The sequence below is a fragment of the Callithrix jacchus genome, chromosome 11 (genome assembly GCF_049354715.1).
Source record: "Callithrix jacchus isolate 240 chromosome 11, calJac240_pri, whole genome shotgun sequence".
In the NCBI taxonomy this organism is placed as follows: domain Eukaryota; kingdom Metazoa; phylum Chordata; class Mammalia; order Primates; family Cebidae; genus Callithrix; species Callithrix jacchus.
The window spans coordinates 60,116,070-61,269,502 of record NC_133512.1 but is presented as its reverse complement, the minus strand read 5'-3'; the positions used below and the strand labels follow the sequence as shown (position 1 = coordinate 61,269,502).

General features: G+C 35.6%; 3 protein-coding genes, 1 long non-coding RNA gene, 3 other non-coding genes and 5 pseudogenes across 9 annotated transcripts; 4 read left to right on the top strand and 8 right to left on the bottom strand.

The window, feature by feature from the left end:
* Positions 1 to 74,067: 74,067 nt before the first annotated feature.
* LOC118143862 (protein PET117 homolog, mitochondrial pseudogene) lies at positions 74,068 to 74,354 on the bottom strand (annotated as a pseudogene).
* A 42,407-nt stretch (positions 74,355 to 116,761) lies between these two features.
* On the bottom strand, positions 116,762 to 118,316 carry LOC100393908 (importin subunit alpha-1 pseudogene; annotated as a pseudogene).
* Positions 118,317 to 204,699: 86,383 nt separating this feature from the next.
* Positions 204,700 to 205,887, top strand: LOC100895124 (elongation factor 1-alpha 1 pseudogene; annotated as a pseudogene).
* A 10,602-nt stretch (positions 205,888 to 216,489) lies between these two features.
* LOC144578222 (nuclear cap-binding protein subunit 2 pseudogene) lies at positions 216,490 to 216,865 on the top strand (annotated as a pseudogene).
* Positions 216,866 to 287,918: 71,053 nt separating this feature from the next.
* LOC118143890 (U4 spliceosomal RNA) lies at positions 287,919 to 288,058 on the bottom strand. Its single transcript, XR_004728379.1, has one exon. It is a non-coding gene; the product is annotated as a U4 spliceosomal RNA (small nuclear RNA).
* A 57,250-nt stretch (positions 288,059 to 345,308) lies between these two features.
* On the top strand, positions 345,309 to 352,739 carry LOC144578234 (uncharacterized). Its single transcript, XM_078341982.1, has 3 exons — positions 345,309 to 345,368; positions 345,898 to 346,054; positions 346,602 to 352,739. Exons 1-3 carry the CDS (start codon positions 345,309 to 345,311, stop codon positions 346,808 to 346,810), a joined length of 426 nt encoding a protein of 141 aa, XP_078198108.1. The 3' UTR covers positions 346,811 to 352,739.
* ZNF804B (zinc finger protein 804B) lies at positions 346,598 to 923,327 on the top strand. The gene is made up of 4 exons (XM_002807041.7): positions 346,598 to 346,987; positions 805,420 to 805,563; positions 905,347 to 905,477; positions 911,534 to 923,327. The coding sequence occupies exons 1-4, from the start codon at positions 346,880 to 346,882 to the stop codon at positions 915,195 to 915,197; spliced, it is 4,047 nt and encodes a 1,348-aa protein (XP_002807087.4). The 5' UTR covers positions 346,598 to 346,879; the 3' UTR covers positions 915,198 to 923,327.
* TEX47 (testis expressed 47) lies at positions 376,009 to 382,963 on the bottom strand. 3 transcript variants are annotated; one of them, XM_035253900.3, is made up of 2 exons: positions 382,833 to 382,963; positions 376,009 to 382,295 (listed from the first exon to the last, which is right to left on the bottom strand). In XM_035253900.3, the coding sequence occupies exon 2, from the start codon at positions 382,180 to 382,182 to the stop codon at positions 381,421 to 381,423; it is 762 nt and encodes a 253-aa protein (XP_035109791.1). In that variant the 5' UTR covers positions 382,183 to 382,295; positions 382,833 to 382,963; the 3' UTR covers positions 376,009 to 381,420. The 3 variants fall into 3 exon arrangements, with proteins under 3 accessions (XP_035109791.1, XP_078198214.1, XP_078198215.1); XM_078342088.1 differs by having other exon boundaries at positions 382,875 to 382,963; XM_078342089.1 differs by having other exon boundaries at positions 382,916 to 382,963.
* LOC118143967 (U7 small nuclear RNA) lies at positions 784,438 to 784,498 on the bottom strand. Its single transcript, XR_004728445.2, has one exon. It is a non-coding gene; the product is annotated as a U7 small nuclear RNA (small nuclear RNA).
* LOC108592877 (MKI67 FHA domain-interacting nucleolar phosphoprotein pseudogene) lies at positions 861,035 to 861,978 on the bottom strand (annotated as a pseudogene).
* LOC118143906 (U6 spliceosomal RNA) lies at positions 893,729 to 893,835 on the bottom strand. The gene has a single exon (XR_004728391.1). It is a non-coding gene; the product is annotated as a U6 spliceosomal RNA (small nuclear RNA).
* A 90,919-nt stretch (positions 923,328 to 1,014,246) lies between the features above and the next one.
* On the bottom strand, positions 1,014,247 to 1,145,606 carry LOC108593017 (uncharacterized). The gene is made up of 5 exons (XR_004728357.3): positions 1,145,544 to 1,145,606; positions 1,114,422 to 1,114,541; positions 1,039,923 to 1,040,023; positions 1,016,082 to 1,016,108; positions 1,014,247 to 1,014,457 (listed from the first exon to the last, which is right to left on the bottom strand). It is a non-coding gene; the product is annotated as an uncharacterized LOC108593017 (long non-coding RNA).
* Between the last annotated feature and the right edge of the window lie 7,827 nt (positions 1,145,607 to 1,153,433).

The window sequence follows — 1,153,433 nt, the reverse complement described above, 5'->3', positions numbered from 1 at the left end:
CAACAGTAGGGTTTTAAATTTCAATGAATGAAGGCAAAAACAGGAATCTATTAATAGGACCTGTTTGCTTTGTTAGTAATGTGTAGACATATATCTGTGAACAGGAAGTAGCAAAGTAGTGTTTTCCACGGAAAACTTGAAAACCATTTTGAACATATTATGATAATAAGGTGGAAATGACAGGTGCTGCTGCAAATGCAGACACATTTGACAAAATGTTGACAGAACATTATCCTGATGAATCTGTGCAATGCATCAATCCGTCATACAGGTCATTTTCATGAGGTCTCTCCCCAGATTTTGAGCACTTGCACAAAGTTTACGTGAGATCACCATCAAATAATTCACATGATGGAGTAGTAAGAATATTAGTGAGGATTGTGCAGTTATGAATTTGCACAAGCACAGCAAACAGAAACACCTTGAGGGCAAATAGGTTTAGTTCATTATGGGCATCAGTATTAATAGAAATAAACTTTACAAAGTACAAACTTGCTCTTATGAAATATTTACTTATGAAAAATTTGTATTGCTACTGGTAACAGTGGCTTAGTAGTGTATAATACAGATCATTCTTCTAACACATAGAAGATCTTATCAAACTAAAAAAAAAAGACTTTCTTATGGTTACTAAAGGGAAGAAATGACAGCAAATATGTATTTGCCGAGAACTTTCAATATATATTTTGAATTTAAAGCATAAGAATGACCAGGTTTTAAGTTGTTCATGAGGTTTTAGCTGGTTTTTATATCTGATTCATCACAACTATTCAGTTTTAATTTTAACTGTAATAGCAATTTCTCAATGATGTTGAGAGGAACATAAAAGTGGTGAAGACAAGGGTTGCCTGGGCAGTGATCCGAACTTAGGGTATAGGTATGGGGAGAGGTGTGACATTCATTTTCCAGCTCCATTACAACCTTTTGTTTCAGAAATACAATTAGAAATAAAAAAAAGCCACGATAGTTACATTAAGCGCAAATGGTGACTACGACCAAGGGTATAAAATGATTTCATAGCATAAATGCTATCATTCTTTCTCTAGTAGGAATACTTCCACTGTACCTGCTTTGCTTTAAAATTTCTTGGAAGTTTTAACTTAAACAAACAAAAAGCTCCCTTCTGTTGAGAGTAAGTGGTTGAATCTTTCTCACTTTAGTACTGTTTCTTCTAATGAAGTTGTATCTTAGTTCTTTGTAGCTGACTGGTCTCCAGCCAGTCCTTTCTTCCCTATGTAGTATAGCTTCAGAAGCCCACTCTGATATTGTCATAGTAATTGGCTTTGCAGACCTCCTATCAGAAAATCGCAGCCTTTTCAACCTCAAGGGGTAAGCTCAGCTCTCATGTATCGCTGAGTCTTGAAGGCAAGCTAGGGCTGAAACATTCTTTTTGCCGTGTGGCAAAATGAAGTAATAAGTAGAAATATGTTGTAATCATTTTTTAAAAGGTGCTTTATTTGAGTATAAAATAACTTGATTTTAGAAAACACACTCCTCCTTTTCATAATTTTGGCTCGTTCTTTTAGCATGTTTTATATAAAACTAGAAGCATTAGGGTTGAAGATACCCCTTGATAAATGAATTATGGTTAAAATAACTGTCCAAGAAGAGCAAAGGTAGTTTGAAATCCACCCATTTATAGTACTTTACTTTCTGCTAAAGTAGGATTCTTCCAGGAATACCATATGAGATAAAAGGGTGGGAAGGAAGGCTTCCCACAGACCATTGAGCAATAATTTTATGGTAACCAATTCATGTCCTATCCTATTTCTGTAATCTTTTCTGACAAACTAGAACAAGTTCTTTCACTTTTTGGGTGCCAGAGATATTTGATTACCCAAATATTTATTTTCTAATGTAATCACAATTTTGTCTGATGGAATTCCAAACAAATGTGAATAAGAGTCATATATATATAAATTCAAACATATATCCATTAAAGGAATTGGTGATTCATATGTACATACACACAGACAAATATTCTTTTGCATGAACTGAAGTGATTCTAATGGTTTTTGTTTTCTTCTTTGGAAAGATCATCAATTATTTAAGCTTGGAATGCAGCCCTCTAGGGAACAATGTAATCTATAAGTGACTGAGATTTTCAGTTACATCTAGTAATTTCTCAAATATACACTTCACTTAGCATTAGTGTTTACTGATCATTTTTATTATCTCCAGGTTACTATGTCTGATTTTTTTGATCACTTCAAAAAATATAATGACTGATGACTCACAAATTTGCAGAGCTATTTAATAATCTTTAAATATGCACTTCTATATGCCCTTGGCTGGTTTGAATGACTCTGTGTATGTGTGTGTGTGTATGTGTGTGTGTGTGTGTGAAGTTCTTCCTAAATATCCACAATACAAGGATAAAGCATTTAAAATTGTCTTAAATACACAAACTGTTCAATTTAAACCTATGTAAATCAAGTTGGGATCAATTATGTTTATTCCATCTGTTTTTATCATCTGCTGTTACAATAATTTATCATTTCTACGTGGTATTAAAATGTAAATGAATCAAGAGAGGAAATACATCTGTGGACTGTTAGTTAATAAAACTACACTCAGAAAGTAAGCTAAGCCATAATAATCAATTACATTTCACTGCCCATATATGCTTGTAATTATATGTTTAGTGTGCATTTGCATAATCACATAATGGGATCTATATGATTCATGCTTTGCTGAGCATAATCTGAATGCAAAAATCACCAGTTCAAAACTGGAGCTGCTTATAAAGACATCACAGAGACATTTTGTTTTTTTTTTTCAGGAAATGATGAATAGGAAGCAAATAAGAAGAAATACTTAAAAAAGTAAGTTACACATTCTTAAAACTTAGCAGAGTAATGATGGAAAAGACAGTTAGGTAACAGATAAGCCTTGGCTTTGTTCTTGAAATTTTGCTTTTAAAAGTACACTGTTTTTTTTTTCCTCTTGCCAGTAATGGTGTGAGCAGGTTAGATTACGTATTGTTTTGGGCCGTGTTGTATGTAAAAAGTCTCTCACTCATGAGAATTTTTTGTTAAATCACCTTTCAATTATTCTAATCTCACAATCAATTAATTAAAAATGACACCCAGATAGTTGTTTTAATACCATATCCTGGGGCAAAATTGTGCATACTGGTCTTAAACACTAAGATATATGCAACTTATAACATTTGCTGAAGGTGACAGGGGACAGTTTTTAGGAGTGACACAGCAGACAGCCTAGCTCTAGACCAAATCTATTTTGGGCACTGTCTACCTCCACCTCCTCAAAACCTTCTCGTATCCAGCCGCCCTCTGATTAGCTAATCAGAATAACTCTCAGCAAGTTGTGGATGACAGAGACTTCACTCTCTCAGGCATATTTGCATATTGAAAAAGAAGTTTGTAATTCAAAGAACTTTTGAAAACTCCAGTTTGTTGAAACCAGTTTCCTACATGGTGCCCTTTTCTTGTTCATCAGGGCCTCAAGTTCAAGTGTAAACTCCCAATGCATTTAGCACTACTTGCCAGGCTCACCATTATTCGATCATCTTTTCTTTCCCCTCCTACCTTTTTCATCTCACATCATTTGTCCTTCTGTTATTTAAGAGTTTAATTACCAAGAAAGCCCAAGTAACATCAGTTGAGTGTGGCATTTTTTTTTAGTGGGGAAAATGATGTCAAGTACATGACTGAGTCTCACAATTACATTCTTACCTCTGCTAATGTCAGATTAAGGAGTAGGTCAGTTGCCTGGCTGTTCCAACTACCAGTTAATTGAAGATGCTAAAATGTGGTGAGAATAATCAGAAGTATGGTACAGAAGTTAATTGAGATATCTAAGGACAATTTGTTTTATAAGTGGACAAAATAAAAATTGTTCCTCCTTCTGCCAAAGAGATGGTGTTTGTGTATGGAAATAAAAACATGACCCTTGGCATAGGCACCACACACTGATTTATCCACTAAGCACTTTCTCAATGTGTTAAACAGAATCAAGTTTCAAGCCGAAGCAATAGGGCAGGCCACCAGCCCAGAGAACACCCAACAAGCAGTTATTTGAAATGCAGAAACTGAAGAGTTAAAATGTTACTATTTATTAAGAATGAGTGTATTTGTTTTGGTATTTACATTTTAAACTCTTTTTGGAAAATACACCTCTTTCCATCCTAAAAACCTCAAGTATTTAAGAAAAACCCAAAGATAGAGCAACATCTACAGAAAAGATGAAAATACTTTGTTGTCATGGAAACAAAGAAAAAAAATTAAAACATATTTTGAATAGGCTTGATGAAGAAAAAAACCAACAACTCTCACTCAAGGCAATTTCTTTTTTTTTTTTAAATTTTTTATTGAATTTTAGGTTTTGGGGTACATGTGCAGAACATGCAAGAGAGTTGCATAGCTACACACATGGCAGTGTGTTTTGCTTCCTTTCTCCCCTGCACCCACATTTGGCATTTCTCCCCAGGCTATCCCTCCCCAGCTCCCCCTCCCGCTGGCCCTCCCCCTTTCCCCCCAATAGACCCCAGTGTTTAGTACTCCCCTCTCTGTGTCCATGTGTTCTCATTTTTCATCACCCACCTATGAGTGAGAATATGCGGTATTTCATTTTCTGTTTTTGTGTCAGTTTGCTGAGAATGATGTTCTCCTGATTCATCCATGTCCCTACAAATGACACGAACTCATCATTTCTGATTGCTGCATAATATTCCATGGTGTATATGTGCCACCTTTTCCCAATCCAGTCTATCATCAATGGGCATTTGGGTTGATTCCAGGTCTTTGCTATCGTAAACAGTGCTGCAATGAACATTCGTGTGCATGTGTCCTTATAGTAGAACTATTTATAGTCTTTTGGATATATACCCAGTAATGGGATTGCTGGGTCAAATGGAATTTCTATTTCTAAGGCCTTAAGGAATCGCCACACTGTCTTCCACAATGGTTGAACTAATTTACACTCCCACCAACAGTGTAAAAGTGTTCCTTTTTCTCCACATTCTCTCTAGCATCTGTTGTCTCCAGATTTTTTAATGATCACCATTCTAACTGGCGTGAGATGGTATCTCAATGTGGTTTTGATTTGCATCTCTCTGATGACCAGTGATGATGAGCATTTTTTCATATGATTGTTGGCCTCATATATATCTTCTTTTGTAAAGTGTCTGTTCATATCCTTTGCCCAATTTTGAATGGGCTTGTTTGCTTCTTACTGTAAATCTGTTTGAGTTCTTTGTAAATTCTGGATATCAGCCCTTTGTCAGATGGGTAAACTGCAAAAATTTTTTCCCATTCTGTTGGTTGCTGATTCACTCTTGTGACTGTTTCTTTTGCCGTGCAGAAGCTGTGGAGTTTCATTAGGTCCCATTTGTCTATTTTGGCTTTTGTTTTTGGTGTTTTGTTCATGAAGTCCTTGCCTACTCCTATGTCCTGGATGGTTTTGCCTAGATTGCCTTCTAGGGTTTTTATGGTGTCAGGTCTTATGTTTAAGTCTTTAATCCATCTGGAGTTAATTTTAGTGTAAGGTGTCAGGAAGGGGTCCAGTTTCTGCTTTCTGCACATGGCTAGCCAGTTTTCCCAACACCATTTGTTAAACAGGGAATCCTTTCCCCATTGCTTGTTTTTGTCAGGTTTATCAAAGATTGTATGGTTGTAGATATGTTGTGTTGCCTCCGATGCCTCTGTTTTGGTACAAGTACCATGCTGTTTTGATTACTGTATCCTTGTAGTATAGTTTGAAATCCAGTAGTGTGATGCCCCCCGCTGTGTTCTTTTTGCTTAGAATTGACTTGGCTATGCGGTCTCACTTTTGGTTCCATATGAAGTTCATGGTGGTTTTTCCCAGTTCTGTGAAGAAAGTCAATGGTAGCTTGATGGGGATAGCGTTGATTCTGTAAATTACTTTGGGCAGTATAGTCAATTTCACGATATTAATTCTTCCTAACCATGAACATGGAACGTTTCCTGTTTGTGTCCTCTCTTATTTCGTTGAGCAGTGGTTTGTAGTTTTCCTTGAAGAGGTCCCTTACATTCCTTGTGAGTTGTATTCCAAGGTATTTCATTCTTTTTGTAGCAATTGTGAATGGCAGTTTGTTCTTGATTTGGCTTTCTTTAAGTCTGTTATTGGTGTAGAGGAATGCTTGTGATTTTTGCACATTGATTTTATATCCTGAGACATTGCTGAAGTTGCTTATCAGTTTCAGGAGTTTTTCGGCTGAGGCGATGGGGTCTTCTAGGTATCCTATCATGTCGTCTGCAAATAGAGACAATTTGGCTTCCACCTTTCCTATTTGAATACCATTTATTTCTTTTTCTTGCCTGATTGCTCTGGCTAGAACTTCCTTTGCTATATTGAATAGGAGTGGTGAAAGAGGGCATCCTTGTCTAGTGCCGGATTTCAAAGGGAATGCTTCCAGTTTCTGCCTATTCAGTATGATATTGGCTGTTGGTTTGTCATAAATAGCTTTTATTATTTTGGGATACGTTCCATCGATACCGAGTTTATTGAGGGTTTTTGGCATAAAGGGCTGTTGAATTTTGTCGAATGCCTTCTCTGCGTCATTTGAGATAATCATGTGGTTTTTGTTTTTGGTTCTGTTTATGTGGTGAATTACATTTATAGACTTGCATATGTTGAACCAGCCTTGAATCACCGGGATAAATCCTACTTGATCATGATGGATAAGTTTTTTGATTTGCTGTTGCAATCGGCTTGCCAATATTTTATTGAAGATTTTTGCATCTATGTTCATCATGGATATTGGCCTGAAGATTTCTTTTCTAGTTGAGTCTCTGCCGGGTTTTGGTATCAGGATGATATTGGTCTCATAAAATGATTTGGGAAGGATTCCCTCTTTTTGGATTATTTGGAATAGTTTCAGAAGAAATGGTACCAGCTCCTCTTTGTGTGTCTGGTAGAATTCGGCTGTGAACCCATCTGGACCTGGGCTTTTTTTGTGTGGTAGTCTCTTAATTGCTGCCTCGACTTCTGACCTTGTTATTGGTCTATTCATAGTTTCGGCTTCCTCCTGGTTTAGGCTTGGGAGGACACAGGTGTCCAGGAATTTATCCATTTCTTCCAGTTTTACTAGTATATGTGCATAGAGTTGTTTGTAATATTCTCTGATGATGGTTTGAATTTCTGTGGAATCTGTGGTGATTTCCCCTTTATCATTTTTTATTGCATCTATTTGGTTGTTCTCTCTTTTCTTTTTAATCAATCTGGCTAGTGGTCTGTCTATTTTGTTGATCTTTTCAAAAAACGAGCTATTGGATTTATTGATATTTTGAAGGGTTTTTCGTGTCTCTATCTCCTTCAGTTCTGCTCTGATCTTAGTTATTTCTTGTCTTCTGCTGGGTTTTGAGTTTTTTTGATCTTGCTCCTCTAGCTCTTTCAATTTTGATGATAGGGTGTCAATTTTGGATCTCTCCATTCTCCTCAATGGGCACTTATTGCTTTTTTTTTTTTTCCTCTAGAGACTGCTTTAAATGTGTCCCAGAGATTCTGGCATGTTGTGTTTTCATTCTCATTGGTTTCGAAAAATTTCTTTATTTCTGCGTTCATTTCGTTGTTTATCCAGTCAACATTCAAGAGCCAGTTGTTCAGTTTCCATGAAGCTGTGTGGTTCTGGGTTGGTTTCTGAATTCTGAGTTCTAACTTGATTGCACTGTGGTCTGAGAGACTGTTTGTTATGATTTTAGTTGTTTTGCATTTGCTGAGGAGTGATTTACTTCCAATTATGTGGTCAATTTTAGAGTAGGTGTGATGTGGTGCTGAGAAGTATGTATATTCTGTGGATTTGGGGTGGAGAGTTCTGTAAATGTCTATCAGGTTTGCTTGCTCCAGGTCTGAGTTCAAGCCCTGGATATCCTTGTTGATTTTCTGTCTGGTTGATGTGTCTAATATTGACAGTGGAGTGTTAAAGTCTGCCACTATTATTGTGTGGGAGTCTAAGTCTCTTTGTAAGTCATTAAGAACTTGCCTTATGGATCTTGGTGCTCCTGTATTGGGTCCGTATATGTTTAGGATCGTTAGCTCTTCTTGTTGTATCGATCCTTTTAACATTATGTAATGACCTTCTTTGTCTCTTTTGATCTTTGTTGCTTTAAAGTCTATTTTATCAGAAATGAGAATTGCATCTCCTGCTTTTCTTTGCTCTCCATTTCCTTGGTAAATCTTCCTCCATCCCTTTATTTTGAGCCTTTGTGTATCCTTGAATGTGAGATGGGTTTCCTGGATACAGCACACCGATGGGTTTTGGATTTTTATCCAATTTGCCAGTCTGTGTCTTTTGATTGGTGCATTTAGTCCATTTACATTTAGGGTTAATATTGTTATGTGTGAATTTGATACTGCCATTTTTATGCTAGCTGGCTGTTTTGCCCATTAGTGGCTGTAGATTCTTCATTATGTTGATGCTCTTTAGCATTTAGTGTGATTTGGAATGGCTGGTACTGGTTGTTCCTTTCTATGTGTAGTGCCTCTTTCAGCACCTCTTGTAAAGCAGGCCTGGTGGTGACAAAATCTCTGAGTACTTGATTGTTTGCAAAGGATTTTATTTTTCCTTCACTTCTGAAGCTCCGTTTGGCTGTATATGAAATTCTGGGTTGAAAGTTCTTTTCTTTAAGGATGTTGAATATTGGCCGCACTCTCTTCTGGCTTGTAGTGTTTCTGCCAAAAGATCTGCTGTGAGTCTGATGAGCTTCCCTTTGTGAGTAACCCGACCTTTCTCTCTGTCTGCCCTTAGTATTTTCTCCTTTATTTCAACCTTGTTGAATCTGATGTTTATGTGCCTTGAGGTTGTTCTTCTTGTGGAATATCTTTGTGGTGTTCTCTGTATTTCCTGCATTTGAGTGTTGGCCTGTCTTGCTAGGTGGGGGAAATTTTCCTGTATAATGTCCTGAAGAGTATTTTCCAGCTTGGATTCATTCTCTTTGTCACATTCTGGTACACCTATCAAATGTAGGTTAGGTCTCTTTACATAGTCCCACATTTCTTGGAGACTTTGTTCATTCCTTTTTGTGCTTTTTTCTCTGATCTTGGTTTCTTGTTTTATTTCATTGAGTTGATCTTCGACTTCTGATATGCTTTCTTCTGCTTGGTCAATTCGGCTGTTGAAACTTGTGCATGCTTCGCGAAGTTCTCGTATTGTGTTTTTCAGCTCCTTTAATTCATTCATATTCCTCTCTAAGGTATCCATTCTTGTTATCATTTCCTCGAATCTTTTTTCAAATCTTTTTTCAAGGTTCTTAGTTTCTTTGCATTGATTTAAAACATGTTCTTTTAGCTCACAAAAGTTTCTCATTATCCACCTTCTGAAGTCTAATTCCGTCATTTCATCACTGTCATTCTACATCCAGCTTTGTTCCCTTGCTGGTGAGGAGTTTTGGTCCTTTCTAGGAGGTGAGGTGTTCTGGTTTCGGGTGTTTTCCTCCTTTTTGCGCTGGTTTCTTCCCATCTTTATGGATTTATCCACCTGTCGTTTGTGTAGTTGTTGACTTTTCGATTGGGTCTCTGAGTGGACACCCAGAATGTTGATGATGAAGTATTTCTGTTACTTGGTTTTCCTTCTACCAGTCTAGCCCCTCCACTGTACGACTGCTGAGGTCCACTCCAGGCCCTGCTTGTCTGGGGTGCACCTATAGCAGCTTCGGAACAGTGAGGGATGCTACCAGTTTCTTTTTCTGCTATCTTTGTCCCAGAATGATGCCTGCCAAATGTTAGTCTTTTGGATATAGAGGGGTCAGGGCGCTGCTTGAGGAGACAGTCTGTACTTTATAGGAGCTCAAGTGCTGAGCTGTGAGCTCTGTTGTTCATTCAGGGCTGTTAGGTTGCTACGTTTAATTCTGCTGCAGCAGAACTCATAAAAAAATCCCTTTTTTTCTCAGATGCTCTGTCTCGGGAAGGTTGGGGGTTTTTTGTGAGTGTCTGTTGTGCTGTCCTGCCCAGCTAGGAGGCAGTCTAGTCACTATTTGCCTGCTGAGGCTCCGCCCTGCTGGTGTGAGGTTTGCCCTGTTGCTGCAGGCTCTGCCCTTCTGCTGCGGTCTCCGACCTGCTGCCATGGGCTATGCCCTGTGGCGGAGTCTCTCTGTTGTAGCAGGTTGCCTCGGCAATGGCAGGCTGCGTCAGCAATGGGCGTGTACCTCAGTAGGGGCGGATTGCCTCGGTAATGGCAGATGCCCCTCCCCCATGAAGCTGCACCATCCTGGGTTCAGCTGTGCCCTCAGGGAACCTCTCCACCCGGAGCGTTTGGAATCGCCATTTTGTTTGTCCCACTGTGCCACCCCAAACACTGTTTCCCTGGAATCTCCTGGGGTGGCTCACTGTCCAAGTCCCATTCAGTCTCAAGTTCAGCCCTCTCAAGTCTCAGATTTCCGGTTCAACAGGGCACCTGGACCAGTGCGCTTTGTGCGGAGCGCTGTGTAGCGCTGCTGTGCTACAGTGCCGGCCGCCGGTCGCACCGGCTGTGGCTGTACCAGCCAAAACCTCTGCCTGGCATCCCGCGTCTCTTTTATACCTGGGAATTTCCCCATTCTGTGGGCAACAAAGATCCGTCTGGAAATGTGGCCCTGACTCACCCTCTTCGCGCTTTCACTGAGAGTTTCAATCCTGGGTTGTTCTCACCGTGACATCTTGAGTCCGTCCCCAAGGTGATTTCAGGTAAGTTAAAATATCATGATGCATTAGTGGTATTTAATAATTGCTTATTTTGAACATAAAGGAGATACATGATTTTGATTAATATATTTCTCACTATCTGTGTTAAACATTAAATCCCACTTTCTTCTTGAGTCTTCTTGTCAGCAGAGGTAAATCTTTTATCCTGTATGGCTTCTCTCTTTTCTAAACTTTTAATTTTGAAATAATTTTAAACTTACAAAAATCTGCAAAAGTAATACAGAGTTCTGCATACCCTTCACCCAGCTTCCCTCTGAAAAATGCTTCTGACAATGCACAATTGATGGACTCTTGGAATGACTTCATTAAACATGAAGTTATCTAACACAATAGTGCTTCTGACAAAGTAAATAATTTCACAGCAGAAGTGAGCCCATAGGCTACAGAATGTGCTAGTCATACACATACCTTATCACCCAGAAAAAGTTGGCCTCACAGGCCTGTAAAGTGGCCTGCTAAAAACTCAATATTATTCACACTTGAGGACAATAAGTTGGTGATACTGTATTACAGGATACTATATATGCTTTGAATGGGCAGCCAGTATACAGTGCTCTTTCCCCCATAGCCAAATCCAAGAGGAAGAGGGAGGTAGAAGTAGGAGCAGTTCCTTTGACTATTATATCTAATGACCTTTCCCTTTCCCACAACTTCTGTCTCTAGTGACTTTTGCCTTAATTCCCACAAACTGTTTTAGATATTTAAAATGTCTTTGTTATCAAAGAAGAATTCTTCCTTTGGGGTTAGGATGTGGGATGGCATAAAGATAGATTTGGATTGAATTTGAATTGAGATTACCACCTAGCTGTTAATCTCAACTGAGATTGGGCTTCTTCTTCAACTGAACTGACAGATAAGCAGTCTCTAAACTTGGTGGGGAAACTGATTTCAATTGACAAAGTAAAGCTGGATTCATCTTGCATATGAAGATGTCCAGAATCTAGAGGATTCAGAGATTAGAATAATCCAGTAAAGACTGGACTAGTAGAGACTTATCCTTTTTTTTTTTTTTTTTTTTTTTTTTTTTTTTTTTGAGACGGAGTTTTGCTCTTGTTACCCAGGCTGGCGTGCAATGGCGCGATCTCGGCTCACCGCAACCTCTGCCTCCTGGGTTCAGGCAATTCTCCTGCCTCAGTCTCCTGAGTAGCTGGGATTACAGGCATGCGCCATCATGCCCAGCTAACTTCTTTTGTATTTTTATTAGAGACAGGGTTTCACCATGTTGACCAGGATGGTCTCGATCTCTTGACCTCGTGATCCACCTGCCTCGGCTCCCAAAGTGCTGGGATTATAGGTGTGAGCCACCGTGCCCGGCCCGAGACTTACCCTTTTTAAAGAAGAATATGTCCATCACTTTTCACCAAGTAGAGAATCTCTACTGCCAAGATGCTGGCTGGCTACAGGTGTGAAATCGATGGTATGAAAAGAATGTGTTTATGTGGTAACTGTCAGCATAATCAGTTACATGAAGGTAGAGCAGAAAATATATGTTATTTTAGGTATATATTATGAATATAAGGTCTGTATATATTGAGAAAGAACAGAAGCAACCCCTAACATCTGGTAACTAGTCTGATGCTCACAGCTGGGCCATGTTATTCTCCTGCTGGACAGGAATGAGCTCATGAAACAGCACCATCAGACAAGGTCGCTCTGAGACCATATTAAAGTGAGACAAAAGCAGGGTAACTGAGTAAGCCACACACTACCGAATATCTCCCTCTCCCAGATAGTATGAGTGACTGCTGCTTTAATTACAGATTTGTCCTCACTCTAGTCTGCTCTCTGAAAATACTCAATCTTAGAATTGACCCTGCTTTCTCACAGGATTCCATTTATGGTGAACCCCTGTTTTGTCATGTCCTACCCAAATCACCAATTGAAGCCCAGACTCTCTCCTATGATAGGTTTTTTCTAACACCCTCTTAATAAGACACCCAGATAAGTGTTATCTGTGGTGTGTGTCCTCCTCTTCTGCAACAGTACAAGCAGGACTTGTTCATCTTATTTACCTGTTGGTCTTTGGCTGAAAAATGTTGACAACATTAACCACTCATTTTTCTTTTTCTCCATCCCGTCTTCTACTGTTATTTCACATAAAGATTGTTATCTTTAATTTAGGTTTTTTTTTTTTTAAATAGAAACAGGGTTTCATCATGTTGGCCAGGCTGGTTTCAAACTCCTGACCTCAAGTGATCTGTCCACCTCAGCCTCCAAAGTGCTGGGATTCCAGGTGTGAGCCACCATGCCCGGCCTACAATTTAGGTATTATGTTATACTCTGGTAGGATTTTGGTTGAGCTAGATGAGAAATTAACATTAATGGGACATCTTCTCCCTGTTTGAAGGTGAGGCTGAGGGTATCTGGCTTAGTTTGTATGAAGGATGGCTCCATCATGATAGGGAGATACGAGCAGTTTCTGCTCTATGAGACTTAACTACGTTGATGCTGAAGAGCATACATGATAAGCTGTGTAAATCTTTGCCCCTTTGCTCTCAGATCTAGTCCCCCTTTACTCCCCCTCACTGTGATTTCTCAGTCTTCCTTTCCCACTGGCTTACTATTACGTTTTACCAACGGGAGGCACTGCCGGAATATGGGCAAGCAGAAGTTGGGGAGAAACTGATGGTGCTTCTGGTGTTGTTTAAGACAGTGGCACCATCTCCTCTGCGGCTCTAGATTCAGCCATAAAGCCCCTGTCACCATAGTCCCTAATCCTTGGTTCCAGTTCATGTGTAGAACCTCCACACTTTGCCTTTGATAACATCATCTGCTCCATTTTTTCACCTGCCCTAAAAATGGTAGCATCATCCTGCTGTGTTTATTTTCTGTTTGCTTTAACTTTGTTTATATTCAGTTCTTCCAATATGTCTTTAAATAGTTAATCATAAGTTTCCTTTATTGAGGTACTTGGATTGAATGTTTTCCTTGTTTTAGCTGAACTGATACACTCAACAAGTCTAAAATTTGCAGCTGCCTTTTAAACACCTTTATAGAAAATGACTCTTGTCACTAGTTATTTTAAAAAAATTACATTTTCTAAAATTGGGCAATTCTAAAAAGCTTAAAATGATTTTTGATAATCAAATCTTATGGAATTACAAACTACAAAAAAGTAGATGCAAAATTGTCATTTGTCTCACATTCTTGCCTTATTCTTCCTAGTTAAGCAATTTTATTAATGCTTGTAAGTATTTGGACCATATAGCTGAAAAAATTCTTAACAGTTGTTTCCTAATAGGGATTGTAAAACAGACTTGACAAGAGAAGAGGGCTAAAATGAACTACAAATTTCATGCTTCTTTTGCCCCAGAAACTGGTTGAAGGACATGATATTCACTTCCTTATGATGCAAATCTGTCCTGACTTTAGCAGGACTTATGCACAAATCCACCTGGAGGAAAGAATCTTACCTTTTTTATTGTCTCAGTGGATACCTGCTTGGATTTGTTTTATCAAAGTAAAATGATACCCCCACAGTGCTTTCAAGATCAGAACTGAGTAAGGCTCAAACACTGGAAATGTCTGCAGGGCACCTCTGAAGTAGGTGATCATCTTGGCAAACTGTCTCATATCTAAGTAAGGAGAAAGAAAATCAAAGGGTAGGAACAAAACAAATTAGTAGAAATATTGATATCTCTAAACTTTGAGTATAATTTATCAACAGAGTCATATTGATTCACCACTTTCATTGTTATGTTTGATTGGTGGCTAAAGTTATAGGTATAGCTGGCAATTTCTTTTATACAGTGTTTACATTGTGAAGAAATAATTCAATTGGTAATAGGAGTGGCATTGACGAACATTCTGCTTGGATTCAGTAAAACTAAAATGCAAAATTCTACTCCCTCTGTGCTAATTAACATGGTGCAGAGAGCACGAGGCTCCAGAAAAGCCCAGGGAAGAGCTCTCCCCCATCTCTGGAGCTCAAGGGAATATTGTTTCCATCTTGGTTTTTCACTATATATTCAGCAAATGGTCCACTTGTGGTCAGAAAGAATTAATGCACCTCTTTAACTGCTCAAATTACCTCCAGAGAGTGACTTAGAACTGCGAATAATCCAGCTCAGGGTCTTTGAAGAGCTTTGAGTAAGTCCGATGAAAGCAGTCACTTACATACTATTTATTCAAGTGTTGAATATGTTTATTAGCTGAGCCAATTGGCCATCGGGAATTTAAAAACTTTTCAGCAAGTAAATACTCAAACCAGATTCTTTGTGTGTCCCTCTATCTTCGCACACTCTGAGGACAAACCATTTTATAGACTGTGTTTTCTCTTATTCAGGAGAGGTTTTCTCCATCCCTTTCCAGTTACTGAAGAGGAAGGAAAGTGAGTAGAATCATAGAGAGAACACAATAATCTCAAGGAATTAGACTTAAGCATGACAGGAAGGAGAATGCTGGTGTATATATATGCACAAAGCCAGGGCTTAAAACACATCAAACCACAAGTCATTTTGGAATTTGAATAAAAATGAGAACTGTAGCTCCCTAATATGTTTTGATTCACACCTGTTTTCCCACCTCTGGGCCATTTCTCCTCTTCTCCACAAACCTATAGATTACTGGCATCTGAATATGTAGGACAAATCTTTCTTTGACATTTTCTGACAACAGTCTAACCTGTACAGATCCTCTTTCTTTGAATTCTCATAGTTTCTATTACCTGTATCGCTTTGAGGTAAAGCATTAGGTATTCAGTCAAACTCAATCAATATTAGTTGAATAAATATATCAGAAACAATCTTTTTTTTTGCCTTGTTTGAAAATCACATCATTTTTGTGTCATTTGTCCTTTTTCTGCTTAAGCTTCATTTCTCTTTCCAGACTATAAACTCATTGAAGGCAAGGAATAGGTTAGGTTTTATATCACTTGAATATAAGGATTCTTGCTGTCTTCAGAGTGTGTATATATATATATATACTTAATGATTATTGATGACCCCCATCATTTTTTGAGGGGGGAGAGATAGGGTCTCACTCTATTGCCCAGGCTGGAGTACAGTGGTGCAGTCTTAACTCACTGCAGGTTTAACATCCTGGGTCAAGTGATCCTCCCACCTCAGCCTCCCAAGTGGCTGGGACTATAGGTGTGTGCCACTGCATCAGGCTAGTTTATTTTATTTTTTGTAGAGACAGGGTCTCACTATGTTGTCCAGGCTGGTCTTGAACTCCTGGTCTCAAGCAATTCTCCTGCTTTGGCCTCCTAAAGTGCTGGGACCACAGGCATGAGCTACTGTATCTGGCACCATCATTACTTTTTAAATCATGATAAATCAGCTCATGGTTGTCCTGGAACAGTCTAAGATTATGCAGTGCTGTTCTTCAGGACTGGTACTCGATCAGAGAGCAAGTGATTCAGCTCCCAGGGGCCTGAGTGATTGCCTTGCTAATTTTCCGTGGAAAAAGGCTCACTGCTTAGCATCGATTTGATCTGTATTTCTTCAAACATAATGTTGCTCCTCTGAGATTGTTGGGTCATAATTTATCATTATGTTGCCATTTTGAAGGATATAATATCTTATAATTTCCATTTTTGGTAAAAATATTTTGATTCAATATGATTTTTTGCCCCATAGAGCAGAGTTTCTAAGTGATTTAAAGCATGCTCATAACCTTTATCTGAAGAGGCATTTTTCTTTTTCTTCTTGCATCTGCCCTTAGAAATTATGAAAGTTCAGAAATTGAAATAGGTTGCACAATTTGCTTAAACACTGTTGTTAGGTTTGCTTACTACTGCAGGTTTCTGGACATTTAAATAAATGAAGATGGTTTAATATTTTCAGAAAGAGTTTCTGCTTTCATGCCTCAGTACTGATAAAGGCCTTTTCATACAGAACAATAGGGCCTGAGGAGATCTCAGCATTTATATTTTAACTTTGAAAGCAACAAACGCAAGAAAATACTTTGAAGTTCCCCTTGAATCTAGTCAATCAAGCAGATATTGATGGAGCACCATCTGTGTACCCCTGTGCTAGCTCCTGGTATAAATACAAATCAGACACAAGCTCCACTTGCAAGAACTGTTGGTAGTTTGAGGGAGGAGCATGAGAAGGTGGGCATTCCAGTAAAGGCAACATCATGTGCAAATAATGGGAGATGCCCAATGGCATTGACATGTAAACAGTATGGTGTGCTTGAGATGCTGTAAGCTGTTCAGAATCACTAGAGCATAAAGTGTGAGAAAGGCATAGCAGGAGATAAGATTGGAAAGTTAGTCCATCCATCTATATCATGATGAGCTTTGCATGTGATGCTAAAGGATTTAAAATTTGTTCTCTAGGGGACTGGAATCCTATGAAGTATTAGAAGCAGGAAAGTGATGTTATCAGATTATCATTTTAGAAATTTCACCTGTGTTGCTATGCAGTTTGAAAAGAAACATAAATAGAGGCAAGAAACCCTTTAAGAAACTGTATAGAAGTTTATGCAGGAAAGGAAGCAACTACTGTACCTCACTTTATAGAAAATTAACAACTATATATTGTGTTTTGGTAACATTATTCTCCTTGGTGGCAATTCAGATTTTCTGTGGAGGAAGATACATTTAATTTTATGTTAATGGAAAATTTTCTTTATTCTCACATATATTTTGTCAATTATTATTTCACCATCATCCATTTAATATAGCGTGGAGTTAACTTGTAGGAACATCTTGACAAATTTGTATGGAATACAACCTATGATAATAATAAATATTTAATACAAATAGAAATATTTTAAATTAAATTGATTACTGAACATTTCTTCCTGTGTGTTTAACTATAGGAATTTCTGATATCCCAGGGATATTTTATTTTCTTAGACTCAAGTTGCATTAAAAAATATAACTTGACCAACCTTCTTTAGATCCATGGATAATCAGGCATTCAGAAAATGTTCAAATATAATTATCTTCGGTGAATGGAAACATATTTAAAAACTATGTTTATAGCATTTTAGGACTTCAGCAAATTATTAACTCTTTCATCTAGTACCAGGGTTATGACATTCATTTAGGATACTCACAGATAGTTCATAATGGGCAATAGTACAGATATGAATTTACCTTTCTAGTATAAGTTAATTAAAAATTGGAAGGAACTACTTTCTTTTTTTTTTTTTTTGAGACAGAGTCTCATTCCATCACCAGGCGCCAGGCTGGAGTGCAGTGGTGTGATCTCAGCTCACTGCAACCTCCTCCTCCCAGGTTCAAGCAATTCTCCTGCCTCAGCCTCCCCAGTAGCTGGGACCATAGGCACGCGCCACCAGGCCCAGCTAATTTTTTTTGTATTTTTAGTAGAGACGGGGTTTCACCATGTTGGCCCAGGATGGTCTGGATCTCTTGACCTCGTAATCCGCCTGCCTCGGCCTCCCAAAGTTCTGGGATTACAGGTGTGAGCCACCGTGCCTGGCCAGGAACTGGTTTCTTACCCCTCACATATATTTTTAGTGCATTTAAAAAGCATAAGTAGCCTAGGTAATCATTTGGAAATGTTTTATGCTTATTTCAGTGCCTGTTAAGAAATAATTAATGAAATGGAACTTTACTGAGTGGTACTATCAGACTACATGGCACACTCAATTCCACCCATGTAAGTGATAAAGATATGCTCCAGTACATGCAAAGCAAAGCACAACTAATGGGTTTCTATGACTCTATGTCTATTTTAAAATACATCAGTGACTTAATTGAGCATTGTGGACAGTTTTCAACCCATGATGGTATGAGAAAATAAATGTAGCATCTAATAGCAAATACTTTTATAGGACTCATTGTGTGTCTGGCGAATGTCAAGTCTTTACCAACACCAACTCATTTTAATTCAGTGGTATGTTGTATAAGTTTGTTCTCGTTGCTACAAAGAACTACCTTGGTCTGGGTAATTTGTGAAGCAAATAGGTTTAATTGGCTCATGGTTCTATGGACTGTACAAGAAGCGTGGCTGGGAAGGCCTCAGAAAAGGTACAGTCATGGCAGAAGGAGAAGGGGAAGCAAGGCACTTCTTACATGGTGGGAGAAGGAGGAAAATTCAGGGGGAAGTGCTACACACTTTTAAACAACCAGATCTCATGAGAACTCACTCACTATCACAAGAACAGCAAGGGGGAAATTCACCCTTATGATACCATCACCTCCCATGAGGCCCCTTCTCCAACACTGGGGATTACAATTTGACATGAGTTTTGGGCAGGGACACAAATTCAAACCATGTTATATAACATCCCATTAATTATGCTAACACATACTGGGTTCATGTCTCCATAATTTTCAAAACCAATTATTATAGTGAAAGAGAGGCTCAGTAATGTCCCAAGAATAATACTGAAGACTCCTAAGTAGTCTGGATTATGTTTATGACAAAGATGGTTTGCTTCTCAAAGTTATAGTATAAATTCAGTCATTTATTTTGTTATAAATAATTCCTTGAACCCCACCTTCACACTTGGCCAGGAGGTCCAGCATTCTATCAAGAGCACACTCTCCTTTGCCAAACTAAGGACCTAGGAAATCAATCATGGTGTCACTGTTGATGCTTAGTGATACAGTCTGTCTCTGTGTCACCACCCAAATCTCATCTTGAATTGTTATAATCTCCACGTGTCAAGGATGGGACCAGGTGGAGATAATTGAATCTGGGTTGGTTCCACCACACTGTTCTCATGATAGTGAGTGTGTTATCATGAAGTCTAATGGTTTTATAAAGGGTTTCCTCCTTTGCTTGGCACTCATTCTCTCTCCTGCCACCCTCTGAAGAGGTGCTTTCCACTATGAATGTAAGTTTCCTGGGGTCTCCCCAGCCATTCAGAACTGTGAGTCAATTAAATCCCTTTTCTTTAAAAATTACCCAGTCTTGGGTATTTCTTCATAGCAGTGTGAGAATGGACAAATAATGTGCTTAGTCTAAACAGTCCTACAGACACTTCTCCACTGGGCTCAATACTGCAGGCAAATGTGCTTCTTCCATGCGGGAAACTTGAAATTCACTTCTCTACTCTGACCTCATCATACTACCAAGTGCTAAGCACTGCCAAAGCATCTGTATAGTAGGCTTCCCAGGACCCCAGGACTATGGTTTACCCTTTTTGCCCAGTGATTGTTCCTTATTGTCCTCAATCACTCTGCCAGGCAGGCTGGGCCCTGGGGGTCTTCCAGTATTGGACATCCATTTTTCAGAAATCAATTCTACCCCTGAAGTCAGTATGAAATTAACTTCACTGGCTGAAATGGTCTGACTATTTTAGGGTTCTCATAACCATATTCTGCTACCAGACTATGGTCAGGGTTATCTAATACATTCAAACATTTTTTCCTGGTTGCAGGTTTTAGTGAGTAGGAATTAGGATCTAAATACTCTCTATTCTAAAAGATCCTTGGGTCCCACACATCGACTTCATTTTGCCTTAACAATTTCTGAGTACAAGAGCTACAGGTTGCAGCATCCTTCTAACGTACCCAATTCTGAACAGTGGTGTGTTCACCTTAAATGTGCATAAATATATTAACTTGTTGATTGACCATTCCCAAGATAAAGTATAAAACTTATTTAAAACAAACCAAACTACATTACACAATGTCACACCAAATAAAACTAAACCACGGGCAAAAACAAAACCAAACATTCCAAACTATATAAAGCTACTTATTTATATGCAAGGTTATGTGATCTTTTTTGCCTTAACGATATTCTATATCTCCCTGACCTGGATTTAAGCTTCAAATTCCATTATCCCAATTAGAACAAACAATTCCCTGTGTAAAAGATACTTTGACCTTATACTACTTAAGAATTAAGATTAAGCCTTCTTTAAAATATTCTTAAACCCTGCAATAGTCCCTACTCTCCTGCTTTTTATAGAGAAATATAGTTAAAATGGAGATGGAGAGAGGGCAACATGCATGTGTGTGTGTGTTTGTGCGTGTGTGTTTGTGTGTGTGTGTGCATGCACACACGCATGTGCATGCTTAAATCCTTGGCTCAAAGAATGGAGAAACCACAAAATTACAGAACAATTCTAAGAGGTGAAGAGGCAATTTTCAAGGTAAAAGTGTCTGACATGGTGATTTCCTTTTGTGTTGTCTTGCTAAACGTTTTTATAACCCCCACAGTGCATCATTTGATGAATGAGATGAAATCCAGGGGCCTACGATTTTTAGATCCAGCTGTTCAATGCAATTCTAGATCAAGAATCTTGTTTCTTTTCCCACTCTCTGACTTAAGGGCCCATCTTATTATTTTCTCAATATTGTGGGCACCTCAATCTCTCCTCCTCGCCCAAGCTGATTTTTTAAAACTTATTATTAAATAAAATGTTTATCATAGTCATCAACTTACACTTAACGTCTTACCTAATGTCTTTCTCTCTAGTGTTGGGCAGTTTCGAATGGTGAATTTATATTACAGATATAACATGTATGTTTTGACTAATATAAATTATTTCTTACTATAAATTTTCACATACACACTACAATCGACCCTCTAACAGTTTCTAAAATGTGTCTGAACTGGTTATGGAGTAATTAAAATGATTGTGTGTGAGAATAATTCCCTGGCTAGTTGAGAGTCTCCCTTGAGGAGAAAGGAGGGCAGAGGGAGACATACAAACGTGGGCCTCAGTCTGCAAAGAAACTGTGAAAGTGTGAGTCTGCAAAATTTCACTCAGCAGCATCTAAGTGTAGGGAGAAAGGCATAGAACATGATTCTTCCCTGGACATCTATCATCTTAATGTTTTTGGCTGAAATCTCTCCCTAATAAACTTACCTTTGAGTGCCTTCATAATTATTCTGACCACAAAGATTACATATTTCATTCACAAAGAAATTTATTTTGCAGAAAAGTAAGCAAGGATAGAAGATGCATATTGACTATTTATTGACCATTATTAGAAACTGTGCTAGACACTAGGGATCTAGAATTAAGCAAGTTCAGAAATTTACATTTATAGTGTGCAGGAGGGAACAGAACTGAAGATACACTTACCCATTACTTAAGCATAGCTTAAAAATCCACTTATGAAAGAGAAATATGGAGCTATGAGACCATACAACAAGAAACAAGGAGGACTGTGGAAAACTTTCCTGCAGAAGTGATATTTAATCTTTAACCTGAGGTATAAGTTAGGCGGATGATGAATTATTAGAGATGAAGGCATGAGGAGTTTTCCAAACCTAGGGGAATGGTGCTTGGCATTTGGGAAAAGCTAAAACCATCAGGCAGTGAACAGTGCAAAAGAGAGAGTGACAATAAATCAAACCAAGAAATAGGCAATCAGGCCCAGGTCCAGTATGACCTGATAGGAACATTTAGCTTTATCCTAAATGCAGTAGGATGCTAATAGAGTTTAAGGAGACATGATAAGAGTTGCTTTTTATTTTATTGTGTTTTTACCCTGGAGGGTGGATTAGGCAAGAATAAATGTCAGATGATGGGTTAGGAGAGTATTTAAAATTGTGCATGTGAGAAATGATGGTGGCGCCTTATTGTAGGGTGATTAAGTCTAAAAGTTTTTCGTGATATTTCCTCATTTCCTCCATTCAGGAGAATTCATGGCACCAAACTTGACATATCATGTGGGATTTTTAGTTCAGGAAGAAACAGACAGATGGATTTTATTGCTATTCTTCAAAGAGTAGAGAGACCACAAGTTGAGGAGAGAGACTTACCTTGGGATAAGTTATTTAGCAATTTCGACTTTGCTGAAAGGAATAAATAAATGAGAACAATCATTCCTGAGATATGTTTTAAGTTCTACTTTACATAATTTCTTGATGAAGAAGAGTTGATTAGGAATAGGCTTCTACAAGATATTGTGTTTATTGTTTTTTTATATAACATTTTACTATTTTTGTTTTTTCTTGAGACAGTCTCACTCTGTCACCCAGCCTGGAGTGCAGTGGTGTGATCTCAGCTCACTGTAACCTCTGTCTCCTGGATTCAAGCAATTCTCCTGCCTCAGCCTCCTCAGTAGCTGGGATTATAGGCATGTACCACCACACCCGGCTAATTTTGTACTTTTAGTAGAGAGGGGGTTTCACCATGCTGGCCAGGCGGGTCTCAAACTTCTGACCTCAAGTGATCTGCCTGCCTTGGCCTCCCAAGGTGCTGGGATTACAGGTGTGAGCTGTGGCGCCTGGCTAATTTTTACATGGTATTTTAATCATAATGTATATTAATTATATAGCTGGGACTCAATAGATGACTTTTGACCAAAACCAAATTACTGTAATTTTGGTGTCTCAGGTACTAGTGTGTAGACATTGCGATGCTGAAGCTCAGTCCATCAGTTGCTGTGGAGAACTGCTTGCAATGCAAAGTGATAGATGTCTGTGGAGAAAATGAGTAAGCTGTTTTAAAGATCAGTGTACTTAATAAAAGATTCGTAAAGATACTTTGACTTATAGCTGAGACTTTAGAAGTCCTGTTTTCGAAAATTCAGAGAAACATAGATACGTTGTCATGATGAGCATTTTTTCCAAAAGTACAGTCATGTCCTGCATAATGACATTTGGTCAGTGACAGAACACATATAGAATGGTGGTTCTATAAAATTATAACACGCATGCCTGTAATCCCAGCACTTTGGGAGGCCAAGGTGGGTGGATCACGAGGTCAAGAGATCGAGACCATCCTGGTCAACATGGTGACACCCCGTCTCTACCAAAAATACAAAAAAAATTAGCTGGGCATGGTGGCGCATGCCTGTAATCCCAGCTACTCAGGAGGCTGAGGCAGGAGAATTGCCTGAACCCAGGAGGCGGAGGTTGCGGTGAGCTGAGATCGTGTCATTGCACTCTAGCCTGGGTAACAAGAGCGAAACTACATCTCAAAAAAAAAAAATAAGATTATAATACTGTACTTTTACTCTTTTTGTTTGCACAATGACAAATTGCCAAAGGATTTATTTCTCAAGAAGTATCTCTGTCCTTAGGTGACACATGAATGTATATGACCATTAAGGGACAGGAAATTCTAAAAATAAAATCCTGATTGGGCAACCTTCATCCAACTAAATGAGAGAGAGAAAAAAAAAAAAAAAGAAGAGGAAATGATGATAAAAGAAACTTCAAAATTTGGAAACTACAAAATGTATAGTGTAGAACAGGTTAACTGTGCTCTGGTTACCAATTTGTTTGAGCTGGCAGAGACAGACCACACTCATATGCAACAAGCAACATGAAGCTGGCTGTTACTTACAGATAGGGAGCAAAGGACAAAAGAAGTCTAGGAGTCATTGTGAGCTGGTGTCCCAGTGCTCAGAAAACCTGCTCATGGTGGATGAATTCTTGACTGGGTGTGCTCCACTTGCAGCACAGCTGAGGGACCCTGAAAGTGAGCCCTCTGTGGCTCACCTACCTCAGGAATCATGTTTCGCTGGGCAAAGCTTTGACAGAAATCGTGCATCTATGGGAGAGAGGAACAAAGCCCAGTCTATCCCAAGCAGTTCCTTTCCAACTCGGGATGTTGTATTCCCCAGGAAGGGCAGGAACAAGGCTTGAGCTGTTTCAGGCAGCTTCTCCCTATCTCAGGATATTACATTCCAAGCACATACTACAGTTATTCTTGAGAGCTACAAGCAAGAAAGGGAGATAAACCAGGTCAGTCCAAGCCTACCTGAAGAGCTGTCCTGCATATATAATAAGTAAAAAATATTACACATTATCAAACTAATACAAGGCAGAATATTTTCTGAATTTCTTTTTAGGCCTTTTTTTCTAATGTAAATTTGTTATACACACGAGAACATACTAATATTTTGTTTTCTGTCCTTTTTTTTGCCATACCATAAAAAACACATTTCATAATATTTTTAGAAAGTTGATAAAATACCATTTTTGGATAGCATACGAAGCTATCAAATTAGTACATCACTTTTAAATTGTATGGTTTTTTATTTTAAAAGGACATTATCAAATACATATAGAAATAGAAAAATGGTATAACAAATTCCCATGTACTCATCAACAAATTTCTGCATTTAGGCATATTTAACCCATCTCGTTTCATTGATCCCAATGATATATACATATTTTAAGAAGCATTTTCTTTTAAATCTGGGATATGTTAAATATCAGACATCATTTGACTTGTAAATACTTCCAAATGTACACCTGATAAATCTTTTTCTTTTGTATAGCTAAAATGCCATTAGTACATCTTAAAAAGTTAATTTCTTAATTCATCAAATCTTAATTTATATTTAAATGTCCTCATAGTCTCCAGAAATATATATGTATATTTTTTTTGAGGCGGAGTCTGGCTCTGTCACCCAGGTTGGAGCACAATGGCTTGATCTTGGCTTATTGCAACCTCTACCTCCCCGGTTCAAGCGATTCTCCTGCCTCAGCCTCCCAAGTAGCTGAGATTACAGGCACTTGCCACTGCACCCAGCTAATTTTTGTATTTTTAGTAGAGACAGGGTTGTGCCATGTTGGCCATTCTGGCCTCGAACTCCTGACCTCAAGTGATCCACCCACTTCGGCCTCCCAAAGTTCTGAGATTATAGGTGTGAGCCATTGTGCCTTGCCTCGTAAATATCTTTTTTAAATAGTTGGCTTGTTTAAGCAGAAGCCAAACACTGCATTTGGTTGCCATAGTTGTTAAACCCAGTTAGTTTTCAGCAACCTCCCAGCCCCCACTTTGCAGTCATTTACTTGGAAAGAAACCTGTCTGTCCTGTTTGTCATCTAGTGTATCCCACATTCTCTGCTTGGCTAATTTGTTCTTCATGATTTGTTTTACTTCTTCCTGTCCCCCCTATATTTTCTGTACACTAATAGTTATATCTAGAGCCTGTGTTGGGGTCAGTTTTCATTTGTTTTTGTCAAGAATGTCATAGTTTGTGTTGGTTACTTCTTGTATTACATAAAAAGGCCCATACTGTCTAGTTACCCACATTTAGTGATCTTAAGATAGATCAGATGTTATCAGCTCTATATAGTGCTCCAACCCCCTCATTTTTTCATCATTTTAACATCTATTGATAAATATTGACTAGATCCATGACTTCATTAGGGGTTGAAAAATGCTAAATTCCTAATTTTTATCTCCCTGCTATTCTTTATTATCCACAAAGAATGTTCCCTCATCAACAATTCTGTCACTCCCAAAGATAGTTCATGCAAATGAGTTCTGATTCTTTCCCTTTGTCACCTTTTATAATGATGAGTTGTTGCTGAACATGTCTTAAGGTGACCAAAGAGGTGTTTTGTTTTTCTAATTTCATTATCAATGAATCAGTTTTTATACTAGAGTTTTTTTGATTATTCAACTACCCATCTTTGTTCAGTGGGAGTCCCTTTAGGTTGGTTTCTGTGTCCCATTGATATGATGCCTTTTATATTGGATGTATTTTTTGCTTTCTGATGCAAAGAAAAATATTCCTATTCTTGTATATTTCTTATCTAGAAATGGAAACAGCCGTTTCTCCTTACTGACCTGATACCATTTAGGAGAAAATAATATCAAACTTTAAAATTTTATTAGATATTCAGATTACTCGAAAGCTTTCAATTATATAAATATTTCAGAATTAGCATCTTTGTGCCTAAAGCTTTCTTAATTTTTGATAACTTGTAGGATAGATTTTATGAATTCCTATATCATACAGCATAATCATTTCTTTTCTTTTTTGTTTTTGAGACTGAGATGGAGTCTTGCTTTGTTGCCCAGGCTGGAGTGCAGTAGCATGATCTCAGCTCACTGCAACCTCCGCCTCCCAGGTTCAAGTGATTCTCTTGTCTCAGCTTCCTAAGTAGCTGAGATTACAGGGGTACAGCATCATGCTTAGCTAATTTTTTGTACTTTTAGCAGAGACAGGGTTTCACCATGTTGTCAGGCTTGTCTCAAACCCCTGACCTTGTGATCTGCCTGCCTTGGCAACCCAAAGTGTTGGAATTACAGGCGTGAGCCACTGTACCCAGCTAGCGTAATTGTTTCTAATGCTGTTGTTTCATATTGTCACCTTTTAAAAAATGTTACACAAATTTATGCTTTTATCAGGAGTATTTATAAGTAAAGTTGTTCTATTCTCCTGTCAAAATGCTATTATCCTTAGCAAATTAAAAAGCAGCAGAAGAAAATGAAATCTTATTTTACTTTGCCTTTCTTTATTAGTGAAAGTGAACATTTTCCTTTTGAAATGCAAAAGCAAGTTTTTGAGTTAATTTTACTCCTTGGATCATGAAACATTCTTATTATGTATCCATGAAAGACTCTGCTATTTATCCACCCATCCACCCACCATTCATTTATCTATGTTACGTATCTTTATATATCCCTCCATCCATCCATCATATATCTCTATCTACCTATGTTTCTATTTCCATATATTTTCATACTTCACTCCCATTCCCTTACTGTCATCATAGGTAGCTTCTGACTCAAATGCTTTCTGAAATGTGTATTATTTTTTCAACATGTATTATAATTTATGTTAATAATATTGTTATGTATCTTATTCTATTTCCTGTTTTTTCCCCACTAAACATTGTTATAAGATCTGTCCATGTTATCTGTATAGCAAATCCTTTGCTCTGTCTACTGTAAAATTTTCCTTGGTATGCCATATTTTGGCCATTAGTTTTTTCCTGTGATGGATTTCCAGAGTGCCTTCCATTTTCTACCAATCATAAATAAATGTTGTTTGCATATTCCAGCATAGACCTTTGTAAACATTTATTTGGAATTCTGAGCATGTGTAAGTAGTAATTAGTGCCATAGGATTTCTGTATCACTGTATTCTCAACAATACTTGGTGTTCTAATTTTTCAGGCTGAAACATGTAAAGTATTGTCTCAGTGATTTAATTTGCATTTTTGAAATATCAATGATTTTTAGCATCTTATAATATGCTTGCTAGTTTTGTGTGTGCATTTTTAATTGCCTATCTCTGTTGTGTGTTTTATCTATTAAGATTTTTGAAAGATCATTATTACCTTCCCACTTATTCTCCAACTCTGTCACAATCAATTTGTGAGTTATCATTTATCTGTTCTATTTTCTTGTTCTTTGATGTTAGCTTTGAAAACATAGCAATCACCCTATGAGCCTTTTCAATCTGAAGTCTATTTAAATTTAGGCGACTTTTTTTCTAGCTCCCTAATACATTTTAAGGCTTCTTTTAAGATTTAATTTTTCAAATAAACTCATTTGGCATTTGCTATGGTCTAAATTCTTAAGGCTGTGCCACATTTTGGCCATTTTTTTTCCTATGATAGATTTTCAGGGTGCCTTCCATTTTCCACCAATTATAAATAAATGGTGTGAAGGATACCTTTGTACATATTCCCACATAGACCTTTGTAAACATTTATTTCTAATTCTGAGTGTGAATGAGTGTCTAAATGTTATGTCCCTCACTCTCAAGGTGATGGCATTGGTAGTGTCTAAATGTTATGTCCTTCACTCTCAAGGTGATGGCATCGGCCTTTGGGAAGTGATTAGGTCATGGAGGTGAAGCCATCATGAATGAGATTAGTGCCCTTATGAAGAGGCCTTCTCACTTCATCCCTTCCAGCTGGTGAGAAGAGAGTGAGAAGAAGGCTATGAGGAAGTGGGCCCTCATTGGACACTGAATCTGCTGGAAACTTGATCTTGAACTTTCCAGACTCCAGAACTATGAGAAATAAATTTCTGTTGTTTATAAGCCACCCAATCTATAATATTTTGTTGTAGCAGCCTGAATGTATGTACTAAGGAAATATTTTATTCAGTTGTTTTAAAAATTTTCATGGAGATACTTGTACATCTTATTTTGACCTGTGAACTCATTATCACTTGGGGCATGAACTCCTTTGTTTAGTAATGTGAGTTGAGGGCAGATGAAAGGCCAGCTTCCAGTGTTTGCTAATCTGTTGAAATTAAGGAGGGTGGAAGAGACAAATCCAGTCTTGATTGCCCTCATTTTGCATCAGGGCACTGCATATATCATCTCTGTTCTGCCTCCTGTAAAGGCTTAGAGAGAAACAACATTAGGACTCTGTTTCTCTAGCTTGTAACTCACTAGTCCTTGGTTATTGGATTGCAGATGGGTAAATGTAAATGTCTGGGGGCAGCTGTTTGATGGGCCCTTGTTTATATAGACCACACATCTCAGCAGGGCTTTGGCAGTCTCCTGATAATGCCTTGGAACATCTGCACTGGCAATATGAATGGTTGGCACTGGTTTTTATGGTGAAGGCCCGGAAATGATTGTCCCACACACAGAAGAGAGGCCAAAGGAGTATTTACAAAGCTTTACTCAAACAGATCCTCTCACAGCTCCTAACAGATCCTCTTACTGCTCCTCTAGCTGTTCTCTGTCCCAAGCTTCAGGCAAAGGCCTCCCCTCAACATGTCATTTAAATCAGCTTTAGCATCCCAATGGAAAGTTTGTTTCTGTAATACATTTTCCCTCCCACTTCTATAGTTATTCCAGGTTTAATTTTACAGAGGAAGCCAGAAGCCCCATGTTAAGTTGCCATATGGGCAGGAACCAGAAGTTCCTACTATGTTGAGTAAATATTTTTTTCACAAGCTGATGTCCTGTTTTAAAGGCATCTGTTCCTTCTTTTGCCCACTTATCCTCTGGGTCTTTGTTTTTTAAATTGATTTGTATGAGTTATTTATCTATTATGAATATCATTACATTTCCTGACATTTTAATGCAAACATTTTAAAAGCAAATATTAAAATATTTTTCCTTGCACCATGCCTTTTATGTATTGCTAATAAAAAAAACATATACTTTCAATGTAATTATATCTATATATGCATATATAGATAATTTCCTTTGTGATGTCATTCATTAATGACATCTTAGAAAATCTGAGGGATAAGAGAAAGTCAAGGACAGAACACATTTAAATCATTTAACTATATAGGATATACATGTGTAGTGAGCATCCTGATAAAATAAAAATCCTATTCAATAAATGTAAAAGGCATAGCATCAATGACTAGCTATAAGGAGATAATTCCCAAGACTTAAGGCTTATAAAGTTGCTTAAAATTTTTAAAAAGAGTCTTTAAAGGAGTTTTTCAGAACAAGAAAAACCCACGATTCAGGAATGAGGATCTAAGAGTCTGTGTCTTAACTGCATTTTAAACTTTCTAATGAATAAATTTATACATTATTTAGCTTCTTTTGGTCACAGTTTAAAAGAAAATCTGTTAAATGATAACAGTTGAATAAACATAGTTTTAACATTTTAAATTTAATAACTTCATTATAGTAGCAATAATATTAACAAAAGGAATTACTGCTTAAAGAAGGTAAGAGTGAGATTGCTAAATTATTTTGTGTTCATATTCTAAAGAAATACATAATAACTAGAAAGAATAAAAAAAAACTCCCAAAATGATTTGGCTTCAGTAATGTGAGAAAATGATAGAAGAACGCCTAGGTGCTTTCAATGGTGCTTCCATTTTATTTTCCACTGCAACATTCAGAACTGATGAAATTTGCACACATGATATTCCCATGAGTACCCATGACATTGATTAAACTCTTGATTAGTTAAGAAAGTCAAAAGTAAAATTATTGTGTTGGTTAAAATATATGTCCAGTTAAACATAAAAGAAACCCCAAAACAGTGGTTAAACTGAGAGTTCATTTTCTCAGACATGTAACAATGTGTAAGGAGGTGTCTGTTTCATAGCCTATTAGAATTCTCTGCACCAGTCAATCTTTCAGAGACCCATATGCCTTCCATCTTCATGCTCTGCTAGGCTGCTGCCATCATCTGCACTGTCCTACATGGTTTACCACCATGATTATGTTTCAAGTGGTGGATGGAGAAAGGCAAAGAGAAAGAACAAGCCTTTCCTTTTAAGGATGTAATCCAGAAATTACACAATCTACTTCCTCTTATATATCCATGGGAGACCTTTGTCAAAGGTCTACTATTGCTGTAAGTGATAAGGAGGAATTTAGTCTTTATTCTGCACAGTGAAATGCTGAGGTAAACAGTAGGTTCTCAATACTCTGAGAATGAAACAAAGGACAGATATTAAGGGGACAGTTTCCAGCTTCTATACATTAGTTCTTTGGGTGTTGGACTGCTTTCCTATTCACATACAAATTTTTATCTTTTTCTTTTGTTTGTTACTGGACTGTCATGTTGCCCAAACCCTAACAAGTACAGATTTGTAGACAGAACATGAATTCCTGGCACATTTTAAAGAAACTGTTCATAAATATTTAGGAAAATACATCTTTGAGTGACATTTGGTCAAACATTATTCTGGGTAGGTCTGTGAGGATTTTTCTGGATGAGAGTAACATTTGACTTGGTAGATGGAGTAAAGCAAATTGCCCTCTGTAATGTGGGAGGAACTCAATCAATCCACTGAAGGCCTGAATAGAACAAAAGGGCTGACCTTCCTGCAAGTCAGAGAAAAATTCCTCCTGCCTGACTGCATTGAGCTGGTACTTAGATTTCTCCAGTCTTTGGACTAAAACTGAATCATGAGCTATTCTTAGGTGTGAAGCTTGTGGGCCTTCAGACTGGAGCTGTACCATCTGCTCTCATGGTTCTCAGGCCACTGGACCTGGACTGGAACTATGTTATTGGCTCTTATGGGTCTCCAGCTTGGTGATTGCAGATCTTGAGACTTGTCAGCTTCCACATTCATGTGAGCCAATTTCTTATAATAAATATCTTTCTATGTATGTGTCTTATCGGTTATGTTTCTCTGGAGAACTTTGACTAATACACATGTTAATGTTTTTTAACAGCTATTTTAGCAAATGAAGACAAACTCTTTGCTGGTGTCTTAGGCCTATTTTTGTAAACTGGTTTTGCTTCTTGGAATGAATATTGCTTCATTCGGAAAGGATTTTGAAGAAATGTATTGCTTATTGAGTTTTACTGTGTAACACACATTTCTCATTCCTTTGGACTATTTCTGGACATAAATAGAACATACACTATCAAAGGATAAGCTTTTTCATAATGAAGTCTTTGGGATAAAATTAGAAATCAAATATGTTGTAGTCCCTTAATCTGTCATTTTTCTGTATTTTGCTTAATTGCCATTCACTTTTACTGCTTTTAGGCTATTCTTGGTTGATTCAGCCTCATCTCAGGAAGAAACCTCTCACCTGGAATCTGGCCAGGTGCACAGCTTGGGCTGCAAAATCTCTTTCATCTTTCCGGGAAGCTGCCAAATAACATGGTTTAGTTTGCATTTCTGGAAAACATTAGTAGAAATATGTGCCTTTGCTCTCATGTAGAAGATATTGAGAGGGACAAAATTTTCAGTGTTAAAATTATAAGGAAAAATATACCAACATTTTGTTTGGCTTTAGTTTTTTTTGGTGGAAATTCTTTCAGGTTTTAAATTCTGACTGGTTTCTTGATGCCTAGTTGGTAATGGAACATTTTTCTGTAGACAAACAGTTGTCCTGCTATTAAAATATAACAGTGTAAAACAAACTTCTTGTTTAATGAGAGAAGTTAGCTAATTTTGTCTTCCACAATCCTAAAATGGAGGCTTTACATTTCTACCTTTTATGTCTTAAACTTCTGAAAAATAAGCATAAATGATGAGAATACTCTTATTAGTGTTTAATGAAAAACTCGTGTAAGAGGCTCCTAGAGATATGTGTAGGTGTACACTGGCAAAGAAAACGAAGATTTGAATGTATTTTTCAGATATTTAAAGCAAAATGTCCATTTTAATTCAAGTATTACCTTTAGGTCTTTTTAGCTTTTACATGCTATTTATCCCCCTTTTGAATTTTAGAACTAGTTTATATCTATATTTTGTTTTGCTAGTATAGACATGAGCACAGGGAAATTTTGTTATGAAATGGAGAATATCACTTACAATATCATTGACATATTATTACCATAGTCCTTATAACACACAGGTGTTTTTGCAAGCAAGTTTGTACTTTTATTTAGAAAAGTGCTTGACTTGAAGAATAAGACAGCATTTATTGCCAGTAAAGAAACTAAAAGATGGAATTAAGAACACAATAGTTGAAAACCTAAAATCAAAGGTAAAAGGCTTCAAAGCTAGTCTGTGCTCAGCTATGAAGTTAAGTAAGTTGCAGGCTAGTTCTTATGAGTGAGTTGTAAAAGGCAAAGTTATTTCAGACTATACAACATTAAAAATTAAAATTCTTAAATTGTGAAAAGAAATTCAGAAGAAATTATTGTCAATGGGATATGAATTATCTGTCTTTTCAGAATACTGTTTAACATTTTTCTTGATGTATTATCCATATATATTTTTTAAAATAAGATTATTTTTAACACCTTAAAAAGGACAAGGGACTTATACATCCCTTCAGTAAACTGCATGTTCTGAAAGGCAGTGAGCATGATATCGAATTTCTTTTTTGGAATGTGGTGTAACTTTGGAAAGTTACTTAACTGCTCTGTGGCTCAGGCTCTTACTTTTAGAATGGGGATAATCAGAGTACCTATGTAATAGGGTTGTATGGATTAAAAGAATTAATACAGGTAGAAGTCCTATAACAAGTTAATGCTCTCCAAATATTACTTATTGTAATTTTACTGCTGGATGTTTAAAGGAGCCTTAGTACTTCTAAAAATATATACACTGTATACTGAAGAAGATTATTTAGCCAGAAAGTAAATGCTAGCTCAGGTGGAGAAAAATGGAAATCAAGGAAATCAATAATATTTTAAACTCAGATCTAGACTTCAGATGTACAATATCTTATACTTTATTGATTGCAATGGTTCAGTGAATATGAAGAAGGGAAGATATGTGTATGTATTGAGAGAAAGGACTGCAGAATCTGGAGTAAACATCCTCTTGGGCTAAGCAGTTTCTAGAAAAGTTCTTCACATGGGCTTATATTTTAGGTCAAAATAGAGTTATTTAGATTGTCAGTGTAGTCATGATATTTCTCCTCTTTGACATCAATCAACTAAATTTCCCTTCATTTGCAGATTATATCAGGAAATCAATATTGTTAATATATTAAGTCTGATGGAGTCTTAGGTTCAGAATGGTCTTTCCACTAATGAGCACATCACTGTCAAATTTCTTCTTGCTGATGCATATGAAAGACAAGAATTACACTGCAGAACTGTTATTTGTATGTCACTTTGCTGGTCTCATGCTTTGAATCAGCTATGTTGTTTATTACACAATTAGCAATCAACTGCAGGGTTACAAAGATTTTAATGACATTTTGCAACAACAGAAAGCATATGAAGAAGTTATTGTTTTTGTTTTAATTCTTTTCTCTACATATCAACAAACATTCAGACTTTAAGGCACAGAGCAGGGTTTCCTTTGGGAAGCTTCCTTCATTGCTTTCCACTGTTCCCTTATGCCACTTGTGATTCCCTTTATGGTGGCACATATTGTATTGCAATCATAATTTTAGTTTTCTGTATCCTTAACTAGATTTTAAACAGGCCAATATCTATTTGGTTTTCTGCCTGAAAACCAAAGTATGGTATGTAAGTAGAAAATCATAAATATTTTCTCAATGTATAAATTATTGAATAATATCTATATATTCCCATGTCTCTAAGTCCATTATATTTAATTCTGGGAATTTTCCAGGTAGACAAAGAGGACAGAATATTTCAAAATGTACAAAAAGTACATCAATTTGGACAAAGAGAAAAGAAGGTAAAAATAAAGTGTATTTTAGGGACTGTAAAGGGTTTAATAGGGGCATAGCTCCATGTGCCTCTCTACTCACTAGAGAGCTGCTGATCATTCTTAAACACACTGCTTACATGTTATATTTTTGGAGAAAACTTCTCAGAACTTTTCTTTTTTCTTCTACTCAAGATAGAATTTTTACTACTCTTTATTGTCTTGTCTTTACATTGTACACATTTTCTTTATGTCACATGAATTATCTTATTAAAGTATTTATTTGACCACTTTCCCTGCTTAAACTAATAGCAGAAGAAGAAGAGAGATTGGACTTTGCAGTCTAACAGATGTTGGTTTAAATACTGACTTTGCTACTTATGCCTGGGTAATTGACAATAAACAATCATAGTTTTTTTTTTTTTTAAAGTCTTATTTTCTTTACAAGTAAAATGGGGAAAACAGTACCAACTTCACAGCAGTGTTAGGATCACATATATTAGGTATATAACAAGTGCATAATAAATTATATTTACTTTTTCTTTCATCTTCTCTGAAGACAGGAATTATATTTTATTAATTTATTCCTATCAACTAGTACATTTTCTGACACCTAGCAATATTTAATAGATGCAGATTGAATGAACGAAGCATGAATTCATTTAAATGTCTGTTTTATATATATATATGTGTGTGTGTGTGTGTGTGTGTGTGTGTATATATATATATATATATATATATATATATGGACAAGTAAATATTCAGGAAGAATTTATTTGGAACCAAGAACTACCTACATTTCTAAATGGGGTATACTGGGGTCACTACTATAGTAGTTCCTATATAGTCTAGTCTGCTTTACCATTCTTGGTAGGGTATCAAGCTATCCTGAATTCAGATATGGAAGACGAGAGGAAAGAACATTCCAACATTCCAAGCTGAGGTTGCTCCTATTGGAATATCTGGGGAAATAATCATGCAAAACTTAATGCAGCCTTCCAAGTAAGTATACATCATTTATCAGCTTACCAAAGTTCATAAGTCTTCCTTTCCCTGAGGAGGCTTACAGTTAAATAAATTGGATTGGTGGTGTTTGTAACTGGTCTATTATAAATCACTGAGTGAGTGCATATTATTATCGAGGTTGCTTTAATGTGCTGTGCTCTTTACATTCCTGAGCATAATTGTTTATTAAAGATTGTTTTCAGGGAGCCTTAGTTTTGCCTTTTGGCAGCATGTACACATGAGTACCTTATGTCATTTCTATAAGTATTAAGCATCCAGCAAGCCTGGAGAATGTGGAAGGAAAGGTCCACAGATGGCTTAGTCCCTTTCCATATTTTGTTTCATTCTGCATATTTGGAGTTACTTGGAGTTGGTTTTTCTCCCTTCTCTACCTTTTACCTCTCTTCTCCCTTTTCTTCCCCTCTTCCCTTCCGCTCCTCTCATCCACGTTTTCATTGGTTCAATAGCTGGATCAATGAGACAAACTGCAAAACTGCATGCTTATATCAAGAATGTGATGAGGCAGACAAACTTTTTACTCTGGCAATCCCACTTTGGCTGATTACTACCTGTCAGTAAAGGTGGTTTCTCCTACTATTCATTTAGAGAGTTCAATTACTTTGAAAAGCTCCAGTGCATTAGTGAAAGAAGTGGAGAAATAAGATAATGTGGTTATGAGACGTCTATTCTTCTACTAAATAATTTACCTGTTTTGCTAATTGAATTCTCAATATTCAGTTATTATTTGGGATATAACTTGATCAAATTTTCTAACTGTACAGTTAAATTAACAGGATTAGGTTTTATTGCATAAAACTGTTGAGTTAATTTTTATCTTAGGTCATTTAATGTTATTCTTTAATTTCTTTAATTTAAATATAGAATAATTTAATGTACACAGACAATAGATAAAATTAAGACATTTATACTTTTTAAATAAGATTCTTGGTGGATATTCAGTATTTTAAATCTGCCATCCAAAAATATGATATTTACATTGACTTTTTCACATTTGTTGTGTGCCAAATTCACTCTGACACTAATAAGCAGCCAAGAGTTACGTATTAGATGATTTCACCATCCTTTAGGACATCTCAGTATTGTTTTTAGATGTTCTTCAGTGTATGACATTTAAGGAAATCAAGATATTATTCAAAATATATTGTGCATTAAAATCTTAATTTTTTACTAAATGATGGAAGAATCTAAATGTTGGACTGAAGATTTTTTTTTCAGTATAGAGTAGGTTACTTCATACTGATTTCATGCCTAGTGTTTAATAAATACAAAGCATATTTGTAAAATTCACAGAAGCAAATTTGTTAAAATAGTTTCTTTAGATTTGCAACTAAGCTATCATGTATCAAGAAAAAATCAAGTTCTTAAACATGTTCATGTGTTTCGGGGATGAGAGATGATGTATTTTTCTGGGCACCTTGCCCTTCCCATTTTGGAAGGCAGGCTTCACTTCAGCTGAGCTTGTCGAAGCTGATGGCCTGGCACTCTGCTTCTGGCATTGAACTTGAGTCATCATTTTAAGAGAAACATGAAAAACATCAATATTCTGTGTTTACACTTTGCCAATTGTTGTACATAGAAAAAAATCCCTTTTCAGTATTCTGTAGTTAAGCAATGCCTACACTGGCATTTAGTTTTCACTTTCAACAAAGTATAAGTGAAATGCCAATGTCTGTATGATGAAATTTGGGATTCATCTAAATATCTTTACTATAGTTCTGAATGTGCTAGCACCATTATGCTTTTTCCAAGTAAATGCCAGCTAAAATTAAAAGACACTGCAAAAGTGGATACTTCTTTATAATATAGAGAAATTATATCCTATTGTTTTATGTATTTTCTTGTATGATAAACAATGACTACAGGGAAAAAATCTATATAACAATATTCAAAGTGATTTTTAAGAAGTGACATTCTTTCATCCTAATTTAAAGCAATGTACAGGCACAATGAATGCAAAGGATGACTTTTTCTCCCTGTGAAAACTGAGCTGTGCCCTGATCCCCTCCAAAGTTCCTGTGTTGAAGTTTTATTTCCTAAAATGTGACTGTATGTAGAAATTGGATTTCTAAAGAGGTAATTTAGGTTAAATGAAGTTAAATAGGTTATAGGCCTTAATTTAAAATGGCTGTTGCTCTTATAAGAGGAGGAAGAGCTGCCAGGTATGCTTGCACAAAGGAAAGATCACATTGCTCTGAGGACAGCAAGAAGGTGGTCATCTGCAAGCCTTCTGAGGCCTTAAAAGAAATAAAACCTGCTGATACCTAGATTTTTGACTTCTATCTTTCAGAACTCTCAAAACAAATGTTTCTATTGTTCAAACCACCCAGTCTTTCGTATTCTTTTATGCAAGTTGTAGCAAAAAATGCCCTCCCTTTTATTTGTTTCTTTTTTTTTGAGGCAGCGTTTCGCTCTTCTTACCCAGGTTGGAGTACAATGGCGCGATCTCGGCTCACCGCAACCTCCGCCTCCTGGGTTCAGGCAATTCTCCTACCTCAGCTTCCTGAGTAGCTGGGATTACAGGCACGCGCCACCGTGCCCAGCTAATTTTTTTGTATTTTTAGTAGAGACGGGGTTTCACCATGCTGACCAGGATGGTTTCGATCTCCTGACCTCATGATCCACCCGCCTCGGCCTCCCAAAGTGCTGGGATTACAGGCGTGAGCCACCGCGCCTTTCAATGAAATTTGATGACACGCTTTCTCCTTAAAAGATTGAGAGAGGGAGATAGAGAGAAAAGAGAGGAGAGAGGGTGGAGGAAAGAGAAAGAAGAAGGAGAAGAAAGAGGAGGAGGAGAAGGGAAAGAAGAAAAAGAAAGAGGAGGTTAGAGGAAGAAAACATGATCAGAGGATGCCTAAAAGCAATGTAGAGAATATGAGGCAAGCTTTTTCTAAGGTCACATATGTAGGTGAGAGAGAGGTAAGGTTTGAGCCCAAGTCTGTCAGAGATCATAGCTCATACTTTTACACTTCATATACTATATTTGATAGAATCAAAGCCCTCAGAAAAGTGAAAATGTAGTTTTCATGTTTTCCAGCTCAAGCAACAAGTTGGTCTTTTCAAATCTATAATAGAAGAATTCAACCCAGTAAACATTTCCCCAGGATCTGAATGCAAATGAGAAAGACACTTTTGCTCAAAGTAGAATCTAGTAGTAGTAGAACTAATAACAACTGCAGTAATACAAGAATGATGAAGGTAGAGAGGAAGGAGTGACAAAAATTCTCTGTTGATGGTGATTGTGTTGTTGATAATGACAAGAGAATGATTCACCATTTTAGTTTTGCTCCTTAAATATTTTTATGCTTTGTTACATTTAAAAAAACCCGTTAGCCTCTATGTCCCTTATCCTTGATATCATATTTATGTTCAGAAACAATACTGATTAATTCAGAATTAAAATTGCTTTAGAGACCTTATATTTAACCTATGCATTAATATCATTATTGTCTTCACTGGTGGCTTTGTTGAATCATTTTATTCCTAGATATGTTAGGCCTTCTCTGAACATATTCAGTAACTTGGATGCAATTTTTTAAGAAATATTAAATACTGATATTAAAAATTACATCATAATTTTTTTTGGTCTACAGATATAATTGACTTTCAGCAAATTCAAAAAACCTCATGGGATTCTCCACTATTCTTAAGTTACCAGACGCTTCTTCTTCCTTTTGTCACCAATGTATCCAACACCATGGCCTGCCTATTTCTTATTAATGGTTTCTAATCTGACTTCTTCCTCCATGGCTGTCATGTACCAGCCCCATTAGAGATTACCAGTGACTCCCAGCTACCCAAGACACCACCCTTTCTCATTTTCCTCTTCTTTGATTGGTCTTTGCTCATCACAAGACCTGCTCTTCTCCTGTGTTCCATGACACTACACTTGGTTCCCCTCATTGTTCTCTGAATGGCTCTCAGACTCCATCACAAACTCCTTGTTTATTGGCTTCTTAGTGATAAGACCTTTTCAGGTTTTTTCTTTAAGGCTTTCAGTCATGCCCAGGAGTTAGACTCTCACCTCTGCAAGGTTCACTTTCAATGTTTATCTCTGTCATCTATTCCAATTTAAAAATCTCTTCCTCAAATTTTACATTTTTATTTCTTACTTTCTCCCTTACTCCCTTAATATCACAGAGGTGTCTAAAACCTGCCATGTTGCAAATACTCTTTTGAGGTCATCCTATTTTCACTTAAAAACTGCCATTTTCCCAGTTCGAACCTGTTGACATTGCTTTGAATCTTCAAAGTACCTATTTCTACCTGTAGATTTCACTTCATGAGGTTTCTCACATTCATAGGTTAGGAAATTAGACTTTGAAGCTAGAGGCCAGGATTTGAATCCTGGCTCCTACAATGAAATTTTGTTGCCTTAGTTATCACTCTCTTTCTAAGGTTATATTTTCTCTTAAGTAATAGCATGTACCCATAGGGTTGTTGTGATGCCTAAATGCATTGACATATATAAAGTATTTCAAATAGTGTCTAGTACAGTAATCACCATGTATATTAGTTTATACATCATCATCATTTATAATCTTTTCATTTCCATGGACAACCTGTTTCTCATTACGTCTTGTTTGGCCTTTGATAGATCTCTTCTAACAGGTTTCTCTCATTCTGGAACTCTTGTTGTGCTACTTATTTCTATAACATATTTTGAAATTAACATTCCAAAAACAGAATCCAAATAATTACAGCCTCTACTGACAAATATTCAGTCATTCAACTATTAACCATTTGTGTGACATCACACGAATCATGAAACCTCTCTTATTTTAGTTTCCAAAGCTCTACCATGAGAAGTTAAGACAGAATGCTCTTAGCAAAAACATTAGTTCTGTACTTTTGATTCCCCAGTGGCTATACAGTGCATACATATCCCTAAGCATGCCATTCAACCATCTTCCTACTTTTCTTCCAAACTGCATTTCCAGCATTATTTCCTCCTCCTCCACCTCCTCTTCCTTTCTCTCTCCCTCCTCCTCTTTCTCCCCTCCCCCCTTCTCCTTCTCCTTCTTCTTTCTCCTCCTCTTCCTCTTCCTATTCTTCTTCACCATCTGACAATCTGGAAGGAAACACAGCATTTAGTATTTTCTGAAAATATCTGGTGCTGTCTCACCTCCATAGCTCTATGAATGTAATCATGACATTCTCTCTGGCTGGAATTTCCTTATTCTTTATTTACTAAAGAAAATTCTGTTTATCTCTCTATGTTCAGTTCAATGTCAATGCCTTCATAAATCTACCCTACAAATGTTCACAAAAATACAATTACTTTCTCCTCTGCAATCCATAATGAATAATGTGTATTACATAATTGTTTGTCTGTTTTTCCTCCCTTAAGTGTAATTTTCCTGTGATTAGGGGCCCTAATTTTTATTTATTACTACATTCCCTGTTCCCAAACCCAGCTTATATGCTACACTTTGCACATAGTCCCTGATCCATTGATGCTTATTGAATAAGTATATGAGAAATCTAGTGTCTATAGGCTCAGCAGATATTTATTAAAAATGATATATAAGGATCCTAAAATGTGATAAGAATCTTCACTGTAAGGAAGCCATGGAGAACGCCAAGTTCTTGCATAATTCCATTGCAGGTACTAGCACAGAGAGACTCTTTTCCAAGTGGCAGTGATTTGTGAGCCTACTTTGATTTAGCTGTATCAGAGGACTCCATGTCCTGCACTCAACAGTTGGGGTAAAGTCTTTTCTTTTCACTCATGAGAACAAATGTTGTCTCAAATAACACACACTGGAAAGGATTAAAATGTGAGCTCCTTATTCACTTTGGTATTTCTAGAGCCTAGGAAACGGTGAGTTCTCAATATGTGTTTGGGGAGGGAGTTATGATAGCATGCGTATTTGGGGGAGGCTCCTGAAAGGCCCATCTGAAGTTGCATCTCATGGCTGAACTCACCTGTGGTGAGGAATGGCAGGTGGAGGCAGGAGAACCAGGGTCAGTCAGATGACAAGCTGCATAGTTTTTCCAAAGAAATAATACCAGGCTGAGTAAAATATTTTTTTATTATTTAGAGGTTTCTTACAATATAGAATACAAGTGTCAGGATATTTTTTCTGATCACTTGATTTCCAAGGACTTTTAAAGATAACACATAGGTGGTACCCCATCTCTACTAAAAAATACAAAAATTAGCTGGGCATGGTGGCATGTGCCTGTAGTCCCAGCTACTTGGGAGGCTGAGGCAGGACAAAAACTTGAACCTGGAAGGCAGAGGTTGCAGTGAGCCAAGATTGCACCACTGCACTCCAGCCTGGTGACAGAGCAAGACTCTGTCTCAGAAAAAAAAAAAAAAAAAGATATTGGGGTTAAAATAGTGCTGTCCTTTGATTTAACCTCCATGAATTATTTAGAGGACTCTGATGTTACTTGTAATCTAATGCCATCTGTCCTGTGAAAGTTAATTGCTCTTCCGTATTTAAAAGCAAAATCTCCATACACAGAGATAGGGTCACTGGATTATCTAGGATTAAAATTCCACATCTTAAACAAATTATTTTATTTACTGACCACATAGTACTAAGTTCACAGGATAACTTCTAATTCTCTATTTGGTGGAGAAAGAATCAGTGAAAAGGACTGAAATAGTTTGGCCAAGATTATACAGCAAACTAAAAACAAAGGCAGGAATCAATGTTGAATAGTGATGCAGCTTCTACAAATTGATATTTGCTCTGCCACACTGGAACATCTCTTCTGGCAGTAACTGTACCCCTGCTATTGTAATTGACAAAAATGAAATAATGCTAAAGTATTGGCCTTTGAAATGATCTCAGTCATGTTCAAAATTCTACTTAGTCTCATATTATGTTGGCTTACTACATTTAAATTTTAATAAAATAAATAAAAAACCCTTCTGTCAGGTTTAGTTACTATATACATTTAGAGATATGGGCTTCCTAATTAAATTTAGGAGGTAAAACTGGCATATAAACATGAGCTGTCCTCAAAACCAAAAGCCTTAACATGAGGGGGAGTTCAAAGGTCAGCTGGCTTCTGAAGTTCTTTAGTTTAATTCATTATGTAAGCAATGCTTCTCACTACCTCACATGTGTTATTTTGAGTTATACAACCAGGAGAAATAAATGCCCACTTAAAACATTTTTTTTTTGGATACTTTAATACTTTTCTTCCTAACATAAAGAACCTTTCTACCCTAACATCTCTCAAACTTATAAATCTACATGATTATAAAGGTTTATTAAATGTGTCTTTACATGTAACTTCTTTAAAGAAATAAAAATTTAGATACCCTAGGTAGCATTAGAAATAGTATTTATATACTCTCTATATAGTTGATCATAGAAAGTCCTTTGGTTGTGTCCATACTTTATGACAAAACCTGTGCTTCAAGCTAGAGCTTCAAGTTTTAGGCTACAACATTAATCTTTTAGTAAGTGTCTTGAGATCTGGAATTGTTCCAAAGAATCTGGTTTACATTTTTGCATCTGCAGAAAAAGCCACATGCACAAAACTAATTTGTCAGTTTAATATATAGACCAACAACGCTATCTTAAAGTTTTCCCTGTAAACAGCTCCAAACTAGTAAATTTGTGAGTGAGTTCAGCAGAGAAACACACCTATTATTAGAAATATACAACAAAAGAACCATGGTCAAGTCCAGATGACAGCACCCATAAATCTTACAATGTCATCAAAGCCATGTTACTCAAATAAAATGAATGGGTGTTTACTCCAATTAGCCTAATATCCATTCAGTGTATCAGTGCTGCTGTTGGAAGCATGTAGGGCATGCTAAGTATTAAGTACCCTGGATGTCTGGTAAGTTTGTCTGATCAAGTCTCATTATCTTCCATGGCTTCTTATTTCCTCCATTAAATGATTCCTTGTTTTAACACTTTTGGCCAGTCACCTCATAACAATGTAATTTTTATTTTCTTTATGTCTACATTGTCATTCTCATTACTTCAGTTAAATGGTTTCCTCTCTCCTTTCCCATGTATCAGACTTTCTATTTCCTTCACATATATAAAAAATAGCACTGAAAGATTACTTCCTCCAGGACACCAACCTCCAAGTCACCTTGTAAACTCAAAGCTCAGATAACATGAAATTCTCCAAGAGATTTCAGCTGTGTGGAATCTTTTCAGAGGTGATTTCATTTACCAAGTATGCATTGAACATATAAAATATGCTACCGCTATGCTCATTTCTATGGAGAAAATAAATATTCAAAGATCTCTACTTTTTAAACTTCATCATAATGAGTTGTGATAAATATCAGAAAAAAAGGTAAGAAATGTGAATGTAGCTAAAAGGGTAAAAAGGGGGAATATGAATGTGATATTTTCATTAAAAGCTTACTTTCTCAAAGGCCTAAATATGGCTTACAACAACTAGAATTAGGCCTAAATATGGCTTACAACAACTAGAATTATCAGGAGGAGGCATAAAATAAACTCCTCTTTCATTAAGTAAATACTGAATTTAGTGTTCACAAAGGAATAGGGGATTTAAAAAAATTTGTATTGTGTATCTCAAAATTTAAATTTATAATGAACTTCACACCAACAATGTAATGAAATGGTTAAATTGGTTTTATTAATTGAAGGAATTAATGAAAACAACAAAATCAGATAAAGAAATATTGTGACTAGAAAAATAGGATGAACATAACTTTTGTTTAAGCTTTCAAAGATGTAAATGCTCACCTAAGCCACAAGTTAGTTGCTTCCAGCCTCTAATGTTCAAAATAAATTTAAACAATTGGAAGAGGGGACTGGATATTAGTAAATTAAACAAAATCAAGCACTCTGTTTGGAAAAGGGCAATTGAGGTTGAGGTGGTCTTTAAGTACATTCCAAGCATTTTTATGTGTTTTTATTTCATCTACCTTCTACAAATTTTGTAAAGATAAGAAATATAAAATAATAGCATTTTCTTTCCTAAGCTCAGGAGCTTTAAAAATTTTACAACAGAAAAGTCTGCATACTTATTAGTGTGCTAATTACATTATTAGGGGTTACACTACATTATGGGCAATGGCTTCTTTGCATGTTCAGTAATTTTGCTGACAAGCACATTAAAGTGAAAAGGAGCCCGAGAGGTTACTCAGAGTTGTTAAGCATTTCAAAAAGATAATTTACTGTCTTTACTTAATTTTCATGCCTGTCCAATTTATATGTAGGAACATTAGAAGAAAAACCTGACTAATTGGAATAGCGCCATCATCTGGTGAGGTTTTCAAACAAGATTGTATCAAACTGGAGAAACTTCCTTGTTATGTTTGAACCCTGGCTTTGCCAGTTTCTATTTAGATAACTGAAGCATTTTTCATGACTCTAACATTTTTTTTGTTGAAGAAATCACAGTAAGTCCATGGTTAACCCTGAAATAATAGCTGCACATGATTCTTTCTGATAATAGTGGCTTGCACTTGCCTATGTTTGCCTATTTGAAAATGCCAAGTACATGTGGTTCAGCCTGTTAGCAGTGAACGTATATTGAGTACTTACTGCTGCCTGATTCTTCACTAAGCATGTTACTTACATCAGTTATCTTTTTTGTAACATCCTTTAAGGTGAGAACAATTACTTTTACCCATTTCACAGATTAGAAAACTAAGGTACAAAGAGGGTAAGCAATTTGTCCAATGTTCATTTCATAGGGATTACAAAAGAAGGGCATGAAATTTATCTTTATTGTGTTCATGAAGAAAAAATTAGAACACATAATGACTGGAGAGACTGTTTAAACGACTTTAGAAAAGTCAGCCTTGTTTTTGTATTCTAACAATTGGTAGAGGAGAAAAAAATAATTTTCACATTTCCAAGTTCTCAGCTTGAGCCCCTGTGACAAAAGATAGATTAACAAATGGAGATTTATTAACATGTACATTTTAAACCTATATGGGAAATACCTAGGGAACGAATACTTCTCAAAAAGGTAGTTTAGAACTCCAGCTTATATAGCATATTTAAAAATGAACAATAAACTTTTAGAGAAGTGACAAGACAAAAACAGCGACATGGAGTCTTTAGGTGTGACCACTTGTGGGATGGCAAGTATTGGGAAACTAATGGTAGATAAGAGCTAGTTAACAAATCTTGTTATGTAGAATCCTCTGAGGCTAATTAATAAAGCTTATTATGCAGAATCTTCTGCGACCTTCTCCAGGCTGATAAGGGTCAAAAGTTGTCTTTGGTGATCAAGCTGTCCTTCCTGGTAGAGAGTAGGAGTGATACCTTTGTAAATTTATGCCTTGCTTTTAGGCAAATAGGAGGAAAGGCGGAGCGCTTTTCTCCTATTTGCTTCTTCTCAATTGCCTTTAGCTCAAAATAATCCTGATGCCAATGTGGCATATTTTGGGGTGGCATATTCTGCTACTCTTCATACCTGACAGTTGGACCTCTCTACACCTGTTTACTTTTTTATAATGGAAATAAAATTACAGCCTCATATGTGTTAGATTATTTTCCAACCTTGCTACTTCTTTCTGTATTAGCACTGCCATCTGCAGATAGACCATATTTTCATACACCAGCTCTACTGGTAACAAAGGTAGTATTTGGATCTTTCATCTGTCTTATCATTTGTTTCATAACTTAGGCATGGAAAACATTTTTCTCCCTTCCAATTCTTGACAGATAGGATTGCTTAGAGGGTTAAATGAAAAAAATGGATATAAAAATTTGTAACATAAACCTTGGTAAATATTAAGCACTTATCATATTTACTGTTATTACTTTAATATAATCCCTCTAGCAAAATACTTTAAAATTCCTTTAAGGTATTTAAATGGCAAATTCCTATTACAGTAAGTAAAATAGTAACAATGTATTTTTAAAACTCTACAATTCAGGTCTTTTGCTTTTACTGGTGAAGGGATATTTATTATACTAAAATTATGAGACTTAACCGTACCATATTTCACATAATCTAAAATGCCATTAACAGTAGCATACACATTTATTTTTTATGCCATTAAAAAAAAATGCTTCTAATTAATTCCAAGATGCTATAAAGATGCATCACAATTTCAAAGGGGTTAAGTACGTAAAACATGTCTTAGAGTTGATGAAATATGGTAATAAAATTAATGAGTCTAATTTTTCACCTTCACTTGTAAGTTGGGATAGTTTAAGATTAAACCAGATAGGCAGCAGAAAAGACCATCTATATTTTTGAGCCGCATTAATGATTTCCCAGACACTCTTGGCAGTATAAATACACTTCTGCTCCAAATGGGCCAAATCTGGGAAATTAGTATGGATCATTCATTCCACAAACATGTTCTTTGGTCATGGACATGAACTATGTCCAGAAAACTAAACCAGTATGAAGTTGCTGAATTTCAATCCACATCCAAATTCTGATTTCTTTCTAAGGCACTAGCAAGTCAGAGCGTTTTTATTTTCAACATTTGAAGCCCATACTCCTGGATATGTATTCACAGTGGTTTGCAGAACTGGCTTGTGGAACAAATAGTTTACAAAAGCTACTTCTTAATGCAAAGCAAAAAGATTAAAATAAGCTCTGCAAAGTATCTTATTTGTATCAGTATTTTTTTTTTATTTAGGTAGCACTTATAAGAATGAGAGATTTAAAGAAACCACAATGAATATACACACTTTATGCAAAATATCACACAAGAATTTCTACTCTTAGTAATGTATTGTATTTTTCTGCTCTCAATTTTCAAAGCCATTCAATAGGAAGATTGAATATAAATTCCTCTAAGCAGGGTTATTTTTTTCTTCAACTACTGTTTCTTTTTCTTTTAATAGTGCTCTACTGCCATGTGGACATGTTTATTCATGTGTCTCGTTGATTCATGTGCTTAACTTCTATATTTATATCTGGTACACAGTTAATACTGTAAAATATGGGTTTGTGGAGTGAGACTCTTGATTTGAAATTACTGGCCCGTAAAACTAAGCTATTAGATTAACAAGTAAGTCAGTGCATTAAAGGGAGGAATCAACACAAGATTGATTTTTAGTCCGTTTATCACTTCCGTACCAGAGAAAAAAGTGACTTAACATTTGCATAGTTCTTTAGTCTGTCTGGAATGATTTGTACACTTTACTAACATTGTGCTGGCAACAGCTAGCTCTTACAGTCTTGTGCCAGATCCATTCTATGTCTTTTAAATATTTTGTGTGCTATCTGACGAGGCTTACCCAGAATGGCAGTAAAAAAAATGTATGTTTGTAACAATCCACTAATACTTAGTTTTCTAAAATATTTTATCCTTCAAGGTCAATGACCAAGTTACAGGATATTTTCTGCTTCTCTATGCAAAATTCATTCTCTATGGTATCAGTAAGTGTCGTGGGGTTTTGAATGTTATAAGTGACACAGCATGTCAGGGTATTTATGACATTACAGTATCAAGGAACCATTTACAAAGAGTGTGGAAGATTTTAAAAGGATATCTTTTTGTGTTAACTTTTACATTTTGGGTTTAAAAAAATCCTTACTGTGTGTTGTGAGTGCTTATGTGGAGAGTAGAGACTTGGTCAATATTATCCCATTTCTTGAGCAGAAGCATTAATTAAGCATAGATTTGGAACTTAACTTATTTTGTTCATTATTTTTGTCTTTCAGAAATCCTAATTCTTAGTGAATCTTGCTCCTTTGTAGAGTGGGAACTCTGTTATATAGGTTTCTGTTTTGTTTTGTTTTTGTTTACTTCCTAAGGTTTTTTCCTCCCGTATGATTATAAGCTGCTAATGAACCATTTGGAATTGGTTAAGGTGCGAATTATAAATGGGACTGGTAGACTTAAAACCCAAACACTCATGGGTTCTGTTTGTGAGAGACAGGATTTATCCACCAAACTACTATTTCTAAAGCATATTTCTCACCTACTCTGTTTATGCTAAGGATTGCAGAGAGAGTATTTAGGTGGTGTTAAAGTGGATATTAGCCTCACTAGGCACCTGCTTAAGATTAGGTTACATGAGGGTTCATCCACTAACTCCTCCTGATTCAGAAATCTTAATTTCCATTTCTTACTCATTTTTTAGTTAGGTGCAACTGGCAGGCACAAAGCTGGTGCTGAGGCAGGGCTTCCCAAGTTTGCTGCTAATTTATTTCTTTGACTAAACATTTTAGCATGGAAGAAAAACTGATTTGAAACAAATGTATTGACCTTATTGCTTTGTTAGAAAAATGAGTGTCTGGGCCCAAAGAATGCATAAATTCTTTGCAACCACTTTTCTCTTCTTCAGAAAAAAAATTCTCCAACATAGAAAGTAATTAAGTCATAACAGGCTCAATTTAAATTCAAACAAATGGTTATTTGGAGTAATAATAAAATATTCTCAATTATTCTGTAAGGAGTTCAGCATACTTGAATTACTCCATGTTCTTCTGAAATATAGGACCTATTAGAAACATGTAAATTGCACCACAGATGGATCATTATAGAATGCATAAAAAAGGAAATCTACTTTGAAATTATTTACATGTGGATTTGAATCCTACATCTGGCACTTGCTGTGTGAACTTGGGCAAATTGCTTTGTATCTCTGAGTTTCAGTTTCCTTTTTTATAAAACAGTTATCATTATGTCACCTTGGAGAGCTATTATGAGGAAGAAAAGTAAGATTACATTAATCACTTACAGTAGTTTCTGGAATAAAATATGCATAATCTGAATTCTCTTCTACCCTGATCCCCTCAGAAGGTATTCAAGATTCTGAGGATTTCCTTGCTGGGGATGTGTTTACATAAGGCCTACATTTTAAAGCTATGTTGTAGTTTGGAGTCTAAAACGTTCCCCCCATTCTCTGTATGCCTTTCTACTTTCATTTTGCTCTCTTTTTGGTCAGTCTTATTGAGTTACATAGCTTTGATGATGACATCCACAGAAGACCCTGGTTTGTCGTCAGCCCTCAATTTCCTCTGGAGCTCTAGGCTCCTGTTTGTATTGTCTGTGGATGTCTCACTTTGATATCCTGTCAACATGTCTGAATAGGGGCCCCAAACTGAACTAATAACTTTTCCTTCCATTCCGGCACCAGTTTTTCCTTGGTTTTTGTGTCAGTTTAACTGACTATCCCAGAAAGCTTAGAGTTATATTTGATTCTTATTGCTACCCATATCTTTGATAATCTTTCAGCCACAAAGTTCCATGGAACCTGCTAGCAGAAATCTTTCACTTCCATCCCATTCTAAACTTCCTCTGCCCTTAACAGAGTGCAGATCTAGTTACCTTCCTCCATAAGTATGGAGGTGGCCTTTTACTTACTCAACAGATCTTCATCCATCTCTTCCCCTTTCAATTCATTCTTCACTCAGCTGAGGATGTGTTGACACAAGGCCCATATTTCTTAGCTGTATTGTATTTTGGAGTCTGAAACGTTCTCCCCATTCTCTGTATGCCTTTCTGCCTTCATTCTGCTCTGTTTATCATCGTCTCAAGACTGTAATTTCCCTTGTCAGAAACTTCAATAACTATTACTTTTAGAATAAACTCTAAAACACTACTGTAATGTTAATATTTATGTCCTGATTTTGTCTAGACCTACTTTTTAATTTTAAATAAAATTTCTTTAATTAAATATAAAACTTTTCAAACACACAGATAAGTATAAAGATTATGTAACAAAAACCAGTATACTGGCTAAATAGAATTATAATTTGTTGATATTTTCCATATCTGCCTCCTGTTTTTGTTATATTTACACGTTTAAATAAAACCAAAGTCCTACCTTCTCATCCCCTTCCCCTGCATCTAACAACCTTATTTCCCCCTTCCTTTGTCATATCCTATGCCCTTGGGGTAGTGAGGTAAAAGAGGGGTGGTGTTTAAGGTGAGAGAAGATCTCCTAGAGATGATTTTCTAAGGAGATGATCTGAGCACACATGACTTCTCTCAGCACAAAACCTCCACATTATTTATCATTTTATTCCTTGCAAGGTGAAATCACTGTCTTGTGAGGAGTAGGCAATATAACAAAGTGATTTCTAATCATGGCCATGACACGTACAAGCAAGGTACTTAACCTCTGTAAATTTAGTTTTCTCATTTGTGGAGTGGGTATCTCAGGACCTACCTCAGGAATTGTGATGATGCCTTGAGATAATGTAGGTGAAGTATCTGGATCAGAGTCTGCCATGTAGTAGGCGCTCAGTAAATTGTACCTGTTTATGCTATTAACACATCGGTTGAGGGAGTGGAATAGATCATAATAGACCAGATGATACAGTGTTGTTCTCTTCTTGCAGGAGGGCTTCATTATTAATGCGCGAGTGCCATAAATATTTTTAGGGGAGTGTTATAAAGTCCAGAATGTTTGGATTTGGTTTGATCTTAAAGGCTGGCAAATTCTAAATCCACCCATAAGCCTGCTCCCTTCTACCAGCCTCTGTGTCACCACAGGGGCTAAAGTGCATCACTCTGTGTGAAAGTGTCCAGTGGTTATTGCCTACAGGGAACTGTGGTGTAGTTGCTTCAGTAAAGGCTTTGCTACCTGCTACAGAAGCAATCTCATATCGTCCATTTCATTTAGTTTAATTTTTGTACTTGGGCTAGGAAATAGTTAAGTGGCTTTCTCATGTATACCTTTAACTTAAATTATTTTGAAGTGACTTCCTGAAATAAGACATCAATGTTACATCTGCCACAGAGGAAAAAAGAAACCGTACATATATGAATGATTATAATCCTTGCCCAGGGCAGGAGTCCCCAAGCACACCAGAAAAAGCCATAAATCCACGCGATATCCCTGACTACTGCATTTTACATCTAGGACTCAGAGTTACTGAAAGGTATGTAAAATTGTGAGCAGACAGAAAGTGGGTTGACTGTGCATCTGGGAAAGTTCTTATGCGTTGCTTATTCCAGGCTGTTCATCTTGTGCTCATGAAGTCTGGCACTGTAGCACTGTGTTTGATGACAGGAGCTGAAAAACTTGTGTATGGCTGAAACATTTGTCTTCTTAAGAAACCTCTCATCTTTTAACTATTGGTTAAATCTCTTCATAGATGACATAATAATCCATTAGTATGTGAATTAGAAGCAATCCTTTTCTTGTTCTGATATTGAAACTCTTATATGAAGGATGATAAAACTTTCAGCATCATATATATATATTTTACATGAAACCCTAGCCATTAACATTTAAAGGATAGGCCAATATAAATATTTTTCATGATTTAGGAAGTTTTGAAAAATGTATTGACGAGGCCAGCTCCCAGATAGTATTATACTAACTCTGAAAAGTCAGATGGTGGATAACTTAGGAAAGGATAGGAATCTCATCCGGCCTGGGTGCAGTGGCTCATGCCTGTAATAACAGCACTTGGGGAGGCAGAGGTGGGCAGATCACAAGGTCAGAAGTTTAAGATCAGCCTGGCAAACATGATGAAACCCTGTCTCTACTAAAAATACAAAAATTAGCTGGGTATGGTGGTGGGCACCTGTAATTCCAGTTACTCAGGAGGCTGAGGCAGGAGAATCTCTTGAACCCAGGAGGCAGAGGTTGGAGTGAGCCGACATTGTGCCACTCTGCCCTCCAGCATGGGCGACAGAGTGGGACTTTGACTCAAAAAAAAAAAAAAAAAAAAGAAAGAAAAAGAAAAAAAACCTCATCTGGAATTTTCATATTTTCTTACAATTCAGAGTAATTTAGTTTGAGAAGATGTATTTTCATTATGTTAATAAATGAATTCAATTTTTGCTGAATAACTCTCATTAAGGATCTATGCCCCCGAAAATTTTGATTGGAACATATGGGTTGAATTAACCCCTGCTTGTTCTGAAGTTATTAAAAGTGGTTGAGTAGAGGGCAAACTGAAGTGGGAACTAGTTCAAGTTTCAAACTGGAAATTATTAGTTAATACAATTTATTAGTTAATAAAATTATAGTAATTTATTTGGTTGCTTCTTTTGATATTGACTTCTCTAGCTCTAACATACTTTTATTGATATTTTACTTTTTTTAAAAAAAGTTCAGGCATTATCTATTGACTTTCTAATAAGGGTTTAACTCTGTTTTTCTCTGTTTTCCAAATCCTCCTTTTCTGACTACTGAGATACCTACTTTCCATAGCTCCAGTGTCCCAAATACGTTTCTATTGTCATCTTGACTGTATTAATATTCATATTCACTTTCTTAAGTAATGCATATTATTTATTATAATGAAGCTATGTAGTAAACTATAATTATTCTTTCTTGCTCAATTGAAATAATTATATTGTTTTTGTTTGGTTTTAAAGTATATGTATCACTAATATAATCTCACTTATTCTGTGGTATTAATGACTATGCTATATTCCTCGATTTTTAAAAAATGTATTCATCAGTAATTCTATCTCTAATTTGATGTTAGATAGCTAAATCTCTTTTCAAGATGATGTTTATTCTCTTCAAGCATTTTAGCAGCAGCATCTGCTGAAGAGGTCTTTATCAAAGCCTTCTGACTTGCTTCCACCTAGATTGGCTGCCCTCTATTAGTAGGCAGAGTTGAATTTTAGAGACTTATCATGCCTGAAATGACATTGGTTTACCCTCATATTTGATTAATAATTTGGCTGGATATAGAATTCTAGTCTGGGCAACATTTTCTTTCATACTGCTCAAAGGCTTTGGTCTTTTATATTCAAGTATCTAGAGTTGTTGATAAGTCTTATGACATGTAATTTCTGAGACTTTTTAAACACTTGTCTTCCCCTTCTGCAAGCTTATAGTATTTTCCCTTTGTCCCTAGTGTTATAAATATACTTCAGTCTTTTTTTTTTGAGCCATTTTTTGGTTATATTTTAAATGGCCAAGTCTTCATATTTTTGTTTGCAGAACACTGATTTTTCATGGTATTTTGTTATTCTTTATGGATGCAAGTTCTTTTCTTGCTGTTCTAAAGATATTACAGTTAGTTTTTTGACATTTACATTCCTGCACAGTCTTTGTTATCTCCATGTTGTTTATTTCTGTAGGTTATTTTGATCCATAGTTTCTATATTAGGGACTTTCTTCAATATCAGTTAATGTGTTCTCATAGATGGGGTTTAGTAATTGTGGAATTCCTTGTAGAGTGATTCTCATAGTCATTTGCTTAAGAAATTCCTAGTATCAGTGTCTTTTCTCTGACAACTTTTGAATTCTCCAGGTATTCTTTTAAATACTTTTCTGGAGGATTCTTCTATCTCATATATATATATATGAGATACATGTGACTTTTTAAGACAAAGTCTCACTCTGTAGTTCAGGCTAGAATGCAGTGGCATGATCTTGGCTCACTGCAATCTCGGCCTCCTGGGTTCAAGTGATTCTCTGGCCTCAGCCTCTCAAATAGCTGGAATCACAGGCATGCGCCACTGCACCCAGCTAATTTTTGTATTTTTTAGTAGAGATGGGGTTTCACCATATTTGCCAGGCTGCTCTTGAACTCCTGACCTCAGGTAAGCCACCCGCCTTCGCCTCCCAAAATGCTAGGATTACAGGTGTGAGACATCGTGCCCTGCCACATGTGATATTTTGATACAAACAATCTGTGATGATCAAATCAGGGTAACTGATATATCTATCACCTCAAGCATTTATCATTTCTACGTGTTAGGAACACTCCAGTTCCACCCTTTTAGTTATTTTGACATATACAATAAATTATTGTTAGCTGTAGGTGCCCTATTGTGCTACCAAGTATTAGATCATATTTCTTCTACCTAACTGCATTTTTGTGCCCATTAAACATTCCCTCTTTATCTCCACCTCTCTACTACCCTTCCCGACTTCTCATAATTATTCTTCTACACTCTTATGAGTTCACTTTTCTTTGTAGCTACACGTATGAGTGAGAAAATGTGGTGCCTGTCTTTCTGTGCCTGGGTTATTTCACTTAATGTCCTTGTTGTTGTAAATGATAGGATTTCATTTTCATTATGTAAATAATATTCCATTATTATTTAATGTATACACGCCATATTTCTTTATTCATTCATCCATTTATGGACATTTAGGCTGATTCCATATTTTGGCTATTGTGAACAGTGCTGCAATAAATATGGGACTGCAGATACCTCTTTGAGGTGTTAATTTCCTTTCTTTTAAATATATACCCAGCAGTGGGATTTCTGAATCAAATGGCAATTCTGTTTTTAGTTTTTTGAGGAAACTCCATACTGTTCATCATAGTGGCTACATTAATTTACATTCCACCAACAATGTACAGGGATTCCCCTTTCTCCACATTCTTGCCAACATTCAATATTGCCTGCCTTTTGGATAAAAGCCATTTTAATTGAGGTGAGATGATGTCTTGCTGTAGTTTTGGTTTGTATTTTTCTCTCGATTAGTGATGTTGAGCATTTTTCATATACCTCTTTGCCATTTGTGCATCTTCTTTTGAAAAATGTCTATTCAGATCTTTTGCCCATTTAAAAATAAATTACTTGTTTTTTTCTCATTGATTTGTTTGAATTCCTCTATGATTATTAATCACTTGTCAAATGGATATTTGCAGATATTTTCTCCCTTTTAACATATTGTCTCTTCACTTTGCTGATTGTTTCCTTTGCTGTGCAGAAGCTTTTTAACTTGATGCAGTTCCATTTGTTCATTTTTGCTTTGGTTCCCTATACAAGTACTCAAGGAATCTTTGCCAAGGCCAATATCCTGGAGTGTTTCTCCAATGTTTTCCTGTAACAGTTTGAGGTCTTAGATTTGTCTTTAATCTATTTTGATTTAGTTTTTCTATATGGTGAGAGAAAGGGGTCTAGTTTCATTCTTCTGTATATGGATATCTGGTTTTCATAGCACCGTTTATTGAAGAGACTGTCTTTTCCCCAATGTATATTCTTGGTGCCTTTGTTGAAAATGAGCTGAATGTAAATGCACGGATTTATTACTGGGTTCTCTATTCTGTTCATTAGTCTATGCGTGTTTCTTTTTTTTCCCCTATGATAGTGCCATGTTATTTTCATTACTGTAACCCTGTATGTAATTTAAAAGTCAGAGAATTGGCTGGGCACTGTGGCTCACCTCTGTAATCGCAGCACTTTTGGAGGCCAAGGTGGGTGGATTACCTGAGGTCAGAAATTTGAGACCAGCCTGGCAAACATGGTGAAACTCCATCTCTACTAAAAATACAAAAAAATTAACCAGGTGTGGTGGCATGTGCCTGTAATCCCAGCTACTTGGGAGACTGAGGCAAGAGAATTGCTTGAGGTTGCAATGAGCCAAGAGTGGGCCACTGCCTGCACTCCAGCATGGGCCACAGACTGAGACTCAGTTTCAAAAAAAAAAAAAAAAAAAAAAAGTCAGATAGTGGAATGCCTCCAGTTTTGTTGTTTTTGCTCCAAACAGCTTTGGCTATTCTGGGTCTTTTGTGGTTTCATATTAATTTCAGGATTAATTTTTCTAATTATGTGAAGAATGTCATTGGTATTTTGATAGTGATTGCATTGAATATACAGATAGCTTTGGGTCAGATGGACATTTTTAACACTATTGATACTTTCAATACATGAACATGGAATATCATTCTTTTTTGTGTCCTCTTCAATTTCATCTATGTTTTGTGGTTTACATTATACAAATCTTTTATTACTTTGGTTAAGTTTAATCCTAAGTATTTTATTTTAGTATTGCTAATGTAAATAGAATTACTTTCTTTGTTTCTTTTTCAGACTGTTCATTGTTAACTTATAGAAATGCTGTTTATCTCTAGCATGTTGATTTTGTGTCCTGCAACTTTGCTGAATTTATCAGTTCTAATAGTTTTCTTTGGTGAAATCTTTAAGTTTTACTAAATATAAGACCATATCATCTACACAGAAGGATAATTTGACTTCTTCCTTTCCAATTTGGATGCCCATTATTCCTTTCTCTTGTCTAATTGCTCTTGCTAAGACTTCTAGTATTATGTTGCACAAAAGTGGCAAAAGCCTTGTCTTAATTCCAGATCTTAGAGAAACAGCTTTCAGTTTTTCCCTTTTCAGTATCTGATACTATCTGTGAGTTTGTAATGCATATCTTTTATCATATTAAAGTATATTCCTTTTTTAAACTTTTTGAAAGTTTTTGTCATGAAGAATAATGAAATTTACCAAATATTTTTTCAGCATCTATTGAAGTGATCATATGGTTATGTCTTTCACTATGTTGACATGGTATATCATGTTTATTGATTTGAATATGTTGACTCATGATTGCATCCCTGAGATGAATCCCACTTGACCATGATGAATGACCTTTTTCATGTGTTGTTGAATCTAGTTTACTATTATTTTGTTGAAAAGTTTCGTTTCAATGTTCATCGTAGATATTGGCCTCAATGTTGATTAGAGATAATGTCCTGTAGTTTCTTTATTTTCAAGGCAGCACTGAGTTCCAATGCAGAGTCCCATATTCAATTTGTTCTCCTTGCCCCAAATACACATATTTTTCTATCTATGCCTTACTGATTGAGGTTGGGGGAGGGGTGATGAAGGCAATGCAAGACTGTCTTTCCTACTTTCTCCAGTGCTTCTTTCCTTGTTATTAGGTTAAAATCAGGTACTGTGATAGCTCCCTTGATTTTTTTAGTTCCTATGAAGGTGTTTTCTTATGTGAATAGTTGTTTAATTTGGCATTCTTATAGGGGATCATAGGGGTAGTGTTCTATTCAGTTGTCCTGCTCCCTCCCCAACCCACCCCCATGTACTTTTTTTTTTTTGAGATGGAGTCTCTCTCTGTAGCCCAGGCTGGAATGCAATGGTGCCATCTCGCTCACTACAGCTTCCACCTCCTGGGTTCAAGCCATTCTCCTGCCTCAGCCTTCTGAGTAGCTGGGATTACATGCATCTGCCATCATGTTTGGCTAATTTTTGTAGAGACAAAGCTTCACCATATTGGCCAGGCTGGTCTTGAATTCCTCCTAAACTTACATTATCCTCCTGCCTCAGCCTTTCAAAGTGCTGGGATTAGAGGCCTGAGCCACCTTGCCCAGCCACATTTTCTTAATTTTACTAAATCAGTAACCACTTATCCATCAGTTTTTTGGCTTCCAATTTGATGTTTAGAAGTAGTGTTCTTCTTTTACTTTGTACTCGTGGTTTCAAATGTTTTAAGAAGTATGTTTGGTGGAGTTTTAAGAGTGGATAGAAATATGTGTGTTTAATTCAGTATCTTTAACTATAAGTATGCAGTTTTTTTAAATAAGCAAATTTAGGCCAAAATTATATTTCCACTTTTTAGGATCTCTCTATATCCATCATGAACATTATTTATTTTTTTCTATGACTATTTTTCTGTGTTATCTTTTACAAATGACAAACAATAAAAGCTCTTAAATAACTATTGACACATATTTACAAGTGTTCCAAGCAAATGGAAAGATATACATTTTAAATAAAAATTTTATTAAATTGAAATCCTTATCCTAACTTTAGCATTTGAAATATCATGTATAAACATTATTTTGTAAAGTATTTACTGAGGAACATGGAACTGAATAGACACTGGCAGCCCCTAGCAACCCTACATGAGGGAACTAGCAGAATAAGTACTGCAGCCATATTCTAATATTTTCTGCTCTCTCCATGGTGTTCAGTGTTCAGATCCGCTAGAAAATATTAATGCAGTTTATACAGATGACTTCTCTCCTACACCAGCGTTGCACAGAGCAAAGAGAAAAAGAATAGAGAGTGGAGCTGGAGGGAGAAATTAGAGCTATTATTAACCTACTTTGTGATTATATTACTCAACTTATTGAAAAAAAGCTAAAGTTGAAGAGATTTAAACTCCATTCCATTGGGTGGTAAGGCTAAGGAAAATTATTCAAAACACTTTAAAAAACATGAAATGAAGTCATAATTAGGCTTCATTATATATTTTACCTCTTTTTGACCTCACAAAATTAATAAACATGATGAACCAAGTCACACACGTTATTTATGTGATTTAATTCTTTTTTAAAAATATACTTATGTATATATCTTTTTTTAATTGCATTTTAGGTTTTGGGGTACATGTGCAGATCATGCAAGATAGTTGCATAGGTACACACATGGCAGTGTGTTCTGCTGCCGTCTTCTCCTTCACCCACATTTGGCATTTCTCCCCAGGCTATCCCTCCCCGCTTCCTCCCCCCCACTGTCCCTCCCCTATTCCCCCCAGTAGACCCCAGTGTGTAATACTCCCTTCCCTGTGTCCATGTGTTCTCTTTTTTCATCACCCGCCTATGAGTGAGAATATGTGGTATTTCATTTTCTGTTCTTGTGTCAGTTTGCTGAGAATCATGTTCTCCAAATTCATCCATGTCCCTACAAAAAACACAAACTCATCCATTTTGATTGCTGCATAATATACCATGGTGTATATGTGCCACATTTTCCCAATCCAGTCTATCATGGATGGGCATTTAAGTTGGTTCAAGGTCTTTGCTACTGTAAACAGTGCTGCCATGAACATTCGTGTGCATGTGTTCTTATAGTAGAATGATTCATAGTCCTTTGGATATATACCCAGTAATGGGATTGCTGGGTCAAATGGAATTTCTATTTCTAAGGCCTTGAGGAATCGCCACACTGTCTTCCACAATGGTTGAACTAATTTACACTCCCACCAACAGTGTAAAAGTGTTCCTATTTCTCCACATCCTCTCCAGCATCTGTTGTCTCCAGATTTTTTAATGATTGCCATTCTAACTGGCGTGAGATGGTATCTCAATGTGGTTTTGATTTGCATCTCTCTAATGACAGTGATGATGAGCATTTTTTCATATGTTTGTTGGCTTCATGTATGTCTTCTTTTGAAAAGTATTTGTTCATATCCTTTGCCCATTTTTGAATGGGCTTGTTTTTTTCCTGTAAATTTGTTTGAGTTCTTGTAAATTCTGGTTATCAGCCCTCTGTCAGATGGGTACACTGCAAATATTTTTTCCATTCTGTTGGTTGCCAATTCACTCTAGTGACTGTTTCTTTTGCCGTGCAGAAGCTGTGGAGTTTGATTAGATCCCATTTGTCTATTTTGGCTCTTGTTGCCAACACTTTTGGTGTTTTGGTCATGAAGTCCTTGCCTACTACTATGTCCTGATTGGTTTTGCCTAGATTTTCCTCTAGGGTTTTTATGGTGCTAGGTTTTATATTTAAGTCTTTAATCCATCTGGAGTTAATTTTAGTGTAAGGTGTCAAGAAGGGGTCCAGTTTCTGCTTTCTGCATATGGTTAGCCAGTTATCCCAACACCGTTTATTAAACAGGGAGTCCTTTCCCCATTGCTTGTTTTTGTCAGGTTTATCAAATATTGTATGGTTGTAGATATGCTGTGTTGCCTCCGATGCCTCTGTTCTGTTCCATTGGTCTATATCTCTGTTTTGGTACCAGTACCATGCTGTTTTGATTACTGTAGCCTTGTAGTATAGTTTGAAGTCCAGTAGTGTGATGCCTCCCGCTGTGTTCTTTTTGCTTAGAATTGACTTGAATATGTGGGCTCTCTTTTGGTTCCATATGAAGTTCATGGTGTTTTTTTCCAGTTCTGTGAAGAAAGTCAATGGTAGCTTGATGGGGATAGCGTTGAATCTGTAAATTACTTTGGGCAGTATAGCCATTTTCATGATATTGATTCTTCCTAACCATGAACATGGAATGTTTCTCCATCTGTTTGTGTCCTCTCTTATTCTGTTGAGCAGTGGTTTGTAGTTTTCCTTGAAGAGATCTCTTATATTCCTTGTAAGTTGTATTCCTAGGTATTTTGTTCTTTTTGTAGCAATTGCGAATGGCAGTTTGTTCTTGATTTGGCTCTCTTTAAGTCTGTTATTGGTGTAGAGGAAGGCTTGTGATTTTTGCACATTGATTTTATATCCTGAGACTTTGCTGAAGTTGCTTATCAGTTTCAGGAGTTTTTGGGCTGAGGCGATGGGGTCTTCTAGGTATACTATCATGTTGTCTGCATATAGAGACAATTTGGCTTCCACCTTTCCTATTTGAATACCCTTTATTTCTTTTTCTTGCCTGATTGCTGTGGCTAGAAATTCCAGTACTATATTCAATAGGAGTGGTGACAGAGGGCATCCTTGTCTAGTGCTGGATTTCAAAGGGAATGCTTCCTGTTTTTGCCCATTTAGTATGATATTGGCTGTTGGTTTGTCAGAAATAGCTTTTATTACTTTGAGATACGTTCCATTGATACTGAGTTTATTGAGGGTTTTTAGCATAAAGGGCTGTTGAATTTTGTCAAATGCCTTCTCTGCATCAATTGAGATAATCATGTGGTTTTTGTTTTTGGTTCTGTTTATGTGGTGAATTACGTTTATAGACTTGCATATGTTGAACCAGCCTTGCATCCCTGGGATGAATCCTACTTGATCATGATGAATAAGTTTTTTGATTTGCTGTTGCAATCGGCTTGCCAATATTTTATTGAAGACTTTTGCATCTATGTTCATCATGGATATTGGCCTGATGTTTTCTTTTCTTGTTGGGTCTCTGCCGGATTTTGGTATCAGGATGATATTGGTCTCATAGAATGATTTGGGGAGAATTTTTTGTTTTTGTATTATTTGGAATAGTTTCAGAAGGAATGGTACCAGCTCCTCTTTGTGTGTCTGGTAGAATTCGGCTGTGAACCCCTCTGGACCTGGGCTTTTTTTGCGTGGTAGGCTCTTAATTGCTGCCTCGACTTCTGACCTTGTTATTGGTCTATTCATAGTTTCAGCTTCCTTCTGGTTTAGGCTTCGGAGGACACAGCAGTCCAGGAATTTATCCATTTCTTCCAGGTTTATTAGTTTATGTGCATAGAGCTGTTTGTAATATTCTCTGATGATGTTTTGAATTTCTGTGGAGTCTGTGGTGATTTTCCCTTTACCATTTTTTATTGCATCTATTTGGTTTTTCTCTCTTTTCTTTTTAATCAATCTGGCTAGTGGTCTGTCTATTTTGTTATCTTTTCAAAAAACCAGCTCTTGGATTTATTGATTTTTTGAAGGGTTTTTCGTGTCTTTATCTCCTTCAGTTCAGCTCTGATCTTAGTTATTTCTTGTCTTCTGCTGGATTTTGAGTTTTTTTGATCTTGCTCCTCTAGCTCTTTCAATTTTGACGATAGGGTGTCAATTTTGGATCTCTCCATTCTTCTCATATGGGCACTTATTGCTATATACTTTCCTCTAGAGACTGCTTTAAATGTGTCCCAGAGAGTCTGGCATGTTGTGTCTTCATTCTCATTGGTTTCGAAGAACTTCTTTATTTCTGCCTTCATTTCGTTGTTTATCCAGTCAACATTCAAGAGCCAGTTGTTCAGTTTCCATGAAGCTGTGCGATTCTGGGTTGGTTTCTGAATTCTGAATTCTAACTTGATTGCACTATGGTCTGAGAGGCTGTTTGTTATAATTTCAGTTGTTTTGCGTTTGCTGAGCAGTGCTTCACTTCCAATTATGTGGTCAATTTTAGAGTAGGTGTGATGTGGTGCTAAGAAGAATGTATATTCTGTGGATTTGGGGTGGAGAGTTCTGTAAATGTCTATCAGGTTTGCTTGTTCCAGGTCTGAGTTCAAGCCCTGGATATCCTTGTTGATTTTCTGTCTGGTTGATCTGTGTAATACTGACCGTGGAGTGTTAAAGTCTCCCACTATTATTGTGTGGGAGTCTAAGTCTCTTAGTAAGTCAGTAAGAACTTGCCTTATGTATCTGGGTGCTCCTGCATTGGGTCCATATATGTTTAGGATCGTTAGCTTTTCTTGTTGTATTAATCCTTTTAGCATTATGTAATGGCCTTCTTTGTCTCTTTTGATCTTTGTTGCTTTAAAGTCTATTTTATCAGAAATGAGAATTGCAACTCCTGCTTTGTTTTGCTCTTCATTTGCTTGGTAAATCTTCCTCCATCCTTTTATTTTGAGCCTTTGTGTATCCTTGCATGTGAGATGGGTTTCCTGGATACAGCACACTGATGGGTTTTGGCTTTTTATCCAATTTGCCAGTCTGTGTCTTTTGATTGATGCACTTAGTCCATTTACATTTAGGGTTAATATTGTTATGTGTGAATTTGACACTGCCATTTTGATGCTAGCTGGCTGTTTTGCCCGTTAGTTGTTGTAGATTCTTCATTATGTTGATGCTCTTTAGCATTTAGTGTGATTTTGGAATGGCTGGTACTGGTTTTCCTTTCTATGTGTAGTGCCTCTTTCAGGAGCTTTTGTAAAACAGGCCTGGTGGTGACAAAATCTCTGAGTACTTGTTTGTTTGCAAAGGATTTTATTTTTCCTTCACTTCTGAAGCTCAGTTTGGCTGGATATGAGATTCTGGGTTGAAAGTTCTTTTCTTAAAGAATGTTGAATATTGGCCCCCACTCTCTTCTGGCTTGTAGAGTTTCTGCCTAGAGATCTGCTGTGAGTCTGATGGGCTTCCCTTTGTGGGTGACCTGACCTTTCTCTCTGGCTGCCTTAGTATTTTCTCCTTCACGTCAACACTGGTGAATCTGACGATTATGTGCCTTGGGGTTGCTCTTCTTGCGGAATATCTTTGTGGTGTTCTCTGTATTTCCTGCAATTGAGTGTTGGCCTGTCTTGCTAGGTGGGGGAAATTTTCCTGTATAATGTCCTGAGGAATATTTTCCAGCTTGGGTTCATTCTCTTCGTCACATTCTGGTACGCTTTTCAAATGTAGTTTTGGTCCCTTCACATAGTCCCACATTTCTTGGATACTTTGTTCTTTCCTTTTTTACTTTTTTCTTTTATCTTGGCTTCTCATTTTATTTTATTGAGTTGATCTTCGATTTCTGATATTCTTTCTTCTGCTTGGTTAATTGGCTATTGAAACTTGTGCATGCTTTGCGAAGTTCTTGTATTGTGTTTTTCAGCTCCTTCAATTCATTCATATTCCTCTCTAAGGTATCCATTCTTGTTATCATTTCCTCAAAATTTTTTTTCAAGGTTCTTAGTTTCTTTGCATTGATTTAAAACATGTTCTTTTTGCTCACAAAAGTTTCTCATTATCCACCTTCTGAAGTCTAATTCCGTCATTTTGTCACAGTCATTCTCCATCCAGCTTCGTTCCTTTGCTGGTGAGGAGTTTTGGTCCTTTGTAGGAGGTGAGGTGTTTTGGTTTCGGGTGTTATCCTTTTTTTTTGCGCTGGTTTCTTCCCATCTTTATGGATTTATCCACCTGTTGTCTTTGTAGTTGCTGACTTTTTGATTGGGTCTCTGAGTGGACACCCAGATTGTTGATGATGAAGTATTTCTGTTACTTGGTTTTCTTTCTACCAGTCTAGCCCCTCCACTGTACGACTGCTGAGGTGCACTCCAGGCCCTGCTTGTCTGAGGTGCTCCTATAGCAGCTGTGGAACAGCGAGGGATGCTACCAGTTTCTTTTTTTGCTATCTTTGTCACAGAATGATGCTTGCCAAATGTGAGTCTTTTGGATATAGAGAAATCAGGGAGCTGCTTGAGGAGACAGTCTGTACTTTGTAGGAGCTCAATTGCTGAGCTGTGTGCTCTGTTGTTCATTCAGGGCTGTTAGGCCGCTATGCTTAATTCTGCTGCAATATAACTCATAAAAAAACCCTTTTTTTCTCAGATGCTCTGTCTGGGGTGGGTTGGGGCTTTCCTTGTGAGTGTCTGCCTTGTTGTCCTGCCCAGCTAGGAGGCAGTCTAGTCACTCTTTGCCTGCCGAGGCTCCGTCCTGCTGGTGCGAGGTTGGCCCTGTTGCTGCAGGCTCTGCCCTTCTGCTGCGGTCTCCACCCTGCTGCCCCAGGCTACACCCTGCAGAGGAGTCTCTTTTGTACAGGGTTGCCTTGGCAACAGCAGGCTGCGTCAGCAATGGGCCTGTACCTCAGTAGGGGCTGATTGCCTCGGTAATGGCGGACGGCCCTCTTCCACGGAGCTGCGCTTTAAGAAAACCTCCTCACCAGGAGCGTTTGGAATCGCCATTTTGTTTGTCACACTGTGCTACCCCAAACGCTGTTTCCCTGGGATTTCCTGGGCTGGCTCCCTGTCCAAGTCCCGTTCAGTATCAAGTTCAGCCCTTTCAGGTCTCCGTTTGCCGGTTCAATAGGGCACCCGTAACAGTTTGCTTTTGTATGGAGTGCTGTGGAGTGCCTCTGTGCTCCGGCGCGGGCCGCAGTTGCACCGGATGCCAACTACACCAGCGAACACCTCTGCCTGGTGTCCCCCGTCTCTTTTATACCTGGGAATTTCCCCGTTCTGTGGGCAACTAAGATCTGTCTGGAAATGCGTCCCCGACTCACCCTCTCTGCACATCCAGCGAGAGCTTCAATCCTGGGTTGTTCTCACAGCGCCATCTTGAGTCCTCCCTCTGATTATTCTTTTTTTTGATACTCTTTAGCATTTGGTATGTTTTTGGAATGGCTGGTGCTGGTTGTTCCTTTCTATATGTAGTGCCTCTTTCAGGAGCTCTTATAAAGCAGGCCTGGTGGTGACAAAATCTCTGAGTACTTGTTTATTTGCAAAGGATTTTATTTTTCCTTCACTTATGAAGCTCAGTTTGGCTGGATATGAGATTCTGGGTTGAAAGTTCTTTTCTTAAAGAATGTTGAATATTGGCCCCCACTCTCTTCTGGCTTGTAGAGTTTCTGCCGAGAGATCTGCTGTGAGTCTGATGGGCTTCCCTTTGTGGGTAACCCGACCTTTCTCTCTGGCTGCCTTAGTATTTTCTCCTTCACGTCAACACTGGTGAATCTGACGATTATGTGCCTTGGGGTTGCTCTTCTTGCAGAATATCTTTGTGGTGTTCTCTGTATTTCCTGGACTTGAGTATTGGCCCTGATTGCTAGGTTTAGGAAATTTTCCTGGATAATATCCTGAAGAGTGTTTTCCAGCTTGAATTCATTCTCTTCATCACATTCTGGTACGCCTATCAAACGTAGGTTAGGTCTCTTCACATAATCCCACATTTCTTGGAGACTTTGTTCATTCCTTTTTGCACTTTTTTCTCTAATCTTGGTTTCTCATTTTATTTCATTGAGTTGATCTTTGACTTCTGATATTCTTTCTTCTGCTTGGTCAATTCAGCTCTTGAAGCTTGTGCATGCTTCACGAAGTTCTTGTGTTGTGTTTTTCAGCTCCTTCAATTCGTTTATATTCCTCTCTAAGTTGTCCATTCTTGTTATCATTTCCTTGAATCTTTTTTCAAGGTTCTTAGTTTCTTTGCATTGATTTAGAACATGTTCTTTTAGCTCACAGAAGTTTCTCATTATCCACCTTCTGAAGTCTGATTCCGTCATTTCATCACCCTCGTTCTCCATTCAGCTTTGTTCCCTTGCTGGCGAGGAGTTTTGGTCCTTTGTAGGAGGCGAGGAGTTTTGGTTTCGGGTGTTTTCCTCCTTTTTGCACTGGTGTCTTCCCATCTTTGTGGGTTTATCCTCCTGTGGTCTGAGTAGTTGCTGCCTTTTCGGTTGGTTCTCTGAGTGGACACCCAGATTGTTGATAGTGAAGTATTTCTGTTGCTTAGGTTTTCTTCTAGCAGTCTAACCCCTCTGCTGTACGACTGCTGAGGTCCACTCCAGGCCCTGCTTGTCTGGGGTACACCTGTAGTAGCTGTGGAACAGTGAGGGATGCTACCAGTTTCTTCTTCTGCTATCTTTGTCCCAGAATGATGCCCACCAAATGTCAGTCTGATCACTCCTTTTTGAGGCGACTCTTTGGATATTCAGGGGTCAGAGAGCTGCTTGAGGAGACGGTCTGTACTTTATAGGAGCTCGAATGCTGAGCTGTGAGCTCCATTGTTCATTGAGGACTGTTTGGCAGATACTTTTAAGTCTGCTGCAGCAGAACTCATAAAACCCTTTTTTTTCCTCAGATGCTCTGTCTCGGGGCGTTAGGGCTTTCTTTATGAGTATCCGTTGCACTTTCCTGCCCAGCTAGGGGGCAGTCTAGTCACTATATGCCTGCCAAGGCTCTGCCCTGTTGGTGTTGGCTCCGCCCTACTGTGGCAGTCTCTGCTCTGTTGCCTTGGGCTTCACCCTGTTGCTGAGGGCTCTGCCCTGCTGTCCTATGCTCCTCTCTGTTACCTCTGTATTGGCGGAGTCTCTCTGTTATGGCGGGTTGCCTCGGCAACAGCAGGCTGTGACAGCAATGGGAGTATACTTCCCTAGGGATGGATTGCCTCGGCCATGGGGGACGCCCCTCCCCCACTGAGGTGTGCTGTCCTGGGCTCAGTTGCATCCACAGTGAAACTCTCAATCCCGGGCATATGGAATCGCCGCCCTTCTTGTCCCTGTTGGGGTGGGACCTTCCGAGCCTGGTCACCTGACTCGCTGCCTCAGAGCCCCTCTTTTTCCCTTTCCTAAGTTGAAAGGTTGACTCTCTCCCAGGTGTTTCAGTCGTCCGCTGATTGGTGACCGGGATCCGTGCGATTTCCCATGCAGCGACCCACTGCGCCAGCTCAAGTGTTGCCTCCCGGGAATCTCCTGGTTTGGGTCACTGTCCAAATCTGGTTCAATCAGATGGATATGCTAATCTGCCCTCCCAAATCTCAGATTGCCGGTTTAACAGGGCAACCAGACCAGTGTGCCTTGTGTGGAGTGCCGATGCACTGCTGCGCTGGCAACAGCAGTGCCGGCTGAAACACCTGCAGTGGTGCTCCGTTTGTCTCCTCCACCTGGGAATCCCCTCATTCTGTGGGCAACAAAGATCCGTCTGAAAATGCAGCTTGAACTTACCCTCTGAGCCTTCACTGAGAGCTGCAACCCCAAGCTGCTGCAACCCCCAGCTGCTCCTACCCCGCCATCTTGAAGAGTCCCTGATCATCTGTGATTTAATTCTTAATGCTTCTGAATAAAATGGCTACCAATTTTACTTGAACCCAGTATTTCTTATTTGTATGTGACAAAGATGACTTGAAATTACTCTCCTATGAATGGACCTGTATAATATATACCTTTTCATATACTTTGGCATTTCAAAGTAATTTGGTGGAACCTCTTCCACTTGAAAACTTATTTGAATATTGCAATTAATCCTGAAGTGCTATTTTGAAACTAATCAGGCAGTGTTCCTGATTTCAAATTCAAGTCCAAGCCAAAACAGGGATCTTTTCAAGAAAGCTAAATTTTAGTAAAATTGTTTCACAGGGCTTTAATTATTAGTAGAGTATTTCCTCCATTGTGTTTCTCCTTTTTCTTCTAATTCTAGAAGAGGTCATACAAATTGTGAACAAATATTAATTATACACAAAGGAGTTCAAAAGTGCTTTTGTAAGACTAAGTTTAAAAATTGGAGGAAAAAGTTCTTCTAGAAGAGATTCAACACATTAAAACAGAAACAGAATTTTTTTCTCCCAATATGTTTGGTTACCAAAATTATTTTTTGCAGCCAGAGTAAATTACACAACATTAATAGAGACACCATTCTTATAGGAGTATAAAGGATCAAACATTACTAAGAGATTATATGAGGCTGGGTGCGATTGCTCATGTCTATAATCCCATCACTTTGGGAGGGTGAGGCAGGCAGATCATCTGAGGTCAGGAATTCAAGACCAGCCTGACCAACATGGTGGAAACCCTGTCTCTACTAGAAGTACAAAAATTAGCTGTGTGTGGTGGTGCATGCCTGTAATCCCTGCTTCTCTGGAGGCTGAAACAGGAGAATTGCTTGAACCAGGGAGGCAGAGGTTACAGTGAGCTGAGTTTGCATCATTGCACTCCAGCCTAGGTGACAGAGTGAAACTGTGTCTCAAAAAAAAAAAAGATTACATGAAGAACCATGTAGACTGACTGAACAGAAATTATGGACTTTTGATGAAGTTTCTCTACAGTAAAGTCAATATCAATAAAGTAGAAATATCATGTTCATTTTTTATATCTCTATTCATGATATGCTTAAATATTAACCTGTTCCTTCCTAGAGTAGCAACTCTTATATTTTAGGAGATCTGGCAGGAAGTCCTATCACTCTGAACATCCCTGAGAAATCATAAAATTGGTGACAGAATTGACTATGATGAGGGAAATGGGGGATTTTTCATTGGTGGCAGAGATGCTCTGCAGTTTTCATATTTGAAGAGAATAGGAAGCAACTCAAGCTTGAGTAGCAGCTTGGCTCTGAAAAACTAGACATTTTTTTCATATGCAATTAGTCAGATCTTTCTCAGTTTCACAGAACTATGTGGCTGCTTTTCCCTCAGTCTAGTCCTAGCCCTTCTTCTTGCATTTAACTAATGAATTTAATGAATGCATTTAAGGGCGCCAGTATGGGTACACTTGCAAAGTATTGTATGTGAGTAGTTAAGGTACAACATGGGAATTGTAGGAAGGATAAAATTCTATTAAGTTGTCTGAAGCTTATGCCTAGAGAAATATGAGGTACAGAATGCTACAGATATTTGCTGTCAGAAATAGGAGACAAGTGGTTAGCTCCTAGAAATTGGGTAACAAAAACCACTATAACCACTGGTCCATCATAAGGCTATTCATATAGTAAAGTCCTAACTTCCAAGTACCTCAGAATGTGTCTTATTTAGAAATAGGATCATTGCGAATGTAATTTGTTAGGATGAAGTCATACCAAAGTTCATCATGATGAACATTTTGGATTAGGAGGCCCACCATACAAAAGGGGAAATTTGAACACAGACACATACACAAGGAGAAAACTGTGTAAATATTGGAGTTATGCTGCCACAAGCCAAAGAACTAGAAGAAGCTAGAAGATAGGTCTGGGACAGATTCTTCTCTAATACATCCAGAGGAAGCATGGCTCTGCCAGCATTTTGAGAACTTCCAGCCTCCAGAACTATGAGACAGTAAATTTCTGTTATCTAAATCAAACAGTTTATGTTACTTTGTCATGACAGCCCTAGCAAAGTAATACATTCACGTTGCTGAGGCTGGTGTAGAGATGAGCAGAGGCTTGGCATAAGCATATGTAACAGTGACCAAGGATTAAGTCCACAGAGGATTGGATGCAATATAGCTACATAATTTGCTAAACTCACTTTCCTTGGCACCTAGCTAATGTGCTTCATCAGCTAAGATCCCAGAATGTACAGATAAACTGACCCAGTGTAAAGGGGAATTCAATACTTACCCCCTTTTATTAGTTTTCATGAAATCCTAAACATGAATTCTTGAGAGGGGGAGGGGGCATTAAAAAATCCTTCTCTGTATCTCAACTCTGGCTGTTATCCTGTCTTGTTTTCCAAAACTTTGTTGGTATCTCAGAAGAATTAATATGGGAGCATAGCAATGCTCCCACCCACAGAGGTTATCACGCAGATTTGGACCTTGAAACAGCCAGACATCTGATTTTTCTTTTCACCTGGGTGCAGGTGGTCTAAGGCCAAAAAGGGCATTAGCCCAAACATCTGACCTTTGAATGCTCAGCGTCTATTCCTTTTTATTTTGCTAAGGCCATACCAAATTGTTCCCTGGGAAAGAGAATCCCTTCCTCCTCATCCTGCTTGGCCTCGGAGGGGCAGTCAATGGAGGAACCACATCTCCTCCTCTTGGCCAGAGTTTGTACATGTCTCGGAGGCTAAAAAAATCAGATGCTTTCTTGTGGGAATTTGGACCTTGTCACAAAAACAGAAACATTTGGAATCAATTTATTTTGGTGGTGATGGCCTGGAAAGACTATCCTTTTGTTACTGGTTTTAGGAGCCCTAGAATTCCCTGTTCCTGTCTTTCCAAAGACCTTAACTTCTTTGATGCTGTGAGATACTCAGTATCTTTCCAATGGATTAACTTTTCATAAGTCAGTAAGGGTGGTTTTCTGTTGCTTTCAGTCGAAGATTCTTAATTAATTCAGCCTACCAACCCATTTAAAATTTTCTAGTATTCTGATTCTGGTATTTCTGGGGATAATAAAGGTAGTAAGGCATTTAAATTACTTATTTGATAATTATTATTTTGAAGATTTGTTTCCTCTCAAAATCATCTAAGTAACCACTTTAACAATGGAGCCTAGATCAACAGTGGTTAAATTCTGCATTGAAACACAATAATTATGAAAAACACCTAGGGTTTTAAGTTTCAGGTGTGGAAATCATTTTGAATTTAAATGGCTTCTCAACAATTTAGATTGTGCCTCAGTCTTTGTACAGTGTCCTTGAAGAATAAGATTAAAACTAGAGGGAATGTTTTCAGTTCCCTGAAAATGAAAATTGCTGGTAGAAAAGGAAAGGACATTCATGGTGGCCTGCATAGCACAATATAAATGATACTTAATTAATGTTTTTGAAAGTAGTTTTTGTTGCTCAAAAAAAAGATTCATTTGTTTATGTATTATTTGTGACAGTTACTAAGGAGAGAAAAAGCATCCCAAATTTCAGCAACAAAAATGCAAACTTTAAGAAAGGTTTATAGAAAAAAAAACCCAAACAGTGTATTTTAGTTCATAATATACATAACATTGAATTTAATAATTTTAAATATATAACACATTTCTTGTTATTTTAGTAATACTTCTAAAATACATTCAACTTTGACACAAATATATAAGATGTCTAAGTACCGTAAAGTACCTGAAAACAGCTTAACTAGAAATCAAGTACATTTCCAAATATTTTCTTTCCAAGTTTCAAGTTCATTTCCAAACATCTCATTTCTAAGTTTATTTTCTTTCTGTCTCTGTAAAATTCATCAGCCAAGGCTGCAAGCCAGATGTGATTCTGACTTGCAGTCTTGACTGATGAATTTTACAGTGATAGAAGACATACTCCTGTCAAGAATAAAATCTATATACAAACAAAATCAATCAATCAATCAATCAATCTATCTATCATCTATCTATCTATCTATCTATCTATCTATCTATCTATCTATCTATTTTCTAAACAAGGAGATACTTTAAAAAGTTATTTCCATAGAGTATTGGAGAACAAGTGGTGTTTGGTTACATGAGTAAATTCTTTGGTGGTGATTTGTGAGATTTTGGTACACTGTCACCTAAGCAGTATATACTTCCCCTAATTTGTAGTCTTTTATCCCTCACTTTCTTCCCATCCTTTCTCCTTGAGTCCCCAAAATCCACTGTGTCATTCTTGTGCCTTTGCATCCTCATAGCTTAGCTCCCACTTATGAGTGAGAACATACAATGTTTGGTTTTCCATTCCTGAGTTACTTCACTTAGAATAATAGTGCCCAATCTCATCCAGGTTGCTGAAAATGCCATTAATTTAATATGAGTAGGTATTTTAAAGGCTCAAGATAAGTTAATAATGCATAAACAATTATAAAATTTTAGACATTTTGTTATGTAAAACTATGAATTGTTTAGGTTTAGAAATGTAAAAATTTTCACTAAAGAACACTAAAACTAAACAGTATTTTAATATAAGTATACTGAAATTTATCATTTGTATTACTTTCATTGCATCTTGTATCTATTCTAAAATTATACATATGTGTGTATGTGTAATCACCCAGCAGAGTCTTCTTGCTTGCTGCACAGATAAAAAGCCAATTCTCTGAAACAATGGTATTTCAGTAGAGAAAGTTTAATTATTGCAGGACTAGCCAAGTGGAAGGACTGGAGTTATTATTATTCAAATTGGCTTCCCCAAAAATGCAGAGGCTGGGGTTTTTCAAGGATAATTTGGTGGCCACTAGGAAATAGGGAATGCTGATTGATTGGGTTGAGGATGAAATTATATGAGGTCAAAGTTGTCTTCTTGCACTGAGTCAGTTCCTGGGTGGGATCACATGACCAGTTGAGCCAGTTTGTTGGTATGGGTTACTTATCTGGATGATGCCAACTTGTCCATCAAATTCAGACTCTAAAAACCACATATAACACCAATCTTTGTTTTTTTTAGTTTGTTAGTTGTTTTTATTTTGATGGAGTTTCGCTCTGTTGCCAGGCTGTACAGGGGTGTGATCTCAGCCCATTGCAGCCTCTGCCTCCTGGGTTCAAGTGATTCTCCTACCTCAGCCTGCCATGTAGCTGGGACAGGTTTGCACCACCACAGCCAGCTAATTTTTGTATTTTTAATAGAGACAGGTTATCACCATGTTGGCCAGGATAGGCTAGATCTCTTGACCTCATGATCCACCCACTTCAGTTTCCAAAGTGGTGGGATTACAGGTATGAGTCACCATGCCTGGCCCAATCTTAGGTTTTACAGTAGTGATGTTATCTGTATAAAAAATTGAGAAGGGTATGAATCTTGTAACCTCTGGCTATATAACTCTTGACCCATAATTCTAATACTGTGACTAATTTGTTAGTTTTACAAATGTGGTTTTGGTTCACCAAGCAAAAAGAGGGATAGTTTGGGAAGGGGCTGTTATCATCTTTGCTTTAAGATTAAACTATAAAATAAATTCCTCCTGTAGTTAACTTGGCCTGTAACAAGGAATGAACAAGGCCATCTTGGAGGTTAGAAGCAAGGTGAAATCAGTTAGGTCACATTTTTTTTTTCACTGTCATAGTTTTTCTATGCCACATTTCTCTCACTGACCTAATTTTTGCAAAGCCTGTTTCAATCATATGCATGCACATACATATGTATATGTATCCAATTGTATTCAATGTAAAATTTAAATAAACATATTTTAAATGTTTTTCCCCTTTAAAGTTGATGAAATAATGTCTTACACTTACAGTCAGAAAATTCAGTGATGAATCCTACTATCCTTCTAGTAATTGACTGATAAGTGCCATCTTGAAAATGTCCCTTAGTTTCTCTGAGATTGTTTTGTTATTGATTAAATGTGTTATTGATTAGATTTTGTCTACCTGTATCAGTTAAATAGGATATGTTATCCTGTGCTAACAAGTGACCTCCAATTTCAGTTGCTTTAAAAGAACATCCTCTGTTTTTTTACTGCTCACCTAAGCAACATGTCAATGTTGTAGATATGCTCCATTCCTGGGTCTGTGGCTCCATTGCCTTCCATCTCATCCTCACCATGGAACAAAGCTTGTGGGGCCATTATATCTGGAATCAGATCTGCTTCTAAAAGAAGCCTGGCATTGCAGAATGAGAGGCAGGTGTCCTTGAGGCAGAGAAATCCAGAGGAGAAGCAGATCAGCTTGTCAATGGGGTGAAGTCAGAGGAGCTCAAAGCTGAAAAGTCAATTACTTTTCTTTTTCAGGAATCACATCTGGCTTGTGGCCTTGGCTTATGGATTTTACAGGGATAGAAGGTATACTCCTGTCAAGAGAGCCAGCCACTTCCTTTCTGGGCTCTTCTAATATCTTTTGCTTCCTGAGATCAAGACCTTTTTCCTTTTAATTCCGTGACAGGCTCCACAGTATGATAATTGCCTGTTTTCTGAGTCCCACAACAGTAATGATGGGATCTGAAGTTGATTTTGAGGCTGCTTTTACTTCAAAGTTGAGGCAGACAACTTTTTTTCCTTCAGGTTTCATTGCTGGCGGTTTGTTATGAACAAATTTCCACCATCGTGGTTCTGCAAATTCCTGAGCACCTAAGCAGCAGTGTGTGGGACTTCCCATGCTGAGGCCACCTGCTACTATTCTCCACCACTTTGAAGTCTTTTTTTTAATTCCCTAGTAAAGAAGTTTAATGTTTCCTAATAAAAATGCACTACTTAGATGAATGTAACTATCCATTCCTTCCTTCTCACAGACTTAGCAGTGCTTTTCAGTTACAAATCCAAGCTCTGGACTATGAACTTAACAGGGCTTTTACCAGGATCACACAGGCATAAACTCTTCAGGAGATTGTACTCCCATACTTCTTTATTCAGACATAAGGAACTTTGAAAACAGTAACTTAGAATATATGATCCACTGTCCTTTATTTCATCAAGTTAAAAAGAAAGTGACTAAAAAAAAGATTAAGATACCACTAAACTATTCTTTGTCATCAGGCATAGACAGACACACACACACACACACACACACACACACACACACACACACACAGTGTCATCTGTCCCATTGATATTTCACATTCATTTCAAGTTATGTTTTTTGAAATCCTTTTCCCAATAACATCTTCTATCTTTCTGCTTTAAGTTGCTCAGTTAAAATAATCTGTTCTCCCCAGAGATGAATGTTTACTTTTTTCTGATTTTGTCTCTCAGTGTCTCTGATCACTCCAACATGAAGCTGTTGCTGGTCCTGCCATTGCTCCAGATGCGTGCTAGCCACTGTGGCTGCCATCAGCATCATTGCCGAGAGGCCCAGCACTGCCTTCGAACTCCTTGACATCCCTGTGCCGGCTTCTAAGGCCTCTTTCTCCTACCTCCCAAGGCTGGTCAGTAGCATTTAATTCAGTTCAACAAACATCTATTGACTGTTTATTATAGGCAAGGCATCCAAAGATTTACTAACTAGTGGAGGAGATGTACTATATTATAAGTCATACTCTGACTTATAATAAGCAGTGAAAATAAATGCAATAAAAGAAACAGCTGGAACAAAGAGAAGGAATAATATTCTGATTTGGGGACCAGATGATGTTTGGCAGAACTCTAATATAAGCTGGGCCTAGAACAATGATTAAGATTTCAAAAGCAGGAGTAGGTGTATGCAGGGTGATGTAGTCGAAAGAATATTTCAGATTAGAGTCAAAATATGAGAAAAATCACAGTGACAAGAAAATTTATGGCCTATTTGGGCAATGTCAAGCAGTCTAGCATGGTAATAACATTTGTGTGTGTGTGTGTGTGTGTGTGTGAGAGAGAGAGAGAGAGAGAGAGAGAGAGAGAGAGAGAAAGAGAGAGAAAGTGACTAGATCATGAAGGAGGCTGAATGCCATGCTAAAGTGTTTAGATTTTATCCCCTAAAATAGATGCTCTAAAATGTTGCCCAGCTAGGGAATGATATATGTGAACTGTTGCTTTAAGAGTATCTATTGCTCTTGAAGCTGAGTGAGGAATGACTGATAGATTGATAAGATGACAGTTAGATCTTATGAAACAAGTTCAAGCTAGGGGATCCAGGAATAAGAATGTGAGAAAGAAGCGAGGAGGGCAGTGAGAACAGAGAGGGATTGATGCAAAATATTGTGGAAGTGGACTCAATTGGACTTGACAACTGCCTGCATATGGACAGCAAAGGAGAGACAGGAGTCAGAGTGGAAACTGGGTTTTCTACTTGGGTGATATGCACATTTCCTCAGCTTTTATATCCCTCCCACTAGGGGGTCATTCAGTGACTTCCCAAAATTCAGACAATGTCCCTGTTCTCTTCTTTAGCTTTTCCCTCCTAAAATCATTTGTGTTGTTGGTGAATCTGATTGGTGCCAGATCTCTTGATTTGAATACAGATTTTAAACTGCTTCACTGCTTGTGCTTTGAACATTGAGGTACCTACATACAGGGTCTATAATCGTAGAAGCAACCCTATGAAAGAACCATGTCCCAGTGATCTTTTAATACTGATCAGTAGTAGTAGTACTTTCCCTACCACTGAATGCAGACTTGGACAAGCTCCATAACTTTTCTGTTCTTCCTTAAGTAAGAGAAAAATTTATAGCCACTTTAAATGACTTGTCTCAATTAGATAAAGAGAATGTGTAGTCAAATAACAAAACTTAGAATGTGATTTAAAGTATAAAAACATTCTCCCACTACCCTTTCCCAAGTTGGGGTCTGCTTGGCAATGGCTGCTGGCAGCTCAACTCCTAGCATTTCTTCTCTTCCTTCAATTTGTTAGACCAATGGGAAGAGAGGAGAGAAAAGGGAGATGCAAAAGTTGGTACCTTTGTTCTCATTGTAACATGACTTTACTCCCTTGGAGCCTGGCTGATGATAAAAGCTAATTCTTTTTTTTTTTTTAAATTTTTTATTGGATTTTAGGTTTTGGGGTACATGAGCAGAGCATGCAAGACAGTTGCGTAGGAACACACATGGCAGTGTACTTTTCTTTCCTTCTCCCCTTCACCCACATTTGGCATTTCTCCCCAGGCTATCCCTCCCCACCTCCCCCTCCCACTGGCCCTCCCCTTTCCCCCCCAATAGACCCCAGTGTTTAGTACTCCCCTTTCTGTGTCCATGTGTTCTCATTTTTCATCACCCGCCTATGAGTGAGAATATGCGGTGTTTCATTTTCTGTTCTTGTGTCAGTTTGCTGAGGATGACGTTCTCCAGATTTATCCATGTCCCTACAAACGACACAAACTCATCATTTCTGATTGCTGCATAATATTCCATGGTGTATATGTGCCACATTTTTCCAATCCAGTCTATTATCAATGGGCATTTGGGTTGATTCCAGGTCTTTGCTATTGTAAACAGTGCTGCAATTCTTTAGTGGGCATTTTGGTGGAGTTATTGGAAACTCTTGTGAATCATCTCATCTACAGTTCTCCTGATCCAGTTAAAAGTTTCCCTATTTTCGCTGGTCACTTACTTCCTCTGAAGCTCTTAGCAATTCTTTGGTTCACCTTGAACTCTTGTTTGCTGAGGTCTCAGCACAGGCGGTCCTTATAGGAGAGGCTCTAATACAGCTCACATGCTGTCTGACCCTCATCTGGTCCATGGGAAACATAAATACATTATTGGCTCAGACAATAAATCAGCAGATAATAAATTAGCAGATAATAACTCAGCAGTAACATGTTCCTGAACATGCTGGCCAGACTATCCCAATCTCTAGATTTTCTGAGTATGAATCAAGTAATAGGCTGCTATGTCTCCAAAACACATAGGACTCATCAGACTCTAGGCAATCCCTATAAACTTCCTCTCACCAACCTGCGATAAGGAACAAGCAGCCATCAAATTTCCTTTGTTCCTCAAGAGGTGGGACTTGAGGATGGAAGCAGTAATCCACAAAGACATTTTCTGTATCAAAATAGTTTCTGCTTTTGCTTTCATGATTATTTTTAAACTTCAATAAGGCTGAGATATTTGAGAGAATCATGGAATCAGTCATTAACCTGATTCATTAAAAATTTTTATATGGTTTAGCTCCCCCTTTTCAATGCAGAATTTTTAATATTTTGATATTTCAGTTAAAACTTCCAATTTTAACACTGATTTTAGTCATTGTCCATTTGATTCCCAAGCTCACCTTCATCTTGTAGGTTGTTCTACTGTATTCAGGTTTCTGTTGCTCCAAAACCTCCAGCCACTTTACTTTCAAATCCCGCTTATACAGGTTCCTGGTGTCAACATCTATGCCAGAGATGTGGATCATCTGCCTGTCTGCGGGGGGGAGATGAGGAAGTGATGGGAAAAGAAGCGTGTTGCAACTTCAGCACTGTTAACACTGTGGGTCGGATAATTCTTTGTTGTGGGAGTCTGTCCTGTATATTGTAGGATATTTGCAGCATCAGTGGTGTCCATCCACTGGATGCCACTAGAAACCCCATTTTCTGGTTGTGAAAACAAAAAATGTCTCTAGAAATTGCCAAATGTCCCCTGGGGGCAAAATCACACGCAATTGAGACCCAGTGGAATAGAGTAAGAGAAACAGTTTAAGTTTTGCTATTTGTGGGGAAAGTAATGATTTTGGTTGTGTATGTTAGGAGAGGAGCTAGGATACACTTATCCAGGGTGATTTAACAGCTGTGGTCTTGTACTGATAAACTAAGTCAAAGCCTCACTTGTGGTTTGGGAGTCATTTGTACATAGCTGATATCTGGACACCACTTGGGGTGGGTAGTGAGAAGGGCTGAGGGGAAATGAGTGGAAGATTTTTGTTCAAAAAATGAACAAGAAATAGTTGTAATTAGAGATTACAGTTGACTTAGGAGGCAGTGGTGGCACAATTATAAAGACAGAGAATGTTTCAGAAAGGAGAAGCAAGAAAAGAGTGTTAAGGACTGCTGAGAGGTGGAGAAAGACTTCTGATTGAGTCATTAAGGCCAGACTCCAAGTAGAGCACATTGATGGTCTCGGCCAATCTTTATTCCTTATTGGAGTTGTGGAAGGCCCAGTATTGAGTCTGGTGTGCCAAGGGACTGAATAATTTTAAGAAAACTCATCATCTTACACAGTAACAACATGAAAATTCTCAGATTCCAAGAAGTTTTTTCTTTAACAATAAAGCTTCTAGACTTTCATGATGACATTTTTCAGAACAGATTCTGTGAAGTCTGTTGTGTACCAGCACCATCTGATATATCATTTCCTAGGGTGGAATTGTTAACTGAGACTAATTTGTCTGTTCACAAGTAAGAATCAGAAGACATTGCAATATCTTAGACTTTGTAAAGAAGTAACAGAAAACCTAAAGTGGAACAACATACCAAGGATGATAATGGTTAATAAGCCAAACACAAAGACTAGAAAGAACTAGAGAAAATAGGTAATGGGTACTTTACATCAGTAGTTCTCAAACATTGCATTCTCAGGACCCCTTTATACTTTTAAAAGAGCTTTTGTTTGTGTATATACTTTATATCTTTATCATGGTAATTGAATCTGGGAAAATTGAATATATATGTATGTGTTATTAATCTAAAAATGGCAAAACCCCATACCTGTTAACATACATAATACATTTTTATTAAAAATAACTATAGTGATAATAAAACAAACAATTAGCAAGAATGAGGGCATTTTTTTTGTGTGTGCTTTTTTATATACTTCTAATAAAGCTTGTAGTTCTTAGAAGGTATTTTTTTTCACATTTTTGAAATTCTCATTAATATCTGACTGATAGAAGACAGCTGAATTCTCACATTACCTTCTGCACTCTGTTGTGATATGACACATTATGTAGTCTCTATGAAACTTCATGTACATTTAAGGAAGAATGAGTAAAAAAATACAAGTGATGTTTTAGTATTATTTTGAAAGTAGTTTTAACTTCCTAGATCCCTATACAGGGTCCTGAGAGTCCCAAGACCACACTTTGAGAGCCGTGGTTTTAGATGATGGCTGTAAGGCTTTAGGAGGGCTAATGTTAATTTCAGCAAAGGCATCAGGTTTTTGAAACAGAGTTTTAAGAAACAAAACTGATAAGAAACTATTTCCCCATATACTGTATCTTTAATAAGTTTAAGGCATGGCAGGAGGCAGCTAAAACTCATATTTACTGCTAATTTTTAGAAGTTTTTAGTTGGCTTCTAAATTTGGTTGTAATTATTGTCTATCATCTAATATAGGGTGAGTAGGTTCTTTTATTTCTCTTTCAATAACATTCAGTCCTGGATATGACAAGAGGAGCTTTCTGGAATGAATATTTGGAATGTAAAATTTACATATATTAGGTAATAAATGTAAATGAGATTTAAACAGAGTTATTAACATTTTCATTTGCAGTATAAATTTTGTTCATATAAACAATATTTGGAACAGAAAATCTTTGGGAAGAAGAAAGCAGATGCTCAGTAGTTTCTCAAGTATATGATAAAATAGAGAGCATCCACCTAGTATTTTCTATCACGTCATGGCAACTCAGTCAAGCTTATGTATGATAGAAATATCTAAGTAAATTTAAAGGACTCTAAGGCAATATATCTATCTGTCAACCATCTATCTATGTGTCAAGTATTATAAAACTACTTCACTCTATATATTCCTTAGTCACCTCTTAGGAGGAAATAATGTATTGATTAACAGCATGGGCTGTGAAGCGAGATTGCTTAGACCAAATTTTAAGTTTACCTAACCTCTGTGCCTTTTGGTTCAGTTTCCTTATCTATAAAATTAGGGTTGTAATTTTACAGTATTACTGTATTAGTAAAATAAATTTAATGTGGTTCTTACAGTGTTCAAAAGATACAATTAAAGGTAAAATTTATAGCACACTTCCTGGAACAGAATAAATGCTCTTTAGCCATTGTTTCTTAAAGCTGTGGTTAAGATACAAAAAATTAGCTGGGCACGGTGGTGCGTGCCTGTAATCCCAGCTACTCAGGAGGCTGAGGCAGGAGAATTGCCTGAACCCAGGAGGCGGAGGTTGAGGTGAGCCAAGATTGTGCCATTGCACTCCAGCCTGGGTAACAAGAGCGAAACTCCGTCTCAAAAACAAAACAAAACAAAAAACACCAAAAAAAATCTGTGGTTAAGAATTGTGAAATTTGTAGATATTAGGTGATGGATTTAGGGCTTAAAAATATATTTAATCATGTAAAACACTTTCTTAAAGATAAATGTCTAAAAAGAGGAATTTGTACCTTGCATTGAGAAAGTTTCTCCAAAACTCTGGGTTTATAAGCAAGTTATTTGATGACAGAGGCAAAATGGAATTCATGAAATAGACTACTATAAAATGGTCAGTTCAGACTATAGTCTTGGCTTTGAACATTATTTTTTTATCAAAATTAATTTCATTAGAGCTTATAAATTCTCATTAAGTCAAGTTGAAGGTGGTTAATAAGTCGAGTATCTGAGCAACATGTAGAATTTCGTCTGGTTATATGTGATGGCCAACTACCATAATCCCTTGCCTCTTTCCTCCCAGCAACACTGAGAGCTCTGGGATAGCAAGATTTAAAATATATAATGAGCTTAGCTCCTTGCACAGTGGTTGATGAAAGCAGGATATTTTTACTTTGATATTTTAATCGCAAGGGTATTTGACTATGTTGGGTTCTATTGAGATGATGTTTAGTCAACGTCAAAGAAAATTAGAGCTAACATTAAGTAATCGAAAGTATACAGAAGGATTGGTTTAGAAATTCCAATAATTAAATAGTTATTGCTCTATATGTAATGTACTTGGTAACAAGTCAAATATATAGAAGGAATTATTCAGCAGTTGTCAAAGTACATTTTAAAGAATAGGATATTTTAAATGATTCCTTTAAGTCAACAATAGTAATCAGATTATTTTGGCAAAATTTATTGCCTCTCTAGAATAGGATGGTTATCCCTGAGGTAAGGAGGTGAAATTACATATAAAAAACTACTGCTACATGAGCCTTCACTAGATCCACTGTGCTGCTGGCATTATTTTTCCTCTTTATACTGCTCTTTCCATTATTGCCTTAAACTTTTTATTTATAGATAATGTATGTAACTTCTCTCTTATGAATAAAAGAACTGTTGCTAATTTCCTTTCAATATTGTATTTTAAAGAAAATTACTACATGATATATTTATAAATAAAACAGATTAGTGTTCAACTCACAGGATATATTTCATGCTCAGTTCATGATTGGTGTTCTCTTGGCACACTGTTATAATTGTCCATTATTGCAAGTTGACAAAGCTATGTGCAATTCCAGTTTGCGAATGTAAATACTTTCTCATTCTCTTGGCCCCACAAAGATAAATGTATTTAATGTCTACACTGTAGTATTGAGATTCAAGATGGAAGTTACAGACAATGATATAAATAATTTAACTAAAATGAAAGGTGTGATGAGTTAGTATATAATTTTAGGGAAATTATGCTTTGTAAACATGAATAAATCACCAAGACAGTCATAAAGAGAGATTTCTGTGGCTTCAGTTACTTTTAATCCAGAATTCAAAATTACAACATAAACTGAACACAAATATTCCATTTACCAGTAACTTACAGCTATTTTTTTGGTGGAAAAAAACCCTAACAAACTAGGACTAAGCTAGGACATATGTAGAACATTAGAATTATAGCTAGAATATCACAAATTACCTTATAATGATATCACATTTTACTAGAACAGCCAGAGCAACACAGAACTTAGTAAATCTACATGGTTCTGCTCGGTAGAACTGGGGAAGTACATAATTAATGGACCAGCTTGAAGGAGCATTTCCTTCACAGCTACAAAAGCTCTCTGAAGAAAAGCAGGATGCATTTAGAGGGGCTCATTGGTCTGAAAATTCTCCTAGAATTAACTGGGTTTATATTTTCTTCTACACATGGATAAAATAACCTAAAACATTGGTTTGTAAAAGACGTACTCTTCTCTCCTGGTTTTCATTTAGGCAGATCTGGTAAAACAAAACAAAACAAAACAAAAAAACGTTATAGTACTGAATAATATCTCAAGCTGGAACAAGATAGTGAGATTGGTTTTGTTTTATTGACAATGACATATAAATTAGATATGTCGTATAGGATAGAATAAATAGTAACAATATTAAATGCAAAATCAGAGCTACCTTGTGGCAGAAACTGTGATACTTGAATTTGAATTCTGGCTGCATATTTACTAGCAGTATACCTTTGAATGAGTTACTTACACTATGTCAGTCTTTCAGTTTTTAATTCTATAAAGTTGGATTGAAATTATTGTGGATATTAGATGACATACATATATAGCATCTAGAATAATATCTAACTCGTAGTAGATGCTCGGTAAATAGTGTATTTGATGAGAAAGATGAACAGACAGAGTATTCCATAAAAATCTTCGCTGGGGTTTTAGCAACAACTCAGTCTGTTTCTTCTTTCAAGTAGCTTATAGTTCATTAAGTGTAGACAGGCATAAAAATAAAAATATATGAAACTGAAACTGGAATATTGAATTTTACCTGATGATTTAGGGGAAAAGAGTTTTCATCTAAATGGTAATGCTCGTGAGAATGATACAGTGGATTCTGGGGACTCAGGGGAAAGGCTGGGAGTGGGTGAGGGATGAAAGGCTACACATTGGGCACAGTGCAGGCTGCTTGGGTGATGGGTGACTAAAATATCAGAAGCCCCTGCTAAAGAACTTATTTCTGTAATCAAGTACCACTTGTTCCCCAAAAACTTATTGAAATAAAAAGAATAAAAATCCTTGAAGGCAGAAACATGTAAAAAAATGGTAATGCTGAAACTGAGTGTTGAAAGATAAGATGGTTATTAAACACACTCTAGAGACAGGAAAGAGAGGATGTGATGATGGCAATCCAGGCAGACAGAGCAAGTTCTCTCTCAAACTATACATAGTTTAAAATTGCTGCTCCGGGATATGAAAGGGTGGCTTGGTGAAATGTAAGAATAAGTTAGGCAGGGGCCAAATCATGTTCAGTCCTACATTTTAGTATGAACTTCATCCTGTGGGCACAAGAAAGTCACTGGAGGACTTCAACTGCAGAAGTGCCATAACTACATTTTATTGGAAAAAAATACTATGCTGGTTGCAGTATGAAATATATATTAAAGAGGGACAAGAATAAAGCTGGAACACTGGTTAGAAGTCTAATGTAGCTGTCCAGATGAGATGTAATGACTGCCTGAACTAACTTTTTAGAGTACAATGTGTAAGAGAAGAAGCAGATTGCAGCATTTGCAGATTTTATTCATTGTTTGAAGTATAGTACTTAAGGAAATGTAGTGCTAAAGATAGTTAAGGAAAGGAGGACTTTAAGATAACTTTTTTAGATCCCTGCCATTAAATAAATGAGAGTGCTGAGAGAAAAATAAGAAAAAAATTATCAGATGTTAAGAAGATGTCAAGTAGAATGCGAACTGAGAAAAATTAGTTATGATTTGTAACTAGGTTACACGCACACACATACCTAGCCATATATGTTGTATATGCGTAAAGGTCTAGGAGAATTAGTGTCAATTATAATAGCTGTGGGAAATAAAAATATGGGAAAATTTTACTTCCTGCAGTTCTACTGAATTTCAATTGTTGCTTTAAACTAGACATAACAGAATTTTTTTAAAAAGAGAAAATACATTTTTTTTTTTTGCTTTTGTGTGTTTTAAGCACTGGAGATATGGGTGATTTATTATCTCATGGTTAAACTAGTGTGGTCCAAATTTGGGTCAATTTAAGCCCCAAATAGTCTTAAACATATATAAATGTACCTGTTGCATTCTCATTGCATGCCATTTTTTTCCTTTTTTTTTTTTCTTGACATGCAGGTCAACATTGCATGCCATTTTGTCAGAGATTTCATAAGAAGGTCATAATGAAATTTAAATTTTAGTTTGAAGTTATTTAATGAATATTAAAAATAGGATAACTAAACCTATGAGGAATAAAGGATATTTATGCTTACAATTGTATATTAATAGAATAAATTACCCATTTAATGCAAAGGATGCAAGGATAATGGGGATGTTTGCCCAAGATGTTTCTGTGGCGTGGTGTACCATGGGGGCCCATGGCAGTGAATGGGAGGTAGAGTTGTGAGGAATGAGAGCATCGACATTTGAGGTACTCGATGTGAAGGATGAGAGAGAAGGTGGCAGGTAGCTGGAGGATGATGCCAGTTTCGAGGGGATTGGAGATTGTGTATTTGTTTTTAACCTGGTATAGAGCCGAGTATATTCACAGGCTATGGAGAAGGAGCAGGATAAGACAGATTTGAAAATCCAAAAGAGAGAGGATAATAATAGATGAACAGAGTCCTTACTCCCTTTGAAGCAGGAGAGGGTGGTTGGAATAAAGGTCACAGGAGGATAGACTGGCATGAAATTAGACAAAGGGCTATTTCATCTTCTGAGACTTGAGAGAAGGAGGGAAACAAGATCCTGATATTTGTCACTCAGAGGGAAGGAAGTTGAAGAAATTCTTCCTGACAGCTTCAGTATCTCTGTGAAACAGAAACAAGGTCATTGGCAGAAAGGAAAGCTGGAGAGAGGGAGGGGGCTGGAGTAGCCCTTGAGAAGGGTGAAGAACTCTTTGTGTGGCTTTTGAGGACACGGAGAAGGATCTAGCCATCAAGGGATAAAAGGTTTAGAGTCAGTCCCACCTGCACAATTGTATGGTTTTCTCTGGCAACAGTCAGCAGTCTGCATGCAGAAATGCCTTTGAAAGGAAAAAAAAATCTGGTTTGCCAGAGATGGAGGCTCCTTCAGTCTTCTGCTGTAAATGGAAAAATAGAACATCCAATTCTGTATTCTCTCTTCTTATGTATGTTTTAACTGTTTTAGGTACATTTTAACTATTGAGCATGAAGCATTTGAATCAGCTCATTTAAAAAGAATCATTTGATTGCATGTTAGCTGAAGGAGATGTAATTAGGCCTTAGGTGACTGATGCTATCTTTCCGACCTCTCTGTTTCTGAACATGTCTTGTGCTTAAAATAAGTATCCCCTTGTCTCCCTCATTATCTTATAAATGACATAATTCTTGCTGGTTAACTGGATAGCAATTATTCCTCGCATTTTTACTTCTTCATTGATCTTTGTCCTGTTCATCTGTCACAACTCTGATCTTTAAATGACTCTACTTCCTATAGGTGATTTCACAAAAAACAGCAACTACAACAGTAACAAAACAAAGCAGCTAAACGAGTGAATCTCCTTCAGTTTGGAATCACATCTTTCTCCTTCAAAATCTCACTTGTGTAAGGAGACTACAAGAGTGGTTTAGCACAGGAGGCAGAAAACCACTGCTTTTGTACCAGCTCTAGACTGCTGCTTGCCTGGTCTCTGTGTATTCAGCCCACAAGCTAAGAATGAGTGTTACATTCCTAAATGCTCTAAAAAATCAGAAGTGAAACAATAATTCACGACCAGTGAAAATTGTAGGAAATTCAAATTTTAGAGTCCATAAGTAAAGTTGTATTGTGACATACCACACTCATTCATTTATGTATTGTTTATAACTGTTTTCTCCTTACAGTGTTGAGCGGTTGTAATGGAGACCTGCATGGTCTGCAAAGCCTAAAATATTTACTCTCTGGTCCTTTATGAAAAACACTGCTGATCCCTGGTTTAGAGGTAGTCCTTGGATATATTCTGTTCCCATATGTTTAGTTTCATTCTCATTGCTCTTTAGTGTAAATTATTTAAAGCAGCAAAACTTTGACTTTGACACTTTACATTCGAGTTTTTTTTGTTAGACTAACATGTCTGATAAATAATTTTGTGGTCTAGCTACTATCTCTGTCATTAATATATTCATCCAGTTTGTCTTTACTGAATTCCTACTAGGCTCTTTGCCAGATACTATGATATAATGTTGAGTCAGATAAATGAATATACAGTATATGTTTGCACTATATACACATTATACTATATATTATATTTATACTATATAATATATTATATTGCACTTTATATTATACTATATGACAGTACATACAATATACTATAGTATACTGTAGTATTACGCACTATACAGTACACTATAAAATATAGTATATTGATTGATTCTGGAGTCAGATAGCCACAGTTTGAATTCTGACTCTAATACTTTCTTGCTATGTAAATTGAGAAAAGCTCCTTTGGTATCCTTATCTGTAAAATGTGACATTATCCATATTTATCTCAGAGTTCCCTTGCAACCCTCTAATGAGATAATCCATGTAGTGAAGTATCTGGCACATAGTAAATGCTCAATGTTATTATTTTTATTATAATTAGATTATGATCATTTCTATAATGAAAGGGGAACCTGATTTGATGGGAACCATGAGGGAAGGCCAGCTGAAACTTCCTGGAGCAGTTCAACTTGCACTCATAAATCTGGGAGGAGATATAGAAGATATTATGTTTTTTTTGGACACTATGAGAACACTACATTCCTGGCCAATGTAAGGGAGGCTCACCCATTGACTGGGTCAGTTCTTTCTGCTTTGAGCAAGACTCCTAAAGCTCAATAACAATCATATGCTAGCATCTATGGTTGGTAGAAATCCATTAGAAGGAGCATTTCTTTGCAGGTGTAAATTCTTGCTGTTAGTGAGAACTATGGAGTGCCAAACAAAATGCCACCTGCCTTATTCTATTTCTCTTAATTGATAAAATACACAATAGGAGGCAGTTAATCCCAATTAGTTTGTTGTCATACTGCTGATAAAGACATACCCCAGACTGGGAAGAAGAAAGGTTTAATTGGACTTACAATTTCACATGGCTGGGGAGGCCTCAGAATAATGGTGGGAGGCAAGTGGCACTTTTTACATGGTGGTGGCAAAAGAAAAATGAGGAAGAAGCAAAAGCAGAAACCCCTGATAAACACCTCAGATTTCATGAGACTTATTCACTATCACAAGGATAGTATGGGCAAGACTGGTCCCCATGATTCAATTATCTGCTCCCAGGTCCCTCCCACAACACATGGGAGTACTGGGAGATACAATTCAAGTTGAGATTTGGGTGGGGACACAGTCAACCCATATCATTCCACCCCTGGCCCTTCCAGATCTCATGTCTTCACATTTGAAAACCAATTATGCCTTCCCAACAGTCCCCCAAAGTCTTAACTCATTAGCATTAACCAAACAGTTCAAAAGTCCACTATCCAAAGTCTCATCTGAGACAAGGAAAGTTTTTTCTGCCTATAAGCCTGTAAAGTCAAAAGCAAGCTAGTTACTTCCTAGATACAATGGGGGTACAGGTATTGGATAAATACAGCTGTTCCAAATGGGAGAAATTGGCCAAAAAAGGAGTTACAGGGCCCATGCAAGTCCAAAATCCAGTGGGACAGTTAAATTTTAAAGCTCCAAAATGATCTCCTTTGACTATAGGTCTCACATCCAGGTCACACTGATGCAAAAGATGGGTTCCCATGGTCTTGGGAAGCTCTGCCCCTGTGGCTTTACAGAGTACAGCCTCCTTCCTGGCTGTTTTCATGGGCTGGTGTTGGGTGTCTGCCTTCTCCAGACATACAGTGCAAACTGCCAGTGGAGCTACTATTTTGGGGTCTGGAGGATGGTGGCCCTCATCTCATAGCTCCACTAGGCAGTGCCCCAATAGGGATTCTGTGTGCGAGCTCTGACACCACATTTCCCTTCTGCTCTGCCCTAGCTGAGGTACTCCATGAGGGCCCTGCCCCTATAGCACTTTTGCCTGGGAATCCAGGAATTTCCATACATCTTCTGAAATCTAGGCAGAGGTTCCCAAACCTCAATCTTGACTTCTCTGTACCTGCTGGCTGACCACTACATGAAAGCTGCCATGGCTTGGGGTTTTCATCCTCTGAAGCCATAGTCTGAGCTGTATATTGGCCCCATTCAGCCATGGCTGAAGCTGCTGAGACACAGGGCACCAAGTCTCTAGGCTGCATACAGCATGGGGACCCTGGGTATGGTCCACAAAACCACTTTTTCCTTCTGGGCCTCCAAGCCTGTGATGGAAGAGGCTGCCATGAAGGTCTCTGACACAGCCTAGAGACATTTTCCCCATAGTCTTGAGGTTTAACTTTAGGCTCTTTGAAAATTTCTGCAGCCAGCTTGAATTTCTTCTCAAAAAATGAGTTTCTCGTTTTTACTGCATCATCAGGCTGCAAAAATTCTGAACTTTTATGCTGTTTCTCTTTTAAAATGGAATGCTTTTAACAGCACCGGAGGCACATTTTGAATGCTTTGCTGCTTAGAAATTTCTTCTGCCAGATACCCTAAATCATCTCTCTCAAGTTCAAAGTTTCACAAATCTCTAGGGCAGGGCCAAAATGCTGCCAGTCTCTTTGCTAAAACATAACAAGGGTCACCTTTGCTCCAGCTTCCAACAAGTTCCTCATGTCCATCTGAGACCACCTCAGCCTGAACCTTATAGTTCATATCACTATCAGTATTTTTGTCAAAGCCGTTCAGCAAGTCTCTAGGAGGTTCCAAACTTTCTCACATTTTCCTGTCTTCTTCTGAGTCCTCCAAACTGTTCCAACCTCTGCCTGTTATCTAGCTCCAAAGTCGCTTCCACATTTTTGGTATCTTTTCAGCAACGCCTCACTTTACTGGTACCAATTTACTGTATTAGTTCATTTACATGCTGCTGATTAAGACATACCTTAGACTGGGAAGGAAAAGAGGTTTAACTGGACTTACAGTTACACATAGCTGGGAAGGCCTCAGAATCATGGCAGGAAGCAAAAGGTACTTTTTTCATGGTGGTGGCAAGAGGAAAATTAGGAGGCAGCAAATGCAGAAACCCCTGATAAACCCATCAGATTTCATGATACTTATTCACTATCACAAGAATAGCACAGGAAAGATTGGCCCCCATGATTCAATTACCTCCCCCAGAGTCCCTCCCACAACATATGAACATTCTTTGAGATACAATTCAAGATGAGATTTTGGTGGGGACATTGCAAAACCTTATCACTCACTTCAATTGTGCTTTGCAAAGTCTAGTTCTTTGTTGCTACTCCAACTATCTCTGGCTTCATAACTGTTAAAAGTAGACAGAAATAGGAGAGGAACGTACAAAGGAAGATCTAGGAAATAGAGTCAGAAGGGAATCTAAATAGAATTCTGTCTGTGAAAAATCATTTCCAGTGTCTGAAAGTGTCATGGTGAGGACACTATTATTACAAATGAAGAGCCTCTGCCTTTTGCAGAACATCAAAGTAGCTTATTTGAAATGCTGCCCAAATCCAAGGCTGATTTTGGTTGGATCGTGGCAGCCTCAATTTTGCAGAGACCCCCAAAATATTTTAATTAGGAAGAACTTTTTGACCTAAATCTTTTTAATAACAGCACAGTCATACAATTTACTTTGAGTAAGTGAAGTCTGTTCTTAGCTGCTTTTGAATTGTTCATTGTATTTTGACAGTGGAATCAACATAATGAAGTACCTAAGGGCAATTATTTTTTAAAAGAAAATGAGTTGGAATTTTGGTATCCTATCAGCTGTGTGATCTTGGCAAACCTTATTATTTTTATGATTATAATGTGGGACAATTAGACCCATCTCAGAGAATATTGTGTAGGGTATATGAGTAAACATGTGACATTCCTGGCATATTAAATACTACCTAAATTGTACCTATTATCATTTTAGAAATGATTGCTCTTTGTCTCGGACTTAAAGCAAAGATAGAAGAATTCTGTGTCAATTTGCTTTACTTGGAATCATTTTTCTTGGATTAATCTTCTCTAACCTATCAATGTAAACCACAATTCGATTGTCTAATTACATGTTAAAATAAATTTTTAGCAACTACATTCTAAAATAAAATTTGCTTTTAGAAAAAAGGAAGTGTTTATTAAACATTAACTTATAGAAAAAGAAATTTCATTTACATGAACCAGAAACACATTTTTTTTGGTGCTTAGATGACAATATGGTAGAAATTTAAATAGTTAATTTGTGAATATTAGAGCCTAGAAAAGTAAAGTGCATATTTAGGGGATGGCTTGGTTACTTGGAGTGGCACCACATCAGGCTATACTGCCCAGACTAATTTATAAATTCAGTGCCATCCTCATCAGTGACCACTGACCTTCTTCACAGAACTGGAAAAAACCACCTTAACTTCATTTGGAACCAAAAAAGAGCTCACATAGGCAAGCAATCCTAAACAAAATAAACAAAAACAAACCTGGAGGCATCATGCTACCTGACTTCAAACTACACTATGGGGCTACAGTAATCAAAACAGCATGGTACTGGGGCCAAAACAGAGATATAGATCAATGGAACAGAACAGAGGCTTCGGAATTAATGCCTCCCATCTACAACCATCTGATCTTTGGAAAACCTGACAAAAACAAGCAAGGGGAAAAGGACTGCCTATTTAATAAATGCCTATTTATTTCCTTTTCTGTTGGGAATACTGGCTAGCCATATGCAGAAAGCTGAAGCTGACCCCTTCCTAACACCTTATACAAAAGTTAACCCCAGATGGATTAAGTATTTAAACATATGACCTAACAGCATAAAAACTCTAGAAGAAACCCTAAGCAAAACCATTCAGGACATAGTCATTGAAAAGTCTTCTTGACTAAAACACCAAAAGCAATGGCAACAAAAGCCAAAATATGCAAATGGGATCTAATTAAACTTAAGAGCCTCTGTACAGCAAAATAAACTATCATTAGAGAGAACTGGCAACCAACAGAATGGGAAAAAAATTTCACAAACTTCCCATCTGTCAAAGGGCTAATATCCAGAATCTACAAAGAACTAAAGTATATTTACAAGAAAAAACAAACAACCCTATCAAAAAGTGGGCAAAGGAAATGAACAGATACTTTTCAAAAGAAGACATTTATGTGTCCAACAAACATATGAAAAAAAGCTCATCATCACTGGTCATTAGAGAAGTGCAAATCAAAACCATATTGAGATACCATCTCACGCCAGTTAGAATGGCGATCATTAAAAAATCAGGAGACAAAAGATGCTGGAGAGGATGCAGAGAAACAGAAATGCTTTTACACTGTTGGTGGGAGTGTAAATTAATTCAACCATTGTGGAACACAGTGTGGCGATTCCTCAGGGATCTAGAAATAGAAATACCATTTGACCCAGTAATCCCATTACTGGGTATATACCCAAAGGATTATACATCATTCTCTTATAAAGACACATGCGCATGTATGTTCATTGCAGCACTGTTTACCATAGTAAAAACTTGGAACCAACCCAAATGCCCATCGATGATAGACTGGATCAATAAAATGTGGCACTTATACACCATGGAATAGTATGCAGCCACACAAAATGATGAATTCATGTCCTTTGCAGGATGAAGCTGGAAACCATCATTCTCAGCAAATTGACACGAGAACAGAAAATCAAACACCGCATGTTCTCACTCATAAGTGGGTGTTGAACAATGAGAACATATGGACACAGGGAGGGGAACATCACACACTGGGGCCTGTTGGGGGTGGCTAGGGGAGGGATAATAGGGGTTAGGGGATTAGGGAGGGACAACATTAGGAGAAATACCCAATGTAGATGACAGGCAGATGGATGCAGCAAACCACAATGGCATGTGTATACCTATGTAACAATCTTGCACGATCTGCACAGAACTTAAAGTATAATTAAAAAAAAGAAAAGAAAGAAAAACAATGTTATTGACAAATAAAAACCAACAAATCAATAGTAATTAGTAATAAAGTGTTTGGGTGTTGTCATTTTTCTTTACTGTACCAAAATATGTATTTCACAGGACAGGAATGGGAAGCTAGCCATAATCAAACATTTATACAGATTTATTTTAATGTCTGACTCCATGAGTGATTTTAGCAGTGTAATCTGTGACAGATGAATTTAGTATATCCATGAGAATGAGAAGTTGTCTACACAGCATCTACAGCCACACATTCTCTAAGTTTCTTTGATAGAAAACAACAAAAAACAACCCTTGGTAGCTCAAGAAAATTAAAACCATTGGAAGGGCAGAGACAGACAATAATATTAACAAATGTGTATTTTAAATATGTTTGCCTGTACATTTGTATGTATAAATAGTCACAAGGGCTATTAAGAAAAACTAAGAAAAGAGAACATGAAATATAAACAGGGGGATTGTAATTTTAAGTAGAATCTAGGAAGTCTTTACCGAAATGATGACCTTTGGGCATACAGTAGAAGGCAATTAGGAACCGCACATAGGGAATCTAGAGGATTAATGTTTCAGGTTATGTAACTGTAGAGTCCAAAGGCCCTGAAGTGGCCCTCACCATAATGACTTGTTGACTTTTAAAGCAAGAGTGAAAATCATTGCTGTCATAAGTGAAATAGTCTAAAATAGTTTGAAAGGATTGCCATGGATGCCCTGTGGGTCATATACAGTAAGGGGCATAAAAGGAAGCAGGTTGAGAATGGTGGGTGGACAGTTAGGAGGCTTTGCTATATTTCAGGTGAGATGTGATAGTGGCTTGGATGTGGGTGGTAGTAGTGGAGATGACAAGAAGAGGTGGGATTCTGGATCAGTATGATTTTCTGATAGATTGCATGTGAGATGCATTTTGTTTTGTTCTGAGGTTTTGCAGAGTGGAGTTGCCAGTTACTGTCAGGGGAGAGAATGGAGGAGCAAGTTTGGAATAAGATCAATAATTTAGTTTAAAACACTGAATTTAAGATAGTATTTGATTGAGTTTTAGTTGGGTATAAGAATCTGGATATCAAGAGAGAAATCTAGGCTGGAGATATACATTAGTAGTCTTGGACACATAAGAAATATTTAAAGCAGTAGAACTGTGAGATCACTAAAGGAGTCATCATTGATAAAGAGAAAGCCTATGTGTGCCCTGGTGCACTACAGAATTTCAGGTAGCATTTCTCAGCTTAAGATGCACATCAGAATTTTTGAAGACCCTTAAAAAATAATGATGCTGGCATCCCACTCATCAGATTTAATTGTGCAGTTTGGGGTTCAGCCTGAATATTGAAATTTTTTTTTTTCAGTTGAAGTTTTGCTTCAAGCTGGACTGCAATGGCTCAATCTCAGCTCACTGCAACCTCTGAGGCAATTCTCCTTCCTCAGCCTCTTGAGTAGCTGGGATTGCAGGCACCCACCACCACGTCCAGGTAATTTTTGTATTTTTAGTGGAGATGGGGTTTCACCATGATGGCCAGGCTGTTCTCGAACTCCTGACCTCAGATGATCCACCCAATTTGGCCTCCTGAAGTGCTGGGATTATAGCTGTGAGCCACGGTGCCTGACCAAGTGTTGGGATTTTAAAAAGCCTCCTATGATAGTTCTAAGTTATAGGCAAGATGAAAAAACACTAGGGTTGCATAGATGAAAGACAATTAGGAAAAGAAGACTGAGAAAGAGCAGCCATTGAAGTGGAAGGAAACCCAGGAGAATCGAAGGTCCTGGAAGCCTACAGGGAGCAAATTTTCAACTGCATGGAGTGATCAATTTGTCAAATAGAGGTTAGGCACCATCTAGAAAACTAGGAAGAAGACTGACACTGGACCATTGGATTTAGAAACATACAAGTTATTGTTGACCTTAATAAAATAAATTTTGGTGGAGAGTAGAGGTAAAAGTCAGATGATTTTATATCAAAAGAGAAAAGGAGACCATGAATCACGGCAGGTGTAGGTAAGTCTTTTGAGGACTTTTTTCTATAAAGGGGAGCAGGGTAGAGGGTTGGTAAATGAGAAAGAAATAGGGTCAAGAGAGTTTTTAAGAAGGAATAAATAACAATGTGTTTGTATGCTGATGAGAATGTTCCAATAGAAAGCAAAATGATTGATGTGGAAGAGGGAAGGAAGATTCTGATGAACCAACTTCTATGACTGAGTGAGATCAGATGAGATATGGTGCTTAAGTGGAGGGGTTAGGCTTAGATAAATCTGTCCATTCACAGTAATAGGAAAAAAAGGCAGAGAATAAATACAGAATATTGTGTGGCTAATTTAATAGCCAAACATCTGAAAGCTATCTTCTGATGGTTTTTATTTTCTTAGAAAAATAAACATCAGGGAATCAGATTAGAGAGAGGATAGGGGAAGGGTTTTTGAACTTTTGAGAAAAAGTAAAAGGTTTGAAATATTTGTGTAGAAGGCTAGAAGAATGAGTGGATTAGGTAGATGTGATAAAATGTTTGGAGCACAGAGGACCCGATTGCTCTTAAGGTACTATTAATAGTTTTGCATGGTGATATGGTTTGGCTCTGTGTCCCCACCGAAATCTCATCTTGTAGTTCCCATAATTCCCACCTGCTGTGGGAGGAACCCAGTGAGAGATGATTGAATCATGGGGTTGGGTCTTTCCTGTGCTGTTTTCATGATAGTGAATGGGTCTCACAAGATCTGATGGTTTTTACAACTAGTTTCTCTGCACAAGCTCTCTCTTTGCCTGCTGCCATCCACATAGATGTGACTTGGTCTTCCTTGCTTTCTGCCATGATTATGAGACTTCCCCCGCCATGCGGAAATTTAAGTCCAATAAACCTCTTTCTTTTGTAAATTGCCCAGTCTCAGGTATGTCTTTTTTTTTTTTTTTTTATTGAGACGGAGTTTCGCTCTTGTTACCCAGGCTGGAGTGCAATGGCGCGATCTCGGCTCACTGCAACCTCCACCTCCTGGGTTCAGGCAATTCTCCTGCCTCAGCCTCCTGAGTAGCTGGGATTACAGGCACGCGCCACCATGCCCAGCTAATTTTTTGTATCTTTAGTAGAGATGGGGTTTCACCATGTTGACCTGGATGGTCTCGATCTCTTGACCTCGTGATCCACCCGCCTCAGCCTCCCAAAGTGCTGGGATTATAGGCTTGAGCCACCGCGCCCGGCCAGGTATGTCTTTATCAGCAGTGTGAAAACGGACTAATACACATGACTGTATGTTTTTATTTTCTAGCTACATCCAGTGCAATAGAAGTAGAGAGAATGTAAATGAAGAGATGGCTTTAACCAAGTGGGGCATCATTCTGGCAAGTTTGAAGAAGAGAAATGGGGCAATTAAGTAGAATATGCTACAGGGAAATTATTATATTGAGAGATAATGGGATTTAAATTTGACAAGGAATGATATGATAAGACAAAAGAGTGTATGACAATGAAATGGTGGTAGGATCAGTGTATTGTGGGGCCTCAAGGTGGTGAAGAATTATTAGAGTTGGAGAAAGGAAGGGATGACCCAGAAAGCCAGGGGACAATTGAAAAGAGAAAGGACTGAAATAATCAGGAAGCATAGGAAATGATCATTGGTATGAACATGTAAAAAAAGGTAACATCAGTCACCACAAAATAATGGAAGACAGATTTATTAGAGGAGTGGAAGTTAAAAAAATGAAAGCTGGGGTATTAGAAGAAAAAACTTCATGAATGCTGAAGTTACCAGTCATTATGACATGAATAGTATTGGATGGAGTGATGGAGCCACAAGCTAAGTTATTCAAAGAATGAGGCCATGTGCTCCTGGGAGTTCTGGAGAAGATTGTAGCAAAATGTGATGGTAGGAGGTAGAGTCTAATGACAAATTTGAAGAGAAGGTAAGAATATTCTTAAAGCAGAAAAAAGGCACAGAACAGACACTCCTCTTCAAGACCTATAAGTAAGATAGGTCTTATAGGACCTTATAGGTCCTCTTCAAGACCTATAAATAAGATAGAAAAGCTGGGCAAAGAAGCAGCATTGTCATGTGGAAGAGCAGGAGATAAAGGAAATGCTCAGGAAAGATTATGAGGATACAGAGGACTTACCGTTCCCACATCCATATGCATCAATGGAAATTTTCCTATCCTTTCTGTCCTGTGTGGGATGTCTAGCTCTTCCTTTCTTCAGATGTTTGCCTGAACATCATTTCCTAGTACCTTCAGGGACTCATATTTCAGTCAAACTTTCCTAAATTAGAACACTTGATATTTTATATTCTTGACTCTGAGCTTAGAGGCATTTATTCCTTCTGTACACAACATCATTGGGAATAGGATGCTCCAAGAGATACAGGGGGACAATTTTTTTACATTATTAATTATAGGAAATATTAGTTACCTCACTAGGGTTACTGGGATTAAATGAGATTCTTAATTCATTTCTGGAGCAAACACCATGTAAGTTCTATCACCATGTCTATTTTACTCACTGCTGTTTCTCCAATGACCGTGATAGACATTCAGTAAATATTGTTACAAATGAGTGAATGTACAAAGAGTGCAATAAATGCACATATATGTAGTACATTCTTACCTAAATGCAAAAACAATTTACTATTATTATTACTGGAGATAACACAATAGGAGCTGTACTTAACACTATCAATTACTTCTTCCTCTACCTTTGGCGTACGGAACATTCCATGACTTGGATTGTCCGTCTTCTCCTCTCCTACATTGCCAGTTATTCCTCCTATGCTTATCAATTATAGGTTGAAGAAACTCAAGTTCCATCTTGGGCCACCTTCTCTTTTCACTGTATACTTTTTCCTAGCTGATTTTATTTTCTTGTATAGTTAAAATTAAGGGCTATGACTCTTAAATTACAGCTCTTCTGTGAACTTCTTTTCTGGGCATAGACCTATATTTAAGATTCAAACTTTTATCTACACCCAGATTTCTTATAAATCCTTCAAATTTACAGGTTTTGTAACTTATTCCTCCATGCTGGTTTCCTATATTAAGTACACTAAGAGAGGTGGGGGCCATTCATAATACCTCCATTTCCCCCTCACACATTCCCCCATATTTAATCAATTTTATCTCCACTGAATGTGATCTGCCTAATTCTCTGGAAAAAAAATGTCTTTTGACCATTTGCCTCTGATTGACCCAACCCCCCTCCTGTCTATTCAACATTACAGCACAGTCATCTTTGTAAAACCCAAATCTGGTAATATCAATTCGTTGCTGACACCTTTTTCTGATGCTATTGAGAAAAAATCTCAAATCCTTAACCTGCCTACAAGGCCTTGCATGCTCTGGTTCTTACTGTCTTCATAGGCACATGTCATTCCACTTTTTAAATTCTCAGTGACCTAGGCTCACTGGTCCTATTGGCATGTCTTTGAGCCTGAGGTTACCCTTTCTCTTGAAGGCTTGCACCCCACACACATGCTCTTTTCTCTTCTCAGATATTTTTCTATCCATACGTTGTCAATGTTCATAGCTGAGCTCAAAATTCATTAGTCATCCTCTCCTACCCAATGCTAAGTCATATGATTTTATTATTTGGTTGACTGCATTCTGTAACCCCAAAATTCTTATGCCAAAGCTCTAACTCCCAACATGACTGTGTATACAGAGAAATTTTGGTAGGCAAATGAAGTCATAAGGGCCAGGTTCTAATCAGATAGGATTAATGACCTTATAGGAGGAGGAAGAGAGAGCAATATTTTCTCTCTGTCATGCGAGGATACACCAAGAAAGTAGCCACCTACCAGCCAGGAAGAGATCCCTCACCAGAGCCCTGCCATGCTGGGATACCCTGATCTTAGACTTTCAGCCTCCATAACTGTAAGTAAATAAATTTTTGTTGTTTAAGCCTCCTGTCAATGATACTTTATTATGGAAGCCCAAGTTGACTAATATGTACCTGGTACTTATTCTTCATTCCACTTAATACTATTTTATATGATGAATTGTTTGATATATGCCTCCTGCAATTAGTATGCACACTCTCAAAGGGAAGAAATTCTGTTTATCTTCTTATCTTCTGTATTGCTAATGTCCAGAAGGGTGCCTTTTATTTTAGTGGCACAAATTAAATATTTGTTGAATTAGTGAATTCATAAAAAATCACATTTGTACACAGATTGCACACTACAGTGTAGAAATGTTGTATTAAAAGTGCCACTAGGTAATTCACTACTTGGTGACAAATAACAGCAGAAGGAAGTGAGAATTGGGATTTGAGTTCACTCCTAACTCTCTTCTTCTCCAAACCTTTGACTTAGGCTGTTTGATTTACTTTGTAAAAACACATTGTGTGAGGCAACATTGTAAAAGCACAGAATACCTGATCATGATCAGTCAACATATAAGAGTTTATCACACATTTGTATTGTGTAGATTAAGACGTTAGACATCAGCCCAGTAGAACAAAGGGTAAGAAATGTTCTTAGACTATTAATTCATAAAATATTTTAATTAAAAATCCGGCAAAAAAAAATCCACATCTCAATTCTTTCACCCACATCTCAATTCTTTTACCCACATCTCAGTTCACATTTGCAATACTGTTTTTGTGTGACAGGGACTGTTATAGATTTTCTTTGGTAGATTCAAGTGGGACAGTGGATGACCTGTGAATGAAATAGTGTTTAATTCTGTTTTATGTGTTATATTTAACTTTGTTATACACATAAATGCATGTTTATTTTACAAAGTAGTACTGATAAAGTAATTGTTTTCATGACTATACTAATATTAGGCATGTAAACAGCCATTGAAATTGTTATCGTAAGCAGCTCTAAGATGGCTTCCAATAATTACTGCCTCCTGGTATTCACGCCCTTGTGTAGTACCCTACCATTGGGTGAAAGTTGGACCTAATAACATTTCTTATAAATAGAATCACAAATATATTTTCTTCACAAAATCTTTCTACAATAGACATTATTTCTTTCCCTACCCAAATGCAAGCAAAATTCACTGAAGACATCAATGTGAGTTTGGTTATGGGCCATCTGACATATACTCATCTCTCTTGCTCTCTTACTCTCTCTGGCAGAAGCCAGTTGCCATGTTGTGAGCTGCCTTATGGAGAGGCCCATATGTCAAGCAACTGAGAAAGGCCTCTACTTAACAACCAGTGAGGAAAGGAGGCCTTTATTCCTGCAATTCATGAGGAACTGAATCTTGCCAGCAACCAAAAGATTGATCTTAGAGGTAGATCCTCCCCAACTGAACTTTCGGATGAGACTGCAGCACAGGGTAACATCTCGATTGTTTGTGAGAGAACTCGAGGTAGAGGCATTTAGCTGAGCTCTGTCAAGCTTTCTGACCCACAGAAACTCTGAAATACTGAATAATTATTGTTTGACGCCACTAAGTTTTGGGGTAGTTTGTTATGCAGCAATAGATAAATAATAGATTTGTTATAACTAATCATAACCATTGATATTAACCTAGTACAGGAAACACATTTAGCTAATATTAAGTTAACAAATGTTCTGTCAGAACATAAGAATGTTTTTAATGCCAGAAACTAAGAATGTATAGGTGGAAAAAACAAAAATTATCTCCTTTCATAGAGTTTACATAGAATGGCTTCATAGAATGATTTAGGGAGTAATTCCTCTTCCTCTATTTTGTGGAATAATGTCAATAGGATTGGCACCAATTCTTTGAATGTCTGGTAGAATTCAGCTGTGAATCTGTCTGGTCCTGGACTTGTTTTCTGTTGGCAATTTTTAAAATAACTCTTTCAGTCTCACTGCTATTGGTATATTCAGAGATTCCATATTTTCCTGGTTTAATTTAGGTGGATTGTATATTTCCAGGAATTTATCCATTTCCTCTAGGTTTTCTAGTTTATGCATGTAATGTAGGGTCCAGCAGTACATTTTCTTGTCTCTGCACCAGCAGGGATGGGCTCACAGAACCCTGTAGGGCTGGACCCTACACATAAGGTGTTCATAGTAGTATTGAATGATCTTATGTATTTCTGTGGTATCAATTGTAATATCTCTTGTTTTATTTCTAATTGAGCTTGTTTGGATCTTTTCTCTTCTTTTCTTGGTTAACCTCACTAATGGTTTATCAACTTTATTTATCTTTTCAAAGAACCAGCTTTTTGTTTCATTTATCCTTTTTATTTTTTGTTTCAATTCCATTTAGTTCTGTTATGATCTTCATTGTTTATTTTCTTCTGCTGGGTTTGGGTTTGGATGTTTGTTTCTCCATTTCGTGAGGTATGATCTTAGAGTGTCTGTTTGTGCTCTCTCAGACTTTTTGATAAGCCTTTAACACTAGGAACATTCCTCTTAGCATGACTTTTGCTGTATTCCAGAGGTCTTGACAGGTTGTGACACTATTATAATTTAGTTCAAATAATTTTTTAATTTCCATATTGAATTAATTGTTGACTCAGTGATGACTGAGGAGCAAGTTATTTTATTTCTATGTGTTTGCATGTTTTTGAGAGTTCCTTTTGGAGTTGATTTCCAATTTTATCCTCTGTGGTCTGAGAGACTACTTGATACAATTTGATTTTCTTAAATTTACTGAGACTTGATTGGGGCCTATTATATGGTCTATTTTGGAGAATGTTCCATATGCTGATGGGTAGAATGTATATTCTGCAATTGTTTTGCTGAAACTTGGGAATTGTGATCTGCCATAACAGCAATTACAGCAGCTGTAGAATTATACAGAATGAAATCCCCCTTCCTTTCCAGGTAGCTACAAAGTTTGAATATTAATTCTCATATTATATCTGCCCCAAATAAAAGATGTAGTAATAGGATAAAATTGAAGAAAAATGCTCATGGAAAAGAAATTTCATGGTGAAATTTCAGAATAGTTACCTAGGGCTTTTGTTGACATCACCATTATTATGAGAGATTTTTCCTGCTTTTGAGTGTCATGAGATAGCCAACTGTCGAATTCCTGCTGCATATTCTTCAATAGCACATCATCCCAGGAAAACATTTAAGATTATGAACTGAAATCTGAAATATGTAGAATGAGCTATGTGGAGGAAATGGAAAGCATCAATAAATGCCGATTATTAGTAAAGGATAAGGTTTATCCTTTCCCATGTGAAAAGCTTGGTGAAGAAATTTAAGGATTTTCCACTGGCTGGAGGCTGGCAAGTGGAGCTTGCCATCCTCCGACTGCAGCCATCCTGAGGGCTAGAAGATGTACTCTCAAGAAGTGGCCCATTCTATTTCTGCAGGGGAATACTAAGGCTGGATTTCTCTTATGGAGCCTTCCCAGAGTAGAGAGGCTTGAAGTGTGTTGATGTCATGAGGCTTCCTTGCTGCTGACTTGGCTGCATGATCAGCTAGCTTGCTTCCTTAGGCTATTTCATCTACTCCCTTCCCATGTCCCTTACAATGCATCCCTGCTACTTCTCATGGAGGGAAAACTGAAGATAATAACTTGTTAATTTCCTGATGGCATTTCATAGAAGATACACTGGTGGTAATAAGGTGCCTTTCCTTCCAAATGGTAGTATGAGCATGGAGAACCAGGAAAGCATGCTTGAGTCAGTGTAAATGTTAGCTACCTTTCCCTTGCTTAACTCAAGTGCTCTTGTAAGAGCTTTCAGTTCAGCCAGTTGAGCACTTGTGCCTGGAGTTAGAGATGTATTTTCAATGACATCATTCACAGTGACCACTGCATGTCCTGCCTTCTGGATTCCTTGCTCTACAAAGGAGCTTCCATCCATGAAGAGGGTCCAATCTGGATGTTCTAGGGGAGTGTTTCTGCGATCTTCCATGGATGCATAGGTCTATACCTCAACTTGTTCACAGTCCCATTTAGGTTCCTCAGTTTCCTCAGGGAGAAAAGTGGCTGGGTTTAATTGAGGCAAGTTTTTACCTGGATGGTGGAACTCTCTAACTGTTGAGTTGATATTTAAGGAGCCTGATGTCTGTTAACCAAAGGCTTCCCTTAAAGGACAGTAAACCTTCTGTATTCTGTGGGGGTATAAACAGTCAAGTCATTTCCCAAGCTTAATTTGGAGGCTTCTGGGACCAGTAGGGCCACTCCAGCAATGGCTTGGAGGCATGCTGGTCATCCATTAGCCACCAAATCAAGTTCCTTACTCAAATAACCCACTGGCTTTTGAGTTGATTCTCAGGCTTGTGTTAAGATTCCCAGGGCTATTCCCTTCCTTTCTTTTACATATGGATTCAATGCCCTTCCTATGGGAAGGCTGAGAGCTGGTGCCTTAAGTAGAGTCTGCTTTAGCTGGTTAAAGGCCCTTTGAGCTTCAGGTTCTCAGGTTAGGAGATGAATTTTAGCTGGTGGACTTTCTCTTATGAGGTGATACAGAGAATGAACTATCTCACTGTATTCAGGTATCCAGAGCCCACAAAATCCTGTAATGCCCCCCAAATCCTCTTAGTTGCTTGAGGGTTTTGGGGAGGGAGAAATAGGAAATGGGCTTAATACTTTCTTCCCCTAATTCTCTGGTCCCTTTAGACAGCAATAAACCCAGATACTTCACTGAGGTTTTGCAAGACTGGGCCTTAGATTTTGAAATTTTATATCCTTTGTCAGCTAAGAAATTCAGAAGAGCTTCAGTGCCTTCCTGAGAAGCTTCCTCATTTGGGGCACAGAGCAATATATCATCCACATATTGCAAAAGCTTGACCTGAAGATGGGAAAACTAGGTGAGATCTTTTGATAATGTTTGTCCAAACAAATGAAGGCTATCTCAAAATCTCTGAGGCAGCACCATCCATGTTAACTGGGTGGTTTTGTCAGAGGAATCTTTGAAGGCAAACAGGTATCGAGAGTCAGGATATAATGGTATGAAGAAGAAGGCATCTTTTAATTCTAGGACTGTAAACCATTTATTTCCCTCAGGTGTTTGGGTCAGCAAGGTATAAGGATTAGGTACCACTGGATGGATTGAGACTTTGGCCTCATTAATAAGGAAGAGGTCCTGAGCTACTCTCCATTCCTGATAGAGTTTTTGTACTTCTAATATTTAGGTGTTGCAGGGACTGTTTCAGGATTTGAGAGGACCCTGCATCTTCAGATTATTAATAATAGCTTCTAACCCATTTCTAGCCTTTGAGTTTAGGGAATATTGATCCTGGTTAGGAAAAGAAGTAGGGTCCTTAAAATACATCTGTACTGGCATAGCTGCTAAAGCTTGACCTATTCCCCCTGGAGTTGCCCACACTCAGGGATTGATATTAGCTTCCCCTAGTGGGAGGCAAAATATTGTCCTGGGGCTAGAAGGATGTTGGCCCCCACGTAAGCTAAAACTTCTCTACCTAATAAATGAATGGAGCTTTCTGGCATGATTAAAAATCCATGTGCAAATAGTAGGCTTCCCCATCTGCAAATAAGTAGGTGAGAAAAATATCAAATTAGAGTTTTTCCTGAGATGCCCATGATGGTTGTGCTATAAGAAGAGGGGAGGCCTGGATTAAAGAAGAGAAGAGAGAGGCTGGCTCCAGTGTCCAGAAGGAGATCTACTTTCATTCATTCAATTTACAGAATCATCTTGGGCTCCTGTGCTGTAACGGCAGTTGGAGCCACTGGAGCCAGGGGTTTGAACCCTGGGACCCCATCAGTCCTGTTTGACCATCTGTGAAACTTGTTCAGAAACTGAATGACCTCCATTTTCAGGGGCAGTCCAATTTCCAGTGAGTCCCTGCCACATGGTGAACAGGGTCATTGGCACTCCTTCTTAAAGTACCCTGACTTGCCACTGATAGCAACTAGTGGATGCACCTTGGGTATCCTAGACTTTGTCAGGTTGCAAAGCAGCTGCTAGAGCCTTGGTTTTTCTCTTTTGCTTCCTCTCTTTCTCCTGATTTTCCTCCTGGTCCCTATTATAAAAGACTGAGGTGGCTGCATTCAGGGGGTTCTCTAAGGTACTATCTGGTCCTATAGCCTGCTTCTGTAGTTTCTTTCTAATATGGGAGCTGCCTGTGTAGCAAAATTGTCTTTTAGGATGAGTTGTCCCTCCACTGACACAGGGGATAGGGTTGTATGCTCTATTAGTGCCTCCCTCAGTCTTTCCATAAAAGCTGCAGGATTCTCTTCTCATAGACAGTTTAGACTAAGAGATTTGGACCTATTTCTTCACAGGCCCTCAAATATGCACATTAAAAAATGTTTTCTTTTCCATTCATCTGTAACACCATTGGGGTTCCAATTAGAGTTGTCAGGAGGAACTGCTTCCCTTCCTATTGGAAATGGTGTTCCCATTATCTCCTCATCTTCCCTATTTTCTCTTTTCCTTTTAGGCCTACTATAGGAGACATATTGATCATCTATGAATTTCTCTGCTGCCTGTAGCACTTCCTGCTTCTCAGCTGTCATTAGGGTTTGCCTTAGGAGCAGTGTAATATTCCTCCATGAGAGGTCAAATACATGAGTTAAATTTTGGAAGGCTTCTACACATTTATTAGAGTCATCAGAAAATTGGCCTACATCTCCCTTTACTTGCCCAAGGTCCTGCAATGAGAGGGGAACTTGAACTCTAGTGACATCACCTCCATTGTGCATTTCCTGGAGGACTAAGAATGAAGGTGGGAGAGTGGGAAATTTTGGAGATAATGGAGGTAGAAGAGCTGGTGGTGTGGTTGGAGTTGGCCCCAAATAAGGGGAACTGGAAGTACTGGGATACCCAATAGATGCCTCAGATGGTTCCCCTGGAAGTTGCTTTTCTAGTCTTGTGGAATCATTCAATTTGGGCATGCCAGATATGATTTCTAAAAGGTCTGGGCTCATTGTGCAATGCTTACAAAGGTCTGGTTGTCTTGCAGGGCAAAGAAAGCCTGTGCATGAGTTACCTTGGACTATGTTCCGCTTGTCTGCAGAAAATATCTAATTGCTGGATAATATTAAAATTAAGGCTCCCTTCTAGAAGCCAGGCTGGTTCAAGAGCATAAGAAGGACATACCCTTGTGTAAAAGAAAATAAACTACTTTTTCTTCAAAGTCTCAGGGTCAAAAGAGTCCTTCTGTTTCAGAATGCACTCCAAAGGGGTGCAAGTTGAAGGTGATGTGTTACTTATTTAGAAAGAAAAGTGAGAAAAAGGTGTCCCTTTAGTCTCCTTTTGGTGTGACCCAGGGTGGATGGGAAGACAGCAGGGGTGTCCGCCACTGATTGTTTTTTTTCTCCATAGTTCCCGGGAGCCAGTACATTGTTGAATGTGCTGCCCATGGTTGCAGGCATGACCCCCAGCCATGGAACCAGAGGATTAGAGATTGGGATTAGTCATGCTTACCCATGTGATTCTAGTCCTGTCTGTGATTTCCCTTTGACTTTCTAGACTTCTATGACCTTCCTGGCTCCTCAGGGAAAAAAAAGTCTTTGGAGAGACTATGTGACAGTTGCATCTGGGTAACTATTGCACTTCCCTCTTTAATGGAGGTAGTGTGCTAGTTTGAGCTCCATTTACTGCTATTATAACCTGTGCCTAAGTGTTTACCCTTAGAATGGTTCTGGTTAACTTCTGAACTTAAAATCTCATTACTAATTAAGTACCATTCTACTTGGAGGCAGAATAGGTGCCTTAAAAGAACACTGGGACCAAATGTCTATTTTCCTGGTAATGGGACAGTATCAAGACTAAAATTTGGCTTTGGAGGATATTTTACTCCTGGTTGTTGAAGGCAGAATTTTCCTGTTTAAAGAAGCAACATGAAGCCTGGTTTCTAGTAGAGAGGTGCACAAAGGGAAGAGAATTGGGAAGCTAGAGTGTTTTGGTAAAGGACCCACAATGTGCCTCATGGAGACAATCCCTATTCCATTAGGTGGTGCTTTTGACCTTGAAATACCATGTGCCCTCCAAGCCAAGGACAGAGACTTGGAAGTTCCATGTACTCTCCAGACCAAGGGCAGAGAGAGAGAAAATGCCATGTGCTCTCCAGACCAAGGGCAAAGAGTGACACTTACTGTGGGAGGGGGGATTCCTCTGTTCCTAAAAAATTACAAAGACGCCTTCCCTTGAGTTATATCTCTGGTTACTATGACATTTCCTGATCTTGCCAAACAAGATTACTTCCCTGAACATAGCATACATAGAGAGGGCAGAAGATATGGTAGTTGTGGATAGGAAAGGAGGAAATTATGATAGGAAAGTCGGAGATCCTGTTGCTGACACCCCATTCGGTAGTTGCAGGCTGGGGTCAGTCCAGGAGCCTTTGGATAATGCTGGGGGGTAACTGCAGCCAGAAATCCTCAGTTGCTCCAAAACTTCTTCTAGCCCCCTGCAACAGCAAAGTCCTTAATGAATGGAAGCTGGTTCAAATATGGCCAATCTGCCCAGCAACCCGTGGATATTGGGAGATTCTCCATCTCCTCCCCAGTGAGACTCACATGCAAGTCCTTAAGAATGAGAGCCATGCTAACCATGTTTTAACCTGGTTAACGGATGCCCATTATTGATCTAATTTGGTTCTAAAATGGAGGCCGAGAGCCCTGAAATGAAAGGACAAAGTTGGAATCCGCTCCTCTACTCACTGTTTCAATGACTGTTGTACCTTGGTATCCTGGATGAGGTTCCCCATATGACACAGCTACTGTGTCTGTGGTACATACACAGGGTTTGTAATCTCACACCAGGAAAATTTAGGACACGAACACACGTGAGTTTAGGAGTGGAGGTTTAATAGACAGAAGAAAAGAGAAAGAAAAGCAGCTCTCTCTATATAGAGAGGGTTCTTCTGAGTGGAAAAGACCAGTTGGAAGCAGATGTGCCAGATTTTATAGTCCAGCTTGGGGAGGTGGTGTCTGATTTATGTAGGGCTCACGGATTGGTTTGATGAGGTATAACATTTACATAGTGTGTGGGGAAGGCTGGTCTCTCCACCCTAATCTTATTATGCAAATGAGTTTTCCTTTTGGTCAGTGCCATCTTGTCTGCTCCTTACTGCAGAGGTGGTTGGCAGAGAGGGAAGATGGAGCTGCCATCTTGAACATATCTTGTCCCTGGTTTCTTCCAGCATTCACCATGCAAACTCCGAGCTTGCTTGTCTGTGTCTTCAGATGTATTTTACAGTCTGCTCTCTGTTAGAAAATTATTTGGGGACTGCTTTTTGTTAAAAAGAAAGCCTTACTGAGGACTCCCATACCCTTACTATCTGCCTAAGTGATTTCTTCTTAACTCCTATATTAGTATCTTGTTCTCAGGTATGGCATTCCTCCTCAGCCCTTCACAGGATTATTTAAGATTCAAAGACTACAACATAAAGAGAGTATCACACAACACTGCATATAACCTCAAACACTGTGCATAGTGTTTGATACACAATAAACTTCAGTATGTCCTACAGTCATACTGATGTCTCATATTCGGGATTCAAAAAGCTTAAGATAGAAGAAGAATTTTTTTTTTCAAACTGTGGTCAGATTTTGTTGTGTGTAATTTTACAGCCAGAAAAACCTTAAACCACAAACCTTAATTCTATAAATGAAGAAACAGCTCTAGTGAAGTGAGATGATGTGTCCAAGGTGGCATAGTTAATTCATGATCTGAAGTTGACAAGAGATACTCCAGTTCTTACAGAGATCTCTTGGGGAGATATGTACCTATATTTCCCAGTTTCCTCTCTTGGGTTTATCTGACTTGACATGCACAATCAGAATTTACTTTGAACTCTGCCCAAAGACTCCTTTTGCATGAAGTGGATAACATACTTTTGTCTAGCAGTTTGACAAAGCATGACTTATTATAAACTGTAACTATATAACATCTCAACAAACTAGACATTTTATCTAGCTTTTGTGGGCAGTTAAATTAAATATTTTTTAGCCCATTTCATTTTTAAAAACATTGTCATCATTCATTTTACCACATATATAAATTAAGATACAAAGTAAATTGGGGACTAAACTTTAAGAATCAGAAGTAGTAGTTTCCATTCTCTAAACAGACTTTATTTCATATTTGAAAGCATATGTGAAAATTCATACTAAACATAGAATTGGCATTTACATAATGATGTAAATGTGATAGATGGAGAACACTTACCTGTGAATGTGGGCAATATGCCCAGACCAGAGAGACCACTTTGTAAAATGAGAATAACAATATTTCTATGAACTCAAGGATTCTTTATAGAACAGTCATTCTAGTTGGATTGATTTACTCAAAAATAGAAGCCAATGAGTTACAGAGTGACTAAAATGATAGCTGCACAAAATACTTTTTGTTACCGTTTAATTACGATTATATCCAACTTAAAAGAGATCCTTCTCATGAGATACATTTTTTTCTCTAATGAGTCATTTGCTAATACACATCTTTCTAGTCTAAATAGAATAAACATATAAATTATAATCTAAACAAAATATTTTTGCTAATAATTATGCAGGACAATAGGTATAAACTATCATGGGAAACCACACTGTATTTATTATTATGGACATAACTGAAATTATGCATAGGGTTAGCAAAATGGGAATATGTGAAGTTACTTTTGATGTTTTCAATTTTTCTTTCTTTGTACTTTCACTATTTCTGATGCTTTATCTTTTATTATGCTTCAGGCTCTCTTGATACCCCATCCATGGGATGTCTTAATGCTATCTCTAGGTACTGTTATGCACACCAATATTATTCTCTTTTCAGGTGAAAGCTGCTGTTATCATCAACGCTTACGTTGTTTATATTATAACTTATTATATTATAGCAGAGTATAAGAACATTTAAAAATGTCAAACAGCTCTGTTTGAGCTTCATTTCCCCACTGTCTAGCTGTGTAGCTTTACACAAGTTATAAAACTACTCTGATCCTTATTTTTGTATAAATTTCTGGAGAATGCCATATATTGAGGAGCTTAAAGGACTGTGTTCAAATAGAATGGGATGAGCTCTGCAAGATACCCAACTCAAAGAGCTGTGGACTTCAGAATCTATTTTCTACCTCAGTTATACAAGGATAAGCCAAAGACATGATGTTTTTATCTCCCAAAGTGTTATTTTGTCACAGGACAATGATCCTTCTGTTCCTTTTGCTCCTTTACTTGAAGCCATTTGCAGTTCTCTATGATTTGAGACATAGATAGAGGAAAGACTGTATGATTGTAATTCTTTCATCTTAAGAATACTTGACCTTACTATGGTTGCCCAGTAGCAAGATGTTAAGTTGAATGTTTCAAAATGCTGAGATGCCAGGCACAGTGCCTCACGCTTGTAATCCCAGTACTCTGGGAGGCTGAGGTGGGTGAATCACTTGAGGTCAGGAGTTCGAAATCAGCCTGGCCAACATGGTAAAACCCCATGTCTACTAAAAATACAAACATTAACCAGGTATGGTGGTGTGTTTCTGTAGTCCCAGCTACTTGAGAGGCTAAGGCAGGAGAATTACTTGAACCTGGGAGTCAGAGGTTGCAGCGAGCTGAGATTGCACCACTGCACTCCAGTCTGGATAACAGAGCAAGACTCTGTTTCTAACAAAACAAAACAAAAACAAATCAAAACCAAAATGCTGAGACTCAACAGAAGACAGGACAGCATCTTCTAAGGTATCCTCTAATAAGGTAAGTAATTGTATTATGATGGAAAGATGAGGAAGGTAATATTTTCTTTCTTAAATAAGTATTCAGAATGTTTATTTTGGGAGCTTTCTTTTCATTTCTTTGCACCTATTGCCCCAAAGCCATCAACACTTCAGTAAAATCTATGGTGTTGTGGTTTTTGTTAAATTATAGAACCCAAGGAACTACTGGTACTAAAAACACGATCTTGACACCAAAAATTATGCCTAATTTAAAAAAGTTATCTGAAGAATTAGATAAAATAATACCTATATTAGCTATGTAAGTTGTTGATTAATCATAATTTTTCTTCTAACAACGTTTTTCAATGTTTTTTATATCCCATCTGAGTTTGCATTTCAAAAGAAAGATACTGTGAAATAATCTAACAAGACTTACAGTATTTAATGGGGCATTTCAGAAGGCCTGACAGAACTTTGGGAAGATACATTTGGGCCCAGGGAGGAAAAATTGCCTTTTTCCCACCAAATCATTTATTATGAAAATATTTCAGACATGCAGAAAAGTTGAAAAGATTGTATAGTGACCACCCATAGTCCCACTACCTAAATTCTACAATTAATATTTGCTGTATTTGCTTAATCACACATCTTCTTGTCTATCCTTACATCTATCTATCAATTTATCTTGGCTTTTGAATGCATTTAAAGAATTACCTTTTAGGAGCCTCTTTAGTTATATCTCAAAGACTATTTCTTTCTCTGCTCAAGGGTAAGGCTAACTAATATGGTTTGGCTGTGTTCCCACTCAAATCTGAACTTGAGTTGTATCTCCCAGAGTTACCGTGTGTTGTAGGAGAAACCCAAGGGGAGATAATTGCAGCATGGGAGCCGGACTTTCCTGTGCTAGTCTCATGATAGTGAATAAGTCTCATGAGTTGTGGTTGGTTTATCAGGGGGTTCTGCTTTTGCTTCCCTCTCATTTTCCCTTGGCGGGAAGTACATTTTGCATCCTGCCATGCGTCAGAGGCGTCCCCAGCCATGTGGAACTGTAAGTCCTATTAAACCTCTTTTTCTTCCCAGTCTTGCGTGTGTCTTTAAGCAGTGTGAAAACAAACAAATACAGTAAATTGGTACCAGTAGAGTGGGGCATGCCTGAAAAGATAACCCCAAATGTGGAAGCAACTTTACGACGGGATAACAGGCAGAGATTGGAACAGTTTGGAGAGCTCAGAAGAGAGAAAAATGTAGGAAGGTTTGGAACCTCCTATAGACTTGTTGAATGCTTTGGAAAAAAAAATGCTGATAGTGATATGAACAATAAGGTCCAAGCTGAGGTGGACCTCAGATGGTGAGGACCTCCATCCTCAGATGGAGATGAGGAACTTGCTGGGAACTGGAGCAAAGGTGGCTCTTGTTTGTTTAAGCAGAGACTAGTGGTATTTTGACCCTGCCCTAGAGATTTGTGGAATTTTAAACTTGAGAGAGATGACTTAGGGCATTTGATGGAAGAAATTTCTAAGCAGTGAAGCATTCAAAAGGTGGTGTGGGTGCTGTTAAAAGCATTCCACTTTAAAAGAAAAGCAGCATAAAAGTTGAGAAAATTTGCAGCTTGATAATCGAGTAGAAAACAAAAATCCCTTTTTTTTTTTTTTGAGAAAAAATTTAAAGTAGCAGCAGAAATTTGCATAAGTAGCAAGAACCCTAATGTTAATCTCCAAGACCATGGGGAAAATATCTCTAGGCCGTGTCAGAGACCTTCCTGGACCCAGAGGCCCAGGAGGAAAATGCGGTTTCATGGGCTGGGCTCTAGGTCCCTGTGCTGTGTGCTGTCTAGGAATCTGGTGCCCTGTGTCACAGCCACTCCAGCCATGGCTGGAAGGGGCTAATGTACAGCTTTGTCTGTGGCTTCAGAGGGTGGAAGCCCCAAGCCATGGCAGCTTCCATGTGGTATTGAGCCTGCAGGTGCACAGAAGTCAAAAATTGAGATTTAGGAACCTCCACCTAGACTTCAGAAGATGTAAGAAAACTCCTGAATGCCCAGACAAAAGTTTGCTGCAGGGCAGGGTCCTCATGGAGAACCTCAGCTAGGGCAGTGCAGAAGGGAAATGTGGGATTGGAGACCTTACATGGAGTCCCTACTGGGGCACTGCCTAGTGGAGGTGAGAAGAGGGCCATTGTCTTCCAGAACCCAGAATGGTAGATTCACTGGCAGCTTGCACCATGTACCTGGAAAAGCTGCAGACACCCAATGCCAGCCCATGAAGGCAGTCAGAAGGGAGGCTGTACCCTGCAAAGCCATGGGGGTAGAGCTGCCCAAGACTATGGGAATCTACCTGTTGCATCAGTGTGACCTGGATATGAGACCTGGAGTCAAAGGAGATCATTTTGGAGCTTTAAAATTTGGCTGTCCCACTGGATTTTTTACTTCAACGGGCCCTGTAACCCCTTTGTTTTGGCCTATTTCTTCCATTTGGAATGGCTATATTTGCCCAATACCTGTATCCCCATTGTATCTAGGAAGTAACTAGCTTGCTTTCAATTTTACAGGCTCCTAGGCAGAAGGGACTTACTTTGTCTCAGATAAAGCTGTGGACAGTGGATTTTTGGGTTAATGCTGAAATGAGTTATTAAGGCTTTTGGAGGCTGTGGGGGATGCAAGATTGGTTTGAAATGTGAAGATATGAGATTTGGAGAGGGCAGGGTGGAATGATATGATTTGACTGTGTCCCCACACAAATCTCAACTTGAATTGTATCTCCCAGAATTACCATGTGTTGTGGGAATTACCTATCAGGGGAAGGTAATTGAATCATGAGAGCCAGTCTTTCCCATGCTATTCTTGTGATAGTCAATAAGTCTCATGAGACCTGATGGGTTTACCAAGAGTTTAACCTTTTGCTTCTTATTTTCTCTTGCTGCCACCATGTAAGAAGTATGGTGGCAGCAAGATTCCTCCTGCCATGATTCTGAGGCCTCCTGAGCCAGGTGGAACTATAAATCCAATTAAACCTCTTTTTCTTCCCAGTCTTGGGTTTGGTTTTATCAGCAATGTGAAAACAGTCTAATACACTAACCTGTAACAGTTTTAAGCAAAATAGAAAAAAAACCTACCAGCAGGTTTTTAAATGAATTTCCATATGTCAGAATCTGCGGTTTGAGGGCATTTTTCTAGTCTGTTAGAAATCTAATTTTCAGTTGTCATCACTACAACAGGGATTTGTTCCTAAGGTGAATAACTTGATTATTTCATGGGATTGAAAATAGAGAGCTTTCCTTACTTGTTTGGTTTCTTTACTCCTTGAATACTTTTGCATGTCCCTATCATCTATAGGCAGCTGTGCCAATGCACAGGGTGAAGAAGGGGAGAAACCTAAACATGCATAAGTATTTGCTTCTGTCATTAAGTTGATGTGAGAGCAGAGGGAGTATAGTTTTGTGATTGCAAGAATTTTTCCATTGTTTCTAATTCTAAACCCCTGAAAGTCTATGAAAAGAAAGCTTGACAAGGTCACATTCTGCAACTGACATTCATTGGGTATGGATAAATCTATGGTGGGAGTGAAAAAGAGAGATAAGCAACCAATTACTGCTGTATTTATTACCCAGGATATGAATTTGGCTCTAGTTAAGGTATAAAACTGCTGTTAAAAATTTGTGCATATGTCAAAAATTTAAAGGAAATTTGTTGAGATAACGAACAAATGAAGTAAAGTAGAAAAAAATTTGCTTCACTGAAGACTTTGAAAGCAATATATTTGACCCAATCAAATCAGTGCTAGAGCAAATTACTTAAACTTGAAAGCAAAGGGGAAATAAAGGAAATAAAAGGAAGAAAAGATCCTCTAAAAAATTGTCTTAACCTCTATTGCAGAATATTTCTAAAAACTTGTCCTTTACAAATAAAGAAAACAAAATGAACCTCCATTTCCCCATACCTAATGTCTTCTATTTTGTTTTCTATCTTTGGTGAAGGAGGATTTTAAAAAAGAAAAACTTCTGTATGTTGCAGACAAATTTATTTGTAAACTACAGTGAGAATAAATAACTAGAAAAATGAAATATGGTAAATTTAAAAGCTCCTATTATTTATTAAACAGGTATTAAATTGCTCTGTTAAATAGCTCTAAAGATTTAGAAACCCTTCTACTCATCTACTCTACTTGTGTAGACCAATAGCAAACCGTCATGGGCAACAGTGTGCAGAGTGTTGACTTAGGTAAAGTGTCATTGTGTTTTGAAGATTAGTACTAAAAAAAAAAAATGTACAAGTCTTTTGTTTTGAATGACATATAACTCTTCTATTTTCAACTCCTAAATAGTCAACTGGTCATTACCAATTTCTCTAACATAAGTCAGTAAGTATTTAATTTAACTGCAAGGGTAAATTTACATTTTATAAAAAGCCAACATTTTCAATAAAGCAAACTAACCATATCCGTAAGAGAGTGTCTATTAGCAAACTCACTGATCATGATACAGGATTATAATCTAAAAAATGGTTGCTTTTCACAGAACTATAAAAAGTATGATAATCAATGAATTTGTTAATTGACATTCTCTTACAGATATGCTTGGTTTGATTTTTCTTAATATGTAGTCCATTAAAAAAAGGTAATTGGGGAATTTATCATCTCTCTTCTTCTCCCTTCCCTGCTCTACTCTCTCTGTTGCTTGCAAACTTTATCTAGTATTCAACTGCCACATATGCACCATGCCTTTGATAAAATACCAAAGCAGTTGAGAACACTCATAATATTTTCACTAGTACTTGACAGAAATAAATCTCTTTATTGTTCTTAAAAGACACTTATCAAAAAGATAAAGTGTAAATACCTTCAAAGCAATGTTAACTTATCTCTAATTCTGCAAAACTTATCTTCACACCAGAGGTGTTAAAACAGACAGAAACTCCATCACTTCAAAAAGAGCCAAATTAAAAATTTTGTTTTTGAGCTCAGAAACAAAGTCTTCACACCCACCAGATTCACAGTGCCCAATAAAGTTTCATACTTTCATTTCTGATAAAGTTGTTTCAATAATGTGTGTTATCTTTTTCCGTCTTGAATGTATGGTTTATTGTATTTAACTGTCTATGTAATGAGATTTTTTTTATGAAGATTGATTAGTGTATCACTAGGCCAACTGGTTTCATAAAAAGGTAAAGAGTGCAAATATGAAAACCTGAATGGCCAGTTAAAACAGTTGAGCAGTGAATTGGTGAAGGAAAGAGCTACTGTATTTATTATAGTTTATGATAGTTTTGGATGATATCATAAACATTTCATAAATATTATACATTCTCACCTTACTTCTTCTTGAAATATAATAAACAATGCTTCTTTTCCAATTATTATACCTTTGTGTGTTTAATGGGCCTTATTGGGAGTAGGACTGTTTTTAGCAGAAACTCATTAAATTGTAGACATTTCTGGAATTGTGAGTATTAGCAAAAAAAAACCCTGGAGCAGCTATACCCAGCAAGAAGGAAAAGTAGTGGAGAAAATCTGTAGCAATAAGATCTCAACCAGCCAGACGTCAGTGGACACTGTAATCTTGGTGTCCTCAAGGAACAGTGTAGTTGAAATAGTCTGACTTAGATCCAGAAAGTGGCTTATCTATTTATTTTGTTTATTATCTGTTTCTCCCCACCAGGATGTAAAAATCTATGAAAACATGGGGTTTGGTTATTTTTAATTCATCACCAAATACCCAGTGTTTGGCACACAGTACTCATTCAATAAATATTTGTTGAATGAATGAATGAACATCTTGTCCTTTTGAATGAGGGTGTTCGAAGACATCCTTTCCACACCAGGAACTACTTATGAGGCTACTATGTAACACTGGGAATGAAGGGTGATTTGACTATGGGAGCTTAAACAGTCTCAGTGAACCAAAAATATGTTTTCAGTCTGTACAGTTCACCAAAAAGGAAATAAGTAACCAATGGGTACATTTGACTGGACCTGTATCTGAAGGGGAATTTTCTAGCTAAAAAACACTCCAGATTTTTTTTTTGTTATTGTTCTTTGTTTTGTTTTTGTAGGCAAAGCCACCCCTCACTTTACCAGGATGAAATGAATAATAAAAGCACATCGACATATTCTTAAGAGAACAGAGGGACTGAGGCACAATTGTTTGCATGCAGCATGGGGTTATTTAGGGTCAAGACAACCCTAGAACAAGCAGGCAGCATGTGAGGATTTGGAGATGTAGCACAAGCCCTTGAGGACAGTCATGCTGATATCAGGCAGGATCTGAAGTTTTCATATGGTTACACAGAGATTTTGGCAGTCTCATATTCTTTAGTGACAGCTATTTCTGATTAGAATTAGCAGCAAGTAATTCTGGAAGTGAAAAGTAAGTTAAAAATAACATGGGAATCCACTGTATACCACTTGTTTGCCAGCAGTTTGACAAAAGTTCCTTAATTGTTCTCAACTTCATTAATTTTTGCCTTACGTCTCTACCCACATCAAATCTTGACCACTTGTATTAGGGGTATAAGCTGATTGTTTAGACATGAGGTTCTTCAAGGTGAGATAGGGCCATGTTAACCTACCTTGTCTTCTGCCCAACCTCTAATAGCAGAACAAGACTGTACAAAAAATCAAGCATAATCTAACAATCTAGTTTCTGAATTAGAAATATAATGGAGTGTATCAATTAATAAGATATCTTTAGTATGGACAGTTTGAAATTAGGATAAAGTTAACATAATTTTTAGTGATAGTTCAGATTTAAAATATGAACACCTATTTGGGTAGAAATATGAATACCATAGCTTTACTATGAGCTTAGATATTTTTTCTGCTTAATTATTTTATGTTAATATTAAATATATTAAATATGTAAAAATTCTATATATCTCTATATAGACTCTGTATAAGCTAATCAATATCTCTATAAACTGACTTCAAACTGTTTTCAGAACACACACAGATACACACAGAACCAATAAATACCACCTCCCTCCAAAAAATTAAATTTTGTTAATTTGATTGAGTCAAATTAAAATTTAATTCACATGCTAACTTCCTAGTATTTAGTAGGGCATGCAATTACAAATCTTAATGCAAATCCAGGATTATAGGTGAGGTAAATAAAAAGAGCTATTTTAAAATAGTGTTTCCATTAAAAAATATTGACTGTCTTAATTTATCAAATTATTCAGCTGCACATCAGAAATTAATTATAGTTTTTTCATGCAGGTCTATATTTAACTTTAGGTATTTTAGTATGTTTGTCCTTATTGCTTAAATTAATTTCTCATATTTTCTCCTTGTTTTTGTATATAGAAAACACTCACTTTTCACATAAAAGTCTTGTTCCCAATTATTTTGCAGGTATTTTCCATAAAGTCTAATCCTTTTTGATATATTCTCTTAGGACTTCTTTTTAAAAACAGCCTTTTTGTGTATAAAATTTAATAAATTTGACTTCTTTCTTTTTTTCGATGTTAAGAAAAGGGTGTACTTTATGAACAGGACACTGTGAGATATAAAATTCCACATAGAAATAAGAAACCCATTTAGAAGACAAACTTCATACAGTGTGTACAATTTGGAACTGTTTAAGTTCAGTATAAAAAATGCTACAATAAGAAACCCTATTTAAAAAGAGGTCTTAGTAGAGAAGCAGTAATACAAACTTATACCAAACATTACACAACTTTATGCTTCAGTTACATGATCTAAAAGTTAAAGGTCCCAAAAGTCCCATTCTGAACTTGGAAGGTACAGCCTTCAGAGGTAGTTTCTGGCACAACATTTTGATCTTCCTCTTTCTCTACAGAGAAATTCTTCTTAATTAAGCTTAATAAAGTCTTACACACAGACTCATTTTCATGGTTTTGTAGAGCTTCAACTTTTCTAAGCCTCTACATCTTTACTCATACTAGCTTTCTTAGTTTCACCTCTTTTTCCACGGCCTGAAAGATTTTTGAAATAGCATCCAGAATAACCAAAATAATCTTGGCATTTCTTGAAGTTAAGAGGTTCATCAGTGGTTCTATTATGCCATAATGAACAAGGTATACAGTCTGTTCAATTGTTCTACCATTGATACAGTTCGTTATGGCCCATACAGATTCCTTTTTTTGTCTTAAAATCTGTCTTAGAGAGAAAACTGATGGAGAATGGAACTAATTCATGATTCACAACTTGCTCTATCTGGTCCTAATGGCCAGTTGTGATGTTTGACTGTTAGTTTTTGGGTTGATTAACAGGCTGGGAAAGATAGTGAGTGCTTCTGCATCGATCACAACCTGAGTCTGTTTATCTGTACCAGTGGCAATATTCCCAATGGTTCTTAGTGCTGAAGTCACAATTAGCAATTTGGAAGCTCCTAGAGACTTCAAGAGTTGGGGCAAAACATGGTATGTTTTCACAATCATGTCAGTTCATTCATTTGGACTATCAGAAAGGTAGGAAATAGCTCAGCAGGTATCTGCTAATATTTCTGGATCGTTATGGTACAGGGACCAAACTAAGTTAGGAAGAATTTGCTCAACAGAATCTAAAGCGGGTGCAAGTATTCTTATTGTGGCAAAGATTTGAAAGTGTCCAGGTAAGATTATGTAAGTAGCCACATACTAAAGATGACGTATCAGGAACTGCAAGAAGAGTCAACAGTGACTTAACAGCACTGTGATGGATAGCCAAGTCTCAGGAAATGGAACCATCACCTGCAATGTTTCCTAGAGCCCACACAGCTTGTTCACTGATGTGAGTTTAGGGAGATATCAATAGAGAAATGAATGCCTGGATGGCACCTCTGCCTAACACAGCCTTGGTCTGTTCTGATGTCCCAGAAGCAATGTTAGTGAGTGCCCAAGCAGATTCAAACTGAATGGGACTATAATCAATTCTTCCAAAGAAGGAGAGAAATGTTGGAATCAAACCAGCCTTGATTATGTTGTCTCTGGGGAGCTGGTTTTCTCTAGAAGGTAGTTTCCTGGCAGCTTGAGTAGCTTGGAGCTGACTTTCCATATTGTTGTTATTTATGCCTTTGACAATGTCATCAGCAGACCAATTTACAGTATGCTGGATGTTGCAGTTCTCCTACGGTGGAGAGGTAGCATCATCAGGAAATAGCTTACATTTCTCCTTCTTAGCTTTCCACAACTCCACATTGACATCTATTCTGTGATGCTTCATTTCTCTACCGTCTTTTTCCTTGTTCTTGAATCTGTTAAGTTGGGCGGCTGGGGTATTAGCATTTTCATTGGTGGGCATGGATATGAGACAGAGGGAGAAAGTTCCACAGGGGAGCCCAGGCTTCCATGGAAGGCAACACAGGGCTCAGCAGCTGTGGGGTGGCTGCACTCAATCATCCACCTCAATGCAACCCAAAGACAGTGTCATATTTGACTTATATCTGCTGCTAAATCACTTTCTTTTGCCTCATGGTTTTTGAGTCATGAGCAAGTGATTTAGCCATGGCTGAATGTGAGCCTTTGCCTAAGACTAAATCTTGTGGAAGTGAAGCCAACAGATGGGCCAGGGAGAGAGATTATTTGCTGTAGCTGAAGAGCAGTTGAGAGCCCAGTGGTATAATGATGAGTGTTTGATTAAGTTGGGGGCCTCTTCAACAGATCATGGTTAGAAAAGAATCTGAGCTTTCTCCCTTTTTTAGTTTCCTTCCAACAGTTCTCCAGCTTTCTAGTTGATTCTGTAAACTCTCCAATATCCTTCTAATTAATTCATTTTCTGTGTGAATTAAGTGAATTTAGTTTCAGTTGTCTACAACAAAGAATCCTGACAGGGTAGAGATTAGGATGGAGATGGTGATGCAATTAAACAAAATTTAGAAAACAATAATTAAATTTGGGAGAGCAAAGAATTTTTGGCTTAGCTAAGTAGAGGAAATAGATTAGAATGACTGATCAGGATATATTAGAGAGGGCTTTAAATTAACAAGCTTAAATTAAAACAAAACAGCCTATGCTGTTTATGAGCATTTGATAATGTTTTTTAAAATAAAAGTGTGAGTTGACAAAGCTTATCTGAAAGATGTAAAAATGAAAAGTTTTTAAACCTTAATTTCAGTGCTAATTGAGAATGACTTGATAGGGGTCAAACACCTGCTTTGGAACCTGCACTGAGCATGCCAGCAGACTGGAAACCTACCGCTGCCAGTGTCTGTGAGCTCCCACTTCCACCTTTTAAATGTGTGAAATGGGAGAGACTAGAGAGAGAGAGAGAGGATTTCTCTGGAAAAAGGTACCTGTGTGTTATCTGTCACCTTCCATGAGGCAATTACATGGAATGTGTCCTGGGAACTGAAGTCAGAGGTCCTATTAGAGAAAAAAAAAAAAAAAAAAAAAAAAAAACCAAACCACACCGCAAAAGTGCTTTTCAAAGGAGGAATGAGTTGAAACAAAACTGTACTCGTGCATTTATTACATCCAGAAATAGGAACTCTTCTATCAGCCCTCTGATACTGCTTTGTTTCTCTCTAATTACATTTTCTCCCAGTACTGTCCCTCAAGGTGTCAGTCAGAATAGCCAGGAATGAGGAAGAAGGTGAATGGGGAATAGGGGAGCAAAAAAGCTCCCACCCTGTTGCAGGCCCAAGCTTGATGAATTCCCTATCTGGGGCAGGGGGATAGGACAAGGAAAGTGATGGTGTGTAAATTGTGGTGGTGAACCACATACTAAAGATGACATGTCTGTCAATCTGTAAATAGATTGAGACTGTTTGTGATCAAAAGGGCCTAGAAAATTGAGAGGAACTGCCTGAAACTTGTGGCAGATGCACTGAAGAAATTAGTTCATGAGCTTTTTGAAGGTTGAATGGAAGAAAGAATAAAGCTATTTTCTGCTTTTATCCTACTGAGTCCACTGATTCAATGACATACTTACATGTTGTTGTATTAAAGGGAAAGAGTCCAGTATAAGGAGACATGGAAAACAAGAAAGTCAGATCGGATGTAATAACAGCTAACAGGGAATGAGTTTTAAAAACCCTAAAGCTTGTGATGAAATAGAAAAAGAACAGATGTAAGAGAGATTTAAAGGACCATTTTTGGCAAGGGGATGATGGTTAATTGGATTGAGTAGGAAGATAGAAGATTAAAAGATTAGTTTGAGGTTTCAAGCCTGGAATATTGGTGGCATGATTTATAAAAATAGAGTAATCAAAATGATCTTAATATTTGGAAAATAAAGGAATGAAGGAGGGAAAAAATGAATGTGATTTAGGAAGTAAAACTAAATAAAAAGAGAAAAATGCAGAGGTCCTTGGGTCTCAGAAACAAAATAGGAAGAGGTAGGATTTCATAGAAGATTGTGAGAGAGTGAAGAGGGGAAATAGTTTACAACAGAATATATATTGTCTCCAAAACTCTCACTCCTGAATAATAATAATAATCATCACAATTTATCATTGGTGCTTGGGGGAATATTAATAAAGTTATTGAAGTCTTACTATGTGCCAGGCACCTTGGAAGTGCACTAAATGAACCACCTCATCTAATTCATAATGCTATAGTTTGTAGTACTGTTATTTTATAGAAAAGGAATAGGAGATTTAGTGAGTTTAGGGAACTTACTCAAGCCAGTTATTATCAATTAAAGATTTTGATACTGATTAGGTCCCAAGGGAATAATCAGATATGGAACTGATCCATTTCCAGAAGAAATAAACAGATAAGATTATACATAGATATGAAGATGGAACAGAGAAATTTGGGACTGTTAGTGGACGTAGGGGAGTGAGGGTGAAAAACCTACCTGTTAGTTACTATGCTCACTACCTAAATGACAGGATCATTCATACACTGAACCTCAGCAACATGCAATTTGCCCATATAACAAATCTGTGCATATATTCCCTGAGAGTAAAATAAAAGTTGAATTTGAAAATTGTCTCTTAATTTCTTATTTTTAATAATAATGTTGTTTTGGCTCCCATATCCTGATTTTGCATGCAACTGTTTTCTCTGAAATTTATCTTCCAATCTCCTTTTCTTAAAAAAATACAAGCTTTTAATTTCAGAATAGGTTTAAGCTTACAGAATTATCATGAAGTTAGTACGGAGAGCTCCTGTAGACCCCACATCTGCTTTCCTCTATTATTAACATCATACATTAAGCTTGTTACAATTAATGAAATAATATTGGTATATTATTTACATTTAAAGTTCATATTGTATTCAAATTTCTCTAGATTTTTCCTCTAACATGTTTTTTTCTGTTTAGGATCCCACCCACGGTACCGTGTTAAATTTAATTGTCACACTGTCATGGAGCTTCTATGTTGCGACAATTTCTTAGACATTTTTTGTTTTTGGTAATCTTGACAGTTTTAAGGAGTACTTGCAAGTTGTTTTGTAGAATGTATCTCAATTTGTATTTGTTTGATACTTATCTCGTTATTAGCCTGGGATTATTGGTTCTTAGAGAGGAAGACCACAAAGGTTAGGAATCATTCTCATCACAGCATCATCTCAAGGGTACATTCCGTCTGTATGACTTATCTCTGTTCACATTAACCTTGATTACCTGGATGAGATCGTGTTTGATGGTATCTACACTGTAAAGTTACTTGTTAATTTATTCCTTTCCATATTATATGCTTTGGAAGAAAGCCAGTGGATGCAGCCCACACTAAAAGTAGTGGGGAGTTATGCTCCCCCTCCTTGAAAGTAGATTATCTACAAACATTATTTGGAATTCTTCTGCATAAGAAATTGGTCTGTTCTCCATTTATTTATTTGTTCAACTATTTGTTATTATCAGCATGGACTAATGATATTAAGTTTATGTTTTGGGTTATAATTTAATACTGTTAATTTTATTGCTCAAATTGTTCCAGGTTGGCCAGGGAAGCTCCTTCCATTGGTTCCTGTATCTTTGACTTACCACTCTCATTTTTGTATGTGAGTACTTCCTTATTTTTCTGGCTTTGGGCTCATCTTAAATAACTTTTTTTTTTTTGCCGTAGTCTTAGAATCAACAATTTCTCCAAGGAGCCCTGGTTCCATTTATTAGATAAAAGCAATTAGAAAGTGGTATCTGGACACTAGGTGTGATCTTTGCTTTCTGCGTGTCATTGCTTCTGTACCCTCTCAGTGAACAGAACAAGAAGATGTATGTGTATGTACTAACCCATGTATATACTCATATCTGTAAAGTTTTCTATGTGTAACCTTCTATAGCTATATTAACTATCTATAGCTGTATTACAACTCTAATCTCGTCCCACTTTGATTATTTTAGTCTCCTTTCCTGCTTACCTGTAACCTCCTACTCCAACCATAAGAAATATGACTCCTACCATTCATCATCCATAAATTTAATTGTTCCATTCCAGTATACATGAATAGTGGTTCAATAATTGTTAACTCATACCCTTGGGCAAAAAAACCTTTATCCAGTAGAGTATATACAGTATTTATGAACATTTCATTTTGCCTTTAGTCTTAAATAATCCACTGATTTCCACAGTTACTTAGATCAACATCTCACTCTTTCTTTCACTCCCCTCAGTGGAGTTTCACACATTTGTAATAAATTTTGATGTTTTTGCCATATTCTGCATTTCATTCTGATGTCTGCCAACTTCCTGAGTGATTGTTTTTAAAATTGCTTACATTACCATTTCCTTTTCATGCTGTAGAGCTCTATGGATTTTGCTTATTGTCATGTATTAACCATTACAGTATTAAAATGAATTGCTTCACTGCCCTAAAACATCTTCTGTGCTGCACCTAATCAACCACCCTCAGTATCTTTTGTAATATCAGTCACTTCAGTTCTCTGAAAAAAGATCCAAACTTACAATTTGTCTGTGTATGTATGTATGTGTGTGTATGTGTGTGTGAATTCCACATGCACACATATGTGTGCTACTGTATGCCAAATATTTTGATAGGCCCTGGTATGCAGAAAGGATCAAGAAAGGTAGTTTTCTATCTTCATGAAGCTTACATGCTAGTGGAGAAAATTGCTTTTGTAACATATATTATATGTAGAACAGATATATAGCATATTATGATTTTATGTTATGAGAAAAAATTATTTAACCTCTATAAGGTATATAGTATAACTCCAAATATATAGTTGGTAGTCAGAAGACATGAATGCCATCCACTTTCACCATTCAAGATGTTTATTTATTGAGCTTGGACTTATTAGCACCCTCTACATGGGAGTGGAATGTGTCTGAGCAAACATCATGGGTTATAATTTAATACTATTTTTTATATTTTTATAACTAATTTTCCTATTTGCTAGACACAAAGTTGGTTGATCAATAGATAGATTTTTTCTTTGTTTAGAGAAAGAATATTGTAGAAAATAATCTTGTACACATTTTTCTGTGCTTATGTGCAGAAATTTTTCTAGGCTATATATCTAGGAGTAGAATTTCTGAGTTGTAGGTTATGCATATCTTCAAGTTTGTGTTTTCCTATTTATCCCAGTGCTGGCTATAATATATTCATTTCACAAGGATGTGTCCAGAACCAGGGTTATTCCAGGTTGTGTAATAATGTTAAGCCAGTACAATTTGAGTAAAGAATATGGAAGGAAGCAGTTAGGAAGTTAGACTTAAGGCAAATCTAACTTTACCGGCCTTTATTACCTTACTAAGTTGTGAATTACACTCAATCACATTTCACACAGTGGGAATGCAAAGATGATCAAGATCCAGTTGTTGACCTTAAAATTATGGAATCGAGCATGCACATAAATTATCACTCCTTGAAGCACATTGTGAAAGACATGGAGGGATGTGTAATTGGGGCAGTGCTGAACCTAGGATAAGTATGGAATGAGGCAGACTTAAGTTTCCATACCAGAACACTGGTGTTATAGTGTGAATTGCTTTTTAAAGCCCCAGTCCCTAGGATGTGTAATTGCAGATAGTCCTGCCAACTCTGGGGATAGGAAAACATGTTGTGCACAAGGGCAGCTTTGAACTCTTACTGGAATTTATACATTAGAATATTTTATCATTTTAATTCATCTTCTTGAAATGTTTATAGAATTTATAATTTCAGTTTTTTATATGGCTATATAGAGTTTTTATTTATATAGTTCTTATATTTTTAAAATATAAAAAACTATGAAATAATTATACCCACAGAAAGCTCTATATAGTATGTTTAAAAACACTTGTACACATCATTCAAGTTTAACAATTTGTGTTATTTACTACATTTGTCCAATTTAAAAATAACATTAAAATCTTCAGTGTACCATATTTTTTTCACTCCTCCCTCCCCAGATTTGATCACGTGATGATGATCCTGAATTTGGTGCTTATCATTCTCTCACATGCTTTTATACTCTGTCATAGACACTTATATATATAGAATTGTGCTAAAAATTATTGTTCTATAAATAGTATCATATTGTAGATCTCTTTCTACCTTTTTCTTACATTGTTTTCAAGATCTATTAAGTAAATGTTAATTTGATAATTCATTTTCCTATTTGCTAGATGCAAAGTTGGTTGATAGATAAATAGATGGTTTTCTTTTCTTAGAGAAACAATACTGCCAAACCGGCACGGTTTGATCTGGAAATATGGTCTCAATATGTGCCGCCAGTGTTTCCGTCAGTACGCGATGGATATAGGTTTCATTAAGTTAGACTAAATGATCTTCAGAGGATTACCCAAGACATCTACCATGAAAAACCAAGATAGTTCTTTGTACATAAAATAAACATTTTATTAAAGAAAGAATACTGCAGCAAATCATCTTGTTTTGTGCAGAAATTTTTCTAGGCTATATATATAGGAGTGGAATTTCTGAGTTACAGGTTATGCACATCTTCAAGTTTCCTGCATATTATCAAACTGCTTTTCCAAATGATTGTTCTGAATTACAATCCCACTGGCAGTGCATAAACATTCCTTTTGTTTGACAGATTTGCCAAGACTTAAAGATTTTGACATGTGTGCGAAAGCTTATTATTAATTTGTCATTTCCTCATTAGTGAGTAACATATCATTTTATGATTTTATTAGCCATTTGAGTTTTCTTCTGTGAATTGCCCGTTGAGATCCTTTATCCATTCTTCTGTTGTATTGATCATCTTTTAAAAATAAATTCATAAAATATCCTGGATTTGAATCCTTTGCAAATTATGGTTATTGTAAATATTACCTTGAGTTTTTTTTAACTTTGCTCTTTTTTGTGAAGAGTATTTTCATATTAATACAGTGTTTCTCTGAGTCTTATTCTTTCTCTGTCTTAATAAATTATTTTCTTCGCTGGTGTCAAAAACAATTCACCAATTTATCTATATTTTTCTCCTTCGTTGTTTTTGGTCCACTTTTCCCTTAAACCACAAATTCATTTTTGTATAGCATGAGGTAGAAATCTAATATTTTTTCTACGTGAATAAATAATTCCTCCAGATAAATTTCTTGAACGTATCAGTTTTTCTGATAGATTTATGTCAAAACTATTGTGTGTGTGTGTGTATGTGTGCGTGCACGTGTGTGTTTCTGTATATATGTAGGTCTACAATCTCTCTTCTCTCTTGCCATTCATGGGCCAATAACATGTTGTTTTAATGACTCTGGCATTATAGTGAATTTCGATATCAAGTAGAAATGTAGCTGCATTTTCCTATTTTTTCTTCAGAATTGTCTTGATTAATCTTGGTAACTTTATTTTTCATTTAAATTTCAGGATCAGATTGTCAAATTCCATGTACATTTTTGTTAGGATTTTATTTTTATTGTATTGATTTTGTTGACTAATTTATGAATATTGACAATTTGATAGCCAGTCTTTCCATCCGCAAGTATGCTCATTTGCTTAACTCTTCTACATCCTCTAGTTATGTTTCACAATTTCTTTACAAAACTCTTGTGTAATATTTGTAAAATTCATTCCCAAGTCCTATATAAATTTGTTGCTATTTTCAATGAACTTATTCTCTCCCTTATGTTTATCTATTTGTAGATCGCTGATGTGTAGGCATGCTACTGATTTTTATGTTATTTATGTATACATACAGAAAACTTGTTGACCTCTATTACTAGTTCTAATAATTTCTCCATACATAATCTTGAATTTTCTATGCAAGCAATTATATTTCCTGTGGAAAATGGCAATTTTGCTTATTTCTTTTCAATTGTTATAATTTCATTTTTAAAAATTATACTACATTGGCTAGAACTTTAAAAAATCACATATTATCAAAATTTAAAATCATACTTACTGCTAATATGTTTAAGGACAATGATTACGTTTTGTTCAATCTTTTAAATTTCTTTCTGTATCTATAACATTCTTGCTTCAATTCTCCTTGATTTTGCTTTTCAATTAAAAATTATGCTAAGTTTTATCCTTCTTTGAGTATCGTAGAAGAGATATTTTAATGGCCATACTATAATTTATCTAAAATGAATCAATATTCTGAAAGTTAATTTATCTGGCTTCTTTTTTTTTTCACTAAGTTTATAAAATGTATTTCCTTTGAAGATTTATTTTCACTTGAGAGGACTTTTGTTTCTCTACCTTTTTGTTTCTCCCCTTTGTTTTCCGTATCTTCTGACTTTGATTATACCCTATTTGGACTTCAAGATGGGCAGTTCAGAATTAGGCTCTATAATGGTGATTGGTGGTCCTGTCTTCCGACAGTATTTAAAATGGTAAGATTGTGTTTCTTTGTGGCGAGGGCCACAGTTCCCTGCAAGCCACTGTGACTTCAGCATTGCTTACTACTTTAGGTTTTTGTTCTGTTTTGGGTTCACAGAGATGCTTACCTTATTTTCTAACCAGCTATGTGCTTTTAGTTTTCTCATTTTGTGCTTTATCTATTATCATTATGTATTTCAAGCATGGGGTTTAAAATATGCATTTATTATGTATTGTTGACTATAAGTTTTAAATATCTTCAATAGAATATACTAAACATAACTGGAACCTTTCATCACAAATTAGGTAATTTGTGTTTGAAAATTAATTATTGTATCATTAAGTAGCACAGTTGTATTCTCAAAACAATTTTTGTTGAAGTAATTTCCCTTTCCACTAAATAACTCTAGTCAAATCACAAAGTGCTGCTTATTTACTTGCTATGTATTTTTCAAATTTGTACTCTCCTCTCTGTAGCTACGGTTTCTGCCTAATTCATACTAGTACAAGTTTTCTAATTTGTCTCCTTATCTTCATATCTGCCTCCAAAATATATATCCCATATGCTCCTTCAGATCTGATCATTTAATGTCTCCTCTCCCCCAGGTGGAGGTCTAGCTTCCTACTGAGGTGCACAAGGCTTGTACTGTGCCCATCTCTAGTCTTCCAAATCACCTCAGTTCCCCACATGCCTCATGTGCTTCCTTCTGCCCATGATTCTGGTCACTCTTTCCTTTTTCCTAAACAATCCTACATGTCTTTCAGAGTCGATCTCAGGTAGTCTTCATTAAACTCTCAGACTGGGCTAGTCTTAAATTTTGCTCAGTTCTGTGCTCCATCACACCTTGTGAATCCTTTCATTAAACCATTTAGTGCTAGGATTGAGTTGTACTCTTTATTATTGTATCTTCTCAGTTATGATCTAATTACTCTAAGATAAGAATTTCATCTTATTCATATGCAAATAAACCATTTATTTTGGAATAATGTCTGAGTTACAAAAAGGTTGCAAAGATAGTACAGAGAATTCCTGTAAAATCCCCACCCAATTTTAGTTTCCTTAATGTGATCATCTTACATTACTGATATATTTGTCAAAACTAAGAAACTAACATTAACATTGATACATTACTATGAATTAAACTCCATTTTTTTCCAGAGGTCAAAAGTTTATCCATTAATGTCTTCCTATTCCAGAATCCAATCCAGGATATCACATTGCACTTAGCTGTTCTTTTTCTCCAGTTTCCTCTGATCTGTGACAATTTATCAGCTTTTCCTTGTTTTCCTTATTCAATTTTGTAACCCAGCAACTAAGTGACCTGAACTAAAATATGTGAGAAAATAGACAATAAATTATTCTGGTTTGGGTAGCTTTACTGTGTTTTTTCATTTTGCTATTTGCCCTTTATTTTCTAACTGCTGCTACTAAAGATCACTGCTTTGCACTGCACACAAAGGATCTGACTACCAGACCCAGCAACTTTACCTCTGGGTTTTATGTTAGCTATTTTTGGCTCATAGGTCTTTTCCATTTCTTCTGGGTCCACAATAATTTCCTGGGTGAATTTAATTAAAATACTTGAACCTTTTAATCAAATAATTATTAAGAAATTAAATAAGGTTAGAGGTTACAGAACGGAGAATCTAAAACATTTCAGAGGCACCCTTTGACATAACATCAAGGTAGGATTCCAAAATTTCATGGAAGTGTAGCAATGTACATGCCATAGATTTCATGTCCCCATGATGAGAAGACAGCAGACCCCTGTCAGTATTTAGTACCATCAGCTCCTTGCTGACCATAGGATGGAATAACAACACTAAGGAGCATCACATTGTACAAGATAAACTTCTTTTAGGAGTTAACACTAATATATGGGCTATGACCTTAGCTAGATCAAGCAGCAGTGAGAATGTGCCCCAGTGGGGTGCATATGACACTAGGATCAATAATTCACTACTGGATTTGAGGGAACAGCATAAAGTAGGCAAGATAAAAAAATCCTGAAATTATCTGCGTGCAGTTCTGTATCTTTAGGGTTAGATGGGTCACTCATCTAACACTATCACCTAGCCCTGTAAATGATAACTTTGTCCTAACAGACACACTTTTAGACAAAGAATCTCTAGTTTAGATGCTTAACTTTTATTCCCTTGAAGTCTTCAGCGATACTTAAGCCTGCCCTAAAAAAAATGAATAAAAAAAGTACTTGGTCTAACTGAATACAGAAAGTAATTTTATAAATTTACTAACAGTATCCCAACAGACTTTTCACATTATCCCCTTATAGCCCTTTGACAAAAATGTGGTTTAGATAAATCACAGCTTTGGAAGTACCTGCAAATGAGAAATCCAGTAATAAAGATTATAGAGGTTTTCATGAACATCATCCCCAAAGAGTTACACCCAAATTATTTAGAACCTATGGGGGAAAATAAAACTCAAGTTTGCATTTACATGTAATTTTATTTGTGCTGATGCCAGGCTGACTACAGAGAAACAAAGGATTTTGCTCAAGATAGATCGTGACCTTTTGGAACAATACCTGTTAGCACAGTGGTTGGTACAGTTACATCACCCTAGTGATTATATAATTACATGCACACAAGTTGAAAGCTGAATCTGGAAACCTTGTATACCAACACCAGACACATAAATCATTACTAGCTCTGAAGGACAATAGTTTGATTCTGTCTTTTTTTTCCTCGTACATATAAATGGCACCTCCTGTGAGTGAAACTTCCTATACCTTAGTGACTAGCATAGAGCCTTTCACAGAGAAAGTAGATGATCAAAAGATACTTCTTGGTGAGATATATGACAGTGGATCTAATAAATAAACTGATTTTTATGGAACATTACTGTGTCTTCCCAGACTTGAAGAATTAGCTAACCCTCAGACTGAACCTGGTGAATCTGAGCAAATCAATGTTTATGCTTCACGAAACTGCAGTGAACTTTTAGTAGTCAAATGAGTTTTCAGCTTTTGATCTGGGAATAGGGGAATATCCTTGTAGGTGAGCCAATGGTACCAAATAAGATAGTTCATTTTTTTCCATTCCCTCAAATACTAACCTAACTCAGTCTCCTATTAACTCTTACAAGACTCCTACAAATTGCTTCTTCGTTGAGGTCCTAACCTCTGGTCTTTCCTTTACCTTAGAGCAGAGGTGTCTAATCTTTTGGCTTCCCTGGGCCACAGGGAAAGAAGAATTGTCCTGGGACACACATGAAAATGCTAACACTATTATAGCTAATGAGAAAAAAAAAGAAATAGCAAAAATATCTCCTAATGTTTTAAGAAAGTTTAAGAATTTTTGCGGGGCCATATTTGAAGCTCTCCTGGGCCGCATGTGGCCCATGGGCCATGGGTTGGACAACCTTGCCTTAGAGAATATTATCCCCTTAGCCTTCCTTAAGCAGAACCAGATCATTTGAGAGCTGCTTGAGGAAAATTTTTAACAGATTTATTGAGTTTGATATATAACACAGTGCACATATTTAAAGTGTGTGATTTGATGAGTTTTGATCTGCAAATTCTTCACCACAGTTTATAGTGAACATAAGCACTAACTCTTTCATTTCTGGTTATATTAATTTGAGTCTTCTATCTTTTTTTCATAGTTGATCTAGCTAAATGTATGTAAGTATTGTTGATTTGTTTTAAAAACCCAACTCTTAGTTTTATTAATTTTTTCCTATTCTCTATTTAGTTTATGTTCTAATATTAATTATTTCCTTGCTTTGGCTAACCTTGGACTTAATTTATTCTTCTTTTTCTAGTTCTTTACGGTGTAGAGTATTATTGAGATTCCTCTTCTTGCTTAAAGTATGCATTTACCTCTAAGTTTCCTTCTTAGTACTGCTTTTGCTGCATCTTACACGTTTTGGTATGTTGTATTTTGATTTTTATTTGTCTTAAATTATTTTCTAATTTCCCATTTGATATCTTTTTTTTTTTTTTTTCCGAGACAGAGTTTCGCTCTTGTTACCCAGGCTGGAGTGCAATGGCGCAATCTCAGCTCACCGCAACCTCTGCCTCCTGGGTTCAGGCAATTCTCCTGCCTCAGCCTCCTGAATAGCTGGGATTACAGGCACGCGCCACCGTGCCCAGCTAATTTTTTGTATTTTTAGTAGGGATGGGGTTTCACCATGTTGACCAGGATGGTCTCGATCTCTTGACCTCGTGACCATTTGACATCTTCTTTGACTATTGTTTTTTCACATTTTTTGAATTTTCCAATTTTCCACCTGCTATTGGTTTCTAGTTTCATTTCATTATAGTCATAAACAATACTAACATTACAGTGTTCTTAAGTTCATTAAGACTCGTTTAGTGGCTTCACATGTAATTTATCCTTGGAAATATTTAGTGTGCACTTGAGAAAATGTATATTCTACTTTTATTGGTTGAATGTTCTGTATATGTCTTTTAGTTCCATTTTGTCTTTAATATCGTTCAAGTTCTCTGTTTCCTTATTCATCTTTTGTTTGGATGTTCTATCCATTATTGAAAATGGGATTTTTGAAATCTTTTACTATTATTGTATTGCTATCTATTTCTTCAGTCTGATGATTTGATTATAATGTGTCTCATCATGGACTTCTGTGGACTCTATCAAAAGTCAATTTTTGTTTAAGAACACGTGAAAGAATATAAGATATTTCACAGAAATATTGACCAAAAGAGAGCAGAAATGGCCATATTTATATTAGACAAAGAGTATAAGTCAAAAAATGCCACAAGAAACAAGAAAGGACATTTAATAAGTAATAAAAGGGTCAATTTACCTGGGAGACATGTAAGAAAAGAATCAAAGCATGTCACTACAAAAAAAAAAAAAAAAAAAAGAGAGAGAGAGAGACAAAGAAACATGAAAAAAGAAAGAGAAGAAAAGAGGGAGGGACAAGATAGAAAAAAAATAAAAGCTACAAGAAAGATAGGAAACAACAAAATGGAAATGGGAAATCCTTCCCTATCAATAATTACGTTAAATGGCACTGAATTAAAGTCCCAATTAAAAGGCATAAAGTGGCTGAATGGTTGAAATAACCACCACCAAAAGAAAAAACAATATTTAACTATGTGCTGTCCACACTTTAGCATTTAGTTTAACTCTGTTTCTCTTTCTTTCTTCTTTTCATTCATTTTCTTAATTGTCTTGTAACTTTGGCCTTTCATTTCCTGCTTCTGTTTTTCTTTGTGTTCTATTGATAATTTTCGTACTAACATACTTTGATTCCTTTTTAATTTTTTTCTCTGTATCTTCTATAGGTATTTGATTTGTGGTTACCATGGAATTTACATAATATATATAAAAGATATAATAATCTGTTTAAAACTGATAACAATGTTACTTTTATTGCTTATAAAAGTAACTCTATTGCTCCCACCACACTTGATGTTATTGGTGTCACAAAGTATGTATATTTATATTGTGTATCCATTAATATATATTTAAAGTTACAGTTTTTATACTTTTAGCAGTTATATCACAATTAAAAATGGTTTATGAACCACTAGTATAGATAGTGTTACAGTATTCTGTATTCATTTATATTTGTATATGTGTTTCTGTGTGTGTATTTGTGCATATTATATACATACCTTTATTAGTGAACTTTATATTTTCATATGCCTTTGAGTTGCTGTCCAGCATACTTTCATTTCAACTTGAAGAACTCCCATTAGCATTTCTCATAAGGCAGATCTAGTAGTAATAAACTCTCTTAGCCTTTGTTTGTCTGAAAAAGTCTTTTTATATCTCTTTAATTTTTGAAGGACCGTCTTGCTAGGTGGAGAGTTCTTTGGTGAAGTTTTTTCTTGCAGCACTTCTCTTCTGGTCAGCAAGATTTCTGCTGAGAAATCCACTGATGGTCTTATGGGGGATCCATGATATTGATCAATCACTTTGCTTTTGCTGCATTCAAAACTCTTTTTGTCTTTGACATCTGACAATTTTATTATAATGTGTCTCAGTGATGATTTCTATTAACCATAGTTGGAATTTGTTGGACTTCTTGAATCTGAATTAATTTTCTTACCCAGAGTTAAGACATTTTTAGCCATTATTCCTTCATATAAGCTTTCTGACCATTTTTCTCTCTTTTTCTTCTCCTTCTGAAATTCTAATATACTCCAAATGTATGCTGGTTCATTTGATTGTGTCCCTTAAGTTCTTTAGACTTTCTTCACTCTTTTTTATTTTGCTTCTCTGAATTGATAATTTCAAAGGAAATTATTAATTTCTTAAAGTTCTCTAATTCTTCTACTTGATCAATAGGTTTCAGCTGTTGAAACCTTTTCAGTGAATTGAACAATTCAGTTATTATATTCTTCAGCTTAAAAATTTTTTTGTTTGGCTGTTGTTAAATTTTTTAAAATCTCTTTGTTGATATTCTCATTTTGTTTGTACTTTATTTTCTTTGGGTCATTGATGGTTTATAATGGTTAGTTTGATTTTTTTTTTTGTCAGGTGGTTAATAGAACTCTTTTTCTACAAGGTTGTTTTCTAGAAACTAATTTTGTTTCTTCAATTCTGCCGTGTCTATTTCTTCACGTGCCTCATAACTTTGTGTTGGGATCTACCCATTGGGGAAAAAAAAACACCACTTCCATTTTCTATAGACTAACTTCATAGAGAAGTTAGTCTAGCTTAATTAATTTGCCTAGCTTCAGATTCTGGGGCTGCTCCAAACGTTTCTGTGGATGCATCTTCTCTAGACTTGAGGTATGGAATTCCCAATTAGAGGGAATTACTATTTCCTTTGTTTTGTTTTGTTTTAAATAAGCATATAGTCTCTTCCTTCCTCTGGTGTTTATCTTTAGTACTGCAGGTTTTCTTTGACTGCCAGAAGTCACTCAAATCTCTTCTATTCTCACAGACACCTTCCCTTCTAGAGTATGCCAGACCACATCATGGCTCTAAGATAGGTGAGACAGAAACTAGGCTTTTGTACAGCAACCCCCGAAAAAAGCCAGAACATTGGATGTATGCTCCAATTATTTCTCTCCCCAGGGAGAAGCCAGGAGTTGGGGGTTGCTCCCATTTGTTTCATGCTGAGTTGTGGGGAGGGACTACTACAAGTGAGTGGCTGCCTATCCAAACCGTTTCCTTTAGTCTAAGCAGCTTCCTACCTGGCACCTTTTTTTAAGTGCTAAGTTTCAGGCAAGACAGAAACCACTCCCTTAGGCGGCCCCCTGGAAAGTTCACCCATTGCACATATATTTTATATGTCCCCTCCTGTTCTCGCAGGGAGAAGGTTGGACCTGGGAGTTTTGTCCTGATTGTGCTGAGCCAAGTTATGGCAGGAGGGACTATGGAAAGTGAGTATAAAACATATTCTGTTGACACGGAGAGTTTTGTCCTGATTGTGCTGAGCCAAGTTGTGGCAGGAGGGACTATGGAAAGTGAGTATAAAACATATTCTGTTGACACGGATGAAGCTATTTTCACATCATCTGGGATGCAAAAGCCTCTTAACCTGATTTCTAGATTTTCCATAAAAGGAATTGGTCCATGTATTGTTGAATTAATGTCTCTGTGGGGACACAGAGATAGTCAGGGGTTTCCTATTGTACTATCTTGCTAATGTTATAGTTTAAATTTTACATTTATTCCTACATTTCATGAGTTAGTTTTCTAAAAATTCAATTAGATATAGAGGGAAGTTGTTCTTCTTTATCTTCATATGGATAGTCAATCGTTTAAGAGATTATCAGTTTTCCACTGAAAACAGCATTAAGCAAATCACTCTTTGTTTAAGAGATTATCCTTTCTCTACTGAATTGCTGTTGTATTTTTTTCTCTAAACTTAAGCAATATATATGTGGGTCTATTTATATACTCTTTGTTACACTGATCTATTAGTTTGCCTTACTACAACACTCTCGATTACTATAGTTTTATGTAATTTATTGAAGACAAATAATATAAATTCTATAGATTTGTTATTTTTTGGTCAAAGGGTTATTGGCTTTCCTAGGCCTTTTGTATTTAAATATGATTTTTGATGCTGGCATGTCAGTTTCTACTTTGATTGGGATTATGATGACTCTATTGATCAATTTTGAGGAGTTGACATCTCATTACTGCTGTGTCTTTGAACCATTAACACAGTGTAGCTCTCCATTATTCAAGTCATATTCAATTTCTCTCAAGAATTCAGTGCACATATTTTGTACATATTTTGTCAGATTAATTCCTAAGTATTTCACTTTGATTATATTGTAAATTTTTAAATAATTAATTTACTGTTAATTACTACTTACTGTTCCTTGCTAATATGTAGAAATACAGTTGATTTGTGTTTATAATTTTATATATTATGATTTTTCTCAGCTGACTTATTAGTTTGAGAAACTTTATTTTTGTAGATTCAATAGATTTTATTTACAGTTTTAAAGGTAATGTCTTTGGTTTTGGTATCAGAGTAACACTGTCCTCATAGGAAGTTTGAAAATATCCCTTCCTCTTCAAATTTGTGGAAGAGTTTTTATAGAATAGATATTATTCCACTCACAGATTGGAATTCCCCATAAAGGCAAACAAGTCTGGAGTTTCCTGTGTAGGAAAGTTTTAAACTACAAAATCAATAATAGATACTAAGTACTCATATTGTCTATTTCTTCTTTTGTTATCTTTGGTAATTTGTGTCCTTAAGTGAGTTTTTCTATTTCATCTACTTTGTCTGAATTGACATAAAGTTATTCACAATTATTCTCTTATTGTAGAATTAGATATTGAGATGGTTATGTCCTATCACTCATTTCTGATATTTGTAATTTGTGTCATCTCTAATTTTTACTATTCACTTTAGGTTTCATATTTTCTTCTTTGCCTAATTTTATTTTCTAAAATAAAAACTTGGTGCTATGAATGTCTTTATCTGTATCTATAGATTTAAAACTTATTGCATCCCACAATTGTGGTGTTTGTGTTTTGATTTTTATTTAGTTAAATTTTCAGATATTACTTTTGTTTACTTAAAACCATTAATTGTTTAGATTTCTATTATCTATTCTTAATATTTGGTGTTTTGCTTTAAATAGTCAATTACTTTTTGGTATACTTAAAAATTAAGAAATTATATATTTTACATTTATTCTGAAGTTATGTTTTCTGGTGTTCTTCATTATTTGGTGTAAATCCAGATTTCTATCTGGTATCATTTTACTTTCACGTAAAATGTTTCCTTTAGATGTCTTATATTGTTGGGCTGCTATAGTAAGATTTTTTAAGGTTTTGTATTTTCTTTAAAATTTACATTTAGTAAATTAAAGGTATTATCCCATTGTCCTTTTGCTTGTCTTGTTTCCAACAAAAATCTATTTTTATTCTTATCTTATTCCTTCTATATGTGTCTCATCCCTGCCTCTACTACTTTTCTTTCCCAACCTACCACCAGCTGCTTTTAGAATTTTTCTTTATGACTAGTTTTCAGCAATTTAATTATTCTGTGCTGTTACATAATTTTTGTTTTTTATTTGTCTTTTCAACTGATTGAACTTCTTGAAACTGTGAGTTTATATTTTTTACCATATTTAGAAAATTATCTGACATTGTTTATTTTAAAAACTTGAATAATTTTCCCTAAATTATCCTCCTTTGTATATTCCAGACATGTGGATATTAGAACTCTGAAGTTCTCTGATAACTCATTTATATTCTGTTATTATATATTTAGTCTTTTCCTTCTGTTTCATTTTGCATTTTTTTTATTGCATTTTAGGTTTTGGGATACATGTGAAGAATATGCAAGATAGTTGCATAGGTACACATGTGGCAGTGTGATTTGCTTCCTTCCTCCTCTTCACATATCTGGCATTTCTCCCCCTGCTATCTCTCCCCAACTCCCCACCCCCTGCTGTCCCTCCCCTATTCCCCCCAACAGACCCCAGTGTGTAGTGTTCCCCTCCCTGTGTCCATGTGTTCTCATTGTTCAACACCCACCTATAAATAAGAACATGCGGTATTTCATTTTCTGTTCTTGTGTCAGTTTGCTGAAAATGATGGTCTCCAGGTTCATCCATGTCCCTACAAAGGACACAAACTCATCGTTTTTGATTGCTGCATAATATTCCATGGTGTATATGTGCCATATTTTCCCTGTTCAGTCTATCATTTTTAATGTTATCTTTTCATGTTCATTAATATTTTCTTCTTTATTGTTTATCTTCTTTTAATTTCATCCATTATGTATTTCATATTAGACATTTTAGTTTTTTATCTCTAGGCATTTGATTTTAAAGAAAATGTTTCAATGTTATTTTGAAAAAATGTTACATGTCTTAGAGTAAAACACAAAAATATAAAAACCCTGGAGGACAACCTAGGCAAGACCATTCTGAATTTAGGCATGGGCAAAGATTTTATGACAAACATGCCTAAAACAGTCTCAACCAAAGCAAAAAATTAACAAATGAAATCTGATTAAACTAAAGAGCTTCTACACAGCAAAGAAAACTATCAACAGACTGAACAGACAACATACAGAATGGAAGAATGTTTTTGCAAACTATACTTCTGACAAAGATCTAATATCCAGCATCTATAAGAGACTTAAGCAAATTTACAAGACAAAAAACAACCCCATTAAAAAGTGGGCAAAGAACATGAACAAATACTTTTTAAATGAAGACACATGTGGTCAACAATTGTATGAACAAAAAGGCTCAAAATCACTGATCATTAGGGAAACACATATCAAAACCTCAGTGAGATACCATCTCACATCTGTCAGAATGGCTATTATCAAAAAGTCAATAAATAACAGATGCTGGAGAGGTTATGAAGGAAAAGGAACACTTATAAACTGATGGTAGGAGTGTAAATTTGTTCAACCATTATGGAAGACAGTGTGTCAATTCCTCAAAGACCTAAAAACAGAAATACCATTTAATCCAGCAATTCCATTACTGGGTATACATCCAAACAAAAATATGTTATTCTTTTATAAAGACACGTGCATGTATATGTTCATGAAAGAAGCACTATTCACAATAGCAAATACATGGAATCAATGTCAATGCCAAATAATGATAGACTGGGTAAAGAAAACATCATACAAAAATCCAAGATGGCTACATAGGAACAGCTCTGGAGAGCAGTTCCCAGTGAAGGCAATGCAGAGGGTGAGTGATGACCACATTTCCAAATGAGTTTTTACTGCTCACAGACCAGGAGATTCCCAGGCTGATAAGTGCCCTGAGTTTCCAGCATGGCTGTTTCAGCCAGCACTGTGGGTTTCCACACAAAAACTCACACAAGTCTGGGGAGCCATTTCAACTGGCTCCTGGAATACCTGGGAGACAGAGTCACCCATTCAACTGAAAAAGAGGGGTCTGAAAGCAGGGAGCCAGGTGATCTGACTTGGCTGGTCCCACTCCCACAAAGACCAGCAATCTGAAATTCTCTGGATTGTGTTTTGCAGCAAGGGCAGCTGGACCTGGGACAGTTGAGCTCTGGTCTGGGAAAGGGCATCTGCCATTACCGAGGCAGTCCAACACTACCAAGACGGTCCACCATTACTGAGGCAGTCTGCCATTACCATGGAAGTCCAACATTACTGAGGCACTCTGCCATTACTAAGGCAGTCTGCCATTAATGAGGTAGTATGCCAGTACCCAGGGAGTCTGCCATTACTGAGGTAGACTGCCATTACTGAGGCAGTTATAACTGTACCTCTGTAAACAAAACCATAGGGAAGTTTACACAGCAGCTGGGCAGAGCCCACAGCAGCTCAGCAATGCCTCTGCTGGCAGACTGGGACTAGACTACCTCCTTGCTGGGCAGGGCATCTCTGAAAAAAGAAAGCAGCATGTCAGGAACTTATAAATAAAGCCCAACCTTCCCAGGCCAAAGCACCTCAGAAAAAAAGGTGGTTATGAGTTCTGCTGCAGCAGACAAACATACCTGGCCAGCAGCTCTGAATGGAACAATGGAGCTCCCAGCACAGCACTTGAGCTCTGATAAGGGACAGACTGTCTCCTCAAGTGGCTCCCTGACCCCTGCATATCCAAAGAGGCACCTCATAAAGGAGAGCTCAGGCTGATATCTGGCAGGTACACTGCTGGGACAAAGATAACAGAAGAAGAAACTGGCAGCAACTCTTATGGTTCTGCAGCCCCCATGGGTGATTCTCAGGCAAGCAGGGCCTTGAGTGGACTTTCAGTAGTCGTGCAGCAGAGGGGCCTGACTTAGAAGGAAAACTAAAAAAACTGAAAGAAATATTTTAAACATCAAAGAAAAAGGAAATCCACTCAGGGACCCCATCTGAAAGTCACCAACTACAAAGACCACATGAGATATACCGATGAAGATGGGAAAAACCCAGTGCAAAAATGATGAAAACACCAAAAACCAGAATGCCTCTCCTCCTCCAAGGGATCACAATGCCTCAACAGCAAGGGAACAAAGCTGGATGGAGAATAAGTCTGATAAATTGACAGAAACAGGCTTCAGAAGGTGGGTAATAACAAACGTCTCTGAGCTAAAAGAACATATTCTAACACAATGCAAAGAAACTAAGAATGTTTAAAAAAGGTTGCACAGGAGGACTCAAGATGGCGCTGTGAGAACAACCCAGGATTGGAGCTCTCGTTGAATCCGCAAAGAGGTGAGTCCAAGCTGCATTTCCAGACTGATCTTTGTTGCCCACAGAACGGGGAAACTCCCAAGTATAAAAAAGACACAGAACGCCAGGCAGTAAGTCTGCCTGCTGAAGCCGGCAGCCGGGGCGGCGGCGGCTGGCCCTACCCAGCAATCCCCACAGGGCGCGCTTTTCCGGGTGCCCTGTTGAACCAGCAACCTGAGACTTGAGAGGGCTGGACTTGAGACTGAACGAGACTTGGACAGTAGGCCAGCCCAGGGGATTGCAGGGACAGAGTGTTTGGGATACCCAGTGTGACGAACAAAACCGCGATTGCAAACTATCCCGAACAGATGGTCCGAGACGCTCTGTGGGGGAGGGGCGTCCACCACTACCGAGGCAACCCGCCCCAACTGAGATACACGCCCACTGCTGACGCAGCCAGCCATTGCCGAGGCAACCCATCCCTACTGAGATACACGCCCACTGCGGAGGCAGCCTCCCGTTGCCGAGGCAACCCGTCCCTACTGAGATACACGCCCACTGCTGACGCAGCCTGCCATTGCCGAGGCAACACGCTACAACGAAGAGACTCCGCCGCAGGGCGTGGCGGAGACCACAGCAGAGCCTGCAGGAACAGGGCGAATCACACAACAGCAGGGCGGAGACTCGGCAGGCAAACAGTGGCTAGTCTGCCTCCTAGCTGGACAGGACACCTTAAAGGACATCGAAAAATAAAGCCTGAACCCCCCAACACAGAGCATTTGAGAAAAAAAAGGGGTTTTTTAATGAGCTCTGTTGCAGCAGAATCAAACATAGCAGCCTAACAGCCCTGAATGAACAACAGAGCTCACAGCTCAGAAATTGAGCTCCTAAAAAGAACAGACTGTCTCCTCAAGCAGCTCCCTGACCCCTCTATATCCAAAAGACTGACATTTTGCAGGCATCATCCTGGGACAAAGATAGCAGAAAAAGAAACGGGTAGCATCCCTTGCTGTGCCACAGCTGCTAGAGGTGCACCCCAGACAAGCAGGGCCTGGAGTGGACCTCAGCAGTCATACAGCGAAGGGGCTAGGCTGGTAGAAGGAAAACCAAGTAACAGAAATACTTCATCATCAACTATCTGGGTGTCCACTCAGAGACCCAATCAAAAAGTCAGCAACTACGCAGACGACAAGCGGATAAACCCACAAAGATGGGAAGAAACCAGCGAAAAAAGGAGGAAAACACCCGAAACCAGAACACCTCGCCTCCTAGAAAGGACCAAGACTCCTCACCAGCAAGGGAACAAAGCTGGACGGAGAATGACTGTGACAAAATGACAGAATTAGACTTCAGAAGGTGGATAATGAGAAACTTTTGTGAGCTAAAAGAACATGTATTAAATCAATGCAAAGAAACTAAGGAACTTAAAAAAAGATATGAGGAAATGATAACACGAATGGATAACTTAGAGAGGAATATGAATGAATTAAAGGAGCTGAAAAACACAATACGAGAACTTCGCGAAGCATGCGCAAGTTTCAATAGCCGAATTGACCAAGCAGAAGAAAGAATATCTGAAGTCGAAGACCAACTCAATGAAATTAAACGAGAAACCAAGATCAGAGAAAAAAGCGCAAAAAGGAATGAACAAAGTCTCCAAGAAATGTGGGACTATGTGAAAAGACCTAACCTACATTTGATAGGTGTACCAGAAGGGGATGAAGAGAATGAATCCCAGCTGGAAAATACTCTTCAGGACATCATCCAGGAAAACTTCTCCCACCTAGCAAGACAGGCCAACACTCAAATGCAGGAAATACAGAGAACACCACAAAGATATTCTGCAAGAAGAGCAACCCCAAGGCACATAATCGTCAGATTCAACAAGGTTGAAATAAAAGAGAAAATACTAAGGGCAGCCAGAGAGAAAGGTCGAGTTACCCACAAAGGGAAGCCCATCAGACTCACAGCAGATCTCTCGGCAGAAACACTACAAGCCAGAAGAGAGTGGGGGCCAATATTCAACATTCTTAAAGAAAAGAACTTTCAACCCAGAATTTCATATCCAGCCAAACTGAGCTTCAGAAGTGAAGGAAAAATAAAATCCTTTGCGAACAAGCAAGTACTCAGAGATTTTGTCACCACCAGGCCTGCTTTACAAGAGCTCCTAAAAGAGGCACTACACATAGAAAGGAACAACCAGTACCAGCCATTCCAAAATCACACTAAATGCTAAAGAGCATCAACATAATGAAGAATCTACAACAACTAACAGGCAAAACAGCCACTTAGCATCAAAATGGCAGTATCAAATTCACACATAACAATATTAACCCTAAATGTAAATGGACTAAATGCACCAATCAAAAGACACAGACTGGCAAATTGGATAAAAATCCAAAACCCATCAGTGTGCTGTATCCAGGAAACCCATCTCACATGCAAAGATACACAAAGGCTCAAAATAAAGGGATGGAGGAAGATTTACCAAGCAAATGGAGAGCAAAAAAAAAGCAGGAGTTGCAATTCTCATCTCTGATAAAATAGACTTTAAAGCAACAAAGATCAAAAGAGACAAAGAAGGCCATTACATAATGGTAAAAGGATCGATACAATAAGAAGAGCTAATGATCCTAAACATATATGGACCCAATGCAGGAGCACCCAGATACATAAGGCAAGTTCTTAATGACTTACAAAGAGACTTAGACTCCCACACAATAACAGTGGGAGACTTTAACACTCCACTGTCAATATTAGACAGATCAACCAGACAGAAAATCAACAAGGATATCCAGGGCTTGAACTCAGACCTGGAGCAAGCAAACCTGATAGACATTTACAGAACTCTCCACCCCAAATCCACAGAATATATATTCTTCTCAGCACCACATCACACATACTCTAAAATTGACCACATAATTGGAAGTAAAGCACTGCTCAACAAATGCAAAACAACTGAAATCATAACAAACAGCCTCTCAGACCATAGTGCAATCAAGTTAGAACTCAGAATACAGAAACCAACCCAGAACCGCACAGCTTCATGGAAACTGAACAACTGGCTCTTGAATGTTGACTGGGTAAACAATGAAATGAAGTCAGAAATAAAGAAGTTCTTCGAAACCAATGAAAATGAAGACACAACATGTCAGAACCTCTGGGATACATTTAAAGCAGTCTCTAGAGGAAAGTATATAGCAATAAGTGCCCATATGAGGAGAATGGAGAGATCCAAAATTGACACCCTATCGTCAAAATTGAAAGAGCTAGAGGAGCAAGATCAAAAAAACTCAAAACCGAGCAGAAGACAAGAAATAACTAAGATCAGAGCTGAACTGAAGGAGATTGAGACACAAAAAACCCTTCAAAAAATCAATAAATCCAAGAGCTGGTTTTTTGAAAAGATCAACAAAATAGACAGACCACTAGCCAGATTGATTAAAAATAAAAGAGAGAACAACCAAATAGATGCAATAAAAAATGATAAAGGGGAAATCACCACAGATTCCACAGAAATTCAAACCATCATCAGAGAATATTACAAACAACTCTAGGCACATAGGAAACATGGATGAAATGGATAAATTCCTGGACTCCTGCATCCTCCCAAGCCTAAAACAGGAGGGAGCTGAAACTATGAATAGACCAATAACAAGGTCAGAAGTCGAGGCAGCAATTAAGAGCCTACCACACAAAAAAAGGCCAGGTCCAGATGGGTTCACAGCCGAATTCTACCAGACACACAAAGAGGAGCTGGTACCATTCCTTCTAAAACTATTTCAAACAATCCAAAAAGAGGGAATCCTTCCCAAATCATTTTATGAGACCAACATCATTCTGATACCAAAACCCGGCAGAGACCCAACAAGAAAAGAAAACTTCAGGCCAATATCCATGATGAACATAGATGCAAAAATCTTCAATAAAATATTGGCAAGCCGAATGCAACAGCAAATCAAAAAACTTATTCACCATGAAACTGATAAGCAACTTCAGCAAAGTCTCAGGATATAAAATCAATGTGCAAAAATCACAAGCATTCCTCTACACCAATAACAGACTTGAAAAAAGCCAAATCAAGAATGAACTGCCATTCACAATTGCTACAAAAAGAATAAAATACCTTGGAATACAACTCACAAGGAACGGCAGGGACCTCTTCAAGGAGAACTAAAAACCACTGCTCAACAAAATAAGAGAGGACACAAACAGATGGAGAAACAGTCCATGTTCATGGTTAGGAAGAATTAACATCGTGAAAATGGCTGTACTGCCCAAAGTAATTTACAGAATCAACGCTATCCCCATCAAGCTACCATTGACTTTCTTCACAGAACTGGAAAAAACCACCATGAACTTCATATGGAACCAAAAGAGAGCCCGCATAGCCAAGTCAATTCTAAGCAAAAAGAACACAGCGGGGGGCATCACACTACTGGATTTCAAACTATACTACAAGGCTACAGTAATCAAAACAGCATGGTACTGGTACCAAAACGGAGATATAGACCAATGGAACAAAACAGAGGCACCGGAGGCAACACAACATATCTACAACTATACAATCTTTGATAAACCTGACAAAAACAAGCAAGGGGGAAAGGATTCTCTGTTTAACAAATGGTGTTGGGAAAACTGGCTAGCCATGTGCAGAAAGCAGAAACTGGACCCCTTCCTGACACCTTACACTAAAATTAACTCCAGATGGATTAAAGACTTAAACATAAGACCTGGCACGATAAAAACCCTAGAAGGAAATCTAGGCAAAACTATCCAGGCCGTAGGAGTAGGCAAGGACTTCATGAACAAAACACCAAAAGCATTGGCAACAAAAGCCAAAATAGACAAATGGGACCTAATCAAACTCCACAGCTTCTGCACGGCAAAAGAAACAGTCACTAGAGTGGATCGGCAACCAACAGAATGGGAAAAAATTTTTGCAGTTTACCCATCTGACAAAGGGCTGATATCCAGAATTTACAAAGAACTCAAACGGATTTACAGGAAAAAAACAAACAAGCCCATTCAAAAGTGGGCAAAGGATATGAACAGACACTTTATGAAAGAAGACATATATGAGGCCAACAATCATATGAAAAAATGCTCATCGTCACTGGTCATCAGAGAGATGCAAATCAAAACCACATTGAGATACCATCTCACGCCAGTTAGAATGGCGATCATTAAAAAATCTGGAGACAACAGATGCTGGAGAGGATGTGGAGAAAAAGGAACACTTTTACACTGTTGGTGGGAGTGTAAATTAGTTCAACCATTGTGGAAGACAGTGTGGCGATTCTTCAAGGCCTTAGAAATAGAAATTCCATTTGACCCAGCAATCCCATTACTGGGTATATATCCAAAAGAGTATAAGTCGTTCTAATATAAGGACACATGTACACGAATGTTCATTGCAGCACTGTTTACAATAGCAAAGACCTGGAATCAACCCAAATGCCCATTGATAATAGACTGGATTGGAAAAATGTGGCACATATACACCATGGAATATTATGCAGCAATCAGAAATGATGAGTTTGTGTTGTTTGTAGGGACATGGATGAATCTGGAGAACATCATCCTCAGCAAACTGACACAAGAACAGAAAATGAAACACTGCATATTCTCACTCATAGGCGGGTGATGAAAAATGAGAACACATGGACACAGAAAGGGGAGTACTAAACACTGGGGTCTATTGGGGGGAAAAGTGGAGGGCCAGTGGGAGGGGGAGGTGGGGAGGGATAGCCTGTGGAGAAATGCCAAATGTGGGTGAAGGGGAAAAGGAAAGAAAAGCACACTGCCATGTGTGTTTCTATGCAACTGTCTTGCATGCTCTGCTCATGTACCCCAAAACCTAAAATCCAATAAAAAATTAAAAAAAAAAAAAAAGGTTGCACAAAATGCTAATGGGAATAACCAGCTTAGAGATGAACATAAACATCTTGATGGAGCTGAAAAACACAGCATGAGAACTCAGTGAATCACACACAAGTTTCAATAGCCAAATAGACTGAGCAGAAGAAAGGATATCAGAGATTGAAGATCGACTCAATGAAATAAAATGAGAAGGCAAGATTAGAGAAAAGAGAGTGAAAAGAAATGAACAAAGCCTGCAAAAAACATGGGATTATGTGAAAAGACCTAATCTACGTTTCATCAGTGTACCAGAATGTGACAGGGAGAATGAATCCAAGCTGGAAAACACACTTCAGGATATTATTCAGGAGAACTTCACCAACCTAGCAGGGCAGGCCAACATTCAAGTCCATGATATACAGAGAATACCACAAAGACATTCCTCAAGAAGAGCAATCCTAAGGCACATAATCATCAGATTCAACAGGGTTGAAATGAAGGAAAAAATGCTCAAGGCAGCCAGAGAAAAAGGTTGGGTTACCCACAGGGAAGCCCATCAGACTCACAGTGGATCTCTCTGCAGAAACCCTACAAACCCAAAGAGAGTGGGGTCAGTATTCAACGTCCTTAAAGAAAAGAACTTTCAACCTAGAATTTTATATCCAGCAAAACTAAGTTTCATAGGAGAAGGAGAAATCAAATCCTTTATGGACAAGCAATTGCTGAGAGATTTCATCACCACGAGGCTTGCCTTACAGGAGCTCCAGAAAGAAATGCTAAATAAGGAAAGGTGCAACCAGTACTAGCCACTCCAAAAATGCACCAAATGATAAAGACCATTGACATGATGAAGAAACTGCATCAACTAATGGGCAAAATAACCAGCTAGCATCAAAATGACATGATCAAATTCACACATAACAATATTAACTTTAAATATAAATGGGCTAAATGCTCCAATCAAAAGACACAGACTAGCAAATTAGATAAAAAGTCAAGACCTATCAGTGTGCTGTATTCAGGAAACCCATTACACGTGCAAAGACACACATAGACTCAAAATAAAGGAATAGAAGACTTACCAAGCAAATGGAGAGCAATAAAAAGCAGAGGTTGCAATCCTAGTCTCTGATAAAATGGACTTTAAACCAACAAAGATCAAAAGAGACAAAGAAGGGCATTACATAATGGTAAAAGGATCAATGCAACAAGAGCTAACAATCCTAAATATATACACACCCAATACAGGAGCACCCAGGTACATAAAGTAAGTTCTTAACTACTTACAAAGATACTTAGACTCCCACACAATAATAGTGGGAGACTTTAACACTCCATGTCAATATTAGACAGATCAATGAATGGAAAATTAACAAGGATATCCAGGAATTGAACTCAGATCTGGACTAAGTGGACCTAATAGACATCAACAGAACTTTCCACAAAATATACATTTTTCTCAGCACCACATCACACCTACTCTAAAATTGACCACATAATTTGCAGTAAATTACTCCTCAGCAAATGCAAAAGAATGGAAATAATAACACACAGTATCTCAGACCACAGTGCAATTAACTTGGAACTCAGGATTAAGAAACTAACTCAAAACTACACAACTGCATGGAAAATGAACAGCTGACTCCTGAATGTTAACTAGATGAACAATGAAATAAAGGCAGAAATAAAGATGTTCTTAGAAACCAATGAGAATGAAGACACAATGTACTAGAATCTCTGGGACACATTTAAAGCAGTGTCTAGAGGGAAATTTATAGCAATAAATGCCCACATGAGAAGTGAGAAAAAATCTAAAATTGACACTCTATTGTCAAAATTGAAAGAGCTAGAGGAGCAAGATAAAAAAAAATTCAAAAGCTAGCAGAAGACAAGAAATAATTAAGATCAGAACAGGACTGAAGGAGATAGAGACCAAAAAAACCCTTCAAAAATCAATAAATCCAGAAGCTGGTTTTTTTTTTGAAAAGATTAATAAAATAGACTGCTAGCAAGATGAATAAAATAGAGAAGAGAAAAGAATCAAATATATACAATAAAAAACAATAAAGTTGGTATCACCACTGAGTTCACAGAAATGCAAACTACCATCAGAGATTACTACAAACAACTCTGTGCACATAAACCAGTAAACTTGGAAGAAATGGATAAATTTCTGCACACTTGCACCTTCCCAAGCCTAAACCAGGAAGAAGCTGAAACACTGAATAGACCAATAACAAGGGCTGAAGTTGAGGCAGCAATTAATAATAGCCTACCAACCAAAAAAGTCCAGGTCCAGATGGGTTTACAGCTGTATTCTACCAGATGTACAAAGAGGAGCTGGTACCACTCCTTCTGAAACTATTCCAAACAATACAAAAAGAAGGAATCCTTCCCAAATCATTTTATGAGACCAACATCATCCTGATACCAAAACCTGGCAGAGACTCAACAAAAAAAGAAAACTTCATGCCAATATCCATGATGAACATAGATGCAAAAATCTTCAATAAAATACTGGCAAACTCATTACAACAGCACATCAAAAAGCTTATCCATCACAATCAAGTAGGCTTCATCCCAGGGATGCAAGGCTGGTTCAACATACACAAGTCTATAAATGTAATCCACCACATAAACAGAACCAAAGACAAGAACCACATGATTGTCTCAATAGATACAGAGAAGCCCTTTGACAGAATTTAACAGCTGTTTATGCTAAAAACTCTCAATAAACTAGGTATTGAAGGAACAATTCTCAAGATAATAAATGCTATTTATGACAAACCCACAGTCAATATCATACTGAAGGGGCAAAAACTGGAAGCATTCCCTTTGATATCTGGCACTAGACAAGGATGCCCTCTCTCACCCCTCCTATTCACTATTGTATTGGAAGTTCTAGCCAGAGCAATCAGGCAGGAAAAAGAAATAAAAGGTATTCAATTAGGAAAGGAGGAAGTCAAATTGTCTGTCTTTGTAAATGACATTATTGTGTATTTAGAACAAGACCCCATCATCTCAGCCCAAAATCTCCTTAAATTGATAAACAACTTCAGCAATATCTCAGGGTACAAAATCAATGTGCAGAAATCACAAGCATTCCTATATACCAATAATAGACAAACAGAGAGCCAAATGAAGAATGAACTCCCACTCACAATTGATACAAAGAGACTAAAATACCTAGGAACACAACTAACAAAGTATGTAAATAACCTCTTCAAGGAGAACGCCAAACCACTGCTCAAAGAAATAAGGGAGGACACAAACAGATGGAGAAACATTCCATGATCATGGTTAGGAAGAATCAATATCATGAAAACGGTCATACTGCCCAAAGTAATTTACAGATTCATTGCTATCCCCATCAAACTGCCTATGACCCTCTTCACAGAACTGGAAAAAACCACCTTAAACTTCATGTGGAACCAAAAGAGAGTCTACATAGTCAAGACAGTCCTACGCAAGAAAAAGAAAGCTGTAGGCATCACCCTATCTGATTTCAAACTATACTACAAGGCTACAGTAATCAAAACAGCTTGGGACTGGTACCAAAACAGAGACATATACCAATGGAACAGAACAGAGGCCTCAGAGGCAACACCACACATCTACAACCATCTGATCTTTGACAGACCTGATAAAAACAAGCAATGGGGAAAGAATTCACTGTTTAATAAATGGTGTTGGGCAAACTGGCTTGCCATGTGCAGAAAACATAAACTGGACCCTTTCCTGACACCTTACACTAAAATTAAATCCAGATGGATTAACACCATAAAAATCCTAGAGGAAAACCTAGTCAAAACCATTCAGGACATAGGCATATGCAAGGACTTCATGACTAAAACACCAAAAGCATTGGCAACAAAAGCCAAAATAGACAAATGGGATCTAATTAAATTCCAGAGCTTCTGTACAGCAAAAGAAACATTCATTAGAGTGAACCAGCAACCGACAGAATGGAAAAAGTTTTGCAGTCTGCACATCTGACAAAGGGCTAATATCCAGAATCTACAAAGAACTAAATCATATTTACAAGAAAAAAAGAAACCCGTTCAAGAGTGAGCAAAGAATATGAACAGACACTTTTCAAAAGAAGACATTTATGAGGCCAAAAAACATATGAAAAAATGCTCATTATCACTGGTCATTAGAGAAATGCAAATCAAAACCACATTGTGATACCATCTTACACCAGTTAGAATGGCAATCGTTAAAAAAATCTGGAGGTAACAGATGCTGGAGAGGATGTGGAGAAATAGGAACTCTTTTGCACTGTTGGTGGGAGTGTAAATTGTTCAACCATTTGGAAGACAGTGTGGCAATACCTCAAGGATCTAGAAATAGAAGTTCCAACTGACCCAGCACTTCCAATACTGGATGTATACCCAAAGGATTATAAATCATTTATTACGAAGACACATGCACACGTATGTTCATTGCGGCACTGTTTTTAATAGCAAAGACCTGGAACCAACCCAAATGCCCATGAGTGATAGACTAGACAAGGAAAATGTGACACATATACATCATGTAATACTATGCAGCCACGAAAAATACTGAGTTTGTGTCCTTTGTAGGGACATAGATGAATCTGGAAACCATCATTCTCAGCAAACTTACACAAGAACAGAAAATCAAGCACTTCATATTCTTACTCAAAGGCAGGTGTTGAACAATGAGAACACATGGACACAATGAGGGGAGCATCACACACTGGGGTCTGTTGGTGGGGGGCTAGGAGAGGGACAGCTTGGAATGGGGAGGTTGGGGAGGGATAACATGGGGAGAAGTGGCAGATATAGGCGACGGGGTCATGGAGGCAGCAAATCACCTTGCCCTGTATGTACCTATGCAACAATCCTGCATGATCTGTACATATATCTCCCCATACCTAAAGTACAAAAAGAAAGAAAAAGAAAAAGAAAACATCATACATATACATCATTGAATACTATGCAGCCATAAAAAAGAACAAGATCATGTCCTTTGCAGTAGCAGGGATGGATCTGGAGGCCATTATCCTTAGCAAGTTAATGCAGGAACAGAAAACCAAATGCCACATGTTCTCACTTATAAGTGGGAGCTAAATCATAGCACATTGACACATAAAGGGAACAACATATGGAGTTGTTGGAGGGTGGGAGGTAGGAGGAGAGAGATCAGGAAGAATAACTAATAAGTACTAGGCTTAATATCGGAGTGATAAAATAATCTGTACAACTAACCCCCATGACGTAAGTTTACCTATATGAAAACCTTCACATGTTCCCCTTAACTTAAAATAAAAGTTAAATTTAAGAATGATGTTAAGTCTCTACTTAACTTGCTCAGTATTTCCTCAATCTTCGTGAATATATGGAATGTTTACTTACCTATTCCTACTAATTCTAACATCTGTAGAATTTTTGGTTACAAATATGAAGGTTAAATTTTCCACCTTCTTCGTATGTATTACAATTTTTTTTTAAATTTCATCTAAGACATTGGATATTTTACCTTGTACAGTGACAGATATTTTGTGTTCCCACAGTTATTGTTGAGCTCTGTTCTGGAATTTGATTAGGTTACTTGAAGTTTGATCCTTTTGAATCTGAGCTTTATGTTTCTTTTGTGGGGCTACAGCATTGTTTAGGACTAATTTTGCTCAATGTATGATACAAATCGTTTCTACAATTCTTTCTGATGTTCTATGAACTATCGAGATTTCTAGTGTGACTGCTATGAGCAGGAACTCTTCCTGACCCTGTTTGAGTTGTGGTTATTTTTCCATCTATTCCTTTTAAATGGCTCTTTTCCAGGCCTAAATAATTTCTTTACACAATTGAGCTCATTACTACTTAGCTTACAATGTAATAGCAACTCCTGCAGATCTCTCAAGCATGCATATATTCTCTCTCTCTCTTTCAATGAATCCCTTTTTCGTCCAGTGCTCAGCCCTAGGAACTCTAGCCATCTTGTCCTGCCTGGGCTCTATCCCCAGCTTTATCTCTGCACTTCAGAGACATTGCTAGTACCTCAGTTCCCTTTTCTTTCACTGTGGCTGGAAATCCCTCTCCAGACAGTAAAGTTACCATCGTTGGGTTCATCTTGTTTATTTTTTATCTGTTTGTGGCTACTGTTCTATGTTGCCTGATGTACCACATATTTAAAACTATTGTTTCATGTATTTTGTCCAATTCCTTGTTTCAGGCAAGAGGGTAAATCTAGGCCCTGTTACTCCATCTTTTCCAGAAGCAGAAATCAGCACAATAACTTATAATAATGTATTTTTCTATAACTATTTCTATGCATTTTGTAAGTAAACTTCCATACAAAAGTGTGGACAGAAGAACAACTACTTCAATTGAAGTGGAAGTTGGGCTCCATTCACTCTCTGTCTTGATACATACTCTTCTCATTTTTATAAATGAGAACAAAAAGCCCCTGGGGCTTTAGAAAGGGGCTTTGTGCGATTTTTAAGCTCATAATTAGGTCTGATTCAATAATCTGGCATGATAAAGCAAAGTTCTCCATATCGTAGCTCTATCATGTTTTTCCAAAGTTCTTTTTCATTAATTCCCTTTCTAAGCCTTATATTTCTCCTAATAAAACGACATTATGTTCATTGTATCATTAAGTTCCTACTGTTTCATGTTTCTTTATGTTTTTATATTATTCCTTACACTTGAAATATTTTCTACCATTTTCACATGACAGTATATTGCAATGCCAAGCTCAAAGGGTGCTTCCTAACAAAATCTTTCATAAAAATGCTTGTTAGAAATATTTTCTGCTGTTGGAATTTCACAGTATCAGTCTGTATTTTCTTATCTGACTTTGTATTTTATATGGCATCTGAGTGTACTCTTTGTTTCTAATCTCTGTAGTATTTGTCATGTAGGTAGTTAATACCAAATATACTTGGATAAATAAATATACTTTATAAATTAAAGTGGTTATATAATGTCTTTTTCTTTTTCTGTGCACAATATTAGCTACCACATAGCACTCATTGCATATCAGATAGAATTATAAATGTTTTATCTGTCTTTACTTACCAAAATAGCCTTGTGATGAGGAAACAAATATATTTATTTTGTAAATGACAAATGTTAAGTAACTTCACCAAGTTACTTTAAATATTATTGCTGAGATTGGAACCAAGGCAGTCTAATTCCAGAGGCTATTCTATTAATCCCTGTACCAAGTGCCTCTTAGATCAAAAATTAATACTTAATTTCCTACAGTATCAATCATTTGTTATTTATGTTTGCTTATCTTTTTTTTATATAGAGATATTAAGCTCTTTATAGACTGAACCACATCGTATACTTTTAGATCCCTTACAATCCATTCTGGACTGCAGATAATTAATTGAACATGGAGATTTTCAGTTTAAAAACTTTTTTATTCATTTATAATACATTTATCTTCCTCTAATAATTTATTAATAACTTCTTATCCACTTATAAAAGCAATGTAGAATTACTTATAATAAGATACACATATACAACTTCTTTCCCCAACAAAACTATAAAACAATATGTAGTAAATATTGTTGAGTTTGTCTTTATTGTTGACTTTATTTTCTCCTCTTAACTTCCAAATGGCATCCCTTTTGAGTTCCTAGAATTATCTATTCCCCATTATATCCACACTAGAGAGATTAAATCGGGTTCCTGTAACCACAAGTCAGTCACGAGACCCAAACTTCTGCAATTTCACTCCCCTCTGACCAAACTGTCCTTGTTCCTAGATTGTTGTTGGGATTCCCATTTTCAAGGCTGTAGAGTTGCCTTGATTCCTGCCTCCTATCAAGCTTTATTCTCTTAGTTCTCAATATTTCTGATGATTTTACTTTTTGTGCAAATTAGCCAAAGTTGATTTGGAATAAACAATTATAACTGACCTATAAGGATACAAAGGCAGAAATTAGAGAAGGCAGTAATGATATACATCTTAATCTCAGAAAACCTAGACCGGAACAAATTACGCAAAATTACAAAACATATAAAAAACATAGCTTTTAATTTTCTGAACCCCAATATAAACCAAAGTTTCATAACTCTTTATAAGAAAGGGGATCAAATAAAATCATTGGAAGAGATCTGCTCTTTTTTTTTTTTTTTTTTTTTTTTTTTTTTTTGAGACGGAGTTTCGCTTTTGTTACCGGGGCTGGAGTGCAATGACGCCATCTCGGCTCACCGCAACTTCCGCCTCCTGGGTTCAGGCAATTCTCCTGCCTCAGCCTCCTGAGTAGCTGGGATTACAGGCACACGCCACCATGCCCAGCTAATTTTTTGTGTTTTTAATAGGGATGGGGTTTCACCACGTTAACCAGGATGGTCTGATCTCTTGACCTCGTGATCCACCCACCTTGGCCTCCCAAAGTGCTGGGATTACAGGTGTGAGCCACCACGCCCGGCCCAGTTCTGCTCTTTTTGCTTAGAATATTGAATAAAATATGAAATATTAGAATTTGTATATAGAGAATAATATAATGGCAGTACCAATTTATCAAACTACTGCAGAGTGTTTCTTCATAGAGCCATTTATTAGATCAGCCCTCGATAAATGCTGAGGACATATTGTGAAATCATGTGCTTTGAGGACATTGCTACAATTGATTGATTTTCAATTATTGTATAAAATTGAGGAAAACATGACAGTGAGACTTCCATGTGTCAGGACTGACAGGTTTATTTCTGAAGTGCACACTGCAGGGAGAGAAAAATATGAAAAAAAAAAGCTTTCAAATATACTACATTGTGAAATTACAGTCAAATCTTAAAATTAGGTGTCTTTCCCATTTTCCATAATATAATACTAAATATAATTACTTCTATATTACTTTAAAGTAACTACAAACATTTTATTGATGCATACAGCTTTCTGAGGATGTTTAGGAAGGCGTCATCTCAGTTAAATGGGAAGGAACTCTCAATCTTTAAAATCTTAATTATAATCAAAAGAAAGCAGAAATCTTAAAACTACTTACCATTTTGTAAACTCTTATAACTTAATTTGTGAAATTCTCTATTTCTACTTTATATCATGTTTTTAAAAAGCCTAATTAGAAATTTTTTATCTAAAGCACTTTAGACAAGAATTCCCAAATGAGATGAAAATAGAAACGTAAGCAGGAAGGTAAACTATCATTGTAATAAGGAAACAAAATGAAAAGTATGCAAAAGTGTTAGTGAGACCACAACAGGCTTCTACAATTACACTCAGGAGGGAGACGGTGGCTTATGTATTGTCCTTTTTTAAACAAATGAAGAGGAAAATAAAGTGCAGAATAATCAAAATGGTTGAGACACAGCTCTTTAAAGGTAGGTTTCCAATTTGTACAACCGAAGAAATAACATTTTCTCTAAAGGTGCATGAGGAAATACAAGCAATGAAGCAGTAGGCAAAATAAAATAGAAAATGTGAACGAAACAAAATGGCTTATATTCAGGGTACTGAAATCAACTAGCCTGATTTAATAACTTATTTGAGGGAAGGCAAATGGAACTGGAAAACAACAGTGTTAAAAATTTGCTCACTTTTTGAAAGAAAGCAAGGAAGAGATATGAATTCTACCTAAATAGTTATTACTAACCAATTCTGAATAAGTAATAAGATGACACAGGGAAGGTGTAATGCTGCTAATAAAGAGAAAATTTAAAATGATAATGACTAGTGGCAATTATTTATTCCAGTTTTAAACACGTCTTAGGGTTGTGATCATATGTCATATGATCACACATGGCCTCCAAAGCCTGAAATATTTACTATCTGGCCTTTTATAGAACAAGTTTAGACTGGCAGGTAGCATTTGAATTATCTGCCTTTTACTTATTTCATCTCTGTGAGAAATGGAATAAAATCTATTAGAAGAAATTATTGTAAAGTACTTGACAGTATTGGCATCTAATACACATTTGTCATGACAATGAGCAGCTTAGTGGTAGAAAAATGTCTTTTCAATTGGTTTGCTGCTGAAGGAATTTAGATACCTCTTGTTTTATAGTTTGAGTTCCAAAGTTTAATGTAGAGTAATAGTATTTTATTCCTCTCCCTTCTCAGTGATCTCAGGAGAATTTCCAAGTATTAACTAAGCCTCATGGCAAATATCATCCTTCTTTTACAAATACAAAAATTATAGCAGTGAGAATTTACATTAGTTCTTTAGGAGGATGTGGTAAAATGATAGAGGAACTGGGAATAAAATGATCCTCATGAGTCAGTGCATTACTTCTTTGATTATTCCCCAGCTCTAGCTTACAGTTAAAATACTTTTAGAATTGTTTTCATTTTCTTTCCTTCTCCCATAATAAGGGTGGAAAGAATATTTACTGGGGAAGTTGTGACTATTTCGGCCATTACAACTAACAAAACTAATCTGGAAAAGAAAACTTGACCAACAGTTCATTCACATGTTTAACCTTCCCGAAAATGTGTGAGTCCAGTTAGGACCAATTTTTTTTTAAATCATAGTTTTTGAGGAAATTGAAATTACTTGAAACCAAATAAAGAAGGATTTTAATAAAGCTTGAAATGTGATAAAAACTTCTCTTTCACTCCTTACTAAAATGTCAGGACCCTGATTGAACCAAAGAAAACATCTATGTATATTGGGTTTGGGGGTGAGGAGAAAGGGTTTCATAATTTTTATTTCATTTTCTAAGAGTAGAAAAGAGTAGAGTGAGGCCACCAAATCACTAGGATGAAAGAAGGAAGAGCCTGGAGGATTATGTTTCTTCCTGAACCTGAGTACATTATCTTTCAATATCTGAAATTTTGCTCCTTTGTCAAAGCACAGTTCAGAGGCTGAGCCCAGCTTAAAGTGTTCTGCTTTAGAAGGCGTATTGTGCCTTCCTCTATGCTTCCTTAAAATTCTGTCTCAGTGGTTCACAATGTCTGGTGCCTGGATCAGCAACATCAGCATCACTTGAATGCTTGCTAGAAATGCAAATTTTCAAACAATCCCTTGTCTACCCCACAGACCCTTGAGTCAGAAACTCAAGGGACAGAGTCCAGTAATCTGTTAGCAATCCCTCCAAGTGGTTCTAATGCCCCCTAAAGTCTGAGAACCATGGCTGTCACAACTTGTATTTCATCTTGTATTTTTGTTGTAGTTTGCATTTTATAGTGATTCCTCCAAGGGCTCTCCAAGGACTGCAAGTGTGTCTACTTCATTTTTTAGAATCCTACATTCCTCATATTGCTAAGACCATGGAGTTCATAGTATTTTGCACTCAGTAACTCAGTGAATGCTATTAAACTGATATCACCCTTGAATTTGTCCTCTGTGTTAGTATATAATATCAGTAGTATTTATGAAATATATACCATTTGATAATTTTCCTAGTATTTGAGAAAATAATGCTCTGTATTTTCTCTTAATCATTTGGATCCTCAAGAAGTAATGCAGGTTTTCACAGTCTGGCTTTTTTGTATCATCCTCAGAGAAGGTTTCTCTGTGATTCTGCCATGTGCTGCTTATTTTATTGATGAAGGTGTAATGATTAAGGATATGAAACCAGACTAATAGGAATTGTATCACAGTTCTGTCACTTTTTCTCTGGGATTGTTCGACTTACTTAATCTTTTTATAGCTGAGTTTCTGTCTAAAAAATAAGATATAATGCCCACTTTGTTAGTTGCTATGAATTTGAAAAATAAACTTAAAAGTAAACAATAAAAAACAGGTCAAACAATTAGTAAATGTTTGCTGTTCTAAATTTATTAGTTTTATTGTTTTTAACTTGAAGAAAGAACACATTTATTACTGTGAATAATCATAATGTTCTCAGCTAGTTATTCTAAAAGTACCATGCAATTTCTCTACTGTGAAAGAACGTAGTTTCTATACTAGAAAAAATATGTCTGGATAACTGTTGATTTTCTAAACTATCCAATTGTTAAAATTACTTCTTTAAAAAAAAACTGGGTTGTTACAAATATGTTTATAAAGAGACAGCATGCTACCAGAGGAAGAGCAGTAATCTTGGAATCAGAAGGACTAAGTTAGAGCCTTACTTCTATTCTGATTATGGTCAGTTTTTTATTTTAGGTGAAAAATATAAGGTACAAGTTATTTAGCAAAACTGAACTTCAATTTTCCACCTTTGTAAAAATAAAAGCAATAATACCTTAAAAACCAGTTAATTTCATAGTTGTTATAAGAGACAAAAAAATAATTACCATGAAGATGCATCATAAAATATAAAGTGCTGCATAAACACAGGATGTCTTGTTGCTGTTATTATTAATATAAAATTGAACTACTGTGCTACTCATTTGTTAATGTGTTCTCCTGTGTTACATGGACATGGTTTACTGTTGGTAGAACAAGTTGAGAGCAAGTTGAGTAGTTTTCTTCGTGATGTAGTCACATCCCCTAAGAACTAGGTTCAGAATTTTGAAACATTTCACATTGGCTAATAAAACACGGTTGGGCACAAATGACTTCTGCTCTGACAACTGACCCTGCTTAGATTTAAATTGGTGTCCATGAGGCGTAAGGCATTGCACTATATCATGCAGGGCCATCAGATGTTTTGCCTTTGAAGACAAACATATTTTCTAGCCTACTGTCACTACAGTCCTAGTTAATCAGTTCCCTGGTGCTTCTCTTTATGACTCCAGGCTGTTCAGTAGTTCTGTGGTAAAACTGCATTCTAACAGGGCGTTTGATTTTATTTGAAGTTTTCATGCTTTTGCTTGAGTTTTCTATTTCTTAATATTTATGAATGGCACCCAAAACTTGATGGCAGCTTTAGACTCAACCTAGAAATCTAGGATAGGATCTCTGATCTGGCTGATTTTCTAAAGAATCCTTTGCTTTGATTACTTTTAAAGTTAAATTAACAGAATATAAGACACACATCTCAGATTTGGAGATTCTCTTGCTCTGTAAATTAGAACCAGCCCATCTTTTCCTCCCTACAGGGGGCAGCAGTATTTCTGCAGTGGAGTGTGGGCCAGCCACAGAGCTGTCTGTTTTGAGTGAGTGAGAACAGGTTCTGCCCTGAGGTCATTTCAGTTGTAGCTGTAGGACAGGCATTTTCCAGGGACTTCAGTTGCACTGTGGTCTGGAGATAAAGGACAATGTCTTTCTGAACTGAAAGTCATGAATCCTGAACCAGGGTTATAATGAGAAGAGGATAACTCTCCTACCTGCCAATGATATGGGGCTGCTTCAGCGTCCTTTTCACTCTCTTTGGAGACCTCAGCTCATCTGGCTATGAATTTCCTGTGTCATACCCATCAGGACAGTTGCTTCTGCTCTTCTTTGTGGTAGCTGAGGGCAAGCTGGCTTTTACTCATAAACATCGCCTACTAGACTGTAGATCAAACCAAATAAAAAAAAAAATCTGCCGACAGAGGGCATAGTGCTAGGGAAGAAGATAAGCTTCCTGAGACCTCCATACTCCCAGCCCTGAAGAAGAGAATGAACCTGCTCATATTCTGAATACATGGCTATTACAATTAACATTTGAGAAAGCCACCACACAAAAGCTATTTATAACCAAGGAACTTATACAGAGAGTCTTGCCCCCTGAAAGCACATATAATCAAAGCAAAACAATCATACGCAACATACATTACAGTCACATCCTCAAGGGGAGAAAAGAATCCCATCAAAATTAAAGTAAAATAAAAAATAAGAAGTAATAGCTTATTCAGATGAGAATGAATCAGTGCAAGAATTCCAGCATTAGAAAAAATTAGTGTTTTGATACCCCCAAAGGATTGCATTCACTCTCTAGCAATGGATATTAACAAAAATGGAAATTTTGAAATGACAGATAAACAATTCAAAATATGAAGCTCAATGAATACAAAGAGAAAGCTGAAAACCAACACAAATAAATCAGAAAAATAATTCAGAATATAAATGAAACATTTACCAAAGGGATACACTTAAATAAAACTGGAAATAAATTATTAACTTATTAAAGGAATTGCAAAATATATTTGACAGATGCTAGACTGAGCAGAAGAAAAATTTTGGAGCTTGAAGACTGGTACTTTCAATTAACTCAGATGAAAACAAAAAGAATTTAAAACTAAACAAAGGCTACAGTAAATAAAGCATTATATAAAGCAGCCAAACCTATGAATTATAAGTATTCATGAGGGAGAAGAAGAAAAAGTAAAAAACTTGGAAAACATATTTGACAGAATAATTCAGGAAAGCTTCCCTGGTCTAGCTAAAGAATTGGAGTTTCAGATACATGAATCTCAGAAAAATGGCTGGGAGGTACTCTGCAAGATGAACCTCATCAAAGCATATAGTCATCAGACTATTCAAAGTCAATGTGAAAGAAAAAAATCATAAAAGCAGCAAGAGAGACACATTTAATTATAAAGGAAATCTCATCAGATTTACAGGAGACTTCTCAGCAGAAACCTTATAACCTGAACTAGAGCAGGGGCCTATTTTCATCTTTCTTAGAGAAATAAAAATGTCAACCATAAATTTTTTATTCTGCTCAACTAAGCTTTATAAATGATGGAGATATAAAACCTTTCCCAGACAAGCAAACATTGAGGAAATTCATCACCACCAGACTGGTCCTACAAGAAGTACTCAAAAGAGTTCCAAACATGAAAATGAAAGAATAATACTAACAATCATAAAAGTACGTGAAAGAACAAGGTTAACAGATCCCATAAAAAATTACAAAATTTAGAGTATAAAACAAGTAGGTAACAATTCATATTATGACAGGAATAAAACCTCATATGTCATTATTAATTTTCAATGTAAATGGTTTAAATGCTCTTCTTAAAAGACAAAGACTGGCAAATTGGATAAAAACAAAACAAAACAAGATCCAACTCCATATGGTCTCACTAAACCCACCTAACAGGTAAAGACATCCACAGACTCAAAGTATAGGTGTGAAAAAAGTTATACCATGCAAATGGAAACTAAAAATGAGCAGAAATAGCTATCCTAATATCAGATAAAACAGATTTTAAATAAAAAACAGCTGATAATAGACAAGGTCATTATACAATAAAGAGTTCTAGTCAACAAGAACACACAAAACAATCCTAAATATATATTCACCCAACACCAGAACACATAAAACAAATAACACAATCTCACAAAAAGAGATAGAAAGCAATACAATAATAATGGCGGACTTCAACACTCCACTGGTAGCATTAGATAAATCACTGAGGGAGAAAATTGACAAAGAAACTCTAGACAAAATAAACCGAATAGACTATTACAGAACATTTTACCCAACAATCACTGAATATACATTTTTCTAATCTACTCCTGAAACATTCTCCAAAATAGATCATATACTTGATCATAAAGCATCTTAATATGTTAAAAAATTCAAAGTCATATTGCATATATTCTCAGACTACAAGAGAATAAAATTAAAAATACTAAGAGGGACTATTGAAACTATAAAAATACATAGAAACTTAACAACTTGCTCTTGAATGATCTTTAGGTGAATGATAAAATTAAGGCAGACATGCAAATAGGGAGACAACATACCAAAACCTCTGGAATACAGCAAAAGCACTGCTAAGAGGAAAGCTTATAGCATTAAATGCCTACATGAAAATTATCTTAAATTAACAACCTAATGTTGTACCTCAAAGAACTAGAAAAACAATAATAAACCAAACAGAAAGCTAGCAGAAGAAAAGAAATAATAAAATTAGATTGAAGCAAAAGTATATTAAGAACAAAAAATTGATACAAATAATTGATAAAACAAAAGTTCTTTGAAACGATAAGAAAAATTGGTAGACCTCTAGATAGATTAACAAAGAAAATAAGAGAGAAAATTTAAATAGGCACAATAAGAAATAATAAAGGTGGCGTTACCACTGATACCACAGAAATACAAAAGATGATCACAGACTACTGTGAGCATCTGGGAATGTGCAGAAACTGGGAAAGCTAGAAGAAATGGATGAATTCCTGTAAACATTCTACCTCCAAAGATTAAATCATGAAGAAATTCCTAACAGACCAATAATAAGTAATGACATTGAATCAGTAATGAAAAATCTCTCCATAAAAAAAAAGCCCAGGGCTAAATGGATTCACAACCACATTTTACCAGACATACAAGGACTGGTGCCAATTTTGCTGGAATTGTTCCAGAAAATTCAGGAATAGGGATCTCTCCCTAAATTATTCTATGAAACCAGTATTACCTTGATGTCAAAATCAAGCAAGGGGACAACAAAAAAGAAAATTACAGGTCAATATATTTAATAAACATAGATGCAAAAATCCTCAATCAAATCCTAGCAAACTAAATCCAATAGCACATCAAATAGATAATTCACCATGATCAAGTAGTTTTTTTTTTTTTTTTTTTTTTTGAGACGGAGTTTCACTCTTGTTACCCAGGCTGAAGTGCAATGGCGCTATCTCTGCTCACCGCAACCTCTGCCTCCTGGGTTCAGGCAATTCTCCTGCCTCAACCTCCTGAGTAGCTGGGATTACAGGCACGCGCCACCACGCCCAGCTAATTTTTTGTATTTTTAGTAGAGACGGGGTTTCACAATGGTGACCAGGATGGTCTCGATCTCTTGACCTCGTGATCCACCCACCTCGGCCTCCCAAAGTGCTGGGATTACAGGCTTGAGCCACCGTGCCCAGCCAATCAGTTCGATTTTATCCTAGGGATGCAATGATAGTTCAGAATGCACAGATCAATAAATGTGATTCACCACATAAGTAGAATTAAAACAAAAACCATGTAACCATCTCAATATATGCAGGGAAAACATTTGATAAAATCCAACATCCCTTCAAGATAAAGACCTTTAACAATGTAGGCATCAAAGGAACATATCTGAAAATAATAAAAGGCATATATGACAAACCAACAGCCAGAATCATACTAACTAAATGGGGAAAAGTTGAAAACATTTCTCCTAAGACCTGGAACAAGACAAGGATGCCACTTTCTCCATTCCTATTCAGTATAGTACTAGAAGTCTTGGCCAGATCAATAATTCAAGAGAAAGAAAAAAAAAAGGATCTAAACTAAGAAAGAGAAAGTCAAATTATTTCTGCTCATTAAAAACATGATCTTATACCTAGAAAATTTTAAAGACTCTACCAGAGGACTCCCAGATTTGATAAATGACTTCAGTAAAGTTTCAGGATACAAACTCAATGCACAAAAGTCAGTAGCATTTTTATACACAAATAAGGTGAAAGCTGTGAATTAAACCAAAAACTCAATCCCATTTACAATGGCCCAACAAAATAACAAAATACCTAGGAATACATTTAACCAAGATGGTGAAAGATCTCTACAAGTAGAACTACAAAACAATAATAAAGAAGTCATAGATGACACAACTGAAGAAAACATCTCATGCTCATGGACTGGAAGAATGAATATTGTTAAAATGATGATACTGCTTATAACAATATACAGATTAAATGCAAGTCCTATTACGAATATATTTTTTCAGTTAGACAAAAGGAATCCTAAAATTCATATGAAATTAAAACAGAAACTGAATAGCAAAGGAAATTAAGTTTTTTTGCTCTTAAGCATCACATTACCTGACTTCAAATTATACTACAAGGCTATAATAACCTACACAGCATGGCACTGGTACAAAAGTAGACACACAGATCAATGGAATAAAACATATACCCTAGAAATAAATCCACATATCTACAACCAAGTGATATTTAACAAAGTTGGCAAAAATATATACTAAGGAAAGGACAACCTATTCAATAAATTGTTCTTGAAAAACTGGATAGCCATGTGCAGAAGAATGAAACTGGATCTCTATCTCTCACCATATACAGAATTGACTAAGATGAATTAAATGTTTAAATGCAAGACCTGAAACTAAAAATTCTAAAAGAATTTCTAGAAAAACCTCTTCTGAACATTAGCCTATACAAAGAATTTATGACTGAGACCTCAAAAGCAAATGCAACAAAAACAAAAATAGACAAATGGGACTTAATTAAGCTAAAAAGCTTCCTCGCAACAAAAGAAACAATCAACAGAGTAAACAGACAACCTACAGAATGGGAGAAGATATTTGCAAACGATGTTATCTGACAAAGGGGTAATATGCAGAATCTATAGGGAACTCCAACAACTCAACAACAACAAAAAGAACTGCAAATAACCCCATTAAAAAGTGGGCAAATGACATGAACAAACCCTTCTAAAAGAAGACATACAAGAAGCCGAAAAAAATGGAAAAATCTTCAACATCAGTAATCATAAGAGAAATGCACATTTAAACCTCAATGAGATGCTATCTCAAACCAGTCAGAATGGCTTTTATTAAAGTCAAAAAAACCAACAATGCTATTGAAGATGTGAAGAAAAGGTAATGCTTATACACTGTTAGTGGCAGTGGAAATTAGTACAACCTCTTGGACAACAGTACAAAAATTTCTCAAAGAATTAAAACTTAAACTACCATTTGATCCAGCAACTGCACTTCTGGGTATATACGAAAAGAAAAAGAAATCTTTTTATCAAAAGTATACCTGCACTGTATGTCTATCACAGCACTGTTCTCAAAGCAAAGTCATGAAATCAACCTAAGTGTACATCAATGGATGATTGAATAAAGAAATGATGGTAAATATACATTATGGAATACTACTGAGTCATTAAAAGCATAATGAAATCATGGCTTTTGCAGCAACACAGATGGAACTGGAAGCCATTATTCTACATGAGATAACTCAGAAGCAGAAATCAAATACTCATTTATAAGTGGGATATAAAAAATGAGTACACATGTGCATACAGAGGGGAACGGCAGACACTGGAGACTCTAAAGGGGAGAGCAGAAGCAGATTAAGAATTGAAAAATTATCTCTTGGGTACACTGTTTGCTAATTAAGTGATGGGTACACTAGAATCCCAGGTACACTAGAATCTCAGACCTCACAACAACACAATATATCCATGTAACAAACCTACTATTTAAATCTATTTTTGAAAATCTATTTTTTAAAAAAGGAATGATTCTAAGTTTTTTGGTGTGAACCATAGGAATGATGATAGTACCATTTCTTGAGAAGGAGTATAGTAATGAGAAGGGTGTCTGAGGGGAGAATAAATAATGAATTTTGGTTATAATAATATGAGTTGACTATTATATATAAAACATGCAAGTAATGCAACTGTTATTTTATTTACACAAATCTGTAGTTCAGGCGATAAATCATTGCTTAATAGACAAATATTGGGTTTTCATTGAAGAAATATACTTTAAGCCACAGGACTGGGAAACATAGAGTTGGAGACAGAGATGGAAACAAAGATAGGGAGGGAGAATGAACAAGGAAAGAAGCAGAGTATAAGGAGAGTATTTGGATTTACACTGGATTAGGGACAGTGTGTTTTATTAGAATGGGAGAGAAAGGAGGACATTTACATATACATGAAGAGAAGCCAGCAGGCAGATTAGGCTGTGAGAAGATTATCTTTAACTGAGAGGGAGGAGGGTGAGTGGATATTGGCAGTCTGAATTGAGAGAACTTCTGAAATAATATCTTGGTTTGTGGGAGAACCAAATTACTTTAGATATGCTGAGAATGTACTTGAGATTTATGCTTAAAAATATTGGATAAACTCAGTCAAGAGGATTGAGTGCTTTCCTTCTGCCTTTCTTTGATGCTCAATGCAGGTACGGATTAGCCAGACAGTTGGATTTAACTAGAACACACATTCTGCCAAGTGGTTATGATAGAGAAAGAAGAACAGCAAAGTGGAGGGATATGAAAATGAGTGACTAGCAATTTTAGGGAACATTCTACTTTATTGTGTAATGTGTAATGTATGTACTGCGTATTGTGTAATGTATGATGATAGTCAGTATTCCTACACAGCACAATTTATAATATATCCAAAGTGTCCCGTCAATGCATAATCAGGTTTTTATGGGTATCAAATTCAACAGTCTCATTTTTTCTAGAACTCTTCCCATCTTCACATGTAGAATATACTATAATAAGTTGGGGATTGCCTTTTCTGTACTTCCTTCAATAAACACATAGGAACTATCTTACTAGGTAGCAGAGGCCTTTTCTTTACAATCGGTTTAACCAGTGACTTTTAAAACAGCATTGTTCTTGATGAGGACAAAGTGCTTTTCTTCAGTGCAAAATTTGGCCTTGTGAAAAATCCAGAAGGCATGCACTGAGTGAAAACCATCAAGAAAAATGCTGTTCCTGTCTTGGAAAAGAAAACTGCTCCACTGGACCCACCAGTGTTCTTTTTGGGTTAAGGTTGGTAGGTGGACCTGCCTCTGATTTTCCTTCTCAGGTGCAATGAATACTGTTCTATGGTTGCTGTAGGAAAGCAAATCATACTAGAGAAAATCAAATCCTTAGCACTAGACAAGGGGATTCACATTTTCAGCAACTGATGATAGAATAATGTGTGGCTGACTTTATAACATGGCCTCAGTCAGGGAAAATGTGCCAACTCTTATGAAATAAAATGTAATGAGCCAGCTACAAAAATAGGTTTGAACACCACAATGTATGCAGAACAGGAGGCTGAGAAGGGAAAGTGGCAGGGCCATTGGAAAGCCACACATCTGAGCTTTCATTAGACTTGGCTGAGGATAGGGATGTGTTTGATGGTAGTAGTACGAGCTATTTAAGGGTGATTTAAGTGGACTCAGGTTTATTTAGGTGCTCTTTTCCTTTTGTGTACTAGCCTGCCATTATGAATAAGGATTTTAATATTTTAGAGGATCTTTTGCTTTAATAACAAAAATATGAGTCCTCTTAATGTTTGCCTGAAGCTTTGGGAGATATACTAATTGGGCCACTAAGAAAATATTTAACTAATTAGCATTGTTGTGGTGGAGTGCAACAGCCTTGAATACCTGTTGACTAAAAAGATAGAGGGTTTTAGTTCCCTCTAAAAGTGGTCAGAGATGTGGACAATTATCATGTTTGCATCAGTATTCCATTTGCCTAATGCCACAGCATGGTATATCCTGACCTGAAGGTAGGAGGAAAACTCTCCACATAAGGCAATAAACAGCCAAGGAACTAGGAAGCTCTCCTTAATATCCCTCTGGCAAACCAAGTGGATTGTAAAAGCCACACTGTTTTGAATGTAAAGACAAGGCCCAAATGTTCTTAATTCACTCCCAGGGAGCACTCAATCCAGCTGACTGTAACATAAGGAATTTAATAAAATATAAAAGCAAGTTATCTAGTCAAACCTCCTGCTGCTTTTTTTATAATATCAAAATGAAAATAGGCTTTATTTGTTGTTGTAATCGAATTCATTACAATATCCAACATGTTTTATGCCGTTCCCCCCTTGGATGTTTTATTGCTGCTGACGATATGAATTGGAAGGGGGTAAAATTGTTCACTTGTTGAATGAAAATTAATTCATGGCACTGAGATATCATTCACAAACTTCACAGGTGGCAATTTATAAGATGGTTATTTCATAACGGAAACATAATGGCTAGGCCGAGTTTTTTTAATTTAAAATTTTTATTTAATAAGGGCCATTTTATTTTTTGAGAGCTCACTAGACAACTTTATATGAAATGTTATTATAAGTCCAACGTAAGGAGCTGTTTATCCATGCTCTCACTGTAAATGCAAAAGGTTAAATTTTTAATTATTAGATAATTACAAGACATGATGCTTTTCTGGTGCTATGTGGGCTTACCTAGATGATGAAAGTGTATCCCCTGCCCATGAGGCTGGTAAGTGAGACAAAGTGAGTGCACAAGTAACTGAAGCTTGAAGAGCACAGTAGATAACAGACGACTGGCAGATAAAGAATTATGAGAGTTCAGCTGAGTAATTCAAGCTGTTCCTTAGCTCTATTAGTGTTATATTATCCCTTTTAGAGAATTTAATTTTTCCTACTTCCTACATATACTTCCTACGTGGTGTATATTTCTCATCTCTCATTTGCTGTTTGAAGATTGTAATCAGCTAGGATTCATTAAAAATAAGTGAAAAAGAATTCATTCAGGCAATTACGCTGGCTCATTGGGGCTACACTAAAGATAACGAACAAGGTGATGCTTGTAGAAAACATGAGTGCAACGTATATGCAGAATATGAAGTGATTTGTATATGCCGTCTTCTAAACTTCCCAAATGATGACAGAACAGGAGTTGCGTACAAAATGTTAAGCAAGAAAAAGTTACTGACAAACTGGCAGAAAATTACTCTTAGCATATAACAAAAACCATTTGTCAAGACAAAGAAAATTTAGAAGACTGAGAAAATGGGTGGGACATCCGCATAGACAGATGAATAAGTCATATTGTCTGTCTATAGAATGACATTGATGATTGTTACTTTTTGTATTAGTTGATGTCCAATTGAGGAAAGAGCAACTTCAAAATAAAACAGAGATAGACTACAGCCAGCTTGGCATTCTGTGAGGATAGTTCTTAACTTCTCTCTTGTCTAGGCATCTGGGGAGACATTTGTTTGGACTTGCCATATTGTGGTTAGCATGTGTGTGTTTGTGTGTGTATAGTGGGAGATGGAATGTGGGTGTCTCTCCTTCAAGCCAATGAGTAAAATTAAAAGATCATCTGTCCACCACCTTCCTCTCCCTCCTTATATCCCTCTAGTTTGTGCTGTAGTCGCATTCTGTCAGAAAATAGAAGTGTAGGACACTGATATCAGAGGAGCCTGTGTTTGTCTTTGCTTTGGTTTTTAAGTAGTCTTGGGATGAAATCATCAATCATTTACCCTAAATAGGGCTTTTGAAAGCCAAAGCTGACACAGAATGTTAGGGTTTGGATTAACAAAGGAAGAAGTGATCACAGAGTTGATTTGATGAGGAGAATAGAATAGTATCTCTCAGCCAAGATAAAATGTAGCCACGTACCAGCAACTCATAGAGTACAGATGGTCTCTGATTTACCTTGGTTTGACTTACGATTTTTTAACTTTACAATGGGTTTATTGGAGTGTAACTCCATCAAAAGTCAAGGACCTTCTTAGGACTTGTGATGGGGTTATGCTTTCTACTGAATGCTATTGCATTCACACCCATAAAACTGAAAAAAATAGTAAGTCAAACCATCCTAAACAGAGGAGGGTTCGCTCTGTTGCCAGCATAAAATGCATTTTCAACTTATGGTTATTTTTTATTTACAATGAACTTATTGGGACAAAACCCCATTGTAAATCAAGGAGCACTTATATTTTGAATATGAAATGGGAATAATAGGTCTTTCTAACTCAACCTCAGAGTACTGCTAGTCAGCTGTAAGCCATCAGCACACTGACAGGAGGAGTTGCAAGCAGAGTAGCCTTACCAGCTATAGGGGAATATTTCCTCAATAGCGCCTACTCTAATAATAATAATAATAATAATACCATATATATTTATGGAAATTTAAAATATAAAGCTTTCACATATTTTATTATTTTGAATTATATGGTAAATTTATATGGTAGGAAAAGTACAGCCTTTATCCCCTGGTTACCTAAAACAACTCATAAGCTGTGTGAAACAATACCAACCTATATTATATTGGACATCAATAGCTTATTTATTGTCTTTGTGAATCAATACTGATATATTTTGTAGGATTAGGAATGCCACAAACTATTCTGAAAACCAAAGACTGAAGACAGCAATTAAATCACACAGGAAAGCAAAGCATTTAGAAAAAAAGCTAAAATTAGAACTCAAAACTCTTATTCTGATATTCATAAGAAAGATGGTTTCCACTCATCATACAATATAGACGTACAGGCTCTTGTGTATATGTGGTAGACTCTGACCATTTCCTTCTCAGTTCAGTATTTAACTACACATTAGCATATTACACAAGTTAAAATTATTATTAACTTCCCAGTGTATACATTCTTCTTTATAACTTTATTTCATTCTAAAAGAATAAAAAAGACCAGAGGCAGCAGCAAGATTTAACTGGACATATTTTTAGGTCAATGATGCATCCTATTTTAACATTTTTGTTTAGTAATAAAAACTCCATATCTGTACTTATAAGAGTATTAGATGCATGGCATAACAGATAAGTTATCCTCAGGTTCCCTTTCTGGCATTACAAATGAGTCATTTTAGAAAGAACTTTTTATATCAAATCTTTTATAAAGAGCTAATTCAAGAAAACATTTAATATTTACAATAACTAGTATTTCTAAAACTGCAAAGCCCATGTTATATTAAAAAAAATTCTCACTTCTCAGAAATTTAAAGAACCCCTAGAATGCTAAATGTAAAGCTATTTTTTAAAAAAAGCAAAACAGAGCAGCAGTGAGGAAAAAGCTGTAGCATATTTCAGGAGATAGGAGTGATCACAGGCTCTGGCCCTATCACTGTCTAGTTGTATAACCTTGAACAGGAAATGATGTCTCTAAACCTCAGCTTCTTCATCTGAAATAAAAAGGAGTTGGGCTAGATAACACGTAAACACCATTTCAGCTTTAATAATCTATGGCCATAAAACCTATATTTTATAGTATTACTTGGCAGATCAAAATCCTATAAAGTAATCTGATTCCCTCAGCAGCCTGTAGATATAAATAAGTTTGTTTTAGCATTTCCACTCAGATTTCACTGAACATCATTACTTTTACCTTTTCACAACAGACTCCAGTCCTCTGAAAGTTGACCTTTGTATTTCTGGATGTTGCTGGGATGTCTTACATGCGTCTGTGAATAAATCTCAGCTGATGAGTGACAGAGCTCTGCAAGCTGTGCTCTGGTGGCCAAGTGCCATCCTGTCCCGTTACTGTCTCCTGGAATTCCTAACCTGGAGACCCACGTGGGGCAAAAATTGTGCTGTGTTTCTTGTAGGTGGGGTGTCACTGCATTAGAACTAGTTTAGAAACACCATTTCCTTAAGAGGCTGGGGACTCAGCCAATGGGGCATGAGCTGTGAAGGCATGTTCATGTTCCTGTGTCTCTCTTTTATAGCCACAAAATCTATGCATAAATCTTCCTCATTGACTCCTTATCCTCTTACACAAATCAACGTATGTAGATTCCTGAGAGGTTGCTGACCCCACAAAAGCAATCTGAATTTGGACCAAGTCAAAGCTCTCTCTGAGAGTTGTGCCTGTTGGTGGGAATTAGTATTTTAAAACAGTACATACACCCCCAACAACAAATTCTTTTCAGTCCTCCTAATAAAAGGGAGAAGCATCTAACAGAAAGTTCCTGCACTCAGATTATAAGTGTCTTGTTTTGGGGTCATGTGAATTTTCCTTGTTTCAGAGTCATGTAAATAAAAGAGGTTCTTTCATTTAAGATTTACTCTTAGGGAACCCTAAATTTTATAATCATCTGTGTGGCATGGTGTTGCCACCACCAAGTAGGTGCTTATAAATGTGACTTCAATTTCAAAAAACAGAATGTAAGCATCTATAGCAGTCAGTAAAGTGTAGCAGAAAGATGAAATTTTCAGTCAGACATATGGGATCAAATGTTCACTCCACCACTACTGTAGAGAAAATTATTTATTGCTTGAGCCTCCATTTTCTCACCCATCAAATAGAGATAATAATGCATAACTTACATTCTTTGAAAATCAAATCAGCCAATGCATGTAAAGTGCTCAGTACAGTGAGCTTTAACAAATGTGATGTATTTGAAGGGACTCTCTCTAGGGTTGGTGATATGGTTTGGCTCTGTGTCCCCACCCAAATCTTACCTTGATTTGCAATCCCAATGTGTTAAGGAAGGGACCTGGTGGGAAGTGACTGGATCATGGGGATGGTTTCCCCCATGGTATTCTCATGATAATGACTGAGTTATCATGATATTTGATGGTTTTATCAGTGTTTGACAATTTCTCCTTCACACTTACACTCTCTCTTGCCTGCCACCATGTAAGATGTGCCTGCTTCCCCTTCTGCCATGATTGTAAATTTCCTGAGGCCTTCCAAGCCATGCAGAATTGTGAGTTACTTAAACCTCTTTCCTTTATAAATTACCCTGTCTTAGGCAGTTTCTTATAGCAGTGTGAAAATGGGCTAATACAGTTTTTTTTTGTTGATTATTACTCCCTTGGTATACAGTATCTAGATAATCTAAATGTGTTATGTGACTTAGGCAAAATAAGTTCACATCTGTGGTCCTTAGTTTTCTCAATGGTAAAATAGGAAGATTAGCACCAATAATTTCTAAAGCTCCCTTGAGCTCTAAAATGTACTATTCTATAATTTAAATGTTTAAGTCATTTATTTAATGATATTATGTTTCTCTTTGATATCTGTCAAATTCATATAAAACTATTATCAAACTTCATTTATTTTCTAATAAATTTCTGACAATGTGAATGAAACCTATGAGGATCCTACTGAGTTTTGTTAATTTAAGTCAACATAAGGCTAAGTGGACTCTGAAGATACAAAATATTTGATTGTGGTTGCTATACATTTTATTTAATAAGTCAGCATATGAAGTTTCCAGTTGCTACTCATTTTTTGTAGGGAGTTGATAATTAGCTTTATTATATCTATCTGGCAACACACAATATGTTGTTTCCTCACTTATTTTCATCACTCTATATATTCAGAAATCAACTGAAGCTAGAATCAATCATTTTCTACATGTGCCAGTTGGGTTTAGGTGTGCCTGAAGAGTTTAATTTTGAAAGTAAAAGGTGACAAAATAGCTTTGACAGCACTAGTTTGACATACATTTTTGTGGAATAGAACCACAACTCAGTTCCGTTGAAAATCTGTATTTTTCAAAGTAGCCAATGCTATGATTTTCCATTTGTTTCAAAAGTATCCAATGCTGTGATTTCCCATTCTATTAGAAAAATATTGAGCAAAATTAATTCCATCATTATATCTCCTTATATATGGATAAGCAACATGGAGAGATTGTATCCTTTTTCTTTTCTAAACAAAATGTTTAATTTTTGTCTTGGACAATTGTTTTCATCTTGTCCTTATCATTTGAAGACATATTCATTACACCCTTGTGGGGCTTTTGTGTTCTATCCAGGGTTAATCATTTAAAATAATATTCTGCTTAACATTTTCTTCTGATCTCATGGTTGAAAGGCAACAATTTGATTTTTTTTTGTTCAAAAAGCAAGATGTATGGACTTCTCTTAAAAATAATATTTTTCATTGTTAGTATTGTCTTTAAAAATCTTTAGTTATTTATCCTTATGTAAAACCGCAAACCACCAGAGTGTGAGGAATTGGTAATTTGTACTATTTTTAATGATTATCATGATTGTTGTATTAACTGTTTACAGTACATATTGATAAAAATAAATGCAGTGGCAGTAACAAACCCAGTGAATCTCTAACTGCGGAGACATGGTACTTTGGCCACAAAATTATCATCTTTATGCATTTCCAAAGGGCACTTCTCACTTGAATATTCCTTTTTTATTGTTGTTTTTCTACCATGAGATGGTTTATTAGTACAAGTATCTGCCACATAGTTTCCAGTGTTTTCACATATATGATGACAATAGAAATCATGATCATGACCTGTGCCAATATTTTTATTGCAACCTCCAAATATCTCTATCATATTACTTATAAAAGTTTTACACTGATTTTATGTTTGTTTTTTACCATCTGCATGCAAGAGATCATTGCTCAAAACACATATTTTTCTATGTTTGTTGATAAAAAAATAGAGAAATGAGAAAGTGGAAAAAATAAATATCATTCTTAGCTTTATGTCCCTAATATAGCTACTATTAATATTCACTCTTGAACACTGTGACTTGTTAGCTTTTGTATAGTTAGTGTGGTGCTTCCTTCTCTATTATTTTGAAAGTAAACTGCTTAAGGCATTATATATGCCCTTTGACATTCCTGGAAAACAAATTTTTGATAAGCGAAAATTAACTTTAATCTAAATTTCATGTGAGAATCTAGAATCTAAGACTGAATAATACTGATTGGAATTTAAAATGATTGACAATATAACAGAATTTTATCTTGTAGAATTTGACTCTTTCATAAATATTATAATATATATAAAGTTTGAAACAGATGAAAATATCCTCACATTTGAGAGCCATTCAAATCCCAGAAGTTTATAACTCTTTCAAGGATGCATATTGACCTATTCAAAAGAAAAACATATCCTGATCCACAATCCAAATATCATAAATTCCTCTTCTATGTCTTGCAGCACTAAAATAGAGTAATGCTCATGTTAACATAAATTTTAATTGCCATCTCCCAAAGTTTTATGACCTTTCCATCCTTGACCTAATTTTACAAGACAAACAAATTATTTTGACTGAATGTTTACTTATCTTCTAATAGTGAATGGAGTGTGGATAATCATAAATGTAAGAAATGAGAATACAAAATATGGAAAGGAAACAAATTAGGGAGTAGTTATTTGTTTTACAGAAGTGGTCATTAAAAAATTATTTAAGCAAGTCTTCCCTTATTTTCTTTTAAAAAAGTATGGTTGAATTTAATCACAGAAATTTAAAAAGCTAATATATAAGATGAGGTACACTGGATTTGGAATTATAGTGCAATTCATTTATAATCTATCTGGTAAGTTGATTTAGGTTTTATTCAAGAAATAAGTATTGAGTTTATCACTCATACTTTTAAGCAATTATACTTGCTCTGTTTGGGGATGAGGCATATTTAATACTAATATCAACATTACTGACAAGGAGCTGGGGTGTTTTTCAGTAAGACTTGTTTTAACAATTATTTTTTGATGGTGTGGTATTGAACACTGGCTTACGCCTGTAATCCCAGCACTTTGGGAGGCCAAGGCAGGCGGATCATCTGAGGTTGGGAGTTTGAGACCAGCCAGACCATCATTGAGAAACCTCGTCTCTGCTAAAAATACAAAAAAATTAGCGAGCATAGTGGTGCATGCCTGTAATCCCAGCTACTCAAGAGGCTAAGGCAGGAGAATTGCTTGAACCTGGCAGATGGATGTTGCAGTGAGCCAAGATCACACCATTGCACTCCAGCCTTGGCAACAAAAGTGAAACTCCCTCTCAAAACAAGCAAGCAAACAAACAAACAAATAACCACTGAATCAACAATAATAAAGATGCCAAATTGATATTATTTTTCAGAAGATATCCTATAGCTGAAGAAATTATCTAGGAAAATAATATCTAGGAATAAATTCCTAGATAAAATAATTTCTAATATATGTAGAAAAAATAATGTTATTTTATATTCTGCTTGTGATGATCTGAGTTTGAGTGTTAGAAAGAAAAGTGTATAATAATATCTGTAAGGAGTCTCATTTTGAAATTTTATCTGTCTTGGAAAAGGTGGAATAAACCATATTCATATTTAAATTGCAAGCATATTTAGACTCAAAATGTGTTTAGGAACTAAAGATAATTTTATGCTGGTTCAAAAGATCTTAGTTGGAAGAATGTTCTCATTTATTGAATCTGTTAAAGTCATTGACAAAGTTGTCAAACTAACAGGACTTAGGAGGAAATAAATCAAAAGCAATAACCATTTCACTGTTACTTCTGAGGTAACAGTACTGGATTAGGACACTGGTTGAGAAACCAACTATACTTTGATGTACAGTCATGTATTGCTTAACAACAGGGAAACACTCTGCAAAATGCACCATTAGGCTATTTTGTCATTGTATGGACATTATGGTATAGCCTACTACACACTCGGGCTTACGAGCAATAATGGTATACCTTATTGCTCCTAGGCTAAAAGGCTACAAGGCTACAAACCAGTACAGAAGGTAACTCTACTGAATATGTGGACAATTGTAACACAACGGCAAGTATTTATTTATGGAAACATATCTAAACATAGAAAAGGTACAGTAAAAATACCATTATAAAAGAGAGAAAAATAAGAGGCATACCTATATAGGGCATTTACTATGAATGGAGCTTATAGGACTGGAAATTGCTCTGGGTGAGTCAGGAAATGAGTGGTGACTGAATGAGGGTCTAGGACATTACTGTACACTACTATAGACTTGATAAACACTGTACACTTATGCTGTACTAAATGTGTAAAAATGATTTGTCTTTCTTCAGTCATAAATTAACCATGGCTTACTGTAACTTTTTTACTTTAAAAATTTATATTTTTAACTTTTTGACTCTTTTGTAATAATACATTAAAACAGAACATATTGTACAATTTACACAGGTGTTTTCTTTCTTTATATCCTTATTCTATAAGCTTTTTTTATTTGTAAAATTTTTATATATTTTTTTTAACTTTTGAAACCTTTTTGTTAAAAACTAAGATATAAACATACACATTAGCCCAGCCTACCTAGGGTCAGCATCATCAATTTGACTGAATTCCACCTTTACCTCCTGTGTCGCTGGATGGTCTTTGGGAGAAATAACACACATAGAGCTGTCATCTCCTATCAGTACAATGCCATCTTTTGGAATACTTCCGGAAGGACCTTCTTGAGACTTGTTTACTGTTAACTGCTTTTTTTAAATAAGTAAAATGAGTATACTCTAAAACAGATAAAAGTATAGTATAATAAATGCATAAACCATTAACATGGTAATTTACTATCGAGTATTACGTACCGCACATAATTATATGTGTGTTCCTTTTCTTTGACTGGCAGTGCAGTTGGTTTGTTTATGCCAGCACTACCACAAACACATGAGTAATGCATTGTGCTAGGACTTTATGATGTCCATGACATCACTAGGCAATAGGTACTTTTCAGTCCATTATAATCTCCTGGGACAACAGTTACATATGTGGTCTGTTGTCGACTGAAACATCCTTACACAGTGATGACTGTATCAGAGTTCTGGGGGATTAGTATAAAAGTTGTCTACCTTTATCATTACATTTATTCCATTATGGTGATATCTCATTAAAAAGCTACAATTGACCCTTTAACAACATGAGTTTGTATTGCAAGAGTCCACTCATAACTTGTATGTGGATTTTTTTTCCATTTCTGCTACTCCTGAGACAGCAAGATGAACTCCTCCTCTTCCTCCTCAGTCAACTCAACATGAAGATGATGAGGATGACAATCTTTATGATGATACACTTCCAGTTAATAAAGCTGTGTCCAGCCGGTGGGTACAAACCCAGAAAAAAGGGAGTACCCACAAGCGGGGGCCTGGGCTGTGTCCACACAACCTCCCCCGGTCTCTTGGCCTTTCCCACTGCCCAGAAGGGTCTCCTTGTCTGTCTGAGGGTTCTTGGTATCACACACATCCCCTAGGACTAGAAGAGGACTGGAGGCTCTGACTCAAACACCCTTGAGCTCACTGTGGCCAGTACCTAGCCAGGCTCAGACATGGTCTTGACACTGGCCCCTGGGAGTGTCTACACCAGCATCTCCCAGGAAAAGGGCATAATAGCAAAAAGGCATCTGCAAACCAGTGTGGGGTGTGAGCCTTGGGCATCAATGTGACCAGGGCAAGTCTCGGGAGACAGCCACTTTGAGGCAGCCCTTGAAATGCCAACTCCAGCCAGAAAATTGAGAGCACAGGGGTCAGGGCATTCTCACAACCTCCTTTCCACATGTACCAGAAGCAGAGAAGATTCCAGACCTGATCTCTGTGCTGCCCAAGCTGGGCAGCAGAGCCACCCAGTCACATCAGAGTGTTGGGTCAGTGTTGTGCTGAGTCCAAAGGCTCTGCCTGCGGGACTTACTGGGTCTTCCTTCCTGAGGCTGTCTCTTTCTTGCTTCCCTGTCCCCACTTCCAGCCTGTACCTCCTGGCATGCGAGTCCTGCTTATCCTGGCCTGCAGCCCCTGTGGGCCGCCACCAGCAAGGCCAGCTTGTGGGCTGAGGACTGTGGAGAGGCTGGGGCCCAGATTCGGCCATGCTCAGAGAAGGGTCCTGGGGGTCTGCTGTTCCCCAGAAGCCTGAGGTTTGCCTTCTTGTGTGCTTATGAGCACATCTCAGGTTCAGGCTGGGTGATTTGTGAGACTGGGAAAGATACCTGTTTTTTCCTTCACCTTAAAAACACCTGAAAGCCAGCCCTTGGGTGTCAAATCCCTCTGGTGGTCTTTGAGGTACTGAGCTCAAGGTATCAGGTGGCAGGCCCTGCCCCAGGCTTGAGAGCCCTAGCAGAGGCCGATGGTGAATTTGACCTTGAACACCATCTTTCCACACTGGCCCATCCCCCATGCAAGGCTCCATGGAGCCTGCCCTCCCCCACAAGGGGAGCACAGGGGACTCTCTGGGCATCCTCCCTGGCTGCCTCAGTGCCTTGACACTGGCAGGTGTGCCACGTGGGGCACTGGCTTCTGGGGTGATGGGTTGGGTGAGAAGAACTCCTGCCCAGCACGGCCATGCCCAGCACATGCCGAGTTGCATAGCACACGGCAGGTGGCAGGCCCTCTGGAGGATGTTGCCGCTTTTCCGCAGGAGTGCCATCCTGAGGCTCCTGCCCCTGTGGGCTGGCGGTGGTGGTTGCAGTAGGGCTGCTGTACACCCAGGAGGGCCTCCTTCAGCCCCGCCAGGAAGCCCAGAGTCTCCACAAACAGGGCCAAGTCATGGACAGGTACCTGATGCATCCTGCCATGCCCATGAAGGCCAAGATGCACTGCATAGGGTCCCCTAAACTTCTGCCTCCAGAGCCAGAAGTGGTGGAGCCAGAAGTCTGCAAAGGAGCGAGTTTCGTTCAGTTCATTTGCCACCCGGACTTCAGTGCAGAATTTCAACATTAGCAACATGGTCAAGATCATGATTATGCTCCACCACAGAAGAGGTGACTCAAGATGTCTTCCAAAGCAGAAGAGTATCTGTAAAATATTGGCCACTCGTGGCACAAGACGTAAGTAGGTAGAAAACCCATCGAGATTATGACTTCTCCCCATAGACTGCAGGATACATGGGAGCACCTCTAGACACCATGGCTGCAGCTGACTCCAGGAAACCAGCAGGTGCAGTGGCACCAGAAGCCAACCCAGTCCACATACCTGTGCTACCCAGCAGGGTGCCTGAGGTCCACCTGGCAGAACTGCCTCCATTCTCACAAGTTCCTGCAACCACACACTACAGCCACCTCCCCATTGCTACAGCTATCCTGTATAATCCTCTCCCAACAGGACCCAACACCACCTCCTCCCCTCCCTGCTCCCTCACCAGTAGTCTGTCAGTCCTTCCCTGTCAGTGCCCCTTAGGATTTTCCTAACATTTTCTTTTCTCTAGCTTACTTGATTGTAAGAATACCATATGTTTTATATATATATATATATATATATATATATATATATATATATATAAATTATGTATGATATATATATCATACATAATATGTTTTGATTGACTGTTTATGTTATCAATAAGGCTTTGGGTCAATGGTAGGCTAATAGTTGTTAAGTTTACAGGGAGCCAAATGGATTTTCAGCTGCATAGGGGTAGGCAGCCCTAATCATTGCTTTGTTTAAATGTCAGCTGTATATTCTCTCTTCGGATTAGAAAGGTGGGTCCTTTCACCAAGCATGTACAATTGACATCATATCTACTTTAAGGCACATTTTCCCCATAGAGAGTGTTGTCAGACTCATTAGCATCTTCTAACCTGGGACTAGGAAATGAGAGAAGGTGAAAGGGAGTTATGCTGAGGGAGCAAAGACTGAGAAATTGCTGTGGCACAATTTATCTCCTTTCCCTTTTATACACATATCACGTAAATAGACATCCACTGTGAAAGCATGATTTGACTTGAACCCCATAGATTGACTATGAAGAACTAAACCAGACAGTGAATTACTGAAATTGGCCATAAGTCATTCTGCAACAACCAAGTGCCCTATAGGGCAAAGTAAAATAAGATATTATATTTGGCCTTAAATAGGGTAGTTCGACAAAGAAAAATAATCAACTACTATGGTACAACACTGTGTATAGGTCTCTGAGAACCATAGATGAATTATACTTGGTTGATGAGGAAAGTCTTCTGGAACAAGGTAACACCAGTAAGGGAATGAGTATGGTTTAGGTAGATTAAAAAGAGAGGAAGGATGGACCTTTCAAAGATGACATAAGAGCATGTGCCAGGGCCCTAGTTCATGAATATAACACTTGAAACTATAAATATGACATCAAAGCAGGAACTCTAATAAGTGACTGTGGAAGAGTGGTGGAGCTGACACTGAGAAAGATAGTCCCAGGGCCAGATCCTGGAGGAGTCTGGTTATAGATGAAGATTCTAAATTTTATGCTGAAAGTTATAGGGAGACACTGAAATCCTATTTAGACCACCATGATTGAAGATACAATCTATTTTCTATGGTAAAATGATTGGCATTTCTAGGAAGTTATATTTGCCTTAAATATGCAAAAGTATCCTAAGCTAAGAGACAAATTTCATCTTTGTAGAAATTTTAAAAAATTAAAAGCAGACTCCTGCTTATGGAACCCTTGTTCAGGAGAGATTAAGAAAACATTGTTTTTATAAATATTTTATACATATTTTTGTGTAATTGAGTTGCTTCATTGAATTACTTTTTATTAGTTCATTTTGTTGAAAATAACAATATCACACTTCAGATGCAAACACCCAAAACACTGTGTAATATAAATAATTTAAAATATCAAAATTTACAAACATTCCATAATGTACATACAGATTGTTGTGAATTTGCACACATACATGCACCAGATACACACACACACACACACACACACAATATTAAATGCTTTCTTTCTTAAACATTTGTTAATTTTTCCCTAACATATATACTGGCCTATAGTTTAGTTGAATTCTTAGTAATTTATTCAGTTGCACTTAATAAATGATTCATGAAATTACTCACATTGTTTTTTCATTTCAACACAGAAGTGCAATATTGCCCTAGCTTAATTTACTGTATCTAGTAACGTTGCGTAGAACAATGACTATTGGCGATCAAATATTTTAGGCTGCTTTCTATTTCAGTGTAACCTGCTTGCTTTTGAATAGTCATTATACAAGAGATGTATAATACATTAATCTGAACCAAGAAAATGGGAAAAACCTCCAATAAAAATGTGATGAGGCCAGGTGCAGTGGTTCATGCCTGTAATATCAGCACTTTGGGAGGCTGAACTGGGTAGATCACTTGGAGTCAGGAGTTGAAGACCAGCCTTACCAACATGGTAAAACCTCATCTCTACTAAAAACACAAACATTAGCTGGGAATGGTGGTGCATACCTGTAATCCCAGCTACTTGGGAGACGGAGGCAGGAGAATCACTTGAACCCAGAAGGTGGAGGTTGCAGTGACCTGAGATCATGCCATTGCACTCCAGACTGGGAGACAGAGCGAGACCCTGTCTCAAAATAAGTAAATAAATAAAATGTGAGTTTGCAAAGTTTGCTCTATTTGAAAAGTTGTTTTATCCAATGTTTTATAGAGCTGTTTAGTTTATTATTTTATTTTAATGTGTTTAAAATATGAAGAATAGCTTACCTTATTGAGTACCCATGTTTGAATCACTGCTATATCACTTACTAGCTCTATGAACTTGGGCAAATTTCTTAACATTTCTACTTCTTAATTCCAGGATCTGTAAAAGAAAGACAATTCGACCAATGTTTTCACAAGTTTTGTGAAGATGATATGAGTTAATGTGTGTAAAAATATTTTAAACAATCATTGTCAGGTAATTAGCACTTAGCATTTATTAGCTTATGTTATTTTACATTGCAGTTAAGTAACTAGGCTCCCGTATCTTGTAGCTGTTAGGAGAGATACTTGAATCTGACTCCAAATTCATGCACAAGTGTGTATTACTCTGTTCTTGCATTACTGTTAAAAATACCTGAGACTGGATAATTTATTTTAAAAAGAGGTTTAATTGACTTATGGTTCCACAGACAATACAGGCAGCATGGCTGGTGAGGCCTCTTGAAACTTACAATCGGAGGGGGGACTCAAGATGGCGCTGTGAGAACAGCCCAGGATTGGAGCCCGCGTTGAATCCGCAAACGGTGAGTCAGTGCTGCATTTCCAGACTGATCTTTGTTGCCCACAGAACGGGGAAACTCCCAAGTATAAAAAGACACGGGACGCCAGGCAGTAGGTCTGCCTGGCGAAGCCGGCAGCCGGGGCGGCGGCAGCCGGCCCTACCCAGCAATCCCCACAGGGCGCGCTTGTCCGGGTGCCTTGTTGAACCGGCAACCTGAGACTTGAGAGGGCTGGACTTGAGACTGAACGAGACTTGCACAGTAGCCCAGCCCAGGGGATTCCAGGGGATTGCAGGGACAGATCGTTTGGGATACCCAGTGGGACGAACAAAACCGCGATTTCAAACTATCCCAAGCAGACCGCCCGAGACGCTCTGTGGGGGAGGGGCGTCCACCACTACCGAGGCAACCCGCCCCAACTGAGATACACGCCCACTGCTGACGCAGCCTGCCCTTGCTGAGGCAACACGCTACAACGAAGAGACTCCGCCGCAGGGCGTGGCGGAGACCACAGCAGAGCCTGCAGGAACAGGGCGAATCACACAACAGCAGGGCGGAGCCTGGCAACCAAACAGTGGCTAGTCTGCCTTCTAGCTGGGCAGGACACCTCATCGAACATCCAAAAATAAAGCCCAACCCCCTCAACACAGAGCATTTGAGGAAAAAAAAAAAGGGGTTTTTTAATGAGCTCTGTTGCAGCAGAATCAAACATAGCAGCCTAACAGCCCTGAAGGAACAACAGAGCGCACAGCTCAGCAATTAAACCCCTAAAAGTACAAACTGTCTCCTCAAGCAGCTCCGTGACCCCTCTATATCCAAAAGACTGATATTAGGCAGGCATCATCCTGGGACAAAGATAGCAGAAAAAGAAACTGGTAGCATCCCTCGCTGTGCCACAGCTGCTAGAGGTGCACCCCAGACAAGCAAGGTCTGGAGCGGACCTCAGCAGTCGTACAGCGAAGGGGCTAGACTGGTAGAAGGAAAACCAAGCAACAGAAATACTTCATCATCAACATTCTGGGTGTCCACTCAGAGACCCAATCGAAAAATCAGCAACTACTCAGACGACCAGCGGAAAAAGCCACAAAGATGGGAAGAAACCAGCGCAAAAAGGAGGAAAACACCCGAAACCAGAACACCTCGCCTCCTAGAAAGGACCAAAACTCCTCACCAGCAAGGGAACAAAACTGGACGGAGAATGACTGTGACGAAATGACGGAATTAGACTTCAGAAGATGGATAATGAGAAACTTTTGTGAGCTAAAAGATCATGTATTAAATCAATGCAAAGAAACTAAGAACCTTGAAAAAAGATTTGAAAAAAGATTCGAGGAAATGATAACAAGAATGGATAACTTAGAGAGGAATATGAATGAATTAAAGGAGCTGAAAAACACAATACGAGAACTTCGCGAAGCAAACGCAAGTTTCAATAGCCGAATTGACCAAGCAGAAGAAAGAATATCTGAAGTCGAAGACCAACTCAATGAAATAAAACGAGAAACCAAGATCAGAGAAAAAAGCGCAAAAAGGAATGAACAAAGTCTCCAAGAAGACTTTTCACATGTGGGACTATGTGAAAAGACCTAACCTACGTTTGATAGGTGTACCAGAAGGGGACGAAGAGAATGAATCCAAGCTGGAAAATACTCTTCAGGACATCATCCAGGAAAATTTCCCACACCTATCAAGACAGGCCAACACTCAATTGCAGGAAATACAGAGAACACCACAAAGATATTCCGCAAGAAGAGCAACCCCAAGGCACATAATCGTCAGATTCAACAGGGTTGAAATAAAGGAGAGAATACTAAGGGCAACCAGGGAGAAAGGTCGGGTCACCCACAAAAGGAAGCCCATCAGACTCACAGCAGATCTCTCGGCAGAAACACTACAAGCCAGAAGAGAGTGGGGGCCAATATTCAACATTCTTAAAGAAAAGAACTTTCAACCCAGAATTTCATATCCAGCCAAACTGAGCTTCAGAAGTGAAGGAAAAATAAAATCCTTTGTGAACAAGTAAGTACTCAGAGATTTTGTCACCACCAGGCCTGCTTTACAAGAGCTCCTAAAAGAGGCACTACACATAGAAAGGATCAACCAGTACCAGCCATTCCAAAATCACACTGAATGCTAAAGAGCATCAACATAATGAAGAATCTACAACAACTAACAGGCAAAGCAGCCACTTAGCATCAAAATGGCAGTATCAAATTCACACATAACAATATTAACCCTAAATGTAAATGGACTAAATGCACCAATCAAAAGACACAGACTGGCAAATTGGATAAAAATCCAAAACCCATCAGTGTGCTGTATCCAGGAAACCCATCTCACATGCAAGGATACACAAAGGCTCAAAATAAAGGGATGGAGGAAGATTTACCAAGCTAATGGAAAGCAAAAAAAAGCAGGAGTTGCAATTCTCATCTCTGATAAAATAGACTTTAAAGCAACAAAGATCAAAAGAGACAAAGAAGGCCATTACATAATGGTAAAAGGATCAATACAACAAGAAGAGCTAATGATCCTAAACATATATGGACCCTATGCAGGAGCACCCAGATACATAAGGCAAGTTCTTAATGACTTACAAAAGGACTTAGACTCCCACACAATAATAGTGGGAGACTTTAACACTCCACTGTCAATACTAGACAGATCAACCAGACAGAAAATCAACAAGGATATCCAGGGCTTGAACTCAGACCTGGAGCAAGCAAACCTGATAGACATTTACAGAACTCTCCACCCCAAATCCACAGAATACACATTCTTCTCAGCACCACATCACACCTACTCTAAAATTGACCACATAATTGGAAGTAAAGCACTGCTCAACAAATGCAAAACAACTGAAATCATTACAAACAGCCTCTCAGACCATAGTGCAATCAGGTTAGAACTCCGAATTCAGAAACCGACCCAGAACCGCACAGCTTCATGGAAACTGAACAACTGGCTCTTGAATGTTGACTGGATAAATAACGAAATGAAGGCAGAAATAAAGAAGTTCTTCGAAACCAATGAGAACGAAGACACAACGTGCCAGAACCTCTGGGACACATTTAAAGCAGTCTCTAGAGGAAAGTATATAGCAATAAGTGCCCATATGAGGACAATGGAGAGATCCCAAATTGACACCCTATCATCAAAATTGAAAGAGCTAGAGGAGCAAGATCAAAAAAACTCAAAACCCAGCAGAAGACAAGAAATAACTAAGATCAGAGCTGAGCTGAATGAGATTGAGACACGAAAAACCCTTCAAAAAATAAATAAATCCAAGAGCTGGTTTTTTGAAAAGATCAACAAAATAGACAGACCACTAGCCAGATTGATTAAAAAGAAAAGAGAGAACAACCAAATAGATGCAATAAAAAATGATAAAGGGGAAATCACCACAGATTCCACAGAAATTCAAACCATCATCAGAGAATATTACAAACAACTCTATGCGCATAAACTAGTAAACCTGGAAGAAATGGAATAAATTCCTGGACTCCTGTGTCCTCCCAAGCCTAAACCAGGAGGAAGCCGAAACTATGAATAGACCAATAACAAGGTCTGAAGTTGAGGCAGCAATTAACAGCCTACCACACAAAAAAAGCTCAGGTCCAGACGGGTTCACAGCCGAATTCTACCAGACACACAAGGAGGAGCTGGTACCATTCCTTCTAAAACTATTTCAAACAATCCAAAAAGAGGGAATCCTTCCCAAATCATTTTATGAGACCAGCATCATCCTGATACCAAAACCCGGCAGAGCCCCAACGAGAAAAGAAAACTTCAGGCCAATATCCATGATGAACATAGATGCAAAAATCTTCAATAAAATATTGGCAAGCCGATTGCAACAGCAAATCAAAAAACTTATTCATCATGATCAAGTAGGATTCATCCCAGGAATGCAAGGCTGGTTCAACATACGCAAGTCTATCAACGTAATTCACCACATAAACAGAACCAAAAACAAAAACCACATGATTATCTCAATTGACACAGAGAAGGCATTCGACAAAATTCAACAGCCCTTTATGCTAAAAACCCTCCATAAACTTGGTATCGATGGAACGTATCTCAAAGTAATAAAAGCTATTTATGACAAACCAACAGCCAATATCATACTGAATGGGCAAAAACTGGAAGCATTCCCTTTAAAATCTGGCACTAGACAAGGATGCCCTCTCTCACCACTCCTATTCAATATAGTACTGGAAGTTCTAGCCAGAGCAATCAGGCAAGAAAAAGAAATAAAGGGTATTCAAATAGGAAAGGAGGAAGCCAAATTGTCTCTATTTGCAGACGACATGATAGTATACCTAGAAGATCCCATTGCCTCAGCCCAAAAACTCCTGAAACTGATAAGCAACTTCAACAAAGTCTCAGGATATAAAATCAATGTGCAAAAATCACAAGCATTCGTCTACACCAACAACAGACTTAAAGAAAGCCAAATCAGGAGCGAACTGCCATTCGCAATTGCTACAAAAGGAATAAAATACCTTGGAATACAACTCACAAGGAACGTAAGAGACCTCTTCAAGGAGAACTACAAACCACTGCTCAACGAAATCAGAGAGGACACAAACAGATGGAGAAACATTCCATGTTTATGGTTAGGAAGAATTAATTTCGTGAAAATGGCTATACTGCCCATAGTAATTTACAGAATCAACGCTATCCCCATCAAGCTACCACTGACTTTCTTCACAGAACTGGAAAAAACCACCATGAACTTCATATGGAACCAAAAGAGAGCCTGCATAGCCAAGTCAATTCTAAGCAAAAAGAACACAGCGGGGGGCATCACACTACCGGATTTCAAACTATACTACAAGGCTACAGTAATCAAAACAGCATGGTACTGGTACCAAAACAGAGATATAGACCAATGGAACAAAACAGAGGCACCGGAGGCAACATAACATACATACAACTATACAATCTTTGATAAACCTGACAAAAACAAGCAATGGGGCAAGGATTCCCTGTTTAACAAATGGTGTTGGGAAAACTGGCTAGCCATGTGCAGAAAGCAGAAACTGGACCCCTTCCTGACACCTTACACTAAAATTAACTCCAGATGGATTAAAGACTTAAACATAAGACCTGGCACCATAAAAACCCCAGAAGGAAATCTAGGCAAAACTATCCAGGACATAGGAGTAGGCAAGGACTTTATGAACAAAACACCAAAAGCATTGGCAACAAAAGCCAAAATAGACAAATGGGACCTAATCAAACTCCGCAGCTTCTGCACGGCAAAAGAAACGGTCACTAGAGTGGATCGGCAACCAACAGAATGGGAAAAAATTTTTGCAGTCTACCCATCTGACAAAGGGCTGATATCCAGAATTTACAAAGAACTCAAACAGATTTACAGGAAAAAAACAAACAAGCCCATTCAAAAGTGGGCAAAGGATAGGAACAGACACTTTACGAAAGAAGACATATATGAGGCCAACAATCATATGAAAAAATGCTCATCGTCATTGGTCATCAGAGAGATGCAAATCAAAACCACATTGAGATACCATCTCACGCCAGTTAGAATGGTGATCATTAAAAAATCTGGAGACAACAGATGCTGGAGAGGATGTGGAGAAAAAGGAACACTTCTACACTGTTGGTGGGAGTGTAAATTAGTTCAACCATTGTGGAAGACAGTGTGGCGATTCCTCAAGGCCTTAGAAATAGAAATTCCATTTGACCCAGCAATCCCATTACTGGGTATATATCCAAAAGACTATAAATCATTCTACTATAAGGACACATGTACACGAATGTTCATTGCAGCACTGTTTACAATAGCAAAGACCTGGAATCAACCGAAATGCCCATTGATAATAGACTGGATTGGAAAAATGTGGCACATATACACCATGGAATATTATGCAGCAATCAGAAATGATGAGTTTGTGTCGTTTGTGGGGACATGGATGAATCTGGAGAACATCATCCTCAGCAAACTGACACAAGAACAGAAAATGAAACACCGCATATTCTCACTCATAGGTGGATGATGAAAAATGAGAACACATGGACACAGAAAGGGGAGTACTAAACACTGGGGTCTATTGGGGGGAAAAGGGGAGGGCCAGTGGGAGGGGGAGGTGGGGAGGGATAGCCTGGGGAGAAATGCCAAATGTGGGTGAAGGGGAGAAGAAAAGCAAAGCACACTGCCATGTGTGTACCTACGCAAGTGTCTTGCATGCTATGCTCATGTACCCCAAAACCTAAAATCCAATAAAAAATTTAAAAAAAAAAAAAAAAAAAGAAACTTACAATCATTGGGGAAGATGAAGGGAAAGCAGGCACATCTTACATGACCAAAGCAGGAGGAAGGGTTTGGGGAAGGTGCTACATAATTAAAACAAAACAAAATAAACAAACCAAAAGTTTCATGAAAGCAGCACTAGGGGGATGGTGCTAAACCATTAGAAACCACCCCTGATCCAATCACCTCCCACCAGGTCCCACTTTCAGCACTGGGGATTACATTTCAACATGAGATTTGGTGGGAACACAAATCTAAACCATATCAGTGTGATATAATTATCCCTTATATTTTTACCTAAGTTGTAATATTATCATCCTTTCCTGCATCTTCACTAGTTTTGTATTGCCTACTGAACCTACAAGGATTAGCTCTGTGGTTTGTCTTCTGCTAAGGTTTGTCTAAACACATCAGCTCACAAAGTTGCTTCTTTGTTAGTATCTTTTTGACATATCTTCTTTACTATATTTTATTAATATTAGAGATTTTTAGCTTACCCAGTCTCTTTAAGGTATGTGCTTGGTTAATAATTCTTTCTCTTTCTCTTCATTATCGTTCTATGAATGATAATTAGATTACCTGGATCACAGAACCATTGAGTGAATTGTTGTCTAACTCTACAGTGTCAGTTTTGTCAGCCATAACTCACCCATCCTTCACTTGGCATATTCAGTCACTATTTTTATTCAGGTTTTTGTTGTTTAGAATCTTTAGGTGCCTGTGCCTCTAAGCTTACATTGAAAGAATTACCAAAATAACATAATTTCTTAAAGTGCTACAAATGATATGCATTAGCCTTTTTCTAAATCATCTATTTGTTCCAGAAAAATTCAAATTTGATTGGCACAATTTTCTTCTCTAAGAAAAAAAGCAGCTTTCAACGGTGGAAAGTGAAACTTCGTCTACTGTGTATCATTACAGAACTGTGGCCCAGAACAGAAGCTTCCTAAAATTCTAAGAAAGCTTAGAATGATACTATGGTTCATTTCATGATCAGATGAGATGAGGGAATTGGATCTTTTCTAATATTTAATCAAACTGGTTTACTTTTTGTTTTTATTTAATTTGGCCTTTTGTTAATAAAGTAAAATTTATATATTCAGAGATTAAAATATTCAAACAAAATCCAATTTTTTTAATAGTGAAATTTTAGTAAAGTTTGTGTTTCAAAGAACAATCCTGCTGAATAGAATCAGATGATTCTTTTATTTTTCCATTTGTGAGATATAAAAGGTTGTATTACTTAGGAGAAATAAAAGATTAAAAATGAACTTTGTCTTTCAGACGAACATGTGGAATCTACCTGCTTCTATGAATAGTTTCTCACCATCCAAACAGTGAAATATCAAAAGAACACAAATAATTTGGAATTCTTTTTCCTCACAGAATATGCTAGTGGCTATGTGGAGGGTAAAAGAAATTCTGTTTTTGGTAAAAGAAACTCCATTGTCAACTTTATCATGGCAGGATTCACTCAGAAGGCCAAGATTGATAAAGGAAGAAGCAAGAATTCAAGAGTCAGGGTGCATTTTATCTTCTCCAATTAGAAGGGATGTTTTTCACACAACTGTGGTGCATAAAAAAAAAAAAATCTGTTATCTCCTGCTCCATCTTGTCTTATCTTTGTACCCCTCATGGCAATTTCCCCCTCTGTCCCAATTTCATACCCTTTCCTAAAAGCAGACTGCCTTTTTATGATCATTAGTTATGTACTCATCTATCTTGCTAACTAGGTTATGAGTTCCTGGAGAGCAGGACCAATGTTTTACCATACTATATATATATATTATAGCTTTAGGCTCAGAGAATTGCACATAGGTTATCAATGAATGTTTGCTGAATTGAAAACAAAATAAACCCAAGATTTTTTTTCCTATACAAAAAGAGCTAAATAATTTTTTTTCTAGCATATTTTTAAAAGTTCTTCCCACAACCTCTTCTTTAATGATTCTTCTAGATTTGTGTGTATAGTAGGCCAAAAAAGTGTGTGTGGGTGGGGAGAATTTGGGGGCAGAACTATTTCTGGTTCAACAGACCTGTTTCAGATTTTCTCATTACCTCCATGTTAAGTGTGCCTGAAATATTTTCCTGAGGATTGGAATATTTCTGTTCTTTATACAATGTAAGTTCTGACTTGGAATTTACAAATGACTACCCATGGAAAAGTATTTTGATTTCAGCAGACTTCCATTTCCTAATCTGTAAATGAGGCTACTGGATGAGCTAACACCAGGCACTTTTGAGCTCTAAGATTCTATAAATCTATCATGTTTGATTAATAATTCAGCATTGTCTCTTTCTTTTTACCCTTTCTTCCTCTCTCCTTCCTTTTGATGCCAAAAACTGTTCTTGGAAGAAGACATACAACATATCTGTCTTTGCAGACCTTACATTATATTGATCCTAAGTGGAAGCAAAACAAGCATAAGGTTACTTAATGGCAGGTGGGTAGGGTCAGTGCAGTACGAACAGGGTAGAGCTTGGGCTGTTTTGGTCAATAATGATGTCTTCAAAGGGAATTAAATGAACTGCTATTAAGCTCCTACTTGATTTGCAGAAAAATTGCTAACAGATTTTTGATACGACTAAGATACCTGAGACACAGCCAGAAACTTCTATTTTATCACCAATTTTCTGAGCTGAGTAGCTCTCCTTTTTGAAAAAGGGAAACTTAAGAAAATGCCATCATAATAACTAAAAGTATGTATAGTACTGTGAAAATTGTTGCAGTCTGTCTTCAATGGGTTAATTTATTACATATCCAGGGAAATAGATACAAAAACTTTGGGAAGACTATTGAATCCTGACTCTATACTTGCACTAATTCCAGAAGATCACTGAATTCTACCAGTAAGAAGGAGAGATTTTGTGAGCAGGAGTGGTTACATGAAAATGAACTAAGTAAACCTAAGGACAGAATCAACAGGATGTGGAACTCCGGTTTCTAGAGTTCCTAGTCGATACAACTACACAGGTATGCTGGAGCCAGCTTATATCTACTCATGGAGCTGATCATAAGCATCTCTTTCCAACTCCATGGTTTAGTGACTTTACATTGCTAGTTTGAAGCTGGACGTAGTTGAAGTGCTTAAAGAAATCAGCAAATGCTACAAATCATGAACTTCCCTTCCCAGAATGCTATAACAATTTGCCAGCACAACACCGTGAATGGTATCCTGGGCAAATAGCAAATTGCTATACTGCCTCCCTTTATTTTTTAATATGAGCTATTATATTGGGAAGGCAAAGTGGATATTACTTGCATATTTCCATAGGGGAGATAATGGGGATATAAACTAGAAATTGTGTGTGCTTATGGAGAGGAAGAACACATGCAAGGAATAGATCTTATTAAGCAGTGACATTTTTGAAATAGAATAAGTTAATTAAGGAAATACTGTCATAATAACACTAAATGTACTGTGAAAATTGTTCCAGTCTATCTTCAAGGGGTTGTGTGTATGCATATGTGTGTATGTGTGCACACATGTGTGTATGTGAGTGTACATGTGTTCAGAAGCCAAGTAAAAAATAATATGAAATTGCCTCTTCTAGAATGGAAGGAAAGATAACATAATAGGTAAAGTAGGGTGGCCCTTCATGTTCAAAGCGATGCCTCAGCGACTATGATCTAGCTCTTTCTTCTTGCCATAGCTGATTAATTCTAGGGTAGACACCAGATCCATGTCTGAATAATCAGATTTGCTGTCACTGGCACTGGAATTTCAACAGAGTCGTCTAAAAGACGGAGGTCATAGGAACTTTGTAATGTTTCTGGAGGGTAATAGTCAACACAACCTTAGCCACACTGAGTTTACTCCATCCCTAGAAAAAGCTGGATCACATTTTTAGCTCAGCCTTTCTCATCTGAATTATCAGCCTAGTAATGCATTGTTCCAAGAACCTAGGACTTACAGAACTCTGCTCCTAGCTGAAAAGTAGAGTGAAGAGTTGTCTGAACCCTGGTAATAAAGATAGGTAGGAGATGGATGGGTTAAAAGTACAGAATAAATCCAGTCTAATATTATTTTCTCTTATAGTTTTTGAATTTTTTTTACATAAGATTAATGACTTTCTGATTTTTAAATATTATCTATCTTGGGTCGCCTTTTGATCTGGTTTTTCTTTAACCCAGCAAATTTCTAAACTTATGATGTTTAGCTGTCTAAAAGCTGTTGAATTCCAAATCTCCATGTATTCACCTATAGCAGATAATTAAGCCTGATCTCAAATCATACTCTGCTCTTTATGACTCGGTATTCTCAAAATACCCATCTAAAATTTTCATTTTTCGTGATAAGAAAATTTAAATTCTTGAAATTTCTTCAGAGTATAACTCATACTCTCTACTCTAATTTTGCATTTTACCAATTGGGGAAATTGTGGGGATATAAATAGAAGAATTGGGCAAATCATTAGATTTGTACAGCAATAAAGGCATAGTGGGAACATTTCAGAGCAGTTTGAAGGGATGGGATTCTCTAAATCATACGAATCCTCCTAGATATCTTTATGTCAATTATCAGAATTTTCCTAATTGGCTATTTGTATCATGTCTTTCATATAAAATAATTAGTGAGTCATGAAAATTAATTGATATTGTAGTTAAGCCAGTGATTGAATCAATATCTGCATTTGACTTTTAGTAGCATTAACTCTATGGCTATAAGGGATAGGAGATTTATGTTTGTTTGTTTGTTTGTTTGCTTTTAGCATGGTTAACATACAGTACCTAAGTATCAATCTAAGCCTTGAGGTAAGATTTTCAAGACTTGCTTTTAGCATGCTTTCACTTTAAACTCCTCGATGCCATTTGATGTAGCAAAGATACTACTATGGCTGATAATTTTTTCATCCATTGTTACTTGTCTGGTAACCACAGTCAATAAGTTGATTGGCTAATTTCTGCATTGTGGTATTTTTCCATCCTGGAAAATGAGAGAGTATCTCAACGCTTTTTGCTTCACATCAACCTAATAAAAATTCCAAAAAGTTAAATTTCTCTGAGGAACTGTGGACCTTACCCTACTCCTAGTATCTACTTGTGTATTTTTTTAGGTGTTTATCATTGCAACCATAGACACAATTTTGGTAGTGCCTTCTGATCCTACGTTCCTATAGATTGGCCATCATTATACGGTTATGTTGCGTATACTGTGGACCCAATAATATGTATTTTCATTACTTATACTGTGGACCCAATAATATGTATTTTCATTACTTCACAGTCTGTTGACAACATAGCAACATGGCATTGTAGGCATAATGCAAAATTATACATAGAGCTTGTGCACTAGATCCAAGTGATGTGACTTGCCAAATGATTTTTGTATCATAAAAGGTCATTTTTCAGTAATTTCAGGGTCATAAAGTTGATGATATTAGAAGCCTGTAAGTTGCTTCTTGTGGCTTCCTATGACCTTTCAGAACCTGAGGCCTAAGTAGAATACCTTCTTCACCCACCTAAGAATACTATCCTTGACAAACTGGAGAGTCTTCAAAAGTACCACTCATCTCAAATCTTCTACCTTTGTATCTCCTAGTATTTCCTCTTGAGAATATATCTTCTGCATTTTTTATAATAAATTGTAATCTCTATAAGAATGCTATGTCAGTATTGTTTTACTCCCAATCTCTATCTCACTAAAGGACTGATTCACAAACTTTGATTCACATGATTTTTTAAATTGCATTTTAGGTTTTGGGGTACATGTGAAGAATATGCAAGTGTGTTGCATAGGTACACACATGGCAGTGTGATTTGCTGCCTTTCTCCCCTTCACCCATATCTGGCATTTCTCCCCATGCTATTTCTCCCCAACTCCCCAGCCCCCACTGACCCTCCCCTATCTCCCCCCAAAAGACCCCAGTGTTTGGTACTCCCTTTCCTGTGTCCATGTGTTCTCATTTTTCATCACCCACCTATGAGTGAGAATATGTGGTATTTTATTTTCTGTTCTTGTGTCAGTTTGCTGAGAATGATGTTCTACAGATTCATCCATGTCCCTACAAATGACACAAACTCATCATTTTTGATTGCTGCATAATATTCCATGGTGTATATGTGCCACATTTTTCCAATCCAGTCTATTATCAATGGGCATTTCGGTTGATTCCAGGTCTTTGCTATTGTGAACAGTGCTGCAATGAACATTCGTGTGCATGTGTCCTTATAGTAGAATGATTTATAGTCCTTTGGATATATACCCAGTAATGGGATTGCTGGGTCAAATGGAATTTCTATTTCTAAGGCCTTGAGGAATCGCCACACTGTCTTCCACAATGGTTGAACTAGTTTACACTTCCACCAACAGTGTAAAAGTGTTTCTATTTCTCCACATCCTCTCCAGCATCTGTTGTCTCCAGATTTTTTAATGATCGCCATTCTAACTGGCGTGAGATGGTATCTCAATGTGGTTTTGATTTGCATCTCTCTAATGACTAGTGATGATGAGCATTTTTTCATATGTTTGTTGGCCTCATGTATGTCTTCTTTTGTAAAGTATCTGTTCATATCATTTGCCCATTTTTGAATGGGCTTGTTGGATTTTTTCCTGTAAATCTGTTTGAGTTCTTTGTAAATTCTGGATATCAGCCCTTTGTCAGTTGGGTAGACTGCAAAATTTTTTTCCCATTCTGTTGGTTGCTGATTCACTCTTGTGACTGTTTCTTTTGCCATGCAGAAGCTGTGGAGTTTGATTAGGTCCCATTTGTCTATTTTGGCTTTTGTTACCAATGCTTTTGGTGTTTTGGTCATGAAGTCCTTGCCTACTCCTATGTCCTGAATGGTTTTGCCTAGATTTCCTTCTAGGGTTTTTATGGTGTTAGGTCTTATGTTTAAGGCTTTAATCTATCTGGAGTTAATTTTAGTGTAAGGTGTCAGGAAGGGGTCCAGTTTCTGCTTTCTGCACATGGCCAGCCAGTTTTCCCAACACTATTTATTAAACAGGGAATCTTTTCCCCATTGCTTGTTTTTGTCAGATTTATCAAAGATTGTATGGTTGTAGATATGTTGTGTTGCCTCCGATGCCTCTGTTCTGTTCCATTGGTCTATATCTCTGCTTTGGTACCAGTACCAAGCTGTTTTGATTACTGTAGCCTTGTAGTATATTTTGAAGTCCGGTAGTGTGATGCCCCCTGCTGTGTTCTTTTTGCTTAGAATTGACTTGGCTATGTGGGCTCTCTTTTGGTTCCATATGAAGTTCACGGTGGTTTTTTCCAGTTCTGTGAAGAAAGTCAATGGTAGCTTGATGGGGATAGAAGTTGACCTCTTTTGTTATATCATAGTATAGCATTCATAAGCTCCTAAAGCTACAGTTGTTCTTATTTACAGAGAGAGAGAGTGTGAGAGAGAAATTTCTGCTTTGATCACTGAATAAAAGTTCTGAGCTTTACTGTAATTGGAGTAATTTAGCACTTGTTTATTCATAGAATGTCAAATACTAACTAGCTGACATAGGCATTAGTATGCTGGCATGCATTTAAAGTAATATCTCAAAATGTAAGCATGTATATATACACATAAGTTTACTATAAGTTTTCCTGATGTATATAGTCAATAGTAATGTATTTTATACTTTAACATTGCTGAAAGAGTTGATTTTAAGTGTCTTCACAAATAAATGATAAGTATGTGAAGTAATGTATGTGTTAAACTAGACTTAGTCATTCTAAAATGTAAACATGCTGGAAAGTATCATGTTATATATCATAAATATATATAATATTTATTAATTAAAACAATAAAAGCAAAGTCTTCCAAAAACACAAAACCTTTTTATTGATGTAAAATATATTTAGCTCTCAATTTATAAAATAATAGAATATACTATACTTTCAATATAAATTCCATATAATCAATTAATTCTCATTGAAAACATTTGCCAAACTCTTTTTTTTTCCTTTGAGTTGGAGTCTCGCTCTGTTGCCCAGGCTGGAGTGCCATGGCGTCATCTCCACTCACTGCAACCTCTGCCTCTGGGTTCAAGAGATTCTCCTGCTGTGGCCTCCCAAGTAGCTGAGACTCAGGCACACACCACCACACCTAGCTATTTTTTTCTATTTTTTAGTAGAGAAGGGGTTTCACCATGTTGGCCAAGCGGGTCTTGAACTCCTGGCCTCAGGTGATCCACCCACCTCGGTCTCCTAAAGTGCTGGGATTACAGGCATGAGCCACTGTGCCCAAATCAGTCACCATGACAGGCCAGCCATTTGCCAAACTCTTTGAATCTGCAGCTAACCTGTGATTGTAATTAAAACATGATTTGAAAGTATCCTAATCATTGGGAAATCCCATTGGTTCTTGCATTGGTAATGTGAGAGAATTATTTGCTCATTTGGACAATAATTTTTAAATAACAGAAATATGTATATTATTTGGCTACCAATGCAATGTCACTGCCTCCAGAGTTAGGAAAAGATGTGCAGTAGCATACTTTTATACAGTGTTATCTTCTTCTTTTCTCACTGTTAGAATAAGTATAAATAATTTCAAGGTCATAAGTACTATAAAATTTAGTAAAATAATATTTTTTAAAGTATGAATTAATATATTTTTCTTTAATATATTTTAGTTATAAGTTTGTATAATTTAATTTTTTAATAATGGCTGTGTTTAGTAACTAAGTTGCAGACTTTCAAGAAATTTAGCAATTGGCTCTCATGAACTGGTACGAGATGGCTCCAGTGTACTGTAGGCTGAGGTCCAGGTTATATCCTCACCTCAAACTCAGAAACTGTGGCATGGAGGTGGATTATGCTGTTGGCTTTAGCAAATTACGACAAATCTTGAACTAGAGGTCAGATAATATCATCCAAACCACCTGAATAGAGCATCAGGATACTGTTAAGAAGGGGAAAACTGATGCTCGGGAGGCAAGCAAAAATGTTTGCCACCAATGGGAGCTGAGGCATCCCTGGGGACTGTTGCAGCAGGAACTTGGGGGTCTTTGCTCTAGTGCTGCCATGCCACGGCATAACTCAGCTTGTGTGTGTGTGTGTTTGTGTGTGTAGAGAGACAGACAGACAGAGAAAGAGAAAGGGGGGGGGGAGAGAGAGAGAGAGAGAGAGAGAGAGAGAGAGAGAGAGAGAGAGAGAGAGAGAGAGATTTATTGTAGGGAATTATCTCACATGTTTATGGAGACTGAGAAGTCCAGACTCAGGAGACCCAATGGTATTGTTCCAAATGAAGTCTGAGCCTGAAGGCAGGAGGAGACCAATGTCTCAGTTTGAAGACAGTCAGGGAGTGGGAGATTATTTCTTACTCAGACTTTTATTCTATTCTATTTAGGTCTTCAAAACATGGGATGGGGCCCACTACATTGGGGATGGGGTGATCTGCTTTACTCAGTCTACCCATTTAAAGGTTAATCTCATCCAGATACATCTAAAAATGATGTCACATGACCCAGTCAAGTTGACACATAAAATTAACCATCACAAGAAGATTGTATAGCTCTGTTCAACTTTATAGTTTCAGGGAGAAAAATATTGACAAAATTATACTTAACGGGCAAAAGCTGCAAGCATTCCCTTCAAGAACTGGAGCAAGACAGGATGCCTTCTTTCATCACTCCTATTCAACATAGTACTAGAAGTCCTTGCCAGAGCAATTAGGCAAAAGGAAGAAATATAAGGCATCCAATAGGAAAGAAGAAGGCAAACTGTCTCTCTCCACTGACAATATGATTCCCTATCTAGAAAATCCTAAAGACTCCACCGGCAGTCTCCTGGAACTAATGAACACACTCAGTAAAATTTCAGGATACAAAATTAGCATAAAACTATCAGTAACATTTCTATAAAACAATAACATTCAAGGAAGATTCTATTATTTTCCCATATTCAGATGAGGAAATTGAGGCATGGAGAGGACAAGAAACTTGCTTAAATTTATAGGACTCGGATCAGAGTTTGGCTCTGTAATGAAGGCCCTTGATGATTAGACTCAATAATTTGGACTTTATTCTGTAGGCAATAGGGAGCCATGAAGACATTTGAGTAGAGGTAGAAGATATGTTTAGATCTGTCTTTTAGGGAGATTGGATGTGTATGTGGTGGCAGGGCAGATAAAAAAGACTGGGGATGAGGTGTCTGTTGAGAAATGATAGAAATGACTCTAAGAGGGTCATTATGAACCCTGACCGGATAGATAATGAATAAAGCAGTGGGGAAGTCATCCAAGATTCTGGTTTCCTCATCTACAGTGTATATTTAGGGTAAAATGAAATAGAAGGCAATGTTTGCAATTCTTTGCATATGAGGTCTGAGTGTTAATTATTGATCCTTTCTGCAGTGGGAGATGGGCTCCAGAGGGAGTAATAAACATTAGTGCTTGGCATTGTTTGCTAATGTTTGTTAGACATAGATTTTGGAACTGGCATAGACCTTGGTTCACATTGTTTTTAATCCTCACAATACAATAATATGTAACAGGGTTTCTCTGAATTCTATTCATTCTGAGAACAGCATGACTAATTTTGAGGTTTCCACAATATGCAGAATACAGAACTGGAATTTAGAGTTCATTCTTCTCTTTAACAATTTGCAGCTGGGGCAGTGCCCAGCTCAGAAGGAAAGTTCACAGCCTCAAAATGCTTGATAATATACTTGTGTTTTGAAATAAATATTTCTTTGAAATACAGTCTTTTTTGAGATTGCCTTGGTCTTAATTCTAAAGTACAGCAGATTGAAGCATGATTAGACAAATCTTCATTTATTTGTAGTTTACTCACATGATTAACTTACATGTACAAGTTTCAATAACTTTATTGCAGAGTAAGAGGAAGCTCAGTGTTTCCAGAGATTCCCAAGCTTTTCATTTCATTGAGTCTTAGTTATGTTTTCACAGTGTTATAAGATTGAAAGTAATATTTTAGAGTTTCATTTATTAAGCAATGAAGTCTATGTAACTTTATAAATGCTCAGTCCTAACAACTTGTTAGATGTTTAAGGAAAATAATACACGTAAGTTACAAAAATATTACATTTAATTTTTAGATAAGCACAACTACTTACTAGTAATATGTATGTATCTAGTAAGTACTGCACAACTTCTCGTATATTAGATCCAGACTAGACACAGCCAGTAGCCCCATTTTATGTGTTTCACATTGTGTTTTTTTACTGGTTACTTGCTTATCATTGTAACAATCACTGAAAACAAAACTTTGCAAAGATATGCCATTGAAAGGAATGTAGTATAATCTGCTGTTAAAATTGAACTACTTCAACCTAATGGTTTGCAGTATCTGAGAGATGTTAAGTATCATTGTGTTTCCCTTAAAACTTTAAAATATTCCATGGTTCTGGGTGAATTTTGCAGTTATAATTTAGAACACAATTGCACAGGTAGTGAAACATGAGTAGATACTATTCATCACATTTCAAGAATTTTGACCTGAATGCATTTCAGTTTGCATCCAAACATACTGAATTCAAAGCACATATTCCAATCCTAATGTTTACATTTCAGATAGATTATCCCACAGATGCATTTTGTTGCTGGGAGAGGGACTAAAAGTATGGATTCAAATCAAGTTTCAAATACTTGTTTTACTATTTATTAGTTAGAAGTTTGTCTCTGAGCAAGTTACCTAATAACTTCGAGTCTTAGTTTCTTCATATATAATGTGGAAATAATAATAATAAGCACATCTTATAGTTGTCAGAATTATAATAAATATTATACTTTGAGTACCTAGTACAATATTTGGCACCTTTGGGGCTATAGTATATGTTATTTTCCTTCCTATTTTCTCTATGAAGAGAGATTTTCTCATTAAGTTAACCAAGTTTCTATTTCAAATAACACACATTTAAAATGAGAAATCTTTCTGTAAATACCATGAAGGGCAGTGATTTGTAAATTAGCTAAAAGGAGACTGATGCAGATGAGATCAGAGATTTAATTTTTGAGGATTTATGCCATTGCAACCATTAGCAATCTCTTCCCTAATAACAGTTATCTCAGTGGCAAGTAAGAAGTGAATGGCAGAGAAACAAGGAGAAGTCAAGCAAAAGGTAACTAGATTTAGAAAGTAAGAAGAGATGTACCCTATATCAAAAAATGTTCAATATGTTCCCCGCAAAAAAAGTTATAGGAAAAATTATTTTTTTAGTTTCCCCCCCAATTTTTGAGAGTCCTATTGCTCAGAATTGTCATTAAGATCAAGAATTCCTAATACATATTTTTTATGTATATGTTATGTTTGATTGTGTGGCTGAGGGATACCATTGAACCAGTGGATTTCATCACCCATTCTATTCATCTTTCCTTAGATCTGACATATGTAGTTTGGAAAATTATTTCTAGAGAACAATCTCATTCATCAACATTTGTTAGAGCTATTTGAGAACATTAATAAAGATTTCCTCAATTAACTACTAAATCAGCAATTAAGACAGAGATCTGCAAATAAAAGGAGTATTGATTTTAATTCAGTCACATCTAATAATGATGGGCATTAGTCACACACAGTCTTTAACTGTAAACTAAGACTCTCCCTACCAATCAAATATAACAAAAAGATGAAAATGTAGATGGTTTTCAAGTGATCAAACTGCCAAGACAGTAATGAGATTGTATGGAATAGCATAACGTTTTGAAAACAGTATACATGCTTTAAAACACAATTTTAAAATAACTTGAAGTATATGTCAGCTAAGTTAAAACTGATCAGGCATGTAATACATGAGCACATTTATTTGCAGGACCACATGAAATTACAGTAATGGAAAGGCAGCATGATATATAAATATTATAGCTATACCCTACACTTGCATAGAGCTGCATATATGCCAGACCACTTTTTAGTCAATATTATAATGTAAGAATGCTAAAAGTAGAGTACAATAACCTAGTGAATTACTTTAAATTTAATAAAACAAAATATAGAATTTTTTAAATCTGGATATGTTTATTTTAGTTTAACAGGCTATGTAAAGTCTCATGAGAATTGAAAAAGCCTACAACCCACCATCTTTACCTTTTTTACCAGATGGCAACATTTTCTTTCGCATTTTTTAATGTTGGCCGAAGCTCCAGTATTAGCCATGTGATAAGTGAGTTTTGGCAGTCTAGAAAAGATAGTACTAGTTCTATACGGCAATGTAACAATTTTTCTTAAATTTTTTCCTTGCGCATGACTAACTACATGTAGAACTTCTTTAAATTATAAATTTCAAGCTTCATGCTAATTTATATGACTGACAGCAGCCTTTACTCAAAGTGTAGCTTCTGTTTTTATCTTTATCAAATGCTGCTCTGTCTAGTTGGCTTTTTCATGATTGCAACTCTGAAGGAGTATTTTTTTTTTTTCTGGCTTGAAAGTATGCCTACAAATCTGAAGAAGTATTTTGTGTGTGTGTCAAAGCAAAAATTGCACTGTACAAAGTTAAATAAGTAAAGAAAACTTTATTCAAGACCATTACAATTGGAGAGCAAGACTATAATACAATCTGAACTCAACTTTGCTGAAACAAGGGGTGAGAGTTTTAAGCACTGGAATAAGAGGGAAAACATAGACCATTTGTATTGGCTAATTGGCTTTACCCTAAGGAAATGTAAACTTTCTTTTATCTTTGTGACAGGAGGTAGTTTTACAACTGGGAGCAAGCCACCCACCTGGAGGTAAAACTTTATCTTCCTTGATGATTAGGTATCAATGGGAGGGCTCCTGGATCCATGAGAAAGACAATCCTGAGTTGTGGAGCTGGTAAGAGGCTTTTAGAAGGATTTAAATCTCAAAGGGGCAGATAAAGGATTTACAATTAAAAGTTTTCTGAAGTAAATGCTCTAAGAAAAGGGAGGTCAAGGGGCCTAGCTAGAGTCAAGAATGAGCCTGTCTAAAGCTTAATCATTTGGGAGGAACTTCGAGCCCATCTTAATCACAAGAATTAACAGAGATTCCATTGTGAAAACTGATGAGAACCCTATAATAATGGCAAATGGTTGGGATGCTGTTCAGAAGTGTTTAATCTTACCAGAGTTTATTATGATTATGATGATGTACTCATTAGGTGCATTTAAAAAAATCACCATGAACCCTATTTATAAAGTGAAAGTGTATTGTGTAGATGTACATGTGAGTCAGACCTCTCATTGATTCCCACCCCTCCCACAGAAATGTGTGAGAAAAACACGAACAATTTTTTCATTGCATGTGTTTTCATAATTTTTATTTTGTTAATCTGACAAAAAATTGTACCATATATGTATTTCCAATCCTTGTTGGGCATCATTGTGTGGTGGGCTGTTACGATGTACAGTGGACCTCTATAACACTCTATTTCAGGCTTTCAGTAATTCTGTAAATTATCACTGGAGTATGATAAAATTAACCTAGAATTTGAGGTGGAAAAAATAAGTCAGAAATTGCGGGTAGATTTAGATCTTTGTCAAAAAGACTTTTCTAACATTTAGAATGTTCCAAAGGTAGAATTGATTGGCTGGGGAGGTAGAGATCTCTCTGTTAATTGGAGTATTAGAATTGAAACTTTATATAAGATATAATCACAAGAATCAATGAATTGAATGAAAAACAGAATAATTGATATCTAAGTCCCTCTTTTTAACTTCACAGTATTTAGATTTCCATCTGTCCAGCTAAAGTTATTACCACTTTCTTATTCAATAATTATTCCTTGAATGATAGTTATAATTAATTTGAATTCATGTGTTTTTGTTTCTTTGAGAGAGAATCTATGAGAGAATATTAAATGAAGTATTATGCCTTAACTTTATTTGTTCTAAACACAGGAAAATAAAAACAAAAGTCTTCTAGCTCTCTAATGGTCCAAATTAACATGCAGTTGAAAAAATGTTATAATTAGTAAGTAATGTAAAGCAATAGAAACTTTGATGGCCTTCAGCTTCCTGAAGAAAATTTTCATAACTGAAATTATCACTGGTTTGTATATACAAAGTTTCTCCCAATAATTTGACAGTGGTTAGTATTTTAAAAGTCTATCTATCTAATGTTGTATTTTTAATATGTTCTTTTTCTGGGATAATTTGGCTGAATAAAAATTATAGTGAAATATTCAGAAAAAGTTAAAAAATTCAGTCAGTTGTCTGGTACATTGTCTTTCTAATGAAAAGAACTGTGGAGTTTCCAAATATTCATGTGAGCACAAATTTCATTTTCCCATACAATTTTACTGCATGCACAATCCTTCCAAAGACTGTAAAGGAATGGGTCTGCTCTTTTCTTTTTTTTTCAAGAGAAGAAGTTTCATTTCCTTTACTAGCCATTTTTGGCAGATAATAATCATTTGGCATATTTTTATGATGCTTTGTATCACTTACTCTAGACACAGCCATTTACCCTTGAGAAGTTTTATAAAGAGAACATTTGACAACTACTTAAAAATGATTGAATAATATTCTCAACATTTATCCATTATCCATTTTATATTTTTGCTTAACAAAGAAATGCATTGAAGATAGACTTAAAGTTCAAAAGGAACTCCAGGAGAAACAATTACTTTGACACAAAAACTAATTTTCACTTCTTGAATTAATTGATTTGGGAATCAGCAAACTGGAACTATAATTTTAAGTCCTAAGACATAATGCACATGCATTACACAGAAAATCTTGCCCTGAAGCTTATAGTTAATGAAATAAACTATTGAAAGAATGTAGCTTTGGAAAATGTTTTAAATGTAGTGTTGTTCTCCAATTCTTCTTTCAGTAAACTTTTTAATCTGTCAGGTTGAGAAGATTGTGATAGATTTTGAAAGTGTCACTCTGATAGAATAAAGCCACCTCAGAAAAGAAGAGATTGTCAGGGGTAAACAAGTACCAAAGCACTAGCTGATTAGACATGCAGAGTGTTTGTATCATATATGAAGTTGTAAAGAATTCCCACGTAACCTAACTAAATATATTTCATGATTTGTATTACTGCACAAATGTTTGTTCCTGCTACTTGTTTTTATTAGATACTGTGAGTTCATGATCCATAGGCTGCATTTAATGTTTTGTTCAGTCTGCATATTTTTGTTTTTCTTTGTTCTTTTTCTCAATTTTAAAATGTGGGAAAATTATATTTATTTAGCTATCTAGATGTCTGGTATTTCTTGAAAATTTAAAACTCTGACTATGTTGGGCCTCCTGCCTCACATGGTATCCATCTTTCCCCAATTAGTGAACAAATTTTTATTAAAAACTAATTCTATGCCAGGCACTGATGTAGGAATTGGAAATATAAAAGGTCCTGCTCTCATGAAGCTCCTATATTGAAAGAGAGGGAATGCACTTTTCCAGTTCATTACAAATAGCATCTCTCTTTATTTATGTATTTTCTTGGCTTAAATTTTTAATTCCTAGTCTATATAATTGGAATGAAAGATGACATAAAGTGAATGCTAAAGTAATTTTTAAGCTAATGTTTTTAGTTTGCCTTGAGGATTTTTTAAGATTAAAATCTGATACCTTAAATTGTATGTCTAAAATTATAATTTAAAAACTGGCAAAGAGTATAAGTACTTAACATGTCTAACTAAAATGTCAGTTAACTATAGTCAGCTCTAATGTTTTTCTCATTTTCTGTTTATCAAACATTATAGAGCATTAATTATGCACCATAAAATATTTTAGGTACGAAATTGCTTACATGATAAGACATGACTCCTCTTAGTGTGAAATAAACAAATTTAACACAATGTGATAGACTCTCATAGAGTTTACAAAGTGCAATTCATAATATTTAAAAAAGAAAGCCAAATTTTCCCTAGGAATTCAAGGAAGGTCTCACAGAAGGGACATTTGATTGTTTCTGAAAGAAGATGACAAAAATGAAAAGTAGTCATTTTTGAGGAATACAAGACCCAAGAAACAGAATGTACAAATCATGAAAGCATAAGGTCTCATAATGTAGAAAACTGATAGTCCTAAGATTTACTTAGTCTGTGGTTCTGACTTACTTCCCAACAAATCTTCCTCCGGATTTGTTAATATTGTGTTACTAAACGGGCGAGCTGTCAGTCTCCTCTGCCAATATCAGCTTAGCTTAAGAATACTTGTCAAAAAGAAAGGTTTTTGGTTTCATCTGAGACCTACTGAAACAGAGCACATTTGCATTTTTTGAAAGAATCCTCTTTGATATTTATAACAATAGGCTAGTATAATATATTTTCCCTTAGAATTAACAAGGAAACAAAAAGTGTTCTATAAAAATAGTAGAACTTTTTTTCCCCCAATGGGTTTGCTGCCAGAAAACAAGAGTTCTGAAAACTACCTCAAGAGCCAAACTGGGAATGAACACACTCATATCAACATTGTCATCACTGGAAACGTAGATTGGGCAAGTCTACCACTGCTGGCCATATGATCTACAAATATTGTGGCATCAACAAAAGAACCCTTGAAAAATTTGAGAAGGGAGCTGCTGAGTTGGGAAAGGGCTCGTCCAAGTATGCCTGGCTCTTGGATAAACTGAAAGCTGAACATGAATGTGGTATCAGCATGGGTATCTCCCTGCAAAAATGTGAGACTGGCAAATACCACATGACTATCATTGATTCCTCAGGACACAGAGACTTGTCAAAACCATGATTATAGGGACATCTCATGCTGACTGTGCTGTCCTGATTGTTGCTGCTGGTGTTGGTGAATTTGAAGCTCGTATCTCCAAGAATGGGCAGACCCATGAGCACGCCCTTCTGGCTTGCACACTGAGTGGGAAACAACTAATTGTTGGTGTTAACAAAATGGATCTCACTGAGCCACCCTACAGCCAGAAGAAATACGAGGAAATTGTTAAGGAAGTCAGCACTTGCATTAAGAAAATTAACTACAACCCCACACAGTAGCATTTGTGCTAATTTCTGGTTGGAATGGTGACAACATGCTGGAGTCAAGTACTAACATGCCTCAGTTCAAGGGATGGAAAGTCACTCGTAAAGATGGCAATGCCAGTGAAACCACACTGCTTGAGGCTCTGGACTGCATCCTACCACCAGCTTGTCCAACCGATAAGCCCTTGTCCTTGCCTCTCCAGGATGTCTACAAAATTAGTGATATTGGTACTGTGCCTATTGGCAGAGTGGAGACTGGCATTTTCAAATCTAGTATGGTGATCTCCTTTGCTCTGGTTAATGTTACAACTGAAGTAAAGTCTGTTGAAATGTGCCATGAAGCTTTGAGTGACTCTCTTCCTGGGAACGATGTGGCCTTCAGTGTCAAGAATGTGCCTGTCAAAAATGTTCATCGTGGCAATGTTGCTGGTGACAACAAAAATGATCCACCATTGGAAGCAGCTGACTTCACTGCTCAGGTGAACCATCCTGAACCATCCAGGCCAAATCAATGCTGGCTATTTTCCTGTACTGGACTGCCCCACAGCTCACATTGCATACAAGTTTGTTGAGCTGAAGGAAAAGATTGATTGCCATTCTGGTAAGAAGCTGAAAGTTGGCCCTGAATTCTTGAAGTCTGGCGATATTGCCATCAGTTGATATGGTTCCTGGAAAGCCCATGTATGTTGGGAGCTTCTCAGATTCTCTTCCTTTGAGTTGCCTTGCTATTCATGATATGAGACAGAGAGTTACCATGGGTGTCATCAAAGCAGTGGACAAGAAGGCTGCTGGAGCCGGCAAGGTCACCAAGTCTGCCTAGAAAGTCCAGAAGGCTAAATGAATATTATACCTAACACTTGCCACCCCAGTCTTAATCAGTGTTGGAGGAATGGTCTCAGAACTGCTTGGGCATTTAAGGCCATTTAAATTTAATAGTAAAAGACTGGTTAATTGGTTAATGATAACAATGCCTCATAAAATCTTCCAAAGGAAAGAAGAATGTTTTGTGGACCACTTTTGCTTTTCTTGGGGGGACATGTGGCAGTTTTGAATTGTTAGTTTTTAAAATCTGTACTTTTTTTTTTTTTGAGACAGGGTCTCACTTTGTTGCCCAGGCTGGAGTGCAGTGAGGCATGATCTCAGCTCAATGCAAACTCTACCTCCTGGGTTCAAGCGAATCTCCCCCCTCAGCCTCCCTAGTAACTGTGACTGCAGACACCTGCCACTGTGTCTGCCTAATTTTTTTGTATTTTTCATATAGATGGGGTTTCACCATGTTGGCCTGGCTGACCTCATATGATCCACCAGCTCAGCCTCCTAAAGTGCTGGGATTATAGGCATGAGCCACAGTGTCCAGCCTAAAATTAGTACTTTATAATGGAAACTACTTGACCAAAAATCTGTCACAGAATTTTGAGACCTGTTACAACAAAGTTAAGTGAAAAAAAAAAAAAAGTAGAAACCTAGACTTATAAGTAATTGCTTATTGTAAACTATACATAATTGATTCATGATTTATCAAAAAGTGTGTGGCCAGTTTTTAAGTCAACAGTTTGGAACTCAGAATTTCATACAGAAATTACTTTGTACATAGTGATGAATTCATAATCCATCAGAGGAATATGCATATCCTTCAATCAAGTACCAAAAGAATCTGACCTCCATTTGCCACATTCCTTTAAAGGCAGAGATTTAGAGTTTTGACTTGGTCTTGCAAAATGACCCTGCAGCAGGTCTTAACTTGCCATTCTGTTCTGCATTCCACTTAAAACACAAGGCAAATGGTATAGTAACATGTCTGAAGATACATTGGAAAGAAATGAGAGAAGTGTAATCAAAAGGGATAAAAAATGGCACAAAGGAAAATGTTTTTGGAGGAGTTAGATGAACTAAATAGCTAAGGATACATCATGTTATAGTGGCCTCTATCTCATCTACTGCTTTGGGGTTTTGGTGGTTCAGAACTGTTGGGACAGGAGAGATGGTGCGCTAAAGCTGTGCTGTCCAATTTGGTAGCCACCTGATACATGTGGCTATTTAAATTTAAATTAATTAAAATTAAATGCAACTAAAATTCATTTCCTCAGTTGCACTAGTCACATTTCAACTACTCAGTGGCTACATTTGTTTTTGTGACTACTGTACTGAACAGCAGAGATACAGAACATTTTCATCACTGTAAAAGATGTATTAGGTAAAGAGGCACATAATAAGTACTTTAGGCTTAGTGGGCCATGATCTGTGTCTCATATTCCCCGTTTTTCATAACCTTTAAAAAGTGTTAAAAGCATTATTAACTCATGAATTGTATAATAAAAATGTAGAGACTGGACACAGTTGGTTAACCCCTGCTCTGGAACATCTCATTCCTTTCCTCTAATGAATAGCGTGTTAGGAGGTCAGAGGTACGTTCATGATTACAAAGGTTTTCTTGATCCTAAAATAGGTACTTATGCCTTACATTGAAATTTAAGCAAGAATAGAGGCATGATCCTTTCTACCTCTGCTAAGAACTATGATTGGGCTTTTAGATTTCCTCTACCGAGCCACAGTGGAAAGGGTCATATTTTAATCTCAGTGCTCATGGATGGTGGGTACCTGAGAAAATGTATTATAGTGTGATTGTTTTGGAAGCATCAGTCTTTTTGTCCATAGCATTTTCACACGAATAACTTACTAAAAATACATATTGATGAAAGATTCACATGGTCTTTTACAGTATCATTATAATTAATCTGAAGACATTCTCTAATGTAATGAAGTAGAATATTTTATAGGGTATTTATGCTCATTTCAAAAAGATATTTTATCTGTACAGTGATAGTTGAAATTTACATATATATTTTGCATCAAAAATGTGATCATTTGCTACTTTTCTTCTTACTAAAATTGAAAATATTTTATATTTCTCCTTTAGCTATCATCACCAGTAATAGTAATTTTAAAGCTTCTAATCTTAACTTTGCTTAAAAAGAGGTAAGGAAAATTTATAACTATTGTCTAAAATATTTATCCATTTGATTCAACAAGATTTGTTAAATATGAACTATTCACCAAACATTATGCTAATAAGTAGTACAGTATTATATATTTATATATTAGTTTGGAGCATAAAATAATACAGTTGTGATTTGACTTATCTTGATAACATATTATATGTTTGTGAAGTGTTTAAGCATATCAGGTTTTTGTCATTCACTGCATAGTTTATTCCTCACAAAAATCTCATGGGGAACATGCTATTATTACACCCATTTTAGAAATGAGGCACATTTGCTTACTTCTGTCAGGATTATCTTTTCTACTACTATATGATCCAGGAAAATTCAATAATATATGTGAAAACATCAAGTAGTACTTAGTTCATGATAAAAACTCAAGTATTAAAACCCAAAACAGCATACGAATAGAATATAGTAGTTAGGACTATGGGCTCTGGAATCCGACTGTGGTTTCAAATGCACTCTAATGCCAAAACCAGACAATGACATTAAAAGATAGGAAACTACAAACCAATATCCCCTATGAATATAAATGTAACTATCATCAGCAAAATATTAGCAGATACAATATTAGCAAATAAAATAAAATGCAAAAGTCCTCAGCAAAATATCAGCAAATAAAATAAAAATAATTATACCAAGTGGGAATTATCCTAGATATGCAAGACTGATTTGACATTTGAAAATTAATTAATATAATCCATCACATTAACAAGTTAAAGAAGAAAAATCACATAATCATATCAATAGATGTAGAAAAAGTATCTTGGAAAAAATCGAACACATTTATGGTAGAAACTCTTTACAAACTAGAAATATTGGTGGACTTCAACTTGATAAAGAACATTTACAAAAGACTATGTCTAACGTCACACTTAATGGTGACAAACTAGAAACTTTCTCTCTAAGATCAGGAGTAAAGTAAGAATATCTCCTCTCACTACTCATATTCCGCACTGTACTGGAAGTCCCAGCTAATGCACTAAAACAGCAAAAAGAAAGCAAAGAATAAAGGAAGTAAAAAGTGCACAAATTGGGAAGGAAAAAATAATCATGTTTCATAGATATTATTGTTTATATAGAAAATCCCAAAGAATCAACAAAACAAGCCCTGGAACTTATAAGTGATTAGAGAAAATTGACAGGATACAAGGTGATATGGTTTAGCTGAGTCCTCGCCAAATTTCAGCTTGAATTCTCTCTCTCAGAATTCCCACATGCTGTGGGAGGGACCCAGTGGGAGGTAACTGAATCATGGAGGCTGGTCTTTCCTATGCTATTCTTGCTTATAAGTGGTTTCTGCTTTTGCTTTTCTCTCATTTTCTTTTGCTACCACCATGTAAGAAGTGCCTTTCATCTCCTACCATGAATCTGAGGCCTCCTCAGCCATATGGAACTGTAAGTCCAATTAAATCTTTTTGTTAATATACAAAAGTCAGTTGCTTTCCTATATATCAGCAGTGAACAACTACATTTGAAATAAAAAAACACAAAGTCATTTATATGAAACTTAGAAAAACACAAAACATTTTTCCAAAAGTGAAATACCTAGGTATAAGTTCTCAAAACATACAAGAAGTGTATGAGAAAAATTATAAAACTCTGTTAAAAAAATCAGACAATTTAAATAAATGGAAATATTCCATGTTAATGTCAAGAAAGAGTTGATATTGTTAAGATGTCAGTTCTGCCTACCGTAATCTATAAATTCAATGCAATCCCAATCAAAATCTTGGAAAATTATTTTGTGTATATAGACAAACTGATTTGAAAATTGAAACAGAAATGCAAAAAACAAAGAATAACCAAAATGATATGAAAGGGAAATAGTTGGAGGATTGATGCTGCCTGATTTCAAGACTACTATAATGGTATAGTAAGTAATAGAGGCAGTGTGATATTGGTGCAATAGATGAATAGAGAGTTGAGAAAAGTATGAGAACTCTATGAGAATGGAGAACCCTATTCTGTATGACAAAATAGAGAAACTAGAAATAGACACATTGAATACAAATGAGGTCAACTGATCTTTAACAAAAGAGCAAACACAATTTGATGCAAAAATCAGTCTTTTCCAAAACTGGTACAGTCTATTCACATGCAAAAAATGAATATAGACTCAAACTTTGTGTTTTTGACAAAAATTAACTAAAAACAGATCATAGATCTAAATGTAAAACAAACTATGAGGCCTCTAGAAGATAATATGGAAGACAATCTAGGTGATTTTGTGTTTAGTATGACTTTTTAGACACAAACCAAAAGCATAAATCAAAAAATACAAAAATGATAAGCTGGGCTTCATTAAAATTAAAGGGTTCTGATCTGCAAAATACACCATTAAGAAAATTAAATAAAGGATGCAAACTTGGAGAAAAACCTTTGCAAAACAGATATCTGATAAGGGACTCATATCCAAAATAGACAAAGAATGCTTGAAACTCAACAATAAGAAAACAAACTGCCCAATTAAAAAACGGGCATACTGTGAGAACAGACAACTCAGCAAAGAAGATATACAGATGGCAAACAGGGTGACATGATGTTCCATGTCATACTTGATCAGTGAATTGCAAATGAAAACGATTAAGATATCACTACACACCAACTAGAATCACTAAAATCCAGTACACTGACAACACCAAATGCTGATGAGCACGTGGGGCCACAGGAACTCTCATTGTTCGTGAGAATTTGATATGGCATAGCCACTTCGAAAGACAATCTGGAAGATTTGTTTTTTCAAAACGAAGCTAAGAATAGTCTCACCACAAGATCTAGCTATTGTGTTTGTTGCAGGTTAATTTATATCTCACCAGAAAGGTACTATTCTAAGTACCTGAGAATATGACCTTGTTTAGAAATAAAATCTTTACTGAGGATACTAACCTAAAATGAGGTCATTTGGATTAGCCCTAATACCACGTGACTAATGTCCTTATAAAGATGGAAAATTTGTTCAGAGACACAGACATGAGCAAGGGAAAGACAATGTGATGACACAGGAGAATTCCATGTGAAGTGAAGGCAGAGATTAGCATCTACAAGCCAAGGAATAGTAAGAATTGCTGACAATTCTCTAGACACTATGAGATAAGCATGAAACAGATTCTCCATTATGGCCATAAGAGAAAACCCATCCTGCTGATATCTTGATTTCAGACTCCTACCCTCCACAACTGTGAGACAATAAATTTCCATTGCTTTAAGCCTCTCAGTTTGTAATACTTTGTTATGGCAGCCATAGAAAACTAATACAGGGCTCCTGGATATATATCCTGGCAGCTTTATTCATAATTGTCACAACCTGAAAGCAAGCAAGATGCCTTTGAATTGGTGATAGAGCAATGCAATGCAATGGAATATTATTCAATGATTTTTAAAATTTATTATTATTTTTTATTATTATACTTTAAGTTCTGGGGTACATGTGTAGAATGTGCAGTTTTGTTACATAGGTAACCATGTGCCATGGTGGTTTGGTACATCCATCACCCCATCATCTACATGAGGTATTTCTCCTAATGCTATGCCTCCCCTAGACCCCTGCCCCTGACAGGCCCTGGTGTGTGATAGTCCTCTCCCTGTTTCCATGTGTTCTCATTGTTCAGCTCCCACTTATGAGTGAGAACATGTGATGTTTGGTTTTCTGTTCTTGTGTCAGTTTGCTGAGAATGATGGTTTCCAGCTTCATCTATGTCCCTGCAAGGACATGAACTCATTCTTTTATATGGCGGCATAGTATTCCATGGTGTATATGTGCTACATTTTCTTTATCCAGTGTATTACTGATGGGCATGTGGGTTGGTTCCAAGTCTTTGCTATTGGGAACAGTGCTGCAATAACTATACATGTGCATGTGTCTTTATAATAGAACAATTTATAATCCTTTGGGTATATACCCAGTAATGGGATTGCTGGGTCAAATGGTATTTCTATTTTTAGATCTTTGAGGAATCGCCACACTGTGTTCCACAATGGTTGAACTAATTTATACTCCCAGCAACAGTGTAAAAGCATGCCTATTTCTCTACATCCTCCCCAACATCTGCTGTCTCCTGACTTTTTGATGATCACTATTCTAACTGGCATGCAATGGTATCTCATTGCAATTTTGATTTGCATTTCTCTAATGACCAGTGATGATAAGCTTTTTTCATGTTTGTTGGCTGCATAAATGTCTCTTTTTGAGAAGTGTCTGTTCATATCCTTTGCTCACTTTTTGATGGAGTTGTTTGTTTTTTTCTTGTAAATTTGTTTCAGTTCTTTGTAGATTCTGGATATTAGCCCTTTGTCAGATGAGTAGATTGCAAAAATTTTCTCCCCTTCTGGAGGTTGCCTCTTCACTCTGATGATAGTTTCTCTTGCTGTACAGAAGCTCTTTAGTTTAATTAGATCCTGTTTGTCTATTTTGGCTTTGGTTGCTACTACTTTTGGTGTTTTGGTCATGAAGTCTTTGTCCATGATTGCCTAGGTTTTCTTCTAGGGTTTTTATGGTTTTAGGTCTCACATTTAAGTCTTTAATACATCTTGAGTTAATTTTTGTGTAAGGTATAAGGAAGACATCTGGTTTCAGCTTTCTGCATACTGCTAGCCTGTTTTCTCAATACCATTTATTAAATGATTTTAAAAAATGAGATATCCAGCCATGAAAAGACATGGAAGTACCTTAAATACATATTACTTAGTAAGAGAAACCAGTCTGAAAAGACTAAATATTGTATGATTCCAACGATATTCAGAAAAAAGTAAAACTATAGAGACAGTAAAACAATCAGTGGTTTCTAGGGATTTGGCAGGAGTGACGAACATGTGAAGCACAGGTAATTTTGAAGACAGTGAAACTATTCTGTGTAATACTTTAATAGCAGATACATGATATTATGCATGTGTCCCGGGTAACTGTACAACTCAAAAAGTAAACCTTAATGTAAGCTATGTGTTTTAGTTAATAGTCATGTATCATCAACTCTAACAAATGTACCATACTATTATACGATTTTAATAATAGGTGAAGCTATGTACAGGGGGAGAAAGGAGAAGCAACAAGAGAGTGTATGTCATTTTCTGTACTTTCTGTCAATTGTCTGTAAACCTTAAACTGTTCTAAAAACTAAAGTCTTTTAGTTTAAAATTTTTATTTTGTTTGTAATTGATGCATAATTGTACATATTTACAGGTGATGTACATATTTATGGGTGATGTTTTGATCATGTATGCATGGTGTAACAATCAAATCAGGGGAATTTAAAAAGACCTGAAGTCTACTAGTTAAAGTAAAATGTATCCAATATTTACTATCTGTGTGATCTTGAATGATTTGTTTCCAGTGACATGGTTTTCTCCTCTGTAAAAAGGGACTAATAACAGAACAACAGCCTTACAGAGTTGTGAGAATGAAATACAATGATATAGGTAAAACACAGCACAATGCCTCATACTTATAAGTACTCAGTGTTGTTAAATAAAGCAAAAGAAAAATTTTATAGGTCAGATACTAACATCTATTTTTAAAGTGGAAGTTTTTAAAATAGCTACACACTGGCCAATTAATCATTTAATATATATTATAAAGTCTAATTTCATTACAGTTCATACTGGGCTTGTGACTTGTACATAGTGTTGAAACAATGATCCAAAATTAGAGAATTTACTCTTGGTAATATGTATTTTCTCAAACAAGGTTTAAATGATCTTATACAGCTCCTAACGTTATGCAACAGATGTGAACAGTGTGTGAAATTTACCAAGTGGAGTTATTATGATAGACAACTATGAACACAATTTAAATGCCTTATCTTTAGTGCTCTATTAAAGCAACCCTGTTTGGACAAACAGGATTTTAGAACCCTATTAGGGTACATGTTAAGATCTTTAGGGACATTTAAGAATGGCTCATATATTCTTATTTTATTAGACATCTTGTCTTTACTCACAGGTGAGGTTGAAAATCATTATATTGTCTAACTCAATTTTCAAAGCTGGCAACATAAAGCTCGTAGGATGATAGCAGTATTTGTAAATTCAAGATTAATTTTCAGTGACAGAGATTTATGAAACATTGTTTCAAATTTGTGCTTCCTGTGGTAAAGCAAATTGAGTCTATTTTATAGACAAAAGCAAATTGAGGAAACCCATAGATGACTTTGGCCACAGAAAGGTATAAATTATCTCTACCTAAATTTTGTGAGTACTATATGTTGAGCTATTTAGATAAAACATGTTTTTGACATTTATTGCAAAATGATACCTTTTTCTAGACTCCTGCATTCAGTGAAGTTGAATATAAAATGAATCATTAAGGGAATTACTAATCCTTCTCTTGACAGAATTGTGTTATCTGAGGATGTGAAAATCTGAATGTGCTTTTCTATGTAAATTATTGTGAAAAGATATCAAAAACTATTATGATGAATTTAAGGTATGCCCAAACATTACATGACCCACATGCATAATTTCTAGGCAAATTTACTGCCATTATTTAGGATTTTTATGTCTATTCATTCCCATGGGTGTAATCCCATGTAGAGTCAAGGTAAGTAAATCATTCTGATGGTGGTACTTGCTTATAGAAATAGAGCAGGTCTTATAGAGCATGAGGCTTTCTGGTGGACACCCTGCCACCAGCCCTGGCATTGCTGTTATTATCTCCCTGTAGAAAAACAAAAAGGTTATCCATTGTGAACAAAGCTCTGCAGTAGGGAGAAAAACGTATATATATTTGGACTCCATGGAACATAACATTTAATGAGCAAAAGAGGCTAATGTTTATATGTGTATAAACATTAAAACACAGATAATCAGCCATAGGACTAAATAGCAGGAGGTATGAAAGATGAAGTATGGGTAAAATACACCTTAAAAAAAACATTTTAACTGGATCCAGAAAATTATTTGATAGTATTAGCAATACAATTAGTGTGACACTCAAGTATACATATATATGTGTGTGTATCTGTGTGTGTGTGTGTGTGTGTGTGTGTATACCAATTGCCATTATTCAATTTCAATTTAATAATTTAAATATGTATTATATTGGTTACTGCTAACTGGGGAGGGGATAATGGACCTTTGATATCAGTTTTTTTCATTTTCCAAGAATGTTTCTCTAGATAAACCTAACTTAAAACTCTATGATCTATATTTACGTTATTTACACTGAACTATAGTGGCCCTGAAATGCATAGTAGATAGCCTTCCCTCCTAGCTAACGTAAGTGACATGCCATGTCTCTGTGTCAAGATACCACCAGCAGAGATGTCAGGAAAAAAGATGTAATGAACTCAATGACTATTTTTCTACTCTGATGAACTTTGTCCTTTCATGGCTCATCTTAGATCACTTATATTATTTTTATTACTTGTGTATGTGCATTTATTTCCTCCATTTTTTCCTTATTTTTTATGCTCTTTCTTAACTTGCTTTGAACTTTTTTCTAACTTGTGTTATATTAGTAATAATTTCCTAATCTGTGTTTTAATTTCCTGCACTGGTTTGATGAAATGGACTGTATTTTTTATTAGTTACCTTTACTTTAATCCCCAGTTTAAAAAATACATGAAGTGATGAATGAATTAGGAAGCAAAATTTGATAATCTGTTGCCTACATACACACGTTTCCTATAAAGACTATGTAGACTGAAAATAAAGGCATGAGAAAAGGTACTCCATGCAAACAAAACCCAAGAAAGAGTAGCAATAGTAGTTATATTTTTATCACAGAAAACATATTTCAAGAAATACACTATAAGAAGAGACAGAGAAGGTCACTATATAATGATAAAAGGGCCAACTCAGCAGTGATATAATAATTGTAAATACATATACACTTAACACTTGAGCACCTAGATATATAAAGCAAATATTAGTAGAGCCAAAGAGAGAGATAGATTCCAATTAAAAAAAATAGCTGGTGACTTCAACATCCCACTTTCAGCATTTGACAGATCTTCCAGGCAGAAAATCAAAAAAAGAAGCATCAGACTTAATCTGCACTATAGACCAAATGGACTAAGTAGATATTTATAGAGTATTTCAACCAATGGCTGCAGAATACTTATTCTTTTCCTCAGTACATGGGTCATTATCAAGGATAGACCATAAGTTAGGTCACAAAACTAATCTTAAAAAATTCAAAAAAGTTGAAATAATATCAAGAATCTTCTCTGACCATGATGGAATAAAAGTAGAAACCAATAACAAGAGGAATTTTGGAAACTATACAAACAAATGGAAATTAAACAATATGCTACCGAATGACCAATGGTTTATTAAAGAAGAAATTTAGAAGGAAATTAAAAAATTTCAGTGCTAGGAGTCTCCATATCTCATCTGCTTCTCTGCACTATGTCCAGTGGCCTACTGAAGGCGCTGTGCAGCGACACCTACCTGGAGCTGAGCCAGTACCAGGACTAGCATTTCCAGAGTGACAATGAAAATCAAGAAAAATTACTGAAGAAAAGCTGTATGTTATAGGTTGGAAATCTTTCTTTTTACACAACTGAAGAACAAATCTATGAACTTTCAGCAAAAGTGGTAACATAAAGAAAATCATTATGGGTCTAGATAAAATGAAGAAAACAGCATGTGAGTTCTGTTTCGTGGAGTATTACTCACGAGCAGATGCAAAAAAATGCTGTGCAATACATAAATGGAACTCGTCTGGATGACTGAATCATTCACACAGATTGGGACGCAGGCTTTAAGGAGGGCAGGCAGTATGGCCGTGGGCGATCTTGGGGCCAGGTACAGGATGTGTATAGGCAGGACTATGATGATGGGAGAGGAAGCTATGGAAAACTGGCACAGGACCAGTGAGTGGAGAGAGCTCCATTAGTGAAAAAACTCCTTTGGCCTGCTGAATTTGTTGAGGAACATCACCTAAAGTCTGCAAATGAGCCCATTTTTGCCAAGCTTTGATCAGTGCCTAAGCTGGAAGCCTCTTCATGATTTTCCTCTGAAAGTTATTAAAGGACAGAATCCAAAAGAATGCCTTTAATTCTTGTCTGAGAATCTTGGCCATGTGTCAGATTATCAGAATAGTTTTGTTACCGGGTCAGAAATTATGTTCTTTGACAATGGATTGGATCTATAATGTTGATTAGTCTTTAGCCAAAACCACTACACTTCTTTTAGGAAGACTAGAAAAATCAAAAAATTAGTTTTTACCATATTGAGTCTTAAGTAGGTTCATGATCTACATTGAGGCCTGGAGTTATTTTTTAAATTTTAAGTTTGCACGAGATAAAGCCTAAATGGAGATGGGGCCAGGCATGTCTCACACCTGGAATCCCAATACTTTGGGAGGCTGAAGAGGAAGGATAGCTTGAGGCCAGGAGTTTGAGACCAGACTGGGCAACAGAGCAAGACCACCTTCTCTACAAAGCAAAACATAAAACAAAACAAATGGAGTTGTGCCATGTTGTATTGCTTTGCACTGAATTAGTAACAGGTGTTTGACAACGGAATTTGTTTTCTATGAATGTTAATCTCTAAAGGAAAGCTTAGAGGTCAAGGACCTTCCTAAATAGTTGGTGCAAAAGCAGTCTACACAGGACAGCCCTGCTTTCATGCTATACACATCAGGAAATGAGGCCAGAACTTGAGTATTTACTAACACATTTTTCAAAAGACGTCAATGTTATACCTAAAGCTAAAAAGGGAAAGAGTTTGTCATAGAGAGAACCTCTAAATAATTTCAGGAGTATGGGAGACACTGTCAATAGTAAATGGGATAACATATCAAGAGACAGTGAACGCTGCCTTGACATGAGGACCATCAAATTTATACTTTCCATTTTCAGTGATGTCAGGAATGGAGTAGGTTTAAAAAAGGAGCTTGAAGATTAAATGTTTAACATAAATAATCACAGACATTTCCTGCAGGAGATGCCTCTTTTAGCCATTTCTCGTGGTGAAGTCTGTTTTATGTTTTTCCTCAAATTATACTTACTGAGGCTCAAGCCTTCACAGTGAGCTAATGGTCTCTACAGAGAAGGGGAGTCTAAGAATTTTGTTTTTTATTTGTAAGGCAAGAGGTGATTTCTCTCTAATATATGTGAGTTATTGCTCATTTAAAACTGTTAGTCTAGTATAATTTTCCCTGATATGAAAAACATGTGAATTTTTTTCATGTAGCAACAAAGTACCTTTTAACTTCCAATGGTCTGTGAAAGTAGGGGCTGCAGTACCTTAGTATGAATGTCTCTCATGTTAAAGTGAGCATAAAATTTGAATTTTTAAAACAGCTGTATCTAGTTGTAAGTGCTTAGGAAGAAACTATGCAAACATTTAATGAGGAGACACTGTTCATTTTAAAAATTCCTTTACATTGTAGTTTAAACTAGTGTATTTTATATTCTTTTATAGTAAAACATAACTCAGATTTCTACAGTAGACACTGCTTTTATTTGAATTGTTTTCTGTAACACGTTTCAATAAAGTTGGACGAACTAAAGAAAAAAGAAATTAAAAAATTTCTTCAAGCAAGTGATAATGAAAACATAACATAGCAAAGCCTATGGGATAAAGCAAAAGCAGTACTAAGTGGGAAGTTTACAGCTGTAAGTGCCTACATCAAAAAAACAAGACCAACTTTAGATAAACAACATAGTGACACATCTTAAAGAACTAAAAAGCAAGTGGAAGCCAAGCCCAAAATTAGGAGGAGAAGAGAAATAATAATGATCAAAGCATAAATAAATTTGAAGTGAAGAAAATAGTACAAAATATCAATGAAAAAAGGTATTTTTCTAGAAAGAGTAGCAAAATTAACAAAACCATAGGCAGACTAACTTAGGAAAAAAAGGGGGAAAGACCCAAGTACGTAAAATCAGAGATAAAAAAATGAGACATTACAACCAATAGCACAGAAATTTAAAGGATCATTAGTGGCTACTATATGCCAATAAATAGAAAAATCTAGAAAAAAGAGGATAATTTCCTTGACACATACAATCTACCAAGATTAAATCACAAATCTAAAACCTGAACAGACCAATAATAGCAAGTAATGAGATTAAAACTATAATATATAAAGTCTCCCGGAGCAAGAAAAGCCCTCCATCTGATGGCTTCACTGCTGAGTTCCATGAAACTTTTAAACATGAACTAGTATCAATCCTACAAAAGTCTTAAAATAAAGGAACAGGGAATATTTTTTATTTTTCATTTATTTTTATTTTTTTACCCAGGCTGGAGTGCAATGGCGTGATCTTGGCTTACTGCAACCTCCGCCTCCTGGGTTCAGGTAATTCTCCTGCCTCAGCCTCCCGAGTAGCTGGGATTACAGGCACGTGCCACCATGCCCAGCTAATTTTTTGTATTTTCAGTAGAGCTGGGGTTTCACCATGTTGACCAGGATGGTCTCGATCTCCTGACCTCGTGATCCACCTGCCTCGACCTCCCAAAGTGCTGGGATTACAGGCGTGAGCCACCGTGCCTGGCTGGGAATACTTCTAAACTAATTCTATAAGGCCAGTACTATCTTGATACTAAAACCAAACAAAGGTACATTTAAAAAATGAATACAGGCCAATACCACTGATGAATATTGATGTAAAAATGTTCAACAAAATATTAGCAAACCAAAGTCAACAACATATTAAAAAGATCAGTGGTTATGCCCAAGTGGAATTTATTATACGGATGCAAAAATGGTTCAACCTATGCAAATCAATCAGTGTGACACATTATATAAACATAATGAAGTACAAAAATCATATAATCATTTCAATTGATGCCAAAAAGCATTTTATAAAATTTAATATCCCTTCATGATAGAGGAAAAACTCTTATAAAACTATCTATAGAAAGAACAGACCTCAACATAATAGAATCCATATACAACAGAGCCACAGCTAGTATTATATTGAATGGGGAAAAACTGAAAGCGTTTTCTGTAAGATCAGGAACATGACATGGATGTCCAATTTAAAACTGCTATTCAACATAGTACTGGAAGTCATAGCTAGAGCTATCAGACAAGATAAAAAAAATAAAGGGCATCCAAATTGGAAGAAAGAAGTCAAATTGTCCTTGTTCGCAGATGATATGGTCTTATATTTGAAAAAACTTAAAAGACTCCACCAAAAAACTATTTGAACTGATAGATAAATTCAGTAAATCAATAAATTTTCTGTAAGGATACAAAATCAACTTACAAAAATCAGCAGCATTTATATCACCAACAGTAAACAATCTGAAAAAGAAATCAAGAAAGTAATTTCATTTACAATAGCTATACATAAAACAAAATTAAAATATCCAGAATTAAACTTAACCAAAGAACTGAAAGATCTCTACAATAAAAACTTTAAAACATGGATGAAAGAAATTGACGATGATGTAAAAAATGAAGATATTTTATGTTTATTGATGGAATCAATATTGTTACAGCATCCATACTGTGTAAATCAATCTATAGATTTAATACAATCCCCATAAAAATATCAATGACATTCTTCCCAGAAATAGAAAAAAAAGTCTTAAAATTTATTTGGAACGACAAAACACCTAGAATACCCAATGCTGTCCCAATCAAAAAGACCAAAACTGGAGAAATTACATTCCTGACTTAAATTATGCTACTTAGCTATAGTAACCAAAACAGCATGGTATTGCCATAAAAACAGACACACAGATCAGTGGAACAGAATGGAGAATGCAGAGGTAAATCCATACATCTTCAGCGAACTCATTTTTGACAAAGGTGCCAAAAACATACTTTGGGGGAAAGGACAGTATTTTCAATAAATGGTGCTGTAAAACCTGGATATCCATATGAAAAAGAATGAATCTGACTCCTACCTCTTGCAATAAACAAAAATCAAATCAAAATTGATTAAAGTCTTAAATCTAACACCTCAAAGTATGAAACTACTACAAGGAAACATTGGGGAAACTCTGCAGGACATTGGTCCGGAAGAATAACCAGAATGTATAAGTAGCTCAAAAAACTCTATAGGAGAAAATCTAATAATCCAGTAAAACCATGAGCAAAATATCTGAATAGACATTTCTCAAATGATGATATACAAATGCCAAACAGGTATAAGAAAAGATGCTCAGCATCATTGATGATCAGAGAAATACAAATAAAAATTACAATAAGATATTATCTCACCATTGTTAAAATGGCTTTCATCCAAATGTCAGACAATAACAAATGCTGGTGAGGATGTAGAGAAAAGGGAACCCTGTACACTGTTGGTGAGAATGTAAATTAGTACAACCATTATGGAGAACACTTTAGAGGCTCCCCCCATAAAACAATAATAGAGCTACTATAGGATCTAGCAATCTCATTCTTAGATGTGTACCAAAAATAATGGAAATCAGTATATCAAAAGTATGCACTTTTATATTTATTGCAGCATTATTCACAATAGCCATGCTTTGTAAGCAACCTAAGTGTTCATCAACAGATGGATAGATCAATAAAATTGTACGTATTCATAATGGAGTATAACTATTCAGTGATTAATAAAGAATGAGATCCAATCATTTCAACAACATGAATGGAACTGGAGATCATTGTGTCAATTGAAATAAGCCAGGCATAGAAAGACAAAATGTGCATATTCTCACTTATTTGTGAGAACCAAAAATTAAAACAATTGAACTCATGGCAATAGACAGTAGAACAATGATTACCAGTAGTGGAGGAGTCAGGGGCAAGTGGAGATGGTTAATGGGTGGTAAGTGGAGATGGTTAATGGGTGGCAAGTGGAGATGGTTAATGGTTACAAACAAATAGTTAGAAAGAACCAGTATTTCTAGCACAACAGGGTGACTATAGTCAAAAATAATTTCATTGTACATTATTAAAAAAGAGTATAATTGAATTGTTTGTGACACAAGGTATAAATTCTTGAGGTGATGAATACCTTATTTACCCTGATGAGATTATTACACATTCCATGCCTATATCAAAATATCTCATGTAATCCATAAATATATATACCTATAATGTACCCACAAAAATTAAAAATGAAATTAAGAAAATATATTTTCTCTTCAAGTCTACATAAGATTTGTCTACAATATTATTATTCATCTCCTCAGAAAGATGAGAATATAGGTATACTTAAGCTTTTCACCAAACCTTGCCATTTTCCTTACCATTTGTTTTAAAATATTAGTTTTATCTTTCCTTAGCATAACATAATCAGATGTTAATTAAATATTCCAACAAATAATATATTCATCTTTTTTTGCATTTCATTCTTGGCTTCTAGGACCTCTTTTCTTCTGACTTAAGTTCTTCTTTTTGTATCTCTTTGAGCAAACCTCTGTAATTCCTGACTCTTCTTAACCTTTGAGCATCTAGAAATGTCTTTGTTTCATCATTTCTCTTTAAAGTGCTTAGTTTAATATGAAACTCTAGGTTGACATCCTTTTCTCTCAGCACTTTGAAAATATCTCATTGTGTTCTCACATTTATTTTAGCTCAGTCATTCTAGTGAGTGCTCCTTTGTAGTTAATCTGGCCCATCTTTTAGGTTATTTTAAAGATATTCTCTTTATCCCTGATACACTGAAATTTTAGCATGGCATATTTCTGTATTTATTATTGTTCATCCTTTTTAACACTCTGTTTTCACTTTCAGTCTGAGGAATCATTACTTTGTTCTGGAAATTTTCAGTCATCAACCTCATAAATCATTTACTTTTATTTTTGTTTTAAGTTTTTTAGAGACAAGGTTTGCTCTGTGGCCCAGGGTGAGTGCAGTGGTACAATCATAGCTCATGATATGTAGCCTTGAACACTTGGGCTCCAGCAATCCTCCCACTCAGCCTCCCAGGTAGCTAGAACTACAGGCGCATGTCACTGCACCCAACTAATTTAATTTTTTTTTTTTCTTAGAGAGGAGGTCTTACTATCTACCCAGGCTTGTCTCAAACCCTGGCAATTAAGTGATCTTCCTCCCCTGGTCTCTCAAAGTGCTGGAATTACAGGCACAAGCCATCATGTCCAGCCCCCTTAAAAGGTTTTTAAAATTTGTATCTATTAGGGTCCACTCTTTGTGCTGTGAAGTTCTATGATTTTGACAAATGCATAATGTCATGCACCTACTATTACAGTACCACACAAAAGAGTTTCATCACCCTAAAAAATTCCTCGTACTGTGCCTATTTAGCTCTCCCGCTCCCTCCAAACTCTTACAACCATTGATCTGTTGACTATTGCTATTGTTTTGCCTTTTTTCAGGATATCATGAAAATATAATGATGTAGTATCTAGCCTTTTCAGACTGACTTCTTTCACTAGAAGTATATATTTAAGATTCAGCCTTGTTATTCACATGGCTTGATAGATTATTTTTTAGTTATTAAATAATATTTCATCATATAGATGTACTATACTTTGTTTATCCATTCAACTAATAAATAACATTTTGACTGCTTGTTATTTTTGGCAACTCTGAATGAAACCTGCTATTAACCTGGAGTGCAGATTTTTGTGGAAATGTTTTCAGGTCAGTTGGGTAAATAATGAGGAACATGATTGCTGGATTGTATGGTAAATATGTTTGGTTTTGTAAGAAACTGCTAAATGGTCTTAGAATGTGATCATATCATTTGCATTTCCACCAACAATGGATGAGAGTTCTTATATGTCTGCCAGCAATTACTATTGTCGATTTTTAGACTGTAGCTATTCCAATACTTGTGTAGTGATAGCTAATAACAAATAAGTTTGAATAGCATCCCATATGCATATTTGCCATTTGTAGATTTTCTTTGATGAGGTGCCTATTCAGAATTCTTGCCTATTTTTTTATTGTCTTTTTCTTGTTGAGTTTTAAGTATTTATATAGTTTGTATAAAAGTCTTTATCAGATACATTTTGTAAATATTTTTAAGATGTGTGTCTAAGTTTATTTTCTTTTTCCTGTTTTACATGTGAATGTATAACTTCTATTTTATTTTGTTGCCATATTGCACAAAATAGGATTAGTCTTCCTCCAGCAATTCCTCAAAATTATCATTATATGGCTCTAGGGAGTTTGGTTCCAGGTAAGCAGACCTGTCCTGTGTGTCTTTTGGCACACATGTCTCTTCATATTTTGAGGCTTTGGTTTGCATAGTCATGTCTAATTCTATGATGGATCCAAAAACAGTCAATGATTTTCAGTTTGTCTACCTTTTTCTTGTTATTAAGGATGGGAGTGATGACTTCTAATTTCTTTACATGTCATAGCTGAAACTGGAAGTCTCTTCGTCATTTTAAAAAATATTTAATCTGAAAAACTTCTAAAGGAATTTAAATACATTTGAATTCTCACACAATTTTATAACATTGTATGTATCAGTGAAAGACAAGGAAGAACTATTAAGATTGAAGAATAATCAAACTCTAAAGCACAATGATAAGAGATGGAATTGTCTAAAATCATGTTAATGGAGAAAAAGAAGTGTTCATTCACAGGTTAATAAAGCAAAAAATAAACTTCAATTTTCTATCATGTGGAAAAATTTTCTTATAGTAACTACCAAGAAATTGAAGATACTGTTATTAAGATATCTTGATCAAAAATTGCGTATAGATACTACAAATTTTAAAAAATTATCATCATGAAAACAATCTCAAGTTTTTCATTAAATTTAAGATTTTCTTTGGAGTTTTGTAAGTTATTTATAAATTATATAAATTATAAAAATTATTTATAAGTGATATAATGCACAAATTAATGTGCCCATTGCTTACTAATAATTTATCTTTGTTAGAACATGTAATTAATTTTACACCAAGTTCCCTCTATTTCAAAACTCATTTTAATTTGTCCAACAGGTAATATAGGTATGATTTTCTTTGTGTGCCATGAAGAGAAATTTTCTGTGAAAGACTGCTGTAGAATGAGGTATCAGCAGAAGAAAACAATGGTCATTATTTATTATAGAATGTTGGACAGATGTAAAAGTTCATAACCTCTTGGTGTTCTGGAAAGTGTCTTTCTGCCAGGGAGATGAACATCAAGAAATACCTTTTATCAGAGGTCAATTAGGCAGCTCAAAAGCGTTAAAACAGACAAACCAGAGAATGGTGGACTTTTAAAATTCTTTTTTAAATTATTTGTTTAATCTGTTGTAGAAAAAATATGGGTTTGTGTTCCTGAGGAAACACTAATCTTTGGTCTCAGAGGCTTTGTGTCTCTCTTCCACGTTTTAATTTTGGTGTATTGGCAGTGAGGCCTAGGAAGGAAAGCAAAGCTTCTGGCTGAGTCAGCAGTGTTGACATCATGAGATACTGGGTAACACTGAAGCTGTTTCCTGGAGCAGGAGATCCATTGTTATGTAGAAAGATGGTTGTCCCCTTTCCACTCCTTAGCTAGCTCAAGAAGCATAGCAAATGGCATAGGGCTGCATTCCCTCCACCAGCAGGTCAAGCTCTGCAGCAAAAGCATTTCTCTCGAGGGAGTAGCAACGAAGAACCAGAGGATCCTTGTGTTATGGTCTTGCATTGTTATTCAACCTTATGAGGGCTAACCCTGTACATTGTTCATAGTGTGGGGGACTGTGTACTCTGTCCCTTCTCTGAACCACAGCTCTACTGTTGAGGTTAACTAAGAGGGTTCTGTTAAAAGGTCCAATTTCCCATTTCCCTCTTTCCACTTGGATTCTTGATGTAGTAAAGTGACGAACTGTGTAGATGATTCTTCCCACATTAATAAAAAATGTTTGCTCTGATGATTAGCCTCTCATTAAAATAAGCAACCATATTTACAATCCTAGGAAGCTTTGATGATACATTGGAGAATGTAAGAGATGACAGGATACTCTGACGAGAGATATTTAAATGTGGAATGTTCCTTGGTCTGAGATAATTTAGTAGAAGCAGCCTTGAGGACCAGTTCTTTATAGGTTGGATAAGATTTCTCCTGGGAAAGTAAAATACTTGATTGATTTAGCCTTTAGAAATATCTCTCTCATAAAGGCCTTATTTGAAATTCATTCAGAGCCTTCACTATATTCTCACCTTGTATCTATCTAAGGTGGGCTATACCTTGAAAGAGCATAGGTTGAGGAGTCTCGAAAATAACAACTTTGAATGACTTCAATATTTTTCTTCTAGCCATGAATGGACACATCTACCAGTGGTCTAGTTTTGTGGTATAGCTTACTCTGGACTGTTTGAATATGATGTAGTAAACACTCTGCATTTAGTAAGGAGCTTTGACTCACATATCTCCCTTCAAGTTGACCTTGGAAACTGTATTCCTGATTTCTAAGTTGTATATTAGCATCAGTTTGCGCAGTCTGTATTTACCTTCTAAAACAGGTTCTCCAGTTTCTTCCCTAATTAGTCTATTCTTGTAACCAAGTAATATTATGGTGAATTATGCAAAAGAACATAGAGCAAGCAAGTTTTTAACAAAATAAGCCCTTTATTGCTACAAAGTTCTTTGGAAAACCTACCAGGAATATTTGCAGAAAAACAAGTAAAACCATAATATGAAGACCAATAATATCCACTGACATGCATAAATATACTGAAAACACAGAACTTTTCATACCACAAAATGAAAGCTAGAATTCTGTGGTTTAGGATTGGCTTTTACATGCCATGAAAACTTGTAGGAGGTTGGCTCATTTTACAACAGCAGCTTTGAGTAGGAAGAATTAGCCAAAAGTGAATCAAAAAGGGTAATGTGATGTGAATGAAAGGACCCTTCACCTTTTTCTAAATTAACCAAGGGCTCTATCATGTTCCAAAAGCAATCATTGCCTCAGCCCTGGCATTTCTCTTCTTGGCTGCCCAGAAGGAGGCCGTGCTTCTCCTTAGTAGAGGAGCCTAACATACCTGCAGTCATCCAGTCCCAGAGCTCTGGGTAGAAATGGATCACTTTTCCATTATAAGCATGTAGGTATGTATGCAAAGATTTATCTATCTATCCATTGATCTTTAATAACTGAAAGATTTGAGACAAGATTTCCATGCTCATTTTGAGATGAGCTCAAGACATGGTACTTGAAATTGATTTAGTTTAAAAATGTCAAGTTCATTAAAATATGAGGGCCAGTGGTGAGCAGCAGGTCTAAATAACTCTTAAAAACCTCTGTCCTTTTCAATGTTAATGAGAGTATGGACTTTTTTTTTAAAATTGTACTTTAGGCTCTGGGGTACATGTGCAGATCATGCAGGACTGTTGCATAGGTACATACATGGCAATGTGGTTTGCTGCCTCCATTCTCCCATCCACTATATCTGGCATTTCTCCCCATGTTATCCCTCCCCAACCTCCCCACCCCCTACTGTCCATCCCTTAATCCACCCCTCAACAGACCCCAGTGTGTGATGCTCCCCTCCCTGTGTCCATGTGTTCTCACTGTTAAACACCCACCTATGAGTGAGAACATTCAGTGTTTGATTTTCTGTTCTTTTGTTGTTTTTTTGAGAATGATGGTTTCCAGGTTTATCCATGTCCTTACAAAGGACACAAACCCATCATTTTTTATGGCTGTATAGTATTCCATGGTGTATATATGCCAGATTTTCCTTGTCCAGTCTATGATTGATGGGCATTTGGGTTGGTTCCATGTCTTTGCTATTGTAAACGGTACTGCAATGAACAATACATATGCATGTGTCCTTATAATAGAATGAGTAATAATCCTTTGGGTACATACCCAGTAATGGGATTGCTGGGTCAAATGGAGTTTCTATTTCTAGGCCCTTGAGGAATCAGCACACTGTCTTCAACAATGGTTGAACTAATTTATACTCCCATCAGCAGTGTAAAATTGTTCCTATTTCTCCACATTCTCTCCAGCATCTGTTGTCTCCAGATTTTTTAATGATCACCATTCTAACTGGCATCAGATGGTATCTCAATGTGGTTTTAATTTGCATTTCTCTAATGACCAGTGATGATGAGCATTTTTTCATGTGTTTGTTGGCCTCATACATGTCTTCTTTGAAAAGTGTCTGTTCATATCCTTCGCCTACTTTTGAATGGGTTTGTTTTTTTCTTGTAAATCTGTTTTAGTTCTTTGTAGATTCTGGATATTAGCTCTTTGTCAGGTAGATTGCAAAATTTTTTTCCCATTCTGTTGGTTGCCAGTTCACTCTAATGACTGTTTCTTTTGCTCTGCAGAGGCTCTGGAGTTGGATTAGATCACATTTGTCCATTTTGGCTTTTGTTGCCAATGCTTTTGGTGTTTTAATCATGAAGTCCTTGCCTATGTCTATGTACTGAATGGTTTTGCCTGGGTTTTCTTCTAAGGTTTTTATGGTGTTAGGAGAGTATGGACTTTTAAAACAACAGCAGGTAAACTAGGTTAAATGGCCAGAAACAAAGCTCTCACAAATGCTTTGTTTGACACTGTGATATTTTTATTTGTTTTATTTATTGTACTATACATTATCCAGCTTATTTGAGTGGGCTTGTTAGTAACAGGCTCATGCACAAGCACACTGACTATATGAAGCTGTTAGCATTGCACAGATCATCCACATGCAGCAAACACTGCAGGAGGTTCTCACACATTGTTTTTCGGCTTCAATTGGATTTTATGTTAAGAGTTCCTTGTGAAGGAAATATTTAGTCTCAATTGCAGAGACTAAAAAAAAAAAAGAAGCCACACAAGTGCAGTTTTTATCCTTACTTTCAATTCAACTCAAATTTATCTATTTATTTTATTCCACAAATATTGCTATGAAATTAAAAATAATCTGTATGATATAGAATTTAATTTTATATATGTATTTATATATGAATATGTGTGTACATATATATACATATCATAAATTAAAACTTAATATAAGGGAAGTAATGTAAAAGTGGAAATGGATAGATTTTTAATAGATGGTATTGAGAATATTGGTTCCAGAAAAATTCGAAGTAAAACCTCACATCATACCACATACACGTACTCAAATAATTTCCAGATAAATTAAAGAGCTAAGTGCAAAATTTGAAATCATAAAATGCTAGAAAAAATTTAGAAGTAGAAAGTAATGGAAAAAATTTTTAACCATGAATTGATAGGTTTAAAAATGTAAATTTAAGAATTTCTGTATAATACAGAAATAATAAATTTATGTAACAAGTTACAGAAATATTTTCAATAAATACATAGAGTTAATCTTAATATATTATTAGTGTTCATAAATGAATAAGAAGCAAAGGACTAATTATAAAAGCAGACTAATTATAAAAGAAGAAATTGAAATGATCATGAATGGAAAATTATTTAATTTCATTTACGATAAAAGAAATAATTGAATATTATCACTTTTTATTCATATTGCTAAATATTTAAAATGTTCATACAACATATTGAATTTTATTTTCTTCTTTTTAACATCTCACATTTATATGTGCTATTTGCTAGGAAGTATTCTAAGCACTTTGTATATATTTAATTTAATTCTCTTAATAAATCTATGACATTGATATAACTATTATTACCTTTTTACAGATAAAAAAACTGAGGCACTAAGAGATTAAATATTTTCCAGGATCACAAGCCTAACAAGTGGTGAAGCTGGTACCAAAATTTGGAAGGTCTCTATTTGGTTTTTGAGCTCGCAACCTCTCTACTACCTGCTCCTCAACTCTTAGCAAGAATGAGGTAAGAGTCGTCACATGTGCTTATCGAAGCACATTTTGACACACCATGTCAAATATGAAAAACCATTTATATATAAACATAGACACACATGCATCACAGTCCCATAGAACTTTAATTGTACAACACAACGAAAGCCTAAATATTAAGTATTGAAAATCATGGCACACAATTTTACATATAATATGGTATCTATATAAAGTTACTCATGAATAACAGGGTAAAAATTTCTAGGTGATTTTCTAAGGCACACTTTTCTATGTTTTAAAATTTTCCTAGCATGACTAACATAACCTTTTTTGTTCAGAATCTCTGTGAAATCCTATTAAATGTTAAAATAAAAAAATAGTAATACATGGGCTTCTTAAACATTTAGAGGGATTATAGGCAATAGACTTACTGGGTATCAAGGGGGCTATCTCTTTAATAATTATCTTTTGTTTAAATGCCCATTTACGTAGGATGAAAACAACAAAAGCCTTAAGCTCATGCCAGTTACATTTGACTCAGCTATTCAACACATACTGACTGTGGGCATTCCATATGGACCAAACATTCTTCTAAGAATACTGCAGAGAACAAAAATATACTGAGTTTCTCTCCTTGTGGCATTTTTATTCCAGCAAGGAGAGACAAATGGTAAACAAATATATGATAAATAATAATAAAATGGGACTAGAAATTGATAGGTGATGCTATTTTCTATAGCATAGTTGGTAAGAGACATTTACATTAAGTGCAGACAGAAAGAATTAAGAGAAGAAATCTAGGGAAAAGCATTCCACACAGAGGGAAGAGTAAGAATGGATCCCTGGGGTGAGTGTATGCTTGATTTTCTGGGAAACAGCAAGGTGGCCATATGGCATAAGTCAAGTTACAAGGAGAATGAAAAAGATTGGAGACAAATGCAGTCTATTCAGGGCTGTACAGGTCATTATGACAACTTTGCATTGCTCTCTAAAGGAGTGTAGGCCTTGACAAGAGAAATGATGTGATCTGACTTAATTCCAAAAACTCATTTTGAATGTTGGATGGAGAAATGATTCTGGAAGGCAAGAATGGAAGCAAGGTAACCAGTGAGGAGACTGTTGCAGTGATTTTACATGTGAGGTGATTGGAATTTGAACTAGGTTCATAGCCAGTGAGAGCTTGATTTGGGATAGATTGTGTAGGTAGAACTAGCAGAATTTGCTGATGGATTGAATATTGGGTATGAGAGAAGAAAGAAGTAAAAAATGCCTCTAGAGTAAGAGGAAAAAAGCAAAGTTAACTTCATTTAAATGATACAACACCTCTTGTTGCTCTTTCGCATCAGAGTCCTATCCTCTGTAATGTCTGAGGCAGCATGTGTGGGGTCACACTTCTGTGCGTCCCTGATGTCCTGACTGATTCTTCTGATCAATCTATCTCTTAAGCAATGATATTGTCCTACTATTATTTCTACTTCCAGCAGTTGGTACAGTTTCTTACATGTAGTAGGTACTCAATATAAAATTTTTGAGTGAATATATTATTTACTTACCTGAATGATTAATTAAATGAATAATTATTTGGTTTTGTATATAATTCATTATGACAGTTTACTCTCTTTTCCAGAGTAGACTCAAATTACCTAAATTAAATGTATTACTGTGATTAATAAGGTTTATTTCATTCTAGGCAGTATTGTTTAGTCTTCCGATTTATTTTCTTAAATTACATATACTAAGCAACATATACTTATTTTGGCAAAGGCCCCAGAATCACAAGCTCAGTCAAAATCAAAATAATAAATCAATTCAGAGGCAGGAGCCTATTTAGTGGTGATGACTAAGTGTTATATATTCTGAGTGTTAGGGACTTCATAAATATTTCTAGTGACTTTATTTTGAAACCTAAGGTGTCTTTTTAACTTAAAAAATAGCCATAAGTACTGCCAAATCTTTCTTTTTAAACAAGTAGGTCCTCCCCCCATACTCCATTCCTCCATTCTTATATATCCAGGTCATCAGAACCTCATACACAGATTTCTGTGACTTTCTTCCAGTTGATATCTCATCAGCCACCAGGCTCCTTTTCCTTCTCCCTAACAGCTTACTTATTGATTAGTTTTCCTAACCCTTAGGATTCATTGTCATTCCTCCTGGAAATAATATAAGATAGCTCCCTTTAGCCAAAGGACACAGCTCAGTTTCCTCATCTTGCTTGTTAGGTGCCTTCCATTTTGACCAGTATTTATGGAATATATCCCTGTGCAAGACATTTTGCTACATCACCTTGCCTCTCGTCTGTGACTATATTGCTCATACTCTTCTCTAGCTAGAGAATCTTCTTACTATTTCCTCTCTGTTATTGCAATTACCTGCATGATTCCCATTTCTTATCTACAGATATCTCCACTTGAAGAGTAAATTAGAAATTCCTTTTTGCCAATCTGAGAGCTGTATAACCTTTCAGACTTCTTATTTAAAAATCACCTGCTGCAGAACACCAGCCATCTCAGGCTATCCCCTATAAATCTCTCTCCTTTGAAGTAATGCTATATTATGTTCATATCAAACCTTTAAAAGTTAAATAAACTTTTATTTTATTTTTTCTCTAGTTTTCTTGAGACCTGGGAAAAAAATAAGATACATATCTTGTTTTCTTTTTATTCCCAGTTTTTCACAGTTACTACTCATAGTTTAGTATACCAAGACTTGTTAATAAGCACATATTAATTTGATTAGATTTAAGGAGTATCACAGAGGGTGTTAGACATCTTATATTAAATTCCATGTTATGCTCAGGAGCAGGCTTGTAACTTACAAAATTGGGTATTGACAGCCACTATATATGCATTCACGCTTGTGACCTCAAGTGTCTAACCTTATTGAACTTACTGACACTGATTTAATCTTAGCCTGAAACCTAAATAATTAAGAGCCAAACTTTATAAATTATATAAAAGTGAATTTATGATATACATTGTCCATTCATGACATCTACTGCAATACTTTACAGAGTCAGTATAGCATGGTAATGAGAAAACAGAGACTTTGGAGTCAGTCGAACTGGAAGTAAAATACCAGATTCATATTCTAGGAGCAGGCAACATCATTCCTCCAGTACCCTTTTTTTTTCTATGCAATAGTACAAATAATTATGTTAACTATTTTATAGGGTTGTAATAAGCCATGCATATAAGACATGTAAAACAGTGCTTGACACTCAGTGGCTTCTCAGTAAGTTTTAGAAATTATTATTTTTGATTCCATTATCATTATTGCTACCATTATCATCATTTTTAGTTTTGTTATTAACGTATATTAATTCAAATATTATATTTTAATATTATTATTAAATTTTAATTCAATTATATTAAAAATAGTTATCAACCCATAAGTAAGAAAGAAAAACTTGAGGGCTATGGGCCTGCAAAGAAATAGCTATCACAAAGCTTTTGTATTTCATTACTTTCTAAAATTGAGCCACCATAACCTTCAAAATTATTTGTAAAATAAAGCAGAATAGAAGCCACAAATTCATCTGTCAACAATGGGATATAGAAGTTGATTAAAAATAAACCAAAGAATTACAGAATAGAAGTATACAAGGTATTTTTTTTTTTAAAGGTGTAAGACACATGGACAAAGAGTTGGGAACAGAGAATGGGGATGCAACAAAATCTTGTTAGCTGGAAAACAGGCAAGTCCTAACTGAACCAGCAGACCGAAGAAAGCTGGATTTTAAACCACTTCTTGAGAAGACACCTGACTTGCAAACAAAATTTTCTCACAGGCTCACCAGAGGTTTGGTGGCACTTGTTACCTCTGATTATAGAGATGAGGGGCTAAATCCAAAATAATTGGTTGAAAGACTCTTTAAGAAACAATTGCATACATAAGCTCCCTTCTCCCATTCTACCTAACTTGGTCACTACTCTTCTCTCACACTAGCAAAAAAGAGTGGTCTTACATTTCTTAAATGGTAAAATTGAGCTACTGAGGATTTCTGCATAATTCAAATGAGATCTCTAGTTTCTTCCTTTACTCTAGTCTCTAGCATTGGCAGCCAGGCTCATACCTACCAGGCAAAGACGGCTGACTATTCTATGCAGACCGAACAGTCAGAGGGAGCATGCCTCTGCAAACTGACCAAAATGGGTTTCTATATAGAAAATTCTATGGTCAGTAAACAAAAGCCCCAGTCAGCTTTCTAGTGCTTCGAGGTTAAATCATTAATGACAGCTTTAAGGAAGCAAATTTATGGAGGTAAAAAAATCTCTACTTCAATTACTATTATATGCATAATCTATAAATTATATGTAATTCTACATTATATGGAAAGTCTGTGAATAATACCCTGATGTTAAAAAGAAGAATTATTCAAAGATCAGAAAGGCTCTTAGAAATCTAAAAATGCAATAAAAAACTAAAAACCTCAATAAAAGAATTATAAGATAAAAATAGAAGAAATCTTTCAGACAGTAAAATACTTTCTAAAACAGAGAAGAGAAATAGAAAAGAAAATATATAGAAATTAGAAGGCTATTCCAGGAAGTCCAACATCTAAAAATTAGGAGTTCTAGAAAGAAAGAAAGGTAAATGAAGGAAAAGAAATCATAAAAAAAATGACTTGAGTCAATTTTCTAGAACAGGGATGTGAGATTCCACAATTTTCTATACATTCCCTAACTAAGTGGATAAAAATAACTGACCAAGAACATCACTGATATATTTCAGAACATGGAAGAAAATGAGAAGATTCTGAATCAAAAATCAGTGTGATACAAAATATCACATATTAGAATGACATAGTATGACTTAGAAAAATTACTAGAAGCTAGTAAATACTGGAGAATGTCTTGAAAATTCTAAGGAAAAGAGTGACTCAGGACACTATTGAAGGATGTGCTTCACATTCACAAAAATAAATAAATAAAAAAACAAGAAAGAGAAAGACAAGTGATTCATAAACTTGAAACTCAATCCAAGGGTAAAGGGGAGAATATTTCCTGAGGATTTCTGCCTAATACAAACAAGGTCTCTAGTTTTCTTCCTCTACTCCAGTCTCAAGCATTGGCAGCCAGGCTTATACCTCCCAGGCAGAGATGATGGTGGATGATGATGGTGGAGGGAAATCTCAGATTAGTTTCCCTCAAAGCAGAGCCTGCAACAAGGACTTGGGTATGGTTTATGTGGGAGATAATCCCAGCAGGCCGGAGTGAAGGAAAGGGTGAATGAGAAACAGAAAGAGGAAAAGTCGGTATAAGAATACCTTTACTGGGGGAAGATATTATTGTAAATGGCAGATTAGAGACAGCACTAACTTGCACTTCTCACTTGGAGTCACAGAGCAGTGTGTGGAGACCCACACTGTGAATTTAGTCTCCAAGAACTACTGCCGGAACATACCAGGAAGGCTGAGAGAATTCACAGACCCTTTGAAGAAGGTGGATTGCTACTGCAGGCTCCGTGTGGCAGCTAAGGAACTGTGAGTCCACCTGTTTTCTCACCTGCGAGGTTTGAAACCGGGAGTGAGTTCTCAGCTCTGCTCACCAGATGCCCGGAAATAAACTCAGTGCTGTTGCAGGGATAGGCTGCATGGGAGGTGGGTGAGGCCTGTGGTTGCCACTTTTCCCCACTTCCCTGGAAACCTGTGTGATGCAGCAGGGATGCCCACAGTCCTTCTGGGAACATAAATCCATTGGCCTGGGAACCACATTCCCGACCCTCACAGCAGCCACAGCAAGCTTCGCCCAAGGAGAGTCTGAGCTCAGAAACAACTAACCCTGCCTCCACCTGATGGTCTTTCTCTACCCACCCAGGTAGCTGAAGACAAATGTCATAATCTCATGGGAGCTCTATGTCCCTGCCCGCCACCTGAGAAACCTGAATAGTTATTCAAAGCCAATGTTGGGCAAGCTTGTATCCTCCCTACACAATCACAGCTGATGTACTCTTGAAAGTGCCACCTCTTAGACAGATGCCAATTAACACAAAACCAGAGCACTTCACAAAATCACAACCAAGCACCTTCACAGAGTTCACTTCACTCCCTTGCTACCTCCACCAGAGTAGGTGCTGGTATACACGGCTGAGAGACCTAAAGACGAATCACATCAGAGGACTTTTTGCAGACACTCTCCAGTACCCGCCCAAAGCCTAGTAGCTCCAATGGGTGGCTAGATCCAGAAGAGAAATAACAATTACTGCAGTTTGGCTCTCAGGAACCTCCATTCCTAAGGAAACACAAAGAGCACCACATCAAGGGAACACCTCTGTGGGACAAAAGAATCTGGACAGCAGTCCTTGAGTCCCAGATATTCCCTTTGACATAGTCTACTCAAATGAGAAGAGACCAGAAAAAGAATTCTGGTAATATGACAAAATGAGGCTCTTTAACTCCCCCAAAAGATCACAGTAGCTCACCAACAATGAATCCAACCAAGAAGAAATCTCTGAATTTCCAGAAAAAGAATTCAGAAGGTTGATTATTAAGCCAATTAAGGAGGCACCAGAGAAAGGTGAGGTCCATCTTAAAGAAATAAAAACATTATACAGGATATGAATGGGAAAACCTCTAGTGAAACAGATGGCATAAATTAAAAAAAAACTTATGGAAATCAAGGACACACTTAGAGAACTAAAAAACACTCTGGAAAGTCTCAGCAATAGAATCAGACAAGTAGAAGACAGAACTCAGAGCTTGAAGATAAGGCTTTTGAATTAACTCAATCCATCAAACGCAAAGAGAAAAGAACTTAAAAGACATGAACAAAGACTCCAAGAAGTTTGTGATCATGTTAAATCATCAAACCTAAGAATGATTGGTGTTCCTGAGGAAGAAGAGAAATCTAGAAGTCTGGAAAAATACGTGAGGGAATAATCATGGAAACTTCCTTGGCTTTGCTAGAGATCTAGACATTCAAATACAAGAAACTCCAAGAACACCTAGGAAATACATTACAAAAAGATAATTGCCTAGACACATAGTCATCAGGTTATCTAAAGTCAAGAGGAATAAAAAAATCTTAAGAGCTGTGAGACAAAAGCAACCTATAAAGGAAAACCTAATTAACAGCAGATTTATCAGCAGAAACCCTACAAGCTAGAAGGGATTGGGGTCCTACCTTCAGCCTCCTTAAACAGAACAATCATCAGCTAAGAATTTTTACCCAGTGAAACTACGGTTCATAAGTGAAGGAAAGATATAGTCTTTTTATGACAAACAAATGCTGAGAGAATTTGCCACTACCCAGCCAGCACTACAAGAACTGCTAAAAGGAGCTATAAATCTTGAAACAAATCCTCACGATACACCAGAATAGAATATCTTTAAAGTATATATTTTATAGGACCTATAAAACAAATATACAATAAAAAGTCATTCAGACAACAAATAGCACAGTGAATAGAATAGTACCTCACGTATCAATACTGACATTGAATGTAAATGAACTAAATGCTCCACTTAAAAGATGCAGAATGACAGAATGATTAAGAACTTACCAATCAAGTATCTGCTGTTTTTTTTTTTTTTTTTTTTGAGATGGAGTTTCACTGTTGTTACCCAGACTGGAGTGCAATGGCACGATCTCGGCTCACTGCAACCTCTGCCTTCTGGGTTCAGGCAATTCTCCTGCCTCAGCCTCCTGAGTAGCTGGGACTACAGGTGTGCATCACCATGCCCCCCAGCTAATTTTTGTATTTTTAGTAGAGACGGGGTTTCATCTTGTTGACCTGGATGATCTCGATCTCTTGACCTCATGATCCACCCGCCTCGGCCTCCCAAAGTGCTGGGATTATAGGTGTGAGCCAGTGTGCCTGGCCGTATCTGCTGTTTTTAAAAGACTCACTTAACACATAAGGACTCATATAAACTTAAGGTAAAGGGAGGAAAAAGATATTCCATGCAAATGGACAGGAGAAGTGAGCAGGAGTAGCTACTCTTATATCAGAAAAAGCAAACTTTAAAGCAACAGCAGTTAAAAATTCAAAGACGGACATTATATAATGATAAAAGGACTAGTCCAAAAGGAAAATGTCACAATCCTAAATATATATGCATATAACACTGGAGATCCCAAATTTATAAACACAATTACTACTAGACCTAAGAAATAAGATAGATGGCAACACAATAATAGTGAGGGACTTCAGTACTCCACGGACAGCACTAGACAGGTCATCGAGACAGAAAGTCAACAAGAAACAATTGACTTAAACTATACCCTACAACAAATGGACTTAACAGATATTTAGAGAACATTCTACTCAATAACTATACAATATACATTCTATTCATCAGCATTTGGAACATTCTCCAAGATAGACCATAAAACAAGTCTCAACAAATTTAAGAATATCAAAATTACAGCACATACTTTCTCAGACCAGAGTGGAATAAAGTTGGAAATCAACTCCAAAAGGAACCCTCAAAATTATGAAAAATATGGAAATTAAATAATCTGCTCCTGAATGATTGTTGGGTTAACTATGAAATCAAGATGGAAACTAAAAACTTCTTTGAACCAAACAATAATAGTGACACAATCTATCAAAACTTCTGGGATATGGCAAAAAGCAGTGCTAAGAGGAAAGTTCATAGTCTTAATTACCTACATCAAGTAGTCTGAAAGAGCACAAATAGACGATGTCAAGTCACACCAAAAAAAACTAGAGAAACTAAGAAACAAAATCCAAACTCAGCAGAAAATAGATAACCAAGATCAGAGCAGAACTAAATGAAACTGAAACAAACAAACAAAAAAACAAGATAAATGAAATGATAAGCTTGTTCTTTGAAAAGATAAATAAAATTGTTAGATCATTTTTGAGATTAACCAAGAAAAGAAGACAGATGATCCAAATAAGCTCAATTAGAAATGAAATGGGGGGAGGACTCAAGATGGCACTGTGAGAACAACCCAGGATTGAAGCTCGCAGTCAATGCGGGGAGGGGGTGAGTCAGGGCTGCATTTCCAGACAAATCTTTGTTGTCCACAGCATGGGGAAATTCCTAGGTATAGAGGAGATGTGGGACGCCAGGCAGAGGTTTTGGCTGGTGCAGCTGGCGGCCGTTGTGGCAGGGACCTGCGCTGTGGCGGCACTACACAGCACTCTGCACAAAGCGCGCTCGTCTGGGTGCCCTGTTGGGCCGGCAACCTGAGACATGGGAGGGCTGAACTTGAGGCTGAATGGGACTTGGACAGTGAGCCAGCCCAGGAGATTCCAGGGTCACAGCGTTTGGGGTAGCGCAGTGGGACAAACAAAACGGCGATTCCAAACACTCCCCGTGGAGGGGTTCCCTGAGGCCACAGCTCCGTGGGGGAGGGGCGCCCGCCATTACCAAGGCAAACCGCCCCTACTGAGGTACACGCCCATTGCTGACGCAGCCTGCTGTTGCCGAGGCAACCTGCTACAACAGAGAGACTCCGCCGCAAGGCATAGCCTGTGGCAGCAGGGCGGAGACCGCAGCAGAAGGGCAAAGCCTGCAGCAACAGGGCAAACCTCACACCAGCAGGGCGGAGCCTCGGCAGGCAAATAGTGACTAGACTGCCTCCTAGCTGGGCAGGACAGCATGGCGGACACTCACAAGGAAAGCCCCAACACCCCCAGACAGAGCATCTGAGAAAAAAAGGTTTTTTTTATGAGTTCTGTTGCAGCAGCATTAAACATAGGAGCCTAACAGCCCTGAATGAACAACAGAGCTCACAGCTCAGCACTTGAGCTCCAATAAAGTACAGACTGTCTCCTCAAGCAGCCCCTGCCCCTCTATATCCAAAAGACTGACATTTGGCAGGCATCATTCTGGGACAAAGATAGCAGAAGAAGAAACTGGTAGCATCCCTTACTGTTCCGCAGCTGCTATAGGTGCACCCCAGACAAGCAGGGCCTGGAGTGGACCTCAGCAGTCGTACAGTGAAGGGGCTAGACTGGTAGAAGGAAAACCAAGTAACAGAAATACTTCATCATCAACAATCTGGGTGTCCACTCAGAGACCCAATCAAAAAGTCAGCAACTACACAGACGACAGGTGGATAAATCCACAAAGATGGGAAGAAACCAGTGCAAAAAGGAGGAAAACACCCGAAACCAGAACACCTCGCCTCCTAGAAAGGACCAAAACTCCTCACAAGCAAGAGAACAAAGCTGGATGGAGAATGACTGTGATGAAATGATGGAATTAGACTTCAGAAGGTGGATCATGAGAAACTTTTGTGAGCTAAAGAACATGTTTTAAATCAATGCAAAGAAACTAAGAACCCTGAAAAAAGATATAAAAAAAGATTCAAGGAAAGGATAACAAGAATGGATAACTTAGAGAGGAATATGAATGAATTAAAGGAGCTATAAAACACAATATGAGAACTTCATGAAGCATGCACAAGTTTCAATTGCCGAATTGACCAAGCAGAAGAAAGAATATCAGAAGTCAAAGATCAACTCAATGAAATAAAACGAGAAACCAAGATCAGAGAAAAATGCACAAAAAGGAATGAAAAAAGTCTCCAAGAAATGTGGGACTGTGTGAAGAGACCTAACCTACGTTTGATAGGCATACCAGAATGTGACGAAGAGAATGAATCCACAAAGATATTCCACAAGAAGAGCAACCCGAAGGCACATAATCGTCAGATTCAACAAGGTTGAAATAAAGGAGAAAATACTAAGGGCAGCCAGAGAGAAAGGTCAGGTCACCCACAAAGGGAAGCCCATTAGACTCACAGCAGATCTCTCGGCAGAAACTCTACAAGCCAGAAGAGAGTCGGGGCTAATATTCAACATCCTTAAAGAAAAGAACTTTCAACCCAGAATTTCATATACAGCCAAACGGAGCTTCAGAAGTGAAGGAAAAAATAAAATCCTTTGCGAACAAGCAAGTACTCAGAGATTTTGTCACCACCAGGCCTGCTTTACAAGAGCTCCTGAAAGAGGCACTACACATAGAAAGGAACAACCAGTACCAGCCATTCCAAAATCACACTAAATGCTCAAGAGCATCAACATAATGAAGAATCTACATCAAATAACATGCAAAACATCCAGCTAGCATCAAAATGGCAGTATCAAATTCACACATAACAATATTAACCCTAAATGTAAATGGGCTAAATGCGCCAATCAAAAGACACAGACTGGCAAATTGGATAAAAACCCAAAACCCATCAGTGTGCTGTATCCAGGAAACCCATCTCACATACAAGGATACACAAAGGCTCAAAATAAAGGGATGGAGGAAGATTTACCAAGCAAATGGAGAGCAAAAAAAAGCAGGAGTTGCAATTCTCATCTGTGATAAAATAGACTTTAAAGCAACAAAGATCAAAAGAGACAAAGAAGGTCATTACATAATGGTAAAAGGATCGATACAACAAGAAGAGCTAATGATCCTAAACATATATGGACCCAATATAGGAGCACCCAGTTACATAATGCAAGTTCTTAATGACTTACAAAGAGACTTAGACTTCCACACAATAATAGTGGGAGACTTTAACACCCCACTGTCAATATTAGACAGATCAACCAGACAAAAATCAACAAGGATATCCAGGGCTTGAACTCAGACCTGGAACAAGCAAACCTGATAGACATTTACAGAACTCTCCACCCCAAATCCACAGAATATACATTCTTCTCAGCACCACATCACACCTACTCTAAAATTGACCACATAATTGGAAGTAAAGCACTGCTCAGCAAATGCAAAAAAACTGAAATTATAACAAACAGCCTCTCAGACCATAGTGCAATCAAGTTAGAACTCAGAATTCAGAAACCAACCCAGAACCACACAGCTTCATGGAAACTGAACAACAGGCTCTTGAATGTTGACTGGATAAACAACGAAATGAAGGCAGAAATAAAGAAGTTCTTTGAAACCAATGAGAACGAAGACAACATGCCAGAATCCCTGGGACACATTTAAAGCAGTCTCTAGAGGAAAGTATATAGCAATAAGTGCCCATATGAGAAGAATGGAGAGATCCAAAATTGACACCCTATCATCAAAATTGAAAGAGCTAGAGGAGCAAGATCAAAAAAACTCAAAACCCAGTAGAAGACAAGAAATAACTAAGATCAGAGCTGAACTGAAGGAGATACAGACACGAAAAACCCTCTAAAAAATCAATAAATCCAAGAGCTGGTTTTTTGAAAAGATCAACAAAATAGACAGACCACTAGCCAGATTGATTAAAAAGAGAAGAGAGAACAACCAAATAGATGCAATAAAAAATGATAAAGGGGAAATCACCACAGATTCCACAGAAATTCAAACCATCATCAGAGAATATTACAAACAACTCTATGCACATAAACTAGTAAACCTGGAAGCAATGGATAAATTCCTGGACTCCTGTGTCCTCCCAAGCCTAAAACAGGAGGAAGCTGAAACTATGAATAGACCAATAACAAGGTCAGAAGTCGAGGCAGCAATTAAGAGCCTACCACACAAAAAAAGCCCAGGTCCAGATGGGTTCACAGCCGAATTCTACCAGACACACAAAGAGGAGCTGGTACCATTTCTTCTGAAACTATTCCAAATAATCCAAAAAGAAGAAATCCTTCCCAAATCATTCTATGAGACCAGTATCATCCTGATACCAAAACCCGGCAGAGACCCAACAAGAAAAGAAAACTTCAGGCCAATATCCATGATGAACATAGATGCAAAAATCTTCAATAAAATATTGGCAAGCCGATTGCAACAGCAAATCAAAAAACTTATTCATCATGATCAAGTAGGATTCATCCCAGGGATGCAAGGCTTGTTCAACATACGCAAGTCTATAAACTTAACCAAAAACATAAACAGAACCACAAACAAAAACCACATGATTATCTCAATTGATGCAGAGAAGGCATTTGACAAAATTCAACAGCCCTTTATGCTAAAAACCCTCAATAAACTCGGTATCAATGGAACGTATCTCAAAGTAATAAAAGCTATTTATGACAAACCAACAGCTAATATCATACTGAATGGGCAAAAACTGGAAGCATTCCCTTTGAAATCTGGCACTAGACAATGATGCCCTCTTTCACGACTCCTATTCAATATAGTACTGGAAGTTCTAGCCACAGCAATCAGGCAAGAAAAAGAAATAAAGGGTATTCAAATAGGAAAGGTGGAAGCCAAATTGTCTCTATTTGCAGACGACATGATAGTATACCTAGAAGACCCCGTCGCCTCAGCCCAAAAACTCCCGAAACTGATAAACAACTTCAGGAAAGTCTCAGGATATAAAATCAATGTGCAAAAATCACAAGCCTTCCTCTACACCAATAACAGACTTAAAGAAAGCCAAATCAAGAACAAACTGCCATTCACAATTGCTACAAAAAGAATAAAATACCTTGGAATACAACTCACAAAGATCGTAAGGGACCTCTTGAAGGAAAAGTACAAACCACTGCTCAACAAAATCAGAGAGGACACAAACAGATGGAGAAACATTCCATGTTCATGGTTAGGAAGAATTAATATCATAAAAATGGCTATACTGCCCAAAGTAATTTACAGAATCAATGCTATACCCATCAAGCTACCATTGACTTTCTTCACAGAACTGGAAAAAACGACCATGAACTTCATATGGAACCAAAAGAGAGCCTGCATAGCCAAGTCAATTCTAGGCAAAAAGAACACAGCGGGGGCATCACACTACCGGATTTCAAACTATACTACAAGGCTACAGTAATCAAAACAGCATGGTACTGGTACCAAAACAGAGATATAGACCAATGGAACAGAACAGAGGCATTGGAGGCAACACAACATATCTACAACCATACAATCTTTGATAAACCTGACAAAAACAAGCAATGGGGAAAGGATTCACTGTTCAACAAATAGTGTTGGGAAAACTGGCTAGCCATGTGCAGAAAGCAGAAACTGGACCCCTTCCTGACACCTTACACCAAAATTAACTCCAGATGGATTAAAGACTTAAACATAAGACTTGGCACCATAAAAACCCTAGAAGGAAATCTAGGCAAAACCATCCAGGACATAGGCGTAGGCAAGGACTTCATGAACAAAACACCAAAAGCATTGGCAACAAAGGCCAGAATAGACAAATGGGACCTAATCAAACTCCACAGCTTCTGCACGGCAAAAGAAACAATCACTAGAGTGAATCGGCAACCAACAGAATGGGAAAAAATTTTTGCAGTTTACCATCTGACAAAGGGCTGATATCCAGAATTTACAAAGAACTCAAACAGATTTACAAGAAAAAAACAAACAAGCCCATTCAAAATTGGGCAAAGGATATGAACAGACACTATGTGAAAGAAGACATATATGAGGCCAACAATCATATGAAAAAATGCTCATCGTCACTGGTCATCAGAGAGATGCAAATCAAAACCACATTGAGATATCATCTCACGCCAGTTAGAATGGTGATCATTAAAAAATCTGGAGACAACAGATGCTGGAGAGGATGTGGAGAAATCGGACCACTTTTACACTGATGATGGGAGTGTAAATTAATTCAACCATTGTGGAAGACAGTGTGGCGATTCCTCAAGGCCTTAGAAATAGAAATTCCATTTGACCCAGCAATCCCATTACTGGGTATATATCCAAAGGACTATAAATCATTCTACTATAAGGACACATGCACACGAATGTTCATTGCAGCACTGTTTACAGTAGCAAAGACCTGGAATCAACCCAAATGCCCATTGATGATAGACTGGATTGGGAAAATATGGCACATATACACCATGGAATATTATGCAGCAATCAAAAATGATGAGTTTGTGTCGTTTGTAGGGACATGGATGAATCTGGAGAACATCATTCTCAGCAAACTGACACAAGAACAGAAAATGAAACACCACATATTCTCACTCATAGGTGGGTGATGAACAATGAGAACACATGGACACAGGGAGGGGAGTACTAAACACTGGGGTCTATTGCGGGGAGAAGGAAAGGGCCAGTGGGAGGGGGAGCTGGGGAGGGATAGCCTTGGGAGAAATGCCAAATGTGATGAAGGGGAGAAAGGAAGCAAAACACACTGCCATGTGTGTTATGCAACTGTCTTGCATGTTCTGCACATGTACCCCCAAGCCTAAAATGCAATAGAAAATTAAAAAAATAAAAAAGAAATGAAATGGGAGCTATTACAACCCATATCATAGAAATACATTCAAGGCTATTATGAACACCTTTATGCATATAACCGAGAAAACCAATAGAGAGTGGATACATTTCTGGAAATATACAACCCTCCTAGATTGAACCAAGAGGAAACTGAAACCCCAAACAGACCAATAACAAGCAACAAGATTGAAATGGTAATTAAAAATTTCCAACAAAGAAAAGTTCAGGACCAGAAGGATTCACAGTTGACATCTATCAGACATTAAAAAAAAAATTAGTACCAATGCTATTCTGAAAGAGAAAGAGGAAATCCTCTCTAAATCATTCTATGAAGCCAATATCAACCTAATAGCAAAACCAGGAAAGGACATAAAAAAAGAAAGCTATCCACTGATATTTCTGATGAGCATGGATGCAAAAATCCTCAATAAAATACGCTAACCAAATTGAATAGCAAATCAGGAAAATAATCCACCATAATGAAGTGGGTTTTATACCAGGGATGCAGGCATGGTTTAACATCAGTAAGTCAGTAAATGTAATACACCATATAAAAAGCATTAAAAACAAAAATCTCATGATCACCTCAATAGACACAGAAAAATGCATTTGACAAAATCTAGCATCCCTTTGTTATTAAAAAACTCTCAGCAAAATCAGCACAGAGGGAACATACCTTAAGGTAATAAAAGCCATTGATGACAATGCCACAGCCAGCGTTATACTGAATGGGGAAACCTTGAAAGCATTTCCCCTGAAAACTGGAACAAGACAATGATGCCCATTTTCACCACTTCTATTCAGCATAGTGTTGGAAGTCCTAGGTAGAGCAATCAGACAAGAAAAAGAAATAAAGCATTCACATTGGCAATGAGGAAGTCAAAATATCACTGTTTGCTGATGACATAATCAGAAAACCCTAAAGACCCATCCAAAAAGCTTCTAGAGCTGGTAAATGAATTCAGCAACGTTTCAGAATACAAAATTAATGTACACAAATCAGTAGCTCTGCTATAAGCCGACAGCAACCGAGCTGAGAATCAAATCAAGAACTCAACCTCTTTTACAATAGCTCCAAAAAATGAAAATAAAAATAAAATACTTAGAAATATACTTAACCAAGAAGTGAAAGACAGCAAAAAGAAAAAAAACACACAAAATACTGCTGAAAGAAATCATAGACGACACAAACAAATGGAAACCCATCCTATGCTCATGGATGGGTAGAATCAATATTGTGAAAATGACTACTGCCAAAGGCAATCTACAAATTCAAGACAATTCCCATCAAAATACCACCATCATTCTTCACAGAGCTAGAAAAAACAATCCTAAAGTTCCTATGGAACCAGAAAAGAGCCCACATTGCCAAAGCAAGACTAAGCAAAAACAAACAAACAAATATGGAGGCATTACATCACCTGACTTTAAAGTATTTTATAAAGCATAGTCACCAAAACAGTATGGCATGGGTATAAAAATAGGCATGGAGCAGAATAGAGAATCCAGACATAAAGCCAATGGAACAGAATAGAGAATCTAGAAATAAAGCCAAATACTTGCAGTCAACTGATCTTTGACAAAGCAAACAAAAACATAAACTGGGGAAAAGACACTCTATTCAACAAATGGTTCTGGGATAACTGAAAAGTCACAGGTAGAAGAATGAAACTGGATCTTCATCTCTCACCCTATACAAAAACCAACTTAAGGTGGATTAAATACTTAATTATAAGTCCCAAAACCATAAAAATTGTAGAAGATAACATTGGAAAAACCCTTTAGACACTGGCTTAGGCAAAGACTTCATGACCAAGAACCCAAAAGCAAATGCAACATATACTTAAATAGATAGGACTTAATTAAACTGAAATATATCTGCACAGCAAAAGAAATAATTAGCAGAGTAAACAGACATTCCACAGAATGGGAGAAAATCTTCACAATCTATACATCTGACAAAGGACTAATATCTAGAATCTACAGGAAACTCAAACAAGTCAGGAAGAAGAAAAGCAATCTCATCAAAAAGTGGGTTGAGGACATGACTAGACCATTCTCAAAAGAAGATATAATTGACCAACAAATAAATGAAAAAATGCTCAACATAACTAATTATCAGTGAAATACAAATCAAAACCACAATGCAATACCACCTCATTCCTGTGAGAATGGCCATAATTTAAAAATAAAAAAATAGTAGATGTTGGCATAGATGTCATGAAAAAGGACATTTTACACTAATGGTGGGAATGTAAACAACCACTGTAGAAAATGGTGTGGAGATTCCTTACAGAGCTAGAAGTAGTTTGACCATTTGATCCAGCAATCCTACTCCTGGGTATCTACCCAGAGGAAAACAGTCATTATATGAAAAAGATACTTGCACATGCATATTTACAGCAGCACAACTTGCAATTGCAAAAATATGGAACCAGCCCAAATGCCCATCAATCAACAAGTGAATAAAGGAAATGTGGTATATTTGCTAAGGAATACTAGTCAGTCATAAAAAGGGACAAAATAATGGCATTCACATCAACCTGGATGGGATTGAATACCATTACTCTAAGTGAAGTAACTCAGGAATGGAAAACCAAACATCATATGTTCTCATTCATAAGTGAGAATTATGTATGAGGACACAAAGGCCTAAGAATGACACAGTGGACTTTGGGCACTTGGAGGAAGGGTAGGAGGGGATTGTGGGTTAAAAGACTGCACGTTGGGCACAGTGTTTACTGCTCGGGTGATGAGTGTACCAAAATCTCAGAAATCACCACTAAATAACTTATTCAGGTAACCAAACACCACCTGTTCCCCAAAAACCTATCAAAATAATAATTAAAAAAAATTTTGGGGCCGGGCGCGGTGGCTCACACCTGTAATCCCAGCACTTTGGGAGGCCGAGGCGGGTGGATCACTAGGTCAAGAGATCGAAACCATCTTGGTCAACATGGTGAAACCCTGTCTCTACTAAAAATATAAATAATTAGCTGGGCATGGTGGCGCGTGCCTGTAATTCCAGCTACTCAGGAGGCTGAGGCAGGAGAATTGCCTGAACCCAGGAGGCAGAGTTTGCAGTGAGCCGAGATTGCGCCATTGCACTCCAGCCTGGGTAACAAGAGTGAAACTCCTTCTCAAAAAAAAAAAAAAAAAAAATTTTTTAAAGAATACTTCTACTGGTCTCACATTATAAGCAAACATGATTCAATCACATAGGACCTCTGCAAGAAACATTTATAATGACCTGAGAATTGTTCATTTGTAAGAGCGGAGGCTGAAATATTAATCTAGTGGCCACATTCCCCATTGTTCAAAATTAACACTGTATTGTTAACTCCTCATTACTTCTGGGCCTCATTCTGGAGTAGGTGAGGCAGAGTAGAAAGGCCTACAAAGAGAACTTGAGGTGGGATGATGGCATTAGTCTGAGATTGCAGGGCACAGACTACCCCAGCCACAGCTGAAATCAGAGATATGAGAGAATATGAGGTGAGACAGCAAGGGTGGCTGCTATAGGTCCATAGGTTCAGGCCCACCAAGCTGCTATCTGTGATAAAACAAGTCCTAATTCTTCAAAAGAGTTCTTCAAATTGAAATAAATGGACTCTCTTGACTTTTTAACATAATAAGTGAAGTCACACACAACTGAGGGGAGAATCTGGGCATGAATTTGAGATAAGTAAGCAGAATACTATGGAATAAGGAAAAAAGAACATTATTAACTCTGAGGAAAAAATTTACTAAGCAATAATGAGAAATTGTCATAGTTTCTTACATGCCTCAATAGCAAATATCATTTACAAGGTAATAATGATATAAATTTTGAATAATGAGCTAAAAATTGTGACACACTGAGTATGCAATTGTGGGTGGACGGGGAAAGAGTGAGGTGTCAATAGACAATGACTAAAAATTTTAAAGTTAAGAAGTAGCAACATAAATGTATCATTTAGAAATGTTGAATACATCAGGAACATTTTCATGTTTCTGCATGGTCAAGGCTTTCTGAACAATGGAAATTGACATGTGATAAACATAATGTCTTCTTTCCCCTTTCCCTCTCCATTATCTTTTTACCCCCTAATCACTTGTCTGCTTCATTGTGAAGCCATCTGCTCCCATTCAAAGGGTAACAGGTTAACAAAACCTTTCTTGTCTCCCCCAGAGCCTAATGCTTACATTTAAGATGAATATCCTTTCCTGCACCTGCCAAAAAGCCGTGCTCTCTGTTTCTGGAGAACAGGAGGAATGAACCTGATAGCTCCTAAATAATATCCTATTTTTATAATTTCATGGGTCCTCTACTGTAACACAGATCTCCTGGATTGTACAAGTGACATTCTCCATCTTCTCTTCACCTGGTGTGTGAATAATGGGGTGTGAAGAAATAAAGCAAGATATTCTATAGGTAAGTAATAGTTTTGCCCCTGATGTAGAAAACTAATGTTTACCATAATAAAATAAATACATATAGATATATGAAAAGTTATCAGAACTATATACTGAAGTATCACCTAAAATAATTGAATTTGGTTGTTTCAAGATTGGGAAACAAGGGTGAAGTAATTCAGAAAATGGTTTCTCAGGAGAAGCCTTACATATCTATTTGACTCTGGAGACTTTGTACCTGTGTAACTTTGATAAAAATAAATGCAATTTACATGTTTAAGTGACTACTGGTAAACTCCATTATCACAAAAGAAAAGTAGCTCTTTAGCATTGCCTAGCTGACCATGCAATTTGCAGTTGTGTAATATTTCTGTATTACAGATTGATTTTTCCCTTTACTGCATTGTTTGCTATACTCTTACTAAAGAAGCATTAGCCTACCTTATGCACTTGTTGCTTCACAAATGAATTCAAGAGCTATATGGTTAAAGGAGCTGGGCTCACACCGTAATTATTTAAGTTCGGCCACAAATGGCCTTCAAAGAATGCCTTGGGAGTTTTTCATTTTCTCTGGGTCAATACCTTTCCTTTCTAGGACCTTTTGCTACAAATGTAATTGCAGTTTATCAAGGCAGTTAGTCATACACAAAGGATTTCTGAGATGCCAGTTTGAGAAGGTCTGCACGGTAGTTTTCCTGCTGCTATCAGCCATATAACTTAGTGACATAAAGGTGTTATCCTTGTGCCACATTTTTTTCTCCTTAACCTTGAATAGTATTTCTTTTTGCATTACAGTTATTTCAATAGGTTTTGTGGAAAAGTGGATAAAAACAGTCTATGAAGCTGTTAATATATTTTGATATTAACATTTCAAATTTGCCATTTCAAAGATGGAGAATGCTAAATAAGTCATGAAAATTTCCGAAATTTGTTGCATTATATCTGACCTTATTACCCATACAAATCTATTGCTTCTTTCATAAATGCTATTTTTTTCTGTAATAAAGATATTGATAGACTATTTTGGAGATTTTGAAGGCTAAAGTTTTGGAAACTTCCCTCTAGTGATAGATTATTAACTCTGCATAATTTAAGAACATTTAAATTTAATTTTTTCAACAAACTTAGTTGACTTTTAGTCAAAATTCATGAATTGGTGCAGGCCCCATTCTACAAAATAGAATGAGAATTCCCACTGGGCAATCGCAGAACAGTGGGTTTTGTAAGGTGGGAACAGGGAAACAGAACAACAGAAAAAAAAAGCTGATTTTGTAATACCTGATATTACTTCAGGTTAGTTTTTTGTAGGAACTAAAGGAGAGGAATCTTCTTTATTATGCTGACTAAGGTAGACGGTAATCTCCTTGTTTTCAAAGAAAAAATTGGTGTTTGGGGAGTCTGCTTTTTCAGTTTGATGATGTGGCATCAAATGTGAGTGACTATATATCAGTTTGGTTTGGTCTGCTGGGGTCCAGTTCAGGAGCTCAGTCTAAAACAATGGCTTCTCAGGATTTTTATTTAACAATCATTATATGAACTTACTAATTTCCCTGCCATTGTAAATATTCTGATTTTTTTCCAGCTTGTAATTTGCCTTTTTAGTTCTGATTGTCCTATCTTCCCTACATTAACCGCAGACTTGGCCCTTTTCTACTGTTTTTACCTCTGATGTAAAAACAGTATTTATTTATGTATTTCTTTATGATTTTATTATTCCTTGACTGGGCTGAGCACAGGCCACCTTGTAGTTTAGAAACCAGGATCCATGAGAGAAGAAAGGTTGCCCAGGTTCCTACATCAAGAAAGTGTGGGAGCCAGAATCAAAACCTAGTCCCATGGAGGGAAGAGCCTTCAACGGTCTTTCTCAGGTCAGCTGCCTAGGTCAGCTACCTAGGTTCAGAAGAAGCCTAGGAAGTGAATTGGAGGCTTCAGGGGGCTGTTAAAATTCACAAAGGCTGTGGAAGAGCAAGCCAACAGAGGACTACTGCTCACTCCCTCTGCTGGGCGGCTCTGTTCTCATACCTTCTTGTGGCATTGGCAATGAGACATCCAGAAACCCCCCCTCACTCAACAGATCCCTCACAGTGACCATGGTACACTGCCTTCCAGAAGCTCACAGCTTGTTGGAACATCCTATAGCCCTCTTCAGGTTAGACCATAGTTGTGGGCCCCAAAGAAGTCTACTGATGAACACTGGAGCCCTTTGGCATGAGAGCCTGCAGCACTGATGTAGATCTGGTGTTGGACTCTAGGCTGTGTGGCCAGGACCTAAGAGCCAGGGGCCCACCTCTACCCCCACCCCACCACCAATCCTTGCATCACACAAATGGGGAGAACAGATGGATTACATGCTTAATTACATGTCAGTTACATGCTCAACAGTCACATGCTCAATTTCTGAATGTGTTGGCTCTTTTCTAACTTCCCAGGATGATAAGGTGATGCTGAGGATGAAACATGTGACAAGCTACATTAGTCAGAGTTCTCTTAGAGGGACAGAACTATATATATATATATGGGAGTTTATTAAGTGTTAATGTAACACAATCGCAAGGTCCCACAATAGGCTGTCTTCAAGCTGAGGAGCAAGGAGAGCCAGTCCAAGTCCCAAAATGGAAAAACTTGCAGTCCGATGTTCAAAGGCAGGACGCATCCAGCATAGGAGAAAGATGTAGCCTGGGAGGCTAGGTCTTCTTTTCTTTTCACATTTTTCTGCCTGCTTTATATTCATTGGCAGCTGATTAGATTCTGCCCATCAGATTAAGGGGGATCTGCCTTCCTCAGCTCACTAACTCAAATGTTCATCTCTTTTGGCAACAGCCTCACAGACACACTCAGGGTTAATACTTTGCAACCTTTAATCCAATCAAGCTGGCACTCAGTATTAACCATCACACAGCATTTCTGTGGACAAGTAGCCTTATGCTTGGCTTCTGGTTTTAGTCTGTGCTGGGCCATTTGTCTCCCGAATTCCATCTCTAACTTACACCACATTCTTATTCAGTAACCCCAAAGGTGTAGTATCCCAAAAAATGAGAGGGGTCTTATTTCTGAGACCACGAGGAATCACTGTCTGCCTTCCCTCCTTGAGTGAATCACCTCTGTGCTGGCGTGCTCCCCTTCCTCAGTCTTCCTTCTTCTCTCTTTCCATCTCTCTCTCTCTCTCAGCATGGGTGGGCAAATGTTGGAGTCAGGAGAGAGAAACACCATGTGCTAGACCCTGTGAACCCTTAGACAGAAGACATGGATTTCTTTCTATTCAGACTCACTTTGGAATTTTACTGTGGACTTTGCTGCTAGGCCCCTACAAGGTGAGTTGCAAGGAGGGGACTGTTTCAGGAAACTGCCCAGGGGCAGGACCAGGCTCAGCTTCCATAAAGAACTCCACTTGGCCAGACACAGGGAAAGAAGGCTGGATAAAACTGGAGAAGCAAGGTCGGATCAGGGAGCAGCACAAATGCCAGGCTGGGAGAAGTCACCACTATGCACAGACGAGAGGAGAATCCATTGGGGGGACACAGAAATGGCCAGAGTAGAAATGACTGAGCTTTACTGATTACAAAATAATACACTTCGGCAAAGCAGTCCTCATCCTGCCAAGCCCCTTGTCTCTAGTAGATTGTGTACATTGTAAACACTCCGTGTTTATTTGGTTAATAAACGAAGGACACATGAATTTTATAAAGTCAACCCTTTTTTTCTCCCATCTAAGAAAATTCCCAAAGTCCAGGGCACCCTGTGGCCCTTCCATTCTGACAACTTCATTTCCCTGAAAAGCATGTCTGGAGGGCTTTCCATGACAAAGGTTATGAATCTTGGTATTCCCCTTCAATTTTCATAATGTGGACGCTACAGATGAGTGCAGGACAGTGACGTAGGTCATTTCTACGGGTTTGCCCTGCAGCCCCCAGAGGTGCTGACCCTGCAGCTGGTGCTCGGGGCCTTCCGCGGGGGTTGGGTTAGAGAGGAAGAAAAGGAAACTGCTCCTAGTGCTTAGCAGAGCCCTGTGGCCAGGAAAGAGGCCGAGAGGCAGGACGCGGCCAGAGCTGCTGGAGCGGGTGTGGAGAGGGTTGCTATCAGGTCCCGGGGCACCCCGGCGCCTGTACTGGCTGCCAGACCCACCTTAGCCGCTGCTCTGCTGCGAGAGAGCGCAGCCTAGATCCCTGCAGGCCTCTGTCCCAAGCTGGGAACAGCGCAGGTGCCCTGGGACGAACTTGAGGCCCAGCACTGGCAGCTTCTAGCTGTGGGAAGGGCTGGTGGGACTTGGAAGCAGCACGGAACTCAAGGGCGGAGAGCAAGGGACGTCTCCTTAAGGCTCGCCTGGTACACTGGCTGCCATCACCAGGTCGGGGTGGTGGTGGCTGGGAGCCAAACTCAGGTTCGGGACACCAGCGCTCAGAGGACAGCTCGGCCCTAAGCCTTCTCCGATTCCCAGGAGAAGTTGCCCACATTGCTCTGCACTCTTGGGAAGCTCTGCTGGCAGGAGTAGTGAGGGGCCAGTCCCCCAGGCTGATCTGTGTGTGGGACAGGGTCTGCGCCCCGGCTGCCTCCACATTGGGGCTTCCCTGGCTTCTCTTCCATATTAAAGCTCCTGGATTCATGACTTGAGAATCTGTGTTTTCTGGCCGGTTCCTTTCTGACAGTGATACCAAGATAAACGTCCATTTCAACGGCCTCAATTAGAATGTGTATTAATATTTGTCAAACTTCGTCCTCCTGCCCCTCTGGCCTTGCTCATGTGTGTCAAGCCATGACCGGAGCCTGTCCACTAGGAGCCTCAGTAGAAATCAATAGTGTATTAAATATTTGTTGGGCGCAGTGGCTCACGGCTGTAATGCCAGCACTTTGGGAGGCCGAGGCATGTGGAACACCTGAAGTCAGGAGATCGAGACCAACTTGGTCCTACGTGGTAAAACGCCATCTCTACTGAAAATAGAAAAATTAGCTGGACGTGGTGGTGGGCACCTCTAATCCCAGCTACCGGGGAGGCTGAAGCAGGAGAATAACTTGAATCTGGGAGGCAGAGGTTGCAGTGAGCCAAGGTAGCACCACCGCACTCCAGCCTGAGCAACAGAGTGAGGCTCCATCTTAAAAAAAATAATTAAACATTTATAACTTATACTTCTTTTCTAGAAGCTTAGTTGCCCTTAAAGTACTGGTAGTTTTTTAAAAGACAAAGTCATTACTACCAGTTCCAGTTGAAGCTAGTTCCAGCCTCTTGGCATTTTGAACAAAGAATTGGACAAAATAAGCAAGCAGGGAAATCAAGGCAAGTATTTCTTTTAAATGAGCCTACACCACACAAGGTGGTAGCCAGCTCCAGCAAAGGGCCCAGGGGTGCTAGCTAAGAATTTTCTGGGGTTTATATACCCTTTAGAGGTTTGTCATTGGTTCACTCTAGTGGTCCGTGACCAATCTGATTGGCTGAAGAGTTGGCCTGCGACCAGTCTGCTTGGTTGCTGGAGCGGCCCAATCAGAGGTACTTTCATTTTCTAACTTCCAGGCAGCAGCTGTCAGGCATAAAAACGAGGGGTTGAAAAGGTTTCCTGCCTCCAGACCCTATTTGTTTGCCTCACTACAACTATGTCTTTGCCAGATGAAGAGAGGGAATAATAGTTGTGAGATGGGTGTGTGTGTAAGATAACATAACTTCTAAAAATAAACTTTTTATTTGGGGAATAATTTAAGATTTACAGAGTTGCATGGATAGTAGTATGGTGGGCTGCTACATAGCTTTCATCTTATTTCAGTTTCCTCTGTTGTTATAAACTTACATTACCATGTACATTTGTAACACTAAGAAACGAGCACTGGTATATTACTATCAGCTAAATACTTCATTTGTTTGGATTTTACTGGGGTTTCTATTAACGTTCTTTTTCTCTTCTAGGATCCAATCGGGGCTGTCACATTCCGTTTAGTCAACACATCTCCTTAGTCTCTTCTGATGTGTGACAGTTTCTCAGCTTTTCCTTGTATGTACTGACCTTTTCGCTTTTGAGGATTGGTGGTCAGGTATTTTGTAGAATGTGCTTCAGTTTGGGTTTGTCTGGCATATTCCCCATGATTAGACTGGGTTATGAACTTTTGGAAAGAACACTACAGAGATGGTTTGCCTTTTTCATCACTTTATGTCAGGGGGTACATGGAATCCACATGACATCATTGGTCATGTTCACCTCAGTCACTTGGCTAAGGTAGTGTTTTCCAGATTTTTTCACTGTAAAGTTACTATTTCTTTTCCTTTCCTGATTATTTTCTTTGAAGTCAGTTACTAAGTCTACCACACTTAATGGGAGTGGGGATGGGGGACTTAAGCTTCAGCTTTGGAGGGAGGAGCATCTGTATATGTGTGTGTGTGTGATTTGGAATTCTCTTATAAGGAAATTTTGTCTCCTTTCTCTCTTTATTCAATCAATACGAACTTACACATATTAGTTTTAGACTTTAGGTTATACTCTAACACTACATTATTTTTTTCATTTTCCAGTTTTGGACATTAGGAGCTCTTTCAGGTTGGTGTCTGCATCCTCCTGACATTGCTTTATGATATTTTTATTTAGCACTTTGTAATTTCTGATACTTCAAGCTCATCTTGTATTTTCCCTGTTCAGTCCTAAATCAACCAAGAAGTTGATTTTAAATAGTTCTTTTAAATGGAGAATTGTATTAGAAACCAAGATCTGGGCACTAGATGTAAGGATTTTTGTTGTTGTTTATTTGTTTGTTTGTTTTGTTTTAACATGGAAGGTCTGTGCATATGTGGTTGAGTGAAAAGTTCCAGCAGAGGAGATAGAAATAGGAAAGAAGAATGATATAACTGGAACAGAAGTAATTGGTGGGGATTAATAGACAGTCCAAATAATCAGGCAGACATGTCCATGTTTCTAATATTTACATGAAGAAGGAGAGAAAAAAATATAGTCAGATATAGTTTGAAATTTAATTGATGGTAAAAAGAAAATGCATGTCATCTCTCTTTTTAAATAGGAGGTGAAGTTACCATCCAAAGCTAGTGGTATTAAAGAAGGGATTGAACACTTGACTTGATTAGAAACACTTTGGAAGTGTGGAATGAACAAAAGAGGAGCATTAGAGATACGTAAAATTAGACTGCATAGTAGGGAAGGTCCAGCTGAAATTAGAAAAGCTAGTAATGGTCAACTTAGTTTCTTGTTTCTCCAGAAATACTCTGTAGAATGAAAGAAAAGGACAAAAAGGTGAAGTTATTTGCCCCAATGATTGTGTGCTTTTGGTAGTAGTCGCTAATAAGTATTTGCAAACAAAGTGAAATATTTTCCAATACAGAATTAAAAAAATCTCCACTGTTATATCTTCATAAATTTTGTGACCTATTTAATATCATTTGGTGGCTTGAAGTTGGTCATGATTTCCACACACACTGGAAAGACAACAAAGCAGGGCTCCTATTCCCTGAGAGACGGTTGTTGAACAGCTGTCAAAATACCACTGCTCCTTCTCACTCACCTTCCTTTTACAGAAGGGTATATGAAATTTTTTAATCATTTTTGCGAACACAAACTATGAAGGAACAGCAAATGGGTACTTTAATGAAACAAATTGGCAATATGCATTCTTTAATGTTCAGGTGCATGCGGACAGACTTGTAAGTCAGTTTGAAAGTAGGTGTGCTTGGAAGACCAGGTGGAACAAACTCCTGGTAGAAAAGGAAGGAAAATGCAAGGTTCTGGTGAGATCACACTTCTATAACTCCCCAGTCAAAGGTCATAGTCCTAAGCCTCTGGTAGACATGTTGGGTGAGGATAGGTCTAAGCAGCTGTGGGAAGCAGTTGTGTGTACACATGGCAAGAATCACATGTGTACTTGTTAAGAAACCACAGCCCAAGTGTACCAGCAGCAGTGTGAAGTCCTTTAAACTGCTGCTCCTCACACAAAGTTCCTGGTGTGACAGGAAGTTATATTATAAGGATGAAGTTATATTATAAGGATGAAGGGACAGCTTCCCTGAAGTTATATTATAAGGATGAAGGGACAGCTGACTTGGGAGTAGAGATGACTTCATAGAAACATGACCTAAGAAGCTGCACAGATTGCAATCAGAAAGTCCCCATGCTTGGCTTGGCTGAATGCGCTACCATTGCCATCTTGAAATTCTTTTTTTTATTATTTTTTTTGAGATGGAGTTGAACTTATTTTTAAAAAATTTAACTTCTATTTTTTCCTTTTAATTTTCTTAATTTTAAATTCTGTGGGTATACAGTAGGTATATGAATATGGGATATATGGGACATTTTGATACAGTCATACAGTGTGTAATAATCACATCAGGGTAAATGGGGTCCATCACCTTAAGCTGTTATCCTTTGCATTACAGACAGTCCAATTACACTCTTTTAGTTATTTTAAAATGTACAATTAAATTATTATTGACTGTAGTCACCCTGTTATGCTACCAAATGCTAGATTTTATTCATTCTTTGTAACTATTTTTGGTACCCATTAACCATCCCCACTTTTCTCCCATCCTCTACTACCCTTCCCAGCTTTTGGTAACCAACATGTCTGCTCTTTATCTCCATGAGTTCAACTGTTTTAATTTTTAGTTCCCACAAGTAAGTGAGAACATGTGATGTTTGTCTTTCTGTGCCTGGCTTATTTCACTTAACTTAACAACTGGACCTCCAGTTCCATCCATGTTGTTGCTAATGACAGGATCTCCTTCTTTTATGTGGCTGAATAGTACTCTGTTGTATATATGTGCCACATTTTCTTTATTCATTCTTCTCTTGATGGATACTTCGATTGCTTCCAAATCTTTGGTATTGTGAATAGTGCTGAAATAAACATGGGAGTGTAGATATTTGTTTGATACCCTGACTTCCTTTTTTTTGCGGGGGGGGGGGGGTGTATACGTAGTAATGGGATTGCTGGATTCTATAGTATCCCTATTTTTAGTTTTTTGAAGAACCTCCAAACTATTCTTCATAGTGGAATTTTAATTTTTAAAATTTTCCACATGTCACTGATGCACAAACTTATGATTTGTACAAGAAAAACTATGGTGCAATAGAGCATATATGCATAAGCAAAGGAGATACAAGAAATATAACATGTTCAGAATTCCTTGTGTCTTCATTTGCATGTAGTATACTATGCCTGATAAGCACAGAATTCCAATGGAGAAACAATGCATGGGGGTTCAGTGAGACTAAAAGGGAATACAAGGCAAGCATGTTACATCTACAACTGAGTAAGCAGGGTTGCTACAATTGAGTAAGCAGAGTTTCCAAGAGGCCACACATTTTGTCTGTACAAGTTCTATACTTGTTTCAAACACTGATAAAAAGCAATGGCATTCTATTATAATGTAAATGGTCAGGTGGCCAAGGGACTCCCTCATATCCTTTCTTACTTTTGCTATTCCCATGTATATAACCAACCACATTTAGAGGGGAGGCATTTCATAACTAACCCTTGCACACATATGACACTTTTGAGATAGAACATACGGTGAATAATTTGCATCCTGACTTTTTACTTACTTAAGAAACAGTGGCCTGGATAAATACATATTACAGATTACCAAGACAGAACAGACCTTTACATGATACAACTTCACTCTTCCTTGAGAAGAGAATGCAATTTGGGCATTTCTACCTAAGTTTTTCACCCATTATTTGGTGAAAACCCAGGAAATCCTATTGATTATCTGGTCACCTTTCCAGATACCTATAGGCAATGTAGAATATCAAATAATTCTTTATAATATTGATTTATAATATGTTTTATTTAATTAATATTCATTCAAATAGCAGTTTATCAAAATTTAATACTAATTCAGTTTAATTCCATGTACTATGGTTTATTTGATATTTGTTAAATTAATATTTATATTACAATTTAAAATTAGTTATATGTACTTAATATTTATTTTTAACTCAGGATGCCTGGTTAGCTGTTATATATGTATTTGATGAGAATATATTTTAGGTAAAGCTAAACCTTAAGCCTTATCTCCATATCTCCAAAATCATGAGTGCAAATCAATATATTTTTATAAGATTTACGAATCAAGTTGGTCACTTAATTTTAGACTTTAAATATTTTCAAAGCTAAAATATAACAAAATGTAATCCCAGGTTTAATTTGTGGTTAATAAAGAACTAAAACTGCTAACTCATGGATGCAAAAACAAATTTACATCCATGAGTTAGCAATCATCCTGCAAGTAATATATTCGGTAAAACCTGAAGAAAACTGTTCTAAATTTGAAACAGAAATAGTTTTTTTATAGGTTCATATGTTTCCGCTCTAATCTCAGTATCTCAGACTGTAAACCTATTTGGAAATAGGATTTCTGAAGATGTAATTAGTTACGTTTGGATAAGCATATACTAGTAAGACATGCTCCTAATTCAATACGACCACAGTTCTTACAACAAAAGAGGACAATTTGGACACAGATAAGTACATAGGGAAAGTGCCATGTGAAGACAGACAGAGACTGGGGATGCTAAGGATTGCCAGTCTACCACCAGGAGCCCTCAGAAGGAATGAATCCTGCTGTCTTCTTGATCTCACACTTCTAGTCCCCAGAACTGTAAAATAATCCATTTCTGTTGTGTAAGCCACTCAGTTTGTAGTAATTTTGTTGTGGTAGCTCTAGCAAATACATATAGCCTTTTATATTTTAAAAAGCATATGGTGTTTCTCAGTTAAATATAAAAAAACTTTATTCTTTTGTATATAAAATTAGGTGTAAGGCTATTAATAAAATAAATACATCTCTAATTTCCGAAGTCTTTTTTAGTGATAACAAAAATCAAAACTAATGCCAAGCAAAATTCTTTGTTAAATATTCTAGAAAAAAACATTTCTCAGGGTGCTCCCTGTCTTTCTACTCATTATGCTTTTATAAGCTATTTGGATCTTTATTTCCCTATCTTAGTTTCAGGTGCCTAGAACTACATTAAATTCTTAATTTAAAAAGAAATAACAACATAAACCCTCAATTTATCAACAAATTTTTCAAGATCACATATTAAAATGGATGTTTAGTTGTGTTTCCTGTCTTAAAATTTAGGACTTAAAAATTATTTTTAGCTCTTTGTGAAAAGGAAATCTTTGTTCCCACTTAATGAAGATTTAGTTGTGTTAGAGAAGTTAATACAAAAAGGAAAACTAGATATCAGCACATTGTAAGACCCTGAAATCACAACTATGCTATCTGTAATTCTGAAATATGAGGTTAGAGATAATGATATAAGTACTGTTGTTCTAGCATTTATAAATCATTCTACAAAGAGTAGTGATGTGATAATAAAATGAATACTTTCTAATGAAAATTGTTTATTTTTTGTTCTCAATATATAGTTTAGTTCTTTTTACATTTCTTTTGCATACATGCTTTCCTAGAATATTTAAAATCATAGCATGGGGAGAAATGCCAAATGTGGGTGAAGGGGAGGAAGGCAGCAAAACACACTGCCACGTGTGTACCTATGCAACTATCTTGCATGTTCTGCACATGTACCCCAAAACCTAAAATGCAATAAAAAAAATGAAAAAAAAATCATTCCTTGTTATTACAGTGTTTTAGTATAGTGTTCAGTCTCTTACTAGATTGTATCTTTGAGCAGAGACAAATTTAAAAGTGTCCTAAACTCAAAAGGGATACTTAATTCTTAATATTGTTGAATGAAAATGCCAACATAGCTATGAAAATCTTCATATTATTTCTTTTTTTTTTTTTTTGAGACGGAGTTTCCCGCTTGTTACCCAGGCTGGAGTGCAATGGCGCGATCTCGGCTCACCGCAACCTCCGCCTCCTGGGTTCAGGCAATTCTCCTGCCTCAGCCTCCTGAGTAACTGGGATTACAGGCACGCGCCACCATGCCCAGCTATTTTATTTTATTTTTTTGTATTTTTAGTAGAGATGGGGTTTCACCATGTTGACCAGGATGGTCTTGATTTCTTGACCTCGTGATCCACCCGCCTTGGCCTCCCAAAGTGTGAGCCACGGCGCCCGGCCCATTATTTCTAAATTAATCAATTTTATTCTCAGAGACTAAATGCACTTACTAAAAGTTATTTCAAATACTGACACATATTTTAGAGTAAATATTATGTAGAAACTTATCTGCAAAGAGTTCTTTGTAATTTTTCACAATGCCGGATTTATAATAGCTGAAACAGCTGAAGAGCAAAGATAAAGCTGAATCACTAAAGACAGCTAGGGAAAAAGGAACATTACATAGAAAGAATAAAAGATAAGAATTGTAGCAGAGTTATTGTCAAAAACTGCACAATTCAGAAAGGCGATGAAGTGGCATTTTTAAAGTATCAAAAGAAAAATAAAAGTAAACCTAGAATTCTATTCACAGTGAAAATATCTTTCAAAAGTAAAGTCTAAATGAAGATTTGGCTTTCAGAAAAAAAACAACAACAGGCAAGTGTATTTGTTGCCAATGTTGACAATGGACCAATGCTACAAGATATCAAGGAAGTTTTTCAGGCAAAAGGATTATGAGACCAGATGCAAACTTAAATTTACCCACAAAAATAAAGATCTCTAGAAGTGGTAAAAATTAATATAAACATTTCCCCTAATTTTCATTATCTCTAAACTGTTTATAAATATTTAAAACAAAAAATAGTGTATTGTGATAACTACAGGTGAAATAAAATGAATACAATGAATTTGAGGTGAGAATTGAAAAGATATAATTGTAAGGTTCTAACATTATTTATATTTAAAGATTGTGATAAAATAAAGGTATAAATTGTAAACTTTAATGCAACTGTTTTTACAATGAAGTATTATTAATAAGACAGTAGAAAAATTAAATGCCATCATAACAAACATTCAATTAATACAAAAGTAGGCAGTAAAAACTAAAAAGTGAACAAAGAATATATGAAACAAGTATAGAACAACAAACAATATAATGGATTTTAACCCTCCAATATTAAAATTGTATTAAATGTAAGTGATCTAAAAATTAATAAAAATACAGAGATTGTTATAATGTGTTTAGAAAGCAACACCTAACTACAGTCTGTCTACAAAAACCACATTTTATTTTATTTTATTTTTTGTTTTTGAGGTGGAGCCACTCTCTGTTGCCCAGGCTGGAGTGCAGTGATGTGATCTCAATTCACTGTGACTTCTGCCTCCTGGGTTCAAGCAGTTCTCCTGCCTCAGCCTCTTGTGTAGCTGGGATTACAGGAACCCACCACCACTCCCAGACGACTTTTGTATTTTAATAGAAATGTAGTTTCACCATGTTGGCCAGGCATGTCTTGAACTCCTGCCCTCAAGTGTTATGTCAGTCTTGGCCTCCCAGAGTGCTGAGATTACAGGTGAGTGCCACTGCACACAGCCTAAAACCCACATTTTAAATATAGATATATTGATAGGTTAAAGTCGTAATCATGTACAAACACAATGCTAGCTTTTGCCTATGTTCTTGTCTTCAGTATTTCATTCCAACATTTTCTATATATTAATAATATAGAAAATAAAAGGAACAAATTTAATTATGGAAATAAACTACTTCCAAGGCATAATTTGCATACAGAGAATGCCTACATTCTAAATAGCTGTAAGATGTTTTAGTGTGTTGTTTCTTACACTGTTGTCCTACTTCAACTGCACCACAAGATAATTCTGGAAAGAAAATATAGACCTAGAAAAACTACAGGAAAGGGATAAAGAAATAAACAATGAGGTATAAAATCTAAAATCTCTGCCAGAAAAACTAAGTCCATTCTTATCTAAAAATGCTGATAGAGTGCCAGGTAAGTCAGAGCATGGGCCACAGAGAAGATATTTAAGAGTTTCACAATTTAAAACACATAGCTTCTTTGAAGGAGAAAGAAACCATAAAGGAGGCACCTCTGGGCAATGGCATAGTGAAGAAAATGAAAGAGATTTTTGAATGCTTCAAGACAAAAGGGGAACACAAAACAATAATTCACAATCCCACTGCCTATTATGAAAGCAAACAAACAAAACCATTAAATTTTTTGAGTTTTGAAATACTGTGAGGCAAGGGTATCATTAAATGAAAAGTCTTATAAAACATTGAAATACCACACATAAAAAAATGGGCAAGAGAAGATCAACAGATTCAAAATGAGCTGTTGAAAGAAATCTGAAAACAAAATTTAATGCATATTAACTGAGGAATTTTCCCTCACAATAACAGCCATGAAGCAGAAGAAAACTCCTAGTAAACACTATAAATGAAATAAGATATTCTCACAAATAAATTAAGAAATGAAAAAAATTATGCAAATTAGAAATTCAAAATCTAAAACTAGAAATGGACAAAACCAGTAAAAATTAAGAGGAAATTGATTGACTCAAAAGAAATGGAATTAAATGAAAAAATTAACATAGAAATGAAGAATGAATTTTAAGATGTCCATGAGAGAGTTGATTTAAAACAACTAAATAAAGAGCATTGAAGAAAAACAGAAAAATAATTGTGAGAATAAAAATGAGTGAAGCAGTGAATATGATACAAAGGAAGAGAAGGAATAATACTTGTATTATTGCAATCCCTGAACAAAACAAAAATAAAAAGCAAATGTTTTCCAATGTCTAATGTCTAATTTAGGACATTAGACATTAGAAAATATTAATGAAAACTTGGGAAAATTACTAGTATTTGAAATTATAATCACAGAAAACTTCCCAGACATTTAATAAAAAGTTGGAACCTAAAACTTAGAAGAGCCTGCTGGGTACTTGGGAAAATACACTTTATGAGGAAATTTAGTTTATCATTAACCCAAACTAATAAACTTTAAGACATAGCCTAATAACTATTAGGTTTCAGAGTTAAAAGAAAAATTCTTATGACCTTAAGGCCTAAATAAACAAATAACATAACTTTCAAGAACAGATATATTGGATTAACATCAGTCTTTTGATAATCAAATTTCAAAGCAGTACTTAAAAAATGCTCAAGGAGAAAAAATAGTGTGAATTAAGTATTTGATATTCAACCAAACTGTCCCTCCGGAACCAAGCAAGACTACAGGAAAACAGTTAATAACAAATGAGAACTTAGGTAAATCTGTACTCAGTAACCTTGGGTGATCTATAAGAATATGAACTTCATATTTAACACCATTTAAAAGAAGCCTGGTACCATTTTTGGTAAATTCTTTTTAATTGAAACATTCCAAACATATTTGACTAATAGAAAATTTAATTTCCTGAGAAGTGAATACACCAATATTGGTGAATATACTTTAGAAAAATAACACAATATTTCCAATAGAGTTTTCCCTTTATTTGTAAAACAATAAATTGATAAGTTCATTCTGGGCATTAAGGGGACTTGAAACCTTCAAAGTGAAATTCACCAAGAATCTTGAAAATTATTCAAGTATTAATCATTATGGAGGAGAAAATTGTGAGGCACAAAACATCTGTCCTCAACAGGTAAAAATAATCAGATAAGAAATTTAAAAAGTTCCTATTTGGAAAGCAATAACTTGGCCTCAAATCAGTGTGGCTAAAGGATAACAGCAGATATATCTGTAAAACTCTTAAACAGAAATAGTATCTCTTGTAAAACAAAACTACAGTTTTCAGACCAAATTTGATTCGTACCTCCTCCAAACTTTAATGTTTGTAAAGAAAGCTGGTGCCTTATGTCATTCCAGATTTGCAACCAGGCAGCAGCATAAAAACATGCTGACTTAGTAGTTAAAAATTCCTCTCCATTGAATGATGGCAGTGATCCCACTGTGTGTTATCCCACACCCCAAAAATACAAAGATACAAGGAGTATCTTTATTCATTTGAAGATATTATTAATCTGGCTTATTAACACAGGTGCAATTATTTGATTGTAAATTAGACTTCCCTGAGTTTCCAGAATGCTTTCAGGTTCAATTCTGTTGTTCAACTAAGAGCATTTTTCACTTTTAGTATCTGGTTAATTTCTATTCTTTGTTCTTTACCCTTGGAAAAAATGAAATTTATTGAAAATTAGAGCCAATTAAGCTGTTGTATTTTTCAAAAATACAAGGTCGAAGAGACCTTGGAATTATTATATATTTTTTGTCTTTTAACCTAGAAACATTTCAATTAGCCTATGAGGTAATGATACTTTTTCTGTAACTGAACACATTCCTGTTTGTGTACATATTTTAAAAATTCAAGTAGATCCCTGTCTAGTCCCACTTGTACGTTTTGCCATGCTGTTACTTCATTGAGGAGAAGCAATTTGTCTGTTCACTGACTTGGCAGCTTGCCATACCTTAGGGAACCCTTTCAATATTTTTTCCTATGTTTATCACTTTCCATATTTATAGCTGAAGTTGAAAATCCCAAGCAATTTTATGTTCATACAGGCTGCTAACTATCCACCTGTACCCAACAAACTGACATCTGTATTGTCCCACATCTCTGGTTTTGCTTCAGAGACTTTCTATAACCAGGGTATGTGGGAGAAGTGGCTTGAATAGATCAGAGAACCATATTAAGTATCTAAAAGTCAGATGTTGTGATGGACATTTTATACCTGCCATCTAATTTCATCTCATTATCTCACAGAAGACAACATTGTGTCTCAAAGAGGTTAGGTAAGCTTTCCAAGATCAAACTCGAGCTTATCTTAATCCAAAGCCAAGTAGTGTAAGAACATGGAATAAGAAAGTGCAAGAAAATTCTTAATGCTCTTCTAAATGATTTCTAAATCTGGTTTACCCAGCCTTTCCTAGCCTTATGATCTTTGACATAAGAGACTTTGAGAGAGTGTTGAGGGTGGGTAACTAGGTATAGAATTATCAGTTCCATTTGGAAGATTGCAAAATAACAAAATTCTAACTACAAAGTGAGAAAGGAAGAGAGTCTTTGTGAACACTCATCTTTCCTTCAGAAATACAGTATCCTAACCACATTGAGTTTTTCCTTCCTAATCATCTCTAATAACTATTATCTGAACTAAAATTTCAGCACCAATCTATTAAAATGTGTATTTGTTTTGTTTTACCAGAGAAGTTTTTCTAAGGCAGCAGTCTTGATATATACAGTCATGCACCATATAACAATGTTTTAATCAACAACAGACTGCATATTTGACAGTGGTCACATAAGATTATATTGTATTTTTACTATAAATTTTCCATGTTTAGATATGTTTAGATACAAAGATACCTACCACTGTGTATTCACTAGAATGATAATGTTGTACATGTTTGTAGCCTAGGAGCAGTAGTCTATAGCACATATCTAAAGCATGTAGTAAGCTATACCAACTAGGTTTTGAGAAGTATATTCTGTAATACCTATGTATTAATGAAATGCCCAAGGATGCATTTATCAGAACCTATGCATGTTGTTAAGTGACACATGACTGTATATTTCTTTAGTATGCCCCAATTCCCAAATGGAGGTTAATCTCATAGAATTCAGTTTTGTTGAACTGAGCTGTCCCAGGTTTCAACCCTTGTTGTGATTTTCATCACATTCTACTTTCTCTATTGTGAGCCACAGCAACATTTTATAGAGTTGTTATTTGACTGAGCTGTTTCTCTGGAAGCAGTTGTAATGTTTGTGGGGTTAATATACCACTTTCCTTTTTACAAGAGCACTGAGAAATCCAGAGAAGCTTTTGAACGGTATTGACACAGTTCAAAAGGAGACATTTTAAAATGAAAACGAGACACCTGCCAATTAGAGTTCTTCATGCTATGACTCTGTTTTGTCATGAACCTTGAGGTTTCTGAGATCTTATCCATCTCATTCATGTATGTATGTACCTACTTATCTATTTATCTGAATACTGCAGAAACATAAAACATTTGGATAGAGAAAAGCATTCTGTATTTGAGGCTCATGACCACATCAACAGTAACATTGCTGCATTGGTTCCCCAGGCCTAGACCTATAGGCAACATGATGAGTTCTAATGAAAACTTTCAAGGCAAGTGGTTAAGTTTCACTGGTAGAGAAGAGATAATAACAGAAACAACAATGGATTTATCAGCTGTCACTGTTCCCTTCTGAAATAGGGATAGATAGGATCCTGAATTGTACTTATTCTTTTTGATATGTAAATATACCTTTCCAAAGGAACAAGTAAGCCCTAGTGTCTATGGTAAGTAAGCCCTACGTCTTTTATGTCCTAAAAATATCCCCAAGGTTTGGACTTCATCTCTTTTGAAATATAAATTCCTAAGAAGACAGTCTTCTTGACATCTTGGTTGCTTAATCTAAGGGCCTAATCCAGGCTATAACCAATTCTTCCTTTAGGAGAGAGAGGTTTTATCATACCCTTGGATCAGCATGATTAACTCACATGACTACAGATCTAATCCTCATAGTATGTGGATAGTTAAATGCTTCTAGGGAAAGGGAAAACAAACATTATTTTTATGTTTTATACATTTATGTATCTCAGGTGGCTCAATTTTTTTTTTTTTTTTTACAGAAACACTGAGAAATCCAGGGAAGTTTTAACTTCCCACATGCTCTCATCATTCTCTCAATATTATCTATCAGGGCTGCCCTTCATATACAGCATGTTTTAACCAATGGGACTATTCTCTAGATATTTTGTATGTTTCAGGAATTTTCACTCCTGCAACTTTGCTTATGATTTTTCCTCTATCTAGAATATTCTTCTCAGCCCCACAGGTCCTAATCCTACCAGATACTTCAACACACAACTCAAATACTTTCTCTTCAACGGATTATGTGAGATTATTTAGCTGGATATCTTCTCTTCCTTCTTTGAACTGTCGTCTCATACTCTGATCCTTTTTAATGGTGTTTAATTATATTCTATCTTGGATTATTGCTATTTAGATATTAGGTACTTTCACACAGTGGTGGGCTGGGTGGGGGCGGGTGGGGAGGTCAGGGAGGGATAATATGAGGAGAAATGCCAGATATAGGTGATGAGGGGGTGGAGGCAGCAAACCACATTGCCATGTGTGTACCTATGCAACAATTCTGCATGATATGCACATGTACCCCAGAACCTAAAGTACAATTTAAAAAAAAGTGAATAGGGTGATATTAATATCCAATATTCAGTTTTATTATAGAATAGAGGCTGAGTTTGAAACTTTCATGTCCTTAATAGAAACTTTTAATTTGGTCCGAATTTTGAAGGAGAATTAGTAGTGGTATATTTTCTTGTTGGTATCTGCATTTGGCTCTCTGCTCTAATTCTGTTCTAACCTTATTGCAATTACATTCTTAAAGTGTTGGATTATAGACCATCCAGAAAATATGAGACCAGATTTCTAATTATGAGGCAATGAGAGAACAATTTTTTTTTTGTAAAACCTTAAGGAGAATGAAAGGGAATGAAAAGCCTGATCCTTTTAGGATTGTTAACATCATTGCTTTATACCATCCAACTAAATATGTGTTTTAGGCAAACTGCTTTCCTTTTAGAACTTCCACAAAGAAAATTTCAAAGTTCAACTCTATGATTGTTTTGGAGATTTTTGGAAAACACTTTGTTCCCCTTTGAGTTATAGAAAAAAACATGTTAATGAGATCAATAAGGGTTCAAAAATTTGAGCTTAGGTTAATTATATCATAAAAACATTATATTTCTTTCAAAATAAATGAGTTTGAAAATTATAGAACAATACCTACAAAATTGTTTTATGATGTGCCAAAACTATCAAATGTTTAAAAAAATAAATGACTGCACTTACTTCTTGAGTTCTGACTCACTTATATTAATGATAATACTTATTTTGAATAAAAATAAAAATTTTCCCCACTGCAGATTATCTATGGTTATAAACTTTAAGGAAAAGTTACACATATTTCTGAGTAATTTGAAAAATTCAACACCTCTCCTTACTTATTAAAGATATACCTCATTTATATACATAAATCTTATGACTTATTTCTTTTCTTTTTATTCCTTTGTTGGTTCGTGCGTCAGCAATTGAGATGGTAGAAGATAGTACTGAGCACTACTTGTGTACCTGTTGGAAGATAAGGTCTTTTGTGATTTGCCACTTTGAATAGGCTGAATTATATTGTTATTTTGTATTATGTTGAAGAGGAAAGAGTGTTTAAAAGTGTTCTGTTGTGTGTAGAGCTCCAGATACTGGAACAATCTTAGATGAAGTTTTTTATCTTGAGACTCTCAAACACTTTACAGATCCTTTTGCTTTTAGAAATCCTCTTGGAGACAATGTAATTCTTCATTGTCTAATAAATATTTACTTTAGATTATAAGTTAGCTCTCTTCTTTTGTGCTTTCAAAAAGAAAAAAAAGGAAGAAGAAACAATAGGAGAAACTTTTCTTTTTACTCCTCCTCATCTTCCTCCTCCTCTTTTCTCTTTTAATGGTATTACAGTCTACCCAGATTCCTTAAAATGAAAAGACTTGATGGATTCACTTGAAATGATTCCCTCCAGACTATGTTTTGTAGAAAGTCTGGGGATACCAAACCTAGCCAATTCTAAGAAGGGGTATTCACGGCTGAATGATGGTAATATTAGTTTGTGCATAGTCTTCCTACCCTGTGACTTTTGTCTTGACATATTTTTAGGATTTTCTCTCTCCTCTCCATTTCAACTTCATTTATTCTAGGTCGTTTCTCATTCCCTATAATTAGATTACCACAAGGCATTCCTAGTTTATTTCCCTGAACCTATGATTCATTTCATATACGTTATCATTTGTAATTTACCATTCTTAAATAGGTGATCCATTTACATATTTATTTGTTCATTGTCTATTCATTTGTTTAATCATTCACTAGTTTTTCGTACATCAAACTTTCATCAAATATCTTCTATATGCCATAAATTCTGGTAGAGAACTGAAATTATAATTCTGTTGCCACTTTCATGAGGTTTGGTATTCACTTTTCTACTCAAACCTTAAGTAGCTCCCATTTCTCCTAATGTCCAAAGTCAATTTGACTGCTTGCATTTCAATAAAGGTTCTCCACATTATAGTCCATGAGTCTACCAATTAATTCAGTTATTATAGTTGTTAAATATGTGTTTATGAAACACAGATGACATTTAAGGTATTGCTGTCTGATATTCTCTTTCAGTATCATTCAAAATGTTTTTTTTACAGTTGCCAAATAAAATACAGGATGCCCGGTCTGAATTTCAAGATAAACAACAGATGAATTTTTAGTACAAGTTCCATAAAATATTTGGGATATATTTATACTAAAAATATTGTTTACCTGTTAATAAAATTTAACTGGGAAGTCTGTATTTTCATTTTTTAAATCTGGCAAGGAACATTTTGGAACTTTGCTTCCTTCTATGAAGTTGTGTGATTCACTCAGAATTTCTTGGTAATAATACAATATTCTTAGCATTTTATATATCTTAACTGAAGTAATCCTCAAATATCCCAATGCTTTAAGAATAATATTATCTCACTTTAAACATGAGTGTGTTGAGATGCAAATATCGCGAAACTTGCTCACTCACCAAGCTAGAAAGTGTCAGAACTGGGTACAAGCCACGGATTTCGTATCCAGTGTTTTAACCATTACATATTAGAGCTTTTGTGGTGCAACATACCTTTTACAGATGCCTAAGATTGCTCTAGAAAATAGTACTTGATAGTCACACTTTATCTGACACTTCCATAAATATGAACTCTTAGGGATGTAAGCACATTTTAAAAGTATCGACATATTTATTTTGCCTCGGTATTCATAGACCCTGAGTGCATGGACATGGGAAATATTATTAGGCTCCCTCTTCTCTGTTGCTTGACTGCTCTGAAAAGGAATCAGTGTTCCACATAGCTGGCCTGTAAGATGCAGACTGGCGGATTGGGTCCCAAGATGGCTGAATAAGAGGCAGCTCTGGAATGCAGCTCCCAGTGAGAGAGATGCAGAAGCTGAGTGGTTTCTGCAAATCTAAATGAGGTAACAGGTTCATTTTGTGGGTCTGATTGGACAGAGGGTATAAACCAAATAGGGCAAGTTGAGGCAAGGTGGGGCACTGCCCCACCCATGAGGTGTCAGCAACAGACTGGAGGACCAGGGATCTCCCCTCTGGGATGTCAGTTTGGATACAGCACTCCACTCAGCCCTCTACAACCCACAGGACAGGAGATCTTCCCTGGGCAGAAAATCCTCAGTGAGCTGCCTGAACAGGGCAGATGGCAATTTCAGCTGGTGCTGGGGCTGCCAGCATAGATTTAGGTGAAAGCACTGGCTGATGCTCAGAAAGCCAAAAAGCTGGCAGGACAAACCTACTGCCCTTCAGAAGAAGGGGAACTGAAAGCAGGGGAACAAGCCATATGGCAGGTTGGGCCTTTCCCCACAAAGCCTAGCAGGCTAAAAAGCTCTCACTTCAGAGTTTCACACCCAGAACATCAGTTAGAGTGACAAGGAACGAACAAGCTTGGTGGGTGGGGGATGAGCAGCGTCAATTGCAGAAGCCGGCCTAATTTTTCTGAGTAAATATAAGACACAGGAAAAATATGCAGCAGCTCCACTGAATCTGTGGCAGCCCAGCAGTGCCTCTGCAGGCAGACAAAGGAAAGGCCGCCCCTCCAAGCAGCTACCTGAGATCAAACCCATGTAAATCCAACAAGATAGGAATAAACCAGCCCAAGAAGGATGAAAACATCAAAACCCAGAAGGCCTCTCCCCCACCACAAGATCACAACTCCTGAACAGCAAGGGAACAAAGCAGGATGGAGAACGAATTTGATGAACTGACAGAAGCAGCCTTCAGAAGGTGGGTAATAACAAACTTCTCTAAGTTAAAGGAACATGTTCTAACCCAATGCAAAGAAACTAAAAACCTTGAAAAAAAGATTAAACAAAATGCTAACTAGAATAACCAGCTTAGAGAAGAACATAAATGATTTGATGGAGCTGAAAAACACAGCACAAGAACTTCATGAAGCATACACAAGTTTTAATAGCTGAATAGATCAAGCAGAAGAAAGGATATCAGAGATTGATGATCAACTCAATGAAATAAAATGAGAAGGCAAGAAAAAAGAAAAAAGAGGGAAAAGAAATGAACAAACGTCCAAGAAATATGGAATTATATGAAAAGACCTAATCTACGCTTGGTTGGTGTACCAGAAGATGATGAGGAGAATGAATCCAAGCTAGAAAACACTCTTCAAGATATTACCCAGGGGAACTTCCCCAACCTAGCAAAGCAGGCCAACATTCAAATACAGGAAATACAGAGAGCATCACAACGATACTCCTCTAGAAGAGCAACCCAAAAGCACATAATTTTCAGATTCACCAGGGTTGAAATGAAGGAAAAAATGCTAAGGACAGCCAGAGAGAGAGGTCTAGTTACCCACAAAGGGAAGCCCATCAGACTCACAGAGGATCTCTCAGCAGAAACCATATAAGCCAGAAGAGAGTGGGGGCCAATATTCAACATCCTTAAAGAGAGGAACTTTCAACCCAGAATTTCATATCCAGACAAACTAAGCTTCATAAGTGAAGGAGAAACACAATCCTTTACAGACAAGCAATTGCTGAGAGATTTCATCACTACCAGACCTGCCCTACAAGAGCTCCTGAAGGAAGCACTAAACACAGAAAGGAAAAACCACTTCCAACCACTGAAAAGAAGAACCAAAGGCTAAAGACCAATGATGCAATAAAGAAATTATGCCAATCAAAGGGCAAAACAACCAACCAGTAACAAAATGGCAGGATCAAATTCACACATAATGCTATTAGCATTAAATGTAAATGGACTAAATGCCCTAATCAGAAGAGACAGACTGGAAAATTGGATAAAAAGACAAGAACTGTCAGTGTGCTGTATTCAGGAGACCCATTTCATGTGCAAAGACACGCATAGACTCAAAGGGATGGAAGAAGATTAACCAAGCAAATGGAGAGCTAAAAAAGCAGGTGTGGCAATCCTAGTCTCTGATAAAATGGATTTTAAACCAACAAAAATCAAAAGAGACAAAGAAGGGCATTACATAATGGCAAAAGGATCAACACAACAAGAAGAGCCAACTATTCTGAATATATATGCACTCAATACAGAAGCACCCAGATACATAAAGCAAGTCCTTAACCACCTACAAACAGACTTAGACTTCCACACAATAATAATGGGAGACTTTAACACTCCACTTTCGATATTAGACAGCTCAATGAGACAGAAAATCAACAAGGAAATCCAGGACTTGAATTCAGATCTGGACTAAGCAAACTTAATAGACATTTACAAAACCTTCAACCCCAAATCCACAGATTATACATTCTTCTCAGCACCACATCACACTGGCTCTAAAATTGACCACATAAGTGGCAGTAAATCACTCCTCAGCAAATGCAGAAGAATGGAAACCATAACAAACAGTCTCTCAGACCACAGTGCAATCAAATTAGAACTCAGAATTAAGAAACTCACTCAAAACTGCACAACTTCATGGAAACTGAACAACTGGCTCCTGAATGTCAACTGGATAAACAATGAAATAAAGGCAGAAATAAAGATGTTCTTCAAAACCAACAAGAACAAAGACGTAACATACCAGAATCTCTGGGATACATTTAAAGCAGTGTCTAGAGAGAAATTCATAGCAATAAATGCCCACATGAATAGCAAGGAAAGATCTAAAATCGACACCCTATCATCAAAATTGAAAGAGCTAGAGGTGCAAGGTCAACAAAACTCAAACGCTAGCAGAAGACAAGAAATAACTAAGATCAGAGAAGAACTGAAGGAAATAGAGACAGAAAAAACACTTCCAAAAAAATCAACAAACCCAGAAGCTGGTTTTTTGAAAAGATCAACAAAATAGATAGACCACTGGCCAGACTAATAAAAAAGAAAACAGGGAAATAGATGCAATAAAAAATGATAAAGGAGACATCACCACCAATTCCACAAAAATACAAACTACCATCAGAGATTACTACAAACAACTCTGTTCCCACAAACCAGTAAACCTGGAAGAAATGGATAAATTCCTGGACACTTGCACTCTCCCAAACCTAAACCAGGAAGAAGTTGAAACCCTGAATAGACCAATAACAAGGGCTGAAGGTGAGGCAGCAATTAATAGCCTACCAACCAAAAAAAGTCCAGATCCAGATGGGTTTACAGCTGAATTCTACCAGATACATAAAGAGGAGCTGGTACCATTCCTTCTGAAACTATTCCAAACAATACAAAAAGAGGGAATCCTCCCCAACTCATTTTATGAGACCAACATCATCCTGATACCAAAACCCAGCAGAGACTCAACTGAAAAAAAAGCTTAAGGCCAATATTCATGATGAACATAGATGCAAAAATCTTCAGAAAATACTGCAAATGGAAAAGCTTATTTATCATGATCAGTAGGCTTCATTCCAGGGATGCAAGGCTGGTTCAACATACACAAGTCTATAAACATAAACCATCACATAAACAGAACAAAAGACAAAAACCACATGGTTATCCCAATAGATGCAGCTAAGGCCTTCAACAAAATTCAGCAGTGCTTTATGCTAAAAACTTTCAATAAACTTGGTATCGATGGAACGTATCACAAAATACCAAAAGCTATTTATGACAAACCCAACGCAGAGCAAATATCATACTGAATGGGCAAAAACTAGAAGCATTCCCTTTGAAATCTGCACAAGACAAGGATGCCCTCTCTCACCACTCCTATTCAGTATAGTATTGGAAGTTGTAGCCAGAGCAATCATGCAGGAAAAAGAAATCAAGCTTATTCAATTAGGAAAAGAGGAAGTCAAATTGTCTTTATTTGCAGACGATATGATTATATACTTAGAAGACCCCATTGTCTCAGCCCAAAATCTCCTTAAACTGATAAGCAACATCAGCAAAGTCTCAGGATACAAAATCAATGTGCAGAAATCACAAGCATTCTTATACACCAATAACAGCCAAACAGCCAAATCATGAGTGAATTCTCATTCACAATTGCTACAAAGAGAATAAAATATCTAGGAATACAATTAACAAAGGATGTAAAGGATCTCTTCAAGGAGAACTACAAACTACTGTTTAAGGAAATAAGAGAGGACACAAACAGATGGAAAAAATCCCATGCTCATGGTTGGGAAGAATCAATATACTGAAAATGGCCAATACTACCCAAAGTAATTTACAGATTCAATGCTATCCCCATCAAGCTACCAATGAGCTTCTTCACAGAACTGGAAAAAAACAAACACTTCAAATTTCATATGGAACCAAGAGAGAGCCCACATAGCCAAAACAATCCTAAGCAAAAAGAAAAAAGCTGGAGGCATCACACTGCCTGACTTCAAACTATACTACAAGGTCACAGTAATCAAAACAGCATGGTACTTGTACCAAAACAGAGATATAGACCAGTGGAACAGAACAGAGGCCTCAGAAGCAATGCCACACATCTACAATCATCTGATCTTTGACAAACCTGACAAAAACAAGCAATGGGGAAAGGATCCCCTGTTTAATAAATGGTGTTGGGAAAACTGGCTAGCAATGTGCAGAAAGCAGAAACTGGACCTCTTCCTGACACCTTACACTAAAATTAACTCCAGATGGATTAAACATATAAACATAAGACCTAACACCATAAAAACACTAGAAGAACACCCAGGCAAAACCATTCAGGACATAGGCATAGGCAAAGACTTCATGGCTAAAATACCAAAAGCAATGGCAACAAAAGCCAAAACAGCTAAATGGGATCTAATTAAACTCCAGAGCTTCTGTACAGTAAAAGATACAATCATTAGGGCAAACTGACAATATTCCAATTCTGGTATGGGAATGGGAAAAAATTTTTTCAATCTACGCATTTGACAATGGACTAGTATCCAGAATTTACAAAGAACTAAAACAGATTTACAAGAAAAAACAAACACTCCCATTCAAAAGTGGGTGAAGGACGTGAACAGACCTTTTTCAAAAGAAGACATATATGAGGCCAACAAACATATGAAAAATGCTCATCATCACTCATCATTGGAGAAATGCAAATCAAAAATACATTGAGATACCATCTTATGCCATTTAGAATGCCAATCTTTAAAAAATCAGGAGACAACAGATGCTGGAGAGGATGTGGAGAAACAGGAACACTTTTACACTGTTGGTGGGACTGTTAGTTCATGCAACCATTGTGGAAGACAGTGTGGCAATTCCTCAAGGACCTAGAAACAGGGCCCAGCAATCCCATTACTGGGTATATATCCAAAGAATTATAAATTGCTCTTTTATGAAGATGTGTGCACACATATATTCATTGCAGCATGTTTTCATTAGCAAAGAAAGACTTAGAACCAACCCAAATGTTCATCAACAATAGATTGGATCAAGAAATCGTGGCACATGTACATCATGGAATACTACACAGCCATAAAAAAAATGAGTTCTTGTCCTTCATAGGGACTTGGATGAATCTGGAAACCATCATTCTCGGCAAACTGACACAAGAACAGAAAACCAAACACCACATGTTCTCACTCATAGGCAGATGTTGAACAATGAGAACATGTGGATGCAAGGGAGGGGAGCATCACTCACTGTTTTCAGCTGGGGGGTGGCTAGGGGAGTGACAGCAGGGAGTAGGGAGGGTGGGGAGGGATAATGTGGGGAAAAATACCAGATATAGGTGATGGGGGGATGAAGGTGGCAAACCACCTTGCCATGTATGTATCAATGCAACAATCCTGCATGATCTGCACATGTACCCCAGAACCTAAAGTACAATAAAAAAAATGCAGACTGACTTGCTCTAATGACCACTCTTCAGACAAGGAGACATTAAAGCACGTACTTATTTGTGCCCTGAAGTTACATCTTCTGAGACCCATTGAAAGAAATTCTATTCTTTTTTCCATGTAAAATCAAACAATGTGCAGATCAATCTGCCTCCTCTGTATTTTTGATGTGTGCCAAGTTATTCTGCAATGGTCAGAGATTGTTCCCTTTCTCTCATTTGGCTAAGGATCCTTTCCCCTCTTTTCCACTGAAGTTCTTGAACTAAACATTAGTAAAGCTTGTTGTACTTAACCAACCTCTGTGCATCTGTGTCTCTAGAAAAGGTGTTAGTGGCTTACTTATGTCTCCAACAAATTTATGTAAGTCTTTACCCCTAGAAATATAGAGTGTAGTTATATTTGGATATAAAGCCTTTTAGGAGGTGTTTAAGGTCAAAATGAAGTCTAGGGTGGACCATAATCCAATATGATAGAGGTGCCCTTATCAGAAGAGAATATTTGGACATACAGAGAAAGAGCCTGGTCATTCAGTAGCATCTTGTTTAATTTCATGTATTTGTGTAGTTTCCAAAATTCCTTGTTATTGATTTCTAGTTTTATTGCACTGTGGTCAGAGAAGATGTTTGATATTATTTCAACTTTGAAGTTTTTAAGACTTGTTTTGTGACCTAACGTATGTTCTATACTGAGAATAATCCACGTGTGTAGGAAAAGAACATGAATTCTGCAGTTCTTGGATGAAATTTTCTGTAATATCTATTATATCCATTTGATCTATAATGCATATTTAGTCTGACTATTCTTTTTTAAAAAATTTTCTGTTCAAGGCTGAAAGTGTGATGTGGAAATCACCAGCTATTATTGTGTTATGACTTATCTCTCTCTTTAGCTCTATAAAAAGGAGCACCTTTTTGCATCTGGGTGCTCCAGTGTTGGGAGCATGTATGTTCAAAATTATTATATGCTCTTTCTGAATTCACCTTTTTATCACTATTTAGTGACCTTCTTTGTTTCTTCTTACAATTTTTGTCTTGAAATTTATTTTATCTATAGCTACTCCTGCTCTTTTTTGGCCTCCATTGGAATAGAATATTTTTCCCTCACTTTATTTTCAGTCTGTGTGCCTTTATAAGTGAAGTGTTTCTTGTAGGCAAGAGATCATCATCAAGTCTTGCTTTTTTATCCATTTGGCCACTGTATGTTTTTGATTGGAGAGTTAAGTCCATTTACGTTCAATGTTACTATGGATAAGTAAGTCCTTACTTTGTGATTTGTTTTTTCCATTTTGTGATTGTTTTCTTGTTGTTTTGTGATCTCATCTCCCTCCTTTCTTTCCTTCCTGTCTTCCTCTAGTGAAGGTGATTTTCTCAGGTGATAGAATTTAGTTCCTTGCTTTTTATCTTTTTGTGTATGCATCGTATGTTTTCTGGTTTGATGTTACCCTGAGGCTTGCAAATCCTATCTTGCAGCACATTATTTAAACTGATAACAACTTACCACTCTTTGCATAAACAAAGAAACAAGCAAAAATAAAACTGATGGAAGTATTGTCTTAACTTCATCTCCCCACTTTTTAACTTTTTGTGGTTTCTATTTATATCTTATTATACTGACTATGTCTTAAAAAGCTGTTGTAGATATTATTTTTGATTGGTTCATTGTTTAGTCTTTCTACTTAGGATAAGAGTAGTTTACATGCCACAGTTATGTGTTACAATGTAATGTATTTTTCTGTATACTGTTACCAGTGAGTTTTGTACCTTCAGGTGATTATTTATTGCTCATTAATGTCCTTTTCTTTGTGATTGAAGTATCCTCTCTTAATATTTCCAGTAGGATAGGTCTGGTATTGCTGAAAACCCTTAGCTTTTATTTGTCTGGGAAAGGCACTCCCTCCTGGCCTGTAACTGAAAAGCCTGCTGTTAAATGTACTGGAGCTCCATTGTTATGTTATTTGTTTCTTTTCTTCTGCTGCTTTTAGGATCCTGTCTTTATCCTTGACCTTTGGGAGTTTGATTATTAAATGCCTTGAGGTCTTATTTGGGTTAAATCTGGTTGGTGTTCTATAACCTTCTTGTGTTTGATATTAATATCTTTCTTTAGGTTTGGGGAGTTATCTGTTACTATCTTTTTGAATAAACTTTCTGCCTTTATCTCTTTCTCTTCCTCCTCTTTATGCCCAGCAACTCTGATTTGTCCTTTGGTGCCTATTTTCTATATCCTATAGCTGTGTGTCATTCTTTTTTTATTCTTTCTTCTTTTGTTTCCGCTGACTGTATTTTCAAATAGGCAGGCAGAGGAAATTTTCAAATAGGCTGCCCTAAAGTTCACTAATTCTTTCTTCTGCTTAATTAATTCCACTACTAAAGGACTTCGATGAACAGTTTAGTATGTCAGTTGCATTTTTTCAGCTTAAGAATTTCACCTTAATTTTTAAAAAATTATTTCAATCCCTTTGTTAAATTTATCTGCTGGAATTCTAAATACTTTCTCTGTGTTATCCTGAATTTCTTTGAGTTTCCTTAAAATAGCTATTTTGAATTCTCTGAAAGGTTTCATATCTCTATTTCTTCACAATTGGTTCCTAGTGCTGTATTTAGTTCATCTGGTGAAGTCACGCTTTTCTGTATGGTATTTATGCTAGTAGATATTCTTCAGTGTCTGGACATTGAAGAGTTAGGTATTTATTGTAGGGTTCACTGTCTGGGCTTATTCATAGCTCTCCTTCTTGGGAAGGTTTTCCAGATATTTGAAAGGACTTAGGTGTTGTGATCTAAGCTGTCTCTATTTTAGGGGCACACAAAGCCCAATAACACATTGTGGTTCTTGCAGGCTTGTAGAGGTACTGCCTTGATAATCTTTGACAAGATCTGGGAGAATTCTCTGGATTACCAAGCAGAGGTTCTTGCTTTCTTCCCTTACTTTTTCCCAAACAAACAGGGTCTCTCTTTGGTCCTGAGCTACCTAAAGTTTAGAATGGAGTGACACAAGCAGCCCTGTGGCCACCAACACTATGACTGCTCTGGGTCAGACCTGAAGCCATCACAGCACTGGGACTCATGCAAGGCCTGCTGTAACCACTCCTGGCTACTGCCTGTGTTCACTCAAGGCTACGGGGCCCTACAATCAGCAGGTAGCAAAGCCAGCCAGAATCTGTGTCCTTCCTTTCAGGATGGTGAAGTGCCCCAGGCTCCAGCTGGGTCCAGAGGTGCCGTCCAGAAATTAAGGGCTAGAGTCTAGAATGCTAAAAGACTACCTGGTATTCTCTTGTATTGGGCTGAGCTTGCACTCAAACCACAAGATGCAGTTCTTCCAACTCTTGCCTTCCATTTCCAAAGGCAGAGAGCTTCATCTTGTAGCTACCACCATCCCAGGCCGTGAGGAGTACTGCCAGACTACCAGTCAATGTTTCCTTAAGGCCCATGGATTCTTAAGTTAGCTTGTGGTGAATTCTTTCTAGCCTGGGACTCATCCCAGGGCAGGTACAGAAATGCCATCCAAGAATCAAGTCCTAGAGTTGAGAACCCCAAGAGCCTGCTTGGTGCTCTTCACTGTGGTCATGCTGTTAACTATGGTACAAGATGAAGTCTCCTTTACTTTTACCTCTCCTAATTTCAAGCACAAGGAGTTTTGCCCCATTACCATCACAGGTGGTAATGTGCTAAGTATTACCTGAAGGCAGCAAGTCTCAGAGGCTCACCGCAAGCCCTTGATATAGTCCTTGTGTATTACTGCTGGTTATTTAGGGCCCAGTGGCTCTTTAATTAGCAGGTGATGAATGCTGTCAAGATTAGGTCCTTTCCTTCAAGGAGGTAGATTCTCATCTGGCCAGAGTGTGTCTAGAAATGACTAGAGCTAGGGTCTGAAATTGGGGCCTCACGACTCTGACCCAATCCTGTTGTGTTTGAGCTGATATCCAACATGCAAGGCAAAGTCCTCCCAACTCTTCACTCTCCTCTCTTCATGCAGAGGGAAGGGATCTATTTTGGAGCTGTGGTCTGTGCTGCCTGAGGTTACAGGAGGGATGACACCAGCACTTCCTTGGCTGCCCAGCTTGTGTCTCAGCATGCTGCCTGCCCCCTTGGTCTAATGTCTATGGGCCCAGTTCAACATCAGGACTTGCCTACGAGTTACAGTCATTATAGCCTATACCGCTCTTCAAATTTACTTGGAGATTCAGACTACTGTAGCCCGTGGTGGCAAGGTTTGCAGGCACTCAAGTTCTGACCACTGGGATCTTTGATTCACCTCTGGCAGAGGCTGTTTTTTCTCCCTCTGTGGGTGGACATTAGCTGATTAGGTCAGGTTTTTCTTTCTGCTTTAACAGGACAGTACTGAGTTCACTGCCTCACAATTGCTGTGCTCTCCCTCCCTGAGGACCCAGAGATGCCCTCTGCACCAAGCCACCACTGCCAGGGAAGGGATGGGGTGGCATTGGTGATTCAGGACTTTTTTTTTTCTCTATCTTCCAGTGCCTCTTTTAGTGAATATGAAGTTAAAACTAGGTACTATGAGTGCTCCCTGGATTTTTCATTCTGATGAAGGTGTTTTCTTCTATGTAGATAGTTGTTAACTTGGTGTTTTTGCTGGAGGAATGATTGGTGGAGTCTTCTATTCTGCCATCTTGCTTCACTTCTTTTTTTTTTTTTTTTTTTTGAGATGGAGTTTCACTCTTGTTACCCAGGCTGGAGTGCAATGGCATGATCTCGGCTCACCGCAACGTCCACCTCCTGGGTTCAGGCAATTCTCCTGCCTCAGCCTCCTGAGTAGCTGAGATTACAGGCACGCGCCACCATGCCCAGCTAATTCTTTGTATTTTTAGTAGAGACTGAGTTTCACCATGTTGACCAGAATGGTCTTGATCTCTTGACCTCATGATCCACCTGCCTCAACCTCCCAAAGTGCTGGGATTACAGGTGTGAGCCACCGCGCCCTGCCACTTCCCTTCTTATCTTTCTTGACTAAAATTTTATGCCCATTGATGAGTAACTCTTTATTTACCCCCTCATTCCAGCCCCTAGGAACCAACATTCCACTCTAATTCTAAAGAGTGGAATTACGCTTTCTAAATCTAAAGAGTGGAATACTTAAATTCTAACAATGTAAATATCTTAGTTACCTCATATAAGTGGGATCATGCAGTATTTGTCTTTCTGTGACTGGCTTACTTCACTTAGCATAATGTACTCAAGGAAATAACCTAAATGTTTGTTAACAGATAAATATATAAAGAAAATATAATTTATACATACAATTGAATATTATGTAACCTTTAAAAAGAAGGAAATTCTGCAACATGCAACAACATGGACAATATTTTATGTTTGATAGAAACTTTAAATTTTCTATTAAAAATAGTGAATAAAAGGGCATATATATATATATATATAATTGCATTTTAGGTTCTGGGGTACATGTAAAAACATGCAGTATTGTTGCATAGGTACATACATGATCATGTGGTTTGCTGCTTCCATGCCCATCACCTATATCTGGCATTTCTCCCCATGTTATCCGTCTCCAGCTCCCTACTCCCCACTGTCCCTTTCCTAGTCCACCCCCCACAGACCTCAGTATGTGATGCTCCCCTCCCTGTGTCCATGTGTTTTCTTTTTTTTTTTGAAACGGAGCTTCGCTCTCTTACCCAGGCTGGAATGCAATGGTGCAATCTCGGCTCACCACTACCTCTGCCTCCTGGGTTCAGGCAATTCTCCTGCCTCAGCCTCCCGAGTAGCTGGGATTACAGGCGTGCGCCACAATGCCCAGCTAATTTTTTTTGTATTTTTAGTAGAGACGGGGTTTCACCATGTTGACCAGGATGGTCTCGATCTCTTGACCTCGTGATCCACCCGCCTCGGCCTCCCAAGTCCATGTGTTTTCATTGTTCAACACCCACCTATGAGTGAGAACATGCAGTGTTTGATTTTCTGTTCTCTTGTCAGTTTGTTGAGAATGATGGTTTTCAGGTTCATCCATGTCCTTACAAAAGACATGAACCCATTGTTTTTTATGGCTGCATAATATTCTATGGTGTATATGTGCCACATTTTTCCTGTCCAGTCTATCATTGATGGGCATTTGGGTTGGTTCTAAGTCTTTGCTATTGTGAACAGTGCTGCAATGAACATAAACATATGTGTGCATGTGTCCTTATAATAGAACAATTTATAATCCTTTGGATATATAGCCAGTAATGGGATTGCTGGGTGAAATGGAATTTCTATTTCTAGGTCCTCAAGGAATTGCCACGCTGTCTTCCACAATGATTGAATTAATTTACACTCCCACCAACAGTGTAAATGTATTCCTATTTCTCCACATCCTCTCCAGCATTGTTGTCTCCCAATTTTTTAATGATCGCCATTCTAACTGGCATGAGATAGTATCTAATGCGGTTTTGATTTGCATTTCTCTAATGACCAATGTTGATGAGCATTTTTTCATATGTTTGTTGGACTCACATATGTCTTTTGAAAAGTGTCTATTCATATCCTTTGCTCACTTTTGAATGTTTTTTTTTTCTTGTAAATCTGTTTTAGCTTTTTGTAGATTTTGGATATAATTCCTTTGTCAGATGGGTAGATTGCAAACACTTTTTCCCATTCTGTTGGTTGCTGATTTACTTGAATGATTGTTTCTTTTGCTGTGCAGAAGCTCTGGAGTTTAATTAGATCCAATTTTTCTATTTTGGCTTTTGTTGCCAATGCTTTTGGTGTTTTGGTCATGAAGTCCTTGCCTATGCTTATGTCCTGAATGGTTTTGACTAGGTTTTCTTCTAAGGTTTATATGGTGTTAGCTCTTACATTTGAGTCTTTCATTCATCTGGAGTTAATTTTAGTGTAAGGTGTCAGGAAGGGGTCCAGTTTCTGCTTTCTGCACATGGCTAGCCAGTCTTCCCAACACCATTTATTAAATAGGGAATCCTTTCCCCATTGCTTGTTTTTGTCAGGTTGTCAAAGATCAGATGGTTGTAGATGTGTGATGTTGCCTCCGAGACCTCTGTTCTGTTCCATTGGTCTACATCTCTGTTTTGGTACCAGTACCATGCTCTTTTGATGATTTTAGCCTTGTAATATAGTTTGAAGTCAGGTAGCATGCTGACTCCAGCTTTGTTCTTTTTGCTTAGAATTGACTTGGCTATGTGGGTTCTCTTTTGGTTCCATATCAAGTTTAAGGTTTTTTTTTCCAGTTCTGAGAAGGTCATTGGTAGCTTGATGGGGATAGCATTGAATCTATAAATTACTTTGGGCCGTATGGCCATAAAAGGGCTTTTTTGATTTTCTAAAGTCACTCTATTTTGGTGGCAGCTGTTATATTTGGAATTTGTTGTCAGGATTTAACTGTTTTTCTAACAGCAGGTCATAGTGATGCTGGAATAATAGCTAACGATTATTGAATAAGTATGTACCAGGCACGAAGCTGAGACTTTTACATATATTTTAATCACTTAATTCTGACATCAACTATATGAGGTAGATACCATTCTAAAAATGGGAAAATGGAAAGTTCACAGGCTAAGAAACTTATCCAAATTTATATAACTAGTATCTGCAGAGCCAGGGCTTGAACACTGGCAGTCTGACTCTATGCCCTTATACATGTCTTTATTTTGGAGAAATAGAAGTTTGTTAGAAAATAAATGTCATGAAGCATCCCAGGGAGAAAAGAGATGGTGAAAAACAATAAAAAGCATTTAAAGCATCTGTTTTCCCACTTTATGTACATTATTTTATCCTCAGCATCTGGCATGCTGCTTGGCACAAAATAGGTATTCAATAAAAACTTGTGATTTTAATAAATAAAAAAAGGAGACTTGGAGTGCCCAGGGGCCATAAGGAAACTGGCATATACAGAACTTAGAACATGACTGGAAAAATACGAAGAGGTCAATATACAATATTAAATGAATAAAGATTTCTGAATAAAATATTGCATGAAGCAAGCTCATTCATTCATTCATTTATTCATTCATACATTCTTTAAAAATGTGTTGACCATTTGCCTTATACAAAATATTTAATAATCAGAGATATATAAACAATGGAGCTAGACTGCTTTAGAGGCATATACTTTCAGTATTTTAAACAAGATCTTTGAAGAGTAAAGTCACAGAAATTATTGCATTTATTGACAGCATCTCTAAAAATAAAAGTAAGCTGTTACCTAGATAGTAAAATCAAGCAATTATCTCTGTTGACATCCATCAGCATTAAAAATTAATGGCATTTTACCACTTTTACACCAATAAAATTACTGTTGTTTATTATGATATTTGCATGCTGGAAATCATTATCTTTTTAATAAGGTAAGCATACAGAATTTAGTGTCATTTGGTGAGAAAGTAACAAACGTGTAGAAATCAATAGAAATGTGTTTTTTTTTTGGCTAGTCAGTGAAACTGTCTTGCCATGATACGAGTATTGATGAGACTGAAGTGTCTGTACACTAGAAAGGAAACAGCAATAAACAGCAAGCAATATTTTGTGTATATGCAAAAGCAACATTAAATTTTATGTTCAGGGCTAGATATTGAGTAGAAAGCTATCTGTCCTTGGCAAACCTACAAAATTAAGAAAACAACAAAGTGGAATAAAATAAAGAGGAACTTACATTAATAAAAAGTGTAAGTGAATTTTATTGCCACATGAATTATTTGTTTTACTGTCTAATTATTCTTGTGTTCTGCATAACATTGAATAAATCATCACTGACTCTTTTCTAGCATTTAAACTTATATTAATGTAATACTTGCAGGCAGTGTTTACTGTTAGTGAGAAAATTGTGGTTAGTGAGAAATTGTGGAATTAACAATTTGATGAGTGAGAAATTGTGGGATGAACCATTTGAAAAGGAATGGAAGAAAGCAGAAATGGAGAAGTCAGGCTATGACACGGGTCCAATGACAATGTCTGCTGACCCCAAAGAGTTCTCAGGAGCTAGAATGGAACTTAAGAGTCATCTGTTTCAAGTTTGGTTGAGATGGCCAAGCCCATCTTTAGCATCGGTTGGTCATTAAATGTGAGCTGCCTGGAATGCTGCTTTACTTTGGGAGAAATGGATTTCTGCATCATACGCAATTCCTGAAGAGACTGGCAGCCAAAGGCAGTCTGTCAACAGCACTTCCAGCAGCCAGGGCAACACATTTGTCGCTGAAGAGGCCACACATCCATTCCCACCATAGTGGCCTATCAGATAACAGAAAGAACATTTCAGAAAAAGGAATAGTCTCCTTATTCACATTTCTCCATTACCAGTGTTGGCACCATAGACAACCTTATTCTATGATTTCTATTTTGATGTTTTCTAGTGGTTAGTCCTTATGTAGTAGATTACATATCTTTACCTCCATTTCTTCAGTAACAATCGGATTCCATGCTTGTAAGCATGGGTTTATGTTGGAGGAATGAAAGTATACCAGAAAATCAAAATGATAAAACATTCTAGGCAAAAGAGAGAGGGTGAATGATATGGTTTGGTTCTGTGTCCGTACTCAACTCTCATCTTGTATGTCCTATAATTCCTACATGTTATGAGAGGGACCTGGTGGGAGATGATTGAATCTTGGGGGCGGGTCTTTCCTGTACTGTTCTTGTGAGAGTGAATGGCTCTCACGAGATCTGATGGCTTTGTAAGGCAGAGTTTCCCTGCACAAGCTCTCTCTTTGCCTGCTGCCATCCACATAAGATGTGACTTGCTCCTTTTTGCTTTCTGCCATGATTGTGAGGCTTCCCCAGCCACATGGAACTGTGAATTCTCCATTAAACCTTCTTTTCATTGTAAATTGCCTAGTCTCAGGTATGTCTTTATCAGCAGTATGAAAATGGACTAATACAGTGAACAACGAGATGCATTTTAAGCATCAGTTTTCTGCTGCTGCTTTTATGTGCATTATTTCATCCTCGGTGCCTGAATACTGCTTGGCACAGGGAAGGTATTTAATAAACATTTATTGACTTCTTCTCTGAGACATGAGAATTTGGCTTAGCTTTTTCCCTTCTGCTCTCTAATATTTATGGCTTAATTATTATTTTTAATTTGTCTATTGATCTCTAATTCAAATGCTATGTTTACATCATTTTTTAAAAAATTGTATGTGCCATTAACTACTCACAGCATCACTTGCCCCCCGACTCGTGGAATAAAGACTCCCATATACCTCTTTTTTTCTTTACCTTTCTCTGCCTTCTGCTTCCCAGTAACTATCTTCTATAGCTTTACTTTTATATTATTAAATTTGTTGACATTTATATTTCATTTCTGAAACCACAACCATGTTTTCCTCCCTTGTGTGTCAGGATCAAATGTAATAATGGCTACAAACTGTTCAAATAAATGAAACTTTTGAAACCAATGGTTTAAGACTACTATCTCAGAGGTTCTTGGCAGCTAAGTAGCATCTACTGAGTTGTCAGCTGAGGACTGTGGCCTGGACTCACCCCGTAGTTTTTTTATTTGGCCTAGATAATATTTTATGCCTTTGAACCAATATTTAAAAGCTACATGATTTTAGGTTGACTCTTAAAGGGCAAGTGAACAGTATTTTTGCTGTTTCTTTATTGTCAAATGATGTGCTAGGATTAGATTTCTTTTCTATAGGAACAGTATCACCATACTTGCTCCTAGGAGAAACGTTTCTAGCATCTTTATACCCTTTGCATCGTAATACTAGCATGTAAAATTCCCCTTCTCCCAGTATTTTTTCCTTCTATTATTGTATTTCTTGCTCCAGTCTGGATTAGAGACTTTTCTGGTCTGCTGCACTTGAGGATGCTCCATTTTTCTGAAACTCCTACTATTCGGAGGCTAAATCCTCTGGAATGTTCTTTTATCTGTCTCTTCTCATTCACATTTTCTGCTACACTTTCTTTTCCACACTTCAAAATATATTATTGCTTTGTCATTTTAGCAATATTAATATAAATGCCTAACAATGCGTTCACATACTCTAGTTGATACTTTTCTCAAGAATCCTAGCTTTGTTTGATCTCTATGATCATATCAGAAATTTCTTTTCTGGTTCCCTAGTGATCTGTTTTTCTCTGATGTTAAATTTTCTATTTTCTTATTTTGGTCATTATTCTCTATCATGATTTGATTCGTTTCTTTTCTTTTTTTTAAATTATCAGTCTCTGTAGAGACTGTCAAAAATTGCCACTGCCAACTGTTATTGCAAGTCGTCACAGTGGGGTATTGGGAAAAGTTCAATTAGCAATAATCTCACCTTGGATAAACCTCATTGGCTACGATCCTGCCACTGCGCAAAGCTTCTTTTCTTATACCTAATGATCCTTGATTGTCCTTAAGGACAATTAGGTGAAGGGGTGAGTGGGTGGTTTGGGGGGTTCTTTGCTATTATGCAAATAGGTCTGTTTTGTTTTAGATCTCTGCCTTAATTGGTATTCTCACTAGGAGCTCTCTTTGGAATGAGGCATGGGAATGCCAGTGTATGACTTTTTTTCCTTAGTCAGAATTTGGTGGATGTAGTCTGATTGCTCTCAGAATCAGGATTCGCTTTTTTTCTAGTAAGTCTGATTTATTGCTTTATCCGGCTGAAAATCTAACAACTACATATTCCCTAGACGCCACAACAGCCATGATTTTGGGAGTAAAGTAGGTTCTGTACATTAGATACAATTGTATCGTATGTAAAGCAGAAGAGAGAAGAAAACCATCTTCCTGCTGTCTTTTTGTTCTTTTCTCCTGGCAACGAGGGTGTCAGAGATGTATCTCTTCAGGAATGTTCCAATCTCCAATCTCCAGGTTTCTGTTTGTCAAAGTGTAGGCAGGCACCCTTTACTGAGTCCTGTGTTTTGATCTGTGAGTTCATGAGCTCCATAGTTTCCATAGTTCTGCTTGTTACAGAAGTAGCAATTGCTCTTGTGGATCAGTTCTGTACTGCCCTGGAAATAATTTCTGAAAGGCAATTGTAGATCCTGCTGCTCCATCACTTCAATTGATTTTGTAATTACCTAATTCCCTTTATTTAATCTTGAGTTGCTTTAAGAAAAAACCCATAGTTGTTTTTGTTTCTGTACTGACAACAGACAGAATGAGAAGGTAGGGAACTGGAAATCAGGCTACAGAGCCTTAAATGTCATAATGGGGAGAATAAAGAAATTATCAGGAAAACCTTTGCAGTAGTTTTCCTGATAATCTCTTTAGAGAGGAGCCATTTAGGATTGGTATAAGGCTCAGATAAAAGCCTGATGCCTTTGTCTGAGTTGAAATGAGGAAGAATGGAGGGACATCTACTCCAGTTTTTCTGTACACATGTCTTCAGTTAATTTTGCTATTTTCAAACCCATATCTCACTCCTAGCCTCCACTACACCTGCTTGCTTTTGGGTTTCCGTGAACAGATTAGACAACTTTGGCCTTATAGTTCTTATATAGTGTATTCTCTCCTGTTTTTATCGAGAAATGCTCCATTATCTTTCCATCTTCCAAAAATTTGTTGAACTTCTTGACATACTAGTGACACTCCACAAGCATATTCCTGATGTTATGTCTATATTTTTATTTCATTAGAATGTACAGAGACAGATGCTTTTTCAATCTGGATCTTTAGCCAGGGTCTTATTTGAATTACCTGATCTACTGGTTTCAGAAGCAGAAGCTGAAGAAGAAATGCTTTCTATCATAAAAGTGATTTATCTAGCTATTTAATATGTTAAATACTTTTCTAAATTTTAATAATGCAAAGTTTTTAAAAGCAATCTTTTTAAAGCTTATACCTTTTTTCTCCTTAGAGAAAAAATATTTTAAACTCTTGAATGTTTTATTCTTGGTAGACAAGCAAACATCATAATTTTCTATTTAAACCTACTCATCAAAATTGGAAAAACATAGGTTTTCAGTTAGAAGAAACTTGTATGCAAATTTTGATGTGCCACTTATACTTTGGAAGGTGAAGAAAATTATTCCTTCTGAACTTCAGTTTTTGAAATTTTTTTTTTTTTTTTTTTTTTTTTGAGACGGAGTTTCGCTCTTGTTACCCAGGCTGGAGTGCAATGGCGCGATCTCGGCTCACCGCAATCTCCACCTCCTGGGTTCAGGCAATTCTCCTTCCTCAGCCTCCCGAGCAGCTGGGATTACAGGCACGCAACACCGTGCCCAGCTAATTTTTTGTAATTTTAGTAGAGACGGGGTTTCACCATGTTGACCAAGATGGTCTCGATCTGTTGACCTCGTGATCCACCCGCCTCGGCCTCCCAAAGTGCTGGGATTACAGGCTTGAGCCACCGCGCCCGGCCCTGAAACATTTTTAGAAAAGTGGGTATGAATATTTACTATGCAAGTGAGAATTTACAATAGTCAAGAATTAAATATTCTGAGGTAGACAAATGAAGATGACTACTATAGTGCATACTATCTAGTACTTGTTCACCTTTTTTTAAAAAAATGCTCTCCTTTGGATAACTAGAAAAGTTTCTAAAAGTGACTTTCTTATTGTTGCTTCATGAACTTAAAGATGTCCTTGAAGCATAGGAAAATCAAGTACATAGAAAAATCTGCTAAGAACATGGAGAGTGAAGTTTACTGTTTTGCCCCAGGAAGGCACCTTGATAATATATACAGAGATAAAATGGTTTAATATCTTTAAATTGTGCTAGATAATAGAGACAACAATGGATGAAAAGTTCTAAGATGCATTACAAACCTCTAGTCTGAAATTTTTAAAAGAACATTGTAATCAAGATAATAAAGTATACTGAATCTCAAAGAAATCTCTAGCTTTTCTTCTAATTCATTATCCCGAGCATTGAGTGAATTGTCATAGCTTCTGAAAGCTGTATAAAATCTATAATTTTAGTGATATAATGGAGGAAAGGATGATATAAAGGATAGAGATCTATGTGACCTTTTTTATAATTTTACTCTGAGTTTTCTTTTAAAAATATTTTTAAAAGAGAAATTCTTTGGGAAAAGTGGCATTGAAAGTCATCATCAGCATATGGTGATTGTAATGACTAAAAGATGAGTTTTTATTTTCTACCATGACCTGGCCATCTAAATAAAATACTAGTTTCTAGTATTATTAAGCTTAATGTCTTTAGACATAATGAAATGTTCAGTCACAAACAAATAGACCACTACTCTCAGATTGGATCTTAAATTAAATGAGCCAATGAAAATGAAGTCCCTACTCCCAAGGTAACAACCCAGTAAGAGGTGGACCAAGAAAGAATATGACCTGGTTTTTTAATGGTTAGACGAGCTGGTACAAATATTTTTTAGATCTCTAGTCAGGAAATATTGCTTCTGAGACCACTGCTTTTTTTAAATGTTATGTTTAAGATATGAATGAACTCCTTTGACTTCTCCCTCAAGTACACGAACAATTTGAGCAGGCCAAAATAGGTAGAGCATGAGCTAAGAACCATTGATAAAACATACTGCCAAAGCAAGAATACTTGAGCCCCGAGGAGATTGTACAAGTTTCCAGAGAGGGGAAAAACAAAATTAAAAACAGAAACAAAAACAAAATTTCCTTTAAAAGATCAACAGTAAGAGTGATATTAGACTTCTCAGTAGTACTGACAGTTAGAAGTCTGTATTGACATTGCCCAGTGGAAATGATTTCCAATCTAGAATTCTGTACTATTAATCAAATGTAAACATAAAAATATTTTCAGACACACAAGATGTGGAAAAAATCTTACATCTATCCTTTCCTAGGAAACTACTGAAGCATATGCTCCCCCAAAGCAGAGAGTAAACCAGGAAAAAGAGAATATATGGTATCTAGGAAATGAAACATTTAGTATAAGGGAAAGGTAAAGAGAATTCCTAGGATAACAGCAAAGGGGAATGTGAGGAAGATAACAAGAGAGCAACTTGACCAGGCTAAGCAAGTAAGAGGTGTCTGGAAGAGATGTCCCTGTGCAGATGGAGTTGTTAGGATTCCTGATGTGTTGGGATATACAGAAAAAAGATTTATATAACTGGGGTAATTTTTAGGGATGAAGAATAATAATTACAGAAAAATTAGATCAATAAGAATAATATTTTGTGTAAGAATGGGAAAGTATATATAATATACTACATTCTAATAAAGAAATATCTGCCAGACCCAAGAAACAGCAATGTGCATCAACCTGTCTTATTTTAATTTCTTAGTACACCGAAGTTTACTGCTAATGGTTTGTAAATGTTGAGCATATTTCTATGAGCTGTTTATAATATGTACATAGGTAATTACTCATCAATTATTATTTTTATTATTATCTTTAAAGAGAGGATCTCAGTATGTTGCCCAGGCTGAAGTACAGTGGCACAATCATAGTTCCTGAAACTCCTGGGCTAAAGGGATCTCCCCACCTCAGCTTCCTGAGTGGCTAGAACTATGAGCTTATACTGCCACACCCAATTAATTTAAAAATTGCTTTAGAGACTGGATCTCACTGTGTTGTCCTGGTTGGTCTAGAACTGCTGGCTTCGAGTGATAATTCCACCTTGGCCTCCCCAAATGCTGGGATTGCAGACTTGAGCCATTATGTCTGGCCAATTATTTCTTATGATCTATGTATGATTTTAGAGATACCGAGTCAATTACCAACTTTTTGAGAATCTATGTTACATATTCAAGATGGATATCTTAAGTATCTATATATAATAAACAATTGCTGATAATTAAAAATGTTTTAAGTGGATACTCATAAATACAACAACAGTGCATGCTTTTATTATTTACGTTGATGAAAGTGATTTTTTTAAAAAAGAGTCACTGCATTTCTATTTTGCCTGTCGATAAAATATTGGCATTTACTACAACAGAGAGGATGAAAAATTGCAAATAATTTTCATCAAGATACTAAGTAAAAGAGAAAGTGGTGTAATGGGATACTGTACCAAATACTGCATTAAAGGATAGCAATCATAAATATCTGTGGCTGGTAGATGGAGGCAATGGGCATATACTCCTGATTTTATGCCTAAAGTAATATAATAATTTAAGACAATGCTACTACTACAATATAATAATTTTTCCTATTTCTTTTTTTGAGACATAGTCTTGCTCTGTCACCCAGGCTGGAGTGCAGTGGTGCAATCTCAGCTCACTGCAGTCTCCGCCTCCCAGGTTCAAGTGACCCTCCAAGGTTGAAGTGAGTAGCTGGGACTACAGGCATGAACCACCATACCCAGCTAATTTTTTGTATTTGTAGTAGAGATGGGGTTTTACCATGTTGGCCAGGGTGGTCTCGAATTCCTGACCTCTGCCTGCCTCGGCCTCCCAAAGTGCTGGGATTATAGGCATGAGCCACTGTGCCCAGCCTTTTCCTTCTGTTTTCTAATCAGATTTCTTTTGGCTACCTTTTTTAAAAAATGTAGTGAATTAAAGCAACATAAAAATGTGAACTTAGAGCATTAGAGTAGTATAATCCAATTATAAATCTAGTGGTTTGACAATTTTAATTATAGACAAAAGACTATTGGTTGACTTTCTAAAAAACCCACATTACTTTCATTTTTCAAGTATAAAATGCTATATTAAGCCTTTTCTCAAGCAACTATTAAGAGTACGTAAAAACTGTATTTTTGAGTACTTATATATTTTTGAGTACTAATACCACTTGAACTAAAACATGTAAAGAAAATGTGCACATGTTTCTTCATTTAAGGACTCATCTATGGTAAAAATGTATGACTTTTTTTTTTTCAAAACAAAAGCAGTGGGAACATGGGAGAAAAATGCCTTTATTGCTGAAATATATATTTTCACACTCTTAAGGAAGTCCTAAGGCTGTAATACATCTGGTATGCTTTTTTTTTTCTTTTTCTGTCACATGATAAGAATAAAATGGCAGCTCAGCATGAGACCACTATTATATACAACATCAGATACAATTCAGGTATTTGAAAGCTGAAAGTCTCTTCCATGGGTTATGGTTTTAGCTTTATAACTGCCTTGCTGTGTGAAATTGGACAAGTCATTTAACCCTTCTTCACTTTCTTCCACCAATCATAAATGGCAATTATAAAACTCCATGGTATTATATCTATGCACATACTTTCCTATTCTATACAAAAATATCCCAACTAATGGTACTTCCTGCAGAACTGTCTAACATGCTCAGTGAGTGACCTATAATCTGGCTCTCCACTTAGTGAATATTACTCTTACCTGTGGAGTCCCTTATTAACAATGTGCTGACTTTGCCCTTCAAGCTGCCTGATATTTACACTCAAATACAATTACCCTCTCTATGCTTTCCTCTTGTCAGTGTGGTCTATAGGTGCCATATATAGGACACTTTTAGTAGCTATGTCAGTCAGATCAAGTGATTTTTTTGTAGACTTTTAAGCTCAAGCGGAAATATAAATTTTCTCACATTTTCCACATTTAGGATAATCCTCTTTGATTTACCACTCAGCAGGTGAATTGGCAGCACATTATAGTTCTTTTGCCTTCCATTAATATTTCTAAAACATTTTTGTATTTTTTTAATTTCATCTTTTATTTTAGATACAGGGGTACATGTGTAGGTTTGTTGATGGGTATATTGTGTGATGCTGAAGTTTGGTGTATGGATTCTGTCACCCAGTAGGCAGCTTTTCGATGCCTTCCCCCCAACGACCCCCTCCAAAGTCTGCAGTGTCTATTGTTCCCATGTTTATGTCCATGTGTGCTCAATGCTTAGCTCATTCTTATAGGTGAAAACATGAGATATTTCTTTTTCTGTTTCTGAATTAATTTGCTAAGAATTATAGCCTCCAGCTTTGTTCATTTTGCTGCAAAGAATTTGATTTCCTTTTTTATGGCTGTGTAATATTCCATGGTGTATATGTAGTATTCCATGCTGTATATGTATTAAAAACAGTCAGTGTGGTCAAATTGGCCTATATGTGTAGGCAAATCATGATGGCCTACACATATATTAGATGCAAATGTACTGACTATTTTTAAGGGCTATTTGGTGCTGACATATGGGAGATATGCAAAACGGGCATGAATACAGAAATGAATTCTTTTGCTGATGAATATTTACTTTAACATGTGTAACTACCAGGAATTAAATCATGAATAATATATATGCATAGTAAAATTATTTATGGTAGAATTGTAATCTTCTAAATAAGTAAGTAACTCTAATTCATGAAAAAGTTGTCATGGGCTTGATTTCTTGCAGAGTCATAGGTAAAGCCTGAGTTATTACTGAAGCTAATATTATTTTACACTTATATAGCAGGTTGTAATATGCTCACCATTTTGCAAACCATTGGGAATGAAATTTGATCTATCAAAAAATCAAAGTATGACAAGTTGATGCATGTGTCTCTTTCCTGAGGTCTTTCAGAGGCTGCATATATGTCAAGTAATTATCTTTTATATAGCAAAGTAAAGATTGCCTTATAAAGACTTTTAAGTTTCTGGAAACATGAGGAAATTTTGGTTTATGTGTAATCCTCAGTGTCTTGCAATTAATGCTAAATTTTAGTAATTTTACTCAAGTAGCAAATATCAGACATGATTCTAGAATAGGAAGATATAGCCTTGTGTTAGCAATATCCTTTTCAGAAAATGCAGTTGGCATATGTAACACCCCAAGAAAGAAAGACACATTGTGAAGATGGTCTGTTCTGTTCCTAACCACTCTTGAGTATCAGACTGCTATCTACTGTTTTAAGGATTTAGATTTTTGCCAGAGCCAAATATCCAGATGTATCTATAGTAGGCTGGATTTTCTATCTTGGACATTTAATAGCAGAATAAAAATAGTAATTGGGAATGAGCATGTATTTAGGAATAAAACTATATATTCTTAGTATTCGTGATACATATGTAAACATACATAAAAGCTATGAATATAATAGAATGATTTCTGACACCAATACCTAGTTATCTTCTTATCTTTCAAATATGGTACTCCCAGGGCAGTAAACTCATTTTGTTTTTAGATGGCACATCTTGTGTTATTCTGTTCTCTTCATTCCACTTATAGGTATCCCATGTCTTTTTTTTTTTTTTTAATCACATTTGATACTGGGATAGTCATTATTTGTATTATTAGTTGCCCCAAATTTTCAGTTTTTACATCAACAAGTAGTCAAACTTGAGTCTAATACTGTAACTTAGTAACTTCTGCAGCAATTTTGCTTTTTGTTAGTATGCTGTACAGAATGCTAGCTGCCTGGTTTGTTGGTTAATCCCAGCATTAACTCCTGTCTGTCAGGCTCTGCAGCTTTCATTTGATCTTGATTGCATGCTCTTTTATTGGCTTTTGATACACAGGAAGACCCTTTTCTTGAGAAGAATCCCTTTTGAGTTGGAATTTTAGCTGAGGAATAGATGCAAAGGGCCACATTACTTCCTTAATAATACTATTAAAGACTACCAATATTTTCTGCTTATCATACTTCTTACTGTTTATCAGGTGTTCATTTCTCACCTGGGGTTAGGCACTGATAAGAACAGTAAAAATTCTGGTCCAAAAAAAAGGTAATAAACATTTCTTAAATCCCATTTGGGTAACAGTCTTTCAACTTTTATTATCTTCCACTCCTCAAAACAAACCTTGCTGATAGATAGTATTTTTATCTGTAAGATTAATAAACTACTTCTCAGAGAAATAATGTAAACTTCTCAAGGTCAATCAGCTGTCAAGTGGCTGCATTCAAGTGTCTTGACTGCCACTTCAATAACTCATCATTGATATGGTTTAGCTAGCTGTGTCCTCACCCAAATCTCATCTTGAATTTGTAGCTCCCATAATTCCCGCATGTCATGGGAGGGACACAGAGGGAGGTAATTGAATCATGGGGGTGTGTCTTTCCTATGTTGTTCTTGTAATAGTGAATAAGTATCAAAAGTTCTGATGATTTTATAAAGGAGAATTTTGCTGCACATGCTCTCTTGCATGCTGCCATGTAAGATGTGACTTTATACCTCTTTTGCCTTCTATCATGATTGTGAGGCCTCCCCAGCAATGTGAAACTGTAAGTCAATTAAACCTCTTTCCTTTATAAATTACCCAGTCTTGGATATGTCTTTATTAGTAGTGTGAGAACAGACAAATGCAATCATTTTGCAAAATCTGAGACCTTTAAAAATGGCACAGAATATAGTTCATCTCAATGAATATTCTATGTGCACTTAAAAAGAATGTAAACTTTGCAGGGTAGGTTAGGTGTTATAATCTGTAAACAAAAATTATGTTAAAGTGGTTGATAGTGTTTTTCAGACTATGAATTTAGTTTTATTATACTATCAGTTGCTGAGAGAGGGGTGGTAAAATTATTATGATCGTAGAATTATATATTTCTCTTTTGAGTTTTGTCTCTTTTTTGACTTCATGTATTTCGAAGCTCTATTATTAGGCACATACATATTTATGATCATTATGTCTTCCTGATGAATTGACCTGCCCATTGTAATAAAATGTAGCACTTTATCGCTGGTAATACTCTAGCTTGTGGTCTATTTTTTCTAATATTTATATAACCACACAGGCTTTCTTACCCTTACTGTTTGCATGATCTTTTACAATGTATTTACCTTTAACCTAGTTGCATTGTTATACTAAAATGTGTCTCTTCCAGCTAATACATAGTTGGGTCTGCTCTTTTTTTAACCTATTCTGATAATATCTGTCTTAAAATTGGCATTTGTAGTTTATTAACAATTAATTATTGCTAAAAGGATTGACTTTAGACTTCTGCACCAATTTTTAAATTTGGTTCTGTCTGTCCCATCTGTTTTTGTTACTTTATTCTTCTTTTCCTGCCATCTCTTGGATTACTTCAGTAATTTTTGCATATGATTTTAATGTAACTATTGACTTTGTAGCTATATCTCTTGTACTCTTTATTGTGCTTTCTTTACAAATTATCTTATGCATCTACTTAGAAATAGTACTTGTCACTTAATGTAATGTGCAGTAAACTTGCAACTATATAGATCTCATTCTTCTTCCTGTAATCCTCTGTGCTAGGCAGTTATATTTATTGCATTCACATAAATTTTACAACCCCACAGAATGAAACTGTAACATTTTCTTTAAAAGGTCTTATGGATTTTAATGAAATTAAAAGAAAATTCAGCTTTTCACATTTGCCTCCTCACTTTTTATAAACCCATTTTTAGGACATTTTGTTTCTTCCTACAGATCTAGGTTTTTATATGGTTTATCTTCAGCCTGTGGAACTCCCTTTATCATTTATTTTTATTTTTCTCCATTCATATTTCTTTTTTTTGTTATTTCTGGGCCATTGGTTTTAAATATATAGTTTTTTTGGTAAATATTGGCATTTACTTTTTAATCCAATTTGAGACTTTTAAAATTTTTTCAACTTTTATTTTAGAATCAGGTGGTACATGTGCAGGTTTGCTAGGTGGGTATATTATGTGATTCTGAGATTTGGTTTATGAATGATTCCCTTCACTCAAGTAGTTAGCATAATACCCAACAGGTAGATTTTGGCCCTTCCCCTCCTCTAGTAGTCCTCAGTGTCTATTGTTCCCATCTTTATGTTCATGTGTACCCAATGTTTAGCTACCACTTGTAAGTGAGAACATGCAATTTTTTTGTTTCTTCACTAATTCATTTAGGATAATAACCTCCAGCTGCATCCATGTTGCTCCAAAGGACATGATTTCATTCTTTGTTGTGGCTGTGTAGCATTTCTTAGTGTTATAGGTACCACATATTTAAAATCCAATGCACTGTTGATGAGCACCTAGGTTGCTTCCATGTCTTTGCTATTGTGAATGATGCTGTGATAAACATATGAGTACCTATTGTCTTTTAGTAGAATGATTTACGTTTTATATACCCAGTAATGGGATTACTGGTTCAATGGGATTGATTGGTAGTTCTTTTAAGTTCTTTAAAAATTTCCAAACTGCTTTCCACATAATTTGTTATAGTAGTGACTTTCCATTGACAATGAATTTTCTTAGTTTTACTTTTAGAATAAAATAGCTTTGCTTTTTTTTTTTTTTTTAACTTGAAAGAAACAAGGTTTATTTAGCTCATGGTCCTGGAGCTGGAAAGTTTAAGCCAGGGCTCCAGCATATGGCGAGGGCTCCTCCACTCACAGCAGGTACAGAGGGGAATTCAGAGCTTGGATGGAGGAAGCTGATTCCACAGCAACCCGCTCTCAGGAGCCAAATTGTTCCTGAGCCCAAGCTCCCCAAGGCCGTACCCCAGGACCCATCTGTGGAAAGCGTCTGTCCTGTTAGCCCAAGCTCCCCGAGGCCATACTCTGGGACTCATCTGTCCTGTTAGCCCAAGCTCCCCAAGGCCATACTCTGGGACCCGTCTGTCCTGTTAGCCCAAGCTCCCCAAGGCCATACTCTGGGACCCGTCTGCGGGAAGCGTCTGTCCTGTTAGCCCAAGCTCCCCAAGGCCATACTCTGGGACCCATCTGCGGGAAGAATCTGTCCTGTTAGCCCAAGCTCCCCAAGGCCATATCCCAGGACGCATCTGCGGGAAGCGTCTGTCCCGTTAGCCCAAGCTCCCCAAGGGCATACTCTGGGACCCGTCTGCAGGAAGCGTCTGTCCTGTTGAGGTAATCCTGGCCCCTGGAGCCCTGGTGGAAGAGGGCATGGCACACCACCGCACCAAACTTGGGACTCCGGATGCTGCCTTTCCCAGCCTCCGTGCAGCCAGGGCACCCTCCCAGAATTGGGGTGGGGTGCAGAGCCTGCAGGCAGCTGTAGGAATGGTGCATGTGGCAGCATCCAGGGCCAGGATGGTGGCTGCAGCTCTGCCGACGCCCATGGGGCCCGCTTCCTGCACAGTCCAGGCTGTGCCCAATGTCTGAGCCCTGTTCACAAACTCTTCCTGTGAGTCCGTTGCTGTGGCTTCCTCATGCTGTCCAGAGGCAATGGCTTCGGATCCCCTTCCACCAGGCCCAGGAGAGACTTGAGAACCCTTACCCAGGCCACACAGAGCACCGGTCACCCCGCTCGCCACTGTCAATGGCCAGCGAGGGTCAGCCCCGTGGCTGCATGTTGTCAGAGCCCAGCCACTGCATGCTGGACATGACCCCCAGGGCTTTTTCAGTCACAAACGCCTGTGTTCCCAGGATGACTGAGGTCCCATCTGCGCCCGGCCTCTGGAAGGTGTGGCTTCTTAACTTGGTCCTGGAGCAGGGCACCCTGCAGGAGGTGCTGCTGGGTGCACAGGAGCACCAACATCCCTGTGGGCATGACAGCGGGGCCAGAGGACCACCCCCCAGCTGGCGGGACACAGCACCCTCCATGCAGGGAGCGGTCAGGCATGCTTCGGCGCTGTCTTGTGACTAAAGAATATTTTCACTGAATATAGGATTTTTGATTCTTTTTGTTTGTTTGTTTCAGTACTTCAGATGATACTTTTCCACTATTTTTCAGACGTCACAGTTTCTCGTGAAGAGTTATTGGCCATTCAAGTTGTTGTTTCCTTATCATTTTTTTCTGACGGATTTCATGATTTTATCACTCAGAAATTTGACTGTGATGTGTTTAGGATTGTTCTCTTCATATTTATTCTGCTTGGGGTTCACTGAGCTTCTTGAATATGTACATTTATTTTATTTATTTTTTGCCAAATTTGGGAAAGTCTTAGTGACTATTTGTTCAAATATTTTTGCGCTTTAAAAAAATTACTTCTGGCCAGGCGCAGTGGGTCACACCTGTAATCCCAGCATTTTGGGAGGCCAAGGTGGATGGATCACCTGAGGTCAAGAATTCAAAACCAGCCTGGCCAACATGGTGAAATCCTGTTTCTACTAAAAATACAAAAATTAGCTGGGCGTGGTGGCAGACACCTGTAATCCCAGCTACTTGGAAGATTGAGCCAGGAGAATGGCTTGAGCCAGGGAGGCAGAGGTTGCAGTGAAGCCAGATTGCACTATTGCACTCCAGCTTGGGTGATTGAGATTTTGTTTTTTAAATAAATAAATAAACATAAAAAAATACTTCTTCTGGAACTACAATTATTTTTGTTAGCACTGTTGCTTTTGTCCAAAAGTTCCCTGAGTTACTATTCACCTTTTATCTATCATTTTTGTTCTGTATTGATATTAGGTAACTTGTATTGATCCATTTTAAGGCTCATTGATTTTCCCATCATCTCCATTCTGTTTTTAAGTAAATTCCATTTAAGAAATGTCAGATATTGTCCTTTTCCGTTCTAAAATTTGTATTTGGGGTTTAAAAAATAGCTTTTTAATTATTCTCCAGGATTATTTTTTAAAATAATTTCTCATTGTGACCATATTTTTATTGAGAATAATTATGACAATCTTTTAAAATCCTTTTCTGATAATTTTGCTACTTGATTTTTCTTATGATATGTCTTAGTTGATTATATTTTCTCTTGATCTAGGCTAGACATTTCTGATTCTTCATGTGTCAGTTACTTGTGTCTGGGGCATTATAAATATTATATTGTAGAGACTGAATTTTGCTGTATTTCTCTGAAGTATGCTGATAGTTTGTTTTACTATGTAATTAATTTGATTGGAATCAAATTGCAAACTCTGCCTCTTAACTGGCAGCTCAGATCTCAGTTCAGTTTTTTCATCTTTAACCTGTACTGCTCTGAGTTTGCCTACTTCATTTGTAGTTTGAGGTGTCAAATACATGGACAGAGTTTCTAAGGAGACTTTGGGGCTGAAATCTGTGCCTTTCCATTTCCCTGATTCCTCCCTTATTCATTAATATCTATAATTTACTTGAACTTTTCTCTGACTTTCTAGAATAGAAAGACTGTGGCTTTTTCTGTTGAAATTTTAGCAAATTTTATGGTTCCAATTTCAGTTTTGCCCATAGGGGAAAAGCCATAAAAACTGAAAATGCACCCGATTCCAGTCCCTTTTGGCCCTGCAGAATCTTAACCTTACTGGAAGCCTTATTTTGCAGTACTGTCTAAAATGTTGTGGGCTTTAAAAATATTTTGATATCATAACTTAGAGTTTTACAATATCATAATTTCATTTTATATTCAAATATGAACTGTTTTAGGATAATTAAATCCTTCCGAAGATTCCTTTAGATACTTTACAAAATTGAATTTTTCTAAATTATACTCAAATACTGATAGAGTGATTTCACAAGTACCAAACCAGAATATTTTTCATTTTCGGCATTTAAATTAACTAAGTGTATTATCACACTCTATTAGGATGCTAAACATTATGAAGCAATCTAAAAGTTTCTAAAGCTGCTTTTTCAGTATTCAAAAGGTATCAGTGGGAATTTTGGTTCTGTGAAGACCAAAGATTTGTGATCTAAGTTGATGGTAATCATAGAAGAAAAATCAAGGGAATAAATTTTTATGTCAAAATTACCTTCATAGGTAGTGTTTTTGATGTCATAGAGCAGTCTCTGCATCCCTTTCTTCATATAATTGTATCCGTTTCTCATTGTTAAAGAATTCCTCATCCCCAGCTACTCTATTACTTCTGGAATTTGTAGAAAGGTCAGTGAGTCTCAGGAGTCGTGATTACTTTTTCTAGCTGACATTTATTGATCTCATTACCTTCATGCTCATATTTCAAAAAACTTTTTTTTGTTCTGTTACCATTTCAAAGATGACAGAAATGCTGCAGTGCTCACTGTATTAGAACTGTATGTAATTAAAATTGGTACTCTGTGTTTCATCACAATCTCACTGTCAGAACCACAGCATGTATTGTTTATAAATTAGATTGTTATAATTAGAACACACAATGTGCATAAAAGAAGGCAGAATTTATATGCTAACGTACATTTTATATCTTTTCATGGAAATGAATGTTGTAGAATCTTTGGGAATTAAACATTTTACTAGTACTGAATGGCTTACTTGACTTTCACCATTGCCAGTGCTTAGTCTTGAAAGATTGCTTTTGCAAAATCAGTTCTAATAAAGATTCTGAAGACAAGGGATATTAAAGAGATTAGAATAAAGATGATTAAATAAAAGATAAATGACCATGTTTTAATTTTCCTAAGACTCAGTCATATTTAGATAGGTTTATTATAAATATACATTATATATACATGTATATACACACACACTTTCAAATATTTAACTTCACAGTTCTAGCCCAATTTTATTTGTCTACATTTAAAAGGGAAACTTTAAAAGGACGGTGAATAGTTTTGTAAAAGATTTATTTGCACGAGGTAGGTATAGGAGCAGTCTTTTGTTGGTTTAAGACACAATTGTACGTATTTAACTCTTTCTTCCTATTTGCCAAGAGACCATCCAACCAGAAAGATTAAAAAATTCTCTCTATGAAAGTCAAGAATAGACACAGAACATTCAGCTGTCATGATGAATCAGAAAACTAATCTATGAACCGTTTCCTAGAGGCTATTTTAGATGAATTAATTTACAGAGCACCCTAATTTACAGAGGATAATAAATTATAGTTGATAGTTATGATCAAAACCATTATTAGATAGGTATGCCATTATTTATGTATACGTCTTAGTCCTTTGGGCCATAGATTTGGCTCCTAATAATTTCTTTATTCTCCTTTCTTATTTGAGAGATAAAATTCAGAGAAGCATTTTGCCTCTCACTCGCAGTTTATCAGTTTTAAGGACCTGCTGAAACTCTGTAACCTGAAGTTTGTTTGTATTTCTGATAAATTTGCAATCTTTCTTTGCTCATATTTATTTAAAGATTACTGACACATGACATTTATCAGTTAATGCTAACCTCACCATCAAACACAAAGACATGATCATTTTCGACTTCCACATTAGGATCAAAAAAATTCTAAATAGAAATATTCGCTAACCATAATAGAATATGTTAATTCCAGGAAATAAGTATATTCCTGTGCCTTTTTATAAGGTCAGACTAATATTCCTGAAGAAAACATAGTCATGTTCTTTCTTATTAAATATGACTTCTTATTTTTAATGACAAGCATGTTTTATGATATATGGTAATATATGTGAAGTTCAGAGATTCTCAATGTTATTAAAATAGGCTCATTTTCTTTTTTAAACCAGTTTGCCTCCCACCTAGTTAATTCATTAATTAATTCATTAATCTAGGTGGGAGGCAAACTGGTTTAAAAAAGAAAATGAGCCTATTTTAATAACATTCTTGTCTTCAGATGTTGGTCAGGGACCAGAACTGTCTTTTTTAACCCAAGACATTTTTTCTACAGGAATTATTATGGATAAAGCAGATTATTTGAAATAAAACCAACAAATTTACCGACTAGTACCATAGGTTAGGTGCCATGCTAGCTGTAGTAGAAAATATGAAGATACTGGTACCAATTTCTGGGCTAGTCAGTTATAGATACAGATCACTTAGTTAAAAGTCTCCAGTTGAATCGAAATATAACAATAATATGATGCTCTTTAAAAAAATTGAACTTTGGGCTCTAGAGTTCATGTGCACATCCTGCATCCTGCAGGGTTGTTGCATTGGTAGATATATGCCATGGTGGTTTGCTATCTCCGTTCCCCCCACCCCCACCACCTACATCAGGCATTTCTCCTGGTGTTATCCTTCCCCATCCTCCCTACCCTCCCTTACTGTCCCTCCTCTCCCCTCCCCACTACCCCTGTTCCCACCTAGCCCTGTGAGTGTTCCCTTCCCTGTGCCCAAGTGTTCTCATTGTTCATCACCTGCTTATGAGTGAAAACATGCAATGTTTGGTTTTCTGTTCTTGTGTCAGTTTACTGATAATGATGGTTTCTAGAATCATCCATATCTCTACAAAGGACAAAAACTCATCATTTTTTTTGGTTGCATAGTATTCCATGGGCATATGTGTCACATTTTCTTTGTCCAGTCTATCATTGATGGGCATTTGGGTTGGTTCCAGGTCTTTTCTATCATAAACAGCACCACAACAAACATACATGTGCATGTGTCTTTATAACAGAACGATTTATAATCCTTTGGGTATATACTCAGTAATGGGATTGCTGGGTCAAATGGAATTTCTATTACTAGATCCTTGAGGAATCACCACACTGTCTTCCATAATGGATGAACTAATTTACACTCCCACCAACAGTGTAAAAGTATTCCTATTTCTCCACATCCTCATTAGCATCTGTTGTCTCCAGATTTTTTAATGATTGCCATTCTAACTGGCATGAGATGGTATCTTAATGTGGTTTTGATTTGCATTTCTCTAATGACCAATGTCGATGCGCATTTTTTCATATGTTTGTTGGCCACATATACATCTTCTTTTGAAAAGTGTCTGTTCATATCCTTCACCCACTTTTGAATAGGTTTGTTTGTTTGTTTCTTGTAAATCTGTTTTAGTTCGTTGTAGATTCTGGATATTAGCACTTTGTCAGATGGGTAGATTGTCAATTTTTTCTCCCATTTTGTTGGTTGCGGGTTCACTTTAATGATAGCTTCTTTTGCTAGGCAGAAGCTCTTAAGTTTGATTACATCCTATTTGTCTATTTTGGCTGTTGTTGCCATTGCTTTTGGTGTTTTAGTCATGAAGTCCTTACCTGTGCTGATGTCCTGAATGGTGTTGCCCAGGATTTCTTCTAGGGTTTTTATGGTGTTAGTTCTTTAGAAAGTACAGACACATATTCTTTATGTCATAGAAGTGAATGGCTGTTAAAATTTGTGTCAGCTGGGGTTTTCCAGAAAGCAAAAGGAATGAACAGGATATACAGAGAGATATATAAGAGCAGATTTATTACTAGGGTTGGCTGATACTGTTATAGAAGCCCCACAATCTGCTGTCTGCAAGCTGGAGAACCAGGAAAGCACATGGAGTAATTTGGTCTGAGGAGAATGTAATTGGGGTTGGTGATGGTGTTAGAGATGGTCTGAGTCCAAAAGCCTGAGAACCAGGAGCACTGAAGTCTAAGGGCAAGAGAAAATAGATGTCTCAGATCAGGCAGAATACTTTTTTCTGCCTTTTTGTTCTATACAGGCCCTTAATAAATCAGGTGATACCTGCTCACATGAGCTAGATTGATCTTTACTCATTCTACTAGTTCAAATACTAATCTCCTATGGGAGATTTTGAACACCTTCACAGACACACCCAGAAATTATGTTTTCCCAGAGCTATCTGGAAATTTGTTACCCCAGTCAAGTCGACCCATGAAATTAACTATCACATAGTAATATGGTAATGTCTAACCCTTTTGTCAATAAAAACAATCCTCGTTGCCTCTGCAATTTTTCTGTCCACTTAGTTAATATGAATACTTCTACCTTTTATGCTGGTTTTTATTTGGCAAACTTTTATACATTTTTAACATTTATGCAGAAGTTTTTAACATATATCTCTTCTAGGCAGAATTATATTTAAAAAATTTTTAATTTTTGTTGGCATATAATAGAGACATATTTATGAGTGTATATATTTATGAAATATATGAGATATTTTGATATAGGTATTCAATGTGTAATAATCACATCAGGGTAATTGGGGTATCCATCACCTCAGGCATTTAACCTTTCTTTGTGTTACAAACAATCCGATTATACTCTTTTAGTTATTTAAAAATGTACAATAAATTATTGTTGATGGTAGTCACTCTGTTGTGTTATAAAATACTAAACCTTATTCATTCTATCTAGCTATATTTTTGTGCCCATTAACCATCCCCATTTCCCTCTCCACTATTACCCTTCACAGCCTTAGGTAACTATCATTATACTCTCTGTTATCATGAATTCAATTGTTTTAATTTTTACCTTCCACAAATAAATGAGAACATTCTATGTTTGTCTTTCTGTGCCTGGATTATTACATTTAATGCAATGATCTCCAACTCCATCCATGTTTTTGGAAATGACAGAATCTCATTCTTTTGCAAGGTTCATTGTAAATATGTACCACATTTTCTTTATCCATTCATCTGTTGATGGATACTTGCGTTACTCTGAAATCTTCACTATTATTAATAGTGTTGCAGTAAACATGAGAGTGAAGATTTCTCTTTGACATAGTGCTTTCCTTTCTTTGGGATATAACTGAGATGTCTGGATTATATGGTAACTCTATTTTTAGTTTTTTTGAGGAACCTCCAAACTGTTCTCCGTAATAGTTGGACTAATTTACATTACAGTGTTTGAACTAATAGTGTACAAGTGCTCACTTTTCTCCACATGCTCTCCAGCATTTTTTATTGCTTGCTTTTTGGGTAAGGCATTTTAATTGGGTTGAGATGGTATCTTACTTTAGTTTTGATTTGCATTTTTCTGGTGATCAACAATGCAGAGCACATTTTCCTATGCCTGTTTGGCATTTTTATATTATTTTTAAAGAAATGTATATTCAAATATTTTGTCCCTTTTAAATCAGATTTTTAGATCTCTTTTCTAGTTCAAGGTTGTTTGAACTCATATATTCTGGTTGTTTATACCTTGTCAGATGGATAGTTTGCATATATTTTCTCCCACTCTGTGAGTTGTCTCATCACTTTGCTGACTGTTTCCTTTGCAGCACAGAAGCTTTTCAAATTGATGTGATCCTATTTGTCCATTTTTGCTTTGGTTGCCTGTAACCATAATTACTCAACAAATCTTTGCCCAGTCCAATATAATGGAGAGGTCCCTTAATGTTTTCTTTTAGTAGTTTTATAGCTTGAGGTCTTTTATTTAGGTCTTTAATCTATTTTAATTTTTTGTATATGTTGAGAGACTAGTTTCATTTTTCTGCATATGGATATCCAGTTTTCCCAGCACCATTTATTTAAGAGACTGTCACTTCCCTAGTGTATGTTCTTGGCATTTTTGTAAAAAATGAGTTCATTGTAGATGATGGATTTGTTTCTGGGTTCACTGTAGATGATGGATTTGTTTCTACTACTAGATGAATACTGGCACAAAAATTCTCAACAAAATATTTGCAAACCAAATTCAAAAATATGTTAAAAGACCATTGGAACAGAAGAGAGAACCCAGAAACAAATCCACACATCTACAGTGAACATTATTTATTCTGTTGGATAGTAATATGCTGTTTTTATGTTAATACCATGCTGTTTTGGTTACTGTAGCTATGTAGAATAATTTTAGGACAGGTAATGTGATTCCTCCAGTTTTGTTTTTTGTTTTGCTTTGCTTTTTGCTCACAATAACTTTGACTATTCTGGGTTTTTGTGGTTCCACATAAATTTTAGGATTTTCCCCCTATATCCATGAATAATGTAATTGGTATTTTAATATGGATCGTATTGAATCTGTTGATGGCTTTGGATAGTATGGACATTTTGACAATATTGATTCTTTTAATCCATGAACATGGTGTCATGTTCAATTTCTTTTTATCAATGTTTTGTAGTTTTCATTGTAGATATTTTTCACTTCTTTAGTTAATTCCCACCTATTTTATTTTATTTGTAAATAGGATTACTTTCTTGATTTCTTTTTCATATTGTTTGTTGTTGGCTACTGACATGCTATTGATTTGTGTATGTTTGTTTTTATTCTGCAAATTTACTTAATTTGTTATCAGCTCTCATAGTTTTTTGATGGAGACTTTAAGTTTTTCCAAATATAAGATTATATCATCTGCAAACAAGAATAATTTTGTGTCTTCCTTTCCAATTTGGATACCCTTTATTTCTTTCTCTTGTCTGATTGCTTTAGCTAGGACTTCTAGAACTATGTTAAGTAACAGTGGTGAAAGTAGGCATTCTTGTCATGTTCCAGATCTTAAGGGAGAGGCTTTCAATTTTTCCCTATTCAGTATGATACTAGTTATGGGTCTGTTGTGTATGGATTTTATTGTGTTAGTGTATGTTCCTTCTATAGCCAAATTTTTTAGGGTTTTCATCCTGAAGGGATGTTGAATCTTATCAAATGATTTTCAGCATTAATTGAGATGATCATATGGTTTTTGTCCTTCATTCCATTGATATGATGTATCACATTGATTAATTTACATATGTTGAACCATCCTTGCATCCTAGTATAAATCCCACTTGGTCACAATGAATGATCTTTTTAATGTATTTTTGAATTTGGTTTGAAAATATTTTGTTGAGGATTTTTGTGCCAGTATTCACCTAGAATTAGTTTTAAAATTTGTTTGATGGTCTTCATTTGGTTTTGATATTTGGGTAATACTGGACTCATCAAGTGAGTTTTGGAGTATTCCCTCCTTCTGTATTTTATAATGCTTGATAAAGTTTTTCAGTGAAGCCATCAGATCCTGGGCTTTTCTCTCCTGTGAAATTTTTATTTGATCTTGTTATTGGTCCATTCAGTTTTTGGATTTCTTCATGGTTGAATCTTCGTAGGTTGTATATGCCTAGGAAAGTATCCATTTCTCCTAGGTTTTCCAATTTATTAGATTGTAGTTGCTCATAGAAGCCTCTAATGATCATTTGAATTTCTGTAGCATCAGTTGTATTATAATATCTCCTTTTTCAGCTCTGATTTTATTTATTTTGATCTTCTTTTTAGTCTGCCTAAAAGTTGGTCAATTTTATTTATTAAAAAAAAACTTCATGTTTCATTGATCTTTTGTATTTTTTTCTTCATTTCAAATTCATTTATTTATACTCTGATTTTTATTATTTCTTTACTAATTTTTGGTTTGGATTGCTTTTGCTTTTCTAGTTCTTTAAGGTACGTGGTTATTTGGTTTATTTGAAGTTATTCTTCTTTTCTGATATAAGCATTTGTAGTTATAAACTTTCCTCTTACTACTGCCTTTGCTGTATCTCATAGGTTTTGGTGTGTTGTGTTTCCAATATCATTGGTTTTAAGAAAATTTTCAATTTCCTTCTTAATTTCTTCATTGACCCACTGGTCATTCAGGAGCATATTGTTTAATGCCTATCTGTTTGTATAATTTCCAAAATTACTCTTGTTATTGTTTTCAGGTTTTATTCCATTGCAGTCAGATAAGATATTGGATATATTTTCAAAGTTTTTGAATTTTTTAAGACTGACTTTGTGTCTTAACATATGGTTTATCCTTGAGAATGATCCATATACTGAGGAAAAGCATGTGTGCTCTGCAGGTGTTGATGAAATGTTCTGTAACTATCTACTAGGTCCATTTGGCCTATAGTGTAGACTAAGTCTTCTGTTTTTCTTGTTTATTTCCTATCTGGATGATCTGTGTAATGCCATAAGTGGAGTGTTGAAATTTCCAGCTATTATTGTAATGAGATCTATCTCCCTCTTTAGCTCTAACAATATTTGCTTTATACATCTGCGTTTTCCACTGTTGGATGCATATATATTTGTAATTGCTATATCCTCTTGCTGAATTAATTCCTTTATCATTATATAATGACTTTCTTGTCTTCTCTTATATTGTTTTTAATCTATCTGTCTGATATAAATATAGCTTCTACAGTTCATTTATTGTTTTCCCTTGGCATAGAATATCTTTTTCCATCCCGTTATTTTTAGTCTCTGTGTATCTTTATAGGTGGAGTGTGTTTTTTAGGCAAGAAATTGTTAGGTCTTGTGTTTGTATCCATTCATTCATTCCATGACTTTTGATAGGAGAGTTTAGTCCATTTACATTCAATATTGTTATTGATAACTAAAGACTTATTCTTGCCATTTTGTAATTTGTTTTTTTATTGCTTTGTGGTCTGCTTTTCCTTCACTCATTCCTTCCTGTCTTTCTTTTAGTGAAGGTGATCTGCTCTAGTTGTATATTTTAATTCTTTGCTTTTTACTTCTTTTTTGCATCTGTTGTCTGATTTTTTATTTGAAGTTACTGTGAGGTTTGCAAGTAATATCTTATAAGCCATTATTTTATACTGATGACAATGATTGCATGAACATATTAGCAAACTAAAAACAAGCAAAGAGACAACTAATAAAAACTACACTTTAACTTGGTTCTGCTGCTTTTAAAAAACCTCTTTATTGTTTGTATTCATATTTTATCATACTTAGTATGCGTTGAAGAATTGCTGTAGTTATTTTTTTGACAGGTGAATATTTTAGCATTTGTACTCAAGATATAAAGAGTTTACACACTGTAATTACTGTATTATAATATTCTGTTTATATTACTAAAATTACCATGTTATAATATTCTGCATTTTTCTCTGTACTTCCTATTACCAGTGAGTTTTATATGTTCAGATGGTTCCTTACTGTTCATTAACATCCCTTTCTTTCAGATTGAAAAACTCCTTTCTGCCTTTCTTTTAGGACAGGTCTGGTGTTGATAACAGCCCTCAGCTTTTGTTTGAAAAAAACCTTATTTTTCTTTCATGTCTCAAGGATATTTTTGCTGGACATGCTATTCTAGGAAAACAATTTTTATTCTTCAGTACTTTAAATATCCCATGCTTCTCTCTCTCCTGGCCTGTAAGGTTTATACTGAAAAGTTTGCTGCCAGCCATATAGCGATCCATTGTATGTTATTTGTTTCCTTTCTCTTGTTGCTTTTAGGATTTTTTCTTTATCCTTGACCTTTGAGAGTTTGATTATTAAATGTCTCGACTTAGTCTTCTATAACTTCAATCTGCTAGGTGGTTTTAACCTTCTTGCACTTGAAAGTTATATCTTTCTCTGGGTTTGGGAAGTTTTTTGTTGTCCCTTTGAATAAAATAGCTCTTTCTCCCTCTGCTCTTTAAGGCTAATTACTCTTAAATTTCACCTTTTGAGGATATTTTTAGATGTTATATTTATGTTTCATTCTTTCTATCCTTTTTTCTTTTGTGTCTTCTGGCCGTATGTTTTCAAATAACTGTCTTCAAGCTCACTGATCCTTTATTCTGCTTGATATAATTCTGCTGTTAAGAGACTCTGATGCATTCCTCAATATGTCAGTTGCACTTTTCAACTTCAGAATTTCTTCTTGATTCTTCTAAATTTTTTCAATCTTGTTAAATTTATCTAATACCAAATTGAATTCCTTCTTTGTGTTATCTTGAATTTCTTTGAGTTTCCTTAAAACAACTATTTTGAATTTGCTGTCTGAAAGGTCACAGATCTTTGTTTCTCCAGGAGGTTCCTGGTTTAGTTCATTTGGCAAGGCCATATTTTTCTTTTGAATATTCATTAGCATCTGGTCATTGAAGAGTTAAGTATTTATTATAGACTTTGCAGTCTGGGTTTGTTTGTAACCATCCTTCATGACAAGACGCTCCAGGTATTTCTAGGAACCTGGGTGTTGTAACCTAAGTTTTTTGTCATTGCAGCCATATTTGCATGAGGGAGCACCCTAAGCCCAGTAACACTGTGATTCTTATAGTCTCCAGGGGGAAGAGGGGAGGGGGAAAAGAGAAGGAGGAAGGGGGATAAGATGTGGAAGAATTCTCTGGATTACCAGGCAGAGGGTTTTGCCTTCTTTTCTTACTTTCTCTGAAACAAATGGAGTCTCTCTCTCTACACAGGTCTAAGAGTGCCATCTTGGAGCTAGTGCCTGGGGTTGGAAACCTTAGGGATCTACCTGCTGTTCTAATCTGCTGTGGCTCAGCTGCCATAAAAATATCAAGATAAATTTCTTGTGACACTTCCCACCCATTTCCACAAGCTAAGGAGTCTCTCCCCATGGCCACTGTCCCCCAAAGCCTGTGGCAAAAACTGCCCAGCTATCACTGATGTTCACTCGTCAGCCAGCTTTTAGTGAATACTTCTCTGCCTGGGGCTCTCTCTTCAGAAAAGTGGGCTCCCCTCTGACCCAGGGCAGGTCCGAAAATGCCATGCAAGACCAAGACCTGGAATTGGGGACCCCAAGAACCTGCTTGATGCCTTACAGTACTGTGGCTGCACTGGGTACCTAAGCTGCAAGAGAAAGTCCCTTTTACTTTTCCTTCTGTTTTTCTCAAGCAGAACAAGTATCTCCACATATCTACCACAGCTGGGATTCTGCTGGTTCATACCTGGAGCTGGCACATCTCTGGTCTCACCCAAGGCCCATGGTGAGTATTGCCTGGCTACCACTGCTGATTATTGAGAGAGTCCAAGGGCTCTCCAGTTATCAGGAGACTAATCCTGCCACGACCGAATCCTTCCCTTCAAGGCAGAGGGTTCCCTTCTGACTCAGGGTGTGTCTACAAATGTTGTCCAGGAGTAAGGGCCTGGAATGAGAGCCTCGTGACTCTGCCTGGAGCCCTCTTCTACTGTGGCTAAGCTGGTATCCAAGTTGCAAGACAAAGCCCCCTTTACTGTTCCCTCTCCTTTCCTCAAGCAGTGGGAAGGAGTCTCTCTCAGAGCTCTGAGCTGCTTCCCTGGGGTTAGGGGAAGGGTGATGCAAGCACTTCTTTGGCCACTGGGTGTTTCACAGGGTCATGTGTCCCCCCAAGTTCACTGGCTTCAAGCTGAGCACAGTACCAAGACTTGCCCAGGAATCGCAGTCTTTCTGGCCTAGATTGCCTCTCAAGTTTATTTTGGACTCAAAAGCACTTTCCCTGTGGTGGCAAGGCTTGCTAGAAGTCAGGTTCCTATTGCTGGGATCGGTGATTCCCCTCTGACCAGGCTGTTCCAAATGCTTACTCTGTGGGCACCAGCTGAGTTCTGCCTGGTGTTGCCTTCCACCTGACAGGGCAGCATTAAGGTTCAAGGCAAAGTCCAATAATCCCTAGACTCTCCCTCCCCTAAGTGCACAGATTCTCTCTCTGCACCATATGGCTGCTGCCAGGGTAGTGGGGAGGGGTAACATCAGCAATTCAGGACTATCTTTTTTATCCTCTTCGGTGCCTTTTTTGGTGATATGAAGTCAAAACCAGGTACTGTGATGAAGCACCTGATTTTTGGTTCCCACAAGGTGCTTTTTCTGTGTAGGTAGTTGTTCAATTTGATGTTACTGTGGGGAGAGTGATTAGTGGGATCTTCTATCCAGACATCTTGCTCCACCTCCTTCTCCTATTTCTTTAATCTTTAAACCAAATCAGATAAATCAATTTTTAAATACATTTAAATGAATCAAATTCATTGATATAACTGAGATTCCTGTTGTACAGTTTTCAGTCACTGAGTAACAAATTACTGCACACATAATGGCACTGTTATGTAGGTGATAAGGTCAGGAATGGAGTGACTGAATTCTCTGTTCACATGTCGAGCTGGCTGTGGTTTCATTTGAAGATCAGGGTGCTCCTCCAAACTCATCCACATTGTTGGCAGAGCTCAGTTCCCTAATGCATAACTGCCAAGGTGTTGCTCTTGTCTCTTAAGGGTCTTCTAGGTCCCTTGCTATATGGCCCTCTTCCTCTTCAAAGCCAGCTATGGGGATCTTCTTGCATATCAAACACCCATTCTCAAATTTGAAACTGTTCTTTATGAACAGAGCTCTCCTAGCTAGGTTATGCCCATGGAAGATAACCTGCCTTTATTAAGGTCAGCTGTGCTGGATATCATACCCTAATCATGGATGAGACTATTCCATCCCATTCACAAAGCTTGCCAACCCTCAGTGGAGGGGTTTATACAGAGGTACACACTGAGAGCTGGGAACAATGGGGACGTCTTAAAATTATGCCTAGCACAGTTGTCTTTACTTTTGTAATCTTACTTCACAATGTATTCAGGCCTCTTAAATTTTTTTCTAAAGAAATTTTACTATATTAAAAAACTATATGATGAAGATAGTTTGGCATATGATGATCAAGGGCATAATTTTAGAGCCATTATTTAGATTTAAGTCTTAGCTCTTACTTACTACTTATGCGAAACGGGGCAAGTTATTTAACCTGTCTTGCCTCAGTGTCTCATCTGTAAAATGAGAATAGTATTACCTGCTCCCCAGGGCTGTTTTGATGATTAAGTGAATTAATATGCACTATACACACAGAACACAGTGCAAAAGAATAATAGTTAAGTGTTAGCTATCAGTATTTATCTTTCACAGTTACTTGGAAGATATTCTGTTTTTTAATTGACTAGATTTCAGTTATACATTGAAGCTATATTTATCTAGTTACCCATACATGCATTAGCTATTATGGATGTCCTAGTCTTTATTAATATTGTATTGCATTAATATTAACATTTTTATTAATATAATTAATGCTTATATAATATTTCATATGAGGCCTCTATGACAGAAAAATTGAAGAAAGCGGAGATGCCTGCAAAGTTATCTATATGGAAAGGAGAGGCAAAGGGAATACAAACTCCTGAGATGAGAGATGGCTAGATGTGTTCTGGGCAATAGCAAATTAGTTAGTGTGGCTAGAAATGAACAAGGAGGAGGTGGTGAGAGATGAGATCAGAAAGAGATTTTATTTGTCTAGATGATGTAGGGTTTTGTACTTTGGTTTTCACTCAGAGGATGCTAGAAAGCCATTGAAGGTTTTAAAGCAAACATGACATCATCTGAATTTTGTCTTAAAAATAAAACTATGGTTAATGTATCACACTACATTGAAACAAAGGTAAAAGAAGCAGCCCAGATAGTTGAAGTGGATCATGGCAGTAGCTTAGACTAGAGTAGTAGCTATGGGGGTAACTAGAATTCGATTGTCTAGAACTATTAGATTCTGGATATTTGAAGAAAAAGTTGAGAGTATTTGTAGTTAGTTGCATGTAGTTATGAGGAAAAGCAAGAACTAAGTTATGCCTACAAATGTTTTGATCTCAGCAATTAGAAAAAAAGGAATTGCCATTTACTGATATGAGACTATAAGAGGGAAAAATATGGGAGAGATCGAGAGTCAGTTTTCTTTGTTTTGTTTTGTTTTGAGGCTGGATCTTGTTCAGTTACCCAGCTGGAGTGCAATGGTGTGATCTTGGCTCACTGCAACCTCTGCTTCCCAGGTTCAAGTGATTCTCCTGTTTCAGCTTCCCAAGTAACTGGGACTACAGGTGTGCCCCACCACACCCAGCTAATTTTTGTATTTTTAGTAGGGATGGGGTTTCATCATTTTGGCCAGGATAGTCTCAATCTCTTGACCTCGTGATCAACCCACCTCAGTCTACCAAAGTGCTAGAATCACAGGCATGAGCCACTGTGCCTGGCCAAGAGTCAGTTTTTTTTTTTTTTTTTTTTGAGACGGAGTTTCACTCTGGTTACCCAGGCTGGAATGCAATGGTGCAATCTCAGCTCATCGCAACCTCCGCCTCCTGGGTTCAGGCAATTCTCCTGCCTCAGCCTCCTGAGTAGCTGGGATTACAGGCACGTGCCACCATGCCCAGCTAATTTTTTGTATTTTTAGTAGAGACAGGGTTTCACCATGTTGACCAAGATGGTTTCGATCTCTTGACCTAGTGATCCACCCACCTCAGTCTCCCAAAGTGCTAGGATTACAGGCTTGAGCCACTGCGCCTGGCCAAGAGTCAGTTTTAAATAGGTTAAAGAGGCAGCTAAGTTGCCTCGCAGTTGCCTAGCTGCAGATGTTAAGAAAACAATTTAAACACATTAATTTAGAGTTCACAAGTCAGCTTTTGGCTTGGAGATGCAAGTTAGCAATTTTTCAGGAGATTGACATTATTTGCAGTTATAAGTTTATATGAGATCTCTTAGGGAGTCAACATAGATAAAGAGGAGACTAGTACAGAAAATAGTTCTAGGGTATATCAATGTTGCAGATAATGAGGGAAGAGAGAACAAAAGGGGATAAATGCAGGAGTTGTATCTCTGAGTAGACAATAAGTGGATGATATCCAGTGAATAGTACATGGTGTCATGTAAACTCAGGGACACCTGAGTTTAGATAAGAAAATTAAGTTCATTCATTCTAACAGGGGAGAATACAGAGTACAGTAGTTGTGCCTAAAAATTGTGCCCAATTGGTGTAATACAGTCAGATAAAACATTCTAGTGTAAAATGTTGTCCTTTTCAATATAGTACATAGGATAATAATTACTCTTAGATTCTGATTCTGTAAACTGGAATTGGAAAGGAATATAGAGAGAAATAAAGTTTTGCACTTTGAGGTGAGAGGGTTCAGTGGTGGTTAGAGACTAAGGGGAAGGATCCATAGAAGGAAGGGAGGATGAGGGCTGCACCTTTGTCAAAAAGTAGGAAGGCTGGGTGCACATATCTTGTTTAGATGATACTTTAAAACTTAAACATCTTAAATATTTTCCCTATAACAATATCCAAAATGGTTTCAACATTATTATATTTCCTAACATTGTCATCTCAAACAAAATACATTTTTTAAAGAAAACATATCTCATGTGTTTCAAGTTTTTTTGTAGAAATCAGTAATAATAGGCAATATTCTAAGTTGAATTCAAAATCCATTTTGATGGATTGAATAAAGGTATGTGGGGAAAATAGAGATGTGAAATACATAGGCTAAATGATATATGTAGGATGTTAGATTAGAAATTGTTAATTTTATTATTAAATAGTATGGGTGATTGTGGATAAATCTACCCCATTGTCACTCCTAGATAAGAGAACTATAGTTTTCTGGGGATGAGGTATGTCTTTAGAAAATATATTCAAATTAAAATGAAATGATTGGCACTACACTTCAAACATAAATATTTAGAATTATTTCTTATTGACAAAAATACAAATAATTTGCTGATGATCCTATGAGAGATTTTTGTGTGGACAGAAATACCTGAAAGTATTCAACTAAAGAGACTAAATAATCAACCTCAGACAAGACTCATCCAACTTAACAAGGTATGCAATTTTAAAAGACTCTACCTGAATATAGTAAACGTTAGGTGTTTAGAAGTCTGCCTTTGTGCACATTCACTCCACCTGAACCCAAATCATGCACCGTTATATAATGAGGAAAATTTTCAAAGGAAAATCAATAGAAATCATTGATGATTTGTGAAAAGAAGTGTCATTTGAATAAAATGTTATCATTCTGGGAAGAATGGTTTGGCAAAAATTAAGAATATCATTGTATTCTTTAGAGAGTATAGAGAAAAGACACTATCATTCAGTCCCAGGTAGTGTTTAAATTGACAGAATTTTTGAAAAGCAATGTGGCAGTATTTATTAAAATTTTGAGTGTGTCATTGATTTAGTTCTAGGAATTTATACAAAGAAAACACTTTCACAAATGTGCAAAGATAAGTGTTAATGTATATTTAGTAAAGGACATTGGAAGTAGCACAAATGTTCATTAATAGCATTCATTAAATAAATTGTCATGTGTTCAACTACCTCTACATAATAGTTATAAAATATTATTATTATCTTTTAAAAAGTACAACATATGCAGTTACATTTTCTCTTTAAGAAACAAAAGGACAGTGGTAAACAACAGAGGGTCAATGGTGGGAGCAGTTCTTGCCTTGGGTTCAGGCAAAATGGGCAAGAAAAGTGATATAGAATTTCAACACATAATAAAACCAACTAAAGGTCAGTCTTCTTTTTATTATGATAATAAGCTGGCAACTTAAACAACATCAGCCATAAAATACTTCTCCTCACTGGGGTAGGTTGTTCTCATAGTTCTTGGGAATAGAGTGAGGAAGAGAGAACGAGAGAGAGAGAGAGAGAGAGTTGAGATTAGAACAGATGGAGAGAGAAGGAGATTAGGAAAGGAAGGAGGGAGAGAAAATATGGATAAGTAGTAAATTAGAGATAGCTCCATGTATTTCAAATGTGAAGTTATAATAGAAAATATTGTATTTTGCATTTTTATGTGTTATGATATAGGATTTGGCAAACAGTAACCCATGGCCTTATTCTGGACAGCTGCCTGATTTTTTAAATAGTTTTATTAGAATGCAGCTGCACTCATTCTTCTCTGCGTTGTCTAGGGCTCCTTTTACCCTGCAGCAAATTCAGTAGTTGCAATAAAGACCATAAGCAAAAGAACAAAACTGGTCCTTTGCCTTTCATCACATACAAACATTAACTTAAGATGGATTAAAGATTTAAATGTAAGACCTCAAACTACAAGAATCCTAGGAAAACACCTAGTAAACATCATTCTAGACATGGGCCTTGGGAAATAATTTATGACAAAGTCCTCAAAAGCAATTGTAATAAAAATTAAAACTGACAAATGCAACCTAATTAAACTCAAGAGCTCCTGCACAGCAAAAGAAACTGTTAACAGAGTAAAAGTATACCCTAAAGACTGAGAGAATATTCACAAACTATGCATCAGCAAAAAACCAATATCCAGAGTCTGTATAGAGCTTAAGCAATTGAACAAGCAAAAAACAATCCCATTAAAAATTGGGCAATAGACATAAACAAACACTTCCCAAAACAAGACTGGCAAGTGGCCAATAAACATATAAAACATGCCCAATGTTACTGATATCAGAGAAATGCATTTCAAAATCACAGTGAGATACCATCTCACACCAGTCAGAATGGCTACTATCAAAAAGTCAAAAAACAGGTGCTGGCCAGGCTATGGAGAAAAGGGAATGCTTATATACTGTTGGTGGAAATGTAAATTCGTTCCACCACCGTAGAAAGCAATTTGGAGATTTCTCAAAAAACTTACAGCGGAATTACCATCTGACCTAGCAATCCCATTACTGGTTATATATTCAAAGGAAAACAAATTATTCTACTAAAAGGACACATGCACTTATACATTTATCACACCACTTTCCCAATAGTAAAGACATGAAATCAACCTAGGTGCCCATCATTGGTGGAATGAATGAAGAAAATGTAGTACATATGAACCATGAGTTACTAAGTAGCCATAAAAAAGAACAAAATCATGTCCTTTGCAGCAACATGGATGTAGCTGGAGGTCATTATCCTAAGGAAATTAACATAGGAACAGAAAACCAAATGCCACATCTTTTCACTTATAAGTGGGAGCTAAACATTGAGTATTTATAGATATAAATATGGCAACAATAGACACTGGGGGTTTCTAGAATTGGGAGGGCAGGAGGACCCTAAGGGTTGAGTACTATGCTCACTACCTGAGCTATCATTTATACCCCAAACCTCAGCATCACACAATACACCCACATAACAAACCTGCACATGTATCCCTGAATCTAAAATAAAAGTTGAGATTACAATTATCCATTAATCTGTTTATAGACATTTGGGTTGTTTCTGTATCTTGACTATTGTGAATATTGATGGGGCTGCAGATATCTCTTCAAGATCCTTTCCAATGCTTTTGGATGGATATTCAGAAGTGGCATTGCTTGATCATACAGTAGTGGTAATTCTACTTCTATTTTTTTTATTGTACTTTAGGTTCTGAGATACATGTGCAGATCATGCAGGATTGTTGCATAGGTACATACGTGGCAAGGTGGTTTGCTGCCTTCCTTCCCCCATCACCTATATCTGGTATTTCTCCCCACGTTATCCCTCCCCACCCTTCCTACTCCCTGTTCCTCCCCTAGTCCCCCACAACTGACTGCAGTGTGTGATGCTCCCCTCCCTGTGTCCACGTGTTCTAATTGTTCAACATCCACTTATGAGTGATACCATGTGGTGTTTGATTTTCTGTTCTTGTGTCAGTGTACTGAGAATGATGGTTTCCAGATTCATCCATGTCCCCATGAAGGACAAGAACTCATCATTTTTTATGGCTGTGTAGTATTCCATGGTGTATATGTACCACATTTTCTTTATCCAGTCTATTGTTGATGGACATTTGGGTTGGTTCCAGGTCTTTGCTATTGTAAACAGTGCCACAATGAACATATGTGTGCATGTGTCTTTATAAAAGAACAATTTATAGTTCTTTGGTATATACCCAGTAATGGGATTGCTGGGTCAAATGGTATTTCTATTTCTAGGTCCTTAAGGAATTGCCACACTGTCTTTCACAATGGTTGCACTAATTTTCACTCCCACCAACAGTGTAAAAGTGTTCCTATTTCTCCACATCCTCTCCAGCATCTGTTGTCCCCAGATTTTTATTTATTTTTTTTAGAAACCTCCATATTTTATGTTTTCTTCTAATTTCACATTGAAATGTTTATTAACTACAGTGATGGAAAACCAAGGCTGTAAGAGTATAAGAGAATAGGAGATTGTTGTTTGATAGCATATTCCTAGAGAAGATCAATTCCGCAGAGTTTTGCTAAATGTGCTCTGTGGTTAGGCCTATCCAATCCTGATGTGCTTCATTCATTGAGCAGTTCATTTCATTATTCGATTTTGTAAATGAAACATTAAAAAACAGGTCATGTTTTTCCTTTTGAAATTATTGTCCTCCACTGATGTATTTATTTTACAGTTAACTATTGAGCACTTAGCATGCAGGAGGACCCTTTTTCTAACCTATTTGTCTAGTTTACTATCCTCTAGAATAGTAAACTAGACAAAATGCTTCATCCCCAGAGGAGCTTATGTTCTACACCGGAAGTGCTCATGTCTTCAAATTTTACAACTACTAACTTAAGACTTTTGCTAGGGGATTCTGAAGAAAATGATAGCCTGAATATTTATCAACTCTTCAACTCCCAATCACCTGTCTGTCTAAAGAGACAGCATGTATTCTCTGCCATTTTCAGAGGGGATTAGCTCTTGTGTACTTGGTATTTCCCTGCTGGAGAAAAGTCAAGCTAATCTGCTTGTGCAGAGTCCTGGGAAGGTTGACTATGCCTTGCTAGACCTTGAGGACTTGCAGGAAAGTTGAAAGCTGAAAGAGTACTCCCTCTTGAGCTTGGTAAGCCCTAGGCAGGTCCTCAGTAGTTGATTCCTGGTCAGCAGTTTCATTTTTAAAATTTTTCAATATTGTTTCAAAATATGTACACCAGTAAAAGATGTATGGAGAACAATGAGACCTCTGAATAGTAACATCAGAGGTAAAAAACATTAGGTTTTTCTAATGCAGCAAACACATATATGTAAAATATCACCTCAAACAGCACATGTAAAGAAAGAAACTTTGGAAGGCCCAGGTAGGAGGATTGCTTGAGGCTAGTTTTCGACCAGCCTATGAAACATAACGAGACCTTGTCTGTACAAAAATTTTAAAAATTAGCCGAGAAGGCTAATACTTGGAAGGCTGGGGTGGGAGGACTGCTTGAGCCCAGGAGTTTGTGGCTGCAGTGAGCTAAGATCATGCCACTGTATGCCAGCATGGGAAATAAAACAAGACACTGTCTAAAAAGAAAAAGAAAGAACAATAGAAAGAAAAAAGAGAAAGAAAGAAGGAAAGAAAGAAACAGAGAGAGAAAGGAAAGAAGGAAGGGAGGAAGGTAGGAAGGAAAGGAAAGAAAGAAAGAGAAAGAAAGACAGATTCCAGGTGTCATTGAGAGGAACTATGTATGGAGTAATCAGTCATATTTATGACCTGAGAAGGCATATTGGAAAAGTAATTAAATTTGAATGAGATTTAAAGAGAGCAGTTTCATAAAGAATTGTGTTAAGCTGAACAGAACCTTAAAATGAGAACAATTTAATAGAGTTAAACTAAATTTGAAGATAAAAGTTTACATATTTTATGCAAGTACCTCAAACCTGGACGTAGTTGTAATGTCAGGAATTAGCCACAAACATTTCTACTTTGACTGAAATTTAAAATACTTTCAACATACTTGCTTCCTTCTTAATATTTGATCCAAATTACATTTTTCATAATTTTATGTAATGCCAAATCAACTAAAGCAGATTTTTCTTTTATAAATCATGTACACACATATATAATAATGATACTGTATGGAGTCCAAATAAAAATTACACTTTCTTATGCACTCACAAAGTAAGGAGGTCTGATCACTGTTTTGGAAATGTCCACCAAATAATACAGTCTTCTCTGGGGACTTTAGAAATAGGCCAATCTAATGAAAATGAAAAGACACATTGAAATGCAGAACATGTTCTTCTTGAAAAGATTGATGTATTAAATATTTATGCAAACACATTAAATTGGCAAGTGTATGAAAACATTATTACATATTCATCACCTTCACATTTCATCTTTTTGAGAACTTCTTTCCTATAAAACTAAAATGGATGACTATAAGTTTTCCAAAGCCACATTTTTCAAATTTAATAACATTTAGTGTTTCTTCAGAGTTTATATTAATTCACATAAATAACAAAATTAATGTTGGAATTGGAAAAGGCTAATAATTTATTCAAAATAGAAGCATTAAAGTGCTGTTTCATCATTAGCCTTTCTTCACAAAACCTGAACTGGAGTCTCCTTTTATGAAACATGCTCCCTTAGAGTGAATATTCACTTTGAAAAATAAATGAGCTCTTTTAGGTCATGGAGTTATTTACGAAACAACTGGCTTTGTAACAAATCCAAATGTCATAAGAGAATTAATGCATTTCCAAATTTCTACCTTCTCCCAAAGAGTAATAAATCCTTGTTGACTCTAAAATTTTATGATCTTTGAAAATTATCATTTAAATTTAAATTTAAATTGATTACACCTCTAATTAAAAGCCAGAAAGTTGAAATGATTTTATAAATGCTCTAAAAGTACTCAGGATTAATATAATCTGCCTTGTCATGGTGATATTGGGTTCTGCATTTAAAGCTTTTTCTACCTGCATTTCCTGCTAAATTCTTTCCCCATTTCTTCCACATTTTTCTTACCTCACTATTAATTAGATTGAAACATACTCGTCACTATTTTATTTTATCTTCCTATCTTTTCATCCTTCTGACCATTTTCACCCTTCTGACCATTGTCTTCCTCTCCCACTTGCGTCACTCTCCTTTTGTTCACTCTCGTTTATATTTTTAAATGTTATAATATTTTATTTTTAATTTCCATGGGTACATAGTATGTGTAAATATTTATGGGATACATGAGCTGTTTTGATACAGGCATGCAAAGAGTAATAGTTACATCAGAATAAATGGGGTATGCATCTCCTTACGCATTTATCCTTTGTGTTACAAACAATCCAGTTATACTCATTCAGTTATTTAAAAATGCACAATGAAATTATTATTGACTAGAGTCATCCTGTTGTGCTATCAAATACTAGGACTTATTAATCCATTCTCCTTTTTTGTTCCCATTAACCATTCCCATTTTCCCCTCAGCCCTCTACTACACTTTCCTGACTCTGATAACTATCCTGCAGTCATTTGCAACAACATGGATGAAACTGGAGGTCATTATGTTAAGTGAAATTAGTCAGACACAAAAAGACAAACTCTGTTGATGTTTTGAAGATTGTTGTGTTAATTATTTTTTTTCTCACTTTGAGTCCTCATGATCTCTGTTTCAATAATTTGTTTTCATTAACAACCCCAGGGTGGGGTAGCAAGTTCTTGGAGTTTAACTTGGCTATTCCAATCTTATATCACGGTAATAAAATCTGTACCATAACACGGAAGAGATGGAAGAAAAAGAGAAAGCAAAAGGTCATAAATGTGGCCCTACACAGCTGATTTTAAAAGGAACTTGGCATTTTCCTTTGGGTAAAACTGACCTCTCCTGTAATTCAATCTAAACCTCTATTGCTTGTGTGTGGCCACGTTCAGGATTCTTTAGAGTCTCCCTTTCCTTATTTATCCAAATGCATTTGTTGGAGCCCCATCCCCTGCTTCCTCCAAATCCTTTAAGATGTTTGCTTCTGCTCACTGCCCATTTCTGCTCTCCTTCTCTGTTTCTAGCCTTTTCAACATTGTTTACTCTTCTCCACCCTGTCTCTCCCTAGCATGAAACACAGATGCTGGTTATTCAATCTCTAAAGCACTGTTCTTTTAAGAATAAATTTTTACTGAAGAATGGGGGAGAAAAGATGGAGAGTAAGCTCAGAACAGCACAGCAGAGAAAATGTACAAGTGAAACTGAGTTAGTTTCACAGCTTTTTGGCCAGACCCTCCTTAGTCCTGCTTGCCAATTTGTGCCAGATGATTTTTTTTCTAGTGACTGTTTCCCATACCTCTCCTCCCTATTCAGGGACCCTCAAGCTTATTCTTCAGTGACCAGAAAATATTTTATATTCTTAATACTTCACTGTGGAGAGTAATTCATTTCATTTTGTATAACCATTCTGTGTTAGTTTCCCATGGCTGCTCTAACAACTTACTACAAACTGGGTGGCTTAAAGCAACAGAAATTTATTTTTCACAGTTTTCTAGGCCAGAAATCTGAAATCAAGGTGTCAGCAAGATCATGCTCTTTTCACAGGCTCTAGAACATGTTCATTTTTCTGCCTCTTTCCAGCCTCTTGTGGCTCCATGCATTTCTTCATTCTCTTCAGCTTGTGGCTGTGTCACTGATTACTGCTTCTGTATTCATGTGGCCTTTCTTCTGCATGTCTTTTCCTTTCTCTTACAAGGACACTTCACTGAATTCAGGGCCCACTCTGGTATCAGGATGATCTCATACCAGGACCCCTAATTTAATTGCAGCTACAAAGATCTCTTATCCAAGTAAGGTCACATTCATGGGTTCTGGGAATTAGGATTTAGATATATCTTTTGAGGAGCCATCATTGAACCCACTACATGAAAACCAAACACCATATATTCTCACTTATAGGCAGGTGTCAAACAATGAGAACACATGTACACAGAGAGGGGAGCATCGCACACTGGAGTCTGTTGTAGGTGGGAACTAGGGGAGGGACAGAGGGGTGTTGGGAGCTTGGGAAGGGATAACATGGGGAGAAATGCCAGATATAGGTGATGGGGGATGGAGGCAGCAAACCACCTAGCCATGTATGTAGCTATGCAACAATTCTGCATGATTTGCACATGTACCCCAGAACCTAAAGTACAATGATAAAATAAAATAAATTAAAAATAAAAACAGTATTTCTTTTCCTCAGAATAATTCTGCAGCCCAGTTCTTAGAGCAAATTACAGTGAGATTTAAAAGAATGTTTTTCTCAGCAAAGCACACTGCCATGTGTGTACCTACGCAACTGTCTTGCATGCTCTGCTCATGTACCCCAAAACCTATAATCCAATAAAAAATTAAAAAAAAAAAAAAAAAAAAGAATGTTTTTCTCTCATCTTAATGATTTTTCTTTAAAAATTTGTAAAAGGACCTAATATTTTAAAATATGGAAAAATAATTGTAATATCAAAAACTTTACATATTTATACAAATGCCTTTATAATCTTTGTGTGTATATGTGTATATAAACATGTGAATGTACAAATACATACTTGTAATCATGGTGTACTTACTACTGCAGATTATGTTTAATATTAGCATAGTATAATAAGCTTTTTCAATCTTTTAACATATATTTTAATTTATCACTTTTTAATTTTTAATCTTAATGATTTCAGAAATTATTAGTAGTTGTGGAAAATACAAATAAACCAAAAGAAAAATGAATTACCTGAAGTTCCTTTAAAAAAGAAAATTGGGGAGGGAGAAGATGGCGCTGTAGGACCAACTCAGGATTGCAGCTCACAGTGAAAACACAGAGGGTGAGTGGACGCCACATTTCCTGGCAGATCTTTATTTCCCACAGACCAGGAGATTCCCAGGTGTAGGAGCCGCACGGGCCGCCAGCGCGGCTGTTTGGGCTGGCATGGCTGTTTGGGCAGGGGTCACAGCACAGCGGCACTCCGTACAAAATACGCTGGTTTCATTGCCCTGTTAAACTGGCAATTGGAGATTTCAGAAAGCAGATTAGCACATTCATCTGATTAAACGGAACTTAAACAGAAAGCCAGGCCAGGAGATTCCCAGGCAGCAATGGTGTTCCAGCCAGCACAGTGGGTCACTGCATGGGAAATCACACAGATCCTGGCACCCTATCAGCAGGTGACTGGAACAGCTGGGAGAGAGTCAACTGTTTTTTTTAAAAAAGGGGGGGCTCTGAGGCAGGGAGCCAGGTGATCAGGCTCGGCGGGTCCCACCATCACAAAAAAAAAACAAAACAGCAATTGGAAACGCTAGGGGTTGAGAGTTTCACAACAAGCATAGTTGAACCCAGGACACTGCAACTCAGTGGGGGAGGGGCGTCTGCCATTACCGATGTACTTGATCCCTACGGAGGGACTCTGCCATTGCTGACACAGCCTGCTGTTGCAGAGGCAACCCGCCATAACAGAGAGAGTCCACCACTACAGGGGAAGGCCACCATCACCATAGCAGCTCTAACCACACCCATATAAACAGGACTACAGGAAATTACACACTGCAGCAGGGCAGAGCCCATGACAGCAGGGCGGAGCCCACAACAGCAGGGTGGAGCCCATGGCAACAGGGTGGAGCCCCTGGCAACAGGGTATAGCTCAGCATAGCCACTACAGGCAGGCAGTGATCAGACTGCCTCCTTGCTGGGCAGGACAGTGTAATGGATACTCATAAATAAAGCCCTAATTCCCCAGGACAGAGCACCGGAAGAAAAAAAGGGGCTTTATGAGTACTGCTGCAGCAGACTTAAACGTACCTGCCTAGCAGCCCTGAATGAACAACGGAGCTCACAGCTCAACTCTTGAGCTCCTATAAAGTACAGACTGTCTCCTCAAGCAGCTCCCTGACCCCTGTATATCCAAAGAGTCACCTCACAAAGGACTGATCAGACAGACATTTGGTGGGCATCATTCAGGGACAAAGATAGCAGAAGAGGAAACAGGTAGCAACCCTCACAGTTCTGCAGCTGCTACAGGTGTACCCCAGGCAAGCAGGGCCTGGAGTGGACCTCAGCCATCCTACAGCACAGGGGCCAGTCTGTTAGAAGAAAAACTAAGAAACAGAAATACTTCATCATCAGTAATCTGGACATCCACTCAGAGACCCAATTGAAAAGTCAGCAACTACGCAGACGACAGGTGGATAAATCCACAAAGATGGGAAGAAACCAGCACAAAAAGGAGGAAAACACTCGAAACCAGAACACCTCGCCTCCTACAAGGGACCACAACTCCTCACCAGCAAGGGAATGAGTGTGATGAAATGACAGAATCAGACTTCAGAAGGTGGGTAATGAGAAACTTCCGTGAGCTAAAAGAACATGTTCTAAATCAATGCAAAGAAACTAAGAACCTTGAAAAAATTTGATGAAAGGATAACAAGAATGGACAACTTAGAGAGGAATATGAATGAATTGAAGAAGCTGAAAAACACAACACAAGAACTTTGCGAAGCATGCCAAGTTTCAACAGCTGAATTGACCAAGCAGAAGAAAGGATATCAGAAGTTGAAGATCAACTCAATGAAATAAAATGAGAAGCCAAGATTAGAGGAAAAACGCACAAAAAGGAATGAACAAAGTCTCCAACAAATGTGGGACCATCTGAAGAGACCTAACATATGTTTGATAGGTGTACCAGAATGTAACGAAGAGAATGGATCCAAGTTGGAAACTACTCTTCAGGATATTATCCAGGAAAATTTCCCCAACCTAGCAATGCAGGCCAATATTCAAGTCCAGAACATACAGAGAACACCACAAAGATATTCTGCAATAAGAGCAACCCCAAGGCACATAATCGTTAGATTCACCAGGGTTGAAATGAAGGAGAAAATGCTAAGGGCAGCCAGAGAGAAAGGTTGGGTAACCCACAAAGGGAAGTCCATCAGACTCACAGCAGATCTCTCAGCAGAAACCCTACAAGCCAGAAGAGAGTGGGGGCCAATATTCAACATCCTTAAAGAAAAGAACTTTCAACCCAGAATCTCATATCCAGCCAAATTGAGCTTCAGAAGTGAAGGAAAAATAAAATCATTTGTGAACAAGCAAGTACTCAGAGATTTTGTCACCACCAGGCCTGCTTTACAAGAGTTCCTGAAAGAGGCACTACACATAGAAAGGAACAACCAGTACCAGACTTTCCAAAATCACACTAAATGCTAAAAAGCATCAGCATAATGAAGAATCTACAACAACTAACGGGCAAAACATCCAGCTAGCATCAAAATGGCAGTATCAAATTCACACATAACAATATTAACCCTAAATGTAAATGGGCTAAATGCACCAATCAAAAGACCCAGACTGGCAAATTGGATAAAAAGCCAAAACCCATCGGTGTGCTGTATCCAGGAAACCCATCTCACATGCAAGGATACATAAAGGTTCAAAATATAGGGATGGAGGAAGATTTACGAAGCAAATGGAGAGCAAAAAAAAGCAGGGTTGCAATTCTCCTCTCTGATAAAATAGACTTTAAAGCAACAAAGATCAAAAAAGACAAAGAAGAACATTACATAATGGTAAAAGGATCGATACAACAAGAAGAGCTAACAATCCTAAATATATATGGACCCAATACAGGAGCACCCAGATATATAAGGCAAGTTCTTAATGACTTACAAAGAGACTTAGACTCCCACGCAATAATAGTGGGAGACTTTAACACTCCACTGTCAATATGAGACAGATCAACCAGACAGAAAATTAACAAGGATATCCAGGACTTGAACTCAGACCTGGAACAAGCAAACCTGATAGACATTTACAGAACTCTCCACCCCAAATCCACAGAATATACATTCTTCTCAGCAGCACTTCACACCTACTCTAAAACTGACCACATAATTGGAAGTAAAGCACTCCTCAGCAAATGCAAAAGAACTGAAATCATAACAAACAGTCTCTCAGACCATAGTGCAGTCAAGTTAGAACTCAGAATTCAGAAACTAACTCAGAACTGCACAGCTTCATGGGAAATGAACAACTGGATTTTGAATGTTGACTGGATAAACAATGAAATGAAGGCAGAAATAAAGAAGTTCTTTGAAACCAATGAGAATGAAGATACAGCATACCAGAATCTCCGGGACACATTTAAAGCAGTCTCTATAGGAAAATATATAGCAATAAGTGCCCACATGAGAAGAGTGGAGAGATCCAAAATTGACACCCTAACATCAAAATTGAAAGAGCTGGAGGAGCAAGATAAAAAAGACTCAAAACCTAGCATAAGACAAGAAATAACTAAGATCAGAGCAGAACTGAAGGAGATTGAGACACAAAAAGCCCTTCAAAAAAATCAATAAATCCAAGGGCTGGTTTTTTGAAAAGAATCAACAAAATAGACAGACCATTAGCCAGACTGATAAAAAAGAAAAGAGAGAACAACCAAATAGATGCAATAAAAAACGATAAAGGGGAAATCACCACAGATTCCACAGAAATTCAAAACATCATCAGAGACTATTACAAACAACTCTATGCACATAAACTAGTAAACATGGAAGAAATGGATAAATTCCTGGACACTTTGTCCTCCCAAGCCTAAACCAGGAGGAAGCCGAAACTATGAATAGACCAATAACAAGATCTGAAGTTGAGGCAGCAATTAAGAGCCTACCAAACAAAAAAAGCCGAGGTCCAGATGGGTTCACAGCCAAATTCTACCAGACACACAAAAAGGAGCTGGTACCATTCCTTCTGAAACGATTCCAAATAATCCAAAAAGAGGGAATGCTTCCCAAATCATTGTATCAGACCAACATCATCCTGATACCAAAACCTGGCAGGGACTCAACAAGAAAAGAAAACTTCAGGCCAATATCCATGATGAACATAGATGCAAAAATCTTCAATAAAATACTGGCAAACCGATTGCAACAGCACATCAAAAAGCTTATCCACCATAATCAAGTAGGATTCACCCCTGGGATGCAAGGCTGGTTCAACATACACAAGTCTATAAATGTAATTCACCACATAAACAGAACCAAAAACAAAAACCACATGATTATCTTAATTGACGCAGAGAAAGCCTTTGACAAAAGTCAACAGCCCTTTATGCTAAAAACCCTCAATAAATTCGGTATTGATGGAATGTATCTCAAAATAATAAAAGCTATTTATGACAAACCAACAGCCAATATCATACTGAATGGGCAAACACTGGAAGCATTCCCTTTGAAATCTGGCACTAGACAAGGATGCCCTTTCTCACCACTCCTATTCTATATAGTACTGGAAGTTCTAGCCAGAGCAATCAGGCCAAAAAAAAAAAAAAAAAAAAAAAAAAGGAATACAGGGTAATCAAATAGGAAAGGAGGAAGCCAAATTGTCTCTATTTGCAGACAACATGATAGTATATCTAGAAGACCCCATTGTCTCAGCCCAAAAACTTCTGAAAAGATAAGCAACTTCAGCAAAGTCTCAGGATATAAAATAAATGTGCAAAAATTACAAGCATTCCTATACACCAATAACAGACTTAAAGAGAGCCAAATCAAGAACAAACTGACATTCACAATTGCTACAAAGCGAATAAAATGCCTAGGAATACAACTAACAAGGAATGTAAAGGACCTTTTCAGGGAGAACTACAAACCACCGCTCAACGAAATAAGAGAGGACACAGATGGAGAAACCTCCCATGTTCATGGTTAGGAAGAATCAATATTGTGAAAATGGCCATACTGCCCAAAGTAATTTACAGACTCAATGCTATCCCCATCAAGCTACCATTGACTTTATTCACAGAACTGGAAAAAACCACCTTGAACTTCATATGGAACCAAAAGAGAGCCTGCATAGCCAAGTTGATTCTAAGCAAAAAGAACACAGCAGGAGGCATCACACTACCAGACTTCAAACTATACTACAAGGCTACAGTAATCAAAACAGCTTGGTACTGGTACCAAAACAGAGATATAGACCAATGGAACAGAACAGAGGCATCGGAGGCAACACAATATATCTACAACCATACAATCTTTGATAAACCTGACAAAAACAAGCAATGGGGAAAGGATTCCCTGTTTAATAAATAGTGTTGGGAAAACTGGCTAGCCATGTGCAGAAAGCATAAATTGGACCCCTTCCTGACACCTTACACCAAAATTAACTCCAGATGGATTAAAGACTTAAACACAAGACCTGGCACCATAAAAACCCTAGAAGAAAATAGGCAAAACCATTCAGGACATAGGAGTAGGCAAGGACTTCATGACCAAAACACCAAAAGCATTGGTAACAAAAGCCAAAATAGACAAATGGGACCTAATCAAACTCCACAGCTTCTGCACAGCAAAAGAAACAGTCACTAGAGTGAATCAGCAACCAACAGAATGGGAAAAAATTTTTGCAGTTTACCCATCTGACAAAGGATTGATACCCAGAATTTACAAAGAACTCAAACAGATTTACAAGAAAAAAACAAACAAGTCCATTCAAAAATGGGCAAAGGATATGAACAGACCCTTTACAAAGGAAGACATACACGAGTCCAAGAAACATGAAAAAATGCTCATCATCACTGGTCATCAGAGAAATGCAAATCAAAACTACATTGAGATACCATCTCACGCCAATTAGCATGGTGATCATTAAAAAGTCTGGAGACAACAGATGCTAGAGAGGATGTGGAGAAATAGGAACATTTTTACACTGTTGGTGGGAGTGTAAATTAGTTCAACCATTGTGGAAGACAGTGTGGCGATTCCTCAAGGACCTAAAAATAGAAATTCCATTTGACCCAGCAATCCCATTACTGGGTATATATCCAAAGGACTATAAATCGTTCTACTGTAAGGACACATGCACACGAATGTTCACTGCAGCACTGTTTACAATAGCAAAGACCTGGAACCAACCCAAATGCCCATTGATGATAGACTGGACTGGGAAAATGTGGCACATATACACCATGGAATATTATGCAGCAATTAAAAACGATGAGTTAGTGTCCTTTGTAGGGACACGGGTGAATCTGGAGAACATCGTTCTCAGCAAACTGACACAAGAACAAAAAATGAAATACTGCATATTCTCAGTTATAGGCGGGTGATGAACAATGAGAAAACATGGACACAGGGAGGGGAGCACTACACACTGGGGTCTATTGGGGGGAATAGGGGAGGGACAGCGGGTGGGGGAAGCTGGGGAGGGATAGCATGGGGAGAAATGCCAGATGTGGGTGAAGGGGAGGAAGGCAGCAAATCACACTGCCACATGTTTACCTATGCAACTATCTTGCATGTTCTGCACATGTACCCCCCAAACCTGAAATGCAATAAAAAAAGAAAATAAATAAATATATAAATAAAAATAAAAAAGAAAACCAATCTGGAGACACATACATCTGTTATTTATTTATTTATTTATTTTTGAGATGGAGTTCCACTCTGTTGCCAGGCTCAAAGGCAGTGGTGCAATCTGGGCTCACTGCAATCTCAGCTCACTGCAATCTCTGCCTTTCAGGTTGAAGTGATTCTCCTGCCTCAATCTCCCGAGTAGCTGGGATTACAGACACGCGCTACCACACTCAGCTAATTTTTGTATTTTTAGTAGAGCCAGGGTTGCACCATGTTGGCCAGGATAGTCTCCATCTCCTGACCTTGTGATCCACCTGTCTTGGCCTCCCAAAGTCCTGGGATTACAGGTGTGAGCCACCGAACCTGGTCTCTGTATTTTTCTATTTAATTATATCTTCATGTTTGTGTGAATCTATACCTATAGTTGTATATACATTTATTTATAGTTTTGATTATAACTCCATCTCAGGAGCTAGTTGACTGAAAAATAAACTTCTATTGTTTTTGAATTATTGCATATTTTGTGGTGCTTAGAAAGTACTGCAGCCTGTTCTGTGAATGAATACACTTGTTTTTGTAAGTTTTGAAACATATTGTTAAATGAAATTTCTCAAAGCTTAAGTACTAATGCTATCTCTGCTACTTCTTAACCAAGATTATAATGACAATCTTAAAATAAAATGTTACCAATTTTAATATTTATTAGAAAAAGTCTGACAACACTTTCTAGAAATTATCTTACATTTATTCTTCACCATGAACATTATATTCATGTTGCCAATTTTCCTAAAATGTGTTAATGGAGATCGTTAAGGCTATAATGGATGCAAATAATGTTAAGCCCGTAATGATTGCAAAATTATTAAGTTAAGCCTGCTTCCATCATTAATCCTTATATATATTTTCTAATTTTTTGTTGTATTTATACATATTGATTTATCTGTGGCTGAATTATTTTCTTACATAAATTTCCCAGAAATATGGGTATTCAGAGAAATAGTGGGAATAAATCTAGTCTTCATACAGACTGCAGTTTGTTTATAAGGGTTATATGAAGATAGTTTCATCAGAGTATAAGAGTAAGCTAGTTTTGCCCCAAGTTCATTATCATTGTATTTTGATATTAATATTAGTATTTTCAGTACAAAAGTAATAAAATTCTACTCAAGATTAGTTTAATTGCATTGTATCTGTCTCAAAATTGAAGTTTATGAGTTCCTAAATAGGTGTAAATTCATTTGATGTAAATTATATTTGTCTACTTATTTTTGGGGGGTTTAATTTGAATAATTGTGTTTTAATTGCAGATGGATCATCCTTCTAGTGATCTATAGCTATTTAAATTTCCTATGATTTGTTTTTGCTTAATTCAGTAGTCTGTAAGGAATTTAAATTGATATAAGGTCAATTTCCACAGATTGCTAATGAATATTTATTTATTGATAGTCCTTATCTGCTATGTTGCCTATATCTAAAAAATTTTCTTATATAGTTTTGTTCAGGCATTTTCACTAATTTCTATTTATTGTCACACTTATTTTTGTTCTAATAGCATGCTGTTTTGATTATCACTGTTTTAAAATGTGACTTGATATTTGGCAAAGTTGGCAGTCCCACTTCACAGTGTGCTATTAAACATTTAAAAAATACCTTTCCTATTATTTTTTGCATTTTAAAAAAGTTTTGTGAAATGGCAAGAAAATAATTAAAAACTATTTTTATGGGTAGTATGCCAACCCCACAGAGCAACTTACGTGAGAGTATCTTTTGAAAAATGTTAGTCAGTAGTCAATATTTGCATTATAGAAGAATGACAAAATATTCAAGGGATATTTTGCATGCTAAAACAGGTATTTTTAAGTGGAAACTAAGAAATATGTGATTATAGGTAAAAATAAAATGAAAATAAATATTACTGTACTATATCAGGGGCTATTTTTTGTTTTTAAATTCAAATATACAGGTATTTTGTAGGAATTTTGCCTTACTTGAAATATCACTGGATGTCAGCCTATCATCCCTGAAAATTGCATGGGTTTTATATTCTGCCTTTAAATGGAAGTCTAGCGACCTAAAACACTAGATAAATTATCTAACAAAGCTCAAGAGTTAAAGGGAAATGTTCTATATTGCAAGAAGTCAGGAAATACAGCTTTGTTTTGGAGGAATGGAACTACCTTTATATCTGGAAGTTAATTAGATGTTGTGACATAACCAATATGATCTAATTCATAATGAAAGTATTTTGCAAAATACTTAAATATTTAAATTTTCATTAGGATGTTTTTGTGTTGTTGATTTTCCTGTGCAGTTGATTTGCATGAAGCATGATTAATGATAACTAAGGAAATAATTTTACCAGGTAGAAGAAGATGAAAAATTGTCCTCATAAAATAACACTTCACAGGGTAAGCATTTCAACATTAAAAAATGATTCATTGCAATTTTGCGACATAAAACAACTACATGAACTATTAATAAGATGAACTTACTGGCCAGTGTTTATTAGTTTGTTTACCCAGGCTTGAGTTTTCTTGGACAAAGACTCAAAGTTCCACTTCTTTCTAGAAACTACGCAAGGTCATGAGACAAATTACCAGTTCAGCACAAGGTAAGACAAATGCAAATGTTACAAAGCAGTTGTCTATAAGTAATTCAATGTATGAAATTAAACATAGTAAAAATTTATGTTATGTTGTTATTAAATTGCTAGATTACAATATCAGTTTCTTCACTTTGAAAGGGTGAATCCTTTTGAGAAAAATCAAATCTATTTTACAACTCACACAGAATGTTTTATGTGGCTGACGGCATAAATGTTTTTATGAGTCTCCCATATAATATAAAATATAAGAGCCTTGGGTCATGTGATATGAATAGTTAATATTTGAGTTTATATTTAGAATACAGAAGATAGTATAGTAAATACTATTAACTCAAAATAAGATTACTAAAATTATAGAACTTATATATGGAATGAGTGTATTATAGAGCTCGTTTATTTCAACTTTAGTTCTCAACACAGGTACAGTGGTGCAATACAGTCTTTATTTTGGTTGAGTGGCTATGGATTTTTTATAATTATGGGACTAGAACTGTGGCATATTCACTATTTTTACTTGTAATAAGGGCGGGCTTTGTGGGCATGCCGCCAATGTGGTTGCACAGGAATCCACACTCTGAGGGGACTCACACTTCAGTGTTCTGCTACTGTTTTCTGGAAATTCTTAATAATGTTTGAACAAAAATACCTTCATTTTTATTTTTCACTGGGCCCTGAAAATTATATAGCTTGTCCTGTCTGTAACCAAATACTATTTTCAAGACCCTCTTGTGTTACAAGTCCCTTTATCTAAGAGATTACAATCATCTGATATTTTGGGGGTTTTCTTCTTCTTTTCTTATGTGTACTTTCTTGCCCTTAAAGTTCAAAAAGAGAAATCATTTAGGGGAATACTGGCATGTGTGAATTGTTTTATTTTTCTGATCACATGACTTTAGGTTTTAGACTGCAACTCTTGCAATTTTCTCGGTTTTGAAAATGCATTAATAAGATAATGTAAATGCTGTTACAACTGCAAGCTTTATTATGTGGCCTCATATTTCCTTCCACTGACAAAAAATAAATAATACCATAAGTACTTTTATTCCCTTCATTCAGTGATTATTAACATTTTATACCATTTGCTTTGTCTCTCTCTGTATATATTCTCTCTGTCTCTCTCTCTCTCACACACACAGACACATTTTCCTTCTGAATCATTTGAAAATAAATTACAAGTATTCCAAAAAACTTCAGCTTGCATCTCTTAAGAAAGTTCTCCTGCATGTCCTCAAGGCCATCTAAAATATTTAAACTTGATAAAATATATCAAATATAATTTTAATTCAAATTTCTCCAGTTATTCCCCATTTTTTTATTGATTTAAAAGGCATCTAGGATCCAACCCAGAATTATGCATTAGATTTGGTTCACATGTCTCTAATTTAATAAAAATATCTATGTTTGTGATTTTCAGATGTTTAAGAGGATGTTAAGCTTGATGAAAGTGGGTATATTTTCTTTTTCTCCAACGTAGTGTGTGGAATTCAAGAAAAGACAAAAAAGAAAATTTTCTGTCTTCTGGTCTTAGGAACCTTTAGGTCTTGTACTATCTCCAAGGTAATAAGAACAGATCGTATAATAGCCCCAGTATACTGAGATTTATTTTAAATGTGAAAAGTATATTCAATTAGGTTGTATTTTAAAATAAGTGTGGTATCTGGAAATCAGAAATGGTAAATTTGAAAAATTCACTTTGTTCCTTGCCTTGAATATGACATGGGAAGGGTTCAGGAAAAGCAGAAGAGGGTCCAAACCACAGTGAATGACACCTCCATTTTTCCAGACATCACTGGGATTCTCTGAGCCAGCAGACACAGTGGTGAACATATTGCTTGGCATTTTCTGGAAGCTGGGCCCTTGTCTCTCTCCATGGTTTTGTCAAGCTGGCACCATAACTTTGGAAACAGTGAAATGAGAACACAGAAGTACTGTATAAACAGCAGGGACTTCTGTTTTTCTTTCTTTATAATTCTGCCATCTGAAGTCTTTGTCTACCTCCTGTGTTTATGGAACACTTCTTTGAGGAGAGGGAGGCATGTGGAATGGGATTGGGTGCTCTACTATCAGAAATTTATAGTTAGGTCTTATCTGGTTGGTGTCAATCCATGAATTAATGTGAGAAGAAAATGTCTTTCGCTTGATGACTCAGAGCAACGTAAGTCAGTATCAATGGCTTCTCGATGATGTAGCCTTAATGAATCCAAATCGTTGCACTGAAACTTTAAATTTCAAAGCATATAAACTTGTGAAATCAGTTTTGTTCTTATCCTTTGCCATGCATTCTCAGCTATCACTGTACAACTTTAGCTGTCTGACTTAACTGATATACTTTTGCAAAATAAGTAATTGAATCTAAGTCTGTGGAAACTTCATCTTGAATTCTTTTCTTGACTTTGATTTAATCATCATCTCTGTCTTTGTTACTGGATTTGCTAGGAGGCAGTACTGAAAACAATGCACCTTTTGCCTGGGGACCTCAGAACTCTTCAGTCACTCTCACTCCACTGTTTAACCCTGTTGGGGTCATTTCAGGAGTACATATCACCATCTTAAGAATTTTTAAAATGCTGCTAAAAAATGCTTTCTCTTTTTCTCAATCCCTCCCTCTCTCCCCTCTTTCATTCTTTCTCTCCTTCCTTCCTTTATTAGTTCTATTTGGAACCTAAACTGAGTTAGACATTAGGCAATTGCAAAACATAAACATTTGCCCCCTGTCGTCAACAGTTTTCTAGAATACTTGCACTAATATCAGTGCTATATGAAAGTTTAAATTATTTGTCATCATGCCAACACTTGGTAGTTTTTTTTTAAGAATCTTTTTTAAATTGCATTTTAGGTTTTGGGGTACATATGAAGAACATGCAAGATTGTTGCATAGGTATGCACATGGCAGTGTGATTTGCTGCCTTCCTCCCCATCACCTATATCTGGCATTTCTCCCCATGCTATCTCTCCCCTACTCCCCACCCCCCGCTGTCCCTCTCTTATTTCCCCCCCAGACCCTAGTGTGTGATGCTCCCCTCCCTGTGTCCATGTGTTCTCATTGTTCAACACCCACCTATGACTGAGAACATGTGGTGTTTGATTTTCTGTTCTTGTGTCAATTTGCTGAGAATGATGGTTTCCAGGTTCATCCATGTCCCTACGAACTCATCGTTTTTGACAGCTGCATAGTATTCCATGGTGTATATGTGCGACATTTTCCCTGTCCAGTCTATCATCGATGGGCATTTGGGTCGGTTCCAGGTCTTTCCTATTGTAAACAGTGCTGCAATGAACATTCATGTGCATGTATCCTTATAGTAGAACAATTTATAATCCTTTGGATATATACCCAGTAATGGGATTGCTGTGTCAACACTTGGTAGTGTTAGTCTCTTTAATTATAGCCATTCTGTTGGGTGTATCTTGGTATCTCATTGACTCTTCAGTGTACCAAAGAGTTTTTATACACCCATACAAACACACACACACACACACACACACACACACACACACACACACACCAAGATAAACATACAGAGCATTGGCAACACTCAAGAACACTTTCTTATGTATCTTTCTAGTCAATATACCCCTATCTCTTCCTAGTCAATATACCCCACCCAAGAAACAACATCTGTCTTGACTTCCATCACATAAATTGTTTTTGTTTGTTCTTGAATTGCATCTAAATGAAATCTGTAGCCATTTTTGTCTCAATTCTTTTGCTCATTTTTATGTCTATGATATTAATATGTGTTAAAAGATGAACATTGCAACCATGTTTTATTTTGTATTGCTGTGTAATATTCCCTTGATGGATATATTACATTTTATTTATCCCCTATCTTGATCATAGACACTTGCATTATTCTAAGTTTTGAATATTAGGAATAAAGCAGCTGTAAATATTCCTGGGTGTGCTCTTGGTGGCTATAAACACTCATTTATGTTTACCTAGGAAAAAAGATTTCTGGTCCTAGAATAGACAATATAAGTTTAGCTTTACTAGATATCACCAAGCAGCTTCCCAAATGAGTTTTCCCAACTCATGTATTTTTTTCTATAATATCAATTAATGTATTGAGAAAAGAGAACTAGAAGAATTTTAGTTTATTTTCAAAATTTTATTCTTAATTTTATTTAATTTAAATTGACATAAAAGTAGAGTAGAATAGTGGTGAACAGAGGCTGGAGTGGTGGTGGTGGTGGGCAGTTGGTGAGATGCTGGTAAAGGGATACAGAGTTTTGGATACAAGGACTAACTTCAAAAGATCTTTCATACAGCATGTTTTTCCAACTTAAACTCTCATCAGCAATGTAAGTAATTCCAGATCTGGTCATCATTTTGTACTTTTGTCTTTTTAAGTTTAATCATTCTGAAGGGTGGGTAGAGATTTGTTGTTGGTTTTTAAATCTGATTTCTCTGATGAAAAAAACATATTGAGCATCTTTTCTTATGTTTCATACTTAGTGTTTCAATATCTTTGAAACACTAAATTTGATGAAATGCGTCTTTGGTGAAATGCCTTTGAAGCTCTTATTTTTAAATATTTTTTCATTATTTTGACTTGTAGGAGTTCTTTATGTTTATATTTAACATATAAGTTCTTTTATTCAAGACATAAATTCTTTATTGTATCTCTATATAGTCGGTATGTTCTCCCAGTGCAGTTTGCTTTTTCATTTGTGATTCAAAGAAAAACCATAGTATTAAAAAAAGATACTCTATTAGTTACCAGTATTTAAATATTAGAAGGCTTTATATAAAAATCTGGATTCCTAATTTCTCTTAAAGTAGTAGGAGGATCCTGCAACATTTAGGTTGAGATCTCATATACCTTAGGCTGCATAGGAGCTACCCACATGAGATGCCTGCTATGGTCCCTGTTGCTTCCTATGCCAACCTACTTCACAGATTCATAATACCAGCCCAGTTCTGTTGGTGCCTGGTGTGAGAGCCTGCTCAAAGGTCTCCCTTTTTAAAATTTATGAGCTCTACTAACCAGAGTTTTTTGCCTGACGAGTTCAATAGTTTAAGGGACAATGAAGGTCCCTTTTGGATGACACATACTTAAGAATGCCAAATCTCTGGCTATCAAGTAAGAAAAACTTCAATGTAATTAAATGCATAGTTTCTACAGTAATTAATTTTTCAAGTGGCAAGATATAATGCATCATATCCGGGAGGAGAAGTTGAGATTTTAAACAGAGAAAACGAGAATTTAATAGTAGTGGAATTACCTTAAATAGAGTTTAAATAGTAGAATCAGTAAACTTGATTAGATGTTTCATAGGATGCAAATGTAAAAAGTCAAAAATATCATAACCTAAATTTCAGAATTTGTCATATGTATGTATGTACATACACACATGTGCGCGCACACAAAAGGGAAAACCATTTATCTCTCTTAAGAGGTTAAAACTGAAAACACTTTTTCATTCACTCTCCAAATTTCAATTAAGAACTGCACTTGCAAGGTATCCCATATTGCTTTAGATTTTAGAACCATAGAAGTGGACATAAAAGAAAAATTCTCTGCTTTCATAGACTTGTAATTCAAAAATAATAAATCAAAATATGAATGTGCAAGCAAAATATTAAAATATAGAATAGTTTAAGCTGCTAAATAAGTTTTTGTAGAAATCAAGACAGTATGATATTGGTGAAAGAACAGACAAATAGATCAACTGAATTGAATAGACCCCAGAAATAGCTCACACAAATGCAGTCTATTGATCTTGGACAAAAGAGCAAAGGCAGTTGAGTTGAGAAAGTATAGTTCTTTTCAACAAATGGTACTGGATCAACATGAAAAAATCAAATAAAAAGAATCTAGACACAGACCTTCCACATTCATAAACATTAACTGAAAAAGGATAATAGACTCTGCCCTTTACATTTAAGGGCAAAACCATAAGACCCTCGAAGAAAATATAGAGGAAAATCTAGTTGGCTTTGGATTTGGTAATAACTTTTTAAATAGAACACTGAAAGCATGATCCATGAAAGAAAAAAATGATAAGTTGAAGTCAAATTAAAAACATCTGCTCTGCAAAAGACACGGTTGAAAGAATGAAAAGATAAACCATGGACTTGGAGAAAATAATTGCAAAACATATCTGATAAAGGGTTGGTATCTAAAATATAAGAACTCTTAAAACTTAACAACAATGAAACAAACAACTTAATTAAAAATGGGCAAATGATGTGAGCAGAAAACTTGGCAAAAAAGATACATAAATGGAAAATAAGCATATAAAGAGATGTTCAACATTATATGTCATTAAGAAATTGTAAGTTAAAACAACAGTGAAATGCTATTACATATCCATTTAAATGGCTAAAATCCAAAGCATTCACAACAATAAATGTTGGTGAGCACATGGAACAAAAGAAACTCTCATCCCCTATTGGTGGGATTGCAATGCTGCATTGGAAGAGAATTTGGCAATATTTTACAAAACTAAACATAAGATTCAGCAATTGTATTTCTTAGTATCTGGCCAAATAAGTTGAAAACTTATGTCCATACAAAAACTGGCATATGAATGTTTATAGCAGCTTTATTCATAATTGCCATAACTTTGAAGTGATCAAAATATTCATCAGTAGATAAACTGTGGTGCATTAGTTTCTTAGGGATGCTGTAACAAACTATCACATAGTGGGTGGTTAAACAACAGAAATTAATTGTACACAATTCTGGAGGCTGGAAGTCTGAAATCAAGGTATTGGCAGGGTTGGTTTCTTCTGAGGGCCATGAATTTGTTCCTTTTCTCTTTTAACATCTGATGGAGGAGGAGTCTAGCAATCTTTGCCATTCTTAGGTTCATGACATTAGCTCATGGCATAGTGACTACAATCTTCACACGGCATTCTCTTTGTGCTTCTGTCTCTGCATTTAAATGCCTCCCCAAACCTTTTTTTGGTTTTGTTTTGTTTTGTTTTTGTGTAAGACAAGGGTCATATTGGACTAGGGTCCATCCCAATGACATCACCTCAACTTGATCATCTGCAAAAACCTTATTTCCAAATAAGGTAATATTCACAGGTGATTAGGACTTTGCCATTTTGGGTAGGGGGTGCAGAATTCAACCCTTTACATTAGTGGAATATTATTCATTAACAAAAATTAATATCAAGCCACTAAAATGATATGGAGGAAATGTAAACGTCTATTGCTGAATGAAAGGCGTCAGTCTGACAGAATACCTATTGTATAATTACACCTACACAACGTTCTTGAACAGGTAAAATTAAGGAAAGAATAAAAAGATTAGTGGTTGCCAGGGATTCAGAGGAAGACAAGGAAGGGCGAACAGATGGAGCACAGGGAATGTTAGTGCTGTGAAACTATCCTGTATGACACTGTAATGGTTAATAGACGTTGTTATACATGTGTCGAAGCCTGTAGACTCTGCAACACAAAGAATGAACCCTAAAGTAAGCCATAAACCTTAATTCATAATATTATATCAACATTGGGTTTTCAGTTGTAACAATGTACTACACAAATGCAAGATATTAGTAACAGAAAAACCTGTGTGCTGGGGCAGTAAGGGCATGTATGGGATCTCTCTGTACTTTATGTTCAATTTTTCCACAAACCTAAAACTACTTTAAAAAATAAAGTCAATTAAATATTTAACAACAAAAACAACGAAAAGTTCCAGATTCTAAGTAGCTCCATTAGCTTGAGTGATCAGAAGGAAGGGTCTCTCTGAAGAGACAACCTTTACATCTGACCTGAAGGACAAGAAGATGTTTCCTTTGTGACATGCAGATAACAGCATTTCTAGTACAAAGAAGAGCTGGAAAAGAGACTGCAGGGGAAACAAGCTGCATGGGCCTCAGGAACACCATGAGGAGCAGAGTGGGAGTGGAAGGCAGAAGAAAGAGGCAGACAGGGACGTGATAAAACAGGACTTTTAAAAGAGAGTATAGTTTGGATTTTATTCTGATATGAAATCATTAGATGGCTAAATAGGGAAGTACTAGGATATAATGTATTAAAACAATATCATTACGGACTTTGGATCTAAAGAATAAGATGTGTAGGGAGGCAACATTGGAGGCTGGAAGACTGGATAGGAGAATATTACAATGGTCCAAGCAGGAGATGATACTGGTGTGGACTAAGGTGAAGGCAGGGGATATATAGGTGTGGGGTGTATTTAAGATATGTTGATAAAAGTAATGGAAGAGAGGACTTCTCACTGTGTCGATCATCTATGTCACAGCTGTGAATCTGGAAATACATGGAAATAGCAAATTGGATATAGGCTGAAGTTGATGCCCTTTGCCATTCACATCCCCTTCCATGGAATGAAGACTCATCAGATAAAATATTGCTTTAAATAAATGGACCTTGAAAAATGGCACATGATATTTGCTTTTCATAATGTTTGTTGTAATAGAATTTGACTCATGTCTAAAACTCACTTAGCATAGACACATTTCAAATTCTCTTTCACTTTTCACTGAAAATGTTTAATTACTGGAGTTGTAAAGAAAGCATCTTTTAATAGAAAAGTTAATACAACTGAGCAACTTGATATCTACAGCAACTATATAAATAAATATACACATCTTTCTTTTATTTACATTTCGTGAGCCACATCTAAAACATATGCTAGCAAAGGTGGGGATTTGTTAAATATGTTGACACCACACTGATAGATATCAGTCACAATCTGGCAAGGAAAAGAAGGGAGTTGTTTTCATTTTCTGTTTGTTTTTGGAATTATTCTTAAAACTAGCTAAATGTGACAAATGTGCCATTTTTTTCTCCATATTTTAAAATGAGTGGCAAAAATTAGAAAGCAAAGGAGAATCATAACATTTAAAATATGGCAAATCAACAAATTCTGTATTATCCATTTCTAAAGGAAAAAGACTTCAAAATTTAAAGACTTTGTAGAAATTCAGCAAAATTACAGCAGTCTTTGAAACATTACTATAAAAGTGATGACTTTGTTTCCCTTGGGAAAAACTCACATAGACACAGGAGAATGGTCTAATGAACAAGAATGTCAGAACAGCTAATAAATACTTTGAATAAGATATAAAACAGAAGAGTGTATTTGAATTTTATATTTTGATTACTGTTAGCAATCCTTTCATTTTATAAAATATGGCTGATCTTAAAAATAATTAAGCAGTATTAGGAAGTATATTTGCTCAATGAAGAAGACCTAGTATCCTTGGGCTGTTATTTACAGAAATGACATCTTTCATCTTTCTAATCCATTCTAGGATGCTTATGCCTTGACCCTCAGTGCTGTTTGCTACCTACATTTATCGAGAGTAAAATAGTAGCTATCCACTGAGCCACACTATCTTCTTTAAAAATTCTACTTTATTCATTTTTTGGTCAAGATTTCAGCTATTCTTCAAGTTTCACTATTTGCAAATACATTTTTTTCTTTGTATAAAATATATCTAAGATCTATACACAAGTAATATGACTTGTTTTCATCTTCAGGAAACATCTTACATGTCTTAAGTTGAATAAACACTACATTGTTAAAGACGCCGTTGATGTGATGTTAAATATATCCATAGAAAGGAGAAGACAGATCTGTTGCATCTACTACCAGGGCTCTATAAATTTATTTTTATTTTAAAAGTTCTTACCAGCAGTTTATTCAAAAATAAACAATTCCTACAAGATTGGCAATGCACTATTTCAGTTTCAGTAATTTTTGTTCTGAAGGTTTGCAAGGAATTGGCATTTTATTTTATTTTATTGCATTTTAGGTTTTGGGGTACATGTGCAGAACATGCAAGATAGTTGCATAGGTACACACGTGGCAGTGAGATTTGCTGCCTTCCTCCCCTTTGCCCACATCTGGCATTTCTCCCCATGCTATCCCCCCAGCCCGCTGTCCCTCCCCTATTCCCCCCAATAGACCCTAGTGTGTAGTGCTCCCTTCCCTGTGTCCATGTGTTCTCATTGTTCATCACCGGCCTATGAGTGAGAATATGCGGTATTTCATTTTCTGTTCTTGTGTCAGTTTTACCTTACACACTCAGAAGCTTTGCAAACAATTTAAAAGATTAAAACCTTTAAAATCCTTTAAAATGAGAAGTACATCTATGTATTAATAAAATATTAAGGATATTAAGCCATTTTAATGATGTAAATAAAAAGTCAAGCTTTTATTTGGTAGTTACAAAAGCTCTAATTAGATTCTTTTTTTGCTCCTTTTTTTCTTAAGAGTTTTATGAATTGCCAGAATAGGAAAAATGAAATTAACAGTTTGTTTGTTTTACCTGTTTCTGCTTTTGTGAGAGGTTCTCAATGTCAACTGGGATGCGCATGGGGCATTGTGGGAGACAGGAGAGGAGAATACTGGGGAGAGTACTGGGAGCATTGGCGGTAATCTTTCAATTCCAGCGCTGAAGCAACAGCCTGAGAGGAGGTGAACCTTTACCTTCTCCCAGGCACAGACAGGGCTAGGTAGGCGGAGATGGATTGCAGAACCCATTAAGCAACCACCGGGTGGAGGAGAGCGCAGGCTATCTCCAAACCCTGGGAGGTGGGAGGGCTATCTTCTTATTTCAGAGCACATTTCTGCACAGGTCTTTTTATTCTCACTGCAGCTCACTCCCTGGTGGCTTAAATTATGGTAAACGAAATAACGTCCATTAAAAGCCACTTCTGAAGGGGTGATTGTTGGGGGTTTTGAAAACACAGAGGTCTTACACAGACCAAAAACATGTGCCTCGTTAAAGATACAGAAAGGTTTGTAAGTGAATATAACTCTCGGTACGTGCATGTACATGCACGTGTATGTATGCACATTTCGTTTCTATACCTTATATAAGTTTTCTGTCCAAAACTTTCCTCGTCGTGCGTTCCCTACCGTGGCGCATCTAATCTGTCTGCCCTATTTGTGGCTGCACAGCTCGTTCTTGCAGCCGGCTGGGGAGCTGTTGCTTCTGCCAACGCCGCCGTCAGCCAGAGCGCTGAAGAAATGCTGAAGGCCCGCGGGCAGTGCAAGAGTAAAGAAAACGCTCTCCTCCTGCCCATCTCCTCCACCACGGCCTCCGCAGTCCTCCCAGGTGACTCCCAAACACAGTGTAAAGTTGACTGAGAGATAGGGCGGACTAACAGGGGTGGGGCGCCGGGCGGCTGAGGCCGGGAGCAGGAGAGGCAGGTCCTGCAGCCCAGGGAGCCCCCCGTGGCCACCGCGGCAGCTGTCACCTCCTGGCCTGGCCGCCCAGCACACCGGAGCTCCTGGACAACCGGAGTCCACGGCTCCCAGCAGCGGCGCTAACTGCTCTCCCCAAGCACAGGTCATCGGGTCCCCAAATCCCTGTCCTCACCCCAGCCCGCCCGTCGCCTCCGCCCTCTCCCGGCTGCAGCGCGGGCAGCGCTCTGGCACTCCCAAGGACTCCCCGCCACTCTCCCCGCACAGGCGACGGCACCTGCGCGGCAGCCCGCAGCCCAGGACGCCCCCGGCCAGAGCATAGGGACCCGCGCCTGAGCATCCTTCAGGGCGGGTGCCTGGCGCGAAGGGAGGGGGCGGGAGGAAAGGGGCGGGGGAATTCCTGATTCCCTGGCAGACCCTGAAAGTTGTCCTTAAATAAATATATCGCTGGCCCGCAGTTGAGCAGCCACCTCGTCAGAGCAGCATGTGGACTGGCTCGCCGGGTCCCCTCTGTGCTCTGTGTTGTCGCCGCCGCCTCTGTCAGAGCAGCAGCTGTCGGCAGCAGGAGCCCCGCACGGGGCGCGGAGCAGGGACGCGCGGCCACTGCCTCCCGCCGCGTCCTGCTGGCCGCTTCTTCTCGGGAGGTGGCAGTCGCTGTTGCTGCTGAGAAACCAGCCCGCTCTCCACGGCTGGTCGCCTGGTGAGGAGTTCAGACTGCGCCTCCGCCCGGACCCACATGGCTTGTTACCTGGTCATCAGTTCGAGACATCTCAGCAATGGGCACTACCGGGGCATTAAAGGAGTCTTCAGAGGACCCCTCTGCAAGAACGGATCTCCCTCTCCGGTAATGTGCGCGCGCACACACACATACACAAACGTTCCAAATTAACACCAAAAGATATTGAGGCATAGTTTCCTGATACAATGAGTAGGTGGTGGACATCTAAAACGTAAACCTTATCCATAGGTATGAAGGTACATCGTGTCCACTTATACAAGTCGTTGACAGACTGTGACACAGAGAGGGATGTGTATTTACATGTGTATTTTCAATCCAGTCAGTAGGATCTATAGTGCTGTGGATGTAAATATTTACTGAATGCAGCTAACTGCAGGGCTCTGAAGGTAGCTCCTCTGTACTATGTCAACTTATCAATCTGCTGATTTGGGCAGTGTAGAAAGTTGAGTGGCACGCTATAATGTACTTTTGTGAAGTCATCAGTTGATATTAGTTTAATAATGCTGCAAAAGGAAAGGTATAGGGCGTAAAAACTTGGTTATATCTAATGCTTACTATGCACATTCTTTAAGGGGAAGCAAAAGAATTCTTTGTGGAAATCTGAGTTGGATAGTTGACTGTATAATATACAAATATATTAACATGCAATTAGAATTACTGCTATTGAACTTAGTAAACTACTCAATTTAGTTGCTATTCAATTTATTCACATTCTTTTATGAAATAATTTTGTCCAAATCATATGACTTAAGTACATTATTAATTCATTTATTGATACATACTATAAGCTAATGTTTTAAGGCTCCAAATGTGTTTCAAGAAGATGTGTGTGAATGTATATATGTGTGTGTATGTGTGTGTGTGTGTGTAATTTATATGTATATTAGTTCTGGACTACTAGCAGCTATCCAAACGTAAAGACCAACTTTTGTAGTTTAATATAAAAAACAGTATGTAAGGCTGTATGATATCGAGAGGAAAAGCTTAATTTGTCCAATTTTAATATTTTTATGTTTGATACTTTTCATCATAGTTTAATGCTTCATTGGCATGAATTATTCAAAACTGCAACATATTATAAAAATCTTTGATTATTAATAAATGCTATATGTAATTTGGATGAGAAATCTAAAATCAGAAAGTACAAGTACCCGGAGATATCACTAGGATTCCTCATGGCAAACTATTCCTTCACATGCTTTTATGAACCCACTTTTATAAAAAGTGGGTTGTTGCAACTGCTCCCCCCAACTACTGTATACAGTATTGAGTCAGAGCTGTTACATGGAAAACACTTTTTATATACGTACTTAACGATTAAACTCACAGGATTAGCAGGCACTTGGAGAATTCTCGTTGAATAAAGCTCACATTCAGTCCCTCTAAGTAGCAGGTCTGAATCTTTCCCATTTTTAAAGATTCTCAGAATTGGTGTTTCTGCAGTCTCAGCAAACCACTTTAATGTTTAATAACAACTCATACAGCAAACTTAAATCCTTCGAATTCCTCTTTAAGCCCATTTCATCTAGAAAAACCTAGAACGTTACGCCTTTCTCCTTGGTATTATTTTCCAACACTTTGATAATCTCCATGCCTGTCTCTCTTACCCTCCTTTTGGTTATAGAAAACTAAGTTGGGTAGTGCATTGTAGTGTTTGTGCCTTAAGACTTCTCAGTATAAAGGGAGAATTGCTTCATAATCTTACACAGTCTAGTTCTTTCTATTCAAGTTGGTTAGACTGTGGTGTTCATCTTCCCAAATCTCTATGGCTTGCAGAGGAATTTCTGTTGCATGATTGAAAAGTGTCCTCTCTCTCCCACTTTGGTCACTCATCCCCCAAGAGCCTGACTGATCCTATAGAGACTGGATATGTGAATATAGATGAGAGAAGACAGCCCATTGACCACATGGTTGCGTGGGTTGACCAGGGTTCACCAGGTACTCTCCAACCACAGGGCACTATTTTAATTCACGTCTGGACTGGTTTTTACTACAGTACAAGTTTATTTACTTTGTTATCTAGGATTTACAATTTGACTGCTGGAAGGTTCCATCCAATATTTACACACTTGGATGTACTTAAATTACATATGCATCATTAAAAAATATCTAAATTAGATAGTGTAGGTACTTTCTCAAAACGATTTGACTTACTTCGCATTCTTTTACATTTTATTATGGAATTTGCATGGCTTTTTCAAAATTTGAGTAGTTTCTCATGTGAGCTGGGCAATGTGTGAGAATTTGTGTTTATTCATTCTCTGTCATTGGCAGGTTGTTGAGATGCGTCTTTCAACAAGTTGGGGTCCTCTTCCCATTACATAGCACTTAGTCTTTCTCCCTAAGTTGAAATGGATCACTACCTTCTGGACCTTAGACTCCCACGCATTTGAAAACTTTCCTAATCTGGGAATAATGTGTGTTTGCCTTCATTATTAATTAGTTGCAAGTATGAAACTGTAAACTATAGCTATAGATCATTTTTAAATTCAGTATTACACATTTCCCAGTTATTTTCAGGTTGATATAACTTGATTGATTTTTTTCTTTATTATAAATGTTAAACTCAGAGATCTATAAAATATATTCATGTATTTAAAAAAACATAACTACTCTGATATTATTATTTTTTTCAAATTTATTGCCAGGAATGACCTAAAACTGACCTCTACATCAATTAATTTAATTATTTCCACTCACCGAAACTCAGTTTATTTAGGATAGAGGGTACTCTTAGTTGACTTAACTTTCACTAAATTTTCTAATACTTCAATTTTGGTCCTCGCCCTTTTAATCCATGTGTCTTTCCTATTAATTTTGTTCCATGTTTTTTTCTGTTTCATTAGAGCTGTTTACATGTAGAACATGGTCTTAATATTTAATAAAAGAATTATTGGTTAAGACTGCTTTCTAACTCTGCTATAGAAAGGAGAAAGCTACAATCCCTTTTTGACATAATAAGAATTTCTTCTTTTGTGGTTCTGATATAAATATACCTGGATAATATGGATGAAACATTTCACCTTCCTATAGCCATAATTATTTAATTATATAGATAAAGTAGTTGTGTACATTTATGTTCAAATTACATGTCTGTAAAATCTGAACATATAATATTAAGCTAAAAGTTAAAAAGTGATTATATTTATTTCAAAGGATTTCATTTAGAAAACATGTTGAATCATTATATGGAACTGTTATAATAAACTCTTAATGAGTTATGTGAGAAAGAAAGCATTTTACGTCCAAACAATTTTTGCAGATCAGTAAACTGAAAATCCCAGAGTGAAATTCAGCTTCTGTCTTCAGAGTGAAAACATGGAAATGTCTTTTATCTATTGCATCTCTCTTCTTTTTAGAAACTGTGTGTGAAAAAATAGCCTACTGCTTTTTAAACCTAATTAAAATGTGAATAATTGATTGGAAATAGTTTATACTACTTTAAATCCAGGGATATATTAAGAAAAGTAAAAGAAAAGAAAATGAGAGAGTATTTTATGGCGCTTAATGGCAAAAGTCTATTTTTAGAAAATGTACATTTTCTAAATTCTACCACAATTTATGATACTTATCCCCACTCTATCTAAACTTTAAAATAATTTGACTGCATGATGACTTTAAAAATCAGTATGAGATACACATATACATATTATAGATAGATACACATTGCTATTTGTACTCAAGCAAAAGAAATTATTTATATTTTATATTATACAGTCTTCTATTATCAATTATATTAATGGTAAAACATTGTTTTAATAATTGGGAGCACTTAGGGGACCCAGCAAGCCAGCCCACATGTGCTGCTCTGAAAAAGTGGCTGTTTAATATCATAATAATCAATAATTAAACTATTAATTGAGACAATAGTCTACAGATGAATTCCGTGTTCATGAACTTCTATCACTACTTTTGAATTCAATAAAACAAATATCTTCTATGTAACAAGAAAAATATATTTGACTTGATTCTTAGTTATGTAATCTAAAATAACATCTCAAGTTTAGATTTGAATGTGGTGTGGTTAATAGTGAGACTATCATTCAGGATACCTATTGATTACAAGTTAATAATAATGGTAGGTATGTATTTTATCTGTGTTACACATTTAGCTTATTATTACTCTCTTGAAGTTTAGATAAGCTTATATTTCTTAAGAAGGGCTTATTACTTGGAGCACCATAGTTAGACATTAAGAAATATCTTTTTTTGGGAATTCCCATTGTCTTAATGTATTGGGCATGAAGGAAATTTTGAGAATTGTCATTAAAGGAAAAAATCAGGGTCACTGGATTTTTTAAATTTGGTCTCAAGTTATATATCTGATTAAATGGCCTAATAGAAGGAGGTGGGATAGAAATAAACAAGAATTTAAATTAGACCAAAATCTTCTACAAAATCCTGTTCATACATTACAAATGTATATCTATAAATGAAAGAAGTTCTAGAAGAGATGAACTACTTTGAAAGTGGATCCATCCAGATAAATTCTTAAATGAGGAAATGAGTTCAGTTAAACCCTTGTCCTTTTTTTCTAATTTGTATAATATCTGATTGTGTATATTTTCATTTATGCTTAATAAATACATGTTAAAGACATTCAAAAATGCTCTCAAAGTGATGCACTTTTCAAGTGCCAAATATAATTATGAAGACCTGCCCTCCTGTAGAGAAGTCACCCGCATCCTCTTCTTGAATTCATGAATACATAATACTGCCTTTCATGTTGAAACTTTCAGATGTTTGCAATAAAGATGACTTAGTTACAATTCTTACAATACATGTTTTCTTTTTCATGTCAAATATTATATAAATCAACCTCCTTTCTTCTTATTGCCTTTTCAACCATTTCCTTTCCTCTAACTGATTTCAAGAACTTTGTGATTAGCACCTATGCTAGTTGGTAGTCTCCAGAACCGAAACAATTGGTGTTTATTTGACTTAGGAAAGTTTCCATAGTCAGAAGACTAAAATAGGTACTTGAGTGCTATAATTTGTGGCTTTTATTAGGTTATACTACATTTATTTCATAATTAAAATTTGAGGGCTCAGATCCCTTGATTAGTTTCTTTTAGCTACATGACTAGGATGAACTCTCTACTTTAGGTTTCTGCTCCATAATTTGGAACTGAAATAAAAATGAACATGTTGGTATCATGTGTAGGCTAAATGTGTGTGGTATTTAACATAGAACTATTTGTGACTTAAAAGAAAATGTAATGTTAGTTGTACTGTGTAATTTTTGCTGTATAACTCATATGTACTAAAATACATATTTGTATGTGTTAAGTAATAGCAGAGCTTGAAATGTCAGTTGCTTTAAGGCTGTGTTGGAAGCAAAGAGTAAGAAAAATAATATATATATTTCAAATAACTATCAAGTGCATTTCAGTGTGAAGTTGGTTTGTTCAAAATACACATTGTCACAATTCTTTGGTATACATGAATATGGTATATATATTTTGTAGAAAATAATTTTAATAAAATTGAAATAAAAATGCTGCTTTGCTTGAAAATGCCTTTGGGTTGTAACAAATGTAGTTTTTCATAAAAATTCAAGTAACCCTTATAAAATGACAGCTGAAAAAGCCTTTCGTAGATAGATTTTGCAAATCAGGTTTACTTAGAGAATAAGATCTGGAGAGAGAAATTAAATATTTGGTATGTTTCCAAGAAAAGTATAGTTATAGTGATAATAGCTATATACCTATTCCCAAGTTATGTAGTCTCTCTTGCTTTGGAAGTATTTACTAAACTTGGAAGGAAATTCTGAAAAGATGAATTATTTCCTACCTTAGACAGCATTTTCAGTTGTAGCTAAAACACCCTAAACTTATTGAAGACAAAAAATACAAAAGAATATTATGGTGTTCAAAAGGGAGAGGAAACTGTAATCCCAGCATTTTGGGAGGCTGAGGTGTGAGGGTTCCTTGAAGCCAGAGCTTGAAACCAGGTATTCAAGCAAAACTACTTATACCAAAAAGAAAAAAAAATTACCTCAGTGTGGTGGTTCATGCCCATAGTCATAGCCACTTGGAAGGCTGAGGAAGGAAGATCACTTGAGCCCAGGAGCTGGAGGCTGCAGTGAACCATAATTAGACCACTGCACTCCAGCCCAGGCAACAGAGGGAAACCTTGTCTCAAAAATAAATAAATAAATAAAATAAAACAGAAAAGGGAATTTTGATTTGCTTTTTAAAAATTCACTAGTGATGCTAATTTTCCTGAGATAGCTCTCAGATAACATGTATTCAAGTAATCTGTTATTTGATTCAAATTTGATGTATAAATTCTAAACATATGCTTCTGAAGAACTGATAATATATTTTTCTTTTAGCAGAAAAGGAGAACTACATAGTGGCATCATTTTCTTTTCTTCTTTGGCTGGAAGAGACAAATCTGTGGCTTAGCAAAGTGATAGGGATTGATGTTGGCCTTAATAGCAAAACGATATACCCATCTCTGCTCATCTGCTGTACCTAGTCCAGCTCTGATTTTGTTTCTGATGGCTCTCATTATTTTTACATTTATATTTTGCTATATTAATGTATAAAGTTTCTTTCAGATGACTTAGATCTGTTGTGAAAACAAGTTGGGTGGCAAATCAATAATAAAATATAGAATATCCAAATTAAGGATGCTATGCAGGATTTCGTACTGGACAGCAATGAGAATGATTCATAGAGATTATTCAGTTTGTTCATTTCTAGCAAGTATAATTAGGACTGCCAGTTTTCTTTTTTTCTTTGACAATTGGCAATTTCCTTTTGGCAAATTTTATTTCACTTTTGTGTGGGTGTAAGAGGCAGAATATAGCTTATTTTGAAACAGATATTGCCAGCTTTTTCTTTTCTTAAACAATCTTCTTCCTCTCTATTCTTATTGCCATCAATCCTTATTCATTTCATTCACATAATTATCAAGTTTTTCAATATCTTTTTTGGCTCATGCATAAATGTTGGCATATACTTCTAACTCCAGAGATACTAGCCCTCGCAAATGGTAAGAACTACTCTTGGATTGCACACTCATCCAACCTTATAAGTTTCTTCCCTGTTCACCATTCACACGTAACTTTCATCTTAAGTTCATAATTTACAGCTTTCCCCATATCTCCATTCAAAACCCACCTACCAGTGTTCTTCTCCTGCCCTTCTTCCCACGGCTATTACTCAGCACTTCGCTTGCCCTGTGTACTCCTCAGCACCAGACAAATACAGTCAGCTCCCCACTTTCCACTCATGTATGTCCCTTCCAGTTCTTTATTTTGCTGTGAATAATTACATTCTCTAACGTCTTCCTTGGCAAGCAAAGGCTATATGCATTTTCTTTTTGTGAATGAAATAAATGCCGTATTCTAAACAAAAATAACCATAAAGCCTCTTTTTTAAATGACGGAGGATGGAGGCATGCCTTAAGTTAGACTTGTCCTGTTGATTTGCTTCATCAAAATATAAAATGAAGAAGCATGGAGGTGGCCATATTAGTTGCATTCACACTATCTAAAAATGTTCAAAATCTTTGAGTGGTATTTTAAGTGTAGGTGCATGACCCAACCTGTAGCTACACTTTTAGCTTTCACTGTTTATTCTTCCACATGATTATACTATTTTCCAGTTATATGAAGGGTTCTTGACAATGACATGTTTGCAGACCTTTCTGCCATCCCTCTGCAATAAAAGAAAAAAATTACCCTCCTTTGTTGGGTCATATCTTATAAGTTCTTACAGTCTCAACTAAGGAGTTCAGTCCTGAGCTTCCTTTTACAGTTAAAGCACATCCCTTATAGCCTGCCATTACATCCATCAATTGCCATCATATCCGCTGAAATCCTTGGGATAAGTCGGCTGTCATCCTTATGTCTGCAAAGCTTCTGCTTTATTTACTCAATAAATATCTGTTGAATGAATCAATGGACATTTGACTAAAAATAAATGAACAATGTATTACAAGAGTCTTCATCATTCAGGACATTGCCACTGATGTCACTGACAGCAGTGTAGCTGGTATTAGAAATATTGAACATTTCCATATAAAATGAAGAGGCATGGAGGTGGCCATATTAGTTGCATTCACGCTATCTAAAAACATTCAAAATCTTTGAGAAGTATTTTAAGTGTAGGTGCATAAAGTCATCCCATTGTTGACTTTAATGCTTGTCTTATGATTTAAAAACCACTTAAACTTAACAAATTGCTGTGAATACCTTTTATATAACTTTGCCACAAGAAGTCTCCAGAAGATTGGGGCTAGCTCTACAGTTTAGGTATGTATTTATTTTGAAATTAGTGAAATTTAAGGAAATCTTAAGTATGTGTTTAGGGATTAAGAACATTAACTTACAAATACTGGTCTGAGCACAGTGGCTCATGCCTATAATCCTAGCACTTTGTGAGGCCAAAGCGGGCGGATTGCCTGGGCTCAGGAGTTTGAGAACAGCCTGGGCAAGACGGCGAAAACCATCTCTACTAAAAATACAAAAAATTAGCTTGGCATATTAGTGCGTGCCTCTAATCCCAGCTACTCAGGAGGCTGAGGCAGAAGAACTGCTTGAACCCAGGTGGGAGAGGTTGCAGTGAGCTAAGATCATGCCACTGCACTCCAGCCTGGGTGACAGAGTAAGACTCTGTCTCAAAAAACAAACCAAACTTACAAATATTGATTTTTATGTTTTCAGTTTCTATGATATATTATACCTAAATATATTTCTCTGTATGGTTATTACTTTTGGCCACTGATAGAAGGACAATATGACATGAGGATCAAAAATGAAGGCCCTGGAGTTAAAGGGCCCATTTTCAAATTCTAGTTTTGCCATTGGCAGGAATTTTATAACTTCTCTTAATTTCAGTTTTAACTTCTTCAAAATGGGGAACAGTGGTTCCTAATATGGTGTTAATGCTTGATATTCATTGAGTGTTCAGTAAACATTAACAATGAATATTACTCAGATTGCGTGCATTGATATGTGTGCATGCATATATACACCTGATGGAGTGGGGCAAAGCTTCCAACAAGTCTTATCAAACTAAGACAAGTTTAATTTTCCTTGTCTTAGTTAATTAAATGATTTCAATAGAAAATAAATAGATTTCAATGGAAATTTAATGGGTATAAATATGTTCCCTTTGGTCCTGGTGGTAGGTCCACAAAGAATATTTCTTCATAGAGAAGTTTTTCCCCAGTTAGATTTTTTTAGAATGCAGATGGTTCTACTAATGGATTAAATGGTCACTGTTTTCATGGCAATCTTTCTCACTTTAAGATCTAGCAGGATCATTTGGTCAATTGCTTCAGGTATAATTTAGTGCCTCCTCTTAATCCAAATTGCAGAGTACTTTATTCTATGCAGCATTTCAGAACATCTTTTGCTGAAGGCCACAAGAAACTGAAGACTGGTGTATATAAATTGATGTAATTCGTACATGAGTTAGGTAAGCCATATTTTTTCATTGTCAGGTATTTAATAGTTTCTGAGAAATGAATTACAAGTTAGGAATGTGATCATTCCTTTCCTATTTAGGAGTTTACACTAGGTACATAATAAGGAGGAAAAATCATATTTTTTAATCTTTTTCTTTTTTTGAAAGAGAAACGATAATTCCCTGACCAGTGACCATTGCAGCCTTTGAGATAGCAACACCCTGGAAAAGCCTCAGGGTGGTTGTTGCATAATTGTTAAGAATCTCCAATATCCAGGTTTTGTTAGCACTTGTCCCTTCTCAGACCAGTCAGTGCTATACTCTATAAGAGAAGCTTGGCCTTCTTCTAAACAAAAAAATTTATCCAAAATATTTAGTCATCTAGGGCGGACATACAGAAAGACAGTAATACTCTTAGGAGTGAAGATAATCTATATTTTTGTATGGTCACTTTCTTAATACAAATAAATGTTTTTTCAGTTGTTAATGCATAGTTAATTTCTTTGCCTTATTTATAGAATATAAACATTGGAAAGACCCTTAGCAATCTAGGTTCGCCTACCATTCTGTATTTTAAATATATCACTATGGTAGGCGGATTAGTCATCTCCCCAAGATGTTTGTATTCTAATCTCCCCGAAACCCACAAATCCAGTATATTACATGGCAAAAGGAACTTTCCAGTTATTATTGAATTAAAGAGGTTGAGATGATTATACTGGATCACACAGTGGGGTCCAATGTAATCACAAGGGTCATAAGAGGGAGGTATGAATGTCAGAGAGAAGGCTTTGGGGATGTTATGCTTCTGGCTCTGAAGTTAGAGGAAGAAGCCACAAGCCAAGGAATGCAAGTGACTTCTTGAATCTGGAAAGGGCAGGTAAATGGATTCTCTCGTAGGGCCTCAGAAAAAAATCACATCCTTACTAACATCTTGTGCCCAGTGGAGCTCCTCACCTAGAGGACTTACTAACATCTTGATTTGTACCCAGTGGATCTTCTCACCTAAGATAATAAATTGATGCTGCATTAAGCCAGTAAGTCGGTTAGTTCAACCACACTTAACCTTAACATGGGTGAATATTTCCAGTGGTGCAGGAGTTCTCTGCTTATCAAGGTGACTTCTCCTTGAGACTAATGAATTAATGTCAGGTCTCCTGTCTCTGCCCAAATGCCCTATCTTCCTTCTTTGTTTTACTCACTGGACTTCAGTGTGCCTTTTTGAAGCAAGAGTGTAGGGAAACAAGAAGAGCTTCCTGTTAAACATAGTATCCCTTTAAATAGTCAGAAACAGCTGGTAAATTTTACTGTTAAGACATAAAAAGGACTGAAACATTTGTGGGAACAAAGAACATTCTATGCCATGTATATCACTTGCATTATTTCCTTATAAATTGAAATTTATGCAACTCAAAATGCTTTACTACATATTTTGATATCTTGTAGGTTTGAAATATAATATACTAATGGTTCTTATATTCTTGATAAGGTGGTAAACTCAGTACAACACTATCATAAATTAAGAAAAATACTGTTTACATTTTTAAATATTACATACTTTACCCAGATGTTTCCCTTTCATATCGTCTGCATCCTATATCCAGAGGGTAAACAGAAAAATAAAATCATTTTAAAGACATATCTTAGGACTTTCCCTTTTGGTGTTTTAGTTTTCCACTTAATGCTATTTTCCCCCCAGGAATCCTGGGGGGAAAATAGCATTCATTTTAAATAAAATGTGATGTATGAATTGAAGTAGTAGCTATAATTTCATAAAATTAAAAAAAATTTCCATACTAGACATAGTGGCATATAAATGGAAAGTTATTTTTTAACTTTTGTGTTAAAGAATAAAGTAATATATAAATTGTCACAAATCATATGTGTACAGCTTTCTGATGCTATGAATGTAGACAGAGAACAGTACAGGCCCTGGAAGCTTTATTTTAAAAATTAATATTAGAAGGAATTTTAGTAAAGAACACACATATGCAGCTCAACTGACAGCAAACTATTGAAAGAAGCCCCCATTTCTGGGTGTGGATAGGTAACTGGACAGTGTCTCTGTTGCTTCACTTTTCTCTTTCATTTTGACTGGCCAAAGCAAACTTGCTAACCATTTAAAAGAAATAAATAAGAGAATACTGATTAGGCAAAAATGAATGGATTTATGCTAACAAAACACACAGATTATATTAATGGTGACATCTATGAAGTATTTCATTATCTTTTCCTTAATATTACATGTCGCTGTTCAAAGATCTGATTATCACGTAGATTTAGAACTCTTTTGCAAGTGGCTGGAAATGGCCCTTTGTTGAGTTTTCATTATTTGAGAGGAGATGTGAGTTATGTATTTAGTGGCGAGACAACAATAAATGATTAAGGAAAGAAAGCCGCAGCTTGGACTTCTCATAAAAATGAAGTTTATGTGCAAATAATATGTAAACTTTATTTAAAAAGTTGTTATACTTTCACAAGCATGTCTGAAGATAAAATACAAGTTTTTGTCACTATGGAAACAGGGTTATTCCCAAAAATATTGTAGATAAAGCCCAAACAATGCTGATTTAAATGCATTTAAATAGATTTAAAGAACTGATCATATATTTTAAACCACATTCAATGTTGTTTTCAATATTCACGTACTACATTTTATACATTTAGGAAGTCTGTGTAATATTCCTGGGAGAATCTTTGGTGACCGTCACTGATGATTTGCTCTCCTATCATTGAAAGAAGATTTGTGAAATTGTGTTATAAATGAAGAGTACTAAAAAGAAATACATCTTCTTTATGTTTTTCTTCCAATAGTAGGTCTTTTTACTGTGGATTTGTTGTTGTTGTTTTCGTAAACATACTCTGTTTAAATCTTTATGATCATCAGGGTGCATTTCACCCCTGAAAATGATAGAGCAAACCAGTCTTCCACAAGGAATAGAGCAGGTGAAAAAGCATAGTTAAAGAGAAATTATAATTGGCCTAAAATATTCATAAGGAGTGGCCTTGGGTGGATTTATAAGCATCACTGAGTCTGAAGTTCTTAGAAGTAGACCAAATACATAGTAACTGGAATACAGCGTATGATCTGATTGTAAGACAAATTTAGTTTCATGAAATTCTAAATTCTTCATGAAGTCATGAATATAAGGCTAGCCCTAGGATTTAATTTCTAATCTTGATAAATGCTGTGTTTGATGAGGCAAGGAAGTAACTACACACTCAAAATTTCTCACTCCCCTGTTTGGAAACAACTCACGAATGTTTGATGGTTGTATTTCAGGTGTTGGTTGTTTTATTTTGAAAGTTTTGATATCCTTTGTTCAAAGAAAATTCTAGGAGCCAGACAAAAGAGATATAAGCTGAATGACTTTATTTAAAGGTAGGAGGAAAGTCTTGATGATTTCAAGGAAAAGTTCTTCCTTTTTCTCTGTATCTGGGCAGGAAAGGTGCATTTGGTATAAGCCCCGAATACGTTGATTTAAGTAACACTTAGATGAATCATGAAAGGGAAGCAGTTACCGTTTCTAAAACATGGTTAAAATTCATACATCTTACTTGGAGTAATTAAATTAGCTATCTGATACACTGCCAATTAATTCCATCTTGAAGCTTTGATTATATGTTAGTTTCATTCTGTCTGCAGTTTTTATGAAAAATGTTAAAGTGACTTTGGGAGTTCAGCCCTCAGGAAGGATAAATTCAAGGAAGCACAAGAAATTTTCCCCTGAGCTAAGTGTTCAAGGAGGCCCACTTTAAACAGCGAAGTGGGAATTGGCCAGTATGTGTGGCAAAAACCTTGATATAGAAGGATCATCTGGAAGAGGCCAAAGAATTCTAGAATTCAAAATAAAAATATTTCAATTGGAGAGTCAAAGTCATTCATTCATTCAGTTAGTCAGTCGATCAGTCATATATTCCACAGGTATTTTTTAAGGATATACTGTCTGTCAGACACTTGTTGGCCATGTAGCAAAACTGAAAGATAAATCACATTGTGGGAAGAGAAGATGCATTTTCCATAAACCAAATAATATTGGGAAGTAACACTACTTTGATAAATGACTATATTAGGTAGTTCTTGTATTACTACAAAGAAATACCTGAGACTGGGTAATGTATAAAGAAAACTGATTTAATTGGCTTATGGTTCTGCAGGCTTTATAGAAAACACAATGCTGGCATCTTTTTTGCTTCTGGGGAGGTTTTAGGAGGCTTACAATCATGGTGCAAGGTAAAGTGGGAACTGGCATGTCACATGGCCAGAGCAGGAGCAAGAAAGGGCTGAGGGAGATGCCAGTCTCTTTTAAATGACCTGATAACTCATGTCATAAAGACAGCACCAAGCCATGAGGTATCTGCCCCCCATGATCTGAACACCTCTCACCAGGGCTCCACTTCCAGCACTGGAGATTACAATTCAACATTAGATTTGTGTGGGGACAATTATCCAAACTTATCAGTGACTAAACTCCTTTGGATAAAACAAAAAGAGAAATGTGAGATAAGGGGCATCTGAAATGGATGAACTGAGATAGTCATCTCCATTGTCATGGGTCAGTTGGCCCATGTACAAAATACTTAGGTGAGAGTTTAAAATTAATTTAGATCTATACAGTTCTAAATTTTTATCTGGAGACTTTTTAATTTTGCTCTTTTGTTCTTTTCTTCATATGGATTTTTTAAGATTTTTTTTTTCTTTTGAAACTTCAGCTACCTCAAATGACCAAAGGGATTACAGCAGTTGAAGGGCTCCTGTTAACCCTCTTGGTCTGGTTGTGGGGTGCAGCCCATGGCCCAGTACCAAAAGTGTGATCAGCTGAGGGCTGAGGGCATGTTCTAGATATAAGAATGAGAGAGAGAAAGCATTAGAGAACTAGATTGGACCCGGTCTAGTGTGAGGGCCTGAGTACCTCTTTTTCCCTAGGGATCTATGTGTAAGAGAGGCATAGTTGGCCCCTGTCAGTAGTGAAGGTTCTGTTTCTAATCCATGGAGAATTCTCTGTTCCTAGTGGCCGATGCCAAACAATCAATTTAGCTGCTGCTAATGCAAATATGCATTAGAGATATCTATTCATCCTACCAAGTATTTACTCTTCAATGTGAATAAAGGATCTGGAAACAATTCTCTTAACCTAATACCTCAGGTGTCACATCCCTGAAAGAAAAAGAGGGAGACCACTGAAGAGAATAATTAGAGCTGAAGATGAGTTTTCTTGTAAGGTTCTGCTTTGGTGGGGTAGGTTTAGGGCCCTCTAGATTGAGGCGACCACAAAAAGGAAGCTCCTAATAGAAAAATGAGGACTTAAAGGTGAACTCTGTGCTGCTCTGTGTGGAAGACTCTGTTACCAAGGTTCCCAGTGAAAAATTCTCGGGGAGATTATGGCTATGCCTTGAAGCTGGTAGAATTCAGATATTTTCACAAATATGTTGGGATCCTTACTACATACTGGGCCCTGTTTCAGGTACTGGTGCTAGTCAAGTCAACACAATGGGCATGCTGTTTGTGTTAGTGGAGACTAAGACAAGGAAGGAAGATAGGCAACAAACACATTTTTATTTCATTATACCCTATATATAAATTTATAAGAATTTAAAATTCTTGTGAAGATAAGTAACTGATGCTAAAGATGGATATAACAGGGTGACCCTACCTAGTCCTCGAAGCGGGTAAGACTTCCCAGAGTAAATGATGCCTAATCTGAGACATGAAGAATAAGGAGGGGTTATCTTGGCATATAGACCTGAATCAGGACCCAAGAAACAACTCTTTGGAGGTCAGCTCAGAGGCCAAGGGGCAACAAGAAAGCCAAAGCTGATAGCTGAGGGCCAACCATACAGGACCTTGTAGGCCATGTAACAAGAGAATAAGGAAATCTAGAGTAGACAGACATACGGTCTTTAATCCAACTATAGAACTAAACATGATCATTCTGTGGTCTCAAGAGGAGATCTGCTTCTTAGTTGTGCCAAATGAGATAGGTAACCATGATGTTTTTGTTGTTGTTATTGTTTCAAACAAAAATCAGAAATAATTTATAAAACAGAAAATAGGAGTTCCAAAGTTGAATCATCAATTTAGTTACATGTGCAGTAAGATTAGGATACACTCCTGTGCAGCGCTCTATAAAGTTAATTTTCAGTTCTTCTTTCCTTATAAGAAAGAGTCAACAGATGAGGCAACTCTCCTCATTTCTGAAAAGCCTCTCTGGCCACTAAAAAATGAGTCCTTTCCAGTGTTGCTTGGTGGCAAAAGTTGTATCTTTCTATATTTATTTAAATTTGAAAATAAAAATTGTGATACATGTAGGACTTTGTGGTACAAGTTGCCTAGCATTTCTGCATTCTGCCCCTCCAATTTTAAGGAAATTTTCCCTTCTTGTACTAAGTACAGAGAAGTGCTTAAAGATATTGATTTTAGAGTTGGACTGAGCTGGTTTGACCTTCCATTCCAGCTCTGACCAGCTGTGTGACTACTTCACCATTATGAGGCCCAGGTTGTTCACTTGTGGTGTTACTTGTCTTATAGGGTCTTTGCAGGCAGTGAATGAGCTAATGAATGTTAAGGGCTTCCCATGGGGTCTTGCACATAGTAAGTGTACAACAAAAGGAGCTGATGAGTACTTTGATCACAGTTGGCTTGTTCTGTCAAAAACAGGTTTCCGTGACCCCTTAAAATGTTTTCAGTAGTGAATGGGAACTCAACATTTTTATATCAAATGGTTGAAATTGTTGCTCTTCTAGATTACCCTATCAGATTGCATTTTACGGTAGTTGGTTTCTCTTGGGAAGAGAAGTGCAGGCATGGGGGCCAGTTAGCATTATGTTGAGCACAATTCTTGTAAATAGCAGCCCAATGTTTTCACAACTCTTATAATAAAAATGTTCAGTGCGCCCCACTTTGCTGGTACAGCTTTAATTCAGGATAATGACACATTTGAAGTGGCTTTTCTATTTCTCTTGTTTTTTTTTTTTTTTTTTTTTTTGTTGTTGTTGTTGTCATTGTTTGTAAGAGAAAATTGAGTGGTAAGTTGTTTTCATGAACTTGCTGCCGTGGGTTCTTTTTTCTCTTTTCTATAGGGATAGATATTTAATCTAAAACTACTGTCTCTGCCCTGGTAAGCATCCAAACTCATTACTGTTTAAATGTCTCTTACTGTCTTTAGAGATTCTAATGAACCCCAGTGAGTACCATAATCCCTACCCTAACCCCTGTTTACTTTTTAAATTTAAAATAAGGCAATATTAGTGCAAAAACATTTGCATCTGTGTCTAGTCACGATAACAGAAATCATTCTCAGCTTTTAAAACAGGGAATCCAATACAAGAAATTGTTTACCAATAACGTGTTAGAAAGCCTGAGAGAGAAAGGAGTTAGTTGCTATTACCCAGAGATTAGTAACTGCAGGAAATCACTATTGCCCCTAGAGCTGGAAGGGCAAAGGGGAAAGCAGTATAAATGGCATTAAGTGGAACTTACAAGCATATACCCTGGGAGTGTTGCTGCTGCTTCTGAAACCACCTGACCTCTGCTTTTCAGGCATCTTGAGCTCAAAGTCCTGCTGGTGCTACTGAACTTGCTGACAAGGTGAGCGACTGGTACCTACAACCAGTGGCTTCTACCATAATCATGCTGCTATTTCAGAGGCAAGCACTGGCCTGGTGCTGCTTCTGCCACAGCCCAAACTCATGAATGCTAAAATACTAGGGCAGGTGGACACAGAAACAGAAGATAATTAATCATGGCTTCTTTCCTTCTCCTAACTTCCACTGTCAGTGCTTTCTTTTGGCAGACCCAACCAGAAACCAGCTGGCAAGGGGATCTGGGATAGGTACTTTCCAGGCTTCAAGCCAGCAGTTTGCAGGCATGCTGTCCCAGAGGAAAGGAGGAGTGAGAATAGAACTGATTTCTATCAGACAAATACTCAGCACTGCATTTAGACCATTTAATGTAAGATTGCAGAAACTGGCTGGGTGTGGTGGCTCACACCTGTAATCCCAGTGCTTTGGGAGGCCAAGGAGGGTGGATCACTTAAGGTCAGGAGTTCGAGATCAGCCTAGCCTAAACCCAATCTCTACTAAAAATACAAATATTAGCTGGGCATGTGCCTATAATCCCAGCTATTCAGGGGCTGAGGGACGAGAATAGCTTGAGACCTGGAAGCAGAGGTTGCAATGAGCTGAGATCACACCACTGTACTCCTGGGTGACAGAATGAGCCTCTGTCTTAAAACAACAACAAAAAAATTCAGAAACTAAGAGAAAGGGGCATTGATTAATCAAGGAAATTATTTTCTGAACATGTATATGCTATACAGAAATTTGAAGAATGGGTATAAATATGTTCAACTCACACCTCATATATTAGTTTTCTACTGCTACTGTAATGAACTACCACAAATTTAGTGAAGAAAAATCACATAAATTTATTATTTTGCCATTCTGTCGGTCATGGCCACTGGGCTAAAATTGTTATAGGTAAAGCTGCCTTGATTTTTAGAGGCTGTAAAAGAGAATCCATTTTCACGTTTGTATGTTTTTTTTCCAGCTTCTAGATAGACATTGCCTGCATTCTTTGGCGCATTGTAGCCTATCTCCATTTTCACCAGCACGTTCCTTTCATGCTGCCATCTTTGGGACTCTTCGGTGAGAAAAACTCTTCACTTTAAAGAACTGATGATTAGATTGGGCCCAGCTGGATAAGCCAGGATACTCTTCCCATTTAAACGTCTTTAGTTTTAATCACATCTACAAAGTCTGTTTGACGTGCAAGACAGCACTCACAAGTTCAGATTGTGGACATCTATGAAGGTCATTATTCTGCTTACTATATCTCAGAATTTTAGACTCATATGCATCTGTAGTTATCCACTAGCTATTGTTTTCCTTAGAAATCTCAAACGTGTAATCTTTAAAAAAAAATTATTCCACCAAATGTGCTTCTCCCTTGTTGGGGACACGGTTTTCATCTAGCAACTTTGGCTTGAAGCTTGAGAATATTTTTCTGTAGTCCCTCATCAGATTGGTAAATTTGCTGATTTTCATTCCTAAATACATCTCCAATCTACTCCTGTCCTGCACTTCTCTTACCATTCCTATATCTTGCCAAGGAATGTAGGCACTACCCTGAAAGTACTTCTTGATTAATGGTGCCTAGCATTGTGCTAGCTAGTGGAGGAGCTGATGTGCATAAGGTACCTATGTTGTCTGCTCCAGTGGAATTTACAGACTAGCATGGAAAGTGCACATTCAACAAATACATCTGTGATAAATATCCATTTCTGATCTTTCTGTTCATGGCTCCCCTGTTCCATTTTCAAAAATTGGGGTCTTAAAGTTTCTGAATATTTTAGAGAGAGAACAATTTGTGTTACTTAAAAGTAATCAAAGTAAGTATGTTTTGTGTATGTGTGTCACTTTTCCCTGATTCTGGCATAAAAAGATGACAAAAGAGACTGCTAAATTACATGTCAAATTTGGCAATTTAATTTTAATAAAACCAAGCTAGAATGGCTTTAGGGCTCATCTCCATCCATTATTTAAATGGGGTTAAATGGAAGATTTTAGGCCCTCACACTAGACTTAATGAATCAGAATGACCGGAGTGGGCACTGTATATGCATTTTAAACAAGTATTCCATGAGGTTTTTGTGCCTATTAAGATTATAAAATTATTGAACCAATGTCAACTCATCAATAATCCCTGGATTTATAACACTGAGGCTAGAGGATGAGGAAGATTTTATGGCTTGCTCACTGTCTATTCTCTCCTTTTCCCATTAGTAACTCCTGTGAATATACTCTGTGAAGCTTCTCTGATGACTAAATTTCTCCCTAGTGCTCAGTTCACAATCAGAGTAACATGTAGGAAGCACTCACTGTATGCCAGACATACGGTACTGAAGTAAGCCTTTAACATGTTGTCATATTTAATCCTTCACACAACCTTAAGCTGGAGACACTGTTGTCTTTCATTTTGCAGATTAGATGAAACACTTTAACTTCACATTTTACTACTAGTACTGAGGCTTCTTTCCAGGGCTTTCAAATTACAAGGCTCAAATGTGAAACCACTTCTCTGATAATTGACTATTATTCCCTCTCTGCCACCATGACAATTTTTACATTCTTTTATTACAGAATAATGGCATTTAAATGGTTGGTTCATGTAACTGTTCTTTTTTCTTTGATTCCCTCAGCAGTAGGATCAGTGTCTTCTTTATCCAAGCAGATGGCAGCCCTAAGGTGCTGCAGGGTCTATGGCTTAGAAGATACTCAATAAATCATCCAATTGTCCATTCATTCATCCAATCTCAGTTGGTTAGAATGGATCAAAATGTAAATATAAAATAAAAGTAAATTTTGGGTATATACATAATCAATGAAATTGAAAGATAAAACTTATATGAAAAGGTGTGCAACATCACTGATCATCAGAGAAATGCAAACCAAAACTACAATGAGTTATCATCTCACCCCAGTTAAAATGGCTCATATCCAAAAGACAGGGGATACCAAGTGCTGGTGAGGTTGTAGAGAAAAGGGAACCCTTGTATACTGTCGGTGGGAATGTAAATTAGTATACTCACTAAGAAGAACAGTTTGGAGGTTCCTCAAGAAACTAAAAATTACAGAAATATTCATATCTTTGGCAGTTAATATGCATGTACAATTAACTGATATTCAGACTTTTTAGTTAGAAATTAATGGTAAAGACTCTGTCTTTTTTTTTTTTTTTTTTTGAGAGGATCTTTCTCTGCCACCCAGGAGGGAATACGGTGGCATGATCATGGCTCACTGCAGCCTTGACCTCCGAGGACTCAAGTGATCCTCCCACCTCAGCCTCCTGAGGTGCACCACCATGCCTTTCTAATCTTTTTACTTTTTGTAGAGAAGGGTTTTCACCATATTGCCCACACTGGTCTCAAGTGCCTGGGCTCATGTGATCCCCCGACTTCAGCCCCCAAAATGCTAGGTTACAGGCATAAGCCATTGCATGTGGCCTAATGGTAAAGACTCTAACTGGCAATTACGAAAACCTATAAAGACACTTTCTAAGAACCCAAAGACACCAAAGTATGTAACAATTCAAAAGTGAAGAACATATTTTTCAATAATATTGCTTCACGTAAACTGCAAATAATGATATAATTTGAAAGCCCTAGGTTATCTTTCTTCATAGGAAAAAATAAAAATATGTATTTTGCTTCCCTTATCATTATGCACTTTTACTTATTTTATCATATACTAATTCTGTTCATAGGTATGAATATTAAAAACTAATTTACACATCAGGGAACAGGGCACAGTAGTATTATTATCTCATTCTTTTAGGCACATATAGTTAAGCAACCAATTTCTTGTTAGAAACATATAATGGAAACAATACCCCATAAAACTGATACAAGTCTTTTTTAATATTAGAATTTGAGTTCTTTAAAATAACAATAAAAAATCCTTCATATGTATATCAAGCCATTTAATTGAAATAGTTGGGTAATTTTCTGATATTCACATTATTATTGAAGAATATAAGTAGGGTTTCCATAATGCATACTAATAAAAGTTAATTAAATGATCAGGGTCTGATTATCTGAATTGGTATTTAGGCATTTATCGAAGTGTAGCTCATATTCTTTCTGAGGATATTAAGAGCAGCAGCAGAAGGCTGCTTAGGGACTTACCCTGGGCTTTTCTTGCTAAGACATATTCTAGAATATCTTCAGCCTACTTACTCCTTGTTGCAGAGACATTATAGCTCAGCAGCTTGACTAATTGGCCTGACATTCCTGAGGTCTCCCAGGGCTGCTGGTCAGCATTCAAACCCTTTTATGTCCTTGTCGCAAAGCTGATCATCATAACTGCATTATGGAAAGCGGGAGCCAACCAACTATATGCCAAACACAGTTTAATTCAACAAACATTTATGGAGTTGCTAATTATGTTATATCATTTATTTTATTTCATATTTATGTGATCATTCAATTTACAGGTGGCAAAACTAAGGCCCAGAGGCTAAACAACATACTCAAGGTCACTGTTAGCTAGTAGAAAATCTGAGATTTGAACACAAATCTTCAAATGGGAAACCTAGGATTCTTTCTGCTATGTGTGACTAGGTTGCTTTGGAAAAATCCTCGGGTTATTCAGGCTCTTATTTCCTTCAAGAGACTAAAAGCCTTTCAACATGTTAAGTGACTTAAGCAAAAAAGGAATTAATTGAATGAGAGGACTCAGGGGTAGAAAATATGTCCAGGCCCTGGCCAAGATGGGAAAGGAAATTGGGAGCTGAGGTGACTCTGTTTATAGTCTATTTCCAAATATCTTATCTCTGCTTCTTACTTTAGCTTCTTAATTTGCTGCCTTACAGATGGGCTTTCTACATTGATTTGTAAGTAGTGACTATTCCGGTTTGTGTGTGTGTGTGTGTGTGTGTGTGTGTGTGTGTGTTTGTGTGTGTGTTGTTTAATAGGGCAAAAGAGGAGAGAAAAAGAGATTGGGTTGGAGAAGAGATGGTGACAGGGTAACACATTTGTATTCTACCCAGGGAGCTATGGAAAAAGACACTCTGAGAAAAGTCCATGGGCAGCTCTATTTGAAGGAGATAAGAGGAGGAGTAGGAAGGGTATAATTAATAGAAATGATCTGCACTATTTACACATAGGCTTTTTGTACAGCACTGCTAAACACTGATAGTTAAATCCCTGTTTCTTCCACTTGATTGGGAGGCATTTTATTAATCTTAATTGGTTTCTTTAGTTTAATATAGTTATATATGCACATATATGTACATATATTCTCATGTATCTATATACACTAATATCTCCATCTCTCTATAGTTATATTTCAAATATGCGCATGTATGTAATTTTATTTATACAAGCATTTTATTTCCATTAATCAACTGGGAGTCTTCTTCATCAAAGAGATATTTTGGTGCTTCTTCTAGAACACATACTGGGAAAACATTGCCTTATTGTCATTTGTAAACTAATTACTTATGTTTATGCACACATCACTTGGTTACTATTAGCAGGAAGAACAAGGTAGTTTGAGAGATAAGAAACAGTGCTTCTGTGAGTAGAACTAGGTTAGCTGTGGTTTTCCAGATGCTCTGATAATGGTACAGTGCTCTGTAGGCATCTTTAGTAGCAGGCATTGAGTGAATGGTCTTCTTAAGAATGATCCCACAAAGAAGCCTGTGTACAAGAGGACTCTTGGGGGAAACATCATACTTATTTCAACTTAATATTATGTGAGATCCCTAAACATTTCTTAAGGTACCGAAACACTGGCACTTTCACACAAAGGCCAAAAGTGCAAATGTCAAACTGATAGCTACCTTCCTTTTATGTGGTAAAAGGAGTATAGAAACAGTGAAAATCATCCCATTAAAATATAATAGTGAGTACATTCATAGATATCCTGGTTAAAAAAAATCAAAACTTTGTCTCTTATAGTCTGTCATTTAGCTCCCTCACCCCAAAAATTCAACCCAGTAGCCATGGGGCTAAAGTGCCAGACTTATAAATGCTTCAAGTTTCTGCATGTCGTTTGCACTTTGTAAGACTGCAGAATGTAGCAGTAACGTGGATTTGGGGAAAAATTCTGTACCAAAAATAAGTCAGTAGAAGTGTAGTCCTGATTCATAGGGAGAAGCAGAACGATGGGAACTACATCTGGCTTCCACACTCCTATTGATTAGCACTGTGACTTTGTGTGCATCTCTACGTGCTTCATTTTGCACACTGAGACACTGGGCTGGAATAGACAGTATTAAAAGCTCCCTTAGTGTGGTCTTCACACGTAATGTCTTAGAGATATGATAGTCACATTTTGTAAAAAATAGTACATTTTGAAAAGAGATGCTGATGATTGTCAAGGTGAGTGATGGGTAAGTGGGTTTGTTATGCTACTGTCTTCACTTTGTGAGTACAAATGTTCAGAGAAACAGGGCAAGAGAAACCTAATATGAGAATGGTTCAAAGAGTAGATTGAACTTCATTGCCTCTTCCGGCATAAGAAAACATGGTATGTTAGTTTATTTTAAGAAGTTACAGCAACATAAAAGTGATATACTCAGTAGAATGTAGTAGGAAATGGGAACAGAGAAGTTGGAAAAGTTTCCCAGGCCCTTTGGGTCATTTTGGTTGAAATCCTTTATCATTTTGTTATGAATGTCATATAAGATGTATTTATAGCCAAGTTTAATGAATATACATTATGAATTTAATGAATATACATTAATGAATATACATTACAGACATAAATGGTTCATGAATTCACCATCATTTTGGATCATGCATTATTGCTCTTTAAAGTCATTAGTTTGGAAAATTGAGATTTGATTATACTTTGTAATTTGCTAGCATGCCCTAACTGGGCAAAAAAAGAAGTGACCTGAATAAGGGCCAAATTTCAAAGCAAAATTTATAAATACAATGTGGTTGTTCCATAAAGTATATAGAACACATGAGATAATCTGCAATTAACTGTAAAAGTTTGACCATGGAAATAGCAGTGGGTTAGCCCAAGGCTTAAGCTGTAACATTAGAGCTTACACATATTCTGAACTCACTTTCTGCACAGCTAGGTTTCTTCTAGAGATTAGTGCAATTATTTATCTACACAAATGTTATTTAGAGGAAACCACTCTGTTCCTGAGCTGCGCAGATAGTCACTTGGGGACCTTTAAAGTCCAAGATTACTATACATTGCCATTCAAAACCAGATAGAGCCCTTTTCCCCTGGGGTCATGATTGGGCATTGCATATCACAGGAAAGGACAGGAACAACCTTCCTGGAAACCAGAATAAAGAGGTGATCTTCCTTTTACTAAAAAGTTTAGAATCCTGAAAGTGACCTTTATATTTTTAAATATAGTCTGCACATTCACTGCCAATGGCCAAGCTTTTGGAAATACTGTCTGTATTTCTTCTATTTCCTCACCAGACTCTCACTCATCAACCTCCCACATCCTGCTTCTGCCTCCACTACATTGCATAGGTCACTCTCTCCAAGTCACCAATGACCTTCCTGTTATTAAACTTGCTTTTACATTCCTTTCTTTCTTGACTTTCAGGCAGAACTTGATGTTGTTCAGTATTCTCCTCTTTAGGGAATGTTCTTTTCTTTTTCTACTTCTGGGCAATTTAAATTATGTCATCTTAGATTTCTTTGTAGGTCACTCTTTGTCTTTTCTTTTTCTTTTTTTGCCATAGGCATTTTCAGGGTTTAGAATGAGGCTTTCTTCTCTACTTATTCTATATTATTTGTGTGGGTGATAGATAGCACCATTCCTGAAGTCTCAGTCATCATCTAGAAATTGATTTCCAAATCTTCATGTTCTTATCAGATATACCTATGAGATTCAAGGAAATATATCAAACTTCGTATTGGGTAGTATAATGTTGATGATTCTCAGACACCTCGAATTTGGCATTTGAGAAAATGACAAACCTCATCTCAGTCCCTGCAAGTCCCAAACTGCTGCTTCTCCCATATTCTTGATGTTAGGGAATGGCTTCTTGCCTCTGCCTGGTACTTTATCCTTAACTCTTTATCTTCTTCACACTGTTTGCTTTCAGACAAATACCATGATATTGTGTGGGTATCAACACATCTCTTCATTATTTCCACCTCTTTCTCTTCATTATAGGACATTATAGGAGTCTGTCTTTGAACAGACTTCTATCATCTCTTTCCTGGATTGTTGTAATAGCCTCTGCCCTTAAGGTGTATATATGCGGTCTAGTTACCTTGTCCTCATCCGATCTGTTTCCCACAATTCAAAATGGTCCTTCTATAAGGCATATCTAACCATAGTATTTTTCTAATAAAAATAAAACTGCTTTCCATTTCTATTAAGATTAGGTCATGATAGTTCTTTGAGTCACTTTAAATATTTGCATTATCTGGTCCCATGCCTTGCTGTCCAGCCTCGTCTCTCATGAAACCCCTTTGTACTTGAGGCCCTGCCTTGTAGAAATTCTTTCAGTTCTTCCTACACAGTATGGATCTTCTTGCCTTCAGATTTTAGAATATTCCTCTGCTAGAATACATGCATATATAGACATATATATAAAATCTCCTGTGCCAGGAACACTCCCCTCCTACCCCTTGTCTTTTATTTGTCTTACTTCTATTTAACTTTCAGAAATCCCCGTATCTTTGTTCTCTCAGAGGCATCCCCTGATGCTCTAAATTAGGTGAAGTCAGGAAACCATTGTAACTTGTACATCCAGGATGACAACAATTATTAGAATTATTTTATTTCCTTTTATGTGTCTGGGGTGGAGGGAGAAAGATCCTGTGTACTCTCTAAGGTAGAAATTATCCTTATTTTGGTTATGATTGCACCCCTGCTGATGCTTGGCAAAGTGCCTGACACCATTTTTCAGTTCATCCTTGCTGAATAACTAAATGCAGAGAGAGAATAAAATGTAATATTCAACATGTACTCCCAGTACAAATTGAAAGGAATAGTGGGCAAGCTATTTCAATTTAGTACCAAAGGACACTTTGGCACCTCAATTTTTGTCGCAAACAGAATAGACACTATACCTTTGAATTTGGGGAGGCTATAGGGAGCCTTTTATGTGCTTGTGTCTTCCATTGTCCCTAGCATATGACTGTGTATATATGGGAAATCAATAAATAATTCTTGGATTAATGTTTGAGTGGCTTTTATTTGACTAAGGGAAGAAATTAAGCTCAATAAGCACCGCTGATTTTTTTCTCTTTGCTGAATGCAGATATGAGATTAAGGGGAGATGTAGGAGATTTCAGGCTAAGTATAATATTTGGGATAATTCCTCCTTAGTTTAATTTATTTTACTTTATCAAACTGCTTTTATTTTCTTTCCTAGAAATTGCTCACTTGTATCAGAAAATACTGTTAGTACCTATCTATTTCAACAAAGAATAAGATTTAATATAATTTATATGCCCTACACCTCATCTAAATATATCAATACTAGAGATATCCAACCCGGAAAGAACAATCTTTGGTTGATAATTTGAATAAAAATCGTTGGATTTCCATTTATATAAAAGAAATATTGATAATGGCCTGTTTATGAGATTGCATAACACTTTTGATAAAGATAAACTTAACCTTATGGATTAGTTTTTTTTTTTGTTTTTTTTTTTGTTTTTTTTCCTGAAGGACTCCTGCTCTGTCAGGAGTGCAATGGCATGTGTCTGGGGTGGAGGGAGAAAGGCATGATCTTGGCTCGCTGCAACCTCTGACTCTTGGGTTCAAGCAATTCTCTTTCCTCAGCCTCCTGAGTAGCAGGGATTATAGGCAACCGCCACAACACATGGCTAATTTTTTTTGTATTTTTAGTAGAGAAGGCGTTTCTCCATGTTGGCCAGGCTGTTCTTGAACTCCTGACCTCAGGCGAGCCACCTGCCTTAGCCTCCCAAAGTGCTGGGATTATAGGCGTGAGCCATCATGCCCAGCCATGGATTAGTTTTTACAGATATTTATAATGATTCATTTTTGTGACAAGGCACTAAAGATACAAATGAAAATAAAAGGCCATGGCAATTGTTTCCAAGTTGCTGGCAAGAATATGAGTGTGCACACAAACAGCAGCATGGCAGCAGAACTGCTAAAATGTAGTTGAGTACCATGTACAGTGAGGACAGAAAAACCTTTTTTGAGTTTTCCAGTGTTCACAGAGGATATAATTTGATTCATAAGCAGAATTTTGCTAAGAGAAGTGAGGAAGGGTGATGAAGTCAAAGAGCATGGAAATAATCGGGAACTGTTAGAGAACCAAGTATGAGAAAAGAGAATGAGAAAGGAGAAGAAGAGAAAACAGTAAGGTGAGTCTGGGTTTCAAAGTAGCACAGATCAGAGAATCAAAGCTTTGTAGATTATTTATTATAGAATTTTGCTTTTTTTCCTGATGTGAAATGGAATCCATTGAAGAATTTTAATCAGGGGAATAATATTTATTGAGTGTGACTGTACTCAAATTACTGTGAATTTAACTGTTAACCAAATAGTGAACTCTGTGAATAGGTGTTTATGCACACTTCTTTAAAGATGTTCCTTCGCACTGAGTTTAAAGGCCTTATGACTAGGAGTTTACATATATATGTGAAAGATGAATCTGAGAATAGTACTTAAAAGATGAGGTTTGCATGGTTTTATTGTAGTGAATTTAACTGTTTCAAACTGTGAATTCTGTAATGAAGTATTTAAACATTCTTCAAAGATGTCACTGTATGATGGGATCTTTACACCATTGTTTCATGGGTTAACACCAATAACTAATCATAAAATGTAGATCCTGTTATTATTCTCATTGTGCAGATGAGGACACTGAGGTATAGAAAGGTAAAGAAACAAATTACACTTCTATAAAGTTGTAGAAACTGGTTTCAATTCAGCAGTTTGACACCAGAGTGGCTCTTTGATTAAACCTTATGCTATATTGCCTTTATGTTTGTTAGAAACATGATATAGACTGAGAAGAGAGAGAAGGAAAGGGGAATTGGAGTGAGGAAAATCCCTAAGCAGGGCACAGAAACAGGATCAAACAATGTGAATACTGTGGAAAACAGATGAGGATTGGATTGATTAGCAGTCAATAATAAGAATAAAGACAGGAATCTAGGATAATTTTTGAATTTCTGACTCATCAGCTGTTTGGAGAGTGGTTCATTTTATAGCCACAAGGAAGGTATGGGGAGGGGTAGGTTGAAGGAATAGTGGTGGCAGGGAATGATGCATTCATCCAGCGCATGTGGAGATGGAGATGCCTATGGGGCTCCAGTGGGACTTCCTGAGAAAGCCCTCCATGAGGACTGGAGCGCAGGTAGAATTAAATCCATACCTCGTCATCGCGGCCACTAGTGTGTCCCTGGCCACTCTCACCAACCTCATTCCCCTCTTGGTTCCCGTTCTCTGGTCACTCTGGTACTCTGTCCTTCAACACACCAAGCTCGTTCCTCCCCCGGTGCCTTTGCACTTGTTGTTCTGCCATATAGAATGTTCTGACCATTACAGTGCCACTTCTTTTCATTCACGTCTCAGTTTGAGAAAGCTTCACTGACCACAAATGTAAACCAGACCCATTAGTCATGTCAACATTATAACTTTTTTCACAGTACATGAAACCACCTGAAATCATTTTCTCTATTTGTTTGTTTTTTGTATCCTCTTCTAGAGCACATGGTCACTGCAAACAGGGGCCTTGTCATTTTCACCATTGTATCTTCAGGGCCTAGGCAGCAATGCAAACAACATAATTGTACAATGCATATTTGTTAAATGAATTGGTGAAGACATAAATATGTATTTGAAGTAATTATCTCTTAGGTGGTAGTTGAGGTCATGGCATGAATTAGAATGGATTAGAGAAGCATGCAACTAGGGTGACCAGGGAAACAGAAGAATGCCTCAACAAGACCTCTTCCTATCCTCTTTGGGGATAAAAGGTAACCTTTTCAACTGAAATTACAGGTGAACTAATTCTATAAATGTTCACATTCAGTTAAAACAATTTCTTTTTCATTTGAAATTTATAGCCACTATGCTTAAATAAAATATATTTGGTCTAAATTACATGGAAAATCTCTTTTAGGTTTCTGCCTATATGGAAATATACTAGCAAAAGTATTTTAATGAATCCAAAGTTCAACCATTGTTAGAAGTTAACAACAAAGCAAATAATCAAAATAAAAGGTATTGAACTTGGTCTTTCAAAAAAATAAGAAAAGACAGAGAATGGTGATAAGAATTAGTTTTTTTATATAGCAACTCAACATTAGGCCAGATATAAAATTTTTCTCAGATATAAACTGCCTATAGCAATTAAAAATTCTAAACTAATGAGATAAGGTGAGTAGACAGGTATAATTTGCTTAAAGTTGCTTACTAACAGAGGAATAAAGGCTTGCATAATTAATGTGGTGAGGTTAATGATCACAAGGCCCTAAATGGGAGAATACTGTTATTTTGCTTTTATTAGTAAGTTACTGCTGTTACACTGTTATACCAGTATACTGTTATATTTCCTTTACCACTGGCAAAACACCCTAATGTTTAGGTCTCAGACTCTTTACCTGTGGAATAAGAAGAGTCAAACAGATATTTGAAAGGTAGTTTTTGGGTTCTGTCTGCATGCTCTTAAAATCTGTACAGTGTATTAACTACATACATCTTGACCACAGATAATCAGGAAATTTAAGTAACTGACCACAAGGGGGAGAACTTTAATTCTGCATTAAATTATTTAATACATTATAAAATGATTTGAAAGTACTTGGCTATGTGAGGTTGGTGACAGGCTGTTTCATTTCCACTTTCTTGTGGAAGTTGGGGCATTCTACCGCTAGTGATAGGTTTAACTTGACTGAAATGTGGTTTTGTGTTTGTAGAGTTATGATACAGTCACTGGATGTAAAATTCTATTTGTATTAAGCAATAAGGCTCCATGAAGGGATCCAGATGCCTTTTTTATTAAAGTGATAATAATAGAATGTTAGAATTCATCCTGGAAGAGTTTATCCTTTCAAATAATATTATTTAAGTTATTATTCAAGAAATCAATAACCTTTCCGAATATCAACTCTGAAACAAGCATAGGATCATCAACAGGGCAGTCTGTTGTTAAGTGTCCATATAAAATGAAAAGAATTAGAATGCTGCTGGACACACCATTTTAATGTTTTATAATCATTGGCTTTATATGAGTATGTTATATTTCATTGCTATATGAATATTAAATATATGTTCACACTGTTAAATATTCATTTTTTCTGTTTGGGTTAAGTTCTGTACTCTTGTTTAAAGTTTTATTGTAAGGCAACTATAACTTTATTTCTTTTAAGTTTTATTTTATTTTAAGTTCTAGGTACATGTACAGGACATGCAGGTTTGTTACACGGGTAAATGTATGCCATGGTGGTTTGCTGCACCTGTCTTCCCCTCACCTAGGTATCAAGCCCCACATGCATTAGCTATTTATCCTGATGCTCTCCCTCTCCTTGCACCCCTGACAAGCCCCAGTGTGTGTTGTTTCCCTCCCTATGTCTATGTGTTCTCATTGTTCAGCCCCCACTTATAAGTGAGAACATGGGTATTCAGTTTTCTGTCCCTGTGTTAGTTTGCTAAGGATAATGGCCTCCAGTTCCATTCATGATCCTGCAAAGGACATGATCTTGTTCATTTTTATGTATAGTATATATTCATAGTATTCCATGGTATATATGTAGCACATTTTCTTCATCTAGTCTATCATTGATGGGCATTTGGACTGATCCCATATCTTTGCTATTGTGAATAGGGCTGCAATGAACATACACGTGCATGTATCTTCATCCTATTATAACTTTCACTGAGTTAAGAATTACCTTGTGAGTCATACTAAGGCTTAAAAAGTTCATATCTTTGAATTTTGTTAAACTAAATTTGTAAGGTATAAATATAAAGTTTCTGGATTTTATCAAATATCCCCAAATATACACAGCTAACTGAGTCTGATTTAAAGACATTGTATTAGTGACCTATATAAGTATCTTAATAACGCATTTGTTACTGAAAACAATTTGTGCTTCCTCTTAGAAGCATTGCTATACTCTTTTTAATATGTTCTGTGATAGCAGATCTGTCCTTGAGAGTGAGTATAAATTTAAAAAAGATTTTTATGAACGGAGTTCAAATCTTAAAGTTACTAATTAAGTTGGAGTATAACAATAAATTAGAGATCAAAAATTAGATGTAAGTAAAATATTTAAGCTCCCTTTGATTTATAAACCTCCTTTATTCAACTGCCATATGGTCACAAAATGTTTTCAGCAATGGTGTTGTTTATGGGACAAATGAAAATCTTCCCAAAGTGACTCATATATGGGATAAATTTATTTGAATACATTCATTCTAGTGTGTTCACAAAAGTGAACAAGTAACTAAATAAGTAACTAAAATTATTTCTAGCCACATTGTGTTTATTTTCCAGTTATTTTCATATTTGAGGCTTTATGAATTCTTTTTTTTTTTTTTTTTTTGAGTCGGAGTTTGTTACCCAGACTGGAGTGCAATGGCACGATCTCGGCTCACCACAACCTCCGCCTTCTGGGTTGAAGCAATTCTCCTGCCTCAGCCTCCTGAAGTAGCTGGGACTACAGGCACGCGCCACCATGCCCAGCTAATTTTTGTATTTTTAGTAGAGACGGGGTTTCACCTTGCTGATCAGGATGGTTTCGATCTCTTGACCTCATGATCCACCCGCCTCAGCCTCCCAAAGTGCTGGGATTAAAGGCGTGAGCCACCGCGACCGGCTATGAATTCTTTAAAATTGTGATATACTAAGTAAATCAGCAATATTATCATTGGGAGAGATTCTATAACTCTTCCAAAAATGATTAAGATTGTTAATAATTCTCTTTTTGGCTTAATGAATTAGGTTTCTACTGGCATTTCTGACACCAGAAAGTATTATAGACTCATAAAAAATCTATGCCTGGCAGTGTGGTGAATACACATCTTGTTGCTACTTGTACATACAGTGACAGGCACAATGATTGGTCTACTAGTACATTTTTACCAGTACATAGCCAATAAATTTTATTACATAAGTTAATGAATAATACATGACACAAAGAGTTTATATACATATATGTTGTTTTCCCATCACATATATATTATTGTTCCACACTACTGTATAATCATTCACCTAAACCTTAGTTGTTGAAAATAACAATAATCACTAACATTCACAGAACTCCAAGTTGGGCAGGACTCAGTGAAAACAGCTCATCTCTTCTCTACACAGTGTCAGCTGAACTGGCCTCCCAGGTTAACTGGAAGCCTGGGGTCTGGGATCACCTGAAGTCTCACTCACTCACATATCTAATGGATAACGGGGGCTGTTGGCTGCGACCTCATCTGGGGATGTTGTCTGAAATAGCTGGATTGCTCACAGCATAGTGTTTGGATTCCAGGATCTAGCATTAAAGTGAGCAAGGCAAAGTGCACAACATTTTTATGACCCAGCCTTCAAGATCACATGGAATCATTTCTTTTGTATTTTATCAGTTGAGGCAGTTACAGAAGAGGTCTGCCTGCATTTAAGCGGGGAGGGTTAGAAGCCACTATGCAATGGGAGGAATATCAAGCTCATGTTGTAAGAAGGGCATGTGGGATTGGATATATTGTGGCAACCATTTTTAGGAAATACAATATGCCATATATTCTTGTTTATAAATATGTAATTTTTATCCAAAACCCCGAACTTCTATTCACTAGCTAACTTCAGAAAATATTATTTCAAAACAAAATTCACCCTGCTAAAGAAACTCTATCTGATCCAATAAACATTTATTATTCATTTTCTCCTTCCTTTCTCTGCTTATTCTTTTATATATGCTGGTCTTCAATCTCCCAAACCACTTTTCACATTCATTCTAATCCTGGACCAAAGCTTGTATGTTTGATAAATGTTTTCTCTATTCCTTTTATACTGGGAAAATATTTACTTACATTTCCAGTAATTTTATCACCAATCATTTACTATTGATGGGCCCCTGCGTCTTTTTCACAGTTCAAAAAGTAGACAGCATATTGCTGACTAATATTAGGTGTTTTTTTCCCTAAATTGAAATTTTGAAAGTTATATACTCTCTTAGCTAGAAGAATTCTCATTTTATCTAAAATATTTTTTTCTGTTGCTAACTTGAAAGAAACTTCAAGTTCAGCTAAAAATGAAAAATATCATTCTACTTAATGATATGTTACAAAATTTGGAAAATAGAATGGTCTTTCCTAACATTTGACTCTGTTAATGTAATAATGATGCTTTTCATTCTGGTTTGTTATATATATTTTGTTTGTTACATAAAATTTGGTCAGCATTTTCATATGCAGAACAAAATTTTCTGCAAATGAAATATTTGAGGTGCACACTGAGATGCACTCAAAGATACTAAAAATGAAATAAACTGTAAAAAATAAAACTATATTGATAAATATTTTCTCCACTAAATACAAAGTCTGTTCCAAAAGATATTAAGGTGATTTGGTACAAATATCATTGCAGTATTCAAAGTATTGATTTTAATTAATTGCTTAAACAAGCTAAAAATTTTTAAATAATGCAAAAAATATTCATCTGGATAAAAGAAGAAAGGGATCAACTTGAAGTTGGTCACAATAGAACTTGTATAAAATTAGTTGCTTTCTAGAAAGTGAATGGAGAAAATAACCAGATTGCTTATTTTACATAAAGTCATTCAGAAGCAAGTTTTAATAGTGGGCAGATAATGTTTTCTGTGTACCCTGCCATATCCCTTAGCGCCTGGCAAATGTCTGTAACATAAAGAGATGTTCAATAAATGATGTTGCATGGAGTAGCACAATGCCATCTGATAATGTATTTTCTTGTCATTCCAAATAGCTATTGTTTTCTGTAGCTTTATAATGGTCTCAATATTCTTGATTATATAGTCCAGAATACGTGGGCTTTGGAAATATTTTCAATAATTAGATTTTGTTTTCTGAATGCAGGAATTATACAAGGATTATACCTTCACTTGTGCTGTCAAAGCCCTTCCTATATACTGCTACTATAATAATATATTATATTATACTATGTTGTATTATATATCCCACCATAACTACTTCTACATGTACTTGCCTCTAATCTTAGATTGCAAGGAACTCAGGAGTGGGATTTTTCTTCTCAATTTTGTACCCTCACAATACTGTACTTCTGCTACATACAGTCATACTACATAGTGACTATTCATTAACTGTTGAGCGACTGAATGATAATCTGAATTCCGTTTGTCTTTTTTCATGCATACTCATGCATACTTTTCTTTTGAAAACTGTCATTTCGTGAAAATGATGTTAACGTTTGAGAACTTATGACAAACTTATTAAACCCATCTACCTATTAATGTATTGAACTTAATATTGCAATGAATAGATATATTTTAAAAGTTTAGCTGAACATACTCTGTAAAGATTATTATATTACCTTTGTGTATATTGCAATGTTCGGTTTCTTTTCTTTTAAAAGAGACAAGTAACTTTAAAATTGTTTTCTTTCAAGTAGTGCAAATTCCTTAAGTGACATGAGCACGTTATCCCTCTCAATCCTAGAAATGTGAAGGAGCAGGCCACACCACCTCAGAATCCAGAGTGATGTGTATGGGTCTATTATACATGTTTATAAATGTTGCTGGGTCCATGAATTCTTCGGATTTGCATAGGTAATTTATGATTTGTTCTGGGAGGAGTAGGTCAGCTGCAGCTTGGTGTAAGTTATCACCTGGTCCTTTCGTGCCCACTTTAATAGTCTTACAAAGGTGAATTGACAGTTTATGAGTTTGTGTGAGAAAATCTGTGATGACCTCTTTTACGGTCTGTGACTGTGTCACATCGTCGAGATACATAACTGGCACTTTTATCACTGAAACATGCCATTGCATAAAAAGCCTCATTGGGATGTCATGAGAAATGACTATAATTTTCATTTTTTGAATAAAAAATTTTGTTTCATCTTTTTCATGGCCAATATAATCTAAAAGAACCTGGTAGAGAGTGCCACTGGAGGACTCGAGGATATGCAGAATGGAAGTAGGATACATGAGCAGTAATCCTGTCACTGCTTCTCCTAGGTGATGTTTCAAAACTGACTGAAACACTTGCTCATAGTAGTCAGCAATATCTTTTTTGTCTACATTTGCTTGTATCTTGGCCACTAGAAACATTCTATGAAGAAGGAATTTCTTGAGGTGCAGTCGTTGTTTCTCCTCTTGAAAGTGCAGGTAATTGCTACGTGGAACTTGGGGCAAAAGAAGAGGCTCCAGTGGCAAAGGCCTTTTGCTGCCCTTCTGCTTATGGACGGAAAAGGACATGATGAGTCTTATTTATTTTATTTATTTTTCCAGATGAGTCCAGTTTTTAGCTAATCATGATATTTACGATGTCAGGGTGACTCTTTAGCGATGAACTCTTGTTTTTATTTCTTCTGACAAAAAAAAAAGAAGAAATCACATTTTGTCAAATGTTACTGAATAGCAAAATCCTAATCTTTTACCAGTTTCATAAGGAAACAAAGTCTTTGAAATGAAAGATAGTTAAAGCAATACTCAAGCTACAGATTTTTTTAAAAGTTTACAATGAAAGAGCTTAATCACATCCTAGAAAAAACTTTGTAAATGTCATGTAATGATGATTATACATTGTTCTTTATAAGCCAAATTTTAACAAATGGTATTTTTATGGTAATTCTTCCAATTTATTTTATAAATTTAACTGGTCTGTAACACTTTTTTTAAAACCCAAGGCTTTCTAAGTCCTAATTAGCTTATGTAATCTTTAGTCAGGTCGCTACTAGTTAATAATGTTGCTTAGATAATAACAATAAACATTTCATGAAAAGTCTGGATTCTTTGGTTTTTCTCCTATCAACAAATCTCAGAAATGATTCTTTATTTCCCTTTTATTTTTTTTTCTTGTTGTTGTTGTAAGGGCTACATAAAAGTATTCTGCTACTTTAACTTACTCGTCTTACAAACCTCCCCATTTTTTTTCCAGGTCAACTTGCCATTTATCTTTTTTTCTTTTTCCTGTGCTTCTGTCATGTACCTGTCCTCGAGGCCCTACTTGTCCTCCAACAGGCTCCCAACTGCCAGTGTTCTCAGCTGTCCAGTGTTCTGACTTCCCTCGGGCATCTGTGAGTCAGAATGTCAGCACCATTAAAGGACCAGAGCGCCAAGTTTCTTAATTTAATGCAGCTATCTCAACAAACACTTCAGTCACTGCAGAGGAAGTGTGAATGGCTTATTCCTGAATGGTTTATTTTTAGTCAGGTGCATTTGTAAGTCAGACAGATGGTGAGAATCTGGACATCTTTTTCTTTTTGATAAATAAAAAGTATGGTTGTAGAACGCCTCTGTTCTACTTAGACACTAACTGAAGAGTATAAGAACACATATCTGAATGATGAATATATGATAAGAAAGTTCTATAGTAAGATTTGGCTTACTTAATGTGAATTTCAGAGATGCACCATTTAAAATTGTGTCTTAAGAGATGCATCTCTTAAAGTTGCCTCCACATGAGTTCTAAACAATAGTTTTAAAACAACAAGTTTAGAAAACACATTTATTCAATTTTTAACAGTTAAACCTAAGAGTAATTTTTTTCCCCCGAGGTCTGTATTATCCAAACTAATGATCTGATTTTAATGACAATACAATGATAATATCCAAGCAAATGGGGGCAGAGAGGTGACTTAATAATTCTTTAATTGTGTAATACATAAAAATGGACTATGCTTCCTCATTGTGATTCACTTTGTCACTCCCTGAAGCAATGTAATCTTTCCCAAGATGTAAGACCTGGTGCCAAATCATGTCACTGCCCAGTGTAGGTTTTATCCCACTCTCATTCTTTGTACAGCTTTGCTGGAAGAATGTGTCCATTTTGACCACAGCCTTTGTTATATCCTCCTCTCCTCTCCTGGTTTCTACGATACTGCACTTTCTTGGATTTCCTTCCAAATCTCTTTATGTGTTCTAACCCAATAATACCTTCTCACACCCAACTCTGGAAAATACTGAAGCTCTACACTCATGATGTGGATGGATCTCTCACTCTACTTTCTTGCCCAGATAGCTCAGCACCATCTACATGTCTCTCTTGTGAGGGCAGGTAAGTGATCATTAATGTCACTCTTGTCACTAGATTGCATGACTAATATTAGAAATTGATCATGGGGCTTTCCTGCTGAGCTTAGCTGTGGACTAAAAATATTTTTCAATCTGAGGCTCAAGGTAGACACAACTAGTTAATTGAGGTTGAGAAAGAACAAACTGAGTTCCTATTCCAGATTATTTTTGCACAGAAAATTCTCAAATTATCTCCAGTCACTTATTCACAACTCTTCTCTCCTTGAATGTAACTGTGTCTTTTCAAATTTAAAATAAAAACATTTAAACAATTATTTTCCTTATTAAATATGTTTCCCTTTACAAATACCCTACTTGTATCTAAATTAACACGTTTTCCTCTCAGTTTCCAGGCCAAAATCCTTGGTTTTATTATTTCATGTTTCTTCTAAGTTATATACTCCAAGTCTATTCTGTTACTAAGTCTTTTTACTCACTTTAATATACCTTAAGGGTTCTTGATTTACACTACCTCTTTCATAGTCATACTTCTTTATTTGGATTATAAGGGTCTCTGCCCACAATAGAGACAAATTCAGCTAAGAGTGTGAAACCATAAACCTTTATGATACATCTACTTTATAAAGTTAAAAAGATACTGATTTTACAAAGTCTTCTCTAATTACTTCCGCTCTGTAGAGTGCTAAAAGGCAAAGCTTCTGCCTTCACCAAGTCCAGAGTGACTTCTAGCATTTATTTCCAATTTCCAGTGATGGATTAAACCAGAGAGAACATGGGGACATGCAACAGTGTGATTTCTTACCTAACACAGCTACTGACCAAAGTCAGTAGGAGAATTTATGAGGCACTGCCACCCAGGAGCCCCTTTTCAGTGTCCAAACTCAAACTAGTCTTTTATACACAGGTAAGAGTCTTCCTCTTTATGAAACTGTTCCTTACTGACAGCCCAGTTTCTTCCCAAACATGGTCAAGAAGTATCCCCCAAGATAAGGCTAACCCCAGGATGTACTGTTTTACCTCAACTTTCTGTTGACTTCATTTATGTATTTTTATTATAATTATGTTCTCAAAATATAAAGAATTAATTGCCACAGAAAATGAGAGTGACGTACTATAAAATTTTGAACCAGATTTTTAACTCACCTGGTCAGATTCCCACTACCTTCTTGGACTCCCCGAATCTCAGAATGAATAATAAAAGCTATTTCATAGTTCTGCTAGTTTTATCTTCTCACTTTGCTCACTCTCCTCCAGGTCTGGTTACTATGCACTGCTTTTTCCAAATCTCTCTTTTAAGATTTCTATCTTCATGGGCATCACAATTTTGATGGCTTCCCCCTTCTTCTAAATCACAGCTCCACATTTTGATCAATACTTCCAACATAATCTCTCTCTGATAATCACTTGTCTTTATATTTTTTGCTTCTATCAAAAGAAGCTAAATGGTAATCTTTTCCTACCACGTGTGCTTTTTGTTTTCCTTTTATTTCATATATCTAGATTTCTCCAGTATAAACCTAATAGAACAATATTTCATCATGATAAATATATAATCTGTATAAAATATCAACTAAGCTAATTTTTCTTCAAAAGACTGATAATATCTTAACAAAGCCTAATTGTTGTTATCTTGAAAAACATATAAACTATCATTTCTATGAGTCAAAAAAGGTGAGTAGAGATGATGTGTGGTTGAAACCAATACATTCAGAAGCAATAGTTTTTATCACCATGGATAGTTTGACAGCTTTATTCCATCTTCCAAGTGTAATTTTCCACTTTCTAAGCATTTATATTTTGTTGCTATTGGGTTGCTTCCTCCAAATTTTAGCTTCATTGTCACATGGCTATCTGAAAGGTTTAAAGTCAACTTAACTTATTTTCTTGTCATTCATCAATCACAGTTTCAACTGTCAAGAGTAAGTTCTGACTAGATAGAAATAGAAGCATACAATTCAGACAATTTTTGATTGTCATGTGTAATTAGAATTGTACACTCTGCTCAATGGACATTCAGCATGTGAGTGCCCAGGTGCCACAATCCTTATGTGCCATCTCTAAAGTGCAAGTTATTTACCCCCAGATGGTGACTCAAGAGGACTCTTCTCTGTGTGTCTATGTATCTGGATAAAGAATCATTTGTGTTATTCTACCCAGAGGGTTCTATTTAGAATAGCTATCCAAGTTCAAGTTCAAACAACTGATAAGTCACAGAACCTTAATAGATGCTTAGAATGTCAAGTCTTTCAATTATTTTACTTATCTACCTCTGTAATTCAACTTATCACACATTGATACATAGCATATACTTTTAACTAGTGTCCAACAGTATACCTTAGTATTACTGATATACTATTTTTATTGTATAAACTGGCCCTGGTTTTATTTTTCAGAACCAAATATTCTGAATAAACAAACTTACCATGTCCTTTTCATTTCTGTAAGCCAGACAGAAAGTATTAAAACAATTAAATACCATTTATTATTTACCATGTGTCATGAACTAGATATTTTCACATGCAGTTACTAAGCAAGTTACTCTTAACAGTAACCCTATACAATAGATAGAAACTTTTCTACAATTTATAGAGGAGAAAACTGCATTATAGAGTAGTTAAGTATTTTGTACACAATTAAAATCTTCTCTCAGCAGCCTCCATATTCTGTCTACCTGGGTAAAGAGGTGGAAATTATCTCCTATTCCTATCCATGACCACAGCGTCATTCTTCCCCTTGTCTATAACATGATTCATCTGTAAGTGAAAGATAGCTTATGGTTTGGATAAAGTAAATTTAAAGAAAAACTTTTACATTCTAGCTAGGATTCAGCAACATTTATCTACTGTTACTATTTACTCATTTATCTCAGATTTATCGATGCCTTTGGTGGGCCAGGCAATATCATTAGGCACTCTAAGAAATGTAAGTCTGAAAAATACCTGCTTCCTAATTTCAGGAGCTTAGAGTCAAGTGGGGGTGATAAAATGTACAGAAATCTGGGATGTTCTTGAGACACAGCAGGGAAAAACAATAAATACCATGCAGATGTTTAGTGCTTTAGAAACACCAATTTAGAAAGGCTAACTTTGGAGTTTTTTTAGGAACTTTAGTAAAAGAGTTCTCATTTCAGCATGGCCTTCAGAGAAACAGAGTTGAGAGATAGCTTCATAAATTGGTCTCTAATTCATTCCTTTAAAATGTGAGGTCGTGCATTTGCTAAACTTCTTTCCCTTTGGAACACCAGACTTTCAACTCTCACCTGTGCTCATGTACTAGAGAAACAAAACACTCTAAATCATTTCCTTTCCTTTTATCTATGTGTTCACATATCAAAATGATCAAAGAGAACTAATCATCTAAATAAGTGGCTGACAACTTGGGTAAAGTCTTTCACTAAGAGCACATGTAATTACCTATTGAGTAGACAAAAATATACTTGATTTAGCAACGCAAATCTGAGTGAGCTTAGTTAGCAAATCACAAGGTATTTGAATATTTACTTAGAAAGACACTTCTCCTCTAGAAAAAAAAGAATACCCCAGACCAGACTACTTTCTCTTGCATTGCCTCTGTTTACCAAAAGTATTATGGAATAGTGTTTGGTAGTTACTTATCAAGGAGAGCACAGCCTAGGAAGATTTAGTTATTTGATTACAACATTTAATATATTTTTCATCTATCTACTATTTGTAAAACAAAATGTACCAGACACTATGGAAATATTCTTGTGAATCAGATATTCTATCTGCACATGTAAAGTTTAATTCTGTTAGTGGATCTTAAGATCCCCATGACTGTTTAGTTCAGGGCTGGATGGGTGTACACAGGGGTACAAAGATATAAACAATGAACAATGAAAGCACAAAATTCAGAAACATTTAAACCTGGCTGGAAGAATAAACATTTAAGCTGGGAATTAAAAAATAGATATGATTTGTGTGTGTGTGCAAGGTGTGTGTATGGGGCAAAGATAAGTCTCACGAAGGATGGAAAACAGACTTCGTAAACTTAAGGCATACAGGGGACCTCTCCCCTTTATGTTAAAGATAGGAAGTGTGGCACATCATTAAGAAAATCAAAATAGTTTGTTGTGGCTAGAGGCCTTCTCTTCAAATCGTAGAACTGGCAAATTTGTTAAACTGAAGATTCCTGGTCTCTAGGCCTCTAATGTCTGAGTTAATAGGTTTAAAATGAGACCCAAGAATTTGCATTTCTGACAAGTCTCCCAGTCTCTCTACATACCATGCTTTAAGAAAGAAGAGGCTAACTCACAGTGATTCCAACCCTGGCTATCTATTAGAATAACCTAGTGGATAATTTTTCATTTATTTTTATTTATTTTATTTTAGTTCCATAGGCTTTTGGGGAACAGGTGGTGCTTGGTTACATGAGTAAGTTCTTTACTGGTGATTTCTGAGATTTTGGTGCACCCATCACCCAAAAAGCCAGTTCCCAGTCTTACTTAATTAGTCTGGAACAGAGCCCACGTGTATATGTTTGTTACAAACTCTCCAGGTGATTGTAAGTGTAGCCAGGAGTGGAACTGCTAGAGGGTGAGTGGTGGGGAGAAGAGGGAAAGAAGAAAAAAGTAAGTTGGAACCAGTTTGTGGAGAACTTTGATAGCATTCTCAGATGTTTGAAATTTACTCTGTGGCCAATAATCACGAGAATTTCTCAACAGCCTGTAATCCCGTGTTTAGAAAGTTGTCTGTGAAGTGCAGAGGAATTGGAGATGAGAAATGCTAGAGGCACCCAAGAGCCCTTTTAAGAACTCTGCAGTTGGCCAGTGAGCCTTCTTATCTTCTGCCAGTTTAACAGTAAATTGATTCAACTTTGCTAAAAAACAAAATTTGCAAATGTAAATCATAAGCTTAAAAATCTACTCTTTAAGTAACGCCACTTCTAGATCCTATGGTAAATAAATAAATTATGAGGCTCAAGTTGAGGCTAAGTGAGAAAAAAATTTTTAAAAAGAAGTAAAATTACTGCCAAACATTTGAAACATAAAGATGATTTTTATAGAAAAAACAGAACTTTGTAAATAATGAATATATGTATTAATGAACAACTACTTTGATGTCCTTGAAATTAATTTTGAAGAATATTTCAAGGGAAGAAAAACTAGTTATTCACTGGAACAAATAGTATAATATACAAAATTATATATATTTAAAAATAAAATTGGGATCTGATGTGGTTTGGTTGTATGGCCCCACCCAAATCTCATCTCGAATTATAGGGATCTGGTGGGAGGTGATTGGATAATGGGGCAGTTGCCCTCGTGCTGCTCTCGTGATAGTGACGGAGTTCTCAGGAAATCTGATGGCTTTAAAAATGGTGGTATCGCCTGTGCTCTCTCTCCCCCCTGCCGTCTGTGAAGAAGAAATCTTGCTCCCTCTTCACTTTCTGCTGTGATTCTGTTTCCTGAGCCGCCTCAGACATGCAGAACTGTGAGTCAATTAAACCTCTTTGGTTTATAAATTACCCAGTTTCAGGTAGTGTATTTATAACAGTTTAAAAATGAACTAATACAGGATCCCAATTTCTTTGTTCAGGCACAAACTTTTTTTCTATTTTGTTTTTAAATCAGTAAAAGAAACTGGGTCCTGGAAGCTACAGTGGTCTAAGCAGCAGCAAGTTTGTGCATTCATTTTTGTTTGTTTTTGTTAAAATATGTTACAGTTGTTACACTGTTGTACACCTTATTTGCTTGAAATTCTGTACCACACTTACTAATTGTGGTAAAGTTACCCCTCATGTCAGGGAGAAGAAAAAACTCTAGAATGTAATTTTTACCGAGATCTAACCAAACGTTGTTAAGTGGATTGGGACAAGATTATAAATGATAGGAAAAATAATGTTTTGACATTTGTTCATCAACTTTAAGAAAATGGTTTGCCTATACAAGTTTTTGTAATTAAAAAAATATACATTTTATTGCACTTTAGGTTCTGGGGTACATATGCAGATCATGCAGGATTGTTGCATAGGTACATACATGGCAATGTGTTTTGCTGCCTCCATCCCCTTGTATGGAGGCATTTCTTCTCATGTCATCCTTCCCCATCCTCCTTACCCCCTGCTGTCCCTCCCCTAGTCCCCACAACAGTCCCCACTGTGTGATGCTCCAAGTCTAAATAACATATCATTTGTATTCCATGTAACTAGAGCAACAGTACAGGGAAAATAACATAATAAAATATTTTTAAAGATTGGCTCTGTCCTAGATGCCTAGACAGATTTGTTCTAATTTATCCAGCAAACCTTTATTATCCTGAAACTTTTCCAGCATCCATTAAATTTAAAGCCCCTTTGCCCATTTTAACTCAAGATAACTCCACATTTCTTTAGAAACTGTATTTACTAAAATTAGCAGTTGTAACAATTGAGAGACTCATGTATCACTGTTTTAATAAATGTGAACATGAGATATCACTTTTTGTGAAGTCTGTTTTGTGAAAATATAATAGGTTGATGAAGTAGAGCACAGTTGGGATGGTGCCTGCTTCCATAGGGACAGCGGGTTCGCAGGGATCTAGAGTAAGATCTCAGTGATAGGGGAAGTATAGGCACCTTTCCATCATCATCATCATGAATGCCTCCCTGGTCCATGTCTCACCCATCGTTATAATTATTTGTTTCAGTGACAGGTACCTCTTACCTACATTTGTGCCATTGTTGGCCTCATGGAGACCATTTCAGTAGGGGTACATGTTCCAAGAGAGTTCCTAGGCAAAGCTCCTCTGGGCTCTGTGTTCCTTGTGTGCTGAAATATATGGACAATGGATTTGTGGTGGTGTTTTTTTTTTCTACCTCAGGAGGTTTTAAGCGCCACATTTTGTAAGATAGTGGCTGACCTAACTATAAGAACTTTATTTCTAACCCATTGATTTAGCTAGTATAAATCATTATAATTTCTGTGTATTTTCTATTTGAACCTTTTGATTTTCAATTGGCTATATCCCTTCCACTGGTCAGTTGTGGTATACCCAGAAAAATTTAACCATTAATCTTACAAGGTGAATAAAAGCATAACTATAAAGGTAAAATTATAAAAATCATATAATTAGTTTCAGAGTCAAATATTAAAATTATTTGGATTACCCAATCCTTAAAATTGTCAACTCTTACTATAGGGTAGAGAAATAGCCTTGCCTAGTCACTGTTACATGCGTTAAATCTCTCACTCCTCAAAATATTGTATCTACTACCATGGACCCATATTTAATGTCTATCTCATTTGAGTCTGCGTGTGTGTGTGTGTGTGTGTGTGTGTGTGTGTTGTTGTTGAAAAGTTCCTAAAACTTTTCAGTAATAAGCCAGCATCATAGTAGAAAGAAACCATACTTTTAAGCTTTGACTCTTGACCAAACTGAAGGCCTGTTTGGATCCCAGGCTCACAGGGTCCAGGGAGGTGATATTTAATGAGTTTCTAGAGGTTACGGCCAATGGTGTGACTTGTGTTCAGTGACTCATCTTTGTTGTTAGAAATTTGCCTCCAGTGATCTATTTGAGAACCAGGCTAGTTTTACATTTTTTATAAGGTCATTCTCCAAGACCTATGCCTCATAAAGAGAGGAAAATTCTTCATGGTCATGTTATTATATTGGAATTCAAGTGCAGGTCTCTGCCCTAGTGCATATCTTCTCTGCCTTCAAAAAACTGTTTTCTTGGTGACTTAAAAAATAAAAAATCAATATATTTTTTGACTTAAGATGGCTTTACACTTTTCACCTATATTTTAGAAAGCCGATCTTTAGAAAAAATGAAATATTTTAAGGGAAAGCTAAAGCATAGTCATGCTCTGCAAACTTTTAAAACATTAGTTTCAGGCTGTGATTGCTGTTTTCTATTTTGACTTTCAAATTTGTTTTAATCAGTATCATTTTACTATTTTAGTTAAGCATTTTTTTTCTATAGTGAACTATAAAGGTGAACAATAAAGGGAACAAAAACAAGTTTGTTATAAAAAACTAAAAGAATTTTGTATGGGTAGGGTGATGGCAAAGTCAAATAAAATTCAACCATACCATACAGAAGAGCTCGATTACGTCTTGAACGCTCTGTGTTACCTGAGTAGAAAAGAATGATTGCTCTGAATACTTTATCACCTCCCAGAGGAGAGAATGTTGCTGCAGCAATATCTTGGAAACACAATCAGTGTGTCTGAAGCCAGCATCTATTTATCTTAATTAATCATTATTTTATGGGTAAGTAGGTGATAATACTGGTGCTGGGTGCCAGTGTCATTTTATTCATGGCATAGATAAAACTAGAGCACTCCTATGTTGGTGAGAACTATACGTTACAAAAGGTCTCATGCTGTAACTCTTCTGTAAGATTATAGACAGCTTTATAGATTTTCAACAGTATTTTGGGATTGGGAATCAGTAAATAATTGTTTTTAAGGTAAAATAATGTGCATAATCAAGTCTGTTTTACCTTTCTGTCCTCAGGAAGGTATAAACACAGTGTTCTAAATATAAGGCAGCAATTTTTCTTATTTGCTATTAAATTATCTGGTCAAAGGGGTTCCTACAACTGAAGTGGAAAAGTCTTCACTAAGCTGTAAACTGGGTGCTGTTAGTGTGAGCAATAGGGTGAAGAGCAGTATGGTGGCTCTAACGCAGTGAATCTCAACACCACATTGAAGGCCCGGCAGTCAGACCTACACTCAAATATATACTCACTTTCTCTCTTCCAAAAAGTAAACCAGAGAAGTAGTCTGGATTTTTTTTTTTAATGTAGGTCTTCTTTCCTAGGCATTGTCAGTAAGTATTATGTTATCACCTTGTCTGGGGTAGAGGGTACAGTAGCAAGAAGGGAGTGAGATCTCCTCACCTCCAAACTGAACAATGTACTGAGATTTAACCATCTTCTTACTCTTGTATTACCCAGAATATATGTGGATATACAAATATTTGTCAGTAGACATTAGACATTGTGATTAAAAGCTGTGAAAAATATGTAAAATACAATGAAATTTTGCTCCTACTGGAAAAGAATCTAAAAAGAATTCACAGTGGAATGGAGCAGTGACTCAACATATTGGGTTTAAGTAAGTGGTACTGATAGAAGGATGAAAGTCAACCTTCACTTAAGAATTAAGTGGGGCTGTGAATAAGAGCTATGTGGCTTATAAGAGGTATGAACTCAAACATTGGAAAGTTATTAAGTCCCTTTTATAGATTATATGTAGGGCTCAAAGTGACCCTTGGTGGCACTGACAAAATACAGTCAGCAACTGGGTTGAAATTCCAGATCAATATAGATCTGCAGTTGGCTAAGAAGGTAACCTCAAAACTCTTTGTATGATATCATTATTTCCTTCTTAGATACAATTCTTTTAACCCTGGCAGATTTATAATTTGCAGTAGAAATACCTAAAATAACTAAATTTGGCAGCAACATTTTTATATTAACAAAAGGTCTGTACATACTTGGTATTTTAAGGATTTCTAATGTGAAACAGAATCTGCCTTACTAAATAACAGGTTAGCTTTTTAATTCCATCTTAAAATGCATAACCGAGTAATTGATTAAGATCTGTTATTTTAAATTGAAATCTTACCAAGTTTTATATAGCATTGAAACATATAGGATTTTATGTATGTATACAGAATCTATTATTGTCATCTATCATTTATCTACCTACCTACCTACCTGTCTACCTACCTTCTGAAATATTTGTCAGCCAGGCAATTTTAAAGGAATTGTCTTTAATGGAAGGATTTTAAAAAATTGGGCCAATGATCAGTTGAAATCCTCTTATAAGGTACTATTAAAATATACTAGACTGACAATTTGGAAATTGATACTAAAAACTTAAGAGTAAGTCAGGTTTTTGAATTTTCTAATTTGATGAGTTTAATATTAACCTTTAAAACCAAAGTAAACTGATGAATTTTTTATGCATAAAAGCTTCTCTCAAGGACACAGAAACACTTTTTATTGACAGTATTGATTAGTCTTCTCCCTTATCAGAATGTGAGGAGATAGAAGTCAACATACATAATGAAGAGTGAAACCCTCCTGTCCCAAGTGTTCCCAGCCTCTCAGCACGGTTGCTTCTCTTAGCAGTGGAAGGTGGCTATCTTCAATAGCAGTAACCATCCTGACCTTTCTAAGATCAAAGGCCAAGTAGCTATGGACAAGCCTGAGGAATTGCTCTCATGTATTCATGCCAAGTTTCCACTCCTTTATTGTTTTATATGACACAGGTGATAGACATTTCTTACAGAAAATTTAGAAAACAAACATAGGCAACAAGAAGATGATACTCACATCTCATAATCCAGGTAAATTAAATTCCACCCGTATTCTGTGATGCTCCTCTGTATTTGCAATTGCATATAGATGTGTTTAGTTTGAAATATAATGAGTTTTAGTTAACATGTATCCTTGCACACACTCATTCAACACAATCATGCTTTTTTTCTGCCTTGTATTATAATTATGGTTTTCAACCTTGCTTTTACCACTTAGTAACATATTATGAATTCCTGTTATTATGAGCAAAATGTAAATAAGAACTAAAAGTACATTAAAATATATTTAAAGACAAGGTAAAAGTATATAAAAAGCATAAAAAAGAGCTAAGCCTGGTAGTTCATCCCTGTAATCCCAGCACTTTAGGCGGTAGATTGCTTGAGCCCAGGAGTTCGAGACCAGCCTTGACAACATGGCAAAAACTCATCTCTACAAAAATCCCCCCAAAAATTTAGCATTGTGTGGTGCTACAGGCCTGTAGTCCCAGCTACTGGAGAGACTGAGGTGGGAGGTGGGCACCTGAGCCCAAGAAGATAAAAGCTTCGGTAAGCTATGATTATTCCACAGCACTCTAGCCTGGGCAACAGGGTGAGACACTGTTTCACAAAAATAAGCAATAAAAAGTATTAAATCATAAACCATAAAGCAATAGCTTTATGTTTAATGACTGCATAAATTACAATGCGCTTTTTAAAACAATCTTCTATTCTTCAGCATTTTAAATTGCCTACTTTTTTGTTAAAATAAGCGACAGTCTATGAACATCTTTGAATCTTAATTTTAGTTAATTCGTTTACAATTTAAGTAATTTCATATGTAAAATATGTGGCAAAATGATTATGTATTTTGTAAGTGTTTGACACATATTTTCAAGTCATCCTACAGAAAGATAAACCAGTTTATGCCCAGGAGTTGCTTCTTAATTAAACCCTTGATAGGGTACACTGAGAAACCCACCAAAATTAGAATGCCACATCTCGGAAATGTTTTTTTTTTTTTTTTTAAATTAAACTAAACAAACACTAGTTTTGATATCAGAAACAGTTGAATTTAAGATGTGAGGTGCTCTTTTGTTAATTCTGACTGAACCCAGCAAAGACCCTGCCGTTACATCAAAATGTTGCATTGGGATTGTCAGAAATACCATTGCAACCAACAAACATGCACAAAAGCTCAACATTGCTGATCATTCGAGAAATGCAAATTAAAACTACAATGAGATACAATCTTACACTAGTCAGAATGGCAGTTTTAAAAAGTCAACAACAGATGGTGCAGAGAGATAGGAATGCTTTTACACTGTGGGTGAGCATGTAAATTATTTCTACCATTGTGGAAGACAGTGTGGTGATTCCTTGAAGACCTAGAACCATAAATACCATTTGACCTAGCAGTCCCCAAAGGAATATATATTATTCTAATATGAAGATACATGTATGAGATGTTCATTGCAACACTATTCACAATAGCAAATATATGGAATCAATCCAGATGCCCATCAATGATAGATTGGATAAAGAATAGATGGTACATATATACCATGGAATATTATGCAACTATAAAAAGGAATGAGATCATGTCCTTTGAGGGGGCATAGATGGAACTGGAAGCCATTATTTTCAGCAAACTAGCACAGGAACAGAAAACCAAACACTGCATGTTCTCACTCATAAGTAGGAGCTGAACAATGAGAACATAGACACAGGAAGGGTAATATCACACACTGGGGCCTGTGGGACAGAGGAGGGGAGAGCATCAGAAAAAATAACTAATGTATGCTGGGCTTAATACTTAGGTTGATAGGTTCAGCAAACCACAAAGCACACATTTAGGTCTGTAACAAACCTGCACAACCTGCCTATGTGCCCCAGAACTTAAAATTCAAAAAAATACCAATTTGAGAACCTTTTGATGATCATATACCATGTAATATCTTTTATGGATACATTCTCATATACACTGGGAATTCTCACTGCTGTTGTTACAGTGGCCTCTACCAGAGTAAATAAAATCATGTAGGAGTGGTACAGCCTTTCTTAACACAGCCAATATAGATTTCATGGCATAATAGTTGAGTACTTGGGCACCAGCCAATAATCCATCCCTGTGAATCCAAGGAAGATTGTCCTTCATCCATTCCAAAAGAAATTGACCTATATCCAGTCTAAAAGGCATTTAATTCTTTATTTCATATTTCTGGTAATATAGTGTCCATTACCCCCATTTAAAATAAATGTGCACTTAACACCCATTATGATGGCTACTATTAAGGGAAAATGACAAGTGTTGACAAGAATGTGGAAACATTGGAATGCTTGTACACTGTTGGTGGGATTGTAAAATGGTGAAACCACCATGGAAAATTGTATGAAGGTTTTTCAAAACACGAAAAGATTTATCAGGTGATTCAACAATCCCACTTCTAGATATGTAGTCAAAATAATCAAAAGTAGGGTCACCAAGAGGGATTTGCCCATCCATGTTTAGAGCAACATTATTTACAATAGCTAAGAAGCGGAAGCAACACAACTGTATATTGATGAATGAATGGATTAAAAAATGTGGGGTGTGTTAATGTATGTTTATGTTTATGTGTGTGTATGTATGTAGATATACATATACACAGTGGTATATTACTCAGCCTTAAGAAAACCCCGTCACATTCTACAACATGAATAAAACTTGAGGACATTATGCCAAGTGAAATAAGCCAGTCACAAACACAGACAACCAAATGGTGTTTGAGTCCACTAATATGAGTTATCTAAATTAGTCAAATTCCTAGAAACAGAAAGTAGAATGGTGGTTACTAGGGACCAAGGAGATGGGAAAATGGGGAGTGTTTTAATGGATATACAATTTCTATTTTGCAAAATAAAATAGTTCTGGACATTTGAATATACCTCACACCATTGAACTGTAAACTTAAAAATGATTAAAATGGTAAATTTTAATTTGCCACAATAAAAAATAGCAAATTACAAGAAATATCAATTATATTTCAATTTTAAAATAAAAAAGTTTCCCATAAATCTTATGTAGCATTTTAAAAACATTTAATTTTCTATGTGCAGTTTGCTAAATATTTTGTGTTATTTTACTATATTTTCTTATCTAGACCTTTTACTGTAGTTGTTTTTACATGGCATCAATGTCTTCATGTTTTTGATATAAACCCTTTTCTCTCTACCAATCTATGCTATTCATATTATTCTGTTAAAATTTAGCATAACAAAACATTTCTTGTATAAAAGGCAGACATAGAAAAGAAGTGTGTTAAATACAGAAACTTAGGACAATGTTTCAAGTCATATCTTTTCCTTTTTAAACTGTAAGTTGGAAATATTTTCAAGATCCACATAAACTTATATTTTATTGTTATCTACAGGGCATCTTTTATCTACTGAAGATGCTAAATTAGTTGTGTGGTTGTTATACACTTTACTACTATAAGACCCTTAATCAGAATTCATGCATAATTACTTGGATTTTTTAATACTGAACAAAAATGGTGAATTTGCACTCACTAGATTTTGTAGTGAATTCTTGACATGCATAGCCAATGCACCATCAGGTAAATAGTACTCAGGAAGAAACAAACATGAGACATGTCTGGAAGTGTGAAGATTCTGATCTGAGAGAAATGTATGCAGAATTGACATTAATAGTACTTACCGTCTGGCTTTAATGTGTTATATACTCCTATTGGCTAATTATCATGTCAGTAGATGCTGTATCTGGAAAACGGTTTGTCAGGTGAATAAGACTTTTCATATTTCTGGTAAAAGAACAGTATATATGCTTTTATACATTTTTCTAAAGATCAAACAGCTTTAACAAGGTGTACATCTGGCTATCGACCAGACTGAATAATGCATGAAAGAATGTAGACTCTTTGGAATAATGTGTTACTGTCATTCTTAAATGACTTGTTAGAGAGCAAGTTTATTTCCATTCCATGACCAAGGTTTGATGTATGCTCTTTCTATTCATAAAACCATAAAAACCAGTCACTGTCGCTTACCTCCCTTCACACACACACACGTACACACGTTAATAATGATAGCACTTTCTCTACTCATAGATTATGATGAGACTCAGTTGAGGCAACTTAGTTCATTGAAAAGAAGGATTTCATGTAAAGACAATTTAGAGTTTAAATTTGGCTTCTATATTTTATTATAATTGGATCAGTAAGCTTTGAATGAAATCTATTAAAAAATTTTCTGATTTTAAAAATGGGAATAGATGTCAATGCCTACCTTAAGTTGTGTAAAGCAAAATATCATAATATTAAGTGCCTAATGTAATCTCTGTCATCCAATAAAAGTTCCTTTCTTCTCCTTCATTTCCTATAGAAAGACTTGCATTTTTTTACTTTTTCCCCCGTTACTTTTCTTTCATGTTGAAAAAACAAAAACAAAAAAAATGTGAAGTTCATAAATGGCACACAAGAAAAATTTTGTACAGGACCCTGTTTTTCGCCTTGAGCTTTTAGTGGAATGATTTCTGGGGATTAATCTTTTCTTGCAAATTTCTTTGTTTAAAAATAATATATATATATTCTTCTTTTTTTTGAGATGGAGTTTTGCTCTTGTTACCCAGGTTGGAGTGCAATGGCACGATCTCGGCTCACCGCAACCTCCGCCTCCTGGGTTCAGGCAATTCTCCTGCCTCAGCCTCCTGAGTGGCTGGGATTACAGGCACGTGCCACCATGCCCAGCTAATTTTTTGTATTTTTAGTAGAGACGGGGTTTCACCATGTTGACCAGGATGGTCTCAATCTCTTGACCTCGTGATCCACCCGCCTTGGCCTCCCAAAGTGCTGGGATTACAGGCTTGAGCCACCGCGCCCGGCCTATATTCTTATAAATATATGTGTGTATATATATTACATACATGTATGTGCTATACATATATATGCATTATGTATATTCTTACATATTCTCACATATATGTATATATGGCATAGATTAAAATTACAATAAAATATTCTAAATGTTATATATATCATAAAATAAATTATATATGTTTATAATCTCTATATAAAATATTTAAAAATGTTATTTTATTATTGAATTGTAATCTCTTATCTATGCTACCCATATGATTCTGTAGAAATTCAGTATAACAAAACATAACTTGGACAAAAACTAGGCATAGAATACCATTTATTGTGCTAAATACCTGAAACCCAGTACAGTTTTTCAAGTCAAGTTTTCCTTATTAGAATGTAAGTTAAAATTAGTGTCAGGCTATGTTATTATTAGGATATGTATGTATATATATATATATACATATCATATATATATCATATATATATATATATACACGTTAGATATATTATCTGAATATATATGTTATTATGTGTAATGCCCCTTGTATGTAACCAGTCTCACACTGTTGCTGTTCCTTCCCCCTTGTGGGCACCTTTCCCCACTTGGTCATGTCCTGATATTCCACACAAGGTAGCCCCTCCTTGCCAATGTCCTCCTTCAGCTTCTCAGCCTCTGACACCTTTCTGACTCCTTCACTGTCCAGTGGATAACACTTTTTCAGCCTTCTTAGGTTCCCACACACCGTACTTGGCTTTCCTCTTGCATGTGTGTACCTCCCTGCTCTTTTGGGTTCGGTCTTCCCATGACGAACTGCCTTCCTCTCCCACTGCATGGTCGTGGTCTTTAACCTGCTCATGCTCTGGCAGTACACTCTAGGAAACCCATTCACATAGACCTTTTTACCTTCGTCAAACTCCAAAATCCCAGAGTGCTGGGATTACAGTCTTGAGCCTGTAATTGGTCATTGTTTCTCAAAGTGTGGGAACTCTTTTCACCCTTCTTGGTCTCTGTCACCTGGTACCAGGCCTCTCACTGGTGAATGCTTTTGCTATCCTGTTCAGACTAATATTTCACACCAGGCAACTCCTCCTTTTGTCAGGATGTCCTCCTCACCCACCTTCACATTTACTAATCCTCATTGAGCCTTCCTCTTGCATGAATGACCTCACCACCCTGCTCAGATTCTGTTACCCATGCCAAGCTGCACTCACATGCAGATGCCCTACCTATTATACTGGGCTCTGAATCCCTTTGCTGTGCCTTCTTCCTGTGTGGATGCTTCATTCACCTTGCTTAAATTCCACCATCCCTTAACAGGCTGCTCTCTCCATAGGCAGTTAGCACTACCCCACCTAACGGTTCTATGACTGAATTGTCCTTGAAGAGAATGGAAGAAAAAGGAGAGGATACAGGAAAGATTATTAGTGACTTGCTCTCTATTTTAAACATTTTTATTTTAATTGGATTTATAAAAATATTTTATTCTAGAATAGCTTCAGGTTTACAGAAGGCTTGCAAGGGTTGTTCAGAGAGTTCTGGCATACACTGCACCCAATATACCTGAGATCGTCCATGGATGTGACACACTTGACACAACGAGTAAACCAATATAGTGGTAGATTTTTATCAGATGGAGTCCATGCTTGACTACGATTGTCAGTAACATTTTTAAAGAGGAGAAAAGGATTTTGTCTGTTTTTTCCATGTTTCCTATATTTTTCACACAATTTCTTCGCCTGAACTAAACTGTTATTTAAATAGAGGAACACTGAAATTACTGGTGTGATAGGAATTCCCTAGGTTATTGTCCCTGTCTTTATAGATCTTTGTGGGGGGTTGCTCTTGTAACCTACAATCTGAAGCCCAGCATTCTTTTTTTACTGGGCAGATAATTTTATGAGATAAGGTCTGTAAAGTGCCTGGCACTGTGCCCAGGCCGCTTATTTATCAGGCACTGGAGCAGAGTGGTAGGCATATAGATTTTTCAGTGGCTATAAGAAAAAGTCTGAGATGAGGAAAGGAAATTTTCTCTGGAACCTATTTTTTAAAAGGCGAAATCTGTAATCAATGAATAAAAGTTTTATTAAATGTCCATGAAGAATAACAGTATATCAACTATATGAGCTATTAAACTTAGTATTCATAAAAATTTCATTACACTTGAAAAAAATCTGTAGGTTAGATTTTCTTCACCAAAAATCTCAAGCTGGTATAAAATTGTTGCTGATAAATTAGGGATTATCCTAATTATATAAATAACATATAGACAAAAGTTTTAGAAGCAAAAGGGATAATAGTAATTATGTCCATTTTTTTCTTAGAAAAACATGTATTAATGAAAGATAGTAAATTTTAATATATTGTTATGATACATATGAAAGTCATTAGAATGTTCTACCTACCATGTAGTGAGTGATAAGCACATTTTACTTCTCTTTCTTTCTATAAACAAATACTTTGTATGATGGGGAATGATGAGATAATAATGTACAAAATGCATGCACTGGCAAATTCCAACAGGAGATTTGATTATTTGAGTTCATTTTGAGGGGCTTATGTAGTGTAGGATATAGAAAAAATAAACCTAGACTTGTAGTCAGAAAGCCGTAGTGACTTTCTGCTGTCTCATTAATGTAAGAAAGCTGTGTGTTGCCCCAGAGCTTGGATATTATTACCTGTAAACTGGGAGTGCTAATCCTATGTGTGTATCTACCCTAAAGTACTGTTCTTAAGATTTGATGAACTGTCAGGTCTATCATGTTAGATGGAATTGCTGGTCATGATTCTTGATGTTGGCACTATTGTGTCCTTTCTATAGATGTATGTCAGAGCCAACGAGGTTGATATAATTAGAACATTTTAGGTTCCTCATATAGCATTCAATGTCAATTTTTATAAAAATACAGATTATTTAAATAAACAGCAGCAGGAGATCATAGAGTGATTGACTGTATTCCCTTCAGTGCTCATTGTGATACCCTGTGAAAGTATGTCCACATTTTAATTTATTTTTTATTTTTATTTTTTGCGACAAAGTCTCTTTCTGTCACCCAGGCTGGAATACAATGGTAGGGTTGTGGCTCACTGCAACCTCTGCCTCCCAGGTTCAATCAGTTCTCCTGTCTCAGCCTTCCAAGTAGCTAGGACCACCAGTGCATGCCTCCACACTCAGCTAATTTTTTTTTTCTTGTATTTTGAGTAGAGACATGGTTTCACCATGTTGGTGAGGCTGGTCTCAAACTCCTGACCTCAAGTGATCAGCCCACCTCAGCCTGCCAAAGTGCTAGAATTACAGACATGAGCCACTGTGCCCGCAGTATGACCACATTTTCTTTGTCTCCTTGATTTATTGTTGGTTCTAGTGAAGAGTGGGGTACCTGAGGCATTTGGGGGCAGACACTTCATGATAGATCTCACCAACTTCTTTCTGCCTGCTCTCTTACAAGATCTACACTCATCTTGTAAGTTTCCTTTTTACTGACTTGTCCTAGGGACACAAATGTGTTTTGTCTATATACTTTTATCATAAGTTTTAAAAATCCACAAAGAAAAGAAAAAAACATTAAAAATTTCCCCCTCAACAATCATATACAGAACATGAGTTTCTAGGTAGAAAGGTGTTATAAAATATATATGAACTTAAAAGTACCATTCTTTTCCAAATAATTTAGCAAAATTGTTCTGAAAAACTAAAAGACATCATGATTGTACTGCTTGAAAGCCTGGCATTTATAGAAGATTTCTCAAAGGAACTGGCCCATATGTTTTGGGAGGTCATAAAACTGCTGTAAGTTTTGCTCAGGAAGGTATAGTTTGTCCTGTGAAACTTCTTAAAGGTAACTTTTGAACACACTATAAATATTTTAAATCAATTTGTTGAACTTAATGTCATTTAAGTTGTAATGAAAGCTCTACTCAAATGTTGTCCCCTGAAAAAACAAGGTAATACATAAAGAATATATATTTTTTCCACTGCTTTTTTAGAAAGTCCTGCTGAAATGGGAGAAGGTTTTTAATTACAAAGCAATTTAAGAATTCTAAGGAAAGCTTATAGATTCATAAGTTGTTGCATCTTTTGTTGGCTATAGCCAGTCCATACTTCATGGTATAAAACATATTATAAAAATACGGTTGAAAAGTTAAATGTCTGAAAAAATACAATAGACTTTTTTATGGTATGAATACAATATTTCACTTCTGGAAAGCTATCAAGGAATACTATTTCTCGGGCATTATTCTGGCTGGCAGTGTTTGCCTCCTAGGGTTCAGGTGTTGCAGTGGGTCCAGCAGAAGAGGCAACTGCCTGCCCATTCTCTCCTGGGAAAAAGCGAAGTCAAGCCATGAACCTCCCTCTCTCAAAGGAACATTACTTATGTCTGATTCTTTCCATGGGGACTTGATCTGAATACTGGGTGGCTTGCAGTCATTAAATCACTTGGACTAGATGCCTGTAGAGCATGGTGAAGGGAGAGTGAGTGGGGTATCCTATGCCTATGTATGTGGCCGCCTCTGGGGAACTCTCTGGCTGTCTTCTATAGCACCACTGCAAGTTGCATTTTCTTATTGCTGTTCACACAGCCTTCAATTGAATGGGGACTGAGGAGGAGGGAAGGGTTTGGAAAGAAAGAGGAGATTAATTTGGATAAGGGGATACTGGCAGATTAAGTTGGATAAGGGGATGCTGGCAGTGATGGTGACAATGTAGGAAGAGATAGGTGTCCAAGAGTCTTAGGAATCTGCATGGGACCCCTCAGCATGGAAGAGAGAAAGTAGAGGAGAAAAGACTGAATATGCTGTGGTGAGAATTGTCAGAAAGCATTTTGTTTTTTGGCTTGGCTGGTGCTGCTACAAATACTAGCCTAAAAATGAAGAAATGTCACAGCTACCCCATGAGTGCTGACTTTCTTTCACTTACTCAAACCTCAATGGGTATCTCTAAATCACTCTTAGTCAATTCTGGCATAAAATTTTGAATTTGGCCCACAGAAGGTGGTTTAGGGCTTGACTTACAATATACAAACGTATCTACTGTGTAAATGTCAGGAATCCCCTTTTTCATGTGAGTGTATTAAAAAGAAAAAAACAAATACGCCATGATTCCCTGGTCACAGTAGCTCCTGGACAAGTAAAATCTCCATCAAGTCCAATTCTAGGGGGCATCGCTAAGTGCTCATGTTAATTCAAGAGTGCAGTTTGTATTGACCTAAATCCTATTTCAAATAAAAGAAATAAATAATCAGATAGATATAATGAATCTATATTTGACTCTACTGGATATTTTCAATTGTTTTTCTGTGTGTTGCCAGTAATCACAAATGGTGTTCATAAATCCTCAATATTTCTGATACAGATATACTTTAAATTTTAAATTGTGTTTTTTGCATATGAAGAATCATGGAAATAAGGAGGATATAATATTGAATATAGTATCTTTAAGTAATATCTTTTGACCACATGTAAGGTTATTATAAACTTGCAGAAATTATAGAATTATAACCTTATAACCATCTCCTCACTGTACTTCTGAAGGAGAAATACCAAAGTCATTCTTTTAGAAAAATGTCAGCTTTTTTTTTCTTTCAAGATGTAACTTCTAACTAATTATAATACTCAAAACCACTACAGTTTTAAAAGTAACTGTTTTGGCTAGTTGAGAAAAGTCAGTTATTCTTTAGCTCATGTAACATAATTCATCTTATTACATATGAAGCATTTTTACTACTATTCTAGTACTGATTTTAGTTTGCTGCAGATTATTCTGTTTGTGCTCTATCTGAAGCACTTTTTACTTTAGATAGAAGCAGAAAGTATGAGGAATATTGGAGTGCCATTGGCATTTGGAAACACTCTATTCTGTTACTGTAATGCAGTAATTAAAGTGGAAATCCAAAATGTTCTCTATGGTATGGTGCTAGTATAAAGTGTCATTGACTTCTGTGCAAATTAAGCCGCAACACTGTTTAGAAAAATTGTGGGACTGTAGGACCAACTAATTATATTGTATTTACCCATTTTCTTTTTACCACAGTGATTTTCTAATCATAGTTCTTAAGGCAAGTAACTGTATAGAAAAGATCTTTTATTAGGCTGGTTGAAACTTCTGAAATAGCCTTGGTTGGGTGAAGAATTTTTGTCGGTGAAAAACAAAGCCAACTTTGTTTTTATGGGAACTAAAAGAATGGATACTCAACCTTGATTAACCTCAGGATAGTTTAAATACAACTAATCTTGGTTTCTTTTTTATTGAGTCATTTTCTCTGCTTAAAGTTTATTAAATTATTGTCATTCCTGTTTACAGTTATCACTAAATGCAGCCCACAGGCCAGTTAGTATTGAAAGGGAAAACCTTTTATTCTAAAATGTTTAATTACTTCTTTCAGCCTGGGAAAGAATGGGCAGAAAGATAGTGAACTTTAGCATAAGAACAATTGAACAAAGTTCTATTTAGTCTGATGGTTTTCCTCAATTGTAAAATTGATTCTCTTGATCAATAGTGTAGAGAGGAAAGAAAGGTAATGTTGCAGAGAAGTGAGGTGGAAAATGGTACAATTCAATAGGACTTGACAGCAGCACCAAGATCTTGTAGTGGCATAGATTCCAGAATAGCTCTGTTCATGGCCATTTGTAAAAACAAATAAAGTAAGCAAGTAATTTAAATTATTTTCCATTTAGATTTAGTCACATCATTTGTTTTGTTCATTATTTCGAGTAATCAAAAATCCTCTAATGAAGCATTTACTTGGTAGAAAGAATTGTGTAGGAGATGACAAGATACGGTGTTAGAATTTTCTATGTAAGTCTAGTTATAAAAATGCAACCAATATATAAATATACAAATACAGTCAATGAATTCATAGTGCATACATATACTAGTGAGCAAACTAGTCAAAATACAAAGTGCTCAGCCATCTCCATGATGGCTGTTGCACAGTTATAAACAGCCTGGACCAGTGATTCTTCCTGAGAATGCAAGAATATGAACCTTACATGTACTTGAGATTCAGATGTATTATACTGACAAAGGTGTTTGACAAATTATCTGCTGATGCCACAGTTCAAGATGGCATAAAGGGTTTTCTAATAGATAAAGGGCACTAGAAGAATAGAATGTTAGGGGTTTGGTAGGGGGTGCCAGGCTCAGATTCAGGGCACAGATGGTAGGCAGGAAGGCAGCAGGTAAGATATTTGAGTTGGGAATGGCAGTGGTTTCCAGTGCAGTGATCTGAGTACAATTGGCTACACCCTTCTCAGTCCCTGGGTACTCTGAGCATGTGACAAACTGTAAAGCACTACTTGGACAAGGACAGCTTCGGCTATTGGGGTCTAGGGATACACTCACTGATGGCTAAACACTAGAAAGGGAAGGTGTCTGCTTACTGGTTTGAGAGAACAATGAGAAGAAAAGGAAGAAAAGGTCAGTAAAAAAGAAAATCACTGATGGAAGCATAAGATCTGCAGAGGCCACAGAAGGCAAGAGGTCCTATGTGGCCACCGCAGAAAGAATGAGCAGCAGTCTGAATGCCCAGAGAGAAAGGATAGTGGAGCAGTTTCAGAAGAGACCGCATGCACAGATTGCAGCCTAGATGTTCCCAGGCCTGCTGCTCTATCCCTGATCTCACAGGTACAATAGACTGTGTCCTCTGGTCTCCACCGTACAGAGAAGTCAAAGTACTCTGGTCTGGTTTAAACTTCTTTGCAATCTCCATATTTCTGAGAGCACTTGAAAAGACAAAAGAACTGGGAATGCTAAGCATTTGGTATGTGATGGTGATTGGGTTTGCCTTTGCTTCTCCACCCAAATCTCATTTTGGATTGTAATCCCATAATCCCACATTTTGTGGGAAGGTCCCCGAGGGAAGTAATTGAATCATGGGGGCAGTTACCCTCATGCTGTTCTTGTGATGATGAGTGAGTTCCCATGATATTTAATGGTTTTGTAAGGGATATCTCCCCCACTTCCTCTGCGTTTCTCCTTGCTGCTTCCATGTGAAGGACATGTTTGCTTTTCCATCCATCATGATTGTAAGTTTCCTGAGGCCTCCCCAGCCTTGCAAAACTGTGAGTCAATTAAACCTCTTTCTTTTATAAATTACCCAGTTTCAGGTATTTCTTCATAGCAGTGTGCGAACTGGCTAAAACAGAGGGCTACTAAATCAACATATGTAGGAACTTAACTTTATCTAGCACCTTCAAGTCAGTGTTGTTTGTAAATATCACTTCTTGACCTATTCCTGGCCCTATTGTCTGTTTCTTCACAATCTTCCATAAACTTGACAGTGAATAAAGCTCATCATTGTATTATCATTGGTTTTCTGGCTCTGTCCTTTATTTCAACATTGCATCTGGTACATTCCAGAGCTTGGAACCCTATCCCAGGATTAAAGTTAAGTTTGTTTTAGCATTTAGAAATGTGGAGTAGGCAGACAAAATAATATGATCCGGAGACTTACTATCAGCAGTAATGATCAAACAGGTTGATGAAGGAAGTTTAGAATAAATAGCTAGTGGGTTATAAAAGTTCTTAATAGAGAAAGCAATCTTTATCATTAAAGCCATACCACCAAGTGAAAATCCAAATGATCTTGGCTTTGAAAGGGCCTTAGAAACTTCCAAGCCTAAACAAAGGCCATGAATTATTAGAGATTTTCTGGTACATTTTTGTCCCCATGTGGTTCTGTATTCAAAGGCAGCACATTTCAAAAAATTGGGTGGAAGGTTGGATTGGGGAGTGTGGAATAAGCTGAGTGGGATCCTGTGGGAGATGATTATACTGTGTAAGTGGATATATTTATCTCATTTTCCAGAATCACATTGCCAAAAATATCAGCTACTTTATCAGCAAAGCTAGATAGGTCCTGGGAGTGGTAGTGGTAATTCCACAGCTTATATATTATGGACTCTGTCAATCATCTCCAAAAATCAACTAACCATGACAATTTTGCTAGAGAAAGAAATGACTAATTTACAGAGTCCAAAAACCATAGGTCACTAGTCTCTGAGCATCTAGCATATGGAGAACCAGACGTACCAACCAGACACACAGAGACTCGAACTGCACTCTTAGATTGCAGCCTGGATGCTCCCTGGCCTGCTACTCTGTCACCAACTTCACGTGTACACTTTCCCACAAATATCTATGTCCTCTTGTATCCACAGTAGAGAGAGGTCAAAGTAATCTAACAGATTCCAGAAGACCTGGCCTTCAGCATCCAGGTATCCTCTGACCAATACAAAGACTAAGTAAGTCACTTTTCCTTGCTGGTCCTTGTTTTTCTAATTTTTAAAAAAGGAGATTGAGTCTGGATGACTTCTCATACCTTTCCCAACACTTTAGGCTTTTAATTTATAAATCTGTTCAGAAAATTTTGCTCTGTTCTATTTGTACCTGTATGATGCTGCTGCTCACTTAAACTCTTCCTATGTCTCATCCAATATCCATCAAATTTTGCACGACTCGTTTCCTGTTTCTATCAGCGCTGGTCTGGCTGATTCCTGCCGCTTCTAAGATGGAGCAGTATAGAACAAACAGTTCCTATTTTATTTGTATATTTCCTTTTTGTAAAGTCAGTTTTGACTGCAAAGCCAGCAAATCTTCTGTGAATAAGTCAGTTTGCATTTTAATAAAATCGGAAGATTTCCCATAACACAGATGATTCAAGATTACTAAAAGGTTTAATGATGTATGCACTTGAAGTAATAATCAAATTATTTTGAAAAAGAAAATACTTAAAAGTGAATGATACAGAATTGCCTGAAAAACATTGTAATCTCAGGCATTATGAATAAATTAAATAATTTTAGTACTTAAAAAAATTTTCTACAGCTGATATTATTTGTTTAGAGAAAATATTCCACAATATTTCAAAATCTTTTAACTCACATAGCATATCCTATTCATAATAAATTTTAGTTTTGAAAACTGCTCCTAAGCAAGTCACTTGACCTTGATGCAACTCCTTTTTCTCATCTGCAAACTGCAGTTTGAAATAGCTAATCTCTAAAGTGCCTTCCAGTTTGAAAATGTTATGATTTGATGTTGCTTCTCATTTATTGTACACAGTAAGAACAACTATTTTAGTGGCTAAGCACAACTGAAAGCCTAATGATAATGACTTCAACAGGGGTCTAATTGGGGCTTTTATATATAAATTCAATTTATGCTAAGGTCTTTCTCATGAGCCTTATTTGGATGGTAACTTTACAGAATATTAGGCTTGGGTGAATTCCAAAGCAACTTTATTTTATAACAGTATTTTTACTTTTCAATAGAGTCATACTAAAGAAGAAAGTTGAAGGAGCAGCTATTAAACTAATGTGATCCTATTAGAGAGAAAGTGAGAAAAAGTGTTTTAGCCATAATTTGACATTAAACTTTGTAAATCAATTAAAAATTTTAAAATATTTTTTTCTAAGGAAATTAAAGAAAGTCTCATATAATCTAGATTTTTTCACAATTTACTCTAGGATAAAAAAATTAAAGAGAAGAAGTTGAAATTGTGTTATGTTAGTGACTTAGGTGATTTGTATTTATGTGTTCCCCAAAGAACTTGTGTAGCCTGGAAACAATCATGAATTTGTTAAAATGCTAAAAAGAAATATATTTATTGTTTTATATAAAATCCTCTATGTGATGAAAATAAGGAAATTATTTTAATCATAAATGTGCTACAATATTTTACTCAATGTTATTTTACTAATGTTTGTAATGGTATTATCAATTATGTTGTTGATTATAGTCATCTTTATTTCTTTATCTAGCTTGAATCTAAATTTTTCACATATTAAATATATTTCTAAACCATTTATTTTAGTTGTTTGAAGAAAGCTAGGTTAGCTGCTATTTTATCCCTTGGTTTATAATTTTACAGTTTCTTGTGTTTCTACTGAGATTTTGCCATGTTGTGGCCCTGGCATGATTTGTTTAAGGAGAGTGCTCAAATGACAATAAGACGGAAAAAGAAAATACTGCAGATGCATCTGAAGGCTCTCATACAAACCAAATCGTATTTGATTACTAAAAAGAATTAGACTGGGGCTTGTGTTGCCAAAGGGCATTAGGGAACTCAAATTATGTAATTAAAGTGTTTATGCTGATCAAATTAGCCAGAGCAGAAAGAGATTCATAAAGGGGATGAAAAGTTATTCAAGTTCATTCAAAAGTTATTAACATGCACATGTTAGAAATTTAGAAAAATACAGAAATATCCACCTACTACACATATACATACAAATACAAATCACTGTAAAACCCACCATGCAATTTTTCATTCTATTTTTTAATTTCATTTGAAGCCCATGTTTTTCAACATATTGGGATCCTATATGCATACATTTTTTATAACTTTCTTTTTATGCTCAAAATGTTAACACATCCTTACATCTTTTTTTTAAACTTTTATTTTGAAATAATTTTAGACTCATATAAAAGTTGTGAAAATAGTATGTTTTCAGTTTACCCTGTACTCAGCTTCTTCCAATGATAATATTTTACGTAACCAGAATACAGTGATCAGATATAGGAAATTAACATTGGCATGACATTTTTGGTCTACAATAGAGCCCTTACTTAGATTTTTGCCAGTTTTTATATATGTTCCTTTTGTGTGTGTATTTCTTTGAAATGTTATCTTCAATGTAGCTTTACTTTGCATTTCTTTTATGGTGAATAAGTTAATATCTTTTTCATAAGTTTAATTACAGTTTTTAATCTCTTTTATGTGAATTACTTGTTCATGTATTTGCCCACTTTTCTATATGGTTTTCATACTCTTTCTCTCAAATTCTAACAATTCTTTAAGAATTTAGAATATTAGGTCTTTATTTGTGATATATGCTGCAAATATTTTGGTTTCTCAGTTGTCTTTTGATTAAAATACCAAAAAAACACAACTGTATTAAAATGTAGTTAATATGCCATATAATACACATGTCTAAAGCACACACTTGAATGTTTTCCGGTATATTCAAAGTTGTGCAACCATCACTGCAATTAATTTTAGAATATAATTGTCACTTCTTTCCTGGAAACAAACAAACTTTATAGCCATTAGTAGTTACTATTTCCTTCCCAAATTCCCCAACTTTAGGTAAAGGCCAACCTACTTTCTATTGCTAAGGATTTGCCTATTCTTGCAATTTCTCCTTACATCCTAAGACTTAATAGGTCTTACACACATGATATCTTAAAGAGCTGCATTGCATTCTGTGGTAAAATGTTGGCATATTTATTTAAGCCATCCATGATTATTAAATATTTAGGTTGATCCAAATAGCACCTTATAAATGATGCATTTGATTAACATCCTAGTGAGTTATGACTACTTTTCCATTCATTTCTTAAAGATAAATTTTAAGAAATCAAATTTTTTGGTCAAAGACTGGGCACATATTTAAAGCTTTGGTCACATTTTGACAAAAAAAAAAAAAGATTGAAAGATGTTTCCAATTTGAACAACCTTTAAAAATGGAAAATTCTTGAACCTTTAGGCAAAACCATAATGAGAGATTTTTAAAAAATTATCTTATTTGAAAGATGCCTCTAATTCTCTGATTAACAGGAATTCAAATTTTTTCTTAATCACATTTATTAGATATTCTTATGACAGACTGACCATGCTCTTTGACCCTTTGTAATTGAAATGATAGTTTCTTACTGATTCCTAAGAGTTTTGTATATGTGAAATATATTCACAAGTTTTGTCAAACATATTGCCAATTTTTCTCCATTTGTTACCTTTTAAAATTTTGTTTCTGCTCTTTTTGTTCTATAGATATGAAAACATTTGTATAAATATATTAATCTTTTAATATTGAAAATTACACATACTGTGTAGGCACCTAAAGGAAATCCTTTTTCTAATTCCTTTATTTCTTATTTTATCCATTAGTATATGTGGAACCTACTGACTTGTGTAAATGTTAGGTGGAGCTCTGTGTTTCCCCAGTTGAACAATCTGGTGTACACATTCTGTAGAATCCAATGGTGATGCATTTCCACAAAAACATGTACTATTCCTGCTCAGAAAAAAATCAGTGAAAATTGTCTAGTGCATTCCTATGCCATAAATGCAAACAATTATCATAATCATTTGCTTGTGCTTAAAGTTATTTCAGTCAGCACATTACTAATAATTTGCTATCTTAGAATATCAAATATTAATCATATTTTTTATATCTTAAAATACATACTAAATTTGTTTAAAAAATTGTACTTTAGGGTCTGGGGTACATGAGCATATCATGCAGGATTGTTGCATAGGTACATACATGGCAATGTGGTTTGTTGCTTCCCTTTCCCCATCATCTATATTTGGCATTTCTCCCCATGTTATCCCTCCCGAACTTCCCCATCCCCTCGCCATGCCTCCCCTGGCCCCCACCAACAGACTCCAGTGTGTGATGCTCCCCTCCCTGTATCCATGTGTTCTCATTGTTCAACACCCACCTGTGAGTGAGAACATGTGGTATTTGATTTTCTGTGAATTTTTTAAAGCTACAGACAACCAGCACACCTTCCCACCCAAGCTAATTTCAATATAATTTGAAATTGATTTGAATCTGTTTTGGGAAGGTGTATAAAGTTTATTTGGAAGGGGCTTGAAGGTAGTTTTCTATAAGTAAAAAGTGTTTGCTTATACTTAAAGCTCAAAATAGATTTGTTACCTATAAAGCAGGTTTTAATATACTAAATATCTTTTATTACACATTTTTTAGTTTCTTCTCATTTAGAGAGTATGCTATAGTGAAAAGAGCAAGGGCTCAGATTTCCTTGATTTGACATTGCAGGGCCATGGTCAAACCCTGTAAACTTTTCGTGCCTTTGTTTCTTAATAATGAAAACTGAGAGAAATAGACCCTACTTTGTAAAGAACGTTTGTAAGTTCCTTGAACTAAAAAATACAAAAGTCTTAGAAATCTGCTCTTAGCATGGAAGGCCTTCCAATAAATACTATTCTTGTTATAATAACTAGATAGTGTTAGGCAGTCACTAATGTAAGTAACCTCCACAGTCTTTTAAGTAGAATGAGAACTTGTACCCCTCGATTCATAATTTCAGTTATTAATACATGTTACCAGACCTGATACAATTTTAGTTAAGTGTGTTTTCCATCTTCAGTGCCTGTTAGCTGCATGGTTTTAGAGCTGCCATAATTGCAACTCTCAATTTGTTAGCTTTATAAAATAGTTGAGCCAATAGATTAATATATGGTTGGCTTATCCTCACTCCTTTTTCAGCAGAATTGAGTCTAGTTTATGTTTACCTGATATTTAAAGAGTTATAGCAAAACCTGTGTTCCTAGCATCATACCTCTGATCAATTCTAGTGATGGAGTCCCTTATATTTGGCACCTTGAGAAGCTGCTAAGTTGTTCAGACCTTAATATTAGGTAATATACTAAGTGCTTTATATACCTTTTTATATTTAGTCAGGTAATATGTTGTACCCTAGATATAACATAAGGCATACCTTCTAGTTTCCTTAGGAGGAATACTGCTGTCCAGAAAGTAGAGTGATACGCTCAGTGTTGCACAGCTACTAAGTGGCAAATCTGAGGTTTGAGGCCAGGCTGACCATTTCATCCTTTGAAAGCTAACAATTTCCCCTTTCTTAGCTTCAAGAAATTGAAATAATTAGATTGAAATAATTAGATTCATCTATAAGCTTATTTTCAATATTAGATCCTATGATTCTGCAATAGTTGTGACAAGAATATGGGGAATAACACAGTCTTCGAGATCATCTAAAGTGAAGATTGAATCCCTTACCAGCCATGTTAGCAGAGCAGGATTTTTAACCCTTGTGTATCTCACTTCTTCATCTAAAAACAAAAGTAGGCATAAGAATTTATACATTACAGATAGGAGGACTAAATCAAACAATGTATATATAGCACGTGGCATATAATAAGCATTCAACATATAACATCTCACCTTCTGTTAATTGGGACTATTTTTAGTTTGGCTCCTTTGGTGCTAGCACTTTTCCATTAGAAAAGGGTTTGCAAAGAAGCTATTCTCCATGTTTCTGAAAGCTCTGGTTCTGTAATAGTCCCTTCATAATAGATGCCAAATAATTCTAGATAATACTATCGAAAAGTACAATACAAATTAATATCCACTGAGAAGGCACATTTCAGAGAAAAATGTTCCAACAGACCAGTACAAAGTTCTGGCACAGAAGCAGAGTTCTGCAGCCTTCTGCAGACACAAGCATTTTTTTTTTGTCCCTATCCATGGCAAAGCTATGCTCTGACCTCATCCTCCTTCAATCAGTTGTTCATCTAAAGAATTTCCTTTGTAATGATCATCATGAAGGTAATTTACTTGATTGGCAGCTTATTATTTCCTATTACCGGGTCCCCTGCTAATGAGTATTTCCCATCTGGATAAATATGTTCTAAATGGAAGTTCTTTTGGAAGACTAATAATATCTAGCCTGGTTTATGCAACAGTTGTCTATAAAATAAGAACGCTGTGTTTTTTACTTCAGAATAGCATTGGATAATATTAATATTAAAAGTATTCTTTTGAATAATTCTTTTTAAAATTGAGGATATTAGTAGTTGTGTTAAAAACCTAACAAACTCCATAACCAAGATTCTCAAAATATTTAACTCAGCTTCATTTGTAGAACATTAACCATTAACCTATTTTCTATCAGATTAAATTAACTTTTCAAGGTTAGTTTTGAACGGAGATGAGATTGAAGACATTAACTAATAAGTCACTAGATTGGACATAGGAAAACCGGTACTTAGCATTGTAGTATTTGTGTTTGAGGGATAGGATAAAGTGTTATGGGGTGTGATGAAAAGCTTTCTTAATGAATGAGAAAACAGCTCAGAGTGCACTTTAATATATAAACAAAATTGATTTATTTTAAAATAAAATGACTTGAGATTGAAATGCTTTCATAAGTCCAATATTTGGAAGTGTTTTACATCAAAATACATAAAATACTCATTGACTGCTAGGGAATAGGATATTTAATAGTAGATTATTGTACTGTCCTAGTTAAAATAATCACATAGATAAAACTAGAGATATTCTGGTACACTTAAATCTTATCTATCTTCTTTAACTCCACAATTATATATAAAATGATTGCTAATATTCCATGTGTAGCACAGAATTTGGCCCATCCAAAGAAACATCTGTCCTTTGTTGTAGGCTTTTGGGATGTTATTTACATCATACATAATAGAAATGTCATTGTTTAGGATGACTCTGGATCTGAAATTACACTGGATCCTAGGGTGACACCAGCCACACCTCATAGTCTTAGAGTGGGAACTATTAATATCAGAAGAACCAGCAATGTGACTTAGGGTTAGGACTTGTGGTCACGTTGTATCAGTTGATCAGGAGACTAAGTCCAACCAATGGGCAATCAGTCAATTAAGTATGCCTACATAATAAAGCCACAATAAAAACTATAGACATAGAAACTTGGGTGAGCTTTCTTAGTGGGAATCTGTACATATTACACATCAATGCTGGGAAGATAGTAAGTCCTGGCTCCACTGGGAGCGGACAATGGAAATTTTTGTTTGGAACCTTCCTAGACTCTGCTTTACATAGCTCTTCCTTTGGCTGATTTAAGTTTCTGTCCTTTCTCTGTAATGCACAGTAACCATTAAGTACAAAGCTTTCAGAAAGTTCTGTGAATCCTTCTAGAAAATTACTCCACCTGAGAGTATTTTGGGGACCCTCCCTCCTGAGTTTTGGTTGGTGTCAGAAGTAAGGGCAGTCGTGGGGACTGTGCCCTCAAACTTTACAGTTTGGCTAACTCCAGGCATTCACAGTAAACATTATGAGCATCACTAAATTCTGTATTGACTTCTGAATTTTCTTAGCCTAAATTATATTCAGTAGAATTTTGCTGCATTTTGGGCATATTATATTTCTCAGGAAGAGGTAATCAAACACTTAGGTAATACAGAATTAATCAATTGCCTACTAGACATGTCTAGCGAACATGTAAGATTATTAGTCCAAATATTTCACTGACTGAGATATGTTGTCATCTCAGTGATACTCTGCATTCTGATTACACTTTTTCATTAAATGAATCAATACAAACATTTAAGTAAAATAGTCATTTTCTATTCAAAATCATCTCAATTTTTATATTTTTAGCATGGGGAAAATTGAATAAAAGTTTGTATTTTTTCCTATCTGATTTTCTCTAAGGTTGTCTTGTCTTAATGACCTGTGAATAGCAAGACTAATGATCTTGTTATGTTCTCATCAATTGTACAAATAAATTGACCTAGCCAAAGAAGTTGGTTCCATTTGATTAGCTCCCCCTCATTCTGCTTCAGCCATTGTCATTTGTTGGGAAGTGAGATTCCAGAAACCATCTCTCCTGTGAAGTAAAACACTGCCAACTCTGTTAGGGGAACATAAATCATGTCACAGTTATATCTCAAATCCATTAATAATAAAACCATGCACGGTGGGCTTCAGCCTGCAACAGACATTTATGAACAAGTCAGAAAATGAAGAATGTAAATGGAAACACTGTGCCTTTAATTGCAGCTTCACAAATGGCAGCACTACAGTTATAGAATTGTTAAATATCAATTAAAGAAGGTTGCCACCTGATCTCCCTGCACATAATCTGTTTAATTAGGTAATCTGTTTCTGACATCGAATGTTTCTGGAAACTAAGACTTTTCAACAGCATGCAGTCTTCCTCAGAAGGAATGGCATAGAGATTTACTGGGCTCTGCTGCTTCAAAAGAACTAAGAATTTAAAAAATAATTGTACTCTTTTGTACAATTGGTATAATGTGGAACCCAAGCTTGTTAGAGAAATTCACATGGTATCGTCTTAAATAGAATACAATTTTTTTTTTCAGATTGGTCCTCAAAACATTTGGGCAGTTTATGATTTTTATTTTACTTGCTCACTAATAGAATAATACTCATGACTCTACAGTACAGAAAACCTCTAATTAGTATGCTCACAATAATTTATATAATCCTGAAGTTATAGGAAAAGTTAGAATTTTAATTTTTTTAAATAAATAATTTGACATGTGCAATAAAGTTTGCTGTGATTGTTAAATAGAAGGACTGTTACAAACAAAAGCTGAGGAATGCTTTGTAGCAGAAATTATCTTTTGGAAAATACTCTAGTAAGGGACCATTTAAAAGTGTATTATTGGTGTTCATGATACTTCTATTTGGAACAGTTCCATCATTCACTTAGTTATTGTTGAATTGTAGCACTGTTTATTTATTGCCTCATTTATTTTTCACATAATTATGAGGAATTTATTAATATTCTTGTTTTATAGACGAAGAAATTGAAACTCAAATGGTTTTGGTAACTTAAGTGAGTAGATCTGTGGATGTCAAAAAAATCCATTAATTTATTGAGAATGCTTTTTTTATGATGCCACTAAAAATAATTTTTGAATGAGTAGAATAAAAAGTTAATAACAAATGAAGACAATGTCAAACTTATTGAAGCTTCTAAATCACAATGGCAATTGTAATATTTTAAGCTAATTTATAAACATTTTACACAAAAATATTCCTATTGATACCATTCATCTATCTAGAAAAAAAGAAAAAAAAGTCCTTTAAGAGTACCCAGTGAACTTCTAATTGTTTATAAAGATTTAAAAATCTGTTTTTTATATAAAAATGTTCAAACACTTGGAAAATGTATAAATCCTAATGCGACTCCCATAAACCCATTACATAGAATCAACAAATGTTAATATTCTGCCACACTTGCTTCTATTACCTTTTTGCTGAATTATTTTAACTTAAATTACAGATAGGATATCTCAAACCTAAATATTTTTATCAACTTAACATTTTGGTATTATAATGTCTCCCATTATAATACCAAAAAAGAGTATCATTATTGTACCCAAAAAAGTTAACCAAATTTCCTTAATATTGTCTAATATCCTTTGCATAGTTCAGTTTCACTAATTAACCACAAATGTATTTCAAATTTAATTTGTTTAAATTAAGATCCAATTAATAAGGCATTATTTCTAGTTGATATGTTTCTCAGGTATCTGTATCATAGTCACCCCTCTTTTTTTTTGACATTGACTTGTTGAAGAGAAAGTGCTACCCATTTGTCTAACTGCTTCTTTTGCCTCATAGTATCATCCAAACTGTTTCTCTATTCCCTGTATTATTGATAAACGAGAAGTTAGATTTAGCAGCTTGGTTAAGTTCATATTATAGTAATTTGGAAATAATTCTTCATGAGTGATTTTGTAAACCTACTACATTCCATCGGATGCATGCAATGTGCAATTGTCGCATTATTCCTTTTGCTAAGGGTGATCTGGAAATTCAGGTGGCTGCAGCCTGATTACTTCATGGTGTGTTTGTGCTTTTCCCTTCTCTACCTGAATCTTGCTGTGAAAAATACAACTGGATGCTGGACCTTTTTAATTTTTAATTTCATGCCAATCTCTCTAATATTAATACCATATTCTTATATTTCCCTGCGTTTAACACATAATTTTGAGACTTCTGATAGAAGATATGGGGAGTTAAATAATCCTTAATTGTTGCAGACCATTTATCTCTTGAGTAAATCTCTTTAAAATGTGAAATTGCTCTTAATGTTTGTGGATCTGTGAGCTGGAATTTCTCTCATTAAAGCAAAATCATCACAGAAATCCTTTTATGTGGGTTTATTTTTAAAACAACTTAGTTTCTTCTTTCTTTGAAATTCCATAAACAGCAAGATTTGCTTCTGGAAAACAGTCAGGGAGATATTGATACTTTAGTAAGGCAAGAGTGGTTCAATGGAAACGCATATAGCAATAGCTCTTGCCTTAGCCAGATCAGTTCTATTTTCATCTATTATGTTTTGAACCTCTGATTCTTTGTAACATTTTGTTTAAAAGGTAGAAAGGTATAAACGGAATAGTAAAAGCACACATATGCACACACACAATGACAACATACACTGTACAAAATGTGCCACGTCTTGTCCATCTGGATCTTAGTGTATGGTATAGGAGACTGAGAATCATCTAGATGATACTTCCCCTGGAGAAGAATCTGGAAATCCTGATAAGGGATTCTTTCTCACCAGATGAGGGTCAGTGGGCAACCATGTATAATTTGCAAGTGTAACCCACAGGCATGGTCTGTAAAATGTTTCTATAATTTTTCAAATGGAAGTCGCTATTTCAAGCTGCTGACATTTGCTCAGGATTTTTTTTTTCTCTTGCTACTGTTCTTCCCTCTTTTTCTTCCAGGAAAAATCTTTTTTGTTTGTTTTTTCTGTTTTTGAGACAGGTTCTCACTTCCACTGAAAAAAATCTTAATTATCTTTCAAAAGCAGAATACAAGGCACCTCATCTCTAAAATCTTTCCTGATCCTCTCTTTTGTCTTATCAGAAGAGCTTTCCAGTTTGCAATTGATTGTTGGTGTAACTGTTTTCCTCCCTGAAGTGAGAGGCCCTCAAAGTTGGGTGGCATGTCCTTGTCATCTCTGTTAGTCAGTTCTTAGGTTATTAAAAATGATAGATACTTGTTTAATGGATAAAAAATATTGTAAGCCTTCTGCAAAACTGGGAAAGAGAAGAAAAGGAAAGAAAAGGGTGGGGAAAGAGAGAAGTCATCAGCACAGAAGTCTGAAATCTTATATAAGTCTCTGACTTTGGAATATCACCAGCTTCCAGTGCAGAAAGTAACTGGTGGTCAAGGATATGCTGACACCGGCATAACATTTTGTGTTAAGTTGAAAATTTAATTTACCTACTATGACATTAACTTAATAACTCCATAACTCTTGATGTACAATAAATCTCTTACTGTTCTACATTTTCAAATAAGCATTTTTACAATGTGATTTACTGGAGCAGAGTCTAATACAGTTCACATCTGTAAAACCACCCACAGAGTCACTAGTAGATAATAGATGAGCTTATTGAGCTGAGTAGAAATAAACTATCTGCCAAAATACAAATTCATGAAAATATAATTCCAAGGAGAAACCAGACAATCTCTGGTTTCTGGAAGTTTATAGAGCCCCTACAAAAAACAGGATCCAAAATTGGGGGATAAGAAATACCTTAGGACAAATGTTATCTGCTATCTCCTCAGTGCCACCAGGGATGTGCTAGCCAGAGTGTGTAAGTAGACATTTATCCACACGTTCATTCTGGGAACCTTGAGGCCTGGCACAGTCAGAGATGACCAGGGGAAAAATAACCTGAGATTGGAACTCAACTGTTCACACGCAATGCTTCTTTCCTAAGGCCCAGGGAGGAACAGGAAAATGGAGGCTTATTTCTTTCTTGGTATCACATTTTTTTCAGAGGGAAGATGAAAAACAAAAAGACATATATGTCTATATGTGAGATGACTATATATTTATGTCTATATGTGAGACGGCCATATGTATGTGTATATGTATATAAAGTTAGTGTATATGTATACATTAGTATATATATGCATGTATATTTGTTATAATTATACATGTATACACATTCATATATATAAATGTGTAGACACACACACTAGTAATTACTTAAGGATATGCAGCAATCATTGTTCCAAAAACTAAGAATATAGAAAATGGCAGCAAAGTAATGAAAAACAATCCTTTGATCTTGCAAACGATTTTTAATTTGACATGGCATCTGGAATACTTGGCAAATGATTTTTAATTTGACATGGCATCTCCTTGTAAATTGTTTATTAAATTTAGCAAAATTAACTATCTTTTAGAAAATATATTAATATAGATCAATGAAGTGAAAAAAGCAAAGCATAGAAAACTCTTCAGTAAAATTGTGTTCACTCTATAATATTGTCTCATTTTGTGAGCATAACATTTTTCTCAACGATGTTAGTATTCTATCAAAAAATATTTGTTTAACAAAATCTGTATTTTCAATGCCTTGTGAAGAAATTAAAGTATTTCTTCCTAGAATAAGAGGTTTCTTTTTCAAAAAACCAGATATTTAGCTTTAGAAGCTTAATTTTTAAACCATTTCTTTAGCTACCAATTTTAAGCTTAATTAAAAAAAGCCTGAATTATTGAAATATAAAATAAAAATATTATTAATAAACTTGGAATAGTGTATACATAGCTTGTTTGATCAGGAGCATCAGTGGAATAGGACATATTAAATGTTTTCTTCAATTAAAGGTATCTAGGTGTGGGATACGGGATGGTAGGGGTTTATAGTTTCTTCACAATGTTTGCATTCCATTAGGTGAGATGGATTTTAATAAAATATGATAAAATGTGGTGAATGCAACAGTGGGGAAATACACAAAATCTAAATGTACTTAACGGGGAGAAAAGAAAAAGAAATTCTGTCTAGGGACTTAGCCATGCTTCCTGAAGTAATGACACTTAATCTATCATGGTTGTTATTGTTGTGATTATTTTTAGTATTTGCTTTGGTTCTAAGTTGGTTTGTTTTCTAATATGGGTACAAGTTCTTTAAGTTTTCATATATAGGAATAATATAAAAGGGAGGAGAAACCATGCTGGAAAAGGCATAGACATGAATCAGCATATAGCATTTGGTGAATTATTACTAATTTGGTATGGCTAGAGCAATGGTTTCCAATCAGAAGTGATTTTTCCCCCACAGGGAAATTTGACAATGGCTGGAGATATTTTGGCTTTTAGAAAGGGATTGGGGAATGGTACTACAGCATCCAATAGGGAGAATCCAGGGATGCTGCTAAAACATTCTACAGTATAAACAGGACATCCTCCACAACAAAGAATTACCTAGGCCAAAATGTCTATAATATCAAGGTTGAGAAATGATGGGCTAGAGCATGAAAGCTTAGGTGATAAAAAGAGATGAAGCTGAACAGGCAGAGTGTCCACATTATGGGGGCAGAAGGAGGAGTTGGGATGGCTTTGAACACCTGCTTCAGGAGCAAATGAGTAGCGTGAGCATTACAGTGATGAAGAAACGAAAGGAAAGATGCAGGCCCAAACATGCAACTGCATAGGTGTGAATGGCACATCTAAGGAGCACACTCGGAGGTTACAGTGCACCTAGATTTTTCCTGGAGTTGTGCAGTGAGCACATCAGTCTCAGCAAAGAAACCTATTTGCAGTTACAAAACCTGAACAAACTGTGAAGGTCAAAATGTTTGTAAAGTATATTTAGATTGAGATGTTTCATATGAAAATGCATTTTCTTTTTTTTTTTTTTCCAAAAAACCCCCACAAGATTAGTATCTGATTTAAGAGATTATGGACTTGATTAGAAGAAAGGATTAAGAGGGGCGTATAGATGAGTAAAAACGGGAAAAATCTCAGGGACAAAAAAGGTCAAGAATTGTGTCATAAAAAAATGGTGGCACAAATGGAGGAACTAGTATGAATGGTACTGAGTCATGAGGTGGGAAAGTTTAACATGACTTGACAAAGAGATTTGGATAGTAGTAGTTGGAAGTTTAGATTTGATGCAGTGGGTTGGAAAAAGTCCTTGTAAGTCCCTGAACAGGAGAGAGATGGATGAAAATGGCCTTTGAGTAACACTGTTTTGCCTTCCCTGTGTTAGATAGATTATAGCATGTAGAAAATGAGGCATGTGACAGGGTGATCAGCTAGGAGACTATTGAAGTTCTGCCCTCAATTTACAAACAAAATAGCTGCTCACTGCTCCCCATAAAATATTCCTTTATATGCATGAAACGTGCTATTAAGTTTCCTTTCAATTTTCTTGGGTATGTACACTTAGTCCTTTAGCCTTCTCTCATTGGGCACATTTCCCAACACTCCAGTGATTTATTTTGCTCTTGCCTTTGTATTCTCTCCAATTTTGTTTTTTCATATCTCACATAATTTACCATAATTCAGATTGAGCAGAGTATTCTAATAAAGTTCAGATCAAAACTGAGTAGAAGAAAAGTGTCTTGCCTATTCAAAATGAAATATTTATTTTTATTTTTTATGGAAGTAAAGATTAAGAAAAATGAGAAGAGTGGGCTTAATCCAACATTTTATATTTTTTATCATAAATAATGAGTAACAAGGTATGAATAACTGATTAATAAATGTATAAACTACTGCATTAAAAGTTATTTTTTTATTTTTATTTTTTTGAGACAGGGTCTCACTCTGTTGCCCAGGCTGGAGTGCAGGCATGATACTGGCTCACTGCAACCTCTGCCTCCTAAATTCAAATGATTCTCGTACTTCAGCCTCATGAGTAACTGGGATTACAGGAGCCTACCAGCATGCCCAGCTAGTTAAAAGTTATTTCTTAAAATTTAAGCTTTTCTTTAGTGTTTATAGAAGGGTATTTCTATTCAAGCTTCATGTTAATATATGAAAATTTTAAAAAATAATTGCAATAAGGCAAGGTTATTTTAAACTTATGGAGTTAAGTTCTCCTTGTATTTAGGCCTGGAGAAAAAAATTTGACCTCCATCTGCCTTTTATTATAAATATAATAAAAATGCACCAACAAAATACCCAAGTATAAATAAATGCAAAGATTTTTTTCCCCACAAGCCCAGGAAAGATTAAATGATTCAAACAATAGGAGGAAATTCTATGTCAGATATTAGACTAGATTTATCTTCCTATTTGAAATAAGTTTTTTAAGTCAAAATATGGAAAACAGTAATTCTCAAGATACTTTATATCAGGAAAAGAGGGCAAAGATCCCTGTGAGGTAAAAACAAACATAGTGAGCCTTATGCCATGTGACTGCTTCATTTTACTTCCTGGATAAAGTTTCCAGGCACAACACAGGGAGACAGAACCCAGGTAGAGCCTGGCTGTTTTTCGGAGTTAAGGAGATAGAGCTGGTCGTCCAGGGAATACAAGGTGTCTAAAGTTTGCAGAAGAGAATACCAGAGAAGAGAGAGAAACATAGACAGAAACCTGATAATCTACATACAGTCTCCTGTGATTATTCAGTAGAGTTCTGATCAATGCACGAGTATGTGAAAATCATCTGAGACTTGTGGAAAAAACACCCAAAAGGATTAGTGGAAACACCTGGGAATAGGACTATTCCCATCAACCAGAGTGAAAAACCTTGTAATTTACAGGGGATAGTTCTCAGAATTCTTTGCTCCAGTGGGGTAAAATGGGGGTTAAATTTACACTAAATGCAATGCCTACGAAACTTAATAGCAAGATCCAAAATGACCAAATATTTTCTAAGAAACATAAACATATTATATGGCAAAGATCAAGAATGTTTATAGAAAACATATTTATTACCCAATAAGTTAAACATTTACAATGAATGGAAGTCAAACAAAAATTACCAAGTATACAAAAAAGTAAAAATAAAACAGCAAAAATCAATCAAAACTAATTCATAAATGACATAGATGATGGAATTAGTAAAATGGCATTAAAACATTTATAATAACTGTATTCCATATGTTTAGAAAGCTAGAGGAAAGGTTGAACATGCTAAACATAGTCATGCAAGACTGTTAAAAAGATTCAAATCAAATTTCAAAAAATGAAAAATTTCAGTGTCTGAGATGAAAAATACACTGGTTGAGATTAACAGAAGATAAAGCATTGCAGAAAAAAGTGTTAGTGAACTTGGAAACAGCAGTAGAAAATACATGATATGAAACATACAGAAAAAAGCCTGGAAAAGAAAAATAAGTAGATTGTTGGTCAGTTGTGAGATAACTTCAGGTATCCTAATATATGTCTAAATAAAGTACCTGAAGAAGTGGTAGGGCATAAAAATATTTCAGTAAATAATAGCTGAATATTTTTTAGATTTTATAAAAGCTATAATCTTCAGATCTAAGAACCTCAACAGCAAACATAGGAAGCATAAAGAAAAGCACACCAAAGCACAGTGCACTCAAATTGCATAAAATAAGTGAATCTTAAAAGCAGCCAAAGGAAAAAAAACACATTTTGGAAGAGATGAACAAAGATACCAAGGACAGCAGATTTCTTTGGAAACAATGCAAGCCAAAAGACAGTGGAGTAACATTTTTAAAATACCAAAACAAGCCATAATCTAGAATTCTTCATCTACCAGAAATACCATTTAAAAACAGATGAAATAAAGACTTATTTTCGGACAAAGGCTAAATGAGTTTAACATTAGCAGACCTACATTATAAGAAATGTTGAAGGAATTCTTAAGCAGAAGCAAAACATTACCATGTGGAAATCTGGTTCTGCACAAAGGAATGAAGAGCATGGAGCAGTAACTACATGGATAAATATAAAGGGTTTTTTCTTATTATTTAAATCTCTTTATAAATAGTCAACTGTTTAAAGCAACAGCAATAATAATGCATCATGGAATTAATAACAATTGAAATGTGTAAAAGCAGTGATATGAAATTTGGTAAGGGAGAAATGGATGCATACTTCATTCTTATATGTGAAGTGGTATAACATTACTTGATGACAAACTGTTGAATTAAGGATGTATGCGATAAACCTCAAATCATTCATTAAAATAACACAACAAAGAATCGTAGCTAAGAAGGTAAAATGGAATTTTTAAACAAATATTCAATCCAAAAAGTAGGAAAAGGTGTGAAAAGGGAAAAAAATAACATAGAAAGAACTGAAAAAATATAGCGTAGGCCGGGCGCGGTGGCTCAAGCCTGTAATCCCAGCACTTTGGGAGGCAGAGGCGGGTGGATCACGAGGTCAAGAGATCGAGACCATTCTGGTCAACATGGTGAAACCCCGTCTCTAGTAAAAATACAAAAAAAACAAAAAAAAATTAGCTGGGCATGGTGGCGCGTGCCTGTAATCCCAGCTACTCAGGAGGCTGAGGCGGGAGAATTGCCTGAACCCAGGAGGCGGAGGTTGCGGTTGAGCCGAGATTGCGCCATTGCACTCCAGCCTGGGTAACAAGAGTGAAACTCTGTCTTAAAAAAAAAAAAAAAAAAAAAAAAATTATATATATATATATATATATATATTTTTTTTCAGTTCTTTCTATGTTATTTTTTTCCCTTTTCACACCTTTTCCTACTTTTTGGATTGAATATTTGTTTAAAAATTCCATTTTACCTTCTTAGCTACGATTCTTTGTTGTGTTATTTTAATGAATGATTTGAGGTTTATCGCATACATCCTTAATTCAACAGTTTGTCATCAAGTAATGTTATACCACTTCACATATAAGAATGAAGTATGCATCCATTTCTCCCTTACCAAATTTCATATCACTGCTTTTACACATTTCAATTGTTATTAATTCCATGATGCATTATTATTGCTGTTGCTTTAAACAGTTGACTATTTATAAAGAGATTTAAATAATAAGAAAAAACACTTTATATGTATATATATATATGTAGCGTGATAGTAGATTTAAAACTAATTATATATGTTACCACATTAAATATGATTATTAAAAAATACTGTAAGTGGACAATGTCAGGTTAGATTAAAAAAAGAAGAACCAACTACTTGCTGACCATAGAAAACCCACTTTAAAAGTAAAGGCATAAATAGTTTAAAAGTAGAAAGATAAAAACATAACATAAAACAATGGTAATAGTTGTTTTATGCTAACATTAATTACTGTGAAGCTCCATTGAATATGTGCACTGTGAGAAGGCACAGAACTCCCACAGACTGGCCTTGTCTGGATCCCATAAGTGACCTGTTACATTGCTATTATATGCCATTTTTTAGCACTTTGCCTGGTACCTTAGAGAGGCTAACGGACAGGCTATGTACTAGTTTTGTATTCAAAAGCCACTAGGTAACTTATGCACAACTTTATGTCTCATCTGCCTAAAACCTGGTTAGCATTGAGAAAAACAAACTAAAATCTGGAGCAACATACTTTTTCATACTTTTCAGAGCATATGCAACTCTATGAAATCTGAAATAAAAGAGGCAAAGGTCAAATAGAAAAAATGCATACTTAGATATTTTTCTTCTAGCTTCAAGTATGTGGAGAAAGAACAAGCTCCTTTGCATCCATTTAAATTGTCAGTGTACTAGTCTCTACGAGATAGGCTAGAAATGAGATTATGTTAAAATATAGATGCAAGGAGAGTATAACAAGAAAGGCAATGTTCCCAAGAGATTGTTCCTATGCAACTCTTTTGATTGAGTACCATGTGATATGAAATACTTCAGAGATGCAAATATCTGCTCTGAAAAGGAACATCTCTTGTTTTCCATTGATAGCTTCTTCAAGTCTAACTGGAATGTGGTGCAAGTGAAAAGAGGGCAGGGATTTTTATTAGTTTTATTATGGTAGATACCATGGAAGAAAGGAAGCCCAAGATGAAAAGATAAGTTTTTAAAACTTTGTCTTAAAGAGAGAATGCAAAAGTCAAAAACACAATTCGGCATCTGGTTGTGCCTGCAGACAGGGCAAAGTTGAAGCCTGACACCCCCAGAACATACATCATGATGTAATAATATCAGAGGACCAGTCAAGTAGTATTTGTTCCCTAGCTTCCAACTAACATGTATGTCCTAGTTGCAATGTAAAATATATTTCTTACTATGAGTCATGGTCATAACAGTTTGAAAGCCAGTGGTCTGAGATGAGTTAAAGTCCTTGACCTTAGCTATAAAAATCAATGGATGCAAGCAAATTGAATATAGCACTTTCAATTTAGGCAACTAAGCTATGTAAAAATAAGTATGTGATCAGCTTCTAGCTATGTCTTAAAAATTTTATTTTTTAATTTATTTTCTGGGAAGGCACCAAATTCTCAAAGCAGGGATTACAATAAAAAGGTTATCTCTCGCCTGTCTCTCTTTGACTTGGCTTCCCATCCAAGAAGCAACCAACAGACAGTTTCTTGTGTATTCTTTTGAGGATATTTTACTGGTGTGTTTTAAGAAAACTTCAGGAATTTTTTTTTACCAATATTGATGACGGCCTTAAAAGGCTAAATACCTTCCTATTGCTCAGATAGCCCGATTTATAAGTACCCAACATTGTAATTCTGCTGCCCAACCCTTGTTACCTGGCCACTCTTCAGTAAGACTCAGATTAAAAATGACTGACCCTATGAGGAAAAGCACCCACTGGCTGACTCTCCAAGACATGACTTATGCTGTGTTCATGACGGAATCCAATAAAACATCTGATAATAATGGTTAACATTTAATGAGTGTTTACTCTGTTCCAATATGATTTAAGCAGTGTACCAGATATCAATCCTCATAGACGCATCAAATAATCCCTTTGAGAATGATGCTAGCATTTTTTTTAACAGATAAGAAAACTGAAGCACTTAAGTAACTGCAAATTCACACACCTAGAAAATGATGAAGTTTCAAGACTCCAATGTTATGGAGTCCCAATACCAACTTTATCCAATACTCTTTATCCCAATACCAACTGCCTCTTCTCTACACTGATAAAAACTGCTCTTTTCTTGCTGAAATAGAAGAGATTCAGCTGTTTGAGGACCCATGGTTGATCATCAAGCAATGGTTTTCCTCTCTTCTTACCCATTTCTGTACCTGAGGAGTGACCCTACCCTGCTTAAAGTGATAAGAAGCTATACCCCACACTCTTTTCTATATGAAACTCAGGAGGAATGAAAGGCAACATTACATAGGTATTTGCGCATGTGTGTTTTTAGCCATATTCTGTGAATCAGCAACTCTGTTAAAAGATTCCATCACCTGGAGAAAAGATAACTTGTATAACTTTCTTCTGGAATTAAGTCAGTCAAACATATTCTGGAACTAGCTAAAGTAGTGGCCCTCAGGCAGTGTTAGATTTTCTAACAGCTGAAGGGTGAATAAGGAAAAGCACAGTTGGAAGCAGAGTTAGAGGAGCTGGCAGAAGAGACACGTAAAGGATTTATTTTTGTGTTGAAAGTTATGTGATGTCAATGCTCTATAAAATCTTAAGTAAAATTGGCAATGCTCTCCAAGAGTTCTTGGCAAAGTCAATTTATTCTGGGAAATGTAGAGATGCCAATTTCAAAAAAGTGGCCATTGAAAGATAGCTGGATTATGTTAACATTGATTTTTCACGTTCTATTCAAAGATTTTTTTTGTGCTCAGTAGTCAATATCTCTCTAAAATGCTTAATTGTAAATATGTGACATTATATTACATTAAAATACCATATGTAACTCCCAAAGAGAAAGTTAGCCCCGAAATACTGTATATATATATGTGTGTATTTTCACTGAAGTAACAAGTTTCTCCAAATCTTAAACTTAAATTTTGGCTAAAAATTTCACCAATGTATAATAATCTTCATAAAGATGTGTATGCACAGAACCATAGATATTAAGATTGTATAACCTTCTTGAAAATAAAATAGATTGTGCTATTTAATTATAAAATTCAGAGATTTAAATATGCTTGAGGACTTAATAAATGTATGTTTATTGGTGCTAATGATAGGATTAACATATTTTGAAGGCTTTTTATAATTAGATTTGGCACATTTTTTACAAGCCACAAATTCCATAAAGAAAATATTTAGAGTACATAATATATTAAATGCTTTATTCAACTATTTTTTATTTTTAAACTAAATGTAGGACATAACATTTTAATACCTTGGTAGTGATTTCCATATTTTATGAGTCTTTCAACATAATAATGATAGCTAATATTGGTTTATGTATTTATTTTTTGAGATGGAGTCTTGCTCTCTTGTCCAGGCTGGAGTACGATGGCATGATCTTGGCTTATTGCAACCTCCAACTCCCAGGTTCAAGTGATTTCATGCTTCAGCCCCCTGAGTAGCTGGGATTACAGGCTTGTGACACCACGCCTGGACAATTTTTGTATTTTTAAGAGAGACAGGCTTTTGCCAAGTTGGCCTGGCTGTTCTTGAACTCTTGACCTCAGGTGATCTGCCCACCTCAGCCTCCCAAAGTGCTGGGATTACAGATGACAGCTGTGGCACCCAGCCTGCATTTCTTTACCTGTAATTATCTATTCCTCCTGACATATAATTTCTCTAATTCATAAATAGCAAAAATGTCTAAATACCTCCTTCTCCTCACATTACACTAACCTCTGACTTTTTCTTGATGGGTATTACTCTCTTAATTTCCCTTCTTCAGTGTTCTTTCACCAACATAAAGCCTCTTGTAGCAGTAGGAGTTAAATATGATATATTTTTTTCACTTATTGAAAGGATGGAAAGTAACTTAAGTAACAAAAAACATGAAAATAAGCACGAATATTAGTTGAAGTCAAAGGGTAGAGATGGGGTTATAATTCTTTGCATACAATTAAAGCCATTACTTTTAATACAGTTGGTGATACTCAGAGAGGGACAGAGAGAATGGGACATGCAATAGAATTTGATGAGTGTTTATAGTTGTTGAGAATAGGAAACCAGTTAATAAATGCTGCCAGGTGATATGCTACCATAGGATCCCTGGAGTGGTAGAGCACAATGAACACACTGGGGTACTTTGAGGCCAGTACTGACATGATAAAAAAAAATCAAGGACAGAAAGGCCATGATGAATTATAGTTATACTAAAATTGAGATTAGTAATATATCATTTGAAAGACCGTTGGAGACATTATAGCATGGAGAAACACAGTTATTTTCCAGAATAATGATTTTGAAAGTAACTGGTAGCATTATTCATTTGAGGAAACACAGTGACAACAACTGTGAACTTAATGATGCCAATATTTTCTGGCTGTTTTGTTTTTCTGGTTCTATACCTACAAGGTAGACATATTTTCAACAGTGATTTTAGGAAATAAAACAGCTTGAGATGAAGAATTATTAATGAGGAGGCTTATAAACATTCCCTGAATGTCTAGGAATGGATATATAAATGAACAGCATTATGAATGCATTAAATATTAATACTGACTTATAGGTGTATATTTTGCTTATCATTGAACCTCTAATGAGCAGATAGGTTTCATTGAGTTTATTTTCAGCCAACACTCCTCACCAATCAAATGAATAAGATTGAGGAATTTTTGCTTACTTCAGGAGCTGTGGGTGAGTGTGCACGTGCGTGTGTTTGTCATGTCTCTGGATGGATAATATTTGGGGGTAGTGTTTTGTCTATAATACTTACTTAAAACATATGACTTAATGACAGCACAATCAATGAGTCTAGCAGGAAAATTGGATTAGGCCATTTTTTCATCATCAGTTTTACAAAAACTGATATAAGCCAGTTTAATAAAACAGTGGAAGCTTTTCTCTAAATGGTAATTTTATGAGACATTTAAAAATAACAGTTAATTCAATCTACATTTATGTGGGTCATGATTTATGTGAGTTGTGTGAATCATGATTTAGCAAAATTTTACTTGGGGAATAAGAATATACTATTCCCTTTAATTCTCTCTTTCACTAGTTTGAATAACAACTTAGTACCATAATGTACAGTCATAATGTTTTCTGGTTTTTATCTGACAATTTAAACCTGACAATTTATAAGATAATTTGTAAATAATCAGGCTTATTAGGACAGAAATGCTTTCCATAGCAACTACATGCCACTAAGTGTTTCCTCAAGGAAACACTACTCCTCTGTGTTCATGAGTATACATATGGAAATATACGGCTACATAAACTAATATCTAGTATTTAAACTAATATTATGTAATAGATATTTGAGTATTCAGAAACAATTTAAAAATGTGCTTTTAGTCAAAAAGATAATTTCTGAAATGTATTCATTAAAAAAACGAACACAAATTTCCTAATGTACCTCAAAAAGAATAAAATTTTCATATAACTGTATACATTTCTCTATTAAGAAAAGTCAACATTTTATACATATTTTTAAAATATAGGAAAATATTAATATTTGATGTTTTATACCTAAATTTCAATATAGTGTTCTCTTGTGTCTGTATTTCTTTAAAAATCTGGTTACAATGAGTTCAGATATAATTAAAAACTCTGCTTGGTTATATCTGGAAAATAAAAACTTACCAGATTTAAGCTGATAGGTAAAGAAAATGCTCTTGCTCAGATTATTACAATATATTCTAGAGGATGATAGTATATTTGACACCTTTTTCTTTGAACAAATAAAAAATGGTAAAGCCTTATTTTATAGTTTATACATGTATCATTTAGCAGACTTAATATTTTAATTTTTCAGTTGTTTGCTTTACATTGAAATATATTTTATCATTTCTTTAAAGTGTTACAGGTGGTGTATTATTGATACAACAAGTGAATTAAAGTGGGATTTATTTGAATATTTTTATGTATTTCCTAGTGGGTAGCAAAATTATGTTTGGACATTTCTGGCTTCAGTAAGTTTTTTTACTCTTAATATTCAAAAATAAATAATCTCTTTAATTGGATCAAAGCAAGTTACTCAAGGTTCATGTTAATTGTTTATCAGTAGGATTGTTTTATTATGAGATTTGTGTTTCATAAATACAGTCCTGTGTCTGAAATAACTGGATTGTTTTGATAAAGAATTGTGCTAACAAAAGGAAAATGAGGCAGAGCAAGAAAAGAAGGAATTAGATACCTAAAAATAGAAAGACACAAATAAAAGAAATGAATTATATACTACATTAACCAATGTGAGATATAAATGAATATGAATAATTGATTTGTTTAAAACAATGTACCTCCAGAAAAATTTTTGGTCTATATTTGGCATCTTCAAATACTAGTTTAAAAAAGCACCAAAACATTGATTAAGGAAATAAAAAAAAGTTGGACAAAATCTATTACAGAGTTATACTAGTCAATTATGCTTAATTTCTGCCCAGGATGCTGACTGCCTTGGTTTAAACTGTTAGTCTTTACCTCATTTACAGTTTCTTTTCCTTCAATCGATATATATTAATCTACCAGAGTGTTCCAGATATATTTTTAAGTGCTAGGGAACATACAGATGAGTGAGATACGGTCTTTTCCATTATGAGAATCCCAGTCTACTAAAGGAGAAGTATTGTAATTTTTTTAATGGGCTCATAACATTAATGGCTACCATTTTAAGCACTAGTCATGTACTAGACATTATTAAATATTTTCACCAACTCCCTTAACATTTCCATGGAATTAAAAAGATAAAGCCAGGAGGTTTCTGAAAGTAGCCATCAATGCACAGGAAGGAAACAACCTTGCCAGCAGAGCTACTGAGGAAAGACCTTGAGATATGTTCTGGAAGGATCTGGAGGCTGGAAGTGAACAGTACAAATACCAATTAATATCTAACTGATAAAGTAAGGCATTTCATATAGGGTGCTTAGCATTTCATGCTTTATCCTCAGCAGAAGTGGGAAGCTACTACATATTTTTCTTTGTGTGGATTTTATTGATCTCTCAGTGATACCTGTCAAATTTTCTACTGTGGTTCCCAAAACCATTGATACCCACTGTTTCCAGTACAGTGTAATAACATTTCTTCCATTGTAGGTCTTCACTTATTCTTTACATTTTCAGTGTACTTTTAAATAAAAGATACCTTATTCTTACAAGAATCTGAGATACATAGAATATACTTTAAATAGCCATTTGGAGATGGGAGAAATGCTAAGTGTTCCAGCAGCTGTCTTAATAACCCTTGTGTATTTTTCGGTAGCATAAGATTAGTATCATGGGACAAGAAAAAGATGCAGCCAGGTGGGATGGAGGAGAAGCAAGGGAAATGAATGCTGTTTTAGGGGAGGGGACCCAATGCTAAGGACAACTGTCAATCACTTCAGCATCTCCCATCTGCCCACCTTACTAGCAACATCACTTCTACAGCAAACTACCATCTGGCATGGCTGAGAAATGGGATGCTTTACTAAATAACATTCAGTTTAATAGAACTTTTGGGTTGAATTCTGTACTTTCAAATAAGTATACTAAAAAACATGTATAAAATTATGCAGCCCATATTTTAAACTTTCTTTGATAATATAAAATCTACTTCAGGCCTACTCAGTCTCCCTGGATCTTCATAGATTTGGGGGGAAATCCCTCATACTTTCAAGGTACCATGCCTGGCACCAGGAATGCAAATGCTATAGCCCCTATCCTTCAAAAGCTCACCATTTAGCCAATAGTACAATAATTACACTGATTATAGAGCATCTGAGTATTTATGGCAAAGCAAATGACAGTCCTAGGAATAATGATGGAGTACACAAGAAGAGAGAATGGAAAATTAAAACCAAGGTACATGGAAATCAATGTTATGAGCTGTTGCTAACACTGTAGATACACAGAATTGAAAGTAATAGAATGTTCTAGTTGAAAATTTGTTGCATGGGTCCTAAAGTCACCCCTTCATAGATTAGTTGTAACATTACCTTTATTTATTTTTATGAAATACATGATCACTATGTAATTTTTGCATGACGTTAACTAAGACAAGATAGTAATTTCCCAGTCAGAAAATGGTATTGTTGTATACTGGCCTAACCTGCCCTCTTATACTTGGTAGGTGCCAACTATGAACCTAGGTTTTGTTGTTTTGATTTCTGAATGTTTACACCATAATTTTTTTTGGCTTTTCCTGCTCCACTCTAATTATACTATTCACTATCCTGCAGTCTGCTTTTTCCTTTGTTTCCACTCCTGTCTCATTCTGAGAATCCACCATTTCATACCTGTACCAACACAGTGGTCTCTGCTTATCACCCTACGTCTCACTGCAGTTAAAGTAATATTTTTGAATGGTAAGTCTAATCTTGTCACTTCCCCTGATAGTATCTATTAGTGGCCATGATGATAAAAGCCTATAACATGTCTACAAGGCCCTTCAGTGGTCTGATGCATGCCTCTCCTTCTAGCTTCATCTTGTACTACTTTCTCATTGTTAGTTGTGCTACATCAAAATTTGCCTGTTTTCAAATCCTGGAGCACATCCTATGGCTTCTTTTCATGGCATTTCACATGCTGTTTCCTCTCCTTGCAATGCTCTGATACTCCTGCCCCCGAACCCTACCTCTTGACTCCCTTAATACTTATTTATCCTGATGTAAGTCCAAATGATCCATCCTCTACAAACATTTTCCTTGTTCTGCAGAAAAAGCCGGTTGTCTTTGTTGGTGTGCCATGCCCATTCATAACTTGAATATCAATCTCTATTTGTTTTTGCCACTTTAATATAGCTACATTCACTCATTTAAGAGGTATTTATTGAACATTTACCATGTTCCAGACACTGGAGTTTCATGGTCTTGGTCTTATGTCCATGTTACATGTAAATGGAGTTACATAAGACAAAGAAGTCCTGTTTTGTTTTGTTTTGTTCAGAACTCACAGTTTCATGGTTGAAAAAATGAAATGAATTAAATAAGACTTTAAAAACTGAGTATCACACAAAGTTTCTGTAGATGAAATAAAGCAAGGTGATTTGGTAAAAAGTAGCACAAGGTAGAGAGGGCTATTTAGAGTGAATGTAAAGCAAGGCTCTCTGAGGCATTGATATTTGAGCTGTGATTTTACTGCTCAGAGAATGCCAGTCATAGGAGGATCAGACAGCGGAACTTTCAAGGAAAGGGAAAGACCAGTGAAAATGTCTGTTTGGAGGCAGGAACAAGCTTGGCAGTTGGAAAAGGAAGACCAGTGTGGCAGATTTAATTAAAAGTGGCCATCACTTGTCTCCTCCAGATAGACTGCAAGGGTCCGTAGGGTGGGGCTCTTATCTCTGAAGCTTGTTGTACAAAATCACACTTTAAAATTCTACTCAGCAGGTAATTCTTTTGGGAAGAATTTGATGTCTTCTCTCCTGCTTCCTGCCCATCGCCACCACAGAAATAGACCTCTGCATTCATCTTAGGTAGAATGACTGCTTGCTTTTTGTAATTCAATGCTACTGCCTTTATAATTCTTCTTAACATGCAGAACACTTTCTTGTATTTGTTTTTATACCTCTCACTTATAACAATGTCTTGAGAGTAGGGATATTTTTGATTTAATTACATGTTTTAAATGCCTAGTGTAATAAGCTCTTAAGCATGCAATACAATTTTGTTGCAATGAATGAGACAATGAATATACACATGGCTTATCTCTGCTATGACTTCTATTTTTGTCTTGGTCAAAGTTTCTTGGAAAACAGAACTTGAGACAAGGAACCTTAAATGGTAATGTGGTTATTGAGATGTGCAATCTCAGGGCTAGGCAAGTGGGAAGTGATGCCAGGCAGGATGGGAAACCAGCATGAGATGATGTTACACAGCTGGCTCTCAGGGATCAACTAGTTGCTTGGCCATATGAGATGTCTTCAGATAGGTGTTTGGAAAATCCACCCCTGGAGGAGTATTCATCAGAGGCATGATGGGGAGGGAATTTATCTGCTGCCTTCATCGTGCCTCCAGTTTTCTGTTATTAGTCAGTGTATCAATGTTAACTCCTCTGGATAAACTGGTATCACAGGTACCCTCTGGAGAAGTCACATCTCTTGCCTATACTTCATCTGAGACCCAAAGCAATGGGAAGAACTGGATATTCAGTGTTGGTCTCAGGTAGTGGGTTCCTAGGGGCCCACACTGGGTCAGTGGTGACAGTGGCAGTAGTGGTGGATGGAGCAAATGGCCAAGGACCTGAGATGGCAGGCAAAGTTCATTTGCTTTGAGAAAGTGTGTAATAAATGACTAATTAAATCTGCAAATTTGGTTTACTTCCAAGATCTTTCTTCTCCACCCATAAAAATGTTTCACTTGGCTGGGCGCATTGGTGCATGCCTGTAATCCCAGCACTTTGGGAGGCCAAGGTGTGCGGATCACCGGAGGTTGGGAGTTTGAAAACAGACTGACCAACATGGAGAAATCCCATCTCTACTAAAAGTGCAAAATTAGCTGGATGTGGTGGCAAATGTCTATAATCCCAGATACTAGGAGGCTGAGGCGGGAGAATCACTTGAACCCGGGAGGCAGAGATTGTGGTGAGCGGAGATTGCACCATTGTGCTCCAGCCTGGGCAACAAGAGTGAAACTCTGTCTTAAAAAAAAGTTTAGGCTGGGCGCGGTGGCTCAAGCCTGTAATCCCAGCACTTTGGGAGGCTGAGGCGGGTGGATCACGAGGTCAAGAGATCAAGACCATTCTGGTCAACATGGTGAAACCCCGTCTCTACTAAGAATACAAAAAATTAGCTGGGCACGGTGGCGTGTGCCTATAATCCCAGCTGCTCAGGAGGCTGAGGTAGGAGAATTGCCTGAACCCAGGAGGCGGAGGTTGCGGTGAGCCAAGATCGTGCCATTGCACTCCAGCCTGGGCAACAAGAGCGAAACTCTGTCTCAAAAAAAAAAAAAAAAAAAAAAAAAAAAAAGTTTAGTTCATCCTAAAAATGTACATAGACCACTTATGGTAGTTTACACCCATTATCTCAGCACTTTTGGAGGCTGAGACAGGAGAACCACTTGGGCCTAAGAGTTCTAGATTAGCCTGGGCAACACAGGGAGACCCTATAAAAAGTAAAAAAATTATCTGGGCATGGTAGCGTGCACCTGCGGTTCCAGTTACTTCTGAGGCTGAGATGGGAGAAATGCTTGTGCCCAGGAGTTTTAAGCTGCAGTGACCTGTGATTGTGCCACTGCACTCCGTCCTGGGTGACACAGCAAGACCCTGCTTCTTCAAGAAACTTAAATAAATATACACATACATACATAAATAAGACGAAAACAAGAAACAAACTTCTGTGACCTCTAAATTCCCTTTTAATTTTCTCTTATTTTTCTCTCTCCTTTCTGCCAAAACTTCTGTTCCATCTCTCTATACCTCACCCTTGATACACCATGGAGGGCCAGCCCCCTTTAGGGTTTTATATCTGCTGCACTCTTACATGGCTCTCATCTCTTTGATCCTGCTGTCATATATGCCTGGAGTGACCTTTTCTACTTCTTTGTCTCTTTGTAACTCAGGCCAAATGGCATCTAGGCTAGAAAATCTTTGCTGACCCTTTTCCCAGCCTAGTCTGAGTATTGTGTCATGCCTTAGTTAAAATGGCATCCTGCCTTTCCCTGAATCATAGGATTTATCACTTATTCTTCCAAAAAATATTGTGAGACTGAATTCTCTGTCTTAAATTTATCTTTGTGTATCGATTTGTGTTCAATGTCTTGACCACAATGAATAGCAAATAAATATTGGCTAAGCAAGACTCTGCTAGTTAGGACTGCTAGAATAAGCTACTGACCAGAAGATCGTTTTCTCTTATTCACTTTTAATCTGGAAAAAAGTCCAGAAAATAATACATAAAATGTCCCTTTATAATTAATACACTCTTGACTTAATTGTAATTTAATATTATGAAAATATTTTAAAGCAGTGATTATCTGTGATAGAGTCTTTCAAGATGGCCATGATCAATTATTTCCTTTCCTTTGTAACTTTGTTTCTTTTTCATCAGGAGGTGGTGTTTATTCTCTTTCCCTTAAATTCAGGCTGGGTTGGCAACTTATCTTGGTTAACAAAATGGGAAAGAAGTGTCTGAAAGGAAGTTAAAAGCTTCTACTTTCTTTTTTGGGGCACTCAGCTGCAATAGAAGTGATATTTCTTCCTAATACCACTGTGTGGTATTGTGAGTATGACCAACCTAGTTGTGTCCTGTAAGGGAAATAGACACACACACACAAACACACACACATGCACGCACGCACGCGCACGCGTGAAATCCGACTTGAAACTTTTTGAGCTTTTCCTCCCAGGTCTGCAGCCAAGTAAAATGCACCCAAATGAGTAATTCCAGCCAATACGACCTGAAACAGAACAACCTCTCAGCTCAGCTCGTCTCATCTAACCCACAAACCATGAAAAAAATAATAGATCGTTGTTCTAAGCCACAAAGTTTTGGGAGATTCGTTGAACATTGATAGACCATGGAAGTACCCGTATTTAGATTGGCCTTTCCTTTAAAAATGAGTCTTAAGTTGATGACTTAGTACCAAAATGTTTGGCTTCTGATAATGACCCTAGAATTGATTACAGTCAAGCCTGGTCATTCAGGTTACAAGAATCCACCAAGTGTTTCTGTGAAAGTAGAACTTTATAGAATGCATTATAAGATGGCCACAACAGAACTGTGCACATTGCCCTGTGGCCATATGCACACTGTAGGCTCTCATTGGTGGAATGATGAGTACATACGAAAAAGGAGAAAAGAATAGCTGATTGAAGAAGACTCTAAGTAAAGGAAAACCCTTGATATCATTATGAGTAAACTTGCTGTACTAGGGTTCTCCAGAGAGACAGACCGATAGGAGATATATATGAGAGAAGTGATTTATTTTAGGGAAATTGGCTTACAGTATTAAGGAGACTGAGAAGTCTCATGATAGACAATAGGCTATTTGCAAGCTGAAGAACCAGGGAAGCCAGTTGCCTTGTTGTCCAAGGCTGAAAGCCTTAGAAATAGGGAAGCCTGTGGTATATAACTCAGTTTTGGGTGAAAGCCTGAGAACCCAGGAGGCCGCTGGCATAAGCCACAGAATCCAAGGAACAGAGAACCTGGAGTTTTAATATCCAGGGGCAGAAGAAAAACGGTATCCCAGATTCAAGAAAGAGTAAACGAATTTTCACTTTCTCTGCCTCTTTGTTCATCTGGACTCGTTGCTAAATAGATGGTGCACACCACAATAAGGGGAGATTTTCCTCACTCAGTCTGCAGACTCATATGCTAATCTCCTAGGGAAACACTCTCAAAGACACATCTAGAAATAATGTTGTGCCAGCTTTCTTGGTATCTCTTAACAGTCAAGTTGACACCTTGCTTACTTGCAATCATGCAACTTTCTAACAACACATTGAATATAATGTTAGTAATGACAATAACAATAAAAAAAACATTTTATTGAGTTCCTATGTATGTCTAGAAAAAATACCTCATTTAATACTAAAATAACCATATGAGACAGTTGTTATTATAGCCACTTCACAGTTAATGTAACTGAAGTATAGAGAAATTAAGTAAATTGTGCCAAGCCACTTGACAAGTGGTAGAGTCTGCCTGAAGGTAGATCATCTGATACTAGACCCCTCAATGTTAACTGCTGGTATTACTAATATGTAATGTCTGTTAGAATAATCACCTATATATGTATATAAATATGTAATATTCATCATTCTATGTTTGTATATGTGTATGTGTGTATTATACCTTTCTTTCTTTTTAAGTAACAAATGCTGCAATGACAAGACGTTTTGGAGCATCAAGTTCCTCTATATTTCAGTGTCAAAGGTGGTACATAGCTTTGGTAAATGACTTCCCTTTACTGATACCCTGACTGTGCCTACCTTCCCCTTCCCTCTATCCCTCATTTGGATGTTGTAACTAGAATTACTTTCTCCAGTCCTCCTTGCTGCTCACTGATCAACTCATGAACCAACTTGGCTTTACTAAAGAACAGGAATCTGCTGTTAGGACAGACAAAAGGTATTTTGAATATAATATGTAGTCTATTATTTTCTCATTGCTTCTACCCCAACTATTATTGTTCCTTAGTTCTCCAAATAGGAGAAAATAATTTTTACTTCTTTGGAGATCACAAGAGGGTTGTAGAAGTGATTTTAAACATTCAGGCACATACTCCCATCCACACATAACAAACTCTATTCCACCCATCAGCTTAATGTTCTTGGCAATTTATTTAACTCACACTGTGGGCAACCACTGCTGGCTTCAATTGGCTTCCTGCCTTTATTGATATTTCCAGGACCCAAGACCTTTTTATTCATGTTTCCCATTAATCTCAGATGCTTTACAACATTTCTAAATACAGGAAAACATACTGGGTCAAATTTACAGCTATCTTTGAACTCAGTAGTTGAATCTGCTAAGTCGAATCCAGTTTTCAGCCAGCAAAGCAGCTTTGAAATGCTAGTTTGAAAAAAACTCTAAAGCTTTCTTAGGTGTCAGTTCCTTGTGGGAGAAAAGAGAAGGGAATCGCATTTTAATGATTCAAGTTTAGGTATATCACAAGTTCAGCCTGTTTATTTTTAGCAGAGAGAGAAGAATCACCTATTGAAGAATCACCTATTGAAGATGCTTTCTTATATCCACATATTTAGTCTGCTGTTTTTTAAAGTTCAAACCCATCACATACTACAGAGGCAAGATATTTTTATAAATCACATGCTTTCATCTTACATGATATCTTAGTAATACAGTCATTCTTTAATATAAGGCTTACAAATATTTTTTAAATCTTTTCAGCATAATTCTTTGGAGAATAGGGTTAGCATCAGCCACAACTATAAAACATGGCATTTATTTTTGGTTCCCTTTCATCTTTCTTCAAGTCCTTTTTATTACCCACCAGGTATACCTATCATGGGGCCCATCGGTCAGTCCTTCAGCTCTCAGCAATAACCTATTACTTTTTAAATAAATGATGTCTTGTCTGGGCAAAATTAGTCAGCCCTCCTTCGATCATGATGATACTTTTTGACATTTCCTACCCCTGTTTACTTTCTCTTCCTTTAGATGTTAGAAAATCTTGATTTTAAAATATCCTGTCTCCATCTGATAAGGGAAATAAATAGCAATATTTATTATTTTATTACTTAATCATAAGCTAAAACAAATACCTTTTAACCAAACACATACCAAAATTTGTACTTTAAGTTCAATTTCTGAGTTTTAATTGTGGCAATGTTAGGTTTTAGCCTCCTTTAAACATACGTTTGAGTATGAGAATATGTGTGGGGGTATGTTTCAAAGATAAAAGACCCCTGGAATTGCATGTTTAATCTAAAGGTAGACTTGAAGGTATTATTGACTTGAAACTGAGGCAGTGTGGTAGGGGAGGCAGAATCTCCTCATGCCTTCCCAAGGAGGATGAGCAAGTGCAGGGCCAGCCAAGGCTTCTTACTTAGGCTTCTCTTGTATCTGGAAAATGTATCAGCCAGAGGTTAGCCACAGATAAGTTACTAAAACCAGCCTAGCAATGTTAAGAAGAAATGACTTAAATATGGGGAAATACGCAGTAATAAAATAGTTGGAAATACTGAAGGACAGGCTCTGGGAAAACACATTGGGTCAAATGTACAGCTATCTTTGAACTTAGTAGTTAAATTCCCTATAGAACAGGCTTTTCAGAGATGCTGCCAACTGTCACCATTAGAAAGCTGGCTGATTGAAAAACAACACCTTCCTTGTGGTCTTAGATGAGATTCCAAGATCAGGAAACTACTGTACTATCTCATTAGAACTGCATCACCTGACATTGAATTCTTAGAAGCCACAGCTTCCCTCTCAATCTCAATTCACATTCAAATAAATAATTTTCCTTTAATGACAAATGATTGTCAGAACCTAAGTCACTTTCAGAGGTGTAACTGCAAGGAATCTTGAAAATGCAGATTTTTAGTGCTCTGGGCCCCATACTACAGGAAATGGTGAGAAAAGATGCCAAAGCGAGTCAATCCTGACATACTTTTTTAAAAATGCACGTCCTCGAGTCATTTGTATGACCCTCATCTAAACAGTTACACATTGGAAAAAAAGACATTGCCTAGATAAATAAAATATTCTTGAATAATGTGCTTTAAACTAGGATATTATTTCTTGGCCTTTATTTATTTGAAACTCTTTTTCTGTCCATAATATTGATGGCAATTAGATATTAATATCTAGTATGTTTGTCATAAGGAAAGATATTAACTGTGTTAATAAGATTCAGTAATATAATTAATGTAATTTGTTTCTCATATTAAGTTCCATATTAATTTCAAAGAATTATTCTATTGAAGGATTGATAATTCTGAGTTCTGCAAGAAAGGGAGAACAGCATAAACTGCTTTTTATTAAACTCAAGAACCATTTAGGAATAAATGATTGATAAGTTGAATTGTCTTCTGCCGATGGGTAAAAATAAAATATGCTCTCTCTAATTCATACTGAGGTGATTACATTAGATCAAGTATTGTGATCTGAACCATCCCTGTGAACTTCAACGAACTACACTATCTGTTAGGGAATCTGAACTGAAAACTATGCAGACATATCAGAAGCCTCCTAAGTTCGGTACTATTAAGGGGAAAGAGGAGGGAAAGCATTGTTATTATAATAAAAAGGTAAAAATGCAATTTACCTTAGTAAAAAAAGCACTACAAAAACCTGAAAACAGTAGAGGAAAAGTGCTTCTAAAAATTTTCAATTGTTAACAACAATTGAAAGATAATATAAAATGTACAAATTGTATAGTTGAAAAATATATACTAATTATATACATTTAATTACTGAGGTGATTAAATGAGATCAAGAGAATAATTATACTGTGCTTTATTAACCCTGAGCAAAATGTAAATATAAAGAAATACAAAGATAAATAAAATATAATTTGAACTTCAGTATACAATATGATGCTATTTTAGCATTTTCCCAATTGTTGAAGACAATTATAAAAGTAAAAACTGGGCCGGGTGTGGTGGCTCATGCCTCTAATCCCAGCACTTTGGGAGGCCAAGATGGGTGGATCACCTGAAGTCAGGAGTTCAAGACCTGCCTGACCAACATGGAGGAACCCCATGTCTACTTAAAAAAAAATACAAAAATTAGCCAAGCGTGGTGGTGCATGCCTGTAATTCCAGCTACTTGCGAGGCTGAGGCAGGAGAATCGCTTGAACCCAGGAGGTGGAGGTTATGGTGAGCCAAGATCGTGTCATTGCACTCCATCCTGGGCAAAAAGAGCAAAATTCCTACTTAAACAAAAAACAAACAAAAAAAGTGAAAACCCAACGTGTAGGAAATTTTATGGTTTTCCAAATGTATATAACGATTTCTATGGTGAACTTTATTTTGAATTCAAACACAATTAAAAATGTTTAAAACTTAGACAAAAATGGATTATTAAGTGTCTCAGGGCAACTTAACTGGAACTTTTGTGTATCATTTATTGAAACCCTATACTAGGCAAACATATTTAATTGGGATTCAGGGAATTTAAGCACTGTTCAATATTACACAGATAAATAATGAATGTGCAAAATTGAACTGGTGCTTTAAAATCCATGATCACGCCTGTAATCTGAACATTTTGCGGCCAAGGCAGGAAAATGGTTTTAACCTAGGGGTTTGAGGTTGCAGTGAGTTATGATTGTGCCACTTTGCTCCAGCCTGAGTGACAGAGCAAGATGAGTCCCTAAAAGAAAAAATAAAATAAAATTCATGATATTCCTGTCATGCTGCTTGCACACACTTCTTGGAGGAATTGATTTGCATTTTGGCTAATAAAATGATATTCTCTCTTTACTTTCTCTCAAGTCTATCACTTTTCCTTCTTTCCCATTCTACGAAGACCAGTTTTTGCTTACCCTAGCAACTTCTTGGACTTCACCCAGTCTTTGCAGACCTTTCAGATCAGTGATTTCTCTTGAACAAATTCCTTAAGTAACTCTTTCTTATCACATTAGATCTAACTTGCTCTTCTGAATTCTCTAATATGAATATGTTTAAGTTAGTTGAATTAATTTTTGCTGCTCTTTTTGAATGCACTGCTGTAAGTCTGAGTTTCGAGTTCTTTAAATAAAACTATCATGCTTATTCCTGCATCTATTCCTTTATATACAATTATCCCTCTGATGAAAGTATCTGTCTGTCTGTCATTTATTCAGTGACCAAATCCTAGATACTTCTGGAGATCTCAGGCCAAGCTTTACCTTATCTATCAATGAGTTCTCTGACCACCAGGTCTAGTATAATCCACCAACTCCTTGACTTCTTTACTTTCTTGTTGCATTTAGAATAATTCAATCTCATATTGTTTGCTGCTAAGTTCATGTGTTTTAATCAGCTGTCCTGTAAAGAGCTATAAAGTCCTTGAAAACATGGGCTATGCTTTCATCTTCTTAATTAAAAGCAATGTCTAGCTCATAGGTTAGTTTCCAGGAGTTGTCAATACTGTACTTCAGCTCTATTAAAATCTTTATAAGAGAATATAATGGACCTAGAAATGCTAATAAGAAATACACCACTTAAAAAGTATTTTAAATGAGATGTGGGATAGATGTTGATTAAAGTGAAATATTAGAAAATTAAATAATAAAAACAAACATATGACAATGAGCCTTACATTAAAAATATCATTTGAGGTAGTACAGGAAATTACATAGAGAATATTTGGGAAAATATAATTTCTTTTTCTTTTTTTTTTTTTGAGACAGAGTATTGCTCTGTCACCCAGGTTGGAGTGCAGTGGTGCTTTCTTGGCTCACTGAAACCTCTACCTCCTAGGTTCAAGCAATTCTCATGCCTCAGCCTCCTGACTAGCTGGAATTACAGGTGTGTGCCACCACGGAAAATAGAATTTTAAAAATCAAAATGACTGATCAAGTCTGTGTAGGTATTGACTGGTAAGAACTAAAAAGTAGAACATTTCCACCTCTCACTCTACCTCAATATTAGAACCTTGAGGTAAACATTAGCCAAATCATGAATTTGTAAGTATAGGTAAGATTAGAAAGAAGCAATATGGAAACAACTAATTGTAAAATAATTGATTTATATTAAAATAGATGAAATTTGTAATACATATCTTTATGAGGGTATTATAACCCCAATCCCTCTTATTTTAGGCATTAAATGGATATTAAATGAATGTGAACCAGTGGTTAAACTCTCTTTGGGAGTTAGAAGTATCTGTAATAAAATCCTATCTCATCTATTAATTATCCTATGATTGTGGTCTAGTTATGTAGCTTCCCTCCTCAGTTTCATTCTTTATAAAATAAACATAATAAGAGTGTCTACCTCATAGAGTGAGCAGAAGATTAAATGTGATAATTTATACCAGGGGAAAAATTCCTGGCATATTGAAAACATTAAATAAATGTTTGCTGTTACTGCTATTATTATTTTGATGAAAGATATTATCTTTTACCTTCACTTATAACAGGGCCAATATTTCTATAAATTGTATTGCTTTAAAATTAAATGAAAAGTTGTGTGATAATATGTATTTATTTTATTTCATAAGGGATGTATACTTCTTCCATACAAAAATAGAGCTTTTGAGAATATTCCTCATTATTTGAGAGGTGAAACAACAGAATATTACAGAAAATATTGAAAAATACTATTTGTAAAAGAGATGGGGTTAAATAATCATTGGCCATTGCAAGTAAAATTTTAGGATTAAGTATATTGTTAAATTGGTCAATATGGTACATTTTAATGGAAATTTAAAAATCAGTTTATATAATACCTCTAACTTAAGATAACTCATTAATCTCATTTGGGTTTAAAATTCTTCCAGTGTGGTAATTTGAAATGGGCTCGAATCCCATCAGTACTTTTTGCATGACTTTAGGGTTTCATTGCCTCCTGTCAGAGTTCAACTCAGGTTCCAAACCAGACCCTGGTCTTACCTTTTCTATTAGATAACACCAAAGATTACCCTATTTCCTTTTAGGATTTATTATTTATATCACATTTCCTAAAATTTGATATTTTGAGGCTTTGCCTTGCGACTTACTACCTCATGGATATATGTCTTAACAACTAAATTTTAATTTTATAGAATATGGCTTACTCAGTGTTCTCATCTGTAAAATAAATATAACGAGGGATGAGAATGTTATGAGAATAGAGAGTTATGTAATCAATATGTAAATCAATATGTAAAATGCTTAGAAGAGTGTCTGGCAGATATTCAAACTTATTTGTTAAATTAAAGCTAGATTTCTTTCGCATTTCTTTAATTACCTATGCTATGCTGAGTTTTTACACATTTTGATATAAAGATATTTTAATACTGAAAACAAGATAATACTTGAAATAATTATGAAGAAATTGGCCATTTTGGATAATAATGTACTTTTTTACCAAAAGCTGTTTTTAATTAATACAAATGCATCCAATATAGATAAATTAGTAAAAGCTTAATGACATAAAAGCATCAGTTTACCTTTATAAAACTTTCAATGTATCTAACTTTAGTGACTTAATTTAGTGGCTTTCAATTAATTTGCTGCGTACACCATCTTCTAAATATACTACTTAAATTCCTGTCCTCATGTCTTAACAAATGCAGTTATGCCCAGATACCTTATCCTTCCACTCCTCTAGTCCTCATTCTACTCATGCTTCAGTACATCAGGGTCACAAGCCACTCTGCCCAGGCAACATTAGGATCATGATGAAAAGGGAGCAGAAGAAACGTTGGCAGATTCCTGAGGTATTCAGAAAACAGTATAGAAAGGACCAAGTGGTTTGAAATAGGATGCAGGATGCAGGAGATTACAAAGAAGACTTCCTTGTAGATTGAATGTAAGTGCCGATTACCAATATAAACATCTGTGGAAAAGACCTCCTTTGAGCAAAGTTAATGACTTCTGTTTTGGATGTGTACAATTAAAGAGCCTATAATATGTTTTACCCCTGCATCCTCAACAGGAATGATATTGCACCAAAAGGGGTAAAAATTGGTTGTTGGGGAGTAAAAAAATTTTACTTTTTAGGCACAAAGTAGAGAAAGGCATATAGTACATCAACATTTATGAAGTATATTTATTTTATCAAAATTTCATGGAGGGCAATTAGAGAAAATTTTGTCTATAACACTTAGTGGGAAGCATAGGTAATGTAAAAAAGTATGACAATATTCAAGAAGTGTGGAGTTTACAGGAGATCGTGTGTGTGTGTATGTATAAACATACACATATACATCTGAAGGGAGTCACTGAACACACAGGAATTGAAGCCACATGCATAGAAGAGTTTACCAGGGTCAGTAAATTCCAAATCAGCCTTCACATTAAGAACATTAGGAGAGGTTTAAAAATCTTTCTGGACCCAACTCTGTGGAAATTCAATTTTTAAAGCTTCCCAAATTAAGTCTAAAGAGTAGGTAGAGTTAAAAGCTACTTAAGGGCAGGAGTGGTGGCTCATGCCTGTAGTCCCAGCACTTTGGAGGCTGAGGCAGGCAGATTGCTTGAGCTCGGGAGTTAGAGACCAGTCTGGGCAGCATGGTGAAACTCTGTTTCTACAAAAAATGCAAAAACTAGCCTGGTGTGGTTTCGGGCACCTGTAATCCCAGCTGCTCAGGAGGCTGAGGTGGGAGAATTGCTTGAGGTAGAGATTGCAGTGAGGCAAGATCGTGTCACTGTAATCCAGCCTGGGCAACACAGTGAGACTGTCAAAAAAAATAAGCCACTAATCTGGGGAAAGGAGTATTTAACAAATAAAAGTTGTTCTGTGACAGTCTTATGGAATTAGTTCCCAGAGCAACTGGTATAAAAGATAATTTGGAACTTCTAAAAATATGGTGTTTTGCTAGCAGAGTTCAGGAAAAATTTGCTAAAAAGAGGCTGAGTTGTACAGTTTCTAATCTGAATTATACAGAATCTGCAGTTCATAATCAGTTTTGGCTTTTGCTGAGAATTTGAAGAATGCCATAAAAATATTTACTGGATTTAACAAAGTGGAGATCTTGGTTTTGGCAAAGCAGATGACAAATTGAAAACAGATTCCTGTAGGTTGAGAAATAGTTTATTCTATGGATTGTCTAATTTCTATTTTTTCCCAGAAACATCATGGTTATAATCTTTTGTCCAACATCTGTTGGATTATCATTTTCTAATTGATACGTATTTGTGTGTATCTTACTGATACACATAAAAATGTCTTGTAAGTAAAAAATTACTGAATTTATTATATATTTTAAACTCTTTATAAAAAATTGCTTTGTCATCTTAATTTTTTTAAATTTAATGTTCTTTTGGTTTTGTCATTGTGAAGTTTAAAATACTATGCAGTAGAATTTACCAATGTGGTAAACTGAGGAAAGACACTGGGCAGGAGCAATTTATATACAGTGAGTGAAACCAAGGATGAAATTTTTAATTAAATTTTTAAAAATGCAATTGAGGATGTTGACTAAAAGTTGATGACTTTCTATTTTCAATATGATGATTATTCATTTTGCTTCTTTTGTCTTCCTTTCATGTTGAATACCTGTACTGTTCTAACATCTATTATTTTAATTTAATGGCTAATGAACATTATTCTAATTGACAATTCCTTAAACATTAAGGCATTTAGTGAGGTAGATTAATAGAAGCAAATAAACAGTATTTAGTTAAAGATTTATATTATCATTAGCATCTTATAACTTTAACTCATAGTAAAATGAGTATATTGATCTCTCTATCAAATAGTGTTTTACAAATAAAATAAGGCATATCTTCATAATTATTAAATTGTGGAGATATTTAAAATTAGAAGGTTTATGATTCTTAATGGACTAAAAGTTGTTTATAAAAAGAAATGAATGAATTGTATTTGGAGAGAAAATTTATAAGGCTACTTTTCATACAACTTTCTTTTGCCATCCACATAATATTTTTTGGACAATTGAAACCTCGATCTCTGGAAAAGAATTTCAGTCTGTAGTCATAAAAATACTCTGAGATTATATTGCTGAGTTAGGACCATTATAACAGTGATTCTGTAAATTTTTTCTTCTAGGTGCCCAGCCGATAGTAGATTCTTCATCAATATTTGTTAGAATTTAAATTTAGCCCAGTTCTTTAAATAAGAATGCAGAGATTTCATAAGAATAGAATAATCAACACTCTTTGTGTTATAACTGTTTTACTGCTTCATAAATAAAGTTCTTGCATCCAAGACATCTGAACACATATCAGAATATTCACTAATTATTGTGAAAACAATTTAAAATGGCTTAGGCTACAGACGCTTTTCTTATACATCCATCCTATTGTTTGTGAAATGCAGCTGTAGGGCACTTCATATTAGGACAAAACAAAGAAAAAATTAGTAAACTTGTTTCTTTTTCTAAAAATATTATAATAAATTTGCAGTTTTCCATTATATATTTATAGCTTGTTTCTGGAAGATGTTGGTATTAGTAAGAGATCACTGAGACTACTAGATTGTTATGTACAACTTACATTGTGGAAACTGCAACATTTAGCTGCTAACCCCAAATAACCAAGTACATGAACAACTGCTATGTCTTATCTTAGAAATAAAGGTTCACATAATCATCCTTCAGAGCAGAATATTAACATTTGCTTGAATAGAGCTCTCTAGTAGAAAAAATAGCGAATATAGACACTATTATTTTTGTCTCAATAAAACAAGCAAAAGCTATAACTCTTAGTCTGTTCTCTCTCACCCAGGTCATTGCCTCTCTTGGAGAAAACACAGCCAAAGCTACAAAACTCAGCACCAGCTCATGAGCACATTTTCTTCCTTGGTGTTTAAGACTGTGTGCAGGAGGGCTTCATTTGAGAATTAACACTAGCATCGTTCTTCATTGAAACATGTATACCTAAAGGACATGAGCAGACGCTTTTCAAAAGAATACATGCTAGTGGCCAATAATATATATATTTTAAAAATGCTCAACATCATCATCAGAAAAATGAAAATTGAAACCACAATGAAATACCATCTCACATCAGTTAGAACGGCTATGACTAAAAAGTCAAAAAATAAAATGTTGGTGGGGCTGTTGAGAAAAGGGTATGCTTATACACTGCTGGTCAGAATGTAAATTGGTTTTGCCACTGTGGAAAGCAGTGTGGAGATTTCTCCAAGTACTTAAAACAGAGCTGTCATTTGACCCAGCTATCTCATTAATGGGTGTATATCCAAAGGAAAATAAATTGTTCTACCAAAAAAAATGTGCACTTGTATGTTCATTGCAGTACTATTCACAATAACAAAGACATGGTATCAACCTAAGTGCCCATCATTGGTTGATTGGATAAAGAAAATGTGGTACATAGGCATCTTGGAAAAGAATGAAATCATGTCCTCTGTGGCAACATGAATGCAGCTGGAGATTATAAATCTAAGTGAATTAATGCTGGAACAGAAAAACAAATATTGTATGTTCTCACTTATAAGTAGGAGCTAAACATTAAGTACTACAGATGGATGTAAAAGTGGAAACAATGGATTCTGAGGACTATTACAGTGGGGAAGAAGGAAGAGGACAAGGGATGAAAAACTACCTATTGAATACTGTGCTTAACACCTGGGTGACAGGAGCATTCATATTCCAAACTTCAGTGTCATGTAATATCCCTATTTAACAAACCTGCACATGTATGCCCTGAATCTAAAATTAAAAATTTAAAAATGTCTTCCAAATAATTTTTTAAATGACCATGCTTTCTTTTTGTTATTTTTATTATATTTTAGGTTCTGGGGTACATGTGCAGGATTGTTGCATAGGTACATACATGGCAATGTGGTTTGCTGCGTCCATCCCCCTGTCACCTACATTTGGCATTTCTCCACATTTTATCCCTCCCTGACCTCCCCACCCTGCCTGCTATCCCTCCATTGGCCCCCACAACAGATCCCAGTGTGTGATGCTTTCCTCCCTGTGTTTATGTGTTCTCATTGTTCAACACCCACCTATGAGTGAGAACATGTGGTGTTTGATTTTCTGTTCCTGTTTCAGTTTGCTGAGAATGATGGTTTCCAGGTTCATCCATGTCCCTACAAAGGACACAAACCCATCATTTTTTATGGCTGCATAGTATTCTATGGTGTATATGTGCCACATTTACCTTGTACAGTCTATTATCAATGGGCATTTGGGTTGGTTCTAGGTATTTGCTATTGTAAACAGTGCCACTATGAACATACGTGTGCATGTGTCTTTATAATAGAATGATTTATAATTCTTTGGATATATACCCAGTAATGAGATTGCTGGGTCAAATGGAATTTCTATTTCTAGGTCCTTGAGGAAGTGCCACACTGTCTTCGACAATGGTGGAATTAATTTACACTCCCACCACCAAGTGTTCTTATTTCTCCACATCCTCTCCAGCATCTGTTGTCTCCAGATGTTTTAATGATCACCATTCTAACTGGAGTGAGATGATATCTCAATGTGGTTTTGATTTGCATTTCTCTAATAATCAGTGATGATGAGTATTTTTTCATATGTTTGTTGGCCTCATATATGAATGACTATGCTTTCTACAAAAATAGAAGAAAAAATTTAAAAGAACATTCCCTCTGGGTTAACCATGGTAGAGGATATCACACAAAAGAAGCATATGCCAGCCATCATTTTCCAATTTCAGGATGTCTAGGAATCTCATAAGGAAATTGTTTAAAATGATTATTTACAGGTCCCACTGCAAGAGATTTTGATTTTGTCAGGGAGGGGTCTCCAGAGACTGCATGGACCACACTTTGAGAAACAGTGAAAAGTAATCTTTTTTTCTTTGTCTTCCATGTGTTTAAGATTAGGAAGGGAGTTGCTGTTTTCTCTTGGTGCATACAACTAGACTAGAGTTATCAGATATTGTTACACAAAGCATGGCCATATAACTGAGCTGTAGACGATGGAAAGTGAGTGGAAGGCAACTATCAGTCCGGACCCATCAAACCTTACTCAACACACTTGTCCAAGCTCTTTTCCCCTTACAGACTAGTCTAAGTGGAGATGACTGCTATGGTGGCTTTGAAAGTCAACAAAATATACAGGAACAAACATCTTTTCTATGTAAACACTTTTCCTCAACTTCAGTATGCGTACAAATCAAATTGTGTGCTTATTAAACCCACAGATTATCAAATTCTACCACCACAAATTTTGATTTGGTAGGTCTAGAAGAAATAGGAATCCATATTTTAAAAATCACAAGGCAATTCTGATTTGTGTGTCTCTGTTCTATAAGCTGAGAAACACTGAATGTGTGTGTTTATGTAACATTTAACATACTTGAAGCTAGTGTTGGTTACTGATTATGTATCATTTATCAAACTATCTACATCTATTTCTGTATCTTTTTATAGGTTTATTTTAGAAGATAGTAGCATTATAGATTATAGAAAAAGAAAATTGGATCTCAAGAAATCATCTAGTTTTATTCAGATCCTAATAAAGGCAGATGTCTAATCTCATTTTTTCTCAAACTAAATAATACCAGCTACTTCAACTCTTCCCTTAGGGTATGATTTTATATCTCTATAATGATTTTATCTTTTTTTTTCGAAACCCTCTCCATATTCTTTTTTTTTTTTTTGACGCGAAGTTTCGCTCTTGTTACCCATGCTGGAGTGCAATGGCACGATCTCGGCTCACCACAACGTCCGCCACCTGGGTTCTGGCAATTCTCCTGACTCAGCCTCCTGAGTAGCTGGGATTACAGGCACGCACCACCGTGCCCAGCTAATTTTTTGTATTTTTAGTAGAGACGGGGTTTCACCATGTTGACCAGGATGGTCTTGAACTCTTGATCTCGTGATCCACCCTCCTTGGCCTCCCAAAGTGCTGGGATTACAGGCTTGAGCCACCGCGCCTGGCCCCCTCTCCATATTCTTTACCTCCTTTAAAAAACAAGGAAAACAAAGTCAACATATTGATAAATGTTATTAATGCAGTGTATTATACAAAAATGATTTCTAGGCTTTACATAAGCCATTATTTATATGTACTTTAAATACAGAAGATACTGTTTAATTTCCTGAGTGTGTTAGAGACTTTAAAATGAAAAGTGCATGTATCTTGGTCATTGTTACATGCCTGACTTAAGCAGGTTATCTTTTCTTCTTATATATTATTTATTTATGTATCTATTTATCATCTATATCTATCATCTCTATTTATCTTCTACCTATCTAACTTTTGGCTTTTTATCTTAGAGTATATATAAAATTATTGGCACTGTATACACTAACTTGACCCTGATTTCTCCTCCAGTGGTTTCCTGTTTGTATGTTGAGAAACTGTTATATTTTAGACAAGCAGCTTGGCATTTTATATAAATTTCATATTTGAAATGGCAATTTATATTACATACTATATGATAGATGGAGAAATGAGGTTGATACATAATAATTGACTTGCCCAATATCATTTACCTAGTAAATTGCATTATAGTTTAACATTTTTCATGCTCTTAAGTCTTTAAAAAATTAAAGCTTGTAAGAAAATCTTTTATAATGAACATCCTTATATAGATATTTTTTATTTCGTTATGAAATAAACTTTAACTAGAATTCTTTTGCCTTTGAGTGGAAGTCACCATAGTAGCAGTCTACAATTATGTTTATTAGTTTTATTCATTGAATCAGTGTGCACATATTTCCCTTCTAGAAGGCGGCTAATAATAATTTTCTCTCAATGCTTTTCCACTTTGAGCTTAAAGTGCTCCTGAATAAATTACTACACTAAATCCTGCCATCAACCAATGCAGAAGAGGAAGCATTTCAATGCATATATAATTTGTATGGCTACTTGAAATGCAGCATTAGAGTTCTAGTCACCTTGTATTGGATTATTCTTTTGAGTAAAGTTCAGTTTATATTTATGTACTAAATATTCTATCACCAAAGTGAAAATAGTTGGGCATCATATTACATTATCTGCTATCTTCCTCAGAGCAGGAATTTTTATTTTGGATAAAAATGTCTTTTGTTTTTCCCTGAGTATCAAAATGTTCATGGTTCAGAATCCAAATCTCTAAATGAGATCACTACCTTGCATTTACTATGCTAATTTATCTTTTCTTATAAAACAATATCGAGTTTTCTCTGTGGCTGCTGCATTTTCAGTGAGATATTGATCTGATGTTGGCTAAACAATATAATATTGCTAAAATCTGACTAGAAAGAGGACCATATCAGATAATTCAGTATACCTCTATATCATTTTCTATTAGATAATTTATGTTTTCCCCTGTAATATTCTATTTTTCTTAAGTTGGACCTTATTAAAAATGCAGGTGTTCAAAGAACTACTATGGGCAATTAGAATATAGTAGATATGAAAAATGTTATATAAAAAAGTCTATTAGGAATTATATCTCCTTTCTGTGTCTGTCAGAAATTAGGTTTTTACTTTTCACAAGCTTTCTTAAGATTACTTGAGAATATCTTCTCATTGTTAAATCGGTAATATCTAAAAGCCGTCTTATGTGCATCTATTTATACCTGATAAAACATTATAATAAAATTGAAAATTCATTGTATGTCATAAAATAATGCATTATTAATTACATTAGCACACAGATCATTAAGAAAATAAAACGTTCTTTATCAAATTTTCAAGTCAACCTTCTGCTCTGAAATTTATCACTGCAGAAAATATTTAAATGGGGAGCCTGAATTTAATGCTTTTGTATCTATCTGTTTCTTTCAGGAATTTGAGGCACTCTGTTAGTTTTCCATTAACCACAAATATTTATCTTACATTTCACCATAAGATATGAAAATAATTAAGGAGATGAATTAGTTCAAAACAATGGAACATATTTGTAGGATCATTAGTGCAAATAAAGAAGCAGTTATAACATATATTCCAAAATTTTAGTTGAAATTTGGAAGGTTTTGTGGTGATGGTAGATGGATTAGGAATGATATTTTTCCTATACAGATTTCCTGCTCTGAGGGAAAGGCTATTTGTAGATGCACATAGGTGCTGATGTTACTCAGAGGCCCTGCTTGCTAACAGACACTTGGCATTCTAAGCCATTTGATAAGTTACCATGGATATTAGCTGTTGTCTTCCCTGTGAAAACTCGGGGGTTAACAGGAATTGTTTTTCTTTGGTAATTGAACAAATTTTGTCTTGAACTATTGATATGGTTTGGCTCTGTGTCCCCACCTAAATCTCATCTGGTAGATCCCATAATTCCCACACGTTGTGGGAAGGAGCCGGTGGCAGGTAATTGAACGTAGGGGTGGGTCTTTCCCCTGCTGTTCTTGTCTTAGTGAATGTGTCTCATGAGATCTGATGGTTTTAAAAACAGCAGTTGCTCTGTAAAAGCTTTTTGCTTGCTACCATCCATGTAAGGTGTGACTTGCTCCTTTCTTGCTTTCTGCCATAATATTATACCACCAGACAAAATACAAAACTCTGCCTACTATTTCCATTCCACTTCCCACCAAAAATGAAGAAACCCCAGAAGGTCAGCACATATGCCAACTAATGAGTCAATCTCACCCCAATATCTCTTTGTCCACAAGTGAACATAGTCTCCACTAGCTCTAGCCCCCATGTCTGAGCTGCTCATTCCATAGAATTCCTAGTTGTTGTTTCTTCCCTATAATAGGCAGCACCATCATTAAACCACTTCTTTAAAAAACAAAAAAAATTTTTTTTTAAACAAAAGGTGAAGGTTTGTTACATAGGTAAACTGATGTCACAAGAGTTTATTGTAAAGATTATTTCATCACCCATGTATTAAGCCCAATACTCAGTAGTTATCGTTTCTACTTCTCTCTCTCTTCTGAGCGTCCACTGTTAAGTATGCCCCAGTGTCTGTTGTTTCTTTCTCTGTGTTCATAAATTCTCATCATTTAGCTTCCAAGTGTAAGTGAAAATATGTGGTATTTGGTTTTCTGTTCTTGCATTAGTATGCTAAGGATAATAGCCATCTGCTACATCTCTGTTCCTACAAAAGACATGATGTCATTTTTTTATGGCTGCATAATATTCCATGATATAGCTATATCTATATCTATCTATCTATCTGACACATTTTTAAATCCAATTCATCATTGATAGGCATTTATAGGTTGATTCCATGTATTTGCTATTGTGAATAGTGCTGCAGTGAACGTTGGTGGGCATGTATATTTATGGTAGAATGATTTTTATTCCTCTGGGTTTATACCCAGTAATGGGATTATTGGGTTGAATGGTAGTTCTGCTTTTAGCTCTTGAAGACTCGCCATGCTGCTTTCCACAATGGTTGAACTGAATTACACTCATACCAACAGTGTGTAAGTGTTCCCTTCTTTCTGCAACCTTGCCAGCATCTGTTATTTTTTGAATTTTTATAGCCTTATTTTAAAAGCCATTCTGACAGGTGTGAGGTAGTAGCTCACTGTGGTTTTGATTTGTATTTTCCTAATGATCAGTCATGCTGAGCTTTCTTTCATATGCTTCTTAGCTGCATGTATGTCTTCTTTTGAAAAGTGTCCGTTCAAGTGTTCTGCCCACTTTTTAATGGGGTTGTTTTTCTCTTGTAAATTTGTTTAAGTTTCTTATAGATGCTGGATATTAGATCTTTTTTATGCATACTTTGCAAATATTTTCTCCCAGTCTGTAGGTTGCCTGTTTACTCTTTTTTATTTTTATTTATTTATAATTTTTATTTTTGGATTGTACTTTAGGTTCTGGGGTACATGTGCAGATCATGCAGAATTCTTGCATAGATACATACATGGCAAGGTGGTTTGCTGCCTTCATCCCCTCATCACCTATATCTGGTATTTTGATAGTTTCTTTTGCTGTGCAGAAATTCTTTAGTTAGAGCACACTTGTCAATTTTTGCTTCTGCTGTGATTGCTTTTGGTGTCTGTCATGAAATCTTTGCCTATTCCTGTGTCCAAGATGGTATTGCCTAGGTTGTCTTCCAGACAACCAGTTTTTATAGTTTTGGGTTTTACATTTAAGTCTTTAATGCATCTTGATTTCATTTTTGATTATGGTGTATATGGTGTAAGGAAGTGATCCAACTTTAATTTTCTGCATATGGCTAGCCAGTTATCCCAGCACTGTTTATTGAACAGGAAGTCTTTTCCCTATTCCTTGTTCTTGTTAGCTTTGTCGAAGATCAGTTGGTAGTAGGTGTGCGACCTTATTTCTGAGCTCTCTATTCTGTTCCATTGTAAAACACTTTTTAGGAAACATGAGCCCTTTCCACGTAGCCTACTTGTGAATCTTGATCTTAATTATATTATGCTCAGCTTATGTTTTAAAAACTATTAAAATAAGCTCTGCCTGAGTTCATTGTAAAAAAAAAAAAAGTGTAGATTTATGTTCACCCCATGCATATCTTTGTACACTTTTTCCTCACTACCACGATCCTATTGAGTCTCCAGAAACACACACAGACGTGGCTTTGGTAAGTTTTACATATGCTTATTTACGCATTTTCTTTAAAAAACACAGGAATGTATATATATCTGAGAGTCATTATTCCAAATATATATATCTTATTGAAAATTTCAGTGCTAGTAATACATATTGTCACTTTTTTTACTGGCTCTATAGTCGCAGTTATATAAATCTATTCTGTTTTACTTTAATAACTTCCTATAGATGGACATCATTATATCTAAATAATAATTTTAAAAATTTAGTTTTTATGGGCCAGGTGGAGTTACTCACTCCTGTAATCCCAGAGCTTTGGGAGGCTGAGGAAGGCAGATCACAAGGTCAGGAGTTTAAAACCAGCCTGGCTAATATGGTGAAACCCTGCCTCTACTAAAAATACAAAAAATTAGCTGAGTGTGGTGGTGGGTACCTGTAATCCCAGAGAGTCACTTGAACCCATGAGTTGGAGGTTGCAGTGAGCAGAGACCATGCCACTGTACCACAGCCTGGGCAACAGAGCAAGACTCCATCTAAAAAAAATTAGTTTTATAATCATCTATTAATTGATAAAGTTAGTTAGCATTGCCAATGATGTACATATTTATGATACTTTTACAGTTGGCTTTCTATAATTACAGATACTGTATCTATAATTTAGCTCTGAAAGATGATTAATGCCAAAAACTGTAGTGCAGTTAACATACCTGAAACATTTTATTACAAGTAGAAAAAAAACATTGATTATCTGTCATACAATATAGAAAAACTGATGTTTTTAAATGTTTTACAAAGGAAAAATTTCATTGTTTTGATCATGTTACACTGTTTTAATTATGTATTTTAGTATTTTAGAGACATAGGATTGTAGTACCTGACCCTATGTTTTTGTTGTTCTTTTTTTTAACTTCAACTTTCATTTTAGAGTCATGGGACACTTACTAGCTTGTTACATGGGTGTGTTGCTATATTGCATAATGCTGAGGTTTGGGATACAACTGATTGCATCACCCAGGTAAAATGAGCAGAGTACCTAATAATTTTTCAGCCCTTGCCCCCTCCCTCTCTTGTGCCTGTAGTAGTCCCCAGTGTCTATTGTTTCCATCTTTATTCTCATGTGTGCTCATTGTTTAACTCCCACTTATAAGTGAGAACATGTAGTATTTGGTTTGCTGTTCCTGCATTTTGCTTAGGATAATATTCTCCAGTTGAATGTATGTTGCTGCAAAAGACATGGTTTCATTCTTTTTTATGACAGCATAGTATTCTTCCCTGGTGTATACATACCACATTTTCTTTATCCAGTCCACCACTGATGGGCACTGAGGTTTATTCCATGTCTTCGTTATTGTGAATAGCGCTGCGATAAACATAGAAGTACATGTGTCTTTCTTGTAGAATGATTTATTTTGGGGGAGGGTATATATCCAGTAATGAGATTACTGGGTCAAGTGGTAGTTCTATTTTCAGTTCCTTGAGAAATCTCCATAACAATGGCTAAACTAATTTATATTCCCACCAACAGTAGATGTTCTCGATATTAGACCTATTTTGCTTGCATAGTTGGGGAATGTTTACAGCCATTCTGTAGGTTAACTGTTTACTCTGTTGATTGTTTCTCTTGCTGTGCAGAAGTTCTTGAATTTGAATAAGTCCCACTTGGCAATTTTTGTTTTTGTTGCAATTCCATTTGAGGACAGTCATAAATTCTTTCCCAGGGCCAATGTTTAGAAAGGTGTTTCCTAGCTTTTCTTCTAGGATTTCTATAATTTGAGGTCTGACATTTATATCTTTCATACATCTCCAGTTAATTTTTGTATATTGTGAATGATAGGGGTCTAGTTTCATTATTCTGCATATGGCTAGCCTAGTAACCCAGCATCATTTATTGAGTAAGGAGTCCTTGAACAAAATTGGAACATAAAATTATACTGACAATACGTTATTGTATAATACATTTCTGAACTAGGAATACTTTCAGAAATTTATAGGAAGACAGTTGAAATCTATAATTTTTATAGAACACAACATAGTAACACCTCCACATAAGTCCAAAGGTTTCTTCATAATTACTATTTTTTTCTCAAATGTTTTTAGTATTATTTCTTCAATTTTAACTTTGTATTTTGAAATTCTTTGTATGTATGATATTAAATAAAGTGATCAAACAATTTTTCAATGAATAAATCTCCTGTAAGTATTTGTTAGCAGGTTTTTACATAGATAGAAGTTTGTGTATAAATTGAGTACATGCCTAGGAGCATGAGACCTGTATTATATGGTAAGACTATGTTCAGCTTTGTAATGAAAGTTATCAAAGTCATCATATATAAGGATGACACGGAAAACTCAATTATGTTTCTATATCATTCATTCACTTAAACATTTATTGAGGGTCTCTTACATGTAACACATTGTTGTGGGTAGTAAGGGTGTATCAGTAAACAACACAAACAATTAACCCTGTCTTCAAAAATATTGAGGAGGATAAAAAAAAGCAAGATAAATATGTATGTTAGTTGATAAGAATTGAAAAAAGTTAAACAAGGCACTATTTATCTGGGAATAAATCTAACACATGCATGTTGTAAAGCTGAACTTAGTCTTCTCACTATTCGTGAATGAGCGTTCCTGTTGCTCCACATTTTTACCAGTAATTGATATTGTCAAATTGGATTTTAGTACTTCTAATAGGAGTGTGGTAGGTTTCTATGCAGTTTTACCACATAGGATGTATTAGCAATTTATTATTTAGTTGCTTTTTCCCCAAAATTTTACAAATGGAACTACATTGTGTGGTGACATTTTTGCTTAAAACTATTTTGCTAGTCATATTGGTGGATGCATATATATTCTTAATTTTGACTTCTGTATATTTTCTCACTGTATAAAATGTAACTGTTTATTTTATTATAAATAACATTTGAGTTGATTCCAATTTTTCACTTACTCATAACACATAATATTTTTCATACAAGTCATGCACATTAGATTTATTCCCTGATAAATAGTGCCTTGTTTAGCTTTTTTCAGTTCTCATCAACTGACATATTTATTTTCTTTATTTTTTATTTTTTTAAATCCTCCTCAATATTTTTGAAGACAGGGTTGTTTGTGTTGTTTACTGATATACCCCTACTATCCTCAACAATGTGTGACATGTAAGAGACCCTCAATAAATATTTAAGTGAATGAATGATATAGAAACATAATTGAGTTTTTCATGTTATTCTTATATACAATGATCTTGATAACTTTCATTAAGTCTGTCTTCTCGTACTGACAGTAAGTATATCTATTTTTGCTTTAAGTATGTTGAGACTAAATTTTTAGGATATATACTTTTGGTATTCTCTCTTTCCAGTGAATGGAAATTTTAACCACTATGTATTTATTTCTAACAAATATTTTAACTAAAGCCTTTTTTGGTCAGGAATAATAGCTACACCCATTCTTGTTTTGTTTGCCTTTTACATAGTTTTTCACCCTATTATTCAAACCTTACATGTCTTTATGCATTACGTGTCTATTAGACTATCATGTAATTCATTATAATCCAATCTGATAATCTTTTTACTTACAATATTTATTGCCTTTACCTCTATTGAGTTATTTTAGTTGAGAACAATTTCATATTCTATTTTTTACTTTATATTTGTCCTGACTTTTCTAAGTAGATTTTTTTAAACTTTTGGCCTGTGTTTGGCTAGTTGAGGCTTTACTCCCCTTTTCTATTTTATTTCTTCCTCTCTACTAGTCTTACAGAATTCAATCAGATATTTTCACATGCAAATTTAACAGTTAAAAGCCTAAAGTTATGCAATATTTTTAATGTCTTTCTTGTAAACCAAAGTGCCTTGGCATGCTATCTTTAGCTACCTACTGTTAATGTAAATGCCTTTAGTATCCAGAAATATATTTACATATATTAATTTTGATGCCACAAATTAGGCATCATTATTATTGTTTAATACAGTTAGTGTTTATTTAGATTTACATGTTTTGTAATTTTTATGATCTCTATTATTTCCAGCATTATAGGACTTCCTTCTTAGATATTTTTCTTTATTCTTAAAGTATAGAAGTTATGTGATGCTTTAGGGAATATTAGATTTCTAGATTTATTTATGAAGAGTTTGTGTCTGTCTCTAAATATCTTAATTTTCTCTCCAACTTGTAGAAAATAGTTTTTGGAGAGTATCTTTCTAGCTTCATAAACTAGTTTTTTCCTTCTCTCTAATGCCTGCTGGCTTCCATTATTGTTGAAAAGTCATTGACATTTAAGTGTCAGTTTTTTGTATGGAATATCTTTGCTCTTTGACTCCTTTTGTAATTTCTGCAGTTTCACTACCATTTGCCTCATTGCAGACTTTTTAAAATATGTATCCTTGGTGTTCTTTGAGATTCCTAAAAAAGGTAAATTCACATCATTAATCAATTCTGGAAAAGTCATAGCCATTATTGTCTTTCGATATTAACTTCTCCCTTTCATCTTCCTCTGAAATGTTTTCTCTCGGTTAAACTTCTGTTCCTTTCATCTCCTAATCACGTTGTTTCTGGAAACACCCATTAGTGGGAACACTAATTTGGGATCAATTAAAAGAGAATTTCAGATCTGAAATTTCAGATTTTAGTTCAGTTATTTTGAACTATATTGGTATTGTTACTTACAACTCTAAACTTGTTTAAATGTAGAATTATGGTCAGAAGTTCTTAGAGGAAACTTTTTAATTCTTTTCCCATTGTCTTTCTTATTAGAGCAATTTTTTTAACCTAGTTTATTTGCAGTGTGTTGCCTTTTGTGGGGGCTTATATAGGGTTTTAATGTTGGTTTTAAATTTAACCTGTTTGCTGAGGTTCCAGGTTTTGCTTCATTTCCCTCAAGCACTTTGGTCATTATATGCCAAATCTAGGTCAACAGTTATCAAAAGATACCTCCAGGGTAAATGTCAGTTTCAGCATTTGATATGGTAAGCACATATGGATTACTATTTTATTATAGTTTCTGACCTCCAAGGAATATAGTTTGCTTTCTCACCACCCAAGCAAGAATTTAAAAAGGCATTTCAAAAATATTTCATCTGGGAGGCTGAGGCAGAGAATTGTTTGAACCTGGGAGGCAGAGGCTGCAGTGAGCTGAGATCACACCACTACTGTACTCCAGACTGAGCAGCAGAGCAAGACTCTGTCTCAAAAAAATAAAATAAAATAAATGTCATCTATCATTCTGGGACATGCTCACCTGAGCATCTCTCATCCATATTGCTTTATTATATACATTTAAAATTTTATGTTTGAAATATAAAACCATTACTTATATAAACCCTTTAAAATTATTTTTAAAATATAGAAATGTATGTATTTAGTAAATACATACCCTGTCTCCTTTCAGTTTTGAGAAATACAGTATGTAAACTACAGAATTATTGAAGTATGGATAAAATATCAAAAACCATACAGTAGAAAGTAAATTATCATACTAAAACTTACACAAATAATACTTATTAAAATAGAATGTTGAACTTAATAGATTTTGACTTAGAAGTGGCTGCCAAAGGTAATAAGCATAAGGAAACATAATAACACTCAGATAGCAGCACTTCCCTGCATTTAACTCGAAAAGTTGTGTGTCACAATTTGAAGAGACATTTTGAAAGACATAACAGACAATAGCTTCCAATAACTTTATAAGGCAGAGGAAACAGTAATTACATGGCTTTTTCTAAACTTTTATTCTCACTGTCCATCCGATAACTTGAAATTAACATTCATTGGGGACATTATTACAAGTTATCTTAACGTGGAAAAGGGATGAAGCATTCTAATGATTTTCTTTAACATAAGAAAACATCATGGAAAATTAGATAAATTGTTGGCATGTCTCTGAAATGATAATACCACCCAATCTATCTATTCTCCAAACTGACCCTTTATAAGTGTTGGAAAATAGTTAATTTTAGATTAAGCATTACGGTGAATTTCCAATTGTGGGCTTCAGTGAGTTAAATTTAAAACCCCAGCAAACAAGCAATCACTGTTTTTTTTAATTTTCAACTGAATTTGCTCTTGTTGCTCAGGCTGGAGTGCAATGATGTGATCTCAGCTCACCACAACCTCCGTATCTCGGATTCAAGTGTTCTCCTGACTCAGCCTTTAAAGTAGCTAAGACTGCAAGCATGAGCCACCATGCCTGGTTAATTTTGTATTTTTAGTAGAGGTGGGGTTTCACCATGTTGGTCAGGCTGGTCTCAAACTCCTGACCTCAAGTGATCCACTTGCCTAGGCCTACCAAAGTGCTGTGATTACAGGCATGAGTCACTGCGCCTGGTCCAATCACATGTTATTAATGGCATATTTTAGTTTGAAAATGTTAAGAAAATAATAGCATATAACAATTTTATTTATCAAAGAATGGAGGCTGTCAAGATACCTTTCAGTAGGTAAATGAAAAATTGTAGTAAATTCATATAATATTATTCAATGATATAAAGAAATGAGCTATCAAGCCTCAAAAAGACATGGAAGAAATTTAAATGCATATTGTTACATGAAAGAAGCCAGTGTAAATGGGATATATACTGCATTATTCTTATGATATAAAATTCTAGGAAAGATAAAATTATGGAGATAAAAATAGATCAGGGGTTTTGGGAGATGGGAGAATTAAATATATGAAACACTGGGGATTTTTTAGGGTAGTTAAACTATCCTGTTTAATATTGAACTAGTGAATACATGACCCTATGCATTTTTAAAAACTTCTAGAACTGCATAATACAAGTAGTAAGCATTAATGTATACAATTAGATTAAGAAGTCAGGGTATGCCTAATAAATGCAAAATGATGAAAATATATTAAAAATATATAAACAATCTCGCTGAGGGGGTATAAATTTTTTTATTTTGTTTTGCTTTTCTTTTTAAACTGACCTAAGTAATTTTGGAAGTGAATGGAGATTGTCAAGAGTAAAGTCAAAATAAACTGTATGTAACTACTATGTTCTAGTTGACAATGTTGGTTTTCACATTAGAACATTAACAATTATGAAACCAGTATACCCGTACATGGAAATGGAACAAATAATTAAATGGACGGCAGGGAGTAGAAGCCAAGCTTCTTACCGTTGAAGAGGGAAGTTACACAAAAGCAAGGAGGAAGGCTAGAATAAACCTTGTCATACTAGATAGAGGTGGATGACTTCATGTTTAGCTTAATTAGATACTGATATATCTACATAGCAATGTTTATAGTTAGGTTCTAGAATACATGTGAATTAGTGTTCCAACATGTATTTCCTACTGCTGTCCCTTGAGAAGGCCTAGAAGCAATGATACCCCATTAGCAACTAGCTCATCTAGCACCTAGATCTTGGTTTCTAATACCATTCTCCAACAAAAGAAACTAGAGCTCTTTAGAGAAATGTGTGGTTATAGGCACAGTATATAGATGAGGAGGCTATCCTGTCGTCTTGTGATATCAGAAAGTAAGGATGTGCCCAGTAAAGAAAACTATGAAGGTTTATCAAAAGGACTCAGAAGACAACTGAAAGAGTGTCCAATAGTGAAAGCTGGAATGAGTTGTGCAACAGAATAAACCATATTGGATTATAACCAAAAGTATAAAATAAATATGAGTTTGTACTGATATACATTATTGAATAATTAAACAGATGGGGAAATAGACAAGTTTTCATGTAGAACTCCAAATAAATTATGTGAACACTGTTCCATCAAGAAAGAGGATTGTAACTCTTCACTATTTATGTGCCAACTACACATTATGATTTAATTTCAAAGAGTAGAGTAGTGGACTGGGAAGAGACAGTAATTGTACTGTGGAGAAACCTAACAATTACTACTTTAGGCAGGTGATTAGTGATAAGTCATGTTTATAACATGTACCTTTAATATGATGTGCTGAGAATAATTATCTCTCTGATCTTTGTCTCCAAAATCCACTACCTTATTGTAACCATGTGAAAAACTTCTGAAGAAATCCAAATGCAGCATAGAGTTTAGTTCATAGTAATTTATCACGAGAGATTCTTTAGCTGTGTCAAATATATCATAGAATGTAAGATGCTAGTAATATGGAGAAATGGGTGAGAAGTACAAAGAAACTCTGTACTGCCTCTAGAACTGTTTTGTGAATGTAAACTATTCTAAAATGAAAATCTCATTTGCACAGAAAATAAAAGGAATAATAAAACCAAAATTTGGGATATCGCTTACTCTGGCAGGGGAGTGAAGGGAATAAGACACATGGAGCCTTCAAAAAGATTAGCAATATTTTATAAAGTGGGTGATGTTTGCATTTTTATTTTTATTTTTAAATTCATGTATACTTCATGTATGATTCTGTATGTAGATTTCCCAGTTATTTATAAAGTAACAATTGCCTAAGAACATGTGATACAGAAATGGAAGAATTTCTAAGAGATAACTTTATCAGAGAGGTTTTTCTGGGAGGTCATGCTTAATCATTTGGCCGAAGAAATAATTGGAATGCTAAGCCATAATTGATTTGGAATTGAAGATGGAGTATGACATTGCAATTACGTGTGTGCCCAGTGCCTTTATAAGAAGCAAGATAGAAAAGTCATCTTTTAGAAGTGAGAAATTCATTTGGCAGGGCATTTGAAAGGGTATGTTTTGAGAATTATGCATATTAATTTTTCTCATAAAAGTGAATAATGCTCATAGTGATAACAATAGCTATAATTCATGAGTTAATCACATGTTGACTGCTTTCCAGTTCTTCTCAAAGGTTGTGCATGGATAATTGATAATTAAGAGAGATGTTCAATAAACTTATTGCTGTTATTGATATTCTTACTCTTACTGTACATAAACTGTGATAGACTGACTCATGCCACAACTGAAGCTATCCATGCATTAACCCCCAAGAACCTGTGCATGTGTTTCCTTACGTAGCATAAGGAACTTTGCAGAGAGGATTAAGTTAAGGATCTTAAAATGGGGAGATCATCCTGGGTTATCTAAATAGGCCCAAAGAATCACATGGCTTCTTATAAGAGTGGTGCAGGAGGAATGGGAGTCAACCAAAAGATGGCACAGTGAAACCAGAGGTTGAAGTGATGAGCCTTGAAGACCATGGAGGGGACCAGAATGCAGGCAATGCAGCCTTCTACAGGCTGGAAAAGACGAGGTAGCCAATTCTCTCCTAAAGTCTCCAGAAGGAACAGTCTTGCTGACACCTTAATTTTGGACTTCTGAATTCCAGAAATGTTGGGGATTAAATATGTGCTGTTTCATAGCACTAACTGGTAATTTGTTATAAGACAATAGGAAACTAACACATTATGTCATGAAACCTCTCCAGAACTCTCTAGATTGGAACTCGGATTTCTCTTTTTATAGATGAAGAATTAAAGTCTCAGCTTAATTGAGGAATATATTTGTATTCAGCTTCTCTTCTCTGGTGAGTGGCAAAGCTGAGATTTAAATCGAAATTTCTCTTCCTCTAAAACCTATACTCTCTCAGCTCTAATACTGCCAGATTAATGCAGTGGTCCTGGAGTTAAGCTGTCTCTATTGGAGTCCTACTTTACCACTTGCTGGGTAAAGTTAGTTAACAGCTTGCGGGAAGAACAGTACTTTTTCTTCTTGCCTCAGATTCATGAACAAAATAGGTAAATAACTGTATTTAACCTGCATCGTCGTCAAAATAATTTTTAGCAACATACCTTCAAATCTACTGAAATAGCCTGAAGATCTTTAAACCAGAAATGTTTAAAATTGAATTTATTTATCCAAACTCTCAAGCTCCCCCACCTCCTTCCTGTATTATCCATTCTTATGGCTTCATCATCTTATATTCTCTGCACCTCATCTTCTCTTCTAACTTCCTACTAGATACTTTGTTATCCATGACTTCCCCTTTGCTGTACACATATACTAGAAATCTGATTGTTCACATGTAAAATTCTTCACTTAGAATTCAAATATAGTTATCGTGTCTCATTTATATGGTCGGCCCTCTCCCTCGCTTCTCTCTCCCACAGTCTAGAGGACTCTCCTGCTGTTATTAACAGTGTTTCCAACATCTCTGTCTTCAGGTCTTACCTTCCCCTTGATACTGTTGAAGAGATTTTCTTCAGTGGGCTTCAGTTTACTTTTGCTTTCAAATACTAGTGGTCTCATTGCTGTCAATGTTGCTGCTGAAGAGAGGCCTGGGTGCTTGTTTGCACTGCAGTGATGCTATTGCTGGTTTAGTCCCAACACAGGTCACATGTGCCTGTGGGCTCCTGCTCCAGGTGATAGCTTCACTGGTTCACATATCATGCTCAGCAACTGTTACCTAGAACTGCCTGCAAAGGACAGAATAGTGGGTCCTGAAAGGTCACAGTTATAACCTTTGTCTTCTCTAGAGCCATCCAGCGCCAACTCTTAAGTTCCAGTTCTGAATTCAGGTAAACAACGCAGGTCCATATCCCCATCCCCAAGTTTTGGTGAATTCCATTTTGGAGCCTTTTCCTTTCTTTAGATTCCATCCTGGTCCATAGTGCTGTAGCTTCTGATATTTGATTGGTATAAAATAGATCAACACTTCATTCCTAAGATGTTCAAGGTTTTATTCAGGGAAATTCAGCATTCTTTATATATGATATCTTTTTTTCTCATACTTCTCATGCACACCAGGAACATAAGAAGTGTGAGAAAAAATTGTTAAAGAAGTATTGGAGAACAGCAGCTAAAATAAGCCAAATAAATGATCCTATCAAAATTTTCTGGGGACAGTGGCTACTTAGCCACCTTTTGCAAAATCCCTTAAGAAAAATCTGCTCTAAGGTTACATACATTTCTAAATATGGACAATAAATAGGTGACAAGGTTTGTAAAACGGAGCCTCATTGGGCATTCTCTTTCACCTTGTCACTACATCACCCAGCTCTGATCTCTGTCTTCACTGTCATATTCTTCATTGAAGCCTGCATCACCTCTCACTTGAGACACTGCCTCAGCACCTAGCCAGTCATCTTGCCTCCAGACTCTCCCCCCTTTTTTTTTGTCTACCCACACTTTAATAGTTCTCAAAACAAGCATAATGGATTATTTGCTTTTTTTGTTTGAAAGCCCTTTTTTATTTCTCATTACTTCTGGGATCAATTTCAACTTGTTTCAATCAGTTCAAGAAGAGATCCTTCAGAAAGGGGCTACAACCTAACTTTCTACTGTTAGTTCCAGTGCCATCATCCTCAGATACCCATATCTCCTCCTATGTCCATAAAATCCATTTGTCTAAAGTATGTATATACTAACAAAAATCTACTTTTAAGAAGGAAAAGGCAAGTCCTTTCTTTCTACATTGCTAATTTACATATTTTATGACATATAATTAACATACGGCTTTCATATGTGGATTAAAATGCATTCAGGATGAAACACTGAGTTTTATGTGACAAAACATTGTGAATTAATGTTTTTCAAAATTCAATGTTATGAATACTACTATGAAACAGTAAACATGTTCTAAGTTTATGTTTAACACTGCAGGTTGAAAGTTTGAATTTCTCATGAGATTACAAAGAGATATATGTTTAAAATATTAGAACAAGATTGGCTGGCATACTTGCTTTATGTATAGAGATTTAAAATTTAGTAAATTGATATGATACAGCAATAAGATTGTGAATTAACAAAGATGCATCCTAAGTAGACTTACTATACTATAAAGGGTCTTATGAGAAATAACCCAAATTGCCTTTCTTACTGAGTTTTTTATTCATCCAATTGAAAATATATAGATTTTTAAATAACTTGTTATATTCTTCAATAAGAAAGCAATTAATTCAAGTTAGTTCATTAAAGATAAGTCAAAGTAAACATATCTTTGGAGTAAATATGGCACTAATTTAGTTTTGTCTCTCTTAGGAAACATATTTCATTATAAACTCAAATGATCTGAGATAGAAAGTTTTGTTTTCCTACAAAAACATAAGCTATTTGAGGCTGGATGCAGTGGCTCAAGCCTGTAATCCCAGCACTTTGAGAAGTCGAGGCAGGCAGATCACAAGGTCAGGAGTTCGAGACCAGCCTGGCCAACACAGTGAAACCTGTGTCTACTAAAAATACAAAAATTAGCTGGGCATGGGGGTACATGCCTATAATCCCAGTTACTCGGAGACTGAAGGAGAAGAATCACTTGAACCTGGGAGGTGAAGGTTGCAGTGAGCTGAGATTATGCCATTGTACTCCAGCCAGGTGACAGAGCAAGGTTCCCTCTCAACAAACAAACAAAAACTATAAGCTATTTGAATATCAGTGACTTGAATAAGAAAGACTGTTAAAGACATTCATGCTAATATTAGTGAATGTGTACAAAAAATTAAAAATAGGTTATTCCATGTTGAGTAGGCTTAGTTGAGAAAATCAATAGAAAAATATATGTATTAACATTTTCATTGCCCACAGGAATCAGATAAAAAATTATTTTTAAATGAAAAATTCAAGTAAGACCAAACTTGATTTCAACTTTATATTTGTAGTAATTTCTTCTCCACTAGAATTTTTTTTTTTTTGAAACGGAATTTCACTGTTGTTACCCAGACTGGAGTGCAATGGCACGATCTCAGCTCACCGCAACCTCCGCCTTCTGGGTTCAAGCAATTCTCCTGCCTCAGCCTCCCGAGTAGCTGGAACTACAGGCATGCACCACCATGCCCAGCTAATTTTTGTATTTTTAGTAGAGACGGGGTTTCACCTCATTGACCAGGATGGTCTTGATCTCTTGACTTCGTGATCCACCTGCCTCGGCCTCCCAAAGTACTGGGATTATAGGCGTGAGCCACCGTGCCTGGCCTCCACTAGAATTTTTAACTGAGGAACAAATAAATAGCAAATTATATAATTAGAAATAACATATTTTGTAGTTTCTCTGTCTCAACTTTCTTGCTTACCTTTGTGTTTGAAGTGTTCATAGACAGAAAAGAAAAAGTGGCCAAATGGCTGGCAGTGATGAGCAGTAAACCAGAGGTCACGAACTGGCTGGATAAGTCACATGCTAGATAATCACACCTGAAGTCAAGTCGTGGCAAATAAAGATGCAAATATGAATGTGGAGAATACGTGATTTGGATATTTCAGTCTTATTTGAGGTAAATGGCTAGAAAGAACCTATGAAAACACGATGGTATTTGTTCAGTTTGGTTGTATGCCTGGAGAATGGAACCAATGATGTGAGCATCGTCTGTGCCTCTGCTTCTTAGTTTTTCTCTTCACATTGGTCCTAATTCTGCTCACATGTTATTAAATTTCTGTACCTTCTTTATGCCCCTTGCTTCAGTGAAGTCAGCTTTTAATGTTCCAAGTAGAGTTGTTAGGTCACTATTATATATCTTAACATTTCGTGTTAGAATTGTGAGTGTATCTTTCTCTTCCTAGCACTTTTTACATGGTTTGGACATTTAGGCTTTCAAAAAAATGTGTGTTTTAAATCAAAGCTTGCAAGAACAAATTAATATTCTTGGAGATGAACAGGTAGACAAAAATCAGTCCTCTTAGTGGCACTATAAGAGGGAAGTGGAGAAGCTTATCTGACATAGAAAAAAGTGTTTACCCATATCACACTTTCTAGGAAATCTGGATAGGTCTCAGGTAGCAGAAGGAAGGAAGGAGAATGATAGATTGTGGCCACAGTCACTAGAAACACAAACCAGCAGACAGAAGCCACCTAGAGAATGAAGCATCTCTTGGCCCAGGGATTTCATGACACAGGAGTGTGGACAAGTAGGACAGTGAAGTACATGTGGATGTATAAGCATCTGGTTTATTTATGATGGTCACTGCTGTGTCGCAGAAGAAATGATAAGTCATGCAGTGCAGAAAGTCAAGGCTTAGTGCACCCCTTCCCTATAGGGTCCTAAATACTGTCCTGTCCAGAGTACTTCCCAAACTCCCCTCTCTCTCACCCTTTCTTGCAAACACAAATACTCTGAAGTATATCTAATTTTATTGGTTTAATTCTGTCTGTTTTCATGAATAAAACCCCAAAAGAATGTACTAGTTAACATGCATGACCACAGAGAACCTACTATCACTTACATTCTTACAGATATTAGCTTAACAACATATTTCAATCCTTTTTAAATTCCTGTCTTACTCTTTCCCATTCAAATTTAGTACTATCTGTCATTTGGCGATTTTGCGGCAAGTGACAAAGAATCATTGTACATAATTCTATAAGAAATTATATAAAGGTTGTTACACATTTAGTATAGAATGTATGGAACTGTTCAGTTTTTTACCTAAGGTTCCCAGTAAGAATACATTTTACATTAGAAGTTATGCATACACCTACATATATACCTAAAATATATGCACTATTTAATAAGACAACTTTCATATAAATTTAACATGTATGTATAATAAAATCAACCCAAACTTAATACAAAATTATTATTTAACTACCGTCTAGAAAATATACCATTTAAATAATTTAAAATACGTGTCATGAGCCAGTAAATTGATTTTGTAACTAGTAGGTGATAGACTACAGTTTAAAAAAATAAAAGCACAGACTTTCTGATGAAAATACTGCACCTTGCCAGTCAGTGTTTTAAGAAACTGACTAGAAGGCAGTTGTTTCTCCATTTTATAATATGTTTATTTAATGATAAGTAAATTAAAAAGAATTAAATGATATTGGGCCTATATATTATATATGCTAATGGTGTTTTTGTGTTTCAAAACACAAAAGGCTATGCTAATGCCCATATATTGAAAAAGTTAGTACTTCAAGCCTGTAATCCCAGCATTTTGGGAGGCCGAGACGGGTGGATCACGAGGTTAAGAGATCGAGACCATTCTGGTCAACATGGTGAAACCCCGTCTCTAGTAAAAATACAAAAAATTAGCTGGGCATGGTGGCGCGTGCCTGTAATCCCAGCTACTCGGGAGGCTGAGGCAGGAGAATTGCCTGAACCCAGGAGGCGGAGGTTGCGGTGAGCCGAGATCGCACCATTGCACTCCAGCCTGGGTAACAAGAGTGAAACTCCATCAAAAAAAAAAAAAAAAAAAAAAAAAAATTAGTACTTGTGTTACTCATTCTCAAAATTAATTATATTAAATCATTTATTTTTGTGAAACTTCATTTTTTGTACATACATGTTTAAGTTCTTATGACTTGATTTTATGTAAGAGAGACATAGTCTCACATAGTCACGTATGTGGTCTAATAACTGAGCTCACTTACTAGTCAACAGATAAAAATTCTTCTCCATCCAGAAATTTGATGAGTCCCAGCTACTTGGGAGGCTAAGGTAGGATCACTTGAGCCTGGGAGGTTGAGACTGCAGTGACTGTGTTGGCAGCACCACACTGCAGCCTGGATGACAGAGCGAGACCCTGTTTCAAAAATAAATAAATAAGCAAATGAAAGAAATGAATGAATGAATGAATAATGATTTTCTCCTTTCATTGGCATTTACTTGTAATGGCTCTTTTAACCCATTTAGGAATTAGTAAATTATAACCAATATCAACATCTATCTGAAAAATAAGTAGGTGTCTTACCAGTAAATAATTTAAAATTTTTATTAAAAACAAAGATTAGAGAAATCTGCAAGACAGAATAGTTCCTGTGAGAAGATAGAGAAGGTAAACATTATGAATAAACGGAGGGACTAGAGAGAACAGAAATTGGAGAAGGTCTTCTGGGTCCTGTGGGCTTACTAATGTCTTTGGCTCTTGGATATGTTTCCTCTCATTAGTTGTCGATGTTAACACAGTTAAAAGACAGTTTACACACTTAAACCTAAATTGTCTTACTTATCTGTAGAAGACGTTGGAAGAAAATGGGTCAAGAGAAAGTGAAAAGAAAAGACAACTTCCTGTAAAGAAGAAAATGAAAAAGGCATGGGAAGTGCGGAGTGGACTAGCGGAAAACAAAAAGAAGATAAAAGCTGAGTGATAGAAGGCAGAAAATGAAGGAGGACATTTCACTTAAAAATTCAAAGCAATTCAAATATTTGGGCAAAGTCTACTTAAACTGTATATGGGATTCTAGAAGCTCTTCTGCAAGCTGACTCTCCTTGAAGTGCAGAGGAAAGTGCCCAGGCATTAAATGAGATCTAGCCATGCAACCTTAAGTTTTAATCAGCTTTGAAATGCAGCCAATCTCATAGGTAAAGGGAGGTTAAAAATATTCAGCTTTTTTTTTTTTTTTTAAGAAAAAAAAGGAGAGAAGGAGAGAAAGAAAGAGGAAGAAAAAGAGGGAGAGAGAACAGGAATATTGCTTTATTCTAAAAATGGGTATTAATAAAGGCCAATCAATATTTTGTGTATTTAAAGTGGAGAATGTATATTTTGTGTATTTAAAGTGGAGAGCTCTATAAATATTTATTAAGTTTACTTGTTCTGGATCTGAGTTCAAGTCCTGAATATCCTTATTAATTTTCTGTCTCGTTGAGTCTAAATCTCTTTATGGGTCTTATGTATCTGGGTGTTAGGATCATTAGCTGTTATTGTTGCATTGATCCTTTTACCACTGTATCTTTGTTGCTTTGAAATCTATTTTATCAAATGCGAGAATTGCAACTCCTGCTTTTTGTTTATTTATTTATTTTTGCTCTCCATTTGGTTGGTAAATTTTTTTCCAACCCTTTGTTTTGAGTCTTTGTGTGTCTTTGGATATAAAATGGGTCTGGATGTAGCATACCGTTAGGTTCTGGCTGTATCTTTTGATTGGGTGATTTAGTCGATTTAAATTTAGGGTTACTGCCATTTGATGTTAACTGGCTATTTTATCCATTCGTTGATGTAAATTCTTCTTTATGTTGATGCTCTTTACTTTTTGGTATATTTTTAGAAAGGCTAATACTGGTTGTTCCTTTCTATGTGTAATGCTTCTTTCAGAAGTTCTTGTAAAGCAGGACTGGGAGTAATAAAATCTCTGAGTACTTGCTTGTTCATAAAAGATTTTTATTTTTCCTTCGATTGTGAAGCTTAGTTTGGCAGGATATGAAATTCTGGGCTGAAAGTTCTGTTCTTTAAAGATGTTGAATATTGGCCCCCACTCTCTTCTGGCTTGTAGGGTTTCTGCTGAGATATCTGCTGTAAGTCTAACAGGCTTCCCTTTGTGGGTACCCTGACCTTTCTCTCTGTCTGCCCTTAGTATTTTCTCCTTCATTTCAACTCTGGTGACTCTAACGATTATGTGCCTTGGGGTTGCTCTTCTTGAGGAATATCTTTGTGGTGTTCTCTGTATTACCTGGGATTGAATAGTGTCCTGCTTTGCTAGATTGGGAAAAGTTTCCTGGATAATATCCTGAAGGGTATTGTCCAGCTTGGATTCATTCTCTCCATCACATTCAGGTACACCTATCAAACGTAGATTAGGTCTTTTCACATATTCCCATATTTCTTGAAGACTTTGCTCATTCCTGATTATCCTTTTTTCTCTATTTTTGTCTTCTCATTTTATTTCATTAAATTGGTCTTCGACCTCTGATATCCTTTCTATTCAAACTTGTGCATATTTCACTAAGTTCTCGTGTTGTATTTTTCAACTCCGTTAGTTCATTTATATTCCTCTCTATATTGTCTATTCTTTTTAGCATAAACTTTTTTCAAAGTTCTTAGTTTCTTTACATTGAGTTAGAACAAGTTCTTTTAACTCCCAGAAGTTTCTTATCATCCACCTTCTGAAGCCTACTTCAGATAATGGAACACAGTCCTTTTCCATCAGGGCTTGTTCCGTTGCTGATGAGGCACTGCAATCCCCTGAAGAGGGAGAGGGATACTGATTTTGGGTATTCTCGACCTTTTTAGGCTGGTTTCTTCCTTTTATTATAAATTTAACCATCTGTCATCTTTACAATTACTGCCTTTCTAATTAGGTTTCTGAGTGGACATCCAATTTATTGATTCCCAGTGCTGGAATCCGAGCAACCCACTGCGCAGGTCGAAATAGCAGCGATAAGATTGATGGTGCTCTTCTGCCTGGGAATCTCCAGTCTGGCTTCCTTCTTGAGTCTGTAACAAGTGGCTCTGCCTTCCCGGAGCTCCAAACATTGGTCAGTAGGGGAACCAGTCCCGTTTACTCTGTATGAAGAGCTGCCACACTGAGGCGCTGGCAAAACCGTTGCGCCGGCCGCTCTGGTGACCCGTGGGGCTCCTCCACTGGGAATATTCTGGTCCATGAGCAACAAAAATTTGTCTGAAAGTGTGGCATCCTCTCGTTCTCTTCACTTTCACCAGGAGCTACAATCCCGAGCTGTTAGCGATCAGCCATCTTGGATCAGCTTGTTGCTTTGATGCAGGGATTCTATGCATATGTAAATCACTTGGCATGCCAGGCTCTCAGAAATGTGAGTCTCCTCTTCTCTTGAGAGAGTCTTACTGGATCTTTGTTGGCATGTTGGAATGGACTTGTAAATTTCCACTAGCATAATCTAATAATGGAACCCACTCAGGTAAATGTGGATAATGGAATGCCTTAATTAAATATTACTTACATAATATGGGTCCTCTATGGCTGTCTCAATCAGGTGCTTGCTTCTAACTACATATTTTTATTCCTGTAAAATGTTTTTTTGCAAGCTGGTTAGAATCCTCTTAATTTTTGTAACTAAATAAGAGCAGGAAGAGTACATTTCTCTTATTACTAGTTAACATTTTAACCCTTCCCCTTCTGAGCTGTACAGATTTGGGCAAGCATTGAGTGAAGTTTACGATCAGATAACATGCCACTTGGCAATCATATAATTTTATAATGTCTTAAAAAATGCAAACTAGCCCCTTACAGCGTAGTATTTCTTCTCCTGACTGTAAGGACAGAGCCATTTTACTTCTGTTCAACTTAATACCATATAACTATCAGGATACGTATACAGAGAAGGCACTGATGTCTGGCTATATTCTCATGTTTTTTTGATTCAGTCAAAGCATCCATTTCATTCTGCCTGCTGCAACTGTAATTGGGTGGTGGGACGACGGAGACTCAGCCCCCTCCCCTTGCTTGCCAAAGATATAACTGGGTATCTGTCCATAGTTTCTTGGGCTCACTTACCCTAGGAAAGGAAAAAGGGCTCTGGCAGTGAGGTGAGCTTACTGTTCAAGTAAATATCAGACCCAAAGAGTTTAGCAGAAAGCCATTTATTAGGCAGAGAGAGAGATAGAGAAAGAGAGAGAGCTCCCATGCTGTTGTGGGAGGGGAATCTGAAGGGCATATCCCATAGGGAGAGAGGGAGAGACAGCTCCCACACTGTTGTGGGAGGGGATCCCAGAGAGGGAAATCAGTATAGGTAAGGGAACAGGGGAGTTTTAACCCTGAAGTTATTCCCTCCTCATTCATGTTCCTGTCCAATGATAGCAATTATTTCAGACTTCCTCTGGAGTGATGGATCTTTGACACTGATCCCAGATTTGTTGCTTGGGCCCACAACAGAGCCCCTCCTCCCAGGGCTTTGGTGGGCTTTCTGAAGAAAAGAAGCTCACCTGGAAAGTTAGGCAAAGAACTTCACATTTGAAACCCCTCTGGTCCCCAGGTGGGGGCGTGGATGGAGGTATGGCGCTGAGAAATTCCTGCCTTTGAAACACAGGTAGTTTTCCTTAACACGGTTCCTGACAACTACATAAGCTTTTTCTTATGTCACAAATGGACTTTGTCCCTGTTTTAAATAAAATAAATGTCCTTCAAAGAGGTATGTTGAGTCACAGCAGTCACTCCTCAGATTAAATAAATACATCAAATGACTTTGTGAGACCCAATCTCTAAAGCAAAGTAGCAAGAACATAAGGTTGAGTGCTTTTGGGAGAAGACATGATTAAGAGAAAAAAATGAGGCAGAGTAGAGAAAATTGGTGGGCATTGCAGGTACTATGTCCTTGAGATAAATTTAATAGAGTTCAATTAGTCTATAAAAATAACTATGTCATGCCATTAATTAAATATATATGCAATCTAAATTCTAAAAATGGAAGGATACAATTATCATATTATATCCCAAAGGATTTTGATGTAAGAATATTTCATGTGACAAGGCATATCATGTATGACAAAAAATTACATGTGATAAAAATAAAAAATTTCTATTCGAAGTGCTAACAATGGCAGTGTATGAACTCTTTCTCTGGTGTTTGCCCTACTATGGTCTATTCATAGGGAAGCATGTGATCCTTTAAAAATGTGTCCAGTTATATCAGTTCTCTTCGGTGCTTCCTAGTTCTCTGGGAGTAAAAGCACAAATTCTTAGAATATTTTGCCAGGCATGCTTAGTCTGGCCTTTGTTGTCTCTTTGAGGTCATTTTCCAATGCAACTTCTTCCTTCATTATGCTTCTGCCATTTTGGTTTTTCTGGAGTTCTTGGAACAAACCAGGTCCGCTTCTGCCTCCTAGTATCTCATCTCTCTGAAATCCACTTCCCTCATCTGTCTCCATGGCTAAAGTTTTCATCTCCTTCCTGTCTTAATTCAGTGGAGCCATTGCTGAACAAGTAACATTAAATAAATTTTAAAACTCCTTTGTTTTATTTTTTTCCGACAGTATTCGTTTAATGTTTAACAGTATTTAAAACAGTTATTTTTCAACAGTATTTAATACTTTCCTGTCTGCTCTTACTACAAAGTAAACATTAAGCTCTGTTTTGTTCAATGCTGTTTCATCTAGAAAAGGCTTGACATGCAGTAGGAATTCTATAAATATTTGGTGAAAAAATAAATGAAAGAATTAGGATGGTATGCTAGTTTACTATTCTATATTTTTATGGTTCCCTTAAATACATAAGGATCATCCATATGCTAAAAATATAATATTCACTCAATCACCATGAGAGTATAGACTTATAACATATAGGATAATACTTTTAAGAGTTCAGTATAAACAGAGGGTTTGAGTGATATTAAAACCAATGTGTTTAGTAACTCAGAAGCATGTGCAAATTGATCCATGATATGATCCAACAATAATGAATATTCAGGTAACTTGATAACTTTCCTTACCTTTAGTTCAGTGCACATTTTTCTTTAGATTGCTTTGTTTGATTCTAGGATTTTTTTTTAAATCGGCAGTCATTACACCTGATGAACTATTCAGACACCTTAAAAACATATTTAAATGGAAATGAATAAAACTTTGGATGTTGCATTCCTATTAGATTTTACTTACTTTAAAACAGTATGTAGAACAAAATATATTCAACAATTTACATAAGCCAGAAAGTTAAGAAATAGTTTGAGATTAAAGACTATTCCAAATAGTCAGTATTTTTCCATTTTGATCTGTTAAATTTTCAACAATAAAATTTCAATTAAATTTGGTTATTCCAAAAGCATTGGTTAAGCATCTAGTGTTTACCAGACACTGTGATCAATGTTGGAGAAAAAGAAAAAATATCTATTATTGAGGAGTGTGCAATATACTCCCATGTTTGTTTAGACAGATACTTGAACAAATATTTACCATATAAACTAATAATTCCTATAATAGAATGATATAAAAAGTATTTATGCAATCAATGTCTTTTGTATTTTAGATGGTCATCATATTTTTCTTTCCTTCCTATTAAGTTAATAGAAATAAATTACAGTGCAAAGAAGATTAGTTGTGTTATTGAATTGACCCACAGAGAAGAACTTAATATAAAATTGCTCTGCTTTTTGCTTATGTTCAAGGCAAACAAAGGTAAACTATTATATTGAAAATACCCATACTACATACAGAATCCTCAAAAAGTAATTTAATGGTAAATACTTCTAGAAGTTGTGACCTCCTGTTTTCAGTATACTCTATTTTAATTTGCCTTTTCAAGTTATTAGTGACTTTTTTAGCCATCATCCAGACTGATCTTGGTATGTAAAAGTTATAATCACAGCGAAAATTGACTTTTTTCTTCAACAGAAAAAAATAAAATGTGAGTGAGCTATTTTCCATATAATTCATTAGAACTAGAGCTCAGCATTTTTCCCTTTCCAATATTCTTTTAAAGTTAGCATTTCAGTCTAAAATAAAAGTGAGCATGTAGGACATTAATTCTGCTTATGAGTCTGAGATGTAGTTATCTAAATTCAAGGCTTTAAAAAATCCTTTTCCATTCAGTATATTAAAAATTCATTTTCTCATCTCATTTAATTACTGAGAATTTTCAAGGACTTTTAGATGATGTTTCTGTAAAATCCACCACATCTCAGGATGAGTGTTTCTTATTCCATGAAATGTCCATTATCAGCATAAACCAAGCTTGCAAATTAGAAATAGTAAAAACAACTTTACTATTTGCATTTCATTCTCCTTGTACATGGTTTTAGGCTTAACTAGAAGAAGGTTTTTGCAATTCTCTTGATAATTATTTTCCTCTCTCATCACCCATCTAGATATTTATGTGGTCTTAAAGTGGTTATATGAGAGAGAGAGAGAGAGAGAGAGGGAGAGAGAGAGGAGGGAGGGAGGGAGGGAGGGAGAGAGAGAGAGAGAGAGAGAGAGAGTGAGAGTGAGTGAGTGTGTGTGTGTGTGTGTGTGTGTATGTGTGTGTGTTTTGGTTAGATTTAATCCAAAGACAAATTTTTAGAAAATGAAGGTAGAAACTAGGGGCCTTAAATAAATTGGCCTCACAATACATACTGAGTTAAGCTGAAAAGATTTAGAATTTGAATGCACATATAATATTTACTATCGTTGGAATAATTATAATAAACACGTAGAGATATGTTCTCTTTTGATGAGTTTTGTCCATCTATTCAAACAAAAACAGGCTTGGTATGATATTAAAACCTAAAATAGCTTATTTTGAGCCTACTTCCTTATTGCAGTACTAGTGGAAGCCTCTTATAAAATATGATCAGAACACAGAGTCATCTAAGCCACCAAAGCAGGGGATCATTAAAAAAAAGTTATGTATGCAAAACCTAGAATTCTAACTTTAGTCATAATTGCATAGATATTACTACATTCATCATGCTTTTGATTTAGCTCAAAACTCTGTACCCTTTCTTTTGAGTTTTGGGGAGTCGCAAAGACTTCCTTGGCTAAGCCACATCCCTCAGACATTGTATAGGTTTTCATTTTGTATAAGTTTTCATTCATTGTATAAGTTTTCATTTCATTGTATAAGTTTTCTTTTTGTTTTTTTAAGAGTGGTATAAATGACTATTAGAAGCATTTTTAAGATATAACTTTAAATTTTTATAAATTCCCAAAACATTTCATAGTTGTCTTATGCACACCTATTTTTCAGCAGCTTACCTCTATAGAGACTTCCCAAAGCATTCAAATTAATGCTGCAGAGCTATTACTTCCATTTCTCATTCTAGTACATTTGTTCACTTTATAATTTAATTACATAAGTACAATAAAAGGATAATTGGTAATTTATTTAGAGAAACAGAGGCTACTGATTCTGGATGCCCAAAACTCCCTTGATAGGAACAGGAGCAAGAGAGCATCAGTGAGTATATAATATTTTTTCTTTCCGGAACAAATACATTAAAAAGAGACATTTTCATATTGAGCAAAAGTTAATGTGTTGAGTCCATTAAAGAGAGAAATATTAATTTTTTTTGCAGTAGCTTAAATTTCAAAATCTATGTTTATAAGAGAAAATGTAATTTCCCACTCTTTCTACTTTGAATATAATCAATTCTAAAAGTAAAACATATTTGAATACACTATGTTATAAATGAAAGTTTATTTAAATGTATAAAAGTGTGCCTACATTATTTTAAAATATGGATATGTATCTGTATCTGAGATTCAGTAAAAATAAGAAATGAATGCAGTAAATTCCAAGATGGCATTTGCTATTTTTCAGCACAAATAAAACTATGCAAATTTTCTGTTTCAAATGTAAAATACCAGTTGGTTATTTTATTTATTATTTTTTAAAATCTCAACTTTTATTTTAGATATGGGAGCATGTGTGCAGGTTTGTTATATGGATAACTGCATTATGCTGAGGTTTTGGGTCTGGATTCTGTCAAACAAGTTATAAGCATAGTACCCAATACATAATTTTTCAACCCATGACTCTTCTCCCTTCCTCCCTCATCTAATAGCCTCCAGTGTTTATTTATTTCATCTTAAAATGTGTTAGTTGCTTTTCTGTTCCTGCATTAATTCTCTGAAGATTATGGCCTCCAGTTCCATCCATATTGGTGCATAGGACATGGTTTCATTCTTTTTAATGGCTGCATAGTAGTCTTCCATAGTGTATCTGTACCACATTTTCTTTATCCAGTCCACCATTGATGGGCTCCTAGGTTGATTCCATAGCTTTGTTATTGTGAATAGAACTGTGATGAACATGCACATGCATGTGTCTTTTTGGTGTAACAGTCTATTTTCCAGTAATGGGATTGCTGGGTTGAATGGTAGTTCCATTGTAAGTTCTTTGAGAAATCTCCAAACTGCTTTTCACAGTGGCCAAACTGCTTTCCATTCCCAACAACAGTGTACCCTTTTCTCCATAGCTTCATCAGCATCTTTTTTGACTTTTTAATAGTAGCCATTGTGACTAGTGTGAGACAGCATCTCGTTGTTGTTTTGATTTGTATTTCTCTGCTGATTAGTGATGATTATTTTTTCATGTTACTTGACCACTTGCGTGTCTTCTTTTGAGAAGTATCTCTTCATGCCCTTCGCTCTTTTTTAATGAGTTACTTGGTTTTAGGTTGTTGATTTAAGCTTCTTATAGTCTCTGGACATTAGACCTTTTTTGATGCATAGTTTGTTAATATTTTCTGCCATTATATAGGTTTTCTGTTTACTCTGTTGGTAGTTTCTCTTGTTGTGCAGATGCTCAGTAAAAGAGCTTAACCATGTCCCACTTGTCAATATTTTGCTTTGTTGTAGTTGCTTTTGGGGCTTAGCCAAACATTCTTTGTCATGGCTGATGTCAAGAAGGATATTTCCTAGCTTTTCTTTTTGTATGCTTATAGTTTGAGGTCTCACATTTAACTATTTAATCCATCTTGAGTTAATTTTTGTAAATGGTAAAAGATTGATCCAGTTTCATTCTTCTGCATTTGGCTAGTCAGGTATCCCAGCACCATTTATTGAAAGGGAATTTTTTCCCCATTGCTAATTTTTGTCAGCCTTCTCAAAGATCAGTTAGTTGTAGTTGTGTGTCCTTATTGGTGAATTTTGCATTCTGTTTCACTGGTCTATGTGTTCATTTTTGTAACAGTACCATGCTGTTTTGATTCCTGTAGCCTTATGGCATAGTTTGAGGTTGGATAGTGTGATACTTCCAGCTGTGTTATAATACTTTGCTTAGGATTACTTTGGCTATTCATGCCCTTTTTTGTTCCACATTAATTTTAAAAGATATTTTTTTAACTCTGTGAAAAATAACATTGATAGTTTGATAGAAATAGCTTTGAATCTGTAAATTGCTTTGAATTGTATGGCAATTTTAATTGTATTTGTCCTTCCAATCCATGAGCAGGGAATGTTTTTAATTTATTTGTGTCATCTCTGATTTCTTTCAGCAATGTTTTGTAGTTCGCTTTGTGGAGATCTTTCATTTCTTTGTTTAGCTGCATTTCAAGTATTTTGTTTTACTTTTGCTATTGTAAATGGGATGGTGTTCTTAATTTAACTGTCAGCCTGGATATTACTGGTATGTAGAAACGCTACTGATTTTTATACATTGATTTTGTATCCCGAAACTTTATAAAAGTTGTCTATCAGTTCTAGAAGTCTTTGGGAGTTTTTAGGGTTTTCCATGTATAGACGTATTTTATCAGTGAAAAGAGATGGTTTGACATGTTCTTTTCCTATTTGGATGCCTTTTATTTCTTTCTCTTAACTTACTGCTCTGGCGAGGACTTGCAGTCCTGTGTTGAATAGGAGTGGTGACAGTGGGCATCCTTGTCTTGTTCTCATTCTCAAGGGAAATGTTTTCCAACTTTTGCTCCTTTAGTATGATGTTGGCTATGGATTTGTCATAGATGGCTCATGTTATTTTGAGTCATGTTCATTTGACACCTAGTCTGTTAAGAGTTTTTATCATGAAGGGATGTTGGATTTTATCAAATACTTTTTCTGTGTCTATTTAGATAATCATGTTTTTTGCTTTTAATTCTTTATATGTACTGAATCACAGTTATTTATTTACATGTGTAGAACCAACTTTGCATCCCAGAGGTAAAGCCTACTTGATTGTGGTGAATTAACTTTTTGATGTGCTGTTGAATACACTTTGCTAGCTTTTTTTCTTTTTATTGTTTTTTTTTTTTTTCTTTTGAGATGGAGTCTTACCTATGTCACCCAGGCTGAAGTGCAGTGGCACAACTCCGCTCATTGCAACCTTGGCCTCAAATGGTTGATATTACAGGCACCTGCCACCATGTCTATCTAATTTTTTTGTAGTTTTAATAGAGATGGGGTTTTACTGTGTTGGTCAGGCTTGTCTTGAACCTTTGACCTCAGGTGATCCCCCTGCCTTGACATCCCAAAATGCCGGGATTATAGGCAAGAGCTGCCACGCCTGGCCACAGCTAGTATTTTGATAATAATTTTTGCATCTACGTTCATTAGGATGTTGGCCTGAAGTTTTTATTTTTTAATGTGTGTCTCTGCCAGATTTTGGTATTGGCTGATGCTGGCTTCGTAGAATGAGTTAGGAATAAGCTCTTCTTCCTTGACAATTTAGAATAGTTTCAGTAGGACTGGTACCAGTTCCTCTTTGTACATCTGGTAGAATTCAGCTGTTAATCCATCTGAATTGAGGCTTTTTTTTGGGGCAGGAGGGTTGATAGGCTTTTTAAATTACTGATTCAATTTCAGAACACAATATTGGTCTATTCAGTGTTTCAATTTCTTACTGATTAAATCTGGGAGATTGTGTTTTTCCAGGAATTTATCCATTTTCTCTAGATATTCTAATTTGTTGCAACTTGAATGATTTGTTGTAGTCTGAAGATCTTTTGTATTTCTGTGGAATCAGCTGTAATGTAATATTTGTCATTTCTGATTGTACTTACCTGGATCTTTTTTTTTTCTCTTTGTTAATCTAGCTTACAGTCTATCAGACATTTTTATTCTTTTGAAGAATAACTCTTGATTTTATTGATCTTTTGTATGAATTTTTGCATCTCAATATTGTTCACTTATTCTCTACTTTTATTTATTTCTTAGCCCTGGGATTGGTTTGTTCTTTTTTTCTAGGTTCCTTTAGGTTCAAAGTGCAGTTGTTAATTTGATATCTTTCTAACTTCTTGATGAAGGCAGTTAGCACTAAAAATTTCCTCTTTGCACTGCCCAGAGATTTTGGTAGGTTGTGTTCCTATTAATGTTCACCCAGAAGTTATTCAGAGGCAGATTATTTAATTTCATGTGGTTATGTAATTTTGGGAGATCCTCTTGATTTTTGATTTCAATTTTTATACTATGGTCTGAGAGTGTGCTTGGTATGAGTTATATTCTATTGAATTTATTGAGAGATTTATTACCAAGCATGTGGTCAATCTTAGAATATGTTCCATGTGCAGATGAAAATAATGTATATTCTGGTTTTTGGGTGGAGTGTTCTGTAGATGTCTAGTAGTTCTAATTGGTCAGGTGTTGAGTTTAAGTTCAGAGGTTATTTGCTAGTTTTCCGGACTCAGTGATGTATATAATGCTGTTAACAGTGTGTTAAAGTTTCCCGCTATTATTGTATGGCTGTTTAAGTCTTTTCATAGGTCAAGAAGAATGTGTTCTATAAATCTGAGTACTCCAATGTTGGGTTTATTTGTATTTAGAATAATTAAGTCTTCCTGTTGAATGGTATCTTTTATCATTATGTAATGGCTTTCTTTGTTCTTCTTAATTGCTACTGGTTTAGAGTCTGTTTTCTCTGATGTAAGAATAGTGACTCCTGCTCTTCTTTGTTTTCCATTTGCATGGTAGATCTTTACTTTCATGTCCGTTACAAATTTGGTATTACCTACATATTTCATGTTTCTGTTATTAGCTGTCTTTTTTATGTAAATAATTGCCTCTTGAATGCAGTTTTAAACATAATAATTGTTTAGAGAAGACTCTTTGTGTTGTTATATGTAAGCTGGGTCTCTTGAAGATAGCACAAGGTTGAGTCTTGTCTTTTTATCCAGTTCTTCACTCTATGTTTTTTAACTGGTGTGTTTAGCCCATTTAAATTCAGGGTTAATATTTAATATGTGACTTTGATCATGTCATTATCTTGTTAGCAGATTGTTATGTAGACCTGATTTTTGTAGTTGTGTGATTTTATACATCATTTGGTTCTTGTAGAATCAGATACACGACTGTTACTATTAAGAAGAATAACAACAGAAGCTAACATTGCTATAGAATTGTTATGTGCCATGAACTAATTTAATCCCTTATGATAATTCTACCAGTGAGGTACTATTACTATGACCATTTTGTAGATGATAAAACTGAAGCACAGACTAACTAACTGAGTAGCCCAAGGTTTGGGGCCTTTAACTTTGTAAGTGGTAGACGCAGTATTTAAAATGAGGGAGCATGGCTTCATCATGTTCTAAACCATTAGCTATAGCACATTTTTACAAAATATGCAATCAAATTCCATGTGTTTGGATTTTAACTTCCAATTGTCTTCTACCAAACTCTTGTATTTACTAAGAAGATTAATTTTAATCACCTACTAAATAAATCCATGCCAACTGACTTAATTCATTCAATCAGAAAAATCAAGTTGTTTAGTAAAAGAGCTGATTTCATTTTAATTTTTAAAGACTGTATTGACTATTTGACTAAATTGACTGTGACTGCATGCAAAAACAACTTTGCCATGAATGAGAAGCTTGGGAACAAACATTCTTGCTGAGATTCCTTAGTCAGTTAATCAATAGCATATACTAAATACACCCAAAGGGTTGGGAAGATAAAAAAGATACATTAGACATGTAGTCCCAGATGATAAAGTAATTACAGTCTAGCAGGAAACTTATATTCTTGATGTCTAAACATTTGAATTTGATGCTTAATTAATGATATTCTAAGATCTTTAAGAAATATTACACAGACCATATCTTTAAAGATCTTTTTTGTAACTAAAACATAATGGATACATGTGTTGTTTTCTGGTTGTTTTTCTACTTGTTTGGTCCTGATTTTTGAATGAATGATAGTTATTCCCAGAAAAAATAATTGGCATCTGTACGTATAATTTGAAAAAGTAACACATAGCATAGCTTGTCTTTCACAGATGACTAAAACAATAAAACTTAGGCAAGCACAATTTTTATTAGAAATAAATGTTGTTGAGAATGGGTTTCAAACCGACCAAAAGTACTTCTACCTTTGTTTACATATTCATGCCTCATTTTCAAAGAAAATTTGCAAGAACTTGAGAGAATATTACCAGGCTTTTAAAAAAAAATTTTTAAATAACTTTTTTTTTTTAATGCAGACTTAGTAATACTTTCAAACACTGTCACCCCCAATTGACTTTAGAGAAGATATTTTACAAAAGGAGAACATTTTTGCTTACTGCAAGTGTCGTGTGACTATTTTCAAAGATTTGTTCATCATTCATTCATGGTAGCATAATGTCATGAAAATGAAAATAATACCAGCTTGGAAATAAATAATCTGTTGTGTCTTCTACTGTTCACTCTTGCAGTTTGATTAGATGCAAGTTTGCTTTTCTTGGAACAATTCTATTTATTTTTTCTAAGAAATGATTATGTTGTTCAAGAAAAAGTGTAAAATTATGTCATTATCTGGAATATTTCTTGAGTTATATACCACTGCAGATATGAGAAATTCAGACTTTTTTTATGGCAAGTATCTTGAGCTGAAAAAGCTTACTACTCAGTGAAGATAGATTAAAACAAAATCAATTTTTATTTTTAAGAAATTACTATTCAACCTAATTAATGTAAGCCTATGGCAGATATTGGTGCATATTAAATGCAGGCATTCTCAGGAGAGTTACAGAACCCCAAACCAAATTGTTCCCTCCCTGTATGTTCTTCAGTTGTAGCTTTTGCTTTTCATTCGGAAGATGATCACAATTTAAAACATTTTCATCTCAGAAAAAACTATTATTCCTCATCTACATAAGAAGATTAACAAGGGTGAAGAATACTGTTTCTTTGACACTTGTAAGTGCCTATATTCCAATTGCTAATTATTTTTCAACCTGATGGTAATGTATAAGGGTGAAAGAGCTGTGTTACTAGAGCGTGTTTCATTTTGCTTCAATAAGCACTGAAAAAGCAGAAGATGGCAGGGTAGGACTTTATATAGTTTTTTTTTTTTAATCTTCCTCTTCATTTTTCTTCTAAAATTACAGAGCAGACTTCATTTTATTTCCTAGTAAATATTCCAATGCTAGAGTTAGCTCATGTGTTGTTATTAACTCAGGTTGTTCACCAATTTGCTTGTTCAACTTTCTCTAATTCAGGAGGTTTTACGTTGCACAGGCTTGGAGTTTTCTTGATTGCCTTGTTAATGCTCTTTTTCCCTAGCAATCAATTTAGTTTGGTTGATATTTGTTATGCAGCCTAGTTAGTTCCTTCACTTGAATTTCATTTACAGGGTTTTTAAAAAATTTATTTTCTTAGCAATCAGTTTGGCTTGATTGCTGTTTACTTCCTGACCTGTTGATATTGCAAGACTGCATAAGCCTCCTAGTTACCTTTACGTCTACTGTACATTTGGTTTTACCTATATTTTTCATATTTTTATTAGCTGTCTTTGTAAATAATTGCCTCTTTAATGCGGTTTTAATGCATTTGTTGTCAACATAGACAATGGTTTGAAGGTATATTTGCTTATTTCTAATTTAGAACATAAAACATTTATATATTATCATGAGATACATTATAACTATTATAAAACCAATCACTAGACTTAAAAACATAACCAGGGCAAAGAGTGAGTAGGTAGATACAGATAGTCTGTGGAGACAGCCTTAGGCTCCCTTAGAACACAGTAGGCTAAACCTGCACTTCAGGTTTATCTCTTACCATTGTGAATTAACAAAATAAAAAACTAGGTCACTAAAAATGTTCTCTATTTCTGAGAGTAATTTCAGACAGCACTAATAAACTGAATAATGTCTAAAGTATTTCAGAGAGTCTTAAAGCAATTTCAGTTGCTTCAAGGGGAAGCAGAAACTCATTTGGAATGCCTTATTTCTCTAAGAAAGGTAATTGAATGTCTATTAGATTAGAATAAACTGCTTTAATTCTGTGAACTGTCATATTTACTTTAATAAATAGTTTAACAATCATATAATCTTATAATGTCTTAAAAACATGAAAAATTATCTAGAGGGTCCCATTCAGTGGCTGGTAAATAGTAGATGCTCATTCAATGTAGATAAACTGTTCTTGGATCTATTTTACAATTTAAGATATTCAAGCTGTGAATCTTTGCACGTTCCTTCTCCACATTTAGGTGAGAGTATGTTTCATCTGCTCTCTACCTTAAGCAGACTGTTGTATAATCCTCCCTTCTGCTCAATATTTATGGAGACTAGATCCAATGCAAGTGTGATTGAAGAATCGTAAGGGAAGATGTTCTACAAAATGAAAGCTGTGTCTGTACATCTAGTAATGTTATCAGCAGTTGTAAAACTCACAAATTCTTTCAGCAAGCCTTTCTGCATGCCAGAGTGTGTAGATGCCACAAAAGTTTAAAAGTTTCAAATTTAAGAGTAATAAATAATTGTATCATTGAAGTAACTTTAGAATAGAGGCAGTAGGTTAACTGGCATTTGTGTTATGAAGTGAGGGTGGTCAAATAATCAGAGAAAACTTCGAGAGAATGTAATTTGTGATTTTCATTTGGGTCTTAAAGAAGCTTATGAATGATTTGGTATTAAAGAAACAGTGAAACAATGTTAGGGTAACAGTTTATTTGAAGGCAGAGAGATTAAAGTGGGTACAATAGCATAACATATAAGAATGTATGTAAGTGTGAAAGGACAATTGCAGAAAACGTCACAATCATCCACTAAGTAGGATTATACCTTAATCAACAATAAAATAATGCATTTGGCTTTTTATGACATGAAAAACTTTGTAGTATGTGAATGTTTCTTACTTCTCTTGCCTTTTGGAATAAACATTTTTGCCTACACTCTACCATTCAAATTCTAAGTCCTTAAGGCCCAGTACAAATGTATATATCATTATACAGGTATTAATATATATTTTATTGTATATAATTTATATATATTTATATTGTGCTTATATATTTATATTTGCACCAACATTATTTTTATATAATTTACATATTTTTAAAACTATTTTTTCACCTAATATATTCTAAGGCTACACCACCAGCACACAGTGATATCTCTTTCTGGATCACTCAGAAATTATTTATTCTGTTGAGGCAAGTTCTTTGTTTTGTTATTTTTAATTGAGGAATATTTTACATATAAAATAAAACAAAAATCTTAAGTGTTCAGTTTTATGAGTTTTATCAATTATACACAGCCACATACCTACATCCACATCAAGATTAGAACATTTTCATCACCCAGAAAGATCTTTTGTGCCCTCTTCTAGTTGATGTACTTCTTCAAAATTTTATTCTTATAGATCAGTTTTTCTGGTTACTTATATTTATGGAATAGCATTATATATATCTATCTCTGTCTGTCTGTCTATCTATCTATCTAGATATATATATCTCCTACGCTTTAAGTGACATGTTTTTGAAGTTCATACTTATATTTTTACTTTGTTCCTGTGTATTTCCAAGTACTATCTTAGCCTATAAATATACAATAATTTACTCATCCGTTTTCCTGTCACACATTTGTAATGCTTTGTAATGTTTCCAATGAGAGAATGGTTTGTGTGTGTTAATTGGTATAAGCAACCAAAAAACAATTCTCCAAAGTAATTGTGCTATTTGGCACTCTAATCAGAAATATATGAGAGTTCCTTTCACTTTATATCATCATCAACACTTGTTGCTAGTCTTTCTTACTCAATGTAGTCTTTTGTAAAGTTTCTCTACAAGGCTTTAGTCTATTTTCAGTTGCTTGTCTTTTCATTACTGATTCTTAAGAGTTTATTATATAATCTGGATATAATCTTTTGTCAGATAGGTATAGAAAATGTGTTTTTTTCTAATCTGTGGCATGCCTATTCATTTTCTTAAATTCTTAGGATTCTTAATATTGTTTGTTGGTGAACAACAGTTTTTAATTTTGATGAAGTGTAATTTATTAATTTCTTGTATAGTTAGTGTCATTGCTGACACTATGGCAACAAATATTTTATGCATTCTTCTGAAAGCTATATAATTTTGAATTTTACATTTTGTCTGTGTTCATCTTAGGTAAATTTTTGTGTATGGAATGAGATAAAGGCCAAGCTTACTTATCTCCAAAGTTTATATTTTCCATGAAATTATGTGTGTTTTTAAAACAAATATATAATTCAGCTCTCCATTTTTGTTAGTCAGATTTTCACATAAACGCCTTCTCTTACATGATTGTAAGTATATTGAAAACCGAGATTATTTTTTAATGTGTTTCCATATCTTTACAGTGTAGATTTTGTTTTACTTTGTTTTTAAAATCAAATTTTACTTGAAATGATGATTCCAAATGCTGTGTGTATTAATACTGATTTGTGATTGATTAAATCAATCAAAAATTCTAATAGGAACATTAGATGGAACAACTAAAGGAAACTAGAAAAGGAAAGAATAGTATTAACAGGACACTTTCTCTCAGACGCAACCTTTTGCATTTAGATTGTTTTTTATGTTTTCAAAACATTAATAATATTGTTCAAAATGTCAACATAGATAGCTTCCTGGTCAACAAAGCTAGCATTACTCCTTTATTTACACAAAAGCAGTGGGTTCAAAGACTGGCAGAGTGATATCTAGTGGGATTATCTCAATATCTTGATAGCATATATTCTCATTGATTTAACTTTCATTTTGCTGTATGATTCCTACCATTAAAACTGGAATATAATTCGCTAATGAAATCATTGAAATAGTTAAGTATTTTATCTCTTTTTATGGAGAAAACAGATGTAGTGTATTTAGAAAACTTTATTACTTAAATTCACTATTTCTGCCAGTTTCTCTGGAGATGGCACAATGAACAGTATCTTTTCTATTGGCAAGGAGGTTAGAGTCTGATACATTTTTTTATTTTTTTTATTTTTTTGGGAGATGGAGTTTCACTTCTGTTGCCCAAGCTGGAGTGCAGTGCTGCATGTTGGCTTATTGCAACCTCCGCCTCCTGGGTTCAAGCGATTGTTCTGCCTCAGCCTCTGGAGCAGCAGGGATTATAGGCACCCATCACCATGCCTAGCTAATGTTTTGTATTTTTAGTAGGGACAGAGTTTCACCATGTTGGCCAGGCTGGTCTCAAACTCCTGACCTCAGGTGATCTACCTGCCTTGTCCTCCCAAAGTTCTGGGATTAGAGGCATGAGCCACTGCGTCTGGCCAGAATCTGATGCATTTTTTTTTTTTTTTTTTTTTGAGACGGAGTTTCGCTCTTGTTACCCAGGCTGGAGTGCAATGGCGCTAACTCGGCTGACCGCAACCTCCGCCTCCTGATTTCAGGCAATTCTCCTGCCTCAGCCTCCCGAGTAGCTGGGATTACGGGCACGCGCCACCACGCCCAGCTAATTTTTTGTATTTTTAGTAGAGACGGGGTTTCACCATGTTGACCAGGATGGTCTCGATCTCTTGACCTCGTGATCCACCCGCCTTGGCCTCCCAAAGTGCTGGGATTACAGGCTTGAGCCACCATGCCCAGCCAATCTGATGCATTTTTAAGCATCATATGTACTCTTAAACAGTGTGTTATCTTCTCTTCTACATATACAAGTAGATTTGCTGATGAAATAATTTAGCCCCCTGTCAAAATGGTAATTATTTCTAGCAAAAATAGCAAAAGATAACCTGTTTTCCAAGAAGTTCAACTTAACTTCTGTGAATGCCTTAGGATTGCTAAGAGGCAATGACATTATAAGAATTGCTAAAATGGCAGGCTGTAAATAGAGCTGACTGAGCAAAGTTGCCATGGGAAACTTATAGACTTCTCCAAAAATGGAAACTGAACCTAAAGCACCAATTGTAGTTGAGGTCTGGATTCTGAGAGAAAGTCCTTCTGCTTCCTATTGAGTGTGCCTACACGGCTGCTAGAGTATGGGTGCATTTGTGAAGAGATGCTCTGCTCATCTATCTCTTTGCAAGTTCTCTTTTATCAGTTCACCTTCAAAATCAGCACATCAGGTAATGAACACTGACAAATTAAAAAGAAGTTTGGAAATGGAAATGAATCTTCTGTCATGGAAAATTTGTCTTGAATTTAGCCCAGTAAAGGGTAATCTAAAATGGCTTACAGAAAGGATTTTATAGGACTTTTTCTTACTTGCTGAAATGGTCCATGTTTGGCATGCTCTTTCCTGCTTCTTCATTTGGTTTTTCTATCATGATTGCCCCTGCTAACACTCTCCCTCTAGTTAAAAAATGAAAAACACATGACCTGAAGAGGGCTTCTTTCCTGAGGATAAATGACCAACCCTTGAAGTGGACTGCCAATTTTTTTACCCTAGCCAGCAGTGCCTGATCATTCTCTCACATATTTCAGCAACTCCTCTGCCTGCTGAACCACCAATATAGTAACTAGTAGAATCCTGCTCTCAAATAATGACCAGAAAATGTTCAATTTTGGTTTACTTGCACAATTCACTAATATAGTATATGTTTCAATAATTATGTTTTACAATTATGTTAAATAAAAACTCACAATAAGTGATAAATAAAAAATAAGAAACAGTACATTTTGAAAATTAAATATAGGAGTTAATTACTTCGAAGGCATTGTTGACAAATAGTTTTATTTTAATGTAAACAGGCTATTTATTTTAGTTTATAGGTCTTTGTTGTGTTTATTAAGCAATTTAAGTTGAGGGAGAAAATATAAATCTAAAGATTTTGTAGAACAAAATATTACCTTTATCTAAGTTAAAATTTAAGATGTTTCTAATTTGGAACCTCATTTATGAGCCGTTCAGATTTAACCAAATCTATTTTTTAAAAACTTAAGTAGAATATTGCACATGACTACTCCCCACCCTTTCTTAATGAGTAGTTTTTATTTATTAATCTAATAGGAGTTGTGTTAGAAATACTGTGTGTGCACTTTTAGGTAACTGAGGATCATTTTGATAGCAATCAAATTTTAAGAGAAAACAATTGCTTATCTTTAATGGGAGTTTCTTCTACCACTGATTTTTATTTTAAAAGCACAATTTTCTGACAACACAAACATTTTTCAGATAACATGTACTTTTACTACACATTGCCTAAAATAGATTTTGCCTTTCCTGATTAATACTGTTGGCTTGTGAGTTCTAAATTCCAGTGGTACAGATTTTTACAAACAGAATCAATGACATATTAAAACTATTTGGGGTTAATTTATAAAATGCTTTTAAGATATTCACAATAGATTCTCTTCCACCTTAACTAGAAAATTAAAAATAATTACACATTATGAACAAATTAAATAGACAAATTAATGGTTGTGATGCCCCATACATTTATAAATAGATAAAAATTAATAGAAAATTGTATTAGGTATATATTTATGTATTATTTAATTTTAAAAACTAGGTTTTTTTTTTGCTTCAGAGTTACCATGTATGTAAAAGATTTTGCAGAAGCTGTACTCTAAGTATAGGTTAATGGACACTGGATTATTTTCAACAGACAGAACTTAGACACATGATCCTGAAAACATATTCTAGAAAAAATTTATATTGTTATATATATTTTGTGTTATATTAGAAACAGGAAAGAATTGGAAGAATGGGAATAAAGTTATTTAATGTTAAGATTCATTACTAAAAATTCAATAGATATTTGTTGAAATTATAGTTTTATAAAAATTAGGATAGTGTAACAATATGATATAATGTATTTAAAATAATATATTTAAACATGTTGTGAAGGAGTGTGTTCCCTATACTATAAAATGTTTAGTTCATTCATAGTAATGAAAATAATTCAAATGGGTCCTATAATATGTATTTTGAGTGAATACATTTATGATTATAAATCACCTTAAACTTTTTTCTGTAAAGAAAGCAAAATGTATCTGTGGGCTTAAAAAAACACATTGACCTCTTAAAATGAAAGCTCTTGAGAGAAATTCTTGTGTAATGTTGGTTTCAAAGACCCTTTGACATTGGGAGAAAGAATATGGAAGGCTTTTGAATTTACATTTTTCATTAGTTTCAAAATTAATTTATAGAACTAGATCCCACATTCTTTATATGTGGGTTGTATTGAATACTGGATGAATATATGGAGAGCTCAGATTTATATAAACTCATTTAAGAAATATGAATGAGGACCATTAACTCTAACCAACACAGAATTATTTTTTAAATAAAATAATGATTTTAAGGTATTTTCTCATATTATTGTATATTGTAATCTTTCATAGTGATATTGGTAATAAGAGGTTCCAACTGACCATAATTGCCTACTGTATTATATTACTAGTGAACTGTTCAGTGGATACCATGCATCTTAGAAGCCTTAGATTGATTAATAAATTAATGATTGATGACAATTATGTCTTAGACACTATGAAATAAGATGTAAACATTGAGGATTACTGATTACTTCTTTTTTTGCCATTTTTAAATACAGCAGAATGCTTAATATATACAATTTAGATTTTATCAAATTTTTCTGTGGCTTTTATTTCTGTCATAATAGAATTGAAATATTATACAGTCCTGTAGTAACACTTTAGGATGTTATATTAAGAAATACAGTATTCCATATTTTCAAATATATATTGTATTATAATTCCCAAGTATCTACCTGAAATTAAGAAAATTGGTTCTGAGAGGAATATCATTTGTCTTAGGGTTTTATATGTACTTATGAGTTTTAATAATACTTTAATGTTTTTCATGAAAAATGATTTCTTGAAATATACAGTTCTAGAAGCTTCAAAATTAGCTGAAATATAACGTATTAAAAAAAAGAATATTGGGCCAGGTGCAATGGCTCATGCCTGTAATCCCAGCACTTTGGTAGGCCAAGGTAGGTGGATTGCCTGAGGTCAGGAGTTCGAGACCAGCCTGACCAACATGGTGAAACCCCATCTGTACTAAAAATACAAAAATTAGCTAGATGTGGTGGGCACCTATAATCCCAGCTCCCTGGGAGACTGAGGCAGGAGAATAGCTAGAACCTGGGAGGTGGAGGATGCAGTGAGCTGAGATCATGCCATTGCACTCTACCCTGGGGGACAGGGCGAGACTCCATCTCAAAAAAAAAAGTAATAATAATAATATTTAAATGTTCGAACTATGTTGAATGCAATAGTGTCGTTGTGGTTGGAACATGTTAAAATGTTAAGATTTTTGTCAAGGCTGCAGTTGTTCATGTTGAAACTAATGAAGAATATGGTGATTCTATGCAAAATACAGTCGAACATTTCAGTCATGAGCATTCTATAGTCATGTACAGTATTTTGATCTGGTACACTATTGACTCAAGTAGAAATTAGTGATTCAACAGCTTACTCTTTTGAGTGTCTTTGTAATCAGGGACTGAGATGCTATTCTCAGAACAGAGAAGTATCCATTTTATGGCCCTCATAACACTCACCTATTTTCCGAATAAAATGGTGATTATAAGATACTTTTCTGGTAATTTTGAAAATTACAACAAGATTGCCAGGCTTAATGTAAGAGCTAAGGACTAAATTTTGATGTTATAATACATAACATGGGGATGGGTTGTTCATTGCCACATTATTCTAGTGACAATATCCCCTGATGCCTGTTTCCATTCTATGTTCATAGAAGAAGAAAACCATGGGCAAATTGAAGAAAATCCAGAAAATACTTCAGGATGAGAATTACTCAGAATACATAGATCAGGAAATGAATTAGAGTTCAAAATTAGTCAGTATCTGAAAGATGGGAAAGTACTATTTAAGAAAAGAAATTAGTGATTTACAGTTTATCTAGGAACAAAAATAAGATAAGAAATATGTGGGCATTATCAGCAAAAACTACCTTGGTAATGAAGCTTGAGTAATAAAAGATAACAATCTCTCATGGAAAGATAATGGACGTTCTGTTCATTTAGAGAATTTATAACTCAGCAAACTAAACCACCAGCCATAGTGCCAATGTGGTACCAAAACGACAAGATAACCAGTTAGTGAGGCTTAGTTCTAGTATTAATGGTTCAGTAAATCCTTTAAAAGAAACAACAATCCATTCACATGTGCTGTTAAAGATGTGCAATGTATTAGAATTATTGGCACTATTTGAATTATGCAAGCTATTGTATTTGTAATTTTTTGGTTCAGTTAAGTTATGGTTGGGAACTTTATATATCTTGCTGTCAAGCCAAAATTCAGGAGCATTGCTGGCTGGTTCAAGGGATGTCTGCTACATTAAATTTCATGATTTTTTTTTTTTTGCATTAGTTACTGCTTTCTCTGTTGAGAGTGTCTTATTTCACTTGAATTTAACTTTAATTTTATAGATTTGTAGAAAGTGTTTATATCATAAAATTGTACATAAGGTTTGAAATCTCATAATGGAAAATGAATTGTATGTTTTCACTCATGTCTCTACATAGCCAAAAGTAAGATAAATAATGGTACAATTTTAGCAGTTTTTAGAATGCAACTTAGACTTGTTTTACACATATTGGAAAGCCAAGATGAATGTTTATTTCAGTGAAATATTCCCTGGCATCAGTGTCCAAGGCCTAAGAGTGGGGTTGTGGGGTGAGGGAGACAGTAGATTCTTCCCGATTCCATAAGAAAATGACTTAGTGTTTCCCTGTGGGCTTGGGTATATACACATTTTTTGTGGTAAATCCTCTGACTATATTTCTTACATACAGAGTGAGGAGCAAATGAAACACATCAAAGGATAATGTGTACTTCATTAACAAAAGACAAGAAACAGAATGATGGGCAATTTTCAGTTGACTTGGGTCAGAAAAATCAAGTTACTTATTTTTTGGTGGAAGGACTGCTTATACTGCTCAGCTTTTAAATATCAATCATATATTTTTTATTTCTGGGTATGTTACATTTTATATTAAAGCTATATATTTAAACATAACTGAGGAGGTATCATTATAAACCATATTTCTAGATGCTTTTTTTTCTGCTTGGGGAGCCTTGCATAGAGCTGAAGCTTATTCATGTAAACTGCTGGTGATGCTTTAAGCCATACTTACAAAGAAGTGTAGTGAAACTAAAACATCTTAAAATATTCTTGATTGAACTGATGGGTAATATGAAACCAATTCATTCATTAGAATAAATAGGAAAAAAAAATTTTAATGATTCATGAGAAAATGGAAGTTAGGTTTAATTGTTAACAAGAAAAGAATGTTGTGTTCTCAAATAAGGGCATGATGATAAAGGAGCCTGAACGTTGAGAGGGACAGTCTTTTTAAAGTAAGACATTTTAACATTCATTTGGCCTCTTCTAGAGAAGCACTCTCCATTAAAACAAAGTTTACAATTATTTTAAGCCTATACATGTCAGGAAAATGAGATATTTTTTGATCTGTTGTTTTGGCTAACAAGTATATTTTCTTTTCTGTGATTCCTAATTTGCAAACTCATTAAAGTGGGTTTAGTATAGTGTTTCCTGTGGTCATGTATAATTTTCTTAGGCTGACTCAGAATCTCTGATCCAGACACATTGCTATCGTAGCAATAGTTAAACTGCAAAGGTAACAAATTTCCATACTGTAATAATGCTGATTAACAGCCTAAGTTCTGAGAGGCCAGATTATAAATGTCAGTCATGACCTCTTATAGCCTAATCATTACACAGTTCGGTAGAGAAGAAAAGTAGTTGAATTTGTACTCAGACATGTGTTAAGTACAGAAGTCACAAGAGGTGAAGGTCTATCCTTCAAAGCCGTTCAAAACAGAAAGCATCCAAGAGTTCTGAGCCTGTATATTATGAGGGAGGCCTGACAGATGTACAAAGAGGAACTTTGGCTAAATACAATTCAAGCATAGTAAAGGATAGCATTACTTCTCATCACTAAAATACAACCATTCATGTCTTGGAATTTGATTCACAAGGTTAAAAAAAACTCTTTAAAATATAGAATTATTTTAAAGAATTAACATAAATCAGAACTCTCCTTCATAATAGCTTGATAATTTAGAGATTATCATCCATAAAATTGTAGAGTTATTCAAAGGAAATTAACTCCTGGCTTACAGTATTAATTTTACATAACAGAAATCACATTAGAAACCATGTTACTACTAACAACATTACTTCTAAAATTTACTTAGTGATTTTCAAGATAGGTGTAGCATCTTACTGCCTACAAGCTTCTGATGTGGTTGGGGAGGGCAGAATGACAAATGAGCAAGATTTCAGTTCATTGAGACAACTGGACCCAAAGTTTATTTTCAGGTATAATATCCAATAGATTGTTGCAATAAGTGTATTTTTGTAAATATATATATATCGACATATTTCTAAAAAGATTTAAGTCAGTTTGCAAAACTATGTCAACTACACAAGAAATCAACTACATGAAGAAATCTAGGGAAGATAGAAATGTGGTTACAAGAAGTTAAAGGAAGCAAGGAGTGAAGTTAGTAAACCAAGTGCATCTTAAAACATGTTCTTAGAAGAGCAGCTACTTTTGCGGAGTCTTAAATTTGACTCTCAGCTTTGTTTCTCTAGGAAACAATGTAAGAAACTGGATTGATTATTTAACTGTGTCCATTAGATAAAACCAGTTATCTTGAGATTCTGAAACGTGAGAAATATTTTTCTTAGGTGCCTAATAAGAAATAAAGTATAATTTTAATAAAATATCAGCAACATTCTTATAGGAAATATACTCCATATGCTCACATATGCTAGAGATAAATTACACCCAACCCCACACATTAACTGAAATGGACACAAAATGTGACTCCACACTCTAGGAAAAAAAAAAACATTTAATTCTTTCCCTCAATAATACATAATTAAGGTTTTTATTGCATCTTTTGTTACAAATTTTACAGCAAATCTATCATATGAGGACAGTGTTTCTAACCTAGATCCTATATATGTGACCATCCAAGATTTTATTTATAATCAAATTAGCTTATACTAATTTATCTGGATATCTTCATGAGTAAAACGCATTGTACAAATATGTGTAAAGTAGAATAAACCCCTATATTTGTGAATAATTTCTTCTACAGTGTATTAGACAAATTTCAAATTTAGATTTAGAAAACATCATATCAGCAAACTGACACAAGAACAGAAAACCAAATACCACATGTTGTCACTCATAAATGGGTGTTGAACAATGAGAACACATGGACACAGGAGGGGAACATCATACACCAGGGCCTGTTGTGGAGTGGGAAGCAAGGGGAGGGATAGCAGGGGATGAGAGGCTAGGGGAGGGTTAGCATTATGAGAAATACCTAATGTAGATGACAGGGTGATGGATGCAGCAAACCATCGTGACACGTGTATACCTATGTAACAAACCTGCATGTTCTGCACATGTACCCCACAACTTTAATAATAATAAAAATAAAGCAGCTTATTGAACCATCTAATTCATTTGCTCTTAAACCTGGTTTATCATCACCATATCCTGGTTTATCATCCCATATTATATTTTAAAAAAAGTCCCAGGATTCATTACAAATCTACTAAATCTGAATCTACTTAGCAGAAGGGAGTGTGGCACATATGAAAAGGCAGTCGGAATGGAAAGTACTGGAAAATTGAAATTTTAAGGAAATCACTAGGAGATTTTGATGATTTAAATATCTAGAACATAAGTAAAAAACCCATTTTATACATATGGAAATTAATTCATTCATCCATGCACATATTTACTCAGCATTTCAATGTAAATATATAATTACAAATAATTGAAATAAAATCAGATATCATCCCTATCTGCAAAGACTTTATAACCTAAAGATATGAGATATGTAAGTATTTGCATCACAACCCATGTCAACAGGAAATAAATTGTCTCTTGTAGTAGTGTGGGTAGCAAGAGTTGTGATATCACGGAAAAGATCTGAACTAGATATCATGATTGTAGTTCATGCAATTTTTCTAAAAAACAAAATCCTTGCTGAGGAAATGAATGCACTAATTTAGATTATTTCCAAGATTCATTTTAGCTCAGTAATCTTAAGATTATGGTATTTCAGAGAACAGTGTGTATGAAATGAAAGGATGATGGAATTGTGAAAAAGTAGGACTTGAGACTGGTAGATGGGTAAAGTAGCAGAGCGATATGGGAGAATGCAAAGTTGGTGGAAGAAGAGGAGTGAGTTAAGACAAAGAACTGGATGGTGAAGTATCAGGGTTTACTAATAATTTCAAAGATGCAAGCAATTGAAAGACACAAGTAAATAGGGATCTGGGACTCCAAAAGGAGTTCTCAAGGTCCGTTCTTCTTTCATCAATTCACATTTTTGGCCCAGAGTAGTACAAGAGGTTCCTCTGAGAAGTGCCTGAGTTACCTCACCCAGAAGGGAGTATTTTAAGTTATGAAACATTTCTGTTGTATGCACAAGTAATTATATCACTTACTTCACATTTATAGGGAACCATATTTCACACATTCATAGACCCTAGATTTGTTTCCTAGAAGAAATTGAGAAATCATAAACCATGAACTACCTAATAAAACATTTTTATGCATTAGGATTCTTAATTCATTTGTTTGCCGGGAGAATAATTACTAGCATGTTTACTAGAGGACAAAACTAGGTTAACCTGCTTTCTTTCTTTCTCATTAGTGTCCCCAATAATAGGTAGAAAAATAGATAATAGACAGGCTTCTAAAGTCTTTCTTTCCCAGGGAATAAAGTATACATTTAGGAATAAACATGGTGTAGCAAGATGACAGGAAATAATTTGCAGATCAATCTCGATTTTAATTGTATCAACATTTAAAAAATTGCTTGGGGCTAATTTCTACTGATACATAACTGTCCGTCACTGAATAAAGAAGAATTTTAAGTTTGAAATTGTAGTATATTCTAAAAGAAAAGATGTTTTATTTAAAATTGATTCTTCTAACTTTATTTCAGAATACATGCTTAGATGGTATTTTCAGGGAACAGTTGGTAGTGAGAAAGCAATACTAGAGATTATGGCACAACTTCAGGTTCAACAGAATTTGATTCTGTTCAGAATTTTTAGGCTCAGAATTTTCTCAAACTGTCTATTATTCCCATTCTGTTACTGTCTATATTTTGTTAAAGTTAATATCCAACGTAAAGCATGAGATATGCATTTGTGATTTATTTTATCACTGTCATCTTTTATCACTGGAAAAAGTTATCAGCAGTTTTGCTGAGAACTGTCGTATTTCCAAATTCAATGTAATAATTAAAAAATCTTTCTTTTTTTTATGAGATTCCAGCTAAGAGACATCCTCTGTCCCTTTAATTTTATTTTGTGGTCACCAGAACTCATATTTTGAACTAAAGTTTACCTTTGAATTTTTAATTTATGTGAATTAGTCAGATTAATTTTTACTAAACTGTTGCATTCTTAAAATTATTTTGATAAAATTCCAAGAGAGTTAAGATGTCTATAATTCATATATATAGACCTTTATGTATTAAAGGATATTTATGTACCACAGCTAATTCTTTTCAACCCTTATACAAAATGGCACTTACTTTAATTGTAACTAAAAGCAAATTACATATATATGTATGTGTGTGTGTATGTATGTGTGTGTTTGTGTGTGTATGTGTGTGTATTTTCTAGTTAGCCTCATGGATAAATATATCACATAGTCTGTAAGGAATGTATAATGTGCTATTTACCAGTGTGACAGCAATCAATCTATTATGTAATTTTGATTTTCATAATAGTAATGATGAATTAAAATGGCCAACAGATGCTGCACTTAGGCATTATTTTTTCAATTATGACATCATTTATGAGGACAATGATTCAATATATAGCCTTTCAATAAATTAGACAGTTGCAAGTTATTCCTCTTAAATCTCTAAAATTAGAAAAAGTGTATTTGAGTATCAATAAAGGGAATAAAGCATCCAATTCTGCTCATTGTTTAAGTGATTACTGAATAGAAAATAACTCACAGCAAAGCCCTGTATAGTCCGTATTTTTCCTGTCTCTCATTTTATATTCTTATTTAATTATTAGATGTAGTATATTAGGATCTCATTACTGGTATCTAGAAGCAAATATAGGATGGCTGCACGCTTTCTGGTATGGCATTGTGTGTGACATGAGCTGACTCACAGCATAAAGGAAAATGAGAAAGAGTGAGTGTTCCTTGCTGAACTTGATGGTACATAAGAGCTCCTCTGTAGTGCTGGTTCTAGGATCATTGCCATAGAACCCTCTTATAATGACTTCCCACCAGTGGACCAAGATGGCATTAAGTCATATTCCATGTTAAAATCTGCTTATTGGTGAGTTTCACTTAAAAAGTTTCACCTGTCTAGGTCACGTCTAGACAGTTGTCTTCTTTTTTTTGTTGTTGTTCTCTTTGTAAATGGAAAACCTATAATGTTCATCATCCAGTTAAAAGTTGTATATAATTAAGGCTGCATTTATCAAAGACAAAGTAATTGATTCAACTTGTTCAAAATAACCAGTTCATTGAAATGTTCAACCTAGTTATATGGTGCTATGGAGACAAACATATGGTTGATACGTTTGCCTTCTTAAATCTCTGAAAGGATATGATTCACTGCAAATGTTTCTCAAATATATGTTTTTCTTGTAGTTAAAAGTAATAGTGATTGATTCTATCATATTCCTCATTTTCCTGAGGTAACAGACATTATCAATTTGATATATATCTTACTATACCTTACTCTATGCTCATAAACATATAGAAATATGTATAGACATATAGGCCGGACGCGGTGGCTCATGCCTATAATCCCAGCACTTTGGGAGGCCGAGGCGGGTGGATCATGAGGTCAAGAGATCGAGACCATCCTGGTCAACAAGGTGAAACCCCATCTCTACTAAAAATACAAAAGTTAGCTGGGCATGATCGCGCACGCCTATAGTCCCAGCTCCTCGGGAGGCTGAGGCAGGAGAATTGCTTGAACCCAGGAGGCAGAGGTTGTGGTGAGCCGAGATCGCGCCATTGCACTCCAGCCTGGGTAACAACAGCAAAACTCCATCTCAAAAAAAAAAGAAAATGTATAGACATATGTAAAATAGAAGTGTCTTTAAGTTTATTTTACAAAAATAAGGTTGTAGTAGATAAGTTTGCTTTCTGTTTTTAAGATACCGTGATATTCCTCCAGGTCAATAGAAATAATTACAACATTATTTTAAACAGCCACATAGCATTTTGTAAATAGAAAGTAATATAGTTTATATAATCATTCAAATTTGTGTTGTTTCTAGATTTGTTTTGACTTTGCTACTATAAATATGCTTCAATAAACACATTTCCAGCTGGTATACCTTTTTCTCCAGAGTAGAGCTCCAACAGTGGAGTTGCTGGGTCATAAGGTGTATGTATTTTTTTTTAATTACTGTATTATCTTCATAAATGGCTGTGGTAATTTACATTCCCACCAATCTTATGTGAGATTTGTAATTTATGTATCTTCTTGCCATTCTAAATGCTGTTACTGCTTTTATTTTAATATTTTCCTTTTTCTTTTTGACTAACCTGATTGGTAAACAAGAAACTATCATATCTAATTATTATTTATAGTTGCAATTCTTTGTCTGCATGATACCTTGAGCATATATTTTTGCTTCCTTTGACCTATTAGATTTCCCTGTGTCTGATTTGCCTGTTTTATACCCTAGTTTGTATTTTTCTTATCAATGTATTCCTGCTCTTTTATGAGACATTACTCATGTATCTGTCAAATGTGTGACAAATATTTTTCCCCTTAAGTCTTTGTGGTAGGGGACTAGATACCTCTCCCACATCATACCTTTACCTATGTAGCCCCTGCATTTCCTTCCAGCCACTCTGATTTCCTAAGTAATTGTCAAACAAGACAAGCCTTTCTATTAAGCCCTCAACCTGGGAAAACACTTCCACAAGAAATTTACATGGCTCACTCATTTCATTCAAGACTAAGATAGCACTGCTGTAACTCTCCTCATTCAGTGTTGTTTTTACTCATAGTAGTATTTCTCATCACTGTGTATTATATATCACCTGTGTGCCATCACTTCTGATATACAGTCTCTGTGACAACAGGAATGTCTGTTTTGTTCACTTTGTGCCCCTCCACACCTCAACATTTAAAGTCTGCCTAGAACACAGTAAACACATATTTAGATTTGACGAATAAATAATTGATTTTTTTATGGATGATATCCCAATTTTGTTAATCTTAAAATCACTGAAATAGCTGTATTAAAACTTCTGGCCTAGTACTTAATTATGCTTGTGCATTTGGTTAGGGCATTTTCTTTTTCAAATCTTTGTTTGTAGTAATGTAGGCACAGGCACTGCTCAGTATTCTCAAATATCTGTGAGTGGATGCTTCATTATTTACTAGTCCTTACTCTCACATCGTAAAGTTTTTAGCAGTAATTAGATCTTAGAGCTGAGCATAAGTACCCTAGTCACTGTCTTCTGAGGCCATCACCACTTACACATCACTTACTCTGACACACATCCCAGTCTCGGCCCCTGTGCCACTGCTGAGGCGACTGCTGCTTCCCACCTGTTGTGGGCAGAATCTTGTTCTGCAAAAATTTATATGTCAAAGACCTATCCCCAGCATCTCTGAAGTAACCATTTTGAAGATAAGAGCTCTAAATAGGTGACTACATTAATATGAAGCCATTAGGGTAGGTTCTAATTTAACCTAACTAGTGTTTTTATAAAAAGAGGAAATTTGGGTTTACAGAAAGGGACACTAAAGATGAATACGTGCAGTAGAAAGACCATGCGAGGACACAGAGGATGTGGTCATCAGCAAGCCATGAAGAGAAGCTTTGGGAGAAGATAAACCTGTTGACAGCTTGAATATGAAGAATGCTAGGATCTTAAAAGTCAGTGATAACAGAAAAGAGAACAAAGTCATTGCCGGGGGCCCTTCTACAAGAAGCTGAGGAATTCTATCTGGCTGCAGCAGCTGGCTTTGTAGGAGCAGGCATGCCACTGAACATGGAGAGTAGAAGGATGGTGGAGGTTAGCTAAGAATAGTCTGGTGTCAATGGCAAAGATTCTGATCCAGCAGGCAAAAGAAAGCATGGCAGAAGAGGAAGCTCAAAGTAGGAAAGTCCAAAATTAGAGAAAGTGACAAGGTTATGATGCTAGGTAATATTCAGAATTGTGACATGTTCCCTACTCAGGAAAGTAAGTAGAAGGCACAGGGAGGAAAATCTAAGCAGGATGTCGGGAGACCTGCCCATAGACTGGAATTAGGTCCCAAAATATTGATTTTCTAGGTCAAAAATGTAAAACAGAAATCTTGTTCTAGACCACGTCATCAAGGAAGGCAGCAGATAGGAAATAACTGTGACTGTGGAAATATATGACAATTGAGAACAACTTCCTGCCTTCTGGATGTTGGGCTGAAATATCTGATAAATCTTGTAATGCAGGAACAGCTTACAGAAAAAGGTAGAATTCATCTATGATTTTAGTTACAAAGATCTGGGAAACCCTAGCCAGACATATTTAATTCTGTTTATTCTTTTATTTAAAATCAAAGGAGGCTGGGTGTGGTGGCTCACGCCTGTAATCTCAACATTCTGAGAGGCTGAGACAGGTGGATTACTTGAGGTCAGGAGTTCAAGAGCAGCCTGGCCAACCTGGTAAAACCCCATCTCAACAAAAACTACAAAAGAAAAAAATTACCCAGGCATAGTAGTGCATGCCTGTAGTTCCAGCTACTCAGGAGGCTGATATGGGAGAATAACTTGAACCCAGGAGGTGGAAGAGGTGGCAGTGAGCTGAGATTGCGCCAAAGCACTCCAGCCTGGGTAACATAGGGAGACTCTATCTCAAAAGATGTAAATAAAGAAATAATTAATTAAAAGGAACTGTCCACATCATATACAAAGCCCCATATGAAAGTGGGAGGGGAATAAACTCATACCCCAATTTTCTTAGCTAGCATTTTCTAATCCATCTTTCCCGCTACCCAACATTGAAACATATATGATGCCAGTTGCTGGGTGATTTTCCTAAGTCCTGCTTCAGAATTACCCTTAAAGCCAATCAAGATAACAGCAACTAGCAATTGTATAGGCTTTTAATTTTTTGCTAAATATTTTGTCTCATTTTAAAATAAATCATAGACCACACTTAGATGTCTGCTGGGGGCTGCTCTCTAGTTCCTCAAAAGAATTAAAAGTGAGTGGCAGCTCATGCATTTTAGGGGCTTAGTGAAAAGAGGGGTCCTCCATGATTTTCTTGGAAATGTTCCTGTATTCCCGAGTGTGCCTGGATCCTGAAAACAGTGCCATAATTAACAGACATGTTTTTTAAGAATCTATAAAGTATATACAGCAAGTCACAGAGGAGACTTTCAAAATGGCCCTATTAAAAGCAATCATTGGAAGAGTGTCATTTTAGAATAAAATACTATTAACTAGTTTGATTAAATTAGATATATAAATAAAGATGTTTTCCAAAAGTGCTTCAGACAATCAGATGCATTTCTGAGAAAACAGTTTCATCCTAGTAAAAGCACAAATGACTAACACTTGAAATAGCAAACAGTATTGTGGTTTGATATGAGAGGCATTTTTGTAAGCGGAGCATCACTTACTGAAGGCCTAAGATATCATGCTCAGTCTGAGTTATAATCTGAGCATGTATAGAGAACAGTTTGGATCCTCGATTGTATACTTTGCTTATCTTATAGGCAGCCTGAAAATTGCCTTATCCCTGTCCTTAAGACAAGTATTGTTATAGGATTCAAGTTCATTGACATTGATTCTGCAGAATTTTTCTTACTTTCTCTCTTACACACATGTACTTTCTCTCTGTCAAGAAGTGAGAAAGTGTCCTTCATGATCTTGTTGGAAAAGTTCCTGTTTTCCCATGTGTGCCTTGATCATGAAAGCAGTGCCAAAATTAACAGACACGTTTTTTGGAATCTATAAAGTACATATGGTAAGTCATAGAGGAGACTTTCAAAATGGCCTTATTAAAAGCAGTCATTAAAAGAGTGGCATGTTGTTTCTCTGTCTTGTTCTTGCTGTGATCTAGGGGTTAAGAGTTTTTAATAATTGGTTTATAGTCCCTTCCCCTGAACAACATTTCTCTTTCAGTTACCCTTATTTCCCCAACTTTCCTACTCTTAATGATTTTACGATCTTATCCTCATTATCTTCTCACCTACAGTAACATAAACTGTATTCTTATCTTATCTTTAAATTACCATACATTCTTTTATTTTGCATGCATGCTTAATTCTTCTTAAAACTGAAATAATGTGTAGACCAGCCTTCTAGGAGCCTGCATTTTTTTGTCCCTGAACTCCAGTTTATACATCACTCTATCCCCAGTATCTCCTACCAAACCTCATCAGTGTGAGTCATTGTCCATTTGCATATCTCCAAGTTTCTTGGTCTACTCTGGTTGCTACAGACAGCCTGGTTAGCATTTTGTTGACCTGTCTTCCAGGAGCTGGCCATATCAACATCTTCTTTCATATTTACAGGGCTAACTTGTAACTTTTGATATTCTCCTTCAGATTTACAGGGTCTCAAGTATGTCCTAAAATAATCCACTCCTGACTTTATTTCTGCTTAGAGCAGAACTTCTTATCCTCCCATTTTCCACTCTGAGCCATGTATTAAGAATTGCTTGGATTCTCAACCCTATTTGTTTTCCTTGCTTCCACCTGAGCTTTAATTAGGAAAACTTATTAGGAATAAATAATACTTGAAAGAACAAACTCTGACTTACAAAGTAGCATTATACAGTTTAAGTATTTTTAGCTACCAGCTGTGAAAGCAATAAGTAAGAGACTTTGAAGTGCTAAAAATATTTGGAAAGTGTCAAGTGGGAGTTGGCAAATACCCTGGGGTGAGAAAAGCCCTAGATATGATACATCTGGTATACATTTTTAGAATGTTCTATTTTTAGTCTGTGTTTTGATTTCTGTAGAGATCCAGGGGTGTTTCCCTTAAAAAGAAGCAAAAGTTACAGAAATGCCTTTAGAGAACAAGGTAATCTCTGAAGTACTCTCTCTTCCTCTGCCCTTCAAATTAAAATTGGCATGATTCCTGGCCTTATTCTTAAATCATAAATCACTCTGAAATTTGTAGAAGAAAAATGTTCTATAATATCCAATTATGAAGAAGAAAACACTGCTTGTAACATGAAAGTGTCTTGCTTGTTGTTTACAGCTTTGTTATCACTACCATTGTCGTTTTCATAATTATTATCATTGACTAATCGTTGCAAAATCTTCTAGCTAATTCTTTTTAGCTGGCTCATATATGACACTTATTTTGGACAGTATATTCAATTGAGTCTTTGCTATTGTGGCTTAATAAATAAAGAATATAACCAAAGGAAAAATTTTAGTGATGCAAGTTTGTTTTTTAGTTCAAGTTTTAATATTACCAATCCTCAGAATATTTCCTGACTTCTAGTTTCAACTTGAATATAGTATTGAGCTCTTAGATAATGTCTCTTTATCATATACAAATCTCTTGCTGAAAGATTTCCTGTGGCCATCAATCGAAATTTAACTCCCAAGCCTCCTAATTAGTATGAAAAATGGGGAGAGATACTGGGGATGAGTGTGAGTGTGCTCATGTACTGAATTGGGGTCAGAGGCAACAGAAAGGCCAGTCAAAAAATCTTAGTGAATCTTACTTTTCTACTATATTCCTAATGTTCTGAAAAAAAAAAATAGCTCGTGGGTAAAGAAAAGCCTAAAACTTATATATTTACCAGAACAACTTTTTAATTAGTGGAGTTTTGAGAAAAAATGTGAATATTGATTATCAACAAATCTTTATACAGTTATCACCTCTGTCTTCCAATAATGCTATAGATTATTAAACCTTTTCTTTCTTGTCAGCTTCATGTCACATCTTGTGCAATTTGTATAAAGACAATTGATATCCAAGACTTCCTCAAGGAATCTCTCACTTTTTCTACATGTTCTTAAAATTTTCACTCTTCTTTAGTAATAGTATTGGTTTGCTGTAAACATTTCCTGATTTTATCTGACAAAAGACCATTAGTTTTTGAAGAAGAACAAAAAAATCTGTGTTTGGAAAATGATACAAGAAATCCTATTGCAATCGTATCATTAGTGTAATGGTAATTTTAAAAATACTTTTAAGGTATGACAATTTTGTGATGTCTTTTCATACAGATTTAGTTTATAAAAAATTCAACTGATTTGTACATATCATAAATGTATCATAAATGATCATTAATATATCATGTCTTCACAACAATTTAAAGTTTTTAATGACTTTTTTTCTTCCAACTTTAACAAAAATGTATCTTGAAAATTTACATTATTTTTAAAGAAAAGTGGTCCAAAATGTAGGTTTCAGTTCTATTCAGTGTGATTGTGGAGTATTTACATTGTCTTAAATTTACATGTTAAATTATTTTTTAGAGAATTTATTGAGGAGTTCATTAAGAAAATGTTTAGTTTTCAGAATTCACTAGGAGATGAATTATAGTTTTAGGCACCTATAGTATTACATATATACATTTTTTAGTTTCTATTTTGATATTGTGTTACAAATGTCTCCTGTTTTAAATCTCCTTTAAAAACTTGGTGGAAAGAGAAGTTAACTTGATTATCTGTTGGGATATAGTTGCAACAGTTAAAAATATGAGCAGTACTGACATTTGGCCTGTAATGTGCAGAGAAATGAAAAATGTTCCTGTGTCATCACAAACAGCCAACTAAACCTCTGACAATTTAAAAGACAACCTACTTCATCATCTTTAAAGCAGAAAGAAAGTTAGCACAAAATATGCATCAGCAATATTTCCTAGTTGAGCAAATATCTGAATATAATTCTAGGCATATATTTCCAAAAAATGTCCCAGACTATCTTTTAAAAGTACTTCAAATTATGTCTCTTAAATTATGTTTATGATTCATATATTGAACTTTCATTACCATTAAAGAGACTTACTGGATGTGTCTGTGTGAGTGAATTAAGGTACCATGTGTTGTGGTAGTTGATAAGAAAGGGAAGGAGAGGTAATGGCCTAGAATGCTGACTTTCCATGGGTTGTTCAAGACAGCATTCACCAGGAAAAGGAACACTTTTGATGGAATTCGCTAAATTTGTCAAATAAATTAAGAATTATAAAATCTTACACTTACCAACATGCAGAATCATACAGATTTTTTTTTATTTTGTAGGTACACCTGTGATACTACTGCAAGTGCTAAAATAATAAAGAGAGCTATCAAATGATTTATTTTTCCCTGCAAGGAAATGTGCTTCCTGTAATCAGTAGACATTATAGCCCAGCCATCACCAACCATTAGGTTAGCCTTCTCTTTTTGGTCAGTAGTTTAAGAATTGAACCATAACATTTATAGTCAGTAGTTTGTGCATACCTATCTACTTTATCACTGGCTCGAGGGAATTTGATGTGCATGTTTTGCTTGAGAGAGTCAGTTTTATTGATGTTCTTGAAAAAGCTGCATACGCAGTATAAACTTACCTGAGAAAGATTCTTCTTTGCTGTAAGGCTTGAAACTATTCATAAATAATTGTAATTTTAATTTAAATGATCTAAATTTAAGAAGAAATACCAAAATATCAAATCCATAGTTAATTCATGCATGATAACTCAGATTAGCAAATAATTGGTATTCATATTTGAAGCAAGCTCAGTATTTCAATGCAAAGGTTTTATGCATCTATCTGTAAAATTGGGATTGCTGTTATTGTTTTCTGAATTCATGAAGTTCAGTTTAATTAAAATGCAAAAGTTGCTTATAGCATTAGCATTATTTATGCAAGGATACAGGTGGAATACAAAGGAAGGCTGCATCTCCATCATGAAATAAATTTCACAAATCTTTAAATGCTACATTAGATTTCTATGTATATTTGTTTTCATCATTAAGAAAAACTGATAAGGGATAATGAACATATCTCCCCAGTGTAATCTGGCATAAACATCTAAGTAGCTCTGACTTCAGTTTTTTATTTACTTGTGTTATTATATGATTATCTGTCTCCTCCATTTGATTGTATGTTCCATAAAATGAGTCCAGTCAGATTTTGCTTATTATAGTATTCTCTAGACCTATCACCTTGCCTGGAATCTAGTAAGTGATCAATAAATGTCTGTTGAATTAATTAGCGAGTAAATTATAAGAAAAGTGATTCAGTGTTTTTAAAAACATTTCAAAACATTTGTCCACACTTGATCAATAGAAACTTGTTAATAAAAAAAACAAAATTAGGCTGTGAGAAGCTGTAATTTAATACTAGTACTATTGTTGTTTCCCAGAATCAAGGGGGAATATAGGAGAGGAAAAAATATTTTCTGTCTGCCCTTCTAAGTTCTTGACAGAGGCCTCTGTGACAAAAGACATATTAACAAGAGAAAAGCATGTAAATGCATCTAACATAGGTTAATATGATACCGGAGTCTTCATAAAGAAATGGAGAAATAGTTAAACTTGAGTGCTTTTATACTAGGTTTGATGAAGAGTGGAAAGTCACAGACAGAAAGGGGTAGGAGCTAAGAATTTTAGGCTGAGGGAAACCTGGCAAAGTCTGAGCTTTCAAATCCCTCTCAGCATCCCTCTGCCATTGCACATAAGAATACTTATTTCCTAGTTCACAGCATTAAATGCCTACACAAGAAAGTCTGAAAGAGTACCATAGACAACCTAATGTCACACCTCAAGGAACCAGAAAAACAAGAACAAACTAAATCCAATCCTAGCAGAAGAAACGAAATCAGGAAGATCAGAGCATAAATGAATGAAATTGAAACAAAAGAAAAATACAAAACATAAATGAAACAAAAAGCTGAGTCTTTGAAAAGATAAACAAAATTGATAGACCATTAGTGAGATTAACCAGGAAAAGAAGATGGAAGATTCAAATGAGCTCAATTTGAAATGAGACTGAAGATTTTAAAACAAATACCATAGAAATTCCAAAGATCATTCAAGGCCACTATCAATACCTTTAGGTACACACACTATAAAATTTAGGGGATATTGGTGAATTTCTGGAAATATACAACCCTCCTAGATTGTATCAGGAAGAAATAGAGACCCTAAACAAACCAATAACAAGCAGTGAGATTGAATCAGTAATAATTTTTTTTAAAAATGCCTCCAAAAAAGTCCAGAACTATCTGGATTCACTGATGAATTCTATGAGACATTCAAAGAAGAATTGGTACCATTACTACTGAAATGATTCCAAAAGATAGAGGGAATCTTCCTTAAATTTTTATATGATTCTATTATCATCCTAATACCAAAACCATGAAAGGACATAACAAAAATTATAGACCAATATTCCTGATGAACATAGATGCAAAAATCCCCAACAAAATATTAGCTAACTAAATTAAACAGCATATCAAAAAGATAATGCACTATGATCAAGTGGGTTTTATGCCAGGGATACAGGAATGGTTTAATATACTCATGACATAAATGTGGAATCAAGAGAGGTTGAAAGCATTTTCCTTGAGAACTGAAACAAGACAATGATGAACACTTTTAGCACTTCTATTCAACATAGTATTGGAAGTCCTAGGCAGAACAATCAGAAAAGAGAAAGAAATAAAGGGCATCCAAATTTGAAAAGAGGAAGTGAAACATTGCTATTCACCAAAGATATAATTGTATCCCTAGAAAACTGTAAAGATTCATCCCCAAAACTCTTAGATGTAATAAAAGAATTCAGTAAAATTTCAAGATACAAAATTAATATATGCAAATCAGTAGCACTGCACCAACAATGACAAAGCTGAGCATCAAATCAAGAACTCAGTCCATTTTACAACAGCTAAAAACTAACCAAAAAAAAACAAATGTAGGAATATACTTAACCAAGGAGGTAAAAGATCTCTACAATGAAAACAACAAACCACTGCTGAAAGAAATCGTAGATGACACAAAGAAATAAAAACACATCCCGTTCTCATGGATAATTAGAATCAATATTGTGAAAAGGAACATTGTGTCAAAATCAACCTACAAATTAAATGCAATTCCCATCAAAATACCATCATCATTCTTCACAGAACTATGAAAACAATCCTAAAATTCATATGAAGCAAAGAAAAGAGCCCACATAGCCAAAAAATACTAAGCAAAAAGAACAAATCTGGAGGCATCATATTACCCAACTTCAAACTACATGGCTGGAGTTACCAAAATGACATGATGCTGGTATAAAAATAGACATGTAGACCAATAGAACAGAATAGGGAACCTAGAATTAAAGCCAAATACAGCAAGCTGATCTTCGACAAAGCATTCAAAAGCATAAATTGGGGAAAGGACACTCTACTCAACAAATGGAGCTGGGAAAACTGGCAAGACACATGTAGAAAAGTGAAAATGGTTCATCTCTCACTTTATACAAACATCAACTCAATGTGGATCAAAAACTTTAAGACCTGAAATAAAAAATTCTGGAAGATAATATTTTTTAAAAAACTCTTTAAGACATTCCCTTAGGCAAAGAATTTACGCCTAAGACTTCAAAAGCAAATGCAACAAAAACAAAAATAAATAAATGAGACCTATTAAAAAAAGTTCTGAACAGCAAAAGAAATAATCAGCAGGGTATACAGATAACCCACAGAGTGGGAGAAAATATTCACAAATTATGCATCCAACAAAGGAATAATATCCAAAATCTACAAGAAATTCAAACAAATCAGCAAGAAAAAAATAAAGGATCCCATCAAACAGTAGGTAAAGTACATGCATAGACAATTCTCAAAAGAGGATAAACAATCAACAAACATGAAAAAAAATGCTAAACATCACCAGTTATTAGGGAAATACAAATTAAAACCACAATCAGATACCACCTTACTCTTGTAAAAGCGGTCATAATAAAAAGTCAAAAAACAATAGAGGTTGACGTGGATGCAGTGAAAAGTGAACACCTTTACATTGCTGCTGGGAATGTAAACTAGTACAACCACCATGAAAAAGTGCATGGCAATTCCTTAAAGAACAAAATGTAGAACGGCCATTCAGTCCAGCAATCCCACTGCTGGGTATTTAATAAATCCACATATATACCATGTAAAACATGATGCAGAAAAGATTGAAATAGGAAAATAATAATAGAAAAAAGTTGTTAAACCTGTAGTAATCTAACAAGAACAGTAAAAAAAGCTTGAAAGCAAAAGACATTACTTAACTGGGCCAGTATGAATTCATAGCACATTTCTTCAGGAACATACAACACTCCTGAATGTATTTTGCATTATAATATCAAAATATGTGATAAAGATGTACAAGAATTATAAGTTTAGATTGATAAGTCTACAGTCAGAGGGGAAGATATTATTGTACTTCTTTCAAAACTACATTATCAAACAGTAAGAATATGAAAAATTAAAAAGACAATTAAAAAATCTTAATCCATATGTTGGCAGAACTCTTCTCTCTATTCATTTTAAGTGTTCTCATAAATTTTATGTACTTGCTCAAAAATACCAAAGGCTGAACTAAACATACTTGGATCTAAATGTAATAAAATTACAAAAAAATTTGTGAGGAGAGCAAATAATCAGATACATTCAAACACTGAGAAACATACTTCTGAGTAATCCAAAAATCAAATAAAAAAGTATAATGGTAATTATTAAGTGTTTAAAAATTCAAAATAATAAAACCAAAACTTTCAGAAGAAAGATAAGCTAATTTTATGGAAAAAATGTACAGTCTTAAATGTGATTTTTATAAAGGGGTAAGAATAAAGATTAGGTAAGTATTCAACTAAAAAGATTCAAAAGGCCAAAATTAACCTTAATAAATAAATAAGCTAAAAGCAGAAAATAATGGAAATAGATAATTAAAAATAGAACGGCCAGGTGCAGTGGCTCACACCTATAACCCTAACAGTTTGAGGATGAGGCAGGAGGATTGATTGAGTCCAGGAGCTTGAGATCAGCCTGGGCAACATAGAAAGACCATGTCTCTATAAAACTTAAAAATTAGCCAGGCATGGTGGAGTGCACCTGTAGCCCCAGCTACTCTGGAGGGTAAGGTTAGAGTATTGCTTGAGCCAGGGGGGAAGAAGCTGCAGTGAGCCATAATCATGCCACTGCACACCAGCCTGGGCAACAAAGTGGGACCTTATTTTAAAAATAATAATAATAGAATGTATATCAAGACATGAGAAGACAAACTACAGACTGGGAGAATATATTTACAAAGGACAAATCTGATAAAGAACTGTTAGCTAAAATATGTAATGAACTCTTAAAATTCAATGATAAGAAAATAATCTGATTAAAAAAATCAGTTTAAAAAAATGAACATACCTCTTACCAAATAAGATATTCAGATGGAAAATAAGCACATGAAAGGATGCTCAACATCATGTTACTAGGGAATTGCAAATTGAAATAATAACCGCTATTTAATATTAGCAGAAATGTAAAACATACTGACAATATGAAAAGCAGCCAAAAATGTGGAACAATAGGAACTCTCAGTCTTTGCTAGTGGGAATCCGAAATGGTACAGTGACTTTAGGAAACAGTTTGGTAGTTTCTTATAAAACTAAGTGTGCTCTTATCATACACTTCATCAGTTGGACTCCTTGGTATTTACCCAAAGAAGTTGAAAACTTATGTCTACATAAAACCCTGGGCACAGATGTTTATAACAGCGTTATTCATGATTGCTAAAACTTGTAAGTAACCAAGATGTCCTTTGGTGATGGGATAAATAAACTGTAATGCAATTAGATAAGGAAATATTATTCAGTGCTAAAATAAAATGAACTATCAAGTAATAAAAAGACACGGTGGAAATTTAACTGTATATTACTAAATAAAAGAAGCCAATTTGAAAAGACTACATGTTGTATAATTCCAACTATATGACCTTCTGCAAAAGGCAAAACTATGGAGACAGTAAAAAAGATCAGTGGTTGATAGGGATTAGGGGTAGAAAGATGAAAAGACAGAACACAGACGATTTTTAGGAAAATGAATCTGTTCTGTATAGTTTGCAATGGTAGGTACATGTCATTATACATTTGTCAAAATCCATACAATATACAATACCAGGAGTGAACCCTAATATAAATTGTGGACTTTAGATGATACTGTTGTGTGAATGAATGTTGTAATAAATGTACCACTCTGGTGTGTTATAGTGGGAAAGGCTATACCTTGTGGGATTTAATTTTGCTGTGAACCTAAAACTGTTTTTTTTTTAATTATTAAAAAGTAGAGCATATGAAGAGACTAATAAAATAGGAAAAACTGGGATAAGATATCATACACAAAAAGAGATAGATGTTGGTGTGACAATACAAAACTTTGTAGTTTTGCTTTTTTCTTTCTTTCCTCAAAAAGAGAGAAAAAACAAATTAGGTGTGAAAGAGGCAACATTACTACAGATTCAGTAGTAGTTACTATATATTTCAAAATTTATTAAAGATGAGATTCTAAATGTCTTCTGGCTAAAAAATTGATAAAGTGATAGATATATTAATTAGCTTGTTAATCCTTTTACAATGTAAATATATCAAAATATCTCTTTGTACCTCATAAATATGTACAATTATTTGTCAATTAAGAATAAAATTTTTAAAAACTGAAAAATTTATTTTGACTAGGCAAAAATTATATGAAATTACTCATAAGAATTGAATAATGAAGAAATAAAAAGCTTTCTAGTTCTATAAGCATTAAGAAGAACGAATTGTTTTATAGACACATAATACTTTATTAACATAAAAACTTGTTCCAAAGTAGAAAAGAAACGTCCTCAATTCCACTTATGAAAGTACCTACCTTAATCTTGATATAAAAAGCAGATTAGTGACAGTTTGAGAAATTTTAAAAAAACCTCCATTTTTGATAAAATATTTAAAAATCCAAATAAAAATTACCTTGTTAAATCCAACAATATTGCAACTCCTGCTTTTTGTTTATTTATTTATTTTTGCAATTCTCACATTTGATAAAATAGATTTCAAAGCAACAAAGATACAGTGTTAAAAGCATCAATGCAACAATAAGAGATCTTAATACCCAGATACATAAGACCCATAACGAGATTTAGACTCAATGAGACAGAAAATTAATAAGGATATCCAGGACTTCAACTCAGATCCGGAACAAGTAAACTCAATAAATATTTATAGAGTTCTCCATTTTAAATACCCAAAATATTGATCGGCCATTATTAATACCCATTTTTAGAATGAAGCAATATTCCTGTTCTCTCTCCCTCTTTTTCTTCCTCTTTCTTCCTCTCCTTCTCTCCTTTTTTTACTTCTGAAAAAGAAAAAATCCAACAATATATGTGACCATCCATACAATTATATTTAACCATAAGAACAAAACATACTATGATCAAGCAGAGGTTTTCTTTTTCTAAAAATATGTGTATAGAATGCCACTTGCAGATATACTCAGTGTCACTTGCTCTCTCTAAATATCTACTTTTATTTTTTTTCTTTTCTCTATTACCTATTACAATTTTACTGTAAACAAATTCTCTTAGTTTTCCTTCATCTTAAAATGTTTCCTTATTCCTTAATTCCTGAAGGATATGTTTGGTATGGGATAGAGAAATATCCCATACAAAGGAGACAGTGATCTTCCTTCAGCTCTTGAAAACTCTAATGCTATCTTTATAGTTATCTGATGAGAAATTCACACTGTCCTTTGAATTGTTTTTCTCCTGTGATATATAATTTTCCTCTTGCTGCTTCCAAGATCGTTTTCTGTTTTTAGTTTTCAAATTTTGACTATGATGTGTTTTAGTGTTTGACCTGTTTGGATTTATTTAGCTTCTTGAATCTGTAGCATTAAGTCTTTCTCAAAATTGGGAAGTTTTCATCTATTATCATTAGTATTATTTGAGATGGAGTCTTGCTTTGTCACCCAGGCATAAGTGCAATGGCGCAATCTCAGCTCACTGCAACCTCTACCTCCTGCGTTCAAGCGATTCTCCTGCCTCAGCCTCCTGAGTAGCAGGAATTACAGGCATGTGCCACCACACCCAACTAATTTTTTATGTTTTTAATACAGACAGGGTTTCACTATGTTGGCCAGGCTGGTCTTAAAATCTTGACCTAAAGTGATGTGCCTGCCTCAGCCTCCCAAAGTGCTGAGATTACAGACTTGAGCCACCATGCCCAGCCTCATTCATTATTTTGAATCATTTTATTTCTGCACTTTTTTTTCATTTCTGTCCAGAATACTGATAACATAAATGTTCAGCCCTTTTTTTTTATAGTCCCTCAGGTCTCTCACGTTGGTTTCTTTTCCTCAACCTATTTTCTCTCTGTTGTTCAGCTTTGATATTAGTACTTTCTATTTTTTCACTTCACTGACTCTTTCTTCTGTCCTCCTCATTCTGCTATTGAGCCTACACATTGAGTTTTTAATTTTGATTATTTTAAGTTTTAAAATTTTGATTTGATTTCTCTTTACATGTTTTATTTCTCTGCTGAAACTTTCTACTTTTTTGTTTGTTGCAAGCATGCTCATAATTGCTTGTTGAGGCATTTTTTATGACATTTAAAATTTTGAAAGATTAACATTTTGTCATCTCAATGTTGTTATCATCTACTGATTTCCCAGTTTCATTTACTTTGAGATCTTTGTGGTTCTTGATATGAAAATTGATATTTTCAAATGAAATCTAGTCATTTTGAGTATTATGAGAGCTTGGTTCATATTTAAACCTTGTATTCTGCCTGCTTTTCTCTGATCCTACCCTAGAAAAAGATGGTAAAGTGACCACCTTGTTAATTCTACATGGGAGTAGAATTCCAGGTTTCTTACATAGCTTCCATGGACTCCTAGGTTGGGGGATCCTCATTATTGCCAGGCAGGAATTGGAGTTCTGGCTTCCAACTAGGCTTTCTCTAACATTGTTCTGGCAGGAGTGGGGAGGAATGGTTACCTCTTTACTTCTTTACTGCTTTGTGGAGATGGAAGTCCATGCTTCCTTCTCTACTCACACAAGGAAGAGGGAATGGTGGTGGTAAAGGTGATGAAAGTCTGGATTTCCTACTTGGCTTTCTTTTTTTAACTACATTTTTTATATCTTCTTTTGCCTTTCTGTTATTTAGAGAAGCAAAATCAATTTTTTTTTTTTTTGAGACGGAGTTTCGCTGCTGTTACCCAGGCTGAAGTGCAATGGTGCAATCTCGGCTCACGGCAACCTCTGCCTCCTGGGTTCAGGCAATTCTCCTGCCTCAGCCTCCCAAGTAGCTGGGATTACAGGCACGTGCCACCATGCCCAGCTAATTTTTTGTATTTTTAGTAGAGACGGGGTTTCACCATGTTGACCAGGATGGTCTCGATCTCTTGACCTCGTGATCCACCCGCCTCGGCCTCCCGAAGTGCTGGGATTACAGGCTTGAGCCACTGCACCCGGCCAAAATCAATTGTTTTAAGTAGAAAGTTTGTTACTTAGCCTTTTTTCTCTTTCCTTTTTTTTTTTTTTTTTTGACACCAACATAACCGAAGAGGTGGGTGCTTTGTTATTGACTTTAGAGGGTAGACATCTAGTGCTCCTCACTTGGCTGTTTGAAACCAGCCTAAGTGTCTTATACACAGTTGCATTTGGATAAACATAGAAATGGACACTTTGCTGTTAAAACTTGAAACTTACATTTGTTTTATTTGAGTTCCTTCCTCAGGTAATGACCTTCAGGCCTCTCACAAAAAGCATCAAAGAACTGAAACCACATAGTCACATCAGATGCCAGACCATTCATTTACTGTAACTGCTTCTTTGCCCCTCCCAAGTTCCTATTTTCTTACACATTCTTTTATTTCTTGCCTGCTATATAGACTCCTAGTTTTAGACAGTCAGGGAGATCGATTTGAGACTGACCTCCCATCTCCTCAGCTGTAGCACCTGATGCTGAGTATTATGGAGGAGCCTATTTCCTCCGCAATCCAGAGCCTATTTCCTCCGCAATCCTCAACATCTCAGTGACTGGCTGTCTGCGCAGGCAGCAGCAGGACCTAGACCAAACTCCTCATGTTTCAGTAACAATTTGATGATGTGACTGTGGATGGTGCTACAGTTGTTTTCTGTGATTTTGGCGGAAGTGGAGTGGTTCTTTCTGCCTTGTGGTAGCCAGCTTCTTTCTTGGTCCTTTGGATAGAGAGGACTGAGATCTTTCATGTGGCTTTTTGTGTTTGTGCCCATTGACATTTCTGGATTGTCAACTTCAATTCAAGAATGTACAAGGCAAAAGGAAATCCGATGTAACTTGTCCTCATCTTAGTTCTTAGACCCTGAAGGCCCTTAGAATTTCCTTATGTTTATTTTGTGTATAATATCTAAGATTTTTAGTTGTGCTTAGATTAAAGGAAGCTCTTTAATTTTTTCTGAAATAGGAGTTCTGTTTCCCACTTTACCAAGAAAACTGAAATAATCTTAAGAAAACCTACAGATTTCTGTGAAATACATATCTACTTATAGTTATCTGCATTAACATATTCTTAATTCATATCCTAGACTCTCTGTGGTCTTTTATTTAAAAATCCCCAAATGCTTCAAGATTTTCAAAGGATCTGTGTGCTTCTACCTTCTAATTAGACTCCATTCATCTTCATTGTTCCATCGCAGGCAACATTCTGTCACATAGTTGGTGCTCAGTAAATCCTTGCACAAGTTAAACAATAGTGCTATGATAGTTTTCATAATATGTATAAGAATATTTAGAAGTTTCCTTTAAATTTTATGGGTTGACTTAATATGTATAAATGAAGAGAGTGAGTGAGATAGATTGAAGTAGAGTGGAATAGAGTGAAGGGAGATTGTGTTTTGGTGTATTGTGTGTGTGTGTGTGTTGCATTGAATTGTTGTAAGGTATTTGTTCTATTCATTGACATATCCTTTTTTATTATTATACTTTATTTTCTGGGGTATAAGTGCAGATCATGCAGATTTGTTATATAGTTATATACATGCCATGGTGGTTTGCTGCATCCATCCCCCTGTCATCTATATTAAGTATTTCTCCTAATGTTATTCCCTCCCCAATAACCCCAACCCCTGCCATCCCTCCACTGCCCCCCCCACCCCCTGACAGGCCCCGGTATGTGATGTTCCCCTTCCTGTGTCCATGTGTTCTCATTGTTCAACACCCATTTATGAGTGAGAACATGTAGTGTTTGGTTTTCTGTTCTTCTGTCAGTCTGCTGAGCTTGAAGAAAAGCCTGGCATATTCTAGGTGCTTAGTTGATCATTTTGAATGAATGCATGAATAAATGATGATGTATTACACTTAAAAATACCAATAGTATTTCAGTTAGACCAAGTGTTACCATCACATGAAAATACAAAATCTTTTCTAGTCTTGGGACTTCATATATTATGTGTGTTGGTTCTTCTTGGCATTTATTTCTTAAACATTTCCATTCTTTAAGTGATATTATCACTGCCTTTTTTATATTCACCACTGAGTGTCTTATGGCACTGTATATAGCAGACCTCATTTATAGGAGCAATATTAACCTGTATTGATTTGCAGTCATGTAACATTTAAATGCAATAAGGTTTATTCATGGCATTCTTTCCCAAAGAGCAGAAAAACAGTTGCATACCTAAATATATTGGTGGCACTTGTCATGCATGCTGATGTATTCTACCATTTTTATGTTTCCCAGCTGCAAACCACAATCAGAAAACCCCTAGTAATTATAATAGAACAAATTAATAAGAGGAAAAGCTTCTTTCTCTCTGTTTTAATTTAGCTTTTGTAAATATGGAAAGTCAAAAATAATTTATCAGGATTTAGTAAATATTTGTTGTTACAGGAAGGGTATTAGATGAAGGAAGCGCTTCCATTTTTTTTTTTTTTTTTCTGAAACAGGAGTTCTGTTTCCCACTTTACCAAGAAAATTTTACGAATTAATAATTGAAGTTGGAAACAATCTCCACTGGAGCTCATTACATAGCAGCATCCCCCTTCTCCCATATCCAGGCCATGAAAATAGTGGTGTGTAAATTATAGGAGTATGATTACCAGCATCGGTATCAGAGGAAACACATCATGATATCCTTTCCACATGATAGACTCTATTTGGACTTCTTTGTTAGCAAGTGCTTTCTTACACTGTAGTATTTATCTTTGTAATTTCCAATTATGTAAAATCTCAGACCATACAGCAGTAAGTTAATTTTGTACTAAGAAATTTTGAGTTTAACTTCTTCTGCCCTGGAGTCTTCACTTTTGTAGGGAAACAGAAGTACAGCTTTTGTTCACTTGGTTAGTTTAGTTTATTTAGATAATACAAAGTAATATTCATCCTTTATAGAGTACATTTCAATGAGTTCTAATAAATGTAAACAGTGTAACTACCGCTATAATGAAAATATGGAATATTCTCATCACCCCAAAGAGTTGCCTTGTGGCTTTGTGTTTTCATTCTCCTCCCCACATTTAGCTCCTGGAAAGCTCTGATCTGATTTCCTCACCTATAACTTTGAATTTTCTAGAATATCATACAAATGGAAGGCACATTTTATTTTTTTTTATTTTTTATTTTTTTTAATTTTTTATTGGATTATAGGTTTTGGGGTACATGAGCAGAGCATGCAAGACAGTTGCGTAGGTACACACATGGCAGTGTGCTTTGCTTTTCTTCTCCCCTTCACCCACATTTGGCATTTCTCCCCAGGCTATCCCTCCCCACCTCCCCCTCCCACTGGCCCTCCCCTTTTCCCCCCAATAGACCCCAGTGTTTAGTACTCCCCTTTCTCTGTCCATGTGTTCTCATTTTTCATCACCCACCTATGAGTGAGAATATGCGGTGTTTCATTTTCTGTTCTTGTGTCAGTTTGCTGAGGATGACGTTCTCCAGATTCATCCATGTCCCTACAAACGACACAAACTCATCATTTCTGATTGCTGCATAATATTCCATGGTGTATATGTGCCACATTTTTCCAATCCAGTCTATTATCAATGGGCATTTGGGTTGATTCCAGGTCTTTGCTATTGTAAACAGTGCTGCAATGAACATTCGTGTACATGTGTCCTTATAGTAGAACGATTTATAGTCTTTTGGATATATACCCAGTAATGGGATTGCTGGGTCAAATGGAATTTCTATTTCTAAGGCCTTGAGGAATCGCCACACTGTCTTCCACAATGGTTGAACTAATTTACACTCCCACCAACAGTGTAAAAGTGTTCCTTTTTCTCCACATCCTCTCCAGCATTTGTTGTCTCCAGATTTTTTAATGATCGCCATTCTAACTGGCGTGAGATGGTATCTCAATGTGGTTTTGATTTGCATCTCTCTGATGACCAGTGACGATGAGCATTTTTTCATATGATTGTTGGCCTCATATATGTCTTCTTTCGTAAAGTATCTGTTCATATCCTTTGCCCACTTTTGAATGGGCTTGTTTGTTTTTTTCCTGTAAATCTGCTTGAGTTGTTTGTAAATTCTGGATATCAGCCCTTTGTCAGATGGGTAGACTGCGAAAATTTTTTCCCATTCTGTTGGTTGCCGATCCACTCTAGTGACTGTTTCTTTTGCCGTGCAGAAGCTGTGGAGTTTCATTAGGTCCCATTTGTCTATTTTGGCTTTTGTTGCCAATGTTCTTGGTGTTTTGTTCATGAAGTCCTTGCCTACTCCTATGTCCTGGATAGTTTTGCCTAGATTTCCTTCTAGGGTTTTTATGGTGCCAGGTCTAATGTTTAAGTCTTTAATCCATCTGGAGTTAATTTTAGTGTAAGGTGTCAGGAAGGGGTCCAGTTTCTGCTTTCTGCACATGGCTAGCCAGTTTTCCCAACACCATTTGTTAAACATGGAATCCTTGCCCCATTGCTTGTTTTTGTCAGGTTTATCAAAGATTGTATAGTTGTATGTATGTTGTGTTGCCTCCGGTGCCTCTGTTTTGTTCCATTGATCTATATCTCTGTTTTGGTACCAGTACCATGCTGTTTTGATTACTGTAGCCTTGTAGTATAGTTTGAAATATTTTATTTTAAAAGAAAACTTAAAGTGGTAAACTTAAAAAGGTACTTAAACTTAAAAGGTACTTACTTAAACTTAAAAGGTACTTAAATACAGTACCTTTCTGTATTTGTATTCTATTACTTAGCATATGCTTTTGAGATTCATTCATGTCATTGTATGTATCAGTTCCTTTTTATAACTGAATAGTATAGCAATGTGTGACTGTGTAAAAATTTACCCATTTACAATTTGTTACACATTTAGGTTATGTTCAGTTTGTGATCATGATGCATAAAACTACTATAAATATTTACAAATAAATTTGTATGTAGAAATATGTTTTCCTTTATGTTGAATAAAAATCCAGGAGATATTTACAGGATTTTGGTGAGTAAATGTTTAACGTTATATTGATATCTCAGAGTGTTTTCCAAAGCAGCTATATCATGTTGCTTTCCCACCAGCAGTCTGTGAGAGTTCAGGTCGTTCCATATTGTTGTTAGGACTTGTAATTGCCATTAAAAAACTAATTTTTCCTATCATAACAGGTATGCAAAGGTATTACAATACAATTTTTGTTTGTATTTCAAATAACTAATGATATTGAGTATAATTTGTTTCACTTTTGTATCTTTGTTTATAAAATGTCCAGATATTTTGCCGTTTTTATTGTATTTTTAAATTTTACAATTGAGTTGCAAGATTAATATTTACATTCTGGATACAAGTTTTATTATATACACATACGTATGTAGCCATGGATTCTGCATCTGGAGATTCAACCAACTGCATATGGAAAATATTCAGAAAAACGTATTAAAAAATGATGGTACAACAATAAGAAGGATAATAACACAAAAATAGAATAACAACTATTTATATAGTACTACATAGTATTATGTAATAAAAGTAACCCAGAGTGATTTAAAATATACAAAAGGATGTGTGTTAGTTATATGCAAATATAGGTTGAGCATCCCTAATTTTAATTGAATAAATGGAAATGTGAAATACTCCAGAATCTGAAACTTTGAGTTTCTACATGACTCAAGTAGAAATTTCTACAATTAGTGCTTAACACAAACTTTGTTTCATGTACAAAAGTGTTAAATGTATTGTATAAAATTACCTTTGGACTATGCATATAATGTATATATAAAACATAAAAGAGGGGGCTGTTTGTTTTTTTCTTTTCTTGTAAATTTAAGTTCCTTGTAGATTCTGAGTATCAGCCCTTTGTCAGATGGATAACTTGTATAAATATTCTCCCGTTCTGTAGGTTGCCTGTTCACTCTGATGACAGTTTCTTTTGCTATGCAGAAGCTCTAGTTTAATTAGATCCTTTTTGCCAATTTTGGCTTTTGTTGCCATTGTTTTTAGTGTTTTAGTCTGAAGTCTTTGCCTGTGCCTATGTACTGAATGGTATTGCCTAGGTTTTCTTTTAGGGTTTTTATGGTTTTACGTTTTACATTTAAGTCTTTAGTGTATCTTAACTTTTGTATAAGGTTTAAGGAATGGGGTCCAGTTTCAGATTTAAACTTTATTTTCTGCATGTTGTTTCAAACACATATGAAAATGGTTCTGTATGATTATGATATGTTCCTTTTCTATGTTTAGATATATATTTGCCATTATGCCACAATTGCCTGCAGTATTCAGTACAGTGACATGCTGTACAGGTTTATAGCCTGGGAGCAGTAGACTATATCACGTAAAGTGTAGTAGGTTATGTCATCTAGATTTGTGTCAGTAAACACTATCATGATCACACATTGGCAAATTTGCCTAACACTGGATTTCTCAGAATGGATCCCTGCTATTAAGCAAAGCATGACATGTACAAACATGCAATTTATTTTTGTGTATTAACCATGCATCCTGCAACATTACTAAACTCTCCTGTTAGTCCTGGTAAATCTCTGATAGATACCTTAGAATTTTCTACATTGCCAGTCAACTCAGAAGTGAATAAGTATCTTTGTTCTCCAATGAAAAGACTTACATTGCCTATGTAACAGTAGAAATATTTCTGTGTTGTTTGTCGAATTTTTATCTGTTTATCATTTTAAATTATCAGTTTAATTGCATTGTAATTAATTTAATTAGATGGTCCATCCATTTAAGTATCTAAACTGTCTCTGCCTTAAGTAGTTTTCAATAAGGCATTTCAAAAACTAGATGATTCAGTAAGATAGCTAACCAGAGTCTCTTTTAAGTTAGAGGTTTAGCATATTTGCTAATTATTTATTACCTCATTCTTGGATTGAGAGATCAAGTAACAATCACATAACTTTTTAATTCATGAAAACAGGCAGATTCTTTATTTCCTCCCCGTGGCTGATGTAGACTGTAACTCTGTAGAACATTTGAGAATTAATGCCCATTTTCTTCTGCTTTTAAGCCTCTATGCTGTTTTTTTTTTTGTAAGTCTTCATATACAAACAGAAGTTCAAAGACGTAAGAGAATCATATGTGTACAGAAAACATATATTTTTCCCTTAACGCCTTTGCAGGTTTTAAGAAATCACTAGCCATATTTGAATCCTTACATTTGATGTAAGGGTAAAATTAGATTATGTATGTAAAATCATATTTTAAGCTGTAAAATGAGAGACAAATGCTAGATATGGCCCATGCATACAGCAAGTACTCTATATATACTTTTTGAATTGCTAGTGCTTTCCAGATATGTGGAAAATTCCTATTGAACCTACAAAGTCTGAAGAAGAAAGAAAAGTGACCTATGGTTTTTACAGCTCTGCTTCTACTCTAGTTACTGTTACATAACATACCTTTTAAAATATTTCTAAGCAATTAGAACAGGGTTGTTTTATGAGATTACCACTGTTCTTTAAATCCCACCTATCTCATGAACATATTTGAATTTTTCTACTTTGCAGTAATTTGTACAATTTCTCCAAATAAGAAATATTTAAAGGACTCTAGCATGGAAGAAAATCTCAGTGGGTCTGAGTTGTCTAGCAGTATATGTCAGAAGGATGATGCTTCTTTCCTCTGTCAGTGCTTAGTCTCTCCTATTTCATCTTTAATGCTTTCTCTGTCTTCTTACAAACATTTCCAAATAAAAAATTAAAGAAAATGTGATGGGTATGCACTTATGGACATTGTTTCAACATTTTTTATTAATACAGAACCATTGGTCAATAATCATGCTAAATTTGATTTGGAATAGAAACTGAATTTGAATTTTACCTGTTAACTTTGGGTTACTTCTTCAAAGGGAAATATATTTTGTGTACACACACACACACATACACACACCTATTTAATGTCTATTGTTTTCTCTAATTGATTTCTGTAATGATAGCAATAAAATCTTTTACTTGATATCTCCAAAACCTTGAACGTTTTAAGATGTACTTACTTTCTGTGGCAAAAATTACTTTTACATTTAAGAAAAGTACTTTTACATTCAAAAATCTTTATTATAAAAGATTTTTGGGAAAAACATAGATTTCTATAAACTATATATACACAGGCACAGGAGACTGGCTCATGGAGATGAGCAAAATGACCAGACACTCACCATCTGCACTGAACACAAACTTTAAAAGCAAACAAAATCAATTAATGGAAATGACAACTCCTGCATTCTTTAACATATTTCTGAATAACTTCTAAAAGGATACTTTTTTTCAGTAAATGATGAAACTTCAGGTTTAAAATACATAAACACACACAAAAAATTGATTTCATATCCAAGGGTGAATTTCTCTTTATATCTGTACCCAGCTGGTAGTGGGTGGTATCTCATTCCTGGAAATTCATATATTGAAAAGGAAATGCTTAAGAGAAGATTCATTTAGCTACAAAGCAATGGCATTTCAAGCTCTGAAATGTCATTTGGGGGAGTCCTTGAGTCCATGGGAAAGAAATGTGGCTGTTCTTCGGCAGACTTGGTAAAGTTCCCGTCTCACATTGATAGGACTTGTAAAGTCCTACTGACTTTGTTAACTGTGCTGTGCCTGGCAGTGTGATTTGACTGGGCTTGTGCCATATTCACACTGAGAGAATTATTGTCGTTAGTATCATTAATATTCATGTATGCATTCTTCTTCTTGTTCTTTGAATCTGTCTGAAATTTTTAGAGGAATAGAATACTGTTCAGGCCTCAAACTGATGAGTGTCCATTTTTATTTTTTTAAATAACAATTTATTAATAACCATTCATGGGACCAAGTTGGCTAAGTAGGAAATACATATTACAATTACATGGTTTGTAAGTAAAATCATTTTATGTGCAATTTTAATTTGTGATTTTTTTGTGTCATCTGTTAAAATATCTTTTTATGTTTTAGTACTTTGATATAGCTAACAATAATGACATGTTCAGGCTTTTATATCTAATATGAATGCAGGTTAGGGAAGGTGAAAATCCTTCCTTTTATTGACTGATTTTGAACAGCTTTTATTCATAATAATAAAATAAAACAGTTCATGCCAGAAAACTTGGAAAACACTAGAGCAAGAAACTCCAAACAAAAGACACGATAATCTATAATTCCATAGATGCCTTTGATTTTTTGATCTGTTTGTTTTTCCCAGCTTAGGGAACACTCTGGCAAAAAAGTTGGGTTTCTGAAGAATGAAAACAGGCACACTTTTCCTAGATTTTTGTTGGGCTGAGTCCACCTCACACACTGAATCATACATAGAAGAGTGGCAAATATGATCAAAATACCAGTCACAGTGTACCTCATTGATTTGCAAGTGGTACCTCTGGTGCAGACAATGGGAGGAATCCTGTTAACCTATTATAGCAAAAGACCTGCACTGGTGTAGGAAGTCCAAGTGCTTTTTACTGCCGTAGACCAACTATGACCTGGTGGCAAGATTGAATCATTTGTCTAGTGCCCCAGACTCAGAGCTTCTCCCTAATTTTTTCTCTCCTTTATGATTGTTCTTCTCTTGAACCTTAGAAAGACCTACAAGGCCCTATGTGATTCGATTCCAGTATTCTACTCCAAGTTTATCTGTTTTCCTTCTCCAATTTGCTCAGTCACATATGGTCATACGTTCCTTCTTTCTGATTGGCTCTGGGACATGTCAAACTCATTCCTTGTTCGGAGATCTTAGGCTGTATTAACAAAATCTTGAATATCCATTTCCCTGACTGTTACCACTCCCCAGCTCTAATGTCACTTTCTCTGATAGAGCTTCCTTCACCACTCTCTCTAAATAACCCTCCAAGCAACACCTATCTTTTTTTTGACCCCATTTTAAGAAATAGGACACATTATTTTAAAATGCCTTGATTTTTCATTTATGTATTTGTTGTCTGGCTTGGTTTTCTATCACATTCCCCCAACCTTCAAGCACCGTGACATTAAAATTGAGATTGGTTATTTCATACATCATTGTATCTTTATTGTTTAGATAGTTTTAGCAAAGAGAAAATGCCTAATAAGTAAATACTGAATGAATGTTGGGTAATGGAGCTTGGTTTTCTGTTTGCATGAATGTGATTATTAGATAAATTCCAGATCATAGACTCTTCAGAGCCCTTCTTTATAGTTCCTCAAGACAAAGAGGACCTAATCTCCCCTAAAAAAGGTTGTCTACCTTCCCCCTAGAAAATAAGGAGAATTTTCATTCCTTCATAATATAAATATATGTTTAATACTATATATTATTTTTAATAATCACGTTCTACTATATGAATATAAATATTTTTAATCACTAACCTTTTACTATTGATTATTTTATTTTATTCCAATTGTTCTGTATTATGAATGTCACCTCTGTGGATACTTTTGTACACATACTTGAGTAAAACTCTGATTATTTCCATAGACTACATGTATTGAAATGAAATTGCTATATTTAAATGTAGGCCCCTCTGAATATTTTCCATGCTACCTCTTGAAAGTTTGACTGATAAAATACTTATGCTTTAAACACTCATAAGGAAAACTAGGTATTTTTCAGAAAAGTTCGAAATTCTTGAATACAGTTAACTTTTCATTTTCTTCAATTTAATTGCATTGTTGAAGTGAATAAAGATCGTTTTCCAAAGTAAGAATCAGAGAAAACTAATTTGTCTGTCTCACTCTATAGCCATTTTAGCCAAAATAGAAATGTGAATTGTTTCAAGATATAATTATTTCTATCTTTTTTTTTTTACTGGTACTCTTAAAATAATTGAGGGCCAGCAAAAAAATTAGGTTTGAAACACACCAGCAGGAGACTGTATTCATATTGCTCACTGTTTTAATGAATAGAATTCTTTAAGCTAACTTAAAGGAATGCGTATCTCTTTTCTTAAAAGTTAAATGTTAACTTCTGTCTCACAAAGATGTCAATTACCTTGCTATAAGAGGAACTCTTTCTAAACCATGGTTTTTTTTCTACACCTGTTGGCATGAGCCAAGATATTTAATGCACCTGTGGCCTTGCAAAAATATCAATCACATTGTACTACAAAAATGTCCAAGTAAAAAAGGAGCAACATTTAAAATGTGTGGTTTTGGGGTCATCTGGCAAGGTATATTTAGTTGTCTTTTCTAAGAAAATTATTTCCTGCATTGATGAAATTTCAGCTTTGCTCTTATGAAAAGTTAATGGGCAAAAGGAGTTTAAATTCTTAACATTGGGAAAGTCACTATTTTCACTATTTAGCTTTACAATTTGAAAAGTGAGCATATTTTAGAAGACAATTCCCCAAGATAAGAATTATATAAGTCTAACAGGAATTATTAAGTATAGTGAGAGAAGATTGGAGAACAAAATCATTTTGAATACATTTTAGAAAAGGAGATTTTTAGACAGTGGTGGCTCACATCTATAATCCTAGCTCTTTGGGATGCTGAGGAGGGAGGATCTCTTGAGCTCAGGAGTTCTTAACCAAGCTGGGCAACATAGTGAGACCTCATCTGTATTTTTAAAAAAAAGGATAGAAAGGAGATCTTTCTCTTTAAATAGCTATGTGGTAAGTACTTTTTGAATGAGTTTATATAACTACCTGATGCAATATATTTTCCTTGAGGAACCTCATAGTTCTGAGTCCTCAATAGAAAAAAAAAAAGTTTTTAAAGGTTATATAAGCAATCATGTTGCTTTTTACTATAAAGAGTAGGTAAAATTTTTCCTTAAGAAAAGTATTATATTAATTTATCTACATGAGAGGCTTTAAGGTCTCTTTGGAGCTGAATATTATTTAGAAGCCCTCAAATTTATAAAACAAATGTGAAGAATATTAAGAATTCTATCTAGCTAAAACAGCAAGCCTTTGTCTTAGGAACATGGTATATATTTCAATCTCATATTCTCAACTTTTCTGTAATCCGAATTCCAACAGACTATGATTTATATACTAGCTTTTAAATTTTGTTTTCCTTTTCATTTTAAAAATCTTTTATAAAATGGTATATTTTTGTATATTAAACTATTAACATTTATAATTGAATTCAGACTCATCTAGTTAAAATGCTAGGGAACATTCCAGGACATTGGTCTAGGCCAAGATTTTGTGGGTAAGACCTGAAAAACACAGACAGCATAAGCAAAAATAAACACATGAGACAATATTAACTAAAAGGTTTCTGCACAGCGAAGGAAACAATCAACAGAGTGAGAGACAGCCTGCTGAATGGGAGAAGATAACTGCAAACTATTCATTCAAAAGGGACTAATACCCAGAATATTCAGGAAACTCAAACAACTCAAAGGCAAAAAAAAAAAAAAAAAAAAGGAATTTCAAAGTGGGCAAAGGATCTGAATAGACATTTTTCAAAAGAAGACCCACATGGCAAACCGGTAGACTAAAATATGAACAACATCACACATCATCAGGAAAATGCAAATAAAAACCACAATGAGCTATCATCTTACTCCAGTTAGAATGGTTATTATCCAAAAGACAAAAAATAACAAATGCTGGTGAGGATGTGGAGAAGAGTGAACGCCCACTCTCTGTTGGTGAGAATGTAAATTAGTATAGTCATTATGGAAAACAGTATTGAGGTTTCTCAGAAAGTTAAAAATGGAACTACCATATATCCAGCGATCACACTACTAGGTATTTATCCAAAGGAAAGAATATCAGTGTATCGAAGGGATGTGTACACTCTTATGTTTATTGTACCACTATTCATAATTGCCAAGATATGGAATCAATCTAAGTGTCCTAAGTGTCTTTTACATCAACTAAATTACGTCATTGTTTATTGTACACATACATAAATAAATTTTCAAAAACATCGTCTATGTCATTGGCTTTGCTGTTAGCATTTTGCTTATAATGCCAAAATCAATAACATAGTAATAATAATGTTCATGGTACTTTTTATTTCCATATTTCAGAATTTTAGTTTTATATTTAAAAACCAATAAAATTATAGTATCTTAATTGGTAGAGGGATTTCTGCCATGTAAACTCTTAATTTTCTAGGCTAAATTATGTGTAAAAGCAGAGAAAATTACCGTCAACTGGATACTTCTAACTTGGATATAGTCTTTTAATATGATGGAACAAGGACCACAGAAAAAAATATTAAATGTAGTATATTGTCTTCTAGAATTAATTATGAACATGTTAATATAAAATGCTATACTGTGAAAGTCATATTGGTAAGACTTCATGACATCTCTAAAATTTTGTATAAATGCTAATAATGCTATTTTACTTTTGATGTATGTACTTTTTTTTGTGGCATGAAACTAATTTCAGAAGCTTCAGTTTCAGAATAGAGCCAACTGTGCCTTGATTTATTCATGTTGCATTAATGAGAGCAACTTATCTTTCTTTCCTTGTTGATGAATACTGCCTAAAAATATGAGTTCTGACAATCTGTCTCATATTGATGAAAAAAATATTTTGATACAATTTGAATTGCAAATCAGTGAAACTTCACTCAGTGATTAGACTTTGAACACATCACCCTACCATTCCTTAAGTTGTGACTCAGCACTAATATTTTCTGTTTAAAGAAAGAAGACCATTTAGCTTCCAGCCCCTTTGGCTCTGTATGTTCCCCACATCTTTGGTAAGATGAGAGGTTATCCAGAAAACCAATTTTGTTATATAACAAGAGAACATACAGCTTGTGTTTATTGAGCTTTCTTAAATCTTGCTTTCTTTCTAATTTGATATTTAAGAAACCTTGGATTGACAACTATTGCATTATGATTTTCTATTTGAACAATACTTCTGGCATCAATGCATACTTACTTCAAGGTAGAATAAAGAGGCTGAAGTGAATTCATGTTGGTAACCTCAAGCACAATTATACATTGATACAGTATCATTTTACAGATATTACCTGAAAAGTAATCTGTATGTGTGTATGTTTCTTTGATGCAGATGTTATTATCAAACATATAAACTAAGCAAAGAAATATTCAAGGTCTATAATAAGTAGATTAAAAAATACTTTCTGGTATTCTTGGGTTAATTATGAGAGAAAATTGTGACTAAAGTTTTCAAAATTATATATTCTCAATATTGAAAAATTTCACTTTCAGGTGGACAAGAATTTTGAGAAAAAAATATTATTTTGAACTAAAATTTTCCTTAACAAAATATGTAGGATTAAATTCAACTCTAAACTTTTACTGAAAGGCCAAAATCTTTTCATATATCTCGTTTTATTTATGTAACTAATTTTGACTTGTGGCAAGTAGTAATAGCTAGTGCTGAGTCACACAGAGCCATCCATAGATACCACCATGAAATATGGCTGGTGTCTTGGCATTTGCCTTATACTGTTCTCTGTAGTCACTATAAAGTATGTTTAGCACTCTTATAATAGCTGGCCACCTTGTAGCTCACCATATGTGTGATTATAATATTTCTGACTTTGAATTGAGGTAAGTGACACACAGTTTGGCTTTCAGTCTACCTCTGGAGACTTTCAGATTTAATGTCACATCAAACAGTAAGTAACTTTTTGCATTTTAGATGCTGATTCTCATGATGTGGGATGCTTACATTATTCATTACCCTTCACTTGCTCAAGATTAATACAGACTACTGATAATGTTGGGAGGAATTCTACGACATCCATTGCAATCTGCATTAATCTAAAAACTGGAGAGGTGGACATATTCTTTCTTTTGTATTGTCTTCCCACTAAGGAATTATAATTCCAACTAAATCTCTGAAAGTGTAATATTTGTTCCTCTATAGAGGTGTAGTATTCTCTCAAGGTTTCATCTGTGATTGAAAAGAGTTCATTATCTTTGGTAGTGAGTATCATTCACTTGTCTGATGCTTTCAACTTTGTCGTCTCCTTTGTGAGCTCTCTCACTCTAGAGGTTGTCTAATTTTTCGCTTTTCATTTGCATACCAAATCATCGTCTCTGAAGTGTTTTCCTTCAATTTGGTAAAATTCGTAGATCTTTCTTGTTATGTAGTACACATTTCTTGTTATTGTCATTGTCAGTGTTTATGGCAAGTTTACCCTCATAGGAGAACTTTGAGAAGAGAACTATTCAAGTGTGTTACATGACCTTGTTACTACATTTTACACATCAACTTAACTATTAGTTTAATACATATGTGGGTTCAGATTGTTTAAGGGAATGTTTTGCTAATTGCTAAGTAGCTCCAAGATGTTAAAACTTTCTTAGACTAGAAATGTTGATTTGCTTTTAAGATGCATAACTACAGTTTTACTGTCCTGAAAGCTTTTAGCCTCCTGGAAACTTATTTTAATATTCAAAGAATATGGCTTTGTTCTATTTTCTTGAGGATATCTGAGAGCTGTCATTTCTCCTTCACAGCTCCTCCTCTGATACCTGGTTTCTGCCAGTTGCCCCCTCCCTACACTGAATCTCATCTGAAAGACTTCCCTTATAGATTTATCCCGTGTTTGCATACTCATGGATGATCTCATCTCCTGCCACCTCTATTGACACAAATTCATGATAATTGTTTATGGTCAAAGTATTAACAACTATTTGGAAAAATGATTTACGTTGCTATTTCGTTTACAGCACTTAAAATGCCATGTTAGTTACCACTCAAAAATTCATCTATCCCATGCCAGGAGAAACCTCTTACAGGTCAGGCTCCTTCTGTGTCCTCAGTTCATTGCTATCTTCTAAGTCTCGCTGAAATTTCCTTTTTCTCTAAATTTTGGCACAAATATTTTTGATAACTCCTTGTACACAATAATTAGCTTGCACTGTCCTGTGAATTAAAATTTTGGCATTTAATAATTTGCCCAAAAGAAAATAAAGTCATTAAAGTGGTTTTTTTTAAAAATAGAGACCATCTGTTGCCCTTTTTAAAAAATCAGATGTCTTCTTCATACAAATTATTACATAAATTTTGTTACACATTCATTCTTACAGTTTTTTATTTATTGAATTAAGAATACATTTCAAAATACATTTTAAAAATAACTGGGTAAAGATTATGGGCTGTGATCTGTGCTAGGTTCTGAAAGATAGCACCAGAAATAAGACCCCACCTTATCAAAACGCTCATAGCCTACTGGTTGGCAGATGGAGAAATGGTAAACACAGAACTATGATGTAGTATGACTTGAGTTATACCAAAAATAATGTGGCAGCATCAGTGGTGTTAGCTAGCCTGGAAAGGAAAAGAATGTGTGCGGGAGTAGGGTTAGGGTAGTGCTTACAGAAGCCTTCTTGGAGAAAAAGATCTCTGAGATACTTGGGCATGAGAGGAAGGAAAGGCTATAAGGGAGAAATGTGGAAATAAGGAGTGATAAGAAATGAGGCAAAGTACTCTCTTAGGTGACTCTTAGGTGAGGGCTAATTTAAAATTTTACATAGAATATTGTTAGGTCTCTTAGAGATCTATTTGTTTAATGTATTAACTTTGTAATTCTTTTAAGTTAATAGTTTTTTCTATTCATTTCTATGATGTCAAAACTCTTCTCCTTTCTAAAATATTGTTCTGAATTCCATGAGATTTGTGAGAATAGTTTTGTTGAAAAATTACTTATACAATATTATTTGTGTGCCTGAGTAGACTTTCATCTCCATCAAACATGCTTTAGCTGTTTTTTTGGAACAAATATTTATCAAAAAAAAGAAAATATTATATTGGCTGTCAGTTTTCTGTTTAAACAGAAACAAATGAAAAGATTTTTTGCCTTACAAATCTACCAGTGATTTTGTCATTGACAGATAACCTTGGATAATTAAGATTCATTTAGGATAAAAACCTCTGCATAGTATGAACTTCAGAGACTTTTAGTGTATGAAATATATTTTAGACATTAAATAATTGAATGTGAATCAAAACCCCTGATTCTATCACATGTGCTCTTAGGCATTATAAAATAATGAAAAAACACCCGATTCTATTCCAAAGAGCTTTTAACATGAAATTAAACACATCTATTACAGTTTAAAGTAAAATTTTCTAAATAAGATGATTTTGTTGAGTGTTGTATAAATATTTTATCCATATATTTTTAAATTACTTTTAGAGTTTAATGCCTTATTATTTTAAAGACATTGTAATATTTTCTTTGGGTGGAACCATTATTTACTCATCTTTATTGTGGTTGTTTGCTGGTGTTCTCCCATTGAGTCTCCTAGGTTGTGTGATTTATGAATGTGTAGATGCTAAATGAAGGTTGATTGCTGTCTTGCACTTGAATTTGAGGTCTCTGGAAGGGAAACATCTTAAGGATTCTTTTCCTGCTTGACTTTTCTATTTTTCAAGTTTTCAACATTATGAGCCCTGAATGCAGCAGTGACCACTTTATAGCTTTTAAAATGAGAAGAAAAAATTCAAGTACTGGTTTGTAAAGTACCTCACTGTAATGAAATTCCTTAAGAAGAACTCATGAGATTAAGTTTATCCATATCTCTTCACAGAATTTGCCCTCATGGGCATGAGGTAAAAAAGAACTCAGTGGTTCATGATTAATGTCAGGGAACTGTGATCCTGGCATGACACAAACTATGTCACCAAAAGCAAAAGGTAAAGAAAAATTATGATTGCTCAGCAATTTACACCAGAGGATGAAAGGGAAAAGCATTTTAAATTAATCATCCCAAAGCCTTGATGCTGCCCTGCCACATTTCATCAATCTTGTTTGAGACATATCTCCTATGAAAAGGGGACTTCATAGTCACTTAGGGAATACCAAACAGTAAATTTTTAAAATAGAGGCCCTTTTTACGTTTTACTTTAGAATTTCTCTGTAGTACATACACTTTTAGTGTAGAATTTGATTAAAATATACTCTGCTGCCTGGAAAAGCTTTTTCTTGTAAAAGCTGTCTAGCTTTACTGTCAAAATGGTATTCAACTGCAATATCTTTACTTGCATTGAAGAAACATGTATTGACAATTCATTGTCCTGAGGTTTTTATAGACCTGAAATGGATTTTGTCTGCACTCACTTCCTTAAGGACCAGAAGTTGTCTTATAGAATTTGTGTGGAACACTGTACTGGTAAATTGTGGTTTCTCTTCACATGGCATCACAGTGCTATTCTCTCCTCTCAGCATACCATCTAATTCTGTACTTTATGTAGCACGCAGCCAGCCAGATGACAATATGTAGTTGTATCAGGGTAACAGTCATGCATTGCTATTCGGGTTTCTAGAAAGGAGTAGTATTATGGGCAGTGGTCTGATTTAAACTTGCTCCTCATTCAACTCCGCTTTAGGTCATTTTTGAAAAAGCACAGAAAAATAGTTCTTTATGGGGTGGCTGCTGATTGATAATTAGAAGGAAACATTCTTCATAAATTTCTTGATTTAGGAAGCCTGCCAAATAATTTGGTTCTAAGAATATATAAACCATGTTTTTAAAAACGTACTTCATTTATAGATGTGCGTAGTTAGCAAAGTGACCTTGTATTGTTTGCTTTTCACAAAAAAGTTCTGAATGTTAAACTCATTTATATATTATACATCTATTATGACTATGTATTTATATAATTACATAATTAAAATTTGCTATAAACACGTGTGTACACACAAACATACATAATTTATAATTATATAGTTCTAGAAATACATCATTATATAATTTTGTATACATACATATGTGTATATTATATACATAGATATATGTGGATAGGTACAAAAATTGAGAGCTCTCAGTCTGCATTGATAATACATGTACATCAAATTTTATTTGTAGGTGATGGTGTTATTTGTTGTTTCTATCAGTGTCCCATAGTCTTAAATAGAGAGGAAGCATTTCATCCAAACATTAGCTTAGTAGCTTTTTCTGTAACATAAATGTGTGCAGTGCTATTATGAAGGTGCATACCTTCATAATATGTACAGCCACATTTATTTTTATAACGTATTTTTTATAACATCACACAGAAAAAACCCTAGACAATTACCATGTTTAGCTTCTGGATTAAATGAATGCAGCTGAACTAGAAAGCTGCTATCTAAGACCATCTCAAAAGCAAGAAGGAGGGAAGGGCATTTCCCTTTCATGGACTGGAAGACTTCATATTGTGAAGATGTTAATACTATCCAAAATAATCTACACTTTCAGTGTAATTCCTACCAAAATCCCAATGATGTATTTTCAGTAGTAGAAAAATAATTCTAAAATTTATATGGACTCTGAAAGGGGCACTGAATAGCCAAGACAATCTTGAAAAATATGAAGTCTGGAGACTAATACTTACTAATTTTAAAACATATTACAAAAGTACAGTACTTCAAATAGTTTGGTGCTGTCACAAAGACAGATGTAAACATCCATGAAATAGAACAGAGAGCACAAAAATAAATCCACATGAATATTGTCAAATGATTTTTAATAAGAATGGCAAAACTATTCAATGAGAAAAGGACTAACAAACTAAGAACTTTGAAAAAAGGTTTGACAAAATGCTAACAAGAATAGACAATATAGAGAGGAATATAAATGAATTAACAGAGTTGAAAAACACAACATGAGAACTTAGTGAAATATGCACAAGTTTTAATAGCCGAATTGATCAAGCAGAAGAAAGGATATCAGAGGTCAAACACCAACTTAATGAAATAAAATGAGAAGGCAAGAATAGAGGAAAAAAGGATAAAAAGGAATGAGCAAAGTCTCCAAGAAATATGGGACTATGTGAAAAGACCTAATTTATGTTTGATAGGTGTACCTGAATATGACAAAGAGAATGAATCCAAGCTGGAAAATACTCTTCAGGATATTATTTGGGAAAACCTTCCCAACCTAGCAAAGCAGGACAATATTCAACCCCGGGTAATACAGAGAACACCACAAAGATATTCCTCAAGTAGAGCAACCCCAAGGCACACAATCGTTAGAGATTCACCAGGGTTGAAATGAAGGAGAAAATACTAAGGGCAGACAGAGAGAAAGGTCAGGTTACCCACAAAGGGAAGCCTATCAGACTTACAGCAGATCTCTCAGCAGAAACCCTACAAGCCAGAAGAGAGTGGGGCCAATATTCAACATCCTTAAAGAACAAAACTTACAGCCCAGAACTTCATATCCAGCCAAACTAAGCTTCACAACTGAAGGAAAATAAAATCTTTTATGAACAAGCAAGTACTCAGAGATTTTATTATCACCAGGCCTACTTTACAAGAGCTTCTGAAAGAAGCATTACACATAGAAAGGAACAACCAGTATTACCCTTTCTAAAAATATACCAAAAAGTAAAAAGCATCAACATAGTGAAGAATTTACATCAACAAATGGACAAAACAGCCAGTTAACATCAAATGGCAGTAATCTTAAATTTAAATCAACTAAATCCCCCAATCAAAAGATATAGCCAAAATCCAATGGTATGCTACATCCAGACCCATTTCACATGCAAGGATACAAAAAGACTCAAAACAAAGGGATGGAGAAAGATTTACCAGCAAAATGGAGAGCAAAAATAAATAAATAAAAAGCAGGAGTTGCAATTCTCGTATCTGATAAAATAGATTTTAAAGCAACAAAGATTTAGTAGTAAAAGGATCAATGCAACAATAACGGCTCATGATTCTAACACCCAGATACATAAGACCTATAAAGAGACTTAGACTCCCTAGACTCCCACACAATAATAGTGGGAGACTTCAACATCAATATTAGATAGATCAATGAGACAGAAAATTAATAAGGATATCCAGGACTTGAACTCAAATCTGGAACAAGTAAACTTAATAAACATTTATAGAGCTCTCCACTTTAAATACACAAAATATACATTCTTGTCAGTACCACATCACACCTACTCATAGGTTTAAATGAAATATTGATTGGCCATTATTAAGCACAATTATTGGCATAAAGGAGGTTTTCAATACCCATTTTTAGAATAAAGCAACATTCCCATTTTCTCTCCCTCTTTTTCTTCCTCTTTCTTCCTCTCCACTCCTTTTTTTTCTATCCTTCTCTCAAAAAAAGGACAGTGCTTTTAACAGATGGTGCTAGAAAAAATGACTATCCACATGCAAAAAAAAAAATGGAGTTGAACTGCTTACCTTATACCTTTCACACAAACCATACACACAAATTAACTCAGAATGAACAAAAAAATCTAAACATATAAAAACTATCAAAATCTCAGAAGAAAGCATGGGGCAAGATCTTTATAACTGGGTTTGCTGGTAATTTCTTGGCTATGACACCAAAGACAAAGGCAACAACAAGTAAGTTGGATTTCATTGAAATTAAAAACTTTTCTTACATCATGGAATCCTATTAGGAGAGTTAAAAGGCAACCCATAGAATGAGAAATGGTGCTTGCAAATCATATACCTGACAAGAGAGTAATATATCAAGGCTGTCTACAAATTAATATGAACAACAACAAAAAAGGAAATGAATAAAATGACAAAGTATTGGATACACTTTTATCCAAAAAAGATGAATGGATAACAAACTCATGAAAAGACGATCAGCATCATTAATCAGTAGGGAAATGTAAGTCAAAACCACCTTACAACTATTAACATGGTTATTACTAAAAAAACAACCCCCAAGATAACAGAAAATAACAAGTGTTGGCAAGGATATGGAAAAATTGAAACATTTGTGAACTGTTGCTGGGAATGTAAATTTGTGCAGCTCCTGTAGAAAAAAGTATGGCAGTTCCTCAGAAACAGAATTGTCGTATGATCCAACAATTCTATTTTACTAGATATACACCCTAAATAATTAAAAGCAAGAACTTGAAAAGATATTTGTACACCAATGTTCATAGCTGTTTTATTCACAATTGCCAAAAACGTAGAAATTATGCAGATGTCCATCAACAGATGAGTGAATAAACAAAAGTGGTATATACCTACAATGAAATATTTTTTGATCTTAGGAAGAAATTTTAATCTATAATACAACATGGATGAACCTGGAAGACATCATGCTAAGTGAAATTAAAAAATTAGAAATATTATATGATTGCATTAAGTGAATTACCTAGAATAGTCAAATTCATAAAGACAGAAAGTAGAATAGTGGTTACCAGGTATTAGGAGGAAAGATGGTAATAACTAGTGTTGTGAGCTCTCATCTTTGGTTTCTGTACTACTGTGGGAGCAAACAGGCTCTCAGAAGCTCACCTGAAATTTGAAGAGAGTAAAATGTCACAGCTACAAGGAAATCTTGCATACAGCAGAAACAATTGTATAAAGCTTGTTAAAGAATCTACTCCTATGACTTCCCTAAATATACACTATAGTTCAGAAAGAAATGTTGGGTAAAATTTTGCTGTCTGAGAAATGTATTTTTTAGGTTGTGAGGATTTATAGCATATAAGGTGTCAATATCTGAATAGAGTGTTGTTTTAATAATCCAGGAAATAACTTAAACATTTAAACTCTTAAATATTAAAGGGTAGAAACAATAAAACTAATAAAGATAATTTTATTGGTGAGACAGTATCTTCATTCTCCCTTTATCCTATCATGGTGTCTTCACAAATTTCACCTTGACTAAGAAACTTGTTTCCTTACAAAATAACTTTTTTCTTTTTTCCTGCATTATCAAACACATGATTTTCCTGAGTAAAATTATGTGTTGAGAGGACTTGGAGAGAGAATAGGTAAAAGAGTTTCTCTCGCTTGTTTTTCTATTTGCTTTGGAGGCTGGAATCAATGGTATTTCTCAACCCCGTTGAATAAAAATAGCCTTGCATGAATCTTTGTAAGTCCACACACCGAGTGGATATAGGGTAGACGCTATTTTTTGCTCTTAGAAAGTTGAATCTTCACCCACAAGAAAGTTTAACCTTGAAAGGGTGACAATCAGTGATGAGGAGCCTTATGTGAGGATTGCCATTTTTTCATTTATGTTTGGCTATCACAAATATGTCTGAGCTATAAAGAGATGAGAAACTTGAAAACAGATGGCCCATCTGTTTCTGTCTGTATGAATTGTGGAGCATTTGAAATAAATGTCAATCATGTAAATTGAATTCTAAGAGCATGCTAAAATTCCATAAGTTTGTTCTTACAAGCCATTGTGTGTGAACATTGCCATACTTTTTTTTATTTCTGTGAATTGAGAGTATTTGATAATTGTTAAGATTATTTTATTATCTAATAGCATATCATTTATCTTTAAGCAACACTAAGCAAACAAGGATTAAGATGACAATCAGAATCATTTCACCTTTCTAAAATGTCTTTAAAAAGTACATAATCCTGAATGACAAACAACTATGAAGTAGTAAATATGGGTGATTACGATGAAAAATTTTGCAGGCAAAAAGTCTGAAGTGTAAATCACCTCAATTAAGTAAAACTCTCTTAATATCTGTGTTACCGTCTGTTATGTGGGAATTGTGAAATTCTAACATCTATCTAAGTCCCAGATAAAAGATAAAAGCTTTCATAATTATTTTGCATTGACTAAACCATGCAGTAGCCCACATCTCTCCACCATGTTTTGAAGGAATTTTCTGATGAATACTATCACATGATAACTACAATTATATGTGTATACAGATATTATAATATTTTCCTAAACAATATAGTGATATTTTTATTGTATATATTTTTAAGTAATATTATGTACAATAAAAACAGTTTTTTGGTTAGATGTGTAAAGAGCAGGTATAATAATGGACAAATGGTTGTAACATTCATCTATAACTATTGCAACTAATCATGACTGCACATCAAAACTGTAAGAGTAGCCTAGGCCTCACTTCTTGAAGTTGATTTGGTAGGTTTGAACTGATGCCAAGTATGACCTGTAGTTTTAAAAGAACTCCTGAAAATTCTCATACTCTTCTTCCAGTTAATATTTATTGATATAGAAGAATGATAGCTCAGCCTTTCTGTATTAGATAATTATACCCTAACATATGTGTTATTATTATAACCAATATGTAGACTAAGAGAAGATGAGTTATTTATTTCCCTTCCTGTCCTTCTAAACTCAAACTGAGAAGCTAGTCTTTTTCTGTCTGTTGGTGAAGTTGAGGGTAGTCTCCATGACTTTTGGAGTCATTTTCAAATAATAAAAGTTATCCAGATACACACATACATACACACACACAGACAGAAAATTCTCAGTTTAGTTATTAATATTTTGAATTAATATTTCAAGACAAATGTAATGTTGCAAGTAAGCCTGGGCCTCCCTTTGCTCCACCATAGGTGCACTGATTCCATTGCAGTTTGTTGCACTTCAGAGAAGCCTGACACCTACAAGATCTAGAATTCTATATATTTTTTCAAGTATATTACATCAGTCCACTGTGACCCCCAAACTGAGAAACACCAGGCTTTTAAATGGTCACTTTGGAGTCCCTTAAATTTTACTTACATTTACCTTACAGAGATAAATAGAAAACTTTCAGTCTTTGATAGTATAAAAGGAAATATGGGGATCATAGATTTGGGGTGAACTAAGGATGCAATTTGCTGTAAAGAACTACCTAAGACTGGATAATTTATGGAGAAAAGAAGTTTAATTGATTCACAGTTTCACAAGCTGTACAACAGGCATGGCTGGAGGAGCCTCAGGAAACTTACAGTCATTGCAGAAGGGTGAAGGGGAAGTAAGAACATCTTCACATGATGGCAGGAGTGAGAGCAAAGGGGGAATTGCTACACACTTTTAAACAACCAGATCTGGTGATAACTCAGTCACTATCACAGGAACAGCAAGGCGGAAATCCATCCCCATGATCCAACCATGTCCTACCAGGTCCTTCCCCAAATATTGGGAATTACACTTTGACATGAGATTTGGGTGGGGACATAGAGCCAAACCACACCAGTGGGCAAGGGAAAGACTACTTCATGTTAATGTCTAAGGTTGATAAAATAAGCATAAATTTAAGAATATGATTTAAATTGCAAAGATAACCAATCATATTACTAATAAGTAATAAAACACTGTGGGGAGGCAGGAAAGAGCAGTTGATTACTAACATAAAGGAACACATTCTTAACTTTAAGGAGGATAGGAAGGTAGGAAGTCATAAATGATGATTGGAATTGAAAAAGAAAAAAAGAAAGAAAATGTGTAAAGATGACATTATAATTAGGAACATTAACACCAGAAAATTTACTGTTTTCAACTATCCTCACCCAAAAGTGTTGCTGGAGCCAGAAAAGAGTATGGCAGAGTACTGGAGACCTTTACTACCAGTAACTTCCTTAGAGTTAATGGAAATATTTAGTTTAAAGCCATACCTCCCCAAATACACCCTCATCTGATCTTGGAAGCTAAGCAGGGTCGTTGGCCTGGTTAATACTTTAATGGGACACTGCCTGGGAATTCAGGATGCTTTAAAAAAATAAAATAAAATAAAATAATGTGTCTGTAGTCTAAATTTTGGGGGAAAAAGTTCATCAGGAGAGTCTTCTAGATATTCTGAAATTTTAATAGTAAGAGTTAAAGTTAACTAAATTTTTCAAGAAATAACTATAAAATGGTGTTAAAATTTATTACGTTAATATTTAACAAGGCAATATTGAATTTCTAGGGACCTTACGTTATGTTGAAATTTACGAATACTATTGTCCTTTTTTAAGCAATATTTTTGTCAAAGTGGCAAGGAGGTTTTTGATAGGCAGAAATCAGTTCACAAGTTACACCTTCCCTCATGCAGAAAACCCTGATTCATTGTCTTTTTCTGATTATCTCATTTTTGCTCTAGTTACTAATTTGTATTCCTTTGTCCTTCCTTTTCAGGAGTGCTTTCCAAATAGCATTCCAAATAGTAAGAGAGCAATTGCTCTCTTACTATCATGATGGATCCATCCATTTTTCTAGCCTTAAACATTTTAATTTGTTGTTGTTTCATTTCTTTTCTTACCTACAAGATTGTGTTGAGACTGATATGGTGAGTGCCTTGAACACAGTGTCTGGAACAGGTTGTCTAAAATGAATAAATGAGCTAGATTATGAATGAATGAATGCATTTATGGAAGAATAAGATGCATACATTGCTTTCAGATTGTAAGGAGATTTTTCAAATAAGAAATGTTACACCAAAATATTTAATTACAGCATTAAGACTGAACTGATGAGAACTAAACTGCTTCCAAATCGAGTGTCATGAAAAGAAGTACTGGGCTACCTCAGGTAGTTCACAATATACTGTATACATCCTCAGTCCGTATTACATAGGTTAGATTTTATTTTTGAATATATGTATATATTTTGAATACACATCTTTTCTAAATGTGTTTATTTTAAATGCACATTTTATATGTTTACAATTACAGTCTTACATATACTGTGTTTATATTAACCCTTTATCAGATAAAATAATTACTTTTTTTCTGTCTACTGAAAACTGGGCTTTTGTTAAAGCAGCTAATGTTTCTCCAATTTCCTTTATCCAGGTTAGAAAGTATCTATCTCTTGGTTTTACAGATCAAAGAACCCATAACCTCATCAAAATAAAGCATATTTGCTACTAATTACATTTAGTATATAGTAATATTAAATTCACTTTCCACGAAGATTCTATTACTGAGGCTTCATTTTGTTAATAGTAATAAATATTCTGGCATTCTTAGCCACCCTGTTGTTATATATAGCAGCGCATAGCTTTTAAAAGTGAATAAATTGATGTTCAGTTCTGTTTTATAAAACATCAAGGTGCATTTTATTTGCCTTGTAAGAAACTGATGAGTATGCGAGATGAGGTTAATACAATGGGTGAAATAAATCAACTCCATGTTACAACTAATAGCCTTAATAGTTTAGCAAATGACATAAAAGTTTGCTTTTAAATGGACACTTAGGCCAATTTGACAGAATGCTTGCCATTAGACAACAATTACTATCATTAGAGTGAGGACATTTTTTCTTCCATCCCCACTCAATTCTGGAAAAAAAAGAGGGAGGAAGAAAGGAGGACAAACTGTTTACTTCTAACATTAAATTGTGGTGCCTCTAAGTCAAACTAATTATGCTTTTGTATCTGAAACAACCAATAAATTTTCACAGTGGTACTTTGTACCTGAAACACTTTGCGTTTATTAGCTAAAATTATTTGCTCTATACATGACTGCTTAGAGCAAGGAGATTTTTTTTTTCTAAAGCTGTGCTTTATATCACACTGGTAGTCATTTTCTTCCAATTTTTGAAACAAGATAGAAACCTATATAAATTACATAAATATCAGGGGTTTAAAAATTGTTTAGCTTGGTACTATAATAGAATTTATAATAGAATTATTTCCAAGAATGAGAATCTTGACAGGCAAATACATCTCAGTGCAGTTATAAAACCTGCAGAGGTAACACTCAACTGATCTCTTCCTCCTGTGCTCCTTCTCTCTTTCCCTTCATTTCCCTTTTCTCCTTTTCCTTCCTTCCTTTTTAACTTCTCCATCCACCTTTCTTCCCCGAAGCAGTAATGGTGCAAAGTCCATGCTGTTTTCAATGACTGTATGTTACTTCAATGTCTACATTTACTTAATGTAGTAAATCTACATTTACTTAAGTAGCATTACTTAAATCTGTAGATATTTAAGTAACATTATTGTACAATAATTGTATTTTATTTCATTTTAAGTTCTGGGATACATGGGCAGGATGTGCAGGCTTGTTACATAGGTAAACCTGTGCCATAGTGGTTTGCTGCACCCATCAACCCATCACCTAGGTATTAAAGCCCCACATGCATTAATTATTTAACCTGATGTTTCCCTTCCCCCAACTTCCTACATTGTTATAAAATAATTTTATGTATGCCTCTTGATCAAATAATACAGGAAAATAAAAACTTTGTATTCCAAACATTTTATAATAGGTAAACCAGATATGCTAAGATTTCTTTTGTAATTTTTGCAGGTCTAATATTAATTTTTCTATTGTAAAATCAAAGCAGTTTTTACTTACATAAATCAGATATTTCAAAATTTTTCTTCTTACCTATATTGTTAAGAAAATTATACAAAATGTTACAGGGTAGGGAAAATAAAGCCCATGGATGAAATCTTGCCCACTGCCTATTTCTGTAAATAAAGTTTTGTTAGAACACAACCTTGCCTATTTTTTCTTTACTTACTGCTATGGCTGCTTTCACACCTCAAGCAATGGCGGAGTTTTGTAGTTGCAACCGCTAGCAGATGGCCTTAAAAGCCTAAACTATTTACTCTATAGCTCTTTCAGCAAAGATTTGCCAAATGCTGCACTAGAGTGTTCAGTTAGCTTGGTATTTTGACCTTTAGGTCAATGACTGAAGTTTCATATGTCATTGGTTTGAAGGTCATTGCTGCATACTAAATAAGTCATCATATAGGCATCTATTCCTTTGTCCAACCATATTGAATGTTTCATAAGTGTTCAGTACTTTTGCCAGGTAATGAGAAAAAAAAAAACTTGATAAAACAGTTTTTGACAACAAAGAAATGTGTAAATATATATTATAAGGTGCAAAACTCTGATTGGAATATATTCTGTCTTCTATAGTTTGTAAGGAGTACTATGAAAGTCATACTTGTTCCATTCACCCTTTCAATTCTTCAGAATAATTATATACAGAATAAAGCAGTGGCCTTTAACTTCTGGAATTATGGTTCTACAAAATGTTAAGCTATGGAGATAAATTTCATAGCTAATGGGCCATATAACTACAACCTAAGATAAAAATTGTATTATTCTTTTTAATGGTATAATTTTTCCGATTTGTGCTTGCCTCATCCACCTATATTCCACTCACACATGAAGATACATAATTTTAAAATATTTCCCTTTTATTATTCTTAAACAAAAAAATGCATTGTACCACAATTTCCTTCTAGCAGAATGTGTATTTACTATGTGAGGACATGGTCAATGTTCATTAAAGGAAAGAGATACTCTAGGGACCTAGAGTGGAAGAGATTGAGTAGGACTCCATTTACCGTCTCTTTCGGTTTATCTTTTACCTCTTTTCCAGTTTACCAGAGGTGTAGATCTAGAGCTGCAGGTTTTTCTTAAGCAGATCAAAATTGGCATGTTGATATATTGAGAAATAAAAACAAGATAAGGAAATGGTAATTCCTTATCCCAGTTCCTCTGGAAGTATTTCATCATAAAGTCTATTGAGAAGCTATTACATGTCCAGCACTTTACCAAGAGATGACATTGCGCTCAAAGCTTCACTAAAAATAGACTTAGAATTGTGTATTTTATCTCCCTCTTTCAATGATGGAGATAAGTGTGCAAGCACACTTGTACATCACAAATGTGCTTCAATCTACCTGTACCATTTCTCACCAGCTTAAAATGTCTGTGCTTTTAAACTGTTTCCAATTTTTCCAGGCAGTTTTTATTGTTCCAGCCTGTCCTAAAGTAGCCTCTTATTTATCTCTTGGTAGTAATACCCAATTTATTTTATTATAAATCATGAATTTACATGTCAGACTGTCTTCCTAAATGGCCAGCTTTCCAAGGTTAGGAAGCCGTATTTCATTCAGTCTTTTTCTCTGCCGGGTTCCAACATAATGTGCCTTAGATGCACCTACCATAGCCTTTGTAGTTAATGAAGATTAGCGTAGGGGTGTGATTGAAGAAAAAAATCCCCTGTTAATTATTGATTTTTCATAAACAAATTTAATCACAAAATAAAACATTCTTTTGAGAAATGGAAGAAAGTGTTGATATAATAGGCTACTTTCAGATTGAAATTCTGATCATCTTTGAAACTTACTGTTATTTAAAAATGTATATGATTAGTATTGATAATCTCTACACTGAAGATTGCTGAGTCTGACAAAAAAATCAGAACTCCAAGGCTCCTATAATTCTTCTCATTAGTAGTATTCTTCTCACTAGACTTTAAGTCAAATAGATGTGTTTGAGAAAAGAAGGAAAGGAGAAAAACAGGAGTAAATATAGCATTATGAGTGACAGACTTGTAGATTGAATTTGCACAAACTTCTTTATTAACCAGGCCTTCATATGGGATTCTGCACATTGATACTATTCTTATTTCATGGTTTCTAAGAGGTAAATATCCACATTTTCCAAAGAAAGTGAATGACACATAGATATCCTGCAGTAAGAGATTACTAGTGCAAATTATTGATTGAATATTGAAATAACTATTGGTATCTTAATGTTCTCTTTAAGAAAATTCTGCCACTCTCTACTACCACTGGAGGTTTTTTATATTTTTCTTGCATTATGTCAATTTTTACATATTCATTAAAATAATGTGCAAGGTTTTTCTTACATATAATAATCCATTATGTACCTTAAGTGATACAAAGGTATCATCTCTGGGGAGAAAACTTGTATCCTTGTGAATAAGGTTTACTGTATTATAGAAAACACAAAGTTTGCTTACTTCAGGGCTTGTAGGACCTAGAATAGCAGGCACCAAAAGCCACAAGAAAAATGTTCAGGGAAAACAGGCCAATCTTGTTATATTTTCTGTAAATCTCTCTCTCTCTCTTTTTTTTAAACCAAAAGATGATGTGTTTTGATCAAAGACCAACATGTGTCAATAAAACCTAGAAACATATTTTACTGTGCTTTTTAATTTTCTAGCTAAAAATGTTCTCTTCTAAAACACTTTCAAGTAGAATTTTTTTTAAAGGCTGTTGACTCAAAGTTACAAAATGTAAATATGCCGTTAGCAGCCGATTGCAAAGTGAATTATTTGCGCACACTTTCATGCTATAGTAACCTATTCTCTTGATCTTGGGAGAAAAGATGTATTTTATTGACTTATGAGACCATGATAAAGTTCAATGTTAACTAATAGTCAGTGGTTTCTCTTTGTGTCTAGTGTTTTGCTTGTTGGAGGAAAAGAAAGAGAAATATAATATGTATAGCTCTTTATGTATTATGTGATCTTTGTATTCAACAATAATTTTTAAGATGCCATCATCCCTTTGACACAACTATTTTTTTAAATTCCCTATGGCTCTTTTTCCTGTTCCTCTGAGAATACAGTGAGATGTTTAGGATTAACATAGAAAGTACAAAGCCCTGGGTTTAAGTCACAAACTTAGCACAGTTCTGAAGTTTGAATGTTTAATTTCTGACAATAATTCAAAGTCATATGATAAAGGGTGCATGGTCATTCCTTCTACAGTGGATACATAGGGATTCCTGAAGTGGCAGAAGTCACCTTCTCCCTGACTACCAACTGCAGATAGTGAAGAAAAGTGTTCAAAATAGCTTCTTAGTAAAACTCTAGGGGTCTCTTGAAAATATGAAAAATGGTAAACACAAATATATAAATAAATAACGTATATAAAATATATCAGATATAAAATCTTTAAAGATAGTTAAAATCAGTCAGACAACATGGTGACTACAGTTGGCAATATGTTGTATTACTGAAATATGGTAAGAGTGGATGCAAGGTGTTCTTACAACACAAATGATCATCATGTGAGGTAAAGCATATGTCAGTTAGATTTAGTCATTCTGCTAATGTATATATACTTCAAAACATCATGTGGTATATGATAAATATATATAATTTTATCTGGTCATTAGAAAAATAATTTTAAAAAATCAATATATAGGCTGTTTAATATCTGAAGTTAAATAATATTTACTATGAACAAAAGGTTTAAGAATTTTTTAAAACTTCAAGCTGATTCTTTAAAATTTTAAAAATTATTTTAATTTTTATGGGCACATAGGTGTACATATTTATAGGGAACATGAGATATTTTCATAGAGACATAAAGTGTGTAATAATCACATCAGGAAAAACTGGATTTCTCTCATGATCCTTGAGACTGAGCACCTTTCCATATACCTGTTTGCCATTTGTGTGTCTGCTTTTGAGAGATCTGTATTCAGATCGTTTGCCCATTCTTAGTTGGACTACGAGATTTTTTTTCCCCATTGAGTTGTTTGAACTCCTATTTATTCTGGTTATTAAGCCTTTGTTAGATGGATAGTTTGAAAGTATATTCTCCCATTCTGCGAACTATCTCTTCACTTTGTTGATAGTTTCCTTTGCTGTGCAGAAGCTTTATAATTTGATGTGATTGCACTTGTCCATTTTTGCTTTGGTTGCATACAAAGTTGCATACAAAGTAACACCCCACAGTGTATACAACCAAATCCAGTGTCCTGCAGAATTTCCTCAATGTTTCCTTTTAGTAGTATAATAGTGTTAGGTCTCAGATTTAAGTTTGTAATCCATTTTGATTTGATGTTAGTGTATGGTGAGAGATAGGGGTTCATTCTTCTGCATATGCATATCCGGTTTTCCCAGCCCTGTTTATTGAAGAGACTGTCCTTTCTTCAGTGTATGTCCTTGGCACCTTTGTTGAAAATGAGTTCACTGTGGATGTGTGGATTTATTTCTGGGTGCTCTATTCTGTTCATTTGGTCTATATATCTGTACTTTTGTCAGCACCTTGCTGTTGGATTTACTATAGTTCTGACCTATAATTTGAAGTCAGGTAATGTAGTTCCTCCAGTTTTGTTCTTGTTGCTCAGAATGGCTTTGGATCTGGGTCTTTTGTGGTTCTATAAAAATTTTAGAATTTATTTTTTATCTCTATGAAGAATGTCCATTGGCATTCTGATAGGCATTGCATTTGTAGATTGCTTTTATTAGTATTGATATTTTTACCAATATTTTTTCTTCCAATTTATAAACATAGAATATTTTTCCATTGTTTGTGTCCTCTTCATTTACTTGCATCAGTGTTTTAATTTTTTATTGCAGAGATCTTTTTTTGGTTGAGTTAATTCCTAGATATTTGATTTTATTTGTGCTTATTGTAAATGAGATTATATTTAAATTTCTTTTTCAGACTGTTCATCGCTGGCATATGGACATGCTACTGGTTTTTGTATGCTGATTTTGTATCCTGTAACTCTACTGAATTTATCAGTTTTAATTGTTTTTTGGGGAACTCTTTTAGTTTTTCCAAATATAAGATTATGTCATCTGCAAATAGGGTTAGGCAATTTGACTTCTTCCTTTCCAGTATGATGCTCTTGATTTCTTTCTCTGGTCTGATTGCTTTAGCTAGAGTTCCAGTAATATTTTAAACAACAGTGATGAAAATGGGCATACTTGTCAGGTTTCACATCTTAGAGAGAAAGGCTTTCAGGTTTTCCCCATTCACTATGATGCTAGCTATGGGTCTGTGGTACATGGCTTTTATTGTGTGTGGTATGTTCCTTCTGTATGTAGGCTTTGATGGTTTTTATCATGAAGAGATGTTGAAGTCAATCAAATGGTTTTTCAGCATCTATTGAAATAATGATGATTTTTATGCTTCATTCTGTTGACATGATGTATCACATTGATTGATTTGTGTATATTGAACCATTCTTGTGTTACTGAGATAGATCCCACTTGGTCCTGATGAAGGACATTTTTAATGTGTTATTGAATTTAGTTTGCTAGTATTTTGTAAAGATTTTTTGCATCAATGTTCATCAGGGACATTGGCCCATAGATTCTTTTTTTGATGTTTCTCTTTCTCTGCCTGGTTTTGGTATCAGGATAATACTGGCTTTGTAGAATGAGTTTGGAAATATTCCCTCATCCTTTATTTTGGAATAGTTTGGGTAGCATTGGTACTAGTTCTTTTTTAAATGTATGATAAAATTTCACAATGAAACCAGCAGATCCTGGACTTTGCTTTGATGGTAGATTTTTTTTACAGTTTCTGCTTCATTACTTGTTATTGGTCTGCTCAACTTTTGAATTTCTTCATGGTTCACTGTTAGTAGATTGTAATGTTTAGGAATTTATCCATTTCTTCTAGTGTATTCAGCTTATTAGCATAGAGTTGCTCATGGTAGTTTCTAATGATCCTTTGAATTTTTGCAATATCCATAGCAATATCTCTATTTTATCTCGGATTTTCTTCATTTGGGTATTCTCTTCTTTTTGCTTAGTCTTGCTAGAGTTTTAGCAATTGCATTTTTCTTTTTGTTTTTTATGTTTACCCTTATTACTGCAAACTTTCCTCCTAATACTGCTTCTCTGTACTACATAAGTTTTTCTTATGTTGTGTTTTGATTTTCATTTGTTTCAAGAAGTTTTAAATCTTTCTTATTAATTTCTTCATTGACCTGTTTGTCATTCAAGAACATAGTGATTAATTTTCAGGTGTTTGTATAGTTTTCACAGTTGCTCTTGTCATTGATTTCTAGTCTTATTCCATTGCGGCCAGAGAAGACACTTTTTATAATTTTAATATTTTAAAATGTTAAAGCCTTTTTCTGTTGTCTACCACATGGCATATCTTTGAGAATGATCCTTGTGCTGAAAAGACTAATTTGGTTTATGTAGTCATTGGGTTAAGTGTTCTGTAAATTAGGTCTATTTGTTGTATAGTAAACATTAAGTCTGATGCTTCTTTGTTGATTTTTCTGCCTGGATGATCTATCCAACGCTGAAAGGGAGGTGTTGGTCTCCAGTTATAATTGTATTGGGATCTCTCTCTCTCTTGAGATGGCTTGGCATGGGTCTTACCCAAGGTCCACAGCTCATACTGCCTGGCTACCTCTGATGCTCAGGGGCTCTTGGTCAGAAGATAATAAATCTGCCAGAGGTGACTACTTCCCTTCAAGGTAGTGTGTTCCCTTCTGACCCATGGTATATCCAGAATTATCTAGGGTCAAAAATGGGGGCCTTAAGACTCTACCTGATGCCCTACTCTACTGTGGTTGAACTATTATCTAAGATCCAAGACAAAGTCTTCTTGCTGTCCCCTCGCCTCAAGTGGAAGGAAGGAATCTCTCTGAGCTGTAAGCTACACTGCCTGGAGTTGAGGAAAGGGTAACACAGCACTCCCTTGACTGCGTCAGCTGATCTATCAGTGGTTTACATGCACCCCAAGTCCACTGGCTCTGAGCCTAGCATAGCACCAAGACTGCAGTTCTCTTGGCTTAGACTACCTTCAAATTTATGTAGAATACCAGAGTACCTTAGCCTACAGTGGTGGGACTAGCCAAAACTTAGACTCCGACTGTTGGGGTGAATGATTCCCCTCTGGTTAGGCTGGTCTAAATGCTTCCTCTCTGGGCACCACCTGAATCCCGCCCTCGGTTGCTTTCCTTGTGATAGGGCAGCACTGAATTCTAATGCAAAGTCCCATGATCACTGTGCTCTCCTCCCCCACACCTACAGATTTTCTTTCTGAGTCAAGAGGCTGCTGCTGGAGGATCGGGGAGAGGTGGTGTAGGCAATCCAAGACTGTCTTTTGTACCCTCTTTAGTGCCTCTTTCCCTAATATGATGCTAAAACCAGGTACTCTGCTCACCTCATTTTTGATTCTTATAAAGGAACTTTCTTGTATGGATAGTTGCTCAATTTGCTTTTTACTCTGGGGAGGATGATCCCTGGAGGGTTCTATTTGTCTCTCTTGCTCTGCCTTCTTTCAAGCTGAATCCTTCTCTCGTGTATGCTATCTGGGACTTGGGGGTACCCTCTTGAGGCCTCCACCTGCACCTCTGATACCAGGCTGGGTGTTTTCCCTGGCTGGCCACCCATACCAGCCAGCAGTTTCTATGCTCTAATCAATGCAGGCTCTGGCAGTAAAGTCACCTTGCATCTTTAATAATATTTTCTTGGTTAGCACTTTAATAGTCTGAGGTTGAGTTTCTTTCTCATAGAGTTCACATTTGGACAACAGGAGACACACAGACATCTTTAGTTGTATTAATTTTTATGGTATCTGTTTTCTCAGGCTGCCATAACAAACTATCATAAACTGAGTGGCTTAAACAACAGAAATGCTTTCACAATGCTTCTTGAAACTAGAAATCTATGATTAGGTCATTGGAAGCTTGTGTTTTAATGAGGCCTCTCTCTCTTTGGCATGCAGAGGGCCTTCTTACTGTGCCCTCATATAGTTGTCCCCAGGTCTGTATTGTCTCTCTCCTAATCTTTTCTAAGGACACTAGTCATATGAGATTAGAGCCAACTCATGAGACCTTATTTTGCCTTAGTTAGACCCCTCTAAAATCTCTATGTTCAAATGCAATTCTCGTTCTGGGTACTGAGGATTAGGACTTCTGTTTATAAATTTAGGGGAACAATATTCAACCTATATCACCCAACTTATGAAATAATATATTGCAAGAAATAGCACAACCCACCTTGGCTCCTCTGCCAGAGTGACTCACCTTGATCACTCTTAACACCTAGATGTCATGGGAAGGAATCTGACTCCAGATTACCGTGTCCTCTAAACTCCAAGAGAAACAGCTCAAGCACTTTCGGTGGTACCCATAAAGTCCTTACTAAGGTTTAGGTGTGACAAAAAACATTCTTTCTTGCTATGGGAGAGGAAATGGTACTAGCAGCTCTCAATCCAGAAATTCTTCTTATAAAATTCCCTCACACCCTTTCAAATTCCAAGCCTGTGATTTTCAATCTTGGGGATGCTATTGGGATTGGGCACCATTGCTCAGCCCCTCAGCACTACCACTGCCTCACATTCCTGGAATCTTGATAGCAATGAAGATTCTCTGGTCCAGCATGAGATCTATTGAATCAGATTCTACATTTAACAAGATCAAGTGATCTGTACACTCATGAAAATTTGAGAAGTTTTCTGTTATAGACTAGTGGTTCCCAAATTTTAGTGGACATCATAATAATTTGAACAGCTTTTTAAAACACAAAATGGGTGGAGGAACTCAAGAGGGCACTGTGAGAACAACCCAGGATTGAAGCTCTCAGTTAATCTGCGGAGAGGTGAGTCAGAGCTGCATTTTCAGACTGATCTTTGTTGCCCACAGAACGGGAAAATTCCCAAGTATAAAGGAGACGCGGGACACCAGGCAGAGGCTCTGCCTGGAGAAGCCGGCAGCCGGGGTGGCGGCGGCCGGCCCTCCCAGCAATCCCCACAGGGCGTGCTTGTCCGGGGGCCCTGTTGAAACAGCAACCTGAGACTTGAGAGGGCTGAACTTGAGACTGAAAGGGACTTGGGCAGTGGGCCAGCCCAGGGGATTGCAGGGACACAGCATTTGGGATAGCGCAGTGGGACAGACAAAACGGCGATTCTGAACGCTCGCCGTGGAGACGGTCACTGAGACGCTCCATGGGGGAGGGGCATCCAACATTACCGAGGCAACCCGCCCCAACTGAGACACACGCCCACTGCTGACGCAGCCTGCAGTTGCCGAGGCTACCCGCTACAACAGAGAGACTCTGCTGCAGGGCAGAGCCCATGCTGGAGACCACAGCAGAAGAGCAAGAGCCTGCAGCAACAGGGTGAACCTCACGACAGCAGGGCGGAGCCTCGGCAGTCAAATAGTGATTAGACTGCCTCCTAGCTGGGCAGGACACCTCAACAGACATCCCAAAACAAAGCCCCAACCCCCCAAGACAGAGCATTTGAGAAAAAAAGGGTTTTTTTAATGAGCTCTGTTTACCCTTATTACTGCAAACTTTCCTCCTAATATTGAAATGAAGGAGAAAATACTAAGGGCAGCCAGAGAGAAAGGTCGGGTCACCCACAAAGGGAAGCCCATCAGACTCGCAGCAGATCTCTCAGCAGAAACACTACAAGCCATAAGAGAGTGGGGGCCAATATTCAACATTCTTAAAGAAAAGAACTTTCAACCCAGAATCTCATATCCAGCCAAACTGAGCTTCAGAAGTGAAGGAAAAATAAAATCCTTTGCGAACAAGCAAGTACTCAGAGATTTTGTCACCACCAGGCCTGCTTTACAAGAGCTCCTAAAAGAGGCACTACACATAGAAAGGAACAACCAGTACCAGCCATTCCAAAATCACACTAAATGCTAAAGAGCATCAACATAATGAAGAATCTACAACAGCTAACGGGCAAAACGGCCACTTAGCATCAAATGGCAGTATCAAATTCACACATAACAATATTAACCCTAAAGGTAAATGGACTAAATGCACCAATCAAAAGACACAGACTGGCAAATTGGATAAAAATCCAAAACCCATCAGTGTGCTGTATTCAGGAAACCCATTTCACATGCAAGGATACACAAAGACTCAAATTAAAGGGATGGAGGAAGATTTACCAAGCAAATGGAGAGCAAAAAAAAGCAGTAGTTGCAATTCTCATCTCTGATAAAATAGACTTTAAAGCAACAAAGATGAAAAGAGACAAAGAAGGCCATTACATAATGATACAAGGATCGATACAGCAAGAAGAGCTAACGATCCTAAACATATATGGACCCAATACAGGAGCACCCAGATACATAAGGCAAGTTCTTAATGACTTACAAAGAGACTTAGACTCCACACAATAATAGTGGGAGACTTTAACACTCCACTGTCAATATTAGACAGATCAACCAGACAGAAAATTAACAAGGATATCCAGGGCTTGAACTCAGACCTGGAGCAAGCAAACCTGATAGACATTTACAGAACTCTCCACCCCAAATCCACAGAATATACATTCTTCTCAGCACCACATCACACCTACTCAAAAATTGACCACATAATTGGAAGTAAAGCACTGCTCAGCAAATGCAAAACAACTGAAATTATAAACAGCCTCTCAGACCATAGTGCAATCAAGTTAGAACTCAGAATTCAGAAACCAACCCAGAACCGCACAGCTTCATGGAAACTGAACAACTGGCTCTTGAATGTTGACTGGGTAAACAATGAAATTAAGGCAGAAATAAAGAGGTTCTTCGAAACTAATGAGAATGAAGACACAACATGCCAGAATCTCTGGGACACATTTAAAGCAGTCTCTAGAGGAAAGTATATAGCAATAAGTGCCCATATGAGGAGAATGGAGAGATCCAAAATTGACACCCTATCATCAAAATTGAAAGAGCTAGAGGAGCAAGATCAAAAAAACTCAAAACCCAGCAGAAGACAAGAAATAACTAAGATCAGAGCTGAACTGAAGGAGATTGAGACACGAAAAACCCTTCAAAAAATCAAAAAATCCAAGAGCTGGTTTTTTGAAAAGATCAACAAAATAGACAGACCACTAGCCAGATTGATTAAAAATAAAAGAGAGAACAACCAAATAGATGCAATAAAAAATGATAAAGGGGAAATCACCACAGATTCCACAGAAATTCAAACCATCATCAGAGAATATTACAAACAACTTTATGCACATCTAGTAAATCTGGAAGAAATGGATAAATTCCTGGACTCCTGTGTCCTCCCAAGCCTAAACCAGGAGGAAGCTGAAACTATGAATAGACCAATAACAAGGGCAGAAGTCGAGGCAGCAATTAAGAGCCTACCACACAAAAAAAGCCCAGGTCCAGACGGGTTCACAGCCGAATTCTACCAGACACACAAAGAGGAGCTGGTACCATTCCTTCTAAAACTATTTCAAATAAACCAAAAAGAGGGAATCCTTCCCAAATCATTTTATGAGACCAACATCATCCTGATACCAAAACCCGGCAGAGACCGAACAAGAAAAGAAAACTTCAGGCAAATATCCATGATGAACATAGATGCAGAAATCTTCAATAAAATATTGGCAAGCCGATTGCAACAGCAAATCAAAAAACTTATTCATCATGATCAAGTAGGATTCATCCCAGGGATGCAAGGCTGGTTCAACATACACAAGTCTATAAACTTAACCAAAAACATAAACAGAACCAAAAACAAAAACCACATGATTATCTCAATTGATGCAGAGAAGGCATTTGACAAAATTCAACAGCCCTTTATGCTAAAAACCCTCAATAAACTCGGTATCAATGGAACGTATCTCAAAGTAATAAAAGCTATTTATGACAAACCAACAGCCAATATCATACTGAATGGGCAAAAACTGGAAGCATTCCCTTTGAAATCTGGCACTAGACAAGAATGCCCTCTTTCACCACTCCTATTCAATATAGTACTGGAAGTTCTAGCCAGAGCAATCAGGCAAGAAAAAGAAATAAAGGGTATTCAAATAGGAAAGGTGGAAGCCAAATTGTCTCTATTTTCAGATGACATGATAGTATACCTAGAAGACCCCATCACCTCAGCCCAAAAACTCCTGAAACTGATAAGCAACTTCAGCAAAGTCTCAGGATATAAAATCAATGTGCAAAAATCACAAGCATTCATCTACACCAATAACAGACTTAAAGAAAGCCAAATCAAGAACGAACTGCCATTCACAATTGCTACAAAAAGAATAAAATACCTTGGAATACAACTCACAAGGAACGTAAGAGACCTCTTCAAGGAGAACTACAAACCACTGCTCAATGAAATCAGAGAGGACACAAACAGATGGAGAAACATTTCATGTACATGGTTAGGAAGAATTAATATCGTGAAAATGGTTATACTGCCCAAAGTAATTTACAGAATCAACGCTATCCCCATCAAGCTACCATTGACTTTCTTCACAAAACTGGAAAAAACCACCATGAACTTCATATGGAACCAAAAGAGAGCCTGCATAGCCAAATCAATTCTAAGCAAAAAGAACACAGCGGGGGGCATCACACTACTGGATTTCAAACTATACTACAAGGCTTCAGTAATCAAAACAGCATGGTACTGGTACCAAAACAGAGATATAGACCAATGGAACAAAACAGAGGCACTGGAGGCAACACAACATATCTACAACTATACAATCTTTGATAAACCTGACAAAAACAAGCAATGGGGAAAGGATTCCCTATTTAACAAATGATGTTGGGAAAACTGGCTAGCCATGTGCAGAAAGCAGAAATTGGACCCCTTCCTGACACCTTACACTAAAATTAACTCCAGATGGATTAAAGACTTAAACATAAGACCTGGCACGATAAAAACCCTAGAAGGAAATCTAGGCAAAACTATCCAGGACATAGGAGTAGGCAAGGACTTCATGAACAAAACACCAAAAGCATTGGCAACAAAAGCCAAAATAGACAAATGGGACCTAATGAAACTCCACAGCTTCAGCACGGCAAAAGAAACAGTCACTAGAGTGGATCGGCAACCAACAGAATGGGAAAAAATGTTTGCAGTTTACCCATCTGACAAAGGGCTGATATCCAGAATTTACAAAGAACTCAAACAGATTTACAGGAAAAAAACAAACAAGCCCATTCAAAAGTGGGCAAAGGATATGAACAGACACTTTGCGAAAGAAAACATATATGAGGCCAACAATCATATGAAAAAATGCTCATTGTCACTGGTCATCAGAGAGACGCAAATCAAAACCACATTGAGATACCATCTCACGCCAGTTAGAATGGCGATCATTTAAAAATCTGGAGACAACAGATGCTGGAGAGGATGTGGAGAAAAAGGAACACTTTTACACTGTTGGTGGGAGTGTAAGTTAGTCCAACAATTGTGGAAGACAGTGTGGCGATTCCTCAAGGCCTTAGAAATAGAAATTCCATTTGACCCAGCAATCCCATTACTGGGTATATACCCAAAAGACTATAAATCATTCTACTATAAGGACACATGCACACGAATGTTTATTGCAGCACTGTTTACAATAGCAAAGACCTGGAATCAACCCAAATGCCCATTGATGATAGACTGGATTGGGAAAATGTGGCACATATACACCATGGAATATTATGCAGCAATCAGAAATGATGAGTTCGTGTCATTTGTAGGGACATGGATGAATCTGGAGAACATCATTCTCAGCAAACTGACACAGAAACAGAAAATGAAACACCACATATTCTCACTCAGGCGGGTGATGAAAGATGAGAACACGTGGACACAGAGAGGGGAGTACTAAACACTGGGGTCTATTGGGGGGAAAAGGGGAGGGGCAGTGGGAGGGGGAGTTGGGGGGGAAAGCCTGGGGAGAATTGCCAAATGTGGGTGAAGGGGAGAAAGCAAACAAAACACACTGCCATGTGTGTACCTATGCAACTGTATTGCATGCTCTGCACACATGTACCCCAAAACCTAAAATGCAAAAAAAGAAAAAATAAATAAATAAAAATAATCCCTCCCCCAAAAAACAAAAACAAAATGTTAGGTCCCATCTTCAGAGTTTTTGATTCAGTATATCTAGGATGGAGCCTAATAATTTGTACTTCCAGTCAAATTCCCAGGTGATGCTGATGCTTCTAGTTTGGAAATCACTCTGAAACCACCGTGTGTAGATACTACACTGTCCAGTACTGCAGCTGCTAGTCACATGTTATAATCAGGTATTTGAAATATGCTTTGCATTGAGATGTGCTGTTAAGTACAAAATACATATCAGACTTCCAAAAGACAGATGACAAAAAGACAACATAACATATTTATGATTTTTTAAATTTATTATATGCTGAAATGCAACTATCTTAACATCGGTGAGTTAAATAAAACATATTAAAATTAGTTTCACTTTCTAATTTTTATTTTTAATGCGACTACTAGAAAATTTTAAATTACACATAAGGTTCAAATTATGTTTCTGTTGATTGGCACTGTTCATCTAGATCTCCATTTGGCTCAGGGACCCCTGAGAAGTGTTCTGAAGTTGATTCTTGGTCATTACTTTGCCACTTTATTATTTTGTCTTGTATCTTGTATGCTATGTCTAACAAATATCAGTGAAAATTCCAGTTTTAACAGTCCAGGTTACATGTATAATATCTTGTACATTAGAATAAAAAAATCTAATTATGAAACATAAATTTGTTTTTATTTTAAACTTCAAGGCAGTACCCTATCACATTCATTTTTCCATGGACTCTACTCGTTAGTTTTCTGTGGACTATTAGGAGAGAACTGCTTGTTTGAAATCCAAGGTCAGAGTGTAAAGGGTGCCCTGGGTGATGGGGGAGACTCCTGATTTCCTCTCCTTTGTAGGGCCTCTGTTCATTACACACAGCAGGAGCTCTTTCACAGTCAGCTCACCTCTTTGAGCTAGCTATCCTTTTATCTTTGGCTTAGTAAGGCTGCCATTATAGAAAAAGGAAAAAAGCCATAAAAATTTAAGCTCTAAAACCATTAGCTCCTCCTTTAAATGGAAAGATGTGAACCAACATACCCTGTATATAGGTCAAGGATCAGATATTCTAGAGGATTTTAACAGGCAAAGTAACCATCGACTCTTTGAAAAGAGGCAAGTGTTCTATAACCACCTTGGGTAATCTGTTGGTCCTTCCTCATTGGTAAACTCATTATATACTTGCCAAGGTTAACTGAATGGAAGCAGAAGTAAACTCAGATGTAGATAATATCATTATGGGAGGATATGCTTTCTTCTAATAGAAACCAATAAACTCTCATAGTTTTTCAAATGGATTCATTCCATGTCTCAAATATTTGCACATAACTGGAAATATCATTTCCAACTAATTATTTCTCTGGATGGAACCTCCATTTGGAAAATGCTACCAGGAGATCTGCAAGTTCTGGCAAACATAAAGTCTTTGATGGCCACAAAATACATTAGTATAATATTCAAACAACAGAGCCAAGACAGACTGCCTACTTCTCTAAATTTCTTCTGCTTTTCTCTAGTTCTACTCCAATAATTGTTTTCCAGCATAATTTATTTCCTCTCATACTTCACTGTATTTATTCTCATACTTCCAACCTCTTCAAAGCAAGACGGAGCTAGCAATGACTAATGATTCATGACTCATCTTAACAATTATGAAATTTACTTCCTATCCCATAGCACAAAAATTACCTTGTCTGTTTCCCTGCTTTTACTGTTTAGTCTTTTATCCAGAAAAGCAAAACTGAATGTCCTCCCAAAGTGTTTCATGACTCCTGCCAACACAGAAGCTGAGCATTTCACTCTACCTAATACACTTGGATCTGGTGAAAATAAACTCCTAGCATACTAACATTCAGTAGTCTTTCGCCTCACCTTCTCTTGTAGTGAGCTTTGTTCTCTGTCTCTGACCTCATGCAGTGCTGTCCTTTGTTTTGCCTCATTCCCCGTTTAGCTTTTGCTTGATGTAGCTTCTCTAGCACTCACCTTTGACTCACCTGAGGGATAAATCTGCATTTGTCCTCATCATAGTCTATTTCTAGATCTTTCTGTATCTTCTTTCCTATCCCCAAACCTAGTTCTGGACCTGGGGACCCTATCTCAGGCCCCTTTCATCCTACAAAAGAAGAGTGGGCTAAGAGCCGAACAAAGTTGAACAAAGCTAAACTACTCACCAAATAGTAACTTTTGTTTTTAGCAGCACCTCATTTCCAGGTAAATCAGTGTTTGAAATAACAATGATAACTTGAGTCATTTACTTCTTTGGAGTCTGTTATTAAAAATTCTCTATCAAATATGGGGTAATATAGTCTGCTTTATTTTTCTGCTTTTCCCATAAGCATGGCTAATTACTTGTCGCTCAACTGCTTGATTATTACAATTGCATGAAATGTGCTTCCTTATTGTGCTCCCTTCATCAAACACTCAGGCATACCCCAACCACAACATCCACATGATCCCAGCTATTTCTGAGTGCATATTCTAGGGCTCGGTTTGTACAGAATTTATATTATTACACCATTGTGAGAAAAATGGTTAAAACCAAGAGTTCTCTACCGAACTGGACTCCAAGCACCAGAAAGAAATTAACTATGTCCATTTGCATGGCTTAAAAACTTAACACATTTCTGGACCCTCCCAATAGGAATATGATAAACATTCAAGTCTGGCTTTGTAAAGAATCATTAGTCTTTCTTTGTGAAGAATCATTCGTCTCCCTCTTTATATTTAAATTTTATTATTAGAATGTATTTCTTTTTCCCCAGGAACTTAAAGTACTTTAATTTCTGTAGTAATATTTTTGAAGTAGAGGCAGGGAAAAACAAAAACACTTTTTTTTAAAAACAACACTAGTTTAACCATCATTTCGTTTTTAGTTTTTAATTTTTAGGAATAGATAATTATACACATGTGTGTTACATTTAATACAAGCATGTGTGTGTAACAAATAAGTCTGAGTAATTGGGATATTCAACACCTGAAACATTTATCATTTATTTGAGTTGGGGACATTCCAAATCTTCTCTTCTAGCCTCTTTGAAATAGTAAATATTGTTAACAATAGTTGCCTTACTGTGCTACTGATGGCTGGATCTTATTCTTTCTAACTGTATTTTTGTACCCAGTAACCAAACTTTGTTAATCTTCTCCTCCTCACTTTCCTTCCAGCCTCTGATAACCATTATTCTACTCTCTACATCCATAAAATCATTTTTTAGCTCCCATTTAAGAGTGAGAGCACGGACTATTTGTCCTTGTATGCTTGGCTTATTTCATTGAACATAATGTTCTCTAGTTCCATCCATGTTCTTATTAGTGTGTTAAACAAAATTTGTTTGTAGCCCAATGGGTAAGAAAACACTAAAACACATTTTACCACCGACAAAATATAAAAAAAAAAGAACTCTCTACATCATGAGAGCGTAGATTCAGATACAAATAAATGAAGTATGTAGTAAAAATGAAACATCACTAAGGAAAGATCAGAATTCTGTTTTCACTTTTAAAAATGTGGAGACTTGGTTTCTCAGCATTATCAGCTGACTTGTTTGTCAGCAAGACAGAGATGCACTGCTCTTTCACATGGCACTTGATATGAAAAGATACAGTTTATATACCACTGTGAAAAAGGCAAAGGGCATTATGCATTCACTGACATGTATACACCATCAATACTTGTGAATAACAACTATAGCACAAATGCTTCATAGAATAACAAAACGAGCATAGATCAGAAAAGGAGTGTAGATGGTCCTCAGCTGTTCTTTTGAGAGGGATTATGTCTAACACAAATAATTATTTTATTACCACTTCCAGTACTCTTGCAAAATAACAAAAGAATGTGAGGTGTAAGTATGGATTGATTAATAAACCGTTCTGAAAATGTGATTTTTAATACTGCAGAAGATGGGAATGATATAAGATGAGGAAGTTTATCTGTATAGGAAGAAAAAAGGTTAATATATGAGTAAGACTAAAGGAAACCTGGGGAAGTGAGAGAAGAGGCTTTTAAAATCAATTCATGCAAGAAAGACTTATATTACTTGCTGTCCATGTAAACATGACTGGACCTCCTCTTAAATCAGTGGATTCCAACCTTAAATGTATTTTAAAATATCCAGGGGAAGATTTGCAAAATACTAATGCCCAGGTCACACCCTCAGATATTCTGATTCAATTAAAATTCCCCAGGGTTTTATTTATTTACTATTATTATTATTAATTATTTTGAGATGGAGTCTGACTCTGTCACCAGGCTGGAGTGCAGTGGCACAATCTGGACTCACTGCATCCTCCACCTCCCAAGTTCAAGCAATTTTCCTGCCTCAGCCTCCTGAGTAGCTGGGACTAGAGGTGCACACCACCACACCCAGATAATTTTTGTATTTTTAGTAGAGACGGGGTTTCACCATGTTGGCAAGGATGTTCCTGATCTCTTGACCTAGTGATCCACCTGCCTTGTCCTCCCAAAGTGCTGGGATTATTACCAGGTTTTAAATTATCTCCAGGATTGGCAACCATTGCAATAGACCATTTCAAAGGAGATTTTGTTTTGTTCACAGTAGGAGTGACTAATCCTCAGTCTTTATTCCTATAAGTAAGATAACAAAACACTGAGCCACGTTGACCTCTTTGTATTACTGTGCTTGTCTAACAGAGACATAGAACAATTATACCATTCTTCTAACATTCCTATTTCTCTCAAGGAATAGCCTAGCTGCACTTCTAGTTGCTCTAACCAAGGGTCCCAGAATGCTCAGGCTTAGAGTGTCTACAAAAGACTGATAAGTAGTGGAACTCCACTTCTCCCCAGATGATTTTAGAATATGTCCATCACCGTAATCATATACTTCCATTGGCCATTTTCCCAAAGATACCTAATGACATTCAGAGATAGCTTATGATATTGCTCTTTAATGAAAAGAAACCAAAGTAGCACTGTCATGAACCATTATAAAAAAATCACTAATTAGTGACCAGGCATCATGGATGCTTTCAGTCTGAAGCCCAAATGAATTACTAGGAAACCTAAGATTGACCTTCCTTCTTTTTTTCTAATTCCTCTCTTCTAATCTTCCCTTTGAGGAAGACAGTATTATTTCTATCATCTATCTATCTATCTATCTATCTATCTATCTATCTACATACCTACCTATTTTTCAACTCTTCTACATATAATTTTTATTATGAAGAAAAAAGTTTATAATAGCAAATTTGGAAAATTCAGAACAACAAAAAGAATACAAATCATCTCTTACGGTTCTAGCCAATGATAACCAGTATTACTTAGTTGTCTACCTTGTTAGTAATTTTAAAACATTAGCATGGCCGGAAGCGGTGACTTATGCCTGTAATTCCAACACTTTGGGAGGCTGAGGCGGGCAGATCACGAGGTCAAGACATCGAGACCATCCTGGCCAACATGGTGAAATCCCGTCAAAAAAATTAGCCCGGCATTTGGCACCCACCTGTGGTCCCAGCTACTCGGGAGACTGAGGCAGAAGAATCGCTTGAACCCAGGAGGCAGAGGTTGCAGTGAGCCAAGATTGCGCCACTGCACTCCAGCCTGGCAACAGAGCAAGACTCTGTCTCAAAAAAAAAAAAAAAAAAAATTAGCATGATACAATATATATTTCTAGATCTTTCTGAATCTAGAAATTTTGTGTCATTTAATTTTCATGTAACAAATGTATAAAAATATTTTTCAATGTAATTAAACCTTGATGCTTAAAAGAATATCTACTATAGAAACATAGTGTACTTCTTGAGCACATCATGGGAAGCATGAGATTTAGTTTTAATTACATATTTATTAATTATTTTAGATCTTTAGGTATTTTTAAATAAGTGGATTGTATTCTTTTTCAAATTTAGTTTTAGAAACACTTGTACACATATGCACAAATTCTCTCAATTTATAGATAAATAGATATCTATCACTGTTAACATCTTTTTACAGATTATCTCATTTAATTTTCCACCCATCCTATGAGATAAGCATTATTATTTTGACAGAGAAAAAAATGGAGGCTCCGATTAAATAAATTTCTGAAGATCAGGTTCCTCTGACTTTAATGTCCAAAACACTTTCACCACCACACCGTATTGTCTTCCAGCTATTACTAATAAGGCTATTTGATCTTAATTTTTCTAACAGTTTCATATAAACATTTTGAATCACAGAATAAAGGTGAAGAATTTTTCTAGTGAGAGTGAGCACTCCTAACTTTCTATAGTTCACCATTATTATTTTTTACTATATTAGTTTTATCACATATCTCTGGTCCTACTCATCTTGATATCCAGCCATTTATCTGTATTTTTTCAGATGTGTATGAGTTCTTAATTTTTGAGCCCTATTATACTATTTACACTGCCTAAACTAAGCCATGGCTATGATAAATATATTTTGGCTGTTTTGGTTTTGTTTTTTTTTTTTTAGCCTATTGTTCTTTGGTCATGAGTAGGAATGATTAAACCCAAATAATATTAAGGAAACAGAAAATCACGAAGTTATTTTACACTGGTGTCACCAGTCAGTGATTTTCTAGGAATAGAAAACTTAAGAAATACTATACTGGGTGATGTCAATATCTGCTTAAAAACACTGGAGTTGAAATGTATTCATTCTACTGTTAGGTACAGAGGAAACACTTTTTTAAAACAATTTTTTACACTGATTCGGTTTTCCTCATGATTTAAGTCAGAGCCCAGAAGCCAGTACCTCTGCTGGTCTTCATGATGCCTTTATGTATGTTTGAAATATTATTCCTGCCTCAAGACCTTGATTTAAATCTGTTGGAAAGTTGTCATTATGAAGGTACAAGCCTACGATGTGAACATAGCCCCTCTGGATGTGGTTCCTGTGTAGTTCACAAACACTGCTGCTGACTTCAGAGATCCTCTGGGGGGTTCCTGGAGCTGATTCAGTGGATGATGTGTATGTCCTGCTGGACTTGACTCTGTCATTCTGGAGAGAATCCATCCCATGTGCTTGCTGCTTAAGTACCTCACTCTGCCCCAGCAGCTCCTCTGGTGAGCTTCTGAGCCGTGTTCTTCAGCCAGATTCTCAGAGGATCCAGGAACCCAAACTACAACATGAGAATCAAGAATGACTCAAGGGGCTACTCTCTGCCTGTGGAGTAGCCCTGCTCTGCAGAAGCAGTTATGGAACGGTAACACTGTCATTTTAATAAAGCTGTTTCCTTCTACCCTACCACTGGCTTGCCATTGAATTCTTTCCTGCAGCAAACCCAAGAAAACAAAAGTGGTTGAGGTACATGACAGAGCCTTGTACCTCAACATTCCATATTATGAGGTTTACATATGACATGGCCAATGCCATGAGGCTTTTCACTCAATGGCCTGAGACATAGGGATGATCACGCAGAATCCATTGAGTGAATTTTCTAAAATGATGCAAAAATTGCAATATTGGCATTTCTCTTTCTCTACATTTATTTTCCTCCTTTGCTGCACTCTTCCACAATTCTCAGGTATCATAAAGTCTTGGCTATTGTTTTACTTCTTCCAGATCAGCACCTTCTTCTTTCTGAGTCCAGTTTCAGATTAAGACTGAGGATGACAGTGATGAGGAGGAAAAGTGTAATGTGAGAATTAACCATCAATGGCTTACTTGCTGCTAAAGAATCTTAGAAAATCCTCAGTCTCACACTGGGGTCTATTGGGGAAAAGGGGAGGGCCAGCGGGGGGGAGGAGCTAAGGAGGAATAGCCTGGGGAAAAATGACAAATGTGGGTGAAGGGGAGAAAGGAAGCAAAACACACTACCATGTGTGTACCTATGCAACTGTCTTGCACGTTCTGCAAATGTACCCCAAAACCTAAAATGCAATAAAAAATTAAAAAAAAAAAAAAAGAAAAGAAAATCCTCAGTCTCTCTGTCTTCCAAAAGTGTGGTTTAAAGCAGATTATGTTTAAATAGGAATGATCAAACCCAAATAATATTAAGAATATAGAAAATCACTGCCACTTTAACAAAGCTGTTTTAAAATAAAGTCCTATTTTGTATTCCATTATTAAATATTAACTTTCCCATTTCTTTTAATATTGTGTTTCACAGTCCTAATCCTCTCTGTCAATTTCTCCTACCTTTCTTTCTTTATACCTTGGATTAAAGAGAGAGTCATGTGCTTGTTTAAATTTCCATGCAGGTTTAAATGAGCTTCCCATCTGGATTACATTATTATGGTTGCTTCATAAATCTCTGTACCACAAATTTAGTGGTGTACAAGAACACCCAGTTATTATCTCATAGTTCTATAGACCAAAAATCAGTGTGGGTTCAACTGGGATTTCTGCTCAGGGTGTCATAAAATAGCAGCTGGGCTGGGCTTACATAGAGGCTCTGGTAAAAAAATCTACTTTCAAGCTTATGTAAGAGAAAATAACTTTTAAATGGCTGGTGTGATTAGATTACACTCAGTGGGATAATCTGTCTTTTCATTAACTCAAAGTCAACTGATTAGTAACTATAAGTACAAAATCTCTTTGTCACATAGAGTAATAGAATCAAGATGTGGAATCTCATTATATTCACAGTTCCAGATGTTAAGATACAGAATCTTGGTGGACTATTTTTAAAATTTACCTATAATAATTTCTTAATTTAAATCAGAAAGCTAACTTCTGAGACTATATAACTCTTTTGTTTATAATAATCAAAAGAGTGCTTCTCAGAGTTCACAGATACTTGTGAGATTTTTCTAGTACACCGATTTATACTTTTTTACCTTTTATCGTAAAAGAATATTTTTATTCGTTGTATTTAATTATGAGTGATGTTATAAAGATCACATATTTTATTAAAAGAAGAAAGCAGTACAATATAAGAAAATGCCTAAACTACTTCTAAAATACTAGTTTTAGATATTTACTTTTTTGGTATTCTTCTTATATATGCTTCATCCATTATGAAATCTGGCATATAATTCTAATGCTTTTAAAATATAGAAAACATATTGATTTTCTTTCTTTAAAATATTGTTATATCCATTAGGATGAAAGTATGAAAGAAATAACACTGTATTTTGTGTAATTGGTTTATTCATTATTCCAAAGATCACTTGGACCACCTTCTTCTGAGAATGTTAGTCTAAAAATTTGAGCCAGGTTATGTCAGCGTTTATCAAATCCTTGAGGAGCAGATTAGTGTTTTGCAAAGTAGGGATAAGACTACATTGACATTTGCTCACAAAAATGTTAGAAGAAATAAAGTAGATTCAGAACTGGTGAAATACATACCTTGTTTTTTTACTTGGTTTGCATAATTTAATGAACAGAAGAAAGGTCAATGACCCAAAAAGAATTGTTCCTATTTGCACTAAACAAATGCTAGAATTCTCTTCTCACACTTTCTACCAAGCTTACTATATGATTTTGCCCAAACAGTGCTGACTAACAAAGCAACCAGAATTAAGCATTTGCTTATTTAAAATATGTGAAATTCATATACATGCCAAAAATCTATACATGTATTATATAAACATAAATATAGGGTCTCACAAGAGGATTTTGAGAAAAATGACATTATTAGATCAAGGCTCTGCTATATTCATTTAAAATATTTTTTTGATTTGTTCTTATTATAAAACTGACCAGTGTATATTCTAAGCAACAGAAAAAAATAGAAAATTTGAAAGAAACAAGTGATTATACAGGCTCTCTCCCGAAGTCTTTTACTGTCAATATAATATTAGATGTGTTTATTTTAGACTTTCTAAGCAGGTTTTTCAGTTTTTATCATATATGTATAGGCAGATGTATTCACTTGATACCCTAACAAGTATTTTTCTATGTTATATTTACATAAAATAAGTTTTGCCTAATTGATTCTTCATCTTACATAAATTTTATCACAAATAATATTGTCCTATATTTAATTTTCTCTGTGTTTGAGTTAATGTCTTTATATCAGAGTGATTTAATTCTTTCATCATATGCTACCTCTTCTCCATTAATTTCTTTTATCTAACTGCCTCCTGCCTAATGCATACAGTTCTAGAAATCGTTGAAATACGTTATGACACAGGGTGTTTATGTAAAACTGAGCAACAATGGTTTTATAAAAATGTTTTCCCATTTATTCATATAAAAGCTATTTTGTACTCATTAGACATACAAAGATGATGGATAGGCATTTATTTATGTTCCTTTGAACATTAAAACATGCAAGTGACAGTGTTTTTCAACATTTCATAGTACAATCAATTGGATTCCAGATAACAAATGCCAAAAACTGACCAATTCTTAGAGAAAATTTAGGTTAGGGATTTTTAATTTTCTCTTTTTAGCCCTTGACTACTTAAGTCACTAGTTGCTCCCACAAAGCTAATACTACTGTATTTATTCAGGTTATATCCAACTCAAGTTTGCACTTCAATAGCCTTTTATAAAAGCTATCATAGTTTAATGCCATCTTTTAAGAATAATGATGCTATTTAGACATCTTTCTTACTTTGTTGGTTCCTCATAGATTTGATGCTACAGTTTCTCAACAACATACATTAAATTGACTTTTGCCTGGTTTTAATCACATTTATTTATTTTTTATCTTATTCATTAATTGGGTCATGTAAAAGAAGCTTATAAAAACAACTTATCCTCTTCATCAATTTCCTCTGGATCCATTTTGCATAGAGAGGAAATCAAGCATAAAAATTAATTCTGGACTATAGGCCAGCTTCCAAAATTGGGGTTGATTAATACACACATGAAGAAACATCAGATGGTCTGGGCTAGATTGTTTGATTTTGTTGTTGATTATTTCATTAGCTTTGTTTTATTTCCTGGGGGAAAATAATGGATAAAGCAATGACTACTCCTTTAAGAGCTTCAGAGTTTCAGAGGTCCTTGCCTATCACCTGCCTATCTATTGCCATGGCTCTGTTCTCCTTATGCACATCACTGGTTAGCAGGAGGAGACTGGATGAGAGAGGGGGATAGAGGCATTGTAAAAGGAAGGCTCTTTGATTTGCAAGTGGAAAAATAGGTAGGTCAAGGATGAGAGTAAGTGGGTAGAAAGTTGAACCTGTATTAGAAAACTAAAAACTTCTAAGTAGGTATACAATTAAATCATAAACAATATATATTTGCAGAGATATAGATATACTAGATATATATAACTAGTAAGTATAATAGATATACTTACAAATTGACAAGATTTTAATTTCATCAAATTATATTGCAAGGACATCTCTAGGAAACCCTTAGGTGTAGAAATTCCAATAAAAATGATGCATGATATATTTCACTCTCATAAAAATATGCATCTGACTCAAGGTTGGTTTTGTACAAATAAGCTACCCATTGGGCATTTCTTCCCCGAGGCCCTCCTTTCCCTAAATCCAAAGCATGCTCACCTCCAGTTGGACCGAAGGCGCTAATTCCTGGCTAGAGTCTGGTTTTATGATTTTCATTACAGAACATAACTCCTCACTTTTTAAGTGTGAGATGTGCTTTGTGACTTCCTTCCAAAGAGTGCTGTATGGAAATGTGAGAAATAGTAACTTCGCAATAGATAAACCTAAAGAACACCACCAGATCAAAGTGAGAAAGTTGAACATTAGAAGCGATGAATTATATGCTTAATATATGCCTTTATTATGTTGTGATGAGAATTTTTACCTCTGTTGTCCTCCTCCCCAAACTTGATAACCCTAGCTTAGTCATGAGAAAAATGTGAGACAATCTTCAATTGAGGAACATTCTGCAAAATACCTGACTCATATTCAAAGCTGTGAAGATAATCAAAATCAAGGAAAGTCTGAGAAACTGTCAGAGCTGCGAGGGTCTAAGAAGCCATGACAACTAAATGTAGTGTGGCATTGTAGGTGTGATCCTGAAACAAAGACAAGTTAAATAAAATCTAAGGAAAGCTGATGAAGTATGGGCGTTAGTAGAAAATCTGTATCTCAGTATTGATTCATAAATTTTGTTACAAATATACCATACTAATACAATATTTAAAAACAGGAGATAAAGGAAGTTTTCCCTAATTGCAGATTGTAGGCATTTTAAAAGACAATGCCTTGCACTTCCATTCTCTATTTCTGAATAGAAATGGTGACACTACGTTATATGTGTCTACTTAAAATAACTTATACCATACAAAGTTAACTGTTTCATCTTTTGAGAAGAAAATTGCATTAATTTCTACTAGACTACTACATTGTTCTTATGTTCTTGTTTTTTTTTTTTGTTTGTTTGTTTGTTTTGTTTTGTTTTTTGTTCATTTGTAAAGACAGAGTTTCGCTTTTGTTACCCAGGCTGGAGTGCAATGGCGCGATCTCGGCTCACCGCAACCTCCGCCTCCTGGGTTCAGGCAATTCTCCTGCCTCAGCCTCCAGAGTAGCTGGGATTACAGGCGTGCACCTCCATACCCAGCTAATTTTTCATATTTTTAGTAGAGACGGGGTTTCACCATGTTGACCAGGATGGTCTCGATCTCTTGACCTCATGATCCACCTGCCTTGGCCTCCCAAAGTGCTGGGATTACAGGTGTGAACCATCGTGCCCGGCCCCACTTATGTTCTTGTTTACTGGCTCTTGATTGTAATTTTTCCTTATATTCAGTGCTGTTGGAGTGCCCCTCTGACACATCTTAATGAACATATTTATGGTTGTCTGTCCTTCTCAAGGGTTATTAACTGTTAACATTGTCTATACCATGCATACTTGAATCTGTACTTTGTGGTTTTGGATGATAACTCTGAATGTGAGGTTCTGAAATAATACAGTTTAAATAGAACAATTTAAATTAACAAGTATTTAAACTATGTACTAGATATAAAGAGTGTTTATCACATGCTTTTTACTTTAAAGCTGTATAGAACCTTGTCTTATACATGAATTAAAACATTTACAAAACAGAATAACATAGAAAACAGTGAATCAGAAGTACTTGCCTAAAAGCAGCAAAGTAGCCTCAGAAGGAATCTGAACGAACTTGACCTAGTGAGATATAAAGTACAAAGATTATTGAAATTGAGCCAGGCGTGAAGCCCTACCTACCATGACATTAGGTTGGAAGATGTCCATATCTGGAGTTTCCTTTCACCTGACTCAACAGATGGACATGGTAAAAGGTATGTGTGGATGCTGTGTATGTGAGTGTGTATACCTGTGTGTGGGTATAAACTGCATATACTGTAGCATGCAAAAATTGAACTGCTTAGACATATTTGCATAATGCTTTTAGGGCAATATGTTTAACTGATACACACTTGGAATGATGAAAGTGTGAATTAGGGCCACTGTTCCAACTGGTTTGTTGCCACTTATTTAACGTGGTCCCCTCATTTTGTAGTTATCATTACTTCCAGACAATAAGGAAGGTGGTTGAATTTCAAAAGTATTCTAATTTAACAAATCTTATTTTGTTAGCTTATCCTCACTTAGGGCTTCAAGTAAATTTGTAACTGTTTCTTCTGAAGACATGGAGTTTTATTTAAACTGCTGTATTTTTTGTTTTACAATAGAACAATAGAATTCTTATTAAAGAAGTTGAAAATTTTTCATCATTATTGGATATTACCTAAAGTTCTATTTCTAATCATAATGATACCTTTAAATGCTTACATGTGATGTCATGTTTCTGGATTCTTTGAATAAAACGTTTGTATAATATAAACATCTGTATTACCATCAGGAACGTCATTTCTACTGGCAGGGGCAGCCACCTAGAGACTGAAGGAATCATCTGCCCAGAAAAAGTGGTAGGGTAGGGTATATCTGTGGTACTAATTTTTGCTTTGATTTATTTTTGTTGTTCACAGCTTGGCTCATCCAGCCACTGATTAATTAAGGAGTTTTCTCTGCCAAGGCACCTTCTTCTCCTATTGCACCACTCAAAATTTGGCCCATCTTTTGGAAGTCAGTTGAAATGCCATTTTGCCATTAAGTTGATTTAAATCCTCTCAAATACTTATGATCTACTTTCAGAATGCTAGTAACTTTTTTTACTCTTTGAAAATTCTCTTATGTTGTGCCTTGAATGACAGTTGTTCCTGTACAGGTCTTAGCACTCCCATTAGCCTGTCATGCCTGGAAAGAACCGTCTGCCTTTTTGTCATCCTTGGCCTCATCTGGCACAACTATGCCCTCCATGTGGAGTCACTGCTCATCACCTTATGTTTCTATCCTGCTTTGTATACTCATGTTCTTCCTTCTCATTTCCCTATTGTCTCCTCTCTTTCTTTGGAACTATATATTTCTCTGGTCCTCCTCATTTGAGCATCTATTATTTTTAATATGCCCCCCATCCATATAATCCTGGCTAGTCTCTACTCACTCCCTATCCACCACCCTCATCACTTTAAGGGAAGACATCTTAAACTGAGAGGGTTTGGAATAAAGTGGGAAATTGGGATTTGTCAAACTCAATTAAAGCATGCATGCAGGTGACAGTCCTGAATGTGCATAAATGACATTGGATGGAAATGTGCAAATGAAAGAAGATTCCATAGGTTGATAGAACAGACAAGTGAGAAATCATCCTTAAAGGACAAGAAGAAAAGAGGAGATGATATTATCTCCAAATTTATCTGATTATGAGAATTATCTTACCAACTTGTTAACATGTAGATTCCCAAGACCTGCCACAGTCTAGCAAATCATAATGCCTTGAGACAGTAGTCTGTAAATCTGATCTTAAGAAGCTTCCCAGTGATCCTTATGATGGGAGTTTTGAGAAACCTTGGAGAAATTGATGGTAATGCCATAGAAACATAAAATGTTAAGAGAGCTTGGGATGGGTTGGGGTAGGAGTGGGACAATTTCTTCCTCTTACAATATGGGATAATTGGGCCAAAAGCAGGGGTGCAGAGCAGAGTCCTAATGCACAAAGTGCTTTGGCCTCCTTAATGAGCCTGCGTTAACTCTGCCAGCTGCAAATATTTTTCAGTAAAATAGGGCAAAAGGCTTTTACAATAAGAATACTAAGATTTTGTTACGTGTGTTTGGCCATTAAGGGAAAATGTGAAAACTTGTGAGATATTTTCTTCTTCTGAGCAATCATTTCCTATCAGCATTTTAGCCATAATTTTACTTCATTAGCTCTTATGTTCTTAGTTTCTTCAACCTACTGCAAATAGCTGAAAACATTACTGGAGTAACAAAATATGAAGAAAGCATGAGATTTTGATGAGTTTTACAGCATAGCTGAAAGGCAATATGTTAGAGACTGTCAAAATTATTTTCAAAGAATCATACTAGACTACTTACTGAAAATGTTTAAATGCAGCACAATTTAACTCAAAGTTCTAAAGTTCATTTTATAATATTGGTACTAAAATGTCTTACATTAGTAATATATAAAATTGCTGTTTTTACTCTAAAGACTAGTATATTTAGTAAGGATGTTAAAGCCTGAGAGGAATAACATTCTTCACTTACAGTTTTAAATTGATTTTTTTCAACTGGACTTATACACTGGACTATTGAAAGAGAAAAGTATGAACAAGGGCAAATTCATATTTAAAGGGAACTTTTCATGAGACATTTTGTACTGTACTCTGTTATTTTTCCTCCAATGAAGAATTCTATCTTTCATTTAGTGCACACAAAAATTAATTGTAATCAGCATTTTTGTTGCTTTATGCCTCACAGAGTTAATTTTTTCTTAAAAAATAATGATTTGAAATTTAAAATAGCATTTTATGGAGAACAGAGTATTAATTAGCCAGTATGTAAAAATACTTTTTCATTTTAAATTAAGCTTATTTATTTTGTATTATTCAATTCAAAAAATTACAAAGGGATAAGCATAAGTGAAGTTTGGCTGTATGTATTTTCTAAGTCACTTACTAAATAAGACATTTATTTCCAGATGTTTTCCTTAAAAGTCATATTTTCCCACAATAACATGTTTGCCTTTTTCTTAGTTTTCTTATTATTGGAAATTGACTGTTTATGTCCTGTTTTAAGCACTTTACATGTATTGTTTCATTTATTTCTAACGAGCCAGTTAAATAGCACTTCTCATAAAAATACTTTGTAAATGACAAAAGTTATGTATTAAAGGTGACATCCTTTTTTAGAACTACTAGAGAAGTGGGTGGAATGTAATCATTTTGTCTAGTATCATGTTGTTTACCTCTAATTGACAATTTTCACAGACTTAAAAGCCATTATATGGTATTTAGGGACCTAAATCAGCTATAGTCTTCTTATCTCATGTTAAATAGTATCTTGAAGCTGGCTCTGTAAACAATAAATGAATGAGAAAAAAGGGAAGTGAGCCAAATAGCCAAATACATTAATGGAAAAAATATTACAGAAAAGTAGAGAATTAATGAATTCAACTGTTAAAAATCAACTGACCAAACTTTCTATGTAAGTACAGTTTGAATCTAATCTGACACAGTAGTCAACTCACTTCTTGAATATGTATTCAGTATAATTCTAAAGGAGACTGCAATGGCAATTAGAGGCAGAGTTATTGCACAAGGTTACCAATTACATTTGTTTTCACACTGCTATATGCTTTTTCTTTTTTTTCAAAATGCTTACCAATTTTCAGAGGCAAGGGTTATGGTAAGCTAATGTACCACTAGATCCCTTTCAGTTTTATTTGCAGGGTGATAGTAATTATTTCATATCTGAAAAGGTTTTCGGAGACTATAGTAGTACATGTGTGATTTTGTGTGATTTATTTAGAGGCTCACTCATCAGCTTCTTTAGGAGGCAGGAGTGTAACATAGTTCTCCAGCGGAGAAAATGCCATAGTGAAATGCAAGACTAAGGCACTGCAGATTTAGCCCGGACCTTTGACTGTGGAAAGTCAGAATAATACCTTAGTTGTTTTGCTGGACATTGTGTACATATAGATATTTTGGAAGAGTATGATTTATTTTGCTAACTTCAGAATGCACAGTGGGATAATTTGTAATCTGGACCTTGCTCAATGTATGTAAGAGCTGAGACACATCAGCGGAGAAGAGATATTGGCAAAGTTTTTACTTGTCGTTCCTAGAAATGGAAAAGTGATGTAACCAGAATATAGAATTATTACTTTCAATCATTATATTTTAGTATGAGGATGAGCCATTTAGCACCAACTCGTTCAATTTATTGATGAAGAAATCAAGGCTCCAAAATGTTAAGTGACTTGCTGGAAATTATTACTGAATGGATGCCAGAATCAGAATGAAATCTAAATGTTCAGACTCAAAGCCAAGTGCTCTTCTGAATGCCTCATGCTGCCTCTTACATTTGACTGCCTCAGAGCCACAGATCAAATCCAATTATTTGATTTAGAAATAGTGTTCTCTTTCAATAGCCACAACATCAATCATACAGGTGAAAACCCATCCCTTTATGGTACCTCTGTCTTTATGTCAATTAGGTTTAAACGTGGTAAAATCTAGCCTATCTGTGAGTACCATAGTTTGGGGAACAGTAGTTTTGTGTAGTCATTCTTAAAACAAAGTTTCATGCATAATTTTTATTTAAATTGAAAAGTATGTAACAAAAAGCGAGGAGTTTTGCAGTATATTATGAAAATGTGATATGGAATAAGCAAAAAAAGGACATTCAAGCCAGTCAGATTTTAATTTTATGATGGACAAGGATTGGTGGACTTGGCATTGGTACTATCTGGTTAAGGATTTAAATATATATTTAAAAAAGCAAATCAATGAAAATTAAACTATAAATAATGCTTAGCCATCATAATTAAAACAGTTACTATTATAAGAAAGACATATTTAAGAAAGGGTGATACTTTGTTTCCCATCTGACTTTCACTGTATCTTTTCAGAAAATACTTTATAAACTTTGGGATCTCATGAATAATTTAGTTATTCATATAAAGTATGATCATAAAATTAAGAGGATGCATATAGAGCAGTTGAATTACTTACACAGGGAATGTGAGTTTATTTTATGAAGCTGTGGGTCTTGTTGATTTAAATAGTTTCTGGGGTTTTTTTTGTATCCTGGTTGCAAGATTATGTTGTATTATGTTAGGTTATAATTGTGTTATTCATAGGAATGAATTGTATAATCATAGTGTGGTGACGGCATGCAGGTAACCATGACTACTACTATTGTTCCATCAGTTTTTGCTTCTTTATGCAGTAGTATATTTTTAGTGGTTCTATTATTTCTCTTTTAAAACTTGGAACCAAAATTATAGGTCATCTCTATTAAAAAAAAGTCTTGCATAATTTTACAGTGTCCTCCTTTCAGATACTTAGGTATGGAATATCAAAAAGGAAGTTCATGGAAATAGTTTTCTAATTTTAAAAAAAAACATGTATCAGTGGGGCCCACATCTCTATTTTTCTCGCTAATATTTGCATTTCTGGACATTTTTTCTAGATGCCTTCTCCATATAATCATTAATTCCTGGCAATTTTTTGTGTACCAGATTTCTGAAAACTTCCTCTTCTGCTCTCTTTCATTTACACAACATTATTGTTTAGGCCTTCAGCACTCATCGTTGGATTATTAAAGTACCATTCTGAGTGGCTTCATTTTATGCTTAACAGGTTCCTTGGCTTCATCTTTTCTTACTAATCCTTTTGGCTTGACTGTATTCTGAAGCAGCATAATTTGCATCACAAAAACGCTTTCAAACCTAAGCATTTCTTCTATCAGGGATTGTAGATCTCAAAGTGAATATAACAATATTTATTAAGTAAGGCCCATTATTTTCTTTACAGAGACTCCTACTGATGGGGCACAAAGCACTGTGTGTCAGGAGCCTGCGAGGCTTCATAGGCTATGTAGCAATGTATATCACAGAGAAGATCACAGATTTTTTGTTGTTGTTCCTTTTATAGTTATAAAGTCTACTGCAAGCAGAATCACAAGGTCAAGGTAAAAGGTCATAGAACACTTTCAGTACTACTATGTATATACATGGAAATACAAATAGATTGTAGCTACTAATTTTGATTAGCCATTTTTTTATTCTCAGGTGACAAAATCTACTCATGATAACAAAATTCTTCATTATTGAAACTTCATATTGTGGTAAAATTATTTAGTTATTGCAGATGTATAATGTTCCCCTCGTTACATGAAAACTGCTCTTATAAATCCTAGATCCACTTGTTGACTCTGATACCAGAGTTATGACATAATCCAATAATCAAAAGTTATAGCCAATAACTCAGTCTTAAATTGCACATGTCAAAAAGTGGAAGTGTTTCCAAATACAACACTAATAAAATTCTCCTTCCTTCTCACCTGTTTCATTACGTTTCAGAACTTCCACACTCCTCAGAAACTTATTCTTTCACCAGCTGTGAGAGATATTTCTCCTTTTCTGCCCCAGATTCTTTATTATGTAAACATAACTGGCAGTTCCCCATAAGAGATAATTAGTCTTTAATTTACAGAAGAAAGGAGAAATTGGGAGTAGATATTCTGTTTGGCAGGATAGGAAAGGTGGACAACTATGAACAATCTCCAGTTAATTATTTTCCATAACAAAAATAATGGTTTCTGTAATTGGATTTGTGGAAACAGACAATTTTTATAAGAACATACATATCATACAACAATATAGATGATTGTCATGGAATTTGGTATCAAACCTTTAAAGAGGTCTCAAAGCAAGGGCATTATTTTTCTAGGTAAAATAATGGCTTTTTTTTTAACTGCAAAATTCTTTATTAATCTCTCAGATTATACTCCAGAGTGATCTCAGTTCTTTTCTCCATTAAAAAAAAAACAAAAAACATTTTGAACTTCCACCAAGATGGCCAAACAGGAGCAGCTTAAGTAAGGCACAGTTCCTACTGAGAGCAAAGCAGAAGGCGAGTAATCTCCACATTACCAACTGAGGTACCAGGTTCATCTCAATGGAACTGGTTGGACAGTAGGTGTGGCCCAAGGAGGGCAAACAGAGACAGGGTGGGGCGCTGCCTCACCCAGGAAGTGCAGTGGGCCAGAGGATACCCCCTCCTACCTAGTAGAGGCCGCTGGGGACTTTTCTGTCCACTCCAGAACTCCAGTTCAGATACTGCACTTCTCCCAAAGTCTTTACAGGCCACAGACCAGGAGATTCCCTCTGGGTCAACAAGAACCAGGGGTTTCCAGGACAAATCAGGGCAGCCATTTTAGCTGGTGCCATGGGTTTCCAGCACAAATCTGGGCAGCCATTTCAGCTGGCACCTGAAATGCCTGTGACACAGAGCCACCCATTCCCCTGAAAAAAAGGGGGCTGAAGGCAGGGAGCCACTGGCTTGGCAGGTCCCACACCCACAAAGACCAGCAAACTGAAACCCACTAGCTTGAGATTTTTGCAGCCAGTGCGCTGAAAGACCAGCAAATTGAAACACCAGAAAACTGAAACTGGGAGCCACTTGAAATTTTTACAGCCAGCATAGCAGTTTGAACTTGACCCAGGACAGTCGAGTTTGGTGAGGCTAAAAAGAGGCAGCAGCTCATCAGGGACTTAATAAATGAAGCCCCACCTTCCTGGGACAGAGCACTTAGGAAACAGGGCAGTTGTGGTTCCACTGCAGCAGACTTAAATGTCCTTGATTAGCAGTGATGAAGGGAGCAATATAGCTCCCAGCACAGCACTTGAGCTCTGATAAGGGACAGACTGCCTCCTCAAGTGGCTCCCTGACCCCCATATATCAAAAGAGATACTTCATATATGAGAGGTCTGGCTGACATCTGGTGGGTACCCTTCTGGATCAAAGCTACCAGAAGAAGGAACAGGAAGCAATCCTTGCTGTTCTGCAGCACCTGTAGGCAATTCCAAGGCAAGCAGGGTCTGGAGTGGACCTCCAGTAGTCCTGTAGCAGAGGGACCTGTTAGAAGGAAAACTAACAAACAGAAAGAAATAGCTTCAACATCAACAGAAAGGACATGCACTCGGAGACCCCACCCAAAAGTCATCAACTTCAAAGACCAAAGATAGATAAATCCAAAAGATGGGAAGAAACCAGTGCAAAAAGGATGAAATCAGCAAAAACCACAACACCTCTCCTCCTGCAAGGGATGAAGGGATCAAAGCAAGGGAACAAAACTGGATGGAGAATGAGTTTGACAACTTGACAGAAGCAGGATTCAGAAGGTTGGTAATAAAAAACTTCTCTGAGCTAAAGGAACATGTCCTAACCCAATGCAAAGAAACTAAAACCCTTGAAAAAAGGATAGATGAAATGCTAACTAGAATAACCAGCTTAGAGAAGAATATAAACAACTTGATGGAGCTGAAAAACACAGCACGAGAACTGCACAAAACATACACAAGTTTCAATAGCTGAATCAATCAAGCAGAAGAAAGGATATCAAAGATTAAAGATCAACTCAATGAAATGAAACGAAAAGGCAAGATTGGGAAAAAAAAAGTGAAAAGAAATGAACAGAGCCTCCAAGAAATATGGGATTATGTGAAAAGACCTAATCTACACTTGATTGGTGTACCTGAATGTGACATGGAGAATGAATCCAAGCTGGAAAACACTCTTCAAGATATTTTCCAGGACAACTTACCCAATCTAGCAAGGCAGGCCAATGTTCAAATCCAGGAAATACAGACAATGCCACAAAGATATTCCTCAAAAAAGAGCAACCCCAAGGCACAGAAATTGTCAGATTCAACAGGGCTGAAATGAAGGGAAAAAATGCTAAGGGCAGCCAGAGAGAAAGGTTGGGTCATCCACAAATGGATGCCCATCAGACTCACAGAGGATTTCTCTGCAGAAACCCTACAAGCCAGAAGAGAGTGGGGGTCCAATATTCATCATCCTTAAAGAAAAGAACTTTGAAACCAGAATTTCATATCTAGCCAAACTAAGCTTCATAAGTGAAAGAGAAATAAAATCCTTTATGGACAAGCAATTGCTGAGAGATTTCGTCACCACCAGGCCTGTCTTACAAGAGCTCCTGAAGTAAGCACTAACCACGGAAAGGAGAAACCAGCACCAGCCACTGCAAAAATGTACCAGATGGTAAAGACCATTGACACAATGAAGAAATTGCATCAACTAACAGGCAAAACAACCAGCTAGTATCAAAATGGCAGGATCAAATTCACACATAACAATATTTTTTTTTTGGGGGGGGAGGAAGGCAGGAAGGGAGGGAAGGAGGACGGTAGGGAGGAAGGAAGGGATGAAGGAAGGAAGGAAGGAAGGAAGGGAAGAAGGGGGGGAGGGAGGGAAAGGAAGGGAAGAAAGGAAATCAAGCAATGAGAGAGACATTGCCAACCTGGATCTAGAGGTTTACAAGTTGATTTCTTTTTTTGAGAGAAGGAAAGAAAAAAAAAATAAGTAAAGGAGAGGAAGATAGAGGAAGAGAAAGAGGGAGAGTAAACAAAAATATTGCTTTATTATGAAAAAAATTGGGTATTAATAATGGCCAATCAATGTTTCATTTAAACTTATGAGTAGGTGTGATGTGGTATTGACAAGAATGTATATTTTGTGTATTTGAAGTGGGAAGCTCTATAAATATTTATTAAGTTTACTTATTCCGGATCTGAGTTTGAGTCCTTGATATTCTTATTAATTTTCTGTCTCATTGAGTCTAAGTCTTTATGTATCTGGGTGTTAGGATCATTAGCTCTTGTTGTTGCATTAATCCTTTTACCACTGTATCTTTGTTGCTTTAAAATCTATTTTATCCGATATGAGATTTGCAACTCCTGTTATTTATTTATTTATTATTTATTTTTGCTCTCCATTTGGTTGGTAAATCTTTCTCCATCCCTTTGTTTTGAGTCTTTGTGTATCCTTGCATGTGAAACAGGTCTGGATGTAACATGCCGTTGGGTTTTGGCTGTGTCTTTTGATTGGGGGATTAAGTCGATTTAAATTTAGGGTTACTGCCATTTGATGTTAACTGGCTGTTTTATCCATTCGTTGGTGTAAATTCTTCTTTATGTTGGTGCTCTTTACTTTTTGGTGTATTTTTAGAAAGGCTAATACTGGTTGTTTCTTTCTGTGTGTAATGCTTCTTTCAGAAGCTCTTGTAAAGCAGGCCTGGTGGTAATAAAAACCCAGAATTTCATATCCAGCCACACATAACAATATTAACATTAAATGTAAATGAGCTAAATGCCTCAATCAAAAGACACAGACAGGCAAATTGAATAAACATTTAAGACCCATCAGTGTGCTGTATTCAGGAGACCCATCTCAAATGCAAAGACACATATAGACTGAAAGAGATGGAGGAAGATTTACCAAGCAAATGGAGAGCAAAAATAAAAAAAAAAGCAGAGACTGCAATCCTAGTCTCTGATAAAACGGATTTTAAACCAACAAAGATCAAAACACAAAAAGAAGGACATTACATAATGGTAAAAGGATTGCCACAACAAGAAAAGCTAACTATCCTAAATATATATGTACCCAGTACAGGAGCATGCAGATACATAAAGCAAGTTTTTAACAACCTACAAAGAGACTTAGACTCCCACACAATAATAGTGGGAGACTTTAACACTCCACTGTCAATATTAGATCAACGAGACAAAAAATTAACAAGAATATCCAGGACTTGAACTCAGATCTGGACCAAGTGAACCTAATAGACATCTGTAGAACTCTCTACCCAAAATCCACAGACTATACATTCTTCTCAGCACCACATCACACTTACTCTAAAACTGACTACATAATTGGAAGTAAATCACCCCTCAGCAAATTCAAAAGAATGAAAATCATAAAAACCAGTCTCTCAGACCACAGTGCAATCAAATTAGAACTCAGGATTAAGAAACTCACTCAAAACCACACAACTACATGGAAACTGAACAACTGGCTCTTGAATGTTGACTGGATAAACAATGAAATGAAGGCACAAATAAAGATGTTCTTTGAAACCAGTGAGAATGAAGACATAGTGTACCAGAATCTCTGGGATACATTTAAAGCAGTGTCTAGAGGGGAATTCATAGCAATAAATGCCCACACGAATAGCAAGGAAAGATCTAAAATTGACACCCTATCATCAGAATTGAAAGAGCTAGAGGTACAAGGTCAGCAAAACTCAAAAGCTAGCAGACAAGGGTATCCTCTCTTACCATTCCTATTCAACATAGTACTGGAAGTTCTGGCCAGAGCATTCAAGCAAGAAAAAGAAATAAAGTGTGTTCAGATAGGAAAAGCAGAAGTCAAATTGTCTGTATTGGCAGATGACATGACTGTATATTTAGAAGACCCCATCATCTCAGTCCAAAATCTCCTTTAGATGATAAGCAACTTCAGCACAGTCTCAGGATAGAAAATCAACGTGAAAAAATCACAAGCTTTCCGATACACCAGTAAAAGACAAACAGAAAGCCAAACCATGAGTGAACTCCTATTCACAATTGCTACAAAGAGAATAAAATACCTAGGAACACAACTAACAAGGAATGTGAAGGACCTCTTCAAGGATGACGCTAAACCACTGCTCACAGAAATAAGAGAGGACACACACAGATGGAAAAACATTTTGTGCTCATGGTTAGGAAGAATCAGTATCATGAAAATGGCCATCCTGCCCAAAGTAATTTATAGATTAAATGGTATCCCCATTAAACTTCCATGGGCCTTCTTCACAGAACAGGCAAAAAAACACTTCAAACTTCATATGGTGCTAAAAAAGAGCTCCCATACCCAAGACAATTCTAAGAAAAAAGAACAAAGCTGGAGGCATCACGCTACCTGACTTCAAACTATATTACAAGGCTACAGTAATCAAAAAAGAATGGTACTGGTCCCAAAACAGAAATATAGACCAATGGCACAGAACATAGGCCTTGGAAATAATGCCACATGTCTACAACCATCTGATTTTTGACAAACCTGAGAAAAACAAGCAATGGGAAAATGAGTCCCTGTTTAATGAATGCTGTTGGGAAAACTGGCTAGCCATGTGCAGAATGTTGAAACTGGACCCCTTCCTGTCACCTTACACTAAAATTAACTGCAGATGAATTAAAGATTTAAATATAAGACCTAACACCATAAAAACCCTAGAAGAAAACCTAGGCAATACCATTTAGGACATAGGCATAGGTAAAGACCTCATGACTAGAACACAAAAAGCAAAGGCAACAAAAGCCAAAATCGACAAATGGAATCTAATTAAATTTAAGATCTTATGCACAGCAAAGGAAACTATCATTAGAGTAAACTGGCAACCAACAGAATGGGGAAAATTTTTTGCAAGTTACCCATCTGACAAAGGGCTTATATTCAGAATCTACAAAGAACTAAAACAGATTTATAAGAAAACCCCATCAAAAAGTGGGCAAAGGATATGAACAGACACTTTTCAAAAGAAGGCATTTATGAGGCCAACAAACATGAAAAAATACTCATCGTCACTGATCATTAAAGAAATGCAAATCAAAACCTCATTGAGATACCATCTCACACCAGTTAGAATGGTGATCATTAAAACATCTGGAGACAACATATGCTGGAAAGGATGTGGAGAAAAAGGAACACTTTTACACTGTTGGTGGGAATGTAAATTAGTTCAACCATTGTGGAAGACAGTGTGGCGATTCCTCAAGGCCTTAGAAATAGAAATTCCATTTGACCCAGCAATCCCATTACTGGGTATATATCCAAAGGACTATAAATCATTCTACTATAAGGACACATGCACACGAATGTTCATTGCAGCACTGTTTACAATAGCAAAGACCTGGAATCAACCAAAATGCCCAACGATGATAGACTGGATTGGGAAAATGTGGCACATGTACACTATGGAATATTATGCAGCAATCAGAAATGATGAGTTCGTGTCATTTGTAGGGCCATGGATGAATCTGGAGAACATCATTCTCAGCAAACTGACACAAGAACAGAAAATGAAACACTGCATATTCTCACTCATAGGTGGGTGATGAAAAATGAGAACACATGGACACAGGGAGGGGAGTATTAAACACTGGGGTCTATTGGGGGGAAAAGGGAAGGGCCAGCGGGAGGGGGAGGTGGGGAGGGATAGCCTGGGGAGAAATGCCAAATGTGGGTGAAGGGGAGAAAGGAAGCAAAACACACTGCCATGTGTGTACCTATGCAACTGTCATGCATGTTCTGCACATGTACCCCCAAACCTAAAATGCAATAAAAAATTAAAAAAAAATAGCGCATATTCTCACTCATAAGTGGGTATTGAACAATGAGAACACATGAACACAGGGAGGGGAGCATCACACACTGGGGTCTATTGGGAGTGTGGGGCTAGGGGAGGGATAGGAGAAGTTGGGGAGATTAGGGATGGATAATATTAGGAGAAATATCTAATGTAGATGACAGGGGGATGGAGGGAGCAGACTACCATGGCATGTGTATACCTATGTAACAATCGTGCGAGATCTGCACATGTATTCCAGAACTTAAAGTATAATTTAAAAAAAGACTGAATAAGAAGAAGATAACCAATTATTGAGCCTCTAATAGATGTCATGTACTGTGTTCTCCCTTTTAACTAGCTTGAACATTTGCCTTAATAAAATAAATGTGCGAGATTAAAACATCTGTTAGAGTAATGTATTCCCTCTGCTTATTTCCCTGTATTTGAAAGGTAATAGTAATATGCTTCTTATCATAGATAGGAAAATTGATCAATTCATTTTAAAAACACCTCATATTTTATCTGTTCACACTTGTAAAGGCATTCAGAAGAATGTGCAGTGACATTAAACAAATCAGTCTTGAAACCTCATTTACATCATGCCTTGTGAAGAATGATTATTTTTTGTTTGTCTAATTTCCAATCTTGTATGAAGTAAAACTTTGAAAAATTTAACAAAAATTAAAAGTTATATTTATCATATTAATAATTTGAAGTATAGGACAATTGATGTGGGTAGATGCCATGGCCATATTAATGTTTTTAAAGTTACTTTGAATGTCTGTACATATTCACTTAAGAGGTAAGACATAGTTCTAATAAATAGTTCCTCACCAGCAAGCACTCTTAACAGAGACTTCACAAGGAGGCATATTTTTAGGAGAGGCTTCTCCAAACCGTACGACTCACCTGAGGTCCTCCACAAATGTAGATTAATTTTTTTTTCTTAAGTGATCACATTTATTATTTTCTTAGGGTGCTAACGGTATCACGGCCATTGAACACTTCTTTGTGGACTGACAAAAGGTGTTCCTTCTTCATGACAGGGTCAGTACTGCACTGAGGCAGGTGGCTTGGCCAGCAGAAGTGCATGTCAGTCCCCATAATGTTCCTGCTGTGTGCTTCTGGGCTGGGTCACAACCTTCAGCCCTGTATGCAGCAGCTGTCTCATCTGGTCCCTCTTACTGATTTCAATGCCAAAGTTTTCTTTAATTTATTCTCAGCCACTCAGAGAGAAGAAAGCTTGACAGTCTTTGGGTGAAAGAAGTTGCATATAATGGATGAGGAATTATTTTTTTAATCAGATTTTATAAATAATCTAGAGGAGGCATCTCTCAACTTACCACCTATGCTAAATAAGACCCCATCTCTTACATTTTTCAAAATGTAAGAGTCATTTTACAAACTGTTTACAAAGTAATCTTGTTGTTAAGCTAATTTACGTTTTTATTTAATCAAGCTCACATGTTAGGGTGAGTATAGAATTGGACTTTCCTGGTTCAGGAAACACTTCAAAGGAAGTCATAGTTTGAACATGTTATCTAAAACTATCCATGATTTTGTACATATATGTATATTATATATATAAATCATTGTGTATATAATATACACATATATGTATATATGCATATGTACATATATAATTATAAAAATCTTTGAAGTATTTATAAAAAGCAGCTGTATAAAAGCAAATAATTCAAATAATTATTCACTGTCTTATGTTGACAGCATGAAACAAAAGGTAAAATCATGACTCATGAAGCTATAAGATGAATACATGTCAAATCTCTTAAAGTGTTAGGACCAGCACAAAGGAAACATTTAAAGAACATAGGCTGCCAGTAAGTGGGATTAAGTTTGCTAATACATGCAAAATTAGTTAATAACCTATAGAGTAATAAAATGTCACTTTTCTAGAGAAGGAAAACCAATTTTTTCTCAGTTTATCAGATGTTATTTATTTGCATTTCTATGAACAATAATTATTTGCACAATAGTCACTTTTGTACAAGTTAACTTCTACTTTTGCAATAGTCTAGTTAATAGAAAATCAGTTGAAGTTATTCATCCCTATTGAATCAGATAATTCCCAGATAGTCTATCAGACAACTTCTACCACCGTGTTGAAATGATGCCCAGTAATTTCATTTGCTAATTTCCAAATCTTAGACAGTTTTTCTTGACACATCCAAATATATTGCATCAGACAACCGGTTTCTAAAGTTAAAAAAAATAATAAATCACAGTTTTTATATATTTTTAATTATGCAAAAAAAAAAACATTCTTGAAGCTCTACTCTAAATTCTATAAAGTTAATCTTTGAGTATCGAAAAAAAACAAACTACTCCCAGTATGCTGGCCATTCACTGAGAATTTCATAGCTGAGCCTTGCTTTCTCCACAGATATTAAATCTACCCATGCTACTGAATCTCAGATCGGTTCTGAGAAAGAGAGTGAACTTTATTGACCTAAGAAACACATATTATTGCCACACATTTCTTATCAGGTCTTTCCTGATGCTCATGACATTCTTCCTACTTGCAGTCACTGATTCAAGCACAGTTCATGCAGCTGGTGGCAGATTTGCTTCTCTCTCATTAGCTTCCAATTTCTTTCACTTTTCACATTCTCACCTTTATGAGAAGACCTTACCCCCACTTAAGAAGAAATATTGAGACCAGCTGGCATGATGTCCTCCCTATATTCCCATCTTTCAGTCATAGCACTGCTCATAGAATCCTACCCTAAGAGGAAAAGTGTTTCTTTCACTTTCTGTCCTCCATCCCATCTCCTTGAATATAGCCCATGTTTTGCCTCTCAGTCTTGAGTAATTTTCATTTTTCTTTTCCAATGACATTTTCCTTTTACCTTTGAAAATATTTAGATTTCTCTCATGTTAGACATTTTTACCTAGATCAGCTACCCTTCTCACTGTGATACAGAGTCACATACCTGCCAGACTCCTGGATCATGCCTGCTTCCACAAGGTACTTGCCTATTTTGTTATCAAATTTCTGGATTTGGGGTCCACCTTTGCTAGCCATGGGACTAAAATTCCTTTTTCAAAGGTTATTCTTTGGTCTCAAAATTCTTCTGCAACATTTGACATTTTGATATTCACTTTTCTTTTCTCCACAACACAGCACTTCCTTGGTTCTCTGACTTCTCCTTTATCACTTTCTTAATCTATTTGCTAAAACGTTTATCTTTAAGCCTTTACTATTGATTTCTAATCATTCTCAATATGTCAGCCATAGTTATTATTTCATTGTTTCTATTCTTGAATCAAATATATGTCTCCAATTTCCATCTTCTCAGTTTCAATCACATAATTTCATTTTCTCACAAGATAAATATTTTCTTAAGGAAATTTTAATACATGTCAAACTGAAAACACTGTATGTTTTGACAATGGAGCTTCTTTTGTCCCAATCTAATTTTAATCATTGTGAAATGGACTGAATGTTTATGTCTCCCTCAAATTCATATGTTGAAATCTTAACCCACAGAGTGATGGTAATAGAAGGTGGGGCCTTTGAAAGGTGATTAGGCACAAGGCAGAGATTTTATGAATTCTATCAGTGCACTTATAAAAGAGGCCCCAAAGAGATCCCTTATCTCTTCTACCATGTGGTATGAAAGTTCTGCTGGAATTGCGCAATTGATTTGGAAGAATTCCTTCCCGTTCAATTTTTGGACTAGTTTGAGAATTGGTATTAGTTCTCTAAAATTTTGGTAGAATTCAGCAGTGAAGCTGGACTTTGTGGGAAGACTTTGTGTTATTGATTCAATCTTGTTACTCAGTATTGGTCGTTCAGATTTTCTGTTTCTTGGTTCACTCTTGGTAGGTTGTATGTGTCCAGAAATTTGCTCATTTCCTCTAGGTTTTTCAATTTGTTGGATACAGTTGTTCATAAGAATCTCTAATAATCTCTTGCACTTCTGTTGTATTGGATGTAGTGTTTCCTGTTTTTATTTCTGACTTTATTTGTGTCTTCTCTCTTTTTAATGTAGCTAATGGTTTGTTGATTTTTTCTTTCAAAAAAACTGACATTTTGTTTCAGTTTTTTCCTGTTTTGTTTGTCTCACTTTTCTGAGCCTTCTCATTTTATTCTACCAATTTTGGGTTTGCTTTGTTCTTGCTTTTCTAGTTCCTTGACGAGCATTGTTAGTTTGTATATTTGAAGCTTTCCTACTTTATTGATGCAGGCATTTATTACTATAAACTTGCCTCTTACTACTGCTTTTGCTGCATTATGTAAGTTTTGATAATGCTGCGTTTCTCTTTTCATTTGTTTCAAGAATTTTTAAAATTTCATTCTCTATTTCTGCCTTAGTGCATTGGATGTTCAGCACAAATTGCTTAATTTTTATGTATGCATATTTTCAGATATTTCTCTTGCTACAGTTTTTTAGTTTTATTCTTTTGTGGTCCAAAAAACATGCTTGATGTTATTTCTATTTTTAAAAACTTTTTGAGATGTATTTTGTGTCATAACATATGGTCAGATGTGGAGAATGTTCCATAAACTGATGAAAAGAATGTTTTCTTCAGCTGTTGGTTGAAATGTTTTGTTAATTATCTATTAGGTCCATTTGGTCTACGTGTACTGTAACTTTGATGTTTCTTTGAGGATTTTGTATCTAGATGAGCTATCTAATTCTGAGAATTGTGAGTGGGTTGAAGTTCCTATTACAATAAGGGCACAACTGTCTCTTTAGATTCAATAGTATTTGCCTTATTAATCTGAGTCCTTCAATGTTGCATACATATATAATTGTTATATATTCTTACTGAATTGATTCCTTATTTATTATATAATGTTCTCTTCGTTTCCTTTTATGGTTTTTGACTTAGTCTGTTTTATCTGATATTAGCATAGCTAATTTTGCTCTTACTTGGTTTCTATTTGTGTGAAATATATTTTTCCATAACTTCACTTTATGTGTGTGTCTATACAGGTGAGCTGAGTTTCGTGTAAGTAGCATATAATTGGGTGTTATTTATCTATTCAGCCAACGTGTATCTTTTCACTAGGGGAATATAATCAATTTATATTGAAGGATATATTATTGATAGGTGAACACTTACTACTGTTTTTTATTATTTTCTAGTTATTTAATTTCATATTTTCTCTCTTATTGTTTATTTTTGAAGTTTGACAGTTTTTAGTAGTTATAAGTTGTGACAATGCAGCCACCCATGTGAGCTTGCTGGAATAAAGATAAAGTTTTTATTTTTTGTGCATAAGCAATATTAGTGAGTTTCATAATTTAATATGTTTCCATGGTGATAATTATTGTCTTTTTGCTTCCAGAGGTAAGCATTTCTTGTAAGGTCAATCTAGTGGTGGAAAATTCTTTTAGTTTTTCCTTGTCAGGAAAATAATTTGTTTCTCCTTCATTTCTGAAGTGTAGCTTTGCTGGGTGTAGTATTCTTCACTTGCAATTTTTTGTTTGTTTGTTTTAGCATTTTGAATATATCATTCCAGTCTCTCCTGACATGTATGTAAGATTTCTGCTGAGAAATCTGTTAGGATAAAGGGAATTTTTTATATGTAACTTGATGCTTTTCTCTTCCTATTTTTAGAATTATTTCTTCATCTTTGATTTCTGACAATTAGACTATAATCTGCCTCAGAGAGGACCTGTTTGGGTTAAATCCATTTGGTGATCCTTGAGGTTTCTGGTCATGAATGTACATCTCTCCCAAGACTTGGGAAGTTTTCAGCTGTTATTTCATTTAATACATTTTCTATACCTTTTCTCTGCTTTTTCTGTTTTGGAATTCCCATAATGTGAATATTTGTTTGCTTAATAGTGTCCCATAAATCCTGTAGCCTTTGTTTTTTATTCTTTTATGTTATATTTTAAATTTTTACTCATTGAATTCTTTAGCTATAAGTGTTTTTGGTTCTTTTTCATGATATCTATTTCTTTGCTAAATTTCTTATTCAAATTATGAATTCTTTCCTGACTCCATTTAATTATCTGTATTATATCACACTGAATTTCCTTATGCATTTCATCTGTATTTTGATGATTGTTGTCTGTTACTAGAAAATTATTGTGTTCCTTTGGATGTGTAATTGTTCCCTACTTTTTCATATCTGATGCATCCCTACATTGCTATCTATATATGTAGTAGAGCAGTCATCTTTTCCAATATTATGGAGTTGGGTTCATAGGGAAAGACTTATTTCTATAGATGACTTTAGAATATCAGTTGAATGAGGTGCATGGGTTTTGGTTCTAGGTGTATGTAGTAGTGCAGTCGTTGTGCAGTTTCTTCAGCTGTAATCCACTTTAATGATATTTTCAAATGTCTCAATGGCCTAGGCTGAGTATATGGTGGCAGTGCTGTGGCTCTGTTGGAGGTGAGATCACAGGACTAAGTCTCAGGCCAAGGAAGCAAACATGAACATGATGGATCAGCCAATTGAGGGTGTGATTCACTAGGGTTGGGGCTGCAGGGCGGTGACTCTGGCCAGGGCTATTGTTGCTTGATTGGCTCCATGGTGTGTCCACTGGGCTGTTTCTTGAGCCCTAGTATGTTCACTTTCTATTCAGCCAACGTGATGGTGTGTCTGCTGATGGTGGGCATGCCATACTGTTTGTCACACTCTGGGCACAGGTACACCACTGCTAGGCCAGTCTGGTGGCATGTCTTCTGAAGGTGGGCTGTCAGGTTGTTTCTCAGGCCCTGGGTGCAGTTGCAATGGTGGCTGGTTTCCCCTGCTGTGTATGACAAGAGTCAGCCAATTCTGGACCTAGATTTTGAGCAGCCAGAGTTGTGAGAGTGTAGCCACCCATGTGGGTTTGCTGGAATGGAGGTAGAGCCCCAGTGCTAGGGAGGTAAAGTGGCTACTGACTCCCAGAGCATAATGTACTGTGGAAGTAGCTCCAGTCTTAAGACTGTACCATTCCGCCCCAGCTTGGGATACACAGGGTCAGTAGGGTATGAGGAGTGCACACCTTGTTCTCCTAATCCATGGTAATGCTGTTGTGTGAATTCCTGCCAGCTCTTTAACCTGGGCTCAGGGCTTTCAAGGACTGTGGGATTCTCCAATAGTAAGAACTTATAAGTGTTTGTGGTGACACTGGGGGCTGGTGGAGTTTCTCCACCTACTTTTTTTCCACAAGAGCAAGTGTCTCTTGACTTCAAGTTGATCTAATCACAAGATGACAGGCTAGCAGAGTCAGTGTGGCTCATTATTCTCTCCACAGTGCCCTGGACTTCTGAGCACCCCAGGTGCCTCTCATCTCCCCTGCTGTCTTCTGGTGCCCTCTCTTCAATACTCCAGTTAAATTCTATTTGTTTAGTCTTTGCCTCATTTCTTTTTTTGTAGGGAGGATAAATGCCATGTGCCTCTTGTCAGCCATCTTGTTGACTTTATGTTACTAACTTTTAAGTCGTTATGTTTTATATAGTTTATATGAAATCCCAGCAAAATCTGTAAACAAACAATTGGACCTTGATAAATATGGAGATGATCCTGATATTCTTTATTATCAGAGTATGTCTTAGTTTTTATTGTTGTTTGTTTTGCTTTCAATTACTATATAGTTTTCCTAAAATTTCTAATTCTTATGAAAGTGTAATTTAAGTATGTCAGTATGATTTTGCTCTAAAATATTACTAAAGGTCACAGAGACCTATGGGACAGTGTTTTCTGTAACTCCCTAAAAAGAAGTTTTCTTCAAGAGTGTCATTCTTTGAAAGGAAGCTCATGTGTTGCTTTCATAATTCTTAAAATAGAGCAAGATATCACAGAAATACTTAACTCTTGTTACTCTCTACCTTTTGCTCATCGATGAAGGAGGACATGAGCTATCACATGTGAGTGAAGCAAGGCATAAAGGTAAGTAGAAGACAGCACTGGCTAGATAGGAAATGAAGCTAGAAGGGAAAACTAAAAGGGAACTTGAGTATTTTGAGTAATCCATCTTAACCCATGTTAATTCATAAGAAAAATCTTACACATTAGGAGAAAATATTAATTAGATGGATAAATACACATGCACATTAAAAATTAACTTTTATAGAATGTTGTTATTAAACATATTTAGAGAAGTTAGCTTGACCTATAACTCTGATTTCAAAATCTATAAATACCAATGTATATCACAAAAAATTATAAGAATTTGATAGGAATATTTGTTTCTTCATTTATTAGTAACATTCTACCAGTTCTATAATCCTATTTCTAATATTTGAATAGATTGGTGGTGGCCACCTTAGATATTCATTTTATAAATACAGTTTTCAACAGCTGTATCATACGAGTTTTCCTCTATAGTTCTGTCTATTTCACCAGTTAACCCAATTGGGTGTTTGTTCAATACCCCATTGAAGAAACTAAAGACATGTATTTAGTTTCTAGTATAAAGACATGTTAAAACAACAGAAAAACTCATTTACTCAATATGATGGCCAGTATTACTTGACACAGATTAACATTCTCCTACTTCTATGGAAAATGCCACAGATACCTTGTGCTGTTGATAGTATAGAAATAAAATAAGATGATGCATGAAGTATGTCTAAACTATAGATGGCATTTTGGTCCTTCAATTGGTTAATTACCCTTTACTAACCATTTCAGAACATTTGAGCATTTTTTTTAACCAGATATGTAGACTTATGAAAGTTTTAAAGTCTCTTAGTATCACTAGATAAGAAAAAATGCTTTTGTTCCTAACCACGATGTTCAGCATTTATATAGATCTGAATGAGAAACAGAAAATCCATGCAGAGGCAATGTTCTGTAAAATGCTTTTTCATTAAATATCTTTCCTCTCTGTTCTTGATTCCCATTTTAGTTGTTTCTTCCTTTCAGACTTGAGCTCGTGTGCCTAAGGTTTTTTGGCTATAGCACAATGTCACTCTTCCTTCATTTTTCATGTCACAATTTTCCCATAGAATAGGAAGTTTTAAACTGATAATAAATTACAATTAAACCAAGCTGGCATAGAATTCCTCACTGTGCCAAATTGTGGGTGCCACCCTGCCAAGTATAAGGTGTCTACAGCTGCACTTTGACCAATCACGTATGTTCTCCTACACTCCATGACTATATTTCTCAACGCTTCACATTTTACATTAAAACAGTGAGGAACTCTCTGCCAAACAGCTGTAATTTTGCAGAACTCTCATATCTAATACTATCCCAATGGCTAGATGAGCTATAACTTAGAACCCATGAAAAAATAGACTAGGAATAACCATTTATTTGTAATTAAGAAAAAGCATCCATGGTTTCTTCTCCTTATAGAGTCCACTCTGTACTTTCCATTGCAATATTAGATAGATATTAACTTTTAAGGATTATACCTAGAGTATAGAGAAGTGTACTTCATTGCTTAACTCATGTCAACTTATTATGGAGCTTTAGCTCCTCCCTACTCACTGCATAATTTTAGCTCACAAATTTAGTGTGTCCCTTTTTTTATATGTCATGACACATGCAGATGATAGTATTTGTTTGGCATATTAGCATTGGGGTAAAATGAGACTGTCTCTAAGGTTCTGTTCCCTCCATAGTCTGGAAAATCATTATACTAGTATACATTTTGCTGTTTATTAGTGGCATATCCATTAAAAGGCTTTGTAACTACCGCTTTACTGAGAGTTGCTGAGAAAGCTATTACTTTTTTTTTTTTTACAAATGTTTCCAAAGTCCTCTCAGAGAATATTACTCTTAAGAAAAATGATGCGAAATTAGCAGAGTGTCCAGCCTTTTAGGTTGTTTAGAAGTCCTGGCTCATATCACATTCCATGTACCTGCATAGTCTGTGCAGCCATCAACTTCCCATTCTTCTCTTTATACAAAATGGTATTGAAGATTCTCACATGTTAGTATTTATGGAGAGTAATCTCTGAGACTACTGTTCTACTTCAATCACAATTATCCCAGAATATCAGAAAAGAAACAAAAAGGTCCGCATTTACGTCCAGTAGCAAACGGGGACAGGTGAATGCTTTTCAGTATCTAGTTACACTCATGTCTATAGATGCAGCCATACAACCCACATGACCCGTATGTGATTTGCTCACTTATACTACTCCTCTTATAAAGTCTTTCCAATATTCTTTGCAGTGCTTACTGTACATTTAAATTTGTGATCTAATGGTTAGTCTTAAGCATGTTATTGGTTTTCAAGCACTCATTAACTGAGTTTGAACTAGCAGAACTCAGAAATGTTTTAAATTAACTCAATTGTGGCAGTAGACAGATTTTTGCTCTTATATGGAATTTAAGTGGGTGAATACTGTAATTGTTTAATGACATAGATTTTGTTATTTTTAATTAGTTAAAATCTAAAAATAAATGTAAGCATGTTACAGTTTGCTTTAATTATAAAATAGTTCATAATTTGTTAAGAAGCTATTATCTATCTTAAGAACTTGGAGGCTGCAAAGTAATTAAGGCAATGTCTCCAAAAATTACATTATTACACAAAATGAAATTTCCTCATTAAAAGGCAATTATGCAATAACAGTTTTCCTTCTGTTATTTAGAGTAAACTTCCTGTCTGAAAGTATAAACTTCCCAGAAAAACTTGGTTTTAAAAACAACCTTATTATATGTTATCTGACTTTGCCCAATGTCATCTATATACTCACCCTTAGTTATTGGCATATTGTCAATAAAAAGACCTATAAATAATCTGAATTATCTGTCTCTCCCATCTTCACATCAAAATATTCTGTAAGTTCAGTTATTAGGTTTCATGTATTATTTGAATCCATCACACTATTTAAATCCTTTTGTTTCCATGTTGATTCAGTTCCTTGTTCTCTTGCCCTTGGATCATGGTAGTAATTAACTAGTGCCCAAACTATTTTTTACTCTACTGAAAGAACAATTTTTAAAAAATGCAAAGCAAATTATATTATTCACTGACTTAACTGTAAATTCACTGCCAAAGTTTCCTAAAATCTGCAAGATAAATTTCAAACTCCTTAGCAAATTTATCTATTAATTTGCCCCTGTCTACCCCTTGGGCCTGAAACCACAACTTCCTTCTCCTTATTACATGGTTTACTTTTAATTACATCAGCCCTATGCATGATCAATTTGTTCAACAAATGTGCATTAAATCCCTGTTACATGCCAAGTGCAATGCTAAGCACTGGGAATTTAATAGCGGACAAGTGAAATATGTTCTTAGAAAACTACAATGTTCTGGACATTGATATAACCAAATAGGCAATAGTAATATACCATAACAAGTGATATGTGCTTAGCAGTAATGTTCAATAATTAGCTAGGTCAAGGGAATGGCACCAGGTTGCCCATGTAGGGGACAAATACAGTCACACATTTTTAATTATGTTTGTCTTAGAGACATCATGGAATATACAAGGAGCTAGGATAGTTTGGTTTTGCTAAGGCACAAGGTTACACAGGGGTACACAGTGAAGTGTCATAATATGATTATGTTTGTATTTTTGTAAGAGTTATTTGATTTCCTTGCAGAGGATAAATTGAAGAAAGGCCACATTAGATGCAGGAAGACAAAATGGAAACTATTCCAAAAATGTGGTTATGAGATAATGGTGTCTTGACCTGTGTATAACCCTGGGTATGGTGAGAGAAGGATAAATTTGATAAACATTTCAGAGGCAAAAATGATAGAAACTGAAGACTGAAATGATCTTGGGAAAAAGGAGCATGAGAGAGAATATTGTCCTGGTTTGCGGGTTAGCAAGAGTTTCCTGATGGTATTACATGCTAGTAAAGCAAACCCAGGAAAAGTGAGAAGTCTGTAATGAAAGAAGTTCAGATTTAGACATGATTTTAAGATTTGATTGGCCATCCATGTGGAGCTTTTGATGAGGAGATAAATATGGTGGTCTGGCTCTTAGGAAAAAAATGCCTGAACTGCTGATTCATATTCAGAAACCTTTAGCATAAAGATATTCTATGAAAGTGGATAACAATATCCAAGGAGAATTTAGAGAGTGAGAAGAAAAGTTGGCCTTAGAATAAAATTCCTGAGAAATATTAATATATGGGACATCAGTAAGAAATAAAGAGTTAAAAAAGGAAAGACAAGAAAGTGAGTTTTAAAAAACACATGAGAGTTTAAAATAACAGGTCAGGCCGGGCACGGTGGCTCACGCCTACAATCCCAGCACTTTGGGAGGCCAAGGCGGGTGGATCACGAGGTCTAGAGATCGAGACCATCTTGGTAACATGGTGAAACCCCGTCTCTACTAAAAATACAAAAAATTAGCTGGGCATGGTGGCGCGTGCCTGTAATCCCAACTACTCAGGAGGCTGAGGCAGGAGAATTGCCCAGGAGGTGTAGATTGCGGTGAGCCCAGATTGCTCCATTGCACTCCAGCCTGGGTAACAAGAGTGAAACTCCGTCTCAAAAAAAAAAAAAAAAAAAAAAACAGGTCAAGGAAAGCAAAACACTGGCTGAAAAGTGTCCCTTTGATTGTATGAAAAGCAAATCATTTTTACATGCAAGGTAAAGTTGGACATGTTTAAATGCTGCAAAGAAGAGTCAGAGAGAGAGAGAGAGAGAGAGAGAGAGCGCGAGCGCATCTTCTCTGGAAGATACAGGAAATAAAAATAAGAGTCTTTAAAGCTAGCTCTCTCAGGATGTTGAGTAGTAAACAGATTCTGCATAATGGTAGATGAACTAGCCTTAAGAGAATTTTTTCCATTGTAATAAAAAAAATAATAAAGATGCAGTTGAGGTTGTAGGCTTAGCATTTATCACAGAAAAACAATAACCTTAGATTTCTCAGTACTTCTTTCCACCGTATATAAGACTAATTGCATTTTATATTTTCAACTCTATTCAGAAAAACTACAGACCCTTTTTTGAGAGTTCAATGTCCAATATAGAGAATATTATGTGTACTGGTCTTCTCTCTCACCTCTTGCCTCTCTGTCTCCCCCATCTCTGTCTCTCTCTCTCTCTCTGGCTGTTTCTCTCTAATCGGCGGGGAAGGGGTATTATAGATAACCCCCACCCCGATTATCTATAGGAACAGAGAACCTCTCCAAGATGGGTCTGCGATGTTATGTGTAAGCTTTCAATGTGAAAATGAAGAATGTCATGACTGAGGCTCTTCTCAGACAATACAGTACTTTTTGAATGGCAAGGCCCTACAATCTAAAGATCGATTCAGGGAAGATGTGAATTTTGGTTTCATCTCTGACCTGGTCAGATGACTCTTCAACCCAAGAGCCCTCATATTACTTGGTGTAAGTGCTTAAGCCCTCAGTATTCTGCTTCTTCTAGTGGATAAAATTAGGCAGTTGGTGAGCTCCTTCTTTGCCTTTTCTGCAAAGAAGGCCGTGCCTTTGAAAAAAAAAATGTCAGTTTGTAAATCCTTCAACCTTTTACCACTGGCATTTGTTTATTCTTGCTTGTCTAATAAAGTCCTTTCTTTACATATTTACTCAACCCATGATTCCTGGTCTCATCATGTTTATCCAGCATGTGACCTTTGAAACTTTTGAGTGGCCCATAATTATACAGTGGTTTGTTTTGATAGTGATATATTTTTAAAATATCAATACATAACATTAATAGTACAAGTAGTAAGGAATACCTGGAAGTGAGCATTTTATACAATAATCTGAACCCAATATTGGCAGGAACTTGAGGTAATTACACACAGCAACTTGATTAGCTTCTGTGAAATAGAAAGCAGTCCTATGAAAAGAGTGAGCAAGAAAGTTGTGCATTTGGTGTTTTCAGGATGATGGAGAAACATGAATCTGGCATTCGGGAGAAAGCTCTAGGAAGGCAAACAAGATTGCTGGGCAGCTTCAAAAGCCAGTTGAGGTTGGAAACTATGAAGATATAGTTAACTTACTGACTGTGCACCACCATGGTGGTGCATTTGTAGTGCATTTTGTGGTTTCAGTTACCCTTTTCTACTTCATCTTTCATTCATGTAGAGAAACTTAACCCTTTAAGAATTGACTCCTGTTCCTCATTTCCTGTGAGTTCTTCTCTAATCGTCAAGCAGGGCATGCCATACAATAGGCAAGCCATATATGTTGGTTGAAATGATTGAAAATATGGTTTGTTAGTGCTGACCCTTTTACAATGATTTTGAGTAAATTACTTATGTTCTCTGTTCTTCAGCTTCTTTACTTCTCAAAGATGAGTAATAGCAATGCCTATTTCATAGGGTTGTTTTGTGCATTAAATGAGTTCACACATATAAAGAACCTGAAGTAGTACCTTGAACAATTTAAGTTCTCAGTTAAAATTAATCATCATAATTATTACCAAGATTTTGTTATCATATATTTAATTCTATGTCCATCATTTATTTACAGGAATTGATCTCTACTAGCCTGCAAATTACTTAGCAAAGTTGTCCTTATATTTACAAGAGCTTAGTACAAGCGTGGCATAGAACCAGCACACAAAAGTGCTTATTGAACAAATGAATGATAGTGAATAAGATAATAGCTGAATGTATTTTGGAAAAGCTAATATTTGTTTGTTTGCTTGTTTGTTTGAGACAGAATCTCACTCTATTGCCAAGGCTGGAGTACAATGGCGCGATCTCTGCTTACTGCAACCTCCTCCTGGGCTCAAGCGATTATCCTGCCTCATCTTCCCAAGTAGCTGGGATTACAGGCATGCACCACCAGATGCAGCTAATTTTTATATTTTTAGTAGAGGTGGGGTTTCACCATGTTGGCCAGGCTGATTTTGAACTCCTGACCTGAAATGATCCTCCCCTCTCAGCCTGCCAAATTGCTGGGATTACAGGTGTGAGCCACCACTCCTGGCCTGTGAAGCTAATATTAACAGAAGAAGAATATTCTGAGATGTAATGAGGGATTGAGGGAAAACATACACATGGGCTTTGGGATCAGATTAAGTTTCTAGCTGGGAAATCTTGAGCAAGCTACTTAATTTCCTTGAACCTCAAGTTATTCTGTAAAATCAATATAATTGTACTCAACTCATGGAGTTGTGATGATTGCATATATTTTACACTAAAGAGGTAGATGTTTGGTTATTATCTTCCTCACCATCACCAACTTCATCAGCGTGGTCATTATTTTCATTCTCAAAGTGAGAACACCTTGAGACAGAACACCTCAGTAACACTGTTCTGACTCCTAAAATGTAACTTCCATTTTAATTAGATTATTTTTCCAGTAATGTAATTATTTTGAATGGTAGAAGCTGCAGTGGGGGCTGCTGCTTAGGAATTTCAAATGGGACTATGTTAGTAGTATTGTGATATTTGTCTACTCAATGAGAACAGCAATGTAGTACCAAAAGAAAAGGCTTAATTTTGACCTAAAAATCTGATATATAAAGTGTCTTATTTTGGGAACAAAACAACTAAATATATCAGGATTGTGCTTAAGTTACCAGCTGCAAGCATTAGTCATGACTGTGTTATAAAAGAGTTAATTAAGTTCTTTGGGTGAAGGGAGTGCAGAATGAAGTCAACACAGTCTTCTGATGAGATGAATCACTGTGATCATATCAGAAAAATGCATAGGGGCTGAAGAAAGTCCTGACTCCCAGACTGACGCCATATTGTCTGGGAGTCAGGACTTTCTTCAGCCCCTAGGATCAGTTTGTCTGAAAAGCCACTAACAATAGGAAGCTCAGAGAAAATAGTTTAGTGTCATGTGAAGCTGCATCAATATATGAGCAGTTTGAATTTGCCTATTAAATTTTATTTAGCATATTTGCAAGGACCAGAGGGGAATAAACGTCCTTGGATTCATGACCACTGGTGTTGAAGAGTGGGGATTGGGTATGATGAGTAATTTCTTCCCATACTAAATAACATCACTAGATCAGAGAGTATACTGATTTACTAATTAATATGTATGCTTGATTATGACAATGAAAACATGTAGATTTATCAATACCTCTGTTAGCCTCATCACTTTCCATTCTGCTCTTATATATTGCCTGCTTCTCCGTCACTCATCGGTTTGAGTTTTATAATTCTGATCTGTCAAATATCTTAACATTTTTTGGTCCAGCCTCATCTCTCAAGTACATTTTAGAAAACAGTGTTTTCCATTACCCTTGTCTTTTTTTTTTTTTTTGAGACGGAGTTTCGCTCGTGTTACCCAGGCTGGAGTGCAATGGTGTGATCTTGGCTCACCACAACCTCCGCCTTCTGGGTTCAGGCAATTCTCCTGCCTCAGCCTCTCGAGTAGCTGGGATTACAGGCGTGTGCCACCATACCCAGCTAATTTTTTGTATTTTTAGTAGAGACGGGGTTTCACCATGTTGACCAGGCTGGTCTCGATCTCTGGACCTCGTGATCCACCTGCCTCATATAATGAACAACTTTTTCAACAGAGTAGTGTAAATGACAGCAAAAACATAAATCTATTTTTTTCCTTGTTCTGCCATTAAAATTTACAGGATGTGGAAAAGGCAAATATTTTATTTGGGCTTCTGGTATTTTCCCCCCAAATTTAAAATGAAATATTTGAATAAATAATTCCCAAGTCTCTTCTTCGCAAACACATATTATAACTTTGTCTATAGTGAGACAGCCTCTTAAAATAGTAGCATGACCTTATTTTACAAATTAATTTATATCATTTCATGCAAATGTACAGTTCCAGAGACAAGTCAGTTACTCCATAAGCAAGTCTGTTGAAGGTGAATTTACATCTTTAGGTAATAGGCAACCTTTTCAAAAATCAATGTGATTCTGAAGCTGAGATTTATAAAGTGAATGGGATTGTTTAGCATAGGTAGATGTTATTTCATATTGGCAAATTCTTATAATATTTGTGCAAAGGTTTGTTATTCTTTCCTGATACAACCTGTTCAGTGGCTTAGAGGCAAATACTGTGTGATCTTATTTGTTTGCAAACTTTCCTTTTTGGAGAGTAAATAATATATCAGCTCAAGGTCACACAGCTATTTTATTTTGAGTTGAAATGAATCCCAAGATACTAAATACAATAGAATTAATGTTTTGCAACATTTTCAGAAAGTTGATTTTTTTTCCCCTTAAGTTTTATGTCATAGTGATAGGAGTATTTCAAAGAAGACCAGAAATGATTTCAAATTTTTTTGGCTTTAGATGTGGAAAATGTATGTCCCCAAAATTCTTTATAATACATTCTTGTGTATGCCGGGGTGGGGGCAGGATGTGGGGTAGGGGAGAGAATGACTTAAGGGGGAAAAAGACTCAATAAATATTTAAAAGTTTCTGGAAAAGATCTGAATTGACTAGATTTTAAAGTAAATGTTATATATCAGAAACTAATAAATGAGATATGAGATTAATGAGTCTTTAATTTTTTTATGAGATAGACCTTATAGGTTTACTTGCTTTCTTTTCTTTTTTCATTTCAGAGTATTTTCAAAATCACAAGATTATCTTTACTTCAATAAGGGTGTTTACATTTAAAATTCTGTCACATTGAAAAACAGGAAAATGTACATGAAGCTGGGTTTTAAGAGCAATGTAAATACCCTCATCATGGTGAAGGTACAGGGGCTTCACAACTTGATCAGCCTTGAGGATGAAAGTCAGTTTGAAAGTAAGAGAGATATCAGGGAGTAGAAGGTATTGTACATAGGAAGTTGCTAGAGTTTCCAGGCATAGCCTACTTGGGAATGCAGAATCTTTTACTTTTTAAATAAATTTTTAATTATAAATACACAAATTATGGTTGCATATATTTATGGCATACAAGATGATGTTATAGTTTATGAATATAGTATGAAATAATCAAGTGATTCTAGTTAGCAGATTTATTACCTCAAATATTTTTCATGTTTTGTGATAAAACATTTGAAATTCATTTTTCTGGTTATTTTAAAAAATACAATACATTATTTATGACTATGGGCACTTAATTGTACAATATACCTCAAAGGAAAAAAGAAGTATATCCCTCCTGTCTAATTGAGGCTTTGTATCCTTTGACCATCATCGTTCCATCACCCCTGACCACTTCCACTCCCACTCCCCAGACTCTGGTAAACACCGTTCTGCTCCCTGCTACTTTGAGTTCTTTTGTTTAGGATTCTACATGTAAGTGAGATCATGTGGTATTTGTCTTTCTCTACCTGGCTTATTTCACTTAGCATAATGTTCTCCAATTATATTCACATTGTCACAAATGAAGGAATTTCTTTTTAAAGGCTGAAGAGCATTCATTCATGTATACATGATTCATATTGTTTAGCCATTTGTCTGTTGATAGACACTTAGGTTGATTTCGTAACTTGGCTATTGTAAATAGTGTTGCAACAAACATAGGAATGTGGTCATCTCTTCGGCAAACATCTCTTCAGGGAGTGCTGGATCATATAGTAATTCTATTTTTAGTATTTTGTGGAACTTACCCACAGTTTTCTATAATGAATGCACTAACTTAAATTCCCTCCAAGAGTGTACAAGCAAAATCCTCTATGCTAATAAAAAAACAAATATATTTCCTTTTCCATTTAATGTGAAACTTAAACATGAATTTGTAAAAAAAAATTATATGTTTATTTTCAATGAAGAAAAAAATCCCTTTCCTGATGAATGACATAATTAAATAAATAGGAAAGGAAATATTGTTCCCAAAACTAATTAGAGTTAAATTTAAGAATTTAAAGAAGAAAATAATGACAACTTATTAATAAATAGGTAAAAGGTCTTTCAACCTTGTACCTTTTTTTTTTCAGTTAATGTTATTTAGAAGATTAGTCATTATCTAATTAAAAAACTATGATTATTTATTGCATCTTTTTATTATTAGTGTAGCATCAACTTTTACAATATAAGTTTCATTGTTCTTTCTTAAACACAAAGAAAACATGATAATATGTTAAATAATTTTTGAGGTATAATTTATCTATTCCTACACATTCATTTGCTGTAGTTGTGTCTATCCTATTTATTTGTCATTGAATCCCAGCTGAAGAATTTCAAAGTTGTTTTATGTTTGATTCACTCAATAAGCATTTATTGAATACTGCATATAGTAGGTCCTGGAGGGTGGAGATTACAGGTTAATAAAACAAAGTCTTTGCCCTATAATTAGACAGAATTTTTCTGTATTTTTAAATTTGTTCATGTCTTTTTATTATACTTTAAGTTCTGGGATACATGTAAAGAACGTGCGGGTTTGTTTCATAGGTATACACATGCCATGGTGGTTTGCTGCACCCATCAACTTGTTATCTACATGAGGTATGTCTCCTAATGCGATTCCTCCCCTAACTGCCTCACTGCCTGACAGGCCCCAGTGTGTAATATTCCCCTCCCTATGTCCATGTGTTCTCATTGTTCAACTAAAACTTATGAGTGAGAACACGTGGTTCTTGGTTTTCTGTTTCTGTGTTAGTTTGCTGAGAATGATGGTTTCCAGCTTCATCATGTCCCTGCAAAGGACATGAACTCATCCTTTTTCATGGCTGCATAGTATTCCATGGTGTATATGTGCTACATTTTCTTTATCCAGTCTATCATTGATGGGCATTTCGGTTGGTTCCAAGTCTTTGCTATTATGAACAATGCTGCAATAAATATGTGTGCATGTGTCTTAATAGTGGAATGATTTATAATTCTTTGGATATATATCCAGTTATGGGATTGCTGGGTCAAATGGTATTTCTGGTTCTAGATCCTTGAGGAATCGCCATACTGTCTTCTACAATGGTTCAACTAATTTACACTCCCATTAACAGTGAAAAAGCATTCCTATTTCTTTGCATACTCTCCAGCATCTGTTGTTTCCTGACTTTTTAATGATCACCTTTGAGATGATAGTTTATTTCACTCTAAATGTTCTACTGAGGGAACTGCAATATGAATTTCTACAACTGCACATTGCCCATTAACATATTACCATAGACAATTACATTTTGAGGAATGAAATTATATGTGAATAAACATTTTAGAGAAATATAATAGTGAAAGCAGTATTTTAGAAAACAAGATTTTACCTGAATTTTCAAAAAGTGTTCTAATCTAGATATCACATTTTTTATTACTCAGTATTTGAAAAAGACTCACCTGCCAAAAAGAAAGAATAAATATAATTACTGTTATAATTATTCATTCACAGGGGATGTTATGTACGTTGGAAAATCACAGGCAATTCAATAAAAATCTCATTTTGTAGTTTCTGTCACCAGCAAAGAAAAGAGTTTAATTTCATTTTATTATAGTTGGAGAGCCTCCCCAAGGTATAATCCTGATTTTTTTGTCACAAGAGCCAATTGTGTTATTGGAATAAGAAAATGATGTATTTTTAAAAATCACCTACTATGGCTTTTTATTCTGATGATAGTGGAGATATTGGTTGTGTATGTTTCATACATGCTGGAAAAAAATGAGTAAGACATAAATCTTCAGGATTAAAGCCTGGAAGCAAAGCGTATGTTCCAGTGAAGACTTTAAGTGACAGTGTGACAAACTTTTGATTAGCGTTTCTTATTCTGGAGTAATTTCTTGATCAATTAACAATCAATTAGAATTTCAGACATGGCTTAATGGGTGTGGTCCTATTTCAAAAATGTAATGAGCCAAAAAAAATAAAGGGTTGGCAGATTCCAAAATACTGCTTTAAGAACAGCAAAAACATTCAAATGTTGTATTTTTGTTAGTACATTGGACTACTAGCGTGTGGGAAGAATAATACACTGGAATATTTGCAGTGATTCCTGCTATATCCAGGTAAGGTAAGTCCAGGTAAAAGTAATAGGACAAAACACAGTATGTGGTAACTGCGATGCTCACTGCAAGTGAACATTCAGTATTAACACTTAATTCCCTGGAAACAAAACCAAAGTGGGTCATGTATAGAGATATATAGTTCTTAAGCTTCCTGAGACAAAATTCTGAATTATCCACTCATTAGTTATTTGCAAATTATTGACTTTATCCTTGGCCACACCGTATCCGTAAAGAGAAAAGAGTATTACCTTAATCATGAGGCTATTGTAAGAATTGCAGGTATTACTACATATAAGACCCCAAAAACTGATGTGCACAGACCAAATGCTTCATGCCAATGAAGACTGGCAATTAATAATGTTATTATTTTAAATACTTATTTTAAAGTATTATTACAAAAGTATGGTAATTTATAAAGGGAAATTCCTTCTTCCTGTTCCTCCTATCCCAGCAACTAAACTTATATAAAACATTTATGATAAGGTTGAAATGGAAGATAAATTGATTCATATGATTCTTTTTTAAGTGTGGGTTTTTAAAAAGACAAGTGATTGGAATTTTACAAAACTATTTTTCTTTTATCAACTCTATACAGAAACTGAGACCTTAGTCTTAATATATAACTTAGAAAAGAGTTTCTCATGACAAGGTGCTGAAACAATATGGTGTGGACACTTGATTTCCTAGGAATCTAATTTAACACAGTAGTAAAACTTGGAGAACTTGGGTGCTGGACATATTATGCTTTCCCTTCCAATCACTAGGAATCTGAAGTATCCAGTGTTGGTTGGACTCACTTCCAAGCTGAATTCTGTTTAAAAAAGAACGAATATTGTTTGCTGACTATGATAAGATGTATATGCTTAAATTGTCAGGCAATAAAGAATCAGAATTAGCATTCTGTTGTGCAGATGTGGAAATCAAAATTGGTTCTTGCTATGATGTTAAATCTACTTTTTCACATCAGTGAGTCTCCAAAATGCCTCTGGGTATAGCTGACATTTTCCTGCAAAATGAACTTTAAATCTTTTTAATTACTTGCCACATTACATGAATGAGATAATTTTAACCTAAAGAAAATTTAAGGGCAGGTGTGATCAGTAAATTATTCTAACCAAAAAGAAAAATAATTCCTGTAAGTCTTATGGACAGTGCTCAGATTTCAGTAGAAATGTATTCAGGTTGGTCAGGCAAAATGCGTTGGTTTCTTAAAATATCAATTGAAAATCAAATAGAGTAATCATTTAGAATGTAAAGACCACCAACATGCTTAAGAATGTCCACTAAATGTGATAATTGTTGCTTTTAGTTGTGTTTTACCAATGTATACATTGTCACATTAGAAAAAACTGTTAAAATATGTAATAATTATTTAAATATAAACTTAAAATTTGAGGATGAACATGTAGATTACAATATTACTTATATATGTCTATATTTATTTTTACCCAGCCTTATTGACCTATAATTGGCAATGAAAATTGTATATTTATAGTGCACAATGTGATGCATGAATATATGTATACATTTTGAAATGATTACTACAATCAAGTGAATTAATGTATCAATTGCCTCACATACTTATCAGTTTTTGTGTGTGATAAGAATATTTTAGTTCTCTCTTTGTGAATTTCAAGTTTACAATACATTATTAATTCTAGTCACCATGCTATATATTAGATCTTCAGAACTTGTTCGTTTTGCCTAACTGGAACTTTCTACCCTTTGACCAACTCTTCCCACTACCTCTATACCCGAAGCCCTGGCTTCTGCCATCCTGAGTGGCAAATGAACTTTTATAAGTTCAGCTTGTTTAGATTCCACACAATATGCAGCATTGTCTTACTATACCTGGCTTATTTCACTGAAACATAATGTCTTCCAGGTCCATTCATGTTGTCTCAAATGACTGAATTTTCTTCTTTTGTAAGGCTGAATAGTATTTAATTCTGTACACACACACGCACACATTCTCTCTCTCTCTCTCTCTCTCTCTCTCACACACACACACACCATATTTTCTTCATTCATCTGTGTGCACTTACGTTGATTCCATGTCTTGTCTAGTATCAATAATGGTGCAGTAAACATTGGGGTACAGGTATTCCCTTGACATTCTGATTTTACTTAGTTTAGGTATATTCTCAAAAGTGGGATTGCTGAATTGTTTTAATGTGTCAGGGAACCTCCATACTCTTTTTCATAATGTCTATACTAATTTACATTTCTACCAACAGTGTGTGAGATATCCCTTCTTTCTATATCCTTGCCAACACTTACTTTTAGTCCTTTTGATAAAAAACCTCAGAACAGGTGTGAAGTGATACCTCATTGTAGTTTTAATGTGTATTTTCCTAATGATTAGCGATGTTAAGCATCTTTTCACATAGCTATTGGTCACCTGCATGTATTCTTTTGAGAAATATTTATTCAGGTCCTTTGCTCTGTTTTTAATTGAGTTATTTGTTTTCTTACTATTGAATTGTTTGAGTTCCATATGTATTTTGGATATTAATCCTGTATCAGATGTATGGTTTGCAAATATTTTTGCTAATTCTGTAGGATATCTCTTCACTCTATTGATTTGTTACCTTTGTTGTGTGGAAGCTATTTAGTTTGATATAATCTCATTCACCTAATTTTGCTTTTATTGCCTTTGCTTTTGTGTTATATTCAAATAATGAGACCAGTGTCAAGAAGCATTTCCCCATGTTTTCTTCTAGAACACTTAAAGTTTTAAGTCTCGCTGTTAGGTTTTTAATCCATTTTCAGTTGCTTTTTGTATCTGATGTGATACAAAGGTGCAATTTAATTCTTCTGCAAGTGGATATCCAGTTTTCCAGCACTGTTTGTTAATGAGACTGTCCTATCTCCACCATGTATTCGTGGCATTTTTATTGAAGACCATAAAAGTGATGACTTATTTTTAGCCTCTTTATTCAGTTTCATTGGTCAGTATGGTGATTTTCTATTGTTTTTATTGCCATTATCCCATTTCGATTATGGTAGCTTTGTAGTATATTTTAAAATAAGGTACTGTGATGCCTATGGCTGTGTTCTTGTTTCCTTAGATTTGTCTAACTGTTTGCTGTTTCTTTGTGGTTTTATACTACTTTTAAAAATTTTCTTCCTGTTTTTGTGAAAAATGCCTTTACAGTTTTAATAGGGATTGTACTGTATCTGTAGATTGTTTCAGGTAGTATGGACTTTTAACAATATTAATTCTTCTAATCAATTAACATGGATTATCTTTCTACTATTTTGTGTTCTTTAAATTTCTTTTATTATTGTGTTTTAGTTTTCAGTGTACAGATCTTTTGCCTTCTTGATTAAATTTATTTCTAGGTATTTTGTTTTATGCTATTATAAAAGGAATTATTTAAATAATTTTATTCAGACAGTTTATTGTTAGTGGTTAGATGCCACTAATTTATATACGTTGATTTTGTCTTCTGCAAATTTATTGAATTTATTTTTTGTCACACAATTTTTGGTGGAAATTTTAAGGTGTTCTCTATAATTGTCTAGAAACAGAATAATTTTATTTTTTTCTCTTCAATTTAAGTGTCTTTTTCTTGTAGGCTCTATCTAGAACTTTCAGTACTGCATTGCAATATAAGGAGAGAGCATTCTTTTTTTTTAATAATAAAAAAATATTGGCTGGGCTTGGAGGCTCACCCCTGTAATCCCAGTACTTTGGGGGCCCAAGGTGGGTGGATCACCTGAGGTCAGGAGTTTGAGACCAGCCAGTCCAACACGGTGAAACCCCATATCTACCAAAAATACAAAAATTAGCCAGGTGTTTTTTTTTTTGTTTGTTTGTTTGTTTTTGGTTTTTTTAAGAAAGGTAAAAAAAGAGTGAAGAAGAGGAAGAAAGAGGAAGAAAAAGAGGGAGAGAGAACGGGAATGTAGGTTTATTCTAAAAATGGGTATTAATAATGGCTGATCAATATTTTCTGTATTTAAGGTGGAGAATGTATATTTTGTGTATTTAAAATGGAGAGCTCTATAAATATTTATTGAGTTTACTTGTTCCGGATCTGAGTTCAAGTCCCGGATATCCTTATTAATTTTCTGTCTCGTTGAGTCTAAATCTCTTTATGGGTGTTATGTATCTGGGTGTTAGGATCGTTAGCTCTTATTGTTGCATTGATCCTTTTACCACTATATCTTTGTTGCTTTGAAATCTATTTTATCAGATGCAAGAATTGCAACTCCTGCTTTTTATTTATTTATTTATTTTTGCTCTCCATTTGGTTGGTAGATCTTTCTCCAACCCTTTGTTTTAAGTCTTTGAATATCTTTGGATGTGAAATGGGTCTGGATGTAGCATACCGTTAGGTTTTGGCTGTATCTTTTGATTGGGGGATTTAGTCGACTTAAATTTAGGGTTCTTATCCTATGTCTTCCAGCTTTTCTGGGTATTGTTTTCTTGATTCCCAGTTTTTTTCATAGCACACTGAATTTATCATCTTATACTTTCCTGGAGTGCATGGCTTCTGTTGAGAAATCCAGTGATAGTCTAATACAGTTTCTTTCATATGTGATAATTTGATTTTCTCATTTTGCTTTAGAAATTATCTTTGTCTTTGACTTTTGAGAATTTTGTTACGATGTGTCTTGGTGATGATCTGTTTATGTTTAATCTGTTTAGGGTTTTTTGATCATCACGGATCTGGATATTCATTTTCTTCTCCAGATTTGGATATATGTTTTTATTTATTTAAATAAACTTTTATTCTTTTTCTCTTTCTTTGCTCATTGTAGGACTCTGTAGTGCATACATTGATTCATTTAGTGATATCTCATAAACCCCATAGGCTTCCTTTACTCTTTGTCATTCTTTATTTTTTTTGTTCTTTTGGGTAATTTCAAATGGCCTGTCTGAACTCACTAGTTCTTGTTTCTACTTGATTGAGTCTAGTGTTACACGTATCTGTTGAATTTTTCAAGTTAATTATGGTGTTATTCAGCTGCAGAGTTTTCTTTTGGTTCTTTTCTTTGGATTCTATCCCTTTCTTAAGACTCTCATTTTATTAATGTATTGTTTTCTTACTTTTGTTTAGTCGTATGTCTGTGTTCTCTGGTATCTCACTGAGCTTCTTTAAGACAGTTTTGAATTATCTGCCAGACAGTTTGTAGATCTTCATTTCTTTAGGGTCTGTTAATGATGATTTCTTTTATTCCTTTGGTGGTGGTGTGTTTTCTTGATTATTTGTAATCCTGTGGACTTGCATTGGTGTCTGTGGTTTTAAAGAAGTGGATATATCTTCTAGTCTTTATAAACTGGCTTCACTAGGGAACATCCTTCATCAGTCAGCCTCTCCAGTTATAATGTGCAGCTTATCTGGTGGGGTCTGTGTGTTCCAGCCTCGTGTTGGTATCGGGCGTAGGGCTTGAGTCTGTGGCAGCTGGCCGGGTGCTAAAGTGGAACTGTTATCTGGGTCTGTGGAGATGTCCTGAGTTTTTGGGAACCATCCTGATGCTGAGGTTCTCTGGGGTAGGCCTGGTGATTGGAACCATGAAGGTGGGTCTGGGGACTGTGTCAGTGGGGCCAGTATTGTGGTCCCAGGGCAGGCCAGAACCCTGGGACCACTGGAACCTTGGTCCTTGGTAGATGGCCTGGAACCTTGTCTGTAGGGGCTTGAAGCCTGAGTCGGAGGGACTTGGCCTGACTCTGAGATGTACCTTGAATCTGGCTCCAAGGAAACGAACCTGGTCCTGAGTCTGTGGGAGTCAGCCTGATACTGCAGTTTATTATAGTGGGCCTGGAATCTGGGTCTGCTCTGGTGGGCCTGCTACCTGTATCTCTGCGGGCAGGTCTGATGCTGGGGAACTACAAGGGTAGATCTAGATTTGGGTCCACAGTAGCCAGTCTGATACTGGGACAGGTCTTAAGCTTGAGTGTGTGGGAGTTGGCTTGGGGCCTCAGTCTGTAAGTGTCAGCCTGGAGCCTGGGGCCACGAGGATTGATATGGCGCTGAAGTGACTCTGGAATCTGGGCTCACGTGAGTGAGTCTGGAGCCTTAGTTTTTAAGAGCGGGCCTGGCACCAAGCTAAGCCTAGATTCTGGGACCATGTGGGCTTGCTGACACTGGGGTTCCCTGGGATAGGACTGGTGTTAAAGTTTGTGGTAACATCAGGTATTCACTTCCCTTTGCTTTCCTCGAGCAGAAGATAAACTCTTTTCACACTATGCTGGGCAGGCTTGTGGGAAGGGTTTCATGGGTAGTGTGAACTGTCCTTGCTACTTTTGACAACGTCTTTTTTTATTTCTATGCCCCACAAGTTTCTATCATTTGTCAGCTAGATTTCTTAGCTTTTGTGAAGGTATTTTATTCATAGATAGTTGTTTGAATTAATGTTTCTGTAGGGAATCAGCACTGCAAAGTCTTATTCTGCCATCTTGCAGACATCACCAGTATCCTTACGTATGACTTAAAGTAAGGATTCAAAGTCATTTTTAAAACAAAGTATTCCTACCAGAGGAGTCAAAGTATTATAAAAGATCAGTGAAGGCTGAGAAACGTGTTATACTTTTTCTAGTTCAGCTCAACTGTAAATAGTAGCAAGTATTGGTAAAGAACATATTCCAGCTCTGGAACCATATAGAGAAGGAGCTTGAGTCTCAGCTTTAATATTTACTTGCTGTGGACATTGAACAAGTTATTCAATATCTATATACTTCAGTTTCATCTAATAATATGAGAGATAATGTAACAGTGTTTCAAAATGCATTTGGAAATGTTACAAGATTTCTAAAAGTTCTTTTTGAAGTCATAACTTTGAGAGATGAAAGAAATCAGTTAGAGTTGTTTCATGAGGGTTTTTCATAGAGAATATGAAAAGTGGTTAAAGTTGTTTCACTTGTATAACATGCACAACACACACTTAGTATTAGTTCAGACACTGAAAATGATTTGCCCTCAAATATTTACCAAATCTGAGATTTTTCACTACTGATATGAGCCAAATTTAAAGATTTGACTTTCTAATGATATCTAAACTTTGTTTTCTTATATAGTTAAGTTATAACCTCTCTGAATAGATCTTAGGGTAAAAAACTTTGACCCAGCAATTCCATTACTGGGTATATATCCAAAGGATTATAAATCATTCTGTTGTAAGGACACATGCACACGAATGTTCATTGCAGCACTGTTTACAATAGCAAAGAGCTGGAACCAACCCAAATGCCCATTGATAGACTGGACAGGGAAAATGTGGCACATATACACCATGGAATATTATGCAGCCATAAAAAATGGTGAGTTCCTGTCCTTTGTAGGGACATGGATGAACGTGGAAACCATCATTTTCAGCAAACTGACACAAGAATAGAAAATTAAACACTAAATGTTCTCACTCATAGGTGGGTGTTGAACAATGAGAACGCATGATCGCAGTGAGGGGAGCATCACACACTGGGGTCTGTAGGGGGGAAATAGGGGAGGGACAGCAGGGGGTGGGGAGTTGGGGAGAGAGAGCATGGGGAGAAATGCCAGATATAGGTGATGGGGAGGAAGGCAGCAAATCACACTGCCGTGTGTATACCTATGCAACAATCTTGCATGTTCTTCACATGTACCCCAAAACCTAAAATGCATTTAAATAAAAATAAGCCCAAATTTTAGCTCTCATAATTTAGGACTAATGCAGAGGTAGCCCTGCTCTGAAGGATTGGATAAGAATGTGTTTCACCCACAGAATTCTTTATCTTATCCAAGATTCTACCAGTGAATCAGTGACAACTTTGAAATCTAGAGTTTCTGAATGAGTTTAATCCTCTCCTGTTTCCTAGGCAAAAAGTAGTCCAAAACATTTTTTTTCATATGTCTGAGTATCCTATATTGATATTGTGGATATGAGATAGGAGTAATTTTTAAAATCTGGAATACAGGTAATGAAATAATGCATATATTATATATGCAGGCCAATTTAATTAAGCTATTCTGTTCTGAAATACAATCTAATATTCATTTCTATATACCATTTCTTAAAATACGCCTTTTTTATTGACTTCTTTGGGCAGGAATTGTATGTGTAAAACTAATATGGAAATCAAGGACAGCTGTACAGTAAATCAAAGTCACATTGCTGAAAGCAGAAACTTGAGATGTTCCTTTAAAAAAAAATGACTTTTAAATCAACTCATGGTTGCCTGACATTTCCACTGATTAATGCCGGATTCTTTGAGGCATACTAATAGGGTAAACAAGGAAAAATGGAATTTCTTGACATAAGATGAGGGTCAGTTTGAAGATATTCATGACTCTGTCACATTCCTTAATCACAAATATTTGCAACCTGAAGCAGAAATTAATTCAATGTGAATTTTTTATAAACACAATAATCTTTATTTTGCTGCACATAATTAACTTTCATTGTTTCAAAATTTGCAAAATAAAACTAATTTCTACTTTTAATTATGAACATCTAATTTTTGTCAGTTCTAATAAAATGCAATATTTTCTGAATAGGGTATAGAGTAAATTAAGTTATGAAAGTTCCTGGAACAATGTCATTGAGAAACATAATATAGCATCAGCCATAAAATGTCATGGTTGATAAGCCATTCAAAGGACTTCTCTATTAATTTTTGCAAATGCACACTTTTAATCCATAAATCTTTATGGCAACACATTTAACAAATGTTCTGTAGTTTATATTTAAAAGCACTATGTGGTTTATAGTTAAAAGCAACTATGATTCACTCTCTCTGCTGAACTGACTAAAGGGTATTCACTGAACACAAAACACTTAAGAACAGTAAAGAACAATAAAGAACAGTAAAAAACACTTAAGAACAGTAAAGACTGTTGTTTAAATTCAGAGCATCAGCCTTCCTCCAAACTGGGTCAGGGATCTCCTTTATTAAGACCAGCTTCAGTGAATCTATATTAAGAGATATAAGGAGCTAAATTAAGTTAATAGAAAAGAAAACATCATAAGAGCACATTGTAAATAATGTATGAATACTGTTCAGCCATAGAATACTGTTCAGCCATAGAATACTATTCAGCCATAGAAAATGAAATCCTGTTACTTATAACAACGTGGATTATGATATTATGACAAGTGAAATAAGCCAGACACAGAAAGACAAATACTGCATGCTCTCACTCATATGTGGAACTTAAAATAGATTATCTTACAGAAGTAGAGAGTAGAATGATATTTACCAGGGGAGGGAGTGATTGGTGGAATATAAAAGGATGGCGAAAAGAATATATAATTACAGTTAGGAATGTTTAATAATAGAGAGACAGAATGTAGATGAGTGATTGCCTAGAGCCAGGAGAGTAGTTGCAGGGGAACAGCATAGATGTGTGGGGAGAGCAATGGGGAATGTCTACTAATGGTTATGGAGCTTCTTTTTATGTGATGGAAATAGTCTAAAATTTATGATTATGGTTTTACACCTTTGTGAACATACTAAGAACAATTACTTTGTTCACTTTATGAATTGTATAAGATGTGAATTCTATTTCAAAGTTATTTAAAGGAAAAGAGTGTATCCTGTATACATCAGGATAGTCTCATAGATGCCTCAGATTTAGAAAAATCACATGGTCTCACCCTCATCCAAATGCTCCACACATATTGTCTCTTTTTTTTTCTTTTTCTGTGTCAAATAGTGGTGTTGTTCTGTAACCAGTTGTTCAGTTAGAACATCCTGAAGGTCTTTCCCATTTTTATCTTCTCCCATATCCAACCAAATCCAGATCTTGAATTTGTCTTGCCCTTTCTGCTTTCATTGTCTTCTGGTGCTCCTTCCTTTATCTCTACTCCTTTCAATCCCTCCAAATGGAGGTCAGAATGACTTTTAGAAACACTGACCCAATTATGTCTTTTTAAAAATCTAATTATTTTCCCATTTCACAGAATTAAGTTCAAATTCCTTAGCATGCTACTCTTCCTGCTTCCAGATCTTTATACATCAGGAGTGACCTCCTCTCTTTTGCTACCTGGTGAAATATCATTTAAATTACTTTTAACTGTTCTCATGTACGTTTCAGTAAGAGTTATTTGATCTCTTCTTTGTGTATTTTGTAGCTCTTTTTATATGACAGCATTGTATCAGTTATCCCATGCATGATTACTTATTTGTCTCTGAAATTCCTGTATTCTGACAAAATTAGTATCTTATCCAACATGGTATTTCAGAGGCTAGTTCAGACATTGCCTGGTTTAACACATATTAATTGGCTAAGAAGTTAACTGGCAGTTAGGAAGCCTGGATTTTAATACTGACTTGATGCTGATTTACTACTGAAATCTAAACAGGGTACTAAATTTTGCTGAGTATTTGTAGGATAAATGACGAGACAAGATTAGTGGTTCTCATGATATGCTAATTCTTCAATAATTTCTAAAGTTTGTGCACAAAGAGAGTCCCATGAATCTTGCAACAAATGCAGGCTTCTCAGACCTACCACTATTTGGGGTCAAATAAGCTAGTTTAGAGTCCATGATCTACGTTCTTAAGATTTTCAGATGTTTTTGATTCCCAGCATCTAGTGACTACTATGAGAAACCTAACACTGTATAATTTATAGGGGAACCTTGGAATTAATATTTCATTAAAAATACATGAGAGAAACTTAGTGATTATAATTTGAAGAAAAAAGTTACAGATTTCTAAAATACTGTACACCCTATTGGTATGCAAAAAAGTGTCAGTGAAAACTCAGTTTAGGAAAAAAAAAGCCTTTGGACTTGTTAAATATTTAGTAAATTTAATGGTGTCCAGATGAATATATAATAAAACATGAATTCCTCTGCCTGGAAAGATTCACAAAGACTAAGAACGGATATGAACAATGTCTGCTGCAATTGATAATAATGTGTTTGATATAAGTAAATATTTCTTTACTACATATAAAAAATTAAGGATGTAGAGACTACTTTTCATAGCTTAAAAGGAGTGGTTTGATAGAATTACTTTATGATTTGGGTTATAAACTTAAGAAATTATTACAAAAATGATGGTAGTAGGTTGATCATATTTTTAAAAAAGATTATATGATAGTATTTTAGTTTGTGAAAGTTCGAAAGCATTCTGAAAAATTAATTCTGCTCACTATGTAGGCTGTTTTTGTGTTGGCAATTATTACATTTTGTCAATCCTTCAGACAAAATAATAGGAACAGCATATCAGTATGCACTTCTATGGATTTTTAATTGATTTTTGCTCAGAAGAATGAAGATCAGAAGTGGAAAATCTGTTTGAGTGATATTGATAATTTGTGTAGCAGCAAATGATAGAGGCTCTGAAGTATTTCACCAGAGCAGGAGTCTTCCCGTAATGAGCCAACTGTCATTGAGGTGCTATTAACAAAACAGCATTACTTCATTTTTAAGGATTAAAAAAATATGTTTTAAAAAGACCTACAAATAAAACAAAATTTAAAACCACTAAGAAAATATAGGGCTAGGGACTAATTGAAATTAAAATTTTTCATAAAGATCTGGAAGAAATAAAATGCTGTGAACTATTGGGGGTTCCCAAAGTTCTTTGGTTCATAGGTCCTACACCCCTCAACAACTTTATTTTAAACTAATAAAATCTATTTTAAAGCTGTTTTAAGTTCACAGTAAACTTGAGCAGAATGTATAGAGTTCCTACACATCTCCTCTCTCTCTGTCACAGACACAACCTGCCCCAATATGGATGTCTCCCACCGTAGTGGTACATTTGTTTCAATTGATGATCATACATTTATAGATTGTTACCACTGAAAGTTTATAGCTTACATTAGGGTTAACTCTTTGTATGTACATTCTATGGATTTAGACAAACATATGCTGATATCAGCCACTGAGGTACACAGAATAGTTTCACTGCTCTAAAAATCCTCTGTGCTCTGCCAGCTCATCATTGTTTCCTCCCTAACCCCTGGCAACTACTCATCTTCCTATCTTCGTAGATTTGCCTTTTCCAGACTGTCATATAGTTGGAATTATACAATATATTGCCATCTCAGAACTGGCTTCTTTCATTTAGTAACATGCATTTAAAATTCCTCCATGTCTTTTCAACACTGAATAACATTCTTTTTAGCACTGAGTGATATTCCATTGTCCGGATGTTCCAGTTTGTTTATGCATTTACCCACTATAAGACATCTTGGTTGCTTCCAAGTTTTTGGCCAGTATGAATAAAGCTGCCATAAACATTTATGTGCAGGTTTTTATGTGCACATAAATTTTCAGTTTATTTGTGTAAATACCAAGAAGTGTAGATGCTGGATAGTATGATGAGAGTTGGTTTAGTTTTGTAAGAAATTGCCACACTGTCTTCTAAAGTGGCTATACCATTTCACATTCCAATTAATAATGAATGAGAGTTCCTATTGGTCTGTGTCCTTACTGGCATTTGGCTTTGTCTGTGTTCTAGATTTTGACCATTTTAATTGGTGTGTAGTGATATCTCATTGTTGTCTTAATTTATAATCTCATAATGACATATGGTGTTAAACATCTTTTCATGTGCTTACTTGGTATTTTTATATTTTCTTTAATGAGATGTCTAAGTCTGCTGTTTTCTTTTAAAAATCAGGTTGTTAGTTTTCTTATTATTGGATTTTAAGAGTTCTTTGTATTTATTTTGAGTAACAGTTCTTATCATATATGTCTTTTGCAAGCATTTTCTCCCAGTGTGTAGCTTGTCTTCTCATTCTCTTGATATTGTGTTATGCAGAGCAGAAGTTTTTAATTTGAATGAAGTCCAAGTTATCAATTATTTATTTTACAGATCATAACTTTGGTGTTGTATCTAAAAGTCATCACCATACAAAGGTCATTTAAGTTTTTCCAATGGTATCTTCTAGGGTTTTTATAGATTTTCATTTCATATTTAAGTCCATTTATTTGGAGTTGATTTTTGTGTAAGGTGTATAGTCAATGGGCTAGATTAATATTTTTCATGTAGATGTCAAGTTCTTCCAGCACCATTTGTTAAAATGACTATCATTGCTCCATTATGTTGCCTTTGCTAATCAATCAAAGTATTTATGTATTTATGTAGGTTTATTTCTGGACCTCTATTCTGTTCCATTGATCTATTTGTCTATTCTTTCACTAATGTCCACCATCTTGGTTACTATAGTTTTATAGAAAGTTTGAAGTCAGGTGGTATCAGTCCTCCATCTTTGTTCTTAAATATTGAATTTACTATTCTGGGTCTTTTTCTCTCTTTATAAACTTGAGAATCTATTGAATGATCTCTATGATATAACTTACTGGAATTTTGAGATTGCATTGAATCTATAGATCAAGTTGGAAAGAACTGATATCTTCACAATATTGAGTCTTACTGTCCATGAACATGGAATATCTCTTGATTCATGTAGTTCTCCTTTGTTACCTTTAATCAGACTTTTCTATTTTTCCTCATATATACCTTATATATTTTGTTAGATTTATACCTAAGTGATATAGTTTGGACATTTGTCCCTACCCAAATCTTGTTTAAATATAACCCTTAGTGTGGGAGGTGAGGCCTGGTGGGAAGTGTTTGCATCATGGGGGCAGATCCCTGATGAATGGCTTGGGCCATCCCCTTGGTGATAAGTGAGCTCTGGCTCTGAGTTCACATAAGATCTAGCTGTTTAAAAGTGTGTGGCACTTGCCCTCCAGCTTTCTCTGTTCCTGCTCCTACCATGTGAGAGGCTTACTTGCACCCACTTCATCTTCTGCCATGATATTAAGCTTCCTGAAGCCTCTGCAGAAGCAGATACTGCTATGCTTCTTGTATAGCACAGTAAGCCTATTAAACCTCTTTTCTTTATAAATTATTCTCAGATATTCCTAATAGCAATGTAATAGCAGCCTAATATACTATGAATTTCATATTGTATGTGTGTTTATGTAAATGGATGTCATTTAAATTTCAAATTACATTTGTCTATGGCTAGCATATAGGAAAGCCACTGACTTTTGTATATTAACCTTGACTTATGCAAACTTACTAAAATCACTTATTAGTTCCAGGCACATTTTTTCAGTTTTTCTGATTTTCTACCTAGATGATCATGTCACCTTTAAACAAATAAACTTTTCTTTCTTCCCCAATCTGTATACCTTTTCTTTCTTTTTTCCTTACTGCAGTAGATAACATTTCCAGTAAAATGTTGCAAAGCAGTGATGAGAGGGAGCATCTTTGCCTTTTTCATGATCTAAGTGGAAAAGTTTCACATTTCTTGCCAGTAAGTATGATGTTAACCGTAGATTTTTATATATGTTCTTTATCTAGTGGAGGAAATTTTTCTCTATTTGTACGATATGGTTTGGCTGTGCCCCCACCCAAATCTCAGCTTGAATTGTATCTCCCACAATTCCCACTTGTTGTGAAAGGGGCCCAGAGGGATGTAATTAAATCATGGGGGCCAGTCTGTCCTGTGCTATTTTCTGCTATTTTGAATAAGTCTCATGAGATCTGATGTGTTTATTAGGGAATTCCGCTTTTGCTGCTTCTTCATTTTTCTCTTGCTGCTGCCAAGTAGGAAGTTCCTTTTGCCTCCTGTCATGATTCTGAGGCCTCCCTAGCCATGTGGAACTGTAAGTCCAATTAAACCTTTTTGTTTCCAGTTTCAGGTATGTCTTCATGAGTGGCCTGAATATGAACTAATACCTTGTAGTTTTTTGGGAGATGTTATCATAAATAGGTATGGGATTCTGTTCAAACAATTTTTTACATCTTTTCATAAAATCATGTTGTTTTATTTATCCTGTTGACATGATGGATTACATTAATTGATCTTCAAATGCTGAACTAGGATTCCATACCTGGGATATATTCTACCTGATGGCAGTGTATGATTCTTTTTATACATTGTTGGATTTGATTTGCTAATGTTTTGTTCAGGATTTAGAAATTTATATTCATGAGAGATATTGATTTAAGATTCTAATTTCTGGTAATGTTATTGCTGATTATTCATATTAGGTAACCTTCCCATGGCTCCTTTGGGCAATAGAAAGAGTTCAGAGTTAACCTTAAGTTGTTAGATCCATGCAACTTAATAGTGGTAGTTCACATGTACTGGCCAACATACGTTACTATATTATCCCAAATATTTTAAATAAACAGAATAATCTGAGAGTTTGCTGTGGCATCTTGGAGCACCTTAACACATAATTTGGGAGTTGTGGGTATAAACACAGCTTCCACCTATTTACTTTTACAGTATTGTATTTATATCTTTATTAGGGCATGTATTTTAGGCTGGCTTATAATATTAATATCAATGGGTGGATCTGTTTCTGAAATTATGCTGTGAACTGCTCAAGAACCGTGACGTTCCTTGTTTATCTTAATGTTTGCATGGTCTTTCAGAGTAGACAATGTAGAGTGGTTGCTTATAAATGAAAAACGTAATTGAATATTTAACTCAAACTTTAGGGAATAAAATCAGATAAAAAATGAAATCACTCAAAAGATACAAAATGTCACAAGACATAGGAGCCAAATGTTGCAAGCAGTATGGAGGTAACAGAAAAAAGAGTCATTGATAATTGCAGCAACAGAAAGAAAGAAATTGAGATAATCATTGGTTTTGAGAGAAAACTTTCTGTATATGTCATGAGAAATATGTAAAAGAATGTGAGATATGACAAGTTAGTTGTAAGAAAATATATCAATAAAATAGTGCAAATCACTGTAGATAGAAATGAATAAATCTGGGTCGGACGTGGTGGCTCATGCCTGTAATCCCAGCACGTTAGGAGGCCAAGGCAGATGTAGGTCATGAGGTTAGGATATTGAGACCAGCCTGACAACATGGTGAAACCCTGTTGCTACTAAAAATACAAAAAATTAGCTGGTTGTGGTGGTGGGTACCTATAATCCCAGCTACTTAGGAGGCTGAGGCATGAGAATTCCTTGAACCTGGGAGGCAGAGGTTGCTGTTAGCCTAGATCATGCTACTGCATTCCAGCCTAGGTGACAGAGTGAGACTCCATCTAAAAAAAAAAAAACACGAAAAGAGAAAAGAAATGAGTAAAACTGGCAATAAAAGCACATTCTTATACTGGCTTCTATTAGGGGGTTGAATATTACACAGTTTTTCTAAAAAGTCTTAATGCTTAATTGTAGTTCATTTCAAGGGCCTGAGTCTAAGTTTGAGGTCTGACTGGGATGCCAACAGGTTGCAATTTGTTCTATACTATGTGATAAATGTAAACAGATTTAATTATTTTTTTCTGAGACAGAATTCCAGTGCTGGTTTGAGAAACATGAATAATTTTATAAAATGATTTTGCTTTGCTTCTTTTTTTTTTTTAATTTTTTATTGGATTTTAGGTTTTGGGGTACATGAGCAGAGCATGCAAGACAGTTGCGTAGGTACACACATGGCAGTGTGCTTTGCTTTTCTTCTCCCCTTCACCCACATTTGGCATTTCTCCCCAGGCTATCCCTCCCCACCTCCCCCTCCCACTGGCCCTCCCCTTTTCCCCCCAATAGACCCCAGTGTTTAGTACTCCCCTTTCTGTGTCCATGTGTTCTCATTTTTCATCACCCACCTATGAGTGAGAATATGCGGTGTTTCATTTTCTGTTCTTGTGTCAGTTTGCTGAGGTTGACGTTCTCCAGATTCATCCATGTCCCTACAAACGACACAAACTCATCATTTCTGATTGCTGCATAATATTCCATGGTGTATATGTGCCACATTTTCCCAATCCAGTCTATTATCAATGGGCATTTGGGTTGATTCCAGGTCTTTGCTATTGTAAACAGTGCTGCAATGAATATTCGTGTGCAGGTGTCCTTATAGTAGAACGATTTATAGTCCTTTGGATATATACCCAGTAATGGGATTGCTGGGTCAAATGGAATTTCTATTTCTAAGGCCTTGAGGAATCGCCACACTGTCTTCCACAATGGTTGAACTAATTTACACTCCCACCAACAGTGTTAAAGTGTTCCTTTTTCTCCACATCCTCTCCAGCATCTGTTGTCTCCAGATTTTTAAATGATCGCCATTCTAACTGGCGTGAGATGGTATCTCAATGTGGTTTTGATTTGCATCTCTCTGATGACCAGTGACGATGAGCATTTTTTCATATGATTGTTGGCCTCATATATGTCTTCTTTCGTAAAGTATCTGTTCATATCCTTTGCCCACTTTTGAATGGGCTTGTTTGTCTTTTTTTCCTGTAAATCTGTTTGAGTTCTTTGTAAATTCTGGATATCAGCCCTTTGTCAGATGGGTAGACTGCGAAAATTTTTTCCCATTCTGTTGGTTGCCGATCCACTCTAGTGACTGTTTCTTTTGCCGTGCAGAAGCTGTGGAGTTTGATTAGGTCCCATTTGTCTATTTTGGCTTTTGTTGCCAATGCTTTTGGTGTTTTGTTCATGAAGTCCTTGCCTACTCCTATGTCCTGGATAGTTTTGCCTAGATTTCCTTCTAGGGTTTTTATGGTGCCAGGTCTTATGTTTAAGTCTTTAATCCATCTGGAGTTAATTTTAGTGTAAGATGTCAGGAAGGGGTCCAGTTTCTGCTTTCTGCACATGGCTAGCCAGTTTTCCCAACACCATTTGTTAAACATGGAGTCCTTTCCCCATTGCTTGTTTTTGTCAGGTTTATCAAAGATTGTATAGTTGTATGTATGTTGTGTTGCCTCCGGTGCCTCTGTTTTGTTCCATTGGTCTATATCTCTGTTTTGGTACCAGTACCATGCTGTTTTGATTACTGTAGCCTTATAGTATAGTTTGAAATCCGGTAGTGTGATGCCCCCTGCTGTGTTCTTTTTGCTTAGAATTGACTTGGCTATGCGGGCTCTCTTTTGGTTCCATATGAAGTTCATGGTGGTTTTTTCCAGTTCTGTGAAGAAAGTCAATGGTAGCTTGATGGGGATAGCGTTGATTCTGTAAATTACTTTGGGCAGTATAGCCATTTTCACAATATTAATTCTTCCTAACCATGAACATGGAATGTTTCTCCATCTGTTTGTCTCCTCTCTTATTTCGTTGAGCAGTGGTTTGTAGTTCTCCTTGAAGAGGTCACTTACGTTCCTTGTGAGTTGTATCCAAGGTATTTTATTCTTTTTGTAGCAATTGCGAATGGCAGTTCATTCTTGATTTGGCTTTCTTTAAGTCTGTTATTGGTGTAGACGAATGCTTGTGATTTTTGCACATTGATTTTATATCCTGAGACTTTGCTGAAGTTGCTTATCAGTTTCAGGAGTTCTTGGGCTGAGGCAATGGGGTCTTCTAGGTATACTATCATGTCGTCTGCAAATAGAGACAATTTGGCTTCCACCTTTCCTATTTGAATACCCTTTATTTCTTTTTCTTGCCTGATTGCTCTGGCTAGAACTTCCAGTACTATATTGAATAGGAGTGGTGAGAGAGGGCATCCTTGTCTAGTGCCAGATTTCAAAGGGAATGCTTCCTGTTTTTGCCCATTCAGTATGATATTGGCTGTTGGTTTGTCATAAATAGCTTTTATTACTTTGAGATACGTGCCATCAATACCGAGTTTATTGAGGGTTTTTAGCATAAAAGGCTGTTGAATTTTGTCAAATGCCTTCTCTGCGTCAATTGAGATAATCATGTGGTTTTTGTTTTTGCTTCTGTTTATGTGGGGAATTATGTTGATAGACTTGTGTATGTTGAACCAGCCTTGCATCCCCGGGATGAATCCTACTTGATCATGATGAATAAGTTTTTTGATTTGCTGTTGCATTTGGCTTGCCAATATTTTATTGAAGATTTTTGCATCTATGTTCATCATGGATATTGGCCTGAAGTTTTCTTTTCTCGCTGGGTCTCTGCCGGGTTTTGGTATCAGAATGATGTTGGTCTCATAAAATGATTTGGGAATGGTTCCCTCTTTTTGGATTGTTTGAAATAGTTTTAGAAGGAATGGTACCAGCTCCTCCTTGTGTGTCTGGTAGAATTCGGCTGTGAACCCGTCTGAACCTGGGCTTTTTTTGTGTGGTAGGCTCTTAATTGCTGCCTCAACTTCAGACCTTGTTATTGGTCTATTCATAGTTTCAGCTTCCTCCTGGTTTAGGCTTGGGAGGACACAGGAGTCCAGGAATTTATCCATTTCTTCCAGGTTTACTAGTTTATGTGCATAGAGTTATTTGTAATATTCTCTGATGATGGTTTGAATTTCTGTGGAATCTGTGGTGATTTCCCCTTTATCATTTTTTATTGCATCTATTTGGTTGTTCTCTCTTTTATTTTTAATCAATCTGGCTAGTGGTCTGTCTATTTTGTTGATCTTTTCAAAAAACCAGCTCTTGGATTTATTGATTTTTTGAAGGGTTTTTCGTGTCTCAATCTCCTTCAGTTCAGCTCTGATCTTAGTTATTTCTTGTCTTCTGCTGGGTTTTGAGTTTTTTTGATCTTGCTCCTCTAGCTCTTTCAATTTTGATGATACGGTGTCAATTTTGGATCTCTCCATTCTCCTCATATGGGCACTTACTGCTATATACTTTCCTCTAGAGACTGCTTTAAATGTGTCCCAGAGGTTCTGGCACGTTGTGTCTTCGTTCTCATTGGTTTCGAAGAACTTCTTTATTTCTGCCTTCATTTCATTGTTTACCCAGTCAACATTCAAGAGCCAGTTGTTCAGTTTCCATGAAGCTGTGCGGTTCTGGGTCTGTTTCTGAATTCTGAGTTCTAACTTGATTGCACTATGGTCTGAGAGGCTGTTTGTTATGATTTCAGTTGTTTTGCATTTGTTGAGCAGTGCTTTACTTCCAATTATGTGGTCAATTTTAGAGTAGGTGTGATGTGGTGCTGAGAAGAATGTATATTCTGTGGATTTGGGGTGGAGAGTTCTGTAAATGTCTATCAGGTTTGCTTGCTCCAGGTCTGAGTTCAAGCCCTGGATATCCTTGTTGATTTTCTGTCTGGTTGATCTGTCTAGTATTGACATTGGAGTGTTAAAGTCTCCCACTATTAATGTGTGGGAGTCTAAGTCCTTTTGTAAATCGTTAAGAACTTGCCTTATGTATCTGGGTGCTCCTGCATTGGGTCCATATATGTTTAGGATCGTTAGCTCTTCTTGTTGTATCGATCCTTTTACCATTATGTAATGGCCTTCTTTGTCTCTTTTGATCTTTGTTGCTTTAAAGTCTATTTTATCAGAGATGAGAATTGCAACTCCTGCTTTTTTTTGCTCTCCATTTGCTTGGTAAATCTTCCTCCATCCCTTTATTTTGAGTCTTTGTGTATCCTTGCATGTGAGATGGGTTTCCTGGATACAGCACACTGCTGGGTTTTGGATTTTTATCCAATTTGCCAGTCTGTGTCTTTTGATTGGTGCATTTAGTCCATTTACATTTAGGGTTAATATTGTTATGTGTGAATTTGATACTGCCATTTTGATGCTAAGTGGCTGTTTTGCCTGTTAGTTGTTGTAGATTCTTCATTATGTTGAAGCTCTTTAGCATTCAGTGTGATTTTGGAATGTCTGGTACTGGTTGATCCTTTCTTGGTGTAGTGCCTCTTTTAGGAGCTCTTGTAAAGCAGGCCTGGGGTGACAAAATCTCTGAGTACTTGCTTGTTCGCAAAGGATTTTATTTTTCCTTCACTTCTGAAGCTCAGTTTGGCTGGATATGAAATTCTGGGTTGAAAGTTCTTTTCTTTAAGGATGGTGAATATTGGCCCCACTCTCTTCTGGCTTGTAGTGTTTCTGCCAAGAGATCTGCTGTGAGTCTGATGGGCTTCCCTTTGTGGGTGACCTGACCCTTCTCTCTGGCTGTCCTTAGTATTCTCTCCTTTATTTCAACCCTGTTGAATCTGACGATTATGTGCCTTGGGGTTGCTCTTCTTGCGGAATATCTTTGTGGTGTTCTCTGTATTTCCTGCAATTAAGTGTTGGCCTGTCTTGCTAGGTGGGGGAAATTTTCCTGGATGATGTCCTGAAGAGTATTTTCCAGTTTGGATTCATTCTCTTCGTCTCCTTCTGGTACACCTATCAAACGTAGGTTAGGTCTTTTCACATAGTCCCACATTTCTTGGAGACTTTGTTCATTCCTTTTCGCGCTTTTTTCTCTGATCATGGTTTCTCATTTTATTTCATTGAGTTGGTCTTCGACTTCAGATATTCTTTCTTCTGCTTGGACAATTCGGCTATTGAAACTTGTGCATGCTTAGCGAAGTTCTCGTATTGTGTTTTTCAGCTCCTTTAATTCATTCATATTCCTCTCTAAGGTATCCATTCTTGTTATCATTTCCTCGAATATTTTTTCAAATCTTTTTTCAAGGTTCTTAGTTTCTTTGCATTGATTTAATACATGAACTTTTAGCTCACAAAAGTTTCTCATTATCCACCTTCTGAAGTCTAATTCTGTCATTTCGTCACAGTCTTTCTCCGTCCAGCTTTGTTCCCTTGCTGGTGAGGAGTTTTGGTCCTTTCTAGGAGGCGGGGTGTTCTGGTTTCGGGTGTTTTCCTCCTTTTTGCGCTGGTTTCTTCCCATTTTTGTGGATTTGTCCGCTGGTCGTCTGTGTAGTTGCTGACTTTTCGATTGGGTCTCTGAGTGGACACGCAGAATGTTGATGATGAAGTATTTCTGTTGCTTGGTTTTCCTTCTACCAGTCTAGCCCCTTTGCTGTACGACATCTGAGGTCCGCTCCAGACCCTGCTTGTCTGAGGTGCACCTCTAGCAGTTGTGACACAGCGAGGGATGCTACCAGTTTCTTTTTCTGCTATCTTTGTCCCAGGATGATGCCTGCCTAATGTCAGTCTTTTGGATATAGAGGGGTCAGGGAGCTGCTTGAGGAGGCAGTTTGTACTTTATAGGAGCTTGATTGCTGAGCTGTGAGCTCTGTTGTTCATTCAGGGCTGTTAGGCTGCTATGTTTGATTCTGCTGCAACAGAGCTCAATAAAAAAAAACGCTTTTTTTTCTCAAATGCTCTGTGTTGAGGGGTTTGGGCTTTATTTTTGGATGTCCGTTGAGGTCCTGCCCAGCTAGGACGCAGGCTAGCCACTGTTTGCCTGCCGAGGCTCCGCCCTGCTGTTGTGATGCTCGCCCTGGCTCTGCTGTTCTGCTGTTCTCCGCCACGCCCTGCGGCGGAGTCTCTCTGTTGTAGCGGGTTGCCTCGGCAATGGCAGGCTGCGTCAGCAGTGGGCGTGTATCTCAGTAGGGATGGGTTGCCTCGGCAACGGCTGGCTGTGTCAGCAATGGGCGTGTATCTCAGTTGGGGTGGGTTGCCTCGGTAATGGTGGACGCCCCTCCCCCTCAGAGCATCTCGGGCCGTCTGCACAGGGCTTGTTTGAAATCGCGGTTTTGTTCGTCCCACTGGGCCACCCCTAACGCTCTGTCCCTGCAATCCCCTGGGCTGGCCCACTGTCCAAGTCTAGCTCAGTCCCAAGTCCAGCCCTCTCACGTCTCCGGTTGCCGGTTCAATGGGGCACCCAGACGAGCGCGCCCTGTGGGGAGCGCTGGGTAGGGCCGGCCACTGCCACCCTGGCTGCCGGCTTCGCCAGGCGGAGTTTCTGCCTGGCGTACCGCGTCTCCTCTTCACTTGGGAATTTCCCCATTCCGTGGGCAACAAAGATCAGTCTGGAAATGCAGGTCAGACTCACCTCTCCGCGGACACAGCGAGATCTCCAATCCTGGGTTGTTCTCACAGCGCCATCTTGAGTCCTCCCCCGCTTTGCTTCTTAAAAGATCTCCACTGTTGTAATTTAGTTATTTCTTTTTTATGAAAAAAAAAAAAAACACAAGAGTTATAGTTACATCCATTGCTAGCAAATCTACGACTTGTTTATTAAAGATTGACTCCTTATAACTTTTTTCTAAGAAACATTTTTCCTAATTAAAGACATGGTTATGCAGTTTTTGGAATAATAATTAACTAGGCAGACTTTATGATATAAGTATGTATGAGATATATATATATGTATACACACACACACACACACATACTTAAAGCCTAGCTAATTAAAGCTTCAGTGGACAAAAATGTCATAATTCACAAATACCCATCCACCTATCCACTAGTATTCATGTTACACAATAAAGAAATAATTCTAGAAGTATTTGGTGAGAGACTGCTTTGTACTAGCACTTTGCAAGCTACTGGGAATATAATGATGAGAAAAGCAAACAGAGTCTTTTACAGCTTGAGCTTACAGTCTATTGTGAGACCCAGACATAAATCAAATATTCATATAAGTAAATATAAAATCATAAGCCCTGTTCATGCTCAGAATGTGAAGGATATGGCACTATAAAATTTTTAAACAGAAGAATTTGACTTCTGCTGAAAATGTAGGAGATTTCTCTAGAGTGTTGTCAATTACACTAAACTTACTAGGAGGCAAATGACAAATACAGTCGTCTTAAAAGGGACAGTGATAATTATAGCAACAGAGAAAGAAATTGAGACAATCATTGGTTTTGAGAGAAAACTTTCTGTATATGTGATGAGAAATATGTAAAAGAATGTGAGATATGAGAAGTTAGTTGTGAGAAAGTACATCAATAAAATAGTGCAAATCACTGTAGATAGAAATGAGTAAACCTGGGTCCAATGTGGTGGTAAAATATATCGAAAAGAATGGTGTGTAAAATATGTTGAAAAGAGGTGGGGGTGAAACAGAAGAAGGTTATAAAAGCTATACTATGTAGATTCTTAGATGCCATTTAAAAAGTTTATATTTATCTTATGGTAAATATATGGTAAACTGTAAAAGCACAGAGATGACATCATCATGTTTATGTTTTGAAAAAATTCTTAAATAAATCAAGCATCTCTATGGGTGACAGTGCTAGATAATTGCTGGAATACCAGACAGCTGGCTACTGTACTAAAAGCAACAGAGGTGGTGGTAGAATAGGTTAATATGGCCTCAGAGGGTGTATAAGGAGTGATAGATTTGATATAATTATGAGTTAAAATGGGAAGAACTTTTAATTAAGAAAAAATGAGCAAGAAGGAAGTAGTCATTTACACAGACAGATAGATGATGGTTTTATTCACTGAGTAAGAATCTTGAAAGAAAATTAGATTGGGGATAAGGGGTAGTTGGGAGGTATATTTTTACCTTTGCAACATCCAGTAAGAAATATCAAATCAGAAATAGGTTATATAGGCATAAAGTAAAGAAGAAGAATTTATAAAAATGTTTCCCAGTTAATTTGGAATAACTTCCTTAAGTGTCACTTGAACAGAATTTATTAAATTTGTTTATGATAAAGAATATTATTATATTTTACAGAAATTATTATAAATAGGAATTAGAATATTTCAATTAAAAATTCACTAAGGAATATTCAAATTTAAAACAAAAATAATTTTGCATAATAACTCTTCCTAATATATTGTACTACATTTTTAAGACTGTTTTCAACTGGAAAAAATTTATTCTCTATGACTATTAAATTGAAATAGCAATTTTCACAGCAAATATTTCATTTAAGTTTTATCAACAATTTATCACCTCTTGTCAATATTTCCATTAACGCTGATGAGTACCACTGAGATACTGTCTCATGCCAGTCCGGATGGTGATTATTAAAATGTCAAGAAACAACAGATGCTGGCAAGGCTATGGAGAAATAGAAATGCTTTTACACTATTGATGAGAATGCAAATTAGGTCAACCATTGTGGAAGACAATGGCAATTCCTCAAAGACTTAGAACCAGAAATACTATTTTATCCAACAATCCCATTACTGGGAACATACCCAAATGAATATAAATCATTCTATTTTAAAGAAACATGCATATGTATGTTCATTGAAGCACTCTTTACAATAGCAAAGACATGGAATCAATCCAAATGCCCATCAGTAATAGACTAGATAAAATCTAGTACATATACACCATGGAATACTATGCAGCCATAGAAAGAAATGAGATCATGTCCTTTGCAGGGACACAGATGGAGCTGGAAGCCATTATCCTCACCAAACTAATGCAAGAGCAGAAAACCAGTGCCAAACCTTCTCACTTATAAGTGGGAGCTCAATAATGATAATACATGGACACAGAGAGGAGAACACACACTAGGGCCTGTAGAATGGGGAGTGGGGAAGGGAGAACATGAGGATAAATAGCTGATGTATGCTGGGCTTAATACCTAGGTGGTGGCTTAATAGGTGTGCACTATGGGACATTTTACCTATGTAACAAATGTGCACAGCCTGCATCATGCATCACAAACTCTGTACACACACACACACACACACACACAAACACACACACACACATAAATTAATGAACAACAAATTAAATATATCATCTAGTGATGCTACCTGGTTACTAAGAAAGTCTCTCATGGCTGGAATGAATGATAGGATATCCAAGAACTGAGCCTTAACTTTGAACATGAAGGAAATTGATTCTACCAATCAATTCAGACATACTTCTTACTAGAGAAATAGATTTATATTTATAATGCTTCCCCCTGGATGTGGTTTGGCTTTGTGTCTCTACCCAAATCCCATCTTGAATTGTAGTTACCATAATCCCCATGTGTCCTGGGAAGGACCCCCTAGTAGAAGTTAATTGAATTATGGAAGTGGTTACCCCCATGCTGCTGTTATCCTGATACTGAGTTATCATGAAATCTGATTGTTTTATAAAAGGCTTTTCCCTCTTTGCTTGACACTTCTTCCTGCCATCATGTGAAGAAGGATATATTTGCTTCCTCTTCCACCATGCTTATAAGTTTTCTGAGGCCTTCCCAGCCCAGTGGAACTCTGAGTCTGTTAAACCTCTTTCATTTATAAATTACCCAGTCTTGGACAGTTCTTTGTAGCAGCATGAGAATGGACTAATACAGTAAATTGGTATCACAGAAAGTGGGGTGCTGCTTTAAAGATAGCCAGAAATGTAGAAGCAACTTTGGGACTAGGTAACAAGCAATAGCTGAAACCATTTGGGGGGCTCAGAAGAAGACAAGAAAATGTGGGAATGTTTGGAACTTCATAGAGACTTGGAGGGCTCAGAAAACAAGAAAATGTGGGAAAGTTCCGAACTTCCTAGAGACTTGTTGCATGGCTTTGACCACAATGCTGATAGTGATACGGACAATGAAGTCCAGGTTGAGGTGGTCTCAAATGGAGATGAGGAACTTTTTGGGAACTGGAGTAAAAGTGTCTCTTGCTCTGCAAAGAGACTGGCAGCATTTTCCCCTTCCCTAGAGATCTGAGGAACTTTGAACTTCAGTTAGATGACTTAGGGTATCCAGCAGAATAAATTTCTAAGTGGCAAAGTGTCCAAGAGGAAGCAGAGAATAAATGTTTGGAAAACTTACAGCCTGACAATGAGACAGAAAAGAAAACCCCATTTTCTTGGGAGAAATTCAACAGTCTGCAAAAATTTGTATAAGTAATAAGGATCCAAATGTTAATCAGCAAGACAATGGGGAAAATATTTCCAGGGCATGTCAGAGACCTTCATGCCCCATCCATCACAGGCCAGGTGGCCCATGAAGGAAAAATGGTTTGCACTGCTGGACACATGGCACCCCTGCTTTCTGCAGCCTTGGGACATGGCGTCCTGGGTTCCAGGTGATTCAGCCTCAGCCATGGTTAAAAGGGACAAAGGTACATCTCAAGCCATTGCTTTATAAGGTGCAGGCCCCACATCATGGTAGCTTCCAGGAGGTGGTGGGCACCTGTGGGTGCACAGAAGACAAGAACTGATGTTTGGGAACCTCCACCTAGATTTCAGAGGATGTATGAAAATGCCTGAATGTCCAGGCAGAAGTGCAGCCCTCAGAGAGAGCCTTTAATGGGACAGTGTGGAGGGGGAAATGTGGTGTTTGATCCCCGACATGTTCCCCACTGGGGCACTGCCTAGTGAAGCTATGAAAAGAGGACAACCATTTTCCAGACCCCAGTATGGTAAATCCACTGACAGCTTGCCCATGTACCTGGAAAAGCCACAGACACCCAATGTCAGCCATGAAGGGAGCCTGGAGGGTGGCTATATCCTGCAAAGCCACAGGGGTGGAGCTACCCAAAGGGTTGGAGCCCACCTCTTGCATCATCATGACTTGGATGTGAGACATGGAGTTAAAGGAGATCATTTTGGAACTTTAAGGTTTAATGATTGCCCTACTCAATTTCAGATTTGCATGGGTCCCATAGCTCCTTTTTTTTGACCAATTTGTCTCATTTGGAACTGGTGTATTTACCCAATGCCTGTAACCCCATTGTATCCAGGAAGTAACTAATTTGCTTTTGATATTACAGGCTTCTAGGTGGATGGAACTTGCCTTGTCTCAGATGATACTTTGGACTTGGACTTTGAGGTTAATGCTGGTATTAGCTAAGACATTGGGGGACTGTTGGAAAGGGGGAAATTATGTTTTTGAAATGTAAGGATATGAGATTTTGGAGAGACCAGGGTAGAATGATAAGGTTTTGGCTCTATTTACTCACCCAAATTTCATCTTGAATTGTAGTTCCCATAATCCCCTGATGTCATGGGAGGGACCCAGTAGGAGGTAATTGAATCATAGAGACTGTTACCCCCATGCTATTCCTGTGATAGTGAGTTCTCATGAGATCTGATGGCTTTACAAGGGACTTTTCTTCTTTACTTGGCACTTCTTCCTGCCATCATGTGAAGAAGGAAGTTTTGCTTCACCTTCCACCATGATTTCCTGAGGCCTCCCCAGCCATGTAGAACTGTGAGTCAGTTAATCCTCTTTCCTTTATAAATTACCTAGTCTCAGGCAATTTTTTACAGCAGCATGAGAATGGACTAATACACCTCCGGGAAAAAATAAAAGCCGTGTAAAATAAAACGCTGCTGTATTTATTACAGGAGAAATAGAAGGTCAAACACATGGGACCATTTGTGTCTCTTGATAAGTTTATTCTTTCTGTATTTCAAAATGTCACAAATAAATTATAAACCAAACAGTTTATAACTTAAAGTCTGAGCAATGGGGTTTTGATGGACTAAATAAAGGCCTCTCCTCTCAATATTTTAAATGCTGTCTTGATAGTTGGCCATTAGTATGGTTAGTTATCTAACTAAATATACTTCCTTAAAACATTCAGGCTTGTTAAAATCGTGTTATTGTTATTGCCAGTGATTTGGAATATATGTTTCTAATTTTGAAAATTTTGATTTTGATTTTCCTTTTTATCCAATTCAAAAAAAAAAAAACCTGGAAAGTTTGAGATAGCTGCTCATATAGTTTCTTATTTTTTTTTTATTTTTTATTGCATTTTAGGTTTGGGACATGGATGAATCTGGAGAACATCATCCTCAGCTGCTCATATAGTTTCTAATCCCCTAAACATTGTTGGAGATATCCCATTACTTTTTCTTTAGACCCCATTGAGAGTGATGCTGATGCAAGTATACCTATAAATGGAATATAATCAATTAGATCACTGGTGCAGTCCAGTTATTATGATAAGTTATTTCTTTCAACCATTTTTCCTCATTTATTTTAATAGCTTTGTGTAATGTTACCTACATAATTTAAAGAACTTAAATTTTGACATTTGCTTGCAATCATCTATTTTCTGGTTATTCCTTACGGCAGATAATTTTCATAAATACCTAAATTTATCCTTTGTTTGAGGGTTTCAATATCATGTTAAATTTCCGTGGTTATCTCCAAGCTACGGATTAGGTCACTTTACCTTATCACTCCTTTCTGCAAGCAAGCCTTAATATATACGGCTGATTTTGTAAAAACAATAAATGTTGTTATTGCAGTAATCTCTGCCATGGACTTTGTAAAGTTAAGAAAGTGGTGTAGTAATATTTACTAGTTGTGTGATTTTGAATGTTAATTAATTTGTCAAAACTCAAATTTCTTTCACCAGATTATAGGGAAACTTACAATTGCCTAGTGGGTTTTTCATATAAATTGGGGATAATGTATATTAAAAGGCCAAAAATAATGATTGGCATTTGTTACAAATTATCAACTGAAGAGTAAAATTTGGAAAGGAAAGCTTTGTTGTTCATAAAGTGTTGCAGCTTTCAGGGTTGCCATTCTGACTGGCTGGGAAGCATATCCTCCAGCCAGAAGTCAGAAAGAAATACTTCAAAGGTGGGAAGAATAAGACAGTAATTTATGCTGAATGAGGTAGCCAAATACAACTATTCAATAAGCTGTGTCATAAATATTTACAATGGAGAAACATACACATGTGCAGTTGAGTTTCATGTGTCTCCATGGGACCGATGTTCAAAAAATGGTGACAACAGTATGAACTGAGGGTACCCTCAGATGTTTAAAAGTAAAGCAGAAGGCATGAAAACTCTCACTGTGCATTCTCTCTAGACTGTCTAGAACCACTCCATGATCAGTGGTCTCTTAGGCAAAAAAGGAGGGGCAGTGTCAAGTGACTGGTTGATCTCAGTGGTGAAGTCTTCCCATCTCCCACCACCCCCGTACCCGCTTTGGATATAGAGACTTTTGATTTGTTTTCTGTTTCTTTTCTTTTTTTTTAATTCCATAGGTTGTTAGGGAACAGGTGGTGTTTGCTTACCTGAATAAGCTCTTTAGTGGTGATTCATGCGATTTTGGTGCACCCATCACCTGAGAAGCATACACTTTACACTATTTGTAGTGTTTTATCCCTTACCCCCTTCTGACACTTTCCCCTGAGTTCCCAAAGTCCATTGTGTAATTCTATGCCTTTGCATCCTCATAGCTTAGCTCCCGCTTATGAGTGAGAACATATGATGTTATACGGCTGAGTAGTATATGTGTGTGTGTGTGTGTGTGTACACACACACACACACACACACACAGTGCAATACTAAGCCATGTAAAAGAATGAATTAATGGCATTCACAGCAACCTGGATGAGATTAGAGATTATTATTCTACAGTCTTTTTAAAGGGACTGATTTCTGTTTAGCCTTCAGGGAGGAAAGCCTAATAGCTGTTAGCAGGAGGAGATATAACGAGGAGTCTCTAACTCCTATCTAGTCATGACAGGAAACTCAGCTTCCATGGTTTCTTTTTAGCCCCATTGGCCAAGAGATGGTCTGTTCAGTTGGTTGGGATGCTTAGAATTTTATTTCTCATTATTATGATTGTTACAATTGATAGTATATTATTAAAATAATAAAAATAAGCCCTTAATTCAGTTACCTTAATAAGGTAATTTAATTAGAAATACCCGTTACTATTTTGAAAAGACGGTCTTGAAACACAGAAGAAATTGTATGAAGATTATAGAGACTGTTTATATACTTTTTTGATTTAAAACACTTTTCACTTAATTGGTTTTAGTACATATCTTGACATTCCTTAAGTACTGCTCTTAATTATTTCCTTACTGGAGTTGGCTACTGGTTTTTCTCTTCTTAGAAATTTTATCAAGTAAACCAACGTCTAATTTAAAATAGAAAAAGGATGCTTTTAGAGAAGGCAAAGTAGGAATATGGAATTTGTATGACAGATTTCCTGCCCTTTGCTTCTGTTTTAGGGGCATACTTCTGTATAAAATATTTGCTGACAAGGTAGAAACACAGTTTTAGTTTATTATAAATAGCCAAGAGTATTCGTAGTCAGATTTCCCAAGTGCTTTTGCTTTGTGTTGTACAAAGTCACTATTGTCTATCATTAACATATCCTTAATCATGTTATGTGAACACTTAATAATCATCTTGCTTCATGCTGAGACTCCTTAACGTACCATATATGCCGTGAAAATATTGAATCAGCTTTTTAAATACGAGGTCGTTAGCCCTTGGGGGAGACACTGACTGATAAGAATAAAATCTTCTCACTCAGCCCAGTGCTCCACCAAAGGGAGATTCTCAGTTTGCTTCTCATTAGCACGATTCACAGTAGGGAAGTGGGGATGATCTTATGGTTCACTTCTCTGAATTGTTGGAATTGGACTGCATGGGTTTGCAAGAATTGCCTCTTAAAATTTTAGAAAGCTTGCTGGCTGGTTTGTGAATACTTGGTAGCTTGAAATTGGTCATAGTGTGAATAGTTATGCAGCACAAATTTGAAAATGCCTCTGCCTCTCTATTCCCCAAAGATCTTATTGTTAAACATTTATTAGCACATCTGGTTTACTTCCACAGCTTTAGTACTCAGCAGTTACCAGAAAAGTCCCTGATGAACATATTTGTTCTTTTCTCTAAAGTTTCAAGTGACAGAAAAAACAAAAACAAAAACAAAATCTGCAGAAACTACACTGATCTGAGTATAACATCTTTTGAACAGTTAAAAATTTCCCATAGTCTGGCTGGGCATGGTGGCTCAGACCTGTAATCCCAGCACTTTGGGAGGCCAAGGTGGGCATATAATCTGAGTTCAAGAGCAGCCTGGCCAATGTGGCAAAACTTTGTCTCTACTAGAAATAAAGAAATCAGCTATGCGTGGTGGCATGTGCCTGTATTCCCAACTACTCGGGAGGTAGAGGCAGGAAAATCACTTGAACCTGGGAAGTGGAGTTTGCAGTGAATTGAGATCATGACACTGCACTCCAGACTGGACAGCAGAGTGAAACTCTGTCTCTAAACAAAAATAAAAACAAAAAAATTCCCACTAGTCTAAGTAGATGGAAAAAGAAATAGTTTTTTTTTCCAATTATGAGGTGTTTACCACAGTTAGGCTGTTCTAGGTCCAAAGTACTAATGCTTTCTATTTACAGTCATACTTTGAAAGATTAAGTTTTAAAATAATTTTAAAGGCAATGACGAAAAAAAGATTTTACTGTTGTTAATGGGTGACTTAGATATAAGATTTTATCCATTAATGCAGCTTCATGAACTTCCTATAATTTCCTTTCTGGTCTCAGATGAAGGGATTATAGGTTTTTGCCACCTAAGAAAGCATGGGATCAGAGTTTTAAAAAGTCAATATTCATGTGGTCTAAAATGATTTCTCCTGTAATAAAGTCATACCATTTTCAATCAAAAATATAATTCAAATGGGGAGTTGGCAAAATTCCAATGCTTGCTTTATGGATAATGATTTTACAACTAATTCCTTGTTTCATAGTGCATGATCCTCGGATTCAGGTCCCTGGTGATCAGACAGTCACTTTGTTAATTCACCTGTCCATCAGGACTTTATTCTTTATTCTTCCTTCAGATGGTTTAAATTTTAATAGAGAATACAATGCTCATCTTCTAAAGGTGCATTGGATATCGTCATCTACCAGGGTATTATTTATTAAAAGACCTATAAAGAAAATAGCTAGAAAATTTTCTTCCTCTTTCAGCTTTTTCAAAACTGTTCATTTTCATATATCAAAACATGCTCATTTTAACAAGGGCAATGATAGAGATGAACAGAGAGAAAGCTCAAAATTTCCACCTAAGTTTCTCTTAATGATTAGCATTCTGTCATAACAACTTTTTATATACATATGTTATTTCCTATCATTTTCCAGGCTCATAAATACATATACAAATGGATATAACTGATTATTTTGTCAAGGTTTTACCAAGGTAGAAGCACAAAATAAACTTCATTTTATGACTTTTCTTTACATATGGATGTCAGTCCTGGGCAATAGATACAGATTCTGCTCACTCTTAATGGCTACACAATGTTCCATAATATAAATGTATCAATTTTTTCAACTACTCACTTACATATAGACCTTCAGATTATTTTGGTATGTTATCTCTGCTACAGGAAATGCTGTGTTAAAGATCCTTGCCTGTGTGTGGGTGTGTGGGTGTGTGTATACAGTTATTTCAGTAAAAAAAATTCCAGAAGAGTTACTACTGTGTGTTTTAAAGAGATATTGCAAAACTGTTTGTCAAATAATTTTATCAGTTGATATTCTCACAAGTAAACTTGTAGGAAGTATTTAATTTCAATAACCAAAAGAAATTGATACTATTACCAAATGATTTAAATGTAGAATTTCAATCATTAACGCAGAATTATTAAAAGGATATGAGAATGAATTTCTCCACATATTATCAACTGCTGGATTTTATTGTTCCTTTAATTTTTGCTGGATTTAGAAGCCTGAAATATACGATTTTACTATTCAAGTTTATGAGTCCAGAAAAAAGTGATTTTATGTATGCTAATCTGATAAGAAGAAAAATGTGGTCTTATATCCACTAGTGAGATTTAACATCTTTTCGTATCCTAAGAGACCATTTTGAATTTTATTTTGTTAATTATATGTTTCAATTCACTGCCCATTTTCCCTATTTTCTTTTAAATTTTTATTTTTTGATTCCATCTCATAAATGTATGAGTTTCCGTTTTTTTTTAAATCAAAGATATTAACAGTTTGCAGTATAGTGTCATGGTTACAAGCACAGACTGGTGTCAGACTACCTGCCTTCAAATCTTGTCTTCCACCTCTCTTACCAGTGTGTCTTTGGGGAAGTATCTCATCTTCCCTGGTGTTCAGTTTCTTCAATTATACAATGGAGAGGATACTAAGACCTCCCTCACTGGACTGTTTTGAGGGGGAAGTATTAGCTATTAATAGATATACTTTAACTCTTCCCTCCTGTGAGTTTTGTTTTTGGACTTTGGGATATCTTTCATTTTACCAACTTAAAGGTTTTTTATGTTGTTAAATATGTCTATTTTGTTTTATGGATTGCGCATTTTGTTTCATTTAAAGATCTCTCCCCCTCCTTTTTTTTTTTTTCAGGTATTGAGTTTATTATTTTTTTTCTTTTTGAGACAAGTTCTCAGTCCGTCAACCAGGCTGGAGTGCAGTGGTGTGATTATGACTCACTGCAGCCGCCAGTGCCTTCCTGGGCTCAAGTGATCCTGCCACAGCAGCCTCTGAGTAGCTGGGACTACAGATGTGTGCCAACATGCCTAGCTAATTTTTTTTAATTGCTTACATCCAGTTTTATAAATTTTTTGTGTATTTCCTGAGTTTCTAGATAGCTAACATATTACAGGATAACCAAAGCTATGCTCAGTTATTGCTGGTGCTAGATTGCATCTATGAAATAACTGTAAAACAAGAAGTGATTAAAATAGTAAATTTTGTTATAGATTTTGAAAGTAAATTAAAAATTGCTACACTGAACATTACAATGTAAAATGACACATCAAAGAAATATTTATTATTTTATTTATTTTGAGGTCATTTTCACCAAACTAACAATCTTATAGGTACAAAAACATTGAATGGCATATAGTTGCTGATTTTGTGTCCTTGGTTAATGACAGGAAGCACAACACTCTGACATCATACACAAGGAACCCATCTTGTGTATGATGTCAGAGTGTTGTACTTTCCTGTCATTTACTATGGCTTCCCTATCCAGGCACTGCCTCAACAAAACGTACTCACATTTAGCCCCATTCATTCTTTTTCATGCATGTGAAATAATGATACTCAGATTTTCTAAGAAAACTGGTATTTCCCACACTTACTTCTTTGCACTGCAGTTTAAGAGTGTATAAAAGCTACTTACCCTTTGGCCATCCATGTTTGAAAGAGATATTTGGGCTTTCACATTTTTCTGTTACCTGCTTAATCTAAGATTTGTCTATATTCCTCTAGCTTAGTTAAAATCAACTATGCTTAACAGAGTCATTGATTTCTGCTTTAATATTAAATCATATTCCAAAGGAATTATAAATTTCTCTTGATACATGCCATTTAATTTAGGTATAATTATAATAGTTTTATGGTTTTTATAAAATTAAATATATAATTATATAGTGATTTTATAAAATTGAATAGAATATTTCTTACAGAATTTTGTAAAAGACATTCTGGTTGTGATTTCTATAATCAAGCTGTCAGAAGGTTAGTTCATCGAATGAATAGCTGACATTACATTAGTCAAAACTCCACTTTTATTGCATTTACTTTCTTGTTGTATTTATAGCACCTAGTCATAATTTTTAATTTGACAGACACTTGAGTCTTGTTGCTGTACTTAGTGTTGTTTCTTGTTACTTTTTCTTTACCTCAGGTGCTTTGATTTCTGCATTTGACTCCAATATCTAGAAAAATCATACATAATGGCAATTTACACTGAATAATAAAGTAGATTTGTGTGAATTTTTTCTTGAGCTATTCATTTTGAACTTCTCCTCAAGCCAATATTAAGAATTACATTAACATTAAAAGTAAATTAATTTGCATAAATATTACTATTTTATTTTTCACTATAATTTTTTTTATTGTTTTTGGCTATAGTCATAGTTTTTCCTATTTCATAGCATCTCTTTTCATTTTCTTCCTCTCCATTTTTCTTCCTTCCTTTTTTCCTTCAATCACTTTTCTTCCTTGCATTTCTCTCTCTCTCTCTCTCTCTCTCTCTCTCTCTCTCTCTCTCTCTCTCTCTCTCTCTCTCTTTCTCTCTCTGGTTGAATTTAACAGATAGTATATGCTTACTCATTCAGAAAAAAATTTTAAAGCCTCTTATCTGAACTGAACTTTTTATACTGAAAATGGTAATATGAAAACTGAAGGCAGAAATTGAAACTGACATAATTGGATGTTGGATGTTGGTCTTCTCTTGTCATAGATGAGGAGAATATAGGTAATAGGTTCTGTCTATGTTGAAGTATTGTCACTTACTATTCAATTTCAGTACTTTAACCTCTTTTTAACCTGCACAATTACATTTTCACAACTATAGGTATGTTGCCACTTAAAGTGTGGTTATTTGTCTTAAAATTGTTCATCAAATTTCTTGCAGAATTCTAAGCCCGATCTTGGAAATATGACTCATTTGATAGATAGAAGCTTTCTTAAGTATTTAACCTGGTTCTCCCTGATGTTATTCTCTTCCCTGGCATTCGTCCTGTCTTTTAGGAAATTAATTGCTACCTTATATATGTTTGTTATACAAGAATGAAATCATTTATTCTCATATATTCTTATCTATTTATTATATATAATATAAATACATATTATTTTAATATATATTTATATATTATTTAAAACCTTACATATTCTTACTATAAAAGAATAAAACAGTTTCTGGAGAGGAAAATAAAACAGATGTCAGAGCAGTGCCTGGCATAGCCTATTTGATAAATATTTGTTGCATTTTTTTAACACCTAAATGATAGCACAATAGATTTTCTCTTAAAGATTAACATTTCAGAGATTCTCAGACCATAGCACTTCTAAGGAAATGATTGTGGCTTTGTAAGAAAAGAAAGAAGAACAAGAAATGGTAAAAGTGGTCAAGCTTTTTTCATTTTTGTTATCTGACATAAAACGTTAGGAAAAAAGCCAAATCTTTTTTTCCAGATGTCCCAATCTTTCAACTGACAGATTTAATAGCTAGATTTAATAGTGTTATGTATTTATTTTTGGAGTGGAAGAAGAGGAGGTAGTCAGGGGATTTTCAAAAGGTGATTTCTAAGTCTCTGTCAACACAGACCAACCCTCCTGGACCTCATACTTTTTCCCCTCCCTCCCTTTCATCCTCATTTTCTTCCTTTTCTCCTTCCTTTCTTTAAAACTACATTTTGAATATCTACTTGAATACCTCTTCAAGGCATTGATATTTATCAGTAAATACAATGGGCAAGAACTTTACTACCATGTACTTATTACCTTCTATCGCACAGAGAAAAACCACTAAAATAAAGCAAACATTCAAATGCAAGAATTTAAGATAGTAATAATTACTATTTTGAACAGGATAATGAGTTCAAGAGTGATGGGGGTGACAGCGATGTGCTGACTTAGATTGGGTGGCCATGGAGGACCTACTTGAAAAGGTTTATTTTGAGGCATGGCTTGATCAAGAAAGTCAGTTATGGGGAAATCTGTGGCAGAGGGAAGAATCCTTCTGAGGGAAGACTGAGTACAAAGAAGAAGCCCATGTGACTGGAACTTGAAAAGTGAGGGCAAGAATGGTAGAAAGTGAAGGTCCATGTCTTCTAAGCCTTGAGGACCTCTGTAAGTTCAATGAGAAGTAAAAGGGCTATTATAATAGCAAAACCCTAAGATCTGATTTTTAGTTTGGATGCTGTGTGGAGAAGGGGTTAGGTATAGGTTAAAAGAATGAGCATTGGAATTGGGATGATTAGGTCCATCAGTAATATTTGTGGGACTAGTTCAACAGGAAAAATGGAGGGAAATAAATGGAAGGGAAGGTTAACAACATGTCACACGTGGTGTGATCTTACCAGTTTTGCCTGCTTCCTGAAATCAGTTACACCTCTAAGCAGATAGGAATGGGGGAAAGACTCCCCACTCCCTTCCCTTGTCCAATGAAAACACTCACACATGCAAGTGAACATTCTGGTCATTTAGGCAGGAAATTCCATGGTCTTTTGTATTTGGAAAGTATAGCAGCAAGGGAGAACTTCCGCTTAGTGCTCTGGGAATTTGCTGGAAAAAAAAATGTATCAAAAAAAGGTGAGAGGTAGAGCTGCACAGGAACAAATGGATAATTAGGCAGATTAATTCCCTCAAGTAATTTCTTGGTGCTACTTTTAGAAGAATAGATGGAAACTCTGTCTGGGTGTGATAATAACTCCAAATCTCTTCTCAGGTGGTTGATTTTTCTTGGTTATTTGATGAGTTCTCTAGGGTGGGGATTTATTTCTTTTCGAAAGAAGCTTTCTTGGTCAGATAAGGAAATATTAAAGAGACTCTCCCTGTAATTGCAAATGGGACACAAGACAGGGCTAGAGGGCCTTGATTCTGAGGCATATTCAAAAGCTTCTTGCATATGAGAGTGCCAATTTTTGGGGTATTGCTTTTTGAATCCCAACAAAAGGGATGAGAAATGGGGTTATGAACTTTTGTGAGTGTAAACACTTGGCCTCAAAGATTCTTTGTCCTGCAGGGTAGGATAAAGGTAGAGGTGGGCAAAATTGGGCCCAGAAATGCTGGAAGCCCAGGGATATATTCTCTGGTTGCCCAGCTATAAGGAAAGTGCCATTGCTAATAACATTAAATATGGATAAAAGTAAAGAGGTACTATGTTTGTTTAGAAGTAAAATCAACAAAGTTGCAGACTGGGTTTGAGTAAAATAGTATGTGTCTTCTTAGAGCTTATGATGTAGCAAGGAAAGTAGATATAAGGTCGGGGGAGACCTGATAAAAATGAACACAGCAAAGAAAATTCCTTCTGCCTCCAGTCTGAGATGTCATTTTCATGCAGTATTTTTGATATGAGACTGAAATAGACAGGACTAAACTGTAGGAAAAGCATAATACCGACCAAATTTCAAATAGTCAACATACTTTTCCAGAAAACAAATGGGATGGAAGGCTGATAACCTGTTAAAACAAGGTTGGATCTTACCAGTTTTGCCTAATTTCTGAAACCACCACATCTCTAAGCAGATAGGAATGCGGGAAAGACTGTAACGGGAATATGTTGGATACCTGCTGCACACAGCAAGTCAATACACTAAGACTCTGGGTTGCAACAGAGGAAGAGGTTTAATCATAGCATCACTGAAGAGATAGGAGGAAAACTCAAATCCATCTCTCAGGAGAATTTGGAGTTAGGGTTTTAATGGTTTTGGTGTGGGCCGAAGTGTGAAGATCGTTAATTGGTTGAAGAGTTCCGGGGGATTCATGAGACAGGAAGAGGAAGAAGCTGTGTTTTCATGCTGGGCCTATTCCTCTGAGGAGATCCTCAAACTTGTTGCTGGAATTTGGAGTTTGGAAAAATATCTTAAGTGATAGATTCTTAAACAAAAGCCTTGTGATTGTAAAGTCACAGATCCTATCGGTAGGAACAATGAGGACACAAATCAATTCTGAAACAGTCTTATGACCCTAGTGTCAGATATCCTGTCTGTAGGAACAACGGGGGTGCAAATGGTCAGTAACCAATGCTAGCTTGACTTTTGGCATCAAGAAAGTGAGTCAAAGTGTAGCCGGATTAATGCTTAATTATAACTATGTTTCTGTCCAGAAAGTGGAATGCAGTTCTCGTCAACCCTGGGGAGGGGGCAGTTTTAAGGCTAAAGAGACAGGGAGGCCAAGAACAGCTTCAACAGACCATCCAATGACTGGAGCTCAGGATTGGATGTTCCTTAAAGGAACTACAGTTCCTTGAAGGACTAGGAAAGCAAGGAAGAACCTTCTTCGTTTATTAAAAAAATTAATTAATCAAAACTATGCCATTCTAACCATGTTGCTGGGCACAGAGAAGTTTAAGTGGAATTTACATTGTTTCTGACTTTATCAATGTCCGGTGTAATAACGGCATTCAGAGGGAGGATGAGGGATGAAGAGAGATGAGGCTGAGTAGAGGCAGAAAGGAGCCCAGAGTTAAAGGGCCAATGAAGTTTTGCCTAATTTCTGAAAGCAGATAAGAATGGGGAAAACACTGTGGAGTGGGGTTAGAGAAAAAGCAAGTAATGTGATGTGTTTTATTATTCTGTGCTATTAAATTTTTGTTCTAAACCTTCTTGATTTCCTCCCAGATCAAGAAGTTGATTACCTACCTTTGAGGAGCTTGGTCAAGAGACACTAATTTCAAACATTAAGAAATGTAGGGTAGACAAAGAAGTACATTATTACAAAAACTAATCTAGAAAATGACACAGATTAAGTGTGTGAATGAAGAGAACAAGTGAGGCATTTATCAATATTCTATCCCAGAAAAAGAGAACTGTTGCGGAGACTCTGGGGGAGGTCAGTTCTCAGGCCAGTGGTTTAATAATACCAAAATGACGCTAATACCGTAGCCCATTTCATCAACTTTGGTTATACTCCTCTGGATGCTTATTTGCCTTTATTGTCTGTTAGTAAGATGTTTTCCCTATATTTATTAGAAAAGCAACATTTATGTTAAGGATCTGCAAATAAAATAATGTGTTGAAATATGGGGATATTTTGAAACTGCTTAGGTATGGTGAAAGTTAATGATTTCAGTTACATCTTCATAATTACTGTCATCAGGTTTCTACCTTTATGTCTTCTTAATTGTTTAAAGATCATAAAATAGAAAATTTAGCACAAGCTTGAGAAAGATATTTTATGGTATAGCATAATTTTATATTGATATTATCACTATAAAATATTAACAATGGATTTTACTTTCCACACCTTTGATTATTATTTTGACTATAATATACTATGTACGCTGTAGCATGTTATAATATTCCTACTAAATAAACACTATATTTAGAAACAAGCACTTTTTAAGATTTTAACTTTTACCAGTCTTACTCTAATGATGCAAAATAAGGAATGGAGATCTAGCAGTCCATGAAGAGAAAAAGACAGGGTGACAACTCCCACTGGGATAAGTCAAATTTACCCCTATGAAATATGGCAGTAAATGATTTTGTGTGTTTTGTGAGATTTGTTTTCTTTCTTTCTTTCTCTCTCCTTTTTCTTTCTCTTTCTTTCTCTCTCTCTCTCTCTCTCTCTCTCTCTCTCTCTCTCTCTCTCTCTCTCTCCTCTCTCTCCTTTTTTTAGATAGCATCTCATTCTGTTGTCCATCGAGAGTTTGGTGGTACAATTTTAGCTCACAGCAATCTTCACCTCCCAGGCTCAGGTGATCCTCCCACGTCAGCCTCCAGAGTAGCCGAGACTACAGGCCTGTGCCAGCACATCCAGCTAATCTTTGCATTTTCCTTGCCCAGGCTGGTCTCTAACTCCTGAGCTCAAGTGATCCTCCCACTTTGGCCTCCCACAATGCTAGGATTATAGTGTGAGCCATCACATGCAGCTGGAATATTTCCTTTCAGGCTAAATAATTTTCTTTTGGTCAATTTCATTTGCCTCATTCAAGTGTTTTGGGACTGTACTCATGAAACCCAGTGCCTAGCATAATCCCCAAAACCAAAATCCTAAATATAAAGATTGAAATCCTGAAAGCCAAATTCTGGGGAAGGGATTATTGCATTTTGATTTGTATGCAAGATAGTTGCTTCATGTTAGTTTCATCACATTAGATGAAATTACTACTTTGTGTGTTAGTTTGTTCTTGCATTGCAATAAAGAAATACGTGAGGCTGGATAATTTATAAAGAAAAGAGACTTAATTGGCTCACATTCTGTAGGCTGTGGAGGAAGCATGCTGTGGGCCTCTGCTTCTGGTGAAGGCCTCAGGAAGCTTATAATCATGGTAGAAGGCAAAAGGATAGTTGGCATGTCACATGACAAGAGTGGAAGCCAGAGAGAGAAAAGGAGGAGATCTTTGACTCTTAAACAACCAGTTCCCAAGTGAACTGAACAAGAATTCACTCATCACCAAGGGTACTGCATGCACTAAGCCATTCATGAGAGATTCACCATAATTCAGTACCTCCCACTAGTCTCCACCTCCAGCACTGGGGATCACATTTCAACATGAGGTTTATAAGGGGCACACATCCAGACCATATCATTTTGTTATTTTTACTTGGAAATAAAGTATGGATTAAATAGATATATATGGGTACCAAGTTGACAAGGGCTAAACTTGTGGGACTTAATTTTAGATGTCAACATGGCTGGGTTAAGGAATACCTAAAAACCTGGTAAAGCATTATTTTGGGTGCATCTGTGAGGGTGTTTCCAGAGGTTAGTAAATTGTGAGTCTGAGCAGATTAGTTGGGACATGCTCTTAGTGTTGGAGAGCATGATCTAATTGTCTAAGAGCCTGGAGTGAATGAATACAGAAGGTGAATTAGTTTCTCTCTGAGACTTTCTTCTGCTGCCTTGGACCTTAGAGCTCTGGAGTGACTCACCAACCTTTGGACTCCAAGACTTACCCAGTGGTAACCTGGGCCCTCAGGCTTTCAGCGCCCTCTGACTAAAAGTTACACCATTGGCTTCCCTGGTTCTGAAGCCCTGGGACCTGGAATGAGCCTTACTATCACTGTCCCTCAGCCTTCAGCCTGCAGATAGCCTGTCATGGGACTTATCAGCCACCATAACTGCATAAGTCAATTCTGCTAATAAGTCCACTATCATATTTCTATATACATGTTCTATTAGTTCTGTCTCTCTGATGAGCCCTAATATAGATTTGGTATTGGGAAAGCTGAATATCATTTCTTCTTACTGTATTCCTTACAACATAGTGGAAGAGATCTGTGACATTGTTCCCTTGCAAAAAGGCTGTGATAAGTTCCGTGAAAGAGGCTACTTAATGGTGAAAGACAAAAGCTTAAAAGCTAATTATTATTGGTGCCGTGAAAGCAGAAAATCAATTCCAATGGCAGAGCAATAGCTAGACTTTCAAGTGGACAACATATACTTACAAAATTTATGGTCACAACCACTCTCCAAATCTAAATGCAGAGTGTTTTAAAGATCACAGAAGGGGAGAAAATGCAAGTGAAACATACAAGAAATTTTCCCTGCCAAATTATTCAATCATATATTAATTATACTCCTCCACACATAGTGCCAATTTGATATGTATTTCATCTTTGCATTATTTCTAGTACTGAAGATATAAATTGTCCAAATATTTTTTAGAGTTTTAATTTATCTTTTTACATTTTTGCAAAATTAACTCCACAGAAGTGCATTAACCCAATGTTGACTTCGTGTGTAAGCATTGTGCATATACATTAAAAAAACACTGATGTCCTTTTTGTACATTGGCATTTGTGAAAGATAAAATTTCTTGGTATCCTGGCTTTATTGACAACTGCATATGGAGTGATGACACAATGCAGTTTTCAACCAATGTCATCAAGGCATTTGTTGTCTGTCCTAGCATTTCACAGGAGCACTGTTATAAAGCTGGTGCACACAATTACCAACCATAGTGATATGTATTTATACATTTAACTTTTTAACTTTTTTCTTTATCACTATGGTTTGTCTGCTCATAACTGTTATATGCTTATAACCGTTGTTAGGATACCTGAGTGTTGATGCTTGCAAAAATATATATATTATTGCCTATTTTACTGTTAATGTAGCCTAAAAAGTGTTCTGTTGTGTTTTTATAGGATTCTCAAATATCTCCCTTTAAAATATAAATAATATATCTTTCAGACAATTAAAAACATTTTTCTAGAGTTATATTTTTGAAATTTTGATCTTTTGGGATTTCAGCATTTGGGATTATGGTGTTTGGAATTGTATCATTCTGTGGATCAAACTCTGGATCAAACCTCATGCAAATGTGTATGTGTGTGTGTTTGTGTATGTGTGTTTGTGTGTGTGTGTGTGTGTGTGTCTGCGTGTATGTAGTCATATCAGGGAAAGGAAACATCATAAAGTGTGAATTTAAGTTTATATTCAAAGTGTCAACTACCACCTCTGCACTTTATATCTCTGAAATATATTCATATTTAAAACAGTCCATGCCCTCTCCTGGGACCCACACATTTCTGAGAGGCAGCACTATAGTGGATAAAAGCAGGGATTTTGGAGTAAGATAGTTCCAACCCAACTATATGAAGTAAGAAGTCATATCCCAGCTATGTAACCTGGTGTGAGTTACTTACCTCTTTGTGTTTCACTCCATTTCATTTCATACAGTTGTATAAAAATTAAGAGATTTAATATATATAAAAAGCTCATAACAGTGCTTAGTAATGGTGCCATGTAAGTGATCACACTTGTCATTATTAATATCATATCTTACTATTGCACATCTCCATCCTCAGAATGTCTCACAGAAAACAAAACTTAGTATGTCCTCAAATTAACTTTATCTTCTTCCTCTCTTCCAATCTTCTCTTCTTCTGTATATGATATATATATATATATATATATATATATATATATATATATATATACTCTTGCCCAAGTCAGTTATCTTGGTTTCCTCCAAATATTCATCACTCCCAGTTCCTAGGGGGTCCAGTTTTTCTTCATGTACTCATCAAAAGTACTGCCCTTGTCTTCCCAGCTGCTAATGCTCGAGCCAGACTTGATAACCATATCGAGGAGGGACCACCATAATGACCACTACTTCCAGAAAGAAGGCCCTTCTCATCTATCCTTTACTCTGTCAGTAGAACATTTTTCTCAAATAGTAAACAGAAATATACAGTCCTGTCACTCACGTACTTAGGAATTGTTCTGTGGATCTCCATTCTTTACAGAACATTTGAACTTCTAGACATGGAGTACAGGTCTCTCATGGTCACTCCTGCAATTACTTCTCCAGCAGTTCCTTGCTTTTGCTCCCATCTCCTGATGGACCACATTACCTCCCGTCACTCCCATTTTTACCACTCCTAAAAACCTTGCCCTAAGCAATATTGATCTGACTTCTTTCTACCCAGCCTCCCCCTCAAAAAGAGAGCGCTACTCTCTGCGCTTTCTTGATAATCAGTCTCTCCAAAACGGCTTTTGTCACATTATTTTGTTATTTTTGTTTATATATTGGTATTTTTTCTCATTTTGACTATTATCTCTTTGAAAGCAACACTGAGATATATTATTTTTGTTTCCTGGTACTTAAAGTGGAGCCTGTTACACAGTAGGTGTTCAGTTAACATCTATTCAATTAGAAAAGAAAGGGAAATTGCCTGGGGTGCCAGACCACAAAAGCCACTAAAATATTACTGGAAACAGTTTGAAAAAAAAATCACTGGAATTTCTTTCAGGGAAGGTACTGTTTGTGGTCAGAAGAAATACTTCCATGAGTCAGCTGTCAAGAGAAAGATCCTCTGATAGGAGCTTGCCAGAGATGTATTTGGATAAATGAGACCTGCACCGTGAGCTAGAACTAAATCATTCAGTGGTGTTGCCATTGCCTGCCTTTCTTCTAGCCTTGAAGGCAGCTTGCTGCAGGTGTCAGCACTGAGTTTTCTTCTTAAACATATGTTGAACAAATATATTGATTGGAGTCTTATGTTTCCAGCTGGGCCAAAGTAATTCTCACCCTATCAGCCTATGGGGCTTCTGCATGGATGCATTATATGTGTTTTTCTTTTTGTTTTCTGATGATGCAATAATAAAGCTTAGGCTTCAGAACCTCTCACCAGTATGGGGCCCCTTTAAATTCCTGAAAGGGCCCCAGCAATTTATATACCTGTGTATTAATTAGTCTCTTCTTACTGCTGTAACAAATTCCTACAAACACAGTGGGTTAAATCACCAGTTTATTACCTTATAGATCTGGAGATCAGAAGCCTAAAGCCAAAGTGTTGGCAGGCCAGTGTTTCTTCTCAAGGCTTCTGTTGGGTTTGGGAGGGGTTTTTGTCTTCTTGGGTTTTCTGGCTTCTAGAAACTGGCTGTCTGCATTCTGTGGGTTGTGACTCCTTCTTCACATTGTCTCAACATTTTACTTCCATGCTTAGATCCTCTTTTGTCTCTCTGATCTCCTGCCTCCTTTTATAAAGACACTTATGACTTCATTACGTAAATTCTGAGGATTAGAAAGCAGACATCTTGGGGAGCCATTATTCTGCCCACCACAACACCACCATATATTTATTCACAATTTATAGAGACATTGCATACACAATCAGTTAAAATGTCCATCTCCAATAACTTCTGTCGCCATGCTTTACCTAAGGTTAGGTACTGTTGGATGGTTTCAGGCATTCAGAAGAATTTGGTTTGAGAACGCATTTGCTTTGTTCTTCATGGGATGTGTTGATCACAGTCACAGCATTGTTAAGGTTTTCTAGGTAGCTGGTGTGGGAATGGATTCCCAGGAGTGGTCCTACTGCCTGTTGTGCTAACTCCCTCAGCATTGTACCCTGAAAGTACTGGACCAAGGATTAAATTGCAATAAAAACATGTCCTGTGGTGCCTGGAACTCTTAAGTATACAGGCAGTGGAGGAGAATCAGTGCTCAAAATACCTGGAGCCTTATAAACAAGTCTGTAGAAAATGATGGGAACCATTAGCAGGTTAAAAATGTAAGTGAACAATTTGTTTTTCATTGATGCCTGGCCAAAATTAATCTTAATTAAAAACCAGATTTTAATCCAACATGCTAGAGTACAGACTGGACTTTCCTAAGAAAATATTCTTTATATAAAATGATATTACCAAATATTTGTCGTCTGGGGTAACAATGACTATGCAGCCAAAAATTGTAGAGAAAATATTATTATTAAGCTATGCCAGGCAGTTTGTAATAAAAACACTACATTCTTTTGTTTGTTTTGTTTTGTTTTGTTTTGATTTTTGAGACAGAGTTTTGCTCTTTTTGCCCAGGCTGGAGTGTAATGAATGGTGTCAATCTTGGCTCACCATAACCTCTGCCTCCTGGGTTCAAACAGTCCTCCTGCCTCAGCCTCCCAAATGTTCTTATTCTAATTTTTGTGGTATTTGTCAGTTTCTTAAAAATAATTATTTCTCTGATTATTTTATCATCCTAAATATTTAATACCTAAATATCTAAATCTTTTATCTATACCAAACTGTATAAGCTTCACATTCCTCAAAATTGGGATCCAACACTGGCAACACTTGTATCAGGCAGCGTTCAATCCAAGAAGCTGATAAGGTACAAATCTATCTACCAACCTACCTACCTATAAAGAAACATGTATTATAAGGAATTGGCTTGTGTGATAGTGTATAGCTGCTGATTAAGCAAGTCTGAAATCAACAGGGCAGGTAATTAGGAAGATCCAGGAAAGGGAAAGCAATTGTAGACCACGTTGTTGACTGGAATCTCTATCAACAGGAGGAGCCCAGGCCTTCATAGGGCTTACTCGATTCAGTTAGGCCCATTCAGGATAAGCTCCTTCATTTCATGGCAGATACTCAGAGACTGTCATTATATATGTGCAAATTCCTTAACAGCAGCACCTCAATCCGTGTTTGATTGAATAACTGGAAGAAGGTGTATGTCTATCCTCCCTTCTGTCCTCACTTTCTTAAGCTTAGCCTAGCCCAGCTGACACAGCAAACATCCAGGCAACACTCCTGGTGTTATTGGCTAAAGTTGTCTCTTCCTGAAACAGCGAGGGTTGGGAGACTGGCACTCTCTTGGGATTCATACTCCTTACCTTATTAGCTACATGTGTATTCTAGCCAGTAAATTTTTACAAAGAGAAACAGGTCAACACCAGTAGTTAGCCACAGGGGCTGTGAAGTCACACAGTCTTGAGTTCAAAGTCAGCCTTCATCATTTTCTATCTGTGTGAGTTTAGGCACATTTCTAAACTATGCTATCTTTTTAAGAGCATGCATATGTTAAAAGATTTTTTAAAAATTCAAACAAGATAATCAGTACAAAATGCTTAAGCCCGTGTGGGTGACAATGCACTCAAATATTGGTAGATGAGAGTTAAATATCAACTGTTTTGCACCAGAGAGCATACTAGATGATTTTATTTATACTAGTTCATTTGATCTTTACAGTTAGTCTTGGGAAGTTATTAAGACAGAATTAGATAAACAAGAAAAATATTGTGAGCTTTTTTCTCTTAAAGTTGTAGCAATATATTTCTGTTTTGTTACTTACCATAATGAGAATATATATGTCTAGGATATTTTATATATTACTGAAGCCTGGTATTTTTAGTATATTTTACCCCTTCTTCACATCATCTTTAAGATGTTTTATTATATGAATATTTTATGAAATAGAAACAATGTCACTTAAAACCAAACATCTGCATGAAGTTATTGCCTATGTATAAATATTTTCATTCACTCATTTTTCTGTAAGGAGAATAAATGTGATCACAATTTTTAATGTATTACTAAAAAGAAACACATGATGTTTGAAAAAGTTACCCTGACATTTTTCCAAATGCTCTCTTATGCAAGGCATTTGCTGCATTCTAAATTGGGAATGGAGCGCAAACTACTGGAAGAGCAAGAAATAACATTATAAACTGGAGATGCTATAGTACTGGAGCATAATAGGTCTACCTAGATGTTTTAAAATTTATAATTTGCCCTTTTTAAATCTACATAGTGAATGAGACTCTGTTAAGCAGTATATGAATAGATTAATTCAAATGTTATCAGAAGGTGTAATTGAAAAAAGAGTCTATTTGTGTTAGAATAGTCTAGGAAATTTGAACTGTGAGGGACAAGACACTAGAGGCACTTAGAAGATGACAGATGGGTCTCCCTAGGTCTGTTTTAAAAACAGTCTTCAAGGCTAGAACTGAGCTGAGTGTGTGCTCCAGAGGAAGGGACCAGTGCCTCTGAAATATCTGATTTCAGCTCTGTGCTCAAGAATGGTGACTGGGAATCATTGAGCATGGCTTGTGATTGGACAACAAAAAGCTTGAGCGGGTACTCTTTTGTGTCAATAAATTCAGCCGTGACCTTATCAGTACCCTGTAGGCAAAAGACAAAAGAGGGTGATTCTCCAGGACTGGCTTACTTATTCGTAATGTGACTGTGCTTTATGAAAGAAGAAAACATGTAAGACCCGCCTGCCACAATTACTGTGACCAAGATGACAAGAGAAATCTATTATGCCTCTTTACCTACAGAGCTTCAGTTAAATGGAGTTTGATGGGGCACAAAGTGTTAAAGGGCAAGGCCCTCCCCACAGAAGGAAAACTCATGTACCATGAAAGTCTAAATGTCTCAAATGAAGTTATGTATGTGAAATTAAAACCACACCATTACAGAACTAATATGAGCTTATTAAGGATAATTGGGGAATATTTAAAAGCAGAAAAAAGAAATGTCATGCATAGTTCAGTCATCCAAATGAAATCACTATTTGATTCATTCCTTTAAATGTTTTTTAATGCAGAATTTGTTTATTTCAATTTTGTAATTATTCCATATATGAAATTTCGTACTTTTAAAATTGATATACAATATGCATTTTGAATGTTATTCTGGTATTTTATGAACATTATCTTAATGGCTATACAATGTTTCATTTTCTGATTGTATTATATTTGGAACTGTATACACTATGATCTATATTTATACTTGTGGAAATAGTCTGCTATATATCTTTTTAGAATAATTTTTTCCCAGTATTTAGCACTGTACTTAAAAGCCTAGATGCTAGAATTGAATAAACTCATTTTAGGCCACTTAATGTGCAAATGACCTTGGAAGATTATTTCTTTTTTCTTTTATTACATTATTGTTCAATATATATTTTATTGCATTTTAGGTTTTGGGGTACATGTGAATGACATGCAAGACTGTTGCATAGGTACATACATGGCAATGTGGTATGCTGCCTTCCTCCCTATCACAGATATCTGGCATTTTTCCCCATGTTATTCCTCCCCACCTCCCCACCCCCTACTGTCCCTTCCCTAGTTCCCCCCACAGACCCCAATGTGTGATGCTCCCCTCCCTGTGACCATGTGTTCTCATTGTTCAACAGCAGCCTATGAATGAGAACATGCGGTGTTTGATTTTCTGTTCTTGCGTCAGTTTGCTGAGAATGATGGTTTCCAGATTCATCTATGTCCCTACAAAGGACACAAACTCATCGTTTTTTATGGCTGCATAGTATTCCATAGTGTGTATGTGCCGCATTTTCCCTGTCCAGTCTATCATTGATGGGCATTTGGGTTATCATCATCTGAAAATTAAGGTAATAATACCTGCTGGCAGGATTAGAGTAAGAGTTAAATGAGATATGCATGAAAGTAGGATGCTTGCTGCAAACTTAGTGCTTGATAAATGGTAACTTATTAATACATTTATTTCCCTAGGGAAAAGCAAAATTATTTTGTTAAAGAGTATGAAGGTTTTATTTAATAGGTTTCTTGTTACCTACTGCCAAAGTGTGTTTCCAAACACCCAGACAGTTAATAGCAAACAAATCAGTAGACAAGATTTTTTAGACTCTGTTCTATGTTATGAAGTAAAGTGGCAAGGTATATTAGAAGGTAACCTTACTTGCAGGAGTAGGTGGCGGAAAAATTATTTCAAGTACTATGGTACTAAATATAAAGTCTTTAATTTTTTTTTATTTTTGAGAGAATAGACAATACAAAAAGTGCTGGCTAGGGAATAAGCTTGGCAAGTCTGTGAAACAGAAAATTGATCCAGGTGGCAGGGACCCATGAAGAATGAGCTGGAGTGGGGACAAAAGGGTCCAGGCTAGACCTTGAGGTGCTCCAAGGTCATGCTAACAGCTTCAGATCTGGCTCCCCAAACAGTGTAATAATACTGGAGGGTTTAGGGAGAGATGAGGTGAATGTTAGGATCAGGTTGCTGTCTGCTAATACCATCTCACTTACTTAGCTGTGTGAGCTGAGAGCAAGTTAACTAAGTTCTCTAAGGCATGCTTCCTTCATCTGTAAATTGATGGTAATAATAAGATCCATATCCTTGATTTGTTGTGAAGACAGAATGAGATGCAGCATATAACAATTCTAACTACTATGCCTGGCCTACAGTAAGAATTTAGTAAGTTTTAAACTCAGGCTCAGTGGCAACTTTTATAAGGTCAATAGATCATTGATTTCTTTTTCTCAAACTCAAGGAGCTCACTACCCCTTAATGGGCATCCAAGTCTTCATTTGTAGAGAAAGAGAAAAACTGTGTACTATCTTATAATGGCATTTCTCCATTCCCAGTTATCAAAATTTCAGAATATAGTCATCCCTCACTATCCATGGAGGAGTGGGGCATTAGTTCCAAGACTCCTGTGGAGACCAAAATTCACAGATGCTGAAGTTTCTCATATAAAATGGTATACATTTGCATGTAACCTGTGCACATCCTCGTGTACAGTTTAAATTATCCCTAAGTTACTTGTACTAATACCATGTACATATTTGTTATACTGTGTTGTTTAGGGAGTATTGATAAGAAAAAACTATGTACATGTTCAATACAGATACAACTGTCCTTTTTCTGAATGTTTTTGGTCTGAAGTTGGTTCAACCCATGCATATGGATCCCATTCAGATCAAGGGTTGCGTGTATTGTATTGTGAAGACTGACTCGATCAGGAAATTTCAGTACCTAAATAATGCTTTGACGAAAGTGTTAATTTTAAAATTTATGTCTCTACCTTAAATGTGTTTATTTTTATTCTTTTAAAATTTCACTCAAGAAATACAGAAAATGTGTTTTTAATTAATTAAGAAAGTCTTTACAGGGCCATTTCATGTGATTGAGAGATAAGGGCACTAATTCAAAGGCATAATTATCAAAAAATATGGAAATGAAGCTATGATATCAGAAAGCAGTAGTGCCCACAGAACAAATAATCATAGCACTAATCAGTAAATAGCCTATTCCATCACTAATTTACAGCCCATTTTTGGACTCATTTAATCACAATGTTCTCATTTTCAAATTCAGGTCAATTTTGCTATCGTTCCCATTTAAAATGCTAAATTTGACAAAATATGCTTCTCCATGAGCAGAAATATTTGAAATTATCTTTCTAAATAGAGATTGTTCAGATTGTTCAAGTATGTGGTAGGTATTTGTGCACGCGCACATGCGCACATCTGCCCCACAGACAAAACACACATTTAATTTGTCTTCCAAAAATGTAACATGACATCCTACTAAGAAATACTTCCTTTCCTACCCTAATTGTGAGATCCTTACTGTTACTTCTACAAGTTTTCTTACAAATGCTACCTGTTCTGGCCAATTTATTAGGGTGGTGACCTATCCCAAACTGGGTCAAAGACCATAATCCTTGCTGCAGGTGATAAAAATGAAAAAGAGAAGTTGACCTCAGCAAGGCTGGTACAGGCCATTCTTCAGACTTGACCTTGAAAGAGAAGGTCTGAATTTTAGCTCTTCTCTGTAGGTACAGATGTGAGGCTTTGGAGAAATGGTTTCCATGATCTTGCCTTTGCAAGAATTCGATTTGCAACAGGGAGAATGAAATCACTTGGCAAAGGAGCAGAGCCCACACAAATGATAGAAGGAGAACACATGTCTTCCACAGTCTCAATTCCAGCTTTCTCTGAGGCCTGGGTAACATTTTGTTTTTTTCTTCTCATGGTTAGAATCATTGGCCCACTACCACTTAAAATGTTAGGAATCAAGACTAGTTGAAGTTACTACTGTGTCTTATTTTCCTTCTTTGGTTTCTTCTTGCCAGCAGATTGTATAACTACTCAACAAACACCTTTTAAATTAAAGAATAAGCTCTGGACTACATTTCAACTATCCTTTGAATAACTCTTAAACATTTGGGTATCTGATATAGTATGGACTTTCACTATCTCATCCAATCTGAGCTTTATCTGAAATTTAGGTCTACTGCCTCAGAGGGACCAGATCATGTACCCTGTCTTGGAGTACATGAGTAAGTTATATAAAAATAACAGTATGAATAAATATTCTATACAAAATTAATAAGGGAACTTCAAATAAGGATGAACTTCAGGAGAGTGACATGAGACTATGTAAATATAATCAGGAAGACAACTCAGAATAATATTTTGTTTAAGAAGAATTGAGGTTCTTTTTGGCTTTTTCTTATTTGAACTCTGTTCAGAGAATAAAAATACACAATGAAGAAATAAGGCTACTGCTTGGGAATTGCAAATGTGAGCTCCTTTAGTTTTATCTTGTCTTAAACTATATGTCATAAAGAGGAAACTGAGAGTTCAGAAATGCACCTGGGTAATAAACAATTTGATTTATGAAATGAGTTCAGACCAGGTTATCAAAGAGATTATTCAGTTAGAAAACAGTTACTAGCCTTCAATCAAAGATCATGGAGAAACAAGTTTTAAATAAAGACTGTTGACCCATTATTAACAACTGATAAAATAATAAATTTCAGAAAATTTTCTGGTAATTTCTGTCAAAATGCCTCATGGGAATTTTTTAAAGATTGGCTGTCACTACCTGAAATAAATTAGTGAGCACTGATAGTCAGCATAGGCAACCCAAGAACCCATTCAATTAAGTTGCAAATTAATAGGTAGAAATTGTTTCTTATATTCTTCACAATAGCCTTTTATTACAGATTTGAAAATAAGTTGCACCTTGTATTCTGGGGAGGTAGGAATTTATAAAGTGAGTATATCCTACCATGGGGAAGGGTTTTCAAATGCATTGAGTGGACAAAAATATACTGACTCTGATAGATTTTCAGAAGAAAAAATTACTTCCATTTTTATTATACTTAGTTTTTATTAGAAAAGGTTGCTTATTTTTTATCTAATAGGTTTTCTGAATATACTGACATAATTATCTGATTATCCCATTTATTTTGCTGTATTTCCTAGATCAGATCATTTTGAAATTTTGCATTTGATATGTTGATAGATTTTTAATTTTTAAAGAATTTCTTTATAATCATAAGAAAAACTGGTGTATTGTTTTGTTTTATACCACCTTCAATTTTACGGTACTGGTTTTACTAGATTCATAATCAAATATGATATTTGATAGCATCAAAATTAACTTTTTTCAGAAGTTATGTAGAACTCATCTGTAAAATAATCTGTGTAGTTCTTCAAATACTTTTGATCTATGTTTAGCTTCTGATCGTTTAATTGTAATCAGAAAATCCTATTTTATTCTAAATTTTTTAATTTGTTAATAGGGGTTCAGGTAATATTCAAGATGATGTCATTCTCAGAAGTTCCTCTGATTTCAAGATGATCACATAATACAAGTCAGGCATTTAGCACCAGCCCAGAGCTTGTGATAGTATTAAAAGCAATTTTCAATTTGTAGGACTGCCCAAGCCCACCACAGAGGAAGTTCCAGTTAATAGAGGGTGGGGTAGGGTGGATTATTGAGGGGAGTAAAGGTGAGAAGGAGGGAAGGTAGAGTACTGATGATATTTGTTAAGTGTCTGGATATAGTCATTCCTGACATAAAAACTACCTCCTGGAGTGTTCCTTTATGTGAGCCAATAAATCTAATTGCTTTATGCCAACTTGAGTTGGATTTCTTGTAAAGAAGTCTAGGAGGAAAAAGTGGTTTCATAGACTGGACCCTGGGTCCCTGTGCTGTGTGCTGTCTAGGGATTTGGTGCCCTGTGTCCCAGCCATTCTAGCCATGACTAAAAGGGGTCCAGGTACACCTCAGGCCATGGTTTCATAGGGTGCAAACCCAAAGCCTTGGCATCTTCCATGTGATGTTGAACCTACAGGTGTGCAGAAGTCAAGAACTGAGCTTTGGAAACCTCAGCCTAGATTTCAGAGGATATGTGGAAATGCCTGGCTGTCCAGGCAGAAGTTGCTGCAGGGGTGGGGCTCTCTTGGAGAACCTCTGCTAGGGCAGTGTGGAAGGGAAATGTGGAATCAGAGCCCCCACACAGAGTCCCTACTGGAGCACCATCTAGTGGATTGTGAGAAGGCCACCATGCTCCAGACCCCAGAATGGAAGATACTACACTGACAGCTTGCACCATGTGCCTGCTGCAGGGTAGGTACAGGAAAAGCAGGTTCTTGGGATCATCTAGAGCTGGACGATCACCCTGAACTTCCCAGAAGTGGAGGGAGAGGGTAAAAGCTTAGAGGTAAAGAATTACAGATTTTTGGAAGAAGGGTTATTCGTTGAATAATGGGTCATGGTATCTTAGTAAATGAGTAAAGTGAGGAAGGAGGGTTGACTTTTTTTCAAATGTAGAAGTTTCTAATAGCTGTAAGGTATAAAATCACTTACAAAATTACACATTTTTTAACAGCCTTAATTGCAATCTTTATTAGAGTAACCTATATTTTGATTAGGTATTGTTTTGAGAAAGATAACTTAACAAGATGGTTTATTCCTGAGTAAGATTGCTGAAACAACCAAAGAAAGAGGAAGATAAGAAACCTTGTGGTACCTGATGCCTGTAACACTTTATGTTCCACTCAAGTTCAAAAAATAACTTTTTCAAAGTTCTGAATTCAAAAATATGATTTCAAGATACCTAAAAATTTTTTCTTTACAACTACATTTAAAATATTCCTTCTTCCTAACTGTACATTTTTGAATAATAAATATTAGCTTCTTCAAAGTTCTCTCAAGCTAATCAGTGGGATTCAAGTGAAATTAAGTGAATAAACAACTAAAACTACTTAACTGTATCAGTATAAATAAAAATACCTAAAGAGCTATTCACCTTAAAAATATTTCCAGAAAAACCACAAGGGTTTTTATCATATGACATCTAATTGAATTATTGTTCTCACTCTTATTCAGGTTAACCAATTGAAGATTTTCTTAGAACCACTTGGTATTAAAATGTTTCTGTAATATATAAATAAGGCTAATGAGAGCAATATTCTGAAGGCATTAGTCTAATTAAAATGTTCTATGGCTACTGAGAGTTAAGAAGACATAATTTTATCAATTAATATTAAATGTTTACAAACTTAGTAATGGGAGAGTGAGCTCAATTTGGAATTCCTTCATCTATAAATATTTCCCATTAATAAGGTGACTCTCACCATGAAGGCACACTAACTTTTTCAGACTTGCCCAGCACATTACAGTATATTATTGCATCAGTGACTTGAGCACTGAGGGAAATCAAGTTTAATCAGTACATTCTGTGCTTGGAAAAACAAATCCTAAGCTTTATCTCCCTTTAGCATAGCATGTGCTAACTAGAAATGCTCAATTAAGAACTTTGAAAATTGTTGGTCATGCTTCTAATTTGATGCAGCACCTAAAGACTAGTAATCAAGAGTCTCTGGAATTAATATATTGCTGTGAAAATAAAATTCATTTTCATTTGGGCTAGAAAATGTGTCATATTTGTTTTCTGACCATTCTTTACCAGGGGAAGGGATTTCATTCCCTGCAATATTACCTAAATATTTTGCAATCATATAAACACAGGTGTTAAGGCAATATGCAAAATAATTGTAATTTTGCTAATACAATGTTTATTTTTTCTTTTAGCAGTTTGTTACCTCTCTCACATATTTTCTTCCTAACTAAAATTTTTCAATTGCCTCCAAAAGCATGTTCAGTCTTATTTTCTCCTCTGTAATGGAATAAAATGACAGTTTAGTAGAAGGCATTAGGGAGTTTGAGAAATATAATTGGCCTTTCTAAACTCCCTTCTTGTTTCTTCTACTGCTTACTCCTTAAAATATTTTAAAATTCAAAAATTATCATTGGATTCAATGCATGATATTATACGATACATCGCAGCCAACTTTAGTCATTGATGAGATTAAAAGGAGATGGAGTATGGGGCCAATTGTTTATTATGACAGTTCTGATGGAGAATTGTAGTTCTTCTTACTCTTTTTCCCTGTTTTTATATTTCTAATTTTTAAACTCCATTACTCTTTCAGCTTTGAATAGTTCAAAATGTACCTGCCACTTTTAGTTTAAGTATATCAAATTCTCAATGATTTCTCAAAATATGTTTACCCATTTAGCAAAAAATAAATTTCATAGAGGCCACAAAATAGAGAGGCACCATTTAGGAATGAGGGATGAGAGTTTAGAATGCAGTTCTTACAATAGTTCTAGAACATGACTATTAGATGTTCTAACTGCTGCTGAAGCATTAAATATTACATGGTCATTTTTTTTCTATTCAGGGGCAGGCTCTAAGCTAAATATTTTATATTTTGACATTCTTTTGCAGTTCTATATTTATCAGGTAAAAAGTAAAACAAAGTTTGGCAAGTGTCACAAATTAATAAGTAAAATACAATGAAATAAAAATCTGATTTGAATACAGAGTCTTTCATTCTTAGCCATATAACCCTTATGTAAATTTTTCATCACCTGGAAACTGGACTGACTTACTCAGCACATGTTAAACACGTGCTCTCTGAAAAATACTCTTATGGTTGACATAGATTCTGCAGTAAATAACACCGATAACTATCTGACTTTGTGAGGGTCACATTCTTGTTGGGGCAGACAGGCATTAAGAAGGGGGAAAAATATATGAAGTTTAGATAATAAGTTTAAGTCAAAAAACAAACACAATATAGGAGACAAGAACTAATATAGGAGGACTAATATTTTAGGTAGTGTGCCCAGCAAAGGCCCTTCTCACAGGTGACTTTTAAGTAAACATGACCTGCAGATATCCAGGAGAAAGCTTTCCAAATAAAAGAAATAGATGTCCAACAGCTCTGAGATGAGATCAATCCTGGCATATTCAGGGAGCAGCAAGAGGCTCGTATGGCCAGTACACTATGAAGAGTATTAGGGGATGAAAAGATGAAAAGAGAGTCATGAGGTAGCTAAATTATGGGGCACCTTGGAGGTTATGAGAAACCAGGGAAGGCTTTGAGCATTAGCATGATGGGATGACTTACTAACTTTTGTTGTTAGAATCACACAACCTTTGGAATGAAAATAGAGGCAGGCTTGTCCTGAAGTAAGGAAACCGTTTAGAAGACATTTCAATAATCAAGGATAAGGATGGTAGCTTGGACCAGGGCAGTGGTGGTGGTGACACATAATGAAAGATTGGATATAGTTTGAAGAAACTCCAATCAAGTCCTATTGAAGTTAATTAGATTTGCAAGAAGAGTATTGTGATTTTGAGAGAATGAGAAAAATAAGTAGCTTTGGTTTCACCTGAAAAACATGAGCATATCATTTGCTCATTTGTCTTGTGGATTGTTATAGAAAACATATTATAAAAAATAAATAGTAGTTATTATATGAGCTATTTGCATGAGTTACTAGACTATGCTAAAGACTGAACATGTAGGTTTATAACATACCTTTTGGGAAGCAATACTTCCTTTGTGAGTGTAGGAGAACCTGTACTTAGCTTCTTATGTTCAAGAAACATTTCTTCTTCTATATTTGATATGATTTTGATTAGTAAAGGTTATGGTCTGTAGAGTTCCAAGAGACTCTTCGTAATTGAGCCCTTCATCCACTAAAGGCATCTCATCCAGTGACCTTGCAGTTGGTTGCCTGTATTGAAGAAGAGTTCCTTTCACTGGCAAACATAACAAACTATGCATGTTCAATCTAGAAATCCCAAGGAATAGAGGGTGGCATCTCCCATAAAAAGCTGCCTTATTCCTATAAATTTTAAGGGCATTTAAAAAATGCACTTAATAAATTTTAGGAAAAATTCATAGCAAGTTAAAGCAGGGTGTTTTGATGCTTTTTGTCATAATAAGAAATTCTCCATCCCCTATATTTTTAGGAAAAAACAAAGTCCAAATCCTAAATATACGCTAAAATCCATCTAGCAAAATCTATCAACAATTTATTGAACAGATAGTTTGCTCCATACTAAAATGTGAAAAGTTTTTATGTATTCTGAATACTTTTGCTTGATATATACAATTTAATAAGAAGAATCTACAGTTGCTGTTACAGAGCTAGGCTTTCAGATATAAAGAAGAGTTAACCAAGGGATGATGGAGCAACAGAGTTGAATTGGGCTTTGCTCTCCTGTATCTAATAGACTCAGGGTTGCCCTTTATAATTTGGGGGAAAAAGAAATCAGCCTTCTTCAGGGACGCTATTTAATGCAGGGCTAGAAATTTGAAACTTATTCAGTGTCAGCAAAATAGAAAATAATAATCAGAATTGAAAGCAGAATTGAGTCTAATTAGACACTAGGCAAGGCAGGAACTGAAGAGGCTGAGGTGTTCTTCAGAAATACCTCTGGACTTCTCCAATTAGGTATACTACCCTCACCCCCAACTGGGTGTTCTCATAACTTGGTGTACTTGTCCATTTTAGAGTAACATATTTACGTTTATTTTGTTACTTGATCAATGTTGCTTACTTCCAATCCAGACTAGGTCTATAAGTTCCCCTGAGGCTGGTTTAGATCACCATTATGAGCTAAGAATAAGCACAATACATGGTATATATAACTCAATCACTTGTAGAAGTAAGTGAGTAAGAGATAAAGAGAAAAACAGGTCATCAAAATTTAAGCAAATTAAATGAAGACCATTCTGAGATGCAGCTGGGGATTCACATGTCTACTATAGACATCTTTGGAAAATTGCGTTTTCTTACAACCTTCACTATTTTCAAATCTAATTGCTCTTATACTTTATTCTTTCCCATGTCTATTGACCAAATTGTTCATCTTGTTGTATTTGAATGTTATGTATCATTTTGCCAATGAACTATGAAAAGCAAATTACCATATTTCAAAATTTTGGATTTTAGTTTCTTCTCTGAAACATCCCTTTTTTCTGAAACTATTACTTTCTTCAAATCTAAGGGAACATCTTCACTTCCTTTCAATTACATACATTTTTCTAAGTTACTTCCAGGTTTCCTAGAAACTCTGATATTCACCCATTCCAAGAATTATTTTTGATAGGATCTGAAGAAAATGTCAGTTTATCTTTCTGCTTATAAGTTTTACAACTTAAGTTATATTAATAATATAAGAACTGTCCAACACTTACCTCCCAAAATATTACCCAACTTTATGTGAAGAACATTGGTTAAAACTTCCTACAGATTATTACTAAATGCAAACTAATAATAATATTAAGCTGATAAAAGGGAACAAATGCCAAATGACAACTGAACAGTCATTCTAAATTATATTAAAATTTGAATATAAATAGATGTTCAAATGCAAAATAAATAATTTTTATCCACATATATTTCCTGTAGACGTTTTGGAAAACAAAATTATAAAGTAGGCAAACTTGGTTATACGCATTTCTTATCTGCTATCTTAGTGTTTTTTCTTATTACTTTTTCTCACAAGCACCTATTACACAAATAAACTCTATTTTCCATTCAAATGCAAAATTCAAACAAAATGCTTTTAATATGTTACACTGAGAAGTAGAAGATTGTATTACACAATTTGTTGCATGACCCATATGTAGTAAAAATAATAAAGCTAAAGACTCTTTTTCTTTGAAATTCCATCTATCACGAGGTTGCAGATAAGGTAGAGGTGGACTTACTACTGATTTGCAAATCTTACCATTACTTTCCTTCTTATTAAACTAACTTTTATGGCTGATCTAAGTAGTTAAACAGAAAATAAATCACCAACTGATATGCAGCTCTCATTTGCATGGTACCCAGGGAATCCCACACTATTCAGTTGAAGACATGTATAGTGATCTAAATAAGTGTAAACATGATAATTCTTCTGAGGTGCAAAGGAAATGAGTGACCTAAGATAATTTTTGTTTTTCTACTATATTACTTGTAGTTGATAATTCTTTTAATATTTGATTTGTAGATAATTATATAATATTGGCAGTTCGAATACTGATATCTACTATTAACAGAAAATGTATTTTAATAATCTGTGTTTTGTTCACATATTATTTCTTTGAGTAAATGTTTTCCTGAATGACTGTGCAATTAGTTGGACTTTTGGAAGCATCGTGAGCTCTATAAGAAACAATATATGTTTATAATCATATTTGTTAATAATTTCTGTTCCTTGACTGACACTTTTTTTCCGAATGTACTCTTGGTTCTGAGTTTCTAATCATTTAGGGTAATGTCTATAATGTTAGTGGCTCGGGGGATTATAAATAAATAAAAGACTAAGGCAACAATAATGGCATTGATTATTATTGTACATTCCTGATAATCTTATAATATATATTTAGAAACCCATATATTTGAAGATGTAACTAACTATATGTGTCTGAATAATACTCATACTCAAGCAATATTCCAAGCTTAGCAAAACCAACACACTTCATAAAAAACTGAAACCAATAAAAAACCAAAATTTTCTATAACTTAAGCATAATAATAAAAATGAAACATTGAGACAGTTAACCTTTGAAGATATTTTTGTTTTCAGAAATTAAAAGCTATAAGCTATGGATTAAGTTTATACCTGAAAAAGGCTTATTTTATTCTGTCTTTGTGTTGTGTACTAAAGGATTGGAAGATATGACCAAATGGCTCCAAATGTACTGCAGATTTGAATAGGGTCCATTTAATGATGCCTGAAGCCCAGAGTCAATATACCACTGTGATTCAGCCACATTATTGTGCCTTCATTCCATTCAATTACAAAACTTCATCAGAACAGTTGAACAAATGGCAGAAGCTGGAGATAGATGGAATAGGACAAAGATATCTAGAAAGGATGTAGGTCTGGCAAGTCTTGATAAGCTGTCCAGCTATCCAAATCACTGTGATCAGAATCTGGGTGGACACACAAAGAAGCATGATCATTGCTACAGTTGAGCTAATCCATAGCAGATGGATTAGATCAAATGTAGCAATGCCCCGAGTTATATGAGGAGTATGATTCCAGGAGATTTGCACAGCCAGGGAGTGAGAGTGGGAAGCAGAATCTTAGAATCCTAGCAAGCTGATTGAATTTCAAGAGAAATCTCAAATCTTAAAAGGACCAACCATAGGAAGTCAAGATACTGAGAGGTTAAATTATACAGTGTAAACCATACTATAGGCTTAAGCAGAAGCCTACTGATCATAGCTCTCACAACAGGCACAATGGATACCAGGTTATACCAGATTTTTCAGATACTGGCTGCTAATAATATTTCTTACTGTGAAAGTATTTACAGTGGTAGGCATGGAAAATTGGTTTCAATGACACCAGCAAATCAGCTATTCCATTAGTATTGCAACTTTAGATATTTATGTTAATACTTCTGGACCTGACCTACATGTTTGTATCAACAAGGTCAGTTAAGCAGGATGCATTGCCGAAAGTGATTTCTTAATGTTGATAAATGTCTTCAAATGTTTAGTTAGTAGTAGCTACACACACACACACACCGACACACACATTTAACTACCTACATATATATGTAACAGGATTTTCTTTAAACAAATGAATTATCTAAAATAATTACTCTTTATAGGATTTCTGTTTTCACATTTTTATTCTATTCAGATGGGATTTTTACTTATTCAATAAAATGTAATTTATTACTGGCTTCTAATACGTAAAAATACTTTGGTGAAAACCTCCAGCATGACAGTTTCTATAAATAATCATTTATATAATAATATTACTGAAAGAAAAAGACAAATATGGACTTTGAAAAATGTAAGGTAGTTCTTTTTAATTCAAGGGGACAGACTGTTTCTGTACACAATTTCATTTTCCTTGAACTTTCTTTAGGTTAATCTTTCCAAATCAAGTAACCCTGTTCAGCATTCATTCTGTAAGTTTAGAATATGCTCATCAAAATCAAAGCTCTTTTGAAAAATCGAAGCTGTCTTTGTTGGTGAACACTCATAAATTGACATGTTTTCTATGTTTGAGAAGTTCTACTTCCTTTTCTTTCATCTGCACACTCCAAGATTTATTATAGATTGTCAGAAGGAATGATTGGGTTCCAAGTTTTATAGAACTCCAAATAAGAAATCTAATTTGTTGTTTCTCTTGGATCCCTGGTTAAAGTTAAAGTAGTTTTGGGCAGAACTCTTTCTCCTCCTTAAGGAAGCCTGTTTTAGTTGTTGACAAATGTTCTCGGAGTTGATGAATTGAAGTACAATTAGTTTTTAGCTTTTAATTACTCCCCAAATCTGCTATGTTCATTCTGCAAGAGTATTAACCCATGGAAGCATAGTTCATTGTGAAGTTGATAAATTCAATGATGTTTAGATATTTCACTTGGAAGCATGAACACTCTATATGCCACTCAAATGACCTCATTCCATATGCCTTACAAGTGTCTCTGTGACACTTTGCAGGATTTTTTTGTCTACGTGCATAGGAGGCACACAGCTGTTAATTGACAAGGTGAGTAATTGTTTTCTGATTACAGTAGTTAAAGGCTGTTCTCTAATGGATTTTGTCACTTTTAATTCTTTTTAATCTTTGTCTGCATTTCATTAGAATGGCTTTATCATTTGGATTGCCCTCCTGTTGGTTATTCTGATAAGATTTAATGGGTTATCTTCCAACTATGGCAATCCCTCAAAAATATATTAGAGTGATATTTAAATTCTTCTGGGATTCTTAAAACATGATTGCTTTTCCAACCCATTTTTCCTCTTTTACACTTCACATTTTTGCAAATCAAGTATTTTGCATTTTCTACATGCCCTGAGCAACTTTCTGCTTTAATCTTCCATGACTTAATCCATTGACTAAATATGAGATAGCTGGTAAGGCAGTTAAGAAAGAGTCTGTTATCATTTTCTGTTCTGCTTGCCTGCTGTGATTTTTATTTATTTATTTATTTATTTAATTTACAAGCAATAGGCTTTCACTGTGCAGTTTCCTAAGAGATGATTCAGGTACTGACAAAAATATTTGTAAACCTTTAGGAACTAGGGATAGCAGAAGAGTAAATTTGTAAAAATGGTTTATTATGCATTTCGTGATGCAGAAATGTAATGTTCAGCTATCATTTATTCTATAATAGAACACTTTTAGGTCTTGCATATGCTCCCCTACATATGAAAATGACAATTTACATACAAATGTATATCTTTAATCATATCTCACTTCTCTATAGCTAGTATATTTACCAAACAGCTCTTTATAAAGTATACTGTAATTAGTAAATTATACAGTCAAGGTGTCTAATTAGTGGAAATAATTTATTGATGTAATAACAACTATTAAAAATTAAAATGCAAACATTTGTGGAAAGAGATAAGATAAAATATCTGGACTTTTTAATGTTTAAAAAATTGAGATAAAATTGTCCTCCCTTGGTTTCAAATAAAATTGAGTCATTTAACAATTATATCTGGCAAAGGTTATATGATGCTGAACCATGCAGCAGATGCTGGAATTATGCTATACAAAATTTTATAGGATGCTTTTTCGGCATTTGCTAAAATAAGATCTAAAACATGGTTTTTATAACAAATTAATTCTTCCTAGAAGCTTACATGTAAGTAATTTGACAAAACAGTTATAATAAAAATGTCTTTGTATAAAATTGAATCCATGCCAAATTATTCTTTAGTGTTCACAGCGTAGATTAAAAAACGAAAGGAAGCACAATTTTCGAAGGACTCAGTGCACTCACTGGTTTTTAAGATGTACCAGTGAAGTGGCAAGACGAAATTGGTGTATGTTTGGAAGCTTAAATGGTTTTCATTTTTGGTAATGCAACTAAAAGTTTTAACATATAAGTATGAAAATGAGGAAGACAAACAATGATCATTTTCAATTCTTGATTTTCTCTTATTTAAATTGTAGTTGACCAAAATGGTAGTATCACACTAACCCCAATTATCATATATTTTCTGGTTACTAGGAAAAGGTCCAAATTTTAAGTAGTAAATGTGTTTACAAAATGTTATAAAGCTTCAAAGTCCCAGAAGTAACCTAAAATAATTTGAGTAATTAGGTAGAGGAGGAATATGTAAATATTAATAATATGTAAACAAATACAACATCAATATATACTAAGTAAATATTACAGTTATCCAAATATACAAGTCCATTGCAAATTTGACTAGTTTTGATATCTATTTAAATGATATTTATTCATAGATTCACCAGAATATCATATATTTTATTCTGTATTTTAGTGTCTGTTGAACTTTACATATTAAACTAGATGTAACTAAAATTTTGTTAAAATGTGGAACCCATTGACAGAAGACATTGACTCTCAAGTATTTCATTTATATTTGTCTTCCATGTGATACACAAAACTGTTAATTCTACTTTCCAGTTTTTTTCCTTTTCCCAAATATTTCATTGCTTTCTTCTACTTTCCTACTACAAGAAATATACGTTCTATTTGCTAAGCAGAGTCCTCTCTTCTTGGCCAAAGCTAAATTTCAAGAGATTATAGAGGAAATGTCCATGTTCAATTGGAAAATCTCTAGAAATAAAGACCTCTCAATAAAATAATAGCAGTCATTATGTGCTTATATATATGCTTATAAATTAATATATATACTAATTTAATTTCCACCATAACACCTCAAGATAGCATATTTGATCTTACAGACAAGAAAATTAATTTGCCCAGGGTCACAGTTTCTAGGAGAAAGAATCACAAATCCAGTCCAATTTGGCTGACTCAAGAATTGTTCTTCTCAGTGTTCTATTCTGATTCTCTAGTAAGTTTATAGTGTCCTGATTATTGCTGTTAAACCATGAGAAATAAGGCCAAACTGAAAGGTAGAAATATCTAGAAACAAGATCAGACCCTCAGTTAAACACTAAAAGGGAAATGACATATAAATAAATCCCCATTCTTGAAAACATGGAAAACAAAGACGAGGTGGATATGGGCAGTGAGAATGAGATCTGGAACCCTTAAAAAGTCTAGAAGATGGTAGCCACTTGAAATCTATTACAAGCTGTTGCTTTTTTATGACATGCTCTTGCTCACTTTTGAAAATGATTTGTAGTTAATTTTCAAAGAAGAGCAAGGCAATGTATTGTGAGTCCGATCTGAGTAAAGTCTCCACGTAATAAGGACTGGATTCAGTTTATTCACCACGCCAGGTCCTTGCATTTGCCTTGCCTTTCCTTGCTCTCTGGCCAGAATGTTTTTGGTAATAACTTGTATCACTCCTGCATCCTAGATAAGAGTCACAGCTGCTGCCTCTAATGTCACTCTTATTTGGGAGCAAACCCCCTGTCATGCTCCATGTCTCCTACTTCTGGGCTTCCTTGGTGCCTCAGACCAGCTCTGCACAACACAGATATGCTGGGAGTTAACACCTTGTGGAAGTAAATATTGAACAACATGATACAGGAACTATTTGATGTTTTCTTCTTTCTTCTTCCCCTAGCTAGACTTTTCAAAGGTGCAGTAGCTATGTAAAGCCTTTCTAAAGATGTCTGGTGAAACTGAACAGTCATCCATCATCCTGCTACAGAGCCATGGTCAGCCCAGCCACACTCTCCTTCTTTTATTTGCTATTCCACTTCCCTTGCCTCATTCCCTTTTGCTTTCATTTCTCTCCATTTGTTCCTGGGTAAAGTGTTATCATACAAGCACTTTTTTCCTTTTTTATTTATAGGGAGTTTAAGGAAAGCTAAAGCATAGCATACTAGCTTACATATAATTTCTATGAAGATTACCTGTTGTTGCCTTCAAAGATTTTCCTGAATAACAACTTTTTATTGACTTTTATATGGTAAAATATTTCTCAGCTCAATGCTAATTCTTGAAGGACTTCTACAATGTTAAAATTACCATCCTCTTGATGAATATATAGTATTTCGTTATATTGTATTTGTTACCTAAAAATGTGCTGTGCTCAGATACAGATAGCTATGTTTTGAGAAAAATTTTTCCCCATTTCTCTGAATAGGTGTATATAGATTCACATGTATTAAGTATATAATGATTTCATATATATATGTATATATGTATACATATATAATCCTTTGGCAGCAAATCATGTCTTAAAAATTTCTTAATAGCCTCCTCTGTAAAGTGGAAATGAGTGGTAATTTAACTCAAACACTTAAAAGTGCTTCATAAGAGGAAGGGAATAACCTTGTTTTTTTGCACCCCCTTTTTTTTGCACATACCCAAACACACTCACCAATTGCAAAAGCAGAAGCACCATCAAACAAAACATCTAAATATATTAAAATTTAAGTATTCAAATATAATTAAAATGAAGTTCAATTTATTTTCAAGTCAATGTTATTTTACTCTGATACTACCTAAAAATGTGCAGGTGGCAAGTACATATTAAAAATGCAGGTGTTGTATTTTCTGTTAACTTTACTTGTGAAAGACTTTCAACCTATTGATTTGTGGAAAATTATATCTAATAATTTCAGCTACATAGCATTGATTTAGAATGGATTTTACATAGTGCTAACTGAAATATGAGGTGATGAATTTCCCGAGGACAGCCTAAGATTTTTTTCTCATACTTTAAAAGTAGTTGCATGTAGAGACAGCGAAAGGAATATATCTGGCTATTACAACTGCAAAACACAATAGGAAAACAAGCACAAAGGATGTTCTTAGTTTCAAACATCTAATTGCATTTGGGCTTTCTCTTCTCATCATCAGTAATTAATAATAGATAACATTTATGTTCCATGTACTGAATGTTTCTCATCACATGTTTCTATTTAAATAGAAAGAGAACAAAAACTTCACTGGGATGCCATTTTTGACTTTTTCGTATATTGCTACACTTAGCTCCTAGAAGGTTCTTGCCATGCAGTAATGTTCAGGGAATTTTTGTGGCCTGAGTAAATAGGAACAATTTTTTAAATGTTATAAAAAAATGTAAGAAGAAGTGAAAAGTATCGGGGAGACTAACAGAGATTTGGGGTATATTTTCAGCACATGATTAGTTAGTTCCTCTTTATCTCCTAAATAAAGAGTAAAAGGTTTAGCGCAAAGGAAAACAATCAACATGTATTCGATCAAATAAATTTAATCCAAAATATAGTTTTAGTTTGTTGACCACTTTAGATAATCAACAGCCTCATGATGATTATTAGAGTATTAAGATGAAAAAAATAGGAAATTCAGCATTACTGATTGTTTACTTTATTGAGGAAATAATTAACAAGCTGGTAATTTGAGAACTTTGGACTGCCTAGCCACCAATAATACAAATATACAGGTTTTCAATGGCTTTCTTCCTTTTCGCCTTCAAAAAATACAAACATACTATTCTGGTCTTTTAAGATTTTTAATTTTTTTGGTAAGCTGCATACAAATGCATGCAGGTAAAAATATACATATACTCACAGAGAGTATAAAGGGACTGAAAACATTTAAAAAGCTATTAATAAAAAATGGTACAGGCAATACCAAATGCAAATATGCTGAGAATTGTACATGTAACTAAAACTAAAATCATCAAAATCAAGCAACAAGTGACACATTTTGAGGAATGCTTGGACATAAGTATTGGGTATGTGGAAGAGCTGTCCTGAAATACTGCTTTGTCTAAATTTATCTTTCCTGTTTTCTTCTTCTTTCAAATTTCATTTTTTATCAGGAAGTTTAATGATAGATTTTATCATTGAATAACATGAGAGATTGGCTTTAGCAAACCATAGCGTATCTAAAAATTCACAAGTTTAGGGATGCTAATTATCTCAAGATAATAATCCCAGTTAGAAAAAAAAGTAATTAAAGTCTTTCAAATTAAGTGACTTAGATGTAAATTAGATGTAAATCGCACATCATTTCAAAGAGAGAAAAACAATTTCCTTTTAAATATGATGAGACCTTGCCAAGTCAGCAACAGAAACAAATGTTCAGTAACAGGTGGCAAAAAGTTGATTATTTTATAGTATTTCTCCATCAGATTTGATCAATACTCAATTTCTTGGGTTGAATATTTTCAAAGCTTTGAATGAATACTGGAATTTAAACAAGTTTTCTCAGTAAAAGTAGAAAATAAATAGCCTCAGTAAAACTAAAAGTATGTGCAAAAGGGAATGAAAGCCTGATACGGTGGTCTTGGTCATAATCAAAAGCAAATAAGCATTTGATTCCTGGGGATTTTAAATTATTCAAGGATGGACAATACATCCACAAATAAAACATAGAGTACAAATAAAACATACTTTCCTCCTTCCACTTCCCCTTGTGTGGCTCATTCTCCCTCTTATTGTAACCACCTACAAGATTTCAATGTCTTTCTATGGCACTTCATGCTGAGGGCTTCTATCCTGGGGTTTCAGTGAATGAGTGATACTATGAGTCTCAGAAATTTTCTTCCCGCCTTGTCCCCATTAACATGTGCCTATTCAGAGTCTTGTTTTACCTCCTTGAGAAGGCAGTATATGTATAACTTAAGGGGAATTATGCACAGGAGTTTTTCTCTATTATTTACATTTATTTATATATTCAATCATTTATTTACATCTGTAAATAAATATACCTCATGTGTCTTAGTTTGTGTGGGCTGTTATAACAAAACGCCATAGAATGAGTGCCATATAAGCAATGAACATTTATTTCCCATTGTTCTGGAGACTGAGAAATCCAAAATCAAGGGGACAATAGATTTGGTGTCTGGTGAGGGTGTTCTTCCTGGTTATTAGATGGTGTCTGCTAGCTGTGTCCTCACATGGTGGAATAAACAAAGGATTTCTCTGGAGTCTCTAAGGGCACTAATCTCAATATGAGAGCTCCACCTCCATTACTAATTACCTCCCAAAGTCCCTACCTTCTAATACCATCACTTTAGGCTTAACATTTTCAACATATGAATTTTGGGGGAACACACATTCAGATGACAGCATCACGGACACTTATTTTGTGCTTTGAATTTTACTCTGACATTGATTTTTTTTTTTTTTTGAGATGGAGTCTTGCTCTGACCCCCCAGGCTGGAGTGCAGTGGCATGATCTCAGCTCACTGAAAGTTCTGCCTCCCAGGTTTCAGTGATTCCCCTGCCTCAGCCTCCTGAGCAGCTGAGATAACAGGCATGTGCCACCACACCTGGCTAATTTTGGTATTTTTAGTAGAGACGGAGTTTCCCTATGTTAGCAAGGCTGGTATGAAACTTCTGACCTCCTGATTCACTTGCCTTGGCCTCCCAAAGTGCCTTGAATTAATTTTCTTGCTCAAACTGCACCAGCTTTGGCTATTGGGAACTTTTTCCATTGTCTCCTCAGTTCCTTTGACATATTCCCATTATTGTGATAACGATTATTTTTGAACATTTCTTTACTTGCTCACAGTACAAGATGGTTCTGCTCATCTTACATATTTCTAAAGAGACATGGATCCTTTTACTGTAGGGTGATATTAGAAACCAAGATCTGGGTGCTAGATGTACTCGTTGTTACTGAGGTATCATTGCTTCTAGGCCCTTTTTCCTGAAAGAGCAAGGCAATGCATATGTATGTACTAAGTCATATATATATATATACATATGTTTATAAATCTTTATAACCATTTGTATATGAAGCTAAAAATGAGTTCATATTGTTTATTCCATCTCCAACTCATTGCTACATGGATTGTTCCAGTTCTCTCCCTTAACTTATTTGTATCCTCCCACTCCAACTCTGAGAAACCTGGCTTTAACCATCTTCCACTTATTTACTTAATTGTTGAATTCTAGTATACATAAATAATCCTTTTAAACTGCTACCTGTACCTCTGTGGGAAATAACTTTATCAATTAGAGTATGATGCTGTGTACCTTGTGCCTTTTGTCTTGTATTTCCAAAGTTATTTAGGTAACTTTTCCCTTTTCCTCTACACTTCTCAGTGAAGTTGTTTCATAATTCGTAACACAGTGAGATTTTTTTTTGTCAAATTCAGAATTCCATGCTGGGATTCCTCCACAATTTCTAAATGATTTTTTAAAAATTTTTGTACATTAAGATTCACTCTTTGCATTTTAAAGTTCTAGACATATCAACAAATGTAAAGTTTCATGAACTGACCACTATGGTGTCAGACAGAATAGTTCTGCTACCCTAAAAATTATTTATGTTTATGTGTGTACACACACACATTGCCCTGTTGATAAGATTATCTTAAGGACTAACACTGCTAAACTGGACTCTGTCTTCAGCCAGGAAAATATTCCTTCTTGGGAATAGGAGAGAAAATTCAATCTGCAAACTTCTATGCACCGAAGTTCAAGTGTCTGAAGGAACTGCCAAATTGATTGCAGGTCTCCTGGGAGGACCCTTTTGACCAGTCTAGAAAGGTCTAATTATCAAAGGTTGATCATTTACTAATTGAGATACTCAAACTTATTTTACCTTAGGCATTCAATCAAATGACATAAATTTGTCTGGAAGTGAGTTAGAACTTTGAGAAACCACTCAAATTGTCGGGGGATAGCTTCTTTCACTACTGGTTGGCAGCTCTTTCTGAGTTCACAAGGCTCAGAAGCCCACCAGGATAAGTGACCTACTGTTAGCTAGTTAAAAATCTTTAGGTAATAATTCCATACGCAGATAGACAGATTTTATTCAAATATCTTACATTTGTAATACTCTTTAGTATTCTCAAACATTTGAGAGGACAGAAAAATGAGAATAGGGCTAATATTCATTGCAAGCTATTGAATTGCAGATATCATTCTAGGCCTTTTAGGTCACATGTCCATTCTAAAAGTTCTAAAAATCTCAGGTAACAAATATTTCCCTTTGTTGAACCAGTGCCATGATGCCTGTATGAATCATTATCTCCCATACTTCCTTCTCCTGAAGCAGTACTATGACTGTTTTTAAATGTTTATTTGTCCTCTGTATGTGTGTTTATCTATATATATTAAGACAATGTTCTATATTATGTAACTGTGCAAGAGATAATTATAATAAAATTGTCTCTTGAAATTGAAAAGATACATCTGAACCTTGCCTGGCACTTAGATTGTGATTATGTAGTCATGCACAAGTCCAAGCTTTTCTGATGAAAACCAAAAAGTTGTTTATACTCTTTTTCAGTTTGTAGACTTGTTTCAAAACAAAAATGATGATTAATTTTCAGTTAAATTCTTTATTTTGCTTATGCAAGTATTGATAAACATTCATATTCACATTAAAAAGTCATTACATATGGAAATAGACCTAAAAATAATAGTTTGCCTTAATATGTCAGGATTTGATTCAATTAAAACTGATTGAAAAGCTTTGAAGGGGAACAGCAGAAAATAATATTTGTTTTAAAGTTGAGTCCATAGCAACATCTATTATGGCCTTCATTGTTTTTCAATAAATACAAAAGTTAAAATATACAAAAATATGAGCATGAAAATTCTTATAATGTGCTTTTCTCATGATACAGTGTTTTTGCTATGGTTTGAATGTTTCTGTTGCCTCCAAAATTCATGCTGAAACTTAATCCCCAATTCAATACTATTAGGAGGTATGGCTTTTGGGAAGTGATAAAATCATGAGCCCTCCACCCTCATTAAAGAGATTAAGTCCCCTAATAGAGGGGTTTGATGGAGAGGCTTGCCCTTTCTTGCCCATTCTACCACTGAGGACTTGGCATTTCTTCCTCTGGAGGATGCAGTCACAAAGTGCCATCTTAGAAACCGAGAGCAGCCCTTGCCAGACACACAAACTGCCAATGTCTTGATCTTAGACTTCCCAGCCTCCAGAACTGTGGGAAATTAAAATTTATTGTTTATAAATTACCCAGTCTGTAGTAATCAGTTGTAGTACATTAACTAAGATAGTGTTCTATTTTATGTAACTGTGCAGGAGACAATTATAACAAACTGAGAGTGTACATTGAAAATATACATCTGAACCTTGCCTGGCATTTATATTAGTGATTGTATAGTCATGCACAAGTCTAAAATACAACACAGATCAATGTAAATCATCAATATTTTAATAATAAATTCATGAAGATATATATGCAATGGGAATGAAAGTATACATTTATGCTAAACTAAACTCTGTTATTAGTTTAGCATAAAGCTAAATTATCAGATAATTGCAAACATTAATAAATGATCCAAGCAAGTCAAAATTTGCTATAAAACATTTGCATTTACATTTGTTTACTATCAAGTTTTTAAACGCTTTAAAAATAGATACAAAAATATTTTTAGTCGAACCTTTGCTGCTCCCCTAAACTTCTCTATATGACTGATCAGCAATGCACCTCTACAGAACCAAATTTGAAAATTGGTACCTCGGCAGATGAGAAATGGATCAATCTAAGCTTTGACCAGACAAGTAAGTGTGAAAACTGAGCACTGGGAAGAAGCATGGTAGGTCTGATGGTACAAGTAGAATCAGAATGTAAGTGCAGAAAGTCAGTGTCACTAGGGAAGAATGAGCTGAGAGAAAGTTTAATAGGGAGAGAATAATCATGAAGAAAATAGTTGCCCAAGGACTGGAGGGGGAAGAGTTGATCCCAAGACAGATGTGACTGGTGATTCTTATCACATGCTCCTCTTTGCTGGCCTTGCTTAGAGCCTTCCTTGGTTTTTAGTGGTTACTTTCAACTCAAAAGTGATCTGCTTATTGGGGTGGGTGATGGTATAGTTGCAGTAATTACTGTTAACATTATTCCTTGAATAGATGTTTTTCCCAGTTCCTGATTTTATGGTAATCCAGTTCAAAGTGATAGACGTGGAATTTGAAAAACAGATATCATACTCTTATATTTGTCTTTTAAATAATTAGATTGTCTAGCTCATTGATATTTTTGAACATAGGCTTTCTATTGCACACCTTTTAAAGTAATTTTCATTATGTGTTGTTTTTTCTAAGTTTATTTGTTTATTTTTATCATAAGTGGCCAAATGATAGGCCCTTTCTAGGGAACTACATCTATACAAAATAAAATAAGGTGAAAATTATGCAATGAAACTGGTACTTTGGTCAGCTATAGACCTTCCCTGTAGACATTGTTCTCAGATCACCCTCACACCTGTAATGTTGAATTATTCCCTACCTACGTTTTATCCCTAGTATTTCTGATCTGTAATCTCTGCTTATCCAGAAAGTCATTTTCAGTTGCAGGGCTAACTTCCTGAAATCCTCACAGATTGATTCTGGCTAAATCCTGTATTCAGGTTCATGTTGAATCCCCAACTACAATTAATGGGATATGTGCGGCTGCATTTCTGGACAGACCACACCTCCTCTCACTCTCTGCAATCCCCGGCCCTCACTTGCCTTTTAAGTGCTTTGGGAATTGTTGTTACTACTTGAGAATGAACTCTTGTTTCTTTGACTTTTTCTTGCTGGGTCATTTCACAGGAAGTCTGATTTTTCTTGTATGTGGCTCAAAGATCAATTTCAGCAGTGTGGATGTTTGGAATATACATAAATGAGTTGGATAAAGGCATTGAAATAAAATTTCTGAGTCTGCAAATTAAGCTGTAATTGAAATCAGAGAAAATAATGAAAGGCAATGAAACCTGATTCAAGGAGAGGTTTTGAGTAAGAGTGCCAACAGGCACAAGATCATTTTAAATGAGCACAAATATTAAATAATTTAAGAGCAAAGAACCAAGCTGGAGACTATCTGTTAAATAGAATAATCAATCAGCAGTTTGATCAGTGTATGGTTTGAATGTTATTATGGAAAAATCACAAAAGCTGTCAACTCAAATAATAACTAACAAGAAATTAATAGAAATATAATAGTCTGTATTGTGAAAGTGATGGAATACCTATCAAAACATTAAAAAATTATAATACAGGACCCTGATTATGTTACTGTAGAAATATTCTCATTTGCTTACATTTGTAAGAGGTTTTCTTGAGTTGTAAGGTCCACAAAGATGCAAACTCTGATTTATTTTATAATAAATCTTTTTTCTGGAAATTCATTTTATTTTACTACAAATGCATCACCTGCTTTTTTCTGTAAGCTTCTTCTTGTAGTACAATCATCTTCTTCTATAAGGTTCTGCTTATTATGCCATATCACTTGGCTGCAATTTACTTAACATGTAAAATACATATTCAGAAGCTATATAATAACGTAATACTTTTAGCAAATGCTTATAGTGTACTAGCTTGGATAAAGACCTAAGCACTTTACATATATTACCTAGTTTGATTCTTTATAAAATTTATGTAAGGTAGGAACAGTTACTATTTTGATTTTATAGATGGGGAGACTAAGAAGTTAGGTAAGTTGTATAAGGCCCTACACAACTTACTTTCACAGATCAATTTCAGCAATATGGATGTTGAAAAGTTTCTGCTTGAGAATCCAAGTTCTTCATCATAGTGTTATCTGTACAAATTCAGTGCAAGGCAAAAAGTGTCACAACATTTTTTTTTTTTTTTTGAGATGGAATCTCGCTCTGTCACCCAGACTGGAGTACAGCGGTGCTACCTCAGTTCACTGCAACTTCTGCCTCCCAGGTTCAAGCAATTGTTCTATGTCAGCCTCCTGAGTAGCCAGGATTACAGGCGCACAACACCACACCTAGCTAATTTTTGTATTTTTAATAGAGACAGGTTTTTCACCACTTTGGTCAGGGTATTCTTGAACTCCTGATTTTGGGATCTGCCTGTGTCATTCTCCCAAAGTGTTGTGATTATAGGCATGAGCCACCATGCCCAGCCCATAACAACTATTATTAATGAAGAAACTGAGATGAAGGGTAGCTAAAAAAACAAACAACAACAACAAAAGAAAACCAAAAACAATGCTAAGGTTATAAAGTTCTTAAATAGCTTTGGATTCAAATTCCATTCTAACGTTAAACCCCATAATATATGCCTCATGCTATCTAAAACTTGTCATTCTATCTTTCCTTGTAAATGGGGATGATGGAATTGAATTAATGACTCTGAATTGTGAACTGCCAAAATAAATAATTTATTATACATTTATTTGTTTATAAGCTCAAACATCTGCCTAAACTCCACTCAATTTTCTATTTTTATACCTTGGTGTAAGATGAAAATTCCTTACTGAAAAGTAAGTTGGGTTGTTTTAACAAGCGAAGTCAAGTCTTGAGTTAAAAGTATAATTCAATAGTGCAGTATAATTATATATATTTGAATATTTATATATGTACCCATTTGAGTATTTATATCATATATACACCTTTAAAGTGGCATGGGAATGGTATGTTTAAGAAAAATAAAAAGGCTAATTGTGGCTGTGATGATTTCATCCTTGAGGACACCCCCAGAGACTACAGAGCTAAAACCTGTGTAACTTGCAACTCACTACTATATCAGAACTTGAAACCTACAGTTATTTCGTCTTTAAAGGATGACCTAAGGACAGCTTTATACAAATATATAATAAAGGGGAAAGAAAATATAATGTAAAGCAAAAATTATTTTCCCAAAAATGTTGAAATAGAAGTCCACATGTTTCACAATTTGTGTACATGGTTTAAAATCTAGGGCCGGGCGCGGTGGCTCAAGCCTGTAATTCCAGCACTTTGGGAAGCCGAGGTGGGTGGATCACGAGGTCAAGAGATCGAGACCATCCTGGTCAACATGATGAAACCCTGTCTCTACTAAAAATACAAAAAAAATTAGCTGGGCATGGTGGCGCGTGCCTGTAATCCCAGCTTCTCAGGAGGCTGAGGCAGGAGAATTGCCTGAACCCGTGAGGCGGAAGTTGCGGTGAGCCGAGATCACGTCATTGCACTCCAGCCTGGGTAACAAGAGCGAAACTCCGTCTCAAAAAAAAAAAAAAAAAAAAAAAATCTACCCACTGCCTGGGAAGCAGCAGCAACTAAGAAATAGATGCACCTCTAGGGTCTGGGAAAGGGTCCAGTTCAGAGATAGAAATACACTATTCAAAAGTGACAACCAAGAGGAGTTAGCAGGTCAAGTAGATGGTGGGCTTCATGGATATCAAACCACCAATAATGGAAATGTTGCAGTTTATAGATGTGTATGGTGATCAAGAGTTCAAAAGTCATGTCCATAATTTGGGGAGGCTTTAGAGCTCTACATTGGGGAAATTTCTCAGTAAGGGTTGGGTTGGGGTTTTGAGGTAAGCCATCATCTCATCCAGGTGAACTTGTAAGAATGAGGCAAATTGCCGGGCGTGGTGGCTCACGCCTGTAATCCCAGCCCTTTGGGAGCCGAGGCGGGTGGATCACGAGGTCAAGGGATCGAGACCATCCTGGTCAACATGGTGAACCCCGTCTCTACTAAAAATACAAAAAATTAGCTGGGCATGGTAGCGCATGCCTGTAATCCCAGCTATTCAGGAGGCTGAGGCAGGAGAATTGCCTGAACCCAGGAGGTGGAGGTTGCGGTGAGCCGAGATCGTGCCATTGCACCCAGCCTGGGTAACAAGAGCGAAACTCCGTCTCAAAAACAAAACAAAAAAAGAATGAGGCAAACTTTAGTTTTAGAAGTATTAAGCAACTCATAAAGACAAAGGTCAGACTTAGAGATACAATACAGAAGCAGCTCAGGACAATACTGGGTGACATGAGGTCTGGACTGAACTAACTGTAAGAATGACATCATGTTGATACCCAAACTCTTACCCTCCTTGATCTTGGAGAGGCTTCAGTCTTTTATATGGGGTCATATGGCTCATCTGAAAGAAATGATAAATCTCTTAGGCTAGAATCTATGTAGAGTCTAACAATGTGTATTTCAGAAACTTCAGATTCATTAAATGAGTATTTCAGTTACAAGTATTTTATTGACAGTTTTTCCCATGGGAAAAATGACAAGAAGCCATGTTATCTAGGCTAATGGAACAGAATAGAGAACCCAGAAATAAATCCATACTCCTATAGTGAACTCATTTTCTACATAGGGGCCAAGAACATACATTGGGGAAAAGACAGTCTCTTCAATAAATGGTGCTGGGAAAACTGGATATTCATATACAGAGAAATGAAACTAAACCCACAACAGTTACCATTTACAAAAATCAAAATGTATTAAAGACTTAAATCTAAGCCATCCAACTATGAAACTAATAAAAGAAATCATTGGAGAATCTCTCCAGGACATTGGGCAACAATTTCTTGAGTAATATCCTAAAAGCACAGGCAACCAAAGCAAAAATGAACAAACTGGATTACATCAAGTTAAAAGGCTTCTGTGCAGCAAAGGAAACACTGAACAAAGTGAAGAGACAACCTATAGAATGGGAGAAAATATTTGCAAGCTATTCCTCTGATAAGAGATGATTAATTATGATGATATATAAAGAGTTCAAACTACTCAAAAGGAAAAATCTAATAATCAGATTAAAAATGGCCAAAAGATTTAGAGATTTTTCAAAAGAAGACATGCAAATGGCACATATTCACAATATAAATGTGATTCATATTGTTACTCATAAAAGAAATATATTTTATTTTAATCATTTTTCTTCAAACTGAAATTTATTAGTTGAGTATTCCATTGTATGCCTGTATCAAAATGTCTCACATATACCATAAATACATATACCCAGTATGTACTCACAAATTTTAAACATTTAAAAAGAAACGATATTTTAAAGGAAGTTTCAAGGTTAAATGTGTGTCTGTGTTTCTGTGTGTATCTATATACACACAGGTATATATATAACCACAGTTCCATTGGAAAACCAAATATGATTCATATAAAACAACAAACAAAAAGAAATACCTTCTATTTTCATCATTTTCCTTCAAACTTAAATCCATTAATGTAATACAAAAAGCAACACAATTTCAGAGAGAAATCATTTAATGTAGTGGTTCTAGTGCACACAGTCTGATTCAGAGGCATTTTATTTCCTCACAGGTACTATGGCAAAACTCCATAATCTGTATTCATTACATACAACAGTTCCTCCAGCAAGCATGTTTAGCTTTGAGCTATTTGCATGGTGTGCATGTCACCAATTTGGCAAGGTTGGCATTCAAACAGAAGTATTAGAAGTGAAATATTCTGTATACTTATCAAATATATTCATTTATGACAATATTGCTATTTTTACAATACTCTCAAAGTGATATTCTCTATTTGATATACAGTATAGTTTTAATGATGAACATAAACAACTACTCCTGTTTAAAATATCAAATTAAATCTACTTATGATAATAAAATATCTTAATTATTTTCACTTTTAAGACTAACAAGAAGTCTAACTCACATTAATAAGGTGTGAAAAATTTTTTTCAAACTAAAAAATTTTTCACAAACTAAAAAGTATACAGATTTTTACAATTGTGTGTAAAACCAGAAGTAATTGATAAGTAACTCATGTAAAGGCAATGTAAAAAATTGTTTCTTTTCATGCTTTATGATATTACAAATTTATTTATGTATTTATTTGTTTTAGATTTGGGTTACAAGTGCTTGTTTGTGAGTGGAAATTACATGCATAATGGTAGGGATTGAGTTTTTTGTGTACACATTATTTAAGTCTTGTATATTATACCTAATAGGTAATTTTTTAATACTCATCTCCCTCCCCTTTTCCCTCCTTTTAGAGGCCCTGGAGTCCATTCTTTCCATCTTTATCTACATGTGTGCCCTTTGGAGACTTTGTCATAAATTATTTCCTTAGGCCAATGTCTAGTAAAGATTTTCCTAGGTTTTCTTCTAATATTTTTATAGTTTCAGGACATACATTTAGGTATTTAATGCATCTTGAATTAATTTTTGTACATGGTGAGAGACAGGTGTCCAGTTTCATTCTTCTGCATATGGTTAGCCAGTTTTCACAGAGTCATTTTTTTTTTTTTTTTTTTTGAGATGGAGTTTCTCTCCTTACCCAGGCTGGAGTGCAATGGCGCAATCTCGGCTCACCGCAACCTCCGCCTCCTGGGTTCAGGCAATTCTCCTGTCTCAGCCTCCTGAGTAGCTGGGATTACAGGCACGCACCACCATGCCCAGCTAATTTTTTTGTATTTTTAGTAGAGACGGGGTTTCACCATGTTGACCAGGATGGTCTCGATCTGTTGAACTCGTGATCCACCCACCTTGGCCTCCCAAAGTGCTGGGATTACAGGCTTGAGCCACCGCGCCTGGCCCACAGAGCCATTTATTGAAGAGGGTGTCCTTTCCCACTTGTTTATTTTTGTTGACTTTATCAAAGATCAGTTGGTTGTAGATAGGGGCTTTATTTCTGAGTTCTCTATTCTATTCCATTGATCTATGTGTCTATTATTGTACCAATACTGTACTGCTATGTTATTTATGACCTTGCAGTTTAAATTGAAATCATGCAATGCAATATCTCCAGATTTGTTGTTTTTACTCAGGAATACTTGGGTTATTCAAGGTTTTTCTTTTTCTTTTTGGTTCTGTTTTTTTTTTTTTCTGTTATGAACTTGAGAATTGTTTTTTCAAATTCTGAGAAAAATGATGTTGGTGATTTGACAGAAATTGTATTAAATCTAGAGGTTGCTTTGGGTAATGTAGTTATTTTAATGATATTGATTTTTCCAATCAATAAACATTGGGTATTTCTTCATTTATTTGTGTCATTCATAATTTATTTTATCAGTGTTTTGTAGTTCTTCTGGTAGAGGTATTTAATTTCCTTGGTTAAATATATTTCTAGGTATTGTGTGTGTGTGTGTGTGTGTGTGTGTGTGTGCATGTGTGCACATTGATCCTATTGTAAAAGGGATCAAGTTCTTGATTTGGTTTTCAACTTAAATGCTCTTGGTGTTCAGAAATGCTACTGATTTTTGTATGCTAATTTTGCATCTTGAGACTTTGCTGAAGTTACTAGTCAGGTCTGGGAGTCTTCTAGGTAAGTCTTCAGTGTTTTCTAGGTATATGATTATGTTATTAGTGAATGGAGAACTTCGACTTTCTCTTTCCAATTTGGATGCCTTTTATTTCTTTTTCCTGCCTGATTGCTTTGGCTAGGACTTTCATTACTATTTTAAATAGGAGTGATGAGAGTGGACATATTTGTTTTGTTCTAATTCTTAGGTAAAATGCTTTCAACTGTTCCTCATTCAGTATGACATTGGTTATGGGTTTGAAATATATGGCTGTTATTATTTTGAAGTATGTTTTATGTATGCCTCATTTCTTGAGGGTTTTTAATCAAGGGAGGTTGAATTTTATTGAATGCTTTTTCTGCATCTAATTGAGATAATCATACGGTTTTTTTCTTAGTTTTGTTTATATAGTGGACCATGTTTATTGATTTGCATATGCTGAATCATCCTTGCATCCCTGGAATAAAGCCATTTGTATCATGGTAAATTGTCTTCATGATGTACTGATGGATTCACTTTGCTAGTATGTTTTGGAGGATTTTTGCATCTATGTTCATCAGGATTATTGGCCTGTGTTTGTCTTTTTTCTGTTGTGTCCTGGGCTAATTTTGGTATCAGGGATATGGTGGATTCATAGAATGAGTTAGGAAGGGATCTCTCCTATTCAATTTTTCAGAAATAGTTTGAGCAAGATTGGCACCAGCTCCTTCTTCGTACATCTGGTAAAATTCTGCTATGAATCTATCTGGTCCTGAGCTTTTTTATTGGAAGATTTTTTTTACTACTTATTCAATTTTCTTCTTCATTATTGGTTTGTTCAGGATTTCTATTAGTATTTCCACCTGGTTCAATCTTGGGAGTGTGTATGTTTCCAGGAATTTATCCATTTCCCTAGGTTTTCTAGTTTGTGTGAATAAAGATGTTCATGATAGTCTCTGATGATCTTCCATATTTCTTTGGTATCAGTTTTCATGTCACTTTATTGTTTCTGCTGGGACAAGTCTCATGACACTCTCATTATTTTTCCCTCTTAGTTTCACCTCTATCAGTGTTTTCTTTCTTTGTCTTATTTTTAAGTCATCTTTTAAAATTTTCGACCTTCCCACAATGAGTCCTTTGACTCTCCCCTCTACCCTTCATTCTTCTCTTATTCATTAGCCTAATGTTTTTATTAATATTTGTAAGATCAATGAGGGAAATCTGAGGCCACAAATTTGACAATGCTTCTGGAACTGTTATTTGATTCTGCAGGAATCAAATACCCAACTGTGATTGTTCAATAGTGAGCTGTGTGTCCTGCATTGATGCAAACATGCTCTTCTACTCTGCACCACTGAAAACCAAAGACACTGCTGCCAAATTCATTACTCAAAATCCATTTTAGTAAAGGTGTCTCAGGAAGCTGATACCAATCTACAGAATGGAACAATTCCCTTCAACTATACCTTCTGATTTTAGTACTTACTTGGTTTTGCCCTTCCTCTACGTTTACTACCTTCTTGGTAACTACAGGTCTCAGGGGTAGTTTCTGTTGTCTCTGTATAATTCTGCCCTTGCAGAGTTACCTCTGAGGCTAGCTCAGCAAGACCCATATCTGAGCATGGTCCAGTCTTAAGGCTTGACCCAGCACTCTCTTTTAATTTCATTGTAGTTATTGTAGATAACAAGGAATTAAATATTTCATTTTTTTATTAGTTTGCATTTCTTAATGCATCCAATGAACTGATTCCTTGGGAGTCAGATTTATCTCTTTATTCCATGGGTAGCTCTTACCTTTAGTAACTGAGCTAACGGACAGTTGCTGTTTCATACCATGGGTGGCCACATGGCCACCGAGGAATTTGAGGTTATTTATTTTCTATCCGTATGCATTCTTTCCTGAGCCCATATATTTTCTTGAACCTGAGCCAGTCCAGCAAATCCAACTTCACTGACACCAACTGAGTAGGGATTAAACACTCTCGACCCATGTTTTCCTCCATTGTCACACAACCACAACAATCATCAAGACAGAAGACTTATGTAACCAAAGGTATGGGGATTTTTTCTCACACAGCAAGCAGCAGACACTTTTTGGGTGTTCTCCATATTCAGTTTTGTCACTATCTACCTAGAAATAGTTATGAATCTCACAGGTCCCCCAGAGTAGCTCCAGCATTCCCAGATACCAGTAGCAAGTCCAGCCAGGCCTCTGAAACTTCTCACCAACCAGCTTCATGTTGAGGTTTCCATGACCCCTTCTTTGGATTCAATTAATTTGAGGTAGCAGTTCACAGAATTCAGGGAAATGCTTATATCTGGTGTTTCATTATAAAGGATATTACAAAAGATAAAGATGAAGAGATGCATAGGGTGTGGTCTGCATGGAGAGTTGTGGAGCCTCCATGCTTCCCTGGGTACAACACCATCCAGGAACCCCCATGTGTTCAGCTATCTGGAAGATCCATACATTTATTTAAAGGCATTTCCCAATGAAATATAAATTCCAAATGGCAGAAATGATTTCAGTACTATTCCCTGTTTTATACCTAGTGTGTAGCATGGAGCTCAGCATCTATGGGTATTCAAGAAAAACTTGTAAAATGTATAAATTCAAATAAAATTACAAATATTTATGATATGTCACTTAATGTTGCATGTTTTGGTTTTCCAGTCAACAGGTACTAAAAGCATAGCCATATTCCTGAGCTGGTCTGTGAAACTTTACATATTTAAAGGAGTTTTTTATATTTATTTTACACTTTAAAAGATTGGGCACCAGTGTTTATACTACAGAATTAGTAAGGGCTTTTAGTATTATGTGCTAGATCCTCTGTGTTTTAAACTGGGTAATACTATAATGAATGCTTTTAGAAACTAGCCCCAGAGTAAAGGTTTATATAGAGAGAAACCAGAGAGTTAGATGAGAAAAATGAATCTGTATTGATCTATTACATTTCTGAATGAAGAATTGATAATACAATTAAAAGCTAATGAAAAGTTGTACAACTAGAAAAATTCATTCTTTAAGAAAGTCCATTACTTCCACCAAAAGGATCTATAAGGTAGGAAGACAATGTAGAAGGTTCTTGTAGCAGTGTAGGTCCAAGGTATAAAAAGATGGGACTGGGGGGGTGGCTAGAGAAATCTGTGAATAAAGAGATAGGTAAGCGGTATGTTTTAGAATATGAAAACAAGACCAAACTAATATGGAGGAAGGACTGGAGTGGGAGAACAGAGAATATCCCATGTTTAGAAGTAGGATCTAGATTATATTATTGAATGAACTGAGGGTAGTGTTCGTTGGAGAGAGTAAGGTGATGGTTTCGTTTGGAGCTGTAAGGATTTGACAGCTACGTGAATCACAAAAATATTTAACAGGAGTTGTAAATACAGTACAGTAACTCAGAAAAAGAACATATATGGAGATGTAATTACAGTTATTAAAGGCACAGTTATTAAAGGGAAAATGAAGTGAAGAAAATGAATGAATTCTTCAAGAACATATTCCAATTGGAAATTGGCCTGGTAATTTTACATATTAGTTAATAAGTAAACCACTTTTTATTTATAATTAACATTACAAAGTTTTGGATTATCATAGTGGAGTGGTTATAATCCTTTTAATATTTAGATTAATTTTTGATATGCATAATAGTTATTCTTTTAATGTGTGTGATTTGAGAACATACTGATGAATTACAAATTCAACGATCCTTTCACATGAACTTTTGTAATAACTGCTGATAGATACATTTGTAATAGTTTCCATATGTGTGAGATATCTACGATGGAGTGAAGTGTAAAATATAAATTGAGGAGTATTTTCCAGCTTTCCTATTGCAGTCACCAACACTCATTTCTTAGCAGTTCTATGGAGGTACTTTTAGTGCCCTAGGAATCATCCATAGCTAAAAATAATAACTTCACATCTGTTTAGGATTCTGAGTTTAAAAGACAGAAGTCATAAATTCATTAGGGGATGCATGTGAACAGACAAAACCAGCATTTTTGTTACTGTCAAACAAGATAATTGAAACTTGAACTAGAGAGAAGCAGTGTAAGTATGTGCATTCTGTTCCTTACCCAATGAATCTGGGTGGCTGGAACAGAATTATAATTGCATTGAAAGTGTGAGAGAGCAACAGAGTTGTATCCTATGTCTCAGACATGATCTGTACAAAAAGGACAAGCTTAGAGAGCCAGAGACAATTTCCAAAACTTCTCCACTATTACTAATTGACATGGGAGGCAATCTCTAAATTTCCTGTGGGCGCTATGTGGGCTGGGGAATTGAGATGAGAGAAATAGAGGGACCTTCACAGAAGGCTGCCAGACTACAATGAAGAGATAAGCATTTAAAAGTTGTACAATGGGCCACAAGCCTAAAGCTAGAGAAGGAAATCTTATAAGACCGTCACAACCAGGAAGTCAAAGAGGATGCTGAACCACAGAGGAAAGAGAAGGCAGTCATGAAACATCTGAACTGATTGGTAATATAACACAGTTTTACTGTATGAAATACAGGAGATACAGCCAAAAACAACTTGAGATTAGAAGAGTTTGATGATATTCCTACTTTTTCCTATTTGTGGATATTAGTTATGAAGTTATACAATTAGCTGTTTTCCCCCCTCTTTGTTCCACCTGCTAGAGAGTAATGATAGGTGGCTTTTATCTCAGACAGAAAGTACATAGAGGGAAGAACACAGGCTTGGAGACTGATTCTTCTGGGCATTTTCAACTGCAGAGAGAAGTAGTTGTGGAGTCAGTGGCTTCCAATGAAAGACAGGTAATGACTGGCCATCTTCTTACATGACGAGGGAAGAATAAGTATCCTAAACATACTTTTAATCTTATAGAATAGTTTTCAAACCTTAGCTCAAGAAAGCCTCACTTTTAGAAACTTTTTGTTATTCCAGAATGATTTCACTCTCCTTAAACAATCTCACAGGTCATCTCTGGAAAGGTGATCTTGTTTGGAAATACAGTGGCAATGCAGACCCTTTTAATGGTCTGTCTGACACCACAGAAGGCAAAGGAGTCTGATCCTATTGGATGTGGCAAGATCTAGGTCAATGGTGACCTTTTAGAGAAACATTTCTGTAGAAGGCCTAGCAGAAGACAAATTGCAAGGGATTAAAGAAGAAATAAATGAGAAAAGCAGAGAAAAAATAGCTAAAGATCAAGAAGAGTGCCCACAAAAAAAGTGGTTAGCAAAAGAGCAAGAGTTATACAAAATTTAGGCTAAAAAGAAGAAATGCATTGCTTGACAGTACCAGAGGAAGAAAAGAAAATTAGTTCATGACTATCTGTTATATTTAAACTACAAATATATTTAATAAATGCAGGCTTTCATGCAGAGCTGTGTCATTAGTATTGGAAGAAAAAAAAGTCCAACTAAAAGTTATGATCTATTAATAGGCATGAAGTAAATCATGTTTGGGTATAATTAGTAAGACAACATCAATAAAGGAGAAAAATTTTTTAATCTACTAAATAGACCTAGAATAAATGAAGCATTAGGTGTAATTACCAGAAAAATACTTGGATCATGGCAAATGATTTGACAGCATGGTTCAGTTTAATTTACCAACCTATTTTAATTGGAAACATAATGCTTGCAATGTGTCTTATTGTCTATATGTTATACCAGCACGTTGAGATAACAATGAGAATACCATGAGATAGTAAAGAACTGCTTGTTCTCCTGAAGAGTTATGAGAACAGCCAGAATGTCCAAAATTAAATTTTGTATCATGATATTCATTTTACATTTACTCTGTCATTCCAATACGAATGGCTTTCTCTGCAAAGGTGTCTGCAAGCTGTCAATTTTTCCAATGCCGGCTGCTGATCTCCTCGGCATAATTGGGCCATCACACAGCCCTTTGCACCCAGTTACCAGGAATAATTGAAATTCATCAGTCTTCCACATTTTGATATTTTCTTGGTAACTTCTCTTTCACAAGCTCTCCTTGCCACATTTTGGCATTACTGCTGAAGTCTGGAAATTAGTCTTCATCACATCTTTCTTTCATTTTCTCTTTACTCTAATGCCTAATTAATTTTCTTTAAGCACAGCTTAAATCATTCTGCTCTGTTTTTCAAAAATCGTTAGCACCTCTGAGCTTCTATTTCATTAGCCTTTAGTTGAGTTTTTGTTTTGTTCTTTGCTGGCAGATGAAATATTTTATTTTGTCATTCTACTCCTACAGTCAATTTACGTGTCTTACCAGTGCATAATTCATTTCACCTGCTACACATTTAACTTATTTATATGTTAAAATGAAATGTATTCTATAACTATTTAGACCAAACTCTGTTCTAGGTCCTAGTAATATAAAGGTGGATATGCAGTTTAGGGGAAAAAGAAAGACAAAAATATACAGGATTTGTCCTTAAAGGGCCCACCAGTTTGGTGTGGCAGCAGATGAGAAAACCAGTGATTTAAAAATAGAATTAAAAAAAAAATAAGACCACGGACAGGAGACGATAATGTTTCAGAAAACTTTCAATGGTAGGTGGGGTTCTAGGTAACAGTGAGTCACCAGGGGTGTCCCAGGCAAATAAAATAGCACAACAAAACTGCCATACAGCATAGTTTATTTGAAAATTAATTACAGTAGTTCAATAATGCTAATTCATGAAAAACCAGGTAGGTTTTCTAGTGAGCTAATGGGAAGTCCTCACAGAATTTAAACAGGGAAGTGTCATGGTAAAATTTGCAATTTAAAAACATCATTTTGGAAGTGATGGGGTAGATGGGTTTGAGTTGAATGAACCAAAGGCAAGTTGACTAGGTAGAGGGCTATCACAGCAATGCAGGGAAGGAAAAATGTGGGTCTGGGGAAAGCGAGTGCCAGCCTGAACACAGTTGAGACAGATATAAATCACAGCTCAAAGACTTGAAAAATAAATATACTTTATATTTCATAGTAATTTTAGGTTTACAGAAAAATCGAACAGAAAGTATAGAGGGTACTATACATATATGCCTTCTTAAATGCTGCCCGAGTTTCTCCTATTATTAACATCTTGAATTAATGTGGTACATTTGTTATAATTAATGAACCAAAATTGATACATTATTAACTATGGTCAATAGTTTACATCAGGTTTCACTCTTTGTGATATTCAGTTTTATGGAATACAGAGTAACAACAATGCACAATATATGTCTGCTATTACAGTTACAGAATTGTAAGAATAGTTTTCCTGCCCTAAATATCTACTATGTTTTTCTCATTCATCTGCCCCCTCCTCCCACCACTATCACCCCTAATTTCAGGCAACCACTGATCTTTTTACTGTTTCTATAGTTTTCCCTTTTCCAGATTGTCAGATAGGAATCATGTAACATACAGCCTTTACAGATGGCCTTCTTTCACCTAGTAATATGACTCTAAGTTTCCTTCATGTCTTTTTGTGGCTTAGTAGCTCATTTATTTTCATTTTAAAATAATATACTGTTGGCTGGATACACCACAGTTGATCTCCAACTATTCAAGGATATATTGGTGCTTCCATGTCTTGACAATTATGAATAAAGCTGCTAAAACCATTTGGGTGAAGGTTTTTCTATGGACATAAAAGTATTTTTAAACTCACCTGGACAAAGACCAGAGAATGAATGTTGAATGATTTACTAAGGGTATATTTCACTTTGTAAGAAACTGTCAAACTGTCTTCCAAAGTGGCTGGTACCAATTTGCATTCCCACCAGCAGTAACTGAAAGTTCTTATATCTCCACAACCTCTCCAGCATTGGGTGTCAGTGTTCTGGATTCTAGCCATTCTAGTAGATGTGTGTTAGTGCCTTGTTGTTTTAATTTGTAACTCTGTAATGACAGATAACATTGAGCATCTTTTCATATGCTTATTTGCCACATGAATGTCTTCTTTGGTGAGTTGTCTGTTTAGAGCTTTTCACACATTTTAGATTTTTTTTGTTGCATTTTAAGAATTGGTTGTATAGCTTGGATAAAAGTCTTATCACATATGTGTTTTTCAAATATTTTCTCTCAGTCTGTAGCTTATCTTTCCATAATGTCAAGTTTCTTTCTCAGAGTAGAGGTTTTTTAATTTTAATAAAAACCAACTTACTAATTTTTTCTTTCATGTATTGTGCTTTTAGTGTTGCATCTAAAAACTGATTGCCAACACAAAAATGTGAACGTATTTAATGCTACCAAACTGTACTCCTAAAATAGTTAAAATAGGGCTGGTTGGACTTTGGGAAACCAAGGGGGGCGGACCACTTGAAGTCAGGAGTTTGAGACCAGCCTGGCTAACACGATGAAAACCCATGTCCATCAAAAAATAGATAATTAGACCATGTGGTGGGGCATGCCTGTAGTCCCAGGTATTTGGGAGGCTCAGACTGGAGAATTGCTTGAACCTGAAAGGACTAGGTTGCAGTGGGGTGAGATCATGCCACTGCACTACAGTCTAAGTGACAGAGTGAAACTCTATCTCAACAAAAAAAGTTAAAATGGCAACTTTTATGTCATGTACATTTTACAATGCACAGACAACACAAAAGCTCATTGCCAAACTGAAAATAACTTAGATTTTCTCCTAAGCTATCTTATAAATGTTTTGTAGTCTTATTTAGATATTTAAGTCTGTGATCCATTTTGAGATAATTTTTGTGAAAGGCATAAAGTTCAGTGGCTTGGTTCATTTCCTTGCATGTGGATGTCGAGTTATTCCTGTACCATTTGTTGAAAAGCCTGTCTTTTCTCCATTGGATAGCTTTTGCTCCTTTGTCAAAAATAAGTTGACCCTATTTATTTGAGTCTATTTCTGGGCTATTTTGTTCAGTAGATATATTTGTCCTTTCTTTTGCCATTTCCACATTGTCTTAATTACTGTACCTTTATTGAAAGTCTTAATATTGGGTATCATCAGTCTTCCAACTTCCTTTTTTTAATGTAATTTTGTGTTTGCTATTTTGGAATTTTTGTCTTTTTATACAAGCTCTAGAATCAGTTTGTTGATAAACACAAAGTAACTTGCTGGGACTTTGATTGGGATTGTGTTAAATCTATAGATAAATTTGGGAAGAACTGACATCTAATATTGAGGCTCCATAGTGCTTATTTTTAATGAAGAGTGAAGAGAGAGGAATGAGGGATTACTTCTATATCTCAAATTAGGACAATTAGGTGGGTCTTGACCCTCAGTTGGGCATAAAGGGAGGTGCAGATTTTGAAGTGAGGATGATAAATTAGATATTAGCTATTTAGAATTTGAATTTCCACAGGGCAACCAGATAGATACAATCACCATGCAATTGAATAATCAGATCTGGAATACAGGGGCCTGGCCTGTATATGAAGATTTAGAAATCTTCAGCATACCTATTAATTGATTGCCTATAGAGAAGATAGACGTGAGGAGAGAATATGAAAGCTGTTAGCAAATACAAAAATATTAAGTGCAAATATAGAAAAAGCTGCCCTGGAAGGAACTATAGTGAAAATGTCAGAGATGAAATGAAATAAAAGAATCCACAGCAGATGAGGTTAAGAAAATAATTCCACAAGAAACTTGTCAGTATATCAAATTAAAATAGCATAAAGATAGTTTGCTCACCATATCTGGGTGATGGGATCATCATATACCAAGCCTCAATGACATGCAATGTACCCACGTAATAAACTTGCACATGTACCTAAAATAAAAGTCAAAAAAGAAAAAAATAGCATAAAGAGTGAAAATCCAAGGGCAAACCAAATTTCATGGACATAAAATAAAGGAGACACAAGTATGAATATCTCTCATTAAACAAATGCTTAACTTGAGGGAGGGAGCAATATAATTTAAAAAGGACTGGGTAGACTATTTTGTAATCATCTCATCCTCATTTTCATCATTACCATCATTGCCAGTGGTCTTTTTATTTAGCTCGGATAAATTGGATTATATTTATATATTGAGGGCAAATACCTACTTCAAAATTGAAAGGTAGAAAACAGTCCAGGTGTCGGTGGGGGGCAGTCATACCTTTAATACGAGCAGTTTGGGAGGCCGAGGTAGATGGATCATGAGGTCAGGAGATCAAGACCATCCTGGCCAACATGATGAAACTCCTTCTCTACTAAAAATACAAAAATTAGCTGGGTGCAGTGGCACATACCTGTAATCCCACCCACTCAGGAGACTGAGGCATGAGAATTACTTGAACCCAGGAGGGAGAGATCACAGTGAGCCGAGATCGTGCCACTGCCATCCAGCCTGATAATAGAGCAAGACTCTGTTACTAAAAAACCCCCAAAACACAGGAAACACATTTTCCCAAAGTAATGAAAATGAATTTTCATTCAAGGATAGCTGCAGGAATTAAGCTTAAACTGGACAAGACACTTGTCTCTCAAGTCATAGTAAGTAAAGAGAGAAGTGGTTGAAGAATAAGAGCAAGCCTGATGTTTAAACTGTAGCCAAAAAAAAAAAAAAACCAGTATAAATTATTAGTATCTAATAATCACCTGGATACTAATCATTTGATTACTAGATAGTAATGAGTTAATTAAAAGTAAAATAATAAAAGTTCATAAAATATTTTTTCTCTCAACCTGAATAAATGTTCAAGAAAATATTTAACTTACTTTATGTTTTACTTCAAAATTTAACATTGGTATATTGGATATAAAGTGTGGGAATTTTCAACTCCTTCTCCCTAAAATCATCCAAAACATGCAAATGAAACTGAGACATAGTTCAATGAAGCTTCTCACCAGGCTCTTTTTCATTACTAAGAATAATAACAATGCAGAAACGTCAGACATTGTAGTAAATCTGTATTTCCCAGTATGCTTTGTACAAATCTCACATAGAGAGATGAATAAGACATTAAGTTTAGATACTAGTTTGCTTCTTGAATGAAATCTGGTGTCACTAGTTTCAATCTTTCTTATTGGTGCTCTTTTTCCATGGCTCTTTGTCAGTCAAGATCTACTCATAGAGAATTTAGTGCAGGTAATTGATTACACAGATGTGAAAAAGCCTGAAAAAAACAGAATATAGGTAAAAAGAAACATTCAAAATTTTAACTGCATAATCATTCTTAAGGCTGACGGAAGAATAGCAGGCTATGGGGTCACCAATGCTTAGAATCATGTGGGGTCACCAATACTTCGAATCATGGAGAGTTGAGCCAGTGCTGAAACCAGAAAAGGTAAATTTATAAAGGTGTTGTGAACCTTTAGCGGGTCTGAACACTGGCAGCTAGGCTAAGATAAGTGTTCTGTGTTGTGGCTACTAGAACTGCAAAGCACAAAACTAAAATCAGCAACAACAACAAAAAACATTTAGCTTTACATTTTTACAGAGAACATAACCAAGTATTCCCCCCCACCCCATCTTCCTGCCTTCCTGTTTTCCGTGAGTTCCTCTAATGGAAGAAACTTAACTAGAAGCTAGCTGGCCAAGGAATGTGGAAAATGTAGTTAACAGGGCCCTAACTCCCTTAAAATGCATATTAGAGCACAGAAGGATAGAAGAGGGAACCAAGGACAAGCAAATTTATGATTACAAAATTAACTCTCCACTAGGAGCATTATTTGACAAGATTCCTAAATGAAAGAGAGTTTTAAATGAAAATAGCCATTAGCTCTGTAGTCCACTCAACAGTATATTTGAACTCAAGACATTCCAAACATGGACCAGAAGACCTAATTTTTCACGTGAGCTTTACCTGTAACAGGAACATAAGGAAAACGTCTACAACAAGCATATACTCAGAAGGATTCACAGAGACTCGTATTTTGAACTGTCTCATTGTTTGGTATCCTGAAGCTTTTCCCACCCCAGAGAGGTGCATCCTGTTAAGATTGCACATAGATGAGATTAAACCAGTATTGTGTACAGTAGGAAACAGGGTCATATAGTGGACAACAGTAAGAAATCTTGACCCCAGGTGTATTTTCAGGTACATAGATTTAGGAACGATGATGTATGAAAGTTGAGTATCTAAAAATTGATTTCTATAAAAAATATCACAATCCTATACCTCTTGGAAACTCTTATGAACTTCTACATGTATACTTCACCTTGAAAACTACTCTTATAGATCATTAAGAAATTGTGTATATTTAAATAATAATAATGCTCTAAATGGTTGTGCAATTAGCTTTAGAATGAAATGATAGTTTTTTGTAGTGTTTAGCCTGTTGTAAACGTTCAGTTTTTGAAGAGAGGATCAAGATTTTGTCATTAAAGTCAAGTCAGCATTATTAATGAGCATTAATTAAGCACGCATTTAAAGGTCAACAGGGTTTTGTTTTGTTTTTTAACAAGACTTTCACTCCAATTGCTAAGACTGGAGCAATGGCACAATCTTGGCTTACTGCAGCTTCGAGTTCCTGGGCTCAGGAGATTCTTCCACCTCAGTCTCCAGAGTAGCTGTGACTACAGGCACATGCCACCATGCCCAGCTAATTTATTTTATTTTTTTATTATTTTTATTTTTAGTAAAAATGGGGTTTTGCCATGTTCCCCAAGCTAGTCTTGAACTCTTGGATTTAGGCAATCTGCCCACCTCAGCCTCCCAAAGTGTTGGGATTACAGACTGAGCCACCAAGCCCAGCTGTGGTATTTGCTTTTTTAAATTGAGACAGAAAGTAAAGACTGTGACTCTTGAGTAAGGTATTGGTGATGTCTATGGTTCAAAATGTTTATGATTTATGACAGATATGGTTATTAAAACACATATTACTCCTGTAATCCCAGCACTTTGGGAGGCCGAGGAGGGTGGATCACGAGGTCAACAGATCGAGACCATCCTGGTCAACATGGTGAAACCCAGTCTCTACTAAAAATACAAAAAATTAGCTGGGCATGGTGGCGCATGCCTATAATCCCAGCTACTCAGGAGGCTGAGGCAGGAGAATTGCCTGAACCCAGGAGACGGAGGTTGTGGTGAGCCGAGATCACGCCATTGCACTCCAGCCTGGGTAACGAAAGCGAAACTCCATCTCAAAACAACAACAACAACAACAACAACAACAAAAAAAAAAACACATATTACTCCTTAATTTAAAAACTTGGAAAATGCAAGGTTGTTTCATTATAATAGTATTCTGTATCTCCTGCTCCAAGTAAAAAGACTTCGCAAGTGGGTCTCCGTTTCTATATTTGTCCCTTAGAATGTCATACAGGATGTTTTGAGTCTTGATTAACCGTCTGAGAAAGTAAGTAACCTACAAGTATTTCTTGCATACTTTGAAATATAATGAAATGAACTGGATCTAAAATCCATTCTAAAGGTTCAAATACTAAGCTTTAGTTATAAAATTAAAAAGCCTTTCTCACCAATTAGGCTGGGTTGTAGTGTAGAGACTCCATTTTCATAAAGGTTAGTAAGATATACCCATAGTATTTATTTCTAATTTGTTTACCAGTGTATTTCCTTATCTATCCTTCTTCTAGCAACTACATTTAGGGGTAATTATTAAGAGATATGTTTTACAAGAACTTTAAGTTACCTAAATTCCATTAGAGCACTATATAGTAAGTTGAATAACGGCCCAAGAGATATAAAATCTGTTGTCCAGAACGTGTAAATATTACCTTATATGGCAAACACAGTGTAGATATGATTAAGAATTTTGAGATGGAGATGTTATCCTGATTTTTTGAGTGGCCTTAAATGCAATCACATATATATTTAAAAGAGGGAGGAACAGGTGGCTTTGACTGCACAGAGAAGGGGATAGGAGAGGATGGAACTGAGAAAGATCTGAAGATAGTGACCTTGAAAATTAGATAATGTGCCAGGTAATAAAGAATTCTAGCAGCCATCACAAGCTGGAAGAGGCAAGGGACAAATTCTCCACTAGAACTTCTAAAGGGGTGTAGTCCATCTGATAATGTGATTTTGGCCAGGTGATACTGTTTTAGACTCTGGCCTCCAGAAATATGACAGAATAAATTTTTGTTTAAGCTGCCAAGTTTTGGTAATCTGTTACAGCAGTCATAGGAATCTAATACAGGACCATGTATCATTCATAGAGAAAACTATAGTATGATAGCAACTGGGTTAAGTTAAGCCAATATAATTCTGATACATCTCTTCCAAATTCAGTATTACCCAAATAAGAAAATTTTCTTTCTAAGTTTCTGTTATTCTTTCAAAAACCTGCATTCTGTGTTGTTATGCTTACTTACTGTAATTGATTAATTCTCTGGTTATATCCAATCACTAATCAAAAGACAGCCATTACTCAGTATGATACCAAATTGTATAAGTTCAAGTAATTTGCTCAATGGGGAGAAATCTGAAAAGGTTTAAATTGTGATGGCTTTTTAGACATAATATTGGTGCTATATTGACTAAATTGTAATTATATCATACTTATGCTATTTTTGGCAGTGAGAACATTTTTATTCAAATTATCATACTTATTATCTATGTAACTGTTGAAAAGTAAGTTTTGAAGGCTTGCAATCATGATGTTTTATTTCATAGTTGGCATATAAATGTAAAATAACACTTTGAAACTTTAAAACTATTCCAGAAAAGTTTTTACAGTTTGGGTTTGTTAACATTTTCTTAAGATTGATCATGAATACTTTGCCTTTTTTCAACTACTGGTAAAAAATGATGGAAAATGTATCATTTGTCAGCAGACTTTTGAAAGGCCCATAGGCTTGATATACAATAGCATGAATTATTTTGTGCCTGTAAGAAGGTTTCTACATTTGAGAACAGCAAAGTACAATCAAGGAACAACAAATTTTAGACCAGAAAGAAACTGTATGAACCCTCTTTCACATGCAGACTGAAAACAAACTCTGACTTTTTTGAAGATCAAATTTTTTTGAATACTACCACATGCTAAACACATAATCTTAACAATTGTTTTATGATGTGATTATTCATATTCCCATTTTAAAGCTAAAATGACTAAATCTCAGAGTAGTTATCTCCTCCTTGCAGTACTAAGTCAGAATTAGGTACCAGGTCTGCCTATGTCTTTTCTATCTCCATTCAGCACTATCTTAAGTAATATAGCCACTTTATCAATTAGTGAGATAATCTCCATAGTTCCTAGGCCCTTTAGCTTTATTTACACATAGGAAATAAAATCTTAAATACAACTCTTTCAAAATTCATCTTCATTCAGAAATTACAGGGGAAAATGTGATTCAACAGATAGTAAAAGGGTGCCCAGTGTAGATTAAATAAAAACAAAATGTTCTGTTCTGAGTTTTACAATGTGGTATATATAATGAGTTTTTCACAAGAAAATAAAATATGGCCATAATATGAAGTTCCACCTGCTCTCATACTTTTAATGTTATTCAATTAAATTCCTTTGGCCTTACCTTGAAAATTCCATTCCAAAGCATACTAACAAGCTATTTGTTACTTTTTAATTATTTCAGTTGTTAACTGAAATGTGAGCAAGGTTAAAATTTTAATGGGAAAGTCACAAAACCTTGAGTTCTCATTAAGAACTGCAAAATTTGTCCCTTCAGTCTTCTGACCAACATTCTCCATTCATTACTTCAGAGTTTCCCGCAGGAAGAGGTCTACAGAGATAAGATGAGGTCAGTGATTATGACGATGATGATGGTGACAAAGACGACAAATTTGACATTAAAGAAAGTTTAACCATGGAGAATTTTGTTGTGCATTTCCAGTCATCTCTAGGTCAAAGTCGGATTATTTCATCATATATACTTTTTTGATTTTATAAGCCAATTGTATCTGTTAATTCATCAACATTAGACTGAGTTTAATGAAAGAGTAAAAGGGTGTAACATTCTGAGTGCTTCTTATGTTTTAAGCACTGGGCCAGCCCCTTGGCCTGCATGATCTCAAATAGCCACTGTCATCTTTAGTATCACTTATAGTGGTTTTCTGCCCTTGCTGCATGTCAGGATTATCTAGGGACACTGAGAATTATTGATGCCTGGCTTGGGCTTTGCAATAGAAAAGTTACATCAGAACCTTTCAAAAGGTCAGTTATAGCCATCAGTATTTTTAAAAAATTAAAATTTGAAGCCAAGGGAAAGGAAGTATCATCAGCTTCAAGGTAAAAATGTTATTCCCTCTTATCTCTATTTGGCCAGTTTATAAGATTCTTGAAGAGTTTCTTCTCTAAACTACCTTTCTGGCAAAAAACACCACTTTGAAGTATGAGTATTGAAATATTAATTTGCTTTACTTTCCTCGGTTCTTCCTCATAGTCAAAATAAATCAATAACCATAAAATCACTCACCCAAAGGATTCTCACCTGACTCTGGTATGCTTTTGCATGTCTTTTCTGTACTAAATTTACTGTTTCCTTCTATAAGTCAAAAGCATGTGTCTGGTCTGGGGAATTCAAGTGAAGAGAATTCAAAATTAGAATTAGGAGCATAAAACATAGCACCTGCGTCTGCCCAGTTACTTCAATCAAGCAAGCTAACAACTCAGACAGAACCAACTAGCCTAGTTTGATAATCCTGGCATGGAAAACTACTAAGACATAAAAATCAATTAAAATTACATAATTTAAAAAAGACATGTTTTAAGTGAGTTTCTATGTGGTTTATTTCTGTAACTTGCTTCTGTAGGAGGAAAGGGTTATTCCCAAGTGGGTTCAGTTCCTTTGACCTGTATAGCACCTTTTTTTTATCTAAACCTTTTTTTAACAAAATGGAGCAGATATAGAGTTACTAGAAAAATTCAACTAATGCTCTTCATAAAGCACAGAAAAGATCTCACAAATCAGCCATTGTAAAATGACACTGTCAGGTGCACCTTTATCCATTTTAAATGAAGACTTAAACATGAAAATTACACACTTACCTGTAATCCCAGCTCCTCAGGAGGCTGAGACAAGATAATCACTCACTTGAACTCAGGAAGCATAGGTTGCAGTGAACTGAGATTGCGCTCCTGCACTCCAGCCTGGGCAACAGAGCAAGAACTCCATCTAAAATAAAATAAAAGAAAACACACCTAAGATTTAAAAAAAATTAAAAATCCAAAAATTTCCTTTCAGTCATCAGCATCTTAAGTCCAATGAATTGGTTTTTAGCTTTATTGTTTTTAATTTCCATTTTGTTTGTGTGGCAGAAGATACTACTTTTTAATTACATTTCAAATAGTTTGCAAAAGAAAATAATGGTAGCAGTAATGATGATTATTTAAAAGTGGGTTTTTCATTAGAGGTAGATGTTCAAATATGTTAATAACCAACATGCTGATACAGATACTTTGGAAGCTACATTGCTTTATCCAACACAAATATAGCCAACATTTCGGTGACACCTACTGTCTAAGACATTTTGCATATATTAAATGACTTAGTCGTCATACAATGTGTTCCTTATTTCCATTTTGTAAGGACGATAAAAGAAATCCAGAGAGGAAAAGGAACTACCTGAGAGGTAGACCAAGTGAATCCTCAGCCTGGGTCACACTCCACACCAGCAGGCTTTCTGCTCCAGAAGGCTTTATGGCACATTGGTAGAGAGTGCATTGCTGTCTGGCTACATCAACTCTTTGCTTCTTGGTTTAGGAGTCATGAAATCCTCTTTGACTTTCTGTTGGGTTGGAACTATATATAACACTAACGTGAGTATTTACTACAATTTTACCTGGAAATAAACATATTCTATAAAGGTTGTATGTGCATTAAGATGTCTCTAGTATGGTGAAGTACCCAGCATATTTGGCAGCTCATTTTTAACATTTTTCTCTATAATACAAAATCGTTTTCAGTAATAGCCATGGAACGAAATAAATGATACTAATGGCCATAAAAGTAATACAAACGGTTACAAATTATTGAACTTTTATGTATAATCAACCAGAAAAATACGTAAAATAAATGATAGAGTATAGAAAAGAAAGTAACATGTTAATACTTTTAAATTACATTAATGTATTGGACTTACAATACAATTTTTTCAAAAACTAAATATTAGTTATAGTAATGAACTAAAACATTTGCAATTTCTATTTCTAGTTTTAACTTCTGCAAGTTTCTAAATTTTTAATTAATAAAGAATCTAAGGATTTACATAGTGGTTATAGAATTAAAGTAAATCATGCTCTTCCTTTATTTGCATAGTTTTTGTGTTATTAGTGTTTATTTCCAATTTATCATTTAGATGAAGAACCAGGTAGTACCACTGAGACACAAATGCATAGGAAAAGAAACTATGATGATTACAAAATATTATGAACTTACTCTCAAAACAATTACTGTGTAGCTGGATGTGTGAGTATTGGATATCAGCTGTATAAGTAAGAGTTACTTGAATTAACCTCCATGTACTCTACAGTGTTTATTAGAAGATTAGTAAAAATGTGCTAATTTAAAATGTATATGCCTATATATTATATATTAAATTATGTGTAAAGTAATTTATATATTTAAATTTTCTTTATTAAGATACGGTGGTAACCACAGCAGTTTTTTAGAATTGTGCTGTCTGATATGACAGCCGTTGGCTACATGTAGCCACTTATATTAAATATAAATTTGTCAATACTTAAAGAAAACCAAGGATGTTAAAACGTATGTAAAGAAAATAAAAAATTTTTAATTCTTCAGTTACATTAGTCATGTTTCACATGTTATATAGCTCATGTGGCTAGTAACTACTGTATAAGACCTCATAGATGTAAACATTTCCATTACTGCAGAAAGTTTGTTGGGCTGCATTGATTTAGAACTTAGATCATCCAAAGATTTTCTTGATAAGAAATACTTTATCACCAACATTGTTTAGAATTACCAGTGGAAGAAGATGATAAAAATAGAACTGGCTTCTAGTAGATATTATTATTAAATAACATTTCTCTAAAGACAATGCAACCTGTATTACCTTCATTGGGGGCAATCCATTCCCACCATCTTGTCTGGAGGTTGCCACTGCTCCAGTGATTTATTAATGTGTCTATGAATTTCACATTCTTGCAGACAACTGGGGCCTTGCCAGTTAAACAGACCTTATGCAGAGCATTATGTGATGTCGATGCCAAGTTACTCTACCTCCTCAGAGGACACACTCCATCAAACATTCTCCATCTTTTTTCTCTTTCCTTCCATTTCACCATGAATTGAAGCAAGCTATGTCTCACTTTTTACAAATTCATATTATTGTGCCTTGGCTTTATCTTCTCTCTCTAAGTCAATTTTGAGTCATGTTCATATCCTAGTTTTCTGATACAGCATTCCTTGGTTCTGTTTGTCTCCCAGTCATTCCTAGTTCCATTATAATCTGCCTTCCACCAAATCTGTCCTGGCTATTGCCACTCCAGTCTCTACAAGAACTCATCATGATTGAACCCTGTGGACTGAACCCTGTCACTATGATCCCATGGTGTCTACACCACTTGTCACAGTATACTTGAAAGGTAGATTTGCTTGTTTCTTATGGTCAGGAAAATGGAAACTTCTGAAGATGTAAGTAATTCTGAGCCCCAGGACCAACTTCAGCTTCTTCTTCCTTTTTTTTTTTTTTTTTTTTTTTTTTTTTTTTTTTTTTTTTGTAGAGGTCACTAAGTAAATACCTGTAGAAGGAAGGGAAGATAAGAGGGAAAGTGACATTATTTTGAATAATCTAGCTGTGAGTTTGGGTAGGGGGCAAGAGGACAAACAATTAAAATTAAGCCCATGCATCTCAGCTATCCTCAAGACTATATACTGTAAAAAGTATAATAAATAGTTTGCTTTGTGCTAAGTATTTTGCTAGAAACTCAGGGTACCAAGATGACTAAGACATTTCACCTGCCCTTAAGAGGTAAATGTATTTCATAGAAAAAATACACAAATATTTAAAATAATTATAATAATAATAGTTAATGTTTACTTAGTACTCATAATTTTCCATCACTAAATGCTTTTCATATACTTTCTCATTGACTTAACAGCATATGAGATAAGTATGAAAGTTATTACTATTTTGTAGGTGAGGAAACTGAGAAAGGATGAGTAAGTTACTAATGGTGATAAAGATAGCAATTCATTGAAATTGTACCTTGGTAATCTGGAAATTTGGGATATTTGTAAGGATTTATAAGACTCCATGGAATATATTTATATAAGACTTTTGTTTTAACACAAATATATGATGTGGCAAGAGAAGGAGTATACAGGCAAGCACGGGAAGGTTGAAACACAACCAAATGCAAACTCCTGACAGGTCCTTAGTCACAAATGGATGGACTTTGCCTCCAGAAGGAACCACCATGAACTGCCCAATAACTCTTGGCTTCAAGTGAGTTCAAAGTTACCAGGAGGATATGTCATGTCCCTCTGGCTCCTGGTAAAGCTAGGCTGTCTAACAGGTTATGTTTGTTGAAAAGCATCAGTAAACAAACTTGTACTGCAGGTAGCTAGGGAGTTTTGGACTTTAAACAGCACATCATAAATCCCACTATTCTTATATTGAAAAAGTTTCAAAGTCAGGCATTCAGTCATCTCCAGAAATAAATGATAATTCCCAGTCTAGCTTTGTATTAACTCTATCCTACACAGAAGAGTTAATCATAGTGATGTGGGTACAAGGGAGAAAAGTTTAGGAAAAAGCATACTGATGACCCATGAGTGAAAGGATATACAAAATTGCAGAAACAGTGAAATAACATTACTTAATCTAAGCCAGTACGTATATTAAGCCCTTCATGTATATAATATTTATCCATAAAACAACCCCATGAAATCAGTTTCCCTTCATTTATAACTGAGAACACTGAGGCTTAGTGAGAATAAACAATTCGTCAAAACTTAGATAAAGAGAAAATAGAGAAGCATATCACCCTGTCTCAAAAATGGGTGATTATGATTTTTATGATGTTGTCTGCAGGCAAATGTGGAGAGAATTGAAGAGTTGTAGGTGAAGGTCAGTAAAGACTTGTGGTCCTTTATTTAGGACCAAATGCATTAAAGGATCTTGCTGGTGGCTAATGGATGTTTTTTCAGTTCTTGATAACTTTAAAGACCTTGATGAAAATATTGGGAGTAGTATCAGCTCAGAAAAACTGCTCTCATTGTGTCTGCCTGTTCAGAAAATGCCAGGACTGACTGGGTAGTGTTATGCTTTTTATTGCTCCCATACCAATGTTTAGCGTTATAATTGATACATCACTCTCCTGAAGAAAAGGACTTTAGAGACCATTTTTTTTAAATATTTATCCAGCTGTATTTAATTTTGGTGTGTCAATATGACAGATATCAAGGAAACTTCTTGGAATTTTTTTCTTAATCTCCTAGGCTTAAGGAGGTGTCTGACAGCCTGATTTTGGTGATGAGCTGGCTGTCACAGCTGTGAGTAGCACCAAGGAGAAGAGATAAAAAGGTTTTTAAACTTAAGGGCATGTTGGTAGAATTATTGTGAACAGAAGTAGTTCATTTTCTAAAATGGTTTGTGAATATACTCTGTTACATCATGCATATATAGCTATTGCTATGAATATATGTATATAATATATATGTGTGAATATACATAAATGATCAAAATAATTTATCCCTGGACTAACTTTCAAACTTCTTATTTTTATAATTCTTCTTAATCTTGTATCTCAAAGAAACCAATTTCTGCCAATTTTTTTCTTTCATTAAAAGATTCTAACAGTCTTAGCCGTAATTGATCACTGTTGTCCATTCATAAGCATTCCTTTAAGGAAGGAAGACACCAGGCCATGGGTTTTAGTTTAAATTTTCTTAACTTAAAAAAATTTAAAAGATTGAGTAAAGTGTTCTTTAAATGATTAAAAAGTAACTTTTTATTATTTCCAATGTAATGGGTGCTACTTCTTTCTTAATATCTTAGCGAGTTTGGTATAGGACAGAATGAGTAAACAACAAGACTTAGCCTGTCTATACCTCCTTTGCTCAAGTGACTGAGACTACAAATTTTAGAGTACTGTGTTGAAACTCCAATAATCAAAAATAATTAAAAATGTATAACACATAGTATTTATGATAGAATAAAATGTATTTTATGCCAGATATGCATTTTAATGCATGTGAGCTACATGCTTAAGACTGTGGAGGACTCAAGAAGGTATACCACAATGGCAAGCACATTATTCTGAATGTGTCAAGACTCCCCCTAATGATCAGAGGTATTGCAGATGCATCAGTGATATATTCTTAATCAGTATCTTCAAATTGTCTATGGCAATTCTATTGGTTTGAGTTGTTTGAGTTTCTGGCAAAAAATGACTAACATTGGTATTGTGGTTTCATGAAATGTTAAAAGGTTTTTTTTTTTTAATAAGATGAATTTCATGGAGGGAATTAAGAAGCTTGACTTTTCAGGTGTTTTTACATATTAGTACTTTTTTTACATATTATTACATAAAATGTAGTAAAATGCCAATTTTCCTTAAAAATAGCTAAGAAAACAGTGCCATATACTGTGATTTCCAAATATATTTTTGGAAAAAAGGTGTTTCTCAAATCAGTCTTTAGGAGGAACTTTTTGATGGCTGAGTAAACCATGGCCATGGGAGGATATACTTTGAGAAATACTGAATTACACAGTCTTGAGACTACTGGGAAGTGAACTAACAATATTTTGGGTTAAAATCAATCTCTAGTCAATACACAAAGTTCTCTCAACATAGATTGTGGAGTTTCTGCTTTATTAATCTCTACTGTCTTACAAATAATGTACTTTGGAACTTCTTCATGTCAAGAAACTTAGAATATCCATTAAGAGAATATCATTAGTTATTGAAAAAGAAGTATTGGAATTTTATGTGTCATTACTAGATTTTATTCTTCTGTTTTCTGCAGATTTTTGAATTATACTATTTGTGTATGTGTGTGTGTGTGTGGACCTTTTTTTTTTGGAACATGTAAAGACTCCATTATTTACATCCTTCTACAGATTTAGAGTACACATATTATTCATCAACCTTTTCTGAAACTAAGCTACTTCTCTTCTTTAAATTATACACTGTGTGATACACATGAAAACTTTTAGGCCATAAAAGCATCATTAGTATACTGAGATGGTAACATGATAAATAGATCTCACACAGATAGCTTTAACTTTAGCAACTCAGACTTCTCACAGGAAAATGATTCCTGCTCTGCCTACCTCACAGGGATGTCAGAGAATAAAAACGAAAATAATACAGTATGTGTGAAAATCTTTTGTAAATTGCAAAGCAGTCTACAAAGACAAAGAACTTCAATAATGATAATGATCATGACTCCCAACTGTACCTGATCGTTTCTGGAAAATAGAATAGCTTATTACTTAGCCAAAGAGAAAACATTCTCTGGCTTAAGTAGAGATTGTGTCAAAGTATATGTTTACTTTAAAACATAATTTATTTTGGGAAAACACTAGAGGAAACAAACAAATTAATATTGATATTGATGTTCAAGATATTTCTGAATAATCAGAAATCAGCTCCTCAAGAATCTGTGAATACAGAAAGAATTGAGATGGGCAATTTTGGCTTGTTTGTTTTTGGTCTATTTTTCAACTGTTTTTCTTCTTACAACACTGGAAAAGTACAAATCCCAAAACGGTATTTTTTTAAAGTTATTGTGTTGTTCAAGGTAGAGTTATCTTAAGTGAAAAATTTCTGAAGCAGTGAAGAAAATATATTGAAAGTGCCTCAACGATCAGAATGTTTTCTTCTTAAGAAAGTTATATAGTACTTTTAAAAATACAGGTCATATTATGTCTTTGCACTCAATTTTGATTTTTATTTAAAATCCCAGATGTTTCTATAATAGCTGGATCTCTAAGGAAGCAGTTAAGAAAAGAAAAATTTAAGTCCAGATAACATATAGTTCTTTTTAGTCCCATAGGAAGGCCATAGTGTCATGCTACTGAATAAAATATTTTGAGTTTCACACAATTCACATATAAATCTGTGTTAAATATAATTAATATATTTTATATTTTTCAAGTTAACACTATAGTATTATTTGCCATTAAGTAATGGCAAACAATTACTTTTGCACCAATGTAATATTTTCTGATAATAAATTCAGGCAATAAAAAAGGTAAAAGATTATTTAAAATCCATTTTTATCTGCAAGTATATATAATTAACATTTTGATGTAAAAACCTCAGGATTTTTTCTATCATTTTTGACCAGTTTTACTTTAGAAAAATGAAACAATACTTTGCATAATCTTCTGTAACTTGTTTGGCACTGAAGTATTTTTGTAGGTATTTTTTGAATATCATAATTATACAGCATAGTATTTGGTATGTATTTCTCATTCTATATAGTACAATTTGTAATAAATTCCTAATGTTGGGCATTTGAATTGTTTTGTTTTTTAGTATAAAATTTAATTTAATGAACAATGTTAACACATTTGTACTTTAGACAGTTATTTGGGTTAAAGTCCTAGACATGTAGTTGTTTAGCAACATTAAAATTGAGCACATATAAAGTTTTATACATATTGCTATATCTTCATTAAGAAAGTGTAGCAATTTCTTTCCAATTTAAGCTAGATTTAACAAATTCACAATGTATATATACTTTAAAATATATTGTACACAGTAAGTTATATACAACTTTATCTGTCAATTTAAGATAAATACATAAATATGAAAAGTATATAAGAAAGCACTTTAGTCCATCTTTTTGTCATTATGAAGGCATTACCAAGAATGTTTTTGCTTTCCCAGTTTGATGGATAAATGGGATACCTCATTAACTCAGTCTGCGTCTATTTCATTAATAATGGAGTTTAACATCTTTTTATATTTATCAGCCATTCCTTTTGCTGTGTGCAAAATACGTTAATTTCTATTTGTTCTTTTTTATGTTAATTTGCTGATATTTTGGTAATGGATATTAACACGTAACTAGTTTAATGTATTTTCTCATCTCTCTGTTTTTTCTACTTCTCTGTGTCACTAAATCACTATTGCTATATTTAGTATATCATTAAAAATTAAATATTCCTTTTATTCTGAAAATGACAGGAATCCCTAAGGGGGTGAGAATTGGCTCTGTAATACAGAACCTGATACACATAAAATAAGATCCTTATTGTATTATGTCTGTGGCGAAGTGGCTCATCAAGGTGAAAGCATTCATATTTACATTTGGTCAAGTGTTTCTGAGAGAGTGGTTCGAGCCCTCCTTGCAGCCGACTTCATTTTGGTGATTGTTCCACCGCAGATGCCTGTTCCCTCTCTATCCCTGTTATTTCCCGGGACAGGCGTGGAACCAGCATTTAATCATTAGGTATTTCTTATACCTGCTAAAGTTTGACAACCCCTAAATTGAATAATTCTTGTGTATTAATTGCTAGATAAATTCAGGACATTATTCGAATACTAGTTTTTACTTTCAGTGCCCCCTCCTCTGTGCATGGATCATTATGGAAAGAGATCGTCCTTATATATTCAATACATTAAAACATTTAAATAACTCAATAAAGTGGTATTACTGTTTTGTTAGATGAGAACAATATATCATTGTATTTCCCTTGTCAGTGTGGCTTCCATTAAATCCAAAATTAAAATTTATGCTCAGTTTTAGGAAATCTCATTGATTTACATTTCTTTAAACCACAAAGTACAACATTTGGGAAGCCAGAAGTAAAACATTTGGGAAGACAGGAAGAAATGAAAATAAATGTGCACTACCCAAGCAACCTAACATAACAGGATGTTAAAATGGGCTTCTCTCTTTCTAGTTGGACTAAGGCTTCAAAGGTGGAGAACAATACAGTAGTTGTCAGAGTCTTACATGAGTAATAGCTAACATTTTCAGTGTGTATTACATGCCAGACACTCTGCTAAGACCTCTAAATTTATTAATCCTTTAAATGATTTGATGAGGTACAATACTATTATTTACTATTATTTCCATTCACAGATTAAATATTAGGCATAGAGAGTTTAAGTAACTTCCTCATGATTATTGTACAGTTTGCTGGAAAAGCTGGGATTCAAACCCAGGCCACTGGCTCCAGAGCATGCGCTCTTAGCTACCATTCCATGCTCTATACTTTATATCCTGGGAGATTATAAAATAAGTGCCAGTGGCAATAGCCCATGAAGACAAAAAATATATTTTGGTAAGTAAGGAGATTCTTAAGTCTAATAATGAGGAATTCATGATTCAGAGAAGAATTATATGCCCTTGAATTTCTCATGGTAAAATGCTATGTAGACTTCGCCCTCACATTAAGTAAGGAAAAAGTTTTTTTTTAATTATTATTATTTTTTATTGCATTTTAGGTTTTGGGGCACATGCGAAGAACATGCAAGATAGTTGCATAGGTACACACATGGCAGTGTGATTTGCTGCCTTCCCCCCCATCACCTATATCTGGCATTTCTCCCCATGCTATCTCTCCCCAACTCCCCACCCCCCTGCTGTCTCTCCCCTATTTCCCCCCGACAGACCCCAGTGTGTGATGCTCCCCTCCTTGTGTCCATGTGTTCTCATTGTTCAACATCCCCTATGAGTGAGAACATGTGGTGTTTGATTTTCTGTTCTTGTGTCAGTTTGCTGAGAATGATGGTTTCCAGGTTCATCCATGTCCCTACAAAGGACACGAACTCATCATTTCTTTATGGCTGCAGAAGAAGTTTTAAGTAAACCTCTTGGAAATTTTAATATATATTTCCAACAGTTAGGGGATTAGACAGAGATTAGTGTCGATTTTCACCAAGAGAAATTGAAACACAAAAGACTGCTGGAGTGGTTTTCCTGGCCACAGAGTGAAGAGAGAGAATCTGCTTCCCAAATGAAAGGTGGCTGAAGGTCCCTTTGTCCTGGAAGCTGTATGAGAGAGTTATGTTACGAAGCTGACTGTGCCCCATCTGTTGTCCAAAAATAAAACTTGCTCCTGGAGAATGGCTGGAACAGAAGTTACCCAGAAAAGGAATAGGGAGCGAAGGTGGAGGAAAGCAGCTTTCTAAAGGAGACATTGACCATAGGAAGGGAATGGTAATATGAAAGATGACCCAGAGGAAGTGTTCCATGGAAACCCCAGATGAACCCCAGGAAGGAATTAGAGACTGAGCATATGTCATATCTTCCTGTGATGCAACTGACAACCATGCCAGCTCCATGAAACTTTGCTCATCTTTGTGAATCTTCTATTTCTCCTTCTTCTGATCCTTGAGGGTTAGAAATAGCATCATGAAGAATAAAAGAGGCTAAATGAATAAGATAGAAGACACATCTCCAAATACAGCTTTACCAGACTGGGACTGGCCCATGCTGAGGAGAGGGGAACCTTTAAAGAATACATCAAACATTTTTAATAAGAATTAATTTGATTCCAGGGTAGAAAAGATCATCCTTACAAAGTGTGTAGGGATGTGTTATTACTAAAGAAACAATAATCTAAGCAGTCTTATCCCAATCCTCCTGTATTTTAGGAAATAAATGACCAAAGTTTATGAAATTATTTTATTAGCTCTTGTGTAAAACTGGGATAGAGCTTATAGTTTTGAAAAAGTGTTACCTCAACTACTTTTAATCTGACTCTATTTTCTGTATAGAAGACAGGGGAGCACATTTCATAAGTTGCCCCTTCTTCAGAATCTTGTCTGCCCCCATTATAAAGTTGAAAGGGAAATTCATGTGTCTGAGATCTTTGATTTGTGGCAAGATAACAATCAAATTGACTTTATGCAGCATTTTTATAGGGAATTAGGTTTTTTGAAAGCTCAATATCTAAGTCTGCTTTGTTCTAATTTAAAAGATAATAAAAATATCTTCAACCCTGTGGGAAGTCTCCCAGTAAACATGGATTTATATTTAGCACAGTTTATTTGAAAACCAGAAAGGCTGTCAAGGTGATATAAACATTAACTTATTTTGATTTAGAAGACAGATATTAGTGAGAAATAATAAAATATTGCCAGCCATCAGAGGCAACTCATTATCATTATTAAAATCAAACAAGAAGAAAAGACCCAGTTATGCCTAACATGGACCAAGGTTGGTTGAAAGGTGGATAGACCTCATAACTGGCTAGCCATATTTGAAGGCTGTAATCATAGAGGATGGGTGGAGGAAATGCACAACACCAAAACTTACAACAAGGAGTCATTTGATGAAAGGGAAAATATGGGACATTTTAGGGAAAACGTCAGAGGAAATTGCTTGATAGTAAGAACTACTTACATGTGACTCTTAAGAAAATTGTCTGTTTAGGAAATTGTGTTTTCAAAATGTTTTAAATAAAAATAGACATAACTATATATTCTATAGTATGGCCAGACATTATAAAAATTGTTTTTACCTGTCACAGCTTCTCATTCTCCTGAGGAAGACTTAGGATTTGTCTGAGCTTGAGGGTTCTGGAGAGATACTCAACTTGTTTTCCATTCAAGCCTGATAACGTGAATCTTAAGCTAAGACCCCATTAAAACCTAATTGGATAATTTTGTGCATGAATAATTAAATGAAAATTCAAATGAAATAGCATGTGTAAACTTTATAAAGGCAAGGTGATATTACTTATATGATTATTACATGCATATAACAGTCTCCACTTATTCACTGAGAGTTTATTGAAATAAACTCAATACTGTTCTCTTCATGGGAGGGATAAAGAAGTCCTAGCCTTCAATGTGCTGAAAGGTCCCTAGGGAAAAGAAAATTACATGAATGAAAACACACACACACACAGTTTGATGCAATGAGTAATTAAGAACTACATTATGGAACACCAAACTACAGGTGTTTAAAAAAAAAAACAGATCAGTGAGAACTGGAATACTGCAGAGGAATTTTCTGAAAAAATAAAAAGAGGCTATTTTGAAATATGAAAAATGAATAACATATAGAAAACCAGAGATTGAAAGTCAGAAAATTTCAGGAAAGGGATATAGAAGTGCACAGGTCCAAGGGAAGCTGCATAGCATAGTGGCTACAAACAGAGTCAGGAGCCAGATTTACCTGAATTAGAGTCTCAATTTCACTCCATACTGCTGTGACCTTAGGTACCACATTTCCATTGTCAGTAAAATGGAGATAAACTATCATATCAATTTTTATGTAAGCATTTTGAGAATTAATGAATTGACATATGTAATGAACTTATGCTCGGACTTGGTACCTAGAAAGCATTCAACAAAAGTGTTGTTATTGTTGTGCAAAGGGAGATGATGTGATCGTCATGGCTAGAATGAAGCCAAATGATGTAACAGTAGCAAGTGCCACTTGTTTCAGACTAACTGAGCAATAGACCCTAGGCTCAATACTTTGTCCACATTTTCTCCTTTATTCCAAACAACAGTCCTTAGAGGGAAATACCATTTTTCTCTATTTAGAGAGGAAGGGCTGAGACTGCGAAAAGCAATTTTCTTGAGAATTCTGCAGGTGGTAAAGTACAGCCAAAGATTTACAGTCAGATCTTTTGGCCTTTGCCCCAGTGTTTTTAAATGCTGCATTATAATGCCTTGACTTAAATATCAGAGGGCCCCGAGATTTAGGCATGGGGGTTGTATCTCAGACAGAAATTTACTGGATGGATTTGAAGCAGAGAATAGTTCATATTCTGGAGAACCAGACAGGTGGCAGCTGGAAGCTGTTGGAATCTATTGGCAGTGCTGAGACCTGAGAAGGCAGAACCAGGATGCTAGATCTGTTCACCACATGAGATGGAGGCTATTTTATTCTGGGCCCTGAAAATGAGATATCAGTAAGTATGACTCTTGTTTGCAGAGACCACCTGACTAAGGATATGGTAGCTTCTGGAAGACCAACACTGAGAAAGAGTGCAAGAGGGACCTAGGTTCCTTTCACTTAAGGCGAAGGCTAAGAGAATCTGGTTTTAGCCCCTATACTTTTCACAATGCTGGCTGAGTGCATCTACAGTTGCCTTCATGAGATTAGTAATTAGCTTTCCTGTTACCTTGTATTGCATTTCATTTGCCCTGTGGGAGCTCATGTTCACATTCTTTGAGTGGTTTTCTGTACAAAAGTCACTTAAGAAATAAGAAAGTTGTCCTGGAAGATGATGATTGCTCTAATACAGTTGAGAATTCTCTGGTTTGTAGCCTTAGACCCTTTACAAGCAAATAGCAGAAATAAAGGTCATGGCTAATGCACTTCAGTAATATAAAAGGTTTCTACAAGGAAAATGGTGCTAGCAGTAAACTGTTTATACACAGTAAAGATAAATCATAATGGAGTGGTAATTTCAGTTGATATTGCATCTCATTGTGTCTCTCCTTGGGGAAACCCAAGTGCTCTAAAGATACTATCTTATTACTATTTTAAGTACCTCTGAAAAATATGCAGAAAGCATTTTCTCCAATTTTTTTAAGAGTCTAAGTCACAGGGAATTTATGCGTCTTGTTAGTGGATGAAAGTGGATTATTCCTTTTCACAGAAAGAATTGTTTCAGTAAGTGGCTGATTGGTAAGATTACTCACTCAATTTAAGAAAAACAAAAAAAGAACAATATCCCCAACAATAACAAATAAGCAAACAAAAAATACCCTGCTCATCTATTTCAATACATGTTTCAGCAACATTTTGTAGACTTGTTTGAACTTAATAAATACAGCCAGGAACAGAATGTATTTCTCTGACTTTATCTGCTAAGGTAACCAACTATGTTGTTAGGTGAAAGTTGTTAAGGAAGATGAAATTTTTAAGCAAAAATTTAAGAGACTTGAGGCTTCTAGGTAAACGTATGAAACAGTGGGAATGGAGCTGCTTTTTTCTGCTTTCCACTATCTCAGTGAGGCCAACCCTACTCAATGACATATCAACATCCCCACCACAGCATAATCTCTGCACCCAGAAATGGTGGATGGAAGAATGGTAGATCACTTTCTTAGAGTTTCTAAGGAAATTGTACTGGAGCCTACTGACTCTTTTCGGCATGTGACTCCCCAAAGCACCTACCTCTTCGTGCATAGCTGGAGGGTTTAATATTGCTGCTTCTCTGCCCACCTTTCCCACAAGCATTCCTGCTTCCCCAATTTTCTGCCTTGACTTGGTTGAATAGATTCAGGAATCACTTAGGTTGCAGCATAGTTCTGGAAGATTCTAGTGCTTGTTTTCATGGTTGATCCTTTTGGGTAAATTCTATGTAGAACAACTTAACCCACCTTTATTCCCAAATATAATAACCCATATTTTACTGCTTTTAGGTATGTATAACCAAACAGCCTGTTTGTTTATTTAACCCTCTTACAGAAAGAAAATGTTTTTGAGCTACTATGTTCTACTTTATGAATGCTGATCTCTGGCTAGTAATTAGGAAAGGTAATGCCCCTGTGATTTTTAATCAGTTTTATTACCTTGACTTTATTTCTTTTCATAAGTATTTCAATGGTGAAAAAGGGATATTAGAAGTGTAAATTCTACATTAATGTTCTGTTAAATCATTCTACATAGGCACTAGTTTCTAGCTACTAAGTGATTAGAAAATATTGGTTGTATTTGGTAATTAATGAACAGTTTCAAAGTGAATCAAGTAATGAACTGTTTCAAAGTGAATTAAGACCAAGCTAAAGCATTCATTGCCATTTATTTCCCATGACTGACTTACAAGATATCTACAGATGTTATTCACCAAGATACTTTTCCTGATTTGAAAAACCTGAGGAAGTTAGGCATTCTCTTATGCCTGCTTTAATTTGCATATTTCCATACAGTGTAGTGCCTAATAGAAGCTAATATATTGCTTAAGTATTTGCTGATATTGAATACAGCCCAAGTGTTGCTTAAAAGTGTGCAACTGTCTTCTCTGCATGAGCACCCACTTGGTCTGCTCCTTGACTCCTTCACATCTACTGTAGTCAGATTTTCTTCTGTTTGTATGGAGGTTTCATTTGATTTATCACATTTTTTTATTTTAAAACATTATAATTCAGTAACATTCGTTTTAGCTCATGTAGCTCTTTCCTATCATATTACAAAGGTCTTTGTTAGGTTGTCAGTTTTTTAACTGCACATGCCATTAGAAGGTGTAGACACTCTTACATCTTTCTTGTTCTTTCCATAAAACATGTGCTGTATCTGATGCACAGGGATGATATTAAGATTAAAACTTTTTATTATCTAATTTCCATTTTACTGTCACTGTTAGACTTGATTTTCAATGTATTCTTGTTATAAAGAAGTATTACATATCTCTTACCTACTTTTGGCATCATTCCACCTATTCTTGTATAACAGGAGTCATGAATAGGCCTCTCATTAGCTTAGATTTATTTTCTGTAAAAGAGATGGCAAGATCAACTATTTTTATATTTCTAAACACTTCTGAAACTGATTAAAATAATATGAAGCTCTCTTTTGGCTTAATCTTTATCAATAGATCAGATAAAGTTGAATAGAAAGCTGAGAACTATCAAAAATGTATGTTTTTAAATTATTTTTTAAACTCAAAAATATTTCAAAATTTATGAACTTTGAATTTATGTGTAGCTTAATTTACATGATGCTAATATCATGTCCTGAAAAATAACAATGTAGCTATAGATATAATAATTAGAATTTATAAGATTTTTTAGTATAACTTTAAAGATTTTAAATACTCTTCTGTGCTTCCCATTGAAGAAAAAACAAACTCAGACATTAGTGCCTCTCTTAGGTGAAGATCTCTTGCCTGCTTGGGGTTGTATGCAGCCTAATTAATTTCATTAAAAAGAATACTTACAATATTCACTGTATTCAGGTAAGAATGCTGTTTCTTTGTGTGTGTTTTTTGGGGAGTCTCAATTTTTTTACCATGATAAAATATATATAGCATTTGTTACTTTAATAATTGTTGAATTAATGCAACTAACAAAGGATGTAAAGGATCCTCTTCAGGAAGAACTACAAACCACTGCTCAACAAAATACAAGAGGACACAGACAGAAGGAAAAACCTTCCATGCTCACGGTTAGGAAGAATCAATATCATTAAAATGGCCATACTGCCCAAAGTAATTTATAGATTCAATGCTATCCCCATCAAACTACCAGTGACCTTCTTCACAGAACTGGAAAAAAAAACACTTTAAACTTCATATGGAATCACAAGAGAGCCCACATAGCCGAAACAATCCTAAGCAAAAAGAGCAAAGCCAGAGGCATCACACTGCCATACTTCAAACTATACTAGAAGTCTATAGTAATCAAAACAGCATGGTACTGGTACCAAAACAGAGACATAGACCAATGGAACAAAACAGAGGCCTCAGAAGCAACACCACACATCTACAACCATCTGATCTTTGACACACCTGACAAAAGCAATGGGGAAAGGACTCCATGTTTAATAAATGGTGTTGAGAAAACTGGCTAGCAGTGTGAGGATGACAGAAACTGGACCCCTTCCTGTCACCTTACACTAAAATTAACTCCAGATGTATTAAAGATTTAAACATTAAACCTTACACCATAAAAACACTAGAAGAAAACCTAGGCAAAACAATCCAGGACATAGGCATAGGCAAGGACTTCATGACAAAAGCACCAAAAGCATTGGCAACAAAGGCCAAAATAGATACATGAGATCTTATTAAACTCCAGAGCTTCTGTACAGCAAAAGAAACCATCATTAGAGTGAAGCAGCAACCATCAGAATGGGAAAAAATTTTGCAATCTACCCATCTGACAAAGGGCTAATATTCAGAATCTACAAAGGACTAAAACAGATATACAAGAAAAAAAAAAAACCCATTCAAAAGTGGGCAAAGGATATGAACAGATACTTTTCAATAGAAGACATATATGAGGCCAACCAACATATGAAAAGATGCTCATCATCACTGGTCATTAGATAAGTGCAAATCAAAACCACATTGAGATACAATCTGATGCCAGTTAGAATGGCGATCATTAAAAAATCAGGAGACAACAGATGCTCCAGAGGATGTGGAGAAATAGGAACACTCTTATACAGTTGGTGGAAGTACAAATTAGTTCAACAGTGTGGTGATTTCTCAAGGATCTAGAAATAGAAATTCCATTTGACTCAGCAATCCCATTACTGGGTGTATACCCACATAACTATAAATCATTCTACTATAAAGACACATGCACACGACTGTTCATTGCAGCCCTGTGTACAGTAGCAAAGACCTGGAACCAACCCAAATGCCCAACAATGATAGACTGGACAAAAAAAATGTGGCACATATACACCATGGAATACTATGCAGCCATAAAAAACGATGAGTTCGTGTCCTTTGTAGGGACGTGGGCATATTTGGAAACCATCATTCTCAGCAAACTGACACAGGAACAGAAAACCAAACACTTCATGTTCTCACTCACAGGCAAGTATTGAACAATGAGAATGTTTGGACTCAGGGAGAGGAGCATCACACACTCGAGGCAGTTTGGGGGGGGGCTAGGCAATGGATAGCAGGAGGTGGGGAGGGGAGGGAAGAATAAAATGGGGAGAAATGCTGGATATAGTCAAAGGGGAAATAGAGGCAGCGGGGAGAGGACTCAAGATGGCGCTGTGAGAACAACCCAGGATTGGAGCTCTCATTGAATCCGCAAAGAGGTGAGTCTGAGCTGCATTTTTAGACTGATTTTTGTTGCCCACAGAACGGGGAAACTCCCAAGTATAGAAAAGACACAGGACGCCAGGCAGTAAGTCTGCCTGGCGAAGCCGGCAGCTGGGGCGCGGCAGCGGCCGGCCCTACCCAGCAATCCCCACAGGGCGCGCTTGTCCGGGTGCCCTGTTGAACCGGCAACCTGAGACTTGAGAGGGCTGGACTTGAGACTGAACGAGATTTGGACAGTAGGCCACCCAGGGGATGGCAGGGACAGAGCGTTCGGGATACCCAGTGGGATGAACAAAACCGCGATTTCAAACTATCCCGAGCAGGCTATCCGAGACGCTCTGTGGGGGAGGGGCGTCCACTACTACCGAGGCAACCTGCCCCAACTGAGATACACACCCACTGCTGACGCAGCCAGCCATTGCCAAGGCAACCCGTCCCTACTGGGATACACGCCCACTGCGGACTCAGCCTCCCGTTGCCGAGGCAACCCGTCCCTACTGAGATACACGCCCACTGCTGACGCAGCCTGCCGTTGCCAAGGCAACACACTACAACGAAGAGACTCCACTGCAGGGCATGGCGGAGACCACAGCAGAGCCTGCAGGAACAGGGTGAATCACACAACAGCAGGGCGGAGTCTCGGCAGGCAAACAGTGGCTAGTCTGCCTCCCAGCTGGGCAGGACACCTCAAAGAACATCGAAAAATAAAGCCCGAACCCCCCAACACAGAGCTTTTGAGAAAAAAAGGGTTTTTTTAATGAGCTCTGTTGCAGCAGAATCAAACATAGCAGCCTAACAGCCCTGAAGGAACAACAGAGCTCACAGCACAGAAATTGAGCTCCTAAAAAGAACAGACTGTCTCCTCAAGCAGCTCCCTGAACCCTCTATATCCAAAAGACTGACATTTGGCAGGAATCATCCTGGGACAAAGATAGCAGAAAAAGAAACGGGTAGAATCCCTCGCTGTGCCACAGCTGCTAGAGGTGCACCCCAGACAAGCAGGGCCTAGAGTGGACATCAGCAGTCATACAGCAAAGGGGCTAGGCTGGTAGAAGGAAAACCAAGTAACAGAAATACTTCATCATCAACAATCTGGGTGTCCACTCAGAGACCCAATCGAAAAGTCAGCAACTACGCAGACGACAAGCGGATAAACCCACAAAGATGGGAAGAAACCAGCGAAAAAAGGAGGAAAACACCCGAAACCAGAACACCTCGCCTCCTAGAAAGGACCAAAACTCCTCACCAGCAAGGGAACAAAGCTGGACGGAGAATGACTGTGATGAAATGACGGAATTAGACTTCAGAAGGTGGATAATGAGAAACTTTTGTGAGCTAAAAGAACATGTATTAAATCAATGCAAAGAAACTAAGAACCTTGAAAAAAGATATGAAAAAATATTTGAGGAAATGATGACAAGAATGGATAACTTAGAGAGGAATATGAATGAATTAAAGGAGCTGAAAAACACAATACAAGAACTTCGCGAAGCATGCACAAGTTTCAATAGCCGAATTGACCAAGCAGAAGAAAGAATATCTGAAGTCGAAGACCAACTCAATGAAATTAAACGAGAAACCAAGATTAGAGATAAAAGCGCAAAAAGGAATGAACAAAGTCTCCAAGAAATGTGGGACTATGTGAAAAGACCTAACCTACGTTTGATAGGTGTACCAGAAGGGGACGAAGAGAATGAATCCAAGCTGGAAAATACTCTTCAGGACATCATCCAGGAAAACTTCCCCCACCTAGCAAGACAGGCCAACACTCAAATGCAGGAAATACAGAGAACACCACAAAGATATTCTGCAAGAAGAGCAACCCCAAGGCACATAATCGTCAGAATCAACAAGGTTGAAATAAAGGAGAAAATACTAAGGGCAGCCAGAGAGAAAGGTCGAGTTACCCACAAAGGGAAGCCCATCAGACTCACAGCAGATCTCTCGGCAGAAACTCTACAAGCCAGAAGAGAGTGGGGGCCAATATTCAACATTCTTAAAGAAAAGAACTTTCAACCCAGAATTTCATATACAGTCAAACTGAGCTTCAGAAGTGAAGGAAAAATAAAATCCTTTTCAAACAAGCAAGTACTCAGAGATTTTGTCACCACCAGGCCTGCTTTACAAGAGCTCCTAAAAGAGGCACTACACATAGAAAGGAACAACCAGTACCAGCCATTCCAAAATCACACTAAATGCTAAAGAGCATCAACATAATGAAGAATCTACAAAAACTAACAGGCAAAACAGCCACTTAGCATCAAAATGGCAGTATCAAATTCACACATAACAATATTAACCCTAAATGTAAATGGACTAAATGCACCAATCAAAAGACACAGACTGGCAAATTGGATAAAAATCCAAAACCCATCAGTGTGCTGTATCCAGGAAACCCATCTCACATGCAAGGATACACAAAGGCTCAAAATAAAGGGATGGAGAAAGATTTACCAAGCAAATGGAGAGCAAAAAAAAAGCAGGAGTTGCAATTCTCATCTCTGATAAAATAGACTTTAAAGCAACAAAGATCAAAAGAGACAAAGAAGGCCATTACATAATGGTAAAAGGATCAATACAACAAGAAGAGCTAACGATCCTAAACATATATGGACCCAATGCAGGAGCACCCAGATACATAAGGCAAGTTCTTAATGACTTACAAAGAGACTTAGACTCCCACACAATAATAGTGGGAGACTTTAACACTCCACTGTCAATATTAGACAGATCAACCAGACAGAAAATCAACAAGGATATCCAGGGCTTGAACTCAGACCTGGAGCAAGCAAACCTGATAGACATTTACAGAACTCTCCACCCCAAATCCACAGAATATACATTCTTCTCAGCACCACATCACACCTACTCAAAAATTGACCACATAATTGGAAGTAAAGCACTGCTCAACAAATGCAAAACAACTGAAATCATAACAAACAGCCTCTCAGACCATAGTGCAATCAAGTTAGAACTCAGAATTCAGAAACCAACCCAGAACCGCACAGCTTCATGGAAACTGAACAACTGGCTCTTGAATGTTGACTGGGTAAACAATGAAATAAAGGCAGAAATAAAGAAGTTCTTCGAAACCAATGAGAACGAAGACACAACATGCCAGAACCTCTGGGACACATTTAAAGCAGTCTCTAGAGGAAAGTATATAGCAATAAGTGCCCATATGAGGAGAATGGAGAGATCCAAAATTGACACCCTATCCTCAAAATTGAAAGAGCTAGAGGAGCAAGATCAAAAAAACTCAAAACCCAGCAGAAGACAAGAAATAACTAAGATCAGAGCTGAACTGAAGGAGATTGGGACACAAAAAACCCTTCAAAAAATCAATAAGTCCAAGAGCTGGTTTTTTTAAAAGATCAGCAAAATAGACAGACTACTAGCCAGATTGATTAAAAATAAAAGAGAGAACAACCAAATAGATGCAATAAAAAATGATAAAGGGGAAATCACCACAGACTCCACAGAAATTCAAACCATCATCAGAGAATATTACAAACAACTCTATGCACATAAACTAGTAAAGATGGAAGAAATGGATAAATTCCTGGACTCCTGCATCCTCCCAAGCCTAAACCAGGAGGAAGCTGAAACTATGAATAGACCAATAACAAGGTCAGAAGTCGAGGCAGCAATTAAGAGCCTACCTCACAAAAAAAGCCCAGGTCCAGACAGGTTCACAGCCGAATTCTACCAGACACACAAAGAGGAGCTGGTACCATTTCTTCTAAAACTATTTCAAACAATCCAAAAAGAGGGAATACTTCCCAAATCATTTTATGAGACCAACATCATTATGATACCAAAACCCGGCAGAGACCCAACAAGAAAAGAAAACTTCAGGCCAATATCCATGATGAACATAGATGCAAAAATCTTCAATAAAATATTGGCACGCTGAATGCAACAGCAAATCAAAAAACTTATTCACCATGATCAAGTAGGATTCATCCCGGGGATGCAAGGCTGGTTCAACATATGCAAGTCTATCAACGTAATTCACCACATAAACAGAACCAAAAACAAAAACCACATGATTATCTCAATTGACACAGAGAAGGCATTCGACAAAATTCAACAGCCCTTTATGCTAAAAACCCTCAATAAACTCGGTATCGATGGAACGTATCTCAAAGTAATAAAAGCTATTTATGACAAACCAACAGCCAATATCATACTGAATGGGCAAAAACTGGAAGCATTCCCTTTGAAATCTGGCACTAGACAAGGATGCCCTCTTTCACCACTCCTATTCAATATAGTACTGGAAGTTCTAGCCAGAGCAATCAGGCAAGAAAAAGAAATAAAGGGTATTCAAATGGGAAAGGAGGAAGCCAAATTGTCTCTATTTGCAGACGACATGATAGTATACCTAGAAGACCCCATCACCTCAGCCCAAAAACTCCTGAAACTGATAAGCAACTTCAGCAAAGTCTCAGGATATAAAATCAATGTGCAAAAATCACAAGCATTCCTCTACACCAATAACAGACTTAAAGAAAGCCAAATCAAGAACGAACTGCCATTCACAATTGCTACAAAAAGAATAAAATACCTTGGAATACAACTCACAAGGAACATAAGGGACCTCTTCAAGGAGAACTACAAACCACTGCTCAACGAAATCAGAGAGGACACAAACAGATGGAGAAACATTCCATGTTCATGGTTAGGAAGAATTAACATCGTGAAAATGGCTATACTGCCCAAAGTAATTTACAGAATCAACGCTATCCCCATCAAGCTACCATTGACTTTCTTCACAGAACTGGAAAAAACCACCATGAACTTCATATGGAACCAAAAGAGAGCCCGCATAGCCAAGTCAATTCTAAGCAAAAAGAACACAGTGGGGGGCATCACACTACCAGATTTCAAACTATACTACAAGGCTCCAGTAATCAAAACAGCATGGTACTGGTACCAAAACAGAGATATAGACCAATGGAACAAAACAGAGGCACCGGAGGCAACACAACATATCTACAACCATACAATCTTTGATAAACCTGACAAAAACAAGCAAGGGGGAAAGGATTCCCTGTTTAACAAATGGTGTTGGGAAAACTGGCTAGCCATGTGCAGAAAGCAGAAACTGGACCCCTTCCTGACACCTTACACTAAAATTAACTCCAGATGGATTAAAGACTTAAACATAAGACCTGGCACCATAAAAACCCTAGAAGGAAATCTAGGCAAAACTATCCAGGACATAGGAGTAGGCAAGGACTTCTTGAACAAAACACCAAAAGCATTGGCAACAAAAGCCAAAATAGACAAATGGGACCTAATGAAACTCCACAGCTTCTGCACGGCAAAAGAAACAGTAACTAGAGTGGATCGGCAACCAACAGAATGGGAAAAAATCTTTGCAGTTTATTCATCTGACAAAGGGCTGATATCCAGAATTTACAAAGAACTCAAACGGATTTACAGGAAAAAAACAAACAAGCCCATTCAAAAGTGGGCAAAGGATATGAACAGACAGTTTACGAAAGAAGACATATATGAGGCCAACAATCATATGAAAAAATGCTCATCGTCACTGGTCATCAGAGAGATGCAAATCAAAACCACATTGAGATACCATCTCACGCCAGTTAGAATGGCGATCATTAAAAAATCTGGAGACAACAGATGCTGGAGAGGATGTGGAGAAAAAGGAACACTTTTACACTGTTGGTGGGAGTGTAAATTAGTTCAACCATTGTGGAAGACAGTGTGGCGATTCCTCAAGGCCTTAGAAATAGAAATTCCATTTGACCCAGCAATCCCATTACTGGGTATATATCCAAAAGACTATAAATCGTTCTACTATAAGGACACATGTACACGAATGTTCATTGCAGCACTGTTTACAATAGCAAAGACCTGGAATCAACCAAAATGCCCATTGATAATAGACTGGATTGCAAAAATGTGGCACATATACACCATGGAATATTATGCAGCAATCAGAAATGATGAATTTGTGTCGTTTGTAGGGACATGGATGAATCTGGAGAACATCATCCTCAGCAAACTGACACAAGAACAGAAAATGAAACACCGCATATTCTCACTCATAGGCAGGTGATGAAAAATGAGAACACATGGACACAGAAAGGGGAGTACTAAACACTGGGGTCTATTGGGGGGAAAAGGGGAGGGCCAGTGGGAGGGGGAGGTGGGGAGGGATAGCCTGGGGAGAAATGCCAAATGTGGGTGAAGGGGAGAAGGAAAGAAAAGCACACTGCCATGTGTGTTCCTACGCAACTGTCTTGCATGCTCTGCTCATGTACCCCAAAACCTAAAATCCAATAAAAAATTTAAAAAAAAAAGAAATAGAGGCAGCAAACTACCTGGTTATGTATGCACCTATGCAACAACCCTGCCTGACCTACACATATACCCAGAACCTAAAGCAAAATTAAAATAATAATAATTGTTGAATGTATGATTCAGTGGTATTAAGTTCATTCACATTTTTGTGCATTCATCACTACCTCCAGAAATTTTTTATCTTTCCAAAGTGAAACTTCAGATTCATAATACAATAACTTCCCTGCCACCTTTCCCCAGCTTCTAGTAAGTACTATTCTACTTTGTCTCTATAATTTGTTGATTCTAGGTGCTTCACATCAGTGGAATCCTACAAATCATACAATCATTTTGTATCGGTTTATTTTACTTAGAATAATGTTTTCAAGGGTTATTTTTGTTGTAGCCTATATCAGAATGTTTTTAAGGCTGAATAATATTTGTAAATGTGTGTGTGTGCATGCTCATACATGCATGCACATGTGTGATATGGTTTGACTGTGTCTCCACCGATATCTCATCTTGAATTCCCACAAGTTGTGGGAGGCACTGGGTGGGAGGTAATGGAATCATGACAGGCAGTCTTTCCTGTGCTGTTCTCATGGTAGTGAATAAGTCCCATGAGATATGATGGCTTTATAAGGCAGAGTTTCCCTGCAAAACCACTTTTTTTGCCTGCTACCATCCATGTAAGACGTAACTTGCTCCTCCTTGCCTTCTACCATGATTGTAAGGCTTCCCCAGGCATGTGGAACTGTAAGTCCAATTAAATATTTTTCTTTTGTAAATTACCCACTCTCAGGTAGGTCTTTATCAGCAGCATGAAAGCAGAGTAATACAGTAAATTGGTACCGGGCAAGTGGGGTGTTATTGAAAAGATACATGAAAATATGGAAGAGACTATGGACTAGGTAACAGGCAGGGGTTGGAACAGTTTAGCGTGCTCAGGAAAAGACAAGAAAATGTGGGAAAGTTTGGAACTTCCTAGAGACTTGTTGAATGACTTTTGCAAAAATGGTGATAGTTACATGAGCAATAAGGTTGAGGCTGACATTGTCTCAGATGAAGAGGAGGAACTTGTTGAGAACTGGAGTAAAGGTAACTCCAGTTTTAGCAAAGAGACTGGCAGCATTTGCACCTGCCATAGAGATCTATGCAATTTTGAGCTTTATAAAGATGATTTAGGGTATCTGATGGAAGAAATTTTAAGCAGCAACGTGTTCAAGAGGTGACTTGGGTGCTGTTAAAGGCATTTGGTTTTAAAAGGGTAACAGAGCATAAAAGTTTGGAAAACTTGCAGCCTGACAATGCAATAGAAAAGAAAATCCCATTTTCTGAGGAGAAATTTAAGCCAGCTGCAGAAAATGAGGAGCTGAATGTTAATCACCAAGACAATGGGGAAAATGTCTTAGGGCATTCCCTCTCATCATACACCCAGAGGCCTAGGAGAAAAACATGGTTTCATGGGACAGATCATGGGTCCCCATGCTGTGTGCAGTCTAGGGACTTGGTGCCCTGTGTGCAGGTCACTCTAGCCATGACTAAAAGGGGCCAATGTACAGCTCAGGCCATGGCTTCCGAGGGTGCAAGCCCCAGCCTTGGCAGCTTCTACAGAGTGTTGAGCCTTCAGGTGCACAGAAGTCAAGAATTGAGGTTTGGGGATGTCTGCTTAGGTTTCAGAGGATGTAGGGAAATAGCTGGATGTCCAGGCAGAAGTTTGTGGCAGAGGGAGGGTTTTCATGGAGGATCTCTGCTAGGGCAGTGAAGAAGGGAAGTTTGGGGTCAGAGCCCCCACACAGGGTCTCTACTGAGGCACGGTCTAGTGGAGCTGTGAGAAGAAGGCTACTGTCCTCCAAACCTCAGAATGGTAGATTCACCAACAACTTGGACAGTGTAACCTCTTACTTCAGCTTGACTTGGATGTGAGGTATGAAGTTAAAAGAGATCATTTTGCAGCTTTAAGATTTGATTGCTCCCCTAGATGTTGGAATTGCATGGGACCTGTAGACCCTTGGTTTTAGCCAATTTCTCCCATTTGGAATGGCTGTAGTTACCCAAGACCTATACCCTACTGTATCTAGGAAGTAATTAACCTGCTTTTTATTTTGAAGGGGCTCATAGATAGAAAGGAGTTGCCATGTCTCAGATGAGACTTTGGACTGTGGACTTTTGAATTAATGCTGAAATGAGTTAAGACTTTGTGGGACTGTTGGGAAGGCATGATTGGTTTTGAAATGTGAGGACATGAGATATGGGAGGGGTCAGGGGTGGAATAATATGGTTTGGCTCTCTGCCCACCCAAGTCTCCTCTTGAATTCCCACATGTTGTGGGAAGTAATTGAATCATGGGAAGATGTCTTTTGCATGATTTTCTTGCGATAGTGAATAAATCTCATGAGATCTGATAGTTTTATAAGGCAGAGTTTCTCTGCACAAGCTGTCTTTTTTTGCCTGCTGCCATTCGTGTAAGACATGACTTGCTCTTCTTTGTCTTCCACCATGATTGTGAGATTCCCCAGCCATGGGGAGTTATAAGTTTAATTAAATGTCTTTCTTTTGCAAATTGCTCAGTGTCAACATCATGAAAATGGACTAATACTGTGTGTGTGTGTGTGTGTGTGTGTGTGTGTATACATGTATATAGCCATACCTTGGAGATATTACAGGTTTGGTTCCAGACCACTACAATAAAGCACATATTGCAATAAAATGAGTCACAGAAATTTTTTGTTTCCTCATGCATATAAAAGTTATGTTTACACAATGCTGTAGTGTATTCAATGTGCAATAGCATCATATCTATCTTTAATAATGTAAATGTCTTTTAAATGATTTATTGCTTAAAATTGCTAACAATTATATCAGCATTCAGTAAGTCATACTCTTTTTGCTGGTTGCAGATCTTGCCTTGATATTTGTAGCTGCTCACTCATCAGGGTGGTGGCTGTTGAAGGTTCTAGTGGCTGTGGAAATTTCTTAAAACAAAGATGATATTTGTCACATCAGCTGACTCCTCCTTTCACAAAATATTTCTCTGTAACCTGCAATGCTGTTTAATAGCATTTCATGCACAGCTGAACATCTTTAATAATGGAATCAACCCTTTCAAAACCTGCCACTGCCTTATTAACTAAGTTTATGTAATATCCCAAATCCTCTGTTGTCATTTCACCAATGTTCACAGCATCTTCATCAGAAATAGATTATATCTCAGAAAAACACTTTCTTTGCTCAAAGGATTCCTCTTCTATTCAAGTTTATCATGTGATTGCAGCGATTCAGTTATAGCTTCACAATTCACTTCTAGTTCTATTGCTATGTCCACCACCTCTGCAGTTAGTTCCTCTACCAAAATCTTGAATTGCTCAAAGTCATCCATGATGGTTAAAATCAACTTATTCTGAACCCCTATTAATGTAGACATTTTGATCTTCTCTCACGAATTATACATGTTCTTGATAGCATCTAGAATGGTGAATCTTTTCTGGAAGGTATTCTATTTACCTTGCTCAAATCCATCAGAGAAATTACTATATGTAGCAGCTACAGCCTTAAAAAATGTATTACTTCAATAATAAGGCTTGAAAGTTCAAATTACTTTTTGATTCATGGGCTGCAGAATGAATATTTGTGTTAGTGGACATTCAAACGGCCTTAATCTTATAGAGATTCACCAGAGAACTGGGATAACCAAATATGCTGCCAATAAGCAGAGATATTTTGAAATCTTTTTTTTTGAGTAGAAAAAAACAGTGGGCTTAAAATTTATTAAACCATGCTGTAAACATTTGCGTTGTTTTTCAGGATTTGTTCTTCCATGTATAAAGCATAAGCAGATCAGATTTATCATAATTCTTAGTGGCTGTAAGATTTTCAGAATGGTAAATGTGCATTGGCTTCAACTGAAGGTTACCAGGTGCTTTCATTTCTAACAAGAGAGGCAGCCTGTCATTTAAAACTTAAAAGCCAGGTTTTGACTTTTCCTCTCTAACTATGAAAGTCCTAGTATTTTTTACTTTTATCCAATAAAAGGCTATAGAAGGTTACTTATTCTACCTTGAAAATGTGTTGTTTAATGTAGTCTCCTCTATCGATGATCTTAACTAGATCTTCTGCACTACTTGCTATGCTTCTGTATAATCACTTGCTGCTTCATCTTGCAATTTTATGATACGTAGATGGCTTCTCATGCACCAGCCTCTGAGAGCTGCCAACTTATCTTCCACATATTCCTTACGTCTCTCAGCCTTGATAAAACTGAAGAAAATTATGACCTTGCTGTAGATTAGTCTTTGGTTTAAGGGAGTTTCAAGGCTGGGTTGATCTTCAATCAAAAACTTTCTTGTTATCAGCAATAGGCTTTTTTGCTTTCTTATCATTCACATGTTCACTGTAGCGGAACTTTAATTTTCTTCAAGAATTTTTTTTTACATTAACAAGTTGGCTAAGTGTTTGGTACAAGAGACCCAGCATTCAATCTATGTCAGCTTTCAATGTGCCTTCCTCACTAAGCTTAATCATTTCTAGCTTTCGATTGAAAATGAGAGAAGTGCAGTTTTTCTTTTCATTTGAACATTTACAGCACATTGTAGGATTATTAATTGGCCTAATTTCAATATTGTTATATCCCCAGGAATAGGAGGGTCAAAGGAGAGGAAGGTAGATTGGGAACAGCCTGTCAGTGAAGCAATGAGAACTCATAGCACTTATGGATTAAGTTTGGTTCATATCACCCCAAAACAATTATAATAGTAACTTCAAAGATCACTGATTAAAGATCACCATAACAAATATAATAATAATAAAAAAGTTTTAAATATTGCAAGAATTACCAAAACGTGACGCAGAGAGAAGTTAGGGCACACTTTTGGAGTAATTGAGCTAGTACCCTTGCTCAACAAAGAATTGTCACAGACCTTCCGTTTGTTTAAAAAGATACCTTCTATGAAGTATAACAAAGTGAAACACAATAAAATGTGGTATGCTTGTGCATGTGTGTGTGTGTGTGTGTATTCCATTTTTTATTGATTTATTCATCAATGGACATTTGGGTAATATTCACCTCTTGGTAACTGTAAATAATGCTGTTATGAACAGTGGTGTTCAAGCATCTGTTCAAGTTCTTCCTATTCTTTTGGGAATATGTCTAGAAGTGGCATTGCTAGATTACACAGTAATTCTGTGTTTAATTTTTTGAGGAATCACCATATTGTCTTTGCAATAGCTTTACTACTTTATATTCCTACCAGCAATGCACAAGAATTCCAGTTTCTCCACATCTTGCCAACACTTATCTTCTGTTTTTCTCTTTTAAGTAGAGAATTTTAAGTATCAAAATAATATATGGGAGATTTTTAAGAATACATTTTTTTCTTAGACATTCTGATATAGCAATATCTAGAAGGTGACTTCTAAAAGCTCATGAAATAATAGAATTGAAAGATAAAAACAAAAAACGTTAATAAACTGCATTTCTCAACATAAATTTCATCAAGCTCAAGATACTTTTGTAAATGATGATAGCAGACATTTATTACATTCCTAAAGAACTGAGGGTCCTGGGAATGTAACCATGTCAATGCTATCTTTTTTACATCATAACTGGAAGAAAAATGAGTACCCTTTAAAGATTTTTTTAAGATTAAGAAACAAAACAAAAAAAAAAATAGCCAGAAGGAACCAAATTAGTACTGTAAGGTAGATGCCTAATGATTTCCCATCAGAACTCTTGCAAAATTGCCTTTATTGAATGATAGGACTGAGAATGAGCATTGTCTTAAAAAACAAGAAGGACTCTCTTGTGAAGGCTCTTCAGGGATTTTTTTATTCTGAAGATTTCATTAAATTTCTCAAATCTAAAGAGCAGATGTTATTGTTCTTTGGCCATCCAGAAAGTCAACAAGCAAAATGCTGTGAACATTCCAAATACCATTGCCATGACCTTGGCTCTTGGCTGGTCCATTTTTGCTTTAACTGGAGCACTTTCGCCTCTTGGTGTCCGTTGCTTTGATTGTGCTTTGTCTTCAGGATTTTACTGGTAAATCCATGTTCCATCTCCTGTTACAATTTTTGGAGTAAATTCTTCAGGATCTTGATCCCACTTATTTAAAATTTCCATTAAGAGCTCTGCTGTTGCCTGTAGCTTACCTGGGCACAATGGTTTGGGCACCCATTCAGTGAAAAGTTAGTTCAGCTTAAATTTTTCAGTCAGAATTGTGTAAGCTAAACCAGTTGAGATGTCTATGGTGTTGGCTATTTTTTTCTGCTGTTAATCATCATTTCTCTTCAATTAGAATATTGATGTTACCAGGAATTCTGAGTTGAGATGTATTCTTTAACCAAGGAAATCAACAGAACTGGAGCATTGGAACAGCAATCTCAATTCTTGTGATAGTGAACAAAGAATTGCAAACCAACACCAAAATGAAAGTTCAAAGCAGAGTTTATTGAAGCACTATAATATACTCTCAGAGGGAGAGCAGACTTATTTCTGTTTCTGTTAAGTGAAATCAGCCCTGCTTTATAAAACTCAGGGGACTTTCATGGAGATTTTGTGGGGAAGAATTGAGATTTGGGCAATGTGTGAGTGATAAGATGATGTCATTTTATTGGCAGTTTTTGGACATATAGCTAAAATTAAACTGCGTGTTTTTACCCATAATTTGTTAAGCCAACTTGGAAGGTGAGGGGTGGCAAAACCACACGTCAATTTATTATAAAGATGGTATAATGAGCTTGGAGTGAACTCAAGAACACAGTTCTATGTTATGGGATTTCTGCCTGTGCTGTAGTTTCTCCTTCTCCAGAATGTGCTGGCCACAGATTTTATGACAAACTCCATCCTTTAGGAGGGAGAGAATTTGTGCAGTACTGGGGCTGAAGAGGCATGGGCTGTCTTAGTGACAAGCTTTTTGCTCTCTTTTCTTACCCGCTTCCAGCTACTAAATAACTACCTGATACTAACAAAATTATATTTTTTAAGAAATAGATGGATGATCTGCCACTGTGGGATTCATCTTCAACATCCTCTTATCCTTTATAAATGAGTTATCCATTTATAAAGTGCTTTTTCTTTAGAGCATTTTCCCCAAAAACTTTTTTTAAGCATCAGTTATTTCAGATTCTTCCACTAATCTTCACGATAAATTTGATGTTTGTTCTTGCTTTAATTTTAACAGAATTCAGTTTGCTCTGATTATTCAGTTGCTCAGTGGCTCTGATGAGCCACCAGCCCATGTTAGAATAATGGGACATCTCTTCAAATTGATATCTTATCCTTTTTAGTGTCTCAAATTAGATGCTGTTCAGGCCAGGCGCGGTGGCTCACGCCTGTAATGCCAGCACTTTGGGAGGCAGAGGCGGGTGATCATGAGGTCAAGACATCGAGACCATTCTGGTTAACATGGTGAAACCCCATCTCTACTAAAAATACAAAAAATTAGCTGGGCATGGTGGCGCATGCCTGCAGTTCCAGCAACTTGTGAGGCTGACTCAGGAGAATTGCCTGAACCCAGGAGACAGAGGTTGCAGTGAGCCGAGATCACACTATTGCACTCCAGCCTGGGTAATGGGAGTGAAACTCTGTCTCAAAAAAAAAAAAAAAAAAATTAGATGCTGTTCAAACATGTTATACCAAGTAAGTAAAAGGTTTTTTAGGTACAAAAAAATTTAAAATATGCATAGTTTTTTCATAAAATGCATTTTCCATGAACTTTTTGAAGACCCCTTGTATAACATTCTCTTCCCATTATTCTAACATAGGCTGCTGGCAATAGCCTTAAACTAATGCTGGTATAAAAGTCAAACCAAGTGGCTATATTCTCTCCAGTAATATTAAGGTCATCTTATTACACCCATCTCCTTTGCTAAAAAGTATCTCGTCATAATTACTACTACTGAATGAATAAAAGTAGACATTTATTTGTATTAACTCTTCTAATGCCATATTTATGAAACCTCCACAATTCTCCAAAAGCAGAGAATATACCTTTGAAATCATTTAAAGAAACAAAACAATTTCAATTTGATTTGGATATGTCACATAAACTTAATCCTCTTTTGTATTTTTCTTTATTTTCAGTGGATACCATAATATATACATGTCATTTCTATTTTGAGAAAAAAATGTCATACAAATGGTAGTAAGCTTTAAGATCTGGACTTACATGCATTCTTTTATTTTAAATAATGAGTAGGTGAAAGTCAATATTATGTAGCATAGAATTTGCTCTTATTCTACTCTTTCAAAAAAATTACATCTGTAAATAAAATTTTTTAAAGAAGACTATTAGCCAGACATAGAAAGATAAATACTGAATGATTTTAGTTATATAGAGAATTAGAAAAAGTTGAACTCATAGGAGTGCAAAGTAGAAAATGGTTATCAGAGGTGGGAAAGTGTGATGGATGGGGAAAAGGGAGATGTTGATCAAAAGCTAAAAAGTTTCAGTTAGACAGGAGAAATAAGCTTTAGTGATACATTGTACAACATGGTGACTAGAATAAGTAATATGTATTGTAGATTTCAAAATTGCTAAAATAAAAGATTATAAATGTTTTCACTAAACAAGTATATGGGGTAATGAATTTGTTAATTAGCTTGATTTAATCATCTAACTTTGTAAACATGTATCAAAATGTCACATTTTTATATCCTATGAATATATACAATTATTATTTGTCAATTAAAAATAAAATATAGGCTGGGCGCAGCAGCTCATTCCTGTAGTTCCAGCATGTTAGGAGTCCAGGAGTTCGAGCTCAGGAGTTATAGACCAGCCTGGGCAAAATGGAGAAACCCCATCTATATAGAAAGTATAAAAATTAGCTGGGTATTTGGTGCATATCTGTAGTCCCAGCTACTTAGGAGGCTGAGGTGGGAGGATCACTTCAGCTTGGGAGGTGGAGGTTGCAGTGAGCCATGTTTCTGTCACTGCACTCCAGCATGGGTGACAAAGCGAGACTCTCTCAAAATTTAATTTAAAAAACTAAAATAAATGACATAAACTGTAAAAATAAGACTGAAATCTAAAATGACAAAATAATTTTAGCAAATCATATTACACATAATTATATGTTTAATATTTCAGGAAAGATTGCCAATCAATTGACAAATGAAAGGCAGAGAAGAAGCCATTATTTATAGATAACAGATTGGCACATTTAGGGATTCAGGAGTAAAACTATAGCTATTTTTTGATAAGACAGTAATATAAACAGTAAGAAGCTTTGTCTCAAATGAAGACACTATCTTTAAACAGAGATATTTTATGTTCTCACTCATAAGTGAGTGTTGAGCAATGAGAGTACATGGACACAGGGAGGGGAACATCACATACAAGGGCATGAGGGGTGGGGGACTAGGAGACAATAGCAGAGGGTGGGGAGATTGGGGAGGGATAGCATTAGGAGAACTACCTAATGTGGATGACAGGGTGATGGATGCAGTAAACCACTATTACGGCACTTATATACCTATGTAACAAACCTGCATGATCTGCATATGTACCCCAGAACTTAAAGTATAATAAATAAATTTTAAAAGACATGATGTTTTGATTGCTTTAATGACCTAATACATTTATATGTTTAAAATTTACTTAATATCTACTATGTGTCCAGTACTGTGCTAGGCAAGAGCAGCACAATTCTTTGGTTTTCTGATTCAGGTATTGTTTGATTCTTTGCAACCATCATATTTTTATTTAAGAAATGGTTTGTACTACCTAAACTATTTGTAACCTTAAATGAAGTAATAAATTATAATCAATTTAACACATTCATTTTTTAATTCCACCAACATATATGCTTATTTCCCACTATGGGTCAGACCTTATGCTCCATGTTAGTGAACAGGGTGATGCTTTTTCCTCCTTTAATAGTTCAGAGACAGTCCTTATAATTGATTCTGAATCGGTGCACTAATCCAGAGAATAAATCCTCTTTTTATTTTTCATTAGTTCTATAAATCTTAGGCTAGGGAATTAAAAAAAAAAGCTGTATCTTAACCTTTAAATATACAAGAGTTGGAAAGGTTTTCCATTTATTTTTCTCAATTCTGTGCTGCGTTAGCCACTCTCAAAAACTTTCTGGCATGATACCAAAATAAACTGAGATCTTCAACATGCTTCGAATCAGTCTCCAAATAAAGAGATCATTGAGCTTCCAAATGATGTTGAAACTCATTATCCTCCAACAAGGAAGCATTGAGCCATTATCTCCTAGAAACATTATTACTATGAAACGTCTGTAAACATCAGTACGTGGTTAGAGATTGATGAGATCCACTTTTTTGTAGATTTAAACATACTCAAAAGATGAAGAAAATCAATGAACATTTGTAAGTAATGAGACAGAAAAAAGATCTTATAGCTTAAGCCCATTTTGTAGGAAGTAATAATGTATCCATAAAACTACAGAATTACTTATAAGCCTATTAGGATGTGACATTAATCTAAATGTGGGGATAATGAACATAGCTATAGAAATTGCCAATCAGGAATTTGCAAGAGTGATTGCATTGAAATTATGAGCCATCTAAATGCAATAAATTTAAAATCAACAATGGATGTAACTGATAAGCTGGAGGTGGCTTCCCTGTAGAGGTCCCAGAGACTTATGAAAAGAAAGTCATTCAGATATTAATATTCAATTTTTCTTCCTAAAATCTTTGTGATAAATAGAAAACTCTCAAAATAATAAACCTTAAAGTATTTCAGAAGTTCTTTCAGCTTTCCTAAAACTGAGGAAATCAAAATATTCAGAATAACTGAAAATGATACAGAACTGTATTCTGTGGCTCAGATGAACTAGGATAATGGAACTTTATGTAAATTAAATTATTAAAAATAAATAAGATGACTGGTCAGGTTCATGCCTATAATCCCAGCACTCTGGGAGGCTCAGGTGAGGTAAATCACTTGATCTCAGAAGTTCAAGACCAGCCTGGGCAATATGGCAAAACCCTGTCTCTACAAAAAAACACAAAAATTAGCTGGACATGGTTGTGTATGCCTGTAATCCAAGCTACTTGGGAGGTCAAGGTGGGAATGTTTGCTTAAGCTTGGGAAGTGGAGGTTGTGCAGTGAGGCAAGATTGCACCACTGCACTGTAGTCTGGGGCAACAAAACCCTATCTCAAAAAACAACCCAGAGTGAGACCCTGTATCAGAAAATAAAGGATAATCAAAATATGTATATGTATGTGTGTGTGTATGTATGTGTGTATGTGTGTGTGTATATATATATATACACACACACATACATATATATACATATATACACACACACACATACACATACATATATTTAATGTCTAAAAAGTGCATGAACACAAAGTGATTCTGTGATCAGTCCTTAGAAATATCTATCATATTACAGGTATACTGTGAGTGTGTTTCAAAATGTTGGTCAATTGTCACCTGAATCTCTAACCCAAACATTAGAGGCCAAAGACCCTATTGGTGTTGTTGGCAATTAAAAGCATGATAAATATTTTTTTTGCCTCATCTTAATTTGTGTTTGCTTTCCTACTAGCAAGTATTAACATAATATAAAAAGTGATCTAATATTACAGATCAAAGTGTCAAAATTGTCTTCATGTTGAATTAAATTATTGTTTTAAGTTATTGAATGTAGAAAGTAGCAATTATTACATTATTTTACATACACACAACAGGAGGAAATGTGGCTTGTACTACTTGAAGTTATTCTGAAATAATTTTATATATTTTAAGTATTAATATAAGTAGTCAGTTAAATAACATAGAACTGACGAGAAAATCAAATCAAAATTTTCTGTAAAAGCATTAAAACAAAACCTTAGATTTACCGAGGAAAACTTCTGCTGTTGAAATGTAGTCACTTCAGAGATTTGTGAATAGAATTTTTAAAATCCCATTCCACAGACCATCATGTCAGAGAGACAATACCTAGAAAATCTAATAAATTATGTTGTGTTAACAACATCTGCTCTATAGTCTCATATGTGAATTTCGTCAGTCTTTTCCATCCTCTGGTGAATGTCCTTGTCCTAAAAAGAAGTCTCAATTTTTATTCCTTTTCTCATTGTTATTGGCTTAAGGAGGCTAGCCATAAACAATCAGTTCAACACCTGCCTATGAGAATTATGAGGCCCTCTCAGAGTCACTCCCAGAGGTTCTTTGGGAAACTCTCTGAGTTGCTGGCCTTCAGACTTAGGCTGAATTTTTGCTTTTGGCTCCTTATGTTGTCACTCAATAGAAGAAGGCATCAGAAGGTTACCACCAAGCTGAAATTGAAATTGTCTCCACTGACCCTGTGACATAAACCTTTTATTTTGTTCTCTGAGATGGGTCACATTTTATTTGTCCATTGTAAATTTTTAGGGTCTATTCACTGAATTCCCATTCAGTATCTTAAATCAATTTCTCAAGAGATTCCTAGGAGAACAAGCACAAAAGAACAGAATTTGAGCTGCCACTCATGAACTGATTTGTCTTGTCTTTTCAAGTAGAATCCATTCCAAGGAGGGGTATAAAGTCTTAGTCACGAATTTCAGTTTTTTAAACCCTATATAAAGAACCTCACAAATCTGTCATTATCTTAATTATAGTTACCCTATGTTCACTAGTCTTATAGTGTATATAAAATTGGTTATAAATTAATATTACCCATATTATTTTACTTCTTTGAAAGTAATGAATTGATTCATAGTGAATGTTAGAATATTTGTTATTGAAAATTTAAGATAAGAGTTTCATTACTTAAAACAGCGAAAAAGAATTTTTAATTCTATTTTCATTTTAAGTACTTAATCTCTGAGATTTCACCCTTCCAAAATTTCCCACAGACCTGACACAATGAAGCAAATGGTGATCCCCATTTTGGCATAACAGATTGGCAGGAGCAATACATGAAGTCATTACTGATATTTGCCCACTAGGTACTTCTTCCATATATTCTCTGTTGACAGTTGAACTGAGCTACTAGTCTCCGTTAGGGCTACTATTGATTCCATTCTGATTGGTCCATATCTGTGCCATGATGATTGTCAAAGATTTTGAATGCAGTAGTCCGCCCCCCCCCCAGTATCCATGGTTTCAGTTACTTACAGTCAACCTTGATCCAAAAATATTAAACCGAAAATATCAGAAATAAACAACTCATGTTTTAAATTCCACATCATTTTCAGTAGTGATGAAATTTGTACTATCCTGCTCTGTTCCATTCAGTCATAAATCATCCTGTTGTCTGGCCTATTCAGCTGTATTTACTATCGGCCCATGAGTCAGTTAGGAGCCGTCTAGGTTACTAGATTGAGAAAACATTGTAGATATAGGGTTCGGTACTATCAGAGGTTTTAGGTATTCACTTGGGGTCTTTGAATATATTCCCCTAGGATAAGGGGAAGCTACTGTAATGTGGATTGTTGCCCCACTAGAAAACCTGATTCTATGTTGAGGCCCAGGAAGTTACAAATGTACGTGCATGCACATTAATTCTCTTTCAGATTCTAGTGAGTGCACTTAGAGATAAAAGCATAGTCTTGTTAGAAAAAGCAAGGGGCTGGGAATATTTTGGCCTAGGCTCCAGACACATTTTTGGATTAATTAAATTTCTGCAGTTAGGTAAATCGTTTAACTCTCTCTGCATTCCATTTTATCTGGAAAGTGTGAGAGTTTTAAGTGTATCAAAAGATTTAAGATTTATAGAGAGGTTATAGGCCTCTCTAATATCCTTTTCATTTTAAAATTATATTTCTGTTTTGGGTCATTGCTAAGTAGAAAAAATGCAGTTGAGATATGAAATGTTTACCTTCCAGTGGGCAAAATGAGAAATGTTGAAAAAATTCAAAATGAAGATTCAGAGGCATTGTAGAAGAAGGAAGGACAGGGAACTTGTTTGAAGCTTTCTAAGAGGCCAGTGCTTTCCAGAGAGCATGGTAGAAATAACAGTGGTAAACATTAAAAACACCTGTGATCACCTCATGACTTAATCAACATAGAATTGAACTCACAGAAAACAATTTGTTTCATTGAGAAGAGAGATCATAGGTGTTTTCCATGATTATCACCATTAAATTTAATCATTTATAATGTGTTTCTGGCTACAAAATGATAAATGAATTTACTAGGAAATGTAAAACTGCTAAGTATTCAGGAGTATAAAACAAAATGTGGTAGAGAATGAGCCTCTAGGTAAACTTCTTCAAATTTCCTGAAAAAAGTAAATTTTCCTGAAAGTAAGTGGTACAGCCCCATAAGCCAAATGTAAAGAGCCTTTAATTAGGCTATAGTATGAAGTTGGGGGAAGAGGAGATACATGAAAATTCACACTCATAGGCTATGATCTATCTCCTAGACAGGAACACTGTCTAAAGGTCACATACTAAGATGTATGTGGGATTGTTTATTGATTTCCCTGTTTTAGTCTTGTATGAGTGTGGAATATTATTGAATGTTGGGCTTTTTTGGCATCAGTTTTTATAATCTTTTGTTCTTGTTTTTTCTCTCTCTTTTTTAAACTGTTAATATATGAATGGAACTAGCAGAGCTATCAATGTTAAGCTGCCCTGATGTTCCCAGGACTAACCCAACTGGGACATTATGCAGTACTATTTACATGGATTTGGCTTACTATGTTTTGGTTAGAATTTTTCCTTCTATTTTAAGTGAGATAGGAAAGCTAATTTTTAAAAATCTTTCACAGCAAATGGTCAAGTAATGTTTCAGACTACCATGCAGTTTTTTCTTCATTTTTAATTTATATACATTTATGTGGTTAGTTTTCCTGAAACTACCAATTTGCTTTTCAAAAATTTTCTTCTTACTTTGGAGAGATATTTTAGGAATTCATAGGTCTTTTTAAGAAAATGCTTGTTTGAAGTTTAGAAAACTTTTCAACTTTAGTTTTTCTCCCTATTAAAAGCAATTGAAATTAAGACATTTTTATTAAAAGTTGTGTATGAATGAATACCTTTTTTCTATTCATTGAGCATTCCATCTGAACATATGCAGAAAGAGGTGTCTAAATAATGTTACACATATTTATAATCTTTATGTTTCAATTTTAGGTGATTCAAAATTTTATTATATTTAGTCATTTCTATTGCATAAATATTTATCACAATCATATGTGGTTTTTCAGCAAAGAAAGCTATAATTCTTTTTAAAATATTTAGTTACCTGTTGTATTGCCTTTAACAACAATATTGAGTAAATTCACTTCAATATTTTTTGTGTTCCACAATTAAGTCTAAATGGCTGTCACTGCAAATTGACATCTCTGTACATATCCTGTGTGTATGCTGGGGTGATGTTCCAATGACGAGCACTCTTAGGATCTGAAGGCTAGGGTCTGCGTGACCCTATGGCCATCTGTTCTGACTGGCCTTTGTTTCTGCCACCTTAAGTCTTTATACATTTTGGATATCATCCACAGGTGTATGAAAATTAATTAACAAAACTTAAAATGTCATAAATCTTTGTAAATTAAGATTATATAATATTTTGATATTATTATAAACTAAGACTCAAAAGCAAATAGTATATCTTTTTCTTTTCACCATCAGCATGAAAGTAATGTGTGATATAAGAGTTCATTTATCATTTGCTTTCTTGAAATCTGAGGAAAACTCTGACCAGATGACCTGGCTCATACCTCTAGCAGAATGAGACATTGAGGAGGGGTAAAGAAAGAATTTTGAGGAAAAATGACTTAAGTTCCAGATTTGAAACTAACAGAGGTCACAAAAAGGAAAGAGGGAGAAGCTATCAATTATCACAGAAAGATGTTGATTCTGAGTTGACTCTCAAATCTTCCTGTCTCCCTGCTCCTTTCTTGCAGTGATTAGAGTCTGGTGAATCTGCTGCTTTTTCTGATGCTGGTACTTTATTTTAATACTACTGCTACTAATGATGATGATAATGATGATAATATTTTTTGTTCTGTTTTCTTTTTCTGAAAGCAAGATTACTTTTGTACCTTACCCAGGAGCAAAAAAAAAAAGGAATTTCTGAAGCTTGCTTATTAGTCTCTATAGATATAATAAGGTTTTTCACTACTAGCAATAATAACAAAGGAAAGTGTAACATTTCTGGGTCTCATAATGCAGGAGGTCTTGATGAAAACTAGAATCGGACCTAGGGCCAGTTCCATGGAAGAGTAGAATTACTTTCCTTTTTTTTTTTTTTTGAGACAGAGTTTCGCTCTTGTTACCCAGGCTGGAGTGCAATGGTGCGATCTTGGCTCACCGCAACCTCCGCCTCCTGGGTTCAGGCAATTCTCCTGCCTCAGCCTCCCGAGTAGCTGGGATTACAGGCACGCACCACCGTGCCCAGCTAATTTCTTGTATTTTTAGTAGAGACTGGGTTTCACCACGTTGACCAGGATGGTCTCGATCTCTCGACCTCGTGATCCACCCGTCTCGGCCTCCCAAAGTGCTGGGATTACAGGCTTGAGCCACTGCGCGCGGCTCTAGAATTACTTTCTCACAACAGATTTTACTTCGCCATTCTTTGCTTGCTTCTACTTGTATCTCTCCTCTGTGCCTGTTCTATTAAGGTCTTCAGTTATATCAGTGCAAAGATTAAGTATATACACCTTTCTGCTTTTGACTGAAATTATTTGATTTCTCTAGGCACTTGAGACAGTAGCTTATTTCATTTTCTTTGAAAGGGTCTTCATAGATGCTGAGACACTTTCTCTCATCTTCTTCGATTTTGAAAGTTTATTCTGAATGCTTCTTTGCTTATATACTGTAGCCTTCCCCATCCACTTTTAAAAATTATTAAGAATATATAAGGAGCTCAAACAACTCCACAGGAAAAAAAATCTAATAATCCAATCAAAAAATGGGCAGAAGATTTAAATAGATATTTCTCAAAAGAAGACATACAAATGGCAAACAGGCATATGAAAAGGTGCTTAACATCATTGATTATAAGAGAAATAAAAATTAAAACTACAGTGAGATATCTCACCAGCTAAAATGGCTTATATCCAAAAGACAGACAATAACAAATGCTTGTAAAGATGTACAGAAAAGGGAACACTTATACACTGTTAATGAGAATATGAATTAGTACAACCACTATAGAAGATAGTTGGGAGTTTCCTCAAAAACACCTAAAATTAGAGCTGCTGTATGATCCAGCAATCCCTCCGCTGGGTATCAGCATTTCGAAGAGATATCTGGACTCCCTTGTTTATTGAAGCACTGTTTACAACAGCCAACATTTGGGAGCAACCTGTCTCCATAAACAGATGAATAAATAAAGCAAATGTGGTACATATACAAAATGGAGTACTATTTAGCCATAAAAAAACAGTAAGATACTGTCATTTGCAACAACATGGATGGAACTGGAGGTCATTATGTTAAGTGAAATAAGCCAGGCACAGAAAGACAAACATCACATGTTCTCACTTATTTGTAGGATCTAAAAATCAAAACAGTTGGTCTCATAGATATAATGAATAAAGGATGGTTACCAGAGGCTAGAAAAGGTAAAGCAGGGCTGGGAGGAAAGTAGGGATGGTTAATGGGTACCAACAAATAGTGAGAGAGAATGAATAAGACCTACTATTTGATAGCACAACAGAGTAACTACAATCAATAATAAATGTGCATTTTAAAATAACTAAAATAGTATAACTTTTTTTTGATAACCACAAAGCATAAATGCTTGAGAGGATGGTTACTCATTTCCAATGATGTGATTATTACACATTACATGCCTATATGAAAACATATGATATACCACATAAATGTATATACCAACTATGCACAAAATTTAAAAATTAAAAAAATATTCTATCTTATTGTATATTTCTTCTAGAGTCACCTGCTCTATCCTTATGCTTTCAAAGACTACCTATTTGTTAATAAATTGTTTCAGATTTCTCTCTTGGGGTTTATAACTGTTAATAGCTACTCAGTTTTGGTTTGATATCTCTAACTGGATGCTCCATGTTACTTCACACTGAATAAATCCAACAGACCCATTTGATCATCCAACAAGGAAAAAGGAATTAGTCCAGATTTTTCCCTTTGCTGAATGTTTCACATTCATACAGCCTCTACTTTTGTAAATGATATGACTTCTCATCCTTAATATCTGATCTTTCACCTAAAAACCCATGCTGTTCTCTTAGCTCAATGTCTTACCATTTTTCACCTGGATAACTGTAATGGACTCCCACCTGGTCTCTCAGCTTCAAGCCTTATATCCTCAGATCTGTCCTCTACTCTGCTGTCTGTAAGGCTTCTCAAATGCAAACCTTATAATTTTGTTTTCTTTCACTGTTTTGCTCCATTTTCTCCTGAATCAGGTATGTATCATGGCACATGGGGCCTTTCATTATCTGACTCTGTACCTTCCTTTCACTATGTCCCACCTCTCAGTTTGAATTTCAACCACCCTGAATTCTTATTAGTTTTCAGAGCATAACAAACTCTGTTGTGTCTTTATGCTCATTCTATGATCTTTCTCTAGAATTCCTTCCTCTCATAGGAACATTTGCTTTTTTCTTTCCAGCACTTTGTTTAAATATTACCTTTTCTAAAAAATTCCTTGACCACCTCTTTCTCAGAAGTAATTTTCTCTTCCACCTGTTTCCATGCTCTCCTTCAGCTTTATTTCAGTGTTACTTCCCTTGTAACATTTGTGTACATCAGTATTGCAGTCCTAGTAATTCACTTTACAACCACAAAATTGAAATAACAGAACTCTGAAGATTGCTGGGAGTGGAAAATGAGTTAGCAATGTAAAAATGCCAGGAACAGAGTAGGTGCTTAGAAAAGCAAGGACTCTTTCTTTTTTCTATCTGTGTATTTATCGAAACCTACCACCTCTAGAGCGGTTTTTCTTATTTTTATTAGTTTCTCTACTTAAATGGTTGCTTTTGCACCGTTTCTCTCATACAAAAATATATAATGATAGAATTGTGAACGCTGGTACCTGCATACAGAAAGACCTACACCTATCGAAGTGTTTCTTATCCTTCTTTTCCAAAGATGGCAATTACTGAATATTCAATGACTACAGTAAGAAAAATTTGGAACTTGATAACCAGTGAGGGAGGAGGGAAGAGGTAGAAGGAGTTGTGGGGTCTACCCTTTTTGCTTGTCTCTTCCTTTCAACACACCTGCCACTTGAAATTACCCTCATTTCCCCTAGACTGGCACAGATACAGGAGGAATAGCAAGAAAATCTTTTCTGTTACAGGCTCTCTGTTGGTGATACTGTTTACATTTAAGGCACCAGTAAAATAAGATTTGCTTAAAACAAATGCCTATGGTACCTTCCTGTAAATACGGGATATACATTTATATTAGACATAGTTAGGTTCAATATTTCTCTTATTCTGTAAAGTCACTTTAAACCAAAATCATGTTATCTGAAATACAAATAAATTAACACATCCTATTTAATAAAAGAGAATGTCAAGGTCTCCAAAGCTAATTAGTGATTCATCTTTCTCAACTATCACTTTTCATCCACAGTTAGAGAGAAAGCTTTTGACCGTCGTAGCTGTCAGTTTTCTTCTTACAAGTTGTAAAACATGTACTAGGACACATCTTTGTTGAACATATTGTCATCTACCAATATAATGGGACATTAAATTTTTTCATCAAAATGATAAAGTCTTTTGATGAACATTTTCTTTGATTTTATGAAAGTGATCAGGTTTCCAGTCTAGTGACTGCAATTTTAAAGGGATTGATTTATCAGAGGGGACTAATTACCTTGGGCAGTCATCTTTCTCTGAGTTTTGAAAATCCAGTCCAAAAGTGAATTTTATTATAGAGTTATTACAGACAAAGATCTTTAAGTACAAAAGCAGTGTCTGAAAGGCAGTGTGTACTGAAATAAGCACAGCCCTATAATCATGTTATGATCACCAAAGTTTATTCCTAAATACACTACTAAATTGACATTGACTCTTCAACATTAATGAGTTACAAGGTGATGCACAATAGATTATGTGTAAATGAACATCAAGGTTTTTTAAGCTTAACTATATTGTGCCTCAGTGAACTCCCCAGGTATGCCTCACTTTGAAGACAAACTCATAAATTAACTCCATGGGGAGCACATACATCCAAATCTTTCTTTAGTGTCTGGTTCAAATATTTTTCCATCTTTTCTTTGGTTTCTACACACTTATATGGAGAAGGTAAAAGGCAGGTCAGGTGTGTAGCTGTAACCTGTACTAGAATTTTCTGCCAGGAAAGCAGTTTTGATTTGAAAAATTACTTGCAAAAAAGTCTGAAAATAAGTAATTGAAGCTAAAGTGGAAAATACACTGAAAGCTAATTCTGTAAATTGAGCAAATAATTTCATGCTCAAATATACTTGGGTTAATGATTCACAGCATAAAATACAATTAATGTAAATTAATAGCCTATTCTAGTGCTTTGGAATATGTGCGTTAATTTCATGAAGTCTCATAAATGCTGGGGTTTTTTTTTTTCATGACAAATGAAACTAACTTAACCCTAACCCTAAACTGGGACTTGGCAAAAGGATACATCTCAACAATCTCATAGCATGATTCTGGTTTGAATCGCTTTCTTGGCTCTGGCCTCGGACTCTCTTTAGCTCCAGACTCTGGTTCAAACATCTCCTAAATGTTCTAAAGTTCTTCAATTGAAAAGATTTGTCACTGACTTTCTTATCTTCTTAATGCAAATCATCAGACTTCATTCTCTTTATATTAATGGCACTCCCCTCCATATAATCTTCCCAGCTACAATTCTCAGAGTGCCCTTTGTCCTCTTCCTCCCTTAACCCTCCACACTCATTCCCTCACCACATCCTGTTAGCTTCATCTCTGAAATACCTCTCAGATCATTTTCTCTTTTCTGGTCTCAGAACCATTGTGTCACAATTGCTGCTCTCACCTTCTCTGACCTTGATTATTGTTGTGGTTTTCTAACCAGTGTATTTGCTTCACCCTTACCTATACTATTTTTTTCTTCTCACTGCCATCAACTTAATGGAATAGAATACAAATCTTCATCTTGCTTAAATCCCTATTTATTTCTCAATGAATTACAGTTTATACTCCTAAAAGTATATCAGTTAGTGTATGGCCCCAAATTATTTTCTAGGGTTCTTACTTCTCTTTTCCAGTCCAACTTTTCTTCCTCCAAGTCTTTGCATAACCTTTGTTTCTATTAAAAAATCCCTTTTGCAACTTTACTTATACCTTTCTCTAACTGTCAAATTGATAATCATTTTAAGACAGTTAAAATGTTTCATCTCTGTGACACATTTATTAAAATCCCAACAAAATTCAAAACTCTCTCTATTGTGAACCTCATCAATGGTTTGAGAAAATATTTATCATATCATATAATACAGACATTGTCCCCAAACTTGCTAATTCCCAGAATAACATGAGGAATTTTGAACAACAGAACTTCACATGCCAAGATTCCACTATAAATTTCTGAGTTACTCTTCTGAAGATGAGGTCCTAGAAACTCCCCAGTACCTTGAGAGCAATGAATTTACTAAGCTATCTCTCTATTCCCAATCTCCAGGATTATTCAAAAAACAATGTTAATGAGTAGCTGCAAAATAAAAGATGAACTTGTTAATTATTTAGTTTTTCATTCAAGTCTATCAGTTTATTCTGCACTACTCTCCATCCTAAATCTGGAAGTAGGTTGGGCTAGTGTTCACTGAAACTTGACGAGGATATTTGGAGATCCTTTGGCTCACAGACCACTGTAGCATGAAAGAGACCCTGTTAACAAAGTGAATTGAGCAAAGGCTTTAGAAATAGAACTGGATTCATGCTTGGCTTTACATTTATTAATACTATGAGCTTAGACACATTACCTAATATGACTGAGCCACAGTCACTTCACATGTGAAATGGTGATTAGATTTAATGCCACAGAGAAGAGAGTAGGGAGAATTAAATTAAAGGAGACGGTGAAGGTAAAGCTTGGAACAAGGTGGGCATGTATCATATGTAGATTCCTATTACAACAAATCTTTAGTCATTTTCACTAACTTTGTGAGTTAGTGAAACCCCCTGGAATACTTTCTGAGCTCCCGAAGAAGAGTCCAATAATACTAATATGTGATGTAAAGATATCTCTCTCTATCTGAGGGATGATACAAGAACATTTCTGTGTGATGGAATGATGCTGCAGCATTTATGTCTACTCATCACTCTCTCTTAATCTTGACACATTTGAACAATAGTAATTTCAAGGTAAGCAATGCCATTTAGAATATCCCATTGTTAGACATATTTCAGAAGAAATTATTAATTGATAATTTATTATTCTATTTTAGTTTGTCTTAGAAAACCTCATTTTGGCAACTGTACTTTGAGACCATGCTTCACATGATATTTTTATTTACACTTTCCATGTGTGCCTGTGTGTAATAAATAAGGCTCAATAGTGTCTTTCCTGACATATTCCATCATGTCACACTGATGAAATCTGACATGCTCAGGGATGTGATGAATAACAGTATGTGATGACATCTTGGGAAATGCTTAAAAATGATGGGCTCTGGTGGTTTCAAAACCTTATGTATACTTCCAAGTTGCCTAAGTAACCCTAACTAAATACAGTGCTCCAGCCATGAAAAGATCAATTTAGTCCTTTAGCACCAATGTCACTAAAAGAAATTAACATTTAAGCTGATTAATAATCTCTAAATAACACAGGGTTGTAGAATAGAGTACACCTAATGTTTCAAAAAAGGTTTACCATACTTCATGGGAATTAGCAGACCAAAGCTATAAGACATTGATAAGGAAAAACAAAGATATTTATCATAAATTTAAAATAATAATCATTGTGTTTTTTGTGGTTGTTGTTAGCTTATTCTGTCTCCTAAATAGTCGTTATTTCTATACTAATCTTACTTCTGAGCTAAATCCCCTCTTCGTTCTAAAAACATCATATCATCTAGTATTTATCAATATTCTCCATCATTATTACCATTTACTAGTTGACTAAACAGAGGCTGAAGAAGTGGAATTAACAAGCTAAAATTCACTTAGCTAATAAATAGCAGAATCAAAACTAAAATTCAGATATTTTGTACTTTGTACAAACACTGCAATTTCCAGATCCTGCCAGTCTCTTGTGCCCCTTGGAGTTGAACATTTTGCCAGGATGCCATATCCTGTGGCACTGTAACCACCTTTCCTGGAGAAATTGCCCTGTAGTTAGGATTCTCTTAACCAAGAGAAGGGCTAGAGACCTTCAACCGAGAACTGAGAGCTGACTTCTACAACTGTGCAGAGAAACCTCTGAAGCCTGTGAAAACACTTTGGGCAAGGCTGCTCTGATTAGTAGCACATTATGACTTCTGAATTTAAGCAGTCTGTAAAACCCAGCAGGATGCATCTAGATGTCCTATTTATACTCTTCTTGAACCTACGTATACTAGATTTGGTGCTAAGCTTTGAAAATGAAGCCAACACAACATTACCTAGATGGTATGATCTCAGTAGTCTACAGTTTTATATTAAAAGCAATTTCTCCATTGGATTGAACTAATGCACATGAAATAATGGCTTATGTAATACAAACTATTAATGATTTCACTACTGTTTGATTTGGAAGTGGTAAAAGTGGCACTAAAAACTATTACAGAAACAAAATTTTGATTGGTTTTGTTTTAAATTGTTTAATAGAAAGGTGTTTATGACACTATATATGTGTTTATATGTGTGTGTGTATGTGTGTGTGTGTATGTATATATATTCTTTTTGAGAGATGGGGTTTTACTATGTTGCCCAGGCTGGCCTCAAAGTCCTGGGCTCAAGCGATCCTCCCACTTTAGCCTCCCAAAGTACTGGGATTAGAAGGCATGAACCCACACACCTGACCTTAGGAGGAAAGTTTTTGTAAAGAATTTCTTGCTTTTTATAAATAATTGGTACGATATCCTAATATGTGATTCAAAGTTGACATTATACATTCCAGTTTGAGTGCTATTATCAAAACATTCAGTTATATGTTTGTTATTTTTAGTATTTTCTGATATAGAAAATGGAATATGATAGTGATTTTTAAAGGGTAATTTCTGTACCACTGTGAGATAGTAAATTTTATCCACATTTATTATATATAATTTATCATACACAGCATCTTGATAATGAGCTACACATATAATGAATGGATAGTGTGATGAATAAGAGAAACATATTTAGGATTTGACATATAATATGTCATCTTTGAAAAGCTAATAATGTTCTTCATTCTCTAGTATCAGATGAGTATCTGGGTGTTTCAGTCTGTAGTATGTGGACAACATCCCTATTCAGGGAAAAAATAAGTTTTATTGAATGTGAATATAATTTGCTACAACTGGTCACCATTTTGTAACAAGTATAGATATACATGTTCTAGACCACTTTCTTTTACTTTCTGAAAACATTCAATTCCCCAATGAGTTCTGAAGATTTATCATGATTTCATCTCATAAACATATGCAAAACTTTAAATATTAGGATTGAAAATGACTGTGAAGATAACATCTAATCCCGTGGTTTTTCCAAATGCATTTTATCTGTCTAAACAAAGTCAAACTCCTAAATAGCTTTTGATCCAAAAATAGAATCTAGAAACATATAGTTCATTTGTTGATTCAATGCAACATAAGGTAGATCTGAAATACAATTCCCAATTGCTTGGCAAAAAAATCCTAATACTTTTCATTTTCTACTACCTTTAATTTTGTTCCTAAAGTGAAACCATAGCTACCAGCTGAAGCATTTGTTGGCTTGAACTTTTATAGTTAAAGCCACAGACAGGGGTTCAGTATTCTTTAACTTACAGTCTTTGTTTGGTGAATGTGACTTCTTAAATTGTGAAACCCTGTTTCTCTTATTGCTTTCTTCTTTTGCTTTTTTGGGGGAGTAAGAAGTAAAGGGCTTAATTTGTCAATTTTTGCATTCAGGACAGAGAAATTATTAAAGACTCAGCCAAATCCAATGGCTTATTGTGTGTTTTATGAAAAATAGGAAAGAGAGTTAACACCAATGTTTTCTGTTCTTTTAGTGTTATCTTTTTTTCTTTACTTATCAGTTTGGTTTTCATCACTTCTTGGCTATCAGTAATAAGTCTAGTCAAAGGCAGTTATAACAGAAATAGTATTGATCATTTTTAGCAAAAACATGTTTTTATGGTTTATTTATGCATTTTCAATGACCAAAGTTGAAGTGGATAGTAGAGCAGTATGTTGAACCCATAACTGCTTCACAAATATTTTCTGCATAGATCTTCAATTGAAAAGAAAGACAATAATTCTAAATGCAGGTATTGTGTTTTAAATCAATTAGTTCTATTTTCTTCTTCACTTCCTTCCTTTCTATTCCTTCCCCTTTCCATTTTTTTCCCTTTGTTTCTTTCTTCTTCTTTTCCTTCCTCCATTGATTCCCCTTGGTTAGGCTGGCAAATATTAACCAATATTTTTATGCAAGGGAATGACCATTTTCACATTTTGTTAGTTTTGAAAGGATTTTCTCTTCTACACCTAAATTACTATCTCTCAAATAATGCTTCCTCCAACATTCTTCAAGGTCTTTAAAATGTACCACCCAAAATATTCATTTTTGATAAAATGAGCTTTGGTAACACTACATATTCTATAGAAGAACCTCATTAGCATGCAAATGACTCCTAGAATTATTATGGTAAAAAAAACCTGATCAAAAATACTCTTTTGATGACTGTTACCATCATGTGACACTGTGTTCCCAGGACAGCAATTTAAGAAACACTCACCTGAGCCAATTGTAGTTATACATCAGGATCCATATGTTCTCACAAATTCCCTATTTCTTTTTATTTTGAAGGAAGCTATCATGGAAAACTGGGGAAAAAGTGAGTAAATACACGTAGGAGGATTGGTATTTTGTAAAGCAATCAAAATGCTACACAATTCTGTGTCTGTTGCCATAGACTGAATAATCAGCTCACAGGGAAAAGACCTCAGGAGTTTATATGAAGCGCTTATTGTGGTGGTTGGCATAGAGCCACAATAGGTACACAATCTATGCTTTTTGTTATTCTTGATGATGATGTTACTCACCAGTAACACTCTCCACCATGTTTTTAAACAGTACTGAAAATGTGTTTTCATATGTTTACTCAGTACTAAACTTAGCTTTATCTTTACCATTTTGATTAAGAGCTTCCTAAAATTTCTTTTTTCTCTTTTATGTTGCAATAATGTAATTTTCATTTATTAGATACACAGCAGGACATTCTACTGCTGTCTGAAGCATTTAAATGGTATCTGTAAGGCAGGGGGAGGTGACTCACGCCTGTAATCCCAGCACTTTTGGAGGCCAAGGCAGGTGGATCATCTGAGGTCAGGAATTCAAGACCAGCCTGGCCAACATGGTGAAACCCCATCTCTAATCAAAAAATATAAAAATTAGCCAGGCGTGGTGGAGGGCACCTGTAATCCCAGCTACTCTGGAGACTGAGACAGGAGAATCACCTGAACCCAGGAGGCAGAGGTTGCAGTGAGCCGAAATTACGCCATTGCACTCCAACCTGGGTGACACAAAAAAAAACCTTGTCTTGATAATAATAATAATAATAATATCTATAAGCTTTTAGATCAACGCCATTGTCTCTAGAATAAATAATGACATTAAGAATAAGAATAGCACCAATGTATTTGGTGTTTTTTATTTTCTTGCTCTATATCATATATTTTAAATATGTTGTGTCATTTAATCCTCAGGGCAGCCATATGAGGCATGTATTTCTATGTTACTTCAAAATATGAGGAAAATGTAATTCATTAACTTACTTATTATCACAAGGCTATTGGGTAGAACTTCCAGGATTCCAATCTTGGTCTATTACATTTAGTGCTAAACTGAGTATTCTGCTTCATGCTACAACTAGATGGCTAAAAAAGAAATTAGTTTGACTTTTGTGGTGCTTTTCTGCCATTCTTACAGTATGAAATTTTAAGCATAATTGGGGTATTTCATTTACCACTCAGCTATCTCTGAATTTCAACTGTTCTGCAAATGAGACATGGACTCAGATGGTGATGTCTGAGTTTTATACAAAAGATAGAGTATATACAAAGAATGACTTTAGAAAGTGATACATGCAAGCAGGTTAAATTGAGTTGATGAATAAAATGAGAAAAGTGTAATTCACAAAAAGAAAAACCTAAGAAAATTGTAAAGCAGAATGGGAGAAAAAAATGAGAAAGCTTTTTGTTGGCACATTTGTAAAAAAATGTATGTATTTAAAAAAATGTATGTATGAGTAATTTTCTGGTTGGCAAAATCCCTTTGACTTGCATCTCAGGAGTAAGCCAAAGCAGGAGTTTTATCGTGTAACTTAAAGGAAGATATATGTGCTCACCCATGTCATGCTAAAATTAATTAAAAAGGTACATAAAATTAATTTTCTTTAGATACATAATCTGTAAAGAACTCTTGCACTTCAAACAGAAGATTTGGTTTAAAGGGTGTGATTATGAAGTACCACATCTCCAGGAACCAGAATTAAAAGGTAACTTCAACTTGGTTCAACTTTTCTTAGGAACTAGGAAATAAAACAAACAAGCATACAATTATGCTGTTACTTTCAGAAAAGAAATGAGAGAGTTTCTAAACAGAATCACTGTATGTCAATGACCTATTGTATATCATACCATGTGTTTGTTATCGAAAAGTGTTTGGGAAAGTTTTACAAAATATTTTAATTTATACTTTGAAAATGATATTTTATTAGTATATAAGTTTTATATTACTTGTGGTGATTTTCTGTTAAATAAATGATTTCAGAATGTCGTCATAGTTTCCACAATTCTGAAAAAAAGTCTCTAGATTGGTGTCCTATCCCCTAGCATCACAAATGCAATGCCTTCAAGTTAGACTGCTTAGTGTGAAATTATTTTATTGAATATTCATTTTCATGCATTGACATTCCAACATAAAATGAATTCCTCTGCATCAAGAAAATATGGGACTTAATCACCAAGTTGTACATTTGACCTTTCAATAATGCCGGCATTAGAGTCACCAAACTCCTGCACAGTCGAAAATCCAGTATAATCTTAAAACATAACTACTAATAACCTGCTGTTAACAGGAAGTTTTACCAGCAACAATCACTTAACACATATTTTGTTTGTTATGTGTATCACATACTGTATTCTTATAATAAAGTGAGCTACAGAAAATCTTAGTAAGAAATTCATAAGGAAAAGAAAATAAATTTGTGGTATTCTAGTATATTTAACGACACCTTAAATATGGTCTGTTTGCAAGATGAATTATCTGTAATAGAAGGCAACCACAGCTGCAGACTTCAATCCATGGTACATATCAAGCAATTCACCTTTTTCTTATAATATCATGACTTTTCTCTGCTCTTTGAGAGTACTTCCAGCATTACTATTGGTGCTTTATATAAGTCCCATAGCATTATTCAAGGTTTATGGTATTGCGTTAACATGATGAAAAGTATGTGAAAACTGGAAGGATCAGTTTTTACTTCTATACACTATTGGAGAGATAAACTTCCCACTGGAAATGATTAGCAGATTCTTATAATATTTGAGCTCACCACAATAGTAATAGGAGAGGGCTATAAAATTATTACAGCAGTATACATGTACCACAGTTATTTTTATGATTTAATACTGCATATTTAGATTTGGTTATCTTTTCCTGGACTGTGGATAGAACCATGTAAGTTCTATATTTGTGTGTATAAGTTTTGATAAATTTTAACTTTTTATAATATATTTGTATATGTTTTAAATGATAAAATAGACCAATTTTTGCATATATTTTATGCATTTATGACATACCTTTTTCCTTTTCATATATATTCTTAGAGTATGTGGTTTGTCTGCTATTTTTTTTTTGAATTACCACAAATCTCCAAAAACCTTTCCAGTATATTTCTAGAAAATAATCCATGTATAAGTGAACTCTCACAGTTCAAACTTGTGTTTTTCAAGAGTCAAGTGTATTTTGAACAGCGCAACTAATTCTTGAAAAATGAAGTTTGAATATAAGCAGGGTGTACTTTCTATCATGCTTTTAAAGGATTGTGAACAATTTGGAAAAAAGTTTCTAGAATTTAAAATGACTTATATAAGGAGAATAAAAGAAAAATCCTGCAATAAAAATGCTTAGAGTTTGAAATCTGCATATTCCAGCTCAGGTGAAACTGGAAATTATGGAAGCCATTATTGAACCAAGCTAGCATCTCAAACAGAAAAATGAGAGGCCCAAACAGAGATTGTTAAATTATATAACTTATCATAAAGTTCCTTATTATATAAGTAATCTCATCTTTTATTACATCTTAAATACAAACTAAAGAAACCACAAAGTAAGACCTTTTCTGGCAATAACAGTAAACCAAAATAATCATTAAATCACATATATGAAGATTTAACATACCATGTCGTACCTATTTAAACAGAAATAGTACATTGTACTTGACTTTGAGTGCCAACAATGTGTATTTAAGCTTGCTACTATTCAATGAAATGATTAGGGACACTAACTGTCTTGTTAGCAAAGAAAGCCTAACACACAGAGAAAAGAAAATAACTATCTCATTACTCTTTTTCAGAATGGGCATTTTTCTTCTCTTTCTCTTTTTGTAGACTTTATAGTATTTATAAACTGATTATCATAAGCTTTTTCAGTAGTAACTCCTGTTAAGAAAACACGAATCAATGGCACTAAAATAACTTAAAGCTATATAAAGTATTTGTAGTGTGTCTGTACATGTGTGTGTGGTGTGCCTGTGTGTGTGTATATATGTGTGTGCATGTGTGTATATATACAAACTGTTCCATTGCATTATTTCAGCACATCTTTGGGCTAAACTGAAGGAGGAATAAAGCAAAAATATTCAGCTGTAGTTGTACTAATATACTTAATTTTTGTTTATTTTAGGTGTTTAGGAGCAAATTTTATATTCCTTGCTCTGTGCTTCAAAAGTTCTAATGGCCAGGAAAAATGTTTCTAGCTAATGCTATTGGGACTTATGGTCACTTCGTTAATAAAAATAACCCATTAGAGCTGGAAATTGTGAGATGATACACACAGAGCTGACCATTTTAACTTAGACTACCCTTGAATCCCTGGTAGTGGAGCTGAATACTGTTTTTTTCCCCGCAGGGGTATTTTCATGCTCAAAGTGGAGTTGCACATTGTCTTTTCTGGCATAAAACATTGCCCTATTCATCAACAATAACTTCTAATTTGGTTTATTCAAAGTAAAGCGAGAACTCAGTTGATATTTGTGAATCTATATGAATGTAAAATCTTTCTAGATTTATACTGTTTCCTCAATATTCTAATGTCATTGTTCTCATACCTAATTCAATAATATATCCGGAGCCTTTCCAAAACATTGAACCTAGCTTTCATAGAAATAGCTCTTTCATTTAAAACATTTTATCAGTAAATGAAATATTCAATTAAATTATATAATTAGAAGTAGCAAGTATACTGCCACAAACAGGTTGGGGAAGAAATATGTATATTCTTATAAGCATATAGGTTTGGATGGTGGGAGGTCAAGTGCTTAAGTGTCCAACGATGGTATACCCTTTACCTCATCCAAGCTTCAGATACTATAGTATACAAAGAAAAAGGAAAATATTGGTAATCCCGCAAGTAATTTCTTTAGGAATAAGTTAAGAGAGCTTTTACTGAAAATTTTCAAAGGCCTTGTTGGATAAAATAAGAAATTAACTTCTAATACACTTCAAATATTCTTCAACATTCTGTTTGCATACTTAGAACCCAGACTCAGCAGATCTGTGAAATAGTTATTTAAAAGGCATGCATTTACTGATTTTAAAATGAAGTCGCTAAACACTTTATTTTCTTTGATAAAGTTTGTATGAAAACACATTTCAAGTTGAAATTAGGTATGACCAGAAATACAATATTTTACTCTTCATTTTAGAAAAGGAGAAAATGGATATTTTATCTCGTTTAGGCCATAGTGATACTTTAAGTTTTATGTCCTGGCCTGAATTGATTTACCTAACCAATGAAAGTGTTAATCCATTGCCTTTGTAGATGCAGAAACTATGGCCTTTGCCCTTGTTCTTTGCAGTAGTGAACACAAATGACAAACTATATCTAGACCTCCCTGATCATGGGTAAATCATTGCTATTAAACCTAAGAAATGTGAAAATGTACAGGTTTATTTCTTTCAGTTTATATCTGGAGTGATCTGGGAATATTAAAGTTGAGTGAATTTTAGGAAGATATGTTGAACAGTCTGTCTCCTTCAGTAGAAGGACTCGTGAGTCTCCGGTAGAATCAAGCTTTTTAACACAATCTCGTACTGAGGCTGATGTTTTTCTTGTTTTCTTGTTGCTTTTTATGTGCTTGTTTATTTGTTTTTTCCTGAGGCCCTTGCAGTGGTGGTAGTTTTGAAAAGAAAAAGGCACATGATCTCCATTGTATTGTTTAAAGCAAAAGAGAACACTGCTGTGCTTCTACACTTTCTCCTCTACAGTAGCACAGTGCTGCCTCCAGTAGCACTCTGCCAGGGGTCTTTTCCAAGTTATCTCTGTTTTTCTGTCTTTACACTTCTGCAGATGAATTTTCTCTGCTTCAACAATACTCCTCCCATTCATAAACCCAACAACTATCCCAGCACTTTGGGAGGCTGAGGAGGGCAGATCACCTGAGGTCAGGAGTCTGACACCAGCCTGTCCAACATGGTGAAACACCATCTCTACTAAAAACACAAAAATTAGCTGGGTGTGGTGTCAGGTGCCTATAATCCCAGCTGCTTGTGAGACTGAAGCAGGTCACTCTCTTGAACCCAGGAGGTGGAGGTTACAGTGAGCCAAATTGTACCACTGTACTCCAGCCTGGGCAATAGAGCTAGACTCCATCTTACAAAAATAAAGCAAACCAAACCAAAACAAAACAAAACCAACAATATTTTTTACTGATCTTTCACCTCTTAGCCCCAAAACAAACATCTCCTTGCCTTTCATTATTTACCCAGAAAAACCTAACATGATCCAACCTTAAGCTTATTCTTAGTAGGATTAACACTATGAAACAAAATGTACCAGGAAAAAATATATTTATATAAATGATCAGCAAGGCTGGTCTGCTTCTAGCCTGAACTGAACTGTGGTTCCTGGTCAGTTTACAATATATGCTTATGGTGTTAATTTCTATTTAAAAATGCAACAATAGCAGTCATAAATTATTTGGCATTTAAGTATGCAAGCCATTACAGTAATCAAAACAGCATGGTACTGGTACCAAAACAGAGATATAGACCAATGGAACAGAACAGAGGCATTGGAGGCAACACAACATATCTACAACCATACAATCTTGGATAAACCTGACAAAAACAAGCAATGGGGAAAGGACTCCCTGTTTAATAAATGGTGTTGGGAAAACTGGTTAGCCATGTGCAGAAAGCAGAAACTGGACCCCTACCTGACACCTTACACTAAAATTAACTCCAGATGGATTAAGGACTTAAACATAAGACCTAACACCATAAAAACCCGAGAAGAAAATCTAGGCAAAACCATTCAGGACATAGGAGTAGGCAAGGACTTCATGACCAAAACACCAAAAGCACTGGCAACAAAAGCCAGAATAGACAAATGGGACCTAATCAGACTCCACAGCTTCTGCACAGCAAAAGAAACCATCACTAGAGTGAATCGGCAACCAACAGAATGGGAAAAAATTTTTGGAGTCTACCCATCTGACAAAGGACTGATATCCAGAATTTACAAAGAACTCCAACAGATTTACAAGAAAAAAACAAACAAGCCCATTCAAAAATGGGCAAAGGATATGAACAGACACCGTACAAAAGAAGACATACATGAGGCCAACAATCATATGAAAAAATGCTCATCATCACTGGTCATTAGAGAGATGCAAATCAAAACCACATTGAGGTACCATCTCACGCCAGTTAGAATGGTGATCATTAAAAAATCTGGAGACAACAGATGCTGGAGAGGATGTGGAGAAATAGGAACACTTTTACACTGCTGGTGGGAGTGTAAGTTAGTTCAACCATTGTGGAAGACAGTGTGGCGATTCCTCAAGGATCTAGAAATAGAAATTCCATTTGACCGAGCAATCCCATTACTGGGTATATATCTAAAGGACTATAAATTGGTCTACTATAAGGACACATGCACACGAATGTTCATTGCAGCACTGTTTACAATAGCAAAGACCTGGAACCAACCCAAATGCCCATTGATGATAGACTGGACTGGGAAAATGTAGTACATATACACCATGGAATATTGATTATGCAGCAATCAAAAATGATGAGTTCGTGTCCTTTGTAGGGACATGGATGAATCTGGAGAACATCATTCTCAGCAAACTGACACAAGAACAGAAAATGAAATACTGCATATTCTCACTGATAGGCGGGTGATGAACAATGAGAACACATGGACACAGGGAAGAGAGCACTACACACTGGGGTCTATTGTGGGGAATAGGGGAGGGACAGCGCCGGGGGGGAGCTAGGGAGGGATTGCATGGGGAGAAATGCCAAATGTGGGTGAAGGGGAGGAAGGCAGCAAAACACACTGCACATGTAGTTCTGCACATGTACCCCCAAACCTAAAATCCAATAAAAAATAAATTAATTAAATAAATAAATAAAGTAAGCAATCCATTAGGGCATTTACATCTATTATCTTATTTGTTCCTTGTAATAACTCAGTAAAGTAGGAACTAAGAATAGCTCCATGTTGTTGTTGTTGTTGACAGTGCAGTGGTGCGATCTTGGCTCACTGCATCCTTCACCTTTTGGGTTCAAGCAATTCTCATGCCTCAGCCTCTGGAGCAGCTGGGACTTTAGGCGCCCACCACCACATCTGGCTAATTTTTGTATTTTTCATAGAGACTAGTTTTTGCCGTGTTGGCCAGGCTGGTCTTGAACCCCATGACCTCAAGTGATTTGCCTGCCTTGGCCTCCCAAATTGCTGGGATTACAGGTGTGAGCCCCATGTGTGGGGAGCTCCATATTATTATAGATTAAGAGACCAGTGTTTTGGGGGGATTAAGTTGTTCAAATTCCAATATTTAATGTGGACAAATGGGATCTGAGCCTGAGTCATCTTATTTCAAAGTCCGAGATCTTAATTCTAAAAGACATTGCTTTCTCTAGCTAATAATTGAGTTATTTTAGACTTAGGGGAATTCCGAGATGCCAAACAGTAGGATTTTGAAATCATAGAAGGATCTATTTGAAGATAGTTTCTTACACTTACAGAAATGAACTTGTTTGTATAGTTGACCTAAAGTAAGGGGTGCTGGGCAAAAGATGTGATGGTCTTATCAAACCCTGTAGTTGAAAGGGCACTTTGAGTTATCACCACTATATTTTAAACGTAATCAGACAAAGGAATTATGATAGGTTGTGAGCTAGTAACTATGACACTAAGAGACCTATTGAAGAAACAGAGACAACTCTAGAATATCTGGATGATGATTTAGAATATGTCATTTGATTTGTAAAATATGACTTTCTGACAACATTCAAGAGAATGGTTACAGCAAAGGGTGGAGGAGGGCACCAGTTCTCAGTAGTAAAAGAGTACATGGGAAGTGAGAAAGTTTCAGCAGTTATAATCTGTCTTTCAAAATGTTTATCAAGATAGCCAAGTTAAGCACTTCAGTTAAGCAAAAATCATGTTGAGAGTGATTGTGCCTATGTCAATCTACACATAAGAGGTCACCTAGCATACTCCTCGTTGATTCTTCCTTCCTATGAAATTCTTTTCTTTTGCCTTGTCAAGTGTTTTACTAACTGTACAGCTACTTTTTCCCTCTTCCTAAATATAGTAAACTAAAAATTTCCTTCTGGCATGTTTTAAAACAATGTAGCAAATTTAATGTTCTTAATATACATTTGTAGGACTTGAAAATTAAAATATAGGTATTTATAAACAACCAGAGTGTATTATGGTTAAGCAAAATTCAGGGAATTATATCTCACTTTAATTTAAAATTTAAATCATTTGAATCTTCCTTTTCTCCATCTCATTTTGAAGTAATGAAACATGATCTTAGCTTTGGAAATGGTCTTTAACTAAAATAAAAATTTAAGTAAACATTTTGATGTACCAGTAGTGTATGTTTTATTCTTACCTACCCTCAGAAGAAATAAACTTCAATAAGTAGAGATAATTACATCATAGTTCTTGGTGAGAATACATTCAACAAAAGGTAGGGAGTGCTTCTAGTGGTACCATAGAGACCCAGGGCTTCTAGAGACAATAATTCAAGGCACTGAATACAATCTGAGGCTGCTGCATGAGCCTTCCTGGGGTATGAATTAATCCTTTGACCCTTTCTATTTCACATTATTTAACAAAGAACCTAAAATTAATGGAAGTACCTCTTTGACTCAGGAAGTAAATGCCTGACTATGTGAAACATGTGTCTGGCTCTCCTTATAAAGTATGATTCAATATTATGAGATGTTACTTTATAATCCATCCACATCATTCCACAGTAATTTCCTCTCTTCCCATATTTATTAATTGTTATAGAGGTAGATGTTTTCTTCGTATTTACCTGAATTTTAATATTTGATTAATTTAAATAAGTTAAATTATTTCAGATTTTAGAATATCACATAAGTATGAAACTTATATCTATACATCAAATATTTGATAAAGCTAGTTTTATGTGTACCTTATAACTCAACAATCCTACTTTGGAAGACAAGTTAAAGAATATTTATTACAACTTTGTTGTATTTAGTTCCAAACTAGAAGTAACCTGAATGTGCTTCAAAAATGAAATGGATAAAGAGTGGTATATTCCTAAAATAGAATACTGTATCACAGTGAAATGAACAAAATATCATCACAGGCAATAATATGAATGGATCTCAAAACCATAAATATGAGTAAAAGGAACCAGACACAAAAGCACATATGCTAATAAGTCTGTCCATCTGTCCATCCATCCATCCATCCATCCATCCATCCATCCATCCATCCATCATTAGCTATATATCTATTCAACACAAGCAAAATTGGCCTATAGTGGGATGAAAAGTTAGAGTAATGATTCTTATGAAGGAAAGGGACTGTGACACAGCATGATGGACATTATGGAACACTAAAAATATTCTATTTTTTTAATACTCCAATGATATATTTATTTAGTTAGTTTTATAGGTACTTAGTAGGTATGCGTTTGTTTATGGGGTATGTGAGATATTTTGATACAGGCATTCAATGTGTAATAATCACATCAGGGTAAGTAAGAATCCATTACCTCAAGCATTTATCATTTCTTTGTGTTATAAACATTCAAATTGTACCATTTTAGTTCATTGAAAATGTACAGGAAACAATGTTGACTGTACTCACCTTTTTGTGCTATCAAGTACTAGGTCTTATTTATTCTATCTAACTATACTTTTGTGCCAATTAACGATCCCCCTTTCCTCTCATCCCACCACCCACTGCCCTTTCAAGCCTTTGGTAACCATTCTTCCACTCTCCATCTACATGAGTTTAATTATTTTAATGGTTAGCTCCCACAAATGCGTGAGAACATGCAATGTTTGTCCTTCTGTGCCTGACTTACTTCACTTAACATATTCTACAGTTCCATCTATGTTGTTGCAAATGACAGGATCTCATTCCTTTCCTTTTTTATGGCTGAATAGTATTTCATTGTGTATATGTACCACATTTTCTTTATCCCTTTATCTGCTGATAGACACACAAGTTAATTCCAAATTTTGCCTACTGTGAATAGTGCTGCAATGAATATGGAGTATAGATATGTCTTCAATATACTAATTTCCTTTAGTTTTGGTATATACTTAACAATTAGATTTCTGGATATTATGGTAGTTCTATTTTTGCTTTTTGGCGGAACCACTATACTACTCTCCATAGTAGCTGTAATAATTTACATACCCACTAACAGGATATGAGGTGGGTATGTAAATTCCCTTTTCCACATCCTTGTCAGAATTTGTTATTGCCTGTCTTTTATATAAAAACCACATAAGCAGGGTGACATTACAACTCATTTTAGTTTTGATTTATATCTATGTGATGCTCAATGATGCTGAGTGCCTGTATATTCCTGTATGCCATATTTATGTCTACTTTTGAGAAATTTCTATTCAGATACTTTACCAATTTTTAAATTGAATTAATTTTTTATTGAATTGTTTGAGCTCCTTATATATTCTGAATGTTTGTCAGATTGATAGTTTGCAAATATTTTTCCTCATTTTGTGCATTGTTTCTCACTTTATTGATTGTTTTCTTTGCCATGCAGAAGCTTTTTAAGTTGATATAATCTTATTTAACCATGTTTGCTTTGGTTGCCTGTGCTCGTGGGATATTACTCAATAAATCTTCACCCAGACCAATAACATGGAGAGTTTCACCAATGTTTTATTTTCAGCATTTTACTGTTGTAGGTCTTAGATTTAAGTCTTTAATTCATTTTCATTTGATTTTTGTATATGATGAGCAATAGGGTACTAGTTTTATTCTTCTGCATATAGATATCCAATTTTCCTAGCACTGTTTATTGAAGAGACTGTCCTTTCCCCAGTGTATGTTCTTGGCAACTTTGTCAAAAACGAGTTCTTGTAGATGTGTGTACTTTTTCTTCTGGGTTCTCCATGTGTCTGTTTTTATGTCTGTACCATGCTCTTTGGGTTACTATATCTCAGTAAGGTAATTTGAAGTTAGATAATGTGATTCTTCCAGTTTTGTTCTCATTGCTCAGAATAGCTTTGACTATTCTAGCTCTGTGGTTCCATAAAAATTTTAGGATTACTCTCCAGTTCTGTGAAGAAGTTCATTGATATTTTGATAGAGATGCATTCAATGTGTAGATTGCTTTTGACAGTATGCACATCTTAACAATATTAACTCTTCCAATCCGTGAGCATGAAATATATTTTCACTTTCTGTATTCTCTTCGATATCTTTCATCAATATTTTATAATTTTTTATAGTAGCAATCTTTTACTTATTTGGTTAAATGTATCCCTAGGAATTTATTTGTAGCTTTTATAAATTGGATTACTCTCTTAATTTCTTTTTCATATTGTTCACATTTAAATGCTACCAATTTTTCTATGTTGACTTTGTATCCAGCACTTTTAATGAATTTGTTGATCAGTTCTAATAGTTTCATGTAGAATCTTTAGATTTTTTCCATATATAAGATCATATCATCTGAAAACAAGGATAATTTGACTTCCTATCAAGTTTGGAGGCTCTTGATTTCTTTCTCATGTCTAATTGCTCTAACTAGGAATTCCAGTACAATGTTGAATTATGGTGCTTAAAGTAAGCCTCCTTGTTGTGCTCCAGATCTTTGAGGAAAGACGTTCATTTTTCCTCATTCATGATACCAGCTGTGGGTCTGTCACATACAGCTTTTATTGTGTGGAAGTATGTTCATTCTATGCCCAGTTTTTTGAGGAATTTTTTTTTAATAATGAAGCAATGTTTAATTTTATCAAATGTCTTGTCACTATCGATTAAAATGATCATATGATTATGTTCTTTAGTCTGTTGATATGATGTAGCACATTGATTGATTTGCATATGTTAAGCCATCTTTGCATCATTGGGATAAATTTCACTTGGTCATGTTGAATAATCTTGTTAATGTGTTGATGAATTTGGTTTTTTAATATTTTAGTGAGGATTTTTGCATCAGTGCTTATCAGAAATACTGGACTGTGGTTTTCTTTTTTTTTTTTTTTTTTCATATTTCTTTGCCTGATTTTGGTATCAGGGTAATACTGGCCTCACTGAATAAGTTTGAAAGTATTTTATTTTTCTCTATTTTTTGGAATAGTTTGAGTAGGATTGGTATTAGTTCTTCTTTAAATGTTTGATATATTTAAGCTGTGAAGGTATCTGATTCCAGGTTTTTCTTTGGTGGGAGACTTTTTATTACAGCCTCAATTTCATTATTTGTTATTCATCTACTCAGGTTTTGGATTATTTCCTGGTTCAATCTTGGTAGGTTTTATGTATGTAGAATTTGTCAATTTCTTCTAGGTTTTCCAATTAATTGGCATATAGTTGCTCATAGTAGTCTGTATTGATCCTTTGAATTTCTGTAGTATTATTTGTAATGTCTCCTTTTTCCTCTCTGATTGTATTTACTTAAGTCTTCTCTTTTTTTGCTAGTCTGGCTAAACTTTTGTTAATTTTGTTTATATTTTCAAAAAGAAAGTTTTCACTTCATTGATATTTTTGTATTTTTTGTTTGAATTTAATTTATTTCTGCTCTGATTTATATTTTCTCTGCTAATTCGGGGAATAGTTTACTTTTGCTTTCTTAGTTTTTTAAGATGCTCTATTAGGTCATTTATTTATATCTTATACTGTTTATGTCTTGAAAAGTTGTTGTAGTTATTATTTTTTATCATTTCATCTTTAAGTCTTCCTACTCAAGATAGGAGAAATTTAGACTTTGGAGGATTTCCTCTTGCTTACTAACATCCATTTCTTTCATATTGAATAGCCCTCTTTAGCATTTCCTGTAGAATTGGTCTCCTATTTTTAAAAGCCTTCACCTTTTGTTTGTCTGGGAAAGTATTTATCTCTCCTTCATGTTTGAAGGATATTTTCCTGGGATAATTTGTTCTAAGGGAAAAGACTTTTTTCCTTCAGCATTTAAAATCTGTCATGCCACTCTCTCCTAACCTATAAGGTTTCTTTTGATAACTCTGCTGCCAGATATATTGGCGCTCCTTTGGATGTATTTGTTTCTTTTCTCTTGTTGCTTTTAGGGTTCTTTCTTTATCCTTGTTATTAGGGAGCTTGATTACTAAATGTTTTGAGATAGTCTTATTTGGGTTAAATCTGCATGGGATTTGATAACCTTCCTGTACTTGGATATTGATTTCTTTCTCTAGGTTTGAGAAGTTCTCTGTTATTATCCTTTGAAAAATTTTCTATCCCAATCTCTCTCTCTACTTCAATTTTTAGGTCAATAACTTAGATTTGCCCTTTTGAGACTACTTCCTACATCTCATAGGTATGTTGCTTCCTTTTATATATTTTTTTCTTCTGTCTTCCAGTGGTATACTTTCAGACTGTCTTTAAGCTCACTATTTCTTTTTCTCTTAAAAAAAAATCTGCTATTTAGAGACTGATGCATTCTTCAGTGTAGCAATTAAATTTTTAAGCTCCAGAATTGATTTTTTTATTGCATTTTAGGTTTTGGGGTACGTGTGAAGAACATGAATGATTGTTGCATAGGTACACACATGGCAGTGTGATTTGCTGCCTTCCTCCCCCTCACCTATATCTGGCATTTCTCCCCATGCTATCTCTCCCCAAATCTCCACCCCCTGCTGTCCCTCCCCTATTTCCCCCCGAGAGACCCCAGTGTGTGATGCTCCCCTCCCAGTGTGTGAGTCCATGTGTTCTCATTGTTCAACATCCACCTATGAGTGAGAACATGCGGTATTTGATTTTCTGTTCTTGTGTCAGTTTGCTGAGAATGATGGTTTCCAGGTTTATCCATGTTCCTACAAAGGACACGAACTCATCATTTTTTATGGCTGCATAGTATTCCATGGTATATATGTGCCACATTTCCCCTATCCAGTCTGTCATCGATGGGCCTTTGGGTTGGTTCCAGGTCTTTGTTGTTGTAAACAGTTCTGCAATGAATATTCATGTGCATGAATGTGTGCATTAATCATGTCCTTATAGTAGAATAATTTATAATCCTTTGGATATATACCCAGTAATGGGATTACTGGGTCAAATGAAACTTCTATTTCTAGATCCTTTAGGAATCACCACACTGTCTTCTGCAATGGTTAAACTAATTTACACTCCCACCAACAATATAAAATTGTTCCTATTTCTCCACATCCTCTCCAGCATTGGTTGCCTCCAAATTTTTTAATGATCACCATTCTAACTGGCATGAGATGCTATCTCAATGTAGTTTTGATTTGCATTTCTCTAATGACCAGTGATGATGAGCTTTTTTTTCATATGTTTGTTGGCCTCATGTATGTCTTCTTTTGTAAAGTGTCTATTCATATCCTTTGCCCAATTTTGAATGGGCTTGTTTTTTTCCTGTAAATCTGTTTGAGTTCTTTGTAAATTCTGGATATCAGCCCTTTGTCAGATGGGTAAACTGCAAAATTTTTCCCATTCTGTTGGTTGCCGATTCACTCTAGTGACTGTTTCTTTTGCCGTGCAGAAGCTGTGGAGTTTCATTAGGTCCCATTTGTCTATTTTGGCTTTTGTTGCCAATGCTTTTGGTGTTTTGTTCATGAAGTCCTTGCCTACTCCTATGTCCTGGATGGTTTTGCCTAGATTTCCTTCTAGGGTTTTTATGGTGCCAGGTCTTATGTTTAAGTCTTTAATCCATCTGGAGTTAATTTTAGTATAAGGTGTCAGGAAGGGGTCCAGTTTCTGCTTTCTGCACATGGCTAGCCAGTTTTCCCAACACCATTTGTTAAACAGGGAATCCTTTCCCCATTGCTTGTTTTTGTCAGGTTTATCCAAGATTGTATGGTTGTAGATATGTTGTGTTGCCTCCAATGCCTCTGTTTTGTTCCATTGGTCTATATCTCTGTTTGAATTCCAGTAGTGTGATGCCCCCCACTGTGTTCTTTTTGCTTAGAATTGACTTGGCTATGTGGGCTCTCTTTTGGTTCCATATGAAGTTCATGGTGGTTTATTCCAGTTCTGTGAAGAAAATCAATGGTAGCTTGATGGGGATAGCATTGATTCTGTAAATACTTTGGGCAGTATAGCCATTTTCACCCCCTTTTGAATGGGATTTTTTTTTCTTGTAAATCTGTTTTAGTTCTTTGTAGATTCTGGATATCAGCCCTTTATCAGATGGGTAGATTGCAAAAATGTTTTCCCATTCTGTTGGTTGCCGATTCACTCCAAAGACTGTTTCTTTGATTAGGTCTCATTTGTTTGATTAGGTCCCATTTGTCTATTTTGGCTTTTGTTACCAATGCTTTCAGTGTTTTGGTCATAAAGTCCTTGCCTATGCCTATGTCCTGAATGGTTTTGCCTAGATTTTCTTCTAGGGTTTTTATGGTGTTAGGTCTTATGTTTAAGTCTTTAATCCATCTGGAGTTAATTTTAGTGTAAGGGGTCAGGAAGGGGTCCAGTTTCTGCTTTCTGCACATGGCTAACCAGTTTTCCCAGCACCATTTATTAAACAGGGAATCCTTTCCCCATTGCTTGTTTTTGTCAGGTTTGTCAAAGATCGGATGGTTGTAGATGTGTGGTGTTGATTCCGAGGCCTCTGTTCTGTTCCATTGGTCTATATCTCTGTTTTGGTACCAGTATCATGCTCTTTTGATTACTGTAGCCTTGTAGTATATTTTGAAGTCTAGTAGTGTGATGCCTCCAGCTTTGTTCTTTTGCTTAGAATTGACTTGGCTATGTGGACTCTCTTTTGATTCCATATGAAGTTTAAGGTGGTTTTTTCCAGTTCTATGAAGAAAGTCATTGGTAGCTTGATGGGGATAGCGTTGAATCTGTAAATTACTTTGGGCAGTATGGCCGTTTTCACCATATTGAGTCTTCCTAACCATAAGCATGGAATATTTCTCCATCTGTTTGTGCCCTCTCTTATTTCGTTGATCAGTGGTTTGCAGTTCTCCTTGAAGAGGTCCTTTATGTTCCTTCTTAGTTGTATTCCTAGGTATTTTATTCTCTTTGTAGCAATTGTGAATGGCAGTTCGTTCTTGATTGGGCTCTCTTTAAGTTCTTTATTGGTGTATAGGAATGCTTGTAATTTTTGCACATTGATTTTGTATCCTGAGACTTTGCTGAAGTTGCTTATCAGTTTCAGGGGATTTTGGGCTGAAACGATGGGATCTTCTAAATACACAAACATGTCGTCTGCAAATAGAAACAATTTGACTTTCTCCTTTCCTATTTGAATACCCTTTATTTCTTTTTCTTGCATGGTTGCTCTGGCTAGAACTTCCAACTATATTGAATAGGAGTGGTGAGAGAGGGCATCCTTGTCTAGTGCCAGGTTTCAAAGGGAATGCTTCTAGTTTTTGACAACTCAATATGATACTGGCTGTTGGTTTGTTGTAAATAGCTTTTATTATTTTGAGATGCATTCAGTCAATACCTAGTTTATTGAGGGTTTTTAGCATAAAGGGCTTATTGAATTTTGTCAAAGGCCTCTCTACCTCAATTGAGATAATCATGCGGGTTTTGTCTTTGGTTCTGTTTATGTGGTGAATTACATTTATATACTTGCATTTATTGAACCAGCCTTGCATCCCCAGGCTGAAGCCTACTTGATCATGGTGGATAAGCTTTTTGATATGCTGTTGCAATTGGCTTGAAGTATTTTATTGAAGATTTTTGCATCTATGTTCATCATGGATATTGGCCTGAAGTTTTCTTTTCTTGCTGGGTCTCTGCCAGGTTTTGGTATCAGGATGATGTTGGTCTCATAAAATGATTTGGGAAGGATTCCCTCTTTTTGGATTGTTTGGAATAGTTTCAGAAGGAATGGTACCAGCTCCTCTTTTTATGTCTTGTAGAATTTGGCTGTGAATCCCTCTGGACCTGGGCCATTTTTGGGTGGTAAGGTATTAATTGCTGCCTCAACTTCTGCCCTTGTTATTGGTCTATTAGGTATTTCAATTTTGTTTTTTTAGATAGATTCTGTTTTGTCACCCAGGCTAGAGTGTAATGGCGTGATCTTGGCTCACTGTAACCTCCCCCTTCCAGGTTCAAGCAATTCTCTGTCTCAGCCTCCCAAGTAGCTGGGATTACAGGCACCCACCACCATGCCTGGATACTTTTTGTATTTTTAGTAAAGATGAGGTTTCACCATCTTGGTCATGCTGGTCTTGAACTCCTGACCTCATGATCCACCCACCTCGGTTTCCCAAAGTGCTATGATTACAAGCCTGAGCCACTGTTCTCAGCATATTTTAATATTTTTGTTAAATTTATCTCATATAATTCTGAATTTTTAATCTGTAGTATCTTGAATTTTGTTTAACTTTCCTAAAACAACTAGTTTAACTTCTCTGTCTGAGAAGTTGCATATTTCTGACACTCCAGGATTAGTTACTAGTGGCTTAGTTGGTTTGTTTTGTGAGATCATGATTTTCTGGATGATCTTGATGCTTGTGGGTATTCATCGATGTGTAGGCATTGACTACTTAGGTATTTGGAGTTTTTTTATTATTATACTTTAAGTTCTTGGGTGCATGTGTGGTTCGTGCAGGATTGTTAACATAGGTATACACACGCCATGGTGGTTTGCTGCATCCATCCCCCCTTCATCTACATTAGATATTTCTTTTAATGTTATCTCTCCCCAGTCCCCCCATCCCCTGCTATTCCTCCCCTAGCCAGCCCCCCCCAACCCTCAACATGCCCTGGTATGTTCCCTTCCAGTAACACATGTGTTCTCATCATTTCAACGCCCACTTATGAGAGAGAACATGCGGTATTTGGTTTTCTGTTCTTGTGTCAGTTTGCTGAGAATGATGGTTTCCAGCTTCATTCGTGTCCTTGCAAAGGACATGAACTCATCATTTTTTATGGCTGCATAGTATTCCATGGTGTATATGTGCCACATTTTCTTTATCCAGTCTATCATTGATGGGCATTTGGGTTGGTTCCAAGTCTTTGCTATTGTAAACAGTACCTCAATGAACATATGTGTGCATGTGTCTTTATAATAGAATGATTTATAATCCTTTGGGTATATACCCAGTGATAAGATTGCTGGGTCAAATGGTATTTTTTTTTCTAAATCCTTGAGGAATTATGTCTTCCACTATGGTTGAACTAATTTATACCCCCACCAACAGTGTAAAAGTGTTCCTATTTCTTCACATCCTCTCCAGCATATGCTGTCTCCAGATTTTTTTAATGATCACCATTCTAACTGGCGTGAGATGGTATCTCAATGTGGTTTTGATTTACACTTATCTAATGACCAGTGATAATGAGCTTTTTTTTCATGTTTCTTGGCCTCATAAATATCTTCTTTTGAAAAATATCTGTTCATATCCTTCACCCACGTTTTGATGGGGTTGGTTTTTCTTGTAAATTTGTTTAAGTTCTTTGTAGATTCTGGATATTAGCACTTTGTCAGATGGGTAGATTGCAAAAAGGTTTTTCCGATTCTGTTGGTTGCTGGTTCACTTTAATGATAGTTTCTTTTGTTGTGCAGAAGCTCTTGATTTTGATTAGATCCCTTTGTCTATTTTGGCTTTGTTGCCATTGCTTTTGGTGTTTTAGTCATGAAGTCCTTACCTGTCTCTAAGTCCTGAATGGTATTGCCTAAATGTTCTTCTAGATTTTTTATGGTGTTAGATCTTATGTTTAAATCTTTAATTCATCTGTTGTTAATTTCTGTATAAGATGTAAGGAAGGGGTCCAGTTTCAGCTTTCTGCATATGGCTAGCCTGCTTTCCCTACATCTTTTATTACTTTCTCCTAAACTAAATGAGTCTCTTTCTCCATTCTATCCTGCCTGGAGTTAGGGGAGGAGTGAAACAGAAATCCCTGTGTCCACCACACTGGGACTGTGCTGGATCAGACTTGATTTCAGCACAGTACTGAGTCTCACTCAAGGCTTGTGTTGACTATTGCTTAGCTACTATTGAAATTTATTCAAAGCCCAAAGGCTCTTTAGTCAGCAGATGATAAATCCAGCCAGGGTTGAGTCTTTTCTTACAGGGCAACAGGTTTCTTTCTGGCCCATTGTTGGTCTAGAAATGCTGTCTGGCAGCTAGGGCCTGGAGTCAGGAACATTAGGAATCTACTTGGTGCTTTAGTTTACTGTGGCTGAGCTTGACCCAAGTTGCAAGACCAAGTCCTTTTTACTCTTCTCTTTCCTTTCATCAAGCAGAGTAAGTCTTTCCCCATGTTCACCCTCACTCCATGCCAATTGTGGGTACTCCCTGGATGCTGCTGATGTATATTCAAGACCCAAGAGAAAACTAGGTCCTTTCTTGCAAGGTCATGGGCTCCCTCCTGGTTCAAGGTGTGTCCAGAATTGTTGTCCAAGAGCTAAGGTCTAGAACAGGGGCTTCAGGACTCTGCTTAGTGCTTTATTTTACTTTGGCTGAGCTGTTATCCATGTTGTATGACAAAGACTTCTTTACTCTCTCCACTCCTCTGCTCAAGTGGAAGAAAATAGTCTCTCCTGGAAATCTTAGCTGCACTGCCTGCTACTGGGGCAAGGGTGATGCACGCACTCTCTTGGCTGCCCTGGCTGTTGGCTCACTAGGTCATGTGCCCTCTAAACCAAGCACAACACCAAAACTTGCCCAGGAATTGCATTCCTTGTATTCTAGACTGCCTTTTGTGGTTATTGACATCAGAGTGCTTTAGCCTGTGGTGATGAGGCTTACTAGAACTCAGGTTCTGAACAACTGAGATGGGCAGTTCCCCTCTGGCTGGGGCTGGCCTGAATGCTCTGTAAGTGGGTATTGCTCTGAAAATGGGGACCTTAAAACTCTGCCTGGTACCTTTTTCTACTTTGACTGAACTGGTATCCAAGTTGAAAGGTAATGTCCTCTTTATTCTCCTCTATCCTTTCCTCAAGTGGGAGAAAAGAATTTCTTCCTAAACTGTGAGTTGCACTATCTAGGGTTGGAGGTGGGATGACATAAGCTCTCCCTTGGCTGCCCTGGCTGCTGTCTCACTAGGTTGTGTGCACCCCAAGTCCCCTGATTCCAAGCCCAGCATGGTACCAGGACTGGTCCAGGAATTGCATTCCTTGTGGCTTAGACTGTCTTTCAAATTTATGTAGGACCCCAGTGCACTTTAGACCATGTTTATGGGCCTAGCCATAAGTTATGTTCTGACTACTGGAATGGACAATTCCTCTCTGGCTAGGGCTGGTCTAAATGCTCCTATCATGAGTGTAAGCCAAATTCTTCCTTGTGTTGCTTTCTGTTGTGATAGAGCAGCACCAAGTTCCAATGCAATGTCCTACAATCTCTGGAGTCTCCCTTCCCCGAGCACACAGATTCTCCTCATGCCATGCAGACCCTTCTGCAGGATGTGGGAGGGGTGCTTTCACAATTTAAGACTGTCTTTCTTCAGTGGCTCTTTCCTTGGTATGATGTTAAAATCAGGTACTGCGAACACTCACCTGGTTTTTGGCTCTTATGAAGGTATTTTTTGTGAGGATAATTGTTCAATTTGCTCTTCCTACAGGGGCGACAATCACTGAAGGATTCTATTTAGCCATCTTGTTTTATCTCCTCCCTAATGTTCTATTTATTGATTAGGTTTCTGGCTATAAGGATGTGTTTACTTTGTAAAAACTCATTGACCTCATAATTTGTTCCCTTATTGTGTATAACTTATGTTTTAATAAAATATGTGCTTTAAAAAAAAGATGTGCTACGAACAGCTTTGTAAGAGAACTTTAATGTGCTAGATTGTTCTCTGTTATGAATCAAATAAAATGCTTTAATATTGCAACCTGTAATCTTTCTGAATTGACTATTAATTGAAATGAAAACTGCAACAAATTGACACTGAGCAAATGACATTTAATTCAAACAGTATCAAATAGGAAATTACCCTTTCTTTAAGGTGCTATTATAAAGAGGTGTGCTGCCTAATCATAGATATCAAATCACTAACTTTTATTCATTCTGTTTTTAAGAAGCATGGTATTATGGATAGAATTTATGCATTAGAAATTGAGGTGTCATGTAAAAGACACTTATAGATATGTTAAAGCACATATTCCAATGACTAAGTTAATTTGAACTTGACCTTTTCAGCAATCCTAATACTGCTAATACAGCTTATTTTCCTATGAAATTATATGTGACTGTAGAAAAATTTAGTTCAATATATATCAAAACATTGTAAGGGAAGGCTAACATAGTTGTAGCTACTCTCCATGTTAATAAAAACCCATTAATATTTTCCTCTTGCTGTTGACCAACACTCTTGAGGGAATGCGCTTTGTAATTAATTATCAGAAGCACAATTTTGAAATTACATAAAAAATGAAAAATTAAATTGACTTTTTCTTGATGATTTTGTACAAAATAAAATTTCCTGTTCCTCCAGAGAACTCGGAGAGAGTTGAGTTTCTTTTGTGTCTGCATTACCACAATATTAGTTAGTATAGAGTTGTGCAATGGTTATGGAAAATTATTATTCTCTGAAAATTATTAGAATTGAATGGATTTTTTTTTTTTTTTTTTTTTTTTTTTTTTTGAGATGGAGTTTCGCTGTTGTTACCCAGGCTGGAGTGCAATGGCGCGATCTCGGCTCACCGCAACCTCCGCCTCCTGGGTTCCGGCAATTCTCCTGCCTCAGCCTCCTGAGTAGCTGGGATTACAGGCATGCGCCATTGTGCTCAGCTAATTTTTTGTATTTTTAGTAGAGACGGGGTTTCACCATGTTGACCAGGATGGTCTCGATTTCTTGACCTCCTGATCTACCCGCCTTGGCCTCCCTAAGTGCTGGGATTACAGGCGTGAGCCATCGCGCCCGGCTGAATGGAATATTTTATTGCTAACTCATATACTCTGATTTGAGTACTAAATGCCTTCTTCTGCACAAAATTGTACTTTGCCTACATCTAGTTTCTTTGTCCATTTCTTAGGGGAAGATTTTTTTAAAAAAAATATGTATACGAGTACATTAAATGTCCTCTCTGGACCAGAAATTTTGTGAAATTCTAGCAGGATACTGAAGTGAATGAATTATCTGTGTTTTCAATAAATGTATACTAAAGACAGGCATAAATGCAAGGAAGAAATTAGGAAATTGGTACAGTTTATACATGGAGGGAATAAAATACAGTGGGGGCGCATATCTGGTGAAAATTAGTTTTGAGAAAAGTGACCAGAGAAGGCATCATCAACAGATCTAGCTAATAAGTTGAGCCTTTCATGTTGGGGAAAATATAAGCATGTGGCAACATGAGAATAGCATTCCTGAAAGAAGAGTTAGAACAAGGTGCAGAGGAGAAAAAAAATGGGTATTAATATTAATAATGAGTCATAAACCTTGACAGGAACATAAGCTATGTATAGGAGCACCTGAGGAACACACTGAAAAGTGTACTGAAGAGAGATCCTGGGGATATTACACATTTGTATGTTGTTCATTAGATAAGTGACCTAAATGGTATTCATCTTATGGCAATCATATGTAAAATAAACTAGAGACTAAATAGAGATCCTGAAAACCCAGAAGGAGTAATCCAATTTGATCTGTTCATCTATGCAGAAGAGAAATAAGGATAAATACTGATTATTTAAAAGTCTGCAAAAATAATTTTCTTTTAAAAATTATTTCTTCTTTCTCTAAGTGGGAAAGATTTCTTTTCAATGTATCTAAAGATTTTCCCCCTTAGCTTCAAATACTGCATTCCTAAGTATATCCACAAGTTTAGATAGAGCAAATCTTAGATGTGAATAAAAAGTTGAATGCTTTTAATTTTCAAATAATACCTTCTTTTATGGCACAATGGCTGTAACGAGATTAGCTAGAATCATAGCATTCATTTTGTGAAGAAAAATAAATCAGTGACAGTCATCTTATTTATGCTTCCGTCTGCACATTCATGTCTAAATCCTTCTGGTATTTGAATATACAGCTTCCAAATTCAGGATCTTTTTGGGAGATGTGAGTCATTCAGAACTCAGCAGAAATGACAAACACTGGAAATTTTTTTTGTGGGTCCTTAATTTCAGTCTTTTGTATAGTTAGCCTTTTTATTAGCTGATGTCACTGTGGAACCAAGCAAACACCAGTAAACAGGCAAACAGCTTCTTGGCTCTCTGTCATGCAAAGGCTGGTCTGTTCTAAGTTAGATATACAGAGGCAGGCTCCAAATAAAGTCAGAATAAAATGATGGACTCATTTAGGTTGTGGTGTAAAGAGCCCTTAGAGATGGCCTGCTTGAGCAGTCACACCATGCAGACATGATCTGGAGTACCATGGACAAACTTATGGAGTGGTAGAACTGCAATCTTACACATGTATTTTAATTAAAACAATGCCCTTTTCATATGATCTCATTTAAATGCATTTCTAGATTTTCATTTGATATATAAGGCAGAAACCTGCAAACCTAGTCCAGCAGCTTATGGAATCCAGGTTCTATATTCATTTTACAGATTAGGTAACAGTTAGAAAAAAATAAATGGCTTGTGATCCTACACAAGCCATTTATTTCCCCTCAGACTTCTCTTGGGGAAGAAAATGTGGTTAACAATGTAGTCTATAGTGTTTATGATGGGGTAAATTAACTTTAAATATCAGTTCTTTATGTTTAGTTCTTTATGAGTTTGTTGTTCATGTAATTTCATGCTTTCTATTTATTAATAATAATTTAGTGCATACGTTTCTCTGGTATTTAAGGAATACTCATAATTCTCTCCCTTTACTACAGAAGTGGATTTGAGTATTGATTTCTGTAGTTTCTATGATTCCATGTTATCTTTATACAAGTTCTATCCACTCTTTATCATGTTTAGAGAGTGACTCAAGTTACTCTAGAGAACCATATTTGGGACAACTCACAAGTTATGTATTAACTTAGATGTCAATTTAATATCCATATGATAATTAACATGTTTGCCAAACCTAATTGAAATGTACATTTTGACAAAAACGTGTATTCCTATGGGCAACTATATAGCATATATGACTATTCCAGAAAATCTGGGAGAAAATTTTAATATATTTATGTGGATTCAACAGTGACTTGGCTTATACAGATCTTAAGCTAACAGTGACTTAACTAAGGACTTAAGCTGATGAGTATTGATAGTGATAAGAATCCATTATTGAATTAGGTACTCTAAGGGATACAAAAGAAGTAGCAGAGTCTTCTGAATTTTACAAAATAATGAGCAAAATAAAGCATATTTAAAGAAAGCAATTAGAGAATGGTGCACAGATGTAATTATGGCTTACCATGTATGTGAACAGATCAATTTCAGAAAGGGACAAGTAGTTTGGGACTAAGAGTCCAATAAACATATGGCTTAAGTTATAAACTTGATTTGGACTTTGAAGGAAAGGTGTAGTTTAGATAGAGTATCTAACATAGAAGTCTTACACTGAGAAGATACAAAATGTTTGTTGAAGTAGCAAATATTCTTCCAGAGAAGCAGGAAAAGCATGGTGTGACCATGAAGTTTGACTGCTCTATAAAACAGTGGCAACAGAGAGAACACCCCTGTGCTATGGGAACTCTGTGCCTTTTCTGTGTACCTTAGATATACCCATTTATAAAACAGTTAGTTCAATAAATAATACAGGTGAGAGAAAGTTTGTCTTCAAGTTTCAAAATAAGTAACTAAAAGGAGGTATAAAAAAGACAGGATTTGGTCAGGCATGGTGGCTCATGCCTGTAATCCAAACACCTTGGGAGGCCAAGGCAGGTGGATCACCTGAGGTCAGCCTGGCCAACATGGCAAAACCCTATCTTTACTAAAAATACACAAATTAGCCTGCTGTGGTGGCTCATGCCTGTAATCCCAGATACTAGGGAGGCTGAGGCATGGTTGCAGTGAGCCAATATCGCACCACTGCACTTCAGCCTGAGCAACAGACTGAGACTCTGTCTCAAAAAAAAAAAAAAAGGAAAGACAGGACTTAAAAAAGTTAGTGCTAATACAAGATTTACTGTATCCAAAACTGTGTAAGTCATGTAGAATAATATGGTCTTAGATTGAAATCTATTATGACTGTACACACATATTGACATGTAAAACTGTTTGAAGTTGGTACTTATATAGTGAAAAGTTAACTCTCGGAAAGAAAAATATGAAAAATTAACAATCAAAAAGAATATGCACATATTATCCATTTAAATAGTGATAAAATAATTTTGTAAATACAAATTACAAAAACATCATTTATGCATAAAGAAGATAAAAGTATTCACAAAACAAATTTTCCCAACCACGAATGAGAATATCTTAGAAATATTATTGTACAGAGTATAGCTAAAGGACTAATACCTCTTCAATCTAAAAAATAAAATAAAATGGATAAATTTTTAGAAGGAAGTTTGCTCTGTCCTACCAAAGGTTAGGCTTTGGGTGAATAAGAAGATATAATAACTTTTATTTTATATAGAAAAAGTCTTTGCTTATTTCATACAGTAAGATTTATATGATACTATTTTATAAGAACTAGCACCATATTAGCAGAAAACAGTTGTGAAAACAAGAAATAAAGCAGTTTCTGTCATGTAGCCAAATGCAGGTAGCCAAAACTAAGTGCTTAAGTATGAATACTTTCAGATTTTATTTTCTCCCATATTTGCATTCCTTTTAAATGTTACTTTTTTCTCCAATCTTCTTTTGTATATAAAGGGGCAAACAATTTTGCTCCTGCCTGAGGAATAGTTCCTGTTAAACCCTCTTCCAGCCACCTGGTTTTGAAATAAATAACTTTCACTCCTTCTGCAATAGTAATCTGTTCTTGATTTAAAAAGTTGTTCAGAAAAAGAAAACGAAATACTTATTCACCTACATCAGCCTGGAGTAATATGACTTAGTAGTTGTGTTGTACTTATAAATACATTTTTGAGGAGCTGAGAAAATCATTTTTCTTCTGCTTACTTTGAAAATAATAAAAGCCCTTTGCAATGTAATCTCCCTGAGGAAACAATCATCTCAGGGACATCCACAGGCAAACCACTTCTCTAGCCCCTGCCTTTCTAATCTAAATCTTTCCATCAATATCTGATATATTCTGTCAACCTTGTTGAATGTAATTCCAAAGTTACTCTCAGCATTTTATTTGCAAAAGCACAAATAGGAGAGTCCTTAGATTTTTAAGAGTTTGGCTTAATCTTCAACACTAGAGTTGGAATGTTGCTATGTGGGGCTCTACATTTGAAATGCAAAAACCTTGGCAGGGAATTAATTTTAGCCCTTAATGCTTGTCATTGACCCTTTCAGTTTCCAAATCTTTTCCTTTCATTTCTGACATAGACACTCATTTAAATGAAAGAGAATATATTTTATTTTGTACAAATATTGATGGATCATATTCCTTCTCAGTAGTCGAATGCAAATGGGAAAATACATCAGTACAATCATTACATTTTAATCACTTATCTTGAATGAGTAAAAACTAAAGGAGCTCTAAACAAACTATACAGAAAACAAAAATAAAGTAACAAACAGTCTAAACAAGTGCTTTTCACACATTCAGACTGTAAGTGTAAATCAGATGTCTTTTGGCACAAATTATTAGATGAAAGGTATTTGGAAGATTTTAATGTGAGACATAAAATTAACTGTAATCTCTTCTTGTGCCTTCGGCATTGTCTACAGTGACAAAAGGTTGGAGAAGCAAGTGAGGATTCATTTGTTCTGCTGAGTAAATCATTGTGGAAATTAGTGAGGCTAAATATTCAGATTCCTTTCTCCCAAATTCTTGTCTCACTTCCACTTTCTATTGTCAAAAATATCATATTAACTGACTTCTTTTTCTCCTCAAACATAAATAACTTTTGACAAGTAAGAATCCTGTTCCAAAGTAACAAAAATTAATGACACTGTGTTAGAGGTCAAAAGAAACTTGTCAATTAAACAAATCCCTCTTTTAGAGGTAGAAAATTGGGAATGAAGGAAGTTTTACACTTCTAGCTGGTAGTAAGGCCTGGTACAGACCAGAAGTCTCCTTGATTTGTTACCTGAAAACAGGACTTATACCACATTTGATTGTGTGGGTGGGATAAGTCATTTGATTGTGTTTCATTTCTTTGTATTTCTTAGATACTGTATTTTTTTTTTTTTTTTTTACAAATTGAAGGTTTGTGGCAATGCTGCATCAAGCAAGTCTACATGTGCTGTTCTCCCAACAGCCTGTGCTCACTTCTTGTCTCTGTGTCACACTTTGGTAATTCTCACAGTATTTCAAAATCTTTCATTATTATTATATCTGTTACATTGATCTGTGATCAGTGATCAGTGATTTTTTTATGTTTATATTGTAATCGTTTCGAGGCACCAGAACCATGTTCATATAAGACTGTGAACTTAACCAATAAATGTTTTATGTGTTCTGACTGCTTCACTGACCAGCAGTTCCTCCATCTCTCTCTTTCTGCTTGGCTCTCCCTATTCCCTGAGACACAACAATATTTAAATTAGGTCGACAGTTAATCCTGCAATGACCTTTACGTGTTTAAGTAATGGGAAAGTCAGACTTCTCTCACTTTAAATCAAAAGCTAGAAAGCTTAGTGAGGAAGGCATGTCAAAAGCTGAAATATGCTGAAAGCTGGGCCGCTTGAACCAGTTAGCAGAGTCTGAATGAAAAGAAAAAGTTTAAAGAAAACTGAAAGTGCTACTCCAGTGAACACATGAATAATGAGAAAGCAATACAGCCTTACTGCTAATATGAAGAAAGTTCGAGTGGACTGAATAGAAGATCAAACCAGCCACAACATTGCCTTAAGACAAAGCCTAATCCAAAGCAAGAACTTAACTCTTCATTTCTGTGAAGGCTGAGAGAGGTGAGGAAGCTGTAGCTGAAAAGATTGAAGCTAGGAGAGATTAGTTCATGAGGTTTAAAGAAAGAAGCCATCTCTGTAACATTAAAGTTTCAAGGTGATGATGTAGATAATGTAGCAAGTGATCCAGAAGATCTAGCTGAGATCATTGATGAAGGTGCCTAAGCTAAGCTGATAACTTTAAGTTGAAGCCAGCATTCATTTACCATTAAGAAAATCCTACACTCTTGGTAATTACTCTAAATCTACTCTGTGCACTATAAATGCAACAACAAAGTGTGGAAGACAGCACAACAGTTTACCTCATGGCTTACTGAATACTTTCAGCCCACTGTTGAGCCCAATTACTCAGAATAAAAAGATTTATTTCACAGTGTTTCTGCTTATTGACAATGTACCTATTTATCCAAGAGTTCTGAGTAAGAGGTATAAGGAGACTGTTGACCTAAAGGAAGAAGCCAAGGCACAAAATAGAATTTTAGGTAGTTTACTTCAACCAAGATGAAGCAGCTGCTTGGAAGCCTCTGCCTCAAGTAACCTTGTGGTATGAGCTCTATTTGGCCTTTGTTACAAGCAAGATTTGAGAGCCAAAAAAGAGCAACAAGGAGCTGGCTGATACCAAGTTATTTTTCAGGAATCCTCATTGGTTTACAGAGATGACATTGATTAGTAATTGTCTATACATTGTGAACTAGAGTGTATGGGCTACAGTGTCCAGCATGTGGCATTCTTAGGTTAATTTACAGCTATTTGGATGACTTTATAGAGAAATTAAATAGAATGATAAGTAGCAAACATAAAACTTCTAGGAGGCTCAAATGAGAGAACTTTTAGAAGAAAAAGAATGCATGTAAAGAGAGATTTGTAACTTGAAAGAGCTCTCTGAGAAGAATAGTTGTATCATCTTTGTGTATGTGTTGGTTGGAGAGGTTTCTGATAAAAAAAAGAAAACCTGCTAGACAAATTCTAAAACAGCTGTAACACTAAGGCATGTCTTTTAAACCATGTAATCTACCATGTTAAATTTTTAATGAAAAATTTTAGGTAATTTTTACATAAGTTTTACTTTATTTTACCTAATTAAAAATATTATAAACAGGCCATCATATTTTTATCCTACTTTAATGAGTTTATCATTCAATACTTTTTTTCTTACATTGATACCTTTAGCCAATGTAATAAAATATTTAGAAAATTTCAGTTTAATACAAAAAAATTTACAGTTATTTGTGGCGACAGTCAGTCTAGAGTGCATTCAGCAAACAGCTTCAAGGGCGGGAGCAGATTGTGACGGCTGCCTCATTCCCATTTCTCTCTGGACTGATAATTAAGAGGTGGAATTCCTCAGATAAATTTTTTTTCTTTCTTAAAATAAATGTTTTTATGCCTGCTAACACTACATCTACTCTGTAGTCTATGAATCAAGGAGTAATTACAACTATCAAGCCCTATTAGTTAATAAAAGACCTTTCATAAAGTTATAATGCCACGAATAGTTATTTCTTTGATGCATCTGGGAAAGGTAAATTGAACACCTTCTCCAAAGAATTTATTGTTCTAGGTGCTATTAAGAACATTCAGGTTTATAGAAAGAGGTTGATTGTCGATATTAACAGAAGTTTAAATACGTTGGTGCCAGTACTCAGAGTTGACTTTGAGGAGTTCGACTTCAGCAAGAAATCACTGCAGATATGGTTTTAATAGCAAAAAAAAAAAAAACTAGAATTAAAATATGGGCCTGAAAACAGGGAGGAATTACTGCAATTTCATAATAAAATTTTAACAGATGAGGAGTTGCTTATTATGAATGAGCAAATAATAAGAAATACCTCTTGTTATATAAATAATAAGGGTTTTTTTCAGACATCTGAGATGGAATCTGTTCCTGGTGAGGATGCTGTGAACATTGTGGAAATGACAACAAAGATTTAGAACATTACATAAACTTAGTTGATAAAGCAGCTGCAGGTTTTGAGAGAATTGACTCCAAATTCAAAAGTTCTGCTGTGGGCGAAATGCTATCAAACAGCACTGCATACTCCAGAGGAACTGTTCATGAAAGGAAGAGTAAATCAATGTGGTCAATTGTATTGTTAGCTAATTTTAAGAAATTGCCACAGAAACCCCAACTTTCGGCAACCACTACCCTGATCAGTCAGCAGACATCAATATCAAGGCAAGAAGACCCTCCATCAGCAAAAACATTTTGACTCACTGAAGGCTCAGATGATTGTTAGCATTCAATAACGTAGTTTAAAATTATGCCAGGTACATAGCTTTATGGACCTAATGCTATTGCACATATAATAGACTAGAGGATACCGTAGACATAACTTTTATATATGTATGAAACCAACAAATTCATATGACATGCTTTGTTGCAATGTTTGCTTTATTTTCAGCGGTCTGCAACTGAACTATGATATCTCCAAAAGTATGCTTGTGTTGCCTTTTCTTCATATGAATGAATTTTTAAAGATATACATCTGGTTTAGGAAATGTAAATGATTGCTAAACACAGAATCTAAAAAACATACCCAACCTAAATAAAAAGACTTCAAGAACAACATAAATTAAAAATTAAATATGTAATGTGTCCATATAAAAGACAAAATTATCACATGTATTTAACAAAAGTAAAATTTGAAATTATAAAGATTTGTCAATATATTTAATATTGAGTATTCATTATGAATCTATGAAATGTTTAAACAAGTGATTAATTTCAATATGATTGTTGATTAGCTCAGTAGCCACTGACAAGTGGCCATAAGGTGCAAGAAATTATCTTTAATAAAACAAAATTGCCATCTGAATGCTTTTAAGGCCTCATAAACCCTGATAGAGTGTAAGAAATAGCCCACAAATTATTGGGTTTGCTATCAACTAAATTCTGAATAACTCATCAGTTCTTAAGGTTATAACTAGAGGGTATAAATTAACTGTCTAATCCACTGAAGCACTTGTTATAACTTTAGCAATATTTTAAGCTTTCTGTAATAAAAAGTATTTTAAAATGTATTTAAATGACATTCAGTGGTATTTGCATCATGAACTTAAACATTCTTTACCACTCCCATAAAGTAAAAATAAAATATACCACCAGGACAAATAGCCTTGTGATAGAGGAGAAAATTAATTGCCTGAGGACTTTATGTAGAAAGAAGAAATGTCAAAGTGAGATAGGTGGCAGAGAGAGAAATCTAAACTGGATGTTTTAGAAGTTCATCCACTAAGAATATTTTACATTTTAAATTATACTTTGCTCACAGAAAGGTATAATTTACAGAAACTATGAGCGTAATTTTCATTTTTAGAATGAAATATAAAATAATTATAAACTCTAAAAAATATGGATGCTGTTATGTGTGAGATGATATCTGCCTAGATCTTTTCTAAAAAAGGGAGATTAAAGATTCTTATTAGGAGGATAAAAAATTAATTGGACTCATCGTTAACTTTTAACAGTTTGTTGAGATATAATAAACTACAGATATTTAAAGTATACAGTTTAACCAGTTGTGACATATGTATACATTCATGGATCAATAAAATCAAGATAGTTTAATGTATATATCACCTTTGAGAGTTATCCAGTGCTCTTTTAAAATTCCTTCCCTCTCTCCTTTCACCCCTTAACGCCTTTACCCCTTCTTTCCCTTCCACCCCTCCCTGAGTTCAGAGTACCACTGAAAACAAGCTAATTATCCATCAAAAGGGGAGTGGATAAAATATGGTGGTATATCTATACAACAGAGTGCCATCCAAAAATGGAAATGAAGAACTGATATGCACAAAATCAACTAAACTAAAAAACTATGCTAAGTGAAGTCAGACAAAAATAGTACATATTCTATGATTCCATTTACATAAAAACCTTATGAAATGCAAAGTAACCTGTAGTGACGTATTCTTTTTGAAACTACGAGATGTGCATTACCATTACCATTTGTACTGAAACTTTTCCTGAAAATTGAGAAGGAAGGACTCCTGCCCAACTCCTTCTATGAGGCCATCACCATCCTGACACCATACCTAGCAGGGACACAACAACAACAAAAACTTCAAGCCAACGTCCTGGATGAACATTCATGCAAAAATCCTCAGCTAAATACTAGCAAGCCAAATCCAAAAAGCCTATCCACCATGATCAAGTAGGCTTTATCCCTGGGATGTAATAATATTAGTTCAACATTCATAAATCAGTAGACATGATCCCTCACATAAACAGAAATACAAATAATAACCACGTGATTTTATCAATATATGCAGGAAAGTCCTTTGGTAAAATTCAACATTCCTTCATGTTAAAAACTCTCAATAAACTAGGTATGGAAGGAACATGCCTCAAAATATTAAAGAGTCATATATGACAAACTCATAGCCAATATCATATTAAATGGCCAAAAGCTGGGAACATTTGCCTTGAAAACTGGCACAAGACAGGGATGCCATCTCTCACCACTCCTATTCAACATAGAACTGGGAGTCCTGGACAAGAAATAAAGCAGGAGAAAGAAATAAAGGGCATCCAAATAGGAAGAGAGGATGTCAAACTATCTTTGTTTGCAAATGATGTGTTCCTATATCTAGAAAATCCCATTGTCTCAGTCCAAAAGCTTCTTAAGCTGATAAGCAATTTCGGCAAATCTCAGGATGCAAAACCAATGCACAAAATTGCTAGCAATTCTATACTCCTGCAATAGGCAAGCAGAGAACCAAATTATGATTGAACTCCCATTCACAATTGCTAAAAAAAAAAAAAGAATACAATACCTAGGAATACAGTTTACAAGATAAGTGACGGAACTCTTCAGGGAGAACAAACTACTGCTCAAAGAAATCAGAGAGAACACAAGCAAATGGAGAAACATTCCATGCTCATGGATAAGAAGAATCAGCATTGTGAAAATAGCCATACCGCCCAAAGTAATTTATAGATTTGATGCTATTCCCATTAAACTCCCATGGACATTCTTCATAGAATTAGAAAAAACAATCTTGAAATTCATATGGAACCAAAAAAGAGCCTGAATAACTAATACAATCCTAAGCAAAAAGAACAGAGCTAGAGGCACCATACTACCTGACTTCAAACTATACTTCAAAACTACAATAACCAAAAGAGCATGATACCAGTACCAAAACAGACACATAGACCAATGGAACTGAATAGAGAATTCAGAAATAAGACCACACACCTACAAACATCTGATCTCTGACAAACCTGGCACAGACAAGCAACAGGGAAAGGACTCACTATTTAATATATGGTGCTAGGAGAGCTGGCAAGCCATATGCAGAAAATTGAAACTGGACCCCTTCCTTATATAAAAATTAACTCAAGATGTATTAAAGACTTAAATGTAAAACCCAAAACTATAAAAACCTTAGGAGAAAATCTAGGCAATACCATTTAGGACATAGGCACAGGCAAAGATTTCATGACAGAGATGCCGAAAGCAATTGCAACAAAAGCAAAACTTGACAAATTAGTTCTAATTAAACTAAAGAACTTCTGTATAGCAAAGAAAACTATCATCATAGTGAACAGACAACCTACAGAGTGGGAGAACATTTTTGGAATCTATTCACTCAAAAAAAAAATCTAATATCTGTCTGCATCTACAAGGAACTTAAACAAATGTACAGGAAAAACAACTCTGTTAAACAACAAAGTCGCCAAAGGACATGAACAGATACTTCTCAAAAGAAGACATACATACGACCAACAAACATGAAAAAAGTTCAACGTCACTGATCTTTAGAGAAATACAAATCAAACCTACAATGAGATATCATCTCAAACCAATCAGAATGGCTATTAGTAAAAAGTCAAAAAAAAAAAAAAAAACACACAGATGGTGGCAAGTTTGCAGAGAAATCAGAATGCTTTTACACTGTTGGTGGGAGTCTAAATTAGTTCAACCATTATGGGAGAAAATGTGGTGATTTCTCAAAGACCTAGTGGCAAAAATACTATTTGACCTAGCAATCTTAATACCTAGGAGATAGGATGATTTGTGCAGCAAACCACCATGGCACACATTTGTCTATGTAAGAAATCTGCTTATCCTGCACATGTATCCCTGAACTTAAAATAAAAGTTGAAGAAAAAAACATCAGATTTATATCTTTCAACTGCAAATACCTAAAACAAAACAAAATAAAACACACAAAACAGAACAAAAAGCCCTCAGTGCCTGCCTGTGGCAGTTTTAAATGTTTTTCCAGGGATAATATGGGTTCCCACAAAACCTGACAGGAAGAAAATAAAAAGCAAATGCAAAATACGTGAAAATAAAAGCCTCACTATCAGCTCTCCCTGTAAATGCAATTAAAGTTAATACATGTCATTAGAGAGTGAGTAAGCGTTATTTACTTTTCATCTGTGGGGTAGATTTATCTGTTATAAATTGGTAAAATTTTAAATAACTGCTTTTTTATAAAGTAGTAAAATTATAACAGAAAATATATAAAACTTTCTATCAATAACAAAACAAATACTTAAAAACTAGTCCATCTGTACTCCAGCCAAAGGCAGAGATCCAAAAGACACAGTAGCAGAAGGTCAGGTCAGGAAGCTAGCTCACCATCTGTAGTAGAAAGCAGTGCCTGTTTTTAGTAAGGAAAATGTATGTTTGATGCAAATAACGTTATTTTTAACAAGTAACTTATCTGGAATATGGAGCCATAGGGAGTTTAGAAATAAAAAAAGTCAGCAATAAAGGGCACTGGTGTCCCCAGAAGGCCATGATTAAATGTCTGGCTGAGGATTCTGCTTACACAGGATTTTTTTTTTCCCCTTCTTAGTTTGCAACACAAGACTGGTCCCATAGGAAGAAAAACTTGTTATCCACATAGTGTATCACTCAGTTGGGTACAGATAACTACATCTCTTCCCTGTGGGAAGAAATCCTTTTTAATGGGCTTTGCAGGCCCATTCTTTATTTATTTACATTGTTTGGGTGTCAGTCATGGGAGGCCAGGCCTTCCCTTTCCATGTGGGGCCAGCATTCTTCAGGGCAATCCTCAAAACTCCCTGAGACTCCATTCCCAAACCAGACTCTTCTACTCTAACCTGCAAATGTGTGTAGTTTTTTTTTTAAAACTGTCATAGTAAAGGATATTCAAATCTAATTTCACGTTTTTATATTGCTGTTAAAATCTGAAAAAGACAAAATAACCCCAAACAAAACTTAGAAAATATAAACATACTAACAGTATAATAGTAATATAAGGCTTATACTGTGCTAAGTATTTATTCAAATTGTTTCTATAATCAATATATTGGCCTGATGAGTTAGTTACACTTATACATTTGTTTAACAGATGACAAACAGATCCAATTGCTGAGTGTCTCACACCCATGATAAACAGAAGCTTTGATTTAAACTCAGGCTGACTCTAGAATGATACTCCTAATCATAAGGAAGTACTGCCTCTTTTATGTTTTTTTCTTTTTGAGACGAAGTCTTGCACTGTTACCTGGGCTGGAGTGCAGTAGCACAATCTTGGCTCACTTATCCTCTGCCTACCAGATTCAAGTGATTCTCCTGCCTCAGCCTCCCAAGTAGGTGGGATTACAGGCAAATGCCACCACACCCGGGTAATTTTTTGTATTTTTAGTAAAGACAGGGTTTCTCTATGTTGGCCAGGCTGGTCTCAAATGCCTGACCTTGTGTTCCACCTGCCTCAGCCTCCCAAAGTGCTGCAATTGTCACTGGAATAGGCATGAGTCACTGCGCCCAGCCTCATTTTTAATAACTAGTTTCAAATCTCAGATCTTCCTAGACATTATTTTCACTGGCATCTTTCTGTTTTGGTTACTTCCTCAGAATTTATGACATTTTATATACATATATGCACATGTATATATAAACATCCATATATATGTGTATAGGTATGTATGAGAATATGCATATATAATAGATGCATATATTATATAATATGTAGCTATTATATATACACATATATAAGTATATATACATCTATATATACATATGTGTATATATTTAAAAATGTATTTGTTCACATTTGTGTGGTGCTCAGAACTGTGTTTTATGCTTTTCATGTTTGAACTTATTTAATCATTACAACCATTCTGTGAGAGTGATATCGTTATCCTCATTTTACAGAAGATAAACAGTGCACTGAAGATCATTGAGTTGCATGTGATTGAGCTAGGGTTGAAAGACTTTTGTCCCGATCTCTCTACATGCTCTTTACTTTTAATTAGATGTAACATGCTCTTTTATTTTCTCAAGCTTTATCTCTATTGGCCAACTATACATTCTTTTAGTATAGGGACAATATCTTCCAAGTCATATACAATTTCTGTAGCCCCTAACACAGGAAGAATTTAATACATAGTTGGTGAATTTATTTCCAACCTTAGGATTTCTGCCCTGGTTTGTAAAAATCTCCAACTGAGATTATAAATCTCCTCTTAAACTTAATAGAAAACACTTAGACTCCTGAAAAATGTCTCATGACAATGAGCTTCTTATCAAGGAGCACTGATGATTTTGATCAGACCCAGAAAATGTCAAGATCAAGATTGATACAACAAAATATTGATTCCCGTAGATGTAAATGTTGTTGACCCTCCTATACTTTCAAGTTTCTACCAATAAATTTCAAATCATGAACAATCTTAGAAGGGATATGTCCCTGATTCCCACACAAATAGACTTTGGCTAAAAAATTACCCAAGACCGAGGGAATCATTTGCAGTTTCTCTCTTGTGTCTCCTCCAGCATATTATTTTTAAATTCTATTTTCCAGCACCACAAGCCTGATTCTTTTCACCATTAGTTTTCTTTTCTACCCTTTAACAAGGGAAATGTGAATTCTTTTGCTCGCCTGAGGCATCTGTTTTCTCTTTCTACCCCTTGTTTTCATTGCACTTCTCATGTATGTTTTATTTCCCTTTTTTTCTGTCCCTTGGTATTCTTCACTACTGGGCATTCCAGTGTTAAACCACAGTGATATTCAGGCATGCAACTAATGAAGAGGCAGACTCTTATCTGAGCTTTTGCTGACACTCCTAGGGAAAGAGCTTCAAGGTATTTACTTAGATTGTTAAGGTATAGATTTTTCTTATCAATGAAGGTTCTTTTTTTCATTTTACATGATAGAAGATACTTTTTCTACTAAAAAGAGTGTAAATGTTTTCTGCCATCAGTGCATTTATCACAGAATAGAAATTTGCTAATAAATATAGCCACTAATGAGGACACAGATTCTAGCCCAGAGTAGTAACAAAGCATGTAAACTGATGAATTCCAGAATCAAGATTTTTTATAACATAATGGACAGAAGCAAAACATTCTATAGAGATCAATTTTTAAAACTACTTACTTGTGCTTTGACCAATTCAAAGTGAACTCAGGACATACAAAATTGAATAATAGACAATGGAGACTCCAAAAGTGTCTCCACTGGGAGGGGAGTGAGGGATGAAATATTACCTATTGGACATATTGTACACTGCTTGGGTGATAGGTCCACCAAAAGCCTAGATTTTACCACTGCCCAATAAATCCATGTAACACAACTGTAGTTGTACACCAAATCTATAAAAATATATTTTTAAAAAATAGCAATGTAAGTTCACTTTGTGTAAAGCCTCTGAAACAAGAAGCAGAAAGTCTGAAAAAGAAGTGCTGGGAAAATAATCAAAAGGAATATGCAGTGGAATAATATGGAAAGGGTAATAATTACTACCCAAGCTACTGGTCAGAAATAGCGACCAGCTGTAATAGAAGAGGAAATGGGGAATAGTAGTAATATACTCTCTAAAGTTTGTATGACTTCTTATTTGTTAATACACAGAGTAAACTCTGTATCATTCTCATTACCAAGTGTATGTTCATTATTTCTCAGGAATACTTTGTTACTTCTTAAGCCCTGGAATTAAAGAGCTCATCAAGTGTCAATCACTTCTTTTATATCTAAGAGTCAAATCTAAGCCTATTAATCTAGACCCATTATAAAATCGTAACTTAATGAACCTTATTCTGCTTAGGTATGTACCCATGTTACAGAGCAGTAGGACTATTTCCTTTCTCTAAATATGAACAGTACTTTAAATCCCTACCATATGATTTTGTGCCCATTTGTGTTCTCCTTTGTATCTTATGAATTAATCCTATTCCTGCAGGTGGTCTGACAGTTTCTTGAAAACAGGGATTGTGTATGACTATCATACACGGCTAAATAGCACAGTAGCTCATTAAGACATTCATACTACATCTAAGTCCCTAGCCTACAGCAAACTCTTTCATGAACGCCGTAGCAATGTAAAGAAAATTTTAAAGAATCACTTTGGGTGTGAATTCTTCTATCTTTTGATTTTTTTTTCCTTTCATGTCAGATATACCTTCTATGAAAGAGAAAGAGGTAGCTTCCTTCTTTCTAAAACCAGTTTTTAGCCTTGGCTAGTATAGCTGCAACTAGTAATCTATGGACTAGCAAAACTCTAAATGCATTTTTAAAGCTTAGGGGGATAAAGAAAAGAGGAGGTCTCTACTGAGGATGATTCTGTCTTCTTCTCTAGGAGATGACTTGAAACAGAAAATTTTATCCCTGATATCTCAAGAATATGAATGTAATTTCTAAATATGTTGTTAAATAGATTTTGATTTTGATTATATAGTTGGAAGAAAGGAAAGAATTCTACATCTATATTTTAAAGATTCCAGAGATCTGTGTATATGTCTTGAGTTTTAGAGACACAATAATACTGTTCTTTAGACCAACCTCATTTTCCAGTGAGGAAATAGACCCTCCAGAATAATTACTCGGCAATTGGTCTCAAAGACAGGGGTCAGGACTTGAATTCCCATTCCAGATCTGCTCCTTATTCTGCATAAACCTTTGACAAGCCAAAGAACTTTTCTTAGATTAATTTTCTTAAGGGATTGTTGGAACTGCTTCCAGTTACCTGCTTGTATGATGATTCTAACTTTTCTATTTTACTTTTTTACAATGGGCCCACAACTTCTTTTCTATTTAGCTACAATACACCTCTTTTCACACTAGTTCTCTACACAGTATATACACATGTACATCCACAAATGCACATGCAGAACAGATTGGAACCCAGCGTAGTATGGCTTCTTGATTTGGCACCGGTGATACCAGTAAGTACGGATTCTCTAACTGCTGAAGCAGCTGTGACAGTCTTGGACAACTGTAGGCTGTTTACCACAAATGGGCACATAAATATTGGCTCCAGTTTCTAGCTAATTAGTCTTTCTGACCCCAGCTCACAAGCATTTTTAGTTTTCATCGAAGCAAGTATATTACATAAACTGATGCACAGACCTTCTTTTTGAGGTTTTCCGAAGTCACTAATCCAAGTTTTGCAGAGTTATATATAAAGATTATTTAATAGACAAAGCATAAGTAGTTTATAGCAGCTGCTCTTTTGGCCCTTGTGAATATCTTACTTTCAATGTAAACTAGCATTTTTAATGGTTTTTTCTTACTTTGACACGTTTTCTCAGCTTAGAGTTAGTATTTTAAGATTTAAGAGACAGGGTTTCTGTAAAGCATACCTCTTTCACAATTTCTATTATTCTCTATGTTTGAAAGTAAATTACCCACTAGAATTTCGACAGATAGAAGCCCGGAGCAGCCAGTTTGAAATAATGATGTGCCTTTGTGAGGACAATCACTTTTAAACATCTCTGGCACAGAGTAAGTAAACCAAGTAGCAGACTTATTATTAGACATGATAGGGACGTTCGGGAGAATAGAGAGAATGTCCTTGGTGTTTTGGCATCCATCTGACCTGCCTTTTTTTTTTTTTTAAAGCAAAGCCATTGGCTTTATACGATTTTAATACATCACCTCAGGAGTTTCCAGGCCTATTTTTAGCACATGTAGAACATAAACACAGCAGAGATTAATACCAGAACAAGTTAAGAAGTTCAGAGAAGGGAAACTTACTGACAGTCGCTGAATCTATTTGAAGGAAATCATATTTGCAATCAACTCCCAAGAAAAGATGAAGCAGCAGCTAGCTCAGCATCTCTTAATGATCATTTCTCTCGTAGATGGCTCTCACAAATTTTAAATTAAAAGAAAAATGGTTTGTAACTAAGCATGTATCACTAGTAACTTTCCAGAAAATGTAATTATTCAACATTTTTTATTGATTTTTCTTATATTAGAAAATGAAATGTCAGATGCTATTAATTACATTTTTTACAATAAATAGTTACAGCAGGAATAATGGCTAGATGAAAGTACTTCCTGTCTAATACACAATAGATATATTCATTTAAATGTATTTAATTTAGATGAATGCAATATATCTATATTCATTACAGTTATACCTATCTGTGGGCTGAATTGATAAAGTGGTAATTACTACCTTTTTAAATGGAACAGCATTGTCAATCTGGAGGAAGAAAACCCATTTTCTTATCATATTTTGCACACCTACACAAACATTCCAAAAAATTTCTTCCAATCATAAATATTTTACCCTTGAATTTCCAGTGAACTTATTGATTGTAAATACAGTCACTGAGTAGTTCCTGGTTTTCTGCAGTGTTTATAAGTTTGGGTCTCATGCGATATGATGGAGGGGAACTGAGTCTCAAAATCCCTTCATGCAAAGTAACTCTGTTTGTCATTCTGCATGCCTTCTACAGTGCGGCTGTAGGCATCTTGTGGCATGGATTAGATTATTCTTATACCATACATTGTTTTCTGATTTCAAGAAAGATAGGACTATTAACATATAACTTTGTTGTATACTTTTATTTTTAGAACACTGTTCTAACAATGTAGTCTGCTAATTAGAAAAAAGCAAGTACATAGAGTTCCCATACACTCTGCCCAATCCTACATAGTTTCTCTTATTATTATTTTACATTGTGTAGCGAGTTAGTTTAATAGTCTGTATTCACATTGCTAACAAAGACATACCCAAGACTGGATAATTTATAAAGGAAACAAGCTTAATTGACAAACAGGTTCACATGGCTGGGGAGGCCTCACAGTCGAGATAAAAGGTGAATGAGGAGCAAGGTCACATCTTACATGACAGCAAGCAAGAGGGCATGTGCAGGAGAACTCCCATTTATAAAACTGTCAGATCTCATGAGATATATTCCCTATCATGAGAACAACACAGGAAAAATCCACCCTACATGATTCACTTACCTCCCACTGGGTCCCTCCAATGACATGACACATGGGGATTATTATAATTCAAGGTAAATTTAGGGTAGGGACACAGAGCCAAACAATATCGTTCTGCCCCTAGTTTCTTCCAAATCTCATGTCCTCACATTTCAAAACCATTCATGCCTTTCACTGCCCCCCAATGTCTTAACTCATTCCAGCATTAACCCAAAAGTTCAAATTCAAAGTCTCATCTGAGAAAAGGCAAGTCTCTTTCACCTATGAGCCTGTAAGATCAAAAGCAACTTAGTTACTTTCCAGATACAATGGGGGTACAGGCAATGGTTAAATGCACCCATTCCAAATGGGAGAAATTGTCTAAAACAAAGGGGGTTAAGGCTCCATGCAAGTCTAAAATCCAGTGGGCCAGTCAAATCTTACTCTAAAATGATCTCCCTTGACCTCATGTCTCACATCCAGGTCACGGCGATGCCAGAGGTGAGTTCCCATGATCTTAGGCAGCTCCACTCCTATGGGTTTGCAGGGAACAGTCCCCCTCCTTGCTGCTTTCATGGCCAACTGTTGAGTGTCTACAGACTTTCCAGGTACATGGTGCAAGCTGTTGGTGGTTCTACTATTCTGGGGTCTGGAGGATGGTGGCTCTCTTATCACAGCTCCACTAGGCAGTTTCCCAGTGAGGACTCTGTATGGGGGCTCAAACCCCACATTTCCCTTCTACATTGCCCAAGTGGAGGTTCTTCCTGAAGGTCCCACCCCTAGAGCAAACTTCTGCCTGAACATCCAGGCATAGCCATTCATCCTCTGAAACCTAGGCAGAGATTCCTAAATCTCAATTCTTGACATCTGTGAAACTGCAAGTTTAGTACTACATGGAAACTGTCAAGGCTTGGGCTTACACCCTCTGAAGCCATGGCCTGAGCTGTACCTTCGCCCCTTTTAGCCATGGCTGGAGCAGATGGGACATCAGGCACAAAGTCCCGAAACTGCACACTGGAGGAAGGGCTTGGGCTCGGCCCCTAAAACCATTTTTCCCTCCGAGGTCTTTGGGCTTTTGATGGGAGGGGCTGCCATGAAGTTCTCTGACATGTCCTGGAGACATTTTCCCTGTGGGCTTGGTGATTAACATTTTGAATCTCGTTACTTATGCAAATTTCTGCAACCAGCTTGAATTTCTTCCCAGAAAATGGGTTTTTCATTTCTACTGCATCATCACGATGCAAATTTTCCAAACTTTTAAGCTTTGGTTTCTTTGTAAACAGAAGTTCTAATTCCAAACCATATATTTGTGAATACATAAAACTGAATGCTGGCCAGTTGTGGTGGCTCATGCCTGTAATCCCAGCACTTTGGAAGGCCAAAGAGGGTGGATCACCTGAGGTCAGGAGTTCGAGACCAGCCTGGCCAATGTGGTGTAACCCAGTCTCTATTAAAAATATAAAAATTTGCCGGGCATGATGACTGGTGCCTGTAATTCCAGCTACTCAGGAGGCTGAGGCAGGAGAATTGCTTGAACCTAGGAGGTAGAAATTGCAATGAGCTGAGATCATACCATTGCACTCCAGTTTGGGGGACAAGAAAAAAAAAATCTCAAAAAACCCACAAAACTGAATACTTTTAATACCATTCAAATCACCTTTTGAATGCTTTGCTGCTTAGAAATTTCTTCTGCCAAATGCCCTAAATCATTTTTCTCAAGTTCAAAGTTTCACAAATCTCTATGGCAGGGGCAAAATGCCACCAGTCTCTTTGCCAGAACATAACGAGAGTCGCCTTTGCTCCATTTCCCAACAAATTAGTCATCTCCATCTAAGACCAACTCAGCTTGGACTTTATTGTCCCTATTGCTGTCAGCATTTTGGTCGTAGTTATTCAACAAGTCTCTAGGTTATTCTAAACGTTCCCATATCTTCCTGTCTTCTTCTGAGCCCTCCAAACTGTTCTAACCTCTGCCTGTTCCTCAGTTCCAAAGTAGCCTCCACATTTTCAGGTGTCTTTATAGCAGTACCCCACTCTACTTGTACCAGTTTACTGTATTAGTCTGTAAATTGTATGTATAAAGACATAGCTAAGATTGGGCAATTTACAAAGGAAGGAGGTTTAATTGACTCAGGGTTCCACATGTCTGGGGAGGCCTCACAATCATGTTGGAAGGTTAATGAGGAGCAAAGTCATGTCTTAAATAGCTGCAGGTAAGCGGGCATGTTCAGGGAAACTTCCCTTTATAAAAGCACCCTTATAAGTACTCCCCTTTATAAAACCATTGCATAAGTCTTAGTTCCTCATTAGACTTACTCACTATCATGAGAACAGCACAGGAAAAACCGACCCCCCATGATTTGATTACCTCTCACTGTGTACCTCCCACGATACATGGTAATTATTGCAATTCAAGGTGAGATTTGTTGGGAACATAGAGCCAAACAATACAGTTTGTACATCATGATTGATAAAGCTGTATTTATAAATTATTATTAGCAAAATCTAGTTTACATTAGAACACACTCTTGGTGTTTTAAAGTTATATGAATCTTTATACCATCATATATACCTCAGGAATTCTAATTCTCTCCCCTTTAGCACATTAAATAACTAGATAAAAATAAATAAATAAAATGTATTCATTCTTTTGCTCACTACATTTATTAATTCATGTATTCTTTATTGGACATTTGATAAACATAAACTCTAGGTCAAGACTTCATTGTTATTTAATTGATTCAACCATTTTCCTGACCCAGACTTGATATACATATTTTTTAGTCACTTTTTTTTTCTATCTCACCTAAGTATATTGTCTGATTTTATTGGTGAGGGCTGAAATGTTCTGTATTAAAGAGACTGATAGTTTTTGCATTTTGGTGGGCTAATACTGCATGGTATCAGTAAAAGCTCGTTGGATTATGTGTGTTTTACTGCTCTATTGGTTGTTAAGCAACTCTGCAAAACAATATGCAGCCTTTATAAACTTGTGCAATGCAGCGTTTGTATCTGATCATTAAGAAATCTGGAAATTATACCTTCCCCCTTTTTCCTTCCATTAGGCAGATAACCATGATTAATCAATAAAGCAATAGCTGCTGTTATGATTATTTTAGGGTTCAACTGGACTTCCTTATTTCCTTTCTAACATGTTTTTCTGGTGGAAGAACTGTATATTACTTCATGCAGAGGAAGATGAAGTTGGTGTTGGCTAATGTTGATAACTGTGGTCCTAACAGAAATCCTTGTGTTCTTAAAAAATAATCTCTGTTCAAATGCAATCAGTTAAGACACATCTCCAAAACAGGCAGTTATTTAAGCAAACTTTAAATATTTAATTGTTTCTTCATGTACAGAAATGTAGTCAAGACTCTGGAATCCTATCTATAAGTCAGAAATTTGTCATTCTTTGCAAATTAGAAATGATGCTGAGCTGTCCCCAGAGCATGCCACAGAGATAGTTTCACATGTTTAATGTGCTTGTATTTATCTTTTAATGTGGGCATTTTGATGAATTATTAATAAGAGGAGAAGCTAAAAGTTTCACCTGTGTCTATAATTTCTCAAAATAACTAGCTCAAAATAATCTTTATGCTAAGAAGGAATACTGGAGTGGCCCATTTAGGTTTCCTACAGTCGTGCTTTGGTGGGGCATATTCTGAGCCCCATCACCTATATTTGCAATGTGGTATACTTAGTACTTCCATAAAAGTTATCAAATGTTTATTTCACAACAATCCTGCAAGTTACTTATTATTATCCCCTTTAATTTATTCTGAGAACTGAAACCTTTAGCATTTGAAATTCTGTAAGATAGAGGCTGACATTAGAGCTAGTCAGCTTTCAAAGACTAAGATACATTTTCCTATTATAAAAATAGAATAAATAAGTGAATGAAACCTCTAAAACAAGTTTTCTGTTATCCAAGCTGTTACAGAGATGCAGGAAGATGATGGGAGCCAAAAGAGTGTTCTGACTCAGCAGCAGCCACTTGACTGGAGGAGGGGAAAATTCACTTTCTTTGAAGTAGGATTTCATTTGGGGCTAATATAATAGAATGAGTTAGAGAATATTAGAATTCTTAAAGCAATCTCTTACACATAACAGTGAAAGGTCAAATGTGGGCTTTCACACAAAGAATATGAATTCAATTCTCAAAGCTCTGAGCTGGTATTACCAATAAGGAGCTATGAAGAACAGCATTCACAACCAATGCAACAAGACTACTACTACCTTGCAGTTTCCTAATACCCGTCTCTCAGCTTCAAGAGCATTATGAATTTTTAAAATGATAATTAGTTCTCAGTCTTTCTGGGAGTTAAGTGCTCCATGCTATCCTGAATCCACAAATGAGTTAGCAGAGATAGCCTGGACTTATCTGGCATCTGGATAAATGCTAAATTGCAGCAGCCTTGAGTATGGTGAATCATGCCTCTGAAGTCAGGCAGGTTTGAGCTTAATCCAGTGAATGAGTTTCTAAACATGTTTGTGCCTTATTTTCCATATCTTTAAATGAGATAATAATGGAACATACTTCATAGAGCTATTGTGAAGATTAAGTGAGTTATCAACTGTGAAGTGCCACATTTCTGGTTTACAATGTAGTTTACTAGGAGTTAATGTGTAATAATCACAATGATAAAAATTTGATAAAATCATTCATATTTTTAAATGTATTACTCTAGTCAAAATACTTACCCACTTTAAAAAACACACCTGTTTTATGCATTAATGTAAAATTATTGGTGTGAAAATGTACATATTCACTCCTTGCACCCAAAACATTAATTATAAAAAGTAATTAACTACGACAGAATTCATACCGAACTACAACAAAAAATGCCCATTGGCATTACCTTTTTTAAAAATGACTCTTGTTAAGATAACTGTCATATTTCATTTGTAATTTACTTTCATCCTTTAATGAATCATTGAGAATGACTAACAAGAAGCTTTCTTTAATGTCATACATTCTTTTTTTCTGTCAGATAAGCTTTCAAAACCTCTTCCTCTAGGCAAAATGTAAGATGGAAATTTAAATAACTAGCAAATCAATGAATGAATTATATATCAAATCTTGTATCTGTAATTCTTTTTTTATTTTAAAAATTTACTGATACTGAGAATAGGTCATCATTTTTTACTCCTTTCATATTTATATTGTATCTCTAAATATATTTAAAGATTGTATAATTACTTTAGAAAGTAAATCATCTTAATTTACCTTCGGGCCTATTTTTCAGTAAAAGTATCCTGTCATTCAACAAAAAGCCAAGAAGTAATGTGTACTAATAATGTATATGTAATGCTATGTGAGAAACAAATTAACTTCTAATTATTTTTAGCTAGTCTGATCTAGGTAACCCTCTATAGCAATTTGTGATTATAACTCTATCACAACTTATAGTTTTTACCTCTTTACTAGACTGTAAATTAATGAGTATAAGACCCAGTAAGAAACTGAAATTTAGAAGTTGCTAAATAAAAAATACCTGAATGTATTAATACTTAATAAATAGTTGGATGAATGGATGGTTGGATGAGGTTGCATGAGACAGTAAAGCATGCCTCTACTTTACCATTACCTAGCCATTAGATTTTACACAAAACATGAAATTGCTAAATATCAGTTGACTCTTTTGAAAAGTAATAGAGATTTCTACTGTTATAATTCCATCGATATCTATATGTTTTGTGGTAGAATTTATACTCCACCTGTTCACTATTTCTCTCTCTCTCTCTTTTTATTTTTATTTTTTTGAGACAGGGTCTTGCTCTGTCTCCCAGTCTGGAGTGCAGTGGCGTAATCTTAGCTCACTGCGACCTCTACCTCCTAAGTTCAAGCAATTCTCCTACCTCAGCTTGCCAAGTAGCTAGAATTACAGGTGTGTACCACCACCTTAGTGCATTTTTTAGTAGAGATGGGGTTTTGCCATGTTGGCCAGGCTGCTCTTGAACTCCTGACCTCAGGTGATCTGCCCACCTCATCCTCCACAAGTGCTGAGATTACAGACATAAGCCACCATGACTGGCCTCTTTCTCTCTTAATGAGGGGACCAGAATATGCCTTGGAGATTGTCATTAACACCTTAGAGGGAAGAAAGATAAGGGTATCTACATAATTTCCTCACAAAAATAATGCAGCAAGAAGTGTGATATGTAGTTTAGTCTAACAACTTTGTAAAATATAAGCATTCAGGAAAAAATGGTATAAAAGTTAAATTTTGGTGAAACTGCCTAAAAATTATAACATTTTGAGCTAAAAAGTATCTAATACGATACTTAAAGAACATTTTAGAAATATAGAATATTTAGATGAGGGTAAACATTCACTCTTGGACATTGAACTATTGTCATAAAATCTCTTACATAATCTGAAAGAATATAAAAATACATTTTTAGCCTCAAATCTATCCTGAATTTTCATTTGTTTCCCTACCCCAGTTCATGAGGCTGAGGTGTTTTTGAACACTAAGGCAGGGTTCACCAATTTCTAAGGAACATGGTCCGTTTTCTAAGGCTGTTGTCATAAAAAAGTAAGAAATATGATTAAACCAAAGTAATCCCTAGTTTGAATCCAGTCCCTGTGATTATACTAGGAAAGGACATAGAAAAAATAATAATAACAATGGCCATGCATGGTGGCTCAACGCCTGTAACGTCAGAACTTTGGGAGGCCTAGGCGGGTGGATCACCTGAGATGAGGAGATGAAGACTAGCCTGCCTACCATGGAGAAACCCCGTCTCTACTAAAAATACAAAAAATTTAGCTGGGCGTGCTGGTGCATGTCATAATCCCAGCTATTCTTGGGGCTGAGAAAGGAGAATTGCTTGAACCCGGGAAGTGGAGGTTGCGGTGAGCCAAGATTGTGCCACTGTACTCCAGCCTGGGTAACAGAGTGAGGCTCCATCTAAAAAAAAAAAAAAAAAAAAAAAAAAAAACAAACAAAAAAAAACCAGAGCAATTGGAGAAGTAATGGTTTCCCTTGATTCTAAGTCTACTAAATCGATGCTGTACTCCTGTCTCACTTCTCAATAGCGACTGTATCAGCAGGCAGTTGTAGTTCCTTCAGCACCTGGGTTTTGATCTTGAAATCAGAGTCTACATTCTCGTTACTGGATATAGCCTGCCCAGTAGTTTTTATATCCACCATTATTCTAGCGTGTAACCAAATTCTTACCTTAACTCTGAGATAGGCAGTCCCTATATTTAGTCTAGTTGTGCTGTTAGTTAATGCTGTCATTATGGTTATAGTTAATGCCTTCTTGCTTTTTGCCATCTGTTTTGCCCTCTTGCTTTTGGGCTTAAATCATTATGTTATGCACATGTCTAAATTAATTGCCCCATTACTTCACCATACTCTGAAAACATGCCTAAATGATTTCTGCTTACTTTCTTTTCTGGTCAGCTATTTGCCTATGATGTACACTTATGATCCAATTTCTTTCTACTGAGGGTAGTTATTTTGGAGAAACAAAGATAAAATCCATGTTTTAGTTTGCTCATTCATTCTTTATACCTATTTACTTGGTATTCTCAGTGTGCCAATCACTCTTTTTATTTGGTATTGGGATAATATAGCAGAAGTTGTAGAATGCTATAAGGCATAAATATATAAACCATGATTATCCATTTATTTATGTAATGCATATCAAATAGCACCTATTCTAGGCTAGACAACATGTTGTTTAGCACTATGTAAGAAAAATGAATAAATTAGTTTCTTCTCTCAAAAACTTGGTGGAAACAATAGACAGGAAAACAGATAATTTAATGTTATATAATGTATCCAGTAATATGATTAAAGAGGAAAATATAGAAGAATGGTTTGATAAAATATGATATATGCAATGAAAGAAGTCTTTTTGGTATATTAAGAAGGTTGGCTTTTAAGGAAGATAGCAAATTACAGCTGTTTACTAACAGAGGAGCTAGGAATAGATTATTTGAATTTAAATTCTGTCTCCACTTGTTAACTTGGTGACCATGAGTGTGATCTCTCTAAGCACTGGTTGATGCGTCTATCATGCAGATAAAAATAGAACCTAACAGCGTTGTTGTAAGGAATGATGAGATAATTCATATACCTGGTGCATAGTTTATACTAAGTAAACATTTTCCATTATTATTCTATAATGAAAGAGAGTGTTAAAGAGGATTTTAAGCAGAATTATGTAGCCAAAACTGTTTTAAATGGAGCATACTAAAAATATTAAGGAGAATATTTTGAAGAAAATGGACATAAAGCCTTCAGTAATGTGTAGCAGTAACTGATGCTTGTGGACGAGGCTTAGGCAATGTTAAATATTATGGATACAGCAGGCTCTGTCTATGATGTGAATGGGGGCATTCCTGGGAGAACATATAAAATAGATAAATCATTTGCCTGAAGATGGAATTAATGGAACACAAACATTTAAGGCATAATATCAGAAAAGCAGAGGCCTATGAAGGAGATAAAGAAGAAATGGCCAGTGATGTCCTTGGTAACAGGCATAATCACAACCTAGAAATGAGTAGTAAGAGGAAGAATGAGTAAAAACCAGGCTCCAGCACAGGGCTATTTTAGGAGAACTTATAATATGTTGGTTGATAAGTTAGGGACGATGCTAAACTAAATGTTACTTTCACAGTGCCATGAGTTCCCAGAAAATAATGTGCTCCATCATATACCTTTAAGTTAAATACCAACTTGATTAATATGAGAGCTGGTTATGGTATTAGAGAAAAGTGTAATCAACATTTTTGTCTTTTTTCTTAAAGGATTTTGCAGAAAAGGAGAAGTCCATAGCAAAGGCTCTGGGAGATGTAAAGGCAAACTTTTACTGTGAATTATGTGACAAGCAGTATCACAAACACCAGGAGTTTGACAATCATATTAATTCTTATGATCATGCTCATAAGCAGGTAAGCCAAAGTGAAAAAAGTCCTTTATATTCCTGTATTTATACCTTCAGAACAGAATTGTATGAATTTGACCTTAAAATTGTCATATAAGACTGTGAGGTGAGAACATTTTATGTCTGTTTTTTTTCAGTAGAGGTTGTATTTTGTGCTTAAATGTTATGCAAAGTACTATAAAACTGGAGGTAAATTTAGAGATGATCTAAGAGTAGACTGACATACTTATTTTAGAATTATATCAGTTAACCCTTAAACAACACAGTGGATAGGAATGTCAACCCTCTATGCAGTCAAAAATCCACATATGACTCTTGATTCCCTCAGAACTTTACTAATAGCCTACCGTTGACCAGGAATAAATTTCACCATAACATAAACAATCCATAAATGCATGTTTTATATATTTTATATGTACTATATGTTGCATTCTTACAATTAAGTAAGCCAGAGAAAAGAAAATGTTATTAAGAAAATAAGGAAGAGAAAGATGGTGCAGTAGGAACAACTCGGGATTGCAGCTCTCATTGAAGGTGCAGAGGGTGAGTCCTAGCTGCATTTCCAGACGGATCGTTGTTGCCCACAGAACGGGGAAATTCCCAAGTGTAGGAGAGACACAGGAAGCCAGCGCAGCCCTCTCGGCTTGTGCGGGCGGTTTTGGCTGGCGCCACAGTGCAGCAGCACCCTGCACAAAACGTGCTGATCTGGGTGCCCTGTTAAACCGGCAATCTGAGATTTGGGAGGGCAGATTAGCATATCCATCTGATTAAACGGGACTTGGACAGTGACCCAGACAAGGAGATTCCCAGGAAGCAACATTTGAGCCGGTGCAATGGGCCCCTGCACGGGAAATCATGCAGATCCCAGTGCCCTACCAGCAGGCGACTAAAACACCTGAGAGAGAGTCATCCGTTCAACTTAAAAAAAAAAGAAAAAAGAAGAGGAAGAAAGGGCTCTAAGGCAGGGAGCCAGGTGATCAGGCTCGGCAGGACCCACCCCCACAGGGACAAACAAAACGGTGATTCGAAATGCTCGGGGTTGAGAGTTTCACTGTGGGCCCAGCTGAATACAGGACTGTGCAGCTCCATGGGGGAGGGGCATCCGCCACTACCGAGGCATTTCGCCCCTACTGAGGTACACGCCCATTGCTGACACAGCCTGCTGTTGCCAAGGCAACCCACCATAACAGAGAGACTTCGCCAACAGGGCAGAGCCAACAGCAGCAGGGACTGGAGTGGACCTCAGCAGTCATACAGCAGAGGGGCTGAACTGTTAGAAGGAAAACTAAGTAACAGAAATACTTCAGCATCAACAATCTACAATCTAGGTGTACACTCAGAGACCCAAATAAAAAGCCTGCAACTACTCAGACGACAGCTGGATAAATCCACAAAGATGGGAAGAAACCAGTGCGAAAAGGAGGAAAACACTCGAAACCAAAACACCTTGCCTCCTACAAAGGAACAAAGCTCCTCACCAGCAAGGGAACAAAGCTGGATGGAGAATAAGTGTGATGAAATGACTGAATCAGACTTCAGAAGGTGGATAATGAGAAACTTCCGTGAGCTAAAAGAACATGTTCTAAATCAATGCAAAGAAACTAAGAACCTTAAAAGAAAATTTGAAAAAAGATTCGAGGAAATGATAATAAGAATGGACAACTTAGAGAGGAATATGAATGAATTGAAGGAGCTGAAAAACACAACACGAGAACTTTGTGAAGCATGCACAAGGTTCAACAGCCGAATTGACCAAGCAGAAGAAAGAATATCAGAAGTCGAAGATCAACTCAATGAAATTAAATGAGAAACCAACATTAGAGAAAAAAGTGCAAAAAGGAATGAACAAAGTCTCCAAGAAATGTGGGACTATGTGAAGAGACCTAACCTACATTTGGTAGGTGTACCAGAATATGACGAAGAGAATGAATACAAGCTGGAAAATACTCCTCAGGATATTATCTAGAAAAATTTCCCCAACCTAGCAAGGCAGGCCAATATTCAAGTCCAGGAAATACAGAGAACACCACAAAGATATTCCGAAAGAAGAGCAACCCCAAGGCACATAATCATCAGATTCACCAGGGTTGAAATGAAGAAGAAAATAATAAGAGCAGCCAGAGAGAAAGGTCGGGTCACCCACAAAGGGAAGCCCATCAGACTCACAGCAGATCTCTCAGCAGAAACTCTACAAGCCAGAAGAGAGTGGAGGCCAATATTCAACATCCTTAAAGAAAAGAACTTTCAACCCAGAATCTCATATCCAGCCAAACTGAGCTTCATAACTGAAGGAAAAATAAAATCCTTTGCAAACAAGCAAGTACTCAGAGATTTTGTCACCACCAGGCCTGCTTTACAAGAGCCCCTGAAAGAGGCACTACACATAGAAAGGAACAACCAGTACCAGCCATTCTAAAAACATACCAAATGCTAAAGAGTATCAACAAAAAGAAGAATCTGCATCAACTAACAGGCAAAACAGCCAGCTAGCATCAAAATGGCAGTATCAAATTCACACATAACAATATTAACCCTAAATGTAAATGGGCTAAATGCACCAATCAAAAGACACAGACTGGCAAATTGGATAAAAAGCCAAAACCCATCAGTGTGCTGTATCCAGGAAACCTATCTCACATGCAAGGATACATAAAGGCTCAAAATAAAGGGATGGAGGAAGATTTACCAAGCAAATGGAGAGCAAAAAAAAGCAGGAGTTGCAATTCTTGTCTCTGATAAAATAGACTTTAAAGCAACAAAGATCAAAAGAGACAAAGAAGGTCATTACATAATGGTAAAAGGATTGATACAACAAGAAGAGCTAACGATCTTAAATATATATGGACTCAATACAGGAGCACCCAGATATGTAAGGCAAGTTCTTAATGACTTACAAAGAGACTTAGACACCCACACAATAATAGTGGGAGACTTTAACACTCCACTGTCAATATTCGACAGATCAACCAGACAGAAAATTAACAAGGATATCCTGGGCTTGAACTCAGACCTGGAACAAGCAAACCTGATAGACATTTACAGAACTCTCCACCCCAAATCCACAGAATATACATTCTTCTCAGCACCACATCACACCTACTCTAAAATTGACCACATAATTGGAAGTAAAGCACTCCTCAGCAAATGAAAAACAACTGAAATCATAACAATTTCTCAGACCACAGTGCAATCAAGTTAGAATTCAGAATTCAGAAACTAACTCAGAACCGCACAGCACCATGGAAACTGAACAACTGGCTCTTGAATGTTGATTGGATAAACAATGAAATGAAGGCAGAAATAAAGAAGTTCTTCAAAACCAACGAGAACGAAGACATAACATACCAGAATCTCTGGGACACATTTAAAGCAGTCTCTAGAGGAAAATATATAGCAATAAGTGCCCACATGAGAAGAGTGGAGAGATTCAAAATGGACACCCTATCATCAAAATTGAAGGAGCTAGAGGAGCAAGATAAAAAAACTCAAAACCTAGCAAAATGCAAGAAATAACTAAGATCAGAGCAGAAATAAAGGAGCTGGAGACACAAAATCCCTTCAAAAAATCAATAAATCCAAGAGCTGGTTTTTTGAAAAGATCAACAAAATAGACAGACCACTAGCCAGACTGATAAAAAAGAAGAGAGAGAACAACCAAATAGATGCAATAAAAAACGATAAAGGGGAAATCACCACAGATTCCACAGAAATTTAAACCATCATCAGAGAATACTACAAACAACTCTATGGACATAAACTAGTAAACCTGGAAGAAATGGATAAATTCCTAGACATCTGTGTCCTCCCAAGTCTAAACCAAAAGGAAGCTGAAACTATGAACAGACCAATAACAAGGTCTGAAGTCGAGGCAGCAATTAAGAGCCTACCACACAAAAAAAGCCCAGGTCCAGACGGGTTCACAGCCGAATTCTACCAGACACACAAAGAGGAGCTGGTGCCATTCCTTCTGAAACTATTCCAAATAATCCAAAAAGAGGGAATCCTTCCCAAATCATTTTATGAGACCAACATCATCCTGATACCAAAACCCGGCAGAGACTCAACAAGAAAAGAAAACTTCAGGCCAATATCCATGATGAACATAGACCCAAAAATCTTCAATAAAATACTGGCAAACCGACTGCAACAACACATCAAAAAACTTATCCATCGTGATCAAGTAGGATTCATCCCAGGGATGCAAGGCTGGTTCAACATACGCAAGTCTATAAACGTAATTCACCACATAAACAGAACCAAAAACAAAAACCACATGATTATCTCAATAGATGCAGAGAAGGTATTTGACAAAATTCAACAGCCTTTTATGCTAAAAACCCTCAATAAACTTGGTATTGATGGAACATATCTCAAAGTAATAAAAGCTATTTACAACAAACCAATAGCCAATATCATACTAAATGGACACAATATCATAAAAACTGGAAGCATTCCCTTTGAAATCTGGCACTAGACAAGGATGCCCTCTCTCACCACTCCTATTCAATATAGTACTGGAAGTTCTTGCCAGAGCAATCAGGCAAGAAAAAGAAAGAAAGGGTATTCAAATAGGAAAGGAGGAAGCCAAATTGTCTCTATCTGCAGATGACATGATTGTATATCTAGAAGACCCCATCATCTCAGCTCAAGAACTTCTGAAACTGATAAGCAACTTCAGCAAAGTCTCAGGATATAAAATCAATGTGCAAAAATCACAAGCATTCATCTACACCAATAACAGACTTAAAGAAAGCCAAATCAAGAATGAACTGCCATTCACAATTGCTACAAAAACAATAAAATACCTAGGAATACAACTTACAAAGAATGTAAGGGACCTCTTCAAGGAAAACTACAAACCACTGCTCAACGAAATAAGAGAGGACACAAACAGATGGAGAAACATTCCATGTTCATGGTTAGGAAGAATCAATATCGTGAAAATGGCTATACTGCCCAAAGTAATTTACAGAATCAACGCAATCCCCATCAAGCTACCATTGACGTTTTTCACAGAACTGGAAAAATCCACCATGAACTTCATATGGAACCAGAAGAGAGCCCACATAGCCAAGTCAATTCTAAGCAAAAAGAACACAGCGGGGGGCATCACACTACTGGATTTCAAACTATACTACAAGGCTACAGTAATCAAAACAGCATGGTACTGGTACCAAAACAGAGATGTAGACCAGTGGAACAAAACAGAGGCACCGGAGGCAACACAACATATCTACAACTATACAATCTTTGATAAACCCGACAAAAACAAGCAATGGGGAAAGGATTCCCTGTTTAATAAATGGTATTGGGAAAACTGGCTAGCCATGTGCTGAAAGCAGAAACTAGACCCCTTCCTGACACCTTACACTAAAATTAACTCCAGACGGATTAAAGCCTTAAACATAAGACCTGGCACCATTAAAACCCTAGAAGAAAATCTAGGCAAAACCATTCAGGACATAGGAGTAGGCAAGGACTTCATGACCAAAACACCAAAAGCATTGGCAACAAAAGCCAAAATAGACAAATGGGACCTAATCAAACTCCACAGCTTCTGCACGGCAAAAGAAACAGTCACTAGAGTGAATCAGCAACCAACAGAATGGGAAAACATTTTTGCAGTTTACCCATCTGACAAAGGGCTGATATCTAGAATTTACAAAGAACTCAAACAGATTTACAGGAGAAAAACAAACAAGCCCATTCAAAAATGGGCAAAGGATATGAACAGACACTTTACAAAAGAAGACATACATGAGGCCAACAAACATATGAAAAAATGCGCATCATCACTGGTCATTAGAGAGATGCAAACAAAACCACACTTAGATACCATCTCATGCCAGTTAAAATGGTGATCATTAAAAAATCTGGAGACAACAGATGCTGGAGAGGATGTGGAGAAATAGGAACACTTTTACACTGTTGGTGGGAGTGTAAATTAGTTCAACCATTGTGGAAGACAGTGTGGCGATTCCTCAAGGACCTAGAAATAGAAATTCCATTTGACCCAGCAATCCCATTACTGGGTATATATCCAAAGGACTATAAATCGTTCTACTCTAAGGACACATGCACACTAATGTTTATTGCAGCACTGTTTACAATAGAAAAGACCTGGAACCAACCCAAATGCCCATCAATGATAGACTGGACTGGGAAAATGTGGCACATATACACTATGGAATACTATGCAGTAATCAAAACGATGAGTTCGTGTCCTTTGTAAGGACATGGATGAAACTGGAGAACATCATTCTCAGCAAACTGACACAAGAACAGAAAATGAAGTACCACATATTCTCACTCATAGGTGGGTGAGGAAAAATGAGAACACATGAACACAGGCAAGGGAGTACTACACATCGAGGTCTATTGGGGGGAATGGGAGGGACAGCAGGTGGGGGGGGGTGGCTAGGGATAGCCTGGGGAGAAATGCCAAATGTGGGTGAGGGGCAGGAAGGCAGCAAAACACACTGCCATGTTCTGCACATGTACCCCAAAACCTAAAATGCAATAAGAAAAAAAAAAGAAAATAAGGAAGAGAAAATATAGTTACTATTCATTAAATTAAAGTGGATCATCATTAAGCTCTTCACCTTCATTGTCTTCATGATGAGTAGGCTGAGGAGGAAGAGGAAAAGAAGGTGTTGATCTTCCTGTTTCAGGGATGGCAGAGGTGGAAGAAAATCCACATGTAAGTGGGCCCATTGAGTTCAAACCTATGCTGCTCAAAGGTCAACTGTATGTAGGGAAACCAGGAACCAGGAATAATAGTGTGTTATTCAAAGTTACTTCACTAGTTAGTGACAAACTTAGAACCCTGGACTAGTAGTAGGACAGACTCTATTACAGAATCTGTCATAGTCTACATCTTTCAAGGATTCCAATTACAGGAAATATTAGGTCTTTGGGAAAGCAATTCTAAACAAAAGATTACATTTTCCTAAGCATAGTCTCTTAAAGTCAAAGTTGTTATTTAATAAATGAAACATTGCAAACAGGTAAACAAAGAATTCAAAAGGGAAAAGTCTAGGAGTAATCACAGGTAAAAACATTTTAGTTTATCTTCGTGAAATGTCATATGATTATCTATAGTATGAGTGTGGATATACTATACATGGCTGCTTATAATACCTACTCTCCAAATGGGAAAGAAGAGGCTATTTTTCTCCTCTTGTTAGATGTTATATTTGCTAATTGAGGTATGACTATATTGGCAGTTTAAGAATGTTCAATACCACCAGCTGAGAAATAAATTTCATGTGACTAAAGACTATTGCTAACAGCTATAACAAGGTACACATTCCTGATGCCAAATGGACCTGACATGTTGGAATGTGTGCATAAGTGTTGTATACTCTATCTGAAATATTTCTTCAAACTAAACAAAAGTAAATATTTTGTCAGATATCACTAGCATTTTATTGAGTGCATACTAACTATATACAGACACATATATACATATATTTATATATGTCTACATATGTACACACACACACAAATATGCATGTTCTTAGGAAATGCAAACCTGATAAAGACACAGCTCATTATCCTTAAAGATAAGATATACGTATATAGTTGGCTTCATTTCTCTGACAAGGGTAAGATAATGAGATAAATTGTTTTAGAATTATAATTTCCAAATCCTAGTGTGCATAATAATCACTTCAGAACATGTTAATTGTTCAGATTCTCAGAATCTTTCTCAGCTATTCTAGTTCAATAATTCTGAGATAGAGTCTAGGAACCTATATTTTAAAATGAATTAAAAATTAAAACTGTTAAACATATATAAACGTGAGCTAGTGACTGTTCCCCAACTTCCATGATAATCAATCTTGTTTTATTTATACCATTACGCTCACCACACCTCTGCCACTGTTACATGATTTTGAAGCAAATTCCAGGCGTCTTATCATTTTATCTAAAAATATTTCAAGATATATAGCAATGCTTTAAAATTGATGCTTTGATTGTTACGAAACCTAAAAATTAACAGTAAATTTCTAAATATCAGTTAGTGTTCTTGTTACCTTAGTAGTCTTATAAATGATTTGCAAATGTGGATTCTTTGAAATTAGGATTTCCAAATATCTATACTTTGGGTTGACATGTCTTATGTTTCTTTTTATATATTTTAATCTATACATTTTTCCATCTCTTTTAAAATTTTACTTTTTGCCATTCTTTTCCCACATATGGGATTATGCAAAATTCTACTCACTGTTATCTTTTCACATTTTACTTTTAACTGGTTTTTATGGAAAGAGATTTGGTCAAATTCAGACATATTTTTCCTTGAAAAGAATATATTAGAAGGTATTTTGTGCCCTTCCATAAGGAGGCATATAATGTCTCCTCATCTCTTTTTATAATCTTAAGTTGGATGAGTGAGTTTAGGTACTATCAGATTATTGATCCAGCCATCATTAAGTTTCTACTAGCTTTTTCCTCACTAATTATTTTGTAAACATCAGTGCTCATTTGCTTAAATCCCTTCATTTGTGGTTGTAAAATGGTGATTCAAATTATTTTACCCCATCTACATTTATTAGATAGATTATGTCTGTAGAGAGAAACTTCTTCTGCACCACCCCCTATGGGATTTTATGCAGGTGGTCTTCAGGCTGCATATTAAGAAAAAAGGATTACTCAGGGATTCAGAGAAATAAAAGACCAGGAAAGGTCCCATGCAATAGTGGCATTTGATTTGTGCTTCACACATGCATAAGTAGATATTAAAATAGAGGATCAAGATGAGATGGCATTCTTGACAGTGGAGATAAAAGAAGCTGAGGTGAGAAAATTGAAGAGCATAAGGAATCTTTTGAAAACTGTAGGAAGTATTGGACTACCAGGGTGAACCCTCCATACCAGGTCTGCATGCCACAGCATCCCTTGTACTCTGAAATCCTGACTAATCAATTTCTGTTTTTTATCATTTTCTTCAATCTTATTTCTATTAGCTATCCAACATGTTGATAAACAATTTCCTCAATCTTTCTATTCTATTCTATTCCGTATATATGCACACTTCTGTCTTTCACTTATTTGCTTGTTTTGTTTGTTTGTTTGTTTATTGACTTAGTGTCATTCTAACTTTCCCGGGTATTCTTCATCAAACAATAATTCGGTTTCTTCTGTGTGCTACTGTGTTCATTGTGAAAAATGGACAAATGTGGTCTCCACCTTCAGGGAGCTGGTAATCTAATTGAGGAGAAGACAAGTCAATAGATCTTATGATAAATTCACTTAAGTATTATAAAAATTTTATACCTAGGACACTTAAAAGAGAGCACACAAAACTGATTCCAGAAAGAAGAGAAGATAAATGAGCTGGATTTCTTAAAGACTGAATAGAAGTTAACTGTGTACTCAAGAATAATAGGTCCTATATGGTAGAAAACCTATTATCAAGGTATGGGGGCAGTTAAAAAATGTAACCTATGAAGGAGCAAATGATTCACTATGGCTGCTAAGGCCATAATCACTCTCTTGGGGACCTCTTTAGAAATATTTGAAACAGTATCCTATTTACCTCGTTCTCTTTTTGCGGAGCATCTTGTCCTCATTTTTCATTTTGCATTCTCATCTCCACCATCGTAATTAATCTCACCTTTGAATCTTTGCTCAGGTCTTCCAGCTGGACTCCCCACACTTTCAGTATTTTCCCTGCTCCACACCAACCTTTCGACTTATAACCAGATAAATTTTTTCCAGACTACCTCATTTATGTAATCACTCTTTTCCTATGAAGTCCTTAGTGCTTCATGACTGATTTTTAAAAGGGTCTGAACTACTTATCATGCTATTTGAATCCACAGTCTGGCTCTTGCCTTCATTTCCAGATTTATCTTCTGTAAATCCAGAATTTCCTTACAGTTTCCTAAAACATGTCTTATTCTTTCCCACATGCTCATCTTGGCTCATTATCTTCCCACTCCCTGAAGTGCCCTCTTGTCTTGTGTCTGTTTTTCAACATGTACTTCTGCATATTTAATGCACAGATCGAAAACTTATACATCATATTTAAAAGCCAAGATTTCATGGTAAACTAATTTAACACAGCATTTTAAAAATACCTTATGCTTGAAATCTATTAATATTATGGCCAATTTTTGTATATGCTTCCCACTTAAAAAAACAATGGACTAATTAAATTTTCTATAAACTTTGTTAGACTGCCTGTTTGGATAATGTTAAAATACTTCCATGTAAAGATTTATTTTAGCCCAAAATATTTTGAAAATTACCTCAATTTTAAGTGAAGTGAGTTTAACATTTTTTAAACAAAAACTGAATTTTATATAAAGAAAAAGGAAGTATTCACTGAAGTAAAGCATGCAAAAGTATATATATATATATATATATATACTTTTATATATACAAATATATATATGTATATACTTATATATATACAAATATATATATATTTGAAATTTCAAAGCTCAACTTCTCTATTTGGTTCTTGCTTCATTAAGAGCTCTTTTTGATTGTGATGATGATTTTAATGATGATGGTGGGAATTTGGCTATTATTTGGCCTAAGTAATGTGAACAATTGCCATAATTTTATTTTCCACGTAGATTCATATGAACTATATGGCCTCTTCTGCTTAACTTCCCAAAATATGCTCTTTTTGGTACACTTAGAGGTAATTCCAAATCCTCATTAATTCATTCTATTACTCATCAATAGAACATATTAGATCTGATTACAAAATAATTCTTGAATGCTTTTCTCTGATTTCTTTCATTCATGTGCAAGTACTGAGGATCCCAGAGCTGAAAAAGTAATTTCAGAAGCATTTGTTGTTGTCTTCTGTCAGCATCATGTGTTTATTTTATCACAGAGTAGATTTTTAATGGTTATATTTTAATTCTAGACAAGTAAGTCAATGTATTACTTCAAGAAATAAAGCAAAACAGTATGTGATGCATATATTTAAATGAATTCCATTGGACCTTTAAAAATGCTTTTCTACAATTTGATTGAAACTTAAGATTTTTTTCACCTCACTGCACTCCAGTATGGGTGACAGAGTGAGACCTGTCTCTAAAAAAAAAAAAAATTAACTTCTTTTCTTAGGTATTATTTGTAGAGAAAGATGGCTCATCAATAACAAATGTGAATTTTTAAATTTCTTCAGTGAGGAAAAGTAATAAATTTCTAGCTTTGACAACTCATTCTATATATAGCTCACATTTCTGGAAACAGCTCAATTATTTTAGCTATTGCCTTGAACTTCTTAAAATTCTGTGTAAATGCTGAGTATTATTCCTAATGCAGTTTGAATGTGTATACAAATTATAATCACTTGCTAAAGACACAACTGTAACTAGCAATATAGGTAACATGTCAGAAACAATTAATTACTTGTGAGAGTACCTACAAGTCATAATTCCTTTCTCAAGATTGTTAGCTGCAGATGTATTATTGGAATGAATAATACACATCCTCACATGCAACAGAAGTCTCTCCTGCCCCAGGGACATTCTGATTTATCTCAATTTTGAAAAAAAACAAATGAGCTAGATCCCTGTGCAATTAACTCATAAAAATATCTTTAATAATAAAAAACAAATCCACTTTCAAATCCTCCACATGTGAGGCTTAATCCCTCTAATCTCCTTTGCTTCACAATAGGATTTATTTTTATGCAGAAGGAACTGTTCACTTGTTCACCTGGGTTTGAACTCCAATGGATTTATTCTTTAAAATATTGTTTTGGATTCACCCAATCTCTACTTGCTCTGGGTAACATATCAAAACAGAGCTACTGTTGTCATCTTAACTTTAAGAGGAAAAGGCCCCAAAATTGCTAAAATAATTTAATCTAATGATCTCTTGTTTTGTTTATGCAATTTGATTTATGTTTTTCCCAAACACTACTCAAATGATATATAGCATGTTAGTTATTAGTCCTCTAAAAGTGGTAACAAAATGTCAAAGTGTAGATGATTTGTGGGTTCAGCAAGATTGAAGAAATAGACTGGAGTACCTGGAATGAACATTTTTAATGCCATAAAATAATATTATCTCCTGCTCCATTTTGCATTCTGTAAATCAAGATCTCTGATGAACTCTGTCTCTCTTTGCATTCTGTAAACCAAGATTTCTGATGAACTCTCTCTCTCTCTCTCTCTCTCTCTCTGTGAGTGTGTGTGTGTGTATCCTGAAATCACCCAGCAGTAGTTGTAACCTTTATTAGCATTAGCAGAGAAGTACAAGACAAAAGAACCAAAGCTAATACTAGCTTCCGCTCATATTTAACTCTCCCAAATTGCTGCCTGTACCTTAGCTAAAAGGTTTTTTTTATCTCAATATTCTCCTAACTGAAAAATAAATTAAAATGTTTGCATTCTGGCTCCTTCTGACTTTCAAATACATCAAGTGTTTTCCTTCTACCTTAGGGCATTGGCTATAGCTGACTGTTCTCTCTGTCTGGAAAATTTTTCTATCTGACCTTCAGTGTTCTCATTCTCTTCATTTGTGTCTCAGCTTAAATGTCACCTTTTCAGTAGGACATTTCTCTTTTACCTTAAGTAGTCAGTTAGCAGTTTTCCAGTTGTAATATCCTGTTGGCACTATCAGTGGTGATGTACCTTGCAGTGGCTCTCCAGAGCCAGCTGTTCAGTATTTGAGAACTTTATGAGCCAGTTGTTTAACTATTGATAGCTTGAAATCAGCCATAAAAGGGAATCGGCAAACACTCAAATTACTGCTTTCTGTGTTTTGTTTGGTTTTTCTAAAGAGTTGCTAGAATAGCACAAAACTGCTTATCACTCTTTAAAAAGAAAAAAATTTTTACTTTTTAATTTATTTGTCATCACACTCTACTCCCAGCTATTAGCCTCATAAAGGGAAGGCCACAGGTGGTTCTACTAACACTGTGTATCTAGAACTTAGAGCAATTTCTGCCACATAGTAATACTCAAAAGATATTTTTAAAAAATGGAAAAGTAGCTGAATAACTTAGTTTTTAGAGTAGGCCATTTCACTGTGTCCTATGTCAATATATTGACCTATCATTGACTAAATATTTCTTAGATGAATAAAAGTAAATACTATGTTAAACATATGGGGTCCCTAAGATCAAGTTATTTATGATTATTGAACAAAAACTGTCATGAAAGCACAATTTTATAATTTAAGAAAATGTTTGATCCATTACTAATGTTGACAAGGTGTGTCACCCTAATATGATAGGACTAGATTTGTGATTTAGAGAAATAAACCCAAAAGCAGTTTATATTGGTACACAAGAAGGAGAGCTTGAATCTGTAATCAGCTAGGCATTTAAGAGTTAAGGATTCTTTGTAATAATGACAATGAAGGGATGAGAAAGGGATCAATTCTAAAAATTGTCAGTGGCTTACAAAATGTAAACATATGGGTTGCATAACTAGTAATCAACTAAATAAAAATTTGAGATTTTTCAAAAGTGAATTTGTCAAATGTGAAAAAAAGAATTATACCACCTGGTGTTGACAAGGTGTGAGAAAACATTGCTTATGAGGGTATAAATTGTCTTAATTCTTCAGTATTCCACTTTTGATTATTATGAAAAGGCTTAAATGTAAATTTTTCCTATCAGCGGTTCCATTTTGCAAGCATCCTAGGAAAATAATCAGATGAATTCCAAACATTTATGTATAAGGATATGTAAAATAAAAAAATACTGGAAACAATCTAAATATACAATGAAGAGAGAGTGGCTAAATTATGGTGGACTGAAACTGGAATAATGTGTTAGAATTCAACTTATGTTTTGGGTCTATTTGTATATAATATTTAATTCTTAAAAGTTATGCTTAGATAATTATTTATATTAAAAATCAAGAAATTAAGAAGTGTGAAAAATATGTAAAATTATTTAATAATAATTTGGTTCACATCTTTCTAGATAAATCTCTAAATATTTACTGTCCAATCACAAACTTTAATATAACAACATAAAATGTGGTTATGGTACACAAAATTTTCTGTCTTCATATATTTTTGCTGAACATTATATCTTATAAGTCCATAGAGATCTAGATTTTATTGTGTTATCAAATAAATTCTTAGAATTTACATTATGGTGACTTGTAAATATTTTTCCAGCTGAGCTTCATAACGTATTATGATGACTTTACAATTATAACTTCTTTATTGTGCAAGTATTTTTTCCTGGAGTTAGAAATTGCTTAACTCTTACATTTGGTCAATTTTGTATCAGTGCCTATTACTCATTATTTTCCTGAATTATCTACTATATGTAAGAACAAAGTGTCATTAAAAGCATCATATAAGTCAGATAATTGGTCAGTCCTTTCTCCCTCCTTCTTTACACGTATATAGTGGAGGCCTCCGTCTTTCTGCTCCAATCTTGACAGATCGCCTGTCAGGTCAGCTGCATAGCTATTGTTCTGGGCTTATTTTCACCATCACTTCGTAAATGCTTTTACTTCTATCTGGGATTATGTTTCTTATTTCCTTGATCACATGGTTTTCTATGTTTTCTTTATTCATTGATTTCGGTGGAACTTATTCTCTAGTGGTTCCTAACAAAGGATACGTATGAGATAAAATTTGGGGACCCTTGTCTATCAGTAAATGTGTTTATCTTACCCTCACAGTTGATTTATTTTCAAACTGACTTGTAGCTTTTAGTTTTATTGTTGCGAAGCTATATGCCATCTTGTATCCTAATTATTTCTTTCAGGAAACTTTTAAACTTTTCATCATTTCTTTTTATAACAAAAGTTGGTGTAGTGCCTTCTGTATGCCCAGCACTATTCCAAATGCTGGAGATTCAGTACAGAGTGAACCAGACAATCTTCTCCATCCTCATGGAGCTAACATCATAGAGGGTGTGTAAAAAAGAAAGTGAACATATAAAATAAGAAAAATCTATAGGATATCAGATGTTCTATATGCAATGGAGAAAAATAATGGAGTGAAGTGTATAGAGAATACATTGGGGTAAATAGCATTTTAATTGGGGGTTTTCATAAAGACCTTAATTAAGCAATTATGAACAAGGGCCTAAATGACATGAGGGGGCAACCCATCTAGCCATCTCTCTGAAAGACGTGTTCCAGACAGAGGGAATGCCAAATACGAAGTTTGGGAAATAGGGCCATTTAGTGTTCCAGATACCCCTAACATATTAACACTCTAGATTGACTTGCCTTTGGAGGGCTTTCCATTTACTAGGCAAGGCCTTCCATGAGACCTCACAATAGAGAAAAAAGTATGTCATTTGTTTTAGAAAATGGTATTTTAATATTCTATTACAATATCTTCCTCTACAATCTATTTCTCTGTTTTCTTTCAAAATCTGAATATACAATTAAAAGACGGAGTTCTTGGTGTCCTAGTTCACAAAAAGACTCAACTCTGAGGTGTCTGCAAGAAACCAACTTCAAATATAAAGACACATGAAAAGAAAAGTGATAGAGAAATATACACCATGAACACTAGTTAGAGGAGCAACATTAATTTCAGGCAAAGCTGACTTGAGCACAAGCAAAATTTTCAGAGATAAAGAGGAACATTACATAATAATAAAGGAATTATATCTCCAATTATGTCTCCAAGAAGACATAACAATCTTTCATGTGTATATATTCACCTAACAATATAGCATCAAAATATGGGATGCAAAACCTGATAGAAATGCAAAGAGAAATAGATGAATCCACTATTTTACTTAGAGATACCAATACCTCTCTGTCAGTAATTGACAAATCTTGCAGGCATAAAATCAGTAAGAACATAGTTTAACTGCAGAGTCCCATCAGTCAATTGGATCTAATTGATATCAATAGAATTCATCCAACAACGTAAGAGTACACATTCTCCTCCAGCTCACATAAAACTTTCACCGAGAAAGACTGAATTATGATTTAAAAATACACATTAAAATTTTTAAAATAAAATATTATACAAAATCTGCTCTCAAATCACAATGGAATTAAACTTGACACCTGTAATGAATGGTTGGAAACTCCAAAACCCTAAGAGATTAAATAACATGTAAATTAACTGAATATCAAAAAAGTAAAAATATTTAGAGCCAAATGAAAATATAACTTAGTAAAATTTGTAGAATGTGGCAAAATTATAGTGTTAAATGTTATATTAATAAGAAAGAAATATCAAAAATTGATCATTTAAGTTCCTAACAAAAAAAAAACCTGCAAAATTAAATCAAAAGTGAATAGAGGAGATAAAAATTTGAGCAGAAATCAATAACACTAAAACTAAGAACCAATAGAGAAAATCAATGAAACTAAAAGCTGGCTCTTTTAAAAAGATTCAGTTGATATATCTTTAATCAGGTTAACTAAGGAGATAGAGATGAGAGAGAGAGAGAGATCCAAGGCATAATAAAAAAAATAAAGGATTAAAAAATAATAAAGAAGTAGTATAAGTGACTTTATGCCCATGAATCTGATAACTTTGATAAAGTGTCAATTTCTTAAAAGACGCAATCTATCAAAACTCATACAAGGAAAAATAGGTAATCTAAATATTAAAGGAAAAAAACCAAAGTGGTGAGCTAACACTATCCAGTTTCAAAACTTACTATAAAACTACAGTAAATAAGACAATATGGTATTGTCAGGAGAATAGATAAGATCAACAGAACAGATTAGATTAGAAATCCCAGAAATAGATGTGTACTAATATAGTCAACTCCTGCTCGTTGACAAAGAAGTAAAGGCAATTCAGTGGAGAAGATAGTCTCTTCAGCAAATGGTGCTGAATCACCCGGACATCCACATACATCTGATTTTCTAAAAGAAGCTATAGGCCTTTTCCTAATTGTACATTATTCAGTCATTATTGTATGTGTATAGTGGTAACTCACTGTGATTTATTTTGATTCCTCCAAAGACTAATAATATGGAACATTTTCATTTGCTTATTTGACATTTACATATCTTCTTTGGTGAGGTTTCCATTCACAAATTGTGCTTGTTTTTGTAACTTAGCTGCTTGCCTTATTACTTAAGAGTTTTTAAAGTTCTTCATATATTTTGAATGCAAATCCTTTACAAAATACAAGATGTATAAATATTTTCTCTCAAGATTGCAAAATGTTTTATTTCTCTAAATATTTTATAATTTAAATGTTCTTATGTAGGTCTATGATCTAATTTTTTTCTTTTTTCTTTTTTTTTTTTTTTTTGTGATGGAGTTTTACTCTTGTTACCCAGGCTGGAGTGCAATGGTGTGATCTCAACTCAGCACAACCTCTGCCTCCTGGGTTCAAACAATTCTCCTGCCTCAGCCTCCCAAGTAGCTAGGACTACAGGTGTGCGCCACCATGCCCAGCTAATTTTTGTATTTTTAGTAGAGATGGGGTTTCACCATGTTAACTAGGATGGTCTCGATCTCTTGACCTCGTAATCCACCTGCCTTGGCCTCCCAAAGTGCTGGGATTATAGGCGTAACCCACTGTGCCGGGCTGATCTAATTTTAAGTATTAATTTTTGTGTATGGTGTGAGGTTCAAGTTCAATTTTTTTTTACATAGATGTCCACTTGTTCCAACATAATTTGAGGAAAATGCTACTTTTGTCCCATGGATGTACATTGGAAGCAGTGCTTGAAGATTATTCGTAAATGTATAAGTTTATTTCTGGATTCTCCATTTTATTACTTTGATATATATGTTTATGCTTATGCCAATACCATACTATCTTAATTACTGTAGTTTTATAGCAAGTTTTGAAATTAGATAGTATAAGTTCTCCAAATTTGCTCTTGTTCTTAACAATTGTTTTAGCAATTCTAAGTCATTTGAATTTTGATATGACTTTTGGATTCTGTTTGTAATTTCTAAAGCAAACCTATATGTGTTTTGATTGAAACTGCACTGAATTTAGATTAATTTGATGCAATTTTAATACTTAACCATATTAGGTATCCCAATTTATACATATATGCCTCTATTTATTTAAATTGCCTTTAATTTATTGCAGAAATCTTGTGTAGTTTTTATTTCACACATTTTTCTTGTTAAGTATATTGCTAAATAGTTCAGTATTTTTTATGCTATTTTAAAGAAAATTTTAATTTGATTTTCTGATTGTTACCACTAAATGAATATCCAATAGACTTTTAATATTAACATTACTATTTTATATTGGTTTTGTAATTTTGTTCAACTTGGTTGTTAGTCCTAGCAACTTTTTTGTTAGACTTTTGGGATTTTCTGTATATGAGAATATGTCATCTGCAAATAAAGCTAGTCTTACTTCTTTTTTTTTTTTAAGCTATATGCCTGTAATTACGTTGTTGTTTCTTGCACAGGATTCCAATGTGGTATTGAATAAAAGTTGCAGAAATGGCCATTTTGGTGTTCCGAATCTTAGGTAGAGGTAATTTTTTAACATTGAGTGCAATGTTAGTTATAGGTTTTTAATAGATATCCTTTATGAAAATGAAAGCATATTTTTTTTACTCCTACTTTATTGAGAGGGTGTTTTATTTATTTTGAAATTATAAATGGAATTCTATTTTGCCAGATGCTTTTTGCATCTATTAAGATGAATATGTGGTGCTTACTCTTTATTCTGTTTATGTGGTATACAACATTAATTGATTTTGGGGTATTAATTTGATCTTACATTTCTGAATTAAATTTCACTCATGGTGTACAATATCTTTTATAATTTATAGGATTTAAAATTCATAATCATTTATTAAGGATTTTTGTTTTTAGGTTTATGAGAGAACTGTAGCTCACTTTTTTGAGAGGTGTGTGTGTGTGTGGCTCTGGTATCTGAATACTAGACTTAGAAATGAGTGGGAAATGTTTCTTGCTCTTCCAGTTCCTGAGTTTCTGTAGAGTTATAATTCAATGTTTAAATGTTTAATAGAGTTTACCAGTGAAGCCACTTTTAGTTATTCATTTCATTACTTAATGAAAATTTATTGAGATTTTTCTATTTCTTCTTAGCTTGATTTTGGTAATTTCTGTCTTTGTAGATATTGTTCAGTTCATGTATGTTGTCTAACTTGTTGGCATAAAATTATATGCAGTATTTTATCATGATACTTTTAATATACCCTATCTAATATTACCTACATTATTTGCTTTTGGTGACACATGTCTTCTCTATTTTTCTCAGTAAGTCTAGCTAAAGGTTTATGAACATTAGTAATCTTTACAAATGAAACTTTTGTTTTCATTTATTTTCTACTTTTTAAAAATCTACTTGTCATTGATTTCTGATTTCTCTTCTGATATATATATAATATACTTTCTCCTCCTTATTTTGTGTATAATTTATTCTTTTTTAAAATTTGATTTTAACCAATCCTGAAACCTTAGAGTAACTGTTAATATAATAATGTGTTTCTTAAAATAATTCTATGGGGAACCAATAAAATTGTGCCAGAGTGCACAGATAGGTGGTTATCTGACTTACTCAGGAAGTAACTCTGAACAGAAAAATAAATGTATAGTATATTTTTTCATGAAATCCTCTTTTGATAAATATTTTACAGTCACGAGTTAGATATTTTCTTAGGAAGTATTAGTTACAGGCAATTTTTATGCATCTTAAAGGTGTACTTCCATGGTTTAGTTGTGTTATGAAATAAATGAAGGCTAAATAAGCCCACTTAGTGTTGGGGTAGGCTTCAGTTTGAGGGGTAGGCTGGGAGAACATTGAAAAACAAAACCAAGTTTTTTCATAAGAAGTAGTTTTATATCTACTCCTGTCCACAGAGTAAAAGCCTTAGCATTTTCCCCAATGTAGTGTGAATCTTTTAATTTTAGACATAAGGTCATATCTGTTTGTAAAATGGAGCCAAAATGCCATGTAGGTACCCATTAAGAATTTTAACTCAATACAATTTTTTACTTATAATCCGGTATAAGCCTATATAATATAATGAGCTTGTATTTAAATAGAAGTATTAAATATATGCCAATTAATTGTTGAAGTGCATACCTTTTAAGTGATGTATCTTTTGAATTATGCTTATGTAATATTCCCTTTTCTTTTTTTATTGTGGTCAACTCCCTTTGCTTTCATAGTAACTAGTCAAATAGGAAGAAGTGTATAAAATTGACTAAATACCCAGGGTCATTACCCACTCTTAATATCAAAATAGATTCTGACTCTAAATGTAATCTACTTAACCTCTTTGTGTAGTAAATGATACCTACTTTATGAGATTACCTTGAAATTACATACCATCTGTGATGATTAATATTGTGTCAGTTTGACTGGCTTTAGGGATGCCAAGATGGCTCATAAAGCATTTTTTCTGGGTATGTCTGTGAGGGCATTTCCAGAGAAAATTGGTGTGTAATGCAGGGCCAGTCAGGAGCTGCACTGTTGTCTTTCCTTGTTCTAAAGCTTTCAGACTTGGACTGATTCATTCTACTGGCTTCTCTGGTTTTCCACCTTGCAGATGGCCTCTCGTGAAATTTTCTGACTCTCTGAGTTTATTTCCCTAATATATTCTCTCTCATATATCTTACTGGTTCTGTTGGTCTGGAGAATTTGGACTAATACATAAACTCTCGAAATGCAGTGATTGATCTAATAAATATTCAATAGTAAAAATATCTTTTTATCTGCATTTTTATCCTTATATTTTTATTCTCTATGAGAACATCAGTTTTCCAGTGTATCTAATATCATAAAATGGCAAAACAAAAAATAAAAATATAATCAAACCTTTCCTCACTCAACTAGAAATTTCTGTTTGTCTAGAGAAATACAGAAAGATCTGAATCTTAAAGAATCTTGTAAAACCTTTGTAAGTATTAGCAGTTGCAGGAGTATATTGCACCTCCACATATAAGATTATTGTCTTCTCCATAAAGCCAAAAGCTAAATGGAGGTAAACAAAAAGAGACTTTTCCACAAAGTAATGGTGGGACATTTGGACTAAATCCATTTCAAAAGTATGACTTACCTTCTACTTTAAAGAATTCCATATGTTTCATACATAAGGAAACTGGAATACATTTGAGATTCAGTTTTGAATAACTAATGTGTATTAAATTTGAGCAGTATTTTAAAAGCTGCTCTTTGTAAAAACATCCTGGATCCAGATAAATAATTGAAAAAAGAAACTTAACTGACTATAATAATAGCAGTGATTATCACCTATTCCTTAGGATAATTTTTTAAAAAACAGTTTGAGGATGAAATGTATTTGCCTTCTGCAGACAAAACCTGATGCCCATATTAATTTGGACCCAAATAGTTTTTTTTCCCCTGATGAATGTAACAATTGACTAAACCGAAATGAAATACTCTTATTTGATTGCTTCCCACAATGTCTTCATACTCAGAACAAATATTTAGAAATAGATAGTAAATAAATGTGTATCAAAGGAATAAAGTCTATTAACATTAAAAGAAAAAAGAGAAATAGGAAATTTTAAACTTATTTTGTATCAAAATCACCCACTAAAACTACTTTCTTTATGTATTTTTGGGGAGGGGGGGAACCATATATCTATTTTCAAAGTTGATTCCCAAATTTGTGTAGCTTATCAAATATACATCAAGTTACAATGCCTAGTAGTTGTAATAATTTGTCAGTGACCTCAGCAGGTAAATTCTTATCAGTACTTGTCCTTCATATTTGATTAAATTCAGTCAATATTTATTTAGCCTCTAACATTTGCAAATATCTGCCTACAGTGATTTGAGGAGAGAAGTGAAGAAAGACATGCCTCTGCTCTTCAGGAAGCTTCCATATGCATGATGACCAGATACCCAAATTTCATTTGGAAACTAGTAGAGTCCTGGGCATATGAATGATTCCTAGAGTGGGGAGTTGGGAAGAGGAGAGCATGTAAGATAAATATACATTTATCTAAATCTAATATATTGAGCCAACTGTTGTGAAAATTATAAAACTTCCCATGGTGATTAAAAGAAGAGAAAATGAGATCAATATGAAAATCATTAATGGACAGCAAAGTTCCATTCATACATATATAGAGGAAAAATTGAATCTCAAAGTAATCGAAATGAGAACTTTCCAATTTATCTAATTCATATGTGACATTCACCAGGTCATTTAGTATAATTAGAAATTCACATTAGTTATATAAAATTCATGGCAAAATACAAGGGTTTCAGAATCCCAAAGTATAATGAGATTTAAAATTAAATTTATGTTTGTGAGAATAAATTATAGATTAACATACATAATTTAAGTTTTATGAAATTATTTTCTTAGATTTCAGAGATGCTGCTTTTATATAAGGAAATAAATATAGCTCATCTCACTGTCTTCTTTTTGCAGTTCCATAAAAATATTCTGACTAGTAATTTTAGAATCTTGTAGTCTTGTTTTTAGGATTAGAATTGTTTTCTAGTTAACATGATTTTAAAAGTAAAAGTTATTTTTCCTATTTTACATGTGAAAGAAAAGATTATTACATTGCTAATGGCATGAAGGTAGAAGTGGGCAGAATAGCAACCCAAAATCTAAAGCTATGACTACACCACTAATAAACACTTAGAATTTAGGAATGTCACATTGTGTTTCTTAGCTTTAATATTCATGTGAAAATTATGATAATCTATTTCTCACTTATCCCACAAGGAAATAAAAATTGTGAAAAAAAAAACTTGGCAGTTCTAAAAATACAAGGTATAATGTAAACATAAATAACAATAACATTTATAGATGGATGTTTATTTAGGCCTTGTAATTTTAAAAATATGGATATATAGTTAGCTGATTAGAAGAAAATATGTTTGACTCTTTACTGTGGAAATAGTCTGATACAGTGAAAAGACCACGTTTTTAGTTAGAAGACTTAGATTTAGGCCCTGGTCCAATCACTTTTCAGTTTTCTGGTTTCTGTCACATCATTCATCTTTACTGAGTCTCTTCAGTTTCCTGAAGTATCACCTGAGCCTCATAGATCTGTCCCATCCACTTGAAAATGTTGATGTGGTAATGATGATGCATTCAAATGAAAAAATGTTAAAGTACTTCATAAGTTCCTAAAAAATATAACTTTATTTTTCTCATCTTGATTTTCTAAACAAATTTATTTGTACAGAATGTAAGCTCTAGGTAGATGGTGCAAGAATAAGTACAATTCAGAGAAGCTGTGGTGGGGTAGTCAGTGGCTTCTAAGCCTGAATCGGAACTGTGAATCTTAGTTTCACTTCTGGGTGTGCTCCAGAGAAACTGGACCATAAGAACTGCCTGACATGAAGTTTTGTAGCTATTCCAATTATTCAGTACAAGATGATTGCTGCCAGCACTTCTCTGTATGCTATGGGAAAATTACACACCAAAGATCTGTCATATACAATTGCTTTATTCAAGATACTTAAGATCCGGACAGAGATAATAAACACAAAAATAGTCTAATAAGAAAATTACACAACAAAGATCTGTCATATACAATTGCTTTATTCAAGATACTTAAGAGCCAGACAGAGATAATAAACACAAAAAATACTCTAATAAGAACAAAAATACTCTAATAAGAATAAAAAGTTTAAAACCTTTTACCACGTTTCACAAAGAAGAAACCATTAATTGACAAACGACAAGTTAAGAAAATAATTGCCCCTTACAAATATTAGACACCTGAGCATATCTGTCTGCAGACAGAAAGAATCAGGTAGGGAAAAAGAGATTCAAGATGCAAGAATGAATGCAGGTGAGGAGAGGGAAGGTAACAAAGCAAGAGGTTTTCAGTAGGCAAAGTGGGATTAGATCAAAGCACAAGTAAAGCAGACATGGAAAGGAGGAGAACAAGGGCATTAATGAGGGAATGTTTATAGATATGTATATTTTGAAATGGAGAGAAGATAAGGAAACTGATGTTTGATGTTGATTTCATTAGTCAACTGACGAATGTCATCCTGAAATTCATGAAACTAATAGTTTTCTAAACTCAGGGTTATGATTTATGAGTGGGCCGTGACTCATTACAGGGTCATTAGGTTGTTTTAGTGGGTTGCAACTAGTAATGTTAAAAAATAAAATAGGCTAAAACAGACAATATTACATTTCACTGCATTTTTTAAGAGCAAGTTTGTTTTGCAAAATTTTGTTTCAGTTAAATTTATAGTTATGTGTATCCTAGGTCATGAAATAAAACAGGTATTTTCTGTGGGGTGCAGTTAAAAAATCCCAAAAACCACTAAACTAGAGATTCTCTGTAAACTGAACAAAAATATTGCCAAAGGGCAAATAGAGCTTGTATGTAGCATGCTGGTTTAGATTTGTGTTGAGTAGTCAATACAATGTCTGCCTTTCTCCAGTTGTTCACAGAAGGCCAGAAGCACACATAAAGAAACTAATGATGTTGATAAAAAGTTAGAGATTGGACCCAGTAGAGTTAGGGTTGTTAGGGAAGTGAAGAACTCCTGGTTGTTGTTGAGGCTAGATCTAAGGTAAGAGACCTGACTTTCCAGACTATTGTGAGGGGATCATCAAATATTAAAGCTTCAGTTGTTGGAACATATCTTTTCCATTGAGCTTCAAGTCTACCTTTTTGTAATGCCTATTTTCAATATCTATGATTTCGTCTTCCGATGTCACACACCATAAATCTAATTACTTATCTACAGGAGGAGTTTTATGTATTTAAAAATAGCTGGTGTTATTTAGGTTCATCTGGGTCTAAATGTAATGCAAGTTCAGAGAGCCTTAGAGGCCTAGAAGCTGATAAGGGTGGGTACAAAAAGTTAGTTGATGGCGTAAGCATGATAAGGGACTGATTTGTGCAGGACAGAGTCCGTCGGATCTGAGGATGCTCAAAATGAATGGTGCAGGTGTGTGGGTCAGCAGAGGCCAGACACGTATGCATAACTGCAAATCAGGAAATGAGATGGCAGCCACAGTATCACTTCTGAACTCTTCTCCCTCTGTTTGAATTGGCAATATGCCTTGAGAAAGGCCCTGGTACCCCAAAGTTCAAGAACATGACCTTCTTAAATCTTTATTCCTGCTTTCTTCTCAACTTTTCATGTGGGTTTTTAACCCTTCATATGTCCTGAAGACAGCACAGTCCTTCAACTCTTCTAAATTCGGCTCACTATTTAGAATACCTTAAATATGTTTCACTGGCCAGTTTACTGTCCTTCTGAACATGTAAGGAACTTATCAATTGAATATATAATGAAGCTACTTAAAAAATATTTGGCTACATTAACTGTTTTTGAATGACTGATTCTGTGTTTGGTCACATCAATAGACCCATTTATTTATAAAGGCTCCTATACATAGACTAGTTTATTTATATTTACAGATACATTGAATGGGCAATAGAAGTTTTGCCTATAATTTTACTCAATTTCAACAACATGGACTTTTTCCATATTATGTCATTTTTCTTTTTATCTAGAATTCAACAGATTGGCATTTTTATTTCACTAGTTTTTGAATTTTCATTAAAAAATTCAGTGTTGCCCTGGAATAATTGTATTACATATGGTCTCTTAAATTCAACTGAGTGTTTAATATTGGGCAAATACATTCCTACATCATTAATGGTATATTAGCTCTCAATTAAATTCTCCATTCTTGTGAATTATGTATTCCATATTAAATTAGGATGAAATAATTTATTAATTGTAAATATTTTAATAAAATATCTTGGTTTCTAGTTACTACTTGTATTTTTAAAAGAGAAGCATGATTTGTTTTTCAGACAATAACTTATAAATAATCATATTCAAACTATCATTTTGTAAGTAGCAAACTGAGTTCTACAGATATTTAATAATTTTCAAAGTCATTTTGCTAGTCAGAAGTAATAGAACCCAGCCTTTATTTCTAGCTTGAATATATACTTTAGCTTTCTCAAACTGTCGTGAGTTGGTACTGAAATTGAATTAGAAGGGATATGTCTATCAAATTCCCTTTTGATTATGTGAGCTTTGCATGGGATTTGTTCATATAAATTCCATGCTGAGCTAAAAGACTCTTCCTTCCCTTTCTCTTTTTTTTCTGTAAAATGAGTATTTTGTGCTGCTAACGTAATTCTTATATATTTAAGTGAAACATCATTACATAGTTGGCAATGCATCTTACCTTTCCCTAAATAACCTCTACTATTTATGATTTAGAATGAATTCTCTCATTACTTGACCTCTTGCTTGATTTATAATTGACATATTTCCTATATTTTCTGCTTATGTTCTTCATTTTATGTTTGGTGCATCTCAATTGATTTTTCTTTTTTACCTTGCTTTTATTTCTACTTTTATATTCATCTTCCTTTGCTCTCTACACTGAGTAAAAATACTAGACAATAGTCTCAACCCTTTGGAGCAGAGTATACTTTCTTGCTGAGTACTTACAATTTTTCTGTTTCATTCTGTTTTATAATTGCTTTATGCAGTGGTTTTCAGAAGATAGACCTTCACTATTCCAAGGCGTTCTTGGTTTATTGTTTAAAAGACAAGATAGGCTCACCCCACTTTAGTCCATTTCTAGTCATGCTTTATTCTTTGTTTAGCTTTTAATTGCTATTCCAAAGTCTACAGTGTCTGTAGCAGATGCTGTCATTGCCCTTTCCTCATTACTCAAGCCTTTTATGTGTTCTCTTTCTCCCAGCTGTCAGTACCTACATCTCTGTCTCCATGTCTGAGGCATTTATTTTTGTTTTTACTGTTGTTTTACTTCCTGAAACCACTGAAGGCCATTCTGCTCTTACGTAGAAGAGATATGAGGCTGGACTTAACACACTTTTCTCCCCCAAATCCCTAACAAATAACCCTTCCAAATATAAACATTCCATTCTTTTTATAAACAGAATTCTGAAGCATAGGCTTGATCCCAATTTCCAGTACTTTTCCAAGAGATAAATCTTCAGCTACTCACTCGAGGGAGCTGGTTTAATAACACACCCCATGTTGACCCTTTTTTTCTTCTCTGAAGCACTACCTCTACTTCCTGCCAGTGTTTTCTGGCCCTCTGAAATACACTATTTTCCTCAAATCTTTGTTTCAGAGTCTGTTTCACTAACATTCTTCAAATTATTGTTCTCTGACTTATAAAGTAGTAAAAACACTTCAGTTTTGGCAGAATTAAATAAATGTGCAGAATCTGATTCATAATAGGTACTTTAATACTATTGCACCTAGTTAAAATAAACGTTACCTTTAACCTCTGAGTACTTTCTCCAAAATATGCCTTTGCTCCCTCTCTGTCTCAGTAGAACGACATATTTTACACTGCATGGGTAGGGCCAGTCCAGTGGTCACCAATGCGATAAATCTGAGGGTTGCATATGAAGAGTTCCCACATTTTTCTGTCTTTTATGCCTGCAACTCCATCACTAGTCACACACTTTTATGCAGAGAGAGTAGTCTTTTTTCCTGCAGTCCTATTTTAATCACTACAAACACCATAGGGTAATGTTCAATGAATGGTTATTGGAGGAGTCTATCTTTTTGTTTTTCTTGTGTTCCCCTAGAGGAGCAATATGCTATGATCTTTCACACTTTCCAGCAACTCCTATTTTCCAGGCTTGTTCCTACTTTTCCTGTAAACCTCAATTTTCAGGTCTTCCGCAAAGCTTGATCTCATTCTCCAAAGCTTTTCAGTTACCTTTATTGTAAGTTGCCATAGTTTTTAATATTTATTTCCATCAAAGTACACAATCTACTGAACTGTTAACTTATTTATCTCATTAACAAGATCCTTAATTGGTGAGACGGGGCTACTTATTATTGTAACTCAGCACCTAGAACAGTGTTTACACACACTGACACTCAACTGTTAGATGAATGGATTAAATTTATAAATATTGTTAGAAAGAAGTAGGCTACTCTTAGATCTTAAAGTGGCTTTAATTAAATCTAAATTTTAATGAAATAAATTGGTGCATCTCAATTGATTTTGCTTTTTTGCCTTACTTTTTCCCCTACATTTTAAAATTACTTTTAATTGCAAAAACATGATTACTTTTGCACCAGCCTAATATATAGTTATGGAATATTTACTAATCCTCTGCCTCAAATAGAGCTGATTTCCTATCTTCCCACTTCCCACCCCCTACTTTTATGTTATCAGGTAATTAACCATATTCTCTTATTTCCACTGTGTGGACAGCATTTAACTTACTAATGGTTGATCTATGAATATTTTTTACTTTAAATAAAAATATTCTAAACTTCTGCGTAAGTAAAAGCAAAGAAACTAGATATCAAAATGCATACTGTTTCCAAAGCATATCATATATAAAATTACATTTATTTCATTTTGTTATATTTGTCATAATTTATTATCTAATTTATAATGTATTGATCTTATAAATGTTGGAATACAAAGTATATTAGTTTAATAAGAGGTTGAATAATGTGTTTTACTTACCAATTAAATGATTATATAGTATAGCAGTGCTGTAGGAGAAAATCTTTAATTTTCAAATGCCACTGAACACAAGCTAGTGATTACTTTTGTCTTACGGCAACAACTTCTAGTCTTAAATGTCAGCTTGCACAAGTCTTTATTTTAAACACACACATTTATGAAAACTCTTTGGCTTTATTAAGAAATACTATACCTGTCACACTAGGAAGTGTTTTTTTTTTTATTAATGACAAGGAAAGTGAATAAATTAGTAGTTTTAATATTTTGAAACAGTATATTTAGAATAAGTTCATTTGAGACACTAGTATCTAAAAAAATCTTACAAAGTAGTGACCCCTTTACATTTAATGGTTAGATGAAATAAGTTTGTCATTAAATGTTGGCTTTCAGAGAAATTACATTTGGCACTTTTTAAAGTGAATGCCAATCAACATGTAAATGAGCAATTTAACCTCCTTTAAATTGGGAAAAAAAACCTTGGGATAGTTAATTTTATAGTTGTTAGTGATAGTCAGATTATTGTAAAATGATTCTTTGTATTTTGTTATAAAAGAAATTATAGAAACACATAATCAGACATTCGTAGTTAAAACAGAATGAATGATAATGAAAATCCTGCCTAGCAGAGAATATTGTTCCATTTTGTTTGTGTACTGATGTTTAATTCTCCCCACAGAGTAGAAACAAAAACATTAATAGCTGAAAACTGTGTATATATTAGACGGGAGTGGTACAAGAGGAAATGTTGTTGTAATACTGTTTTGCATTACAGTGAACCACTAAGATTGGGATAAATTCAGGTACCAGAGTTATCCTAAGCACTGAAATTTTCACTCAGGCACAAAAAGCAGGCCTACCCTGCTCCCTGGCCTTTTAGGTTCTTGCAGATATAGCTCTCACTGACAAAACCCTTAAGATTCAAGTTTCAGTATCATATCTTTCAGTCTAGAAGAAGCTAGAATATCTGATATGCCAGTGAAATTCACTATGTCAATCTGTCTCTCAGGTCTTTATCTCTACTTTTACGGTGGTTTGAGAACTATGACCTGATAAGTGTTCATTTGATAAATATTTCTTTCAACATGTTCTCATTATGCACTTAAGAGTATTCCAAATACTTTTGGCCCCTGTAAGTCCCAGATGAGAAAAGCTAACTTAAATTGATAACTAATGTAATTAACCTAAATGCCCATCACTGGTAGGCTGGATAATGAAAGTGTGGTACAATACACCTTGGAATAGTATGTTGCTATTAAAAAAAATGAAATCATCTCCTTTGCAGGGATATGGATGGAGCTGGAGGCCATTGCCCTTAGCAAACTAACACAGGAACAGAAAACCAAATTCCATATTCTCACTTATAAGTGGGCATCTCCAGAGATGTAGGATCCTCCTTTCAGTGGATGGAGGATAGGAGGAGGGAGAGGATAAGGAAAAATAACTAATGGGTATTAGGCTTAATACCTGGATCTATTAGTCAGGGTTCTCTTAGAGGGACAGAGCTAATAGGAGATATATATATATATATATATATATATATATATATATATATAATTTCTTAGTATTCATTAAAAAAAGGAAACAACAATCTTCTCCCATATAACACTGCAATAGCCAACTCTTCTAAGATATATTAAAATGTTGATTTTTGGAAGAACTAATGAGAAATAATAGGATATCTATAAATATATATGTACATATATTTTATATATTAATTTTGTCCCTCTAAAAGGATCCTAATACATCCAGGGAGTTTATTAACTATTAACTTACATGATCACAAGGACCCAAAACAGACTGTCTGCAAGCTGAGGAGCAAGGAGAGCCAGTCCGAGTCCCAAACTGAAGAACTTGGAGTCTGTTGCTTGAGGGAAGGAAGCATCCAGCATGAGAGAAAGATGTAGGCAGGGAAGCTAGGTATGTCTCGCCTTTCCACATTTCTCTGCCTGTTTTATCTTTGCTGGAAGCTGACTAGATTGTGCCCACCAGATTAAGGGTGGATCTGCTTTCCCCAGCCCACTGACTCAAAAGTTAATCTCTTTTAGCAATGCTCACACAGCCACACCCAGGATTAATACTTTGTATCCCTCAATCCAATCAAGTTGACACTCAGTATTAACCATCACACTGGGTGATGAAATAATCTGTATAAAAAATGTGGCACATATACACCATGGAATATTATGCAGCAATCAGAAATGATGAGTTTGTGTCGTTTGTAGGGACATGGATGAATCTGGAGAACATCATCCTCAGCAAACTGACACAAGAACAAAAAATGAAACACCGCATATTCTCACTCATAGGTGGGTGATGAAAAATGAGAACACATGGACACAGAAAGGGGAGTACTAAACACTGGTGTCTATTGGGGAGAAAAGGGGAGGGCCAGTGGGAGGGGGAGATGGGGAGGGATAGCCTGGGGAGAAATGCCAAATGTGGGTGAAGGGGAGAAGAAAAGCAAAGCACACTGCCATGTGTGTACCTACGCAACTGTCTTGCATGCTCTGCTCATGTACCCCAAAACCTAAAATCCAATAAAAAATTTAAAAAAAAGTAAAATAAAATAAAAAAAAAAAACCCTCATGACACCTGTATAACAACCCTGCACATGTACCCCTGAACTTAAAATTTAAAAAACAAACAAAAAATAGTCTGTAGCTTTGAATCAGGCTTTCAGGGATGTCATATGATTGGCTAACATATGTCTAATGCTTTCTAAGTGGTCGTCTCTGAAATGTTACACTACCTTTTTAGTAGCCCAGGATGCTAAAGCAAGAGAATTGCTTGAACCTAGGAGGCAGTGGTTGCAGTGAGTCGAGATCGTACCACTGCACTGTAGCCTGAGTGACAGAGCCAGAGTCCATCTCAAAACAAAAGCAAAAACAAACAAAAAAACCTATACTGGTCTCAAGTGAACGCAACAGACAAAAAGTAGAAACCAAAAGACAAACTTTTTATACAAGTGAAATAATTTGAAAGGTAGGGTTATCTTTCTTCACTTTTTTTTTTTTTTTTTTTTGAGACGGAGTTTCGCTCTTTTTGGGCTGGAGTGCAATGGCGCGATCTCGGCTCACCGCAACCTCCGCCTCCTGGGTTCAGGCAATTCTCCTGCCTCAGCCTCCTGAGTAGCTGGGATTATAGGCACGCGCCACCGTGCCCAGCTAATTTTTTGTATTTTTAGTCTAGATGGGGTTTCACCATGTTGACCAGAATGTTCTCGATCTCTTGACCTCGTGATCCACCCGCCTCGGCCTCCCAAAGTGCTGGGATTACAGGCTTGAGCCACCGCGCCCGACCCTTTCTTCACATTTCTATGTTTAAATATATTGCTTAGAAGATGTTGAGAAGAAAGCCTTATAAGGGGAAGAAAATCCCTAAATGACACTCAGCAGACCATATTCTACTGTGGAAAAGCACTGAGGCCACAGAGACGTTATGAACATCACAGGACTTCAGATCCTCATCAAAACAGTGAGGTGATTGCACTATAGTTCTTTTATTTTATTTTATTTTTTATTGAATTTTGGTTTTGGGGTACATGTAAAGAACATGCAAGATAGTTGCATAGGTACACACATGGCATTGTGATTTGCTGCCTTCCTCCCCTTCACCTATATCTGGCATTTCTCCCCATGCTATCTCTCCTGAACTCCCCACCCCCCGCTGTCACTCCCCTATTCCCCCCAACTGACTCCAGTGTGTGATACTCCCCTCCCTGTGTCCATGTGTTCTCATTGTTCAACACCTGCCTATGAGTGAGAGCATGCAGTATTTCATTTTCTGTTCTTGTGTCAGTTTGCTGAGAATGATGTTCTCCAGTTTCATCCATGTCCCTACAAAGGACACAAACTCATCGTTTTTGATTGCTGCATAATATTCCATGGTGTACTTCTAAATCTCCATCTAACTCTATTATTTTTTTATAACCGGCACTTAGATTTTATTTTCCATCAATATATGTATAACTGTGAACCAAGACAAAATTAGACTGTGTTTTCTGAATGCTTGAACAACTGGTTGATTTTGCCAAAAAAAAAAAAAAGTAAAAGAGTTGTCATTGTGCACCTACACATACACATCCATAAAATGTTTTTGGACTTTTCAACAGTTCTACTGATGTGATTTTGAGATTTAGGTATGACCTGAATGTTGAGAAAAGATAAAGATTATGAAATTCAAACGAACTACCCATGATTGCAAAGGGTATTTCTGCTATACTTCTTTTTATTTCTTAGACGTTATAGAAAGTTTCAATTATGCTTGATCTTTATTGCATTTATATAGCAATAATAAAGATTCTATATATGATATGATCTATTAATAAAAATATATATAATCTTTATTATTATATATATTATATATTATATAATTATATATCTTATATATGATATATATATCTGATATATGTCAGATATATAATTATATAATATATAATATTATCTTAATTATATATAATATATAATAACAATCTTTATTAAAGATTATATCTTATATATAATATATATGTAGTATATTAAAGATTATATAAAATTAAAGATAATATAAAATTAGATTACATATTATATATAATATATATACATAACATATTAAATATAATATATAATCTTTAATAATAAATATTATATATGTAATAGTAATATATAATATATTAATGAAGATTATAAATATTAATATATATTAATAAAGATTATAGATATTTAATAATATATTGTATAATATATTAATAGATCATATAATATATAGCATCTTTATTAATAATAAATATATAAATAATATATATCATAGCAATAATGAAGATTATGTGATATATAATCTTTGATTAATAAAGTTTATGTATATATTATTTAATACATTTAATATATTTAATAAATTTAATCTTTAATAGATTATGTATGTAATTTTCATAAATTTTAATAATAAAAGATTATGTATATAATAAATATATAGCATATAATAATAAATAATCAATAATAAACATAATTAAAGATTATATATACAATAATAAATATAATAATAAAGATCATGTATATAATATATATGATCTTTAATAATTAAAGATATTTAATTATTAAAGATCATATATATAATATTTATTATTTTCATGTATATTGGAAGAGTTTTCTGTTACAATGTTATGTAGGAGAAGGTTCTGGTTTTCTTTTCGATGGATGCTGAGATGAATACCTGAGAATCCTTTCTGCTGTTACTGGAAGATTTTACAAAATACAATCTGACAGTATTTTCCCCACTTAACATTAATCGTCTTATGGAAGCACTTAGTCTTCTCTAAAATTATTTCTTAATTAATTAAAAAAATGCCTCTCGTTATTCTTGATATTGCAAAAAATGGTCTTTATGAGTAAACATAAATATGTCACTAAAACATAAATGAACTCAGGGGATTACAAATGAGAAAATCAGTCACCTGGGGTAAGCTAAACATTTAAGAAAACATAGGGAAATAATTTACTGGCACTTTAGCAAAAATAGAAATAATAGGGGTTCTCTCCAGGTGTCCATATTATAAAGTGATAGTATGTTGACATATTGGTAGGGGTTGCTGTTTTTAGCAAACCAGAATACAGCATGCTCAGCTATATTTGAATTGAAGAGAAGAACCAAAAAATTTTTAATATTGAATGTTCAAAATATTACATGGGATATACTTATACTCAAAATAATCATTATTCTTCTGAAAATCATCTGTAACTTGGCCTCTTTATCTAGCAACCCTACATAGCAGGAAAGGATGTTGTATGAATTTTTCAAAAACGGATTATTCTAGCAGTCTGATTATCTGGCAATTAAGGAAACATAAACAAAGGACTATTTCCAAAATGTTTACCAGTGAAGTTTGGAAGGCAGTCTTATCCATTTTGTTAAGATAAAGGGGGAAGAAGTCATATTTTGCTTTTCTTATTAACCTCAGTTTCTTATCACTATTGAACATACAATATGTATTTACTTAGGAGTCAAAAGTTCATGAGGGAAGTGAACACTATAAATGTAAATCAAGGATCAATGCTTCAAAAGCAAATGTATTCAGTATAAAATGTCAGAGCAGCTTTAATACTTCCAAATACATGAGACATAAATTGAAATGTGTTTGCATTCTAACTAGCTTTTATACATCCATTTTATAATAACATGAAAGGAAAAAAGATTATGGCTTCATTTTACTACCCCTTTAAAATTCCTTCATTTTCATTTTTGTATATGAGAGGAGAAAAATCAGAATTGACAATATTATTTAATGAACCTATTTTAATTATGTAGATAATGTAAATGTAACACAAGTCTACACAGTTATAATGCTGTTTTCAACATTGTAAAATTGTAGTATTCAACAGTTGGGAAATCTGAAGTGATATATATTCTCTCTCAGAATTTGTTATACAGCTTATGACAAAGAATTCAATGTGAACCACTTCTGAGTTATAATGATTACATATAGATCAAATGCTTCAAAACTTACTACGTGTGAAGCACTTGGCCTCATGCTTTGCAAACATTGTATACTTTAATATTACACTATACATGAGTTTTAAAATATTAGTATATTTGAAACATTGCATAAACACTTCCTTTTCAGATATGGTTTGCTAGGTAACCCTCTAATGATAATGCTGAATAAAGTGAAAATCCATTGCTGAAATTGCACAAAGATAAAAGGTATGCAAAAGCTAAAATAAGAGAAAAGCTGTAACTCTGAATGAAAAGTAAGGATTGAAGATGGTGATCACTTGAAGGATTTTGTATTATACTAGAAAACTTCACCTTTTTGAAAACAGCTTCATGGCACCTGGAGGCAAAAGATAAATGCTAGGAAATGTCCAAGCTATAGAATCTAAGAAGATAAACCTGGGACATAATATTTACAACCTCAGCTTTGAAGGGAGTGTGCAAAACTAAGGTATGACAAAGCATGGACCAAAACATTACAAAAAAACCTTTTCCCAATTTCCATCATCTCAGCAAACTGACACAAGAACAGAAAACCAAACACTGCATGTTCTCACTTCTAAGCAGGTATTGAACAATGAGAACACATGGATACAGAGAGGGGAGCATCATACACCAGGGTCTGGGAGATTGGGGGGCTAGGGAAGGAATAGCAGGGGGTGGGAGGTTTGGGGAGGGATAGCATTAGGAGAAATACCTAATGTAGATGATGGGGCAATGGATACAGTAAACCACCACCATGGCATGTGTATACCTATGTAACAAACCTGCATGGTATGAACATGTACCCCAGAACTTAAAGTACAACAAATGAATAAATAAAAATAAAGTAAAATCTTAAAAAAAAAGAACCTTGTTATTTTTCAAAGAGCTAAAAAAAACTGTTCTAAAATTCATATGGAACCAAAAAGGAGCCCTAGCAGCCAAAGCAATCCTAAGTTGAAAGAAGAAAACTGGAAGCATCATATTACCTGACTTCAAACCACATTATAAAGCTGCAGTAACCAAAATAGGTTGGTATTGGTACAAAAACAGAAAGACTGATGACGCACAATAGAGAACCCAGAAATAAAGCTGCACACCTATAGCCGTCTGATCTTTGACAAACTCAACAAAAGCAAGCAGTGGGGAAAGGACTCTCTAGTCAATAAATGGTGGTAGGATATGTGGCCAGCCATATGTAGAGGAATGAAGCTGGACCCCTACTTTTCACTGTACAAAAATTAAGTTAAGATGTATTAAAAATTTAAATGTAAAATTATAAAAATCATGGAAGGGAACCTAAGAAATGGCATTCTGGATGCCGGCCTTCAGAAAGAATCTATGACTAAGTTCTAAAATCAATTGTAACAAAAACAACATTTGACAAATGGGATCTAATTAACTCAAGAGCTTCTGCACAGCAACAGGGACCTACCAATAGAGTACACAAACAGCATACAGAATTAGAGAAAGTACTTGCAAATTGTGTGTCCAACAAAGGTCTGTATCCAGAATAAGAAACTGAAATAATTGAAACAGCATAAACAAATAACCCCCTTAAAAAGTATGCAAAAGACACAAACAGACAATTCCCAAAAGAAAACTTACAAGCAGCCAGCAAACACATGAAAAAAATGTTCCTCAAAAATTATCAAAGAAATGAAAATCAAAACCACAATGAGATACCATATCATAACAGACAGAATGGCCATTATTAAAAAGCCAAAAAAAAAACCAAAAAACCCAGCAGATGCATGAGAGGCTGTAGATAAAGGGGAGTGCTTATACACTGTTGGAGGGAATGTAAATTGGTTCAACTACTGAGGAAAGAAGTTTGGAAATTTCTCTAGAACTCAAAACGGAACTACCATTTGATCCATGAATCCCATTAGCGGGTATATGCCCCAAAGAAATAGATCATCCTACCAAATAGACACATGCACCCATTTGTTCGTCACAGCTCTATTCACAATAGAAAAAATATGGAATTAACCTAAGTGCCCATCAATGGTAGACTGGATAAAGATAATGTAGTACATATACACCATGGAATACTAGGCAGCCATAAAAAAGAATGAAGTCCTGTTCTTTGCAGCAACATGAATGTAGCTGGAAACTGTTATCTTAAGCTAATTAAGACAGAAGCAGAAAACCAAATGCCGCCTGTGCTCACTTAAATTGGGAGTTAAATACTAGTTACACATGGACGTGTTGATGGCGTAGACGTAGACACTGGAAACATGGGCAAAGGTAGGGGGCAGGGTTTAAAAAACTATTGGATAGTAACTGAGTGATGGAATCTATCAATCCCAAACCTCAGGTGTCAGATATACCCAGGTAGCAAACCTGCACATGTACCCACTGTATCAAATATGAAAGTTGAAATTATTAAAAAGGAAAAGTTGACATAAGGACAGAAAAAATATCTATAATTAAATAAATATGAAAATGTTACTTTTAAAACTTCTGGGATGTAGCTAAGGTAATACTTATAGGGATTCTAGTTTTAAGAGCTTGCTTTAGAACAGAAATACTGCTGAAATTTATAAGCTAAGTATCTAACTTAAAAATTGAATATTTCTATAAACCAGAGGGTAATTTAAGCATAAAAAAAGAAAATGTAGAAACTAATAAAAATTGAAACAGAGAGGATCAGTAGTCAAAAGAGAACTATTCATATAAACTAAAAATATAATGCTTTATTAAATTAATAAAGGCATCAGCCAAAAGTACATTAATTTGAAAGACAATATAGGTATAAGTAGAGCTGTTACTGATGTTATGCAGCTAATAAAAGAATATCAGGAAAAACTTTATTCATGTAGACATTTATGTGAAATGAATAGATTCTCATAAAAATTTATTTCACCCAAACTGATTCAAGAAGAAATAGTAAAACTGAACAGTTCAATCAGCATCAAAATAATGGAAATGTCTTTTAAAATCCTCTCATTGCATAAACACCAGGTCCAGGTGGTCTCAAGGTAAGATTTTCAAATAATTTTAATATTATGCAAAATTCTCCAGACCATTTAAAAAAGAAAGGCTATCAACAAAAACAGAAGATTATAAAAATAAAAAAAAATGTAAATTACAGGCCCAACCTAGTCATTAACAGACAAAAATAGTAAATACATTATTTACATTTAAATTATCAATTTAAAAAATAAAAATATAAAGGTATAATCTAAGCTGGATATCTCCAAAACTTACAAACCCCATTTGTTACCAGAAAATGGGTGAATGTAGTTCACCTCATTATTCCTGCTTTATATAGAGGGGAAAAATGAACATTCAGTATCCATTCAGAACAGATATCCTTAAGAAACTAAAAAAGAAAGGAATTCCTCTAGCATAGTAAATGATTTTTACTAAAATACAATGAATATGTTATTAATGGCACATGTTGAAAACTCCTCTTATAATTGTGAACAAGAAACAAGTCAGTGGAAGGTTTCTGTTGCCACAATTTTTATTTAGCTTTGCATTGACAGTCCTCGCTAATGCAGTGAGATAGAATTAAAATGTTTAATAATCAGAAAGGAAGAAACAAAGCTGTCACTATATCTAGAAAATATAAATAAACTTACTGATTATTAGAATTAATAATTCTGTCATGTTACCAGATAAATGTCAATATTCAGAAGAAAACTGGATTTCTAGACAACAGTAAAAACCACTTGCAGAATATAACTGTATTAAACGAAAAGTACAATAATGTCAAAAATATGAAATACCTAATAAATTACCCTAAGATGAGTAAATCCTTTTGAAAGAAGACTATATAGAATTTTATTGATGGATATTAAAGAACACTTAAATAATAATTTTTTTTAAACACAACATACTTTTAGAAAATTTCAGTAATATAAATGCATAGACAGTCCCTCAACTTAAAATACTTCTTCAGATAAAAATCCCATTAGGATTTCCTGTGAAATGTGGAAAATTTACTCCATATGAGGGACTGAACACAGTCAGGACACTATTTTTTTTTTATTTTATTTTTTTGAGACAGAGTCTCACTCTGTTGCCCAGGCTGGAGTGCAGTGGCATAATCTCAGCTCACTGTAGCCTCCATCTCCTGGGTTCAAGGAATTCTCCTGCTTCAGCCACCTGCATAGCTGGGATTACAGGTGCATGTCATCATGCCCAACTAATTTTTGTATTTTTAGTAAAGATAGGGTTTCACCATGTTGGCCAGGCTGGTCTCAAACTCATGACTTCAGGTGATTCAACTGCCTTGGCCTCTCAGAGTGCTGGGATTACAGGTGTGAGCCAAGACATTACTAAAGAAGGAAAATAAGAAGGGGAATTTTCATTAGTCTGTTCTCACACTGCTATAAAGAAATACATGAGACCGGCTACTTTATAAAGGTGAGAGATTTAATTGACTCACAGTTCCACATTGCTGGGAGGCCTCAGGAAACTTACAACCCTGGAGGAAAGAAGAGGGGAACAGGTAGGGATGGAAGAACAGAGTTAGTACAAGGAGGGGAGATGCCAGACGCTTATAAAAACCCTCAGATCTCATGAGATTCACTCACTATAATGAGAAGAGCATGGGGGAAACTGCCCTCCTGATCCAGTTACCTCCCCATGATCCTGTCCTTGACACATGGGGATTATGGGAATTACAATTTGAGGTGACACTTGGGTGGGCACACAGAGCCAAACCATCTTATAGTGATTACAAAAGAGTAGCTGTGAGAAAAAATAGACAAGTGAAAAAATGGGACAAAATGTCAAGCTTTGAAACTATTTCATTCATGGATACAAATTGGATTTACAGCCCAGTGGGCACTGCTGGTTAGTGGGGAAAAGAGAGCCCACTTCATTAATAATACTGGAAAACATGGTCATCTATTTGAACAATAAAATAAAATTGGACTCCTCCATAATAATCTACACAAGTAATTATCATGTGGATTAAAGACTTACCTGCAAGAGTACAGGAAAATATCTTTATAATTGTGGTGGATGAAATAATTTTTAATCAAATCATAAAAAGCAGATAGCCTAAAGAAAAAGATGGATAATTTCAATGATTCAAAAAATAAAAACTTTACAGAGAGGGAAATATAAGTAATAATCTGTAAAAAAGGTTTCTAGTATTTACAACTCTCAAAGAATTAGTATTCATTGAGATTCATTAGTATTATGAATGTAAAAAAATTATAAAAATGAGTGAGAGATAAAAATAGGCATTTTGCAGAAGGAGAAATATAAATGGCTCATCATTTTTTTAATGCTGAAGTTTAATAGTAATTAGCAAATGTCAAAACCACAACCCAATTCCAAAACATAACCACCTGATTACCAAAATTATTAAAAGCACATTAGTATTTGTTCAATACCAATGTGCTAGGATGAATTTAATTATTTTTAAAAATCCACTTTGGTTATTTTTCTGAAAATAATTTAGCATGGGTCTGCTTTGTGACCAAGCAAATTTATTCCCATGCATATAGACTGTAGTAACTTTCACATCTGTACCAAGAGACATTTCCAATATCATATTCTTATCAAAACTTTTTAATAGTAAAAAATTGGAAACAAGACATTAAAAGTGGCTGGCTGCTGGGCACAGTGGCTCAAGCTTGTAATACCAGCACTTTGGAATGCTGAGGCGAAAGGATTGCTTAAGTTCAGGAGTTCAAGACCAGTCTGGGAAAAATAGCAAGCTGCCATATAAATAGAGAAACAAACAAACAAACTAGGCCTGCTGCTGTGCACCTGTGGTCCCAGCTACATGGAAAGCTGAGGTGGAAGGATTGCTTCAGCCCGGAAGATTGAGACTGCAGTGAGCTGTGTTCTGGCCACTGTACTCCAGCCTGGGCAACAGAGCAAGACTCTGTCTCAAAAAAAAAAAAAAAAAAAAAAATGGACTCGTTATACATTGAAATACTAAAAAGCACTGAAAATAAATATTCTATCACTACCACATCCAAATAGATGAACTTTCAAAAATGTAATACTCAGCAAACAAGCCAACTCAAGATTGCACAGGATATTATTTCATTTGCATAAATGTCCAAAACATGTCAAATAACACAACTAGTCTTGCTCATAGGTGGTAAAATTATAATGAAAGTTAAGTGAATGATTTCAATACTCTTCAGAATTATAATTTCTTCTGGAGGAGGATGGGGCAGCTGACTAGATCAAAGGCCTTTATGGTACTAGCAGCTGCTGACATTCACTTTTGTAACATCTGGTGATGATTACTCAGGTGCCGTTACAATTATTCTCTAAACTGCATATGTTTAATACTTTTATAATAGATACCAGAATTAAAACTATTTTTAAAAAAGAGGATATGTATATAAAACTTAAAATGCCACTGTGAGCCAGGTGATTGAGTTAGACAAGTTGTTGCTGCTCCTAGTGTGTTACTACCCTATAAAATGGTTTATTAAAGAACATATTTTGGGGTGTTTTCTTCTCATCATCTGTGCTGAGTTTAATTAAAAACACACTTATACTAAACTACAGGACAGAGTATCTTCTATAGCAGGAGAAATGTCCCTCAGTTTTGCAGTAACTAAATATTGGAGTCAATTTCTTTAGGAAAGTAAAGCTTATCCTTCCATGAGTTTTAAAAAATGTGCTTTGAATATAACATATTATATATAAAGTTCTGCATTATTGTTCCTTCATCAAATACTATAATTTATAATGCACTAGAAAGAATACCATGATGAAAATCACAAAATTTCAGTTCTTGTTTTGCTTTTATTTCTTATAAACTTAATATCTGAGTCCTCATCTCATTCATTATCTATCCAATGCCCAGATCATGTTGTATTACATAAATGTTCATATGAAATTATGCTAATAGTAATGTACTTTACATGCAAAAGGAGTTACTGCTCTTTGTATTTAATCATGGTTTTTTAAAAGTTGGCATGTATTTATAATTGTATATATACTATTAACTTTTATTTTAGGTTCAGGGGTACATGTGCAGGTTTGTTATGGAGGTAAATTGCATGCTGTGGGGGTTTGGTTTGCAAATTATTTCATCACCGAGGTAATGAGCATCGTACCCTACAGGTGTTTTTTTTTTTTTTTGCTGTTTTTTTTTTTTTTTTAAATTCTCACCTTCCTCCAACTCTTCACCCTCAAGTTCGCTCTGGTTTCTGTTACTCCCTTCTTGTGTTCCTATGTACTCTATGTTTAGCTTCCACTTGTATGTGAGAACATGTGATATTTGATTTTCTCTTCCTGTAATCACTTTTTTTCTCAGTGAGAAGTTTCATATGTTTTCGGGTACATTATACAGATACATCATAAAGTCACCCCATTCAAATTTGTCAACCTTGTATAATATGTCATCACAATGTGATTGACCCTTCATATTCATGCGTTCCACATCTATGGATTTAACAAACTGAAGACTGAAAATATTTTTAAAAAATAGAATAAAAATAACAATGTGACAATAAAAACAATATAAATAAAATATAGTATAACAACTATTTATAGAAACTTTACATTTTATTAGGTATTATAAATATCTGGAGATGATTTAAAATATACTAAAGTATGTGTATAGGCTATCTGAAAATACTATACCATTTTATGTAAGGGTCTTGAGCATTTGCATATTTTGGCAATCACAGCGATCCTGAAACTAATCCTCTGGAGATACTAGGAAAAACTGTGTATTTTTTTCACCTCCTTAATTACTCAGAATCCTACTCTGCTAGTTTAACGAATAATGAAAATTTAGCTGTGTCATTGTGGTTATGTGTAATAATAGCATGGCAGCTTAAGTTTTGTTATATAGTTGAATTATAAGAAAATAATTTAGGAAAAGCCATATAAGTTGAATAAATGGTTATTCCATAGGCTGGAATGGTCTGTAATTGTAGAATCAAAAACAGGTGAAGATTATAACAGTAGATATGCAGTTGACCATTGAACAAATAGGGGTTAGGAAAACCAATCCCTTCCCCAGTCAGACATCCATGTAAAACTTTAACTCCGCAAAAACTTAGCCGTTAAAAGTCTACTATTGACCAGAAGCCTTACCAATAACATAAACTGTTAATACATATGCATTATGTACTCTATTCCTATAATAAAGGTAGAGAAACAATATTTTTATTAAAATCATAGGAAAGAAAAATATATTTACTATTGATTAAGTAAAATTGGATCATCATAAGGTTTTTATCTTCCTCATCTTCATATTGAGTAGGCTGAGGAGTTAAGAGGAGAGGTTGATCTTTATGTCTCAAGGTGCCAGAGATAGAAATAGTCAAGAAAGTAGAAGGGGAGGCAGGAGAGGCAAACATATTCACTGTAACTTTATAGAAATACATCATAATTTCTGATTTTTTTTGCCTTTTTATTGCTCTAAAAATGTTTCTGCAGTTACCAATCATTTCTCCACAATTTGCTTTAGCTTCATTGCCCATATCATAGAAGTGTCCATGTCATAAGATAAGTCAAAAGTACCCTTGAATAATCAGAACCTTTCAACCAGATTGTCTAATGTCATTTTTGTTTTCTGGCACTGCTTATTTTATGTCTTCTTCTTCATCTAGCTGTGGTTCAGAAACATGAATTTCCATTATTACCTTTTGCTAATTCTTTTAGTGTGGGTGTCTATTAGCCCTACTTTTTCCAAGATCCGTATCTTGTAACCTTTCACCCCCAGCTGTTTTGTTGTTGTGGTTGATTTTGTTTTGCTTTTGTCTTTTGCCATAACCACAATCTCTTTGATGATTTCCTTGATTAGGTATGTTGTAAATACTGTGATGTCATACACAGTATCTGGGTACAGTTTTCTCCAGCAGTAATTTATTGTTTCAGACTTGATTTTCACAGCTTCTTCTGTAACAGTGATGGCATCTTCAATGGTATAATCCTACCAGACTTTCATGATATATTTTATATCAGGGTTCTCTTCCATTGCATTGACAATCCTTTCAATAGAATGCTACGTGTAATGAGCCTCAAATGTCCAAATGACCCCTTGATTTAGCAAGTAGACTAAGTAATTGCCTTGGCATTAAGCTCACAAAGTTATGGATGCTAAGGACATTGTCCAATATCAAAAGAATTTTAGCAAGGCAGTCCTTTACTGGATCCCAGAACTTTGAAAGGCCAAGCTGGGCAGATCACTTGAGGTCAGAAGTTTGAGACCAGCCTGGTCAACATGGTGAAACCCTGTCTCTACTAGAAATACAAAAATTAGCCAGATGTGGGGGTGGGCGCCTGTACTCCCAGCTACTCAGGAGCCTGAGGCAAGAGAATCGCTTGAACCCAACCCAGGAGACAGAGGTTGTAGTGAGCTGAGATCACGCCGCTGCACTCCAACCTGGGCAACAGAACAAAACTCCGTCTCAAAAAAAAAAAAAAAAAAAGAGACAGAGAGAGAGAGAAAGGCAGTTTCTTACTGGAAAGATACTTGTGACTTCATGGAGATAGCATCAGTGAAACCAATCCAGAATTCTCCTTGTCCAGGCTTCTTGTGGTACAATGAAGACTGGTAGTTGGTGCTTTTTTTTTCTTTCTTTCATGGTCTGGGGTTAGCAGCTTTATAGCTAAGGGCAGTCCTAATAGCAGACTCAGGTGCATTTCCAGGAAACAGTAAAGTTAGCCTATCCCTTCTTGTCTTAAATCCTAATGCTCACTTCTCTTCCTTACTAGTAAATATCCTTGTGGCATATTTTTTCTTTTGAATAAGGTACTTTTTTTCTTTACTAAAAACCTATTTAGATGGATCTACTTTCTCCTCAATGATTTTCTTAATGGGGCCTGGGAATTCTGCTGCTGCTTGGTCTGCAGAGGTTGTTTCCCCTGCTGTCTTGACATTTTTAAAAACCTAAAACTATTTCTATAATCATTAAACCATCCTTTGCTTTATATCCTTCACCTTCCTTCTGATTTAAGTTTTCACATAATGACTTCATTTTTTTCTCAAATCACATTAGAATTTATAGGCATGCTTTTCTTATACCAATCCTGAAGCAACATAAAAGCTGTATTTTCAGTAAAAGTTAAAAAAAGTATTTCACGAAAAGTGTAAGATTTTGTGTCTGCTGGTATAACTGCAATGACAACTTCATGAATTACTTATTCTTCCTTTACCATGGTTCTCATGTTGGATTCATTTATCTTGAAAAAATGGACAACTGTAGCTGCAGACCTCAATCTATGTAATGTATCAAGCATTTCAACTTTTTCTTGCAATGTCATGACTTTTCTCTGCTTCTTGGGAACACTTCCAGCATCACTAGTGGCACTTCATATGGGTCTGATGATGTTATTCAAGGTTTATGGCATTTACACCAAGCACAATAAAAATATGAGAAAACCGTGATCACCTTTTACTGCCATATGCAATTTACTGTAGAGAGGAACTGCTCACTTGAAATGATTACTGTCACAAGGGCATTTTAAGCAGATAAAACACTTGAGTTCAAGGCAATAGCAACAGGAGGTGACTAAAAAATTATTATACCATTAGTGTATGTACTAGAGTTAATTTTATGAAGTTATGATTTAATATTGCATCTTTACCTTTGTTTGCATTTCTCTGAACTGCAACAGAGCCATTAATAATGTTTTTATGTATAAGTTTTGATAAATTTTAACATTTTATAAAAGATGTGGATATATTTTAGTAGTAAATAATAAAGCAAACTAGTATATACATACATTTTATGCAGTATGACATATCTTTTAATTAATTTTTGGTATTTTTTGACATTTATTTTATATATCTTTGTCTTCAATTTTTTTCAAATTGTTTGAAGTCTCCCCAAATTTTTCTGATATACTTATTGAAAAAATACTGTGTATAAGTGATTCGTGTAGTCCAAATTCGTGTTGTTCAAGGATCAATTGTGCATATACAGTCATGCATCACTTTGAAGATAGTTATATGTTCTGAGAAATGTGTTGTTAGGCAATTTCATCATTGTAGGAACACCAAAAACTGTACTTAAGAAAACCTAGATGGTGTAGCTTACTACATGCCTAATGCATATGGTATAGCCTATTATTCCTAGGCTAAAAACCTGTATAACATGTTGCTACACTGAATATTACATTCAATTATAACACAGTGTAAGTATTTGTGTATCTAAACATATCTAAGTGTTGTTTATCTAAACATTCCTAATCAAAGAAAAGGTATAGTAAAATACGGTATTATGGGACCACTGTGTACATGCAGTGTGCATCAGCTGAAACGTTCTTATGGAGTGTCTGACTTTACCCACCATAAGGTGTGCTATTCTACAGCTTAGTCATTTGAATCCCCCTTTCATCAGAATCACTCTCACTTTCTGGGTTTATTATAATGCTTATATTTGTGTTTTTATATTGATTGATTAGAAATATTTTTGAAAAAACAACCCTAGAACTTACATACTCTATCTTAATTAACTCTAATTTTGAAGAGGGAGCTTTAGAAAATCTTTTTTAAAGAAATGAAAATGCCTTGTGAATTTCTAAAACACACATATTTTCCCCCTTTTCAATTTTGTTGATTGGCCTGGAATCCTTAAAGAAGAAAACAAAATCTATTAAGCAGAGCTGGATCACGTGTAATTTTGTTTTGTTTTTTAATAGTTTTTCCTCTGAGGGAAATGTCATGTCTTTCTTCAGTTATGGGAGTTTCTCTACTATCATTTATTCAATTATGCCTCCTGCCCATGGTCATTATTTTCATGCTCTGGCAGTTTAGCATAATGGTTAAGAGCATGCCTTCTTGAGCCTGATTGCTGAGGTCCAATTCCTGGCTTCTCTGTTTATTAGGTATGTGACCAGGGGTAAGTTAATTACTTTCTCTTCCTCAAAGGCTTGCTGTGATGATTAAGTAAATGAGTATATGTAAAGTGCTTAGAAAATGCTAAGCATATTTTAAATATTATGTAAATTCTTGCTCTTATTATAATGATTACTTTTACGTAGAGGTGTAAATCATTTTATCTTTTCTTCATTCCTCTTTCATACTTTCTATCTGTATAACATTTGGAATTGCATTATAAGCTACTAGGCTTGATGCTCCAGAATATTTGTATGTCCAATAGCTGTGTCCATCTTTCTTTTTTAGTCTATATAATTAGGGCTTATTTAGTTTTTTTTTGTTTGTTTCAATTTCAATCATATTTTACATTTCAAAATTCTCTAATAATTTCTTATTGTACAATTGCTTAGTCTTGTGTGGGTATAATATCTTCCTAATTTCTCTGCAGATATTTGGACATATTTTGGACATTTTATTAAATGTATTTTAACTCTTTCAATACCTGTAAGTTTTCAGTTTATTTTTCTGTGTCTCTGTTATGGTTCTGATATTTGCTGCTCTCTTGTGCACTTTGTAGGTGAGCTGTCCTGTATGACTATTTTCTCTTTTAGGTCAGGGAGATGGGTGTCAGCTGATAATGTGGCTTAGATACTTTGTTAGTGACTGTGAGAAAGTGGCAGCCCTTGGCAGCTGTTTTTCTGAGTATGGGCACTTGCAACCAAACATTGTGAGCCATTCAGGACACATTATGTCTCTGTCTTCCTGACCTCCTTCAGTTAGTATTCCTACCTGGAGACTTTTTCATTGTTGTCTGCCAAGAGTGACATACCTGACTGCTCCAGCTATAAGACCATACTAATAATTCTGCTTGTTGTTCCTTAGCCTCTTATTCACTGGTTCCATGCCCTACCAGCACAGACCAGTTAATGTTAATGTTTTATTTTAAAGTTGTGCTTTGATGTGGCTTTTTTCCCTGCTTTCGGTTTCTCAGGATTCTCTACAATCTGTAGCACATCTAGAGTGACTTTTTTTTTAGTGGTTCTATATATTTATTTTTTTATATAAAAAATAATGTCTATGAATTTGACACAGAAGGAGAAAATTACATAATGTATTCAAGTCTGTTATGTTGAAATAGAATTCAGTAGTGACCTTTAAAAAGATATGTTCTAACCACAAGAACCTGTGAATGTGACCTTTATTTTAAAAGATGACTTATTTAGGTGTCATAAGTTAACAGTCTGGAAATCAGGACATCCTAGATAATCTGGTTAGACCCTAAAGTTAGGGATAAATGTCCTAACAAGTAACACACAGGGAGAAGGAACAAAAGATCATTTAAAAATAGAGGCAGACATAGGAGTTATGTAGCCACAAGCCAAGGAACTCCATTAACCACTGGCGCTGGAAGAGACTGGGAAGGATTCAATTTTAAATTTTAGATGAAGTGTATCCTTGCTGATATTTTGATTTCAGACTTCTGGCTGCCAGACTGTGAAAGAATAAATTTTTGTTGTTTCAATTAGCTAAATTTGTGGTAATTTCAAATGGAAGTCCTAGGAAATTAGTAAAGGTATCTTATTCTATTAATATGTAATTTTAGCAGAAAATAATTTCTCTCATTTCACAGAAAATATTAAGACAGTAAATGAAACCTGCTGGAATCCTTTTATTTGGAAGAGCCTTGGCCATGATCATATGTAAAAGGAAAATCTCTGCTAGATTATAAAGAGATTTAACTTCCCTTAATTTCCTTCTTATCACTTACAAACATGTTTATGTCCACATCTATACCTACATTCCACATCCCACCTACTGTTCAAAGTTAAGTTTATGTTAACCAAAGAAGTGCCACTTCTGCCTCTGCCTTACCAACAAACCTCTTTATAATCTAGCAGAGATTTTCCTTTTACATATGAACATGGCCCAGCTTCTTCCAAATAAAAGAATTCCTGCACGCTTAACAAATCACCCTTCAACTTCTGCTCTGCATTCTGTCTTCATTTTGCAGCCAATCATTGAGGGAAAATAGCCAGCACACACTGTCCTGTCTGTATCCTATATCTTACTCTGATGCAATATTTCTCTTGGGCCTAACATGCCACTGAAAGCTAAGAATACCAAGGTGCTTCACATTGCCATAGCCTGCACACATACTATGCTTATTTCAATTGCCCGCACTTTGACATTTGACTCCCACCATTGCCCACCACCCTCCAATCTCTATTTACCCTCTTCTCCTGTTTCTTCTGATTGGCTAACTGTCCCTTCCTGATCTCGCACATAGGCTTCTTTCTCCCCAATGCCTTTTAAATGTCAGGAGTATAATCCAAGGTTCTGCCTGTGTCCCTCACTTCTTGCTACATTGTGTGATCTCAAGGTGACCACAGTCATACTCATGACTTTATCTTTACTTGATATACTGGAGACTCTCAAATATATTAACATAATTTAGAACTCATTTTTGGGCTTCAATATTGAACATCCAACTGTCTCCTGCACATCTCCATTAGGTTATCCAAGGACACTTTAATCTTTATTTTTGACATCTTCTCATCCTTACTTCAGACTTGTTACTCTGTATTACCTTTTTTAGTAAACAGATTCTTCCTTCAAACAACTGAAAGCAGAATATTGTTATTTCCTAGAAGTCTTTTTTGTGTTCTCTCATATTGTATCTTCGTAACTGATTTAAAGAATCATTTTACTCTGCTGTATGTCATATAAAATGGGATCTAGAATGATAAATAGTTTTTATCTCAATCACCATGTGCTGTGGATTTGTACAGGCTGCCAAGAATACAAAGTGGAGAAAGATAATGTGATCACCTGTAGAGTGAGAAGAAAGACTTCTGCAGTTGATGATAGATAGATGAAATGGCAAGGATGAAGAAAAGTGAAGTATCTGGCCCTGAATGTATTATCTGTGGTGTTGGATTTTAAATGTCACAGGTTAAGTCAGTGTGTGTGTGTGTGTGTGTGTGTGTGTGTGTGTGTGTATGCATGCACACACACATAATTTGGAATATTTTAGTAAATAAACAGATAAGCACAAAAAAAATGTTCTTCGGCAGGAAGAACACAATCAGAGAGGAGTCAAGTGGAACCGAGGGGATGCTGAGAAGTTCATAATTTAATTTGCATAGACGGAAGTTTGTAGTTGAAGAGAGAAATTTAGATTGGATTCAAATTAGTTAAGGTCATTTATGCCAAGTTAGACAATTTTTATTTAAGATAATACAAACAGATAGTAAAATCCCATTCTTTCTGGTATTGTTGGATTTTTAAAATTCCATTTAAATTTGTTTTTAAACACTTCTTTTACAGAATAATTTGAAAATAAAAGATACAGTGTTAAATAATCATAATTATGCTTAGAAAATAGAAACATGCTGTGAAAATACAGATTTTTTTCTACTTTAATTAAGAATGGTAGCAGCAGTAATATATCTTCTGCCTGGAGTGTCACCCACCATCTGTGTGTTTCTTGACCCCGGCAATAGTTCCAGGCAGGGATGGAAATCATCTCTGGAGTGAGTGCAGCCACATTAATTTTCACTAGGGCTTCATAGTAAGTTTCCATATTGCAATTCTTTTAGAGGGAGACCTCTGGTCTCTCGAGTTCATGGCAGATATCTCAGCTAATTGAAGAAGTGATAGGATTCTCTACAACCATGAGTACAATTAATGAAAGTATTCTACTCTTGCCTATGCTTAGATTTTTTTTCTTCCCATTATTTATCAGAGAATGTGAGGTTTGCAAATAGATTTTTAAGATGTCATTCAGGACTTTCACTGACCTCCAGAACAAGGTCATTTCCATTCCTCTTCTGAGCAACTTGCCATTTGTCTTTAACAAGCCACCAAAATAGTTGCCCTAACAGCCCTGCTGTTGCTATTTCTGATATTACCAGTCTAACACCAAGGTTTACTTATTTTTTCTCTTTTCTCATCGTCAGCCAGCTATGAAAAAAAAACTGTTCTTCATGATAAAAGTCATATTTACATTTCAAAATGTTGAGTGATTGTACTGCCTGATATTAATACATATTATAAAAACCATAAACTCAAATTTCCAAGTAGCAGCATTGATATAAATAAATAAATCTCACCATGAACTATAGGATGCTCACCTATCAATGTTTGTTTCCAGTTTTAAAGATATATATTTAGTAAACTACAACTTGATTTCCTCTGAGATAATAGTTTTTCACATCAGAACTAAGGTGGCAAGTACAGTTCAAGTAATTCCAAAGTTCTTCTTGCATGAATCACCTTCTCACGTATGTTATCCTAACATTGATCTTTCATTTTATATCAAAATATGCTCTACTTCACTCTGTGAAATAAGACTTTGTACTGCATTTGTCATTTTATCCATATATGCTTTCTCATTACATTATTTGGTTCCAAAAATATTGGTATTGTGTGAATTAGAGTTTTTATCAGGTATATTATAAAAATATGTATTTCTTCTTTTCAGGAAATCGTAAAGCAAGAAAATGACTCCAAAAACTTAGTAATATGTGTGTGTGTGTGTGTGTGTGTGTGTGTGTCTAGGTAACGGCAGTAGAAAGAATTTTGTTAAACTAAAATTGCATACACTAAGTTGTATCAATATTTTGTGAATCAATTTAAGTAATTCTGTGCTACTAAATTGGAAACACTATTTATTTGAAAAAGGACTTCCCCTAGATTTGAGGAATTGACTGCTTGGAATGATTTGGCCAATGGTTATTTTATCATTCTGCAGCCTTTGATTTAAACCACATTTAATGTCCTTATATTCCCTCTTTTTCATTTGTTGATATTGATCCTTTGTTTCACCTTTTTATCCTATCCCCTTAGAATATTAAATGCTTTTTTCTTCCTTTAAAGGCCTTATTTCCCACCTGCTAGTGATTGGATCCCCTCTCTCCTCCTTTGTGGACTTGCTTTATCCATTGTAATTTCTCTGTTTTGTATATTCTACACCTTTTACAGTAGCTATTTCACATCAGCCTATATTATCAGGATTCTGATGGTTGCAAGTGACAGATCAAATGTGTAAGGGAGGAAATTTATTGGTTCACAAATTTGAAAAGATCACAGAAAGAAGTACTTTTAGACATGACTGCATCCATGGGCTCAGATGATAACATTTTTTTTGTTCATCTCTTCACTTTACTTCCCTCTATGTATTGATCCTTTTTACTTCCACCAAATATAGTCTAGTTATACATGAGACCTGGAACGACATATATATCTTCCGACTTTATCTGACAAGCCAGGCATGGCAGAAGATAGGACTTCTGATTGTCCAGTCAGTTAGTGGTTTCTAAGTAAATGAACTACTGCTGAATTCAGTAGTGAGGAAGGAGCCATTTTGCAACAGAAGGGTGTTCTTTGCTTTTTCATTTGAAGAAGAGAAGAAATACTGAATATGCAAGCAATAAGCATCCTCTAAATATCTTTCTTAACATAGAAAGTACCTTGGGTAGGATAGAAACATAGAGGAAGAGATTTTGGAATGATTATTAAAAATCTGATTTGTGATATATTGTGGGGTTTGTGTATGTCTGGTGATAGGTAGCTGGAAGTAGAGGTTGTGCTTTAGGATAGTGAAGTTCATTGTCTTCATTGTATTACTCACTATTTAATTATATCTTTTCCGGAAATAATCTCTCTTTGGTAATCTAAATGCTGCCCACATTTCACTTTGCTCTTTCTACTCATGTTGCTGTGATGAACCATTTGAACTAAAAGTCTAATAAATATCTGTCCCCTATGTTTATTAAGGACATCATTCTTACTAAAAGTAATGACTACTTTTCTTTCTTCACAGTACTCGGTTGCATTGTCTTTGGCATCATTCAAGACTGTATTTCCGACTCCCTATCAACGGACACACACAAATCACAATATATCACATATCCAATTTTTAATAATTGCATCCAGGTTTCTCCTCTGTCCATGTTTTTATCATATTCAATGCTTTTACCAAATTCTCAATTGAAGCATCTAGGAAGTCCATCAGTATTGGCTTTTCTTTTTCTCATCTGTACATTCAGTATCTCAACAATCCCACCTATGTTAGCCTTCATACGAGTATATTCTCTGCTTTCCATCTACAGAGCAAAAATTTCATAATGAGATCATCCTTAAACTATTCTAACAGTTTTTAACATGTCTGCAATCTTCATTCTTTCCTATTTCAGGCAGCAAGATACAATGCTATTTGATTCATTTTCTACATGAAAAAAATTTGTCTTTTAGGAAATGAAGGTTCTTTAAAAACCTTCATTGTGTCCCTTTAGCTTACAACATAAGGTTCAAAATCCTTAGCATCAAATTTTTAAATTATTCTCATTTTTCTCAATAGTCTTGCAATTGTACATTCCATATTGCAATCACATTGAGAAATTTGCCATTCTTCCAACATATCATGCATTTTAATGCTTCTTTATCTTCGCTCATACTGCTCTTTGTACTAGGAGTACCCTTGTTTATTGAATTTGGGCTCAGTCTTCGGGGCCACAGGACCAAGAAAGCAACTAGCACATAGTAAAATATATGTTGCATGTATGAATAAATTTGATCATACTTAATTAATTTTAGTTTTACATATTCTAAATTGGAATCATAATTTATGCCCTGGGTACTTCACAGGCACAAACAAGAAGGTTTTGTTAAAATTGATTAATTTAAAGTTATGTCTTAATTAGCCTAATGTGGTAAACTTGTTCCATAAAACACAGATAGAACAGGAGCCAAAAATACTATGGGAAAATTATTAGAAAGGTGTTTTTAATAAACCAAAACAAAGGTTATTGAGGTTAAATGCAGGGTTCTAAACAACAGATACATTCTCACAGTATGACTTTTAAGTACATTCCACAAAATAACTAAGTTTTGCGGCTATCCATTTATGTTCCTGTCACTTTTAAAAATTATCTTTTGAGCTTTATTTGGAGCACAGCAAGTCTCAGAGAGTTGGAGAAGGGAAAAAATGCTTTAATCTTCATCTTTCTCCCTCTTACAGGTTTATAGGTGGAAAGTTTTCTTAAAAGAAACAACATATACATCACCCACCATCAGATCAAGAAAACGAAACAAGCATTTAATTAACTTTCTTAGACAGAACACTGGAAAGGCCAACTACAATTCTGTTTACCTATTCCCCAGCTTTGGGACTGTGTTGCCTTTATACTGCCTTCGTGGTTTCTGACAGTGTTTATAATGCAGAGAAAAACAAATACTATTACATCGTTTTCAAATGCTATGTGGCTGCAGTTGTAAAAATAAACAGTTGTTTTTTGTTATCTTAAAAAATGCTTTAAATAATTAAAAGACCACTTCTCACATATAGATAAATATAAAAACATGTAATCAATTTTTATAACAACCTAAGCACTATGTCATCATAAAAATGCACAACCTTTCAAAAATAGTTTTGAGGATATTTTACTAAAACCAGAATCTAAAAGAAAAAATTAACTTCAAAAGACAGGCTAAAGCGGCAACCTCATATTACTCACTACAAAGAGGCAACATTAGACAACAGGGTCATCAAAATGAAAATCATGCCAAGTGAAATGAAAGGAAGGCACTAAGCTTTTTTCTGTCAAAAGATGGTTTCATCAGGATTTCTAATGACATCTCCAGGGTTATAGATGAAAGGTACACCAAATGGCTAGGTGGAGTTGTCAGTTAAATGTTTTATTTTGGTACAATTAATTTTCAAGTTAAAATTATTTAAAGTAGTCAAGTTCTAGTATTAGAATTTTATTCACTTTCAGCCAACTTATACTTACCACTAGAAGCTCACAAACAGCATGCTCAGTTTAATATTTTCCATTTGTAAAGTATGACATGATTAAAAAACATAATTGAAAAAACAAATGGAACCCAATTTATTGTTTCTGGAATATTATTTTCTATTTATGAAGCTTGTTTTATAAATATCACCTTGATATCTGGTACATATTAAGAGCATAAATACTTACTGTTTTATTGATGTGCCATTGCATGGCAGATGTCCTGAGTGGTAGATTTAAATTTGCTTCAAACTTCAATTTAAGTCTCATTTTCTAGGCCATCAGCATTTCCAATAAACAAAACAAGGTTTCAGTATTTCTCTAAATCATAATAAAATGACTTTACATGTTTGGAACAGTTATTTTTCTGCATCAATAATGTTGCACATTAATCTCAATAAGAGATTTTTTCTTTTTCTCAAGTCAGTAGCTACATTCTGCCTTTCCTATTTCAAATTTGCATCTTGGCCCTGAAGAGTGGACAAACTAAAAATCCATTCTTTTTTTTTTTATAGAAAAAATGTTTATTTCTGGTTATTGTTTGAATCTTGAAATACAATTCCTCATTGATGATACTCGTATAAAATGGTGGTTATTAATCCATGCTAGCCCAATGAAAACTAATTTAAAATGATTTGTAAAAATGAGTCATTTCTGAATCTCTATTAAAATCTGAATACATAAATCTGTGCTAACACTGGAACTGCCTTCTCACTCTACATAAAATTTAACTTCCAGCTTCAACCATGTGATGTTGGAATCTAAAGCATTCTCATGAGTTAATGTCCCTGACAAATCATGCAGATGGACAAACAAGATTGGTGGTCTTTAACTGTTGGTGACAGAAAAGGCTGCAGTTCAGCACTTAAACATGCACTTAGTAGTCACCTTTCTATCCAGGCAGAGTAACTAAGGAGAGCTATGAAATGTCAAAAGAAAAATAGAGAACAGGACAAAGAGGCAATGTCAGCCAAGACACTGTAAACCGGTCTGTACCCTTATATTTCAGCCAAGGGTAGGCAATCCAAAATTACAGACTGCTTTCCTTAAGTTGACCAAACAGTGTATTTTTCCTCTGACAATCTTGTCAAGGGTTGCATACCATTGTTCCTAGTAAAATACAAAGTCTACCCTCAGAAAAATGTTATATTTTTCAGAAAATATAATACATTAAAAATCACTGATTGCTTTTTCTTCGCCTTTTCTTCTGTGAATGTGCAGGTGTTCGAGTCTTTTGTATTTCTTCTTTTACACAGAATACAGGCTGTTTGAAAACTATTTCATTATCTTTATCATCTTCATTTCAGTCACTTCAGATTTTCGTCTCTCCAAAAATGTTGGTGTACAAACTGGTGTGGGGCCCTGGCTCTGCACTGACTCCTCAGGAGTGTCAAGAGTGCCGACCACCTTTTTCTTCTTGTGTAAAACCTGGCCTTTTGTAGACTTCTGACGATTAGTTTTTGAAATACTTTCTGTTTTCTGTAAAATCAAAGAAGGAAAATCATAATCGATTCCCTTCCTAGCTAATTTCTTCCTGAGTAACCTTCTTTCTTTTTAAATCTCTCCTCCATCCGTAGCTTTTGTGTTAGTGTCCAATTCCGATTATACTGTTTCACTGACGGATGTGATGGCTGCTTAAATGGAACATTTCAGTCTTTAAAGAATTCTTTATGTACTTTTTTAGTTGACATAAGACGACACTCCAAGAGTCTTTCACCAAACACTTAGCTGTTCATTGTTTCAGCAACTATCTTGGCAACATCCTTACACTCAAACTCCACAAATGCATAGCCTTTGCTGTTTCCAGTCCTTTTACTTCTGGGCAGTCTGAACCGTGTCACAGTGCCAAACTGGGAGAAACAGGAAAAGATCTGGGTTTCGTCAAGTAGGTTAGGCAGGTGGTGCACATAGACGACTCCAGGGGTAAGTTGTTCTTGTTTGCTTTGCTGGGTTATGTGCTTGCGAACCTGTGCCACCTCCTTTTGAAACTCAACATCTTCTTGCGGGTTAAGCGACAAGACTGGCGCAGCCGGACCAGATAACGCCGCCATGCCAAAAGCGGCCACTAACTCCACGCCCTAAAAATCCATTCTTAATGTCCTCTTCTCCTGTGACTGATGACTATGTCACAACCTCTCATCTCTAGCAAACTCTCCAACAGTACCTCCCTATGCTTCTTTCTTAACTGGTGACATTTTTCCTGTTTAAGTGAGAAAATATACACAACAATACTAAGAAATTCCCCTAACTCCCAACACCATGTAACTGACCTGCTTACTTTTGTACCTATCTCTTCTAACTGCACTCTAGTTATTATGAAAAAGTCTGTGTACGCATCTAAAGTCTTACATCAACTCCTCCACTTGCAGTCTTTCCCTTCTCATTTACTTACTCAGGTTTCCCTTACAGTATATCACTCTACCCTGATTTCCCTCCATTGCTGCTAACCACTCTTTCAGTCTGGCTACGGATTCCTTCCCATCTCCCATCCTCCAAATATTGGAAGTGTTCCTGGGCTCAAGCCATGGTGTCCTCTCACTTCTGTCATTATTTATGCCTAGTAATCTCTTCTGGTCTTAGTGACACAGAGAAAAAAACTTTCGAATGAGTAGCTCTGAAATGAATTTGTCTCCTGATTCCAGGCTTTCATGTAAGTAAACAGACTTGCATCTGTATTTTGATGTCTAATAGGCATCTGAAAATTATCTAAACTTTACTCTTGATCTTTCTTCTCAAAAACCCATTTTTCTTCAAGTCTTTCCATTCCCAGGAAATGGAAAGTTCAGCCTTCCAGTTTCCTTGGACAAAAACTCCAGCTTCTCTTTTTCTTTCTCATTATACATCAAATCAGGAAACATGTTTCTTTACTTTAATAATTTAGCAATTTCCTACTACTTTGTTAACACCCACAAATACTGTAATACCTTTATAACCAATATCTGCTACTGCCCTCATACATCCCACTTTTAGTCTATTCCCAAAAGAGTAGGCAACTTATTCTTATGATTGGGTCAAAATCCACCAACTCTTTTCCATCTCACTCAAAGTAGAGGTCAAAACGGATCATGATCTGGTGCTTCCTGCTGCTTTCTTCTAACCCAGTGCTGTCTAGATATCTAGACACATCAACCTTCTAGAAGATACTCTGTCCTTCATGCTCCTGCATTTGTAGTTCTCTCTGCCTAGAATATTCTGGACACATATATCTACACAGTTTATTTCCCTCTCTATTTCAGATCTCTAATCCAATTTCATCTTTCTCAATATTGTCTTTTGTAGCTATTAAATTTGCAATCTATCTCTTTGCCATTTCACATTTCTCATTTCCTACCTTTCAAAATAGGTTTTATTGTGTCATGCTAGTTATTTTACTCGTAAACTTTTTATTTTCTCCCTACAAGCAAATGAGCTACATGAAAATAAAGATTTTTTTTTGTTCCATTTATGAATATATCCTCAGCACCTAGAAAGTTTATCTGCACCTATTAGGCATTCTAAAGTGCAAAACCTCTTAGATTTGTAAAGACATGGAATCAACCCAAACTCCCATCAATGATAGACTGGATAAAGAAAATGTGGTACATATATACCGTGAAATACTGTGTAGCCATAAAAAGGAATGAGAGCATGTCCTTTGCAGGGACAGTGATGGATCTGGAAGCCATTATCCTCAGCCCACTAACCCAGAAACAGACAACCAAACACCACATGTTCTCATGTGTAAGTGGGAGCTGAACAAGGAGAACACATGGACACAGGGAGAGAACGACACACACTGAGGCCTGAGGCAAGGGTGTGAGGGGAGGGAGAGCATCAGGAAAAATTGCTAATGCATGCTGGGCTTAATACTTAGGTGATGGGTTGATAGGTGCAGCAAACCACCATAGCACATGGTTACCTGGGTAATAAACATGCACATCCTGTACATGTACCCTGGAACATAAAATACAAATTACTATAGTGCAGTTATATAGGTAAAAGATTCCTTGGATATATACACATGTGGTTTATATAGGCTGAGTGTTACACTGGTTCAGAATGCAAAGTCTCAGAGCCTATATTGTGTTTTTATTAGGGATTCACTAAAATATAAACACTAATAATTTCAAATTTATAATATGTGTTTATTTAGGAAAATACAGTGGACTTCTGAGAGAAATTATGAGGTAAATTTAAAAATATATTTTAAAATGTGGTTTTATGCATGTTTTAAAGAGAACATTTATCTGTGACAAAATAAAATCATAACAAAAATAATTCAGTAAGTATAATTGATATTTACTTTCTTTGAAAGTACATTTGATAATAATCACAATATGTCTTTAACTGGATATTTGATTACATTTTAATTAACACTAAAATTAACTTCTTAGTATTAAAATATTTGTCAACTATATCATTTTAAACTTAATCATATATTTGTACTTAGTATAATTTTAGGGGTATTCTGGAGTCTTTCTATCACTTTAATGTACTGAACAATGTAGACACTATACTGTAAATAATCAAGAAGTGTTCATAAGCTGTTTTTTCCTGCCTTCTGAAAAATATTATGTTTGGGTTTTGGTGTAACTGTTGGTGTCTTTGGGGCTATAGGTATACATTTTGAATCTGTTAGCATTGGCACATAGAAATGTACACTCGAATTATTTGAAACAACTTTGATCTGTTGTCAAATTTAATAGACTTTTATAGTTTATTATTTATATAAATATGTATTATATATAAATATATAATAAAATACATCAACATATAAATATAAATTGTTATACATAGATATAACATTTTATATTTACATACACACAGAAGAGAAATTCCTTAAATGCACAGCTAATGCACCAATAAACAAACATTTGTTAGTATATTTAGCTTGTTAGTCATATCTGATGTTAAGATCTACCATCAAAAACATCTTAAGAAGTATATTTCAAGATGTTTTTATTTTAATGTCTGTACCATAATGTGTAATCTTTGTTCAACAATCAGTGTTTTGTAGTAAATTTAAAAAATATCATGACCATCTGTGCCATTCTTTCACTTCATGATTGATGTTGAAAATTTGACAGCATAATTGTACCTGAAAGTCTAGTCACATATCCTGTTGCTCATAGATTTATATTGTAGAATGCATTTCTTTAAGGAATTCTCCTTTTAAGACCTGTATATAATTATGATAGCTATAAATGATAAGTTGGCATGGTTATACATTTATCAAAGTTGGGTTTTAAATATTAATTAATAATGTTTTATTTGGCTCCTGGGGAGAAAAAAAGCAATAGCTCTCTGTTAATTATTTTATGAGAGAGTCTTACAGCTTTTAAAGAACTGCATTTTCATCAGCATTTTCTCAAATGATGTGATAACATTTAAAGGTTCCTAACTAGTGCTACATTACAGTGGAATGCCTAAGAAATTGTATGTCTGATATTAACACGATTTTATTTCAACCAGAATAATTTAGGATGATTTGTAAAAATTCATATTAGGAGTTTTTCAAATAATACAATTTAAAATGTAAAATAATAAAAACAAGTAGAATTTCTGCTCTAGATGATGTTTATAAGCCTAGATTATGACACAACTCTCTGCTTTAAACATATGGCAAAGCCAACCATAATCTGAATATAGATAATAACAGAAAATGCCACAGCAGGGAAAATGAAATAACTATCTCTGTAGACTTTACAGACAGGGTCTTTTTGTGTCAGCCGGGCTTAAGTGCAGTGGTGGGATCATAGTCTATAGACTATAAACAGGTAAGAAACACAGGATGGGCATGTTGGCTCACGCCTGCAATCCCAGCACTTTGGGAAGCCGAGACAGGTGGATCACTTGAAGTCAGGAGTTCAAGACCAGCCTGGCCAACAAGGTAAAACCCCATCTCTACTAAAAATACAAAAATTAGCCAGGTGTGGTACTGCATACCTATAATCCTAGCTACTCAGAAGGCTGAGGCCACAGAATCACTTGAACCAGGGAAGTAGAGGTTGCAGTGAGTCAAGATTGCACCACTGCACTCCACCCTGGGCAACGGAGTGAGACTCTGCCAAAAAAAAAAAAAAAAAAAATGGAAGAAAAGAAAAGAAACACAAAGTAAGGTATAGTATGTATTAATGGGCTCTGGATCCAAGAGCAACCAATGTACTTCTAGAATTGTAAGGTAAAGGATAATAAATATAATCCACTCAGACAGAGTCCAGAATCTAAAAGTCTCTGCTTGACATATGGCCCTGGGGTAGGCTTTTCCACACTAGAAAGAAGAGAGCCTAAAACAATGTAATTTTAAACAGTGGCAAAGTGCAAACTATGGTTACTACTTTTAACAAGCTCCCAGCCTATAGAAGTCACCAAATTCATGACTATGAAATGGTACATGTGCCTGTGATATTGCAAATATTATCATAACAAAGAGAGGTTAATTACTACCAAAGACATGATTTGGATGGAGACCCCAGGGACAGTTAATTTAAAAACTGATTTTAAAAAAAAGTTAGCAAAAATAAGAAAACAACAATAACAAAATAAAGCCTTTCCACTCAACATGAACCTCAACATAAAATGTCCAAACAAGGAAGAAATCAAATAATAAATGTGATAGGGTGAATAATACCCCCCTCTCCCTTCAAACAGTAGGTTCTAATCTCTGCAACCTATATATTCTATCTTATTTGGAAAAATAGTCTTTGCTGGTTTGATCAAAATGTGTGTCTTGAGATGATATCATTAACTTGGATTCAGTAGGGGAGGTTGTAAATAAAACAAAGTAAAATAAAGTATGTCCTTATAATAAGAGGCAGAGGGATATTTAATAATACACAAAAAAGGCTCCTTTCCCATGTGATTATAGAGGCAGAAAGACACTGGAGTGATTCAGTCACAAGCCAGGGAATGCCAGCAGCCACCAGAAGCTCTAAGAGGCAAGACCCGGAGTCTCCCCTAGACCCTCTGAAAGGAGCGTGGCCCTGACAATACCTTAATTTCAGCCCAGTGAAACTAATTTTTGACTCCTGGCAGCCAGAATTGTGAAAGAATAAATTTCTGTTGTTTTAAGTTATCAAGTTTGTAGTGATATGTTTTATCAATCCTGGGAAGTTAATACAATAAGAGATACAACTAAGAAAACCAATCAGAAGATGAAATTAAATAAAATTAATTTTCTCCATAATAAATTCATACTCTGAAAATACAAAACTTTGAAATATGTTCAAGATACTTTAAAATGCAGTAAATTAACAACAGGAGGTTCATACAAAATTAATAAACTTTATAAAAAAGGAAAATTGAAGAATCCAAGAAGAATCTCTAAAATTGACACTACTGAAGAAAGCATTAATAAATTAAAATGTGGTACTGAGAAGCATTAAAAAAAAAGAGAGATGAAATTTTGTAAAATAGCAGTTAAGCACCGGGTGGTTCTAATGATCACATAATACTTGGTATCACACACATGCTTGCCATAAAATACTCTAAACTATATGTTTACATGTATTAAAGCCCATTGACACTTGCTTTCTGTTTCTGATTTATTTATAGTCTATGAACTATAATTGAGCCAACTGCACTCCAACCTGGTGACACAGCAAGAACCTGTCTATAAAGTCTGCAGAGCTATTTATTTCACTTTGATCCCTGCTATGTCACTTTTGTTGTTGTTATTTATGTTCATATTGTACTTGGTTTTGCCATGTGTTTAAATTGGAGTGTTGTGTCATAATCTAGGCTTATAATATCATCTAGACCAGAAATTCTTGTTTTATTAGTTTATATATTTAATTATATTAACTAAAATCCTCTAATATTATGAATTTATATAAAGTATTCTCTATACACACACAGCTGACCATAAATAGCATAGATTAGCATTCCATGAGGGCACTTGTATGTAGGTTTTTTTCAGTAAATATATTGAAATGTTTTTTGGATATTTTTGACAATTTGAAAAACTTGGTCTCAGACATTCTATGTAATTTAGAAATATCAAAAAAGTTAAGAACAAGTTTAGATATATCATAAATGCATAAAATGCAAGGAGATAGTCTATTTTTTCATTTACTACCCTAAAATATACACAAATCTGTTATAAAATGTTAAAATCTATCAAAATGTACACATACAGACCATGCATAGCACCATTCACAGTTGAGGTAAATGTAAACAAACACAACAATCCAGTATTAAAATATTAAAGTCATGCATTATAGGAAAAAGTTGAATTGCTTCATATGTAACATAGATTGAGGTCTGCAGCATGGTTGCCCACTATTTCAGGATAAGTGAATACAGCATAAGAACCACTGTAAAAAAAAAAAAAAAAAAGGAAACTCACAAAGCTAGCACCACAGCTACCCCATGAGCTAGAAAAAGCTGGCAGTTTTTGTGGGCAACCATTTTTATCTCCTCTTGAAAGTGCAACTTTTATGTGGGGGCAGGATTGCTGTAAGAAGAGCATATCTATAGACTCTAACAGGATTTGGAAAAAAAAGTGAAGTTATTGTATGACAACTTCAAGCAAAAGTAAGGTGAAAGATCTAATGCTAGCTAATTTAATGCCAACAAAGGATGGTGTGATAATTTTAGAAACATTTTTGGCTTAAAAAATGTCAAGATATCAGGAAAAACGGCTTCTGCTGACCAAGTGGCAGCAGATGAGTTCTAAGAGGCCATTAAGAAAATCATCAAAGGGCAGGGCATGGCAGTTCAAACCTGTATTCTCACCAATTTGAAGAGGAAAATAAAATCATTGAAGAGAAGGGATATCTGCCTCAACAGATTTGTAATTCAGACAAAAATGTTCAATTGTAGAAAAAAATGTCACAAAAGACAATTATTAGTAAGAAAAAGAAGTGAGCACCAGAATTTAAAATAAGAATGAATAAACTAACTTTACTTTTCTGGCAAATGCTGTTGAGTTTGGGATAAGTACTTGGACTCCTGGGCTGAGGCAAGAGGATTGCTTGAGCTTAGGAGAGCAAGATCAGTCTGGGTAACATAGTAAGATACTTCCTCTACAAAATAAAAAAATTAAAATTAAAAATCTATTAGCCAGGCATGGTGGTTCACTCCTGTAGCCAACTATTTGGGAGGCTGAGGCAGGAAGATAGCTTGAGCTCTGGAAGTAGAGTCTGTAGTGAGCTGTGATCATGATACTGCACTCCAGACTGGGCAATAGAGCAAGACTCGGTCACAACAAAAAAAAAAAAAAAAAGAAAAGAAGAAAATAAAATCATTGAAGGGAAGGGATATCTGCCTGAACAGATTTTTAATTCAGACAAAAGCACCCTATTGTAGAAAAAAAAAGCCAGAAAAGACAATTATTAGTAAGAAAGAGAAGCAAGCACCAGAATTTAAGATAAGAAGGAATAAGCTAACTTTACTTTTCTGTGCAAATGTTGGGTTTGTGATTAGGACTTCCCCTAACTGCAACACTTTTAACCCTCAAGACTTGAAGGAAAAGATAAACACACCAGCTGCCAGTTTGTTTCATACAGGAAAGCCTGGATAAAGCTTCCACCTCTTTGGCCTCTGTCACCCTGAACAATACCAACCCCTCCTCTTCCTACTCCTCCTCCTCAGCCTACTCAATATGGACCCAAATGAGGATGAAGATTTTTATGATGATCCACTTCCACTTAATAAACACTTTCACTGGATTGGTTTAATCAATGCTTTCTCCCTGAAGTCAGAAAGGTACTTCTAGTAAGAGACTGTATTTCTAAAGTTCTTTTGATGTTGAAAAATGCGCCTGGCTTCCCATAACCCCATGAATTCAACACCGAAGGTGGTCTGCTTGTCCTCAAACACAGTGTCTCTAATGTAATCCCTAAATCGGGGAATCGTTAGGACTTTAAGCCTCATTACACACAATCCTCTATAGAAAGAACAGAGATGACTTTTAATACTATGAAAGATAGCCCTGAAAGTTAGAACAATTTGAAAGTCTGAAAGAATTATACCATTGAAGATGTCATCATTGTTATAGAAAGCCACCAAGCCTGAAAGAATTAATTACTACTGGAGAAAACTGTGCCCGAATATTCTGTATGACTTCATAGGATTTACTACAGAGCCGATCAAGACAATAACAAAATAGATTGTGGATATAGCAAAATAGGGGGTAGGTAAAGGTTTTCAAGATATTGATCCTGAAGAAATTTAATAGCTAACAGATACTAACTAGAGGAGTTAGCAGAAGACATGTTGCTGAAGATGAATGCTACCAAGCCAATGCTGGATGATGAGGAAGACAACATAGAAGAAGCAATGCCAGAGAAAAATGACATTAGACAATCTTTCAGAGGGTTATGATTATTCAAGACCACTTTGGTGACATGGATCCTTCTATCATATGAGCATTGAAACTAAAGAAAATAGAAGAAATATTGGTACTAAATAAAAGCATTTTTATCCCCATCAAGCTACCCTTGACTTTCTTCACAGAGCTGGAAAAAACCACCATGAACTTCATATGTAACCAAAAGAGAGCCCACATAGCCAAGTCAATTCTAAGCAAAAAGAACACAGCGGGGGGCATCACACTACCAGATTTCAAACTATACTACAAGGCTACAGTAATCAAAACAGCATGGTACTGATACCAAATCAGAGATATAGACCAATGGAACAGAACAGAGGCATTGGAGGCAACACAACATATCTACAACCAAACAATCTTTGATAAACCTGACAAAAAGAAGCAATGGGAAAATGATTCCCTGTTTAATAAATGGTGTTGGTAAAACTGGCTAGCCATGTGCAGAAAGCAGAAACTGGACCCCTTCCTGACACCTTACACTAAAATTAACTCCAGATGGATTAAAGACTTAAACATAAGACCTGGCACCATAAAAACCCTAGAAGAAAATCTAGGCAAAACCATTCAGGACATAGGAGTAGGCAAGGACTTCATGACCAAAACACCAAAAGCATTGGCAACAAAAGCCAAAATAGACAAATGGGACCTAATGAAACTCCACAGCTTCTGCACGGCAAAAAAAACAGTCACTAGAATGAATTGGTAACCAACAGAATGGGAAAAAATTTGGATTCATTAAGCCTACATCATCGAGAAGCCATTGATACTGACTTACGTTGCTCTGAGTCATCAAGCGAAAGACATTTTCTTCTCACATTAATTCATGGATTCACACCAACCAGATAAGACCTAACTATAAATTTCTGATAGTAGAGCACCCGATCCCATTCCACATGCCTCCCTCTCCTCAAAAATGGTCCAGATATTGCAGTTAACAGGTAAGGGCTTCAAAATTTATTTTTAATCAGTTGAAAAAAGAAAAATATGAATAAAAGCTATTAAATGTAGTAATTTACACAGCAGAAGATAAGAATACTGTATTTAAATAGAAAATGTTTATTGTGAAGCATCAAGAGAAAAAAGTGGAAAGAATTGATAAGAACATGAAAATGTGGGCTGGGCACAGTCAGAAGATCTAACAGATACATAACTGGAGTTCCAGAAGGAGAGAGAGAAAGGAACAGAATTAAAATCTGAAGAAATAGTAGCTGAGAATTTTTCAAATATGATGAAATATATTATCTCTGAGGAAATAGTGGCGAGAATTTTTCAAATACAATGAAATATATTATTTCTGAAGAAATAGTAGCTGAGAATTTTTCAAATCTGATGAAATGTATTATCCCATGGATTCAAGAAACTAAACCATCAAAACAATAAACACGACAAAAGCTACAACTAATCACAAAAGAACATAGCTGACATGATCTAAGTAAAAGAGAAAACCTTGTAAAACAGATTCTTTTAAAGATGCAATAATCAATAATAAAAATTTTGGTTTACTTTCTAGCAGTAAATATAAAACAATAAAAACATATCTTTAAAATGTTGAAAGAACAAGTAATAGTCAACTATAATTTGACACTCAGATGAATCCTTCAAAAATATTGTAAAAATAATTACATTTCAAGCAAACAAAAACATAAAACTGAAGGGATTGTCACCAGCACACATGTGCATAAAAATACTAAAGGAAATGATTCAGGATAAAGGTTAGTTATGGTATGTAGACACATTAATATGTAGAAAAAAAGTGAAGAACTTCAGAAAGTGTAAATATGTTGGTAAATATAAAAGATGATTGACTTTTGAAGCAGGAACAATAAAATACCTTTTTGCATTTGTTAAGTATAATAATAATAGGTCAACGAGAAGAATAGAGTTTCTTTCTGGAAAAGTAAAATATTATTAACAGTTTCTTGCATTGTTTTTAGAAGTGATAAAATACTAACATATGGTAGACCATTAATCTTTAGTGTGATTATTAAAAGAATTATAAAAGATACAAATTAAAAGAAAATAGAGGAGGTACATGTAATGATAAAATGATTTGGTTGATCTATAACAACGTAAGAAAAGAATGAAGAAACAAAATAGGTAGTGGAAATTTTAAATATTAGCATAGCCATAAACTCAACTGCAATAGTGATTACATTAAATATAAATGGAGGAGGGGTGGAACAAGATGACCAAATAGAAGATAGAAGACTCCATCAATCATCTGCCCCATAGGAACACCAAATTTAGCAACTATCTACATCAAAAAAAAAATTCTTCATAAGAATAAAAATCAGGTGAGCACCCACAGTATTTTGTTTTAAATTTATATCCCTGAAACAAGTACTAAAGAGGATAGAAAAGATAGTCTTAAATTGCTAATACCACCCGTTCTTCACCCCTAGCAGCAGCTATGTGGTGCATTGAGAATCTGTATACTTGACAGAGGAAGAGTGCGGCCACTGAGAGACACTGCATTAGACTCAGTGCTGCCCTGTCATAGCAGAAAGCAAGACTGGGCTGAACTCAGCTGGTGTCCATTTATGGAGAGAGCATTTAGACCAGCCCTTCCCAGAAGGGGATCACTCATCTCAGTGGTGGGAACTTGAGTCCCCCAAGCCTTGTCACCATGGGCTAAAGTCCTCTGGGGCACTAAACAAACTTCAAGGGCAGTCAAGACCACAAGGACTACAACTCTTAGGCAAGGCCTAGTGCTGAGCTGAGCTCAGAGCCAGTAGACTTGGGGGACATGTGACCTACTAAGATACCAGACAGGTGGCTAAGAAAGGACTTGCACCATCCCTTTCCCAATCTCAGGCATCACAGCTTGTGCCTCTAAGAGAGATTTCTTCCTTCCACTTGAGGCAGGGGAGAAGAGTAAAGAGGACTTTGTTTTGCATCTGGAATACCAACTCAGCCACAGTAGGATTGGACACTTGTACAGGGTTGTGAGGCCCATATTCCAATCCCCAACTCCCAGATGATGATATTTCTAGACATACTCTAGGTCATAAGGAAATTTGCTAAGGGAGGATCCAGTTTCTGGAGGATTCATCACTTTTTAACTGAAGAGCACATGTGTGCGGAATAACCAGCAGCAGTACCCAGTTAGTGTCATAAACCTTTGGTGAGACTCAGATGGCTGGCTTCAGGTGAGAGCCAGCACATTCCAGGCTCTGACGTCTACAGTGAGAAAGTACTTCTGCTTGAGAGAAACAGAGAGAAAAGCAGAGGGAACGCTGTCTTGCACCTTAGGCACCATCGCAGCAACAAGGGTGTATAGCACCAAGTGGGCTCATGGGGTCCCCAGTTTCAAGCCTTGATTCTTTGATGGCATTCTCTGGGCCTTCCCTGGGCAAGAGGGGAGTCCACTTTACTGAAGGGTGTGTCCCAGGCCTGGGAGCATTCACCACAAGCTGACTGAAGAGTCATTTGGCCTTAACTGAACATCATCAATAGCCTGGCAATACTCCCCGGGGGTCTGCCACTACACCCTTAGTAGGGGGGACTCCTTTGCCTATAAAAAGGAGAGAGAAGAAGGAAGGATTGTGTCTTGTGGTTTGAGTGCCAGCTCACCCACGGTACAACAGAACACCAGATATATTTCTAAAGTTTCTGACTCCAGTCTCTGGCTCCTGGATGGCATCATTTCCAAGAGCCTTGAATGAACTTAGGCGGTAGTTGGGTACTAGTTACAGTGAGCCTTGGCTAAGACCTAGTGCTGGCTTCAAGTATGACCTAGTACAGTCCCAGGGGCCAGAGGGATACTACAGACACTCCAACCCAGCTACAAGTGGCTCACCACAGAGACTCTTTGTTTGGGAGAACATAATGGAAGAGATCAAGAGTTTCTAACTGGTAAAGTAGAGAAATTTTCTAGGTCTTATCCAAGATTACCATGCCAGTACCTTTACAGGTCTGCAAGAAAAATAATTAAACAGAATTAAGCCGAAATTCTTGAGTTGAAAAATGCAACTAACATACTTAAGAATGGATCAGTTTTACTACCAGAATTGTAAGAATTAAAAGAAGAAAGAATTGGTGAGCTTGAATATGTGTTATTTAAAAATACAGCCTGTAATACAAGCACTTTGGAGGCTAAGGCGGGCGGTACATAGAGGATACAAAAGAAAAAAGTAAAAAAAGATGAAGCATACCTACAATATCTAGAAAATAGCCTCAGAGGGGCAAATCTAAGTTATTGGACTTAAAGAGGAAAGAGAGAGGGAGGGATTAGGGTAGAAAGTTTATGCAAATGGGTAACAACAGAGACCTTCCCAAACCTAGAGAAAGGTATTAATATCCAAGTACAAGAAAGTTATTCAATACCAAACAGATTTAACCCAAAGAAGACTATCTCAAGGCATTTAATAATCAAACTCCCAAAGGTTAAGGGTAAGGAAAGGATCCTAAAAGCAGCAAAAGAAAAGAAACAAGTAACATACAATGGAGTTCTACTATGACATTAGCAGAAGACTTTTTAGTGGAAAGCTTACAGGCCGAGAAACGCAGGCATAAGATATTTAAAGTGCTGAAATTTAAAAAAATTAAAAATTAAAATAAAAAACTTTTATCCTAGAAGAGGATATCCAGCAAAAAATATTCTTCAGAAATGAAAGAGAAATAAGGACTTTCCCAGACAAATAAAAGCTAAAGGATATTATCAACACCATACCTGTCTGTCCTACAAGAAATGCTAAAGGTTTATTTTTATTTTTTGAGATGGAGTCTTGCTCTGTCACCCAGGCTGGAGTGCAATGGAGTGATCTCGGCTCACTGTAAACTCTGCCTCCCAGGTTCAAGTGATTCTCTTGCCTCAGTCTCCCAAATAGCTGGGACTATGGGCACCCGCCACCATGCCTGGCTAATTTTTGTATTTTAGTACAGATGGGGTTTCACCATATTGGCCAGGCTGGTCTGGAACTCCTGACCTCGTGATCTGTCTGTTTCAGCCTCCCAAAGTGCTGGGATTACAGACATGAGCCACCACACCAGGCCAGATTTCTTTCAGTCTGAAAGAAATGGATGTTAATGAGCAACAAATCAACTCAAGGTATAAAACTCCCCGGTAATAGTAAGTACACAGAAAAACACAGCATTATAACACTGCAACTGTGAGGTGTAAACTACTCTCATCTCAAGTAGAAAGACAAAAAGATAAACCAATCAAAAATAATAACTACAACAACTTTTCAAGACACAGACAGTACAATAAGATATAAATAGAAACAACAAAAACTTAAAAAGCAGGGGACAAAGTTAAGGTGTAGAATTTTTATTAGTTTTATTTTGCCTGTTCATTTATTTATGCAGTGTTAAATTGTTCCCACCTTAAAAATCAGTTTATAATATAGTATTTGCAAGCCTCACGGCAACCGCAAATCTAAAAATATGCAACAAATAGACAAAAAATAGAAAGCAAGAAATTAAATCATACCAGGATAAAAAATTACCTTCACCAAAAATAGAGAAAAAAAGAAAGAAGGAAGAGAAGACCACAAATAAACCAGAAAACAAAGAACAAAATGGCAATAGTAAATCCTTACTTACCAATAACAACATCAAATGTAAATGTTATTTACATTCTACAAATTGTTAACATTATTATGTTAATGTAACAAAATAATTCGATAAAAGGTCAACATATTAATTAATTATATTTTTATATATTAGTAATAAACAACTGGAAAAATTTTTTGTCAGTAACATGTGAAATAGCAGCAAAAACCCTAAAAACTCAGGAATAAATTTAACCAAAGGTATGTACAACCCCACCACTTAAAGCTATAAAACATTGGTGAGAAAAATTTAAAGATCTATATAAGTGGAAGGATATTTCATAGTTATAATTAAAGATATTAGTCTTATGATTATTGCTCTATATCTGTAGTTATTTCAACTCTATTGTTTCATGGTTTAAATTTGCTACAATTTCTGGAAGTCCTATTTTATCTTCTGAATTTTATAGTCTATTTTTTTAAATGATTTGGAAGTCATATATCATTTTTTTCTATTCATTCTATACTTATCCATGGTATTTTATCAACATGTTTAATTACACCCTTTTCTTTTAGCTTCTGGAAATGTATAATACATTATTATTAACTATGGCCAAATGTTCTCACCACAAAAACATGGGTATTTGAGGTGATGGTTATATTATTTAGATTGATTTGATCATCCTACCATATATACATGTATCAAAATATGACATTATACTTCAAAAGTTATATAATGGTTATTTGTCCCAGTTAAAAATAAAATAAAATTTAATTTAAAATAAATAAATAGTTCTCTTTCAATGTCTGGAATTACTAGGTATTTATATCCTCTATCAATAAGAAAGCAGAAATGAGAATCTCAATTGCCTTTTCCAATATCCACCTCTTTTAAGATCACATGCAATATTATTTCCATATTTTTTATTTTGTACACTATTAATTTATTAATTGTAATTAAACTTGTGTTCTGGTTTTGTTAAGTTTGTAGCAATATTTTTTTTAGCTGAAATTGTCCTACCCATTTCTATGTCAACTCTGTCATCATTTAGTAGTCCGCCTCAAGTGAGTCAAGGTTCACATTTTTTTTTTCTTCTTGGAGGTTCTTCTCTTTCCTTAGAGTTCGGACTAACATCTGAAATAGCATCAAAAAACCTAAAAAGGAATAAACTTAACCAAAGGTATATAGGAGCCCACCACTTAAAACTATAAAACATTGGTGAGAAAAATTTAGAGACCTAAATAAATGGAAGGATATTTCATAGTCATAATTAAAGATATAAGTCTTATGATTATTGCAACTCTTTGATGGATTCAAGAAAAGTAGATTTTCAATAGATTTTCTAGCCTTTTCTTATGGTTGGTAGGCACAATGATCTTTACCAGATTTCTGCATTTTAAGCAGAAACTATAAGTTTATTTTAAACTTTTTAATGCCACATGTCTTTGTAAATAGTTGTATTATGCCCTCACATGCAAATGCTAATTTAGCTTAATACAAAATTTGAGATTCAAAATGATTTTCCCTCAGAACATTTATGATGTTTTCGGAACGTTTATTATCGGAGGTGGTTACTAGGCTTCATCATAGCCCAGTAACCACTTACGATAATGAGAAGTATAATGACGCTAATTCTTTCTCTGTAAGAGATCAGTTGGATTTGTTTGTTCATTGTTTTTTTTTTTTTTGGGGGAATTCAAAATTTATCTCACCTAGTTTCTGAAATCTCACTTAAAATATGTCTAATTGCTTTTATTCTTTTTTTTTTTTAATTGAAAAAAAAATACTTCTCTACCTTCTACATCCCCTCAAGGCTTTGCTTCTATTTGATAATTTTTCTCCTGTTAATTCTTTGATAATTCTTCTCCTGCCTCTATTCTTTCCTTCTATCACTCTTAATTCACTGGTATTTAAATTTTAGGGCCTTAGTTTCATGTCTTAACTTTTTATATTATTTTCCATATATATGTTAATGTATATGCTAATTTTTTAAGTTCTAGGAGAATTCCTAGTTTTAATCTTCAGTTCCCTTCATTCTGACATCCAGTTCCATCTATATTTTTTCCTTTTATACAATTTTCAATACTTATTTTGGCTTTTCCAACATATGAGGATTCACTTTCATATATCTAAGTATATTAATTATACTATTTTTGAGTTCATTTACTCTGTTTCCTCATGTTCTTTGTGTGAGGAGGTAAATGACACTGGTTTTCTTCAACTGCTTGCCAATTCTTGGCAGTGTGTAATTTTTGAATTTGAGAATTCCTGTTGTTTGTTCTTTGGATGGTAGTTCAATATACCTTTCCTGTCTCTGGTAATTATATGAGAGCTCTGGATGTATTATTATCTGGGGATTTGGATAGCGCTTCTTGCTTCTCCTGACAGTAATTATCTGGACTCATTTTTACATCCCTCTGGTCTCAGTACTTGCACCCTATATTTGATGTAGGAGAAAATATCACTGCTGCCCACTGCTAAACACAAGATGCTATGTAGTACAGTTGTTTAAAATGAAATTCTGCAGTGTCACCCTTCAGATTGCCTCAAAGTTTTCTTGTTGACTCTGACTTTGTATATTCCCTGGGAATTTTTCTCACTGTAAACCATCTTTTCTTACAAATGCTTTATGCTCCTATTTTATGCTGAATGGGTTTTCTCCCATTCTGTTTTTGTTTCCATCAGTTTCTCTTATTCCTTAAATGGTGAAAATAGTCTGCTAATGGTACTTTTTTGTTTGTTTTTCACAATTACCAATAATTTGATATTTTATATATACTTTTTTCTCATTTTATTGGATTTGGGAATGCTGAAAAATACAGATTATGTATACAGTCTGCAAATTTGAATCAATCTCAAGAACCTAAAAATATGTTTGACTTACTTAGATTAAAATAGGCTCTTTTAATGTGAAAACCTAAATGCCAATCAGCTAATGAGTAGATAAAGAAAATGTGGTATATATACACCTTGGAATACTGTTCAGTCATTAAAAGGAATAAAACAATGTATTTTTCAGCCACTTGGATGGAGCTGGAGGACATTATTCTAAGTGAAGTAACAGAGCAGTGGAAAACCAAAAAATGTGTTCTCACTTATAAGTGGGAGCTAAGCTTTCCGTATACAATGGCATGCAGAGTGGTATAATGGACTTTAGACACTCAGAAGGGGGAGAGTGGGAGGGAAAAGGGATAAAAACTACACATTAGATACAATGTACACTACTTGCGTGATGGGTGCCCTAAAATCTCAGAATTCATCACTATATAATTTATCCATGTAACCATAACCACTTGTACCTGAAAGCTATTTAATCAGAAAGAAAGAAAGAAGAAAGAACAAAAGAAAGAAAGAAGAAAGAAAGAAGGAAAATAGGCTCTTTTAGAATATTAAACTTCCTTGTTAAACAAATTTTACAATTTTTTCAGAGTGGTTGGTCCATATTACATCTCAGGTATGTGTGAGAGTTGCTAGTTCTAAAAAACAGGCAAAATGAATTGATGTGAAAAAAAAACATTAGAAAATGGATTTGTCTAGGGTTGGGATAATTTCAGAGTGACTGATGAAGTGAATTTTGGACTTGAGTTGGAGACCTTTACGGCCCGTTTTCTCAGATACCACACCTTCATTTTATTAAGAATTCCAGTCAGACTTCTGAACTTTCATAATAACTGTTCTGTCCTTCTTTACACCTCATTTTTCAAAGCTTAAGAACCACCAGTTATATAGATTGTAAGCATTTTAAACTCTTATCCAAGATGTTATGAGTAAATTGTCTTCTGTTTTTAATCACAAACTTAACTAAGAGAATTGATATTCAAGGAAGATGATCTATTTTATTCATTGTATTACTCTAAGAATTCTGTTATCTCCTGTTATCAGATCACACAGCTCGAATATCAGTTATCTGGAACACGTTATTTTGCATATAAAAAATCTATGTCACTAGATCGCAATTTAAAATAAAAGTTCTTATTTTTTGTTTGCTTGTTAGACAGTTGAAACTCTATTGATGTTTATAAAGAAAACACTTGCTTTATTCTCCTCTCTAAGATTCTGATTTCTGATTACAATTTAAGTTTTATTCATATATGCCAACTGAAGGCATTTTTGAAGTGAGATATCACAGTTTTAAACCTTCAAATACAAGCTCAAAGAAAAATATCCAAAACAACAACAACAAAACTCAGCTGGTTTATTCAGAGTGCCTTTCAGCAACTTACTCACTTTGGGAATTTCTAGTTTTTATTTTGGATTGAGTACCTCTGACCCGACTCACTGCTCTAAAATTCCCAGTTTTGAAATAATGCTTTATTTTATTTGTCCTAAGAGACTGGGGGTTAACTGCTTCCTCCCATTTAGCTCTTAAAATGTATTAGTTTATTTACAATATCTAACATACATATATTAGGATGTTCTTATGTTAATAAAAATAGAGCTACTTGTTTAATTAAACCACTGATTGCCTTAACCAAAGGAAAACGTCTTACTGAAATAAATGATTTTTCTTGGTAATAGAAATGTCAAAAGTACAAATAGATCCCTAATTGATAGATAATTTCCCAACAATTAATTCTGCTGCCTAAGTATTCCCCAGCTAGCTCCACGTTGCCTCTCATTTTAGATGAGCACATCACCATCTCCTGCTTGGTTATTTCTTTGCTTCCAGTCTTGCTCACTTTATCTACACTACTACCTTTCATCTTTCTAAAGTACAGTTATGGCCATGTCACTCCTCTGCATGAGACATTCCATTGCCTGCCTTCTCACACTGCTTATATAGTTCAAAATAAAGCATAACCTCTTTATGTTGGCTTAAAAGCCCTGCAGAACCCAACTTATTTCTTCTAGCTCATCTCTTACCTTCCCCTATTTTGTACCCCTACTGTATTTATGACTGTGTTCTAGCCTTATAAGCGTCCTTCTCTTCCATGTGAATCTTTGTATAACTCCTCTTTTTTTTTTAACCTGGAACACTCTACAGCAGCTTTTATATTTGACCACTTAATGACTGCTCGTCCTGTGATGTACTACTGACTAGAGGAAGGAGGTAGAGCTATTTTTAATTAGAGGTGAAGGTAAGCCTCTGACAGCATGATGTTGGATTCTGAAGATGAGAAAACAGCCATCTAAGGAAAAATGGAAGTGATCTAGAAAGGGTACAAGTCCTGAACTGGGAAAAATTATGGCATATTTAAATTATAGAAAAAAGTCAGCACAGCTAATGAGCATTGGGATAAAGAGAGATGCAGAGAAGAGAGAATGACAGAAGATGAAACTGGAGAGGTATATGCCAATTATCTAAATCACGTGTCGTATCACAGACCATTGCAAAGATCCTGGATTTTAGTCTAAGATCGTTTCTAAGCTACTAATAAGTTTTAATGAGGCAAAAGGTTTAATCTGAAAAATGTTTTAAAGTGATAGCTCTGTTTATATTATAAACAGTGGATAGAAGTGGAGGAGAGTGAAATTGGTAGCTGAGAGATCTGCTAGAAAGTTACCGTAGGTGGCATCCAGGAGAAAAATAATGATAGCTTGGGTCAGGGTAAAAGCACTGGAAGAGGATACGAGCTACTAATATACAACTTAGGGGATGATCTAAACAGAACTTGCTGAGGAATAGGAAGTTGATTAAAATTCTCTTACATTTATGTAGAAAATTTCAGAGGCTGGATTTTTTCTACAAGTGGTTTTGTTGTTCTGGTTTTCTTTTTCTGCAACAGTAATAATGCATCAATAAAAAATTCTAATAGATACCTTAAACTTACCACTCACTTACTTTGACAGTTTTCCTCTTATTTTTTAGAGTTCAGCCGATCTCCTTTATAAACAAGTTCATTCATGGATGGCTGAAAGATGCCTACTATTTATATCAACTAAATAAAGTGGCCTGCAGTAGTTGATCTTGACAGGACAATGCAATAGTTTTCTTGCTGATCCTTGTGACTCATTATTTTCTCTTCCAAACTCACCCTGTGAACCCTATGCATTAGCATCACAATTACCTCAAGAACCATTTCAATTAATTTCTTTTCTGCTTAATATAGTATGTATGGCCCACCACACTCAGGACTAGATTTATCTTTCAGGCTTGATTTCCCTTTTCTTTTTCTCATATATGCAGTGTGTCAGCTAAAAATAGATATTTAGTGTTCCTTGAATCCTCCAGAATGTTATCATTCTTTTGTCTTTACTCTTGCAGTCTTTCACAGGACCTATTAATATCCTATCTCTAAAACAAAATTCTACCACCCTCAGGGCTTGGGATGAGAGTAATGCATGGTAGTCCAGAGAATTAGCTTCGCAATTAAAGAAACATAGGTGAGAATTCTGCCTCTGTCACTTTATAGATGTGTGACCCCAGCAAGTCTTGGCCTCTCTAAGGGCCAGTTTCACTTTCCCTGAGATACAGAAGATAAGAATATCTACTTTATGATGTTGCACTAAAAATTAAATAAGATCTTGCTTGCAACACATTTTATAACATTGTTTGACAAAATTAAGCACTGAACAAATGATAGGCATCAATATGTTTTTTAAGGTTCACTTTAAATGTTATGACTTTTTATGAAAAACTCATGGCATCAGCTAGAACTATCAACTTGAATGTGATGTTATATATTCCCATGGTTGTTATATATATTATGAGACACATAAGCACAAACAACATCTTACATGCTGATTATCATAACAAATTGTCTACATTTATTGCATCATTCTGTGCAGTAAGATTATGTATACCAAATATATAATAATTTTCTGTCTATATATTTTCAATTTTTTCCCATATCCAATTCTTAGTTAACTGATTTATGCCCTCCTTTCACATCATTTGCACTTGTGACTCCTCTATATGAGAATTATACCTCAACTCTCTTTCAACCCTGTCACAGCTGTTGGGGACATGGATGGACCCTTGGTGTTAGTTGTTACAAGTACAGTCTTTTCCTCCATTATTAAGAAATCAGAGCCTGAGAATCTGTCATCTTGGGCAATATAAAGCTAGAGCTTGCCCATGTTCCTTCCGATCTAAAATAGAGGAAGTTATGCTAGAGAGAGACAGAAGAATTATTTAACTGTGCACAGAGAAGGAGAGATAGGAGACCGTGCAATCCTCTATTGACAGATAAAATAATTTCAATTCATAACTTCCTTGTTTCTGGTATCAGTCCACTTTGCAGTCTAGCTAAACTTCCTTCCAGGTCTTTTGATGAAATAGCCTATGGCATTCCATAAAATTATCTTCAGTTTTAGTACATTTTGTTATTAACACATAAACCATCTTTGTCAGAGTTCACATGCCTTTATCCCTTCTCTTCAAGAACTATAGCTGCGTGAATATCTTTTTCATCTTCATCTAGGTCAGTGCCTAATACAGAGCAGCAGTAGCAACCTCACAGCAATAAATTGTTAGCAATAAAACCACTGACTACTGTCTTGAATTTAACACAGTGCTGTTTGGGCACAAAATCAAGCTGATTTAAAGTGAATTTAAATTAATTTTCTTTGAAAACATTGGTAGTGTTTCATAAAAGTCCTTGAGATTTTCTCTGAGATCCTGGACGAGGAATTACTATGTTTAACCAAAGTGTAGTAAGTATCATAATTGGCTTTACTTATAGCATGTCTCATGCATTTGGAAAAAGCAAAGATGTTTTTGGATTGAGATCTTATTCTAGTAAATAATGGCTTCTTTAAAGCTATGTGTTATTGCAGACATTTCCCTTATTAACCAAGGAGAAGGCAGGTATTTGTACATTGCTGGCATGAAGACATTCTAAATTTCACGTTCTAAATCTCAAATGACTATTTCAAAGCTTTCATGGATGTATTTTTTGAAACTTCAATTTATGTATAATAGAAAATAAAACCATTTTGAAATATAATTTAAAATTATTGGTCCTGTGAAGATGGCAATGTTGTGATTCCAAGGGAGGGTGATGATGTGTTAACAGGTACACAAAAAATTAATCAGAGACAATATTGCAGAGGTTATCAGGTAGGGCTCAGGAGTCAAGCAGCTTGGACCTCAAATAAATTCTGTAAAACTAATTGCTAGTTGTATAATTCTGAGCAGGTTATCCAACTTCTCTTAGCCTCAGTTTTCTTATTTTAAACACCAGGATGTAGATACAAATAGTATTCACAGAGTTTGGGGAAAATTGAATCAAGCTATTTAAGTAAAACTTTTGGCATTGTATCTGACATGTAAAAATCTTGCAATTCATGTGGGCTCTTGGTAGTATTTCATTGTAGTAGTTATTGTAAACAGATATTCATCTGATCTTACTTTTTTCTGGGCTTCAATAATAATTCAATGAAAGAGACTATAAAACTGCATCTATGACAAAAATTATATTTATATATTGATGATGCATAAACACTGAAAGGGCAAACTACAATATTTTAACAGGGATCTTTGCCATTAAAGATAAGAAAGATTTTCACTTATTTCTGCTGGTCCATGTATATTTTCCAAGGCTCTACTAACCAAAACAGACTTAATTTGCCCTCCGCTTAACTAAACTTTAGACAGGTTTCTTCCAGACTATAGGACCTTAACTTGTCCTCCCTTTTTTAGAGCACTTTTTAATGAAAACTTTCAATTATAAATTCTTTATCTGACCCTTTGAGATGTAAACTATTTATAATCCATAAAATCTTTCCCAAAGACTTGGGAAATATCCCATTGAAATATAATCATGGAAGGGCATAGGATAATTGTCTCCCAGTCTCTGGGACCATAGGAACCTAAATTTAATAAGTGGCAACTGACAAACACAGATGACCTAATCACACTGATGGACTTCTCCCAAAACATTCTCCAGTACTTTCCATTAGTTCACTCCAGCCTTTAAAAATTACCTCCGTTAGTTCAATGGAGTTGAGTTCACTTTCTCTTCTCTATTTCAATAGCCTCTCTCCTTTATTGCAACAGTCTTGAATGAAGTCTTCCTTGCTTGTTTAATTTATCTGGTGCGGCTTTGTCTTTTACATTGCAAGGATTGTATCTATGGTAAAAATAGAAGCACAAAGGATCTGTGGGTATGTGTGTGTGTGTGTCTATCTGTGTGGTCATAAGACAATTTTTGTTAGATAAAAAACTGAAGAGGAACTGAAGTTCAGTGTTGTTAAAGTGTTTGTCTTCAAACCTGTCTCTTAAAAGATTACAATGATTATATTTTAGGAGAACCTGCTAAATTCAAACACTCAGCTATATCATGGCAGTACAGTGTCAGCCCCACAGACTTGGCAGCTAATAGATTTCTTTCTAAAGCACCAACCTCCCATCTAAGTCCAAGTCCCCTACTGGCTACTGATTGATAGAGTAGCATTTGGCAAAAGACATGGTCTTAATTTTATGTGGGTCTCATTTTCTTGTTTACAAAAGAGAAAAAAAAAAGTTCTGAGAAATACAAAATTAGAAATTAAAAAAATAAAATAATTTCACCTAGAAAGATTTTCTCTTCTTTAGCATGTAAGGCAGACTTGCATTAGAGACAGCATAGCATGGCTGGTTAGAGCCACTCTCTAAACTGGGCTGGCTGCCTGGTAATGCCTCTAAGTGTCTGTGTCTCCACTGTGTAATGAGAATGATTATAATAGCATTTATGTCATAATTTTCTTGTGAAGATTAAAGGGATTATATGAATAAAGTACTTGCACTTTTAACGTGCCTTGTACATAGTACTTTCAAGTCACCTTAGCTTTTAATGTTTGCTCTTACATCATTATTATTATTAAATATTTTAATACATGTTAAGGAGGAACACAGTGGCCACCAGCCAATTTGATTTGAACATGAAAACCAGAATCTGTTAAGATTTTCTTTTGGTGAAATTGTAGAATTTTATTATAGCCATGACAAAACCAGGGTCACATGCACTTCTGAGATCAAGGAATTACTACATCACATATTTTGAAAGCAAAATCGTGTCAGCAAAGTAGAAGAGAGGCTGGTGTAATTTTGCATAAGTAGAGTATCTGTCTTAGTGTCCATTTCCAAGGTAATTAGGTGTTCTTCCTCAACATATTTTTTCTTTTTGATAGTATGTCTTTTATCAAATAACTGCATTATAATTTGAATAACTCCTATATTTGGAATATTCTGGACAGTTTCCAATTTTTTATCATTATAATAAATGTGAAAAACAAGGGAAATAAAGTGTATGATGATAAAATCTCAATCTTTAGCAGATTATTTTGTATATTCATTTTTTTCTTATACTTCTGGTATTAATTTTTAAAAGAGGATATCTTTTGATACGCATATTTATTTGAAGATCCAATGACATTTATTAATTTAGATAGTTTTACATCTATCTACACTGAATAAAGATGTGTGTTTTTTTGTGGTAGCGATTTTTATTTTAATACTTTGTAAAACTACCAAACGTTAGATTGCTTTGTTTATGAAAATTAAGATGTATGGCTTTCTGAAATTATCATTTTTAGTAGATTTAATAATTATTTGTCCCAATTTTGAATTAGTGTCATTAATACAATTTAGGAATTTTTTTTTAAAGTAGACTAAACAAAATAAGGGATATATAAAGATATATATGAAATAAGGGATATATATATTAAGTAGCACCAGGTAGCTGATTTATCCAAACAGATTTCATCTCCAAGCACAATTTGTATCCAAGCAGCAAACAATTCAGAGGTGAAAGAAGATGACTTTTACTTGGATTATAAATTATAGTTAATTGCATAATCATTTAATGAAACGCTGTATCCCATTATCATTGTGTCTTCATAATAGTTTTCTAAGATTGGAATATGAAAGCAAGTCAAATACTTCATAAGGAAGGAAATAGAAAGAGGCCCATGATATTTTCACAAAGTCAGGGATTCCATGCATGACCATGCCTGTGTCTTACTCTACTCTTATTAAAATTTAACACCTGTGATCATTGTTGCTTTGACACATAATTGTGAATTTTAAATTTTAGTTACTTAAAACATTGTCAAATCAAATGATCATGTCTTTTTATAGAATTTTTTATAGAATTATTAAAAGCTGTGAACTTATGTTAGTCTGACATTGAGAAGGAAAATTTTGGGAGCCACTGATACTTTAGCACTGAGTTTGATGAATTCTGCTCTATACTAAAATATTTCTGAAGGCAATACAAACAGCAAAAGTGATGTAATTGACTTTCTCTTTTAACTTCAGCTAATTTTAAGACTGGGGGTAGGGAAGAGACACATAAAAATGAATGAAGAAAATAGTTTATCGAAATGGTTATAACTTGTATATCATTCCCCAAAAGAAGCAATCACAGGCAATTTCAGTAGCAGTTTAGAGCACAGATTTAGGAATTATACAGACATTTCCACCCCAAACTTAGTTCCATCACTATTACAAGGAACAGCCATTGTTCAGATGTGTAATGATATGTGAGAGATGCATTTTTAGATGTGGAATTGCAGAATCAGGATAATGATACATATAGAAATGTAATTGCTGTTGCCAAATTACCCTCTGAAAGGACTGCATGCATCCATTTACACTCCCAGGAGTTAATGAATGTGCTTGTTTCTTCATACACTCAATGCTGCTAGGTCGTATTTAAACATTATGGCTTAGTTTAATGAGAGAAAAACACAAAGTCTCTAATGTTTACATTAAATTTCTTTATGAGTAACATTATTTTATTTTTAAAAGTTAAGATAAATCTAAGGAAACTTTGTTAGTGCTTCTGCATTTCAAACTTAAGTTTTACATAATAAACATTTGAAGATATAAAGCACACAATGAACCATGCATAGAGCATTAGAAAAAGTATAGACATAACCCAAAATCTTTTTCAAATATTTTAAAGTAGTTAATTGCATTCATGAAATCTTTAAGTCAAATAAATACCATGCAAGTTTTATATAAATATTCTAAATTTGTGTAAATGTGCACATGTTTATATTCTGCTTGAATGTCATACTTCACTGGAAAATATGAGAATGGCCAATATTGGAACAATGCAACTCTTTCTGTGTATTTATGAAATACATTGCCACTTAAATTATAAATTTGATTCTAGTGGCAATTCATTCATTTAGAGTATATTTTCAAGAGGTTTTGCAGTCACTTAAAAACAGTATATAAAATCTTATTTTTAAGCGGTAATAACTATGTATGTTGATAAAGTTTTATTCAAATAATTTTAATTTTAAAAACAATACATTTCCAATCAAGTTGTTTCTTTATTGAGAAAATCACTAATATAAACTTATAGGAACATTTGTTTTTATAGTTCAGAAAATGAGAAATTTTAAAAGAAATTATACTCTAAAAATGAAACCTGGTGTGTTTAAGAACATAGACAACTCAAAAGTTGATTTGAAGGAAAAGATGCTTGCACAGCCTTGCCGAATATCCTTTTTTCCTCAAGTATATACTCAGGTTCTTGCAATTAGTAATGAGGCATATGACGTGAGTTTCCCCACAATGAGCTTAATAAATGGAGTTATACTTTTGAAAACCAAACACAGAATAAAAGTATTTTTAAAAGACCTCTGATCAGCTTCACTTGCAAGAAAAATAGTGAGTCTTTTGAGTGTTTTTCAAATACAGTACTCCTTACTCTTGGAATACTTGAACACTCTTGACAAAACTGTGTTTTCCTTATTTCTTTGCTCTGCAGTACCTTCATGCAAAAATAGGCAAGGCATTAGAAAAGACCGTGAATCTCCCTACTGCCTCATGCTGTTTTCTGTGAGCAATTCTAGTGAAATGCTTGAAATAAGAGATGGTTCATTGAGTTTTTAAAATTCGTTGTGCATTTAATAGTTCTGTGAGATTCTATTCGGTGAGAATATTTAGGGATTGTTTTAATAATAAAGTCAAATTTGATTCAGTTAGACTCCTGAAGGCAGTTGGGAATATTAAAGCTAACTCAACATCCTGACAGTAATTCCAAGTTATTCCCTCTATGTGCTGGTATTTCTGCATTCTAGAAACTCAAATGTATTACTGTCAGTTAAATAATACTGACATTTTTCTCCAAATATAATTACCTCTTTCTTTTACCACCATCTGCTTTTCTAATTTTTCATTCATGTGGCTATCCCTCTCAGGAAAATTATCCCATGAAGTATACAAAGATGGAACTAACCACCTCCCTCATCCTGAACTAACAAGAACAGGGGTGTTTGTCTACTCAGGGTTGGCAAACATCCTGGAAATGCTCAGATAGTAAATATTTTTGGTTTTGCAGCTCATACAGTTCCTGTGGCAAGGATTCAACTCTGCCAGTACAGTTTGAAAGTAGCCTTATGTAAAAAAGTAGAAGTGGCTGTGTTTTATATTTATTTGCAGAAGCAAGCTGAAGGCCAGATTTGGCCCACTGGTCTTAGTTTGCTGACTCCTACTTGTAACACAATATGCCTAAGAAGAAACCAATTCTAAAACCTTTTTGAGAGAATTAGTAATTTTATTTATTTATTTAACTTTTATTTTAGAATCAGGGGGTACATGTGTGGATTTGCTACATGAATATATTGCCTGGCGCTGAGGTCTGAGCTTCTAACGATCCCATCATCCAAGTAGTGAACATAGACCTGATGGGTACTTATTGGACCCTTGCCCCTCTCCTTTTCTTCCCCCTTTTGGAATCCCCAGTGTCTATTGTTCCCATCTCTGTGTCCGTGTGTACCTATTGTTTAACTCCTGCTTATAAGCGAGAACAGAACGTGAGATATCTGGTTTTCTGTTTCTGCATTTATTTACTTAGGATAAGGTCCTCCAGCTGCATCCATGTTGCTGAAAAGAACATGATCTCATTTACTTTTATGGCTGTGTAGTGAGAATTAGTAATTTTTAATTATAAATGTGGAGTAAAATGATCTAGAAATGTCTCTATATTTTATTTTGCAGCTCAGTGACTTAAAATTCGTGCAGAGGAGTTTTAGGTTTGAAAGAAGTAGTATGCTTGGTTGAACACTAACTATAACCCTTCCTTTTGGCAACATTTAATAATTTTAGTAGGGCAGACACTGCGGGTCACTTAATCAATGTCTATTCCACTCTCTCTCCTCACTGACAAAACCCAGATTTATTTTGAGGGATGACCATATAGTCAGCTGAAAACCTGAATGTTTCACATTTCTTACTTAAATGTCAATAGCATGCGACATTCTTCTAACAAATGGTGTGAGAATGGAAGTCTTCTCAGGTTGACTTTAAAAAGTTGTTGTTTTTAAAGCAAAAAAAAAAAAGAGAGAGAGAGAGAGTAAGAGAGTCAGCATTTGCTCTGAGCCCTTCTTTCTGCCTTGGTGGAATGCATTTCTGATGCTTCACATTTCTCAGGCATACTGTGACCTTGAGAATAAAGCCACATGTTTAAGTTGGAGAAAACTGAAAACTGGGTAAGACTGAGCTGTGGACTCCCTTGAGGAGGGGTAAGTATCATGGTGTGATTGAATATAGATTCTTGGTTAGCAGTAAAAGAAATCTTATTTGATTAAGCCACTGAAGCCAATATTCTGATACACATAGCTCAACACAATATTGTCTTTAGATTTAAAATAGCATCTCTATTTTACATTAGAGTAACATGATCCAAAATCCAATTTTACATCAGAGTCTAATTTCATTAATTTCATGTTTCTCTTCCTGCCTCTATTTTAATAGTTACTTTTTCAAAGAGAGTTCTATTACAGAACATTTAGGTAGAAAATTAAGGAAATTTCAAAACCCTTTCCCTGTGCTAAGGTGTTTTACTTTGTGGGTGTGTTCAGACTAAATACTTCTGTCTGCAATATTCACAGGAGGCATTGCTGACCCTAATCTAGAGTATAAAAGACTGGGAGGATGGAGCAGAAATTGAAAAAGCTCTTGAAAATCAATATAATGTTAGGTTGTACAAGATACTGAAATACAAGAAATTGCTCTTAAGAAAACAGCTAGATAGCTAGGTCAGAGTACAGTAGGTCAAGTTCTTTTTATGAACTGAGCAGGGAGGATGTGACCATGAAGGAGTTGCACAGCAGGGAAAGATTGCTGCAGAGCAGGTAACAGCCTGCCAAATAAAGATGGCCTCATGTCAGGAACCATACAATCTTCTGGGAGGGCAGAGATTTGCCAAAGGATTCTCTTACTTTTCTTTTTTTAATTATGGGGCCTAGTGCAAATGTATTTCTTTCCCACAAGAAATGTGATTAATTCTCCTGGTCTTTAGAAATAAATAAAGATTCCCTTAAGACCTTGGTCTTGTCCACATTTGACTTGAAGCAATAGAGGTAGAAATGAACCTCACACAGAAAAATAAACCCTTACTGATTCTCTTAACTCTACATTATGATGCTTGGAAGTATTTTTGACAGTCAGAGATTTAAGAAATTTATTTGAATACTTTATTTTAAAATGACTAATACTTTTCAAATATTAACTATAAGAAATTTATAATGTAGATTATATACTAGACTATAAAGAATATACATGACATTCAAATACTCTCTACTTTATCTTCAGGAAATGGTGATAATTCTGAAACCCTGCTGCATGAGAAAGTGTCTAACATTTTCTGTTCTGGAATCTTTCCCTTTTTTCTCACATTGAATTTATTTTCCACAGTATAGACTGTGATGAAATGTCAAAGTATTTCTTCTGAGGCCTTATTAGTAAATATTAGTCTAATCAAATATTTACATAAGACATAATCTTTCATTATTGAATTTTTATGTGTTCATTAAAGAAATGCTGGATATTTCCAAACCTGAACATACTCTCTGTAGATACTTCATGGGAATTAATATTATTGCACTATCACATGTATGTTCTTATGCTGTGAATATGGAAAAGGTGGTAATTGAAAGCCCTGTGACTACTACTACTAACTCAGTCAGAAAAGCAATTATTTACTCATCACAAAGGCACTTCTTTGGAATGCTGTTAATCATTTCAGAACAACAATCAATAGAGATATTGATGTTGATATAGTATTTTTATATTCATGTCTAATATAATATGGGTTACAATGGCACTACAGAGTTTAGCTTTGGATATGCCATGGGTAAACCTTGTAACTAAAACCAGAAAAAAATTCATGTTTTATACCACAGCTGACTTAGATCTTGGCCAAAATAGCTAAAATATGAGAGGATCTGGGTAATGTCTCAAAAGTAGTAAGACATTGGAGCTATTCATTTGCCATTTGAGAATTTCTCAGATGATCCTGGGCTTTGTGCTCGCTTCGGCAGCACATATACTAAAATTGGAACGATCCTGAGCTTTGAAAAGTAATGGTGTGGCTTGCTGGGGCACATATCTTCAACATCTTACCACATGCCACTCCCTGAGCCGGGGAGGTGACTCTGGTCCACGCTGAGTTATAAAGATATGTTTCTCTTTTCTGTACCACATTTTCAGGTTGTCCTAAAATCTAGAAATATCCTCACACTAATATTTAAACTAACAGCAGTGTCTGTAGGCCTGGCTATATCGCTCTTAAACATTGGGCTCAGCCAGTTAAACTCTGACAAGGAATCTTTATGTCCTGACTGTCCAAGCACAAATGGCTGACCATCAGCAATTAGACATAACATCCAGTAATTCATATTCCAGCACATGTAGAAAGAATCCTCCAGGAATTATTATAATCTATTAACTCAGCGCTTCCAAGAAAGAGGATTAATGTGTGTACCCCTAGAGTAATTTTTTCTCACTCACTGTTTTAGCTTTAGCTGACTTCTGGCACAAATGGTCCTTGGAGCAAGAGTCATACTGGAGGAAACCTACTTGGATGCATTTATTCCAGCAATGTTAGGAAACTCATCCTGGTTAGTAGCCCAAACGGTAGCTTCCAACATGGGAGACCTTTTGAAAATATTTTAGGTCATTTCACTATGTGTTTCTATTGTAACCAGAACACATAAAAAATAATGGCATGCAGCTGGGTGCTGTAATGCATGCCTGTAGTCCCAGTACCAGGAAGGCTAAAGAAGGAGGATTGCCTGAGGCCAGCCTGGGTAACCTAGCAACACCTTATCAAGAAAAGGAAAAAGAAAAAGATAATGACATGCAAAGAAGCAGAAAATAAAGAAAGTCTCATTTTAATCATGAGAATTCTTCTGGGAAATTATTATTTCCCAGAAGACTTTTTAATAGAATTTAATTCTTTTGTTTTGATTGCAGTGTTATTCAAATTACAACTTATCCTGTTCTAGATTATTGTTAGTGATCTGTAAATGTCTTCCAAATCATTTGATAGAACACTTTCAAACAATGAGCAATTATTTCAGAACTGGCTAGACTTTTGAATCTCCAAAATGACACTATTATATATGTCCAGGATTCTGCATAAACTCTGCTTCTTTTTCCTACTCTTAGGAAGATTAGATATTCTGTTTTCAAGTCACAGTCCTCTTTCTGCTCTCTCATTTTGTGTGGATCAAGTCACTTAACCTTCTATGTATTTGTTTCTTCATCTTTAAAATTAGGTTAATAAGTTTGACCTTTTGCCTTGGGGTTTTACTCTGAAGTGAAGAAAAACATTAATGCTTGGAAATTATTCTGGGATCTATAGATGAAAAGTGCAGAGATGGAAGGAGTTATTCTATTTAAGAGAGAAAGAAGTAGACACACTTGAGTGAATTCACTTCACATGTGCGTGCTGCTTCAATGAAGTTGAACAGAGAGTGGTTACTGGAAAAGGCAGATGTTTACATGCATGTTTGGACTGGTAAGCAATGATATTGAGAATACTGCTATTCCTAGCACATAGAGACTTACTGACCTGATCAATTTGATTCTTTACTTATTTATTCACACTGAATTCTGCTTGTAATACATGTGCCAAGTATTCTTACTGGCAGGTAGGGAAATAAAAATTGCTTAGTTTGTGTTTTAAAATGAACTCAAGAAGAAAATTAAATTCCAAATACTTCATAAATGTGTTTTTATAAATTATATTTCTATAAATTTAGTTCACTTCCTGCTGAGAGAAAACCAAATGCATTGTGAAAGCTGGAGAGGATATGTGAGGTCTGCCTTCCCTTTCTTTTTTTTTTTTTTTTTAAATATGGAACGCTTCACGAATTTGTGTGTCATTCTTGCGCAGGGGCCATGCTAATCTTCTCTGTATCGTTCCAATTTTAGTATATGTGCTGCCGAAGTGAGCACTGCCTTCCCTTTCTTTTACTTCACCTCTCCAACAGTCCTTTGTTGTATTGTTTTTGATCTGGGTAGATGTTATGGAAGGTACCTACTCTTCAGAACTATGAAGTCTATCTGCTTTGTCATTTCTCTTTAAGTTCCTTAAAAAAATACAAGAACATGAATTAGATGTCTAGACATGTTTTTTACTTTACATCCCTATATTTCTCTATTTCCCTCAAGAAAGTATAAAAAAATCCAGGTTTTTTTTCTCTCTTCTCTGATTAATATCCATTTTGTGTACTATTTATACCCAACAGCACACTTCAAATAAAATTTATCAAAGAAAATCTTGACAACAAATCACATTTTAGTTCAAAATTTATCATTTTACTCAGTAGTGACATATAACCTTGGATTTTTTGAAATTTTAGATGTTTGAATTAAAAACATAAATTATTTAAGACAAGAAAGACCCTTTCTTATATAAAATTGATCACAGATAACTGACAACCTTAAATTCTCAGGCACATATCTGAAGTGTGGCAAGGTAGAAGTATACCCAACATGCTTCCTTTTTTTCATCTTCTCCTTTGCAAAAAAATACTCCTATCAATCATATTGTCTAGATGAAAGCCACTCAAACAGTCTGCTTTCAGTAAGAACATGAATTAAATACTCTCAATGGAATCCCATTGCTGGTTAATTCAAGAATTCTTTGTACATCCTGCTTCACAAAGTTCCACAAAATCTGACCGTTCCTTATATTTTAACATGACTATAGTTCATACATATTGAGCATTTCCTATATATCAGGTCCTATGCTAAGTGATTTACCTTTCCAAACTTAAATAATAATCCCCAGAATTCCACAAGATAAATACTGAGAGTTTCCTAAGTTACAAATGTGTAACTAAATCTAGAGAAAATTGAGTAACTTTCTAAGTGTCTCAAAACTAGTGACAGAAACAAAATACAAACTCGAGTCTGCCTGGTTTGTGAATGTTGTCTTAATGCTTACACTGTATTTTCTCTTGTCCAAATAACTCTGGAAATACTTTGTTTTATTCTCCCTGTGGTTAGGTGTTACTCTCTGTCTTCCTCACTTCCACTCCCAGAAAACTTCAAGCTCTTAACTGCTCTAACCTGTTTACCAGGTTCTTACTGGTGAACTGGTGTGTATTAGTCCATCTTGCATTGCTATAAAAAATACCTAAGACTGGATAATTTATAAAGAAAAGAGGTTTAATTGGCTCATAGCTCTGCAGGCTGCACAGGAAGTATGATGCTGGCATCTGCTTGGCTTCTGGGGTTTAGCCTCAGGAAACTTACAATCATGGCAGAAAATGAATGGGGAGGAGGCATGCCACACGGTGAGAGTGAGAGCAAGAGAGAAAGGTAGGGAGGTGTTACACACTTTTATACAACCATATCTTATGAGAACTCATGCACTATCATGAGGACAGCGCCAAGTGGATGGTACTAAACCATTCATGAAGAAGTGCCCCCATGATGCAGTCACTTCACACCAGACCCCATATCGAATGCTGGGAATTATAATTCAACATGAGATTTGGATTGACCCAGATACAAACCGTATCAAGGTAATCAAGTGATTATTGTGCTAGCAATTTTTGAAAAAGTTCTGGTTCTGTCACCCAGGCTGGAGTACAGTGGTGGGATCTCCACACACTGCAATCTCTGCTTCCCAGGATCAAATGATTCTCCTGCCTCAGCCTCCCAAGTAGCTGGGAATATAGGTGTCTGCCACTATGCCTGGCTAAATTTTTTTTTATTAGTTTTAGTGGAGACAGGGTTTCACTGTGTTAGCCAGGATGGTCTCAATCTCCTGACCTCATGATCCACCTGCCTTAGCCTCCCAAAGTGCTGGGATTACAGGCATAAGCCACCATGCCCGGCCTCATCATCCTTTTAAATGAGTCACTGCTAAAAAAAGTATCTGAATAGAGACATGGTTGTAAATACACACACACACACACACACAGAGCTGATCATTTCAAGTTATCTAAAGTCAGAAGACTTACCAATTGATCCTGCACTAGCAGAATTTTATCAATTTGGAAAATTAACCAAGGCATGATCATCCCTAGTGAAAATATGTACTATATAATGATAATTCCTTTGTCTTGGGTAAACACTAAAATTCTTAGGAGAATTGGCTAACTTGTATTTATTGGCACTGTAAAAATTATGTAGAACCAAAAAATAAGAAATACCTCTGTACAGTTATATGTGTGTGTGGTGGGGGGTATCACCAACAAATATCAAAATGATTTCCAAACAAAATTATCCATGTGAATTAATATTGATTCTGTTGGTCTTCATGCCCATTAAGGTGACCCTAACCAGGGGATCTATACTCTGTGTTACAAAGTTGGTTCTGGATAGGGGCTAGCAAGATTAATATGTTGAATGGAAATATAAAAATGAAACTGTGTTCCTCCTAACATTATGAGGAAGCATACTTGAACTCTAATAGAATTCTAATAGAATTATTCCTTTTTTCAGTTTCTCTAAATTTACTGCTATCTCTGACCCTCATCACTCTGGCATTTAAATCACAATGTCGATGGAATCTAATCAGGAAATGGCAACCTACAAATTTTGCGGACCAGTGTAAAAGGGTTCCCTTTATCATAATATATACCTAGAGTCCCCAACCCTCAGGCCACAGAAAGGCACACACTGTTTTGGGAGATTTCAAGAATAAAGAAAAAAACCACAAACACAGAAAAAGGAAGGGAAATTAAAATATGTAAGCTGACTCTTCCACTTAGGATATAGAAAATCACAACAAAAGTCACCTCCCATCACAACAGGAACATGTTGGATGTTCTCAAAATCTAAATTTTGTCAAGTCCATCAGAAAGCTTAGGTTGCTTTCTGATTTTAAACTAATTAAATGAAAGCCAATCATGGGCAAGTTGAGAAGAAACCCTACCACAGGTAAGTCTGCACTCACCCACACAACCCACTCTTTTATGTGGTCTTTACTTAAAAGAGTGCTCATGAAGATTCTGAACAGCCCAGAGGCATGAAAAAGACCCTTTGTAGTGCAAACAGGAGAAGTTTGCCTATGTTTGAGGGTGAAACAGGAAAAACAAGGAAAACCCTCCCATATTCTGGATTCTGCATGAGTTCAAAGGTGAAGATCTTTTGTCCCTTAAAGTGAGGGCAGCAAACACTCCCTTTACTTTCAACCTAGCAGCAAGTACATTGAAATGTTATCTACAGTGGAGGCAGGTCAGGACTATTGGGAAAGCCCAACCCCAAGACATAGGTGCACCGGGACTAAGACTAAGGCTGAAATAAGAACCCAGAGAAGTCTTCTTGTGATTTAGATTCTGCCTGAGAGAAAGGTATGAGTTCATTAGCCACTATGGAAGGGACAAGAAATCTATTTACATTCCAGACCTTGTACAGAGAAGAAGACAAAGGCCATCTGCTACCTATACTCTGGATTATACATTGACCATAAGGCAGAAGCCATCTGTTCTAAGCGAAGGGGTAGAAAACATGCTCATGGTGTAAAGTTTGCAATAAGTAGAAAGAAGCCTATGCTTCTTGGAAAAGAGGAGAAAAGTTGACAGTGATCTCCTCTGGAGTGTAGATATATATGAACCTGTAGCCAATATGACTAAATGTGAAGCAAAGAACTGGAATAAGTGAGGGTTGCTACCAATGAGCAGTTAACTAGAGCTTTTCTTCAAGAGAGGATATCAAGTGAGGAGGAACATTCTAAGTCAAACCACCTGACTAAGAAGCTGGAAAACACAGATGGAGTGATAAAGAAGCAAGATGCATTCTGCAAAGGGCAGCTGGCTAGACTAGAGAGGAAAGGAACTCAGAGTTCTGCAGGGTCACCACTCAACAGATTTAGAAAGCTGCTGAAGAGGTGGCCGCAAAGTTCAAGTGCATAAGTCTCATCCAGTCTGTGCTAATCCATATGCCTCAATTCTCCAGTATTATCACCAGAACACCCACATGACTCTCAACTGCTCTGCTCTGGTCAACAAGTACAGACAGAGCATGCTTGTGAAGGGAAGATAAAATGAACTTTTCAAGCATGCAAAACTTCTTCAACATTAATTCAGGGGTTGGAACATACTGTTTTTCCTAGTTAAGAAAGTAACCCATTTGAAGAGAAGACCATCGAAAAGTATTATACAGCAGATTCAACAGATTATAATATCACATTTTAATCAGCAACAATTTGAAAAGCCATGGCCTAGATCAGGGATCAGTCATCAAAGAACACTCTTCAATATTAGTAAATCTCATTTATAGTGATTAAAAGAGAAGGACAGCTCTCTCCACATTTTTGTATTTTTCATTTAACTTCTACTGATTATAAATTATTTATCTTCTAACCAAGCTCCATCAATTGGTAAACGTACATTCTAACAAATTTGGAGTTGGGGTAGATATTAGGGGGCTAATAGGAATGCAAAGAAGTGGAGGTAAACAGTCTTGGGGCAACAGTGCTGTATGGAATTGTCTATATTGTGGCATGTTGATTTTTCTCTTTTGCTTTTCTTCTTTGATTATGTAAGAGCTATCTCATTTTAACTTCCAATAGTGATCATGCAAGTAAAACGACAAAAATGAGAAAGCATGTACTTTTTTAATGGAAAAGTACTTATGATTACAAGTGAAACAAGGCATTTTTGTCAATATAAAGGCAATTTTGGCCAGGCGCAGTGGCTCACGCCTGTAATCCCAGCTCTTAAGGAGGTCGAGGTGGGCTGATCACCTGAGGTCAAGAGTTTGAGACCAGCCTGGCCAACATGGTGAAACCCTGTCTCTAATGAAAAGACAAAAATTAACCATGCCTGGTGGCGAATGCCTGTAATACCAGCTAGCTGGGAGACTGAGGCAGGAGAATTGTTTGAACCCAGACAGCAGAGGTTGCAGTGAGCTGAAATGGTGCCAACATACTCCAGCCTGGGTGACAGAATGAGACTCCAACTCAAAAATAAAGAAGTAGTAATTAATTTTAAAAATAAGGGTATTTTGGCTTACACAATGTCCCCTTTACCATAAATACTGTTGTATTTACATGATTCACTATCAGTAATAAATGTTTTATGATGAATATTGGCAGTGTAAACTAAAACCTCAAAACCCCTCACCCAAAAACCTTATGGGCAACTGAAAACCCCTCACACACAGGTAACTACACAGAGTAGCAAGAGGAAGCTGTCTGCCATTGGTAGATAAGAGCACTAAGAAAGATATAGCTCTACTCCTGTGTCCAACTCACCGTGCACAGAGCCTGTTTAAACCTGAAAACAGACACATTGAAACAAAACTTCTGACAAACACACATTCAAGGCCTTTCAGCAAGTACTTCACAATAGCAATGTACTTCTGAGGTAGAATAAGAATACTAACAGAAAGTACTTCTGTGGTGCCGGCACACAGGGCCAGCTGAAGTATTAGGGTACAGAACTAATAATAAGGTAGTGTCTATATGCAAATGAGGTACTTGAAGGTTGTGGAGATTGAACTTAAATAAAGCAACAAAGACCAATGTAGCTCAACTAGAGATTGGGTTTGCCCAACACTTATACTTGAGGGTTCACAGAAAAAGAAGCATCTGCTTCTGGTTATAAATATTATATGCATTAATCTATATTGTTCATCTACACACAATGTTCAGTATTTAATTAAAAAATTATTTGGCACATATAAGTCAAGAAAATATTACCAATCATCAAGCAGTATAATCAATACAACTAGATTCAGAAATGTCTTAGATGTTAGAATTATCAGAAACTTTAACAAATAATAACATGTTAGGGGATTTTGTGGAAAAAGTAATGATATACATTAAAAATGGAGAATTTTTAAAGTAATACTATTAAAAAGAATCAAATTGAAATATTGGAAACTAAAAACATGGTATCTATGATACAGAATTTTTCTGATAGTCTTATGTGCTGATTGAATATTGAAGAGGAAATAATTGGTGAACTTGAATTCATGCTATTAACCTAACGAAATAAATACACACACACACACACACAAACAGTGGCCAAACTGTAATGGAGCAGTTGTGATATTTAGTACAATATAAAATCATTTAGCATATATACTATTGGAATGCAAGAAGGATAAGAGAGCATGAGATAGAAAAAAAATTGAAAAGTTAATATTTGAAGATTTACCAAAATTAATAAAAGATACAAAACTGCAGATTCATGAAGCGCAGAGTACCCCTAGAAGGACAGATACAATGAAAAACATGCCAAGGTACATTATAGCCAAACTTAGGAAAACTAAAAATAAAGAAAAAATCTTTAATCCAACCAGTGGGATGAAAAAGAAACTTTACATACAGGAGAATAATAAGAAGATAGCAGACATTTCAAAAAAAAAGCATGCAACTAAATGATGTTTTTAAAATGCTCCAATTAAAAAAAAAACTAGAAATACATATCCAAAAACTCTATTTCTTAAAATATAGGTAAGGTAAAAAAATTATACAAAAATGAGTGAATAAACAAGACAGAGAAAATACATTAAAAAATATAAAAGTTCCTTTAAAAGTACTCTTAACATATGATTTTTGAATGCATCATTTAAAATAATAGTTAAGAAATAAAAGGTTTACCATATATATTGAAATAAAGTATCTGACAGCAAAACATGACATATTGAAGAGTATTAGTTGAAAATACACATTAATATCATTTTAAGTGAATCATATACATTTTTAACATAAACTGTAATAATTTTATTATGCATATTTTAATGTTTAGTGCAACTATGAAAGTAACATAGGTAGATATAATTAAATAATCGAAAGATAAAATAGAATTCTACAAATGTTTGATCTACTCAAAAGCACATAGGAAAAAGAGGCAGTAGAGAAAAGAGCAGATGTAATAAATATACAGATGGTATGTTAATTATACAGTTGGTATACTTAAATACAAACATTAAAATAATTTAATTACATGTAAATAAATACCTCAGTTAAAAGGAAAAAAATCCAGAATGAATAAAAACACAAGATCCAAATAAATGGCTTTTAAAATAAATACACTTTAAAGACATATTTCATTTATATTAAATGAATAAAAAATGATATACCATGCTGTAGCTAAGTAATAGAAAAAAGATATGACAGTACTGATACCAGACAAAGTCAACTTCAAAGAAAAGAATATTTTAAAATGAAAAGTGGGATAGTATTAGGAAGTAAGTAGACACTTTGGAAGGTGATTAGGACATGAGGTTGGAGCCTTCATGAGTGGGATTAATGCCCTTACTAATAAGACAAGAGAGCTTGCTTATTCTCTCTGGCCAAGGTCATGTGAGGATATAATAAGAAGATGGCCATCTGCAAACCAGGAAGAATTTTCTAACTAGACACAGAATCTGTCTGCAGGCTCTTTGATCTTGAACTTCCCAGCTTACAGAACTGTTAGAAATAAATGTTTGTTAGCTAAGCCACCCAGTCTGTGGTATTCTGTTATAGCAGTCTGAATTAACTAAAACCATACTAGAATGACACAAGAACTTTAAAAGATGATACAGACCAATATCACTCATAAACATAGATGCAAAGTTCATAATAAATGTTAGCAAATCAAATTCATCAATATTTCAAAATGATAATATAAAAGCCAAGCAGTATTTATCCTATGAATGCAAAGTTTAACACAATAAAATAAATAGAAGTTATTTACTACATAAATAAATAGAAATTAATAATGTGATTCTTTTCAATAGATGCAAAATGTATTTAAAAATGTAACACACTTGTATCACAATTATGTTACTTACTTTTCTTTACTTTATTGCCATCCACCTTTATCATTAAAGGATAAGAATGCAAGGTATTGTTCTAATCTTACCTATGCTACCTCTTTGTTATTACCTAGACTGTAAGTTAATAAAACAGATACACTCTTTACCACCTGCTTTACACAATATCATATTTGCTTTCCCATTATTCTGTGTAAATGTGTAAAGTATCATTTTTTTTCTAAAATATGTATGCCCTGTGCTGTTCTCAATAAGAGCTGATTCATTACACACCCTTAGAGAACATTTTTCTTCCCAAATGGTTTATTTTCTCTTTCAATGAAGGAAGGTTACTGATAATCATGGTATGTGCCATGGCTTAACTCAATGAGTTCTTGTCAGAACAAGAGGAGAAAAATCAAACTTGGGCTAAGCCAAAGCATGAGGCTGGCAAAATTTGGCCTCTGGATTCTTAGAAGTCCTCCCCATATGTCCAGTGATTGACAGTCCTCTTTTCATCAGACAAACACACTTTTGGAAGGGTCTTTAATAACAGATATAATCACTTTGGTGTACCCTTTTACAGTATTTTGTTGATGTTTAATAGCAAGACATTGAACATTGAAACATTCTATAATAATTGTCCATTTATTTTCTCTGTGCAGTGGTATCCATTATTGCTTTGTGTATTTTAAAGCTCCATTATCATTATGAAGAAAGTTTCATTATTCCTGGTAATATATCTTTGCTCCGAGATCTAAGCTGTCTTACAGTCGTATGGCCCCCTCTAGCTTTGTTTTGACTAGTGTTGACATAATATATGTCCTTGCTTTCTTTTCTGTTAGTTCATTTGTCCTCGTTTTTAAAAAAGCTTTTTTGTGCAGTCAGCGGGGTTGGACCTCACACTTTTACCCAAATGAATACTCTCTGTCTTTTAATTTTGGTGTTTAGACCATTTACATTTAATGTATTATTGTTTTTAGATTTGATTAATTATCTTCCTATTTATTTTATAATTGTCTAGTATACCATATGTTTTTCTTTTCTTTTCTTTTCTTTTGCATTTTCTTGCACTGAATACATTTAATGATTTTCTTTTATCTCTTTTATTGTCCTCCTGACTAAAACACTTTATCATTTTAATGGCTGCTGTAGAGTTTATAGTAGATTTTTCTTTAACTTACCGACTACTTTCAACTGCTATTACATGCCTGATAATATTTAATTGGATGCAAGATATTATTACTTTTCCTCATTTTTGTTGGCTAATTTTTGTATTGCTATACATACCCTAGTGTTTGGTTCTATGATTCAGCTAAGTTACCTGGAGTCAGCTCTATACTTTCATTTCTTGCTTTTGTGATTTTTTAAGCAACTCTAAAGTGGTACTCAATCTATTGCTAATTATTCTCTACTGAAGCATGGCTTTTCTGAATTACCTATTTAATGTCCCATGAGTTTTTCCAGTTTTGTTGGTGAAAACAGCCACTATTCATGAATGCTAGATGCTGTTTTTATTAAACTTCTTCAGATGATTTTCTTCCCCTAAACTGGAACAGTTTTCTCACACATATGCATTGATCAGTATACTGAAAACTTGAGGCAGATCTCTGGGTTTTTTTTCTCTACTCAAACTTGAGCACTCAGCACTGGCTAAACCAATTTGTAGCTAGATGTCTTTAAACAAAATCTCTTCTTCCAGTTTCCTGTGCTCCTTAAAAACATTTTAACTTTGCAAACTTCCTAAACACAATTAATCTTTTAACTATTCCTGTATGTTTCCAAAGCATGTTGTGTGCACCCTTATTAAGAAGTCAGCACTACCTCACAGAAGTATAAAAACTTGTCTGTCTTCCTTGAAGGGAAAAAAATTGATTTGTTGATTTGTACATTTTTACACTTCATACTAAGAGTAATATGGATTAACATAGTAGTAATTAACAATATTTGTTGTTAGATAAACAATACAAAAATCTCAATCATTTCTATAATTCAAAAGTATAGTCCTGGAATCTAGAAGGCTAATAAAAGAAACAGAAGTACCCCAAATTTTCAAACAAGATTTCAAAAGTGAGTGAAATGTCAACCGCTGTGAGTAAATGAATCAGTTTCCTCCTCCACATTGTACAAATTTTGTGTGCTGGTAATACCTAATATTAAATAAATATAATATGAAGTATTTTTATTCAGTACTAACACAGTATAAAATAAACTCTTTTGTTTTTTCTAAAATAGCAATTTTCTCTGACAAATTGAATTATAGTTTATGTGTGTTCTTAAATCATGCAGGACAATTTCCTAAAGGTCTTTGCTTATAAGACAAGCCTTCACTCTAAGAACTAGGCTTTCAAGTACATGGGGTCTGAGGAAGTATGTCGGAGGGTACATAGCAATAAGGATTTTATGAACCTTTCTTCCTGTCTTCTGACCGAGGCTATCCACTCTTTAATGTTTAGATCATCTGTTGTTTATAATTTCCAGAAAACTATTGATCTTTTTTTCTAATAACATACAGAGCAGAATTCTATTTTTTGAAATTTTTAATTTTTTAGAAGGATTTGAAGTATTTGTCAAAAATTGAATTTAGGTTGAGTCCACTGTTCTCCCTGTAGCTGCTTCTAATTCTGGGAGGTTCTTGTTCTTTGTGCTCAGAATATTCTCTCTTTGAAAGACTGATCTGTCTTCTTCAAATCCTTAGTTTGGATGTTGTTATCTGACCACTGTCTCCCATGAGCATGTTTCCTGTAAAGAATGAAGCTAATGATCATTAAAGGTTTTGTAACTGGGCTCTGTAACAGTCAGCTACAGCATTATTACCTCACATGATAACTATATAGTTTTCTCCATACCTGGAAATCATCTCTTATACTTGATACAGGAAACGAAAATGATTTCAACAGACACAGATTTTAGACTGTTTAAAATCACTTTGTATGAGTCAAGAGAGGATAATCTTTAAAAACACTTCCAATTCAAGATTAAGCCCCAAACTTCAAGAGGTTCATTTGATTTTGGCTGTTTCTCAGTTCACTCAATATAATTAGCTGTGCTTGGTGACAGATTCTAAAGAAAAGATCCAACTTGCACTTAAGTCAATTGTTTTAGAGAAAATATTAATTAAAATAAGTGGTGGATTAACTTAAATCAAGTACGGTCATGCCTCTATTCTGAGTTGGAATCCCTGACCCATTTTTCTGTCTTCCTGGATATAATATAGAAATATATATTTGATAAATATCTCCATCCAAAAAAATGAGTTCAAAATTACATTTAGAGCTTTGAACTAAATCTTTCACAGTAACAGATGCTCTTTCCTGAAACAAACTCATTCCACCCAGTGTATTTAATAGCATCAATTTTACAAGTGAGGGGCAGGAGGGTGAAGGAACATGCATCTCATAACATGCCTCCCTTCATACTCATTCATATATTGCACATTTTTCCCATTTGTGTCTGTACAGGTACACAGATTATTATAGTTGCATAGCCAGGGTGATACCAGCAAGGCCTGGGGTCCAGCTTTACAGCACATTTTTGCAGTGACTGTGACAAGCTTGGAAAAATAACCTGGTTGACAACTACATTTATCTGCTAAATGTATTTTGGAGCAGAGAATAGCAACAATGGAGAAGATACTTTTACTCTTTCTGTCCAGAAAGTCACCTCTGCACTTAAGATAAAGAATAATAAGGAGCCTTGTAGATAGAAAAGAATACATTATTTATTGATAGTACCTTTTCGGTTTTTCTTCTTTTTCCACAGAGACTGAAAGAATTAAAGCAACGAGAATTTGCTAGAAATGTAGCTTCTAAGTCATGGAAAGATGAAAAAAAACAAGAAAAAGCACTTAAACGACTTCATCAGTTGGCTGAGTTAAGGCAGCAATCTGAATGGTAAGAATTAAAGGTGTCTGGGATAGTGCAAAATTCTCTTCAACCTACTGGGAAATTTTAAAGGCAAATCTATTGTAGCAATGTAAACAAATAATAATTAACAGATGTGTCTGTTAGGCAAATATAGTTAAACACTCATAAATTAATTACTTTTGGCCTTTGATATTTTTCTTTCCTAATATTGTTAATTTAATGTACTCTATAATGAAATGATCCCAGAATGATTCAAATACATTAGCATTTATTCTATTCAGTTGACTAAATGGATTAACATCATTTCTTAATATATTTTCCAAATTTTATAATAATACTTTTAAAAACCATAAATAACAATGCATTTTAGGGGTTGGGGAATAAGTCTTCTGACCATTTTCCTCTACACACCTGAGTCTAGTGTAAATAACACTATTGTTGTCTGGCTGACAAACAAGATGTAATTAATACAGTTAAATTTACCACACAGTACCATTTAAATTGATAATTATAATATAACAAGCTTTATACTAATACATTCTTGTAGCTGAAAAATAGCAGTTTTATGAAAGCTTGGAACCACTCGATGTTTCAAAGTTGTTACCTGGAATGCAATTAAATTTGCAGATTGTGATTTGTGTTCATATGAATCATAATATAAAACACTAATATAGCTAATTAATGTGGTTGACAGCAACCTGGTGAATTGTGAAATTTATGCCCTTGTGCCAGAATTTAAACCCCTGTTGCTTAAATAGAAAGTAATATGTAATAACGAGGAGTTAGTGACTTAATGAGTTACCACAAAATATTAGACTTAAAAGGTAATTCTAGAGAATCATTTATTTTCATAAGACCAATTATGAGTAAAAATACAATTAGTATTCAGCTTGCATATATTTATGTATTTGTAACTCTTAGAATAATCTAATTAGTTTGTGCAAATATGTAAAAGATAATCATATTTAAAATAAATGAGAAATCACAGCCAATACAATGAAGGACTTACATTATTCAAACATATTGTCAATAAGAACTCAGACAGTCCTCACCAAAATAGGGCTTAGAAAGAAAATTTCTATGGTTGTAAGGGTAGCATGCAGGAAAAAAAATCTAGTGAACATGTCAATTCCTGAGTGATTAATGATGAGATGCAGTAAGTCAGATCATAATAAGTGGGACAAGTCCTACCACAGTCCTACCATAGAGATACATCTTTAGAAAGGTACCTTAAGGCCACAACAGTAAATCAAAATACTCTCAACAAATATAATTTTGGTTGTTTGTCATTATGAAAGTTGTCACACTTCTGCATTTCTGCTTACTCATTCTATAGTTTCCTCTGGGGTAAATAACGAAGGATCAGAGGTGCCTTGATGATGGCAATGGTGATAGTGATGATGATGATAATGATAATGATGGTGATGATGATGTTTTGTTTAGAAGTTCTAAGTTTGCCAGAGCTACCCATTCAGTTTCTTCCAAATGAAAAGGTTCACCCTACTAAGTTTCAGCTGTCCCTCTGGAAACCTTATTCACTAAACAAACACAAATCTAACGACATCTTGTTGGTGATTTTATAAAATAGGCACGCTCTCTAGGTCACAGTGTGCCCATATTGTTAGAGAAAGGACAAGTGTTCAGCTTTCTAGACATAGAGCGTGAAACTAGAAAAGCAATTATTTTAAAAATTTTCTACTACCCAATACCTGCCTCTTAGCCAATTGCTCTCTCTGTTTAAACGTCCTCATTACGGAAGAAAAGTCAATGAACAGGATTATTAAATACTTTATTTTGGTAGCTGAATTGACAAATGAAAGTTAAAAATAAATAGAAAAAAAATTGTTGGTATTACCCTTCTCCTGGACAATCTTTCTGTGCCCTTTTTCCTCATAATGAGGACTTCTGAGTAGGATCATCCAGATAACAAAATTCTTCTGTGACCCTTTGGGAGAAGAGCAGTAAATTTACTGCTAGAGAGAATATTGGAATCAGATTCTTGATAAAATGATGGCCAAAAAAAACAAAAAAACGAGCAAGATCTTATAAAGGGTCGTCGAATTTGGCCATCTCTTAAGTAGTTCCAGCCAACCGGTTTCCTCAGCAATAGCAGTTATTATATGCAGGTGAGGGGATAGTCACTCTCTGTATGTGAACTTCACATATATATATATGTGTGTGTGTGTGTGCGTGTGTGTGTGTGTATGTATATATATGTATGTATATATACATACATATATATACATATATATACATACACACACACACACGCACACACACACACACACATACACACATACTTTTACTCTTTCTGTCCAGGAAGTCACCTCTGCATTTAAGATAAAGAATAATAAGGAGCCTTGTAGATAGAAAAGAATACATTATTTACATATATATATATATATATATATATATGTCTAAGTATAGTACATCTTTCTATGAAATTTTTTCCAAAATTTTAAAATTTTAAGGCTATTGATTGTGGGACTATGAATTATTTAAATGGTGTCATTTAAAAATTTTAAATTTAAAACTTCATATAAAAACTTCATATGAAGGTTTTCATATAAAAGTTGGATAATGAGGAACATTAAGAAATGACACAATTTAAAGAATTCATATTGTTTTTATATGTTTTTTGTTCTGTTTGGAAAGGATACATTTTGAACAGGAGAGAATCAAATTGTGCATTTGTTAAGTTGTGGAGTATTAGAATTTTTGGAGAAAAATTTGAATGGAAAATCCATTAATAAGAATTAAAAGCCTAACTCTACAGATATTTTATTAACTGTTATTTTAAAATAGATAAAATATTTAAAAAACTAAAGAAATAAAATTCCAAAGAAGGGAGGGAAATATTACATGTGGAGATAACTATAAAAATTAAAGCTTAATTGAGAATGGAGCTGTGGTTTCCAGGGACTGGCTGGTGGGAGAAACTGGAAGGTACTGGTCGAAGTTTGTAAACCTTCAGATGAAAGATGAATAAGTTTTGAGGATCTAAAGTAGAGCATGATTACTATAGCTAATAATACTGTATTGTTTACTTGAAATTTGCCAAGAGAGTGAATCTGGTGTCCTTATCCCACACAAAATGGTAACTATGTAGATGACAGATGTGCAAATTTGTATGCATACATCAAATGATCATATTGAATACCTTGAATATATAAAATTTTTATTTTCCAGTTATATCTCATTTAAGCTAGAAAACATTTAAGCTTTAATAATATAATACATAAACTTGTATTAAAATACTAGAATTTCAAACACCACAAAGACAAAAACAGATTTTCTAAAATAATAACTGTAATTTAAGAAAAAGGAAATTAAGGTTGATAAAGCAACCAGATAAAAAAGTTTAAGGAATAAAAATAAGAAGTATCAAAGATTAACAATAAGGATAAAAGGTTGAAACTTGTGAAAAATCTGTAATTATAAATGCAATTTGAATTGCAAAATGAGAACTAGAATTAAGACAAGAAGTTAGAGCACAATATAATACAAAAACAATAAGAGCAAAGAAATTTAAAAATATTTAAGGGAATGTAAAAGGAAGAAGCTTGCATGTTAGAGAGATAAATGGTAAAATAAAACAACAGTACAGAAAACAATATTTAGATTAGCATAAAACAAGAAAATGAATAGAACAGTGTCAGGATAATCAGTAAAAGTACTATTTAAAAAGTATATATATATATATTATATATATATATAAAATAGAGATACTAAAATATCCACATAATCATATAATTGGGAAAGGAAGAATAATAATATCCATATACCAGACTTATGGAATAATTTTGACTGAGTTTCATACAGGTGATAATGTCAGATTGATTGAAGTTTCTGGAGAAGGTTAACTTAATTCAGAAGCATAGTTCCTACTTAATCCAAATTGTGGCTACAAATATGGAAAATAATCTTTTTGGTACCAAGGCAAAGTTGAATACTGCAGCTGTTTCTGGAGCACTTCCTTTTATCTTCAGGCTGGAGGCACTTTCAAAGTCCAATAATGTTCTAATAAAATCTCTATGCTTCTTTTTTACTTTTATGCTTGAAAGAAACATTCAGTAACCCACATACTATCTTAGAATGCGCTTCACTATTCCTCTTATTAAATATGTCTAATACCCCCTCTCTAAAGAACATAAAAAGATGACTCAAGAAAAGAAGATTAATGTAATGAATAAGAAGTTTACATTATGAAACAGTTACTGTAAGGAAGAGAATACAGCTTTAAAAAACTTCAAATTTAGTTTTTTTCAGGATTTAAAGGAACTCTCTAATTATAAAATTATAGCCATTAATTCATGAAGATGAGACAATCTAAAATCATACAAAACTAAATGGTGGCTAAAATTATTGTTTGCAAATTAAAATCCATATGGCCATAATTTGTAAACAGATTAAATATTGTAAAACATTGAGTCAATGAAATAGACATGAAATCAAAGAAATTCTCCATGAACTACAGCAAAAGACTGAAGACAAAGTATGGTACTGAAATAAATATCAATACCTAAGGGATATATTCAGGAAGCCAATGATTTTAAAACATAAATTTCAAAGGAAGCAATAATCAGAGAAATCAAGGAAAAAAAATATCTGAAATGAAGAAAGTTAACTTGAAAGTACCAAAGAACTACTAGTAAAAATTCACCCAAGGAAATCAACCTGTAACTATGTTCTGGTTGAATGTTATACATATATATGTTAAAATGTTATACATATTATGCATGCATATATATATTATGCATGTATATATACATTTTATGTATCCAATGTAATAAATCATATATATTTATATTTTTACATTTTTTCAAAAGGGAAAAGCATACAAGCACATGAGCAGATTCATTTCAGAGATAAATAAAAGGAGGCTAATTCAGTATGTCTGTAATTATACATATAGAGGCAGTGAAGCAAATTGCATGAAATTTGGTGGACAAAAGGAATGTGACTCCAGAGTTCTATTCTGGTTGGCCAAATAATTATAAAAGAAAACAATAAGAATTTGTTAGACAAGGACTTAGAAAGCACTACTCTTCGTTAAAATATCAACAACATATGGAAGAGATATTAGTTGGTTTAGCATTTTATATTCAAGAAACAAATGACTAGATGAAAGTAAAATAAAAATCAAAATTAGAAATAAGCAAACAAACACATCCAAGCATATGGAACGAGACAGAGGAAAGGAATGACAGTTCAAAGCCAGCAATAAGAAAAATGATGTGATTGGTATTGTCTTCTTTCTGGTGAAGCCGTCTTTTATAGTAAAGCGTATATAGGTAGACTGTGAAAGTACATAAATTTTAATCTAAAGAATTTTCTCTCTTCTATGTGTTGATATTTTCAGTCTTCTGTTTGAATTGCTAATGAAGCTTAGTAGATAATCTTTTGAAAATATTTAAAAGATAAAACATAATACAGAAACGGTAGAAAAATATTTTGGTAAGTAAGAAGAAAAAGAAAAGATTTCAAAATCATTGAAGATATTTAGATAGATTGTACATATTTTATTATGCAATTATTGTAATTAGTTAAATTACTGACAAGTCATATAGAAAGAACGTACCACTGTCTTTCAAAATGAAGTGAGTATGAGGGAATTTTAAAACCGAGGAACCAAACATTATAAAATGTTAGAACTAATACATAAAAGCAAATTAAAGAAGTATTTGTATATTTTATAGTGACTTTTATTTCTAGTAATTTCTTTTTTAATATGAATGTACTGATTGGAAAACTATAAGTGAAATAATGTTAAATCTGTATTCCAAAGATTGATAGATTCTGCAGGACATATATGGTGATGTAAATGCTTTAGTAGCACTAAAAGAACTAACTTGCTATTGCTTTTTGGTAATTTTGAAATACTACATGTAAACAATTCATTTTAGAAATAGCCACTATAAAACTTAGGCTGAGCTATACAAGCACAACAAAACATTATATTTTAGAAGATGTAGCTCATAAGTTGTAAAATAACTTGTCATAGAAACAGTATAAAACTTTCATATGTAGATATGATTCAAAACCTAATATCTTAATCATTTAAATATTTATTGTATTTACAGTGTTTCTGGAAATGGACCAGCATACAAAGCCCCCAGGGTAGCCATAGAAAAGCAACTCCAGCAAGGAATTTTCCCCGTTAAGAATGGCAGAAAGATATCATGCATGAAGAGTGCACTTCTCCTTAAAGGAAAAAATCTCCCCAGAATCATTTCCGATAAACAGCGGTCCACCATGCCAAATCGACACCAATTACAAGCAGACAGGTGTTATTTGTTTGGAAATCGGATACCGCAAACATCTTCAGATCTCAGCAATGCAAATCACAGAACAGGAGTGTCATTTTCTTTTTCCAAAAAAGTGCACCTAAAATTAGAGTCTTCAGCATCAGTTTTCAGTGAGAACACAGAAGAAGCCCATGATTGTAACAAGTCACCCATTTATAAAACAAAACAAACTGCAGATAAATGCAAATGCTACAGGTTTGCAAATAAAGATACACACCTTACCAAGGAAAAAGATGTAAATATCTCACCAAGCCATCTGGAAAGTGTTTTACACAATACCATCTCCATAAACTCTAAAATTTTGCAAGACAAAAATGACTCTATTGATGAAACACTAGAAGATTCAATTGGCATTCATGCTTCGTTCTCTAAATCTAACATTCATCTTTCAGATGTAGATTTTACTCCTTCCAGCAGAGGAAAAGAAACTAGAAATACATTGAAGAACACTTTAGAAAATTGTGTTAATCACCCATGCCAAGCAAATGCTTCCTTCAGCCCACCAAACATTTACAAGCATAGTGATGCCAGGATATTTGAATGTCTGGATGAGTTTTCATCACCAGAGCCAAGTGAGCAAAAGAGTACAGTGCATCTGAATCCAAATTCCAGAATAGAGAACAAAGAAAAATCTTTAGATAAAACAGAAAGAGTTAGCAAAAATGTTCAAAGACTTGTAAGAGAAGCATGTACTCATAATGTGACATCTAAATCACTGCCTTTTCTCCACGTTCAAAGCAAGGATGGCCACACCACTCTTCAGTGGCCTACAGAACTTCTGCTGTTTACAAAAACAGAACCCTGTATCTCTTATGGCTGCAACCCACTGTATTTTGATTTTAAGCTTTCTCGGAACACAAAGGAAGGCCACAATCCAGAGGACTTAAAAACAGAATTGGGTAAGAAGCCCTTGGAAGTGAAGACTAAAAGAGAGAGCCAGGTCTCAGGTTTAATCAAAGACCAACAAAAATTGAACCAAGAAGATAATGAATATCTGAAACCAAAGATGATGATAAGTAATCCGGATTGGGAAAAATTCCAAAGAAAATATAATCTGGACTACAGTGATTCTGAGCCAAATAAGGGTGAATATAGTTTTAGTGCAAATGATTTGGAAATGAAAAATCCTGAAGTGCCTCTTTACCTCAATATGTCTCTAAAGGATTGTGCTGGAAAAAATAACAATAGTGACAATGAACTTAAAGAACCTACAAGGGCCCACTGGCAGGGCTGCAGAAAGGTAGTTCTAAACGATACTGATGAGGGCCTATCTTTTCCTACCTACATCTCTAGGACTAAAAAGCATAAACTGATTTCTTGCAATCCTCGATCAGAGTTTGAATATGAAAGGCAATTCACCTGCAAGTCCAGTCCTTGTACGATAGGGGGTCACAGTGACCATGGAAAAGACTTCCGTGTAATTTTGAAGAGTAACCACATCAGCATGACCAGCAAGGTTTCTGGATGTGGAAACCGAAGATACAAGAGATGCTCTCCAAAGTCTTCTTTGAATAGGCATTCTTACTCTTCAGAAACATCCGCTAGCAGCATGTCCAGCTTCAGAAGTACTTGTTCAAGTCATAGATTCAATGGTAATAGCAGAGGTAATTTGCTCTGCTTCTGTAAAAGAGAACACAGCTCAGTTGAAAGGCACAAACGGAAATGTCGAAAGCACAACTGCCTCTACTTGCCTGATGAAATAACGAAGAGCAGCCAAATGCCGTCTGAAACACAGAAAGAGAGGAACTGCAAATTGTGGGAATCATTTAAAAATGAAAAATACTCAAAACGTAGATATTGCCACTGCAGAGAAGGACAAAAACTGGGCAAAAATCAACAATTTTCAGGGCCAAAATCTACGAGAATAATCTACTGTGATTCTAACTCTCACATTTCCTGTACTGGAAGTGGTGAAAAACCACCTAATTGCCAGGGAACTCAGCATGACAGATTGGACTCTTACTCAAGAGAGAAAATTTATTACTTGAATAAAAGCAAGATAAATCAAGAGTCATTGGGTGGCCCCCACATTTGTGATCTTGGAAAAGTCAGGCCCGTGAATTGTAACTCCGGGACTATCAGCTGCCTTCTAAAGAACTGTTCCAGCGGCCCTCCAGAAAGCACAGAATTAAACATTACAGAAGCAGAGAGGACCCCTCTAACAGCAAAAAGCCTTTTAGAAAGAGTACAAGCCAAGAAATGTCAGGAAAAATCAAGCAATGTTGAGGTCTCTTCAAGCAGCTGTAAAAATGAATTAGAGGCTTATTCGCAAGTCCCATGCACAGTTCAGCTTGTACCATCAGGCTGTAACAGACAAGCATTGCCTTTGTCTGAAAAAATACAGTATGCAAGTAAGAGCAGAAATGATCAAGACAGTGCAATTCCAAGGACTACAGAGAAAGACAAAAGCAAAAGTTCACAGACAGATAATTGTACAATTTTAGCAGACACTGCTTGTGATCATCTTTCTAAGGGTGTAATTCACCTAGTAACAGAGTCTCAGTCACTAAACATAAAAAGGAATCCAATAGCAAAACAACAATCGAAACCTTTAATTAGTGAAATCCAACCTTTTATTCAAAGCTGTGACCCAGTGCCAAATGAATTCCCTGGTGCTTTTCCATCTAATAGATATACTGGTGTTACTGATTCAACAGAGACCAAAGAAGACCAAATAAATCTAGACTTACAGGATGTAAGCATGCATATAAATCATGTAGAGGGAAATATAAACTCTCCCTATGACAAAACTATGCAGAAGGCTGACAAAGTCGAAGACGAATTAGAAATGTATCATAAATCTGTCTCTCCCCCTTTAATTCAACAGCCCATAACATTTTCTCCTGACGAAATAGATAAATATAAGATCCTACAACTACAAGCCCAGCAGCATATGCAAAAGCAACTCCTATCAAAGCATCTTCGAGTTTTGCCTGCTGCAGGACCTACTGTCTTCTCTCCGGCCTCAACCATACAGACTGTTCCAGTTCACCAGCACACTTCTATCACCACCATCCACCACACGTTCCTGCAGCATTTTGCTGTTTCTGCTTCCTTAAGTTCTCATAGCAGTCACCTCCCTATTGCTCATCTTCATCCTCTTTCACAGACACATTTCACTCCTATCTCATTTTCTACTCTGACTCCAACCATTATCCCTGCACATCCCACCTTCTTAGCAGGTCATCCCCTGCATTTGGTAGCTGCTACCCCCTTCCACCCATCTCACATAACACTTCAGCCCCTGCCCCCTACAGCATTTATTCCTACACTGTTTGGCCCTCACTTAAACCCAGCCACAACTTCTATCATCCACTTGAATCCTTTAATCCAACCAGTATTCCAAGGTCAGGATCTTTGCCTTCATTCTTGCTCTAGCCAGATGCAACAGTTAAATGAAGTGAAAGAGGCCTTAAATGTGTCCACAAACTTGAGCTAATAAGTGTTAAAGTCCCTCTTGTGGATAATTTTAATTGTCACTACCTATAAAATAATATATTTAAAACAGTCTATCAATTATAAGATTTAAAATATTGCTGCCAATACAAAATGTGACCAATATATAAATATGAACCAAATTGCTAATATTAAAGCAAGAACATTTTAATAATTTTTTAGCTTGTCAAAATAATAGGCAAATTTAAAATAATTTTAGGAAAGGGTAGAGGGAAGAGGGAAAAGGGTTAAAGATTTGTTTTGGATGGGTTTTCAGATAATGCTATAAAATAGCAACAGAAAACATTCAAGCAGAGCATTAAAATTAAAAAGAAAAATCAGATGAAGTATAGCACCCTGTGTTTGAAGTGTTTGTTACGAGGATGAATGAGTGTTGATTTGGCTTATTTGTTAGATAATAAAAGGTCAGTGAAATGAAGCAATTATTAAAAGTAATTTCTATGGTTAACTACTGACTATGTTTTCAATTAATGTAGTCCGTTACTGTATTTTCATAGGAAATAAGAACAAGACATTTTCTGATTAGGTTGAAAATTATACTTCAGTAAAAACAATCTTTATAGATTGTACTTTTGAGTTTCTGTGCAAAATAAATTATCTTCATTTCACATAAATCTATGTCAAGATAATTTTGTAATTATAAGAATCAGCAAAATTTAAAACTAAGAATGTTTAACTTTTGTATTAAAAAAGATACAACTATCATTAATATTTGATAAAGCAAACTCAAAAATAAAATGGACTCAGTATAAACTTTTAAATATATTGGTCAATCTGTCAAATAGTACAGGAATTAAAATGTTAAGTGTTTATTATTCTTCTACTCAAAAGTTTTACTATGTTCGGCTAATGTATCTATAAGGATAGAGGTAAAGGTTTGAAAATATCGATCTTTTTACATGTTTCTTGAAGATATCTTATTAAATATCTGGTGCGTTTTATTCAATTTTGCTAGATATTTATGCAACAATGAATGATGATGACTAAAATCACCATACATGTAATTTCACAAACAATTTCAAACATTCAAAATGTTTTCGACCCACAAAATTTTCATTTCATGTATCTATATTGGTGCATGGTCCTAGAGTTAGGTTTGTTATTTTATGTTCTTAAGCTTAAGTTTCAGAGAAAATCAAACTTAACAGAAATGGAGGTGGTCATTTATCTAATAATGCTGTCTGTACGAAGATGCAAACTCCTCTACCACTAGAAGATTAGAGGATGTCTTCTTCAGCCTCGGCTTCACAATGAAGACAGCTATATTTACTTAAGGTCTGTTGTGATTCAGGTAGAGTCACCCTAACCACTTGTTTGCATCATCTTCTTTACTTTTCACAACTGTATTTTTAAATCAGCATTATGGTTCCTCATTACAGATAAGGAAAAGGAAGTAGAAAAGTTAAATATTAAATACTTGGTAAACAGTAGGAAAGGACATCTTTGATTCAGGAGAGACGGCGAGAGGTGAGAGAGAAAGAGAAAGAAAGAGTGGAGCGACTACAAGGAGATAAAGTAAATTTGAGGTTTTAACAGAAAGAAAAAATGCAGTTTCCAAGATATCATCAGAAACTTGTGAGATAAGAGTTCTGACTGGTATATAACAGTGACAAAATCTAATTAATTTAAAAGGATTGGAAAAATGAAGAAAAACTATCAAATAGCAAGAAGCTATACTTGCATGGAATTCCATGAAAATAATTATAAAAGACCATTGATGAACATTGAGTAAATCCATAAAGAAGCGAGATAAATGAAATATTTCTTATAAAATGGATGACAAATGGTCTAGCAAGTTTTTTTTTAAGTAATGTGAAAAATTATTTCCTAAAGCAAAAGATTACAAAACTGGTGCACAGCCAAGATAATCATGGGAACTCACTAGAAGTCCTATTATAAAAACATTAGCTGTCTGATTGATTTTTATAATTGTCTTGGTGACAATTTAAATTCTCAGAAGGTTAGACCAGAGCACCTCTACTGAGCACTTAATTTTGACTAACAAAGACAGATTGATATGAATGGATGACATGGAAATAACTATTCCATCTTGTATTAACAGTGATAAAGTGTTCACCAGACGAACTAATTTGGACTATGTAGAAAGCAGACTTCTCCCTTTAAATAAAAGATAATTCGTACTCCAGAGTGAGAAATTGGAAAAACTGTGACATCACATGAGGGAAAATGCAATTATGCAACTTACTTCCCCCCAGATCAGTAACTGTAGGCTGAAACACTGTTTTGTTTTCCATTTTACCTTAAGAGAAACATATTCTGGGGGGGGTGGAACAGAAAGAATTTAAAATATATATTAAACTCTAAAATAATTCAATTAAAAACGTTGTCACTGTAATGGATTGTATTTTTAGCAGTATTTCCTTCCATTTTCTTAATTATTTGACAGGTGACTTTGAGCATTGAATTTATTTTATGACTATTGCCTGATATTTACAGGGTAATTTTCTTTATGGGATCACTGTTTCACAAGTGGCTCATGGAGGCAGTTTTAAAAAATCTCTTTCAAACTCTAAATGCTTAAGAAAGGCTGTGAAATCTTATACACAAGTACACACACACAGACACACACACATGCACAAGCACTTATCTATATATTTTTCTTAAAGATTATAAACCAGTCTAACATCAGATAGCATCATTGAATTTGAGGTAGAGTTACACAAAATAAATGCTTTGTATGAAGAACTGAAAATATGGGGAAGTTCAGCTTCTTAATAATTCCCTGCCAAATTCAGCAATTAAAAAAATACAATGGGCCTATAAAAATGTAAAGGTGAACTTAAGGTTTACTTTTAAGGCATTATAAATAAAATATTGGAAATTATTAGAATATAGAGAATGATTTAGAAAGTCTCCAATTCCCAGAGTTTTTTGCTTAGGTAGTCATTTTACAAAATGATCCCTTGAAATTTATTTCATCTACCTAAAATGGATTTAACAGTGACCCATTTTCTTTAGTTTCTTCCAGGACTTAATGGAATCTCTCTGTTATTTCTGAATGGAAATATACTCAGACACTAATTCTGTAAAGCGTTTCTGTTAAATGGAACATTTAACCGGTAAAATTACTCAGGATTCTATTGCGGAATCTCATTATCTCCTTAGTGCATGAAGTTATTACCTACACAGTTGCAAATGCTGACAGCAACACAGCTTTCTGAATTTTACCACCATACTTTCAAGCTGATCCCAAAACATTATACATTTCAAAACATTTGAAACAATAATTGAAGATGTGGAGATGGGTCTATCCATTAAGATACTGCTTGGTATTCAGGTGCTCTTGATGTATGTGAATGAAACGTCCAGATGCTCTCCCCAGGATGTGTGGATAGTTGAATCCTTAGTGGTGAAATAATAGTGCTGATCATCTCAAATTAATCACACATTTCTTAATGTTTTCTAAAAAGTTATTCACATTTTCAGTTTCTTTCTGAGTTTTCAGAAACATAGTTAATATTCTTAAATATATATATAAATATCAGGTCCAGTTTTGTAACAACACAATTTAAAAGATCTAAATCTTACACATCAGTGTATACAGCTAAGATACTTAAGGGTAAAATGGACCTAGTGCTCGTCTCTGGCCCAGCAAATCTCGTGAAATGGTTTAGTTTTGATTCTTTAAATTTGATGAACTCATGAAGAGAAATGTGCTCTCATTGGCAAGTAGAAACATTATTAACCACACAATAGTCAGGAAAACAGATAATTGCCCTTTGTGTCTCAGACTGAAACCACTTCAATAAGACAAGAATTTCCCACTAAAATATGAATTCTGCTGCCAATAAGCCTGGGTCTAGAGGATTTTCAAAGGTTATCATTTCATTCCAGCAAAAATATTATCCACTTCTTCTATTAGGTAGACATTGAAGGTGATTGTTGTATCTTTGGATTAAGCTATATTAAATGGAAGCAGCAGCTGAATGGGTTAGGTTTAGAATAAGCCAATATTAGATAAGCCAAAGGGTCATTTTCATATAGGAGCTACATATAGGAGAGGGTGCTCCCAATCCACTTTTTAAATTCTTTTTCTCAAAGTCACCTCCTTTTTATGCAACCCCCCTGCCAACTCCCCACCACCATTTTTCTTAAATAGCAAGAGTAAGAATATCTTGTGAGAAACATTAAAGTAAAATCAGGCAAATTGGGAAACTTAAAATATGTATGAGTGCACATGTGGATGTGAATCTGTGTGTGTTTTTAATAAATAAACTCTTTAGTCTTTTATTGTAGATCTTGTTCTTTGTTCAAAATAGTGTTTTTCAAAACATATTCACATATTGAAACAATAACTTCAAGAAGAGGTTTCTTATTCCCAAACAAAATTGTTATTTCCTTCAATATGTGAGATAAAATAGTTAACAATGTAAATTGGTTGTGTAGCTGTTTAAAGCAAATTCCCGTCTTACTCAATTCTAATTAAGTACTTAATTTGTAATTAAACTTGGTGAACCTCTGGCAATATGATACATAAACTAATAATTTTATTTTGCATTTTCTGTATAAATTGTATTTTTAAACTATACTGTGGCTAAGTAAATTGCACTATTGTACATGCAAAGCAGCTTTTTTAGGTTATTCAATAAATTACTTGGACTGTAGTTCAATGCAATAATATTTTTTTCAATAAAAAGCTTAATGATATAGGAGTGTTAGTCATGTATTTCTAACAAAAAGCATACCAAAATATAAGAACAAAATCAAATGCAAAATGGTGTGGAACTATTCTGTATTTTACACTGCTGAATTAAAATGCATTTATTATTTCATTTATTACTGTATGTATTTATATTATATATTTAAAGGCTGGGATTTCTTAGACTGTTTCTTAATATTTTAGTGTTATTAAAATAAGCTGTTTCCTCCAAATGAAAATAAATATAACTTTAAAAATTCTATAGATGTATCCTTTGTTGGAAACTATAATATATATACATATACTATAATATCTGTTTCTTTTTGTTTGCATTAAAAATGTGAACTAATGCTCTGCAATATTTTAAAGCTGCATAGTTTCAGGAATGTATTCCCTAATAGGTAATATAATATGGTAGCATTCTACACATTTATTATAACTTTAACTTTAATGTAAAATCTAGAGATACTTTGATTAAAAGAAACCCCAATAAGCTGTCTCAGTAGGACTCAACTCACTAAGAAAGCTCTTTAATCAAGCATGACCAATGGCATGGGAAAATGACATTTTATAAAACTCCCACTCCTCTTTCTTTTCTTAATCTTTGCACTCCATTCCTAATAAGCGCTCATCTGGGGGATGCTACTCTGATATCTGTGCAAAATCTCAGTACAGGCGTTGGTTAGAAATACCTACTAGATTCTCTCTTGTTCTTGAATTACATCTATCCTTATCCTTCCCTTTGCCCTTCCACAAGCTCTAACAAAATCCTAAATCTCCTTACTTTTATATTTTGATTGAATGAGTTGTCACTACCTGTGCATTTTAATGGAGCTGAACTTTGCAATGCACCCTAAACTAGTGGTAGAGTTGGAGCTTTCAATAGAGAAATGTTTCAGATGCCAGTCACCTGCCTCCCTACATTTCCAGCCTAGATTTCCTACTTCTATGCTAGATCATTTATTAGAACACTGCTATGTAATAAAAAAGTATATTTTCACACAATACGAACACATCGACACACAGTTACACGCACACACGTGCATATCTACATTGTTGGTGGAGTCATGATAGAAATTCTCCTTTCTTAATTCATCAAATTGTACCATTTATTGAGTACCTAATAGGAGCCAAATACTGTTTGTATCCTCCCCACTAGCTATATTCCTGGATTCCCTCTGAGGAGGAAACTAGGTTTCTCCTGAAAATGAAAAGAGGTGTTATTAATAATTCCACTGAGACAAATGAGCCAATGGTAATTTATGGTCTCTGTACTCAGAGCCTGCTCTTCATAATGTGTGGGCGTCTCTCTGCCTTTGTTCACTATCTGTGTCATTTTTGGTCCATCATAAACATTTTTACACCAATAGAAAATAAATGTCATACACTCTTTTTTTTTTCAAGAGACAGGATCTCACTCTGTCACCCAGGTTGGAGTGCAGTGGCACCATTATAGTTCACTCAAATTCCTGGGTTCAAGCAATCCTCCTGCCTCAACCACCAGAGTAGCTGCAACTAAAGGCACATGCCACCACACTCTAATTTTTAAAAAATTTTGTTGAGACAGGGGTCTCACTAGGTTACTCAGGCTGGCTGCACACTTTTGGCCTAAATTATCCTCTCAACTCTGCCTCCCAAAGTGCTGGGATTACAGGTGAGCCACTGTGCCCAACTCATCATATACTCTTGAGGTTGTTTTCTTTTTCTCATTTACTGGTAGACTTGAGTCATTTCTCAAACATCAATTTTTTAATGCTTTGAATTCTAGAGAGAAAACCTAGCAGAAATTTCTAAAGGTACTTAGCAATAAATAAATGAAAACCACTCAGCCGACTGGCACACTCAAGAGAATACTGATTAGAACGTTCTTTCCTAGGTACTCTTTTAATTCCTTTCCTCTTTTCACTCAAGTGTTTTTCAAAAGTCTACTCCTCAGGGAGGGCATTCTTAACCACTGAATCTAGAAGATACCTACTTAAATATTTAAGGTTATACAATTAATCTTGAATTATATATATGTCTAAAGTCCATCTTAGAAATACAAATTCTGAGGAGAGGGAATTTATGAGAGGAGAATTTTTTTCCTCTTTTGTTAATGCTATATTTCAATTTCCTAGAATTATACTGGAAACATAGGATAACCTGTCAATATTTGTTGAGTAAAATAATAAATTAATAAATTGAAGAAGACTCTCAGCTTACTGGTTGTCTTAATGCAATTTTCTTTTACTGAGCAACGGTAGGCAAAGTTTGACGCAATTTATTTAACAGATTATAATTTGAAAATCAAAGGCTATAATTTCATCTAAAAAGAAGTTAAAAAAAGAACTTGTCGATTAATTGATAAAATATTTGTTGAAGTGTTGTTTAGTCATTATTTTAACTTTTAGAATATCCTTAGGAAATAATGTATTATTTCCTTGAAGATGTAAAATATACATGCATACGTAAAATATTAATATGTATTTTAAGTATTGCAATGATTAGTAAAAGTATGTATCATATAACCTCTTTTGGTTTAGGTATTGTCTTCAATCCCAGTAGTCAGAAGCAGTATAACCAATATTGTCTGGGTACATATAAATCTACTCCTCTGTATGTAATGTTCACTGCTATTTACAGTTGGTAAGACACGATGGAAATTCTTTGGAGAGTGAATGTTTTAACCATTTAACTAATATACACTAGGTGGCTACTACATGCAAGGGACAAATATAGCAGTACATAAACTGTCTAAAAGTTCTGCTCTTACTGAACTTACATTTTAATGGAGGGAGAATAAAAAGAACAAAACTAGCAAAACATGTGATCTAAAATATTAAGTGCTGAAGAAGTTAATAGCGGTTTACATATAATAGTAGAGCCTATATTTGTACCAACATCTTTTTTATTATGCAATCTTTGCTTATTCTTCTACATGAAATGGTGTAAGATAGACATTGCTATCTAAGACATTGCTATCTGGACAATGATGCGTGTTTATTTGGTTACTCCACTGAAGAAGGATGGTGAATTTAAAGAAATTTATCTATTTTAAATGGACTGTAGAGACTATTTATAAAATGTAGCCTAGTGTTGGCTATGTTAAGCCTATTTTGACTTTGAGACTAGAATTCTGTAATTGCACTAGTTCAAAATGTGTTGCTATTGAATAATTTAAAATGTGATGTATACTTATAGGAGAAACAATGGCATATTTACAGAGGTATGAATGCACCATTGTAGTCATCAGCACTCAATGCATGTTCCAAAATGAAAAAACTAGATTTCAGAGAATGACAGGTGAAATTATCTTCTGAATGCTCTGTTTTAGGAAAGCAGTAGGCGTGAAGAAAACCTCTAGCTTTTGTCAGAATCTACAGGGAAATTCCATTTCATCAAGAAGATAGGCTCCCCGGGGTTTGCTGTTATGGTTTAACTAGTTGCTGTATTTATTAAAGTGTGACCGTTTCAGATCTCTTTGATGTGAAGCCATTTTCTTCAATCCCACAATCAACAATTATTTACAGAGCTTTTTGTTTTCTGTTACCTAGTTGTTTCTTTTTTTGCCCCACTGACTTAAACAATAGTATAATTCTTTTTTTCTCTGTCTCAAAGCAGAATGAAAACGGTAAAAGCATCCCATGTAAAAATCTGAACTACATGAGAAATGTTACTTCTTGATTTCTAATTATCTTTGCAAATGATAAAGAAATTAATTATCAACAAATGAGGCTGTCTAATAAACAAAGCATTTTGTATTGTTGCTACACAGAAAACTGTATCCTTGAGGATGATATCAAGTGTCTCTCCTTGGAAAGCCAGGCTCTGAATTGCAGCATTGGCTGGCCTTGTTTTCTTATTTCAAATTGAGCTGTCCCATTCTTGGTGGCACCATGGGGTGGTTGTCGCTACTTATAGAGATGTTTCAGTGCTTCAGGCTGATTTCTGGCGTGTCCTTTAAGCATTACACTGCCCCTCTTGGGCATATCTATTCTCCTACTGCTTCTTAGACAGTATGCCCTCATCAATCTTTCTCACATGCCAATCCTGTCAGAATTGGGTTTTGACAATGATTGTGGCAAATATGAAGAAGCAAGTGCATCCTGAACCCTGACCAATGCGAATGTTATTCTGCCTGCTGAGGTTGCGTCAGTTGTAGTTGCACTAGAATTTAGTAACCAGCTGTGACAAGGAGACAAATTCTCATGAATTGAAAGTGTTTGTGACCACACAGTTACTTTGTCTGCTTGACACTTGATGTATGATAGTGTTCTATTAAGAGAAAATGAGTTTGGGTGCCAATTTGAGAGGCATGTCATTAGTGAAGATTTCAGAGACATAAGAGCTTAAATATTTTCATAGAGGAATGAGCTTATCCAAAATTTGTCAGTGTTATTCATGCTTCCTCAGTCAAGATGTACTGACGTATCATAGGAAAAATATAGCAACCATAGTTGACTAGCAGGTTAAAGAGCAATGGTCACAATCTATTTGTCTTATCTACTACCACAAGACTGATAAATATTAATTGGCTATGCCAGGATTGCCAAGTTCTGGAACAATGGTATACTTGTGATTTTTCAGCCTACTATTTTTTTTTAACTTACCATTAAAACATTTTCCTTCTTGCTACATTGTTTCTTAATCAGCATTTTGAATTAGGAAGGAAAGTGCATGGAGTCAGTATACTATAATTTACATAACCATTCCCCATGTTATTGATATTTAGACTTTCCCCCAGATTTTTGCAAATATAAAGAATGCTTCAATGAACATTTAAAGATGTAGTGTTTTTTCTTCTTATCACTACTGATATAAGGTTGTTTCTTGGAAATGGAGATCAAAGCACACATTAATGTTTTGTAGAGATTACCAAATTGCTTTCCAATGAGTTTTATCAAGGTCATAAATATAAATATAAATATATCAAAAACCATGAAAGTAATGTGCTATAATTCATTTGACTCTTCCTTCTCCTATCATTATCACTTTTATTGTTCTATTTATACTATTATTATACCATAATTATGTAGTAATTAAAGATTAGAAAAGACTTTGGTATGTTCTTTTTTAACATTTTTTAATAACTTAAAAAAAATTATAGTTTCTACTTTTTGAATTATCTGTCAATATCTTTGGGAATCTATATAAAATAAGAATGTGTGTGGGAGTTTATAGCTCTTATTCTTTAATGGACTACAAATAAGCCTTAATCATTATGCTTCATGGTTTTATTCTTAAACTTGCATGCCTACACTTTATACCCCATCTAAATGTCTAATTGTCTGTCTAGGGATCAAATATCGTCCTGTAGAATCTTGTCTGTTATTATATTACCTATATTTCCTTTAGAAAGGGAAAATTATATTAACAATAAATGCTAAGTAGCTCTTTCATAGGTATCAATAATGGTAAAAAAGCTGTTCCCATATACTAGAAAGTCATAGAATCTTACAATTAGGAGACTATAGAGATCATTTAGGGCCGAGAACAGCAGCTACAATCTTGTAGACACTCTGATTTACTGAACGAATGATTGAATCTAATATTGTGCTTTCATTTTATAAACAATGAATTTTCTAAAGTGCATTCCAGGAATACAAATTAATTTGCCAGTGTAAGCTGGTATTAAATAAAGATATTTAGCTCTTTGATATAACACTGTGCCATCCAGGTTTAGATTGATGGCAAAAATTAAGAGCATTAGTAATAACTTAGATGATGGACCTTAAAACTGAACCACTCAGTTTCAAAGCCTAATTCTTCCATTTTCTAGCTGTGTGACCTGGGGCAAATCACTTAGCCTTTCACAGCCTCAGTTTCTTTATTTAAAGATGTATATAATGATAGTACAATCTGTATAATAAGAAATTTGACTGGAATGTAGCCTCTAAATCCTTGGAATAAGAAATTTGGCTGGTCTATGTCCTGGGTTCCTAGAAAGTAGGCTCTAAATTCTAGGACTCCCTGAGTGATATGGGTGTCTTTGATATTTATGGTTAGCCTTGATTGTTTATTATGAGGTGACTCATGGCCTGCTGCTAGACAGTTTAACGTAATGAGATGACTCAAGATGGAAGCTGGCCATGCCAGAAAGACAAATCATGTGGTTATTGGGTTAGGGCTTTGAACCAGGTGGTATTAACCCAACCTCCAGGGATGGAAGAGAAGAAATGGAGGCTGAGTGACATGGGCAAGGATTTAATCAATTGTGCCTATGTAATGAAACTGATATAAACTCTGCATACAGTGGTCTGGTCTGCGTCCTTGGTTGGTAACACTCTGTCCTGACTCCAAGAAGAGAACAATGGAAGCTTTGCATTTAGAATCCTCGTAGAGGTTGTTCTATGCACCTCTTTAGCTGGTTCTGATTTGTATCCTTTTTGCTATACTAAAATTGTCATCAAATGTATAGTACTTTGCTGAGTTCCGTGAGTTGTTTGTGGTGAATTGAGCCTGAAGGGGTAGTAGGAATCCCCAGATTTGTTGCCAGTTGGTCAGAGGTGAAGATGATCTTTGGACTCCCGGACTTTCACCTGGTGATTGAAGTGAAGGTAGTCTTGTGAAGGATTGTGTTTTTAACCTGTGAAGCTTGTCACAACTCTGGGTGTTGGTGTAAGAAATTGCAGTATCTCATAGATTTATGAGAATTGAATAATGCTTAGAATGGTTATCATATGCAATAAATACTGTGTGAGTGTTAGATGTTGTAATTATTGTTAAAAGTTCAGGTTTTCTCATGACTGATAACTATAATGTCCATTGAATAAGGATTGGTCATTTTTTACTTAGTACTTCTTAACCATTAAACCATTAAAACTGTTCTATAAAATGTTTCTATATGGTCATTTTCCCAATTGTCTGTTTTAAGGAAACATCTAGTGAGTAGTAGCTCTGACAGCAAAAATGAAAAAAAAAAAAAAAAAAACTTAAGTCTGTGTTCATCATTACAATGTAATATACAGCCTTTCCCACTTATTCTAACCAAAGGCTAAAATTTCCTTTTCCATTAAGAACTATTACATGTATAACCACTTAAACATTTTTGGCTGATCTTTTGGTGGCAAAAGGAATGGAAAGTTTACTTCTAGATTTCTATACAGTCTACGCTAACTGGTTCACTGTACAAAATGTTCAGCCACCTGTTGTAGCAAGTAGATTCCAGAAATTATAATAGTACAAACTCAGTACGTGACTAATTTTTAAGTAAAATTTATTAAAATTTATTTTTAATAGAAGTACTGAATGAGTAAATAAATCCACAAGACTTTTGAAGCCAGTGGGTTGATAGGTATTCTTTCTCTTCAAATTATGGCTCCCAATGCTTCCTTGAGTGTCATCTTCAATTCAACTGAACAAAATTGGGAAGGAAGTGGGGAGCAAGACATGAGGGAGACGAATGAGAAAATTTATGAAACATTTCATGTAGTTTAAGCCTAGAAGTAATTTCAGCTCACATTCCATTGACACATCTAACTACAGTCAGGTGGACACATCTAACTACAAGGGAGGCTTGGAAGTATAGCATGTCTGTGGAAGAAAAGGAGAAAATGCAATACTACTAGATTAGTATTTCATTCTTAATTTTTCATATGCTTTGAAGCCCTATCAAGTCCTTCCAGAAAGTAGTTCATAAGGAGTCAATGTTGATAATTTTATTACAGTCTTTCCTTCAGTGAAACACCCTACTTGCCTATCACAACTAAGTCTCTCTTTTTCTCAGGTGTCTCCTTATGCCTAAAATTTCACTGTTGAATTTTCATTATAGATATTCACCATAGACATTTTTGGCTTTTTCCCCATTATAATGCAAATTGTATCAGGGATAAATGTTATCAATCAATATCTTGGAAATAAGGAGTTTATCAGACACTTCCCTACTGACACTTGTTCAGAGTTTTCACTGGTGGGAGTGGGCAGAAAACCTGAGGACACAGGTCACAAAAAAAAGTGGGTAAATACAAAAGCTCCATCATGTCCATTTCTCACTGCTCTGTCTAGAGCAAGCCTAGATTCATTCACAGATGCTCTCTCATATGCACAGGGTGCCTTATATTTTATAAAGGGGAGTGAAATTGTAGTTCTGATTCTGGCAAATTTAAATATTTATTTCTTTTTCTGAGTGAATGGAAACAACATGTTTAAGGCTGTGCTTGCTCTTTTTTCTTATCTTTTCTGCTACTTATCCCAAGCCTTAACACTTGCTTTTCTTTCTCCTTCTCTTGGCTCATATCGTGTGACCAAAAAAAAAAAAAAGGGTGGGGAAATTATGTTTGCTGGTCCCCAAAAAAATAGAAATGTGTAATTTCAGAATCCCAGGGTTTTCTAACGGAATGTTGTGCTGTCTAAGGGCATGATCCAGGCCTCTATTTTATACCAGGTCAGTTATTCAGCCTCTGACTCTCACCCCTCTTTCTTCTGATGCTTCTTGTCATTTAGTTTCAAAATATTACTTTAGAAAATTATTAAAAAAAATTAATACCTAGCATTGTCTTGTTGCAGAGCAGAGTTTCTTAAACAATACACCCATTACTAAACTTTCCATATCGCACCTGGCGGTTCAATGACAGTCTATTTCATTGTATAATTCCTCATCTTGCAGGTTTGCTTCAGAAGTCTACAAAATAGACAAACACAGGCTTTATAAAAGTCCTTACCTTTAGGTTCTTGGTAACGTCCGGCTGACCCATGAAACTACATGTTTATAATTCATAAACTGCTTATGGTTATAATGCTTTCTTTTACTTTACATTCCCATAAAATGAGCATATATTGTCAGCTGAATTCCCTTTCAACAGAAAGTTTATCGTTCTTGCAATAAGGAAAGAAGAAAATCACCGAAATGATCACTTAGAATGTCGCAACTACAATGTACCCTTTGTAGTATGTGACCTATCCTGGAGAAGGCATATTCTAGGCAGAATGTTGCCCTGAATCATTATTTCAGAACTGTTATGCCTGGGAACCAATACTATAAGTGTGGAGTTAAAAATGAAGACCAAGAGAGGAGAGAGATGTGGTAAGAATTCCATTTCACCTCTGGTTTCTAGGAGAGTGGTACTTTGTTATTATGAAATGTAGACATTTCCACAGCTTGATAATTAAAGCAAAAATTAATAGGAGTATGAAATACATTAAAAATAAATTTCTAGGAATTTAAGGCAATGAATTTTCATACAAAAATTTTCCCCCAAATAAAGTATATACATTTTAAATGTGTGGATACATTTTAGCTAATGACAAAATATTTCTATCATTTCTTATGCATTTATTTTAGTTTTTAATTTAGAATTCTGTAAACACAGACACACAAAGTATAGTTTTTATTTTGTTTTGATTTTCATACAAGCTTATTTTCAACCAGGCATAAAGGTAGGAGTAAAATATTCTTTTTTTTTAAATAGTTTGAACTAAACAAAGTTTTATATTAGTTGAGAGGCTATTTTCACGTTATTTCTGGTTTTTTAGTCCAGTACTTTTACAAACATGTAGCTTTGCTTTCTCTTCATTCTGATTCATTTGGGCATTGTTTTTAAAGGAATGGCTTTGAGCCACATTCTTTTAAAAAGAATGACTTTGGACAAAAGAAAAACCTGATGAATGTCACATAAGTTAGCCTAATATGCTAATAGCATATATTCAAGTTAAAAGGTATATATTCAGGTCAAATCCTTACTGATTTTAAGACTGAGTGATCAGGCTGGGCGCGGTGGCTCAAGCCTGTAATCCCAGCACTTTGGGAAGCAGAGGCGGGTGGATCACGAGGTCAAGAGATCGAGACCATCCTGGTAAACATGGTGAAACCCTGTCTCTACTAAAAATACAAAAATTAGCTGGGCATGGTGGCGCGTGCCTGTAATCCCAGCTACTCAGGAGGCTGAGGCAGGAGAATTGCCTGAACCCAGAAGGCGGAGGTTGCAGTGAGCCGAGATCGCGCCATTGCACTCCAGCCTGGGTAACAACAGCGAAACTCCATCTCAAAAAAAAAAAAAAAAAGACTGAGTGACCCATGCCAAGTGGACATTTGTCCTCAGAATAGTGTCCCTTCAGTATCTCTAGGGACTAACAAGACTACAGGTGCTATAAAAAGCTCTAAATAATAATGAGTCTCTTGGATGATTTATACACAATGTGACTAAAATAAATTAAACGGTGATAGTTGAAAATTCTAATTTGTTTTTGACCTTCAAATTTTATCTTAGAAAGTATGCCTTCTAACAGGCAGTGTTACCAAGTTAAGAATAAAATCTTTGGACTGATACTAATTTCAGATTCCAGCTCCACCCTTTATCAGCTATGGATACTTGGGAAACTACTTGACCTTTGTAGACTTCCATTTTCTCATCTAAATGAGAGTAATAAACATAATTTCTACCCTAGGAGGTTGTAGTTAGCATTTTGTAAAAGTGTTTGGTACATACAGAGGTGTAGTCGGTATTGGCTAATGGTTCAATTAAGCAGCAACCCAATTTAAAAGCATATTTTAAAGCATATATTTCATTTAAAAGCAATGTACTATGCCAAGAATATAAAAATGGGAAGGAAAAACCCTCAGTTCGAATTTTTCAAAAAGGAACAATCATGCCTCTTACTGCCACCTTAGATAGATTCAGTCTCATTTATTTCTTGTCTTTTGGCTTAGTCTCTGGACTTCAGTGTACAGTAAGAACAGAACTCCTGCTTTCATAAACTTCCCTGAGTGACCAGGCCCTAAACACACCTGTGTGAGGAAACAGGTGTTTATTATATTGGAGAAAATCTCTAAGTAGGCAACTTACTATCCAAATTATTAATTTCCATGAGGATCATAGAATCTTATTAAAATTATTTGATTGATTTCTATCTTTCCACCTGTGATTGTCACCTCAGAGGCAGATGCCAAATTGAGAATTAGATGTATAGGCAATTTTTTGGAGAAAATATCTGTGAGGAAAAATCACCAGAAGGGAGTTCAAAGGGATTGGGAGATTAGATCTACTTTTACTTTATGTTCCTAAAAAGTCAGCATATATAGTCAGCTGAATTCCATTTCAACAGAAACTTTAATGTTCTTGGCAATAAGAAAAAAAAAATCACCAAATGATGACTTAGAATGTCATAACTACACTGTACCCTTTGCAGTATGTGACCTATGCTGGGGGTAGGTCACAGGCAGACAAAATGTAGGTCTAATTCCCATGAAGAAGAGAAAAAAGCAAGGAAAGTTGAGTAGGAGAAGTTGTGCTACTCTAAGATTGTTTCAGCAAAGCTAATAAGGAGCACTTGAGCCAAAGCCACTCATTATTGGAATCTTACATTTCCTAAAATAAGGCCTTGCCTCGACTCCCTGTTATATTTAATTATTGGCTATGAGGGCCTGGTGGGAGGCATGGCCTCTAATAAAACATATCCATGGATTTCCTAGTACATCAGCTGGGCCCTCTTTCAATTATACTCCCTTAAATGGGAGAGAGACTACTTAAAGGCCTTCAAGCCACCTGATGCTTGAGTCTCCTCTACACTATCTCATTTGAGCAGTGAGTTACCAGTGCCCGCCCACAAGCCAAGAGAAGAGGTCTCAGAATAAAACCTACTCCTCTGGCACTTTCATCTTGGACTTCTCGGCCTCTATAACTGTAAGAAATACGTTTCTGTTGTTTAAGCCATTGAGTGTATGGTATTTTGTTATAGCAGCTTGAACACACTAAAACACGCTAGAAAAAAAGGGAAATCTACCTTATTTGGGCAAATGGAATTAATAAAACTAACTGCAAGGCACTCTAAACTTAGCTCTGAGTTTCTTTGTTTCTCTAAACGGTGGCTGACTACCAGTTGTGCTTTTCATAAATTATTAAAACTCGTTGCAAAATTCTACCAAATTTGAATGTTTTGAAATGTTAATTCGAAAAGTTTGGCCCATGTGCATTTGGAAGCTTGGTGAATTGATTACCGTCACTGATTTATAACGAATAATACCGTTTGCTGTAAATCTGTTTGAAAATGACTTTATTATCATCATTTTAAATAATTGTTTAATTAAAAACACTAATGACTGCAAAAGTAAAACTAAATGGTGTTTTATATAGGTTTGGAGAAACTTTGGAATATCTAAATGTTGATTTGTTTCTACAATCAGATTACAAGCAGCATCAGTGAACAAAATGCAATATTAATGTGGGAAAGGTGCTTAACCCCTGTTTTAACATTCTGCTTTTCTTTTCTTTTTTTTTTTTTTTTTTTGAGATGGAGTCGTGCTCTGTTGCTGGAGTATGTTGGTGCAATCTCAGCTCACTGCAACCTCCATCTCCTGGCTTCAAGCAATTCTTTGCCTCACCATTCCGACTAGCTGGGATTACAGGCACCTGCCACCATGCCCGGCTTTTTTTTTTTTTTTTTTTGTATTTTTAGTAGAGACAGAGTTTCACCATCTTGGCCAGGCTGGTCTTGAACTCGACCTCATGATCCACTCGCTTCCCACTCCCAAGGTGCTGAGATTACAGGCGTGAACCATCACGCCAGGCCCGCTCTGCTCTGCTTTTCTGACTCTATAATTTCCTGTAATTAGTCCATCATTTATCAGTCTTGGCAAGGATTAATAACTACTGGAGACTGTGCTTGCTCTGGGAATTGTTATTTATATTCTATATCTTGACTAATAGTGAATTCTAAACAAGAAAATAATTTAAACATTGCTATTGTCTTTGGAATTTACTGTGATATATTCAAAAGCATAAAGGAGGATCTGGGAATTATTTGAGATAGCTCAAAATGTAGAGGGAGGTAACAAAGGGTAAATGCTAATCTGGTACCTCAGTAGAGGAGATGGTGGAATTCTGGCATTGCAGAGAGGAGATAGTGTAGAAGAGACTCAAGCATCAGGTGGTTTGTACTGAAAACTATATACTGAGAGATTGAGATTTTAAGGATATTCTTCAAAGCCAATAGATGGAATAGTGACCTCCTGGTCTGCTGGTCTTGATTACTTCCAGGGCCACCATGACCAAATTGGAATCTTGGGTTACTGATTAAACCATTACTGCTTGAAGCAAAGTCCCCTATGTAGTACAGCATCACTGCAGTCCTGGAGCCATCTCTCTGCTGCCATGGTGCTGATGTGAGTCTCTGCTGATTCTCCCAGGACTCTGTGAGTAACTCACATGTCAAATTCAGTCAGTAGCATCCTACAGCAAAAATCACCTGAACTCCAACTATCACAGCTTTCATCCACACATGTACAGGTGTGCACATGTAGTCACATACACAGCTGTTTTCTCAACCAGATGCCTAGGATGATATCACCGGGTACTTGCAAGGCAGAACCCAAACTACCTCTGCCCTAATACATGGCTGGTATAGTGTTAAGCACAAGTTCAGACTCTTCCTCCCTTACAGTGAGGCTTATCTCTGAAGACTTATTTTGCCTCTGTATGTCTTAGGTTCCTCCTGTTTAATCCTACAGATTTCAGTACACTTAAAATTTCAGAGAGCCTGGGCACCGTGGCTCATGGCTACAATCTTAGCACTTTGGGAGGCTGATGGGGGTGGATCACTTGAGGTCAGGAGTTAAAGACCAGCCTGGCCAACATGACAAAACTCCATCTCTACTAAAAATACAAAAATTAGCCTACTATGGTGGCTCACACTATAATCCCAGCTACTCAGGGGGATGAGGAAGGAGAATTGCTTGCAGTCAGGAGGTGGAGTTTGCAGTGAGCCGAGATTTGTGCCATTGCACTCCAGCCTGGGCAACAGAGCGAGACTTTGTCTCAAAAAAAAAAAAAAAAAATCAGAATCTTTTGACAAAGTTTGTCTGATTCCATGTTCAGCCAGAAGTTTCTATTGTTCATTAATTCCTTATATCAACTTGGTGTAAGACATATCAACAGAGGGAGAGCGGGGGTTGGGGGGGAGGGTGGGGGGGTCGGGGGGAGAGACAGATTATATATATATAGATAGATGATAGATGTAATTTCTTAATTTGAAATGTAATATGATAAAAACCACTGCATTATATGAATCAAAAAGTAACATAACAAAACCCTATTGTAGTCCTTAATGCCCTAGAGAAATAGGTTTGATACCCTGTACCTCTTTGTCCCTGACTCCCACATTATTGCTACATTACAAGGTTGAAATATAAAGAAATAGAAATCATGACACGTCTATTTTAAAATGTGTTTTCCACCAGTTTGCTTTGAATTCTTCATTCTTAGGATAAAATTCTAAATTCACTGAGCTTTAGAAGCGATATGTCTGACTTTTTAAAAAAAGCTTCCTAAGTTAAAGATACCCACAGGCAAGTATCTGAGCTTTAAAGGAATGCACTCTTCTGGCTCCAATATTGCCTTGCAATGCCTCTGCCTAGTGTCTAAGGGAATACTTCCCCTGCTTAATACCCAGGCACTGAAATTCCTTCATGGCAAAAAGCCCAACAGCAGCTCAGAGTTGTGGGGTCAAGAGCGGGTGGAGATCTAGTGATGAGGCTGATGAAGCAGTGCATTGCTGGAGACCCCTGAATCTTTGCCTTTGCCCTGTGGAGCATAGTAGTAAGGAAGAAGGTTCCAGTTGAAAAACTGTCCTTCAGTTGAAATTAAATGTGGCAAATCCCAAAGGCTGTTGTTAAAAAACCTAATGATATATTTCCATTTTCAGTTTTATTTCCTCCACCTGAACCATTGGCATTTCTTTAACATCAATCAGGAGGTTGCTGTGAACTTTCTCTGTTTGAACTCAGTGCTGAATTTGTTTTCTAGGTAATCTAATTTTATCATTACAAAACCTCAGCTCTGAAATTAAAGCTAGGTTATATCAGGTTTCTTGGGAATCTGAAATGTATGCCATATTGGCCTCCTTACATTCTATTTCTTAATATTAAAGAAAAAACTCATATTTAAAACTTTGAGCAAGTACACAGGCTTTGGGAATTCAACGGCATCTAGCCACAGCAGCAATACTTGTAGCAGCAAATTTGTATACGATGGCATAAAGTTCAACTGCTTATTACTCTCGTTAATCTTCACTCTTACGTTTGCTGTCTTTGTGTCTCTGACTATCTTCTTGTCCTTACCGGAGTAAAGCCAAGCTAGCATCCAGTTTCAACATTAACATGGTGGCCTCGTTTCCTAAACTGTAGGCCCTTCCAGGGTAGAGGCCATATCCTCTTGTCTAGAGCTCTATAGCACCTAGAACAATTCCTGAGACAATGTGGGTGATTCCCAAGTATTTAATTTTTAAAAACGAACTTTAAAAGACTTGCCAAGCCTGTGCTTAAACTGTTTCCTGGAGTCAATAAAGCAGAATTCCTGGTCCAGGTGTTGGCATTTACCTGGAACTAATCTGATGACAGTGTGCTGGCCAGGCCTAGGTCCTCTGCCTGGGTCCCATCAGGTAGAGTAGGAGTCGGGGGGACCCATGAACCCTTGCACTCCTCATGACATGCTGCAACCAGGTATTAGAGGGGTGTAGGTATAGATGATCTCCAAGTGGAGAAGTATACAGCTTGTTATATTGTCATTAAGGTTCTGATGCTGTCTGCTCATACTAGGGTGAAGGTATAGCACATGTAAATGGTGAGAATTCAGAGTCATTTTGAGTCATTTTAGGTATTTATGTTCTGTGAACACTTAACATTTCCGAACTTTATCTTCTTATCTGCAAAATAAGTAAAATAATATCTTTTCTCTGGATTTTCATGTATCCAATGTGAAATAATACAGAAAAAGCTTGGTAGATTATAAAATTCTATTCAAATACAAGGTATCAGTATTACTACCTTATCTATAGCAAGTCTGAGTGGTAAGCCATCTGAAATTTTCCATCAGAGACTTCAGTAAAGCAGGTAACTAGGTATAAATTATGCAAGAACTTGGATAAATTTGTAGTAAATTTGGAAATAAATGCAAACTCCACCAGTTGCAGAATAGGAACACGTGTTGGCATTTGGGACACATGTTGAAGTACAAGTGAAGGAAGTACTCCCAGAACATGAGGCAGCAATGGAGACCAATATCTGAACTACCTGATTCCAGTTAAGATACCAACAACTTTTTTCAAAGAAAATCTTCTACCATCAAAACCACAACTGCTTACCACAATATCATATGACTTACAAGATCATAAAATAAGAGCTGATATTTTGCCTTTACATGTAATGAGACATGATAGAATTGCAATGAGGGAAGCCCTAGGAATCACACCGCTTAGAAATATTCAGCAGCCTCAAATAATCATGGATGCCACTAAAAACAGGAAATGTCCTTATATAAAGATGCAACAGCCCCTGTAGCATCCTCAGACTAACTGATGCCCAGATGAATCCTTCCCTCATCCATGGTCAGGCTTGCAGTGACTGCGATCAAGACTTCTCACAACTATCTCCCATTTTCCTCTACTTTTTGCCTTCAATAAGTGTTCAACCTGTCCCCCTACCACATGAATTGTTTTCCATGAAGTGTTCTTACACGTAGATCTCTATACATAAAGATCAAGAAGTTATAATTTGTAACAAAGCATACTCTGCATTCTCAAGCTGATGTAGTTAAGAGAAAACAGTATTGAAATATACATGCCATATGAAATATCTCAATTGTGTTGACAAAGGGTAATACATAAAATGTTTAGTCATCAAGACTTAGCTTTTCAGGGCAGGTGCTGTGTAGTTTTATTTTGTTTGCTTTCATTTTTTGCATATTTCTCTACTTAAAATGATAGTGGAATTACATTTACTCATCAAGACTGGAAACCTAGAAATAAAGCACAAAGCTCCATGACTGTTGGAAGTTATCTTTGTGCACACCAAACAAATTACACAAATGTTTAATTCTTTGATTACAAAATCATTTTCCCTAAGTAAATTTTCTGAGTGTTAAGATATTCTTCCAACAAGTTTATCAATAAAGCACCTAAGAATCTAGGGTTCAAGGGGTTTCATGTGTGATTAGATTTCTCTTCTGTGGCCTTCCTGAGCAATATAGTTCGGGAGAGTTGTCCTTGTTTCTGACCCATATTTTCTTGCGTTGTCAAAGAATAGCTCAGCTTTTCTGTTAGCCAACAGAATCCAGCTCTTCAAGACTGCAGCTCTTCCCTAGGATCTTTTTCATAGCATCTGAATGCAGGTATACATTCACTCTGGCTCTTCGTTTTTTATTATTCAAACATTCTCAAACTATTGTTTGTTTTTTTCCCAAATGAATGAATGAACAGGTAATTATAATGAGACATGAAATTATATTCCTAAATATCTTTGTCATCTAAATTAAAGAGAGCAGTCTACCACCTGTTTAACTCACCATTGTATCTCTGGAAAATTTTTATAGATTTTGGCACATACATGGTGAGCTCTCATTATTTATCAAATGAATGAATGAATGGTTTAAAAATATGGCACATGCTTAGAAAATGTAAACACTCCACCTCCTGTGATCATTTACAGCCCTTATGAGGGAATGGTGAGTGACACTGGGTGAACTCTCTACAATTAAGACCCCCAAACACACCTGGGAAATCTTACAATCTAACATTCCCTTATTTTATTTATTCCAAGATAAAGTGACAGAAATATGCTACATGTACTGAAATACACAAGAAGCAGCACATTATAAACAGCATGTGAATATAAGAATCTTGACATACGACCTTTCTTTTAATGCAATCCTTACCCCTCATGGGCTCTGGAAAATCATAGCAATGAGAAGATCTTTTTGCTTTGAGCATGCTCACTGATTAGCTCTGCTACATCCCCTAATTCCAGAATGCAGACTTGGCATGTCCTCGCCTGCATGCTCTGCTTAGTGAACTCCTTCAAGTGAGCCATGGGCACAATCTAACATTGGAAGGACCATGGAAGAGTCTACATTTCTACTACTTCTCCACTGCTACACTATTTTCTTTTGGAGGAAGAGGGGCTTTCTTTCAAGCTCACTAATCTGAGGATCCTGATACAGAATTCAGTGCAAACACTTACTAGAGGCACTTTATTATTTTTTCTTCTTGATGTCAGATTCCACTGAATTGTAAAAACAGAGCTTCCTAGGACAGTGACAGGCATCAATGTACGACAATGGAAGATGCTCGTGAGTAAACTCCTGAAAGGAAGAAACACTTAACACATTTAGAGAAAGGTGAGAAATATCTTTCAGTTTGAGGTCTGGGTATTCTGTGAAATAAGAAGTAATGTCTGGACAGATAGGTTTGGATGAGACCAGTCTGCTTTTTTTTCTTTTTTCCCCTGTTGTAGTGAAGTCATCCCATATCAAGGTCTTTGCTGTTTCTTCTTTTGGAATGATATTTATCTACATTGCATGAATTTTTTTTCACAACTTCGGACACAACTCAAATTTTCTCTCCACAGAGATCCTTCCTTGACTTCTGAAATTGCCTTGTATGTCTTTATAAAACATCATCCTATTCTATAATCTTCATAGCACTAAAGAGAATTTTTTCTTAACGGTTGTCATCTCTCTATGCCATAACATATACACTCTTTCCAGTCACTTCTTTATTTTTTCACTGCTGTATCTGCAGCACCTAAAATAGTTGTTGGCCAAGAGTAACTGTGTGGCCACCTTACTGATAGGTAGTAAAAGGCTTGTAATACCAAGGTACTTCTGGTGGGATCTACGGAATTTTTTCAGCTATGGAAGAACACACGTCCAGAATTGTGCCTCAGAGAAATCATGGGTGTAGCAACATGCAGTCTGGAATTGAAAAGAGAGATCCTGGGGCAGAAAGACTAAAAGGATATTTTAAATGTGTATGTGTATACTTATATATTATTTCTCCGTGGCTTTGATGATACTTCTTTAGTTTGTATTTATTTGCAGTTGAAACAGCTAATATATTGTACAAACATGTTTTAAGCTAAAGAAAATGATATTTTAAGCAAAAGTCCTGTTAAGCATGATACATTATATGTATCTCCCAATGCAGCTATTAGTATTTTTTGTTGTTGTTTTCTGGTGGCATAAGGCTATCAGCACATCTCTATATAAATGAAGACAATTATTAACCAAAGCACCTAAGCATTTTAACCCAGACAGTGTAAAGAGCCTCATGTAATTCAGAATTTATGGTAATTATTACAGTTAAAAAAGAGTAAAGGCTATTTTAAAACTTCCTGTCTTTAGATGGTATATCCTTGTATTCCAAAACCTTAGTAAGGGTAATAATAATGATTAGGATAATGATAATCACATCAAAATCATAAAAATATGTTTAAAAAGCTTAAAATGAGTTTTCTGCTGAGATGATAAAGGTTTTCTAAGGCCAAGTTGAGAATTGAATTTCCAAATAGTCCAATTAACTTCATACAGAGGAAAGGAAAAACATAACGATTACATGGTTCTATGCCATACTCTCACTCCTGTGTAGCAACCACAACAAATCAACAATATAATTATTAAGGACCTGATGTGTTAGATGCTGATGGTCACACACAATTTCAAATACGTGCCACTGGACAAATAAAAAACTAGATATATCAATGCAAACCACAGCTTCTGAAGAAAAAAAAAAGTCACTCTGAGCAACTTTGTTTTTAATTCAAGAGTTGGGTGCTGTTTACATCTCTAATGACTTCTCTATATTATTTGTAATAAAACTTAAGGAAAAAGATATAATAATGTGTCCCCACATCTTAGTTTTATCAGACCTCCCTTTCAATTCTTCAGCCTTCAGGCAGATTTAATGGTGACTCTCCACTACTAATAAACTATTGGTAGCTCTCAAGAATCAACTGAAAAAGACCAACCTTCTAACCCTTGCATTTAACGTTCTCTACTGCTGGTGCCTTGCTTAATTCTCACTTAACAATATGTCAGTACCAACTCCCTTGTAGAATTGCCTCTACTCATGCTACCTGAAATACCCACCTTGCCTATTCTAACTTCTTACTTTCTCTGTTGGCTAAATCTCACTTCATCTTCAAGACTAAAGTTATGCATCATTTCCTTAAGGTTGCCTTCCCCATATCTTGATCCTTAGTTAAGTGCCTTTAGTTGATATTCCATGCACTCTATAGATACTTCTATTCCATTTGCCATTGACTTCATTCATATCCAGTTGTAACACTTTACCTAATTTCAGAATCACATCTGTCCTCACTTCATTCCAAAAGTGTAACCATTCTCACTATTTCTTTCATATGGCTCCATGTCTTCAAAAATGGATGCTAAAATATAAACCACCATTTAAATGTTGCTATGTTACTTGCCTGCTTGCAATACTCACAATATATAATTAAATCTCCTGTAATTTTTATTAAAATATTTAATAAAGTATAAAATGTAAAAATGCAGAAATTTCTATGTTGTAAATGTATACAGATGAATATAAAGTTTTATAAATTGAACATACCCATGTAATTATCACATAGATCAGGATATCAAGGCATAACATATTTCAGCACTGCAGAAACCTAATCCTGGACTTCTCTCTCATAATCACTAATTCCTGCTAAAATATTGTCTTATGTTTAACTTTATATAAATGAAATAACATGACTGTTGTATTTGGATTAATTCCCTCAAGTTTGGGTTTCTGAGATTTGCCCATGGCCCCATGTAGAAATAATTTATTATTTTACAGTGCCATGTAATATTTCTTTATATAAATATAATATGGTTTGCATATTCTTTGGTTGATGGTTATTTGGTTTATTTACAGTTTGTGGCTAGTGACAAGAATTACTCTCTGCACATTATTGTACTTGTCTTTTGGTACAAATACGCATGCATTTCTACTGGGTATATGCCTAGAAGTAGAAAGTCAGGTGACATGGTAGGCATGTGCTAATCTTTACTAGATACTGCTAAGCAGTTTTTCAGACTGGTTATATCAATTTACATTTCCACAGGTAGTGTATGAGAGTTCTCTTGATCTATATCTTCTCTACCACTTGCTGTTTTCTGTCATTGATTGATCGATTGATTCAGTCATTTTATTGATGTTTAAATTTGCAACTCCCTGATGACAAACTATGTTTTGTAGAACTCTTAATGTTCACTTAAGTGTCCTCTGTTTTAAAGTCCCTATCAGGTCTTTTGTCCACTTTTAATCATATGACTATTAGGTTTTTCTTATGGACTACAGGAATTATATATTCTACATATGAATCCTTTAGGAAATAAACAACTGCAAGTATCTTCTACTGAGTGGTTCCCATTTTCATTCTCTTAATGATGTCTTTTAATGAATACTTTTGTGTTAATGTAAACCAACTTATGAATGTTTTCCTCTGTGGTGTGTGTGTGTGTGTGTGTGTGTGTGTGTGTGTGTGTGTATTTTCTTCTGAATACTTCTAAGATTTTCTGTTTTCTGCTTTAGCAGTTTTCCTATGGTGTCCCTGGATGTTTTTCTTTGAATTTATCCTGTTTCAGTCTCATAAGACTTCTTGCATATGTGCCTCAGTGCCTTTTAATTACTTTTGAAAATGATTGGTCACTACTACATAAAAACTTCTGCAGATTCTGCTCTTTCTTTCCTTCTTTTACTGGAAATATATATATATATATATATATATATGTGAATTTCTAGTCTTATCTGTATTTTCTATATTTTTATTCTTTAAGCTACAGCCTGAATGTTTTCTGCTAGTCCATCTTCTAGTTTATTAATTCTAATCCTCTTATCTTGCCATGGTAAACATGTACATTGAGTTGTTATTATCTTCAACAATATCCATTGTTGCGTTTTTCTGTTCTACAATTGGAATTGGAATTTTAATATAGGTTCTATCTCTGTGGTAAAATTATTCATGTCATATGTTTTCTTGAATATCTTATATTCACTTGAAAACCCAAGACAGATTAACACCTAAAACGGAATTATTTATGTTTGTTCCTATTGTCTGCTTTTCTTTTAGATATATTTCTTAGATTTAGTAATTTTTACTTCAGTTACTTAACATTTTTCAATATCTTTAAAAGTATTGAAAAGTGTAAATACTTGGAATGATTTATCTTTCCAGAATAATTTTTAATAAAGTAAAATTTATCTTTATCTTCTCTTTGGATGTCTGAGTTAGGGAAATATTTCTAACATCCAACTAGACTGAACTGTCTTGAATATGAGTTGGTATTTGTGTAAGCCTAGATATTCGCTTGTTTACTCACTAAGATTTCCAAGTAAAAACTGGAATGTATATGGGATCCTCTTCCTGGTCAGGGCCTCAGCAAAATTTACATATCTTCAACACCAAGACCTAATTTAAAGAAACAAAAAGGATTATAAGAGGATACAGTAAGTCAACAAATTTGATAACTTAGATGAAATAGCTAAATTTCTAAGAAGACACAAATTACCAAAACTTATACAAGAAGAAATACAAAATCTGAAAAGACCTATAACTAGTAGAGTAAATTAGTAATTTATTTTAAAATGTATTTATTTTTAAATTGGCAAGTAACATTGCTGATTATAACATGTTTTAGAGTATCAATACATTGTGGAGTAATTTAAACCCACCTAATTAACAAGTACATTACTTCACATAGTAATCATTTTTATGATAATTTTTATAGATTTTTCAAGAATATAATATACTATTATTATAGTATTCTTGCTATACAATAGTTCTCTTGGAACTTAAAAACTTCACACACATATCAAAATTCAGGCTTTACTATAATTGACAAAATCTTTAAAACTTAATACCTATACTTCACAAACTTTTCCAAAAAACAGGAGAGAGGGAAAACTTTCTCTTTGTTCTATAAGGCTGGTGTTAGCCTGGTTCTAAAGTCAGGCAAAAGTACCTCTAGAAAGGGAAACTACAGACCAATGTGACTTATGATCATAGATGCAAAAATTGTCAATAAAATACAAAAACTTGATTCCAGCAATATACAAAAAGGGATTATATATCATGACCAAGTGAGATATAGCCCAGGAATGTAAGACTGGCTTAACATCTGAAAATCGGTGAAAGCAATGTACCATGTTAATGAAATAAAGGACAAAACACATATTATCATCATAGTAGATGCAGGAGAAGCATTCAAAATATCTAATATATTTTTGTGATAATAATACTCAATAACTTAAGAACAGAAATAAACTGACTGAAGCTGATAAAGGGCATGTGAAAAGAACTCACAGATAGCATCATACTTAATGGGGAAAAGTATTTTTCTAAAATAAAGAACAAAACCAGGATGTCCATACTTACTGGTTGCTTCTAGTCAACACTGCACTAAGTGATTTCAGTCAGAGGAATTAAGTAAGAAAACAAATGAAAAGCATACACATTGGAAAAGAAGATGTAAAGCTATCATTTTATTTTGTGTTGCTATAACAGAATATCTGAGACTGAGAAATGTATAAAGAAAAGAAATGTATCTGGCTCACAATTCTGGAGGCTGGGAAATCAAGAGGCATGGAACAATCTGCTTGTCATCTAGTGAGGGCCTTATTGCTGTGTCATTTCTGTGACAGGAGATGAAAGAGCTACTGAATGCATGAGACAGAAAGAGGGCCAAACTCATCTTTTTTTTTTTTTTTAAATGAACTCACTTTTGTGACAACTAACCCCCTCTCAAGATAACAGTAATGACAATAATTCATTCATAAGGGCTCCCCTCGTGATCTAATCACGTCTTAAAGGACCCACCTCTTAATAGCACAATGGCAATGAAATTTTAACATTAGTTTTGGAGGGACATTCAAACAATAGCACTCTTTTTATTTGCAGATGGCATTGTTTGGTGTAAAGAAATTGAAAGAAATCATACACACACACACACTACTCCCCCAATAAAGGAATATAGTATGATTATGTGATACAAGATGAACAAAATCATTTGTATTTCTATACCCTAGCAGTGAAAAATCTGAGAATAAAATTAAATAATTTCATTTATAATAATATTAAAATTAAAACTTATAAATTCAACATAAGAAGTAAAAGAATTGTATGCCAAAAATTGTATATTATTCAAAGAAACTTAATAAAATCAAAAAAAGGAAGAACATTCCATGCTTATAGAGAAGACAGGTAATTTTTTTTTTTTTTTTTTTTTTTGAGATGAAGCTTTGCTCTTGTCAACCAGGCTGTAGTGCAATGGCATGATCTCAGCTCACTGCAACATTCACCTCCTGGGTTCATGTGATTCTCCTGCCTCAGCCTCCCAAGTAGCTGGGATTATCAGGTTCCTGCCACTGTGTCCAGCTAATTTTTGTATTTTTAGTAAAGACAAGGTTTCACCATGTGGGCCAAGCTGATCTCGAACTCTAGAACTCAGGTGATCCACCTGCTTCAGTGTCCCAAAGTGCTGGGATTACAGGCATGAGCCACTGTGCCAGAAATCTTAATAGACAATGGAAATATTCCTCAAATTAATCTGCATATTCAACACAATGCCTATCAAAACCTCAATTTGCTTTTTTTGCAAAAATTGACAAGATTATTTTAAAATTTAACACTATGAGCTTGCCAAAATCTTTATTCTGTTTTTCAATATCTTTCTGCTTTTAGCATCTTAGTCACCTCTTCTGCAAATTTTCAGAATATTTTAAATGTTCTGATGTGGGATTTATAAGAATAATGTTCAATTTGTTGTTCCTCTCTTTTCCCCAATATATTAGCCCCCAAACTTCTAACAAACTGAGAATTCCAAGCTCCAATTTTTATCTTACCAGTTTCAAGAAATTTTTCACATACTTTACTGGCTTTTCTTCCTCTTAGTTTTGTCCCCCTGACTCATGACCCATTCCAAAATCAACAAATTCCCTGAAGGATAACGTAACACACAGAATGCTAGCTTACCTCTCTGCAGCTTTTCCTCTCCATAACTTTAATCATAAGATCTAGTGTCTCAAAAGCTCGCCAATGCCTTATTTGTTTTTGTTTTTGTATGCCTTTCCTAGTTTTCTCAGCAAAATGATGGTTCAAGACAAGTTTCTCTATCCTGAAGTTAAATAGAGTTCTCAATTTTCTTCTTTAAATATGTATTTCTTTTCAGTATTATAATTCTCCTGCTTATCACTGGCTATATTTCAGTTTCCTTTCCTATTCCCTCTTATCAACCGGTACAATTTTACTGTTCCAAGAATCTTCCCTGAATTTTCTTTTTTTAAATGTGCATTTCCAAGCAGCTTTACCCAATTTCATGGCTTTAAATTCTACTTATAAGCAAATGTCTTCAAAATTCTTATTTCTCATCCTGATCACCCTCTTAAAGCCTAGACAGCTATGTCAACTTGCTACTTGTTGTGTTCACTGGGAGAGACTATTGCGCATCTTAGTTTTATAAGATGGAGAAGAGAAATCTCACACTCATAAATCTTAAAGCTGTTCTACCATTTTACTCATCTCAGTAAAAGGCACCAAAATCCACTCCATTGTGTTAACTAAGACTCCAAGTTTTCTTGACAGACTTTTCTCACCTTCTACATTGATTGCATCATCAAGTTCAGTAAGCTCTCTCATTAAAATATGACCCAATCTATTCAATGTATTCATCTCCGCTATTACTGCCTAGTCCAATCCACTCATTTGCTGTCTGCAGTGATCTCCTTTTTTTGTGTTCTCACACAAACTAGTCACCCCCATTATCATTTTCTCATGGCAAGCAGAGTAATTTTTTTCAAAGATTATGTAGTTCTATCACTTTTGAGTCTGAAACCCTCCAAATGCTTGAAAACAGGTAAAAGCATAACCCTAGTTAATTTAAACAGTTTTGCCTATGACATGCTGTTTTAAATTTGTACCAGCCTGTATTGGTCCTGCCCTCCAACCTAACTCACCCACTTTCTTTTTTTTGAAATTTGATTCAATAATTTCTGCCTGATACTTTTAAACAATTTGTTCTTTTTGATAAACTCAACACTCCTCCTTCATTAACAAATGTGAAATATAAGCAATGTACTTCCTTTACTAGTGTGTATGTATGTGTTTATACATTTATTCCTAAAGCCAGCATTATTTTTTAACAGTCAAACACTGGAATATTTCTATCAATTCAGGAATAAGAAAAAAAAATCTATTTTCTTTATAATATTTAACATTGTTATAAAAGTACTGGCCAAATAAATTTCAACTTAGAATTAAACAAAAGGCACAGATAGTGGAAAGTAAGATTTAAACATAGTTTTATTTGCAAGAAATATGATTTTATACACATTGAATCTGAGAACATCAAATAGCCATTAGAAACTAAATGAGAATTCAGTTAATTATGAGATTAATATGTTTAAATCCATTGGTTTCCTTTCAAAAAATTTTAATAATTTAGAAAATATTGTGAATAAATATGACATTTGCATTGCTAAACATATCCCTCAGGATAAAGTGAACAAAAATTTCAAACCCATATCAGGAAAAATTTAAAATTCTACTGAAGTGTATTAAAGACATCTTGAGGAAATTAAGAGGCATGCTTTTCTTAGGCAGAAAGAGCAATATCATTTCAGTTATTTATAAAGCAGTCATGGCCATGCAGTGTGGCTCACGCCCTTAATCCTAGCACTCTGGGAGGCTGAGGTGGGTGGATCACCTGAAGTCAGGAGTTGAAGACCAGCCTGGCCAACATGGCAAAACTCAGTCTCTACTGAAAACACAAAAATGAGCTGGGCGTGGTGGCAGGCGCCTGTAAACCCAGCTACTCAGGAGACGGAGGCAGAATTGCTTGAATTTGAACCTGGGAGGCAAAGGTTGCAGCAAGCTGAGATTGCACCATTTCATTCCGGCCTGGGCAGCAAAAGTGAAACTCTATCTCAAAATAAATAAATAAAGCAGTCACACACACACACACACATCCAAATGAAAAATGTACTTTGAAAGAAATTTGGTAGTGAATGTGGGAATGAAGAGGATATTGTAGCCCTATTATTAAAATGTGTGAAATGAAACTTCACAATATAAATGTTTGGTACTAGAAAACAAGTCGGATTTATAAGATTATTTAGTACATAAGTGTGATAGAGTTCCATAGCACTATTTAACAAACTTTTATTAGGAACTACTTTGCTGCTTAATATAAGAGCATATTCCTAATATACTTCTTGAATTGTAGATATTTTAAAACATACGTGTGAAACTAACATTAAAATAGAGTTTTCTCATCATAATTGAATAGGCAGAAGGCAAAAGGTAAAAATAAAAAAGACAAAAAGACTGATATTAAATAGATACTATTATGAATATTGCTAGTAGCATTGTAAATAACCTAAAAATGTAGTGCTCTCTGTTATAACTTAAAATGTACATATACTTTGACCCACAAGTTACACTCCAGGGCATTTTTCTCATTCATATCCTAATGTGAATGGAAATGTTGTGAACAAGGTTTTTCACTGAAATAACATAACTGAAAATAATGAAATTATTTAATGTAAAATTGGATCATTAGATTAAAGATTATGCTGTCATCAATAAAATGAAATAGAACTATGGGTACAGAAAAAGAGAGGGCATCAGTATTTTTTAATGAGTGAAACAAAGCAAGCTGTCAGAGTATATGATAGAGATGCTATAGATACTAATATGAATACAGATTACAAATATGCCTATGAGTGATTGTTTATGAATATGCATGAAAAATACAGTCCATATTGATAGCAAATGCAATCTTGGCATCATTTTATTTTTTTAGTCCTTCCCTAACACTCTATTGCTTTAAAGCTTTATATCTTCATTTTTATACCTCATTTTTATATGATGTATGATTTTATGTCAACCCAAACTCATGCTTTAGAACACTTGTCTTGGTTATATTTACACAATTATTCGTCCAATTAACTTTATGATTAACTTGTGAAGTATCACAGAAATTATGTTGGATAACTGGACATGGCGACTCATGTCTGTAATCTCAGCACTTTGGGGGGCCGAGACAGGTGAATCACCTGAGGTCAGGAGTTCAAGACTAGGCTGGCTAATGAAACCCTGTCTCTACTAAAAATACAAAAAATTAGCCTGGCATGGTGGCACCTGTCTGTGATCCCAGCTATTCGAGAAGCTGAGGCAGGAGAATAGCTTGAACCTGAGTGGCGGAGGTTGTAGTGATCCAAGATCACGCCACTGCACACCAGCCTGGCCCACACAGCCAGACTCTGTCTCAAAAAAACTACATTTGGATTTTGAAAGGTATTATTTTGGAGATATAGAATGACTTATAAGAAATTGGTATCTATATAGAGCTGAATCTTTCATCCTCACAATAGCATAGATGTAGAGTTCAAAGTTTTTTGAGTGTTTTTCTTCAGAAAATTCTTACACCACTTTTTGTCATGATATTCCTAAATATATTAGTTTCTGTTGTTATTATGACATGTATCACTTTTCTATTGCCATGTTTTGATTGGTGTTTGTTCTTTTATAGAAACAGAATGGAATTTTAATGTTGATCTTGTATCTGGTAGTTTTGTTGAATTTTATTTATTTCTTGAATCTGTTTATTTTCTTTACTAAAAATTGAAGATTATAAAATATACATTTTCTTTTGTTCAGTTTTTGTATCTTTTTGGTCTTGGGTTTGTGGGGGAAAACCCTGTAAAATCGATCTATCTAATTTTTGTTCTGACATTCATATAGGACAATAGTCACCTTTATTTTTAAAATTTTTATAAAGATATTTGAACTTTTGGTAACTTGTGTGTGTGTGTTGAGTACTATAATAAATTTGAAAATATTTTAAATGTTTTTGATGATTTTTAGTATTAAGTCTCTAGAAATTTGTCTACTTTAGGTTTTTAATTTCACTGGCACAAATATACTAGTATTATACTAATGTAATTTTAGTTCCTTTTTATACCAATATTTAATTACTTTTTTAAATCACTTCTGGTGTCTTTCCTTTCTCTCTTTGATGAAATTGCAAATTTTCTAAGTTGTTATTCTTTTCAAATAACTTCTTTGAATTTTCTCCAGAATTTTCTGCTTTTTCAAAAAAATTATCTCTAACTTTATTTTCCCTTGATTCAGAAAACATTTCTTAGTTTAAGCTTTTTTTCTCTAATTTACTTTTTAGCTCTATATAATCTGCTGTTCATCCAGTTGTTTTGTTTTCAGTTCTACAATTAAATTCTTAATTTATTATATCTCTAATTTGTTTATTTTATTTTCCCCAGATTTGTTTCATAGCATCTTGTTTTTATTTAATAGTGCTGATTCCTTTCATGGCTTCATATAATCAATTTAAAGTGCTTTTCTGTTTTTCCTAGTAACTTTTCTTTTTGTGTAAGATCTCCTTATTGTTGTGGTTCTGTCGTAATCTGGTCTTTCTCAGATGCTTTGTCCATCAATTTCTATGAACCCTATGTGGCCTGTCCTTGGAAAGCTGCATCTGTTTCCTTTGTGGCTATAGTGGAGTGGCCTGCAGTGCTTGAACTATTCAGTGTTCCTCTGGGGGACTATGCAGCCTATTGAAATACTTGCTTACCATGCATTGTCACTTGCCATGCATCCCTTACAGCTTCAGCCCACTGTGAATTCCTCTTCCTCTTCAGGAGCATGCCCATGTATCACTTAGCTTAAATTTTATGTGTGCTTTTTCAGATAAGCTTAAAATTTAAGCTTAAAAATATTTTAAGCTTTAAATGTCTATACAGTACCTGGAATCTATTAATTTCCCTGAAAATGTCTGTTGAACTGAAATAAATATTATAGTTTCAAATAATTAAACTTGATAAGCATAGAATTTGATACTCGATCAAATTTATTCTTTTCAAAATCAAACAACTTTTTATTACTGTCGATTTCCAGACCATACACACTCTTATAATAATATGCCATTTAGCTTACTGAATGTCAAGAGTATGCAGAGTAGAGCTTCCTAGCCATAAAATCTGGATCTATCACATGCACTTTTCATAGAAATTCTAACTAATATTTTTTATCACTTTCACAATTTATCTATCTTTTACATGAAAAAAACATGTAACATTTTAGTGTCTTTTTTCATTGACTATCCTCAAATCATAATCATATATTATAAACTCAAAATAGTCATTTACTTGACAGAGGGGAGAATTATTTTCTTTGCTAATACGTTTTATGATATGACCTAAAATGTTATAGATGTCCATGCTCAGAAACTTACTCTTACTTGGCAACTTTTTCTAATGATTACACTTTACTTTCCACTTGCTTCATAAATTTCCTAAAAGGCTTTACTCAGAAGTAATAAATTTAACCTGAAGATACAAAGAAGTTTGCTTTGAGATGAATTCTGAATTTAGTTTTCTACAAAAGTAAGCACCTTAAAGTATCTGTACAGTTTAGTATTATCATATATTGGGCTGTCTCAAAGAAAGGGAGATTTTGATGTTTTTCTGTTATGTAGAATGTTCGTCCACAAATTTGAATCAGAGAGAAACAAGATGCTAAGAAAAATATTAACCTGTTTCAAGAACTTTGTAGATACATTTTATAGACCTTGTCAAGTACTCAGAGCTCTCAATCTAGTTGTATTCTTTGTACTTTTTTTTTTGAGACAGAGCTTTGCTCTGTCACCCAGGCTAGAGTGAAATAGTGCAATCTCAGTTCACTGCAATCTCCACCTCCCTGGTTCAAGCAATTCTCCTGCCTCAGCCACTCAAATAGCTGAGATTACAGACATGTGCCACCACACCTGGCTAATTTTTGTATTTTTAGTAGAGACAGGGTTTTACTATGTTGTCCAGGCTGGTCTCGAACTCCTAACCTCAGATAATCCACCTGCCTCAGCATCCCAAAGTACTGGGATTACAGGCATGATCCCCTGCACCTGGCCAGTTGTATTTTATACTTCAGGGCTCAGGCACCTCTAAGTGCTCTGTGTTTCCTAAAATAATTGTGAAAACCTCACAGCCAATGTATTCATAGAATAATTTTGTATGATACTGTACCTTCTCAAAAGTGCACCCTACTTAAAAATGACATAGAGCAGATCAGGACAGTAGAGTAAGGAAGCAGTTAAATGTGAAAATTATCTGTTATTTTGTTTCCTTTTTATGCTAGATAAGCCACATCAGAGAGATGCTGCTTCAATTGTAGATTTGCATCTATTTTCCTTTCCTCTGTTGCCACAGTTTATGTGGAAAATTTATTCCTTTCAGATTAATATCTCTACCACTCACAAGCTCCATTGTTTAAATTTAATTTTTCATTTCAATGGTTTTTAGGGTACAGGTGGTTTTTGGTTAGATGCATAAGTTCTTTAGTGGTGATCTCTGGGATTTTGGTGCACACATCACCTGAGCAGTGTACACTGTACCCAATGTGTAGTCTTTTATCCCTCATCCCCCTCCCACCCACCTCTCCAAGTCTCCAAAGTCTATTATATCATTCTTAAGCCTTTGTATTCTCATAGCTTAGCTTACTCTTAAAAGTGAGAACACACAATATTTGGTTTCCATTCCTCAGTTACTTCTCTTAGATTAACGTCCTCCAGCTTCATCCAGGTTGCTACTGAAGACAGTATTTATTTTTTTCCTTTCAATGGCTAAGTAGTAGTCCATGGGGTGTGTATGTATCACATTTTCTTCCACTCGTTAGTTGATGGGCACTTAGGTTGGTTCCATATTTTTGCAACTGTGAATTGTGCTGCTATAAACATGTTTGTGCATGCATCTTTTTCATATACTGATTTTTTTTTAACTTTTGGGCAGATACCCAGCAGTGGGATTGCTGAACTGAGTGGTAGTTCTGTTAGTTGAATACGCTGTCTCCATACTGTTTTCCATAGTGGTTGTTGTATTTTACATTCTTGCCAGCAGTATAAAAGTGTTCCCTTTCACCACATCCACACTAACATCTATTATATGTTGGCATTTTAATTATGGCCATTCTTGCAGGAGTAAGGTAGTATTTCGTTGTGGTTTTAATTTCCATTTCCCTGTTAATTAGTGATACTGAGCATTTTTTTATGTGTTTTTTGGCTATTTATTGTATATCCTCTTTTGAGAATTATCTATTCATGTCCTTTGTCTACTCTTTGATGGGATTATTTGTGTTTTTCTTGCTGATCTGTTTGAGTTTCTGTGGATTCTGGATTTCAGTCCTTTGTTAGATGCAGTTTGCTAATATTTTCTCCAACTCTGTGGGATGTCTGTTTAGCCTGCTGATTATTTATTTTGCTGTGCCGAAGCTCTCTAGTTTAATTAGTTCCCATTTATTTATTTTTGTTTTTGTTGCATTTGCTTTTGGATTATTGGTCATAATCTTTGCCTAAGCCAATGTCTAGAAGAGTTTTTCTGATGTTATCTAGAATTTTTATGTTTTCAGGTCTTAGATTTGAGTCTTTGATCCACCTTCAGTTGATTTTTGTATAAGGTGAGAGATGAGAATCCACTTTCATTCTTCTGCACATGGCTTGCCTGTTTCCCCAGCCCCATTTGTTGAATAGGATATCCTTTCCCCAACTTATGTTTTTGTAGGCTTTGTCAAACCAATCTTTGTCAAAGATCAGTTGGTTGTAAGAATTTGGCTTTTTTTCTAAATTCTCTGTTCTTTTCCACTGGCCTTCATGCCTATTTTTATACCAGCACCGTGCTGTTTTGGTAACTATAGCCTTGTAGCGTGAAGTCAGGTAATTTGATGCCTCCAAATTTGTTCTTTTGCTTAGAATTGCTTTAGCTGTGCAGGCTATCCATATTCCTGTTGAACACAGATGTAAAAATCCTCAACAAAATACTAGCTAACTGAATCCCGCAGCATATCAAAAGGATAATATATCATTATTAACTGGGTTTCACACCAGAGATGCAGGGATAGTTTAACATATACAAGTCAATAAATGTGACATACCACATAAACACAATTATAAACAAAAATCATGACCATCTCAATAGAAGCAGAAAAATAACTTCACAAAATCCAGCATCGTTTTATAATAAAAACTCTCAACAAAATGGGAATGGAAGAAACATTTCTCAGAGTAATAAAAGCCATCTATGACAAACCTTGCAGCCAACATAATACTGAATGGGAGAAGGTGGAAAGCATTTCCCCTTGAGAACTAGAGTAAGACAAGGATGCCCACTTACCATTTCTATTCAATGTAGTAATGGAAGTCTTGGCCAGAGCAATCAGACAAGAAAGAGAAATAAAGGGAATCCAGATTAGAAAAAAGAAAAGGAGACTGCGTTGTTCACCAATGATATGATTGTATACCTAGAAAACTCAAGATTCATCCAAAAAGCCTCTCGATCTAATAAACAAATTCAGTGAAGTCTCTGGATACAAAAATCATTGTATGCAAATCAGTAGCACTGCTTTTCACCAACAATGACCAAGCTGAGTATCAAATCAAGAACTCAAACCATTTACAACAGCTGTGAAAACCAACCAACTTAAGATTACACTTAACCAAGGAGGTAAAAAATCTGTACAAGCAAACCTATGACACACTACTGAAAGAAATCACAGACACCACAAACACAGAGGGGTAGAATTAATAATGTGAAAATGATCAGAAAATAACTTCCTTTACATTTCTTGTAAGGCAATTCTGATAGACATCCTTATCTTTTGTTTTGGAGTAAATTTTTTATATCTCCTTTATTATTTTTTAAGAACAATTTTGTCAGGTGTAATGTTCTTGGCTGGAGGTTTTTTCTTTTAGTGTTTTGAATATACCATCACACTCCTTTCTGCCATGTGAGATTTCTGCTTAGAAATCCACTGATAGTCTTATTAAGGCTACTTTGTACATGACAAGAATCTTTTCTCTTGATGCTTTCAAAATTCTCTTTGTCTTTGACTTTCAATAATTTGATTATAATATGTGTTGGTGTCTATTTCTTTGAGATAATTCTATTTGTATCTTGGGCTTTGTGAATTTCGATATGCTTTTACCTCCTCAGATCTGGGGGCTTTTTGACATTCTTTTAAGTGAAAATGTGCACTTTCTTCCAATCTTGCACATCTATGTTGTTCATGGAATGATCCCACCCCTTTTCTTTGCTCTTCATTGTCCCCAGGTGTCCAAATTATACAAGTTCCATCAGCAATCCAGGTGAGGCACAACAATCCAGTCCCTAGGCAACATACAAAAAGGCACACATTTCACCCTCTCTCTTTCCCAGGGGAAGATTATGGGCTGAGGTGTTCTCCCTCAGCCCTGATCTATGCTGGTTTGTGAGAGGAGCTGACGTGGTTAAAGTAAAATTGCTCTTTTTATCCATTTCAATGTGGCTTTTCTGTGCTCATCTAGGGTACTGCAACTTCTTTACTGGATTCTGGTTATCTCCTGATGGTATTTTGATCTACATGTTTTTGCTAAATCAGTGTTTCCATGGGAGAAAGATAACTGGAATTTCCTATTCTGCCATCTTTCTGATATCACTCTTTCTGACTGGAATTTTTAGAAGACTGCAAATGTGCAAACCACTTAGTTAAATCATTGCTAAAACTGACTTTACACACCTACTTTTCCAAGAAACATTAGTATAAATCTGGCTGATCATTCATATTAATTTTTCTAAAAATACAAAATGGTATTTTTCCCTCAATTTATAATTTTAGTGTTATCACAAAACATTGAACTAACATTTGTCACTAAGTACTAATTTGGCTTTGATATATTGAGAGTCTAATTAAATATTTTGTTGGGCAAGAATCAGAGGTAAGGTAGAAAATACACTGTTGTGCTGAAAAGACCATGCAGATTATCCAACCAAGTTTTTCAAGGCTAAAATATTACATCATGTACTCTATAAATTACTCACAGTAATAATACCAGTATTTTATATTTACTACACATTTGCCAGGTTCTCTGCCAAAGGTTTATGTTATTATTTTACTATTACTCAGGACGATCCTGTAAAGTATTATTGTTATCCCATTTTATAGATGATAAAACTGTGGCTTATAGAGGCTATCAGGGTCCTGCCTGAAAACAAATAAGGTTGCTGGAGAGAAGTGCAGGAAGGTGTTAAAGGAACCAACAAGGTACAACACTGGGAACAGTAAAAGTTATCATACCTCTAGGCTGGAGTGACAAGGAGAGAAGCAAGGTTATCTGAAACCAGTAAGAGCTGAAATGGTATAAAAAGCATATGCTTCTGCAAGTACAGTTACTATCAAACAAGACCTCTAGGTTCATATTCCCAGGCTACACATCTCTTCATTACAGTATGCAGGTTAAGTACATGGCAATCTTAAAATAAGCTAAAGGGCGGAGCTTCAAAAAACAGGTGAAAAGAAGTATCCAGTTTAGTTATGGCAGTTTTCTCTGGGTTTAGCACCTTGTTTTTCCTGCAGACAAGTAGGGTGAGTATAGCAGTTAAGCACTATGTTCCAGTGAGTGTCACTTGCTCATGAAAATCAGATACATGGTCCCAATGGCTGTTCATTCTTAGAGGTCCTTGGAGAGGTAGCGGGAATGCAAATCAAAGAAAATATGATAGTTTGAAATGAGGAGCAGAAATAGCCTGGTAAACATTCCGTGGTAATCTTGTAAGAACCACCAATATGTGTCCTCTAACAAATTTACTTGATACACTTTATTGCACTCTACACAATGCTGAACACTCCTGAAGCATTTTCTAGAGGGTGTATTTCCAGAGGCTACATTTTCTAGAATTGTTGGCCAACATGCCTATGTCCAGAGGAAGGCAGGTAAAAAATACGAAGTTCTGAAAAGCCCGTTTATTAGTCAAAGCAATGGAGATCTTTATCCAAGAAGAGAAAAAAAAAATCAGTGGAGTCAAGTAGTATAAAAGAAAAAATAAAAAAAACCCTAACTGCCATGGGAAAAATTGGAACTTAAAAAAAAATGAATAAATTATACAACAACTTAGTTTTTATGTTAAAAGCATGGTTCTAATTATAATTCAAAATGGTAAATTCTATCTAGAAACAAAATCGAATGTCTTGCAAGGTGATGAGTTCTTCATCTTAAGTATTTCAGCAGGATGTCATGAAAGGGCTTCCTCCTTTATTAAGATATCTTAAAGGATTATCTCAAAAATACTTTTGAAGTATGTATAAGATTCTGGGCAATGTCATTAAACTATGATTTTTAGAACATTTCTGGCCTCTATACAATCTCTTATCTTGAAAAGAAACATTTGCCTAGGCAGTTTGGCTGGCTGAAAATGAGTTCCTAAAAGTTTCCAGAAAAGCGATTTTAAAAATATGCTTTCTTCTAAATTACGTTTTTATGAATTCTAAGTAAATACCAAAAAACTCAATAGGACTTTGCCAAAATTTATATTGCTTTTATTGTTTTCATTTGATTAGCTCTCTGCAGTTACATGAACCCTTTAGCCAGAACGCAAAGAGAATGAGAAACTTACCATTTTTCTCCCATTGACATTCTATCATTAGTAGGGCTGAGCAAGTTAAATTACCACAGGTACAGTGTGCTCTGCATAAGATAGCAGAAATCTTCCTCATTGAGGGAGTTCTGCAGGGTACAGGATATCATCACCAATGTATTGTCTGGTGAATGTGGTCTTTATTTTAGAGTATAATGAGAGAATAAACAATTATCTGGGCTTGGAGTAGATGACACGTGGGATTTTGCTTGAACAAAAGGAATTACAATCACCTAATGGCTCGAAGGAGTTCTAAATATCTACAGATCAGATATTTCTTCTAAGGTGAAATTGCTACTTATAGATAGCCAGAGAATTTCTCAGCTTAAATTGTGGGTCATTATGGATTAAAGGCAGTAGCCCTACAGCCACAGGCAATAGATAAGTCTTTCTAAAAATCAGCACCCTCTGAAATCCCACTGAAACGTGTCAGATGGGAAAACATTTTTTTCTGCCTTTCTGATTATCACTCCTCTCTTTTTCTTATGTATTCTTTAAGTTTCCAGGAACTCTAGGATCTCTTTAGCCTTCTCCTGTTAAAATCTTTCTAAAGAAGGAAGCTAAAAGACTCATACAACTCAGTGATCTCAGGTACATTTGTATTTTAAACGCACTTAATCTTACTTTGTTGCTTTTAAAGCTTGTATTTACCTTATCTTAGCTACTGTATCACCATAGGAATCATTCAGTAAGACAAAGGATGCTATTTATTTTAGTGAAGTATACACTACAATAAGATAAATATAAACTTGAGTTGTGTGTGCTATAACCTAGCACATCTGCAAACATAATATGCACACATATACACATTGAGTCAAAGAGAAGATCCAAAAAGCACTCATTTTATTTTATTTCAACCCAAAGAATATAAACCTAAATTATTAAGAATTTGCGAAGGCCATTTCAGGCACTGGTCAGAAGGCCCCACAGGACAGTAGCTCTGTAACTAGAGTATTCCTAACCACACTGGTGCCTTTGCGTCAGCTGAAGTATTTCCCAGGTTAACAAAGTATAGAATATTAGTGTTTGAGGCAATCATAGAAAATTTGTTCAAGTCTCTCAAACTGTAGATGAAAATGCAAATCAAAATAAAACAGAACAACAGCAACAAAACCCTTAGACGCAAAAAGATGAAGGAACTGATTGTCACAAAACACAATTGTCAGGTGTCAAAATCGAAATGAAAACTCACATTTTTTCTTCTCATAGTCTTAGAAAAACTTCTATACCCCTTCAATCATTCTTTGATATTCTACATTTTATGTCATATCTTTATATTATGTGGATATTGTTTTTATGTGGGGAATTTAAAAGAAGATGTGATTTTTAAAAGTAGAATTATGGTACTGTTATATATACAAGTGTATTTTTTAAGAAAATATTTTGATGAGAGAGAGTGTGTGTGTGTGTATGGCAGGAGCAAGAAATTAATGTCTCAGAGTAAAGATGTGTTTTTTTATGCTATTAAGTACAACTTGAGTTAGTATTTATCATATCGTAATATATAAATCACTAAAATAAGTGACTACTTTTGTTTTATTGTCTTTTGTCTTACTGAGCCATGCCTGTGGTAGTACAATAGCTAAGATAAGTACACGTTTTAATAGGACTTGCTATAATCTAGCATACTTGCACATATATGTGTGCAATTCAGTCAGAGAGAATCCAGAAAGCAACTATGTAAACATAATTTAAACTGGAATATAAATGCATTCTCAAAAATTAGGTATTTTTTCCAATATTTCAACCACATTTAACAACTTTGTAAAATATTGAAAATACTGGCTTAGTAGGAAAACTTTCTTCTACCACTTTTATGTATTCAACAAAATACGACACTGTCATTTTCCAAAATTTTATCAGTACTTCTATAATTCATAAGTCAGTGAACTACTTGTCATTAAAAGCTATTTTAATGACCTATCAAAAGCACTACATGGGTGGAGGGAGTGGTAAACAAATAAAAAAGCTTGAAATTTAGTTGATGCAAAGTTAGATTATCCCCCTAAATATTATAATCCAGATCATCACTGATAACTTGTTTATTGGAAGCTGCCAAATGATGGTTTTGAGTTGATGTTACTTAGGAATTATACCGTACTTATTAGACAAATTCTCAAATATTTGTATTTTATCCTTATTTGCAAAATAATAACAAGAAATGAAAGTTGAAATTTAAAAAGTGTCCAGAAAATGAAAATCGTCAGAGAGCAAAGCATTATAGTGGCTCCCTATGATAAATTTCTTTCTCATTTATCTGGGAAAGAAATAAAAGCAGATGAGTCAGTCTGATTTCCTTATAAATTTGGTGATAATTGAACCTTCTGACATAGATTGCTGTGTTTGCTAAGGGAAGAGTCCTTATCTGTGGAATGGTTTTATTAAGAGGATCCTGGATTAAGATTCCTTATAGTAAACAAATATAGAACTTGTAGATCCAGGAGGCATGCATGCCTCCATGGAAAATGTCTCATATGGTTTGGCTCTGTATCCCCACCCAAATCTCATCTTATAGCTCCCATAATCCCCATGTGTTGTGGGAGAGACCCAGTGGCAGATGATTGAATCATGTGGTGGATCTTTCCCATGCTCTTCTCCTGATTGCATAGATCTCATGAGATCTGATGGTTTTAAAAACAGGAGTTTCTCTGTACAAGCTCTCTCTTTGCCTGCTACCAGCCATGGAAGATGTGACTTGCTCCTCTTTGCCTTCCACCAAGCTTGTGAGGCCTTCCAAGACTCTTTATTGGAACTGTAAGTCCAATAAACCTTTTTATTTTGTAAATTTGCCAGTCGCGGGTATGTCTTTATCAGCAGCATGAAAATAGACTAATACGATTTCATATAAGCTATGTAGCTATCTAAGTATAAAATGAGTATGACTTATACATTAAACACTTCTTACTCCATGAATTAGCTTACGTAGTTCAATAGAGACTAAGTATATTATTCTGGCCCAGAGTGTAGGCCTTATATGACAAAGATTTGGGAGGCCGTCCTTGATGTCTCAAACCTTTCCTTGCTTAGCTTGTGTGTATTAATAGAATGTATCCTTGAATTATGAAGCATATCTGAATTCTGACTAGTATCTTTTCTTATTCATGTGAGTCTGATTTGCTAATTTGATCTTTGTGATTGCTTGATCATTTATTTATTTATATCCTACCTCTTTGAACACTGTCAGTATCAAAAGTTCTACCAAACTCAGTCTTATCACTACAATTTTCTTGACAAATCATCATGACACCACAAGATGTCCCAAATTCCCATGTCATTCCCTTCCACTTTCTCATCCCCATACGGCTTCAGTCTTACCTTATCAGCTTTTATTCTACACCCTTCTTGAAATTTCTAATGCTTCTCCTGTGTCCCTTAGTACCTGGAGGATATAATCAACATAATGCTATGTTTCTCTAACATTTTCTTTTCTGAATGATTTTCACAGTAACTTTTTTTAACTGTAACCTGATTTTCTTCTAAGATACTAACCTCAGAAGAATTTTTTTTTCACATGGAAGCTGTTATATTCTTTCACATATTCTGTCTCACTCAGCCCAAAGATAGATGTCTATCTTGCTTCTCATTTCTTTTCATCTCATTTTGTCTCTATCATCCCTTAACTCTCAAACTGATTACCCACTTTGGCACAGTCTCCTACAAAACTTTGACAGTTCATTCCTTGGTGATTTTAGCTGTCACTCATTATAATGTGATGATTTGTCCCGTTTAGCTGTTCCTAGCAGACATACATGGCTATGAATAGTTTTATTTATTCATCTGAGAAATCTTGTGTCATGAGATCCAAAGAATAACCACTTCTTTAGAATCCAAACCCTTTAACATCAAAGACGCTTGTATTCTTTTCTCCAAATCTTTTCCATATTTTTAGAAAATATTTCCAATAACTGGGTCTTCCAGTTCCTTCACCTCCTTTTCTCCAAGGACCCTGACTTCTGGTCTATCTCAGCCACTCTTTCCTATGTTTATACCATAACATTTAATTCCTAAATTTTTTAAACATTTAAATGTCTATTATGTATAAACCTTTTATATAAATATAGAAAAAACACATCTATATAAACAGACATTAATAGAAATTGAGGAAACTTCTTGAAGACCTCTCTCATTCACCACTAAGGAAATTAGGCATTTCCAATGGAGATTGGTAATGTTTACTTAGCCTTTTGTAGATAACAAAGTGATTCATCAGACTTTCATATTCAGGTGATAAAAAATTATTTCTCCTCTGCTGATTTTTATTTCCATATACAGTGGTATTCATTTTAAGAATTTTTTTAAGGTTCAGTATTAAACCTTGATTTTTCAGCAGAACTTTGGTACCTGACAGTAACTTTTAAATTATCCACTTATTTCTTGTAACTGCCACATATTAAGTGTATATCTGGATAAGACAGAGACCAATGATGTGTTTAAAATAGCAGACACTGAAGAAGTGATTAGGTGAGCTAACTAGACAGGGGTTAAGAGTCAGATGAATGAGGAGAGGAAATAATATTTGTTGTTTATCAAAGTAGAATTTACCTTCAGCAGACTGTACAGGTATTAACTGTTTATCTCAATGAGTTTTACAATCATATACACCCATGTGGCCACTACCCAAAACAAGGTATAGAATGTTTTCATGATTTAAGAGAGGGTTCTTGTTCTTATTTTTAGTTCATTCTCCACAGAAAATATCCTTCCTGACTTGTATCATCACTGCTTCCTTTGGCCTTCATTTGGACTACATAGGGATGGAGTTCATATTATTTTACTCACAAGATATTGAGAGAAATTCTAATCTTACAAAGGGAAAGATTGATACTTATTATTTAAAAAATAAGCAGGAAGATAAATTCTCAACGAGTAAGAGTTATGTTTTAAATAGAAACTGTGAGTGTTTACAAATAAAGCATGTATAATAGATGACAATTTCTCTTTCTCACACACATTAAACACATACACACACTCATGTAAATACACAATATTATAAAGACAATGGAAATCAATAGAGACTTAAATTATAGCAGAAATTGGATGGGCTAAGACTGAAGAAAGCAAGCTCAGACAGTAGTCAAGAAATTTCAGGGAAACATAATCATCAGTGATTTGTAAATGCTAGGCTGTATAGAAAGCATGAGAAGCTAATTTTTAAAAATATCCTTATAAGATTGCTAATCAGCAGTAGTGATTGGGCAAAATATCAACCTCACAGTATATTTTCCACCTTTATTAAAAAGGTTTTGTTTTTAAAGAGAAAATGTTACTGCACTCCACTTTGCTAGCATATGGATCAGAAAACAAATGCATACATTAAGAACAGTAAAATAGCCTCTACTGAATCACATTAGCACATTTATCCTTGATTCTATTTTCTCCCCTGCAGTATACACATTAGAGACAAAATGGGTGTCCTAAACACTTGCTGTCCTCTTATGTCCTATTCATGCCCTATATTGGTCTTAAAGTTTGTGCATAATATGTTAGCACAACAAACAATAAAATGTGTCCTTTTCTAGAATATGTGCAGTTTATTTCCTAATTATATATTTTGCTATTCTGGTCTCACCTGCAGTCTCTGGACCTTTTTGAAACAAGTGAAGGAAATTATTGTTGGTTACAGCATCTGAATAAGTGATTCCCACAGATTGGTCTTCCTCTTTCAATAAGAGAAATCTCTTTTAAAAGGGGATCTTGACTGGCAAGGTGGCTCATACCTGTAATCTCAGCACTTTGGGAGACCTATGCAGGTGGATCATGAGGTCAAGAGACTGAGACCACTCTTATTTCCTTGAGTAGTGGTTTGTAGTTCTTGAAGAGGTCGTTCACATCCCTTGTTAGTCGTATTCCTAGATATTTTATTCTCTTTGTAGCAATTTGTGAATGGGAGTTCGCTCATGATTTTCCTCTGTTTGTCTGTTATTGGTGTATGGGAATGCTTGTGATTTTTGCACATTGGTTTCTTATCCTGAGATTTTGCTGAAGTTGCTTATCATCAACTAGGTGAGCTAGGGAAGAAGTAGCAGGGGTGGGAGGATTGGGGAGGATAATATTAGGAGAAATACCTAAGGTAGATGTGTTGGGGGGTGAGGTGATGCAGCAAACCACCATGGCATGTGTATACCTATGTAACAATCCTGCACAATCTTTACCCCAGAACTTAAAGTATAATAATAAAAAAGAGAGAGATCATGACCAACATGGTGAAACCCCATCTTACTAAAAAAAATACAAAAATTAGCTGGGTGTGGTGGCATGTGCCTATAGTGCCAGCTACTTGGGAGGCCGAGGCAGGAGAATCACTTGCACTCAGGAGGCAGAGGTTGCAGTGAGCCGAGATCGCACCACTGCACTCCAGCCTGGCAGCAGAGCAAAACTCAATCTCAAAAATAAAAATAAAAAAGGAGATCTGAAAGCAAAGCCTAATGGAACATTTTCCTTTGTCCTAACTCTGCTTGGCATATCCAGTGTCAGATCATAAGTGCATATACTGAAACATGATCTAAAGATGGGATGAGGAAGAATGAAATTGTTGTTATCCTAGAAACTAATTGATATGGTTTGGCTGTGTCCACACCCAAAGCTCATCTTGAATTGTTAACTTCCACAATTTCCACGTGTCATTGGAGGACTGGGTGGGAGGTGACTGAATGATAGGGGCAGGTCTTTCCTGCACTGTTCTCATAATAGTCAATCAGTCTCCTGAGATCTGACGGCTCTAAAACCGGAATTTCCCTGCTCAAGCTCTAATTTTTTTGCCTGCTGCCATCCGCACAAGATGCGACTTGCGCCTCCTTGCCTTCTGCCATGATTGTGAAGCCTCCTCAGCCATGTGGAACTGTAAGTCCAATTAAACCTCTTTCTTTTGTAAATTGTCCAGCCTTGGGTGTATCTTTATCAGCAGCATGAAAATGGACTAATACACTAGTATTAAGTAAAGAATTTAGAAGTTACCACATTGGAAAGTAAAATAGAAACATTAACTTCACTTTACAACAGTTTTTGGAACTCTACTGCATGTCCAAAACAAAACAAAAGAAACAGAAAGCAAACACTAGGACCCATCTAACACCCATTAATTCAGAATCGCTAAAGGTTGGGCTCAGGTGTTGGTATTTTAAAAATTATCTCCTAAGTTTCTAATAAGCAGTGAGTGTTGAAATACACTATTTTAGGAAAGTGTATCCCAGGAGAGCAATCAGAAAACTATTTTAAAAAACATATTAATAAGCAACACTATTATATGGTAATTACTGTATTAAATGTTTAGGCTTTAATTATATATATATATATGTATATATTTGGATTTAGACCCTCTATATTCCATAGCTAATTAAATAATTATTATATTCCAATATTTACTTCCTATGAGTCCTTAAATGGATATAAAATAACCAAGCTATTATTTTAGTTTTTAACAGTTTAAATTTGGGGAAAAAAATCTTTGAGACCAAAGGATATGCAATTAAACCCCTAGACAATTCTAATGATTAGCCAGTATACAATTTCCATGGAAAATAAAACTAAATGCTCTGAACATCACAATATCCATCAAGGAGGAAAAAAAAGCCCTTCGGTATGGGCTTTTACATAGTTACAGTTTTAGAATATTTATAAAAATAATCCATATAAGAAGGCATTATTTAAAATATAGCAAGCAAGGAAGATGCTCTGGAAATTAGGAACTGCATAATTTTAGTTAATACCACAAAACATGAAGACTCAAGAGACATAAAGGAAAATATATGAAGACTAGTTCTGAGCATCAAGTTTAAACAAAATATGTCTAAGTACTCCATTTCAAAAGATAACTCTTTTGTTTTAGGAAAATATATGGGGGGTCTTTTTGAATGTTAAATGTGGCAGATCCCCATCCTCATGGCCAGAATGAAGGATAAAGAGATAGTTGAGTTACTATGATTAAAGTTGGGGAATTTTTAGCTTCTTGGGAAAACCTGGTAGAATTATGGCGGGGATAAAGCCTCAACAACATGGTAGAATGCCAGGAACAGTCTGAGAAGGGAAGAAGGAGTCTTTCAGGATTTGATTTGCCTTCAAAAAGAGGCAAGAGAATAACTACATACGAGTGGAAAGAGGATATCAGACCAAGAAGGAGCCAGGGTTTTATAAACCAAGAATTTGGAGTCTTGATCCATTTCATTTGGTTTTAAATTTTAAAAAAGAATGTGACCCCATGTGTATAAATTACTCATACATGGAAAGCTCTTCTAGGAGTCCAGAAATGAACTTCATGAATACCAAAACTGTGAATCCAGGATTCTCAAATTAGGGAACTGAAGACTAGGCTCCAGTGTGGTTTGAGAAGAGATGGAATTAGAAGGATAAGTAGTCTTAAAATAGGGTACACAGAATATGGGTTACACTAAACTTTTCAAAAGACAATATAGGTGTAAATATTAAGAGAATTAATCATCAGATTCTAATTTTCATATTTTCTCCTTCCTAAAAGATAGGCCTATAGTCCTGGTACCATCTCTTTCTAGTTTTCTATTCCCTTTCTCTTTTCCAAATCACTCTTCTCTCACTTTATAAAAGGAAGGCACATTGTTCTAGCCTGCCAGAACTTTTCAGCCTCTTCAAATTTTCAGTGTTGCTCAGTGCAAAAATTTTGGGGGAACAAAGAGACAATTCTAATTATTAGTGTTAAGGGGCTTCCTTTAATTAAGACATCAGAAACCTTTGGCGTGTTTTGTATCTTTCTATGCTTTTTATCTATTTCTGTTCAGGACAATGGATGGTATTAGAGATAGGATATGGTGGTCTGTGTAAGTGCAGTAGTCTGGAGGTTGTCCGCACAAACCTCCTGTTAAACTTTGACCCTCACTGTTGGAGGTGGGACCTAATGGGAGGTGTTTGAGGTCATAGAGACAGCCATTCTCTCATGAATGACTTGGTGCCATCCTTGCAGTAATGAGCTATCTTTTTATTAGTTCCCAAGAAAGTTGGTTATTACAAAAGTGTGCCACATCCCCCCACTCATTTCCTCTGTTTGTGAGCCCTGCACATGCCAACTCTCCCTTGCCTGCAACCACAAATGGAAGCAGGCTCAAGCCTTTACCAGAAGCAGATGCTGGTGCCATGCTTCTTGTACAGCCCATAGCACTGTAGGTCTAATAAATCCTTTCTCTTTAAAATTACTCAACCTCAGCTATTTCTTTATAGAAATGCTAAACAGACTAAGACAGTTGGAATATTCTGAATTCATGTATATTTTAGAGCATGGTGGTAAAATTAAGGAAAAATTCCCCATAATGTCTTTCCTTCTACTTTTCAATAAATATTGCCAAAAAATGGATTGTTCCTGAATAATAGTTATTTGAGAATTTTAGCAAAATTTTTTTTGATGTTATGAATACATCTCCTTCTAAAAATATTACTTACACAATTTATGAAATCTGTAAAACTATTTTTAATTATAAAACACGAATGTTAGTAAAAGGGTAAGTAAAGCTAGACATCTCATTTAGCCATCAATATTATCTTGGGAGCCTAATTTAAATCAGCTTTTCCCAGTGTGAAAACTAGCACTTAGTGTAGGAAAAATTATAGTATCTGTTGCACTATTGATAGTTTAAAAACATTAGATGCAAAGTGTAACATTGAAATTAAATTGGTTTCCTATGAATACAGGACTGTACTTTGCAGAGATTAGAATATAGGAGAGAACATTGTTCAACACATTTTGTCAAAACTTGCTGTAAATAAAAAGTACAATTTGAGTAATGAGGTCCAGGGATGTTTCCAATCTTGATCTGTCAACATTGAATATTTGTATCTATTGTAAAGAATGGTTTACTGCTCATCCCTCCACTTTAAACCTTACTTTACTGGGGGAATGCTATTTTTAAAATAATCTTTTAAAATTATGTGTCAACTGTATACTCTGGCCAGTATCGAAAATCAAAAATTCAAATATTTTTAAATAATAGATTATAGTAATGTAAGAATCTGAGTAGATACAAAAAAAAGTAAGTACTATGTTGTAAATGAGGCATTCACAAGGAACTAGATAGAAATAGTCAATCTGGAAATTGTGGAATATAGTTAGAAGCTTTAGTAAGACATGCTTTACATTTATGAAGAGGAAAGTAAGTATCGGCTGAGTGTGGTGGCTCATACCTGTAATCTCAGCACCTTGGGAGGCTGAGGACTCTGAACTTAATAGTGAGATTATACACTTATCAAATATCAATGAATGAAGACACTTGTTCATTGTTACCATAATCAAATTTCCTCATTCAACTTTCAATTTATATTTAAATCTCTAATTTTGACATGGACATTACACATATTCACTTTGTTTTGCCTTTTGATTGAGAATGTTCAGTTCAGAAGATAAATCAATAAATTTGCTTTTATTTTCTATATTTACTTACTTAATTTTTGGGGGGACAGAGTCTTGTTCTGTTCCTCTGATGTTCATGTCAAAACGAGAGCCTTAAAAATAAATTGAAAGTTGAATGAGGAAATTTGATTACAGCAACAATGAACAAGTATCTTCATTCACATTTGATAAGTGTATAGGTCTATAATCTCACTATTAATCAAGAGTCCAAAAACTTCTGAAAACCAAAACATCTTTGTAACTTATTTGGAAACAAAACCTGATATAAACAGATAATGAGGCTATTTATAGGTTTTCTTTTACTTTATCAAACTGAGTGTGATATATTATTATATGTTTCTGTACAGAGATAGTAATTAGTTTGAGTGCGAGTGCTTCCCTAGACCCCACTGAGAATTTATATAATTTATGGTGCATGTACTCTGTTAACATTGTAAGTTCTGAAAGTTATGAGCTATTGACATGCTCAGAAAATTGATGTAAAATGAACTACAGAAATCACTAGTAATTTTTCCATGTTGAGAAGACCTTTGACTCAGATTTCCCTGAGTTGGTAAAATAACCCACCTGGCAGATGAGGGAACACTTCAGCCATCATAGGAAGCAGTTAATCTGAGCTCACCAAAAAAGTACACCTAAGCAGGCATTTAACAACAGAAATCTGGAAAATACTGCTTTTCCATTCTTGGTGGTACTTTGGATCTCCAAAATACCGGAAAATAATATTGCTGTATGAAACCAGAAATTTGTGGAAATTCAGCCCTCAAAATATTGTGACAACAAGTTAAGAAAAGACATTACCTGAAACATGAATATGATCCGTTCATTCAGTTGGTAACTATTACAAAATGGCTAAAATGTCTGGCACTGCTTCAGGTGCTGGGAATGCAGTGCTTACATGGACATTTGCCTTAATTTTTTGACTATGCAGCATGTGCAAAAGAGCTTCCTTATCTTTAGGAGATGGATTTCCTAGGTTAACAGCTGCTCTTCTCAAGTGAGAAGTCTGGAACTTGCTGTTCTAGATGCTCTTCATATAGGGCTCATGTATGTCACTTACAATTTGCTAAACAGATGCACTCCCCAAGACTTGTCCAGAAGGAACAACTAGAGAAAGAAAGCACTGAAAGGGACATTTTTCTAAATGTTTCAGCTGTCAAGTCATTGCCAGTAGCTGAGAAATTGGAGTTCTCAAAGCAGCAAGGGATGAGTAAATGAACTGTGGTTCTCTGACTCCCCTGGCAACAATGGTGGGGCCTTTATTAGAACACCCCTACTCTGAGACTTTTGGTGGCCTAGCCTCCAAGTCTAATGATTTTGCCCTTTGGAAAGTCCATAAGCAAAGTTTCAGCTTTTAATAAATGTATTACTTTATGTGATAGCTATGTATTTCTGCAGTTAATAACCCTGATTCATATAAAAAGTGAAAAAAAGTTTTTGACCTCATTGGCTGGCATTCTAGGAGGGCAAGCTGATACATTCTTAAACTGATCAGTATCAGACATGTTTTCAAAAAGAGGATGGATAATGAATCAGAGGATACTATTTTCAAAGGCAAGCACAAACCTCCCAGAGAAGATAGCGTTTAAGACTAAGTGAGATGTGACAGAAAACAGAGAGTTAGCCATGGAGATAGGGAGTTAGTTATTTGGCAGAGAACACAATAAATGCAAAGATGCTGAGGTGAGACTCCGCTTAGAATATTTGAAGAACAGCAAGAAAGTTAATTTGGCTGGACTAAGTCCAGATAAATTTAGAGAAAATTACTTCTGAGGGATACCTAGAAGCCAGAATTATGTAGATCACTGTAGACCAAAGCACAGATAGGTGATTGGTTGATTGTTGGATGGATGGATGGATGGATAGCTAGATAGATAGATAAAGTATCCAGCCTATTTTACAAAAATGCTTAGAATCAACCTAATAATATAATGCTTAATCAAAGTGACAAGTTAGAACATTTAGTTTTGTGGCTTTTTATGAACACAGTTTAAAAATAGTTTTTATATTAAAATAAAGAGATACATAGTTATAATGCTGATTTTGCAGGAATTTGAAAGTTATTACAGGAGTCCCTAAGGATAGTTTAAGTTTGTGCACAATTTAGATTACATTTCCCAACCTCTTATTTGTATGGGTTTTATGTTAATATCTTTTGCGATTAGGTAAACTAAGTTAAGTTTAAGAACTATATTGTTAAGTAACATACATTCAGAGAAGTGAATCAGATTTTTTTAGATAAACATTTCCTCTTTTTAAGTTTTATACATTTAGTGAATATAAGTGCGGATTTGTTACATGTGTACATTGTGTAGTAGTGAAGTCTAGGCTTTGAGTGTACTCATGACCTGAATAGTGAATATTGTATCCAACACGTAATTTTTCCCCACCTCCCACCTTCTCATCTTTTTTAGTCACCAATGTCTCTTATTCTACTCTGGGTGTCCATGTGTACCCATTGTTTAGCTCCCATTTATAAGTAACAGCATGAAGTATTTGGCTTTCTGTTTCTGAGTTACTTTACTTAAGAAACTGGCCTCCAGTTCCATCCATCTTATTGCACAAGACATGATTTCATTCTTTTTTGTGGCTAGGTAGAAAAAAAAATTAATTAGACATTTACAAAGATACACCTGCCTATTTAAAACAAGTGTGGTCTAATGAAAGAGGTTAGACTTTCAAGTCAGTCAGTCCTGGATTCAAATTTTGTTCTGCCACTGATTGTCCATGTGATCATGGAGAAAGTTACTTAAATACTCCTCATTCTAGTTATCTATCTGTAAAATTAGAAAAACTAAGACATATATTAAATAAAGCAGCATTTTTTTCTTTTTCTTTTTTTAGACAGAGTCTCTGTCACCCAGCTAGAGTGCAGTGGTGCGATCTTGGCTTATTGGCTCACCGCAACATCCACCTCCTGGGTCAAGCAATTCTCCTACCTCAGCCTCCTGAGGAGCTAGGATTACAGGCACCTGCCATCATGCCTGGCTAATTTTTGTAGAGACGGAGTTTCACCATGTTGGCCAGGCTGGTCTTGTACTCCTGACCTCAGGTGATCCACCCGATAAGGCAGCATTTCTAAGACGCAAACTAAGATGCTTCCCATAAGTTATGCGACTAGTAGACGTTAATCTTCCTTCACTTTAAAATGTAAATTTTCATCGTTTAATATCATTTGTTTCACAGTATAGCTCAAAAGCTAGAAGAGAAAGGAGAAAAAGTTGCTTAGAATAACATTTATATACTAACAAAAACAACACAAATAAAAGACTGATTTTCCAAGAAACCTCTCTGGGAGTCTCTATATCATGTCTTGATAGCTTCATGTCTCTTGATAAAATCCGTATGTTTCGAGTTTGTGGAATTTAGCTTCTCACCCTCTTTAGTGCTTCCTATCTCTCCAAAGCACCTGGAGACACAAAAGCTAACAAGAATAAAACAACCTGCCTCCTTTACCTGACAGTAGGATGGGAAGAAACTCAAGGTAATTGGCTTTTAAGATAGCTGCTAGGTAAGTTTATGTAGACATCATAGATTTTTGGAAAACACCAGTGACTGGAAAAGCTCAGAAGCTAACATCAAGGTCACACCACTCCAGAACAAACTAGGATACACATATTAGGAGATGTGTTGACCAACTAGAACTACACCCAATTAGAAACTGATAAAGATACCAAAAATAGAAATTGGAAGGGATACACAATGTGTGTAGAAAAGAGGTCACATTCAGAAATGTAAATTTAATGCCAAAAAACAAATTTGTTGAATATTTCAGTGCTGTAGGAAGCATGTGAGAGATGACAAATTAAAAGAATCCTCAGTGAAATGCTGTGATTAGTAGATTTTTCACAGTTAATAGGCAACAAATGGAGAATATTACTAGTGCAAGGAGGACTTAGTGAAAGTCATGGACTTCTTTGACAGACAAAAAAAAAAAAACAGCTCAAGATGCAAATACAATTCCTCAGCAAAAGACAACAGTATGGAGGTACTGGTGTTATCGTAGGGTCCTGTGTACATGAATATCCACCAGGAATGGCTGATTTCTGTTTCATTTTGCTAACAAAGCATAAATAAGTGAGCTTATTTTGCAGTGCAGGATTTTCAGTGTACTGGAATCATTACATGTACTGGTTCAAATGCTGCCTCCTCTACTTGACTAGCAGTGTAGCCTTGGGCCACAGACTGTTTTTTCAACTTTGTAAAATGGAAATAATAATCCTTATCTTATAGCATATAAGAGGCAACAGATATATATTATTTACGTGAAGTAATAATGTTAGAATTATTATTTTAGTATTGATATTATTAAAAGTCAATATGAACATCGTTTTTTCTCACAAACCTACATATCCACCACATTTAGGTATTCCTGTATCTCTTTCTAAAATATCAAAACTAATGTAAATGTTCAGATGATACTGGATTCTCCTCATTTTTAGGAATGTGAGATCAAGATATCACATTACCATGTTGTTATTATCTCTTTTATATCTAGCTAAAACACAAAGAGCAAGAACATCAAACTATCAGTCCTAAGGAAAGGATATGGTCTTTAATATTTATTGCTAGTGCTTCCATATGAAATGATAAATACCTTTATGTATAGGTCTAAATTTATCAGTTCAAATAAATTCCACTTAAATCTAAAGTGTTATTTATTTTCTTTTCCATAAGAAATATATAAGTTGTGTGATGCCCAATACCCTACCAGTGCCTGACATTTCAGTAGCTATTCTGGGCATTAAAAATCCTGGTAGGTTTAACTGCTCTCAGTTAAAGGAATTATTTCAAAGGTGTTGAGTTCAGAAAAGAGGCTCCCTCTGAAGTATTCAAAGGATGGTGGTGCTAAAATATGCAGTGTCTATAAGGCTTCAGGCCAGAGAATTTTTCATCAGCCTTCTCAGCACAGTAGGATTTTATCATTTCATATCTCTATTTCAAGATCTCTCAGCAATCAGTATTGTGGATCCTATTTTTGAGCAATCAACCTCTCTATTGGTTTGTGCCCAGGAATTGAGGGTAGTTGCTAGGCAGGCAAATATGTTCTTGGGGTTTAAATTTGCTGAATATTTACTCTCTAACAAAAAGAACACACATACTACATCCAGTTCCCATTTTCTGCTCTTGATCAGAAAATAATTATAGCTTCTGAATTTATACAGTGACTTAAACATTTTCCCACCCAGGATGCTAGCATTCTGGGGAAAAGAACATGTAATGTTTGGTTTCATGCTATCCTCTGAGTCTGGATTTTAAAAGTAGAGTCCCCCTCCACACCAGTTTATTGGGTATGCAGGAACTAACAACAGCAGCTCTGTGTGAAAACTGAAGGACAAGCATGCAGTTGATGAATTTGATATCATCATACATGGTCATTTAAATAAATGAAAGGAACAAAATTAGTTCTGCCAAGACATAGGCAACAGTGGATGCTGCCTAATGCTCTATGAGAAAATAGACTTAGTAATCTGCCATTTGAAATTTTACTGACATTTAGACATTTATTGAAGACAATTTTACTTTATCATCAACAGAAAAATTGTTGTAGAGCTGCAAATGGCCTGACTAGATGAAGTCTTTTCTTCTAAAGGGTCCATGCCAAAAACTGAAGCAATAGCTGTCATTGCAAGGATTGATGCCATATTAGAGTTCTCTTGCTGGGAAGGAAATTGAGAACAGTCTCAGGTGAAAAGAAAGGAACAACCAGGTCAGTATTATTTGGCTTTGTTGACCCAGCTAGCACAAAGCAATGGTTTTAAATATGTTTTCTAAACAAATTCAGGTAATCACTTTGATTCATCCATTTCATAGGATGGATAGATTTCATAACAAACTGCTGCTTGGATAGCATAGCTCACACAGAGTATGGTCTGGACCCTGAGGAATGAGTGAGGAGCCAATTGTTAAGATTACTCCTTTGCCTGCATTTTTCAGGGTGTGTGTCACTATCCACTCTGCATTTAGACAGTTCTCAAACTGGGAAATAGTCAGTGTATACCGCATAGGTTTTAAATTAGGATAAAATGTTAGAAGCTTCATCAGCTTCATGACCAGGAGAAAATGAATTTGCCCATGCCAGACAGAGATGGCCATAGTTTGATTAAGGAACTTTGAAAAGTTAAGAGAAGTATCCAAAATTTGCAGAGTACTTACTCAAGGGAATTACATGGCAGGGCCCATGAAAATAATACGAAACACCGTGTAAAGCTTTTCACTAAGCTTTGACATTATCACTTGCTTTTCAGCTTATTTCTGGAAACATGCTGTGGAAAAAATAGTAGAAGGTCCTTGAACTAACAACTTAAATTCTTTTGTCCAAAAGTTCTTTACACAGTCCAAACACCTTGAAAATCTAGAGTTTCTTGGCTTTAGCACTGAGCAATAATCTTGCCTAGTAAACATATACTGATACTACCTAGTGGACGAAAACGTTTTTACTCAGTTACCAAATAATCATTAGTGCAGAATAGATGTGAAACCTATTTTGGGTGTCAGCCAGAAGCACTGTTTACTCCTCCACACTTCCAAAAATACCTCTGTTCTAATTTCCTCCTTGAATTTGCCTTTTACTTAAGTGTTTGGAATAAATACTGACACCAAAGAAATGCTGTTTCTCCAACTTACTCTAATCATGGCTGTCCACCAAAACCAAATCAAATTTCTCAATTTCTGTGAAATAAGCCTCTTGCTCTTTCTCATCTTATTTTTAATTTTGACTATAAAAATTTATGGATATGAGCTTGACCAAAGCAATTAGTAGGGAAAATTAAATAGAAATCCTGGATCTAGACCTGACTCCTACTCACATTTCCAGCTCTCAATATCTTATATAAAATAAAATGATCTATATTAGAATGGTATCTAAAGTCCTTTCCAACTATAAAATTTTACATTAGTCCTTCATTAGACTTTCATTATCTGTGTATACACAGAAAACAATAATATCTTACCTTTTGGAAGTTCTATAGTTTTTAAAAATTTATTAATCTCTATTTTATCTTTATCTTAAAAACCAGCCTCTTTGAAATTGAACTGATATGGATTAATATCCCACTTATACTCTAATGACAGAAAAAATTATTTAAAGATTTTGAAAATAAGGAAAATGTACATGTAAGAGAACATATATAGGCTGGACGCAGTGGCTCAAGCCTGTAATCCCAGCACTTTGGGAGGCTGAGGCGGGCAGATCATGAGGTCAAGAGATGGAGACCATCCTGACCAACATGGCAAAACCCCGTCTCTACTAAAAATACAAAAAAAATTAGCTGGACATGGTGGCGTGCGCCTGTAGTTCCAGTTACTCAGGAGGCTGAGGCAGGAGAATTGCTGGGAGGCAAAGGTTGCAGTGAGCCAAGATTGTGCCACTGCACTCCAGCCTGGCACCTGGCACCTGGCAACAGAGTGAGACTCTGTCTCAAAAAAAAAAAAAAAAGAACGTATATGTTCTATATCAATAAATATATAGGTATGATACAGATCTGTGACTATATAGACAACTATATCAGGATATATACCTTATCAGAAAACAGAATGAAACTACATTAATATAATAAAACTTAAAATGTACTAACTAGATAAAACCAAGAACTCTGACCACTGAGAAATAAATAAAATGGTATTACGAATGAATTTGCATTTTTCTATCTGCATCACATATTTCCAATGAGAGCTGATTTAATACTGGCCAGGCAAAAACTAGAAGAAGAATGTGTTGGCTTGGACCCTAGAAAACAGCATCCGAGGGTTATTATGAATTGTATTTCATATGGCTGTAATTATTCTGAATTGTGTCCACGAATTTCTTGTCACAAAAAATGTTTAAAATACAGTAAGAAAAGGGTGTAAGCAGATTTTAAATGGATTAGTAAAAGCACTAGAGTATTCTATTTTTAAAGAAACACCGTTTATTTTGGAATTGTGAAGAATTGTGTCAAGGCATTTCTAAACCACTAGGCTTTTGTTGTTGTTGTCGTTTTTCTTTCCAATTCCAGCTTTTTTTTTTCTTTCCTTTTGTGATTTTAAGTTCAGATGTACAAGTGTGGGCTTGCTACATAGGTAAATTTGTGTCATGGACGTTTCTTGTACAAATTATTTCATCACCCAGTTATTAAGCATAGTACCCATTACTTATGTTTCCTGTTTCTCTCCTTCCTCCCACCCTCCACCCTCTGAAAGGCCTCAGTGTGTGTTGTTCCCCTCTCTGTGTCCATGTGTTGTCATCATTTAACTCTCACTTCACAAGTGAGAACATGCAGTATTTGGTTTTCTGTTCCTGTGTTAGTTTGCTAAGGGTAATGACCTGCAAAGGACATGATCCTGATCTTTTCATGGCTGAATAGTATTCCATGGTGTGTATGGACCACATTTTCTTTATCCAGTCCATCATTGATGTGCATTTAAGTTGATTCCATTTCTTTGCTATCATGAATAGTGCTGTAATAATTGTACATGTGCCTGTGACTTTATGATAGCACGATTTATATTCCCTTGGGTATATACCCAGTAACAGGATTGCTGGGTCAAATAGTATTTCTGTCTTTAGGTCTTTGAGGAATCACCACACTGTCTTTGACAATGACTGAACTTATTTACACTGCCACCAACAGTGAATAAGAGGTCTTTGTTCTCTACAACTTTGTCAGTGTGTGTTATTTTTTGATTTTTTAAAAATGGTAGTTCTGACTGTTGTTAAATGGTACCTCTTTGGGGTTTGGATTTGTATTTCTCTACAGATCAATGATGTGGAGGTTTTTTTCATATGTTTTTGTAAATAAAATCAGAAATCAAAGAAACAAAGAGAAATGCGGCAAGCAGTGTAAGTCAGTTTATTCTGTAATTATAAGGGGATGCTTCAGTATGCTGTAGTTCCTGTCCTATAGAACAGCAGTCCATGGTCCCCAAACTTTTCGGCTCATAAGGAGTGCACAACCTAGATCCCAGGCATGTGCAGTTCATGATAGGGTTTCTGTTTCTATGAGAATCTAATGCCACAGCTGATCTGACAGGAAGTAGAGCTCAGGCAGCAATGCTCCCTTGCTCATCCCTCATCTCCTGCTGTGTAGCCTGGTTCCTAACAAGCCATGGACGTTACCAGTCTGCAGCCTAAGGGTTGGGGACCCCTGCTATAGAAGGCAATTAGTATGGGGTTAATATAAGATGAACAAGAAAGATAATATCAGGCAAATAAAACACACAGAAAAACAATGTACATAATAGCACAATGGTTTTATTGATGACAGAAGAAAAAATTCTCCCTTTCACTCGTAAAAAGAATTGGTTTTATTTAACTCAGTATTTTTTCCCATTCCTTGTGTGAGTTGAATCTTTTCATCACTCTAAAATCTGCTTTTTCTTTCTTTAAATGCTAATATCCACCATAGCTGCTACTTATTCTGAAGAGAAAGCACAAAGGTCTATCCAACAGGATTTGAGCAGAATGTTTCAGTCCATGGCTCCTTTTTCACAAAGACTCTATTTTAAATAGAAAGGAAGAAAATGAAATTGAACCCTCAAATTAACTTTTCCATACTTTGTCAAGATACATGTCTACTGAAACTTACCTGTAAATGTTAAGAGTTTGCATAAATATAAATAAATCTCTGGTAGAATAAATTCTGGATACTGCTGTCCAAAGCAAGAAGGAAGGGAGGGACGGAGGGATGGAAACAGCATCTAAGGCAAAAACGTACAACCTGAAAGTTTAATGGGGTAGGTGAGAAAACAATCCCTGGAAGTAAAAGTCAGTGATAAAAGCAAGAGAGACTATAATGGAAGAAGAGAAAATACCCACCGGTTTGCTACCATTTGGGCCACAGCTTCAGGAGGCAGTATAGTTGATAGCTTTAAGTTGTGAGCTGTTTCCAGAGAAACTTTAAAAGGCTCTGTGCTTGCATGGATCTATTGGAGGCAGAAGTAAGTAGGGTAGGAAGGCTAGTGAATTACTGGTTCCATTTTGTCCATTTTTCCTACTGGTAAAAGACAAGTTTGTTATTACCCACCTTCTGAAGCCTGCTTCTGTCAATTCGTCTAATTCGTTCTCCGTCCTGCTTTGTTCCCTTGCTGGTGAGGAGTCATGAACTCGTGGTGGGGGAGAGACGTTCTGGGTTTTGATGGTTTCATTTTTGGGGGGCTGGTTTCTCCCCATCTGTTGGATTTATATAGTTTTGATCTCAGGTAGCTGCTTGGCCAGGCAGCTTTTCCTTTGTCTGCCAGTGGAGGCGCTGCTGGGCTGCCACAGATTCAGTGGAGCTGCTGCATCTTTTATTTACTCAGGAAAATTAGGCCAGTTTCTGTAAAGGCAGCTTCCCTTCCAACCGCCGACCTGGAGTGTTCCTGATCCTGATGTTCTGGGTTCCTAACTCTGGAGTGAAAGTTTTTTGGCCTGCTGGGCTTTGTGCGGTGGCGGGAAGACCCGTCCTGCCGTTTGGGATGTTTCCCTGCATTCCGTTCCCCTTCTCACGGAGGGGTGGGTAGCTCCGTCCCACCAGCTCTTTGGCTTTCTCGGTGGGAGTGTAAATTAGTGCAACCATTGTGGAAGACAGCGTGGCGATTCCTCAAGAACCTAAAAATAGAAATACCATTTGACCCAGCAATTCTGTTACTGGGTATATACCCAAAGAATTACAAATTGTTGTATTATAAAGACACATGCACACATATGTTCATTTCAGCACCGTTTACAGTAGCAAATACCTGGAACCAACCCACATGTCCATCATCGATAGACTGGATAAAGAAAATGTGGCACATGTACACCATGGAATACTACACAGCCATAAAACGATGAGTTCGTGTCCTTCATAGGGACATGGATGAATCTGGAAACCATCATTCTCAGCAAATTGACACAAGAACAGAAACCAAACACTGTATACTATCACTCATAGGCGGGTGTTGAACAATTAGAACACATGGACACAGGGAGGGGAGCATCACGCACTGTGGCCAGTAGCAGGGGCTGTGGGAGGGACAGCAGGCATGGGCAGGGTGTGGAGGGTGGGGAGGGATAATGAGGGTTGAAATACGAGATATAGATGATGGGGGGATGAAGGCAGCAAACCATCTTGCTATGTGTGTACCTATGCAACAATCCTGCATGATCTGCACATGTACCCTGGAACCTAAATTGCAATTAAAAAAAAAAAAAACTTGTTGGTGAACTGTCCTGTACCTGCAGGTTGTGTTACCTGGGTTCTCTAGGCAGTTGTGGAAGAGCTGAGGATTCCAGTGGTCCACTGCCGTCGGTGTTTGGTGCAGTGGACTCCTCCAAGGGTGTGTGTATGCTGGTGGGAGATACTTGGCCTGTTTTGATGGTGGTGGTGACAACAGGAATGACAATGACCTAAGCTTTATGGTTGAAGTAATTTCATGAGTCATTCCTAATGCCATTCCGGCCAGGAAGAAAAGTTATCTGCCAAGTCCTGAGGGTCAGGTGAGGTCAGGTAGATTAAAGGGCAGAAACTCATTTTCACCCTCATTCTTTAATGATCTTCAGATCTCACATCAGAACACTTTGTGTTCAATTCTTGCGTAGGAGGGGAGGTGCAAATCTAATTCTGCAAAGTGAGAATTAGTTGTAATGTTTTAAAAAAAAAAATTAAAGAGGACTACAAACCAACCCATATTGGAAACTATTGCAGGTGGTACAGAATTCATGTTTCTAATCATTCTTCGTCACTCAAACTCCCTAGATTTTCCTCACTCTCTCACAGTCCTTCAGCAGGTCAGGAGATGAAACATCTCTCATTCTTAATGTATTTGAGGCCTTCTTTGCCTTGCCCTTGTTGGGCTGTGGCTGCTGAAATATTTCACTCACAATTACCAGTGGGCATAGAAAAACCAAAAGACACATCAGTGAACCCCCTAGGATAAGAACGTACCCCACTGTACCTGCGTTGTGTAATAACAAACTTACCCAGCCTTACATTTCCGCTTTATGACCTTCAGTTAGATTCATTTCCTCATGGGCTTCCCTGGTTACTGCTGCCACAAACTAATCAGGTCTTTCATTTATTTGCTGTTTAAATTTTTTCTTCCCAAAGCAAAGTCTATTCTTTTCTTTTTGGATTGTGAGGAGATTTGATCATTGCCCTCTCATTTGGTCCTGGGGCTAGTGAGCAATACTGGGGACAGATTATGTTGAGAACAAACATTATCTTTTTATATTCCTGCTTAGGTCAAGTCAGTAGACCGTCCCTAGAAAAGGGCAAGCTGTTCTATGACAAGTTGTTTTAGGGCTGTTTCTACTGACCAAGAAGATTTAAAAAAAAACTTAATAAGTTGATATTCATAAGTTCATTTATCTAAACATAACTACCCCAGGTTTTAGGGTCTCACTCTCTATCAAAGCCCAAGTTTGACACATGGGACTTACTAAGAGGACACATTTTATCTCCTTTACAACTTTCCCATTCTATCATCAGATCTGAGACTTGATCTTCAGCAGAATCTACCAGAGGAACAATATATAAACAACTCCTTGAAAGCTCCCATAAAGGCGCTTTAGTTTTCATACAAAACAGCTGTTGTGAGCCTGTCATTTTTTTTTTTATCTTTCTCAAAGTTTCCAATGGTACTAAAAGCTCAGTCATTATTGTTGCCATAATGATCAATGCAGTAGCAGCTGCTTGTTTTCCAGTGCCTTACCTTCCACCTGTACTCCATTCCAGTTAACCCCAGCTCAAGGTGTGAGTAATTATGATATCTTTGAATACCAAAAATTATTTTTCTCCCCCACTTACCCTGAGCTTTCTAGTTGCTTTTGCCTTCAAACATGCAGGGAATCCAAGTCCAAAACATCCTCCTGAAGGATGTGTGCTGTCTAGAACTAGTCTAGGATTTCCTCAAAAACAGAGGCTGAGAAAAAGAGCAAGATAAAAAGGGAACACAACAGGAGGAAGGAGTGAATATCAGGAGCTGATAGCATCACCAGAAAAAACATCTGGTTGGTTCAGATGTGAACAGCTGATATGTTCACAGGGAGCATAACCAGAGACACAGCATAAAAGCCCCATGCATTAACGGAAGTTTGTTTTATCACTGCTCTGAAGGCTGGAAGTCCAAGATCAAGATATCAGCAGGTTTGATTTCTCCTGAGGCTCTTTCCTTGGCTTGCAGATATCCACCTTCTCACTGTTTCCACCTGGCCTTTCCTCTGAGTGGGTGCATCCCTAATGTCCTTTTTCTTTCTATAAGGACACCAATCACATGGGATTAAGGCCCCACCTTTATGACCTCATTTAGCCTTCATTAGGCTCCTTAAGTGCCCTGTCTCCAAATGCAGTCACATTAGAGGTTAGAGCTTCATAATATGAATTTGTGGGGGAGGGATTCAATTCAGTCTAGAACCTCCACTTCACAAACGGTCTGTTTTGTATTTGTGAGGCGGGTAGTGGCAACGATGAGAGGACACATCAAGGGAAAATTCAAGCAATTCAACTATTGGATATTCCTTGTTTCCTGTGTCTCACTGAGCAACGTCTGCCATATAGGCATTAACTCCCTACATTTCCAGGCACATCTGGGCAAAGGACAGAAACTTTATGGGTCTATTCAGCAAGTCCTCATTTGTAACAATAATTGTTATCAATTAATGCTATTTATCGGGCTCCATGGTCTGTGGCAGTGATGTGAGCTCTTGCTAAGGCTGTAATTAGGAAGAAAACCAAGAAGGCCTGGAGGAGGAACTGGTAGAAGGGAACTACAAGGGGGAAAAGTACAGTATTAGAGATGTAATAGTGTATTTTTCTGCATAAGTTTTATTTTTACATCAGATAATATATTTGATTTTTAACAATTTGAGGTATTTGATACTTTATTATAAATGAAGCCAAACTAGCAATTTGTAGTGGAGAACTCATATGACATAGTCTATGCTGATCATACAAATCTCTGAAATGTTTCTGTGGGACGTGGGAAAGTTAGCTGTTAGACTGCCAATTAGTGCAACTTGGGAAAATTGCGCTACAGAATAGCAGGATTATTGTCCTTGTAAACTGGTAGTTCTTGGTATTGTCCTTCAAGCTAGAGATGAAGAGGTGTGCTTTTCTTAGCCTTTTGCAAAAGTTATCTGAACTTACAATTTTAGAGTTAGAACTAGTGATTACTGGGTTAAAGACGGGATATCCTTAGAAGTATGAATGATGACATGTAATAAGGTGAAGATAGGTCTTTTTTGTTTTCATTGCAGCTTTTCGGCCCTGTACTGTTACACTTTCAAGGATAGTCGTAAGGATTTTAGTCATTTTTAACCAAGATCAGCTGAGACAGTGATAGCAGAGCATTATACCAAGTGCAAGGCCTTCAAAGCTCAGGGACTTGTGCAACTAAGGACATGCAATCATGAAGCTGGCCTTGTTTACAACATCATTTATAGCAAAATAAAGAACAAGAAACAAGTATTTTTACTATTTCACATAGAAAATACATATTAGTACAAAGAAAGTAGAAAATATATTATTTTTAATAAAGTAGAAATTATTTTAATAGAAAGTTTTTCCCCACATATCAAAATTTAAACGGTTTAAAATTCAGAAAATGACAACATAATTCATCAGTATTTTAATATATTTAGTTGTTTTCTTCATACAGGCTTGTAGTTTGGGATCACTTATATAGTGCAACATATAGTAAAACTGGAATATCTAACTTGTTCTGATACAATTTTTATGACAGATGTAATATAGTACTTCTCATATTTCTCATCCCCAACTTTCCTTATTATTAATATCTTACATTATTATGGTCCATTTGTTAAAAATTAGTTAACTGAATGATGGAATGAAGGAAAATTAGCTTACATTGATACATAAGTAGTAACTAAAGCCCATACTCTAGTCAGATAGCCTTAGTTTTTACCCAATGTTCTTTTTCTGTTCCAGGATTCTATTCAGGATACCCTATTACACATGGTTGCCATGTCTCTTTATGTTCATCTTAACTGTGACAGTTTTTCAGACTTTTTTTTGGTTTTGATAACCTTGACAGTTTTGAGGAGTACTCATCCGGTATTTTGAAGGATGTCCCTCTATTGCAATTTGTCTGATGTTTTTTCTCATGATTAGACTGGAGTTATGGGTTTGGAGAAGAATATCACTAACATAAAGTGCCATCATCATCATATCACATCTAGGATACATACTATCCAAGATGATTTCCAGCTGTTCATGTTAACCTTAATTACGAACTGCCATACTGTTTTCAGGTTTCTCCACTGGAAGGCCATTCATCTTTCCTCCCCTTTCCACGTGGTACTCTTGGAAAGGAAGTCATTATGCAAAACCCACACTTGAGAGGAGTCATGTTCCACTTCCTTAAGGTTGAATAATACCTACATAAATTACATAGATTTCTTCTGTCCCTTTCCTCTATTTACATATTAATAATGTATTCTTCTGTTATTTGTTTCTATCAGTATGGCTTCATTCCAGCAGGGAGAAATCTGACTCCCACTATCATCCATTTACTCTGCACAATTTGAGTGTTCATAGAGTAATATAAAAATCATTAACCCATACCCATAGGAACAAGTTTACTAACAAAATTATAATGTCTATGTACACTTACCTGTGTCTTTAGTTTCATAGCCTCTACTCATTTACAAAGTTACTTAGGTTGACATATTTTTTTCCAATCTCCTTAAATAAGGGTGCATTATACTTTTGTACTAGACATATTATTTATCACATTTTACATCTCATCCTGGGATTCCCCCAAACCTCCTAAAAATATATTTTTTTCTAAATTGGCCATTTTTCTCTTTGCATTTTAAATTCTATGAGCTTCTATAAATACATAGTTTCACATATTTGCTATAAGAACATCACACAGAATAAATTTACTTTCCATTAAATTTAGTTTTTTATCTTTTCAACCACCTTAATGCCCACCTGAGCCCCTGGAAACCACTAATTGGATATAATTTCTTTAGTTTTGCCTTCTTTACAACACCATATAATTGGTACCATATAGTATGTAGCTTTTTCAGATTGGCTCTTTAACTTAGCAACATCGCATTTAACATGCATCCATGTCTTTTCATAACTGAAGAGCTCATTTACTTTCATCTCTAAATAATATTTCATTTTATGGCTAACCATATTTTATTAATTACTTGATTATTTGGATTATATCCACTTTTTGCCTGTTATAAATAATGTTCCTATGGACATTCATATACAGGTATTTGTGAGGACATACATTTTTCTTTCTCACGGATATATAAGTAGGAGTAGAATATATAACTGGATCCTGTGGTAACTCTATGTTGAGCCATCTGAGGAACTGCCAGATTGTTTCCCACAGTGGCTACATCATTTTATATTCCTATCTACAAACATGAAATGTATCTCAAATATTTGGGTCTCATTTGATTATTTTGTGTTTTATAGCTTTCTGCATATAGATCCCTTACATATTTCATTAATTTTATACAACATGATTTCAAAATTTTGATACTAAATTTTCTTCTTTTTAATTTCAAATTCTAATATTGCTGGCATATAGGCAAGAAAATTGAATTTTATATGTTGAACTTTCATTAGGTTGATTTACCACATGCACTCATTAGTTCCAGAACTTTTTGTAGATGCTTCTGAGTGTTTTACATATTCAATTATGTCATATGCCAACAAAGATAATTTTATATTTTCGTTTCTAAATTTTATGCCTTTTATTTCTTTTTTCTTGTCTTACTTCAGTAGATAGGACTTCCAGTATAACATTGTGTAGGAGTTGTGAGAGAATGCATCCTTGCTTTGTTACTGATCTTAGTTGAAAAGTTAATATTTTCTTACTGTTAAGCTTGTTGATATGGAAGATTACATTATTTTTTTTTTTGAGTATTGAAGCTGGAATAAACTCCATTTAATTGTGGAGTAAAATTATTTTTGCATATTTTGAATGTGATTTTCTGATGTTAGTTTGTTCATGAGAAGATACTGTTCTATAATTGTCTTTTCTTGGAATATCTTTATTAGTTTTTATTAGGATAAAAACTAATTGTTGCCTTTATACAAGGACTTCAAAAATGTTCCTTTCTATTTACTGTATGAAATTGTGAAGAATTGGTAGGATTTCTTATTTAAGAATTTGGTAGAATTAACCAGCAAAGCCATATAAGTATGGTGATTTTTTTTAACTGCTAAGTTCAGAGATACAAGTGCAGGTTTGTTATATAAGTAAGGTTGTATTATGGGAGTTTGTTATATAGATTGTTTCATCACCCAGGTATTAAGCCTAGTATCATTAATTATTTTTCCTGATCCTCCCCCTCCTCCCAGGTTCCACCTCCCTACCAAAAGGCCCAGTGTGTATTGTTCTCTCTACTCTATGTGTCCATGTGTTCTCATCCTTTAGCTCCCACTTCTAAGTGAGAACCTGTGGTATTTGATTTTCTGTTCCTATGTTAGTCTGATAAGGATAATGGATTGCAGCTCCATTCATGTCCCTGCAAAGGATGGGATCCTGTTCTTTTTTAATGGCTGCACAGTATTCCATTGTGTAAATGTACCATACTTTAAAAACTGAATCAATAACAACTTCCCAAAAGAAAAATCACCATAGGTCAGGCACAGTGGCTTACACTTGTAATCCCAGCACTTTGGGAGGCCGAGGCAGGTGGAACATGAGGTCAAGTGATTGAGACCATCCTGGCCAACATGGTGAAACCCCATCTCTACTAAAAATACAAAAAATTAGCAGGGTGTGGTGGCACATGCCTGTGGTTCCATCTACTCGGGAGGCTGAAGAAGAAGAATTGCTTGAACCCAGGAGGCGGAGGTTGCAGGGAGCTGAGACTCCAGCCTGGCGACAGCAAGACTCCGTCTCAAAAAAAAAAAGAAAAATAACCATAAAGCCCACAAAGATGAGACAGTATGGTAATTTTTCTTTTGGAAAATTAGTAATTATTGATTCCACTTTTGAAGTAGATATATAAGCCCATTTATATTTTCTCACTCTCCTTTTATAAACCTTGGTGGTTTGTATCTTCCAAAGAATAAGTCCATTTCATCTAATATAAAAATTATGAGTATTCAAGATATGAAATCAACCTAAGTTTCCATCAATGGATAAATGGAGAAAGAAAAAGTGGTACATATACACAATGTAATACTATTCAGTCGTAAAAATAAGAAAACCCTATAATTTGCAGCAACATGGATGGAACTGGAGGACATTACATTAAATGAAATAAGCCAGGTACAGAAAGACCAATATTACATGTTCTCACTCAGATGTGAAAGCTAAGAAAAACTGAATATGGAGATAGAGAGTAGAATGATGGTTTTCAGAGGCTGGGAAGTGTAGTAGGGCATGGGGAAAACAGAGGGGAAGGTTGATGGACCCAAAGATACAGTTAGGTAGAAGGAATTAGATCTAATAGTTGATAGCACAATAGGGCAACTATAGTTAACAATAGCATATTGTATATTTCAAAATAACTAAGGGAGGAATTGGAAGGTTCCTAACACAAAGAAATGATAAATGCTTGAGGTGATAAACATTCCAATTACCCTGGTTTAATTATTATACTTTATATGATATACATATGATACCAATTATTTTCACATAGAAAACTATAGAAAGAAGGTCAGTTTAAGCCCAAAACAAACAGAATAAATAATAAAAGAGCAGAAATCCACACATTTTAAACAGTAAAACACTAGGGATAATGAAGTTAACCAAAAGTTGCCTCTATGAAAATATTTTCAAAAATCAATAAATGTCTCGCTGAAGTAAACTAGAGAAAAGATAGAAGGCACAAATGACCAATATTAGAAATATAGAGAGCTCATAATTACTAGCTTGTTGATATTAAAAGGGTATATTCCAACTGATCCACTAATTTGACCTACAGGTTACTTGGAAATACGGTGTTAAATTTGCAAGCAGTTGGAGTGTTTCTATTGTTTAATTTCTAGTTCAACTCTACTGTAGTTTCAGATACTTTCTATCATTTCTATTCTTCTTCATTTTGAAAGTGTGTTTTATGGCCCAGAACGTGGACTATCCTGGTAAATCATTCATTTAAACTCTAAATTATGTGTATTTTGCTACTGTTACGTGGAATATTCTGAAATTCTCAATTAGATTAAATTAATGGTGCTGTTCAATTCATCTGTATTCTCAATGATTTTCTATCTGCTGGATCTCTCATCTATTGAAAGAAGAGTATTGAATCTCCAACTCTAATAGGAGACATGACTAATTCTCTCATATATTTGGCTGCTCAGCTTTTGCTTTATATATTTTGCTGCTCTGTTATCAGGTGCCTACACATTTGGAAGCATTATATTGTCCTGGAGAATTCACCTCTTTACCATACATCTATGTTATTGCTGATGATTTTCTTGTTCTGAAATCTGCTTTGTTTGAAATTAATGTAGCTACTTCAGATACCTTTGATTAGTGTTATAATATATGTTCCTCACTTTACCTTTAAGCTATTGGAATCCTCAAAGTGGGTTTCTTGTAGACAACATATATTTATGTCTGTTTTTTTTTTTAAATCCATACTATGTTTATTTAAAACTGGTAAATGTAGACTATTGATATTTAAAGTGACTGTTGATATAGTTGGCTCAATACTCTCCATATTTGTAGCTGTGTTCTGGGTTTTGGCCATTCTTTCCCCTCCCCCATTTTTCTCTTTAACTTTAATTCAGCAATTTAAATAATTCAATATTATCACCTATATTGACATGTTAATTATACTGCTTTCTAACTTTTGCATTGATTGTTATAGTTTCAATATACATTTTTAGCCAAAATGTATTTTCAAATAACGCTATACCACTTCATGTATAATGCAGATATGTTTGTTTATATGTGTATATATGTGTAGATATGTATATACATGTATACATATATAAAATTCTAATACTCTATACATACATATACATATATGTATATATGTACATATGTATCTGTATATGTAGAATATTTTCTGTCATATATGCCACATATATATGTGCATGTATACATATATATGTATGTATACATTTTTATGTTTGATTTGTATGTATACCAATGTCTGTATACATTTTTTAATGTTTGACTTCTGATAGTTTGTATGACATAGATGACATATGTATTTATAACAGAAAATTCTAATTCCTCCCATTGCTGATATCTGTCACTCATTCACTTATTTGTATACTATAATCACCCAACACATTGTGACTATTTCTTTTAAAAAGGTTATCTTGTAGATTAAGAATAAGAAAAATAAAAGATTTTATTTAGTCTTTATTTATTCCTTCTCTGATATTCTTTTGCTGTTAACGGAGATCCAAGTTCCTGAGGCATATAATTTTCCTTTTCTCTGAAGAACATCATTTAACGATTGTTGCAGACAGGTCTTTTGATGGTATATTTTCTCAGTTTTCGTTTGAAAGTTTTTATTTCTTTCTCACTGTTGAAGGAGAAGATTAATTTTGCTGGATACAGAATTTCTATTTGGGAGGTTTTGTTAAATTTTAAATATTCACAATTCTCTCTTCCTACTTGAGCAAAATCACTGTGCTGTCATTCTCATTGTAACTCCTTGCTCTTTATAGTTAAGGTGATTATTTTCCCTAATTTCAAGATTTTCTCATTATGTTAGTTCTGAAGTTAGAATATGTTATCCTTAGGTGTAATGTTTTTGGAATTCATCCTGCTTGGTTTCTCTGAGCTTCCTGGATCTACACTTTTGTGTATGTCATTATTTCTGAATGTTCTTGACCATTATTACTTCAATTATTTTGTCTGCTTCTGCCTCTTTCTTCTCCCACTGACATTCCAATTACATTTACATTCAGCTTTTGTAACTATTTCCACAGTTCTTGGATGTTCAGTTTTATTCTCCTTTGCCTTCAGAAGTTTCTACTGACACACCTTTAGGCTTACTGTTTCTTCCCTTGGTTGTGGCCAGTGTACTTGATTAGCTCACTAAGGTCATTCTTAATGCACTGTAATGATTTTGATTTTTAAAATTTATTTTGGACCCTTTGTCTTAAGAATTCTGACCATTTTTTTTAATGTTTGACTTCTGATAGCTTCTAAGCCTTCCTCCTCTCTATGTCTTTGGTCCCACATCTGAGCAAGCTAATAAGAAAGCATAGGCACTCTCTTCTTTGGTGCTTACAGGAGATCCAAACCACATAACCCTCTGCTTGAACACAGAAACTCTCACCTCAATCTCACTTTCTAACCAGAAGCAAAACACTGAGGCAGGCTCGTTTCCTTGCTCTTGTCAACCATTGTGGACCTGTTTAAGAGGACTGCTCCTCATTGTCCACAAAGACTTGATTTCTGTAAGTAATAATTTTTATGCTCTTTTGGAGTGTGTGTCACATCAGTCTCAACATCTGCATTAAATACTGACTGAGAGTGAATCCTGCTCATTCAGAATGGCTACAGCATTCTCTCTTACTTAGTGCTGTGTGTCTGCTTACATTAACTATTTGTTACTGCATGCTGACTACTTTTTTCTATTAGAGTTCTTAACATCTTAATTATTTTTTAAATCCTCTGATAATTCCAACGTCTATCTCATTCCTCAAGCTGTTTCTGCTTCTTACTTTGGTTTTTAATGACTGTGCTTTTTTGCCTTTTAGAATGTCTTATAATTTCTTGTTTAAAGTCTAACTTGTATCAGTTAACAGAACTGAGGTATACAGGACTTTTATGTCAGGATTTACATTAATCTGGTTAGGAGTTGGGCTGTTTTTAATGTTTGCTATAGTTTTAGATACATAGGTCTTTGTATTCCTGCAGTTTTTGTGTGTGTGTGTGTGTGTGTGTGTGTGTGTGTGTGCTCACATGCACGTGTGTTTTGACTCTGGGTTTCCTGAAGCAGTCTTCTTCAGACAGATTCTGCATGTTGTAATTTCAGGCCTAATCCACTACTATTAACTGAAGCCCTGACCTAGTAATGGTCAGGTATGGGGAAGGAAAAGCACATTATGATCTCATGTTAGATCTCATTCCTTCAGTGGACTTGTGTCTCTGATCTATGACCTTCCCAGGTATTTTTCTTAGGATATAGCTTTCCCTCCTCTGTGCCATTTATGTAAGACAAGACTGCTAAAAGTGTGCTAGCATGAAAAGAAGGTCATTTCCAAGCTTAGACAAGGCTCTGGTAAAGTCTTTCTCCAGGAGGGCAGACCTTTGTTACATACAATGCACTGGAAATATTTTACAAGGATTAATATTCCTCTGTTCTTGCCAGAGATAGGAGGAAACCTATTGTCTTTTCTTCATCATGGGAACAAGGTGAGTTTCTTTGAGGTAACATTCCCTAAGACAGGAACCCTGGGACTTTCCACTCTCAGGATTTCCCACATTCAAGATCCAGAAGTTCTCAAAATTCTCTCTTAAGTTTTCCTACTAGTTTATGGCCTCAGAGGCTTCTGCTCCAGACAAGCAGTTCTCTGAATTTGCCTGTATTTCTAGATTTGAAGGTGACAGTTTGCCCTGTAATATCAGTTCTCTGTAGGTCCAAAAAGGTCATCAATTGGACGGTAATGATAGAAATTTCTTACGGTAATGATAGAAATTGCAAATGTTAAGATATTTACGGGTTGGGGCTAAAACTGGAGGTAATGGTCATATTCGGTTTTTATCAAATTCCCTGTTAAATATATATAATCTATCCTTTATACTCAGACAAAATCAAAACGATAATCAGTGATCAGTCATTCATCTTGAGATACTCGGGTTAACTGAGGAAGACTTTCATTTCCTTCTCCTGTTTTCCCTTTGTACAGTGGAATGAGAAGATAATCAGTGAAAGGCCAAGGGAATGTCTGAGTTAAGACTTGGTGATTCACAACTTGGCTGCCACTCCCCCGAGACTGCCCAAGCCCAGATTTCTTCCTTTTATAAGAAGTAGTACTGATCCTTACAAATAAGATAAACCCAAATTTGGTCCAGGAGTCCCCATCTTTTTCATGGTCCTAAGATCTTAGAAAAAAAAAATTTTTTTTAAGGAAAAATACAGTCCGATTAAATAAGACAGTTATAGCTGCTGCGTTTTCTTTTTCATCATCAACCTTGTGTCCATTTTCCTTTTCTTTTCTCTCTCCTTCATGCAGGGCTTTCTTTATAACCCAACATAATTAGAGAGAAAGATAATAGTAACATATTACCAAGGGGGCAATTATTTCTACCTTAAAGTATAAAGCTGGTCAAACAAAATTGATAATATTAATCTCAGTTAAGTCTGTCATTTTAATACAGACAGATGAAAAAAGGACTCATTATTCATCACTATAGTTAAGTTTCACACACCACCTGTTCTAACCAGAAAAGAGCATTCTCTCAAGTGAAACAGTTCCTTATTCTTTCAAAAATTTAAAGTGCTCTGTCTATAATGCTTTGGTATCCTCATTTCCCTTTATCTGAATTACATAGCCCATTGACATTCAAGCATAGTAAAGGAAAATGCTAAAATTTTGTCTTGAATATTAAAGCACAAGAAATTCTGTGAAGAATGAGAGATTTCTCGAGTGTCACTGGTCAACACTCATTCTAGCATAGACACAGGATGAAAATACCAACACTTAACTCCTTAGTAAAGTATTTACTTTCAGTACAGAAAATAAATAACCCTATTTTCTTCTTGTTGAGAAAAATTAAGTTAAATATTAAAGTGAAAAAATAGGGCTTTAAAGAAAGAAGTGTCTGAATTTGAATCCTGTACTAGCCATGCAACTTCAATGAGTTATACAATCTCTGTAATCCTTGGTTTCCTTAACCTTAAAATGGATACACTAGATACACTAACATTTAACTGGAAGGACTGTTGAAACATTTAATTTGGCTCATCAAAATAAGTAATGCACAATGACAGATATTCAATATGTGATAACTATAATTATTGTTCATGTTTAAAAGTTTTCTGGCAAAGATATATTTCATTAAAAACCATCACAACTTGAATTTGAAGTGAATAGAGAAAGATCTGCTGCTACTCTATTTCTACTCATACTTCCAGATAGCATGATGCTTCTGCCCAAAATAAAAATAAGAGGAGGAGGAAGGAAAGAGGAGGAGGAGAAAGAAAGGAGAAGGCAGAGACGGCTCCAATCCTGAATATGCTTTACATAGTGTGGTATTTAAGCACTTCATCTTGATCAAATTTGTTAACAATTAAAGTTTCTTTCCAGGTTCCTTAGGACTTTATTTTAGTATTCTTTCCCACTCCAGATTAGACCTTTCCAAATACTCTCAGAAATTCTGCTTTCTGGAAAAGATTGCCAGCAGTCTTTTATACCTCGCTAGAGGCTGAGGCAGGAGAATTGCTTGAACCCAGGAGGCGGAGGTTGCGGTGAGCCAAGATCACGCCATTGCACTCCAGTCTGGGTAACAACAGCGAAACTCTGTCTCAAAAACAAAACAAAAACAAAAAAACTGGTAATTGGGGTCAAATTTCTAATTAGGGAATTGAGAGATATAGCATAAGGAGTAGTATAAAAATATTGCAACAAAGATTTTGTAAAGGATCCCTTAGGATGGGTGTGTGTGTGTGTGTGTGTGTGTCATCCAGCCTTTGGCCCTATGAGCCCTGTACAAAACGTGGTAGAGATGCTGAGCAGGCTGAGAACATAGACATTGTTACTTTTAATAATGTTAATAATGCAGGAGGGTATTCCTTTTGTTGAATACTTCTTTTCAGAAATCCACACAAAATCAGATATAAAGGAAGTAAAGAAAAGAAAAATCAGGCTAGGCACAGTGTCTCACTGCTATAATCCAAGCACGTTGGGAGACTGAGGCAGGAGAATGGCTTGAGCTCAGGAGTTCGAGACCAGCCTGGCCAACATGGTAAAACTCCATATCTACAAAATATACAAAGATAAGCTGGGTGTGGTGGTACATGCCTGTTCTCAAGCTACTTGGGGACTGAGGTATTTGAAGGATCACTTGAACCCAGGAGGATGAGGCTACAGTGAGCCAATATCACACTACCACACTCCAGCCTGGGTGACAAAGTACGACCCTGTCTCAAAAAGAAAAATAATGCCTAAGCATGCTGGTATATGCCTGTAGTCTCCGCTACTTGGAAGGCTGAGGTGGGAGGATCACTTCAGCTTGAGAGGCAAAGTTGTAGTGAGCCAAGATGGTGCCTGGGTGACAGAGCAAGACTTTGTCTCATAGAAAAAAACAAATAAATCACTTTTCTAGTTTGTTCATTTCATAAATTGGCATCAATTTGCAAAAGGTTGGAAAGAGTTTTAAAATGTCTTATTTATTCCAAAGAAATCCATAAAACGTTGAGAGAGGAAGAAAAATGACAGTGTTTCTTCATATTAACACATAGCAAATATTGAATGAAAAATTCCATTCCATCAGTTTTCAATACCCAAGGTTTTTGGTTCTTGTTTGTGATGGTGCTGATACTGGTGATCAATATGCAATTGTGTATATTTTGAATTGTAAAGGACTTTGAAGTCCTTGTACCTTAATTATTGTAACTGCAGTTATTTTACATGGCATTTCACCAGGCTATGTGTAAAAGACTAACAAGAGGGATAAAATAATTCACAATTTCCCCAAAGAGAAAAGAAATCATGAAATAAATCCACTATTAGAGTCTAAATGGCAATGCAGCCTCATTGAAGTAACAAGGAAATTGTAACTTTCCAAGTAATAGAAAGTTTAAAGCAGCTTAAAAATAGCTCTGAGTGAACACAGGGCAAATAAGAACAAAAGTGGAGGAATGGAAGCTTGGTTCCTACCTTACAACTGAGGGATTTTAAGACATCATTCCTGTACACATTTCTCCAGTGGCTCCATGAAATTTAAAAATACCCTCCAAACTGCCTTCAGTTTGCACAGGCCATCATTTTTCTTCCTTAGCAAACATGATAAAGACCCTGAGGAGATGTAAGCAATCTATTGATGGGGACGAGAATGGCTTTTAGTTTGCCATGGGTGCTTTGAGCCAGAAGTTGCTGGAGTTCCAAATCTGTGATGCTAGTCAAAAATAAAAACAAAAGAGCAAATAAAGCACAATCCATGAACAAACACATTTTCAAAAATTAGAATAAAATGTATAGTTCCAGTTGAAAAAAATTTTCAAAGAAAATAGTATTTTTTGTCCATTCTAAGATGCAATAAATAAAGAAAGCATTTGGAAAGAATATTCTGCATCAGAAAATAGGAAAAAATGCATAATGTCTAGTTTGTGGTAAAATATTTTCTCTCTTTGCTATGAATGCTAGGAAGAGTTAGGTATACATCTTTGTATGGACTTATGTTTTCATTTATTTGGGATAGTTTCTCTGGTGACTTATTTTGTGACCTTGCCAAACATTTGGGGATTTTCCAATTTTCTGTTTTTTGATGTATAGTTCAATACCATTACATTCACATAACATACTTTTTATTATTTCAATTTTTAAAATTCTGGGGGCTTGCTTTGTGGTACACAATATGGTCTATCTCTTTGAATGCTCCATGTACACTTGGAAAGACTACCTTTTCTGCTCTTTTAATAGATTTCCTTATAAATATCAATTTGAACAAAGTTGATTCTGATGTTTAAGACTTCTATATCCTTAGAGATTTTCTATTTACTTTTTCCATCTCATCAATTACTGCAGAAAACATATAATATACATCTGTAGGTATGTTCATTTTTCCTTTTAGTTCTATCAGTTTTTAAATTTCTATCAGTACTTCCAAGTTTTGTCATTGGTTACATACGTAGTTGATATTTTTGGGTCAACTATTTTGGGTCAAGATAGACACTTTATCATTACAAGATTAAAAGTTTTCCTTATCCCTTCTTTCCTTTTCTTGTTTTTCTTTTTAGACAGAGTCTTGCTCTTTCTCTGTCACCGAGGCTGGAGTGCAACGGCAAGATCTTGGCTCACTGCAACCTCCACCTCCGGGACTCAAGTTATTCCTTGCCTCAGCCTCCCAAGTGGCTGGGGCTGTAGACATGGGTCACCACGCCCAGCTAATTTTTGTATTTTTAGTACAGATGGAGTTTCACTATGTTGGTCAGGCTGGCCTTGAACTCCTGAGCTCAGGCAATCCACCTGCCTCAGCCTCCCAAAGTGCTGAGATTATAGGCATGAGCCACTGTGCCTGGCCATCTCATTATCCCTCATAAAAGTAATTTTGAAATATGCTTTGCCTGATATTAATATAATTTTCCAGCTCTCTTTTCATTAGTATTTGCATATGTCATTTTCAATTTTTAACCTTTCTATATTTTTATGCCTAAAGAGGATACTATTGATCTTGCTTTTTTAAAAGCCAATATGACAAGCTCAGCTTTTTAATTTGAAAATTTAAACCACATAAATTTAAGGTAAAGTGATAATGTGTGTGGTTGGCCAAATAATGCCATACCCAAAGATGTCCACAGCCTAATCCACAGGATCTGAGAACTTACATGGCAAAGAGTATTAGGTTATTTTGCAGATGGAATTGAGGTTAATAATGGTTGACTCAAAAATAAGGACATTATCTTAGATAATCTAGTTAATTTCAGGGTCCTTAATACTGGAAAATGGAAGTGGAAGTGAGAGACTGTGGCATAAAAAGGATTTGGCCTAGTTATGATAGACAAAAGTGGTCCATAGGCAAAAATATGGGCAACCTCTATAAACTGAAAAAGGAAATGTTATTTGGGCTCTCTCTCAGAAGAAAAGCATTCCTACTGATAACCTTCATTTTAGTCCACTGAGAGCCATTTCAAAAATCCAATGCTGGGAAGTAATATAGAATAGTGAAGGTAAAGTTAAAAGATGAAATTTTTCATCTCGTCAGTTGGTATACGTGTGTATATATACATATGTAAACATACAGGATATATAGATAAACAAAACCCACATATATTCACTTAATTAAATCAATTAAAATGCAATCAAATTTTTAGTACCTTCATTATGTAACCTAGCAGCTACAGTGGGATCTATATATAAATAGTTTTTATTTATGGGGTATGACATGCAATTAACTGAACTGGTGATAATACAAAGTACTCTGATATTTGATGAAAATAAAGTGCAAATTGAATACAAATGCTAAATAAGGAATAAAATTAGTAACTGAGTGTAACAAATAATGACTGCAGAAGTCTTTAATGAAAAGTTTGCACATGAAATGAATAGTGCGAAGAGCTCTTAAATGTCTTTACTGAGGTGTTTAGACTTTAGTCAAAAGTTAATGAGGAAGATGAAAACGTTTCCGTGCTTTCTTTCTTTTCTTTTTTTTTAAGTAGTGAAATCATGTAAACCAGAATTCTCTTTCAGAAGGATCATATTGATAGTGATAAAGGAAAGAAATGGAAATGGCAAGAACATAAGAGAAGGGTGTCTAGGTTAAAAACTAATGCAATAATTCATCCATGAGAAATAAAAGAATAATCTCTGTAGTGGAAGGATATAAAAAGGAAACATATGAATACTACAGAGGTAGAATAAACAGTATTTGAAGACAGAAAAACCATAAAATGGTTTTTGTATAAATTATTTAAATTATATATAATTTATAAATTGGATCTTCTGGGTTTTGCCCTCAATGGTCACATTCCTTGTAATTCCATGTATGAACTATTATTTTCTTTGCTAGTATTTATGCCCTGTTGCCAGTCTCTTAATAATTTGAGTAATAATCATGTCCACCAGATAGAAGGAGAAAGGATAGTAAAATGTAACCCAATTAGTTGTCTTTCCTACTTGCCAATAATATTCTAAAAAAAAAAAAAAGTTAATAAGGTATAAGTTTATAACTTTTTACTTGACATACTCCATTAATATACAATTAAGAGACAAATATAAGTAAATTATTAACTGTATATATTTGATTTTTGCACAGCTTCACAACTAAGAATTGTTTTTTCATCTAAACTTCAGATTTAAAACTATCAAGCATGAGAACTTAGAGAATGCACAATTGCTCACTCCAATTATTTGTAACAGTAGAATACTTAGGTATATAAAAATGTGAAATTATTATTTATAATCTATCCCTTTTATATATGTAAGACTTATCTGGTAATTATGCCCCAAATTCAGAAGAAAGTATAATCGCAGGCATATAAATAAATAATACTTATTTTTATGTCATATTAATTATCATAATTTTATTTGATAAATCAGTTAAGCATAGATAAATACTATAGAAAAACACTAAATTTTTATTTCTCTTAATGGATTATTTGTAGCAAAATAATATAATTTTGTTTGAAAACAGTTATTTGTCGGTAAAATATATTGGAGATTAATTGGAAATTAAGCAGTTACTTGCTATGAAACTTTTTAGATGTCACTCCCATCTAAATGGTAGAATTCTTTGTCTTTTGGGATGTATGATGTAGAGACCTTTATGAAAGATGATTCTATTCCATTACCTATCTGTTTCAGATATATTGTTTCAGGACAGGCAAGCCCCCAAATTGGGGTTTAGCCCAGAAGAGTTCTTGGCTTCATCCAGGAAAGAATTCAAGGGCAAGCTGCTGGCAGAGTTAGACAGCAGTCCTTTAGTGAATGTAACTGCTTCTTGCAGAACAGGGCTAACTCATAGGCAGTGCACCCAGATTTGGTAACCTACGGGTTCTTGGCAACTGGACTTATATTCCTGTAAACCCACTTTCAATTATGTGCAAATTAATGGGTAGGTCAATGCAAATTGAAGATCATGTTACTTAAAACTTCCAAAGAAAGGGGCAGTAATTTCCCAGTTGTTGCCTTGGAAAATGGTAGTAACTTTTGGGCCACTGACATGGCATTTGTGAAGTGTGATGGCACTGTGGGTATATCTTATGCCAATGAGCAATGAGGGCAGTTAGAGATCACATTCATTGCCATCAGCTTGTTACTGTCCCAGGTTCAAGTGATTCTCCTTCCTCAGCCTCTTGAGTAGCTGGGATTACAGGCATGAACCACCATGCCCAGCTAATTTTGTATTTTTAGTAGAGACAGGGTTTCTACATGTTGGTCAAGCTGGTCTCAAACTCCTGACTTCAGGTGATCCACCCACCTCGGCCTCCCAAAGTGCTGGGATTGTAAGCATGAGCCACTGCACCCAGCCCCCTCATGGATTTTAATCATTGCCTCACAAACCACCACTCATTAAATTAAAGGTCTTTAATACTTCAGTAAGGACGTATTTGCCCTAAGCAGAGGGAGATATAAAATAGAAGCAAAATTAAAAAATGACTTACAGTAAAATAAAAAAATTCAGCTGAGAATCTCAATATATTTCTTATTACACATAGCAAGATCTTATTCTTAAAACCTTTAAACATGTTTAAATCCTATGTATTTAGGGCAGGGAGGAAGGAACTCTCTGTGTTCAGAAACTTGGCTTCAAATATCAACAGATGTAAGCAAGTAGGTACTTCTTAGATGACAAAATGAGTATGTGTAATATTATGAAACCTGGCTTTTCTGCTCCCAAAACAATAAAGTTAACTGGCTGGCAAGATAAGAGACAGCTGGGATCTGAAGATTAAGTGTGTAAGATTATTATATTTTAAAATTTGAGAAAAGACCTCAGCACTACTTGCTCCTACCACTTCTATCTACAGCAAAACTGTATAATATTATGTTCCAGGAAAGTATAGAAAACAGATCTACCAACATTGCACATGATGTAAACTCATAAATTAAAAAAAATCCTTTCTATTAACACATAGAAACAAGGCTAAAAATTATAGCTACAGTTCATTCTTCTATGCTGGTAAAGTCCCTAAGCCTTATTAATCAAATTATTAGTAAATTTGCAAAATAAAAAATGACTTACAGTTGATGACTTCATTGGCAAAAGAGCTGAAAGTATGGGAGAAAACTGAAAATCACTTCTCAACTATTTCTGTATTGTATGTCAATAGAAAAACCCAGGGTTTTCAAACCTTATTTTTCAAAGGGAGAACTAGAAGAAGAGCTGCATGCTGCACATGTGTTATGGAGGGGACTTGATGAGAAAACATCAAAATGTGGAGATGAAGTTTTTTGCCATTGAAACTTATTTCTAGATTTTGTTTCCATATGTGGATTTTTTGGCTACAGCAAGATAATAAACACAGCAAGATTTAAACAGGTGTAAAATCACTACCATTCATGATTAGGACTTCGATTAAGGTAGAAAAATAGAACAATAATTATTATGCCCCCCACCCTCCTAAAATAACAAATTGTCTTCTGCTTAGGGAGGAAGGGAGAGAGAAGAGAAACAAATCACAGAAACAGCTAAAGGGAAAAACAAAAAAAGGAAAAGGTGCAAAACAGGAGAATGAAGCTGAGATTCATGGCTCCCTCTGTTCCCTGGTTGCATGCACCCATATCTTCCATGGTTTAAAGAGTTCTAAAGATGATATATAAAGGAGCAGTGCAATAATAGCAGAGAATAATTTGTGTAATTTATTAGGTCTGTAACAACTCTCATTTTCATTATCACATTACCTTTTACATTCACTCTTCCCATCTTGAAGTGCAAAATGCAGATGGCAAGTTCCTTTGAGAAAGCACATTGTTTCATTGCTTAATGTTTCAAAAGTAAGATGCATAATGAATTGAGCATAACACATAATTACAGCTTATTTACTGTATTTAGCATGAAAAGTTCATAACCAGATGCAAGCATCTGACAAAAACTAGGAGTGTCTCTTGCTAAGCATTTGCCATAATATGTTTAGGACCTAAATTTATAAACCATGGGCATAAGCACTTTTAAATAGAAATGTGAATAGATATTTGACTATAGTGTCAAAAAAAAAATCTTGCTCTAATGAAAATGTTCAAATGTCTCAATAGGCTATAGGGAATAGAAAAGAGATACAGAATTTTGCAGCCCCTGCTTTTATTTTTTTTCCATTAGAAAGAGGAGGAGCAATGGTATCCAGGCATGGGGACACATATCTGGAAGCTGTTTACAAAGAACACACCAGCAAAAGAACCAATACATTCTAGTTACATTGTAAAATATTAGAGGCTTATATTTTATTCAACTGTTACTCAATATAAAACATTGTTCATAGTCAAAAGAAAAGTCATCCTTAAGCCTTTTATTAGAATTTTTCATAACGTTATTTAGATAGACTGCCAGCATGCCAGTTTAAGATTGCCTTACAAAGCAGAGGCAAAAGTCTAGACTGTCTTGGAAACAGGGTTAAAAGTAATTTAGGTTTTATTCCAATAACATATACTTCATAGAAATGGACTTCTGAGTCTTGACTGTATGTTTAGAAAAACTGAACATGAGAGCAATTCCATCCTTTTCATCCACCTCACATTTATAAGAAAAATAGCAAATATGTCTAATTACTTGCTGTTTGAGTGTACAATGGACCTTTTCATTTTATGAAAATGATATTTGAATTAGTTTGTAGATATAGCATTTGAGCAAGTTTGTTGTATGGGTAAAGAGATTCTTTAAATGCGATTCAGAATATTTGCATTGCAATGTATCTGCTTAAAAATATCTTTGTGTCCTCAATAAAATCTTAGACTGTATTCCTCCAAAACACACACACACACCTTACTTTTGATAGCAGTGGAGAAAAAAACAAACAGAAAATACCTCATTCTTTATTTCTATTTATGATAGGAACAATACAGAGATACAAAACCATTTGTGAAAACTTCCTTGTTGCCATGTGTCTATTGAACAAGTTAAATTGTATTGACTGTGGCCTTGAATCACATTCCCCTGAGTTCCAAATATGTGTAATTCCTACTCAGCACGCCTACTGGAATGTGTAATAGGCATATCAAACTTTAACATGCCTCAAAAAGAGTTCTTGATACATTCTCCCTGTCCAGAGCTACTTTTCTTTGATTCCACACCAAATTTTCAGTTCACGATACCCTTATCAACACTTTCTCAGCCCAAAAATGTAGCAGATGGCTTTGACTCTTGTCTTTTCTTTTCTGCCACCTTCATGCTGCCAGCATGCCCTCTCCCATCTAGTTTATGGAATGGTACTTTTCTACCTACCTTATCATTGTTTTTATGAATTACTAGATTTGTCTCCTAACTCCTCATTTTCATTCTGACCTATTCCCCAAAGGTCAGCCAAAGGTGTATCTTTGGAACATATATGTATATGTTCTAGGCCACTGCCACTTTCCTGATCTAATTTGTCTCACATTTTGCTTTGTTCACTGGCTTTTAAACTAGTATTCTTTCTATTCCATCAAAAGCCAAGCTCCTTCTTCCCTCATGGTATTTGTTCATTTCTCCTTTGCATAAATGCTCTAAATTTATATTTTTCATTCAGGTATTGTATTAGTCTCTTTCCACATAGCTAATAAAGATATATCCAAGACTGGGTAATTTATAAAGGAAAGAGGTTTAATTGACTCAAAGTTCCACATGGCTGGAGAGGCCTCACAATTATGATTAAGGGTGAATGAGGAGGAAAGTCTTGTCTTTCATGGCACCAGGCAAAAGAAATTGTGCAGGGAAACTCCCAATTATAAAACCATCAGACATCATGAGATTAATTCACTACCAGGAGAACAGTATAGGGGAAATGACACCCATGATTCAATTATCTCCACCTGGCCCCACCCTTGACATGTGGGGATTATTTCACTTGACAGTGAAATTTGGGTGGGGACACAGCCAAACCATATCAGGTATCAACTCAAATTTTATTTTCTCTTGAAGGATCCCCCTACTGATTCTTAGCTTTGTCACAATCTAGTATAACAGTATTTCTTCTCAGTAGTTGAATATAACTGTCTGATACCAGAATACCATATTTATTCTTATAGAATATTATATTTGATTTCCTTATGGTCCGTCTTCTCTCCATTTGAGTGTTAGCTCTGTGAGAGCAAGGAACCCATTTGTCCTGTTCACTATATATCAAAGATCAGGCACTGAGTAAATATTCAAAACCTATCCTTCAAAAGAGTCAGCAAATTTCTGACATCACCCCAGTCATGTACCTATAAAAACAAAGCTCATGGCCACAGTACTGAAGTAAGCATTGTCACTCTGCCCATGACCTGTGATGAACTTTAATGGCAAATGTCGGTAAGATTATTTGGCAGGTTTGTTCTTTCCAGTCAAATACATGCAACATTTACTTTTGTCTAAAGTATTCTATTGCTTTTTGTTGTGCTTTTCTAAAATTTCATTTTTTAGGAAAAAGGTGTCCCTTTGTTGAACCATGACCAGCACAAACTTAACAATGTCTTTAGCTGGGCCATGCTTTAGACAGGCTTCTTCCTGCTCCAGCTAATGCCCCTGGCCTCTCTTTCCTTAGAGCATTTACTTTAGAAAACTTTCAATGGAAAATCGTTTCTCTGCCCTTTGAGATGTAAATTTTTTTAAAAGCCTCTTATCCAGGACTTTTTCAAAGAACTGAGAGCCATCCCTTTGAAATGCGATTATCAATAATGATAATGCCCCTATCTTCCAGTTTCTGTGAAGCCCAACTAGAGCGAGTCTTGCTCCAATTTATAAAACTACTTCCTATTTGAAGACACAAGTTTACACAAATGGCCTGAAATATCCTCCTTCCCTCAGGTGCTCATAATCCTGATGTTAGTTTCAGCTGAATTGAGTTCAGACTCAGTTCTAGCTTCACTCCTCTTTGGAAATAGTGATCAATAAACTCTTCCTTGCCTCTTTAACTTTCTCCAGAGCCACTTTTGCTTCAGCAGGTACAATTAACTAATAGTAAAATACAGGGATCTTAAGTAGCATTTCAGGAAGTTTTGACAAATGTGTGAGTCCATGCAATCCCTATCCCTCTCTAGTTGTAGAATATTCCCATCATCCCAGGAAGTTTCTTCTCATGTGCTTCCTCCTAAACTCCAACTTCATAAAACAACTGCTGAATTACTTCCACCATTATGACTAATACCACTTATTCCAGAAATGCATATGCATAGATTTACACAGTATGTGTGTACTCTTTTGTTTCTGTGTTATTTTACCCGGCTTGATGTTTTTGAGATTTATTCATGCTGCTATTTATAACAGTAGTTCGTGCCTTTGTATTAGTGAGTAGTATGTCACAGTGTATCTGTTGGTTGATTGATAGCTGTGCTTTCTCCAGTTATTATGCATGAGGCTACCAGAAATATTCCTGTATAAGGCTTTTGTTTTGTAAACTTACATTTTTTATTTTTGGGAGATGAATCTATAGGAGCAGAATTGGGTCATAAGTTCTGGCTGTTTCACATCCTCTCCAACATTTAATGTTGTCAGGCTTTTTACTTGGAATCATTTTAGTAAGTGTGCTTAGTACCTCAGTATAGTTTTAATTTGCCTTTCTTTGATAACTAATGATGTTAAGCACTCTTCTGTGTGCTTATTAACCATTTGAATAAATTCTTTTGTAAAGTATATAGTCTTTACAAAAGTCTGTGTAAGTGTCTACTTAATTTTTTCCCCATTTATTTAGTGGCTTCCTGGTCTATATATTATCTTCTTTTAAATAGTTTTTAATACTCTCTATAAAAATTATCACATTTATGCATGAATTTTTTTTTAATCTATGACTTACTGTTTTATATTCTTTTTTGTTCGTTTGTTTTTGAGATGGAGCTTTGCTCTGTCACCCAGGCTGGAGTACAATGGTGCAGTCTCAGCTCACTGCAGCCTCCTTGGTTCAAGCAATTCTCTTGCCTCAGCCTCCCAAATAGCTGGGATTACAGGCACCCACCACCATGCCCAGCTAATTTTTGTATTTGTAGTAGAGAGAGGGTTTCCTCACGCTGGCCAGGCTGGTCTTAAACTCCTGACCTTATGATCTGCCCACCTTGGCCTCCCAAAGTGCTGGGATTATAGGTGTGGGCCACCACTCTCAGCCAAGAATCAGCTTTTCCATGGATCCTGCTCCCTTCCTTAATAAAATTTTGTACATGACTCAGTCCTATGACCTTACCTGGCATAACTTTTTTTTTTTTACAGTCATAGCAATTAGCTATATACAGATAAAAGCATTGTTCTGAAAAAAAGTAATGTGTATATACATATATTAAGTTTCATAACTTATAACTGGAGTATTGTACCCAGGAGGGTTTGTTACAAGGTATTTTTACTCTGTAAGTAAATTTTTTTCTTTAATTCTATAGTAAGTGGAAAATTATTTATGATTGGGGTGGATGCAAAGGTGACACACAATAGTTTAGAAGGCAAGTATACTTGTGTTACCAGCTGTTAAGGCATTTTTCTACCCCTTCTTGGTTTGGAGGGTTTGACTTTGACCTAATTTTATCCCTCAAAACTGGCCCTTACAATCTTATGTACCCACTTCTCCTGCAATAGTCTCTGGGTCTGGAGAAAGAGTGCTTGTATGGTTTTAGCAGCAGAGCATCCTTAGTGAAACAGATCCAGGCCCAGTGAGAGGTCAAATTAGGGCATTCATATCTGTGGTTCCATGATTTTGGTTTCCTTGAAAGTAAAACAAGGAGGCATAAACAAAATTCATAATTTGACCATTAAAAGAGTAATTTGTATGTCAGAACAGAAAAAGGAAACTATTCCACTAGAACACCCCTTAAAAATATGAAGAAAAATTATAATCTGGTACTCTCTAGAGAATTATTGTAGCCAATAAATAATGATTTAATCTGTATTCAGAAAAGTTACAGCTGAAATTTAATATTAAGTATTATGCTTTTCCCTTGAAGCAATTTCTCTTGCAGCATTTCTTTTTTATTAAGGGAGAAATTATAGTAAGACCAATTTGGGTGCAAAGTAAGTTTCAGGCTTATTATATTTGGCCTGATTATTTTGCATCAAATGCAGCAAGAACCAATTGGTCATATAGGCTTTGTTTAAGTTGGTCTTGCCTGAACTTTACCTAAAAATAGGCTATTTTAAAGTCTTGGTAAGATTACCTGTGTCTCCAATTGTTCCAAAAGACTCTTATTGAACTTATGCAGATAACTATATTGTCATAAAATTACAATCTGAATTTGAGAACTCAGAGAGAAAGGTAAATTGGCATATAAAAATGTACTTTACTCAAGTAACATTTTTTAAAAATATTTTTTTCTTTAACCAGAGAAGCAGCTTTTAAAATAAGATGTTTGTTTGCCTTGGAAATGCCACTTACAAATCAAACAGCTCATGAGACCTGTCGATTAGGCACTGTAGAATTTAGTAGCTCCTCATAATTAGTCCTAAGAAAGAGGCTTTTGGTTTATTAGGTAGCAAGATTTTATGTAAACTATTTTTATTTTATCATGGAATTCTTTTGGGAAACATGATTTCCATTAGCATAGGGGTAGCTTCAGTTAATATTCCATAGTAAGGCAGTAAACACCCCAAGTAGAGACTCTCTAGTTCAGCATTTGTCATTGAAAAGTACTCACGTATTTTGCCATGAGCCCCAAGAAAAGTTCCACATAAAGGGCTATGCCATGGAGGATGTGTCCCAACGAGCATTCCAGCTTTACCCTATATTTTGTGGGCTTAGACAATTTACTGGTTTCTATTTAGCATGTGCAATTATCATTTCTTAAAAGAACAGATTTATATGCCTTCATTTTATAGTACTATACAGGGGAAACATCCCCCCAATTAGATATAGTATACATTTCCATAAGACTTTTAAGTAAAAGGATTAGTTACCTTACATAAAGCTTGTTTAAACATCTTAAATTTTATAATTCTGTTAACCTGTATGTTTTCATGTTCTGATCTCAGAATTCTTTTTTAATCTCGTGACTATTTTACCTTTTCTGGTGAAAAAAAAAAAAAAAAGAGAATTTGGGTTCTCAGTAGGGAGTTGCATTTACATGGTCCGTAAGGGACAGTAATTTGATAAGGCTTCTTAAACAGTCCTGTGGGAGGGAAACCTATGTAAAAAAGGGGCCTGCTTAACTCCCAGATTTACCAGAACCTGGGTAATAGTCACATTTGGTGGGAGGATATCCCAGTTATTATAAAGCTAGTCCAACATGGCTTGCATATGAAGCATATTAACTGCTTCATCTGGGGTGTTTACTTGGTGTTTATAGGGAAAGTTGGATAGTCTCCTTTTCAGGGAAAACAGACCTTATAGTGCCATTTATCTGGCCCACTAGGGTGACTGCATTTTCAGGAATAACCCCCTGTGCATTTGGATCACATATACTCATCAGTGATTGTTCAATAATGAGCTGTATGTTCTGTATTCATCCAAACAAGCTCTTAAATTCTGTAGCATTTGAATGTGAGAATTTTCTTCTTAAAGTGGTTATTTTACAATTCATTATAATAAAGAATTTTTAAAGAAGCTGAGTGATACCAGTCAATACAACGGGACAATTCCTTTACATTATATCCTTTGGTTTTAAATAGTTACCTGGTTTTATCCGTCCCACTTACTATTTTCTTAGTAGCTACAGAGCTCAGAGTTAACTTTCGTTGCCCTGGCTTTTTAAAAAATTCATGTAGTTTTATTTGTATAGGTTTCTTTATTATAAAGCAACTCTTTCTTACCCCAAAAATCTTAAATTTTTGAAAATTGACATCCTTTTTTATAAAATCTTACCAAAACATATTTTAAGCTCCTACTATTTTAACTCTTTAGTAACTCAAATTTCCAGTGAAAAAAATACTGCAAGTGTTTAATATGACTTAAATATTTTAAATTACTGGAGAGTTTTGAGATCAGATTTACCAGAATAATTTTGTTTGTTTGTTTGTTTGCAAAGGATTTTATTTTTCCTTCACTTATGAAGGTCAGTTTGGCTGGATATGTACCAGAATAATTTTACCAAAGATTGCCAAGGTCATGTGAATTAAGAGTGACCTGGGCTAGCTTCTACCTGTCTGATAAGCACTTACATTTTTTTTTTTTTAACTTACTCGATAGGAGCTCTTTCATGTGGTTTGGTGGTGAAATATCATTGCCATATGACACATATAAAGACAGAGATATAACAGGCATGTAGAGTAAAAGGAATGTCCAAAAGATACTTTATTTGCCTGTTTTCAAAGATTTTTCTCCCTTACTTTAGATAATTAGTAAAAGTTACAGGACCCAACAATATCAAGGCTTTTTGAAAAGAGAAGGAGTGACACTTTAAAGATATCAATCTGAAGAATGTTAAAGAGGCAGATTTTAGAATTTAAAAAGTTTAAAACTTCTTACATTAAAATAATATTTGTAATAAAATCTTTTAACCAATTACTTAGTTTGTATTAGTGCAATCTCCTTTTTGCTTCCACATGAAGTTTAAGGTGTTTTTTTCTAATTATTTGAAGAAGGTCAGTGGTAGCTTGATGAGGATAGCACTGAATCTGTAAATTACTTTGGGCATTATGGTCATTTTCACAATATTGATTCTTCCTAACCATAAGCATGGAATGTTTTTCTGTCTGTTCCTGTCCTCTCTTAGTTCCTTGAGCAGTGGTTTGTAGTTCTCCTTGAAGAGGTCCTTCACATCCCTTGTTAGTTATATTCCTAGGTATCTAATTCTCTTTTGTAGCAATTGTGAATGGGAGTTCACTCATGATTTGCTCTGTTATTGGTGTATAAGAATGCTTGTGAGTTTTGCACACTGATTTTGTATCCTGAGACTTTGCTGAAGTTGCTTATCAGCTTAAGGAGATTTTGGGCTAAAACAATGGGGTCTTCTAAATACAGTCATGTCATCTGCAAATATAGACAATTTGACTTTCTCTTTTCCTAATTGAATACTCTTTATTTTTCTTGCCTGATTGCTCTGACCAGAATTTCCAATACTATGTTGAATAGGAAGGGTGAGAGAGGGCCTCCTTGTCTTGTGCCAGTTTTCAAAGAGAATGTTTCCAGTTTTTGCCCATTCAGTATGATATTGGCTGTGGGTTTGTCTTAAATAGCTCTTAGTATTTTGAGATACATTCCACTGATACATAGTTTATTGAGAGATTTTAGCATAAAAGGCTGTTGAATTGTGTCAAAGGCCTTCTCTGCATCTGTTGAGAGAATGATGTGGTTTTTGTCTTTGGTTCTGTTTATGCAATAGATTATGTTTATAGATTTACATACGTTGAACCAGCCTTGCATGGATCAAGCCGACTTGATCGTGATGGAGAAGCTTTTTGATGTGCTGCTGGATTCGGTTTGTCAGTATTTTATTGAGGATTTTCACCTCAATATTCATCATGCATTTTGGCCTGAAATTTTCATTTTTAGTTGTTTCTTTGCCAGGTTTGGTATCAGGGTGATGTTGGTCTCATAAAGTGAGTTAGGGAGGAGTCTTTCTTTTTGTACTGTTTGGAATAGATTCAGAATGAAGGTACAGCTCCTCTTTGTACCTCTAGTAGAAGTCAGCTGTGAACCCATCTGGTCCTGGACTTTTTTTGGTTGGTAAACTATTAATTGCTGCCTCAACCTTAGCCCTTGTTACTGGTCTATTCAGGGATTCTGTTTCTTTCTGGTTTAGTCTTGGGAGATGTAAACGTCCAGGAATATGTCCATTTATTTTAGATTTACTGGTTTATGTGCATAGAGGTGTTTGTAGTAATCTCTGATGATAATTTGTATTTCTGTGGGATTGGTGGTGATATTCCCTTTATGATTTTTTATTGCATCTATTTGATTTTTCTCTTTTCTTCTTTATTAGTCTGGCTAGCAGTCTATTTATTGTGTTGATTTAAAAAAAAGCAGCTACTGGTTTACGGATTTTTTTGAAGGGGTTTTTGTGTCTATCTACTTCATTTCTGCTCTGATCTTAGTTATTTCTTGTCTTCTGTTAGCTTTTTTATTTGTTTGATTTTGCTTCTCTAGTTCTTTTTATCGTGATGTTAGGGTGTCAATTTTATATCTTTCCTCACTTCTCTTGTTGGCATTTAGTGCTATAAATTTTCCTGTACACACTGCTTCAAATGTGTCCCAGAGATTCTGGTACATCGTGTCTTCAATCTCAATGGTTTTGAAGAACATCTTTATTTCTGCCTCCATTTCATTATTTATCCAGTAGTCATTCTGGAGCAAATTGTTTAGTTTCCATGTAGTTGTGTGGTTTTGAGTGAGTTTCTTATTCCTAAATTCTAATTTGATTGCACTGTGGTCTGAGAAACTGTTATGATTTCCATTCTTTTTCATTTGCTGAGTTGTATTTTACTTACAATTAAGTGGTCAATTTTAGAATAATTGTGATGTGCTGAGAAGAATATATATTCTGTGGATTTGGGGTGGAGAGTTCTGTAGATGTCTATTATGACTGCTAGGTCCAGATCTTAGTTCAATTCCTGTATATCCTTGTTAATTTTCTGTCTTGTTGATCTGTCTAATATTGACAATTGGGTGTTAAAGTCTCCCACTATTACTGTGTGGGATCTAAGTCTCTTTGTAGGTCATTAAGAACTTACTTATGTATCTGAGTGCTTCTGTATTTGCTGCATATATATTTAGGATAATTAGCTCTTCTTATTGCATTAATCCCTTTACCATTATGTAATATCCTTCTTTGTCTCTTTTGATCTTTGTTATTTTGAAGTCTTTTTTATCAGAGACTAGGATTGCAACCCCTGTGTCTTTTTGCTCTCCAGTATTTGATAAATCTTCCTCTATCCCTTTATTTTGAGTCTATATGTGTCTTTGCACATGAGACATATCTCCTGAATACAGCACACCAATGGATCTTGACTCTTTATCCAATTTGCCAGTCTGTGTCTTTTGATTGGGGCATTTAGCTCATTTACATGTTTACAATATTTAAGAATTTACTAATACTATTTTGCCAATAATTTTAAATCATCCTATTTATTAAACAGTAGTAACATGAACTTGAAAAAGCATTTGACTAGTCTTTTGTAAAGTATCTGATTTAGGCACTTTTATTTTTTAAAGACAATTAATTAGAGCTCTTTTATATATATTTTAGTAGTGAAACATTGTGTACACAACACATAAATATATTGATGTATTTTGGTATGCCAATAGAAAACATTTTATAGATTCATAAAGACCACAGTTTTTTCCTGTCTTAGACTTTCAGATTTGCCATAACCAGTTTCACAACCCTCCTAGGCATTTGTCAGCTAAATAACCTTAAATTTGCATATTAAAGGAAATGATTCAGGTGAAAAGCAAATAGCAAAGTTTATGTCAAATGGCACAGAGGGTAAAAAGTCTGGTGTTAATGGGAGATGCTTTTATTTTTCTGTAAGCCAAATTAAAAGTAAAATTATAGATATCAATCACAGGATTATAAGGAGACTAATTTTATTTAGATAGTGACTACCTGTCTTTAAACTGGATCTCTGAGCTCTGGGCAGAGCCCACATTGAATCCTGGGTTTCCAAAAAGAGAAAATTATTTTGAGGTTAGACTACATGATATGTTTACAGTGCATGTAAAAAAAATTAACAAAGACATCTAAGTGTCTAAACTGTGCTCTTCCTTAAATCCCTAAAGTAGACTTTGTTACAATGGATATTAAGAAAAAAAAAACAGAATTGAGTTAACTGAGAAGAAAAATTTGCTCAAAAAAAAAAAAAAAAAAAAAAACCCACAGGGTCCTAGGAAAAGAAATGAAAACAAAAACATGAAAGCCTTTTAAATAGAAACATGGACACATGCGCATATACACACATATCTTGGATGTTAGTTTTAATTAAGCTGACTTGTAACCATTCAGCTTCTGTAAAAAAAAGAAAAATGCGCACACACACACACACACACACACACATATTTTAATCAAGTTGAATAGAGTTTCAAGCCCAATGGGAAAAAGACCAAAATAACAACAAAAACAGAAACTGTCAAACAACAACAAAAAACAATAAAGCAAAACAAATAAACATACAACTTTTATGATTACTGAACACTCTAACGGTAAAGAGAAAGTAAAACCAGCTGGTGGTTAGCCAACATTAGCCAAGAGAAACCCCAATTCAGTTACTTACCTAGGGATGGGTTTCAGTCTGTAGACTGCTCTTTGCCATCCTAGAAGCAGGAAACAAAGAAAAACAACAACAAAAACAAAACAAACAAAACAAAACCTCTCATCTTCCCTGTTGGAAGGGAGCGCAAACTCCATAAAGAGGTTATTTGCCTTATATCATTATGGAAGCATGAAAACTTAGCTTCCTTGTTGCAAGCAAGTAAAACTCCAAAGAAAAAAAAAGAGAGAAGCTGTACAGTAAAATAATCTTTTATCAAAGGTCGGGGGCTCTTCTTCACTCAGAATCCCTCTGCGGTTACCAAACATAGGCCCAGAATATCTGAGAGAGGTCTCAGTTATTTTAGGAAGTTTGTTTTGCCAAGGTTGAGGACTCAGGTCCATGATAAAGTCTCAAGAAGTCCTGATGACATGTGTCCAAGGCAGTTGGGTACAGTTTTCTTTTATGCACTTTAGGGAGACATCAATCAAGTACATGTAAGAAATACATAAGTTTGGTCCAGAACGGCAGGACAACTCAAAGAGGGAGCTTCCAGGCTATAGGTAAAAATTTTCTGCTTGACAATTGGTTGAATTTGTCTACAGACCTGGGATCAGTACAAAGGAATGTTTGTGTTGCAGTAAGAGTGTGAAGACCAAAGTTTTATTATGCTGGTGAAGCTTTTAGCTAGATGGCTTCAGAGAGAACAGCTGTGAAATGTTTCTTATCAGACCTAAAGTCCGGAGGGGTATAATGAGGTCTTTTGGACCCTCCCTTCCCTTCATGGCTTGAACCAGTCTTTCAGGTTCAAGAATGAGTCTTTCAGTTTAAGAGCCCTGACAGAGGAGGAAGTTCATTTAGATGGTTGAGGGACCTTAGAATTTTAATTTTTACTAACTCTCAGGCCATACCAACTTGATACAAAGCTACCTCGGGACATTCTCCTTCCTCGTACAAAGAAAAACCTCTTCTTGGGCCTTGTTTGATACTTTCAGCTGTGAATTCCCAACTTCAGCTTACAGTCCAAGCTGCTGTAATGGCATAATGTGGGTCTGTCCTAAAAACCCTCAACTCAGCTTGCCCCATTAACTCCCGTTTAAAAAATACCTGAAAAATGTTCTTTTAATGGCCCCAATACTGGGACCACTCAACCCCACCAAGCCATTTACTCTGGATATTTATTCCAACCAAGGCCTTGCTCTTGGGGTACTCTGTCAGACATACAGCAATGCCCCACAAGCCACCACATACCTCTCAAAACAACTGGACTCTGTTGTCCAAGGTTGGCCACCCTATTTAAAGATTTTGTGTGTGGTCACGCTGTTGGCCTCAGAAGCACAAAAACTCAGCGTCTACCACGCATTACTGTTCCATCCTTTCATAACCTACAGGAACTCATGAGCCACTGCTCCTTCATTTCCCTACTGCCATCCTGCCTACGGCAAATACATACCTCACTCATAATCAACCTGTAGTCACCTTCCAAAGATGCAAAGCTATCAACCTAGCCACCCTCCTTCCTATTAGCACCTCCAACTCTGAACTCTCTCATTCCTGCTGGGTCCTTTTAGATTCCCTTTCTTCCCGTTTCCAACACATTTCAGAAACCCCTTACCAGGGACACCTACATATTTTATTAATGGAAGCCTTTTAAGGAACCATATCCTTCAGTGGGCTACACAATCACTGACAAAAAAATGGACTCCTGGAGTCCAACCTCCTCCCATCCCATACCACCTTCCAACAAGTGGAACTAGTTGCCCTAACCAGGGACCTCACCCTAGCAAAAGGAAAGAGAGTTAATATTTACACTGACTCTAAGTATGCATACCACAGCTTACACTCCCATGTCCTTATCTGGCAGGAAAGAGGTTTTCTGACCACAAAAGGAAGCTCCACAGTAAATGGTAGACAGTACATAAGTTGCTGGAGGCAGCTAAACTACCACTTGAGATTGCCATTATCCATTGCAAAGAACATCAAAAGTCTACAAACACCATTGCCACGAGGAATACCTTGGTGAATTCTGTAGCCTAGTAGGCAGCTCTTAAAATCCCCTGACTACTACCCATTTTTTCCCCAGCATATACCCTGTATGTACCCAGGAGGAACAAACCTCATTCACCCAGGCTGGTGCCAGGCAGAATGGAGAATGGTTATATCTCAATAACAAAACTTTCCTGCCCAAGTCCCAGGAACCTCTGTACTTTCATATGTACACAGCCATTTCCATGCCACCTGCTGCCCCCTGCATCAGCTCTTAAAAACTGATATTCATTTTCCCACCACGGCTGCCAATCTCAAAGGTATTACCAAGGCCTCTTCCATTTGCACTCAGACTTCCCCTCAGGGAACCATTAGGCTACTTCCTTTCCCCACGCACTAGGCCCAAGGACACCTGCCAGAGCAGGTTCACCCATATGCCCCCTGTAAAACCGGTTCAGTATCTTCTGACAATAGCAGATACATTCTCTGGATGAACAAAAGTTTTTCCTACCACCACCGAAAAGGCACACGCTGTCACTTCTCTTCTCTTCACTCATACTATTTATATTATGTCCCGGTTTGAACTCCCCTCTTCCATTCAGCCAGATGATGGGCCAGTATTTATTTCATAAGTTAACTAACAACTGGCAGAGGCTCTAAGCACCAAATGGGCTTTCCATATCCCTTACCACCTCAAATCTTCAGGTAAAGTTGAATGGACCAATACCCTTTTAAAATAACAGCTGACCAAACTCTCCCTAGAGGTTAAGATGGCCTGGACTTCACTTCTTCCGTTGGTCTTCATGCATTTACAAACCATTCCCTGCAAGCCCCTCAGCCTAAGCCCATTTGAACTCATGTACAGATACCCCTTCATCCTTCAGAATCTCTCTATATTCCCCTCCTGTCTATATGGAATACTTGACCTGCATTACACTTCATTACACATCTAATAAAACAGTACGCTAACGCTTACTTGTCCAAGCCTGAAGGCCCACCCTCTGAATACTCCTCCCCATTCCTGCAACCAGGGGCTGGGTCTGGATTGCAGACTCCTCCTCCCTTCTCCAACCTAAGTAAATGGGTCCTGACTAAGTTATCCTAGCTACTCCCATTGTGGCAAAGCTAGCATCTATTCCACAATGGCTAAACCATTCCAAACTAAAAAGAGCAGCCGACCCACATCCAGAAATTTCCTTACCCCCAAGATATTCTTCCTCCCTCACTGCACTTAATGAGAATTCCAGAAGTTGCCAGCCCTGAAGACCTTGGCCCAGAACACCTTCCATCTCCAGTTTTAAATCTTCCATTTCGTATTTTGTTTCAGATCTTTCCTAGTACCACTTTCCCATGTTCCTAAAGAGTCCAATTCCATTTTTTACATGAATCCAGGAGCTATGGCTGCAGTACACCTTCCAAAATTTTACTCCAACTCAAATCTCTTTTCTCCTTCTGTCTTTGTTGTTTGTGAGATGCTTTAAGTCCCCACTCCAGCCATTGACAACCTAATGCACTAACTTCTTAGTCAACCTCAGTCTCCCCCGTCCTCTAGCTGCTGGATATGCTTGTCCACACAAACCCAACATTTTGCTGCCATCCCCACAGACTTAGGCACCTGGACCCACTGTAACGTGACCATATACCTCACATATAAGGCTGTCCCATTTTCGGAAACTTGTTATACCCTCAGCCATATAAACACCTTCCCACCACAAATATTTTGTTATTTCCCAAACCCTGAAGGCAGGGTTGTTAACCTCTCATGACTACTTATTCCTGGTCTATCCCTAATACAGGCAGATTTCCCCAGACCACTCATTAGAAGTCCCATTTCCACCCACACATCACTCACAGCTCACAACTGGCCAGTGCATACTTAACTTTATATCTCACTTCAACTCCCAAAGGCTGAACTCCCTTATCCAGGCAACCACCCAGACACATATTGATACTGTCCTCCTCCTCCACCAAATGTATCAGCACCTCCAGGAAAAGTGACTCTGAAGTCGGACACCTACCACTTCAAAACCCAAACCCTGATTACAATGCCCCAATTCAGCAGGAAACAGCCACATCCCCTTCCTTTTATACTAAAGTAAAGCTTGTTGGCCCAAGCTTCACCATCTTGTAGATCTCCACCATTTTGCAAACCTTGGCCAGAGTGGAAAATTCCACTGGGGCCTGGGCCAGAGAAACATCCTGTTGGGCAGGTCCCAGGCCTCACTGCCTGACCACAGGAAATTTTTCCCTTAGCAGCAGCTACGCATGCTGCCCCATCCCATTTTACAACACTCCGCTACTCCTTTCCCGGCCTATAACTGCCCTAATCTGTAAGTAGGACTTGGGCTCTGGCACTCGCTGATGTCTCCCTCTGCAAGTTTCTTCTTCTGATAAACCTGTGTTGCTGTGGAGCCGAATCCCCTACTCCTTGCCTCTGTCTCTTTTCTTCATCCTAACAATTATAAGCCTAAATCCTGTGTTCATTCCTATGGCTTTACTGTAATAATAAAATTCAGATGAAGTTAAGTACTAGAACTCAGTTCCTCCATTTCAAGATTGTTTTGGCTGTTATAGTCTTTTTACATTTCTATGTTTTATAAACCATCTTGTCCATTTTTGCAAAAAACAAGCAAGCTGGGATTTTGATATGTATTGTACTGAATCTATACCCCAATTTGAGGAGAGTTAAATTTAATATTATGGTGTCTTCCAATACATGAGGGTAGTATATATTTGTATTTATTTAGGTCTTCTATAATTTCTCTTAGCAATGTTTCCCACTTTTCAGTATAAAAGTAGACATTTGATAAACAAGTACACATTTGGTAAATGTCTAATTATTATTACGGTTTTAGAAACTATTTTAAATATTGTAGTTTAATTATATTTTCAAATTATTCACTATGATATAGAAAAACAATGGATTTTTATATTTGGTATATTAAAACTGCTAAATTCATCTCGTAATTATATAATTATTTTTTGGTAAATTATTTAGGATATTCTATATAGACAATTTTATCATCTATAAATAAATACTACCTCAATTCTTTCTTTCCACATTCTACACCTTTTATTTTTGAAATTTAAATACTTAATAAATTGTTTTAATCCATTTTCTTGTTATCTGTTGCAACTTCTCTTTCAACTAACCAGCCAAGCATGAAAGCCATCCTGTGTCCATTCTTTTATAGAGTAGAGATAGTCATCTTGGTATTTAGCTCATTAGTTTTCTTTGTAAACTCTGATCTCTGATGACCTGAGAAGAAAAAAACAAGTTTTCTTTAGTTGGATTATTCTCATTATTAGAGTCGGAGAAATTCTCACTTGAAAATTTCTCCAGCCTAAGAAGCAGCAAAAATCCTAAAATCAATTTTATGTTTATTGTAATAAAATAGTTTGTACAAATGCAAAGAATACTTAATTTTATATGCATGGTTCCACCACCAAAAATCCTCATAATGCCATTAGTTAATTTGCATTAGATGAAAGCATTTTAAAAAATGAAAGAATCACAAATCTGTCCTCACTCCATTGTCCCCTTGTCCTCTTATTACCAGAGATTTCATTGCCATAAATTTACTATGTTTTGATCTCATGCTTTAACCACAGGCATAAAACAATAAAAACTAATATTACTTCTAAAATTCTACTAAATAATATCATAGTGTGCAAATCACTCTGTTTTCAAAAATGATACTCTTCAAGATTTATGTTCATATATAGATCGAATTAATTCATTTTAACATATATTACACTCTATTATAAATACATCTTAATTTATCTATAGTATTGATAAATATTTAAATAATTTCCTTTCTGTCCTTTCTTGCTTTTTTTTGTTTTGTGTTATTTGTTGGTTTTGGTGACCAGAGTCACAATATACAATCTTTTATTAATTCTCTGAAATGTACGTATTAGAGTTTCTTTAGGATCCATACCAATCAGTTAGGAATTTTCTGTGATAATCAAATTGTTCTATGATCTGTGCTATTCAATAAGGTCTTCATTAGGCACAGGTGGCTTCTGAGCAATTGAAATATGGCTAGTGAGACTGAAGAACACATTTTCAATTTTATTAATTTTAAATAAACATAATTTAAATAGCTACCTGTGAGTAGTGGCTACCATATTTAGAGAGTACAGGTCTATTCCAAGGGACAGAATTGCTAGATAATCATGTATGCACATTTAAGCATTACTAGTTAATGTAGAATTGTTGTCTAGAAGAGACTCCAATGTTTGCTTTCAACTGGCCATATATATGCAATGATCTATTTGCCCATCTTCTTGGCTATATACTTAGTTTTATTAGTTTATACATGTTTTAGATAATTTGATGAGTATAAAAGAGTATCTCATGAACAGTTGATTTGTAATTCCCTGTGTGGTGCTGTAATACTCATACATCTATTATGGACTCTTATTTCCTCCTTTTAAAATTATCTACTTATTTTTCCTTTGGAATATTTACCATTTATTCATTGTCAGAATTCTTCACAAACTTGCCATTTTACTTGATAAAAAGGTCATATGTAAAGGTCTGTGGCTTTTCATTTGCTTGAAGTCTGTAGTCTTTTATTACATAGTTGTTTAAATTTTTGAAACATATCTAGGTTTTCCCTCACTGTTTCAAGTATTAGTGTCTTTCCTAAGGAACCGTATCTTCTTATTATGTCACAAATGTATTCTGCTATGTTTACTGGAAGAAACACTAATGGGGATAGTTCTGTGTACACAGTGATTAAGCGCACAGATTCTGGAGCCAGTCTGCTTCTTTCAAAATCACCTCATTGCTTTTGAAGAATCAGGTTAGTCAATTCAGTGTCTCTGTGCCTTTGTCTATAATGACAAAAGATAGAAATGACAGTATTAATACTTACCTCACAGAATTATTCTGAGGGTTACACCTGTTAACAAAATGAAAGAGTTAGTACAGCCTTCAGCATGATATGTTAGCTATTCTCATTCTAAATGTTTAGCCACGTCTTGTTTTGGTTGGTTACTGTACATATATTATATGATGATGACTCTGTTCTGTCATCTTTCACATGCATATCCAAATAACCAAACATTCTTCATTTAATAATGTATATATTTTTTCATCTTGAAGTTTGTCTATATGATTCTAGATATTAGTTTCTGTTCCATTGCTTTCTCTGTTTTTATGCCAATACCAAAGTTATTTTATTTAACATAAACTTATAGCAAGCCCTGAAGTTCTGTTCAGCAATTTTTTTCTGTACTCTTAGGTTGTTTTTTTTTTTTTTGTCTTAAAAATTGTTTTGGCTGCATATTATTGCATCAGTTTGAGTTTTGTAATGACATTAGTTTGTAAAAAGATATTTATGAGATCAATATTCCTCACCATGGTATATTTATTCATCTCTAGTTCATTTTTATGACTTTCACAAAGTTCTTTAATTTTTCCCATAAAACTTTGTATGTACATTGTGAAAAATACTCTCTTAGGTGTTTTCTTGCTATTTAAAGTAGGTATATGAAATTATAATTTTAATTGTCTGTAATGCATGTAGAAAATTATTACTTATAGTTGTATGTTGACCTTTTCTACAGGCATTAAGGGTTACAGCCAGGATGAACATTCCACTGGGTTGCAGCAGCATCTGGTTGTACTTAAGCTTTATTAATGGCACCTGAACATTTTTCTTTTTTCTTTCTAGCTTAGCAATGCATTTAATTTTTTAAAGATTTGGTTTATACTATGTTTTTCCCAGAACAGAAGTCTGTTGCTTTAGGTCCATTCTTTCACATGTTTGAACTTAAATTTACTATATCAATTTTAAAATTATTGATTCATGTTCCATGAATAACTGAAGATTTAATTATCCTTTTATAAATATGTACTTTGTAGCTAATTAGCTTTTCACTATTGAATGTGCTCTTCATTAAAAACATGTCCAAAAACATGTCCAAAATCATACAGATTTTCATGTTCATAAATTAGATTTTGAACATTTTCCCTTGTTCTATTATTTCCTAATTAATATTTTTTGATTGTTGTATATTTTCCATCTACTATAGTATAATTTTGTTTTTGCTGATGAATAAGAAGAATGGGGTTTTTTTTAGATGTAAATCTTCAATCCAATATATTTAGCCATAGAATTGTGAGGAAACAGATACTGTTTTAAGCTATTAAGTTTGTGATAATTTGTTATACAGCAATAGAAAGCTAATATAATTGACTTGCTTCTAACTTTAATGAGAATAAGATAAAAGCTCTACAATTATGTCAGATGTTTTCTTTAGGATTCTAGTAAATATATTTTAGCAAATTAATTATTTCTGTTTCTCATTTATGATTGTTTAAATTAAAAATCAAGGTAGAATTATGTTTAATGATCTTCTGCATCTGTAGTATAATCATATTTCTCTTTTAATATGTAACTCTGGATATTAGTAGTATTTCATTTTATAATACTGAATCTGCCCTGCATTTCTGGATCATAATTACATTTCTATTCTACATTGAGCTAATAATATGTACTTGTCACTTATCTCTAGAATCTACCTATGATGCATATTTTCTCTTCGTTTTATATCTTACTGGACATTATTTGAATCATCTTAAGGCACTAAATTAAGCAATGATATCAATAACATAGAGGTACTTAGACATCTATGCTCAGGTTAATATCCTGTCCAGAAGCTGTAACTATTTTCTTGTCAAAGTTCGTACTTGCCCAAGGGCCTTGAAGTAAATATAAACTGTGGCAAGGTAGTGCCATAGATTGAGTTTTTTGAGCAAGCAGATTTGAAGACATTGGAGCATTCACTAACACTGGGGAAGGGAAGAAAGCAGAATTGGGCAGAGTAAGAAGTGAAGCTACCAGCAGTCCCAGTATCAGTGTCAGCCTGGGCAGTTCTGGAGTTAGAATGGCCATCCAGAGTGGCCCTGATTGCATGTGAGCCATCCCAGGAAGGACATAACCTTGCAGAAACTGACTTTCTGAAGCTGAGATAATCCCTGAGGGGCTGACACCTGAAAACTGTCTACTGTCAGCACTTCCAGCAGCTGGGACACCAAGTCTTTTCTTGAAGGAGAGTTGGTTTAAACCCATAGTATCTCCTACAGCTACATATGAAGAGACAATTAAAAAAAAAAAAATCCTTCTCCAGACTTGAATGATTTGTTCAGGCAAGGGTTGGCTGACCTAAATGGAATGGCCAGGTAACGCTGAAAAATCTCAAATACATTAAAGGTAACCTTGTGTATTACCACAGATGTAAAAATAGTATGCATTGCTTTGTATAATACCCCTCCTCCAGAATGACTATCAGATGTTTTCAGTGTTTAGAGTTTCGTCCTTCTCTGAAATGTAGAGGGCTTATCATGGTCTAAGTACCCTTCCAGTCAATGAGAGGTAGGAAATTATCACATATCGTTAGCCATATTTTTTCCAACTATAAATTTTATAAAGGAAAAGTAAATATATTCTGGTATGTGAGGTTTTAGCTGCAACCCTGCTCTCCTCCAGTGCCATGCCACCTGGATGGTATAGCTTAGGATCTGTGCAGACAAGAGAATGTCAGGTTTAGCTCCTCACTTCTCTCCGGCCCAGCTGAAATGGACAAAGAGGTCCTTTTATATTTTACCACCTAAGAATTTGATTTGCAAAGAGGATCAGGCGTATTTCAAGAGGAAATTTGATTTATACCAGCCCTACATCCAAGGTGCCAACAGAAGAATAATATGCTTGTTTTTATAAGATAGTACTGATCTAAGTGGGGCACAATATAAAAATGGCTTATGGTTTGGCCACAGGGTCATCAGTCCAAAAGTCAAAGCCTCAAGTATTGTTTATTTGTTAGCAGATTTCAGAACAACTAATTTCCCCTGTATTGTATTTATTTTTCCAGCCTCTTCAAAACCATTTTGTTTAGATTTATATTACAACTTGCCTCTCTTTCTTCCATTTATTAAAATAAAAAAGCTTTCCAAATACTGTTTCACCAACTTGTACCTCTATACCAGTGACAAAATTTTTATTGGAACCATTTTTTAATGACTAAATCTGGAAAATAAGGAACTTCAAGAATTACCTTGGGTCTCATGGATAATATAGTGTAGTTTGAAAACCCAAACACATGTGCCACACTAACATTTATGTATCCTTTGGCAAATGATTATATTCTTAATAAATGGTTAAATTCCAGAACAATTTTGGCTCACAAGCCTTATTTCTTACATTGGAACTTTATAGTTATCAGTACAAAATGTTTATGATTCAGTGTCTGATAAACTCTTCCAGAACACTTTAATCCTTCTTGTTTACCTCAGAGTTCAATATAACCACACTGAGTGCAAAGTCTTATTTAAAATTCAAGTTGTTGAACAAGACATGTTCCATATTCATGTAAAGTTACTCATGTAAAAATATGAAACATCAAGAGTAGTGTCTTATAAATTTTATGTTTGAAATGGAAAGACTTTATGTTGCTTAGAGTTTACATGGCTTAGATTGCATGAGTAGAAACAAATAGGCAGTAAGTCAAAACAAACAAACTGGTTATTGATATCATTGCTTAATTTAGAATATGACAATACTAATTTCACTTATATATATATATATATATATATTTTTTTTTTGAGGAGAAAGAGGATATAGAAGAGATTCAGTATTTTTAGAGGTAATCAGAATGCCCTTGGAAACGGGTTTTTTGTTGTTGTTGTTGTTGTTGTTGTTGTTTACTGGCGGGGGAGTTGTAGAGATGGGGTTTTGACATAATGTCCAGGCTGATCTCGAACTCCTGAGCTCAAGTGATCTGCCTGCCTCCTGCCTCCCAAAATGGTGGGATTACAGGCATGACCCACTGCACCCGGCCCCTTTGATAATGTTTTTTAAAAGATAAAAATAGGACAGGCAGAGTGGCTCACTCCTGTAATCCCAGCACTTTGGGAGGCTGAGGTGTAGGGATCATGAAGTCAAGAGATAGAGACCATCCTGGCCAACATGACGAAACCCTTTCTCCACTAAAAATGCAAAAATTAGCTGGGCATAGTGGTGAGCACCTGTAGTCACAGCTACTTGGGAGGCTGAGGCAGGAAAATAGCTGGACCCAGGAGGCAAAAGTTGCAGTGAGCCAAGATCGCACCACTGCACTCCAGCCTGGAGATGGATGGAGACTCCATTTCATAAAAAGATAAAAATAAGATTGTAGTGGGAGGTGATTGATGAAAACACATAGACACATGGGCAGACAATACACGCTGGGGCCTGTCAGGGGAGCAGGGAGAGGGAGAATATCAGAAAGAACATTTAATGGGTGCGGGGTTTAATACCTGGGTGATAGGTTGATCTTTGCAGTAAACCACCATGGCACATGTTGACCTATGTAATAAATATGTGCAACCTGCACATCTACCCTGGAACTTAGAAGTAGATTTTAAAGGAAACACACGTGTATGTGTGTATCTGTAATGTAAATAAAATAGGACTGTAAGAGCACTGATCTGGAAAACTCTCAGAATAAGCAGGAATTAAGTCATGATATTTCCCTTTAGGTTAGTGCACTGATACACTGTATATTGAGATAGGCTGTGACACAATGTGGATTGGAATTAAAATACTCTCAGTCCCCATTATTTGGAAGAGATTAGATTCTTAGATTCTCTTTAACTAAAATTAAAGAACCATATCTGAACTCCACAGAATGGAAAACATGTCTTAATGAGTACTCAGTGGGTCTTAAAGTAAGGGCAATGACTATAATAAAAACTAAGAGGAAAACATGCCCATCCAACTTGCTAGAATTTTAAGACAATATGTCACCTTCATTCTCTCATTCTCAATCTGTCTTCCTCTCTCCCCTAAACTCTATGCCGCTTATTACCTGTCTTGCCTCCCTCCTTTCGTCTCCCTAGCTTGACACAATTTTCCTTATTTTATTATGTGATTTATTCCCATTTGTGGAATTTTCCAAGTGATATGGAGAAAAGCTTTTTCTAGGCCTTCACTGACGTCCTTCCCTAAAACTATAAGAATAAGTTAAAACAGGAGTGTGGCATCCCTGCTGGTGGGGATTGGCTATCCATGTTTAACAGTGTAATCTAATATTAATAAAATTAATTGCTTAGGCTTATTGTGCCAGCTCATATCAAAAATCTTCAGGCTACAGCTCCAAGTATATATTTTCAGCATGGTTTTCTAGTCTATGTTACATAGTACTAATTAAGTCCTGTGATCATTTTTCTCCAATAATAGCTTATTTCTAATACTAGGTATTGTTTTATTGCTTTAATTTATATATTTCTATGTTTTTTCATCACATCCCTTACCTCTGATTCCAGTTTACCAATTATTACAGTTTAACAGCCAAGGAAATTGTAAATATATTTATATTTACTTGTAATTAGATATTACAAGTAAATATACAGATATATATTATATAAATATACAGATATATTTACGTATAACATCTAATTACAAGTAAATATACATATATTTATATATACAAGAAATTACAAGATTTGCTTGTAATATCTGTTATATATATGTACTCTCTCTATATATAACATTAGATAGATAGATAGCTCCCATTAAGTTGACAACATTTTTTATTCCAAAAATAAAAGCATGCAGCAAAGAAGCCCGAAACATGGCCCTGCTCCTGGTTTAAATCATCTGACTTCAGGGACTTAATTACAGGCAGAAACTGACCTAGGTCCAATTACATGCAGGGCTCTAGCTGGGCACCTCCTGTTTCTTCAAAGATGAGTAGCCAGAACTAGACTTTAAATTGTCAGCTCAAAGAAACACAGGGTGTATTTAGTTTCTGCTAGTTAAAGAGACATATGAGAACCCAGAAGGGAAGACTCCTATGTCATTCATGTATTTCTCTGAGCTTGATCCTAGTGTTTTAGGTTAGAAGGGGGCTGTAGGTTCCTGAGAAACTGAAAACTTAACACTCTTTTCAATTACTTTGTACTTTATGAAATACCTTATGGCCAGAGCCTTCTATTCAATACAAATGAATGGAATTCTATTCTTCCACACTGCAATACAAGGGATGGCGGGTGGAGAGGGGAAGGGAAATGGAGGGGAAAATGAAAATCTCTTGAAATAATATCATAATTAGTTTCTCTATTTGAAAACTCTAAGTTTCATTAAACAGCAATAATAACCAGCAGTAAGTAAACTACCACCCCCAGGAGAGGGAAAAATGTCAAATTTCATTCTAAAAAGGCTCTTGTGAAAACACAGGCACAATCATTCCATTTTATTCTGAAGATTTATTTCATACCAGTCAAAATTAATTCAAACCTGTCTCCCAGATGCAATGAGTGTGAAGAACTAAACTTACTGTCATCGGATTTTGCTACATCTCACCATCTTTACGTATTGAATATGAATGACAGAAATAGACTATTATTTGAAATCTGTGTTAAGGAAACTTTAGCTCAAAAAAATACATGTTGGTACAACAGTGTGTGAGCATGTGTGTGTGCTTCTGTTTGTGTTTTGTAAGAGAGAGAATCAGAGACAGGGAGGGAGAGAGAGAACCAGAGAAAGAGAGCACAAGAGATTTTCTTTTTAGGGGATCTCTTTCCGTATGTACACCTCTCCTTTGTATCATATAAATGTAATAAAATTGGGGAACGGGAGAGGGACTTATTTTAGCCTTCCTGAAAGAAAGGCCTTAGTGTTAAACACTATGTAAAACGATTTTATTCACCACTAGAGAAGTGACATATTTGAAAAATGATACAGCAGTTCTTTCAATTTCAATAAGGAGTACCAGAATTAATTCAATGGATAATTAGCTGGTTATGGAGCCAAATCACAACTTACATGTTGCAATTAAAATAGTAAATAATCATTTCACTTACTATGTGGCTTTTTAAATTCTATTCAAGATTTATTTGAATAAAAATAGTTTAAAAAGTCAATATTCTTTCTTTGATAAGGCAGGTACACCAATTCTGCTACCTCAAGTTGGTATAATATATATTAACAGCAAATGCCAAAATCAAAAACATAATTCACATTATAATAAACAATAATTTTAATAGGTAAAATGTGTGCCTAATTCATTTAAATAGATTCCCTTGTCTTGTCCCCCATCAATCCAGTAACAGCAAAACCCAAATTAGTAAGCATTTATCAGTGTCATGCATTGCACTAAGTGAGTATGTGGTAGATACACATAAAGAAATGCTTTCCAGTGAGTTTGAAAGCATTCTTCTTTTGGGGCTCCAGAACTGATAAATTGGCACCTATCTGGCCTTTTAAAATCCATTAAAATGTTAGTATCTTTTTAGAGGCTAGTAGGGCAGCCAGGGCTTTCTCCCATGCTTTGTCAAAAGTCAGACATATTGCATGCCGTGTCTGTTTTTAGAGGGGCTTGTCCATCTTTGGAATCTTTAAACATGATTCAGGCTTACTAGACTCAGCTCTCTGATGGGCTCAAAAACGGTCTGATTCCGCTGATTATTTGGATTTTTCTTGTTGCAAATGAAGAAGACACTATTTTAATAGTTTTCTAGGTACTATTCAAAACTAGAGGTGACCTAATAAATATTTGTCTATATTTTTAATTGTAAACATTGTTTACAATAGGTACATAATATTTCACTGCAAATATCTACCACAGTTTACTTGACTATTGCACTGTTTTTAAATTTTTTGTGTTTTTTTTTTTCACGGTTTTTTTAACAAGAAAGAAATTGTAGTAAACATATGTAAGTAGCTTATATTTTAGTCACTATCATTTCCTTAAGACAGGTTCATAAATACAAAATTACTTGGTTTAAAAAGAATAGGGTCAGACTGCCAGCTGATGGGTTTGAATCAAATTCTATGACTGGTTGCTTGTATTACTTTCAGGTAGTTGAGTAACTCTTCAAGTATTTTTTGTAAAATATTTTCATCTTGTAAAATAATAATAGTAGCATCTATCTCATAGGTTGCTGTGACAAGTAAGTGAAATAGCACAAATGCAGTGCCTGAGAGTGGATCATCATAAGGTAAGAATGTAATTATTATTATTATAAGATAATCTTTTTATAGATTTTGACAAATGACTTTCCATAATTGAGCATTTCACACTAAAGTGCATAAAAAATGCCTGCCTTTAGAAATATTTGATACTTATTTTCATCTGGAAACTACGTTCTCTCATGTACATGTTATTTTACATTTTTCCACTTTAATTTCTGTGGTACATTTGCAGAATGTGCGGGTTTGTTGCATAGGTATACACATGCCATGGTGGTTTGCTGCATCCATCACGCTGTCATCTACATTAGGTAATTCTCCTAATGCTATCCTTCCCCTATGCTAACCCTCCCCTAACCCCACCCACAACAGAGCCTAGTGTGTGATGTTCCCTTCCCTGTGTCCATGCAATCTCATTTTTCAACACCCACTTATGAGTGAGAACATGTGGTGTTTGGTTTTCTGTTCTTGTGTCAGTTTGCTGAGAATGATGGTTTCCAGGTTTATCTATGTCCCTGCAGAGGACAGGAACACATCATTGTTTATGACTGCGTAGTATTCCATGGTGTATATGTGCCACATTTATCCAGTCTATCACTGATGGCATTTGGGTTAGCTCTAAGTCTTTGCTATTGTGAATACTACCACAATAAACACACGTGTATATATGTCTTTATAATAGAATGATTTATAATCATTTGGTATATACCCAGTAATGGGATTGCTGGGTCAAATGGCATTTCTAGTTCTAGATCCTTGAGGAATTGCCACACTGTCTTCCACAATGGTTGAATTAATTTACACTCCCACCAATAGTGTAAAAGTGTTCCTGTTTCTCTACATCCACTCCAGCAACTGCTGTCTCCTAATTTGTTAATGATTGCCATTCAAAGGTATCTCAATGTGGTTTTGATTTGCATTTCTCTAATTACCAGTGATGATGAGCTTTTTTTCATATGTTTCTTTGCTGCATAAATGTCTTCTTTTGAGAATTGTCTGTTCATATCTTTTGCCCACTATTTGATGGTTTTTTTTCCTTGTAAATTTGTTTAAGTTCTTTGTAGATTCTAGATATTACGACTTTGTCAGATGGGTAGACTGCAAAAGTTTTTTTCCATTCTGTTGGTTGTTGGTTCACTCTAGTAATATTTTATTTTACTGTGCAGAAGCTCTTTAGTTTATTTAGATCCCATTTGTCTATTTTGGCTTTTCTTGCCATTGCTTTTGTGTTTTAGTCATGAAGTCCTTGCCTATACCTATGTCCTGAATGGTATTGCCTAGGTTTCCTTCTAGGGTTTTTATGCTTAAATTTGGTTAGGTCTTATGCTTAAATCTTTAATCCATCTGGAGTTAAGCCTCATATAACGTGGAAGAAAGGGATCTAGTTTCTGCTTTCTGCATATGGCTAGCCAGTTTTCCCAACACCATTTTAAATAGGGAATCTTTTTCCCATTGCATGCTTTTGTCAGGTTTGTCAAAGATCAGATAGTTGTAGATGTGTGGTGTTACTTTTGAGGCCTCTGTTCTGTTACATTGGTATATATCTCTATTTTGGTACCATTACCATTCTGTTTTGTTTACTGTAGACTTTTAGTATAGTTTGAAGTCAGGTAACATCCTGCCTCCATCTTTTTTTTTTTTTTTTTTTTTTTTTTTTTTGCTTAGAATTGTCTTGGCTATGTGGGCTCTTTTTTGGTTCCATATGAAGTTTAAGGTGGCTTTTTCCAATTCTGCAAAGAAAGTCAATAGTAGCTTGATGGGGATAGCCTTGAATCTATAAATTACTTTGGGCATTATGGCCATTTTCATGATATTGATTCTTCCTAACCATGAGCATGAAATGTTTTTCCATCTGTTTGTGTCCTCTCTCAGTTCCTTGAACAGTGGTTTGTAGTTCTCCTTGAAGAGGTCCTTCACATCCCTTGTTTGCTATATTCCTAGGTATCTTATTCTCTTTGTAGCAGTTGTGAATGGGAGTTCACTCATGATTTGCTCTCTAAAATTGACCAAACAATTGTAAGCAATTTGTTACTGGTGTATAGGAATGCTTGTAACTTTTTGCACACTGATTTTCTATCCTGAGACTTTGCTGAAATTGCTTATCAGCTTAAGGAGATTTTGGGCTGAGACAATGGAGTATTCTAAACATACAATCATGTCAACTGCAAACAGAGATAATTTCACTCCCTCTTTTCCTAATTAAATACACTTTTTTTTCTTTTTCTTGCCTGATTGCCCTGGCCAGAACCTCCAATATTATGTTGAATAGGAGTGGTGAGAGAGGGCATTCTTGTCTTATGCTGATTTTTACAGGGAATGCTTCCAGTTTTTGCCCATTCAGTATGATATTGGCTGTGGGTTTGTCATAAGTAGCTCTTATTATTTTGAGATACATTCTATCAATACCTAGTTTTTTTTTTTGGAGAGTTTTTAGCATAAAGAGCTACTGAATTTTGTCAAAGGCCTTCTCTGCAGCTACTCAGATAATCGTGGTTGTTGTTTTGGTTCTGTTTATGTGATGGATTACATTTATAGATTTGCATATGTTGAATGAGCTTTGTATCCCAGGGATGAAGCCAAAACTTGATCATGATAGATAAGCTTTTTGATGTGCTGCTGCATTTGGTTTGCCAGTAATTAATTGAGAATTTTCCCTTCAATGTTCATCATAGATATTGGCCTGAAATGTTCTTTTTTAGTTGTGTCTCTGCCAGGTTTTGGTATCAGGATGATGTTGGTCTCATAGCATGAGTTAGGGAGGATTCCCTCTTTTTGTATTTTGTTTGGAATAGTTTCAGAAGGAATGGTACCAGCTTTTCTTTGTATATCTGGTAGAATTTGGCTGTGAACATGTTTGGTCCTGCACTTCTTTGGTTTAGGCTACCAATTACTGCCTCAATTTCAGACCTTGTTATTCATCTATTCAGGGATTCAGCTTCTTCTGGTTTGTCCTGGCAGGGGTTAAGTGTCCAGGAATTTATCTATTTCTTCTAGATTTACTTGTTTATTTGTATAGGGGTGTTGTAGTAATCTCTGATGGTAGTTTCTGTGGGATCGGTGGCGATATCCCTTTACCATTTTTTTATTGCATCAATTTGATTCTTCTCTTCTTTATTAGTCTGGTTAGTGGTCTATCTATTTTGTTGATCTTTTTTAAAAAACCAGCTCCTGAATTTGTTCATTTTTGAAAAGTTTTCTGTGTATCTTCTTTAGTTCCGCTCTGATCTTGGTTATCTCTTGTATTCCGCTAGCTTTTGAATTTGATCTTACTTCTCTAGTTATTTTAATCATGACATTAGGGTGTCGATTTTATAGCTTTCCTCACTTCTCTTGTGGGCATTTAGTGCTATAAATTTCCCTCTAGACACTGCTTGAAATGTGTCCCACAGATTCTGGTATGTTGTGTCTTTGTTCTCATTGGTTTTAAAGAACATTTTCTTTTCTGCCTTCATTTCATTAATTATCTGGTAGTCATTCAGGAGCAGGTTGTTCAGTTTTTAAGTAGCTGCATGGTTTTGAGTGAGTTTCTTAATCTGTAATTCTAATTTGATGAGAGACTGTGTGTTATGATTTCCATTACTTCCAATTGTTTGGTCAACTTTAGAATACGTGTGATGTGGTGCTGAGAAGAATGTATATTCTGCGGATTTGGGGTGGAGAGTTCTGTAGATGTCTATTAGGACAGCCTGGTCTAGATCTGAGCTCAAGTCCTGGATATCCTTGTTAATTTCTGTCTGGTTGATCTGTCTAATATTGACAGTAGAGTGTTAAAGTCTCCCACTATTATTGTGTGGGAGTATAAGTCTCTTTATAGGTCATTAAGAACTTGCTTTGTGTATCTGGGTGCTTCTGTATTGGCTGCATACATATTTAGTATAGTTTGCTCTCCTTATTGCATTGATCCCTTTACCATTATATAATGCCCTTCTTTGTCTCTTTTGATCTTTGTGTTTTAAAGTCTGTTTTATCAAAGACTAGAATTGCAACCCCTGCTTTTTTTCTCTATTTGCTTGGTAAATATTGCTCCATCCCTTTATTTTGACCCTGTGAATGTCTTTGCACATTAGTTGCTCTCCTGATACAGCACACTAATGGGTCTTGACTCTATCCAATTTGCCAGTCTATGTCTTTTGATTTGGGCATTTAGCCCATTTACATTTAAGGTGAATATTGTTATGTGTGAATTTTATCCTGCCATTTTGATGCTAGCTGGTTGTTTAGCCCATTAGTTGATGCTGTTTCTTCATCACATCAATGGTCTTTACAATTTGGTACCAGCAGTGGCTGGTACTGGTTGCTCCTTTCCATGTTTAGTTCTTCCTTCAGGAGGTCTTGTAACACAGGCCTGGTGGTGACAAAATCTCTCAGCAGTTGCTTGTCTCTAAGGGATTTTATTTCTTGTTTGCTTATGAAGCTTAGTTTGGCCGACTATGAAATTCTGGGTTGAAAATTCTCGTCTTTAAGGATGTTGAATATTGGTCCCCACTTTTTTGGCTTGTAGGGTTTCTGCTGAGAAATCCACTGTGAGTCTGATGGGCTTCCCTTTGTGGGTAACCAGACCTTTCTCTTTGGCTGCCCTTAGCATTTTTTCCTTCATTTCAACCATGGTGAATCTGACGATTATGTGTCTAGGGGAATCTCTGTGGTGGTCACTGTATTTCCTGAGTTTGAATGTTGGCCTGGCTTGCTACATTGGGAAAGTTCTCCTGGATACTATCCTGAAGAGTGTTTTCCAACTTGGTTTCATTCTCCCTGTCACATTCAGGAACACTGATCAAATATAGATTAGGACTTTTCACATAATTCCATATTTCTTGGGATTTGTTCATTTCTTTTCACTCTTTTTTCTCTATTCTTGCCTTCTTATTTTATTTCGTTGAATTGGTCTTCAGTCTCTGATATCCTTTCTTCCACTTGATCCATTTGGCTATTGAGACTTGTATATGCTTCACAAAGTTCTTGTGCTGTGTTTTTCAGCTGCATCAAGTCATTCATATTCTTCTCTACACTGGTTATTCTGGTTAGCATTTCATCTAACCTTTTTTCAAGGTTGTTAGCTTCCTTGCACTGGGTTAGAACATGCTCCTTTAGCTCAGAGACATTTTTTATTACCCACCTTCTGAAGACTCTTCTGTCAATTCATCAAACTCATTCTCTATCCAGTTATGTTCCCTTGCTGGTGAAGAGCTGTCATCCTTTGGAGGAGAAGAGGCATTTTGCTTTTTGGAAATTCTAGCCTTATTGTGATGTTTTCTTCCCATCATCATGGATTTATCTATCATCTATCTTTGGTCTTTGAAGTTGGACTTGGATGGGGTGTTTGAGTGGACATCCTTTATGTTAAAACTTTGTGTGTCTGTGTGTTAGTTTTCCTTCTAACAGTCAAACCCCTCTGCTGCAGGTCTGCTGGAGTTTGCTGAAGTCCACTCTAGACCCTTCTTACCTGAGAATCACCCACAGGGGCTGCAGAACAGATTGCTGTCTATTCCTTCCACTGGTAGCTTTGTCCCAGAAAGGTGCTAGCCAGAGCTGTCCTGTATGAGATGTCTGTCATTCAGAATACATGGGCGTCAGGGAGCCACTAGAGGAGGCAGTCTGTCCCTTAACAGAGCTCAAGTACTATGCTGGGAGAGCTGTTGCTTCCTCTAGATCTTCTGGGAAGGGACATTTAAGTCTGCTGAAGTGGAACCCACAACTGCCCCTTTTCCCAGGTGCTCTGTCCTAGGAAGGTGGGGGCTTTAATTATAAGTCCCCAACAGGCTTCTGCATTTTTTTTGGAGATGCCCTGCCCAGCAAGAAGGGTGTCTAGTGACAGTCTGCCTGCAGAGGCATTGATGAGCTGCCATGGGCTCCACCCAGCTGCTGTGTAAACTTTCCAGTGATTTTGTTTACACAGGTGAGGCTAAAACCCACTACCCAAGCCTCAGCAATGGCAGATGCTCCTCCCCTGATGAGCTCAAATTTCCCAGGTTTGAGCTCAGACTGTTGTGCTGGCTGTGAGAATTTCAAGGCAATGGGTCTTACCTTGCTGGTCTTTGTTCAGGTGGGACCTGCCAAGCCAGATCACTTGGGTTTCTGGCTTCAGGGGGAAATGAGTCATACTGTCTCACTGGCATTCAAGCCACCACTGGGACATAAGAATAAAACACCTGCTGCAGCTAAAATGGCCTCCTTCTTTCATTCTGGAAACCCAGGGTGTTGGTGTTATAGGGACCAGAGGGAATCTCCTGGTCTGCAGGTTGTGAAGGCCATGGGAAAACACTATCTGAGCCAGAGTGTTGGGAAAAGTCCCTAATGGCTTCCCTTGACTAGGAGAGGGAGTTATCTGGCCCCTTGTGCTTCCCATGTTAGGTGATGTCCCACCCTGCTTGGGCTGCACCCACTGTCTCACTAGTCCCAGTGAGATGAGCCTGGTACCTCAGTTAGAAATGTGGAATCACTTGCCTTCTGCGTGGCTCATGCTGGGAACTGTGGACCGGAGTTGTTCCTATTCAGCCATCTTGGCAGAAAATCCAAAAAGTACCTGTTTTATTATCACATATCTTGTATAATATACTCAAAATACCAAGGCTACGTATGAAGGCAAATATACTTTGGTAAATATAAAATCCAGGATTTGAACCCTTTACAAATTTGAAAACTGTTTTTGACTTCTCTTAGCTCATAGACTTTTCACCAGATCTGTTTACAAATCTCTTGTCACATTTATATTACATATCATAATGCCTCAAGCACAGATTTTTCATAAAAAAAGCCAGTCAAGTCCTTCACAGAATGCAAATAATGTTCAGGATTTTCTTCTGCTTCCTAGTCAGTGACCTGATCATAGATAGATGGATACATAGAATACTAACAAGTTGCAAATAACTTCCTCTTGTCTGTAACCCACCCCACCCCCGCCCTTTCTTTGCCATGAATGCCAAGAACGTAAGTCTACAAGCACTAAAAACAAACACTGTAGAAACTTGCAAAGAGAAAAAGAATTGGTTGGGAATTCAGAAACATCAATCTTCATACGAAATCCAAGAAAAAGACCTTAATGATGAATGAAGAAGTGGCTTTCTAGGTTATTGTAAAACAGCATCATGTATTACTCCCTTTTGCTAACAAAAAAGCTATAATATGCTTTTTCTGGCCCCACCATATATGACTACTTAATTTAGATGGCTCATATTGTCCTGTAGGATTTTACAACTTGTAATTTAAAAAGGTATTTTCTTAGACACCTGAAAAAGTACCTGTTTGGGGCTATTTCAAAGATATCTCGTGTCCCAAGATATTAATACTTGTTAAAAAATAAGAGTATTGGTGACTTAAGAGTATAGCTTGAAAAGAAAACAATATATATCTTTAAAATAAATCATACAACTTTTTAACAGAAAATGATACCTCAATATTATTGGTCAATGTGACATAAAACCTCTAGCTGCATTTAGCCAATAGCTGTGACTATTTTGATTGGTCTACAAAATTCCTATTCCTACCTACAAGTGTCTTTGTATCCTATTTTTGCATATTACAATATTATGAAACATTCCAAAAGATACATACAAAATAAAATTCTGCTGCTGACTCAGCTTCTGTTGTATAACACAATAATAATATGTTGAAAATTAAGACTCCATATGCTATGATATATATTTTAATTATATTTTTATAAACCTGAATAAAATGTAATTAAAATATACTTACTATAGAACTGCAATATGAGAAGTATATTATTTTAATGCACACATTATAGAAAATGTAATAGACTTCTTAACAGAACCAGGAACTCTTCCTCACAACCAGGAAAATTAATCTCTATGCTGGATAGATTTATTAGGAGTTATTCTTATCCTAAGCTAAAACGTTAAAACAAGTAAATATTTTATAAGTTGTCATTATTAATAAATGTACATTGACCCCCTCCTCTCCCTAGATTTTTTTCAACCATGTAGTTCACTTAAAAAAAAAGCAGGTTGATTTACTTATTTTAGTCTTTTCTTGTCACTCAATTTGTGTCTGGGAAGTACCTTGTGAGTATAATCTCTAATGTTTACTCACAAGGTACTTCCTTGTAGCAGGATTATTGCTGAAGTCTTAGGAAAACAGAATCCCAACACAGTGTACAAGATTTTGCTCCATGACATGCCACTTACAAGGACATAAATTTCTCCTTAGCAGGAGAACAATGCTTCTTGTTATTGTAACGAAATTCTCATTTGATGAGAATAAAAACTTAGCCTGTATCAGATACCAGTTGAAATTAGTTTTTTAAACTGTATCTACACAAGGCAATTTTTAAAGGGTAGAGCAAGCAAAAACAATCACTTTATCTTCCTTTTTCAATCTATCAATCCAGAGAAAGATTAATAGCTCTTCAAAAAATCATTAAGTCAGACATTTTTGGTTGAAACAAAAATTTTGATGAAACATTTAGTATGGCTCAATAAAAATAAAAGCTTAAGTATAGATGGAGTTGGGGGTTTTATTAAAAAAATGTGACAATCACTCCATAATTAATTCCTCAAAATAGATTAAAACATGATTAGGTTGCTCAAGAGAGAGAATAGTTATTTACCAGAAATATTATTTCTATGTATGTAAATATTTTAGCTGCATAAGTGTAGTAATTCAATAGACAAGACATCTGTATTTTTAAAATATAAATAGGATAATTTACATTTGACACTGTCTAGACCATATCAAGCCAAAATGTTGCTAGTGAGTAGTTTTCAGGAGTAATTGACTTCAAACATTTTTTTTTAAATACCTGACAATTTACAATATGGGATTTTTAGTGGAAACCTCCTCATTTTCTCTGGACTGTCTGGTTGTTACTAGAAAAGCAACGTAATGCATGTGTGATTTAGTCAGGTAAAATAACAGTGTGTGCTAATCGGACACTTTGAGGTCAGAATACTAGCACAGGCTTCCATACGGGTATCATAATCCCAGTAAGTAACTTGCCATTTTAGGAGAGTCTGGTCATTTATGAAAGATAACAGCCCCAGCAAGGGAAGTGCTAAGTTCTCAGCAGTGAGTTTATAATTCCCAAGGACTCCACAGGACACTTTCTCTTCTCTCCAGAGTTTTATAGATGACAGCAGAGTACTATTTGTAAAAACTCTCTGTCCTCAGTCACGGTCATGAGCATTTCAGAAATAAATAGATGCACTCCACTCACTATCATGTGTTAAATATACAGATATAATTTACCTGGCAAAAGTAGCAAGTGATAATAAATAGGGCAGAAGTACTTCCAAGTTTTTAACTTATTAATAGAATTTTAGCAAATAAATTGAAAATATGGAATTGCCATCATGAACCCAAATTTGAACAACTTAGTCCAATATTAGCATAGCCATACATTATAATATTATGATCATAGTATCTTTAGAAAAAAAGGGGGATTTATGTTGTGAATGTATTTTTCAAATCAAAAGGTAGAAAAGTGCCCACTGTGTGTCACAGTACACTATATTTTAACTCTTAAATACCACAGTAATTTTGGAAGGTTAACATTCCCAGGTGATAAAAACTGAGATTCAGAGAAGCTGTCTGACTTTGTTTCTAAATACAAGACATGTGTTTTTCCTATAAACTTGTTTTTCCTAAGTTTAGTGAACTACTATGAATAGTACTGCTATCTCGCTGATCACCAAACATAGCCAAGACAATCCTAAGCAAATAGAACAAAACGGGAGGCATCACACTACCTGACTTCAAACTACACTACAAGACTACCATAATCAAAACAGCATGGTACTGGTACCAAAACAGAGATACAGACCAATGGAACAGAACAGAGGCCTTGGAGGCAATGCCACACATCTACAACCATCTGATTTTTGACAAACCAGACAAAACCAAGCAATGGGGAAAGGATTCCCTATTTAATAAATGGTATTGGGAAAACTGGCTAGCCATATGCAGAAAGCTGAAACTGGACCCCTTCCTCACACCTTATATAAAAATTAACTCCAGATGGATTAAAGATTTAAACATAAGACCTAACACCATAAAAACCCTAAAAGAAAACCTAGGCAATACCATTCAGGACATAGGCATTGGCAAGGAATTCATGACTAAACACTAAAAGCAATGGCAACAAAAGCCAGAATAGACAAATGGAATGTAATTAAACCAAAGAGCTTCCACAAAGCAAAATAAACTATCATTAGAGTGAACTGTCAACCAACAGAATGGGAAAAACCTTTTTGCAATCTACCCATCTGACAAAGGGCTAATATCCAGAATCTACAGATAACTAGAACAAATTTGCAAGAAAAAAACAAACCCAGTCAAAAAGTAGGCTAAAGATATGAATAGGCACTTCTCAAAAGAAGACATTTATGCAGCAAAGAAACATGAAAAAAAGCTCATCATCACTGGTCATTAGAGAAATGCAAATCAAAACCACAATGAGATACCATCTCATGCTGGTTAGAATGGAGATAATTAAAAAAATCTGGAGACAACAGATGCTGGAGAGGATGTGGAGAAACAGGAACACTTTTACACTGTTGGTGGGAGTGTAAAACCATTGTGGAAGACAGTGTGGCGATTCCTCAAGGATCTAGAACTAAAAATACCATTTGACCCAGCAATCCCATTACTGAGTATATAACCAAAGGATAATAATTCATTCTATTATAAAGACACATGCACTCATATGTTTATTGTGGCACTGTTTACAACAGCAAAGACTTGGAACCAACCCAAATGCCCATCAAAGATAGACTGGATAAAGAAAATGTGGTACTTATTCACCATGCAATACTATGTAGCCATAAAAAAGGATGACTACATGTCCTTTGCAGGGACATGGATGAAGCTGGAAACCATCATTCTCAGCAAAATGACACAAGAAAAAAAACAACAAACACCACATTGTCTCACTCATAAGTGGGTGAACATTTAAAACCCACGTATACAGGGAGGGGAACATCACACACTAAGGTCTCTTGGTGGGTGGGAGGATTCGGGAGGGATATCATTAGGAGAAATACCTAATGTAGATGACAAAGTGATGGATGCAGCAAACCACCAGGGCACATGTATACCTACTTAACAAACCTGCACGTTCTGTGTATGTACCTCAGAATGTGAAATATAATAAATAAATTTAAAAGAATAAAATAAAAATTCCTTCATCCTTAGCCATCATCTTCTCTCATCTGGTTTGCTTGCTCTCTGGAGTGGCCCACATATTAAATTCAAACTCAAAGAAGTATGATTTCTTAGTTGTACCAATATCTATTCACAATTTATTTTTATTGGTCATGGAAATACCAAAAGACAGACTAGTGAATCACTTAGGTTCCAGATCTATTCTTGTCTTCCCCCATGGTGTAGGTATAATTGCAGGCATCCCTAGCCAAAGTCAATTTCCCCAAGTATGTCTGCTCTTGGGCTGCTAGTCTCTTGGCCTACTTTCCTTTAATATTTCAGATTTTTTCTCAGATGCCTAACCAAATATCCAAGATATTATTTCCCAGGAGTAAGGGTATATCTTTATCTATGACTGTTTCTCATTCCATATAAAGTGAATGTTAAAGAGCACCATTCATAGATCTATTCACTGGAAGGATTTTTCTTACCCTTGTTTTTAAGAAAATCACCCTTTAGTGGAACTATGAGTAACAAATTCACTCCAGTTCGTATAATCATATCATGCTTACATTTCTGTAAACTGTGCCTGAGCATTTTTCTTCAATATAATTAGGTTGTAGGGAGACCCCCTATGAGAGTACAGATGTGAAGCAACATAGAATCATCAGTGCAAAAGAGGTAAGTATCAAAGGAATGTAGAACACCTGTTCATAATTTACAAGTTAGTCTGTTACCCATAGGATGACAACTCTAGCTGCTTAATTACTTGATGTTCCATAGTCAAATCCATTGTTTCATCTAAGGCATAGTAGCTGGAGATTAATATACTGGTTTAATGAACATTTTAGTTAAATAATACACTCCTAAATAACTCAAAGACTATATTTCAGTCAGATATAAAAATGCATTGTACTGAATATAAAGGAAAATTTATCAACATTTGTGGAACACATCTCAAGTAGTGTTGAGTAAAAAATGTATGGCATTAAATGCCATAGGAAATATTCTAAGTTCCTACCTCAAGTATCTAGAAGAAGAAGAGCAAAATAAACCCAAACCAAGTAGAACAGGAGAAATAATAAAGAGTAGAAATAAAACAGATTTTTAAAAAAGTGAAAATCAAAGATCTGGTTGTTTGCAAAAGATCAATAAAACTGATAAATAAGTAGCAAGACACAGAGAGAAAGAACACCAAATACCAATATCATGAATGAAAAAGAGTGTATCACTATAATTCCTGCAGACATCAAGAAGATATGAAAAACTTTATACACATAAATTGGACAAAATAGATAAAGTGGGCCCTTTCTTGAACTACACAAACTACTATAACTGTTAGCACATACAATTTGACAATATAAAAACGTTATACACCGTAGCCAAGTGATGTTCATTCCAGGGATGCAAAACAAGGTCAATATTTGATAATTAATATAGTCCCTCACATTAATTAATTTTTTTAAATCATATCAATTGATATAGAAAAATCCTCAGTTTGGTAAGCAGCATCTACAGAAATCCTACATTTAACATTCTCCTTCAGTGGTGAAAGTTTGCAACATACCCTTCTAAGATCTGTAACAAGGCAACAAGCAGTGGAAATTGTAGCTAGTGGATTAAGGCAAGAAATAAAAATTAAGGTCATGCAAATTAGAAAGGAAAAATTAAACTCTCTTTATTTGCAAATGACATGTTTGTCAACGTAAAAATTCAAAATCAATCTAAAAAAATGTTTAGAGCTAATCAATTACATTTCTATCTAGTAGCAACAAATGTGGATACCAAAATTAAAAATACAATATCATTTATAACTTACAGTTTAACATTTATAGTAACTGTATCCTGAAAATAAAAATCACTGATTCAAAAGGGCTATAAGGCTCAACATAACAAGTATGAATTTTTGCCTAGTTAATATATAACCATAAAAAATTCTTACCAACATTCTATTTTTTTGTAGATATAGATAAGATCATTCTAAAGCTTATATAAAAAGAGGAATTAGAATAACTAAAACAATTTTGAAACGAAGAATAAAATGGAATGAATCTGTTTCTCTGGTTTCAAGATTTAACATATAGGTATAATAATTAAGACTGTGATTGTGGTAGAAGAATAATTGTATAGATCAACAGAACATAATAGAGAACCAAAAATCAGATCCACACAAATATACCTAACTGATTTTTGACAAGGTGTGAAAGCAATACAATGAAGAAACGTAACTCTTTCAACAAGTAAGAGTGAAACAATTGGACACAAATTCATAGGCCAAAAAAATCGAATCTCACACTGTACACAAAAATTAACACATAATAGATTACAAACTTCAATGTAAAAAGGAAATTATAAGATTTTTAGAAACAGAAGAGTTGCATGAAGAACATCTTCAGAACGTAGAGTTAGGCAAAGAACTCTTAGATTTGACACCAAAAGCATGATTGTGAGAGGAAAAACTGGTATGTTGGAAATTATTGAAATGAAAAGTTTTAGTCTGCAAAATGCTGCTAAGAGGATGAAAAGACAAGCTACAGACTCAGAGAAAGTATTTTAAAACTATATATCTAACAAAGAACAAGTATCTAGAATTTATAAAAACTCATAAAACTTAACAGTAAAGAAATAAACAATCTGATTAGAAAATGAGCAATCACAGGCAGAGCCATTTCACCAAAAAGCATTTACAAATGGAAAATAAGTACGTGAAAAGCTGTTCAACGTCATTAGCCATTGGGGAAAAGCAAATGTAAATCACAGTAAATATTACTACACATCTATCAGAATGGCAAAGGAAAAAGTGACAACACCGAGTGCTGGTGAGGACACAGAAAAACTAGATCACTCCTAAATTACTTATAAGAATATAAATGGTTCAATTACTCTAGGAAACATTTTGAAATTTTCTTAAAAACCTCACATAGAACTACCATATAATCCAGCAATTGTACTCTTGAGCAGTTTTCCACAGGAGAAAACTTACATTCATACAAAAGCATGTATATGAATGTTTGTTAGTTTTATTCAGAACAGTTCAAAACTAGAAAGGACCCAGATGATCTTCAAAGAGTGAATTGTTAAAGAAACTTGGATAACTTTATTGTGGAATACTGCTGAGCCCCAAAAAGAATAAACTATTGGTACAACGAGCTCAATGAATCTTCAGAGAATTATGGTGAGTGAAAACCAGTTAATCCCCCAAAGGTTTCATACTAAATGATTTCACTTATAAACTGTTAGAGGCTTAATATGTTTCTGCGAATTTTGTATGCTTAATCCTTAATCCTAGTACCTCAGAATGTAACTATATATTTGGACATGGGGTCTTAAAAGAGATAACTAAGGTAATAAGAGGTCAGTCCCTTTAAAATTAAGAGGTGATTAGGATGCACACGCATACAGTGGCAAGAATATGTGAAGACACCAGGAGAAGACAGGCATCTAACAATCAAAGAGAAAGCTTCAGGAAAAAACCACCCTGCCAACCTCTTGAGCTTGCATTTCTAGCCTCTAGAACTATGAGGGCATAAATTTCTGTTGTTTAAACCAGATTGTGGTACTTTGTATGGCAGCCCTAGCCAATGAATACGATAACCTTCCTGAAGTGAAAAACTTATAGAACACATTAGTGGTTGTCAGGGATTAAGAAATGGAGTGATAGAGGATTGGGCATAATTATAAAAAAGCAAAATGAGGGATCCTTGTGATGATGGAAATGTCCAGTATATTGACTGTTTCAATTTTAATATTCTAGTTGAGATATTATACTAAAATTTTGTAAGGTATTACCATCATGGAGGGGCTTTTTATAAAAGTTACAAAGTCTTGCTTTGTATTATTTCTTACCATTCCATGTGTCTACAATTATTCTAATATAGAAAAAAGTTAAACTAAATAAGAAATATGTCAATATTCAAGCAGAAGGTATTTAAGAGAGAGTGTACAGAATAATTGGAAAAGCAAAATTGTAGAATGTGAAAGAACTGATTTAACTATTTATTTCTAGGCTATGTCCAAGAGAGCTACAAATCTGAGGTCCGAAAATTGCCACAGCTACCTCTCACACCCCCAGTCACTCACCAGGCCCTGAATCAATGAGGCCAGTCACTATAGTTATCTCCAAATGTCCAGATCCCTACATTTGTGCTAGCCAGCAACCATTATCACCTAGAGAACGAACTCCATCACATTTATGACCTTTTCATCTCACATCAGTATAACTAATTTGTGAAAGTTAATTTATATACAACAGTCCAGATTAAGGAAATCCTGAAAGTTAGTTTTTAAATTTCCAAACTCTCCATCTAAAAGGCAGTTGGAAAGGAAATTTTGAGAGGAAATTCATGTTACTGACTACACTAATACTTATCTTTTAGGGCCGTGGTAAGAATTAAATAATATTTGTGGAAGTGTTTCCTTAACTGCTAGTTAAATGTTAGTTTCATTTCTAATCTTCAGGTCTACATAGCTTGAAAAATTGCTTCTTCTCTTTTACTGTTAGGTTTCGTTAATGGGAAAAGTGATGAAAGTTGGATGAGAAGCCCTTTGTCAAATCCATACTTCTGTGTTCAGTAAAAGATAGACTCTCAGCCCTTGAAAGTCTTCCCTTCTCTTTCTATGCTATCTGTTGCACACCCACATCACAATTTGTAACCCTTAAATTCATACCTTTTACTCTGATTTTCAACATCAGGTATCTTCAACCAACATGTTCTAAATGTAATTCGTAATTAATTTTCTCCAAATTCAAGACATCTGGTGAGAGGAGTCTGAAAGATATTGGTCAAAGGATACAAAATTTAAGTTAGACAGGAGGAATAAATACATGAAATCTATTGTACAATATGGTGACTCTGGTTAATATCAATGTAATGTAGTCTTGAAAATTGCTCAGAATAGATTTTAAGTGTTCTCAGCTAAAAGAAATAAGTTGTGCATAGCTCAGATGTTGATTAGTTCAAAAACTACCGCAAATGCAAGACATCTTGAATTTGGGTTATATGTCCTGTTTGGTTGAAAAAATAATTTAATGATTTGCAGAAATATAGACAGTAAAAGGATTTAAAAATGAAAATAAGGAGATTTCCAAAACAGATAATGAACGAAGCAAGTTTAGATGCCTCTCAACATATCTCAGTTTTGCCTGTCTCCATGATCTGGGACCAACAAAGGGACCTTGTTACTACTGTCTTCGGTTCTGAAGGTTGTAATTTCAGCGGTCTACTTTAATGACATAGAGATCTTGCCAAATAAAATAATAGGATCGATGCAGCCGCATAAGAGATGCTGTGAAAGCAAGAGATGCTCTGCAGTTTAAAGGAGATTCTACTATGCTGCAGCCACAAAGCAGACAATGCTTAAACTCAACTCGAGATTATGGTCATAAGGGTGTCAGATCCTCAGTGGATATGAAATCAGAAGTATCCAAAAGTCTCTGATGTCAATGCCAGGATCATAATAGAAAAACTGATTAGAAAGGAGCTGAATACTATGGAATCTCCAAGTTCCTCTTACCCCTCATGGCCGGCAGAGGCAGTTCCTTACCCCTCATCACAGCCCCCTCTTTGTCTGTAGACCATCCAAAACCTCTTTTGAAGTAGGTATCAAATAAAATGTTGCTCTTCTCCTGCACTTCACTGTCACCTATTCTCTCCAGCTAACTAGAATCAGGTTTCAGCACATCCCAAGTAGGCTTAAAAACAATTCTTTAAATGTCCAAGAAAGAGGAAAACTGGAAAATATGAACTAGCACACACAGAAGGAAATGCATAGTCATGGATCCTGAAGGTATTAGAAAAATATATGAAATGTAGAAATTAAATATAAAAAAAATCATCCACATGAAGGTATTCACCTATGACTTAGGATTGAAATTAGCAAAAATATCTGTAACTGGACATAATTTTCTGGAATCACTTCTTGAAACCTGGGAATATTAACCTGGAGCAAATGATGTAGAGATGATATAAATTCTTTGACATTGTATTGAAGATAGTCTCAGATTTAGTAGCTGTGTACATTAATAATGAATCTACTCTGTAATACCTAAATACAACCAATGTTTCTATCTGTAGGTCCATTAGATACAGAAGATGCTTAAAAATTATTAAGGTAAGGGCCGGGCAGGGTGGCTCACGCTGTAATCCCAGCACTTTGGGAGGCTGAGGCGGGTGGATCACGAGGTCAAGAGATTGAGACCATCCTGCTCAACATGGTGAAACCGCATCTCTACCTAAAATACAAAAAATTAGCTGGGCAAGGTGGCGCATGCCTGTAATCCCAGCTACTCAGGAGGCTGAGGCAGGAGAATTGCCTGAACCTAGGAGGCGGAGGTTGCGGTGAGCCGAGATCGCGCCATTGCACTCCAGCCTAGGTAATAAGAGCGAAACTCCGTCTCAAAAAAAAAAAAAAAATTATTAAGGTAGTAGGGAATGCCTTGATGAGGGAGCCATCTGACCTTTAAGAATATCAATGATGACTGACCTCTGCAGTCCAGTGGCAATAGGAAGCACTGCCATGGAACTGGGGAATTTAATATCAATAGGGATGGTGGGATTCCAGGAGGGCATAGCCCAAAGAACAGAACATAGCTATGAGATGCAAGGAAGGCATAATTACTTACAGGGAATAATGCTGATGATTAATCAATCATCATGTTCCTAGGAGTCTGACAGACAGACATCTGGCAAGAATATCCTTCCATTTGTGTAACAAAATAGTCAAGGTCTGGCAGGAAGAGAGTTGACAGTCCTGCAGTGAATAATTATAGGTTTCCACTCTTTTGAATACTTAAATCAGTTTATAGAGCAAGGCCCACTGATTGATTGAAAGAAAGCCTGCAACACTTGAGGGAGGACCCCACTGTGCCGCACAAGTATTTATGCAAGAACTATTCCTCCAGTTTTCCGCAGTGAGCACAGACATTTCCTAGGGGAATAGTAAAGTGGGAAGAATGGATGACTGAAGATTTTTAGGATTGCTAGACTGTCATGAGCCAACAGACAGAATGGAACCAAACAAAGCTACAAACAAAAACCAGTCAATTCAACAGCAAACAAAAGTCCCATTCACAGTTGTCTTGCTAGAATAGAGTTTATGAATAACAGGTGACAAATGGAGTTTTTCAAGTCATTCTGACAGTTGGTCCAGTAGGTCCATAGAAAACCATGGTGTTATTCCTCTTGTCCTTGAATAATTGGAATGTATATACCACCATCTGGAAGAACTCTCATATCTTGTATTGGTTCCCTGACTTGAGTATGGTAGGAATATTCAAATAAAAGAGTTTAAAATGTCTCCTTATATATTTCACTGGTCACAGAGAGTAAATTAAAAGCAATATTGCATACTTTGAGTACTTGCAGAACTTAGCATCACTATTAAAAGAATTGAAGGCAGCCTTCTTATAATATAATAAATATAATATTAGCATTCATTTAAATATAATAATAAACATGTGTCTTATCTATTACCACTGAATTTGGGTCTTGATATTGAATTATCAATTATTAATTCTTCAAATCACATTAAAGTATAGGAATATATTGTAAACAACTGGATATTATCTAATTGATTATTACAAATATGCAGAATACAGATTAAAATCATAATTGGTATTTCACAAATTTGGATGACCTTAGAAATGTCTACGAATGTACCCCATAACAAATAAGAAAATACTTGTACATTTCTCATTTGTTTCGTGTTTGTATGTTGCCTATGTTGTTTTTTCTGAAAGCTGGATTGTCTGATGTAAACGTGGCACCTCCACAAACCCCTTCTAAGGCTGGGAACTACATTTCCCAGGATAGCCTTCCCTGTATGGTTTAGGGTTGGATTGCCAGTCAGAGAAATTCACAAAATTTAGAAGAAATCAGTGAAAAAAAGGCCCTTTTTCCTGTGACAGTCAGATGCATGGCTTATCAGACTTCTCTATGCACCCTCACCCTATGGTTATGGCAGGCAGACATAATGCCTTCCTGGGCTTCTTTATTAAATCTGACTTCCAGCTGACCTCAGTGATTACTTCTCCAGTCTGTGGTTCCAGCTTACAGAACTTTGTTCCCTCCACTTTTTCCAGTTCATAAGTTCTGGTTCCTACAATGAATAACCTGTTATCAAATTCTGGTAGTAACTATGTTTTCCTTAGTAAATGATGATTAATAATAGGGAAGAAAAATAAACATTAAAATACTGGGATCCATAGAGGAAGATTAAATTTAAAAAATAGAAAAAGTACTAAAATAAAAGAACAATGATATAAAAATTTACAAAATGGAGTAGTTTAATGAAGAACAGTACTTCCCCTGGACTGTAAAACCCAGAATAAAGACTGTCATGTACTTAAGTAATAATGTAGATACAGAATGTTACTCATAAATACCACCAGGCGGATGTATACCAATGATGACATCAATAAAAGACAAATCAGAAATTACATTGTCTGTAAAAATGAATAAAGTTTAGAATATACTCTGAGAATATAACATGGCAATCATAAAAAGGGAAGAATAACCCTAAAGGACTGAGAGGCAACTAGAAGAACCTAAGTTTATACCTCCTTGTATTTTTGCTTATGAACTACATGGCAGAGGTTCCAGTATTTGCCATAGTCCTAGAGACTTTTTTCCCCTGGCCCTTACCTTAATTCCAAGACCCTTTTGATTCTTTTTAAAGTTATTTTCTCAAAGAGGAAAAGTTGAAGGCAGCTCTAAAAAAGGGAATCAAGAAAATAATTGATTCTGAAGTTAAGAAACTGAAGATATATAGGCTCACAAATTGGTTGGTCACGTATCAATTAATTATACTTCTTATTTAAAGTAAGTTTTATGCTCAGTGTAAGACTGAAGACAAACTATATATGCAGATTATAAAACTCTCAGAGTACATAAAATGTTAAAAGTGCTGTAAATCTAAGCATTACTAGTATCACATTTAGAATAACTCTTTAGGAGAATAAGTGGCATTATCATAAAAAGTTGATTTTACGGTCATTATATATACTAAAATTTTTCTCAAATTGTTTATAATGGTCTATGTTAAGGATTCACTAAGTTATTGAAAAGTTCAACTGAGATAATCTTGAAAGTGCTTTAAAATGAATCCAGAACAATGAGATTAATGCAAATTATTTGCATATAATGGATTTAGAAAACCACATTCATACAGTCTGTTCTCAATTATAAGCAAATATTGGCCATCAATTTTTTGAACAGTGAGCTACATTATACAGCAGTTCCAGGTTCATTTACCCTGCTACCCAACATAGTTCAAATTCCACTTTCCAAGGGACCATAGTTCAAGTTTCACTCTCCAAGGGAAAGCCAACACATTTGAATGTTAACTTCAACTAAGCCAAACCAGAAAATAAGTTTGCTTGAGAAAATATGATGTTCTTCAGAAAATACAGTGTTCTTAGTCAAATCTGTCTGACACAGGAAGATCCCTGAGGTTATAGATCATCTCTGCCATCACTTAACTAGGAACAGGAAGAGAGGGTTGACTGAAATCACATTTTTACCCATAGAACAATACAGCATTTTAAATCATATTTCTCAAGGGCCTTTGGAAAGTTATCTTTAGAAATTGGTAGTCAAGTTAACTTGAACTCAAATGTAAAACTGTATTGAATAATTTGGTATCTAACTATCCATTGCTGTCAAGAAAATTGAGTTTGTATGTACACAAATAAGTGAGAAAATAGACTAGTAGCAGCAAAATAGCCAACTGTAGCAGAGTTCACTTAATGTGTCTCTACTCTTGCTGTGCCAGTTATATTTGTATGTTAACCTCTACTAAAGAAAGTTAAATGCATTGACTCTTTTATTCATTTTTTTGTCTCCCTCAGATACAATTTATAAAAAGTTGATTATTTCAAGATGGTATAGTTGGTACTGAAATAGAAATCTGATAATCACCGGATGCATGAAGTCACCATAAACATGTGCTCAGCATACTATAAAATACTCTGCTTAGAAAGACTGTAGCCAAAGAAACATCAAAAGCAACAGCATCCAATGCAATTAGTATAAAACAGTATTGAAAATCTGTCAATAAAAATTAATGCATCAGCTCTGTAATCAAAGAGGTCGACAATAACCATCTACTGCTCTTCTAAATTAATTTTGCAAATTGAAACAAAACCACAAGTTCAAGAGTTGCTATATGATGCAAAAAATTCCTACAAGTAATCCATCTCTTGTTCAACTCTAGACTGAAAAGGGATGAATGTCATGAGCTTCAAAACCCTTCTCCAAAAATTGGGAGCATTCCCAGAAATATAGGTATAACAGCTCATTTAGAACAAACAGAAAACTCAATCCACCTAAGGAAAAGTTTCTCAGACATTTGACCTTTGTGTCTGCAGGAAATTAAAAAAAAAAAAAAATTGAAACAGCATTTGTACTCTGTAATTGGTTTAACCTTAATGGAAGGTATTCACTAACTGAGCAGAACACCAATGCAAGCTTTTGGAAAGTGGCACGTTATTTCATAAAGAGCTTTGCTCAAGGTAATTTACTCAAAACAGGAAGGCTTATTTAAAGCTACCACTTGGAATTGTATAAAATCAAATCAACTTCATAGTTTCTTTGATTTTATTGATGTTTCTTCAGCTTTTATATGTTGTGCTTTTGAAAGAACAAAAACATCTATGAGACATAGCAATTCTAACTCCACTTTAAACTCAATTTTTATCTTTTAAGGTTTTTTTTTTTTTTTTTTTTTAAAGAAAAGGTTTGTTTTCATTTCAGGCACTCTGAGTATAGCAATAGAAATCATTGTACCAGAGAGTACTCTGTCAAATTTTCAGTATTTCACTAGGATGGGGGCAGGGAGCCAAATAACTTGTTCTTCCTGTAGGAAAGTAAAGATGATTATATTATTGGGCACTTACATTTACAATGGAAAGTCCAGAAAAAATGAGGCCTCAATATGGTCTATGGAACAAAGATAAAAACTCAGTTTTTTCTTTTGAGTTTCTTTCTTTCTTTTTTTAAAGAAAATGTTTGTTTTCATTTCAGGCACTCTGAATACAGCAATAGAAATCATTGTACCAGAGAGTACTCTGACAGATTTTCAGCATTTAGGTAGAATGTGGGCAGGGAGCCAAATAACTTGTTCTTCCTGTAGGAAAGTAAAAATGATTATTATGAGGCACTTGCATTTATAATGAAAAGTCCAGAAACACTGAGGCCTCAATATGGTCTGTGGAGCAAACTGTGCTAGAGAGAGTGGCAGCAAATTTTATGGCAGATTTTGCCACCAGACCTCGATCTATATTACGCTTTGGGACTAGATCCGCTTACCAATTCAAACACTTTCTCATTTTTATCTCTCAACATTGGACTATCATTGCTCTGCAACTAATATTCCATTTGCTTTCATTTGTAGTTTCAGGGTATTTCCTGGTAATCATTACATTTCTGGTAACCATAAAATAAGTACCAAATAATAGCTGATAAAAACTTCGCCTCATTTTTTTTCTGCTAGAATCAAAATTTATAGAAGCAAAGCATCAGAATCCACTTCTAAAATTTATTGGCACCACTGAGAACAAAAATCCATATTCCATTGTAATGCTGATATTTTCAGCTATTTTTGTATCATGTGTAGCTGCCTTATCATTTTCCTACATTCTCGAGTATTAATTTTCAAATGATTTTTCACTTTTACTTTTGAATTAAAACACAATTGTTTTCATTTTGCCTACATGGATTTATAGCTTCATATAGTTGCAATCACAAAATTTGATACTTTTAGTAAGGTTACATTCATCCAACAAGGGACTATATCCAGAATATACAAGGAACTCAAACATCCCAACAGCAAAATAGTAAATAATACCATTAAAAAGTGAAAAAGGGTTTCAATAAGCATTTCTCAAAAGAAAAAAATACAAGTGGCCATCAAGTACATGAAAAAATCGTCAGCATCACGAATCATCAGGGAAATGGAAATCAAAACCACAATGAGATAGCATTTCACTGCAGTTAGAATGGCTATTATCAGAGAAACAAGAAACAGATTCTGGCAAGAATACAGAGAAAAGGGAACTCTTATGAACTGGTGGTGGGAATGTAAATTAACACAGCTATTATGGAAAACAGTACAGAGATTTCTCAAAAAACTACAAATAAAACTACCGTATGATTCGACAGTCCCACTACTGGGTGTTTATCGAAAGGAAATGAAATCAGTTTATCAAAGAGCTACAAGCACTCTCATGTTTCTTGCAGCACTATTCATAACAGCAAAGATTTGGAATCTACTTAAGTGTCCATCAACAGATGAATGAAGAAAATGTGGCATATATTTACAACGGAATACTATTTGGTCATAAAAAAGAATTAAATCCTGTGATTAGCAGTAGTAGGGATAGAACTGGAGGTCATTGTGTTTAGTGAAACAAGCCATGCACAGAAGACAAGTAGTGCTTGTTCTCCCTCATGTGAGAACTAAAATAATTTGTTCTCATGGAGGTAGGGTGTAGAATGACAGTTACCTGTGGTTAGAAAGGATGTGGTGATGGGGGGATGAAAAAAGGTAGGAAAATGGAAACAGACATACAGTTAAATGGAAGGAATAAGTTCTAATGTTCAATAGTACAACAGGGTAATTACAACTGACAACATATTACACATTTCAAAATAGCTAGAAGAGATTTTAAATGTCCCCAACACATAGAAATGATAAATGCTCAAGGTGACTGATATCCTAAATACCCTGACTTGATAATTATATATTATATGCATGTAACAAAATATCACATGTACCCCATAAACATGCAAAGGTACCGTATCCATAGAAAAAAAGAAACTGCAGGCAAAAGGATTATGCATTAAATATTTTCTGTTTTCACAGTGCTTTAACAAAACAGAGTATACAGTGATGCATTTATATGCCTGCATCATAATTTAGTTAACTGTTACTTCTGTACAACAAATGCTGCTATATTTAGACTTTCAAGAAATACATATATATTCTCTTCATGCTTTGTTACTTATTTTCTGATAAACACTTTTAGAACTGCCAAGAATGAGACTGATTAGTATGACACTTTTTGACATGTATTTTATCGTTACTTCTGATGTTAATTATTAAACTAATATTTAATATTTTAAACTATAAAATATTTAAAATATGAAAATAATAAAACATCTAATAAATACCACTGAGATTTAATTCAATAAATTATAACACTTTGCCATATTTTATTCATATCTCTATTTTTCTTTTAGAATAAAATCTTAGAAACACTCGAATCATGCTTTCCAGCCCTTCATATGGTTGCCTTCAACTTAAGTTCCACCATGAAAATGGTACTATCATTCCAAGGTCTGCTTTTGTGTTTTACCAGATTTATATGTATCTATAAATAATATACAGTACTGTTTAAAGAGTTTATGCTTATATTTTAACATAATATCATGTTCTTTATTTTTATATAAAATTTTGAGTTATATTTATGGTTTTTTGCAGTAGTTATGATTCATCTATTTTAACTATTATGTAGTAGTTTAGCTGCATGTTTATTTGTCCATTTTCATACAGTAGTTCATAGCAGGTCTCCCCATTTTCATACATATGCCTTTTTGATTTTTATTTTATTACAAACTAATTTTGTAATGTGCCTATTTGTAAGCTTAAGCATTTGGACAAGAGGTTCTTCATGATTCATACTTAATAGAATTGCTTGATTTCTCTTTACCTATAGCCTCCCTGATGTTATTGGATCTAATATACTTTGCCAATTTAGATAATGTGAAATTGTATTCTATTTTAGTTTTTATTTACATTTCCAGGATTACTGCTGAGGTTTAGCATCTTTTTGCATATGGGGGGATTTAGTTTACTCCTGTATGCATTAAATTTTCATAATCTGTCCAGATTTTTATTGGGTTGTTTTTATTTTTCTTACTGATTTCAAAGGTATCTGTAAATTATTGAAACTGATTATTAGTATTCCGCTTTGCAGCTTCTCTTTTCACTTTAATAGTGTATTTCATCATATACAAGTTTTCATTTTAATGTAATCTTAGTTGAAAATCTTTTCTGATTTGGTTTGTTATTGTCGCTTTTTAAAAATTATTTCTCTCCCCTAACTTCAAACATTCTTCACCTCTGTTTTTTCCTACAAATTTTCAGTTTTGCTTTTCACACTTATGACATTACTTAGCAATTACTCAGTTACTAATTAACCTTGTTCCTTGCTCAATTTTGCCAACATTTTGAGTTATTATTTTAAAATAAAATATTTTGGTGTTTTTAATCTCTATTTTAAAGTTTCTATGTAATTACCTTTTGCTCTTTAACTATATTTTATTTGTTTACCTTTTTTACCTTGTCTATATTTTCCAAGTTTTCACTTGGAAAACTTCAAGAAATCATGTATATTTATCCTTTTCTGTTGTAAACATTTCACACCAGTTTTGTGAAACTATTGCTTTATACACATTTAACAAGTTTGGACACATTGTATTTTCATTGTTATTAGTTCAAATGTGTTTTAATCTCTACTATTAATATAACTCCTTATTTGGTCTGTGAATTATTTGGAAGACTATAACTGATTATATTTAACCCAAATATGTTGGCAAGTATGTGTTAACTTTCTATTAATTTCTAACTTTTAAATTTAACTAAATTTTGATTAATTCTATGTAACCCAAGAAAGTGATGTCACCAAAATGATGGAGTTGGGTCTGGTGTGGTAATTCACACCTATAATGTCAGCACTTTGGGAGGCCAAACCTGGCAGATAACGTGAGGTCAGGAGTTTGAGACCAGTCTGGCCAACATGGCAAAACCCTGTTTCTAGTAAAATATAAAAAAATTAGCTGGACCATGGTGGTGCATGTCTGTAATCCCAGCTACTCAGGAGGCGGAGGCACAAGAATCGCTTGAGCCTGGGAGGTAGAGGTTGCAGTGACCCAAGATTGCACCATTGCATTCCACCCGGAGCAACAGAGTGAGACTGTCTCAAAACGACAACAATAAAATGGTGGAGTAGAAGCAATCTAACTTCACCCTCCCTGCAGAAAACAACCACCACCAAAAACCTGTCCCATGCCAAAATTATCACCCCCTATACTCCAGAACGCAAAACTGTGATAATCCCTGGGCCACAGAGAAGTAAACTGCATGGGGAGGGTGGAAAAAATGGACTCCTCTATGTGTTATGCTTCCTCTAAACTGGCAGGCACTTCACAGGAAAGTTCCCCTGGAATAACTCTTTCTAGAAAACATGATATTACATCAGACAGCTGGCTTCCCCATCGTCTTGGATTCCTATACAGAAAAGCTGTTTTTTCTTCAATCCACTGAAAGAAACTTGAATGCCTTTAGGTAGAGGAACCCCTAAAGGGCTGCTGAAAACAAACAGTGGAGGTGGGGTTAGCAGCCCCACAGCACAAAACATGTGCACTGCTCTCCAACTCAGACAAAGGAGATTCCAAATCAGAGAGGCAGTGCAGCACACGGCATGAACCCCTAGCCAGCCTCTCTACACAGCCAGTTAATCCCCTTTGGGCACCTCGCCCAACCCCAACTCATGACAAGTGGCACATCAAACTTTTTTAAAAGCTGAGGCAAACTTGAAATTAGGGCACCATGTAGTGCCAACAGGAGGCAGCAATTTAGGAATAAGGGAAAGGCCAAACCAACCCAGACACAAAAACGGTTTATGTCTTTGCACAGAAGGATGAATACATAATCCTTCAGTGCAAAGACATAAAAAAATGTCCATTAGAAACAACAGCAAACAAGGAATTATGACCTTCCCAATGGAAAAAGCCGGAAGCCAGTGACCAACCCAGTGAGACAGTAATATAAAAACTCTCAGATCAAGAATTCAAAATAGCAGTTTTGAAAAACTCAGCAAACTCCAAGACAAAATGCAAAAGCAATTTATCAGATAAAGTTAACTAAGAGGTTGAAATAATTAAAAGAATCTTGGAAATGAGGAAAACACTGGTTGAAATGGAAAAAAGAATCATCAGAAGGTCTCAACAGCAGACCTGATCAAAAAGTGAACTTGAAGACAGACCATTTAAAAACATACAGAGGATTAAAAAAAGAATGAAAAGGAATGAATGCCTATGCGATCTAGAAAATAACCCCAGAAGAGCAAATCTGAGTCATTGTCTTTCAAGAGGGAGTTGAGAAAGAACAAGAGGTAGAAAGCTTATTCAAAGAAATAATAACAAAAAACTTTCTAACCTTAGAGAATTATATACATATCTAGGTATAGACAGGTCAGAGATCATCAAACAGTAGCAATCCAAATAAAACTACCCAAGTCATATAATTCTATATAATCCAGCTTCTTGAATATTTCTTATGTCATATAATCTATTACTTGGTAAAGTTTTCCAAGTGCTACACATATATAGTAATCAGAACTGTCATTTAACAAATGTTTCTAGATCTTCCCAGGTGTGATGAAGCTTATATTGCTTGTATCCCCTGTCTCTATAATGACTGTGACTCAATGCTTAATTGCATTGGCATGTCACAGCAGCATGAAATATATTTTCAGTAACGCAGTGAGAGTTTGGGTGTTTTTGTAACTGGAGGATTATCAGCCAATGTTAATGAGATAAATGTGGGGTGATAATAGAGTCCCGGCAGTGAGAAAGGTGACAATCCATGTAACACATGAGCAAAACACTTAAACTATTAGGTGCTAATAATTTGCTTAAACACATATCTAATAAACTAGTAACACTACAAGAAGTATTTGAAAATACAAACAAAATTGGCACATGTTGATTGGTATTTGCTGTGCTTTCCTAGCTATTACGAAAGAGACCAAAAGAATATCTGCTTTTAAAAAATATGTTTTATCTCATCTATACTACTGAGTCAGATTAACTTATTCCTTGTTTTTGAAATCTTCTGTATCCTTACTGATTTTTATCTGGTTGATTATTTAAAACTCCATCACTATGGAGTAAGTATTTCTTAAAAAGAATGTAAAAAGTATTCAGCATAAACAAGGTACAAATGGAATGTAATTAAAATTACATACTTCTGTCCATCAAAGGATACCATTAAAAGAGTGAAACAGCAAGTGAGAGAGAGGATATTTGCAGTACAAAGAAAAAACACAAATGTTTTTGCAAATCCATCAGAAACAAAAGTCATACCAAAGAAAAAAATGTAAATGATCTTTTACTCCCCCACCCCAAAATGATATCCAAATAAACAATGCACATTTTAAAAGGTCCTTGAAAAGATTAGTCATTAGGGAAATACAAATTAAAACCATGGTAACATTCCTAATATACTTTAAAAACGGTTAAAATGAAAAAGATGAAAAATGCTCTCACATACTGTTTCTTGGAGTGTGAATTTGTACCTCTTTGCAAGACTGTTTTTGCAGGATCAACTAAGTTCAAAATATGTATAATCATGTGACGTGGCTCTCTCAGTCACACTAGAGAGATCTCTGTGGATGCCAGCTTTATGTGAAGGAAATTCTCTCAGTGCAGCAAACGAAGGCAGTTATAGGCTTTTCTCATTGGTCCTCTCTTCCCTTCAGCAATAACTGTTCTGCACTGCTTGTTGTCTACCACCTTAACATGTTGAGATTCACTTGGGGTGGCTGTCAAAATATTAAAGAAATGTTAGGGAAAGTTATAGATTAGTCTCAAACCTTTTGGAAGGTTGAAAGATTTTACTGGGACAGGCCAAAGGCAGCAGGTCCATTAAGTTAGAGAGAAGACAGGGACGATAAGAGGCTTTCCCAGTTGAAGTCTTTTTACCCCACATTTCTTTGTCTCCACTCTGTTTACTCATGTAAAATTTGGACAGTCCACTTGGGGAGATCAAAGGGGAATTACTGTTTGTAGTGTTTACTCTGGGCCTGGAACTTCAAGCTTTTATCAGTCGTAAAACCATTCTTTTAACCATGTTAATTGTCCACAAGTGTGTTAACTTAGAACCTCTGTAGTAAATATATGTAAGGTGAATATATGTGGTGAATATATGTAAGGATGGAGAGGGAATCTTGGTCAATTGGCTGCATTTTGCCTTCTGAAATCAGCCGACGACCATTCCTAGCCCACTTGAATCACTGTAATGGTGTAAGAGTGCATTCATTCATCCGTCATTGAAGCAGGGTCTGCAGGCCAGACCTCTGCAGGTAGTGGTCGATGTCTCATTAAAGTCATTGCATTAAATATTTATCTGCTTTTTAGTTGTTAAAAGTAGAAAGTTAAACCAATTTGTGTGAATCATCCATCTTAGCTTAAAGCAGATGTTGTATGGAAGCTTTTGTTGGCTAACCATTGTAGCCATTTCATCTTCCTGCTGGGTCACAGCACATGTAGCTGCACTTGCCCTAGTGGTTCACTTCTGGTATGATGGTGTGATGTCTGACTCAGTTCCAGGAAATTTTGCCTATAATCTAAGAAATGTTTGTACATAATTGGTTTGCTGTGTGCATGTGTGTGTATTTTTTTTAATTTGTCTTTTCTTTCTTTTCCAGGAGATAGAAGATAAATTGGTTTTTCCCTCTACATATTTGACAAAGAACACTTCTTAATTAAAAAATTAACTGAAAAAAGGTAAATTCCTAACATACTTGGATTTCATTTTGGAGGTTTGCAATGAGACCCTGTATGTGAACTTGCTTTTCCTGTGTTTTTACATGTTAATGATGTTAGAAAATGCTATTCTTGCACATTGTTGAATTTTATGACAAATACATTAAAATGCTTTGGACTGCTTATTAAGATGCTCTAAGACTAAAGCTTTTCTTTAACTTAAAATTTTTATAAATATGGACAAGCCAATAAGATGTGTGATGGCCTAAATGTAAAACAATGGTAGTTTAATTTCTCTTTAAAAATTGTTTTGGTTTCTTTGCATCTTATTTTATTCAGTAGAGAACCAAACTGTGTAATTTGTTTGATATTTTCCTCCTGTTGTTTTTGAATTTGAAGGCAGCGTGTGCTTAACTAGAGAATCCTTAAACAGCCATGGACATTTATAGTGACTCATGTTGAAACCCATTTAAAATTTTGATTTTTTTAAAAATTTTACCCCTTTGTTTCTTTCTGTGAGTGGCAACATGATTTAGAAGCTGAAGTTAATTTTTGATCTACTCTTATTGATTTCAATTCTTCCTTACTTTTATCTTTGAGATGCCTCTCACGAGGCCTACTTTTATCTAGTGCCTCATGTGCCTTTCCAAGCTACCCAGTTCTAGCATCCATTGCCACAGGAAGCAGGTACTGTCTTTTTCTATTCTTATCTGATTGTTTTCTGAACATTTTATATATTGAATCTAGTAAGCAGAGCTAAGTTTGTGAATAGTGGTCAACAATTGTTTAATACAGGGATATAGAGTCAACAACTTTTTTTCTGTAAGGGGCCAGATAGTAAGTATTTTCAGTTTTTTGGCCTTACAGTCTCTTACACCTACTGAATTCTATCTTATGACACTAAAACAGCCATAAGAAATATGTAAGTAAATAAGTATGACTGCGTTCCTTTAAAGCTTTAGGCACAAAAATAGGCAATAAGCTATGTTTGGCTTGTGGGCCATAATTTTCTGAACATTAGTTTAAAAGCTTATACTTCCCAAAGTTGTATGCTGGGGTTCTAATACATGACTCAGGGAAATGCTATAACTCAATGTCAAAGAATACTTTAATGGTGACAATTTCAGGCTTATTGGTAGAACTGTTGTTAGTAATATATTTTTAAGTCATTCAGCATCCAGAAAATTGGATTATTAAACAAATACAGGTGCCAGTGAAAAGTATCTTATGAAAAAAATTTATATTTACCTTAAGCACAATATAAAAGTCTAACACTCACTGAAATTCAAAAAGAGCACTTTATAAAAGAATAAAAATTTTTATTAATCTTTCCAAGCATTGTCAGCTGATGATTACAGTCATTGGGAAACTTAAAAAATAACCAAAAGTATGTAATGATCAGATATGAGAGTTTGCTAAATTATTTGGATTCCCATTTTTATAAAGCCTCACTGGCTTTGCAAAATGATTGCCTAATATGGGCAAGTAAAGCCTAAGTTGTATGAGTGGAGAAATTATCTTCCCTAATATATCCACATGGACATCCACATATAAGACAGAAGTCTCAGAGAGAGGAACACAAAAAGAACTTTCTGTTAACTAACTTTAATGAATAATTGCAATTTTCTTTCTAACAAAGGAGCAGTTCTTTCTTCGTTACTGTGTTTGTATCTGTGGCTATATGTAGACTGTAAAATTACATTCATTTTTGCAATTCTAGCTTGAATAGATGTTTTTGGAACTTGTCAGAAATACCATGGGTTTTCAAATAAAACTAAAACTATTTTATTAAAAAGTTGTACGATGAATTAGAAGACTCTTGTGCAAAGGACAGATCCATGGTTTCAGACAATTTTTTAGAAAATTCCATTAACCAATATTTTCTGCTATACTGTCATGGTGTAGTTAAGTTTTTTATGTATGTAGCATTGCAGCTAAGATATATTTGGCCATTGTAACAATATTCTTTTCTTCACTAAACCCAGATAATTTAATAAGTTTCTTGAAACTACATAGAATTGAAAGTATTATTAAAACATTTAGAACATCTAAAAAAAAAAAAAAGCATATTCAAAGATTTCAGTGGTCACTCAGCAGGAAAATTCCATTTCTTATGCCAATATGATTCTATGAGCTTTTATAATACCAGGAAGGTCAGGATATCAGGTAATGTTTCAAGTCATTTCACAATACTTTTAAAGCTGTGCATTTAGTCTTGAAATTATTATAATCCTGACTTATTTTTCCTTAATAGTTCATATCTTCATTTATTCAATAAACACATTCTGAACCTACTACATGTTAAGATTTAGAAAATCAGAGATGAACAAGTTAGATGTATTTTCTGCTGTTATAAAATGAGCACTGTAGTTGTCAGAAACAAACATTAAATAAGTATAGAAAGATACCTGATAAGTTTAGAATATGATAAATGCCTTAAGAAAAATGGGCACATGACATTAAAAAATATGACAATTACTGAACCCAGTAGTGCCTAACAAATGAGGAACCCAAAGATTCCTCTGTGAAGGAAAAGTGCAAACATGAAGTAGTATGTCATCACTCTTCCTTTTCTAAGGAAATTTCCTAAGAAATAAGAATTTCCTAAGGAATTATGGCTATTTTATGACACCAGTAATATGAGGGATAATATAAAATATTTCAAGATTTTAAATTCACAATAAAATAATTTACACTTTCTATTCTTTTAAGGTTTCTCTAATCCTATAGACATTCTCACAATGATGCTTCAGCCATATTTTAACCTCAAGAAACTCTAAGATCCCTCACTCCTATGCTGCCGTCAATGGGAGACTAAGAAGCACAGAGAAATAGGCCATACAAAGTCTACCTCTTTGAACACTCTGGTTTGTTGAGATGACAGATAGGTTAACTTCCTCTCTGACATCAACAGATAGAGCCTAGGTTATCATGGAATTGTTTCCTTTGGAATGTCAGATTTACAGGTACCATATCACTCTTCTGAAATTGACTCACGATTTGGGGTCTCATCTCACTTTTGATTTAACTACACTCCATATTCATCCACGTGTGAAAAACGGTGGTCACACTAGAAAGCTTATTCTTCCTGTTTCCTTGCATATCTGAACACCTGCATCACATTCAAATATAATTTACTGCCTTAATTTAATAGCCGAAAGAAACACTGTGAATGAGTCACACTCCTGCAAGGGCATGGAATACAGAATGGCAAGTATATCCACTCAGATTGCATTTTTCTACAAGTAACAGACAACCTTGCAAATGGTGACCTAAATTACTAATCAGTTTATTTTATTCTTGTAAGTAAGAAGTTTGCAAACCATGATTGGTCTCATGGAGCCGTAAAAATCCAATTTCCTTCAAGCTTTCTGCCTAGCCTTCCTTCACATGTAGCTTCCATTCTCCAGTTTTCCCCCTGTGAATCTGGGGAAAAAGAAATTTTAAAGTTCAAACCCTAAATATAAATAATTCTTCAGGAATATCTTATTCAATCTATTTCACTTATAGTTTTTAGTTTTAGAAATGCACAGAAGTAATGTGTGATAAAATTCCATGAAAATGTGTCTTTCAGGAAGCATAAAGTAAGATACCTGTAATAAGAAAACAGGTACCATGGTTGAATTGGCAGTGTATCTTTTTATTTGTAGTTGTTAATCATAGGCATTTTCTTCGGTGTGTGTATGTGTATGTACATCTCTCCTATCTTGTGCTCATGTAGTCTTGGTTAATTATTCAAGGCATCACAGAAAACAATATATATTTTTGTTTGGGAATGTAGAATTGCTTTGCAATTCATATAAAGCATATAGGTACCAGTAGTTTAAGTAACAAATATAAAGAGATTATCTGGAGCAATTCTCAAAGCCTTTACTACATGAATGCACACGTTGACTTTTCCAGACAACATTAGAGTATTCAACATTTTCCATGATTCATATTTCACCATGGAACATTTTTTGTTACAGATCCTTTTACTGAGATCCTTGGAACATGGTTTGAATAATATTGCTCTAACTTCTTTTATGTCATGAAGCTCTGATTTTTTTTAAACATTTTATGCATTATACTATTTAACAAAGTAAGAGAGTGTTATTTAATTGTTTCATGAATGTATGTCATTTTCCTCTACAACTGCTACAAATTGGCACTTAAGTTAGAAAGCTATTTTTAATACATTTGTATTAATCTAGAAGGCTTAACTAAGACTAGATTATACAGCAGTTACTCAATAAATGCCCATTGAATAGGATCATATACTAACTTCATTTCCAAACTGCATGGAGTCAATCTAGTAATGACTGGTTGGGGTGGGGCAGGATAGGGTCATTGCTAGGGCTGTTACATACACATCATACTATGTATCACTTTTCTATATTTATCCCTCCCTTAAGTCTGTTCAAAACCAACTCTCCTATCTGAAATGACCAAGAATACAAATTGAATTCTTTAGATGCATATGTGATCCAATTGCTTGTTCTATTTGATTCACACACAGGCAACAATCTGTTTTCTTTCCAAATTGTATTTGTTGTTATTATTTTAATCTAGCATTTTGTTTCATGTTACTGAAATGCTCTGAATTAGACAGGAGGTTTATTTTCTCCTGACATTTCTAGTAAGTTACTGCTTCTTATGTTAGGCAATAAAAACAGTTAAAGAAACAAGTCGAAGTATCACTATCCCCAGGTGAACATCCCTTTTAGCTATATGTCTACTTCTTTTGGACCCAAATTTTAGACACTGCAATCTGTGGTTTATTCTTTAAACAGTTATGACAGATTCACGGAAATGCCTGCTACATACATGCATGTTAAACAATGAATTGCATAACTAACATATTTATCAGAGAACTGGGAGGAGAGAAGGTGATCACATAAAAAGCAAAGCTTAGTTTGTATAAGATGGATGTTGATCAGGTGCTCTCCAGGATCATAATTAAATTTGTTGTGTTCCATTAGGGTTGAAGGGACTAGAAACAAAATGTTTTAAAAGGAAATACTTACTTTATTTGAAATATTATTAAATATAAATTCTTTCCAAAATTATTTGTAAAAATTACAGAGAAAATACAAAATTATAAGTGATTCATTTTTTATCATTATAAAAGATAGGCCAGTAGTAAAATTGTTCAGTTTCTTTCCCTAATAGTTAATTTGCCATATAAAGTATTTAATTTCCTCTCAGTGGCTTGTTATGGGATTCCAATTGCCTTTTATTCCAGAAATGGTGAACAATCTTTCATTTAAAACAGGGAGTAGAATAGATTAATCATGAAGGGAAAATACACAAGCAGTGAGGCCTTCAACTTTTTCAGCGCTGTTCTGTTCTGTTCTCTTTTTCTCTCCCTCTCCCTCCCTCTGTGTATTTCTATTCCTTATATCCCACACTTTTCATTCAGAACTGCTCCTTTTTCTTTTTTTAAACGACAAGGGCCATTCCAGCCTTATTAAATGGAAACTTGACCGACAGCATTGAAAAGGTCACCTGTAATTCAGGCTACAAGTGATAAAAATTTAGGGGTTAAGATCAACATAGACTGAGAGGAAAATTGAAAAAATAGAGATAAAGATTTATAGACAAAAGGCATTCAAAGAAGACCTAGTGCTGCCAGTTGCTGAAAAATCAAATTGATGACCAGAAAATAAGATCAGATTAAGAAATATGAGATTGGTAGGGCCTCCTGAGGTACAGTCAGGGGACACTGAAATGTATTTTTAGTGGATTATGAAGGGTCTGGAAATGGATAACTCTGAAATCCTTTTACACTACATCACAATGTGTCACATATTCCTTGAGAAACTCAATTACCAAACATCCCAGACAACATGAGTGGCTCTAGTTTAAGTGATAGAAACTTTAAAAGTGACATGAAATGTTAAAGTGACTTTTAGCATTCTGGAAAGTATTTTATATAGGTCTAAACCCTGATTTTCTTCAGCACAGAAAGCTTATATTTATAGAAAAATACACATTACCTGTAGAAAAAAATTAAGTGGACTTTCAAGAAATGTTTAAGGATTGTTCTGAGCCCTTAACATGAGCAGACACACATTTTTGTTTATGATTATTTAAAGTCTCCCAGTTTTATTCTTCCTCAGCTTTAGTTCACTAGGAGAAGTGCTTAGGAGCTAATTGAAAGTAAACAAGCACAAAAAGTAAATGTTTTGAAGAACTTTTTATGAAGTGGGGGTCATGGAGAGTTTTTCTTAAGAGAAAGAACACAATACAATTATTGAAGTAAGTATTAGAAGAAAGAAATGAATTCACCGTATGAGCAATAATGTGCTGGAATAAAAGGTAACAAGCACTTTTTCTTCAAACATAGTTGTCTGGGATTAATAGTAGATAATATTTAAATCCAAATTTTATTTTGTGAAAGATAACATTTAAATTCAATTTGTGTGTGTGTGTGAAAGCAACTATCTAACTATCTATTCTAACAACAGCTCTATGATAGAGGGAACTTTGTTCATTATGCTTACTATGCAGATACGGAAACAGAAATTAAGAGGATTAGCAATTTTCCCAGATCTGAGTTGAGCTGAGGTTTGAGTCAAGGCAATGTTGCTTCAGAGCTTTTAACAACTACATTTTATTGTCTCCTAAACAGATACTTCCTTTTTTTTTTTTTTAACTTAATAGATCATGGAGGTCCAGACCTGGCCATAAACACTTTCCTAAAGAAGATATACACAGAAGATATGCCAACAAGCATATGAAAAAAATCTCGATATCACTGATCATTAGGAAGATGCAAATAAAAACCACAAAGAGATACCATCTCACACCAGTCAGCATGACTATTATTAAAAAGACAAAAAATAACAGATGCTGGTGAGGTTGCAGAGAAAAGAGAACACTTACACAATGTTGGTGGGAGCATAAATTAATTTAACCATTGTGGAAAACAACATTTCAATTCTTCAAAGAGCTAAAAAAGAACTACCATTGGTCCCAGAAATCCCATTATTGGACATTTCCTCAGAAGAATATTATTAATCATTCTACTATAAAGACACAAGCATGCAAATTTTCACTGCAGCACTATTTACAATAGAAAATACATGGAATCAACCTCAATGCTCATCAATGACAGATTGTAAAGAAAATGTTGTACGTATACACGATGTAATACTGTGTAGCCATAAACAAGAATGAGATCATGTATTTTGGGGGAACATGGATGGAACTGGAGACATTTATCTTTAGCAAACTAACAAATGAACAGAACACCAAATAGTGCATGTTTGCACTTGTAAGTGGGAACTAAATGATGAGAATTTATGAACACAAGGTAACAACAGACACTGGGGCCTACTTGAGGGTGGAAGGTAGGAGGAGGGAGAGGATCAGAAAAACTAACTGTTGGGTACTTGCATTACTCCCTTCTCATACTGCCATAAAGACATGCCTGAGTCTGGGTAGTTTATGGAGGAAAGAGGTTTAATTGACTCACATGTCTGCGGGCTGTACAGGAGCCATGGCTGGTGAGGCCTCAGGAAATTTACAATCATAGTAGAAGGGCAAAGGGGGGAAGCAAGCAAGTGTAAACATGGCAACTGAAGATGAGAGAGAGAGAGAGAGAGAGAGAGAGAGAGAGAGGGAGAGGGAGAGGGAGAGGGAGAGAGAGAGAGAGAGAGAGAGAGAGAGAGAGAGAGAGAGAGAGAGAGAGAGAAAGTGCTACACACTTTCAAACAACCAGATCTCATGAGAACTCCTCACTATCACAAGAACAACAAGGGGAAATTCCCCATGAGCTACTCACCTCCCACCAGCTCCCTTCAACAACACTGAGGATTACAATTCTACATGAGATTTAGGTGCGGACAAAGAGTCAAACCATATCAACTTAGTACCTGGGCAATGAAATAATCTGCACAACAAACCCTCATGACAAAAATTTACCTATATAACAAACCTGCACATGTACCCAAAAACTAAAGAGTTGAAAAAAATTATAAAGGAAATTAGAAGGCATAGTTTCTGAATTCTAAATAATTATTCATAAAAATTTTACACAATTTTTTTGCATATTCCCTATAAAAATAATAGATCAAAGACTACTAATTATAAAAATAAAGCAAGCTGCTAATATTTATTGTACCTTTACTCTTTGCTAGACCTTACTAAAGGCTTTACCTGTGTTACACTGTTTAATCCTCCAAATGACTCTAAAATGAAGTTGCAGTTATTGTTTCTGAGAGAGGATGGAACTGAGGTTCTATAAGGTCAAGTAACTTGATCTAGGCCAGGAATTTTGTTTTTAACATGCTTATGAAATACCTTGAAAATTTATTAAAAGACTTCCCTGGTTTCAACTCCAGAGGATCTAATTCAGCTCAAGAATTTGCTGATGCTTCCGGTCAGAGGACTATACTTTGAGAACTACTGCTCTCCTAATGGTGTTAGCAACTGTCTGAGTTCTGAGACTTTAACCAACACATGAAGACATAAAACATAAGTTTTTTGTTGTTTGTTCAGCAGATATTGATTGATACTGAATCCAAACCTCATCAAACTAAATTATTCATGCACTATGACCAACAGGAATCCTAAAGGCATTTTTTAAAAAGACATTTGCCTCTAATCCTAAAGAGAGATACTTAGGTAGCTCATTTTGGTAAATAGAAATTAGATTTCAGTACAAAATTCTACTCACTTTTCTGAAAGCATATTAAATAAGCAAACAGTTTATATCAAGCATTACTGTAAATGAATTAAAGCTGTTTTGTTTTAAAGAATAAACTTTAAAAGTGAGAGATTTAATAGATTCCCAAATTGAGAAAGCTAATTAGTGCCAGGTTCTGTCACCCCCTATTTTCAGTTTCCTTGGATGAGTAGTATGTCAACAATCCCCCTCGGTCCTCCAGTATAATTTCTCCCCAGATTTTATTTAGGTACATGAGTATTGATAATTAACGATGGAATTTAAATTCCCCAGGAACTCTTGCATCTAGGCATGGGACCAAGGATAAGTTCTAGTCAATGGGATGTAAGCAGAAATGATGTGCATAATGTTGAGAATCGGTTTTTCAGAGAGATACTTTGTCTTCCTCTTTTCCATCCTGTCTTCGATAACATCTTCAACCCTTCTGGATTACAGCACCTGCCAACTGAGCCTCACATCATGTCTACAACTCTGGCTTTGTCACATACCTTCTCTCTTAGTCCCTTTGGTTCTCAGGGTGAAAAAACCCTAACAAAATTGCTGATCTAGGTGCCTCAGCATAGTTTCTTTGCCATAGTCCCTGTATTATCTTACTTTGAGTCATTCCTTTCCTGCAAAGACTCTACCTGAATGATATAATACCTACTTCATAAGCTTTTTGTAAGGTTTAAATAAATTAATGCATATTTAATACATGAAGCTGTGCCTAGTTTATAGTAATTATTCAAAAAACATTGTTAATTATTTCTCCATCCAAATAATGTTACTTATCTCTCCATCTAAAACATGCAAACAATAGTATGTCCTTCATGAGGGCTTCTTGTAGACTAAAAAGGGAGTATCTGTAAAGTGTTTTGCTGTTTCTGACAAAACTAAACCTTTTACTCAAGGTTTTAATAGATTATATGTACACAGAGTTAGTTTGTATGAGTTTGGAAAGATGAGAAATTCAAAGTAGAACAGTGAAGGAAGGAAAGTGTGTGTCCCACTAATAAATATATATTAGTTCCTACAATCAGATTATGAGTGACAATGAAGTCCAGATTTTACCCTCAGGATGATGGCTGAGAAAGTGCTGGCGTGGCAAGCAAGCAGTGCAATTGCTAACTCTGACTGCAAAATGGCAGACCCATTTGCTTGGGGGCAAGAATGAGGGATGGTTCACATGGGAAGCACAAAGTCATCCATGATCGAAGTTCAAAGAACAAAGAGATTATCAAACTTACTCTGGTAACCAAAAGGTGATGACCTTAGAGGAAGAATCAGAGTTTGAAACAATACTTTTTGTAGAGAGGACTGATTTCTAAGGAGGTCCATACTCATGTGATACAAAGGCAGTTGGCAGGCCCCAAAGCACAGTAATTGCCTCAGTTGGGCAAGTGGCTGAAGTTTACCAAGCAATGTGGTCCAACACTCACAAAGACATTATGCCTATCTGCAACCCATGAGGCCAGGAGAGATACATCTTCATGGCAAAGGACAGTGAACAGAAAGGAGCCAACATGGAAATGAGAAACAGAGATACAAACAAACAAACAAAAAACCAAGAGAGGAACAGAATCAGTCACTCTGGAATATGTGACAGAGTAATTAGAGTGGAAGCTAATTACCTCTTATATCTGGATATTGACATTCCAATTCGAGGTTCTGGACTCTACCTCTTTGAAGGTTAGAAATATCAATAGCTCGGTTGGAGCTCAGATGGAGCTGTTGTGTGTTGAATTGTATACCCTTCCAAAATTCACATATTGAAGTCCTAACCCCCAGTATCTCAAAATATGACCTGATTCAGGGGCAGGGTTTTTACAGAGATAAGCAAGTTAAAATGAGATCATTGGGATGGGCTTTAAGCCAATACAAAGGGCAAATTTGGAGACAGATTCGCACAAAGAGCCATGCATATGAAGAGAGAGGCAGAGATTGAAGCGATGCTTCTCATAGCCCAGGAACACAAAGATTGCCAGGAAACCTCCAGAAACTAGATGAGAGGCAGGGAACAGATTTTTCCTCAGTACCCTCCACAGGACCCAATCCTTCTGACTGTTTAATTCTAGCCTCCAGAACTGTGAAACAATGCATTTATGTTGTTTATGCCACACAGTTTGCAGCACATTGTTTCAGCAACCTAGAAAACTAATGCAGAAGCTGATAAGATCCCTGTATTAGTTAAGATTTTTAAAAAAATAAATGATAAAAACAAAACAAAATCCCTTAAATGAACATAATTCTAAATGAAAAATGTGTAGGATCTGTAAAATGAAACTCTCAAGAGTGTACATATTCTGAACATATTTTGATTCTGGTGGTTAAATGATACTATCAGGAGTTTAACTCTAACTCTGGCTCTTGCTGCTACTTGTTGCTCCTGGGTTGGTTTTTACCCTGGTGAGATCTCTTCAAATTAAAATAAGATGGGACTTAACCGTTCCCGCTTTAAGAGAGCGGCAACTAGCAAGTAAAGAAAGTTAAACAACCTCTTCTTTCCAAGGTTCATAGCAACATATGTTTTACCTCCCATATTATCCAATGTTACTTAATTATTGTCAGTTATTTTACATAACTGGAAACAACTTGGAAAGTTGTTTAACCAGTGAGATAAGTGGATAAGAATAGTTGAAAAATAAGAACAGTTGAAAAATATTCAGTGAGATTTCTCTCATTTCTATATAATTCTCTTTTATGGAGGAGATAAATATGGGTATTTTTATTTGAGTATGAAAATCAAGAAGCAAAAGAAACAAATTACAGATAAGATAAAACTGTGAATTTTTTCTTAACCTTATTTAAGGTGTAGTGGTATTTCCAAAAGTATCTCTTCTTGAAAAGAAGAGAGGAACAGAGATTGTTTAAAACATTTTATAGAGAGGTTAGAAATCCTAGATTTAGCCTCTAAAACAACAGAAAAAATCATTTAACATTTTGGGAATCCATCTATTCATGTGGAAATGGAAATGCCATTTGACCCAGCAATCTCATTCCTGGGTATATACCCAAAAGATTATAAATAATTCTACTATAAAGACACATGCACATGCATATTTATTGCATCACTGTTCACAAGAGCAAAGATTTGGAACCAACCCAAATGCCCATCTATGATAGACTGCATAAAGAAAATGTGACACATATATATAATGGAATACTAAGCAGCCACGAAAAAGGATGAGTTCAAGTCCTTTGCAGGAACATGGATAAAGCTGGAAGCCATCATTCTGAGCAACTGATACAAGAAGAGAAAACCAAACACCACATGTTCTCACTCATAAGTGAGTGTTGAGCAATGAGAACACATGGACATAAGTAGGGGAACATCACACACGGGGGCCTGTCAGGGTGGTGGGCTAGTGGAGGGATAGCAGGGGCTGGGGGTCTAGGGGAAGGATAGTAGAGGGCGGGGGGATTGGGGAGGGATAGCATTAGGAGAAATACCTAATGTAGATGATGGGGTGAGGGATACAGCAAACCACCAAGGCACATGTATACATATGTAACAAATCTAAACATTCTGCACATGTACCCCAGAACTTAAAGTATAATAAAAAAAATAGTTGCATAGTCTGAGCAGTGAGCAGGGACATGGATGGAGTTGGAGGGCATTATCCTTAGCAAACTAACAAAGGAACAGAAAACCAAATACCACATGTTCTTATAAATAGGAGCTAAATGATGAGAACTCATGGACACATGGAGGGGAACAACACACAGTAGGGGCTTATCTGAGGGTGGAGGGTGCAGAAGAGAGGGGACCAGGAAAAATAGTTAATGAGTACTAGGCTTAGTAACTGGGTAATGAAATAATCTGCACAACAAACCACCATGACAGAAGTTTACCTATGTAACAAAACTGCACTTGTACTTCTGAACTTAAAATGAAAGAAAAAATTTAAAAATAGATATGCTATGATTTCTGTGATTTATGAAGTTGGAGACACCAGGGATTTTATGCAGCCATGGTTTTTTTGTAGCTTTTATGTAAGCTTTCATTTTGAAATCATTTTTTGATTGAAAATTCGAAGCTAAGAAAGTATTAATTTTTAAAAATATTATATTGATCATAAAAGTTTTCAGTACTTGTTGCTGAGTACTTTTAATATAGAATTTATGGAGAAGAAAATTAGAATTGTCAGCATAACTGGTACAGAAACAACTCTCTGAGCTATTTTTTCTATAATATACGTACGCAACTTAGGAAGAGGACATGATATTGGCTTATGATTTAGCCCTTGTTTTAATGTCTCTTTGATTTTGTGTCCTTTAACTTGCAACAGATATATTTGTGAGGAAGAAGGGAATTAATAATAGGGAAAGAAATTAATTTGGCAAATGTATTTTGCAACTTCTTTATCAGATTCAATTAAATGTACAAGTCATTTTCCTTTAGAGAGTTTCTTATCTAATGAATTCCAAAAAGAAATTCATTAATGTGAATTAAATCATTTATTTCTAATGGTATTAGGGATAAAAATGTAACAGACCTTATCATTCACACAAAGATAATAGGTAACAGGTAAGGAGAGTAGACTTACAAAGAAAACGTATAACCTTCAAACAAAAGTGACCACCAGAGAGACACAACTATATGCATGAGCACTGCATACAGACAAGCTGATGGAACTGATAGGCATTTTAAAGACATCTGATAAAATTAATGGCTGACAACTCTGCACAGTAACTTTCCCTTGTGACCACAGCTTCTTTTCTTGGATGTATAATAATTGAGCCTTTTGAATGTGACATATTTATCCATTTGTGAAAATAATATTACTCTAATATAAATTATTTTAGCTGAAAATAATAAAACATTTCTATTCCTGTGTTTGATTATATTCAGGCAGAGGCTGAATAATATTTCCTTCAAAGGGCGACAACATACACATACACACACCCATACCCTACCTTAGGAATGCTGAAACCTAAGAAACGATTGAAAATTAATGTTAGTTAATTGGGAAAATTATATATAGCAATTATAGAGTCTTACTGAAGATCATTTATCTGCAAATATATTCATAGATGTGGACAATCCATAATAGGAAAACCTTATTCTGATTACTCTTCAGTATATGAGTTTATATAGTCTATTCAGTCTTCTACTAAATTCTGCATTACATTTGTATAGTAGATATCCAAGTAAAAATGTTGTTTCCCCTCACTACTCCTATAATGAAATTAAGTTCTAATGACAGAGTAATACATCGAATAAAAAAGAATCTATGCGAAACTTTCATCAACTCATAATCAAAAGGCCATAGGAATGTGTGTTGAAACACACATAGTGTTTATTCCTTCAAGTGAATAAAAATAGAAAATGTGGAGAAAATAGCAGTCTCTAGGATAATAGATGAACTGGGTTAACATTTTCAATGAAAGCAATACAAACGTCATCGGGTCCTTAGAGACTAGAAACTATAAAAAGAGAAATTGCCCATCAGGCTTAAGTAAGGAAGGCTGCTACCTGTATGTAGGAACTAGGATATTTCAAGCTTTTAAAACAAGAAAAAGCATTTCACCATTCACTAAACCACTTAACCTGGATCACTTTCTGAACCCAATATGTACTCTAAATTGTCCCTGGAATAATTTAGAAAGATGCTTCTCACAGAAAAAGAGAGCACTCAAGTTCTCTTAGGGCCTGGAATTATTCCAGCACTTAAGGAAGAATCAGATCTCCACTCACTCAATTTAACAAATCCATTGCAAATAGACTAGGGACTACAGATGTAAAAGTAAGCCAGTAACAGTGGAAGTTGACCATTTTCACTTAAATTGTTTCACAAAAATCAAACTTTTTACTAGTAGAGAATATAGATAATAAACAGTATTTCCAAACACTTTGCTTTCCCTCCTAAGTCCCGTAGCTCCCAGGCTATCTTAGTGGCATCAGAAGATCTAACATCTAAAGATCAAAATTTCAAAAGAAATATTACACCCCAATATGCTGATAAAATACTGAAACTTATCTTTACATAGTGCTTAGCAGTTATAAAAAGCATTTGCAGACAAATTATGTCATCCTCATAACTACATTTTGAGCTGGTGGAACAGGCATTATCACCATTTTAAAGACAAGGACATGAAGACCATGAAGTTAAATAAAATAATCAAGACTATTTTATTTTTTATCCAAACACCAACTCAAATCGGATATTTTTTTAAATGATAATACTGTTACGACCAAGATTCAGTACTGTCTATAGTATTTGTATTATGTATTTTATATAAAATTACACAAAACAGCCAAAAAATAATCAAATCCAGATATACTCTTTTGACTGCTGCTGCAACTACACTTGTCTCCTTAAAATGGAAAAGGCAGTTAAGAAAAATGGGATGCTCTTCCCTGAGACTGCGTTCTGGGAGTAAATAAAACATACATAAAATATAAGCACCCCACTCATGCTTCTGATCCTCCCTTCCCTTTCTGGTATGGTAGTACTAGAAGAAAGAAACCAGAAACTGGTTCGTTTCTGCAGCACTGGAGATGACCATGATTTGCTGGGGAATTAGGCACCTTAGCTCACTCTAAGAAAAGGAAGCAGGAAGCTTGGCTCTGGAGGCACAGCTTGCCCCATTCAGTTGGTTTATAGAGACCCATCCCTATCCCTTACAACTTCTCACTCAAGAACTAGTTACTGAGTCAAAACAGTGGCCAGAATCTGACTAACAATGGTCCAGAAGAATGACCATCAATTTTATTTCCCAACACATTCATGCTGAGATAAAGATCCTCAAGAAAAGCTCTTACCTTGAGATTAAGGATGGAGATTTAACGTGACATTTGTGGCATTTCATTTTTATCTTCATGTTCAAAACACCCAAATAAGACATGTTTCAATTTTAAATAATTTGTGTGAAGAAGGCTCAGCTTTGTTATTAGAAAAAGCAGGTGAGCTAGGAAAGGACTGAGATAAACTGTTTTTAATTTCTCAAGCCAATCCAAAAACCAATAATCGATTTCTTTTGAAGGCTGCATAGGTACCAACGATATGTCAAATTATATTCTCCTTCATTCAAAGACCATGACTGCTTTTTGTCCCCCTGGGTGGTCAAATTATCTTTTTTTAATAAAAGAGCAAGTATTTATCTTCTTAATCACATCACCAAAATTTTTCGAGTTGACTGGATTCTATCTCAATCTTCTTAAAGACTTTTTTTTTTTTTCCCCAGAACCACTGCCTGCCTACAGACACATAAACCAGATTGTCTGGGCTTGAATTCAGTGCCACAACTTGGGAAAGTCATCAGAATTATGTGTGTCTTAATTTCCTCATTGTTCAATGGTAATAATAGTAATCCTGCTCTTGGGACTGGTAAGGAGGATTCAGTTTATATCAGTATATTTAGAACAGTGACTTCTAATGTACTTAGATCAGTACCTCCCACAAAATAAGCTGTAATTAGTATCATATATTGTTTTTATTTGTAGCTGTTATTTGTGTCTCTTTCATTCTAGGCTCATTCTAGAGCCATCATTCTTGAATACTTTTCTTAGCATTCCTAGGATAACTGCACTATTTCATGTGTTCTTTTTAGTTTCTCCATCATGTTTGCTGGAGTACAACCACAAATAAATTTCTTAGAACGACTGAGATAAAATTTCTGTTTTCTTGTCTGAAAACGACTTTATTGCGCTGTGAACCTTTAATGCTGAGTGGCTGGAGATATTAGTATACAATTATTTTCTATTAAAACTCAGAAGACATTGTTCCTTTGTCCTTTGTACATTAGTGATCAAAGTCTAGTGCCACCTGAATAGTTGTACACTTATTAGTGATGTCATTTTTCTCTGGAAACTTTTTTATAATATTTTGGAATTTTTTAAACTTTATCCACTGAAAATTTAGAAGGTTTTATCAATATATGGGTCTTTCTTCATTTTTTTTTCTGTAGGGCCTTGGAGGACTATGTAATTGAATGGTTTTTTACTTTCCTCAACAATGAGAAATTAATTCAAATATTTCTTATCAAATATTTTTATCCTTTTTTTGATATTTTTATTAATGTACTTTCTTCTTTTTAAAATATATTTGTAAAAGAACGGAATTTAATTGATGCACAGTTCCACAGGGCTGGGGAGGCCTCACAATCATGGCAGAAGGCAAAGAAGGAGCAATGTCTTACATGGTATCCAGAAGGAGAAATGCAGGGGAGCTCCCCTTTATAAAAACCATCAGATCTTGTGAGACATATTCACTACCATGAGAACAGTTAGGGAAAAACCAACCCCTGTGATTCAATTACCTTCCACCAGGTTCCTGTGACATGTGGGAATTATCGGAGCTACAATTCAAGATGAGATATGGATGGGAACACAGCCAAAGCATTTAATTCCCCCGCCCCTGGCCCCTCTCAAATCTCAAGTCCTCACATTTCAAAACATGGGTTCCCAACACTCCCCCAAAGTCATAACTCCTTTCAGCATTAACTCAAAAGTCCACAGTCCATGTCTCATCTGACACAAGGCAATTCCCTTCCACCTATGAGCCCAAACAAAATACAACCTCCTGGATTAATTTTTTATAACTAAGTTTTTAATCTCTTTTCTTTCAGTCTTTCAATTTTGAATTCTGCCAGACTTATATTTGTATAATATATACAAATATATTATGTGTATGTGTTATGTGTGTGTATTTCTTTTATTTCGAAGGGATTTTTCCTGGTCCCTAAATGTTGTCTGTTTATAATATTTGATTCTTACTTTATAAATTTGTCTTTATATTACAATTATAATTTTTAAACTCTCTTATAACTCCTGAATTACTTTGTAATTTTTGGTCATTTGAATTAACTATTCTGTTAGTCTTTCTCCTCATTGCTGTTAAATTTCTTCATTTGTCAAATTATCATTAACCATTTGTTCATATTTTAAGAATAAGAAATTGGGATTATCTAAGCAGTATGTATAAATTTCCTCCATTGTTGTACATATAAATTCTTTTCCCTTAACAATTGCCTCTTAAAATGAAAAGTTTGGCTAGCTGCTTTATGAAAAAAGATGACATTTGTCAACTAGCAGACTTTACTTCTGGGCTATGTGGGTTATTAGTTGTCAACTCATAGACGTCAGAATATGAAGGGTATTAACTAAGGGTGGCAACAGCCACATCTCCAGTTCTATTTCTCTTTTAAATATAAGTCAAAACTTCAGTTATCACTTCAAATAATTTTTAAAAGATAAATATAGTTATAATATTTAGACTTCCTATGACTATATTATATACAGATAGTAATTGGTAAAATATCTTAGCAATCAGTAATCCTTTCAAAATCTTTCTCTACTACTCTATAGTTTTCTGAGCAATAATTATACTCCCCATCATAAAATGAAAAAAATTCAGAAAAGCACCAGTGTTCCAGTAGCATTTTCTCTATTTTATATACGTTTTTATACTGAGTTTTGCATACTATCAATATTATTATTACAGAAGCCTTAAATAAATGAGACTAACCACAAAGTGGCTAATATCATGACCATAACTGCTTAACCACAATGGATTATTAAAGCACAGTGGTATTTGGGAGAGAAGACTGTTCTATAGCCAATGACAAAACTGAGCTAGGAGCAAGCAGACTGTGTAATGATTGAGTAGTTAATGGCACATGCACTTGAAGGAGGACCAAAGTACCTGTTGTGAAGCGATTCCAAGGGCATGCAATTGTTTGACTTTGTACAATTGAGAAGGATGCTGTATAATGGCAATCATTAGAGAAGAGGTGAAGGAAGGTAAAGGCAGTAAGCAGTGAATCATGAAGAAGGGAGAAGACTGAGTTGCCCACGAGGTGCCTCTGTGGGCAACTGAATGAGCATTTACAGAATGAGCATTTACTGCAGAAGTAAAGTATGGGTAACCTCCTTAGTGAAACCTGCAATAGATTAGAAGAAACATGTTTCTAAAAAGCAGCATCAGTATCTTCAATACTGACATAAACCTCTTCATGAGAGACCATGTTAACTATGGAACATGGTTGGGAGTGTTGTGGTGGCGCTGGGGAGGTGGATGGAGGGGATGGAAGAGGCAATAGTCTTTTTCATGACTTTGAATATGTCTAGTAGCTACATGATATGAGTTGCTTTGTGGAGGCAAATTAAATAAATTTTTAAATAAAATAAATATGAGGATCTATTGATTTTAAAAAGCTTTCTCAAAACTGTATTGTATAAGAGAGGATGTGAAGTTCATCATACACGAAATTTGCTAGTCATAAGTGTGTAAAAAGCTACGTTTTTAGTTTTAGCTCTCATTGTGTAGAAAAGAGAGATCTTAGTCAATTCACAGCATAGAGAAAACACATACTGAAGTCAAAGCAGAATTGTAAACAAATAAAAAGAACCACTAAAAGAATCTTATTTAGAAGTGAAATTACAAGACTGGCTTTCATCATCAATCAAGACAACCGTCATCACAGTCCAAATAGCCTGGTAATGGTCTGCACACGACCACCAGAGATAAAGTATGAAATCCCGGCAGCCCTTTCTGAATGGCAATCACAGGACCAGATGCCAGCCTTTGAAAGACCTTTTGTTAGCAGCGGGATCTGACTCACTGGCAGGCTTTTCAGTTTCCCTGGCAGCTTTGAAAGTTGCCTCTAAGTCAGTTATGTGATTAGGCTCTTCAGGGAGCCTGGGTTTGCTCATCTTTGTCTATGTTGTATCTTTGAAGAATGCAGCTTCTCCCAAAGGCAGGTAACTGTGCAGATCCCATAAGTTTGGATTGCTAGATTTCCAGGAGCGAACTCTCTTTTGTTAAACCAAAACATAATCAGTGTTCCAGAATATACCTACCTAAGCAAAAATTCTGGATCGCCAGAGAAAACAGGTTTCTTACATGTTGATTCTGGTTACCTGGTCTTTCTTCCTTCCTGAATTCTATTACCATTTTAGAATTTCCAAAGATTGTTCTTTTTCCTATGACATCAATCACTTTATCTAGAATCCATCTAAAACTATGTTTTATGGAAAAAAAATGGGAAAGAAACAGAAGTTCAAAAGAATGGGAGATAAAGAAATATTAAGAATGGTCATAGGAAATGTTTTACTAGGTGTAAAACATCATAGGTGTTTTGCAAATGCATAAATCCCGAAGATAGATGTGGTCAACAAAAATTGTTTAAATCACATAGAATTGAGGAAACCAACAAATAACCTTTCTTATTAAGCCTTACACTCATCAAGATAAGGCCCCTACAGCCTGTATTTCTTTGTATTGATAACTGTACACATGGGAAGTAGAGACAGTAACGTTTAGAAAGTCAGTGTTGTATGCATCAGACCAAAATTTGATCTCTTTTCTATTTTGTTAGAATAAGTGACAAGTTATGCTCTAGTAACTTGGAAGAAAGATGTCAAAGTTACTTGCAAAAGAAGACCCAAGAGCTTGACAAAGTAATGAGATCCTAACAATGCCTGACTCTGAATATTTGATACCACATGTGTGTTCTATCTTGTCCTTACAGTGTCCCCTAGTCTATTTTATATAATCCACAGATAGTTTTCTTCCTTGCTAATATATAATTTTAGAGTAAAATTAATAGAATTAATTTTATCATTTACTCAGGGCCCTGACAGAACCAACATGTACTATTATAATTGTCTTCGGTTAAAGTGTGATGTATCTTAAAGAACTTAAAAGAAATGCAAAATAATGTATTTGGGATATTGGTTGCATAATTTATTTTTATTACGACAAATTCGAAATAATACACCAAGGGTATGTATGATAAAATAGCTGCTTAAATTGAAATTTCTTATATATAACAATTAAATTATTGTGGCTTTTATTAATAAGAATTTTTCCCTCATCTTCAAAGAGCCATCAACATTTGAACAACAGTGCATTTTGATTTATTAAAGTATGGGTTGTCACAAAGTTAAAAATGAAATAATAATACCATGTCATGTCGCTTCACCCTCAATACTGTGGCATTACATGGCTTTTATATAAATATTTTGTTCTCCTTTATCACCTGGCAAAGAGAGTCTGCGTAGTTAGAGCAGAGGTTGTTCTCACTGGCTCCAAGGGTGGAAGCAGATGTGTTCAGCCTTAGGACCTTTCATCCTTAGCCAAGGGTACTGAGAAAATTACAAATGAGACAGACTTGATCTTCAACCACGGGAGTCAGTGCTCATCAATCTTAACCATCAGACCATCCCCTGCTAGATCTTTCAGCCAAACCAGCTGGGGAGAAGTTTAAACAGAACTTTTATCCCATTTTCTTTTTTACTCTTACATTATTTTTGCTGGTATTGTAAGAAAAGGTAGGGAGAAATTTTAAATAGTAAGTCTTTATTCAGAAAATCTACTGTATGATCCCCAGAGTAAAGCTCTCAGCACTACAATTGACTGGGAATATTAACAGAGGACTATCTAATATGTGAGCTATAATATAACTTGAACGTGGTTTCTTTAGAAAGCCTTATTTTAACATTTGGCTGAAGAAGAGAATAGGCAATTGTCCCCTCAAAAGGGCACAGGCTACAGGTACTGACACAGCTTTTCAATAAAGTATATTGTGAATGGACTTTCACAGACCTAGACATTTAAAGATAATATGGCTAAAAAAGAGCAGAAATTTTATGTTTCAAAATGTGGTAAAACATTTTTTTTGTTTTTAAAAGCAAAATTTCATCTGATTTGAATAATGGCAATTGCAACAACAAACATATTTTTAAAATTATGCTCATTTTCTTTTATTTTCATCCTGTCCAATATGATTTTACCACTTTACATTATACAACTTGTTTATTTTTCAGCACAATTACTATTTCAAGTTGCTCAATTGCATCTAAATTTGAAAAATAAGCAAAAACTCAATTTTTTGGTATTAATATCAAATATGTATATAATGTTTTACTCTATTATCTTTCACAGGTACCATGTTATTTGAACCTCATATAGATGATAGAGGGTAAAGGAAAGGATTAGTATCCTAGTCTTACACACATAAATGTTCAGAGACATTCCGTCACTTTCCCAAGCTAGCAAGTGAAACTGCCAGGATCTGATTGTTTCAGACCTAAAGCTAGAGATCCCTGAGCAGTATATTCTAGTATTTTTATCTCCTCCGCTTTTAGCCTTCCATACAGAGTTTATGTCCCATTAATCACCTAGCCAGTTGCCTCTATCTGTGAGAAACTTCATTCTTTAGGCCTGTAGGCCATACACATATTGTCATTTTTATATGTACCCCTTAATGGAAATATAGTTGAAAAGTATTGTTACAGGCTACCAGTGTCTCCTAGAGACATTTACCTAAATAAGTGTTCTCTATTCTAAATACATCTTATTATTGACTTATTAAATCTTGTCATATGGCTTTACCTAAAGTGCGTTTATCTCTTCAGATCATACAACAATTCCTGATCTCATATCTCTTACTATATTACAAGAAGAAAGAGGTAATCGAATATCTCTGTATATACTTCAGGAAAATACATAGAGAAATAGATGGAAATTAATGGATGAATAGATGATAGACGAGAGAGAGAGAGAGAGAGAGAGAGAGAGAGAGAGAGAGAGAGAGAGAGAGAGAGATGTAGATACAGACTATGTTTGATGCTCTTTATCCAAATAAGTGCCCAATTAATGAGCTATTTTCTTCTCAAGTTCAAGCTCAACATACCCATGGATGCTATGGCAATAATTAAGGTTCTCATACACTCAATAAAACTAATAAAACAGTAACTTTTGAATATTGTTTTACCATTCACAATTTACCTGGCACTTTTATGTTTGTTTTCTCTTTTAAGTTCTCACAAAACTTTTGTGAATTATTTATTATCCCATGATTATCCCTAAGTTTCAAATGAGAAAGTATTTGTTTGTTTGATATGGTTCCTTTTACAAGTACTTTAAGTTTATTATCAGCTTAGAACTTACTAAATGTTCTGAGGAATGATCCTGACTAGCCACCTCATTTCTGCCAAACTAATTCTTCCACTAATATTTATTATTTGGTTCCCTTTGTAATAACATATAAAATTCTTAGAAAATATTGTTTTCTCTTTCCTAACATATTCTGAGACTAAATGTGTTATTCAGCTATCCCTAGCGAGGGTCATTAGTTCACCTACATCCTCAAACTTTCAGAATCCTCATCTCCACCTGAAGTAAGGAATTTTAAAATGGACAACAGTTTTCAATATAAAATTTGCTTACTATCACAGAACTATTACAACACATAATTTCTACCAAGGAGAAAAGATGGTCATTTCATCACACAAAGCCTTTATAATTGATATCTCTCCATTCGCAGTGAATTTGCTAGTAAGTCCACTTAAGGTTAGAGGGTGACAAGCTCACAGCAGTACAGAAGGAACACTCAGCATCAAATGGGAATTGTGAGGACAGAAAATCACATGACCAGAATAGATTCAGAATCCTGACCACCCGACGTTCTGTCTTTCAGCAAAAATAGTGCCATAATGTTTCCACAGACCCAAAGTCACACTCAATTCCCATTCTCACATATTTCATATTAAAGAAACCCCTTCAGAGCCTCAGAGCCCACACAAGCTTCTTTCAAAATGACAGATGACCTGCCCTACAGAGTCTGATTTCACTGACTGCTTCAGTGTAAGTTTTGGAAAGAGTACTCTGTGATGAATTTCAGTAACAACAGTTATTCTACTGTTCACAAGCCTAATAGCCAGGCAGCAATGAAGAGCCTTGACACCAAATTCCTAGCCTTAGGTTCAGCAGTCAGGACAGCAATCTCCTTGAATGTCTGGTAGGCATCTTCCCCGCCTTAGTGCTTGATGTGTGGCAAATTATTAACTTCAGAATTGGCAGACTGTCAAGGGGAAAGCACCCTCTGAAGAGTGTTTAAGATTGAGAATGCCTTGTTTTTAATCTTAGTCAGGGACTTTTAGGAGCTTATACTCTGACCATTTTATTAAAGAAGTTAACAATGCTGACCTAAAAACATCAATAGTCTCAAGTCAGTTCTTTACCAAAATGTCTGTATGCTCGGACAGACACCAAAAGCCTTTCATCTTTATAAACTTTCAGAACTCCTAGATCCAACAGAAGACACATTTCCACTCCTTATTCTACCAGATCCAACATAACAGAAAAGTGGTAGAAAGAGAAGACAATGGGTCAGTATTTACAAAGCATTTTTATGTTTTATCCATCCACTCATTCATTTATTCAGTTAATCTTCAGTATGCATTGGACATTTATTACATGCTAGTCAGTGTTTTAGGCACTGGCTAAGGAGTGGTAAGATAAAATCAAGTTCGATAAGCAGATACAAGTCTAGTAGGGTTATAGGGAGGGTGTGTGTTTGTGTTTGTGTGTGTGTGTGTGTGTGTTTAAAATAATATTAATAGGTAATCATGAGCCAGATATGATGTAGGACTTCATAGCCATAAGATAATTAAAATTACACTCATATACTTTTCTAAGTTTGACTGGAACTAATGAAAATATCAAAGCAGGAGAAGAACATAATCAGATTTACTTTGTAGACGTATAACTTTGGCTACAGTGTGAAGGATGTGAGAAAGTACAAAAGTAGAGCAAACAGTTGGGAGTTCAGATGTCAGTGTTGACGTGAAGTAAAGATTTAGGTCTAGGGTGAGATTGTCAAAGGTGATGAAAAATTTACCAATTTTGAAGAAATTTTGAAGTTAGATCTAAAAGAAGTGAATGTGGGGCTTGAGAAAACAATCCAGAAAAGCTCTTAAATTTGTCTAAGCAGCTTGATGGCTGATGCTATTTGCTGAAATTAGAACTAGAGGGAAGGCAGCAACTCAGGGTTCTACATTAGGTCTAGAATTATGAGTGTCTTATAGACATCCAGTGGAATTATTACACTGGCAGTTGGATATACAGATCAGAGAGAGGTTAAGGATGAAGTTGCAAAGTGAAGGTTCATCCATCTACCACATTGGTGACATGTATATCTATGAGATCAAGTAAAATCACTTAAGGGGTGAGAGTAGACAGAGAAGTGAGGTCTAAGGGTTGAACTTGGGAGCACTTAGTCAGAAATGGTAAGTGAAAAGGACGAATCATGAAAGGAGACCGAGTCATGAGCAAAACAAGAGGAAAATTGGGATAGCATGTTTTTTTGTTCCTATTCATTTGGGCTACAAGAATCATTTTGGGGAGTGTCTGATGGTGTTTCCTCTAATAAAAAGTTACCATAGTTCAACTAGCTTATGATGGCCTCTGTTTTCCACATTTACATCTGATATCAGTATGCATCTTGTTATACTAGCATCTTCAGATTGTGTCATGATTTAATTGGCAGTTTTTAACATTGGTACATAAAATAATAGTGCAATTTGTATCCAAATTTCATTGGATCTAATTCTCTTAGATCTTTTAAATTCAACGAAATTTAATATGATGACATACAATACAGCACAAACATAGGTTAGAGATATTTCTCTCTCTCTGTTTCTCACTGTCTCTTGTTGTCTCTCTCTCCATTACCATTACCATAATCAAGCATTTGAATACTTAAGTATTCTTCAGAATTTCTTAAGAGAAAATTTATTTTCCTAATATAAAATAATAAGTGGGCAACAAATTAATAAATTCCTATTTGAGAAGGATAAATTCCCATAGCACATTACCTGTAAGTTTATCATTGCGTGTAATACTTTATAAACTGAGGATGAATATACAGATATTTCTTGAATTACAGTGGGGTTATATCCCAACAAACCCATCATAAGGTGAAATAGTATAAATACAAATGTATCTAACACACCTAACCTACCAAACATCATGGCTTAGCCTTACCTACTGTAAATGTGCCCAGAACACTTAGTAGCCTACAGTGGGGCAAAATCATCTCATGACACAGTACACAGAAGAGTGTTAGTTATTTATACTCATGACTGTAGCTGACTGGAAGCTGAGGCTCACAACTGTTGCCTAGCATCTTAAGAATATTATATCACATATCCCTAGCCTGGGGAAAGATCAAAATTCAAAATTTGAAACACATTTTCTACTGAATAAATACCACTTTTGCACCATTATAAAATAGAACAATTCAAAGCCAAACCACCATAAATTGGGGACTATCTGTGTTAAGCTCCGATTATAAATCCATCAATTGAAAATTCACTCTGTTATTTAGTAAGCAAATACATTTAAACTATTCCTGTAAGTTTCACAACTAAAATATATCTTGATAAAATGTTAATGAATACTATCAATTTGCTAGAAATAAAGAAAAGTTATGGAACATGTAAGAATATTGATAACTTTTGTTCATGGTAATTTTGTAACACAGTTGTATCTTCAAATATTTGATAATTGCTCTTACAATGAAAATTGGCCTTGGAAACGAATATAAACTATACAGCTATCAAAAATTATTATATAACTTGAAGTAGTAAACAACTCATTATTTTACCAAAAGTAGTAGCCAGTATATAGTCATTGTATATTTTTCATATACAGGAGTGGCTTTTGCATTGTATCAAGGTGATACTTCTGCCTAAATTGAATATTGAAAAAGTATCAGCAAATACGTGAAGTATATGTATATAAAGAATACCAATATTTGCAACTCATTCCTGATACGAATAATTTTTAAATAGAGATAAATGAATAGGCTACTGCTGGATTAGGGACTGTTTTATAATTTTCTTGTAGCTTGTTTTCATTAGGTTGTTAGGTTGTTAAGTTGTTACTGTTTCAAGTTGAGGGTGAACAATTACCCTGGTTTAACATTTTGTAAACCAGTATTCATGTCAGTGACACTAAATTGTTCAGCTGCAGTAATGAGTCAAAGATCAATTAAGCACAAGTTCCATAATGGATCAAGGTGCAAAGATTTTTTTCCTCCCCCAAATCCATTTGAATTTAGAAAGAGACAGCCTGATTTAATCTGTCTTCTGAAACGCAAGGTCAGCAAACTGGAGGATATCAGCTGCCACTCTTTTTGACATCTCCAATCAATCAACCTTGATTAGCCATGAAATTGGACTTTAGAGTTAAGAAAATGACATTTCTCACCTCCTCTACTAATGCTTGAGATGAAAGCAAAGTGCATCATCTTGATTTTAAATTTCTAAACAAATTGTGAAGTCCAGTTTTCATGCATTATTCAAGCCTTGTCCGTAAGACCCATGAATTCACAGTTAAGATGTATTTCAATGAAGAGCTAGATGGCTTTATTTTCATTTAAAAATGAAATTACATTTTACAATTATAATATAAATATAACTTAAAAATATATATATCTCACAGAATTACTTTTATTCAATTATATTTATAGCTAAAGAGAAAGTGATTTCTAATTAGATGAAATTAAAAAATTGTATGTTGGGTATGTTTCCTCAATGGCCATGAAAACAATTTGCATTTCAGGGATTAGAGTATATATTTTTATTAGAAGAGTGACAAGTTCAAATGAAACCCAGAAAATCTGACTACAAAGCCAAAGCTAAGCAGAGCATAGGAAGCAAACCTACCTAGAATATTTGGCATCATGCTCATACAATACCCCAATATGGAAAAGGGTCACTGTGTTGAAGTTGGCCTCTGTACATATGTGTGTGTATGTATATATATGTTTGTGTGTGTGTGTGTGTCTGTGCGTGTGTGTGTGTGTGTGTCTGTCTACCAGGGATTCTTCGTTTTCTTTTCTTTGGTGATGTTTTCCTGGCGTGCCCAGATTTGTTCTATGCAACGGTTATGTAATTTATCTCTGAGTATGATACATCATCTCCTTCTTTCTGCCCCCTTGTCCAATTTCTGATATTTTTTTCTATGACCTTGGCCTTGTTCTTAGTTTTGCCTCGGTCATGTTAACATAATCCACTAACATATTTTATTTGAATAAATCCATTTTATTTTATTTAAAGTATTGGGTTGTATGTTTCAACAATCCATTTAACACTTGTGAAAATATCTGTTTTCAGCATATTCTCCAGTATTAAAATGGGTGGTCTTTTGGAGTCAGTATTTGTATTTAGAAATTTAATATTCTTTATATTACTAAAAAAGGTACACTAGCTTTTATATTTTATTTCTGCCAAGAGGTGGGTTCTAGTACCTGCCCACACATGTTTCCCATTTGTGACTACTTAGTTTTATTAGAGGAGTTCCTGCTTCAACTTTTGGGAACCTTGCTTGCTAGAGATGCCATTTCCTATACCTCCCAATAGGTGACTTATGAAACAAAGCCATAGTTTACAAGTTTACAAAATGCTTATGCAGGCATTTCTTCATGGCTTCTACAAAGCACAGGATTCAAATTTTCCTTGTGAATTGATTTATAGAGTTATTGCCTATGAAGATCTCAGGAAATTAGACAATCTTAGAGTTCCTTCTCCCTAGGATGTCAATTGAAAAGTGTTCTTTTTATTTCCAATGTTGCAGACACAATAAATAGAGTGGCAAAACGATGACAGAGACACAGGTAACCTAGGATGAGTCTTGTGACTGGGAAAAGAAAACGTAAATCTTCCATAGTCATATTTTACAGGGTTATTTTTATTTAAAAAATTACTTCTGGTATAATGCTAAAGTAAATTGGGTAGTCATGCTATTGTATTATAAGTACCAAAAAAAATAAATGGAAAACAATATGGCATTGGATATCAATATGGGTCAAAACACAATGATCTCACTCTGGAGTAAAAAAGTAATCCAAAGATCCAAATGAGGATGACAAGTCATAGTGAGAGACATAGTAAAGTAGAGTCAAATCTACTAAGAAAAAGTCAGCAAGGGCAGCTTCAGAGTTTCAATAAGTTCAAGAGAAAGATAAAAGTGTTACCAGTTAAGATGAAGGTGCCTGGGAACACTGTCTTGAATGACCTAATGGGTGTTTTGAACTCCACCTGCCTGTAGCTTATAAGTTACTTTTTGGGGATCAAATAACCTATAGCCTCATAAACTACATGTATGACTATCTCATAGAGAACATAGAAGAAAATAAGAGCTCCTCCATCACTGCTTGAAGGTATGTTGTCAAATGCCCATTTTTCAGATTACAGTCACTGATGTTAATTATTAAGTCATTAAACATATGAAGCAATCTTCAAAATGTTTGTGAAAAATGCATATTATGAAAATGTATGGATTTCCATTATATTGTGCCAAAATAAAGTCCTGCTAACTTATTATGACATGTCTGAATAGAATGCAGTTTGAAACACTAAGAAGAATAACACATCAGTTTGAAAAGAGCCCTATAAGAGCAACATTAATCTGCTAAAATTGAAGCAAGAACAAACATCAAATGTATGGTGAACCTTGAGTGGATGAATGGACTCACTGATTCTTTACAAAAAGCTTATGGGAACAATGTCCCAAATAAATCAGCAGTTTATAGAAACTTATTTTAAGAAGGGTTGAGATGATGTTGAAGATGAAGCCTACAGTGGCAACCCATCCCCATGAATTTGCAAGAAAAAAAAATCTTGTCTGTTCTTGAATTGAATAGGACTTGCAATTCATGGCAGAAACAATAGCCAACATCACTGACATCTCCATTGTTCAGCTTACACATTTGTGACTGAAAAATTAAAGCTGAGCAAACTTTCCACTGAAATATGTACCAAAACCATGGCACCCAGATCAAGTGTAGACAAGAGCAGAGTTTTCAATGGAAATTTTAAACAAGTAGGATCAAGATCCTGAAGTGTTTCTTTCAAGACTTGTAACAGGGATGAAATATGGCCATACCACTATGATCTGGAAGACAAAACACAATCAAATCAATGGCTACCAAGAGATGGACATGGTCCAATCACAGCAAAAGCAGGTTGGTCAGGAACAAAGGTCATAGCAATTGTTTTTTTGGGTGATGCTCAAGGCTTTTTCTTGTTGACTTTCTGAAGGGCCAAAGAACAGTAACATCTGTTCATTACAAGAGTATTTTGAGAAAGTTAGCCAAAGCTTTAGCAGAAAAATGCCCGGGACAGCCTAATCAGAGAGTCCTTGTCCACCACAACAACGCTTCTGTTAATTCCTTTTATTAAACATAGGTAATTGTGCAAGAGTTCCTATGGGAAATCATTAGGCAACCACATCACCAACCTGATTTGGCTCCTTCTGCCTTATTTTTGGCTTCTAATCTTAAGCAATCTTTAAAAGGCATCTGTCTTTACTTAGTTAATAATGTCAAAAAGACAGCATTGACATGGTTCAATTCCCAGGATCCTCATTAGAGATGGACTAAATGGCTGGTATCATCACTTATAAAAGTGTATTACTCTGATGGAGTTTCTTTTGAGAAATAAAGTTTATTTTTATGTTTATCTTTTACTTTCTTATGAGCTTTTTGAAGCCTTTTTGTATATGACCATAAAATAGAAAATTCTATATATTGCTGTAAAAATTTATTGCATAACTCTTCTATACTAAAGAAATATACCATTGAAGTGGGGCTCAGAAATAGAAAGAAAAAATGCATAGTACTTTTCAAAAGCTTATATTATACGGTAGGAGGCAGAAAAACCAATAACCACTCAAATAGTTATTATGCTATTTATTGTGATAACTTCTAGGACACATATGAGAAGCACTTACTATGGGCAGAATGAAACATCACACTAGATATTATCAAAGAAATAATGTGTGTACAAGAATAATGCATGGCAAAACGGGTTCAATGTCATGAGAGTTGTGTCTCTGGACAGACGTAAGAGGAAGAAATCTCACTTCATTGAAGAATAAGGAAATCTGGTTTATAAAGGCTAGAATAAATACAGAGAAAACCAAATAAAATGAATAATAGGAGGTACAAAGAAGCAGATAAGCTGAATAACAACAGATGTGTTTAAAGGTGGTAGTATCTTAGTTTAACTGGAGAACAGAATGTGTTCAGAAAGAGAAGGAGGTGGGTATAGAATTAAAAGTGGAGAAAATCAAAATTTTTGTGAGCCTGAAATATTTTGGCCATGCTCTATACAAATTTACATAAATTATTTTATCTTCCCAGCCATACTATCAAGATAGGCATAATCATCACCAACTTAAAGATGAGGATTTTAAGAGATCCAGAGCAACTATAAATTAATTTAGATCAAACAGGTATTTCATGGGAAAACTAGAATTTGAAATCATGTGTATTTCATTCTTTTCATGGTAACATATTACATCATGGAAAAGTCAAATGAGACCAAAACACAAAATTAACTCTTTTTAACCATAGTTTTGGAGGTTCCTGGGTTTGTGACAATTTGTGTAATAAATTGTCTTTAGTAGTGATTTAAGAATGTCTCATCAAAAATTTGTTTAACACTATTCCATCTAATTTATGTTCTGGCTTCAAACAGGAAAGTGCAAGTAAAAAGTACTTGCCTTTTTTCCCACCAGAATCAAAATTAAAATGTGATAAGTTCTGCTTCAAAGCTTGGAATAGTATGAGGCAGAGATAGACCTATAGTCTGCATTGTTTTGTCAAAATCAGTGGCAATCATCATGTTAATCATTTTTATAATATGTTAATTCACAGAAATTGCCTAACAATATTATATTATTGAGAGGAAAATACAATACTACATGAATTTGAGCTCTTTACTAATTTTCTTTACCATAGTTTTAAAAATATGCAGAATATCTTTTGTTTTCTGGAAACTTGTTTGGAGCCCTTCATTATAAAGACTAAATGAATAATGTATGAGAAAGTGGATAGCCAAATGTGTGACATATTTATATTATTAAATGTATACTAATTTATTTACACATGTATATAATTAAATTTTATTAATTGAAACAATCAGCTATGGGAGCTAATTTAGGTGTCAAAATATTGCCTATGATACTCACTAAATGCATTTGTCCCCTCCTTACAAAATGTAAATTTGTTTTCAGATAACACCTTATAATCTAAAGTGCTAGATGGCAGGATAGTTTCTTTTTAACTTGCCTTGTAAGAACAACACCAACAGTAAATAGACACACCATACTCTTGACAAATAAAACTTATTAAGCCCCCTTTTTGCATTTGACTCTCCAAATAAATAGCCCCAGTTGCCTTTTTTATTATATATTTTTTGCTATAAATAATTTTTATTTGGTGCATTTTATTTACTACTGACCAGTCTCAAAAACCACTGCCATGTTTGAGAATCAGTAGGAATATTGAGAGTAAACAAAACTCTAAAACGGTAAAGTAATTCTTGGATGTAGCTTCAGTAATAAAAAGATGATTTTGGTAAAAATATGTAGCCTGAGTTTTCTATAAACAAAAGCAGAATGGTGTATGTTGCACAGGTGGTTTCCTAAGGAGAAACCCAATAGGCAATAGGGAAGCAGTCCTGGACAGGGGAAGCACCTTGGTGAAATTGGAAGCAGTACTGGATAGAGGAAGCAACTTGGTGAGCCCAGTCCCCTCGGATCTCTGGAGAATGAGTAGCTCCACAGAGTGCCCCAATTTAAGGCAAGGTGGCAAGACTTCTACAGCCACTGACTCAGGAGGGTGTAACACCTCAAGAATCTCTGGGGAAGGTGACTTCTGTCAATCTAGAGCAGTTGCTATCCATGTGTGGTTCCAAGACCAGCAGGGTCAGCATCATCTGAGAACTTGTTAGACATGACCTCTACTACGTCAGGAACTCTGGAAGTGGGGCCAACCAATTTGTGATTGCATAGGCTCTCCAGGTGATTCTGATGTACCTTGAAGTTTGAGAACCACTGGCTTAGGGCAATCCTCCAGGGAATGATAAAGCTGTGAGCTCCTAGCAGCCAGTCTTCATAGCACTGAGTGCTGGTTTAACAACTCTGAGAAGGAAGTCCAGGTGGGCCCCTCACCAACAGTACCTACTACATGTTAAATGTGTTACTTGTGTTACAGTAAGTCATCCCTGTCTTATATTAACTGTTTGTAGCTTCTGTAAATTTGATACTTTTACATCTGCCCTATGCTAGATGCTCTTTGTTCCAGACAATCCAGTATGTCCAACTCACCATGCTTTGGTTCTAGCCTCACTCTTCACCCCTCCCGTCTCACCTCCCATCTTGACCTCTCATATCTGCCCTAATCACCCCTACAGCAAAGGGCCCAGACAACTAGAAATAGCTCCTTTGTTCTAAAGCCAGCTAAAATTATTTTAACTAGCCAATCCTAAATCATCTTCTGCTGCCTCACCCACCTTTCCCACCAAAGCCATAATAAAGTCCCTCTGCCTTAAAGCTCCTTCCCCGCCCTCTGCTGCATGACCAACCTGTGATGTATCCCCCTCATGATGTAACACACCTGCTTTTAGAAACTCTGAGTAATAAACTATCTTTTCAATAGTAATTGTTTTCTGATTTGTTCAATGTGTCATATCTCAAATTTTTCATTAATTCACTATATTTTAAAATCTTTCTCTATAACAATCCACTCAATTGTGGTGTGCACAGGATTTGTACCAGGAGGTATAGTTATACCACAGTGTGTGTCAGACCATAACTTCCACTGGTTTGGAGTTAAAATTTGATTCTGGGTCAAATAGAGGGAGAGAGAGTCCAAAGAGAATATGACATTATACCTCACACAGATTCTCATAATGTGAATCCCCTTTTCTTTTAAACCAGCATAATCAAAGCTCACCACAAAGATGGGAAAGTATTTGAGTTTATAACATAACACTTGGCCTAAAGAAGAAATTCAACTTCTGCTCTCTGCCAGAATTTTAATAGATTTTCCTTGGAAGCATCACGCTTCAGCTGCAAACCCCTTTTGTGTTCACATGCAGAACACAGTTATAATTTTATTATAAATACTGCAGTGTATACTTTTTGTCAAAACAAAGTAACGACGGTGTGCTCATTGTTTTCACAGTGTGAATGTGCATGCTAAGGCTGACACTTAAAAATAATAAATATTAAACAAAAGAACCCAATGTAAAAAGAGTGTAATTATGTCATGAAGGGATTTTCCCACAGTAACTAATGTGATATGCATTCTTTGGCATTGATTTGCATTGGATATTTCTACAAATTGCCCAGGGTCAGTAGCATTGCTTTATTATGTGCTAATACTTGTTCATGAATGAATGTTTCAGTTTTGAGTGACGATATTTTATTTATCAAGGACTTTAAATTCAAAAGTATGAACACAATCCCAGCTCTGGTGACCTTGTCTTTCAGGTATTCTCTGGTGTGCCAACTGAGAAAATTGCAGGAGATGCATTCATCTTCATCATGTGTGTTTGATAGCAGTTATTGAATGTTTAAAATTAAATAGTGTGCAGCCTATTTTAGAGTCCAAAGTTTTCTGCAAAATTTTCTATCTTATGAGTGATTTATCTGTAGGTCCAAAATACCAGAGGCTATAAAGCTGTGGTCCAAAAGATTCCTGCCCTGTAAATAGACTAAAAGGTTTCTATCTCACTAGGAGAGAAGCTAGTGCTTTACACAGATGCCAAAATCCAGTGGTGTGCAACATGCACAAGTTATATCATCTTCACTGGTCAAAGCTGGGCTAGAGACTGCTGTCAGCCTCCTTTGTGAAATATTCTTTGAAAAACAGAGTTTTTAGCTACTTGAGGATTACAAATCATGACTAGCATAACTCAAAATTTAATTCTACTCCTGATTTTATCAGAACAAGGAAGAATAAGGTTTAATGTTCACAGGGCCAATATCTTAGCTCTTAACATAAAGGAATGTTTGATGAGCTTATTATCACCTAGCAAGCCTATTCCAAGCTGTGATGATATAAAGGAAGCTGATATTCCATGACACATAGTTTTATGTATAAGACTTAGTTTATACTAGGAGAAAAAATATTAAGAAATGCAATTCAAAACCCACAGGATTTTAAATGCATTATTTTCCCCCAGTTGTAAATGTTTTAAGCATAGAAAAACCTCTTTCTGTACTAGGAGCTCATGATTAGTTGTGTCATAACTCTCCTAACCTTTTCAATCAGACGTAATGACAACTGTGGTAAAAACAAGGATAATGGTAATTACAATATTAATAATGCTAGCTGCAATTTCATTATTGTTTATAAGTGTCTGAAATTGTTCTAAATGCTTTGGATATGCATATTATAATTAGAACAACCTCATTAGGTTCATTTTCCAGATAAATCTGAGATGAGCACCTAATCCTATATGTGGGACTCGAATTAGATTGGGTTCAAACCCAGGTTCTGCCACTGACAAGGTGGGTAACCACGGGAATATTACTTGATCTCTGACACACATTAATTGAACTGTAAACAGCTGACCATTTAAGAGACCAGTAAAGAGAAGTCTATATATAATACGAATAGTATCTCTGACATGGACTGTCTGTTTTACTTCTGAAATGTGTCTTGATTTGATTTCCTCCTACCCATATTCACAGTTATTTTATAAGTCTTTAACTTCATCTATTTCACCTAGACAAACCTTATTCTCTTCCTCTACCACCAGTGGTGTGTCAGAACAAGTTGTACTGGCTCATAAAAATACAATTATTAAAATTCAGAAATTCTGAATTCTGGTTATTAAACAGCTGGTAACTTGAAATCAGCCACCATGGGAGTATTTATACTACAGAAATCTGTAAATTCTATAAATCTGTGCTTTTTCTTCTCCCCATCCTCTGCTGGAGGTCCAGTTTACCAGCAAATTAATCCTTACTCTGCTAGCCTAGTAATATTCAAAGATACCATCTGATTACTTTTTTACATACTGTACTTCTATTGACTTCCCAATTCCTGGAATCCAAATTACTTAAAATTACTTATGATCATTTTCATAACTTAATCATGGGCAATTTCCCCATCCACTCCAACTCTCATTTCTTTTGTCAAACAACAAATTTACGGTATGTTACAAAAACTCTTGACTTAATAACATCCCCAAATGTATTGAGAACTCTGCCCCATTGTCATTCACAGTTGAGTCTGCCTAGAATTGTCTTCATATTTGTATTTGCTTAGTTGTCTAGTTAAACCAATCCAAGATGTGATACTATGGCTTATTACCTAGAGTACAGCAGGTGCTTATGAGAGAAAAAAAATTCTCTTTAGGGAGTTAACAGGTAAGGAAAACTCTACTCAAGACTACTGCAATAGGAGTCAAGACTACCACAATAGCGGAGACAGACTGAACTCAGCCCTCCTGAAACACAAAGTAGGAGAGCCTTTAAGCACTGAGGTGATCTAGGGGAAAAGTGCTGGAGGACCTTGGGGAGGCAGCATTGGTGAGTGTGATTAGGCCACCTGTGTTTGTTGATTGCATTATCAAAGTTAGACTTCTACTCTTTCACAGAAACACATATGGAGGCTCTATCTTTCTTAATAACTATATTTCAAAAAAATGGCTCCCAGATCCTTGAGAAAGAAATTCCCAATTTGTAAAACACACAAGAGCCCAGCAAAGATTTATATCTCAAAGGGGCAGAGAAAGAATTTACAGTTTCAGGTTTTCTAAAGTAAATTCTCTAAAACAGGAAGATCGGGGACCTAATGTCAGAGAGAAACCAGTTTACAGTTAAGCTAAGGGGAACATTAAGGCCATCTTGATCATGTTTGACAAATGTCTTAAGAATTGCTTGTGATTGTGACCAGTGATGTGAATCCCATTAGTCATATGCATTCTAAATATATTTATGGCTAAAAGCAATTAATATATTGACCTTTCTATATATACACAGTAACCATATAAATGGTGACTACCAATTGATGTTATCTTGGGGATATTTTTATATTGGTCTGCCTAAATCTATGTTCCTAAATAACTGTGTGCATAAAAACATTGTATAAACAAAATCGTATTTTAAAGGTTGTAAAATAGTAGGATATTTAAAGGACCCTTAAAGAGAGGACTGTGTATATTTTATGTAATACCACAAAATTAAATGTTTCATAAAAATTTTCTAATTTGGCTCCCCTTTTAAAAACTAAGTTATTTTTGGTGTTTTGGTGGTATTCTCTTCCTTGATCTCAGTTCTAGTTACACAGGTATTTAATAATTCACTGGACTGCACCTTGATATGTCACTTTTCTATATACATGTGTCAATATAATCATTTTTCTGTACATCTATATGCTTCAGTAAAAGAAGACATAGAACAAGTGATATGAGATTTGGAATTATAGTCCCTGGATTAGACACCTAAGGCAAGTTGCTTAATTGCTGTACGTCTTAGTTCCTTCATCCATAATGTAATGTCATTTACCTGACTTACCAGTTAACTTAAATCAAAAGGGATCATATATGGAAAGTATACTACATAAAACTCTAAGTTAAATAAATGTAGTTCTATGAATATATTAACATTTGGAACATTATTATTATTGTTATAATATATTGGCATGTTTGTAATTATAATATGTTATCTTATTTAGAGTCCATTTATTGCTCACATAACCCTGAGTGGAAAAGGATTAATATACTGTGAAATTTGTTTATGCTAAATTTATTTATTTTATGTTTGTCTTTGCTAACAAGTTTTTATACCTGGTCTTAACATAGATATTTTATTTTTTGAAAAATAAATTGTTTTATCCAAATTTTCAATGTTGTAAATAAAAACTTTCCAATATAGAACGAAGTGGAAAAAAATTGCAGTAATTCTCTGTAAATACCATCTACATTCTCTCATTCTCTCTTATTTTTTTCATATGTGTAATTTCTTTACATGGAGTACAATTCACCTATATAAGTGTATAGCCTTAAGAGTTTTGACACACAAATACATTTGCATAACTACCACCATAATGAAGACATATATTTTCATTTTCCCAAAAGGTTATCAAATTCCAGTTGGTAATCATTTCCTTCCCTACTCCCAGCTCCTGTCAACCTCAGATATGATCCCTGAAAGTATTTGTTTCAGGGGCATCATGGCTCATACCTGTAATCCCAGTACTTTTGGAGGCCAAGGTGAGCAGATCACCTGAGCTCAGGAGTTTGAGACCAGCCTGACCAACATGGAGAAAACTTGTCCTATTAAAAAAAAATAAAATACAAAAATTAGCCAGGCATGGTGGTGCAGGCCTGTAATCCCAGCTACTTGGGAGGCTAATGCAGGAGATTCACTTAAACCCAGGAGGCGGAGGTTGTGGTGAGCCAAGATCACACCATTGCACTCCAGCCTGGGCCACAAGAGTGAAAATCCATCTCAAAAAAATAAATTCATTTCTTTGAAAGTCTTTGTTTCCCTAAATTGACAAATAAAAATCGCATAGTTATGATGATGTGATATATCTATATATCTATATATATATCTATATATATACAATGTGTATACACATTGTGAAATGGTTAAATCAAGAAAATTAACATATCCAGTACCTCGTGGTCTTTTGTTTTGTTGTACTTTGTTTTTGCAGTGAGATGCTATAGTTTTGCCTTTTCGAGCATGTTGTGTAAATGGAATATGTATTAGTCCATTTTCACACTGCTAATAAAGACATACCCGAGACTGGGCAATTTACAAAAGAAAGAGGTTTATTAGACTTACATTTTCTCATGCTTGGTGGGCCTTACAATCTTGATGGAAGGTAAGGAGGAGCAAGTCATCACACATGAATGGCAACAGGCAAAAAGAGAGCGTTTGCATGGAGACTCCCATTTTTAAATTCATCAGATCTCCTGAGTCTTATTCACTATCATGTGGACAGCATGGGAAAGACCAGCCCTCATGACTCAATTATCTCCCACCAGATCCCTCCCACAACACATGGGAATTATGGGATCTACAAGACGAGATTTGGGTGAAGACAGAGCCAACCCATATCAGAATCTTACAGTATATAGCCTTTTGGATTTGACTTTTTTTTTTTTAATTTAAAACAATGCCAGAAATTATGTTGGGATAGCTGGACTTAGTGGTCCACACCTGTAATCCCAGCACTTTGGAAGGCCGAGGTGGGCAGATCATCTGAGGTCAGGAGTTCGAGACCAACCTGTTCAACATGGTGAAACCCTGTCTCTACTAAAAATACAAAAAATAGCCAGGTGTTATGGTGGACACCTGTAATCCAAGCTACTCAGGAGGCTGAGGTAGAAGAATCTCTTGAACCCACTCCAATCTGGGCAACAGAGCAAGACTCTGTCTCAAAAAAAAAAGAAACAGGTAAGCATTTTAAAGGCATCCAGGTATATCAAACAAATCACTTACAAGGGAAAGAAATCAAAATGGCCTCAAGATTCTCTATACAAGCATGAAATGTCCTAAGGCAATTGAAAAATATACAATAAAATTACATCCATCCAAAGACAAATAAGCTTCAACATAATAATTAGGCACTCACAAACATGAAGTTAAAATGTGATAAAATTTGGTGTGTATATTAGAGGTAGACTTGACATGATGTAGCATTGGATTAAGAGTGTGTGTGATGGGGAAGGGGGAGATTGGTAGTAAAGGAAAGAAGGAAAGGTATTAAGAATGATGACAGGGTCCTTGTTCTTTTATCTTAAGAAATTGAGTGAATGATAGTACTTTTTACTGAAATAGGAAAGATTGATGGAAAATCATGTTATGAGGTGAGCGGTACAAATCAAAAAGTTCTGTTGTAGACATGTTTAACTTGAGATGCCTATTAGTTATTCAAGTGACAGCTGGGTTTATGAATTTGGAACTCAGGGGAAAAGTTAGACACGAGGACATATGTTTGGAACTCATTACCCAATTTATAGTAAATTGTCTTTACCCAAAGTTGTATTTTAAGCAATATGACTGGGTAATCAAATAGAAAGACATTTTAGAGAAATAATAAAATAGAGCTTACAATCAAGAAATAAAAGAGTCAAAAGTTAAGAAAAAAAATCAAGAAATGTACTATCACAGAAAAAGCAAAATAATCAGTCAGGAATCAGGTAGTTGTCAACGTGTGAAATTCAACTAAGAATCAGGGATAACACTGGGGAATTTAATGCAACATCAGCAAAGCATAGAGGACAAAAGCCTGATCAAAGAGAACTTGAAAGAAAATGGGAGATGAGGACAAAGAGATAGCAATAGAGATTGCTTTTAAATCATACTGTGAAAAGGTGAGAAAAAAAGGCAAATGCTGGAACAAAATGTAGCATAAAAGGTGGAGATTTTTAGATAAAAATGTGGTTTTTTTCCTTGCAAGATTTGAGATACCAAATCACAGATTGGTGTAATTATTCAGTATAGCAGAAAAATCCTTGGTATGAGAGAAAAAGGAAGGGTCAAGAAATACTGAAATGTTTAGGAAGGAAAGAGGGGTAAAATCTGGGCCACAAATACAGGATTCCCCTTTAAAAGGACCATAGACATTTCTTCATAGTGTCACGAAAAGAAGCAGAGTATGTGTGTTACGAATTAGGTAGGTTGTAGGTTTGTTTATGGAAAGATTCAATCATTCCTGTCTGTATCTTGTTAAGCAAATATGAGGTGAAGATATCATCTGAAAGTAGCTAGGGGATTGGAGAGGCTGGAAGAGAGAAGAAAAATATAATTGTTGTCCCTGGGAATGGGAATTCTCACTTACCAGAGAAATGTAAAAGAACTAAATACCAGCTTCAGCTGTGTGGGTACAAATGGAAAAGTAGTTCATGTAACCTGACTGAATAATTTTCTACAGCAAAATTCAACTTTTCAGATGTAGATGTAATATAGAAAAAGTGTAGAATTAAATAGATTTTCAGTTCAACCAGATGAATAAGAAGGGAAAATGTCAAGAAATAAGGATTTTTGTGGTTAATAATTTTAATGATGAAACACAAGATCTGGAGCGGGAATTTTAATTTGAAGATAAAACTAATGATTGGTAACAGAAAATAAAACAGTGAATTAGTCCAGCTGGATTAATTAAAAAACGGAGAAGGAGGCAGGAGTATAGGGAGATGCTTAAAAGTAGAATTTTGGAAGTGTTCTGTCACAAATTAGGGTAGCTGTGTTCTAATAACATTTTACTTAAAAATAAAACAGGTAGCAGACCAGATTTATGACGTGGGCCATAGTTTGCAGACTCCTATATTAATGAGTGACATGGAAATCTAAAGTAGAGTCCAGAGATACTACTTTATAGTTCCAAGTTCAAGCCAGAGGTCTATACTGGGGTAATTGTTTCTCTGTCACTAAGGCAATATGACCAAGCAGATGTCATGGTACTAGCCTTAGCCATCACACATAAGATGCTGAAGGGAGCTTCTGGAGAACTCCTCAAAAAGATGTATTGTACAAACTGATAAGCAAATCCTCACCTCAGAATGCAATGGGCACCTCTTGATTTCTGCCATAATACTTCTCTGACACTCTTGTAAATGAAACCCTGTAGCATCCTGATCAGTACTCATGTATAAACATGCAGAAACTCCAGAGTAATTAAGGCTTCCAGTGCCAGCTTTGATTCACAGGGTATAGGAACTAATTAATGGTCAGATGCTTTTGTCTTTTATCACCTGAGTAGACAGTTTATGTATATATATATAAGACTTTTCAGAATTTTCTGCATGACAGTATTAGTTGCTCATAGTCATGACCAACTCAGTTACATAGCCGTGTATTGGTTTTTATTTCTGTATTTTGCTTTCTTCATCTCTCAACTCAGCATTCTGAGATTACCTTCCCCAAAACACCACCTGTATCAAATGTTTGACTCAGAGATTTATTTCAAGGGAACCCAGTGCAAGATATCCTATTAAAACTGTTTTTAAATGCAAAAGACAAAATTGCATTATTCCAATTTTCCAAGATAAGAACTAAGAAGTTTTTTCTGCATGCATTTATGAGGAAACATAATATCCCCCAAAACCTAATTTTAGATACAACAAAGAATGTGGAATAATGAATCTCGTTTTCTTTCTCATAGAAATGAAAACGATGTATTTGATCATAGATTTAGGAGTCAAATGTAATCAAATAAGTCTGTAAACTGAGTTGGTCAGCAGTATTTGACATAATTCCACGTAACTTAAATGACAACTCTGCACGTCTGTATAAAGAAATTAAACTCAAAGGCAATTTGTTTTTCACAGATAAAAACACAAATCAGATTTTTAAATGAGAATACTTCAACTTTCTCTGTTCTTTTGTGTGTCTTCATCATTTCTCTTTGTTTTTGATGGGGAGTGTTGGGAACAGCAGTTCAGCGAAGTTGAGGTAAAGTATTCAGGAAAAGAAGACTAACCCTGTTAATTTATTTATTTTAAATCATATCTATAGTCATACCATGTAGGTTTACCTTTATTTTAACTTGCTAATGGAGGAAAATGAAGATAAATGGTAGTCTTTCCTCCTGTTTGCATATTTTGTTCTTTATTTCTCTAAACTAGAGATGTGCTGAGTGTAATATAATATGTCACTCTTAAATGGCTTGCTACTTCTATGTGTCACTTTTGATCAGAAGGCACCCGCCCAGGTTTGGGACATGAAACATGCAAATAAAAATCAGGGAAATAAAAACAATTTCCATTTTCACTTAAAAATTCACAAACTGTGGTACTCTGAGCAGCATGTGGTAGTTAAGAAAATACATCTTTCATTTGTCTTGCTTTCACAGAAAATGCAATTTGGAGAAAGAGTGAAAGCTAAAATGTTATTGTTTCACTGCCTGATCATTTGGGAAGATATCACTTAATTAAAACAGGGGCTATGCAGTCTTGTTCCCCTTCTGTCTTGAGCCTAATGTGGCCAGAGAGGTTAGATGTGGTATTTTAACTCACTGGTTGATGGAAACATTTTGTAGAATCCACCCAAATAGTCAAAATTTCCAATACAAAACATGGCTTTTCAGTTGCCCTTTGATTCGTCATTTAACTTACAATGAGTGCCTTATAAAAGCTGCAACAGTGTTTGACACAGCAGAAGCCTAAGCAACACTTAGAATAAATATTCATTAACATCTAAATTTCACCATCAGTCAAATCTCAGCCTACCCTGTCTGCCTGTAGAATCTTGTCTGCCATGATGACTCGTTAGATGTTATTTTTAGCATTTAGTTTTCTCTCTCTGATTTATAGACTTCACCTCTCTTTTGCTAGTAAAAAGCTCCTTAAAGCACAATTTTTCACTTTTTATGATTAGAAAGCCCCATGAAATACAACATAATTTATTGTATATGATACAATTCTGTGCCTATTAATTCTACCTGTTTTGAGAAAAAAAGAGAAAAAAAGTTTAATTACAAAAGAACCATTAATGTAATCTTCTTAATATAAGGTTACTTTGTTCAATTTCAGATGATTCATGTGTCACATGTGGTAAACTAAACCCAGGGATTTTTTTAAATGTAGGTGTGAACAGTCAAAGGGAAAAGTAGGAGAAAGGGTGTGAAGAGATAAGAAAAAGAGAAATGAGAACTTGGAATTAGAATAATGCTGCTTTGCCAATTAGTACCTTTAACTAATCTCTTTAACCCTCTGAGATTCCATTTACACTGATGTGAGACAAATAATACTTGTATCACCAGGTTGTTCAAGGAGAATATGAAATGATATATATGAATACCTACTTTAGCTACAAAACACTAAACATATTATCTACCATTTCTCAGTAAAACTGTAAAATATTAAGATAAAGTATATCTAATTGGAGGAGAGCTTATAAAATAATATCTTGAAGATTTATTATGCATTAGTATCAGCTAACACCCAAGACATTTTTCAGTATTTCATAACTCTTCTATTTTTAGAAAGCCAATTGATAACTATTTTCTCTATTCATATTTCAGGCTGAAATATGCGTTTTTGATCTGATAAGTTTTACCCAATAACATTTATTGATTTTGTAGCAAGCCACAATAAAAAAACAATAAATACTACTTTTCAACCTGAGCAAGTCTGCCTTGAGGTCATATTCAAAATCATCAATGGAAAGAAAAGTTATTTTGTTTGGCTCAAAGAGTAAGACAGTGCCTACATCTACCTGTCTTCCATCCTCTCATTCTTGGGAATCTTTACTTTTGTTGTGCATTTGTCTATATTAGCTTAACACTGTCCCTCAAGGTCTTGAGATCTGGAACAGCTGCAACTATAGATCAGAAGTCCTCAGAAAGAAAAATTTCTTGGTGATGGCAAAAGAGAAGAAAAACAACACTTTTCCAAAAGTCTTTGAGAAGCACTTTGGAATAAATCTAAACTGCATTGTAAACAGTCTTGTTTAGACTAGTCATTGATAGACTATATTTTACTTAGATCATCATTTTAACTTCTATCCAAAAGTTGATGCCAGAATTTTTACAGGAAAAAAATCTCATGTTTCTCAAACCTAAGGAATGAATGCATGTAGTGCTACTTCTCTAAGACAGAAACAGGAATAAGGCAAGAAAAAAAAAAGATGAACCCAGAATATTTTGGATCATAAAGTTAGAAAATTATCAAAGAAAGATGGAGCATGTTAAAGGATGTGGGAGCCAACCCAATGGACAATTTAAACTTCAAAATAAATAATAATATTAATGACAGATAATTAATCGACTAAAATAAGAATCATGCATCCATACTGCTATACATAAATAAATAGAAAAATGGAAAGCTTAATGAAAAATGGGATATGTATATAGTTTCAAAGTACATCCTCACAAAATACTGATCAATTAAAAGGAGAAAATGAGCAACTTTGTAGTGAAGTAGCAAGTAATAAAAGTCAACAGTATCAATAATTAAATACATTAAAATACCTTGCCACTTGCTAAAATGCAGTGAGAAAAACTCAGCATCTCATGCACTTCATGAGGCATATGAGCCAACTCCAAGTAGATGACTTGGAGTTGGCTCACGTTACTGCAAGATAACTGTACAGTAATCTTTAAAAAATTTTAAGGTTACAAAAGCTAAGGAAAAACTGAGGAACTGTTTCAGATGGAAAGAGGAATATTTAAATGCATAGCATGATTCTGAACTCGATCATTCTGCTCTAAAGGTCACTATTGGTGTGACTGATGAAACCTGAATGATGTCTGAGGCTTACATGGCAGTAATATCCAAATGTTTTATTTCTTGGTACTCACGGTTATTGTGGTTATGTAGAATAATATATTGTTTGTAGAAAATACACACTAAAATATTCAAGGGTTATAGAACGTCAAGTCAGCAACATATTCTCAAATATCACCACAGGAAAAAAAGGGTTTTGCAATGCACTTGCAACTTTTCTGTAGATTTAGATTGGAATATATTCATTATACAAAAAAAATTATTATGGTGAAGAGGAATTGATCCACAGGAAAAACCTTGATTATTTTAATAGCATTTCTTAATTTCATTTAACTGAAGAAAAAAAGCCAATGAAAATAAAACTATATATATATAAAGAAAAAGTAAAATTCCATGCACACCTTTCCTACTTCTCAATCTATTTTCCAAGTGTAAACACTATTATTGGCCTTTTCCAGTGAATTTACATGTATGAGAATGGCAATGTAACAAATGGTTAATAACATACAATTAGGCAGCCAGTCTGTCTGAGTTCAAATCCCTCTGCGGACCAGCCATTCTGCAAATCTAAGAAAGTTACTTAACTTCTCACAGAAATGTCTTCATTTCTGCAACTGGGTTGGTAATCATGACTAATGAATAAGGTAGTTATAAAGATTTAATGGTACAATACATACAGAGATCCTAGAATTACATTTGCCCATAATAATTGTGCTCTTATAGAGAGGTGTGTCAACTTTTCCACAAAAAAAACCAGAGATCAAAAATATACATGTAGTTGTGCCATCTTATTTTTCTATATGTATAATATATAGTTGTGGAGTTTTACAATCAAGATTCCACATAGCTTTTTTGTCTTGTTTTAGCAAACATTATTGTAACTTTTCTTAATAAAACTATATCATAAACATGTCTATCCATCTGCGATTACAGAGGAGAGCTGATTAGATAATCATGCTCAGTTCAAAAATTCTACAACTTTGCTGGTTATCCATTATTTTTCCCAGGGACACAAAGCTCTTTTCTCTACATGGTGGCTCCATTCAGAATCTTTGAGGAAGTCCTGATATAGTACCAGGATGTCTGACTGACAATCTGAGAGCACAAGTTGCCATCTAAGTGCCAAGAGATGGACAGCAGCTGATGTGCTCAGCATAAAGCCAGCACAGGAGGGAGGGACCAGAAAGATGAGGTAAGACCGTGCATGGGTCTGGAGGTTGATGGTAGCAGTTGAGTTGAGGATCAAGAACCCAAGATGAATCAGAATTGAAGTTGAAGAGTGTGTGTGTTTAAGACACCAGAAGTCACTGCTGCCCATGGTTGCTTGGCAGAGCTTATAGAAATATGTGAATCTCAAAGGTCTACAAAGAAAGGCAGCAGAAATCAGGATCCAGCAATGAAAGGAACAGAAATAAACTGAGATAGTGGGCCACAAAGAAAGTAAACGTGAATAATAGCAAGAAAATTTACCATGCTGGCATTGTGCCAAAACTCTGCTTCATTTTAGGACCTTTTATATGAAGGCAAGAATCAATGTCCAGCTTGTCTGACTTAATAATGTAAAAGGGTCATGTCTGGTTGAACCTGAGATAAGAGATGCAAGCAGGTCCTGATAATGGCAAGCCTACACTGTTATCATTGAAGATGGCACACAAGCTGATTTTAGGGGCCACAAGCCACCTATAACTGTTATGAAACTGAGTAATTTCCAAATATTCTTGAATACCTGTAATATGCAACACAAAAGACAGAAATAAACTTTGTTGAAATGGGATTATGTCAGGATTTTTTTTAGCTTTTTAAAACTACTATGGACACAAAAATCTTTTGCACAGTAATAAGAAATTATTCTTTCTTGTCAATAAGCGATTGATTATATTATAGGGAATCCATAATGTGGGGCTTAGTAAAAATATAAAAAAAGTAGATATTTATATTAAGCAAACTGAAGAAAGAGAGAATTTTGTACTTTAAGATGTATCTATTTGAATGAAGAATTATATTCTGGTACCAGTTACAAATTGCACTGAAAAATAAAATGGGGGATGTATTTAGCCTGGGTGACAAGGGAACTATCCCTTTCTACTCTGGATTTTGAGGCTTTGGGTTTTGTTGGAGAAAGGGAGATAGTAACTTAGCAGCTGTCAGCTTGCACACCTCCAGAATGCACCGTTTGCATAGTGCTGCATGTAATGATGTCCCCAGCTTGTACAGCAAGCACAGCCTGGATTGTTAAAAGTAGCAGTCTTGATACAGGTCTTTCTCTTCAAAGCTTGTTCTACAATAATATGCATTGGGTTTGGCCATTTCTATAATCACATTCATATTCCTGCTCTTCACTTTTCCAGTTGTTTAGAGCTGACTTGAAGAACAGGCATTTTCAATTTATTTCCACAGCGGCTTTGATAGCCTCCACATGCTCTTCAGAATGCCTCCTGCATGCTAGGCCTTAAGAGCTAACTGTCTTATACGTGATCTCTGCCATGCCCGAATTAAATTTCTTCTCTGTAGTGTTGCTTCTTCACTACAAAAAGAGGAGATTCTTATTTCCTTAAGCAGAAATAACCACTTTTCAATTAGAGTTATAGCTAAAATTATATCCTAGCATGCAACTCTTTGTCACTACTAAATGAATGTTGGCGTTACCCTTTATTAATATTACACACAATATTTATAGGCTATACACAATTTGCAACACATAGAACACACTACATTTATAAAGTAATATTAAAATGAATAAGACCTAATCTCTCTCCTCAAGTTACTTTCAATCTAATAAAGGAGTGATAAGGAGCACAGAAAATTAAAATACTGGGTGTTCCTTGAGGGGAGTGTATGTAATTTTGCTGGCTTCTGAAAGGCAAGTACTCCTATTCTTTGTGTCCTCAACCACAAGCACATACATTAAAAAGTATTTGGTGATTAAAAAAGTGCTATTCTAACATATGAACAAAAGGTTGGATTAGCCTGGAATGTGACAAGAAATCTTATTAATTGGTTGAAATAGAAATGGTCCAAAGAGAAAAGAATATTCAACCTTGACTTCCAAAGATAAACAAGATACTGGTAGACAGAAAAAATAGACAAACCTTCCTGGCATAGACAATAGTGTGAGCAAAACCATCCATATACGTCCATTCTCTCTCCCAGGAGCTCTCTTCCCCAGACGTCAGTGCCTCTCAGCCCTCACTTCATTCAGGTCTCTCATCAGATGTCATCCCAGCAGACTCCTGCCTGATGACCTTCATTAAGGTAACACTTTCTCCATCACTCTCTTTCCCTTTGCCTCTTATTAATTGTTACTTCTTATTACTAACTTAAATATGAACCTATTTTTTTCTCTTCATTTTTAGTGTCTGTCTCCCTGACATAAATATAAGCTCCATAAGACAAAGAAAATGCTATTTTTTCCACTGTTGAAGCCTCAGATCCAAGAACAATACTTCACACAGAGAAGATATTTAATAGGTATAATATATATATATTTTTAAATTTGGAGACAATGGAGGTAAGTAGAAACAGGAAAATCTGATTAGTTGGGAGCCTTGATTATTAAGGACAGCTTTAACTAGGAGCATTCCCTCCTCTGGTTCAGCTCGATGAAAAAGTGAATACTTGATCATCACACTCCCCACTCAGGAGAAACCCAGGATTACTACCATCACTCCACCATAGAGGCTCTCCCTACCCTACCCAAAAAACAGGCACTTCAGTTCTGCTAATTTGCTGATATCTTCACATTGGCAAATTCAGTCATCTCCAAGCATACTTTTATTCTTCCAAAGGAATAATCTTCACAGAAATAAAACTGCATGATACTGATTATATCTGAATGAATACTGCCATGGAAAATATCCTTTGGTGCTACCTGTAAATGTTGTTTTGCAGTTTCACGACCTGTATCTATAATCAGCAGTTCTAATACATGTTGCCTTATTGTTTTTCATTTTAGTGCTCACATCTTTATTATTCCTCTTAGGTATGACTTTTTTTTTTTTTGAGGCGGAGTTTCACTCTTGTTACCCAGGCTGCAGTGCAATGGTGCGATCTCGGCTCACTGCAACCTCCGCCTCCTGGGTTCAAGCAATTCTCCTGCCTCAGCCTCCTGAGTAGCTGGGACTACAGGCATGCGCCACCATGCCCAGCTAATTTTTGTATTTTTAGTAGAGACAGGATTTCACCATGTTGACCAAGATGGTCTCAATCTCTTGACCTCGTGATCCACCCGCCTCGGCCTCCCAAATTGCTGGGATTACAGGCGTGAGCCACTGCGCCCAGCCAGGTATGACTTTTAACAGAACACATTCTATACCTCATTTCAAACACTTTGCCCAAGCACAGGTAACTATTTCATTTCCTCGAACAACTCTGAACCTAGTCATATTCTACTTGAATATTAGTAAAATCATGCTTATATTTTGCTGAAATTGTCTCTCAAATCATCAGTATTCTACTTAAAATAGTTTTCAGCATGTCTTGCTTTACCTTGAGCTATTCTTGGTGAAGGATTTTATATACTGAAATTCAGTTATATACATTAGCAAAATTCTATAGTTATCAAAATAAGCTATCAGAGATTAATTCTTAAGCATACCTTCTCTAACACCCAAGTTGGTTTTCTAATCAAACTTGGGCCTTCTCAGAAAGAGCATAGTAGAGGAGAGTTAACAGCAACACATCTATTGATGTCCAATGTCTTCTGCCTTACTAGCATTTAAAGAAACAGGAATGCTAGACACTTATATTAGTACATTTTCACACTGCTATAAAGAACTACTTGAGACTGTGTAATTTATAAACAAGAGTTTTAATTGACTAAGTTCCACATATCTGGGAAGGCCTCAGGAAACAATCATGGCGAAAGGAAAAACCAGGCATATCTTACACTGCTGCAGGAGAGAGCAAGTGAGGCAGAGGAACTGTCAAACACTTAAATTATCAGATCTCAGGAGAACTCGCTCAGTATCACCAGAATAGCATGGGAAAAACTGCCCCTATGATCCAATCCACAAGTCCCTTCCTCGACATGTGGGGATTACTATTAGGATAAGATTTGGGTGGGGACATAGAGCCAAACTATATTAACACCTCTTACACAGCATGTTCAACCAGAAATTTTGTTCTGTGGAGGGAAAATTTAATCATCAAGTATCACAAAATGGGCCAGTTTGGGACAAATTCATTCTATCAACAGAATCTTTAAAACAAAATAGCCTAAGAATAAACTATTTTCAAAAAAAACACCAACAAATTTAAAAATGCCGTTTTGCTTGTTTTTTACAGTAGCTTTAGGTGTACACTTAAGTGGTTTTTAGTTACATCGATGAACTGTATGTGGTGGTCTGAAATGTTAGTGTACTGATCACCCAAATAGTGTACACTGTATTAAATATATAGTTCTTTTAATCCTTCTCCCCCTTCCCACCCCCTCCCTTCTGAGCCTCCAATGTCCATTATTTAATTCTGTATGCTTTTGCATACTCATAGCTTAGCTCACACTTATAAGTCACCTCCTTGGTTAAGTATATTCCTATCTGTTTTGATTTTGTGCAGCTACTGTAAAAGGAACTGAGTTCTTGATTTGATTCTCAATTTGTTGTTGTTGAAATATATTGGTGCTACTGATTCATGCACATTGATTTTGGAACCGAAGACTTTATTAAATTCATTTATCAAATCTAGGAGTCTTTTGGAGGAGTCTTTAGGATTTTCCAGGTATATGATATCATCAAAACAGGTGGTTTGACCTCCTCTTTCCAATTTGAATGCCCTCTGTTTCTTTCTCTTGACCGACTGCTCTAGCTAGGGCTTCCAGTACTGTGTTGAAGTGGTGAAAGTGCACATCCTTGTCTTGTTCCAGTTCTTAGGGGGAAACGCTTTTAACATTTCCCCATTCAGTATAACGTTGTCTGTGGGTCTGTCATACATGGCTTTAATTATTTTGGGGTCTGTTCCTTCTGTGCCTAGTTTATGAGAGGTATTTTTTTATCATAAAGGAATGCTGGATTTATTGAATGCTTTTTCTGTGTCTATTGAGAAAATCAAATGGTTTTGTTTTAAATTCTGTTTATGTGATGAATCATGTTTATTGAGTTGCATATGTTGAATAATCTATAGTTTTTTGCTGCTGCTGCTGTTGTTGTTATGCCTTTTCCTGGTTTAGGTATCAGGGTGATATTGGTATCATAGAATCTGTTAGGGAGGATTCTTTCTCAAAGTTTTGAAATAGTTTCAGTAAGATTAGTACCAATTATTCCTTGAATGTCTGGGAGAATTCAGCTGTGAATTCATCTATTTCTGTGTTTTTGTTGTTGTTGCTGTTGGCAAATTGTTATTAATGATTAATTCTCACTGTTTGTCTGTTCAGAGTTTGTTTTTCTCTGATTCAAGCAAGGAGGGTTGTGTGTTTTCAGTACCTTGCCCATTTCCTCTAGATTTTCTAGTTTGTATACATAGAGCTGTTCATTGTAGTCCCAAGTGATCTTTTGCATTTCTGTGGTGTTAACTATAATATCTCCATTTTCATTTCTAATTGAGCTTGTTTCTTTTCTTTTCTTGGTTTATCTAGCTAATGATTTAATGTTTTTGTTTATCTTTCAAAGAACCAAGTTTTCATTTCGTTGATCTTTTGCGGTTTACTTATTTTTTCCAATTTCATTTAATTCTGCTCTAACATTTGTTATTTATTTTCTCTTGCTAGTTTTGGGATTACTTTGTTCTTGTTTCTTGTTCCTTGAGTTGTGACATTAGGTTGTCAGTTTCTGCCCTTTCATATTTTTTAATGCATGCATTTAGTGCTATAAACTTTCCTTTTAGCAGTTTTTTTGCTGTGCCTCTGAAGTTTTTTTGATAATTTGTATTACTGTTATTATTCATTTTGAATAATTTTAAATGTCTACGCCCATTTCATTGTTTACCCCAAAATGAATCAGAAGATTGTTTAATTTTCATATATTTGTACGCTTTTAGTTTTAGTTCTGGGTACATGTGCAGGATATGTAGGTTTATTGCATAAGTAGACATGTGCCATAGTGGTTTGCTGCACCTATCAACCCATCACCTAGGTATGAAGCCCAGTATGCATTGGCTCTTTTTTCTAGTTCTCTCCCTCCCCAAAACCCACCCTGTGACAGGTCTCAGTTTGTGTTGTTCCTGTCCCTATGTCCATGTGATCTCATTGTTCAGTTCCCACTTATAATGAGAACATGTAGTGTTTGGTTTTCTGTATCTGCTGGTTTGCTGATGATAATGGCTTCCAGCTTCATCCATGTTTCTGCAAAAGACATAATCTCATTCCTTTTATTCTATGGTGTATACATACCACATTTTCTTTATCCAGTCTATCACTGATGGGAATTTGGGTTGATTCCATGTCCTTGCTATTGTGAATAGTGCTGCAATGAACATAGGAGTCGATGTATCTTTGTAATATGGTGATTTATATTCTTTTGGGTATATACCAAGTAATGAGATTGCTGGATCAAATGGTATTTCTGGTTCTAGATCTTTGAGGAATTGCCACACCATCTTCCACAATGATTGAACTAGTTTACATTCCCACCAACAACGTAAAAGCATTCCTAAGCTACTTGACTTTTTACTAGTGATCATTCTCACTGGTGTGAGATGGTATCTCGCTGTGGTTTTGATTTCCATTTATCTAATGATCAGTGATGTTGCACTTTTCTTTCATATGTTTGTTGGCTGCATGAATGTCTTCTTTTAGAATGTTCTTTTTTTTAATGTTTTGTTTTTCTTTGTATATTTGTTTGAGTTCCTTGTAGATTCTGATTATTAGATCTTTCTCGGATGGATAAATTGCAAAGATTTTCTGCTACTCTGTAGGTTGCCTGTGCACTCTGATGATAGTTTCTTTGACTGTGAAGAAGCTCTTTAGTTTATTAGAGCCTATTTGTCAATTTTTGCTTTTGTTGCAATTGCTTTTGGCAATTTCATCATGAAATCTTTGCCCATGCCTATGTCCTGAATGGTATTGCCTAAATTATCTTCCTGGTTTTTTATATCTTTGGGTTTTACATTTAAATATTTAATCCCTCTTGAATTTATTTTTGTATAAAGGTGTGAGGAAGAGGTCCAGTTTCAATTTTCTGCAAATAGCCATATCTCCAGCACCATTTAATAAATAAGGAATTCTTTATCCGTTGCTTGCTTTAGTCAGGTTTTTTGAAGATCACATGGTTGTAGATGTGCAATCTTATTTCGGAGTTCTCTATTCTGTTGATCTATATGTCTATTTTTGTATCAGTACTATGCTGTTTTGGTTATTGTAGCCTTGTAGTATAGTTTGAAGTTTGATAGGGTGATGCCTCCAGCTTTGTTCTTTCAGCTGAGGATTGTCTTGGCTATAGAGGATCTTTTTTGGTTCAATATTAATTTTAAAAGTAGTTTTTTCCCTAATTCTGTGAAGAAAGTCAATGGTAGCTTAATGGGAATAGCACTGACTCTATAAATTATTTTGGGCAGTATGGCCATTTTCACAGTATTGATTCTTCCTATCCATGAGCATGGAATGTTTTTCCATTTGTTTGTTTCCCTTCTGGTTTCCCTGAGCAGAGGTTTGCAGTTCTCCTTAAAGAGGCCCTTCACTTCCCTTGTTAACTGTACTTCTAGGTTTTTTATTCTCTTTGTAGCAATTGTGAATGGGAGTTAATTCATGATATGGCTCTCTGCTTGCCTGTTGTTGGTATATAGGTATACTTGTGGCTTCTTCTCATTGATTTTGTGTCCTGAAACTTTGCTGAACTTGTTTATCAGCTTAAGAAGCTTTGGGTCTGAGATGATGAGGTTTTCTAGATATAAAAGCATGTCATCTCCAAACAAAACAAAAACATTTCGACTTCCTTCCTTCATATTCAGATACCCTTTATTTCTTTCTCTTGCCTTATTGCCCTGCCCGAAACTTCCAACACTATGTTGAATAGGAGTGGTGAGAGAAGTCATCCTTGTCTTGTGCTGATTTTCAAATGGAATACTTCCAGCTTTTGACCATTCAGTAGGATACTGGGTGTGGTTTTGTAGTAAATAGCCCTTATTATTTTGAGGTTTGTTCCTTCAATATCTGGTTTGTTGAGAGTTTTTAACATGAAAGGATGAATTTTATCAAAGGCATTTTTGCATCTATTGAGATAATCATGGGGTTTTTGTCTTTAGATCTGTCTGTAATGAATTAGGTTTATTGACTTGCATATGTTGAACCAGGTTTGCATCCTGGCAATGAATCCAATTTGATCATGGTGGATAAGTTTTTCAACATGCTGCTGGATTCAGTTTGCAAGTACTTTATTCAGAAATTTTGCATCAAAGTTCATCAGGGATATTGGCCTGAAATTTTCCTTTTCTTGTATCTTTGCCTGGTTTTGGTATCAGGATGATGCTGGCTTCGTAGAATGAGTTGGGAGGAGTTCTTGCCAAGTTTTTGGAATAGTTTCAGAAGGAATGGTATCAGCTCCTCTTTGTATTTCAGGTAGAATTCAGCTGTAAATACATCTGGTTCTTGGCTTTGTTTCTTTTTTTTTTTTTTTCTGGTTAGGCTATTTATTACTACCTCAATTTCAGAACTTTTTATTGGAGTACTCAGGGATTCAGCTTCTTCATGGTTAAGTCTTGGGAGGGTGTATATGTCCAGGATTATATTCATTTCTTCTAGATTTTCTAATTTATTTCCATAGAGCTGTTTAAAATATTTTCTGATGGTTGTTGGTATTTCTGTGGAGTCTGTGGTAATACCCCCTTATCATTTTTTATTGTGTCTATTTGATTCTTCTCTCCTTCTTTACTATTCTAGCTAGCTCTCTATTTTATTAATTTTTTCAAAAAACAAGCTCCTGGAATCAATTATTTTTTAAAGAGTGTTCCATGTCTCTATCTCCTTGAGTTCTGCTAGATCTTCATTATTTATTGTTTTCTGCTAGCTTTGGAGTTTGTTTCCTCTTGCTTCTCTAGCTTTTTTTAGTTGTGATCCTAGGATGTTGATTTGAGATCTTTTTAGCTTTTGATGTTAGCATTTAGTGCTATAAATTTCCCTCTTACTATTGATTTAGCTGTTTCCCAGAGATTCTGGTACATTGTCTCTTTATTTTCATTGGTTTCAAAGAACTTCTTGATTTCTGCCTTCATTCCATGACTTACCCAGGAGTCATTTAGAAGCAGGTTGTGCAATTTCCATGCACTTGTGCAATTTTGAGTGAGTTTCTTACGCTTGAGTTCTAATTTGATTGTGCCGTGATCTGAGAAACTGATGGTTATAATTTCAGTTCTTTTGCATTTGCTGAGGAGTGATTTATTTCCAATTATGTGATCAATTTTAGATTAAGTACCATGTGGTGCTGAGAAAAATATCTATTCTGTTGTTTTGGGGTGGAAAGATCTGTAGATAAATATCATGTCATTTTGGTCTAGAGCTGAGTTCAAATCCAGGATATCTTTGTTAATTTTCTGTCTTGATGATCTGTCTAAAATTGACAGTGGGGTATTAAAGTCTCCCACTATTAATGTGTGGGAGTCGAACACTCTTTGTATGTCACTGAGAATTTGTTTACGAATATGGGTGTTCTTGTAGTGGATGCATATATATTTAGGATAGTTAGCTCCTCTTGCTGAAATGACCCCTTTACCAACACATAACGCCTTCCTTTGACTTTTTTCTTTGTTAATCTTTGTTGATTTAAAGTCTGTTTTGTCAGAAACCAGAAATGCAACCCCTGCTTTTTTCTGTGTTCTATTTGGTAAATTTTCCTTCATCCTTTTTAGTCTATTTGTGTCCTTGCATGTGAAAAGGAACTCTTGAATATAGCATATCAATGGATTTTGACTCCTTATCCAGCTTGCCACTCTGTATCTTTTAATTGGGGCATTTAGCTCATTTACAGTTAAAGTTAATATTGTTATGTGTGAATTTGATCCTGAAATTGTGATATTAATTGGTTATTTTGCAGACTTGTTTATGTATTTGCTTCATAGTGTCACTGATTTGTATATTTTAGTGTGTTTTTTGTAGTGGCTGGTAACAGTTTCTCTTTTCCATATTTAGTGCTTCCTGCAGGAGCTTTTGCAAAGCAGGCCTGGTGGTGACAAATTCCCTCAACATTTTCTTGTCTGAAAAAGATTTTATTTCTCATTCACTTATGAAGCTTAGTTTGACCAGATATGAAATTCTGGGTTGAAAATTTTTTTCCTATGAGTGAGAACATGCAGTGTTTGGTTTTCTGTTGTTGTGTCAGTTTGCTGAGGATGATGGTTTCCAGGTTCATCCATGTCCCTATAAAAGACACGAATTCATCATTTTTTATAGCTGCATAGCATTCCATGGTGTATATGTGCCACATTTTCTTTGTCGAGTCTATCATTGATGGGCATTTAGGTGGGTTCCAAGTCTTTGCTATTGTAAATAGTGCCACAATGAACATACGTGTGCATGTGTCTTATAATAGAACAATTTGTAATCCTTAGGGTATATACCCAGTAATGGGATTGCTGGGTCAAATGGAATTTCTATTTCTAGATCCTTGAGGAATTGCCACGCTGTCTTCCACAATGGTTGAACTAATTTACACTCCCACCAACAGTGTAAAAGTGTTCCTATTTCTCCACATCCTCTCCAGCATCTGTTGTCTCCAGATGTTTTAATGATCACCATTCTAACTGGATCACCATTGATGGTTTCTCAATGTGGTTTTGATTTGTATTTCTCTAATGACCAGTGATGATGAGCATTTTTTCATGTTTGTTGGCCTCGTAAATGTCTTCTTTTGAAAAGTGTCTGTTCATATCCTTTGCCCACTTTGAATGGATTTTTTTTTCTTCTTGTAAATCTGCCTTAGTTTTTTTGTAGATTCTGGATATTAGCCTTTGTCAGTTGGGTAGACTGCAAACATTTTTTCCCATTCTGTTGGTTTTGGTTCATGTTAATGATAGTTTATTTTGCTGTGCAGAAACTCAAGTTTAACTAGATCCCGTGTGTCTATTTTGGCTTTTGTTGCCATTGTTTTGGTTGTTTTAGTCATGAAGTCTTTGCCTACACCCTTGTCCTGAATGATACTGCCTAGGTTTTCTTCTAGGGATTTTATGGTATTGGGTCTTATGTTTAAATCTTTAATCCATCTAAAGTTAAGGTATAAGGTATAAGGAAGGGGTGCAGTTTCAGCTTTCTGCAGCCAGATGGCTAGCCAGTTTTCCTAACATCATTTATTAAATAGGGAATCCTTTCCCAATTGCTTGCTTTTGTCAGGTTTGTCAAAGATCAGATGGTTGTACATGTGTGACGTTGCTTCTGAGGCCTCTGTTCTGTGTTCCACTGCAATGAGAACACATGGGCACAGGGAGGGGAACATCACACACTAGAGTCTGTTGGGGGATGGGGAGCTAGTGAGGGACAGTAGGGGGCAGGAGGGTTGGGGAGAGATAACACTGGGAGAAATGCCTGGTGTAGGTGATGGGGGGATGGAGACAGCAAACCACCATGGCATGTGTGAACCTATGCAACAATCCTGCAAGATCTGCACATGTACCACAGAACTTAAAGCCTAATTAAAAAGAAAAAGAAAATTCTTGTGGTCCCTGGATCTAGTAAAAATCCTGACAAAGAATTCTTTCAAGATATATGTGTAAAATTTACAATGAGTAAAAATAGTAATTTTAATCAGGAGTCCTTAATGCAGTTTCCTAAAGAATGATTATTGCCTTTATAAACATACAAACTGAAACCATATTTCCTTGGTTTCCTATCCTATTACTCAGGTTTTCAAATAATCCTTGTTCTGGTCTCACTGTTTCACATAATTTATCAGTCAAAGGAGAAGTTACAAGTAAAATTAGAAAACATAATCAACTAAATGAAAATTAAAATGTAAAATATTCCATTTTACTCAGTATCTAGAAGAATATTTATGGCTTTACAAGGGGAAGAAATCCTAAAATTAATTATTTAAACCTCCATCTTAAAATATGATTTAAAAAAGCAGAGCAAATTAAGCTTAAAATAAGCAGAAGGAATGGAATAATAATTTTAGAAAAAACATATTCTACTGAAATAAAAATAGAAAAATATAGGAAAATGAATGTACACCAAACCTTATGTTAAAAGAGCAGAAAAACTCTTAAACTCCTAGACAGTTCAGAAAAAAATTCTACAACTCCTATGAATGTTAGCACCATAACAAGAGCCCAATACAAACAATTTACTGTGAATAAATTCAACATCAGTACAATGAACAAATTCAAAACTAACAAAACACATTAAAATAGGAGATACCTTGAATAATTTATATTATTTAAGTTAACTGAATCTGTAGTTTAATACTTTCCACAAAGAAAAGTCTACACCGATGTGGTGCTAATGGTTAATTACATCAAAAAATGAAGATGAAATATTATAAATTCTATGCATATTCTTGTAAAAGCTAGAAGGGGAGTGGGTATTTCCCAACTAATTATATGAAACTAGCATTACTGTGATAAAAATTTGAGAAAAAGACATTAAAATTAAAGTACAGATCAGTATCACCTATGAACATAGAAACAAAAATCCTTAAGAAAATTTTAACAAATAGAATCCCAACACAAAATGAATAATACCTCATGACCAAGTGCACAGTTCACTGCACATATTTGACAAATGACCAATTCCAGTAATGCAAGTATAGTTTAACATTAAAAGCAGTTAGTGTAATTCATAGTACTAATAGATGAAAAAAGCAAAACCATTCAGCTATTTCAACAGATGCAGAATATACTTGGTCAAAATGTAACACTTACTGATGATAAACAACAAACAAAATAGTAAATCATGGCAAACAAGTTAACATTAAACTTAATGATGACAGGCTAAATGCTTTCACCCAGCATCAAAGGAAAAGTAAATATATATACTTTCAACACACTGATTCAACATTTTCAACACAACTACTCAACATATCAAAGGACGTAGTTAGTGGAATAATACTAGAAAATCGATATATAGCCTGCAGATAGAAAATGAAGCAAAAAACCTATTTTTATTCCTAGAAGAAATGATTCTTACAAGTCCATAAAAAGGAAAAAAAAAAAGGAAAACAAATGATCCCCAAAAAAATGCACAAATGACTTGAACAAAGACAATAAATAAATTGTTTTAAAAAATCCTGAAATACTGCTCAGCACTATTAGTCATCAGGAAAATATGTATATGATCTACAACGAATGATATGCCACTATGCATCTATTACAATGGTTAAAAGAGAAATAAAAGGCATACATTCACACACCTTCAACATGCATGCTCATAGAAGCTGTATTCATATATTCAACAACTGCAAACAAATACCTAACAATATGTGGTCAGATAAATACATTTTGGTAATGTCTATGTAATGGTGTATTACTTAGCAATAAATATGAATGAAGTACTGATACATGTAGCCACATAATAAATCTCAAAAAGCCATTATACTGAAGAAGAGAAACCAGATATAGAAGAGTACATACTATATGAATCTGTTCATGTGGAATTCTAGCAAGGGCAAAACTAATCTATAATGTCAGAAAGCAGACTGTTTTTGCCTTGTGCTCAGGGTGTATGTAAATGGAATGATGGTAGATTTTATTGTAAGGATCATGACTAAAATTTTTGTGTATATGTTTTATATTTTGAATATAAATAATAGGATATAATTTGTTTAAATACATAATTTGATATAAATAATTTGATATAATTTGTCAAAACTCATTGAAACTTTCATTTGAGTATATTTTCTAATTTGTAAATCTTGCCTCAATGAACTTGAATGAAAAAATAAATAGGAATTCGTTGGTAGGAAGAGGGAACAGATATCAAAAAGTATACTCATGAGCAAAGGCACCTATGGAGGAAAGCATAAGACATCTGTGGGAAAAGTAGCAAGTTCCATTCAACTGGAACAGAAGACAATGAACAGAAATTGTTGCAACACAAATTAGAAAGTTAAATAGAGTTAGAACAGGCAAGGTCATAAATATCAGAATAAACATCTCAAGCATTATATGTAAACTGATAAGAATGCATCAACTTTTATTTGCCTTTCTCTGGTTTTTTTTTTTTTCACCTTTCCTCTCTTCTTTCCTCTCCTTTCTTATTTTTTTTATTTATTTATTTTTTTTTTAACATTTGGAATAACGTCCTCAGACAAATAGACAGACAAGCCTCCACTAAACGACGGGAAGAATGCCATAATTCCTCCTTAAATTGTAGAAGCTCTTTGGCCTCTGCTTTGCATAATCTGCTGACCCATCAAATCACAAAACTGGTTTGTTTATATAACGTCATCCTTCCTCACAGCTTTTATCGACAGAGTTGTTAAGCTCTCAAAGAAACCGTGTATTTGAGGAACGATAAGGATTGATCAAATATACTGGAATATTATAAAGGGTAAAAAATGAGATTCTTTGTAAGATTATGAATCCTAATCCTTGTCTTGCCTAATAATTGTGAACTAAATATTAGGCAAGACAACGCTGTTGTATCCAGGTGGCTAATTTGCATGGCTTCGTTTAACACTTGACTTTCTTCCACACACGTCTTCTTATTATTATAAAGACTGTTAGAAGAAATACATTACCTCATTTGGAGAGAAAAATACCTTGCAAAAACTTGGCTGCTGGATTTGAGTCTTGCTATCCATGTTTTTAAAATGAAGGTGAAAAGAGGTTTAAAGGATTTGGGACTTGGAAAAGGTAGTAGCTACTTGGTAGCCTCCAATGGATTGGTCTTTCCTTGGATTAACAAGCTAGTGAAGTTTTAAATATGGGCATTTTTAAAATAAAGTCTTACTTGAATAGTTCAAAATCAAAATTCAGACAGTGTTCTCAATATCACTATTATTTCAAAGTTAAATTACTTTGTGTATTTAAGCATATTTCAAAGCTTTTATAGAAAACAAAACATTTAGGTGATATGAAATTATAAAAATGTGTTAATATATAACAATATGATATCAATAGAGCAATATAACTGTTGTTACTTTTAATTTCCCATCAAGAGGGAATCACAATCTTTGCCTTCAGTCTAAACACTACCAAAATTATTTTCTATTTGTCTGTGGCATTCCTGATACTTGTTGACTCTACCTAATAACTGTTTTAGCACATTTTTGCAATCTCATTGTATCGCACATTCAAGTGTGGAATAAGATGTCTAAAAAGTAGTTCAGAAGCATTACCTGGAGTAGAGGTCAAGCAGTATCATGATTTGGTCATGTCTTATACCCTGTCTGAAATCCTCTCTTCTGTGAACTTGCACAATCATTCCATGCCCATCATGGTTGCTTTCTCCTAGGCAACTAAAGAAAAAAGAAAGACAATAAGAAACAGAACAGAAAATTTAATATTTGGAAATTGCAGAGATCCAAAATCCACTGTCATGTTTCAGACTGAAGCCAAAGAAACGGAGGTAGATGTGAATTCTACTTTGCTGAGTGTTGCTTAGGAAATTCATAGTCTCTTAACCTCAGTTGTGTTGTCTATGTAAATGATGTCTCAGATAAATCTATGCAAGTACTTTGTAGTATTAAACCATATTACAGACAGCAACATGGTAACACCAACATTAACAATAGGCATGAATATGTGGAGACTTGAATTTGAGTCCTGACAAAAGAATGTGTTAATTTTATGAGTTTGGTCTGTTTCCTAAATTTCTCTAAGCCTCAGTTTTCTAATCACTAATTTAATAATTATAATATTTATTTCATAGAATGGTTGTAAAAATTAAGTGATAATCAATTTAGGGAAACATACAAAGTAGCTGTTTTTTCCTCTGAAGCAATTATAAGTTTTGGACACGATCACAAAAAAGTGACTCCCTCTTATATAGATTGAAAATAAATGTAAACTCTTCAAACATAAAGTAGAACAAAACAAAACAAGTTAAAAATGTGCAGTTGCAGGTTGTTCAGCCTCTCTAGTAGCCTGAATAACTCTAATAACTACTTCTTCTACGTGTCGTTGTTGTTGTTGTTATTTAGGTCAGAATGAATACACTCTCAGTAATCAACCTGATGCTTTTCTTCACAATATTCCATAATAAATGCTACCCGAGTATACAAAGGGACTTGTATGCAAATTTAATTCTGTATTCTCTAAAATCACTTTTTTTTTTTTTAAGAAATCGTTTTCAGTAATTTATCTATGTCCCTGAGTTGATCATTTCTTTTCCCATTTCCTTCTGTTTCATACATTCAGGAACCTAATGCTTCTTTCAGTAGTTTAAAAATAATTATTTTCTACACAAAAGCAGCAATTACATCACCAAGAAAAACAAGCTTTTAAAAATTCTCTTTTAATTAATGAATTGAGATCTGAAAAGTTTATAAATGACTAAAAAGTAAAAATAACATATTATCTTGCTTAAAAAAATGAAGCAGCAGGCTGGGCATGGTGGCTTATGCCTGTAATCCCAGCACTTCAGGACCTCGGGTGGATCACCTGAGGTCAGATGTTCGAGACCAGCCGGGCCAACATGGTGAAACCCTGTCTCTACTAAAAATACAAAAATTAGCCAGGTGTGGTAGCAGATGCCTGTAATCCCAGCTACTTGGGAGGCTGAGGCTGAGGCAGGAGATCACTTGAACCCAGGAGGTGGAGGTTGCAGTGAGCTGAGATTGGGCACTGCACTCCAGCCTGGGCACAGAGTAAGATTTGGGGAGTGTGTGTGTGTGTGTGTGTGTGTGTGTGTGTGTGTGTACCTGCAGAAATAAATGAAATAGAGAAATGCCATGAGCCAAAAAGGTATTTTAACCCTAACATTTTCAATTCTATTGATACAATCCAAATATCAACAATATGCTCTTGTGATAAATCAAATTGAATTATCAGTGACAAGTGAAAGCTTTCTGTGCTGCTAATTCAAGAGAGAGCCAAAGCAATTTATTAACTACACATTTTGATGAATTATTAAAAACTCTTCTATTAATGTATTAACAAGTCATAAAAGAGATTCTAAGAAAACAGAATTTGAGTAAAGTGATCATAAACTTTTGGAAAAGAAACTCATATTAATATGCTTAAGAATGCAATAAAATAACTGGGTCTTAGCAGATCATCCTGGGATTATTATTATTAGTAGTAACAGTAGTATTGAGATGGAGTCTCACCCCATTGCCCAGGCTAGAATGCAATGGTGCAATCTTGATTCACTGCAACCTCTGCCTCCCAGGTTCAAGTGATTCACCTGCCTCAGCCTCCTGAGTAGCTGGGATTACAGGTGCATGCCACTACATCCAGGTAATTTGTTGTATCTTTAGTAGAGTTGAAGTTTCACATGTTGGCCAGGCTGGTCACCAACTCCTGATCTTATGATCCACCCACCATGGCCTCCCAAAGTGCTGGGATTACAGGTGTGAGCCAGCATACTTGGCTTGGAATACTATTTTATCCAAGAAAAGTTTTAATGTGTCCTAATATTCACAGATTAACTGAATATTGGTATCAATTACCTGAATGAAGAGCTTGATAAGAATTTTTGAAAGGCATGATAGAAAGGGAATTGTAAAGGGGGAAACAAAGAAAGATTGCACTTAAGAATGAATAGCAGAGATCCAAGATGACAGCACCTTATTTGGGGGATGTTATTCATCTACAGTAAGGATTAGGGAATTCTATTTGTAAACAGGATGGAGTCTACCAATGTTAATGGTGGTTGTCATGGATACGGTTAACCTTTTCAAATCATCTGAAAATAATCAGCCTATACCTGCTAATGGAACATAAGTATAGAAGACAAGGAAGTGAAAAAATAATAATAAACCAGTGGATATTTAGATACTATTCATTCCTAGATCATGAATAAAATATTATGCTAATTGTATGATAATTCAAAATTCTTAGTCTTTGATAAGTTACTTGTCAGTCACTGATAAACTGCCTTAACTGCTGTGCATACGCTCTTTAAAGGAAAATTTGTATTCATTCATATTATTTGTGGTAGTTTTTCTTCTTCATACTGCTAGAAAATACATTCTTTATATAGATCATTCATACCCTGAAGTATATCTATACAGAATTTTAAAATACTTATTGAGTCTTCTTAGTAAAGCCTTTGTGACTTAGGTCATATGACTGACTTTGTTTCAATATGCAAATATTCTCCATTTATAACAGTTAATGCTATCCAAAAGTTTACTTGGGTAATTACATTTAATGTAAATTAAATTTTGTGTTCTGAGTCTGGATTTGTTATATTTCTTTACAGGATATTCTCTTAATTTTTAAAAACTATTTCCAAACTCTTGTTCTCTAAACATCAAGAAGGCACACACAATGGTTTTGTTTCTGTGGGCTTTATTTTAAAAATAAATTTTTGTGTGTATATTTGACATTTGCAAAATGATGTTATGGGATACACATAGGTAGTAAAATGGTTGCCATAATAAAGTAGATTAGCATATCTATCAGCTCACAGTTACTTTTTTTGCAACAAGAACAACTGCAATCTACTTATTTAACCACAATCCCGGATAAATATAATTGTATTAACTTTAGCCATTTTGTTGTACACTGTATCTCTAAATTCGCACCCTACATGTTATTTTGTATCCACTGGCCTCTGTCTCCCCATTTCCTTACCTCCTTCCTCCAAGCCCATGGTAACAGCTGTTTCATTCTCTGTATCTGCATGTTTGAACTCTCTCCTGCACACCCACATATTTCACATATAAGTAATCAGGCAATATTTTTCCCTCTGTCTTGTATTTTTCTTTGTATCAAACATTTATAAACAGGTCTCAGGACTATTAAAATTCAGCCCCACTAGTATGTAATTTGTATACACCCACTGGAGAAACAGAGAAGGATAAGATACTGTGACTACTATCAAGAATTTCACAGTTTATCCTGGATGAAGGGAAAAAGACATATGCACAAATAACTGCCATGGAGGAACACAATGATAAATGCTGCAAGAAAACTATAAACATTGCCTGTGGCAGCAAAAAGGAAAAAGTGATTGATTAATTGGGATTATGGATATTAAGAAAGAGAAGTTTTGCAAAGGATATGACATTTGAGTTATGCCTTAAAGGATAGTTATATCAAAAAGGCAGAGAAGGAAAATCAGAGGAAGGGTGAGGGAGAAGGGATATTTTTGGCAGAGGGAGGAAAGAATCCAAGACCTAAAATTGCATGTTTTATTCAAGGGGCAAGAAATAGCATTCTGTATCTGAAGTCTAGTGGGGTAAAGAAGAGGGAAAGCTGTTGGATGACAGTAGATTCATGCAAAAAAGGCATTAAACACCCTATTGAAATACACTTTTAATCCCTGCAAAATGGGAAGCCATATAAACTAGCTTCATAATGAGGACTCAATCAAGAATATGTTAATATTATATTTGTGGATTTTGATATCTCCCTTTTAAGACTGCAAAAGTGTATTTAATAAAGCAGTGCTGTATAGCAGTAAAATGAGTTATTTGACTTTCAAAATAGGTTATGTAAGAGTTAGTTATGATCTCATCCGAGGCAGTGACTTAAAACAAAAACAGAATAAAAAGCAAAACAAGCCAGTTAGTGGGGAGATGGGACCTTGGCACATTGTTGAGAGAGTACTGACAAAGAGCTAAGTCATCTTCCTTAGACTCCATTTAACCATGGAAGACTACATTTTACAGTTTTAGAGAATGAGTAAAGGAGGACATAATAAAAGAAATTAGGACTACAGGTAAAGGAAGAGGTGTCAGAAAGTAGTTAAATTGGTTTCAACATATGGTAGAGGCTTTGATTTGGGCCACAATTCCCAACCTCCTTTGTAGTTAATTGGGACATGTGACTGAGTTCTATCTAAGCAAATACATCCCGAGTGATGTGTGCCATTTCCAGGCCTGGCCAAAAATTCCTCCCATGCACTTCCTTGTTCTTTCTCCTTCTGCTACAGAATGCAAGTGAAAATGGAGCCCTATAGGGAGTAGGAGATGCCTTAGTTCATGGATAAGATACATGAGCATAAGATGTACTTACCTTGTAATGTTATTTGAGTGATCAATAAGCCTCTAATATTTTTGAGAAATCGTATTGTTATTGAGACAATGAGGTCTATTTGTTTCTGCAGTTTAGCCAAACAGATGCATTGAGTTTAAAATTCCTATAATACAGAGATTACAATGTTCCAAGAGAAATAAATAAATAGGATCCTAAAGTTCATGGATGAAAAAAAACTCAATTCAGAATGAGAAGGCTGAGAGAGCTTCCCAGCAACTGACCTTAAACTGAGGTTGGAAGTTTAATGAAATAGGAAATTACTGGGATAGGCAGTCCTGATAATAGGAAAAAGCCACCCAGATATAAACACAAGGTTGAAGGCCAGGATTTTAGGGGGGTTTATCTATTGCCATCTGGGTTCTTAGATACAGAGACAACTTAATAAGTTTTACTGAGATCTAAGAGTTTGAGTTCAATTAATAATTATTTTGTTCAAAGGTAGAACTATGAGATGCTCTTTTGTCCATAGGACCCAGTAAGTCTTTGCTTAAAGGACAGACACTAAAATCATATAGGTAATCCTCACAGAAACTTCAGTGCAGCTACCCACCCTCCCTAGACCAAATGGTGAAGCAAGTAAAGAGACTCCAGGCAAAAAAAAAAAGTGGTTTCTCACCACACAAATCAGGATGGGGACTGACAACAGAGAAACAAACTGAGTGTTTTGACAAAAAGTGGGTGCCGAGGGAAACTGGATCTTTCCTCATTTTGTCAGAGGAGTAAGATACAGACCAAATTCTTCTGTTATCTCAATTACCCTTCTTTGCAAATGATATAAATTTCAAAACCAACCTATTAACTTCTGTAAAGGAAGGCAGGTAGAAATTTTATTGAGATTACATTAAAGTTATCAATTTGTGGAGAACTGGCATCTTTATAGTATTAAACTTTCAACCATAAGCCTCTATGTTTATTTAGTCCTATTTTAATTTTTCTTGTTGATGCTACATCATTTTTTATAGAGTGGTGTTTCTCGTATAGAGACAGTTATGTAGTGATGTTATTGAAAAATCCTATTGTAGCAATGGGGAAAATATTTTATAGTTTTATTTCTCAATATTTTGCTTAGTTTTATGCAATTTTAAATAGTAACATTCTCTCTATAACCTTTCAGTTTATCACATTTAAATAAAGTCATTTCTAGCTGTTAGTGAATCATAGACCTACAACTGATTTCTATGTACTGATCTTGTATCCAGTGACCTTCCGAAATTCACAGTTATAATTTTTTAATATTGTCTCTATTCACAGTTGTGGCAGATTTATATCCTTCTCTCCAAGTACTAAATATTTTCTTTTTTCATGTCTTATAGTACTGGTTAAGATCTCCAATGTGTAATCTAGAAAAGTCAATTTCATAGGTACAGAGAAGAAAGGTGGTTGCCATAAGCTGATGGGGAGAAAAAGGGATGAGGAAAAGGGAAATGTTGACTAATAGGTACAAACTTTTAGTTAGACTTGAGGAATTACTGATGATGACCTCAGTTAATAATATATTCTGTATTTCAAAATTCCCAAAAGTATGCATTTTCAACATTCTCACCACAAAAAAAGTTGGTGAGGTGATAGCTATGTTAATTAGCTTGATTAAATATTTCTGCAATGCATATATATTATCAAAACATCATATTGTACTCCATAAATATACACAAATGTTATTTGCCAATTTTAAGAAAAGTTCTTGAGAGTCCCTGTCTGGCCCTGCCTGCATGCAGCACAGCCCCTGCCACCCCACCAGACTGCTTTTGCTGACAGCATCCCACTAGATCATGTTCACTTGTGACCCGACCGCTGTCCCTTCAGAACACTTCCTGCCTGCAACACCCACACCACCCCACAGGAGCACTTTCAACCCACAGTGCTGCCAACTGAGCCCTTCCCTCTGACACTGCCTCCCACTGGAGTGCTTCCTGACTGCAGTGCAACTGCTGCTTGTACCAGAGCACTTCCTGCCATCACCAGTGAACTCCCCACAGGAGGCGCTCCCGTGGGGGTAACTCAGCCTCGGGCAAGAGGCACTCCTATTCCTCATTCCTCTCCCTCATAGTCCCTCCCTCACGGGTGCCTCCCACTCATGGCACCCACAGTGACTCCCATCAGAGTTCAGTGGTGCCACCAGCCAGCGTACCCTGCACTCATGGTGCCTCACTGCCTCTATTGGAGCATCTTTACCCACAGCCCCCTCCCATCCACTACAGAAGGCTGCTCCCAGCGCCTTCACCCCTCAAGCTCAGCTGGGGCCCAAACTGAAGGGACCAGAGGACAAAGACAATGACCTTATTTGAGCTCTCCAAGGTTAGAGCATCCAGCCCAAAAGTGTGGAGTTGTGCCTTGCCCCTCTAAAAGCATTCAGAAAGGAAGCTATTCAATAATACCCAACTTGTGCCACAGTCAAAATTTCAAGGGTGATAAAGATTATAAAAACGAAAAGCCCCATCTAAAGTAAAATAGCTTCAAAGGATAAAAGAACATCAGCCCTCACATCAGAGAAAGAACACCCGCAACTCAAAATGCCAGTGTCTTCTTAAGCTAACCAAATTGATAATCTGACTGATCCTTAGGTAATCAGATTGATAATGAGATAATCCTAACCAGATTGAAATGACTGAATGTCATTTAGGAATCAGAATCTGGCTGGCATGGAAGCTTACTGAGATAAAAGAAATGGTTGAAACCCAATCTAAGGAAAAGAATAAAATGATACAAGAGTTAAAAGACAAAATAAGCATTAAAAAACCTGAATTTCTGGAAATGAAAAATTCACGACAAGGACTTCAAAATATAATTGGAAGCATTAACAACAGAAAAGACCAAGCTGAGAAGCAAATATCAGAGCTGAAGGATGGCCCTTTCAAAGCAATATAGGCAGATGAAGAAATAATTTTAGAAAATGAACAGAAGGTTGAGAAATATTAAATTATGTAAAGAGAGCAAAACAATGGTACTTTGGCATTTCAGAAAGAGAAGGAAAGAGAGAAAGCAACTTGGAGAACACCTTTAAGGATATAACCCACAAAGATTTTCCCAATCTTGCTACAGAGGCTGACATGCAAATTCAAAAAACCCAACCCCTGGGAGATACTATGTGAGATGACCATCTCCAAGACACATAGTTATTCGATTCTCCAAGACACATAGTTATCCGATTCTCCAAGGTCAAGTCAAAAGAAAAATATCTTAAAGGCAGCTAGAGAGGAGGAGGTCCCTAACTAAGGGAACCACATCAGAATAACAAGCTAGAAGAGACTGGGGGCCTATTTTCAACATCCTTAAAGAAAGCAGATCTCAACCAAAAGTTGCATATCCCATCAAACTAAATTTCATAAGAGGAGAAATGAAATCCTTTTCAGACAAGCAAATGCTAAGGGAATTCATTACCATTAGATCCACCTTACAAGAGTTCCTCAAGGCAGTGCTAAACTTAGAAAGGAAAAACCAATAACTGCACCAAAAAACACACTTGAGAACATACACCACTGGCACTATAAAGCAGCTATACAATCAACTCTACATAATACCCTGCTAACAGCATAATGACAGGATCAAATCCTCAGATATCGATATTGACCCTGAATTTGAAAAGGTGAAATGACCCACTTAAAAGGCTTGAAGTGGCAAGTTGGATTAAAAAAAAAAAAGCAAGAACCAACTAACTACCAACTGTCTTCAAAAGATTTGTGCCACAATTAATGATACCCATAGGCTCAAAGTAAAGGGATGAATAAAGATCTGTCAGGCAAATGGAAAACAAAAAAGAGGTAGCTATTGTTGTATGTGATAATCAAACAGATTTTAAACAATGATGAAAAAGGACAAAGAAGGCCATTACACAATAACAAAGGGCCCAATCCAACAAGAAGACTTAACTCTCCTAAATATATACCTACCCAACATTGGAGCACCCAGATTCTTAAAACTGGTTCTTAGAGATCCATTAAGAGAGTTAGATAACCACACAGTAATATTGGAAAATTTCAACCCTGCACTGACAGCATCAGACAGATCATCAAGGCAGGAAATGAACTAAGATGTTCTTGGCTTAAACTTGACACTTGACCAATTAGACCTAATAAAGATCTACACAATGCTCCATCTACCAACAATATACATTTTTATCACTTTATGCAAGGCATCTAAGGTACCTTATAAGGCATATAAGATGAACCATGTATTTGGCCATAAAGCCAGTCTCAACAAATTTAAAAAAAAACTATACAACCATACTCTTGGACTACAGTGTGATATAAATAGAAATCAACACCAAGAAGATATATTAAAACTGAACAATTGTATGGAAGTTAGACAATTTGCTTCTGAATGACTTTTGAGTAAAAACAGAAATTAGAGCAGAAATCAAAAATATTCTTTAAAGCTAATGAAAATGGAGACAACATATTAGAATCTTTGGCACTGTGTTAAAGCAGTGTTAAGAGAAAAGGTTTTGGGCTGGAAATGGTGGCTCACACCTGTAATTCTAGCACTTTGGGAGGCCGAGTTGGGCAGACTGCCTGAGCTCAGGAGTTTGAGACCAGCTTGGGCAATACAGTGAAATCCCGTCTCCACTAAAATACAAAAAATTAGTAGGGCATGGTGATGTGTGCCTGTAATCCCAGCTACTAGAGAGATTGCTGCAGGAGAAGTGATTGAACCTGGGAGGTAGAGGTTGCTGTGAGCTGAGATTGCACCACTACAGTTCAGTCTGGGTGACAGATCCAAAAAAAAAAAAGAGAGAGAGAGAGAGAAAAAAAAAAGATTTTACTACTAAATGCCTACATCAAGAATGTATACAGATCTCAGATTAACAATCTAATGACATACCTAGAGGAACTAGTAAAACAAGAGCAACCAACCCAAAGTTAGCAGAAGAATAGATATAACCAAAATCAGAGTTAAATGGAATAAAACTGAGATGCAAAAATCCATAAAAAACATAAAAAAATAAGTTTGTTACTCTAAAGATAAAACAAGATTGATAGATCACTACCTAGATTAATAAAGGAAAGAAGATCCAAATAAACACAATCAGAAACTCACTGCAATCAATCCAACAGAAATACAAAAATTCCTGAGAGACTATTAGGAACACTTTTATGTGCACAAACTGGACAACCTAGAAGAAATGAACAAATTCCTGGAAACACACATCCTTCTAATATTGAACCAAGAAGGAATGTAAATGTTGAGGAGACTAATAATAAGTTATTAAATTGAATCAGTAATAAAAAGCCTACCAAAAAAAAAAAAAAGCTATGGACCAAATGGATTCAAAGCCCAAATTCTACAAGATGTGAAATAAAGAGCCAATACTAATCCTACTGAAATTATTCAAAAATATCAAGGATGGGGAATTCCCTCCTAATTCCTTCTACATCTGATTCCTTCTACAGCATCATTCTGATACCAAAACTTGGCAGAGACAAAATAAAAGAAAGAAAAATTCTGTCCAATATCTCTGATGAATATAGACATAAAAATTCTCAACAAAATACAATAATAAAAGCCAAATACAAACCAAACCCCACAGCACATCAAAAAGGTAATTTGTTATGATCAGAAAACATGATTTCTTTTAACATTATTTTAAAATTCTCACTGTAGAGATCTTTCACCTCTGTGGTAACATGTATCCCCAAATATTATATTCTTTTGTGGCTTTATTCCTGCAATGCAAGGTTGGTTTAACATATGCAAATTGATAAATGTAGTTTACCACATAAAGAGAATTAACAAAAACTACATCATCATCTCTATATATACAGAAAGGGCTTTGATAAAATTCAGCATCCCTTCATATTAAAAACCCTCAACATATTACATATTGATATATTGACATACTGAAGGAAGATACCTCAAAATAATAACAGTCATCTATGACAAACTCACTTCCAACATCTTACGGAAGGGGCAAAAGCTGGAAACATTCCCCTTGAGAACCGAAGAAAGACAAGGATGCCCAGTCTTACCACTCATATTCATCATAGTACTGGAATTCCTAGCCAGAGAAATCGGGCAAGCAAAATAAACAAAGGTCATCAAAATATGAAGAGAAGAAGTTAAACTATTTCTCTTCACAGAAAATATGATTCTATACCTAACAACCCCATAGACTCCACCAGAAGGCTTCTAAAACTTACAAACAGCTTCAGTAAAATTTCAGAATACAAAATCAATGTTCAAAAATCAGCATCATTTCTATACATCAATAACATATAAGTTCAGAGCCAAGTAAAAAACATAATCCCGTTTACAATAGCCACAAAAGGATAAAATATAAAATACTTAAGAATACAGCTTACTAAGGATGTGAAAGATCTCTACAATGAGAATTTTAAAATACTGCTCAAAGAAATCAGAGACAACACAAACAAGAAGAAAACATTGCATGATCATGAATAAAAAGAATCCATATTGTTGAAATGGCCATACTTCCCAAAGCAATTTACAGATTTGTTGCTATTCCTATCAACCTACAAAAGTCATCTTTCACAGAATTAAGAAAACCTATTCTGAAATTCATATAGATCAAAAAAAGAATTGATATACCAAAAGCAATCTTAAACAAAAAGGACAAAGCTGGGACATCACATTTCTCAACTTGAAAGTATACTACAGTAACTGAAACAGCATGGTACTGGTACAAAAACAGACACTTAGATCAATGAAACAGGATAGAGAACCTAGAAATAAAGCCACACACCTACAGCCATCTGTTCTTTGACAAAACTGCCATTAAATACACACAATGGGGCAGAAGACTGAAACTGGACCCCTTCCCTATACCATATAAAAAATTAACTCGACATGGATTAAAAACTTATATGTAAAACCCAAAACAAACCCTGAAAGACAATCTAGGCAATACCATTCAGGACATAAGCACAGACAAGGATTTCATGAAAAAGACATCAAAAGAAATTGCAACAAAAGCAAAAACTGACAAGTGGGATCTAATTAAATTCAAGAGTTTCTTCACAGAAAAAGAAACTGAGTAAACAGACAACCTACAGAATGGGAGGAAATATTCAGAAACTATGCTTCCAACAAAAGTCTAATAACCAGAATCTATAAAGAACTTAAATCAGCAAGCAAAATTCAAATAACTCTAGTTTTTTAAATGGGCAAAGAACATAAATGGACACCTCTCAAAAGAACACATACATGTGGCCAACAAATATATGAATAATTCTCATTAATCATTAGAAAATGCAAATTATAACCACAATAATATATCACCTCACACCAGTCAGAATGATGGTTATTAGTCAAAAAAACAACAGATGCTGGCCAGGTTGTGGAGAAAATGGAATGTTTATACATTGTTGGTGGGAATGTAAGTTAGTTCAGCAGTTGTGGAAAGCAGTTTGGAGATCCTCAAAGAACTTAAAACAGAGCTACCATTCAACCCAGAAATCCTGTCATTGGTTTTATGCAAAGGAAAATAAACTGTTCTACCAAAAAGACACATGGACTTGTATATTCATTACAGAGATATTCACAATAGCAAAGACATACAATCAATTAAGATACCCATCAACAGTGGACTGGATAAGGAAAATGTGGCACTTATACACTCTGGAATACTACAAAGACATTACAAACATAATGAAATCATAGGAATGTGGAAGAAGCTGGATGCCATATCCTAAGCAAATAAATGCAGGAACAGAAAGCCAAATACCATATATTCTCACTTTTCAGTGGAAAGCAAACACTGAACACACATGGACTTAGAGATGGGAACACAGACACTAGGTAATGCCTGACGGAGTAAGGTGGGCGTGGCCTACCCTGAAACCTGACAGGCTACCTATCAGGTACTATGCTCACTCCATTGGTGATGGGATCATTCGTACATGAAGCCTCAGTGGCATACAATTTACCCACGAAAAAAACTTGCACATGTACTCCAAACCCAAAATGAAAGTAGACAAAATAAATTTAAAAATAGTAAATAGTAAAACATATCTTTAAAAAGGTCTTAATGTTTAAGAGAAACATCATTAGCTGACATCTTCATCTTATTCACAGTCTCAAGTGAAAAGTTTTCAATTTGTTACCACTAAGCATAATGCCTATAAACTTCCTGTGTGTGTGTAATTTATTTAATCAAGCAAATTACCTTATATTCCTAGTTTATTAAGAATTTTTCCATTAGTAAATGCTGAACTTTATCAAAGACTAATTATGTCCTAGTGATATGATTACATAATATTTTGCCTTTTATATCTTAATTTTATTATTAAATGAGAACCTCTCCTGACATAAATTAGGAGTTTTGCCTAACAATGAAAATGTTACACTTTTATTTTTTAAAAATTGATTCAAAACCTACTGAAATGCTTTACATGGACATTTGTAAACTATATTAGAAAAGTGTGTTTCTAAATGTCTACATTGTATAATTCTGTCAAGATAAGCATGTTTTTGAGGATCCATATCTGTATTGGCTTCAAAATCACATGAAAATAAAAACATTTAAAAATTTGTTTTTAGAATGCTTTCTCCATAGGATGAACTTCTCTTATAAACGTTTTTATGTTTTGCTTATTTTTAAATTGTTAGCTTTAACTCTAAGATAAAATATTCCTTTTATAGGCCAACCACCCAAAATGTTGATAATACACTTCTTGACAAATCTATGGATAATAAGCATCTAATAAACTGGTGAAAATATAAACTGATATCAAAGTTATAGAGAGAAGTTTAGCCATATCTATCAAAATCACCTCGTTTATAGCCTTTGACTCACAAATTCCACTTCTGAGAATTTAAACTTAAATGTTCACTTACACATTTTCAAAAGTTATGTGTAAGTCATTGCAGCTTTATTTGTTATAGCAAAACTTTGGAGATAGCCACATATTAGTCAGGATAGTCTAGGATATGCTGAAGTAACAAACACCACCAAAATCTTAGTGCTTTAAAACAGCAAAGTTTTATTTATTACTCATGCTACATGTTTAGCAATGGTCTTTACAAGGGTACTGCTCAAAGAATTTATACTCCCACTAGAACCAAAAAGAAACTGCCTGGAATAGTGCAGGCTTCAGTGACAGAAGAGAAAAGAGAACATAAAATCATCATATAAAGACTTAAAAAGATTCTGACGACATCAACTATATTTACACATCTTTAACAAAGTAAAATATATGGCTAATTTGGGTTCTAATGAGAGTATAAATTATAGCATAATTCTCTTTCAGGGTAGGGATTTAAATATTAGTAAACTGTGAGATCTAATCTTCCATTCAGATAACCAAACATTTGGTCCTTCTCTCACATATATATGCACTTCCTCAAAAGGAAAAATATCCAAACATCTCACTCATTTGCTGTTTTAAGCTAAAAGTTCTAGGTCTCAGTCTTTTCAGAAGTTCAACAAGTCCAACACCATCTGCCAGATGTACCAAATATAAAATAGAACATCCCACCGGCTAAGAACACTCCATTTGAAGGGAGCAATATACAGCAATTACTTGTATTTAGCAATGCCAATTCACTCTGGCCATATGTAGAAATGAGCTTCTATACTGGGAGTAGAGAATGTTCCTTGATTGGCTTCTGATTTGCCTTCCTAAGACTAATTCCCAGTCCATCATTCTCCACAGTCCTGGAGTCCCTGGGTGGTAATTCTTTTTTCATTTTTCTCCTAGGCTACAACTGAATAGGTCATTTGACAATATGACTTTTTAATCAATGAGAAGCTTTCACAGCCAATTTTCTGCCCACCGAGCATTGAAACAAAATAGTGATTTTAAGTATCAAACAATGAATGTCCATTTTAGTTCAGGAAGGCATTTCTCTTTGTAGAATAACTCAAATAATGTATTGGACTCTTTTCTATTTAATTTTAATCAGCATCATGTACAAATAACCAAACTTACAAACTCTTAAGACATGTTTCTCTGCATATTCTTAATTGCAGATACCATGAACTGCCATGATTTTGGGTAGAAGTCTTAGCCTTAGCCTTTTCTTTCACTAAGTCCTCTTTCCAACTAAACAAATGTATTGCCTTCCACTTAACCTGTTCAGATGTGTTCGAAATTGTTATTTGGTCTGTATGTTTTATATAGTCTGCCAAACACTGGCATCAAACAATTTTTCTCTTAATTTAACTTATACTGTTATAAATCAAAGACAATTTCCTCTTGAGAACCTCATATCCTAACTTTCATGACTGTTTTGCTTTCTTACCCTCTCTCCATAAAACTAACAATTCTGCCCTGGGCTTATCTCTCCTTGTAATTCATTTTCAAGTACAGTCAACAGTAGACAACCTATACTACTAGTATTCTTTTTCTACACTTTTCACCAGCCAAAAAGGACATTATGGACTTCTTAAGTTATTGCAGGTGATGGTGTTCATACTGCTTCTTCAAAGCACAATATAAACCTTCGTCTTTACAGACTTAACTAATCTTCTTGCCACTCATTGCCCAATCAATGTTAGGCTCTATGTATTGGTAACACAAAAATTCTGGTACCATTTTTTCTATCAGACATGATTGTTTACATAATGCTATAGTAACAAACAAAAACAAAGTCTTTGTAGATTTTAGTAATGAAAGTTAATTTCTCATTCACACAAGATATCCAGCATGGGTCTTAGATATTGTGCTTTATATGGATTCCAGGTCAAAAATTAAAGCATCTTCAATTGTATACTAGTTTTCCTGTCTGGTGAATTAAAAGAGAGGAGGAGAAATGAGAAAATGAAAGAGGAGGAGGGGAAGAGAAGAAAGGAAGACTATGGCAAAGCACTGACTGTCTTTTAAAATTTCTACCATAAGTGATTTTAGCACTGTCCTTCATTGTTCATTGGTCAAAACTAGACATGTGTTCAGGTCTTTTTCACGGGGACAGAGAAGAGTAATACTCAGGAATTGGAAATGTATATAGTGAACATAACAATGTCTACCTACCACAAAGTTCATCCATAGGCAACTTTCATTAATTATGCTAAATCTGTATAAAGAAGTATTAAAAAGCTATTTAAGAAAATGAATGAGATAGAGAATACATTAATAGAGATCTACAAGTCTAATGTCATTCAAAATAAATTAAGAGCAGTATGTATAATATGTTTCATGTTGTGTTTAAAAGAAGTGCGGGGGGATAAAAATTCACATTTTTATACCCTTATATGGTCATAAAAAAGTGTATAAGAGTATATCAGAAACTAGAAAGACTAGTAATATATGTATACAGGGAATTGATTAAATGAAGGATAAGAAGAGAATGTAGACTGTTCATGAGATAACAGTTTTTATTTTTGCATTTTGAGCCACATAAATATATTTGCTATTCAAAAGTTCTATTTAAAATAGTAAACTATATTTTGAAGGAAAAACGTTTGCTTTGAATTTATAATTATAACTCTCTACTAGTGAGTGTGTTCTTGACAGCCACATCACGGAGAATGTCAATTAGTTTAGAACACCTGGTGCTGGTGAAAAGAAAATGTTCAATTTGTTTCTCACTCTGCCATTTATTTTTTAGTTTCTTCACTACAATTTTCAGGTAACTCTTTAAGGTAACAAGAGTTTCAGAGCATTCTCTGTATCATTACACAGTATTTTAAGTATTTTAATATTCAAGGTCTTGTTCCTAAACACTAATCAAAATTAATGACATCCTGTAGTATTCAGTGCACTTTGTTTTTGTTTTATAATGTTCCTCTGAATTATGTAGGGAATAAACCTCAGGTATGTAGCTGTAACAAACAACTTACACTAGAATTCTTTTAAAATTCCAGACAGAATAGCCCCAATGTTGAAGATTGCATTTGCAAATTTTTACCTTTGTGGAGTCACATGGCAACATATTCAAGCTTATGTACATGGCATTTGAGGTCGGGCATGGAAAAATACTGAGGCACCGTGTATGTTATTTGGGCATGGGAATGAAACTCCTGGACCCTGAAAACAGGACAGGGAGTGGAGTGTGTGGTGTGATAAGGAACGCTGAAAACAGCCTCCTGAGAACTCGGTTTGAGTGTGTACAAGGTCACAGGTGCCTCAGCAACCCACCTCAAGTGGCCATCTAGTGGACGTTTATAGTTAATACAAGCTCTTTCAATAAATACTTAAGTGGACAGATGCTGGGGCGGACTCTCTCAGAAGAGCTGCCCACTAGCCCTGCTCAGCTGAAACTGTCTGAGTACTTCATTCTTAGCATTCACTGCAAGTTGTAAGCTCTGCATCTGGTGACCCCAATGTGACAGCCTCGAATTTACACATGAAGGTGAAGAACTCATCAATTTTGGGGGAATCCTGGTAAGGGACAGTCCTGACTCCCATCAAGAGGACAAGACACAAGCATAAAATATCAGGGGCTAGAATTATCATGGGTTAAGAAATGACCAAAGAGCAGAAAGTATTTTTTTAAAACAGTGCAACAGCTACTTAAAGCTGTCCAGTGCACTGTAGAGCCTGGAGCTGTACACAAGCTATGCTCTTAATTCAGCAGGAAGGCCCTTGGTTTCCTGACCAAGGAACTTTAGATTTAGAGTTATGGGAGCAGGTAGGTCGCTGCCTGAAAAGAGGATATGAGCAAGGTCATTTTACTAATGTTACTCTTTTGACCACCTGGGTGCTGGCACGCCCTGCATTGTATCCTCTTTATCTGCCAGGATGTGCAGTCAGACCACCCATCTTCTCCACCTGAAGGGAATTCAGGAGATTTAAAGGAGAAGGAAAAACAGAAACTAGAACAACAGGGAGAGACTTATCTGCCCCCTTCATTCTCTTCTATGAGGAATAAGAGACTTTTTCTAGTGATAAGGATGGACCCGAGTCTTTCCTTGGCCCTATAGAAAAGCTATTGTCCTATTTTCCTACACCCTTAAAGGGACCTGCATTCATTGGCCCCATTCAGGCAGCAGCACCTCCCATTCCCCTTGAGGAGACTGGAGGCTGCCCAATGGACAGTTCTTGGATAAGACCCCCGCTCAGAGAATATCGATATAATCGAGTGGACATGGACTCAGTGATGGCTTCTTAAGAAACTTCCCTGCCCGAGCGGTGCCTCCAGGAGGGAAGGAAAGTGGCTGATACAACTGTCTTCCTAATATGCAAGTTCTTACTTTCCAGCATCGGCCTTTCTGGCTTTGTCTTTTTTCTGTTTCCCTGGAGTATAAAGGAAGCCTGCATGCTGCCTCCCAGGTTTTATCCCAGCTAGCTCTGGACTTCTTGCTGCCCACAGAGGTCTGGGGCAGGAGAGCTGCTAAGATGCCATGGAGTGTCCATTTAGTCACTGGCAGTCTGGGCAGGTTGCCGCTTTCTGGGTTTGTGGTGATGGAGGGGAGGCCAAGGGGTACAAAATGAGTCCCCAGATGGCTGCAGGCAGCTCCAGCCGGTCCTGAGAATCCTCACCAGGGTCACGTGCCTTAGTAACTGCCCAGAAATGGCCTGCTGCTTGCTGTTCTGCTGCTTTTCCTCCTTCTGCCCTTTCCTGCCACCCCTCGCATGTCTCAGTTGACAAGCAATTCCTTGTCTTCCCTGACCCCCTAGGAAAAGGGCTAAGAAACAGTCCATGTGCACCCCAACCTTAGTAGCCTAAGGTGGGCAGAGGGGTGTGGAGCAGCTTAGGGTACAGAGCTCTGGGGGAGAGGCCCACGAATAAGGGGTGCTCTCCCGTAGCCGCATGTTAAATGCTAACTAGGCTGTGGTAGGCAAGCTTTGCCAGCTGCTGTCATCTTCAGAAGATAGATGCAGCAGTAAGGAATGTTTGTTTGCTTTTTAATAAAATGTTTAAAAACACTGTGGCTGGGAAATTTCAAAGCAGACCCTGTGCTGCATGTCTGCTCCTCCCTTGGGCCTCTAGGCTTGGGGGTGGTAAAAATGAAGAAAAGCCCAGTATATTTTCAGTACCTTACCTAACAGCATTGGCTCCCCGCATAAGTAGTCTGGAGGATAAGGGGTGGTCTTCTCCCAGCCTGTTACTCTCTTGCCTCCTACGTCCACGTTTATACACACACTTTACCACCCGGTCATTTTCTGGCCTCTTGCTGCCACTTGTAATCTTCCTTCCTTTCAGGGCAAGAGTAGCAACAGGTGGCAGCCTGTTAGAAAGAGAGGCTGCCTAACGAGCCCGGAGCAGATGGGAAGACACTGGCCACAGCCCTACTTTCCCAAGCTTACATCTAAGACATTTCAGCTAATGACTAATGCAAGAAAATGGCCAGCAACTAAAAACATTTTTTAAATGTTTTGGGTTTTTTTTTTTCTTTTTTTTTTTTTTACACACTTAAGCTAACTCAATGCAGGTTTATTATGGCAACTTGCAAGTCACATTCTAATGAGTTTCTAAGGCCAGAAGATATGGTAAAAGTCACTTAAAATATCCATTACTTCCATGCCTTAGTTTAACAGGCAGGGTTTATATTTTGCTATTTCTGTATTTTATATGTTATGTACCTGTCACATAATCCCTCTAAACATTTACAAAAGACTCCAGACTTAATAGCTTCTTTTCTCGTAAAGGGGCACCAACATTCTCTTGAACTGTCAGGATATGATCCTGCTACTCTTTTCCAACCAGTAAGGAAGGAACAATTTCATACTCTCCTAGCTTGTGATCTTAATTGGCAAGTAGCAATGGCTGACTTTATTGGTAATATCAGCTTCCATTTACCCGCCTTTAAGCTCCTAAACTTTTTACAAACTGTGCCTATTAAACTTATGTCTATTGTTATCACTAAACCTTTACTTCATACCACCACTGTCTTTACAAATGGTTCAGAAAAAACTAAAAGAACAGCTAGAGTGTGGCAAGATGCCATGCAAAATTGGCAACACACAATCCAGGAACATTTTAAAACCACACAATAGGCAGAGTTAGCTGCCCTAATATTGGCCTTACAAACTATTCCTCACCAAGACATAAATATAGGTAGTGATTCTGCTTATGCTGTGTATAGTATTACTCAGTTAAATCTTGCACATGTGAAAGGCATTACTAATGAATCTCATCTCTACTAGCTTTGTTTCTTGCAGCACAAGAGCTTCCCTCGGCCCGTCATCACCATCTTTACATCACCCATATTCACTCTCATTCTGGGCTACCTGGTCCCTTATCAGAAGGGAACGCTCGAGCTGATGCTCTGGTATGGCCACAAATGTGGTTTGCAGACTTTCCAGTATTTTTGCGAGCTCAAGCTGATCATGCATTTTTCATCAGAATGCCTGCAGTCTTAAACAAGTGTCAACAACAGATGAAACAAGTGTCAGTTTCATCTGACACTTGCTCCAGCTCACATAAGTACTAAAACTTGTCCTGATTGCCAATGGCATTTTCTCTCCTTTTTCCTTAGGATTTGGTGCCAACCCATGAGGTTTGGTGCCCAATGCTATCTGGCAAACTGATGTTACTTAGTATTCACCCTTTGGATGTTTTAAATTTCTCCACATTACCATGGACACTTACAGCTTTATAAGTGTCTTATAGCTTTAATACATGCTACTCCCTAAACAGGAGAAAAAACTAAAAATGCAATCGCACATTTGTTTAAATCTATTATGACTTTAGGACTTCCACAAACTATAAAAACTGATAATGGACCTTACTATCTTAGTGCTCGACTTACATATGCATTGCAACTTTGGCACATAAAACATAAAACTAGCATCCCTTATAACTCAACCAGTTAGGCCATTATTAAGCAAGCTCATCAATCTCTTAAAATATGTCTTAATAAACAAAAAAGGGGAATACGGGGCTCTCTCCTTGAGAACAGAACCTATTGCTGGAGAATCGACCAACAATGATGGTGATGATATGGAAGGCACCTGACATGACCTGAGGAAAGCTAAAGAGACTGAATTAACACACTTGCTGCAATGGAAGCCCCTTCAATTGCAGAGAACTGGTTTCTTATGTATCAGGTGGTAATTGGGGAAACATCTGAGAAAGTAAGATAGACATGGATATTGGGGTGGCTGGTAATTCTTGTCCTATGTCAAGTGGGATCAGCTCAAGAACATGTTTATTGGAGTTGTGTTCTAAATCTCCCTGTTTTTAATGTTACTACATGGTGGGATGCTGACCCACTTTTGTCATCTAATGATACTTCTTGGACAGGAGGTCAATAAATATCCCCGTCTTACCCCTTAATTGAACAATTGAAATGAATTAAACTTAATGACTCCTTGATTTTATTGTCTAGTAATCCCTCTCTGTTTCCACAATAGCATATGAAAAGTGTGTCACTCTCATTCCTCAGAAGTATCTTTACTCTCAGCCCAAAAAGGATGCTAGGCTTGCAAATTAGACCCTTATTTTTGGTGTTCCCACTAATTTTACTGAGGTCTCTAATAAAGCTACACAAGTGGCTGATCCTCACAAATGCTGTCTGAGTAGGGACTGGCGATGCAAATTTGAGTCCATTCAGTGGTCTCTGTGCAGACAACCTGCACCACATCAAGGGCCTCTGTTTGATAATGACACTTTACTTGATTGGGGCCCCCATGGGGTTATCTTATGTCTGAAAATCAGACTATTGGATTTAGGAATCCCTCCAATAGTTCTATCACCTGGTCAGAGTATGAGCTTTCAAGACTAATATTACAACTAAAAGGGAAATAAAATTTAAGCCCTGCTCATACCTACATTTGGAGACTAGGTCTTCCTTTTTTGAATGGGTTCTTTAACATGGTGAGTACATTACTAGTGGTGGCAACTATACCTTCTCTTTGCACAACAATGTTAGGAATACAGTCTTGATTTGTACTATACACCCTTACATACTTCTTTCTGGGCAACGTGTTCCTAATATAGAGCAGAATCAATCTTTTTATAGTATTAAAATCTCTTCCAGTAGCTGGTATGCTAAATCCTTGTCTCATCACATTATATAGTTAAGTATATCCTGTGTCATGATTTTAATGCAGAAAGCAGAATTGTGGCTGCCTATAAATTTAACCCTGAACTGGGAAGGGGATTCCACCTTGCAGTTATTTAGAAAAGCACATCAGCAAGTGGCTTATCATGACCATTTATCTTCTCAAATTTTCACTCCTAAGTTTGACTTAAAGAAACGACTTGAAAAATGGTGGCAGCAATTACAAACACCCTTCAGCAATTACAAGAAGGCATTCAATGGTCAAACTCAGAACACTTGGTTGTCTGGGTTAAACATACATATTTGTGTCATGGCCACTAACTTACTCTTTTGTATCTGTTTGCTAGGCATCTGCAAATGGCTCTGTGGTGCCCCCTGTCCATCTACAACCAAGGAAGAATAGAAGATACCTTGCACGGGATGACCAGCATGCACTAAGAATTAAAGAAGGGGGAGATGAAGGGGGCACACAGCAACATATTCAACCTTATGTACATGGCACTTGAGGTCAGGCATGTAAAAATACTGAGGCACTGTGTATGTTATTTGGGCATGGGAATAAAACTCCTTGATCCTGAAAACAGGACAGGCAGTGGAGTGTGTGGTGTGATAAGGAACGCTGAAAACAGCCTCCTGAGAACACAATTTGAGTATGTACAAGGTCATAGGTGCCTCAGCAACTCACCTCAAATGACCATCTAGTGGATGTTTGTAGTTAATACAAGCCCTTTCAACAAATACTTTGTGGACAGATGCTGGGGTGGACTCTCTCAGAAGAGCTACTCCCTAGTCCTGCTCAGCTGGAACTGTCTGAGTACTTCATTCTTGGCAATCACTGCAAGCCGTAAGCTCTGCAACTTAAAAATATTTTATGTAAAGAAAACATTTATGGTCAGTAACATATATTTTCTAGTACATCTTTAGCATCCCATGAAAAAAATAATTTGTTATAAAATTCACTAATAAAACAAAGTATGTGTCATACAATAATATGAGACTGAATTTGGAAATCTAGCTGTATTTTTCATCCATTGTCCAGCAACATTCTCAAATTAAGTATATTGCTTACTATGTTGTTTTAAATATATTTAATATGTTTCTTTAAATTTCAGAATTTTGTTTTTGTTTTCCCGCACTAAGTGCTGACCAACTTATGCAGATAGGTGACACAGTACTTACTGCATATTTTCAGAATCGTTTACTTAGTTGGATAAACAAATATAACTTTAATGAAAAGTCATGTTTTAAATTTTGCTACCAAGAAACATTTAAAGAGTCTGCTAAACTTTAATCATTAATTTACTGATAATCTAAAGCACAGATTTTGTGCTGACTAAATTTTATCTATCTCATCTGAAATAAGAGATTTGCCTTATTTTTTGGTATTTAGCTTTTCAAACTTTCACTAATTCTGATTACTTCATAGTGTCATTGGCTTAGAGCTATGCATAAGTAGGCATGTTTCATCATTAACTATAGACCCTAAAGAACCTCGTTGATAATTCTGACATTTTAAATAAACTTCCTGTTACATTTAAATGGTTTATTTTTTTAATTTCATCGCATGGCTAAAATAGAAGATAGTATAGAACTAGATGAAGGCTCTGTCAAGGTTTTGTTGTTCACTGGTTTTTACATTATTAGTATTGTGTGTAATGTATAATGTGTAACATATAGGGTGAGTGTGAATTTAGGTGTGAATATAATCCATAAATTTGTGTACCTGGGCAAAGGAAAACATAACACATTGCAAGAAAATCTGCCCTTATTTATGCTAGAGACCCCTTTTTCTTTATAGCAGCTAGGAGTTACATTACACACAGGACTGGCTGATATATGGACCAAGGAATGGCTTTTCTGTCAATCCACATACTAACATAAGATATTTTCATATTTAATTCAAAAATAAATATAAATACATAAAGGCCATATATTTTCCTCCCTCTCCAATAGCTTCCTTCTACCTACTAATGCTGACAGTCCATATACCCCAGTATAGTGCCCAGAGCTCCAATTATAACTAAGGAACCTATTATAATAGAATATCAGTTACATCCTAAACATTAATTTTACTGAATGTTAATTGCTAAAAGCATTTGTATAACCTCCTGTTACTTTTCTATGAGACTGTTCAATAGATTTAAACTTAATTAATTTATTAACTATGAATATTTATTAAACATACAATAACAATTTGGGACAGCAAGATAGCCAACTAGACACAGTCAGGAGGAACATCTCCAACTGAGAGACTGGGACATCAGAAAGACTGGCACAGTCCCAGCAGATCTCCAGAGGGAAGGCTTTGAGAGCAGATGGAGGGAAGATACTGAGGCTGGGATAAAGAGGGAGGAAGCTGGAAACCCTGCAAGGGGCTACTGTGCACCAGGACTAGCTCTTGGCCTCCAGTGAATATGCCCAGCCCATCCACACTGCCCTCCACTGCAGCCTCCACCATATCACTTTACCTGAATGCACTAGCCCATGGCCACACCCCACAATACTTTGCCAATGTGCATGTGTGTGTGTGTGCACAAGTGAACATTGCCTTCCCTCCACAAGCACTGTATGTGTGCACAGGCACTGTCCCATGCCACTGCTGCAGTATGGGCACACCCTGCATCTCCCTAGTCACAATGCCACTATCATTGGAGCATTGGCAGGCACAGAGCCTGCAGCCCTGCCCTGTTAGTACACTGCCTCTGTGCCAAAACTGCTACCAGTGTGAAAATGGGCAAGGAGAAAAGTGAGATGCTCCTGCCTGAGCAGTCACTACTACTGCCTACAGGAAGGCACACAGAAGGTTCACACAATCCTGTACCCCACCTCCATGCTAATGCCACCACCATCATGAACATGTACACAGTCACTGATGGGTAACCCCTGGCTTCCTGAGCTGTGCTATCAATGACAGCCATAGCTGGAAATACCCACCTGGAGGCTAGCACCCTTGCACCCACTAGCACACTGACACAGCCAATGAGCATGTACCCCACCACACTGCAGCTGCTGCTGCTGGTACTCATGAACATGGAAAGATACCACTGTTATTGCCCTATGAAGTGCTTTGGTTGGCATCATCTATCTGGCTGTTGTGATCATTAGTCTGAGGGCACATCAGCCCTCCTAGTGCAGCAGATTTCTTTTTTTTTTTTTTAATTTTTTGTTAGATTATAGGTTTTGGGGTACATGAGCAGAGCATGCAAGACAGTTGCGTAGGTACACACATGGCAGTGTGCTTTGCTTTTCTTCTCCCCTTCACCCACATTTGGCATTTCTCCCCAGGCTATCCCTCCCTACCTCCCCATCCCACTGGCCCTCCCCTTTTCCCCCCAATAGACCCCACTGTTAAGTACTCCCCTTTCTGTGTCCATGTGTTCTCATTTTTCATCACCCGCCTATGAGTGAGAATATGCGGTGTTTCATTTTCTGTTCTTGTGTCAGTTTGCTGAGGATGATGTTTTCCAGATTCATCCATGTCCCTACAAATGACAAAAACTCATCATTTCTGATTGCTGCATAATATTCCATGGTGTATATGTGCCACATTTTTCCAATCCAGTCTATTATCAATGGGCATTTGGGTTGATTCCAGGTCTTTGCTATTGTAAACAGTGCTGAAATGAACATTCGTGTACATGTGTCCTTATAGTAGAACGATTTATAGTCTTTTGGATATATACCCAGTAATGGGATTGCTGGGTCAAATGGAATTTCTATTTCTAAGGCCTTGAGGAATCACCACACTGTCTTCCACAATGGTTGAACTAATTTACACTCCCACCAACAGTGTAAAAGTGTTCCTTTTTCTCCACATCCTCTCCAGCATCTGTTGTCTCCAGATTTTTTAATGATCGCCATTCTAACTGGCGTGAGATGGTATCTCAATGTGGTTTTGATTTGCATCTCTCTGATGACCAGTGACGATGAGCATTTTTTCATACGATTGTTGGCCTCATATATGTCTTCTTTCGCGAAGTGTCTGTTCATATCCTTTGCCCACTTTTGAATGGGCTTGTTTTTTTCCTGTAAATCTGTTTGAGTTCTTTGTAAATTCTGGATATCAGCCCTTTGTCAGATGGGTAGACTGCGAAAATTTTTCCCCATTCTGTTGGTTGCCGATCCACTCTAGTGACTGTTTCTTTTGCCATGCAGAAGCTGTAGAGTTTCATTAGGTACCATTTGTCTATTTTGGCTTTTGTTGCCAATGCTTTTGGTGTTTTGTTCATGAAGTCCTTGCCTACTCCTATATCCTGGATGGTTTTGCCTAGATTTCCTTCTAGGGTTTTTATGGTGCCAGGTCTTATGTTTAAGTCTTTAATCCATCTGGAGTTAATTTTAGTGTAAGGTGTCAGGAAGGGGTCCAGTTTCTGCTTTCTGCACATGGCTAGCCAGTTTTCCCAACACCATTTGTTAAACATGGAATCCTTTCCCTATTGCTTGTTTTTGTCGGGTTTATCAAAGATTGTATAGTTGTATGTATGTTGTGTTGCCTCCGGTGCCTCTGTTTTGTTCCATTGGTCTATATCTCTGTTTTGGTACCAGTACAGTGCTGTTTTGATTACTGTAGCCTTGTAGTATAGTTTGAAATCCGGTAGTGTGATGCCCCCCGCTGTGTTCTTTTTGCTTAGAATTGACTTGGCTATGCGGGCTCTCTTTTGGTTCCATATGAAGTTCATGGTGGTTTTTTCCAGTTCTGTGAAGAAAGTCAATGGTAGCTTGATGGGGATAGCGTTGATTCTGTAAATTACTTTGGGCAGTATAGCCATTTTCACGATGTTAATTCTTCCTAACCATGAACATGGAATGTTTCTCCATCTGTTTGTGTCCTCTCTGATTTCGTTGAGCAGTGGTTTGTAGTTCTCCTTGAAGAGGTCCCTTACGTTCCTTGTGAGTTGTATTCCAAGGTATTTTATTCTTTTTGTAGCAATTGCGAATGGCAGTTCGCTCTTGATTTGGCTTTCTTTAAGTCTGTTATTGGTGTAGACGAATGCTTGTGATTTTTGCACATTGATTTTATATCCTGAGACTTTGCTGAAGTTGCTTATCAGTTTCAGGAGTTTTTGGGCTGAGACGATGGGGTCTTCCAGGTATACTATCATGTCGTCTGCAAATAGAGACAATTTGGCTTCCTCCTTTCCTATTTGAATACCCTTTATTTCTTTTTCTTGCCTGATTGCTTTGGCTAGAACTTCCAGTACTATATTGAATAGGAGTGGTGAGAGAGGGCATCCTTGTCTAGTGCCAGATTTTAAAGGGAATGCTTCCAGTTTTTGCCCATTCAGTATGATATTGGCTGTTGGTTTGTCATAAATAGCTTTTATTACTTTGAGATACGTTCCATCGATACCGAGTTTATGGAGGGATTTTAGCATAAAGGGCTGTGAATTTTGTCAAATGCCTTCTCTGCGTCAATTGAGATAATCATGTGGTTTTTGTTTTTGGTTCTGTTTATGTGGTGAATTACGTTGATAGACTTGCGTATGTTGAACCAGCCTTGCATCCCTGGGATGAATCCTACTTGATCATGATGAATAAGTTTTTTGATTTGCTGTTGCAATCAGCTTGCCAATATTTTATTGAAGATTTTTGCATCTATGTTCATCATGGATATTGGCCTGAAGTTTTCTTTTCTTGTTGGGTCTCTGCCAGGTTTTGGTATCAGGATGATGTTGGTCTCATAAAATGATTTGGGAAGGATTCCCTCTTTTTGGTTTGTTTGAAATAGTTTTAGAAGGAATGGTACCAGCTCCTCCTTGTGTGTCTGGTAGAATTCGGCTGTGAACCCGTCTGGACCTGGGCTTTTTTTGTGTGGTAGGCTCTTAATTGCTGCCTCAACTTCAGACCTTGTTATTGGTCTATTCATAGTTTCGGCTTCCTCCTGGTTTAGGCTTGGGAGGACACAGGAGTCCAGGAATTTATCCATTTCTTCCAGGTTTACTAGTTTATGCGCATAGAGTTGTTTGTAATATTCTCTGATGATGGTTTGAATTTCTGTGGAATCTGTGGTGATTTCCCCTTTATCATTTTTTATTGCATCTATTTGGTTGTTCTCTCTTTTATTTTTAATCAATCTGGCTAGTGTTCTGTCTATTTTGTTGATCTTTTCAAAAAACCAGCTCTTGGATTTATTGATTTTTTGAAGGGTTTTTCGTGTCTCAATCTCCTTCAGTTCAGCTTTGATCTTAGTTATTTCTTGTCTTCTGCTGGGTTTTGAGTTTTGTTGATCTTGGTCCTCTAGCTCTTTCAATTTTGACGATAGGGTGTCAATTTTGGATCTCTCCATTCTCCTCATATGGGCACTTATTGCTATATACTTTCCTCTAGAGACTGCTTTAAATGTGTCCCAGAGGTTCTGGCATGTTGTGTCTTCGTTCTCATTGGTTTCGAAGAACTTCTTTATTTCTGCCTTCATTTCGTTGTTTACCCAGTCAACATTCAAGAGCCAGTTGTTCAGTTTCCATAAAGCTGTGCGGTTCTGGGTCGGTTTCTGAATTCTGAGTTCTAACTTGATTGCACTATGGTCTGAGAGGCTGTTTGTTATGATTTCAGTTGTTTTGCATTTGTTGAGCAGTGCTTTACTTCCAATTATGTGGTCAATTTTAGAGTAGGTGTGATGTGGTGCTGAGAAGAATGTGTATTCTGTGGATTTGGGGTGGAGAGTTCTGTAAATGTCTATCAGGTTTGCTTGCTCCTGGTGTGAGTTCAAGCCCTGGATATCCTTGTTGATTTTCTGTCTGGTTGATCTGTCTAGTACTGACAGTAGAGTGTTAAAGTCTCCCACTATTATTGTGTGGGAGTCTAAGTCCTTTTGTAAGTCATTAAGAACTTGCCTTATGTATCTGGGTGCTCCTGTGTTGGGTCCATATATGTTTAGGATCGTTAGCTCTTCTTGTTGTATCGATCCTTTTACCATTATGTAATGGCCTTCTTTGTCTCTTTTGATCTTTGTTGCTTTAAAGTCAGAGATGAGAATTGCAACTCCTGCTTTTTTTTTGCTTTTCATTAGCTTGGTAAATCTTCCTCCATCCCTTTATTTTGAGCCTTTGTGTATCCTTGCATGTGATATGGGTTTCCTGGATACAGCACACTGATGAGTTTTGGATTTTTATCCAATTTGCCAGTCTGTGTCTTTTGATTGGTGCATTTAGTCCATTTACATTTAGGGTTAGTATTGTTATGTGTGAATTTGATACTGCCATTTTGATGCTAAGTGGCTGTTTTGCCTGTTAGTTGTTGTAGATTCTTCATTATGTTGATGCTCTTTAGCATTCAGTGTGATTTTGGAATGGCTGGTACTGGTTGATCCTTTCTATGTGTAGTGCCTCTTTTAGGAGCTCTTGTAAAGCAGGCCTGGTGGTGACCAAATCTCTGAGTACTTGCTTGTTCGCAAAGGATTTTATTTTTCCTTCACTTCTGAAGCTCAGTTTGGCTGGATATGAAATTCTGGGTTGAAAGTTCTTTTCTTTAAGAATGTTGAATATTGGCCCCCACTCTCTTCTGGCCTGTAGTGTTTCTGCCGAGAGATCTGCTGTCAGTCTGATGGGCTTCCCTTTGTGGGTGACCTGACCTTTCTCTCTGGCTGCCCTTAGTATTCTCTCCTTTATTTCAACCCTGTTGAATCTGATGATTATGTGCCTTGGGTTGCTCTTCTTGCGGAATATCTTTGTGGTGTTCTCTGTATTTCCTGCAATTGAGTGTTGGCCTGTCTTGCTAGGTGGGGGAAATTTTCCCGGATGATGTCCTGAAGAGTATTTTCCAGCTTGGATTCATTCTCTTCGTCCCCTTCTGGTACACCTATCAAACGTAGGTTAGGTCTTTTCACATAGTCCCACATTTCTTGGAGACTTTGTTCATTCCTTTTTGCGCTTTTCTCTGATCTTGGTTTCTCATTTTATTTCATTGAGTTGGTCTTCGACTTCAGATATTCTTTCTTCTGCTTGGTCAATTCGACTATTGAAACTTGTGTTTGCTTCGCGAAGTTCTCGTATTGTGTTTTTCAGCTCCTTTAATTCATTCATATTCCTCTCTAAGTTATCCATTCTTGTTATCATTTCCTCGAATCTTTTTTCAAATCTTTTTTCAAGGTTCTTAGTTTCTTTGCATTGATTTAATACATGATCTTTTAGCTCACAAAAGTTTCTCATTATCCATCTTCTGAAGTCTAATTCCGTCATTTCGTCACAGTCTTTCTCCGTCCAGCTTTGTTCCCTTGCTGGTGAGGAGTTTTGGTCCTTTCTAGGAGGCGAGGTGTTCTGGTTTCGGGTGTTTTCCTCCTTTTTGCGCTGGTTTCTTCCCATCTTTGTGGATTTGTCCACTGGTCGTCTGCGTAGTTGCTGACTTTTCGATTGGTTCTCTGAGTGGACACCCGGAATGTTGATGATGAAGTATTTCTGTTGCTTGGTTTTCCTTCTACCAGTCTAGCCCCTTTGCTGTACGACTGCTGAGGTCCACTCCAGACCCTGCTTGTCTGGGGTGCACCTCTAGCAGCTGTGGCACAGCGAGGGATGCTACCAGTTTTTTTCTGCTATCTTTGTCCCAGGATGATGCCTGCCTAATGTCAGTCTTTTGGATATAGAGGGGTCAGGGAGCTGCTTGAGGAGACATTTTGTACTTTATACGGGCTTAATTGCTGAGCTGTGCGCTCTGTTGTTCATTCAGGGCTGTTAGGCTGCTATGTTTGATTCTGCTGCAACAGAGCTCATTAAAAAACCCTTTTTTTTTTTTTCTCAAATGCTCTGTGTTGAGGGGTTTGGGCTTTATTTTTGGATGTTTGATGAGGTGTCCTGCCCAGCTAGAAGGCAGACTAGCCACTGTTTGGCTGCCGAGGCTCCGCCCTGCTGTTGTGTGATTCGCGCTGTTCCTGCCGGCTCTGCTGTGGTCTCTGCCACGCCCTGCAGCGGAGTCTCTTTGTTGTAGCATGTTGCCTCAGCAACGGCAGGCTGCGTCAGCAGTGGGCGTGTATCTCAGTTGGGGCGGGTTGCCTCGGCAACGGCTGGCTGCGTCAGCAGTGGGCGTGTATCTCAGTTGGGGCGGGTTGCCTCGGCAACGGCTGGCTGCGTCAGCAGTGGGCGTGTATCTCAGTTGGGGCGGGTTGCCTCAGTAGTGGTGGACGCCCCTCCCCCACAGAGCGTCTCGGACTGTCTGCTCGGGATAGTTTGAAATCGCGGTTTTGTTTATCCCACTGGGTATCCCAAACGATCTGTCCCTGCAATCCCCTGGGCTGGGCTACTGTCCAAGTCTCGTTCAGTCTCAGGTCCAGCCCTCTCAAGTCTCAGGTTGCCGGTTCAACAGGGCACCCGGACACGCGCGCCCTGTGGGGATTGCTGGGTATGGCCAGCCGCCGCCGCCCCAGCTGCCGGCTTCACCAGGCAGACCTACTGCCTGGCGTCCCATGTCTTTTTATACTTGGGAGTTTCCCCATTCTGTGGGCAACAAAGATCAGTCTGTAAATGCAGCTCTGACTCACCGTTTGCAGATTCAATGCGAGCTCCAATCCTGGGTTGTTCTCACAGCACCATCTTGAGTCCTCTCCCGTGCAGCAGATTTCTAATCTTGAGGAGCCAACAGACAAAACACAGGACCAATATCAGTCCCCCAGAGTTAAATCATGCAGTCCAGGAGTCCTGAACTGGGCCTTAGCCCCCTAAAATTTTACACAAATGGAGCTACTCAACTACCCACCTTATGTTACAATCAAACATCCAAGGTCATCAAATAGGATAAAAGAAAATAAAAATAATCCAAAGGACAGCAAATTCAAAGATTGAAGGAACATCAGCCCAGAAATATGAGAAAGAACCAGCACAGGAACTCTGACAACTCAAAAAAACCAGTCTTCTTTCCTCCAAATGGCCACAGTAATTCTCCAGCAAGGGTTCTTTTCTGACCTGAAATGGCTGAAATGACAGAAATAGAATTCAGAATATGGATAAGAACAAAGATCACTGAGATCCAGGAGAACACTGAAACCCAATGTAAGGAAGCTATGAATCACAATAAAAAGATATAGCAGTTGAAAGACAAAATAGCCAGTAAAGAAAAAAAATGTAACTGACCTGAAAAAGGTGAAAACACACCATAAAAATTTCATAATGCAATCACAAGCATTAACAGCAGAATAGGCCAAGCAGAAAAAAGAATCTCAGAGCTTGAAGGCTGGCTTTCTGAAACAAGACTGTGATACAAGAATAAATAATAATAAAAAAAGAAAAGAAAACCCTCATGAAGTATGGGGTTATGTAAAGAGACTAAATGTACAACTGACTGGTGCCCCTGAAGGAGATGGGGAGAGTGTAAGCAACTTGAAAAACATATTTCAGGTTATTATTCATGAGACTTCCCCTAACCTAGCTGGAGAGGAAAACAGTCACATCCAAAAGTGTTGAGAGCCCCAGCAAAATATTTCATGATAAGATATTCTCCAAGATATAATCATCAGATTCTCCAAAGACAAAATGAAAGTAAAAATATTAAAGACAGCTAGAGAGAAAGGACAAGTTACCTACAAAGGGAAGTCCATCAGGCAAGCAAAAGATCTCTCAGCAGAAATTCTATAAGCCAGAAGAGACTGGGGTCCCATATTGAAGATTCTTAAAGAAATGAAATTCCAACCAAAAATTTTATGTCCAGCTAAACTTAGCTTCATAAGTGAAGGAGAAATAAGATACATTTCTTTTTAAAAAAAAATTATTTACTATACTTTTAAGTTCTGGGTTACATGTACAGATTGTGCAGGTTTGTTACATAGGTATACATGTGCCATGGTGGTGGCTTGCTGCATCCATCACCCCACATTCTACATTAAGTATTTCTGCTAATTCTATCCCTCCCCAAACCCTGTCATTCCTCCCCTAGCCCCCAACCAACAACAGGCCTCAGTGTGTGATGTTCCCGTCCTGGTGTCCATGTGTTCTCATTGCTCAACACCCACTTATGAGTGAGAACATGCAGTGTTTGGTTTCATGTTCTTGTGTCAGTTTGCTGAGAATGATGGTTTCCAGCTTCTTCCATGTCCCTGCAAAGGACATGAACTCATCCTTCTTTATGGTTGCATAGTATTCCATGGTGTATATGTGCCACATTCTCTTTATCCAATCTATCATTGATGGGCATTTGGGTTGGTTCCACATCTTTGCTATTGTGAACAGTCCCATAATAAACATACATGTGCATGTGTCTTTACAATAGAATGATTCATAATACTTTGGGTATATACCCAGTAATGGGATTGCTGGGTCAAACGGTATTGTTATTTCTAGGTCCTTGAGGAATCACCACACAGTCTTCCACAATGGTTGAATTAATTTACACTCCCACCAACAGTGTAAAAGTGTTCCTATTTCTCTACATCCTTTCCAGCATCTGTTGTCTCCTGATTTTTTGATGATTGCCACTCTAACTGGCATGAGGTGGTATCTCAATGTGATTTTGATTTGCATTTCTCTAGTGACCAGTGATGATGAGCTTTTTTTCATATGTTTGTTGGCTCCATAAATGTCTTCTTTTGAAAAGTGTCTGTTCATATCCTTTGCCCACTTTTTGATGGGATTATTTTTTTCTTTTAAATTTGTTTAAGTTCTCCATAGATTCTGGATATTAGCCCTTTGTCAGATGGGTAGACCGCAAAATTTTTTTCCCATTCTGTTGGTTGCCACTTCACCCTATAGATAGATTCTTTTGCTATACAGAAGCTCTTTAGTTTAATTAGATCCCATTTGTCTGTTTTGTCTTTTGTAGCCATTGCTTTTGATGTTTTAGTCATAAGTCCTTGCTCATGCATATGTCCTAAGTGGTATTGCCTAGGATTTCTTCTAAAATTTTTAAAGTGTTAGCCCTCGTGTATGTCCTAAATGGTATTGCCTAGGACTTCTTCTAGAGTTTTTATAGTGTTAGGCCTCATGTTTAAATCTTTAATACATCTAGAGTTAATTTTTGTATAAAGTGTAAGGAAGGGATCCAGTTTCAGCTGTCAGCAGATGGCTAGCCAGTTTTCCCAACACCATTTATTAAATAGGGAATCCTTTCCCCATTGCTTGTTTTTATCTGGTTTATAAAAGATCAGATGGTTGTAGTTGTGTGATGTTCCTTCTGAGGCCTCTGTTCTGTTCCATTGGTCTATATCTCTGTTTTGGTACCAATACCATGCTGTTTTGATTACAGTAGCCTTGTAATATAGTGTGAAGTCAGGTAGGGTGATGCCTCCAGCTTTATTTTTTTGTTGTTTAGGATTGTCTTGGCTATGTGAGCTCTTTTTTGGGGGCCATATGAAGTTTAAGGTGGTTTTTTTCCAATTCCATGAAGAAAGTCACTGGTATCTTGATGGGGATAGCATCAAATCTATAAATTACTTTGGGCTGTATGGCCATTTTCATGATATTGAATATTCCTAACCAGAGCATGGAATGCTTTTCCATCTGTTTGTGTCATCTCTTATTTCCTTGAGCAGTGGTTGGTAGTTCTCCTTAAAGAGGTCCTTCACATCCCTTTCTACTTGTATTTTAGGTATCTTATTCTCTTTGTAGCAATTATAAATGGGCTCATGATTTGGCTCTCTGTTTGTCTATTATGTGTGTATAGGAATGCTTGTGATTTTTGCACATTGATTTTGTATGCTGAGAATGCCAAATTTACTTATCAGCTTCTTAAGGAGATTTTGGTCTGAGACAATGGGGTTTTCTAAATATACAATCATGTCATCTGCAAAGAGGGACAATTTGATAATCCTCTCTTCTTATTCAAATATCCTTTATTTATTTCTCTTGCCTGATGGCCCTGGCCAGAACTTCCAATACTATGTTGAATAGGAGTGGTGATAAAGGGCATCTCTGTCTTGTGCCAGTTTTCAAAGGGAATGCTTCCAGTTTTTGCTCATTCAGTATGATATTGGCTGTGGGATTGTCATTAAAAGCTCTTATTATTTTGAGATACGATCCATTGATACGTAGTGTATTGAGGGTTTTTAGCATAAAGGGCTGTTGAATTTTGTCGAAGGCCTTCTCTGCACCTATTGAGATAATCATGTGTTTTTTGTCTTTAGTTTTTCTGTGATGGATTACATTTATTGATTTGCAGATGTTGAACTATAAAGCAACCACACAAACATGCCTGCGAGATAGCCAACTAACAACATGATGACAGGATGAAATCCACATATAGCAATACCAACCTTGAATATAAATGGGCTAAATGCCTCCAAATAAAAGGCACAGAGTGGCAAGCTGAATAAAGAAGCAAAATCCAATAGTTTGTCTTCCAAGAGACCTATCTGATGTGACCACCATAATCTCAAAATAGAGGGATAGAGAAAATCTGCCAAACAAATGAAAAGCAGAAAAAGAGCAGAAGTTGGAAAACTAATTTCAGAAAAAACAGACTTAACAAAGTTCAAAATACACAAAGAAGGGCATTACATAATGATAAATGGTTCAGTTCAACAGGAAGACCTAACTATCCTAAATATAAATGCATCGACCACAGGAGCACTCAGATAAATAAAATGAGTTTTTAAAGATCTTCAAAGAGACTTAGACTTCCACACAATAATGGGAAACCTGAACATGACTTAAATCCAAGAGCTGTGTTGTTGAAAAAATTAATAAAAGAGACTGCTAGCTAGACTTAATAAAGAAGAGAAGGGAGCAGATCCAAATGAACACAGTTAGAAACCACAAAGAATACATTACCCCTGACACCACAGAAATGCAAGCAACCATCACAGACTACTATGAACACCTCTATACACACAAACAGAAAATATAGAAGACATGGATAACTTCCTGGACACATACACCCTACCAAGACTGAACCAGGAAGAAACTGAATCCCTGAACAGACCATTAAGGAGCTCCAAAATTGAACTAGTAATAAATAGCTTGCCAATAAAAAATCCCAGGACAAGATGCATTCATGGCAAAATTCTACCAGATGTTCAAAGCAGAACTGGTACCATTCCTACGGAAACCATTCCCAAAAATTCAGGAGGATGGACCCTTCCCCAACACATTCCATGAGGCCAGTATTATCCTTATACCGAAACCTGGCAGCGACACAACAAAAAAAGGAAACATGAAGGCAATATCCTTGATTAACAATGATGTAAAAATCCTCCACAAAGTACTAGCAAACTTAACCTATCAGCACATCAAAAAGAATGATCAAAAAGGCTTTATCCCTGGGATGCAAGGTTGCTTCAACATACACAGATCAATAAATGTGATTCATTTCAATAACAGAACTAAAGGCAAAACCCACATAATTATCTCAATAGACACAGAAAAGGATTTTGATAAAATTTAACATCCTTTCATGTGAAAAAAATTTCAACAAACTAGGTACTGAAGGAACATACTTCGATATAGTAAGAGCCATCTATGACAAATATACAGCCAAGATCATACTGAATATGCAAAAGCTGGAAGCATTCCCTTTATAAAAACTGGCACAAGACAAGGATACTCTCTCTCACCAATCCTATTCAACAGAGTATTGGAAGCCCCCCTTGCCAGATAAATCAGACAAGAGAAAGAAATAAAGGACATTAGAATAGGAAGAGAGGAAGTCAAACTATCCCTGTTTGCAAATGACATAAGTCTAGATCCAGAAAACCCCATAGTCTCTTTTCAAAAGTTCCTTCTGCTTATAAACAACTTCAGTAAATATTTGAGACACAACACCAATGTACAAAAATCAACAGCAAGACTGAGATGAAAATCAGGAATTCAATTTCATTCACAATTCCGACAAAAAGTATAAAATACCTAGGAATATACTTAACTAGGGAGGCAAAGAATATCTACAACAAGAATTACAAAATACTTTTCAAAAATAAAAATCAGATGTGACACAGACAAATGGAAAAATATTTCATGCTCATGGATAGAAAAAAATCAAAATTGTAAAAATGGCCATGCTGACCAAAGTAACTTACAGATTCAATGCTGTTAATATCAAACTACCAATGCCATTCTTCCCAGAACTAGAAAAACTGCTTTGCAAATTATATAGAACCAAAAAAGAGCCTGAATATCCAAGGCAATCCTAAGTAAAAGAACAAGGTAGGAGGCATCATGCTACCCAACTTCAAACTATACTACAGGGCTACCAAAACAGCATAGTACTGGTACAAAAACAGACATATAGACCAATGGAACAGAATAGAGAGCCCAGCAATAAGGCCACACATCTATAATCTTTGACAAACCTGACAAAAACAAGCAATAGGGAAAAGATGCCCCATTTAATAAATGGTGTGGGGATAACTGGCTAGCCATGTGTGGAAGATTAAACTGCGCCCCTTCATTACACTAGATACAAAAATTAACTCAAGATGGATGAAAGCTTAAATCCAAAACCTAAAACTATAAAAACCCTAGAAGACAATATAGACAATACCATTCAGGACAGAGGAATAGGCAAAGATTTCATGATGAAGATGCCAAAAGCAATTGCAACAAATGCAAAAATTGACAAATGGAATCTAATTAAACAAAATATCTTCTGCATGGCATAGTAAACTATGAACAGATTGAAAAGAAAACTTACAGAATGGGAAAAACTTTTTGCAAACTATGCATCTAACAAAGATCAAATATCCAGCATCTTTAAGGAACTTAAACAAATTTACAAGAAAAAAACAAACTCAGTTCAAAAGTGGGCAAAGTGATGAACAGTCTTTAAAAGAAGACACACATGTGGCAACAATCATATATTTAAAAGCTCAACATCACTGATCATTAGAGAAATGCAAATCAAAACCGCAATGTGATATTATCTCATACCAGCCAAAATGGTATTATTAAAAGTTAAAAAATAACAGATGCTGGTGAAGTTGTGATGAAAAGGAAACACTTACACACTATTGGGAAAGTGTAAATTGGCTCAAGCATTGTGTAAAGCAGTATGGCTATTCCTTAAAGATCTGAAAGCAGAATTACCATTCAATCCAGTAATTCTATTACTGGGTATATACCCTATGGCAGCAGTCCCTAACATTTTTGGTACCATGAACCTGTTTCATGGAAGGCAATTACTCCACAGACAGGACAGGAGCGGGGCAGGAGTGAATGGTTTGGGGATGACACTTTTCCACCTCCGATAATCAGGCATTAGATTCCCATAAGGAAGAGCTCACAACCCAGATCCCTTGCATGCTCAGTTCACAATAGGGTTCACACTCATGAGAATCTAATGCCACTGACCTAAGAGTAGGCAGAGCTCAGATAGTAATGCTCCTCATCTGCCACTCACCTCCTGCTGTGCAGCTTGGTTTCTAACAGGCCAGGGACTGGTACTGGTTCATGGCCTAGGGTTTTGGGACCCCCTGGCCTAATGACTATGAATCTTTCTACCATAAAGACATATGCACATATGCTCCTCCTTACGAGCACTATTTACAATAGTCAAGACATGGAATCAACCTAAATGCCTATCAATAGTAGATTAGATAAAGAAAATGTGGCATGTGTACACCATAGAACACTACGTAGCCATAAAAAAAGAATGAGATCACGTCCTTTGCAGGAACATGGATGAAGCCAGAGACCATTATTCTTAGCAAACCAACACAGGAACATAAAACTAAATACCACATTCTTTTACTTCTAAGTGGGAGCTAAATGATGAGAGCACATGAACAAAATGAAGGGTACAGTAGACACTGGGCCTGAGAATGGAGGATGGGAGGAGAGAGAGGAGCAGAAAAAATAACTATTGAGTACTAGGCTTCATACCAGGGTCATGAAATAATCAATACCACAAACCCCTGACGTGAGTTTACCTACATAATAAACCTGCTTTGTACCTTTGAACCTAACATAAAAGTTTAAAAAGAAAAAAAAATAATAAGAGCCAACATTTAAATGTAAATAGTAGAATAAATACAAGTCTCACAATGAAAATGTTTGAGTGAAACAAAACATTTTTGTTTAAAACAAAAACATTTAAAACATTTCATTTTATTTAAAATATTTTTGTATAAAAACAAATAATAATCAGATTTCACTTTGAGTAATTTTTTTTTTAGATGGAACTGTGTTGGCTAGGCTGATCTTGAATGGCCTCAAGCAATCCTCAGCCTCCTGATTAGCTGGGTCTTCAATCACATACTACCACACCCAGGCTCAGAAGTAAACTTTCTAAATAGTGAAATTAGGCCACTTCTCAGAGAATATGTATCAACTATATTGCCACTAGCTCAGTTAGTATTAGAGTTAAATTAAAAGGGTAGAATTTAGTGCTAGAAAAATCTGTGGGTGTTATCAGAATAAAGGATAATAAAAGTTAATTTTCTAAATAGAGTTTGTCTCTTGATAGAAAATGCTTACACAGATTAACCTTTTAAAAAAAGTTTTACTATTAT

Excerpts from the sequence above, each read along its gene's own strand:
- LOC144578234 (XM_078341982.1), top strand. The coding sequence starts at position 345,309 with ATGGGGCATTGTGGGAGACAGGAGAGGAGAATACTGGGGAGAGTACTG. Across the intron at positions 345,369-345,897 it reads GAGTACTGGGAGCATTGGCG|CTCGTTCTTGCAGCCGGCTG; the intron begins GTAATCTTTCAA and ends GTGGCTGCACAG. Across the intron at positions 346,055-346,601 it reads GGCCTCCGCAGTCCTCCCAG|TTGAGCAGCCACCTCGTCAG; the intron begins GTGACTCCCAAA and ends GCTGGCCCGCAG.
- ZNF804B (XM_002807041.7), top strand. The coding sequence starts at position 346,880 with ATGGCTTGTTACCTGGTCATCAGTTCGAGACATCTCAGCAATGGGCAC. Across the intron at positions 805,564-905,346 it reads ATGATCATGCTCATAAGCAG|AGACTGAAAGAATTAAAGCA; the intron begins GTAAGCCAAAGT and ends CTTTTTCCACAG. Across the intron at positions 905,478-911,533 it reads TTAAGGCAGCAATCTGAATG|TGTTTCTGGAAATGGACCAG; the intron begins GTAAGAATTAAA and ends TTGTATTTACAG.
- TEX47 (XM_035253900.3), bottom strand. The coding sequence starts at position 382,182 with ATGTCCTTTTCCGTCCATAAGCAGAAGGGCAGCAAAAGGCCTTTGCCA.